This window comes from Pleurodeles waltl, chromosome 4_2 (genome assembly GCF_031143425.1).
Source record: "Pleurodeles waltl isolate 20211129_DDA chromosome 4_2, aPleWal1.hap1.20221129, whole genome shotgun sequence".
In the NCBI taxonomy this organism is placed as follows: Eukaryota; Metazoa; Chordata; class Amphibia; order Caudata; family Salamandridae; genus Pleurodeles; species Pleurodeles waltl.
The window spans coordinates 290,691,535-291,844,967 of NC_090443.1; the positions used below are offsets into that span (position 1 = coordinate 290,691,535).

At 46.1% G+C, this 1,153,433-nt stretch overlaps 2 protein-coding genes and 3 non-coding genes across 16 annotated transcripts; 4 read left to right on the top strand and 1 right to left on the bottom strand.

The window, feature by feature from the left end:
* Nucleotides 1-22,319: 22,319 nt before the first annotated feature.
* RPSA (ribosomal protein SA) lies at nt 22,320-36,210 on the top strand. Its single transcript, XM_069231191.1, has 8 exons — nt 22,320-22,403; nt 23,786-23,952; nt 24,410-24,528; nt 25,047-25,292; nt 26,208-26,336; nt 26,418-26,577; nt 26,912-26,950; nt 36,055-36,210. Exons 2-8 carry the CDS (start codon nt 23,820-23,822, stop codon nt 36,150-36,152), a joined length of 924 nt encoding a protein of 307 aa, XP_069087292.1. The 5' UTR covers nt 22,320-22,403; nt 23,786-23,819; the 3' UTR covers nt 36,153-36,210.
* LOC138294346 (small nucleolar RNA SNORA62/SNORA6 family) lies at nt 24,175-24,328 on the top strand. The gene has a single exon (XR_011203361.1). It is a non-coding gene; the product is annotated as a small nucleolar RNA SNORA62/SNORA6 family (small nucleolar RNA).
* Nucleotides 24,742-24,895, top strand: LOC138294343 (small nucleolar RNA SNORA62/SNORA6 family). Its single transcript, XR_011203359.1, has one exon. It is a non-coding gene; the product is annotated as a small nucleolar RNA SNORA62/SNORA6 family (small nucleolar RNA).
* Nucleotides 25,362-25,515, top strand: LOC138294347 (small nucleolar RNA SNORA62/SNORA6 family). The gene has a single exon (XR_011203362.1). It is a non-coding gene; the product is annotated as a small nucleolar RNA SNORA62/SNORA6 family (small nucleolar RNA).
* A 294,536-nt stretch (nt 36,211-330,746) lies between the features above and the next one.
* On the bottom strand, nt 330,747-848,928 carry RBFOX2 (RNA binding fox-1 homolog 2). 12 transcript variants are annotated; one of them, XM_069231192.1, is made up of 14 exons: nt 848,728-848,928; nt 800,980-801,030; nt 526,148-526,330; nt 501,080-501,226; nt 485,609-485,662; nt 480,097-480,189; nt 457,791-457,851; nt 392,252-392,314; nt 391,948-392,040; nt 389,716-389,860; nt 386,709-386,751; nt 378,946-379,037; nt 376,720-376,801; nt 330,747-336,204 (listed from the first exon to the last, which is right to left on the bottom strand). In XM_069231192.1, the coding sequence occupies exons 1-14, from the start codon at nt 848,851-848,853 to the stop codon at nt 336,160-336,162; spliced, it is 1,278 nt and encodes a 425-aa protein (XP_069087293.1). In that variant the 5' UTR covers nt 848,854-848,928; the 3' UTR covers nt 330,747-336,159. The 12 variants fall into 12 exon arrangements, with proteins under 12 accessions (XP_069087293.1, XP_069087294.1, XP_069087297.1 ...); XM_069231193.1 differs by lacking the exon at nt 386,709-386,751 and adding an exon at nt 387,499-387,538 and having other exon boundaries at nt 848,728-848,927; XM_069231196.1 differs by lacking the exon at nt 480,097-480,189.
* Nucleotides 848,929-1,153,433: the final 304,505 nt, after the last annotated feature.

The following is a 1,153,433-nucleotide window of genomic DNA, read 5'->3' on the forward strand; positions in this document are numbered from 1 at the left end:
ATAAAGCTTTCAAGAGAGTACATATTATTTTTATTTATTTATAATTTTAATTTTATATATATATATGTTATATATATATATACATTTTTTATCATTATTATTTTTTCTTTAATTTATTTATTCATTATTGTTATTTTTTACTTTAATTTATTTATTTATAATTTGAATTTTATTTATAGATTGTATTTAATTTATTTTCATTTAATTTTTCTCTAGTACAGTAGGACTAGAGTAATAAATAAATAGATATGTAAATACATAGTAAGGGACTATATGTTCAAGGATTATAATAATGGGTATAATAAAATGAGAAAAAAGTAGTATTGTATAAACATAGACTTTCAAGATTTGTAATATTTGAAGTTAATTAATAAGTGTACTTTTCTAACATTTATTTTATCTTTTCTCAATTTTTTACTAGTAAAATGCTTATGATAATAAAGCATTTGAGCAGTGTGATATAAAAGCGAGAGCAGGGATGCACTCTGGTGGACCTGATTGGAAGGACCCAGTCAGAAAGTCAGGCACTGTACACCTCGGAACACCTGTGACCTCATCTGCAGATCCTCCACGAGCGTGACCCTTTTCAATGCATACAAGATCCTTATCCTATGCCGATTGCATGAAACTCATTTTCTCCCTGACGGACAAGATGCCCAGTCCCCGGATCAAGTTCAATACCTGTTATTACTTAAATCGCCCATTGGATGAAGACCCACTGTCTAAAATTGAACACTGATAAGACCGAAATCCTGATCTTTGGAAAGAGCACAGCATTGTGGGACTCTACTTGGTGGCCAACAGACCTAGGAGCAACACTCACTGCCACCACCCATACCAAGAACTGTGTTACCATCATAGACGGCAAACTTGACATGACCGCCCACGTCAATGCTGTCACTGTCTCTTGCTGCCATATCCTGAAGATGGTGAGGAAGATTCTCAAATGGCCCTTAATCAGCACCCAGACATCCATCATGCATGACCTGGACACAAGCAAGCTGGACTATGTGAGCACCTTCCATTCTGAGATAAACAAAAAACTCATCAGAAGGCTGCAGACCATTGAGAACTCAGCAGCCAGAATCACTCAATCTCCCACACCATACTTACATCACACCATACTGGAAAACGCTCCACTGACTTCCCATTCACAAACAAGCACAATTCAAACTCCTCACCCACAGTTTCAAGGCACTACATAATACTGACCCAGCATATCTCAACAATAGCATCTGCTTTCACAAACCTTTCAGTACCTCTGTTCTTCCGGACTCCTACTTGCACAAATACTACACATACCAAAAACCAGGTCTGGTTGTCAAGCCTTCTCCTGCATCTCCTCTAAAGCATGGAATGACCTGCTGCTGCACATAATAGCCTCCTCCTCTTTTCCTGAATTGTACAAGAAGCTGAAGACCTGGCTTTTCGTATAGCCCTAGTAGGCCCTAGGTGTGACTAGATTCACACCTGCTCAGCACCAGATACCCTCCTGGGTGATACTGCCCTCTACAAATCTGCATACATAACCTATTGTGGACAATACCAATCTATACTGTAGGCTTTGGGTCAGCCCACTACATACCTGTGGTTGGCTTTCTTGTGAGTCTCACCTGCTTGCATTTTATTTGATGGCTTTCTTTCCTCTTCTTGTGTTTGCCCTTTCCTTGCAGCTTTTTTACAATCAAATTGATTGGATGAGCTCCACATCTGGTATCTATTTTTGGGAGTTTTTTTCTTCGTGACCCCAGGGGAGAGTATAATTTTTTGCTGTCTCCTGCATGTGCTGCTTACAACTCACATCTTTGTGCTTGCTGTGTTGCATCAGCTCAAGTGCCACCATAAATACCCCTGCACCAGTGCATTTGTAGATTTTTTTTTTTATTTGGGTGGACTCTGTAGCATTTATTTTTTTTGGTTGATGCTGCACAGCATTCGCAAAAAGCATTGACAAAGTCAATAGGACAACAAGGCAATACCATTGGCATAATCAATGTTTGTTTTTTTGCCCCATCCCCCTGTGGCCAGATTGGAGGTAACCCCCCCCCCCTCAAATGACCCAGAGTGGCAGAGAGACTGTTGGAGCTATTCTTAGCTGGGGCACAGCTGATGATATGGCAGGTCGCCCCTCCCTTTACATTTTTTCCCACCATATATTCCTAGTGGCTAGTGGGATTTCTATTGTCAGGTGGGAGTGCGTGGCAAAGTCTGTTCTGACATAGGGGAGCACTTGCCTATGTCCATGGATGGCGCTCTCCTCAAAGTCTTTTCCATGGTGTCTAGTGATTGGAATCTTGCTTGAAGATCTTGGTCCTGTGTGATCCCCAAGCAGGTTCCACTTGTGAGAGATACCGCTCAGCGATACCTGTCCCACACAGATTAATGCTAGGAGAGAGTTATACCCCTTAATCAACGACCAATGTGAAAGTAGAATGTGTCTAAGAGTGTGGTCTGTTTTCACTTTGTTAACTGTGACATCAGGGCGCTGGTTGTGGTTCATAGCACAACAAACATAAAAACACCCAATACACCTGGGAAGCGCTCCCCTCGTTTCCCACCTCTTTAAATCGTAGCCTACCAACCAGAGCAGCTGACTGGTTTGCTAAAGACATCTTGGGGACATTTAGAAAGCTGACCTGGGAATGCATTCCGCCTGGTGCTTACCATTGGCTTTGTGGTTTGTAACTCACATTTTCTAGCTTTGTATTTGCTGGTTTAATTTGCTTTAGGCTGTCCAGCTTGAGTTAGTCCCTCTAGTTGCTCAAACCTTGTTTATTGTATTCTTCCACAAACGTTTTTCCTGTAAATAGATCTTTAAATCTTGTTCTTATCTTGTCACATTTGCTGTGCATTCAAAGACAGATGTCAAATGTCAAACTCTGTCTTCCAAGGGAGATAAGTGTTTCCTTTTCTTTCTCTGACTTCAAAGTGAGAGAATGTATGTGACAATCCTGCTGAGTAGCCAGGTAAGAGGAGAGGGTGTAGGATTTTTTTTTCTAGCACACGCAGAAAAAATGAACTGTGCCGACGTTTCAGAATATAACAGAATTAGTACAAATGAAGCACATTTTATTTTTGTAATTCTGAAGTGTAATGGAAACAAATATTTGAATATGATCACAAAACATCAATACACTAGGTGATGACATTTGCACACATTATTGTGTGCAGTAAAACCGTATTTTGGTGCAAATATAATTTTCCATTCAATCGGACATGAATTGTCTGTAATGGGAGTGTGCTACCACACCACGCATACTTCACACTACGCCACTCCATTCCTTGCCCTTTCCCTCAATGCAATGTCTTTCCGTTCTACAATTCTCCACTCTACGACATGCCCCTCTACTCTAAGATACTCTACACCATGCCACTCCACACGACTCCACTCCAGTCTACGCCACTCACTCCATGATACAACACACCACTCCACGCCCTTCCATACCACTTAACCCACTCCAATCTGTCCCACTGCACCAGACCCCACTGTACTATAACATACCCCATTCTACTCCACTCCAATCTACCCCACTTCACTCCAATCTACCCTACTTAACTCCTCAAGTCTACCCCACTCCACTCTAATTTACCCACACCACCAAGCTACTCCACTTCAATTTACCCCACTCTAATATATGGCAGTCTGCTCCTCCATAATTCGGTCTACCCCACTTCACCACACTCCATTCCATTCCACTGCCATCTACCCCACTCCAGTCCACCTCACTCCAATCAAATCCACCCAATGCCACCCAATTCTGCTCCAATTTACCCCGCTCCACTCTAACCCACTCCAATCTACCACACTCTAATCTACTCACTCCAATCTAACTCACTCCGCTCCAGTCTACCTCTCTCCACTAAATTCTACCCCAATCCACCCCACTCCATCCCAATCTACTCCACTCTACTCCAATATATCCCACTCCACTCTACCCCAATCTACCATACTATCTACCCCACTCCAATCTACTCTCTTTTAATCTACCCTAATGTACTCCACTCTACCCTACTCCACTCCAATCAACCACGCTAATCTACCTAACTCCCCCACTCCAATCTACTCCACTGCAGTCTACGCCATTCCACTCTACCCCACTCCAATCTACCGCATTCCAAGTCACTAACGTTTAGCTTTTCTGAACAGCAGCCCCACTGGTGGACCTAATGGCTAAAACACGTTGCCAAAGCCAATAGCTCTTGCATAGGCAAGACCTACTGGCTCTGCCATTGCTTGTTTTCAAAATGAAAATGCTTCTCATGCTTACACCACAAGCTTTTTTTTTAATTGGTCGACGACCTGTTGAAGACCTCTGCCCTATGGAGGTAATAAAGTGGATATCAGTGGGTCGTCCATGCATTAAAGAGATTAAGCCAAACCCAGCTTGATTTCCCACCCAAAGTTGCCTCAACTTAAAGGTAAGTAAATAGAGAAAATAAATACTCCCAATTATATTTTTTAAATCGCCCTCTTTCCTGTTTCCAAATGTTGGCATGCAGGGATTTGTGGAGAATGTTCCTGTGCTGTGCATGAGTTGCACAAAGGAAGTGTTCTCATGTTAGATTGCAGAAACTAATCACAACTATATAACATATGAAACAAGCAATCAACTACTGAAAAGTGCAGAGTTAATATTTATACATTTTAGATCACTGTGATGTATCCGATAAGACGCTTTTTTTTTGCAAAAACAACTAAGTGGTGGAAGGAATGTGTGAATTAATCTCAGTAACCGGCAGTCACTCTGGGCTTAATTCCAAACTACTGTTTTGTAACTCTGTGCCATTCTACACACGGCCCGCCTTAGGCAGATCAGTCTTGGTCATGCTCTGATGGGAACAGTCAAGAATGAATTCCCTGGCTAGATCTGTTCCAGATGGGAGCACAAGCCAACCTATACCAGTGACAGAGCATAACTTGGCTGCGCCATTATGTGACCCAGAAATGTCAATAAAATTTTAATCACGACAATATATGATGTGCGTTTAAACTTTATTTGTGTGTGCACTGGAAGCTATATAATTGAGGTGCACTTATAAGTAGTAATGCAGAAAGGTCATGCAAGTCATATGTATGCAACTTTATTACTTTATTCAAATGTATTTGTATTATGATATCTTAGTTACATTACATTTTAAGGGGGTATTAGAGCACGTCCTCTGGGCTCTGGTTTACACCCCTTCTGCCCTGAGACAAGCTCCTGTTGCTACTAAGTCAGTTACAAATTAACTCAACCAGGTCACAACTGGTAATTGTCTGAATGCAGCAGCCCCTACCTTTAATAGGTTTTTACCTTTGGCATCTCTAGAGGAACTAGACTGGCAACCCTATATAGGAGGTCAACAAGGTACGTTTGATGGTCCTTCTCCTTCACAACCAGCTAGGAGGCCCCACTTATATGAAGTGCCACTCAGTCAATCCCCGATAGAAGACTTACAGGGTGGAGGAGATTATGAATTAATCTCTTGGAATGTAGTAGATTTGTGTAATATGTTAGAGAACCCTGTCTGGGTAGGTTTCAGTGAGCCATTATCAAATCATATGTTGCCAAGAGACCTGGCTGTCTGACACACATTTTTGGATGGATTTATTACCTATCATGTGGCAGCACTTCCATGTACTTCAGGCCATGTCAGAGGGGGTCTAGTGACGTTTGTTGCCACTGGCCTTGCTGAGTGTAAAGTAGGTGAACTGGTAATCTCTCCACACTACCAGACCCTGTGGCTATCATTTAACCCCTTCTGTGCCGCGGACGTAGTGGTTACGTCCTGCGGCACAGTGCTGCTGTGCCGAGGACGTAACCACTACGTCCTCGGCACACAGCCCAGAGGGAGCGCTCTCGCTCCCTCTGTGTGCTTCCCCCCATCCCCCAAAGTCAGGGATGGAAGGGGAAGCCCTTCCCCTTCCACCCCCGACCCCCCCCCCCACCCCCCCATAATGACGTCAGCGCGCGATCGCGCGCTGACTTCATTATGGGGATATGCCGCACAGGAAGCCATTTGCTTCCTGTGCGGCGTGGAGTGAAGAGGTGAGTTCCCCTTCCCGATGGGTGGGGGGTTTGGGCTAAAGAGGCACCGGGGGAAAGGAAAGGCTTTTCCTTTCCCCCGGTGTCTCTTTGAGCATTCCTGCTGCCCGATCGCATTGCGATCGGGCAGCAGGAATGCCCACTAGACACCAGGGATTGTTTTTTTAAAAATTTATTTTGCGATTTTGGCTTGCGGGGAGCGGCCCCTTGGGCAAGGGTCGCTCCCCTTTAGGGGGCAATTACTTAGGCCATTTCTGCCCCCCTTGGGGGCAGATTGGCTACTTTTTAGCCAGATCTGCCCCCAAGGGGGGCAGGAAACACTAGATCACCAGGGTTTTTTATTTTTATGTGTATTTATGTGGGGGGGGTGCCCCCTTGGGCAAGGGGCGCCCCCCCAAGGGGGCAGAGAACTGTTGGCCTTTTCTGCCCCCCTTGGGGGCAAATCAGCCTATTTTTTTTAGGTCCATCTGCCCCCAAGGGGGGCAGAAGCCACTTAGGCACCAGGGATTGTGTGTGTAGTGGATGGGGGGCGCCCCCTTGGGCAAGGGTCGCTCCCCTTTGGGGGGCATGTCTTTTAGGGCCATTTCTGCCCCCCTTGAGGGCAGATCAGCCTATTATTTTTAGGCTGATCTGCCCCCAAGGGGGGCAGAAACCACTAGAACGCCAGGGATTTTTTTTTATTTGTTTATTTTTGTGGGGGTGCGTCCCCTTGGTCACGGGGTGCCCCCCAAGGGGGGCATTGACCTGTTGGCCATTTCTACATCCCCTGGGGGCAGAAGCCACTTAGACACCAGGGATAGTGTGTGTGTGTGTGTGTTAGTGGATGGGGGGGGCCTTGGGCAAGGGTCGCCCCCCCATTTTGGGGGCACATGTTCCCAGGCCATTTCTGCACCCCTTGGAGACAGATCAGCCTATTATTTTTAGGCTGGTCTGCCCCCAAGGGGGCAGAAACCACTAGAACGCCAGGGATTTTTTTTTATTTGTTTATTTTTGTGGGGGGGCGTCCCCTTGGTCACGGGGCGCCCCCCCAAGGGGGGCATTGACCTGTTGGCCATTTCTACACCCCCTGGGGGCAGATGGGCCTATTTTTTTAAACCCACCTGCCCCCAAGGGGGGCAGAAGCCACGTAGACACCAGGGATAGTGTTGTGTGTGTTTTTTTTTTTTGTTTGTTTTTTGAGGTCTGTCCCCTTTGGCAAGGGTCGCTCTCCATGGGGACGCACTACTAAAGGTATTTTCTGGCTTCCTTGGGGCAGACAGGCCTATTTTTGTAGTAGGCCCATCTGCCCCTATGGCAGAATCCACTTAGGCACCAATTTCTAAATGTTTGATGGTGGGGTGTTTGTCAACTGAAGAAGTCTTTGCATTTGTGATAAAAAATGTTTTCCTCCTTTTTGTTCTAGTTCAAAGCTTTTGCTTTATTTGCTGTGGCTCCTTGCGGTTTTGGCGGTGGTTGACCTGCAGTTTGCACAGTTGCATGTTTTAGGTAAGTAAAAACAATTTACTGCAAAGGAGTATTGTTGTCATGCATGAATGACATGTTTGTAGGGGGTGTACTAAATGCAGGATTGTGTGTGAAATTGTCCTTAGGTTTGTGCACAATGATATTTGTTTTGTCTTATTTCTAATTTGCCTTTCTTTCTTTATATTTAGTGGGATATCATTGGTGATTGCTGTGTAGTTGCTGGTGAATCAAGCTTTTTCAGGCAAGTGAGCGGTATAGTTTTTGAGTTTATAACTCTTACTAACAAAGCTACACTTTGTTACTTGTCTTACACAGTGCTGGTTGTTGGTGGTGAATTTGTCCAGTTAATTTTAGCAGGAGAGATCATGGCTAGCCGCAGGATGACCGCTCAGCAGGTGGTTGGTATGCTTTTTGAGTCACAGGCTGATCATGACTATGAGACGGACTCTGCATCTGAGGCAGAGGAGGAAGTCAGAGATTCTGGCAGTGATGTTTCTGTTGGAGGGGAATCTTCTGATGATGAAGCCACACTCAGTGCAGATGAAGGGCCTGTTTTAGAGGAGGACATTGATGTGCCAATAGTGCAGCAACCTGGGGCTGAAAGGTTTCCCGTTATAAGACCTGATGTCTGGGTTGCCCCAAACATGGAGCAGCCAGAATTGCCTGCCTTTACTGGTCTCCCGGGGTGTAACGCCAATACAGAGAACTTTATGCCTATCAATTTCTTTGAGTTATTCATGGATGATATGTTTTTGGAAGAGATTGTTGAGCAGACTAATTTGTATGCGGAGCAGCATTTGAGGGACAACGCTGCTAGACTTAGGCCACACTCTAGAGCTGCCCAGTGGATTGCCACAAATTTGGAGGAGTTAAAAAAGTTTTTGGGTTTGACTTTTTTGATGGGGTTGATAAGGAAGCCGTCACTGGCTTCTTATTGGTCTACTAGTCTCTTGATGGCAACAGCTATATTTCCAGCGACCATGAGTTGTAATCGGTATTTGCTTCTTTTTAGGATGCTGCATTTTGTTAACAATGCATTAGCCTTGCCACGAGATCACCGAGATTCTGACCGTCTTTTTAAGATTAGGCCTGTCCTTGATCATTTTGTAGATCGGTTTTCGGAGGTCTATGTTCCAGGCAAAGAGTTAAGTGTGGACGAGTCTTTGGTCCTCTTCAAGGGTCGTTTGGTTTTTAGGCAGTACATTCCTAGCAAAAGGGCACGATATGGAATTAAATTGTATATGCTGTCTGAAAGTAGGACAGGATATGTGTATAGTTTCCGTGTGTACACTGGTAGGGATTCTAATATTGACCCCCCTGGTTGTCCTCCCACTTTTGGAGTTACTGAGAAAATTGTGTGGGATCTTGGTAGACGACTGTTCAACAAAGGTCACCATTTGTATGTAGATAACTTCTACACTGGTGTGCAATTGTTCAAGGAATTGTTTAGAGTGGACACAGTTGCTTGTGGCACAATCCGTTCTAACTGGAAAGGCTATCCAAGGGAGCTTGTCTGTAAAAAACTTGAGAGAGGACAGTGCTGTGCCTTGCGGAACGAGGAGCTGCTAGCTTTGAAATTTTCAGACAAGAGGGATGTCTACATGCTAAGTACCATCCATGATGAGAGTACTTCCCCTGTGACTGTTTGGGGCCAGGTTGCGGAAGTGCGCAAACCTGTGTGCATTTTAGATTATAATAAGCACATGGGAGGTGTAGATAGAGTTGACCAGAGGTTGGAACCTTATACTGCTATTCGTAAGTCTTACGTTTGGTATAAGAAGTTAGCACTTCTTCCACTTAGCAACCTTCAATGCTTTTATTGTGTTTAGGGATAGGTCTCCAGAGTCAAAGATGACATTTGTGAAATTTCAGGAGTCAGTGATAGAGAGCCTTATTGTGGTGGAACAGGCCAGAGTTCCTAGAGAAGCAGTGGTGGAGGATGTGGCTAGATTGAAAGATCGCCACTTTGCTGAGCACATTCCTCCCACACCCAAAAAAGACTTTCCAGCTAAGAAATGTAGAGTGTGTTTTCGAAGAGGTATCCGGAGGGAGACTCGAATGTACTGCCCAGATTGTCCTTCAATGCCTGGGCTGTGTGTCGGTGCTTGTTTTAAGAATTACCACACCCAGAAGAATTTCTGGGAACAACCATGAGTGTAAACACATGTCTGTTTTGTATTTTCATGTGTTTAGTTTCATGGTTAGCATTTCTGTCATGTTCTTAGTTAGAGCTTTTGTGTTTGTAGTTTTGTAATTCTTTCTACTTAGTTAGGTGTTCATCTGTTTAAAAAAAAAAAAAAAAAAAATGATGCCATTGTGTGTGGAGTGGGGCTTGGCTGAGAGTGTACATATTGACTTGCTGTTGGCTACTGCAACACACTGCCAGCCAAACACCAGTCCACACACTCCCATCAGCTGGTGTGATTGTTGTATCAGGCATGTGGGCGTATGTAAGTGATGGGCCCTTGAGTGGCGCTGTCTGTCGATGTGAGTGTTGTAATGTGCTGGGCCCGTGGCTGGCGGTGTGAATGGCCTTGTGTGTGTCATGTATGAAAGTTGTGTGAATGGACTGTAAAGCGGTTGGTGCCTTGTCGCGGCTTTACAGCTCACGAGCTGTGAGTCATTGGTTCAGTTTTTTGCCTTTCAGTTACTAACGGTGCATTTCATTTTTGTGAAAGCTCTTGTTAGTAAAATTTGATCCACTGAACCATCACTCACCCTCGTGCCAAATCCAACCAGTATGGGTGGTAAAAATGACAAAACCTGCTCCGCTGTAATCAGGCGTCGCAGCACACCTGTGACACGCTAGGTGCCTCAGGTGGGACCCTGATGATGAAGCATGCCACCAACTTGGTTGGTGGGTGAGGGGTCTTTTTCACATAACCTAAGTGTGTTTCTTTTCAAAATTTTAATGTTTGGCACATCACGGACGTATGTGGGCACATCAAAACGATATATTACAAAACTACCTGTGTTTGGGGGGGAGAGGGCACCTATGTTTTTGGTCCTGTGTGCGGCCTTCATCTAGGGAAACCTACCAAACCCAGACATTTTTTAAAACTAGACACCCCAAGGAGTCCAGGGAGGTGTGGCTTGCGTGGATCCCCCAACATTTGTGGCTCCACTCAGATTCCAGAACTTTCTGTCACCGAAATGTGTGGAAAATGCGTTTTTTTAGACAGAATTTGAGGTTTGCAAAGGATTCTGGGTAACAGAACCTGGTCAGAGCCCCGCAAGTCACCCCATCTTGGATTCCCCTAGGTCTTTAGTTTTCGGAAATGCACAGGTTTGGTAGGTTTCCCTAGGTGGCGGCTGAGCTACAAGCCAAAATCTACAGGTAGGCACTTTGCAAAAAACATCTCTGTTTTCCTTCAAAAATGTGGATGTGTCCACGTTGCGCTTTGGGGCGTTTCCTGTCACGGGCACTAGGCCTACCCACACAAGTGAGGTATCATTTTTATCGGGAGACGTGGGGGAACGCTGGTTGGAAGGAAATTCGTGGCTCCTCTAAGATTCCAGAACTTTCTGCCACAGAAATATGAGAAACATGTGTTTTTTTAGCCAAATTTTGAGGTTTGCAAAGGATTCTGGGTAACAGAACCTGGTCCGAGCCACACAAGTAACCCCATCTTGGATTCCCCTAGGTCTCTAGTTTTCAGAAATGCACAGGTTTGGTAGGTTTCCCTAGGTGGCGGCTGAGCTACAGGCCAAAATCTACAGGTAGGCACTTTGCAAAAAACACCTCTGTTTTCCGGCAAAAATTTGGCTGTGTCCACGCTGCGCTTTGGGGCGTTTCCTGTCGCGGGCGCTAGGCCTACCCACACAAGTGAGGTATCATTTTTATCGGGAGATGTGGGGGAACGCTGGGTGGAAGGAAATTCGTGGCTCCTCTCAGATTCCAGAACGTTCTGCCACAGAAATGTGAGGAACATGTGTTTTTTTAGCCAAATTTTGAGGTTTGCAATGGATTCTGGGTAACAGAACCTGGTCCGAGCCACACAAGTCACCCCATCTTGGATTCCCCTAGGTCTCTAGTATTCAGAAATGCACAGGTTTGGTAGGTTTCCCTAGGTGGCGGCTGAGCTACAGTCCAAAATCTACAGGTAGGCACTTTGCAAAAAACACCTCTGTTTTCCTTCAAAAATTTGGCTGTGACCACGTTCGCTTTGGGGCGTTTCCTGTCGCGGGCGCTAGGCCTACCCACACAAGTGAGGTATCATTTTTATCGGGAGACGTGGGGGAACGCTGGGTGAAAGGAAATTTGTGGCTCCTCTCAGATTCCAGAACTTTCTGCCACAGAAATGTGAGGAACATGTGTTTTTTTAGCCAAATTTTGAGGTTTGCAAAGGATTCTGGGTAACAGAACCTGGTCCGAGCCACACAAGTCACCCCATCTTGGATTCCCCTAGGTCTCTAGTTTTCGGAAATGCACAGGTTTGGTAGGTTTCCCTAGGTGGCGGCTGAGCTACAAGCCAAAATCTACAGGTAGGCACTTTGCAAAAAACATCTCTGTTTTCCTTCAAAAATGTGGATGTGTCCACGTTGCGCTTTGGGGCGTTTCCTGTCACGGGCACTAGGCCTACCCACACAAGTGAGGTATCATTTTTATCGGGAGACGTGGGGGAACACTGGTTGGAAGGAAATTCGTGGCTCCTCTAAGATTCCAGAACTTTCTGCCACAGAAATATGAGAAACATGTGTTTTTTTAGCCAAATTTTGAGGTTTGCAAAGGATTCTGGGTAACAGAACCTGGTCCGAGCCACACAAGTAACCCCATCTTGGATTCCCCTAGGTCTCTAGTTTTCAGAAATGCACAGGTTTGGTAGGTTTCCCTAGGTGGCGGCTGAACTAGAGGCCAAAATCTACAGGTAGGCACTTTGCTAAAAACAGCTCTGTTTTCTGTCATGTGTCCACGTTGTGTTTTGGGGCATATCCTGTCGCGGGCGCTAGGCCTACCCACACAAGTGAGGTATCATTTTTATCGGGAGACTTGGGGGAACATAGAATAGCAAAACAAGTGTTATTGCCCCTTGTCTTTCTCTACATTTTTTCCTTCCAAATGTAAGACAGTGTGTAAAAAAGACGTCTATTTGAGAAATGCCCTGTAATTCACATGCTAGTATGGGCACCCCGGAATTCAGAGATGTGCAAATAACCCCTGCTTCTCAACACCTTATCTTGTGCCCATTTTGGAAATACAAAGGTTTTCTTGATAGCTATTTTTTACTCTTTATATTTCAGCAAAAGAATTGCTGTATACCCGGCATAGATTGAAAACCCACTGCAGGGTGCAGGTCATTTATTGGCTCTGGGTACCTAGAGTTCTTGATGAACCTATAAGCCCTATATATCCCCGCAACCAGAAGAGTCCAGCAGACGTAACGGTATATTGCTTTCGAAAATCTGACATTGCTGGAAAAAGTTACAGAGTAAAACGTAGAGAACAATTTATGTTTTTTTCACCTCAATTTCAATATTTTTCTTTTTCAGTTGTTATTTTCTGTAGGAAACCCTTGTAGGATCTACACAAATTACCCCTTGCTGAATTCAGATTTTTGTCTACTTTTCAAAAATGTTGCGGTTTCTGGGATCCAGCGTTGGTTTCATGCCCATTTCTGTCACTGACTGGAAGGAGGCTGAAAGCACAAAAAATCGTAAAAATGGGGTATGTCCCAGTAAAATGCCAAAATTGTGTTGAAAAATTGGGTTTTCTGATTCAAGTCTGCCTGTTCCTGAAAGCTGGGAAGCTGGTGATTTTATCACCGCAAACCCTTTGTTGATGCCCTTTTCAGGTAAAAAACCACAAGCCTTCTTCTGCAGCCCATTTTTCCAATTTTTTTGAAAAAAAACGAAATTTTCACTGTTTTCTGGCAAATTTCTTGGCCTCCTTCTGGGGAACCCACAAAGTCTGGGTACCTCTAGAATCCCTAGGATGTTGGAAAAAAAGGACGCAAATTTGGCGTGGGTAGCTTATGTGAACAAAAAGTTATGAGGGCCTAAGCGCGAACTGCTCCAAATAGCCAAAAAAAGGCTTGGCACAGGAGGGGGAAAAGGCCTGGCAGCGAAGGGGTTAATGGGTCTTTTGATCTCCTGGTGGTCAATTATTACCACATCCTTTTCAACCCGGCATTGACAACAATTGTAGATGGCCAGGAGGATGCTTTTGCAGGATCGCGACCAATACAAGGAGGGAGCTTCTTATTATGTGGGTGGGGGATTTTAACATTGAACCCTGCGATAATTGTTATAATACCATTTGCATCATCTGCTACAAACTGGATAATCCGCTTATACATTTCAAACATATTCCATTTGGCAAGGCACTAAATCAATTACTCTGTGCAGGTGACCTTGTATATGCTCAACATCAAGGGTGCGGATGAAGGCCTTGATCCCCTCATTTACTGGTTCTGGGGTAGGCTTCTTTATGGATCACATTTTGATTACTAGGGAACTGGTACCGGTTTAATGTATAAGTTATCATAACCCTTTAATTTTGTTGTGCCAAACTGTATTTCCATCTAACACTACCAGGGAAACCCAACAACTCCCTGACTTTAACGAGAAGAAGGAGTTAAGTAGTTGTTGGGGAAAATAGATAAAGAAGCTTTCTACAATGATTTATTTGTACAAAAACAGTCTGAGATCAATTGGATCCTACAAGAGGATGTTATTATGGCTCTTACCTCTCTCAAAGAGCACATGGCAGCTAATTTAATTAGAACACCTAGAAGTGAGAGGATCAGTCTGAGGTGGTTTGATGGTGGTTGTACAAAACGCACAAAGCGTTAAAGCAGGCTTTAAAGAAATGCCCTTGAGACAGGGCGGGCATTGTGGAGGCCAGGAAAACTTATAGGGAAGTGATCTTGAAAAGGAAATTAGAGATGAGAGAAAAGGCTTGGGAGGATCTAAGGCTTGCCAGCGAGAGTAAAGACTCAAGGGCATTCTGGCAAATAGTGAACTCCCAGGTCTTCTCAGATGACTCAATCCCTAAGATTGAGTGTCTGGTCTCCAAGAAGGACTGGGTTAGACATGTTTCATCAATTTTTGGACCAAAAGTGCAATCTGATGTTTTTAAAAACAAAGCCTTTTTAAAAGGCTGTCAATCCCCCATTCTACAGCTGTATCTTTTTGCCACTGCGAGGTGGGATTGTCACAATTAGATGATTTTATCCAAATGAACACATTTTGCTATGGACACGAGTTTTAAAGACTCTAGGGACTCATTTGAGCAGGCTCATCCTGGAAGACTGTATGAAGTTGGATAATGCCTCAGGAATCCCATGGCTGCAATACATTCAGAAGAGCTTTGGGAGTCAGGGTATCCCTGAATGTTATTATAATCTGGATAGCTTCCTGAATATTTCCACTACCAAACTGAAAGGGCTTTCTTTAGAATCTATGTGCAATATCCATCGCCGAGTTGGTTGCAAAGGAGGGGGAGGACTAACTACGGTTGGGCCAGCATGACCAGCTCTTTACCTGCAAGTAGTTGACAGCGAATGGCACAAGCTTCTTTTAACGAGATCTTGACTCCATACACTATATTTTTTATTGGCTTTTCCTAAAAGGGAGATGTGGTTTTTAAATTTGCCGCCTTGTCATTGTGGTGATCCAACTGCCCAATCTACCCAGCATTCAACTCTGTTTTGCACATTTTACTCATACAACAGGAAATGTTTTTGAACCCTCATTTGCAGGAAGCTGGTCTTAGATTCCACATTGCCGTGTTCGATTATTTGCAGATTTTGGGCAAAACAGATGTGATTGAGGCAGTACTGAATTTCATTTAAAGTGGTTTTTAAAATGTGTTCTTTTTACTCATAACTTTATGTAATATTATTTTAACCTGTCAAATTGTGTTTGATATTTGTTCTGTTTTTAACTTTTATGGCTTGTTATAGCCAAATAAAGTATTTGATTGATTGAAATGACATTTTCATAGTTATTCTTCATTTACTATGCTTATGAGAAATTCATGTATAATCATGTTTTTGAATGAGTTAAGGCGTAAAATTGTTTCCTTCATTTAACCTTCAATGTGGAGTTTTGCCCTTGCTGCATATTTTTTTATTTGGAGGTGTGTCTGCAAATGTTAACAGAACTTATTGTTAGTAGTAGAAAAAGTGGCATGGGAGGATACTTTGCTAAGGACGAGAAGCACTAACGAGGAGAATGTGAAGATTAACTCCCTTCCAAGTTCCTGGACACGAGAGGCGTCCAAGGTCATCCGGTTCACAAGATGAAAGCCTAAAGGGAGTAGCAGATCCCAATTTGTGCATGCAAGGTGGAAAGTTACTGGGAGATAATGGCATTAGCTCTTGAATGTTTCTAAGGTTTAGTGTGCTGTTTAGTTTGAGATTGAGATTCTCTTGCCCTTTGCGAGTCGCAAATCCTGATGTACAACATTCCCAATGGGGTCGCAAGTGACCTACCTCAGAAATATTCATGAGGTAGTATAGGAAGGTAGCCTCTTTCTGGCCTTGCTACCCCCACTTTTGGCCTGTTTGTGAGTATATGTCAGGGTGTTTTCACTATCTCACTGGGATCCTGCTAGCCAGGGACCAGTGCTCATAGTGAAGACCCTATGTTGTCAGTGTGTTTGTTATGTGTCACTGGGATACTGCTAGCCAGGACCCCAGTGCTCATACGTTTGTGGCCTGTATGTTTTCCCTGTTTGGTGCCTAACTGTATCACTGAGGCTCTGCTAATCAGAACCTCAGCGCTTATGCTCTCTCCTTTCTAAATTTGTCACTGCAGGCTAGTGACTAAATTTACCAATTCTCATTGGCACACTGGTACACCCATATAATTCCCTTGTATATGGTACTGAGGTACCCATGGTATTGGGGTTCCAGGAGATCCCTATGGGCTGCAGCATTTATTTTGCCACCCATAGGGAGCTCAGACAATTCTTACACAGGCCTGCCACTGCAGCCTGAGTGAAATAACCTCCACGTTATTTCACAGCCATTTTTCACTGCACATAAGTAACTTAGAAGTCACCTATAGGTCTAACCCTCACTTAGTGAAGGTTGGGTGCCAAGTTACTTAGTGTGTGGCCACCCTGGCACTAGCCAAGGTGCCCCCACATCGTTCAGAGCAAATTCCCCGAACTTTGTGAGTGCAGGGACACCATTACACGCGTGCACTATACATATGTCACTACATATGTATAGCGTCACAATGGTAACTCCGAACATGGCCATGTAACATGTCTCAGATCATGGAATTGTCACCCCAATGCCATCCTGGCATTGGGGAGACAATTCCATGATCCCCTGAGTCTCTACCACAGACCCGGGTACTGCCAAACTACCTTTCCCGGGGTTTCACTGCAGTTGCTGCTGCTGCCAACCCCTCAGACAGGATTCTGCCCTCCTGGGGTCTGGGCAGCCCCAGTCCAGGAAGGCAGAACAAAGGATTTCTTCTGAGAGAGGATGTAACCCTCTCCCTTTGGAAATAGGTGTGAAGGGCTGGGGAGGAGTAGCCTCCCCCAGCCCCTGGAAATGCTTTGATGGGCACAGATGGTGCCCATCTCTGCATAAGCCAGTCTACACCGGTTCAGGGATCCCCCAGCCCTGCTCTGGTGCGAAACTGGACAAAGGAAAGGGGAGTGACCAGTCCCCTGACCAGTACCTCCCAGGGGAGGTGCCCAGAGCTCCTCCAGTGTGTCTCAGATCTCTGCCATCTTGGATTCAGAGGTGTTAGGGCACACTGGACTGCTCTGAGTGGCCAGCAGGTGACATCAGAGACCCCCTCTGATAGACTCTTACCTCACTTGATAGCCAATCCTCCTTTCTTGGTAGCCAAACCTCCTTTTCTGGCTATTTAGGGTTTCTCCCCTGGGGTATTCTTCAGATAACGAATGCAAGAGCTCACCATAGTTCCTCTGCACTTTCCTCTTCGACTTCTGCCAAGGATCGACCGCTGACTGCTCCAGGACGCCTGCAAAACCGCAACAAAGTAGCAAGACGACTACCAGCAACAATGTAGCGCCTCATCCTGCCGGCTTTCTCGACTGTTTCCTGGTGGTGCATGCTCTGGGGGCTGTCTGCCTTCACCCTGCACTGGAAGCCAAGAAGAAATCTCCCGTGGGTCGACGTAATCTTCCCACTGCTAACGCAGGCACCAAAAGACTGCATCACCGGTCCTCTGGGTCCCCTCTCATCCTGACGAGCGTGGTCCCTGGAACACAGGCGCTATATCCAAGTGACCCCCACAGTCCAGTGATCCTTCAGTCCAAGTTTGGTGGAGGTAAGTCCTTGCCTTCCCACGCTAGACTGCAAACCTGTGTACTGCGTGATTTGCAGCTGCTCTGGCTTCTGTGCACTTCTCCAAGGATTCTCCAAGGATTCCTTTGTGCACAGCCTAGCCTGGGTCCCCAGCACTCCGTCCTGCATTGCTCAACCCTCTGAGTTGGACTCCGACGTCGTGGGACCCTCCTTTTGTGACTCCGGTTACACCAATCTTCTAAGTGCCTGCTCTGGTACTTCTGCGGGTGCTGCCTGCTTCTGTGGGGGATCTCTGATTTGCTGAGTGCCCCCTCTGTCTCCTCCTCCAAGGGGCGACATCCTGGTCCTTCCTGGTCCCCAGCAGCACCCAAAAAGCTCTACCGTGACCCTTGCAGCTAGCAAGGCTTGTTTGCGGTATTTCTGCGTGGAAACACTTCTGCAACCTCCATCACGCCGTGGGACATCTTTCTTCCAAAGGAGAAGTTCCTAGCTCTCTTTGTTGTTGCAGAATAATAGGCTTCTTCCATCCGAAGGCAGCCTTCTTGAACCTTCATCCAGGGTTTCCTGGGCTCCTGCACCCCCCTGGACCCTATTGCGACTCTTGGACTTGGCCCCCTTCCCTTGCAGGTCCCTCAGGTCCAGGAATCCGTCTTCAGTGCTTTGCTGGTGTTTGTGGTTCTTGCAGAATCCCCCTATCATGACTATTGTGTCCTTTTGGGGCAGTAGGGGTACTTTACTCCTACTTTTCAGGGTCTTGGGGTGGGGTGTCTTGAACACCCTGACTGTTTTCTTACAGTCCCAGCGACCCTCTACAATCTCCCATAGGTCTGGGGTCCATTCGTGATTCGCATTCCACTTTTGGAGTATATGGTTTGTGTTGCCCCTAGACCTATGTTCACCTATTGATTGCATCCTATTGTAATTCTACACTGTTTGCATTACTTGTCTTACTATTACTTACCTGTTTTGGGTTTGTGTACATATAACTTGTGTGTATTACTTACCTTCTAACTGAGGGTACTCACTGAGATACTTTTGGCATATTGTCATAAAAATAAAGTACCTTTATTTTTAGTAACTCTGAGTATTGTGTTTTCTTATGATATTGTGCTATATGATATAAGTGGTATAGTAGGAGCTGTGCATGTCTCCTAGTTCAGCCTAAGCTGTTTTGCCATAGCTACCTTCTATCAGCCTAAGCTACTAAAAACACCTCTATTCTACTAATAAGGGATAACTGGACCTGGCACAGGGTGTAAGTACCACAAGGTACCCACTATAAGCCAGGCCAGCCTCCTACAGGTAGGTCACAATTTGGGACCCCATTGGAAATGGCTGCCCTCACAGGGATGGTGGCCTGCTGGGGGCAGCAGACCACCATGTCTGTGACTGTTTTTAAATAAAGCAGTTTTTTTTTTTTTTTAATGCAGCCCATTTTCTTTAAAGGAAAATGGGATGCATTTCAAAAACAAAAATAAGAAGTTTTCTTTTCATTTTTTTCAGAGCAGGCAGTGGTCTGTGGGACCACCGCCTGCTCTGAAAAACATATTTTTGCTACCATTCACAAAGGGGATGGGGTCCAATGGGGACCCATTCCCGTTTGAGAATGGGTTGGAACCAGTTTGAAACTGGTGCTAACTGCGATTGTTCACAGTCACAAAACAATCTTACATCGCACTGCGACTCGCAATTAGGAAGGGAACGCCCCATCCTAATTGTGACTCACAATCCTATTTTGCGATTCGGTAAATAGATTACCGAATCGCAAAATAGGGTCTGTACATACCAAAATGCTTTTTTCTTGTTGCAAACAGCCCGATTCTGCAAATTAGGCCTTTGGTGACACAAAAAATGGTACATACATCTGGCCCTTTGAGAGGTACAGATCTCTCTTTTTTTGGGCTGAAGTGGCTTTGTGCTACGCATGTCTCTCTTGCAGAACTTCTACTGAGGTTCTGTAGTGCTAATGCTAATGATTAACTTCCCATTTCCTTAATTTGGAGAACTAGGTTATTCAGATTCAATGAGTAGGCAGAACTGCAATCTGGACTCAGATCATCAAGTACTTGTTCTCATCTTACGTACTGCTGCCTCTGACATATGTCTGTTCGTCCTAGGCTGCTACGGTTTAATTTGATTAGATGGTTTTATTCACTTTTGGTGATTTTGTACTTATAGACAGATATGCTTCTGAGACTCATATACACAAGCCTGGCTTTGAATTTGTAATAAAACCCTTGAACTTGTATTTCTGTCTCCTAAATTCAATGTGTGGCCAAATGGGTTACACTGTAAATTTATGGTAATATTGTTATGTTTCTCCTTACCTCTCATAACTCTAAAAAGAATAATCGGATCCAGATAATCTGGAAATTGGTAAAAATGCTTTTCCACCACTTTCACCCAACTTAGGTCTCCAGTTAGGACCGGCTAGAGTTTGTTACCTCTCCCAGAGAATAATATTGGCCACCTTTTCACATTTTAACATTCTTGATTCTTAAATAGAACTTTATAGATAATTGTCCAAATTAATTTTTAACGTGGCCTTTCTTGCTTTGCTTTAATTATCAGTCAGGGGTCATTAAGGCAGCTATAGAACGCAAAAGAATTTTCTTCTTACGTTTACTGTTTAAAAGTAGGTACAGAAAAGGGGAAAAAATACTGGCTTTAGAACATTTTCCTAATTTTTGTATTAATGGGGTCATTAAAATACCAGTCATGCCAGAATAAAACCGGTCAGGAAGCATCCCTACTTATGGCATAGTGAGTACAGGACCCACGCCTGAGCATACCAATTGCACTTAGGGTGTCTACTGCAGAAACAACAAAATGATGGACGGAATGCTTGAGTTAATCTGAGCCACCAGCAATTGCTCACGACGGTAGTTTAGACCACTGATGTTCACCCATTGTGCCATTCTAGACTCACGCCCTCATTACGGCTTCGGAAGCCACTGCAGCCAGCATACTGCCAGTGCTGGCGGCATGCTAGCCGCCCTATTCAGAGTTTTCCGCTGGCCCAGTGGAAAACTAACCACAACATTGATGCACTGCCCAGAGCAGTGCAGGGGCCTCCCCGGAAAGGGGACTCGTAATGCCAGGGCAGCGCTGCTTGCAGCCCTTGCGACCACCAGGCTGTCGACAGGCAGCAACCTGGTGGTCCCTGGACCATCTACCACGGTCTTAATAGGGCAGTCGGACTGCCCTGTCTGCTGCTGTCCGACCGCCATTGCGAGTGTGGCAGTACTGAGACCGCCACACTTGTCATGAGGGCATAGTCTAATACAGGTCTGGGGGCTGCCTGTTTTCCAGTTCGAAGAGGAACTGGCCTGACAGTTCAGGCTTGACTGTTCCAATGGGCGCAAAATTGAGGCTGGTTTGCCTATGGCGGGGTCTAATCTGAGATATCCTGGGAGTGGTGGTCAAAAAAGCGGACTGTGACGTGGCCTGACTGGGTGGTGCCACCTGGCCAGTTTTATACTAGCATGACCAGTATTTTGTCTCAGAGTATACAAAAATTAGGGAACTCATCGAAAGCTGGTATTTTTCCCACCTTACCAGTATATACTTCAAGCTGCAAATGTATGAAAGAATACACTTTAAAACATGCTCTAGAGCTGCTGTAATATTTCTAAGTGATAAATGAGGTACACAAAAACAGAAAGGTCATAACATAAATTACTTAATATAAAGTTATCGTTAATGATCACATATGTGCCTTTGGAAAGTCTTAAAACAGGAACAAAAGGCAATTCTTTTGGAAAGATGGCAACACTAGGCCCGAGTAATTACACTTTTTGTATTTGTCGTAGTCTTTTTAAACAACTTTTGACCACTTGCTCTAGAAGCAGTTTTTGTTTTCATCCAGATGTGGAACATTCATTTTTAACATCATGTAATTGAGAAATTAACCGAGCCAATATTTAGGAACAAGAAAGCCTGAGAATTTGAATAAAACATTGGGGGAACGTAGCTTTCAAACTGACTTCTATTGAAACAGAGGCAATTTTAAACAGGAGACAGCTCAAATAAACGCTCTTTTGGCTCAAAAAAATATTAAATCTCCCGCTTAAATCTGTTCTGTTAGCACGTAGCCACCCAGTATTATGATTCGATTATACTATATTGAACAAACCCAACAAGAAGTTGGAAGGTGATGTTGCCTAACGGTCAGAGCTGCTGGTGACTTTGGAACCAAGGAACCAGACTACAGTGTCGGTATCGGCTCGACAACCTGTGATTCAGGTCAAATTTATTAATCTCACCGTGCCTGAAAACACGAATGTGTCTTAGGGTAACGTTATTGCCACTCATGCAAAACGCTCCAATACGTTCGGGTCGAGTTCGCGCTATTTAAAAAAACATAAAAATAAAAAAAAAACAGTCCTTCTTTCTTTAAATGTCTAGAAACAGTCTCAGACTTTCGGTTTGTCGACCGCAACGTTTTACCACAGCAAGATGGGTCCCCGAATAGACACGTAAACTACTCCGTCAGACACCATTCTAAACGAGCACTCAGGCGCACAATGATTACATAAGGCCGTTCGTCTACGTCATTTCCAGCGTGGCTCAACGCGCGCTGTTATTGGCTGCAGCCAGAAGTATGTAAGTGGTAGAAACCGCGCTCACGTTCTTTCTGCGCTTAGCTATCGTTAGCTCCATACGGCTTTGATTCCAAGTGAGTGTTGCTGTAGGTTTGCGGTAATAACTCCATGGTGGCTATCGCCCATCTCGTCAAACTAAGTACATCATCGCAATGGTTCCGAAGCCGTTCATTGAAATGCAATCAAGCCGGTCTTACGGTTACCAACCGACTGCAATTGCGGCATTTGAGCATTTTAAAATGCGGTCCCAGTCGTTGTGTAACGGGGTGACTGATGTGGTATTGCTTGTTTTGACAGTGTATTTAGAGAGTTAGCCCAGCGGGAGGTGAGTTTAACGATGACTAGTGAAATAAACTGCTCGAACTTTCAATTTTTTTCTGACGGAGTCATTCTGTAGGAGGATAGTTTTAACACTGTTCAGTGCTGCGTTGTGGCTATGTTGTCACCCAGCAGGATACAAGGGCTGGAATTAAATGATGACATAACGAAATTCTTGGTCCACCAAGAGGTGGGTTTAAAAAAAATATATATATTCAAGATGAAACTGAACTGTATGTTTTTCGCCACTGGTATTCTAAATGACCTAAGCAAGGGTTAAGTTGTGTATGATTGCAGATCCTGGGTGCATAGATGTATAACGCTCTTGCAAAGTTTGCAGTCAAATCTTTAAAGAATGCTATATCCCTTTCAATAACTTAAAAACTAAGCTGTTTGCTATATCAGCTTCATTTATTTGACTCTTTTTAGTGCTCCACTGCCTTTTGGCTAAGTTTTATTATAAAGACACAATATACAAACATGTCAATCGATCAATTCTTGTAAAGTGTGACTGCTCACCCATTAGTCTCAAGGGGGAGGGGGGGGGGGGCTAGCGTTCACCGGTGGCTCTTGAAAAAAAAAAAAAACGTTTTCAGTTCCTTCGTAAAGCGGAGGGAGGTGGCTTGTCTGATGTGGAGAGGAAGGACGCTCCAGGTGGTGGCTGCGAGGTAGGAAAAGGGGCATCCTCCTGTTATGGTTTTCCTGCTGCGAAGTACTTCTGCGAGAGAGACTTGCGTTGAGCATAGGGTCCTGTGTGGTATGTGGAGGTTGTCGATGGCTCGGGTAGTCTAGTCTGGTGTTATGGAGCCCCCCACCCCCCAAAAAAAACTCCTTAATTTCTTTAACCGTCCTTTTAATGTCACTTTCCTCTGGCTGCTCTTACCTCACGAAGGAGGTCCCTATTGCACGACTGACCTTTTGCTGCTCAAGCTTTATAGTTGGATTACTCGGGGGGTGTTTACTTGTTAAACAGTGTCTCGTTTTCAAAGTTAAGTATTTTTGTTACTGTCTATTTCCGTGTGTTGACGGCGGTGACTTGTTTGACATTCGCCTGGTTGCAACTTCATGTATGTCTTGGCGGACCTGTAGACTTGCCATATTTCCTTAGGCTCAGAGGTGCCTTTTTCTTTTTGCACAGGTTCCCTGTCGTTGCTACATAAAGGGAATTTACAATGTCCGGAGGTATCGATGTCCTGCAGATGAAGGAGGAGGATGTCCTTAAGTTCCTCGCTGCCGGGACCCACCTGGGAGGCACCAACCTAGACTTCCAGATGGAGCAGTACATTTACAAGAGGAAAAGTGATGGTGAGGCAAAGCTTGCTGGTGGAGAGGTTCAGTGTTAAGGGGTGGGCACGAAGTGAGGGTCAAGGTTATGAGGGGGTGGGTGACATGTTCCAGGCGGATAAAGGGAGGTTTGTGGCCTCTGTGAAGTGAGGCTGTGTGGAGCTCAAAGGGCTGGTGGGCACTGAGGTGGCTGCTGAAAGGTATGAAAGGAGACGGTTGCAGTGGGGAGGGGCGGAAGAAAAAGTCGCACACTTTTAAAGCTCGGTGCTGAGGCTCCTTTCGGAGCTGGTGAACTCTGGGTGTCGGACGTGTGCTACATTGAACTGGCAAGGTTTTCGCTAACACCATCAGAGCTCTGCTCAATGACTGGAGTTTGATAGTAACCTCTGCAACAATGCATTGTTACAAGACTACTGTTTTTGTTCGAGATTATCATTTCTTGAAGTGGTCTTTCGTAAACTTAGTGTCCGTTCTACAGGTATTTACATCATAAACTTAAAACGCACTTGGGAGAAGATGCTGCTGGCTGCCCGTGCCATTGTCGCCATTGAAAACCCAGCGGACGTGTGCGTCATCTCTTCCAGAAACACTGGGCAGGTAAGGATTAAGTCCATGGCGTGCAATAGTCCACAAATCAAACCCCTCTGCACCGTGGGCTGCTTTCGAGGGCGTCTCTCGGTGGCTGCAAATAAGGGAAAGTTGTTTAGAAGAGGATGGGTTGCCGTATTGTGACATGTACTGAAAGCAAAATGTCCAGAAGGTGGGGCATTATCTATAAGGCATTGTTAAAAGGGTTGTTCTTCTGTGGGCGATGCACACTTTTAAAGCTCGGTGCTGAGGCTCCTTTCGGAGCTGGTGAACTCTGGGTGTCGGACGTGTGCTACAGTGAACTGGCAAGGTTTTCGCTAACACCATCAGAGCTCTGCTCAATGACTGGAGTTTGATAGTCACCTCTGCCACATCTTCTTACGCGGCACCCTGGCGTGCTGCCCTAAAGCTGATTTGGAAATACTGTTTTTTAACCTGGTTTTCACTTGCTTATCCGCCAGTCTTTTAAAGTATCTTTATCGTATCCCATACTGAACAGCTGGTCTAAAACTAGTCTCTTCCTGTAGCGTGCTGTACTAAAGTTTGCATCGTCTTGCGGCGCTACCCCCATTGCTGGCCGCTTCACCCCTGGAACCTTCACTAACCAGATCCAGGCAGCTTTCAGAGAACCCCGTCTCCTGGTGGTGACTGACCCCCGAGCTGACCACCAGCCCCTCACTGAGGCCTCCTATGTCAACATCCCCACCATCGCTCTGTGCAACACTGATTCGCCCCTACGCTATGTTGACATCGCCATCCCCTGCAACAACAAGGTAAGCAGAGACTGCACAAAAGCCGGCTCCTTCCTCTGTTTATTCAGCATCTCTTATGTTTGTTGCGCGCATGCACACCGTTAGAGCTCGGAGCTGAAGTCTTTGTGGCTGATGAACTCTGAGTGTAGGTTGTGTGCTACAGTAACTTGGCAGGTTTTCACTCACGCCACAAGGGCCCACGTGGCTGGCTGAGAGGAGTTTGTTAGTAATCCTGTCCACATGCCCCCCTCCCGCTGCGTTGGTTTCCCAGGCCTTTTGGCTGTTTTGTTCACGCTCTGAAGACTGGCCTTAAGTGGATTATTGCACGATCGCCCATATAAGATGGTGTTTGCACTACTTTTTTCTTTCTCCACAGATTGTTTTGTTTCCTGTTTGTGTTCCCCGTTTCTGCAGTGATTTGCTTCTGGACACTTGGCTTATGTCCAGGGAAACGCACTCAGCTGATGCCATTTGACAACCAGAGTGTATCAATCTATGCATGTGTAAACCAACTTTAATTCCTGATACTTTCGGAGCCCATGCAGCTCGGCGCCTTGTTTCCTATTGTACATTTTCAATTAACTGTTCCTTAGATTAAATTATTTTTTTTTTTTTTTTAACGGACGGTGAGAGCTGACGCCGAGACTCACTCTGCTTCCCACTTCCAAAGTCAGCAGCCCCAATGTTATGCCACATCTTCAAGACAATTGACATTTTTTGGGGTTGTGTAGCAATTGTATTGATCTTCAATCCTTGGCAGCACAGCACCCAGGATAATGTGCTGCATGGTTAAACACTTGGTCCCAAAGGTGAGATCTATTGGCTATGCCAATGCTTGTTTGGTTTGAGATTGTGCTGTGTTCTTCGGTCAGTGTTTAACACTACTCTGCCACACAGCTGTTTCACGGCTTTCTTAACTCTCTGCCCTTGTTTTAGGGAGCTCACTCTGTTGGTCTGATGTGGTGGATGCTGGCCCGTGAAGTGCTTCGGATGCGAGGCACAATTTCCCGCGAGCACCCATGGGAAGTGATGCCTGATCTGTACTTCTACCGGGATCCGGAGGAGGTGAGTAACTGCAGGATATCTGGTATTTGGCTCTGCTTAGCTGCTAGTTACGGCGTCTAATATTATTCTTTGCCCATGTAGATTGAAAAGGAAGAACAGGCAGCAGCAGAAAAGGCAGTCACAAAGGAGGAGTTCCAGGGAGAATGGACCGCTCCTGTGCCCGATTTCCCCCAGCCCGAAGTGGCTGACTGGTCTGAAGGAGTGCAGGTGCCATCGGTACCCATCCAGCAGTTCCCTGCTGGTGAGTGGGAATTTGTGCTTTGCCAAGGCAGAGGTTGGGAAACTTGGGGGGGGGGGGGAGTAAGCTTCATAACCATTCTATGGATGCTGTTAAACATGCATAGGTCCATTTTGTTGGGTAACTTAAAAGGTAGTTTGACCTAGTTGAATGAGTTTTTTATTTTTTTATTTCTTTCTATATTTTTTTGTCGTGAGGTTTGGAAGTAGTGTTGGCATTGTCCAGTCTACTGAATAGTCAGTTGTCTGCATAATCTTTGCAATGTTTGTGCGTGGCCTTTGGCTCCAGGGTTTGTCTGTTTGCACTAATAACTTTGGATACTTGCTTTTCTTTTCAGAGCGTGCTGACATTGCCATTACCCCAAAAGCACCTCAAGGTAAGAACTTTCACCCTCATTAAACAGACTGTTCCACAATTTGATGGCCTGAAGGGCTGAGGTTCCCCATGGGGGTGAACCTGTATCCTGATTTGGGGCTTCATGGGACCTCAGTTGCAGTGCTCTGCAGGATTCGGTTGACTCTTAAAGGGGTTGAAAGGTGGACACTTTTCTTCGTAGCACTAACAGGAGTTTGACCAGTTATCAGTCTGAGAACTGGCGGGAAGAACTTGTCTGATAAAGTAGCTGTAGGAAAATGGCTCCTTGTTGGTTATTACCCCTTCCCCCTCCACACACACTTTTTGCCTGATTGATGCTGACTTGACAGTGTGCTGGGACCCTGCTAACCAGGTCCCAGCACCAGTGTTTTCACTAAAAATGTACCATTGTTTCCACAATTGGCACACCCTTGGCACACAAGTCCCTCGTGACAAAGTCGACATGGCATCCCCCTCAGGGAGCCATGCACACAACACTGCCTGTGGCATAGGTAAGTCACCCCTCTAGCAGGCCGTAGCACCCTAAGGCAGGGTGCACTATATCACATGTGAGGGCATAGCTGCATGAGCAATATGTCCCTACAGTGTCTATGTCCATTCTTAGACCTTGTAAGTATAGTGTGGCCATATTAAGTATATGGTCTGGGAGTTTGTCAAAACAAACTTCACATTTCCATATTGGCTACACTGAATACTGGGAAGTTTGGTATCAAACTTCTCAGAATAATAAGCCCACACTGTTGCCAGTGTTGGATTTATTAATAAAAAACCATTAAACTTAAAACTCCTTACATAAATATAAAACTGGGGAGATGAAAGGTGCAAAGAAAGATGCTAACTTGGTTTCCTGGCATCTTAATTATAAAATAAAATATTAATTTGGAACTATTAAAAATAGTTCAATGTAATCAAATGGACATGCACTTTTTTGTTTAATTTTGCTTCTAGCTGTGAGATGAATTTCCCAAATTTGGCCAGTTCTGCTGGCTCACTTGGAGTGAATCCCAAAGTTCTATCCTTGGAACAAAATCTTATGCCGTGATGAAGGTTGAGGGGTCTTGGTAAAGTGCGTTGTGTGTTCCAACAGTACAGGGCAGCAGCATAGTAGATAAATGAATGTCTGTTTTATAGCCAAAGAGCCTCCAACAGTTTGTTGGTGAGAGAGCACCATTTTGGATTCAGTTCCTTTAAGGCCGCAGTCGAGCAAAAGCAACCTGTCACACAGGCCTCCCTAATTATGCAAGCTAGATACGGGATGAGGTGCCAGATACTGTGTACTTATAGGATGCTGCCACTGCTCTTTGCACTAGTGTTGCTTAATTTTCCCAGGTCACATGCACGTGAGTTTTTTTTTTTTTTTTTTTTTTTTTTTTTTTAATCTGCCATTTCAAGACTGCCTTGATTGGTATTTGTGACTGCCAGTTTTATCAATTCTGCTTGATTTTGTAGGCTGGTCAGTGCTGTGGTTAAGTATTGTGAAAAGGGATTGCTTTATTTAAAAAGTGAGGTGGCGTACAAACCCCATTTAGAGAAATACAGTTTATACCCAAGTGAGGGTTTTTTAACCTGGTTGTTATAGGCCTTTCTGAAGCAGTAACCAGAGACCAGTGACAGGCCTAACCTGGAAACTACTGCAGTCAGACTCCTCTTGCCCTGCCATCAGCTGGAAGAAGTAATCTGCACCTTGAGAAGACTCCTGACGTTTCTCAAAGTAGTCATTACAGCATCCTCACTTAACTGCCTGGATTGCCATCGTTGCCCTACAGGAATGCAGGCTTCACTTCTAGTGTCTAGGGGAAGTTGTCCTTATCCCCTATCTTGCACTATGCCAAACCAGGGGCATCCAAAATTGATGCTGTTTAGCTCTGAATTCATGCTCAGTCACACCTCTGTACTGTGTAGCACACGTGCAATTGTATAGTCTTGACGTACACACAATGCCAGTGTAATGTTCTGAGCCTGTATGTCTCTCAGACAGTCTGGCTGCTACAAAGGCTTTTTGCTAAAGTATCGTAGGCCAGTCTGTTTTCTAGCAGGGCACATTTGGCACGCCTGTTGCATAAATCCAGTTTAGGGACAGGTATAAGCCTCTAAAATAGGTTTAAATTAGCTTGAAGTTATGGCCAAAATAGTAATGCTCTATCTGCAGTCTGGCATTTGGGCAGAGAAACATGTCTGCCTGTGTAGGGGAAATGCCTGCAATACCACTTGTATTGCATTGTTGTCCTCATGGTTAATTATGCTTTATATAAATAACTTAAATGTGCATGTAGACATGTGCACATTGGCCTGATGTATATTGTTTCACTCCTGTTCGCAAGGTAAGATTTGAGCTTCAGTTCATTTTAGAGTAGCTAGTTTTCTGTGTTAATCCAGGTCTTGTGCTGCTTGCTGCATAGCTAATTCATTGAGCCAGTTATGGTTTTAATGGGTTAACGGATTTCATGGCCTTAGACTGCTCCAAAATAAAATGCCTGGATGTTCACATTAAACTGCGGACAAAGGTGGAAAGCCTCAATCTGAGTTCTGTAAGCACTGCTCCTTTGCAAGTGCATGGCTGAACTGAACTCGCTCCTCTTAAATAGATCGTTCGATGGCATCTGTCGCTGTAGATACACATGGTATGCATGAGCTCGCCATCTGGTGTTGGGTCGGAGTGTTACAAGTTGTTTTTCTTCGAAGAAGTGTTTTCGAGTCACGGGACCGAGTGACTCCTCCTTCTGTGCTCATTGCGCATGGGCGTCGACTCCATCTTCGATTGTTTTCTTTCCGCCATCGGGTTCGGACGTGTTCCTGTCGCTCCGGGTTTCGGAACGGAAAGATAGCTGAAAACGGAAGATTTTCGACGGTATCGTTGCGATCCGGTTCGAGGTAGACACATACGACGACGCGTTGAACATCGAAGCGCTTCGGTGCCCTTCGGGGTAGATGTCGGGGCCTAGTCGGCCCGACCGCGTGGAGAACAACGCCGATGGAACGGACCCCGTTTCGATTCTGCCCCGAATGCCACAACAAATATCCTTATATGGACCTACACTCGGTCTGTAACCTGTGCCTGTCACCCGAGCACAGCGAAGAATCCTGTGAGGCCTGTCGGGCGTTCCGGTCCCGAAAAACTCTGCGCGACCGTCGAGCGAGAAGACTGCAGATGGCGTCCACGCCAAAGGAGCGTCGACAGTTCGAGACAGAAGAGGAACAGGAGGAATACTTTTCCATCCAGGATTCAGACTCCGACGAGCTAGACTCTACAAAAACTGTGAGTAAGACGTCGAGATCAGAACTTAAAAAAGGAAAGAAGGCCCAGGGGACGCCACTGCCAACCGGCCATGGCTCCACCCAAATTCTCGGTGACCAACAATCGGCACCAAAAAAGGCCCATTCAGTGTCGAGATCGTCCGACTTCGGTCGAGACACCGGCACGCAGCCTCCTCGGGACCGAGAGAGTGCTAAACAGAAGCATCGGCACCGAGAGTTCGGTGTCGACACGGATCGACGCCGAGACAGTGGCGCCGAAGACCATAGAGGCCAAGAATTTTCGGCACAGAAAAAGAGGAAGGTTACCTCGGAGCCGAAAAAACAATCAACAGGGTTTTCGGAGCCGAAAAAAGCGACATCAGACCCTGTTTCAGGCTCCTATACTGAAGAGCATTCTATGTCTTCACAAATGAAGAAACATAGATTTGAACAAGAACTGCAATCCACTGACGTGGATCACACGCAAAAGTGTATCTTTATTCAGCAGGGGACTGGGAAGATCAGTACCCTTCCACCTGTCAAACGAAAGAGAACGCTTCAGTTTACTCCTCAGCAACAAACAGCACAAAAGGTAACACCTCCTCCCTCGCCTCCACCTGTAACTCCGGCTTCGCCAACTTACACCCCGTCACATTCGCCAGCTCACACCGCCATGAGCCACGATGACCAAGATCAGGATGCGTGGGACTTGTACGACGCACCAGTGTCTGATAACAGCCCAGACACATACCCAACTAGGCCATCACCACCGGAAGACAGCACAGCCTACTCACAAGTGGTGGCTAGAGCAGCACTATTCCATAATGTGGAACTACACTCGGAACAAGTAGAGGATGATTTTTTATTTAACACCCTCTCTTCAACCCACAGCTCCTACCAAAGCCTGCCGATGCTCCCAGGCATGCTACGCCATGCAAAGGACATTTTCAAGGAGCCAGTTAAAAGTAGGGCAGTGACGCCTAGGGTGGACAAAAAGTATAAGGCGCCTCCTACGGAACCTGTATTCATCACCTCTCAGCTGCCACCAGATTCTGTGGTGGTAGGGGTTGCCAGAAAACGGGCAAATTCACACACTTCTTGGGATGCACCTCACCCAGATAAAGAAAGCAGGAAGTTCGATGCAGCCGGGAAGAGGGTTGCTGTCCAAGCAGCAAACCAGTGGCGCATCGCAAATTCACAAGCGCTGCTAGCGCGATACGACAGAGCCCACTGGGATGAGATGCAGCATCTCATTGAACATCTCCCAAAAGATCTGCAAAAAAGAGCAAAACAGGTTGTTGAGGAGGGTCAAAACATTTCCAACAATCAAATACGCTCCTCCATGGATGCAGCAGACACGGCCGCAAGGACCATTAATACGTCGGTTACCATCCGTAGGCACGCATGGCTCAGAACCTCTGGATTCCAGCCAGAAATTCAGCAGGCAGTGCTTAACATGCCAGTAAACGAAAAACTTCTGTTCGGTCCGGAGGTCGACACAGCCATAGAAAAGCTCAAGAAGGACACTGACACTGCCAAGGCCATGGGCGCCCTCTACTCCCCGCAGAGCAGAGGATCTTATAACACCTTCCGCAAAACACCTTTTAGAGGAGGGTTTCGGGGTCAGGCCACACAAGCTAGCACCTCACAGTCCGCACCGCCCACCTACCAGGGACAGTACAGGGGAGGTTTTCGGGGCCAGTATAGAGGGGGGCAATTCCCTAGGAATAGAGGAAGATTTCAAAGCCCCAAAACCACTACCAACAAGCAGTGACTCACACGTCACTCACCCCTCCCACACAACACCAGTGGGGGGGAGGATACGTCAATATTACGAAGCATGGGACAAAATAACTACAGACACCTGGGTCCTAGCAATTATCCAACATGGTTATTGCATAGAATTCCTGCAATTCCCTCCAGACATACCACCAAAATCACAAAATTTATCAAAATACCATTCACAGCTTCTAGAGATAGAAGTTCAAGCACTACTGCAAAAAAAATGCAATAGAATTAGTACCAAGCACACAAATAAACACAGGAGTTTATTCACTGTACTTCTTGATACCAAAAAAGGACGAAACACTGAGACCAATTCTAGACCTCAGAAGTAAACACATTCATCAAATCAGACCACTTTCACATGGTCACACTACAAGAAGTGTTACCATTGCTCAAAAAACACAACTACATGACAACCCTAGACCTCAAGGACGCATATTTCCATATACCAATACATCAATCACACAGGAAATATCTAAGGTTTGTATTCAAAGGAATACATTACCAATTCAAAGTATTGCCTTTTGGTTTAACAACCGCTCCAAGAGTATTCACAAAATGCCTAGCAGTAGTCGCTGCACACATCAGAAGGCAGCAAATACATGTGTTCCCGTATCTAGTCGACTGGCTAATCAAAACCAGTTCGCTCACACAATGCTCAAACCACACAAATCAAGTCGTACAAACCCTCTACAAACTAGGGTTCACCGTCAACTTTGCAAAATCAAACATTCTGCCAAGCAAAGTACAGCAATATCTAGGAGCCATAATAGACACAAGAGTAGCAACGCCAACTCCACAAAGGATCCACAATTTCAACAGTCATTCAACACATGTCTCCAAACCAAACAATACAAGCAAAAACAATACTACAGCTCCTAGGCATGATGTCCTCATGCATAGCCATTGTCCCAAACGCAAGACTGCACATGAGGCCCTTAAACAGTGCCTAGCCTCACAGTGGTCTCAAGCACAGGGTCACCTTCTAGATCTGGTGTTGCTAGACCGCCAAACTTACCTCTCGCTTCTATGGTGGAACAGTATAAATTTAAACATAGGGCGGCCTTTCCAAGACCCAGTGCCACAGTACGTAATAACAGATGCTTCCATGACAGGGTGGGGAGCACATCTCAATCAACACAACATAAGAGGACAATGGAACATACATCAAACAAAACTGCATATAAATCATCTAGAATTATTAGCAGTTTTTCAAGCACTAAAAGCTTTCCAACCAATCATAACCCACAAATACATCCTTGTCAAAACAGACAACATGACAACGATGTATTATCTAAACAAACAAGGAGGAACACATTCAACGCAGTTAAGCTTGTTAGCTCAAAAAATATGGAAGTGGGCAATCCACCATCAAATTGGTCTAATAGCACAGTTTATTCCGGGGATCCAGAATCAGCTGGCAGACAATCTCTCTCGATCACCAGCAAGTCCACGAATGGGAAATCCACCCACAGATTCTGAACACCTACTTCACACTCTGGGGAACACCACAAATAGACTTATTTGCAACAAAAGAGAACGCAAAATGCCAAAACTTCGCGTCCAGATACCCACACAAGCAATCCCAAGGCAATGCCCTATGGATGAACTGGTCAGGAATATTTGCTTACGCTTTTCCTCCTCTCCCTCTCCTTCCTTACCTAGTAAACAAATTGAGTCAAAACAAACTCATTTTAATAGCACCAACGTGGGCAAGACAACCCTGGTACACAACACTGCTAGATCTGTCTGTAGTACCACACATCAAACTGCCCAACAAACCAGATCTGTTAACGCAACACAACCAACAGATCAGACACCCGGACCCAGCATCGCTGAATCTAGCAATCTGGCTCCTGAAATCCTAGAATTCGGACACTTACAACTTAGCCAAGAGTGTATGGAAGTCATAAAGCAGGCCAGAAGGCCATCCACTAGACACTGCTACGCAAGTAAGTGGAAAAGATTTGTTTGGTACTGCCATCATAATCAGATACAACCACTAGACGCAACTCCAAAACATATAGTAAATTACTTGCTCCATTTACAAAAAGCAAAGCTAGCCTTCTCTTCTATTAAAATACACCTTGCAGCAATATCTGCATACCTGCAAACTACCTATTCAACTTCCTTGTATAGGATACCAGTTATCAAAGCATTCATAGAAGGGCTTAAAAGAATTATACCACCAAGAACACCACCTGTTCCTTCATGGAACCTAAACGTGGTTCTAACAAGACTCATGGGCCCACCTTTCGAACCCATGCACTCTTGCGGAATGCAATTCCTAACCTGGAAAGTTGCCTTTCTCATCGCCATTACATCTCTAAGAAGAGTAAGTGAAATTCAAGCGTTCACAACACAAGAGCCTTTTATACAAATACATAAAAATAAGGTCGTCCTACGACCTAATCCAAAATTTTTACCAAAAGTTTTCACCATTCCATCTAAATCAAACGGTAGAACTACCAGTTTTTTTCCCACAGCCAGATTCTGTGGCTGAAAGAGCACTACATACATTAGATGTCAAAAGAGCATTAATGTACTACATTGACTGAACAAAAAACATCAGAAAAACTAAACAGCTATTTATTGCATTCCAAAAACCTCATGCAGGTAACCCAATATCAAAACAAGGTATAGCCAGATGGATAGTTAAATGCATCCAAATCTGCTACCTTAAAGCAAAAAGACAACTGCCCATTACTCCCAGGGCACATTCAACAAGGAAAAAAGGTGCTTCAATGGCCTTTTTAGGAAACATCCCAATGCAGGAAATATGTAAGGCAGCCACTTGGTCTACGCCTCACACATTCACCAAACACTACTGTATAGATGTGCTATCCGCACAACAAGCTACAGTAGGTCAAGCTGTATTAAGAACTCTATTTCAAACAACTTCTACTCCTACAGGCTAAACCACTGCTTATGGGGAACTAACTGCTTACTAGTCTATGCATACCATGTGTATCTACAGCGACAGATGCCATCGAACTGAAAATGTCACTTACCCAGTGTACATCTGTTCGTGGCATCAGTCGCTGAGATTCACATGGACCCACCCACCTCCCCGGAAGCCTGTAGCAGTTCAGAAGTTACCTTCCATTTTGTACATTTGTATAGATATTATTTAATCCTTTAATAGGTACATACTTGCATTTTTCATTGCGCGGGCACTATTACTATAGTACAACTCCTACCTCACCCTCTGCGGGGAAAACAATCGAAGATGGAGTCGACGCCCATGCGCAATGAGCACAGAAGGAGGAGTCACTCGGTCCGTGACTCAAACACTTCTTCGAAGAAAAACAACTTGTAACACTCCGACCCAACACCAGATGGCGAGCTCATGCATACCATGTGAATCTCAGCGACTGATGCCACGAACAGATGTACACTGGGTAAGTGACATTTTCATTACCTCTGGTCCAAGTAAGGGGGCTATTAGGATAGTGTTAACACTTACTGTGATAATCCTGAATAATGCTGGTCTATTTAGTGTCCCTGATTGGTTGTTGGTTTTTGGGATGGGTTTCCTGTTAGAAGCAAAGGAAGACCTGCTGTAAGCCTCTTCTGAATTGAAATTATAATCCTGTTGTAGGGAAGAGTTGCAATTTGTGATTGCCACATAGTGATTGCCGCATAAGTAGCTACCTCAGATTATCTGAGACTGATGTCGTTGTGCAGAGGACAGTGCTATGTAGATGTGTGTGAGCAATAAATAAGGTGCCGCTGGCTGTAATTGGGTAGGCCATTTGAAAGATTACTTCAGAAGGGATGCATTCAAGGACATTTTAGTAAGTGGGATCTTGGGAAAGAGCAGGTGGAACTTGTTAACTACTCCCGTGAGTGTTGAAGAAGCGTTTGGTCTGCACCATTCCTGAAAAATGTGGAACCAAACGTTTAATGCTAACTTTGGTAAGGTGTGTGTATGGTGCAGGATGTGTCCATGTGGGGAGGGGATGTTCATGGGATGTTCATGGGATGTTCATGGGATGTTCATCGGGGTGTGAGGGAGTGGGAATGTGTGTTTGTAGCGTTGGTTGGCCACTTTCTCCAACTATTCCCTTTCTCTCCTTTGTACAGATGACTGGAGTGCTCAGCCTGCCAGCACTGAAGACTGGTCTGCTGCCCCTACTGCTCAGTCCACTGAATGGGTTGGAGCACCCACAGAATGGTCTTAAATGTCTGTTCCTGGCCGGAACATCGCAGTTCTGAAAATAAATTTTTTGAACCTATAAATGTGTATTCTCATGTACCCAGGAGTGTTCATCTCTGCGCTTTGGAATGTTTATAGGGTGGGACGAAGCCTTGAGCCTGCCAGCCTCCTAGCTAAATTTCGCTAGAACTAGGCTGAAAAAGTCTAAGTAAATTTTAGTTTTATCAATTTAAATAGCGTTGGCAATTAAGGAGGTGCTTGATAAATTGACAATTTGTTTTTGTGACATGTCTTACTCGAAAAACTTCTGCCTCCAGTTAGGCCTACTTCACACATTTTTATGAAACCAGATTAGAGAATGGCCTTAGGCACTATTTGCCGTATTGTAAAATCTAGCAGTGAGTTCCAGAGACTAACATACCCCAGAAACGTATTTTTGTGAAGTATCCCTAGTCTGAATGGCCAGTACTTTTAGCGTTGCAGCAAAGCAGATACTGGCCACAAACTGAATCCAAGTAGGGATAAAAGACAGTTTGAGGGCTGACAAACCACGAGGTGGTGATTTTCCCCTAATCCCGATCTGAAATGAGTTTTCCTGATGCTGGGACTTGTATGTTGATCAAATTCACCAGTCTTAAGTGTATCCACCATGGCTATTGTTAAATTGAACTGTCACCATTTCTTTGGGTCTTTTGCAGTAAGACAACACCGCCAAATTGAAAGTGTTGATACTTTTTCCATTAGTCATAACTCCCTTCCAAATCTATAGCTAGACTCCTATTTTGTCAAGGTTTGCATTGGTTTGATGTGTGGTGATCAGTTACGTTTACATTCTATTGCACATGGGGAAGTGGTGCATAAACATTTCACAGGCACCGAATGCGTTCTTTAACTGTGAAATACATACTTCATCCATTGGGTGGCCTGGATAAAGTGTTGCATGCCACCTTCAGGTAACTGGTCACTGCCAAATGTTTTAGTCACTTGATGAGCACAGAACAAAATAGAACCTTTATATTTGTAGTCATGTTACAGCGATAGCACAGCATTGCAGGAGCAGCTTCTGAAATTATTACTTGAGTCGTTGACTAATCAGAAGTTCAGTCATGAAAGCATAACCTTAAATGCTATTACGGCACATTGTTAACTTAACCCTGAAGGCGGCAGCTTCAAAAACAGACTTCTGCAGACGGTGTTTGTGAGGAAATAGGGTGTACTCCATGGTGTGGTTGTGACCTTGCCATGTAATACACTTGTGAGGAAATGGTGTGTATTACATTGCGTGGCTGTGCAACCTCACCATGTAATACTTTCCAACCCTTGGGGTTCCTTGAGTTTTGACTGTTAAATCCTTAGTCAATCCTCTGTAGCTGGGGCACTGAGCAGCAAGAATTACACAGAGGAACATGTGTGGTGTTTAAACAGCACCATAATTGCAGAAGAAACCAATATGACTCAAGAAATCCACCAATTTCTAACAATAGGTTGATTTTTTTTTTTTATTATGAGGATTTAGACACTAAAATGAGGAAAATCCACAGGAGGGTTCCACAGATTTTTCAAGCAAAAAGAGCAATTTCACTCTCCGTAAACGAGCCTTTGCAAACTCAACTAATTGGACACTTTAACATTTTCATAGAACCTGCATGTCAGTGCAGTCAATTAAAAATACTTGAGGCAATCAACTTCAGCAGAGCTAGTCGGGGAGACCAGCAAGGCCCTAACTAAGTTACCTTCACTGGGGGGAAGCAGTCCAACAGTTGTAGACACTTTATCCATGTTGTAATGAATGCCTGTGGAGTGGTCCTGATGCAAGGGATGAAGAATGCTAAAGATGCTGGATTAAGGTAGCTAAATATATTGTAGATACAACATGTTTGGCTGGGAGCTTCAGTGGAAATTCCTGTCATGATGGTGATGGGGGTCCTCCGTGCAGGGTTGGCTTGCCACAAAGTCCTGTCCATTAATCATGGTCAGTCACAGCCCAGTCCTTCCTGCGTTGATGCTCTTCCTCTGGTGGTCCCAGCAACTCTTCGACAGAACTCCAGTTTCAGCAAACTCGAGTGCAACTGTTGGTCCTTGGTCCTTTGTGCTACACGTCAACAGTGGTGGTTGCCGCTTGAAGACTTTGGGCTACCAACTTGCTCCAGCAGCCTTCTTCAGCTGTTGTGTCCAGTGCTGTGAACAGAAGGCTAGTCAGATGGCCCCTGGGCTTGACTGGGCTCTGAAGACTGCTTCTCCTTGAGCAGGACATAGAAGGCACAGCTCCTCCTTGCTAGCTAGCAGGTGCAGTCCCCTTCAGTGCAGCATAGCAGCCCTCCTTCAGTTCTTCCAATTTGGCCGAGGTGAAAGTTCTGGGAGAACTATCTTCAGAAAATACCCTCACGGTATGGTTGGTAGCCAATGGGCTACCAGGTTCCGTCCCTGATGTGCATTTCCTGGGAAGTGTGCTCTCTGGCTATTAAAGGATACACCATTCTGCCCACTCCCAACATGACAAGACCCCTCAACATTCAGGGATCCCTAATCCACCCCTTAGGTGAGATTACCAAGGGGCTACACGCCCTGGAAAACAGTTTAACTGGCTTCTCATCTCGTCATCCTGCTTCAACAATAGGGCCCCTTTCCCAAGTGTAAAGAAATGGCTCCCTGTTGCAGTTACCCCCCACTTTTTGCCTGATACTGATGCGGACTTGACTGAGAAGTGTGCTGGGACCCTGCTAACCAGGCCCCAGCACCAGTGTTCTTTCACCTAAAATGTACTATTGTCTCCACAATTGGCACAACCCTGGCATCCAGGTAAGTCCCTTTTAACTGGTACCAAGGGCCCGGATGCCAGGGAAGGTCTCTAAGGGCTGCAGCATGTCTTATGCCACCCTAGGGACCCCTCACACAGCAGACACACTGCTTGCCAGCTTGTGTGTGCTGCTGGGGAGAAAATGACTAAGTCGACATGGCACTCCCCTCAGGGTGCCATGCCAACCTCACACTGCCTGTGGCATAGGTAAGTCACCCCTCTAGCAGGCCTTACAGCCCTAAGGCAGGGTGCACTATACCACAGGTGAGGGCATAGCTGCATGAGCAATATGCCCCTACAGTGTCTAAACAAAACCTTAGACATTGTAAGTGCAGGGTAGCCATAAGAGTATATGGTCTGGGAGTCTGTCAAAAACGAACTCCACAGCTCCATAATGGCTACACTGAATACTGGCAAGTTTAGTATCAAACTTCTCAGAATAATAAACCCACCCTGATGCCAGTGTTGGATTTATTAAAAAAAAGGACACAGGGGGTATCTTAGAGATGTCCCCTGTATTTTACCCAATTGTTCAGTACAGGACTGGCTGGTCTGTGCCAGCCTGCTGCTGAGAGATGAGTTTCTGACCCCATGCAGTGAGAGCCTTTGTGTTCTTGGAGGACAGAAACGCAGCCTGCTCTGGGTGGAGGTGCTTCACACCTCCCCCCTGCAGGAGCTGTAACACCTAGCAGTGAGCTTCAAAGGCTCAAGCTTCATGTTACAATGCCCCAGGGCACTCCAGCTAGTGGAGATGCCCGCCCCCTGGACACAGCCCCCACTTTTGGTGGCAAGTCCAGGAGAGATAATGAGAAAAACAAGGAGGAGTTACTGGCCAGTCAGGACTGCCCCTAAGGTGTCCTGAGCTGAGCTGAACTGACTCTGACTTCTGGAAATCCTCCATCTTGCAGATGGAGGATTCTCCCAATAGGAATAGGGATGTGCCCCTCTCCCTTCAGGGAGGAGGCACAAAGCGGGTGTAGCCACCCTCAAGGACAGTAGCCATTGGTTACTGCCCTCCCAGACCTAAACACACCCCGAAATCGAGTATTTAGGGGCTCCCAGAACCTAGGAAAACAGATTCCTGCAACCTAAGAAGACTGCTGAGCTGAAAAACCCTGCAGAAAAGACGGAGACACCAACTGCTTTGGCCCCAGCTCTACCGGCCTGTCCCCCCCCCCCCCCCCCCCCCCCCCCCCCCCCCCCCCCCAAACTGCTCCAGCGGCGCTTTCCCCAGGACCAGCGACCTCTGAATCCTCAGAGGACTGCCCTGCTCTAGAAGGACCAAGAAACTCCCGACAACAGCGGCCCTGTTCACCAAAGACTGCAACTTTGTTTCCAAAGAAGCAACTTAGACAACTGCATTTCCCGCCAGAAGCGTGAGACTTGCAACTCTGCACCCGACGCCCCCGGCTCGTGAAGAAACAACACTTCAGGGAGGACGGGCGACTCAGACTGAGTAACCAAAGTTGTCCCCCCTGAGCCCCCACAGCGACGCTTGCAGAGGGAATCCAGAGGCTCCCCCTGACCGCGACTACCTGACTCCCAGATCCCGACACCTGGAAAAGACCCTGCACCCGCAGCCCCCAGGACCTGAAAGATCCAAACTCCAGTGCAGGAGTGACCCCCAGGAGGCCCTCTCCCTTGCCCAGGTGGTGGCTACCCAGAGGAGCCCCCCCCTTGCCTGCATCGCTGAAGAGACCCCTTGGTCTCCCATTGATTGATTCCAATTGAAAACCCGACGTGTGTTTGCACACTGCACCCGGCCGCCCCTGTGCTGCTGAGGGTGTACTTTCTGTGCTAACTTGTGTTCTCTCCCCCCCCCCCCCCTCCCCGTGCCCTACAAAACCCCCCTAGTCTGCCCTCCTATGAACCCTATGTGTTTTGGGCACCACTTTGAACTCTGCACCTGAGCTGCTGGTGTGGTAACTTTGGGGTTGCTCTGAACCCCCAACGGTGGGCTACATTGGACCCAAATTTGAACCCTGTAGGTGGTTTACTTACCTGCAAGAACTAACAATTACTTACCTCCCCTAGGAACTGTGAAAATTGCAGTCTAGTTTTAAAATAGCTATATGTGTTTTATTTGAAAAGTATATATGCTGTTATGCTTATTCAAAGTTCCTAAAGTACTTACCTGCAATATCCTTCATGCAAAGTATTACATGTAGAATATGAACCTGTGGTTCTTAAAATAAACTAAGAAAAGATTTTTCTATACAAAAACCTATTGGCCTGGAATAGTCGGAGTGTGTGTTCCTCATTTATTGCCTGTGTATGTACAACAAATGCCTAACACTACTCCTTTGATAAGCCTACTGCTAGACCACACTACCACAAAATAGAGCATTAGTATTCTCTTTTTGCCATATCTTACCACTATCTTACCTCTAAGGGGAACCCTTGGACTCTGTTCATACTATTCCTTACTTTGAAATAGTGCATACAGAGCCAACTTCCTACACCAAGGGCCATATTTATACTCCGGTTGCGCCGAATGTGCGTCAAAAATTTTGACGCACATTCAGCGCAAACGATGCCCCATATTTATACCCTGACGCCCGATGCGGCGCACAAGGGGAATGGCGCTATGTGCGTGAGTTTTTGGAAGCGGCACCCCGCCCTGCGTTAATGACATGCAGGGTAGGCGTTCCCGTCCAAAAACCCGCGCATACAGCGGTGCGTCGTATTTATGCTTCCGGGCAAAAATGTCTCCCGGGCCGTAGGCGGCGCAAAAAAATGACGCAAAGCACGAATAGCGTTAAATTTTAACGCCTGGGTCAGGGCAGGCGTTAAAATGGGGCAAACACACCTGTACTTAAGCAGAACACACAGAACAAACAACAGAGCAGCAGAGCAGCAACAGGGAGCTATGGAGGTGCTTTTTCTTCAACGTGCACGTAGACGCAGAGCCCTGCAGCAACAACAGCAGCTACAACAACAACAGCAGGGACCCCAAAGACAGCGCAGAAGGCAGGACAGGATATTCCGCCCAAGAACAACCCTGCATGGCCTCAGGGAACGGGACATCATCCAGAGGTACCGGTTGAACTGGCAGGCCATTCAGCAGCTGCTGGCAAATATCGAACAACAGTTGGCCCCCACTTTAGTGACACCCCGCACTATCCCAACTGAAACAAAGCTGCTTGCCGTACTACACCTGCTGGCAAGTGGCTCCTTTCAGACAACTGGTGCCCTGGTTGGTGGAATATCCCAACCATCATTCTCTGCATTCCTGCCTAAAGTCCTGGATGCCATCATTCGCCTGACACCCCGCCATATCTGCTTCCCTAACACACTGCAGAAGCAGCAGGAAATTAAACAGGGGTTCTACGCCATCAGTGGCTTCCCGCACGTCCTTGGTGCAATCGACTGCACACACGTACGCCTTGTGCCACCTGCTGATTCAGAACACCTCTACCGCAACAGGAAGCACACACATTCAATCAACGTGCAGGCCATAGTCGATCACCAAGGACTGATCACCAACATCGTGGCCAAATATCCTGGGAGTGTACATGACGCATTCATCTTCCGTCACTCCACCATCAACCAACACTTCCAGGATGGACGCTATGGCAATGGACTACTTGTTGGTAAGGACAAAAAACAAACCCATACACACACCGCACACAAACCCTCTAGGACAAACAACACATACACCACAATAGCAACACCTAGCCAGGAACACACTGAGGTACTCACATCAGTAGCCATGTGTCAGAAGTCAACATTTAACCTGTCACACATTGGAATTTAATCCACAGCCTAATGTGAAGACATCAATGAGTGTGGTTGGCCAAATGTCACTTTACAGATTGGAAGTCTCAAAATAACCTGTACACTAATACAATGCATAAGTCAAAAGGTATGGGATGGCCTGGGCTCATACACATGAAGGTGTCAAATACACTTTCACGTTTTAACTCGGCATGGAACTAACATCACACCCCCAGTGAGGACACACAGACAACTGTATCACTAGTCACAATGCTAGGGAGGGAACACTCTACTGCAACAACAAAAACAGTCCTTCTGACAAACGGTTAGCCAACAAACACTTGCTCAGCCAAGGGAAAATATATCAAAGCAACGTTTTCAATAACAACCATAGGTTGGAACATTAGTACACAAAAGAGTCACAGACAACTACAGCCATCAAAGATCCGTACAACACTGCCTCCTACATCTAATTCAATCCATTCTCTTTCTCTTTCAGCTGATCAGGGGTATGGCATCCAGCCTTGGGTGATGACACCATTCGGGAACCCAATCACTGCTGCAGAGCGGGCATACAATGACGCCCACAAGAGGACCCGCAGCATTGTGGAGAGGACCTTTGGGATCCTAAAGTCTAGGTTCCGCTGCCTTGACATCACTGGCGGGAGCCTACTCTATTCCCCAGAGATGGTGTGCAAAATCATCCTCACTTGTGCCATATTGCACAATATATGTGTCCAGAGGAACATTCCCCTCCTTGAACTGGACCCAGGCATGCCTGAGGATGACGAAGAGGAGGATGCTGGGCCGCAACAGGAGGGGGGACAACCCAACACGGCAGCAGGACAGCGTAGGCGCCAGCAGCTTGTAAATAATTTTTTTGCTTAATGTATAATAATCACCTGTATTACACTATTGTAAATAAACACAGATATCAAACACCACATCATGCTTTGGTCCATGCATTACTGAGCACCTTTACTTATAAAATGCTGACGAAGAATGTGGTCTCCTTGACCAACAATGCCATAACAATCATCACAACAAAAAAGAACATTTCAATTGTATGCACAGAGGGTAGGATGTGACATGATACATTGCCATACACAGAGGCCCACATGAGTACAAATGTGGCAAATCCACATGCTACATCAAAACACCTGAGACAGTCTTGCACCCAGACAAAAAAAGTAGATCATGTGAAAGTCACATCACATGTGGTCAGAGACAGGGTGGGACCATCCATGTGTACGTCACCATGTCATCAATGGCTTCTCTCCAGTGGGTGATATGAGCAAAACACAATTGGGACAACATTAGCTGCCACTAACTCAGGAGGAGACCTGGATGTCACAGTGACAACATACACCCAGACAGGTGATAGTGGATCCACATACCAACACACATGTACACATATGTCATACAATCAACCAAATTATTGAAAGTAGACCATCACAGTCGGGTCCCAGTTTGAACCTAGCAGGAAGAATGTGACATGCCACTTAACCAGTTAATGCAGAAAGGGACACAGACACCCACTAAAGAATATTCCCCAGAACATCAGGAACGCTCAGAGTCTTCCAAACATAGTCATTGGGAAATGGTAGGCATGTCAGCTCAAAATCATCATTACTGCAAACTTCTAATGGGCTAATGAGATGAATGAATGGTCAACAGTCATACATACCATATGGCCTTACATTAGCCTGCTGCTGCAGGTTTCCCATAAAATATTAAGCCAAGCCATGGATACTGTAACTAATCAGGATGGTCAAATCCTCGGGTGCTGGGGGCCTAAGTCCACTTCTACGGTCCCACAAACATACACAAATCCTGTACTTGTGAGCCAAACACATGCATAAGGTACATGTGTGGCCTACATGTCAAGAGTAGAACACAAAGCACAAACACAAAATGAGGCTAGGACATGGTTAGCCCCATAATAACTGTAAGTGACCATTGCACTCCCTGTTAGGACTCCAGATAAAAGCATCACCATCATAAGTGTGGACCAAATTTGGAGAAGGAATACATCATGGTATCCCATCCATCATTTCCAAACAGCCATCAGCAATTGCCACTAATATGTTGACAAATATGGAAAAGACATTATGTAACGTATCCACACCATTACTGTGTGAATGCCTGCCATACATACAACAATGGACATGTGGCATATCCAAACACAAATGTGTATCACATTGCCCCGTTTGACCCTGACAAATCACCTTCCCCAAGTTAAAAACATGAAGACGTAACAAAAAGATTTGATCATAATTCTACGCATACAGCATGGGTGTCATATTTTGGTCACGTACATGAGTGCACAGAATGCAGAGTCAAATCTGAATGTATACAAAAATTCCACAGATTTAGACAGCAAAATATAAGTTACATCATATTTCAGATTTGACTCAGCAGCATGTGCATTCCTGTACGTTTCAAAAATATGACGCCCATCATGTATGCGTCGGAAAAAATGACGCAACATGCACATATTTTCGTACATCTCGTACAGTAAATGAATATTAATATTTGTAGGAGGCTGGACTGGCTTGTAGTGAGTACCAAGGGGTACTTGCACCTTGCACCAGGCCCAGTTATCCCTTATTAGTGTATAGGGTGTCTAGCAGCTTAGGCTGATAGATAATGGTAGCTTAGCAGAGCAGCTTAGGCTGAACTAGGAGACGTGTGAAGCTACTACAGTACCACTTAGTGTCATATGCACAATATCATAAGAAAACACAATACACAGTTATACTAAAAATAAAGGTACTTTATTTTTATGACAATATGCCAAAGTATCTTAGAGTGTACCCTCAGTGAGAGGATAGGAAATATACACAAGATATATATACACAATAGCACAAATATGCAGTATCGTCTTAGAAAACAGTGCAAACAATGTATAGTTACAATAGGATGCAATGGGGAAACATAGGAATAGGGGCAACACAAACCATATACTCCAGAAGTGGAATGCGAACCACGAATGGACCCCAAACCTATGTGACCTTGTAGAGGGTCGCTGGGACTATTAGAAAATAGTGAGAGTTAGAAAAATAACCCTCCCCAAGACCCTGAAAAGTGAGTGCAAAGTGCACCAAAGTTCCCCTAAGGACAAAATAGTCGTGTTAGAGGGAGAATGCAAGGAAAACACAAATCAGCAATGCAACAACGATGGATTCCTGTCTGAAGGTACCTGTGGAGCAAGGGGACCAAGTTCAAAAGTCACAAGCAGCTCGGAGATGGGCAGATGCCCAAGAAATGCCAGCGGTTGGTGCAAAGAAGCTCTTACTAGGCTGAAGAACTGTGAATACTGCAGGAACGACAAGGGCTAGAGACTTCCCCTTTGGAGGATGGATCCCCCACGCCTTGGAGAGTCGTGCAGAAGTGTTTTCCCGCCGGATGGACGCCAACAAGCCTTGCTACACGCAAATCGTGCGTTTGGCGTTTTTGGACGCTGCTGGGGCCCAGGAGGGACCAGGAGGTCGCAAATTGGACCTGCAGAGAGAGGGGACGTCGAGCAAGACAAAGAGCCCTCACTGAAGCAGGTAGCACCCGGAGAAGTGCCAGAAACAGGCACTACGAGGATGCGTGAAACGGTGCTCGCCGAAGTTGCACAAAGGAGTCCCACGTCGCCGGAGACCAACTTAGAAAGTCGTGCAATGCAGGTTAGAGTGCCGTGGACCCAGGCTTGGCTGTGCACACAGGATTTCCGCCGGAAGTGTACAGGGGCCGGAGAAGCTTGCAAAGTCGCGGTTCCCAGCAATGCAGCCCAGCGAGGTGAGGCAAGGACTTACCTCCACCAAACTTGGGCTGAAGAGTCACTGGACTGTGGGGGTCACTTGGACGGTGTCGCTGGATTCGAGGGACCTCGCTCGTCGTGCTGAGAGGAGACCCAAGGGACCGGAGATGCAGCTTTTTGGTGCCTGCGGTTGCAGGGGGAAGATTCCGTCGACCCACGGGAGATTTCTTCGGAGCTTCTGGTGCAGAGAGGAGGCAGACTACCCCCACAGCATGCACAAGCAGGAAAACAGTCGAGAAGGCGGCAGGATCAGCGTTACAGAGTTGCAGTAGTCGTCTTTGCTACTATGTTGCAGGTTTGCAGGCTTCCAGCGCGGTCAGCGGTCGATTCCTTATCAGAAGGTGAAGAGGGAGATGCAGAGGAACTCGGCTGAGCTCATGCATTCGTTATCTAAAGTTTCCCCAGAGACAGAGACCCTAAATAGCCAGAAAATAGGGTTTGGCTACCTAGGAGAGAGGAAAGGCTACTAACACCTGAAGGAGCCTATCACCAGGAGTCTCTGACGTCACCTGGTGGCACTGGCCACTCAGAGCAGTCCAGTGTGCCAGCAGCACCTCTGTTTCCAAGATGGCAGAGGTCTGGAGCACACTGGAGGAGCTCTGGACACCTCCCAGGGGAGGTGCAGGTCAGGGGAGTGGTCACTCCCCTTTCCTTTGTCCATTTTCGCGCCAGAGCAGGGGCTAAGGGGTCCCTGAACCGGTGTAGACTGGCTTATGCAGAATTGGGCACATCTGTGCCCAAAAAAGCATTTCCAGAGGCTGGGGGAGGCTACTCCTCCCCTGCCTTCACACCATTTTCCAAAGGGAGAGGGTATCACACCCTCTCTCAGAGGAAGTTCTTTGTTCTGCCATCCTGGGCCAGGCCTGGCTGGACCCCAGGAGGGCAGCTGCCTGTCTGAGGGGTTGGCAGCAGCAGCAGCTGCAGTGAAACCCCAGGAAGGGCAGTTTGGCAGTACCAGGGTCTGTGCTACAGACCACAGGGATCATGGGATTGTGCCAACTATGCCAGGATGGTATAGAGGGGGCAATTCCATGATCATAGACATGTTACATGGCCATATTCGGAGTTACCATGGTGAAGCTACATATAGGTAGTGACCTATATGTAGTGCACGCGTGTAATGGTGTCCCCGCACTCACAAAGTTCAGTGAATTGGCTCTGAACAATGTGGGGGCACCTTGGCTAGTGCCAGGGTGCCCTCACACTAAGTAACTTTGCACCTAACCTTTACCAGGTAAAGGTTAGACATATAGGTGACTTATAAGTTACTTAAGTGCAGTGTAAAATGGCTGTGAAATAACGTGGACGTTATTTCACTCAGGCTGCAGTGGCAGGCCTGTGTAAGAATTGTCAGAGCTCCCTATGGGTGGCAAAAGAAATGCTGCAGCCCATAGGGATCTCCTGGAACCCCAATACCCTGGGTACCTCAGTACCATATACTAGGGAATTATAAGGGTGTTCCAGTAAGCCAATGTAAATTGGTAAAAATGGTCACTAGCCTGTTAGTGACAATTTAAAAGTAATGAGAGAGCATAACCACTGAGGTTCTGGTTAGCAGAGCCTCAGTGAGACAGTTAGGCACCACACAGGGAACATATACATGCACACCTATGAGCACTGGGGCCCTGTGTGACAGGGTCCCAGTGACACATACATATAGGCCACAAACCTATGAGCACTGGGGTCCTGACTAGCAGGATCCCAGTGACACATAACAACCATACTGAAAACATGGTGTTTTCACTATAAGCACTGAGGCCTGGCTATCAGGATCCCAGTGAGACAGTGAAAACAGTGACAAACACCCTGACATACACTCACAAACAGGCCAAAAGTGGGGGTAACAAGGCTAGAAAGAGGCTACCTTCTCACAATATTCATATCATATTTTTTCACTCAGCAGCATTAGCACTCCTGTAGGTGGATAAAATATGACGCCCATCATGTATGCGTCGGAAAAAATGACGCAACATGCACATATTTTCGGACATCTCGTACAGTAAATGAATATTAATATTCATATCATATTTTTTCACTCAGCAGCATTAGCACTCCTGTAGGTGGATAAAATATGACGCCCATCATGTATGCGTCGGAAAAAATGACGCAACATGCACATATTTTCGGACATCTCGTACAGTAAATAAATATTAATATTCATATCATATTTTTTCACTCAGCAGCATTAGCACTCCTGTAGGTGGATAAAATATGACGCCCATCATGTATGCGTCGGAAAAAATGACGCAACATGCACATATTTTTGGACATCTCGTACAGTAAATAAATATTAATATTCATATCATATTTTTACACTCAGCAGCATGTGCAATATTATGCGTCATAAAAAATGACGCGAAATTATGTATGCGTGAAAATACGACGCAAACCGCGATTAAAAAACGGCGGCCATTTTATGCAGGAAGTGATGTAATAGGATATCCTGTTTGCCAAATCTGTATTGGAAGTTGACTTTCACTTTCACTTTTCAGTCTCAGATTTTTCTAGACTGTGTGGTTCAGTGAAGAGTGTTGTCCTGTGAATTACTGCTTTGTTGTCCTGTGTAGCTTGTCTTTTGTACTTTGTTCAGTCTAATATTGTTGTGTATCATTGTCTCAGTCTGTTAAGTCTAGTTTTGTCCATTCCTGTATTTGTTTGTATTGTCTGTGGGAGTCTGTTGTGGCTAGGGTAGTTATTGGGGTTAGTTGGGCTATTTTCTCCTTTTCTTAACTTCACACCTCTACCTTTCCCCATTTCCTACTTTATTTTTTCTGTTAGTCATCAGTCATAATGTCAGGGAGGCCTCGCCTGTCCAGGATGGGCGAAGATGAATTGGGGGGATTTATCTGGCTAGTGTGCCATTTCCTCCCGCTGATGCTGGAGGCTGGGGGCCGTGTGATACAGGGGTATCACACGGAGGCCCGGAAAATTCGCTGGGAGAAGGTGCGCCATCACATGGTCCGGGTCCATGGGACCATGCGGAATGTCCATCAGTTGAAACACCGCTGGGCCGATCTGATCACGAGGGAACAGGACCTGCTGGACCACCTGGGAGTCAGGATTGGTGGCCCTGTTGGTGAGTAGCAATCAATTACATGGACATGATAGTAATCTGTGTGTGAACATGTGATGAATGTTACCCAATCTGCTAGATAAGGAGCTGCCTATGTGTAATGCTAGGGAAACCTAGGCCCTTGTCAATATATATTGATATCCCCAAATTGGCTACACTTTTTCTCCCTCAAACAGCAGAAACTTAATACATATATCTGTATTTGGCAGGTGTGGCCCATCTCTGCGTGATGCAATGATGCAAATGCTGCCTTACTAATGTTTACATATGTGCCCTAATGTGTACGTGTTGCACAATGTGTATGAAGACCTATGCTAGCAGTCAGATGGCTCAGTTGTTCTACACATACCAGATGGCTGTAGCTGTATGTAATGTAGTGTAGCATTTGTGTCAGACAAGCAACACGTTAATGGCTCTATTTGTACTCTACATGTCATAATGGGCAATGAGTAAGTCATGTCGAAACAACATACCTACATATGTAGACCCCATCGCTCGAAATCTGATTTGAATCCCATGATGATGATATACATGTGTGTTTTATACACGTCACATGAAGTCAGATATGTTTTCCACAGATATGTCACATGTGTGTGTGGTTGCTGTGTGTTGAACATGTCCACATAGGCTGTTTGACTGTGAGTGGTCATGCAGTCCTCATGGAACAAGTGTCTGGATGTCTCTCTGGAATGCACATGCTGAGATGTTTGGATAACAATATTGGCGGGGCATAATTATTGTGAGTAAACTTGGACGACACCTGACTGTCCTGGCCACTGCATGTGTGTAGTAGGGTGTGTAACTGTAGCAGGAGAATCATCCAATGTTAATGTTGAATACAAACTCATCCATGCAGTATGAGCATGTGTGAAAGTGTATCATTACCATGTCATATTCTCACAGTGTCATTGTAACAGAATTATTTTGTCAGTCCACCCAGTCTGAGTACATTCTTCCTGTCATGCTTTACAGGTGGACCAGAGCCTTACACCGTGGGAGAGGTGGCACACTTCGACGACCCCGATACCTACAGTGAGTGTTGCCTGAGTGCTATTTGATATATTTATTTGCCAATGACGCAAAATGGACTACTGTGTGTTCAAGAGAAATCATGATGTGATGCGCTGGCCGTTCATTGCCATTGTCGTGTTAGTGTGATATCAAATTGGACTTATGTTTCTGTTAAGCAACACCTAGCCATCTCTGAGATTGAGGGGCTGTAGGACATTACAGTTGGGCCGCAATGGGGAATGGGATGAGTTACTTAGAATACACTGGTCAAAGTAAGACTTGGTCGGGGACTTGACATGAACTGAGTCTGCATATCAGACTGACATTCTCCCATATAGCTTAGGCACATGGCTGTGATGAAAAGTGCATCTTCCTAGTTGAGGATGGACTGTGCACACTGTAGGTTGGATCTTCCGGGGGCATGTACTTACACAAGCTGAACTAGGAGTGTGTGTGACTTGAGTGCAATGGCCTATGTGTTCTGTTGAATCATGAGAATGGGTGTTCCACCTCCTCTGTGTGTGTAGTAAAACATGCCTCACTGATAGTATGTCATGTTGGCAAAAGTCATATCATTGTGACATGTGTGGTCCATGGATGTCACAATGTTTGCCTAAGTCCAACGTGTTGCTAGCCATTCATAGGTCTTGTGTGTGAAGGCACATACTTGGTGAACGTTCAATACACTCCTGGGTGTGCATTTCACATGGGATTGGTGGTTGTTCTTCCCACACCACCCTCAACGACTGGGATGTTAATGTGAAACAGGCTACCTTGGACTGTAGCAACCAGTATCTCACACTTACTTGACACCTTTTGTGTCGTGAGTCAGAACCTAGGGCCAGATGTGCCAAACTGTGTACAAGTTGATAAACTCATAATTATTGTGTGTGAGTTGCAAACATCTGTTTCCTATTCCGAAATGTATTAGGTGATCATGAAAATATATGGGAGATTTTATTCCTAATCCTAAATATGAAGGCTTTTTCCAGTCCTATTTGCAACTGACAGTGGTATGCAAGTCCATTTGCAATGGAGTTTGTGGTTGCTAAGTGAGTCGCAGTTATCATCCACTTTAAGTGGATGGTAACCCACTTGCTAGCAGTAAGGGGTCCCCATTGTAACCCATCACCTTTCCGAGTGTACCAAAATAATCCTGTACAAAACAGGCAGTGGTCCTTGGGACCACTGCGGCCCGTATTTATAATTTTTTTGCACGACATTTGCCCAGCTTTTTGACGCCAAAACGGCGCAAACTTACAAATTACAATTGGAATTTGCAATTTTGCGCGGCTTTTGCGTCAACAAGTGACGCAAATGCGGCGCAACAACAAATATAAATACGGGCCTAAGTGCCTTAAATTATTCAATATTGAAATTGTCGTAATTTATTTCTAAGTGCTGCTCATTTCCCGTTGAGGTAAACGGCCTACACTTGGGGAACATGTTCTGCGTTATTTCCAAGCGGTCACGGACATGGAGGTCTGCTGTTCCCAGCAGGCCTCCATCCCCGTGAGTGCCCATAGTTGCAAAGGTGGAGCAACTTGCAACCCACATCATTGATGTAAATGAGGTGGCTCTTAGCAACCCCATAGCAACTCACAGACGGTGTCAGATACCCCATTCTGCATTGCAGATTGTTCGTCCCATTTCCCATCTTCCTACATCTGGTCCCTAGTGTAGACATTGGGTTATAGCCCATTGGTTCAATCTTAGCACACAACCAATTCCAGATGGCTTAGAGTGAGGAGTGTGATAGTTATCACATATAGTGACATATGTAGTGAAGTAAGTATGCGGAAGAGGTGCAGCCATGATGTACAAAACCGTAGGGATGATTAGGATGAGTAGTGTAGGGTGATGTCATCCATCATGTAGAGACCTGGATATTCTAGGTGTGATATGCCCTTATGTATGCATGCTTCACATGTACTTCCTCTGAGCCCTTCTGTGAACTATGTTGTGACAATTGCTGCAACCTATACATTTCTAGTAATGTACAAATAACCCATTGTGCTATCCCACCCAATGCAAAGCCAAAGGTAAATATCTGCCTTTTCTCTTCACAGCTGCTAACATGAGGGCGGCCGATCGCATCCATTTTGAGCGGCGTGCCATCCGTTACAGGCACATCCTGCAGGTGCAGTCTGGGTATCGGCGGATGGGCCGCAGGTATCACTCTGAAAGGGCCTCCGGGGCGTGGTGGGCCACACCACAGCCTCCAACAAGTGTGCCACCTACAGCCACCAACGACACAGCCACCAGGTCTGGCCCAGTGGGCCCATCTACTTCGGCTGCCATGGACCCGCCGCATGCAGCACGACCTGGACCCAGCCGTGTGCTGGCAGCAGGACAGTCACATGTCCCACCAACAGCTGCCACTAGCTCGACCTCTGCTGGCACACAAACCCTCCCCACAGACCCTCCCGTGGACCCTGCAGCCTTCCAGGCATTGTCCCAGAAAGTGGACAAACTTTTGAGGAAGGTGGACAACCTGACTGATGACATGAACTATGTAAAGACCCGGGTCCGCGACATCAGGCGCACACTAAGGAGTGCAAACGTCTAGTTCGTTTGCCCTCTTAAACTTTTATCCCTCCCCTCTCACCTCTTTCCTTTTTTTCTCCTGTTAGTTGGGCTTTGGGGATTAGTATTAGGATTAGGATAGGTATGTAGCTTAGTTAGTGTTAGGGAAGAGGGTGGGGGGTCCTTGTTATTTTTCTCAAATATTTGTGTGTGGGTGGGTGGGTGGGGGGCAATGTTGGGATTCATGTTTAATAAAACAAAAAAACAAAAAAAATGTAAAACAAAAAAAAAAAAAAAATTATCTGCTTGTTTAGGATAGTGTAGTATGTGTGTAGGTTAGTATGTTTTGTCCTGCATGTGTCCTGTCTCATAATGGTGGGTGGGGGGTTGATGTTTAGATCGTTTCGTTACATGTGTAGAGTAAGTTTAGCTTAGGTTAGATAGGGACAGTTGTGGGTTATTAGTAGTCAGGTTAGATTAGTGTAGGTGTACCTTTCCCTTAGTTGCCTCTTGTAGTACTAGATATAAATAAATATTTTGTTAACCCTTTACTTGATGCGTTAGGTGCTACTTTATCATGGCCTTGACATCCATGTTGCAGAATGATTTAGTGTGACATTTGTGTCCTATGCTCAGCATCCCCTGGGAATGGATGTTTAACATCCCATCTACCCGTGTGCTCACTTGTTAAGTATCCTCAAATTGGGAGACTCCCCATTGGTAGTGTGCATTGTACACCAAGCTTTTGTTATGATATGTGTCCAACTTCACAAAGAGTGCTTCATTACATGTCAATGTGGGTTAATTGTTAGGTCGGACAGCAGTGTGAAGCTCAGGGAGATCTTTGTAGATGAGGAGTTGTTCACACTCATGTATTGCTGCTTTCATTGCTGAGCTACATCATGTGTGTACTGAAGCAGCATGAATTTCCTTCATGGAAGCCTACTCTGTAAGGGAAGTTAATGCAGTGTGATTTGTACACGATTCATTACATTAAGCGGCATCCATTCTTATTTAAGTCTTGCATGGAGCCTACATTTCCCAGACACCATTTGCTCTCTGGAATAGCGATAGATGGTGCATCATTCTGACCAACACAGCATGATTGTGTGTGCTTAGTTCCTTCCTCAGTTATTTCCCTCAGTATGGTAGGGCTATGATGCAATCCTGGCCAATGCACAGATGGATCTGAATATATGACATCAGGACAGTAGTATAGAGATTCAACAGGGTTGCCACACAGCCACTTTGGAGTTAGGTACTGCACAGTTGAAGTGTGAAATGACACAGAGACACAATAGGTGAGCAAGTGCGATTTATTTACAGGTGTTGTAGTGCAAATTGTCCATTCAACATTTTGGCAGAGTCCGTTCTGGGGCATCATTTCTTGGTGAGCCTATAGAAGGTGTCAGTGCAGAGGGACAGGATTACCAAATTGTAGGAGAGAGACATTCACTGGCAATGTGGACAAGTCAAACAGTGGATTGCCAAACAGTCATTGAGTGTAGGTGTTCAGAAACTGGGCTTTGACTAAACGCAGGACCTTGGTCAGAGTAGGCCATGGTGCAGGGACTAGGGCTTCCGGGTACTCCTCCGTGTGAAGGTTATCTGTTCCACGTCTTCTTCTTCTGATGTGTGTGTTGCCTCCTCTGTCCTTGTTGTTGTTGGTTGTGAAGGGGCAACACACACCTCAGTGTTAGAAGACATGGAGGCAGACATCCCGGGGGCTAGTCCCTGTGGACTTAGGAAGGGCAATACTGCAGCAAGGAGGGCCTGCTGGTTTCTCAGAATGGCAGCCACATCCCGATGGTAGGCAGCCAGGTCAGCCCTGAGGGGTTCGATGTTGCATTCGTGCACCCGTTGACTGGCTTGCATTCTTAGTTGTTCCGTCAACTGGATGACAGCTGTGGCGATTTGCTTTTGAGTTTCTACAAGTTCCTGCATGTGCGATGTTAGTGCTTGCATCACAGCTGTCTGATCAGCAGGAGGGATCATGCACGAACGCACCCTCTCAAGGCTGGCTGCCATAGTTTGCATCCCCACCCGCACCTCCTTGGCCAGCTCCCGCTGGACCCCAACGACGGTTCTTTCAAAGCTGGTTCCAGTGTTGTCGGAGTCCTCAGCTGTGTTGGAGCTGGCAGGTATTACATTTGGGGTGGCAGGTGGGTCTACTGGGGTGGCTGCTTCTTCTGGGCTCCTCCTTGGGACTGAAGGTGGGGTTTGGAGGCTTCCTAAGACCATGTTGAGGGTTTGTGGGGAGAGGTTGATGGGGTCGTCATCGATGTCATCAGGGAAATCAGGGTCAGGCATATCGGCAGGAGATCCATGTTCCTCTGCAATGAAACAGGGTACAATTAGTGTGTCTGTGTTGTAACAAGTTTGCAAACAGTTACAGGCGTTTGGATGCCTTATCTTTGGTGTCTGTTTTTTTCTGGGTATCTGCTGTCCTTCATATGGGCATTGTTGTAGGCCTATGGCCCACCTGTGTGTCACATGTGTGATGTGGAGCTACCAGACTTGTCTGCCTAATTGCCGCTAGGTGTTGCTTTGTAACATTTTGTGAATAGGCATCTTTGTGTCCTACTAGTCCCTCCGTGATTAACTATTCTTATGTAGAGACATTTTCGAGGGTGTGTTCTCATTATCCGACCTGAGCTGACTTGCTTACGAGGCAGCAGGATAGCTAATGGTGTGATGGACTGAGTCTGACCCACTTTTAATTGACTCTGTCACCCTGATTCTTTCATTTTGCTCTAGCTAACTAGCATTGGCTCATGTCTCCCACAGCAAAGGAATGATTATACATCCGAGCGCATGACATCTTTGGAACTTTTCAGGGAAGTTGTGGTCACTCAGATCCCAACATCTTCACTCTTTTCCAGTATGAACTCATACACAAAAGTCAAAGACAGTATTTGTTTCATATGATGATCTCTTTGAACAACTGACTTGTCTATATTTAGGTGTGAGCCACAATAACCCAAATACTTCAACATGGTAGACTTGAAATAGTCAGCAGGAGAGTAAGACATTGGTCGAAAGCTATCATGGTGCCTAACAGTTTGTACTCTCCCTCTGCTTGTTCTATTTATAGCACAGCATGTTAAGCTTCTAGCCTGCCTGTCTGAATCACTGGGGAGACTTCATCCGTCATATCTGAGCAATGGCCTGTGATCTGGTTTTGCATCTGCAGCAAGGCAGGCAGCGTCTGGTGTTTCTCTGTTTGGAGACTCCCTCTTGTGTGTCTTGGGACAAGGAAGTGATTTTATAAGTCATAAGTCATGGTGATGAGATAGTTTCCCTACGCAGGAATGGCAAATCAGAACCCCTACCCCATCTATCCGCAAAGTACCAGACTGTATCCTTGACTGGGGCACAGAGTGTATCTGTTCTGGCACACTCCAGTGCAGATGTAGGCAAAACAGTGTGATTGGACTTATTAACAACACCCTAGGACTGGCTATTTGGTATATTTCCTGATAGGAAGGCCAATGAGAAGCATGTAGTGCAAAGTGCTCAGAGGCTCTTAGATGTGAGCATATGCGTAAGAGTACATTCAGGGTAAGGTGCAGAAAGGCCTACAGCCTGAGGCTAATGCGCAAAGTATACATTACACTTGCCAGAATACACATTGACTGACTGTGGGTGTTGTGAGTGCCCTGCCAACACACTTGCCTCTCAGGACCTGCCCCATTCACTTTTGATTCACATTGCATGCAGTGTACATGTTCCGTGCCATTTCCTATGCATGTTCATGTTTGGATGTGGTGTGGATGTAAACATTGTTGATGTTTGAAGATGAAGGTGGGTCATGTGTGTTTGATTGTATAAGCCTGTTTATCGTATGAAGGTCCGATTTGTTTGTCAGACTTTGCAGGTGTGTTGGAGTGACCAGTTGCCTATGTCTCCTCCTCAGGTGTTGTCTGAGCAGTATGACATTAGTGATGTAGCCTTGTTATCCAGGCATGTGAGGGACCCTGACGTATGCAGCATGTGTGTGTGGTTGGTGCTGTGTGGGTCCTATTGCTGTTTACTTTGGCTTATGTATGTGTCAGGTATGGACATTGGGCATTTGAGTGTACTGGTGCGTTTGTATTTTTACACTGACTTGTTGCGGATGTCAATGTCACCCCCTAATTTGTGTATGTATATTCCATGGGGAGTTTGCTGCCATTTGGTACTGTAGCTGCACAGAGATGAGAGGCGTTATTGTAAGGTGTTGTGGCAGTTACATTGCAGTTGTTGCTTTGCCTACTGGGTTACTGATAGGGACCTAGTTGCTGTAGGATAGATTTTACAAAACAAGTGCCTGGATGTGAGTTTGCTGTAGTGGCCTTCCTACCTGTCGCTGCTTTCCCTTGGCTCTATTGTTGTACTTACAGGATGTCCCCATGGGGCTGTACTTGTTGCTGTGTTTGGTGGTGCCCCAGCTTCAGTGTGTGCTAGGCATGCCCCCCTACTGTGCTCCTTTACCCATGCCACTCTATGTATATGCTGACTTACATGCATTGTGTAGTAGGTATTCCCCCCCTGGTTGCAGTTAACATTAGTGCATTATAATTCCCCATGCGACTTACCCTGCATGTGCATTGTGTCTTGGTAGTCTGCACTGTCCTGCCCTTGAATCCCTGTGACGATCTCCTCGGGGATGGCGGCTGCAACCATCTCCTCCATGTGGTCCAGGGCCTCCTGTTGTGCTGGACTCCCACCTCCAGTCTGCATTGCTGCCTTCCTGTTCCTGGCCATTTTCTCTTTGGTCCTGCGTTTACAGTCATGCCAGCGTTTCTTACACTCAGTGACTGTGCGGCGTTCTTCAGCCACACTGTTGATCTTGTCCACTATTTGCTTCCATATGGCCTCTCTCCTACTGAGTGGCAATTTGGATGTTATGAAAAGTTGGTGCTGGTGTTCCGTCACCTCTCTCACCAGGATTTCCTGCTCCTCTTCACTGAAGCGACACTTTCTTTTCTTTTTTTGGTTATCCTGGTTTGTTTGTGGGACCTCTTGGCTGGTTCCTGGTCTGCTGTCATCATCCTGGGCTCTGTTGTGTCCACTGGGATCCATGTTGGCTCTCTGGTAACACTGCAGTTTTCGCGCTAGAATTTGACGCAATTGCGTGAGAAAAACCAGCGCTTTCACGATTGCGCTGTCGTAAATCGGCCCACGGTGATGTGCGTCGCCTTTACGTGGTTTTTCCTTACGACTTGACGCCGCTGTGTGCGTCACAATATCCTGACGCCCACCTGTTGGTTGCGCCGCCGTACGTCAAAGTATAAATTTGACGCCCGCACGGCGCATCCAAATGGCGTTAGACGGCGCAAATTTTTTTGACGCAAAACTGCGTTAGCGCAGTTTTGCGTCAAAAAGTATAAATATGGGCCCAAGTGTCCACCATATGCCCTTCAAAAAGTGGATTCTCCTTTTGAAGTTCGCCTTTTGGGATACCACCAGGGTAAATTCCTGCAGGAGTAATGCAACACCTCATGCCCATGCAGGTCCCTATTGTGTTCTTTCCTGGGAGTCCTTACCACATATCTTGAGGAGGGCCAAAAGGTGTCTGCAGGACAAGCCCCTGTGTTAATCAGCAAATGAGCGCCAGAAATTTTGGCAACTAAAGTGCCAACTTCTAAAGCTGCATTTAGCTCACCAGTGACATTAAGTTCCATTTGAAATATTGCACTGGATTTAATATACTTAATATTTTGATACTAAACTGTACCTTTAGTAGTCCCATTGAAGAGTTAAAAGGGTTCCACCCTGTAACTTCCTGCCAGTGGGACTACTATCCTTTCCACAGTAAAACCAACAATTTAGGTTTTTTACTGCTGGAACATGTAAAAGTACATTCCGCTTTCTTAACTTTCAGCACCCGGACTTGGATCTCATTAGGCCTGCCATCTGGATGACTTAACGTTAAAAAGGGTGGTTTGGGCTTTGTCATTACTTTAATGGAAAGTTAGCAGTTGTTTTAACTGCCCTTCCAGACTGTGAGCCATGTTTTACCTTGTCCTTAGAGTGGCACAGCAAGTGCTGCATTCCCTGGGTACCCTGGTACCACATGCTAGGAATTTACATGTAAGGCAGGCTATGCCAATTGGGGACAAGCCAATCTAACCTGCACCATTTTAAGGGTCCGAGCACATGCACTGAGTTTGAGCATTTTTCAGATCTATTAAACTAGTATCAAGCAGTCAAATTGGGGGCAAAAAGTCAAGGTAAACCTGCAAAATGCCAGTTTCCTTAAAACTAGCAATCCTTTAAGTGCCAGTCAGGCTTCATTTGTTACACCTTAATGTAGAAAGTTGGCCTGGTGTGAGGTAGACACCTATGGTGTTTGCGCCTTATAGCAGGCCCAGGTAAACCCCTATTAGTGTCTAGGAAGTCGGGGCTCTCTAGTGAAAGCTGTGGTGAGTAGTCAAGACTTTACTAGCAGTTTGAACCACTTGACATACCACAGCAGTCACACAGTAACTTTTCACACATGAAAGGAACCAGACTGTCGCAAAAAATAAAAGTACTTTATTACAGTAACACTGAACTAGATAATGTATAGGCTGTCCCCCAAACTCGACTTAAGCACACTATATATACATGGTAAGTATTGGGAATTAGCATAGAAAAACAAGCATTGGCAATAGATAGAAAATAGCTAGTTTCCTATAGAGGGGACCAATCCATATACTAAAAGAATGGAATGTGACATCCCCGACCCAAGGATGTGGAATAGTTAAATGGGAGCTGGGAGAACTGACCCAAGAGGCGAGTACCTAGGTGGACCCCCCAAAAAAAGAGAGCACAGGTAGGTTACCTGGTCTTCCCAAAGACTAACCAGGGAACTTGGGAAAGGGAGATTGCAGGGACCAGTCCAGTGGAGCCCAATAGTGGATTCCAGAATGGGACCTGCTAGAGAACAGGACTGAGTCCAGTCCATGTAGGAGTGTCCAGGTGAGGCAGGAGCCACCACCCACCCTTCTGTGAAGGAAGATCTGGCTTGAGGAAGAGCAGCTGTGGAACCCAGGAGCTGCAGGAAGGCCCTTAGTCATGCAGATGTCCCATACCAGGTCACAGATAGTCAGTGGTCCGAAGCCCCACCAATAAGCCTTGGCAAATGCAAATCTAGGCAAAAGGATTTGCAGTGAAGAGGGCCAGCAAGGTTCAGGTGACTCGACCCTTCAAGGGAGTCTGAGTTGACCCTTCAGCAGTTCGAGCCAGCAAAAGCAGTCACAGCAAGTTGCTGTTGCCCAGACAGCACACCTGGAGAACAGTCCCACATTGCTGGAGCAGCAGAGGTGAGACTGTCCTTGCAACAATGAAGTGCTGGGGGCCGGGGCTATTTGGAGTTTAAGATCCCTTGGAGCAGGAGTCAACAAGCCTTGGTTGCTTCAAGTTGTGGTGCACAGGGGTACTGTCCTGCAAGGAGAGGCAAGGGCTTGGTCTCTCAAGATGGGCAGAAGACCACTCTGGGACCACCACCTGTTTTGGAGGCTCCATGCAGTTCCTGTGGAGCGCAGGTCCCTGAAGGTGGACTTTGTTGCCTTAAGTGCCTGCGGATGCAGGGAAGCGACTCCTTCACTCCTAGGGAGATTCTTTCTTGCTGCTTTGGTGCAGCTGAAGTCTTGGCAACCACAGAGGATGCGCAGGTTTGTGACCTGGTGCCGTAAAAGGGTAAATGCACCTTTTCCTGCAAGCTGCAATGGAGGCATGCATATAGTTTGCATGGGCACCCATGGGTGGCACAATACATGCTGCAGCCCATGGGGGAACCCCTGGTGTAACAATGCCCTGGGTATTTGAGTACCATACACTAGCAACTTACAGTACATGAGTATGCCAATTGTGTGTAAAGGGTACCGGAGCAACTAAAGGTAGAAGAGAGAGCAGTCACTGAGGTCTTGGTTAGAAGGATCCCAGTGAAGTCTAAACACACCGATCAACAGGCAAAAACTGGGGGTAACCATGCCAAAGGGTGACTTCCCACATTGCCTGCTTCAGTTCTGTGTATAGTTTCGATCCATGTTCCAGACATCTAGCAGATGTGTCTTTATATTCTTATCCACATTTTTGGTCACAAAGTTATGTAGTCGCACAGGCTGCCGTTTCATAGCAGTTTCCTTGTAGCTGTACGGAATGAAGCCTGTCAAAACGTTCCCCTATCTTTCCCACAAGTTTGTGGTGCAGAAGGGTTTCACGATGGTCAATCAATTTTGAATTTGTCCTCTGCAAACATTGCAAATAGAAAGGCCTTTATGGTAAATTAACTGCAATTTAGCAACATATTCACTTTTAAGTGCCTGACCAACAATTACCTTGGAGCTTTTCTGTGATCTCTGGATCGTCTGTCCCAGTTTCATTATCTGGAGTCACAGCCTTGAACCTTCCCTCTCATTCCCCACAAAATGTCTTTGGATTAATTTTCTGTAGAGGTATGGTTTTCCACCTCTAGCGGCTTTACTTTTTCTGAATACCAGGACCCATATCTCGGGTAGTTTATGCAATTAAATTAACAAAACACAGTAATCAGTGACTCTGCAGTCTTCCCATGCAGCTCCCAATCAGCATCCCGACAAGTTTTTTTTTTTTCTTCTTTTTTTTCACTACAGCTATCCTGTGTAAAACATTTCCCCAGTACTTGCAAAGTTCTGATTTTTTTTTTTTCTTCATTCTTTAACAAACTCTACAAACTTAGTTCAAAATCAAAAAACGGTGTACTGAACATTGCTTGGCTTTGCATAGTCTTTTGAATGAAGTGCCCACTGTGCCTTTTTCACTTCTGAGATCAGAGATGCAAAACCTAATTTATCATTCTTGTTGCGGAAAGCATTCCAATGCAATGATTCTATTACCTCAGATATGATGAGAATGCCTTTTAACTAACATAATGAATTCTGCTCAATATCGACTGGACAGTTGCTTCCAAAGATTTATGCCTCCGTAAGTGCATTGTTTATGCAACTTCCACTGTGATAACTCCTTGCTTTTGTCACATAGATAACACCCATCATTGGATAAAGATAATCAAATTCTACTGGGTTGCTAATAAAAATGAGCTGCAATACTGAAAACACCTTTGTTCATAGAAGATTGACAGGCTGGTCTTCAAGCTGAGCACGCACATTTTGAGTTTAAAAAATATATATATATATTTTTTTTAATAGAGGTGTGTAAACTGTTGCGTAGCTGGTGACTGGAGATGGTATTACTGGTAAAACAAAGCTCAAACTTCTTCAGTGGGACAGTGTTCTGGGAGATCAGTGCATGAATTTCAGCCCATGGAGGAAACTGGCTTTACCTCAGTCTGTACTGTTAGGAAAATGCCACTATTTGCATGGTTACCTCCTGTTGGAATGGTTACCCCCTAACCTTTTGCTGATGCCAGCTATGATTGAAAGTGTGCTGGGACCCTGCTAACCAGTGTTTTCCCTAAAAACTGTACCTTTGTCTCCCCAATTGTCACAGCCCTGGCACACAGATAAGTCCCTTGTAAGTGGTGCCCCTGGTACCAAGGGCTCTGTGGCCAGGGAAGGTCTAAGGGCTGTAGCATGTATTATGCCACCCTGGGGACCCCTTACTCAGCACATGCACACTGCCTCACAGCTTGTGTGTGCTGGTGGGGAGAAAGACTAAGTCGACATGGCACTCCACTTAGTACCATGTGTACAAACCTATGCCACAGGCAGTGGGAAGTCACCGCTCTAGCAGGCCATACAGCCCTGAAGCAGGGTGCACTATACCACAGGTGAGGGTATAGCTGCATGAGCACTGCCCCTACAGTGTCTAAGCCAATTCTTAGACATTGTAGGTGCAGGGTAGCCATAAAGAGTATACGGTGTGGGAGTTTGTCAAACACGAACTCCACAGTTCCATAATGGCTACACTGAATACTGGGAAGTTTGGTAACAAACTTCTCAGCACAATAAATTTTCACTGATGCCAGTGTGGGATTTATTGAGAAATGCACTCAGAGGGCATCTTAGAGATGCCAGCCCAACTACTAGTGCTAGGCTGACCGGTCTCTGCCAGCCTGCAACTTCCAGACTAGTTTCTGGCCACATGGGGGAGTGCCTTTGCGCACTCTGACCAGGAACAAAGCCTGTCCTGGGTGGAGGTGCTTCTCACCTCCCCCTGCAGGAAATGAAACACCGGCCTGTCTCCAGACTCAATGAACCTGCACAGTGGCTCATCCAGTGGGACCAGCGACCTTTGAGGACTCAGGACTGACCTGCACCTAAAGGACCAAGAACCTCTTGAGGACGGCAGCTCTGTCCAAAAACAGCAACAAACCAACTTTAAAGAGACTCTCGCCTCACTCTGGATGCATGAGTCTTCACACTCTGCACCTGACGCCCCCAGCTCGAGTTCAGGACAACCAAAACCGCAGAGAGGACTCCCAGGCAACTCCAACGACATGAACCCAGTCGACCTCCCTGCACCCCAACTGCAACGCCTGCAGAAAAGATCCAGAGGCTACTCCCTGACTGCGACTGCCTGGTAGCAAAGGAACCCTGTGGAAAAATAGTTTCTCACCCTTCGTGCAACCACTGTTCATTTGACATCAGGACAACCATATTGAATATGGCATCCATTTTGTGAGTGTTTTAAACACCCCGTCGCAGAGGAAATAGGCAGAAAAAGATGCAGCTTGAAAGCAGCTACATCGTGTAATATGCCTAAGGCCGAATACCAGACCGGCCACATACCTGCGGTTAAGCCAATTTTGAGAAAAACTAATTTCCACGGAATAACCTGCAATTGGAACAAGGTCATACCTGCCATTTACTACACACTATTATACGCTTCAGCTGTTTGCACATTTTTGTTTGTAAGCAATCTCCCACTCCTCTCCCCTGAGGCATACAAATGTTTTTATACCTAACTAGTGGAAAATGATTGAACCTCTGCCATTTGTTTGCATGTAGTAGAAAAATGTATAAAAGCTCTATGCTGCGCGAAGTAAGACAGACTACTCCCTAACCCGCTTGGTGAAGGAGCTCTCCCTTTACTCGAGTTATTGAATAAATCCTGATTATTCTCTACATCTCGGACCCCGTCTCTTTCCTTTTTTTTTTATTATTTATTTAACTTACCAGGCAAATTCAGAGGTATTTAAAAAAAATTTACCACATTTTGGCGCCCGAACAGGGACTTTCCCTTCTCTACACGCGCCGGTTTTGCCGGTCGCGGGTTTTTCCCCTACTCTCTCTCGCGACAGACTTTAGGTGCACCCGGTGGGGATTTCCCGCCGAACTCCCTCGGAGACCCAGGGGCGGACCAGCGCCCGGCATACACATGAGGCGGTGAGAGACGCGGAAAGTCCATACCCGAGTGCGACAACGAGGAGAAGAAGAGTCCGAGACGTCCGAGATCCCTCAAAACGCGCAGCGTCTGGATTCAATCGAAGAATAACGAGTTTGCTTTTCGGTGAGTACTGCTGAAAAGTATCAAGACGTTTTCTGTTTAAACAGAAACGGTACAGATATATATTAAGAATGTCATTATTTACTAAATTCAAGGATCGGGCAAAAGAGAAAAAATTGTTAGAGAAGGCAATTGCACTCCCACCCAAGGACACTCCAGCCAGGTTCATGTATAACAAACATGTTATGCCTGCCATTGTATTCTTGGACCTATGGGTAGAATATACTAGTCAATTAGCGGAACGATTCAAATGGCCAAGTACGGGGACTTTTGATATAGAAAATGCCCTCAAAGTAGAGGAACAGTTGTTCAGGAGAAAAGCAAGACGGGGCCAGTTAGAGGCCATAGAATGGTGGAGGAAAGAAGCCCAACGGAGGCAAGAGAAAGCGCAAGGAAAAGTTGAGAAAGCCCAGAGAATGTCAGGAAAAAATAGACAGGAGGAACTACAAGAGAAAGGAAAAGAGGTAGTTCTCGAGCAGATGATAAGGGAAAGTCAAGGAAATGTTACAGGTTTATACCCCGTACTGCCAAGTAGTGAAAATTCCTGCCCCGATAAATCAAAAAAGAATCCTCTCCCTCCCAGTGCACCTATGCCCCCTGATGATTCGGCGCTTATAGACTTATTAGATGTGCCACCCCCATATTCTACCAATACACGACCACTCTTACCTGCACATAATCTACCACCATCGGTTTCTCCTGAAACTGTTGAAGATCTCTCCGAAGCCGCGAGATTTCTCTCTATAGCAGAAGAGGATAAGAAGGACGAAGCGGGAGGGGGAGAACCAGAAGGACAGTGCCCACACAATCCCTTATCCACGATATACCCCACATTAGGGGGCGAGGGAAAAAGACTAGTTGCCATTTGGAAAAAAATAGAAAAGATCCCCGCTGTACAAAATAATATCAATGGTATGCTAGAATTCATGTTAAGAGGGGGCGACTCTACTCCCTACCAAGATGTCCTGAAAGGAAGAAACAGAAAACAACAAATGTGTATATATATACCTTCATGTTATAGCTATTTGCTCGATACTTCCAATTTAAGAGATTAAGAAATCCAGCGAAATTAGAAGATCTAATGGAAGAGGTGGCGGAGGAAGAGGAAGGGGGGGATAAGGGAGAAGGAGTGGATTCCAAATTAAACAAATTATTAGATCTCATGAGGGAACATAGACATAAATTTAAAGAAGGAACGGTAACTCCAGAGAGGAAAATCAGTAAACAGCACCCTGTACGATGCGTACCACCCCTAGGGGATAGGTTTGCTCCCCTACTCGCGTTCCCAGAACCTCCCAGTAGCGAAGAATTATATGAGGAAACTGAGGAAGCTCTCGACTGGTTCTTTGAACAAGAACCGCCATTGACAGCCGAGGAACAAGAACTGGTCCGTACTGCTACCCTATGGACTTCACAACCGAAGATTTATAATTCGGACATTATAACCCAGTTATACTCTAGTTTACCCCTCATCCAGCGTAGGTTAGCAAGTCTGTACATGACACAACACTTGATGACACTGAATAGAGTTTTCAGACCCCATCAATCAGCCCTTAAAAGCTTGTTATCCAAATGTACCTCCTTGGCCTTCTTGCAAGATCCTGCACACTTCCTTAACATATTTTTAGATGCACGACAGGAATATCATGATGAAGTGGCTAGGACACTCCTTCGGGCCCGCCATACTGATTATCGGGAGAAAGAAATGTATCGACAATACCCTCTCAGAGGGGTCCATCCTAGAGTAAACGCCGCAAATGAATTGCAGAAAGTTTTTGTGTATACACCTCTTACTAAATTAGAAATAATGAAAATGAAAGAAATGGTACCACCGCATTCTAAGGATCCTGTTGGGTTTTTTAAGGAACTCACAGACGTCCTTACTATGGGAATATATACCTTAACAGATCTAACAATGATACTAAAAAATTTGCTGCCCCCAGGTATTTATGAGAAATTAAGGGGACAAGACTGGTTAGTGGATAACGCTAATTTGAATTGGGCCACCTTAGAGACCAATGACAACGCCAGGACAGCTGGAGCCGACATACCAGATGATGTGAAATTAGCACCGACCCTTATTCTTAAAGTGTTGCCCCAACTTCTTACCACAAGGAAAGAGGATTGGGATGCTATCTCTGCCTGTAAACAAAAGCCAGGTGAAGATATAGGGGATTATTATACGAGATTAGAGAAATGTTTCACTGCCAATAGTGGTCTTAAATTAGAAAGTGATTCATATGCACATCTTTTTGTATCCAAATTGGTGGAAAACTGCCTCCCGAAGTTAAGGGAAAGAGTTCAGAAGGTAGAGAGCTCCTGGCAAGCACAAAGTCCCTCCCAAGTCCTACGAATATTACAATACCACCAAAACAGGATAAGGGGGGGGAAGAAGAAAGCGAAAAGGTTAGGGTAAAGGAGACTAAGTTAAGAGCACTAGTGGCACAAACAGTGATGCCCAAATCAGGGCCACAACCTCCGGTACAAAGAAAGGGTAATAATTCTAAAGGTGTTTGTAACTATTGTAAAAAACCAGGACATTATGTTAAAGATTTACAAGGAAAGTTACGTGCCCAGTTCTAAAACATAATGTGGCCACTGGGAAAACTACACCCAGAATACATGTTCCTCGAGATCAGTACAGACCTCAAGAAGGAACTCCCCAAGAACAGAATCAGGGCATACCAAACACAACGCAAATGTACATATCTGATGAAAATACTGGATATGCCGATTTTCCCAGTTTTGTATGAGGCTGCCCAGGGGGGGTTGAGGATAAATTGCCCCTTATCCCTATACCTGTGGACCAAACTGGTCCATATGTAGACGTTCACCTCCTGTGACAAGAAATTCCTATTGGATACAGGGGCAAGTAAGACAACGATAGATCATAACGAGCTTCCGCAAGCTCCACTCTCTGGGAATAAAAATATTTCACTGGGTTTCTCTGGTAAACCCATTACAAGTAATACATCAGAGCCACTACCCTTACAAATTGGCCCCCTTACCACTACGACAGATCTTCTCTTAACTGATGCTTGCCCCGAGAATCTATTAGGAATAAAACAATTGAAAGAATTAGGAGCCATAATAGTGTGCTCCCCCCAGGATGTGCGTCTGTTCCTCCGAGACTTCAAGGGCCATTATACAGTCAGAGATTTAGATCCTCGATTGGCCCACCTCCCAGCCGAGTTGTGGACCACCAGTCCCACATCGGTCGGGCGGATGGTCATTACGCCCCACAAGATCATTTTAAAGGAGGGAGCCATACTACCACGACTCCGTCAATATAAAATGCCTCCACAAGCTGAGAACGACCTTATTTCCATTATAGAGGACCTCATCACTAGTGGAGTGGTGATCGAAGTACCATCAAATACCGTGAATTCACCCGTATTACCTGTGGCAAAGAAAGTACAACAAGGAGAAAATACCAACTATAGACTTATGGTAGACTTACGGGAATTAAATAAATGTCTTGTGGCACAACATCCTGTCGTACCAGACATATCTACCCTTTTAACAACAATTGATTGTGAAGCCAAACATTTTACCGTTATTGATCTCAAAAACGTGTTTTTCAGTGTACCAATACATGAAGACAGTCAATATTTGTTTGGGGTCTCATTATCCGGAAGGAGTTTCCGGTTTACCCGAGCTCCTCAAGGATTTACTGACAGCCCGAGCATCTATAGCCAAGCACTAAAAAGACAGCTAGACACTATACAAATGCCTGATCAAACAGCCCTTCTGCAGTATGTCGATGATATACTCATTACGGCTAGCTCTGAACAGTCATGTGTCGAAGCTTCATTATTGGTATTAACATTCTTAGCTGAAAATGGCCACAAAGTGTTGCCAAAGAAATTGCAATTCTGTCAACAGCAAGTGACCTACTTAGGGCACTTGCTGTCAAAGGAGGGAAGGCAGCTAACAAAAGAGAGAATACAATTGATACAAAATATACCACAGCCAAAAACACAGAGACAGGTACGCGAATTCATAGCACTAACATCCTACTGCAGACAATGGACACCCCAATTTGCACTAATATCAAAACCACTTGTAAAATTGACAACATTAGAAGCCAGCACGTCACCCCAGCTTCTCTGGACAGAGGAACACACGCTCGCTTTCAAAACATTGAAAGAGGCGATGTGTCAGGCCCCGGTGTTGGCCACCCCTGATTATCATAAAGATTTTACACTATTCGTCACTGAAAAGAATGGGACCGCTCTATCGGTTCTGACACGAGAGCAAGCTGGAAAACAAAGACCATGTGGATATTTTTCATCCACCTTAGATCCTGTAGCACAAGCTCTTCCCGCATGCCTGAAGGCTGTAGCAGCAACAGCTCAAGCTATTAGACAAAGCAATGCTATAGTATTGGGACACCCTTTGATAGTACGAGTCCCCCATGCAGTAGAACTATTACTTAACAGAACACAGACACAACATCTAACAATAGCAAGACTGTCAGGGTATGAACTGACACTTTTTCAACCTCACATACAGATCTTAAGATGCAATACCCTGAACCCTGCCACACTCTTACCCATTCACGAGAACATAGATGAGGTACATGATTGTATGGAAGTGATTGAACAAGTGACAAAACCACGAACAGATTTAAAAGACACTCCATTACCAGATGCAGAAGAAAATATTTACGTGGATGGTTCTTGTAAAAGAACAGAAAAGGGGGAGATAAGGGCCGCCTATGCTGTTACCACAAATACTCAAATTTTAGAAAGCAAACAGATACCCATTCTCTCAGCACAAGCGGCCGAGTTGATAGCATTGAGTAGGGCCTGTCGATTGGGTAAAGGAAAAAAAATAAATATTTATACTGATTCACAGTACGCTTTTGGAGTAGTACACAATTTTGGAACATTATGGAGAGAAAGAGGATTCATGACATCGCATGGATCAAAAATACAACATGCAGACTTGATAACACAATTGTAAGATGATATACATCTACCAGAACAAATAGCTATAATAAAATGCAAAGCACACACAAAGGGGACAGATCATGTTATATTAGGAAATGCATTAGCAGATCAAACAGCTCAAGACATGACACAGAAAGACGTAGAGAGTATGCTGCATCACGGTCCCGAATTTATGCATATGCAGGTCACACGAGATATAACTATGGATATCCAAGACATACAGAGTCACGCCACAAATGAGGAAAAAGAAAAATGGAAAGAGGAAGGAGGGATACTAACTGATCAAGGATGGATGACACTACATAAAGCAGTATGGTATCTTCCCGATGCCATGGTGCAGATTATTATAGATACAATACATGGACCAGCCCACCTTGGGGAAAAAGCTATGCTAGACGCAATACAACATATATGGGACAATAAACATCTTAGGGCAGCAGCCAAACAAAGAGTCCAAACATGTATGATATGTTGTCAGTATAATATTGGAAAAGGCACAACAGTAGGGGCAGGAGGATTTCATCCTCAACACCCTTTTGAAGTTATACAGATGGACTATATACAAATGGAAAGGTGCAGAGGACAGAAGTATGTACTCGTAGTAGTATGTACATTAACACGATGGACCGAAGCTTATCCTGTACCTGACTATACTGCCAGCACTACAGCTAAACAATTGATTAAGGAGTATTTCTCTAGGTTCGGTGTGCCCCGAGTTATATATTCTGATAATGGTCAACCATTCTCGTCTGAATTAATGAAAAAGATATCGTTACTGTTGGGATACCAGTGGAAATTTCACTGTGTGCGTCATCCACAGGCAGCAGGCCTGGTTGAGCGACATAACCAGACTTTAAAAAACAAGATGGCAAAGATATGTGCTGAAAAGGGAGTTGATTGGATTACTGCCTTACCAGTAGCTCTGTTTTACATGCGTATGATTCCTCATTCCAGAACGGGGCTCGCGCCCTACGAGATAATTTTTGGTAGGCCTCCTAACATGAGGAATACCACGTGTGAAAGCTATAACAGATATTGAAATACCTGTACTGACTGATTACCTGGCTTCCTTGATGTCTGCACTTCAATCTTGTCGTTCACAGGTTGCAGCCGCATTTCCTGATAATACTGAGCCTAAAGAGCACCAGATCAAACCAGGCGATTGGGTTTATATTCGCAATTTTGATCGAACAACACCTCTTGAGCCTCGATGGAAGGAACCGAAGCTCATTCTACTGGTTACCAGGACAGCTGTAAAAGTCGAAGGTCGTAAGGGATGGCTCCATGCCAGTCACTGTAAGAAACATTTTCCCAAGGAAAAAAGTGGACAGACATCGCCACTTCAGACACAACAGAACGCAGAACAATTGACATTACCCACAGAAGAAAGTCTCCAGCAGACTTATAGATCTAAACTCAGGTCATCTACTCGAGCCCAGGTCAATTAAGTCCAAACAAGCTCTACTTGTTGGTGAAACAGCAGGGGCTCTGAGAAGTGTACCTGACAAAAATGACGACGGAGACAGTGAAGCAGAAGATGTTGAGAGACAAATACAGAAAGAAAATGTGTGCGAAAAGAAATTTTTGTATAATGATGTTAATGTTGTGTCTGGCAGCAGCAATGTGTTTAGGTTGGGTTTTACATTTAATTTTTCCATCTAGTCAACTCCCTATATTCTCACCCAACAGTACACAAGAACATACCTATTATGATCTTACACCTCATGAACGGGCCCACAGATTAGCTATGCAAAATAACTCCTTTGTACGGATGTTGCACTATACTCACCAGGTTGCTAATACTACCGATTGCTGGATATGCGGACAGATTCCCCCTCATCAGAATGACGGAGGGATGCCACTGGTACCGTTTCCATTTTCATATAATGGTACCTGTGAGGCTTGGTTTGCCTTAATAACAGCGTACAATACCTCCAATTCCGCATGCCCTGAAGGAGATGTTGGGATATGTAAGAATGGGTGGCCATGGGGAGATATGAATACCGTCCTTAATCAAGTCTGTTATCCCGACGATAATGGAATACCACAGGCTAAGGGGACTATATTCGAAAGTGAAGAGTATAAACAGGAGTATTGGTCTTCCAAATTAGTAAATACCAAGCCTAAAAAGAAAGGCGGACCAACCTCCATATCTGTTTCCAAAATGAAAGGACAGCTGTGTGTCCAGAAGACTGGTATAATCCAGGTAGGACACAGTGAATGTAATATTACTGTGAGTTTCGAGGATAAAGGCCAATCAACGTTTCCAGCGTCTAGACATTCATATTTTGTCTGTGGAGAGTTAGCCTATATACGTCTTCCCCTCGGATGGGGAGGAAGATGCTATATATCTTTCCTATTGCCTCCCGTTTTCCTTGCCCCTCCGATGTATCATAAGGATCGCCTACTCCCTAATGAAAGGCATAAGAGATCTATAGATACTTCGGGGATAGGCCAAACAGAGACTACCCTGGAACAGTATACAGACTTCAATAGAGGTTTCTTCTTCTTTATTGGACCGATTCAGAATAGTAAGCTTATCCGTAGGCTTACTCGAACAGTAGAAGCAGTTGTAAATCAGACTATAGCTGCTCCGGGAAATTTGACACAGGAACAATCCTCTATCAGAATGGTAGCGCTTCAAAATCGTCTTGTTCTTGATGTCATACTAGCAGAGAGGGGCGGAGCATGTAAAATTATTGGGTCGAGCTGCTGTGTTTTCATACCTGATAATGCCTCATCTGTCTATGAGGCTATTTCTAAATTGCACAAAATTGCGTCCAGCATACACCAGGATCCTGGCAACTGGACCTGGTCAGGATGGTTTTGGGGACTAGTCTCCACATGGGGCTGGAAATTGATTTCTGCTATTGGCATAGCATTGTTTACATTAATGGGATGCTGCCTGTGCATCCAGTGCGGCCCGCCACTCTGTGGATTGTGTGCTACCATGTGCATTCCTAAACCACACATCCAGAAAAAAGAAAATGTTAAGATTATGCTCCAAGATCATATTGATGATCTTATGGCCATCGAGATAGAGGACAATGGTTGCACTCTGGTGCAAGGAGGGAATGTGGAAAAATAGTTTCTCACCCTTCGTGCAACCACTGTTTATTTGACATCAGGACAACCATATTGAATATGGCATCCATTTTGTGAGTGTTTTAAACACCCCGTCGCAGAGGAAATAGGCAGAAAAAGATGCAGCTTGAAAGCAGCTACATCGTGTAATATGCCTAAGGCCGAATACCAGACCGGCCACATACCTGCGGTTAATCCAATTTTGAGAAAAACTAATTTCCACGGAATAACCTGCAATTGGAACAAGGTCATACCTGCCATTTACTACACACTATTATACGCTTCAGCTGTTTGCACATTTTTGTTTGTAAGCAATCTCCCACTCCTCTCCCCTGAGGCATACAAATGTTTTTATACCTAACTAGTGGAAAATGATTGAACCTCTGCCATTTGTTTGCATGTAGTAGAAAAATGTATAAAAGCTCTATGCTGCGCGAAGTAAGACAGACTACTCCCTAACCCGCTTGGTGAAGGAGCTCTCCCTTAACTCGAGTTATTGAATAAATCCTGATTATTCTCTACATCTCGGACCCCGTCTTTTTCCTTTTTTTTTATTATTTATTTAACTTACAAGGCAAATTCAGAGGTATTTTAAATTATTTACCACAACCCGACGCCTGGACCAAGCACTGCACCTGCAGCCCTCAGGACCGAGAGGAACCACCTACCAGTGCAGGAGTGACCAACAGGTGGCCCTCATCCTAGCCCAGTTGGTGGCTGGCCCGAGAAGCCCCCCCCCGTGTCCTGCCTGCATCACCAGAGTGACCCCTGGTCCCTCCATTGCTTTCAAGAACAAACCTGACACACACTGCACCCGCTGCCCCTGATATTCTTTCAGATGGGGAAATTAGTGAACAGGAGGAAGATCTCCACTCCCCCCCTCCTCCCCACCCCCTCCTGTCCTAAATAGGGAGGACAGGGCTTCTAGAACCCTGTCCCCAAAAATCATAGTCAGAGAGCCTGGTTCTTCCACAAGGGAGTCCAGTACCTCTGTAAGCATTGAGGACATCCTCAGTGAAGAGGACATCCTGTTAACCAGGATGGCCAAGAGATTGGCTTTGGAGAAGCAGCGCCTAGCCGTAGAAAGTGAAAGAAAATAAATTAGTTTAAGTCCCATAAATGGTGGCAGCAACTTAAATCTGGTCAGAGAGAATACTGACATCCTAAAAATCCCCAAAGGGATTGTAACCAAATATGAAGGTGATGCCATCACCAAATGGTTCACAGCTTTTGAGAGGGCTTGTGCAACCAGAAAAGTAAGCAGATCTCACTGGGGAGCTCCCCCTTGGGAAATGTTCACTGGAAAGTGTTGGAATAGACTTCACACTCTCTGGTAAAGATGCAGAGTCCTCTGGCCTCCTGAAGGCTACCCTGAGTGAGGGCTTTGGATTCTCAACGGAGGAGTACAGGATTATGTTGGGGGGGGGGTGGGAGGGACTCACAAATCCTCGAGCCAGACCAGGATTGATTTTGTTGTCTTCAGTCAAAACACTAGATTGTTGGATAACTGGCAGTGGTGTAAGTGATTATGATGGGCTGTATAATTTATTTATGGAAGAAGATCTGTTAAGTAATCATTTCAATGACAAACTGCATCAACATCTGGTAGATCTAGGTCCAATTTCTCCCCAATAATTGGGAAAGAAGGCAGACCAAGACTTCCACAGGGGTTGACCAAAAGAAAGGGGTCACAAAGCCTCCCAGGGGAATGGTGGTTAGACATCCAAGAACAAAAACAGTCTTCTTCAGGGCCCCAAAAACCTGCGCAGGAGGCTGTAGACAGCATGGACACCAAACTGGAGACTAGGTCTGTCGAGTGAAAAGTCCTGCAACTACTACTACAGTTAACACTGGAATAGCCAGTCTCCAGGTGGGATCAACAGTGTGCCCAGAGCAAATCAGGGTCCACACTGAAGCCCAAATCAGGGTCTACACTCAAGCCACTTTAGTCTCAGAGGGTGGGGTGGATTTAGCATCACTTGCTGCCTGGCCACGTAACATGCAAAAATACAGACAGCAGCTCTGGATAAATGGGAATAGAGTAGAAGCCCTGAGAGATACAAGTGCCAGTGTCACCATGGTGACAGACAAACTGGTTTCCCCAGGAAAGTACCTGGCTGGACAGACATATCCTGCCACAAATGCTGACAATCAACCTAAAGTCCATCCCATGGCAATGGTAACTTTAGAATGGGGAGGGGTCACTGGCCTGAAAACAGGTGGTAGTCTCCTCTGCAATTCCAGTATAATGTCTGCTAGAGAATGATCTGGAGTACTCAGCATGGGCTGAGGTAGAGCTCAAGACCCATGCAGCCATGCTGGGCATCCCTGACCTGGTGTGTGTCCAGACTAGAGCTCAATGCAGAGCACAGGATGAAAAAGAAATGTTGGGAGTCTGGAATAATGGCCCAACCTTCCAAGAGGAAAGGAAAGAAGACCGGAGGGACCAAATTCTTCACAGCAAAAGAAACAGGGCCTCTCTTCTCAGAAAGATGATCTATCCCCTGAGGGAACTGAGTCGCTGGAGCCTTATCAGGTAGAGCTCTTGGGCCCAGGGGGGACCCTCAAGGGAACATCAGTGCAAGGGACAAAAGTTGTCCCACTCCTGAAAGCCTAAGAAAACAAGCAGCTGAGAAAGGAAAAGGCAATGTCAGTGGAACCCACAGGGGCTATTGGGAAGATTGACTCCTTTACACTGAGGCAAGAGATCCCAAACCAGGTGCCACTAGGAGAGTGGTAGTGCCTCAGTAGTTTAGGGAGTTCATTCTGACCTTAGTCAATGACATTCCCCTTGCTGGGCATTTGGGACAAACCAAGACTTGGGAGAGATTACTCAACCATTTCAATTGGCCCAACTGTCCCAAAAGGTCAAGGAGTTTTGCACCTCCTGTTTCACCTATCAAGCCAGTGGTAAGACAGGTGGCCATTCAAAGCCCCCCCCATTCCACTTTCAGTGGTGGGGGTTCCCTTTGAGAGAGTGGGAGTGGACATAGTGGGTCCACTTGAAGGCTCCACAGCATCAGCGAACCAATATATACTGGTAGTGGATCATGCTAACAGGTACCCTGAGGCAATTCCCCTTAGGTCCACTACTTCCCCTGCAGTTTACCAGAGTGGGATTTCTTAGGAGGTGGTTTCTGACAGAGGTACCAACTTCATGTCAGCTTACCTAAAGCATATGTGGAATAAGTGTGGGGTGACTTACAAATTCACCACACCATACACAAACCAGTGTTCTTGTAGAAAGGGTTAACAAATCATTGAAGGGCATGATCATGGGGCTCCCTGAAAAAACTCAGAAGGAGATGGGATGTCTCCTCTTGCCATGCCTGCTTTTCGCCTACAGAGAGGTGCCACAGAAGGGAGTAGGGCAGAGGTCTTCAAACTGGGGGGTGGGCCCCCCTAGGGGGGCCTCAAGTGGTCCCAGGGGGGGGGTGCCAAACTCTGTCCAAAAGAAGCATTATACAGATAACAAGCCTTTGTTTTAAACAAAAGCATGTTATTGCATTTTTAAAAAGGTAACAGTACCTAATTGTAATGTTTAAATAGGTCTGGACATATTTAAACATTGCCATCTTTATAAAATATTTGTGAAAAATTCTGAAGGGGGGTATACATTTTTATTTTTCAACTGGGGGGGCGCAGCATTAAGAAGTTTGGAGACCACTGGAGTAGGGTTTTCCCCCCTTTGAGCTTCTGTTTGGCCATCCTGTAAGGGGACCTCTGGCACTTGTGAAAGACGGCTCGGAGAGACCTACATGAGCCTAAACAAGATGTAGTGGACTATGTACTAGGCCTCCGCTCTTGGATGGCAGAGTACATGGAAAAGGCAAGCAAAAACCTTGAGGCCAGCCAACAACTCCAGAAGTTGTGGTAGGACCAAAAGGCCACTATGGCTTGAGTTTCAGACAGGGCAGAAAATCAGGGTTCTGGAGCCATTGGCTCCCAGGGCATTTAAAGACAGATGGATTGGCCCTTACCCAGTGCTAGAGAAAGTCAGGTCACTTACTTAGTGGACCTGGGCACTAGCAGGACACTCAAGAGGGTGATCCATGTTAACCGCCTTAAACTCTACCATGACTGGGCAGATGTAAACATGCTGATGGTTACTGATGAGGATCAGGAAGCAGAGAGTGAACCTCTCCCTGACCTCCTCTCAACTGACCCTAAAGATGGCTCAGTAGATGGAGTTGTCTACTCAGACCCCCTTTCTGGCCAACAGCAAGCTGACTACAGGAAGGTCCTCCAGCAGTTTGCTGAGCTCTTTATTTTGACCCCTGGTCAGACACACCTGTGTACCCATGCCTGTCAAGAATAAAATATTCAGACAGTCTGACCAAGTCAAGGAAAGCATCAAACTGGAAGCCCACAAGATGCTGGAGTTGGGAGTAATTGAGCACTCTGACAGTCCCTGGGCTAGCCCAGTGGTCTTGGTCCCCAAACCTCACGCCAAAGATGGAAAGAGAGATGAGGTTTTGTGTGGACTACAGAGGGCTCAACTCTGTCACCAAAACAGATGCTCACCCCATACCAAGGGCAGATTAATTTATTGACAAATTAGGTGCAGTCAAATTCTTAAGTACATTTGCCTTGACAGCAGGGTACTGGCAAATAAGAATGGCACCTGGAGCAAAAGAAAATACAGCATTCTCTATACCTGATGGGCATTATTAGTTTACTGTTCTGCCCTTTGGCTTAAAGAATGCCCCTGCCACCTTACAAAGGTTGATGAATCAAGTCCTTGTTGGCTTGGAGTCCTTTAGTGCAGCATATATAGATGATATTGCTGTCTTTAGCTCCAACTGGCAGGATCACCTGGTTCACCTGAAGGTTTTGCAGGCCCTACAAGCAGCAGGCCTCTATCAAGGCATCTAAATGTCAGATAGGGCAGGGCACTGTGGTTTACTTGTGACACCTTGCAGATGGAGGCCAAGTTCAGTCACTCCACTCCAACCCAAGATCCAGACTATTCTGGACTGGGAAGCTCCAAAAACCCAGACTCAAGTCAGGGCATTCCTTGGCTTGACTGGATCCTACAGGAGGTTTGTGAAGGGATATGGATCCATAGTGACACCACTCACAGAACCTACCTCCAAGAAAATGCCCTGAAAAGTTAACTGGACCTTGGACTGTCAAAAGGCCTTTGGTACTGAGCACATAGCTTCTTTCAGGGTGTCAGTTTTGAAAGCTCCATATTATTTAAAGCAGTTCATTGTGGAGACTGATGCCTCTGAGCATGGGATAGGAACAGTTCTGCCCCCAAACCTGCACCCGCCCTCAGAACGGAGAGGAACCACCTACCAGTGCAGGAGTGACCAACAGGGGGGGTCCTAATCCTAGCCCAGTCGGTGGCTGGCCCGAGAAGCCCCGCCTGTGCCCTGCTGCATCACCTGAGTGACCCCTGGGTCCCTCCATTGCTTTCAACGACAAACCCGACACCTACTGTGTACACTGCCCCCAGCTGCCCCTGTGCTGCTGAGGGTGTATTTTGTGTGCATGCGCCCCCCCTAACCCCTCTAGTGCTCTACAAAACCCCCCTGGTCTGCTCCCCGAGGATGCATGTACTTACCTGCTAGCAGACATGAACCGGAGCCCCCCTGTTCTCCATAGGCACCTATGTTATTTGGGCCCTCCTTTGACCTTGGCTCCTGACCGGCCCTGTGTTGCTGGTGCTGAGGGTTTGGGGTTGCCCTGAACCCCCAGCGGTGGGCTGCCTATGCCCAGGAGACTGAACTTGTAAGTGCTTTACTTACCTGAGAAACTAACCAATACTTACCTCCCCAGGAACTGCTGATTTTTGCACTGTGTCCACTTTTAAAATTGCTTATTGCCATTTCTGCCAAAACTGTGTATACTACTGTTTTAATTCAAAGTTCCATACTTACCTGGGTGAAGTACCTTACAATTTATGTACTTACCTAAATTCTGAATCTCGTGGTTCTAAAATGTATTAAGAAAATATTTTTCCATATAAAAACCTATTGGCCTGGAGTTAAGTCTTTGTGTCTGTGTTCAATTATTTTCTGTGTGTGTGTACAACAAATGCTTAACACTACCCTCTGATACGCCGACTGCTCGACCACACTACTGCAAAATAGAGCACTAACATTATCTAATTTTGCCACTATCAACCTCTAAGGGGAGCCCTTGAACTCTGTGCACACAATCTCTCAATTTGAGATATTATATACAGAGCCAACTTCCTACAATTGGCTTATACCCAATTAACACAAGCTAACTTTCTTTTAACTTTCTTTCTTTTTCTTTTGGGCCTGTATGTTGGAGTGTACCCTCAGTGAGTGCAGCACTTATTGGCCACCCTGAGTAAGTCGTGGTACAATGTGACTCTGTCCACCACTGCAGACTGTGCGCGGAGGGGGGCCCGATGTCAACATCAGGACAGTGCGCGCTTTACGGGCAACATAATGCAAAATGACAAACCTTATGCAATGTAATAATTCATGCATTGTGTGCTGATATTGCATATTAACTTTTTGCATTACAGGTATTTATCTTGAAATGTCATTAATGCAGTTTGCAATGTATTGTTCATTTTCAAGCCTTTCCTGCAGCCTAGTTGGGTGTTACATGTGGGTGGGGCTTGGGTCTATTTAAGGAACCCAGCCCAGCTCCACGTGCTCACTATTCAGAGGTCCCGGTGCAGAGCAGCAGCATTTTCCAGGGCTCCTGTTCCGGAGGCCTACTTGGACATTTCCTGGCCCTGTCCTTATTATCTTGCTGATCTTCAAGCAGGGGGGTAAGGTGGAGTTCGGGATAGACCTAGACTCTGTTTTCTAGAAACATTTGAATTTTTGGCTTTGTGATTTACCGCATGTGCAGTTTTCTCTTGGCACTTAACCCTTGCAGTTCGGATCGGCAGAGTGCGCGATCATTTCAAGGCATTTGAATCTTGATGGTTGAATCGGCAACAGTGAGCGCGATTCATTCTTGGCAATTAACCATTGCAGTTCGGATCGTCAGAGTGCATGATCATTTCAAGGCATTTGAAACTTGTGGGTTGAATCGGCAACAGTGTGCGCAATTCATTCTTGGCAATTAACCCTTGCAGTTCCGATCGGCACAGTGCGCAATCATTCCAGGTACTTGAGTCTTGATGCGCAGTCTGGCAATAAGGTGCACAATAATTTCTGGGCAATTGAATCTTGAAACTTAGATCAAACAGAGTGTGATCTTTCTAGACCAAACAAGTTTAGTCAGTTTGCATATTCCACAGTATAATTCATGAATCCTATAGCAGTTAATTCTTTGGGAACTAATGTACTCATTGACTCTTGTTGTGATGTAATTGCTATTCTAAGGATTAACTTGAGAAAGTTCAATGTTCGGAGTATATGATTATAAAAAGGTCACGTTATTGAAAAATGATTGATCTCTCCTGTTATAAGAGCATAAAGAGTTAAAACAAAGTTCATGAAGATTAATGTGAATGGCCTTGCTATTGTGCTCTTAACTCTTGCTTCCACAGGTCTCCTTCCACACTGTCCCCAACCTAATCCTCATCCCCTGCTTGGCCATTCTTTAGCTCTGTGCTATAACGGCTAGTAGAGTTTGGAGCTGCCAAGAGGTGGACATATTAGGAACAGGTGCAAACCCTGAGGATCCGGCCTCGCTGGCACCCGCCCACTAAATCTGGTGAGAGACTGTCCTGACCCCCATCATCCGGTCAGAGGAGTGGGGCGACGTGGCCATGGACGGCTGCGGGGCAGCCTCTCCTGACCTGAGGTGTCCTTCTGGAGCTGTGTACGCATGCTCCAGGCGGCACAACTAAAGATCCCGGCGGGGACCTGAAGGAAAAGGCCCCTCTTGAAACAGGTGATTGAAGACACTCAGGGGGTCTCCCCAGATAAGGAACTGTGAAGACGTGTGGCGTGGGGAGGCCTTGGCACCAGGATTGGTCAGGCTGAGTGACACCAGCTGGGTGGAGGGAGACGAAGCAGCCCTCCTGTACTGGCGGAGAGGGCCTCATTTAGAACAGTTGCTTGGATGCGCTTAGGGGGGTCTCCCATCCGGTGAACAGCCTGGTAGGGGCTGTGGAGGTATTCTACTGTCTCCTGTTGCGCTTAGAGACCACACAGACTACAAGTGGAGAACCGCTGCATGAGACAGCGTCAATACTGGACCTAAGACTTTGGACATGCTTGGGGTCACTCGGTCCCCTGGTTTGGGACTGTACAAAGTGACACGATGGTAAAAGATAGAGGTCAAAAGCTACAGCGATCTAACAAAATCCTTAACTAAACGCAGGCACTGCCGCCTCCAGGAGTGGACCTGGGTCCTTCAGGGGAAACCCCCCAGGGACAGCTGCAATCAGAGGGTGGGGGGTTGAGCCTCCTGTCCCCTCCATGCCGGAACTCATGATGGCAATGCAAGGTTCCAAAGACGAAGTGATACATAAAATAGATGTGGATACATAAAATAGATTGTGGTCAATCTACTGTGTTCGGACCTGCGCAAAGTGTCGGAGGGCCTAGCGCAGACGGATTTTTTTTTTTGAGGCACTTCAGCAAGAGGTGGGGGTCCTACGATCTACGGTGCTGGATCTGCAGAAACTGACAGTACGTCTGGATGACAGAGTGGAGGACGCAGAGGATTGGTCATGCCGGAACTACCTTTGCTTTCTCGGGTTCCCTGAGAGGGCGGAGGATCCCTCTACGGAATTATTCTTGGAGGAATGGACAACAACATCGCTCGTGCCCAAGAAATTGTCAAACTTCTTCACCATTAAGAGCGCCCACAGGCACTGGCCCCGCCACCCCGACCAGGAGGCCCTCCTAGAGCAATTATTGCTTGCCTTTTCAACTTTTGGGACAGAGACGCGATACTCCAGTGGGTAAGACCCCACGGCCCTCCGATGTTTCAGGGGAAGCTGATATCCATCTTCCCAGACTACACCCAGCAGGTTCAGTTTCAACGTACATCCTTCCTAGCCGTTGAGCAACGGATGCGTAATAGAAACCTGAAATATAGTCTGCTAATTCCTGCCAAGCTATGTGTCCAATATGAAGGGATGGGACATTTCTTATATAGATCCTCGGAGGCGTGCGAACAGTTGCCACAACTGTTGGACTGTGATCGGCCCCGGTGGGGCCGAGACGCTGCCTCGGTCCCGAGACTGCGAGCCCTCCCAAACCATAGACAACTTCAAGGATGGGAGACAGCGGGCCGCTGCTTCCCCAGTACGATCAAAGTGTGCCAGGACGGTACTCTGCGAGAATCCGGAGACCAAGGAGGCTCTGGAGACTCATCCCAGCAGTGCTCTAATGCTTCTGGATCATCCTATGACAGCTGTGATGGAGTCTGAATATGGTTACTGATATCTTTTGAAATGTATTTCCAATATAGGCTCTGGCTTGGCGGTGGGGCTCAAGCTCCAGAGGTGGGGTGACCCCTGCATGCTGGCTTCTTTTAGCCGTTTGATAAATGGAGGGCTCGTCTCCAAATAAGGATTCATGTTGCCTCACCGCCCTGAATTTGCTCAAAGTAGGATCTGGCGGCACATCTGATGGGACTAGTGTAAATAATGCTATCACATATGTCTGTCTTTCCTTTTTACTATCACTGGTCCCTTGACGTGCAGGAGTTTACATTTGGAAGGTGAAGGATACTTAAGGGGAGCTGATGCAGACATGCATCGCACCTCCCTTGTAGCTTTGCAACTAAGATTGATACTGTGGCTTCTGAATAGTTAAAAAAAAATGTTTTATTATAGTTGATTCTCCATAATCAGGGTGGTGGGGTGGTTCCTCCAGGTTCGCAACTGGCCTTAAGCTTGGTGGGTGTACTTAGTAGGGCTGCCCCGTGGTTTGGGATGGGGAAACCAGTTTTGGGATATATGTTCTTATTCTGTGCATCTGGAGGTGTCATAGTCTTCGACACCTGACCCATGTTTTTGTCACTCAGAGGTATTGTGGGAGGCGATGACCAGGAGTCACGCATACATCATCTCACCACAACATGGAGCTCCATAGTAAATTTATAACATGGAATGTCTGGGGATCGCTCAATTGGAGAAGTGTACATGGATTTATGCCTATCTAAAACATTATAGATCCTCCATAGCCTTTTTGCAGGAAACACATTTGGGGCGAATGCATCCGGTCCCTTTAGAGATAGCGATGGCAACTGTACGCCACATCTGTAGGACGTTGGCTCTGTATGTACTATTTCAAAGTAAGAAATAGTGTGCACAGAGTCCAAGGGTTCCCCTTAGAGGTAAGATAGTGGCAAAAAGAGATAATTCTAATGCTCTATTTTGTGGTAGTGTGGTCGAGCAGTAGGCTTATCAGAGGGTAGTGTTAAGCATTCGTTGTACACACACAGGCAATAAATGAGGAACACACACTCAAAGACAATTCCAGGCCAATAGGTTTTTATATAGAAAAATATATTTTCTTAGTTTATTTTAAGAACCACAGGTTCAGGATTTACAAACAATACTTTAAATGAAAGGTATGTCACTCAGGTATCTTAGGAACTTTGAATAATCACAATAGCATGTACAGTTTTGGCAAAAATGGCAATAAGCTATTTTAAAAGTGGACACAGTGCAAAAATCAACAGTTCCTGGGGGAGGTAAGTAATTGTTAAGTTCACAGGTAAGTAAAACACTTACAAGGTTCAAAGTTGGGTCCAAGGTAGCCCACTGTTGGAGGTTGAAGGCAACCCCAAAGTTACCACACCAGCAGCTCAGGGCCGGTCAGGTGCAGAGGTCAAAGTGGTGCCCAAAACACATAGGCTTCAATGGAAATAGGGGTGCCCCGGTTCCAGTCTGCCAGCAGGTAAGTACCCGCGTCTTCGGAGGGCAGACCTGGGGGGTTTTGTAGGGCACCTGGGGGGAACACAAGCAGGCACAGAAAGTACACCCTCAGCGCACAGGGGCGGCCGGGTGCAGAGTACAAACAGGCGTCAGGTTTGCAATAGGATTCAATGGGGAGACCCGGGGGTCTCTTCAGCGATGCAGGCAAGGGGGGGATCCTCAGGGTAGCCACCACCTGGGCTAGGAAGAGGGCCGCCTGGGGGTCGCTCCTGCACTGGAGTCTGGTTCCTTCAGGTCCTGGGGGCTGCGGGTGCAGTGTGTTTTCCAGGCGTCGGGTTCCATGAAGCAGGCAGTCGTGGTTAGGGGGAGCCTCTGGATTCCCTCTGCAGGGGTCGTTGTGGGGGCTCAGGGGGGTCAACTCTGGCTACTCACGGGCTCACAGTCGCCGGGGAGTCCTCCCTGTAGTGTTAGTTTTCCGCAGGTCGAGCCGGGGGCGTCTTGTGCAGAGTGGAAAGTCTCACGCTTCCGGCGGGAAACGTGTGGTCTTTAAAAGTTGCTTCTTTGTTGCAAAGTTGCAGTTTCTGTGGAACAGGGCTGATGTCCTCAGGAGTTTCTTGGTCCTTTTAGATGCAGGGTAGTCCTCTGAGGCTTCAGAGGTCGCTGGACTCTGGGGGACGCGTCGCTGTTGCAGTTTTTCTTGAAGTGGGGAGACAGGCCGGTGGGCTGGGGCCAAAGCAGTTGGCGTCTCCGTCATCTCTGCAGGGCTTCAGGTCAGCAGTCCTTCTTTGTCTTCAGGTTGCAGGAATCTAGGTTCTGGGGAGCCCCTAAATACTGAATTTAGGGGTGTGTTTAGGTCTGGGAGGGCAGTAGCCAATGGCTACTGTCCTTGAGGGTGGCTACACCCTCTTTGTGCCTCCTCCCTGAGGGAAGGGGGGCACATCCCTATTCCTATTGGGGGAATCCTCCAAAATCAAGATGGAGGATTTCTAAAGGCAGGGGTCACCTCAGCTCAGGACACCTTAGGGGCTGTCCTGACTGGTGGGTGACTCCTCCTTGTTTTTCTCATTATCTCCCTGGACTTGCCGCAAAAAGTGGGGGCTGTGTCCAGGGGGCGGGCATTGTAACACGAAGCCTGAGCCTTTGAGGCTCACTGCTAGGTGTTACAGTTCCTGCAGGGGGGAGGTGTGAAGCACCTCCACCAAGAGCAGGCTTTTGTTTCTGTCCTCAGAGAGCACAAAGGCCCTCACCACATGGGGTCAGAAACTCATCTCTCAGCAGCAGGCTGGCACAGACCAGTCAGTCCTGCACTGAACAATTGGGTAAAATACAGGGGGCATCTCGAAGATGCCCTCTGTGTGCATTTTTTAATAAATCCAACACTGGCATCAGTGTGGGTTTATTATTCTGAGAAGTTTGATACTAAACTTCCCAGTATTCAGTGTAGCCATTATGGAGCTGTGGAGTTCGTTTTTGACAAACTCCCAGACCATATACTTAATATGGCCAAAACTGTACTTACAATGTCTAAGAATAGACTTAGACACTGTAGGGGAATATTGCTCATGCAGCTATGCCCTCACCTGTGGTATAGTGCACACTGCCTTAGGGCTGTAAGGCCAGCTAGAGGGGTGACTTACCTATGCCACAGGCAGTATTTTGTGTCCATGGCATCCTGAGGGGGATGTCATGTCGACTTTGCCTTTTTCTCCCCACCAACATACACAATCTGTAATGGCAGTGTGCATGTGTTAGGTGAGGGGTCCCTTAGGGTGGCACAACATATGCTGCAGGGACCTTCCCTGGTCACAGGGCCCTTGGTACCACTGGTACCTTTTACAAGGGACTTATCTGTGTGCCAGTGGTGTGCCAATTGTGGAAACAATGGTACATTTTAGGTGAAAGAACACTGGTGCTGGGGCCCGGTTAGCAGGGTCCCAGCACACTTCTCGGTCAAGTCAGCATCAGTATTAGGCAAAAAGTTGGGGGTAACTGCAACAGGGAGCCATTTCCTTACAACATCCTATTCTGCTTTTGCCAGGGTAGTATTGATCTGGGTGGCCCTGAGGGTTCCCTTTATACACCAGAACCATGTGGTAGATCCCGAGGGGATGCTTAATGGACACAAAATCTGTTTAATGTGTATGTCCCTAATCTAAATTGTACCACTTTTTTTTACGTCTGTGGCACAAGCGGCCACTCCCTTTCTCAATGCTGAGATCATATTGGGAGGGGATTGCAACAGTGTTCTTAATGGAGAGCTGGAACGCTCGCCACCCAGACCCCACACTAAGCCGCATATGGCTGCTGACCTTCGTTCCCTTTTGCGGGAATTAAGATTCTGCGATGTGTGCAGGGTTTGCAACCCCTCCACGCTATAGTTCTCCTGTTATACTCCTGCAGCAGGCACTCAGTCGCCTGGATTTCTTTTTCACTTTTGACAGTTTAACCTTGACGGTAGATAATGTAGTGTATCTTCCGAGGTTCCTATCAGACCACTCCCTGGTCCTATTGACCTTGGTGCACAATTGCAGGCACCCACCTACACCACTATAGCGCATGCGGGTGGAAGCCCTTACGGATCCTCCCTCTGAACAGACAATTGAGTAATCCTTACCCGAAGTGTCCCAGTTTTCCTGAAAGTAAAGGGTTATCAGTGCCACTGAATGAGATGTGATGAAATCCGTCCTTTGTGGGGTCTGTCTTAAGACGTCTCATGGGGTTCGCCAACAATTGGAGAGTGATATACAAACCCTAGAGAAAACCTTGGGGAGAACAGTACAGGAGCTCCCGTCTGGTCCTGGCCGCCTGGGGGACTGGAGTGACACCCGCAAGTTACTACTGAATGCATAGGGCAGTCTGGAAAAACATCTTTATACAGACCATCGCCAGCATCTCCACGCAGAAGGCGAGAAGACCAGGGCGCTGCTGGCTCCGTTGGTGAGGCAGGAAAATTCTCATGCTCCTATCCTTTCCCTAACTGACATCAGTGGCCAAACATTCTATTCCCAAGGAGATATCAATGAGGTGTTTCGCTTACACCTTAGCGCCTGCTATGCCCCTCGACCTTCCATACACATGAGACATCGATTCATACCTTGCAAGGGTGACTCTCCCAGGGCTGACCCCAGAGGCCCGCGAATATCTTGATCACCCTATTACTAAGGTGGAATTAGTTGCAGTAATCCGCTTGCTCAAAACTTCGAAGACTCCTGGTAATGACGGCTTCCCAGCGTAGTTTTACTGTAAATATGCCAATGTTTTTGCGGATAAACTCCTTGAAGTTTTTGAGGAATCCTTGAATCTTGGCTGGCTCCCTCCCACAATGCACCAAGCGCTTATAATTATGGTTCCTAAATAGAGTAAAGAACCCACTGTATCATCTGCATATTGTCCAATATCCCTTCTGAACATCGTTAAGGTGTTGAGTGGCACTCTGGTCCTCTGCCTTCTGCCCCATGGTACACTCTGACCGATCCGGGTTCATTCCTAAACGTAGCACTTTACATAATTTAAGCCAGCTAGCCCATGTCTATCATTCCACACAATCCTATTCGGAGGAAATGGCCTTGGCCTTTCTAGATATAGCACAGACATTTGATTTGTTTTATTGGAAATACTTATGGCAAGTGTTGCATAAATTCGGTTTTGGGACAGCCAATATAAGTTGGGTCCAGTTACTTTACACAGACCCATGTGCATGGGTGAAGACAGGGGCAACAGTCTTGTCACTTTTCACTCTTGGGAGGGGAACGAGATAGGGGTGCCCTCTGTCACCATTACTGTTCGAGCTGGCTATGGAACCACTAGCAGCACACCTCTTCCAAGCCTTGCATCCATGGGGCATCCTGACTGCTAGGACCACACATGTGGTCTCCCTATATGCCAAAAATACCCTGGTTTATTTGCGTGACCCGTCGGCCTCAGTGCCCCCACCTCATGCTAATATTACAGGATTTTGAGAGAGTCTCAGCTCTAAGAGTTCAACCCTCCAAATCTAAATTATTCCCTGTGGGCCAAACCCTCGAAGCCCCCCATGATTGGCGATACCGTGGAAGATCTGAGATGTGCATTATCTGGGAATGCGGGCCAACACCTACTGCACAATCTTTTCATGAACTTAATAAAGGGAGTGATAGCGAGTCTTCAGACCTCTGTTAAATTTTGTCGGAGACAGCCTCTGTCACTTATGGGGAGAGTTGCTATGGCAAAGATGGTCATAATTCCTCGGTGCCTCTTTCCTCTGCAAGGGCCATTCTATATAGTCCCCAGAGAATATTTCCGGGAAATACAGTATTATTGTTGATGTGTTGTGGGCAGATAAACGTAAGAGGGTCCGACTTACCATCTTGCAGCCACATATTGGAGAAAGGGGGTTTGGGGGTCATGGATATTGAACTATACTACATGGCGGCTCACCTGCAACACACAATATATTGGTTCGCGCCGGAGACCTCCTGGGAGAAACAACTACTGGAAGGCTCCTGTGTGAAAAGAGAGCTGCCATCCCTTCTAATAAGAGGAACCAGATTGACCCTGAGTACCCCATGGGTGGTTCGCCAAGTAGCCAGTATTTGGGAGATCGCAGTCACCAGGGTGGTTTGTCGCGTGCCCTATGCCACTGTTATGCCTCTGTGGTCCCTAAAGCCATTCCCCAATTTTGCAGAGTCTGTCGGTTCGTAGTTGGTGGGAAGGAGGTTGCACCACCCTAGAAAATCTCTATCCGGGAGGACACTTTATCTCAATGACGGAAGCATTTGACACCTTCCGCTTAGGACCAGGCCACTTCTTACAATACAGTAAAATCTCTGCGATGGCCAGGGAGATATGGCCCACCTTTGCGGATGCTCCTCCACCATTCGCTACACTCTCCTCACTTCTACAAATTGCAGGGGGACGCTGCTTGGTGTCTCAGATATACTGAGCTCTGTGGGATGATCTGCCTAATGCCCCACTGCGAGTTAAGACCTGGTTTGAAAAGGTGAGCCCGGAACCTTTAACTGAGGGAGACTGGGCAAAGATTTTTACCGGAGTGAGACTGGCCGACTCCAATGCCCGAATTAAATTCACCCAATATATTTCTTTTTGCATCAAATTTACCTGACTCCATTGAAATTACATGCAATATATAATGCACGCTCGAGTGCCTGCCCCCGCTGTGACATCCTGGGAGCCAATTTCATTCACTTTGTATGGGACCGTGGAAGATTGCTCCCTTACTTTGAATGTGTCTTGGAGGACATTAAGAGAGCCTCGGGGTGAAACATCTAGTTAACTATAAGACATGTTCTACTAGGCCTCATACCTCACCCGGCCAAAAGGTCTCCTAGCTGTAAATTTGCCACCCTCTGCCTCAGCCTAGCAAAACTACGCTTGGCTTTTGCTGGCTCTCACCAGAACCCACTCAACATAAAGCATGGCTTAGAGATGTGAATGAATGGGGTGCGGTGGAGGAAGTCCGCATGAAGCGTGTGCGTATGGATGTAAAGTCGAGTGATGATCTTTGGGCATAGGATGACATGCTGCACGCTATAAACTCACAAATGGAAATTCCCCACACCAGTGTGAATTCCGTTGCCCCATGATTACACTGTAATATTCCATTGGAGACTGTACCCCCCCCCAACGGATAGACCCCTAACACACACGAGTTGAAGATAATTCACCTACACACATTAATAATACAGCAGATGCACAGGTGGGAGAGGGAATTGGGTGGGATAAGGGGTTTTGTATTATGCGCATGCCAGGTTACGAACTCTACATGATAACCTACCTATATGGAGTTGTATCTGAATTTATAATGTTAACCTAAGGATGTATGACGTGGAGTTGTTTTCCGAAAATCAATAAAAAACAGGACTCCTCTGTATTAACCACTTTTGCTCTTGGCCACTGGATCCACTGCTGGACTTCACATGAATTGAACAAGCCTGCAACTCCTGAGATGACCTCGCCTTGCAACATTGTTTCTCCAGCTCCTTCCAGCAATTGCAACATTTCCACGGCTCTGCATTCTCTACAGTCGACAAGACTTCAGCTGCACTAAAGAAGCAAGAAGGAATCTCCCTTGGAGTGAAGGAGTCACTCCCCTGCATCTGCAGGCACCTAAGGCATTGACATCCGTCTGCTGAGATCTGCTCTCCACAGGAACTGCATGGATCCTCCAACACAGGTGGTAGTTCTGAGTGGCCTTCTTGGTCCTTTTTCCCTTTTGACTGACCTGGGGGACAGTGAGCCCTTGCCTTTCCTTGCATGACAGTACCCCTGTACACCACGACTCTTGCAGCAACCAAGGCTTTTTTACTCTTTCTACAGGAGACTTCAGGCTCCAAGTAGCCCCGGCCTCCAGCGTGGAACCGGCGTGGGACATCTGCACAACGCCAAGAACCTCTCTGCAGCCTCCTGGGCTCCACAGCTGATCTTCATCTTCCCTTGTTGACCCGGATCTTCATCTATATAGGTTTGGGTAGTGGCTCCTGTCCCACCTGAATACGCCTGTGTGGAGTGGACTCTTTCTCCTTCTTTTGGAGGTCCTCGTCTTACAGAATCCACCATTGTGTTCCACTGGAATGGTCCTGTTCTTGCAAAGTTCCTTTACTAAGTCCCCTTGTTCCCCTTGTTAGTCTTTGGGAAGGCCAGGTAACTTACCTCTGCTCTCCTGGTCGCTGGGGGTCATCAGGGTAATCACTTCTTTGGGTCCCGAGTTCTCCCAGCTCCCTTCTATCTGATCCAAATGCTTGGGTTGGGGACCTAACTTCGCATCCCACTATTTTAGTATGTGGTTTGGCCCCCCTATAGGGCCCTAGCTATTTTTTGTTTGCTATTTCTTGCCAATGCTTATTGTTTCTTTAAGCTAATTCCTAAAACTTACTGTGTATATATAGTTTGTACGTACCTCCAGTTGGGGGGACTGTCTATAAGTAATCTAGTTCAGTGTTACTATTATAAAGTACCTTTATTTTTGCAACACTGTGTGGTTCCTTTCATGTGAGATAGGTTACTTTGTGACTCCTGTGGGTTTATAAGTGCTTTAAACTAATCCTAGATATGTCTTGGCTGTTCACCACAGCTACCACTAGAGAGCCCTGGCTTCCTAGAACTATCGCACTACCTAGGAGGAGTTTCCTGGACCTGGTATAAGGTGCAAACACCATAGGTGTCCACCACACACCAGGCCAGCTTCCTACAGGAGAGATTTGTATTGAAAGAGAAAAAGCTGTTTGACATAATCACTAAAGCTAAATTTCCATGCTTTAACTGTCATAGTAATAGTTTCGTCCAACGAGTCGCTACAAAACAGATTACAAAAAACAACTTTTGCTAGCACATAGACGGATATAGCAAAAGAAAGAGGTGAATTTATTAAGGACATTCTGTTGCATGATCTTCCAACAAACACATTATTTGATGGAGATGCTGCAACCAAACCAGTGAAGCACGTGCTCTTAAAAGAGCTCGGAGAGACACTTTCACCGGAAGAATTTCAGTTCGAAAAGGTGTCCTCATTTAAAACTGCTGTTGTTGTGGGCTATGTCACAATTGTGTATGGTCAAGATTTTATCCATGCTCATGGGTCCTTAAATATTACAGTAATAACTAATAAAGTACACTGTTCCAAAGAGGCACAACTAATCTACAAGAAGGTGAGAATAGTCAGGAGCAGAACAGCCCTCACACATCCAATAGGATGTCAAGCTCCATCACTGGGCGAGCTCCTCATCAGACCGACACTGCAATCTCTGACGGGCCACTGTTTACTCCTCATGGTTAATATGCCCATAGCAGACAGAAGCTAAAGGTGTATATAGGAGAGGGAAAAAAAGTGAAACATAAAATGGAAAATACTAGTACATATTCACCCTGACCACTCGATGAACGGCTTTGTATCTGCCTTCACTACTAGTACAGCCTGAGGCCTTATTTTACATCTTTTTATATAAGGTGACTATTTTTTCCACTATACAATTTTTTATTTCGTGGGCAATGTTGTGAGTCCAATTATACACTCTTCCTTATTTGGACTACTCTTCATCTTTCAAGTCATTTTTCATTAGCCACGAACTGACAGTTTCTCACAGCACTTATTAGCAATGTGAGTTTATTTTCCACAAGCGGACAATCATTTACCACCAGCTATCAGTTTTTTTCAATGTATATGACTGCATTCGGCAATCCTTTCCAAATAGATCGGCCTTTGTTTGTTTATGTTCGTACATTTGGCCCACATGACTGTAGTGCACCAATACCAGCTCTGGTTGTTCCTTCTCGAGCTGGTTCCCGTTTGGGCACCAGTCCGTCTTCTATTTTCAGTATTTTTCGGGTCACATGACCTGTTTTCAACCAATTGGAATGCCGGGTGGACTTCCGGGTTCCATGGACGACCGGACCTGGTCGTTGTGTTAAATACGCGAGGGTCGCGTTCCACAATCGTCTGCAGGAACGCGGCACCGGGTAGGTTTCCGCCTGACAACAGGTACATCGAAAGTGAGTACCCTGTAATTTACGATTTTTTCCTTTTGATGAGCTGCATTAATACAGTTACAGTGTATCTTTTCTTACCGCTTGCACTACTTCACTTGAGCTTATTAGCTCACTTGACATTCCCTATGGTGTTTTCACTCTGACTTATTAGGGTTAGCATAAGACTCAAATCATAACCTTTCTTGACTGTGCGGGTTGATAACTTTAGTACTCTTTATGATTTTGATTGGGCCATATCGAATTGAAGCTTTTAAGCATAAACCATGCTGTTCAATATGTCTATTCTGGCAAATATGAGTGAGTTATGACTCACATTATGTTATAACTCTTCTGTATGGGATATCTAGGCTCTGCAACTTTGTTTTTTGTATACTATTTTTGCCCAGCAGTGCATACCTGTTTCAGGGACGTGTATTCCTATGAAGCCAGTGCTCTAATTGGGGATGGTAAGCCTGTGTTTTCCTTGACTGTTTGCACTTTTCACGAGCACAGTGGTTACTTACCTTAGCCATATGTTATCTTTAATCACTTCATGACACAATTTGTTTATCAGCATGTGTATTACTGATTTTTATATTCTACAGGGTGACTTGCTGACCATGACTTACTTTGACGAGCAGTTGGCTTGAGTAAGTAATCAGCTATTTGTTTACTCTACTGTATCCTAAATTAGGTTTAAGCACTACTATTAGGAGAAGTCATTTATTTTTTTGGTCCTGAGGAAGCGTCACTGTATCATTTTTGGCCATTTAGATGCGAAACATGACCTAGTTCTATAGGAATTTGGAGATTGTTCATTTTCCTTATACTTATCGTGTGTGAGCGTGGTTGAGCATCACCTCTACAAGCACTCCCTCCATTTTTTATCTTGGCCTGGACCATCTTCTGAACTATTAAAATATGATGGTTATGGTTTAGAGCTAATTTTATGTTTCACTTTTTTCCCTCTCCTACATACACCTTTAGCTTGTGTCTACTATGGGCATATTCACCATGAGGAGTAAAATCTCCGGCTAAGAGCCACCTCCTTCTTTGAAAGGGGTGGCCGGTCAGACATTGCAGTGCCGGTCTGATGAGGAGCTCGCCCAGTGATGAAGCTTGACATCCTATTGGATGTGTAAGGGCTGTTCTGCTCTTGACTATTCTCGCCTTCTTGTAGATTAGTTGTGTCTCTTTGAAACAGTGTACTTTATTAGTTTTTACTGATTACATTAGGAAGAGTGTACACTGGACCATAATCTCCCTGTTCCCTCCTTTTTATTTATATTTTCCTTAAATATTAGATCATCACTGCAACACATCCGCCATTTTTAAAAATATTGTCGAGAAAAATTTGGGGCGGATCAGCAATGTAGACCAAAGCTAATTTACTTGTCTCATGATCCAAAACACAAATAAAAATGAAAATCTCTAGATAACAATTTGATACGAGTTATATCAGGGGGCTGGGATTAGGATGAAAGACCCTCTTCCAACTATTATTATTTTTTTTTTGTTAGACACAAACGATCGTTGCCTGGGGTGTCAGATGAGACCTAAAAAAAATAGTGGTGCCCATAGAAAAAAACTGAAGTTTTCTGGCACTCGTTAACAATGTCCAGTCAGTAATGTGCCTTGGAAAAATAAGAGTTTGTTTATTTCTATAAAACATAGGAGTTAAAATTGATTGACATACAATAAAACCTACAGCACTTCCTCATGCTTTGCTACAACCTTTAACATTTGTGGTCTTTGCGCTCAATATTTTTGGGTGTTCTCAGGTCTCTTAATGACCAAGTTACCGTTTCTTACTACACTCCCTGTTTTTTCCCTGTGTATCCAGTTTTTCTCCCCCTCTCCTGGAGGATCCGGTAATAGCAAAGCGCTAAAAGGCTGGATCTCTCCTTTCATGTCCATGGCCGCTTAATTTTAGCCTTTTTTGTTTACTTTTCTAAAATGGAACGTAGCGGTGTTTGAACATTACATTTTAAAATGCCAAAATGGTTGCATACCCATCCGTCTTTGTAGGAAGTTGGCTCTATATATACTATCTCAAAGTAAGAGATAGCGTGCACAGAGTCCAAGGGTTCCCCTTCGAGGTAAGATAGTGGCAAAATTAGATAATTTCAATGCTCTATTTTGTGGTAGTGTGGTCGAGCAGTAGGCTTATCAGAGGGTAGTGTTAAGCATTTGTTGTACACACACAGGCAATATTTGAGGAACACACACTCAAAGACTTAACTCCAGGCCAATAGTTTTTATATAGAAAAATATATTTTCTTAATTTATTTTTAGAACCACAAGATTCAAGATTTGAAATAAATACATAAAATGCAAGGTACTCCATCTAGGTAAGTAAGGAACTTTGAATTAGAGCAGTAACATACACAGTTAAAATGGCAATGAGCTATTTTAAAAGTAGGCACAGTGCAAAAATCAACAGTTCCTGGAGGAGGTTGGTATTGGTTAGTTTTTCAGGTAAGTAAGGCACTTTCAAGTTCCTGGGCATAGGTAGCCCACCGTTGGGGGTTCAAGGCAACCCCAAAGTCACTGCACCAGCAACACAGGGCCGGCCAGGTGCAGAAGTCAAGAAGGGCCCAAAACACATAACTGAGAGTGCTCCGGTTCCAGTCTGCCAACAGGTAAGTACCTGCATCTTCGGAGGGCAGACCAGGGGGGTTTTATAGAGCACCGGGGGGGACAGAAGTAGGCACACAAAACACACCCTCGGGGCGGCCGGGTGCAGTGTACTTAGCAGGTGTTGGGTTTTCAGTAGGAATCAATGGAGGGACCCGGGGGTCATTCGAGCGGTGCAGGCAGGGCACAGAGGGGCTTCTCAGGCCAGCTACCAACTGGGTTAGGCAGAGGGTTGCCTGATGGTCACTCATGCACTGGAGTTCGGTTCCTTCTGGTCCTGGGGGCTGCGGGTGCAGTGCTTGGTCCAGGTGTCGGGTTCTTTGTTCCAGGCAGTCGCGGTCAGGGTGAGCCTCGGGATCTTCTCTGCATGCGTCGCTGTGGGGATCCAGGGGGGGGTCACCTCAGGTTACTAGGAGGTCCCAGTCACCTGGGAGTCCTCCCTGTAGTGTTGGTTCTCTCAGCTCGAGCTGGGGCGTCGGGTGCAAAGTGTGAAGTCTCACGCTTCCGGCGGGAAGAGTGAAGTCTTTAAATGTTGCAAGAAAGTTGCAAAGTTGTTGCTGTTTTTGAACAGTACCGCTGTTCTCTGGAGTTTCTTGGTCCTTTGGGTTCAGGGCAGTCCTCTGAGGCTTCAGAGGTCGCTGGTCCCTCTCTGATGTGTCGCTGTGCAGGTTCTTTGATTCTGGAGACAGGCCGGTAGGGCTGGGGCCAAGTCAGTTGTCATCTCCGTCACGCCTGCAGGGCTTTCAGGTCAGCAGTCCTTCTTCTTGTAGGTTGCAGGTGTTTAGGTCAGGAGGGCAGTAGCCAATGGCTACTGTCCTGGCGGTTGGCTACACCCTCTTTGTGTCTCCTCCCTGAGGGGAGGGAGGCACATACCTAATCCTATTGGGGGAATCTTCCAAACTCAAGATGGAGGATTTCTAAAGGCAGGGGTCACCTCAGCTCAGGGCACCTTAGGGGCTGTCCTGACTGGTGGGTGACTCCTCCTTGTTTTTCTCATTATCCTCTCCTTCCTTGCCGCCAAAAGTGGGGGCAGTGGCCAGAGGGGCGGGCATCTCCACTAGCTGGGATGCCCTGGGGTGCTGTAACAAAAGGCATGAGCCTTTGAGGCTCACCGCCAGGTGTTACAGTTCCTGCAGGGGGAGGTGAGAAGCACCTCCACCCAGTGCGGGCTATGTTTCTGTCCTCAGAGAGCACAAAGGCTGGCACAGACCAGTCAGTCCTGCACTGAAGGATTGGGTAAAATACAGGGGGCATCTTCTAAGATGCCCTCTGTGTGCATTTTGTAATAAATCCAACACTGGCATCAGTGTGGGTTTATTATTCTGAAAAGTGTGATACCAAACTTCCCAGTATTCAGTGTAGCCATTATGGAGCTGTGGAGTTCGTTTTGACAAACTCCCAGACCATATACTTAATATGGTCACACTGTACTTACAATGTCTAAGAACAGACTTAGACACTGTAGGGGCATATTGCTCATGCAGCTATGCCCTCACCTGTGGTATAGTGCACCCTGCCTTAGGGCTGTAAGGCCTGCTAGAGGGATGACTTACCTATGCCACAGGCATGTCGGCTTTGCCTTTTTCTCCCCACTGACACACACATTCTGCAATGGCAGTGTGCATGTGTTAGGTGAGGGGTCCCTTAGGGTAGCACAACACATGCTGCAGCCCTTAGAAACCTTCCCTGGTCACAGGGCCCTTGGTACTAATGGTACCTTTTATAAGGGACTTATCTTTGTGCAAGGGATTTGCCAATTGTGGAACAATGGTACATTTTTAAGTGAAAGAACACTGGTGCAGGGGCCTGGTTAGCAGTTTCCCAGCACACTTCTCAGTCAAGTCAGCATCAATAGCAGGCAAAAAGTGGGGGGTAACTGCAACAGGGAGCCATTTTCTACAGTCTTGAAATGGCTTTTCTTTTTATTTGGGGAGGGGGGATTTCTGCCTAGACTGGTCTACAGCATGCTTTCCACCTTTTGTACACCTCCGATTTCACATCTGTATTAACAGCAGATAAATGAAACTATGAAAAGTGTTATAATGCTTGTTTTTGAAAATATTGTAAAGCGAATGTTCTGGCTGTTACGTCACACTTTTTCATTTCTATTAACTATATAAATGCAAGGTTTATGATTCTCTTTGCTTTAACTCAACATTTGTCAATGGAAACTGTATTAAACACCAAAATACGTTTCCCATGAAACATTCACTTTACATCACTAGTATGTCCATCAGTCAATGTAAACTCGACCCTCTAAATCTAAGAGACACTATCTTGTCTCTTTCTTTGGGAATCCTGAAATTCAGCCAGTACAACTAAACTGCAACATTCCACCTTGTGAACAGTCTTTCATTTCAACCTGTGTTCTGGCCTCTTTGCCTGTAACAACCCATAAATCTCCTAGAGGAACCTTCTTATTTCTAGCCTATGTTGTCAAATATAAGTGTTTCAGCGTCTGCCTCCAGTTTAATTTTTACTTCTGTTCTGCCCCTGTGATGAAAACATTGAGAGGTAACCTACATATAATCAACAAGGTTGTATTTAGATACAAATATAATTGTATGTTGTGCTCAAATTGACAGTAATGTTTCAGCAGTGCAAATAATACTTTGGGTTATATAATCCTCTTCTTCATGTCCTTTTAATAGCAAGAACATTTATGTTCTTTGTCTGGACCGGAGGCTGAGATTGTGCTTGTTCAAAGCTGAGTCATGACCACTGAAGCAACAGTTCAAATAGGTTTATAATAAAACGTTGTTAATGTTTAATCAAAAGCTGAATCTGTGGTACTCGTAAACTCCTCTAATCTAGAGCCTAAGTAACAAGCTTTTGAGGTCGTTGCACCTTTTCCTTGAGTGTGCTCTAAATTTACTGGCATGAATTCCTGCTTCTGCCATGGCAAATTTGCCATCTGGAAAGAGTGGCAGAAATCACTGGTCCGTATTGTTTCTGCAAAGCAACGAGCAACTAGCCTTTATCTGACTGAAATTCTCTGAAGCAGTCTTCATATACATTCAGACATTTCCTCATACAACTTTGGGTTATTGGGAAATACCATATATGATACACACAGTACGTTTTTGTACTCCTGAATAAATGGAAAGTAACTCCATCTGGATAGAATACTATAACTCTTAAATCTGAGACTGACATTGGTCATCAGTTTACGTGAAAGAAAACACAACATAACTTAGTTGGCAATTGTTTCCTAGATAAGTCCTATATTGATTGGTCATTTCTATAGGAACTTCAAAACTACATTCAAATCCTACAAAATGGAATATTTAAGTTTGACAAGATTAGCCAACCCGAACCATCAATTTACACACCAATGGATGTTCACCAATGGGTTTAATCTTCTATTGGGTTATGCCCTCTACATATAGTAGATCAAAATGTATTTACCAACCTGTAAGCAAAGCCATCCACTGTTAACCACAAGCAAATCGATTATGAAGGATGAATCTGCCCCATTGGATCCACACTTAATTGGTTACACCAATACACCCATACCAGAAAGCAAAATATCATTCAGGGATATTGCTAGACCAAACATGTTTGATGTAGAAAGTAGCCTGTTGTGAAATACCTGGCATTTTCCATGGTTTCCAGATTCTATCCAGCACATGAGTTTCAGCGGACCTATCATTATCCAGGGATCCAGTCATCACCCTGGATACTGCAGAATCTCCAGATGCATAGGTGAGATGACCAGGCCACAGAACATTTCTAGAAATACCAGGAACCACGGTTGTACTCTCCAAATTGGGAGTCACAAGAACCAGATCTGCCTTGTGCCTCTGCTTGTTCAGCTACTTGAGGGATCATTGTGACCAGGAAAAGTCATAATTTAATGGCCCTACTCTGGTCCTGAAGAAGCATGTCAGTTGCCATTGGATCTACTATCCAACTGAAGAGCTCAGTGTGGTGCGTAGATCGAATGTGGAAGGTTGACATTCGATCTACGAGACGGGGGTTCGGGAGGTGGCGGTTAGAATGGAAGCAGTCGGGATGAACGGAGCGATTCCGACATTGCTCCTGTAATGTACCCGCATTATCTAGGAATAAAGTGATTACCTGTTACTGCTGGTCTCTGTTCTTACAGTGGCGACGAGGCGGGCAGGAGCGATGTCGGTGGTGAGGATCCTGCTTTTAGTTTTGGCGATTTTCTGGCTGCTGCTGCTTTCATAATTTGAGGGGCTGCGCATTAAGTACCTATTGATGTCTAATGGCGATTTTCTGGCTGCTGGTGTTTCCATAACTTGAGGGGCGGCGCATTAAGAACCTCTTGACGTCCTGTATTGGCAAGATTCCTGTTTCGGGAAAAATATTTGCAACTACGCCAGGAATTATGGGTTGGAGTGTGCCCAAATTACTCTACTGTAAAGAGTGAACAACACCGTTGAGGCAGCCATTTTGAAGTAGTTTCATCAGAGATCTTTTTGAATCTTCTACAAATAGCAAGTTAGCAGCCATCTTTAAGGAGTAGACCTCGTGCATGCAAATATTGTCTACAATTACAAGGAACTTGGCACGCTTATTGTGCCGTAAATACAATTACAAGGAATTTGGCACGTTTAATTTGGAATACGGTGATAGGCACACCTTGTGCTTATAATTACAAGAAGAACCTTTTATCTATACATTTCCGGAATTTATTGTGACTGGACTCTGTTTTTTTTTTTTTTTTTAAAAGGAAAATTGTATTGTTCAACTGCATTCAGTGATTATTGATATAGGACATTGTTAATTACAGAATGTCTAGTATTCAACCTCCACCATTTTTTTTTAATGAACCAGGAGATCCGCCCATTCAGTGGGAATTGTGGTTGGATTTATTTGAGGCATATGTTGATGTGTTGGAAGAGGGCGAATGTTCACCTGATAGGCACCTGTCATTGCTTAAACATCGTTTGGGCGCTGTAGGGTTAAGGGAATTTTAAAATTGACCACCGGTAGATAATGTGCATGGGGTAGATGTGTATAAATGTGCTTTACAACAGTTACAGGATAGGTATGGCCGGAAAATAAATGTAGTTATGGAAAGATACAAATTTTATTCCAGGGAACAGAAGGCTGATGAGTCCATTGACCAGTATATGGCAGTGTTAAGGGGCTTAGCGGTTATGTGTGCTTTTGACAATATGACATATGACCAAGTTTTGAGGGACCAATTATTAATGAAGACTAAATCTAAAAAAATACAGGAGAAACTTTGGTCTTCTGGGGAAATATCTTTAAAAATGGCTGTTGAAGTGGCGAGGAGCATTGAGATTACCGAAGATTGCATTCAAACTATGAGGAGGGAAGTTAAAGATTGTGACAACGTTTGTACTGTAAGTAAAAACAGGGAATGCATGGACAAAAAGAAAAAAATTGTTGCACGGGCTGGTAGTGGGGACAACAAATCTGGGGATAACAAGTCTAGCATGTACAACAATACTAAAGTGTGCTTTAGATGCGGCGCCAGTTCGCATTTTGCAAATTTTAATGGTTGTCCGGCGATTGGGAAAAATTGCAGTGCATGTAAAAAAAAGGGACATTTTGCACGCGTATGCAGAAGTTTTGAAAAAAAAGTGAGTTGTGTTGTGGAGAATGTGGATGATGATGAGGTTGAGGGAGGAATTCAGAACTTGGTACTAAGCATTCAAGAGCATAACATTAAGGGAAAAGAGCTTCAATTTCCTAAGTGTCACATAAATATTGACGGTGTACGAGTGGAAGTTATGGTGGACTCGTGTGCGTGGTACACCATAATAGGCAAGTCTCTATTTAATCAGTTGTGGCCTGGAAGGAGTTTACAAAAAACTAAAACCAGTCCTTGTAGTTATTCTGGTCATAAAATTGCTATTGTAGGAAAAATACAGGCAGAAATCGAATATGCTGGAAAGAAGTGTTCAGGTGAAGTTCTTGTGGCAGAAGGAGGGGCAACTATTCTGGGTTGGCCACATATATGTCAATTGGGGTTGAGGATGGACCCTAATGCTACTCCGCCAGTGTGCATTGTGAGTATGGATACGTCGCAGAATGATTTGTATCGTGATATAAAGGGACTATTTCCTACCGTGTTTAGTGGTTGTTTGGGAAGTATGAAAAATTTTAAACATACGATTGTATTAAAGGAGAATGCTGTTCCTATAAGGCAGAAGTTGAGGAATGTTCCCTTGAATTATAGAGAAAAATTGAAGGAGATGTTAAAGGATTTGTGTGATAATGATATTATTGAACCAATTGAGTGCTCCGATTGGGTTTCTCCGATTGTGATTTCGGTAAAATCCAGTGGGGACCTCAGGTTGTGTGTTGACCTGCGGGCACTCAATGATGCAATTTGGATAGATGCATTTCCTTTACCAAATTTGCAGGAATTGATGTCCTCTATTGGAGATGCTACTGTATTTTCAACCATCGACTTGGCGAGTGCGTATCACCAGATACATTTAAGTCCTGAGTCTAAACATTGTACAGCTTTTATTACTCCGGAAGGAATGTTCCAGTACAAAAGAATGCCGTTTGGATTGGCTAGTGCGTCTGCAGTTTTCCAGAGGGAATTGTCCAATATACTTTCGAATATTAAGGGGGCAAAAGTATTCCAGGATGACATTTTAGTATATGGTCGCGACAGAATTAAGCACGACCGGAACTTAAAAGCAGTATTGCAAGCACTGAGTGACTATGGATTAACTGCTAAGGATCAAAAGTGCAAATTTGGAGAGAGCCACGTGGAATATTTAGGTCATATCATTTCTAAGGATGGTATTCGACCTAAGGTTAGTCACATCAAAGCTATTAGTGAGGCTCCAGAACCAAGGTGCAAGGAACAATTGTTATCATTTTTAGGCCTAGCAGAGTTTTATTCTCGTTTTGTGGAAAACTTTGCATCCAAGGTGGAGAACCTCCGTGCCTTGCTGAGGAAAAATGTGACGTTCTGCTGGACAGAGATACATTCCAAGGAGTTTTCGACTATAAAGGAAGAAATTGTCAATGCATCTTGTCTCAAATCGTTTGATGAAACTGCTGAATGTACTATAGCAGTAGATGCTTCCGCATATGGTATTGGTGCGGTTTTGTCTCAGAAGAAGAAAGGAGACACATGGGTGGTCGCATATGCTTCTCGTACTCTCTCTCAAGCAGAGAGGAACTATTCTGTAATTGAGAAGGAGTTATTGGCCGCTACGTGGGCTGTGCAACAATTTAGGATGTATATATGGGGACCCAAATTTAAAATTTGTACGGATCACAAACCTCTGATTAATATTTTGAGCACGGGAGGGGGAAGGAACCTTACTCCTAGGTTGGCAAGGTTGGCTTCGAAATTACAAATGTATCACTTTGAGATTTTGCATCTTCCAGGGAAAAGTAATTGTGTGGCGGATGGGTTGTCTAGGTTACCACTATCGCATAGTAGTGCAGAGGAAATTGATGATGGAGAGTGCGATGTTGCGTTCACTTGTAAGGATGTTATGTTTTTGCAAAATGGAAATGTGCATGACAATTTATCTGAATGTGTGTGGATGAGAGAAATGCAGAAGGATGTGGTTTTGTTGAAAGTGAAAGAGTTTATTTTGAAAGGATGGCCATCAGAGCGTAGTTTACGAGGCGAGAGCAGTACATTTTGGAAGATTAAAGAGGAATTGTCTGTGTCGAATGACATTATATTAAGAGGTGATAAAATTGTGCCTCCCTATGGTATGCGTGATACCATTGTGAAGTTGGGACATGAAGGTCATGGTGGCATGGCAAGTACCAGGAGGAAGATCAAAGAAGTTTTATGGTGGCCGGGGTTAGATGGTATGGTAGATCGTTGGGTAAGAGAGTGTGGTAAGTGTGTATTGAGTGACAAGTCTGTGAAACCATTAGTGGCACCATTACAGTTGGTTGAGTTGCCAGATGGCCCATGGCGCAAAGTTGCAATTGATTTTATGGGTCCGTTTGTTAACTTACCTGCTAAGGAAGGGTATGCGATTGTCTTAGTTGATTATTTTTCCAAATGGCCAGAGGTTCGTATGGTTGGCAATATAACTACTGATACTGTGATCCAATTCTTAAAAGATGTATTTGCGAGGGAAGGAATTCCTGAAACTATTGTTTCGGACAATGGTGTACAACTTACTTCTGTTAAAATGAGTTCCTTTTTGAAGAGCTGTGGGGTAAATCATGTGAGGGTGTCATTATACCATCCTGAAGGTAACGGTCAGGTTGAAAGGTTCAACAAGGTTATCAAGGATACTATACAATTAGCTTTAGAATCTAATTTGTCTTGGAAGGAGGCCATCCAAAATATGTTGTTATCATACAGAATTATGCCACATTCAGTCACTGGGAAAACACCTTTTGAGTTATTGAGGGGTCGGAAACCCTCTTCTAAACTAATTCCTTGGTGGTTGATGAACAGAAGGCAAGGAAGTTTTGGTGGGGTAGACTTTAGCTCTGTGAAAAATTGGGTGCAAGAGTATCAAAACAAAGTTTTAAACAAAATCAATGGTGGAAAAACTATGCCAAACTTGGCAGTTGGACAGTATGTACGTGTAAAAAGTTTTGGGCTAGTAAATAAAGGGAATGCGAGATGGTCACGCCCTATGAAAGTGGTGAAGGTATTGAATGGTGCAGTTCAGCTTGAGGATGGAAGAGTACGTAATTTGCGGCATGTGAGTTTGTTTAAGGCAAGTAACCTTCCCCAGGAATCTGTGTGTGAAGATTTTGATGAAGAGAGTGGATATTTGTGGGGATACGAGGATGCGCGGTCAGACAGAGGTGAAGGAGGTGGTGAATCCCGTGGTCTTGAATCCGGGAATCAGGAGGATGACGTGATACCTATTCGTAAAAGTTTGAGAGAAAGGAAATTACCAAGGCATTTCAATGAATTCGTGATGGGAAGTCAACTAAATGGGAATGCTTCCAATTCAATGTAGAAAATTAATTTTCTTTAGAGGTACATGTATTATGTATTTTCTCTTATATGTATTTTCCCGATTTTAAGTATGTTATTTGTTTTTGTTGTTGTTGATAAGAGGGGAAGATGTGTGGTGCGTAGATCGAATGTGGAAGGTTGACATTCGATCTACGAGACGGGGGTTCGGGAGGTGGCGGTTAGAATGGAAGCAGTCGGGATGAACGGAGCGATTCCGACATTGCTCCTGTAATGTACCCGCATTATCTAGGAATAAAGTGATTACCTGTTACTGCTGGTCTCTGTTCTTACACTCAGTTCAGTTCTCCCAAGATGCAAAGAGGTCTGTTGCACATGGACTCCACTTCTGATTATTTGTTTAGAACACTTGATGCAGGGTCTGATCACTAGCATTCATTACTAGTTTCGGCCTAGTATCACATTCCTTTGTCCAGGAGTGTATTCTGCCATGACTGAAACCTTGTGTTAGAATCAGATGTGCCTGAAATGTTTGGCTGTTTTTGCCAGCATCCTATATTTTGTTCACGCTAATTTGTCGATGTAAAAAACTGCCGAGATGTTGTCCATCCAAAGCTGTATGTAACAGTTGGTTATTTAGAATGACGGGATTTATGGTAAAATACCTCCCTAACGGTTGTTAGCAACTGATGTGAAGCATCAACTCTCTCTGACCAAACACTCCCAGACACACCCACATCTGGCTCGCAGCTCCATTTGCTGGTAACTGATTCTTTGAGGGCCTCTCTACCATCAAAACATGGCTCCGCAGTTCGAGGCCTCCATATGTTTCAACCACCTTAGTAACTTCCGTCAATAGCTTGACTTGATTGGCATAAACTAAACCTTTGTGAAGATGTTTAATCTTCAACATCTGTAGCATAGAGGGCTTGGAAATATTTCTTATATTAACAACACTAAGAGCCCTACAGTTTGGGCTACTGGTCTCTTGGGCACAGCTGATCTTGGCTGTCTCTAGATGCTGCATTTTTTTATGTCGGTAATTGTATCTAAGCTTTGAGGGAATCCACCTGGAACTTTAGGAAATATATACATTGGGTTGGAATCAAGACTCAGCTCTTAAAGAGATAGATCACCCAAGACAGATGAAGCATCCCTTGTGTCTGTTCTTGTGCCATGATCCAGTCATCCAGATAAACTTTTAGCTGAACTTCTTTGGCTCAACATTACTACCTCTGGTTTCATCCAGTGCCTAACTTGTGCCTGTTGTTTCCAGTGTCGGGGAACTGGCACTTAATTTTGAGGGCTGGCACTTATTTTTCTGCCTCAAGCATTTACTGCGAGCAAAAGACACATGGGAGAGACGGAGGAAGAGAAAAATGAAAAAGCGTCACAAAGGGAGAAAGCAGAAAGCTGCCAGAGTGAGCTGAAGGGGCAGGAGGGGGCTGTAAATGGATTAAAGAGGCCCGAGATGGCACCAGGCTTATGCTGCCTTACTATTCCGTGTTTGCACGTTTAATTGTAGTATCCACGTGTTTAAATGAGAGCTTTGGGCACCTGCATGTTTTTATTTACAAATTAAGCCCTGGTTTCATCACATTGATGAAACAGCAAGGTACTGAAGAGAGGCCGAAGGGCAATGCCAAAAATTCATACCATTGATTCCTCTGTCCAAATCGGACATCCAATTTTGTTCTTTGAGGAAATCTCTCAGTTGGTATGTATCCTCCTTCCTGGACTGCCTGTAACAAATCCAGTTATTGAAACCTTTGAAGTTTAGTACTCGCCTATAACATCCTCTTTTCTGTACCAGGATTATATTGCTACACAACCCTCTGGTATGAACTGTGGCAAACCCTACTGCTTTTTGTACAACAATTACTGCACCTCTGTATCTATAAATGTCTCCTTTTGTTGGGGGATAAACTCAACTACCTAGGAATCAATTGCTACATTGGAGTCCCATAGAATTCTAGCTTCAATCCCTGGATTGTGTCCAAACCCATTCATCTGGTCTTATCTTCCCCTACTTGCCTAGACGAAACTGAACTGTGAGCTCCCACCCCCCCCCCAACCAAACCACTTTAGAAATTATCTTTACCTGTAACTCCAGAACCTGCGTTGGCTGAGAAATTGCCACAATAACCACCTATGCCCTATTTGGAACGGCTGCTTCTGGATGAGAATAAGGTGCTTCCCCTGTAGGTGTTATGTTCCTGTGCCACAAATCTTCCTTGGAGACCTTGAAAATATTGGCTGGCCTGGCGAACATCCGGCGAACATCCGCTGCTTTGCTCAACCATGCCAAAAAGGCCAGATTGAAAGCCTTTTTTTGAGGCACAACTGGGCATTGTCCTGTGCTGTGACGGTATTGACTAATTTCCTCAAGTCTTTGACGAATAGGTCTCCAAACAGAAGGCCCTCGGCTACAACTTCTGCTGAAGTCAGGTTTGTTAGCTTTGGGTCAATCCCCCATTAAAATGTATCTGCGCCTCTTGACAGAGATGGGACAATTAGCATTGCCCCTTTCAAATTGCCAGTTCGGTCCGGCCAGCTAAAATATCTGGTGCAATCACTGATTCTGACTTTTTAACCTGAAAGGCTAATTTGAGGATTTTGGTGAGTGGGCTAGAGGTGTTTAACAACTTACCTTGGCAGATCTGTATACGCCTTTCTTCAAGTCCTCACAAAAATTTCTTTAGGAAGGTAATCATACCAGAGTTTTTTCTGTGATTCTGCCATATTCCTGGAAAGTGCTAGCCTTGGAGTTTCTGCACTAAAGGTGGTTGGGGACTACTTTCTTGAAACCGTTGCGTAGATGTGAACTTAATTCATTATTGCAGGCAAAGGGACCCAGTCTGACAACCTTAGGGAATACCATGCAGTCTGGTTCAAATGATAAGTTTAAATAATTTCCAGCTTTATATGCCTGAAGACCCTCTTCCCACACTCTCTTGTGCTTATTTGATTCTGGAATGGGGTGTAAGAAAACAGGCTTTTTGTAGGTTTGCCCCAACTTTTTGTCCCCATATTCACTACCAGGTACTGATGTAATGCCATTGAAATACACTGAATCCTATTAAATAGGACTCAGTGCGTGTACTCCGACCCTTAAAAAGAAGTATGTTTAATTGGATTGTCGCCATTTGGCGTAGCCTAACCTGTATAGTATGTGGTACCAGGATACCTAAGGCCTGTATGTTAGAGTGGCCCAAGGACTTCAGCACTTGTGCCACCCTAAGGGGGACAAGGTCAGACTGGAACTGTCTTGACTTGCCTTTGCCTTTTAAAGAATAACAAAGCCCAAATCTCCCTTTTCAATGTCTGTAAGTCACCTCTGTAGCATGCCTAACGAGCCCTGAGGAAGGATGCTGTATGTTAGAAAGTGGAAAAGTATTATTTTACATTTTCCAGCAGTAAAAAACACAACTGTTTTTAATGTGGAAATGCTTGTAGCCCCATTGGCAAGTACAGAGTTACAGGCTGGCACCCCACTTCTGCTAACTTCTGAATAGAACTACTAAGGTTGGAACTGTTTGGTATAAAAAAAAAAAAAAAAAATGCATTAAATTAAATCCATTTCAATTGTTAACCCCTTCCACGCGGAGGACGGCTAGGAGCAGTACTCCACAGCGGTGCTAGAGTGGAGGACAGCTCCCATCTATCCTCGCACCAGAGGGATTCCCGTTTGCAAAAAACAGCCTCAGGAGCTGGGGGACAGCTTTCCCATCTCCCAACACTGTTTTTTGTTTTTTAAAGAAATGAAGATGAGCGCACAACGTGCTGACGTCACGTCTCTGAAAACGGAAATGAAATGAGCCAATCAGCTCATTTCACTTTCTCTGTATTGGTGCTCCTGGGACTATCTCAGCCACCCCAGCACTGATTCAGATGGTAGAGGTATTGTTCGAAAGGGAAGAATCTCCCCTTTCCAATGTTACCTTCCCAAGTGGATCCCTGCTTGGAGATTGTGCAAGGAGGGAGTTCCCCAAGCAGGGATCCACTCTACTAGACACCAGTGAGAGTGAGCGGCCCCTTAGGCAAGGGCTTTTGCCCCCCCCACCCCACCCCCTATTTTTTTTGGCAAAATTTCGTCTTTTTCCTTCCCCACCAAGATGGGGGCAAGTCTGATAGCCCACTAGTACACCAGGAAATATTTTAAATGTATTTGTATAGGAGTGGAGTTGCTCATGATGGCCCTGTGAATGACCCCACCCCAAAGAAAGTGCCCAGTCTTTCCGCCCCCCTGGGGGGAAGATGGGGGCAGTAGCTGCCGATCTGCCCCCCCCCGGGCAGAAAGCCCACTAAATACCAGGGAATATTTGTTTTTTGTTAGTGCAAGGGTGGGGACTGTCCACATAGGGGCATAACAATATCCCCACCCTACTTTAAAAAAAAATAATAATAAATAGGCAGCCTTTCTGTCCCCCCGCCCCCTTGAGGGCAGATGGGTGCAATAGGCCTCGATTTACCCCCCCCCCCTTTGGGGTCAGGTGGGTGCAATAGGCCCCGATCTGACCGCCCGGGGCAGAAAGCCCTCAATGCACTATTTTTTTTCATTAATGTAGGGGTGAGGGCTGCCCAGTATGGGCATGGCAATGCCCCCATTCCACCTCCAAAAACATGGGCTCAGTCTTTCTGCCCCTCTTTGGGGGCAGATTGGGGCAATAGCTCCCTCAGGGGCAGAAAGCCTTAAAGGGCACCAGGGACTATTAGGGGTGGGGGTTGCCCAGAATGGGCATGGCAATGCTTCCATCTCCCAAAATGGACACAGTCTTTTTGCATTCCCCCTAACCTCCCCCCCCCCCCCCCCCCCCCCAACATGCCTAAGGCTTCTCATCCCAAAGGCAAGCAAAAGGAGATTTGAACCTTTTGGGTGTTGATTTCACATATGGGCCAGCAGAACTTAACCTCTCTCCACCATGCCTGGCCCCTCCCCAAAAAAAACCTCACAACCAGCATGACTGACCACTTCTTTTAAACTTATTAAGGTATATTGGTGCTCTAACTGTTCATCAGAGCCCTGCTTACATCATGGTTTCTGTCAATCAATCAATCACGTAATTTATAAAGCGTGCTAAACCCCCGTCAGGGTATCAAGGCGCTGGGGGGGGGGAGCTACTGGTCGAATAGCCATGTCTTGAGGCGTTTCCTGAAAGTCAGGAGGTCCTTGGTCCGGTGTAGGTGGAGGTGGAGCGGTAGGGAGTTCCAGGTCTTGGTGGCGAGGTGAGAGAAGGATCTTCCTCCTCCGGCGGTGGTGCGGCGAAAGTGGGGTACGGAGGCGAGGGCGAGGCTGGCGGAGCGGAGCTGGTGGACGGGGGTGTGGAAGGTGAGTCTGTTGTTGAGGTAGGCTGGACCTGTGTTGTGGAGGGCTTTGTGTGCGTGGGTGAGTAGTTTGAAGGTAATCCTCTTCGATACGGGTAGCCAGTGTAGGTCCCTGAGGTGGGCAGAGATGTGGTTGCGGCATGGGATGTCGAGAATGAGTTGGGCAGGGGCGTTTTGGATACATTGCATTTTCGTTTGTAGTTTGGCTGTGGTTCCTGCATAGAGTGCGTTGCCGAAGTCCAGTCGGCTGCTGACTAGGGCGTGGGTGGCTGTCTTTCTGGTTTCAACGGGAATCCACTTGAAGATCTTGCAGAGCATGCGGAGGGTGTTGTAAGAGGAGGTGGAGACTGCGTTGACCTGCTGAGTCATGCTGAGTCAATGATAATTCCCAGGTTCCGTACTTGGGTGGTGGGGGTGGGCATGGCTCCAAGGGAGGTAGGCCACCAGGTGTCGTTCCAGGTGGAGGGGTTGCTGCCGAAGATGAGGATCTCTGTTTTGTCTGTGTTTAGCTTGAGGCGGCTTGATTCCATCCAGTTGGCGATGGCATGAAGTCCATTGTGGAGGTTGTTTCTTGCAGTTGTGGGGTCTTTTGTGAGGGAGATGATCAGCTGGGTGTCGTCTGCGTAGGATACTATGTTGATGTAGTGGGATCATACGATGTTGGCGAGAGGAGCCATGTAAACGTTGAAAAGTGTTGGGCTGAGGGAGGATCCCTGGGGGACGCCACGGATGGTTTTGGAGGATTCGGACAGGTAGGGCGAAAGGTGGACTCTCTGGGTTCTGCCGGAGAGGAAAGAAGAGATCCAGTTGAGGTCCTTGCCGCGGATCCCAACGTTGTGGAGGCGTGTTTGAAGGGTGTGGTGACAAACGGTGTCGAAGGCTGCGGAGAGGTCCAGGAGGATGAGGGCTGCGGTTTCACCTTCGTCGAGCATGGTCCTGATGTCATCTGTGGCAGCAATGAGTGCGGTCTCCGTGCTGTGGTTCTTGAGAAATCCAGATTGGGAGGTATTGAGTGCTTTGTTGTCTTCCAGGTCTGTCAGAGGTAGTCCATTCCCACTATTGATTTGCCTTATGCCCCACATAACACCCCTGCCCCCCCCCCCCCCCAAAAAAAATGCGCTCCTGTGTTCCTGGGACATTTAAATCATGCCATGACATGCGGCGAACGTCATGTAAACATGGGATAAAGTTTCTTAATCATTAAGAAAAATTGTAACGCGGAAGCCTTTCGACATAGTACATTAGATTATATCACTGCATTGGGAATGCATTCAGTGGAAAGGAATGGTTTCTAAATTTGATCCTAAAATATTCATGGCCCCTCTCCCCCTCCCTCAATGTCACTTCGATTTGTAACTCGAGAGGGAAGTCTGGTGACACGCGCCCTCCCTGTATGTGGCCAATGGTTTTAATTTTAGACGTAGCTGCTAAGTAGTCAAGCAGCCTGTGTAACATTTCTGCAATTTATATTTCCAGCGTGGTTGTGTGCGCTATTTCACTGCTTAATGCGTGACATTTCGACACTGTAGTGATTAGAAGCAGTTATTTTGAGCCATCATGCAAACCCAGCACTGAGGGAGGAGTAGAGGTATCTAGCAGGTGGTAACGTGCGAGGGAAGAGCGTCAGCACAGACGATATGACGCGGCATTAGACACAGGACTCTTTATTGATGCTACCTGCGAATGTGATCAAATGGAGCTGTTCTGAACCTACGGGCTACTTGGCATACAGCATTTAATACAGCAGGGCGTTCCGGCATTAGCCTGATAAGGTTAACAGCTGCTCTGCCGGTGAAAATACAAGTCCCGAAATGTATGCTATTGGCTACAAAGCTAGGAAAGCTAGAAGGTGGTGTCAGTTACATAAGACTGGTGTCCTAAAACCTGTTTGATCTTGCACACACTACAATGCAAATAAGGATTATCGGAGAATAACATTCCCCCTCATCAGAAACAGACGTATTAAAAATGCCTATTTCTCAATTTTACTCAAGTTGGCTTTTGAAAAAATAAAAATATCAATGCATTTCACTGCGGCCGTGAATTTAGTTTTACATTCAGATTGTAGCTCCAGTCAAGACCCGCTTCCTTCACTGTAAGGAGCTGAATCTTGACCGTTATCTTTGCAAAGGGATCATGTCGTGGCCGTTGAAGAACTGCAGAATTTCTCAGCTGCCGCAAGAAACCTGTCCAAGCCTGTTTCCTTACCCAGCTGATCCCCGCCCAGTCAGTGAGCCTGAACCTCCTTTACGGAGGGAGTGCCATAAGAGGGGGGGGGGGCAGGGGGGGGGGGGGGGAGCGTTCTCGTCTGTTCTCTGCTCCTACCTCGTGGCACGCGCCACAACCAGGGGGCTACCGGTCATGCTTGTGGGTGGGTTTAGTGCACAGCTGCAAGATGCACGGGCGCACATGCCGGCTCTGGTTCGAGGAGGCCAGGTCAGCGTGGGCAGGGCTATAAAATGCCTCGGTCCAAGGAAGGATGTGCAGCGTCATAATTTACCCGACATTCTGTTATCTGTCGCGAGCCAAAACTAGACTGCGCCAAAGAAATGGTCACCGGCTCTTTATGAACTCTGTATTCTTTCATGTTACACGTTTAAAACACGATTGTATTCTTTAATTTAACTCACGAATCTAGCTGAACATAAACTTTCTTTCTACCATTGTCCTTGTTTCTTCCAGATTATTCAATATACACTGAAAATCTCCAAATGGGTCCAGTCGTAGTACCTAGTACCATGTTTCAAACTTCTCATCATCATTAGCCCAAGTCACTAAATGTTTGCTTGACATATAGCCGTACAGCTGATGCTATGCTGTCCACAAAGTATTGATAGAGCGGAACGTTCTTTTGACTATGTGGGAACTCTCTGTACTCTTAATCAATCAACTTCATCAGATCGATAATCAATAACGAACATAAGCAACACCTTGAACAACATAACACTTAACAATTAATCCAGAATACATTTCGACGAACCCTGACCTTTCAGCCAGGAATAACCACACCAGTTTATTGCAAAGTTAGTGAGTTTATTTCCCTATATTAACAAAGCTAGCACAATATAGATGTGTCTCAACACCAAATGATAAACATAAATGAACATTAATAGCTGTCCATATCGTCGAAACAAATGTAATCTATGTAGCATTTGAATCACAAGGCATTCGATAGTGGCAATGCAAAGCACTAATACGATAATCTGTAATGGGCTAATTGCGTACATTTAGTCAGCATAACAAGATCTCAAATTGCATCGTGCGAGATATGGAATCCTCGTCTAACCTCAAATTAGCATCAGCATGTGGGACTTCATGCAAAAACAATTTAGCAACATCAATTTAGAAAACTCCTAGCTAGGGTCCTAATCAAAATCAGCAGTTGGTTACCTAAAAGAAACACAATGCAATTTTACAATTTCCTTTCATAATTACCAATTCCAATCAGCAATCAATGAAGTCTTCGTCTCACAGGTACCGTTTCTCGATCAGCATGGGACGGGACAAAGGGGCAGGGGTGAACGGGGCAATTGCCTCACGGCGGCAAGGTAAAACTACTACTTCATGCAAAGGGACAAATCAAAGTTAAAGTCTCTAGGGCAAGAATCATTAAGGTCTCTTTCTCTCGATTAGAGAAAGCATCAAAGTCTCTCAAAATGGCGTCGCAGCAAAATGGGTCATAGTAGCTACGAAGTCAAAATGGCGGGATGTCCGAAGATAGAGAGAGCTTTCCTCTCGTGCACCTGGGTTTTATAGGCAACAGTTCAAGTCCAGTAGGGTCTCCATTGGTGGGTTCATAGGTTAGCTTCAAATTGACCAATCAAAAACGACAGTTCTCAAGCTTTTACTTAAGCATACATTATCCTTGGAGATGGGTACGCAAGTTGCAACATTGTCTCTCGATTAGCTTACTCTCAGAGCCTCCATTGTCCGCACCTGCAAGCCGACCTTGAATTAAAGAGAAAATATGCCATGCTGGCACCAACTTTAAGATAAGCATGTGAACAGTCTCTGTGGAAAAGTACAGCTTCAAGCAGAAATACACGTTTAATAGCACAGTGGAAAAATACGAACATCTAAACCGTGAGACCAGACAACTAGGCCAAAGCCTCCGCTAAAGTAATGCTAAGCTAAGGCATTTCAAATAAGCAAATCGTAGCACACGTTTATGATTATGTCGGATTAGTGCAATTCTAATACACCACGTTATATAAAGCACGCATATAAATGATGGCAAACTACTCTGAGGGCACATTTTGTCCCCGTACAATCTTCATTAATTCGGTTAATGTCACACACGATTATGTCAGCACTACGTTTATGCGTTAATAAATCAAAACCTTCATTTTCTGCTTCATCAGTATGTTCCCCTGTTGGAAAATCTACCTTTTTGTTTGGTCTCCTCGATTTATAGGCGTTTATAGGACTGGATGCGCTGGCACATTTCAAATTTGGGTTCCAGGAGGGTGTTAGGCACATCCTAGTATGTGTGGTCTAAGTCCTAAACACGTGAGAACTAGCTGGCTGTCCTCATTTGGCATTTTGGACTTTTGAGTAATATACTGTAAAGTTGTTCAGGAACTCTGCAAATATTATAAAAGTAGCATGTCACTTGTGGGCTGCAGTGTGTGTTTACACCATCTGCAGGACGGCTTTAATAATATGGCATTAGAAGTGTGGTAGGCCGAGCCGCTGTGGACTCCTTGTGAAATTAAATCATTTTGGCATGTTAAAAGATTACTTCTACCGTTAAGTTACTTGTAAAATGTGCCCTGGGGCCCATATGGTATTGGTGCGCAATGGGTAGGAGAAAGAAATAACAATCTTAAAATGCTGCTCACTTCACATCAGTGCTTGAAATGGAAAAATAGAAGTGCGGGTACTCTGTGCGTGAGTACCTGCTTGTTTCTGAGAAGTGCCGGTACTCTCCAATTAAAAGTATTACGTTTTTCTTGAGAAGTGCAGGTACTCTACCGCTCAAAATAAAAAAGTACCAGTACTCAGTACCGGCCCATTTAAAGCACTGCTTCACAGGCTAAAACAACCTTGCTATTTCTGAAAGCCTACTTTGTTTAAAATTCCTTAGTGCCCGTCTTTGCTTGGAAACCAGAGAGAAAATTAATTCTTGACACATTTTGAGAGGTATTAAAAATCAAATTCATTAGTGAATTTAGGACCAGATTTATACTTTTTCACGCAAAACTGCGTTAGTGCAGTTTTGCATGAAAAAGTATAGCGCCGGCTAGCTCCATTCCAAGACGCCGGCCGGGTGCCATATTTATGGAATGCGCTAGCCGGCACTAATGCCCTGTTAGCATCCTTTTCAAGGACTCTAACAGTACGGGGGAGGCATAGGGGAAACCAGGGCTTGGGTGCCGAATTATGGCGCTACACTGTTTAGAGGTGGAAAAATTGCCTCTAAGCAGTGTAGCGCCATTTTCTGGTGCACAACCCCCATGGACATGGCTCCTGTCTTAGTGTCTCAGCACCACGCAGGGGGCCCTAAATCAGGGCCCCTGAGCCGGGGGGGAGGGTGGGTAATCCTTATCAGGACTTACGTGGGATGGGTCCCCCATCCTGTGGTGTCCCTCTGGTGTGGGTGTCCCTGGGGCCAGGGACGGGCACCTGTGGGCACTTTCCTTGGTCTCTGACCATAGAAATATGCCTACAGGTCCCCTTACGCCTGCCTGTACCCAGGCGTTAAATAATGGCACAAAGCAAGCTTAGCGCCATTATTTAAGGCCCCCATCCCTCAGTGCTGGATTTTAGCACAGGGGATAAATATGGCACTAAGGCCATATCGTCCTTTTCTGGACGGGAACGCCTACCTTGCATCTCATTGACGCAAGGTAGGTTTTCAGGTCCAGAAAACAATGTTAATTCCATAACTTTGGCGCTAGACGTGTCTAGTGCCAAAGTATAAATATGGAGTTAGGTTTGCGCTGCATTAGCGTAAAAAACAAAAAATGACCCTAGTACAGCGCAAACTGAGTAAAAATATAAGCTTTAGATTTTTGTGGCACCCAATGAGTTTTGTAAAAGTTGTCTAACTCAAGTCATGGCAGCAGGTATAAACTGAGCCTGTCAGATTTTTCTAGACTCTTTCACACTTACTTAAGCAATATGAGAAGAAGCGGAAGTGGATACCAACTGGATGGACAAAGCACATGGAAGGCTTTTTAATAATATAAAAGAAAAATATGCTGGTGACCTGCATTTGCTTTATAGTTTGCTTCCAACCAGGCTGGATCCTCTCGCAGAAGTGGACATGAGGGGAACAAGTCCAGTTTGAGTTAACGCTTCGCTGGTAGGAAGAAGGAAGCACCTCATTTTAACAGACCAGCCTGGAGTCAGGCTGTGGGCTCTTGGTTCTGAAAACCCCACAAATTATTTTGGTCAAAAGGCAGGAACATTGCTGAAAAAGTGGAAACGGCCTAGTGTGGAAACCTGGTAAGATTAGGCTCAGGACCCTTTGCCAACCATTGCTTAGTTACTGTTATTATCATGGGACTCTCACCACCTGAGATTCTTGCCTGTATTTGGTTGCAACAAGGATGCCAGAAAGTCTGTTTACTTGTGAGAGGTATTCTGCCGAGATCCTATTCTCTCTTATAACCAAACACAGGAAGGGATTCTCTGAATGGTCAGAGGTGGTTGGAGGCCCACAAGTAATCAAGGACAAGACATTAGAAGAATTAACACGCTCACTGTGATAGGCTTTTGCTATGATTCTAAAGCAGGGTGGTAGAGAAATCAATCTTTCTGTTGAACCCCATTAGCTCCACAGATCTCCCAAAAGTTCAGCATTTGTAGCAATTTTCAAGGTAAATGGCGCTAGCGTTCCCCTCAGCCTATGTGGAGACCAAGCAGTTTTGCAGTAACTTTCTTATTTATGTTGGTGTCCCTGCACTATCCCTAATACCCACTTGGGTTGTGACACCAAAAACAAAAAAGTTATACAACTATTCATACCTGAACTCGGCAACTGATGTTAGAGGATCTGGCTTGGTTTGATGCTTCCTGATGTTCCTCAAGGTTGTATTCCTGCGACAAAATTATTCTTTACCCAAGATCACTTGGTGAATGACTACATGACCATTAGGTATTCCACCTCAAATTAACCAACAACAGAAAATTGTGCATGAAGGTGTCCTTTTCAAGTGAACATTCTACAATTTCAACAAATCTACATGATCCCAGAATAATTTATCATGCCCACCTGTTTCAGTCAGGGCTTTACTCTTTCTGCTCAACATGTCTCCCATCATTGTAGAAAATACCTCCTTGTTCCGCTTTGTTTTGGATAAACATTGTACCTTGACTCGCAAGTTAAAATAAGATGGAAAATGTTCCATATCAGCTCAAGCTAGTGTGCTAAAAACCTTAATCGAGAACCTGATTTAGAGACTATGCTCGACGCTTTACCCTATTTAGGCTAGAAGAATGCAGCTCCTAGAGGCACTGATAGACTGGTTAGCTTCCATCAAGGTTGCTCAGCATGCAGCATCACATGCTCTGTGGCACGCTTTAACTTAACCAGTTCATTGTGATTCTGATCTCCCTGGTTCCCTTAGCCCTGCCCTTGAACAGCCCTTGCTATCCAGGTTAGAAAGTGATCATCTTGGGAGGGAGTGAAGGGGGAGTACAGACAGCCCAGTACCATTGTATTGAAACTGGAGAATTCATGCTTCAGAACCAAGCAAACCGCTGGTTGATGCATCTCTGGATGAGCCCTTAGGGTTTAGATTTCCCTATCCACTGTGCACGGCTGTTCACTACTTTAAAAAAGGACTTAAAATGTCTTCTAACCAGCACTTCCTGCCAAAAATATTATAATGACTCCCTACTGATAATTTGCTCTCTTGACTTGTTGCACTTAACTTTAGATTTACCTCCAACGCCTGCCCAAGACAGAATGTATACCACCCCAATAGGATCCATTTACAATGTTGCATTGCTCATTAATACCTACATTTTCATATTTTCTGTTCTTTCTGCCTTTGCTGATCATGCTCCTGTTGTCACAGCATTGGTCAATCACGATTGGGTCCTTTGCTAATGAAAAAATAAAAAATTTACAAATGCCTCTTAACTCTCATCACCAGTTGTTCTTTGGAAACCTTCTATAAAGAGTCATAACCTGCTTGCAAATTCCAGTGCAAGTTTTGAGATTTGGCCTTGGTTTACAGGCTTGTCCATTTGCAGGAAAATGGCTCCCTGTGGCAGTTACCCCCCACTTTCTGCCTGATATTGATGCTGACTTGACTGAGAAGTGTACTGAGACATTGGTAACCAGGCCCCAGCACCAGTGCTCTTTTACTAAAAATCGACCATTGTTTCCACAATTGGCACACCCCTGGCACACAGATAAGTCCCTTTTAAAAGGTACCAGTGGTACCAAGGGCCCCGTAACCAGGGAAGCTACCTAAGGGCTGCAGCATGTGTTGTGCCACCCTAAGGGACACCTCACCTAACACATACACACCGCCACTGCAGATTGTGTGTGTTGGTGGGGAGAAAAAGGCAAAGTCGACATGGCATCCCCCTCAGGATGCCATGCACACAAAATACTGCCTGTGGTATAGGTAAGTCACCCCTCTAGCAGGCCTTACAGCCCTAAGGCAGGGTGCACTATACCACAGGTGAGGGCATAGCTGCATGAGCAATATGTCCCTACAGTGTCTAAGTCCATTCTTAGACATTGTAAGTACAGGGTGGCCATATTAAGTATATGGTCTGGGAGTTTGTCAAAACCAACTCCACAGCTCCATAATGGCTTCACTGAATACTGGGACGTTTGGTATCAAACCTTTCAGAATAATAAACCCACACTGATGGCAGTGCTGGGTTTATTAACAAATGCACACAGAAGGCACCTTTGAGATGCCCCCTGTATTTTACCCAATCCTTCAGTGCGGGACTGACTGGTCTGTACCAGCCTGCCACTGAGATGAGTTTCTGACCCCATGGGGTGAGAGCCTTTGAGCTCTCTGAGGCCAGAATCAAAGCCTGCACTAGGTGGCGGTGCTTAACACCTCCCCCTGCAGGAACTGTAACACCTAGTAGTGAGCCTCAAAGGCTCAGGCTTCGTGTCACAATGCCCGAGGTCACTCCAGCTAGTAGAGATGCCCGCCCCCTGGACACAGCCCCCACTTTTGGTGGCAAGTCCAGAGGAGATAATGAGAAATACAAGGAGGAGTCACCTACCAGTCAGGAAAGCCCCTAAGGTGCCCTGAGCTGAGGAGACCCCTGCCTTTAGAAATCCGCCATCTTGGTTTTGGAGGATTCCCCCCACAGGAATAAGGATGTGCCCCCCTCCCCTCAGGGAGGAGGCACAAGGAGGGTTTAGCCACCCTCAAGGACAGTAGCCATTGGCTACTGCCCCCAGACCTAAACACACCCATAAATTAATTATTTAGGGGCGACCCTGTACCCAGGAAATCAGATTCCTGCAACCTACAACAAGGACTGCTGACCTGAAAGCCCCGCAGAGACGACAGAGACGACAACTGACTTGGCCCCAGCCCTACCGGCCTGTCTCCAGACTCAAAGAACCTGCACAGTGACGCATCCAGCGGGACCAGCGACCTCTGAGGACTCAGAGAACTGACCTGCACCTGAAGGACCAGGAACCTCCCGAAGACAGCGGCTCTGTCCAGAAACCGCAACAAAATTGCAACAAAGAAGCAACTTTAAAGAGACTCTCACTTCCCGCCTGAAGCGTGAGTCTTCACACTATGCACCTGACGCCCCCAGCTCAAGTCCAGGACAACCAACACCGCAGAGAGGACTCCCAAGCGACTCCCAACGACGTGGACACCCTGAGTCGTCCTCCCTGCACCCCCACAGCGACGCCTGCATAGAGGATCCAGAGGCCCCCCCTGACGCGACTGCCTGGTAACAAACGAACCCGACGCCTGGACCAAGCACTTCACCCACAGCCCCCAGGACCAAGAGGAACCACCTACCAGTGTAGGAGTGACCAGCAGGTGGCCTTCATCCTAGCCCAGTGGGTGGCTGGCCCGAGAAGCCCCCCTGTGCGCTGCCTGCATCGCCAGAGTGACCCCCGGGTCCCTCCATTGATTTTAATAGCAAACTCTATGCTTACTGTGCACAGTGCACCCGGCAGCCCCTGTGCTACTGAGGGTGTGTTTTGTGTGCTTGTGTGTGTCCCCCCCCAGTGCTCTAGAAACCCCCCCTGGTTTGCTCCCCGAGGACGCAGGTACTTACCTGCTAGCAGACTGGAACCGGAGCACCCCTGTTCTCCATAGGTGCCTATGTGTTTTGGGCCCTCTTTTAACCTCTGCACCTGACCGGACCTGTGTGGCTTTGGGGTTGCCTTGAACCCCCAACGGTGGGCTGCCTATGCCCAGGAGACTGTGTAAATGCTTTACTTGCCTGAACAACTAACCAATACTTACCTCCCCCAGGAACTGTTGATTTTTGCAGTGTCCACTTTTAAAATCGCTTATTGCCATTTTAACCAAAATTGTGTGTACTACTGTTTTAAATCAAAGTTCTATACTTACCTGTGTGTGAAGTACCTTGCATTTTATGTACTTACCTCAAATTTGAATTTTGTGGTGCTAAAAATAAATTAAGAAAATATATTTTCCTATATAAAAACCTGTTGGCCTGGAGTTAAGTCTTTGAGTGTGTGATCCTCATTTATTGCCTGTGTGTGTACAACAAATGCTTAACACTACCCTCTGATAAGCCTACTGCTTGACCACACTACCACAAAAGAGAGAATTAGTATTATCTAATGTTGCCACTATCAACCTCTAAGGGGAACCCTTGGACTCTGTGTACACTATCTCTCACTTTGAGATAGTATATACAGAGCCAACATCCTACCCCATCTGTCAGGAACATTGAGCCAGATGTTTGGTAAAATAAAATCTAGCCAAATGTGAAAGGGAGCTGAAATGCAGTGTGTACCCGTGGAAATTCAACAAGCAAATTAAGTGTCCTGTATTGTTCTTGTTGGTTAGCAGAGCGAGAACTTTAGAACTGTTTTCATACTTGTCAAGGGAGTCCATTTGGCATTTCCTTTCCTTAGACAATCCACAGAGCTCAGCAGATACTTCTGAGCTTTCTGTTCCTGGTTTTCGTTCCCCTCGTCTGGGCTCTTTGTTTTTTTTCCCCTGACTGAGGTTTTTTTGTCCTAAAAATATCTCATCCTATAGAGGGCATAATTGTTCACCCTCCTTACCTCTTTTAGATTTGAACTTAACAGCAAACAGTAAGCATTAGGTAGTGGGTCCAGGGCTGGTTGGCTGTTGCCACAACAATGCCAATTATTGTTGTGATGAATGGTGTGCCCCCTGCAGCATTAGTGGCTCATTACTTTTTGTTAGGTTTTACCTGTGCTTGCGAAATCTTTTGTGAGTTAAAAAAATATATCTCAAAAGGGGCTTAGAAACCACCACTTACTTACCTGAACTTACCATTGGTTGATTCCTATAACGCTTTAATTTATGTGCTTCTGATTGGCCAGCACACGTCAGCTTTCACTTCCTGCTCACTCTTGCCTCCCATGCCGATGTGTGGAGCCTGGACCAAGTACAGCTTCCGGTCACTGGCTACTGGCCAATGTCCCTCTACTGACTACACGCCTTGCAGGTACTTTTTTTTCATTTATAACCAGAGGTTCATACACGTTTGCAGGTCATCTCTCTCCTCCCAGCTTGTCACCGCCATCCTCTCTCACATGCTTGCAAAGGTATTTATTCAGATCGGGTACACCGCCACAGTGCGATTGTGAACAAAGTGTCTCACATCTCTTTCATTACTGTTTCACTTTATATTATTAGACTGTTCAAACCATTCTCACATGTGCTGCCATGCCGGTGCCACAGACCTGCATTTTACGAGCATCACGTTTGTTCATTTAATGCACGGCTGCCAGGGTGCAGCTATAACATTTTGCTACAACATGTCTGTAGGAAGTTGGCTCTGCATGTGCTATTTCAAAGTAAGGAATAGCATGCACAGAGTCCAAGGGTTCCCCTTAGAGGTAAAATAGTGGTAAAAAGAGATAATACTAATGCTCTATTTTGTGGTAGTGTGGTCGAGCAGTAGGCTTATCTAAGGAGCAGTGTTAAGCATTTGTTGTACATACACATAGACAATAAATGAGGTACACACACTCAGAGACAAATCCAGCCAATAGGTTTTGTATAGAAAAATATATTTTCTTAGTTTATTTTAAGAACCACAGGTTCAAATTTAACATGTAATATCTTGTTTGAAAGGTATTGCAGGTAAGTACATTAGGAACTTTGAATTATTTCAATTGCATGTATACTTTTCAAGTTATTCACAGATAGCTATTTTAAAAGTGGACACAGTGCAATTTTCACAGTTCCTGGGGGAGGTAAGTTTTTGTTAGTTTTACCAGGTAAGTACGACACTTACAGGGTTCAGTTCTTGGTCCAAGGTAGCCCACCGTTGGGGGTTCAGAGCAACCCCAAAGTTACCACACCAGCAGCTCAGGGCCGGTCAGGTGCAGAGTTCAAAGTGGTGCCCAAAACGCATAGGCTTCAATGGAGAGAAGGGGGTGCCCCGGTTCCAGTCTGCCAGCAGGTAAGTACCCGCGTCTTCGGAGGGCAGACCAGGGGGGTTTTGTAGGGCACCGGGGGGGACACAAGTCCGCACAGAAATTTCACCCTCAGCGGCGCGGGGGCGGCCGGGTGCAGTGTTAGAACAAGCGTCGGGTTCGCAATGGAAGTCAATGAGAGATCAAGGGATCTCTTCAGCGCTGCAGGCAGGCAAGGGGGGGCTTCCTCGGGGAAACCTCCACTTGGGCAAGGGAGAGGGACTCCTGGGGGTCACTTCTGCAGTGAAAGTCCGGTCCTTCAGGTCCTGGGGGCTGCGGGTGCAGGGTCTTTTCCAGGCGTCGGGACTTAGGTTTCAGAGAGTCGCGGTCAGGGGAAGCCTCGGGATTCCCTCTGCAGGCGGCGCTGTGGGGGCTCAGGGGGGACAGGTTTTGGTACTCACAGTCGTAGAGTAGTCCGGGGGTCCTCCCTGAGGTGTTGGTCCTCCACCAGCCGAGTCGGGGTCGCCGGGTGCAGTGTTGCAAGTCTCACGCTTCTTGCGGGGAGATTGCAGGGTTCTTTAAAGCTGCTCCTTTGGATAAAGTTGCAGTCTTTTTGGAGCAGGTCCGCTGTCCTCGGGAGTTTCTTGTCGTCGTCGAAGCAGGGCAGTCCTCAGAGGATGCAGAGGTCGCTGGTCCCTTTGGAAGGCGTCGCTGGAGCAGAGTTCTTTTGGAAGGCAGGAGACAGGCCGGTGAGTTTCTGGAGCCAAGGCAGTTGTTGTCTTCTGGTCTTCCTCTGCAGGGGTTTTCAGCTAGGCAGTCCTTCTTCTTGTAGTTGCAGGAATCTAGTTTCTAGGTTCAGGGAGAGCCCTTAAATACTAAATTTAAGGACGTGTTTAGGTCTGGGGGGTTAGTAGCCAATGGCTACTAGCCCTGAGGGTGGGTACACCCTCTTTGTGCCTCCTCCCAAGGGGAGGGGGTCACATCCCTAATCCTATTGGGGGAATCCTCCATCTGCAAGATGGAGGATTTCTAAAAGTTAGAGTCACCTCAGCTCAGGACACCTTAGGGGCTGTCCTGACTGGCCAGTGACTCCTCCTTGTTATTCTCATTATTTTCTCCGGCCTTGCCGCCAAAAGTGGGGGCCGGGGCCGGAGGGGGCGGGCAACTCCACTAGCTGGAGTGTCCTGCGGTGCTGTGACAAAGGGGTGAGCCTTTGAGGCTCACCGCCAGGTGTTACAGCTCCTGCCTGGGGGAGGTGTTAGCATCTCCACCCAGTGCAGGCTTTGTTACTGGCCTCAGAGTGACAAAGGCACTCTCCCCATGGGGCCAGCAACATGTCTCTAGTGTGGCAGGCTGCTGGAACCAGTCAGCCTACACAGATAGTCGGTTAAGTTTCAGGGGGCACCTCTAAGGTGCCCTCTGTGGTGTACTTTACAATAAAATGTACACTGGCATCAGTGTGCATTTATTGTGCTGAGAAGTTTGATACCAAACTTCCCAGTTTTCAGTGTAGCCATTATGGTGCTGTGGAGTTCGTGTAAAACAGACTCCCAGACCATATACTCTTATGGCTACCCTGCACTTACAATGTCTAAGGTTTTGCTTAGACACTGTAGGGGCACAGTGCTCATGCACTGGTACCCTCACCTATGGTATAGTGCACCCTGCCTTAGGGCTGTAAGGCCTGCTAGAGGGGTGTCTTACCTATACTGCATAGGCAGTGAGAGGCTGGCATGGCACCCTGAGGGGAGTGCCATGTCGACTTACTCATTTTGTTCTCACTAGCACACACAAGCTGGTAAGCAGTGTGTCTGTGCTGAGTGAGGGGTCTCTTAGGGTGGCATAATACATGCTGCAGCCCTTAGAGACCTTCCCTGGCATCAGGGCCCTGGGTACCAGAGGTACCAGTTACAAGGGACTTATCTGGATGCCAGGGTGTGCCAATTGTGGAATCAAAAGTACAGGTTAGGGAAAGAACACTGGTGCTGGGGCCTGGTTAGCAGGCCTCAGCACACTTTCAATTCAAAACATAGCATCAGCAAAGGCAAAAAGTCAGGGGGTAACCATGCCAAGGAGGCATTTCCTTACACAACCCCCCCCCCAAACGAAAGAGGATGAGACTAACCTTTCCCAAGAGAGTCTTCATTTTCTAAGTGGAAGAACCTGGAAAGGCCATCTGCATTGGCATGGGCAGTCCCAGGTCTGTGTTCCACTATAAAGTCCATTCCCTGTAGGGAGATGGACCACCTCAACAGTTTTGGATTTTCACCTTTCATTTGCATCAGCCATCTGAGAGGTCTGTGGTCAGTCTGAACTAGGAAGTGAGTACCAAAGAGGTATGGTCTCAGCTTCTTCAGGGACCAAACCACAGCAAAGGCCTCCCTCTCAATGGCACTCCAACGCTGCTCCCTGGGGAGTAACCTCCTGCTAATGAAAGCAACAGGCTGGTCAAGGCCATCATCATTTGTTTGGGACAAAACTGCCCCTATCCCATGTTCAGAGGCATCTGTTTGCACAATGAACTGCTTGGAGTAATCTGGAGCTTTTAGAACTGGTGCTGTGCACATAGCTTGTTTCAGGGTGTCAAAGGCCTGTTGGCATTCTACAGTCCAGTTTACTTTCTTCGGCATTTTCTTGGAGGTGAGTTCTGTGAGGGCTGTCACAATGGATCCATATCCCTTCACAAACCTCCTGTAGTACCCAGTCAAGCCAAGGAATGCCCTGACTTGAGTCTGGGTTTTTGGAGCTGCCCAGTCCAGAATAGTCTGGATCTTAGGCTGGAGTGGCTGAACTTGGCCTCCACCTACAAGGTGTCCCAAGTAAACCACAGTTCCCTGCCCTATCTGGCATTTGGATGCCTTGATAGAGAGGTCTGCAGATTGCAGAGCCTTCAAAACCTTCTTCAGGTGGACCAGGTGATCCTGCCAGGTGGAGCTGAAGACAGCAATATCATCAAGATAAGCTGCACTAAAGGATTCCAGCCCAGCAAGGACTTGATTCACCAACCTTTGGAAGGTGGCAGGGGCATTCTTTAAACCAAAGGGCATAACAGTGAACTGATAATGCCCATCCGGTGTGGAGAATGCTGTATTTTCTTTTGCTCCAGGGGCCATTTTGATTTGCCAGTACCCTGCTGTTAAGTCAAAGGTACTTAAGAATTTGTCAGCCCCTAATTTGTCTATTAGCTCATCAGCTCTAGGAATGGGATGGGCATCTGTCTTGGTGACAGAGTTGAGACCTCTGTAGTCCACACAAAACCTCATCTCTCTCTTTCCTTCTTTGGTGTGAGGTTTGGGGACTAAGACCACTGGGCTAGCCCAGGGGCTGTCAGAGTACTCAATTACTCCCAATTCCAGCATCTTGTGGACTTCCACCTTGATGCTTTCCTTAACTTGGTCAGACTGTCTAAATATTTTGTTTTTGACAGGCATGCTGTCTCCTGTGTCCACGTCATGGGTACACAGGTGTGTCTGACCAGGGGTTAGGGAAAAGAGTTCAGCAAACTGTTGCAGGACCTTCCTGCAGTCAGACTGCTGCTGGCTAGAGAGGGTGTCTGAGTAGATCACTCCATCTACTGAGCCATCTTTAGGGTCTGATGAGAGGAGATCAGGGAGAGGTTCACTCTCAGCTTCCTGGTCCTCATCTGTTACCATCAACAGATTTACATCAGCCCTGTCATGGAAGAGCTTAAGGCGGTTCACATGGATCACCCTCTTGGGGCTCCTGCTTGTGCCCAGGTCCACCAGGTAGGTGACCTGACTCTTCCTCTCTAGTACTGGGTAAGGGCCACTCCATTTGTCCTGGAGTGCCCTGGGAGCCACAGGCTCCAGAACCCAGACTTTCTGCCCTGGTTGAAATTCAACCAGTGCAGCCTTTTGGTCATACCACAACTTCTGGAGTTGTTGGCTGGCCTCAAGGTTTTTACTTGCCTTTTCCATGTACTCTGCCATCCTTGAGCGAAGGCCAAGTACATAGTCCACTATGTCCTGTTTAGGCTCATGAAGAGGTCTCTCCCAGCCTTCTTTAACAAGAGCAAGTGGTCCCCTTACAGGGTGGCCAAACAGAAGTTCAAAGGGTGAGAATCCTACTCCCTTCTGAGACACCTCTCTTTAAGCGAAAAGCAGACATGGCAGGAGGACATCCCATCTCCTTTTGAGTTTTTCTGGGAGCCCCATGATCATGCCCTTTAATGTCTTGTTGAATCTCTCAACAAGGCCATTAGTTTGTGGATGATATGGTGTAGTGAATTTATAAGTCACTCCACACTCATTCCACATGTGTTTTAGGTAAGCTGACATGAAGTTGGTACCTCTGTCAGAAACCACCTCCTTAGGGAAACCCACTCTGGTAAAGATACCAATGAGGGCCTTGGCTACTGCAGGGGCAGTAGTCGACCTAAGGGGAATAGCTTCAGGATACCTAGTAGCATGATCCACTACTACTAGGATGTACATATTTCCTGAGGCTGTGGGAGGTTCTAGTGGACCAACTATGTCCACACCCACTCTTTCAAAGGGGACCCCCACCACTGGAAGTGGAATGAGGGGGGCCTTTGGATGCCCACCTGTCTTACCACTGGCTTGACAGGTGGGGCAGGAGAGGCAAAACTCCTTAACCTTCTGGGACATATTGGGCCAGTAGAAGTGGTTGACTAACCTCTCCCACGTCTTGGTTTGTCCCAAATGCCCAGCAAGGGGAATATCATGGGCTAAGGTTAGAATAAACTCTCTGAAACCCTGAGGCACTACCACTCTCCTAGTGGCACCAGGTTTGGGATCTCTTGCCTCAGTGTACAGGAGTCCATCTTCCCAATAGACCCTATGTGTTCCATTTTTCTTGCCTTTGGACTCTTCAGCAGCTTGCTGCCTAAGGCCTTCAAGAGAGGGACAGGTTTCTTGTCCCTTACACAACTCTTCCCTTGAGGGTCCCCCTGGGCCCAAGAGCTCAACCTGATAAGGTTCCAGCTCCATAGGCTCAGTTCCCTCAGAGGGCAGAACTTCTTCCTGAGAAGAGAGGTTCTCTTTTTGGTGTTGTGTTGCAGCTGGTTTCCCAGCTGATTTTCCTTGTCTCTTGGTAGGCTGGGCCATTTTTCCAGACTCCAGCTCTACTTTTTCACCCTGTGCCTTGCACTGTGCCCTAGTCTTGACACACACCAGTTCAGGGATACCCAGCATGGCTGCATGGGTTTTCAGTTCTACCTCAGCCCATGCTGAGGACTCCAGGTCATTTCCAAGCAAACAGTCTACTGGGATATTTGAGGAGACCACCACCTGTTTCAGGCCATTGACCCCTCCCCACTCTAAAGTTACCATTGCCATGGGATGTACTTTAGTCTGATTGTCAGCATTGGTGACTGGATAGGTTTGTCCAGTCAGGTATTGGCCAGGGGAAACCAGTTTCTCTGTCACCATGGTGACACTGGCACCTGTATCCCTCAGGCCCTCTACACTTGTCCCATTAATTAAGAGCTGCTGCCTGTATTTTTGCATGTTAGGGGGCCAGGCAGCCAGTGTGGCTAAATCCACCCCACCCTCAGAGACTAATGTAGCTTCAGTGTGACACCTGATTTGCTCTGGGCACACTGTTGATCCCACTTGGAGACTGGCCATTCCAGTTTTAGCTGGATGGGAGTTAGAAGTGGTATCTTTCTTGGGACAGGCCTTGTCTCCAGTTTGGTGTCCAGACTGACTACAGTTTCGACACCAGGCCTTTTTGGGATCAAAGTTTTTACCCTTGTACCTAGGATTGTTTTGTGAAGAGGCTCTGGGCCCACCCTCCTGTGCAGGTTTTTGGGGGCCTGTAGAAGACTCTTTACTATTTTTATTTTTGGCTGTCTCACCACCTTTCCCCTGGGGAGGTTTTGTGACCCCTTTCTTTTGGTCACCCCCTGTGGAAGTTTTGGACACCCTAGTCTTGACCCAATGGTCCGCCTTCTTTCCCAATTCTTGGGGAGAAATTGGTCCTAGGTCCACCAGATGCTGATGCAGTTTATCATTGAAACAATTACTTAATAGGTGTTCTTTCACAAATACATTGTACAGCCCATCATAATCATTTACACCATTTCCTTGAATCCAACCATCTAGTGTTTTTACTGAGTAGTCTACAAAGTCAACCCAGGTCTGGCTCGAGGATTTTTGAGCCCCCCTGAATCTAATCCTATACTCCTCAGTGGAGAATCCAAAGCCGTCAATCAGGGTACCCTTCATGAGGTCATAAGATTCTGCATCTTTTTTAGAGAGTGTGAGGAGTCTATCCCTACACTTTCCTGTGAACATTTCCCAAAGGAGAGCACCCCAGTGAGATTTGTTCACTTTTCTGGTTTCACAAGCCCTCTCAAAAGCTGTGAACCATTTGGTGATATCATCACCATCTTCATATTTAGTTACAATCCCTTTGGGGATTTTCAACATGTCAGGAGAATCTCTGACCCTAGTTATGTTGCTGCCACCATTGATGGGTCCTAGGCCCATCTCTTGTCTTTCCCTTTCTATGGCTAGGATCTGTCTTTCCAAAGCCAATCTTTTGGCCATCCTGGCTAACTGGATGTCCTCTTCACTGGAGTTATCCTCAGTGATTTCAGAGGTGTTGGTCTCTCCTGTGAGGGAACCAGCATCTCTGACTATTATTTTTGGAGTCAGGGCTTGAGAAGCCCTGTTCTCCCTAGATAGGACTGGTGGGGGGGGGAATCACCCTCCAAGTCACTATCATCTTCATCTGTGTTGCCATCCACAGAGGGGTTGGCTCTGTCATACTCTGCCAACAGCTCCTGGAGCTGTAGTTTGGTAGGTTTGGAGCCCATTGCTATTTTCTTTAGTTTACAGAGTGACCTTAGCTCTCTCATCTGTAGATGGAGGTAAGGTGTGGTGTCGAGTTCCACCACATTCACATCTGTATTAGACATTATGCTTCTAAAAGTTGGAATACTTTTTACGAAACTAAAACTAGTTCTAGAATCTAATTCAAACTTTTAACAAACTTTTAAGCTCTAAAAGAAATGCTAACAGGGACTAACACAAGGCCCTAGCAGGACTTTTAAGAATTTAGATAACTTTTCAAATTGCAAAAATCAATTTCTAATGACAATTTTGGAATTTGTCGTGTGATCAGGTATTGGCCGAGTAGTCCAGCAAATGCAAAGTCTTGTACCCCACCGCTGATCCACCAATGTAGGAAGTTGGCTCTGCATGTGCTATTTCAAAGTAAGGAATAGCATGCACAGAGTCCAAGGGTTCCCCTTAGAGGTAAAATAGTGGTAAAAAGAGATAATACTAATGCTCTATTTTGTGGTAGTGTGGTCGAGCAGTAGGCTTATCTAAGGAGCAGTGTTAAGCATTTGTTGTACATACACATAGACAATAAATGAGGTACACACACTCAGAGACAAATCCAGCCAATAGGTTTTGTATAGAAAAATATATTTTCTTAGTTTATTTTAAGAACCACAGGTTCAAATTTAACATGTAATATCTTGTTTGAAAGGTATTGCAGGTAAGTACATTAGGAACTTTGAATTATTTCAATTGCATGTATACTTTTCAAGTTATTCACAGATAGCTATTTTAAAAGTGGACACAGTGCAATTTTCACAGTTCCTGGGGGAGGTAAGTTTTTGTTAGTTTTACCAGGTAAGTACGACACTTACAGGGTTCAGTTCTTGGTCCAAGGTAGCCCACCGTTGGGGGTTCAGAGCAACCCCAAAGTTACCACACCAGCAGCTCAGGGCCGGTCAGGTGCAGAGTTCAAAGTGGTGCCCAAAACGCATAGGCTTCAATGGAGAGAAGGGGGTGCCCCGGTTCCAGTCTGCCAGCAGGTAAGTACCCGCGTCTTCGGAGGGCAGACCAGGGGGGTTTTGTAGGGCACCGGGGGGGACACAAGTCCGCACAGAAATTTCACCCTCAGCGGCGCGGGGGCGGCCGGGTGCAGTGTTAGAACAAGCGTCGGGTTCGCAATGGAAGTCAATGAGAGATCAAGGGATCTCTTCAGCGCTGCAGGCAGGCAAGGGGGGGCTTCCTCGGGGAAACCTCCACTTGGGCAAGGGAGAGGGACTCCTGGGGGTCACTTCTGCAGTGAAAGTCCGGTCCTTCAGGTCCTGGGGGCTGCGGGTGCAGGGTCTTTTCCAGGCGTCGGGACTTAGGTTTCAGAGAGTCGCGGTCAGGGGAAGCCTCGGGATTCCCTCTGCAGGCGGCGCTGTGGGGGCTCAGGGGGGACAGGTTTTGATACTCACAGTCGTAGAGTAGTCCGGGGGTCCTCCCTGAGGTGTTGGTCCTCCACCAGCCGAGTCGGGGTCGCCGGGTGCAGTGTTGCAAGTCTCACGCTTCTTGCGGGGAGATTGCAGGGTTCTTTAAAGCTGCTCCTTTGGATAAAGTTGCAGTCTTTTTGGAGCAGGTCCGCTGTCCTCGGGAGTTTCTTGTCATCGTCGAAGCAGGGCAGTCCTCAGAGGATGCAGAGGTCGCTGGTCCCTTTGGAAGGCGTCGCTGGAGCAGAGTTCTTTTGGAAGGCAGGAGACAGGCCGGTGAGTTTCTGGAGCCAAGGCAGTTGTTGTCTTCTGGTCTTCCTCTGCAGGGGTTTTCAGCTAGGCAGTCCTTCTTCTTGTAGTTGCAGGAATCTAGTTTCTAGGTTCAGGGAGAGCCCTTAAATACTAAATTTAAGGACGTGTTTAGGTCTGGGGGGTTAGTAGCCAATGGCTACTAGCCCTGAGGGTGGGTACACCCTCTTTGTGCCTCCTCCCAAGGGGAGGGGGTCACATCCCTAATCCTATTGGGGGAATCCTCCATCTGCAAGATGGAGGATTTCTAAAAGTTAGAGTCACCTCAGCTCAGGACACCTTAGGGGCTGTCCTGACTGGCCAGTGACTCCTCCTTGTTATTCTCATTATTTTCTCCGGCCTTGCCGCCAAAAGTGGGGGCCGGGGCCGGAGGGGGCGGGCAACTCCACTAGCTGGAGTGTCCTGCGGTGCTGTGACAAAGGGGTGAGCCTTTGAGGCTCACCGCCAGGTGTTACAGCTCCTGCCTGGGGGAGGTGTTAGCATCTTCACCCAGTGCAGGCTTTGTTACTGGCCTCAGAGTGACAAAGGCACTCTCCCCATGGGGCCAGCAACATGTCTCTAGTGTGGCAGGCTGCTGGAACCAGTCAGCCTACACAGATAGTCGGTTAAGTTTCAGGGGGCACCTCTAAGGTGCCCTCTGTGGTGTACTTTACAATAAAATGTACACTGGCATCAGTGTGCATTTATTGTGCTGAGAAGTTTGATACCAAACTTCCCAGTTTTCAGTGTAGCCATTATGGTGCTGTGGAGCCGTGTAAAACAGACTCCCAGACCATATACTCTTATGGCTACCCTGCACTTACAATGTCTAAGGTTTTGCTTAGACACTGTAGGGGCACAGTGCTCATGCACTGGTACCCTCACCTATGGTATAGTGCACCCTGCCTTAGGGCTGTAAGGCCTGCTAGAGGGGTGTCTTACCTATACTGCATAGGCAGTGAGAGGCTGGCATGGCACCCTGAGGGGAGTGCCATGTCGACTTACTCATTTTGTTCTCACTAGCACACACAAGCTGGTAAGCAGTGTGTCTGTGCTGAGTGAGGGGTCTCTTAGGGTGGCATAATACATGCTGCAGCCCTTAGAGACCTTCCCTGGCATCAGGGCCCTGGGTACCAGAGGTACCAGTTACAAGGGACTTATCTGGATGCCAGGGTGTGCCAATTGTGGAATCAAAAGTATAGGTTAGGGAAAGAACACTGGTGCTGGGGCCTGGTTAGCAGGCCTCAGCACACTTTCAATTCAAAACATAGCATCAGCAAAGGCAAAAAGTCAGGGGGTAACCATGCCAAGGAGGCATTTCCTTACACAACCCCCCCCCAAACGAAAGAGGATGAGACTAACCTTTCCCAAGAGAGTCTTCATTTTCTAAGTGGAAGAACCTGGAAAGGCCATCTGCATTGGCATGGGCAGTCCCAGGTCTGTGTTCCACTATAAAGTCCATTCCCTGTAGGGAGATGGACCACCTCAACAGTTTTGGATTTTCACCTTTCATTTGCATCAGCCATCTGAGAGGTCTGTGGTCAGTCTGAACTAGGAAGTGAGTACCAAAGAGGTATGGTCTCAGCTTCTTCAGGGACCAAACCACAGCAAAGGCCTCCCTCTCAATGGCACTCCAACGCTGCTCCCTGGGGAGTAACCTCCTGCTAATGAAAGCAACAGGCTGGTCAAGGCCATCATCATTTGTTTGGGACAAAACTGCCCCTATCCCATGTTCAGAGGCATCTGTTTGCACAATGAACTGCTTGGAGTAATCTGGAGCTTTTAGAACTGGTGCTGTGCACATAGCTTGTTTCAGGGTGTCAAAGGCCTGTTGGCATTCTACAGTCCAGTTTACTTTCTTGGGCATTTTCTTGGAGGTGAGTTCTGTGAGGGCTGTCACAATGGATCCATATCCCTTCACAAACCTCCTGTAGTACCCAGTCAAGCCAAGGAATGCCCTGACTTGAGTCTGGGTTTTTGGAGCTGCCCAGTCCAGAATAGTCTGGATCTTAGGCTGGAGTGGCTGAACTTGGCCTCCACCTACAAGGTGTCCCAAGTAAACCACAGTTCCCTGCCCTATCTGGCATTTGGATGCCTTGATAGAGAGGCCTGCAGATTGCAGAGCCTTCAAAACCTTCTTCAGGTGGACCAGGTGATCCTGCCAGGTGGAGCTGAAGACAGCAATATCATCAAGATAAGCTGCACTAAAGGATTCCAGCCCAGCAAGGACTTGATTCACCAACCTTTGGAAGGTGGCAGGGGCATTCTTTAAACCAAAGGGCATAACAGTGAACTGATAATGCCCATCCGGTGTGGAGAATGCTGTCTTTTCTTTTGCTCCAGGGGCCATTTTGATTTGCCAGTACCCTGCTGTTAAGTCAAAGGTACTTAAGAATTTGTCAGCCCCTAATTTGTCTATTAGCTCATCAGCTCTAGGAATGGGATGGGCATCTGTCTTGGTGACAGAGTTGAGACCTCTGTAGTCCACACAAAACCTCATCTCTCTCTTTCCTTCTTTGGTGTGAGGTTTGGGGACTAAGACCACTGGGCTAGCCCAGGGGCTGTCAGAGTACTCAATTACTCCCAATTCCAGCATCTTGTGGACTTCCACCTTGATGCTTTCCTTAACTTGGTCAGACTGTCTAAATATTTTGTTTTTGACAGGCATGCTGTCTCCTGTGTCCACGTCATGGGTACACAGGTGTGTCTGACCAGGGGTTAGGGAAAAGAGTTCAGCAAACTGTTGCAGGACCTTCCTGCAGTCAGACTGCTGCTGGCTAGAGAGGGTGTCTGAGTAGATCACTCCATCTACTGAGCCATCTTTAGGGTCTGATGAGAGGAGATCAGGGAGAGGTTCACTCTCAGCTTCCTGGTCCTCATCTGTTACCATCAACAGATTTACATCAGCCCTGTCATGGAAGAGCTTAAGGCGGTTCACATGGATCACCCTCTTGGGGCTCCTGCTTGTGCCCAGGTCCACCAGGTAGGTGACCTGACTCTTCCTCTCTAGTACTGGGTAAGGGCCACTCCATTTGTCCTGGAGTGCCCTGGGAGCCACAGGCTCCAGAACCCAGACTTTCTGCCCCGGTTGAAATTCAACCAGTGCAGCCTTTTGGTCATACCACAACTTCTGGAGTTGTTGGCTGGCCTCAAGGTTTTTACTTGCCTTTTCCATGTACTCTGCCATCCTTGAGCGAAGGCCAAGTACATAGTCCACTATGTCCTGTTTAGGCTCATGAAGAGGTCTCTCCCAGCCTTCTTTAACAAGAGCAAGTGGTCCCCTTACAGGGTGGCCAAACAGAAGTTCAAAGGGTGAGAATCCTACTCCCTTCTGAGGCACCTCTCTGTAAGCGAAAAGCAGACATGGCAGGAGGACATCCCATCTCCTTTTGAGTTTTTCTGGGAGCCCCATGATCATGCCCTTTAATGTCTTGTTGAATCTCTCAACAAGGCCATTAGTTTGTGGATGATATGGTGTAGTGAATTTATAAGTCACTCCACACTCATTCCACATGTGTTTTAGGTAAGCTGACATGAAGTTGGTACCTCTGTCAGAAACCACCTCCTTAGGGAAACCCACTCTGGTAAAGATACCAATGAGGGCCTTGGCTACTGCAGGGGCAGTAGTCGACCTAAGGGGAATAGCTTCAGGATACCTAGTAGCATGATCCACTACTACTAGGATGTACATATTTCCTGAGGCTGTGGGAGGTTCTAGTGGACCAACTATGTCCACACCCACTCTTTCAAAGGGGACCCCCACCACTGGAAGTGGAATGAGGGGGGCCTTTGGATGCCCACCTGTCTTACCACTGGCTTGACAGGTGGGGCAGGAGAGGCAAAACTCCTTAACCTTCTGGGACATATTGGGCCAGTAGAAGTGGTTGACTAACCTCTCCCACGTCTTGGTTTGTCCCAAATGCCCAGCAAGGGGAATATCATGGGCTAAGGTTAGAATAAACTCTCTGAAACCCTGAGGCACTACCACTCTCCTAGTGGCACCAGGTTTGGGATCTCTTGCCTCAGTGTACAGGAGTCCATCTTCCCAATAGACCCTATGTGTTCCATTTTTCTTGCCTTTGGACTCTTCAGCAGCTTGCTGCCTAAGGCCTTCAAGAGAGGGACAGGTTTCTTGTCCCTTACACAACTCTTCCCTTGAGGGTCCCCCTGGGCCCAAGAGCTCAACCCGATAAGGTTCCAGCTCCATAGGCTCAGTTCCCTCAGAGGGCAGAACTTCTTCCTGAGAAGAGAGGTTCTCTTTTTGGTGTTGTGTTGCAGCTGGTTTCCCAGCTGATTTTCCTTGTCTCTTGGTAGGCTGGGCCATTTTTTCAGACTCCAGCTCTACTTATTCACCCTGTGCCTTGCACTGTGCCCTAGTATTGACACACACCAGTTCAGGGATACCCAGCATGGCTGCATGGGTTTTCAGTTCTACCTCAGGCCATGCTGAGGACTCCAGGTCATTTCCAAGCAAACAGTCTACTGGGATATTTGAGGAGACCACCACCTGTTTCAGGCCATTGACCCCTCCCCACTCTAAAGTTACCATTGCCATGGGATGTACTTTAGTCTGATTGTCAGCATTGGTGACTGGATAGGTTTGTCCAGTCAGGTATTGGCCAGGGGAAACCAGTTTCTCTGTCACCATGGTGACACTGGCACCTGTATCCCTCAGGCCCTCTACACTTGTCCCATTAATTAAGAGCTGCTGCCTGTATTTTTGCATGTTAGGGGGCCAGGCAGCCAGTGTGGCTAAATCCACCCCACCCTCAGAGACTAATGTAGCTTCAGTGTGACACCTGATTTGCTCTGGGCACACTGTTGATCCCACTTGGAGACTGGCCATTCCAGTTTTAGCTGGATGGGAGTTAGAAGTGGTATCTTTCTTGGGACAGGCCTTGTCTCCAGTTTGGTGTCCAGACTGACTACAGTTTCGACACCAGGCCTTTTTGGGATCAAAGTTTTTACCCTTGTACCCAGGATTGTTTTGTGAAGAGGCTCTGGGCCCACCCTCCTGTGCAGGTTTTTGGGGGCCTGTAGAAGACTCTTTACTATTTTTATTTTTGGCTGTCTCACCACCTTTCCCCTGGGGAGGTTTTGTGACCCCTTTCTTTTGGTCACCCCCTGTGGAAGTTTTGGACACCCTAGTCTTGACCCAATGGTCCGCCTTCTTTCCCAATTCTTGGGGAGAAATTGGTCCTAGGTCCACCAGATGCTGATGCAGTTTATCATTGAAACAATTACTTAATAGGTGTTCTTTCACAAATACATTGTACAGCCCATCATAATCATTTACACCATTTCCTTGAATCCAACCATCTAGTGTTTTTACTGAGTAGTCTACAAAGTCAACCCAGGTCTGGCTCGAGGATTTTTGAGCCCCCCTGAATCTAATCCTATACTCCTCAGTGGAGAATCCAAAGCCCTCAATCAGGGTACCCTTCATGAGGTCATAAGATTCTGCATCTTTTTTAGAGAGTGTGAGGAGTCTATCCCTACACTTTCCTGTGAACATTTCCCAAAGGAGAGCACCCCAGTGAGATTTGTTCACTTTTCTGGTTTCACAAGCCCTCTCAAAAGCTGTGAACCATTTGGTGATATCATCACCATCTTCATATTTAGTTACAATCCCTTTGGGGATTTTCAACATGTCAGGAGAATCTCTGACCCTAGTTATGTTGCTGCCACCATTGATGGGTCCTAGGCCCATCTCTTGTCTTTCCCTTTCTATGGCTAGGATCTGTCTTTCCAAAGCCAATCTTTTGGCCATCCTGGCTAACTGGATGTCCTCTTCACTGGAGTTATCCTCAGTGATTTCAGAGGTGTTGGTCTCTCCTGTGAGGGAACCAGCATCTCTGACTATTATTTTTGGAGTCAGGGCTTGAGAAGCCCTGTTCTCCCTAGATAGGACTGGTGGGGGGGGGAATCACCCTCCAAGTCACTATCATCTTCATCTGTGTTGCCATCCACAGAGGGGTTGGCTCTGTCATACTCTGCCAACAGCTCCTGGAGCTGTAGTTTGGTAGGTTTGGAGCCCATTGCTATTTTCTTTAGTTTACAGAGTGACCTTAGCTCTCTCATCTGTAGATGGAGGTAAGGTGTGGTGTCGAGTTCCACCACATTCACATCTGTATTAGACATTATGCTTCTAAAAGTTGGAATACTTTTTACGAAACTAAAACTAGTTCTAGAATCTAATTCAAACTTTTAACAAACTTTTAAGCTCTAAAAGAAATGCTAACAGGGACTAACACAAGGCCCTAGCAGGACTTTTAAGAATTTAGAAAACTTTTCAAATTGCAAAAATCAATTTCTAATGACAATTTTGGAATTTGTCGTGTGATCAGGTATTGGCCGAGTAGTCCAGCAAATGCAAAGTCTTGTACCCCACTGCTGATCCACCAATGTAGGAAGTTGGCTCTGCATGTGCTATTTCAAAGTAAGGAATAGCATGCACAGAGTCCAAGGGTTCCCCTTAGAGGTAAAATAGTGGTAAAAAGAGATAATACTAATGCTCTATTTTGTGGTAGTGTGGTCGAGCAGTAGGCTTATCTAAGGAGCAGTTTTAAGCATTTGTTGTACATACACATAGACAATAAATGAGGTACACACACTCAGAGACAAATCCAGCCAATAGGTTTTGTATAGAAAAATATATTTTCTTAGTTTATTTTAAGAACCACAGGTTCAAATTTAACATGTAATATCTTGTTTGAAAGGTATTGCAGGTAAGTACATTAGGAACTTTGAATTATTTCAATTGCATGTATACTTTTCAAGTTATTCACAGATAGCTATTTTAAAAGTGGACACAGTGCAATTTTCACAGTTCCTGGGGGAGGTAAGTTTTTGTTAGTTTTACCAGGTAAGTACGACACTTACAGGGTTCAGTTCTTGGTCCAAGGTAGCCCACCGTTGGGGGTTCAGAGCAACCCCAAAGTTACCACACCAGCAGCTCAGGGCCGGTCAGGTGCAGAGTTCAAAGTGGTGCCCAAAACACATAGGCTTCAATGGAGAGAAGGGGGTGCCCCGGTTCCAGTCTGCCAGCAGGTAAGTACCCGCGTCTTCGGAGGGCAGACCAGGGGGGTTTTGTAGGGCACCGGGGGGGACACAAGTCTGCACAGAAATTTCACCCTCAGCGGCGCGGGGGCGGCCGGGTGCAGTGTTAGAACAAGCGTCGGGTTCGCAATGGAAGTCAATGAGAGATCAAGGGATCTCTTCAGCGCTGCAGGCAGGCAAGGGGGGGCTTCCTCGGGGAAACCTCCACTTGGGCAAGGGAGAGGGACTCCTGGGGGTCACTTCTGCAGTGAAAGTCCGGTCCTTCAGGTCCTGGGGGCTGCGGGTGCAGGGTCTTTTCCAGGCGTCGGGACTTAGGTTTCAGAGAGTCGCGGTCAGGGGAAGCCTCGGGATTCCCTCTGCAGGCGGCGCTGTGGGGGCTCAGGGGGGACAGGTTTTGGTACTCACAGTCGTAGAGTAGTCCGGAGGTCCTCCCTGAGGTGTTGGTCCTCCACCAGCCGAGTCGGGGTCGCCGGGTGCAGTGTTGCAAGTCTCACGCTTCTTGCGGGGAGATTGCAGGGTTCTTTAAAGCTGCTCCTTTGGATAAAGTTGCAGTCTTTTTGGAGCAGGTCCGCTGTCCTCGGGAGTTTCTTGTCGTCGTCGAAGCAGGGCAGTCCTCAGAGGATGCAGAGGTCGCTGGTCCCTTTGGAAGGCGTCGCTGGAGCAGAGTTCTTTTGGAAGGCAGGAGACAGGCCGGTGAGTTTCTGGAGCCAAGGCAGTTGTTGTCTTCTGGTCTTCCTCTGCAGGAGTTTTCAGCTAGGCAGTCCTTCTTCTTGTAGTTGCAGGAATCTAGTTTCTAGGTTCAGGGAGAGCCCTTAAATACTAAATTTAAGGGCGTGTTTAGGTCTGGGGGGTTAGTAGCCAATGGCTACTAGCTCTGAGGGTGGGTACACCCTCTTTGTGCCTCCTCCCAAGGGGAGGGCGTCACATCCCTAATCCTATTGGGGGAATCCTCCATCTGCAAGATGGAGGATTTCTAAAAGTTAGAGTCACCTCAGCTCAGGACACCTTAGGGGCTGTCCTGACTGGCCAGTGACTCCTCCTTGTTATTCTCATTATTTTCTCCGGCCTTGCCGCCAAAAGTGGGGGCCGGGGCCGGAGGGGGCGGGCAACTCCACTAGCTGGAGTGTCCTGCGGTGCTGTGACAAAGGGGTGAGCCTTTGAGGCTCACCGCCAGGTGTTACAGCTCCTGCCTGGGGGAGGTGTTAGCATCTCCACCCAGTGCAAGCTTTGTTACTGGCCTCAGAGTGACAAAGGCACTCTCCCCATGGGGCCAGCAACATGTCTCTAGTGTGGCAGGCTGCTGGAACCAGTCAGCCTACACAGATAGTCGGTTAAGTTTCAGGGGGCACCTCTAAGGTGCCCTCTGTGGTGTACTTTACAATAAAATGTACACTGGCATCAGTGTGCATTTATTGTGCCGAGAAGTTTGATACCAAACTTCCCAGTTTTCAGTGTAGCCATTATGGTGCTGTGGAGTTCGTGTAAAACAGACTCTCAGACCATATACTCTTATGGCTACCCTGCACTTACAATGTCTAAGGTTTTGCTTAGACACTGTAGGGGCACAGTGCTCATGCACTGGTACCCTCACCTATGGTATAGTGCACCCTGCCTTAGGGCTGTAAGGCCTGCTAGAGGGGTGTCTTACCTATACTGCATAGGCAGTGAGAGGCTGGCATGGCACCCTGAGGGGAGTGCCATGTCGACTTACTCATTTTGTTCTCACTAGCACACACAAGCTGGTAAGCAGTGTGTCTGTGCTGAGTGAGGGGTCTCTTAGGGTGGCATAATACATGCTGCAGCCCTTAGAGACCTTCCCTGGCATCAGGGCCCTGGGTACCAGAGGTACCAGTTACAAGGGACTTATCTGGATGCCAGGGTGTGCCAATTGTGGAATCAAAAGTACAGGTTAGGGAAAGAACACTGGTGCTGGGGCCTGGTTAGCAGGCCTCAGCACACTTTCAATTCAAAACATAGCATCAGCAAAGGCAAAAAGTCAGGGGGTAACCATGCCAAGGAGGCATTTCCTTACACAACCCCCCCCCAAACGAAAGAGGATGAGACTAACCTTTCCCAAGAGAGTCTTCATTTTCTAAGTGGAAGAACCTGGAAAGGCCATCTGCATTGGCATGGGCAGTCCCAGGTCTGTGTTCCACTATAAAGTCCATTCCCTGTAGGGAGATGGACCACCTCAACAGTTTTGGATTTTCACCTTTCATTTGCATCAGCCATCTGAGAGGTCTGTGGTCAGTCTGAACTAGGAAGTGAGTACCAAAGAGGTATGGTCTCAGCTTCTTCAGGGACCAAACCACAGCAAAGGCCTCCCTCTCAATGGCACTCCAACGCTGCTCCCTGGGGAGTAACCTCCTGCTAATGAAAGCAACAGGCTGGTCAAGGCCATCATCATTTGTTTGGGACAAAACTGCCCCTATCCCATGTTCAGAGGCATCTGTTTGCACAATGAACTGCTTGGAGTAATCTGGAGCTTTTAGAACTGGTGCTGTGCACATAGCTTGTTTCAGGGTGTCAAAGGCCTGTTGGCATTCTACAGTCCAGTTTACTTTCTTGGGCATTTTCTTGGAGGTGAGTTCTGTGAGGGCTGTCACAATGGATCCATATCCCTTCACAAACCTCCTGTAGTACCCAGTCAAGCCAAGGAATGCCCTGACTTGAGTCTGGGTTTTTGGAGCTGCCCAGTCCAGAATAGTCTGGATCTTAGGCTGGAGTGGCTGAACTTGGCCTCCACCTACAAGGTGTCCCAAGTAAACCACAGTTCCCTGCCCTATCTGGCATTTGGATGCCTTGATAGAGAGGCCTGCAGATTGCAGAGCCTTCAAAACCTTCTTCAGGTGGACCAGGTGATCCTGCAAGGTGGAGCTGAAGACAGCAATATCATCAAGATAAGCTGCACTAAAGGATTCCAGCCCAGCAAGGACTTGATTCACCAACCTTTGGAAGGTGGCAGGGGCATTCTTTAAACCAAAGGGCATAACAGTGAACTGATAATGCCCATCCGGTGTGGAGAATGCTGTCTTTTCTTTTGCTCCAGGGGCCATTTTGATTTGCCAGTACCCTGCTGTTAAGTCAAAGGTACTTAAGAATTTGTCAGCCCCTAATTTGTCTATTAGCTCATCAGCTCTAGGAATGGGATGGGCATCTGTCTTGGTGACAGAGTTGAGACCTCTGTAGTCCACACAAAACCTCATCTCTCTCTTTCCTTCTTTGGTGTGAGGTTTGGGGACTAAGACCACTGGGCTAGCCCAGGGGCTGTCAGAGTACTCAATTACTCCCAATTCCAGCATCTTGTGGACTTCCACCTTGATGCTTTCCTTAACTTGGTCAGACTGTCTAAATATTTTGTTTTTGACAGGCATGCTGTCTCCTGTGTCCGCGTCATGGGTACACAGGTGTGTCTGACCAGGGGTTAGGGAAAAGAGTTCAGCAAACTGTTGCAGGACCTTCCTGCAGTCAGACTGCTGCTGGCTAGAGAGGGTGTCTGAGTAGATCACTCCATCTACTGAGCCATCTTTAGGGTCTGATGAGAGGAGATCAGGGAGAGGTTCACTCTCAGCTTCCTGGTCCTCATCTGTTACCATCAACAGATTTACATCAGCCCTGTCATGGAAGAGCTTAAGGCGGTTCACATGGATCACCCTCTTGGGGCTCCTGCTTGTGCCCAGGTCCACCAGGTAGGTGACCTGACTCTTCCTCTCTAGTACTGGGTAAGGGCCACTCCATTTGTCCTGGAGTGCCCTGGGAGCCACAGGCTCCAGAACCCAGACTTTCTGCCCTGGTTGAAATTCAACCAGTGCAGCCTTTTGGTCATACCACAACTTCTGGAGTTGTTGGCTGGCCTCAAGGTTTTTACTTGCCTTTTCCATGTACTCTGCCATCCTTGAGCGAAGGCCAAGTACATAGTCCACTATGTCCTGTTTAGGCTCATGAAGAGGTCTCTCCCAGCCTTCTTTAACAAGAGCAAGTGGTCCCCTTACAGGGTGGCCAAACAGAAGTTCAAAGGGTGAGAATCCTACTCCCTTCTGAGGCACCTCTCTGTAAGCGAAAAGCAGACATGGCAGGAGGACATCCCATCTCCTTTTGAGTTTTTCTGGGAGCCCCATGATCATGCCCTTTAATGTCTTGTTGAATCTCTCAACAAGGCCATTAGTTTGTGGATGATATGGTGTAGTGAATTTATAAGTCACTCCACACTCATTCCACATGTGTTTTAGGTAAGCTGACATGAAGTTGGTACCTCTGTCAGAAACCACCTCCTTAGGGAAACCCACTCTGGTAAAGATACCAATGAGGGCCTTGGCTACTGCAGGGGCAGTAGTCGACCTAAGGGGAATAGCTTCAGGATACCTAGTAGCATGATCCACTACTACTAGGATGTACATATTTCCTGAGGCTGTGGGAGGTTCTAGTGGACCAACTATGTCCACACCCACTCTTTCAAAGGGGACCCCCACCACTGGAAGTGGAATGAGGGGGGCCTTTGGATGCCCACCTGTCTTACCACTGGCTTGACAGGTGGGGCAGGAGAGGCAAAACTCCTTAACCTTCTGGGACATATTGGGCCAGTAGAAGTGGTTGACTAACCTCTCCCACGTCTTGGTTTGTCCCAAATGCCCAGCAAGGGGAATATCATGGGCTAAGGTTAGAATAAACTCTCTGAAACCCTGAGGCACTACCACTCTCCTAGTGGCACCAGGTTTGGGATCTCTTGCCTCAGTGTACAGGAGTCCATCTTCCCAATAGACCCTATGTGTTCCATTTTTCTTGCCTTTGGACTCTTCAGCAGCTTGCTGCCTAAGGCCTTCAAGAGAGGGACAGGTTTCTTGTCCCTTACACAACTCTTCCCTTGAGGGTCCCCCTGGGCCCAAGAGCTCAACCCGATAAGGTTCCAGCTCCATAGGCTCAGTTCCCTCAGAGGGCAGAACTTCTTCCTGAGAAGAGAGGTTCTCTTTTTGGTGTTGTGTTGCAGCTGGTTTCCCAGCTGATTTTCCTTGTCTCTTGGTAGGCTGGGCCATTTTTTCAGACTCCAGCTCTACTTATTCACCCTGTGCCTTGCACTGTGCCCTAGTATTGACACACACCAGTTCAGGGATACCCAGCATGGCTGCATGGGTTTTCAGTTCTACCTCAGGCCATGCTGAGGACTCCAGGTCATTTCCAAGCAAACAGTCTACTGGGATATTTGAGGAGACCACCACCTGTTTCAGGCCATTGACCCCTCCCCACTCTAAAGTTACCATTGCCATGGGATGTACTTTAGTCTGATTGTCAGCATTGGTGACTGGATAGGTTTGTCCAGTCAGGTATTGGCCAGGGGAAACCAGTTTCTCTGTCACCATGGTGACACTGGCACCTGTATCCCTCAGGCCCTCTACACTTGTCCCATTAATTAAGAGCTGCTGCCTGTATTTTTGCATGTTAGGGGGCCAGGCAGCCAGTGTGGCTAAATCCACCCCACCCTCAGAGACTAATGTAGCTTCAGTGTGACACCTGATTTGCTCTGGGCACACTGTTGATCCCACTTGGAGACTGGCCATTCCAGTTTTAGCTGGATGGGAGTTAGAAGTGGTATCTTTCTTGGGACAGGCCTTGTCTCCAGTTTGGTGTCCAGACTGACTACAGTTTCGACACCAGGCCTTTTTGGGATCAAAGTTTTTACCCTTGTACCCAGGATTGTTTTGTGAAGAGGCTCTGGGCCCACCCTCCTGTGCAGGTTTTTGGGGGCCTGTAGAAGACTCTTTACTATTTTTATTTTTGGCTGTCTCACCACCTTTCCCCTGGGGAGGTTTTGTGACCCCTTTCTTTTGGTCACCCCCTGTGGAAGTTTTGGACACCCTAGTCTTGACCCAATGGTCCGCCTTCTTTCCCAATTCTTGGGGAGAAATTGGTCCTAGGTCCACCAGATGCTGATGCAGTTTATCATTGAAACAATTACTTAATAGGTGTTCTTTCACAAATAAATTGTACAGCCCATCATAATCATTTACACCATTTCCTTGAATCCAACCATCTAGTGTTTTTACTGAGTAGTCTACAAAGTGAACCCAGGTCTGGCTCGAGGATTTTTGAGCCCCCCTGAATCTAATCCTATACTCCTCAGTGGAGAATCCAAAGCCCTCAATCAGGGTACCCTTCATGAGGTCATAAGATTCTGCATCTTTTTTAGAGAGTGTGAGGAGTCTATCCCTACACTTTCCTGTGAACATTTCCCAAAGGAGAGCACCCCAGTGAGATTTGTTCACTTTTCTGGTTTCACAAGCCCTCTCAAAAGCTGTGAACCATTTGGTGATATCATCACCATCTTCATATTTAGTTACAATCCCTTTGGGGATTTTCAACATGTCAGGAGAATCTCTGACCCTAGTTATGTTGCTGCCACCATTGATGGGTCCTAGGCCCATCTCTTGTCTTTCCCTTTCTATGGCTAGGATCTGTCTTTCCAAAGCCAATCTTTTGGCCATCCTGGCTAACTGGATGTCCTCTTCACTGGAGTTATCCTCAGTGATTTCAGAGGTGTTGGTCTCTCCTGTGAGGGAACCAGCATCTCTGACTATTATTTTTGGAGTCAGGGCTTGAGAAGCCCTGTTCTCCCTAGATAGGACTGGTGGGGGGGGGAATCACCCTCCAAGTCACTATCATCTTCATCTGTGTTGCCATCCACAGAGGGGTTGGCTCTGTCATACTCTGCCAACAGCTCCTGGAGCTGTAGTTTGGTAGGTTTGGAGCCCATTGCTATTTTCTTTAGTTTACAGAGTGACCTTAGCTCTCTCATCTGTAGATGGAGGTAAGGTGTGGTGTCGAGTTCCACCACATTCACATCTGTATTAGACATTATGCTTCTAAAAGTTGGAATACTTTTTACGAAACTAAAACTAGTTCTAGAATCTAATTCAAACTTTTAACAAACTTTTAAGCTCTAAAAGAAATGCTAACAGGGACTAACACAAGGCCCTAGCAGGACTTTTAAGAATTTAGAAAACTTTTCAAATTGCAAAAATCAATTTCTAATGACAATTTTGGAATTTGTCGTGTGATCAGGTATTGGCCGAGTAGTCCAGCAAATGCAAAGTCTTGTACCCCACTGCTGATCCACCAATGTAGGAAGTTGGCTCTGCATGTGCTATTTCAAAGTAAGGAATAGCATGCACAGAGTCCAAGGGTTCCCCTTAGAGGTAAAATAGTGGTAAAAAGAGATAATACTAATGCTCTATTTTGTGGTAGTGTGGTCGAGCAGTAGGCTTATCTAAGGAGCAGTGTTAAGCATTTGTTGTACATACACATAGACAATAAATGAGGTACACACACTCAGAGACAAATCCAGCCAATAGGTTTTGTATAGAAAAATATATTTTCTTAGTTTATTTTAAGAACCACAGGTTCAAATTTAACATGTAATATCTTGTTTGAAAGGTATTGCAGGTAAGTACATTAGGAACTTTGAATTATTTCAATTGCATGTATACTTTTCAAGTTATTCACAGATAGCTATTTTAAAAGTGGACACAGTGCAATTTTCACAGTTCCTGGGGGAGGTAAGTTTTTGTTAGTTTTACCAGGTAAGTACGACACTTACAGGGTTCAGTTCTTGGTCCAAGGTAGCCCACCGTTGGGGGTTCAGAGCAACCCCAAAGTTACCACACCAGCAGCTCAGGGCCGGTCAGGTGCAGAGTTCAAAGTGGTGCCCAAAACGCATAGGCTTCAATGGAGAGAAGGGGGTGCCCCGGTTCCAGTCTGCCAGCAGGTAAGTACCCGCGTCTTCGGAGGGCAGACCAGGGGGGTTTTGTAGGGCACCGGGGGGGACACAAGTCTGCACAGAAATTTCACCCTCAGCGGCGCGGGGGCGGCCGGGTGCAGTGTTAGAACAAGCGTCGGGTTCGCAATGGAAGTCAATGAGAGATCAAGGGATCTCTTCAGCGCTGCAGGCAGGCAAGGGGGGGCTTCCTCGGGGAAACCTCCACTTGGGCAAGGGAGAGGGACTCCTGGGGGTCACTTCTGCAGTGAAAGTCCGGTCCTTCAGGTCCTGGGGGCTGCGGGTGCAGGGTCTTTTCCAGGCGTCGGGACTTAGGTTTCAGAGAGTCGCGGTCAGGGGAAGCCTCGGGATTCCCTCTGCAGGCGGCGCTGTGGGGGCTCAGGGGGGACAGGTTTTGGTACTCACAGTCGTAGAGTAGTCCGGAGGTCCTCCCTGAGGTGTTGGTCCTCCACCAGCCGAGTCGGGGTCGCCGGGTGCAGTGTTGCAAGTCTCACGCTTCTTGCGGGGAGATTGCAGGGTTCTTTAAAGCTGCTCCTTTGGATAAAGTTGCAGTCTTTTTGGAGCAGGTCCGCTGTCCTCGGGAGTTTCTTGTCGTCGTCGAAGCAGGGCAGTCCTCAGAGGATGCAGAGGTCGCTGGTCCCTTTGGAAGGCGTCGCTGGAGCAGAGTTCTTTTGGAAGGCAGGAGACAGGCCGGTGAGTTTCTGGAGCCAAGGCAGTTGTTGTCTTCTGGTCTTCCTCTGCAGGAGTTTTCAGCTAGGCAGTCCTTCTTCTTGTAGTTGCAGGAATCTAGTTTCTAGGTTCAGGGAGAGCCCTTAAATACTAAATTTAAGGGCGTGTTTAGGTCTGGGGGGTTAGTAGCCAATGGCTACTAGCTCTGAGGGTGGGTACACCCTCTTTGTGCCTCCTCCCAAGGGGAGGGCGTCACATCCCTAATCCTATTGGGGGAATCCTCCATCTGCAAGATGGAGGATTTCTAAAAGTTAGAGTCACCTCAGCTCAGGACACCTTAGGGGCTGTCCTGACTGGCCAGTGACTCCTCCTTGTTATTCTCATTATTTTCTCCGGCCTTGCCGCCAAAAGTGGGGGCCGGGGCCGGAGGGGGCGGGCAACTCCACTAGCTGGAGTGTCCTGCGGTGCTGTGACAAAGGGGTGAGCCTTTGATGCTCACCGCCAGGTGTTACAGCTCCTGCCTGGGGGAGGTGTTAGCATCTCCACCCAGTGCAGGCTTTGTTACTGGCCTCAGAGTGACAAAGGCACTCTCCCCATGGGGCCAGCAACATGTCTCTAGTGTGGCAGGCTGCTGGAACCAGTCAGCCTACACAGATAGTCGGTTAAGTTTCAGGGGGCACCTCTAAGGTGCCCTCTGTGGTGTACTTTACAATAAAATGTACACTGGCATCAGTGTGCATTTATTGTGCCGAGAAGTTTGATACCAAACTTCCCAGTTTTCAGTGTAGCCATTATGGTGCTGTGGAGTTCGTGTAAAACAGACTCTCAGACCATATACTCTTATGGCTACCCTGCACTTACAATGTCTAAGGTTTTGCTTAGACACTGTAGGGGCACAGTGCTCATGCACTGGTACCCTCACCTATGGTATAGTGCACCCTGCCTTAGGGCTGTAAGGCCTGCTAGAGGGGTGTCTTACCTATACTGCATAGGCAGTGAGAGGCTGGCATGGCACCCTGAGGGGAGTGCCATGTCGACTTACTCATTTTGTTCTCACTAGCACACACAAGCTGGTAAGCAGTGTGTCTGTGCTGAGTGAGGGGTCTCTTAGGGTGGCATAATACATGCTGCAGCCCTTAGAGACCTTCCCTGGCATCAGGGCCCTGGGTACCAGAGGTACCAGTTACAAGGGACTTATCTGGGAGCCAGGGTGTGCCAATTGTGGAATCAAAAGTACAGGTTAGGGAAAGAACACTGGTGCTGGGGCCTGGTTAGCAGGCCTCAGCACACTTTCAATTCAAAACATAGCATCAGCAAAGGCAAAAAGTCAGGGGGTAACCATGCCAAGGAGGCATTTCCTTACACAACCCCCCCCCAAACGAAAGAGGATGAGACTAACCTTTCCCAAGAGAGTCTTCATTTTCTAAGTGGAAGAACCTGGAAAGGCCATCTGCATTGGCATGGGCAGTCCCAGGTCTGTGTTCCACTATAAAGTCCATTCCCTGTAGGGAGATGGACCACCTCAACAGTTTTGGATTTTCACCTTTCATTTGCATCAGCCATCTGAGAGGTCTGTGGTCAGTCTGAACTAGGAAGTGAGTACCAAAGAGGTATGGTCTCAGCTTCTTCAGGGACCAAACCACAGCAAAGGCCTCCCTCTCAATGGCACTCCAACGCTGCTCCCTGGGGAGTAACCTCCTGCTAATGAAAGCAACAGGCTGGTCAAGGCCATCATCATTTGTTTGGGACAAAACTGCCCCTATCCCATGTTCAGAGGCATCTGTTTGCACAATGAACTGCTTGGAGTAATCTGGAGCTTTTAGAACTGGTGCTGTGCACATAGCTTGTTTCAGGGTGTCAAAGGCCTGTTGGCATTCTACAGTCCAGTTTACTTTCTTGGGCATTTTCTTGGAGGTGAGTTCTGTGAGGGCTGTCACAATGGATCCATATCCCTTCACAAACCTCCTGTAGTACCCAGTCAAGCCAAGGAATGCCCTGACTTGAGTCTGGGTTTTTGGAGCTGCCCAGTCCAGAATAGTCTGGATCTTAGGCTGGAGTGGCTGAACTTGGCCTCCACCTACAAGGTGTCCCAAGTAAACCACAGTTCCCTGCCCTATCTGGCATTTGGATGCCTTGATAGAGAGGCCTGCAGATTGCAGAGCCTTCAAAACCTTCTTCAGGTGGACCAGGTGATCCTGCCAGGTGGAGCTGAAGACAGCAATATCATCAAGATAAGCTGCACTAAAGGATTCCAGCCCAGCAAGGACTTGATTCACCAACCTTTGGAAGGTGGCAGGGGCATTCTTTAAACCAAAGGGCATAACAGTGAACTGATAATGCCCATCCGGTGTGGAGAATGCTGTCTTTTCTTTTGCTCCAGGGGCCATTTTGATTTGCCAGTACCCTGCTGTTAAGTCAAAGGTACTTAAGAATTTGTCAGCCCCTAATTTGTCTATTAGCTCATCAGCTCTAGGAATGGGATGGGCATCTGTCTTGGTGACAGAGTTGAGACCTCTGTAGTCCACACAAAACCTCATCTCTCTCTTTCCTTCTTTGGTGTGAGGTTTGGGGACTAAGACCACTGGGCTAGCCCAGGGGCTGTCAGAGTACTCAATTACTCCCAATTCCAGCATCTTGTGGACTTCCACCTTGATGCTTTCCTTAACTTGGTCAGACTGTCTAAATATTTTGTTTTTGACAGGCATGCTGTCTCCTGTGTCCACGTCATGGGTACACAGGTGTGTCTGACCAGGGGTTAGGGAAAAGAGTTCAGCAAACTGTTGCAGGACCTTCCTGCAGTCAGACTGCTGCTGGCTAGAGAGGGTGTCTGAGTAGATCACTCCATCTACTGAGCCATCTTTAGGGTCTGATGAGAGGAGATCAGGGAGAGGTTCACTCTCAGCTTCCTGGTCCTCATCTGTTACCATCAACAGATTTACATCAGCCCTGTCATGGAAGAGCTTAAGGCGGTTCACATGGATCACCCTCTTGGGGCTCCTGCTTGTGCCCAGGTCCACAAGGTAGGTGACCTGACTCTTCCTCTCTAGTACTGGGTAAGGGCCACTCCATTTGTCCTGGAGTGCCCTGGGAGCCACAGGCTCCAGAACCCAGACTTTCTGCCCTGGTTGAAATTCAACCAGTGCAGCCTTTTGGTCATACCACAACTTCTGGAGTTGTTGGCTGGCCTCAAGGTTTTTACTTGCCTTTTCCATGTACTCTGCCATCCTTGAGCGAAGGCCAAGTACATAGTCCACTATGTCCTGTTTAGGCTCATGAAGAGGTCTCTCCCAGCCTTCCTTAACAAGAGCAAGTGGTCCCCTTACAGGGTGGCCAAACAGAAGTTCAAAGGGTGAGAATCCTACTCCCTTCTGAGGCACCTCTCTGTAAGCGAAAAGCAGACATGGCAGGAGGACATCCCATCTCCTTTTGAGTTTTTCTGGGAGCCCCATGATCATGCCCTTTAATGTCTTGTTGAATCTCTCAACAAGGCCATTAGTTTGTGGATGATATGGTGTAGTGAATTTATAAGTCACTCCACACTCATTCCACATGTGTTTTAGGTAAGCTGACATGAAGTTGGTACCTCTGTCAAAAAACACCTCCTTAGGGAAACCCACTCTGGTAAAGATACCAATGAGGGCCTTGGCTACTGCTGGGGCAGTAGTCGACCTAAGGGGAATAGCTTCAGGATACCTAGTAGCATGATCCACTACTACTAGGATGTACATATTTCCTGAGGCTGTGGGAGGTTCTAGTGGACCAACTATGTCCACACCCACTCTTTCAAAGGGGACCCCCACCACTGGAAGTGGAATGAGGGGGGCCTTTGGATGCCCACCTGTCTTACCACTGGCTTGACAGGTGGGGCAGGAGAGGCAAAACTCCTTAACCTTCTGGGACATATTGGGCCAGTAGAAGTGGTTGACTAACCTCTCCCACGTCTTGGTTTGTCCCAAATGCCCAGCAGGGGGAATATCATGGGCTAAGGTTAGAATAAACTTTCTGAAACCCTGAGGCACTACCACTCTCCTAGTGGCACCAGGTTTGGGATCTCTTGCCTCAGTGTACAGGAGTCCATCTTCCCAATAGACCCTATGTGTTCCATTTTTCTTGCCTTTGGACTCTTCAGCAGCTTGCTGCCTAAGGCCTTCAAGAGAGGGACAGGTTTCTTGTCCCTTACACAACTCTTCCCTTGAGGGTCCCCCTGGGCCCAAGAGCTCAACCTGATAAGGTTCCAGCTCCATAGGCTCAGTTCCCTCAGAGGGCAGAACTTCTTCCTGAGAAGAGAGGTTCTCTTTTTGGTGTTGTGTTGCAGCTGGTTTCCCAGCTGATTTTCCTTGTCTCTTGGTAGGCTGGGCCATTTTTCCAGACTCCAGCTCTACTTTTTCACCCTGTGCCTTGCACTGTGCCCTAGTCTTGACACACACCAGTTCAGGGATACCCAGCATGGCTGCATGGGTTTTCAGTTCTACCTCAGCCCATGCTGAGGACTCCAGGTCATTTCCAAGCAAACAGTCTACTGGGATATTTGAGGAGACCACCACCTGTTTCAGGCCATTGACCCCTCCCCACTCTAAAGTTACCATTGCCATGGGATGTACTTTAGTCTGATTGTCAGCATTGGTGACTGGATAGGTTTGTCCAGTCAGGTATTGGCCAGGGGAAACCAGTTTCTCTGTCACCATGGTGACACTGGCACCTGTATCCCTCAGGCCCTCTACACTTGTCCCATTAATTAAGAGCTGCTGCCTGTATTTTTGCATGTTAGGGGGCCAGGCAGCCAGTTTGGCTAAATCCACCCCACCCTCAGAGACTAATGTTGCTTCAGTGTGACACCTGATTTGCTCTGGGCACACTGTTGATCCCACTTGGAGACTGGCCATTCCAGTTTTAGCTGGATGGGAGTTAGAAGTGGTATCTTTCTTGGGACAGGCCTTGTCTCCAGTTTGGTGTCCAGACTGACTACAGTTTCGACACCAGGCCTTTTTGGGATCAAAGTTTTTACCCTTGTACCCAGTATTGTTTTGTGAAGAGGCTCTGGGCCCACCCTCCTGTGCAGGTTTTTGGGGGCCTGTAGAAGACTCTTTACTATTTTTATTTTTGGCTGTCTCACCACCTTTCCCCTGGGGAGGTTTTGTGACCCCTTTCTTTTGGTCACCCCCTGTGGAAGTTTTGGACACCCTAGTCTTGACCCAATGGTCCGCCTTCTTTCCCAATTCTTGGGGAGAAATTGGTCCTAGGTCCACCAGATGCTGATGCAGTTTATCATTGAAACAATTACTTAATAGGTGTTCTTTCACAAATACATTGTACAGCCCATCATAATCATTTACACCATTTCCTTGAATCCAACCATCTAGTGTTTTTACTGAGTAGTCTACAAAGTCAACCCAGGTCTGGCTCGAGGATTTTTGAGCCCCCCTGAATCTAATCCTATACTCCTCAGTGGAGAATCCAAAGCCCTCAATCAGGGTACCCTTCATGAGGTCATAAGATTCTGCATCTTTTTTAGAGAGTGTGAGGAGTCTATCCCTACACTTTCCTGTGAACATTTCCCAAAGGAGAGCACCCCAGTGAGATTTGTTCACTTTTCTGGTTTCACAAGCCCTCTCAAAAGCTGTGAACCATTTGGTGATATCATCACCATCTTCATATTTAGTTACAATCCCTTTGGGGATTTTCAACATGTCAGGAGAATCTCTGACCCTAGTTATGTTGCTGCCACCATTGATGGGTCCTAGGCCCATCTCTTGTCTTTCCCTTTCTATGGCTAGGATCTGTCTTTCCAAAGCCAATCTTTTGGCCATCCTGGCTAACTGGATGTCCTCTTCACTGGAGTTATCCTCAGTGATTTCAGAGGTGTTGGTCTCTCCTGTGAGGGAACCAGCATCTCTGACTATTATTTTTGGAGTCAGGGCTTGAGAAGCCCTGTTCTCCCTAGATAGGACTGGTGGGGGGGGGAATCACCCTCCAAGTCACTATCATCTTCATCTGTGTTGCCATCCACAGAGGGGTTGGCTCTGTCATACTCTGCCAACAGCTCCTGGAGCTGTAGTTTGGTAGGTTTGGAGCCCATTGCTATTTTCTTTAGTTTACAGAGTGACCTTAGCTCTCTCATCTGTAGATGGAGGTAAGGTGTGGTGTCGAGTTCCACCACATTCACATCTGTATTAGACATTATGCTTCTAAAAGTTGGAATACTTTTTACGAAACTAAAACTAGTTCTAGAATCTAATTCAAACTTTTAACAAACTTTTAAGCTCTAAAAGAAATGCTAACAGGGACTAACACAAGGCCCTAGCAGGACTTTTAAGAATTTAGAAAACTTTTCAAATTGCAAAAATCAATTTCTAATGACAATTTTGGAATTTGTCGTGTGATCAGGTATTGGCCGAGTAGTCCAGCAAATGCAAAGTCTTGTACCCCACTGCTGATCCACCAATGTAGGAAGTTGGCTCTGCATGTGCTATTTCAAAGTAAGGAATAGCATGCACAGAGTCCAAGGGTTCCCCTTAGAGGTAAAATAGTGGTAAAAAGAGATAATACTAATGCTCTATTTTGTGGTAGTGTGGTCGAGCAGTAGGCTTATCTAAGGAGCAGTGTTAAGCATTTGTTGTACATACACATAGACAATAAATGAGGTACACACACTCAGAGACAAATCCAGCCAATAGGTTTTGTATAGAAAAATATATTTTCTTAGTTTATTTTAAGAACCACAGGTTCAAATTTAACATGTAATATCTTGTTTGAAAGGTATTGCAGGTAAGTACATTAGGAACTTTGAATTATTTCAATTGCATGTATACTTTTCAAGTTATTCACAGATAGCTATTTTAAAAGTGGACACAGTGCAATTTTCACAGTTCCTGGGGGAGGTAAGTTTTTGTTAGTTTTACCAGGTAAGTACGACACTTACAGGGTTCAGTTCTTGGTCCAAGGTAGCCCACCGTTGGGGGTTCAGAGCAACCCCAAAGTTACCACACCAGCAGCTCAGGGCCGGTCAGGTGCAGAGTTCAAAGTGGTGCCCAAAACACATAGGCTTCAATGGAGAGAAGGGGGTGCCCCGGTTCCAGTCTGCCAGCAGGTAAGTACCCGCGTCTTCGGAGGGCAGACCAGGGGGGTTTTGTAGGGCACCGGGGGGGACACAAGTCTGCACAGAAATTTCACCCTCAGCGGCGCGGGGGCGGCCGGGTGCAGTGTTAGAACAAGCGTCGGGTTCGCAATGGAAGTCAATGAGAGATCAAGGGATCTCTTCAGCGCTGCAGGCAGGCAAGGGGGGGCTTCCTCGGGGAAACCTCCACTTGGGCAAGGGAGAGGGACTCCTGGGGGTCACTTCTGCAGTGAAAGTCCGGTCCTTCAGGTCCTGGGGGCTGCGGGTGCAGGGTCTTTTCCAGGCGTCGGGACTTAGGTTTCAGAGAGTCGCGGTCAGGGGAAGCCTCGGGATTCCCTCTGCAGGCGGCGCTGTGGGGGCTCAGGGGGGACAGGTTTTGGTACTCACAGTCGTAGAGTAGTCCGGAGGTCCTCCCTGAGGTGTTGGTCCTCCACCAGCCGAGTCGGGGTCGCCGGGTGCAGTGTTGCAAGTCTCACGCTTCTTGCGGGGAGATTGCAGGGTTCTTTAAAGCTGCTCCTTTGGATAAAGTTGCAGTCTTTTTGGAGCAGGTCCGCTGTCCTCGGGAGTTTCTTGTCGTCGTCGAAGCAGGGCAGTCCTCAGAGGATGCAGAGGTCGCTGGTCCCTTTGGAAGGCGTCGCTGGAGCAGAGTTCTTTTGGAAGGCAGGAGACAGGCCGGTGAGTTTCTGGAGCCAAGGCAGTTGTTGTCTTCTGGTCTTCCTCTGCAGGAGTTTTCAGCTAGGCAGTCCTTCTTCTTGTAGTTGCAGGAATCTAGTTTCTAGGTTCAGGGAGAGCCCTTAAATACTAAATTTAAGGGCGTGTTTAGGTCTGGGGGGTTAGTAGCCAATGGCTACTAGCTCTGAGGGTGGGTACACCCTCTTTGTGCCTCCTCCCAAGGGGAGGGCGTCACATCCCTAATCCTATTGGGGGAATCCTCCATCTGCAAGATGGAGGATTTCTAAAAGTTAGAGTCACCTCAGCTCAGGACACCTTAGGGGCTGTCCTGACTGGCCAGTGACTCCTCCTTGTTATTCTCATTATTTTCTCCGGCCTTGCCGCCAAAAGTGGGGGCCGGGGCCGGAGGGGGCGGGCAACTCCACTAGCTGGAGTGTCCTGCGGTGCTGTGACAAAGGGGTGAGCCTTTGAGGCTCACCGCCAGGTGTTACAGCTCCTGCCTGGGGGAGGTGTTAGCATCTCCACCCAGTGCAAGCTTTGTTACTGGCCTCAGAGTGACAAAGGCACTCTCCCCATGGGGCCAGCAACATGTCTCTAGTGTGGCAGGCTGCTGGAACCAGTCAGCCTACACAGATAGTCGGTTAAGTTTCAGGGGGCACCTCTAAGGTGCCCTCTGTGGTGTACTTTACAATAAAATGTACACTGGCATCAGTGTGCATTTATTGTGCCGAGAAGTTTGATACCAAACTTCCCAGTTTTCAGTGTAGCCATTATGGTGCTGTGGAGTTCGTGTAAAACAGACTCTCAGACCATATACTCTTATGGCTACCCTGCACTTACAATGTCTAAGGTTTTGCTTAGACACTGTAGGGGCACAGTGCTCATGCACTGGTACCCTCACCTATGGTATAGTGCACCCTGCCTTAGGGCTGTAAGGCCTGCTAGAGGGGTGTCTTACCTATACTGCATAGGCAGTGAGAGGCTGGCATGGCACCCTGAGGGGAGTGCCATGTCGACTTACTCATGTTGTTCTCACTAGCACACACAAGCTGGTAAGCAGTGTGTCTGTGCTGAGTGAGGGGTCTCTTAGGGTGGCATAATACATGCTGCAGCCCTTAGAGACCTTCCCTGGCATCAGGGCCCTGGGTACCAGAGGTACCAGTTACAAGGGACTTATCTGGATGCCAGGGTGTGCCAATTGTGGAATCAAAAGTACAGGTTAGGGAAAGAACACTGGTGCTGGGGCCTGGTTAGCAGGCCTCAGCACACTTTCAATTCAAAACATAGCATCAGCAAAGGCAAAAAGTCAGGGGGTAACCATGCCAAGGAGGCATTTCCTTACACAACCCCCCCCCAAACGAAAGAGGATGAGACTAACCTTTCCCAAGAGAGTCTTCATTTTCTAAGTGGAAGAACCTGGAAAGGCCATCTGCATTGGCATGGGCAGTCCCAGGTCTGTGTTCCACTATAAAGTCCATTCCCTGTAGGGAGATGGACCACCTCAACAGTTTTGGATTTTCACCTTTCATTTGCATCAGCCATCTGAGAGGTCTGTGGTCAGTCTGAACTAGGAAGTGAGTACCAAAGAGGTATGGTCTCAGCTTCTTCAGGGACCAAACCACAGCAAAGGCCTCCCTCTCAATGGCACTCCAACGCTGCTCCCTGGGGAGTAACCTCCTGCTAATGAAAGCAACAGGCTGGTCAAGGCCATCATCATTTGTTTGGGACAAAACTGCCCCTATCCCATGTTCAGAGGCATCTGTTTGCACAATGAACTGCTTGGAGTAATCTGGAGCTTTTAGAACTGGTGCTGTGCACATAGCTTGTTTCAGGGTGTCAAAGGCCTGTTGGCATTCTACAGTCCAGTTTACTTTCTTGGGCATTTTCTTGGAGGTGAGTTCTGTGAGGGCTGTCACAATGGATCCATATCCCTTCACAAACCTCCTGTAGTACCCAGTCAAGCCAAGGAATGCCCTGACTTGAGTCTGGGTTTTTGGAGCTGCCCAGTCCAGAATAGTCTGGATCTTAGGCTGGAGTGGCTGAACTTGGCCTCCACCTACAAGGTGTCCCAAGTAAACCACAGTTCCCTGCCCTATCTGGCATTTGGATGCCTTGATAGAGAGGCCTGCAGATTGCAGAGCCTTCAAAACCTTCTTCAGGTGGACCAGGTGATCCTGCAAGGTGGAGCTGAAGACAGCAATATCATCAAGATAAGCTGCACTAAAGGATTCCAGCCCAGCAAGGACTTGATTCACCAACCTTTGGAAGGTGGCAGGGGCATTCTTTAAACCAAAGGGCATAACAGTGAACTGATAATGCCCATCCGGTGTGGAGAATGCTGTCTTTTCTTTTGCTCCAGGGGCCATTTTGATTTGCCAGTACCCTGCTGTTAAGTCAAAGGTACTTAAGAATTTGTCAGCCCCTAATTTGTCTATTAGCTCATCAGCTCTAGGAATGGGATGGGCATCTGTCTTGGTGACAGAGTTGAGACCTCTGTAGTCCACACAAAACCTCATCTCTCTCTTTCCTTCTTTGGTGTGAGGTTTGGGGACTAAGACCACTGGGCTAGCCCAGGGGCTGTCAGAGTACTCAATTACTCCCAATTCCAGCATCTTGTGGACTTCCACCTTGATGCTTTCCTTAACTTGGTCAGACTGTCTAAATATTTTGTTTTTGACAGGCATGCTGTCTCCTGTGTCCGCGTCATGGGTACACAGGTGTGTCTGACCAGGGGTTAGGGAAAAGAGTTCAGCAAACTGTTGCAGGACCTTCCTGCAGTCAGACTGCTGCTGGCTAGAGAGGGTGTCTGAGTAGATCACTCCATCTACTGAGCCATCTTTAGGGTCTGATGAGAGGAGATCAGGGAGAGGTTCACTCTCAGCTTCCTGGTCCTCATCTGTTACCATCAACAGATTTACATCAGCCCTGTCATGGAAGAGCTTAAGGCGGTTCACATGGATCACCCTCTTGGGGCTCCTGCTTGTGCCCAGGTCCACCAGGTAGGTGACCTGACTCTTCCTCTCTAGTACTGGGTAAGGGCCACTCCATTTGTCCTGGAGTGCCCTGGGAGCCACAGGCTCCAGAACCCAGACTTTCTGCCCTGGTTGAAATTCAACCAGTGCAGCCTTTTGGTCATACCACAACTTCTGGAGTTGTTGGCTGGCCTCAAGGTTTTTACTTGCCTTTTCCATGTACTCTGCCATCCTTGAGCGAAGGCCAAGTACATAGTCCACTATGTCCTGTTTAGGCTCATGAAGAGGTCTCTCCCAGCCTTCTTTAACAAGAGCAAGTGGTCCCCTTACAGGGTGGCCAAACAGAAGTTCAAAGGGTGAGAATCCTACTCCCTTCTGAGGCACCTCTCTGTAAGCGAAAAGCAGACATGGCAGGAGGACATCCCATCTCCTTTTGAGTTTTTCTGGGAGCCCCATGATCATGCCCTTTAATGTCTTGTTGAATCTCTCAACAAGGCCATTAGTTTGTGGATGATATGGTGTAGTGAATTTATAAGTCACTCCACACTCATTCCACATGTGTTTTAGGTAAGCTGACATGAAGTTGGTACCTCTGTCAGAAACCACCTCCTTAGGGAAACCCACTCTGGTAAAGATACCAATGAGGGCCTTGGCTACTGCAGGGGCAGTAGTCGACCTAAGGGGAATAGCTTCAGGATACCTAGTAGCATGATCCACTACTACTAGGATGTACATATTTCCTGAGGCTGTGGGAGGTTCTAGTGGACCAACTATGTCCACACCCACTCTTTCAAAGGGGACCCCCACCACTGGAAGTGGAATGAGGGGGGCCTTTGGATGCCCACCTGTCTTACCACTGGCTTGACAGGTGGGGCAGGAGAGGCAAAACTCCTTAACCTTCTGGGACATATTGGGCCAGTAGAAGTGGTTGACTAACCTCTCCCACGTCTTGGTTTGTCCCAAATGCCCAGCAAGGGGAATATCATGGGCTAAGGTTAGAATAAACTCTCTGAAACCCTGAGGCACTACCACTCTCCTAGTGGCACCAGGTTTGGGATCTCTTGCCTCAGTGTACAGGAGTCCATCTTCCCAATAGACCCTATGTGTTCCATTTTTCTTGCCTTTGGACTCTTCAGCAGCTTGCTGCCTAAGGCCTTCAAGAGAGGGACAGGTTTCTTGTCCCTTACACAACTCTTCCCTTGAGGGTCCCCCTGGGCCCAAGAGCTCAACCCGATAAGGTTCCAGCTCCATAGGCTCAGTTCCCTCAGAGGGCAGAACTTCTTCCTGAGAAGAGAGGTTCTCTTTTTGGTGTTGTGTTGCAGCTGGTTTCCCAGCTGATTTTCCTTGTCTCTTGGTAGGCTGGGCCATTTTTTCAGACTCCAGCTCTACTTATTCACCCTGTGCCTTGCACTGTGCCCTAGTATTGACACACACCAGTTCAGGGATACCCAGCATGGCTGCATGGGTTTTCAGTTCTACCTCAGGCCATGCTGAGGACTCCAGGTCATTTCCAAGCAAACAGTCTACTGGGATATTTGAGGAGACCACCACCTGTTTCAGGCCATTGACCCCTCCCCACTCTAAAGTTACCATTGCCATGGGATGTACTTTAGTCTGATTGTCAGCATTGGTGACTGGATAGGTTTGTCCAGTCAGGTATTGGCCAGGGGAAACCAGTTTCTCTGTCACCATGGTGACACTGGCACCTGTATCCCTCAGGCCCTCTACACTTGTCCCATTAATTAAGAGCTGCTGCCTGTATTTTTGCATGTTAGGGGGCCAGGCAGCCAGTGTGGCTAAATCCACCCCACCCTCAGAGACTAATGTAGCTTCAGTGTGACACCTGATTTGCTCTGGGCACACTGTTGATCCCACTTGGAGACTGGCCATTCCAGTTTTAGCTGGATGGGAGTTAGAAGTGGTATCTTTCTTGGGACAGGCCTTGTCTCCAGTTTGGTGTCCAGACTGACTACAGTTTCGACACCAGGCCTTTTTGGGATCAAAGTTTTTACCCTTGTACCCAGGATTGTTTTGTGAAGAGGCTCTGGGCCCACCCTCCTGTGCAGGTTTTTGGGGGCCTGTAGAAGACTCTTTACTATTTTTATTTTTGGCTGTCTCACCACCTTTCCCCTGGGGAGGTTTTGTGACCCCTTTCTTTTGGTCACCCCCTGTGGAAGTTTTGGACACCCTAGTCTTGACCCAATGGTCCGCCTTCTTTCCCAATTCTTGGGGAGAAATTGGTCCTAGGTCCACCAGATGCTGATGCAGTTTATCATTGAAACAATTACTTAATAGGTGTTCTTTCACAAATAAATTGTACAGCCCATCATAATCATTTACACCATTTCCTTGAATCCAACCATCTAGTGTTTTTACTGAGTAGTCTACAAAGTGAACCCAGGTCTGGCTCGAGGATTTTTGAGCCCCCCTGAATCTAATCCTATACTCCTCAGTGGAGAATCCAAAGCCCTCAATCAGGGTACCCTTCATGAGGTCATAAGATTCTGCATCTTTTTTAGAGAGTGTGAGGAGTCTATCCCTACACTTTCCTGTGAACATTTCCCAAAGGAGAGCACCCCAGTGAGATTTGTTCACTTTTCTGGTTTCACAAGCCCTCTCAAAAGCTGTGAACCATTTGGTGATATCATCACCATCTTCATATTTAGTTACAATCCCTTTGGGGATTTTCAACATGTCAGGAGAATCTCTGACCCTAGTTATGTTGCTGCCACCATTGATGGGTCCTAGGCCCATCTCTTGTCTTTCCCTTTCTATGGCTAGGATCTGTCTTTCCAAAGCCAATCTTTTGGCCATCCTGGCTAACTGGATGTCCTCTTCACTGGAGTTATCCTCAGTGATTTCAGAGGTGTTGGTCTCTCCTGTGAGGGAACCAGCATCTCTGACTATTATTTTTGGAGTCAGGGCTTGAGAAGCCCTGTTCTCCCTAGATAGGACTGGTGGGGGGGGGAATCACCCTCCAAGTCACTATCATCTTCATCTGTGTTGCCATCCACAGAGGGGTTGGCTCTGTCATACTCTGCCAACAGCTCCTGGAGCTGTAGTTTGGTAGGTTTGGAGCCCATTGCTATTTTCTTTAGTTTACAGAGTGACCTTAGCTCTCTCATCTGTAGATGGAGGTAAGGTGTGGTGTCGAGTTCCACCACATTCACATCTGTATTAGACATTATGCTTCTAAAAGTTGGAATACTTTTTACGAAACTAAAACTAGTTCTAGAATCTAATTCAAACTTTTAACAAACTTTTAAGCTCTAAAAGAAATGCTAACAGGGACTAACACAAGGCCCTAGCAGGACTTTTAAGAATTTAGAAAACTTTTCAAATTGCAAAAATCAATTTCTAATGACAATTTTGGAATTTGTCGTGTGATCAGGTATTGGCCGAGTAGTCCAGCAAATGCAAAGTCTTGTACCCCACTGCTGATCCACCAATGTAGGAAGTTGGCTCTGCATGTGCTATTTCAAAGTAAGGAATAGCATGCACAGAGTCCAAGGGTTCCCCTTAGAGGTAAAATAGTGGTAAAAAGAGATAATACTAATGCTCTATTTTGTGGTAGTGTGGTCGAGCAGTAGGCTTATCTAAGGAGCAGTGTTAAGCATTTGTTGTACATACACATAGACAATAAATGAGGTACACACACTCAGAGACAAATCCAGCCAATAGGTTTTGTATAGAAAAATATATTTTCTTAGTTTATTTTAAGAACCACAGGTTCAAATTTAACATGTAATATCTTGTTTGAAAGGTATTGCAGGTAAGTACATTAGGAACTTTGAATTATTTCAATTGCATGTATACTTTTCAAGTTATTCACAGATAGCTATTTTAAAAGTGGACACAGTGCAATTTTCACAGTTCCTGGGGGAGGTAAGTTTTTGTTAGTTTTACCAGGTAAGTACGACACTTACAGGGTTCAGTTCTTGGTCCAAGGTAGCCCACCGTTGGGGGTTCAGAGCAACCCCAAAGTTACCACACCAGCAGCTCAGGGCCGGTCAGGTGCAGAGTTCAAAGTGGTGCCCAAAACGCATAGGCTTCAATGGAGAGAAGGGGGTGCCCCGGTTCCAGTCTGCCAGCAGGTAAGTACCCGCGTCTTCGGAGGGCAGACCAGGGGGGTTTTGTAGGGCACCGGGGGGGACACAAGTCTGCACAGAAATTTCACCCTCAGCGGCGCGGGGGCGGCCGGGTGCAGTGTTAGAACAAGCGTCGGGTTCGCAATGGAAGTCAATGAGAGATCAAGGGATCTCTTCAGCGCTGCAGGCAGGCAAGGGGGGGCTTCCTCGGGGAAACCTCCACTTGGGCAAGGGAGAGGGACTCCTGGGGGTCACTTCTGCAGTGAAAGTCCGGTCCTTCAGGTCCTGGGGGCTGCGGGTGCAGGGTCTTTTCCAGGCGTCGGGACTTAGGTTTCAGAGAGTCGCGGTCAGGGGAAGCCTCGGGATTCCCTCTGCAGGCGGCGCTGTGGGGGCTCAGGGGGGACAGGTTTTGGTACTCACAGTCGTAGAGTAGTCCGGAGGTCCTCCCTGAGGTGTTGGTCCTCCACCAGCCGAGTCGGGGTCGCCGGGTGCAGTGTTGCAAGTCTCACGCTTCTTGCGGGGAGATTGCAGGGTTCTTTAAAGCTGCTCCTTTGGATAAAGTTGCAGTCTTTTTGGAGCAGGTCCGCTGTCCTCGGGAGTTTCTTGTCGTCGTCGAAGCAGGGCAGTCCTCAGAGGATGCAGAGGTCGCTGGTCCCTTTGGAAGGCGTCGCTGGAGCAGAGTTCTTTTGGAAGGCAGGAGACAGGCCGGTGAGTTTCTGGAGCCAAGGCAGTTGTTGTCTTCTGGTCTTCCTCTGCAGGAGTTTTCAGCTAGGCAGTCCTTCTTCTTGTAGTTGCAGGAATCTAGTTTCTAGGTTCAGGGAGAGCCCTTAAATACTAAATTTAAGGGCGTGTTTAGGTCTGGGGGGTTAGTAGCCAATGGCTACTAGCTCTGAGGGTGGGTACACCCTCTTTGTGCCTCCTCCCAAGGGGAGGGCGTCACATCCCTAATCCTATTGGGGGAATCCTCCATCTGCAAGATGGAGGATTTCTAAAAGTTAGAGTCACCTCAGCTCAGGACACCTTAGGGGCTGTCCTGACTGGCCAGTGACTCCTCCTTGTTATTCTCATTATTTTCTCCGGCCTTGCCGCCAAAAGTGGGGGCCGGGGCCGGAGGGGGCGGGCAACTCCACTAGCTGGAGTGTCCTGCGGTGCTGTGACAAAGGGGTGAGCCTTTGAGGCTCACCGCCAGGTGTTACAGCTCCTGCCTGGGGGAGGTGTTAGCATCTCCACCCAGTGCAGGCTTTGTTACTGGCCTCAGAGTGACAAAGGCACTCTCCCCATGGGGCCAGCAACATGTCTCTAGTGTGGCAGGCTGCTGGAACCAGTCAGCCTACACAGATAGTCGGTTAAGTTTCAGGGGGCACCTCTAAGGTGCCCTCTGTGGTGTACTTTACAATAAAATGTACACTGGCATCAGTGTGCATTTATTGTGCCGAGAAGTTTGATACCAAACTTCCCAGTTTTCAGTGTAGCCATTATGGTGCTGTGGAGTTCGTGTAAAACAGACTCTCAGACCATATACTCTTATGGCTACCCTGCACTTACAATGTCTAAGGTTTTGCTTAGACACTGTAGGGGCACAGTGCTCATGCACTGGTACCCTCACCTATGGTATAGTGCACCCTGCCTTAGGGCTGTAAGGCCTGCTAGAGGGGTGTCTTACCTATACTGCATAGGCAGTGAGAGGCTGGCATGGCACCCTGAGGGGAGTGCCATGTCGACTTACTCATTTTGTTCTCACTAGCACACACAAGCTGGTAAGCAGTGTGTCTGTGCTGAGTGAGGGGTCTCTTAGGGTGGCATAATACATGCTGCAGCCCTTAGAGACCTTCCCTGGCATCAGGGCCCTGGGTACCAGAGGTACCAGTTACAAGGGACTTATCTGGGAGCCAGGGTGTGCCAATTGTGGAATCAAAAGTACAGGTTAGGGAAAGAACACTGGTGCTGGGGCCTGGTTAGCAGGCCTCAGCACACTTTCAATTCAAAACATAGCATCAGCAAAGGCAAAAAGTCAGGGGGTAACCATGCCAAGGAGGCATTTCCTTACACAACCCCCCCCCAAACGAAAGAGGATGAGACTAACCTTTCCCAAGAGAGTCTTCATTTTCTAAGTGGAAGAACCTGGAAAGGCCATCTGCATTGGCATGGGCAGTCCCAGGTCTGTGTTCCACTATAAAGTCCATTCCCTGTAGGGAGATGGACCACCTCAACAGTTTTGGATTTTCACCTTTCATTTGCATCAGCCATCTGAGAGGTCTGTGGTCAGTCTGAACTAGGAAGTGAGTACCAAAGAGGTATGGTCTCAGCTTCTTCAGGGACCAAACCACAGCAAAGGCCTCCCTCTCAATGGCACTCCAACGCTGCTCCCTGGGGAGTAACCTCCTGCTAATGAAAGCAACAGGCTGGTCAAGGCCATCATCATTTGTTTGGGACAAAACTGCCCCTATCCCATGTTCAGAGGCATCTGTTTGCACAATGAACTGCTTGGAGTAATCTGGAGCTTTTAGAACTGGTGCTGTGCACATAGCTTGTTTCAGGGTGTCAAAGGCCTGTTGGCATTCTACAGTCCAGTTTACTTTCTTGGGCATTTTCTTGGAGGTGAGTTCTGTGAGGGCTGTCACAATGGATCCATATCCCTTCACAAACCTCCTGTAGTACCCAGTCAAGCCAAGGAATGCCCTGACTTGAGTCTGGGTTTTTGGAGCTGCCCAGTCCAGAATAGTCTGGATCTTAGGCTGGAGTGGCTGAACTTGGCCTCCACCTACAAGGTGTCCCAAGTAAACCACAGTTCCCTGCCCTATCTGGCATTTGGATGCCTTGATAGAGAGGCCTGCAGATTGCAGAGCCTTCAAAACCTTCTTCAGGTGGACCAGGTGATCCTGCCAGGTGGAGCTGAAGACAGCAATATCATCAAGATAAGCTGCACTAAAGGATTCCAGCCCAGCAAGGACTTGATTCACCAACCTTTGGAAGGTGGCAGGGGCATTCTTTAAACCAAAGGGCATAACAGTGAACTGATAATGCCCATCCGGTGTGGAGAATGCTGTCTTTTCTTTTGCTCCAGGGGCCATTTTGATTTGCCAGTACCCTGCTGTTAAGTCAAAGGTACTTAAGAATTTGTCAGCCCCTAATTTGTCTATTAGCTCATCAGCTCTAGGAATGGGATGGGCATCTGTCTTGGTGACAGAGTTGAGACCTCTGTAGTCCACACAAAACCTCATCTCTCTCTTTCCTTCTTTGGTGTGAGGTTTGGGGACTAAGACCACTGGGCTAGCCCAGGGGCTGTCAGAGTACTCAATTACTCCCAATTCCAGCATCTTGTGGACTTCCACCTTGATGCTTTCCTTAACTTGGTCAGACTGTCTAAATATTTTGTTTTTGACAGGCATGCTGTCTCCTGTGTCCACGTCATGGGTACACAGGTGTGTCTGACCAGGGGTTAGGGAAAAGAGTTCAGCAAACTGTTGCAGGACCTTCCTGCAGTCAGACTGCTGCTGGCTAGAGAGGGTGTCTGAGTAGATCACTCCATCTACTGAGCCATCTTTAGGGTCTGATGAGAGGAGATCAGGGAGAGGTTCACTCTCAGCTTCCTGGTCCTCATCTGTTACCATCAACAGATTTACATCAGCCCTGTCATGGAAGAGCTTAAGGCGGTTCACATGGATCACCCTCTTGGGGCTCCTGCTTGTGCCCAGGTCCACCAGGTAGGTGACCTGACTCTTCCTCTCTAGTACTGGGTAAGGGCCACTCCATTTGTCCTGGAGTGCCCTGGGAGCCACAGGCTCCAGAACCCAGACTTTCTGCCCTGGTTGAAATTCAACCAGTGCAGCCTTTTGGTCATACCACAACTTCTGGAGTTGTTGGCTGGCCTCAAGGTTTTTACTTGCCTTTTCCATGTACTCTGCCATCCTTGAGCGAAGGCCAAGTACATAGTCCACTATGTCCTGTTTAGGCTCATGAAGAGGTCTCTCCCAGCCTTCCTTAACAAGAGCAAGTGGTCCCCTTACAGGGTGGCCAAACAGAAGTTCAAAGGGTGAGAATCCTACTCCCTTCTGAGGCACCTCTCTGTAAGCGAAAAGCAGACATGGCAGGAGGACATCCCATCTCCTTTTGAGTTTTTCTGGGAGCCCCATGATCATGCCCTTTAATGTCTTGTTGAATCTCTCAACAAGGCCATTAGTTTGTGGATGATATGGTGTAGTGAATTTATAAGTCACTCCACACTCATTCCACATGTGTTTTAGGTAAGCTGACATGAAGTTGGTACCTCTGTCAAAAAACACCTCCTTAGGGAAACCCACTCTGGTAAAGATACCAATGAGGGCCTTGGCTACTGCTGGGGCAGTAGTCGACCTAAGGGGAATAGCTTCAGGATACCTAGTAGCATGATCCACTACTACTAGGATGTACATATTTCCTGAGGCTGTGGGAGGTTCTAGTGGACCAACTATGTCCACACCCACTCTTTCAAAGGGGACCCCCACCACTGGAAGTGGAATGAGGGGGGCCTTTGGATGCCCACCTGTCTTACCACTGGCTTGACAGGTGGGGCAGGAGAGGCAAAACTCCTTAACCTTCTGGGACATATTGGGCCAGTAGAAGTGGTTGACTAACCTCTCCCACGTCTTGGTTTGTCCCAAATGCCCAGCAGGGGGAATATCATGGGCTAAGGTTAGAATAAACTTTCTGAAACCCTGAGGCACTACCACTCTCCTAGTGGCACCAGGTTTGGGATCTCTTGCCTCAGTGTACAGGAGTCCATCTTCCCAATAGACCCTATGTGTTCCATTTTTCTTGCCTTTGGACTCTTCAGCAGCTTGCTGCCTAAGGCCTTCAAGAGAGGGACAGGTTTCTTGTCCCTTACACAACTCTTCCCTTGAGGGTCCCCCTGGGCCCAAGAGCTCAACCTGATAAGGTTCCAGCTCCATAGGCTCAGTTCCCTCAGAGGGCAGAACTTCTTCCTGAGAAGAGAGGTTCTCTTTTTGGTGTTGTGTTGCAGCTGGTTTCCCAGCTGATTTTCCTTGTCTCTTGGTAGGCTGGGCCATTTTTCCAGACTCCAGCTCTACTTTTTCACCCTGTGCCTTGCACTGTGCCCTAGTCTTGACACACACCAGTTCAGGGATACCCAGCATGGCTGCATGGGTTTTCAGTTCTACCTCAGCCCATGCTGAGGACTCCAGGTCATTTCCAAGCAAACAGTCTACTGGGATATTTGAGGAGACCACCACCTGTTTCAGGCCATTGACCCCTCCCCACTCTAAAGTTACCATTGCCATGGGATGTACTTTAGTCTGATTGTCAGCATTGGTGACTGGATAGGTTTGTCCAGTCAGGTATTGGCCAGGGGAAACCAGTTTCTCTGTCACCATGGTGACACTGGCACCTGTATCCCTCAGGCCCTCTACACTTGTCCCATTAATTAAGAGCTGCTGCCTGTATTTTTGCATGTTAGGGGGCCAGGCAGCCAGTTTGGCTAAATCCACCCCACCCTCAGAGACTAATGTTGCTTCAGTGTGACACCTGATTTGCTCTGGGCACACTGTTGATCCCACTTGGAGACTGGCCATTCCAGTTTTAGCTGGATGGGAGTTAGAAGTGGTATCTTTCTTGGGACAGGCCTTGTCTCCAGTTTGGTGTCCAGACTGACTACAGTTTCGACACCAGGCCTTTTTGGGATCAAAGTTTTTACCCTTGTACCCAGTATTGTTTTGTGAAGAGGCTCTGGGCCCACCCTCCTGTGCAGGTTTTTGGGGGCCTGTAGAAGACTCTTTACTATTTTTATTTTTGGCTGTCTCACCACCTTTCCCCTGGGGAGGTTTTGTGACCCCTTTCTTTTGGTCACCCCCTGTGGAAGTTTTGGACACCCTAGTCTTGACCCAATGGTCCGCCTTCTTTCCCAATTCTTGGGGAGAAATTGGTCCTAGGTCCACCAGATGCTGATGCAGTTTATCATTGAAACAATTACTTAATAGGTGTTCTTTCACAAATACATTGTACAGCCCATCATAATCATTTACACCATTTCCTTGAATCCAACCATCTAGTGTTTTTACTGAGTAGTCTACAAAGTCAACCCAGGTCTGGCTCGAGGATTTTTGAGCCCCCCTGAATCTAATCCTATACTCCTCAGTGGAGAATCCAAAGCCCTCAATCAGGGTACCCTTCATGAGGTCATAAGATTCTGCATCTTTTTTAGAGAGTGTGAGGAGTCTATCCCTACACTTTCCTGTGAACATTTCCCAAAGGAGAGCACCCCAGTGAGATTTGTTCACTTTTCTGGTTTCACAAGCCCTCTCAAAAGCTGTGAACCATTTGGTGATATCATCACCATCTTCATATTTAGTTACAATCCCTTTGGGGATTTTCAACATGTCAGGAGAATCTCTGACCCTAGTTATGTTGCTGCCACCATTGATGGGTCCTAGGCCCATCTCTTGTCTTTCCCTTTCTATGGCTAGGATCTGTCTTTCCAAAGCCAATCTTTTGGCCATCCTGGCTAACTGGATGTCCTCTTCACTGGAGTTATCCTCAGTGATTTCAGAGGTGTTGGTCTCTCCTGTGAGGGAACCAGCATCTCTGACTATTATTTTTGGAGTCAGGGCTTGAGAAGCCCTGTTCTCCCTAGATAGGACTGGTGGGGGGGAATCACCCTCCAAGTCACTATCATCTTCATCTGTGTTGCCATCCACAGAGGGGTTGGCTCTGTCATACTCTGCCAACAGCTCCTGGAGCTGTAGTTTGGTAGGTTTGGAGCCCATTGCTATTTTCTTTAGTTTACAGAGTGACCTTAGCTCTCTCATCTGTAGATGGAGGTAAGGTGTGGTGTCGAGTTCCACCACATTCACATCTGTATTAGACATTATGCTTCTAAAAGTTGGAATACTTTTTACGAAACTAAAACTAGTTCTAGAATCTAATTAAAACTTTTAACAAACTTTTAAGCTCTAAAAGAAATGCTAACAGGGACTAACACAAGGCCCTAGCAGGACTTTTAAGAATTTAGAAAACTTTTCAAATTGCAAAAATCAATTTCTAATGACAATTTTGGAATTTGTCGTGTGATCAGGTATTGGCCGAGTAGTCCAGCAAATGCAAAGTCTTGTACCCCACCGCTGATCCACCAATGTAGGAAGTTGGCTCTGCATGTGCTATTTCAAAGTAAGGAATAGCATGCACAGAGTCCAAGGGTTCCCCTTAGAGGTAAAATAGTGGTAAAAAGAGATAATACTAATGCTCTATTTTGTGGTAGTGTGGTCGAGCAGTAGGCTTATCTAAGGAGCAGTGTTAAGCATTTGTTGTACATACACATAGACAATAAATGAGGTACACACACTCAGAGACAAATCCAGCCAATAGGTTTTGTATAGAAAAATATATTTTCTTAGTTTATTTTAAGAACCACAGGTTCAAATTTAACATGTAATATCTTGTTTGAAAGGTATTGCAGGTAAGTACATTAGGAACTTTGAATTATTTCAATTGCATGTATACTTTTCAAGTTATTCACAGATAGCTATTTTAAAAGTGGACACAGTGCAATTTTCACAGTTCCTGGGGGAGGTAAGTTTTTGTTAGTTTTACCAGGTAAGTACGACACTTACAGGGTTCAGTTCTTGGTCCAAGGTAGCCCACCGTTGGGGGTTCAGAGCAACCCCAAAGTTACCACACCAGCAGCTCAGGGCCGGTCAGGTGCAGAGTTCAAAGTGGTGCCCAAAACGCATAGGCTTCAATGGAGAGAAGGGGGTGCCCCGGTTCCAGTCTGCCAGCAGGTAAGTACCCGCGTCTTCGGAGGGCAGACCAGGGGGGTTTTGTAGGGCACCGGGGGGGACACAAGTCCGCACAGAAATTTCACCCTCAGCGGCGCGGGGGCGGCCGGGTGCAGTGTTAGAACAAGCGTCGGGTTCGCAATGGAAGTCAATGAGAGATCAAGGGATCTCTTCAGCGCTGCAGGCAGGCAAGGGGGGGCTTCCTCGGGGAAACCTCCACTTGGGCAAGGGAGAGGGACTCCTGGGGGTCACTTCTGCAGTGAAAGTCCGGTCCTTCAGGTCCTGAGGGCTGCGCGTGCAGGGTCTTTTCCAGGCGTCGGGACTTAGGTTTCAGAGAGTCGCGGTCAGGGGAAGCCTCGGGATTCCCTCTGCAGGCGGCACTGTGGGGGCTCAGGGGGGACAGGTTTTGGTACTCACAGTCGTAGAGTAGTCCGGGGGTCCTCCCTGAGGTGTTGGTCCTCCACCAGCCGAGTCGGGGTCGCCGGGTGCAGTGTTGCAAGTCTCACGCTTCTTGCGGGGAGATTGCAGGGTTCTTTAAAGCTGCTCCTTTGGATAAAGTTGCAGTCTTTTTGGAGCAGGTCCGCTGTCCTCGGGAGTTTCTTGTCGTCGTCGAAGCAGGGCAGTCCTCAGAGGATGCAGAGGTCGCTGGTCCCTTTGGAAGGCGTCGCTGGAGCAGAGTTCTTTTGGAAGGCAGGAGACAGGCCGGTGAGTTTCTGGAGCCAAGGCAGTTGTTGTCTTCTGGTCTTCCTCTGCAGGGGTTTTCAGCTAGGCAGTCCTTCTTCTTGTAGTTGCAGGAATCTAGTTTCTAGGTTCAGGGAGAGCCCTTAAATACTAAATTTAAGGGCGTGTTTAGGTCTGGGGGGTTAGTAGCCAATGGCTACTAGCCCTGAGGGTGGGTACACCCTCTTTGTGCCTCCTCCCAAGGGGAGGGGGTCACATCCCTAATCCTATTGGGGGAATCCTCCATCTGCAAGATGGAGGATTTCTAAAAGTTAGAGTCACCTCAGCTCAGGACACCTTAGGGGCTGTCCTGACTGGCCAGTGACTCCTCCTTGTTATTCTCATTATTTTCTCCGGCCTTGCCGCCAAAAGTGGGGGCCGGGGCCAGAGGGGGCGGGCAACTCCACTAGCTGGAGTGTCCTGCGGTGCTGTGACAAAGGGGTGAGCCTTTGAGGCTCACCGCCAGGTGTTACAGCTCCTGCCTGGGGGAGGTGTTAGCATCTCCACCCAGTGCAGGCTTTGTTACTGGCCTCAGAGTGACAAAGGCACTCTCCCCATGGGGCCAGCAACATGTCTCTAGTGTGGCAGGCTGCTGGAACCAGTCAGCCTACACAGATAGTCGGTTAAGTTTCAGGGGGCACCTCTAAGGTGCCCTCTGTGGTGTACTTTACAATAAAATGTACACTGGCATCAGTGTGCATTTATTGTGCTGAGAAGTTTGATACCAAACTTCCCAGTTTTCAGTGTAGCCATTATGGTGCTGTGGAGTTCGTGTAAAACAGACTCCCAGACCATATACTCTTATGGCTACCCTGCACTTACAATGTCTAAGGTTTTGCTTAGACACTGTAGGGGCACAGTGCTCATGCACTGGTACCCTCACCTATGGTATAGTGCACCCTGCCTTAGGGCTGTAAGGCCTGCTAGAGGGGTGTCTTACCTATACTGCATAGGCAGTGAGAGGCTGGCATGGCACCCTGAGGGGAGTGCCATGTCGACTTACTCATTTTGTTCTCACTAGCACACACAAGCTGGTAAGCAGTGTGTCTGTGCTGAGTGAGGGGTCTCTTAGGGTGGCATAATACATGCTGCAGCCCTTAGAGACCTTCCCTGGCATCAGGGCCCTGGGTACCAGAGGTACCAGTTACAAGGGACTTATCTGGATGCCAGGGTGTGCCAATTGTGGAATCAAAAGTACAGGTTAGGGGAAGAACACTGGTGCTGGGGCCTGGTTAGCAGGCCTCAGCACACTTTCAATTCAAAACATAGCATCAGCAAAGGCAAAAAGTCAGGGGGTAACCATGCCAAGGAGGCATTTCCTTACAATGTCCCCTTAGAGTTTGTGCTGCATTAGTGTAGAATTAACAGGCCCTATTGTTGGCAGGAGTCCCATATTAATATCTAAATACATAGCCCCCAAATGCCCTGTGCGGCATCCATGTTGAAATACTGATTTTCTGCATGCAGGGCTGGTGCAGCATCCGTGTTGACATAATGAGACCCCATATGCGCACCTGGTGTAAAATCCGTATTAAAGCAGCACAGTGTGCAGGTGCCTCGCATACTGCATATTTCTGCCACCATACTCTGAAGGGACAGTGTCAAAAGGTTTAGCATGTTGTGAGGAACCCTTTAAGTCGTTCCCCAGCCTCCAAGTCCATTCATTCCTACACAACAGGGCCTCTTTCAGCCATTCCTGGATGTCAGGACCCCTGTCAGCAGCCACTGCACACTCAGGCTCACCTGGCCGTTCTTCTGCTTATAATAGCTATCATTCGATTTGTAGAGAGGGACGATTCATTATTACTTAAGCGCCTTTCACTTTAATGGTGGTAACTGAAAGCTTTAAGCGCCTCCTTATAAGTGTGTTGTATAAACAGAAGCAGCCGCTTTGGTGGTGTGGTCCTCTGTGAGCTCAACCTGTGAGGACTGTGACCAGGAAGATGGGAGAGGAAGGTACACATTCAGCTGCACTCTGACCACTCATTGTAAAAAGACTGTTGTCCCGGGACTGTTGTAATTTAGTAGCGATTAGATTAAGCCTTAGCAGAAGACATCTTGTATTTAGCAACTATTGTGAACGTTTCGCGGTGTCCATTTTGTATTCATGTCAGCCATTTTCTCTGCCACATGCTGCCATGTGCTTGCCATGTGCTCTGTCCTACCTTCCTGTTAACTACTCTTGAAAATCTGTCTAGTGACAAGTTATATTTAGCATCTCCCACTTTCGCACATGCCCAGTGAGATCTGCAGCTGTTAGTAATTAGTAACAGACAGTAATGTGTCAACTTGTCCTTGAAAACTGTTAGCCCCTCCTACCTGTTGACTGTGCATTTCCAAATGACCTTATACGTATATAAGTCGTGCTTCTATAATTGTACCACCTTCTTTTAGCCCCTGCGTGGGTATAAAAGGACCATGCTCTCTTAGTTCAGGGTGCTACTTCAAACATTACCGAAGGGTGCTGTTTGAACTGTAGTACCACCTCATGAGGTTTAATAAACTTTGTCTTTTTTTCAGTTTCTGTGCCAACTTCTTCCTGTGTGGTCTGAGGACTTTGTTCAGAGGGCGGACTTCTTTCTCGCCTTAATAAAGTATGCTACCAAGACAAAGATGGGTATCCCCAAGCCAAAGGAACTAAATGTGAATGGGAAGAGTATCAACCGGACAATGTTTCAATACCATATGTCTTCACAAATATAAGAGGCTCTGACAAGAAAGAACAATTTGTGATTTCTGTTACAAAAACTAAAGCAGAATTATGTATACGTAGCATTGGGCGAATTCCAGTGGGGATAAGCGATTGTACCTTGATTTTAACTATTGAGGGGGTAAATAATAGTAGTTTTACAGCTTCACATAATACATATTTTGTTTGTGGTAACTATGGATATTACCAACTACCTGTTGGGTGGTCAGGTGTGTGTTATGTATCTTTTCTATTACCCCCTGTGTTTTTGGCACCTGCATCATATCACCGTGATTTTAAACTGTTCAATGACATCATTAAAAATAGATATAAACGGACAATAAGTACAAATGAGGTAGACCAAACGTACACTAGCCTGCAACAATATGTTGATTTTAATTTAGGGTTGTTCTCCTTTGTGGGTGCTATGTTAAACAGTAGCAAAGTGAGACGATTGGTAACAGCTTCCACAACCCTAGTCAATCAGGCAGCTCTGGCACTTGGGAATATTACAGAGGAGCTCCAAATTGCGAAGATTGTAGCACTCCAAAATCGTATGGTACTAGATCTGATATTAGCTGATCGAGGTGGTGCATGTCGCATCATCGGTAGTAGTTTCTGTGTTTTCATTCCAGATCACTCACCTTCAGTGTATGATTCAATATCTAAATTGCATAAAATTGCTGCAGAAATCCACACAGAGACTGGTACTTGGACTTTTTCTGGATGGTTTTGGGCTCTTGTTTCCGCTTGGGGCTGGAAACTACTGACTATCCTGTGTGTAATGATTGCAGTATTTTTCACATGCTGTATCTGTATTCAGTGTGGTCCAATGTTCTGCTCCATGTGTATTACTGCTTGTATGCCTACCAAAAGAAATATTACAGAAATGAAAGCACAACACATGTTAGATAAGGAAATAGCTGAAATGATGAGCATAAATATACAAGATGAATATTTAGATTATCCCAGAAAGACAAATGTCTTCAGCTAATGCTGAAAGGGTCGTCTGTTGTAATTTAGTAGCGATTAGATTAAGCATTAGCAGAAGACATCTTGTATTTAGCAACTGTTGAGAACATTTCGCGGAATCCATTTTGTATTCATGGCAGCCATTTTCTCTGCCATATGCTGCCATGTGCTCTGTCCTACCTTCCTGTTAACTACTCTTGAAAATCTGTCTAGTGACAAGTTATATTTAGCATCTCCCACTTTCGCACATGACCAGTAAGATCTGCAGCTGTTAGTAATTAGTAACACACAGTAATGTGTCAGCTAGTCTTTGAAAACTGTTAGCCCCTCCTACCTGTTGACTGTGCATTTCCAAATGACCTTATATGTATATAAGTCTTGCTTCTATAATTGTACCACCTTCTTTTTAGCCCCTGCGTGGGTATAAAAGGACCATGCTCTCTTAGTTCAGTGTGCTACTTCAAACATTACCGAAGGGTGCTGTTTGAACTGTAGTACCACCTCATGAGGTTTAATAAACGTTGTATTTTATTTCAGTTTCTGTGCCAACTTCTTCCTATATGGTCTGAGGACTTTGTGCAGAGAAGGGCGAACCCCTTGCACTAGTAGGCCTTGCTGAGGCTTACTTTGACAAATTAGCACCCGAACAGGGACTCATCGGCGACTCGGACGCCTGACGGATTCGTCGCGACGAAGGATTGGGATCTCGCTGCGGACGATCAATGCCTGAGGAGACCCGAGTCTTGGCAACCACGGCGTTTTTCTGATTTGACCATCCAGGTGGCGCCGGTCCTCGACTGAGATCCTTTTTGTTCATTCGTCGTGCAGTGACCATTTGATCGTTTTTAGAACTTGGCAGTTGGAACCTGGATGCCCTGTGATTGGTAAGAGCCGTTTTACGGCACTTGCTGTGGGTTTTGATGCCTTTGTTTGGTAATGAAGCTTAGCACCACTTACTGTGGCTCTCGTGTTTTGGGTGCCTAGTCAATTTGTGTCCTTTGAATTGATATATACATTGCAATTTATATAGGCAGGTAATGAGGAGAATTTGCTCCAATTTAATTTTGATTTGAACAGCACTTTAAGTGCTACTTTGATTAGAATACTGCATATTCTGCACTATTTTTGGCATGCCTGGTTTTAGAACACTTCGTAGGATGTATTGCTTTTGTAATGGTACCAATTTGAGACTGGAAGAATCGCAACCGGCACCCCCAGAGGGGACGCCCAATAGAGATATGTATGTTAAACATGGTCCTTCTTCTATAATGTACAGCACATTATGGAATAAATACACTTGTGCAGATCCTGAGTTACGTTGGCCTATGCATGGGTCATTTGATTTGCGAAAGATTGAGTATGTGGAACAATGTATGTGTAAGCGAAGGTCTAGGCAAGATATGTTTGACTGTGTACGAATGTGGGAGAAAGAAGTGCGTGGATGAGTGAAGCGTGAGCAAGCCTTGCTTGAGAAAGAGCAGCGGAAGAATGTATATGTGAAAGCATTGGAAATGAGAAATAAATAAATAAATGACTTAAAGGAGATAGAAGAGACAGAACGTAAATTACAGATAACTGGCCGGTACACTGTTCGGCAACCTCTCTATCCTAACCTTAATAAACCGCACAATTATTTTTTTGTACTAGATCGCCCTTCACCTCCGTATGTCATTCCTTCTACCCCTCATGAGTTAGCTGAGTTCTCCGGTACGGAGCAACAGAAGATACGAGACAGTCGCTCTATGTTGCCTGCTGACCGTGCATCTGAGCTTAGATCTATTGCTCGTAAAGCAATTCGGAGCGTTGTCTCTGCTTCTGAACTTTTAGACAACATGAAAGGGTGGACGGAAAAGGAGCAGCTATATTTTACTGAGGCATTTGACACAGAAGTTATTGAACTATTTCAGAAATATTCTGATGAGTTAGAGCCCTCTGATGTAGCAGCTGATCATAAGCAAATGCGTGATGGTCTTTTTGTTTTCTCCCAGGTGGCTGATGCAATCAGGTGTTTGGTGAAATTATGCTTTGCGGCAGTCCGTTTGCAAGAGGAGAAAAGGGCCGTGGACATAGTTGCATGGACATCTCAGACCGGCAGGGTGCCAGCTTCCATCTTCGGAACAGATAAGACTATGATAGTTCACGCAAAACCAATGCGGGAGGCTGCGCCTTTGTATGTTCCTCCTAAAGGATCGGGTACAAGTGATGATAAAACTTCTGTTGATGCTAAGGGTTATTTTATTTATAATTGGATGTATACTCCTTGGAATAGGGCAGATGTAATGGCACTTAAAACAACATTACCTGACCCGCTGAAAAATCCAGCCGCCTTTTATGAGGAAGTTGAGGGAGCAATTAGTTCTTGTACTATGACTTTGGCTTACATTGATTTATTTTTCGGATTGATATTACCGCCAGATATGTGGAGAACTGTTCGTAAAGTTGATGATCGTGTAGTTTTTGGGGCGTCATGGAAAGAATTAAAACAGATGGCTGGGGATAGGGAACCTGCAAAAAAGCCATATCAGTTGATTCTAGATCTTCCCGCAGCCATATTAGTTAGGTTAAAAACGATTATTCCCCCTAAAAAGATAGATTGGACTGTTTTAGCGTCTTGTAAGTAAAAAAAGGCAGATGAATCGGTCTCTGATTTCTTTACACGCTTTGAAGAAGCATTTCATGATTTTAGCGGCCAGTTATTGTCAGATGATACGGGCAGACATTTGTTCGTCGATAAATATGTTGCAAATCTGTTACCAGGAATAGCTAGTCGTGTAAAAGCTAGTGAAAGTTCATGGACTACCTCTACTCCGGTTTCTCTTTTGACTATGGCTCAGTATTATAAACGTCAGGAATCAGAAGCAAAAGGTAGCGAGGCAATAGTTATGTTGGCTCAAGCTTATGGTCTGCCTTTTAGAGGTAGAGATAGAGGTGGGCGTGGATCTTATGGTTCTTCTTACACTCGTTCGAATTTGCCTGTTGATCAGTGTGCGTATTGTAAGAAATTTGGGCATTGGGCTGCCGATTGTCCAGCACTATGTGTTCAGCAGTGTTCACGTGGTCGGGACAAATGAGAAATCACTCAGGATATTCAGGGCCTAGAAGAAGCTCGAATGATCATGCTAGGTTTAATGCTAATGTACGAGGGCAGGATGGGTTTAACACTTTTGATAGATGGAACCAATACCAGATGTCTAACTATGTGCAGCATTATTTCCAAGATTTTGCTTATGCATAGGATTGCTTGAATGGGCTAAGGAAACAGTTGAAGTTCCAGTAGATCAGAGGGGTCCCTATGTTACAGCACATGTTTTGGGTTCTGCTGATCAGTTTGTGGTTGATACAGGAGCTACTCGTAGCACCTTGTCTAAACAATTGGTTCCAAGGGCTCCCCTGTCTGGCTTAACCATTACATCGATAGGTTTCGATGGAACACCTTCCCCTAGCCCATTGTCAGAACCACTTGCATTCCATGTTGATAAATGTACTGCTCCCTGTCCGTTTTTGCCTTCTCCAAATACACCAGACAATATTGTGGGTCTTGATATGCTCAAGTATTTCAGGGCTACAATACGATGCTCTCCTGAAGGGGTGCGTGTTATTTTGAATGATAATCATCCTGTGATCGAAGGAGTTTGTCTTGTTAAAGAGGATATTGCATTAGCTTCACTCCCTAGTACTTTGTGGGCTACTTCAGATACTGATGTGGGACAAATGATTATTCCACCGGTACATATTAGTGTCAAGGAGGGAGCTGTATTGCCATGTTTGCCTCAATACAAAATTTCACAGGAGGGCGAAGAAGCACTCACACGAATTGTGCATGATCTTTTTGCAGTTGGAGTTGTTGAGGAAGTTCCGTATAATGTTTGTAACAGTCCGATTCTTCCTGTTCTGAAAAAGGATACTGATACTAGGATTTACCGATTCATTATTGATTTACGAGAAGTGAATAAGATTGTGGTACCACAATATCCTGTGGTATCTGACATCACAACACTTCTTACTTTGGTTCCCCCGACAGCAACTACGTTCTCTGTGATAGACTTGAAGAATGCTTTCTTTTCGATTCCTATTCATCCTGACAGCCGATATTTGTTTGATTTTACTTTGAATAAACAATAATATAGATTTTGCAGAGTTCCTCAAGGCTATACTAAGAGTCCTAGTATTTATAGTCAAGTGTTAAAATGACAACTTGATTCTTTTGTTTTGCCTGAAGGTGTGGCTCTCATACAATATGTCGATGATATTTTGTTGGCAGCTGATACCCCTGAGCAATGTGAAAAGTGCACTTTGTCCTTACTTTCTTTTCTTGCTTCACACCATCATAAAGTGTCACGAAAGAAATTGCAATATTGTATACCAAAGGTAACCTATTTAGGTCACCTTTTGTCTAAGGAGGGCCGTGCACTTACATCAGATCGTATTCAAGCAATTTTAGACACACCAGTACCCTCCACTCAGAAAGATGTTCCTGCATTCCTTGGTCTTACTTCTTTTTGTAGGCAATGGATATTAGGGTTTACACACATGGTCTAACCTTTGCTAGCACTTTTAACTAAAGATACTCCAATGCCCCTCCCATGGACAGATGAATGTGAGACTGCTTTCCGGCAGCTACGACAAGCCCTTTGTTCAGCACCAGTGTTAGGTACTCCAGATTACACGAAGCCTTTTGCACTTTACGTACATGAGAAAGATGGATGTGCATTGTCAGTTTTAGTACAGACACATGGCGATAAGCAGCGTCCCTGTGCATATTTTTCAGCAGTACTTGATCCTGTCGCTCGAGCGTTCCCTGGGTGTTTTCGTTCAGTTGCAGCAACAGCTGTGTCAATACATCAGAGTGAAGGGATAGTTTTGTCACATGAGCTGTTAGTGTTAGTACCCAATGCGGTTGATGCTCTTTTAAATCCAACAAAGACGCAACATTTGACTAGCGCTCGCCTGACAGGATATGAATTGACATTGCTGGCTCCTCACATTACACTGAAGAGATGTGCAACACTAAATCCAGCCACTTTGTTGCCATATCCGGTGACTCAGCCTCAGTCACAAGAAACACATGATTGTATATTCCTTACCGAAGAACAGACAAAGGATCGTATTGATTTGCAAGATACGTCCATTCCAGATGTAGACGGGGAATTGTAGGTTGATGGGTCTTGTTTGAAGTTGCCAGACGGTATGACCTCAGCTGCATATGCAATCACCACAATACACACGGTAGTGGAGACAGCTCGTATACCACAGAAATCAGCTCAAGCAGCTGAACTAATATGCTTTTGGAGTTGCTCATGATTTTGGTTTGCTTTGGAAGGAGAGAGGCTTTCTCACATCCCACGGGATGCAGATAATGCACGGAGAATTAGTGCATAACTTCTTGACTGCATTGACATATCCAAAGAAAATAGCTATTGTGAAATGCAGTGCACACAAGAAAGTGACCGATAAGATAGGGCAAGGTAAGTAATGCCCTTGCGGACCACGTAGCACGTGAGACTGCGATGCATCGAAGTACTACTTCTATGTATGTAGTGAAGTCACAAGCTGAACGCTGGCATAATGCTAGACAAGACGTATTAGATATACAGAAATCTGCTTTTGTGAAAGAACGTGAGCAATGGTCTGAAGAAGGAGAATTGGATGATGAGGGCTGTTGGTGGAATAAGCAGATGGATAAATGGAAATTGCCTATAGCTTTTGTACAACCTATGGTTCAGATGGCACATGGGCTGGCACATGTTGGAGCTTCAACAATAACAAAGTTGCTTACGGAAGTTTGGGAGCATCCAGAAATTTCCAGTACAGTAAAGAGAGTAGTACAGTCTTGTTTGATCTGTTTACAATACAAACCTGGAAAAGGGACACAAACTCCTGCGGGAGGGTTTGCTACACCAACTGCACCTTTCGAAGTTCTGCAAATTGATTATATTCAGCTTAAACGCTGCAGCAATTTAAAGTATGTCTTGGTGGTGGTATGTGCCTTCAGTAAATGGATAGAGGCGTACCCCACAAAGGATAATACTGCCATTACCACAGCGAAGGTGCTTTTGAAATAATTTTTCCCTAGGTTTGGTGTTTGCAGACTTTTATGGAATGATAACGGACCTCATTTTGTTGGGGAAGTTATTAAGTATGTCCTGAAAGGATTAGGGATCAAACAGAAGTTCCATGCGGTTTTCCACCCACAATCAGCAGGGTTGGTGGAAAGGTATAATGCTACTTTGAAGCTGAAGTTAGAGAAGATACAGGCTTCCACATCTTTTAAATTGGCCGGATACATTACCGTTGGCATTATTGTCTATTAGGTCAGTGCCACACTCTCGAACAGGCCTTACCCCCTATGAAATAGTATTTGGAAGGCCAATGAACATGTGGGGAGTTCCTAAGCCAAATTCTGTATATGATGTACCTTGTGTCCTGATGAATGATTATTTGGCACAGTTAACCGACAATTTGGTTTCTATTCATCAACAGGTTCGAGAAGCACTTCCTGACAGATCTACAGGTGAAGGCCATGAACTCCGACCTGGTGACCAGGTGATGATTAAGTCCTTTGAAAGATCAAGCAGCTTAGAACCAAGGTGGCGAGGCCCAGAGCAGGTGCTCCTTGCGACAAGGATAGCAGTTCGAATGACAAACCGAAATAATTGGGTCCATAGTACTCACTGAAAGAGAGTGCTACCTACCTTGGTGGAACCTGCTGTGCTGACCGATCATCGAGAGATCTTGACTACGGAGAAAGGCCGTGCTATATCACCTGATGATTCTCCGAGTTCTTCCCGGACCATGCGATTTCTGGAGTGCCGTGATATAATTTGAGACCGAGGAAAGAATCTGAGAAAATGCTGAAAAAAACTGGTTGAGCTACTGCCCTGTGTTAGTGAAACGGAGAGCCAATGTGGCAAGGGGGGGGGATCAGCCATGCATTAGAGTAGTGACAACCGTCTTGGCCTGTGGTGAAGAAATCAGCGGCTGCCCAGGGATAAGAGCCCCAACAATTGTTTTTAATTAATTTCTGGAAGGGTCAATTATCACTGTTGCTAAAATGAATAACAAAGTGATCATTTGTACTATGGGGTTTGTTGTTGTTTTGGTGGTTATCGCAATAATCACCTGGTTTGTTGAAAAGATGGCTCCTGCTCGTGAGTTTTTTGTTGCCACTACTCCAGTACCAGAGGATCACTATTACTTTACGCTTCCCTATCATGAGCAGAAGCACTGTCAATCGTACTTCAATAATACTTTCATTCAGATGTTGCATCATACTCATAATGCTACAAATACTACTAACTGTTGGGTATGTGGAATTATACCTGCGCATCAAAAGAAAGGAGGAACACCTTTCATTTCTATTACTTTTTCACACAATGGTTCTTGCCAATCTTGGTATACGCTTTTGTTTGCATCTGGAAAACGTTCAGAGGGCGGACTTCTTTCTCGCCTTAATAAAGTATGCTACCAAGACAAAGATGGGTATCCCCAAGCCAAAGGAACTAAATGGGAATGGGAAGAGTATCAACCGGACAATGTTTCAATACCATATGTCTTCACAAATATAAGAGACTCTGACAAGAAAGAACAATTTGTGATTTCTGTTACAAAAACTAAAGCAGAATTATGTATACGTAGCATTGGGCAAATTCCAGTGGGGATAAGCGATTGTACCTTGATTCTAACTATTGAGGGGGTAAATAATAGTAGTTTTACAGCTTCACATAATACATATTTTGTTTGTGGTAAGTATGGATATTACCAACTACCTGTTGGGTGGTCAGGTGTGTGTTATGTATCTTTTCTATTACCCCCTGTGTTTTTGGCACCTGCATCATATCACTGTGATTTTAAACTGTTCAATGACATCATTAAAAATAGATATAAACGGACAATAAGTACAAATGAGGTAGACCAAACGTACACTAGCCTGCAACAATATGTTGATTTTAATTTAGGGTTGTTCTCCTTTGTGGGTGCTGTGTTAAACAGTAGCAAAGTGAGACGATTGGTAACAGCTTCCACAACCCTAGTCAATCAGGCAGCTCTGGCACTTGGGAATATTACAGAAGAGCTCCAAATTGCGAGGATTGTAGCACTCCAAAATCGTATGGTACTAGATCTGATATTAGCTGATCGAGGTGGTGCATGTCGCATCATCGGTAGTAGTTTCTGTGTTTTCATTCCAGATCACTCACCTTCAGTGTATGATTCAATATCTAAATTGCATAAAATTGCTGCAGAAATCCACACAGAGACTGGTACTTGGACTTTTTCTGGATGGTTTTGGGCTCTTGTTTCCGCTTGGGGCTGGAAACTACTGACTATCCTGTGTGTAATGATTGCAGTATTTTTCACATGCTGTATCTGTATTCAGTGTGGTCCAATGTTCTGCTCCATGTGTATTACTGCTTGTATGCCTACCAAAAGAAATATTACAGAAATGAAAGCACAACACATGTTAGATAAGGAAATAGCTGAAATGATGAGCATAAATATACAAGATGAATATTTAGATTATCCCAGAAAGACAAATGTCTTCAGCTAATGCTGAAAGGGTCATCTGTTGTAATTTAGTAGCGATTAGATTAAGCATTAGCAGAAGACATCTTGTATTTAGCAACTGTTGAGAACATTTCGCGGAATCCATTTTGTATTCATGGCAGCCATTTTCTCTGCCATGTGCTCTGTCCTACCTTCCTGTTAACTACTCTTGAAAATCTGTCTAGTGACAAGTTATATTTAGCATCTCCCACTTTCGCACATGACCAGTAAGATCTGCAGCTGTTAGTAATTAGTAACAGACAGTAATGTGTCAGCTAGTCTTTGAAAACTGTTAGCCCCTCCTACCTGTTGACTGTGCATTTCCAAATGACCTTATATGTATATAAGTCTTGCTTCTATAATTGTACCACCTTCTTTTTAGCCCCTGCGTGGGTATAAAAGGACCATGCTCTCTTAGTTCAGTGTGCTACTTCAAACATTACCGAAGGGTGCTGTTTGAACTGTAGTACCACCTCATGAGGTTTAATAAACGTTGTATTTTATTTCTGTTTCTGTGCCAACTTCTTCCTACATGGTCTGAGGACTTTGTGTAGAGAAGGGCGAACCCCTTGCACTAGTAGGCCTTGCTGAGGCTTACTTCGACAGGACGGTTAACTCCAACATTTTAAATGTCTTAGCTGAAGTATTATACAGTGAGTCTCCTGTGTGGTGAATACGAAGCCAGGCAGAAAGCTAGACAAGCCTGCCAGGGTGCCTACTTGTCTGAAAGCAATGCAAATGTGTGCTATGTGTTAATCTGCAAACATAAAGGATGCTTTGGAGCCTGTACGTGCTTTCTTTGACCTAATCACTCAAAGCTTTGTGGTGACAAAAATGTATTCTTTTTGAGTGCTAGTGCAAAGAGTCAACAACTGGGCTGTGAAGTGCATGCTTTTAATTGTAATTGTATTTATATCGATCTTACTACACCTGGAGGTGTTGAAAGGACAGAAATGTAAACAAAATCCATTACATACACTCTGGGTATTACTAAAATCTATATTTTAGAAGCACCATTTATCTTAAACTTATTGCACATTTTGTAGCAGTCTGTCTTATATAGCGTGTAATGCAAGTTTAAAATAATGAATGTCATATTCACTGTGCTTTCTTTCACAGACTGACATTGTAGCACTAAAAATACACGTCACTTTGTCCACTGCACCAACCAAGACCTAATTATGTGAATGACAAAGCCAGTCGATTTCACATAGGTGAAACCTATTGGCTTGCCAATGCTTGTTGACATCACAATTGTGACAGCTGCATGCAGGCAGTGTCCTGTGGCTTTCTGTGCAGTTTCCAGCTTTCTGCCCATTTTGACACAGTTAAGGCAGAAGGCTGGGCAACATCATATGGCTCCCTTTCAGTTGTTCCTATACCTCTCCTGAGTCACTGATGGCCATTTTAACTTTGTCCTTAGCCTTGTCCTGCCTTCCAATGCGCCATTGTCTTTATTCCTCTTTCCAAGCCTGTGTTCCACCTGTACCTTCCGTTTCACTGAACTGAGAGCTGCTGAGGCGTGTGCCACTGGCTGCATGGAGAACTGCACCCCCCAGAGCTCCCCTTCCGTCCCGAGTGCAGCAAGCTGCGCTGGCACAGAGAGCATGCTGGGGGTTGTTGACTGCTGGAGCACAACCATAATCAGCAGAGGAGTCCACACCAAGAGCACCATGCTCCCCAGACCGCGACAGGCTCGGCAACCCCCTTGGGCTGTATTAGAATCAAGTGCTGCCACCACCTTTCTGTACTGAACCCCAGAGAGAGCTAACATCAACATGGCCACCTAATTTTCAAGTAATTGCGCATGAATGAGAGGGTCCTGTGTTTGCGTGCATGCTTGTCTAAACTTTTGTGGGATATTGACCTGTTTACCAATCTGAAGGAGTAAGGGGAAAGGAGCTAGTGTGGTGGATGGGGCCTACGGCAGATTGTGGCCCACCTGTGGTGAATGTCAATCCTGATACATTGCAGCTGCCCTAGCAAAAATGGTCATCTCATGCCATTCATAATGGTGGTCCTCTTTGGCATATAGTGGGATGCTGAATAAACAATGGTCTCCATCTTTAAAGGAACATTGCACCTGCTCCCTCCATTATGGTGGTGCTGGAAAATCTCTGCACTCCTAGTTTACAATGCGTTTAGTTGCAAAACAGGAGTTGAATACACTAACTATATAGACTATAAAAGTCCAAACGTGTTTAGAAATGGGTTCTTTTTAACTTTGATTAGTCTTGCACCAGATACATTTTTGTCTGCACGAATCTCTACAAGTCTTGCATGATAATTGCATATGCTGCAAGGAAGAACTGCTTTTGAGTCCTGTCTGTAACAGGTAGCTGAGGTATGAGCTATGAGTGGTAGACTAAATCCTCTTTTAATTTGTTCAGTGAATAACATTCTGTCTTTGAATCCTTACTTTTCAGAAACAAACAGACAAATCCTCTGCCATGATTTACACCATTGCACAAAATTCCTCATATTCTTTAGCCTGGTGTTTTTGGGGCCCATGATCTGCTTACTGCCAGACTGGTGTACAAACTGTCCAAGCCTAGGCTTTCTTATGGAAATATCTAAATTGGTGGCTCACAGTGATATCAAACAATAAAACAAATTAGCGAGGTATTACTAGTTACAAGGGAATACACCTGAATAAGTGGCATACAATAATATATTTTAATTATGCACAATAAAATATAGCTAGTGTCGGTAACCAGGATACTTGGTGCTCGCAATGAAGTTCATGAAGAGAAGTAAGTGTATTACAAAATAGGAGTTAGGTACTTCATAGTCCAGTCACATGTCTTATTCAGGACCAGTTATTGGTCTATAAACCAACCAGTGGCAACCAGTGAACAACTTGTTCTATGAGGATTACCTTTTGTCATGGGCAATCAACCATCCAGAAGCTGCTTGGTCTGCCCCGTCACCAAACATTTTAACTGCTTAGACTAGTAATTAACTGAACTTGGATACTTAAGCAACAGCCAAACTGCAACACCCACAGCCTTATTTTTAGGGTCGAGCCAAAATGCTCTGTCCCGAGTGTAAGCCCATCAGTTTGGTTGGTTCATAGGCTTGACTTTTAATATTAGCTTGATTTAATTAGTGAAAGGCATGCATACGTCATGCCTTTTCCGGTGTTTAGCCCATCTCGAGCGCACCGGCCAACTACTGAAAAAATACAAGGCTCCATATTTTCCGTATGGTTTCTGCAATACTTTTTCTCTTTATTTCATAGGCAGCCCAATCTTGCTGGGCAGTAGTAGAGCGCTTTGCATGACATCGACCCTGTTACATGGATATTTGCACTTTTGCCGGTTATATGGATAATTGCACTTTTGCCGGTTACATGGATAATTGCACTTTTGCGTAAACGCTTCACTGCGAGCGAACTGCTGTTTCCTTTTGTATGTTTGCTTTGCACTCATGGCGGCCGTCGGCTTGCTTATGTGAAACTGTTTTCTTTTTCAGCTTATGTGGCAAGAAAAGTCGGGTTATGAGTTTACAACGCTAATAGCCTTTACTCAAGCAAACGCGAGACCCATTGCATTGCAAATGCTTGTTCTTATAATGTTTCCATGTAAATTATTCTACATAAACATAACTATGATAAAGTTACAGATTCAGGAGCACCACACTGTAGCAATGGCAGATGCAAGTGGGTCCCTCAGAAATTAACAGCACACTTCTTGGAACCAGACCACACGGAAGACCAACTGGAATGGATTATCATAGAAAAATTACATTAAACAGTCCACCGAATAGAAGCTTCTCAAGTTCTCTTCCTAAAAGAACAAAGATGGGTCCATAAGTTACAGACCAACTTTTGGGGCTTTGCCAATAATATTCTCTGACAATCATGATCAATGATCTTGGTTACACACTAGTATCTCAACAGTAGGGTCCTACATATCTCTGTCTAATAGAAATGTTGTAACATAGGGTAAAATGATCAAGTCGGTACACAGTTTTTTTCGTTTTTTTATGATTTACATTACCAGTGACATTACACACATTTCCTTTGGACCAGAATTTAGGTGCAAACAAAAAAAGCTCCAGACAAACATTACAGTACAGATGAAACACATATTATCAAAGTATCTGACATTTCTTTCAGATCATCATAGGCATTACTTATCACGACCCCCATCATGATGCTCAGCTATTTTATTGAGATTTCTGTCCATGTCATGAGTCCTGCTACAAGCAACTACATATATATTTTTTGTATTAACTTTGTTTAGAGCAAACTTCATCCAGTTGGTTTTATTGTGTAAGCACATCACTCCTATAATTGTCTGTAAGTTCTCCATGAAGAGTAACACAATTGTTTGAGGGCATGTGTGGCTGCAGATACACATGGTCTGCATACTTGTGCCATCTACTATTGGATCTGGAAGGTTGCAAGTTGTTTTTCTTTGAAAAAGTCTTTAGTGTCACGAGGTAGAGTGACTCCTCCTTCTCAGTGATACATGCTGCGCACGGGCATCGACTCCATTGTTAGATTGTTTTCTTCCGCCGTTTGGTCCAGTCATGTTTCACCAAGCTCTGGGTCAAAAAACGTCTTTTCGGGCTCCTTCCGTTCTGGATATATCCCCCACGGCAGCATTGTTTTTGAATGCTCAAATTCCAATCCTTGCATTTCGGGATAGGAAGAAATTACCCGTCGGGTCCACACACTCTGACAGAGACCCTCTGTGCTGTGCCCTTCGGGCGACAAATTTTCTTGATTCAACCAACTTGAGAATTAACTCTTGATGGAACGGACTCCCTTCTGTTTCTTCCCTAAACTCCACGCAAAGTTCCCGCGGACCGACCAGAATTAGGTTTGCAACCTCTGTCTTTCCCTGGACCATAAAGAGGAGGACTGCGAGACTTGTCAGTGTTTTCGATCCAAGAACACTTTATGGGATCAAAGGGCCTTCCACGGTGAGATGCAGCAACAGGAGATCGAAGAGACACTGGACGTCTTTGGAGAACAAGATGTTAAGTTGGAGCAGGTACAAGAAATACAAGAGGCCTCTGATTTGAATGTGGACTCGGTCATCAAGATGCAAGATCTCCCTCCGGTGCAACATACAGTGAGTGCTGGTTCCCCTGTCCTGCCCAAAAAAACATCTCTTTCTGGTGAAGTAAAGACTACTAGGTTATCACTGCCATCAGGCCATGGTTGACCCCAAAAAACTCATTCAGATGCCCTGCCATCGCGATCAGCACCTAAACATACCATCTCTGTGCCAAGCCGACCAACTCCGGCACTGATAACTTCGGCTTCCTAGTTGGCACCGGCCGCCACTGCGCCGAAAAGATCAGACAACCTGCCTCAGCTCCAACCATTTCGACTTCAAAACATAAGAGTGCTTCAGTGCTGAAAAACTTGAAAATGTCACCATCTTCGGAGCCAAGCACCTCCATTGAGCCAATCCTCCATAAGATGAACCAGCATCTTGACACCATGCAGACGCAGCTTCAAATACAGCCAAAGACTGGCTGTGTCCTAGTCAAAGCTGTTGTTACTACCCCCTCGAAGAGACAACTTTCATTTGGAGAGGCTATTGATGTGCCTGTGACTCCTGCCAAGCATACCAGGATGGATAAAGACTCTGCTGCTGTACACCCCCCTCTATCTACCTCTCCTCCACCACCCTCATCCTCACTTCCTCATTCACAGGGTGACTCTTTTGACATCACCCCTCAGGGTTTCCCTTACTCTTTTATGGGTGATTGGGGAGCAGGGGACAACACCGTACTTTTCTCACATTACACAGACACTTGGCCAGCTTACAATGTAGATCCACTCACTGACACCGACCCACATGTCTACCCTGCCAGACCAACTTCCCTTTACCATTCCATAAGGATAACCTCTACGGCCCACAGGTTGACCAGGTGCTCTGAAAAATGAAGAAGGACTCTGAGGTGCCTAAATCGGTGGGCGCACTGCAAACCGGCCTCCAAAGCCATGGCCATAGACACCTTGTCTTCCTACCTAAAAGGCCAAGGGAAAACATCCTCTCATAGAGGCTTCTATAGGGGTTGGAACAGGGGAAATAAGAATAAAAGAAGAAGCAAAATGTCCTCCCTATATGTCCCCTTAACTGCCACAAAACAGTGACTCCCTTCGCCTTCGCCTTCCCCACCGACTACTCAACACTTGTCAGGGGACTCTCCAAAAATTCCTCACTGCCTGGCAAAATACAACATCAGATCAATGGGTGTTAGAAATTATCCAACATGGTTGCTGTCTGGAGCTCATTTCCACACCTCCAAATATTCCCCCTCGCACTCACAAACTTTCTTCAGAACACATCATTCTGCTCAAACAGGAACTTTAGGCTCTCCTGAAAAAAAGGAGCCATATAACCCGTTCCTACACACCATCAAGGGACAGGAATATACTTCCTGTACTTTCTGATGCCCAAATAAGGCCGGACGTTAAGGCTTATACTAGATATCAGGGCCTTAAATTATTAAATCCTGTCAGAGCATTTTCACATGGTAACACTTAAGAACATGATCCCACTCTTTCAACAACGCCATTTCCTTTCCGCACTAGACTTGTAGGACGCCTACTTTCACATCCCTATACACCCAGCACATCACAAATACCTCATATTTGTTAAAGCAGGCAACCACTACCAGTTCACAGTACTCCGGGAGGTTAACTACTGCACCACAGGTGTTCACAAAGTGTCTCATAGTGGTAGCAGCTCACTTGCACAGCCAAAATATTCACGTTTTCCCTTTTTGAGATGATTGGCTTATCAAAACCAGCACCCTCAAACTATATCTACATCACATCCAAGTCACCGTAGACTTGCTTCATGAGCATGGCTTCACCATAAATTTCCAAAAATCTAATCTTCAGCCTCTTCAGATCCAACCTATCTTGGTGCTGTTCTGAACAAGCAGCTAGGATTAGCTTATCCCAACGCAGCAATGGTACATAACTTTCATGCACAACTTTTCTGTTTTCGCCTTACTCATCAAGTCACAGTCAAATGTGTCTTGAGGCTTTAAGGCATGATGGCCCCTTGCTTTGCCATAGTGCCAAATTCCTGCCTGCAAATGCGTCCTTTGCAGGAATGTCTAGCACGTCAGTGGTCTCAGTCACAGGGTAGTCTGGAGGATCTAGTGTTGGTAGACAGCCACTCATCACTCTCTGCAGTGGTAAAACAAAAACAACTTGTTAAAGGGGTGGCCTCTTCCTCGGATCATTCTGAAAATGGATGCTTCACAGGCAGGCTGGGAGCTTTCCTGCAGGATCTCACAGTCCAAGGTCTCTGGAATCCCAAACACCGCTCTATGCACATCAATTACCTAGAACTTCCTGCTATTCAACTAGCGCTAAAAGCATTCACACCTCACTTGATCAACAAAATTGTCCTCATCCACCCAGGCAACATAACAACCATGTATTACTTGCAGAAACAGGAGGGGACACATTCTTTACAGTTGTCTCAACTATCGCAAACAGTCCGGCATTGGGCCATTCGCTACAACATCCAACTACTAGCCGAACACATCCCAAGGACACACAACAACTTTGCCAACCTCAGCAGGATGCAGCAACAAGTCCACGAGTGGGAACTCCACCCACAAGTCCTGCTTCCCTACTTTCAAAAGTGGGGGTTTCCAGACATAGATCTATTTGCAACAAAAGAAAACACAAAATGCCCAAACTTCACCTCCAGGTTTCCACTCCCTTAGTCCAAGGGCAATGCTTTATGGATGAACTGGTCAGGGATATTTGCCTACGTTTTTCCGTCTGACCCTCTCCTTCCTTCCTGGTTTGGAAGCTCAGACAAGCATCCCTCACGTTGATCCTGGTGGCCCCCACCTGGGGCTGGCAACCATGGTTCATCACCCTTCTAGAACTGTCAGTAGCTCGTCACAAGAAGCTTCCCCTGAACCTGGACCTTCTCACTCAGACCCATGGTCAAATCAGGCACCCAAATCTCAAGGAATGAAACCTTGCAATATGGCTCCTGAGGTCATAGTGTTTGGATACCTTAACCGAATGCATGGATATTTTTAAGGGAGCGCACAGACTCACTACTACAATACATTATGCAGCAAAATGGAAACTTTTTGTCTGCTATTGTCTATCCAAACAACGGGACCCATTCAAGGTCTCGGTGCAGGGTATTCTTTCCTACCTTTTTCATGTGTATACTTCCATAAGATTACATCTGGCAGCTATAGCTGCTTACCTTCAGAACAGATAGCATTCTTCCCTTTTCAAGATTCCAGTCATTAAAGCTTTTATGGAAGGTCTGAAAATAGTGCTTCCTCCAAGGACACCTCCAGTGCCTTCTTGGGATCTTAATATTGTACTCATTAGACTTATGGGTCCATCATTTGAGTCTTCACATTCATTCCCCTTTCAGTTTTTTGTTGTGGGAGGCGGCCTTTTCAGTTGCTATCACTTCAAGTAGGTGTGTAAGTGAGCTCTAGGCTTGAACCCTGCAAGAACCCTTTTTCCAAATACACATGGATAAAGTAGTTCTTCGCACCAACCCTAAATTCCTGCCAAAAGTGGTATCTTAATTCCACCTTAATCAGTCTATTGCATTACCAGTCTTCTTTGGCAACCAAATTGTTGCTGAAAGAGCTCTCAACACTTATATGTTAAAAGGGTCCATATGTTCTATTGATATATCTAAAACCTTTAGAAAGACCAAACAGCTTTTTGTTGCTTTCTCACCAACACACAAAGGCATCCCTATATCAAAATCAGGCATAGCCAGGTGAATCATTAAATGTATCCCCACCTGCTTTGCTAAAGCCAAAAGGCCATTCCCTGTTCCTCCTAGAGCACACTCCATTGGTAAGAAAGGGAGCAACCATGGCCTTTTTATTAAAGCTTTCCATAACTGACAAATGTAAGACAGCTATGCTGACATATGTAAGAGCTACATGGTCCACACCACACACTTTCACCGAGCATTGTTGTGTGGATGTCTTAGCAATCCAGAAGCTAAAGTAGGGCAGGCAGTGCTCCATACACTTTTTCAGACCACTGCAACACCCAGAGGTTAGCCACCACTTTTAGAGGGCACTGCTTTACAGTCTATGCAGAACCTGTGTATCTACAACCACACATGCCATCAAACAGAAAATGTTACTTACCCAGTAATCATATGTTTGTGGCATGTACTACTGTAAATTAACATGTGTCCAATCTCCTCCCCGGACTCCTGTGGCCGTTGCAGTAGCCTCACTGTTATTCATACAATCATTTGCATGGACATCTCTGGCTTTTCTATTACACTACACTCCATTCTCACCCGCCTCTGGGAAAACAATCTATGGAGTTGATGCCCTTGCATAGTATCACTGAGGAGGAGTCACTCTCAATCAATCACACATTTATAGAGCATGACAAATCACCTGTGGGTGTCTCAAGGCTCTGGAGCTTTAGGCTGCTACGTGGAGGAATGATCATTCGAACAACCAGGTCTTGAGTTATTTTCTGAATCTCTGGAGTGATGGTGTAGTCCTGAGGTGCAGGGGGGTGGAGCGGGAGGGGTTGTTCCAAGTCTTGGCTGCTAGGTGCCAGAAGGGTCCGTGGGGTGTCTGTGAGAGAGAGAGGGAAGGTGGTCGGAGGTGTCTCGCGGTTGGTGGAATGTTGGGCGTTTTTTGATATATGCTGGTCATTCGTTGTGCAGGGCCTTGTAGGCATGGGTCAGCATCTTAAATTGGCATCTCTTCTGAATCGGGAGCCAGTGTAATTTTTGGAGATGGGGTGTGATGTGGGTCCTTCTGGGAAGGTTGAGTACGAGTCTTCCTGCTGAGGTCTGTATTGTCTGGAGTCTCTTCAAGAGGCGTGCTGTGATTCCTATGTAAAGTGTGTTTCCATAGTCCAGTCTGCTGGTGATGAGGACCTGCGAGGAGGTCCTTCTGATGTCTGCTGGGAGCCATCTGAATATCTTGCAGAGCATTCAAAGGGTGTGGAAGCAGGCAGATGAAACTGCATCGACTTGTTTCTTCATGGATAGCTTCCTATCCAGGATGATGCTGAGATTGCAGTTGTGGTCTGTTGTGGTGGTGGGGGGGGGGAGGGTAACTACCAAGCTCTGCGGGCCACCATGTTTCAGTCCATGATGAAGTGCTGTTCCCAAAGATGTGGACTTCCATTTTTTCGGTGTTGAGTTTGGGACAGTTGTCCTTTATCCAGTCCTCTACGTTCATCATGCATCTGTGGATGTTAAGCTTTTGTGGTGGAGGGATCTTCGGACAGTGAAAGGATGACCTGTGTGTCATCAGCATAGGCGATGATGTTGAGTCCGTGTGATCTGACAGTGATGGTCAGTGTGGTCATGTAGGTGTTTTAGAGGGTCGGGTTGAGGGATGATCCTTAGGGGACTCCACATATGATCTTCTTGGGCTCTGAGGTGAACGGTGGAAGAGTGATCCTTTGGTTTCTGCCAGTGAGGTACGATGCAATCCATTTGGGGGTGTTTTCTTGAATTACAATGTGGTGGAGTTTGCTGATCAGGATGTGGTGGGAGACGGTGTCAGAAGCGGCAGACAGGTTCAGGAGGATGAGGGCTGCTGTTTCCCTACTGTCCAGGAGGGCTCTGATGTCATCTGTGGCTGCAATCAAGGCTGTCTCTGTTCTGCGGTTAACTCATAATCTAGATTTGGAGGGGTCTAGGAGGTTGTGGACGTCTAGGTGTTGGGTGAGTTGCTGGTTGATTGCTTTCTCGAGCACTTGTGCTGGATAGGGGAGCAGAGATATGGGCCGATAGTTCTTCAAGTCGGCTGGGTCGGCGGATGTTTTTTTTCAGGAAGGGGCCTCACTTCAGCATGTTTCCAGACTTCTAGGAAGGAGGCCATGATGATGGAGATATTCAGGACCTTCCTGAGCTCATCGCCGTTTGTCTTGCTTCCGGGGTTGATGACATGGTGGGGGCAAGGGTCCGTGGCTGCGCTCAAGTGTACGAGCTTCATGATGGAGACAGTGTCTTGCGTGGTGAGGAGTTCCCAGTGGGAGAGAAGGTGTTTGGGGCTTGTGTTTGTATATGTGAGTTGGTTGATGCTGTCTGTGGTGGAGGGTTGGCATTTAAAGCCTTTGTAGATAGCCGGGATCTTGTTGTGGAAGAAGTCCGCAAGGTTATTGCACAGTTCCTGGGAGGGAGTGATGTCATTCTCGGTGGCTGCAGGACTGGTGAATCCCTTCATGATGGCAAACAGTTTTTTGCTGTGGTTATTGTTTGCTTTGATGTGGTGTGGTCTTCTGTTTTTATGCTGATGTGCCAGTTCCTTTCAAGTTGTCAGCAGTTTCATTTGGAGAAGTGCAGTTCCTCGATGAACCAGCTTGTTCTTTTATTTTGTTCTTTGACCTTAGCTGTCTTGGCGGGGTGATGGCGTCAGAACATTCTGTGATCCACTAGAAGAAGCTCTTTGCTACCTGTTCAGGGTTGTGTGTAGAGTCTGGGAGGTGGGAGTAGAGAATGTTGTTCCACTGGTTTTCTGATACCTTTTTCCTGAGTCTTCTTGTGGATTTAGGGAGCATGGTGCCTGGGTATGTGGGTCCGGAGATGGTGAAGTGCACGCTGTGGTGGTCAGACTAGGTGAGTGGTATGCTGTGGATGTACCTGATTCTGTCGCTGGAGGTAAAGTTGGGGTTAAGAATGTGTCCTGTGATGTGGATAGGGTCAGTGATGAGCTGCTTGGGGCTGATGTTGCTCAATCTTTCCAGGAGGTCAGTGAAGTTGGTGTTGCTGGTGTCCTCGAGGTGAAAGTTGAGGTCCCCTAGGAATATGTAGTGCTCGGAGTTGATTGCCTGGCCTCTACCCCGTGGCTCCAAAGACTTTTAGAAGAAAAACTACATGCAACATTCCAGACCCAACACTATATGGCAGAAGTATGCAGAGCATGTCAATCTACAACACTACATGCCACAAAACAGATGCTTACTAGGTAAGTAACATCATCCATCCAGTGTATCCAAAATGACCATAAACTTCAGAAGGTCAGCATCCTAGCCTTCTGTCACATGTGCTCTCCTTGCTCATCCCATATGACGTCACATGCCAGAGTACATTCATCAAGCTATGAAGTAGACCAGGAGCAGGTCCACGCTTGGTCTCCAGATACATGATTAGCACATGACCATAGCAGACATACATTCCTTAAAAGGTAAGTGCAGGTTCCACCATAGTCACTTTTCCCTCTCCAGTTACTTGACTCTTTTATAAACAAACCCTTTCTTGACACTTAAGCATAGTGTTTAATCCTTCGTGTACGCCATGTGACACAGGTCTTCACTCCCACCCTTAAAGGAATGTTGATTTTGAGATGGTCATCACTGTTCAGTCATCTAATACTCTTTAATCCTGCTCATCAGACAGTTCATTTAATAGATGGATGGAGGTCACCCTGCTCAATACACAATTGCAGACATTATGGGTGTCCGGCAATGGTTCTGCAGCTCACTTGTTGATCTGTTGGCTGCCTTTCTGTTTTTGACCTTAAACGTCTTCCTGGTTGATTGACCAACATGAGCAAAGTCTCTAATAACGCTACAGTATGGTTCAAGAATTTCTCGCTATTAGAATTCCCAGGCCAAATACCAGAACAAAGGGGCACATTTTTCTGTAAAACTAAAAAATGGCACCAAATAGAACATGACGATTACGTGGTGACATCACCTGCTCCAAGCCCAGCAACTAAGAAGCTTTAGAGTGAAACCAGCATTTTGGTGGCATTGCCCTTAGAGCAGAAGATGACCTGCGCGGGGAATATGCAGACTATTACTTTTGTTAAAAATGGAAGAGGGGGCTGCTATGGAGAAGTGCCTTGCTGCACTGCATTGTCTCGAACATGGAACCAGAGTTAATAGCATAAGGGAGGCTGTCCCTATGTCACTCCTGATCACTCTTCTGTCATGGATGGAAAGTCAGCGCGAGACAAAATATGCCACAGTAGGAGGAATTGCCTGCAACATATGAGATGCATGTTTACCAGATTGCTTCAGGGCCGTTCTATTATGATTTTCCAGCTTCTTTATGAGCCTCTGTAAATTCCAGGCGAGACCTTTCAGGTTTGAACTTGGGACAGTCAATATTTTATGTGAAGTATGGGCTTCTTCTTTTGAAAGCAATAACGTTGTTTTAGTTGAGGCAAGTACTTCTGTAAGCCGCGATCAGTCATTTACATGAGTCAGTATAATCTGACGTGCCTGTTTTTTTTTACAAGTTCTCTTTTCTTTTGAGCAGCTGCAGAAATATCGATGACATCTTTATTGTATTTAGTGCTTCCTTGGGGGAGTGGGGTGTCGAAAATGATACTAGTCTCATTGATTAAATCCATTTCGTCATACTTTTGCTGAGTTAGACTTTCGTAGAGGTGAGTGGTAATTTGTTGACTCTCCCCGTGAGAGTTGAATACTTCGATTTGAAAAGAGTTTTTATGTTTTTCATATGAGGATGTGAACATTCTTGGTAGACCATATGATTTTAGTCAATTAATTGATGAGTCCCAATTCAAGTTGGGGCTAGTAATTAATTTTACTGATTGAATCTTTTGACTGTGGTTGTGATAAAATGATAACATTTGACAGTAGTTTAAGTAACGTTGTCTGTTTATTTTATCATGTGCCCCTTCTCTTTTAATACTGGAGAAAAAATGTTACGCAGGTTGATGGTGCTGGGGTAATACAATCTTCCATATCCATTTTCTCCAGGGTTTTCTCCTCAGAGCAATTTTGTTCTCACCTGACGATACAGTATGTCTCCTGGTTTGAACATATTGACTCCATTTCACACGGTTTTTTATTCACCCTCCAAGTTACGCTCTTTTAATGTGGTTGATATTTTGGGCTACTTATCCGTGCTTTGTTCAGCTAGGTTGTATTGAGTTCCTTGCCTATGTTAAGAAGATGGTAAAGTAATTGTATGGAATTCAAGAGCAATGTTGAGCAAAGGCATTTTACGAGAGTGCATTTATTAAATACAGTACCCTGATAATGCAAAAGCCAAAATAGTACAAATGGGCAAGAGAGAGTCATTAGGACAAATCACGATCTAGCGTACTAGGGCATTACCAGGTCATTACACTCCATCTTTACATAAGGAGAACAAAATGCGGAAAAATAAATGCTAAAAGGACCATTAACAAGAATTACAAAAAATACACAAATCGCACTCTGCAGTTCTCCAACAGATCAGTTGGCTACAAAAAATAATTTCTCAATACCTAAAAAGAGAAAAACAAAACTCTTTTAGAAAACATTTAAATAATTTAAACATTTTTGTGGAAGGTGCAAACAAGCAATGTCTAGCTTCAGCAGCCAATATTATATTATGTTTTTTAAAAAATGGCCTCAGAAAGTGGCAACATGCATAGTGCAAATATGGACATACAAAAATTACATTATTCAAGTTTTGGACATGAGTGAGGCATAACTCTCACAAATACTACTTAAATTAGAAAGCCCCAAAAACATTGAAGACTCACAAATCTTCAGTTGTCTCAGAGCCGTTGATCAGTGGATGATTTGGAGCCATCTCAAACTAAATGCCTCCAAAACAGAAATACTCATATGTGGTGACTCAAAAATTATTACCCACTGTGCACCTGACGATCTCGGACCACCTCCTCAATTATCGGAGGAAGTTAAAAACCTTGGAATTACCATGGACTCCAAGTTAACAATGAATGCCTAAGTGGACAAATTAGTTCGAACAAGCTTCATCACCTTGAAGACTCTACGACGCATTTTCCCCCACCTCGGATTTCCACACAAGGTGCAAGCTACTATCTCGCTTGTACTATTAAAACTGGATTATGCCAACGGCCTCTACCATGGATCATCTCTATATAATAAGAAAAAACTACAACGTATTCAGAACTCCGCTGCCAGGCTACTATTACATGTAAAGGCACAAGCCCACATCTCACCTGCCTTGAGAGCACTACACTGGTTACCCGTTGCCAGAAGATGCACCTTCAAGCTGCTTTGTATCACCCACAAAGCTATACATCGCTCTTTATCAGAAACAAAATAACCAAATACATTCAGCAAAGAAACCTCCCCTCTAGATTGGCACTCTGCCTTAGAACACCACCATAGAAGAAAAAGACTATAGGTGGTACATCCTTCTACGTTCAAGCAGCCAAACTATGGAATTCCTCACCCCCAAATATAAGATCCACAGATAACTATATTGTCTTCAGAAGACTACTCAAGAGTTGGCTCTTTCCTTCATAACCACCATTTTCAAACAGCTATGGACTGCCTATGTTGATAAATATTTTTAATCTGATTATGCGTATATTCTAGATATGTGTAGTTCTTTAGGAAATATGTATTGCAACTATGTCATAACTATAAATCACACACATACTCTTTAAACCTGTTTAACTAATGTATATTTACTCACGGTTTAAATATGTGTGTGTGTGTGTGTGTATTCATGTGTGTATGTATATATATATATATACATATATATATATATGTGTATGTTATTCTATGCTTAACATGTTCATAAGTCATTGCATAGCTCCTAGATAAGTTGTTATATTAGATACTTATGAATCCCTACTCTCATTTTATATCACACTGATCAAATGTTTTATTATCATAAGCATTTGGCTATTCAAAAATTGAGAAAAGATAAATAAATGTTAGAAAAGTACAATTATTAATTAACTTCAAATATTACACATCTTGAAAGTCTGTGTTTATACAATACTAATGTTCTTCTTATATTATACCCATTATTATGTTCCTTGAACATATATTCCCTTACTATGTATTTACATATCTATTACTCTAGTCCTACTGTACTAGAGAAAAATTAAATAAAAATACAATCAAATCTACAAATAAAATTCAAATTATAAATAAGTAAATTAAAAAATATATATTATTAATAATAATGAATAAATTAAATAAAATTATAATGATCAAAAATGTGTGTGTGTGTGTGTGTGTATGTGTGTGTATATATATATATATATAGATATAAAAAATTATAAATAAATAAATATTATATTTTTACTCTCTTGTAAGCTTTACTTTGTTTACCCATCACCATATGTCATGTCTCTATCAATCTATCCTCTATCCCCACTCTGACTCATCCCAACCCCATTCTGCTACTTTCATCTCCTACATAACCCTGCCTAAGCTCTTCCCTCCTCTTCCATGTGTAACTCCCTCAAACCTCAGTTTACTACCATGATCTCCCAAACAACCCTACTAATTTCTCCCTTATTTATCTCACCTTTGACTCATCCAAAACCCCTCCTGCTACTATGATCTCCCTAACCCTTTCCACAGACACTTCGACGCCTTGTCAGTGGTAGTAAGCGCTATATAAATACTATTACAATACAATACAATACAATACAATGTTTACTGACTAAACCATTGGTTGTATGTTGGCAGAGTTGAATTTGCAGGTTATTACTATACTCACTTGACTCTTCCATGGGGAACGTATCAGATTGTACTGTAGATCTAGTGCCCTTATTGTCGGGGCAATGCTGTGATATTGTTTCAGTGTCCCTCTCATCAGGTGTTAAAGCATTTATTCCATTATTTTTAGATATAACAGAAAAATAATCTTGCAAATTGTTTTTTTTTCTGGCACCATTAATTTTTAAAATCTTGTTTTCCCTAGACATTGCTTTGACGAACACATTACCTCCAGGTGAGGTCCCAATTGTTTTTTTGATGTACTTTCTTCAATTGGGTCATTAGAATCGGCTGAGGATGGAAACACCGCAAATGCTATTCTGTGCATAAGAGGGGAAAGTTACTGTGAGTTTCCTTTACATTGGGCTATCACATTTGGTAATCTTTGAGGTGCTGTTAATGGTATAGGTCTTGTGAGCAATTTTCACTTACAGGAGTCTTGCGGAGAGCTAATAAATCTTCTGAGATCTGGCAACATTTGTTGCTGAATTCCATGTGATATTATGGAACGAAGGTGTGTTTCTTGTTCCACTGTATTGCTCACTGTATAGCTCTTCTCCATACGAAGCAATCCACCATCTCTTGTTGAGTCTTTTGCCAGGATCCTATCATTTTATGTAAAGTACCTGATAAAGTGGCTCATCGGTGTCTCTACAAAAAGAGCTCACCATCCTCACCCAGTGAACCCACTGGCTCTCAAAACACACATCTTAGAAATGACTGTGGCAAAAGGAGCCCAGGGGAAGGAGACTCCACAGACTTTACCAGGTGGGAGTTGGTAGGCAGCTCGTCCTAAAGGGTACAGGACCCCAGAGTATAGAATGATGCTACCACCACTGTCAGTCTACAACAGCCTAAGCAGAGAAGGCAGTAGCAAAAGAAGGGCGCACTATACGTGCCCCATTGGCCCCACAGCTATGCTCTAGACGCTCAATCCATATAAGCAGAGAGACCCTCAGTGGGCACACATGGTTGTCATGTTCACTAGGTAGAGATCAAGGAAACCTACAACAATTCTCCAGTGACCTGCCAGGAGATCAATATAGGGCAGGGAAGTACACTCTTGAGTCATTCAGCAGACTTCCTATCCCAACATATGCCTCTCTTGTTTCTCTTTTCACCTTTCTCTCGGTCATGCTGAGCATCTTTCTGCATTTCTTTTTCGCCCCTTTCTCTGACTGTTCTCCCTCTAGAATACTCTTCTCTCTTTCACCATCCATTCTGTCTTTCTCTGATGTGGCAGACCCCTTCTCGCGCTCACCGTGTCCATGTTGACTCTTAATCTTCCCACTTTCAGTCTCTTCCACTCTGTACATAACTTTCTCCTCTTTTTCACCATCATTTCTCCCTGTTTCACACTCTTCCTCCTATCTCACCCCCTCTCTCTCCTCTTGTACACTTTTCTGTGCATCCTCACACTATGGTTTGCTTTGTTTCTGTCCTGTGATGCCCTCCTCCACTGCTTCCAGGTAGCAGGAAGAGCAGGCAGAACTACGGGTGATGCTAACATATCCTGGAGACCCTCTTGTCTCATAGCCCCCCACCACTTACTGTCTCCTGCACAAATTTGATTTTGAACCTACCCAGACATTGAGCATACACATTTGGCACTCTTTTCAGTAAATATTGATTCTGCATTGTAGGATTCTTATTGATAGTCATAAATGCTCCAATACTTCTCTGCCATTTCCATGGACCCCGAAACACCATTAAATAGTTCAATTTCATGGAAATAGCACAGAAGAATGTCTTTGTCCATGAATCTTTAAAGTATTTCTGTTGAATGGAAGCCAGAAGCACAGGTCTTGTTTTTCATGAATATTCAGAAAACAAGTACCATTTCAGATTTAAAACTGTAGCATCTTTCGATGGAAAACATAGCAAAATTACCCTCTGAAGTGGAGAATATAAATGTAAAAATTCAGCCTGTAGGCCTACAGATAACAAACTGAAAAAATTAGCCTATCCCTTTAAGAACCTGGGAGGCACCTACTCAGCATAGCTTGTATTGGCAGTTGCCCCTCACCCAGTGTTTGTTTTCAGCTTGAGAGAGAAGGATCACAGAACACTTATGAGGCTTTATTCTCAAAATAAACATTTTTATTTATCGAAGATCTTTTATTCTTTAACTTTCATGTGGCATTTTTTAATATATTCTCTTGAGTGTACCATTTTTTCAGCATTTTCTGACTGGATTTTCAGTCAAAACAGCATTGCTTTTTCTTCTGGGAGACAAAAAGCTGTGACTGATGCAGCTAAGGTGTATGTTGTATGTCTATCCCCTCTCTCATTCTGTCTCTGACTGCAACATTCGTCAGAATATATCCAAAAGGACTTTAAAGGACTGAAAAGGCATTCACTTAAGAGGAATACTGGGGGACATGAAGGCAGAAGATTAGAAAAAAAGACAAAGGAAGTAGAAAGATCTGTCTCCCAACGTAAATTCAATGTTAAAGATCATCTGGATCATGGATACTCACAAACATTTTCCCAGGGGCCAAAAAGTAGGGTCTGTGATGTGACAGAGGGCGCATTGATGCCAGCAGGGCTTCGGTCAGAGGTTTTGGGGACGGGGTGGTGGTAAAGTGGGTGCAGGTGAATCGAAGCATATTAGTGGCTGAATTGCACAAAGTAAAAACAGAAAACCTGGGATTAATCCCAACTTCCCCACTTAACTAAATTGTTTGATTCTAAGTAATTGCTTTATTTTACTTTCCTTCCTTTTCGTCACTATTGCATATACAAGGATTTCACAGTAGAAGACTTCAGGATTTGCACTGTACAAAAGCTTCTCCTGTGTTTGATTTAATAAACTATAATGTTGTTCATTTATATGAAGAACCCAGGCCACTTAATGAGTGCACACATCAACCGACTTGCTTCTTAGTTCCCTACTGGCATTGTTGTCAGGATAAAGGGGACAGTGAATGTTTGTAAATTCATCTTTAAAAATGATCACTTAAAAAAAAAACTTCTTAGCGCATAATCTGATTAAAGTGAAACGGTTTTTACACTTCTGCTGCAAGAGGTCTTTAAAAATGGAGGAGTTCCTAAAGTTAGGCAGTGCAGGAAACCTTAGTCACTTTCTTCTTTAACTTCAATTGACTTTTAAACAAATGCTTGCCTGTTGACTTAACATACTTTAATGTTAGTGCTGAGTGGAGAAAACACTGCTGTTGCTGTTGACCAGGGGCCTCATCTAAAGGTCAGGAGGGCCGCATGCGGCCCCTGGGCCGTACTTTGAGTATCACCGATCTAGAGGAAGGTCAAGAGCACCAGAATCTGCTACTACGCCAGAAAGAGAAAACAAGCAAATTGATGCTAATGGCAGTAAAGCGTGTGGATCACCGACACACCTCAAAAAATGTAAGTGTCTCAGCACTACTTCGAAGCTATTTAATGGAGATCTGTGACGCATAAAGTTGTTTATAGAAGATTTGCCAAACCATCAACAACAAGGCTTTAGGGAGAGGGTTCTTTAGTGGAAAATCATACAATTAGTGCTGCAGCACTCTCTGCAACAGGTTACTGCCAGAGTAGTTTTATTAGAAGATGCTCTTGGTTGAGGCTGTGTTCTTTAAAATCAGAAGCTCAGCTGAAAATAATCAAAATGACGTTCTCTGGCAATTCTTTATACGGCCAACATACTCAACAGGAAATACTCTCATGAAGAAATAAGCCAAAACTCTTAAGACAATTGGACTAGAAGAATACAAGTTTTACATACAATATAAGCCAAACGACTGACGTTTTTTGCAACAGAGGGTGCAAAATCTAAACTGGTATTACTAGCCTCATCAAAACCAAAACCAAAAAACCCAATAAAATTGACAATATCATAGACGAAAATTGCCTCTGGCAAAAACGTCTCACACGAGAGGTAGAAACTCCTTTAGAAATAAGCACTGCTGCCTTCATCCCCCTCCCCCCCCCCTTCAGTTACCCACGTCTGCAGGAGAAGCAATGCTAAATCATGTATATTAGTGGAAATCTATAAACCAACAGAAGGGTACTAAACATAAACCAAAGAGGGTATTACATTCGCTTTAAGACACTTCCACCTCGTCTCTCTCTAAAACTAACACAGAAGTCTCAACTTCACATCCTATTGAAACAAAATCCAACACCTGTTCACCAAAAAGCACCACTAACAGTTCCGTTGCGTCAACAAAAAAGGGAGTATACTTCAGATATTTCCTAATAGTGAAGAAAACCCATCCAATACAGTACCGTCCGTACAATGTTTGACTTGTGTCTGTTAAACACATTTGTTCTAAAAGAAAAGCTCAGAATCTCTCAAAATGTTCCTCACTGTTTCAAGGAGAGGCTGGTTCATTTGCTTACTGACAACACCATCACCATGTGCTATGGCAACAAAGGGAGTGTTAACAAATCTTAGACCCTGTGGCAGGAGGAGCTGCGCCTCTGGAAATGACTCGACCCCCAGGGAAATTTCCTGATGAGAACCACCTAGAGGGTTCTTAGACCGCCAGGGCGGATGAATGCAACCATCGGTGCCTAGCAGATCACAAGTGGAAATTACACCCAAAGGTGGCTCAAGGCCTCTTCAGTATCTGGGGAGAACCTTTGCTCGATCTGTTTGCCAGCTCAAGAATGCACACTGTCAGCACTTCTGCACGTTGGAGTTTCCAAGTCTTCTCTCGCTCTGAGATGCATTTGCCTGAAGTATACCTTTCTGCCAATACCACTCCTGCCTGTGTTTTTGAGAAGATCCGGAACAATTTAGCCAAAGTTATTCCTAGTGGCTCCTGACAGGGCACAGAGAGTATGGTATCCAGAACTCCTGGGCTTGAGTGTATGTCCTCCGATCATACTGTCCTTCCGGAAGGAGCTGCTCTCTCAGCAACTGGGCAGGATTCTGCAACTGGGCATTTGCAATCTCCACTATCAGACTGAGCAGTAACAGTTGAACATCTTCAGCCTTCCTTGAGAGGTGGCTGATGTCATCTTGGCAACCAGGTGTCCCTTGACGAAAACTGTATATGCTTGACATTGAGACAGCTTTATGGTTTGGTGAGGCACATGCCTAATTGACCCCCTCTAGGCCAAATTATCTGACGTTCTGTTTGTTTTGTCTCTTGCCCGGCAAGGCTTTGCTTTGGGCACAGTTAAAGGTTATCTTTCGGCTGAAGTGCACTCCATTCAAGCCGTTTCACAGCTGTTCTTTACAGTTCTTTACTACTGAGACGGTGTTTCTCATTGCCATTAACTTGATAAGGCGTGTGAGTAAACTTCAGGCTCTATGGGTTAATCCACCATACACTACATTCTTCCCAGACAAACTGTTTTTGCAGACACAAGCATCATTTCTATCAAAAGTTGTAATGGTTGTTAGAAATGGGGTCTCTAGCTGGCAGTCGGTTTGCATCCTGTCCAAGTAGGGACCCTCACTCTAGTCAGGATAAGGGAGATACCTGGTCAGATAACCCCTGCTCAGCCCCTTGGTAGCTTGGTACGAGCAGTCAGGCTTATCTCAGAAGCAATGTGTAAAGCATTTGCACATAACACACAGTAACACTGTGAAAACACTACAAAAAGACACCACACCAGTTTTACAAAAATAGCCAATATTTATCTATTTAAAACAAGACCAAATACAATAAAAATCCAACATACAGTAATAAAAAAATGAATTCTGCAAGATTTACTCAAAAATATAGTTCCTTGAAGTTAATAGCTCCACCAAGGGCTATCATGGCATTGTGATCAACAAAACCAACAGTTCAGGCCAGCTGCAGTGTCACGGGCCAGCTACGATGTGGAGAAGACCCACAAACAGTACCTTGGATTTGTAGGGCGTTGTGATCCTCGTGGTGAGCTCCAGAGAGAGGCATCGCTGATGTCGCGGTGTCGGTTCCAGAGTCGGTGCAGGAGTCGTCGGGCCCTTGAAGTCACACGTTGCAGATCGAACTCCGGGCTGATAAAGTTAGAAGTGCTGACGGCATCCAGCGGTGTCGGTGAGACCAGGGCTGTGGTGTGAAGCAAAGCAGTGCAACGTGCGGTGTCCACAGGTCACGGTGTAGGCAGCGTCGTCGTCGTTGCAGAAGTGCTGTCGTCGATAGGCCCAAGCCAGCGGTGCGGGACTAGACGGTGTTTCGTGACCCTCAGGCCACGGTGCAGTCAGGGATGCCTGGTGATGACACTAGGATCAATGTTGTTGGGGTCGATGGACCGGGACTGCAGTGTGGGACTGGGCGGTGCTTTGTACGCCTCACGAGCGGTGTCCACAGGCCACGGTGTAGGCAGCGGCGTCAGTGTCAGCAGGAGCGTCATCGTCGAGGAGGCCAAGGCTGTGGTGTGAGTAGGCAATGCTAGAGTGCAGGGCCCACAGGTCGCGGTGCGAGCAGCAGCTTGGGGAAGTCGTCTGATGACGGCGTCAGTGAGACCAGGGTCGCGGTGCGAAGCGCAGCAATGCAACTCCGCGCAGCGTTGGCAGGTCACGGTGCGGCTAGTGGCTTCGTTGGAGGCGGCGCAGTGTTTTTTTTCTCTTGAACAGCACAAAACACACAGTTCCCAGTGCTGCAGGTTGCGGAAACTGAAGTCTTTGGTGTCCCTGAGACTTCCAACAGGAGACAAGCTCTACTCCAAGCCCTTTGAGAACTCTCTCAAGCAGGACACACAGCAAAGTTCACCCTTTGCACTCTTTTCAGGCAGAAGCAGCAACTGCAGGCCAGTCCAGCAAAGCAACACAGCAAAGGGACAGTACTCCTCCTTCAGCTCTTCAGCTCTTCTCATGGGCAGAGGTTCCTCTTGATTGCAGAAAGATTCTAACAGTCTGGGATTTTGGGTCTTCTTCTTATACCCTGTTCTGCCTTTGAAGTTGGCAAACTTCAAACTAAAGTCTCAAGTGTTTGAAAGATCCTTCCTTGTCCAGGCCAAGCCCCAGACACACACCAGGGGGTCAGGGACTGCACTGTGTGAGGGCAGGCACAGTCCTTTCAGGTGTGAACGACCACTCCTCTAGCTCAGATGGCACATCAGGATATGCAGGCTACCCCCCACCCCATTTTGTGTCACTGTCTAGAGAGGTGCAAAACAGCCCAACTGTCAAAATGACCCAGACAAACAGTCCACAGACACGTAGAGTTACAGAATGGTTTAAGGAAGAAAATGCCTACTTTCTAAAAGTGGCATTTAAGAACAGACAATTTAAAAACCAACTTCACTAAAAGATGTTTTTTTTAAATTGTGAGTTCAGAGACCCTAAACTCCACATTTTTATCTGCTCTCAAAGGGAATCTGCGCTTTAAGGATATTTAAAGGCAGCCCCCATGTTAACCTATGAGAGAGTTATGCCTTGCACATTTCACTGTTGGGACATATAAAACACACTAGTATATGTCCTACCTTAAACATACACTGCACCCTGCCCCTTGGGCTACCCAGGGCCTAACTTAGGGGTGCCTGACATGTAGTAAAAAGGAAGGTAGGAAGGATTAGGCCAGGCAAGTGGGTACACTTGCCAAGTCGAACTGGCAGTTTAAAACTGCACACACAGACACTGCAGTGGCAGGTCTGAGCCATGTTTACCGGGCTACTAATGTGGGTGGCACAACCACTGCTGCTGCCCTACTAGCAGCATTTGATTTATAGGCCCTGGGCACCTCTAGTGCATTTTACTAGGGACTTACCAGTAAATCAAATATGCCAATCATGGATAAACCAATCAACAGTACAATTTACACATAGAGCATATGTACTTTAGCACTGTTTAGCAGTGGTAAAGTGCGCATGACAATTAACCAGCAAAAACAGACCTGAAAAAAATAGGAGGAAGAAGGCAAAAAGTTTGGGGATAACCCTGCAAAAAGGGCCATTTCCAACAATGGTGTTCCATATTAGCCAAACTATTACTCTGTTGGCGTTGTTTGCTCCATCGCACCAATCAAATGAGCAGGCGAGCACTCTATTTCTTGGATCCAAAGGGCACACTCAGCTTTTACATTGATTAAACCAAGGAACACTGGGTGGACGATTAGCTGTTTGTGCAGTTCTCGAGTGAATAAAGGCAAGGCAGTACAGAAGAACCTTTTCTCACTGGATCATGCGCTGCATTGAGATCTGCTACCCTTGTGCAAAAAGCAGTCTCCAGAAGGACTGCACTCTCACAAGGGCTGAAGCTGCTACTGCTACGTTGTCATACGGAGTCCCTTTCCTAGGCATATGCCAGGCAATTTTGTGGGCTTCCCTTCATACTTATATAAAGCACTATTGTCTGGGCAGTCAGGTTCGTCAAGAGGAGCATTTTGCCTGCTTGGTCCTGCTGAGTCAAACCCACCCCCAAATAGATATCATTCAAAAGGTAAGGAATCTTCAGCTATAAATCACTCTTATAAGAACAAGTTATTTTTGTAATGCTCTTTCTGGCCCCAGATTCCTCACTGACTCTCCCATCCTCCCTGGCTGCGACTGGACTCTATCCAGTAATAAGATCCCAAGTCTGGAAAGCTGTACACTCGTCACAATTTGCTCTTGGGACCCTGCATCTAGGGGCGTGGACAGCCTAGAAAGCAACTGATGTAAGCATGCAGGAGTTGCATCTATTTTGTCCTTTCTGGAGCCGAACAGCATCTGTACAGAGCCACAGTGTGCCACCTGACTACTCACCAAGGTACTACTAAAAAGTTTCTGGAAACAGAGTAATGTCTGGGGAATGTTCAAAAGGTAAGAATCTTCAACTAGATAGTCTCTACCAGGGTTGTTACCGAAGGTAAGCAACTTGTTTTTCAACCTTTATTTTATGTGGATTGAGTTGTTTTTTCCTGTGTTTCCCTGACTTTTTTAAATCAGCTTTTATCAATGTTTAAAGATCCGCCTCCCCCCCAAAGAAGTGCACAAAACAGTGTGTTTTTGGTGTTTATAATTCTTGTTTTATCACAGTGTCTCAGACCCTGTTTGGGAGGGCCACAGGGCATAGAGGGACTCTTGTGCTCTGAACAGAATGGATGAGGTAATTTGCAACTTGTGTCCTGGAGTCTGTCCTACCATGGCGCTGCAATTTAAGTTAAGTGCATCCCTTCCTGAATTTAACTGTCAGGGTAGCGAGGGTGGAGAGTCACAGGCTTGTGAGGGAGGTAATGTAGTGGGGCAAGACTCAGAATCCAACAATCAATCATGAGAAAGAATACATTTGAAGTTCAGCCCAGTGCTTGTTTCATAATTCCCAATAGTACTAAAAACTATGTAGCTCAATCCAGTGTACAGGACCATAAATCCTGGTCACAACTCTCCCTTGTGGTGCTTCACCCACTGATTCCGCTGGGTGCTGCCTCCTTTCTAGGTGACCTTATTAAGGTTCTCCCCGCAGCAATTATGGAAGAAGCATGACAGTTTCTTGGGCAGATTCTTGGGCCCCACAAGTCAAATGCATAATCAGATCATGTGTTTCACTTGTTCTTACCCCTTGTGGTATATCATGTCATGGTACTTTTTCCTATCAGGTGTGCCACTACTCCATGGCAAGCAGTCAAGGGGCAACTATCACTCTCAGGGAAAGGAGTCTATTGAACTCTAACTGAACTCTGTCTTATCAGTTCTTGGAGTCTTGCTTCACAGCACACCAGAATGTGGGAAATGGGAAGATAGGCCATATCTTCCTGTAAATTGTTTAGTCTTTTGGGCACACCCGTGGCCACAGTGTTTCATCGGGTATTGCTCTCATCAGGACACACTGTGGCCTGTAGAACTGGCTCAGTCCAAGTCTATGTAGCACTAAGGACTCTTCTTGTTCCATTCAAAGGATAAAAATTCAAACAGACACTTGACCTTTGCATTGCAATCAGCCCTACAGTGAGCGGCAAATCAGGGGGAGGCAGCACAGAGTGACAATCAAGGAGCAGTGTAGACAGCGGCACTGCCTACCACTGAATTCTTTGGAACACCATACAACTTAGGAGGCTATATATTTTCAGATTTACCTCAACCCAGTTGTAGCCCCACCTCATGAACCCAAAGGATCTCTTGCACAGCACTTAAAATTAGGGGGAATTTGCCAGGCTGGCATGAGACGCTGTATGGTCTTAAAAAGAAAAACAGGCATGTGGTCTTCGGATGAGGTTAAAGGCATTAAAAAATCTGTACAACACTATTATAATTAGTTGACAGTGACTGTCATTGACATTGGCTGGTCATGGGCCTGGTTTCTACCCATTTTAAAAGGAGTACACTTTTGGTTGGGCCAAATTGAATCTAGTGTTCTTGTAAAGTACATTTCTGGAAACCTTTGATACAGGTTTCTGGCACAAGAACACATGAGGGGTCTGCCTGAAAGCTAAATCTAGGAGCAGGTTGTCACATGGAATGAGCACCAGGGACTTTGAAACAGCATGTTATCACAGAAAACATGTGGGTATCTTCCTGTAGACTCAAGATTCCAGTCCACGGGCCAGAAACGTTACCATGTCACTCAGAACAAACAAAATGGAAGAATGATGTCAAAGTTTTTTTTTTTCACATGAGGTTACAAACAAAGTCAACATTTCCATTCCTAGGCTCAGTGGCGCCAGTGACATCCTTAAAAAAAGACTACAATATCATTGCCATGGTTTCTTGTAAGGAATGGGATATAGAGGCTCTTTTCTGTAGTGGATTTGAGTTTGGAATTGGTTCCTCCCTTGCAGAAGTTAAGAATGCGGACTCTGATCCAGGTTCAGACAACTTTCTGTTTTTGGTGTGTCTATGCAATATTTACTTCCATGCAGGAGCAGGAGCGATGCAGCAGCACAGTGGAGCAGATACCAGGCCCAGTTCTCCCTGTGCTGCTGCATCGCTTTTGCTGTCTTCTCCTTGCTTTTTCCTCCATTTTTTGGGTGCCTTCTCCATGCTTTTCCCTCGTTCTCACTGATCTCTCCTTGCTTTCTCCCTCGTTTTTTGAGTGCTCTCCTTGATTTTCCCTCGTTTTCACTGCTTTCTACTTGCTTTTCCCCCCTTTTTTAGGTCAAGCCTAGACAGCACTTGTGCTGTCGCTTAGCAACCTATTGTAGAGGGTTTGTGAGGTTCAGTTCCACCCAGTGATTGTCATTTGTTTACGTCAGTGTCCTTTAAAAAAGCCTTGTTTGTCCCTCCCTTTCATTGCTTGTTGATGCCAACGGAGCAGCGACTAACTACCGGATGTTTCCACCTGTGTGTTTATTTCGTGTATTGTTCAGGTTTTTTTTTTCTTTTCTGAGGCTGATGTGCATGCACAACTTGTTTCCTTTGCCTCCGCTCGTGGTGCCACCCCCCACCACCTCCCACCCGTTGCTGCGTTTCCTCCTCATGTGGGCACCTGTAGTTGCTCGCAATGCACTTAATCTCCCTTTGCGGTGCCGCCGCCACACCACCTCCCGCCCGCCGTTCTATTTGTTATTGATGTTCATGCTGTGATTTAGAGATGTGTTTAATTGTTTAATTTAGCTGTTTTGCTTGTGGCGCTCACCTTTCTAGTCGCTACTAACAAAGGTTACCTGTGTTTCTTCTTTCCCCTCCTGCCTACCACTTCTCCGTGTTTCTGCCCGCCCTGGCTTCTCTGCTGCTTGCGCTGTGATTTAGGGTTTTTAAAATGTATTTTAAATATTGTGACGCTTCCTATTTGCTTCCACCCAGCACTTCTCCGTTTTGCTGCTCTGCCCCAAACCCCTCTCTACAGTTCACGCTTGTTTAAAGAGTAGGCACCTTTCATTGCCCGCGTTTTCCAGTGTTCACTGTGTCTATCATCAAGGCAAGGAGATGAATGCAAGTCCTGGACTTTCACTTGGTGCTGTGCAACTTTGGTGAGCAGTTCTTTATGGGTTTTTTTAAACTGCTGTACTTTGGCACCATCATTTCCCTTGTCTGGTTCACCTTTGGTGCCGCTTGCTCTTTTTGTTTGCCACACGCTTTATGACGGTAAGTCAGCGCTGTTTTGTTTGGGAGATTGTAGAACGCTGGCAATGGCATCCATAATGGTTCAAAGCAGAACGGAACATTTTTTAAATGATATTGAATTTTTACCGTTTAACATGCTCACAAAGTTACTTCAAACTGGTGACAAACTTTGTTTACATACTCTTGAAATGATATTACAGTAAGGGGGAATTGGCAGCACAAGATTCGAAGATGTTGTTAAACTGCTCGTCCTTTTTCGTTTTCCATGACACGTCAGACAGCATGATTTCCCACGGTAAAGTGGCTTGTGGGCACCCCCTGAGGTTTTCTCGATCGGTGTGTTGTGTTTACTTTGGACCTTCACTTCCTTTCGCTTTCTCTCCCACTGCCTCTCTCCCTCCCCTTCATCTCGCCCCCTCTTTATCTGTCCACTCTAGCATTCTCCCCTTCTGTTCCTCCCCTCTGTCTCCAACCCGGCTAGCTGGGATTCATCAGCAGCATAGTTCTACAAACTAACATGTTCGTAAATAGGTTCTTTGATGTTAAAAAAAAAACGTATAATCCTTATTGCTGTCAGTGATAAATAATGTTACTACTATTGCGCACCTGCTCCGTTATATATAGCATTCTTGAGAGGGATTGGATTACTTTCATTATCTTGAGCAGTCTCTGGGCACACTTTCATATCTTTTTTCTTCGGGCTGTCTAGGTTCTACTTTCTAAACTATTTTTGAGTCAGTTCCTGGGACTGGAGTGGGGACAGATAGATACATATGGTCACTTTATTTGTGTAATTACATTAGCATTTTTTTCACCAAATCATGGTTTATTTGACTTTACTTGTCCGCACATAGCATTCTTTTTTTAAAGGAGGGACCACTTCAATAGCCTAGTAATTATGACAATAATTTGTGAAGGAATACCTTTATAACAGCTTTATGGTTACATTTGTATGTTCTACAGGTTTCTGTTTTTAGTTTGCTCCCTGTCCTGCTGCTATCCATGCGCTACCGGCTGGGGAGTAACCTTAAACTCTATACTTAGTGCAGGACCGTCAGTGTGCACTCATACTCAATGTTTGTTTCTCTAACTTGCTCTGTTTTTATCTCTCCTAATTTAATATTGCCCACCCTTGTTTTTCTTGCAGCTCTTCCCCCATCATTCTCACTCTCTTTCCCTTTGGTTTCTTCCTTTTTCATTTCATCACTCTCAAATAGCTAGCCCTGTCTGATCCTTTTCTTACTTTTTCTTCTACTTTACCACGTTTTCCTCTCTTCCTAAATTTCTTGGCCTCCTAGTTCACCTCCTTTCTCCTCTTTATCCCTTTCCTCCTCTTCTCCTATTTTTTTTTATTACTGTTTTTCTCTCTGCCTCTCTTCCCTTTCTCTAACTTTCACTTACCTGCTATCTCTCTCTTCTCATCCCCGTAATCCTCTCAAGCTTTTTTATTCCTACTTCACTAGCTATTGATAGATGTGCTTTGGGTAGGGCAGGGCTGGGTTGTTAATCACGGATACATGCCATTGAGGGTGGGTGGAAGTAAGGTGATGAGACACTGGAAATAATCACATTTTCCATTATCTAGGGTCCAGGTTATATTGTCCCCCAGCAGATTGAAAAACGCACTATGGTAGGATTTTTAGCCCAGACAATGACCTGTGGATTTCCCTTCTGATGAAAGTTTTAGGGTAGGCCCTCCCTGTAGGAAAGTACCATCTTGCCTGGCATGTTACCCCCATATTTCACTGTATATATGTTGTTTTAGTTGTATGTGTCACTGGGACCCTGCCAGCCAGGGCCCCAGTGCTCATAAGTGTGCCCTGTATGTGTTACCTGTGTTATGACTAACTGAGGCTCTGCTAATCAGAACCTCAGTGGTTATGCTCTCTCATTTCTTTCAAATTGTCACTGACAGGCTAGTGACCAATTTTACCAATTTACATTGGCATACTGGAACACCCTTATAATTCCCTAGTATATGGTACTGAGGTACCCAGGGTATTGGGGTTCCAGGAGATCCCTATGGGCTGCAGCATTTCTTTTGCCACCCATAGGGAGCTCTGACAATTCTTACACAGGCCTGCCACTGCAGCCTGAGTGAAATAACGTCCACATTATTTCACAGCCATTTTACACTGCACTTAAGTAACTTATAAGTCACCTATATGTCTAACCTTTACCTGGTAAAGGTTGGGTGTTAAGTTACTTAGTGTGTGGGCACCCTGGCACTAGCCAAGGTGCCCCCACATTGTTCAGGGCCAATTCCCCGGACTTTGTGAGTGCGGGGACACCATTACACGCGTGCACTACATATAGGTCACTACCTATGTGTAGCTTCACAATGGTAACTCAGACATGTTACATGGCCATATTCGAAGATCATGGAATTGCCCCCTCTATGCCATCCTGGCATTGTTGGCACAATCCCATGATCCCACGGGTCTCTAGCACAGACCCGGGTACTGCCAAACTGCCTTTTCAGGGGTTTCACTGCTGCTGCTGCCAACCCCTCAGACAGGTTTCTGCCCTCCTGGGGTCCAGCCAGGCTTGGCCCAGGAAGGCAGAACAAAGGACTTCCTCAGAGAGAGGGTGTTACAACCTCTCCCTTTGGAAAATGGTGTTAAGGCAGGGGAGGAGTAGCCTCCCCCAGCCTCTGGAAATGCTTTCATGGGCACACATGGTGCCCATTTCTGCATAAGCCAGTCTACACCGGTTCAGGGACCCCTCAGCCCTGCTCTGGCGCGAAACTGGACAAAGGAAAGGGGAGTGACCACTCCCCTGACCTGCACCACCCCTGGGAGGTGCCCAGAGCTCCTCCAGTGTGCTCCAGACCTCTGCCATCTTGGAAACAGAGGTGCTGCTGGCACACTGGACTGCTCTGAGTGGCCAGGGCCAGCAGGTGACGTCAGAGACTCCTTCTGATGGGCTCCTTCAGGTGTTGCTAGCCTATCTTCTCTCCTAAGTAGCCAAACCCCTTTTTCTGGCTATTTAGGGTTTCTGCTTTGGGGATTTCCTTAGATAACGAATGCAAGAGCTCATCCGAGTTCCTCTGCATCTCTCTCTTCACCTTCTGCCAAGGAATCGACTGCTGACCGCGCTGGAAGCCTGCAAAACTGCAACAAAGTAGCGAAGACGACTACTGCAACTCTGTAACGCTGATCCTGCTGCCTTCTCAACTGCTTTCCTGGTAGTGCATGCTGTGGGGGTAGTCTGCCTCCTCTCTGCACTAGAAGCTCTGAAGAAATCTCCCGTGGGTCGACGGAATCGTCCCCCTGCAACCGCAGGCACCAAAGAACTGCATCACCGGTCCCCTGGGTCTCCTCTCAGCACAACGAGCGAGGTCCCTTGAATCCAGCAACTCTGTCCAAGTGACTCCCACAGTCCAGTGACTCTTCAGTCCAAGTTTGGTGGAGGTAAGTCCTTGCCTCCCCATGCCAGACTGCATTGCTGGGAACCGTGACTTTTGCAACTACTCCGGCCTCTGTGCACTTCCGGCGGAAATCCTTTGTGCACAGCCAAGCCTGGGTCCACGGCACTCTAACCTGCATTGCACGACCTCCTGAGTTGTCCTCTGGCGACGTGGGACTCCTTTGTGCAACTTCGGGTGAGCACCGTTTCACTCCTCTTTGTAGTGCCTGTTCCGGCCCTTCTGCGGGTGCTGCCTGCTTCTGAGAGGGCTCCTTGTCTTGCTGGGCACCCCCTCTGTCCCGTGACGCAATTGGCGACATCCTGGTCCCTCCTGGGCCACAGCAGCATCCAAAAACCCTAACCGCATGACTTGCAGCTAGCAAGGCTTGTTTGCAGTCTTTCTTCATGAAAACACTTCTGCACGACTCTCCACGGCGTGGGGCATCCATCCTCCAAAGGGGAAGTTTGTAGCCCTTGTCGTTCCTGCAGAATCCTCAGCTTCTACTGTCCAGTAGCAGCTTCTTTGCACCCACAGCTGGCATTTCCTGGGCATCTGCCTACTCCCGACTTGGTCGTGACTTTTGGACTTGGTCCCCTTGTTCCACAGGTACCCTCGTCTGGAAATCCATCGTTGTTGCATTGCTGGTTTTGGTCTTTCCTGCAGAATTCCCCTATCACGACTTCTGTGCTCTTTGGGGAACTTTAGTGCACTTTGCACTCACTTTTCAGGGTCTTGGGGTGGGCTATTTTTCTAACCCTCACTGTTTTCTTACAGTCCCAGCGACCCTCTACAAGGTCACATAGGTTTGGGGTCCATTCGTGGTTCGCATTCCACTTTTGGAGTATAAGGTTTGTGTTGCCCCTATCCCTATGTGTCCCCATTGCATCCTATTGTAACTATACATTGTTTGCACTGTTTTCTAATACTATACTGCATATTTTTGGTATTGTGTACATATATCTTGTGTATATTTGTTATCCTCATACTGAGGGTACTCACTGAGATACTTTGGCATATTGTCATAAAAATAAAGTACCTTTATTTTTAGTATATCTGTGTATTGTGTTTTCTTATGATATTGTGCATATGACACTAGTGGTACTGTAGGAGCTTCACTCGTCTCCTAGTTCAGCCTAAGCTGCTCTGCTAAGCTACCATTATCTATCAGCCTAAACTGCTAGACACCCTATACACTAATAAGGGATACCTGGGCCTGGTGCAAGGTGTAAGTACCCCTTGGTACTCACTACAAGCCAGTCCAGCCTCCTACACTCCCTACTTACCACCATTTGCTATTGAGGAAGTTAACAGGGCATTGGCAAAATGTGTAAATGAAAATTCCTATAGTATGCTTGCTTATAAGCAAGTTTAAATTTATACATTGTTCCAAAGTACCAACTTCCCTCCTGAAGCCAAATTGCGAGCCCTGATGGGGTACCTCTAGATGCTTATAAGTCGAATCCTGCATTATGGGCTCCCATCTTAACACAGGTGTGTTTAGCAATAGGTTATGTTTCTGCAAGTTGGGCTGAAAACATTACAGTCCCGATCTTTGAAAGGGGGAATACTGGGGATGCACAGTGCTATAGGTCGATCTCTCTCCTTGATTAATTAGCCAAATTGTTTGGTAGAATTTTACTTGAAAGATTGGAAACATGGGTGGAGGAAAACCCTACTTACTGACTCGCAATTTGGCTTCAGGAGCGAAGTCGGTACTTTGAAACAATGTATAAACGTGTTTATAAGCAAGCATACTATAGGGAAAAAGGCCATATTCATCTGTGTTTTGTTGGTTTAACTAGAGCGTTTGCTCTGGTTAATCATGCTAATTTGTGGATGACCTTAAAACAAATTGGTGCCCCAATAGATTTTATTGTCTTGTCTGAGCTATATAATAGTTTGACCTTGTGGGTACGTTATGGCCCAAACGGAGAATGTACCCCTGGATTTAAAGTTATGCGAGAAATTTGCCAATGCTGCGTCTTCGCACCTTTTTTGTTCTCTCTATATATCAATGGGGTGGACACATTTTTGCAACACCGAACTGCTGAACCTCCTAAAGTTGGCATGCGCCAAGACCCAGTCCTCCTTTATGCAGATGATGCTGTCTAAATATAGCGATCCCCTAATAGCGTACAATATTTGATAGATAGCTTTGTCACATTAATGGAGGATAAACACATGAACGTTAATTTAACTAAAACATTCATTATGGCATATGGTACTGGTAAAGTAGAGAACTTATTTGGTTAAAGGGAAGGTAATAGCTGAAACTCAAAGTTTCAGTTATGTGGGTGTATATTTTTATAATATTGGATCTTGGGGCCCCCATCTGAAAACTGGGCTATTAAAATGTTTGTGAGCCTCTGAAGCTAATTTTAGTTTTGCAGCCAAAATTGGGAGGAAGCCCATTAGAGAGATACCACAGCTTATAAAAGTAAATGGATTAGAAGTGTTGTTTAGGCTCCCCTCCCCCATGGGGCACGGTAAATAGTAAGTCACTTCAGATGCTAGAAAATAAATTACTATGCAGATTATTGGCTGTCCCCTGTTCTACCTCTGTGTATATAGTCCATACTGAATAAGTGGTTCCTTATCTAGTGGACACTATTGTTATTAGTGCACTTTTCACCTGGCATAGCATTTGGGATAAGCCTGGAACCGGATTTACTAAAAATATAATTAAAGACCGTTTGGCTGTAGACGGCATGGATAAAATTCCCTGATTAGCAAAGTCTCCTAAATGATTTAGATATTAAGGCCAGCTAGTAGTTTGTACTACAGTAAAAAAGGAATTGAAAAAACACTATTGATTGGTGATAGAGAAACCAGGAGAGAAAATAGAGAAAAGGGTCAAACAACTGCTCAAAAATACTTCAAAGGCCCTGTACAAAGGGGACTCCAAAGTACCCTAAATGTCCTTGTGATGGTTTATCTACACAGTCCACCTTGCATTTGGTCCTGATTTGTACATTTGATCAGGACATTAGGAATTACTACTTATAACCATTATTTATTGCACATAAATTGTTTTACTATAAAGATACATTTCATTATTTGTCAGTTAGAGTCGGTGGATTTGTGCTTTGCAGTGTCTCCATTCATTTTTTTTTTTTACTATAAATGGCAGGAAAGCATATAGTCACCTAGAAAATGTATTGTATTAAATGGTTTAAAATACGTTAGGAGTTAAGATATAGGATGAATGACCAACTCTGGTGTTTTATAATGAACGTTTTTATTGTACAATATTTGTTTTTAAATTATAGTTATTATTCAGAAGACCTGTGTAGCTTTGGTGGACTTGTGCTCTGTAGTCTGTTTATTTATTTCCTTTACAAAAGAGAGTAGAGGGAATCATGTAGGGCCAGATGTATGAAGCCTTTTCCTCATGTAACAATCCTATTCTTCGAGTCGGTAACCTGTTACTGACTTGCAGAATAAGTTTGCGAGTTGCTATTAGGAAGGGGCGTGCCAAGGGTGTCCCTTCCTCATAACGAGTCGCAGGGGGGATGTAAGATTGTTTTGCAACCGTGAATGCGGTCACAAAACTATTACAGTTACCACCAACTTAATGTTGGTGGTAACCCTTTCGCAAACTGTAAGGGGTCCCCACGGCACCCCTTCCCCTTTGTGAATGAAGCAAAAATATTTTTTCAGAGCAGGTACTGGTCCCACTGACCACTCTGAAAAAAGAAAACTTTTCATTGCTTTATTTAAAAAGCAGTCACAGACATGGGGTCTGCTGACCACAGCAGGGCACCATCCCTGTGAGTACAACCATTTCCTGACCACAGCAGGGTACCATCCCTGTGAGTACAACCATTTCCGATGGGGTCGCAAATTGCGACCTATCTATATTGATGAGGTAGGTCATGTGCGACCCTATTGGGAATCGCAAACCATGTTAAACACACTGTTATACATCCCAGTTTGCGATTTCCTAATAGTGAATCTTAACGATTCACTATTAGGAAATCGCAAAGCCTAAACTACATACATCTGGCCCATAGCCACCTAGATAACCTACTATATGAAACGGATTACATTATGTTAGGAGTTAAGATATAGGATGAATTATCGATTGCTCTGTTTTATAACTAATGTTTTTACTGCATAATCATTTGTTTTAAATTGCAATCATTAATTGGTGATTTTTTAAATGTATTTTTTTGGATGTTATCCTAATAAAGATTTGATGTTGACATTGTCAAGTGCTTGTTTAGCATCGATTTTCAGTGGACTTGTTTCACATACATTTCGAAGGACAAATGTCATCCTAGTTTTCATGAAGCAAATGTTAGATGAGATCAAATGCTGTTGGCGAGAAGAAGCATGGGGGGGAATGTGTGGGGGGATGATTTGCATCCAGAACATGTTTCAGGATACTGAAATGACGTATAAAGCTGTAGGGGTGCAATTTCAGTGTAGATTTAGTTCTAGAATGCTAAGAGGAAATCAGAGAATTGTTTTCTTTTGAGAACAGGACACCATCTAGCAGGTGAGCACAGTAATATTTCACACCAAGACTAAATAAAAAAACTACTGCCGCTTCTTGTCCTGTCTGTGAAGGAATCCATGTACCCAGACTGAGTGATGGGAGGAGCAAATCCAGATTTCCCCCTTTCTCTATGGAGATGAGGGCCTCTTCCTAAGGATTGTGGATTTGCATCCTCTGGCTGGCAGGATGTCCCAGAACCACGAAAGACAGTCACAAACTAAAGCCAGCAGGCTGGCTAAATATCTAGGTATGTTCTTAAGTTTCTTTAGGATTCCCGAAGTCAGAGGGTCGAAGTGCAGGAATACCTTAATATCTGTACTTTCTTGTCCAATACACGATAATTAACAATCACAGGAGAGGATGTTGGGGGAGAGGGGTTGAGGCTTGCTGGTTACATCTGAAACATTGTGTTGTTTGTAAAGATGCTTGTGCCTGGGTGCACTTAGATCCTCAGAACTGTGACAAGGGCTTACTGATAGTTATCCGATACGTGGGGAGATTTGAGATACTTCTGAAGCTGTTTGCTAACACCAGTAATATGGGACAACAGTAAGCCCATAACCTGAGAGATGGCCTTCTAACATATGTCTTCTGCCAGTTGGCAGAGATGTGGGGAACAAGTGCCCCTGCTTCGTATGCAGAAGACAGCTGTAAGAAGCCAGCTCTCTATATGGTGCACTAAAAAGAAGTACACAGTGTAGAGTCCAGTGGATTCCCAACTTGTTTGCAGATGCCACAGTAGATAGGACTAATGCTCTATTTTGTGGTAGTGTGGGCAAACAGTTAGGCTTATCAAAGGGAAGTGCTAAGCATTTGTTGTACTCAGAGGCAATGAATGAGACACATACTCAAAGAATAAATCCGAGACTAATTTAGAAAAATAATACTTTTGTTTATATATACTTTAAACCCAAGAACTTCGGTACAAGGTAAGTACATTTTCAAGCATAAATACTTGTTAGTTAAAAAAATTAACACAGTGCAAAATTTCTCCAATGTTAACCTATGGAGGAAAACAACGTTGAGCAAACACAGAGATAACAACAACTTACGGGCCAATCTCAGAGAGTTAAGGTAAGTACTGGGCACCTATCAGAACCACACCAGCAGGTCACTCCATGCAGCTCTAGGGTGGCTGGGTGCAGGGGTGCAGCAAGGCATTGGGTGCCCAATGGTTTTCTCTGGGAGTTGGTCCTCGTGAAGACAGGCTGTAGGCTCCTGCTAGGAAGACAGTCGGGGACAACAAACAGGTAGGTTGTAGACTTGGGGTGCCTGGGGACGTAGGTGCACCTCTGGTCCTTTTCTTCAGGGCTTAGGGGCGCCAGATGCAGGAGTGTCTTTAGGCGTCGTAGTTCTCTGTCCGGTAACACTCACAGTCAGGAGGTCCTGAGTGTTGATGCTGTAGGTAGCATCGGGGTGTCAGGCAGGGCTGAAACCAGGGTGGACTCGAGCTCAGGGGAGCCGGGGGACAAGGTTGGCACCAGTGACACATCTGAGAGTGGGTCGTGGGCGACGGGTGCAGTGGTTGCTGGAGGTGTTGGGTTTTCTCTCACCACAAGGCCGCAGGAGAGGCGGTCTGCGTGCAGAGGCTGCAAGCAACTTGGGGGAATCCAAGAGGGGTGAAACCTGAGTGGACTCGGACTCTGGACAGTTGGGGAACCTTGTGGAACCATTGGTTGGCTCCACCTCAGGTCCTGGATTTCAGGTGCAGAGGTCACTTCGGGTGTCGGGTCTTTGCTGTTTGGGAGGCGGCAGAGTCCTTTCTTGAGACTTTGTTGCAGGGCAGATCCGCTGCTCACTGGAGTCTGAGTCTTTGTGGAAAGCAGACAGTCCTCCTGGGTTTCTGGGAGGCTCCATGGTAGGACAAGTCATCTTTTTGAGTAGAGTCTGACAAGGTCAGCAGACAGGCCGGTGGGGCTGGTACCAAGAGACCTGCTTCTTCTTTTCATCTTCTGCAGGTGCGACTCCTCTGTGTCCCTTTCTTCTTTGGTCTTCAGGATCTGAGTTCTAGGGTTCAGGGGTATCACCTAAGTACTCAATTTAGCGGAATTACAGGGAGTACCTGGTAGTAGCCAATGGGCTAACCACCTTTAGGGTGACTACACCCTTCTTAAGACCACTTCTGCAAGGAAGTGGGCAAAACCCTAACCCTAGTGGCCTAATTCCTTCCAAACAAGATGGAGGAGTTTAAAAAGTAGTGTCCACTTTAGAGGTAGGACTGGCATGAAGTGGGCGCACTTCCTAATCTGACCAATTTTCCCACCTGTTCTGCCACCTTAAGTGGGGTCAGGACAGGGGGGTCTGTCATCTCCACCATCTGGAGAGACCTGAATCGCATTGCAAAAGCGGCTAGGCCTTATAAGCTCCCTGCCTTGCAATGTCTTTCCTGCCTGGGTGAAGTGCAGGCTTTTGTTTATGGCCCTCAAGAGCATAGGCTCTCACCTTGGTGGGGGGGGGGGCTAAAAAATGAGGGTGGCCTTTCCTCAACCCTGATTCCTACTGTCACAATGGACGCATCACTCACAGGATGGGGTGCACACTTGCAAGATCTCACAGTATAGGGTCTCTGGGACACCAAACTCAGGGGTCTCCACTTTAACTACCTAGAGCTTCAAGCTGTCCACCTAGCTTCCTACCTCACCTAATTGGCAAGGTTGTCCTAGTCCAGACAGACAATATGACAGTCATGTATTATGTACAAAAACGGGGGGGGGCACGTTCACCACAATTATCCCTCCTATCACAGATGGTCTCTATATCACAGCATTCACCTGTTATCAGAATACCTTCTAGGAATAGATAACGATTTTGTAGACCTCCTCAGCAGGATGCAGCCACAAGTCAATGAGATAGAACTCCACCCCATGTTCTCCTTCCATACTTTCACAAATGGGGGTTCCCTGAAATAGATTTCCTCAAAACCGCAGAAAACGCAAAATGCCCAAAGTTCACATCCAGGTTACCACACCCACTATCCTAGGGCAATACACTAAGGATTCGCTTTCAGAGAGAGATACTTGCGTACCCTTTTTCCCCTCTCCTTCCATTTTTGTTTGGGAAGCTCAGGCAACATCTCTCACACCAATACTAGGATCTCCCACATGGGCCTGTCATCCCTGGTTCACAACATTACTGAACCTCTGTAGTAACTCACAAGAAGCTCCTCAGCAGGCTGGACTTTCTCACTCCATGGAGAAATAAGACACTCGGATCCCAAGGCTCTCAACCTGGCGATCTGGCTCCTGAGGTCACAAAATTTGGTTACCTCAACCTGCCACCTGAATGTATGGCCATTCCTAATTAAGCTCGCTGACCTACCACATGAGCAGCAAAATGGAATAGGTTTGTTTATTATTGTCATTCATAACAAATTGACCCTTTCAATGCTACTGTACAGAACATTGTCTGTTACCTGCTTCATTTACAACTATATGAGCTAGCACTCACCTCCATAAGGCTATATCTTGCTGCATTAGTTGCTTATTTACAAAATAGGCAACACATCTTTTTATTCAAAATACCAATCATTAAAGCCTTCGTGGAAGGGCTTAAGAAAGAAATTCCACCATGGGTTCCACTTGCACCTTCGTGGAATCCTAATACTGTTGTTGAATGACTCATGGACCCTCCATTCAAGCCCCTGTAATATCTTTCCTGGAAGGTGCCATTTTTAATTGCTATCACCTCACTTAGACGTGTTAGTGAGCTCCAGGCATTAACCTTGGAAGAACCTTTCTTCCAGTTCCACAGAGATAGGATGGTCCTCCGCACCAAGTCTAAATTATTTCCTAACGTTGTCTCTGAATTTCACCCTAATCAATCAAGGTGCTGTCCCCCCCCCACCCCCGCCAGAATGAGTTGCGGGGAAGGCTCGCCACACGTTAGATGTCAAAAGGGCCCTTATGTTCTACATTGATAGAACTAAAACTTTTAGAAACACTAAGCAAATATTTGTTGCTTTTTCACCACCTTGTTAAGGAAACCCTATATCCAAATCAGGTATTGCCAGATGAATAGTTAAGTATATCCAAACATGTTAAGCTGCAGCCAAAATAACTCTAGCTACACCTCCTAGAGCACACTCTAATAGGAAGAAAGGAACATCCATGGATTTCCTAGGCAACATTTTAATAGCTGACAAATGCAAAGCAGCTACATGGTCTGCGACACACACTTTCACTAAACATTATTGTGTGGCTGTTTTAGCATGAAACCAAGTTATGTAGGTCAGGCAGTGCTACGTACACTTGTTCTAACAAATGCAACACCCACAGGTTAGCCACCGCTTCTGAGGAGGACTGCTTTGCAGTCTATGCAAAGTTTGTGTATCTACAGCCACACATGCCTCGAACTGAAAATGTTACTTAACCTGTAATCATCTGTTCGTGGCATATAGTGCTGTAGATTTACATGTGCCCTACCTCCTATCTGGACACCTGTTCTGTTGCAGTTTAGTTCGCAAACACATGACATCTCTTCACTTACACTCATTTTATATTCCATTCTGCTGGAAAACAATCTTACAATGGAGTCAATGCCTATGCGCATTGTCACTGAGAGGAGGAGCCGCTCTACCTCATGGCTCAAAAGACTTATTCAAAGAAAAACAACTTGCACACATCCTTACCCAACACTAGATGGCAGTGGTATGCAAATCATGTGAATCTACAGCACTACGTGCCACATAAAGATGCTTACAGGGTAAGTAACATTTTCCTAAACATCTCACAGTTGCAGAAGAGACAGATGGGCAGGGAATGACGGATGCTTAATCAACCAAATGGTCCAACTACTCTGCTAGGATTAGCTGCAGTTTCGAAGGCACCGTTTTGCAAAGGGAACTACCTAGTGCAAAATTTCTAAAGCCCCAGTAGACTCTCAAACCACTGAGATGACAAAGCGGGATTCAGCAGGTTGAGTGATACTCTCTGTTTGATGCCTGAATCGATTCTTAGGTTGAAAGGTAAGAAAAAAGTGTAACATATTAGGTTGCAATTGCATACTTTAGATACAAATTGTACAATAATTGTAATTGTAACTCTCCTTTAATTACCCTATCACATACTCATAACGTTACACCCAACCATACCCAAACAGTATCCACATCGCATTGTCCCTGCTGTCATTTACTTCACACAAGTAGTAACTCCTTTTCTTAGCCATTCTGAATCTCTTACTCTGTCTCTAACTGAGACATAAACTATAGCTCAATAATGTTGCTACCCCACCCTAATCATAACCCTAACACTAATCCTAGGCTGAGAACTACCTCTTATACAAACCTACAAGCTATTCCTTATCCTAATTCTAGCCTAAAGGCCTTCAATTACGCTTTGCATAAAAAAAAAAAAATCTGAAATTTTGTATTAAATTTAGCATGTTTTAATTAATATTTTAATGTTGTATTATATTGTTTATTTGATGTACGTTTATGATTAAGAAACTTCTGTGGGCCCTTCCCCAAAGAAAGGCCACCATGAGTGAGTTTAGTTCTCAGAATACTGTCCGAGGTATCCATGTAGGAAAAGCCATGCGGCCAACTCCTATAACCACCCAATCCTGCGCCACGCACCATTTTATCTTAAACATTTTGTTCATTTTGTAGCAGTCTATCTTATACTGTATGTAATGCAAGTTTAAAATAATGAATTACATATTCACAGTGCTTTCTAAAACAGGCTTTGACCTCACAGTACTAAAAAAATGTGCAAGTTACTTTTCTCCACTGCTGCAACCAAGACATAATTCTGTGGTTCTCTGGGTACACACTGACCTCTGCAGTGCATTAACTAATAGAGGTTTCATAATGAACTATAGCGCATGTTCCAATGAGTAGCAATTCTTTTTATTAATGTTTTTATGTGAAGCTGCATGTTATTTTATATGTAGCTACCCGACAGTGAAAGACCAAAAAACTTACAGAATATAGGTTTTTTAGCCACATATTTGACCCCCCTCACACTCACTGACCCCACCAGCACTGCATGCAGCATCACAGTTCCTATACTTTTTTGATGCAATTTGACCACTGCTTAAGGGGACTGCTGGGGGGGCCTCAAGGCCCTGCGATCCCACCAGCTCCCTTCTCCTGCGGGAGCTAGCATTGCTCCCGCACGCAGGGAGCTGCTACAAATAGCAGCTCCCTGCATGCAAGAGCAATCATTTAATCTCTTTCCTGAAAGAGATGAAAACTCCACTTTCAGCAAGCTGGAGCATTTTTAAAGCTCCCACTTGCTGAAAGTGGAGTTATGTTTGCTTTTGTTTGGTGGTAACTGTCAGCGTGGTACCCCGCATATTTTATAAACATAGCCCCAGGGAGGTGGCAGTCCCCAGGGCCCGGGGAGGGGGGGTCTACAGGACCTCCCCCTGAAGGAAGCTGGTACAGTGTGTGGTGGATGATCATGGTGTTACACCTTATACTGGGTCAAGGCAACCCTGATTAGATAGTGTTACAATGTATAGACAGCCAGGGCTCTCTAGGGAAGGTGTGGTGAGCAGCCAAGACTTATCTAGAAGGCATGTGAAGCATTTACAATACCACAGTAGTCATACTGTAACTTATCGCACATGAAAGGAACCATACAGTGTTGCAAAAATAAAGGTACTTTATTATAGGCACACCAAACTAGACTACCATTGGTATACCACCCTCTGGAGATATGAACTTAGAATATACACTAGTAAGTACTCAGGAAACGCATTAATTAGAAAGGTCCCTATAGGGGGGTCAAACCATATATTAAGAAAATAGAATGCGAAAGGAGGTCCCCCACCAGAGTGTATGGAGTAGTTAGGCAAGGGCTGGGGAACAGTAGAACCGCAAAAGGTAAGTAACTAGAAGATCTCCAGCGGCCAGGTGCAGACAGATAAGTTACCCAGTCTTCCCATAGGCTAACATGGGGACGTCATGATTGGAGAAATGCGGAAACAGGACCAGGCCGGTGGATCTGAAGGGTGGATTCCTGGTGAGGAGGACCTACAAAAGAAGGGGACAGAGTCGAGCAGAGTCCAGGCAGGAGTGTCCAGGTGGGGCAGGAGCCAATGCCCACCCTTCTGCAGCTAAAGATCCGGGTCGACAGTGATGGATGAAGTCCAGCTGCAGATCCCAGGAGCTGCACAGGAGTCCATGAAGTTGCCTACGAGCTTTTCCTTGACGGTCGCCATATTGCGGAAGGGTCAGTGGCCAGGAGGACCACCAACAAGCACAGGCAAATGCAAAAGGAGCTATTGGAGGTTTTGCAGCGCTGTGGAGGACCAGCAGGGTCCTGGGGACTCGACCCTTGGAGGGGAGTCCGGGCTGACCCTCAGGATGCAGGAGAGCCAGAAGAAGCAGTCGAAGCCCCCACAAGAAACCCACTGGCAGCAGGCACAGTAAGTCGCAGTGAGGGCCAGTCAGCACACCTGAAGAGGAGTCCTATGTCACTGAAGCTACAGAGAGGAGGCTGTCCTTGCAGAGGTAGAGTGCTGGGGGCTGGGGCTACTCGGAGCCTGAAGATCCCTCAGATCAGGAGTCAACAAGCCTTGGTTGATGCAACAGTCGCAGTGCACAGGGGTTCTGTCCCAGTGGTAGAGACAAGGGCTCACCATCTCCCACGTTGGACAGAAGGCAGAGAGGACCCAGGGGATCCCTCAAAACCACCATCTGTGTTGGAGAATCTTCGCAGATCCGACGGACAGAAGATCCCACCAGCCAGACATCGTTGCCTTAGGTGCATGCGGATGCAGGGGAGTGACTCCTTCATTCCTTCTTGCTTCTTGATGCAATCAAAGTCTTGCCGACCACAGAGGATGACTCCAGCCTTGGAGATGTTGCAGAATGCTAACAGGAGCCGTGGAAACAATGTAGCAAAAAGAAGTCTTCTCAGGCGGTGTAGTCTTGCCCAGTTCCTATGTAGCCCAGCAGCAGTTCCAGAGCCCAGGAGCAGAAGATGTCTTTGCATAGAGTTCTTGGCAGAGTCTTGCACGAGGAATCTGGGGACCCCCCCAAATAGCCCAATAAGTGGGTTTGGTCACTCTCTGGGGTGACCACCTATCAGGAGGGTCACTGACCTCAGCTACCTGGCCTACTCAGTCAGATGCTCCCAGAGGCCTCAGCACATCTTGGTTCTAAGATGGCAGAACCAAGTGGACACCTGGCAGAGCTCTAGGCACCACCCTAGGGCTGGAGATGGAAAGGGGAGTGGTCACTCCCCTTTCCTTTGTGTCTGTCGCACCAGAGCAGGGATCAGTGTTCCCTGCACTGGTGCAAACCAGATTATGCAAGGAGGGACATCAAATGTGCCCATCAAAGAAGTCTGGTGGCGCGGGGAGGCTACCCCTCCCCAGTCCAGTAACACCTATTTCCAAAGGAGAGAAAGTTGCACACCGTCCTACAGGAAATCCTTTGTTCTGCTGTCCCCTGCTTGAGCTGGTCAAGCATCAGGAGGGCAAAATTGTGTTCAGGGGGCTGCAGCAGCGTGGGCTGCCTGCCGACCCTGAAAGACTGGTAGGAGCAGAATTGGGGGATCCTTTAAGGAACCCCCAGGGTGCATGGAATCAAGCCACCAATATTGGAATGAGTATTGGGGTATGATTCCCATGTTTGGTACCAAACATGCCCAGGTTTGGAGTTACCATTAGGGGACACCGGCATGGGATGTCAGCACCTGAGACGCTACCCCCAGGTACTCAGGGGGCGGAGCTTATTGCCGCAGCTGACGTTAAAGAATGTCTTCGATTCCTGCAGCGCCGGACACCAGCACGGGACGCCAGCACCCGAGACGATGCCCCCAGGGACACAGGGTGCACTTATTGCCGCAGCTGACGCTAAAGAGCGTCCTCGATTCCCGCAGCGCGGGACACCAGCACGGGACGCCAGCACCTGAGATGCTGCCCCCAGGGACACAGGAGGCAGCGCTTATTGCCACAGCCGACGCTAAATAGCATCTTCGATTCCCGCAGCGCGGGACGCACCCAGGCTAAGCCCGGGCTGAGGGTGGGCCCATCCGCGCCCATCTGAGACCGACTGAGGCCGGACTGGGCAACCCCTCTTGGGTACTGGGCAGGCGGGAACTGTTTTTGAAACACGGTTTTGTTTGGCATTGACAGTGCTGTATTGCAGATAATTTTGTAGCGCAAGAATGGGGAAGCGTAAGGCAAAAGGAAGTCCAACAGTGGGCTCAGTGCAAACTAAAATTCCTAAGCTCCACCAAATGCCACATACTTTTTCTAATTGTGTAACCAATGAATAAGACACCTTGATTGAAGATGTAGAATCCTTGTTGAAGATAAAGGAGAAGTATCCACGGAAAGGGTTGAAAAGCGGCTCCCTTTCCCCCTTTCTGAAGGCAAGCTTTCCTAGTAAAGAAAACACTTCCTCAAATGGCAATACTTTGATGATACCTGCAGTTCAGGCCGAAGGTTCAAATGCAAAGGCCATGGGAACCTGTCCATCACATTTAATTACAGAGAACGCTTCGTCAGGCAACGTGATTGTTCACGATATTCCCTGTACAAATAGTTTCTCGCCGCTGGAGACTCAGGATCACTTTCACGAACAAAGAAGTCCTATCCTAAGTCCATGACCTTTAAGTCAACACTTCATTGCAGCCCTTTCCCAGGAGGAAGTGGTTTCTCTTATTACTGGCATAAAAGAAGAAGTGAGGGAGCTGAAGCAAATAATGGTGGAAGTATTAAACACTTTTCGTTCCATCAGTTTGACGACGTATACTGTACCTATTCAGAAGGAAAAGTCCATTACTACCACCCTCACCTCCTCAAAACAAGGAATCGTGAGGAATGAGGGTCGCTCTAGTCCTCTTGTCAGGTCGGTTTATGGTCACAGAGGATCTCAGGCTACTCCCACTATTCCATCTGGTATCAAGGGTCATTTTTGTGTCTTACCTGCTCCTCAACATCGTGCAAAAGTGGCTATCCAATCTTTATGTGCAAGGTACCATTATCTCCCAATATACGTGAAGATAGATCATCATTACTAAATAATACCATTCATTCTATATGGCACACCAGACAATGTGGTTCCATTATCCATTCAAATATATTATCTGCTGAACGTTTCACTGAGAAGGCGGGCCATTGGGATATTATTAAGCTAATGTTATTTAGTCCTAGGTTGTTAAAGGGCTTGTTATCCCTGGAGGCTCGCAATCCCTTGTGAAATGGTTCAAATATTTCTCTCAAAAGCTGTTGGCCTGTGGATAGTCCCTTGTCGAAGAGAATTTCCACCACCGTGAACATCAGATCCCAGAATGAGGAAACCGGGGCCTTAGTTCCATCTGAAGTGATGCCCCTTATGGCCCATAAGAAGGAGCACGTGTGCTCGATTGAGAGGATCAATTCACAGGAAATAGTACAAACAGACGTTGCTTCAGATATTGATTGACTTTTTTTTCCCAGCCTTCCGGGCTAATACTGTACTCCCCCCTGCGGCTAAGCTGCAGCCAGTCAGTAATCCAGATCTAGAACCATTTTCCTCCTAGGACCCTGGCTTTAGTGTACAATGTAAATATGGCAAAACCAAAATCCATGGAGAGCCCTGTAAAAACCTGTACTCTGGAGCTCCCCCAGAAGGACTCTACGGGTCTTGAGACCTCAGCCCCGGAATTTATGACATGGAGGCCCATATTTATACTTTTTTAGCACCGCATTTGCGTCATTTTCTGACGCAAAATCGACGCAAACTTACAAAATACAACTGTATTTTGTAAGTTTGCGCTGATTTTGCGTCAGAAAACAACGCAAATGCGGCGCTAAAAAAGTATAAATATGGGCCTCATTGTGGCCGGAATTTGAAGTAAACTAGATGATGTTGATTGGGGGGAGTACATTGATGAATTTAATATCTATTTGTTTCAGGAAACCTGGGCCACCTCAAATGTTTATAGACAGGGGTATAGCTCCTTTTGTAAGGAGGCTAGCCCGTCTCCTGCTGGGAGAGCAGCGGGGGGGTCTCATTACATGGAGAAGAATTTCCAAGGTGGGCAAAATAAAGGAAATTTATGTGGATTTGGTTGACATGTTGGCCCTATCAATACAGTCAAAGCAGGGTTTTCTGTTACTGTGTGTCAATGTCTACAACAGACCAGGCCCTCCGAACCAAGGGGCATATTTATACTCCGTCTGCGCCAATTGTTCGTCAAAAATTTTGACGCACAATCAGTGCAAACGTTGCCCTGTATTTAAACTTTGACGCCCGAGACTGCGGACAACAAAATTCCGCCGTGTGCGTCATTTTTTGGATGCAGCAACCCACCTTGCATTAATTATATGCAAGGCAGGCGTTCCCGTCCAAAAAATGGCTTAAACGGCCGTGCATCGTATTTATGCTTTCGGGCAAAAATGACGTACGGCTGGGAGGCGGAGCCAGAAAATGACGCACAGCCCGATTTGCGTCAAAAATTAACGCGTGGGTCAGGGCAGGCGTTAAAATGGGCAAACACACCTGTATTTAATCAGAACACAGAGAACAAACAGCAGAGCAGCAACAGGGAGCCATGGAGGTGATTCTAATCCAGTGTGCACGCAGACGCAGAGCCCAGCAACAACAACAGCAGCTACAACACCACCAGCAGGGACCCCAAAGGCAGCGCAGAAGGCAGGAGAGGATATTCCGCCCAAGAACAATCCTTCAGGGCCTCAGGGAACACAACATCATACAGAGGTACCGGTTGAACTGGCAGGCCATTCAGCAGCTGCTGCGAAACATTGAACAGCAGTTGGCCCCCACTTTGGTGACACCCCACACCATCCCAACAGAAACCAAGCTGCTTGCCGTACTTCATATGCTGGCAAGTGGCTCTTTTCAAACAACTGGTGCCCTGGTAGGCGGAATATCACAACCATCATTCTCTGCCTTTTTGCCCAAAGTACTGGATGCCATCATTCGACTGACACCCCGCCACATCTGCTTCCCTAACACACTGCAGAAGCAGCAGGAAACTAAACAGGGGTTCTACGCAATCAGTGGCTTCCCACACGTCCTTGGTGCAATCGACTGCACACATGTACGCCTTGTGCCACCTGCTGCAACTGAACACATCTACCGCAACAGGAAGCACACACATTCCATCAACGTTCAGGCCATTGTCGATCACCAAGGAATGTTCACCAACATCGTGGCTAAATATCCTGGGAGTGTACATGACTCCTTCATCTTCCGTCACTGCACCATTAATCAACACTTCCAGGATGGACGGTATGGCAATGGACTACTTGTTGGTAAGTACAAAAACCTACTTATTTACACACTGCACAGCAACCTTCTAGTACACACAACACATACACCACAACAGCAACATGTCAACAGGGACACACTGAGGTCCTGACATCACTAGCCATGTTTCTTAAGTCACCATTGAACCTGTCACACATCGGATTTTACTGTACAGCCTAATGTTAAGACATCAATGAGTGTGGTTGGCAAAATGTCACCTTGCAAAATGTAAGTGTCGCAATGACCTTTACATTAATACATTGCCTAAGTCTAAAGGTATGGGATGTCCAGGGTACTTTGATATGAACGTGTTAACAACACTTTCAATTTTAACTGTGCATGGAACTATCACCTCACCCTCGGTGAAGACACATGGACACCTGTATCACAAGTCACAATGCTAGGGAGGGCACACTGTACTGCAAATCCCAAAACATACTGCTGACAAACGGTTAGCAGACAAACACTTGCTCAGCCAAGGAAACAACACAATGCAGATGGTATAGCCTACAAGTACAGGATGTCACATTAGTACACAAAAGAGTCACAGACAACACAAGACAACTACTGCCATTAAAGGTCTTTTCAATAGTGCCATCTACATCAACATGATCCCATTCCTTTTCTCTTGCAGCTGATCAGTGGTATGGCATCCAGCCATGGATATTGACACCATTTGGCAACCCGAGTACAGCTGCAGAGCGTGCATACAATGAGGCCCATAGGAGGACACGCAGCATTGTCGAGCGGACCTTCGGCATCCTCAAGTCAAGGTTCCGCTGCCTCGACATCACTGGTGGTAGCATCCTAAATTCCCCCGAGATGGTATGTAAGATCATACTAACATGTTCCATCCTGCACAACATTTGCATAAGAAGGAACATTCCCCTCCTGGAACCAGACCCGTACATGCCTGAAGAGGAGGATGCTGCCCTGCAACATGAGGGGGAACAACCAAACACGGCTGCTGGAGTGCGTAGGCGCCAACACATTGTGAACAATTTCTTTTAAATATAATCACCATCACCACTTTATGAACTATTGTAAATAAACACTGATAAGAAACACCACATCATGGTCTGGCTAATCATTTCTGCACACCTTTAGCTCTAACAATCAGAAGAAGAGTGTCGCCTCATGGAGCATTGATGATATAACAATCAGGACACAGAAAATCCCACTACAAATGTGATGCCTATCATACAACGGTCACATACACACACAATGTAAATGACTGACATCCTGTACAGTTCACCTTTGAAGGGCAATAGCTGAGGACCACACCTATTACACACATACATGTTGGAAACATGGTTCATCGCAGCATATGGCACACAACTAAAACACCATCACTCAAGTAGGGGAAAACAGGCCTCATACATCAGGCAGTTGACATGCTTTTGCTTCAGGAACAGGAATGTATGACCAGACCCTTGACAGCAGGAAGTCCAACTACATACAATCTTTGCAAAGACTATCTGTCACTAAAGTTACACATAAGCAGAACATACACAGCACAAGTGCCACACATATGACAAGCATCCAGCACATTACATCCCATCTACATGTCAGCCGTTTTCTAAAATCCTGACACACCCATGCGCCTGGTCACACCCCACCTGTCTGAAGAGGTCCCTGGAATACAAATATGTGTACCCTGATATTCCCTCATCTACACACACACACTAACAAGAGTCATCCAGTGTGCCACACCCTTTCCTATGGTATACCATTGTCATAGTACTATCTGACTGCATGGACGTCAGCTCAAATAATACAGTGGCTTGGAGTTTATAAGGCCTGGCATCACCTGTAGATTGCTTCCCATGTGAAAGGTACTGTAGGCCATTTGAAAAGAAATCTCCTCCGACAGGACTTGTGAGACACTGATGGAGGCCACACCAGTGATCACCTCCATGCACACCACCCAAATTTACATACACCGTCCCTGCTGATGCCTCCAACAGCATAGATGTTGACATTTTGGCAAATACACCGTTAAGCATTGCTACTAATGTAGCCGTGTAACACTGTATCTGGGTTCATGTGTCACCTTCAAAACAACACAAAATATACAGTTTGACATGTCAACTGTCTACTGCTCCTTCCGACCAGTCTTAGTCAGACCACTGATCATGTCAATTGTGAAAGAGCTGGATCCTGATTGACCCTGCATCCTGTCAGCCTGACTGGCACCTGTCCGTGGGTCACCCTAAAGATTTCCGGTGGCCACATATGGACCACACTTGCTGTTCAAAACCTCTCATTCCTCAGAGGCTAATTTGTCATTTACCTCATCAATGTATACTCAAATACATTGTATTGCATCATCTGACTTTTATTTGTACCATATTTGTTACAGTGCCCTTGAATAGCTAAATCATGCCCCATCCCTTGTCTGGGCCTCATTAATGCCTAAACTACAAAGTGTGACAGTGTACCTGGGCCATAGCCTGGGATGGTGTACATGGCCTCCAGCAGAACCAGCAACCTCAGATAATGTCCATGAAACGTCTACACATTTTAGGACCCTGACAGTTCACACGCTGAGTAACAATGTCCAAATAATAGAGATGGCCCGTGTGTGGTGAATAGCAGCCATTTTATTCTGTACAGAGGCTATGATGTTCCCAGATGCAGTTGCATCCACAGAGGCCAACTTGAGTACAAATGTTGCAATGACACATGCCGGATCCTGACACCTGAGACATTCTCTCACACAGCACACCAAGGTTGCCCAGTTGAAAGTCTCATTACGCGTCTTCAGTGACAGGGTGGGACCATCCACGTGTAGGTTACCATGTCCTCAATGACTTTACTCACATTTATCTCCAAAGGATACTCATTAGATACACGATTAGCTGCCACTAAGTCATGATGAGACCTGGACGTAACAGTGACAACATACATCTTAACAGTTGATACAGGATCAACATTGGACCACACACATGAACATGACACCTCTGTGCAATTGATCACAGGAAATATGTGGACACGGGCTTCCTCGGATGCTGGTACACCACAGCCACTGGAGAGGTGTGGCTCAGTTATATGTCATCAACTGTGGCCTCATAATACATATCTGCTCCACCTTTGGCTCTCTGGCACAATTACAAGGTACCCACTTCGTCAAGGCTTTTCCCTGACTCACTGTTAGAGTCACCAACAAGTGCCCTAGAAGCAGTTTACAAATATCCAGGACAGTAGGAAGGTCCGACTGTGGGCAATTCTCATTACCAAATGTCAGCCATCCATCTGGTGCATGTTTTTCCATTTGTGGTGTCTACCTTATCCAAAACCTTGGTAGGCCACACAATGGATGTTGCCACATGTATGACTGACACATGTCCTAACGCATTTCCACATTGACTTGCATCTATGGTATGGACATATTGACTACACATACTACAAGCAAATTTGCTATAATGCACACACACTGGGCCTTCAACTACATTAGTGGCCACTGCACACACAGTGAGCCATAGGCATTGAGGTATCATACCCATGTACGTTACACTGCTATTTTCTCCTGATGGCAAACATGGGCAAATTCTGCAAGACATATATGTAGCCCAGACATTTGGTCAACTAGTGCGTCAGCCAACTGTCAAACTCCAGCTAAGGAAGTAGTGGTGCATTGTCAGCTGCAGTATGATGTCTCACATATGAACATACACAACCAATCACCAAAGTGGTTGCAAGCAGCTTATCACAGTAGTGTCCCAATTGTAACCTAGCATGAAGATTGAAACATGCCACTAAACCAGGTAATGCATTAAGGGCCACATGCATCAAAAACCTATTTGCTATTATAACATATGGAACTTTAAGAATTTGCTATTAAATCAATGCTAAATGGTATGTCTGATTTTTCTAAAGCAGTAATATGGAAAACTTCAAATGGGCAAATGATATTACTGATTTTCAAAAAAAGAATCATACTCAATTTGCATCTATGGGCCTGCTGCCAATGGTTTAGCAGTACAGAAATTGGGAAAACCGTTGATTAATTAGCAAGTCAGCAACAGCAAATCCCAGGGTGCTGGGGGCCTAAGTCCCCCTCTGCTGCAGCCCAATTAAAAACTTTTTATGGACACGTGAAGCACACACATGCTTAAGGGGCATGTGTGCACTACATGTCTATAGTAATAAATTTTTTTTCTAAATTATCTGGTGATTAGCACATTGTTACCACCAAAAATTGTTTAGGCGTCAATTGCATCACCTAAATGGTCGTTTTGCCATTAAGAAAAGCTTGATACATGTGCTCACAAATTAGCTAATAAGGACACCCTGTTAGCTCTTTCATATTTGGAGAGTCGCAATTTGCAATTATCTACATGTGTGCGCAATTATAAGTAATCTCCATTTTGGCCAATCCTTACTATTGCACTGTGAATGCCTTCCATACATCCTGAAAGGCACATTTTTTGACGCACAGTAGTGAAAATTATGCTGCATCCAAATATTATTAATAATTGATAAATAATATTTGGATGCAGCATATTTTTCACCTCTGGAAGTGAAAATTATGCCGCATCCAAAATATATTTACAATTTATTAATAATATTTGGAGGCGGCATTAATTTCACTCCTGTGCGTCAAAAAATATGACGCACAAGCTGTATGCGTGAAAATATGACGCATAATGGGGAAAAACGGCGGCCATGTTATGCAGGATGTGATGTTATAGGATACCCTGTTTACAGAATCTGTACAGTGGGTGTACTTTCACTTTCACTTTGCAGTCTGTGATTCTTCTAGACTGTGTGGCTGTGTGCAGAGTGTTGTCCTGTGATTTTGTGCTTTTGTGTCCTGAGTGCCATCTTACTTGTTGTGTTGTCATTTAAATATTGTTCTATAAAACTGTCTGAGTGTGTGTTGTTTACATTTGTCCAGTCCAGTGGTGTATTTATTGTCTGTGGGAGTCTGTTATGGGTACTGTTATATAGGGGATAGTTGGGCTCTTCTAATTGGTAAGTTTACTTTGTATTTCCTTACTCCTACTTTCCCCATTTTCACCTTTCTTCTTTTTTTCACTACATTTTCCCCTTTTCTGTGCTGAGATGTCGGGTAGGCCACATCTTGCCAGGATGGGTAGGAGGAATTGGGGAGGGTTCATATGGCTGGTGTGCCATTTCCTCCCACTGATGCTCGAGGCTGGGGTAGGGTGATACAGGGGTATCACACTGAGGCCCGAAAAGTCAGGTGGGGGAAGGTGCGGCATTACTTGGTGCGTGTGTATGGGAGCCTACGCAATGACCACCAGCTGAAGCACCGATGGGCTGACCTGATCTCCAGGGAGCAAGATCTGCTGGACCACCTGGGAATCATGATTGGCGGCCCTGTTGGTGAGTACAGATCATGTATATGTGCATCAATTAAAAGCTGGGTAGTGACATGAGATGATTGGTACACAATCTGCCTGATAAGTTGCTGACTGTGTGTAATGCTGAGGAAACATATAGGGTAATTGATGCACTATGTGAAGGATGACAAATGCTAGCAGTCAGGCACTCATGCTCTACAAAATTACAGGATGCTTGTTGCTTAATGTAATTTAGTGCCGCCTTTGTGTCAGACAAGCTAAACATTAATGCGCCAATCATGACTCTACAGGTCACAATTGACAGAGAAGTATGGATGTACTAACATCATACCTACATATGTTGACGCTATAGCTAGACTGACATTGGAAACCCTACACGATGCTGAAAATGAGTGCTGTCTTCACGTCAATTGATGATAGCAATGTGGCCCAGACATATGTCTCATGTGTGTCTGGTGAGTGGTAAGGAAAGTGTTCACGGAAGTGCTATGCCTGTTAGAGATTAATGTGCTCCTTCATATTTTATTGATACATGCCAGATCTGAACATGAACCATTTTTTAAAAAGAGTCAGGTGCCCTCAGCTAACATCTTAGACAGGTATTTGTTGTTTCTTGTGCCAAAATCCGATTAGGGATGGCAGACCAAAGGTATGGACTAGGGTACAAATATCTATGTTTGGTGCCACTCACCATTGTTGTGACACATCAATTTATGAAACTGTAACAACATGAGGTATTACCAAAGTCCCTGCTCCTCTGTACAATGTACCTATCTGTCACAAATGTGTCATGACCACATAGGCTGTTTGACAGGTCATGCAGTCCTCAAGTAACCAGCCTTTGGATGTCTCTCTTGGATGCACATGATGAGACGAATACACACCAATATTGTTGCTGCTCACTAATGGAGGTGCATGTTTGCCACCATATGACAGTCAGGGCCACTGCATGTGTGTAGAAGTGTGTGTAACTGTAGCAGGAGACCCATCCTATGTAAATGTTGGCCGTGAGATATTCCATGCAGTATGAGCATGTCTGAAAGGGTTTTATTACTTATGTCAGCTTACATATTGTTTTTGTTATTGAAATTGATTGTCAGTGCACCGATTCTGAGCACATTCTTCCTTCCATGCTTTACAGGTGGACCTGCACCGTACACAGTGGGAGAGGTGGCTCGTTTTGAGGACCCCGACACCTACAGTGAGTGTTGACATGTGTGTTATTTTTTGTGTTTGCTGGTGATGTGTGATGGACTCCTGTGTGTTGAACACATTACAAGGTGTGATGCGCTGCCCAATCATTAGTCTTGTTCCATTAGTGGTATTTCAGTTCTTATAAAATTTTTAGTTGACCAGTGCTTATCCAATTGTCTGATCTAGGGTTTGTAGACCATTCCTGTAGGCCCCGCTATGAGAACTGGGGTGAGTCATGTGGAATACACTAGTTACAATAAGAGTTGCACTGGGACTCGTCTCAGACTGAGTCTGCATGTCAGACTCACATTCTCCCAGATAGCTTCTGCAAATTGCTTTTCTGAAGACTGCTGCTTCCCTATTCACCAATGTACTGAGTACACTGTAGGTTGAACCTTCTGGGAACATGTACTTCCACATGTTGTACTACAAGTGTGTAGGAACTAGAGTGCAAAGGCCTAAGTGTGCATGCTAATCATGATCATGGGTGTTCTTGCTACTCTGTGTCTGTTGAAAATAATGCCTCACTGGAAGTATGTGATGTTGACCTAGGTCAGTACATTCTGACATGTGTGGGCCTTGGATAGGTCAAGGTTTAGCTGACTCCGATTTGTTGATAGCCCTTACTGGTGGTGTGGGTGTAGAGCCAAACACATGTTGAGCTTTCTATACACTCCTGGGTGTGCATGTAGTTTGGAATTGTTTGTTGTTCTTCACCCCCCTCAAACACAGCCATGGGTTTGTGAATAGGGTACCTAGGACTGAAGCAAACAGTATGTTACACATACTTGTGACTATTTGAAAGTTTGTTTTGAACCTAGTGTACACACTCAGGTATGGCACATGAGTACTGTACTAGCAAATCCTATTACAAATAGCAGACCTTGTGGTTTGTGTTTATCATCACATACACTGACATATGTAGTCTATGCAATAGGCGGAGGATGTACAGCATGATATTTAGCTGACAACTGTCAGTACTTTGATGGCAAGTTATTGCCAGTTGTTACCCATCATGTAGGTTTTGGATGTGCTATGTGTGAGATGACCTTTGTAGGCAGGCTTTCCATGTACTTCCTCTGAGACTTTCAATGATCTGTATGGTGATATGAGCTGTTACAAGTACAGCAGATGTATTGTCAGATTGAACACTTGTGCTATTTCACACAATGCAGTTCCTATGGTAAATAGTTGCCCTTTGTCTTCACAGCTGCAAACATGACACCCTCCCAGAAGCATGAATTTGAGAGGCGGGCCATGAGGTACAGACACATCCTGCAGGTGCAGTCGGGGTTCCGAAGGATGGCCTGTACATACCAGTCAGATCGGGCCTCCGGTGCATGGTGGGCTTCACCATAGGGTGGCCCAACGTTGCCCACCACAACCACCGGTTCTCCCCAGGTGGCCCCACCCACAGCGGGGACAGTTGTCCCTACATCTGCAGCACACCAGACCCCAGCAATGGGACAGCTGCAGGACAGTCCAGTGGGCTAGGCTCCACACGGCCACAGAGCACCTCGGCCGGGACACAAACGGCACCAGCACCAACAGTAGACCCAGCGGCATTCCTGGCTTTGGAACATAAGATGGACCGAGTTTTGAAGAGGGTGAACAATCTTACCCAGGATGGCAGCTACATAAGGAGGCGGGTCAAATCGATCAGGCGGACCCTCCGGAGGGCCAACCTCTAGAAATATATTTTTGCAATGGACATGATTCCCTCCCCTCCCTCCTCTTTCCTTGTTCTCATGATTAGTGGGCTTGGGGGATTAGTGTTAACTTAGTATAGGCTATTAGTTTAGTTTGTGTTAGGGAGGGGGGTGGGGGGTCCTGATTCTTTCTACTTTTACTTATTAAGTGTGTGGGTGGGTGGGTGAAGGGCAATGTTGGGATTCCTGTGTGTTTCATTAAAAAAAAAAAAAAAAAAAAAAAAAAAAAATTAAAAATATAATAAAAAAAAAAAAAAAAAAAAAATCTATGATTTTTAGGATAGTATAGTATGTGTGTAGGTTAGTATGTGTTGTCCTCCATGTGTCCTGTCTCATAAGGGGGGGTGGGGGGTTGATGTTTAGAACGATTCTTTACATGTGATGATTAAGTTTAGCTTAGGTTAGTTAGGGACAGTTGTGGGTAATGAGTAGTCAGGTTAGATTAGGGTAGGTATGACTTTTCCCTTAGTTTCCTCTTGTGTGATTAGTTTTGAATACATATCTAGATAACACTTTACATTATGTGTTAACTGCTACTTGATCATGGCCTTGGCATCAGTGTAGAGGATTGTTTTTCAATGACATTTGTGTCCCAGGCTACAAACAAATACAAACTGAGGTGTAAAATGGCAGCTACCCCAGAGCTACCTTGGTAAGAATCCACCATTTGTTTGCACAACCAATCACAGTTGACATGGATCACAAAGTATTTTTGTTGATGAGTATGTTTTCTACGTCACAAAGTGTGCTTCCAGACTTGGTATTGGGGGGGACAGTTTTAGGTCTCACTGCAGTGTGATGTTCAGGGACCCCTTTCTAAGATGAGTTCTTGTAAACACTCTTGTCTTCTTGTCTTCATGACTCACATAGATCATTTGTGTCACTATTCAGCATGATTACCTATTTGGATGTTAACTCAGAAAGATTAATTCATGCTGTGTTTTGTAGTGTTTGCTTAGATTAGACTGCACAGTTCTATGTGTTAGTATTGCATGGTGACAACATTTATCAGCCACTATTAGTTGACTTTGATATCCCTTGAGGAAGCATTATTCTGTCCAACACAGCATGATGGTGTGTGGTTTCTCACTTCATCAGTTATTCTCCTCAGGATGGGCAGGCTATGATGCAATCCTGGCCACTGTGCAGATGGATCTGACTACATGATGTCAGGACAGTTGTATTGACAAGCTACATGATTAGAACACAGGCACATTAGTGTTATCTACTGCACAGTTGATGTGTCAAATTACACAGAGACATATTTGTTGTGCAAGTGCTATTTATTGAAAAGTGCTGTAGGGCAATATGTACATTGTCCATGTTTGATGAGTCCGTTCTAGTGAAATCTTACATTGTGATCCTACAGAAGGGGTGTAGGTAATGCTACTGACATGCTGGGGTGATGTTACAGAGAGTGCAGAGGGACAGGATTTGCCGATTAGTAGGAGAGAGACATTCACTGGGCATGCTGACAAGATATACAGTGGTTAGCAGAACAGTCATTGAGTAGAGTTGTTGTAAGCTGGCATTTGACAAAACGTAGGACCTTGGTAAAAGTTGGCCATGGTGCAGGAACTAGTGCTTCCGGGTACTCTTCCGTGTGAATGTAATCTGTTCCATGTCTTCTTCTTCTGATGTGTGTGTTGCCTGCTTTGTCCTTGTTGTTGTTGGTTGTGAAGGGGCAACACACACCTCAGTGTTAGAAGACGTGGAGTCAGACATCCCGGTCGCTGCTCCCTGTGAAGGTCTTAAGGGCAGTACTGCAGCAAGGAGGATCTGCTGGTTCTTGAGAATAGCAGCCTCATCACGATGGTAGGCAGCCAGGTCGGCCCTCAGGGAGTCATGGTTGCATTCGTGCATGCAGTGGAATGTTTGCGGTGCGAGGTGTTGTGGCAACTCCCTTACTGCAGTGGTGAATTCCTTGACAGTTTCTTGTAGTCCTTGCAGTACGGATGTTAGGGCTTGCATAGCTGCTGCCTGATCTGCAGATGACATCATGCACGAACGCACCCCCTCAAAGCTGGCTGCCATAGTTTGCATCCCCACCCGCACCTCCTTGGCCAGCTCCCGCTGTACTCCAACTACAGTTCTCTCAAAGCTGGTGCCAGTGTCATCTGAGTCCTCTGCTGTATTGGAGCTGGCAGGTCTTACAATTGGGGTGGTGGGTGGATCCTCTGCGATGGCTGCTTGTTCTGAGCTCCTCCTTGTGACTGAAGGTGGGGTCTGGAGGGTTTCAAGGACCTTTTGGATGGTCTCCTGGGGAATGTTTATCGGCTCGTCATCCATGTCATCAGGGAAATCTGGGACAGGCATATCGGCAGGAGATCCATCTTCCTCTGCAATGAAACAAGGTACAATTAGTGTGTCTGTGTTGTGACAATTTTGACGTGACGTGCCTGCCTTTTGATGAATTCACTTTGTGATCTTGTTTTGTATTAATATCTGCAGTCCTTCAGATGGGCATTGTTTCAGGCCTATGGTCCACCTGTGTGTTACATGTATGTTGTTGAGTTATCAGACTTGTCAGCCTCATTGCCTCTAGGTGTTGCTTTATGCCAAATAGAGAATAGCCACCTTTTTGTCCTACTCGACCCTCTGTGTATATCGATTCTCATGGTGAGACCTTTCACTGGCTGTGGGTGTTCTGATGGCCTTGGCAGCACACTTAACTATCATGACCTACCCCAATCCCTGATCTTGCACATCGACTTAATTGTAATTGACATGTACCATATCCTATGCATGGCAATGTTATGATGTGATATGGATGTTGACATTGTTGATGTGTCCTGCTGATGTTGGGTAATGTGTGTTACATTGGATTGCCCTGATAGTCGTATCAGTGTCTTATTTCGTTCTCTGACTGTGCAGGTGCATTTCAGTGACCAGTTACATGTGTCCCCTCCTCAGTGCTGTTGTCTGAGCAGTATGACATTTGTGATGTTGCCTTGTTACCCAGACACAGGATGGAACCTGACATATGCAGCATGGGTGTGTCCTTAGTGCTGTGTCACTCCTATTGTTGTTTACATTGGCTGATGTTTGTGACAACTATGGGCATTGACATTTGAGTTTACTGGGGCCTTTGTCTTGTTTCTGGAGATTGTTGCAGTTGTCATCCTCACCCCCTAATTTAGGTATGTATGTTCCATGGGGAGGTTACTGCCATTGGCTACTTGAGCTGCACACAGATCAGAGATGGTAGTGGCAACTGTTGTTGCAGTTACATTGCAGTTGTCGGTTTGGCTAGAGGATTGCTAATAGGGCCCTAGTTAATGTAGGAGATATGTTGGCTGACGAGTGCCAGGATGTAAGTTTGACGTAGTGGCCTTCCCTCCTGTCGTGGCTTTCCCTTTGCTCCATCGTTGGCATGACAGCATGCCCCCATGGGACTGTTGTTGGTGTAGTGTAATGGTGTGCCCCAGCTTATGTTTGTGCAGGCCATGCCCCCTGCCGTGCCCCTTTACCCATGCCACTCCATGTATATGATGACTTACATGCAATGTGTAGTAGGTATTTCCCCCCCGTTCACAGTTGACATTCTTGCATTATAATTCCCCATGCGACTTACCCTGCATGTGTCTCGTGGTAGTCTGCGCTGTCCTGTCCTTGAATCCCTGTGACGATCTCCTCAGGGATGACGGCTGCGACCATCTCCTCCATGTGGTCCAGGGCCTCCTGGTGTGCTGGACTCCCCCCTCCAGTCTGCAGTGCTGCCTTCCTGTTCCTGGCCATCTTTTCCTTGGTCCTGCGTTTGCAGTCATGCCAGCGTTTCTTGCACTCGGTGACTGTTCTGCGTACTTCAGCCACATTGTTAATCTTGTCAACAATTTGTTGCCATATAGCCTCTCTCCTACTGATTGGCAACTTTGAGGTGACAAACAGTTGGTGCTGGTGTTCTGTCACCTCTTTAACCAGGATTTCCTGTTCCTCTGCACTGAAGCGACACTTTCTTTTCTTTCTATAAATGTCCTGGTTCTTGTATGGATCCTCCTGGCTGGTTCCTGGTCTGCTGTCATCTTCCTGGGGTCTGTAGTGGCATCTGGGATCCATTTTGGCTCTCCTCTGGTGAACTGGCAGTGTTTGCGGGATTTTGTGACACTATTGCGTCAAAAACCGGCGCATATCCGGGTTGCGGTTTCGTAAATCGACCCACAGTCATTTCCGCTGCGTTAACGTCATTTTCCTTTATGACTTGACGCCGCGGTGTGCGTCAAAAATAATGACTCCCACCTGTTGTTTGCGCCGCCGCGTGTCAAAGTATAAATATGACGCCCGCAACAAAATGGTGTTAGCCGGCGGTAATTTTTTTTACGCAAAACTGCGCTGGCGCAGTTTTGCGTCAAAAAGTATAAATATGGGCCCAAATGTCCAAAGCTATTGAGATGTTGAATGCCCTTGTGTTGGATTTTCTTTCTTCACACTTTATTATTGTAGGTGGGGATTTTAATGTGCCCCTTGAGCCAAATTCTGCTTTCTCTGATATCACGCAGCTAGAGGACTCAATATGGAGAATTTCTCTTTTTCCGTCTCAGAAAAAACAGCCTAAATCCAGCATCAGTGCTCTCCAGGTCATAGATTTTATGATAACCCATGGTCTTTGCCCAGGAAATGGGTTTTTTCCTTCGGATACTCCAGCAAAACCCTTGTTTTTTGGAGGGTCTAATAGAAGTATACTTGACCTTGTGCTTATTGATGTGAGGATATGACATGCCATAAAAGACATTAGGGTGGATAACCAATATAATAGTGATCATGTTCCAATCTTGATAACATATGATGGGCAATTTGTCACCAAAAGACAACAAAGTTATGGAGGCCCCCCTTCCTTAGTGGTGTCCTCCAACAAGCATGCCTTGAAATGGGATTCCTTTAGAAGCTCTAACAAACTGTGGGCAAAAATGTGTGTCCTAGTATCAACCCATCAATTATCTAATGGTCTTTGTTCATATACCCCGAAAGAGGTTATGGCTTTGCATGTAGTCCTTTTTTCTTCCTTGAAAGAGTTATTTTTTAGAACTGCTAGGGAGAATAAACATTTTAAAGCAGGGTTGCACCATAGGTGGTTTGGTAAGGCATGTAGAGAAGCTAAGAGTAGCCTTTTAAAAGCAATAACATTAAAAGATAGATGTATGATAATCTCTGCAAGGCGTGAGTATGCATCTATATTGAAGACCTGCAAAAACCATTAGGAAGAGACCTCATGGCAGGAATTACTATTAGCAGCCAAGGATAGAAATCCAAAACGTTTTTGGTCCTTGGTAAACAAAAATGGACGAAATGAGAATTTTAGATCTGACTGTCATGTTCCCCCCGGAAATTGCATTGGCCACTTTACTCTATTGTATAGCTATGAGTCTGTCTTTCTCATTGCCAATGATAGTAAATCAACATATGTTTTTCCTTCTGTAGACAGTCCTACACCCTTTACTCTTAAGGAAACGGAGATAGCCATTAAGGTTAAAAAAATCAGGAAAGGCAACTGGGTTGGATGACATACCTACTGATCTGTTTAAATCTGATCTTGATTATTGGGGTCCCTATGTTAATATGGTGTCAAATGCTGTCCTGGTAAGTGGCAATTACCCTCAGTCTTGGAAGGCTGCAATTATTGTTCCCATTCATAAAAAAGGGGATATAGGTGTCCCAGTAAATTACAGACCAATTAGTCTTTTGGATAGCCTCCAAAAAATATTTTGTTTCCAGGTCCCGAGTAGGCTGAAGGAATGGATAGAAGAAAGTCAAGCCCTTAGTCACTTTCATGGGGGCTTTAGGCAGAGAATCAGCACAGTTCACCAGGTCTTTCGCTTCCTTACGATGAAATGGAAGACGGTGGACTTAGACGCAGGGAAACTCTTTGTTGCTTTCGTAGATCTCAAGTCAGCTTTTGATTTGGTCCTGCGGTGTAAATTGTGGGAGGTCCTGCACAGAGCTGGAGTCCCAGGACCTCTACTAAATCTTATTAAAGATTTGTATTCTGAGAGTTATGCCAGAATTTGATGGAGAACAAATGGGTAATTAACAAGAGAGATCCCAATTCGTAGAGGGGTGAGACAGGGTTGTTGGCCCCCACACTCTTCCTATTGTTTATTAATGCTTGCATTCCTTTCTTATTGGATTGTGTTAATGACACGCCCAATTAGGTGGGGTAAAAACCCTGTGTTTGTTGTTTGCCGTTGATACCTTGTTATTATCGCAAGCTGCCTTTGGACTTGCTAACTTATTTGAGAAGTTTATGGGCTTCTTAGGGACCATGGTTTAAAAATAAATACTTCCAAAACCAAATACAAGGTTTTTGGTGACATAAAACACAAAGTGAGGAAACAGATATTTTTGGATGGTGAAACACTAGAAAGAGTGTCCGACTTTGACTATCTGGGAGTCAGATTGGAGGACTCGCACAAATAGCCGGCTCAACTATTGAAGTCCTTTATGAGCCTAAAACGAAAAGTCGGGGTTTGAGATTTGCTGCTAAATCTTCTAGATTTGCCATCACTCCTGCGATAGAAATATACAAAACCCAAGTCAGAGGGGGGTGGGGTTATGTAGTGCAGAGCTATGGGGACACAGCAATTTGAAGGATGTAGAGAGAGCTGATTTGTTTTCTTCCTAAAAGCCTTATTAAAAATATCTGTAAGCTCTCCCACTTTGCCTATCTGGATGGATTTAAATCTACACTCCGCCTCACATCTAGCTGCTTTAAGGACACTTTTGTATTGGATCAGGATCTGTTCTATGGACATCCTCAGCCCATATAGAACATGGCTGAGTGCTGAGTGCCTTGATGAGTACTTCTTCAACTAAAAAAATCAAGTGGTGTAATTATGTTGAAAATACTTTTACTACACTTGGGTTGGGTGTCTATTGGTCAGACCCATTTCATCCTCCAAAAAATGCCATGCAGGTTGTAAAGGACGCGTATTGTCTGGTGCCTTCTTTTAGTATGACAGATAGTTTTATATTAGTCAAGTGCCAATATGAATTTGAGCATTACATGGATTTGATTTCATCTCCTCTAGCACGTGCACTTTATATCAGATTTAGATTAGGATCTCTACAACTACGCACTTTCACTTGCAGAAGGACCCAACATGAAAGACACTCAGATTTATGTCCAATGGGATGTGGAATTGCTGAGTGCACTGCCCATGTTTTATTTCATTGTCCCGCCTATTTCAAGCAGATTGGATTATACCACTTTGCAGATCCATGGGTCTTAAGAACCGGCCTCTAACCCTTAGAATTTGCAAAACAAACCACAAACCCTCATGGGACTGTGGCATGTGTATTGGCAATATTTTCATAGGCAATATGGCATATTAGAGCAAAATCTTTGAGGGGTTATTTATATTGTATTGTATCAAAGTTGAGTTGAGCGTGGAGTCACAGCCCAATAGTTTAGCTTTTTAACGACAATTTATGGATGTGAAGTATTATACTGAGAACAAGATATTTGTTTCTCCAGTGAGGTTACGTTCTTAATATTTGGTTGTAGACTTATTTATTTATATCACACTGTATTTTTATCTCTGTATTTTTATTCCTGTTTTAGATGTCGTTTATGGTATATAGTGTTAATTTGGATGTTTGAAATTATTAGCCAGAGGATTTTATTATTTTTCTTTTTCTTTTTTTTTATATTTATCAAAGTGTTTTGTAAATGTGCTTGTATGGTATTTTCTACCGAAATAAAACGCCGCCCCAAATGAAGGACAATAAGGCCAACCTTGCCCAGTTGAGTCTTCATTGTCTAGGTGGAAATAGCTGGAGAGTCCATCTGCATTGGAGTGGTTACTCCCAGGTCTATGTTCCACTGAATAGTCCATTCCCTGTAGGGAGATGGACCACCTTAACAGTTTGGGATTTTTACCTTTTATTTGCTTAAGCCATAGGAGGGGCTTGTGGTCTGTTTGAACAGGGAAGTGAGTATCAAACAGGTATTGCCTCAACTTCTTCATGGCCCAGACCACAGAAAAGCCCTCCCTCTCAATGGCTGGCCAATGCTTTTCTCTGGGGGTCAACCTTCTACTTATAAAAAGCAATAGGTTGATCCTGGTCCTCTTTCATTAAGATGGGAAAGTACTGCCCCTATTGCCACCTCTGAAACATGTGTCTGGACAATGAATTGTTTTGAGTAGTCAGGGCTTCTGAGAATTGGAGCAGAGCACAAGGCCTGTTTTGGGACACCAAAGGCTTTCTGGCACCTAGCTGTCCATAAGACCTTTTTTGGCATTCTTTTGGATGTCAGGTCATTCAAGGAGGGATACAGCCATATCCCTTTATGAACCTTTTGTAATACCGAGTCAGGCCTAAGAAGGCTCTGACTTGGGTTTGAGTGGTCGGGGCAACCCAATCCATTATGTTTGGATTTTGCCCTGGAGTGGCTGACTTTGGCCTCCACCTATCAGGTGGTCCAAATAAACCACTTTGCCTTGCCCTATCTAGCATTTCGATGCCTTGATAGTGACACCTGCCTTTTCTAAGGGCTCCAGTACACTTCCAAGGTGGACCAGGTATTCCTCCCAGGTGGAGCTAAAAAGATCTCTATCATCATCATGATATGCTGCACTGAAGCTTCCCAGATCTTGGAGAACTTTGTTCACACTCCTTTGAAATGTTGCATGGGTATTCCTCAAACCAAAAGGCATCAGTGTGAAGTGATAGTGCCCACTAGGTGTTGAGAATGCTGTTTGTGGTTTTGCAGCATCAGATAACTGGATCTGCCAATACCCTGCAGTGAAGTCAAATGTGCTGAGATACTTGGCTGCAGCAAGAGTATCTATCAGTTCATGTGCCCTAGGAATTGGGTGGGCATCAGTCTTAGTGACTGAATTGAGGCCTCTGTAATCAACACAAAACCTTGTCTATAGTTTTTCATTTTGGGAGTGAGGCTTAGGTACCAATACTACAGGACTAGACTAAGGGCTGTCTGAAGGCTCAATGACTCCTAACTCTACCATCTTTTGCCCTTCTGCTTTGATGCATTCTCTGACATGGTCAGGCTGCCTATAGATTTTACTTTTTACAGGCAGACTGTCACCTGTGTGAATATCATGTTCACACCATGTGGTTTGACCAGGAGTCAAAGAAAAGAGTTCAGTGAACTGACTGAGGAGATTATTGCAGTCAGCCTGTTGCTGGTCAGAGAGGCAGTCAGCAATAACCACCCCCTCCACTGAACCATCAACTGGGTTTTGGGAGAAGAGGTCAGAGAGAGGGTCACTCTCTTCTTCCTGACCTTTATCCATGGCCATGAGCAAGGTCATGTCAGCTGTATCATAATAAGGCTCTAGGCGATTCATGTGAAGCACCCTGTGGGGGCTAATTGGAGTGCCCAGGTCAACCAAATAAGTGACCTCACCTTTCTTCTCCACAATGGTGTGGGGGCCACTCCACTTGTCTTTGAGTGCCCTGGGGGCTACAGGCTCTAAGACCCACACTCTCTGTCCTGGCTGATAAACACTCAGTACAGTCTTTTGGTCATGCCACTGCTTTTGCAGTTCCTGGCTGACCTCAAGGCTCTTGGATGCTCTCTTTATGTACTCTGCCATTCTAGATCTTAGGCCTAGGACATATTCCACTATGTCTTGCTTGGGGGTTTGAAAAGTTGCTCCCAGTCCTCCCTTACAAGGGCAAGAAGAGACCTAACTGTATGTCGAAACCGACGCTTAAATGGACTATAGCCCACTTCCTTCCGAGGAACTTCCCTGTAGGTGAAGAGGAGGCAAGGTAATGGGACACTCTATCCCCTTCTGAGTTTTTCTGAGAGTCCCATAATCATGCCTTTTAAGGTTTTGTTGAACCTTTCAACTAAACCATTTCCCTGTGGATGGTAAGGGGTGGTGAATATATATGCTACACCACACTACTTCCACATTGCTTTCAGGTATGCAAACAAGAAGTTTGCACTTCTGTCTGACACCACCTCCTTAGGAAAACCCAGCCTGGAAAATATTGGCCACTGCAGGTGCTATAGTTGTCACAAAGGGAATTGCCTCTGGGTACCTGTGGCATGGTTCACCACCACCAGTATAAATCTGTTCCCAGATGCAGTTGGAGGGTCTTGGGGACCAACAATATCAATCCCTACCCTCTCAAAGGGTACCCCAACCACTTGAAGTGGAATTAAGAGGGCCTTTGGAGTGCCACCTCTTTTACCACTAGCTTGCAGGTGACACAGGGGGATAAAACTCCTTTGTGTCTTCCGACATATGGGGTCAGTGAAAGTGTGAGACAAGTCTGTGCCAAGTCTTGCTTTGCTCCAAATGTCCTGCGAGGGGAATATCATGTGTCAGCATCAATAGGAACTCCATAAACTTGTGAGGGATGACAAACCTCTTGGTGGCACCAGGCTTGGGATCCTTCGCCTCAGAGTAAACAAGGCTATTGTCCCAGTAGATCTTATGGGTCCCACTGATATCACCTGCTTCCTGAGCAGCAGCTTGCTGTCCCAGGCTCTCAAGAGAGGGGAAGGACTTCTGTTCCAGACTGAGTTCCTCCCTGATGGGTCCTCCTGCACCTAAGAGCTCAGCTGTATCAGCTTTCAACTCCTCTGGTGTAGGTTCCACACAAGGGGCAGATTCCTGTCCCTGAGGAGTGGGAACCTCACCTGAAGTCTGGACAGGGGGTGATTTCTTACCCTGTCTGCCTCTGTTTTTGAGAATCTCCTGGGCCATTTTCCAGGCTTCAGTGTTCCCTGCTCTCCCTGTTTCTTGGCCTGTGCTCTAGTCAATGCAAAGATGTGCCTAGGGATACCCAGCTTTGCTGCATGGGCTATGGGCTTCCAACTACACTTCAGCCCAGGCAGAAGTCTCCAAATCATTGCCCAGTAAACACTCCACATGCAGAGGATACCACAACTTTCTTACGGCCAGTAACCCACCACCCAGCTAGGGTCAACAACTGCCATGGGGCTGCACTTAGTGTTGCTGTGAGCATTAGTGATTTGGTGATGGTGACCAAGTATGTGTTGTTCAGGGGACACCAGTTTGTCGGTCACCATTGTGACACTGGCACCTGTGTCCCTATAGGCCTCAGCCTAAATACCATTGATAAGGGGATGCAGTCTGCAATTACCCATATTAAGGGGACAAGCAGCTAGGGTGGCAAGGACAATCCCACCCTCAGAGACAAAAACTGCCTCAGTGGTCTCCCTGACTATCCCAGAACCCACTGCAGTTCCCAAGGTGAACCCAGCTACTCCCTTGGACTGACTACTAGTACCAGTGCTATTGCTTGGGGCACTAGGAGCAGAAGTGGTAGTGGTAGTAGCAGGCTTGGTGCTCTTCTTAGGACAGGTGCTATCACCTGACTTATGTCCTTTTTGTCTACACAAGTAGCACAGTGGTTTCTTATTGTAGGATGAGGAAGAAGAGGACTTAGACCCACCCCCAGAAGAGCTTTGTGGGCCTGATGAAGACTCCTTCATTTTATTCTTGGATCTGTCCCCATCTTTCTCCTGATTCTTGGAAGAATCTTTCTTCTTCTGTTCACCCCCAGTGTGAGTTTTCCTACTCACTCTGGTACAAACCCATTTGTCTGCCATCTTTCCCAATTCTTGGGGAGAGGTCACATCTGAGATACTGAAGCAGTTTGTCAGAACAGCAGCTGTTAAGAATGTGCTCTCATATGATAAGATTATACATGCCCCAATAGTCATGCACATTACTACCATGTAACCAGCCTTCCAGAGCCTTGACAGAGCTGTCCACAAACTCTACCCAGTCTTGGGGGTACTCCTTATGTGTTCCTCTAAATTTGATCCTATATTCTTCTGTGGTCAATCCAAACCCATCAATGAGAGCAGCCTTAAGCACCTGGCAATTGTTTGCATCTTCCTCCCTGACAGGGGTTTGTCCCTTCCCTTGTCAGCAAGCAAAGGAAAGCCACAAGACGGTTGCCCACTGCCTCAGAGGGACCTTCTATACTCTACAGGCCCTCTCCGAAGAATTGATCAACTTCTGGATGTTGTTTCCAGCCTTATAAGGTGGGACTATTTTACTAAGATTCCCAGAGTCATAGGAGTCCTCCCTGACCCTGGTCTTTTTATAGCTGTTGCTACTGCCAGCATGGGTTGCAAACCCCAAATTCTGTCTCTCCCTCTCCACTGCCAAGGCCTCTCTATCTAGGGATAACTGTTGCTGCTGTAGCCTCAGTTTGGCCTGTTCTAGTTTCAGTCTACTGAACTCCCTATCTGGGGCTCCCCCACTGAACCCGAGTGGTCAGTCTCAGACTGCCGAGACTTGGGTTTGGACAGATGAGGAGGACACTTCCCTCCTCCTGGGGATCCTTTGCACCATACCCCTGAAAGAAAAAGTGGGCCTACTTGTATGTCCCACCTTCTCACTACCTTGAGTGCTTTCTAGAGGACTACGGTGTTCCTCAGAATCTTCATGATCTTCCTCAGTGGAATCTAATTCTATTCCATCTAACACTGGAGGGTCAGTCTCTACTTCCTGCTCTTCCTGGTTCTCTGAGTTTTGGAGATCAGATTGGATCAGTAACCCCAGGAGTAGAGCTTTGTTTGGATTTCTCCCTGTCTTCAGCTTTCTAGAGGCACATAGCTTCCTCAGTTCCTGAAAGGTGAGGCCCTCATATTTAGATTCTTGGGCATGGGTTGTGTCCTCTGATGAAGGCATGTTACCTAGAATAGTGTGAGTGCACCTACCTACTCTAAGGTTCTAGACTTCTTAGAAGTTTAGAGGAAGGGCTATGCTAGACCCTCAACGTACCTAAACTAAAAGTTCAGAAATCCCTGCTACTAGAGTGTAGTGTGTCCCCAAGGACTAGTTGTGACCTTTCCTATGGCAAGTCACGTGTGACAGAGTGGTAAAGCAATTGCAAGCGTCTTATCCCACAGCTGCAACACCAATGTAGGAAGATGGCCCTGTGTGTGGTGTAACACCATAGGTGTCTACCACACACTAGGCCAGCTTCCTACACCTCCCCATTATTTAAACAGTATGTTGCCACTGGGTGGTGGTGGTCCCCAGGGGGGACGCAAGACCCCCCCACCATTATACTATTTTATATTCAGTCCCAGGGAGGTAGTGGTCTCTGGTGCATGGGGGAGAGGGGGGCGCATATTTATAAAACATTGCCCCAGTAAGGGGGTGTCCCACGGGTCCCATAGGAGACCTTCCATATTTTAGTTTCCGCATTTTTCCATGGCTGCCCCCATATGCCGAGATTTTTTTCCCAATATGCCAGTGTCCATATTGTATATATTATGCCAAGAATTACCTTCAGTATGCCAGCACTAGCATTTTACCATGGGTATCCCATATGCCAAGTGTTACAACTAATATGCGAGCATTACCTTTAGTATACCTGTACATAGTATTACCTATAGTATTCCTGTATCAAGTATTACCTCTGGTATGCCAGTGGCAAGCATTAACTGTGGTATGTCAGTGCCAAATATTACCCCAAGTACGCCAGTGCCAAGTATGAACTCTAACATGTTAGGGTCAGTACTTTTTTCCATGTGTGTTTATGCTACAAATCACCTCCAATATGCCAGCATACGTATTTTGCAACGAGTGCCTCCATATGTCAAGCATTACCTTCAGCATGCCAGTGATAAATGTAGACTCTGAAACACAATACCACATTCTCATTCAGTCATGCTCACTTTCATTTACTTACATTTCCATACATATATTATCGCTCATTCTCACTTACTCTTACCTCACTCGTTCACCCTCACCTACTTGCACGCACTCTCAGTAACTTGTATTCACACTCACTTGCACTCAACATTTAGTCACTATCACTTAATCTCATCCATTCACCAGTGTGTGACTTGGCCCCTTAGCAATGTAAATACAAGCTCCTCTCCTGCCCCTTTAGGGAGCTGGTGATCATTTTGTGGACTGACTGAACTCACAAAATGAGTTCTTAAAATTTACCATGACACTGAGCAACCAAAAACTTTCATTCCTGGACCTAGTTATAAAAGCAACAGATGGAGTTTTGACCACCAACAATTACACTAAACCAACAGACAGAAGTAGCCTACTTCAGTTCGATACTGCATACCTACGTGCTCTTAGAAAGAACTTACCTGTAGGTCAATTCCTATACCTAAGATAGAACGGCTCACACTTGAGAGATAACAAAACTGAAGTAGTATAATTGGCTGAAAAATTAACACAAAATACTACTCTGAATGGCTGGGAAAAAAGAGCGAGAGACAGAAATAGGGAACACCTGCTAATGGATAAGGAGCAAGGAGATAATTATAGTTCATATAAGCACAGACAAACGCCTCAAACCAGATGAACAAAAATAATTACCAAATATTGGGTCTAACTGAACAGTAACAACCTGAAATTTGAGAAAGTGATGTTCTCTATTAAGAGGAACACAACCATAAGGAATTTACTGGTTAACACAGGACCCAGGAAACAGGTTGAACAAGAACAAAACACACTATAGGATCTTCCATCAGTAAAAGGTCATTTTCCCTGCAGACAATGTTCTGTATGGCCATACACAGCACATACAAATACAAGTGATCTTGGCCTACAATACTCATGGGAACAGAGGAGTTAAGGGACTTGTAATTCAATCAATGTAATTTATATGATTACGTACCCTAAAAGGAGTTGGCAAATACATAAAATATTATAGTTTTCTTAGACCATTCATTTATGTAAAAGATCGGGACATTGCTAAATAATCACCAACACCTGAAATATATGTACATCCCGGTTCTAAGCTACAAGCAGCAAATAAAGTTGCAGTCATACTACTTAAATATGTAGCATTGAAAATAACCAGTCTCTACCAAGCAATTACCAGCTTTTAAGTTGTATATATCCTTGTTAAAATTAACTGACCCCCTTGAACAAAAAAAGTAAAGTTGGAATCATATTATTTCCATAATCAGTCTTTAAAGAAAAGGCACTGTCACTGAAAATATGGAGGGCACGAAAGGGATGATTGGAAAAAAACCAGGAGCAGGCTATAGAAAATATGGGAAAGAACAATTTCTCAATAGGGAAACGGGTCATGTGACACAAATACGTCAAAGGCATCCCGACATGATGATAACAGGCATACTGGGGAGATAGCCAAGTAGGCCTGTCTCAGATCTTTGCATATTGTGTGTTGTCCATCGATGACATAGACCTTAGAGAAGAAGGCGAGACAGCCTTGACAGTAGAATAACTTATAACAAACTATGGGTTTCTTACCTTCGAGGAGGCGCAGGAAGCGTTTGGGGTGGGACCAGGACACTTTCTTCACTACGCCAAACTAGAAAATACAGTTAAGAAGATCTAGACCGGATACCCTGCGCCGCCACAGCCCTCAAGAGTATTGGGTGGGTTGATTCAATGGGGGGAAGGACGAGACCTAATCACCCTGTTTTACAAAGCGATCTGAGAGGATACAGAGGATCGCCCTTATGTGGCCACACGTCATGGGATATGGATTTAAGGGAACCTATAGCGGACGCAGACTGAGCTCAGAATTGTGAATTGGTGAGGCAAATGTCCGGTGACCACAGGTTTAAACTACTACATTTTAATGCCCTACATCGTACGTATGTGACCCCCAAGCAGCTAATTTGGATGGGTCCCAAAAGAGGCCCTAGTTGTCTGAAGTGTGGGAAACGTGGGGCCTCTCATTTTTATACACCTGCATGGGCTTGTGTCGACATTCAGAGTTTTTGGAAGGAGGTAGTGCCCAGGGGTGTTCAGGGTGTGCATGGGTTTTAGGGTGGGTGTGGACTTTTGGGTGGTAAGGGCATTTTTAAGTGGGTATGAGTTTTGGGTGGTAGGGGTGGTTTTAGGGTGGGTATGGGTTTTTGGTTGGTAGGGGCATTTTTAGGTTTTAGGGTGGGTATGGGTTTTTGGGTGGTAAAGGGTGTTTAGGGTCTAGGGTGGGTGGGCTTTTGGGTGGTAAGTGCATTTTTAGGTTTTAGGGCAGGCATTGTTTTTTGGGAATAAGGGTTTTTTAGGGTTTAGGGTGGGTATGGATTTTAGAGTGGTAAGGGTATTTTTAGGTTTTAGGGTGGGTATGGGTTTTCGGGGGGTAAGGGGTTTTTAGGGTGTAGGATGGGTATGGGATTTCGGGAGGCAAGGGGATGTTAGGGTTTAGGGTGGGTCTGGAATTTCAGGGTAGTAAGGATATTTTTAGGTTTTAGGGTAGGTATGGGTTTTTGGGTGGTAATGGCATTTTTAGGTTTTAGGGTGGGTATGGGTTTTAGGGTGCTAATGGGTGTTTACAGTGGGTGTGGGTTTTATGGTGGTAAGGGCATTTTAGGGTTTAGGGTGAATGTGGGTTTTTGGGTGGTAAGGCCTTTTCAGGTTTTAGGGTGGGTCTGGGGTTTTGGGTGGTAAGGGCATTTTTAGGTTTTAGGGTGGGTATGGGGTTTTTGGGTGATAAGGGTATTTTAAGGTTTTAGGATGGGGTAAACGTTTTTTAAGGTGGGTATGGACTTTAGGGTGGTAAGGGTTTTTGGGTGTCACGGTGTGTATATATATATATATATATATATATATATACACATATATATATATATATAGATAGATATAGATATATATACACACACACACACATATATATATATATATATATATATATATATATATATATATATATATATATATATAAAATCCACGCAGACCAACTTCAGTTCATATAAAAGTGCTCCTTTATTACATTTTGCAACTCATCACCATTATGCGTTTGGTCATGCAAATGGCCTTGTTCATGTACGTGCTGCGCCATATTTTGTGTATTTAAATAACCTTCATGTGACAATGACCATAAACAAAAGACTATCATAGTTCATTCAATCACCGTACATTTTTCCATCGTTCATTTTTAGACGTCAAGCATTATGGTAAATTTTGCAAATCATCCAGCTTGAATCATAAACAAAATACACTTTAGGTGCTATTAATCACACAATATGAGATAATTCTCTATGAGTTTCTAGCCATAAGTAACAAGTTTTAAAATCACCAGAATAGAGACATCCAAATTCAAAATTAGATGACAATTACACTGTGTTCTGTGCCATAATATAGCCCAAGTGGGCAGATTTCATCATTCAATACATTCTTCTACAAATGTGAATCCATCAATATACAAATCAGATTGAACCCCCAGACAAAAATACACTCTTAATGCACCTTGCACTGTATACTATATTCCGGCTGTGATGGCATTGATTCAGTCATGGCTAATAAGGTACCCACATAATTCATAATGAGGCATAATAACACATTTAAAACCTAACCTACACTGCCACTTGCTATCTGCTGTCATTCAATAAAAATTAGAGCCCTTCAGACTTAAAGAAATACTGTGTGTGGGAGACCTATATTCTAATGACTAAATAATTCATTAGTACATCACTAAAATCATAAAACAAACTATAAAATAAATACAATGGAGGGAACACAAAATAACAAAGAATGAAGGAAATCCATCTAGTGGAAGGCCAAAAACCATGAATAAATAGTAACTAACACATACTCATTATCACTAATTATCTTCTTACATGACTATGATTTCATTAGTCTTGTCTAACACGTGCTCCAATGCCTTTTATATGTGGCGAATACCATGTTTTACAAAAAAGTGAACCGTTCATTCTCTATTCAGAGACAGCATGAATGACAAAGTATCTCAGACTTTTTATATTACAGTTATGACATTCATATACATGTCTGGCTACTGGATAAGGGCAATCCGTGTTGTTCACTGCACGCATATGTTGTAGAATCCTTTTGTGGTCCTGTTATATTGTAAGCCCTACATAATGTAGGCCACATTCACACAGCAAAACATATATGGCATAGCTCATTTTACAATTGTAGGAACATGTTATAGATATTGGTTTACCAGCAAAGGGTGTGCTGTATTCTGTCATGTTCACCCCAATGGTACAAGCTTTACATTTCTGAAATTTTCTGAGCCCATTACCTAGGTGTAACCAATTCTTACTCACTTGAATTTCAGGGCTACTGTTAACCAGAGCATCCCTCATAGAAATACTCTGCGCAAAGCAACTAGCGGAAATTTTAGACAGGTTGGTCCCAATATAGGGTCCCCCTGAACCGGGTGCCAGTGTTTTCTAAGAATCACTCTCAGCTCTTTATCCTTGTTGCTGAATGTTGTTAGAAGTCTAGTAGATTTGCTTTTTTGCTGCCTTCTTTGTGAAAAGAGTATAGATTCCCTACTTCTTTGTTGTACTGACAGTACAGACCTTTCTAGTAACTCGCTTGAATACCCACATCATAGGAATCTGTTCACGGATAGATCCCTACTGATGATCCAATCTTGTGTGGTGCTGTAGTTCTTTTTACATCTCAGTAATTCCCGATAGGGGATGCTGGATTTAGGAGGTGCTGGATGGAAGCTGCTGGCATTAGCAATGGCATTTCCCGCAGTGGGTTTTCATAACAACCTGGTTTGCAGTCTGCCTTGGGCCACAAATACCTGTATATCTAAAAATTCCACGTTTATCACTAGTGTCACTTCTAAAGTGTAAATTAACGTCATTGTTGTTAAATCGTTTTCACAAACAATTCTACTGCCTGCTCAGTACCCTTACATTTCACAAATAAGTAATGTATAAATCTCAGCCAACAAATTATGTGCTCACCCCAACATGCCACTGTGGTAGTTGATGAGCACCTGTTCCTCCCAAAAGCCCATATGCAAACAAGCACAGGTGGTGGCAAAACAGGTGCCCATCACAATCTCACGCACTTGCCTAAAGATTTCCTTATTAAAAAGAAAGCAGTGTTCTCCAAGCACCACTTGATCATAGTAAGTACCATCGCAGTATGTTTATGTAAGTTGAGTAGTCTACCACCTCAAAACTGTTTTACTTCCCAAAGGCCATCTTCATGGTGGATACTGGTGTATAATGAGGACACATCTAAGTCATTAGACAATAATCATTGCTACAAGATATATCATACATTCTTTTCAGAAAGTTCCCTGTTTCTTTAATGAACAATGGAAGATTCTGCATATGTTCCTGAAGGAAATAATCTATGTATTTAGAGGTGTTTCCAAGAAGGCTGCATTTGCTGAAATAATCTGCCTCCCAGGTGGTTGCGCACATTCTTTATGAATCTTTCATCTAAGATAAAGAACCTGTATTTTCGGATGATCTATTCTCAAGAAGAGGTGTTCCTCTTGATTGAGTAAACCAATATTTTCCTATTGCTTGGTGAGTGTTCCTCTGGCTCACTCTGTGGTGTGGATGTGGCATTAAGTGATTGAGCTCTCCTGTTTGGGTTTAATTACTTTATTTTTACCCATCAATCCTATTACTCTCTGGAAAGCTAAATCTCAGTTCTGAGCATGCGTATGATTGCTGCTGTAAGTTGTGCCACCCTCCTCCTCCTTCCACAGGGCAAATGTGTTCTATTAATGGGCTTTGTGTTCCAGTGGCAGACACCCAGGGCCAGCGCCCAGACTTTGAGGGCCTATTTTGTAGGCCCTTCGGCTGCCTATTTTGATAATATATTATACTGAAGGTATTTACATTTTACTCCATTAAAAGAGGCCCGCACCCATGCTAGAGCCACCAGATGTACATCTCCTTCGGTTAAACTTCTACAATCACTTCATGAGCAGTTCCAACAACTTTAAGAGGCCGAGGCGGCAGCCCACTTAATCCAGTGAGCATTCAACAAAAAAAATCTTTAACTGGCATAGTTCAGCACAGAGGGACACTTCCAGATAGAATATCGTGGAAAACAATATAGACTCTCCAAAATATCAGAAAAATAATATCACTCACAATAATATACCCATCTTATACTTAAACAAAAAAACACAAATATCAGTGACAAAAATATTGCCGTCAAAAATATCTACTGCATTTAACAATATCGAACACATAAATGTCAAACACAAAATACTGTCAACTATTTAAATATATACCCCATATCAAAAATATTAAAACAATATATACTACAGTGGTATTGCTAAACTCCTTTTTTAATTAAATATATATGTATAAAAAACGAATTCATGGACATAAAAAAAAATAACTGAAATTTTTTTTTAACAACACACAAAGTAGCCCGGACAATTTACAGTAAAACAAACTAATTAACACTAAACAAACATAATTAAGAGAATACTATAAAAAGAACGAAATCTCACTATGTTTCACAAGAAAAACTTGATAACTGCAAGTAAAGATCTCTTTACTAGACTGCACAAGAAAAAGCCAGAAGGAAGGCTTAAAATAAATAACAAGACACTTTCACAACTAAGTTTAAAAACTGAATGTACTACAATATACCTGACAATTTTAAAACACATCTAAAAAACATTACCAAACTATCTTTTTTCTTATATAAATTAATCCTTAGATAAAAAAAATGCACTTCAGCAAAATAAAAGTACTTCACAACGAAAAATCCAACTCCACACTCTTGACAAAAATCCTTGAAAAGGCACTTTCAAAGTAAATAAAATAAACAGTTAAAAAATAAACCACCCTTATAGATTAAACCTAAAACTAAAATCCTACCACCCCCCCAAAACACACAAAATCCGTATTTTTAACAGATAAATAAAATGAAAAAAAATTCGCCAACAGAAAAGGAAAGTCCACCTGACTCAAATCTTGACGACAAACAGAAAAGTGATTAAAATACAACTTTTAGCATTTTATTATTACACATGAAGCATAATTAAATTGTTTTAGCAAACAAAAAACATTTTTAACACAATTCATTTTATATGTATGATACTTTCCGACAGAATGGCAGAAGGAGCGACATACATCAAATCATAAAACTACAAACAATTGCTTTCGCACATGGAATACACATAGAGCTAGTAAAGCACAAGTAAGAGAACGTGAACTTGAAAATAACTAAAAAAATACATGCTTGTTATGATAGGGCTTTAACAAAAAATTATACATCAACTTCAGGGAAAAAAAACACCCCCAAATTTAACAGAGATAGAAGTAAGGCACGTACTTCAAGGACTAAAAGAGGCAAGCTCTATTTCCCAAGAGCCCACTACTAATATTTTAAATGACTGTGTGCCTGATTTAGATCTTGGCAGAGGAGAAAACTCAGTCACAAACCTGACGGATTACAACCTATGGAGATCGTAATATGGCGAAAGGGATATCCATCCCATTTGTGATAGAGTGTTCAATCTGCTGCAACCTAAAGTAGGTCCATACTCCCTAAAGTACCTGAGCACATTACGGATCAGCTACCACCAATCCCTACTTTTAAAATGCCTAATATCACATATTAAAAAAACTACAAGTCAAACCCCTGCGCACACTGGAAGATAACAAGACATACATATTCCAGAACAGCTAACCACAACACATAACGAAGAACCCTTTCTTTACACAATAACCACAATAACGACAGAAAAATATTTATATTTGCAACTGAAAGTAACCTTCTAACACTAAGTAAATATGAAACGTGGGTGATGGACGGAACCGCTAAAATGTGCCCTCCACCGTTCACACAAATATACATGGTGAATATCACAACACTAACAAATCCCTTATTCATGCACAGCTGCCTCACAAAAAAGAGCAACTCGCGATGAACTTTTAAACTGCATCAAAGTAAAAGCTTACAACTACTCTCCACACAAAATGATAAAAGGCTTTAAACAGGCAATGATACAAAGAATACTTAAACTATACCCACACACCCATACAAGGCTGCTGTTACCACTTCAAACATATTTAACATCTACAAAAATCTGCACTAAGTGTAAGATATGCAACAAACAGCCAGTTTGCCTCTGAAACTAAAAATGTAATCAGTCTGACATGTGCAACCTCTGGACGTTGTTTGGGGGTAATTCAACACATAGACCTTACGGTGTGGGCGGTGTCTATATTTCGTGATGCTGATAAAGCATTCAACTCTGCAGAATTAGTGATTCATGTTCACAATACTTAGATGTATAGGGGTAGGAGACATCTTCTTGCACCTTGTGAAGGTACTCTACATGCAACCAACAGCCCAAATACAGGTCACTGGGATTGTTACGGCCCGATTGATATCACTAGGGGCACAAGATGAGGTTGCCCCCCTCCACCCTTGATATGCACTTTGATGGCTGAACTCCTGGCTTACGCACTTCGTGAGTACCACAGTCACTGAGATCTGTGATTCCCGTCTATAATTTGATTAGCTCTGCATATGCAAATGAGACATCACTATACATACACAACCCAGACCGCAATCTCACCCAACTGTTGCTTGGGCTGGTGCTGTTTGGAGGTCAGTCCAGACTGCGACTAAATTGGGACAAGTCTATTATATTCCAACTCACTCCAGGTGAGGCGGAAATGCCTATGGAATACCCGTTGCAGTGATCTGTGGACTTTGTGTGATACCTGGGAATACAGGTGCATACTGACCCGGCGGTGGTTATGCTTGATAACTACAGAAAGTGTCAGAGGCAATAGATCGCTGAATTAAACTGTTGCAGTCACTTATTGGTAGGATAGCAATTAGGAAGATGGTAGTTTTGTCTAGATCCCTGGTGGGAAACCTTGACTTTGCCTTACAATATGGGAGGACTAAACGGCCCGGACTAAGAAACAAACTGTAAGGCAGCACAGAGTATGTTCGCCCATTCTGGATACATGGCCTACAAACTTAGCACATCTCCGGCTTGAGTGTGGTGCTACAGAGCCACAAACACTGCTTGAGGTGTTATTTAGGAACCATGTGTGAGGACACTTTGTCTGTGATTCATCTAATGCAACAATACATTAAAGGTGGTGCCTTCTAGAGCAGCAAGGTGGTTTCTTGCTGTATTCACCACATGTACCGCTGGGGTGATATTGCTGGTGGTTCCTTATGGTGCAGGAGCGGGGTGCATCAGCTGCATTGGGAGAGCTTGGTGTGCAGGCCATGGGAGACTTCTTTCAGGATGGTAAGATGTGTACGTGGGAAGAGGCCTGTGGAGGTAAGAAAACTGCCTTCAGCTTATTCCATTACTACAGAGCACGGCACACACTGTGAAGTATCCTGGGAGAGGACATTCTAGAACCCCCCAAGTTTTTGACCTTGTCTTCTCTACTGCAGACAGCTACCCCTAGCTGTTTGGTTGTGAGATTTTATGCATTTGTGCACAAAAGTGCACAGACCAGGTATTACAAAGGCCCGGCTTGAGTGGCAAAGAGATCTGGGCATCACTGTTGGTAACAAGCAATGGCAGTATTGCTGCTCTGTAGTTCAGACTATCTCCCTAAACGTTAGGTACAGGCGATAGCACCTAAAATACATTAATAGGATATATTACACCCCGCCCCCGTTCACAAATATAGTTCGCAGGACGAACTGCCAATGCTGCGTGGTGGCAGAATTCTTGCATGTAGCATGGTTCTGCCCAGAGGTGCATTGGTTCTGGTGTAAAGTGTTCCAGGAGTTGAAGGACTTCACCTGTGAACTCTTGAGCCTACCCCAATGCTGACGATGCTGGGTTATGATAAAAAGGTGCCGGGGAGTGTGAGGTGTTTGGTGGCTGTTAGTCTTTTGCAAGTGAGGACACGTGTGGCAATGCGCTGGGCCCATGGCCTTCTGTATTGCTACATGCACTATGTGCAAGGTAAACAGTGGTGCAGTGTAAGGGCAATGAAATAATGCATAGTAATATACGATGGACCATTGGCCTCTGCTTCCATTTTATATTGGCTCACGACGCCATCTTGTCGAGTCTGGTTCTGTGGGTGAAGCACTGCTCTGTGTTTTTCCACAAGCTTCTGCAAGCTGCAGGGTGGGGTGGTTCTCTGCTCAACTTCGCTCCATCTGCCTGGTTCGGAAGGCACTATTTACATTCCACAAGCTATCAGTTAGGAAAGTGGGATGTGCCTGTACTGGAGGAATGCAAGCTTCACCTTGGAGCCCTCTTCTGGGAACCTGGCCCGTTCCAAGGAGACATCTCGAAGGGTGAACAAGGTACCGTTGATTGCACAATTTGTAGAGGAGGGGGTCTTTTTCTCGAAAAGACTCCTGGGCGTTAGTAAATACTATAAAGGTCAGGAGCCCTTATTAACTAGCTCAGGAACGTTCTTCTGGGTTGGACGCAACGCCAGGAGGACTGATTGTCCCAAACGACTCCCTGCCCAGGTCGATTTGGGTTCCCCGGCTTGGTATACGGCAGAGGGATGCAGAATCTCTTTTCGGTGAAGCCTTTTATTTTATAGTCATTTGAGCATATTGTGTGTGTATGTGTAGTATGCATTTACTCTTGCAGCTACTTTCAGATTATTTTTCATGATATCACAGAGTGCTTAAATTCTTGCAGCTATTCTCATGTTATTTTTCATGATATCACAGAGTTCTTATATTCTTGCAGTTATCCTGTTATTTTTCATGATATTTTAGTGTGGTCAGTTTTGCTATATGAGAACTTGTCCCCTAAATAAACTTGATTATTCTACTTATTAGGGTGTTTGAGAGTGATTGTTTCACGTTGTGCCCTAAATTGTCCTGAAGTGCATAGTTCTGTTATTCTGAAGTGTAAAGCAACACACCCTCTGCCGACATTGAAGGACTGGCACGCAGACATGGTCTTTTGTAACATGCAATCTGACACATACAATGAGTTGCTCCCACCCCAGAGCTGTCCTAGAGATCTCTGGGGGCCCTATCAAGCTTACTTAGCAAGTGCTGCATCAGACAAAGCCGAGGGGGCAGGAGGGAGGGCTGCTGCTACTACGACAGATGGATAAATGGTGCAGAGTGATTCTGTGGTGCACTATTGTGTATAGTGGATTAGTATGAGACGGCAAGAGTGCAGGATGGGAACCATGATCAGCCTAATGACAATTTCTTGTTGTGCACATGAGCTTATGTAGGCATCCTGGTTGCTACACCGGAGTTTTTTATATGCATTACTCTACCTTTCAGTTGCTACGTAATTATGATCACAGTTGTATTCCTGATGCTCTGCCATGGCATGTTGTATATTTATTGAAATATAAAGAATAAAAAAACTCTGACATGTGCATCCACCACTAATCACTAGATTTTCCTAATTGAAACCCCATTTTATCAAGTAAATTAACAAGCGCTAAGTCCACCAAGGGGCTGCTTCGAAGATACTTAGGTTGGAAGACTGTACTACTCTGGACACAGGCGCCAACCCAAATTCTAAACACCATGATGGAATGTCTTGACAGCACTATGGCTCAACAAGCCAAAAGTAACAACACAGTGGAAGGATAGCACAATGTTTCCCAAACCTTACTAGGAAGAACCCAACCAACACTCTACAAATTCATAGAAGCCACCCAAAAAGAACAAGGCTACCAACAACTAAGGATAGAATAGTCAGTAATACCTGATATGAAAGGGTGTTGATGTAGGGAAAGAATGGCGCTCAAGGCTAAGAGGTATCTGTGGGTTATAGCCTGAAGTATCACATGGTGCACTCTTAGAGGACCACACCCCTGATCCCCCACTGCGTGGCAAGCCAAAACAGATAACAAATATAAACAAATAAGAGGCACACGTTGTATAAGCATTCGTATATCAAAATGTACATGAGGTGTCCATTGTAGTCACTATGACTGTCCTTGGAAAAAGAAGAACACCATACTGTGAGTCCTTAGAACGGTGTAAGATACTGTAATAGACATATAACGAGGCGAAGCAGTATCCATGCAGTTCCTCTTCGGTTTAATTACAATGTCCAAATTCAATCCAGTCAGTTAATCAGTAATGCCGAGTCACAATCTTGATATCTGATGTGTTCCATTAAACCCCACAGCCAACACATGTTTCGTCCATCGACTTCATCAGGGCTGAAAGTTATACCAAATAAAATCCACATCATCAAATTTGGACAAATGTCAGATCCCAAAAGGGATTTCATAGTGACTACAATGGACACCTCGAGTACATTTTGATATACGAATGCTTATACAACGTGTGCCTCTTATTTGTTTATAGAATAGTCAGTAACCTAAATCAAACCTACCTAAAATATCTAAGCAAACCATAGAAATGAATGAAATGGTACAATTTACATTCAGAGGCTTTGTTAAGAACAGAGGAGTTGACTACCTAGAAATGGTATCTAAATCGACATCATAAGTCATCTACACACACATGCATCGATATTCACACATATATATGTATATATAAATAAAATAGAATGAAACCAAACACGACTATAACAAACTATTTAAAATACTACAGTAATTATTTTTATTAATAAGTCTATACAAAATATATATTAATAACGCCGAAAATAAGACTGATAAATACAAATTATTTATGTTAATATTAAATTAAAATATTAATAGAAAAAGGCATAAAGGGACAATATAAAAATAAACAAAGCAGCTCAAAAATTCAAACACCTGCACACAAAATTAAACATTTTCAGTTGCATCAAAAGCAAAATACATACACATATTAAAATATAACATGTTCCAACCTAAAAAAAAAAAATTCTCATACAAACAGTTGTGAAGCTGAAGGTCTTGATCCAACTCCATCTTGCAAAAGTCCAATCACAAAAAAAGTCAAGCATAAACCTGTCCAACCATTACCCAACATTTAAATAAATGTTGTTGTTTAAGACAATGCCCAGTATTGATGTAGAGTCTACCAACCCAACAACGATCTCTTGTTAAGAATAGTAGAAGGTTCCCTTTTGCTTTTGTTCTGCATTGGGTTCACATTGGCACTTGTTTGTAAGTCATGACAAATTCATATTCAATAATATTGCCATGTATCTTAGCTGTCTAGGGGGAAGGGCTTTATCAGAACATATTGTGCCAGTATGTTTGCACCTAGGAGAGTGTCTCCATTCTTGACAAGGGGTTGTAATGTCCAACAATTCATGGCCAGCAATGAAATAATTAGATTCAGTTGCTTGTAATTTTTGGGTGACAAAAATAGGTACAGGATGAAGGTGCTCAGCCTTGGGATCTCTTTGGGAAAACACTTGTCCTACTGCATAGACTGAATCATCCATTTCTGCTAAGAAAGGTAATACTGTGCATTACAACACTAGCGTGGACCTAAAAAACTGTTTCATAGTCTGGAAAGCACTATTTGCTCCTGTGAACCATTGAAACTGGACCCCCTTCCATAAATAACCAACAGGCAGAAGTCAAAGCATCAGAAAAATGCAAAATGAAACACTGGTAGAAATTTGTTAATGACAGGAAGCTCTGGACTTCTTTCACATGTGGAGACTGGCCAATTCAAGATATCGCCTAAATTTTTCTCACCTGGATTCCCGAGGGAGAGCCAAAAAACTCTCAGGAGTTTTCATGGAAGGACCATGACATAAATGCTGAAGAACCTGATGAGCATTTTCTACCTCATTGCTATCATAGATAAGGATGTCGTCTAGGATACATGACTTACGGAAATCCTGCAAAACTTAATTTAAAGAAGACTGGAAAGTAGTTGGGGTGCTATAGGGCCTGAAAGGCATAACTTGGGTGTGGCGATCACGTCACAGCTTTGTCTCTCTGTACGACTATTATTAGAAGTCTTGATCAAGGGATCGGTCTGATCTGTGCCTAACCTTGCAGATAGTTCTGTCCCATCAACATCTTACACCAATTCAAGTCTTTCTTTCCATATCATTGTGAATGCCAGGCTTTTAGCCAAGGTCAAACCAAAAGAGTTGCCATTGGCACCAGGGGCGGAGGAGTGTCGCCCCAGTCAGCAGTAGCTGCTGCAAACCTTTAACAACAAAACATTTTCGGGCCATGGAGGGTGATGGGGACAAGAGAGAGTGCACTATGTAATCCCTTCAGTGTGCATGTGTGTTTGGCCATCAGTCTCAGGCCGGCCAACACACACATGCATACTGTGCTCTCTCCAGCCTGGCACTGTGTTGCCGGGCTGGAGAGAAAAGGCACAGGCTCCTAGTCTGCCTGGGAGCACCCTGGCTGGAAGCACCAGTGAGTCCTAACGTTGCTTTGAGCAACATCAAGATTGGCCGCAGGGCAGGCTGGGAGCCTGTGCCTGCTGAGGGGACGGAGGAGCGACACGGTGCGCAGGTAAGTTTTTTTATTTTTTACTATTTTTATTTTATTCTTATTCCCCCACTCACCCACCCGCCATGCATCGCCCTGCCCCTTTTAACCCCCGAGAGCCGCAACAGATTGGCACCTGAATCCAACAAGATATTAACCAAACCACACCGTTCACAGGAAATGCACAGAACTACAGAAAGAACATATGCCTACAGATGTTCTCTGTTATGTGAGCTGTACTGAAATACCTCTTTGTCATAGTGGTCTTCACCTCAACCGTGTGTCTTTATTTTCAGAGTGTGAATTCTTAGATGGTCACTGCAATCTTGACAGTCTTAGGTTTGGTGGGACTCTCCTTGACAAAAAGCCTTGATGGGGGGGTGCAGCACTCCAATGTGCATTGGTGTGGTCAGGGTATTTCTTTTTATTACACACTATGAGGTCCTTTGATTGTGTCCTCCCACATTCGCCTTTCTGTTCATCTAATGTATGGTCTCATTTAATGACCAGGTCTACTAATTCAGTGCATGTCTTGGGGGAAGGAGTTTAGATGACCTGAGCCAAGATATCCTTCAGGTCATCTGTGAGCCTACAGTAGCAGTGCACAAGAATGACCCAAGACAGGTTTAGGAAAAGGGAGCAGGGTCTTACTTAGAAGGCAGATGGAAGGCAGGTAACCGTGTGAGGTCCTGGATGCACAATTATACAGCCACATCCAGGATGGCTGCTGAAAAACAAGGGTGCTTATGATTTCCCTAGCATCTAGTCACCCTTTACACCACTCCTACCTCAATGTGGAGGAGAGCGGTCATCTGGAAATCTAATGGCACTGAACCAGGGAATCCTGAAGACATTGTAACGTGGACAACCTGCAGGTATTGGGCTTAGGAGACATCTTAGGGCATGACAAAATGAGCGACTTACTTGTACCACATGGTGAGACCTTTAAGGCATAGGATATAGGCAAGCATTAGGCAGACTCACTGTCACACCTGGAACTGGATGCAGTGAAACGCCTTCTGCTCTGGGATATGGGAATACCGTTGATTTACTACAACCACATGCTCAAATATATAAACCTGCCTGTAATTGCAATGTCTGTTTTAGTATCACAAAGCTGGTCCAGTTGGAGTTGTGTGCTATACAAATGCTAGGTAGCGCTTTGCACTCAAGTTTAGAATGTCTTCCTGTTGGGAGTTTGGCACTGTGGTACCCTATCCAAATTGAGGCCCTCTAAATGTACATTATCTATTTTTTGAATAAGTAAGAATTTATTGGTGTTGGATTTAGCCCTTTCATGCAGTGGCATCACCAAACATTTTGCCTTCACCCTCCTATTTTCTGAACATGTTTGTGTTGGCTTTTAGGACTCTGCACACTTTACCACTGCTAACCAGTGTTAAAAGTGCTTATGCTCTCTATTTTAAACACTGTAAAATTGACTTACACACAATTGCCACTTTTAAATTACTTGCCACTCCCTAGTAAGTGGTACCACATATATCCAGGGACTATAAATTTAAATGCTACTAGTGGGCTTGAAGCACTGATTGTGCCACCCACTTAATACATTTACGTCACCTTTAGGGTATGCCCTACACAGCCTAGAGGGCAGGGTGCAGTATATTTAAAATGCTGGACATGTACTTTTACTTTTCTTATGCTCTGGTAGTGAAAAACTCCTAAATGTGTTTTCACTACTGTAAGGCCCTATTAGATTTAATAAGTGGGAACTCTCAATTGGGAGCAAATAGAAAGGGCAAGTTTGATGGCTAAAGAATTGGAATGTAAAACCCTCATTAATAGTAAAGTCAGATCGTAAGTCACAATTCTGAAAATGCCAATTTTAGAAAGTTTGCATTTTCTTGTCCTACCCATTTGGTGCCCTCACTCTGTATCCTGGCAGATATGTTTTTTGCAACCAGGCTTGATGAATGATGACAAATAGCCCTGTTTTAATCTCTGGTAAGAGTCCATGATGTATTCCACATGCTTATAGGACTGTAGCAGTCCTTAATCCCTTCTTAATTAGTCTTTTACGTTTGCAACAAGGTAAGGATATCATCTTAGAAAAAGGAGGTAGATTATTCATTTTGAGGTCAACAACCTGCTTGAAGCTAAAGCTATTTGAGACGTTTCTGAAGCTAGTTGGCTCATTAAATATTTTTTTTTTTTTTAAGTTTTCTTTCTTGGAGGTCCAGTGACAATTTATCAGGGTGCCTGCATGGAGAGCCGGTAGAGATGGAAGAGAAAGCTCAATGTGCAATTTGCTACGCAGTGTGGAGGGGCCGAAGATTTAGGGTGTTTGATTTATATATTGCCGGATAAGTTACTACGTCACAACGGTGATGGATATGCTGGATTCCAAAATCGAAATCCCATTATATCCTATGGTATTTAGATTTTGGCAGACGAGATATACGTCCATTGTGATGGAGTAACTCGTCCGGCAATATTGAAATCAACCTCTTAGTAAGAATCGGACCCTCTTCATGTAGATTTTATCGAGGACCATAATTGCATTGCTGTTAAATATAGTGCCTGGTCCCTCTTGATTTTTTAGCATCTTTTTTTCGAATTAACAAGGATATTGGCTATTTTTCTTTTATTTGTAAAATTTTGAGTCCTTGCTAGTTTATGGTCCATCCTCACACAAAGATAATGGTTTTTGATTACTTGTTCAACAATATTGTTTTTGATTTTCCATCCATAACTCCTTGTCAACTTCCCAAAAACATAACTTTGGTTTTAGCCAGGCCTTGAATCGTTGATATCGTTAAATTCTTGTATCTTTTATAACTGAAACTTTAGACCAGTTTGAGTTAAGGAGAACATGAGAATGCCATCTGCAAGCTTTTGGGGGGGGGGGGGAGGGGGCGAGGAGGGTCAACCCCTTTGGATCACTGAGGTATAACAACAGATCGGCGATATAAATGAAAAAGACAAGGTGGCAGGGTGCAACCTTGATTACGCCCATTGGAAGTTTTTATCTGTAGAGAAAGCGTTCTTTCTAAAGGTCTGACTTATAACCCAGAGTTATCCTGTAAAGCTACCAAGAAATGGAGCAGCGATTGATTAATTCCCAGTTCTTCTGTTTTTCCCAAAGTATAGCTTGAGTTACTTTATTAAAAGCAGATGAGTAATAATTGTAGGTATGATGAACTAAAAGATTCAATACCACAATGTTATCTAATGTGTAGCAACCAGTCCTGCATCTGGTTTGGCTAAACAGCAGTAGATTGCTATTGATGGCCCAGTCAAACAAATATTTTAACAGAAATTTCTCAAATAATTTCCCTTCCCTTTTCAATTATGCAATATTTTTTCGGGTTGTCAATGCTCTCTTCTTTGTAAAGTGGATGAATAATAGATCCTTGCAAGGGAAGCAGAATGTGGCCTATCTGAAGTATGTTAGTAAATAAAGTCAAAAAGTTTGTTTTTCTATATGGTCCAACCACACTTGAGGAGCTGGATTTTTTTTCATCCAATACCATATGTCCTCCCTAGTCACCTTGTTCATAACTTGAAACTGTTGACCTCCCCCTCTATTGCTTACATATAGAGTGATTCATATGGGTGAATCGTGTATAAAATGGAATATGGAAGTTAGAGGCCATTCTGAGATCCCTGCCCAGCCCTGCGAAATAATTTTGTGTCTTTCGATTGCGATGCTAAAAACAGGGACCATGCTGCTTCTTGGTGCTTTATCCATAGGTTTTTTATTTCCAGTTTTTTAAATCCATGATCCGTTTGTCACTTACAAGTGGAGAAGATCTATCTAGCAGTTTTAACAGAATGCTGCGACAGGCTCTCTCTTCAGCATTTAGGGATGTAACTCTGGTTTGTTGATAGAGTCAAGGTCTGGAAAAAGGACTGGGATTGGATGATATGTGAGTAAACACGTAATTTAATATTTGGTCCTAGTCCTGAAGTGAATTGACTGGATGATAGGCCCTCCATACTGCCTTATTCACTGGTGAACTGACAAAATCCTGATGCCTTAATGAGGAAATGTTTAAATTCACTGACATACCACACTTTAGATTTTTCTTGGTTAATCCCAATCATAGAAGCATTAAGACACCTCTCTGAGACCCAAACCCCACATTTCCAACTTAATGGCATTGCCTGTGGTGTAATCTTAAAGTCTAAACGCATTGAGAAATTTGATAAATGAATAATGGTATAGCCAACTATACTTTTTGAATTCCTGAAAAAAAATGCCGGTTGGGCTGGTTTGTCTGTACAAAATTTGCCATTTAACGAGCAAAAGCCTAGCTCATACAATAGCTTAGATACACCACTCTGACATGTTTGTTGTTTTTTTTTAAAACTCAGTCTGACAATTGAAATGATGGAACATTAAAAGCTGTGCCTGGTAATTCTTTGGATGTAGTTTCTTTTGAGCAGGGAAAAAGAGATTGCCATTAAGGTCACTTGCAATAATTACTAGATTTGGTCCAAACTGTTATAGACTATGTTTGAGATCTTCTGGTACTGACAGCATCAGAGATTTCTTTCTTATAAATATTGGAGGGAAATACATGTTCATAATTAAACAATGATTGCCCTTTTTGTGCCCAATTAACATGTAAGGTATAATCTGAGTTATATTCTATCCTAGATGAACCTAGCTTGATGCTGTTGTCACTTAGAGTCAAATGACCATCTTTTGACACCCTAAAGCACTTTTGTTGGTTAAAACTACTTGAGAGATAATTTGGTAGCCTAAACAGTGCCCGCTTCCAGGTATCTTGTAGGTAAATTATATGAAGTGTAGAAAGAAATGTTGTCAAATTGCTTCTACTAGACTCAATGTGATGATCAATTCCCACAGTGTTCCAGGAGCACAGCAGCAGGGGTTGTCACCTTGGAGTCCTATTCCATTGTGGCTAGGTATACGCGGTTGAAGGCCGAGTCATCATATATTGGTCAACTGGAATTGACAGCCCAACTCATCAGTCTTGTTCTAGATTATTGCTAATACTAGTAAACAGATTGTTATAATTTGATGAATTGTTAACATCATCCATCTAGTCAGTATTATTTGACTGAGATTCAGAGGGTTTGTGCCTATGAAAAGATTCTTGCAATATCTGTGGATATTTTAGGGAAGTTGGTCTCCTGAGAATTATGCCCCACTCAGCTAAATCACATTTAGCTAAGCCAGATTTGTTATACAAATATTTTGAATGATTGGTGATCCTGACACTGTTGTATGGGTTGCTTGAACATAGATGGTGGGGACATGGATACACTTCACATTCAAAAGGTCTGATGAGGATAGATCCTTAGTGTTTTGAAACTGGGACATGATCCTCAGTATATTCTGAGGATTTAAGATGTTAAACTGACCTTCCGAAACAAAGTCTGGGATGAAATGGAGAATAACATTGTCGGAGGCCGAAGATCCTGAAAACATATATTTTATAGGATTGGTACAGTTTTCCTTTATGCCAATATCTGAGGCAACAACTTGATGCTCCACCAAATGGATAGTTGGTGACTTTAAAATCTGAGTTTCTTATAGTAAGCCTGTACGTGAGACTGGACTTGCTTAAAATGCTGCGGAATATTCAATCTTAATTGTTGGAGACGAATAGTTTGTGTTCTTGGAGCGGGCTTTTGCAAGTTCTGCGAACCCCACTGCAATTGTTTTGGTGCAATTTACACCTTCTAAAGGTGGATCCATGCTAAACAATGAATTCTGAAGTAAGGCACTTGCTTGAGAAGAGGGATCTTCCTTGTTTACGTCGGTCAGCAAAGTATTACAAGTTCTTGTCCCAAAATGGTTTGGAGATACATGTGAAAATCTTTGTGGGCTGCCCATTTCAATTTGGATTTCTCCAGAGCTAGGGGTTTCCTGGGCATCCCTTTTAACAAATGATGGGAATAAATTGTCAGTGCTATTTGATTATGATGAAACTGGATGATTAGGAGGAATCTGAATTGTAACTTTTAATTTTTGATTTAGTTTCTTCAATTTGTTAAGCCACATGACTGAATTGCTTCAATAGGATTTGATAACACATCTTAAGATTTGGTCTTAATGGTTTGATTAGAAGGCTCAGTTTGTGAAATGAATGGCGCTTATATAATAATAGTTAGTTCTCTATGTGAAGTATTGATTGGACCTAAAGTGGCAGCCAAAGCTATAAGAGCTCCAAAACCCATCTATAAAGATTGTGGATTTGCGGGAATTATAGATGGGCTATAAAACAATTTGCCAGGCAGAAGCCGAAGAGAGTCTATAATGTTGTCCAATGGGGTGAATTGGTGGTGTGCGTCTCAATGTTAGTAGCTGTAGGAGGCTGGACTGGCTTGTAGTGAGTACCAAGGGGTACTTGCACCTTGCACCAGGCCCAGTTATCCGTTATTAGTGTATAGGGTGTCTAGCAGCATAGGCTGATAGATAATGGTAGCTTAGCAGAGCAGCTTAGGCTGAACTAGGAGACGAGTGAAGCTCCTACAGTACCACTTAGTGTCATATGCACAATATCATAAGAAAACACAATACACAGATATACTAAAAATAAAGGTACTTTATTTTTATGACAATATGCCAAAAGTATCTCAGTGAGTACCCTCAGTATGAGGATAACAAATATACACAAGATATATGTACACAATACCAAAATATGCAGTAATAGTATTAGAAAACAGTGCAAACAATGAATAGTTACAATAGGATGCAATGGAGACACATAGGGATAGGGGCAACACAAACCATATACTCCAAAAGTGGAATGCGAACCACGAATGGACCCCAAACCTATGTGACCTTGTAGAGGGTCGCTGGGACTATTAGAAAATAGTAAGGGTTAGAAAAATAGCCCACCCCAAGACCCTGAAAAGTGAGTGCAAAGGGCACTAAAGTTCCCCAAAGGACATAGAAGTCGTGATAGGGGAATTCTGCAGGAAAGACACAAACCAACAATGCAACAACGATGGATTTTCAGTCGAGGGTACCTGTGGAACAAGGGGACCAAGTCCAAAAGTCACAAGCAAGTCGGAGATGGGCAGATGCCCAGGAAATGCCAGCTGTGGGTGCAAAGATGCTGCTACTGGACAGTAGAAGCGTAGGTTTCTGCAAGAACGACAAGGGCTAGAGACTTCCCCTTTGGAGGACAGATCCCTCACGCCGTGGAGAGTCGTGCAGAAGTGTTTTCCTGTCGAAAGACCGCCAACAAGCCTTGCTAGCTGCAAATCGTGTGGTTGGTGTTTTTGGATGCTGCTGTGGCCCAGGAGGGACCAGGATGTCGCAAATTGCGTCAGGGGACAGAGGGGGTGTCGAGCAAGACAAGGAGCCCTCTCAGCAGCAGGCAGCACCCGGAGAAGTGCCAGAAACAGGCACTACGAGGATGCATGAAATGGTGCTCACCCGAAGTTGCACAAAGGAGTCCCACGTCGTCGGAGAACAACTTAGGAGGTCGTGCAATGCAGGTTAGAGTGCCGTGGACCCAGGCTGGACTGTGCACAAAGGATTTCCGCCGGAAGTGCACGGAGGCCGGAGTAGCTGCAAAAGTCACGGTTCCCAGCAATGCAGTCTGGCATGGGGAGGCAAGGACTTACCTCCACCAAACTTGGACTGAAGAGTCACTGGACTGTGGGAGTCATTTGGACAGAGTTGCTGGATTCAAGGGACCTCGCTCGTCGTGCTGAGAGGAGACCCAAGGTACCGGTGATGCAGTTCTTTGGTGCCTGCGGTTGCAGGGGGACGATTCCGTCGACCCACGGGAGATTTCTTCGGAGCTTCTAGTGCAGAGAGGAGGCAGACTACCCCCACAGCATGCACTACCAGGAAAGCAGTCGAGAAGGCGGCTGGATCAGCGTTACAGAGTTGCAGTAGTCGTCTTTGCTACTATGTTGCAGTTTTGCAGGCTTCCAGCACGGTCAGCAGTCGATTCCTTGGCAGAAGGTGAAGAGAGAGATGCAGAGGAACTCGGATGAGCTCTTGCATTCGTTATCTAAGGAATCCCAAGAGACAGACCCTAAATAGCCAGAAAAGAGGGTTTGGCTACCTAGGAGAGAGGATAGGCTAGCAACACCTGAAGGAGCCTATCAGCAGGAGTCTCTGACGTCACCTGATGGCACTGGCCACTCAGAGCAGTCCAGTGTGCCAGCAGCACCTCTGTTTCCAAGATGGCAGAGGTCTGGAGCACACTGGAGGAGCTCTGGACACCTCCCAGGGGAGGTGCAGGTCAGGGGAGTGGTCACTCCCCTTTCCTTTGTCCAGTTTCGCGCCAGAGCAGGGCTAAGGGGTCCCTGAACTGGTGTAGACTGGCTTATGCAGAAATGGGCACCATGTGTGCCCATGAAAGCATTTCCAGAGGCTGGGGGAGGCTACTCCTCCCCTGCCTTCACACCATTTTCCAAAGGGAGAGGGTGTAACACCCTCTCTCAGAGGAAGTCCTTTGTTCTGCCATCCTGGGCCAGGCCTGGCTGGACCCCAGGAGGGCAGATGCCTGTCTGAGGGGTTGGCAGCAGCAGCAGCTGCAGTGAAACCCCGGGAAAGGCAGTTTGGCAGTACCAGGGTCTGTGCTACAGGCCACTGGGATCATGGGATTGTGCCAACTATGCCAGGATGGTATAGAGGGGGCAATTCCATGATCATAGACATGTTACATGCCATATTCGGAGTTACCATTGTGAAGCTACATATAGGTAGTGACCTATATGTAGTGCACGCGTGTAATGGTGTCCCGCACTCACAAAGTCCGGGGAATTGGCCCTGAACAATGTGGGGGCACCTTGGCTAGTGCCAGGGTGCCCACACACTAAGTAACTTAGCACCCAACCTTTACCAGGTAAAGGTTAGACATATAGGTGACTTATAAGGTACTTAAGTGCAGTGTAAAATGGCTGTGAAATAACGTGGACGTTATTTCACTCAGGCTGCAGTGGCAGGCCTGTGTAAGAATTGTCAGAGCTCCCTATGGGTGGCAAAAGAAATGCTGCAGCCCATAGGGATCTCCTGGAACCCCAATACCCTGGGTACCTCAGTACCATATACTAGGGAATTATAAGGGTGCTCCAGTATGCCAATGTAAATTGGTAAAATTGGTCACTAGCCTGTTAGTGACAATTTGAAAGAAATGAGAGAGCATAACCACTGAGGTTCTGGTTAGCAGAGCCTCAGTGAGACAGTTAGGCATCACACAGGGAACACATACATATAGGCAACAAACTTATGAGCACTGGGGTCCTGGCTAGCAGGGTCCCAGTGACACATAACAACCATACTGAAAACATAGGGTTTTCACTATGAGCCCTAGCTAGCAGGATCCCAGTGAGACAGTGAAAACACCCTGACATACACTCACAAACAGGCCAAAAGTGGGGGTAACAAGGCTAGAAAGAGGCTACTTTCTCACAGTAGCGAATTGTTGTAACTTAAGGAAAAACTTCATTATGTTGGATGTTGATAGAGACTCCTATTTTATATCCTTTAACAGTGCTGTTTGTTCTACAGATATTGACACTCGGTTTTCCAAAAGATCCACAGTGGTCAAGGTGAAAGTTACTGCACTCGTGGTTTGTAGCACTAGAAAAAACGGGGCGTGTAATGAGCTCATTTAAATCCGTAGTAAATGTATTGGAACTGCTGAATTTATTTGGGAAGATGCAGACTGAATTGACAAAAAACTGATGGCGGGTTCCGCATGCCTAATAGTTTAGCGAGCAATTCTGAGTTTTCAAGAGAACAGGCCATGCAAATAGGAATCAGGGTCAATATATTAGCAGGAAGGGGTCCTTCTAACCTATTTTCATCATCAGGTGGAGCAATGATGTCAGATGATCGATCAAAGCCATACATTGAATTAGACTCAGAATTCTGAGTTGTTAATAACACCTCTTTCAGGGGAGGATTAATTAAAACACATGTAGTCAAAGGTATAGTTGTAAAGTTGGAGGTAGCAGAATTCGGATTTGAGAGAGACATTTCTGAGGAGACATCTTGATTTGACAAATCTAAATTAATCAATGAATGCACTTGAAGAAAATTGGCAGAGAACGTATCATTAGGTTTATGAAACCTTTGAAAATAGTCCTGAATGCATGAGTTCTTGTATCCTTTGTTAGAGATTCAAAAGATGCAATATTTCATCTATATTCTCTATTGAGAGGTGGGCCCTCAAACCATTGAAATTACCTTGACATTGGAGGTGCTCACAAAAGAAAAGCAAAAAAATCTGAGGAACTGATAAAAGAATAAGAGAGATGTCCAGGAAGCATTTCAGTCTTGTATAATCTCCCCATCCCTTATTCAGTGCGCTGTTCCCATTCATGTGTAGTGGAGAAAAATAGTAACAAGCCTGTTTCAACAACATTTAGATTCACATGCTGTGCATTATTAAACCATCTACTGGTTTGATCCTGAAATTATAATGAAATGTAATTTTTCATTTTGGGCATTAACCAAGGTGGTCTTGATGCCTCACTACGATGGTGACCATAAACCCCAAATGCCCCATTATGTGGCTAGCTTTTTATAGTCCTTTTTCCCATTGCAGAGTTCAGAGTTGTTTGGGTTGAGCTACTGAACAAAATAGAGAAAAAGTGGGACATACAAGTATGAGTGGAGGAACCTGAGGATTAACTTTGGTAACAAAGTAAAAAAAAAAAAAAAAAAAAGCGGGGGACCAAGGAAACCAAATTATTTTGCTGGACCTGATCGAGGAATGTTTGATGGAGAGGTTGTTTACTAGACGTCTGTTCAGCAGCATTTGGCCCATTGTGTTTAAATTCTGTACTAACCACAACTGAGCACTTGCCATAATTGACAGACATCTGGTGTGCATTCTGCACAATGACTACCTTTCTTCACTGAGGAGAAGGGAGGGTCACTTGTGAATTTATCAAGTATCAAGCTGCAAAATAATGTTCACAGGAAATTAATTTGTTTTTTGGTGTGCAAAACTACTCTAAATTTACATGCTATGCTTCGTTTACATGACAGGTTGAGTCTTAACTGGAGTAAGACCTTAATGAATGAGAATTGTTACACATATGTTTTAACAGTCTGACCTTTAATTGTCTTATTAGAATAAATATCTAAACAGTCTTTGTGAATTATTTAACAGCGTTCTTGTATTAACATGACTGTAATTCGCTGACGCTTTGCAAAAATGTGATTACTGTTAAGAAAGTGTGAAAACTGAATTCATTGCTAATAACTTTATATATTATGGGTTAAGGATTTGCTTGGAAATTAGACTAATAGAGAAAATAATGTGTGACTTGTAAAATGTGCCCACTTGAATGGCCATAATAAATATGTGATGCCTTTAGAGAATGCATATTAATTAGTTTTTCAACCTGTATGTGTGGGGAAATAATAGTTTATATTAATGATTTCATGTTGTGTATTTGTTTATTAATCGTAGGCCTTAAATTAGTGAGGTTTGGGCCTAGTTTGCACAGCCTCGTGTTACATTCCCACAGTTTTACTCAGGCATTGCAGTGTATGTCCAGAAAGCTTCAATACATTTATTGTTCACACTGTGTTGGCCAAGCATTTAGCAGATGTATTTAACTGTCTCATGAGAGCTGCTTGCTAGAATGTTCTGTATTAGTACTTGTTACAATGTTAACTTGATGCGTGAGACAGCGATAATCCTTGAAACTAACAATAGATGCACTGATTGGGGTATGAATAGATACAAAAAGTTACCTGACGAGCCTGAGGATGTGAACAGGAGAAGAGGAGCCAATCATCGACGAGTGAAAGACAGTTTAGTTATATCTTAGATTTGGGATGTAATTCTTATTGGCTTGACTGTAAACGTAAAACTTTCTGACCAATTACAATGTGGGCAGTTCTTTAGAAGATTCTAACTTGGCCAGACTGCACAGTGAAGAGGCAGGCTTTTCTTACTTTGATTCTCCCTGTAAAGGTTCTGTTTTAGGAGCGGAGCAGTTCCGGATTACTATATTTTCTAACTAATTCCATAGTTTAATGGCTAAATTATTGATGCTGATCCCTTGGATGCTGTTTCTTGATTGTTCAGATTTGCTTAGAGTCCCCGTGTCTGAACCATTCCCTTTCATTGCCCTTTAACTGAAGAAGACCTGATGGATGTCCAACTGACTACGAGAATCGCAGCTTGCCGATCCATATCGAAGAGAGGTATGGCAAAATGCTATTGCCTTGATTAAAGATTTGTTCTTTGTACCAACGGCTATTTTTGATAGAGCCATAGTTTGATGTTTTCCAAATTTTACTTTTGACTTAATTGTTTTTGCATGATGCCCAAACATGATATTCTAATCAGGAGGTTAGTTAGGGAGACACTGGAGATGTTAACAAACTGCTAGTAACAAAGACCAATATGGTTCATTTGCTGACTGTAGATGTAGGTCATTTCTAATGTGCAGCTATTCTTGTTATTGATTTGTACTGTGATTTTAGAATGTCTAATAGCCAATGTTCTAGCTAAATAGAGATTCTTTAGAAGATTTGGTCAACCGGTGTTTTTATATGTATATCAGATGGCTTTGAGACTAATTTACATGATATTAGCTTTGTAAATTGTATGGAAATAAACATATTAACTTTACTAAAAGGTGTGGTTATTCATGACCAAATGGATCATGGTGTGTAAAGAGTATTGAGTCTGGGGGGAAAATTGGCTGATGTTTATTGAATTTTGATGTTGTATTTGCATTGAACTAAGGACTTGTGGTGCTATCACTCTAAGCGTTCTCAAAAGATTAATCGACATAATAACACGCCCCCTTATGAATTAACTCTAAAAGACCAAATAAGGACTGACACGCTAACAAAAGCAATTTTAAAGTAAAATATTTAAGCCAATGCTATCTTCTGGTTTAAAAGGTGATTTCATTAGTGGAACTGAAACCAAATTTAGACTCAGCTGTAGCTGTATTGTATATGGTCTATTTGATCTTTTTAATCTTGTAAATGGTGTCCTGGACACTGTTTGGAGGATACTTTTTTTTGCTGCAGTCCTTCAGTATATTGTGCAACTGCTGATAAATTGTGAGAAACTGGGTTGCTGGTTAAGAGGGGTGTGAGCCCTTCTCAAGCAACAGCCACAATCCTTGAACCACAAAATTCACTAAATATACATGTGCTTAATCCTCTGGTAGCTTGGCACAAACACAGTCATGCTTAAGGTTAGAAATTGGGTCACTAGTGGGCAGAGGTTTGCACTCTGTCTAAGTAGGCACCACAGCACTAGTCAGGGTAAGTAAGATACACACTGAATGTTTACCTGTGCTCACCCTCTGGGAGCTTGGCACAAGGCAGTGAGAGTAATCTAAAGAGGCAATGTGTAAAGTATTTGTGCACACACACACACACACACAGTAAAACAGTGCAAACACCACTAAAGACTCCAAACCAGTTTATAATAGTCAATATGTATTTCAGTCAAACTAGACCAAAATGAAAAAAAATCCAACATACACAAGTCCAGTTATGAATTTTCAAAGATTAAATCAAAATGCAGTGCTTAGAAGTCCATATCTCCAACCGGTACTATCTGGTTTCGCTGGACCGGGGCAAATCCAAAGGTTCAGTTCAATTGGATGGAATGTGGGTCTGGTACAGGAGGCACACAGACCTGTTGATAGTACCTTGGTTGGGTCGATGCCGGGGGACTATGCAACGATACAAAGAAAGGGATGCATTGCTATAGCAAGCGATGCGTAGTTTACTGATGGGGCAACGTTGTTGATGCATCGATGTTCGGAAACGATGTGCACCAATTCCGATGTGTTGGTGCTGTGTAGACCAAGTCAGCACTGCATTGTAAGTCAGGGTCTCTGTGTTGTGCAGTCAGCGAACGATGTCTGTGGCTTGGGTGCAGGCGGCGAGGCGTTGTTTCTGCTGGGGGATGCGCTGGTTCCAAAATGACCCACCGGTGTTGATGCATCAGTTTCTTGTGTTTCAGCATCAAACTCACCTCCAAGGGCCCAGGACTCGATTTGGCACCGCTTGGCAGAGCAGAACTCACAGCAGAAGCGCCTGGGTGCTGGTAGCAAGATGCTGGTAAAGTTTTTGCCTCCTGTTTCTGAAGTCTCAGGCATTTCAATCTCAGTCAGGCCTTTGGAGAAACATTAGATTACAGGATGTAGAGAGTTAAGTCCACTCCTCTCACTCACAGGCAACAAGCAGCAGGTCAACACAGCAAAGCAAACCACAAAGTGGCAGTCCCTCCTGCAAGTACAGCAGACCTTCTTCTTCAGAAGTGTTCTGAGTATATGGTTTCAGAGGCCCAGTACTTATACCCAGAAAGGCCTTTGCTGTAGGGGTAACTTCAAAAGAATTCCCTGAAGTGCACAAGGATTGCTTTCAACCCTGTCCTGACTCCAGACTACAAATGGGGATAATCAGCCCTTTGTGTGAGGGCAGGACACAACCTCTTCAGATAGAAGTGTGAACTACCTTCCCCTCACCCTGCCCAGGACGACTATCAGTATGCAGCTGTATCTCATGTCACACTCAGCCAATCCTGTTTGTGGCTTTCTGGAGAGAATTCACAATTGTAGCTGTCACCTAAACCCAGACATGTATTCAGAGACAGCCTAAGGCTCAGAATGGTTAAAGTAAAAAAAAAATGCCAACTTTCCAAATATGCCATTTTCAGACCTGCAATTTAAAAACCACCCTTTCCAAAAGATGTATTTTTAAATTTTGAGTCCAGATACACCAAACCCTATATTTCTATCTTTTCCCAATTGAAAATTACATTTAAAAGATGTTTTAAGGCAACCCCAGTGTCAGGCTATGGAAGAGATACTCTTTGCAGTTGTGAAAAACAAATTTAAGAGTTTTTCACTAGCTGGACATGTTAACTGTAAAGGGTACATATGCACCATTTTAAATACACTGCACCCTGCCCTTGGGGCTAACTAGGGCCTACCTTAGGGGTGACTTAAATGTAATAAAAAGGAAGGTTTGGGCTTGGCAAGTGGGTACACTAGCCAGGTCGAAATGGCAGTTTAAAACTGCACACCCAGGCTTTGCAGTGCAGGTCTGAGACATGTTTGAAAAGCTACTGCAGTGAGTGGCACACTCAGTGCTGCACGTCCATTGGTACTCGATTGAGAGCGGAACCTTGATACAGGTCACGGTTGTTGGAGCACTGATGTTGGATCCCGCTGTCCCCCGGAACTGTTATCAACCTTATTTTTGCTGTTGATGTTGGTATATGAAGGGACTTCATTGCGACTTTGACTCCCTCATTGTTTGGGACTACGTGTTTCTAATACTGATGAAGGGACATTGTGGTCAGCTAGCACAGAATTACAATTTGGCTGTACTTTGCTAGTCCGCCCCAGGCTCATTCTTTCTGTCCTGATGATGATCATGTCTACTTATACTCTGGGGATCGAAACATCGACAACATTACCATGACTCGTGTGAATTTACGATATAGTTCTTTGTGTGAGTATGGGTACCATTTATAATTGGCACATATATGTTGAATTACAATGCGTCTTTGAATAACAGTCTGATGCAGTGATCTATTATAACACTATTATCATGGCAGATTAATTCACCTTTACATGACTATTGTGTTCAATTGATATGAGAAATAGCTTGCTCAGACGATACACTGTTGGTTTTGTCTTTCTTGAACATAAAATGATATAGGTACTTAAATTCTTCATTTAAATAAATGACTTGTTTTGTTCATACATAGAACTCATTGTACTTCTATGCATTTATTATTGGAATATTTTTGTGTAAGGTACTGTTGTTTTCTCTTAAAAACATACCACTGGTCTCTTCAGATCTGTGGGTTCTCTTGTTAACTAACCTAAGCAGGCCCACTAGTAGCATTTGATTTACCAGCTCTGGCACACCTACTGCACTTTTCTGGAGACTTATCAGTAAATCAAATAAGCCAATCATGGAGAAGCCAAATATTACAATGTTTTAGACACAGAACACATGTACTTTAGCACTGGTCAGCAGTCAAAACAGGAGGACAGAAAACAAAAAGTCAGGGGAAACCATGCCAAAAGATGCCAGGTCCAACGCTTAGCTTAGAGGCAATGTGTACAGGACTTATGCAGCACTCTCAGAGTAAAAAATGAAAACACAACATAAGAAAATACCTATACCAATTTAGAAAAATTGAGTAAAATTTAACAAGATATTTGATACCAAAGCCTCAAAAATCTAGCACCTAAAAGATCAAACTGCCAACCACTGACATCTAGTCACACAAGACCACAGCAAAGTTGAATGTTTTGACTGACCGCAATGGAGCATGATCCAGCTACAAGAAGGGGATTTGTCCCGGTCTTGGCTTGCCTTCAGAGTTACAGGAAATTTCAAGTAAAAATGTCTGAGAAAGTAAGGCAGCTGGCTGTGTGTCTGAGGAGGAGACTTTGTTGTTGAGAAGGAGTTGTGAACATTCAGACATTGTCCATTCTTTGGAAATCGAAAACCTCCACTGGGACGAAGCTGCAGGCTGTATCCAAAAAGGGCACTAGGAAGCCGTATTCAACATGGGCTTCAGGAGGCCGGCTCCCCTTCCATAGGGGAGCTGCTGAACAGGATTTGAAGTTATGGAGAAGAACATGGGGGAAGCTACTGCGAAGCCAGGTCAACCGGGGATGCACCTTGGGAGGATCAGCGAGCAGCAGATCTGAAGCTCCTCTCAATTCTCAGAATATTTCTGGCAAAAAATGTTCTAAGTCCCAAGTTTCTGATTTTAGCTGTGTGGGCACATTTAGCACCTCTTTGAAGGGACCAGGACTGGGGAGCAAAACTTGGAGGGTCAGGACTCTCTTCAGGTAGGGTCCCAGTGCACCTTGCAAGTTGTTGAAGCTTTTAGCGACTCTGTAGCTCTGAACAGGAGGCCAGCAAACTAGTCTTTGGAGTCACTCTGGTGGTCCTATATTGAAGCAGAAAGCAGGTCTCAAGCTGGAGGGCAGTCCTCTGAGGGCACAGGGCACACTTCAGGTAGTAGGACAGCCCTCTTGGAGCAGCAAGGAGGTCCTCTGAATTACACGGAGGGATTTAGGTGGTAGGATAGTCCTCTGAGAGTTCTCCACAGCTCCAGAAGAGAACTGAAGTGACTGAGGGTCCTATTTGTACACCAAGTGCCAGCTTTGAAATGGAAGAAACATCTAGATTTCCCTCCACAGATGGTCTTGGAATTTCCTACTTCCCTGCCCAGGCTCCCCTGGGTCTGTGGTCACAAAAGGCTAGTGTGAAGTTCTTGGTGTGCTGATGCAGATCATTTGAAATGTAAGTGGCACTGTGCACAGCTCCACCACTCCCATCCTGTCTGAATGGCCCATTCTGCCAACCCCTAGTCCCCCTTTTGAGATTGTCTGGGAGGAATACACAAAGGCCAACAGCCAGTCACACCTAGTCATGTTGCCCATGGTACAGGCTGCAGGCACCAAATGGTTAGAACAAGAAAAAGCCAACTTTCTAAAAGTGGCATTTTCAGAATTGTGACTTTAGATCCAACTTTACCATTAAAGAGGATTTTTAATTACAGTTCTCCAGACAACAAACACGACATTTAAACCTGTCTCCAAACAAAATGTATCACTTAGTAAATGTAATAGGGTAACCCATTGTTATCCTATGGGAGAAAGAGGACTCACAGTAGTGAAAAGGGAATTTGTGAGTTTTTCAATACCACAACACGTCCTTAAAAGGATATGTGCTATTTTTTAAATACATTGCACCTGACCTATGGGTTAGTTAAAGCCAAACCTTGGGTGACATATGTATTGAAAAAGGAAGGTTTAGGCTTGACAAAAGGTTTATTTGGCCAAGTCTAATTGTCAATTTAAACAAATTAAAACTAACACATGCTGCCATGACAGGTGTTGGGCATGTTTAAGGGGTTACTTAGTGGGTGGCACAATAATTGCTGCAAACCCCCTAGTAACATTTAATTTACAGGCCCTTGGTATACAGATTACTACCTTACTACTTGTGATGAAACAAGCTTTTCGCAGGTTTCACCCCATTTTTGCCCCCATTTTTCCTACTAGCCACTGGTGTAATTGCTCTGAAATGCTCTGTGACCTGCTAATCAGGACTCAGTGCATGTGTTCTGTATGGTTGATTGTCTTATACCCAATTAGTGTAGCTTAGCTTCGCTGTAAGTCCCTAGTATATGGTACCAGAGGTACCTAGGACCTGTTAAAGTGTCACTTGTGGACTACACTACTTGTTCCACAATGAGCATGACAAAGTAAAACATAGTAAAACATATCTCCCAGACTGCCACTGCAGACTTGTAGAGCAGTTTTAACTTCTCTAAGCCAATTTTAGTATGTTTTAGGGAGTGAGCACAAACACTATAGCACTGGTTAGCAATAGTAAAGTGCAGAGTCCTATGGCCAACAAAATCAAATTCAGCAAAACAGGAGAGAAGGCTAAAGGTTTGGTGATGACTCTACCAGGAGGGCCAAGTCCAAAATAAATGTATTCTTAAAGAAGTATAAAATAGTCCATGGTCGAATACATGAAATTGTGTAGTGTAATTGTCTAAATGCGGACATTCTCAGATTTCAGGAGCCAATGTGCTAACTGCAGACTCAGTAATCTTACCCTCATTTTATTGTTAGTAGATCCTTCTGTACAAGTCATGTGATACTCTTGTGATGGATCACCATATAGGGTTTGAGAACCATGGCTGACGTGCCCATGCAACAAAAATCCTCGTGGACTTTATCAACACTAACAGTCTCGTATGCCAATTCCTTAACAGTATTAGTTTGATGCAAATAGATCTATTTCTGGTGTACTCAATAGACTGAACGGAAAACAATACTTGGGTGTAACAATCGCTTCTCAGCATGTGGTGCCATAGATGATGTGCCCACTCCTGGCATGCAGTGTTAGTTTCGGAATAATACAAGTTGTTATTCGGAATGCTTTCGCTTTTGACTCATGATTTTTCTTACGAAACCCACAATGTGCCAAGACACAGACTGCACTTCAGACTGCCCATTCCCCCCCCCCCCCCCCCCCCACCACATGTAATATTATGTTTGGAGCTACAAGGCATTATAAAGTGAGTGCTGATATAGGAATGTGGAGTAGGCCAACACAGGAGGAAACAACCGTTTAAGTACTACAGGCCTCGTATTTTCCATTTGCAGCATATGCTGCTGTAGATCACAGTGTGTAGGTAGACTGGAAAAGCAGCACCTAGACCTTTAAAGAGGTGACCTGAAAGCAGAAAAGGAAGACTCCTGGAAGAAAGTCTGTCCAGCCTGAGCTTCTTGGTGGGCTCACTAGACAAACAATAACGCTTGGTGAATGTGTGAATCGAAGGCCAAGTAGCGCCTTTAAGTATATTTGCCAATGGGATGTTGCGTAAGAAAGCCATTATGGCCCTTTTCTTGCATGTGCAATGTGCTGCAGGAGTGTTGTGCAGTGTGCTTTCCCCTTCACAGTGACATAGCACAATTCCCATGCTCATACTAGGCGTGCCTTTGAAACAGGATTCCCAAGATGTGGTGTGGCACCTGGAACAAACACTTGATTAATTCTGTGAAGCAGGACTCTAGAGTGGGCAAAGCTCTTTCAGTTAGAGGCGGTGGCTTTGGGCATAATGAAGGCAATTCAACAGCTGGTTGGCATGGAAAGGTAGGGCACCTTTAAGAAACAACAAGAATGTGTGTGTACTGTAATTCTGTTACGGTGGGCTCGGGTGAATGGTTCTTCCACTGAAAGAGTCTGAGGTTCACTGACTCTCCGTAGTGAAGTGACGGTGACAATTAAGACCGCATTCCGAAGAGAAACTGGAGGTAACGCAAGCGGAGAGGCTCAAAAGCTGCGCCCATTATTCTAATCAGCACCACATTGAGGTCCCCGGTAGGAGCTGAGAGGGTGGGTGGCTTCTCAGAAGAATTCCTCTGCCTAACCCTTGCATAATAGGTAGTATGACAGGAATTAAACCGATCGCTGCTCTCGGTTTTGAAACCAGACAGCAATTGTTGCTAGATGCACAGAGGTGTAAGCTAAACCTTTTTTTTTTTCTTTTAATGCAGCGGGTAGCAAACACCATGTTGAACTGACTTCTAAAGACTATCTTTTGATTCGGACTGAAGGTGGCAAAACCTGTTAATGTAGCTGCATAAGATTTTCGTACAGTAGTTACCCAAACTCTGAGACCTTAAACACCAAACTGTTAGATTGAGCAACACGGGGTTGGGGCTGCAATAGCTGGCCTTGGTGTTGACCAAGACTGGATGCAATGCCACTTTCTTACGTCTGTTAATGGACATAGCTAAGAGAAGAGAGTACCAAAACTGGCAATCCCAGCAAGAAGAATGAGCATCGTTGTTATCTGACGCATTTCACACACTACATTAGTGACTGTTTCGACCTAGAGGAAAAACATATACAAATATCTGAGCCCAATTTGTTTATAGGGCATTTCCAGAGACCGGGGGTGTGGATTTCTGGATGCAAAGTTTTGGCATTTCGTGTTTATGTGAGTAGTGGGAATCCAGCAGTTGTGAAAGTATTAAGAACTTAGGAGACGATCACCTATTTGTGAGTATCCTGCTGAGACCCACTGAGGAGATAGGCATAATTGTTTTCCGTTCTTGGCAGATGGTTCCCTAACAAGTGTATATGATGGCAGTGTGATCCATCATGGGCAAATGCCTCCCCTAGTCTCTGTATGAAATATATGGTGGTATTTTTGTCTGCTTGAGTCAGTACCACCTTGTTACAAAGTCTGATTTGAAATGCTTGCAGAGTTGACAGTATCACCATGTGCTCCAGCACATTGATGTGTAGAAGGTGCTCCTAAGGGAAACACTGAATGGTATGGTAGTCATATGGGCCCCAAAACTGGCTGTCAGTCGAGCAACAATATTTCTGCTAAAAAAATGTGTTGTTCCACCACTGTATTTTGAAATTAACAATGGGCTCCACCAACACTAAATCCTCCCAGTGCCCAGTCGCTCATGACCGTTTTCTTGCAAGAGAGCCCTTGCAAATGGTGCAAATGCAACTGTACATTTGAAAATAATAGAGTGCATTTGGCAATCAAATCATTATCGCTCTCACTATCAGAGGATGCAAAGTCTGGTAAAGGGAAAGCAGTCTCTGAAAAGGCAACCACTATTCATTGTTAAGGTAGGCCTTGCTTGCTACCGAAGTAAATGTGGTTTCCAAAATGTTTGAGACTGAGGACAGAAGTGTGACTTATTGACATTGAGGGTTGTAGGCAAGAAAATTAGTTACTTACCTGTAACTGCAGTTCTCCAGTATTGGTATCTTTCATAGATTCACATGCTTGAATCATCCCCGTCGTCGAGGTGGGAGCCTCACGGTAAGTTTAAATACATAAAGCAGTAAGTCAGTAAGTTTAAAACCAGTAGGCCTTAGTAGGCCTTATAGGCTATTTTACAGTCTATCCACTTTGTTTTGTGAAAATACCCAAACTTCAGTGTCAACCAATCGGGACTCAGCCCCTCCCAAACACTCCCAACAGAGGCTGAATTCCCTCGGATTTTCTAGTAGAAGTGAGAAGTTTAATATCTGTATAATAGGGGTGCCTCTGAGGGGAGGAGGGTGGGTTGCATGTGAATCTATGAAAGATACCAATGCTGGAGAACTGCAGTTACAGGTAAGTAACTAATTTTCTTCTCCAGTATTGGATCTTTCATAGATTCACATGCTTGAGTCAGAATAACGAGCAGTAATGTTTGAGAATTAGGGAATTAATTTGACTGTCATTTTATCGTAATTCTCTAAGTGATCTCAATCACGTTAGTATATATATATATATATATATATATATATATATATATATATATATATATATATATATATAACAATAATAGAAAAAACCTGTATGGCATAAAATTATGATACAATATGTGTTGTTGTTTTGAGGTCTACAACATGTTAAGACAATATGAAAAAGCGTTGATCTTACGACTAATTTGAAGCAAAATCTTAGAGTAAACCACGCATTGATATAAAATTAGATATTAACAAGACTGAGAAACAATATCGAACATACCTTGAGTGTGGTGGTGGGATGTGGAAGAGGCTCACCTTAACAAAATAAATGCCTCAGTACTGCCTCTCCCACTGCTGTATCAACGTTACTCGTTTCTTCGAGACAATAGTGCTTTGTAAACGTATGCTGGCTGGACCATGTGGCAGCTCTGCAGGTGCTATGTAGTGGCACCCCTGCAAAGAGTGCAGCTGAGGTGGCTACCGATCTTGTAGAATGGGCTCTCACCTTGGTGTGGAGCTGTTTACCAGCTTTAGCATGACAGAATTGAATTGCCAGGCCAATCCATCTGGCTATAGTCTGTTTGGACACCGCATGTCCCTTTCTCGTTCCGCCAAATGCAACAAATAATTGGTCAGAGTGACGGATGACTCGTGTTTTCTGTAAGTAAAACTTTAGACACCTTTTTATATCCAGGGAATGTAATGTCCTCTCGGCTACCGTTTGTGGGTTTGGAAAAAAAGGTTTTCAATATGACTGGTTCATTCAAGTGAAACGTTGAGGGAACTTTCGGGATGAACTTAGGATTTGTTCTGAGGATCACACCGGAATTTGTAAATTGGAGGAAAGGCTCTTTGATAGTGAAAGCCTGAATGTCGCTGACTCTTTTGGGTGAAGTAAGAGCTAGTAGTAACGCTGTTTTCCATGAAATGAATTTTAGATCGGCTCTGTGGATCGGCTCAAAGGGAGCTTTCATGAGCTGCATTAATACAACATTCAGGGACCATAACGGCGGAGGTTTTCAAACTGGTGGGAAAACACGAAAAAGGCCCTTCATGAATTGTTTGACAATTCTTGTGGAGCATAATGAGACCATGTGTGGTGATCTACTGTACCTCGAGATTGTTGCCAGATGCACTTGAATGGAGGAATATGAAAGTCCTGAGTTTGCCAAGAGCAAGAGATATGGAAGTATCTGCTCTGGAGGAGCGGAAAAGGGATTTATACCTTCTGCTGCACACCATATACAAAAACGTTTCCATTTAAGTCTATAGGTTTTGTTGGTAGTGTCAGCTCTAGCGTTTGCTAAGATGTCTCTACACTCAGAGGAAATGTTCAGATTTAGATACTCATTGTATTCAGGAGCCAAGCCGACAAGTGAAGAGATGACGGATCTGGATGCCGGACTTGTCCCTGGTGCATCGTCAAGAGAGTCGGACTCTGAGTTGCACATGTGGCTGCTCGGAGAGCATTAGGAGCTCCTTGTACTAGACCTGTCTGGGCCACTTGGGAGCTAAGAATAGGAGGCGACACCCCTCCGTCTTTATTTTGTTGATGACTCTCGGGATGAGCGGGATCGGAGGAAAAGCGTAGGCATAGACCCCGGACCATCTCATTGAAAACGCATTCCCCCACAAACCTTTCTGGGGAAGCCAACTTGCGTAATACTGGCATTTCTTGTTCTCAAATAGGTCGAGGTTTGGTTTGCCCCATAAGAGAAAAAGTCAATTGAGAAGTTTCTGGTCTAGCTCCCACTCGTGATAAGGTATCACTGTCCTGCTCAGGGTGTCTGCCAGAACGTTGGTTTGTCCTGGCACATGCTCCGCTTTGAGTGAAATATTGTGCTTGATGGCCCATGTCCAGATTTCTTGAGCTAGCTGCGAGAGTTGTAGGGATCTCGTGCCTTCTTGCTTGTTTAGCTAAAACTTGCTGGTTGTGTTGTCCGTCCTGATTAAGACGCTTGAACTTTGTAGTTTTGGCAAGAAAGCTTTTAGAGCTAAGTGTAACGCTTTGAGTTCTAGGTAATTGATGTGGATTTGAACCTCTTTTGCATTCCAGGATCTGCTGATTCGCAGGTCTTGGCAGTGTGCACCCCATCCTTCGAGAGAGGCCTCCGTTGTTACTATGTAACTGGGTGTTTGATGAAGGAATATAAGTCCGTTTGACAAACTGGTTAGTGTCGCCCACCACCTCATGGTGTTCTGCATTAGAGGTGTTATGCGAATTCTGTCTTCGAACAAACCGTTCACCTGGGTCCACTGTATGTCCAATTGCTCTTGCAGGGGTCGCATATGGAGCCTGCAGTCTGGGACTACCGGAATGCATGATGAGACCATTCCTAGCAATGATTTGTAGATGCGGACTGAAACAAACTTTTTTGTAGAGAGTCTGCGTGCCAAGGAGGTTAGTTTTTGTTTCCTCTCGTGAGATGGGTACGTCTTGCTGTGGACCGTGTCTAGTATTGCTCCTAAGAAGTTTAATACTTAATACTTATCTGGGGTGAAGCGGAGACTTTTGGTAGTTGACGACAAACCCCCGGCTGTTTAACAATTGAAGGCAATGCGAAATATGATGTATCACTTGCGGCTTTGAGGGTGCCTTTATGAGCCAGTCGCCCAAGTAAGGAAAAACCTGGATACCCGACTGGCGGAGATGCGCTGCTACTGGAGCCAACATTTTTGTGAAGATTCTGGGGGCCGATTTGAGACCGAATGGGAGAACTCGAAATTGAAGGTGCATACCACCCACTCTGAACCTGAGGAATTTGCGGTGGTTGCGGTGTATGGGATCCTAGAGGTCTAGGGATGCCATCAGATCTCCAGCAATTTAAAGACGCAGGACATCTTGAAATGTTACCATCCTGAACGACTGTTTCTTTAGAAACTTGTTTAGCGCTCTTAAGTCCAGGATGGGGCGCCAGTCCCCGGAGGGTTTCTTTACGAGAAAGAAGCGGGAATAGAATCCTCTGTTCTTCTGAGAAAAAGGGACTGGCTCTATCGCTCCTTTGCCCAGCATCACTTTTACTTCCTTGAGGAGTTGGTTCATCCTCGGGGGCGGTTGGTGGTGTTTGCGTGAATTCCAGAGTATGACCTCTGGCCACTATATCGAGCACCCATCTGTCTGATGTTATAGCCGCCCATTGAAGGAAATAGGAAGTGATGCGACCTCCAACCCTCGATATTGGTGGGGGGAAGACTGCTGGAATGACTAGCAGGTCATTGTTTTCTGCCCGTATCTCTTCCTCGGGCAGCTCCCCTTTCTCTAGTTGGATGTTTATAAGCTGCGGCCGGTGGTAACCTGCAATGCTGCTGTTGCTGGTGGTACTGGTGTCATGATCCTGTGGAGGAAGACTGATACTGGGATCTGTACTGTTGGTATCCCCCTCGAAAGGAGTAACCTCCTCTTCCCCTTGCTCCACGAAAAGGTTGCTTTTTATATTGAAGGGTACCTAGAGATTTTGTTGTATCCGTATCCGTTTTGATGGTTTGTAACATGTCGTCCACATGCTTCCCAAACAAACTCTCACCATCAAAAGGCATGTCGAGAACGCGACTCTGGACCTCCGGTCGAAATGATGTAGCCTTTAGCCATCCTTGCATGCGCAAGACTGCTGCGCCAGCCAATTGCCTGAACCCAGTTAAAGAAATGTCTATTGCACTGTCTATAATCTCTGCGGCAACCCGCTCTCCCTCCTGCAACACCTTTTTTGCTTCCACCTTGACATCCTCTGGCAGGAGATCCAAGAAAGCAGACATGTCTGCCCACATTTGGCGATCATATCTTCCCAAGATGGCGAGGGAGTTAGCTGCCTTAACTGTGACCGCTGCTACAGAGGAGAATTTTTTTTACCAATGTTGTCTAATCTCCTCCCCTCCTTGTCTGGGGGAGATGCTATAGGCGTGGAGGGGTTTCTGGAAAGTCGCTGCCTGTGATATTACTGAATCAGGTTTTGGCTGTGACACTAAACAGGCTGGAGAATCATCCGGGCCTAGTACTTCTTCTCTAACCTTGGCGTTTGTGAAGGCACTGTGGCAGGATTCTTCATTGCCTTCAAGCCTTCCTGCCATAAGAAATCTACTATCGGTATCGCCCTTACCGATCTCTTTGATGGTTCTTTGAAGTCGTAAAGGAAGCACTCTGTTTCATGAGAGACAATTGAAAGGCCAAAACGCTTTGCTGCTCTATCAGATTATGAAAACCTCCTATATCTTCTGGAGGCGAATCCACTAGACCTGCTGGAGGTGGACATGGTGTGGGGACGAGATAATCATCCCATTCACTAGTCACAGAATCTCTTAGCTCACCCTCTTCTCTTTCCTCGTCTGACGAGGGATGAGCTTCTTACGTTTGGCTAGTTAATGGTATGCTAGCCTGTGGTGTTTCCGGAAGACTGGTAGTCTGGGTTTGACGAGGTGTCTGGTAGCTTTCAGGTCTAGGTGGTGTGGTCTGCGTTGATGGTGGAAACCTTCTATAGTAGTCATTGAGCATATATTGTAGGTCCGCCACTAGTGTGCTAGGCATGGAGAGGGCCGATTGTTGCTCTGCCTGTGGGTAGGATGTTGAAGCATAACTGGGCTGGTAATGCTGTTCGTCTTCGCTATCAAAATCCTGGCACTTGACATGGAGTTGAGACGGGCTACTCGCTACCCCAAACATTCCCTCGTTTTGGGAGTATGCATCATCATCTAAGATGTTGTGGGGGGTATGGCAATACCTTGCTTGGGGAGGTATGCATTGGCAGAATATCAGAAGCTTTGTCCCCCATGGTGATAAGTGAAAGAGGTAAGAATCTGGTTGAGTCGTCCTGAGGATAAGGCAGAATAGTTGACGATTGGTGCGGTGGAGTACCCAGGAGGGTCGATGGTCTATACGTTGCCAGTGCTGTGGACGATATGCTCATCGACGGTTTGCTCGTCGACGGTTTGCTCGTCGACGGTTCCCTCGTCGACAGTTCCCTCGTCGACAGTTCCCTCGTCGACAGTTCCTTCGTCGACAGTTCCTTCGTGGACGGATCCTTTGTTGGCGGTTCCTTCGTCGACCGTTCTTTCGTCGACGTATTCTCTGTCAACATCTTAGTCGCTGACGGTGCCATCGTCGGTGGTGTCTTCATAAACTTCATTGAGCGGTGCTTCATAGATGGGAGTGCCCTGGTCGATTGGTGGACCCAGGAAGCCTCCGCCGTTGACGATGTGTTTGCCGACGAAGCCTTTTTAAATAGTTTTGCCGTAATTATCGTCGTCGACGATAATGGCAACGACGTCATGATCATCGGCGAGACCGCGTTAACGGGGTGGTCGTCGACGGGTGCTTTTTCCCCTGATGAGACGTTTTCCAGCTCTTTCTGGCGTGACAGAGACAGGGATGCCTTTTTTGAGGTACATTTCCTATGTAAAGGCGTAGTAGGCTCTGAATGAACCTTTTTTGGCAAATTTTTGCGTGTCTCTGAATGGGAAACATCCTTTTTTGTCTCAGTAGAGACTTGTTTTATCTTTTTGGCCATCTTCCTTGGTGGCTCATCAGACACTCTCCCTCTCTCACCTGTTCTTTTCTGAGGGTGAGAAGCATGGGATGACGCTTCACTTTCGTCTGAGGAAGGATGCTCCATGGTTTTCTGGTTTTGCAGCCATAAGAGAAGTCTACCCTCACGGTCCTTGAGGGTTTTTTGACTAAAGGTGCAACAGATCTTGCAGTCTCTCACCTTGTGGTCTGGATAGAGGCAGTAGATGCATTTCTTGTGGGGGTCATCAACATGTAGTCTCTTCTTCCCACAACTGTCACAGTCTCTGAACAGACCCTTTTTTGTCTTTTCAGACATGATAAAGCTGGAAAGCTAGGTTCCTGAGAGAAACAATTTTCAGTCAGAAATAAAGTAAACTGAGCAGAGCTCAGGGAGACTCCCTTCACACGACGTGCGGTAGAAAATCTGAGGGAACTCAGCCTCTGTTGGGAGTGTTTGGGAGGGGCTGAGTCCCGATTGGTTGACACTGAAGTTTGGGTCTTTTCACAAAACAAAGTGGATAGACTGTAAAATAGCCTATAAGGCCTACTGGTTTTAAACTTACTGAGTTACTGCTTTATGTATTTAAACTTACCGGGAGGCTCCCACCTCGACGAAGGGGATGATTCAAGCATGTGAATCTATGAAAGATCCAATACTGGAAAAGTACCATCTTGCCTGGCATGTTTCCCCCATTTTTACTTGTGTGTATGTTTGTTTTTGTCTGTGTCGCTGGGATACTGCTAGCCAGGACCCGAGTGCTCATAAAGTATGCCCTGTATGTGTTCCCTGTGTGGTGCCTAACTGTATCACTGAGGGCTCTACTAACCAGAACCTCAGTGTTTATGCTCTCTCTGCTTTTCACAATTGTCACTACAGGCTAGTGACTAATTTTACCAATTCTCATTGGCACACTGGAACATCCTTATAATTCCCTAGTATATGGTACCCAGGGTATTGGGGTTCCAGGAGATCCTTATGGGCTGCAGCATTTTATTTTGCCACCCATAGGGAGCTCAGACAATTCTTACACAGGCCTGCCACTGCAGCCTGCGTGAAATAACGTCCATGTTATATCACAGCCGTTCTTTCACTGCACTTAAGTAACTTATAAGTCACCTATATGTCTACCCCTCACCTGGTGAAGGTCGGGTGCAAAGTTACTAAGTGTGAGGGCACCCTGGCGCTAGCCAAGGTGACCCCACATTGTTCAGGGCAATTTCCCCAAACTTTGCGAGTGCGGGGACATCATTACATGTGTGCACTACATATGTCAATACCTATATGTAGCGTCACAATGGTAACTCCGAACATGGCCATGTAACATGTCTAGGATCATGGAACAATTCCCTGCATCCCCGGGGCTCTAGCATAGAACCCGGGTACTACCAAACTAGCTCTCTGGGGTTTTCCGGGCAACTGCAGCCAACCCTCAGACAGGTATCTGCCCTCCTGGGGTCTGGGCAGCCCAGTCCCAGGAAGGCAGAACAAAGAATTTCCTCTGAGAGAGAGTGTTACACCCTCTCCCTTTGGAAATAGGTGTGAAGGGCTGGGGAGGAGTAGCGTCCCGCAGCCTCTGGAAATGCTTTGAAGGGCACAGATGGTGCCCTCCTTGCATAAGCCAGTCTACACCGGTTCAGGGATTCCCCCCAGCCCTGCTCTGGCACGAAACTGGATAAAGTAAAGGGGAGTGACCACTCCCCTGACCAGCACCTCCCAGGGGAGGTGCCCAGAGCTCCTCCAGTGTGTCCCAGATCTCTGCCATCTTGGATGCAGAGGTGTGAGGGCACAATGGACAGCTTTGAGTGGCCAGTGTCAGCAGGTTACGTCAGAGACCCCTCCTGATAGGTGCTTAACTTTCTCAGTAGCCAATACTCCCCTGTAGGCTATTTAGGGTCTCTCCTGTGAACATCTCACCAGATAGCGAATGCAAGAGCTCACCAGAGTTCCTCTGCACTTCCCTCTGACTTCTGCCAAGGATTGACCGCTGATTACTCCAGGACACCTGCATAACCGCAACAAAGTAGCAAGAAGACTACCAGCAACATTGTAGTGCATCATCCTGCCAGCTTTCTCGACTGTTTCCTGGTGGTGCATGCTCTGAGGGCTGTCTGCCTTAACCCTACACTGGAAGCCAAGAAGAAATCTCCTGTGGGTCGACAGAATCTTCCCCCTGCTAACGCAGGCACAAAACTTCTGCATCACCGGTCCTCTGGGTCCCCTCATCCTGACGAGATTGGTCCCTGGAACAAAGGAGCTGGGTCCATGTGTCTTCGACAGTCCAGTGGCCCTTCTGCCCAAATTGGGTGGAGGTAAGTCCCTGCCTCCCCACGCCAGACAGTAATCCTGTGTACTGCGTGAACTGCAGCTGCTCGGGCTTCTGTGCACTTTTGCAAGACTTCCTTTGTGCACAGCCTAGCCCAGGTCCCCAGCACTCCGTCCTGCATTGCCCAACTCGTTGAGTTGGACTCCAACGTCGTGGGACCCGTCATCCTCAGATCTTCTAAGTGCCTGTTCAGGTGCTTCTGCGGGTGCTGCCTGCTTCTGCATGGGCTCTGTGTTGCTGAGCGCCCCCTCTGACTCCTCCTGCAAGGGGCAACCTCCTGGTCCTTCCTGGGCCCTAGCAGCACACATAATCCTCAACTGCGACTCTTGCAGCTAGCAAGGCTTGTTTGCGGTCTTTCTATGTGGAAATAACTCTGCATTCTCCAGCACGCCGTGGACATCTTCTGACCAAAGGAGAAGTTCCTGTCACCTTACGTTGTTGCAGAATCTTTGGCTTCTTCCACCCGGAGGCAGCCCTTTTGCACCCTCATCCGGGGTTTAGTGGGCTCCTGCCCCCTCTGGACACTTGCGTGACTCTTGGACTTGGTCCCCTTCCTTTACAGGTCCTCAGTTCCAGGAATCTGTCTTCAGTGCTTTGCTGGCAGTTGTTGTCCTTGCAGAATCCCCTATCTTGACTTTACTGTCTTTCTGGGGTAGTAGGGTAACTTTACTCCTACTTTTCAGGGTCTTGGGGTGGGGTATCTTGGACACCCTTAGTGTTTTTACACTCCCAGCGACCCTCTACACACTACACTAGGCCTGGGGTCCATTCGTGGTTCGCATTTCATTTTTGGAGTATATGGTTTGTGTTGCCCCTAGGCCCATTTCTCCCTACTGCATTCTATTGTGTTCTACAGTGTTTGCACTACTTTTCTGTTATTTACCTGATTTTGGTTTGTGTGTGTATATTTCTTACCTCCTAAGGGAGTATATCCTCAGATACTTTTGGCATCTTGTCACAAAAAAATAAAAAGTACCTTTATTTTTAGTAACTCTGAGTATTGTGTTTTCTTATGATATAGTACTAAGTGATACAAGTGGTATAGTAGGAGCTTTGCATGTCTCCTAGTTCAGCCTAACCTACTCTGCTATAGCTACCTCTATCAGCCTAAGCTGCTAGAACACCTCTAACCTACTAATAAGGGATAACTGGACCTGGCACAAGGTGTAAGTACCACTAGGTACCCACTATAAGCCAGGCCAGCCTCCTATAAGGGTGAAATCCACTTGATGGAGGAAGATGGTCTGATGAGTGTTGGTGAAACACTGGGATTGAGTTGTCCCCTGTACTAACTAGTCAAGTATACAATGATACATGTGTGTCTCGCTTGAACACAAATAAATGGCTATCACATTTAGGCATTTGGGTTTGTAGTGACCCCAAAAGGCAGGGCGTTGAATTAGGAATGCATTCCTAATAATACAAACCTTAGGAGCTTGCCATTGGCTGGGTGTACTGTAATGTCGAAGTGAGCAATGAGGGTAGAGCCCACTGGTCTGGAGCATATGCTCTTCCATTGTGAGAGGTTGAACCTCTGTCTTCCCTCAACAGATATTCTAGAGTCAGTACAATGTGCAGAAAGTCACTGATGTCAGAGACACCCCTTCCTCGGGCCACTGAAGGCTTAGAGTGGCCATTACAGTGGAAAGTTTTCCAGGAACACTGTCCTTGATTGTACTGGTGCTGTCTTAACGACTTGAAAGTACTACTCCGGTTAGTATGGCTAATGTGTACTTCATGTGCTGCTTTTTGTTGTGAAGAATATTTGTGGTGATGAAAGGTTGACCTTTGCTGCTCCTGGATCGGAGTGGCTCCCATGACCTTTGCCGTGTTCATGTCCTTTTTAATTGATTTAAGCTTGAAGCTTGTTTGCTTGAAGTCTGAAGAGATGAGAATGAGTAGATATTGATCTGTTTTCAGGTTTTTTTTTAGCGTTTCAATAAGGAATCTTTCTCCCACTCTACCTGCAATAGTACTTTGTGTTGCTGGGTAGCTCCTACTATAGCCCTGTGGTATGCAAAAGTGTCAATGACAAAAGAAAAAGTTACTTCCGTTCATCATTGATCTTTGTTTGATTCTGCCAGGCGTCGGACTGAATCTGGAAACTTTCAATAGCTCTCTACGTCCGTTGGGGGTGCTGGCTCCACTTTGGCACCAGAAACAAGTCCATCCTGCCTTCACCAGCGCCATAAAATGCCCCCACCAGCGCCCTGACATCAGCATCCCATCCATTTTATATGCCTTTGAGGCAAACTGACGAGAACAACATCAGACTGACAAGATGCAGTACAATATTTAGAGAAGAATCTTATTATGGTACATGGCTTAGTAAACCAGCCTTCAAACAGGAAGGAGGGTAAGATCGATGATAAATACGCAGGTTGCTCGAGCATCCACCAGAAATATAATTATCAAAGTTAAATAACTTTTTCTTCTTATAGTTACTTCTACCTACAGATTCCTCGTCTTTTGAATAGACTTCCCAAGCAGTATTCAACCAAGAGGTTGTTTGGAAAGTACGGTTAAAGTAGGAAGTCTTGAAAGACAAAGCATGCTTATGTGACCTTCCTTCCGCCCCTCTAAATCTAAATAGTAATGCTTTGTGAAGGTGTGGCAGGAAGCATAGGTTGCCACTTTGCGGATGACTGCAATGGGACTGTCCCTTGCCAGAGCTGAAGCAGAGGCTTCCACTATCGTAGAGGGAGCTCCGATGACCTCTAGGGGTTCCTCGTGAGCCAAGGCATAGCATATCTTAATGCATTAGCTGATCCACCTTGACAGCATCCTCTTATGAAGGGCTTTGCCCTTCACCTTGCAAACGTAGCTAAGAAATGCTGATCATCGATCTGAAAGTCCTTGGTACAGTCAATGTAAAAAACCGACTGCTCTTGTGGGAACCCACCTATGTAGTCTCTCTTCCTCTTTAGTGGGATGCGATGGAAGAAAGAATGCAGATAAGTACATGGGCTTTGCGCTGTGAAAGGGCGTGACCACTTGGGCAGGAAAGCAGCTTTGGCGCTTGTCAGGGAAGAAGGTAGTGAAGGAGGGCTTAACGCTCACTGCCTGCAACTTCCAGACACTCCTCACTGATGTACTGACTACAAAACAGTCTCATAAGTAAACAGTTGCAATTGGTAACTGTAGTACGGTTCAAACAGGGAACACATTAAAAATGTTAGACACAATTAAGATATCGTTGCTGCATTATAAAGTAAGAAGGGGGGAAATGTGTTGGTGAGGCCCTTCGCAAACCTCATAACTATTAATGATTTGAAGAGGAACAACTGGTCCCTCTTTAAATCATTTTTTTAAATTTTGAAATCCAGTATAACTTGGTAAGCTGAAATTAGCTATTTTGTTGCATACTGATTGTATTTCTCCAACTGTTACAGAACATGTTTAGTGACATCTACTCAAATATAATTTGAGAGTGTTCTCTCAGCTCTATGGTAACATTGTGGCAACATTAACAAAAAATAATATATATTAGTTGGTTGTCCAAAGCATTTTTTGCTAATGTCATTTGGAACAGATCATTCAATGGTATTGCCGCTTAGACATTATGGTATTAAAGTAAGGTTTAGAAGAATAGCTTTTGAGATTGATAACTATTTATTAATTAAAATCATGAATTATTCTCAGGGTACATATGTGTGTGTTGAAGAACAAGTTACTTACCTTCGGTAACAATTTATCTGGTAGAGAAATATTTTAGTTGCAGATTCCTTACCTTAGAATTTTCCCCCAGGCATCAGACTGGATCGGGAGATTTTTCTCTGGGCAGTACCCTTGCCCGCAGTCAGGTGGCGTTGGTCGACTCCACATCTGTTGTTGGCGTTGTGGTCGCTGTGATGATGTTGTGGTCGTGCCACCCCTGTGCGCTGACGTCAGTTTCTCTTCACGACTTCCCACACCAGTAGCGAGGAGCCATGAAGAACACTGAGAATGATGCGCCAGAACTAGGGCCCTGAAAGAGGAATCCCGGTCCTTAAAAATCACTTAGCAGTGCAGGTAGGATGGGCAGGTCGGTAAGGAATCTGAAACTAGATTATGTCTCTACCAGATAAATCATTAATGAAGGTAAGTAACTTGTTAATCTGATATAGACTTCTAGCTGCAGATTCCTTACCTTGGAATATATACCCAAGCAATACCATCTTCGGCAATGGGCTGCGAATCAAGATCTTACTAGAAAGTCCTGCAGGACTGAATGACCAAAGTAGCAGTCTCAGCTGGCAGATGTCTGGGACAAGAACTCCACGTGCTGGCGCTGTGGTGGCAGCAGTTGCTCTGGTGGAGAAAGCACACAAGCCCTCAAGGGGTTGTTTTTTTGCCAAGGCGTAGCACATTTTGATGCAGAGCACCACCCATCGCAAAATGGTTCACTTCTGCACCACCTGCCCTTTCTTCGCACCCACATATCCTATAAAGAGTTGATCATCCACCCATAAATCTTTAGTACGATTGAGGTAGAACACAAACACTCTTTTTGGATGCAGATAGTGGAGTCTCTCCTCTTCATGACAGGGATGTGGGGGTTGTAAAATGCAGGCAAAGTGATGATTTGGCCAAGATGAAAAGACGAAACAACCTTAGGAAAGAAGGAAGCCCTAGTATGAAGCACCACTTTGTCAGGATGGACAGATAAGAATGGTGGCTTCGAAGAAAGAGATTGAAGCTAACAGTCTGCAAGCAGAGGTGATGGCAATCAGAAAAGCAGTTTTTAATGTGAGGATCTGCAAGGGACAATTATGTAGTGGCTCAAAAGGGGCGCACATAAGGTAGGTAATGGCATGGGTCAAATCCCAATGGGGCTTAATGAACGGGGTTGATGAAAACAAATGGGTGAGTCCCTTAAAGAACCTCCCAAGGATGGGAAACTTGAATAAGGAAGTTTAATCTGGCATTCTGAGAAAGGCCAAGATGGCAGATAAGTAGCCTTTGAGGGTGCCCAAAGCAGAGCCCTCCGGGGCAAGAGAGCACATGAAGAGTAGAACCTCAAACAGAGGTGCAGAAAGAGGATTAATAGACTTGTTGGTACAACATGCCACAAATGTGTGCCAACAGGCACATACTGTTATGGTGGAGGGACGTCTGGCTGCCAAGATAACATTACACGCAGGAAGGTGAAGACTGGGCAGGTTTGGGTGGAGAACCGTCCCCCGATGCTGCGACAGAAGATCCTCCCAAGGGGCTGTCCGATCAGAGGATCCGTAGCCATGCTCAGGAGCTCTGGATACCATACTCTTCATGCCCAGTCCAGAGCCACAAGGATTACTTGGGCCCAGTCATTTGATTTTCTTCAGAACTCTGGGCAGAAGTGGTATTGATGGGAAGGCGTAAAGGAGGCCTGAGTTCTACTCAAGACTAGAAGCTTCGCCGAGCAAGTGTCGCCTTGGTAACTCCAACATGCAAAACAGCTGACATTAGGCATTCTCTGCACAGACGAACACATCTAAGCAAGGCTCTTACGAACGTTAAGAGGCCTTGCACCACCTATGGATGGAGACGCCATTCGTGAACTATGCATGGACGGCTGAGATGGTCTGCCCTGGTGTTCAGAGGGCCTGCCAAATGTTGAACCACCAGGCTTATGCCCTGGTGTTCCAGCCATGTCCAGAGGCGCATAGCCTCTTGACAAAGGGTCCATGACCCCACTCCGCACTGATTGTTGCAGTACCACATGGCAGTGGTGTTGTCCGTGAAAACCTGCACCACTTTCCCTTTTAGAAAGGGAAGGAATGCTTTCAATGCAAGCCTGATCACCTGGAGCACCAAAAGATTGATGTGGAGTCCAGACTCCACCAGAGACCACAGACCTCTGCCTCTCCCACGTGGCCATCCCACCCTAGAAGTGACATCTGTCACTATTGTAAGATCTGGTTGGGGAAGAGAGGGATCTGCCATTGATCCAATCGTGATTCAAAAGCCACCACTACAGATCTTGCGCAGTTCCCTCCAAGATCTGGACCATGTCTGAGAGGCTTTCCTCATGCTGTGCCCCCTGGAACTTTAGGTCCCACTGCAGAGCTTGCATATGTCATCTGGCACGTGGCACCAGCAGTATGCAGGGAGCCATGAGGCCCAGTAGCCTCAGAGTCATTGTCACCGAAATCCAGGATACAGGCTCAAACACCAGAATCATAGAGTGATTATCCTGGGCTCGCTTTTCAAGAGGATAAGCCCGAAACCGCACTGTCCAGAACAGTTTGGATGAATGGGAGTGTCTGAGAAGGAGTCCGGTGTGACTTTGTCGTGTTTATAGTAAACCCCAGCGAGTACAGAAGGTTCATCGTAGTCTGAAGGTGGGAGATGACCATCTGGGGTGTGCTTGACTTCCACAGACAGTTGTCGAGGTAGGGAAAGACTGAAACCCCTAACATGCGCAGATGAGCTGCAATCATTGCCATCACTTTTGTGAACACCCGAGGGGCGCTGGTGAGCCCAAAGGTCAGCAGGATAAATTAAAAGTGCTTGTGACCTACCACAAATCGCAAGTAGCATCTGTGGGCAAGCAGGATGGGTATATAGAAGTAAGCTTCTTTCAAGTCCAACGCTCCAGGGTCCAAGGCAGGACCTGAGCCAGGGTAAAATTTTGAACTTCTTTCTCTTGAAGAGATTGAGGGCACTGAGGTCTAGGATAGGGCGTAGACCCTTGTCCTTCTTGGGTACCAGAAAGTAGCGGGAATAACAATTGTGACCTACTTCTGGGCCTCTCTATGGCTCCCTTGGCTAAGAGAACCGCAACTTCCTCGCTCAGAAGTGCCAAATGATCCTCTTGTAAGTGCCATAAGACAGTGGCATGGTTGGAGGTGCAGTCTCGAAGGGGAGGGATTAGCCCCTTCGGACTATCTGCAAAACTCACCTGGCCGTCGTCATGGATTCCCAGTGGAGCGGGTGATGGCAGATCCTGCCTCCAACTGGTCCTGGATGGTGTGACTGACTATGAGGGTTTGGAAGCTGTAGCGGAGGTGGACTGGGCTGACCTCGAGTTCCCTGACCCATGAGCCCGTGGGGTTCCGCGTCCACGGCCACACAGTGGCTCAGTAACATGCGCAGCTTGGTGGCTGGTAGGAAAAAGGACAAGGGAGGGAGCCCCTTCCGTGGCCACGAAAGGGGCGAAAAATAGACTGTGCTTGGTAAGCGGCAGCTGCGAAGCCAAGGGACTGTGCTGTAGCTCGGGACTCCTTGAAACACTCAAGCGGCGAGTCCGCTTTGTCTCTGAAGAGACGGTGCCATCTAAGGGGATACCCATGAGAGATTGTTGGACAACCCTCGAAATGCCAGACGTCATCAACCAAGCGTGGCAGCTTAAGGCTACCGTCAACGCAACCAATCTATCCAGTGAGATGGATAGTGAACTTAGCCGCATCCCTCCCATCAGCAACTGTTTTGGAGATGATGGCCTGGGCCTCCCCCGGGACCTGAGGCAGCACCTATGTGACCGTGTCTTATAAGGAATGGGTGTAACGGCCCAAGGGGCATGCGGCGTTCATGGTCTGCAATGCTATACTGGAGGAAGAAAACATTTTCCCAAGCTGATCCAGTCTTTTTGATCAGCTATCCGGGGGGACAGATGGAAATGTGCCAGATGAGTAAGAAGCCTGGATGACAAGGTTCTTGGGCGTAGGGTGTTGAGACAGAAATGTAGGGTCGTTTGGCACAGGCCGATGGCGGTGGGCGATTGTCCTATTCACAGGAGCCCCTTTGCTGGGTCTGGACCAGGTACCCAGAAGGACATCCGTGAGGGCTTCATTGAAGGTTAAAAGGGGTTCCAAAGTGGAAGCCTCAGGCTGAAGCACCGCAGTAAGGAAACGTCAACCTCCCTGCTGACCACCATGGAATATGACACTTCCTCTTCCGTAGCCACGGTAGGGAGAAAAAGCATGCCAGCGTCTGGAGAAGTATCCAGACCACTAGCTTCGCCCAATTCCGGTGCCCAGTCCAATTCAGGGTTGTCTAGCTGGTAGTCTAGAGGGTCCAGAGACCCCTCTAAACCTTCCCCATACCCATTGTAAAAAGGGTCAGAGTTCAACCTGGGGTGAGAAGACCATCAAAAATGGATCCGGCATCGCACAACGCTGTTCTGGCTCCGCATCTACGGGGATCAGAATTGGGTAGATGTTGATTGTGGGCCCAACTGGGGGGCTTCAACGTCTTTGCCGGTGCCAGGGAAGGTCGCGCTGGCACGACTGGCGTCGGCATGGATTCAGTAACGGATCCGGAGGGGCCCTCAGTGGCCGGAGCCACCAGCACGGAACCGGAGAGGCCCCGATCCAATCCCTCAGGCCCCAAACGAACCGCAGTGGGGGTCGGTCTGCCCAAAGCTCTGTATCCTGGAAACTCGGGAAGACGCGGAGCGGACCCAGAAGTAGGCTCCATGGACGGAGGCCTCGAGCGTCGATGCTCTTCCCACGTCGCATCAGTCAAGCGATGGCGTGAAGTCAAAGAGCATTTGGCCTTCTTCAACGACTTCTTTTTGTGACCAGAGTGTACCGAAGATTTAGAATGGGCATTTCTGCATTGCAGCGTACTCCATGGGAGACGTTTTTATTTAATTTTTAAATGGGCTTTATTCTATTTGCCCTGTCTGCCACAGCACTGCTGATTGTGCGGCAATAGCTTGTATTTCTGCCCCACAACCTGGCTGACGATCTAAACCACCATCTTGGTCGGTTAGTGGTCCAAGCACTCTGCTCTTATCGGGCTTAAATAGGTGTCTCCCAATTAGGAGCAGACACACTCCGAAGGCAAGCCCCTCAGCACCTGCATGTCGCCAAGCGTCAGAACCCCTGCACTCCTTTGCTTAACGATGTGGCTAGTTTGCGATATTCCTTCACGGAACGTTATCAAATTAAAGGCTTGTTAGCCTTGGCAATCAGGCTATCTGCTGTACATGCCATCTCCTTCCCTATCTGGAAGGACCAGTATCCTGTATTGGCAGTTTTCCTGTTCCTCTACTTCTCTGATGCTTGGGGTAATGGAAGTGATTGGTCCTGCACTTAATGGCATATACTTCAACATTAGGTTCATGTCAAAACATTCCACCGAATGATGGCGCTCGGTTGGGGTCTTTTTTCTTTTTCTTCTCTCTCTCTATTTTCACAGAAACTTGGTTAAATGCAGCTGCGCTTCTTTTTATCCAGTTACCCGTCCAGAGAACTACCAACTATCAAGCTGGATAGAGAAATCCAAACCAGCGGGTAGGGGAGCGTAGCCATTGCTTTCTGGGATACATTGCGCTTACTGACACCCTCCTAAATGACTGGGAGGAACTGTGCATCTTTAAAATTGAGCTGTTGGTTGAAGAACATTGGAAAGACATGCTCATCTGCCGCTTGCCTGGAGCTAAGAAAAAGAGTTTAGCCATTTGTTAGCAGATCGCATTGCGAAACATATTGGCATCTAACAACTTTTTGTTGCTGGGTAATTTAAATTTTCACAGTGAAGACTCATGGAAATCTGAAATAGCCTAACTTCTGTCAGACATGGAAATTATGGATCTCCAACAGAAAGTGGTCGGTTCTAACCACGGGGCAGGTCAGACTTCAGGCCTAATTTTCGCTAACTCTTGCCTTTAAGCATGAATCTCCACTACCTCTTGCTTGGTCCAACCATCAGATGATTACATTCCGGATACCTAAGGCAAATGAGACAAGCCTAGAAGAGCTTGCAAAACAGTCATGGGACTCTAGTCTCACTTGATTTTCTCCAAGGCTTTTCTACCCTGGAGATTTCTCAGATCAGTGACATGAACTCAGGTTTGGCCGACTATCATAGCTCTCACTTCCAGGCGTTCAACAAGATCGCCCCCATAAAGCAGCCATCAGCTATCCTCAGCAGAGGCCCTGCTTCTTCTACTCCACTGAATTAAGAACCGAGAAAGCCATGTGCAAAAGGCTTAAAAGATGGCACCAGACCAAAACCTTATCAGACAAAGCATACACATCAATGCTTAATAGCTACCACAAAAACAATTTAAAAAAAAAAATCAATAAAAAAAATAATAAAAAAATTAAAAAAAAAAAAAAATGCAGCACGTAAAAATCACATGACTAAAAGAATTGAGCAAGTCGCCAACTATCTCTTTAAAGCGCTCAATGAATTTATGAAACCACACGCTTGCATTTGTGCCTTCCTGGCCTCTCAGGACTTATGTGATTCTTGTAGGGAGCTGGCCTGGTGTTTCGTGAGCACCTGGTGTTATTACCTTATACCAGGTCCAAGTATCCCCTATTAGTGAGGTGTAGACCGTGTCTAGGAAGCTAGGGCCCTCTGGGGGTAGCTGTGGATGAGCAGCCAAGACTTATCTAGGAGACATGCAAAGCTTATGAAATACCACTACAGTCACACAGCACTTAACACACATGAAAGAATCACACAGTGTAACAAAAAGGAAAGTAATTTTGTATGGTAACACAAATAATAAAATACTGCATAGGCAATACTCCACTAGTAAACACACTATTATAAACACATTAGAAGCCAGTGATTAGCATTAAAAGCAATGGCAAATATTAAAACAAAAGAAAATAGGGAAGGCCCTAGGGGGAGAACAAACCATATACTAAGTTAGTGGAATGCGAAAGGCAGTCCCCACCCAAGGAAGTGGAATCTGCACAGGGGTGCTGGAGGAACTAGGAACCCCAAAAGGAAAGTACCAGGGTGTCTCCCAGCGACCAAAAGAGAACAGGTAAGTACTTGTTTTTTCCTCAAACCCACAGGTAAACTTTGGAAAAGGGCTGTGCAAGATCCAAACAAGACTGGAAGAAATCAAAGGTGGATCCTAACAGAGGAGGACCTGCAAAAGAAGGGGAACAAGTCCAGTTCGAGTTGGAATGTCTGGTTGAGGCAGGAGCCACTACCCACCCTTCTGGAGATGCAGGACCAGGTTGACGGTGAACACAAAGTCAGCTGTGCAGCACTGGAGCAGGAGAAGAGTTCCAGATGGGATGCAGTCAGTCATTGGTGTTGGAAAACTACCAACAACCCTTGGCAAAGGCAAAAGTTGCAAATGAAGAGTTGCAGAGCTGCCGGGGACCAGCAAGGTCCAGGTGGACTCAACCCATGGACAGAATCCCAGGTGACCCCCAGCAGTGAGAAGAGTCGGAAGATGAGGATGCAGCCCCAACAGACAACTTAAAGGCCGCAGGCACAGGAGTCACAGTGTGGCCCAGTCCGCACACCTGGAGAGGAGCAGCAGGCATGAGACACTGCTTTTCAGGGAAGAGTGCTAGAGGCCTGGCCTACATAGAGCCTGAAGATCCCTCAGAGGAATAAAAAACAAGCTTTGGTAGCTGCAAGCGTCGCGATGCACGGGGTACTGTCCTGCAAGGAGGGGCAAGGGCCGTCTCCCAAGTTGGACAGCTGGTAGAAAGTACCATGGGGACCACTCCAGACCACCACCTGTGATTCAGGATCCATGCAATTCCAGAGAAGAGAGGATGCACGCAGCCAATCAATGTTGCAGTTGGTGCATGTGGATGCAGGGGAGTGACTCCTTCACTCCAAGGGAGATTTCTTCTTGCTTCTTGTGCAAGCTGATTACTCGCCTCCCTCACAGGATGCACAGCCAGGGAAATATTGCAGTTACCGGAATGAGCTGTAGAAACAATATTGCAAAGCGGAGATGTCTCTTGAGCTGCAGACTGTCGATTCCTGGAGGGTCTAGTTGCAGCCCCGGTGGCCAGAAGATGAAGTAAACGACATAGGAGTCCTACTGGAATCTTGTACGTTGAATCTGAAGACCCACCCTGGAGGGAGACCCTAAATAGCCAAGGAAGGGGGATTGGTCACCTAATATGGTGTCCAACTATCAGGAAGGGGCTGTGACGTCACCTGCCTGACCTGGCCACTGAGATGCTTCCCAGGGCTTCTGCCCACCTTGGAATAAAGTGGTCACCTGGGGTGGTGATGGACAGGGGAGTGGTTACTCCCCTTTCTGCTCAGTTTTGCGCCAGAGCAGGGACTTGGGGTCCCTGGACTGGTGCAAACCAGTTTATGCAAGGAGGGCACCAAACGTGCCCTTCAAATTATACAGGTGGCTTGGGGAGGCTACCCCTCCCAAGCCATGTATGAAAACTGGTTACTTACCTGTAGCTATGGTTCTCCAGTATTGGTATCTTTCATAGATTCACATACTTGAATCATCCCAGTTGTCGAAGTTGGAGTCGCACGGTAACTTGAAATATATATAGCAGTATGTGTACTACACTAGGCCTCAATGGCCATAGACAGGCACTGCTATAGCCTATCCATGTTTAAAAAAAAAACACAAAAAAAAAAGAACCAAACCTGAACCACAACCAATCAGCCGATAGCACACTCCCAACAGCGGCTGATTGCCTCTGATTTTCTAGTACGAGTGTGAAGTATATAGTTTTATATTTGAGGGGAGCCTCTCAGGGAAAGAGGGTGGGTTGCATGTGAATCTGTGAAAGATACCAATACTGGAGAACCATAGTTACAGGTAAGTAACCAATTTTCTTCTCCAGTATTGGATCTTTCATAGATTGACATGCCTGAATTAGAATAGTGGCAGTAAGTTTTATTTTAACCATAACCTTACTGGTTAGAACAATAATAATGATGATAATCATAGTCAATACCAATATAAATAATACTAACAATAACAATATTAGACTTCGATTGATAACGTACCTATTAAGTGGAAGGTGGGAAAAACAGAGGCTCACCTTAATGAAATAGATGTCTTAGCACTGCTTGCCCGACTGCTGTGTCCATTTTGTATGTCTCATCTAGGCAGTAGTACTTCGTGAACGTATGTTAACTGGACCACGTTGCTGCCCAGCAGATATGTTGTAGAGGCATTCCAGTAAATACAGCTGAGAATGTGGCAACAGCTATGGTGGGATGGGCTTAAATCTCACTGCTTAAAGGCTTTCCAGCCTGAGAATGACAAAATTGTATAGTCAATCCAATCCAACTGGCGATGGTCTGTTTAGATAGAGCACAGCCCTTCTTTGCATCTCCATAAGATACGAACAGCTGGTCTGACTTTCGTATTTGATGCGTTCTTTGAAGATAAACCTTTAGACATCTCTTTACATCCAGCAAATGTAGACTCTTTTCCGCTACTGTTTGCGGATTTGGAAAAACATTTGTAAAATTACTTGTTCATTCAGATGGAAATTTGATGGTACTTTCGGTATATACTTAGGATTTGTTCGAAGTATAACTCTGTTGGAGTGAACTGAAGAAAAGGATCCTTGATGGTGAAAGCTTGGATGTCACTCACCCTCTTTGTTGACGTGAGCGCTAATAAAAGTGATGTTTTCCAAGTAAGGAACTTTAATTCTGACCTGTGAATAGGTTCAAATGGCAGCTTTATGAGTTATGCTAGCACTACATGTAAAAGCCATAACAGTGGAGGTTTTTGCACTGGAGGGAACACTCTAAAAAGACCCTTGAGGAATTTTTACACTTCTGGAAGAGTATAACAAGGGACCATCCTGAGAGTGTCGGAATCTTGAAATTGCTGCTAAAATTACTCTTATTGATAAATACAAAAGTCCAGATTATGCTAAGTGTAGCAAATAAGGAGTTAATTGCTTTGGTAGTGATGTCATAGGATGGATTCCTGAATTGACACACCACAAGCAGAAGTGCTTCCATCTAAACTTATAGGTCTTATTGGTAGTTTCAGCCCTGGCTTTTGCTAATATTTCTCTGCATTCTGGTGAAACGTTTAAGGTGGAACACTCATTGAATGCAGGAGCCAGGCTGATAAATGTAGAGACGATAGGTTTGGATGTCTGACTTGGCCAGGTTCACGGTCAGCAGGGCTGGCGTCCGAGTTGAACATGTGGTTGTTCAGAGTACAGAAGGAGTTCTGAGAACCGGAACGGTCTGGGCTATTTGGGTACTATGAGGAGACAGTATCCCTCTGTTTTCATCTTGCTGATCACCCTGGGAATCAAAGGAATTGGGTGGGAAAAGTGTAGGCATAGATTCCTGACCATCTCATCAAAAACATTTTCCCCACCTTTTTGGGGGATGCCAGCTTATGTAGTATAGCAAAAAAAAGTCTAGATTCGGTTTGCCCCATTTTTGGAAAAGATGGTTGAGAATCTGCTGGTTGAGTTCCCACTAGTGATGCGGGATGATCGTTCTGCTTAATGAGTCTACCAGGAGGTTGGACTGTCCTGACACATTTTCCGCTTTCAAAGAAATTAGATTTTTTTAAGGCCCACTTCCAAATGCTCTGGGCTTGATGCGACAGCCCTAATGATTTTGTTCCTCACTGTTTGTGCAGATAGTACATTCTTGGTGTTATCCGTTCTTCTGAGGACTGCTTGACTTCTGAATTTTTTGGCAAGAAAGCTCTTAGTGCCAGATCGATTGCCTTTAGATCCAGTTAGTTTTTGTGAAGCTTGTCTATTTGCATCCAATTGCCGCTTATTTACAAATACTAAAGTTGGACACCCCAACCTTCAAGGGACTCCTCAGTCGTTATGAAATTTGGAATTTGTTGCAGAAATTAGAGGCTCTTGGACAGATTAGATGGTTTTGGCCACCAAGACATGGCAGTTTTTATCCCTGATGTGATCTGAATCTGATCTTCGAATGAGCCATTCACCTGGAGCCACTGGCTGTCTAGCTGCTACTGCAGTGGCCACATATGTAGCTGGCAATGCTAAACCAGCGGAATGCATGAAGAAATAATTCCCTTGAATGACTTGTAGATCCTTACTGAAAAACTTTTTGGCCGAGAGGTTGTGAGCCATCTGGCAGATTTTTCGCTGTCTCTCCTGGGATGGAAAGGCTTTGCTTTGTGTAGTATCCAGTAGTGCTCCCAGTAAATTCTATTTTGTTGTGGGATGGAAATGTGACTTTTGATGGCGAGACCCAGACTTATGAACAACTGCAGGCAATTGGACGTGTGTTGCACTACCTTATGATGCCTTTATGAGTCAATCGTCCAAGTATGGAAAAACCTGTATTCCTGGTTGTCTTAGTTGAGCTGCTACTGGGGCTACAGTTTTGGTAATGAATCTGGGGGCTGACTTTAGTCCGAATGGTAGGACTCTGAACTGTAGATGCATACCAGCTACCTTGAAACTGAGAAATTTACAATTATTTCAATGTATTAGGATATGAAAATAGGCATCTTGGAGATGTAAAGATGTCATGTGATCCCCAGTATTTAAGAGGCGTACAATATCCTGAAGCATTACCATTTGAAATGTTTGTTTTTTGAGGAACTTGTTTAAGGTTCGCAAATCTAAGATGGGGCCCCAATCCCCTGAAAGTTTTTTCACTAGAAAAAAGAGGGAGTAAAATCCCCGGCCTCTTGGAAGAGGTGAAACTATCTTCAATGCCCTTTTGTGTAGCATGAAAGATATTTCTACGAGGAGTTGTTTTAAACATGGAGGCGGTGGTCCTGATGGCCTATTTGGAGGCTTCTGGAGGAATTCTTAAATATGTACCTTGTATAATAATATCTAGTGCCCATTTGTCTGATGTTATCGCTGATCACTGAAGGATGTGGTAACTTATGCGGCCTCCAATCTCTCATACGAGTTGATAGGTAGCTGGTATGAATGTGTGGTCATTGTTTTCTGCCCGTTTCTGTGCCACGGCTTGAAAGCCTTCCTCTAGTGGGGTGCTTGTACGCAGCTGTTGGTGGTAAACTGAATTGCTGTTGCTCCATATTGTGGTTGATAGCCTGTTTGACCTGGTTGATATTGTTGCCTATATAGTTGGTATCCACCACGAAAGGAATATGTTCCTCTGCCCCTAGCAAGTTTTTTTTTTGTACTGCAGTGTGCCCAGAGATCTGGCTGTGTACGTGTCCTGCCTTGATAGACTGTCAAGCTTCATCCACATGTTTGCCGAAGAGGCATTCACAATCATACGTCTTATTGAGTATCTTGCTCTGTATCTCTGGTCTAAAGGAGGTAGATTTTAGCCAACCCTGCCCGCACAAAACTGCTGCTCCTGCCAGTTGTCTGAATCCCATTAGGGAAATGGGAATGGCACAATCAATTATTTTGGCTGCAATTTGTTTCCCCTTCTTGAAGTAGTTTCTTTGCCTCCAGCTTAGCGTCTTCAAGTAGGTGGTCGATGTGTGTGGATATATCTGACCACATTTGTCTATCATACCGGTCTAGAATGGCTGAAGAATTCGCAGCTTTTACCGTTATTGCTGCAACAGAGAAGGATATTCGTGCAGAGGGATTTTTTGAGCAGCATTATGCTACCTGAGAGACCACAGAATCTGGCTTAGGATGCTCTATTAAGCAAGCTGGAGAATCCTCTGGGGCTTTATATGTCTTCTCTGAACGTGGTATTTGAGAAGGTATTGTTGCTGGATTTGGCCTTCCTGTTGTATAAAAGGTATAGGTATAGCTCTCACTCACTTCTTTGCTGGCTCTTTAAAGTCATACAGGAAACAGTCTATCTCCCTAGATAGGATGGGTAATTCAAAACGTTTAGCTGCTCTCTCCATTAGGTTATGGACTCCGCCTATATCTTCAGCTGGAGAATCTACAGGCACTGCGAAAGGTAGCGATGGGGTAGGTATTCGGTATTCATCCCACTCACTAGGTGTAGTATCTATTACTTCTCCTTCTCTTTACTCCTCTGTGGTTTGAAGGTCATCTCGAGGTGGTTGGTCAAAAGGCATATAAACATCTGGTCTGAGTGGAGTTTCTGGATGGATAGTGGCAGGTGCCTGTGGTACTGATTCCCATTCATAAGGTTGTGTAACCGGTGATCCTGGTACTGAAAGTGGAAATCGTCCAAGCTGTTTTGAAGATTCATTACCAATGACATTGGCATAGTTATGGAGGTAGCCCTTTTGCTGTATTCAGAATGCGAGGGATCTACCTTGTCTCTTGCAGAGTAGTAGTTATCCTGGTAGTGATTGTCATCATCATCAAGATCTTGACACTTGATGTTGAGCTGTGATGGACTGCTGGCTACCCCAAACATGCCTTCGTCCTGAGACTATACATCATCGTCGTCTAAAAGGTGTTTAGGAGGATATGGTAACATCTTGCTTGTGGAAGTATGCATGGCAAAATTGCAGAGGATCTCCTCCTCACTGTTCTCAGTGACAGTCTTCGCTAGTAATTCACTCCCTAAAGTTAATGGTGGTGGTGTTGAATCTGTTAAGGTGTTTGTCGTCAAAATGTCCCTCGTCGATGGGTCCCTCATCGATGGATTCTTGGTCCGTCATTGTGTCTCTCAATGTGTTCCTCGTAATTAAGTCCCTCATCGACGGGTGTGTCGTCGACGGATGGGTAGTCGACGGTGTCTTCTTGTATATTCTAGCCATTATAATCTTCAATTAGAGTGGCGACGATGTGACATTCATAGGAGACACATTGCTGTGGTAAACGTCGTGATTGTCGTTATCATAGATGGGGTCGTCGATTAATGTATCAATGTTTTTTTTTTGTCTGAGGATTTTTTGTCAGATTCCAGAGGGAATTTCTTTATTTTTGTATTCGATGGTAAAGACAGTGAAACACTTTTTGTGGGTGCTTTCCCCACTGATGGAGTTGTAGGCTCTGAGTAAACCTTTAAGGCATTTGAATGAGTTTCTGCTGACGAAGCAAAGCTTTCCTCACTTTTCTGTTGTTCAAGTGAAAGGTGCTTGGATTTTTTAAGTACTTTCTTAGGTGGTTCTGAAGAAAGTTTCTCTTTTACTTTTAGGCCTTATTAAGAGATTGGGAGACCTGTGTGGAGACCTTACTCATCAGAAGAAGGGCTTCCCATTGCTTTTAGCTTCTGCAGCCATAGTAAAAGTCTCCCTTCTCTAACTTTTAAGAGTCTTATGAGTAAAGGTGCAACATATTTTGCAATCTCTCACCTTATGATCAGGATGTAGACAGTATAAACACTTATTGTGTGGGTCATCAATAGGAAGTCTTTTCTTCCCACAAGTGTCACAAATTCTGAAGAGTCCTTTTTTAGTTTGCTGGGGCATCATGTCCAATGAAAATCTGATATATCTGACTGAAATTTTCCGGTCAGTGGAATAAGACAGAACAAAAGCTCGGCAGAGCTCAGTCTCCCTTCACACTACATGCAGTAGAAAACCTGAGGGAATCAGCCTCTGTTAGGAGTGTTCTGAAGGGTGCTGTCGCCTGATTGGTTGTAGTTCAGGTTTGGTTCTTTTAAAAAAAAAAAAAAAAAAAAAAAAAAAAAAAAGAACATGGGTAAGCTATAGCAGTGCCTGTCTATTGCCATTAAGGCGTAGTGAAGTACACTTACTGCTATGTATGGAAAATGTCACTTACCCAGTGTACATCTGTTCGTGGCATGAGACGCTGCAGATTCACATGCTGTGCATATCCCGCCATCTAGTGTTGGGCTCGGAGTGTTACAAGTTGTTTTTCTTCTAAGAAGTCTTTGAGTCACGAGATCGAGGAACTCCTCCCATTTCGGCTCCATTGCGCATGGGCTGTGTAAGGAAATGCCTCCTTGGCATGGTTACCCCCTGACTTTTTGCTTTTGCTGATGCTAAGTTTTGATTTGAAAGTGTGCTGAGACCTGCTAACCAGGCCCCAGCACCAGTGTTCTTTCCCTAACCTGTACTATTGTCTCCACAATTGGCACACCCTGGCATCCAGGTAAGTCCCTTGTAACTGGTACCCCTGGTACCAAGGGCCCTGATGCCAGGGAAGGTCTCTAAGGGATGTAGCATGTCTTCTGCTACCCTGGGGACCCCTCACTCAGCACACACACTGCTTGCCAGCTTGTGTGTACTGGTGAGGACAAAACGAGTAAGTCGACATGGCACTTCCCTCAGGGTGCCATGCCAACCTCACACTGCCTATGCAGTATAGATAAGTCACCCCTCTAGCAGGCCTTGCAGCCCTAAGGCAGGGTGCACTATACCATAGATGAGGGCACCAGTGCATGAGCACTGTGCCCCTACAGTGTCTAAACAAAACCTTAGACATTGTAAGTGCAGGGTAGCCATAAGAGTATATGGTCTGGGAGTCTGTCATGCACGAACTCCACAGCACCATAATGGCTACGCTGAAAACTGTGAAGTTTGGTATCAAACTTCTCAGCACAATAAATGCACACTGATGCCAGTGTACATTTTATTGTAACATACACCCCAGAGGGCACCTTAAAGGTGCCCCCTGAAACCTTAACCAGCTATCCGTGTAGGCTGACTAGTTCTATCAGCCTGCCACACACCAGACATGTTGCTGGCCACATGGGGAGAGTCACTCTGTGGCTAGTAAAGCCTGTACTGGGTGGAGATGCTTATCACCTCCCCCTGCAGGAACTGTAACACCTGGCGGTGAGCCTCAAAGAATCACCCCCTTTGTTACAACACCACAGGGCACTCCAGCTAGTGGAGTTGCCCGCCCCCTCCGGCCACAGCCCCACTTTTGGCGGCAAGGCCGGAGGAGATAATGAGAATAACAAGGAGGAGTCACTGGCCAGCCAGGACAGCCCCTAAGGTGTCCTGAGCTGAGGTGACTAACTTTTAGAAATCCTCCATCTTGCAGATGGAGGATTCCCCCAATAGGATTAGGGATGTGCCACCCTCCCTCAGGGAGGAGGCCCAAAGAGGGTGTACCCACCCTCAGGGCTAGTAGCCATTGGCTACTAACCCCCCAGACCTAAACACGCCCTTAAATTTAGTATTTAAGGGCTCCCCAGAACCTAGGAACTCAGATTCCTGCAACCTAAGAAGAAGAGGACTGCTAAGCTGAAAAACCCTGCAGAGAAGAAGGAGACACCAACTGCTTTGGCCCCAGCTATACCGGCCTGTCTCCCCCCCTTCTAAAGACACTGCTCCAGCGACGCTTTCCCCAGGGCTCGGCGACCTCTGAATCCTCAGAGGACTGCCCTGCTCTAGAAGGACCAAGAGCTCCCGAGGACAGCGGCTCTGTTCACCCAAGACTGCAACTTTGAAACAAAGCAGCAACTTTGAAACAACTTGCGTTTCCCGCCGGAAGCGTGAGACTTGACACTCTGCACCAGACGCCCCTGGCTCGACTTGTGGAGAACAATCACTTCAGGGAGGACCCCCTGGCGACTGCGAGACTGTGAGTAGCCAGAGTTGCCCCCCCCTGAGCCCCCACAGCGACGCCTGCAGAGGGAATCCCGAGGCTCCCCCTGACCGCGACTGCCTGCTCCTCAGATCCCAACGCCTGGTAAAGACTCTGCACCCGCATCCCCCAGGACCTGAAGGATCCGAATTCCAGTGCAGGAGTGACCCCCAGGAGACCCTCTCCCTTGCCCAGGTGGTGGCTACCCCGAGGAGCCCCACCCTTGCCTGCATCGCTGAAGAGACCCCTTGGTCTCCCATTGAAACCCGACGCGGGTTTGCACACTGCACCCGGCCGCCCCGTGCTGCTGAGGGTGTACTTTCTGTGTGGACTTGTGTCCCCCCCCCGGTGCCCTACAAAACCCCCCTGGTCTGCCCTCCGAAGACACGGGTACTTACCTGCTGGCAGACTGGAACCGGGGCACCCCATTCTCCATTGAAGCCTATGCGTTTTGGGCACCACTTTGAACTCTGCACCTGACCGGCCCGGAGCTGCTGGTGTGGTAACTTTGGGATTGCTCGAACCGCCAATGGTGGGCTACCTTGGACCCAAACTTGAACCCCGTAGGTGGTTTACTTACCTGCAAAAACTAACAAACTCTTACTACCCCCAGGAACTGTTGGAAATTGCACTAAGTGTCTAGTTTTAAAATAGCTATATGTGATTTATGTGAAAACTGTATATGTTATTTTGATTAGTCAAAGTTCCTAAAGTACCTACCTGCAATACCTTTCATTTGAAGTATTACATGTAAATCTTGAACCTGTGGTTCTTAAAATAAACTAAGAAAATATATTTTTCTATACAAAAACCTATTGGCCTGGAATTGTCATCGAGTGTGTGTTCCTCATTTATTGCCTGTGTGTGTACAACAAATGCTTTAACACTACCCTCTGATAAGCCTACTGCTCGACCACACTACCACAAAATAGAGCATTAGTATTATCTCTTTTTGCCACTATCTTACCTCTAAGGGGAACCCTTGGACTCCGTGCATACTATTCCTTACTTTGAAATAGTGCATACAGAGCCAACTTCCTACATTGGTGGCAGCGGTGGAATACAAGACTTTGCATTTGCTGGACTACTCAGCCAATACCTGATCACACGACTAAATTCCAAAAATTGTCATTAGAAAGTGATTTTTGAAATTTGTGCTATTTTTCTAAATTTTTTAAAGTCCTGCTAGGGCCTTGTGTAAGTCCCTGTTAGCATTTCTTTTACAGTTTAAAAGTTTTGTGAAAGTTTGAATTAAGTTCTAGAGATAGTTTTAGATTCTTAAAAAGTATTCCAACTTTTAGAAACATAATGTCTAATGCAGAAGAGAATGTGTTGGAACTCGACCTCACACCTTACCTCCATCTTAAAATGAGGGAGCGAAGGTCTCTCTGCAAAATAAAGAAAATACCAGTTGGCATAAGCCCTTCCAAAGTACAGCTCCAGGAGCTGCTGGCAGGGTTTGAAAAAGCCAACCCCTCTGAGGATGACCTCCCAGAGGATGAAGCTAGTGACTTGGAGGAGAATTCCCCCCTTCCAGTCCTACGTAGGGAGATCAGGGCCCCTCAAGCCCTGACTCCAATTGTGATAGTCAGAGATGCTGCTTCCCTCACAGGAGGGTCCAGCACCTCTGCAATCACTGAGGATAGCCTCAGTGAAGATGACTTCCTGCTAGCCAGGATGGCCAAAAGATTGGCTTTAGAGAGACAGCTCCTAGCCATAGAAAGGGAAAGACAAGAGATGGGTTTTGGTCCCATCCATGGTGGCAGCAACATAAATAGGGTCAGAGATTCTCCTGACATGTTGAAAATCCCAAAAGGGATTGTAACTAAATATGAAGATGGTGATGACATCACCAAATGGTTCACAGCTTTTGAGAGTGTTTGTGCAACCAGAAAATTAAACAGATCTCACTGGGGTGCTCTCCTTTGGGAAATGTTCACTGGAAAGTGTAGGGATAGACTCCTCACACTCTCTGGAAAAGATGCAGAATCCTATGACCTCATGAAGGCTACCCTGATTGAGGGCTTTGGATTCTCCACAGAGGAGTATAGAATTAGGTTCAGGGGTCTCAAAAATCCTCGAGCCAGACCAGAGTTGATTTTGTGGACTACTCAGTGAAAACACTGGATGGTTGGCTTCAAGGCAGTGGTGTAAATGATTATGATGGGCTGTACAATTTATTTGTGAAAGAAAACCTATGAAGTAATTGTTCAAATGATAAACTGCATCAGCATCTGGTAGACCTAGGACCAATTTCTCCCCAAGAATTGGGAAAGAAGGCGGTCCACTGGGTCAAGACTAGGGTGACCAAGACTTCCACAGGGGGTGACCAAAAGAAAGGGGTCACAAAGACTCCCCAGGGGAAGAGTGTTGAGACATCCAAAGGTAAAAATAGTAAAGAGTCTTCTACAGGCCCCCAAAAACCTGCACAGGAGGGTGGGCCCAGAGCCTCTTCACAAAACAATTTTGGGTACAAGGGTAAACACTTTGATCCCAAAAAGGCCTGGTGTTGTAGCTGTAGTCAGCCTGGACACCAAACTGGAGACAAGGCCTGTCCCAAGAAAAGTACCACTTCTAACTCCACTCCAGCGAACCCTGGAATGTCCAGTCTCCAAGTGGGATCAACAGTGTGCCCAGAGCAAATCAGGTGTCACACTGAAGCTACATTAGTCTCTGAGGGTGGGGTGGATTTAGCCACACTGGCTGCCTGGCCTCCTAACATGCAAAAATACAGGCAGCAGCTCTTAATTAATGGGACAAGTGTAGAAGGCCTGAGGGATACAGGTGCCAGTGTCAACATGGTGACCGAGAAACTGGTTTCCCATGGTCAATACCAGGCTGGACAAACTTATCCAGTCACCAACGCTGACAATCAGACTAAAGTACATCCCATGGCTATGGTAACTTTAGAGTGGGGAGGGGTCAATAGCCTGAAACAGGTGGTGGTCTCCTCAAATATCCCTGTAGACTGTTTGCTTGGAAATGACCTGGAGTCCTCAGCATGGGCTGAGGTAGAACTGAAAACCCATGCAGGCATGCTGGGTATCCCTGAACTGGTGCGTGTCAAGACAAGGGCACAGTGCAAGGCTCAGGGTGAAAAAGTAGTGTTGGAGCCTGGAAAAAGGGCCCAACCTACCAAGAGAAAAGGAATGACAACTGGGAAACCAGTTGCAACACAACAACAAAAAGAGAACCTCTCTTCCCAGGAAGAAGTTCAGCCCTCTGAGGGAACTGAGCCTATGGAGTTGGGACCTTATCAGGTTGAGCTCTTAGGCCCAGGGGGACCCTCAAGGGAGCAGTTGTGTAAGGGGCAAGACACCTGTCCCTCTCTTGAAGGCCTTAGGCAGCAAGCTGCTGAAGAGTCCAATGGAAAGAAAACAGGAACACATAGGGTCTATTGGGAAGATGGACTCCTTTACACTGAGGCAAGAGATCCCAAACCTGGTGCCACTAGGAGAGTGGTAGTGCCTCAGGAGTTTAGGGAGTTCATTCTGACCTTAGCCCATGATATTCCTCTTGCTGGGCATTTCGGACAGACCAAGACGTGGGAGAGACTAGTCAACCACTTCTAGTGGCCCAACATGTCCCAGAAGGTCAAGGAGTTTTGTGTCTCCTGTGCCACCTGTCAAGCCAGTGGTAAGACAGGTGGACACCCAAAGGCCCCCCTCATTCCACTTCCAGTGGTGGGGGTCCCCTTTGAAAGAGTGGGTGTGGACATAGTGGGTCCACTTGAACCTCCCACAGCCTCAGGGAACCTATACATACTAGTAGTAGTGGATCATGCTACTAGATGCCCTGAAGCAATTCCCCTTAGGTCGACTACTGCCCCTGCAGTAGCCAAGGCCCTCATTGGTATTTTTACCAGAGTGGGTTTTCCTAAGGAGGTGGTGTCTGACAGAGGTACCAACTTCATGTCAGCATACCTGAAGCACATGTGGAATGAGTGTGGGGTGACTTACAAATTCACCACACCATACCATCCACAAACCAATGGTCTTGTTGAGAGATTCAACAAAACATTAAAGGGCGTGATCATGGGGCTCCCAGAAAAACTCAAAAGGAGATGGGATGTCCTCTTGCCATGTCTGCTTTTCGCTTACAGAGAGGTGCCTCAGAAGGGAGTAGGGTTCTCACCCTTTGAACTTCTGTTTGGCCACCCTGTAAGGGGACCACTAGCTCTTGTGAAAGAAGGCTGGGAGAGACCTCTTCATGAGCCTAAGCAAGATATAGTGGTCTATGTACTTGGCCTACGTTCAAGGATGGCAGAGTACATGGAAAAGGCAAGCAAAAACCTTGAGGCCAGCCAACAGCTCCAGAAGTTTTGGTATGACCAAAAGGCTGCAATGGTTGAATTTCAACCAGGGCAGAAAGTCTGGGTTTTGGAGCCTGTGGCTCCCAGGGAACTTCAGGACAGATGGAGTGGCCCTTACCCAGTGCTAGAGAAGAAGAGTCAGGTCACCTACCTGGTGGACCTAGGCACTAGCAGGACCCCCAAGAGGGTGATCCGTGTGAACCGCCTTACGCTCTTCCATGACAGGGCTGATGTGAATCTGTTGATGGTAACAGATGAGGACCAGGAAGCGGAGAGTGAACCTCTCCCTGATCTCCTCTCCACAAACCCTAAAGATGGCTCAGTTGATTGAGTGATCTACTCAGACACCCTCTCTAGCCAACAGCAATCTGAATGTAGGAAGGTCCTGCAACAGTTTGCTGAGCTCTTTTCCCTAACCCCTGGTCAGACACACCTGTGTACCCATGATGTGGACACAGGAGACAGCATGCCTGTCAAAAACAAAATATTCAGACAGTCTGACCAAGTTAAGGAAAGCATCAAGGTGGAAGTCCACAAGATGCTGGAATTGTGAGTCATTGAGCACTCCGACAGCCCCTGGGCTAGCCCAGTGGTCTTAGACCCCGAACCTCACATCAAAGATGGAAAGAGAGAGATGAGGTTTTGTGTGGACTACAGAGGACTTAATTCTGTCACCAAGACAGATGCCCATCACATTCCAAGAGCTGATAAACTGATTGACAAATTGGGTGCTGCCAAATTCTTAAGTACCTTTGACTTAACTGCAGGGTACTGGCAAATCAAAATGGCACCCGGAGCAAAAGAAAAGACCGCATTCTCCACACCTGATGGGCATTATCAGTTTACTGTTATGCCCTTTGGTTTAAAGAATGCCCCTGCCACCTTCCAAAGGTTGGTGAATGAAGTCCTTGCTGGCTTGGAGTCCTTTAGTGCAGCTTATCTTGACGATATTGCCGTCTTTAGCTCCAGCTGGCAGGATCACCTGGTCCACCTGAAGAAGGTTTTAAAGGCTCTGCAATCAGCAGGCCTCTCTATCAGGGCATCCAAATGCCAGATAGGGCAGGGAACTGTGGTTTACTTGAGTCACCTTGTAGGTGGAGGCCAAGTTCAGCCACTCCAGCCTAAGATCCAGACTATTCTGGACTGGGTAGCTCCAAAAACCCAGACTCAAGTCAGGGCATTCCTTGGCTTGACTGGGTACTACAGGAGGTTTGTGAAGGGATATGGATCCATAGTGACAGCCCTCACAGAACTTACCTCCAAGAAAATGTGCAAGAAAGTAAACTGGACTGTAGAATGCCAACAGGCCTTTGACACCCTGAAACAAGCAATTTGCACAGCGCCAGTTCTAAAAGCTCCAGATTACTCCAAGCAGTTCATGTTGTGTAAGGAAATGCCTCCTTGGCATGGTTACCCCCTGACTTTTTGCCTTTGCTGATGCTAAGTTTTGATTTGAAAGTGTGCTGAGGCCTGCTAACCAGGCCCCAGCACCAGTGTTCTTTCCCTAACCTGTACTTTTGTTTCCACAATTGGCACACCCTGGAATCCAGGTAAGTCCCTTGTAACTGGTACCCCTGGTACCAAGGGCCCTGATGCCAGGGAAGGTCTCTAAGGGATGCAGCATGTCTTATGCCACCCTGGGGACCCCTCACTCAGCACAGACACACTGCTTGCCAGCTTGTGTGTGCTGGTGAGGACAAAACGAGTAAGTCGACATAGCACTCCCCTCAGGGTGCCATGCCAGCCTCACACTGCCTATGCAGCATAGGTAAGTCACCCCTCTAGCAGGCCTTACAGCCCTAAGGCAGGGTGCACTATACCATAGGTGAGGGCACCAGTGCATGAGCACTGTGCCCCTACGGTGTCTAAGCAAAACCTTAGACATTGTAAGTGCAGGATAGCCATAAGAGTATATGGTCTGGGAGTCTGTCATGCACGAACTCCACAGCACTATAATGGCTACACTGAAAAGTTTGATACCAAGCTTCTCAGCACAATAAATGCACACTGATGCCAGTGTACATTTTATTGTAACATACACCCCAGAAGGCACCTTAGAGGTGCCCCCTGAAACCTAAACCGACTATCCGTGTAGGCTGACTAGTTCTAGCAGCCTGCCACACACCAGACATGTTGCTGGCCACATGGGGAGAGTGCCTTTGTCACTCTGTGGCTAGTAACAAAGCCTGTACTGGGTGGAGGTGCTTCTCACCTCCCCCTGCAGGAACTGTAACACCTGGCGGTGAGCCTCAAAGGCTCACCCCCTTTGTTACAACACCACAGGGCACTCCAGCTAGTGGAGTTGCCCGCCCCCTCCGGCCAGAGACCCACTTTTGGCGGCAAGGCCGGAGGAGATAATGAGAACAACAAGGAGGGGTCACTGGCCAGTCAGGACAGCCCCTAAAGTGTCCTGAGCTGAGGTGACTAACTTTTAGAAATCCTCCATCTTGCAGATGGAGGATTCCCCCAATAGGATTAGGGATGTGCCCCCCTCCCTCAGGGAGGAGGCACAAAGAGGGTGTTCCCACCCTCAGGGCTAGTAGCCATTGGCTACTAACCCCCCAGACCTAAACACGCCCCTAAATTTAGTATTTAATGGCTCCCCAGAACCTAGGAACTCAGATTCCTGCAACCTAAGAAGAAGACTGCTAAGCTGAAAAACCCTGCAGAGAAGACGGAGACACCAACTGCTTTGGCCCCAGCTCTATCGGTCTGTCTCCCCCCCCCCCCCCCTTTCTAAAGCCACTGCTCCAGCTATGCTTTCCCCAGCGACCAGCGACCTCTGAATCCTCAGAGGACTGCCCTGCTCTAGAAGGACCAAGAACTCCCGAGGACAGCGGCCCTGTTCACCAAAGACTGTAACTTTGAAACAAAGCAGCAACTTTGAAACAACTTGCGTTTCCCGCCGGAAGCATGAGACTTGACACTCTGCACCAGACGCCCCTGGCTCGACTTGTGGAGAATAATCGCTTCAGGGAGGACCCCCCAGCGACTGCAAGACCGTGAGTAGTCAGAGTTGCCCCCCCCTGAGCCCCCACAGCGACGCCTGCAGAGGGAATCCCGAGGCTCCCCCTGACCGCGACTGCCTGCTCCTCAGATCCAGACGCCAGGTAAAGACTCTGCACCCGCAGCCCCCAGGACCTGAAGGATCCAAACTCCAGTGCAGGAATGACTCCCAGGAGGCCCTCTTCCTTGCCCAGGTGGTGGCTACACAGAGGAGCCCCCCCCTTGCCTGCATCGCTGAAGAGACCCCTTGGTCTCCCATTGAAACCTATTGAAACCCGACGCGTGTTTGCACACTGCACCCGGCCGCCCCTGTGCTACTGAGGGTGTACTTTGTGTGGACTTGTGTCCCCCCCGGTGCCCTACAAAACCCCCCTGGTCTGCCCTCCGAAGACGCGGGTACTTACCTGCTGGCAGACTGGAACCGGGGCACCCCCTTCTCCATTGAACCCTATGCGTTTTGGGCACCACTTTGACCTCTGCACCTGACCGGCCCTGAGCTGCTGGTGTGGTAACTTTGGGGTTGTATGTAATGCACTTTCAGCTACAGAATCTGGTTCTGGAAAGAACACTGGGAGTTCTACTGTTTCATTTAAGTGGAAGGGTGAAATGACATTTGGCAAAGATTTGGGATTTGTGCGTAGAACTACTTTATGTTTGTGTATTTGTATAAAGTGCTCTTGTATGGGTAAAGGCTTGAATTTCACTTACTCTTCTGAGAGATGTGATAGCTATTAGGAAGGCTACTTTCCAGGTTAAGTATTGTATCTCACAAGAGTGCATGGGTTCAAATGGTGGACCCATGAGTCGTGTTAATACAATTTTGAGGTTCCACGAAGGAACTGGTGGTGTTCTTGGTGGAATAATCCTTTTTAGACCCTCCATAAATGCTTTTATGACTGGGATTCTAAATAGTGAAGTTGAATGTGTAATTTGCAGACAGGCCGAAATTGCTGTGAGATGGATTTTAATCGATGAAAAAGCTAACTTAGACTTTTGTAAGTGTAGTAAGTAGCTTACATTGTTTTTAGCGGACGCGTGTAACGGTTGAATTTGATTATTATGACAGTAATAAACCAATCTTTTCCATTTATTTGCGTAGCAATGTCTTGTAGTAGGTTTTCTAGCCTGTTTGATGACCTCCATACATTCTTGTGTAAGGTCTAGATGTCCGAATTCTAAAACTTCAGGAGCCAGATTGCTAGATTGAGCGATGCTGGATTCGGGTGTCTGATCTGTTGTTTGTGTTGAGTTAACAGATCTGGTCTGTTTGGCAGTTTGATATGAGGCACTACTGACAGGTCTAGTAGTGTTGTGTACCAAGGTTGTCGTGCCCAAGTTGGTGCTATTAGTATTAGTTTGAGTTTGTTTTGACTCAATTTGTTTACGAGATATGGAAGGAGTGGGAGAGGGGGAAAAGCGTAAGCAAATATCCCTGACCAACTCATCCATAACGCATTGCCCTTGGGAGTGAGGCTGTGGGTACCTGGATGTGAAGTTTTGGCATTTTGCGTTTTCTTCTGTTGCAAATAGGTCTATTTGTGGTGTTCCCCAGGTTTGGAAGTAGGTTTGTAGTATCTGGGGATGAATTTCCCATTCGTGGGTCTGTTGCCCGACTGAGATTGTCGGCTAACTGGTTTTGAATTACTGGTATGTATTGCGCTATTAGGCGAATGTGAATCGCCCAATGCCAAATCTTTTCTGCTAAGAGACACAACTGTGTTGAGTGTGTCCCTCCCTGTTTGTTTAAGTAATACATTGTTGTCATGTTGTCTGTTTTGACAAGAATGTGTTTGTGGGCTATTAGTGGTTGAAATGCTTTCAACGCTTGAAACACTGCTAGTAGTTCTAACTGATTTATATGAAGTTGTTTCTGCTGAGTGTCCCATTGTCCCTGGATGCTGTGTTGGTTGAGGTGTGCTCCCCACCCTATCATGGAAGCATCTGTTGTAATCACATATTGAGGCACTGGGTCTTGGAAAGGCCGCCCTTGGTTTAAATGTATAGGATTCCACCATTGGCGCGAGGTGTATGTTTGGCGGTCTATCAACACTAGATCTTGAAGCTGACCCTGTGCTTGTGACCATTGTGTTGCTAGGCACTGTTGTAAGGGCCACATGTGTAATCTTGCGTTTGGGACAATGGCTATGCATGATGACATCATGCCTAATAGTTTCATCACTAATTGTACCTGAAAACTTTGGTTTGGGTGCATGCTTTGTATTACGTTTTGGAATGCTTGTACCCTTTGTGGACTTGGAGTGGCAATCCCTTTTTTTGTGTTGATTGTTGCTCCCAAGTATTGTTGTATTTGACACGGCTGTAAGTGTGATTTTTGGTAGTTTAGTGAGAACCCTAGTTTGTGAAGGGTTTCTATGACGTATTGTGTGTGTTTTAGACACTGTTCCTGCGTGTTGGTTTTGACTAACCAATCGTCTAGATACGGGAATACGTGTATGTGCTGTCTTCTGATATGGGCTGCTACTACTGCAAAGCAATTTGTAAATACCCTTGGTGCTGTTGTTCTCCCGAATGGTAACACTTTGAATTGGTAATGTACTCCTTGGATTACAAACCGTAAGTATTTCCTGTGTGAAGGATGTATGGGTATATGGAAATATGCATCTTTGAGATCTAATGTTGTCATGTAGTCTTGTTTGAGCAAGGGGATTACGTCTTGAAGTGTTACCATGTGAAAGTGATCTGATTTGATGTAAAGATTTAGTGTTCTGAGATCTAAGATGGGTTATAGAGTTTTGTCCTTTTTTGGTATCAGAAAATACAGGGAATAAACACCTGTTCCTTTCTGATGGTTGGGTACCAGTTCTATTGCATCCTTTTGCAACAACGCTTGGACTTCTAGGTGTAATAGATCTAAGTGCTGTTTGGACATGTGTGTTCTTGGAGGCACATTTGGTGGTAATTATAGGAATTCTATGCAATAACCATGTTGGATAATGGCTAGGACCCACGAGTCTGTTATTTCTTCCCAGTCTTGGTAAAAATCTGTGAGTCTCCCCCCACTGGTGTTGTGTGTTGGGGATTTGTGACACTGAAGTCACTGTTTATTTTGAGGGGGCTTTGGAACTTTCCTCTAGTTTTAGGGAACTGTCCACCTCTGTATTGTCCCCGAAAGCCTCCTCTTTGATACTGGCCCTGGTATGTGGGTCTGGTTTGTGAGGTTGAGGGTTCTGTGCTTTGGGCCCGAAACCCCCCTCTAAATTGTGTCTTTCTAAATGTGCCTCTGCTCTGGACACCACTTGCGTGTAGGCAGTACTGTCCTCAGGTGGTGATGGCCTCGCTGGGTAGCAGTCTGGACTATTGTCAGATACTGGTGCATCATATAGATCCCATGCATCTGGGTCATCTTGGCTCATCCCTGTGTGCGTTGGAGATTGCATCATAGGTGGGGTCGCAATTGGTGATGGTTGCGGTGAGTGGTGTGGTGATAGTTGTGGCGAAATCGGTATGGAGTTACTTCTTTTGCCACCTTTGCTTTCAGTTGTTTCTCTGTCTTTGAAAGCAAGTTTTCTTTTCATTCTTATAGGAGGGAGAGTTCTTGTCTTCCCTGTTTCCTTCTGAATATGGAGCCTTGTTTGGGTATAATCAGGCTCCCCTGCTTCTAGCTCTTGTCCAAATCTATGGCCTTGTAGTTGTTCTGAAAGGCCTTCTTCTTCAGAGTAGGAGCTTCTTTCCGGCTCCGAAGCTGGGTGTTTCGGTACCAAAACTTTTTCGACAATCTTTTTCGGCTCCGAAGCCACTTTTTTTAGGTTTCGGTGTGCCGATCTCTCGGTGCCGACTTATCTCGGAGCCGGTCTCCCGGTGTCGAGTCTGGTCTGAGCCAGGGTCTCGGTGTCAAGTATGCTGCGTGCCGATATCTCGACCGGAGTCGGAAGACTTCGACACGTGCGTGCCCTTTTTTGGTGCCGATGGTTGGTCACCAATTGTACGGGTTAAGCCATGGCCTGCCGGTGGTGGCGTCCCCTGGGCCTTCATGATTTTGGCGTGAGTTTTGGTCGGGGCTGGTTTACTCACGGTTTTCGGCACCTGCTCTGTTTCGGGCTCGTCTGAGTCAGCGATCAAGAAAGTCTCCTCTTCCTCAACGTCACGGTGTCCTGACGGCACCGATGCCATTTGAAGCCTTCGAGCTCTCCGGTCCCGTAGTGTTTTCTTCGACCGAAACTCCCGACAGGCCTCGCAGGTATCCTCTTTGTGTTCAGGGGACAAACACAAATTATAGACCAGATGTTGATCTGTGTAAGGATACTTGTGGCATTCGGGGCAGAAGCGGAATGGGGTCCGTTCCATGAGCCTTGAAGACGCTCGCGGTCAGGCAGACCAGGCCTCGCCAGGGAATCGAAGCCCCGAAGGGCTAACGGAGCTCTTCTTGATTTGGTGTCGATCTGCGTTAACTAACCCGATACCAAACGTTAACAATACCGTAGAATTTTCCGAGATTTAACTAACTTTCCGAACCGAAACACGGAGCGAAGAGGAACACATCCGAACCCGATGGCGGAAAGAAAACAATATAAGATGGAGTCGACGCCCATGCGCAATGGAGCCGAAATGGGAGGAGTCCCTCCATCTCGTGACTCGAAAAGACTTCTTCGAAGAAAAACAACTTGTAACACTCCGAGCCCAACACTAGATGGCGGGATATGCACAGCATGTGTATCTGCAGCTACACATGCCATCGAACATTTAAATTTACCGTGGGACTCCCACCTCAACGACTGGGATGATTCAAGCATGTGGATCTATGAAAGATCCAATACTGGAGAACACTTATTTCCAAAGGGAGAGGGTGTTGCCTCCCTCTCCCAAAGGAAATCCTTTGTTCTGCCTTCCTCTGCTTGAGCAGGGTAAGCAGCATAGAAGGCTGCCTGGAAAACCCCAAAAGGCTGGTAGGAGCAGTGCTGGGGGTCCTCTAAGGAGCCCATAGAGTGCATGTGATCATACAACCAATACTGGCAACAGTATTGGGGTATGATTCCGACATGTTTGATAGCAAACCTGCACAGGTTCAGAGTTACCATTATGTAGCTGGACACTGGTGTGTCCAGTACACAGGTAAAATGGCTTTCCTGCACTTTGAGTGCAGGAAAATGGAGCTGGAGTTCGTGCGGGCAGCTTTGTTCAGCAGGGGTGCCCTCACACAAAGGTACTTGCACCCTGCCCTCTGGGCTAGGAGGGCATGCTATAGGGGTGACTTGCAGTGACCTGTGGTGAAAGGGTGCATGCACCTTTTCACACAGGCTGCAATGGCCAGCCTGCAGACACATTTTGCATGGGCTCCCATAATACCTGTTGCAGCCCATGGTGACCCAATGCCCTGGGTACCCAAGTACCTTATACTAGTGACTTAAATGGGGCGCCAGTATGCCAATTGTGGGGTTTGCTAAATCCTAAGCAACCAAATTTAGGGGAAGAGAGCACAGTCATCGGGGTCCCGGGTAGCAGGAGCCCAGTGAACACAGTCAAAACACACTGCCGCAGGCAAAAGGTTGGAGTAACCATGCCAACAAGAGGGTACTTTTCTACAATTCTCTTGCAGACGTCTTCGAGGACAAAATTAGAAAAATCTATAAGAACTTCCCTACTATTCTCAGGCAGCTAAATGAGCTAGCCAATTACAGCTGACCGCCTCCTAAGGTTACCTCCTACTATTTGAACCCTGCACTCTGAAGCAAGTTCAGGGGCTGTTAGAACAAGCCAGATCTGGCTCACCCTTTAGACATGTGCTCTCTCAGCTTTATTGCTAGTCTACCCAACCGGAATGCACCTTCCATCATGCCCCTCTAACCTTTCCTTGGACTCGGTCAAAATTCCGTAGACTTGAAAAGCAGGGCAGGTCTCCCCCATTCTAAAGAAACCGGATGCTGATCCGAGGAATCTACTACCACTCCATCTTGCTGCTTCTTATTTTATGAAAAATTAGGGAAAGCCTTATAAATAAACAGATAACCGCTTACCTGGAAGAGCATGAGATCCTTGATACTTCACAATCTGGATTCAAAGCATCTTGCAGCTCAGAGACCACACTGGTTGCTGTTACGAACACCACCAGACTGTCCCTGGACACTGGCATTCTAGCTATGCTGCTGCTGTTTTATTTGTCAGCAGCTACCAACACAGTCTCTCATGCTGTACTAATTTGCAGGCTTTATGATGTAGGTATCTATGGTAAAATGATACAATGGTTTATGGATTTTCTGGAAAATCTGAACCAGGCGATCTTTTTGGTCTCTTTAGTCAAGTACAATGCATGTTAATAAGGGGGTTCCTCGGGGCTCTTATTTGAGCTCCACATTTAAGATTTATGTAGTGTGTCTTTGCTCACACTGTCAAAGCATGTGGTATTGAGTTAATACCTTACGTTGACGATACTCATTAGTCATCTCCCTGGGACATGATGTGGATGGGGTGAAATCTCAATTTATAGATTGTAGGTGGAAAATAGCGGCCTGGATAATAAACAACTGTCTGCAACTGAACGGAGACAAAAACGAAATACTGCATTTTGGAAAAGCACCGCAGCTTTGGTCTACTGACCGGTGGCTTCCTGTATTGAGTCTGGCCCGACTTGGAGGCAGACTGTAAAAAAAAAAAAAAAAAATCTTGGTATTAAACTACACTAGACCCTATATATTAAGCACCATGGCACATGCTTAGCCACTATGCACTTGTTGAAGAAAAGTATCCCATGGCTTCCGCCATCCGCTAGGAAAACCTTAGTTCAAGCCTTAATTACAAGCCTATTGGACAACAGAAACGCCTTGCTTGTAGCTACCAATGATACGCTGATGTCCAAACTTCAGGTTGTACAGAACACAACTGCCCGACTGGTATACTACTTTCCTTCACTCTCCCTCAGCCCTCATTTTAAGTGCCTTGCATTGGCTGCCAATCAGGAAATGCACTGTTTTGTAAGTTGTGCTGTCACCCACAAGTCGCTGGCTGGTAAAGGCCCTATCTATCCACACAGAAGGCTTAGCCATTACTGCGCCGTAAGACAGCTTAGATCTGAGGCCTTACTGATTCATCAAATCCGCACTTCAAGAGATTTAGTGGCAGGTCCGTTTCGTACCTTGCCCATTTCCACTGGAACAAACTCCCCTTGCAAATTCGCTCTTGCACTGAGCTGGGCAAATGTAAAAAACTCCAAGATGTGGCTGTATTAGTAGTCTGTTGGCCCTGAATGAGTGATGCACTGAGATACAACTTTGGATGTGAGTCAATGCACTATAACAAGTGCCATTAATAATAATAAATAATAACTACATGACTTTCAGTTCTATGACTGGGTGCGGTTTTGTTGCCTGCATCTTGTGTCCTTCGTGGGTGGGCCTTTTGTGGATTTAAGCTTTTTCAACTGTGACAGTCCCCTCGACGACTAAGAATACCCCTTGTGCCATTTTGGTACTCCTTGGGATCTCCGCGTTGTTGGAGGGTCTGTTGACTTGCTGCTTGTGATGCACCATGGTGTAGTGTGCCTGCCTCTGTTTCTGCCTCGATTTTAAGGTCTTATGCTGGATCTCAGCGCATGCTCGACCGTCCTCCAATCAACGGTCTCTTGGCAGGCAGAGGCTGCAAACTTTTAAGCTGTCTGTGCAAATTTATGGTTGCATTACGGGCAAAAATGGTGAGGGGTACGCTCCATACCCATTTCACTTTCTTCAACATGCATGCTCCAGGTGAAGAACAGAAGTTTTTTTTCGGTGTAAATTTAATCAGCATCCACCAGTTGTCATTGTTTTTTCTCGGTGTCTTTTCAGGAGTTTATAAACTCTCTTCCTCTCAACCCAGGGCTCTCGCCTATGCTTCCAGAAGCCATGGCAAAATAAAAAATAAATAATACGAAGATAGCTACCACGGAATCTAGAAGGTGCATCTGACATCAAGATAGGACCTATAGCCAAATGGTCGACAACGCAAAACTGAAGAAAAAATAAAATAAAAAGAGAAACAAAAAGACAGCATTCCAGACCCAAACGCCAGACTGCAGAATTCACAGCATGTGAATCCAGAAAAGATTCATGCGGCAAAACACATTCTACCAACATATGTTTCTCTTGCCAAAGGACAAATATATTTAAGTGTCAGAGTATTAATGAAGAACCCTCAACAAAGCATCTTGGATGCTGAAAATGAGAATAAGGGGAGAAAAGATTTGGCGGGAATGATAATCTAGAATGTTTCTTTTTACTTCAATATGCTAGCATACACTCCAAATACATCTAAATCAGTGCTCGTGTAATTTGGGCCACTCCTGGATACGAGGCAAGGCCACTTTCATGCACTCTGACAATGCTGGAACCTGGTCTTGGGCCTGAACTATTGCCATCATCCTGGATAATAGAGATGTACTCTGAGCTCTTTCAATTTGCTCAGGCCGCAAAATTAACTAATTTGGGTATTGAGCGTTAAACACAACCCCCACTAATAGCACTTTGCCAATTGATAACATGCAAACCTGACTTACAGCCATTTACAGTGCGCAGAAAGGGAGACAATGAGTCTGTTTATTCAGTTTTTATTTTCTTTAAAAACAGTGCTTTTTTTACCATTTGCGAGGGAAGGGGTGTACAAAACTGCTGCCTGTTTTGTATTTCCTCCTCCCACCTCACCCCAGCCCACGCTTAAGAGTTTACAAAAGCCAACATGATCAATAATTTATACACAGGATAGTAATAGAAGTACAAAACAAAAGATAATTACATAAGAGGGAGAAAAGCTTGAAGGTATATAACCAACTCACATGTCCACCAACCTAGGTATTGTGTAGTAACCCCCTTTTTACCGGCGTGAATACTGTGCGGTCTGAGTGCTACAATACAACATGATACGTGGAATACAGGGAATGGCAATAAAGCTACATGGTGGGACGCATTGGGGGGGGGGGGCATCAAAGATGAACGATAGGTGTCTGCCTTGATGAAGGGACAACATTCTAGAGACAAAGGCTTGGTGGTACGAGGGCTGAATGAGAAGCAGACTTGCATTGCAATGAAAAATAAGTATATAAGGACAGGAAAAAAAAATCAAAAAAAAAAAAAAAATCAAGGGATCAAAGCTTTTGAGGATACTTGTTTGAAAGGGATGTGCGAGTTTGGTGATGAGGGGCTTTTGGACATTGGACCGGAAGGGACAGATAGATGTAGGAATGGGTGGGGGGGTTGGTGGTTTTGGGGGAAGTGTGCCCAGTGGGAACTCAAAGTGACTTGTTCGAGGGAATGGCTTTGAATGGAGGTAACTAGGAAGTTATTCAGCAGCCCTGGTTAGTGTTACAGGTCTGTCATATAGTAAAGTGATGGGTTGGGGGGGGGGGGGGGGGGAGGGGGGAAGCGGGAAGCAGGACAGCAATGCATTTAGAGCTTCCAGGCTCAAATATCTCATGCTACATGAGCACATCCTTATGTATGGAGGGGGACGGGGATCTTTCCTTTTCGGAGCCTTCTAAATGGCACTATAGTCCAAGCCCAGAGGCACATTCATGTTGCCAACCGGAGGGTTGATGGGGATGTAGAGTGGTTGTGATTATTCTTGATATTACCTTCCTCGTCTAAAATATAGATTTTTTTTAAGGAGGTACATGTGAGGGAGGGTTTGAGCTTGATTCCACCCCTGGATGCCCGTTCACTGTACAAGCATACTGAGCTTTGTAAACTTGTTATGGGGCTAAGGGAACCCAGGTAGAGCAATGCTCCTAATTTGAAGGTCCTATTTAACGCATTTCTTGCTCTACTTGGGAGATCTCTTCTGTCAAATGTGACTGCACACTAATTTCCAGAAATTTATCTTTTACATGTTATTTACATTGATATTTACATTCCTCTCGTAGGTTTAGAGAGATTTTCCCTACACCCAATGATGAATGAATCAAGTCTATGAAACACCTCACCTTCAGCATCTTAACAGTGAGTGCAGCGACACTGTACAAGGTAAAAATGGATGCATCGACCAATAGGGAATAGAGAGGGTAATGGGAGGAAGACCATGTTTGTTTTAAATGTGGTGGTGGAAGAGGAAAAGACCCTACTCACAAAAACAGTGAAATAATGTTTAGCTGACATATCATATAAAAGCTATCTAAAAAAGAAATAACTGTGAGCTCATGAAAAAGCGCTAGTCTTGTTTATCTTCCTGACACTAGACTGGCCCATAAAATTACAGTGGGTACTTCTGGCCTTAAATTACGGGGCAATTCTACCCAAATTTTGCTAGGATAACCGAAATGCAAAATCGAAAAGGTGGGTAAGAAAGAAAAAGTTGCCACTGTAACCAGTCCACGCAACACACAGGCTGCTTTAATTTGTGACAGTGCAGTGCATGCTGCAAAAAAAAAAAACGGGGGTATGGTGTAGATTGAACGGGCAGCACTGAAAGAAATAAGTAAGAAAAAAATGAAGGGCACTATATGCATACTGTGCACCAACTTGGCGTCCTTTTCCTCTGTATATACATGTACAAACCACACACAACTGTGATGGACTGTGTCATGCGCAAACTACGACCACGGTAAAAAGTGAATGATACATTTACAGGTAGGGATGAGGAGGGATGATTAAGGAAAAGCCATCCCGGGACATGAAAGCACCTGCCAACCATACACACACTGTGACCGTATTTCACTCCCCGGCCGGTGTCGAATTTAATTTTCAAATTACACCCATCATGACAAACCACTTGGTATGTACGTTCTGCCTTATGCTGCAGGGGTTGGGGAGCCAGCATGCTTCCCAAAGAAGGGAACGTAATCCGACCACGCATGCATTTCTTAAAATATTAAGTACAACCTCCCTCTGCAATTAAGTCAACTTTACAAGCTGGGTAAGGAGATACCCTATTGGCTGTCACCACAACCCTGTTCCCAAATTAATAATCAAGTAGGAATTGGGCTGAATTTCAGAACGCCCATCTAATACACCAACCGCAAGACTTGGCAACCCAACACCCCACGCCCTGTTGCTTCCAGCTTGAGGAAAGAAAATACAAAATCAAGGAGCGCTCGAGCTACTCTCTTCCCTCTAAACAGCAATTAAAAACCCTGTAGTGTTTCATTAAGGAGGGGGGGGGGGGGGGGGGGGTGGGGGGGTGGGTGGGGAGAACTATGACCTCTGACCTCTCCAACTCCGGACCCATACACATGCTCTCTAGCAGCTGAAATCACAGCTTCAATTTAGCATCCCACGAGTTTGTGTCTGCGAGTCTCTCTGCAACCTCTTCCCACATTTCATTATCAAGTTGGCTACTTTTGCCCCCTAAAAATCGAAAATAATTTTCAGTTTAATAATAAAATAAATGCTTAAAATGTGCACAACGTAATGTTCAAGTTTACAAAAGACGAAAAAACAAAAATCGAAGGCATACGGTAACATCGAAATAGCGTAGTCAGCAAAAACATACGTGCTATTGGACTCTCCCAGGCTTCCTACTGAAATGGTGTGCCCTTAGTGTCCTGGCGTTCTAGCCCCTTTAAATCTAGTCTCCCCACATATAAAGTAAGCCTGGATATCGCATATATGTGCAGCTGGCGGCAGCTCAGGCACCCCTGATTGGAGAGATGCTGAAATCTTCCTGGCTGCTGCATTGCACAAGAGGATACATTTCCCCACTGCTCACCCCTTTGAACCGTTTTGCTCCATTTGTGCTCAACTCAACCATCCAAGCGTTCCATCTTTGCTGCTCTACAGCACAGAGAAAATAACCAGAGTACTGAGTGTGAATGTATCAAACTTACATTCGGCCACTCCCCCTCCAACCATCTAGGAGTTCTATTCACTTTATGTTTTAGAATCACCTTAAGATTTCTACATGAATTCAATCAACCCTTTACAAAGGACTTTTGTGAAGTTTTGGAGCACCTGTCTACAGCCCTGCATTCCACGCTTCTCTCCAAGCTCAAGAATATGTATATTAGCGAGAGCTACTAAAAGGTAAAATGTTCCTTCACAAGACATCAAAACTTTGGCATGGGAAAAAAGTGCGCTCCCTTCCTACCTCCACATCAAAAACATTCCAATGTGATAAAGTGACTACAGAAATGGCAGTTGTATGCTTTATAAACAAGCACTGTCCCTTTAAATTTCCTCAAGACTGAAAACAATATCGAAGGTCAAACTATCCTGGACGAACGGCAGAGTTGAGCCTCCGGTGTGTCAATGGTTACACAACATGGAAACAGCTGGGGGAAGGAAAGCATCGCCATCTCACCTCACAACCATCATTTGCCATACCATCTAATCTATATAGATCAGCACAAAGTACTTTTTTAGGACTATATAACAGGTAGTGTTCAGAATAGTGGGCCTACATTCTGGCCTATCCCCTAGAAAACTAATAGGAAGGTTGGAGCATGGTTGGATGTTTATGTGGGACCTACAGCCGCACACAATCAGAGTCCACACGAGACCAGATTCTGAACATCCCCATAGAGAGGTAAGAGATTGTGCAGGTGCAGTGGAATAATGCTACACTCATTTGAAAAGATGGACTGATGGTCACGTTTATAAATAGGGTACTATGGAGAGTAAGTATTTTCTTTTCTCAAGTATGTCACATACTTTTCTAATGAGGTATCCTGTGACATCTGATTATTACTTGAACTGCGAGGGACTGCAAATATGCTCCATTAACATCAGTTCAAAGGTGTATCTACTTCAAATAGGTTCCTGAGGAAGGAAGAGGGGTGTCTTACTTTGCTGCCACCAGATTCTTGGGTCTGGCTCTACTACTCTGCTGTAGACTAACTCAAACTGCAGCCTTCAGTCAACAGGGAGGGCTCAAATTCATTGAGCTTCTGGGAGCCCTCAATTCTCAAAGCATTCTAGCAGATGAAGCCTGACGGTTTCCTATTGTTTAAAGCTAACGACCAACTTAGGTTGCTAACCTTAAAAACTAAACACAGCCAGCCTTTGGTGAGCTACTAACTAATCTGTGCTCTGTGTGCAACTGTAACGGGATAGTGTTGTAAAGGAGCAAAGGAAACCAAAGACAATGTGGAAGTCGGGAGGGAGACCGCTGACATTTCCAGCATAGATTGTGTGTCAAAAATGGTTTAAAAACCATAGAGAATCAGCAAAGGCCTCCTGGAGGAGGGTGCAGAGGCAAGGAAAAAACCTCAGCTTTGTCCCATTTCCTCCTCCAAACAGGCTCCAGCGGTAGGTGTCTTCCTTCTAAAATAGAACACCCCCTACATAAAAAATGAAAAAAATCCCCAAAACATTCTGTAACGGGTTTACTCCTTTTTCCACAGCAAAAACGATCAGAAATATATATATTTATATACTTTCCAAAAAAAGTGAAAGCTTAAATGGCGGTTTACTCTTTCCACCATCTGAAATGTTCCGAGTTGCACCTGGTCAGTCATTTAACACCTCCGCATGCTCCTGGCATATCACACACACACACCATGCCACCCTCTTTCAAAGATTCTCCCTCTTCCATCATGGTTAGAGACCAACATATAGTGTGCTGTCATACATGGACCTATCCACACAACTCTTCATGCAGGGTAAGCTGGCTAAGGCTGATCTTTTACCACAGTTTAAAAAAAAACAAAAAAAGAAACAAAGTTAAAAAATTAAAAACCGGCACAATCTTTGGAACGGAAAATAAAAAGGCAAAAAAAAGCATAAGGCCCCAAAATAAACTTCAACAACAAAAATACATTATTTAGAACACACAGTGAGGTATAAAAAATTATTTTTGCGGGTTTTCCTCTTTTTTGAGTTTTTTTGATTTTTTTCATGTCCATTTTTGTCCCCATTTTGACTGTATGTACGTTCCTCCTGGTCCTTTCGCTATATAGGTGCTCCTAGATTTGAGTATTGCAATAGCCAGGCCTCAGAATAGGGGGAGGAGTGAGGGGCTTGTCCCGCTGCAAAGGGGAGGAGAGGAAGTGGCGGGTGATGGGGAAGGTCACGTCACTTCAGTACGGAGCAAATCGACTGTATCCACCTCGGTATAAGCTGGCCTGAAAGAGAGAAATGTAAATAAGAGAAGATGACAACACACATTATAAAGCACTACTCATATAAGCCTGAAATCCAGATCCAACAGCAACACAACATCTATAAACTAATACCTGGTACGTCGATCTGGCTTATAATGTCTCAAAGCTTGTATGCACACTGCTGTTAAATTGCTCGCTACATGTGGTATTTTTAGGGTTGAGCGCACAAGCGCTCCGCCCCTGTTGTAATCTCTTTGGACTTTTAACCACGCCCACGTCACGCCTGTCACTTTCATTGGTGCGAGGGCTTGTCTTTTAAAATCCACTTGATTTCATTAGTGAAAGGCAACCGGCCAACTACTGAAAACATACAAGGCTCCATGTTTTCAGCCTGGTTTCCGCACTACTTTATATTTTTATTTTCCATGCAGCACGATCACGCTGGTTTTCGCGCTCTTTTTTTCTCTTTCAATTTGTGTGCCAAGAAAAGTCCAGTTAAGAGTTTACAATGCTAATAAGCTCTAACTAGAGCAAATGCGAGACCCGTTGCACTGCAAATTCTTGTTAGATCTTAGGAGGCCTCCAAATAGGAATCTACTGGCTATACTTATGCCACCAACAAATGGATCTTCAAAAATCTAAACATGTTACAAACACTTGTGTGGGTGGGTGAATCTGTAATTAAAAACTTCTGAATAGACATACATCCTAAAATGTCTAATTCAACGCCTTATTTGTCACAACTGGAAATTTATTTTAAAAAAACAAAAAAAACAATGAAATCTCAAGATAGAAAAATAATGTTAAGTCTTGGGTCATAGAATCCTCAAAAGCATCAACATCAACCTTACAACCTGAAATAGCCGTCCAAGCTCAACATCTGCATGGCTTTCTCAGCAAGCCAATGTCAGAAGGTGTTTGAAGCAAAGTACTGTCATGCTCTGCAGAAGCATTGCCCTAGTGTTCTACAGAGAGCGCAATTAAAGATTCAGCAATTCTTCCAGCCACTATGCAGTGTGCCTATTATACCTCTACAAAGGCAAAAACCTTTTTTATACTGCTTTGTCTTTGACTGCAGGGAAAAACTATTTTGCATTTGTTGATGTTTTATGACTGCTTTACCAAGCATCTCCTCCTTACCAGTTTGAGGTGGTTGATAAAATTCTCTTGAGGTCTGAAAACATTAGTATTTCTTGGAGCTGCATATGAGGACTTAAAAATTAATTTCGTTGCATAAAGAAAGAAGGCGTCCTTAATAGAGAAGCTCTGCAACCTCCAGTAAAAGTTCCATATACTTCCAAATTAGACAGCTACTGAAAAGCGAACTGACAATCAAGCCCTCTTGGGAGATTTATACGACAGTGGAGATGTGTGGACCTGAGGTGGGATTATTTTTTCTTAACCCAAGAGGAGGAATGATTAATTGTTCCGATTCCAAAATGGAAGATGTTCACCCTCAGTTAAGGATGCTGACCTCCCTTTTTAGGGTCGAGAGCTCGTACAAGCGCTCTGGACCATGTTGTAATCTCGGTGTGGTTCTAACCATGCTCGTCACTTTCATTAGTTGATGGGCTTGCCTTTCATAAATAGATTGATTCCATTTGTGAAAGGCATACATACATCATGCCTTTTCCGATGTTTAGCCCTCCTCAGGGGCACCGACTGAAAACATACGAGAGTGTGTTTTCAGCTGGTTTCTGGACTACTTTATCTTTTCATTTCCTGGGCAGAAGTTGAGCGCTTTGTATGACATCGACCCGGTTACATGGATAATTGCACTTTTGCCAATAAGTTTCACTGCAAGTGAACCTCTGATTTATTTTCTCGGTCTCCTTTACGCTCATTACAACTATCAGCTCGCATATGTGAAACTGTTTTACTTTTCATTATTAGTGTATGCGGCAAGAAAACTTACAACGCTAATAGCTCTAATGCGAGCAAACTGAAGACCTGTTGCATTGCAAATGCTTGTTCTGAATGAGGCTCCTTTTGTATGGAGACATCTAGGCTGCAATGTTTATGCCAGACGTTGGTTTTCTAAAAAAGTACTCCCTTAAATACTGTTCAATTATAAGTAAATGAAGAGGTGAACTTGTCTGGGAAAAGTATGAATTGGACACAGGCACTCTCAATCAAAAATTAAATAAAGCATGCCTGTCACTGAAAAATATGTTCCCATCATAGTGGTAAAACGTGTTATCAGAGGAGGCGGCGGCAGCACTGAGTCCGGGGGCAGGAGCCCTTTAAAACTAGTTTCGCGCTCCCGCAACCGCGGGAAGCGCGTTATCAGAGGAGGAGGCGGCAGCACTGAGTCCGGGGGCAGGAGCCCTTTAAAACTAGGCCAGTCTTGGCCAGTCATTGCCTGTTTGAGGCTGGGCTGGGCCACCCCTCTTTCATCTCCAGTGGAGGGTGACTCTTTATACATTTACTAATACTGGGAATCATTTTGGAGCCTTTTTAGTGGTTCCAGTGGGTTAATATTTTTAATTTTTATTCATTAGTTTGTTTTGTTATTTCGTTATTGAAACCTTTTGTTACAATGGGCAGGAAAAGAGGTCCGTTAACTGGTCCCATGGGGGGTGGTGGTAGCGGTAGTAGACAGGGAAGTGGCACCACCACATTGGACTCTTTCCTCGCAAGTGCTGTCGGGGTCGTAACAAAGGAAATTGATCTGGCAGAGAGGAGGTTATCCATGGAACTGGAGGACTGGTGTCTGGCCCCAATAGATAGTGGTCCTCGTGAGGTTGTGGAGGTGACTTATCCGGGGGGTGACCAAGGTACTGTTATGGTTGCTGTTGAGCCTGCTCAAATTGAGCTAATCGAGACAACAGAGGGTTCTGGAGGCCAAGGCCCTTCCAGAAGAAGCAAGACTTTTATTATCTTCTCCCCCGGCCTGCCCCCTGGATAAATGTAGCCCCCCCCACCCCCGGAAAAAAAAAGGTCTTAAAGAAATCAATCCCCAAGTCGAAAAGATCCCCCTTGGAACTCCCTAAGGGTACGAGTAGTGACCCTGCACCTTGCCAGCAGCTGGGTTGTGATGTTACTATTTTATTGTCAAAATTTCGTGAAATGATCCAGGAGATTTTATCCCCCGTTGTGGCGAAACTATCGGCCATAGAAAAGGCAGTTTCTCTGATATCGGTGCAAGGAAGTCAGGGGAGGCACTGTGTAGGTGGATGTGTGGCCCCGACCAGGCGATCCCATCCCTGTGAGGAGTTGCTCCTGCCAGAGGTCGCTGCGGGGCCATTGGGAAAATCATCTCAGTTATTGGTTAATTCTGGAAATTCTGGGGGTCAGGGCGCTCATGCTGAGATTGCACCGGCTGCACCGACTTCTATATTAAGGGTGGATAGGACTGTCAATAGGCCTAGCTGTAGTAGGCAGCCTGATCCTGAATTTGTGGTAGCGGGGGGGGGGGCTGACCAACAGCTGGTTGGGAACAATAATCTGAATCTCCCGACGGCCAGGCCTGCATTGACCTGTTTGGAGCTCCCCCCAGCTTGTGCCCCCTATGTGGTGGTGTTGACGAATGTACCTGCTCTTGCCCCTGGGTAACTGAGTCCACGGCCCAACTCACAAACAAGGCTGGATATTGGTTGAGTAAGAATGAAAATGTCACTTACCCAGTGTACATCTGTTCGTGGCATCAGTCGCTGAGATTCACATGGTATGCATGAGCTCGCCATCTGGTGTTGGGTCGGAGTGTTACAAGTTGTTTTTCTTCGAAGAAGTGTTTTCGAGTCACGGGACCGAGTGACTCCTCCTTCTGTGCTCATTGCGCATGGGCGTCGACTCCATCTTCGATTGTTTTCCCCGCAGAGGGTGAGGTAGGAGTTGTACTATAGTAATAGTGCCCGCGCAATGAAAAATGTAAGTATGTACCTATTAAAGGATTAAGTAATATATATACAAATGTACAAAATTGAAGGTAACTTCTGAACTGCTACAGGCTTCCGGGGAGGTGGGTGGGTCCATGTGAATCTCAGCGACTGATGCCACGAACAGATGTACACTGGGTAAGTGACATTTTCAGTTCGATGGCATCTGTCGCTGTAGATACACATGGTATGCATAGACTAGTAAGCAGTTAGTTCCCCATAAGCGGTGGTTTAGCCTGTAGGAGTAGAAGTTGTCTGAAATAGAGTTCTTAATACAGCTTGACCTACTGTAGCTTGTTGTGCGGATAGCACATCTATACAGTAGTGTTTGGTGAATGTGTGAGGCGTAGACCAAGTGGCTGCCTTACATATTTCCTGCATTGGGATGTTTCCTAAAAAGGCCATTGAAGCACCTTTTTTCCTTGTTGAATGTGCCCTGGGAGTAATGGGCAGTTGTCTTTTTGCTTTAAGGTAGCAGATTTGGATGCATTTAACTATCCATCTGGCTATACCTTGTTTTGATATTGGGTTACCTGCATGAGGTTTTTGGAATGCAATAAATAGCTGTTTAGTTTTTCTGATGTTCTTTGTTCTGTCAATGTAGTACATTAATGCTCTTTTGACATCTAATGTATGTAGTGCTCTTTCAGCCACAGAATCTGGCTGTGGGAAAAATACTGGTAGTTCTACCGTTTGATTTAGATGGAATGGTGAAATAACTTTTGGTAGAAATTTTGGATTAGGTCGTAGGACGACCTTATTTTTATGTATTTGTATAAAAGGCTCTTGTGTTGTGAACGCTTGAATTTCACTTACTCTTCTTAGAGATGTAATGGCGATGAGAAAGGCAACTTTCCAGGTTAGGAATTGTATTCCGCAAGAGTGCATGGGTTCGAAAGGTGGGCCCATGAGTCTTGTTAGAACCACGTTTAGGTTCCATGAAGGAACAGGTGGTGTTCTTGGTGGTATAATTCTTTTAAGCCCTTCTATAAATGCTTTGATAACTGGTATCCTATACAAGGAAGTTGAATAGGTAGTTTGCAGGTATGCAGATATTGCTGCAAGGTGTATTTTAATAGAAGAGAAGGCTAGCTTTGCTTTTTGTAAATGGAGCAAGTAACTTACTATATGTTTTGGAGTTGCATCTAGCGGTTGTATCTGATTATGATGGCAGTACCAAACAAATCTTTTCCACTTACTTGCGTAGCAGTGTCTAGTGGATGGCCTTCTGGCCTGCTTTATGACTTCCATACACTCTTGGCTAAGTTGTAAGTGTCCGAATTCTAGGATTTCAGGAGCCAGATTGCTAGATTCAGCGATGCTGGGTCCGGGTGTCTGATCTGTTGGTTGTGTTGCGTTAACAGATCTGGTTTGTTGGGCAGTTTGATGTGTGGTACTACAGACAGATCTAGCAGTGTTGTGTACCAGGGTTGTCTTGCCCAAGTTGGTGCTATTAAAATGAGTTTGAGTTTGTTTTGACTCAATTTGTTTACTAGGTAAGGAAGGAGAGGGAGAGGAGGAAAAGCGTAAGCAAATATTCCTGACCAGTTCATCCATAGGGCATTGCCTTGGGATTGCTTGTGTGGGTATCTGGACGCGAAGTTTTGGCATTTTGCGTTCTCTTTTGTTGCAAATAAGTCTATTTGTGGTGTTCCCCAGAGTGTGAAGTAGGTGTACAGAATCTGTGGGTGGATTTCCCATTCGTGGACTTGCTGGTGATCTCGAGAGAGATTGTCTGCCAGCTGATTCTGGATCCCCGGAATAAACTGTGCTATTAGACCAATCTGATGGTGGATTGCCCACTTCCATATTTTTTGAGCTAACAAGCTTAACTGCGTTGAATGTGTTCCTCCTTGTTTGTTTAGATAATACATCGTTGTCATGTTGTCTGTTTTGACAAGGATGTATTTGTGGGTTATGATTGGTTGGAAAGCTTTTAGTGCTTGAAAAACTGCTAATAATTCTAGATGATTTATATGCAGTTTTGTTTGATTTATGTTCCATTGTCCTCTTATGTTGTGTTGATTGAGATGTGCTCCCCACCCTGTCATGGAAGCATCTGTTGTTATTACGTACTCTGGCACTGGGTCTTGGAAAGGCCGCCCTATGTTTAAATTTATACTGTTCCACCATAGAAGCGAGAGGTAAGTTTGGCGGTCTAGCAACACCAGATCTAGAAGGTGACCCTGTGCTTGAGACCACTGTGAGGCTAGGCACTGTTGTAAGGGCCTCATGTGCAGTCTTGCGTTTGGGACAATGGCTATGCATGAGGACATCATGCCTAGGAGCTGTAGTATTGTTCTTGCTTGTATTGTTTGGTTTGGAGACATGTGTTGAATGACCCTGTTGAAATTGTGGATCCTTTGTGGAGTTGGCGTTGCTACTCCTTTTGTCGTGTCTATTATGGCTCCTAGATATTGCTGTACTTTGCTTGGCAGAATGTTTGATTTTGCAAAGTTGACGGTGAACCCTAGTTTGTAGAGGGTTTGTATGACTTGATTTGTGTGGTTTGAGCATTGTGTGAGCGAACTGGTTTTGATTAGCCAGTCGTCTAGATACGGGAACACATGTATTTGCTGCCTTCTGATGTGTGCAGCGACTACTGCTAGGCATTTTGTGAATACTCTTGGAGCGGTTGTTAAACCAAAAGGCAATACTTTGAATTGGTAATGTATTCCTTTGAATACAAACCTTAGATATTTCCTGTGTGATTGATGTATTGGTATATGGAAATATGCGTCCTTGAGGTCTAGGGTTGTCATGTAGTTGTGTTTTTTGAGCAATGGTAACACTTCTTGTAGTGTGACCATGTGAAAGTGGTCTGATTTGATGAATGTGTTTACTACTCTGAGGTCTAGAATTGGTCTCAGTGTTTCGTCCTTTTTTGGTATCAAGAAGTACAGTGAATAAACTCCTGTGTTTATTTGTGTGCTTGGTACTAATTCTATTGCATTTTTTTGCAGTAGTGCTTGAACTTCTATCTCTAGAAGCTGTGAATGGTATTTTGTTAAATTTTGTGATTTTGGTGGTATGTCTGGAGGGAATTGCAGGAATTCTATGCAATAACCATGCTGGATAATTGCTAGGACCCATGTGTCTGTAGTTATTTTGTCCCATGCTTCGTAATATTGACGTATCCTCCCCCCCACTGGTGTTGTGTGGGAGGGGTGTGTGACATGTGAGTCACTGCTTGTTGGTAGTGGTTTTGGGGCTTTGAAATCTTCCCCTATTCCTAGGGAATTGCCCCCCTCTATACTGGCCCCGAAAACCTCCCCTGTACTGTCCCTGGTAGGTGGGCGGTGCGGACTGTGAGGTGCTAGCTTGTGTGGCCTGACCCCGAAACCCTCCTCTAAAAGGTGTTTTGCGGAAGGTGTTATAAGATCCTCTGCTCTGCGGGGAATAGAGTGCGCCCATGGCCTTGGCAGTGTCAGTGTCCTTCTTGAGCTTTTCTATGGCTGTGTCGACCTCCGGACCGAACAGAAGTTTTTCGTTTACTGGCATGTTAAGCACTGCCTGCTGAATTTCTGGCTTGAATCCAGACGTTCTGAGCCATGCGTGCCTACGGATGGTAACCGACGTATTAATGGTTCTTGCGGCCGTGTCTGCTGCATCCATGGAGGAGCGTATTTGATTGTTGGAAATGTTTTGACCCTCCTCAACAACCTGTTTTGCTCTTTTTTGCAGATCTTTTGGGAGATGTTCAATGAGATGCTGCATCTCATCCCAGTGGGCTCTGTCGTATCGCGCTAGCAGCGCTTGTGAATTTGCGATGCGCCACTGGTTTGCTGCTTGGACAGCAACCCTCTTCCCGGCTGCATCGAACTTCCTACTTTCTTTATCTGGGGGAGGTGCATCCCCAGAAGTGTGTGAGTTTGCCCGTTTTCTGGCAGCCCCTACCACCACAGAGTCTGGTGGCAGCTGAGAGGTGATGAATACAGGGTCCGTAGGAGGCGCCTTATACTTTTTGTCCACCCTAGGCGTCACTGCCCTACTTTTAACTGGCTCCTTGAAAATGTCCTTTGCATGGCGTAGCATGCCTGGGAGCATCGGCAGGCTTTGGTAGGAGCTGTGGGTTGAAGAGAGGGTGTTAAATAAAAAATCATCCTCTACTTGTTCCGAGTGTAGTTCCACATTATGGAATAGTGCTGCTCTAGCCACCACTTGTGAGTAGGCTGTGCTGTCTTCCGGTGGTGATGGCCTAGTTGGGTATGTGTCTGGGCTGTTATCAGACACTGGTGCGTCGTACAAGTCCCACGCATCCTGATCTTGGTCATCGTGGCTCATGGCGGTGTGAGCTGGCGAATGTGACGGGGTGTAAGTTGGCGAAGCCGGAGTTACAGGTGGAGGCGAGGGAGGAGGTGTTACCTTTTGTGCTGTTTGTTGCTGAGGAGTAAACTGAAGCGTTCTCTTTCGTTTGACAGGTGGAAGGGTACTGATCTTCCCAGTCCCCTGCTGAATAAAGATACGCTTTTGCGTGTGATCCACGTCAGTGGATTGCAGTTCTTGTTCAAATCTATGTTTCTTCATTTGAGAAGACATAGAATGCTCTTCAGTGTAGGAGCCAGAAACAGGGTCTGATGTCGCTTTTTTCGGCTCCGAAAACCCTGTCGATTGTTTTTTCGGCTCCGAGGTAACCTTCCTCTTTTTCTGTGCCGAAAATTCTTGGCCTCTATGGTCTTCGGCGCCACTGTCTCGGCGTCGATCCGTGTCGACACCGAACTCTCGGTGTCGATGCTTCTGTTTAGCACTCTCTCGGTCTCGAGGAGGCTGCGTGCCGGTGTCTCGACCGGAGTCGGACGATCTCGACACTGAATGGGCCTTTTTCGGTGCCGATTGTTGGTCACCGAGAATTTGGGTGGAGCCATGGCCGGTTGGCAGTGGCGTCCCCTGGGCCTTCTTTCCTTTTTTAAGGTTTGATCTCGACGTCTTACTCACAGTTCTTGTAGAGTGTAGCTCGTCGGAGTCTGAATCCTGGATGGAAAAGGATTCCTCCTGTTCCTCTTCTGTCTCGAACTGTCGACGCTCTTTTGGCGTGGACGCCATCTGCAGTCTTCTCGCTCGACGGTCGCGCAGAGTTTTTCGGGACCGGAACGCCCGACAGGCCTCACAGGATTCTTCGCTGTGCTCGGGTGACAGGCACAGATTACAGACCGAGTGTAGGTCCGTATAAGGATATTTGTTGTGGCATTCGGGGCAGAATCGAAACGGGGTCCGTTCCATCGGCGTTGTCCTCCACGCGGTCGGGCCGACTAGGCCCCGACGGGGTGCCGAAATCTACCCCGAAGGGCACCGAAGCGCTTCGATGTTCAACGCGTCGTCGTATGTGTCTATCTCTAACCGGATCGCAACGATACCGTCGAAAATCTTCCGTTTTCAGCTATCTTTCCGTTCCGAAACTCGGAGCGACAGGAACACGTCCGAACCCGATGGCGGAAAGAAAACAATCGAAGATGGAGTCGACGCCCATGCGCAATGAGCACAGAAGGAGGAGTCACTCGGTCCCGTGACTCGAAAACACTTCTTCGAAGAAAAACAACTTGTAACACTCCGACCCAACACCAGATGGCGAGCTCATGCATACCATGTGTATCTACAGCGACAGATGCCATCGAACCTGTGATTTCTCATGTAAGGATTTCAATGATATTCTGTTTGCCAGAAGAATTGGATGGGTTGGGCCCATAAATAAGGTGGGGGAGGAAGATTGTATTATTATAAATGTTAGATACCCAGCCCTGAGTCAAAGGCTCCTTTCTACCTACCGCCCTGATGGATTTAGAGCTGGTATAATTGGTATGGTCCCTTTGGGTTATTTTTATGACCATATGCAATTGAGTGCTGGGGTATCGCCGGGTTCTGGTAGGTTTGGTTACCCTAATCCGCCTCTTTAAAATAGTGGGTGCTTTTCAAATTAACTGCAATCACCAAGGTATATTGCTGGTATGGGTAATTTTCTCTAATAATTTTTATGGTTAACTTTTATAATGCTGTGTGGGATGTGGGGTGCCAAATTGGGGCCCTGTATTCCGTTTTTCAGGTTTTGAAACACAGAATGGAGGAGATGGGGTTAGAATTCTGTGCTATTGTCTCTGGAGACTTCAATGCCAAGCTGGGGAGGCTCAGTACTGTGGTTAATCCCTTTATTTTTGACTGCAAGGATTATTTAGTGGATGGTCTGCAGGACTCCAGAGGCAGGGTTCTAATCAAGGAATTTAGGAAGATGGGCCTTCTGAATTTGTGTGACATAGAAGCCGTAGGCACTCATGAACTCCCAACCTATGTGGGAAGAGGATCTGAACCCACTATTGACTATATTTTTATGTCTCCACCTATGAAAGACCTGGTGATTGGGGGGGGAGGTGCTGGGGGAGAGTTTCAGTGATCATAATCCCCTTATAGTATCCTTTAAACTCCCTGGGGCCCTACGTAAATTAGGACGAGGTAGGCCGGTAGTAGTGGAGATTAAGGACCAGGGTAGGCGGCTTGGGTGGAAGCAAGTGGATTCCATAAAAGTTGTAGAAAGGGTGGTGGGGGAAAATTTACATTTATTTATGGACACACTCTTGACAGAGGCTCCTAATCCTAAAACTGTTATGAATGCAATAACAGTAGTAAATCCAGCAGTGAGAGACTGCCTTTTTTCAGAAGGCAGCCAAACTAGTCAACGTAATTGTGGTTGGTATGATAAGACCTGCTATATTGCAAGGGCAAACCTGAAGATGGCCACTAGGAAACATCCTAGAGATTGGGTCCTCGTAAAAGAAGCTAGAATGAAATATAAGAGGGCCCTGAGGGATAGTAAAATAAAACCTAAAGATAAAGCCTGGGAAGAGTTAGAACGTGCCATAGCTCTGAAGGATCCTGGCCTGTTTTGGAAAGTGGTAAATAGAGGTTCCTTTGGAACAGATACATCTGAGGGCCTTGGCTGTAACATCGCCCCGGAAGCATGGGTAACTCACTTTTGTAGTATTTTTGAGGGGTCTCCCCTAAGAAATAACCGGGAGTATGAGATGGCTCCCAACCTAGCAATTAGGTTTTCGCTTCAGGAGGTTATGGATGCGATACAGAGTAGTGCGAGCAATAAAGCTCCGGGCCCGGATTCGATCCCTATAGACTTGTATAAAGCGAACCCCCAGTTATGGGCACCTGTTCTTTTAAATGTCCTTAATGCAGCAGTTACTGTGGGTATCCCTGCCTCTTGGAGACTGGCATGTATTGTCCCAGTGTTTAAAAAGGGCGACCGAAATGATCCTAAGTCCTACCGCCCTATTTCTCTACTGGACTCTTAGGTGAAGATTCTGGGACGGATTATTTTAAGGCGTCTGGAGTCCTGGATGATAGGGAATGATATTTTAAGCCGGTAACAGTATGGTTTTAGGGAAGGCCTTGGCACGCAAGATCAATGTCTTAACTTACTGATGCTGATCGGCAAATACTCGCAGGCCAGGAAAGGTACGCTCTATCTTGCTTTTATGGATCTCAGCTGTGCCTTCGATAAGGTGAACCGGTCTATATTATGGGAAAGGTTAAATCAGCTAGGGCTGGATCCTAATATTGTAGAGCTGCTCCGATATCTACATTCTGGGACGGTTGCAAATGTGAGGGTGGGGGTCGAATGGGGAATGCTCAGAGGCCTTTAAGCTTTCAAGGGGTATGCGCCAGGGGTGTGTTCTAGCTTCTACTTTGTTCCTTCTATATACAAATGGATTGTCTGATTTTCTGATGAAACATTGTAGGGATGTTCCAAAGGTGAATGGTACTGATATCCCTGTGCTGACATACGCGGATGACGCAGTCCTCATGGCCTGTACTATGAATGTCTCCGGGAAATAGTTAGAGCTTATGCCTCCTTTATGTCAGCTTTGGGTTTAGAGGTCAATTTTAAGAAATCTAATTTTATGGTGTATGGAAGACCCTTGAGTAGGGTGGGGGAGCTAAGGGTGGAGGATCAAATTATTAGTAGGGTCCATGAATTTCCATACCTAGGGATTATTTTTGATGAGAAAGGATCTTGGAAACCTTGTATTGCCAGAAGGGGTGTGCTTTTTCATGCAGCAGTTGGCACGACTTTTGACTTTGCTGTAAGGGTAGGTAGTAAACCTATCAAGCCTTAGCTAGAAATTTATAGGTGGAAATGCCTCCATGTCCTGCTGTATGGTGCTGCACTTTGGGGGTATAGGGACTCCCGAGCCCTTACGGTGGAAGAAGATCGGTTCCGTAGAAGGCTACTGGGAGTTGGACAAAATATCCCTGGCTTTAGCCTTCATTTGGAGCTGGAGCTTGAGTTTGTGCAGGACACTATTCAGTTGGCTCCCCTTCTGCTATGGATCTCAATTTGCACTAACGAACATGCCACTCTGAATAGGGCTATCTTAAAGGATTGTCTGGCTTGTGACAATGCAAAGAATATTCCCTGGTTGATGCACATAAGGAGGATGGCTCGTGATTTGGGGCGGCCTGAATTGGTTGATTATCCTGAAGGCCTGACCAGTTGTGATAAGAAATGGGTTAAGGAGAATTTTTAAGAATCCAGAAGAACAGGAGGGAGGGAAAAAATCGATCCGGGATTTCATCATGTTAAAGATGTGGGTAGGTCCTGAGCGCTATCTCTTAGAGATAAAGGATGTGAGGGAAAGGTCTCTTATAACCCGTTTCCGTTTGGGGATCATCAGAAGCAATCTGTGTTTCCCGTTAGGTCAGTATGGGGACAAATGTATTAGACCTTGCCCCTGTGATGGGGTGTCCCAACAGACCTTGCCCCATTTCACTTTGTTTTGTGTTTTTTATGCGCCATTCAGAACTCGTTTTTTATTACCTCTTTTAAGGCCCAAGGGTTTTGTGCAATACCGTCCTGCTTTCATGTGGCTGCAGATGGCCTCAGATGTATTGGTGTGGAAGGGGCTGGGATCATTCCTGAAGGGAGCTATTACTTTGCGTAACAATGTAGAGTTTTTAGAATGAATCTTTCTATTTTATTGTTTCTATGCATGTTGTTATATATGTTTTTATTCCTGATGGATGCTCTTATTTATGGTTTTACTGCTATTTTTAACAAATGTATTGGAGATTATTTACTGTAATGGATGAATTTTTTCATACCGAATAAAAAGTTATTATAGTCTCCTCTCTATTCTGGTGCTACACTACAATAATAGAATTAGGTCCTAAAATCGTCGGTAAAATCCAACCTGGTTAGTAATATTCTTCCCCTGCCTTGTTCTGATCAAGCTCTTGTGCTGAAAAGCCGTAAGTGTGCACGGTCTCCCCTACTGCTGGTGTGGTATATCAAGCAATATGTATGCCCCTGCCCATGTAGTTAGGGTCTGCAAACGTTCTGGATTTGCTAGAACCCCCTTCTAAACACCATTCTCTCTGCCTGAAGCTTTTAAAACGGCACATTTCATTTGGGATCAAAGTATTGCTGCTAAAATGGCATATAAGCAGAACCATGCATTTCTAGGCAGAAGCTTCAAATCCTAAGCCTCAACAGTACAAACAATACGATCCTAGTAACTGAAAACCGGGGTAGAGAGTCAGGTCTGAACATTTATGGCAGTGATCGACTCATCTGAAGATTTTTTTCCTTACGAGTCTATGGATACCTTAATTCACCTCTGGAGATAGTATGACAGTGATTTCAATATTTCACATCCTCTTGTACAATGCAAAAAAATTAAACAGTCATTGCAGATTTAGCCACAGATCTGGAGATCATAAATGCACATGCACCCAAGCTTGGTGGCAACAAAATCTCGGGCCTTTTCTAGGCAAACAACGCTCTGTTGATATTACAAACCAGGATTGGGTTACAACAAATTCTATATAAGCGCCACAAGTATGTTTAACTCAGTTGGTTAACTATAAATCTATGTAAAACTAAAATCTTAGTTATGGGAAGAAAAATCAAGAAGCCTAATGCTCAGCATATAAACGGTTTACCATTTGAAAGAAAGAGAATATGAATACTTGGGCCTGATGACAGTTGAGGAACGCTCTTACAACACCAACATTCAAAAAAAGCAAAGGCTTCTGCTTTGTTACACACCCTTCTAACGAACGCTTCATAAAAAACTCAGGGGCCCCACTTTAGATCCAATGATAAAAGTCACTAGACTAAATTATTGCCAACTATTGTTGATGGGTCAAAATAATTATTTGGAAGAGAGGCTATGTTCCTGGATCATCTCGTCATTAATATCTATAGATTAGTATTCGGCTCCTGAAGCTTAGCAAGGAATATTTCTGAAAACCTATTTTAAACTAAGAGCCGCTAAGTAAATTACATTAGAACACCATTTATGGATGCATATTTCTAAATCAAGCGAAAAGACACCTGCACGCACCTACCATAACAGGTCTCTTGTCAGTTTAAAGATAGAGAACGTATGATCCTTCCCAGAGCATTTCACCATTTTCAAACGAATGCTAACCTAATCTATCTGGTGATAGTCCTGGTTGAGGGCAAGAGGCTGTTGGCAAACAGCGTACATGTCTTGATGATCCTAAATGACCAGGTGAAGACCCAACCTCTGCGCTTTAGTTTCGATAGAAAATTGCAACTTAAATTGCTGCAATTCCAGATGTGTGGGTTTTTAATACTCAAAGGTTTCCCAAAAGGGCTACTGTCTACTATGTTGGACACCTGCAAACTTAGCTACAAAGAAACAATTGTCTGCATCGTTTATGTCCAGAGTTACTACCTGAGAGGCGCACCTTTCTAAAATCATTTTAAAAACAGAAAGAGTGGGGCTTCGCTCATGTTGGCCAGCAGTGATTGCATGTCTACAGGTGATGCCTCGTCCCTTTGGCTGTGTACAAAGTTCATAAGCTTTGCAGATTGGAAGGTAAGGGAGGCCTTCTCCACAAATGTAGGCTTGAACCTTTAAAGGTATTGGGACTCTTCCCTCACTGTGGTAGTGGCATGAAAGTTGATGAATCCAGTGACTCTCCCAGAAATGTTCAGAGCTGAACTAAAAGCAGATACTATACTTTTACTAATAATTCCACCATGAGCTTTACAACAGTCAGTAATTTTCTTCGCAGTCTGTAGTATTTTATTCAAGCATGTCGATAAAGTATTATACATATGAATTTTCAATTGCTGGAAATTTTCCTTTCCTAAAGATCTTTACCTCATTGCACCTCTTACTGAGGTTACTATCTTGCTGTAAAAATGCGTCTCCATCTAGTCATAATTGGTAAATACCCTCCCACTACCTTTGAATGGTTAAAATTCCTTAGACCCTGCCTTTTAAAACAGTCTATGCAGCACTTTATTATGTTGAGAGCTAGCACCTGAATGTTCTTATGACAGCTCAGTTTTATTTGTGTTTACACTAGACTGTAATGTGCTTTTAACATTTCATCTATGCACTGCTTTAACTGTCATGATATAAATAATCTTGAAATTTAAAGTCTACTACAGTCCAAGGTTTCAAAACTTGCAAAAGCTATCATGCTTTATTGTCAGACAACCTAGACTTATTTCTTTCTTTTTATAGAGTCCTTATAGTTAACATAAAATTACAAATAATTAACCCTATGCAACACCCTTCTATTATGAAATATCAAAGCGAGACCAATTCTATAGATGGCCAGAATTTTCCTTAGTCTAATACTATATTCAGCTACTGGGTGAGGAAAGGGTGACTTTGGAGGATATGCCTTTTGTAAGCTACTAAACAAAATGATTAATTACCCGTAGGAGCTATTTGGTAGCGGGAAGAATTTTGAGAAGTCATATTGTGTATATTTCATCATCTAGCAGTTGGGTCCGAATTGGTTTGTTTGGTCGTTTTTTGTTGTTGTAGTGGGCATGGTCAAACTGTCAACCATTTGGTCCATTGTGACTTCTTGAATGATATCAGGCGTACGCCCTGGAAGGAAAATGTCACTTACCCAGTGTACATCTGTTCGTGGCATTAGTCGCTGCAGATTCACATGCTGTGCATAGTCCGCCGTCTGGTGTTGGGTCGGAGTGTTACAAGTTGTTTTTCTTCGAAGAAGTCTTTGAGTCACGAGACCGAGGGACTCCTCCCACTTCGGTTCCATTGCGCATGGGCGTCGACTCCATCTTAGATTGTTTTCCCCGCAGAGGGTGAGGTAGGAGTTGTGTATGCTAATAGTGCCCATGCAATGGAATAAATACGTATGTACAAAATGAAGGTTTAATGTAATATATTTACAAATGTACAAATGTTCAAGATCTACTTCTAAACGGCTACAGGCTCCCGGGGAGGAGGGTGGGCGCATGTGAATCTGCAGCGACTAATGCCACGAACAGATGTACACTGGGTAAGTGACATTTTCCGTTCGGTGGCATGTGTAGCTGCAGATACACATGCTGTGCATAGACTAGTAAGCAGTTATCTCCCCAAAAGCGGTGGTTCAGCCTGTAGGAGTGGAAGTAGTTTGAAATAAAGTTCTTAGTACGGCTTGACCTACTGTGGCCTGTTGTGCAGATAACACATCTACACAGTAGTGTTTAGTAAATGTATGAGGCGTAGACCATGTTGCTGCCTTACATATTTCGGTCATTGGAATATTTCCTAGAAAGGCCATAGTAGCACCTTTCTTTCTGGTTGAGTGTGCCTATGGTGTAATAGGCAGTTCTCTCTTTGCTTTAAGATAGCAGGTTTGGATGCACTTTACTATCCATCTGGCGATACCTTGTTTTGAAATTGGATTTCCTGTATGAGGTTTTTGGAAGGCAATAAATAGTTGTTTTGTTTTCCTTATTTCTTTTGTCCTGTCAATGTAGTACATTAGCGCTCTCTTGATGTCTAATGTATGTAGTGCTCTTTCAGCTATTGAATCTGGCTGTGGGAAGAACACTGGTAATTCCACTGTTTGGTTTAAGTGGAACGGTGAGATAACCTTTGGTAAGAATTTTGGATTTGTTTTTAGAACGACCTTATTTTTGTGTATTTGAATAAATGGTTCTTGTATGGTAAACGCCTGTATTTCACTTACTCTTCTTAGAGATGTGATGGCAATGAGAAATGCAACTTTCCACGTTAAGTATTGCATTTCACAAGAATGCATGGGTTCGAAAGGTGGACCCATGAGCCTTGTTAAGACAATGTTGAGGTTCCATGAAGGAACAGGTGGTGTCCTTGGTGGTATAATTCTCTTTAGGCCCTCCATAAACGCTTTAATGACAGGTATTCTAAATAGGGAAGTTGAATGAGTAATCTGCAGGTAAGCGGATATTGCTGCGAGATGTATTTTTATGGAAGCGAAAGCTAGATTTGATTTTTGTAAATGTAGTAAATATCCTACCACATCTTTTGGAGATGCATGCAATGGTTGGACTTGATTATTATGGCAGTAACAAACAAATCTTTTCCATTTACTTGCATAGCAGTGTCTAGTGGATGGTCTTCTAGCTTGTTTTATGACCTCCATACACTCTGTGTGAGGTTCAAGTGTCCAAAATCTAGGATTTCAGGAGCCAAATTGCTAGATTCAGCGATGCTGGGTTTGGATGCCTGATCTGTTGTTTGTGTTGTGTTAACAGATCAGGCCTGTTGGGTAGTTTGACATGAGGTACTACTGACAGGTCTAGTAGTGTGGTATACCAAGGTTGTCTTGCCCATGTTGGTGCTATTAGTATGAGTTTGAGTTTGTTTTGACTCAATCTGTTTACTAGATATGAAAGGAGAGGGAGAGGGGGAAAAGCGTACGCAAATATCCCTGACCAATTCATCCATAGAGCATTGCCTTGAGATTGCCGGTGTGGGTAACTGGATGCGAAGTTTTGGCATTTTGCGTTTTCTTTTGTTGCAAATAGATCTATTTGAGGTGTTCCCCAAATTTGGAAGTAAGTGTTCAGGATTTGGGGGTGAATTTCCCATTCGTGGACCTGTTGGTGATCCCGAGAGAGATTGTCTGCTAGCTGGTTCTGGATCCCTGGAATAAACTGTGCTATTAGGCGAATGTGGTTGTGAATTGCCCAATGCCATATTTTTTGTGTTAGGAGACACAACTGTGTCGAGTGTGTTCCCCCATGTGTTTAAATAATACATTGTCGTCATGTTGTCTGTTTTGACAAGAATGTATTTGTGGGTTATCATTGGTTGGAATGCTTTCAACGCTAGAAATACTGCTAACAATTCTAGGTGATTTATATGAAACTTTCTTTGATGTACGTCCCATTGTCCTTGGATGCTGTGTTGATTGAGGTGTGCTCCCCACCCTGTCATGGAAGCATCTGTTGTTATCACGTATTGTGGCACTGGGTCTTGGAAAGGCCGCCCTTTGTTTAAATTTGTACTGTTCCACCATAGAAGCGAGATGTATGTTTGGCGGTCTATCAACACCAGATCTAGAAGTTGACCCTGTGCATGTGACCATTGTGATGCTAGGCACTGTTGTAAGGGCCGCATGTGCAATCTTGCATTTTTGGCTATGCATGAGGACATCATGCCTAGGAGTTTTAATACCATCTTTGCGTGTATCTTTTGTGTTGGATACATAGCTTGTATCACCTTGTGAACATTTTGAACCCTTTGTGGACTTGGAGTGGCTATCCCTTTTGTTGTGTTGATTGTCGCTCCTAAGTATTGCTGTGTTTGACACGGCAAAAGGTGTGACTTTGCATAGTTGATGGAGAAACCCAGTTTGTAAAGGGTTTGTATAACATAATCTGTGTGGTGTGAACACTTTGTTAGCGAGTTGGTTTTGATTAACCAATCGTCTAGGTACGGGAACACGTGTATTTGCTGCCTCCTGATATGTGCAGCTACTACTGCTAGACATTTTGTAAAGACTCTTGGTGCTGTTGTTATTCCGAATGGCAACACTTTGAATTGGTAATGTATTCCTTTGAATACGAACCTTAGGTATTTCCTGTGCGAGGGATGTATCGGTATATGGAAATACGCATCTTTTAGATCTAACGTTGTCATGCTGTTTCAGTAGTGGTATTACGTCTTGTAACGTGACCATGTGAAAGTGGTCTGATTTGATGTAGGTGTTTAGTGTTCTGAGATCTAATATTGGTCTCAGACTTTTGTCCTTTTTCGGTATTAGAAAGTACAGTGAGTAAACTCCTGTGTTCTTTTGTGTTTTTGGTACTAATTCTATTGCGTCTTTTTGCAGTAATGATTGAACTTCTAGTCCTAGAAGGTCTATATGCTGTTTTGACATAGTGTGTTTTCGGTGGGACGTTTGGAGGGAGTTGGAGAAATTCTATGCAATAACCATGTTGGATAATTGCTAAGACCCAAGTGTCGGTTGTTATTTCCTCCCATGATTTGTGGAACTGGCTTAGTCTTCCCCCCACTGGTGTTGTGTGAAGGGGTTGTGTGACCTGTGAGTCACTGTTTATTTTGAGGGGTTTTGGGACCCTGAAACTTTCCCCGGTTTCTTGGGATTGGCCCCCTCTGTATTGGCCTCGAAAGCCACCCCTTTGATATTGTCCCTGGTAGGTAGGTGGTCTTGTTTGTGAGGTGCTGGCTTCTGTGGCTTGACCTCGAAACCCTCCTCTGAAAGTTGTTTTGCGAAATGTGCCAAATGTGCCTCTGCCCTGCGGGGAATAGAGTGCGCCCATGGCTTTGGCTGTGTCAGTGTCCTCCTTTAATTTTTTAATTGCAGTGTCCACTTCTGGGCCAAACAATTGCTGTTCATTGAACGGCATATTGAGCACTGCCTGTTGTATCTCAGGTTTGAAGCCAGATGTGCGCAGCCATGCGTGCCTCCTTATTGTCACAGCAGTATTTATTGTTCTTGCAGCTGTATCTGCTGCATCCATAGAAGAACGTATTTGGTTGCTGGAGATATTTTGCCCCTCTTCAACCACTTGTTTCGCTAATTTCTGGAATTCATTGGGGAGGTGCTCGATGAGATGCTGCATCTCGTCCCAATGGGCCCTGTCGTATCGTGCTAGGAGTGCTTGCGAGTTGGCGATGCGCCACTGATTTGCAGCTTGTGCTGCAACCCTTTTCCCAGCTGCATCAAACTTGCGGCTCTCCTTGTCCGGAGGTGGTGCGTCGCCTGATGTCTGCGAGTTGGCTCTTTTACGAGCTGCTCCTACGACTACTGAATCTGGTGTCAGTTGTGATGTAATAAAAGCAGGGTCTGTGGGCGGTGCCTTGTATTTTTTCTCCACCCTTGGAGTTATTGCTCTGCTTTTAACAGGCTCCTTGAAAATCTGTTTAGCGTGCCTTAGCATTCCCGGGAGCATGGGAAGGCTTTGATAATGGCTGTGGGTGGAGGACAGGGTGTTAAAGAGGAAGTCATCCTCAATAGGCTCCGAATGTAGAGATACATTATGAAATTCGGCTGCCCTAGCTACCACCTGTGCATATGCTGTACTGTCCTCAGGTGGTGAGGGTTTAGTTGGGTACGACTCTGGACTATTGTCCGATACTGGAGCATCATAGAGGTCCCATGCTGCCTGATCATCCTGGCTCATGGTGGTATGAGCTGGTGATTGTGGTGGAGTCTGTGCCGGTGATACATGAGTTGACTGTGGTGGAGAGGGTGGTGGAGTTACCCTCTTCACCACCTTTGCTTGTGGTGGCTTGTCTTATTGCTGGAAGTCAAGTTTCCTTTTCCTTCTGATTGGGGGAAGAGTGCTGATTTTCCCTGTACCCCTTTGGATAAAGATCCGCTTTTGCGTGTGATCTACTTCTGTAGTTTGTAATTCCTCCTCAAATCTGTGTCTTTTTAGTTGGGAGGACAGTGATTGTTCCTCTGAGTAGGAACTGGTTTTTGGTTCGGTTGCCGGGTGTTTTGGCACCGAAACCGTGTCTTTAGTTGTTTTCGGCTCCGACAAGATCTTTCTCTTTTTCGGTGTCTTGGCCTCTCGGTGCCTACCATCTTCGGTGCCGAGCAGCTTCGGTGCCGCTGTCTCTGTGTCGAGTAGCTTCGGTGCCGCTATCTCGGTGTCGAGCCTTTTCTGCACCACTCTCTCGGTCCCGAGAGTGTTGCGTGCCTGTGTCTCGACCTGAGTCGGACGACTTCGGCACCAGCTCGCCCTATTTCGGTGCCGATGGACGGTCACCTACTTTATGGGTTATGCCATGGCCTGTTGGCAGTGGCGTCCCCTGGGCTTTGTCTGTTTTCTCGTGTGATCTTTCTTTCGACGTCTTACTCACGGTTGGTTGCTCGTCGACGTCGAATTCTTCGGAATCCGATTCGCGGATGGAGAAAGTTTCTTCTTCTTCCTCCTCCTCAAACCCTTGTTGTCCTGTCGGCGTGGAAGCCATCTGTAACCTCCTGGCTCTTCGGTCCCTGAGCGTTTTTCTCGACCGAAACGCACGACAGGCCTCACACGACTCTTCCTTGTGCTCGGGGGACAGGCACAAGTTACAGACCAAATGTTGGTCTGTATAAGGATATTTACTGTGGGATTTAGGACAGAATCGGAACGGGGTCCGTTCCATCAGTGTCGATGTTGCACGCGGTCGGGCCGACCAGGCCCAGACGGGGGATCAAAAATACCCCGAAGGGTTACCGGAGCTCTTTAAGGCTCAGTGTCGATTTGCCCAAACTATCCCGATACCGAACAAAACAATACCGACAAATTTTCCGTTTATTCTGACTAACTTTCCGACCCGAAACACGGAGCGAAAAGGAACACATCCGAACCCGATGGCAGAAAAAAACCAATCTAAGATGGAGTCGACGCCCATGCGCAATGGAACCGAAGTGGGAGGAGTCCCTCGGTCTCGTGACTCGAAAAGACTTCTTCGAAGAAAAACAACTTGTAACACTCCGACCCAACACCAGACGGCGGACTATGCACAGCATGTGTATCTGCAGCTACACATGCCACCGAACACACCTTACCATAGTCACCATCATCAGGTTGTTTGTTTTCTTTTTGTTTACTCATACCTTGCATATGTTCCTTCCCTCTTTGAAAAATCACCTCATTGGCAAAGTTCACAAGTGAACCCAGATAATCTTTCACGCTCCAAAAATACTCCTTCAGGTAAGTAACCATTTCATTTTGTAGTGAATCTTTTCTGGGTTCATATGGAGAGTGGCCTGGGACGAGAAAGTAGGGTTGCTTTAGCATAACGTGTGCACTTGACAATCCAGCTGGCCATTACTGCCTCAGAAATGGCATGGCCTTTATGAGCTGTAAAAAAGCTATATTAGTTGTTGCACCTTACTTAATGATTTGGTCCGGTCTTTGTAATACATGAGCACGTTCAACCTCAAGTGTGTGGAGTGCTCTTTCCGCTACAGAGTCTGGGAGCTCAATTGTTTGATTAAAGAGGAATGAGGAAACCACCTTAAGAAAGAATTTAGGAGTGGTTCTAAGGGTGCCTACAGCGTGAAGGCCTGCAATTCCCCGATACGCCCAAGAGATGTGATTGCTGTGAGGAAAGCAACTTTCACCAAAGGAACTGCAAAGGACATGAATGTAGTGGCTCAAAGGGTGGCCCAATAGGCCCGATGAGGACAAAATTGAGATCCCAGATTGAGACAGGAAGCTCCCTGGGTGGAATCACATGTTTAAGGCCCTCCATGAAAGCTAGAATTAGAGGTTTTGAAGAGGAAAGTCTGTTCCTGTTCTGCACGTGTGCAGCAATGACAGCTAAGTGTAGCCTGACTGATGTGAAGACTAACCACTACTTTTGTAAATGTAAGAGGTAACAAAAAATGTCTTGTGCCATAGGAATGAGTGGATTAATGGGTTTTGTAATATAGTCGTGGACAAAACGGTTCCACTTAGCAGCATAACAGATGTAAATAGTGGGCCTAAGGGCTTCAGTAAGTACATCCACACACACTTGCAGTAAATCAAGGTAACCAAACTCTAAGCCCATAGGAGTCAAATCGCCAGGTTGCGGTGTCGGACTTTACCGCAATTTTGAGTGAGAAAGTCGGGCCGCTGGTTAGCTTCTTGTGAAGGATAAAGGATATTTTAGGAAACACTGAGAACTAAATGGTTACCTACCAGCAGGATTGGTTCTGCAGCTTGAAGAATTTTCTGGATTTACATACTGTGCATAAATCTGCCATCTAGCAGTTGGGTGTGAAATAGTCTCCTTGTAGTCTTTCTTTTTTTCTGTGGGTGTTGACCATTTGGGCTTAAATTCCTTCTTGAGTGACTTCAAACTTATGCCTTTGAAACCCTTTGACGCAGTCAAGATCTTCATATTCTTTTCTTGCCTTTTGATGTGATAAAATACTAGCTTCCTTCATGTTTATTAATGTTCTCTCTGTCAGTCTGTAACTGCACCTTTACTAGTGGAGGTGGGAGGGTCGCATGTGAATCCAGAAGATGCCTTGAGGTGCAAAAATACTCCTACTATAAATAACCATTTTGTTTTGCAGTGTGAATCTTTTCTGGATTCACATGCTGTGCTGTGCATTGATTATAAAGTGGTATTTCTTCCTGTGGGCAGGCTGGTTCTTTTAAGAGTGTAAAAAAAATAAAAAATAAAAATAAAAAATAAAAATGTTTCAGCACTCTTTGTGCCATTTCTGCCTCCTTATTGATGTAGATGGCCACACAGTGTTTTGTAAAGGTGAGTGCCAATGACCATGTGGCAGCTGTACAAATACCTTCTAGCACAACGTTACCTAGGAAGGCGAGTGTTGCTCCCTTCATCCTGGTTAGGTGTGCCTGTGTTTTTTCAGTAAAGGTTGCTCCCGTTGCCCTATGACAATATTGTATTGTCTGCACTATCCATCTCACAATTGTTCCTTTGATGACAGGGGAGCTGCTTCGAGCGTGCACGCAAGACACAAAGAACTGTTCTGGTTTCCTGGCGGGTTTGGTTCTTTCTACATAGCACATTATTGCCTTTGGGAAGTCCATTATGTGCAGGTCCTTCTCTGCTTACATTTTAGGTTGTTGAAAAAAGGCTTGTAAGTGGCTGGTTGGTTTAACGTGCAATTTTGGTACAACCTTTGGTATGTACATTGGGTTTGACTTCATTACCACCTAGTCCTTATGTATTCAATGATATGGTTCTTGAGTGGTGAGTACTTGTGTTTCAAGGACTCTTCTTAGTGTGGTGATAGTGATGGGAAGTGCAGTCATGGGAAGTAGGTCATGAATGTAAAGACAGGGGCATCCTTTGCCTAGTCTCCGTTTCCCTGCTTTGTTGAACCAATGTACAAATCTCTTCCACTTGTTGCTATAGCATTTCCTTGTTGTGGTCGCCTTGCATCTTTCAGAATCTCCATTGTTCTCCTTGGCAAACTGAGGTGACCAATCTATACATCCTCAGAAGCAATGCTGCCAAACTGAGTGTGTTTGGCTACGGGTGCCCTATGTACCCCCCACCTGCATCTTCAGCAGGTCTAAGTGTGTTGGGTGTGTGATGTACTGTCAAGGTGATATGTTCATGAGGTCTAAGAACCATGTCTGGTGAGCACACTGTGTGGCTCTCAGCATTAGGCTGAAACACTCCTACCTGCACTTTTTGATTACCTTTGGTATCATAGGAACTGATGGAAAGGGGGTAAGCAAATCTTCTTGACCACCTTATAAGCAGGGCATTCCACAGTGACTCTCGATGGTAGAACCAAGATGTTAAGCTTTGGCATTTTGCCTTCTTGTGTTGCGAATAGGTCTATTTGTGGTGTCACCCATAATTGTGAGATCTGCATCAGTACTTCTTGTTTTAGCTCCCACTAGTGTGTGGTGCTTGCTTTTCTGCTTAGCCTGTCTGCTTCTGTTTTTTGTTTTGTCTGTAGATGTAAGCTAGCTATTAGTGATATTCTGTTCTTTATCACCCATCTTCAAATCTCCTGGGCCAAGGTCAATAACAGGTAAGACCTTGTTTGTTCAGGTAGTACACTGATGTGTTGTCCACTTGAACTAGAATTTACTTCCCTGTTAGATGTTTCTAGATCACCTTTAGTGCTAAGACCTTCTTCAGTTCCAGCACACGTGTTGCACTGCTTTCTTGGGGTTCCAAAGAACTCCGATTGTCCACATGAGCGCCCTATCCTATGTGGGATACATCTGTTGTGACGGTCACTAATGGAGTTGGTGGTTTGAATTTTCCCCCACTGAGATTCTGTAGGTTCCATCATTGCATTTCTCTATGAACCATGTCCGCAACTACTAGATCATCCCAACTCCTGGTGGCTTGTGACCATTGTTGTTGGACTTTATTCCAGTATTGGTCTCATGTGTAGTCTTGTGTGTGGCACTAGGGGGATGAAGGAGGCTATCATGCCCACTGTCGTCTTCACTGTCAGACGTTGCAACTTGCGATAGAGGAAACTATGCTCCATGATCGCTTTGACTCTTGTCCACTGGTATCACCTTCTTTGGTCAGCGAGTTCAGGGTAGCACCTTCGGGACGTTTTTTCGTATCTGGGTTCTGTTATGATTTTTCATAATTGAGGGAGAAACTGGGTGCTCGTCTTCGCTTTCACTAGCCATCTGCCCAAGTATGGATAGATGTGTATTCTCTTTTGTCTGAGAAATGCTGTGACCACAGCTAAGCATTTTGTGAACACTTATTTAGCTACTATACAGAATGGTAGGACCTTGAATTGGTAGTGTCTTGTCCACCACAAACCTGAGGAACTGTTTGCGTGGTCTGTTCATTGGTATGCGTAGATAGGTGTCTGAGATCTATGGCTGCCATGTGGTCTCCTTTTCCTGTCAGCAGTAGGACTTCTTGCAATGCTGTCATTTTGAATATTTGTACTTCTATGAACTTGTTTATTGTCCTTAGGTCACATTTGGTTTTAATGTCTTGTCTGGTTTTGGTAGTAGGGGGTAGTTTGAGTACACAACTTTGAGTCTTTGTTTTGGGTAGTTCTATTAAGTCTTCAAATTCCTGTTGTAGTTGTTGTTTGTCTTCCTTTACTATTTTCCTTTTTGGTGGTATTGCCGAGGGTAAATTTGTAACTCTACACAATGGCCATATCTTATAATATTTAGTATCTGTTTGTCTGAGGTGATCTTTTGGCATTCCTTCAGGAATCCTCGGATTCTTCTTCCTATTGTTGACGTGTAGGAGAGTGTTCTGGAAGCAGTCGCTTGCATGGTTCCCCCCCCTTCCCATTCTGCGCCTCCAAAACGGCTGCCTGGTCCTTGTGCTGCACTGCCATTGTGGTGGCCTCACCCTGTTGGTAACTGAAGGGTGCATGAGCAGTGTGTGGATATATAGCTCCTCTTGAGGCTGTTCCCCTTCCTATAGGTCATGACTCCTCAGAATGTTCCTTTACACTAGAGGGCTCCCATGGCCTTGCAGTTTCATTGTCTTTTTTCATGTGCTGCTGCACCTAGCAGATCTTAATCAAGTATTAGTGATTCTCTTGGCCTTGTGTAGCACCGCATTTGCTTTCTTAGTGATATTCTGGAAGGTGTTCCATGAGCTCCTTCATCTCATCGCACTGTTGATGGGTGTACCTATTAAGCAGGACATTTGAGTTGGATCTTTGCCACTGCATTGCTGCTGACCTCTCCATTTTTATCCCAACCATGTGTAATCTCTTGCTTTCCTGGTTAGGTAGCGTCCCTGTAGAAATAGGGGTATCTGCTCTCGTGTGCTGTCGCCAAAATAAGGGCATTAGCTGGCACATTCCCCCTGATGTAGGGTGGGTTCTTCTAGGAGAATGAAAATGTCACTTACCCAGTGTACATCTGTTCGTGGCATCAGTCGCTGAGATTCACATGGTATGCATGAGCTCGCCATCTGGTGTTGGGTCGGAGTGTTACAAGTTGTTTTTCTTCGAAGAAGTGTTTTCGAGTCACGGGACCGAGTGACTCCACCTTCTGTGCTCATTGCGCATGGGCGTCGACTCCATCTTCGATTGTTTTCCCCGCAGAGGGTGAGGTAGGAGTTGTACTATAGTAATAGTGCCCGCGCAATGAAAAATGTAAGTATGTACCTATTAAAGGATTAAGTAATATATACAAATGTACAAAATTGAAGGTAACTTCTGAACTGCTACAGGCTTCCGGGGAGGTGGGTGGGTCCATGTGAATCTCAGCGACTGATGCCACGAACAGATGTACACTGGGTAAGTGACATTTTCAGTTCGATGGCATCTGTCGCTGTAGATACACATGGTATGCATAGACTAGTAAGCAGTTAGTTCCCCATAAGCGGTGGTTTAGCCTGTAGGAGTAGAAGTTGTCTGAAATAGAGTTCTTAATACAGCTTGACCTACTGTAGCTTGTTGTGCGGATAGCACATCTATACAGTAGTGTTTGGTGAATGTGTGAGGCGTAGACCAAGTGGCTGCCTTACATATTTCCTGCATTGGGATGTTTCCTAAAAAGGCCATTGAAGCACCTTTTTTCCTTGTTGAATGTGCCCTGGGAGTAATGGGCAGTTGTCTTTTTGCTTTAAGGTAGCAGATTTGGATGCATTTAACTATCCATCTGGCTATACCTTGTTTTGATATTGGGTTACCTGCATGAGGTTTTTGGAATGCAATAAATAGCTGTTTAGTTTTTCTGATGTTCTTTGTTCTGTCAATGTAGTACATTAATGCTCTTTTGACATCTAATGTATGTAGTGCTCTTTCAGCCACAGAATCTGGCTGTGGGAAAAATACTGGTAGTTCTACCGTTTGATTTAGATGGAATGGTGAAATAACTTTTGGTAAAAATTTTGGATTAGGTCGTAGGACGACCTTATTTTTATGTATTTGTATAAAAGGCTCTTGTGTTGTGAACGCTTGAATTTCACTTACTCTTCTTAGAGATGTAATGGCGATGAGAAAGGCAACTTTCCAGGTTAGGAATTGTATTCCGCAAGAGTGCATGGGTTCGAAAGGTGGGCCCATGAGTCTTGTTAGAACCACGTTTAGGTTCCATGAAGGAACAGGTGGTGTTCTTGGTGGTATAATTCTTTTAAGCCCTTCTATAAATGCTTTGATAACTGGTATCCTATACAAGGAAGTTGAATAGGTAGTTTGCAGGTATGCAGATATTGCTGCAAGGTGTATTTTAATAGAAGAGAAGGCTAGCTTTGCTTTTTGTAAATGGAGCAAGTAATTTACTATATGTTTTGGAGTTGCATCTAGCGGTTGTATCTGATTATGATGGCAGTACCAAACAAATCTTTTCCACTTACTTGCGTAGCAGTGTCTAGTGGATGGCCTTCTGGCCTGCTTTATGACTTCCATACACTCTTGGCTAAGTTGTAAGTGTCCGAATTCTAGGATTTCAGGAGCCAGATTGCTAGATTCAGCGATGCTGGGTCCGGGTGTCTGATCTGTTGGTTGTGTTGCGTTAACAGATCTGGTTTGTTGGGCAGTTTGATGTGTGGTACTACAGACAGATCTAGCAGTGTTGTGTACCAGGGTTGTCTTGCCCACGTTGGTGCTATTAAAATGAGTTTGAGTTTGTTTTGACTCAATTTGTTTACTAGGTAAGGAAGGAGAGGGAGAGGAGGAAAAGCGTAAGCAAATATTCCTGACCAGTTCATCCATAGGGCATTGCCTTGGGATTGCTTGTGTGGGTATCTGGACGCGAAGTTTTGGCATTTTGCGTTCTCTTTTGTTGCAAATAAGTCTATTTGTGGTGTTCCCCAGAGTGTGAAGTAGGTGTACAGAATCTGTGGGTGGATTTCCCATTCGTGGACTTGCTGGTGATCTCGAGAGAGATTGTCTGCCAGCTGATTCTGGATCCCCGGAATAAACTGTGCTATTAGACCAATCTGATGGTGGATTGCCCACTTCCATATTTTTTGAGCTAACAAGCTTAACTGCGTTGAATGTGTTCCTCCTTGTTTGTTTAGATAATACATCGTTGTCATGTTGTCTGTTTTGACAAGGATGTATTTGTGGGTTATGATTGGTTGGAAAGCTTTTAGTGCTTGAAAAACTGCTAATAATTCTAGATGATTTATATGCAGTTTTGTTTGATGTATGTTCCATTGTCCTCTTATGTTGTGTTGATTGAGATGTGCTCCCCACCCTGTCATGGAAGCATCTGTTGTTATTACGTACTCTGGCACTGGGTCTTGGAAAGGCCGCCCTATGTTTAAATTTATACTGTTCCACCATAGAAGCGAGAGGTAAGTTTGGCGGTCTAGCAACACCAGATCTAGAAGGTGACCCTGTGCTTGAGACCACTGTGAGGCTAGGCACTGTTGTAAGGGCCTCATGTGCAGTCTTGCGTTTGGGACAATGGCTATGCATGAGGACATCATGCCTAGGAGCTGTAGTATTGTTCTTGCTTGTATTGTTTGGTTTGGAGACATGTGTTGAATGACCCTGTTGAAATTGTGGATCCTTTGTGGAGTTGGCGTTGCTACTCCTTTTGTCGTGTCTATTATGGCTCCTAGATATTGCTGTACTTTGCTTGGCAGAATGTTTGATTTTGCAAAGTTGACGGTGAACCCTAGTTTGTAGAGGGTTTGTATGACTTGATTTGTGTGGTTTGAGCATTGTGTGAGCGAACTGGTTTTGATTAGCCAGTCGTCTAGATACGGGAACACATGTATTTGCTGCCTTCTGATGTGTGCAGCGACTACTGCTAGGCATTTTGTGAATACTCTTGGAGCGGTTGTTAAACCAAAAGGCAATACTTTGAATTGGTAATGTATTCCTTTGAATACAAACCTTAGATATTTCCTGTGTGATTGATGTATTGGTATATGGAAATATGCGTCCTTGAGGTCTAGGGTTGTCATGTAGTCGTGTTTTTTGAGCAATGGTAACACTTCTTGTAGTGTGACCATGTGAAAGTGGTCTGATTTGATGAATGTGTTTACTACTCTGAGGTCTAGAATTGGTCTCAGTGTTTCGTCCTTTTTTGGTATCAAGAAGTACAGTGAATAAACTCCTGTGTTTATTTGTGTGCTTGGTACTAATTCTATTGCATTTTTTTGCAGTAGTGCTTGAACTTCTATCTCTAGAAGCTGTGAATGGTATTTTGTTAAATTTTGTGATTTTGGTGGTATGTCTGGAGGGAATTGCAGGAATTCTATGCAATAACCATGCTGGATAATTGCTAGGACCCATGTGTCTGTAGTTATTTTGTCCCATTCTTCGTAATATTGACGTATCCTCCCCCCCACTGGTGTTGTGTGGGAGGGGTGTGTGACATGTGAGTCACTGCTTGTTGGTAGTGGTTTTGGGGCTTTGAAATCTTCCCCTATTCCTAGGGAATTGCCCCCCTCTATACTGGCCCCGAAAACCTCCCCTGTACTGTCCCTGGTAGGTGGGCGGTGCGGACTGTGAGGTGCTAGCTTGTGTGGCCTGACCCCGAAACCCTCCTCTAAAAGGTGTTTTGCGGAAGGTGTTATAAGATCCTCTGCTCTGCGGGGAGTAGAGTGCGCCCATGGCCTTGGCAGTGTCAGTGTCCTTCTTGAGCTTTTCTATAGCTGTGTCGACCTCCGGACCGAACAGAAGTTTCTCGTTTACTGGCATGTTAAGCACTGCCTGTTGAATTTCTGGCTTGAATCCAGACGTTCTGAGCCATGCGTGCCTACGGATGGTAACCGACGTATTAATGGTTCTTGCGGCCGTGTCTGCTGCATCCATGGAGGAGCGTATTTGATTGTTGGAAATGTTTTGACCCTCCTCAACAACCTGTTTTGCTCTTTTTTGCAGATCTTTTGGGAGATGTTCAATGAGATGCTGCATCTCATCCCAGTGGGCTCTGTCGTATCGCGCTAGCAGCGCTTGTGAATTTGCGATGCGCCACTGGTTTGCTGCTTGGACAGCAACCCTCTTCCCGGCTGCATCGAACTTCCTACTTTCTTTATCTGGGGGAGGTGCATCCCCAGAAGTGTGTGAGTTTGCCCGTTTTCTGGCAGCCCCTACCACCACAGAGTCTGGTGGCAGCTGAGAGGTGATGAAGACAGGGTCCGTAGGAGGCGCCTTATACTTTTTGTCCACCCTAGGCGTCACTGCCCTACTTTTAACTGGCTCCTTGAAAATGTCCTTTGCATGGCGTAGCATGCCTGGGAGCATCGGCAGGCTTTGGTAGGAGCTGTGGGTTGAGGAGAGGGTGTTAAATAAAAAATCATCCTCTACTTGTTCCGAGTGTAGTTCCACATTATGGAATAGAGCTGCTCTAGCCACCACTTGCGAGTAGGCTGTGCTGTCTTCCGGTGGTGATGGCCTAGTTGGGTATGTGTCTGGGCTGTTATCAGACACTGGTGCGTCGTACAAGTCCCACGCATCCTGATCTTGGTCGTCGTGGCTCATGGCGGTGTGAGCTGGCGAATGTGACGGGGTGTAAGTTGGCGAAGCCGGAGTTACAGGTGGAGGCGAGGGAGGAGGTGTTACCTTTTGTGTTGTTTGTTGCTGAGGAGTAAACTGAAGCGTTCTCTTTCGTTTGACAGGTGGGAGGGTACTGATCTTCCCAGTACCCTGCTGAATAAAGATACGCTTTTGCGTGTGATCCACGTCAGTGGATTGCAGCTCTTGTTCAAATCTATGTTTCTTCATTTGAGAAGACATAGAATGCTCTTCGGTATAGGAGCCAGAAACAGGGTCTGATGTCGCTTTTTTCGGCTCCGAAAGCCCTGTCGATTGTTTTTTCGGCTCCGAGGTAACCTTCCTCTTTTTCTGTGCCGAAAATTCTTGGCCTCTATGGTCTTCGGCGCCACTGTCTCGGCGTCGATCGGTGTCGACACCGAACTCTCGGTGTCGATGCTTCTGTTTAGCACTCTCTCGGTCCCGAGGAGGCTGCGTGCCGGTGTCTCGACCGAAGTCGGACGATCTCGACACTGAATGGGCCTTTTTCGGTGCCGATTGTTGGTCACCGAGAATTTGGGTGGAGCCATGGCCGGTTGGCAGTGGCGTCCCCTGGGCCTTCTTTCCTTTTTTAAGGTTTGATCTCGACGTCTTACTCACAGTTCTTGTAGAGTGTAGCTCGTCGGAGTCTGAATCCTGGATGGAAAAGGATTCCTCCTGTTCCTCTTCTGTCTCGAACTGTGGACGCTCTTTTGGCGTGGACGCCATCTGGAGTCTTCTCGCTCGACGGTCGCGCAGAGTTTTTCGGGACCGGAACGCCCGACAGGCCTCACAGGATTCTTCGCTGTGCTCGGGTGACAGGCACAGATTACAGACCGAGTGTAGGTCCGTATAAGGATATTTGTTGTGGCATTCGGGGCAGAATCGAAACGGGGTCCGATCCATCGGCGTTGTCCTCCACGCGGTCGGGCCGACTAGGCCCCGACGGGGTGCCGAAATCTACCCCGAAGGGCACCGAGGCGCTTCGATGTTGAACGCGTCGTCGTATGTGTCTATCTCTAACCGGATCGCAACGATACCGTCGAAAATCTTCCGTCTTCAGCTAACTTTCCGTTCCGAAACTCGGAGCGACAGGAACACGTCCGAACCCGATGGCGGAAAGAAAACAATCGAAGATGGAGTCGACGCCCATGCGCAATGAGCACAGAAGGTGGAGTCACTCGGTCCCGTGACTCGAAAACACTTCTTCGAAGAAAAACAACTTGTAACACTCCGACCCAACACCAGATGGCGAGCTCATGCATACCATGTGTATCTACAGCGACAGATGCCATCGAACACAGTATTTCTTTTCCACCCTTGGTGTTATGGCTTTGAATGCAGAGGTTTCTTTGAACGACTCTTTGCCCTGGTCCAGCATACTGGGAAGCACTGGGAGGACTTTATCCCTCTTCTGTTTGAGTAACAGTAGCATGCCTCTGACTGCTCCTCTTCTAGTTAAAATCCATAAGCACCTGCAGCTCTCTTGATGACTGTACATTATGCAGTGATGTCATCCGGTGGCGGAGGTTTGGATGGATAGGTTTCTACCACTTCGTCTGGCGACTCTGCACAGATGTACGGCCACTCACACTGGCTTTCCCATTTGCAAGAGTTCTAATTGCCGACCTTTCTCTGACTTTAAGAAGTCCTCTTTTATTACTTCTTGGGGTTCTGGAGTGATGGGGTTTTCCAGCTCCTCTGGTGCTCCTGCTTGTGTTTTTTTTTTTTTTTAAAGAGGAATTATGTATCCCTGGAGAGTCTCATCGAATTGTCTTCTTTCTGATTAGGGCACAGAGTTTTACTTACAGATACTTTCTTGTATGCTCTACCTCAAGCAACTTTTTTTTCGAGTGTCGAGCTCAACAGCTTCTTCCATGTGATTCAACGCTGATGTTGAAAAACTCTTCGGTGTCAAAGTAGAGTGCTTCGCTGCTGTAGCTGGCGAACCTTCGCTGTCAAGCAGCTTTTTAGGACCCTGTCTTCACGGCCGGCAGCAAACTGCTTTGTGCCTACGTTCCCTCCCTTGCTTTTGATCCTCTTTCAAGGACAAAACCAGTTTTGAGGGTTTGCCTCAAGCGGCGTCCCTTGCTTTGGACCAGTGTGGCTTCTTGGGCCTGACTGTGCCATCTGGCACCGAGGATTTCAACAGTACTGCCAGCCTTATTGAGTCCAAAACTTTCAGCTTGGTTGTGTCACAATCCTGAGGGTTTCCCTTCAGTCTAGGCTCCTTCCTCAGTGCCGTCTTGGGCCCCATACCAACAGGTAATTTGATTACCTCCTTAAGGCCTGGTTCCTCTACTTGGGCCTCCTCTGCCGTTTCCAGGATTTTGTCCTGGTCGCTAGATATTCCGCAAACCTTTAAGGAATCTTGCTTTCTCTGTAGTGTTGCCATGGTGTACTGTTCCCACCGTTGTTTCTGCCTTGCCCTGATCGTCTTGGTTAAGAATTCTTGGGGGGATAACAATAAACTAAAAAAAGACAAAGGAGAGACTACAAGGAGACAAATCAGGACAATCTCTCGGTGGAAGAATAATGCACAGTATGTTACTCCAGAAAAGACTGCTGTGAAATAATGGTTGTCTGGCCGAGGCTGAAGCCACGAGGGTGAGTGATGTGTGCCTCAGCGGAGATGCGAAAAAGCTTCTGCAAATATCCCAGATCAGGTCATCCACAGAGCATTGCTCATGGACGGAGGTGGTTAAATTTGGCAGCAAAGGGTGGCGTTACCATTGGTGGACCTGTTGCTTCATCCTGCTGAACAGGTATGCAAAGTTGTTGTTTACTCCTGAAGATACTCTACCAGTGGATGAATTTAACTACGATGGATGGCCCAATGCCATATCTGTTACACTAGGACCGATAAGTGAGGTATGCGGGTGACCCTTTGCTTCTGCAGATAATACAGGGGAGTCATGATTGTCTGCACGCACAATAACTACCTCGCCTTGAATTTGCAGACGTAGGCTTTAAAAGCTAATTGAACAGCTAACAGTTCCAAATGGTTGTTGTGGAGACAATGTAGATGATGCAACCACAGACCCTGGACTGTCATGTCATTTAGATGAGCTCCGCATGCCAGCTAGAAATGAGCCTGTGGTGACTGTCATCTGTAGAACTTGGTCTGCAAAGGGCCAACTCTGCAACAGATTGTTGCTGTTCCATCACTACAATGAGTGATGGCCCTTACCAACACTAAATCCTCCACCTGACCCTCCATTTGAGACCACTGGCTTGAGGCACTCCTGAAGTTGGTGCATATGAAATCTGGCATGGGGCACCACGGCAATGAATGAAGCCATAATTTCTAGAAGACGCATAAATGTGCGAACTGGAAGTGGCTTGAGAGGCTGACAAAGAGGCAGAAACTTGGAAGAATTGCACCCTCTGTGGATTGGGGTAAACCTTGCCTATGACTGAGTTGAGGATTGCCCGAATAAGCTGGATTTGGATTAGCTCCAAGTGATATTTTATCACTATCTGTGAACTCTAGGCTGTGCATGAAGGAAACTACAGCCTGGGAGTGAGCTAGGCATTCCTGTCGGTTTTCCCTTGTAGGAAGTGGCCTGGTGTGTGGTGGGTACCTAAAGTACTTAAACCTTATACCAGGTCCAGGTATCCCCTATTAGTGTACTGTAGGCAGTGTCTAGAAGCAAGGCTTTCTGGAGATAGCTGTGGATGAGCAGCCAAGGCTTATCTAGGAGACATGCAAAGCTCATGCAATACCACTGTAGTCACATAGCACTTCTACATATAAAAGAAAGCATTCAGTTGTACAAAAAGAAAGGTACTTTATTTTTGGAACAAACCACCACAAAATACTTGAAGGGCAACCCACCAATAGGAGGTAAGTAATACACTAAATGTATACACTAGTTATCAGAACAGCCATAGAAAAGGTTAGAAAACAGTGCAAATAGCAATAAACAATAGTGACCCTAGGGGGAGCCCAATTCATACTAAAAAATGGAATGCGAACAAGGCACCCCCACCTAGGTAAGTACCAGAAAACCACAAAGGTAAGTAATATAGTACCTCCCTAGCAACCAGGAATGCAAGAGTAAATCAATGAATTTTCCACCAAACCACCCAAAAGAAGGAAAAGAAAAAGAAGACATCCAGAGAAGACTGCAAGAAAACTAGCAGTGGATTCCTGAAGAAAGAAGGCCTGTGGAGAGAGAGGACCAAGTCCAAGAGTCACAGTGGAGTCCAAGAGGAGTAGGCGCTACTACCCACCCAGCTGTAGTGCAGGATTTGGTCGAAGGTGGTGAAGAACAGGTCAGCACTGCAGCCCTGGAGCCGGAGAAGAGTTCCTGATGGATACAGATGGTGTCCCACACTGGAAGGAAGATTGCAGATGGGTGTCGGTGCAGAAATTCCACCATCAAGCCTTTGCAAAAGCAAACTCACGGTCAGTAGAAAAGTGGTGCTGCCAGGCACCAGCAAGGCCCTAGGAGGACTCAACCCAGGAGGGGAGACACAAGGGACCCTCAGCGTCGCAGAGAGTCCATAGGAGCAGAGGCAGCACCCACAGGTGACCCATAGGACGGGGACACAAGAGTTGCAGAAAAAGCCCACGCACCACTACAAAAGAGGATCCCACATCGCCAGAGAACCACACTGGAGGCTGTGCTTTGAAGGATGGAGTGATGGGGGCTGGAGCTACACGTCACCTGAAGATCCCTTGGAGGAAATGCAAACAAGCCTTGGCAGCAGCAAGAGAAGCGGTGCACAGGGTACTGTCCTGCGTGGAACAAGGGCTTACCTCCACAAAAGTTGGACAGCTGGCAGAGAGGACCAACTCAGAACCACCACCCGTGATGCAGGATCCACGCAGCACTCAAGATGTGGGGAGATCCACGCAGCCGGTCTTCGCTTGCTGTAGGTGCTTGCGGTTGCAGGGGAGTGACTCCTTCACTCAGAGAGCGATTCCTTCTTGTGCAGGCTGAAGCGTTGCAGTCTTCAGATGATGCACGGCCGAGGAAATGTTGCAAAGCTGGCAGGAGACGTGGAAACAGTTGCAGAAGAGTCTTATTCGTTCTAGCAGCGTTGTCGGTTCCTGGAGGTCCAATTGCGGTTCCAGTGGCCAGCAGTCTAAGCAGGGGTTGCAGAGGAGTCCTGCTGGAATCTTGCAAGCCGAATATAAGGACCCACCCAAGAGAGACCCTAAATAGCCCTGAAAGAGGGCTTGTTGACTCAGATGCTCCCTGAGTTCCCTGCCAACCTTGGAAACAAGATGGCAGAACCCAGGAACCCTCTGAAGGAGCTCTGGGCACCACCCCTGGTGTGGTGATGGACAGGGAAGTGGTCACTCCCCTTTCCATTGTCCAGGTTCGCGCCAGAGCATGACTGGGGTCCCTGAACTGGTGTGGACTGGTTTATGCACAGAGGGCACTAAATGTGCCCTTCAAAGCAAACCAGTGGCTTTTTGGGGGGAGGGGGGAGGGGGGGGGGGGGGGTCGCGGCGCGGCTACCCCTTCCAAGCCTGTCACACCTATTTCCAAAGGGAGACTGTGTTACCTCCATCTCCCAAAGGAAATCATTTGTTTTGCCTTCCTGGGCTTGATCAGATCAAGCAGCAGGAGGGCAGAAACCTGTCTGCGGGGTGGCAGTAGCTGGGCTTCCTGGAAAACCCAGTAAGACTGGTGGTAGCAATGCTGGGGGTCCTCAAAGAAGCCCCCAGAGTGCATGGAATCATACATCCAATACTTGCAACAGTATTGGGGTATGATTACGACATGTTTGATACCAAACATGCCCAGGTTCGGAGTTACCATTATGTAGCTGGACATATGTCCAGTACACCCGTAAAATGGCGTTACCGCACTCACAAAGTCCAGGAAAATGGATTTGGAGTTTGTGGGGGCACCTCTGCTAGTGCAGGGGTGCCCTCATGCACAGGTACTTGCACCCTGCCCTATGGGTTGAGAGGGCCTACCATAGAGGTGACTTACAGTGACCTGTAGTGAAAAAGGGTGCATGCACCAGTTTCACGCAGACTGCCAGGGCAGGCCTGCAGAACCCTTTGCATGGGCTTCCTATGAGTTGCAGAATAACTGCTGTAGTCCATAGGGACCTCCTAGAACCCCAATGCCCTGGGTACCTAGGTACCATATACTAGGGACTAACATGGGGGGGACCAGTATGCCAATTGTGGGAAGAAAAAGGTACACTTTAGAGGAGAGAGCAAAACTACTGGGGTCCTGGTTAGCAGGATCCTGGTAGACACAGTCAAACACATTGACAACAGGCAGAAAATGGGGGTAACCATGCCAAGAAAGAGGGTACTTTCCTATAGCACTCTTGACCAGTAGGTATCTAGGTAGGAAAAGATGTAAATTCCTCCCCTACTGAGGTGAGCAGTTACTACCACTAAACACTTGAAGACATTTGGAGCGCTGGTGACGCTGAGAGGCAGCACCTTGACCTGGTAGTGCTGACTACTTATCATTACGCAGAGGTAAAGCGGATGAGGTGGTGGACCTAGGATGTGAAAATAGGTCAGCTTGCAGTTTATAACTTTGATATGCTGTAGTAGGGGGGATAACAGCCTGTGGAGTGACCATATGGAATGTTCTGAAAGGATGTATTAGTTGTGAGGGTGGAGGCGGTGGACTGGTCTGAGAGATCCGCCGTATTTGGGAATAAGGAATTATAGGGATTAGACACCTTTGCCCTGGTGCTACTGGGGCACTGGGTCTTTGGATATAAACACCTGCATCTCCTCACGTAGGAATGTGAGATGTTCTGAGGGTGTGGGTGCGAGGAGGAATGCTTGACGAGGTTGAAATGAGCTACAGGCAGTAGCCGTGCTCGATGGTGGCTAAAACTTATCGGTTGACAAGTGTGGTGAGATCGGCGTGGGTTATGTTGGGGGGGGAGTGGGGGAGTCCGTTTTTAAGAAGTACAGGCTCATTTATCTTGCTGCAGCCTTTAGAGCTGTTCCCTCTTAAGGAGTAAAGGAGCCTTGTGTGAAACCACTACTACCCTTAGATTGATAACCCTGTTGCTGCCAATTTTAGGACTGGGTTGGTTCTGGGGAAGTGGCTTTTGAACTGGCTTTTGTCTGCTGCTTCCCAAAGGAACCCCTGCCAGAAGGAATCTGTACAGCACCCACAGCCTTGGCGTTTTCCGTGTCCTCCTTGATCTTTTCAAGTTTGTTGTCAAACGGGGTCCGAACAGGTGCCCCATACCAAACAGCAGGTTAATGAGGTGGTGTTGCACCAGCAGCTTGAAGCCAGAGACGGGGGACCCAGGGGTGGCCACAAAGATTGACTGTGATGTTCACTTCCCTGGCTGCTGTATCCACCATGTCCGGTACAAATCTGATGGTTGCACTATAGACGGCCTTGCCTTCCTCAACTAGCTCCCCCCACCTCTGCCCTTTTACAATACTGGTCAAGGGGATGCTGAAGGAGCCCCTCCCCCGTGGGTTTAATAACAGTGTTGTAAGTTGGGGCATCATCTGGTGGGGAGGCCCTGGCTGGGACATGTCCTATATCAAGATTGCTCTGATGGTCTATGTCATAACCCTCCCAAGGAGCTCCTGAAGTGCCAACGTCAACTGGGACTGCCAGTATAGGAGTATGACGTGAAGCCATAGGAGGTGAGGGTAGAGATGATGGTGAAGGAGGTGATAGTGGAGGTGGGTGCGGTGGAGAAGCAGAGATTTTGTCTTGAGGACTTTTAGCTGGCAAGAGGGGCACAGCAGTATACGATGGCAGGGCTTCCTCGAAGGTAAGCATGTGTTTCTTCAGCAGAGTCCTCTCCAATCCAGAGATCTTGCCAGTGCATAGTGAATGATGATCCTTCTCTGTCGATCATCCAGTTTGTGCTGCAGCACAAGATGAAGATGGGCTGTTCTTTAAAGTGGAGAGTGGAAAGTCTCTGACCCAAAGGTGGTTTTGAAGCCGGTGGTTGATGCTTAGGTGTCAGGGGCAGGTTTGGCTTCGGTGACGAAGCCGGCTGTGTGCGTTTGGCATCGACAGGCATTCTCGGACTCGAGGCTGGCCAAGGCCCTCGGAAGGGTCATTTTTCAGCTTTGAGGCCTTGCTCTGGTGTCGACCAGTGCTCAGGAGTGGTAGCACCCCTGAAGGTGGTGGTGGTGGCGGCGGCTTTGGCTGTCCCTGGAGGGGTGGTGCTCAGTTTCGACGTGCTGGCGTTTCTGCGCTTTGAACATCAACAGTATTCTTGTGAGGTATGGTCTTCAAGGGTGGACCGGAGTCGATTAAGGTCGATGGAGTTTATCAAGGTAGATTGGAGCGTCCTTAGATGCCTCTTCCTCCAGGAAATTCCTCCTCGCTTGAATTGGAGACATTAAAGTCGACAAACGTAGGACTCTGCTAGAGTGCCATAGTGATCAGGTGACTTATCCAGTGCTGCTTCTGGGCCGAGAGGATAAGACTCACCAAAGATATCTGGCATTTCAGAAGAGGATTGGGCTATCCTGCTGTGGACCCATTGTCGGCCTCGATAATGACGCTGAGCAAGTCACTCATTGTGCTCCAGGGGGAGGCAAAGTGTGCAGATGGGGTGGAAGTTGGTCCACATATATTTAGAATGGGACTGTATACATCTTTTGAAGGGCGTCCGATCCATTAGCTCGGGAGCGACTTCATTCTCCCAAGGGTGGACCGGAGCACGCTGTGGCTCAAAAGGGCATCAAATGCTGAAAAAGCCTGGCTGCACGACAATTGATTTAAGGAATGCATTCCGCACCGATGAAAGAAACGCATCAAAGTCTTCCTACATGGGAAGGAAGGCAATGGACTCTGAGGATGTGACAGGAAACAGATTATCGCATGGGCACCGGGAGCATGCTGGATCACGCCCGAACCCGATGGCGGAGAAAAACAATTTAACAATGGAGTCACTGCCTATGCACATAACAATCGAGTTGGTGCCCACACGCTTCGATGATCAGAAGTGGAATCACTAAGACCTTGTGACTCATAAGACTTCTTTGAAGAAAAACAACTTGCTAACCTCCAAGCCCAACACTAGCTGGCAGGAGTATGAAGAGCGCATCTATATACAGCAACTAACGCTACGAACGTATGATTTGCAGCTAGAAACTTCTAGATTCGCACGTCCTCTTTCAAGGATGTCTGTGGAACCCAAGAAAAAGAAAACTAACATGTTGGGCAAGCACAAGGGCATTGTGGGATTACGAGAGATAACCCACAATGCCTCCCCCCCCCCACTACTAGCAAGAAAATTTAACAAAAATGAGCCACTTCCTGACCCAATCATCAGAGAGTGGAATTATGCAGAGCATGTTAATCTAGAAGATATTTCACGTTGCAAAAACAAGACTTGCACTAACTATTTAAAGTCTGCTTTTGAGATCAAGGGCTTTACCCCTTTCAGGAGTCTGGGCTGACAATGGATGCTTTATGACTGGGTGCAAATGTGTACCAGTGGAATAGGTGCAGTCGATGAATGAGGGTTTGCAGAGGATATTCAATGCATCGAGCCAGGTTTGGATGATCATTCACACTGCAAGAAAAATATTAGCTTTACTCACCACTGCGCCGACTGCGCCCACTCCATAGCTTGCAGCTGGTGCCAGGGCATGGTATGGATCAGCAGTGTACACACGGCCATAGCTATAAAAGAAATACAAATATCTTAGTAGTAGTCTTAGCCCCCCCACACGAGGAATTTGCACTAAATTTGTGAGAATTGAATGCCTCAGCCTAAATCTCCAGCAAAGGATTCTTCGCTAAATTCATGATCAATGAACATCTATGTGCAAAATCATACAACACTTTAGAGAATAGCCTCTTACTTTAAAAATAAACACGATTGTTTCAAAGTTAGATAATTAAACTAATACAATAAGAGCAGGCAGAAGACTCCACATTTTCCTAATTACCTTTTGAACTGAAAAACGAAAGTCACTGGGAGCTAAGTATAAGGCATAAAATAATGCACTGTGCTTCGACACCACCAGGCTGATACCACCAGTCATTTAAGAGGACTCAACTCCTCCTGGACACAGCAGTGATGTTTTTGTGGCAAAAGCCAGTCAGTCACAAATCAAGGCCACTCACAAAACACCACCAAATCTTATTGAATGAAATTAGATTTTGTAAAAAAATCAAAATAAAATCGGCCAAAACGGATAGTATATATTGATTAGGGATCCCAATCACAGTGTGAAAAACGGAGCTGCCAATCAACTGCCAAGCTGTAATCACGAATAGGAAAGCCAAACGAGGTGTTAAAAAGCACAGCTCAATTGCTCTATTTTCTACTCTACTATTGTGCTACTAATCTGCTCACCTTCTTCACTTGTCCAAGTTTGAGAAGCGCTTGAGCAACGTTAGGATGCTACTGCCTTTAGATAGGCATGCACAATTAAAAACTAGCATTTTCAATGCAATGGGTCTCGCCTTTGCTTGAGTAAGAGCTATTAGCTTTGTAGATTCCTAACTGAACTTTTCTTGCCACATAAATTAGGCCCATTCAAAGCGCCACTGGCACCGTGAGCGCGAAGAAGAGACACAAAAGGAAAAAGAAGTTAGCTCGCAGACAAACATATTGGTAAAAGTGCAATTATCCATGTAACAGGGTAGATGGCCAAGGCAGTAACAAACTGCCCCAAGGAGGGACACACGTAAAGTATTTACCAAGGATCACAAAAGCTTTTTGAAAAAGCAAGCCCATGAACGAGTGATGGGTGTGGTTAAAAGCACACAGATAGATTACAACACGTCAAAGCGCTTGTGCGCTTGACCTAAAAAGATTCTGCTTCTGTGAAATGTTGCTGAATCACACCTGTAGGCGAAATTATTCAGTGTTTAAGAATACCAATGAAGAAAGAGGCCAACATAAAACTGTAGCAAAGAAATCCAAACGGGGATACTAGGCCAAACACCAGGGCAGAGAGAACAATACTGGGCCACAGGTTCTGAGAGTTTTACAGTAGATAGGTTAGTAGCTTTTTTTATGGGTGTCTCCCACACCTATGGCTTAGGGGTATAAGATGGGGAAGAGTCTGCTATCTCTATGTCAGGGTGGGCTCAGGGAATTGGAAGAGTGATATGGAACATGTCACTTATAATTCGAGATACACTAACACAATATAAAGCTCTGCCAACTCTGATGGACTGACACTGAAGGATCAGTTGGATCGAGTGAAGGACACTTAGATACCTCCCAGCACTCCCTATGTCAGCAAGATTGACGTTTGGACTGCTGAGATTTATCACTAGAGTATGGGCTAAGCTCTGGGCGCAGAAGTACGGCTCAGATCGTATGCTTGAATGATTACTTCTACCCTTGGAGCTGTGGGTGGTTCAAGGGCGAGAGGGCAGGTGGAAGGGTTTAGGTCTGGAGCATGGTAGTAGGATTGTGGACGTAAATGCTGAGATAGAAGCAAGGGACTCCTCTCGTTCTCTTCAAGTCACAGGCAGGCCGTTATAGACCCACAGGAAGGAAATCAAGAACTCGGAAAAGGGACAAGTTAAAGTGTAGAGTGCACCTCTAGATAAATCTAAATAAATTGCTCACAGACGGGGGCAACGGTACATGCCACAACACACAATTTAGGGCTAAGTGCCAGGCTGGATTTGAATCCGATTTCTGGCTATGATCGATCTGGGTTTATAGCAAATTTTTATGGCTCTGGATTCAAGCAGCATTTATGGCGTACAGGACAGTAAGGTTTGTGGCGTAACTAAGCATCAGTGGTGGTCCAGGTTTCAGGCAGAGCTTTAAACCCGTTTGACAGTTCTCTGATATGTACCTGTCGCTGTATGCGGCCGCGGCAGCAGCAGCTGCGGTTGCTGCGGTGGCAGCTGTGGCTGGCTGAGCGTATCTGTAAGCTGCATATCCACCCTGCGGGAAGGAAACGGGAAACAAAGTTACAGAGAAAACATCGCAACTCAACAAGAGGCCTTAGGGAAAGGAGGATGGGGGAAAGGGAAAGGAGGATGGGGGAAAAGGAAAGGAGGATGGGGAAGACAAAAGGGGTAAAGATCATGAACGGGTATTGGAGGAGGGGGGGGGGCCCTGGTGTGAACAAAGTTACACGAGGGGTCATAGGTCCGCTTCACCCAGTGTGCTTAAATAGATTGTTTAGATAACACCTTGATCTAGACATAATGTGCACCAGCAGGCAAAACCTGCGAGTATTTTCGTAAAATTAGGTGCCCCCAATGGGAGGAGCAGTGGTAGTTTTGAAGCACGGGGGATAATTGTAAGAATAAGAGTTTAACCCATCATTCCTAAAAGCTGTCTAGCTCTATTCCATACTATTTTAATTACCCCCAACCTCCCCGTTCACCCTGTTACTACCATCATAACTGGGGTTTGTCTTCACACAGATGGACATTTTCGTTTGGCCGTGTACTTTAATAAAAGTGACATCAATGGCGTCATCTTTCTTGCAGGTCTCTCCCCCAGCTGCACTGCAGTGCTACCTGTTCGGCAGCCAATTGGACTCCCCCCCCCCCCCCCCCCCCCCAGGAGTGTTCTGGAAAATATACCATAGCAAAGAAAATGGAGGGATTTTTTTTTTTTTTTATACAAAAATGGCTATATACCACATCAGAAGAGACTCCTGCTCCCTGAAAAAGGTTTCACGGTAACAGGCTGCCTCAGAAAGTGTACATTCTGGTTCACCCAGAGTATGCCCCGAGATATTAATCACCACTTCAGTGCCTCACTAAGCAATGTCCATCCCTGAAGCTGCTTAATAGATTAGTGGCCCTGCTCGCTGGTGACAGTTAGTTAAGCAGTCTACTTAAGTTCTAAGCAGGCCTCGAAGGCGAAATGGGTTCAATTTCAATAAACAATTCTCTAATAAACAAGATCACTGTCTTTGTAGGCGTGTAGGAAGCTATTATGATTGTTTTTTTCACGCTGAGACATTAATAAATAGATCTACAATTGATAATTTGCCAATGTTATCTGCCTTTATCACAGTTATTTAATTCAGCGAGTTCTTAATTCATGTGATTTCAGCAAAGCCTATATCAATAAGTGTGCATGGAACCTATGGAAATCTACAATATAGCCCGTTTATTTCAGCTCTGGATGTTTAAGGGACTAAAGGACCTTCCCTAGGCTTGGAGCACTGCCACAGGAAGGAAAGGACATACTTCACGTCCTAAGCGCACAATTATATTTTGGGGATAAAAGGTAATTAGGGAATGGGAAAGGATGGAGGAGAAAGGGAAAGAAAAGAGGAAGAAAGAAAGAAAGAGAAAGAAAGAAAGGAGGGAACATTTAATAATTTTAGATCACAGCCAAAAAATGAACCATGCTAATCTGAACAGCTAAAAACAGCAGGAGCAAAGGAAAGACTGTAAATAAATGAACCACCACAGTCAGACGACGAACTACAAGTCTCTCCCAGCATTCACTTGGGACAGCGCGTAACCCTAGGCTAAGACAAGCTTGGTGAAAGGGAGATAGAAACAGCCTCCAAGTCACTAGTGCGTGCAGCCACAACCAATCACATGGCAACAGTCAAAATAAAAAATCAGAAAGAAAGGAGTGAAATAAAGAGAAACACCAGTCACCACAACTCAAAATGATATACATTCCGACCCGCAAGGGCTCGCGATGCAAAACAGAAAGGGCTCCGCCATTGGCGCCCACCCGCCAGGTCGCCCCACAAGAATGTTAATATTCACAAGCAATAAAAGAATAAAGAAAAAAATATATATATATATATGTAAGAAATTGATAAGATCGGAGAGGGGAACAGAGTCCTTTTTGAGTATGGACAGATGGTGTGTGAGCAGGCAGCAGGGTCTGGGATCGCAAGGAGGGTCATTCAGAGCAAAGACAGACTCTGAGGGATTGGCAGTAAAGGGGTCTTGTGTGGAGAGAAGGGTGTTGGGGCCACCTGCTTTTCACCGAGGGGAGAGGTGCAGGGTTCAGTGCACCTCAATGGCAGTATACTGGAGGTTTCCCTTTGCATACATAAATTGCTTTTGTAAATCCAAGGAGCGGGGGACAGAGTGAGACTTACACCTAGTAACCATATATTAACATTTTCAGAGATTGTTTCTTTCAGGAATGGCAGTGTAAGCGCCCCTCGTCCGATGTAGGTCCAATCCTCCACTTCAGAGCGAGGATACAATAGACAGGCCTTTCAGCAACTATCAGCAGTTACAAGGTGGCAGCAGCTGCTATCTCTATCAGTCAAAGAAGAGTACGAGTCTTACTGAAATGGCCACAAAGCAATTGTCATCTGCCACAAGCAGGCTTGAGGCTACACTGGACTTTATGTAGCTTCATGGTATGTGGGCACCCATCTGGCATTACTGCGACCAGCTGCTACAGACCCGGACATCGAGGTTTGGTTGCTCAAAGTCTGGAACAGCCTCTAAATTGAGTCACCTGGGATAACCTCCAAGAAAACCAAGAGCCAACAAGGAGAGTTAAGTGAAACCGTGAGCAAACCAGCACAGAAACTGTAAAAATCATACGGGAATCGGACAGCACTGGAAAAGTGTGCGCCTCCCAGGAACCACTCAAAGTGAAGTGTAATGCTTGGCACTTCTTGACAATAATGAGCTATCAGAAGCACGCCTTTAGAAGACGTTTAACATTTCCTTTCCAGACGATATACTAGTGAGAGCCTCTGACAGCCCCCGGAGCAGCACAAGGCAACTTTCATACGTATAAAAATGTACAGCCAACTGGCAAAAGGCTCTGAAAAAAATGTTTGCCAAGCAAGGCTTGAACCCCCAGCCACTTATGTGCCTTAACTATTTAACGTGACACCCTACACCACCTACTCATAAGCTACCAATTTTTCACTAGAGGGTGAGGTGGTTATAGGGGAGGTTCATGTCATGAATAATCTGTTGCCCTGCAGACTGGGGAATGCTTCTGAAAGGGTATTTTTGATGCAGGATTTGACCTTCTAGGGGCATGGGAGAGAAGCTTGCGGAATTACATGGCCCGAAGAATGAGGAATCTTGGAGAAAGCATACCATGTAGGGACACAGTGGTGTGGAAGAAGGGAGAAAATGTAATGCCAAAATCTCAGCTCAGAGTGGCAGCTTATGTCCTATGGGCCTTTTGCAAAGACGCTCATGGTAGCTGCAGCCAAAGAATAAGTCCTTACAGGCCATGTTCATCTCGGTACATCTAAACTATCTATCAAGTAAGGTGAGCAAAACCTGTTCTCAGAGAAAGGCTTGGCAGCACACGATGCAAAACCGAATTTCAGCTCTTCACTCCTCACGGAAACATGACTGGGCCGACACACAATTCTATGAGAAACTGGGTTTTGGATCCCCGGATATCTGAGTGACTAGGTGGCTGGGTACCCCAGTAGCTTGGCTCCCTGATTAATGGCTACTTATGGGCCCTCAATAGCCTAGTGGGTGGCTACTAGGGGTCCTCCGATGTTCCAATGATTTCACGATGAACGCCCCAGTGTACAGTAACTGGCTAGTTGTGCCTGCAAAGCCCAATGGTTTGGCTGCACAGCCTCATGGCTTTGTTTTAGGTTTTAAACCACAAAAGGAACTAATTATATCAACGGGAACTTTGTTTAATATGAGCAAAAGAAGCAATATGTCACCAGGGACGCATTCGATAAATGACTATGTAGACAACAGTGAATCAAATCCTATGATCAATCCATATTTAAAAATAAAAAATAGGCTCTTTGTATGTGAAAGTCCTAATCAATTGTACGAAATAACAAATTCCGTAAAACATAGGTAAATGACACAAAGAAAGTATTCCGTTTCCCCAGTGATCACACCAAAAAGAATTATGCCTTGCGGCTATAAATACGCGCGCACACACGCGCCAAACTACTGCGGTCTATGCAGAGGAGCAGGCTATATTTCAGTACTGAATTCTCAGTCCTGCCCAACACTGGGTGTGAGGACCTATCCAACAAAATCTCAAAAAACAAATCTGTGTCTGTATCTTTATTTCCTCTTGATCTGCTGCTCTCTGTGCAGCCGAGCGTGCCAAGCCCGTCTTTCGCCTAGCGGCCATATTTATTTTCTTCTGCCGCCCTGCTCCCGCCAACATTCTTGGCAATATGGATGGTGGCAACTGACGCTGCCAGTCCCATCTATGCCTTTTTTTGGTCATGACCCCTCGCTGGGGCTGTGATACAAGACTGTTTGTCCATCTCGGAACCCCCAGGCATACTTTCATGATCGTGTAAGCCTCCTCTACATCCTCCTAAGCAAAGTGCATTTTACCTTCGTTTACTACTGACTATATTAGCCTGCATTCACCCCAGTGGCGTAAAGAAATTGGAGCCCTCCCCGCGCCCTGCACAGAACATTGGGGGAAGGGACTCACTCAGACCCTGTGCTGAGGGTTCTCCTGGATTCCCCTACCGCGAGGGCCTTTGTTACGCTCATGATTCACCCTCAATCTATAAAGAAACCGGGTTCTTCTAGTGTAACCCAATAGAATTTTTCTTCTAAATCACTGCTAACTTTGCTATATCCTGCTCCTCTATCTAGACTGCAGTCTTTGTCTACTGTGGAAACACATGCATACGTGGCCACGAAACGTTTCTCTATTTGGTTTAGTTATGGAGTACACAGCACTTTCTTTGCTCACCTGCTTTACAGACCGCTTTCTGATTTTCAGCAATAGGACTTTCGCATACATAGATGCTAGTTTTTTATTGGTTTGACACGGATTGTTTATAGTAATTGATTTGTCATGTACTACATATTCATATACTGAGGGAGTCCATGGTTAACCCTTTATCCATACTTATGCTCATGGCTCTATGACTGGTGGGTCGACCCCCTCAATGAATTGGTGACTGGTTATGAAGCACTTAATGTCTAATTTGCTGGCATGTGGAAAGGCCCTCAAGTCTCCGTGCCCTGGTAGTCGCGGAATTAGTGCCCTTGCAGTGGGTTATTAGCTAGAATCTTTGACTTTCTAACAAGTCAGTGGCTAGGTTTTGGCCAACAGTGGCTCACCTGTGGGTGATCTCATGGCTCAAAGGCAAACTCAGACCCATTTCCTACCATCTTGAGGTGCCAAAAGCTTTGATACAAATAGCCCGACTTTCGGATCTTCTACTCAGACTTCAAAAGGACTCTAATCGGAAGGTAAGGCAAGATTTCGGAAATGGCCTTCCGTCAGCGGATGACAGTTATATCTGGGAAAGTTAGCCTGTGCATCGAAAAGCAGACAGTACCTTAATGTAATGAGCAATAAGGGTCCACTTCAACAGAAAAATAAAATATATTGATTATTATAGAGATGCATGGTTTAGAAACTGTACAGCTGTCATCAGATAAAGCTAAGAGGACATGGGGAGGAGAAGTGGACCTTTAAGGTTAATTAAGAACACTCCTTTATCGGGAACTGCACTGAAGACAATGAGATGAAAGAGGGATAAAAATCGCTGGTAAAGACCTTCTGCTCCTGCATTCCAAAGTTTGTCTGTCTGGTGCTTTCTGTTTAAGTTAAATCGTTCTTGGCATATTTGACACTTCCCTTGGTCCCTTACTTGGCAAGGAAGACTTTCCCTTTAGCTGTAGTCAAGTGATAAACTTAGGCAGTGAAACAGGCGGTTTAAACTTAAAGATAAGACTCGACATTAAACATAGGACCATGTCAGCCCTAATAAAATCATTAAAATAAGAGCAACTGTGGAAAATGGAGCTGATGTTAAACAGGTGGCAATCAATACATTATTTTCTACGATAAGCACCCAAAGCTGCAAGTTTCTGCTAGCTGGAGAGTATTAAAGACCGACTGCTCCTGTGGCTTAAAATACCATGCAGCATCACTCCTTTAAAATACAAAATTAAAAAAGCGGTCCATTTTTAAGGACTACATGTGCAAGTAGGTGGCCTCCTATCTTTAAGAAAGACGTTCAATTAATTCAGAGCATGGTGAGGGTTACAAATTCGAAGAATTAAGATATCAAGAGGTGGTAAAGATCACGATTCCATCATTTGTGGTGGAAGATCCTTTTCGGATTCTTTATTTCCAAAAGGAAGTTTGCAATGCCTGGTGACATGAGATGGTACAAAAGATGGTAAAGGGTTTTGAAAATCACAGCAGACATGTCGCTGTCAAAGCCTTGGGAATCGGTTTCACTGGAGACATTTTCCATAGGATTTTCTTTAGAATGGTAGGTGGATAAAAAGTTAACACAAATGATCCATCAAAAATGATTAGCACTTCTTAAAAACTATTCCAGTGGGATCCTGGAAACACAGGTAAATCATTTTACAGCTGCTAGAATAGTCAAGAAGTTCTCGAAGGAGAATAGAGAACATTTGGACTGAAATGTCAATGGTGGCAAGCATGCAGCACACATTTAAGGTTTTTTCAGCTACGGGTGTAAACCTATCATTATAACCTAGTGCTGTCTCATTTAGATGTGTACGCATCATCAGAACGAGAAGTAAATTAGGTCCCATCATTTTTGTATGTAGTGTGCCATGGTCCTAGAGTCTACCCGAAAGAAAAGCTTGGTCTGTTGGATGGATCTAAAGAAAGTCATAGCCATTCAGAATGAATAAATAGATTAATGTGAAGAACTGTTTGAGATGAACTAAACCTTTGGCCTGGAAGAAGCTTACACATTATATGATCATACGTTCGGACTTCGGGACGCCAACACTGGCGGTATATTCAAACCGCGTGACCCAGTTTGGGCTTGAGCCGCCTGCGGCACGCAGTGCCAATACCACAATGAGGATAATTGGAAAACTCCATTACAATAATGGACACAAGGATCTGGAAACTTGAATAAAATGTATAATGACTGTTACCGTGTAGGTGAGGATATATAAGGCCATGAACAAATTAAAAGACGAAACGCGTTGGCTGTTGTCTTCAACAAACAAAGAGAAGAACTGTCACATGTTATGACAAAAAGACTATTTTTTCAATATATATGAACTGACAAGCTTGAGGAGTGGTGCACCACCATTATGTTTTCTGACAAACAAAAGGGCTTTAGGTATTCCCGGAACGGGCTTCAAACGAATGCAATTCACTGGAGCAAATATCCACTTATACAGGTCCCTTTTAATATGGCTATCTACTCTATTGTGGTGCCACATCGTGCAGAATGTGCAAAGAAATTATTGATCTTACAGTCACGGCAGGACATCAAAGTATGTTCATCTTTGACAGGTTCCCTTCTGAGGAGTTAGTCTGGAGCCAGCCACATGCCCATTCAGTATCCTCCTTTCCTTCCTGAAATGACCTAATCTTACATTTCCTCTGTGATCTTTCCCCCACCGATCTCGGGGAGAAGGCCAAAGCAGGAAGATAAGGGGGGAAGGAAGTGGGAGAGAATTTGCGGGGTTCAAGGGTGTCAGCAGAGTTACAGATTTGAAAGGATGGACAATTTATTTTTCACTTTGTTTTAGCAGGAAGGTAGCTCTGTTCCCTTCTCCAACAAGGCCTCCGGGCATGTTAGTAGGTCAATTGTTTTGTAATTTTCTTTTTATCACAGCAATTCCAAAAAAAAGAAAGAAAAAAAGAAAAATGTTTCTAGATGTTTCGGCTGAGTCAGTCGGGCACTCCTACCTGCGGTATTTTAGTGCTAAGCATGGGCTCCTGCAAGACTAGTCTACAACAGAACAGAAGGACAGTTCAAAGGAGAAACCGGCTATTGCAGCAAGAAAACGTTATACAAAACAAAGAAAAAAAGAAAAAAAGCAGTCGCCCTGACAGAGAAACAAATGACAACATTCTTCAGGTCAGTGGGTGGGGTGCAAGCCAACCTTTTACATTCCCTTCAGCCCAAAGCAGGCCTCTGTTCGCCATAAGTGCATGCTGTTACTACCCTGAGGTCGCCGCGCTGGGACCCGTCGAAGCAGGGGGTTGCAGGCTGATATGACTGGACAATCTTGGAGCACAGGGAGTCGCTTGCTGGCAAATGTCCCCAGTGGCAAGTCGAGTATGTGTACATTAATGAGCATTGCCTTAGAAAGTTTCTATTCAGGTTGCGTAATTAACACGCCTGGCTTTAAGTTGAGGATTGCGCATGCATGCTCTAGTCTTGTGAGATGGGATCGCGACTACGTCCCCAGTACCAGACTCTCAGCCTGCCCTGCCCGTTACCGTGAACACTTGGGTGGGGTGGGGTGGGGTGGGGTGGGGTAGGGTAGGGTAGGGTAGGGGGGGGGGGGGGGGGGGGGGGAGGGGCAAATACATATCACACCTGTGTACCGGAAATGGCAGTACCACCAGCCACCCACCCACCTAAACTATACCGAAAAACCCAAACTTCAGGATTTCAAAGTTTTTATCTTTTTAAGGGGTGAAAAGGCTGGCTTGCTGAAAGGTTAGAGGTCGATAAAGCAGGTTTACTTACATAGAGCTCGGTCCCATAAAATCCGTCCTGATAAACCACACTGCAGAGGCACAACCAGGAGAGGGAGAAAAGAAACAAGGAAAAAACAAGACAAAACATTCCAGTTACTGAGAACTATTCCACATGCGTCATGCAAAGAAACACCTGAAGGTCGGTGATGAGGAGGCGCCTGGGCGTCTGCTCTTCCTGCTCTTCTTCGACCTTTTACTACCTCTAACTCCTTTCCCCCCTTTACTCTGCTTCTTCCTCCACTGTTCTCCTTTCCCTCCACTGTCCCCCGCTCCTGCCTCAACCCCTGCTCATACCTTTAAACCACGACCGCTCCTTCCCACCCTTTGCCCCAAAAAAGAGAATGAACAGCTTAGGAATCCCAATAAGATTCAGGCTACAAAACGCTTCCTTCACCAGACGCCAATCCTTTCTTCTTTTGCTCTTACCGTCAAATCATCCTTGTTTGCCTCCATCATGCCATTCGCTCCTTCTGGGATTTTCTTTGCCGCTGCTTCCCCTTCCTGTGTCTCCTCTCTTTGCCTCTTCTCCACAGCCCTCCGCCCCAGCTTGCCTGCTCCCTTCCCCTCGGCCTCACCTATAGCTTTCTCGCCCTATTCTTTTAGGAGAGGGCCACAACACTGCTTCATATTCTTGGGTCACCTTCTCCTGCTGCTCTCAGCCTTTACCTACGTCTGCACTCTCCTCCCTCAGGCTTTCACACCTTCGAAGATGACTCCTTCCACCGACCTTCAACACCTTTAATTAGCGCCACGCATGCTTATTGGAAAGTGGGCACATGCGCTGCAATCCAACACTGCATACTATGCATACACATTACCCCATCATCTCCACTCCCCCTCACCCCCCACGAAGCACCGGGGTAACTTCTGCCCACAGAAGAATGCCCATCAGCTGAATACCCACAAAGAACTTAGTCCGTGGATTGGCACCTGGGTATGGTACCATTTCGGTACGAAGGCATGCCACACTGGAGACAGCTCAGAGAAGCATATCGAGGTAAATTAAGGAGCACTAGCCGTTAGCTCAGGGGTCATTGCCTAGTGGAGAGTGGGGACTAAAGTTCATGTGCTCGGAGAGTTTCAATATACCACAAGGACAAAGGGAATTTAACCCTGAAACACCAAGGACTCCCTACGCTCTTCCCGCCAGGGAGGCTTGGCTGTCTGGCTTAGAAATGTTAACCCTTCCCGTGCTTGGGAGCAGTAATGTGCTGAGGTACAGCAATGAGGCGTGCAGCCCCATAGACCAGCCGTTTCATCAGAACAAGCCTGGAAGGGCACTTGTCAGGGTGCATTACACATGGGAAGTTCTAGCACTAGTTTCGGGAAATAAATATATAGGAATCCGTTTATTAGTTGAAAGCAGGGTGATCCAGAACGCCTGACCCTCGAGAAAGGCTCTCCGGACAAGTCGCACTGGAGCATTATGGATCATCACTGCTCTCGTGTGCTCACTAGGGTAAAACCTCCCCTAGCTGGGGCACATGTTCGGCGGTTCCTTCGGGAGAAATTCCCATCTGAGAGGATATTTGTCACACGTTCCCCTTCTTTCACTGACATCGCAGAGGGGGCATTTGGAAGGCAGATTTATTCGCAACAGGCCAGGAATCACTGCAGCACCATGGAGTGGAAGTTGGCAAGGGTCGGTTCTAAGGGCGAACCTCTTCATCGCTGCACCCGGGGCTCGAGTTTGATTAGTTAACCGTTGCACTGTTATTCACAAATAAAGTAATCCATGTAAAGGCCCAGCTGGAGCGGGTTCCGCCATTAGGTATTTCAACATAAATAATGGGCTGGTCAGAGAAGATTTTACCAATTACCACTTTCTTCACATTAAATGAAGTGGTGATGTGACACGGTTCCCAAAAAGAAGGGCCTGATAATGTTGCTTATTCCACGAATGTACAGAAACGGTGCAGAGCAGCTCAAGGGGTTCCCGGTCCTGAAAAGCATGGGCACACCCCAACAGTGGTTCTGAAATACAATTTCTTTAGCCGAGCAAGTTGGACAAGAAATGGGCCAGGCCCTTTCACTCCTTCAGTCACTGTTCCTTGCTGCTCGGACACATAGCATCGTTTGGCCACTACTTATCGATGTTCCCCTCCCACAACTAGTTTGGCGATAGGTTGGAGGCGAGTGCTAATGGCATAGCCTGACTGGGCACTAACGGCAGACGAAGTCACCCCGTCCCTCCCCATGCACTTACCCAGGGTAGGCTTGGATGGCCGTCGGGGGCATGGCCCGCACCGCCCCGTACATTGTGCGCCCTCGGCCCCTCAGGTGGGCCCCTCGGAAGGCAGCCGCGGCGGTGGCAGCGGTGGTAGCAGCTGTCGGGTATGGAAATCCTGGTACTGTGAGAAAGAAAAGCAGAGAATCGGGAGGGGGGAACAAAGCAATGAAAAGGGGCCAGGTGAGTGCAGCCGAAGGTTTCCTGTAGAGAGAAAGAGCGGCCTGCCCGCCTCCACGGCAGCAGTGAAAGGGTGCATGCGTGCAGCTCGAGGAGCAGGGGCGGGCTCTGAACGTCCTGCCGCTCGGCGGCCATGCTAACGCATTCACAGGCTCCATGCTCAGATGCATTCTCTGCTCATGCCGGTTCCTTTGGCGGCAGGGAGAGGAAGCAGCAGTGAGTGGAGGGACAGATCCACCCCCAATGCCTGCTCTCCAGTTTGCATGCACTTCCACAAGCCAAGGTCAAAACTCCTACCATAACTTCTAATACACTCCTCTCCGATGCCAGGCTCAACTGGTGGGCCTCGCAGATTTCATAAACAGTAAGACAAGATTGAAGGTCTAAATGACAACTGGGACCAGAGCTCAATGAGATGAATACAGTACTGGGCGGTGTAAAGCTGCTACTCTAACCTAACGGCTAGTGATTCAGTGCTTCATTGTTTTGAGGCAAGGCCCGCAAGGCTGTAATGCAAGCGAGTTAGTGGTTCTCAACTGTGAGGTTAAACTGGAACGGGAGAGATTCTGGGCCTCATCTGTGAGCTAGGCCTGGAGTGGGTAGTGATTTGCAACCTCAGCTGTGTGGTGGGTCTGAAAGACACAGGACCCCAGTTGAGGTAGGCTTCAGATAAAAACAATCTCGGCATCTTAACTGTGACGCAGGGCTGGGCTGATAAATGATTGAGTAGTATAGTTGTAAAAGCCAGGAAGCTAATTTACAGTGTGTGCGATAGGTTAAGGGCAACAACGGACTGATACTTAGCAGTAGCAGGCTGAGAGCAAGACTTGGCCTCTAAGCTTTGAGTTCGGCCTAGATTCCAAACCGAGCCTCTGAGCTGTGGGGTTGGTATGGAGCGGAAAATACTCAGGCCTTCTGCTAACCTTAGGATACTAAAACAATAATCTACTCAACTCTAATCTCTTAGCCTCATGCCGGTAGGTTTACAATTCTAAATAAAGACCTCAAATAATTCTCTGTGTGTGGCCACCTCATACTGCGCCCGAGGAGACGTTTTCGGGTTTTATTCTCCCTTGCTATTGCATTCAAAATAATAAAAAAAAACAACCAAAAAACTAAAACAGACGGCCTGATGGAAAATGCCCGGGCAGACAATCTGCTACCAGGCAAGCAGGTAACCCCTGCCCTTCGACAAAGCTTCCACAAACTCGGGAAGCATTTGTTGGTGGAACAAAAAAAACAAAAACAAAAAAACTGCCCCCCCTCGGACATCTATCACTCACATGCTGCAGACACCGGCCGAGGAGCCATCTCAAGAAACAAAATAAAGGAAAATAAAAAAAGAATTCGTCGCAGAGAAAATATTTTGCCATCATCCGACGAACAACACAGCAGAGCGGCCCGGGTGATAGGTGGGTGGGAATCCAAAAACAGAAAGGTAGCTTCTGTAATGTATACTGGGGGACTGTTACATTCTGATCAGCGCTTACCCCCACGTTCCCCAACCAGCAGATGCAGCAACAAAGCTCCGTCAGGCATCAACATAATTTAAATCCTCAAATATTTCGATAGCGACTCGGTCAGATCTGAGAGGCTTCGAGTCCACTCCCTCTAAAACAGACTACCATGGCTCGTCGTAACACTACACAGCACCGCTCCCTTTCCTTCTTCAGCTAGCCTTCTCCACAAATATCTCCATCAGTGCAAGCATCTCAGTATCATGGTGTACCGCAATGCGAGTGCCCCTTTTTCAGGAACATCTCATGCTGGTTTATGAGCCAGGTCATATGCTGAATTAGGTCAGCTCGCATGGGCCTCAGTAGGCCTCCAAAACCCCAAATACACCAGTTACTAAAAAGACCGTACAGGATACAGACTACATGCACAAGCCACCCTCCACTCCCCAGAGCCCAAGTATACATTACACAAGCCTAAAGAAGCAGGTTAGACAGATCAGAAGGTAGTCAAGCAAAAATAATATAAAAATTAAAAAAGAAAAAAAAAATGGGCCATTAGGGGTGTTCTACTTACTTAGCAAGGGTATGTATGTGCCTATCCCCCCCCTTCCTGGTAGGGACATCGTGGCATCGCTCCCTAGTGAGACGTCGGCTTGAAAGCTGGAAGCTGATTTAGTTTCCCAAAGGAATAAAATGCAAAAAAAAAGTTGGGTTAAAAAAAAAAAAAAGGGCGGCAAAAAAGAAAAAGAAAAAAAAGAAAAAAAAAAAAAACCGAACACACATCAGTGCAGTGAGGAAGAGGGGGAAGACACCTCCCGCGTCCGGAGAAGCACAGAACAAAAGCAGACAGAGAGAGTATGGCGAGGGAAGGCTTATACCTGCATAAAGCTCTGGTCCGTACACTGCTCCCATTGCACCCACCATCGGACTCAGCTTCCAACCTGTGAAAGAGAAAGAGGGTCAGCACCCGGACAGCATTAGCTGGGAAATAGAATCCAAGCTGGGACACAGAACTAGGAGCAAGCGAGAGTCAAGGGGAAAGACTAACTGCTTGAGAGGGCGCCAGGGCATCTGGAGTTAAGGAGAGAAAGAATTCATGATGGGTTAGGAAGAGTAAAGTCACACATAGTGATGAGTGGAAATATAAGTGAGTAGAGAGGGTCTGTGCTTAAACCTTGGGGAAACAGTGGCAGAGGCTGTAAGAGGGTCAAAAGATAGAGCATCAATGTCCTGGGCAGGGAGGAGATACGGGGAGGGATTTTTAAAGTTAAGGATGAATAGGGAGACCCAGACATGAAAGTGCGAAGTGGAAAGGTAGCCAGGCAAGAGAGGGGGTTTGTGTGTAGTAGAATGGGAAAGGGACAGCCATGCATGAAACAGTGCTCAAGCGACAGATTAAGAGGAACGTGCAGCCAACCATTAAGGTGACACACGACTGTCTCATAGGTGGAAAACAAAAAGATTCTCCCAATTACTTTAGGCCATAATGGTCAACAAAAAGGTTTAAGTGTCCACTAACAGGCTCTTGGTGCCGCATTTAACATGAAATATGAGCTTACATTTACGGAACAAAGACAGGAGATAATGCACCTGAGAAGACTGCTGTGACAAAACCGCAGCCACCTGCTCCTGTATTGCGGCCTGGAGTTTGATTCTACCAAGATATGCAGGTTATTAGAGAAGAGGCCTCTGTGGGCAAAGCTTAGCTACAGAGGAACTGAGTGCACATGCTGAGTGGTTGCAGGAAAGGGTGGTGGGGAAATGGGGATTGTCGAGGGGACCTAGGGAGAATGCATCGGAGCACCTTGTCTGCAGATATGTGCCTGGCTTTCCTTAGTTTCCAAATTAGCCTTACTCCATATTTCCAATATTTTGAAAGTTTAGCAGTCGAGTTCAGGTTTGCCTGGAGAAAGGCTGGTACTGGAATGGTTACAGAACAGAGGACTGGCCTCAACTTTTGAACAGCCTAGAGCAGTTCGCCAACCTCTAAACTCATGAGAACTCCCACTAAAATCACTACTGGAAGCCGGGAAACCCCCAAGCAATTTGTAACATTTCAATTTTAAACGTTAAAACAGTAATTCCCCCCAAAACACAGAAATAAATACACCACAAAACAAATACTCGAATTACTAAAGAATTATTTTATATTGAAAAAATATGCAAAAATCAAAAACATTTCATCGAAAGGTTGGCGCAGTATATAGACAACTAACATTTCAATGTTTGGTTTTATTTAGGAAAGTGGACTCCTTGGGTCATATTCTACATTTAAGGGATTTCTGTTTTTATTTTTGAGGTACACAAGATCCGAGAAAGCTTTTTCACAATAACATGGGGTGGGGAAAGGAACTACAACCATAGGGGCCTCAATTCTCTCGATAACATGCCTGTCACATGTAATTCGTTTGTTTTATAATACCTCTCATACCAGCGTAGGGTACTTTACAGGGGACTACAGGGTGTGGGATTCATAAGTTATCCATACTGGTTGGCATTTTCTAAGAGTGCTTGGTCTGGAGAAAAATAAACTCAGGATTCAGGACATAACAGTGGTTAGGAGTGACTGAAATATAAGGATGTATTTCTTTGCAAGCCATCATTTTCTTTTTGCAGCATAAGGATAATGAAAGACTTCTCTCAGGAGCCGAACAGAGGCATGGATATAATCTGAGGGCAGTGGCCAAGAAATCAGCAAAACCACTGAAGACACACATGATCTTAGCATACAAGGAAAAACATGTAATCCATCTGTAATTTTCCACTTTAGTTTGTGTCAGGAGTCACTTCAAAAGAGGAGATTTTAGTTGCCTCATGAATGTTCACTACAGATCTCCTGCTAACCAGCGAAGTAGTCGGACATGGGTGCCTCTGCTTCTTGTGGAGACTTTTGCTGTTGGCAGCCGGCCATTACTACATTGGATGAGACCAACAGATGGAAGTCTTTTCAAGCTAAGAAGACTGCCTGGAGCTTTAACATGTTTCTGTAGAGGGACGCATCGGAACGGATTCCATGAAGGGCAAAGTGAGAGATATCAGCCTTGGGTTGCCCACTGAAACATGGAAGAAGTTACTAAACTTTAACTGCAATTTTATTGCTTGAATTGTTATAAACTGTCATGGTCAGATTGGAAAAGCTAACTTGCTCTAAAAGTTCTTTACTGTATGCATGAGCGAGAGTCACTGAAATAAAAACCATTTATAGCCAGCGTTCCACAGTGCTCCACACATCAGCACCATATTTCGATACAGGTATAACAGCTTCTTCTGCCCTTTTGAGCATGCTATACATTTGATGGCCAGCAAAAAGTAATCCAAAGTAATGAAAATTATCAGTCTGGTTAAACCAGACTGAAATCGGTGGACGCTCGTTTCCATTTCCAACGAAGACAGTTCTCTTGTCCAACAAATTCCTTTCATCCCGTCCAAGTAACACAACTATGGCTTTCTTACACCCTGTGTTAAGTAAGAAAATAAGTTACTTACCTGTAACTGTAGCTCTACAATATTGGTATCTAAGGAAATGCCTCCTTGGCATGGTTACCCCCTGACTTTTTGCCTTTGCTGATGCTATGTTTTGATTTGAAAGTGTGCTGAGGCCTGCTAACCAGGCCCCAGCACCAGTGTTCTTTCCCTAACCTGTACTTTTGTTTACACAATTGACAAACCCTGGCATCCAGGTAAGTCCCTTGTAACTGGTACCCCTGGTACCAAGGGCCCTGATGCCAGGGAAGGTCTCTAAGGGCTGCAGCATATCTTATGCCACCATGGGGACCCCTCACTCAGCACAGACACACTGCTTGCCAGCTTGTGTGTGCTGGTGAGGACAAAACGAGTAAGTCGACATGGCACTCCCCTCAGGGTGCCATGCCAGCCTCTCACTGCCTATGCAGGTATAGATAAGTCACCCCTCTAGCAGGCCTTACAGCCCTAAGGCAGGGTGCACTATACCATAGGTAAGGGCACCAGTGCATGAGCACTGTGCCCCTACAGTGTCTAAGCAAAACCTTAGACATTGTAAGTGCAGGGTAGCCATAAGAGTATATGGTCTGGGAGTCTGTCAAACACGAACTCCACAGCACCATAATGGCTACACTGAAAACTGGGAAGTTTGGTATCAAACTTCTCAGCACAATGAATGCACGCTGATGCCAGTGCACATTTTATTGTAAAATACACCCCAGAGGGCACCTTAGAGGTGCCCCCTGAAACCTTAACCAACTACCCGTGTAGGCTGACTGGTTTTAGCAGCCTGCCACACTCGAGACATGTTGCTTGCCACATGGGGAGAGTGCCTTTGTCACACTGTGGCTAGTAACAAAGCCTGTACTGGGTGGAGATGCGTATCACCTCCCCCTTGCAGGACTGTAACACCTGGCGGTGAGCCTCAAAGGCTCACCCCCTTTGTTACAGCACCACAGGGCATTCCAGCTAGTGGAGTTGCTCGCCCCCTCCGGCCATGGCCCCACTTTTGGCGGCAAGGCCGGAGGAGATAATGAGAAAAACAGGAGGAGTCACTGACCAGTCAGGACAGCCCCTAAGGCAACCTGAGCTGAAGTGACTCTGACTTTTAGGAATCCTCCCCTTGGGAGGAGGCACAAAGAGGGTGTAGCCACCCTCAGGGCTAGTAGCCATTGGCTACTTCCCTCCCTGGCCCAAACACACCCCTAAATTCTGTATTTAGGGGCTCCCCTGAACCTAGGAACTCAGATTCCTGCAACCTAAGAAGAAGAGGACTGCTAAGCTGAAAAACCCTGCAGAGAAGACGGAGACACCAACTGCTTTGGCCCCAGCTCTACCGTCCTGTCTCCCCACTTCTAAAGACACTGCTCCAGCGACGCTTTCCCCAGGACCAGCGACCTCTGAATCCTCAGAGGACTGCCCTGCTCTAGAAGGACCAAGAAACTCCAGAGAACAGCGGCCCTGTTCACCAAAGACTGCAATTTTGTTTCCAAAGAAGCAACTTCAAGACAACTGCGTTTCCCGCCAGAAGCGTGAGACTTGCAACTCTGCACCCGACGCCCCCGGCTCGACTTGTGGATAACAAACACTTCAGGGAGGACTCCCCGGCGACTACGAGACCGTGAGTAGCCAGAGTTGCCCCCCCTGAGCCCCCACAGTGACGCCTGCAGAGGGAATCCCGAGGCTCCCCCTGATCGAGACTGCCTGACTCCCAGATCCCGACGCCTGGAAAAGACACTGCACCCGCAGCCCCCAGGACCTGAAAAGATCGGAACTCCAGTGCAGGAGTGACCCCCAGGAGGCCCTCTCCCTTGCCCAGGTGGTGGCTACCCCAAGGAGCCCCCCCCCCTTGCCTGCATCGCTGAAGAGACCCCTTGGTCTCCCATTGATTACAATGACAAACCCGACGCATGTTTGCACACTGCACCCGTCCGCCCCGTGCTGCTGAGGGTGTACTTTCTGTGCTAACTTGTGTCCTCCCCGGTGCCCTACAAAACCCCCCTGGTCTGCCCTCCGAAGACGCGGGTATTTACCTGCTGGCAGACTGGAACCGGGCACCCCATTCTCCATTGAAGCCTATGCGTTTTGGGCACCACTTTGAACTCTGCACCTGACCGGCCCTGAGCTGCTGGTGTGGTAACTTTGGGGTTGCTCTGAACCCCCAACGGTGGGCTACCTTGGACCCAAACTTGAACCCCGTAGGTGGTTTACTTACCTACAAAAACTAACAAATACTTACCTCCCCCAGGAACTGTTGAAAATTGCACTGTCTAGTTTTAAAATAGCTATATGTGAATTATTTGAAAAGTATATATGCTATTGTGATTATTCAAAGTTCCTAAAGTACCTACCTGCAATACCTTTCATTTAAAGTATTACATGTAAAATTTGAACCGGTTGTTCTTAAAATAAACTAAGAAAATATATTTTTCTATACAAAAACCTATTGGCCTGGAATTGTCTTGGTGTGTGTTCCTCATTTATTGCTTGTGTATGTACAACAAATGCTTAACACTACTCCTTTGATAAGCCTACTGCTCGACCACACTACCACAAAATAGAGCATTAGTATTCTCTCTTTTTGCCACTATCTTACCTCTAAGGGGAACCCTTGTACTCTGTGCATACTATTCCTTACTTTGAAATAGTGCATACAGAGCCAACTTCCTACAGTATCTTTCATAGAGTCACATGCTCAAATAATTTCCAGTTGAAGTGAGAGTTGCACAGTAGAATAATAAAGCAGAATGTATCATTATCATAGGGTATAATGGCAATGAACTATCACTTTACTAGCCTATGTCCTTTGTAAAAAAAAAAAAAAAAAAATAGAACTATAACCAATCAGGTGATAGCACCCTGTAGAACTCTCCCAAGAGAAGCTGAGTCCCTCAGATGTTCAAGGCACCAGTGGGAAAATAAATCTCAAGCTATAATGGGAGCCTCTCAGGGGAGGAAGGTGGGTCGCATGTGAATCAATTAAAGATACCAATACAGGAGAACGAAATGGTTTGTTACCTGTAGAAGTCGTTTTTCTGGACTCACATGCTGTATATTATTCCATCAGTTAGTAGTTGGGTCTGGTAAGTTGTATTTTAGTCCCCCCCCCGCAGGCGTCAATCAGCATTGGTGCTAAGTCCATCCCCCGTGTGACGTCAGATCGCACCCCAGAAGTTCCTGCGTGTGGTCGCCAAATTCAGATTCTTTTTTCTTCTTCTGTCTTTCTTTTTATCTTCTACCACCTGTTTGCTTCCTGTACCATTCCTGGGGAGGTGGATGGGCAGCATGTGAATTCAGAATAGTGTTCAAGCTGCTAAACTACTTCTTCAGGTAAGAAACCCTTTCGTTTTGCAGCATGAATCCTTTTCTGGACTCACAAGCTGTGCATTCGATTATACAGCGGTATCCCCAACTTTGGTCTGGTTGGTTTGAAATGTGGATGAGTTGGCAAATATGTAATACCTTCTGACCCACTTGCGATTCCTTGTTTACCTGAACGTCCACACAATAGTAATTTGTAAACGTGTGTGGCGATGCCCAAACCGCTGCAGTGCACATTTCTTCAATGGGCACGTTTGCTAGGTACACCTGTGTGGCGCTCCTTTCTGGGTCACGCAGATAAGTGATTTCCAAATTTTGCATAGGAAGTTGGTGTAGTGGCAACAATCCATCTGGCGATGGTTGCCTTAGACACTGGCGCTCCCTTATTTCCTTGGTAAATGACACAAAATGCTGGATTCCCTTGCTATTTGTTTGGTTTCCTGGAGGTAGCACATTAAAGCCTACGAATGCCTAAAGTATGTAGAGCCCTTTGATCTTGTGTTTTTCATTCCTGAAAGAAAGCCGTTAATAATATGTGTTGATTAAGTGGAACTGCTTACTACCTTTGGTAGGAAGTTTGGATTAATTCCAAGGACCTTGTTCTTGCCCTTGTGTATTTGCAAGTATGGCGCTGGGACTGTAAGTGCTTGTAATTCGCTAACTCTGAATAACAATGTGACTGCTAACAGAAAGGCTGTTTTGATGGTGAGTGACTTTGTCCAATTTTTGCATGGGTTCGAATGGTTCTGTCATCTGTTTTAACACCGTGTTGAGGTTCCATAAAGGTGTTGGTTCTGATCTTGGTGGAGCCACCCTTTTTGATCCCTCTAGAAATATCTTTACTACTGTAGATGTAAAGAGGCTTGTTCTGGATGGGCCTCTACTGTGCCAAATGCACCTTTAGGAGATGCATAAGTAATGCCACTGTCTAGCAGGTGCGTGAAATATATTAATACTGTGTCTTGATGTGTCCCCAAGTCCATACTATTGTTGTTTGTGCACCAATTAATGTATCTTTTCCATTTATGTGTCTAGCATTTTCACGTACTCGGTCTCCTTGCTTTCCCATTGTCTTTTGGCAGAGTTGTAGGTGACCAAATTCCAAGTATTCAGAAGCCAAGCTGCTGGGTTGAGCGTGGGTGGCTCTGGGTGATATACTTCTCAGTGCTGAATTGTCAGTAGGTCTTTTAATGGCTTCACAGTAATCATTTGTCCCCTGTACATTTCCAGCACATCCGAGTGCGAGGTCTGCCTTGCCCATTGGGGGGCTATGAGGATGATTTTGTTCCGTGATTGTCTGGCCTTCTCCAGCACCGTGTGGATCAGGGGGAATTGGAGGAAAAGAGCATGCAAATTTCCCTGACCAATTTATTGAAAGGGCATTCTCTTTTGACCTGGGGTGAGGAAACCTGGAGGCGAAGCGTTGCCATTTTGCATTTGCTTCTGTGGCACGCAAGCCTTTGCTTGGTGTGTCCCAAGTGTTGAAGTTCCTTTCGATGACCTCTTGCTTTATCTCCCAATTGTTTGAGACATTTTCCTGTCTGCTTAATTTATCTGCTTCTGGTAGGTGAATTGTTTGTAGAGTTATTCGATGTTTTATTGTCCAGTGCCAAATGTCTTGGGCTAGCCTGGACAGGGTGAAGGACTTTGTTCCCCCTTGTTTCTTTAGGTAGAACTAAATGGTTGTATTGTCTGTTTGTATCAAAACCGTTCTACCTGTCAAGTGCACACGGAAGGCTTTTGGACTAGGAAGCATGTTTTCAATTCTAGGTAAATGATGTGTTTTACTGCATCTGAGTTGATCCATAGGTCACGTATTTGCAGGGGGCCGAACTGAGTTCCCCAACTTTTGTGTGATGTGGCAGTTGTTATGATCACAGTTGGAGCCGGTGTCTTGAAAGATCTCCTTTTGCTTAAATTTGTTGGATTCTACCATTGTATCTTCCTCTGAAACTTTGCTGTGACAACCACTAGAGTCTTCCAGCCCCCTCTGGCTTGTGACCATTTCTTGTAAATCCATTCCTGGATGGTTCGCATGTGCAATCTTGCATGTGGGATCAATGGAAAGCAGGCTGCCATCATGCCCATGAGCTTCATGACAGTACTCACTGTCAGAGACTGACCCCTCATTTACAGGCAAGTGTTTCTTGATGGCGTTTGTCTTCAGAACTTAATACGCCCTTGCCTTCTTTGAGTTTAGTGTGGCTCCTAGGAACACCTTTACCCGCTCTGGTTGAGATTATGATTTTTTCTGGTTTATTATGAAACCCCGGAATTGTAAAGTGTGCATGACCGTTTGCACATCCCTTTGGCATTGCTCCTTGATTGCGCTTTGACTAGCCAATTGTCCAAGTACTCTTCCTTTTGCCCTTCCTCGAAAGGGGTACCTTGCTGGGTGCCGCCATTGTTGGGAAGTCTGTGGTTGTGTGGCTTGGAGACAGGAATACTGTTGTTGTTGCCTTGTATTAAAGGGTGTCCTACCAGTGTGTCTTCTATTTTGGATGCCTATCTTATGTGTGCCCCCTGAACTGCAGTGCTCCCATTGCTGACTGATACTCCTCAGCGACCATAGCTGTCGAGGGTCTTGCAGAACTTTTGCAAGAATCATGCAATTCCTGCTTCCTCTGAAAGAGACCATTTCGGTCATGAGCTTCCTCTTTTTTCTTTCAAGTTCTTATGCCTCCTTAGGTCTGCTTCGTCCGTTGGCAAAGGTTACCTTTTTGGTGTGGTGGGCTACAGTCTTTTTGACGCTCTCACTTTCGCTCTTCCATCGTGATCGTGGGCTTTTGTCTAGTCCATCAACAATGTCTTTATGCCTTCAGTATCCTTTGGTCAGGATCCGTGCGGCTCTCCTGGCGCCTTTGGTGACCTCCAGTCACTGGTTGTTTCGGTGACAAGGCTGCTTTATGGGGTTTATCTGAAGACTTAAGTCTGAGCCTTTTCGGCAGTTTTACATTTTTCCTATGGGCGTCTTTCAACCTTTTCTTCTGAGGCTGAATCTTCTCCGCTTGAGACTCAAAGATTTCAACGTCCGAGTCTCCCTCTCTTGATGGTTCAGCCTCCTCCATGCTGTCCTCTTCATCACTGAAAAAGCCTAGGTGTTGAAGTGGTTTCTGCTTCCAAGCCATTGCCATGGTGCTGGAGTTTTTGCCTGTAACATACCTTTAAAATCTTCGGCGCAGACCTCATCCTTCGTTAGGCAAAGGTTGCAGAACTTGTGGGGGGTCTCTGCAGATTTGTGAGGAGAAATGGCGCAAAATTTTAAAGTTTTTTTTTCCTTGACCCTTTTTTCTTCATTCTCCATCAGTGATGGTGTTTTTTCCCTGAGATGACCCCGATGGGGATTGAAAATTGCCAGCAATGTACTCCAGTGGGGTAAAGCCAGGTCTCCCTTCTCTTCTCGCTTATATCTTCCTATCCCGATGTCCTGTTCAGTTTTTTTTTTTTTTTAAAGATGTTTAAAAAAAAAAAAAAAAAAAGTAAAGTATCAATTTTTCAGACCTCCACTGTAGTGGATGCAGACCCAACGGCAGAAAAAAAAAATGGCGGCCACGCACAGGAACTTCCAGGGTGCCATCTGAAGTCACACAGATGACCAATTTAACCCCAAATTATGAATGACGAAGCCTTGGGGGTGGGGGCATGGTGTGACCTAGAACACAACGTTCCTGACCCAACCACTAGATGGCAGAATAATGCACAGCATGTGAATCCAGAAAAGGAGTCATCCTTCAAAACTCAGAATAGCAAGCAGTTAATGCATTTGTATACTTTATAGCATTAGCACAAATAGCGGATGGTGGGTGTGGAAAATGTCACTTACCCAGTGTACATCTGTTCGTGGCATTAGTCGCTGCAGATTCACATGCTGTGCACATCCCGCCATCTGGTGTTGGGCTCGGAGTGTTACAAGTTGTTTTTCTTCGAAGAAGTCTTTTCGAGTCACGAGATCGAGGGACTCCTCCCATTTCGGCTCCATTGCGCATGGGCGTCGACTCCATCTTAGATTGTTTTCCCCCGCAGAGGGTGAGGTAGGAGTTGTATATGCTAGTAATAGTGCCCATGCAATGGAGTGAATACGTATGTACATAATGTAGTTTAAAGTAATATATATATTTACAAATATACAGATGTTCAAGATCAACTTCTAAACGGCTACAGGCTCCGGGGGAGGCGGGTGGGCGCATGTGAATCTGCAGCGACTAATGCCACGAACAGATGTACACTGGGTAAGTGACATTTTCCGTTCGGTGGCATGTGTAGCTGCAGATACACATGCTGTGCATAGACTAGTAAGCAGTTATCTCCCCAAAAGCGGTGGTTCAGCCTGTAGGATTTGAAGTTGTCTGAAACAATGTTCGTAGTACTGCTTGGCCTACTGTGGCTTGCTGTGTTGTTAGCACATCTACACAGTAGTGTTTGGTAAATGTATGAGGCGTAGACCATGTAGCTGCCTTACATATTTCGGTCATTGGAATATTTCCTAGAAAGGCCATGGTAGCACCTTTCTTTCTAGTTGAGTGTGCCTTTGGTGTAATAGGCAGTTCTCTTTTTGCTTTAAGATAACCGGTTTGAATGCACTTAACTATCCATCTAGCAATGCCTGGCTTAGAAATTGGATTTCCTGTATGAGGTTTTTGGAAAGCAATAAATAATTGTTTTGTTTTGCGAATTAGTTTTGTTCTGTCAATGTAGTACATTAACGCTCTTTTGATGTCTAATGTATGTAGTGCTCTTTCAGCTACGGAGTCTGGCTGTGGGAAGAACACTGGTAATTCTACTGTTTGATTTAAGTGGAACGGTGATATGACTTTTGGTAAAAATTTAGGATTTGTTTGAAGAACTACTTTATGCTTGTGTATCTGAATAAATGGTTCTTGTATGGTAAAAGCTTGAATCTCACTTACTCTTCTTAAAGATGTGATGGCAATTAAAAATGCAACTTTCCATGTTAAGTATTGCATTTCACAAGAGTGCATGGGCTCAAAAGGTGGACTCATGAGTCGTGTTAAGACAATGTTGAGGTTCCATGAAGGAACTGGTGGTGTTCTTGGTGGAATAATTCTCTTTAGACCTTCCATAAATGCTTTTATGACTGGTATTCTAAATAGAGAAGTTGAGTGCGTAATTTGCAGGTAAGCTGAAATTGCTGTAAGATGTATTTTTTTTTATGGAAGAAAAAGCTAGCTTTGATTTTTGCAAATGTAGTAAGTATCCTACAATGTCTTTGGCAGATGCGTGTAAGGGTTGAATTTGATTATTATGGCAGTAATAAACAAATCTTTTCCACTTATTTGCATAGCAATGTCTAGTGGTAGGTTTCCTAGCTTGTTTTATGACCTCCATACATTCCTGTGTAAGGTCTAAATGTCCGAACTCTAGGACTTCAGGAGCCAGATTGCTAGATTCAGCGATGCTGGATTTGGGTGTCTGATCTGTTGTTTGTGTTGCGTTAACAGGTCTGGTATGTTTGGTAGTTTGACATGAGGCACTACTGAGAGGTCTAGTAGTGTTGTGTACCAAGGTTGCCATGCCCATGTTGGTGCTATTAGTATAAGTTTGAGTTTGTTTTGACTCAGGTTGTTTACTAGATATGGAAGGAGTGGGAGAGGGGGAAAAGCGTAAGCAAATATCCCTGACCAACTCATCCATAACGTATTGCCCTGAGACTGATCTTGTGGGTACCTGGATGCGAAGTTTTGGCATTTTGCGTTTTCCTTTGTTGCAAATAGATCTATTTGTGGTGTTCCCCAACTCTGGAAGTAAGTATTCAGTATTTGGGGGTGAATCTCCCATTCGTGGATCTGTTGGTGATCCCGAGAAAGATTGTCTGCTAGCTGGTTCTGAATTCCTGGAATAAATTGTGCTATTAGGCGAATGTGGTTGTGAATCGCCCAATGCCATATTTTCTGTGCCAGGAGACAAAACTGTGTTGAGTGTGTGCCTCCCTGTTTGTTTAGGTAATACATCGTTGTCATGTTGTCTGTTTTGACAAGAATGTGTTTGTAGCTTATTATGGGTTGAAATGCTTTTAGCGCTAGAAATACTGCCAATAGTTCTAAGTGATTTATGTGAAACTGTTTTTGGTGAGTGTCCCATTGTCCTTGGATGCTGTATTGAGGTGTGCTCCCCACCCTATCAAGGAGGCATCTGTTATTACATATTGTGGCACTGGGTCTTGGAAAGGCCGCCCTGGGTTTAAATTTATACTGTTCCACCATTGAAGCGAGGTGTATGTTTGGCGGTCTACCAACACCAGATCTAGAATTTGACCCTGTGCCTGTGACCATTGTGATGCCAGGCACTGTTGTAAGGGCCACATGTGCAATCTTGCGTTTGGGACAATGGCTATGCATGAGGACATCATGCCTAGTAGTTTCATCACTGTTTTGACCTGTACCTTTTGTTTTGGGTGCATGGCCTGTATTACATTGTGAAATGCTTTTACCCTTTGTGGACTTGGAGTGGCAATCCCTTTTGTTGTGTTGATTGTTGCTCCTAAGTATTGTTGTGCTTGACACGGCTGAAGGTGTGACTTGTAGTTGAGTGAGAAACCTAGTTTGTGAAGGGTTTCTATGACCTACTTTGTGTGTTGTGAGCACCGTTCCTGCGTGTTGGTTTTTATTAACCAATCGTCTAGGTACGGGAACACATGTATTTGCTGTCTTCTGATTATGAGCAGCCACTACTGCCAGGCATTTTGTAAAAACTCTTGGTGAAGTTGTTATCCCGAATGGCAACACTTTGAATTGGTAATGTACCCCTTGGAATACAAACCTTAAAGTACTTTCTGTGTGAAGGATGTATCGGTATATGGAAGTACGCATTCTTTAGGTCTAGTGTTGTCATGTAATCTTGCTGTTTGAGCAATGGGATTACGTCCTGCAGGGTCACCATGTGAAAGTGATCTGATTTGATGTAGATATTTAATGTTCTGAGATCTAATATTTGTCTTAGAGTTTTGTCTTTTTTGGGTATGAGAAAGTACAGTGAGTAGACTCCTCTTCCTCTCTGATGAATTGGTACTAACTCTATTGCATCCTTTTGCAACAACGCCCGAACTTCTAGTTGTAGAAGATCTATGTGTTGTTTTGACAGGTTGTGTTTTCGGTGGGATATTTGGAGGGAAGTTTAGAAATTCTATGCAATAACCATGCTGGATAATGGCTAGGACCCACGTATCTGTTATTTCCTCCCAGTTTTTGTAGAACTTGGTTAGTCTCCCCCTCCCCCCCCACTGGTGTTGTGTGTTGGGGATTTGTGACATGTAAGTCACTGTTTGTTTTGTGGAGTTTTGGGACTTTGGAACTTCCCTCTATTCTTTGGGAATTGTCCCCCTCTATATTGTCCCCGAAAAGTTCCCCGCTGATATTGGCTCTGATAAGTGAGCCTTGTTTGTGAGGTTGTGGGTTCAGTGCTTTGTCCTCGAAACCCCCCTCGAAATTGTGATCTTCGAAATGTGCCTCTGCTCTGTGGGGAGTAGAGTGCGCCCATGGCTTTGGCCGTATCAGTGTCTTTTTTAAGTTTCTCGATAGCAGTGTCCACCTCCGGCCCACACAACTGCTGTCCGTTAAATGGCATATTCAGCACAGCTTGCTGTATTTCCGGCTTGAATCCAGATGTACGAAGCCATGCATGTCTCCTTATTGTTATTGCTGTATTGACAGTCCTAGCAGCTGTGTCTGCTGCATCCATTGCTGACCGTATCTGATTGTTCGAGATACACTGTCCTTCCTCTACCACTTGTTGCGCTTTTTTTTTAAACTCCTTGGGCAAATGTTCTATGAAATGTTGCATTTCGTCCCAATGAGCCCTGTCATATCTCGCCAACAAGGCTTGTGAATTGGCAATGCGCCATTGGTTGGCTGCTTGCACCGCCACTCTTTTCCCAGCCGCATCGAACTTACGACTCTCCTTGTCTGGAGGTGGTGCGTCTCCTGAGGTGTGCGAGTTCGCCCTCTTCGTGCTGCACCTACTACCACAGAGTCTGGTGTTAACTGTTGTGTGATGTACACAGGGTCTGTTGGTGGCGGTTTATATTTTTTCTCCACCCTTGGAGTTATTGCCCTTCCTTTGACAGGCTCTTCAAACACTTGTTTGGAGTGTTTTAGCATTCCAGGTAGCATGGGGAGGCTCTGGTACTGGCTATGTGTGGACGACAGTGTGTTAAATAGAAAGTCGTCTTCAATTGGCTCTGTATGCAGGCTAACATTATGAAACGCCGCTTCCCTCAACATGACCTGTGTGTAGGTGGTAGAGTCCTCAGGTGGTGACGGTCTGGCTGGATAACAGTCGGGACTGTTATCTGACACTGGCGCATCATAAAGATCCCACGCGTCTGGATCATCCTGACTCATCCCTGTATGAGTTGGAGATTGCATCATCGGTGGAGTGGCTACCGGTGATGGCTGTGGAGAGCGTTGTGGAGATGGTGGCGGGGTTACTTGTTTAGCCACCTTTGCCTGTGGCTGCTTGTCTTTCTCTTGGAAGGCAAGTTTTCGTTTCATCCGAATAGGAGGGAAAGTACTGATCTTCCCGGTTTCTTTTTGGATGTGGAGCCTTCTTCGTGTGTAGTCTGGCTCCATTGACTCTAGTTCCTGTCCAAATCTATGTGTTGGCATTTGTGAGGACAGGCCTTGTGTTCCTCTGTGTAGGAACTTGGTTTCGGCTCCGAGGCGGTACCGAAACCTTTTCGGCTGCCTTTTTCAGCTCCGACGCCACTTTTTTGCTCTTCGGCGTTGTGATCTCTCGGTGCCGACTTGCCTCGGTGCCGCTCTCTCTGTGCCGAGATTGCTCTGACCCGGTGTCTCGGGGTCGAGTCTGCGCTGTGCCGGTATCTCGACCGGAGTCGGATGACTTCGACACATGCATGCCCTTTTTCGGTGCTGATGCTCGGTCACCTATTTTTCGGGTTAAGCCATAGCCTGCCGGCGGTGGCGTCCCCTGGGCTTTTATGGTTTTTGCGTGAGTTTTGTGTATCGACGTCTTACTCACGGTTTTCGGCGTCTGTTCAGGTTCGACCTCTTCAGAGTCCGAATCCTCGATGGAGAAGGCTTTCTCCTCTTCTTCCATCTGTTTTTATCCTGTCGGCACCGACGCCATCTGTAGTCTTCTTGCTCTTCGGTCCCTTAAAGTCTTTCTGGACTGAAATGCTCGACAGGCCTCACAAGTATCCTCCTTGTGTTCTGGAGACAGACACAAATTACAGACCAGATGCTGATCTGTATAAGGATACTTGTTGTGGCATTCGGGGCAGAAGCGGAATGGGGTCCGTTCCATTAGCCTTGAAGACGCACGTGGTCGGGCCGACCAGGCCCCGCCGGGGAATCGAAAACCCCGAAGGGCCACCGGAGCTCTTCCAAATTCGGTGTCGATCTGTTGTAACTAACCCGATACCGAACGCAAACAATACCGTCAAGTTTTCCGAGTTTTTCGCTAACTTTCCGAACCGCGGAGCGAAAAGGAACACGTCCGAACCCGATGGCGGAAAGAAAACAATCTAAGATGGAGTCGACGCCCATGCGCAATGGAGCAGAAAGGGGAGGAGTCCCTCGATCTCGTGACTCGAAAAGACTTCTTCGAAGAAAAACAACTTGTAACACTCCGAGCCCAACACTAGATGGCGGGATGTGCAAAGCATGTGTATCTGCAGCTACACATGCCATCGAACATATATATGGAAAATGTCACTTACCCAGTGTACATCTGTTCGTGGCATGAGACGCTGCAGATACTTTGCGTGGCAGTTGGGGCAGAAGCGGAAGGGGGTCCGGTCCATGAGTTTTGAAGATTGACGCGGTCGGGCCGACCAGGCCCCGCCGAGGCGTGGAAACCCTGAAGGGCTGCCGGAACTTTTCTTTCTTCTGTGTCTATGTGCTAGCACTAACCCGATACCGAGCGCAGACAATACAGTCTAATTTTCCGATTTATAACTATCTTTTCCGAACCGAAACACAGAGCATAGAGGAACACGTCCGAACCCGAGGGCAGAAAGAAAACAATCTAAGATGGCGTCGACGCCCATGCGCAATGGAGCCGAAAGGGAGGAGTCCCTCAGTCTCGTGATTCGAAAAGACTTCTTCGAAGAAAAACAACATGTAACACTCCGAGCCCAACACTAGATGGCAGGATAATGCACAGCATGTGTATCTGCAGTTACACATGCCATCGAACATATATACACACACACACACACACACATTCCATAAATACAGAACAAAACACATGTACCCAAAGAGGCTCACGTTATAGAAGTGGCGCAATACAACCTGTCCAACTGCTGCATCACTGCGCTGTGCCAATTCCAGGCCATAATGCTGCATGAATGTATGCACTCTTCGAGGTCACAGCATGACATTTTCTCCGGAGGCATTCCTGCAAACGAAGCAGTTGAGGCAGACACTGCCTTAGTTGAATGTGTCCTAGTTTTTGTTGTGAACGGTCTGCTCGCCTTTGAATAGCAAACACTGGATTGTGTCGGAGATCCATAGAGCGAAGGTTGCTTATGTGATTGCAGCACCCTTACGAGAAGGTGCATATGAGATCAACAGCTGGTCAGTTTTTCTCTGCTATTTAGTGCAATATAGGCAGAACTTTAGAAATCTTTTAATAACTAGCTTATGGAGAGATCTTTATGCTGGTAAGGGTGGATCCAGGAAGAAAATCCATAATGGTAAAGACATATAGAGGTGAAAGTCAGAAGGGTCTTTAGGAATGAATTTTGGATTGGTTCTCAGAATGACAGAACCTTGAGCTGTGAGAGCCTGCATCTGACTCACCCTTCTAGCCTAAGTGAGCGCTAGTAACAATGCGACCTTTCATGTGAGAACATCTGAGATCTGCTCTGTGTATGGGTTTGAATGGACTTGTCAAGAATTTAAAAAGAACCATGTTCAAGCGCCAGTATTTTCATGAACTGTTTGATGATTCTGTTCAAGCACAAAGAGTGAATGTGAGGAACACCTATATTTAGATGTTGCAGCAAGATGTATCTTGATAGAGTCATGCACCAACCCAGACTGAGCTAGCAAAAGACAGTATCTGCTCAGGACATGCCTGTAGAGGATGCAGATTTTATTTCTAGCATCATAAGGCAAAACATCCCCATTTGGGCTTATATGTTTTTAATCGCAGCTTCCGCCCTTGGTTTGGAGAGAATTGCCCTGCCGTCCTGAGGAATATTCAGATATTTGACTTCATGGAATTTAGGAGTCATGCGCATAAGTGGAAAGAAGTCGGGACTGGATGAAGAACCTGGCCTTGGTTCATCGCCAATGCTGCCTGGGCCACTTGGGTGCTATTAGGATGAAGCGACACCACTCCACTTTCATCTTGCTGAGAACTTTTAGTAAAAGAGGTATGTCGGGAAAAGTGTTGGCAAAGAAACCAGACCATTTGATCCAAAATGGATTCCCCCACGGTCCTGAATGGAGATGCCAACTTGCACAGAACTGGCATTTAAGGTTCTTCCTTGTTGCAAAGAAATATGGTGCTGGTTAGTCCCAGAGTGAGAAGATCCTGTTTCACGTCAACTGATCGTGCTCCCATTCTGGCAGGTGTTCCTAGTTCTGCTTAGTATGTTTGCTAAGAGATTGCTTGTCCTGGAAACATGTTCGGCCAGAAAAGTTAGTCTGTGTGTCGTCAGCCTGCTATAGATTTCCTGAGTTTCCTTGGACAGCGCCAGTGATTTTATGCCCTCTTGTTTGTTCACATGGTGCATGCTGGTGATACGGTCCGTGCAACTTAGTAGCTAAGACTCTGCTATGCTTGGAAGGAAAGCTTGGAGACAGATGGCTTTGAGCTCCAGGCAATTGATGTAACTGCTTGAATTTTCAGGTCCTGCAGATGACCGCTCAAACCCTTGAGGAAGGCATTCGTAGTTTTTATGAAGTCGGTATTAGAGGTAAGAAGGTGAGGCCCTCTTGATAGGTCAGAGATCTGGGGATCACCAGGCTAGTGCTTTCATACTATCTAATGTGATGTTCAACCGGGCCTCGAACGATCCTTCTGTTTGAGTCCATGGTTTTGTAGCTGTTCTGGCAAGGCTACCATTCTCAGGCGTGCAGGCGGGATCAGATTGGTCACTGATAACATTATGACTAATTGAAAAGATGCACTGCAACAGTCCTTTTCTGGATAGTTTGAGAGCCAGTTGCTTGAGCCTTTGTTACCTGTCCTGGGATAGAAAGTCTTTGTTAGGGGCAGTATCTAGTGTTGCAACCAGGAACATTAACTTCTCGGATGGAATAGTTGATGATTTTTGGTAATTTATAGTAAGGCACTTTTATGAAACCTCTGTCGCATTGGATGGTTGAAATGCGGTTGGTGCTTCTACCAACAAGTCACTGAGAAACAGGAATACCTGAGGAGCAACCATCCAGAGATAAGCGGCCACAGGGGCTAGGCATTTGGTAAATGCAGAGAGCTGATTTGAAGCCAAATGGGAGGACTTTGAATTGGTAACAGGTGCTGGCTACAGTGAAGATTAGCTATTTGCAATGTATGGGATGGATGGGGAAGTATGAATCCTATAAATCCAGATTTGCCATATGGTCTCCATGCTTAGGAGATGTAGGATGTCAGAGTGTGAGACCATATGAAAAGACTGTCTGTAAATATTTAATTTCCGGAGGTCTAGGATGGGTCGCCATTCCCCCGTTTTCTTGTTTATGAGAACAAAACGAGAACAGAAGCCCATTCCCTGCTGAGAATGTGGGACTTTTTCTATGGCACCTTTGCTTAGCATTGATAGCACTTCCTTCCTAAGAAGATAGGGAAGAGAGTCCTTGTTTTGGTGAAGTGCTAGACAGAATCTGAGTGAACCTTAATGTGTGACCCTATGTGATGAGATCCCGGACCCATTTGTCTGAGGTCATCTTACGCCTTAGAAGAGAAAAAGTTGAAAAAATTTTCTCCCACAGGATGGTGTGTTGAAGAAGGCATAACCACCCCATACAACGCTGTCACTGTTTTCTGCTAGTGTCCTGCCTCCTTCGTGGTTGCTTGGGGGTAGACTGTGGCTTGGTAAGTTGGCATAGAGGGCTGAAAAGTAGGATGACACTGGTATCTTCCTCAATACGGAAAAAGTGTCTTTCAGTGGGCCCCTCTAAAAGGTGTTTTTCGAAACTGTAATCCGCCCAAAGATTTTGAGATATCAAGTGTCTGCAAACAGAGCATCACCATCATATGGCATATCTAACATTTTGTATTTCAGGTCTAAGTGTTGTGGCTTTCAACCAACTTTGGCATCCAAGGACTGCTGACCCTGCCAGCTGTTGTGATCCTATTGAAACTAAATCTGTAACAGTCTATGCTTTCCATTTAGGAGTTTGCTCCCTATTGCAGAAAATCTTTTTTTTTGCTTTTGCCCCTTTGTCTTCAAGCAGAAATTCCATGTATATCACAATGTCTGACCAAATCTGGCAGTCATACCTGCCCAATATTGTCAGTGAATTGGCATCCCATACAGAAGTACCAGACATGGTTGAGAACCTCTCCAATGTTATCAAGGCGTCAGCTTGCTTGTGAGGTGGTGTTGAGTAGCGTGGAAGAGTTTTTCTAACAATCGTGAGCCGCTTGTGTGATGACAGAGTTGGGTTTGGGTGTCTACCAGAGGTGGTGGGGAGTCTTCATGCGCTGTTATTCTTATGGATTCTTTTTAGGATTGATTTGTGACAGTTACTCCTTGGAATCGTTTGGCCACCCGTTCCCAGAAGGTATGGAAACCACCAAAAATCATCAGATATGAAATCCACTGGTTGTGGTGCCAGAGGTGAAGGTTTCTGTTTTAATTACCCTATTAATCAGATACGGATTTAGTAATGTGAATGTTACCTTGACTATCATCACCCGAGGCAAACGGGTAGTTCTGAGGAAGCACAGCAAAATTTGACACTAGGGTTATTCTTGAAGTGGTAGGAGCATCAGAGGACGTGGACATATCTGTGATGGTGTGACCTTTCAGGCTCAGGAAAGTCTTTGTTCTAACTGTAACATACACTGTAGGTCTAGCCCTCCAAAGCTGGAGGTGGTGTGCAGTGGTGAAATTGCTCCACATATTGCCTCTCTATATGCATTGCTGTCTGTTGTAGACATGCTCATATTTGTCCCCTTAATCCTTGACATTAAATTATGATGGACTATGTGGTGCCTTTGGTTTTTGTTGACAACTATGGTGCTTTCGTCATCACTTGTATTGTCGACAAGATCAACATCGACGAGGCCTTCATTGTAGATGATGCAGTCATAGACTAGGTTATCATAGACTGCCAGAGATGACGATCGTAGACGAGGTCAACTTAAATGATGTCATTGCACATGATGCCGTTGTAGGCAAGGTCATTGTAGATTATGTTAACGTAAACAACTGCCACAGACACGGTTATCAGACGTGTGTCATAGGGAAGGTTGTCATAGATGACCGTCTTAGATAAGGTTATCGTATATGAGGTTATTGTAGATGCATCTCATCGACAAGGTCATCGTAGATGAGCGCCGTTGACGTGGTTACCGGAGCGCCGCAGACTAGGATATCGTAGACGACCGTGGTAAAGGTTATTGTAGATTGTGTTATCGTAGATAAGGTCATCGTAGATAAGGTTATCATAGATGATTATCACAGATGAGGTTATTGTAGACTACGATAACCTCATGGATGAGGTTATCGTAGACAAGATTTTAAAGGCAGTTTTGCCATAGATGTCTCATTGTCAGCTAATATTTCACCATAACTGGCTGCTGAAGACTGTTTCCCTGATGTTGTGTCAGGGGTGAAAGGGGAGTTGTAGGGTCTGATACTGCCTCGGAGGAGGTTCTTTTCTCTCTCTGAGAAGTGCCTTTTGAAGACTTATGAGGAGTCTTTTTTAATGACTTTTCTGCCGCCTATGGAGATCCTTGGTGCAACCTCTCCCTTTGACCTCTCCTGTGAGTCCTCCACATCCTCACTGTCCTCATCAGAAATGACAAATTTAAGGCTCTGTAGCCAGAATAATAGACTCATCTTTCTATAAGTGAGAGTTTTAGAGGTAAAGGTTAGACCTATTTTGTAGTCCTTTGCCTTGTGGGCAGGATAAAGATAGTAAATACACTTCTAATGTCTTTAGGGTGTACTTTATCATTTTTTCTGCAGCTCTCACATTAGTGCCAGGGTCAGACAAATTAAATAGGGAATATAATCCTTGATGATCCAAAAAGAAGTAATAGCTGAAGAAACTCCCTTTACATGACATGCAGTAGAAAATCTGAGGGACTCAACCTCTCTTGGGAGCGCTGTACAGGGTGCTATCGCCTGATTAGTTATAGTTCAAGTTTGGTCCTTTTCTTTAAAAGGACATAGGCTATTAAAGGGATTGTTCATTGCCATTATAGCCTATGACAATGATACATACTGCTTTATTATTGTACCGTGGGACTTCCATTTTGAGGATGTGAAATAAAGCATGTAGATCTATGAAAGATCCAAGACTGAAAAAATCATTTTTGATTGCATGTGGATCTTTTGAAAAAAAGCTAGCAGCTCACTTTTTTGCACTGAAAAGGAGATTTTAACAAGCACAAGTTTAGGCTAGTTACTTAATGAAATTGAGCTCTCGTGGATATGCATAAAAACGTTTTTTTAAAACCAATCCTCTAACCCGCTCTCTCATACTGGAGTGACATCTTCACTGTTGGGTTGCAAGACCTCGCAAAAGCTATAGGAAGTCACGGTGGACTGATATGGCAGTGCACATTTTTTTAGATAGCAAAGTTCTCCCCCCCCCCCCACACACACACTGTGCTCAATATTCATGCAAGTCTACTCAAGACTACTCCAGCTGAAGGAGACTTCAGAGGTGGACATTGATGTCGAAGCAGGAAACAAACTGCAATACTCTAAGAGACAGTGGCTTCTGCGCTCTCAACCTAAGCTATGAGTCCAGTAGCTGGTGGCACCATGAGAGACAAAAAGGGGACAAACCTCTTTACCTGTGCCTTGATGGAAGGATTGTCTACCAGTTCCCCAAACACAAAATATGCATTGTTTCTTTTAACTGTGGTTCCTTACCTTCATGATTTGAGGGACATGCCTGGGGAGTGCCAAAATAGACGTGTATCTCACACGTGTGTCTCTTCTCTACCCCTCCCTAAAACTATTACCCTGGGGTGGACTGGGAAAATGGAGAGGGCACGATCTTGGGGATATTTTCACCAGAGATAATTTGATGCAGCCACAGACCTCATACCAAGAGGAAAACAACTTCACATATCCTTTCCTTTTGTAGACCTGTTTTTTTTGGGGAATGCATCCTTTCTGGAGCCATGTGTACCCTACATGAGCTTTCACAAACCGGTGTGACTAAAAGAAGTAGGACAGGACTGCAGAACCTGGACATGAGCTGGTCACAGCAGGTCCATGCCTTCCTGGGAGTGGAGATGCCCATCAGGATTCGAAAAATGAAGCTCACCTGTGAGACATGGTTTGAGGAGGAGGGACGAGGATCCCAGGACAATCAGAGTTAATAGACCTAAAGTTGTTTTCTTTTGTGCATTGAAGCAGCCTCATTATTGGACACAAAACAGAATAACTGCACCCCTTGAGCACTTGATTCGTAGGAAGGCGAGGCAGAGCAGTGCAATGATGAACACAATTAATCAGCTATTTCCAGCCCCTTCCTAGGCAGAGATGAACTGTCAGATTTTTCTAAGTGGTAAAAAAATGTATTAGAGGCCAGGCCTTAATACAGTGTTCTTGTATACCAGATACATAGACTCAAACTAGGTTCCACCAATCCTTAGTTAAACGGGCACGCATGCATTCAGTTCTCTCTCAAATGTGGCCAGCCAATGCAGTTGCATGTAGATAAAAGGATCTCATCATAGTTGCGCAGGAGGGTCACACACCTCCTTTTCAGGCTCCTGTACATACTTGCAGGTCTCAGCACAAACAAATCCCACCACCCAAATCAGACAGACCAGCCGATTTAACAGGGTTTGTTGGACACAGCACAGACAGATTGGTGAATGGGATGTTCAGTCCGTTACAGCCTGCACACAATAGGGGACTAGAGGTGAACCTGGTGCTCGACGCTCTACATCAGGATGCTAATTCTTTTAGAGGGGCTACTGATGAACACTAAAATTTGATAACTACTGAACGTCGGGATACTTGTCCAGCACAAGGGTGACAAAAAGTCGGAGGTGAGCATCAACAAAGGGGTGATTGACTTGTTACAGCTCCAATAGCCGAGGGTGTGGTTAGTGGGGAAAAACGCAGTTAAGCTTTACAATTCCACAAATACTTCACCAATTTAGACCCAATTTGTTCTTATGAGCCTAGCAAACTTCATGTAGCTACCACTCTTACAATATCCAGAAGATGAAACTGTGGCACACTTCAAGGTGTTATGGAGACAACTCAGGCACACCGACTGCGTCAGGAACAAAAGAGGCTCAGAGAGACACTATAAGCTTTGATCCCTTCTCTGGGCCCCAAACAGAGTATATGGTTTCTGCTCAGTAGCTGGTGACATTGTGCTTGGGAGCAGCACAGATATGAAACCAATTACTTAACTGTAATGAAAATGTCACTTACCCAGTGTACATCTGTTCGTGGCATCAGTCGCTGAGATTCACATGGTATGCATGAGCTCGCCATCTGGTGTTGGGTCGGAGTGTTACAAGTTGTTTTTCTTCGAAGAAGTGTTTTCGAGTCACGGGACCGAGTGACTCCACCTTCTGTGCTCATTGCGCATGGGCGTCGACTCCATCTTCGATTGTTTTCCCCGCAGAGGGTGAGGTAGGAGTTGTACTATAGTAATAGTGCCCGCGCAATGAAAAATGTAAGTATGTACCTATTAAAGGATTAAGTAATATATATACAAATGTACAAAATTGAAGGTAACTTCTGAACTGCTACAGGCTTCCGGGGAGGTGGGTGGGTCCATGTGAATCTCAGCGACTGATGCCACGAACAGATGTACACTGGGTAAGTGACATTTTCAGTTCGATGGCATCTGTCGCTGTAGATACACATGGTATGCATAGACTAGTAAGCAGTTAGTTCCCCATAAGCGGTGGTTTAGCCTGTAGGAGTAGAAGTTGTCTGAAATAGAGTTCTTAATACAGCTTGACCTACTGTAGCTTGTTGTGCGGATAGCACATCTATACAGTAGTGTTTGGTGAATGTGTGAGGCGTAGACCAAGTGGCTGCCTTACAAATTTCTTGCATTGGGATGTTTCCTAAAAAGGCCATTGAAGCACCTTTTTTCCTTGTTGAATGTGCCCTGGGAGTAATGGGCAGTTGTCTTTTTGCTTTAAGGTAGCAGATTTGGATGCATTTAACTATCCATCTGGCTATACCTTGTTTTGATATTGGGTTACCTGCATGAGGTTTTTGGAATGCAATAAATAGCTGTTTAGTTTTTCTGATGTTCTTCGTTCTGTCAATGTAGTACATTAATGCTCTTTTGACATCTAATGTATGTAGTGCTCTTTCAGCCACAGAATCTGGCTGTGGGAAGAATACTGGTAGTTCTACCGTTTGATTTAGATGGAATGGTGAAATAACTTTTGGTAAAAATTTTGGATTAGGTCGTAGGACGACCTTATTTTTATGTATTTGTATAAAAGGTTCTTGTGTTGTGAACGCTTGAATTTCACTTACTCTTCTTAGAGATGTAATGGCGATGAGAAAGGCAACTTTCCAGGTGAGGAATTGTATTCCGCAAGAGTGCATGGGTTCGAAAGGTGGGCCCATGAGTCTTGTTAGAACCACGTTTAGGTTCCATGAAGGAACAGGTGGTGTTCTTGGTGGTATAATTCTTTTAAGCCCTTCTATGAATGCTTTGATAACTGGTATCCTATACAAGGAAGTTGAATATGTAGTTTGCAGGTATGCAGATATTGCTGCAAGGTGTATTTTAATAGAAGAGAAGGCTAGCTTTGCTTTTTGTAAATGGAGCAAGTAATTTACTATATGTTTTGGAGTTGCCTCTAGTGGTTGTATCTGATTATGATGGCAGTACCAAACAAATCTTTTCCACTTACTTGCGTAGCAGTGTCTAGTGGATGGCCTTCTGGCCTGCTTTATGACTTCCATACACTCTTGGCTAAGTTGTAAGTGTCCGAATTCTAGGATTTCAGGAGCCAGATTGCTAGATTCAGCGATGCTGGGTCCGGGTGTCTGATCTGTTGGTTGTGTTGCGTTAACAGATCTGGTTTGTTGGGCAGTTTGATGTGTGGTACTACAGACAGATCTAGCAGTGTTGTGTACCAGGGTTGTCTTGCCCACGTTGGTGCTATTAAAATGAGTTTGAGTTTGTTTTGACTCAATTTGTTTACTAGGTAAGGAAGGAGAGGGAGAGGAGGAAAAGCGTAAGCAAATATTCCTGACCAGTTCATCCATAGGGCATTGCCTTGGGATTGCTTGTGTGGGTATCTGGACGCGAAGTTTTGGCATTTTGCGTTCTCTTTTGTTGCAAATAAGTCTATTTGTGGTGTTCCCCAGAGTGTGAAGTAGGTGTTCAGAATTTGTGGGTGGATTTCCCATTCGTGGACTTGCTGGTGATCTCGAGAGAGATTGTCTGCCAGCTGATTCTGGATCCCCGGAATAAACTGTGCTATTAGACCAATTTGATGGTGGATTGCCCACTTCCATATTTTTTGAGCTAACAAGCTTAACTGCGTTGAATGTGTTCCTCCTTGTTTGTTTAGATAATACATCGTTGTCATGTTGTCTGTTTTGACAAGGATGTATTTGTGGGTTATGATTGGTTGGAAAGCTTTTAGTGCTTGAAAAACTGCTAATAATTCTAGATGATTTATATGCAGTTTTGTTTGATGTATGTTCCATTGTCCTCTTATGTTGTGTTGATTGAGATGTGCTCCCCACCCTGTCATGGAAGCATCTGTTGTTATTACGTACTGTGGCACTGGGTCTTGGAAAGGCCGCCCTCTGTTTAAATTTATACTGTTCCACCATAGAAGCGATAGGTAAGTTTGGCGGTCTAGCAACACCAGATCTAGAAGGTGACCCTGTGCTTGAGACCACTGTGAGGCTAGGCACTGTTGTAAGGGCCTCATGTGCAGTCTTGCGTTTGGGACAATGGCTATGCATGAGGACATCATGCCTAGGAGCTGTAGTATTGTTCTTGCTTGTATTGTTTGGTTTGGAGACATGTGTTGAATGACCCTGTTGAAATTGTGGATCCTTTGTGGAGTTGGCGTTGCTACTCCTTTTGTCGTGTCTATTATGGCTCCTAGATATTGCTGTACTTTGCTTGGCAGAATGTTTGATTTTGCAAAGTTGACGGTGAACCCTAGATTGTAGAGGGTTTGTATGACTTGATTTGTGTGGTTTGAGCATTGTGTGAGCGAACTGGTTTTGATTAGCCAGTCGTCTAGATACGGGAACACATGTATTTGCTGCCTTCTGATGTGTGCAGCGACTACTGCTAGGCATTTTGTGAATACTCTTGGAGCGGTTGTTAAACCAAAAGGCAATACTTTGAATTGGTAATGTATTCCTTTGAATACAAACCTTAGATATTTCCTGTGTGATTGATGTATTGGTATATGGAAATATGCGTCCTTGAGGTCTAGGGTTGTCATGTAGTCGTGTTTTCTGAGCAATGGTAACACTTCTTGTAGTGTGACCATGTGAAAGTGGTCTGATTTGATGAATGTGTTTACTACCCTGAGGTCTAGAATTGGTCTCAGTGTTTCGTCCTTTTTTGGTATCAAGAAGTACAGTGAATAAACTCCTGTGTTTATTTGTGTGCTTGGTACTAATTCTATTGCATTTTTTTGCAGTAGTGCTTGAACTTCTATCTCTAGAAGCTGTGAATGGTATTTTGATAAATTTTGTGATTTTGGTGGTATGTCTGGAGGGAATTGCATGAATTCTATGCAATAACCATGTTGGATAATTGCTAGGACCCATGTGTCTGTAGTTATTTTGTCCCATGCTTCGTAATATTGATGTATCCTCCCCCCCACTGGTGTTGTGTGGGAGGGGTGAGTGACGTGTGAGTCACTGCTTGTTGGTAGTGGTTTTGGGGCTTTGAAATCTTCCTCTATTTCTAGGAAATTGCCCCCCTCTATACTGGCCCCGAAAACCTCCCCTGTACTGTCCCTGGTAGGTGGGCGGTGCGGACTGTGAGGTGCTAGCTTGTGTGGCCTGACCCCGAAACCCTCCTCTAAAAGGTGTTTTGCGGAAGGTGTTATAAGATCCTCTGCTCTGCGGGGAGTAGAGTGCGCCCATGGCCTTGGCAGTGTCAGTGTCCTTCTTGAGCTTTTCTATGGCTGTGTCGACCTCCGGACCGAACAGAAGTTTCTCGTTTACTGGCATGTTAAGCACTGCCTGCTGAATTTCTGGCTTGAATCCAGACGTTCTGAGCCATGCGTGCCTACGGATGGTAACCGACGTATTAATGGTTCTTGCGGCCGTGTCTGCTGCATCCATGGAGGAGCGTATTTGATTGTTGGAAATGTTTTGACCCTCCTCAACAACCTGTTTTGCTCTTTTTTGCAGATCTTTTGGGAGATGTTCAATGAGATGCTGCATCTCATCCCAGTGGGCTCTGTCGTATCGCGCTAGCAGCGCTTGTGAATTTGCGATGCGCCACTGGTTTGCTGCTTGGACAGCAACCCTCTTCCCGGCTGCATCGAACTTCCTACTTTCTTTATCTGGGGGAGGTGCATCCCCAGAAGTGTGTGAGTTTGCCCGTTTTCTGGCAGCCCCTACCACCACAGAGTCTGGTGGCAGCTGAGAGGTGATGAATACAGGGTCCGTAGGAGGCGCCTTATACTTTTTGTCCACCCTAGGCGTCACTGCCCTACTTTTAACTGGCTCCTTGAAAATGTCCTTTGCATGGCGTAGCATGCCTGGGAGCATCGGCAGGCTTTGGTAGGAGCTGTGGGTTGAGGAGAGGGTGTTAAAATAAAAAATCATCCTCTACTTGTTCCGAGTGTAGTTCCACATTATGGAATAATGCTGCTCTAGCCACCACTTGTGAGTAGGCTGTGCTGTCTTCCGGTGGTGATGGCCTAGTTGGGTATGTGTCTGGGCTGTTATCAGACACTGGTGCGTCATACAAGTCCCACGCATCCTGATCTTGGTCATCGTGGCTCATGGCGGTGTGAGCTGGCGAATGTGACGGGGTGTAAGTTGGCGAAGCCGGAGTTACAGGTGGAGGCGAGGGAGGAGGTGTTACCTTTTGTGCTGTTTGTTGCTGAGGAGTAAACTGAAGCGTTCTCTTTCGTTTGACAGGTGGAAGGGTACTGATCTTCCCAGTCCCCTGCTGAATAAAGATACGCTTTTGCGTGTGATCCACGTCAGTGGATTGCAGTTCTTGTTCAAATCTATGTTTCTTCATTTGAGAAGACATAGAATGCTCTTCAGTGTAGGAGCCAGAAACAGGGTCTGATGTCGCTTTTTTCGGCTCCGAAAACCCAGTCGATTGTTTTTTCGGCTCCGAGGTAACCTTCCTCTTTTTCTGTGCCGAAAATTCCTGGCCTCTATGGTCTTCGGCGCCACTGTCTCGGCGTCGATCCGTGTCGACACCGAACTCTCGGTGTCGATGCTTCTGTTTAGCACTCTCTCGGTCCCGAGGAGGCTGCGTGCCGGTGTCTCGACCGAAGTCGGACGATCTCGACACTGAATGGGCCTTTTTCGGTGCCGATTGTTGGTCACCGAGAATTTGGGTGGAGCCATGGCCGGTTGGCAGTGGCGTCCCCTGGGCCTTCTTTCCTTTTTTAAGGTTTGATCTCGACGTCTTACTCACAGTTCTTGTAGAGTGTAGCTCGTCGGAGTCTGAGTCCTGGATGGAAAAGGATTCCTCCTGTTCCTCTTCTGTCTCGAACTGTGGACGCTCTTTTGGCGTGGACGCCATCTGGAGTCTTCTCGCTCGACGGTCGCGCAGAGTTTTTCGGGACCGGAACGCCCGACAGGCCTCACAGGATTCTTCGCTGTGCTCGGGTGACAGGCACAGATTACAGACCGAGTGTAGGTCCGTATAAGGATATTTGTTGTGGCATTCGGGGCAGAATCGAAACGGGGTCCGATCCATCGGCGTTGTCCTCCACGCGGTCGGGCCGACTAGGCCCCGACGGGGTGCCGAAATCTACCCCGAAGGGCACCGAGGCGCTTCGATGTTCAACGCGTCGTCGTATGTGTCTATCTCTAACCGGATCGCAACGATACCGTCGAAAATCTTCCGTCTTCAGCTATCTTTCCGTTCCGAAACTCGGAGCGACAGGAACACGTCCGAACCCGATGGCGGAAAGAAAACAATCGAAGATGGAGTCGACGCCCATGCGCAATGAGCACAGAAGGTGGAGTCACTCGGTCCCGTGACTCGAAAACACTTCTTCAAAGAAAAACAACTTGTAACACTCCGACCCAACACCAGATGGCGAGCTCATGCATACCATGTGTATCTACAGCGACAGATGCCATCGAACTTATGGTTTTGCAGGTAGAAACTCTTCTAGATTCATATGCTTTTCACAACACCGTAGTCTAGTCATTGGAGCCAGGAGGGTCCTTGTATGCTAAAAAATGTAATTAGTCAGTGATTTGGAAGTCAACATGGGCAACATCCCTATAGGCAGTCGACCGTAATCCCACAATTCCCATGTGTGTGCAGAGCATCTTTTTTTTTCCTTCTTTACACACACCTTTGTTAAGGGGAGGCAGGGGGGTCGAGAGTGAATTTAGAAGTTTCAAGCTGCAAAACCATGATGCAGGAAACTGGTTTCTATTGCAGCCCCAAATCTCTTCTAGATTCACATGCTTTCAACATTGTATGTAGCGATTTTACTTCTCTACTGGAGGCTGGCAGAAGAGGTACTGGAGACAAACGTGTTCTTTAGCACAACCTGACCCACCTCCACTTATTTGCATGAGTTTAAGTCCATGTAATGTTTTCTGAAAGTATGTTGAGATGACTGAGTGGCGACCATACATATATCCAGTATGGAGACTTTTGCCATAAAGGCCATCATATCCCCCTTCTTCCTAGGGGAGTGTGCTTTTGGTTTGGTGAGCAAAGGTTTGTTTACTAAAGAGTACCGTAGCTGGATAATTTGTTCTAGAATGAAAATGTCACTTACCCAGTGTACATCTGTTCGTGGCATCAGTCGCAGTAGATTCGCATGTTCTGCAATAGCTCGCCATCTGGTGTTGGGCCGGAGTGTTACAAGTTGTTTTTCTTCGAAGAAGTCTTTCGAGTCACGGGACCGAGTGACTCCTCCTTTTGTCTCCATTGCGCATGGGCGTCGACTCCATCTTCGATTGTTTTTCCCCGCAGAGGGTGAGGTAGGAGTTGAATTGTAGTAATAGTGCCCATGCAATGGAGTGACTAAGTATGCACCTATTTAAGGTTGAGATGATACATATATAAATAATTGAAGGTAACTTCCAAACTGCTACAGGCTCCCGGGGAGGCGGGTGGGCACATGCGAATCTACTGCGACTGATGCCACGAACAGATGTACACTGGGTAAGTGACATTTTCAGTTCGATGGCATCTGTCGCTGTAGATACGCATGTTCTGCATAGACTAGTAAGCAGTTATCTCCCCAAAAGCGGTGGATCAGCCTGTAGGAGTGGAAGTAGTCTGAAATAATGTCCTTAATACGGCTTGACCTACTGTGGCTTGTTGTGCGGATAACACGTCTACACAGTAGTGCTTGGTGAATGTGTGAGGCGTAGACCATGTGGCTGCCTTACATATTTCTTGCATTGGGATGTTTCCTAGAAAGGCCATGGTAGCACCTTTCTTTCTGGTTGAGTGTGCTTTTGGTGTAATGGGCAGCTGTCGTTTAGCTTTAAGGTAGCAGATTTGGATGCATTTAACTATCCATCTGGCTATACCTTGTTTTGAAATTGGGTTTCCTGCATGAGGTTTTTGAAATGCAATAAAGAGTTGTTTAGTCTTTCTGATGTTCTTTGTTCTGTCAATGTAATACATCAATGCTCTTTTGACATCTAATGTATGTAGTGCCCTTTCAGCTACGGTATCTGGCTGTGGAAAGAACACTGGAAGTTCCACTGTTTGATTTAGATGGAACGGTGAAATAACCTTTGGCAAAAATTTAGGATTGGTCCTTAGGACGACTTTATTTTTGTGTAGTTGTATAAAAGGTTCCTGTATAGTAAACGCCTGAATCTCGCTTACTCTTCTCAGGGAAGTAATGGCGATGAGAAATGCCACCTTCCATGTTAGGAACTGTATGTCACAGGAGTGCATGGGTTCAAAAGGTGGACCCATAAGTCTAGTTAGGACAACATTTAGGTTCCATGAAGGAACAGGTAGTGTTCTTGGTGGTATAATTCTCCTAAGGCCCTCCATGAATGCTTTAATGACTGGTATTTTATATAGGGAAGTTGAATAGGTAGTCTGCAGGTATGCAGATATTGCTGCAAGGTGAATCTTAATGGAAGAGAAAGCTAGGTTAGATTTTTGTAAGTGAAGCAAGTAACCCACTACATGTTCTGGAGTTGTGTGTAATGGTTGTATTTGATTAATATGGCAGTAGCAAACAAACCTCTTCCATTTACTTGCATAGCAGTGCCTGGTGGATGGCCTTCTTGCTTGTTTTATGACTTACAACTTACCCAAGAATGTATGGAAGTGCCCGAATTCTAGGATTTCAGGAGCCAGATTGCTAGATTCAGCGATGCTGGATCTGGGTGTCTGATCTTTTGGTTGTGCTGTGTCAACAGATCTGGCCTGTTGGGCAATTTGATGCAGGGTACCACTGATAGGTCTAGCAGCGTTGTGTACCAGGGTTGCCTTGCCCAAGTTGGTGCTATCAATATGAGTTTGAGTTTGCTTTGACTGAGTTTGTTTACCAGGTAAGGAAGGAGAGGGAGAGGAGGAAAAGCGTAAGCAAATATCCCTGACCAGTTCAAATCCATAGGGCATTGCCTTGGGATTGTTTGTGTGGGTACCTGGATGCGAAGTTTTGGCATTTTGCGTTCTCCCTTGTCGCAAACAAGTCTATCTGAGGTGTTCCCCAGAGTTTGAAATAAGTGTTCAGAATTTGGGGGTGAATTTCCCATTCGTGGACCTGTTGGTGATCTCGAGAGAGATTGTCTGCGAGTTGATTTTGTATCCCTGGTATAAACTGTGCAATTAGGCGAATTTGGTTGTGAATTGCCCAATGCCAAATTTTTTGTGCTAGCAGGCTTAACTGCGTGGAGTGCGTCCCTCCCTGCTTGTTTAGATAATACATTGTTGTCATGTTGTCTGTTTTGACGAGAATGTATTTGTGAACTATTATTGGTTGGAAAGCTTTTAGTGCTTGAAAAACTGCTAGAAGTTCTAGGTGATTGATATGCAGTTTTGTTTGATGTACGTTCCATTGTCCTTGTATGCTGTGTTGATCGAGGTGTGCTCCCCACCCTGTCATGGAAGCATCTGTTGTTATTACGTATTGTGGCACTGGGTCTTGGAAAGGCCGCCCCTTGTTTAAATTTATGTTGTTCCACCACTGAAGCGAGAGGTAAGTTTGGCAGTCTATTAACACCAGATCTAGAAGGTGACCCTGTGCTTGAGACCACTGTGATGCTAGGCATTGTTGTAAGGGCCTCATGTGCAGTCTTGCGTTTGGGACAATGGCTATGCATGATGACATCATGCCTAGGAGTTGTAATACCATCTTTGCCTGTATCTTTTGTGTTGGATACATGCGTTGTATGATGGTGTTGAAATTTTGAATTCTTTGTGGACTTGGAGTGGCTACTCCTTTTGATGTGTCTATTATGGCTCCCAGGTATTGTTGTACCTTGCGTGGCAGAATTTTGGATTTTGTGAAATTGACGGTGAACCCGAGTTTGAAGAGGGTTTGTATGATCTGATTTGTGTGATTTGAGCACTGTATGAACGAATGGGCCTTGATTAGCCAGTCGTCCAAATATGGGAACACATGTATTTGCTGCCTTCTTATGTGTGCAGCGACTACCGCTAGACATTTGGTAAAGACTCTTGGTGCGGTTGTTAATCCGAAAGGCAGTACCTTGAATTGGTAATGTATTCCTTTGAATACAAACCTTAGGTATTTCCTGTGCGATGGGTGTATTGGTATATGGAAATAAGCATCCTTGAGGTCTAAAGTTGCCATGTAGTCGTGTAGTTTTAGCAATGGCAATACTTCTTGTAGTGTGACCATGTGGAAGTGGTCTGATTTGATGAAAGTGTTCACTACTCTGAGGTCTAGGATTGGTCTCAGCGTTTTGTCCTTCTTTGGTATCAGAAAGTACAGTGAGTAAACTCCTGTGTTTATTTGTGTGTTTGGCACTAATTCGATTGCATTCTTTTGCAATAGTGCCTGCACTTCTATCTCCAGGAGATTGGAATGGTGTGTTGTTAAATTTTGTGCTTTTGGTGGTATGTTTGGAGGGAATTGTAGAAATTCTATGCAATAACCATGTTGGATAATTGCTAGAACCCAAGTGTCTGTAGTGATTTCCTCCCATGCTTTGTAATAATGGCCTATTCTTCCCCCCACTGGTGTTGTGTGGAGGGGGTGAGTGACCTGTGAGTCACTGTTTAGTAGTAGGGGCTTTGGGGCTTTGAAATCTTCCTCTATTTCTAGGGAATTGCCCTCCTCTATATTGTCCCCGAAAACCTCCTCTATACTGTCCCTGGTAACTGGACGGTGTGGCTTGTGAGGTGCTGGCTTGTGTGCTTTGACCTCGAAACCCCCCTCGAAAGGGCGTTTTACGGAATGTGCTGTAATTCCCTCTGCTCTGCGGGGAGTAGAGTGCGCCCATGGCTTTGGCAGTGTCCGTATCTTTTTTGAGTTTCTCAATCGCTGTGTCCACTTCTGGACCGAACAGTTCTTTTTCATTAAAAGGCATATTGAGAACTGCTTGTTGAATCTCTGGTTTAAATCCAGACGTTCGGAGCCATGCATGCCTTCTGATAGTTACAGATGTATTAATTGTCCGTGCAGCTGTATCTGCAGCGTCCATGGAGGAACGTATCTGGTTGTTGGAGATGGTCTGTCCCTCCTCAACCACTTGTTTTGCCCTATTTTGGAAGTCCTTGGGCAGATGTTCAATGAGATGTTGCATCTCGTCCCAGTGGGCTCTGTCATAGCGCGCAAGTAGTGCCTGGGAGTTCGCGATGCGCCACTGGTTTGCAGCTTGTGCTGCGACTCTCTTACCAGCTGCATCGAACTTGCGGCTTTCTTTATCTGGGGGTGGTGCATCTCCAGATGTGTGAGAGTTGGCCCTTTTCCTAGCTGCTCCTACAACAACAGAGTCTGGTGGCAGCTGTGTAGTGATGAAAACCGGGTCCGTAGGAGGCGGCTTATACTTTTTTTTCCACCCTTGGTGTGATTGCCCTACTTTTGACCGACTCCTTAAATATGTCTTTTGCGTGCCGGAGCATACCAGGGAGCATAGGCAAGCTTTGGTATGAGCTGTGGGTGGAGGAGAGTGTGTTGAACAAGAAATCATCCTCGACCTGTTCTGAGTGGAGGCTTACGTTGTGAAATTGTGCTGCTCTAGCCACCACCTGAGAGTACGCGGTGCTGTCTTCTGGTGGAGATGGCTTTGTAGGGTATGCCTCCGGGCTGTTATCTGACACTGGGGCGTCGTATAGGTCCCATGCGTCCTGATCTTGGTCACCCTGGCTCATGGTGGTGTGAGCTGGGGAGTGTGATGGAGTTTGTGCTGGTGAAACGTTAATCACGGGCGGAGGAGAGGGTGGTGGTGTAACTCTTTTCACCACTTTTGGTTGTGGTGCTTGTTCCGTCTGGAACTCCAACCTTCTCTTTCTCCTAATGGGGGGAAGGGTGCTTATTTTTCCTGTCCCCTGCTGAATGAAGATACGCTTTTGCGTATGGTCCACATCAGTTGCTTGTAGCTCTTCCTCAAACCTATGCTTTTGCATTTGGGAGGTTAGCGAGTGCTCTTCTGTATAAGAGCCTGAAGCTGGGTCGCTTGCAGTTTGTTTCGGCATCGAAACTTTGTCTGCGTGTTTTTTCGGCTCCGAGGTGACTTTTTTCCTTTTCGGGGCCGAAACCTCTCGGCGTCGATCTGTTTCGGTGCCGCTGTCTCGGCGTCGAGCCGTGTCCACACCGGCATCCCGGTGTCGAGGCTTGTCTCCAGCACTTTCTCGGTCCCGAGAAGGCTGCGTGCCGGTGTCTCGACCGGAGTCGGACGATCTCGGCACTGTTTGGGCCTTTTTCGGTGCCGACGGTCGGTCACCGAATTTATGGGTCGAGCCATGGCCTGGTGGCAGTGGCGTCCCCTGGGCCTTGTAAATGTTTCTTTGTGTGGTTTTCGACGTCTTACTCACGGTTTGTGTGTCGTCGAATCCTTCGGAGTCTGAGTCTTGGATCGAGAAGGTACCTTCTTCTTCCTGTTCCTCGAACTCCCGTTGGGCTGTCGGTGCGGACGCCATTTGAAGTCTTCTGGCTCGACGGTCTCGGAGTGTTTTTCGGGACCGGAACGCACGACAGGCCTCGCAGGTGTCTTCGCTGTGCTCAGGTGACAGGCACAGGTTGCAGACCAAGTGTTGGTCTGTGTAGGGGTATTTATTGTGGCATTTGGGGCAGAAACGGAACGGGGTCCGTTCCATCGGCGTTCTTCAGCACGCGGTCGGGCCGACCAGGCCCCGACGGAGGATCGAAAAAACTACCCCGAAGGGCACCGGAGCTCTTCGATCTTCGATGCAGTGTGGAATCTAAGTACGCCGATCCCGAACGCAACAATACCGACGAAAATCTTCCGAAATTAGCTAATTTTCCGTTCCGAAACTCGGAGCGACAGGAACACGTCCGAACCCGATGGCGGAAAAAAAACAATCGAAGATGGAGTCGACGCCCATGCGCAATGGAGACAAAAGGAGGAGTCACTCGGTCCCGTGACTCGAAAGACTTCTTCGAAGAAAAACAACTTGTAACACTCCGGCCCAACACCAGATGGCGAGCTATTGCAGAACATGCGTATCTACAGCGACAGATGCCATCGAACATAGTGTTCTTGAAAACGGCCATCCCCAGAGCTTGGGTTGAGTGTACAACAAAGAACTGTGGTGAGAGATGGTGATACCCTGGTTTATGTGAAAAGGTGAAATAATCTTTGGTAGGAACTTCGGATGCCTCCTCATTAATACCATATCCTTGTGTATGAATCTGTATCATTCCTGTACTGTTAGTGTCCGTTTCTCACTGGCTCTCTTCAGTGATGTGACTGACACTAAGAACAAAATGGTTACTTACCTGAAGGAATAGTCTTTCAGCTTTTCTGGATTCACATGCTGTGCATTATTTCATCATCTAGTGGTTGGATCCGAACTCTACTCTTGTATAGTAATCCCCCCCAAGCCCTTTTTTGTTCTGTTGTTGGGTGTCGATGGTCCTCACCATTTGGTGCTCAGTCCAGCCTCTCTTGACATAAGATGCCCTCCCCAGAAGCTATGTGTGGTCGTCATCTGTAGATTCTTTCCCACCTGCAATTCTTTGTCTGGGCATCCTCTTTTATGTCACCTGTTTACTTGTCTCTTATTTCCTGGGAGGAAGGTGGGCCATATGTGAAACCTGAAAATTATTCAAGTTGCAAAACTGCTCCTATGGTAAGTAACCATTTCATTTTGAAGCATGAATCTTTTCTGGATTAGCATGCTGTACATTGATTTCATAGTGTTTTCATTACTCTGGTGGCTGGGGATAAGTTTGTGCTTGTAAACAATTGGTTCGGTACCCTGCTTCCTACTTGCGCTTCTCTGCTCAGTTGATGGGAATTTTTCGATCCTGAAGGGATGGTTGTAGTAGTCCTAGTTGGTGCCATAGTAATCAGTGCCGAAGCTTTCGGTTTTTGAAGCTTTAGATAACTTCACTCGGACTGAAACTTTGGAGGTCGAATGGGAAGCCACAGTCATTCCAACTTTCAGTCCCGAGCCAATGGGCCGTCCAGCTGAATCGAGCTTCTGTGACTGGCCATGACCTGAGGGCAGTGGTGGTCCGGTGACCTTTTATTAGTCTTCTGTCACTCTTTGTAGGAGGAAGGGGAGGGTCAACTTTCCTCACAGGTTGCGCTGCAGGTCTGTCCTGTTCCTCAAGGTTGGACTGCGGGTCTGATTCTGAGCCTTCGACAGATAGCACCTCCTCTTGTTCTGGTTGTTCCTCGGCATGCTCCTCTATGAAAATGTCTGGTGTATGCTCCTCTGCCACGTGCACCATTTCCAACCTTCAAGCTCATCTGTCTCTAATGTTTTTCTTCGACTGAAACGGACACGCGTTGCAGGTGGCCTCATTAGGGTGCAGTGAAAGAAAAAGATTACACACCTGTTGGTGATCTGGACTCAAATGCAGAATCAAAATAGCATCCGTTCCATTAGGGCATGATGGTGTTCCACGCCACGTGGACATAGGGCCAGACAAGGCCCAGCCCAAAGTTTAAAACGTTCAAAACTCGACCTGAGTTGATTGCGGTTAGAAAAAGCGATTGAATTAGAAAACCATCACTCTAAAGAAAAGACGAAAAGAGTCTTGACCCCAAACAAGCGAATATGGAGTGAGCAGAAACACGTCCAAAACAGACAGCGCAGGAAAAAAAAAAATCGAACAAAGGACTATGGCCATGCTCAATATCACCAACAAGGAGCCACTGGACCCTGTGATTCCAAAGACTTCAAACAAAAAAAAAAACTTGTAAGAGTTGCTGCCAACACGAGTAGTTAGGATAATGCAGTGCATGTGTATCGACCGCCACAAAAGCCACTGAACATACAATACCAATAACTATCAAGGGGATGGAAAATTCACAATGTCATACAATCGAATACATTCAGAATGGGATGTCTATGTGGCACAGCCTGCCGTTTCAATCACTGTGCCCCTGCTAACTTCACAAAGGACAACATAGCAGGGTTTCTTTAATTAAATGAGAGTGCATCCACACTGCTTCAGCTTCCAGTTCCAAACAAGGACATGGACTGTTTTCTTTATGATTTTAAAGACCCATGATAGAACTCCGACCATTCCTGTTAGTCACGTGGAAGGAGGGCCTGACCACAACGTGAACACCAGCAATTGTGGCAGCAGCGGTTCCACACTTAGACAAAACTATAATGCCCCAGAAAATACTCCTACGTGTCAGGTGGGACATCCATGCGCTGATGGGAGTTGAATTGCAAGCTGCTCAGGGAAGGGGGTCATGGAATCCCTCCACAACCTTCATGGATCCTCTGCACAGGAAAGGCAGCCTTGACAACATCAGCAAGAGAATGTCGGCCACTGTTACAACTTTGATCAGGGAAGTAAATTCTAATGCCATTTTAGAGAGGTATGATAGGCAATTGTGGTTAGAGTTTGCCCTTTTTCTAGACCGTATACCGGAGGAATTACCTGCAGCAGCAAAAGCGATTCTACAAGAGGGAGAAAAAGTCCATCTGTAATAACATTAGCAATGGATGTTACCAGCACCAGATTACCGTAGTTATCCGACGTAGTGGACAGTCGTAATTCACATATTTTTGGCTGAAGGTGCAAAAAGGGATCTTAGACATGCCTTTCAAACAGAGTTGCTCTTCAGGAAAAATTTGAATTATACACAGAGGTACATTAAAGACGACAGATAGCAAGGTTGCTGGGAGTGATAGTCCTTTTAAGGACACAAGTCAAATTCCATACAACCAGCCATACTCTGAACTGTATAATACACACCACCCACCAGACAACCATATGCCAATGGTAATACAGAATGCCACCTGCATCAATTTACACAAAAGTGGTGCCAAGGGATAGTGGTAACTATAAATTCAGCACACAAGACATAGGCAACAGAAGATACAGGCAACAATAAATTGACTAACTGCAGGCAACAGCCACAACATCTCAAGAAAAGAACACACAAAGCCTCAGAGGGGAGACACCGGACTTGACTGGAGGAGTGGCAACTGATCAAAACAGATTGTTGGGACCTCAATTTAGAAAATAATCGCCAAACCACAAAGCAGAACTCAGCAACACTTGCAGCTGGCTTCAAGCACAAATTATTTCCATAGCACAGAATGGAGCTATATAACATGTTTCCAAATCCCAGCGAGAGACAGGACTCTATTTTTGTCAATTCCTTATCCAAAAGAAGTCAGGAGAATGAAGACTCAGTTTACATCTACCACAGTTAAATACCTAAAAAGCCATTATAATGGTGTAATTGTAGGGCACTCTAATTTCTAATTGAAGGAGAGTTTGTAGCAACACTAGCCTGCAGGACACTACTTTAATGTCCCCTGTTCATCCCAAAGGGGTGTTTCAAAATGTCCTACTTCTATTATCAACTCAAGGTGCTCCAATTCAGATTGAAATGGTCCCCAAGATTTTCATAACGCAGAAGGCACATGTGGTGGTTTATCTAACGTGACATGGTCACCAATTCTTCTTGCACAACCAGTTAATGAAAGGAAACCAATACCACCCTAAGTATCTACTCAGGCGGAACAACTTATCAGAATGCTGCTCCTTCCAATGACCAAAGAAAATAATCGCATAATCCCTGCAGACAAGTACATTCCTTGGAAGCAATCCTGGACAAAGGGAAAATCTTCTCTCCAAATACGACTACGATTACACAATTTGACCAAACAAACGCCAAGGGAAGCAGAGAGTGGCATTTTGCCAACTCAAATGCTAAGCAGGAATGAGGTCATCTTTCATCACTCCTATACCATTTTGTCACCTATATGTGAGACCATTGCAGGGGGAACTAGACAACCCAGTGGTTCATGCAACAGGCTTGGTCAAAGACAAAATCACTATCATACAAAACATGAAAGCAGTGTTACCTTGCTAGATTAAAAAGACAAAATACAATTAAGCACTTCATTTCCATTAGGGGCCTGCTTGGGGAGTACACCACCAAGATTTAGTTATCAGCAAATGGACACAAGATGAGCAACAACTTCATATAAACACGGTGTGAGCCATCAGGCAGATTAAAGTCATTAAAAGAATTAAAGTTTCCTCCACCCTGGTTCAAAAGGCCAACACAACCTCAATGTTTTATATAAACAGGGACTACAAGATCACACATTCTCTCAAAGCGAGCCCAGAGGTTAAGGAATTGAACTTTTCAGCAACAAGTCTCATTAACTGCAAATACCTGCCAAGTGCAGACAACAAGGCAGATACATGCAGATGATGTGCACAAGATTGTCACAAAAGTGAGCTGACACAGGGCTAATTGAACACGAAGTTCCACTGCTGTTGCAGCCAAACCTTGTAAATGCACTGTATGGCACCACGCATGCACTGCCGGGATTGTGGAAGAATAGGTTTTTGATATCAGAGCAGGGACCTTTGTTTTTCCTCCACTTCTCCTGACCCCAAGAGTGCTGAGAAAGAGGAGGCAAGAGCCATGTCTTATATTCTTAATAGCCCAGGCAATAATGGTTCAAGGAGCCGATTCCATTATCAAAAGAACCATGGACATGCCTAACACCATCTGCAGACCTTGTTTTCCATTCTGACCCAGCATCCAAGAACTTGTCAGTGTGGCTCCAGAGCACAATAATTTTCACAGCTTAGATTTCCCAGACAAAAGCAGGAGTATACTATCACAGGGCAGAGCCCAGCCTGCAAATAAGACTTAGAGTGAAATAGAAAAGATTTTGCTTCTGGTGTAAAGATCCCAATATTCATTCATTAACAGTGTCAGTTATACCAGATCCTCCTGGGTTTGCTTGAAATAGTGCTGCGAGATCTTAGAAGCGCCTTAATTAAGGTTCACAATGTTACGATTTCCCCTTTTTAAAGGTATTCAGACAAATCTCCGCTTTGTACCAGTCGACTGTTCAAGGAGTTTATTTGAGGACTCTTTACAGCTTTTCCCCCTGTGAGGTGTCCTCCATATTGATGGCAACCAAACACTGCCCTTTTACAATTGATGTGTAAACATACATTTTAAAACCTTTAGATGACTAAGTAGCTGCCACCTCCTGAAGTGGAATATTTGCTAAAAAAACAATTGTTGTTCCTTTCTTCCTTGCAGAATGGCCACTGGTGTGTTAGCTGTACTCCTGCATATGCAGGACAAAATTGGATAGTTTGAGAAATCTATTTAGCAATAGTTCCTTTCGTCACGTCTTTGCCCATTTGTTGTTCGCAGATCAAAAACCGCTGTTTAGTTTTTCTGTCTGTTTTTTCAATTTAATACATGATTGTTCTTCTTGCATCAAGTGTGTGTGATGCTTTCTCTGCTTTAGCTTTTGGTTCTTTAAAAAAAAAAAAAAAAACTTATTAGAATAGATTGATTAATATGAAATTGAGAATTACTTTTGGAAGAACATTGGAGTCTATTCTTAAGACCACTCTGTCTTTATGTATTTGTAGGTATGGTTCCTGTACTGTAAGTGCCTACAGTTCACATACTCTGCAGAGAGGAGTCACAGCCGCTAAAAAGACAGTTTTATTTGTAAACATTTTTTTTTTTAACAAGCTTTATGCAAAGGTTCAAAAGGATTAGTCATGAGATGTTTTAACACTAGATTTAGGTTCCATGCTGGTATTGGCACTTGGCTGGGTGGTGCTATTTCTTTGCTCCTTCCAAAAAGAGCTCCGTGACTGGGGATGTAAAACAGCTTTTCCCTGTACAACTCCTTGTATATGCTACAATTGCAGACAAATGTACCTTTACTGTGATATGTGAGGTTGCAATCTAAGATGTGCGAGCTATTTAAGCACTGTCACCTTTAAAGAGATCAGATGTAATGTTCCTGAATATTTGCACCAATTTGAGTAGTTTTGCCATTTTGCATTGTAACATCTTCTGGTTGTTGCTCTTCTTGCTTCTCTTAATACTGCCATCGTCTTTTCAGGCAAGTTTAGATGTCTAAATTCTAGTCTTCAGGAGCCAGGCTGCTAGTTCTAAGGAATCTGGTTCCGGATGGAGCACACTGTCTTTTTGCACTGTCAGCAGATACGGTCTTTTGGAAGTTTCAAAATGTTTCCTTGAGCCCATGTGAGCACCCAAACCCAAGTGAGAGGCATCCGTAGTGATGATTACTGTTGGAGTTGGTTGTATGAATAATCTTCCCTCTGTTAAATGATTTCTGTTCCACCATTCCATTTCCTCCTGTATCGTCTGAGTTGATCTTTGTGACTGTAGACATACCTGGATTGGTCTCATATGTAGTCTCGCGTTTGGTATTAAAGGTATACAAGATGCCTCCTTTCCTAGTATTTTCTTCACTGTCAAAGCATGGCCTCTCTGGTAGAGGAGAGTTTCCTGTAAAATTAATTTGATTCTCTTTTTGCTGGGATAAGCTCTTCCCTGTATTGTGTTGATTCTTGCTCCTAGAAACAACTTTTTTTGTTCTGATTTTGTTGATGATTTTTTTATATGTATTGAAAATCTTATATTGTATAGAAGTGACAACACTTTTAGAACATCTTTGCATTTTTTGTAAGAATTTGCTCTTATAAGCCAGTCACCTATGTAGGGTTATAAATGTATGCCCAGTCTCTCATATGCTGCCACTGCTGACATTTTGTCAACACCCTTGGTGCAAATTTGATGCTGAAAGCAAAGACCTTGATTTGGTAATGTTTGTTGTTTACCACAAACCGTATATATCTTTTGTGATTGTGGTTCATTGGAATGTGTAAGTAAGCATTCTTTTAATCTATTGTTGCCAAGTAGTCCTCCTTTGGGAGTTGTGGAATGACCTCTTGTAGAGTTGCCATTTTGAATTTTAGTTGTTTGATAAATTTAAGAATTTTAGATCCAGGACTGTACAAAGACTTCCACCTGGTTTTGGAATTAAGAAATAAGTTGAGTAGTTTCCTTTGTTGATTTCTTTCTCTGGAACCCCCTATATCACATTTTTTAAAATAACTATTTCCTTTATTAGTCATGCAGTCTCTTCCGTTGAGTTTCTTTTTCTTTGGTCTTTTCGTTGGAGGCAACTTTATTAATTCTATGCAATATCTGAATTTAATTACATTTAACATCCGCTTGCCTGATGTTATTTTCCTCCATCTGTGGAGAAAATGTTTTATTCTTCCTCACACAGGTGTTGTGTGAGAAGTTTATTTGAGTAATGCAGTCCCTTTGAAGTAAGCTTGTTCCTCCTCTGTATATTTGAGCTTTCCCTCGTGCTTGACCCCAAAAGTGTTGCTGTGACTGGAACTGCCACTGATGTGATGACTGCTTGTGGAGCAGTTTGATATCCTGGATGGAATGCAGCAGAAGAAAAATGTTACCTATCAGTAGACATCTGTTTGTGGCATGTAGTGCTGTTGATTTACATGCTATGCATAAGCTCGCCATCTAGTGTTGGGTTCTTGTTTATCTTCGAAGAAGCTTCTGGAGTCACGGGATCGAGTGCTACTGCGCATGGCATGGAGTCCTTTGTTAGATTGTTTCTCCGCAACGGGAGGGTGAAGTAGTGAAAAGAGATTAGATTAGAAAAGAGGTCAATGCAAAGTATGGAAAATGTCACTTACCCAGTGTACATCTGTTCGTGGCATTAGTCGCTGCAGATTCACATGCTGTGCACATCCCGCCATCTGGTGTTGGGCTCGGAGTGTTACAAGTTGTTTTTCTTGGAAGAAGTCTTTTCGAGTCACGAGACCGAGGGACTCCTCCCATTTCGACTCCATTGCGCATGGGCGTCGACTCCATCTTAGATTGTTTTCCCCGCAGAGGGTGAGGTAGGAGTTGTGTATGCTAGTAATAGTGCCCATGCAATGGAGTGAATGCTTATGTACATAATAAAGTTTCAAGTAATCTATTTACAAATGTACAAATGTTTAAGATCTACTTCTAAACGGCTACAGGCTCCCGGGGAGGCGGGTGGGCGCATGTGAATCTGCAGCGACTCATGCCACGAACAGATGTACACTGGGTAAGTGACATTTTCCGTTCGGTGGCATGTGTAGCTGCAGATACACATGCTGTGCATAGACTAGTAAGCAGTTATCTCCCCAAAAGCGGTGGTTCAGCCTGTAGGAGTTGAAGTAGTTTGGAATAATGTTTTTAGTACAGCTTGACCTACTGTTGCTTGTTGTGCAGTTAGCACATCTACACAGTAGTGCTTGGTAAATGTATGAGGCGTAGACCATGTCGCTGCCTTACATATTTCGTTCATTGGAATATTTCCTAGAAAGGCCATGGTAGCACCTTTCTTTCTGGTTGAGTGTGCCTTTGGTGTAATAGGCAGTTCTCTTTTAGCTTTAAGATAGCAGGTTTGAATGCACCTAACTATCCATCTAGCAATGCCTTGTTTTGAAATTGGATTTCCTGTATGAGGTTTTTGAAAGGCGATAAATAGTTGTTTTGTCTTTCGAATTAGTTTTGTTCTGTCAATGTAGTACATTAGTGCTCTTTTGATGTCTAATGTATGTAGTGCTCTTTCAGCTACAGAATCTGGCTGTGGGAAGAACACTGGTAATTCTACCGTTTGATTCAAGTGGAATGGTGAGATTACTTTTGGTAAAAATTTGGGATTTTTTTGTAGAACAACTTTATTTTTGTGTATTTGAATAAATGGTTCTTGAATGGTAAACGCTTGAATTTCACTCTCTTCTTAGAGATGTGATGGCAATTAAAAATGCAACTTTTCACGTTAAGTATTGCATTTCAGAAGAGTGCATGGGCTCAAAAGGTGGGCCCATGAGTCGTGTTAAGACAATGTTGAGGTTCCATGAAGGAACTGGTGGCGTTCTTGGTGGTATAATTCTCTTTAGGCCTTCCATAAAACGCTTTTATGATTGGTATCCTAAATAATGAAGTTGAGTGCGTAATTTGCAGGTAAGCTGAAATTACAGCAAGATGTATTTTTATGGAAGAGAAAGCTAGTTTTGCTTTTTGCAAATGTAGTAAGTATCCTACTATATCTTTTGTAGATGCGTGTAAGGGTTGAATTTGATTATTATGGCAGTAATAGACAAATCTTTTCCATTTACTTGCATAGCAGTGTCTAGTGGTAGGCTTTCTAGCCTGTTTTAGGACCTCCATACATTCTTGTGTGAGGTCTAAGTGTCCGAATTCTAGGATTTCAGGAGCCAAATTGCTAGATTCAGCGATGCTGGATTTGGATGCCTGATCTGTTGTTTGTGTTGTGTTAACAGATCTGGTCTGTTTGGTAGTTTGACATGAGGTACTACTGACAGGTCTAGTAGTGTTGTGTACCAAGGTTGCCTTGCCCATGTTGGTGCTATTAGTAGGAGTTTGAGTTTGTTTTGACTCAACTTGTTTACTAGATATGGAAGGAGTGGGAGAGGGGGAAAAGCGTAAGCAAATATCCCTGACCAGTTCATCCATAGCGCATTGCCCTGAGACTGATGTTGTGGGTACCTGGATGCGAAGTTTTGGCATTTTGAGTTTTCCTTCGTTGCAAATAGATCTATTTGTGGTGTTCCCCAAATTTGGAAGTAAGTGTTCAGTATTTGTGGGTGAATCTCCCATTCGTGGATCTGTTGGTGATCCCGTGAGAGATAGTCTGCTAACTGATTCTGAATTCCTGGAATAAATTGTGCTATTAGGCGAATGTGGTTGTGAGTAGCCCAATGCCATATTTTCTGTGTTAGGAGACACAACTGAGTTGAGTGTGTCCCTCCTTGTTTGTTTAGGTAGTACATTGTTGTCATGTTGTCTGTTTTGACAAGAATGTATTTGTGGGTTATCATGGGTTGAAATGCTTTCTGCGCTAGAAATACCGCTAACAGTTCTAGGTGATTTATGTGTAACTGTTTTTGCTGTACGTTCCATTGTCCTTGGATGCTGTGTTGATTGAGGTGTGCTCCCCACCCTGTCATGGAAGCATCTGTTGTTATCACGTATTGTGGCACTGGGTCTTGGAAAGGCCGCCCTTGGTTTAAATTTATACTGTTCCACCATTGAAGCGAGATGTATGTTTGGCGGTCTATCAACACCAGATCTAGAAGCTGACCCTGTGCTTGTGACCATAGTGATGCTAGGCACTGTTGTAAGGGCCGCATCTGTAACCTTGCATTTGGGACAATGGCTATGCATGAGGACATCATGCCTAGTAGTTTCAGTATTATTTTGACTTGTACTTTTTGTTTTGGATACAAGGTTTGTATTACATTGTGAAATGTTTGTGGACTTGGAGTAGCAATCCCTTTTGCTGTGTTGATTGTTGCTCCTAAGTATTGCTGTGTTTGGCACGGCTGCAGGTGTGACTTTGCGTAGTTGATTGAGAAACCTAGTTTGTGTAGGGTTTCTATGACATATTTTGTGTGTTGTGAACACTGTTTTAGCGTATTGGTTTTGATTAACCAATCGTCTAGGTATGGGAACACATGTATTTGCTGCCTTCTGATATGTGCAGCTACTACTGCCAGGCATTTTGTAAAAACTCTTGGCGCAGTTGTTATTCCGAATGGCAACACTTTGAATTGGTAATGTATCCCTTGGAATACAAACCTTAGGTACTTTCTGTGTGAAGGATGTATTGGTATATGGAAATATGCATCCTTTAGGTCTAGTGTTGTCATGTAGTCTTGTTGTTTGAGCAGTGGGATTACGTCTTGTAGAGTAACCATGTGAAAATGGTCTGATTTGATGTAGGTATTTAATGTTCTGAGATCTAGTATCGGTCTCAGGCTCTTGTCCTTTTTGGGTATCAGGAAGTACAGCGAGTAAACTCCTGTGTTTAATTGATCTTTTGGTACTAATTCTATTGCTTCTTTTTGTAGCAATGCCTGAACTTCTAGTCCTAGAAGATCTATATGTTGTTTTGACATAGTGTGTTTTCGGTGGGACGTTTGGAGGGATTTTGAGAAATTCTATGCAATAACCATGCTGGATAATTGCTAAGACCCAAGTGTCTGTTGTTATTTCCTCCCAATGTGTGTAAAACTTGGTTAGTCTCCCCCCCACAGGTGTTATGTGTTGGGGATTTGTGACCTTGAAGTCACTGTTTGTTTTGAGGAGTTTTGGGACTTTGGAACTTTCCTCTGTTTCTTTGAAACTGTCCTCCTCTATATTGTCCCCGAAAACCTCCCCGCTGATACTGGCTCTGGTAAGTGGGCTTTGTTTGTGAGGTTGTGGCTTCTGTGGTTTGCCCTCGAAATTGTGTTTTTCGAAATGTGCCTCTGCTCTGCGGGGAGTAGAGCGCGCCCATGGCTTTGGCCGTGTCAGTGTCTTTTTTAAGTTTTTCAATTGCAGTGTCCACCTCCGGCCCAAACAACTGCTGTCCGTTGAATGGCATATTCAGCACAGCTTGCTGTATCTCTGGTTTAAATCCTGATGTACGCAGCCATGCATGCCTCTTTATCGTTACTGCTGTGTTGACAGTTCTAGCAGCTGTGTCTGCAGCATCCATTGCTGATCGAATTTGATTATTGGAGATATTTTGTCCCTCTTCGACCACTTGCTGCGCTCTTTTTTGAAACTCCTTTGGCAAGTGTTCAATAAGGTGTTGCATCTCGTCCCAATGGGCCCTATCATATCTGGCTAGCAAAGCTTGCGAATTTGCAAAACGCCACTGGTTTGCTGCCTGTGCCGCCACTCTTTTGCCTGCCGCGTCGAATTTTCTACTCTCTTTATCTGGAGGTGGCGCGTCTCCTGAAGTATGAGAGTTGGCTCTTTTGCGCGCTGCTCCAACTACAACAGAGTCTGGTGATAGCTGTTGTGTGATGTACACTCGGTCTGTTGGTGGCGGTTTATATTTTTTATCTACTCTTGGAGTAATGGCTCTCCCTTTGACAGGCTCTTCAAACACTTGTTTGGAGTGTTTTAGCATTCCGGGCAACATTGGCAGACTTTGATATTGACTGTGCGTAGACGACAGTGTATTAAAAAGGAAGTCATCTTCAATGGGTTCTGAGTGAAGGCTGACATTGTGAAATGCTGCTGCCCTTGATACCACTTGAATGTAGCCTGTACTATCCTCAGGTGGCAAGGGTCTTGCTGGATAGCATTGAGGACTAAAGGCAAGTTTTCGTTTCATTCTGATTGGGGGAAGAGTGCTGATCTTCCCTGTATCTTTCTGAATAAAGAGCCGCCTTTGCGTGTGATCTGGCTCTATTGTCTGTAATTCTTCTTCAAATCTGTGTGTCTTCATTTGAGAGGACAGTCCTTGTTCCTCTGAATAGGAACTAATTTTCGGTTCGGAGGCCGGATGTTTCGGCACCAAAACCTTTTCTGCTGCTTTTTTCGGCTCCGACAAAATCTTTTTGCTTTTCGGCGTAGTGCCCTCTTGGTGCCGACCAATTTCGGTGCCACTGTCTCGGTGCCGAATCTTTTCGGAGCCACTCTCTCGGGCCCGAGATTGCTGCATGCCTGTATCTCGATCGAAGTCGGATGACTTCGACACCAGCTCGCCCTTTTTCGGTGCCGATGGACGGTCACCTACTTTTCGGGTTAAGCCATGGCCTGTTGGCGGTGACGTCCCCTGGGCTTTGGCAGTCTTTTCGTGAGTTTTTTGTTTCGATGTCTTACTCACGGTTTTCGGCGTTTCTTCGGGATCGACCTCCTCCGAGTCCGAATCCTGGATGGAGAATGTTTCTTCCTCCTCCTCGAAACACCCTTGTCCTGTCGGTGCCGACGCCATTTGCAGTCTTCTTGCTCTTCGGTCCCTGAGTGTCTTCCTCGACCGAAATGCTCGACAGGCCTCACAAGTATCCTCCTTATGTTCTGGTGACAAACACAAGTTACAGACCAGGTGTTGATCTGTATATGGATACTTGTTATGGCATTTTGGACAGAAGCGGAATGGGGTCCGTTCCATCAGCCTTGAAGAGACACGTGGCCGGGCCGACCAGGCCCCGACGGGAATCGAAAAACGCCGACGGGCCACCGGAGCTCTTCTCAATTCGGTGTCGATCTGTTGTAACTAACCCGATGCCGAACGCAAACAATACCGACGATTTTTCCGAGATTCTAACTAACTTTCCGACCTGAAACACGGAGCGAAAAGGAACACATCCGAACCAGATGGCGGAAAAAAAACAATCTAAGATGGAGTCGACGCCCATGCGCAATGGAGTCGAAATGGGAGGAGTCCCTCGGTCTCGTGACTCGAAAAGACTTCTTCGAAGAAAAACAACTTGTAACACTCCGAGCCCAACACCAGATGGCGGGATGTGCACAGCATGTGTATCTGCAGCTACACATGCCATCGAACCTATATGTACAATACTGACATGTTAATAAACTGCAACTGCCACACGCATCCAGGGAGGAGGTAGGGTGCGCATGTGAATCTACAGCACTACATGCCACGAACAGATGTCTACTGGTAAGTAACATTTTCAGTTCAATTTCACGTGTGGCTGCAGATACAGATGCTATGCATAGACTGTAAAACAGTCCCTCCTGTTGACGTGCAAATACATCTACACAATGTTTTGTAAAGGTATGTAGTGTAGATCACGTTGCTGCTTTACAAATATCTGCTATAGGTATGTTACCTAAAAATGCCACAGATGCACCTTTCATCCTAGTGGAGTGCGTTCTAGGTGGTGTAGGTAAATGTCACTTGGCTATTTCATAGCAAGTTTGAATACACTTGTCTATCCATCTAGCTAAATTTGCTTTAGATATAGGCTCTCCCTCTTTGGGGCATTGAAATAGCCACAAAAATTGTTTTGTTTTTCTAAAGTCTTTGGTTCTGTCTATATAATTTTAAAAAGCCCTTCTAACAACAAAAGTGTGTAGAGCCCTTTCTGCTACAGAATCAGGTTGGGGAAAGAAAACTGGTAATTCGATTGAAAGACTGATATGAAATTGTGAAACTACTTTTGGATTAGTTCTTAATACAAGTTATTCCTTGTGAATTTAGAAGAAAGGTTCTTCCACGGTTAAAGCCCGGAGTTCACTCACACGTCTTAGGAAAGTGATAGCGACTAAAAAAGGCTACTTTCCATGACAGGAATTGTAAAGAACAGGAAGTAGTGACTCAAAAAGGGGACCCATAAGCCTTGTGAGAACAATGTTAATATTCCACGATGGAGCTGGAGGAACCCTTGGTGGAATTGTTCTTTTAAGCCCTTCCATAAATGCCTTAATGGGAACTCTAAACAAAGAAGTAGGCTGTCTATTTTGCAGAAATGCTATAGCTGGTAAATGAAGACAAATGGATGTGTAAGCAAGATTAGCTTTTTGTAAATGCAGCAATTAACAGACAATCTCTTTAAACGTTGGCTTAAGAGGGTCTATGTTTTTTGATTGGCAATAGCAAAAAAAAAAAAAATTCCATTTTGTAGCATAACATTGTCTAGTTGCGGGTTTACGGGCTCCTTTAAGAATATCCATACATACTTGCAGTAGATGTAAATACCCAAATTCTATGACCACAGGAGTCATATCGCTAGGTTGAGCAATTTGGGTTCTGGTTGTATTATTTGTCCTTGATTTTGTGTTAGAAGGTCTGGTCTGTTGGGGAGCTTCTGATATGGAACTACTGAGAGATCCAGAAGTGTTGTGAACCATGGTCGACGTGCCCATATAGGAGCTACCAGGATCATGGTGAGGGAAGATTGTCTGAGCTTCCGAACTAGAAAAGGAGTGGGAGAGGGAGAAAGTGTAAGCTAATATTCCTCACCAACTGATCCATACAGCATTGCCTTTACACTGAGCATATCTGGAGATGAAGTTTCAACATTTTGAGGTGTGGCAAATAGGTCTATTTGAGGTGTTCCCCACTTTAGAAAGTACTGGTGAAGGACTTGGGGGTGGAGTTCCCATTTGCGGACTTGTTGCTGCATCCTGATGTGCAGGTCTGCAAATTGATTGTCTGACTCCGGGAGATATTGTGTCACTATGTGAATATGGTGATGAATTGCCCATTCCATATTGTTTCTGCAAGATGGGACAGTTGAAGCTATTGTGTGCCCCCTGTTTTTTTTAAGATGGTACATGGCAGTCATGTTGTCTGTAGGTACCAACAGTTCCAAGTGATTGATGTGTAAGGACTGTTGAGTTGTATTCCATATTCCCTGGACTGTGAGGTTGCGGAGATGAGCTCCCCAACCGGTATGCAAGGTGTCTGTAGAGAGAGTGATCTGAGCCATAGAGTCTAAAACGGGCCATCCTTTGGTAAGATTTGTGGTGTTCAACCAATGCAAAGAGAAATGAGCCTGGCGGTTCAACAACTCTAGTTCTTCCAGTTGTCCCTGTGCTTGAGACCACTGATGAGAGAGGCACAGTTGAAGGGGACGCATATGACGTCTGGCATGAGGTACAATGGCAATACAGGATGCCATCATTCCTAATAAGCGCATAACCGTCCCTACTGTGTATGAATAGTTCTCTGTTAATAGAGCAATCATTGTTTGACAGGCTTGAATACGGGCTGAGCTGGGAAACACTTGTCTTAATTGTTTATTGCGAATTGCTCCCAGGTAGGGCTCTAACTGGAGAAGTTGAAGATGTGATCAGAGGTAACTGATGGTGAATCCTAGAGTGTTTAGGAAATGAATTGTGAGGAGTGTAATGTTGACATTGTTGGAAGGTTCTGGCTTTGATAAGGTAGTCTTCGAAGGGAAGACATGAATGTGTTGTCTTCCGAGGTGTGCGGCCACTACCGTAAGACATTTTGTGAATATTCTGGGAGCGGTTGTGACTCCAAAAGGGAGGACTTTGAATTGGTAATGTTTTCCTGCAACCACGAATCTGAGGAATCTATGGTGTGCCATGTGAACGTGAAAATAAGTGTCTCTTAGGTCTAACGTCGTCATATAATCGCCCTATTGGAGAAGGGGAATGACATCTTCAAGAGTAACCATTTGTAAGTGTTCTGACAGGATGTAATAGTTCAAGGGTCTGGGATCTAAGATTGGTCTGAGAGACTCATTGTCTTTGGGTATTAGGAAATACATTGAGTAAAGTCCTGTTCCCTGGTGTAATGGAACTGGTTCTATGGCCCCTTTGAGAAGAAGAAAGTGTACTTCCTCTTTGAGAAGAGTGAGAAGTTCTTGGGAAAGTCTGGAGCTCACTTCCACTCTGTCAAACATACCCCCTCATACTCACAAACAGTAGCCATTTTGGATATTTGCAAGTACCCATTGATCTGTGGTAGGTCGAGACCATTTTGGGTAAAAATGTTGTAGCCTTCCCTCTACAGGAGTGGTGTGAGGTGAAGTCAGTCATTGTTTAGTGGTGGAAGAGGAGCCTCTAGATGTAGATGGCTTACCTTTGCCTTTGTCATTTTTCCCTCTGTAGGAAACTCTATAATAACCTCTGGAGTATGACTGACAGGTGGGCTTCTGTATATGTGGAAGACTGTAAAGGATGACCAAAAGCCTCTTGAGAATCCCGGGCGATGAAAATTGCCTCGTTGTGTGCTGGTCTGCAGTGCCCTCATGGCTTTGACAATTTTATTATCCTTGTTGAGCTTTTGAAGTGTGGTATCAACTTGTGGGCCAGATAAGTGCTCTTTACCAAAGGGCATGTTTAACACTGCCTGCCGTACTTCTGGTTTAAAGCCTGAGCCAGCCATGTCTTCTTATGAGGAGGCTGGTATTAATACTGTGTGCTGCTGTATCAGCAGCATCCAGCACACAACTAATAGAACTATTGGGAATAATTTGCCCTTCAGGTACAATTTCTGCACCTCTCTTATGATGTTCCTTGGGGAGATATTGCAGAAGCTCTTCCATGGCATCCCACTATGCCCTGTCATAGTGGGATAGAAACGCCTGTGTGTTAGCAATACGCCAGTGATTGGCTGCTTGAGCTGCCACCCTTTTACCTGCCGCATCTAGCTTTTTACTTTCTTTCTCAGGTGGTGGTGTGTCTCGGTTGATTGGCTGATAGCCCTTTTGCAAGCAGTTAAGGCAACAATGGAGTTATAAGGAATCGGAGCCTTAATAAATAAAGTATCAGTGGGTGCAGCTTTATAATGTTTGTCTAATTTGAGTGTGGTAACTCCTGCTCTCACTGGTTCTTTAAATATTTAATCTGCATATCTGAGCATGCCTGGGAGTATGAGAAGAAACAGACTTTCCTTGTGTATTGTGCCCAGGATATCAAATAGAAAGTTTTCTATGGGATCAGTATACATTTGCATGTTATGAAATGCAGCTGCTCTACCTATGACCTGCTGATATGAGGTGGAATCCTTAGGTGGTGAGGGTCTAGCTGGGTAGCGATCCGGATCTTTAGGTGTAATAGGATCCGGATCATATGTATCCCACTGGTCTGGGGCATTTAGTGTGTCTAAGTCATGAGCCCCACTTGGGGGTGAATTAGGTGGTGTAAACCCTGAAGGAGGGGGAGATGATGTTGGAGATGATCTGAAGGAGGTGGAGAGGATGGAGGATAAGGCTGTGGGAGAGATGGAGCCTTGTCATTGTTAGGCTTCTTTGAAGGCGGAGAGCAGTCAAGCGCCTCTTGAAAGGAAAATGTTACTTACCAGTAGACATCTGTTTGTGGCATGTAGTGCTGTAGATTCAAATGCTGTGTATGAGCTTGCCATCTAGTGTTGGGTTCGGAATAGTACAACTTGTTTTTGTTCGAAGAAAGTTTGAGTCACAGGATCAAGTGACTCCTTCTCTCAGTAATACTGCGCATAGGCATTGAATCCTTTGTTAGATTGTTTGTCCGCAGGCGGGAGAGAGAAGTAGTGAAACGAGTATAGTAGGATATAAAAGATGTCCATGCAATGTATTTACATATGTATACGCACACACAAATGGCATGTGTAGCTGTAGATACACATGCTGTGCAGACAGTAAAGCAGTACCTCCATAAAGCGGTGGCTAGTGTGTAGGGGTTGCAATTGCTTGAAAAAGTGTTTTAAGTAAGCTTGTCCAACATTTGCCTGTTGTCTGGCAAAGACGTCTACACAATAATGTTTAGTAAAGGTGCAGACCATGGTGCTACTTTACAAACATCTGCTATTGGTATATTACCTAGAAAAGCATCCATTTCCACCACCTCTAAAGAGGAAATTACATTTTGAAGAAAGTCTTGATCTAAAGGGACAGGGGGTGATGTTACAATTCCTGTTGAGCGTCCATAACTTCTAAAATTGGTTCCACCAGTGAAGGGGTGGTCAAAGACTGTCAGGAATAAAAGTCTTTTTTTTTTTTTTCATTTTCTGTTCTGAAGATTTTAGTTTGTGGGATAATTTTGGCACCAAAACAAAGGATGGCAGGTTTTTTTTTTGTTGGTGCCGAAATGTTTGCTACCGGCACCTGAAGGAGTTTCTAGGCTCAGACTATGGCCAGTTGGCAGTGGCGGACCGGTGACCTCTTTAGATGTAATCTTTACTGGCGCTGAAGGGGTCTTTTTAAAAAAATTTTTTTTTTTACTCACCGTCTGCCCTGACTGCAACGACTGACTTTCAATGTTGGCTTGAACACCAGAGTCTGAATCGTCGATGGAGCAGGACAGTTCTTGTTGTGGCTCCTCCTGTGCATGCTCGTCGCCGAAGATGTCCGGTGTGTCGTCTGGAGTCCGAGATGCCATTTCCATCCGACAAGCTCTTCGGTCTCAGTGGTTTCTTCGACAAAGGATCAACACACATTGTAGGTCTGCTCGTTGTGGTCAGGGGATAGATACAAATTACACACCTGGTGGTGGTTGGTGTGTGGAAATTTGGAGTGGCATCGAAGGCAAAATCAAAATGGAGTCCGTTACATGAGGTGTGCATGGGTGGATGCCACACAGAAGAGATGGGCCCCAAGAGGACCACATGTATGCCCCCCAAAGGGCAGAGCTGATTCCAGCCTTAAGTTGGAACTGAAGGCAGAGTGAGTGAAAACATAATCGAACAATGCTGACTGTGATAGAAAGATGGAGAGCGAACTGTGAACTCAGTGAGAGGAACACACGTCCAAGCCAGACAGCGGAGAGAATCAATCTAACAAAGTACTTTATGTTCATGTCCAGTACACAGAGAGTAGGATTTACTTGATCCCATGACTCCAAAAACTTCTTCGAAGAAAAAAAAAAAATTGTACCACTCGAACCCCCACACTAGATGGCAAACTTATGCATAGCATGTGTTATCTACAGCCACACATGCCATCGAACAAAGCTTCCTCGCCCCAATGGTCTTCTGGTGGCCGGATTTCCTCTTCTTACATTGCCTCTGAATTGTAAGAACCCTATCGATTTTGCTGTGCTGTTTTAATTTGTTGAAGTGTGTCATCTACTGAACTACCAAATAGTTGTTCCCCATTGAACGGTGAGTTCATGATGTTTGCTTGCACCTCTGGCTTGAAGCCTGAGATTTAGGCACTTGTGGCGTCTTAGAGTAGTTCCGTCCATCACAGGTCTGCTTGCTGTATTAGCTGCATATAGTGCTGATTTTAAGTACATATTGGCAATATTTTTTTGCCTTCCTCTGTAATGGCTGTAGTTCTTTTTCTATATTGTTGTAGAAAGTGCTTAATTAATTCTGCAATTTCTTCCCACTGCTGATAGGCGTATCTGTTGAAGAGGGCATTTGAATGAGCTATTCTCCACTGATTAGCTGCAGTGTGTGGTATTCTCAATTCTATTCCATGCATTTTTTCCATAGTTATATGTCCCCTGGTGCTCAGCCAGTGTGACTGAGGTAATAGAATACTGCTGTGTGCATGGTTTGAGTGTCAGCTGGAATGTGTGGGCTGAGCAGCAACAATGCTGCTTCCGGTGGGGCCTTTCTGCTACCTTCATAACATCTTCTACCTGTAACCTAAGACTCCTATCTTGTGAAGAAATATTATCTTGTTTCACCTATACTACTGTTTACCCTCCATCATCATTTACAACAATGGTGATCAGGATGTCATAAGGACCTAGCGTGAAGACCACAGCACTACTGCAGGAACAGGAGACGAGAGAAGATTAAAACTGAAGATTACCTGAAACTATACAAGAGATCTAATACTAAAACTGAATTTATACAAGTGCAACATGAAGGAATTGAAACACTCTAAAGGCCCCATTGGTGTCTAACAGCTGACATCATACACTTTGGGGTGTTCCTGCTTCTTTTCATCAATTTCATCCAGAGCCTTCTGACTGCTATATCAAAGTAGGAGATGAACAGCCCGTCTGACAGCCCGCAGTCTACTCAAGTTATAAGTGCGTGCCTGCCTGGACCCGTTTCTACTGAATACTGTATTTCCAGTCAATTTCTTAAAGACTTTACTTTTATTCATTCTAGATGAGTGCTGAACCTTTGGCAAGTGAGCAGTTGACCTATTTTCTTATGCCTATCCTTCCTGTTCAAAATCCTACTTCTTCGTTTACTTCATCTCTCTTGCTATGCTAATCACTAGTAATAAAGGACTTCAGTACCTCCACAACATATTACTGAATGTGAAGTCGGACTATTTTTTCCAGGATTCACAACACCACCAAAGGACCATCATTCTCTATAGTACAAAATTATCTTTATTATTCCTGTTCTGGGATTCTGTGAGGTGTCTCCTGGTATCTTATACACGTCAAAACAATTTTGGGTGAGAGGTCGCTCATCAGGAACTTTTATTATTATTATTGCTGGACATGGTTATTTATTTTCTTCCGTTTGGTTTATACTGTGCTTTATTTTCTGTCCTTTTGTATGATCTGGGCTGGTCTGCATTTACTGTGTACTGCATCTACTGACTGTGCCAGATAATTTTATTTAGCTGTGGTCTGAGTTCACCATTTTTACTTGGCAACTCTGTACTCTAAGAAGTAAACCCCTGTGTGTGTTAGGCAGTATACCGTGTGAGTGTTGCATGTTATGCTAATGTTACTTATAGTGGGGGTCATGTTTTTGCCCATATGTTTCTTACTTTTACTTATCTTACAGTTTCTGGTGATGGGGCAGGGATCCTGCAACCCAAATCGTACTTACATTCATGTTGCTGGTGGAGGGCATTTGCACTGCACCCAAACCATACTTGCCTTTACTTGTACTGGGTTACAGCAGACATTACTTATTGTTAATGGTGATGGGCCTGTGCTTCACCAAAACCATACTGATTGTTTCATGTCTTGGGGCATAGTAAATGCACCCAGGTGTTGCTTACTGTTGGGGCACATGACTGCGCCCATAACGTATTCTCTGTTGCGCGTGAGGGCTCCCCTTTCGAACTTTCTCCCAACCAAGTCCATCTTTTTATTTTATTATTAAGGGGTGGCCTTCCAGTTGCAGGGATGTTGGCTTTTTCTTGCAGTTACTGTTATAACTGAGTCAGCAGGTGCTGCGCCCTTAATATAAAGCTGGGTCTTCAGGAGAATGTTAGTTTTTTCTCAGCTAATGGTGTTATGGGCTTGCATGTTGCAGACCCATTAAAGGCTTCTCTGTCTTGATCTAAAATGCTTGGAAGCATGGGCAAAAGTTGGATTCTTTGTTTGTGATGGTAAAAGAGTTTCTAATAGAAAACACAATTGTGTCTTTCCTTCTTCCAGTTGTACACTGTATTAGGCAGCTGCTCTTACCTGCCCATACATGGTGATGTCATCAGGTGGGGATGGTCTTGATGGTTAACTGTCAATACCTTCTTCAGAAGAGTGTCACAAAATCCTGCCACTGAGTTTCTGTAAACTCTGAGCCCTTCTCATCCTGGATGACTCAACTCGCTCACCCTCGTCTTCCTCAAAGAATATTTGCTGTTCGTCTTCCTCCTCCTCCTGGGGTTCACGGACCACCCTGGAGTTAAGGGTGGTCCTAAATCGTTGACTTCTCTTTGTGGTTCTTCTCTTTTTGGCTGAAGTTTATATGGGATTCTGAATTCCCTTTTCTTTTGGAGTAAAACCGCCATTTTGGCTGTGAGATACCAATTCTTTTGATCCAATTTGGCAGTCTGATCTTCCACATCGACTTCTGTCGATGACTTTCTCATGGATGTCGAGTTGTCTTTTTTCGGAGTCCACCGTCTTTTTAGGTTTCTGCCCGCTGAGTCTTTGGATGTGGGAACGTCTCAACCTTGACTGTCCTTTCCCGAGGGGATCTTTCTTTATTACCTTGTCTTCAGTCGTTTTTTTTTTGTGTTGCAGAGGCAGACTTTATGGATATAGAATATGATTTTTTTTTTCCCACCAGTGTTTTTTCAGGGTTAACCAAGTCATCTTCTCCTTTGCTATTTTCGGCTTCCCCTCGACAATTCACCTTTAGCACCCTTGGCGATGTTGTCGTCTTTGTCGCTTGAGGGTACAAGATCTTTCAGGGAAGGTGTGAGTTTCTGTTAAGAGTGGTGTGCATGCCTTTGTTTTTCTCTCACCTTCAAAGTTTTTGACTTGAACATCCTGCTTCCCAGGTTTCACTCTGATGTTTGAGAGGTAGGCAAAGATTACAGACCAGTGTTGATCCTTTTGAACAAATTTGCAGTGGCAGTTGGTGCAAAACTTTAATGGTGTCTTCTCCATTACGCAGGTCCGAAATTCACCCATCCGGGCAGTCTCCACGTCGAGTGTTTCTCCTTTTGATGGCATTGTTTTAAACGGTACCTTCTTCAACGATGCTGTGTGGATTTCCTCTGACTCCTCAACGAAAAGTTTGACACCATTAACTTTTTCTTCACGATCTGGGGACCCTTCAGCCGTGCATTCAGACCCAGCAGCAGAAAAAAAGAATCTAAAGATGGCGACCACGAAAACAGCATAAGGAGAGGGCTTATGATGTCACTGGAGACTGGACAAAGCACCGTCTGGTAGACCCACTGACGCCCTACCATAAAAAAAAAATTTTTTAAAGAAGGACTACGGCTAAAAGGGAAATGTTCCGGACCCAACCACTAGATGGCAGAATAATGCACAGCATGCGCATCCAGAAAAGATTAATGCTGAAAAACATGACCAGGTCATTTTACAGCACACTTGTAATTTAGGCATAATTTTTGACAAGCTGACATTGGAACTACATATAACCAAATTTTCCCTTACCTGATGTCTAATACTGAAAGTCTTAAAAAAAAACATTTCTATACTTTCTAACACATCCAACAAATTGCTAGTGTAAGCTTTTACCTTTAATATGGATTACTATTACATAAGGTTACCTGGTTACCTTATGAAGAGATTACAATTAATTCAGAATGTGGCTGCTCGATTTATCCTTGGCCTCAGCTTAAGAAATAGTGCCTCTCTCCATCTCATGCATCTGAACTGAGTTTCCTTTCACAAATGGGGACTCCTTAAAGCTTGGTGCTTTTGCCACAAAACCCTATTCAGTCCGCCCTCATATTTTAACTCCTTATACTCCTTCTAGGTCTCTACTTTCCTGTTCTAATCACCTGATGAGCATTCTGAAATTTCAGAAAATGCGTAGGAAAGAAGTTGCTTTCTCTGTGGTGGCTGATTTTGTAAAAACCTGTAGTTTTTTGTTGTTGTTTTTTTTTAAGTGGGTGACGTCAACTATTGAGTGCTATGTCCTTTCTTGTATGTCAAACATGTCCTGGAAATCCTTTGACAAAGTTGCCATATTTGGATTCTTTTTTCCCCCCCCTTAGTGACTAACGTGCCCGTTTCTTTCTTCGTTTTTGGTGTGTTGACAATCTTCTTTGCAAGTACACCTCACTTGGTGGAGGTGGGAGGGTCACATGTGAATCCAGAAAAGCCTTAAATCTGCAAAACTACTTCTACTGGTATTTAACTTTGTCTTGCGGTGTGCATTTATTTTATAGTGGTGTTTTCTTCTGTGTGGAGGCTGCAAACCAGTGTTTTAGCACTCTGCCCCACTCTCTCTGCTTTGATGTCCACATGGGTATGTTTTGTTAATGTGTGTACTGAAGCTCATGTCGGAAAGCTAGTGTTGCCCGCTTTTTCCTTCTCGACTGTGCTTGTGGTTTCTGCGTGTTACCAGTGCTGTCTAGCGACAATACCGGATTGTCTGTACAATCCATCTTGCAATAGTGTCCTTTGTGACAGGGTAGCTCTTGCTCACATGAGCAAAAGCTACAAGGATATTGAGCCTTCCGTGTCTGACCGTTGATAATAACGCCAACCGTTGATAACGCCAATAACTCTGTGGCCTGATTAACATGTAAACTTTTAAGATGTATCTGGGGTTTGTTCTAATTACCACCTTAATCTTATGATTTTGAAGATGGAGATCTTTTGTGAGCTTTGATCTCTCACACTGTTAAGTGATGTGATGGCAATAAAAAGGGCTGTTTCAAGAATCAAACTTCAGCTGTGCATTAGCTCGAATGGTGATTTCTTTAGCTGTTTTAGTATCACACGGAGATTGCGCGTAGGCATGGGTGTGCTTGTTGGATGTGAAATCTTTTTTTGCACCCTCTAAGAATTGATTTAGCACTGGTGTGGTGAAAAAGCTTTCCCCTATTACTCCTGTATGCCACAATGGCCACTAGGCTGATCTTTAGCAAGATGTAGGCAAGGTGTTTGATCCAATACCTCACTCATCTGTTGGACACTGTGGTATCCTGTGGCCAGTCTATTTTCTTGTTCCACCTATGTATGAACCTGTTCCACTTGTTAGTATAATATGTTCATAGAGCAGGTTACCTTGCTTCCTTGATTATTTCCATAGACCTGGCAGGTAGGTTTAGGTGTTCAACCTCTAAGTCTTGGGAGGCAAAGCCGCCAGGTTCAGGGTGGTGCAGGTGTCCCACTCAGTATCCTTAAAAGGTCTTGAGGTGCTGGACACTTTACGACTCGTCACTGCCGTGTGGCATCTCGAATAGTTCTGAGAACCAAGTTTGTCTGGCCCACGCGAGGCTATGAGGATTCATGTCAGTTGCTCATGTTTGTACTTTTCTAGCATATGTAGTATCAGGGGCATTGGTGGGGGTGGGAGGGAGGGCAGTGTAGTTAAATCTACTAGACCATTTTATTGCTGGAGCATTCCCTACAGATCTTGGGTGGTTAAACCAGTGTGCGCAGCTTTGGCATTTTGCGTTTTCAAGACTTCTTACTAGGTCCATGTGTGGGGTGCCCCACCAGTGGAAGATGTTCTTTACTACTTTTTTTATTTAAACTCCCACACGTGTTGAGTTTTCCTGTTTGCTCAGTCTACCTACTTCTGTGATGAATCTTCATAGTATGTGCATCACTACTGGTGATATTCCTTCTTGTTTGCCCATTCCTTATGGCTAATTTGGTTAGCTTGTGTGAACTTGTTTTCCCTTGCTTGTTGAGGTTGAAGATAGTTGTATTATCTGTTTGGATTAATGGTTTTCTTCCCCTGGGGTTTTTTTTTAGAATGCCTTCAGGAACAGGAAAACAGTTTTAAGTATTCAGCAAGTGCTGAACTGCCTTCTTTTGGGTTCCATAGTCCCCTGATGTTTATTTTCTGCATGTGAGCTCCCAATCCTCTGTGAGATACATTCATTGTTTTGGTAATTAAAAAAATCTGTGTCTCTCAAAGGTTTTCCCCATCTATGTTGGTCAAACTACACAATGGCATTTCTCGCTCTACTCGGCCTGTGACAACTATTTCGTCACATTCCCCTTTGCTTAGACCTTTGCTGCGGTAGCCACTCCTGTCGTTTTCTCATGTGTAGTCTTGCATGAGCTGTTAAAAGATGCAACATGCCATCATGCCCAGCATTTTCCCCACCATTTGATGTTGACCACTCTGTTAACGATGAATTTGGTCCATTATCACATGGACTCTTGTTCACTGGACAGGCTCTTATAATATGTAAGTTCAATATTGCACAAAAAGGTATTTTCTCTTTCTGCCTTTAGTGATGACTCCTCGTAATTGATGGAGAATAACAGGCTGTTGAGTGTCCTTATGACTGTTGTATGCTGTTTTTGCATTGCTTGGAATGTCCTTGCCTTTACTAGCCATTCATCCACACTGGGGTACACATGTATTTCACTTCTATTGAGGTATGTTGTGACCACAACTAGACACGTTGTAAACACTCCTGATGCTGATTTTATTCTGAATGCTAATATCTTGAATTGGAAGTGCATCTCGTCCACTATGAATCAGGAATTTTCTGTGTCCAGGTATGTATCTGAGGTGTATAGTTGCCATGTAATCCCCCTTCTGTATAAGGAGATGAATTATTGAAATGCTGTCATCTTACATGTTTGTATTTTGACTGACTTGTTGGGTGCTTGCTGGTCCATGACAGGTCTTAGGATCTTATCCTGCTTTGTGGCGCTCTGGTGTCTCTCTCTTGATGGCACCGCTTCTATTGTCATTTTGCTTAAGAGGTGCTGCAGACACGTACCACCCAGTTAAAATTCTTTATTGCTGTGCGAATGGAATGTGCATGGTGGTTGGTTATATCGCCTCCCCCTTTTTGCAGGTGCTTTCGTCCTCTGCAACATCCCACCCTGAAATGGTCCCCTGTACTGCAATACCCCCATGGCTTTAAAGGTGTTGTCTTTTTCCATGCACTTTGGCTCCTCATCCACCGATTCCTCAAAAAAAAAAAATGTTTCCTGTAAAGGGTACATTGATAATGGCAGATTATATTGCTTGCTCAAAGCAGAAACCCTAAGCCATGCATGTTGACGCAGAGTTGTTGCAGCTCAAAGTTGCCTACTGGCAGTATCTGATGCGTCCAGTGCAGACTTGACAGGTGTTGGAAATGGTTTTGCAAACAGAGTAGATTGTTGACCCTCTTTCTGAACTCTTCAGGTAGGTGCTGCATGAGTTCCTCAACTTCATTCTACTGTTGGTGGGCATCGCAGAAAAGCAGGAAGTTTGAACTTGCAATGCGCCACTGCTGACCTCTCCAACTTCCACCCCACCGTGTCTACTCTCTTGCTCTCCTTCTCCAATGGAAGGCCTGTAGAAGTTGGAGTATTGGCTCTCTTTGAGCTGTGCCACAGTGAGTGTCCTGGTTTGTCACCCTTGATGTATAGGTGGCATCATGTAGAAGGTTTATATTTCTTTTCCACAAAGGGGCGATGGCCTTTGCAACTCCTGCCAGGTCTCTTTCTCCAGGTCGAGGCCTCTGGGCAGCATTGGAAAAATTGTTTTCTTTTTCTGGTTGGGTAGAAGTGCCTCTAGCATGAACCATGACTTTGCAGGCCCTTCCTCCAATTGCGCCCTATAGGTGTTTGCTGCTGTTTTTATAACCGCATTGTTTCAGTAATGGGATGTAGGGTTAAAGGGCTCGAAGAGTAAGAGTTTACACTGTCCCTGATAGGTCAGCATACAGGTCTTGCCACTCTTCCGTCAACTCCCCAGCTTGTGAAGGGTCGTGCTTGAGGAACTGTGATTATTCTTCCTTGAAATGGAATAACTCCATGCTCTCCTCCTGAGGTACTGGCTGGGCAGTGATTCCATTCCAACAACCTCCTCTATAGTTGTTGTTTACCTTGCTGAGGTTTCGAGGTAAATGTCTGTCATCTTTGGAGAGTAACTTTTTTTTGCATGAGGCCTACAAGTCTCTTCTCTTCTCGATGCCAAAAGAATTTAGTTTGGTGTCTGCCATTTCACCCGTTTCTTTAGCGTCAAGTCAATCTTCCTTGAGTATGTCTAGACCCACCCAAACTCCTGCTTCTCTTTTGTGGTCTAGACTGGCTCTGAGGGTCTGTCTCCAGCAGTATCCTACCGCTTGGTTCTGTGGGACTCAGTTTGCGTCTTTTTCCTTCTAGTGCCGATCTTTTCGGCGTAGATGATTTTGTATGCTTCGAGCCCGAGATTTTCAGTGGTGTTACTTTGGGCAGTTTTTCGATGTCTGCGTGTGTTTGCTCGCCAGATGGCCCTCAGCTGCTTCTCCAGTGTCATGGTCTTCCCCCTGGGCCAATTAGGTGTCCTCCAGTATGTTTTCTTCTTTGCTTGAAAGCCGCGACCCTTGAAGGATTCCTCTTTTTCTGGTCATGAGATCATGGCGTAACGCATCCACCTCTAGATTCTGTCCCACCCTGATGGCTTGGTTTGGAATTCTGCGCACCCTTCTGAACTACGTCTTTCAGAAGAAAGGTTACAGACCTCGTGTTTGTCTTGAGCCTACTTGTGGTGGAATATGGGCAAAATCTAGACAGGATGTGCTCCATATCCCTTCTCATGACCCAGATGAGTGCTTGGTTGCTTTTTGGTCTTCTCAAGTTCTTCAGTATCTATCAGTTTTCACCTCTCCCACGATGTCTGTTGGGTGCTCTGCCGTCTTTGATGAAAAACTGTTATCCAGGGTACAGATTCTTCTCTCCCGACTCTGGAGCGCTTTGGTTACTTCGTAGAAAGATTTTCAGGGAATACACCAGAAGTCACTCAAGTAGGGACATAGCACTAAATGGTTGACTACTACCACAAAAAAGAAAAAAAAAAAAAAAAAAAAAAAAAAAAAAAGGAGGAAGAGACTTCAGATAGACAATTCCAACCAAAGCATTAGATGGCAGAAAAAGGCACAATATGTTAATCCAGAAAAAAATAATGCTGCAGAAGTCGGTGCTTTACAACATTCTCATACATTGTTCAGCAACAGGCATGCTGCCGGTCAAGTATGTACATAGTGAATGCAAACTAATGCTGTAACAAGCTTTCTCGAGTCAACTTTGTGGTTGTCAAAGTTTGCACCAGTACAGACTTAAGAAGGGTCACATTCGTCCTGAGTGTACTTTTACCGGCCTGAGAACCTGATCCAGAGATATGAGCTATTTTCTCTGCAGGGAATTTCAAGCTTAAACTTCAAGGACCTTCTTTTCCTGTATATCATTTTAAATCCATCTGCAATCAGCAGCCTATAAGAAGCCGTTCGTTTTGGTTGGAGTATTCCCAGGTAAAAGATGAAACAAAAACACTTAAAATAATGAAATTACAAAATTCCACTGTTCAGGGATTCCTTGCTTCACAGAGCAAAACACGTGAACTGAGGGTTGTCACACCAGTGGACTCTGGAGCAGTCGGACAGTCTAACTCATGTATCAGGAGGCTGCAACTCAACAGCCTGAATTTCTTTAATGTTCGTTTTTTAGAAGGAAATGTTTTTTCTAAAAAGGGTGCTAGACGATGAATAGAATTTAAATAAAAATTGAAACATTAAATAAAACCTGAAGTCTGACTCCGTCATTCAAAATGGATATGCATTTCCAGACTACACCAAGCACTTAAAAAAGGAAGTGTGTGCACGTACGCACACACAAAAGGAGGTAGGACTTGCTGTATACTCACACCATACGAACTCACATGCAACTACTAAACTGGCAGTGCAAGGATGTGTGTACAACATCATAAAAAATGTTTCTGGTCCAGCTACCTAATAGCAGCCATAGTTTGGGAGTGGGAATCAGCCATGAAGTAAGAAAACTCCATAAGTGGGGAGTATGGAGATTTAGAATTTGCTGCCATTTTGGGCGGCTTACTGTTGCTCTCTGGGGCTACGATGAGAGCTTTGTAGGCATTTTAACACGAATGACCATGGAGGTTGCTGCAGCTATGACTATAGGTTTTCGCCAGTTGATTCGAAATAAAAGCTTAATCAGCTAATCCACTCAAGAGGATAATACGTATAAACGGTAGGCACCACAAAGCTAAGCAAGTCAGCGTGTTTGGAGAGTTCCATCAATGGAAAAAGCCAGACAAAATGAGGAGGATCAACAGCTAACTGCTACATGCCACCTTCTGTCTGGAGCTGAACTGGGAGAGGCATGACAATGGCAGAGCTAGAACGAAGGCGATTAGCTAGACACTGCAAGAAGGTTGGGAATATGGGAAAGAAGTGCGAGGGAGATGTTAAAAGTAGTGATGGTGCTTTGACAGTCCTAGAAATACTTGTTCCCCTTCCTCCCAATGAAACTCAGTAACGTTCATCCAACACCAACACCCCCTCAAGCAACCCCCACCCAATATCCCTGATCCACGTCCTCACCGTTTGCATACGGGGTCACCATCTTCTTGTTGGTCATCACACGGGCAGTGGCATTGTTCACCTAGAAGCGGAAAAAGCGGGATGGAGGGAGGTGATGTTGCAGGATGGGGAGGGGAGGAGAATACCCAGCATTAGAGAAGAGGTGCGCTCATGCACAGAGCCCGGCGCAAGGCACAAGACCACGTGCTTGGGAACAGTATTCCAACATAAGTCAGCAAAGTCCAGCTACTGCTCCTGAAAACATGCAGTGATCGTTAAGACGGATGCACCAAAGAACTCCCAAAACACCTGCTTTTATTGGGGGTGAGGTTGTGAGGGTTGTGTGGTGCATGGAAGGCAGGCAGGGACGGCCAGGACTTTCAGGGGAGGCTGCTGAGGGAGCGGTAGGAAAGGGGACAAGGGAGAGCCGACATGGACTACCAATGCTGCTCTTGTATCGGGAGTGGGGGGTGCAGTGTGAGATGGCTTCAAACACACAAGAACCCTGCTTTTTTTTTAATGGCTGAATTGGGCTGAGTGAAAAGGTTGAGAAAGTAAGGGGAAGCCTCCACCTCCAAATACAAAGCTTACATGTTGGTAGCCTGTGACCTTCTGGGTATTACTGCTATTAAAGTTAGGGCTTAAAAATAAACTGCTACTGAACGGGAAAAACTGTATCACAAGGTGTGTAACCCGTGCAGTGAGGAAATCTTATTGCAGAAATGCCCATGGCACTGTAAAATAGGCCCAAGTCAACAAGTTAATTAACAGAGTACTGCAATACCTCATAGGTCAGTAGCAAGTGTAGTGAAATCGGAGAGCCACAATTCTCTACACAGTAATCCATCCTCTTTTCCTTCTAAATGACCGAAATAGGGTACCCTTTCTTTACTTTTTCCACTAAGGTATTGGAATTGGTGGGTCCCGAGTTATGGGACAAGGACGTCATGAGGCATGCTAACTTGGGCTAATAAGTAACAGGTGGGACGGGCAAAAGTGCGGGCCAATACGTTGCAAAAACATGTGCAGGGCATGGATGCAAATGCAGCGTGCAGGGCAGGGCGGAAAACAGTGCGCAGGGCGTGGGCAGCAAACTTAGCACATATGTAAAATAGGATAATTCTTTGGCTGCAAGAGTCCACACGTTCACTGCTCAGACTGCATGTACTTGGACACATTTTGAGTCATTAATGCAAATATTTGTTGGGCAGGAAACAAGAGCAACCGGCACTGGAAGTCGGGGCTTCTCAGAACAAAGCAAGTCCCCAGACTCTGACCTAAGTGGAAGGCAGTGCGGGACGGGCAGAGGAGGTCCTTGGCCATCACCCTGCATTATTAACCCCCTTTCCTCCTCGCTGAATAAACAGTAGAGAAATGGAGTAGGAAAGAATGATCAGAACAGTTAGAGAAGGGGCTGAAAAGGGAAGACATTAAAAGATGAACGGAGGAAGTGGAAGGAAGGAATGAGGAAAGGAGGAATAAAGTTGATGTGAAGGGATAGATGGGAGAGGTGCAATCGAAGAATGACAAGGGAAAGGATAGGGAGCATAAGGGAGAAAGGGGAAGAGAGCGACATAAATCAAAAGTAAGGCAGACAGAAGGGAGAACCTGAACAAGGGAGGAAAAGAAATGTTGGGAAAGTGATGAATTTAAGAAAACATTTTAGTACACACCCCACTAATGACAATTAGGGGACGGAGGGCTGAACTCTGGGTGGAAGAAGGGCCTGGATTTGTGGAGAAGAGACTACATTTGATGGACATTTGGGATTGGATTGGAGAGGCAGGTTTAATTAGACTGGAAGGGCCACTCTGGATGGATTTATGATGGGGTCTTAAGTCAGTAAATTTTGGTAGCGGGAAAGTATGGGCATCACAGCAGATTTGGATGGTGAGATTCTTGGGTGTGAACTTATAAGCAGTTGGGCTGAATACAGGCAAGGGGAGTGATGACATTAAGCCTGGCTGGATTCGTTGGCAAAGAGGACTGGAATTTGGGGTCTTCCTCTGTAGCCCTGTTTTCTGGAGATAGGGTTTTACAGAAGCCGCTGCTCTTGTTTCCATCCCGTTGCTCAAATACTTAAAAAATAAAGAAAAATATATAATCAAATTATACACATTCCAATCGGTTCAACATGTGACAGAAAAGACCCACCAACGGGAGAAGTGGATGTTTAAGGGGTGGGCATGCTTATAAAAGGGAATCAAAACAGAAATGAGGAAAGAGTGGTGAGCTGCGTCCCTTATCTGTTACTTTAGGGTGCTTCTCCTTTAAAAGTGCCATGCCCTAACTTACTCTGCAACCACTGACAGTGACTTGACAGACAACCCCAGGGCTGAGAAACCGGAATAACAGATGCATTCACATTACAGGCTACAATCATCAAATGCGTTTCATACAGAGTACGAAGTCAATTTTTGACTATTTCTAAATCAAAAGAAGAAACAGAAATTAACACCTCTACTATTTTGACATGGATGTGATACAGAGTTGGCTTCATACTAAAACAATCCTTTTTTCAACGACAGAAAAGAGACCTGGTAAATGTCCAGAGTATGGTCCGATCCAAGGTGTCTGAAGTCAAATTCTATAAGAATGCCTAGAGTAGGAAAAGCTTCTGATCTGTAATCCTACCTCACCTCTAGGGAAATCTTCATCAAAATCTAAGTACTAAAGAACAAGTTACCTTAAGTAATGCTCTATCTGGTGGATAATCTATCCACAGAAGCCTCACTTGTGGAATACCTTGAGACACCAGAATGTATCCAGAGACCTTTAAAGTAATGGCTCTTAATCTGCCGCTAGGTAGCACCACCTTTAAGAAAGGCTCACCTAAACCAGGATCGAAGAAGTGGAGCTGCATATAGACACTACCCCTGCACATCGATGTCAGTTCTAGATTTGTTGATCTTCCAGGCACCCAGACGTGGATCAAAGCAAACAATTTGCAACTGAGTATGCCAATGAAAAAACAGATACTTTAGAATGTACTTGCGTGCACGTCGCAGAATGGGAAAGTGGGAGGGGGCGAAGAACCTGCTGGTAAAGTATCCATCCAAAAGAGCACTAGCAAAGGTAAGTAACTTCTTGTTTTTTTGGGTACTAACCACAGATTCCTCACCTTAGATAGATACCACAGCAATACCTCCTGAAACGTGGGGCGTCTCAAGAGGAGACTCAATAAGAAGACCCGAAGGACAGAAAGGGCACGACTACCTCTATGCACCGGACAGTCAAGGCAGGAGTAGTTGGTGAACTTGTACACGAACACCCACTTAGCAGCCTGCCAGATGTCCCAAAAACTCTTCTTGCTAATGCTTTTGTAGGGAATAGCATGGGAGGAATAGGCCCACAGGCCTTCAGGGGCTTCCTCCTTAGCTAGAGCTTAGTGCACCCTGCTCATGCATTGGAGGCTGGTTTACTTTAAAAAGAAAGTGGTCAATGGATGGGCACGCAGCTGCACAAATGTACACACTTTTCCCACCCACAGTCACACCTACTCACATTCATGTGCACACATGGGCACATACATACACCCAAACAAAAAAGCATACACAAACCCTACCATTCACAAGCACACTCAGGCAAATACGCATTCATACACAAACATTCAATGTAGTACTTACCTGTCTGGCTGCAGCTGCAAAAGCCTAGACCAGCAAGTGGCTGGAAAGAGAAACAAGACAGCCTGGGAAGGAGCTGGAGGCCTCCGGAGGAAAGCAAGAAACCGAAGATCCTGCCACCTCCTCTTACTGGGTAACCTTGTCAAGGGTCAACTAATGAAGGGGACCTAGAGAGAGGCTTGTTTATCCCACCCTAATCGGAGACAAGTTGTGACTGGGTTATACGAGGCTTCTCTGACTGACAGGAGGCCCTGGACACAAAGACTAAAACATAAATTGCCCAAGGCTTACTCTGTTAGTGATACTACCCCCTTATTATCACTGCCCTCAGGTTTCAGCTCGACAAACTTTGGCTGTATGTCACCTGTGCATTAGCACATGTAAAGCACCTGCCTACCCGATTTTGAAAAAATGTATGTCTATCAGGCTGACCCAAAGGTTAGTCTGCCAGACACTCATCAGGCACTTGAAAACTGGGGTGGAGGAGATTGTATTGTATTGAACTGGGGTGGAGGAGATGTATTCGGGACGCTAGAGACCCAACATACACACCAGCAGGCCGCCACAGCTTTTATACATAGGGTGATCCACCTTGATAGAGTCATTTCTATACAGCCTTTGCAGCACCAGCAAACTCCACGAAAAGTTGATCATGAACACAATACTACTGCCTGCATTTAATACAGAAATTTAAGACTCCTGTGGAATCAGGCCAACGAAGTCTCTCCTCTTCTTTTGAAAGATGCTGTGGAAAGAACAACATTTGCAGGGTAATAAGATTGTCCTCTGTGAAAAGGGTGATACTACATTTGACATGGAAGCAGCCACAGTCCTCAGCAATAACTGGTCAAGGAAGAAAGTGGCCTATGGTGGTTGCACTGACAGCACCAGCAGTCCATCAACATGGTGCAACAAAGTGACTGCAATAAAGAAGACAGACTTAACAGCCAAGACCTGCATGGAACCAGTATACTTAGGCTCGAAAGCCATTCACATAAGTGGGGACCAAGTTAAGGCCTCCATGAGGAACTATACATGTTTATATTTGTTAAGCATTTCAGAATACCGAGCACAATCGATGATTTACAGTGTGAAGGCTGGTCAAGCAAACCTAAAAATGCTGAAAAGGCAGGCATGGAACCTTTCACTCTGCTCACCTTGCACAGCCTTGTTGGGGCACAGAAAAATCAAATATCCATAAACAATAGTTTAGCCTGTAAAAGATCAAACTGACGGATTTACAGCAGAACACAAACTTCACTGAGTGTCCTGAATACATGGTTTCGGTCAAAGAACGTCTGTCCACTAGAAGCGCATCCTTTTAATATCAACAGAAGTGTAACCACTTGTCCCAGTATTCATCAAGGAGTCTCCTCCTTCCCCTAACCAAGGGGGTAGTTTCCACATAAGTCCAGGAAACTATTAGGGATCCGTGAACAAAAACACTAAAAAGTGCAGTGAAAGTGATCTAAAACCTTAATGGCAAATCAAACCTGCTCAGTTGCCTAAAAACAAACAATCAGCACATATGGAGAAAAAGGTAGTGGCGATTTGGGTGCAGGACTCTACCCTGTTGCTTCAACAGAAGGTCCTCCCAAAAAGGTAGCCATATCGAGGGGCATGTGTGCAAGGTGGAGATCAGGGTGCTGCTACCCCTTCTCCTACTGGGGGAACAATAATCCCTGCTATCAAGATGATCTGAGATGTTTTTCCTGTTTGTTTTAAAGGTGCCAGGCAGTAGAGGGGAGTAGGGTGGAATGTGTACAGGATGCCTGTGTTCCATTGGAGGGCACTATCAGTTTCCTTTGCATCTTCCTGGTGGAAAATGGAGCATGCAGTAGTCTTGATGGTGTAAGCTTTTCCCACGGATGAAAAGATCCTACCAAAATAGATCCTACCAGTTACAGTTGCCCTGAATCAACTTAGGATGAAGACTACACTTGTGATCTGCCAGCTGACGTCTGCTCAGTTGGTCTGAACTGGCATTTTGAGACCTTGTCAGGTGATTGTTCACCAGTAAAAAAGCCTGCTGACCCAGTCATCTCCAAAGGCACAGATTCTCCTGGCAAAAAGTGCAAGACCCCATTTTGACCAGCTCGGTTCAGTATCAAATGGCAGTAGGTTTGTCAGTGATAACCTTCCCATTCTCCCTTGATCATTGGTAGAAAGTCTTTCAATGCTAATTCCCAACCAACAGATGTGGAACTGGTGCATCATTGGAGACCAGAGACCCACAATTTCCACCACTCCCACCTATGCCCCCAAATTCACAAACAAAACATTTGTCAAAACCAAGCTCTGGGTGGGACTAGCAGCAATACGGGCTGTGTCAGCCCAAGGCTTTCCCAGTTCAGACACTACTGAAACCGGAAGCTCCACTGCAGGACTGACTTACATACGCCATCTGGCACACATAAGGAGGATGGGTGGATGCACAAGGCTAGGGGCCAAGAAGCCTCAGAATAATCATCAAGACCCAAGATTGTGCCTTAAAAACATTAAGGTCACATCCCGAATATCACCGACTCCCAGGAGCAACGCCATGAACATCAGTGCCTGGAATAGCCCTTATTAAGGGACCTCTATATACAGGTATCAAGTGGGACTCTGGTTCACTGAGGTAAAATCCCAGGTATTACAGAAAGGCCACCATTGTCTGGAGGAGGGCTGCAACCAAATGGGGCAAGCCCGCCTTATACAGCCAGCTGTTGAGTTAAAGGAATACATGTATCCACACACCAACGAAGATAAGCTGTGACCATAGGCATCACCATGTGAACAGCAGATCACTGAGGTGAGGTCAAGAGGTAAAACGGCTAACTGAAAGCCCAGTGACACCATCCAAACCCTTGGATCCAGAGGAAGAACCTTAGCCAGAGTGAACATTTTGAATGTGTCCTTCAGTAAGGAGGCGGTCAGAGGTCCTTCTTGGGGAAAAAAGTAGCAACATTCCACTGCATTTCTCACTGGTAAGGATTAGACTAATCTCCTGCATAAGGATGTTAAAGTGGTCTAACAAAATTCGAGCTGAGAAAGAAGGAAAGTGAGAGAGGACAAAGTGAACACTCTGCCGCACTCATTGAACCTATTTGATTGAATTCTTTTGGAGGAGGAGGGGGCGTCAGATCTGACCATTTATGGTCTATCTCTGGTCTGAAAGGGAAAATAAAAGTTGCTTGAAATCTGCTGTGCCGGCTTATGTGAACAGCTTCAGAAGCCACCACGCACCATAGAGCTGTGAAAGGTCTGAGCTGGTTCCTGAGCTGGCTGGAAGGAAAGCCTTCCGTTGCCAGTATGCCGAGCCCCTTGAGTAGCAAAAAAAACATCTGCATTGCTAATTAAATTGATGGGCCAGCGAATAAAACCTTGGCTGTAGCATGGTTGTCTTTAAACTCCATAATACATTGTTAACTTTCTTAACAAGAAGTCAAGAGGCATGTCCATCAGGGCCCCCAGTTTGAGAATTAACAGAAGACTTTGATTAAGACTGGGATTAGGTGTCAGAGCAGCCACAATTTGGGGTTGAAGTGGCAATGCCACTGGGAGCAGGACCACTACTATGAATGTAACCTCTTTGTGTTGCCTTGTAACATACAATTTTGATTGCCGCTGTCTGTTCCCTTCCCTCTCAGGCACACTGAGTCACACTTCTCACACAACCTTGAGGTGTGGCTGGAGCCCAAACACAAGATTTGTTTTTTTCGGCGGGGGGGGGGGGGGGGGCAATGTTTCTTCCCTGGCACACAGTCTTGTAGTTTTTTTTATTTATTGTCACGAGACTGATACATTTGGCAGAAGAGCTCTATAACAAAGGGCATGGAAATTAAGGAACTAATCTTAGCGCTAATGGGTGGCACTTATACGCAGCTCTGCTCGGACACTTTCAAAGCAATCACTGACTCAGATGGCACCACCTCAAGACACACAAGAGCTACTCCTTTCAAGATCTCCAGGACCAGACTGAGTCGGACACCTGTAAGTATTCTACAAGTTAGGAATCTGTGGTAAAATGTTTAGAAGTATCCATATGATTTGTCCACCTGTGTGATCCAGGAGCACTTTTAAAAAAAATGAATGTATACACACACAAAATAGCGTAACAGTCAAATATTGTAAAAAAATGACCCTGAACATCTTTGAAAAATCCTTTATGAAAAAAAGGAAAAAGGAAAAGCAGCTTGATGCTAGCAGATAGTCTGCCATAAAGGCCAACAAAATACACTGTTCCTTTAAGGAATCACTCTCCTCTAGTGTGTCCTCAAGCTTGAAGGCGACAGACCAATAAAAAAATTTACAGGGAAAAAAGATCAGTCTCATAAGAGAAATATTTTATGCTCTTTCGTCTGGATAGATGGGAGAGTTGCTTATGTCTTACCCTGGAGAAGGACTAGTATTATATCTAAGCAACTTCTCCTCTGCCAGGGGATTCTCATCAAGTCGTAAGAAGTGAACGGAATAGCAAGCCAATCCTGCATAAACAAGGCATTAAGAAAAAAGATTTTTCAAGGAAGCCCATCCTACTCACCCGGGAGTCTGAATCAAGACAAAAGTGTCTTCTAAATTTAGGGGCAGGCCTCCAAAATAGTAGCTTTAAGTATATCGGAAATAAGAAACATTTCTCAAAAACACCACAGTTGCACCTTTACCCCTGTACTTTAGGCCTGCTAGCCGTAGGTTTATTTGCCAACTGGTAGAGCAAGAAACTAACCACCTGCAGCTCTATTGCTTCAGAGTAGATATACTAGCTGTAAAATACCATGATTTACAAATAAATGTTAGGATTCCTATAAAAAAATGTTTGTGTGTGTACGGTCACAATTTTTTCAACCGATGCTGCTTGTTTTCTAAATTCAGAACGCAATGAGACATGATCAGAACTCCGTGCCAGTGCCTTGACGTTACAGTGTATGTCGAATACGCTGCACCAAGTTAGAAATGGCTAACTTCTATGCAAGCCCTTAGCATATGGCACACCCTGGTACCTAGGACATGTATATTAGAGGGGTGCTCCAGGCCTTGAAGCACTGGTTGTGCCACCTTGGACATCCTCAAAGTAAAACGAGTCCCACAGTGCGCCACTGCAGAATGACAGAGCAGTTGTACACTGCTAGCTTTAATTTGTCATTAAAAGCAAAGGCAAAACCACTACTTCCTCTGTACATCTGTATAAGTCATCCATCTGGCAGGCCTACCAAGTCCTAAGCGATGATGCACATGACATGGAGCTTACTTTGTTGGCATGACATGGAGCTTACTTTGTTGCCAAATTGGCAAGCACAGGGTTACACTCTGACCCCCTCGGCTGTGCCAACTCCAGAAAGGCATGCCCAAAGTGGGCACTCCAAACAACTTTCAACATTAAGCATGACTTGTACCTCAAGCCCAAATTAATTTAACTTGCTGCAGTGTGTATCTTTTACTAAGATGCCACTTTGTTGCCTTTCATACTCCTGTGCCTTCCTGAGCACACATGGAGCCTGCTCCACAAGACAACTTTCTACCCTTCTGGAGAGATGTGCCAACAACTCTAAAGAAAGAGAACAATGAGGGACTACATGCCAGGAAGGTGTTACCTCCCTCCTGCAGGACGGCTTAAGAGAGTAATCCAAGTTCAAAGGGCAGATGTGTCACATCAGGGGAGAGGGCTGCCCAACTGTTTAGGTAGGGTTGCTGGCATAGGGGGGCTCAAACTGATTCACTGGTTCCCCAGGGGTGGGTAGCCCTAAAGCAGCCACACCACAGGGGTGGGCTAGGGAGGTCTGAAGACAGAGAGGGGTCTTTGAGAGTGTGCAGAAGTGGTTACCAGGTCGTAGGGAAATGGGCAGCCCATTGGCTACCAACCTCATTCTGCCCCAAGTGTGTTTTCCAAGCATAAAAAGGGCACCCCCTGGGACCCAGACAGCTACGGAATTCGAAGGAGGTCTGGACCGCCCGATTGCACTGAAGGACCAGTAAAGACAGCTGCACTGTTGAAGACTTCACCTGCTGACTATCGAAAAGAGGGAATGTGCCTGCTGTGTCCTGCTCGAGGGAAGCTGCCTCTAGAGCCTAGTGAAGCCTCTGGAGCTAGACCGGCCCCCTCTTCACATCATAGGGACACAACAGCTGAAGACAACTGCTCAGGCAAGTTTGTAGCACAAAGTCTCAAAGCAGCTACCACAGCCACTGCACAGCACCAAGAACCAAAACCTGACACAGAGTTGCCCCGAGTTCGCTAAACCAGTGAGCGCTGTCGAAGAGTTACTGGGACCCTCAGACGAGCATCGTCAGGATCCTTCATTCCTTGTATTAGGACCACTACAAATGAATCCATATCAACACAGAAAGTGCCTGGAACGGCTGGAGGACGACTGCTTCTGCTCAGGTAACTGTTTCTATGCTGGCCCCCCAGACTAGGCCCCCCTGACTAGCCCTCTGCCAGGATACTTCTAGCCGACTGCAATGACACTTGTCAAAGTTTTAGTGAAAAAGTTTCTAAGTGTCCAATTTGTTGAATTGGTCATGGTTTGTTAGCAGTTGAGGAAAAATCCTTTAATTTATTATACATCTGAAATCCGTATCTCCGGAACTAACCAGATCTTTTTCGTTATGGTACCTAAATTCTTATAAAAATACAACCTATTTTTTCTTTTTAAATTGGTGTTGGATTGAGTGTTGTGTGGATTTCTTCAAGTGTTTTGTGCTGCTCTACACTTTTTTCTCTATGTAAGTCTTGCTCTGTGTAAATCAGAGATCCCCGGGGTTGAGCTGAGGGTTTGACAGACAAAACCTACAGGATTAAAGGGGATGGTAAGCGTATTATATGGCGAGTTTGCACAACCACACCATATAATACACCACATCTCCTCACAATTCCTTAACAGCTTTACTTTTTATCAAACTGAATTTCAGTACTCCATGTAAGGGTGTAGCGTACTCTTTCCCCTGGTCATTATGAATTTGGAAAGAGTTTGCAAACGGTCTGATTAACGTGAAAATTCAAAACCACTGTAGGAAGAAAATTCAGATTATTTCTCATTATCACTCTATAGTTATAGAGCACAGTTTGTGGCTCGTAGCTGCATGAGGCATGAATCTCGCTGAGCAGAAGAGCTGAAGTTATAGCTGCCAGAAGAGCAGCCTTCAAAAATCTGATTTTGTAGAGATGCCATCTGTAAAGGCTCAAATGGTGGAACATGAGACTTAAAATCGGTAAACACCTTTTTGATACCCTCTAATTTATCTTTAATTACTAGAATACTGAAGAAAGATGTCTGTGAAGGTGAATTCCTGCTGTCGTTACCACAGAAAGGTTAGTTTTAGTTGAAAAAAAATCAAAACGGAGCTTGATACATGCAGGACTTATGGAAGTACCCCTTCTTCCTGGCAAATGGAGGAGTCACAGTTGATTGGATGCACCAGAGGTATAACCTCTTCCATTTGAAAGGCTATGATGTACTGGTGGATGTTCGTTTCGCCCTTTCAGAACACCCACACAGTCCGGTGGGAAGCGTAAAAGCCCATTTTGAATGAGTTTAGACGCTAGGAAGCTGGGTTCAATAATAAAAAATTGAGGTGCAAATTTGTGAAGGAGTCGCTTCTGCAAAAGAGACACTCCCGACAGTTGACTTCTATTGGTTGACAAGCAAAAACAGTCAGCTAAGAATCTCTAAAGTCATATAGAAATGATTTAGGACCTTATCAGACATCCCATTATTCAAGAAAGGCTATGCCAAGATCTTCTGTTTTCTTAGATATGCTAAAATCCCTGTTCTACGGTTGGAGAATGTTCCTACTGCTGACTGGCCCAAATTGAAGCACTATGAAGGGGAAATAATCAATGCACACTAGAAAACTTAGAAACTTCTTAGGTTTCTTTACTATCAGGATGTTGAAGTAGGCATCATGAAGGTTAATAGCACATACTAAGTGTACCTGATGCAATGAAAGCTGGACTAAAAGGCTTAATTTGCATGTAGGAGTGTAAACCTAGGTGTTCGGAAGCTTGCTCTTCTATAACAGTCACACCCACTCAGGAGAAGCCTGCACTGATCTCGTTGACAACTTTACGTGATGCCTCTATGGTAATTCAGAAGTGGAAAGGCCAGAAGTTCAAAGTCGGCTTTGGTCTCAATGGTAAATAGCGGATTGATCAGCACATTGATGGGTGCCTCTACTTCAATGAGTGTCTTATCAGCCTAAGAAGCTTCGAGCTTGAATGTCTTGACAACATGCAGTTTGCTACTGCAGCGGTCTTTAAAGTCATCGACCATGACGTCAAGTGGGAGCAGTGCCGTTTAGTGGGGGTGCCTCTATATAGTCCTCCCTCTTGAGGAGTCACTGGAGAGGGAAAAGGAGCTTGGATAGAAGATTCCATTTCTGCTCGAACCTCTGACCTTCCTGAGAGGAGCCCTAAAGCCTCTTTTGTAGGTAATGAAGCAGGGATCCTCGGTCTGCCTTTTAAGGTCCTCCTAGGCATCTTCTGATAGTTGCAATAGACTTAAGGTTGATGCTCTTCAGGTAGGCGTATGTTGCAGAGAATGTGAGGATCTGACTGGGGTTTCTTCTTGCCATAACAAGAGCATTTCACATAGTGTTAACATTTTGTCAGGAAAATAATTTCTGCCTAGACTTAAAAAAGGGTAGATATATATGGAAAATGTCACTTACCCAGTGTACATCTGTTCGTGGCATTAGTCGCTGCAGATTCACATGCTTTGCACATCCCGCCATCTAGTGTTGGGCTCGGAGTGTTACAAGTTGTTTTTCTTCGAAGAAGTCTTTTCGAGTCACGAGATCGAGGGACTCCTCCCATTTCGGCTCCATTGCGCATGGGCGTCGACTCCATCTTAGATTGTTTTCCCTGCAGAGGGTGAGGTAGGAGTTGTGTATTATAGTAATAGTGCCCATGCAATGGAGTGAATATGTATGTACATAATGTAGTTTAAAGTGATATATTTACAAATTTCGAAATGTCCAAGATCAACTTCTAAACGGCTACAGGCTTCCGGGAGGCAGGTGGGCGCATGTGAATCTGCAGCGACTAATGCCACGAACAGATGTACACTGGGTAAGTGACATTTTCTGTTCGATGGCATGTGTAGCTGCAGATACACATGCTTTGCATAGACTAGCAAGCAGTTATCTCCCCAAAAGCGGTGGTTCAGCCTGTAGGAGTTGAAGTTGTTTGAAACAATGTTCGTAGTACTGCTTGGCCTACTGTGGCTTGTTGTGCCGTTAACACATCCACGCAGTAGTGTTTGGTAAACGTATGAGGCGTAGACCATGTGGCTGCCTCACATATTTCAGTCATTGGAATATTTCCTAGAAAGGCCATGGTAGCCCCTTTCTTTCTGGTTGAGTGTGCCTTTGGTGTAATAGGCAATTCTCTTTTTGCTTTGAGATAACAAGTTTGAAGGCACTTAACTATCCATCTAGCAATGCCTTGTTTTGAAATTGGATTTCCTGTATGAGGTTTTTGGAAAGCAATAAATAATTGTTTTGTTTTCCGAATTTGTTTTGTTCTGTCAATGTAGTACATTAACGCTCTTTTGATGTCTAATGTATGTAGTGCTCTTTTAGCTACCGAATCTGGCTGTGGGAAGAACACTGGTAGTTCTACTGTTTGATTCAAGTGGAACAGTGATATGACTTTTGGTAAGAATTTAGGATTTGTTCGTAAGACTACTTTATGCTTGTGTATCTGAATAAATGGTCCTTGTATGGTAAATGCTTGTATCTCTCTTACTCTCCTTAGAGATGTGATAGCAATTAGAAATGCAACTTTCCATGTTAAGTATTGCATTTCACATGAGTGCATAGGTTCGAAAGGTGGACCCATGAGTCGAGTTAAGACAATGTTGAGGTTCCACGAAGGAACTGGTGGTGTTCTTGGTGGTATAATTCTCTTCAGGCCTTCCATAAACGCTTTTATGACTGGTATCCTAAATAATGAAGTTGAGTGCGTAAATTGCAGATAAGCTGAAATTGCAGTAAGATGTATTTTAATGGATGAAAAAGCTAGCTTTGACTTTTGCAAATGTAGTAAGTAGCTTACAATGTCTTTAGCAGATGCGTGTAATGGCTGGATTTGATTATTATGGCAACAAACAAATATTTTCCACTTATTTGCATAGCAATGTCTAGTGGTTGGTTTCCTAGCTTGTTTTATGACCTCCATACATTCCTGTGTAAGGTTTAAGTGTCCGAATTCTAAGATTTCAGGAGCCAAATTGCTAGATTCAGCGATGCTGGATTTGGGTGTCTGATCTGTTTGTGTTGAGTTAACAGATCTGGTTTGTTTGGTAGTTTGACATGAGGCACTACTGAGAGGTCTAGTAGTGTTGTGTACCAAGGTTGTCTTGCCCAAGTTGGTGCTATTAGTATGAGTTTGAGTTTGTTTTGACTCAATTTGTTTACTAGATATGGAAGGAGTGGGAGAGGGGGAAAAGCGTATGCAAATATCCCTGACCAACTCACCCATAACGCATTGCCCTGAGACTGATCCTGTGGGTATCTGGATGCAACGTTTTGGCATTTTGCGTTTTGTTTTGTTGCAAATAGGTCTATTTGTGGTGTTCCCCATCTTTGGAAGTAAGTGTTTAGTATTTGGGGGTTAATCTCCCATTCGTGGATCTGTTGGTGATCCCGAGAAAGATTGTCTGCTAACTGATTCTGAATCCCTGGAATAAACTGTGCTATTAGGCGAATGTGGTTGTGAATCGCCCAATGCCATATTCTCTGTGCCAGGAGACACAACTGTGTTGTGTGTTCCTCCCTGTTTGTTCAGATAATACATCGTTGTCATGTTGTCTGTTTTGACAAGGATGTGTTTGTGACTTATTATGGGTTGAAATGCTTTCAACACTAGAAATACTGCCAGTAGTTCTAAGTGATTTATGTGAAACTGTCTTTGCTGAGTGTCCCATTGTCCCTGGATGCTGTGTTGATTGAGGTGTGCTCCCCACCCTATCATGGAGGCATCTGTAGTTATTACGTATTGAGGCACTGGGTCTTGGAAAGGCCGCCCTTGGTTTAAATTTATATTGTTCCACCATAGAAGCGAGGTGTATGTTTGGCGGTCTATCAACACTAGATCTAGAAGTTGACCCTGTGCCTGTGACAATTGTGATGCTAGGCACTGTTGTAAGGGCCGCATGTGCAATCTGGCGTTTGGGACAATGGCTATGCATGAGGACATCATGCCTAGTAGTTTCATCACCATCTTGACCTGTATTTTTTGTTTTGGATACATGGCCTGTATTACATTGTGAAATGCTTGTACCCTCTGTGGACTTGGAGTGGCAACCCCTTTTGTTGTGTTGATTGTCGCCCCTAAGTATTGCTGTGTTTGACACGGCTGAAGGTGTGACTGTGTAGTTGAGTGAGAAGCCTAGTTTGTGGAGGGTTTCGATTACATACTTTGTGTGTTGTGAACACCGTTTTTGCGTGTTGGTTTTGATTAACCAATCGTCTAGGTACGGGAACAAGTGTATTTGCTGTCTTCCGATATGCGCAGCTACTACTGCCAGGCATGTTGTAAAAACTCTTGGCGCAGTTGTTATCCCAAATGGCAACACTTTGAATTGGTAATGTACCCCTTGGAATACAAACCTTAGGTACTTTCTGTGTGAAGGATATATCGGTATATGGAAGTATGCATCCTTTAGGTCTAGTGTTGTCATGTAGTCTTGTTGTTTGAACAATGGGATTACGTCCTGTAATGTCACAATGTGAAAGTGATCTGATTTGATGGAGGTATTTAACGTTCTGAGATCTAATATAGGTCTTAGAGTTTTGTCCTTTTTGGGTATGAGAAAGTACAGAGAGTAAACTCATGTTCCTTTCTGATGAATTGGTACTAATTCTATTGCTTCTTTTTGTCACAACGCTTGGACCTCCAGTTGTAGAAGATCCATGTGTTGTTTTGACAGTGTGTTTTCGGTGGGACATTTGGAGGGAAATTGAGAAATTCTATGCAATAACCATGCTGGATAATTGCTAGGACCCAAGTATCTGTTGTTATTTCCTCCCATTGTTTGTAGAACTTGGTTAGCGTTCCCCCCACAGGTGTTTTGTGTTGGGGATTTGTGACGTGTAAGTCATTGCTTGTTTTGTAGAGTTTTGGGACTTTGGAACTTCCCTCTACTTTTTTGGAACTGTCCCCCTCTATATTGTCCCCGAAAACTTCCCCTCTGATATTGGCTCTGATAAGTGGGCCTTGTTTGTGAGGTTGTGGGTTTCGTGCTCTGTCCTCGAAACCCCCCTCGAAACTGTTTTATGAAAAGTGCCTCTGCTCTGTGGGGAGTAGAGTGCGCCCATGGCTTTGGCCGTATCAGTGTCCTTTTTAAGCTTTGATGGCGGTGTCCACCTCCGGCCCAAACAACTGCTGTCCGTTAAATGGCATATTCAGCACGGCTTGTTGTATTTCCGGCTTGAATCCTGATGTACGCAGCCATGCATGTCTCCTTATTGTCACTGCTGTGTTTACAGTTCTAGCAGCTGTGTCTGCTGCATCCATTGCTGACCGTATCTGATTGTTTGAGATACTCTGTCCTTCTTCCACCACTTGCTGTGCTCTCTTTTGTAACTCCTTGGGCAAATGTTATATAAAGTGTTGCATTTCGTCCCAATGAGCCCTATCGTATCTGGCCAACAAAGCCTGTGAGTTTGCAATACGCCACTAGTTTGCTGCCTATGCCGCCACCCTTTTCCCTGCTGCAAACTTACAACTCTCTTTATCTGGAGGTGGGGCATCTCCTGAGGTGTGTGAGTTTGCCCTTTTGCGAGCTGCCCCTACTACCACTGAGTCCGGTGTTAACTGTTGTGTGATGTACACGGGGTCTGTTGGTGGCGGTTTATATATTTTTTCCACTCTTGGAGTAATGGCCCTTCCTTTTACAGGCTCCTCAAACACTTGTTTGGCGTGTTTTAGCATTCCAGGTAGCATGGGGAGACTCTGGTACTGGCTGTGTGTGGACGAAGGTGTATTAAATAGAAAGTCGTCTTCAATTGGCTCTGCATGCAGGCTGACATTATGAAACGCCGCTGCCCTCGACACCACATAGTAGGCTGTACTATCTTCTGGTGGTGATGGTCTAGCTGGATAACAGTCAGGACTGTTATCTGATATTGGCGCATCATAAAGATCCCACGCGTCTGGATTATCCTGACTCATTCCTGTATGAGTTGGGGATTGCATCATTGGTGGAGTGGCTACCGGTGATGGTTGCGGAGAGCGTTGTGGAGACGATGGCGGGGTTACTTGTTAAGCCACCTTTGCCTGTGGCTGCTTGTCTTTCTCTTGGAAGGCAAGTTTGCGTTTCATTCGAATCGGAGGGAGAGTGCTGATCTTCCCCGTTTCCTTTTGGATGTGGAGCCTTCTTTGGGTGTAGTCTGGCTCCATTTGTCTACAGTTCCTGTCCAAATCTATGTGTTTTCATTTGTGAGGATAGGCCTTGTTCCTCTGTGTAGGAACTTGATTTCGGTTCCGAGGCCAGATGGTTCGGTATCTAAACCTTTTCGGCTGCCTTTTTCGGTTCGGACAACACTTTTTTGCTCTTCGGCGTACAGATTTCTCGTGCCAACTTGGTTCGGTGCCGAGATTGCTCTGACCCGGCGTCTCGGGTCGAGTCTGCTCTGTGCCGGTATCTCGACCGGAGTCGGATGACTTCACCCCCAGCTTGCCCTTTTTCGGTGCGGATGATCGGTCACCTATTTTTCGGGTTAAGCCATGGCCTGTTGGCGGTGGCGTCCCCTGGGCTTTAGTGGTCTTTTCGTGAGCTTTGTGTTTCGACGTCTTACTCACGGTTTTCGGCGTTTCCTCGGGATCGATCTCATCAGAGTCCGATTCATGGATGGAGAATGTTTCTTCCTCCTCTTCGAAACGCTCTTGTCCTGTCGGCGCCGACGCCATTTGCAGTCTTATTGCTCTTCGGTCTCTTAGTGTCTTCCTGGACCGAAACGCTCGACAGGCTTCACAAGTATCTTCCTTGTGTTCCGGCGACAACCACAAGTTACAGACCAGATGCTGATCTGTATATGGATACTTGTTATGGCATTTTGGGCAGAAGCGGAATTGGGTCCGTTCCATCAGCCTTGAAGAGATACGTGGCCGGGCCGACCAGGCCCCGACGGGGGATCGAAAAAACCCCGAAGGGCCACCGGAGCGCTTCAAAAGTCGGTGTTGATCTGTTGTGACTAACCCGATACCGAACGCAAACAATACCGACGATTTCTCCGAGATTCTAACTAACTTTCCGACCCGAAACACGGAGCGAAAAGGAACACGTCCGAACACGATGGCGGAAAAAAAACAATGTAAGATGGAGTCGACGCCCATGCGCAATGGAGTCGAAATGGGAGGAGTCCCTCGGTCTCGTGACTCGAAAAGACTTCTTCGACAAAAAACAACTTGTAACACTCCGAGCCCAACACCAGATGGCGGGATGTGCACAGCATGTGTATCTGCAGCTACACATGCCATCGAATATATATATATATATATTGCGTGGAAAAAATAAATGACTGAGCTGTTACCTGTGGGGCATGATAGTATACTGGGTGAGGGTGATTCTTTAAAGTACAGTGAATTTTTTTGCAGCATGCATCTATGGTAGCATATCTGCTATAACTGCTCAGCTTTTATTTTCATTTCCTTAAAAATTACAAAAGTTTGGGAAAGATGTCATTAGTAACTGTTTATTAAATTAGCAATAATTGGATATAATGGGCTTCTTTAAGAGCTTCAGTAAATTAAGGCTGCCTTATTTTTACTATTCTTTTATTCGGCTGCAAAGATTTGTTATTTAAAATGTACTTTTCTACTGAAAAAAAGCTGTACATACACACACAAATAAATATAAGTGCTCAAGAATTGCGCGGGTGGACAAACCATCGCTTTGGTGAGGATTCCCCTTGGAGGAGAACAGAAAGCTGTGCGGGGACTTCTTTCTATAAATTATGATAACTGTCTCTTATCCAACAACCAGCAGTTTCATACAGAAAAGTTCATCCCTGCAACTGACTGGATCTAAAAGAAATTTCCAAAGTTCTTGAAAATATATTTTCCTGGCTTCAAGGGACGCTGCTCACCAACAATAGAGTTAGAAAGGGGGTGGAAAGTGGAGTCACCAGTCAAACAGAGTGAGCAAGCGTACAATGGGGTAACAGGCAGGCACTGATCATCAGAAACAGAGTAAAGAAAGGACAAACATATGTAGAAAATTAAAAAATAAACACGAGCCAAAAGGACCAATCAGAGGCATTCAGTCAAGCAAAAATGAGCCAATAGCAGCAGAGTGAGGTGACAAGCAACCAATCAGAGAGCTCGACACCAACAGAAAAGTGCTGGGAAAGGGATGGGGCACGGGGTAGGAAAGAAGGCGAGTGGTGAACATCCAAAAAATAAATCTTTTTTTTTTTTTTTTTTAAAGAAACGGCCCAAGGAGTGCATTATTACAGAATCACATGTACATCAATAGAAGAGCAGCCAGGCAGGGGCCCCGGTCACTCAAGGGTGGGTGAGGGGGGGGGGGGGGGGGGGGGGTGTCAATCAGGGATGGAGCTTCACAGGCCAGATCATGTCAGTAACTAAACGGTGCACAGCGACGGCAAGTCACGTCAAGGCAGCCATGGAAAAGAAAGACAGACTGAGGTTGCAAGTCACAGAAGACGTACATTACTCGCCAGGCAGGAAGCGAGAAACTGTCCCAACCCAGTGAGCAGGAGGACATTCTTAAGGACACCAGCCTCTTCCTTCCCTCTGCAGTGTATGGAGTCAGCGGTACTACCTAAACCCAAATACCTGCAAAAACACATTTTTACCCCTCCTCCCACAGGTCTTCAATGGGGTCTGAGCTATGGCTGTGCAGCCTAAATTGCTCTGTGACAACACTACAGTGTCAATTTGACTCCGTTGAAGGGCTTAGCAGGCTTGTGTTGGGGCTCTGAAGCCTTAATAGCTCTGTAGGTGGACTCAGGAGCCTTCTGGCTAAATACCAGGGATGTGTAATACTAAATGCCTCCATAACATGCATAGGGAGTCACAAATGGGTCAGTGACAATGCTCTAAGGAGGCTAATACACAAGAGGCAAGACAATGGAGTTATAACTACTAAGTAAGAATACAACTGAGTTCATGATGACCTGAGCAGGAATGTGGCACAAAGGATGAGGCAAGAATGCGTAGCCTTCAGTGATTCAGTGGGATGGTTGAGGCATCTCAAAATGGTTCTGGGGAGAGGGGTGCTTATCGCAAATACAGGCACAAGCTAGGCTCTTAACGCTCCGAACATTGGTGTGGCTTTTAATATATTAAGGGCAGATAACTATGGATTAATCATTTTATAATAAGAGGAACTTACTCAAGAAGAAGCGCCTATGAGAACTATAAAACCTAGCTCAAATATACTGAGTGTTAGCTCTGCTGTTCAAGACTAAGCAACAGGTAACCTGAAGACCTATTGTGCTGTTCGTGGCTGGAATACCTGTGTAAACAGAGGGGCAGTTCTGGTGTATGAAGTCTGAAAGATGTCACAAGACTGGTAGCTTAGCTGTAAGTCAATAAGATCTAATGTTTCTGAGGAATAGCTCTGCTTTCAAAGGCCTAAGTCTGTATAATAATATCTACATACCGTGAGCTAAACTTTCAAATGTGAATCCGAGGTGCAAGTCTACATAGTGGTAGTACCGCTGCTCTCCTCTAGCTTACTCTGCTCTCCCCATGGGCTCCCCAACCCAACCAACCCCCCAATGACATTTAATGCTACTGTCACTTACCGCCAAATGTGAGAGTTGCTCGCCGTGAGCATAGCGGTGCGGTAAGAACGACATTCAACAGTCGGACCCTAAGCACTAAAACCGCTGACTCACAGAGGAGGGAAAAACACAGCAAAATAAAAAAGAAACAGAAAACGAATAAAAAATAAAAATATATATATCTGTAGTGAGAAAAAAAAAGAAAAAACAGACATCCTATCTAAATACCACATCCAAATGTCATTATTTCCTAGCACTGGTACAAAATATACTTAGAACTTTATGTAGTTTTCTAGACCTGTAATTGTAATTTTTTTAATATCTTCCTTTTTTTTTCTGCATCTAAAAAGCTTGGAAAAAGATTAATTTCCATACAAAGATTAGGGGAAAGATAACAAGATTCCAGAATGCAAGAGCCAAGCCAGAATCGGTTAAATCTGGCTTAGACCTGAAGCCTTTTCTGAACACGGAGGTAACTGGATCAGCAGTCATGTCTAGGTCAGACTGGAATGGGTAGGGGCAGCAGGCAGGCAAAGTCAAGTTCTCCCTATATTATTCAATTTCAGGATTCAGGGTTTTTGGCAACGTTAATCTAGAAAGCTTCAGACATTTTGTATTACTATGGAAACAAGAACTAACTAGGCTTTAATATTCTTAAGTTTAAGCCAGGGTGGCATTTCAGAGTTGGTGCTCTATCCTGGCATTTACAAATACAGCAATCTAACTAAAAGATCAAATATGAAACTAAACTGAATAATATAACTTAAAAGACCAGCAAATTAAACCACAGGTGTTATAAAATATCTATCTAAAAGCATCAGGAAGCAGTGGTATGAACATGAAATTAACCTTTTAATTGGTTAACCTAAGCTAAAAAACAAATCTTAAAATATAGGTGTTTTGGACAGTGCAAAAAACATTTAACAAGGATTAAATCCAGTGGAAAAAGTAGTTGCAAACTTCAACTTTAAACTAGTATTAGAATGGAGAAAACAGGTGTCATAAACCTCTCCCTAACTCCATAGCTGCACAAGAAATAATTTTCAGAGTAAAACAAAAGCTGAACCTAAAATCTAGTGGTGTACAATTTAAATATAACCAAAACTAAATCTGATATGGATACAAAAATTAGAGATCACAAAGGTGCTGCTGACCTCAAACTGAACCAAAATCATTAAACCCCTGCTTCTATTTTCAGTAAACTTTAAATAAAAATTCAGATAAATCTATTTCTTTCAGTTCTCAAACTAAAGCCAAGATTAGCCCTGAAACCACAAGTTTTATTTGTTCTAAACTGCAACTATAATCAAGCTTTAAAAAAAAAATTTAAAAAAAAACTCACATTGAGATTAAATCTTAAATGTTACATGCACTTGCATCTAACTTAAAATAGAGGAAGTGTATGTAAACGTCTAACAGCAAGAGACAAATCGGGTATTTAAAATAAAGTGCAACTTTAAAACTAAAGTGAAATGCGGATGAAATAGGTGTGTTTAATATTTCTTTTAATGTGTTCAACTGTCTCCCAAGCACCACTAGGAGATTTATTCAAAGTAGGAAGTCAGAGGAAGAGAGATCCTACAGAACTCATCCCTACACAAATAAAGGAAGTAGTGGTTTTATTTGGGGCGGGGTAAGAAGAGCAGGTGGGGTGCGATCTAGCAGAGGGGAGAGGGAGGGTTATGGTGTAATTTTATTTCCTAGGAATTCGTTATCCCGAAGCAAAAAGGAAAAGACAAGGGGAAAGAAAAAAAATCACAAACACAGACAACCATACATACTCACAAGAAAGGGCAAGGGAGGAAGTATATGTTTCAGAGTATAGGCTAAGAGGGGGTATGTGAAATCAGGGATGGGAAAAAGAAACAAACAAAAATCACATTTCATGTTCTCTTTAAATCGATAAAATAAACAAAAGAAACACTGAAAGAGAAGTAAATTTGTTGGAGAATTGTAAGAACATGCACCTCGATTTTACGGCCCTCAACCACAGTGTTGTGCAATTTTTCTCGCGCCCTGTCGGCGTCCGCACACGTTTCGAAAGTTACGAACCCGAAACCCTGCATGCAGCGAAGGAAGAAAGGGGGGAAAAAAAGGAGGAAGACATGCTTATCGTTATGTTTATAATACTGACAAGGGGAGGAAAATGATGATCAAACCAACAAAAAAATTAAACTTAAAGCCATACAAATCATTTCATAGAGTACAGAGCAAACATCAGCCAAGAGGCAGCACACAGACTGAAATGGTTGTGAATTCCCCCCTCACCTACCAACCCCCATCCCTCCATTCCACCTCCCACCAGTGATGAATTACATGAGAAGACAATCAATTCAAGATAAACATGCAAAGTGCTTACTGGAAAATGAAAATAGGGAGAAAAACAAAAGAAAGATCAAAGGGTGGGGAGTGTTAGAATTTCCTTAAATACAGGTAAAGGTTAAAAGATAATTTGGTTATTAAAGGTGAAAAGGGGCAGGGACACTGTAGCAGCAGTAACTGAGACCAGAGTCTGTTTGAGAGCTGGCAGTGCTCCTCAAAGAAGTGGTAGAATCCTGGCATAATGAAGGGGAACTAAACAAGCTCTGTAGTAATAGTGACACTGCTATCTGGGGCTAGGAGAGAGTGTTTGGAGTGTAACAGAAGTGAAAGTCACAGGTAGTGAGAGAGACAAGTGTTACTTACTTGCAATCCTAGTTCTTCATCATGGAATGCTTTATATTATTCATGAACATTAAACACATCCGCCAGAGAGCAGCATCTCAGTACACTATGTGACAAAGTTTTTTCTTTCCTCAAGTAAATGCCTATGAGCAGACATTTTTCCTTAAAGATTGTCAATCAAATCATTACAAATCTAATTCAGAACTGACCTTTGGAAAGTCGATTTGTGTCAGCTCGATCTTCAGGCATGGAGATGCAGATTGGGATGCAGGACCCTGCTCGGTTGTTGAGATAAGAGGTTGTCTTAGAGTGACAGCCTAATCAGAGGACAGATCCTCATGCTCAAGAGCTGCAGCTATCACACTCTCCTGGTTAAATCGGGAGCCACCACGATGACATGGGCTCGTCGTTCTGAATATTCTTCTGAACTCTAGGCAGAAGAATAAGTAGTTTGAAGGTATACAGGAGTGCCTTGTTCCATTCCAGCCACAAAGCATATCCTAATGAGTGTACTTATAGAAACTCCAACTGACAGGTTTCTTTTTTTAAATACTATGTGCTTTCATCTGTGGCAAAAAGATCAGGCCAGAGAGCTCAACACTCATGGAATATGCCCTGTGCCACCTCGGGATGTAACAGTCATTCACTATTTGCCAGGTGATGAGTGCTCCGTTCATCTACTCTGGCATTCAGTGACCCTTCTAAGTGATTTGTAACCAAGAATAGGCCCTGCTCTGCAAACCTCTCCAGAGACAAAGCCTCCTGGCACAGAAATCAGGACACACTTCACCCTGCTTATTTAAGTAACACATGGCAACGGTGGTGTCAATAAGAAGCCGCACTAGCTTCTCTTTGATGGATGTCAGAAAGGCCTTCAAGGCGACAAAAATGGTCCACAGCTCAAACTGATGTGGAGCCACCCTCCGCTCAAAACCATAGACCTAAGATCTCCAAGACCCCCACGTGACCCCTCCAACCCAGCAGTCATGCATCTGTCACCATTGCCAGCTCTGGGAGAGTTGATGTCAGCTCTGGCTGGGGAACGGAGAGTGGTCTATAAATGTTTTGGAGGCAGACACCAGCATTCCCTTGACAATGGGCAGAAATGGCACGGTCTGCTCTGATTTAGGTAATGTTTCCACAAGGAAGTCATTGTCTTCTATGAAAAGATGAATATCAACCATGAGGAAACTGGTAGCCCTTTGTATGACCTCATGATATATGGTCGTGTCATCCGGTGAGGACGACCGAGCTGGGTAATGATCCAAGTTTGGCCTCAAACTGTTTTGGACTCAATGGGGCAGATCCTGCGAATGTGAGCGACATCTGCTTGAAGGCAACGGGGTCAAAGGGGCTGAGTCTTTGCCAACAGGCTGCAATGTCTGATCCCTACTCTTGAGGGCAGTGATCTTGACTCTAGGCCTTTTGGGAGGTGCAATGATGATAGTGTTTCTGTCATACTCAAGGTCAGTTCCAAGGCCTTTGTCTGGGGTCAAGAAGGCTCTCCCTGGGGAAGAGAGAGCAGCCTGTCTGAGGACAAACTGGTCTGTCATTCCCCAGTATACATCTCAAGCTGACGCCTTCATATCTTGATAGTGACAACAAAGTGACCTTGATGCTTGGTCAGCTGAGACTAAGATCCACTGTGGGGACAGCATGTGCCCCCTTGCGTGGGTGACTAGGAGGGTGCACAAAGTTAAGAGGACAAAAATCCTCAGAACCACGCTCAACTGGATCCAGAAATATCAACATATCCTGAATTTCCGGGACTCGTTGCTGCGGAGGTAAAGCCCTAAACTCTACAACTAGGATCATTTCTAAGAATAGAAGCCTTTAATAGAAAATCAGGTGGGACTTTGACTGGTTTATGGTGAACCCCAATCAGAGTCATGGGTTCTGCCGTCATCTGAAGTTGGTCAGCAGCCAGTCACCAATGTAGTGGGAATAAACCCATTTCTGACCTTCGAAGTTGGGCTGCAACCATGCCTTCACCTCTGTGAACGTCCAAAGGGTGCTGGTGAAGCAGAAGATGAGCACAGTGAACTGAAAATGGTCCTGCCAAACCTTGAACCGCAGGTAACAATTGTAGGACTGCACAACAAGTTTATTAAAATGTGAGTCTTGCAAGTCCAGGGACACAATCCACTAGCCGCGTTTGCAAGAGATGACCTGAGCCAATTTGGCCACTTGAATCTGTTCTTTCATGCAGAGGCATTGAGAGGACCGAGATACAAGGTATGCCGGAGGCCCCCATTCTTTTTCAGAACAAGGAAATGGAGAGAGTATCAACCCCAACCCCACGTTTATCCAAGTCTGGTTTCTTCTTCATTGCTTAGGAAAGCAACAGATGCTTCTATAGGAGGCTGGACAGGTGCTCATCTGAAATTCGTTCTGATGTGGTAAGGATATAGGGAGGGGAGGAAAGAAAGGGTAGGGCACAGATGCTTTTGAATAATTTGCAAGACCCTTCTGTTGGACGTGATGGAGCACCTACTCAGAAGGAAACAAAACAGGGGTAGGTTGTAGCGCAAATCACACTCAGGACACTGTATTGAGATGTTGCTCTTTTTCCCCCTCTCCTTTTCATGTCAGCTTCTATGCTCATTTTTTGTTGAATCAATGTGACTAATTTGTTTAATCTTTCAGCCCGCTAATGATCGATGAGGTCCATACCTTTCCTTAGTTAGGTAAGTTACCCTGTTGGCCAGGCAATATGTATGTTTTTATCTCCTTTTTTTACCCTGATCACTTATGTTTAAAGTGGGCCCACTTGTGTGTCACATACATATCTGTATGTCTTAGCCTGTTTGTTTTATGGTATGCGATGTTGCACCTTCATCACTAAGTGCTGATTCGGTCCTGAAGAATTGCCTAGCTCAATAATAACTAATGTGGGAGGAAACATGTTGACCTCTTTTTAATAGTTGGATTAGACCATTGTATACATATTCAATTTCACACTGTTTTTATCAAAACAAGGGGACCACTATATTAAAACTCACTTATGTACTCCTTAGTTTATTTTACATCCACTATACACCAATCTACACCTATTCACAAACAGAGCATTGCTTCTCATTCTTCACATAAGTCGTACAATCAAAAGATCTCTGGTAAAGAGCTCCCTTGAGAGGCCCGTCGGGCATTGCAACGCAGGTCCTACAAGAACTGCTCCATGATGAAGCTTGACACCCATTTGGAAGTGTGAGGGCTATTGCTTCAGATCTCCTGATCTGGTACCTCAGTTCCTGGCAGACCTTTGTATAACTTGTTTTGTTTCATAATTCTTTCTTATAGGAACTGCACACTCCTTGTTGTTTACTATTATAGTAAGTGGCCTGAGGCCAAGTTTGTGAATGAACCTACATCATCTAAAGGGGCAGTTTTTTAAATAAATTCTCTACAAGTGGTCCCAGAAATCCTGATTCAAACAATGGAATTCAATTTGTATGTGATGAAGTGGGCTAAGTTGAATGCTTGCACCATTCATTTCTGATGCCAGTAGGTATACGGTGTGATGATGTAGCACAGTCTGACATTCTGTAACCAAAGTTCTCAGCAGTTGTGTGGAAAACGCCTGGCATCCAAGTTATTCCTCACCTAGAATGTTGAGGTGGTTGAAGTAAGACATTCCACTTGCACAGTTAGACAACATATTCAACAACAGGATTGAAAAAGACCAGGTTAAGCCCAAAGATGTTTTGCATTCCAGGCAAGCTAAAAAGAAATGGCAGTTAATAAAAATGGGAGATGAGGGTGGCATAAAGAAACCTGGAAATGTCAGGAAGGGAGATTAGGTTTGCTGAACCTGCACTGACTGACAGAATATGGAAATGCTGTACTTGGTAAGTAAGGTGTGTCACTGATGGAATGTGGAGAGTGGTCAGGGAGCGTCAGTGATATGAGTCGGGCTGAATACTATGGAAAAAACAGCGACCAGCCTACATTACACAGAAGCGGACACCAACGAAAAAGTGACGTTGGTTCGTTTTTCCTCAGATGCCTTAGCACCATACTGCAGGTTTTACCAATATATGATTTGAATTTTCTGAATTTATTCTTCGCTTTAAAAAAAAAAAAAAAAATATATATGTCATGATCTTCCAATATTAGGTGTCCTTTCTTGGGCTGGGAATCCTGGGGGTGTTGTATTCTAATGGAATTTGGAACTTGTGTTCAAAATGTAAAGAATATTGCAGCATGTTAGAAGGGCTGCTGGGTGGCTCGCACTTTCCCCTGCAATATTGCTTGTACAGATTTTATTTGAACTTTGGTTCTCAAAAGAATACCACATATGTAAATTTTGTAAATACACTGCAATATCTTCGAATAAGAGCTGAGGCATCAGTATTGAGCAAGAGGTAAGAAGCAAATCATTCAGGTGAGACAGACACCACAGTACTCAAAAGCAAGCCGTAATACTTGGGGGTTCACCATTTAGCCTTTGTGTGGGAAGAGCAGGTAGTGCACCAAACCCCTCTGGGTACTCCACTGTAGACCTCACAGGTGCTTCACAAACAATTTAAGGCACATTTACTGCAATTCTCAAAATCAGAGCAGACAGTGGCACGGTTCCCTTTCAAGCAGTGTAACACTTTCATAAGGAGATTAGATTCCTTGCAAACAGAGCAATCATTCTGCACATACCTATGCTCCAACACAAAAAGGTAAGGCTTTCAGCAGCAGGAGAACACACCTTCCTCTGCTAAGATTGATATCACACTACCAGCTACCTCGTCACACTTAACTTCCTGATCTATGCCCCCCTCTATTTCAATAAAAGCCCCTCCCCTTCAATAAATCCAAAAAACGTACCTTAGAGCCTCGTTCATTAAAGATGATCTCTACATCTAGGATCTTACCAAAGGGCTGCCAAAACAAAACACAACATCAAGTAAAAAAACTGGAAGTAATACCGGCAAGATGAGCAAAAGGGGTGAAAAAAACATGGAAGAGAATCAGGAATAAGAAACTGGAAGAATAAATACATGTCGGAATTGTAAGAACGAGGATCATGGACAACAGAAATGGTAAATAAAACTAGGAAAGAGTAAGTTGAACAAGGAACACAAGGAGAGCAAAAGTGGAAAGAATGTAAGGTTTCTTCCCTGTAGGTGTAGTTTTTCATCTTTTCTGGATTCACATGCTGTGCATTATTCTGTTATTAGTTGTCAGATCCAGAATTTTCTTCTATTTTACAAAAAAAAATTCCAGTCTTCTTTTTCTACTTTTGTTTTTTTGGCGGGATTCGACAGAAGCACCATTTGGTGCTCCCTTGTGGCATTGTTGCACTTCTTCGGATGCTCCCACCTTAGTTCGCCATCTTCAGATTTTTTTTTTCCCCCCCTTTTCCCTATCTTCTTGGTGGAAGAGGATGGGACGTTGTGAATTCAGAAAATACTTCAAGCTGCAAAACAGCACCTACAAGTAAGAAACTACATTTTGCAGCGTGAATCTTTTCTGGATTCAAATGCTGTGCACTGATTTTACAGCGTTTTTCTGGCTGGGTTTAAGATGGGCATTGATTTATTAAGATATGCGTTAGCACCCTTTGTCCCACTTGAGACTCTCCGTCTATCAGAATGTCAAAGCAATCATGTTTAGTCAGCGTAAACACTAATGACCATGTTCCGGCCATTTAAATTTCCTGTAAAGGAGATTTAGCTAGAAAGGCAATGGTTGCCCCTTTTTTCAGTGTGGTGTGAGCTCTTGGTGCTCTTAATAATGTCTCCCCTGCATAGGTAACACATAACTGAATTATTTGTGCAATCCATCTAGCAATTGTGATCTTAGTAACTGGTTTGCTCAAGTAGCTTTTTAAAAGAGACAAACAATTGCAGAGTTCTTCTGACAGGTTTCATCCTTTTACTGTAGTACATAACGGCACGTCTTGCATCCAATATATGAAGCTTCCTTTAAGCGTGTGTCCTTGGATCTTGAAAGAAACTTGGAATTTGAATGGGTTGATTAATGTGAAACTACCATCAGAATCAACTGTGGATCTGTTCTTAAGACAATTCTGTCCTTGTGGCTTTGCAAATAGGGCTCTTGTATTGTGAGTGCCTGAAACTCACTAACCCTGCGTAATGAAGTAACAGCAACCAAGAAAGCAGTCTTTAAAGTTAGCATTTGTAATGTAGATTTATGCAAAGGCTTGAAGGGTTGTTTAAGGAGTTGAGAGAACTAAATTTAGGTTCCATGTGGGTGCTGGTACCCTTTTTGGTAGTGTTACCCTCTAAGAATATTTTTACCACCAGTGCTTTGAAAAAAAACTTATTCCCATTTGTCCTCTTGTATAAGCCACTATTGCTGCAAGATGAACCTTTAATGATTAATAGGTAAGCCCTTCTTGTAAAAGATAAGTTAAATATTTTAAAGATGCGTTCTCTTTTGTGACTGAGTAGCTTATTTTTTAAAACAAACCAAAGTGAGAATTTCTTCCATTTTGCCATGTAACATTTTCTTGTTATTGGTTTTCTTGCCTCTCTTAGTACAGCCACTGTATTTTATGGTAACTTCATGTGACCAAACTTTTAAGTCTTCAGGAGCTATGCCGCCAATATTCTGGTTGTAAAACTGTTCCCCTTTCAATTGTTAGTAAATTCTGTCAGTCTTTGCCAGCTTCCTTGTGCTAGTTGAACTATCTCGGAGTTGCATGTTTGTCTTGCCCATTGTGGTGCAATTAAAAACATGTTAATGTGACTTCTTGTGCATTTGTTAATTACTTTGGGCAACCGAGGAACTGGGGGGAAGCTTATGCAACCCTGACTAGTTTATCAAAAGGGCATTCCCCAGAGACTGAGGCTGTGGTTGTCTGGAGGCAAAGTTTTGGCATTTTGCGTTCTGGGGTGTTGAAAACAGATCTATTATTGGAGTGTCCCATTGCTGAAAAATAGTTTGTACCACCCTCCAATTGAGTTCCCATTCATGGGAAGCAGTCTGCCAGCTTCGTAATTGTCTTTCCCTGGTAGATGTATAGCTTAAGTCTCCATGTGCTTTTGAATTGCCCATCTCCAGAGTTTCTGAGCTAGAGTAGATTGAGTCATCCCTTGTTTATTGATGTAAAGCATTGTTGCTGTACTGTCTATCTGAATCAATATTGTCTTTACCCCTAAATGTCTTTGGAAAGCTTTCACAGCTAGAAAAAAATAAAAAACATCTTTAGTTTCAGGATGTTGATGTGTTGTACTGCATCCTGATCCCTCTTATTTTTAGAGAACCTATATGTGTTCCCCATCCTATATGTGAGGCGCCTGTGGTTGTTGTCACTGACGAAGTTGGTTGCAGAAAAGGCCTTCCCTGTGTTATATTTTCCCTGTTGGAATCACACTGTTTTCCCCTGAACCTTCTGCGTGAAAACTACTACATCTTCCCAACTCCCCGTTGCTTGTGACAATTGATTTTGGAGCCACTAGTGGATTGGTTTCAAATGCAGACTCACATTTGGGATCAAGAGAATGCATGATGCCATCTTTCCAAATAACTTCCCCACTATCCTCGCTGTCAGAGCTTGCCCATTCCGGTAGAGGAAAGTTTCCTCCAGAGGAGATCGAGTTCTTTCTTTTCTTATTCCCACTGGAAAATGCTTTCCACTGAATCGAGTTTAGACTTGCTCCCAATAATATCTTCTCCTGCTCTGGTTCTGGAGATGATTTCTCTGTGTTTCATGAGAAACCTAGAGTCCACAGTGTGCTGGAAAATATGTTGAATAATTTCCCTTGTTGATTTCTTGCTTTGGTACCAATTCTATTGCTTGTTTAACAGTTTCTCGACCTCCTTGAGAAGTCTGTTTGTTTCCTCCTTTGAATTAATCTTTTTCCTTGGAGCCCTTGGTGGTGGGTATTTGATTAATTTTATGCAATCCCTGAATTCAATTGTGTTTAGCACCCATTTGTCTGAAGTTATTTTCCTCGACTCCTGGAGAAATTTTTGCAATCTTCCACCCAATGGTGTTTTGAGCTAACCGATTTTTTGCGGTTTCTTTCACAGATGGTATATGTAAAATTGTTATGGCTGAAGTGGAGTCATTTGTTTGCAAGGACTGAATCTCTTCTAGTTGGTTGCCCTCTTCCTCGTCTGGAATTTCTCCCTAGTTGCTGGTACTGCCAGTTTTGTTGTGAGGAAGTGCCTTGTGTGCAACTGTTGAAGCCTTGATGAGAATTTCCTGAATGGAAGCTACCCCCTAAAGGATGGTCTTTTTGCTGTTAAAGATCCTCTTTCCTCCACGAAACTGCAATGCACCCATGGACTCTGCTGTTTCATTGTCCTTTATTGGTTGATTAAGGCTAGTGTCAACCGAATTCCGGAACAGCTGTTAGCCATTAAAAGGGGTATTTTTTATTTTTGCTTGCATCTCTGGCTTGAAACCCGAAATTCTCAGCCAAGAGTGGCATCTTAGCGTAACCCCCTCAGCTGGCGACTAGACATGTTTGTCACATCCAGCGCAGACTTTAAGCAAGTATTTGCTATGTTCTTTCCACCAGGTGTGCTGCCCTCTTTTTATACTGCTCTGGGAGATGTGTCATTAATTCTCCTATTTCCTCCCAATGCTGGTGGGGCGGTCTACTGAGCACAGCACTGGAGTTGGTGATACGCCATTGGTTTGCTGCGCTTCGTTCCATGCTCTGCCCCCATAAGCTCCATTCTTTTACTTTATCTGGGGGTAGCCCCAATGTTGAGGGAATATTGTCCCTTTTCCTTTCAGTCAACGTTATTATTGAGACTGCGGGGACAATATCTTTAATGCACACCGGATCTTTTGAAGAGAACTTATATTTCTTTTCAACCCTCGGTCTGACTACTTTACAAGTGGGTGTCTCTTTAAAAGCTTCCCTTTCCTCTACTTCTGCCTCCAGCAACTCCTTTGTCACATCATTAAAATCTTGTGAGGGATCCTGAATCCCTTCAGAATGTCACTCTTTTTTGTTTGTATTAACCAGCCATTTCGACCCAAGCCTTTCGCCTTTTCAGTTTGGACAGATCAGTCATCAGGACTGTTTGAGGAGTGTTTTCTCTGGCATCCAAGTTTCCTTTGTCGCACTGTTCTGACTGGGAGCTTCACGGACCCGATTTTGATTCCTGGCCTTTCAACGGCGAAACGTCTTTAGCCTTTCCATCCGTGACGAAAAATGTTTTTTCAGCGTTTTTTTCCTCCACCGGAAAACCCCTCGAGGACTCAGTGGCATTCCTTTTTGTGGGGCTGCAAGTCAGATTTTATTGTCTTGGGTGTCTTAGCGGAGGTTAGGGATTCTCTTACCTCCTTTCAGCCCTTCTTTGGCACCTCTTCGACCTCCTCATCCTCCAATTTCCCTTCAGCTCCCTCTGACATTTTCGTCCCCATCGCTGGAAAGTCCCAGATCTCGAAGGGATAGTGTTGATTTTTTTACCTGCAAAGAGTGGTGAGCCATCACTTGCCTCTCTATGTCTTTGGCGCAAACACGGAGCAGGCATTACAATGTTCACTCCTGTGGTCGTGAGGTAGACAAAGATTACACACTGGATGCTTTTTTGGGGGGCATATTTTTGATGCTCGTTCTTGCAAAACTGAACTGCGTTTTCTCCATCAAGCCACACAGGACCCCGCCACCCCACCAAAATCCAGGTACTCTGAGCAGTAGGTTGAAGTGGAGAAAAAATGAATACGTGCTTGCACTTTCCTTATTTTCGTCCACTTCTAATTATATTGAGTTCTTACTTTCAAAAGGTTTTCAACAAATTCTTCCAAATTCTTCCCGGAGTTGGAGATATTTCTATAAAAACATCCAGACCAAATGTCAGAAAAAAAGAATCCGAAGATGGTGAACTAAAGTGGGAACATACAGAGAAAGTACGGCGACATCACAAGGGGACACTAAGTGGTGCTTCCTTCGACAACCACTAACAAAGGTAGAAAAAGAAGAGGGACAAAAATTTGGTAAGAAAGTAGAAAATTCCAGGCACAACCACTAGATGGTGGAATAATGCACAGCATGTGAATCCAGAAAAGATTCACACTGCAAAACCAGGAATATGAGCAATACAGAGAAAAACAGACATGAATATTTATTGAAGAAAAATTACTTACCAATAATTCTAGCTCTTGGTCTCTGAATCCACAAACAATAGAATCTCCCCATGCATGCGTGGGATCCACGGAGCACCATTTTAAATATTTTAAGAAAATATGCCTAAGAGATGCGCATGTGTGTGTGAATTTATATATACTTGTGTTGGCGAAGGCTTAATCATAGTTGGAAACATCAAAGCCAACAAGGGAGCCAACACTGCTGGCAACAGTGGAATGAAGTGTCCTAATGGCACCTTGGGAACACCCACTAGTGGAAGTCCACAAGGCAACCCTAAGGGACCCAGGGGACCTGAAAGTGCTCCAATGTGATTTTGGCACATTGATAGTGAACCTCAAGGATGTTAGGAGATTTGCACTTCTCTAGAGGTGGCACAACTGCCTTGGGGGAGCCCATCTTCAACATCTAGTTATCATTGGGGGTGGTGGGAGGGAGGGGGAGACTGGTACCCCCACCCTTCGATGGTGTGCCTCGACGAATACCAACATTTTTGTGAACACATGAGGTGCACTGTTGAAGCCAAAAGGGAGCACTGTGAACTGCAAATGCTACTAGGCCTCTGAACCGCAGGTAGTGCCTATGTGCCTGCAGGATGGGGATATGGAAATAAGCCTGCTGCAGGTCCAACATCACACCAAGTGTCTGTGGGTCTAGGGCCCACAGGACCTGGTTTAGTATGAGCATCTTGAATTTGTCCTTCTGGAGGAAGGCATCAAGAGGGTGGAGATCTAAAATAAGATGAAGCCCTTCTACCTTCTTTGGCATCAGGATGTAGCAGGGGTAACACCCAGTTCCTACTTCTGATATCTGAACCATCTTTATTGACCTTCTGGCCAAAAGAGCCTGCACCTCCTGCTGCAAAGTGGACAGGGGTTCCTTTATCATCTGTCCTGATGGTTGTGGAAGGTGCCAATGAGTGGAAAGCCCTGGTGCATAATTTAGAGGCGTGGCCTCCTGGTGAAAATGTCACATCCTGCCTCCAACAGGGTGGCCATGTGCCTGAAAGAACACACAAGTGTTTTTCTAATTGCCGGAGGTGTGGGAAACTGAGCTGCATGTTGTCTCTGATGTTGTCTTTGCGAGACATGACCTTGGCTGAGAAAAGGGCTGGAAACCTGCTCGACGACTGCTGGTGTTGGCGATACTGAAAACCTCTTAAATAGCCATGGAGGGTGTGAGATCCCTGGTGGAATTGCCTGGGGGAGTCCAGAGTGTGCTGTGTCCCTGCTTTCCTTAAACCATCCCAAGACGGAATCTGCTTTTTCAACAAATAGGCTATAGTCATTGAATGGTATGTCTAGTAAATCTAACATGTCTACGAAAGAGCCTTAACATCCCTGGAGAAGCCCGTAGACATCAAGGAGTGGTGCCAGCCGAAGAGACCCACTCGTTCTAACTGCCAGACCTAAACAGTTGGCTGTGTTGCATCCGTTCTGAATAGTCTACGTGAGGGGCACCCAAAAGGTCATACAGGACTGCTAGCAAAACTGCAGCCACCGAGTCCCAAAGGTAATGTGAATACCAACTTAAGAAGCAGCTGGTGTTGAAAGATCCGAGAGCAAAGCTCATACATAACCTACATTTTTCAAAAGTTTCAATGCCTTTTGAGACATGATCAGGTAAGGGTGATGGGGAAGGTGTTAGAATTCACTTTACTAGTGGAGGCTTGTACCACCAATCTCTCAGGCGTAGGGTGCTATGCAAGAAAGTTGGGGGTTGCCTGGTGCTGGTCTATGGAGACGAGTGATTGCCTGTTCACTGGAGGTCCAGAGCACGATTTTGCCCAAGCATATAAGGCTATCGAGGGTTTCAATGAAGGAGAATTGAGGGTCAGTAGGTACCCGGCCAAGTTAGTGGATCTCTGAGAGGACAACAGTCTTCACCTCCATAGCGGGTAGCTGTAAGAGAAATGTTACTTACTCGGTTTGTACCATGTAGTGCCTTATATCTACATGCTCAGCATCCCCCGCCATATAGTGTCGGGCTCGGACGGGTATAAGAGTTTTTTCTTCAAAGTAGTATTTCAAGTCAAGAAGTACATGCGGACTCATCCTTATACTGGTATTGCACATGGCCACAGACTTCATGTTAGACTGTTTTTCACCTGGCAGGAGAGTGTAGGACGGGAAGGAGTGAATCTACAGCACTACACACTACGAGTACATGCTTACAGGGTAACATTTTCCATTCATAGCATGTCTTGCTGTAGATACACATGCTCCACACAGACTGAAAAACAGTCCCTCCGAATAAGCAGTATTTAGCTTGTTGATGGGGCACAGGTCTGGAAAAAAAATCATTGGACAGTTTGCTGCCTAGCTAGAATATCCACACAGTAGTGTTAAGTGTACAGGGTTTACCAGGTAGCTGCTTTGCATATGTCAGCTAATGAAATGTGCCCAAGGAAGGCAAAGGTAAAAGCCTCGTTAGATGTAGAGGCTACAAACAGCTAGTCTAACTTGTAAAAGGGTTCATTTCTGTCAATCTAGAACATGTGGGCCCACTTGACATCTTAAATGTGGAGGGTGCTCTCAACTTGGAAAAAAACTGGGAAGTCTATGTTTTGGTTAAGGTTAAAATAAAAAATCATCTTAGGCAAGAACTTCGGGTTAGTTTTTAGAATTACCCTGTCATTGCGAAGTTAAATGTAAGGTTCCTGCAGCATGCATGCTTACAATTCACTAATAATCCTGAGCCAAGTTATTGAGACTAGGAATATAACTTTGCAGGAGAGATACTGGACAGCACAGGAATGTTAGGGCTCCAAATGCGGTCCATAAGTCTATTAAAGACTACACTGAGGTTCTACTAAGGGGGTGGAGGCAACCTAGTGGGGATGTCTCTTTAGACCTTCCATAAAAGCTTTAATGACTTTTATACAAAAAAGAGTGTTCAGCATATAAGCCAATATGGCTAAGCGGAATCGAATGGATATGTATGCTCACACAAAATACTGTAGATAGAGGGGGAAGCAAACAATATTTGGGGTTTTAGCAGGTCCATGTGTTTGGACAAAGTTATTAACAATATTTTCCATTTGCCCGCATGTGGGCTTCCTTAGGGATGTCCATACACTCCAGAGGGAGGTTTAGGTGCCGAAACTTTAGGACCTCAGGTACAAATCGCTAGGTTGAGCTATTTGGCATCTGGATACTCGAGTTGTCCTTGGTTTTTGAGACAAGGCCCAGCCTTTAGGGAAGCATCTCATTAGCGCTGATCGACATTTTGATTGTAGACAAGCACCAGGGGTGTCTGGGCCAGGCGGGGGCCGTGAGTGTTTGGGATGTCTGCTGCATCTTGCACACTACTGATGGAAAGATCATGCAATGCGGAAAACCTTTGGCAAATATCCCTGAACAGTTATCCATAGTACATTGCCCATGGATTGCGAGTATGGGTGCCTGATACAAAGCTTGAGCATTTTGAGTTTTAGGGAGTGGTGTACAGGTCTATCAGAGGAGTTCCTGCAACGATGAAATTGCTGTAGAGAACTACAGGTTTGAGTTCCCATTCATGGGTTTGTTGGTGAGACCTGCTGAGTAGATCTGCTAGGTCACTGTCCATCCCTGGTAGTTACTGCGTCATAAGGTGAACATGGTGGTGGAAATCATTAAGCAAAATTGTCTGAGAAAACCAGGAGTGAGTGAGAGGGTTCTGGCTTGCTTCTGTAGGTAACACATGGCGGTCACATTGTTAGGATTAATACTACTTTGGCCTGAATTTATAAGAGAAAGTATTTCAGGGCAAGCTAGACTACTGAGAGCTCAAGGTAGTTGATGTGATGTCCCTGCTGTTTGTGTGTGTGTGTGTGTGTGTGTGTGTGTGTGTGTGTGTGTGTGGGGGGGGGGGGGGGGGCCACAACGCCACTGTTTTGTGATTGAGGTGAGCCCCGTTCTTGGGTAATGGGTCTTCAAAAGCCTTGACCAGCAACAGGTTGTTGCTGTTCTACCACTGCAAGGAGCTATGAACGCTGGCCTTTACCAACACTAGATCCTCCACAGGAGCCATTGCTTGGTACCATTGTGCTGCAAGGCACTGCTGAAGTTGGAACATGAGCAGTCTGGCATTGGCCACTATGGCAATGCAGTGTCATCAAGCCCAGGAGGCACATTGTTATGACTGAGATAGGGGGATTTGACTAAGAAAACAAACAAACAAACAAAAACGGTGACAAGCTGTAGGAAGGCCTCGACCCTTTGAAGACTGGGTAGGTTTTGCCTGTAACTGAGTTTAGGGTTGACATTAGGAAGAGCTGAATCCGTAGAGGACTCAAATGTGATGTGGTGATGTTGATGCTAAATCCAAGGCTGTGAGAAAAGATAGTGGTCTGGGTATGGGCCAGCCACTGAGGCTTGCTAGAGATCTTGGATCAGCCAACCAGAGGGTAAAACATGGAGGACTCCTTTCTTTTTTTTAATTATTTTATTTAAGATTTTCAAAGAAAACAATCCAACAAGAACAGGTGGCTGAGTGTTCAAGGGCGATACAATGAAATATACGAATTCATTGGGTGTTACAGGTGGAATAAAAAGTGACTCCACTGAAAATCACATTATATAGCATGTAGAAATACAAGATAATACCATTAGGTGTGATTGGGGAGAGAACTACATTAATAAATTGATTGAGAGTGGGGCATTGGGGCAATGGATCACATACACATCTGGAACATCAGAGAGAAGAGGGCGACGGTTGTATCATCACGTAGTTGTGAAACAGACCCCATATATCCTTGGGTCTGCTGGAAGGTGGGAGCAGTTAACAGTAGGTGGTTAGCTGTCACTAAGAAAACGTGACGTCAAGCAACCTTTCTCGAACAGTGGGCACTCCATCCCAGCCCCAGGAGTAGCCCATCCTACGTTTAGCATGAAGTAACATCACAGCCAGAAATGCTTACTATCATCTGGCATTTCTGATGTAACATATAGTAACACCAACCCCAGCGAGGAGTGCAAAGTCCGTGGAAGAACCTGCTCGAGGGTAGAAAAAACATTCAGCCAGTGGGCCAGAATTCGGGGGCATGACCAGCCAAGATGCATTGTTATCATAAATGATTTAGTCCAATTAATCGCAACACCCAATAAGACTCGAAATAAGGAAAACTCATGAATAACAAGATCCACCTTTTTTGTGGAATAAGAACGCCAAGCCCCTTATGCCTACTGAACTGATGAATAGCCAGTGATAAGGGCTCGACTGCTAATAAGTGGAGGAGTGTGACAGGGGTCATCCCTGATGGGTGCCCCTACTGATTGGGATAATAGTCTTAACCTGAATGTGCCTCGAGGGGGCAGTGTGGAGTAACTGAATAAACTGCAGAAAATAAGCTGGGATTCCAAGTCTATTAAACAATGCAAAGAGGAAGAGAGATTCGAGAGAATCGAATGCTTTAATGGCATCACGAAAAAAAACGCTATTACCTCATGTTGATGCAGAAAGGCAAATAGAGTCCTCAAGTTATGTGAGGGTAGAGTGGTTAGGGATAAAACCAACCCGATCAGATGAGTGAGATTGGAAATTAGTAGTATCAGCCTATTAGCTAGCACTTTTGCAAAGATTTTAGTATGAGTATTTATAAGGCATAGGGGTCGATAAGAGTCCGAAGACTCAGGCGGTTCGTCAGGTTTTAAAAATGTTATTAAAATACTCTGGCAAAAAGAAGGGGGCAAAATACCAGTTTGCAGGCCTTCCGCGTAGATTTGCAATAGTTGGGGGCAGGAAGGGCTGAGAAGGCCTTGTAAAAATCAGAAGAGAAGCCATCGCCTCCTGGGGTCTTACAAGCAGGTAACCTCACAATGGCTGCTGCAACCTCTTCTAGAGTTTAAGGCTCGGCTAAGAAGGTTCTATGAGCCACCTCCAGCCAGGCAACGGTGAGCCGGCTAAGGTAGGCAGAATAGTCTTGTTGGGGCATGTGTATGGAGGGAAAAGTACACCTATAGTGCGAGGCAAACTCTCCCATAATGTGTTCAGCAATAAAGGCCATAGTACTGTGATCACGGTTCAGTTGAGTAACAAGCGGAGTACCGCTCTGCTGTTGCACCCCTCTGACCAACGTATGGTTAGGTCTATCCCTTTCACCATATGTGCACACTGTCTTATTTACTTGAATGTTTGATGTAATATAATGAAATGGCGGCCAGATAGCATAGAGTCGTCTGGAGACCTGCCACAAGAACCGGGTGATAAGCAGCCTCGATGGCATGCTTTAGGTGACGTAGGCATTTTTCAAGTAGCTCTAGCTGCCACCGAAGATCTTTACGGATGGAAAACTGTTTTGAAATGCACATCCCTCGCATATATACTATAAAAGTTTCCCATAATGTGCCATTTGGATGACTTCCCTTCTTTGGGGTGAGGCAACTACTGCTTTTGGCACTTCAAGACCCTTGGAGCGGTGATGCCCCTGAAAGTCAGAACTCTAAACTGGTAATAATGGCTACTTACCACAAAGCGAAACTAGCTTCAGTGGGCAGGATAGATGTGTAAAATAGAAATGTGCGTCTTTTAGATCCAATGCTGTCACAAAGACGCCTCGCTGGAGCAGTGCAATTACATCCTGAAGAGTACCATGCGAAAATGTTCAAACAGAATGCATCGGTTGAGGGCTCAGAGTTAGAGAGCACAATGAGTTGTTCCTCCTCTGGTGGCGGCAATGCAGAAAGAACCAGTGCGGGAGTGGAGCTGTGACAATGTCAGCACCAAAGTCAGTGCAGAACCCAAAGTGGATTTGGAGGGCAAAGGCCGCGCTGAGAGCAGGCTCACCAGTGGAACTCTGATGGGAGGCCCTTGCAGACCCTTGAGGCCCAAAGCCATGGGGCAGAGGTAACTGGTAAAGTGCAGAAGATCCACAGCATTGCATTGCAAAAGGACGTCACTGGCTGTGACTAAGGAAATTCAGGGTGCATCAGATCCACATTCGGAATCCGCTTTAATGTGGATCAGGAATGAGATGGGAAGGCATGCTGACGCCCTTGTGTCTTCTCTGTATTTTAAGGGTCGCAGAAGGGTCAGAGCGATTCCACTTATATTCAGCTCCCTTGGTGACTTCTGGAGCGGAGTACTGAGAGTGCAGAGCCACACAATGTCACCTACCTAGGAGAACTGGATTGAAGTTTCCAGATCCAGTCAGACACCTGGGGAATATTCAATGTGAAGAGTCTGTAGTTTTACGTATTCATCATGAAAAATGTGAACTCAGATCTTGACATTGAGAGCACTTTGTCACCACAGGACGGAACTTTCTGTGCCAGAATGAACCTGTGATCCCTATCTTTGAGGTAGATCTCTGGGAAGTGTTTGAAGGACCGGTCGGTGCCTGGTTGCAAAACTGATGAAAACTCAAGCGGTGCAAAATCGGCTTGTAGAAGTATCCGTCAGAATAATCTTTTTGGAGGAACTTCTGCGGAGGGATAACTATAGAGGGCATTAGACATACGATACACAACATTCATTACAGGCTAACAGCAAAGTAAAGGAAAAAAAAATACAGGGCTCATTTCATTACAGACACACAAGTTTGACAGGACTATTCCAATAAACAAAAGTTGGGTTAAGTATGAACCGCCCATGTAGCAGAGTGAAATTCTCCAAATCTTACCCCACACAGTCCTTCAAACAAAACAAAAAAACAGCTTATATGCAGGAGCGACCAAACCAAGCTTACGTTCTGGGCCAAGAATCAGTACTGCAGAGAACTTAAGACCACAATCATCGAGATGGCACCCTTTGGGCCAATTCGACAGACAGTCTAAGTCTCTTCAGTCTTACCAAGAGATGCCTGAAGCAAAAAGTAACAGTAAAACCTGTTCATTTTGCTCTTTTGCACTTTGAGTCGGAACTCTGCAGCTACGCACTGCATCACGTATTGAAAGGGAATGATTTGGCGTTACAGAAATGTATGTAGATTTAAAACTACCCAGCCATCCGAAGAATTATTATTCTTGCCCGTCGAAATTGTACCTTGATGGCTACAGGTTTACAATAGAATCAAAAACCTTGTGCCGCCCAGTACTGGCCATCTCCCAAGCAGCAAAGGAATACGTTTATATCATAATTCCTTTTCTTGACCAACCGACAAATTTTCCTTTGCCAGTAGTCGAGAACTGCCTTATTTACTTCTAGGAATTACCTTATATCATACAAATAGAGTTGATAAACTTCTTAAAGCAGTCGCTCAGGGGGCAGCTGCAAATATCGCATTTAAAAGCACTATTTTCTCTGTTTCTCCCTACTTCGTTGCCTTACTGTATATCCTCAATGCTCTAGTTGCATTCAGTGAGGTTGGGTTTCGGACGTCACATCTCTCGATTTTGTCACCCTCCTATCCTAGTCAGTAGTACAGACCGGTGTTATAAACAAAGATGCTTCGTGCATTTATGGAGGGGAAGTAGAAGGCCGAAGCACCCACATTCGAAGTCTTTCAACACGGTTGTGTCAGGACAGACGCATAGGTATACTTGCATTTCGATGCTGAAAGGGGAATAAAAATGATTAAAATAACTTCAGTGAGGTCTTTATGGGCTCTATGCTAGGGTGTGGCTTGAATCTGGCTACTAAGAATGTTCTTTGGGATCAGATCTTTTCTCTTCCAACAGTTTTGATTTTCTTACGACTGTCAGATCCTGCTTAAACACGGAAAGTGTTGCCATTTTTAGAAATTGTCAATAGACATTCTTCTTGTACATCACTCTTGTCTCTGATTACACTCCCTACAAGTCTGTTAACTTAAGTGTTTTTTATAGTCATCTTTCGTATTTAGGGCCTACTAAAGAAATGATGCATAAAAATCCTGCTGACGATTCAGAGTAAAAATCAATGATTCTTGAAAGAATGTTGAGCAGAGTCAGAACTTAAGAACTCCCTCAGGGTTCACTTCCACAGTAAAGAATCAAATATGAAGGTGAGGAGTGGAGCCATTAAGTCTGCAGCACAAGAAGGTCCTATGAGGCGATGTAGATGCCGGAGAATCAAGACTACCTCAGATACATCCACTCTGCAGGACATGGTGTATTGTTCTGTGGGGCCTGGAGCTCTTCAGGTGGACGCAGAGACACCACCTTCCGAACCAGATAGTTAAGGGGCACATAAACATGCACTGAACTTTGATTGCTGCAATGTGTTTATCAGCTGCCTTGTCATATTGTATGTTGGCGAGTGTTCTACATAACGTTTTTATTATATGTACAGCTCATGCATAAACTAACTTATGATATGGGATATACTGTATTAGGTATGCATAGGGGCCTATCTGTGTTAGAAAGTATTGTTTGCAATGTATACAGTGGGTCTAGATTGCTGTTATAATATTGTAATCATGGGTACTGGGATGTGCTTAAATGTCGCACTGCTTCATGGTCATTGGGAAATGGGTCTCAGCAAGCACTGGGCTTTCTTTTTGCAGCGAGGAAAGTATTCAATATTTCTTTGCTGCTATATTCCTTAAAGTTGTGCATGACAAAATGACCTTCAAGTACTATTTCCCTCCTATAGTACGCTGAAGGCACTTCTGCTTCCCTCCTATGCGACTCATCTGTATACAAACAACTCAAAATCTTAAGCCTGTCAATTGTATTTGTTTTTAATATTTTAAATTTGGTTCTGTGAGTAACGTCCCATACGGACTGCCCAGCAGCAGCGCACCTAGTGCCACGAGGCACACCGATGACCAAGTCAAACGTGCGTTACTCTGGTTCTCAACGTTTCAGAGTGAGACCCATTCTTTCATGAAGTCTCAAACTAATCACTGCCCCACATCACCTACAGTTTATACTTTACTAACCTCGCTGCACTAACTGAAGGAGAGGACGGGCCGCACAACATCTACTGCCTTCACCGAGAAAACAGGCCTTCAAGGGCAACCAATGTACACATTTGCCGTGTGAAAGGGCTGGGCAGCAGGAAGAGTGGTAACACATCAAAGGATACTGAGGTGAAAGAAAAGGGGCAGAACTTAGCTTCCCTTGAACATAGAAAAATTAACACTTCCAAGGCAGATTATAGCAACGAGGCAAACATCATCATATGCCAGTCTTTTCCATCAAGGGGGAATGACAGACTTGGCTTGCTCGTCAGTGCAAGGTGGCTACACGAAGGCAGGGTATGTAATGAAATACACCGCTTGCTGTTTTTTAATGGTTGAAGAAGTTTTTGACATCAATAGCCAGTGAACCCAACACAGAAATAATAAGCTGCGAACACAGAAGCAGAAAGCGGCTCTACCTACCCCAAACATTTGCCGCAGGTCAGGATCTCGGAAGCGGAAAGGGATATTGGACACGTGCAGTCGCTTGGGAGTGGACTTGCTGTCACTGCTCTCGTTGCTCTGGGTCTGTGAGGGCTGTCCATCTGTCTGTGCGCCTCCATCGGTATGCTGATAAGGGAGAAACAAGGTTAATACATAGTCAGACAGAAACCGAACAGGACTCTAATAGTGGCCGTCAGAGAATCACAGAAAAGAAAGTGCCAAGGGGTGCCGTAGATACCCGCCTGCGTGCTAGGTGAGTGGGCGCACAAACGGGTTAACCGTGGGCCATTTATTAGCGCTGGGAGTCTGAATATTCCCTGCATGGCGGGCCAGTAAAGGAACCTTGCCAGCCCAAGACTCTCAGACAGAGCAACTTTGCCAGTATCAGACAGGAGCAGGGAGCCGTGACCCCCTCAAAAAACCCGCATCCCCAGAGATCAGACAGAAAGGTGTTGCTGAACAGAGAATGCAGGAGTAGCGCATGTGGGATTTTGCGGAGCTTTTCCAGTCAGTAATACAATTTCCTCTTGAGGCCTGCCCCCACGTACAGTGGAGGAGAGAATGGCTGCATTAACGAGGCAGTGGACTGAGCAGCACCTGCCTCAGGACGTTCGAACTCCCACTGCCATGGAGAGCCCTCAAGAGAACCCCTGTCACACCAAGATACAGTCGCCTACCATGTCAGGATGAGGGCCTTACTCAAGCCCTAGAGATTTTTTCATACACTGATCCAGTTGTCAGACATCTGCTTCAGACGTTCACAAACGCCGCCTATCCTAGAAACACTGACAAGACGCCTCCTGCCCCAGGCAGACAACCATATTAGGATATGTGAACAGACTTCTTTTCTTTGAACCAAAGACTGTGACGCCTCATGCTCAAGAGAACAACACACACGGTTTGGTTCCTGAGAGACTCGAACATACCCTACCCAAGGGGCTATCAGATGCACTCCGCCTACAAGCCAGAGTACTGTTCTGCCAAAAATGAATCCAGTGCTTTTGCAGATCCCGCAAACATCTTACCAGACATAGAACTCTGCTCCAATGGGTTCCTTTCCTTATCTGCAGCAACAATTTTGACAAGAGAATAGGAATGGTGTTGGCAAAATGTACCATCAGCAAAGGCACCCAACAGTCTCAATGCAGGGTATCTGGAACAACCTTTTACGTAATAGACCTTCTTACTACATGTCAGTAGAGGTTTCTGTGCACCCACGCAGAGGATGGAGAGACACACACACACACACACACACACACACACACACACACAAAAAAGGTCTAGCTTAAGGCTTGAAAGGGTGGCGTGATTGAAATGGTAGCTACCTCTGGGGCAGAGGCCCCAGGGACGCACTGGAAACCTGTTAATACACCTAGAAACCTACTGTTTAGGTCCTCCCTGCTGCTTCAAACTGGAACCTGAAACATTTGTTAAGCAGGTAGGCGGAGTATGTTTTTAGGTCTTGCCTACCAGACTGTGCAAGACTTACTGTAACCTTACAGCGGTCTAATAGCCCACCCATACCTTACCATTGTTTGACGATATTGCCACTCATTTTATTAGATTATGTGGGTTTTCCTGACTCGTGTTTTTCAGTGGTATTGAGCATAGTCTTGTTACTTGTGTCCTTCCAGAGCTTAATTTTCAGGTGCTCTTATTCAGGTTTTGCCTTGATAGCTCATGAGCTGTGAAGTGAGAATTGTTTACAATTCAATGAACTTACAACCCGCTCACAGAATCCCACTAGTTATTTTTGTTTTCACTCATTTGCAGTTTTCACTTGCTTGGGTTCTGTAGTCTTCCCTTCCTGAGTTAGCTCCTCCCTGCAGCATGGACCAAGCGCGCATGCATTTTACCTATTCTTATTGCAACTCTTTTTTTTTTTTTTAAGTGCTTCGGTATTATTCCGGCATGTGAATTGTGCTTTCCTACTTTTAACACAGGCATACCACTTCTTATTTAAATTGCTTTTACCTTCTCTGTCTTCTCTATTGGCGCTTTAGTTACTTACACCCACAACTGTATGCCACTCCACTGTACCCTAAGCTACGCCATTACCTTTTAGCAACGCTGAACAGCAGTCACGTATGTACAAAATGGCTAAAAGTCATTGCCAAAGCTAGTAATTCTTACACAGGTGAGACCTAATGGATTTGTCAGTGTGTGCTTTTTGGTTAAGCACTTCATGAAAGTGCTTTCCAGCTGTCTCACTTACATACTTCTCTGCATCTTCAACCACATTCTGTGTTGCTGTCTTGCCAGCATGCTCCTCTCGGTCTTGTGTTCACCCTAGTGTGCTTCTCCCCGCATTCTGCGTTACTTTTTTACTCTTGTGCTTCTCTCAAGTGCTGCTGCCCAACTGCACCTGCCCGCTCCTAGTTTCTGACCCTCCCATTAGCCTGCCCCCATTGCTGCCTCCTTTTGAACCAGGCCGATAATACTTCCACCCACCGGCATTTAAAAAAAATATATATATATATATATATATATATATATATATATATATATATATATATATATATATATATATATATATTTTACTTTGTGCACAGGCCTAGACAGCAAATTGCTGCCAGCCTGTCCACCTTAAAAGCAATTTTGTGCTGCTTCTATTTTTTTTGTTTACCAATCCATCTCTGACCAGTAAATTTAAAAAAAAAAAAAAAGGCACCCGCATCATTGTATTGGCGCACATGCATAATCAGGCATAAGGGTACCAACAAAATGATGCCGCTTCATTAATGAAGCATTTTAGCCATGGTGCACAACATGGCTAAAGGCACCAACAAAGCCAATAGTTCCCAAACGCGAAATCTACCTGTGTCAAAGCCCCTTTTCAGAAGGCTACTGGGCCCAACTGTGGGGGGTGAGGCCTTTTACTCCTGAGTTGTGCAACCTGCACATTGTTCCTAGGGACATGCCCACATCCATCTTTACTGACTTTAAGCCTAAAATCTACACAGTCAATACTGTGGTTTGAATAAAATACATTCAGTTCTCTAGAAGAACTGACGAGAATGTCTGGGTTTGTGTTGTCACCATACTTTATAGTATGTAGAGAGAGAGTTTGCAATAACAGTAGTGCCATGTTGAACTCAATTGAAGCTGATGAGATGGGAAAGTTTTTACTGAAATGCCCACATGAAACATAGTTCTTCTCTGCTGTGCATGTTTAAGAGTGAACTCTGAGCCTTAACCTCTCCTTTGGGCAGTGGACTGAATCCTTTGGCAACCTTGGTACCTGCAGCCCCTCCTGGCATATGGGGTTGCCATGGTACATGGTGATACAGGCGCAGGCTCTTCCAGCCTCGGTGCCCCAGCCCAGACGATCCCAAGTCTTGGCACTACTTGAAATGGTGCTTTACCAGTGGCTTCCTCTGGCATAATGATCACCACAGCCAGACCCCCAAACAGTGCTTAACACAAGGTTTAGTCTATGACAGCCCTTCCCTGGCACGAGGGTCTCTGAAAACAATTGTGCACACGGGCGACAGCCTGATCAGTGCACATCCTCACTCCTTGCACGAGGAGCCCTCATGGTAGGGCTCCCTAATGGACACTGCTTCCGCCAACGCTCTTCTCTTCCTCAGGACACACTGGTCTTAGCATGCAGTCAGGCACTGGTGCTCCAGGGCAGGTGGTCTTGGTTTGCCTGGGTGATGTTCCTTCACCCAGTCGGGAGACTGGCAGACTTTGGCCTCTAGTCCTGGTCACAGACGTCCTGCAGCACTTCAGGTTCTCACACAGCCAGTCTTGGTTGCTTGGAAGATGACCAATTTTGAGGGACTCAACCTCCCCTTCTTATAGTCCCTTTCCAGACACCAAAGATAACTTAGGGTCTGAGCCTTGAAGTTTTATGTTGGGGTTCTGCTTCTTTTGAAGTGGGCACTCCTTTTCATCTTCCTTCATGAAAGAGGTCTGCCACAGTAGGCACAAGACCGAAGTCCATAACACAATTCATGGGAATAACCAGAGTTCACACCTGGAGATCAGCCACAGGGTTAGGTGCATCACAATGTTAATCACAACCCTAATATTTATGATTCTCTTATAAGCCCCCTCTACCTTGCTGAGATGTGTCTAGGCCCCTTCATTGTAATCTATCACTGAATCAGAGTAGTCTTATGAAATGTAAAAGGAACCTCCTCTTTTTTCCCCTCCAGTGTTCTCACCCAGCTCACGGGAATGCAGCAATGCACATCTGTCTGGGTGGGATTCCTCCTCATGCATATACAAGGTAGGCCTCAGCTTCCCTAAATGAATCCCAGTCTTCCTTATAATGTAACATTGCAGGCACACTCACTCAGTGTACTTTAACAGCGCACTTCCAACCCAGCACTGTTCCTCCATTCATTGTGCCTTTACATGTACAGTCCATATACTCAGTCTGTGCACTGTTCAGCACTGAAGCTTTACTACATTTAACCAAGGTGTGCTGTTTGCAAACACACTGCCAACACTTCACCATTCATACTGTCCTCCACCAAGCACACATTTATCCACATGTGCAATGCATAGCATCACATCTCTCCTGTAAATTATTCCTCTCAGCATAAATACACCCAGAATATGTACTGACCACACATGCACTGCACAGTACTTCTCCATCCTTGTACTGTACTCTTCCCAGGCAAACATACAACTTATGCAGTCATTAATCCTGCGCTGCACAGCATTCCTCAACTTACAAGATCTAGGCCAAGGGTGAGTTAAGCACACAGCAGCAGTACCTTTACAAAGGTGAGTGAGCCTGAAGGCCTCTCTCCAATGAGGCAGGGTAATAAGTTCCTGTTCACTACCACTGAACACTACACAGTATGCTGCCACCACTGCTTGTGCTGCTTAACTCCAGGTGAAGGCAGCAGTCTTTCACCACAATGAGGAACTGTGGGCGCATCTCCCGGTCCAACAAGACCGCAGTCTATAAGACAAACCTATTTCGTGGCACACAATGATCTGTGTTAGCCTATGACAAAAAAAAATTACATCTACATTATGGATCCAGACATGACAGCTGGGCACTCAGGGCAGGGGTACAAGTCTTTACTATGCACAGCACTTCTTCATTCAACAACCAGCTTTCCCTATGCTTGTTAACTCTGCTCTCTGACGGGGGAGCAAAGCTCGCCTGGCCTGAAGATGGCCACCATTATGGCAAGCTCCTTCGGCCACAACAACCTATGTTAATTTGCTGTGTTTTACTGCCTCAATCACTTCCTTGACTACCAGCACTGGTGGTGACGACATTGCTGCAGAAATGCTGCCGTGAAACAGTGACTGGGAGCTGGCTGCTGCACTTTGCTTTCGGTTGTGCAGCCGGGGCCTGGAGAGGGCTGTGTGTTCTATTGGCAGTTCTATGGGAGCCAGACATACTCACCCTTACCTTCCCGGGGGCCCGCTGTTTATGAGAGGGGCCGCTCCGATACCCGACTACACCTGTGTGTTGGAGATGCCACAGACACCACGGCTCGCTGGACCAACATCTCCAGGCTATGGCCACCCCTGAGCGTGGAGGAGGGGCCGAGCTGAGGACCACAGTGAGGGCATACAGGGACTGCACTGGACCAGGTCCATGAGCTTGCTCAGGCGCTGCTGCCTGCACTGCGAGCAGTGAAGCAGCCTTGTGCCCCCCCCCCCCCCACAAAAGAAGATTCCTGGCCACATCAAAGGCACACTTGGCGGCACAGGGCCTCACAGACAAATTGGCTGATACCGTGATTATGCGGCACAGGACACCGCTGGCGCTCACCAGACTTAGTTGAATGGATTTGCGCCATTGGCCCTCAACAGCAGCCCTCTGTTGCGGCCCGTGCCCTTAACAACATTGTCAAACAATACAGCCTGCTAGATGTCTGGCCACATGGTCTCCCAGAGGCAAGTGTTAGAACCATTACATCCCACGATGCACGATATCCACATGCGCACAGATTACTGCTACTGTCACGGAGCCTGGTGCCTTGTGTCCAATTTGATCATCTGCTGCATACGTACTTAGACCATTCACCAGTATTACTGGCACTTGAGCTGGACATCTTGCGACCTCATGTGTTCACCTGACTGCTCCTGCAGTACTCTCTTCTGGACCCTGTGTTCCGTAAGGAGCTTACCCGGGCAACAGATGAATAGTTTAATACTAATATAGGGTCCATAGAGACATTTGCTACTATCTCAGAGACTTTTAATGCCTTTATCCGGGCGGTTACCGTATCCTGGCATGCTGGTGAATTATGCTTGATCTGTGACCATATGTTGTGGTTGGGGATCGAACTGGCAGGCTTAAGACTGTCTCAGAGAGAAGGCAATGCAGAGTCTGCTGAGGGACATCAGTGAATTATCATGAAGAAGCTCTGAGTGAGGTCACATATTTGGGGAAATAAGAAAGGGCAAGAGTATATGTTGAGGGCGAACGACCTGGTGCTTTGTTGGCAGCACTTGTTCGACTGTGGCGTGAAGGCAAAGCAGTGCTGGCTGTTAAAGACAGAAAAGGAGCACCTCTTTATGTGACGGAACAGGTGGCAGATCACTTTCACCATTACCCGGACCTGTATACTTTGCGTCTCCTGCACAATGAGTAGGCCACAACAGACTACCTTGCTCACATCACTATGAAGAGGCTCACAGTAGAGCACAGGAAGTGCCTCAGGGCACTGCTCTGCCTCTCGGAGATCGTATTATCGAATAATCAATATTCCAATTCTGCTCCCAGTGGAGTTTTTTTTTTTTTTTTTTAACCTTCTGGGCCCGGGCCGGAAAGCAGTTGTGCGTGTGCTTTAACAGTAACTATCCCTTATGACAAGAGTGGTCTGAATGCTCCAGACCTGGAGGCTTACTATAGAGCAGCGCAAATCATGTTCTCCCATTACTGGCCGCACGGCCGTTGTGGACTACCACACCTCTGGCTGGAATGAGACACCGCTCTTCTGCTGCCTTTACCCAAGCACTGTTTCATAGGCTGACAACGCTATCATACCACTGTGGGCACAACCTAATACTTACGGACACAGCCTTCAGAGCTACAGGTTGGGTTACTGCTTCATTCGCTCCAGAAACCATTGGAGTGGTGCATGTGGTTTCACCTGGGGCAAGAAAAGGCGGTGGTGAGCGCATTACTGGGGCTGGGAATAAAATACATGAGTGATTTTTTTCATGGAAAGGAGCAGGTGAGTGCACAAAGCGAAGCACCTACTGTTCTAGCTCAGTTTCACTACTACAGGATGTACCACATGGTGCGAGATCTACTCAGAGGCCTTGGCTGAGCAAATTACGACACTGCAGCGCATGATAGCCAAACTGCATGCATGATCTCCGGAAGCATGAAGGCACGGAGTTAGAAAGGTCCCTCTGGACTGGCAGCAGGACTCGGAACTAATAATCAGTGAGGAACACTGGACTTACTGCTGCTCAGTTATCTGATCAGTTTCTTTGAACCACCAACACAGACTGTCTTAATTGAGTGTATTATACTCTGGATCGATTGTATCAAAACTGTTTACAAGAACATTTGTGCTCTCCCCACTGGAGTTGATGGGGCAGGGTTTACTCACGTGGCTTGGTTCTGCCCCAGAGTGCACGGCTGAGGTCCTGAGGAGGGTACAGGAGATCACAGGCAAGAACATTCATTCTACCCCCTCATTAGTGCTGCTGGGTTATGACAGATGTCCTGAAGACTTCTTTTTTATAAAGAATTTTTATTGGTGTTTTAAAGAAAGTAAAGGAGAAGGGAAAGGAAAGGAGAAGGAAAAGGAATGTAGAAGAGCACAGGTAGGTGCTAGCCGCACTGGCATATACAAAACATTGCATACACAGTGCAGATTGCCAGTATGGCATCTCAACACCATTAACGTTCCACCACATTGGGCGTACAATGAGTGGTCAAGGGAGAAGACCCAGCCGTTTCTCCCACACCTTTGCATGCTTAAGTGGACAGCCCCTTGCCTGATAGACCAATTTTTCCTGGCTTGCACACCAGTCAACTCCATGCTCCCATTTTCCAAAAACACGGGCTTGAGGCAGTATTCCAAGAGGCTCCAATGTCTCTTTTCGCCACAAGTAAAGCCATGCCCACAAATGCTCGGTCAGCCCTCGAGCCCTCCAATTCATCTATAGCGCCCAACAAGACCAGTTTTGGGGACATCTGCTGCTCTCCTCCCAATATTGTGGCCAGTTCACGGAATATCTTGCCCCAGGGCGCCTCTATACAGGGGCACTTCCAGACCATATAGAAAAGATCTGCAGTCTTCGAAGCACCTAGGGCACCGGGCGGAGGCCTGCTCGATACAGCCGGACAGGAGAAAGGTATGCCCCATACAGAAAATACATTTGCACCCATCATAACCGCGCCAACACCAGTTGTCTGGGTGCCATCAGTGCATCCACCCAATCTGTCTCCTCCAGAGGGTCCAGCCAACCCTCCCATCTACCCCCGAGGTGATTCAGGTCTCCCGGGGCATGGTTAATTAACATCTTGTAAATTTGGGACACTCCTTCCCCCCCCCCCCCCCCCCCCCCCCCCCCCCCCCCCCCCAGAGCGCCCTTGAGCAATTTCGCCTCCAGTGGAATGTATTCAGGTAGTGAGTCAGTGCGGGACAAATGCGTCTTCAGGGCATGCCACAGTTGGAGGCATTTGAAAAATTGTGCGCAGGAGAGTTGGAAATCGGTCTGTAGGTCCTGAAAGGATCGCTTTGAATTCCCCCTCCACACATCTCCCAGTTGCGAAATGCCCACCAAGTCCCATTTTTCGAACCCTTTCAGCGCAGCCAATTCTTTTAGGCAAGTGCCATGCCATAAGGGGGGTCTAACAGTATTCCATCAGCTGTGACACAGGGCCGCTGTCATGCGAGAAATACCACTCTAGTCACAGGGTCTATTTCACAGGGGGGTGGTGAACCATAGTTTTTCACTTATTTTGGACTTGCTCTAAGTGCCATCAATTCCAGCTGATAAGCTGGATCGGCCCACCCCTCATTGAACCAGTCATGCACAACCAGAAGCTGCATCGCTAAGCAGAATATATAGGGGTTAGCCATGCTCATCCCCCTTCTTATACCCCCCTCTGGCAATGTTGCAGTGCAATCCGGTGCCTCGAGCTATGCCAAAGAAATTAGGTTGTTTCCATGTCTAATGTCTGGAACCAGGAACGTGGGATCGGGAAGTTCTGAAGTACATACAAAATACACAGCAGTATCAACATTTTATATAAGGCCACACGGCCCAATACATTCAATGGTAGTGCCTGCCATCGCTGCAGGTCTGCCTTAGTTCGGGATATCAATGGCGCCAAGTTCAGGGACCAAGTTAACTCTGGGAGGAGGGTCACCATATACCTAGGTACTTAAAGCTAGGTACTACTTCCTGCCAGTCAGCAATCCTGTGGAGGTGTCAAGGGGACCCATACTGATTTGGCGCGGTTCATTTTAAGCCCCGATGCCTCCTCATTACACCGGAGAAGATGAAGACTCCGTGGGCCAGACTCACTGGGCTCTGCCATGTATAGTAAGACATCAGCAGCATACAAAGCCACACGGTCTTCATGGGAGTTTCCCCAGCCACAATACAGATGGTTGAGTCTAATCAGGTGTGCCAAAGGCTCAATGGACAAGGCAAAACGGAGGAGGGACCGGGGGAAACCCTGACGCGTTCCCCTGGCAGATATGGAAGGAGAAGGATAAGACACCATTGACCTGGACCCGGGACACGGGATTGGTGTACAAGGCACAGACCAAACGACAAAATCTAGGCCCCAAGCCAGCACGCTGCAACACTAGAAAGAGGAACCCCCAAGTCCACGGTATCAAAGCCTTCTCAAAGTCAAAGAGAAGGGCCAGGTCTTGGGATAGCTGGTGATGTCGTACTAATGCCACATGCAGATGACGTACAAAGTGCCACGTGCCTCAGTGGGCCATAAAACCACACTGGTCCGGGTAGATCAGCGATGGCAGAACCCTCTTAAGGCATGATGCAAGGATCGTTGCATAAATCTTCACTTCACCGTTGATATGGGAGATCGGTCTATAGTCCACGCAATGCTGTGACGACAGCTGCATCTTGGAGAGCACCACGAAATAGTGGCCATATCTAGTCCCTCTGGAAAGGAGCCCAGTCGGTCAACCTCGCCGTATAAGGCCCTGAGATGTGGTGTTAATTTGTCTTGGAATACTTTATAGAATGCCGATGAAAACCCATCAGGTCCGGGGGTCTTGCCAGCTCCCAGTGAGGAAATCACTTCATTGATTTTCTCAGTCGTGTCCTGAAGACTTATAGGTGACAGTTAGCCCTGGGATTGCTGTTGGCGAGGCATAGGGTAGAAATGAGCTGGGTGATGGCTCAACTTCCAACACTGCAGGAATAGAACGCAGATATAGTATATTGTAATGCACAATCAGATGCTTATCATGACTTAATGCTGATTAGTAGCCACCGGAAAGATATTTAGGAACCCTAATAGCGGTTTCTTCCATGACCTGGAGATGATTCAGCTGGGGATGCGAGGAGAGCTTGGTAGAGATCTATGCGATGGAATGGGCCTATTGCCAGATGCATATTGGATGAATGGATTTGTAGATACTATATTGAGTACTGCAGCCTTGTGGAATGTTGGTAGAGCTCAGTTGTGCCTCAGTATAAAGATGGTTGTGGAGGGTTCAGCTGTCTAGCCCCCGGGGTTGGAGGGTGCGGATGTTGGGATAATAATGTTGGGAATGCTATTGTTTTTTGCTGTGTATGACATCATGTAATTTTGGAACCTACCCTGACTTATGCCATGCCACCAGGGATGCTTTAATCAATTATATTTGTTACTTATGTACCGCACCAGTAATTACCATGCCATTATGGGCTGCATGGTTGTTAAAAATAAAAATTAAGTTAAAAAAAAAACTCTGCTTGGCCCATTAATCTTACAGAGAGCTCACTTCTTACCCAGCAGGAGATCAGAATCGTTTCCCCAAATGTGCTCTTTGGTCAACAGATGAAGGGTTTCAAGTGACCACCTTCCACCACAAACAAGCTGCATATTAGAAAAAGGAGCTCACATTGTACCCAATACCAGCCTCCCTTATGGAACCAGATGTCAGTGTCACTCAAACGCTAGCCCAACCAGCCATAAGAAATTGATATTGAAAATGTCACTTACCCAGTGTACATCTGTTCGTGGCATCAGTCGCAGTAGATTCGCATGTTCTGCAATAGCTCGCCATCTGGTGTTGGGCCGGAGTGTTACAAGTTGTTTTTCTTCGAAGAAGTCTTTCGAGTCACGGGACCGAGTGACTCCTCCTTTTGTCTCCATTGCGCATGGGCGTCGACTCCATCCTCGATTGTTTTTCCCCGCAGAGGGTGAGGTAGGAGTTGAATTGTAGTAATAGTGCCCATGCAATGGAGTGACTAAGTATGCACTTATTTAAGGTTGAGATGATACATATATAAATAATTGAAGGTAACTTCCAAACTGCTACAGGCTCCCGGGGAGGCGGGTGGGCACATGCGAATCTACTGCGACTGATGCCACGAACAGATGTACACTGGGTAAGTGACATTTTCAGTTCGATGGCATCTGTCGCTGTAGATACGCATGTTCTGCAATAGACTAGTAAGCAGTTATTTCCCCAAAAGCGGTGGATCAGCCTGTAGGAGTGGAAGTAGTCTGAAATAATGTCCTTAATACAGCTTGACCTACTGTGGCTTGTTGTGCGGATAACACGTCTACACAGTAGTGCTTGGTGAATGTGTGAGGCGTAGACCATGTGGCTGCCTTACATATTTCTTGCATTGGGATGTTTCCTAGAAAGGCCATGGTAGCACCTTTCTTTCTGGTTGAGTGTGCCCTTGGTGTAATGGGCAGCTGTCGTTTAGCTTTAAGGTAGCAGATTTGGATGCATTTAACTATCCATCTGGCTATACCTTGTTTTGAAATTGGGTTTCCTGCATGAGGTTTTTGAAATGCAATAAAGAGTTGTTTAGTCTTTCTGATGTTCTTTGTTCTGTCAATGTAATACATTAATGCTCTTTTGACATCTAATGTATGTAGTGCCCTTTCAGCTACGGTATCTGGCTGTGGAAAGAACACCGGAAGTTCCACTGTTTGATTTAGATGGAACGGTGAAATAACCTTTGGCAAAAATTTAGGATTGGTCCTTAGGACGACTTTATTTTTGTGTAGTTGTATAAAAGGTTCCTGTATAGTAAACGCCTGAATCTCGCTTACTCTTCTCAGGGAAGTAATGGCGATGAGAAATGCCACCTTCCAGGTTAGGAACTGTATGTCGCAGGAGTGCATGGGTTCAAAAGGTGGACCCATAAGTCTAGTTAGGACAACATTTAGGTTCCATGAAGGAACAGGTAGTGTTCTTGGTGGTATAATTCTCCTAAGGCCCTCCATGAATGCTTTAATGACTGGTATTTTATATAGGGAAGTTGAATAGGTAGTCTGCAGGTATGCAGATATTGCTGCAAGGTGAATCTTAATGGAAGAGAAAGCTAGGTTAGATTTTTGTAAGTGAAGCAAGTAACCCACTACATGTTCTGGAGTTGTGTGTAATGGTTGTATTTGATTAATATGGCAGTAGCAAACAAACCTCTTCCATTTACTTGCATAGCAGTGCCTGGTGGATGGCCTTCTTGCTTGTTTTATGACTTCCATACATTCTTGGGTAAGTTGTAAGTGCCCGAATTCTAGGATTTCAGGAGCCAGATTGCTAGATTCAGCGATGCTGGATCTGGGTGTCTGATCTTTTGGTTGTGCTGTGTCAACAGATCTGGCCTGTTGGGCAATTTGACGCAGGGTACCACTGATAGGTCTAGCAGCGTTGTGTACCAGGGTTGCCTTGCCCAAGTTGGTGCTATCAATATGAGTTTGAGTTTGCTTTGACTGAGTTTACCAGGTAAGGAAGGAGAGGGAGAGGAGGAAAAGCGTAAGCAAATATCCCTGACCAGTTCATCCATAGGGCATTGCCTTGGGATTGTGTGTGTGGGTATCTGGATGCGAAGTTTTGGCATTTTGCGTTCTCCCTTGTCGCAAACAAGTCTATCTGAGGTGTTCCCCAGAGTTTGAAATAAGTGTTCAGTATTTGGGGGTGAATTTCCCATTCGTGGACCTGTTGGTGATCTCGAGAGAGATTGTCTGCGAGTTGATTTTGTATCCCTGGTATAAACTGTGCAACTAGGCGAATTTGGTTGTGAATTGCCCAATGCCAAATTTTTTGTGCTAACATGCTTAACTGCGTGGAGTGCGTCCCTCCCTGCTTGTTTAGATAATACATTGTTGTCATGTTGTCTGTTTTGACGAGAATGTATTTGTGAACTATTATTGGTTGGAAAGCTTTTAGTGCTTGAAAAACTGCAAGAAGTTCTAGGTGATTGATATGCAGTTTTGTTTGATGTACGTTCCATTGTCCTTGTATGCTGTGTTGATCGAGGTGTGCTCCCCACCCTGTCATGGAAGCATCTGTTGTTATTACGTATTGTGGCACTGGGTCTTGGAAAGGCCGCCCCTTGTTTAAATTTATGTTGTTCCACCACAGAAGCGAGAGGTAAGTTTGGCGGTCTATTAACACCAGATCTAGAAGGTGACCCTGTGCTTGAGACCACTGTGATGCTAGGCATTGTTGTAAGGGCCTCATGTGCAGTCTTGCGTTTGGGACAATGGCTATGCATGATGACATCATGCCTAGGAGTTGTAATACCATCTTTGCTTGTATCTTTTGTGTTGGATACATGCGTTGTATGATGGTGTTGAAATTTTGAATTCTTTGTGGACTTGGAGTGGCTACTCCTTTTGATGTGTCTATTATGGCTCCCAGGTATTGTTGTACCTTGCGTGGCCGAATTTTGGATTTTGTGAAATTGACGGTGAACCCTAGTTTGAAGAGGGTTTGTATGATATGATTTGTGTGATTTGAGCACTCTATTAACGAATGGGCCTTGATTAGCCAGTCGTCTAGATATGGGAACACATGTATTTGCTGCCTTCTGATGTGTGCAGCGACTACCGCTAGACATTTGGTAAAGACTCTTGGTGCGGTTGTTAATCCGAAAGGCAGTACCTTGAATTGGTAATGTATTCCTTTGAATACAAACCTTAGGTATTTCCTGTGCGATGGGTGAATTGGTATATGGAAATAAGCATCCTTGAGGTCTAAAGTTGCCATGTAGTCGTGCAGCTTTAGCAATGGCAATACTTCTTGTAGTGTGACCATGTGGAAGTGGTCTGATTTGATGAAAGTGTTCACTACTCTGAGGTCTAGGATTGGTCTCAGTGTTTTGTCCTTCTTTGGTATCAGAAAGTACAGTGAGTAAACTCCTGTGTTTATTTGTGTGTTTGGCACTAATTCGATTGCATTCTTTTGCAATAGTGCCTGCACTTCTATCTCTAGGAGATTGGAATGGTGTGTTGTTAAATTTTGTGCTTTTGGTGGTATGTTTGGAGGGAACTGTAGAAATTCTATGCAGTAACCATGTTGGATAATTGCTAGAACCCAAGTGTCTGTAGTGATTTTCTCCCACGCTCTGTAATAATGACCTATTCGTTCCCCCACTGGTGTTGTGTGGAGGGGGTGAGTGACATGTGAGTCACTGTTTAGTAGTAGGGGTTTTGGGGCTTTGGAATCTTCCTCTATTTCTAGGGAATTGCCCTCCTCTATATTGTCCCCGAAAACCTCCTCTATACTGTCCCTGGTAAGTGGACGGTGTTGCTTGTGAGGTGCTGGCTTGTGTGCTTTGACCACGAAACCCCCCTCGAAAGGGCGTTTTACGGAATGAGCTGTAATTCCCTCTGCTCTGCGGGGAGTAGAGTGCGCCCATGGCTTTGGCAGTGTCCGTATCTTTTTTGAGTTTCTCAATCGCTGTGTCCACTTCTGGACCGAACAGTTCTGTTTCATTAAAAGGCATATTGAGAACTGCTTGTTGAATCTCTGGTTTAAATCCAGACGTTCGGAGCCATGCATGCCTTCTGATAGTTACAGATGTATTAATTGTCCGTGCAGCTGTATCTGCAGCGTCCATGGAGGAGCGGATCTGGTTGTTGGAGATGGCCTGTCCCTCCTCAACCACTTGTTTTGCCCTATTTTGGAAGTCTTTGGGCAGATGTTCAATGAGATGTTGCATCTCGTCCCAGTGGGCTCTGTCATAGCGCGCAAGTAGTGCCTGGGAGTTCGCGATGCGCCACTGGTTTGCAGCTTGTGCTGCGACTCTTTTACCAGCTGCATCAAACTTGCGGCTTTCTTTATCTGGGGGTGGTGCATCTCCAGATGTGTGAGAGTTGGCCCTTTTCCTAGCTGCTCCTACAACAACAGAGTCTGGTGGCAGCTGTGTTGTGATGAAAGCCGGGTCTGTAGGAGGCGGCTTATACTTTTTTTCCACCCTTGGTGTGATTGCCCTACTTTTGACCGGGTCCTTAAATATGTCTTTTGCGTGCCGGAGCATACCAGGGAGCATAGGCAGGCTTTGGTAGGAGCTGTGGGTGGAGGAGAGTGTGTTGAACAAGAAATCATCCTCGACCTGTTCTGAGTGGAGGCTTACGTTGTGAAATTGTGCTGCTCTAGCCACCACCTGAGAGTACGCGGTGCTGTCTTCTGGTGGAGATGGTTTTGTAGGGTATGCCTCTGGGCTGTTATCTGACACTGGGGCGTCGTATAGGTCCCATGCGTCCTGGTCTTGGTCCCCCTGGCTCATGGTGGTGTGAGCTGGGGAGTGTGATGGCGTTTGTACTGGTGAAACGTTAATCACGGGCGGAGGAGAGGGTGGTGGTGTAACTCTTTTCACCACTTTTGGTTGTGGTGCTTGTTCCGTCTGGAACTCCAACCTTCTCTTTCTCCTAATGGGGGGAAGGGTGCTTATTTTTCCTGTCCCCTGCTGAATGAAGATACGCTTTTGCGTATGGTCCGCATCAGTTGCTTGTAGCTCTTCCTCAAACCTATGCTTCTGCATTTGGGAGGTTAGCGAGTGCTCTTCTGTATAAGAGCCTGAAGCTGGGTCGCTTGCAGTTTGTTTCGGCGTCGAAACTGTGTCTGCGTGTTTTTTTGGCTCCGAGGTGACTTTTTTCTTTTTCGGGGCCGAAGCCTCTCGGCGTCGATCTGTTTCGGTGCCGCTGTCTCGGCGTCGAGCCGTGTCCACACCGGCATCTCGGTGTCGAGGCTTGTCTCCAGCACTTTCTCGGTCCCGAGAAGGCTGCGTGCCGGTGTCTCGACCGGAGTCGGACGATCTCGGCACTGTTTGGGCCTTTTTCGGTGCCGACGGTCGGTCACCGATTTTATGGGTTGAGCCATGGCCTGGTGGCAGTGGCGTCCCCTGGGCCTTGTAAATGTTTCTTTGTGTGGTTTTCGACGTCTTACTCACGGTTTGTGTATCGTCGAATCCTTCGGAGTCTGAGTCTTGGATCGAGAAGGTACCTTCCTCTTCCTGTTCCTCGAACTCCCGTCGGGCTGTCGGTGCGGACGCCATTTGAAGTCTTCTGGCTCGACGGTCTCGGAGTGTTTTTCGGGACCGGAACGCACGACAGGCCTCGCAGGTGTCTTCGCTGTGCTCAGGTGACAGGCACAGGTTGCAGACCAAGTGTTGGTCTGTGTAGGGGTATTTATTGTGGCATTTGGGGCAGAAACGGAACGGGGTCCGTTCCATCGGCGTTCTTCAGCACGCGGTCGGGCCGACCAGGCCCCGACGGAGGATCGAAAAATTACCCCGGAGGGCACCGGAGCTCTTCGATCTTCGATGCGGTGTTGAATGTAAGTATGCCGATCCCGAACGCAACAATACCGACGAAAATCTTCCGAAATTAACTATTTTTTCTGTTCCGAAACTCGGAGCGACAGGAACACGTCCGAACCCGATGGCGGAAAAAAAACAATCGAGGATGGAGTCGACGCCCATGCGCAATGGAGACAAAAGGAGGAGTCACTCGGTCCCGTGACTCGAAAGACTTCTTCGAAGAAAAACAACTTGTAACACTCCGGCCCAACACCAGATGGCGAGCTATTGCAGAACATGCGTATCTACAGCGACAGATGCCATCGAACATACATTTACTGTTCTTGTCCACAGAGATCAGATTGCACAGTAGGGCAATTTGGAGGCACTTTATGATCGTAATTGCAAGATTTAAACTCTACATGTATCTTGCCCTGGCCCCGGCTGCACAAGCGTTGTCACATTTCAGAGTAAGGGTGACAAGCTATACACGCAATGCAAGCCTTGGAGGCCAAGCTGCTGAGTTATTAACACGTAAATAAATAAATTGGAGTGTCACCAGAATTTTTACTCTCAAGCATAGGTCCTTCAAAAATTTAAAAGACTTCCTGGCTAATCTGAAGGGACTACAAGTCACAAAACAGGGAGACATTTTTTGTTATGAAAAAGTGGATATGGCTCATTTGAGGATAGCTTGTATTACACTCGACCTTTTTGGCAACATCACAGGTTTGGGACACATTTATTGACACTGGAATAGATGGTTAGAAATGGCTTACTAGTCAAAACAGGTAAACCATTCCTAAATAGTACAGGGTGAGTCTGTTCATTACAACATTATCCACGACCTACCTACATTATAGGCCAGCAAGCAAAAACACGGTTTCATTTTTTCAGAATGAGACAGGTGACAACCTGAGGTTCTTAGAATGGTGTTAAGTAAATTTCTATATTTTCCTGAGTATTAACCATTTGCATGAGTAAGACAGACTGGAACCATCCGATTCCGCAGTGCTCGTGGTCATCGGATGGCTCCCACCAGTCCGCGCACATGGCACCCGAAATCCCTCTGGTGCTGGCACCAGAAGGATTTGATTTGGATATTTTTGGCCGGGGCTGAAAATATCCCCACCCTGAAATGAATATTGGTCCACTGTGTGCGGCAACATCATTATAGGGGAAAATGAAGGTAAAATTGGCCGATCAATTAATTTGCTTTCATTTTCCACAGTGCTCATGGCCATCTTTCAACCCCCTGAGCACTGATATCAAAGGGAGAGGTACTGTTGGAAAGGGGAGAATCTCCCCTTTCCAAAGGTACCAGGGGTGTGGAATTTATTAAAATATCTACTTGTCCAGTGGACAGGTTGCTTCTCAAATCTACTTGTCCTGTAAAAAGATCTACTTGTCCCTTTGGTGCCATGTAGTGTGGCGACAAATTATGGCAGCAATCTCATTATGTAAGTGCTCTGATAATAGCCTCTCTGATTATGCCAGGGCTACTACCATAGTAGGGCTTAAATACTTGCAGTTTCAATCCCTACTGTAACAATTTCCTTATTTTGCCACCTTTCTGCAGATCTGCATACTGGGGCTGGAGGAAGCAGTAAGCAATAGTTCTAGGGCTGGAATGCCTTTGAGTCTGCAAACCTACTAACCTGCATGTTTTAAAGATTTTTACCAGCTTCTCTCTAATATTTTCCCATAATAAGAAAGGTTGGACATTTACTCCTGACAATGGCAGAATTAGAACTTCTTCCAGTGTTGGGAAGAAAGTGGCTGGAGGGAAAATGAACTTGCAAATGCTCAATAGATTTTTACATGAGCAAATCTACACATCGTATTTACCCATGCTAAAATACAGTTCACAAATATTTTATAGGGTACAACATATACCATGGGTGCACTTTTGTGACTTTCTTTAAGAATTTGGGGCCAGGTGTAGGTAGGTTCAGATTTGCGACCTGCAAATTGCGAGTCGCAAATCCGAATGTAGGATGGTGTCCCTGACACCATCTGTGATTCGCAAGGGCTTCGCAAATGCCCACCTCATGAATAATCATGAGGTGGGTCGCAATTTGCGACCCCCTCGCGAATGGCGGCCCTCACAGGGATGGTGGCCTGCTGGAGACAGCAGACCACCATGTCTGTGACTGCTTTTCAATAAAGCAGTTTTTTTTTTTGTAATGCAGCCCGTTTTCCTTAAAGGAAAACGAGATGCATAACAAAAATGAAAAATGAAATGTTTTCGTTTCATTTTTTCAGAGCAGGCAGTGGTCCACAGGACCACTGCCTGCTCTGAAAAAATGTTTACAGTGACATTCACAATGGGGAAGGGGTCCCATGTGGATCCCTTCCCTTTTGCGAAAGTGTTAGCACCCATTTGAAATGGGTGCAAACTGCGATTGGTTTGCACCCGCGTTCGCGGTCACAAAACAATCCTACATTGCACTGCGAGTCGCAATTAGGAAGGGAACACCCCTTACTAATTGCGAGTCGCAAACCCGTTTTGCGATTCGGTAACCAGGTTACCGAATCGCAAAACTGGGTTTGTGCATCGCAGTGTGCTTTTTGCATGTCGCAAACAGCGAAAGTCGCTGTTTGCGACATGCAAAAAGCTACCTACATGTGGGTCTTGGTCCCTAATTAGGTCTGGTGTTAACAAAGACATTTTGTTTTTATTAAACTTCTATTTCTCTCTCTTTCGGCCGGCTTTACTGTGAGTGATCGCATTCTGCTCTTCCACAAGGAGCATATTGCCACACAAAGTAGTTTTGTTCAGTGTCAGGAACTACAGTGGCAATCAGTGACGTAACTAAACTGGAGGGTGCCCCTTTGTAAAGAACATGGAGGAGCCCCCTCTCCAGACTCACTCAGGGCAGGTGCTGTGCTGAAGGGGCCCCATGGAGGGCGGCTGCGGGGCCTTTGTTATGCCGCTGGTGTGCTTTTAGAGAGTTCAAAAACTTTTTTGGGGGGGTTTGCCAGTGTTTGTTACAATGTTGAGGGCCTGGTAGCTCCCACAACAATAAAGTGTTACAAAAGCCATGTCAAAACAAGACACGCATTGATGAAACTAAAAGACTTATAAAAATATGTCAGATCAGTTGGCTTTGTCAGTGTTTGTTTATTTTCATGCTTCCCATAATCGTGTTGAAAATGGTTACACTGATTTTCCATTAGAAATATTTTTGGGAAATACTAGCATGCATCAACACATTTTACCAAATGACACTTCATTTGCATATAATCAGAGAGCATTCTGGGAGCATTAAACTTAGCCTCATAGTCTAAACTTTTCAAACATGTGTATACAGGTTTTTTTTTTTTTGTACTGGAACCAACGTCAGTAGTGAAGTGTGACCTTAAAACATTTATTTACAGCACTCACACTAATAATGAAGACTTTCAAATAATGAACCATAAATACAAGTTCGAACAGCATTATCTTTTGGAAACACATTAACTCAACTGCAGAGAGTTCCACTCTCTGTAATCAGGCAGCTAAAGGGTTTGTGCTGCAGGGGGTTGGGCCTACTTGTCCCAAGGACAAAGTAAACATAAAAACTTGTAGCCCTTGACCTCAAACAAGATGTCCCGGGCGTCGGGCGATAGGAATTCCACATCCCTGGGTACCTTTCTCTAGTGGATCCCTGCTCGGGGTCACCTCAGGAGGGAAATCCCCAAGCAGGGATCCACTCCACTAGGCCACATGGGGGGGGGCGGAGCGGCCCCTTGGGCAATGGCTATTGCTACCCCTTAATTTAATCTAAACAATGCAGTCTTTCTGTCCCTCCGGGTGGCAGATGGGATCAATAGGGGGCGGCAGAAAGCCCACTAGCTACTAGGGACTTTTTTTTTTTTATATGTAGGAAAGGGCCGAGCTGTCCAGAATGGGAAAGGTAAAATGACCCCCCCCCCTCCAAAAGGCAGTCTTTCTGCACCCATTGCCCCTGGTTGGGAGGGGGCGCAGAAAGCCCACTAGACATACCAGGGTTTTTTATTTTATTTTTTTAAATAAACGAGGGGTGAGGGCTGCCAACAATGCCCCTCCCCAAGGGGCAGATAGGGCAACTAACCCTGACCTGCCCCCACGGGGGGGAGAAAGCCCACTAGACATACCAGGGATTTTTTTTTTTTTTTTATAATAGAGGGGTGTGGGCTGGCCACCATGGGCACAGCCATTCCTCCACCCCAAATAAATGGGGACAGTCTTTGTCCCCCTGGGTAGACAGATGAGGGGGTCAGGGGCAGACAACCCACTAGATGCCAGGAAATAAATATATATATATATTTTTTTTTTTAAATAGAGTGGTGGGGGCTGCCTGCCACCATCGACAAGGTTATGCCTCCTCCCCACACCCACCCACCCACAAACTAAAGCATATCATCCCAATCACAAGCCATAGAGGACATTTGACTATTTTAGGTGTTGATTTTAGATATCGGCCAGGAGAGCTTGGTTGACTCCCAATATTGTCCCACTTGCAACAGTGAGCCGCTGCACTTTTTGGACTAGGGTATGCGGCCACCTGGAAAACCTAGCAGACTTAGACACTTCTGAAAACAACTTCTGGGGGGAGCCCAGGGTGGTGTGCTTCACTTGCACCCCCACACCATTTTCTTACCCACAATGCCCAGCAAACCTCCAACGTTGCCTGAAAACACGCATTTTCCCTACATTGGTATGATGGAAGCTTACAGAATCTGCAGGAATCCATGAAAGTCCTACCACCCAGCATTGCCCCATCTATACTGATAAAAACTCTGCTCCACTTGTGCCGGTGCCCAAAGCAGAGTCAGCCTAAAATGAATGGAGTAAAAACTGCTCTTTTGGACTTGCTTTGGTTCTCCCTCAATTCTTTCATGTTTTTTGCCCTTCCCTGTTGCAGACACTTGGTCCACGCACACGAGTGAGGTATCGTTTAATCAGGAGACTGAGGGGACCCTGGCTGGTAGGAAATTTGTGGCTCCTCTCAGATTCCATAACTTTCCATCACAGAAATGTTAGGAGAATGTGTTTTTAAACAAACTGAGGTTTGCAAGTGATTCTGGGTAACAGAACCTGATGACAGCCACCTAAGTCATCACATCCTGGATTTCCCTGGATATCTAGTTTTCAAAAATGTACAGGTATGCTAGATTTCTCTAGGTGCCGGCTGAGCTAGGACCCACAATCCACAGCTAAGCACATTCCCAAAAAAGGGTCATTTTTTCACGAAAACATGTGCTGCGTCCATCCTGCGTTTTAGGCTGTTTCCCGTTGCATGCAATATGGCAACCCACTCAAGTGAGGCGCCATTTTTTTTTTTTTTTTAATCCGGAGACTTGGGGGAACACAGAATAGTAGAACAAGTGCGATAACCAATCGTCTTTTTCTGCATTGATGCCTTGCAAATCCAAGACTGTGTGTACGAAAGAAGTAATTTTGAGAAATGCCCTTTAATTCACATGCTAGTATGGGTTTAATAAGTACACACTGAGTGACAGCCAGGTGGCTAGTAGCCGACAACAGTCACCAGTCCCTAGGACCAAGTGAAGAGAAGTAACTAAGTCTATCCAACTTCCTATGCTAGACGGTGGCAAAAGTCACGCCTCGGTGTCTCAAGCAAGTTGTCTAAACTGCCTGGAGGTCAGTGAAGACATACTAAAAGGCCAAAAGATCATGTCATAATAAAACCATAATGCCTTCTTCATGTCAGACGTATTTGCAGGGGGCTATGTTCACGCTGAAGACAATGGCGCGAAAAAATAATTTCCAGCTGAAGGGAGGACGTGATTTTAGCATTTGTTAGCAAAAAAATATTTTATTAATTTTGCTAAATTTATCAAACATTTTGTAAACATTTTTGAAATGTATAACACTGTTAATCAGAGCTCCTAAAGGGTTTTAAGGCCACTGCTACGGATAAAAGAAACCCAGAGGCATGCTGGGAAGCAGCCATCTGCGGATTAAAGCGGCAAGGTTTCCAAGATATTGCAAACATCCTTCATTTAGTAAATCAAGATTAACCACCGTTCCGTTACTCTGCCTATTTTACTTCCTCCACCTGTTTATCAGTGGAGCGTACAACAGATAGAAGGGCAGTGTGCACAGATATTCGAGTTTGAATAATGAAGCACCATTGTTTGCAAATCCTGGATTAGCTCTGCGTGGCCAGGCTCCGTCGACACGAACTCAGATTCTGTGGAGAAACAGCACAAAGTACTGGTCGTTGCTATCATGAAGCGATAAGCCACTGCGATCAAACTCTAGAGAAAACTACGACATTTCAAAAGCTGAGGCATTGACCTCTTATCACCACTGCGTGGCAGTACGGCCTCAATTCGGATGCTGGGCGAGATGTGGTCTTGTGAAACAAGCTTGTATTTTGAAAACTCTATAGACTATGTTATTAATCCAAGTGTGACTCACTACAAAAATGTAAAGAAAACGAAAATAAATAGCAACACTCAAAACACCCCAGCTCAGCATAACTGTGGACTGCGTGGAACATGACACGATTTCGGATTTATTGCTGAAGAAACTGGATTAGACACTCACATCGAGTCCACGTTTTTTGTTACATCTATATTAAGACTACTCGAGATGTAACCACTGGCCCTCCAGAGACACGAAAAACACAGCAATCAGACTGGTCATTGCGTCCTCTAGGCCGTTACAAGCAAGCGTAGGCCGTCAACGATTCTTCGGACTTCCATGTTACACTGTAGGCCGAAAGATTCTCTGATCGATTGCGTTTAGCAATCAGTGATTTCTAAAAACACACATGAACTATTCCCGTAACTCACCTAAGTTGGTACGAGGAGAAAGCTACGCCATAGATGGTGTATTCTCCATGAAAGGGTTGCGCGGTGAGTAAAGGGGGCGTTTTATGCCGTCTGCCTGCCCTAGCGTTTGTCCTCTTAAAGAAAATAAAAGCCCCACTCTGTGGGCGGCGAGGGAGTGGCGCGTTCAATGCTGAAAGTGACTAATCGTGGCTGATTGGGATTGCAGTCTGCTTCACAGGCTCTGTCAGTTATAAGCAACTTAAAGTCTTACAGAGAGACTTATGAGCTGGAAAAGCGGATAGTAAAGTAATCTGTGACATGGAGTCGCAGGGAGGGGTGACCGTATCCGCCCTGAAAAAGTCTGACTTACTGATCTGCCCGAGAAAACAACTTCAGTAACGCGGAGTTTGCTTGTGAATAACTGAGGCTTAGAACCCTCGTTTCTGGGTGGTTTTAGCTGATGCCGAGTGTTGAAAGAGTACAGTGGAGTCAGACCGCGCTGAAAAAAATTGACTGTGATATATGTTCTTTATGTCCGGTGCTGCCCTTCCCGGGAGACCGGCACCTCCAAGAGGTCCTGCCTAATCTGAGCACCTTTTTCAGGCACCTGCTCACCATCCGGAACTATTACTAAACTTCACCACGTCTCCCCTATCCAGTGACTAACTTTACTTACGCAATCGCATCTCCCTCCCTCGACCGCCTTTACCTCTTACAGACACCGCGGGTCCTCCTTACCTTCAAAAACATCACGACCATAATCAGTGACCTCTTAACTCGGACCGACACCTCTGTGCCCCTCATAAAATCTCTGCCTCCCATGGCCACCTTTACCTCTTGTAGACATTTGCAACCTCTTTAGCGACCACCTTTACTCTTGCAGACACGTCCACCTCATCTGACCTTCTCTGGCAGACGCCTTGCCACTCCGACCCCATCTAGTGACCTTATTTACTTCACCCAGGCACCTCACACCCACTCCCTTCAGCGACCTTGGGCACTTCGCACCCAGTGGTCTCAAGAGGCCAGGAGTACATCTCAGGCACCGAGTTCTTTCTGTTGTACCGTGGACGCTTCCCCCCCCCCCCCACTTTGTAGACCGTGCCCCCACCCGCGGCAACGAAGATCTAACCTTGAAACCTGGGGCTTCGTCTACACTCAATCAGTTTCCCCTTTCTGATCCTCCGGCATCTTCCCCCTACTTACAAAATAACCCATTTTCCCTAATCAGACACTAAGTGTGTGCGCTCCAGGAATTGCATGCCCATCCAGTAGCCAAAGCACTTCACTTACTTTTACTAGATCTTATTTCGACTCTCCAGAGACGCCATCTTGGCCCAGAAGTCTCAGAACCCCTTCCGTGGCCCAGGCCCATCTTTTTAACGGCTCATTCAACTGCTCACACCTTGTTTCCACCTAATGTGACGTAGCCCTGTTCCAGATGCCTTATTCAGCTTTCCTGAGTTTATTTAGCGCCAGGACATATTTAGAGATACGTGCCATGCTTTAACAAATCTGGAAACATTACCCTCCTTAAAACCATGTTTGCCATACAAGGAAAGCACCTCACCAAGCGCACCAGTGTGCGCAGCATACGGTACTCACGGTGCTCTGGTCGCTGCCGTACAGCACTAAGCTGTGGTCGCTGGTCTGTGTGGTGTAGTCCGTGTTCTGTGGGGTCTGGACAGTATACTCTGTGCTGAGTCCATTTTGAGGGGGTGGAGGGAAAGGGATGGCAGCAAATGGCTGCACCATGGCTTCAGGAGTGGAGGTCTGCTCCTGATTACCCTGTGGAGAAAGAGTGTACATTAAGAACCGAGAGAAGAGGCAAACTCTCTCTAAAACAGTAGAGACCCCTCATGCATGCATACAGGGTGAATCCTGTTCTTTCCATAGGGCGTACGAGTATAGACAGCCAGAGCACAGGAATTGTATCATAACGGCATCCGATACCTGTTCAGGTGAAATAATCAAAACCTATATTTCATGGAAAAATATGATAGTGTCTTTCTGTAAAGGATTATGTAGGAATCATCCTCAACACCCACCTTCAGATATGCTCTCATATAAATTGCAGTATTTTCTCAATCTTACAAAAGGGGCACATGTCCTTTCATTTTAAATCAACACCATGCCAAAACAGTATGCCATACCAGAGAGGAGAAACACAGCTATCCACGTACCAGGATCTAAACACACCATTAGACAAGAACAACAAAGCTAGAACCTCAGTGTCTCTGAAACCCCCAAGGCAAAAACTGGAACAGGAGCCCCGTCTGGGGCTCTAAGAATCTTCACCAACCTGCAAAGCTAAAAGCAAACAAACCATTGGAGCAACGACTAGAACCATTACCGAAGTAGTCATGTGCCAATCACCCCTCACTCAAGGCAAACCCAAATTGGCAAACCCCCTTGCCAGAGCAGTCACTTAATCCCTGGACACACAAACCTGGACAGATCAAACCACTATGCTCCTGCTGCAAACATCAAGAGCAAGTATCAACACAACCAAAACAAGCAGGGGCCACATGACCTTCCGGTTGCCCTAGCAAATCTTTGTCATGCATCCTGATAAATGGTAAGCCCGTAAGAAAAAGAACAAAAACTGAATCCACATTTGTGACATAAAAAGGAGTTCTTGCAGGAAGTCACTTACTATCAGAAGTCTGGACTGGAGATGACTTTACATCCATTCCGCCTAAAGCCATTCATAACAGATAACCAGCTCTCTAGAAAAACCTCTCTGGCAACCACCTTGATCAAAGATGATACAACACCAAAACTAAAGTCTACTTATTTGTTCACCACTTTGGACCCTCACTGCCTCATTCCTACTATTCCACATCTCGCTATAAAGCATCATTTGCGGGCGTCCATTTGAACTTAATATTAATTACAATTGACCATCTTAACCTATATTTTCGAGTAGATGTCAACAGCTCGTCTGAAATACAAACTTGCCAGACCACAAGTCTATTCAATACCCCAGAAGTATATAATTAACATTAGCTCATAAATGGAGCTGCACGTGATTTAGGCAATACCACGTTTGTCATATTTGCCTTAAAGCTCAGTAATAAAAATATACAGCTCACTACCCGAAGGGTTTGCCCCTAGTTAACATCAACTCAAACATCGAAACAATACCACCTAACAATATCCACCTTAACAGACCCAGAGGCATTTTTAACAGACACATTCCAGGCACACCTTTTGGCTACACGACCCATGAACCCATTGATGCAGTGAGTCAATGTAATCACTGACTGATGGATGTTTTCAATAAAGAGGGTACCTCCACAAGGCCTGTACAGACAAGCAACCACCCCCCAAAAAATAAATCTCATCACTTGCTAAGTTTCAGTTTAAAGCTACAAAACATGAAAATAAAAAATCTAGGACAGTGGAGTTCAACATATGAAAGAACAAACAATAACACCGTACTAAGACAACAGAAAACCTTCAAGACAACCACTAAAAATAATAAATGTTTCTAATGCCATAAACTCAATGAATAGCTTTTCAGGATCACCCACTTCTTTAAACCAGACTGCACACCACAGATCACACCAACCACTCAGACGACAAGTCTATACAGAACAGTTTACATAAAAATCCAAGGATATTCAGGGCCACTTCCAAACAAAGAGAGCAATCACCTCACTCTGTCAAATAGGTCACATAATAAACACAATAACACCCCCTCCCCCAAAATGATGCTTGTGTAACCCTCCACCCATAAAAGAAATGAATAACTAGAATTACTGGCTCATCTTCTGACAAGTCCCCTCAAGAACATTTGAGCCTACCTATGCGTCCACAATAACTGAGGCAATAATGAACAAATCTCAACCATCTGGAAACTTTCATAGCAAATTAAAAATGTCTTAAATCAGCCCAATTATGATTCAACAAAAACCTGAGGACTCAAATCAAAGTCTTTTTCTAACCAAAAAAGCATGCTTTTCACCTCACAGCTTTACTATTCATGTGGGATGACCCAAGGGAAATAGCAGAATTTAGTGTGGTGGCTCCACCAAAAAATAAAAACAACAAATACTGGAAACCTCAACTACTACTCAAGACTGAATGACACAGGAATTCACTGCATGGCACTAAAGAGAATCCAGAAATATCACACAAGGGCCCAGGGGTGGCAAAATGGCACTTGCTCGCTCAAAGAATGAACTGTCACTTAGAGATCCTGTCCAAACCCATGACTGGTAGGCGGAGGACAGCTCCTCACCCATGGCTCCAGTGCGCCCATCCGTTGAGAGATGGAGTCAAGTGACACGCTCATTTTTCAAAACTCTTCACTTCTTTCAAAGAAGATTTACAACAGGTGCAGAGAGATCTTTCACAGGACCGAAGGAGGTACGTCGAAAGCTGGAGGAAGTAGGAGACGAGTGGCCATCCTGGAAAACCACAAGACCAGCGGAGACGAGGAGGTTGAGCATCTCCAACATGAGGTCCTGAGACTCAGAGCAACAAATGAAACTGCAAGCTGACGAAGAGGACCTGGAGAACCGCTCCAGGCACAACAACATCCACATCCAGGGAGCCACCACGGGAGCAAAGGAGAAGGACATCGCTCTATATGTTGTACCTTTTTTTTTATTTTTTTAATAAAGTCAGGTCTTTGGAAACACCACAGGGGACAAGATATGGCTTGACAGAGTACGCAGGGGTGAACAACCATGACCGGCAAACAAACCCCCAGCCAATATTTTTGCATGTGTGCACGATTTTCCACTCAAGGAAAGGATTCTACGGATGGCGAGAGAGCAACACCCATTGTAAACCAGGGGCCACACTCTAGTCCTGTAGGAGGACCTCAGCAATCATCATGCAAAAAAAAGAAGAGACTTTCGCCCCATCAACTTCCACTTGAGGAACAAGGAGATTCCCTACTCATGGGGTCACCCCTTCTGACTTGTATTCAGGTGGGAGGGCAAATTGAATCAATTCTGCTCCTTAACAGAAGCGTTCAAGGTCCTACAGTTTAAGGAGTCGCATAGAGAGAAGCAGCAGGCTCCATTCAGAGACCGGTGGGCCAGGAGACACTTGCAATGGAAGGAGATACCTTTGAAAGATCACCGTCTGGACTCAGAAACCATAGCAATGGAAGGCAGAGCAGTGCTTGTCTCACTGACAGGAGACACAGAGTAGCCAACCCTGAATGAATAGATACAGAGGTGCAGTGGGGGCCTCTTCATGGGGTTGTTGGGGGGGGGGGGCAGGGGCTTTCCATTCTTACTATATTGTTAAGAACTCTGTTTCATGTTGTTAAACATTGAGGTGGGGTACATACAATTTGAGAGCGTGCAAGACAAAATAGATACACCCATATATCCAATTGTTGCCCCTCACCCTTAGGGCGCATACAGACTCCTTAAGTAAAATTTGATCTACTACGCTACATCCGGCCCTTCCCTCTCCACACTGCACCTAAAGTTATTACCCTCAAAGTAAAGGGGCTCAACAATCCTATAAAGTGCAGAGCCATTGTAAAGAAATGGCTCCCTGTTGCAGTTACCCCCCACTTTTTGCCTGATACTGATGCTGACTTGACTGAGAAGAGTGCTGGGACCCTGCTAACCAGGCCCCAGCACCAGTGTTCCTTCACCTAAAATGTACCATTGTATCCACAATTGGCACACCCTGGCATTCAGATAAGTCCCTTGTAACTGGTACTTCTAGTACCAAGGGCCCTGATGCCAAGGAAGGTCTCTAAGGGCTGTAGCATGTATTATGCCACCCTAGAGACCCCTCACTCAGCACAGACACACTGCTTACAAGCCTGTGTGTGCTGGTGAGAACAAAATGAGTAAGTCGACATGGCACTCCCCTCAGGGTGCCATGCCAGCCTCTCACTGCCTATGCAGTATAGGTAAGACACCCCTCTAGCAGGCCTTACAGCCCTAAGGCAGGGTGCACTATACCATAGGTGAGGGTACCAGTGCATGAGCACTGTGCCCCTACAGTGTCTAAGCAAAACCTTAGACATTGTAAGTGCAGGGTAGCCATAAGAGTATATGGTCTGGGAGTCTGTTTTACACGAACTCCACAGCACCATAATGGCTACACTGAAAACTGGGAAGTTTGGTATCAAACTTCTCAGCACAATAAATGCACACTGATGCCAGTGTACATTTTATTGTAAAATACACCCCAGAGGGCACCTTAGAGGTGCCCCCTGAAACTTAACCGACTATCTGTGTAGGCTGACTAGTTTTAGCAGCCTGCCACAAACCGAGACATGTTGCTGGCCCCATGGGGAGAGTGCCTTTGTCACTCTGAGGCCAGTAACAAAGCCTGCACTGGGTGGAGATGCTAACACCTCCCCCAGGCAGGAATTGTCACACCTGGCGGTGAGCCTCAAAGGCTCACCTCCTTTGTGCCAACCCAGCAGGACACTCCAGCTAGTGGAGTTGCCCGCCCCCTCCGGCCAGGCCCCACTTTTGGCGGCAAGGCCGGAGAAAATAATGAGAAAAACAAGGAGGAGTCACTGGCCAGTCAGGACAGCCCCTAAGGTGTCCTGAGCTGAAGTGACTAACTTTTAGAAATCCTCCATCTTGCAGATGGAGGATTCCCCCAATAGGGTTAGGATTGTGACCCCCTCCCCTTGGGAGGAGGCACAAAGAGGGTGTACCCACCCTCAGGGCTAGTAGCCATTGGCTACTAACCCCCCAGACCTAAACACGCCCTTAAATTTAGTATTTAAGGGCTACCCTGAACCCTAGAAAATTAGATTCCTGCAACTACAAGAAGAAGGACTGCCCAGCTGAAAACCCCTGCAGCGGAAGACCAGAAGACGACAACTGCCTTGGCTCCAGAAACTCACCGGCCTGTCTCCTGCCTTCCAAAGACCCTGCTCCAGCGACGCCTTCCAAAGGGACCAGCGACCTCGACATCCTCTGAGGACTGCCCCTGCTTCGAAAAGACAAGAAACTCCCGAGGACAGCGGACCTGCTCCAAGAAAGGCTGTAACTTTGTTTCCAGCAGCCTTGAAAGAACCCTGCAAGCTCCCCGCAAGAAGCGTGAGACTTGCAACACTGCACCCGGCGACCCCGACTCGGCTGGTGGCGATCCAACACCTCAGGAGGGACCCCAGGACTACTCTGATACTGTGAGTACCAAAACCTGTCCCCCCTGAGCCCCCACAGCGCCGCCTGCAGAGGGAATCCCGAGGCTTCCCCTGACCGCGACTCTTTGAATCCAAAGTCCCGACACCTGGGAGAGACCCTGCACCCGCAGCCCCCAGGACCTGAAGGACCGGACTTTCACTGGAGGAGTGACCCCCAGGAGTCCCTCTCCCTTGATCAAGTGGAGGTTTCCCCGAGGAACCCCCCCCTTGCCTGCCTGCAGCGCTGAAGAGATCCCGAGATCTCTCATAGACTAACACTGCGAACCCGACGCTTGTTTCTACACTGCACCCGGCCGCCCCCGCGCCGCTGAGGGTGAAATTTCTGTGTGGGCTTGTGTCCCCCCCGGTGCCCTACAAAACCCCCCTGGTCTGCCCTCCGAAGACGCGGGTACTTACCTGCAAGCAGACCGGAACCGGGGCACCCCCTTCTCTCCATTCTAGCCTATGTGTTTTGGGCACCACTTTGAACTCTGCACCTGACCGGCCCTGAGCTGCTGGTGTGGTGACTTTGGGGTTGCTCTGAACCCCCAACGGTGGGCTACCTTGGACCAAGAACTAAGCCCTGTAAGTGTCTTACTTACCTGGTTAACCTAACAAAAACTTACCTCCCCCAGGAACTGTGAAAATTGCACTAAGTGTCCACTTTTAAAACAGCTATTTGTCAATAACTTGAAAAGTATACATGCAATTTTTATGATTTGAAGTTCCTAAAGTACTTACCTGCAATACCTTTCGAACAAGATATTACATGTTAAATTTGAACCTGTGGTTCTTAAAATAAACTAAGAAAAGATATTTTTCTATACAAAAACCTATTGGCTGGATTTGTCTCTGAGTGTGTGTACCTCATTTATTGTCTGTGTGTATGTACAACAAATGCTTAACACTACTCCTTGGATAAGCCTACTGCTCGACCACACTACCACAAAATAGAGCATTAGTATTATCTCTTTTTGCCACTATCTTACCTCTAAGGGGAACCCTTGGACTCTGTGCATACTATTCCTTACTTTGAAATAGTGCATACAGAGCCAACTTCCTACATTGGTGGATCAGCGGTGGGGTACAAGACTTTGCATTTGCTGGACTACTCAGCCAATACCTGATCACACGACAAATTCCAAAATTGTCATTAGAAATTCATTTTTGCAATTTGAAATTTTTCAAAATTCTTAAAAGTCCTGCTAGGGCCTTGTGTGTTAAGTCCCTGTTTAGCATTGTCTTTTAGAGTTTAAAAGTTTGTTAAAGGTTTGAAATTAGATTCTAGAAACAGTTTTAGATTCTTTAAAAAGTCTTCCAACTTTTAGCAAAATAATGTCTGATACAGAGATGAATGTGGTGGAACTCGACACCACACCTTACCTCCATCTTAAGATGAGGGAGCTAAGGTCTCTCTGTAATATAAAGAAAATAACCATTGGCTCCAGACCTACCAAAATTCAGCTCCAGGAGCTGTTGGCAGAGTTTGAAAAAGCCAACCCCTCTGAGGATGACTTCACAGAGGAAGAAATTAGTGACTTGGAGGGCAATTCCCCCCTTCCAGTCCTAAATAGGGAGACCAGGGCCTCTCAAGCCCTGTCTCCAAAAATGATAGTCAGAAATGTTGCTTCCCTCACAGGAGGGTCCAGCATTTCTGAAATCACTGAGGATGCTCTCAGTGAAGATGACCCCCTGTTAGCCAGGATGGTCAAAAGATTGGTTTTGGAAAAGTAGCTCCTAGCCATAGAAAGGGAAAGAAAAGAGATGGGCCTAGGTCCCATCAATGGTGGCAGCAACTTAAATAGGGTCAGAGATTCTCCTGACATCCTAAAAATCCCCAAAGGGATTGTAACAAAATATGAAGATGGTGATGACATCACCAAATGGTTCACAGCTTTTGAGAGGGCTTGTGTAACCAGAAAGGTAAACAGATCTCACTGGGGTGCTCTCCTTTGGGAAATGTTCACTGGAAAGTGTAGGGATAGACTCCTCACACTCTCTGGAAAAGATGCAGAATCTTATGACCTCATGAAGGGTACCCTGATTGAGGGCTTTGGATTCTCCACTGAGGAGTATAGAATTAGATTCAGGGGGGCTCAAAAATCCTCGAGCCAGACCTGGGTTGATTTTGTAGACTACTCAGTAAAAACACTAGATGGTTGGTTAACTGGAAATGAAGTGTGTGACTATGTTGGGCTTTATAATTTGTTTATGAAAGAACACATTTTAAGTAACTGCTTCAATGAAAAGTTGCATCAGTATCTGGTAGACCTAGGTCCAATTTCTCCCCAAGAATTGGGAAAGAAGGCAGACCACTGGGTCAAGACTAGGGTAACCAAAACTTCCACTGGGGGTGACCAAAAGAAAGGGGTTACAAAAACTCCCCAGGAGAAAGTGGGTGACACTAGAAACAAAGAAAAAGAGTCCTCTGTAGGCCCCCAAAAACCAGAACAGGTGGGTGGGCCCCAAGACACAACCCAAAACAAAGGTGGGTACCAGGGTAAGAACTGGGATGCCACTAACGCATGGTGCCACAACTGTAAACAGTCTGGGCACCACACCAAGGACACTTCTTGTCCCAAAAACAAACCCCAGAACAAAATTCCAGGGGTAACCAGTGTAGCCATGGGAAATGACTCCTCAGATGAGGAGGTCTTCATAGCCTTCAACTGGAAACAGGGCCCAACAGGTGAGTTGGAGATTCCAGAGGGAAGTAGACACTTCCACCACCTACTGGTGAATGGAATCCCAACCACTGCCCTGAGAGACACTTGTGCCAGTCACACTATTGTGCATGACAGGCTGGTGCTCTCAAACCAGTACATCCCAGGTGAGACTGCCAGGGTAAGAGTTAGCCTAGACAGGGTCACTAAGAGGCCTGTGGCTTTAGTACCCATAGAAGTGGGTGGCACTCTTAGCTGGAGAAGGGTAGTAGTCAGTACAGACCTCCCCCTTGATTGTCTCCTTGGAAATGACTACCCAGAGGTTAGTCAGAGCCCAAGAGAGGAACTGGTCCAGTGCCAGTCCTCTCCCAAGGATTCTGGAAGTCCTGCCTCTGCAGTAAATGCAAGCAGGCCCCAGAAGAAGAAGAAAAGAAAACAGAGTAGGAAGGGTGGACAACCTTTAGCCAAGGTTACAGCAAGCCAAGGAGATTCTGCTCCAGTAGGGGAGAACTCCAAAAATGGCCCTGATAAAGTCCAACCTGACCCACAAGAAGTCCTGGCTAGTCAGGCAACTGTTAAACCTGAGTGGGTGGCTCCTCAGCTAACAGAAGAAAGAGTGGAAGAAGGGTGGTTACTACAAGATGTGGTAACCCCCCACTCCAATACAGCAGACAGGCAACCTGAACCCAAAGAAGCCTGTAACTTAGCCCCTTCCCTTTTAGGTGAAGAGCTAAAGGTGTGGTTCTGGGCACTGACAGCTGTCAGTGGCCTCTGCTGGGTGTTAGCCTTTATGGCTGCACTATCCTTAGCATGATGGTCTGACCCCATGCCAAATAGCAAGTTAGGCCCCCTGACCCTATTGGTCATGGTGGGGTTACTCCAGCTCTGGGTAACCTCTCTGGGTAAGCTAGGGGTGACCCTGGCCAAGATAAGGTTAGCAGAGGTGGACACCTCTAAGACCAAAATAGAAAGAATGGGTGGAGACATTGAAGAGGCAGACAAGAGGCAATTCAGACTAGGTCCTATCACTGTGGAAGTAGGTCAGTTCCCCAAAGGGAATGACCTGAACAGAAGGATGTAAGGCAGAGTAGGCCCTGCAACTAACCAGCCTATTTCTCCTACTCTTCCTCGCCTGACAGACTAGGAAGACTCTCCCAGCTTGGGCTGAGTCTCCTGGCCTGTGGGCTGGGGGGGGCTTGTGTAAAGAAATGGCTCCCTGTTGCAGTTACCCCCCACTTTTTGCCTGATACTGATGCTGACTTGACTGAGAAGAGTGCTGGGACCCTGCTAACCAGGCCCCAGCACCAGTGTTCCTTCACCTAAAATGTACCATTGTATCCACAATTGGCACACCCTGGCATTCAGATAAGTCCCTTGTAACTGGTACTTCTAGTACCAAGGGCCCTGATGCCAAGGAAGGTCTCTAAGGGCTGTAGCATGTATTATGCCACCCTAGAGACCCCTCACTCAGCACAGACACACTGCTTACAAGCCTGTGTGTGCTGGTGAGAACAAAATGAGTAAGTCGACATGGCACTCCCCTCAGGGTGCCATGCCAGCCTCTCACTGCCTATGCAGTATAGGTAAGACACCCCTCTAGCAGGCCTTACAGCCCTAAGGCAGGGTGCACTATACCATAGGTGAGGGTACCAGTGCATGAGCACTGTGCCCCTACAGTGTCTAAGCAAAACCTTAGACATTGTAAGTGCAGGGTAGCCATAAGAGTATATGGTCTGGGAGTCTGTTTTACACGAACTCCACAGCACCATAATGGCTACACTGAAAACTGGGAAGTTTGGTATCAAACTTCTCAGCACAATAAATGCACACTGATGCCAGTGTACATTTTATTGTAAAATACACCCCAGAGGGCACCTTAGAGGTGCCCCCTGAAACTTAACCGACTATCTGTGTAGGCTGACTAGTTTTAGCAGCCTGCCACAAACCGAGACATGTTGCTGGCCCCATGGGGAGAGTGCCTTTGTCACTCTGAGGCCAGTAACAAAGCCTGCACTGGGTGGAGATGCTAACACCTCCCCCAGGCAGGAATTGTCACACCTGGCGGTGAGCCTCAAAGGCTCACCTCCTTTGTGCCAACCCAGCAGGACACTCCAGCTAGTGGAGTTGCCCGCCCCCTCCGGCCAGGCCCCACTTTTGGCGGCAAGGCCGGAGAAAATAATGAGAAAAACAAGGAGGAGTCACTGGCCAGTCAGGACAGCCCCTAAGGTGTCCTGAGCTGAAGTGACTCTAACTTTTAGAAATCCTCCATCTTGCAGATGGAGGATTCCCCCAATAGGGTTAGGATTGTGACCCCCTCCCCTTGGGAGGAGGCACAAAGAGGGTGTACCCACCCTCAGGGCTAGTAGCCATTGGCTACTAACCCCCCAGACCTAAACACGCCCTTAAATTTAGTATTTAAGGGCTACCCTGAACCCTAGAAAATTAGATTCCTGCAACTACAAGAAGAAGGACTGCCCAGCTGAAAACCCCTGCAGCGGAAGACCAGAAGACGACAACTGCCTTGGCTCCAGAAACTCACCGGCCTGTCTCCTGCCTTCCAAAGACCCTGCTCCAGCGACGCCTTCCAAAGGGACCAGCGACCTCGACATCCTCTGAGGACTGCCCCTGCTTCGAAAAGACAAGAAACTCCCGAGGACAGCGGACCTGCTCCAAGAAAGGCTGTAACTTTGTTTCCAGCAGCCTTGAAAGAACCCTGCAAGCTCCCCGCAAGAAGCGTGAGACTTGCAACACTGCACCCGGCGACCCCGACTCGGCTGGTGGCGATCCAACACCTCAGGAGGGACCCCAGGACTACTCTGATACTGTGAGTACCAAAACCTGTCCCCCCTGAGCCCCCACAGCGCCGCCTGCAGAGGGAATCCCGAGGCTTCCCCTGACCGCGACTCTTTGAATCCAAAGTCCCGACACCTGGGAGAGACCCTGCACCCGCAGCCCCCAGGACCTGAAGGACCGGACTTTCACTGGAGGAGTGACCCCCAGGAGTCCCTCTCCCTTGATCAAGTGGAGGTTTCCCCGAGGAACCCCCCCCCTTGCCGGCCTGCAGCGCTGAAGAGATCCCGAGATCTCTCATAGACTAACACTGCGAACCCGACGCTTGTTTCTACACTGCACCCGGCCGCCCCCGCGCCGCTGAGGGTGAAATTTCTGTGTGGGCTTGTGTCCCCCCCGGTGCCCTACAAAACCCCCCTGGTCTGCCCTCCGAAGACGCGGGTACTTACCTGCAAGCAGACCGGAACCGGGGCACCCCCTTCTCTCCATTCTAGCCTATGTGTTTTGGGCACCACTTTGAACTCTGCACCTGACCGGCCCTGAGCTGCTGGTGTGGTGACTTTGGGGTTGCTCTGAACCCCCAACGGTGGGCTACCTTGGACCAAGAACTAAGCCCTGTAAGTGTCTTACTTACCTGGTTAACCTAACAAAAACTTACCTCCCCCAGGAACTGTGAAAATTGCACTAAGTGTCCACTTTTAAAACAGCTATTTGTCAATAACTTGAAAAGTATACATGCAATTTTTATGATTTGAAGTTCCTAAAGTACTTACCTGCAATACCTTTCGAACAAGATATTACATGTTAAATTTGAACCTGTGGTTCTTAAAATAAACTAAGAAAAGATATTTTTCTATACAAAAACCTATTGGCTGGATTCGTCTCTGAGTGTGTGTACCTCATTTATTGTCTGTGTGTATGTACAACAAATGCTTAACACTACTCCTTGGATAAGCCTACTGCTCGACCACACTACCACAAAATAGAGCATTAGTATTATCTCTTTTTGCCACTATCTTACCTCTAAGGGGAACCCTTGGACTCTGTGCATACTATTCCTTACTTTGAAATAGTGCATACAGAGCCAACTTCCTACAGCCATCCTTCCTTACCTGAAGCACACACAAAAAACACACTCAACCTCTACCGACCACCAAAGGCTACGCTTCAGATTCTTCCCTCAACAATTATTTTACTCCCTCAACACCAAGGCAGCTGGGATGGCACTTTTGGTTTCCCGCTCCTTACATGGGAGGATGGGAACCACAATAGCAGAGATTAGGGGAGCCTGTACACACAAGAGGGCACTTGGGAAACCGTTAATTCCTGGTGGGCTCTATATATATGTGCCCAATGAGTGTAAGGAGGCTTTCCTTTGCAGAGCGCTCGCTGAGATCATGACCGTACAAGATCGACAGGTACTTCTTGGTAGTGGGGGGCACCAAAATATTGTTTTTATCAACGACCTGGACCGATCTGCCTCCAGGTATTGGGGGGGGGGGGGGGGGGGGGGGAGCTTTCCTAGGCCGGGAAGAGGTGGATAGAGGAACTGGACTCAGGGACTTATGGAGTGGAAGGCACCCTACAACCCCAGACTACACTTTCTAATCTCATGCCCACATAGACCATTTCCTGGGTACTGTAGGGACTCAACACCCACTCTCAGCGTTTGACATAGAAGCCTGTACACTATCTGACCACGTTCTGTGGTCCTAAATGTGCCATCCCTACACAAGAGATACCTACCATGGTGATTGAGGAACACCCTCCTTCACAGACCGCAAGGGGAGGTGCAGATTACTAGGGCTATACCCTATTCTTTGAGGAAAAAGACTCCATAGATACTCCCATCTCCCTACTCTGGAACACGATGAAAGTGGTTATTAGGGGTGAACTAATAGGAATTCCCCCCGCAGACAAAATCAGTTGGGAAAAGAGGGAACCATTGAAGCAATAGGCGTTGGAGCTAGAAAGTATACATAAGCGCACAGGGGTGCCTCAGGTTTGTAGACAGCTGGAGGAGGCCAGGACACAACTAGCCAGATTAGACATGGACAAGGCCGAATATGCCCTACTCTGCCACTCTTTTTATGTAGGGGGTAACAAATATGGACCGCCATTTAGCCAACCGACTGCGCCAATCGACGGGCATTGGGAGCAGAGAAACTTAGATCCTCCGAAGGAGAAGATACATATAGTCTCCACTTTCTGCATCTTTTTCAAAGCTCTGTACTCTTCCCAGCCCCACATAAGGGAGAACCTGCATGCTTACCTCAGCCGCGCCACACACCCAGACTCCCATCTCCACAGGATCCGATTAGATTGAGGAGGTGATGTCTGCAATAATGGCTGCAACCCCTAAAATCTCCTGGACCAGACAGTATCCTGGCCCTGTTTTACAAAACATTCTGCGGCAATCTGGCACCTATTCCTACTCACCTTTTCAATAAAATCAATGGGCCAGGCACAATCCATTCCCCCAGGTTAGAGCCCTCAATAGTGGTGATTCCCAAGCCTGGGAAGGACCCCACAAAATGTGGGTCCTATAGACCTATATCCCTTCTTAACGTCGACTGTAAACTCCTCACAGGTATCTTAGCGTCCTGCCTGAACCCACTAATGCCAGGTATGGTAGACCCAGACCAAGCCGGATTCATACCACAAAGACAATGCAGTGAGAATACCAAGAGGATATTGCACATCTTCAACAAGACCAAATGCTCTCAACGAGAACTTATGCTCCTGGCCATAGATGCAGAAAAGGCATTCTATCGAGTCCACTGGCCGTACCTCAAGGCTACCTTGGAGCACTCTGGCTTCGGACCCAATTTCTGAGCTTTGATTGCCAGTGCCTATGGCCACCAACTAGCCACCAGATAGCCTCCATGAGAGTCAACGGGGTGAGTTTAAGCTGGTTTTCCATTCAACATGGGACACAGCATCACCCTTGTACATGGAGCCTTTTGCCCAACAGGTGCGATAACCCAGACATAACCGGGGTCTCCTTTGGAGGAGAAGATTATACCCTAGTGCTTTACGCATATTATGTTATTGTCACTTTTGACCTGCTAAAGGTCCTCCCCATCAGGCTCCCAGATAAACATTCGGAAGTCCCAGGATCTCAACCTCTCCCTTCCCCAGGAGACGATGGAATTTTAGGCGCGCTAATAGTGATACAATGGCCGCCGCTCTCCCTCCCATACCTTGGTATTCAGCTAGCCCAGATGGTCCACGTGACATCAGAACTGAATTACAAGTCCCTTCTTCAGAGTGTCAGAAGGGAGCTGGGGCAGTGGAAACTATCCCCGAGAGTAGAATAGCTGCCATAAAAGTGTAGGTGTTTTCTAAGGCTTTCCTTCTATTCCAGGCCTTGCCCGCAGAACCCCCGCTTGGGATGCCCCAAACTTTGCAGGGTGAAATAAACCATTTTGTCTGGGCAGAGAAGAAACCATGCATGGGCTGGTCCTTAGCTACCAACCTCTGCAGAAAGGGGTCCTCAGTATTCCAGACATCTAACAATACTACAGGGAAGTTTAACTCTGGTACCTCGTGGAGTGGTCTCAAGGGGAGTCTTAAAAATAAGCAATCACAGGGAACGCACTCTTGAAGATCCCCTTCGTTCCACATCACCACAGACTGTGGGGCTTGTACCCCTCGACGGTCACCCGCACAACCTTAAAGGTATAGGACCAGGTAGCACACCGCAGAGGCCTCACCACCTTTCCTTCCCCTCTGACACCTATAGTGGGCAACCCAGACTTCACACCTCGCCTAGATCAGGGTGCCTTTCGTTTTTGGCTGGCCCCTGAAAGCCGCCCTATATAATACCTATTTGAGGAAGAAGGATCGCTCTCATTCGAGAATTCATGTGAGGATCGGGCACTCCCAGAGACAGAATCTACAGGTTAGACACTGGGTAATGCACCCCAAGACACGTGACCGAGCCCAAAGATCACTAACAGAATACAAAAAATGGCTGCTCCTGCGGGACATGGATTAATACTTTATCTCGGACCTATACAATCTTAAACAACGATCTTCTCCAAGGCCCAAGATACCAAGCCAGGCACACTAGGAGCCAAAACTCTGAAGGACGTTGTCACACCAGGAGCGGGAGGCTGTTCATTATAGAGCACACCACATGGCCGTAACTCTGCCAATACAGAAGCAGCTACAAAAAACGCCACCTATTGGTATCTTACCCCGGTACATCTCCACAACTGTGACCACCACTAAATGTCCCTAATGTTGGAGATTATGAGGCGCTCAAAGCACGCTTTTGCATCTTCTATGGGAATCTCCAAAGTTTACCTCATACTGGGAGGGAATATATAAAAACAAACAATGACACCTATTTACACACAAAACTCCCACGATTCCCTGCATTTTTCATACTGGGACTAACAAACCCCTTAACATTTCCACACAAATCCCTCAGGGGTAGATAAATTGATCTGAACTTGGGGGCGGCCTTACAGAATATCCTAGCCCACTGGGATACCGCTACACTTCCCACACAGTTAGGATGGCTACACAGATTATGGCACATACTAAGAATGGAGAAGCTCACTTTTGTACTTAAAACTCTGTGGAATTCGTTTAGAGAGTTGTGGAGCCCGTTTTGGTCTCTCCTCACTAGGGAATTCCAAGAATTGACTTGCCCTAAATATCTGAGACTCCTTCGTCTCACAGCCGATAATGGCTCTTGACTGTAGTGGGAGAGAGCCGATAGTGTTTAGCACACTCAGCACTGAAAAGGTCAGATGTAGTTTCAATAGTGTACTTGGGAGGGTTGGAGGGTGAAAGATATTTTCTTTAGTAAGTTCAATTACCAGTTATTATACAGCAGGCGCTACAATGCCCTGGTTTGCGTTTCTTTCGGACACTTACATTCAAATACCAATAAAGAGATGTGAACCATAAAAGAAAGGGGCTTTTTCATTCTCTCTCTCTATATATATATATATATATATATATATATATATATTTATATTACACATAAAAAACACAGCTAACATTTATTTATAATATGGATATATATATATATATATATATATATATATATATATATATATATATATAAATTACACACATAAAAAACACAGCTATCATTTACAATACGGTCCTATAGTGCCATTTGGGTTGTGGTGACAACTACTGTTAAAGGCCCCCCACACAACACTTCTATTCTTTCTCCAAACCTCAGCACTGCACCCAAAAAGCAACCGCACTGAACAATCTAAAACCTAAATGCTTTCAAAAACATACCCTGAGGGCGCTCAGAAAACTGCTATAAATCAGAGTGTATCAATGACAAAGCCAAGCCACTATAAGGAAACACCACTTTGTGTATGGTCACTGTCAAAGTTTTGGCTGCTGAGTTTTCGACTCGGAGTGCACAAAGGCCTGCTAACTAAACCTCAGTGCCAGTGCCCGGACCTTAATGTGTACAGTTGAATGAGTTATGCCCAACTGGCACAAGCTAACTTACTTGTAAGTCCATTGTATATGGTTCAAGGGGACCCAGGGCTTGTAAGTTGGCGAGTCATCCCAAGGACTTCAGCACTGGTTGTGCCACCCTGGGTGTCACAAAGATAATGCATGGCTCCTTGTCTGCCAATGCAGACTGAAAGGGCAGCTTTCAACTGCTAAGTCGACTTTGCCATTTAAAGTTACGGGAAAGCCAAATCCTCTCTTTTTGATATATGTTAAGTCACCCCTAAGGCAGGCCTAGCTAGTCCGAAGACAAAAAACTAGACTTAAAAAGTAGAATGTGTTTTTACATGTTGCAACAGTGTAAAAAAAAAAAAAAAAAAATCGTTTTTAATGTGGAAAATGTTAGTAGCCCTATTCCCGAGTGCAGAACTGAGGGCTTCCACAGCTGCAGTTCAGCACTTGCTAACTTGTAAGCCATGTTAACTTCTGATTGGGACTACTAAAGTGGATACTGCAAGGTATCTAACAACTCATTACAGCAAGTCCAACTTGATGCCCAAGCTGAAATTATTGTAACTTGTCGCAGTTTGCAATTTATACAAAGTTACCATTTTGTTGCACTAAATTATGTGTGCCGGTCTACAGTTGGACATGACATATGTCCCTAGGATAGCTTTCTTCAGACCTGGGGAGAAATTCAAATGACTCCCAGGAAAGAAGACAATAGCAGCCTGCACAGAAGAGTGTTACCTCTCCTTGACAGGAAGCTACAAATGTGTTAGTCCAGGGGTGAGCTTAATAGGGGAAGCCACCTTTGAAGGGCAAATGGTGAGCACTCAGGCGGAAGGCTGCTCTACTGTTGACACACAATCTGGCACTCAGGAAGGAGGGGATCTCCATGGGTGTGTAGGCCCTTGGTAGCCACACCTCTTGAGTTGGGCTAGCAAGCTCTGGACACCAAGAGAATTGTCAAACCTTGTTTGAAGTGGGAAAAACAGGAATTTCTGGGACAGCTAGATGCCACAATTCACAGGAAGTAGTCATCAAGTGACAGGGGACATAGTGGCCTATTGGCTAGTGAATGAGACCTACCTGAAGCCACTTTCTGTGTATAAAATGGGCACCTCCTTACACCCAAAACTTAGATCTCGATGGACAGGAGAAGAGAAACGAAGACTGCCCTTTTGTGCCAAGGATACGGAAAAGAGAGGCTTCACCGGCATGGACTGCACCTACTGAACTTGGTGGCTAGCAAAGGAGAATAGACTGTGCCTGCTGTGTCCTTTGATAGTGGAGAAGTTGTCTCTGGAGCCCAGCTGAAGCAAAAGACGCCAAGGGTCAGGTGGTTGATCTCTTGTTCGCAGTGTAGGGTAACAACAGCTGAAGAGACCTGCTGGAGCAAGTTGGTATCCCAGATCTTTGTATCCCACCACATGCCACCTTGCAGCACTAAAGAACAGGACCCAATGCTTGAAGTTCCAGAAGAATCTGTTGAACCTGGGAGAGTCAGAGCTCAGCTTTGTCGCCCAGAAAGCAAGTTACCATCCAAGGAAGGATGCTGCTCTAACCGCGATACCAGGCAACTGATAGCCCAGTGGCAACTGGATTTCTGCTAGGACAGAGAGGACTTTGAGGGACATTGGCCCCTGTTGCCAGAACCACCTCAACAAGTTCGTGGACCGAGAAGTGATCAATGAAAAAACCCATGTTGACCATTTTGCATCCAGAGCATCTTCTGCATCCTGCGCCACTCCACAGAACCCTGTAGCAACAGGATAAAAGTGCCTGGAACCTACTGAAGACTGCCTCTCCCTCCGAGGTACCTGCCAGTCAAGGGGACCAACAAGGTCCTCAAAAAAACTGACCGAGTTGGTCACCTAAAGTAACTGGAAGTAACTGAATTGGTACCTACCTAAGGTTTTCCTTAAGAAGTTTTTCATTGTGAAATGTGTTGTATTCCCAGTACTTACTCCCAGTTAAGTAAAAAGTGCATATGCACTATACATTGTAAAATCGTTATCTATGGAACCCTCAGAAGGATCTTTTACATTGTGGCGTCTAAAAATACAGCCTATTCTTCTAAATTGGTGTTGGCTTTCTTGAGTGACTTGTGTGATTTACCTTCACACATGCTAAACACATTTTCTTTCAGTACGCCGGACTGCTCAGAGCACAGACACCCAGGGGAGGTAAGGGTTTCACAAACTAAACCTACTGATCCTCAAGAAGTTGGTAAGAGTATTATTACATGATGAGGTGACACAACCATGCCATATAGCTCACCCTTTTACTCACAGCCATTAAGTGATGCAAATATTGTACAACCTGAACAGATACTTAATCAAGAAGGCCTTCAAGCATCATAAGGAATGTGGAAAGCACCATACTAAAACCAATATAATACTACAATAAAAAGGTAACAAGTGGAACCAATTGGAGCAAAGGAGAAAAGGAGAAAAAAGGGAACAAGCAAAGGGGCATCCAGGGTTGTGGCTGCCGAGGGAGAGGCACAGCCAGCGAGGGGTAACAAAGGGCGCAGTGAGGGCCGCAAAGGGGACAGCAGAGGACACGACGACAAAGGCGATTGATTTCTTCCCTAGATGAGTTCCTCTGTGGTAAGCCACACAGGAAGTGTTCCTCAGCATCCAAAGTATTGCGCAGAAACATAGTGCCTGGCGGCTCTGAGGAACAGAGTGCCAAGTAAGCAGCGTGGCTGACGCCATGGGCTAACAATGCCGGGCTTGACCAAAGCCCTGGGTGCCCCGTAGAGTTCAACCTCTCTATGTGTAAGGTACAGTTCTTTGAGATGCACGGAAAGCCCGGCAGCCATGGGCCCAATCTAGTGCAACATTCTAAAACCAGGCCTGTCCAGAGTCCGCGTTTGTCAAGATGTGAAAGCGTTTACGGCAAACAAGCGTTAGCATTTCTGGGTATTAAAGACTGGGAGCAGATCACTTAGCTTTCCCATTAGCCCCTATCCCTGCTGCGCAAGGCGGGTGAGAGAGTTTGGTATCTGAAGAAGTGGTTGTTCGTACTGAAACGGGGACCAGGTATAGGCGACTAGATAAGTCGGAAAGCAATGCTGGAGTCAGACAAATCCAAGTGAACCTCACTTATGGCAGCCAGCACCCACTACTACATCAAACTTCTGACCTCAGAAGCTGTCACACCAAAGACACTGTTGCCAGTTATGGCCATGCAGCGACTGTTACTCAAAATCTCAACATTTGTTAGAGGATATACAAAGCGCCATCCATATCGCGGCAGACTGCGGACCTCAGAACAGTTACTCCGTTCTACAGCACACCGTATGCCGTTAGATTAGCGCTGTTAGTTTAAGAGATGATCAGGATAGCCGCATCGCGACCATCTACGTACACTGAACATGCCACGCTGCATGTCCACTAGTTACCAGGTAGCAACTTCTACAAGAATGTAGGTCACACGGTGGCAAAACACATTATATCCAAACGGCTTAACAGAACAGTTGCGCTCAGACACTCCGCTGCGGGTGAACCCTTTCCTCCTAACGCTAGACACCCCAAACGAACAAGGTACCACACGTCCACACGAGGCTAAAAGAGAGATCGAGACAGCCGGAAAGGTTTTTTGGACAGGCGGGTTAGAGCTTTTCTGCGACAACGCGGTTGATAATCCTACACACCGATGTGCTGTGACAAAGAAATTCAAAATTGATGGATACCAGCTTGATGCATTTTGTTAAAAGGCCAACTTTTCTAAATGCCAGACTTGCTCATCCCAATTGATGCCATATTAATGGTGTTTACATCAGATTATAAAATGTCGGCAAAATGTGAACTGTCCCAGGTTTCTGTTTGCACAAATTCCTCCTCCACCACCGGAGGAGAGCTTTGCAGTCAAAACGGTGCCATAAAGGGGATTATTGTGTAGTTTCACAGTCAAAAAGATCGAGTACAGTTTCTAAGTTCATGGAGCAAAACCGGTCTGTAAAACAAACCTGTTAAGTAACCTAAATGGACTTACAGCCCACTACTCAAAATGAAGCTCAAATGATCACTGGGAAACGGGTAACCCGACAAGAGAATTCCAATGAAACAAATGTTAAAACGGAGGCTGGCAAAAGGTCGCATTTTTTTTTTTTTTTTAACAAAGGGGATTCTCAAATATATAATTAAAATTTGGCAAAAAAGAAAAGATCCACGAAAAGAATACTTTGCTGTGATAGGCTATATTCTATGTCTATGGTAAATCTTTCCCGAAGGTGACACAAGGGAAGCAGTGACCCTGCAGTTTACCAGGAAGGTTAAACGGACTGGCGGATGGAGACAAATGTCAAGAGAAGGGCGGAGAACACATGAGTCAAGTGTGCAGGGCAGACAACCCACAACATGGAGCAGGCAACAGAACATACAATCTGTAAAAAAAAAAATCCTAACGTCTTATAATTAAAATGAATTAAGCTAAAATTAGTGAAGTCAAACAAAGGCGCCTTAAGTCCTAACAAAGTTCAAAGTACAATCATCATTCGGGAAGCTGCAAAAAAAGGCGCTGAAAAACAGACGGAAAATTATCATGGAGGGAATTTAAAAAAGAATACAAAAAGCCCGAGTTTAAGAAGGGAATGCGCTACAAATTATTTAACACACAGATACTACAAAACCTATATCCTCAGAATAGTGTGCTGGATTCAAACCTAACGGTATAAAATACTTTTAGTTTAAAAAAAAAAAAAAAAAAAAACACACACGCCTGCAGCCTCTTAGACAATCACGTGGCCAAGGACAACGTCTTCTCCTTTACTGAAGTCTGCAAGGAAGAAGTGATTCAGAATGTGGACATCCGGCACACGAAATGCCCAAGAGACACTGCATTCCTAAATTCAAAAGTATGTGTAGCTAATTTGGGCCCGATACTGAGAATAACTAATCGTTCTGAAAGGAATGGAAGAAAGCTTGGGTCAGCTACTCTATTATATTAACCTAAGAGAAAATGGTTCAGAATAATCTCATAATCTCAAAACCAATATACTTATTACTAATCAGCCTTTGATACCCTAGATTCAAAGACTCAGGGAAATGACAGGGGTATTGGGGTGGTTTATCTGAGTGAGGGGCTTCCAGGGCCACTGAGGTGTGCGTAGGACTCTTCATGTCACCCCCAGAAGAAGTTACCTTTGGTGTTCTCCAAGAATACTGCCTGCATATCAAACCCTGCAAGGCGTAGTTGCTACTTCCACAATTATATGGATGACAACCAGGTGCTTTTTTTTTTTTTTTTAAACTTTCAAGGGTGGAGAAGGAGGACAGCAATAAAGTTCAAAAGAAGTTTACCTATGCTGAAGAACTCCAATTAATAACTATTTTATAAAGAGAAAAAAAAAACAGCGTTCTTAATGACAGACCTTAGGCTATGCGGATGTAAATCTTAGATGCAATAACGTTAAATTTAAAATGGGTGACATGATAATTCTCAAAGACAAGGTTAAGATCGCGGAGGTGGTTTTTATGAAAAAATGGCGTTGGCTCATTAAATGAAAAAGGCCTCTTTGGCTGTCAAATGAACACACTTGTTTCACAGCTGGCGGAGAAGCACTGGCAGTTATTGATGGAGCCATAGTGGGCACAACAAGCTTGATTATTGCAACAACCTCTACCAAGTTACTTCTGACTTGAACGAAATGAACCTCTAGATTATGTAAAGCTACAAAGGGAAAGTAAACGATGGCATCTTCAGGAAAAGTCACATTTCAACTACACTGCGTGAAATTTACTGGGCGAAGAATGAATTTCAAAATACAGTTCATTCACGGGTCAATGCTGATGCATTTGAACAACAGTCTCTAGTTTAACAATCCAACCAGGTGCGCAGAGGCTAAAATGCTTTTAGACCCAATCGGAATCAACGGGTGATACCAGGAATGTCAGAAAACGCATTCGATTGAGAATTGCAATGTTCTGCCCTAGAGGTCTACAGGATCGGAAGTCACGCATTGATGCAAGAACGCAAAGGTAGGAGGGTTCCAAAGAGGTGGAATGTGGTAAACTTTGCTTTGAAGACAAAGTAGAGTTTGCTAATGGTCGTCTTTTTGGCCATGCCAACTCAAAGCACCGCGCGGCACACCTGCATTCACCCACCTTGTGCAAACACACCGCACCCTTGAATGCTTTACAGACTGAAAATACCGGGCAGGTAGAACTGGTGGAGGCAAGAAAAGGAAGTGATATGATTGTGTGTGCGAGACTCCACTGCTGCAGAGCACCACAGATACAGAGAAAATTATGGACGTATCAGCCTTTTCCTCCCAGGTATGAAATGCACAGATACATTTAACCCTAAACCCAACCAAATCACTGCTTCTGCATGAAACAGATGCAGGGAATCAAGGGTCAAATTAGCCTGTCAGTCCAAGTTACAAATAAGACAAACAGGGAATAGAATGACACAACCAGACCGGCCTCCTAGACATGAACCACACCGATACGGGGAATTCAGGCCCCAACGAGCCTGACCCGCTCAGGCCCGAATCCACAGATATGGGGAATCCAGGCTCCAACCTGCCTGACCCTTCTCATGCCCGAACCACACAGATACAGGGAACTCATAGCCCAAACACTCTGTCCCTCCCCGGCCTGAACTACAGGGCATCCAGGGCTCATGCAACATCCCCATACAGACATGAACTGCAAAAATACATGTTTTCCATTGTTCATCTAGCCTGTCCTCTGTGTCATGAACCCAACAGAAACAGAGAATCCACCCCAGGTCAGGCCGGTCATTCCCGGGGAGGAATAAAATAGAGGCAACCCAGGATCCACCCAGCCTGTGCGTGCCAGGTGCCCAAATACCGTTGTATTACGCCTACACACCCTCCCTCGACCGCCGGCAGACACCTGACCCAGCCCTGGAGAGACATCAAGGGGGTTCTCAATATTTAATGACCTCATTCATATTTCAGGGGGCGCCAGTGAAGAAGACAGGCGCATTAGGTCTAAATAGGCAACAAATATCTGACGGAACCACTCCACCCCCGTGCCCCCACCTTTCCATTCCAGCCTTCACAACCAAGCGCTCCCCAGATAACTGAAAAATGCATGAACAGAAAGCTTCCATTACTCGGAAAAAGTGGTGGAAAGTGACCTCAAGGGGCAGTTAACACTTACAGAGGTAAGGTGCAAAGGGTCGGGGGTTGTGGATCATAAGGTTTAAAACTCTTCAATTTTCCACCTGTCTACCTCATGGGGAAGAAGGCTAACCTGATGACAAACCGCCCACTACTTCTTGCGTCCACTAAGCTATAATTGAGCACCCCATGTTCTAGCAGCACAGAAGGAGACTCCCTACTTTTCTATCTCAGGTATGCCCGACTGGGGCTAATCCAATTTCCTCCTCAGGCCCATACCTCACTCGTGTACCCTAACAATCGTACCTCTCAAATCAACCCCTTTTCCGCAGCTCAATGCCCCTCAAACATCTCCACACAAGACGTTGCACACAATTTCACCTCAACCTTCGAAAACACACCGGGATTGCGTATCGCACACTGATACCATTGGAAATAAACTCACAATCATTTGCAAATACACCCAGACCTACACACTCTAGAAACCCACTACTCCATTGAGCTTCTCACCTGAAACTTATTTCTTCCTCTCTGACTGCCACAATCCACCTGACCTAAAGCCTACCCGGAACTAGGAAAAGCCCTGCCGAGGAAACCACTGGGGTCATTACCACATAAATCCCTCTTGCAGGTACCCTTGTTGAGGAATTTTAACACCCAGAGACTCTTGCACTAAACCCATGAAGGAAGAAACTTAGACGGCGGACGCTACCGCACAAGAAACAGATTCAATACTAACTGAAAAAGATGTCAATCCTGTCCTCATCGCCTTGCAGTTCTCAAATGACACACGATCCATCCACCTATCATAACCATCCCAAGAATTCAAAAGATCAATGACAATCCCTCTTGGAATTCTTTCAAGCAAGAAACACACCGCAGACAAACCACCTACTCACCTTCCAACGTCAAATATCCCTTACGACCCTGGTCTACTACCAGAGCCCCTGACGCTAGATTCTATGAATGAGGCCTGCTATCCCCTGCAGCCCTCATATGGAAAGAAACGAAATGGTGCAAAGTAACGCCTGGGCATTTCACAAATGGAAAATGTTACTTACCTGGAACAGCACCATGTGGTCACATATTGCACATCTTAGTGCCATCAAGTGTCTGCCCCAAGAAAAACTGTATGTTTAGCCGAATATCATTTTCGACACTAGTATGGTCTCGTGAAGAACCAACAGTTTGGTTTGAATATTGAACTCAATTACCTATTCAATTGAGATAAATACTGACATCACAGCTGCTGATTCTTCACTAAAGCACTCTGCTAAGAAGCAATATTCAGCTTTTTTAAGTGGTCTGTCGGCACAAGAGCCCACCAGCCTTGCTAGCTTACCCTTCCTATTACTTTTATAACTATACAGAATACTCGAGTATTTAGCAGACCATCTTTTCTGCCAAACACACATTGTTGTGTCCAGAAGATGAGTCAGCCTGGTGACTTAGTGCACCAGACAATCAGTGTGAACAACGCTCCTAAGTAGGTAGCCCACCTCTTTTCCGAGGACACTGCCCGGCCACTAAATCCTCCTGTACTCCTTTAGCCAACTACGCTATAGTCCGACCAGGTGATGGATTCTTAACACTTGTGGCCGAGCACCGCGGGCAGATCCTATTCCTCAGCGAGAATGGGGGATCCCCAATGTGCACCCCTTGCTTCACTGAGGAGAGGGAACCTCGGTCAGCACTATGGGTGCACCGACCCGAGAAGTCTTGCACCTCCGCTGCTCCTAGACTTGTGAGAGCTGAATCACAAGTTCTGCATCATTTCCCTCAACCTCGCGTCCTTATTTCAGAGGTCCTTTGCCGCAAGTAATGGTAGATTTCCTGTGCCCATCTTCCGTTATATTTCAGCACCCTCAGGCTTCAAGGACCTATGCCCCCATTTCGACGGCAATCCTCAGTTTCTATGCCAGCTCGGCGCTACCTTCTGCCCATTTCCTATGACAGCTCTAAGTTGGATTCTTTTCAAACAAACTCACATTGATAGTCTCAGACATGGCGTGACTACCTCTCCTGTCCCTTCCTGTTTCTCTTCAACATACCAGTTAATCGGTTTGTCGAAGGTACTCCAGTTTGTTCTTAGAACCCAGGATTTGAGTTCGCCAAGTTCTCATGAAATCCGGTTGAGGATCCAGTAAGCAGTCGCTTCAGGCTTGTTCTTTCTTAGGGAAATACATGTTCATATGAAACTGCAGTGCCTAGATTTGGGTGAACAGTAAGGTGGTGGAGTTACCGAGCAACCATTTCCTGAGCCAGATCACCCGGTCAATGGTCCTCAAACAAGTACTCAAGTCGATTTGCCTTTAAAGGATATTTACTTTCTAAGCGGTGTGCCTAGATGCCTCGAGGTAGCTGCCTAGAGCAGGTTATGGTTAGCTTCCTGTACCTCAGTTTTGTGCCAATTTCTGAACACCCAAACAAACCAATACTGATTTTAGAGCGCACTGCTAAATATAAATAGGCTATTGAGGAGGCTAAATCTGCCTTCTTTGCCCAGAAGATAACAACATCCTTGAATGAACCAAACAAAAAAAACCTGTTTAATATGGTCCGCTCCCTTATGTCCCTTAGGTTGCAGCTAGAGGTGGAAAACTCAAGAGTTCAATCAATCAATCAAGAAATTTGTATAGCGCGCTACTCACCCGGAGGGTCTCAAGGCGCTGGGGGAGGGGGGACCGCTGTTTCTGTAATAAAACAAACTTTTTTTTTTTATGAGAAAACTTTTTGAAGATTCATGCAGTTTCCAACCCTGGTGGAGGACTCCACTGTTTCTGTATCCCACTCGCTCTAAATGAAGCAGGGTTGGCCCAGCAACCTCCTGCATTTGAGGGCTTGGTGACATTCGCCCGCTGCCTGCCACTAAGATCAAGTCCCCGATCATGAGCATTTATTCTGGCTCCCTGGCCAATCCCTGCAGGCCGAGTGTTTTACGGGCGGTTCTAGATGCCACAGCAGAGGCCCTGGAAGAGTTCTTTTCAGACCTACTGCAGACAGGGATATACAGACAGATGCTGGCACAAATGTGTTTGCACGTCATGGTTCCAAGGCATCTATTTAGCTCACTCTTTGCCATCTCAACAACACATCCAAATCAAATTATATTCACACCTCACTGTACGCCAACAACTGACATTAGGTACGAAGAAACATAGTTGGCTAAGTGTTTGGATCATCAGTGGTGCACAGAAACATTTGTTCAAGCGTTTGGGACATCGGTGGTGCATAGAAACATAGCTGGCTAAGTGTTTGGAACATCAATGGTGCATCCATTCAAGTTGCACGGACACGTGCACACAGAACGGCAGCAGAGCTGCATTATGATTAGTTATGCCTCGAAAATTAACTACCTATACGGGGGCAATAGACAACCATACATGACAGAACATCGAAGAAAATCGCAGATTCCTCCCCCACATTTATCCATGCATAAGGGAACCCAGAGAAATGCATAGCAGGCTCTAGCCTGCCACTAGCCAACATAACCCATCACTGAACGTGTTCATTCCAAGCAAGCCGACCTCTACTCAATATCATGCCTCTAAACACAACAAACACCACTGCAACACACTGTTCTGCTCAAGTCAACAAGAATACCAGTATCATAAAAAGGTACCCACATCTTCAAAGGACTTAGGTACAATTAAAAAAATATATAGGTTATGTTGATGCAGACTGCTTCACCCCATGATAGCTAGCTGCATAGGCCTTTGCGTGCAGTCACGTGATAAGATCAGAGCATGGGAAATAAGTCTGCATATTGTGGGTTCAATTTAACACCGTAAGTGGGCAATGATATGGCCAGATGTGGATCCCATGCTTTCTGTGTCAAAACACCGCCATAAAGTGCCACATAGGTCGAAACAGGTCTGGGGTTGCTTGAGTTCCAGTTCAGAGAGGACCTTGCTTGGAAATTAGAGTTGGAATGTTCCTATTGGCACAGGACCAAAGCTGATATGCATATGGCTGGGTCTAATCTGAGGTGGGAAAGTGGGCGAAAAGATGGGTTGTAACGCTACACTAAGTGATTGACTGGCTAAATGTTTCGCAAGCATTTCTCCCACCACCTTTTCTGTGTTTGAGACAGACAGGACTGCTGTCGCAGAACACACCTGGCAGAAGAATTGGGGACAGCTCTGCTGCTGTGGTACAGGTCAGGCAGAAGCAGACCAGTGTTTCACTGGCTTCTCACAGAGCGCGTCCGTACAACTGTTTGAGGTCCATCTATTAGAGAATAGTCCCTGGCTGTCTAAATGCTGCCCCTCTACCAGCAGGAAAAAAAACAGACATTACGAGAAGTGAAGTCGGCAGAACATACGCCCTGCCCCCCCCCCCCCCGCCCCCCCACCACTAATGGCCCTTCGATCAGCAGAACTCCCTTGGGGTCGGACTCCAGTGTATGAGCTCAGAATATCGAGCAGTCTGTCATCTGCAACCGAAATAGGCCAGGGAGGAACAGCTGGGGAGAAAATAACCTCCTCGCACCCCCTCTCCACTCAGCCCACTGCGTCCACTTCACCCACGTCACTGAGAAACACCTTTTAGAGCCACTATATATATATATCTCTCACCCCTTCCCTTTTAGTTCACCCTTGACCAAGATATTTCTGCACAGTGTTTAAATGTCGCGGTATAACCCGGGACGCCCCCGCCTACTACCATGTCCACCCCATTACCAACGGTCAATGGGTTCCGTGATGTCATCAGCAGTGGTCCACGAGCAACGCTTCAGTGGTGGACACAGTACCCACGCAGGAGCACTTCAGGACGGTTCTGTTTTCAGCTTTCATTTACTGCATCAGGACATTCTTTAACGTGTATTCTTACATCAGGTGATGTGCCGCACGTATGGCAACAATGAGTCTGGGTATCCTGGGGTCTCTCCAGTGTGGGTGGGGTTCTGAACATTTTGAAAGCGACGTAGCAGACACCGGTAGTCCCTGCAGGGAGGCACTGCGCTTCACACAGAAGGGCAGCGTGCTCGGTCCCCTGCACAAGCACAATAATCTCCTTTTAGGGAGTTCTCCGAGCTCCTTGAACTAAGGTGGGCCTTTCTGGCGGGGCGGGGGCGAAGGGAGGGGTGGAAAAGCAGGGCTTCGTAGGAGGAGGCGCTCCCAAATAGAGGACTGGCATTTGATTTGGCGGATTTCTCTGTGTGTGCAAAAGATATCGAGTCCAAAACAAAGGTTGTGGAAAAAAAAAAAAGACGACCGAGACGTGAACAGGAAAGGAGTACAGGAAACAGAGATGAGAAGTGGGGTTGTACACAAGAGTGAAGGTGATAGGGAGGGAAAAGACAAGGGAGAAAGGGAAATGAGAGGCAATAGCAAAGTTGCAGAATAACTGGCAGTGTGCAACAGCGAAAAGACAACTCAGAGCTAAGGCTACAGAACACCTGCAAACATATAAAAGTTGAAGACAGTGATAGGTTGAGACAAAGCAGCAGTAAACTTGACAGGGTACCAAATGCCCGGGGTGACGTTGCAGCATATCTGTATATAAACTGTAGAATTCAAGAATAGATGCAAAATACTCTAGAAACACTCCCTCCGGAAGAGTCGGAGCTAGGCACTGAGAGAAAAAAATAGAAAACCAGGAATTCCGGGGGGGGGGGGGGGGGGGGGGTTTAGCTGGTACTGTTCTGGTACCAGGCGAGTACTAAGAGCTCGGATTAGAAGACTCCATAGGGCTGGACACCGGTCCAGGATTTAGATCGACTAGCGCATCCCATGGAGTGTCCTCCCCTGAGGTGTGTCTTATGTAGTGCTACCGATCCCTGACAAAAATCAAGAGGCCTAGGAGGACAGCCTGGAACAAATATATTGAGACTATCACCCAAGTTGATTTTTTCACGACCTGCTTCTTGGCATCACAGCCTCCTAGTATTACAACGGGAAGGGGTGCCCATACCCAACCATCTTGGGTGGTCCAACTGGCGGAGGAGCTTGTCACTAAAGTCAAGGCCATCTTGTATGCAGAATTTATTCTTAACACTGGGACGTCTTTTAGTGATGGAACAAGTGCACAAAGCTATTAATAAAATACAGCCCCAGCAGCCATCTGGACTAGCTAATCAAAGCGGAACGGGGGGTGTCCTCAGTTCATCTTGATGCCCCTTTCTCGAACAATGTATGGATTTGTGATAATACAGGTCGTATAGCCACACCCCCAAGTTTAGCCCAGAGATACCTCACAACCATCAGGCCAATCCACCAAAGGGAAACCACCAAGGGGGACAATCGCACCTAACTCTTGAATCCTGTGGTCCTGGAAGTGACAAACTCCCTGTGATTAATCTCCCCCTGCTTCCTGTCCCTATGTGGCAATTCTGACTGAAGTTCCACAGCTGTGCAAGGACCACAGAAGCGCATGAGGTGCTTTTTAAGAAATCCCTTGACTGGCTATTCCGAAACAAGAACTTCCCCCTCTCAATGGCAAACAATATACTTTTTACCCATAGGGAGGGTGGATCATCCAGGGGACCGTGTAATTTTCTATTTCAAAGACCCACATTTGGTACGAAGGCTGTTTGACTATGGGGTATCCAGGATGGAGAGTGGTGGTTTTGGGGGGGGGGGGGGGGGGGGGGGGGGGGGGAGAAGAGTTGCACTTTTATCCCTGGGCTACTTCTACAAACCCGGTTCCTATGTCAGGTATAATTGTTAATTGTCACCTCTCCACCACCCTCCCCCCACACACAAATGGCATAGACACAGCTCCCATTGGCCCACAACATAATAATATGGCATATAGTGTTCCTGTCTTCAATCAATTTGATGCACCAGGAGGAGTCAATTAACTCAATATCACTCGGGGGTCCAGAACACATTCCTTATCCTGTGATAAAAAGTAAAGGGTGCTGTAAGTTCAGGCAGCGTCAAGAGGGGAGAAGGGGTGCAATACTTATCTCATCAGGTCAGCAGAGATAGGTCTGAAGCTGATCAACATCCCGATCCCCAGGTTCATTTGGCAACTGGTGTTAGGACAAAAACAGAATGCCCAATTTGCCTCGTCAACGATGTGGCCTCCCCCAAGTTAAATTCTGTTGGCAGAGGGCGTGGAGATAGGCAAAATAGTTGTTGCCCCATCAATGACTCCTGATAGGTCCAGTACCTCGAGTAACTCAAGCAAATCTGGTGGAGAAAGGGAGTTACAAGCTTGTGTCCACCTCTCAGATCCTAACCAGTCGATGGATAATGAGGTGTTCACCAGGTAAAGGGTCTTTAAGGTGTCAGGAGAAATTCAATCTCAACCCCTATAAGGTTTATTTTGTGGAATGCTGCTGGATTGGGTTTCAAAGTAGATTGCATGGACCGGGCTCACTTTATAGACCAGTTTGACCTCTGTCTCTTCCAAGACACTTGGCTAACTATGCAGGTGCAACCAGAAGGGTTCATAACTTACAGTAAAGGAACAATAGCAAGGGGTAGAGGCAGACCCCCAGGGTGACTGGCAATCTGGGCCAGTACTGCTCTTGGGTGTGAGGTAAAGGAGATTGTATGGTATAGGGGGTGGGTGCCTTAGTGCTAGTGCGTGGTGAGGGTTGTGGAATCTTGTTCTGGGGGTTCGAGAATGGAAGGGGGGAGAGGGGAGATGGTTGTTCGTGGAAGATTGAGATGGACGTGTGCGGCCTCCTCTCAATAAAAGGACTTGGGCACTGGAGTGTGCTTTTCAGCTCTCTACTGGTGGAGAGCATCATCCTTCTTGCTGTGGAGGATCCCAGAGCGGTTTTGGGAGTTTTGAAGTGTCTCACGCAGTTGGGCGCACAAGCTCTACGACAGTTGGTACGTACACATCTAAACAGTTACACAATGTGGTGGCGTTGAGGGAATGTGTCGCAATCTTGGATCGTCATTCCAGGTACTTTAGAAACAGGCCATCCTAGAATCAGGCATTAGACACGCTGGCAACAAACAACGTGGTGACGCATAAGCGTGGGTGCCACCATATTGGATCGTCGGTGAAGGTATTTTTGCAACGTAAGCTGCAACGCGGTGACACAGTAGTGTGTGTGCCGTCATCTTTTATTAAGGATCGAGGTTGTGGCAAGCTGTGAGGAGAACATCAGGCAAGTGTCATTTGAATGTTACAGTGGTGATGTGCACACCTTACATGTACATTTGTGCACACCTGCTGGTCAATTGCTTAGTACTTCAGTGATGTGCACACTTTTTTTTTTTAACTCATTCTCATTGGTGATGTGCACACCTGGACTATTTTAAGTGCACAGATGGGAAAGTTTAGATTATTTGTGTGTTTTCACTACATTATTTCAGCATTTTTGATTGTCGGGGTAAGTGTTTCATTACAGAGTATACGCAATTTAATATTTTTCAAACGTGTGCGAAAGCATTTTCACTTACTCCTCCCGTTCCATTCCTTCCCAGAGCACGTGAACCTGCAATGAAATTACATTGATGCCACTGAAAAGGAAAGTGGGTAAGAATTCTCCTGCGTAAGAAGGAAGCGCATACTTTTACATAGTTTGGGTCCTGAGGGAGAACGTTTTCATGCAGGTGGAAAAAAAAAACAAGAGCTAGTGATGATTCCAAACACACCTTGGAAGACTTGGATGCACACTACCAGCCTGTTGCTTGCATGGCTGAAGACAGGTACAATTTCTTTCAGCGTAAACAGGGTAAGAATGAGACGGTGGAGGGGTATGTATCTGCTCTCAGGAAGTTGGTGATAACTTGAAAGTTTGGGAAACTACAAGATGAACTTCTTCGCGATCAGATTATTATACATTCAAACAATGCAAGGGTGCAAGAAAAACTATGGGTTAGAGGGGATGCTCTCATGAATGAAAATGCCATTGTCAAGAAAGCAGAGTTAGCGAAACGCTGTGCTAAAGCTGCTTTGGGTAATGGGAAAGGAGGAGATTTGGTTGCAAAGTAATGCATAAAGAGAAAAAGTTTGCCAGTACTATGTATGCTGCACATAAACCTGGGATGAGGAAAAGTCAGCAGGAAAAGAATACCTTGTGCAAATGTGGCAACAAGGGACATTACGCAAGAGACAAATGTTGTCCTGCGGTTAAATCAAACTGTGCCTATTGTGGTGTTTTGGGGCATTTTGCAAAAGTATGTAGGAGGAAAGTTAATGACTATATGGTTAAGTGTGTGGGAGTGGGGCAAGAATGTCCTGTTGAAGATTCTGAGTCTGAAGATGTGGAATGCATTTTAAGCATTGAAAGCATTGTATTAGGCACCTAAGTATTGCATAAGAAACCTTTATGTGGTATAAATATAGGTGTGTCAATATTGATGGTAGCTGATTCAGGATCACGGTGCACTATGATTTGTAATCATATTTGGGTGAAAATGTTTGCTAAGCTATTTGGAAGTGAATTACCACCTTCTTACATCTAACCATTACATTTACAGGTGAGAAGATTCCAATGGTGGGATCTATGAATTTGATGTTTTAGTTCAAAGGGAGGGTGGCACCTTGCACTCTGTGGCGGAGAAAGGACCTTCAGTTTTAGGGAGGAAGGATCAAGGGGCATTTTGAATCCCAGAAGCGACACAAAAGAGTTGTCTCTAGAGGAGCCTGGTAAACTCTTAGAAGAGGAGTTATTGAAGAAAATGTCCCCCAGGTATTCTCTGGTAAAGTAGGCAAACTATCTAAATTTAAGCATAAAAATTGTAGTTAAAGAAGGTGTTACCCATGTGTGCCACAAAGTAAGGAACATTCCTTCGAAGGTGAGATATGCTGTTATGCACAAATCGGACAGATTGGAGAATGATGGCATAATAGAACCAATAAGAAAGTGCAGAATGGTTAGCACCCTTTGTAGTTGCCTTTAAAGCTAATGGACAGATTAGGCTCTGTGTGGATTTGAGAGAACTAAACAAGAGTATTGTAGTTAATAAATTTCCTCTTCCTAAGATTGACAAGTTATTGACTAAATCTGAGGGGTCAGTAGTTTTCAACAATTGATCTTAAATCAGTGTACCATCAGATCCTGTTGCATCCATCTAGTAACAAGTTAACATCCTCTATCACACCTTTTGGGTGTTATAGGTTTGTTTGAATGCCGTTCTGACTTGCTTCCACTGCGGCTGCTTTCCAACGGCTCATGCGAAAAGTTTTGGGTGACATCGTAGGAGTTACTTATTTTCAAGATGACATACTCATTATGAGGAAGAATAAAATGGAACATGATGCTATGTTAACACTGGTAATGGAAAGGCTTGCTGAGAATGGGCTGACGGCGGAGCTTAATAAATCTAAGTTTGCTACGGAATCTGTTACGTATTTGGCCCATGAAGTGGGAAGGCATGGTAGTCTTCCAAAGGATAGTACTTTGGCTGAGATTAGGGATGCTCCAGCTCTGAAATCTAAGGGTGAAGTTAGGTCCTTTTTAGAGCTAGTAGAATTCTATGCAAAATTTGTGAAGCCCTTTTCGACTAAAACATGTTATGACAGCTGATTAAAGATGAACAGGAGTTTAAGTGGGATGCTGAACTGAATAATGATTTTGAACAGATTAAACAGGAAATCTGCTCTGCTATTCCCCAACAAGGATTTGACAGCCAAGAACAAAGCATACTAACTGCTGATTCAAGTAGAAAAGGTCTCAGTGTGGTACTTACGCAGAAATCGAGAGAGGGCTTTTGAACGTACCACTGCATTTGCTTCACGTGCTTTATCGTCCACATAAGAGAAATTTTCAGTTATTAAAAAGGCAATGCTGGCAGCAGTTTGGAGGGGCATGGAAAAATCTAGACCTTACCAACGGGGCTCTAAATTTGTGTTGAGAACAGATCATAAACCTTTGGCTAAGGTTTTAACGTCACAAAATGTTGTGAAGGCTATTCCCTGCATTTCTAGAATGTCGTTATGATTGTTGGACTATGTTTATGAAGTTGTGTATCTCCCAGGCATAAGAAATAAGGTGGCAGATTTTTGAGCCGATCACCTTTACCCATTCAAGGAAGCGGTATATGCGATGGGGATGAATATAGTGTCGCTATAGCAGATGTTGTCGAGGGAGGCCCTACAAATTTGGAGAATAATGTTGGTAGGGAGGAATAGATAACTGCTTACAATAATGACAATGGCTTGTAAATGGTAATGGGTTATGTTAGATGTGGCTGGCCTTGCAAGAATAAATTGGCCAAGGATTACATTAAGTGGTGGAAAGTCGGAGATGAAAGGACCATTAATGATGATGTTTCCTTACGAGAGGAGATAAGATGGTACCCCCTGAAGTACTTAGGGAGAAAATTATTGAGGCGACTCATGAAGGATATTTGGGTATTGCTAAGTTAAAAAAAAAAAAAAAAAAAAAAAAAAAAATTAAAACGTCGTAGTTGTGACCTGGGTTGGATGGAGATCTTGAAAGAACAGTGCTACACTGTGTGGTGTGTGCTAAGTCAGACAAATCTTTGAAGGTGTTTAGACCTGCCTTAGGTATGAGTTTGTGCCTGGAGGGTCTATGGGAAGATGTAGCTATAGACATATTGGGTCCAATATCTAATTCTTTGGATAATGCTTTTTGGTGACTCCAAATATGAAATTGCCTTACTTGATCTTTTTTCTAAGTGGCCTGAATACAAAGTTTGCGAGAGGACTGATTGGTGGTGTTAATCCTGTTTGTGTTAGGTGTGTTTTTGAGCGAGTGTATTCCTAGATCTATTTTGAGTGACAGTGGACCTCAATTTGTGTCTGAAGTGGAATAAATTATTTTTAAGGAATCGCATTATGGAAAAATATACTCCAGTTTACCATCCAGCGGGCAATGGGGCTGTGGAACATTTCAACCGTGTTAAGGGTTCTGTACAAACAGCCATTAGTGCAGGGATGGATTGGGAAAGGGAATTGGCAAGTATGGTGTGGGCTTATAGGATTACTCCAACTCTTATGGGATACAGTCTCTTCAAGATACTAAGGTTAGAGAGCTGCACACTAAAGATAATAGAGCTTGGTTAAATCTGAAGATTCAGAGTAAGTGGTACCCTGCAATGGTCAAGAGCAACATTATGAAGGCACAAAGAGTATGTAAGTAACATTACAATCAAAGTCGCAAAGTAAAAGATGTCAAATTGGTGTCAGGGGATTGGGTCAAAGTTAAATAGGCTTGTAAAACACAAAAAGGGAATAGCAGGTTTTCTAATCCTCTTCAGGTTAAGAAGATATTTAGGACTTCAGCCTTGTTGAGTGATGGGAAATTGTGGCATCTCGGCAGATTGGCTAAATGCAGTGGATATTTTAAGCAGAATTATGGGAGGGTTGTGCTGGGGAAATTTGGATCAGAATTTGATTGGTTATGGCTGGAGGTTGTGGGTGGAGGAGAGGCACCTACATGAACATCCGTTGCTAACATCAGGTTAGCAACCAGAAGAAATTGCCTCCAGTTACTAGCCGTTGCAGTAGGGTTGTTGGACAACCAAGGAAGAATCAAGATTTTGTGTTAAATAATTAAAGTCAATGTGCATCTTTTATAATTCTTGTATGTATTTGTTTTAGATCTGTAAGCGTGATATGACAGTCATGCTCTGACACAATAGTGATCACAATGCCCTACCTCCTGTTATCGATCTCCCAGTTTGCAAGAGCTCAGGTAGTCATTTCGAACCCCTCAACAATAGATGCCAATGAACATCAAACTGGTGCAGAATTAAATGGAGCTCAATTGTACGCTCCCAGGAGCAGGTTGAGTTGATATACAAACTTGTAAAGGAAAGTCTAGGGGGATCAGCTTAATCTGGACTTGATTTTGGACTACCATGCATGCGTTCATGGATGGGGGCAATTCATGAACAAGTGTTTGAGGGCCTTAAGAATCATTTCTTTATGGAATCTAAATCTGCTGGGGTCATTAAAAGCTCCCCCCCCCCCCCCTTTCCTGGTTCAATTGTTCCTGCCGAGCTGCCAAGCTTGCTCTAGGTTTACTGGCCACCGCAAAGGAGGATGACCAGCACACTTTTTGGAATCTAGTGGCCACTGGGAGTAAGGAGGGAAGCATCCCCACTGGAAACAACATTGCTGCTCATGTATGGATCCAACAGTTTTCCGGGCTGTACTTCCCGATAGTAGAAGTCAGTGCTTTACCAACAGATGAAATGGGCACCCTTATAGATGCCTTATGGGAAACTTTTGGCTGCATGGAGTATCCCTTCATCTCAAGCAAGCACGTGAGCTTAGCTATTAAGACTACGGTCCCTAACAAAGCGACTGGTAAGATTGACCACTGACTTGTTTCTGGCAGAGTCAGATGTTTGGGGGTCCATACCTTGCACTATTATATACTAATATGAAATGGATGCCCATTCGTTCATCCTGGACAGGAGCCAAAATTACACCTATTTATAAAAAAAGGGTTCCACGCTCTTGCCAACAAATTATAGACCTATAGTCTCATTAATACCATGCAAAAACTGTTTAGTAGAGTAATTTTAGAAAGATTGCAGGAGTGGATGGTGGCCAATGATACTCTAACAACCCTGCAAGCGGGATTTCACGATTGCACGTCCACCATTGACCAAGTATTTAGGCTCCAGTTGCCATCTTGGAAAACTGTTGCCATAGATGGCATAGAGTATGAAAGATTGTATGTGATGTGATGTGATGTTTGTAGGCCTACGATCAGCCTTTGACTTAGCACCCAGACATATGTTGTGCCAAGTGCTAGCCGGTATATAGAGTTCCATTGTGCCTCCTTGCAATTATTGGGAGGCTTCACAATCAGAATTTCGCACAGGTCTGATGTGGCCGATTGGGAGAAGTGAACTGAGGTGTTAGGGCTGCATTCTTAATCTAACTCTTTTCAAGTTGTATGTCAACGATTTGGTAGCCGCTTGAACTGGTGTCAGAACGACACCCCAAGACAACACCAACTCCTTCCATGAAAGGGATGAGTTTAGAACAAATCCAAACCTTTGAAAATCCTGTTGTGGGTTCGCCCTTAATGAGCAAATGAATTGGGCAGTTCACATCTCTATGTGCAGTCTAAAATGAAGTGACGAAAGACAACGGGGCTCCTTCTTTAGACCTATTTTCCCAGTGATTCAAATTTATACACACCAAGCCCTAGGCGCTGCACTATATGGTAAACAGTTATTGGGGCATAAGAACGTCCTGGAGATCTCCGTGAATCTGCCACGAAGGATGGATGCTGGGCTCGGGCCAATCTCCCAGGGGTTGCTATTACACCAATCCTATATTGGAGAAGAATCCGGGTAATCTCTGAGCTGTACTTTTTTTGCCAAGGGCTGGAAAAGTTATTTACCCTCCTGAGATCAGATGATCTTCCCTCGATAAATTAGGTCAGAGACCCTTAGGAGGAAGGGGACGAAACTTTGTGAGATGATCCGGGAGGTGAGGGGGGGGGTCTCCTATTTCTGAAGTGAACCTTAAGGGGAATTTTAGACAGGATTCACTGAATACTTTAGCAACTAGGTCAGCCTTGGTTCCCGGACTTATATTTTTGGACTTGGTACAATTTTACCTGTTCGCTCTTTGTAATAATTGAACGTTTTATTGAATTAATTTATTTTTAGAAATGCTTTTACTTATGTGTGATTGTATTTATGTTACTTGTTCTTTTATGGCGATCCTCCGAAATAAAGAGTACTGAATGTTGAAAATATTTTGAGGTCCGCGTTTTTATAAGTAGCCCAACACAGACGTGTCTGTACGCAACAGTCCACACGCTGTCCAGTTTGTAGACAGCCATCTCCTATAGGCTGGTATCTGCAGACATGCCCCCCCTCCCCAAAATAGCAGCCATCGCTACTTCCTTAAAGGGGAAGCATCCCCGTTTAGACAAAACACTTCCCCGTCCCTTTTTGGAAAGTCTCCACAGGCACAGATCGATAGACTGTCCTCTCCTAAGGACAGCCTCGTGTATTGTAGTCTTGTCTACAAACATTCCTCTCCTATACACTAATTTACAGCACCTCTATTGACCAGTAGACATGGTCTGCTCTACAGACCCGCCTGCCAACAATCCTCTCCTATAGACCAAGTCACAAACAGCCCTTTTTAGGTCGGTCTATAGATAGTCCTGTCTTACAGATTTGTCTACAGGACACCTTCCCCTACAGATCTGCTTACTGACGGCCCTCCTCCACCGACTAGTCTACAAGCAGCCCCCATCTGCTCCTATTGTTTCCTTCCAACCCTTCATATCCGAACAGCTGATCAGGCTCATTAAATCATTAATTGCGCCCGATCCCGACTCTCGCTCTCTCCTGCAGCTGTCACTCTGCCCTCTCGAGCTGTGTCTCCCGTTCGCCTGCCTTCACAGAACCAAACATAGTAAGAGATCTGATGTGTTCACCCCCTCCTGTCCTCTCCCACTCACCCCAGCTACTAACATCTGCGCATCCATTTCACTCTCTCCACATCACCCCCAACCCCCAACAACTGTTCTCAGCCATCGGTCACCTTACGCTTGCGTTCCTCCCTCTCCCGTCCTTCCCGCCTTAGACCCTCCCTATCAGACCCTGATAGGAAACAGACCTCGCCAGCTCGGCACACGAAGAGCCAAGTGGGAGGCCGTGAGCCTGGGGTTGCCCCGCTGCGCCAACCCCCGCATTTCACACATTTTCTAATTAAAGAAACACCCCTCCACCCCCAAGGAAATTTGAAAACATCAAAGTTGAAGTGGAGTCTCGGACTATTGCGCTTTAGAGAAGAAAAAGACGGCGCATTCAAAAATGGCCACCCGGCACAGCCCGAACGCAAGTTTCACTCATCTCATCCAATGTCTTGGGTTGGCGGAGGGAGGTCTCCGTGTTTTCCCAATAGAAGGCACTGCTGTCCTGGGCAGTCTCCGAGAGGGGACTGCGGGGTCAACGACACGTTCGCGCCCCTCTATGTCTTCCCAGTGATTAACAATGGTATCTATAGTAAAACTATTGTTCTTAATGTACAAAGCAATACACCGACAACGCCCAACAGTTTTAGTGGGAAAACTGAAGTTCTAATCCCATAAAAGAACGCTAAGCTTCAGGTTGCCCCCACAATAACGTTTCACCTCATAAGAAGAAACTGTAGCTGGGACTTTCTTGTGCGCGCAAACTGCGTAGCTACAGCATTTACTCACAAATACAAATGGCTACCAGAAATTACTTTAAGTTTCGCAGTATGCTGAAAAAGTTGCGATTTCCAACTTGATTCTCAGAGTGCATGAAACAGAGTAAGGACAACACACACTACAGATTCTGGGGACCTAATGTAATGCAGATAATCTATAAGGATCACATACATAATCCTGACCAAGATCTAAAAATGACTACCCCAAAACATACCCAACACATCAAAGATGGAATATCGAGATACATCCAGATGAAATCCTGCTTCTAACACACATCTTCTGAGACAGACCAGAATCAATTAAATACCTACAGCGTTCATTACTTACATAACTCAAAAGCTACAACTCAAAGTAAAAACCACTAACAAATATTTTCTTGTAAAAATGTGCACGTCTGCATAACAGGCTTTTACCCTTATTACCAATAACCCTGTATATCCATCTCTCCTCCTTCCCAAAGCTGCATGACCATGCCAAGCACTTCTCACAAGGCTTACTGACTAAGCCAGTGTAAGCACGATCCAAAATACACCAGTCCTGTCCTATTGCATGCACTCCATTCCTCATACTAGAGACAATTAGGAATGAAAATCAATCGGTACCTAGTACGCCTGCAATAAAAATAACGTTCACTATTTTTGAAGCTGTACATAACTAACCTCTAGAGCACCTCTAATGTAGCATAATATATGATTCAGTGTAAAACTTAAAAGAATCCTACAAACTATCTTAGGTCTATGGAGAGCAGCATGCTGCACATCATCAAAGCGCTTCAATGCCTCTAAAGAGATAGTAAGTGCAACAATCTAAAATGCAATACTGCAAAAGGGTACGAAGCATTTGGGCTGGGTATCAAACATTAAACGACAAAGACACACCGAATACATTTCAAGTTGACTACGGAGGGCACGCAAAGCATATCTAGGCCACCAAGGTCAAGATTTCGAATGAAAAAAGCATACGGGGTGGAACCAGGATCCATGAATGGGTCTTTAATACCTGAAGTACAGAACTAAGGAAACAACCCAAGCCTACCAAAAATCAGAAGTGCCAAAAACGGGAAGACACTTCAAAAATCTGTAAAAACACCATTTGGGGGGGGGCATCCTTCTAGAAGAGACTAAGACCCATCAACCAGCTCCCTCTAGAGCCGGCTCAAGACACCATTAAAAGCTTACCACATGAACCCTCTCCGCAACCACCTGAATATTCCATCACGTGGATGGGAGCAGTTTCCTTCTCCTAACAACTTTCAAGCACTTCAAAATGGGAGCTAAAAAAAACTCAACACTAGAAGAAAAAAAAAAAACTAACATGCATGTGAGAGAAAAAAAAGCATCATCAGCTACTTGTTTAAATGACAATGTCACAACTCCCAAGGCAGGATAGCTGGGGACACCCACAAAACAGAAAAAAGACGCAAATGAAACAAGAACATTATTGGCAAAACCAATTGGCCTCTCCTTTGCGACCTAGTCTTTGCGACCCCCTTTGGATGATGCTATACAGCATTAGTAAAAAGCAAAATGATAAAGAAAAAAGAAAAACTGAAATTCACTAGTTATGTGTAACTGCCTTAAGTATAACTTGCACTGCAAAGTTATGTCACATGTCTTTAGTAATGTAATATGCAAAGTCATCAACAGTGGATTATAGCATAGTGCTGCCAGTTATTCCTATGTCAGGTATGTATAACTGATGAATTTCAGTGACCTTTTGGTTTTAACGCAGCAGTTTTTTTAAACCATTCGAACACCTGATCCACCGGAACTTTTTTTTTTAAGTTAATTTCCAGGGTTTTTCCTAACACAAGATAAAATCCTAATAACATATTTATGTTTAACTCCACTTTAACCTTTTGGGTTTTTTTCTTAGAGAATTTCTAAGGCTTATTTTTTTTTTTTTTAGCACATCGAAGATCTTATTACGTTACTTCTGCAGCAGCCAGTCTCTGCGCCCAACTCCCCATGGATCCATACCCCACATTTGGTTAAAAATAACTGTTCCATTACACCCCCCCCCAACCCCTTATCGGTCTCATGAACAGAGTCCCTAAGCCATGTCATGACGATCACAGTCTTTCCCTTCTTGTTGCGGCAGCCAATCAGATCTTGGTCATGCCAATCAGAATGCTTTATTTTGATGGCTTACTCTGCTCTGAGTTTTGTAGCACTAGACATCACTGTTTTAGACATTAATTTATCTAAAGTCGTTGAACAGATTGAGTTACATTGCTGACAAATTCAGTGCCGTTCTGTCCAGCTGTTTTCTCTGTATCGCAGTTTAAAAATCCTTTTAGAAACGACATGTGGAAAACGTGTTTTGGGACATCTCCGTCTTTTTCGCAGCCACCACTTGACAGATCACCCCAAACATTTCAGGAGGAATGGAGGATGATTGTTTTTTTTTTTAAAGTTTTGTTAAGATTTGTCAAATAATTGTCAAATTGCACCAAGGTTATTGGCAAAACATAAAAATGCTCTTCCAATGAAAACTCCGACCTACTACACAACGGTAAAAGCCACTATTCAATATATATATTCGATTTTTGCAAACATTTCCTAATTAAAGGAATGGGCTAGCCATGGCTCAGAAGTCTAGAGTGGCTCAATACAGGTTCCTATGCTCTCAGTGGCAGGTCCATCGGTTGCAAAGCAAGTGTATGTAAGCATGTTAATAGGTTTATCTGCAAATAAGACACTGAAATCTAGAGCGAAGACACTGAAATCTAGAGCGGAGACCAGAAGAAAGAAGACAACACACCAGGAATAGGGATCACGACTCCTACCTTCTACAACACAAATAAACAAAGTGGTAATGACCAGAAACAGAAGTACATAAGACAGAGAGGAGTCGCACTGCTCAGCTTGCATGGCCTGCTATGTGTCGTTGCTTGTTCCAGGCAGGAGCGTACCAATTTGCTGCCTCTCTAGAAGACAAGGCTACTGGACATTCACGTGTGTGGCAATGCTTTAAGGGCCTCTAAACTGGGAGCTGAATAGAAAGCCCTGTTTGGGGGGGGGGGGGGGGGGGCGCGGGTAAGATAACTGGTACTAATTAGAATTGTCTCTAGGAGGTTCTTGCATGGAAAACGCAGACGAAATGGGCAGTTGCAAATGTTACTATGACAAACACTTCAGGATTACCGGGTTCTGCAGACTGATAAAGGTATCGAGATTTACCAATATGATGACGATATCAACTATACTTGAGTTTTTTCTACTCAAGACATACATATAAAACACCGACGGCAAATTATCCAGAACTGAATGTCCAGCAGCAGCCTAAAGCTCAACTCAACCTACTGTTATTTGCCAAAAACACCAAGCAAGAAAAAATACAAACCTTGATATGAACCCGAGCATTCAATAAATGCCAGATCGGCTAGTTACCTTGGACACCAACCTAACTCTCATGGAACACATTGCCAAAGACATCCCGGTACCAGCTCTGCCTACTAAAAAAATGTGAACCGGTTACTCCCAGAAAGGAACATCAAAATTGCTACACTCATTCTCACGCATCTGGATCACAGTAACACCCCCATCCACGGCCTTCTAAACTCCACACTGGCACCGTTTAAAGCTGAAAAATGCCTCTTCCAGGACTAGATGAAATATAATCACATCAGCCCAACATCATGATAGAACTATATTGGCTCTCAATGCTAGACCTCATCATCTTCAAAACACTTACAAAGCAATTAAGACTCCCCGCCCCTCCCGTTTAGTTTACGGACAAGCTCACCATCTCTGGAAGCTCTCGGCATAATCGCTGCCAGGCCACATTCAAACTGGAGACTAAGAAATGCACACAAAAAAAAAAAAGGAAAAAGACAGTAAACCTTTTCTGTCTTTGGATCCAGGATCTGGAACAGAATTCATCAAACCATGCTGCTCCACTTAAGGAAAGAGTTTAAGACACACTTCTTTAAAGAACAGTAAATCATGAATGTTATGGATAATTATTGAGCGCACGTACACCAGACGGGTTCATGGCACTAGGGCACAGTAGAACTAACCAAAACAGAAAATTAAGAGGGGACGCTATGTATATACCTGTCGGAAGAGCCAGGTTGTGAGAGATTCAAAAGTTTTGAAAATGATGCAACCTGTCTTAAAAACAGTCCTCTGTCCAATGGGAAGCCAACAGAGTTCCTCCAGTAAAGGAAGGTTTGATGTGACTGACTTCATTTAGCCTGCCAAAATATCAAGTGTGCCGCACGGTTCTGGACTATTTAGAGGCTGTGGAGAAGGGTCTTTGAAACACCAACATAGAGGGCGTTACAAGCTGGATAAGACATGGATGAGAGCCCATGAGGCAATGAACGTAGAAAATGTATGTATCCTGCGGATCAGAAAAAAGAATAATGAAACCTAGGTGGGATTTCATTGATTATGCGACATCAATGTGAACAACTGCGTTTTTTTTTTTACTGATTCCTTGAAGGGGTGGGTTACTCATATCAGGAGGCCAGAAAGAGGCATTCCAGTAGTTACATCTTGCTTTTCATGATCACAATATCAGTTTTGTCCGCACTTAGTTTGAGATGGTCACTGTTCATCCAGCCACAGATGGCAAGCATGGCACATTGAAAGGTTTCCTTTGACTTCGTGAAATCATCAAAAGCTTGAACAATAATTGCACACCTTCGACGTAGTTGTAAATGGTGCAGTTCATGTTTTTGCGTGCATTAATCAGATGTAAATATGTTTAAGAGGTGAAGTGAAAGAAGAAACACGAGGGCTTCAACAATCCAGATGGACTTTAGATGCCTTAAAAGGAGACAGGCAAACTAGCTGACGGCGATCATTCAGGAATTAGTTGATCCAATCAAGCACCAGGCAGCGTGCGAGTGTAGTATCACTCGCTGACAGATTGCTTGCCATGGGCATTGTATAGCGGTATGTAGGCCTTTGGCTAGGTTTTCACTATACAAATAGTGTATATACATGTACCACCATAAACGCGGATATTTATTAGCAGGGGGGGGGACGTCTTATGTACAAGGTCACTACAGGGCACATGCATAGATCGACGCACAACCTGCACATTAAGGGGATGATGTCCAAACATCTTCCAAGTGGCACTCATCTTACAGGTTTATGCAAATAGGACTGCCTCTTATTTTACAGAGATCTTGTATAGCTATTAAACAGGGTCATGGCCGAGAATAAGTGGATAGTAGAATCATGTGGTAAACAGACACTACAAAGCCTAAAAACAAAGCTATATATTAGGTTACATAGAACTACGCGGCATGAGAGAGCAAATCCGTCCTATCTGGACATATGTTACAGTCTCGCACAGCAGACATATTCAGAAGATTACAAATAATGCTGATCCCGGGTATCACATTAGACAACAGACCTACCGCTTAAGGGACACTGATCTCGTTGATCTAAGCACGCACAATTAAAGGTATATTGAAGTTGAGCTATCCCTACTGCTAGAATATACATGCCATTGAAAGCTGAAGTTGAGCTATCCCTACTGCTAGAATATACATGCCATTGAAAGCTGAGCTGCCTCACCGGGTTACATAGATCTCACAATCCTGGGAGAGAAAGATCACACAGATCTTCGTGCGGCAGAAATATCCATCGGGTTACAATTACCTGCCTGGATTGGAGAGTCGAGGCCCCTCCCACCTCTTGGATACGGCACTGCTGCCCAGAGAACAGGAGCCCCTTGGGAGCTGCTCAGATCCAGCGTCTCTTGTTTTCTACCAGGGATATTCAATCCATTTACCCCACCCCCAAAACAATGCAGATAATTCCCCCCACTCCCGCTGTAAGATCGCTCGAGAGCCCCCGCTTCCTTTAGAAGACTCGGGGAACAAAGAAATTCGGGTGGCGGTTGAACTCAGGTAGAATGACGGTTGTAGGCGCTAGAGGAGAATGTGAGGTGAGGATGAACCCATATGGGCGATCAGGCTCCCCTCAAGAGTCATGCACCCCTGCCCCCGCAAAGGGGATAACCAGGAGACAGGATATGAAAGGAGAAAACGCACAGAGAACAGGAGCACCAACCCCGTGTGCTGAAGACTTCCCTAAGTGAGACCCCGCTTTGTTAACCCCAAGGCCGCCAGATCCCCCTGGTGTGTTGAGCCTCCAGTGGTATCCCCACACAAGGAGGCCGTGGTGCCTTCCCTGTGCTGATATCAACACTGAAACGCCTCACGTGGGGAGAATCCCAAAGTACCAGGTTGCGCCTTTCAACCAATGGAGGGAACTCACAGATTTAGGCCCATGAAGCGCCCTTGCTGTTGCGCTGAAGACCCTATATACCTACCCCGCACATGGGCCGCCCAGAGAAGCCCGGCGGTTCTGCTCTGACGCACAGTGCTCTACTAGAGCGTACACTGGAAAAATGGAGGCCATAGTACATGATGGACACCACCTTCCGCCCAAAGCTCAGAACACACTCGCCAAGCATGGAACCAGCCACGTGAAGGATGAAAACCACCCTGCTGATCTTTCCGTCCTCCGTGTTCTTCTGAAGCCCCTTTGCGGCGCCCCCGCCCTCAACACCCCCCCGCCCGAAAAACAAAAACGGAATGCTCATAGACTCCCGCCTCTCACCTGAATCACCATGCTCCCCTTCTCCATAAACCGAGGGCGCACTGGAGGGTGAGGGGGGGTCTATACCAAGGTGCCCCCGACAAGATCCTCGCTAGACACTCAGCAAAGGGGGGCCTGGGTCCACCGGGAGTCGCGTGCTGCAATAGTGGGTTTACAGAGGTTCCTCGGAGCGAAGAGGGGAGACTGGGTCCACCGAACGTCTGTGGGTCCACAGCGCGCTTCCCCTACTTCCAAAGATGAGGGGTTTCCGCTTCTGCGGATCTACAGCTGCAGTGGGGTGTCCCTGCTCCAGAGGAGGGGGTCTCCTTGTCTCCCGAGGAGGGGTGGGGGTCCTGTCTGGTCTCTGCAGCGCGGATCTCCCTCCTCCTCTCGTTCCTCACCTCAAGGCTCGGCTTCCTCCCTTTCTTTCTCTCTCCAATGAGCCCTCCTCTTCCTCTTCCTCCCCCTTCCGACGTCCCTGCTCCAACCTCCTCCTCCCCTCCCCCGGCTCACGGCCAGATGGCTGCAGTAGCCCCACCCCCAGGCTCCGGGCTAATTAATCACAGACGGGCCCCTCCTCTCTCTCCCTCACCATCCCCTCTCCTGCTTCCCCCCGTCCCGCCCTCTCCCTCCTCCACCCTCTAGACTGGCTCCAGGCTTCTGACACATTTCGAGTCACACTCCAGAAATGCAAGGGGGGCAACAGGGGCAGAGGGAGGGGGCAACAGGGGCAGAGGGAGGGGACATCATAGTGGGGAAGGGTGGGGCGTCATTGTAGGGGGGGGGGGGTGAAGAGCGGGAGGCATAATAGGGGGGTAGTGGAAGAGCGGGAGGCATGGGGGGGGATCATAATCGAGGGAGGATCAAGAACCAGGTCATGACGGAAGAAACGACAATGACGTAAAAGGGGTAGAGGCTAAAGTAAGTGTACGAGGGGAATGGGTAGAGTGAAAGGGGGCAAAAAGTGGGAAATGTTGCAAAAGTTGTAGGAGAAGGGCACACAATGTCACAGAGAGGGGAGAGGGAAAAGTGAGATGAAGACACAAAGGTGCAGTCAGTGAGCCACATAAAAAGGAGCTAAACAGGGGCCGAAACAAGGGGTGCAAATATAAGTGACAGAGACGGGGCTGAAAAGGAGGCGCAGGCATAGGCAGTTATACCCGTGGGCGAAAAAGGAGGCCTGAAAGCAGAGTGCAAAGGGGGTACCAGACAGGAGGGTGCCAAAGGGAGGGAGCGCTAGAGATCAGGGGGATCTATGGGGCAGAGGGACACTTGAGGCTGCGGGAACATATACAAGGGGGGGGGGGGCAGTTATATTTAAAAAAAAAACTTGACTAAAAAGGGGAGCAGCAGTCAACAGATTTTGCCTCATGGTCTTCCTAATGCACGCATATTGGCTTTGCCAATACCTTCTGACGTTAGTACCAGCAAGAAGAACAACAAGCATTTGCAATGCAATGGTTGTCGCGTTTGCTCGAGTTAGAGCTACTGGCATTGCAAAATTCCTAACTTGACGTTTCTTGCCACACAAATTGAAAATTAAAAGTAAAACAGTTGACACAAGTGAGCCGATTCAAAGCGCCATAGCTGTCATGAGCATGAGCGCGGAGAGACACAAAAGGAAAAATAAGTTTGCTCGCAGTGAAACTTATCAGCAAATGTGCAATTATCCATGGAACAGGGTCAGTGACGAAGGCGGTAACAAAACTGCCCCAAAGAGGGACAAATGTAAAGCATTTGCCAACGATAAAGGTTTTTGTTGTTTTTTTTTTTTTTTTTTTAACGGCAAGCCCACAAACGAGTGAAAGTTATGGGTGTGGTTAAAAGCCCACCTGATTTACAACAGGTCAAATCGATTGCAAGCTCGCCCTAAAAATCATGGTGGAGGCCCGTCTTGCAGTGGTAAAGTATTTAACGGGCACCAAAGTGCATTATTATTTTGCATAATTTTTAAAGAAAATAGTGTCCTGCTGCAAAATGCAGCTGCTGTCCCCTTTACCCAGAATAGGAAGCTGGGGGGGGGGGGCGGAACCAGGAAAAGGAATGCTGGAGTGGGCGGAGGGGCTCCAAAGGGTGGACGCAGGTGAGCATCTGGTGCAGCAGGGAGAAACGCCACAATGTAGAAATAGAGCAGGATGGGGAAGTAACATATGAGCTAGGAGAAGGTGCAAGAATGTGCGGGTAAGCAGCACATATGGGACAGCACAAGAAAACAAATGCTTAGCCAGGGAGTGCTGATAGGAGGAATAAAATAGTTGCCTAATGTTGAGCAGTGGAAGGATACAAATCAACCAAATAAAAGGATGCTAAAAAAATTATGCTCCAGTCCGGGTGAGGAACAAACAAGGAGAAAGCCACTGAACAAGAGGCAAGACAATTAGTGAAACGAAAAACCAACCAATGGTAAGAGTGAGGCTGACCCAAAGCCCACATTGCTACAATAATAAAGATATAAAGAGTCGATTGACAATTTTCAAGTGCGTATAAAAGACCTAGCAAGCACACGTGTGTTACATGATGACACGCTACAGATATGGGTGCAAATTATTCAGCTTTGCACACATCTACCAAGTTGAGATGACTTATTCTCATGTGACCAGTCATGCTGCTCACTTGAATTAAAACACAAACATCTGTATCTCAACTAGCCAAAGGCCCACACAATTAGGTTACCTCCCATACTCAAAAGTTCCAAAAGGAGACTCCAGAACCCTCACAGCCATAGTTAGAAGACCAGGATGAGGATGAAATAGGAAAATATGTTGCTGTAAGAGTAGTGCATGTAATCAGTGTGTCTGAAGCACATCAGAAGAACCAGCCAGAATATACAAATGTGTGACCTACCTGCAACTGCCCTCATCAAAACAGAGGCACCCATCAACATGACGCCGAAATCACAATTTCTCTTGCTTAAACCACCACCAACCCTCCATCAGCCACATCTTTTCTTATGATAACAATGCACTCCACCTGTTGGAACAACAATGTCCCTTGTACAGTGACGGATGTGAACCCCTGCCTTGAGTGCCCCACCTGCAACAATATCTGGATCTGTGGCGCTCATGTTTTTTGTCATGGGCAAACACGGATCGTGCATGTGCGCAATGACAGGCCTGTCTCACAGACTGCAGTCCTGCTGGACTGAAAGGGGGGGCCTAAAGCGCTACTCATGATGGTGAAAGGCAACTGTCTTTACCAGAAGTTAAATAGCACAAGCACAGTAGTGGCATCATGCTGTGTAGTGATCTGTAGTAGTGAACAGGCATTTTTTCCTATGTCACTGGATTGAGGTCTAGAGGCCCACTAATAACGTTCCGCTGCTATGTGCTTAACTCATTCCTGGCCTACATTAAGTTAGAATGGAGCACTGTGCCGCACCTGTGTGGATGCATTCATGTGCCGGGTGTGAGTGCCTGTGAATGGTACAATACTCTCTGAGTTCCATTTTGGGAGACCCAGAGCCTGGGAATTCAGTGCACTTCGAAAGAATGCTCTTTGATCTTACAAAGGTCACTAGAAAAGGGTCTTGCAAATCTGAGGAAGAAGATGGGGTGAATAATCATGGGGACCTGGGATAACCTTCTGATGGATGTATCACTGTGATTGACATTTAGCTGTGAACCTCTAGTCTCTTCCATGGCCTGTGTTGTGGGGCTATCAGATTTGGTCTTGCTCCTGCTGCAAGAGACTGCTTTCTGCAGGTAGGGAAAGGCAGCGGACTGGGCACTATAAAAGAAAGCTGACACCCACCCCCCCCAACACAAACTTCAAAGACTCATACACTAAATCACACTTTGTGTCTGGAAATGGACTATAGGAATGGGAGCTCGAGGCCCCACAAACTTTACAACTGCCAAGCAGCAAGTCAGGCTATGCGAGGAGAAGCTCTGCAGGACTTTTGCCTCAGTCTCACAGGCGGGTGAGGTGGCATCACCCAGGGGAATCAAACACCACCTGCCTTGGAACCTAGGGCACCAATGCCTGCCTGCTTGCCAAAACCAGTGTGCCCTGTAAGGAAGAGAGTGCTTAGAGGGAGTGTGTTCCGGTGGGAGATCCTGGTGAGTGGATCCATGCCGCACTGTGTGAGGAGAAGGCTTCTGCACCAAACAGGCTGTCGCCAGTGTGCAGATTCAAGCTGACGACCCCATATGCCAGAGGGGGCCTCCGTGAAGCTAGCCACTGCTGCACCAACCATGCCGCTCATATGCAGGGTAATGTTGGTGACCCAGTATGCCACAAAGGGCAGTAGTGAGGACTGCATTACTGCATGCCGATTAAGCTGTCACCCGTGTGCAGAGTAGTCAGCGACTACATATGCCAGAGGAGACCGCAGTGCATACTGCATTACTGCCATACCCATCAGGTGGATGCTGGTATGCAAAGTAAAATCAGCAACCTCATACGCCAGAGGGGGCCACTGTGAAGACTACAGGGCTGTGTTGAACAGGCTGTCGCCCCTGTCCAGAGTAAAGTCGGCAACCCTGTATTTCAGTGGGGCCACTGTGAAGAGCAAGATTCACTGCCTGGTTTAGTTGATGTCGAGAAAAAAGGACGCTGTGGTGACCTGTGAGCCCAGATTGAAGCATCCGAACACGAGCAACAATCCACCTACCTATAAGAAGAGCTGAAGGAATTTAACATGTCATCAGAAGAAGTGTCGTGGATGACTAGCTGGTGCCCCTACATAGCCAAGAGTGCTACTCACTGCCAGCCGCCACTGAGGACCACTGTGATGCCCGAGTGTGTAACAACCGAGGGGACTCCAGTAGCGCAACCCCGGCAGGAGCAGTTAAAACTGATTGCAGGACTGCGGGGTCCCGGGGAAATTGTTCTGCCAGATTGCACTTTAGGCACTGGAACACTTTCGATCTTGGAAAAGTCTGAGTGGAACTCCTGAGACTCAGACTACTAGTGGGGTCTAATCTGAGTGGCACCTATCATGAATGTGGAATATCCACTGCCATTAGAGAAGAGGAAGTGGGACTCAGTGGTCCTGCCTAACACTACAGTACTGAATTTAGGGGACTGTGTATTTTTCGTGTATCCTGTATTTTACTTTGTGTTCGTATATAGATACTTCTCTTTTAATAAAAGTACTTGACTGGACAATCATTTATTGCTGATATGACATATTTTGAGTTGTGAACATGTGATCACCCTCCCTGCTTCTACCTCAATTTACTCCAACCCCCAGGAGAAGCTCGACCCACGCTACTACAGAGAGTGAAGTGATGGAGGGGTACCTGTGCCAGTTGCTCAGATGCAGCACAGTAAATCGCGCTCAGGAGATTCGGATTAACCCCTAGAGTGCAAGCCGACGCCCACACTACCTCCCTGGTGCGGGTCACAACCAGTGGCCGACACTGGGGAGGGTCGGAGGCAGGTGAAATGGGTTAAAAAAAAATCCTCATGTGCGTCGCACCCGAGGATTATTGTTTTTTTTTTCACAAACACCCCGGGAGACACGGAAGATCTTTCGTGTCTCCCTCCGCCCCTTTATGACGTCAGTGCGGCAAGAGGCGCGCTGACATAATTGTTTTGTTTTACCCATCGGAGCAGGAAGCGGCCTTGAGGCCGCTTCCTGCTCCAATGGGGAAAACTGCTCCCAAATGGCCGTCCCGACATTCGGGAAGGCCTACTTTGAAAGGGCCAGGAAACCCCACTAGTCACCAGGGACTTCACTTTAAGGAGGGGGGGAGGGGGGCAGGCCACCCCCCCTATCTTCGTAGAGATATATATATATATATTTTTTTGCCACCAGTTGTCTTGCAGTTGCAGCTTGCGTCATCAAAGCAATGAACATACTTCAATACTTCAACTGACGCGTTTCAACTGTAGCTTTTAGGCAGCAATAAAAAAAGTCAAGTAAGTCTTGTGATTATGTTTCTGCTACAAAAGGATCAGACTTTTGTCTGGTGGCAGTTTTGATGCCATAAAGTAGCACAGAAGGTTTATATGCCTACTGCAAAGAGCAAATCTGTATTTTAGGTAAATTGCAGAGTACATTAGTAAAGTAAGCCATTACCTGTGCTATAATACAAATGAAATGTATGTGCGGAGGCGGCTATAGAGAGATGAAGGGCACTTTTGCTGAGTGGTATTGAGGGAATCCGAGGAGGAGGACATGGGATTGGGAGCACCAGTAATGGTTGTTGGACTGGGCGCTACAGGGGCTATAGACTGACGATTGGTATGTGACAAGGTGTTTTTTGAGTATATTGACAAAAGGTGCTGATTGAGGGAAAACGCAAAGGTAAGGTGACCTCTACTGTTGAACATATCACACACACAATTTTGTGACTTTCTGTGTAGGCTAGTGTTTTAGAGTGACAGTTTAGCCAGTAGCAGAAATGGCATCTTGGAAGACTGCTGCTCAAGCCCGCACTCTGGTTATAGAGGACAGCTCTGAGATAGTATCAGAGACTGAGTCAGCAGATACTGAAACAGCATCTGAGGGATAGGACAATGGCGCAGACTCTGGGAGTGATTTTTCAGTCGGAGGAGTCTCATTCTCAAAGGAGAAGAGAACGGAGATCCTTTTACTAACTCTGTAAGGTTTTTTGAGGAGTACCCATTGTCCCACATTAAAATGTCTCTCATTCACATGTTTATGAGAATCAAAATAGTGTTTTTGTTGAGCCTGTTTAATTCGCACCCTCTCCTGAAGTGAAGGTTCAACTAGCTCAGGGCATTTATATATACGATGCAACCAACTGGGAAAAAACTTTTCCTCCCCCTCAGCAACTCGAAAGGAGACACCTGTTGTGGAATGAGGAGTAGAGTGATAAGCATTTATTTTGTTTAACAGAAACCTCATTACCTCTACACCAGAAGAAAGAGCAGACTGAATGCCTTCTTTGAGAAAACAATTTACCCTCTCTACTAAACCATTTGCAGAAGGGCTATATAAAGCTACTTGAAGATGTTTAATGTCATGTTTTACGAGAAAAGATCTAATTTCGCAAGAAATAAAATGAGTACCATTATCTGTTACTATTTCTTTGGGAACTCCCTCCATAGAAAAAACATTTTCAAGAAACTGAACAACAGATTTGGTATTTGATGACTCCACAAAGGATTAGTAAATCCATTAAAAAAAGTAGTCAACAAGTACAATCAGAAACCTGTTATTAGATGAAGGTAGACTAAATGGACCCATGAAGTCCAACGCCACTTTTTTCGAGGGCTGATCAGGTAATGGAACAGGATGAAGAGGCTTCTCAACTGTCTTCCAGTGTTTGTCGGAAACTATGCACTGTGGACATAAATTAACAAATAAAGTAACTTGGCTGTTAATGCCAGGCCACCAATACTGTTCCCTGATTTTCTTGCAAGCAGCAGTTATACCTAGATGACCCTTATGCTCTCAGGTAACTAATTTCCCCCTTAATCCAGTAGGAGGAATAAAACAACCACCTCTAGTGCAAATGGCATTCTCACAAGACAGCTCTGCTGAAATTTGAGCATACGGTTTCATAATATTCTCCAGATTACGAATAGATGGGCAACCTTTTTGTGTGAATGCCAAAACTTTCATTAAAATATCATCTTGAGACGTGGCTTCCTACCACTCTCTTTCAGATACAGCACCATGGAGCTCTGACACTGCATCAATGGTAGCAACAACACATTCATTATCTTCACTGACATCTTAACTGACAGGCAGTGATAACCGTGAAAAGACAATCTGCACTAAAGTTCTTTCCACCTTGTATGTAATGAATGGTGAAATCATATTCTTTCAGCTTAGAAAGTAAACGTACAAGGCGAGCAGAGGCTTTGCCTAAACCATCACCCTGAGGTAAATACACTAGTGGTTTATGATCTGTGTATAGCTCAAAAGAATTGTCCCATAAGTATGTCTTAAATTTCTGGACCGTCCAGACACAGGCTACAGCTTCTCTTTCAATTGTGCTGTAATTCTTCTCAGACTCTGTGAGGCTTTTTGATGCAAAAGCGGTAATGGTTTGCTTTCCATTAACCTTCTGACCGAATACAGCTCCCAGACCTTTCATGCTGGCATCAACATTAAAGAAACATTTTTGGCCATGAATAAAGGGACTCCAAGCCGGAGCTTTGACTACTAAATTCTTGGCGGTAGTGAAGGCCACATCAACATCTGTAGACCATGTAAATTTGGAACCCTTCTTGAGTAACTTTCTCATGGGTTGAACTATGGAGGCACACTTGGGAACAAAAAGAGCATAGTATTCACATAAACCCCAAAATGACTTTAGTGTATCTTTGTGAGTGGGTGCTGGAGCTTTAAGTATGGCTTCCACATTGCAAAATTATGGCTTGATACCCTCCAGGAAAATAGAATGACCCAGATAATCAATTTAGTGTTCCAAAAATTTGTATTTCTCTGGTCCAATAGTGGTCCTGCTATCTTTAAGAATATTGAACACTTTCTCCAAGACAGTAAGGTGTTGATCTTTAGTTTCCGTGAAAATCAGAATATCATCCTGAAACGCTTGTACATTTTGTAAATCTCTAAACAGAATATCCATTACCATCTGAAAGACACTCGCTGCTAAGGCGAACCCAAAAGGTAACTTCAGATACTTGTATGCTCCAAAAGGTATAATGAATGTTGTGAGTTCTTGTGACTCAGCACTCAAGGTTATCTGACGATAAGCAGCATGTATATCATTAACTGAAAAATACTTTGATTTTCCTATATTGGCTAACATTTCATGTATCTGAGGTAAAGGATGACAATCTACAAGAATATTGTTATTAAGTGACCTAAGGTCTACACATAAACGAAGCTCTCCCGACTTTTTCTTGGGTATAACAATGGGAGAGACCCATTCAGAAGACTCAGTGGGAATTATGATTCCCTCTCGTTCCAAATTTTCTAGTAGTGTTTTTAAATCTCCCTTTGTGAGAAATTGGCTTGGCATTAGGATTCAGCTTGATTTTGTGTTCAAAACCTAAAACAGTACCAATATCAGATTAGAAAACACCTGTAATTTGGAAATCATACTAGGTAGCACATCAGCATGCGTTTCAACAGATAACACCGGTACCTCTTCCAGTACAATAGGATCAACTTGTCTAGGTTTGAGATGATTTCCAAACCTGTTCAAATCCATCCAACCTACAATGTTCCTCCCATTAACAGACACATTTTTGTCCAAGTACTTCTACCAAGTATTTGTAAGCATGCATAAAAATAACCAAGCAATTCAATCTGTCACCAAAGGCTTTATGATTAATGTCTAGGTTTTCTAGTTTAAAAGTAGTCGGCCAAAGAGAATGAAATGTACTGTCAGCCAAAATGGTGATAGGCGCCCCGAGTCAGCCATGACTGATAGTGATTTACCATCAATCAGAGCATGACAAATAGGCCCCTCAATACTAATATGTGACTGATCATTATCAACAGTAAGAATTACATTAGTAAATCTGTCTGAACAATTTTGAATTTGAGCATCATAGCTATTAGTAGTGTCTTGAGAACTTCCGACTTCAACATTATGTATCTTAACATTTGAGCCTGAGGATTGTGATCTACATACAACTTGAAAATGGCCAACTTTCTTGCACTTCATGCATTTCTTGCCCATCGCTGGACATGAGGAACATTTCCCCAGGTGATTTTTTCCTTTACATTTCTTACAGTTGCAACAGTATAGTCATCTGAAATACAAGACACAGATGAGAGTCCATCTTGATTATTAAGAGCTTGCATGGAAACTACGGATCTTTCAATGCTCTTGGCAATGTCCATAATTTCTGAAAGAGAAGGATTTCTACAAATGAGCAATCTTTCCTCCATTTCTTTTTTAAAAAACGGTTGAAAATGAACTGATCCCTGATATGTCTCAATAGAATCCTCAAATTCACATGGTGCTGCTAAAAGTTGCAACGCTGCAACATATTCCTCCACCGATTCATCACTGGATTGTCTGCGTTTAAAGAAACTGTGTCTCTCTAATAGCACGCTAGATTCTTCAACAAATTTATTTCTCAATCTTTCCATGGGTTCAGTATAGACATTCCATATGCCATCACCGCTGGGAGTGGGTACTTGAGGAAGGTTGTCAAAAACATTTGGGCCTGCCACTCCTAGATGGTTAAAAAAAAGTGCAAACTTTCTAGGTGGTTCATACAAAAGACCATCTATGGCTGCCAAATTGTTTTCAAAAATTTGCATCCAGCGTTTCCATTGTATCTCTGGTTTGTCAGGTTTTGATAAGAAGGGTGGTGGATTAATGATATTTTGGTACGTTGCCATAGCAATGCTTCAGTGGAAATAGATAAGAAAAGTTATTCTTTCTTTAAATATATATATATATATATATATATATATATATATATATATATGTGTGTGTATATATATATATATATATATATATATATATATATATAAAAATGCAATGTAAAATGCACAAATGACAGAATTTAAATGGCACTTCTTTCATTTAAAGGTAAAAGGTGGCAGAGACTGGTATAAATCAATTAATAAAGATGTCTGAGCGATCCCCTCAGTGTCCATTACAATAAAAGGAAACCACCCCAAACCTTCAAGATGGCCGCCAAAGACTTAATCCAAACGTGTAAAAACATTAGTTTCTAAGGAGATTGGGCATCATGCTGAGCGCGTCACGACCGCATGTGCTGTCCGACACAGGATCAAAGCACGCGGACGATACACAAAAGCAGCACCACGAGGACGAAGGCAGCCCCGCACGAGCACAAGTTGAAGGTAAGCGGCAACGTTAAATAGTAACGTTTGCAGGAGAGCTGGCAACGTTACGCACCTGGAGTAAGAGAAATCTTGATGAAGGACAAAGATCCAGCGTGTGCCATGCAAAGACCTGTGGCTCTTCGAAAATGGAGTGTTGTAATCGTAATACAACGCGAACTCCTGCACGTGGGCCTGAGCACCCCACACCTGGTACCAAATGTAGTGCGGGCGCTGTGCAAATTGAGTTCCACAAAGAGTAAATAATTAACGTGGAAGTTTATTGTTCCGAAAAGAAATAAAGGATAAAATAAGAGCCACGGCCCCCACTGCATCCAGATGAGAAGCTCTTAAGTAACTGCCTCTCACCCGGCAACCAAAAGATAACATTCTCTAAATGGAATTGGAACGGGTCTGCATCAGAACATAAAAGAATGCCACAATGCAATCTCATTACAATACAGATCATAGAATTACAAGAATATTAGAACGTATTACAATACCTGTAACACTACACAGACCCTCGCCTGTTTCCTGTTAACATGTTAACCAACATTTGACAAGTGATGTGAACAACTCCTATACACTACACAAATAAATACATTTCACTACACAGACAAGGATGTTTTTTACAAAGCACAATAAGTACTAATACCACAAATGGCCAGTAGTACAAACTTGTTCTAGATCCCTCTTATAGCCAGATCCTACATCTGCCCAGGTAGTGACTTCTTTTATGCACTGCCCATGTCTACCCTATTCTAGATCTTCCTTTTAGCCAAAGCCCACCACTTCCCTCAAAGATTTATTTAATTAAAGCCTACACAAGTGGCTGGGCGCACATCACTCTTCTGGCTGCGAGCTATGTCAGCCATAGTTTTATGTAGCGTCCCACATCTGTCCTGTTCCAAATTCAGGGAACCTCATGTGCCTCTGGCAAAGAGTTAGCAAGCTCTACAAAACTCTGTGGCTCAGCAGGATCACCAGCAGATGCATGACTGGCACACAGATTCAAGGACATCCTCATCTCCAGTCACCTCACATAGAGGCATCATTAACTATCTCTGTTACTAGACCTCTATCCCCCCTTAATGATTCAAAGACAGTTGAGGAACCCAAGCAACTGTCCTTAAATAGAATGCTTCCTTCTCAAAGAAGACCCTGCATTATATTGCTGCTTCCCTACAGCACAAATAACTGCTAAGGTCTGTTGCACCTCAAGGGGGAACCATCGCCCCTCTTATCTGCAGTGTATATCTTAGTATTCTACTTAGTCTTATTTCCGCCCTCAACCTCAACTGATACATCAATAACAAGCAAGTGAAGCTTGAAAATTTAACTACTCTCAATGGTGAGCTATCAGCCAATGAGTACAAGTGGTTGACCATTGTATGCTACCTAACTACCTCAAGGTAAACACATCCAAAAGGGAAATACCTTCTTGCAGCAAGCAGACTATCAACACTCAACTATAGAGCCACAGGAACTAGGCCCATCACTAACCCATAGAAGTAAGAAACCGAAGGTGATCATGGCCTCAAATCTTTTTTTCTTTCATCACAAGTAAACAGGTTTCCAAAGGAAGTTTCTATTCCATGGGAACCCCAAGTAAGTTTTCTTGTCCAACCTTTGAACAAAGTCCAATTCAAAACATCACTTTAAATTCATCTCATCTTAATTATTCCAGCAGGCCAGACCTCCAATATCCCAATACATCTGTTTCGCAAATTAAAAAAAAAAAAAAAAAAAAAAAAAAAAAACATAATCCAACTGCTTGACAGACTCTACAACCAGCACTCAGGACTCCCCTCCCCAGTCATAACCTGCCTGACAGTAGCATCTTATTTAATGTAATGTGCACTGCACAAAAGGTTAGTCGTGTCAGTTATAAACTCCTAACGCTCAACAAGTCAGCTATGCCAAAAGCTGGCCCCAAATGTGGCCATCTTTCTCTTTAAAAGCTCGATCTGGTAGACGCTCCTTGTCTGTGCTGTTCAGACAGCTAAGTAGTTAACACCTGCTAGAATAGGAACTTGCAATAACCTAGAACTTCATTGAGCACCAGGAACCTGGCTCAGCCACATAATTGCAAGACACAGATCATTAAATTTAAAAAAAGGATAGTTAACCGCATTTGCAGCACATCTATTCTTGCACTTCTTAACAGCACATCATACTATGCGCAGCTACCTGTCTGGTGTACTGCCATGAAGCTAATACAACACCTCTTTACATGCCAAGCTGCATCCCACGCTCTTGCAAACAGGCTCTCGAAAGCAAGCCAGGAACCCAATGTTAATCAGTGTTTATAAGCCGTATGAATCACCAATCTAGGGTAGATAAATAACATTATATTAAGAACACAATTCAACATTTCAGCATAAGACGCTAGTTACACTTTCCGAAACCACAATAATAAATGTAACATGAATAATAAAAATTACAAATGCATATAAAACATATCACTCCAAGCAGACCTAAGGTATGTCAGCAACACTAGACTGTCTGATTCTATTGCTACCAAATATGTTTCGATTTATTTTCATTGCCCTCAACTGTAGTAGTTAACCAATAATTGTCCTTCCTCCCTTGGGCAAGTAGCAGATTAGCACACCTAGGGGGCAGCACAAATAACAGCAGAACGTATGTGGCACTGTTATTAGTATCTGTCCCTCTAATGTACCCCATATGCTCACTGACCTTTATTTCTTCTTGCCCTGGCTTTGCACTTTGTGATTTCTCCAAGACCAGTAAACAGCATCATTTAACACCTGCATACAAAAGGCTCTCTGATTGGTTGAAGAAAGCTTAGCATTTCATATAGGGTGGTAAAAAGATGGCATCCTTTTTAGGGTCGAGCCTGCGTTGCTTGCGCATGAGTATCGCAGCGAGACGCTTTAGTTATTAGAAAAGGGCTCGGAGCCCTGTCGACATCACGTCAGTGTTTTTTATTGGTTCATGGGCTTGCCTATTAAAATCCGCTTGCTTTCATTAGTCGATGGCATGCACACATCATGCCTTTTCCGGTGGCTAGCCCTCCTCGAGCGCATCGACCAAGTACAGAAAACATGCGAGGCTCGCTGTTTTCTGTCCGGCTCGTGGACTACTTTTTCTCTATTTTATTTGCGCGATTTCGCTTGGCAGAAGTCGAGCGCTTTACACAGTTAATTGCACTTTTTCAGTTACGTACATAAATACACTTTTGCCGATAGGTGAAAAGTCGGGTTAGGAGTTTTCAACGCTATCAGCTCTAACATGAGCAAACGTGACTCAGCAGCTGAACAGCCCTGATTATTGTCACTGTAGCAGGCTCTGCAACTCTAAGGGTGGCAGGGGGCATCCGACTGGGAGTGTTATGATGTGGTATGCTGCAGCGGGCGCACGTAAACACAGGGGCTTCGGCATGCACTTCCTTCTGTCTGCCAGAATATTCTTTCTTTTCAGAACCCCCATGTTGCAATGCTCCTCAAATATGTGACAAACATCCCCAGGGATTGAAAAGATACAGTACTGCTTCTGGATCCAAAGCCTGCAGAACGTCCCTGCCTTTAATTCCATGAGGCTTTTTTTCTAGACTGTTAAACGTGTTAAAACATTTATTTTGAACAGTGATTTAGTTTGAGGGAGGATGGGAATCTGCCTCAATATTATTGATGTAACATTCCTTGGGAATAGTCAATCTGAACAACAAAAGTTGTCCATCATTCACTCACACATTCATTCATTGGTTTTAAATGACTCGGAAGGTTACTCAGTGTGTTGGTTGAATGCGTCTATAAGCCTTTGACCTGGTAGCATGCACTCTAAATTGTCATTATACATGACTGCTTTTGCAACGGGCTGTCAGTGAATATTTCCACATGGTACTCAAGAGATACTTGTCCAAGGCTTCAATCTAGGTGAGCATAAAGATTGATAAAGCCAATGTAGACATATGCCTGTTTCATTATGAAGCAATGGCCTAAGTCGGGAGAGAGAACGTCAGTACACCAGTTTCTCTTCTGTTGCTTGAAAACGTGCATGTCACCTTGTATCTCATTCTCTTAAGTGCCACAAGCTCAAAATACTTAACAAGTCAGCTTAGTCCTGTTTAAAAAAGTGAAATTGGGTTTGGCGTATACTTTGTATTAATTTCTCCATTTTCTATTAACTTTAGGGGATTAAAATACGCCTTCTCGGAGACTGCACCTCAAGCAACTGACAGCCTGCAAAACGTATAATAGTCTTTAGAGATCTCATACATTTGTCACACGTAAAGTGCGTTGCCCTTAAAGCTCTGTGAAAGACTCACCTATAGAAGTGAGATATTTTAATACATTAAGTAGATATTAGGCAATTATAAAATAATAGGGTTCGATATGAATACAAACATTACTTACGAGGCGATCCACAAGATGTCAGTAAGCCCCAAAATGTTCTTATTAGCGGGCAAATTATTTTGGCTTATAGTTTTAATATATCTTCCTTAAAAACCAATACCAAAATTGGAAATGACGTGCTGAAACCCAAAACAACTTTTCTCCCAGAATTCCATCTATTTCGGAACAAAACATGCCCTAAAATCCTAGTTCAATAGATAAACAGCTCATGACTCATCAGAAATATCACGCTGAAATCGGCCCAGAAAGAGGTGGATATATATATATATGCGCCCTCGTGACAGAAAAGATTGTGAAAGCCCTTGCCAGTGGAAGATCATCTGAGAACCACACGAGGTGAGGTCTTAGAAGCTATACACAAACACGTTCCAGACCATTTCATCATGAATGCACCCAGGAAAACAAGATCCTTTCCGTACAAACAGAGGAAGTATGGGCAAATCATTGTGGGCATCAAACAAAGCGACTTAGTACGTGAGGCTGAACTGCTTGGCTCCCGCTCATTAGGAGTAAGGTGCATTGTAGCTCTCAAAGACTATCAAGTATAAACTACCACTAGAAAGTGGCCACATAGCAGAGTTTGTGCACGGATATCATTTTCAAATTGGTTCTGGCAGCCAACGAAGTGGAGTGAGCCTTGCTCTGGTTCTTTGCTTGCAACAAGGGAATCTCAGTTTATCATATTCACCTGAAATCAAGAACTGAGGTGAAAGACCTAAGAGACCAATATACAGAGAGGAAGGACTCCTGTAACCAGAGAAAGGTTTGGAAGGGCTACACTGGCAGGAGAACACAGGTGTTTAGTAACTAATGAACAAGAAAGTAGTGCAACAGTGAAAAGAGACCAGAAAAGCTGGGATGTAGTTAGTGGCCATGGCACAAAAAGGCATGTGCACAATAACTAAACAACATGGGGGAGGGACTTGAGAACAGAGAGGAAGGGGGATGGAACCACAAGAACGAAGGGCACTAGTGACTGGAGAACAGAGGAGTGAAAAGAGTCAGTGAACAGAACAAATAACTGCTCCAGTAAACGCAGAAAGCGGAGGAAGTAATTAATGACCAAAAGTAGATAGGAAGAGCTAAGGTGACCAAAGAAGAAAGGGCTCGAAGGGCAGGGGAACACGCTGAAAAGGGCTCCTGTGGCAAGACAACGCATTGGAAGGGCTCCCGTAACTAGAAAAAAAAAACACAAGAGGAAAGGGCTGAGTAAGGGAAGTACAAGATGGAAGGGTTCTTCGAGTGAAAAGTGAAGTTCGTGAACAGAAACCTCACTGGTAGAGAAGAGGTTCTGCACATCGGAGTGGATTTCAATGACTTTATTGTAACCTTCAACAGCAGAGTACTGTTTTTGACCTTCTACCGTAGCCCATCCCGAACTTACATCTCTACAAGAACATCAGGAAAATGGGTTGTGCAGAGCTATGATCTTATTGTAGGCGTTGTAACTGGAAGTAGTAAGCGTACAACAGTGGTAGCAGAAAGAGGACTGATAACTAGGGTGAGCAGATTCTGAGGAGCAAAAACCAGGACAGGTCAGACATAAAAGAAGGACTAAATAATTTACTCTCACTTTTATATCTGCTACGGCTTGACCTGCACCCCCAACCCGCGCATTTTACCTCTCTGCTCCCCACACTCTCTCTGCTGGGAGAAGACCGGACTGTGTTGCCTGACAGTAACAGATAAAATACTTTAATACATTTCATATTTCTAGGCATCTGGTAAAGGAGAGCATACCTTTAACATATGCTTCCCTAGATGATCTGACCTTTGTCCCAAAAACCGGGACATTTATTTAATGATGTGACCTTGGTCCCAAAAACCGGGACATTTACTTAAAATTAAGAGAACCGTCGGGAAACCGGACAGTCCTCAAAAACCGGACAGTCCTCTAAAAACCGGGACTGTCCGGGGAAATCCGGGACCTCTGGTCACCCTACTGATAAACTCCACCTCCATGGATCACGCGTTATCAACTATCCACCTCACCCCACACGGAGATGAGACAGGCCACCGGGGCACATACAGGATGCATCAGCCCAGGACATCTCTCACAATAAGAACAACAGTTCACCTTCCCCCAAATACAGACAAGACATTTCTATATTGAACAAGCATGACCTGCCACCACATTTCTCATGAAAGAAGCACCTGTCTACACCGATACACATAAAGAAGCTTTCTATTTCCATCAGTGGCAAGAGGAATCCGTGACTTAAGCACTCAGTGTTGACACCTGCCGTGCCCTACAGGTTTTGAGTTATAATTCTTGTAGTTAACTCACTCTCCAGAGGTCAATAAATTAAGTATCAAACAGAGTTACGTAAAGTACAACTTGTTATCAACAGCACTTAAAACTGGTGTTAAGCACGCCACATAAAAAAAAAAAAAATCAACTCAGTTCTGGCATTAGCCTACCCCGTTTCGATTAAGTTTAACTACACAGTGGGCACTACACACCATTCCGTGGCCTAGTTTGTCCAGGGCATAGGAAAGTTTGGACAGCGCCCGCTACATGATGTGATGTTACTGGCGCAAAATTAGGGCTTTCACTTGGTGGCGGCAGAGGTGGAGGCAAAACTTCACAGTCTGTTTGCACCACATTTGGATCAATGCCAAAATGCCCTCCTCTGTAGAAGCTCTCAGACTCCCCTAGTGCCCATGTAAGAGACAAAGAGTCTTTAACCCCTTCACTGCCAGGCCTTTTCCCCTCCTATCCTTGGCTATTTGAGGCAGTTTGCATTTAGGCCCTTATAACGTTTTCTCCACATAAGCTATCCATGCCAAATTTGCGTCCTTTTTTTTCCCAACATCCTAGGGATTCTAGAGGTACCCAGACTTTATGGGTTCCCTTGAAGAAGACCAAGAAATTAGCCAAAACACAGCGAAAAGTTAGTTTAAAAAAAAAAAAAAAAAAAAAAAAAAAGGGAAAAAAGGCTTGTGGTTTTCTCCCTGAAAATGGCATCAACAAAGGGTTTGCGGTGCTAAAATCACTATCTTCGCAGCTTTCAGAAACTGGCCGACTTGAATTGGAAAACCCAATTGTTCAACACAATTTTGGCATTCTACTGGGACGTACCCCATTTTTACTATTATTTGGGCTTTCAGCCTCCTTCTAGTTAGTGACAGAAATGGGTGTGAAACTAATGCTGGGTCCCAGAAAGCTAAACATTTCTGAACAACAGACAAAATTCTGAATTCGGCAAGGGGTAATTTGTGTAGATTCTACAAGTGTTTCTGGATATTGAAATTGAGATGAAAAAAACAACAATTTCTCTCCACGTTTTACTCTAACTTTTTCGTGCGATGTCAGATTTTTTAAGGCAATATACCGTTACGTCTGCTGGACTCTTCTGGTTGCGGGGATATATGGGGCTTGTAGGTTCATCAAGAACTCTAGGTACCCAGAGCCAATAAAGGAAATGCACCTTGCAACGGGTTTTCATTGTTTACCGGGCATACAGCAATTAATTTGGTGAAATATAAAAAGTGAGAAATAGGTATCAAGAAAACCTTTGTATTTCCAAAATGGGCACAAGATAAGGTGTTGAGAAGCAGTGGTTATTTGCACATATCCGAATTCCAGGGTGCCCATACTAGCATGTGAATTACAGGGCATTTCTCAAAGACATCTTTTTTTACACACGGTCTTACATTTGGAAGGAAAAATGTAGAGAAAGACAAGGGGCAATAACTCTTGTTTTGCTATTCTGTGTTCCTCCAAGTCTCCCAATAAAAATGGTACCTCATTTGCGTGGGTAGGCCTAATGCTCGCGACAGGAAACACAACATGGACACATCAAATTTTTACATTGAAATCTGACATGTTTTTTGCAAAGTGCCTAGCTGTACATTTTGGCCTCTAGCTCAGCCGGCACCTATGGAAACATACCAAACCTGCGCATTTTTCAAAACAAGACACCTAGGGGAATCCAACATGGGTTGACTTGTGGGGCTCTGACCCGGTTCTGTTACCCAGAACCTTGGCAAACCTCAAAATGTGGCCAAAAAAACACTTTTTCCTCATTTCGGTGACAGGAAGTTCTGGAATCTAAGAGGAGCCATAAATTTCCTTCCACCCAGCGTTCCAAGTCTCCCGATAAAAATGGTACCTCACTTGTGTGGGTAGGCCTAGCGCCTGCAACAGGAAATGCCCCAAAACACAATGTGGACACATCACGTTTTCCCCCAAAAAACAGAGCTGTTTTTTTAAAAGTGCCTAGCTGTGGATTTTGGCCTCTAGCTCAGCCAACACCTAGGGAAACCTAGCAAACCTGCGCATTTGTGAAAAATAGACACCTAGGGGAATCCAAGATGGGGTGTGACTTGTGGGGCTCTGACCAGATTGTTACCCAGAATCGTTTGCAAACCTCAAGATTTGGCCCCAAAAACACTTTTTCCTCTCATTTCGGTGACAGAAAGTTCTGGAATCTGAGAGGAACCACAAATTTCCTCCCACCTAGCATTCCCCCAAGTCTCCGGATAAAAATGGTACCTCACTTTTGTGGGTAGGCCTACTGCCCACGAAAGGAAAGGCCCCAAAACACTATCTGAACACATCAGAATTATCAAATACCAAACTACCTGTTTTTGCGGGGGGGGGAGGACCTGTGTTTTTGGTCCTGTACTCAGAAGCCGTCTATGGAAACCTACCATACCCAGACATTTCTGAAAACTAGACACCAGAGGGAGTCCAGGGATGTGTGACTTGTGTGGATCCCCCAATATTTTCTTCCTCAGCAAATCTCAAATTTAGCTAAAAATAAAAATATCACATTTTTCCCACATTTCTGTGTGGGATCACCACACCGGGACAAATTTCCTACCACCCAACATTCCCCTCAGTCTCCCGGTAAAAATGATACCTCAGGTGTGCCAAGTGCTTTTGACAGCGATGAGCCAAAAACATGTCAAAATTGAGGGGGAACCAAAGCGGGTCCAAAAGGGCCGTCTGAAAAAAACCTAACATTTTTAGGCTGACAAGTGCAGCAGAATTTTTGTTATCGGTATAGATGAGACAATGCTGAGTGGTAGGAATTTTGTGGATTCCTGCAGATTCCGGAAGGTTCCATCACAAAAAAGTGGGAAAAATGTGTGATTTCCAGCAAAGCTGGAGGTTTGCTGGGGATTGTGGGTAAGAAAATGGTGCAGGGTGCCTGTGAAGTATACCACCCTGGAATCCCCAGATGTTTAGTTTTCAGTTGTGTCTAGGTCTTGTGCATTTTTCTACATGGCAGTGTCCCAAAGTCCAAAAAGTGCAGCCCTCACCATTCCAAGTGGGACGATTTTGAGAGTTAGCCAAGCTCTCATGGCCCAAATGTAAAACCAAAACCCAAAATAATCAAATGTCCTCTTGCTTGCCATGGGATAAGATGTGTTAGTGTGCGGGGAGAGCTGAAAGACTGTTACCCCCTTCAGTTGGGGTGGGGGCATAACCAGGCCCATACTGGTTGGTAGCCACCACCCCACTTTTTTTTATTTTGTATTCCTGGCATCTAGTAGACTATCTGCCCCCGGGGTGTGGATCAGGGGTAATTGCCCCATCTGCCCACTGGTGGGCAGAACAACTTTGGCCCCATTTATCTGGGGTGGGGGTATGGCCATACCCCCACCCTCTTATTTTGGGAGAAAAAAAAATCTTCCCTGGTCTCTGGTGGGCTTTCAGAAATAGGCTAAATATAATTTGGCCTCTAAGGGAGCTACCCATGCCTAAGGGGTCTCTCCCCACCTCTAAAAAACAACAACAAAAAAACAAAACAAACAAAACAAACAAAACAAACAAAAAAAACAAAAAAAACAATCCCTGGCGCCTAGAGGTTTCTTCTCCCCCTGGGGGCAGATCGGCCTAATAACAGACCGATCTGCCCCCTTGAAAAAAATGTTGCCCCACCCGGGGAGCGACCCTTGCCCACGGGGTCGCTCCCCTTATGCCAATTTCCATTTGGAGAATAATCCCTGGTGTCTAGTGGGCATTTCAGCAGCTGGATCGCTTCACAATCCGGAATCTGAAATACTCAGAGTTCAAAAGGGAAGGAAATTCCTTTCCTTTGAAGCCTCTCAGGCCCCCATCACATGATCCGAAGAGAAATGCTTTGCATTTCTCTTCCGACCGCATGGGGAGGTGGCCTTTGATGAGGTAAGCGAGCAATCGCAATCAGGGGCACCGTGCCGGCACAGAAGGGGTTAAATGGGAAGGTACAATAGCAGTGGAAGCAATTTTGTTTGAACACCATCCAGAGTATTGTGGTAGCCTACTGAGGAATCCATGGGGATACAAAAAGACCCATAAGAAACCATAGAGGCTTCAGATTTGTCTGGTCTAGAAACCTAGATCCATGAAAAGGTGGGTCGCCCTGCCCTAGCAGTGGCCATGTCAGCCAGAGTCAGGATTCACAGGTGATACAGCAATGAAGCCCTATCCCAATCCGGATTCAGAAGCAATCACAGTAAGCAGCCACCAACAACATACGCATCATACTAGACAGAGGCACGGCTGCACTCATCCTCCTCAACCTCTCTGCTGTGTTTGACACCGTCTCCCACTCCACCCTCTGCACCAGACTACACGATGCCGGCATCCGAGATAAAGCACTAGACTGACCCATGTCCTTCCTCACCAGAAGAACTCAGTGTCAAAACTGCTGTTCACGTCAGATCCCAAAGACACATGCTGCGGAGTGTCCCAAGGATCATCACTAAGTTCAACGCTTTTCAACATCTACATGGCCCCGCTAGCCAAGATCATCAAATAACACTGGCGAAACAGTCCTCTATGCCGATGATACCCAAATGATCCTCTCCCTGTCCGATGACTCCTCAAAGGCCAAGAGAAATTTCACAAAGGGATGAGTGCAGTTGCCACCTGGATGGAAGCCAGCTGCATCAAATTCAACTCGGACAAGACAAAGATCCTCGTAATCAGCTCTACCCCTTTCACCTGGAATGACTCCTGGTGGCCCAGCGCACTGGGATACGCACTGACGAACCACGCAGGCAATCTGGTCATCATCCTGAATGCCTCTCTAGCCATGTCCTGCCAAGTCAACGCCATCTCATCGTCATGCTTCCACACCCTTCGACTCCTGGGAAAGATTTTCAAGTGGATCCCCTCCGACACAATGACAGTCACCCACATACTCATCACTAGCAAACTGGACTACGGCAACGCTCTCTATGTTGGCATTACCAAGAAACTACAATCAAGACTACAAAGAATCCAGAATGCATTAGCAAGACTCATCCTGGACATCCCTGACACAGCCACATCTCCCACCTCAGATCTACACTGGCTCCTAGTCAACAAGCACATCACAAACTCCTGATCCACACCTATAAGGCACTACACAACACAGGACCAGCATACCTCAACCACCGCCACACCTTCTATGTACCCAACAGGCATCTCCGTTCTTCCCTTCGCACCCTTGCAGCTGTTACCAAGAAATAGAAAAGCACAGCAGGAGGAAGATCCTTCTCCTACCTCACAGCCTGGACATAGAACACACTACCTTTCAAGCTCAGGCATGCCACATCACTGAAGCAATTCAGGAAGGACTTCAAGGTCTGGCTCTTCGATTGAGCAGCACGTCCACAGAGCCCTGAGACCCCACGGGTGATTAGCCGCACTTTAAAAAATCACTGATTTCTTGCATGAAGGAGCACCTGGATTAGCTTGGGACAAACTTACTCATGCAGACCTTAGAAATACCTACTTACAAGACTAAAACCATTGGCAGCACTATTTTCTCCACTCAAACAGCAAAACCATGGAATTCCCTACCTGCATTGATCAGAGCCACTGAAATCACTTAAGAGTTTTAGAATGATGGTAGTGTGGCCAAACAAGATGGCTGCCAAAACAATTTAATCAGAGGCTTCTGTAGGCCTTGTAATATCCTGTGAGCCCCATGCAGCAAACTGACCCCAAGACACTGAAAAACATTGGAAAGCTGATGGTGACTAGCACAGAGACCCTTTTAGTCTAAAAGCAGATATACTTCAACATGCTAATAATGAGGCCCACCACTAGGTTTTGAAACAAAGACGGTGGCTGTCCACGCTAACATTGGAGGGAGGCAGACAAGTCTGTGCTGGTAGCAGATGCTGACGAGATCAGAGGCTGGATGAGTTTATAGCGGGCCCAGGTAAATAGGAAGAAAGACAGCAGAGGTGGTCTGAAACTGAAGCCGGCTAGGTGAAGTGTCAAAGACCTGAGGTAAGGAGACTGCACAGAGTGGGCCAAAAAGCAACAGTGTGTCTGACGGTGAGGAGATCCTGTGGTGAGAGGGGACCCTTAGTGACCAAGAAGCGAGGAAAAAAAACGAAAATCGCTCAGCTTCACCTTTGGCACCACGCCCTGTGAGGGATGGTGGAAGGTGAGGGAAGGGGGGAGAGGATAAAACAACCACCTCTGGTGCTGGTTACCCATGGAGAGGAGTCCACTTGGAGCTGGCTGGACATGGCCTAGTGGAAACACCAGGCAAGCCAAAAGAATCAGGTGCCTGAAAAGGGCTAGAGCCTGGTGCCACTGGAAGAAGAGAGGAGGCGCCTCCAAGCCCACACTTCTGTGCCTGTTGGATACGTCGGGGGACAGAGGTGAAATGACGACCCTCTACACCTCATGTCTGGTGGGTCCTGATGAGGGGAACATTGTTTAGGGTAACAATCTGAGCCCACACCATCTGCCTGCAGTGAAGTAACCACCTGACAGGGTCCACACATAGCCTAAGACAAGCACCGAACAAAGGACTGTCAAGAGAGAAGAATCAGCCCAACTGTGCTGGAGCATGGAAAGGAGCTATCAATGCTCCAGAGGAAAGTCAATGATGTGGAATGCAGCACATGATTAAACAATATGGGTGATGGGCCTACCAGGGAGAGACAAAACTCTACCTCGAGGACTGACTCACAACTGTGGTCCTGGAGGGGAAGTTCTCTAAATGGCTCACGATGGAGCTCACTCACAGGGTGCTGGGCCACCCACCAGTTCCCAAGGCCCCTGCTGTGGTGGCACAACTCCTGAACTACAGAGACAGAGATCCAATATTACAAAGGACTAGGGCATATAACGCTTGCAGGTGGAGAAGCCTACTGTTAATTTTTATCCAGACTACACCACGTTGGTGCAGAAAAAAAAGGAAGACGTTCCTGGCTGTCAAAAGGCACCTCAAAAACTGGACACAAAAATAGGTACTGTTTTTCCTGCCAGGCTCCGCATTACCTTGGATGGGAAATTTTACTTTTTTCTACACCAGCAGAGCGATGGGAGTCGCTGGGGCAGCAAGGGTATTCCTCCCCCAAAAGTGTGTTGGTAGACCCCTCAACAACGGATTGGCAGGAAGCTGAGCACTGCCGCAGACTGCGGAAGAGGTGGTCTTTGGGGCCCAACCATGGACCAGGCGGAGTATGAATAAGCCAAAGTGGTGGAGGCACTTCATCAGCAATGAAGCAAGGACACAGATACCAGATGGGATGTTCTTCAAAGCAGAGAGGATGACACTGGTGAGGAGCCTCCATCGGTGAGGAGGCAGGAGGCTTTGCAACAGTGGTAACACCAATGACTTCAGGGGAAATAATTCGAGATTGGCCGGGGCTCTTGGTGGCTCTGTGCACTGGAACAGATGTTGACTCTTTCTCCCATCGTGGCAATGTGAAGGTGGAGAATTGAGAGGTCAAAGCCGGGAAGGAGTATTTCTATGCCTCACAGACCCGCCTCGTTTGCACGGTGTCCAGGACATTGACAGACAATGAGGCTAAAAACAGGTTTTGTATTGTTAGGGTGAAAGACATACTGTGAATTGTGGGGTGGGGGGTTGTTGTAGGACCAGGGCACGGTAAGGTGGGATGGGGTTTGGGGAACAGTTTGCTTTGTTTTGTGTTTTTGGGGTATGGATGGGAGAGGTCACCAAGCTTGTAGTGGGGGAGCACAATGGGGCTGCATACTCTGTCTCGGAAGGAATGGTATGTAATCTTACATTATTTACGTGGAATGGTAATGGCCTGGTCCATAGAATTAAGCATGTGTTAGTGGTGAAGGCGCTCAAACGGTGCTTAGCAGATATGGTATTTCTGCAAGAGAAACACAAAGGGGAATCTTGCACAAGCTTTCGGGTGAGGGAAATAAGATTGTGGGACATGCAGGAATCACTACAGGTAATACTAGCAAAGGAATCCTTACAGCTCGTAGTGATGAGTGTGTGGACAGACGTCTTTGGCTGGTATGTAGTGGTCCTAGGAGGAAAAGACAGTGGTGTTTATTTATGTGTACATCCCCCTGGCCTTCAGACAGATATGCTCCGACTACTGGGCCATGGAATAGCAGAAGTGCCACAGGCGACAACCTTATTGGGGGGGTGACTACAATATGATCATTGAGTCACAGTTGGACCAGACATACGTTCAACAGATGCAGCGAGCCCATGTGGGGAAATTGTAAGGATCTGTCAGGGCGTTGGGTCCGTAGAATGTTTAGAATTAATTAAACAGGCAGGAGAGGGGGTATTCCTATTACTCTGGGGCCCATAATACTCATTTTGCAATTCGATTATTTTGTTCACACCTGCAATGATTCCCCCTAGATTGACAGAGGCGGCCTTTAAGGTAAGAGGCAGATCATTCCCTGCTGAAAATTGCGTTAACCACCCAGTGATTGAGGATGTTTGCAAATGGCAGATGGCGGCATGGTGGCTGTCTTCCTCTGCAGAGGTCCAGGCTGACAGGGGTCACAGATTTGTATTTTGCAGAAAAGGCAGGGTCAGTGAGCAGCGCAGTCTCCCTGTGAGAGGCCCATAGGTTACAAAAAGAGGGGAGATAACAGCAGGAGACGTTGGGGATAAAAGGAAGAGGGAGCAAGATTGTTTGGAAGCGGAGCAAGAAGCCTGAATTCTGAAGGATAGGCAAGCCTGACCCCAACAGAAGAGATTAGTCAGAGGCTGGTGCGGAAACAGAAGTAGTATCAGGCCTTTGCTACCAATGCGGTGCAACAGGTATTTCTAGCTCAGCAATGTAGGATAGATGAAGGGGTGACAAGGCAGGCAAACTGTTAGCATGGCTGGCAGACCAACAGGGGTCAGGGTGAATGGGAGTGACAAAATAGCAGGGATCATGGCTGACTACCTACAGGAATTCTATTTTGAGCAGCAACCTATTCACGGTTTGGAGCTGAGTGATTTTGTCAGGGACGGACTCTATAGGAAACTGGAGCGATGGAGGGCAAAGGAGCTTGAAGAGGATTTGTCAGACGGCGAAGATACAAACTCTCACAGTTACAAACTGGGACAGCCCTGAGCCCTAATGAACTCCCGGCAGAGCTCCTGAGGACATTAGCAGGTAAAACCACAGCCCCAATGCATAAAATTTACAGAAGGCTTCAGAAAAACATTGCAGTGGCAAGAGTGGTAGGGGTACCACTGGCAGTGTCTCCTTCGATGCCCATAAGGCCCTGACTCGGTGGTTAGGCCTCATTTGTTTGTGGTTCTGGAGAATATGGGATTCAGGCTGAAATTCTTTGCCTGGCTCCTCTTACTCTACATGAATCCTAGAGTGTGGCTTAAGGTAAATAGGGACCTCTCGCCGGATTTCCTGATTAGGAGCGGTATGAGGCAGGGCTGCCTTCTGTTGCTCTGGTGCTCAGATTAAGCCCCTGTATCACTTTGTGTATGATGTACTACTACACCTGGCTGACTCTGATTGGACCTTGGGAAGGGTGGACGACATGTTTGCGATTTACAGGCAGTACTCTGGGTTGTGGATTAATTGAGAGAAGTCCTTGATTTGTTTCAGTCGGTACATGGAGGCGCAGTCTCCCTATGCCACTCCGGACTGAACAGGGGCATTTTAAATAGCTTGGTTTAGGATCTCGAGGGGTGAGAACTCCCATCATGCAGATAATCTCTCATCACTGCTTTGGGGACAGCTAATGGACATTGGGTGGCACTGTTGCTCTCCTTGATAGGTATATCATTGCTGTTTAAAATGGTGGCCCGGCATCATTGTAAGTATATACTTCAAACCAGTCTGGCATACGCAAATAGGTGCTTTTAAGGCAGTCGGTGAACTGTTAAGAATGTTGCTGTGGCAGGGGGCAGGCCGAGGTTTGCGCTATCCACTCTTCAGCGTTCCACATATGGGAAGAGGTACTGCACTCCCTATTGTGCGGAGCTACTATGAGCCAGAGTAGGTCAATGTAATTAATGACTGGGTGTATGCACCTGGATCGAGAGGGGTACTTGCATATGCTATGTGGTGGAAGGTTGTGTCAGGTTGCCCCTCCTGCAATGAGGACGGCTGTGGCAGTTTGGCACAGGCTGAACAGGGAAATGGGTTGGCTTGGACGCCTTATACCGAGGACCACACTGAGGCTGGGAACACGGATGGGGGTGGTGTTGTGTCTTTCCGGCTTTAGGAAGTGGGACAACATGGAGATCAGTACACTAGCTAATGTGTTGGATGCGAATGGGGTGGTTCCGTTCGGCCATCTTAGGTTGTAATATGAGATGCCGCTCTCACAACTGTAAGTACCTCCAATTGAGTCACGTGCTACAGATAGCGACTGCACATGATGCAGATGTTATAGAGACCTCGCCCCTGGAATATAGATTGAGGGATGGCCCAGTGCTCACCAAGGCAATCTCTTAACTATCAGATTCTGTTGTAGAACATGCAGAGGGACTTAAAACACCTAAGGGTCTAGTGACATGGGGATTTGGAAGATTTGGAAGACGAGGATTGAGGGGGATATGCTGTAATTCCCCAGGGTGGTAGCAATTTAGGCTAGATATCGATTGATGCAGCTTAAGATTTTACATCTTGTATATTATACCAGGGTCTTCTTACATAAATTGGGTAGAGTTTGGGATGAGAAGTGTCTGCAAGGTTGTGTACAGAAACGGATGTTTCTTCAGAAACTATGGGTTTGTCAGTCTCCACAAGTGCTGTGAAGGGGCAACACAGATTAAAGGGTGCCACTGGCATGCAAGTAAAGCCAAGAGAGCAACTAGTATTGTTAGTGATATGGAGTGGAGCACATGATTCTTCCTACCAGCAGCTTCTATTCAACATGGGCTTCCCTCTGGCTAAGAAAGAATTGGTGCATAAACGGGGTCCTTCAGTGGTACTGGTGCTGAGAGATTGGGAACGTGAAATGGATATTTGCTACATGCAGCAAAGGGTGCCATACAACGGGAGAGAATACCCCAAATAATTTGACAACATTTGGAATGGGTGGGTGAGGAATTGAGCAGTCGGATCCACCCCAAGAGATGGGGAGGAATGGGTAATCAGGCCTTGGCTGCACGGGGAAAGGACGAAGGACATTTAAACCACGGCTGATAAATAGGTTGGACTTAATGGACATCAGAAGGTTGCTGCACCCTGCTTGAAGAAGAAAAAAAACATCACATATCATTCACCTTTTCGTGGAACATACAGCAGGTTAGATAGGACAATGGCCTTGTGGACTCTTAGAGCTAACGTACAATCAGCCAAACCCCTGGGTAGGTTCCTATCAGATCACACACCATTATTAGTTCAGTATGCCTGGAGCCATTGTATTCCAAGCGTCCCCCACCTGGCAACTTAATATGGAGATTCCCCAGGACACTGTATGTAGGATGGATACCCAGGCCACAAATGAGGGCGACCTGAAGGCTAACTTGGAAATTATTAACATCCGGGCAAACAAATGGATGGTCCTGCAAGGAGAATGCCACAGTAAGGTATATGTTTTAAAACTTCAATTACAGAGAGACCTGAAACGCCAGGAGGAACATTTGGCTCTTATGCAGAGACAGGAGGAAAGACACCCGTATATTATTGAAGACATGCTCGCGGCCAGATGTAGAGTAGGAGTGTTCTGGAGGCATTAAATAAATACACACTGAGGGAAAACAAACTGTATAAGGAAGGAGACAGGCCGGGAATACTCCTTGCATAGCTCCTAAAACAAGAGAAGCCTGCCCCAATGATAATGGCTTTAGATAGGCGAAAATTCTTGACATTTGTGAGCCAGGTAGTGATTAATTACTCTATATGCCATTATTTGACAGAGATGTATAGAAAACCAGGGAGTCGGCTATCTTGGAAGAGAATATATAGAAAGAAAAACTGATGGGGGCCATACAGGATTTGTCCCAGGGAAAAGCACCCGAGGCAGATGGGCTACCCACAGAGTTCTATAAGGATTATACAGAATTTCTATCTAAACACTTATTAGAGGTATACAATGAGGCTAGGCAACAAGGTATCCTGCCACAAGCCGTGAAGGAGGCGATTACTGTCATGACCCCAAAACCTGGCAGGATCACAGATTACCAGGATGCCACAGACCTCTATGATAAACTACAGAAGATAATTGGCTCTTTAGTGTATAAGGAACAATGCACTTTCATCATCATGAGGAAAAACCCTCATGAACAGTTGGCACCTCACTCACTCTGCAGGCCGTGTAGAATTCAGAGGTGGAAAGGATGCTGGTGCCACTAGATATTGAAAAGACATTTGACACCACAGACTGGGGTTACATGCAGACAGTCCTACAAAGAATAGCACAAAAACAGACAACATGGGTAGGGAACTGGAAGGTCTATGAGCCTCTATATGATTCTGGAATAAACTGCCAATGTCTGTTGCTGGAAGGATCGCCATAGCAAAAATGGTGATCTCACTATGTTTACATGCTCTCTAGAATTCCAAGTGCCCGATAAAAAGAAGAATCCTATAGGGAGATTGGCAATCTTTTGGTCTCCCTGCTGTGGGCAGGCAAGAGAAGTACGGTAGGTTTGACATAATTGAGGCATCCAAGAAGTAGAGGAAATAATACGTTTGTGGCTCAGGGATTTCTTCTAGCAAAGAAGAACATTTCTATACATTGCCTCTACTCCAGTGGACCCGCAATACAAGCCTGGGTCAAAGAAATGTCCGAATGTATCCCAGTCTCAGCTCGCGGGGAGTCCTGGGAGCCGGGTGGGGGCTGTAGGCGCGCAGACACAGGCTCCCACCCTGCCCTCCAGCCATTCCTGACAATTCAAAACAGCGTCAGGATTGGCTGGGAGTGCCCCGCCAGGGCGCTCCCAGGCAGACTGGGAGCCAGTGCAGGCACTCAGCAAATGTGTTGCTGGGCTGGAGAGAGCCCTAGCAGCCAGTCAAACACACATGCGCTCTGAGGGGAGTGCACAGTGCACTCCCCTCTGCTTGTCACTCCCAATGCCCCGTGAAAGGATTTGCAGTGGTTGCTGCTGGCAGAGGGGTTGGGGGGGCGACGCTCCTCCGCCCTTATGGAGGAGCCATCCCTGACGTATCCTAGCAGAAGAAAGGTGCATGCAGGAGGTCAGGGCAGATAATAAAATATAAGATTATTTGGTGACAAGGGATGAGATGTTGCAGGAATAGAAAAGTCCTGAAAAAGTTGTAGAAGGGACTATGACGACAAAAGTAAGCAACCAAAATACATAAAAGGAAGAATCCGAAGTGTCTCGGAGACATGAATAACTGTGCCATCGGCTGAACTGGAGTATGTCACAGATGGAAAAATTAAAAATGTGATTACTTAGGAATTTCATTCTACAGTACAGGGAGTGCAGAATTATTAGGCAAATGAGTATTTTGACCACATCATCCTCTTCATGCATGTTGTCTTACTCCAAGCTGTATAGGCTCGAAAGCCTACTACCAATTAAGCATATTAGGTGATGTGCATCTCTGTAATGAGAAGGGGTGTGGTCTAATGACATCAACACCCTATATCAGGTGTGCATAATTATTAGGCAACTTCCTTTCCTTTGGCAAAATGGGTCAAAAGAAGGACTTGACAGGCTCAGAAAAGTCAAAAATAGTGAGATATCTTGCAGAGGGATGCAGCACTCATAAAATTGCAAAGCTTCTGAAGCGTGATCATCGAACAATCAAGCGTTTCATTCAAAATAGTCAACAGGGTCGCAAGAAGCGTGTGGAAAAACCAAGGCGCAAAATAACTGCCCATGAACTGAGAAAAGTCAAGCGTGCAGCTGCCACGATGCCACTTGCCACCAGTTTGGCCATATTTCAGAGCTGCAACATCACTGGAGTGCCCAAAAGCACAAGGTGTGCAATACTCAGAGACATGGCCAAGGTAAGAAAGGCTGAAAGACGACCACCACTGAACAAGACACACAAGCTGAAACGTCAAGACTGGGCCAAGAAATATCTCAAGACGGATTATTCTAAGGTTTTATGGACTGATGAAATGAGAGTGAGTCTTGATGGGCCAGATGGATGGGCCCGTGGCTGGATTGGTAAAGGGCAGAGAGCTCCAGTCCGACTCAGACGCCAGCAAGGTGGAGGTGGAGTACTGGTTTGGGCTGGTATCATCAAAGATGAGCTTGTGGGGCCTTTTCGGGTTGAGGATGGAGTCAAGCTCAACTCCCAGTCCTACTGCCAGTTCCTGGAAGACACCTTCTTCAAGCAGTGGTACAGGAAGAAGTCTGCATCCTTCAGGAAAAACATGATTTTCATGCAGGACAATGCTCCATCACACGCGTCCAAGTACTCCACAGCGTGGCTGGCAAGAAAGGGTATAAAAGAAGGAAATCTAATGACATGGCCTCCTTGTTCACCTGATCTGAACCCCATTGAGAACCTGTGGTCCATCATCAAATGTGAGATTTACAAGGAGGGAAAACAGTACACCTCTCTGAACAGTGTCTGGGAGGCTGTGGTTGCTGCTGCACGCAATGTTGATGGTGAACAGATCAAAACACTGACAGAATCCATGGATGGCAGGCTTTTGAGTGTCCTTGCAAAGTAAGGTGGCTATATTGGTCACTGATTTGTTTTTGTTTTGTTTTTGAATGTCAGAAATGTATATTTGTGAATGTTGAGATGTTATATTGGTTTCACTGGTATAATAAATAATTGAAATGGGTATATATTTGTTTTTTGTTAAGTTGCCTAATAATTATGCACAGTAATAGTCACCTGCACACACAGATATCCCCCTAACATAGCTAAAACTAAAAACAAACTAAAAACTACTTCCAAAAATATTCAGCTTTGATATTAATGAGTTTTTTGGGTTCATTGAGAACATGGTTGTTGTTCAATAATAAAATTAATCCTCAAAAATACAACTTGCCTAATAATTCTGCACTCCCTGTATAAAGATTTCTGTGCTAAGTGACAAAGGAGCTCCACTATGGTCTTTCACTACAAGTACAGCAGCTGTAAATGAAATGGGCGTTTGATTATATGCACCATGTTGTTATTGTTATAATAGTTGGAATACCCTCTAAAATCAATGAAGTGCTAAATCATGAAACTCAATTTATAAACAAACCCTAATATCAGGAAGAACAACATCCCCCTAGAAACTTCCCACCAATGCATCCATCTCAAACAAATACATAATGGAATGATCAATGCAAACTCAAGTACACTTCTCAAAAATGACTCCAGACATTAGTCAGTACCTGTTGTTTAACAAAACATAATTACAAAGTCAAACATTTGCAATAATGTTCAATTCAATTTCTAAGTAAAAAAATCAACAGACTTTATCAACGCCATCTACAGCCAAACAAAACAACCAAAGACGTAACAACATATCACCTGCCCACAGGTAATCAACTTTCAAACTTTCATTTCTACTCTTTAAACTTCCCCAGACAGCATCCTATTTCAATACTCCAAAAATTCGAACTGAAAAATAACCTGATTTATAGTTAGGTATTATTTGCTCTCATACATTTCTATTTCAATAATATTCTTCTTACACTCCCTCCTCTGTCTGACTTTGTATCTCTGAGTGTACCCTACTCTATCACATGCCTGGCACCTCACTCTCTATTACACTTCAATAAAACGAACTACATCTACTCACAAAAACTCTCAATCGGAGTAACCATTCCTTCATTACCTAACCTTTTTTCTAATTTATCTGCTCACTTACCCTACTCTCATAAATCAAAGTTTCCCTTCTGTGTACCATATCCTTGCAATCTCACAATATCTAATCTTCTCCACCCTATTAAAACCCCATTTTTTCCATGTGCATGAACTCACTCTAGTATTTACACCTAAATCTTATTAACTTAATCCAACACTAGAAACTGGCCGATATGATTGTGTTTCTTCAGAACAGAAGACTAACACTACAACCTTAAAACAATAAACTAAATTAGTGCATTAACCACTAATTTGGATTACGTTGCATGCTACATGTCATGAAGTGCTTCAACACCTCGTCTGGGGTAGTAAACGGTACATAAATGCAATTCAGAGCTGAGCAGACAGAAGACACCTGAAATCCATGCACTCAAGTGAGACGATTCACAGAGCGGCCCACTCCAGAATGTGTAGCACCCTCCCCCTAATATTATGTATTTGTGCAGCGATAGAAAGGCAGAGTTTAAAGGAAGAACCTGCAATACTCTTCACCGAGGTCTACTTGGGTTTGCCCTTGGCAAGGCAACACTTGGAATTAAATCGGCCTACGTAGTTCTTAAAAAAACGCAAACTATTGCAGTACATCATGGTCTGCGTGCAACACCCAGGAGCGTTATTTTTCTTCGGCAGCAAACCATGTGACTGTGAGAAGCCGGTGTGCTCCTCTCTCGTGGTTCCATGGGTTGAGCATTCCTCAGCAGTTCAGGGTTTTTACTTTGTCCAGTAGGACAGCTCCACCCCTACTAGACAAAGTACACGCATTAAGATTTGCCAAGACTGGGTCATAAACAGGTCTAGGGAGTGCATTTTTTGGTGCGGCTTTGAGTTCTTAAAATTTGCCCTTAGTGAACATTTCGAAGCTTCCCTACTCTTTTCTCTCCTTTTCATATTTTTACGTGTCATATTCCCAGCTAGAGGAAACCAGTCGAGCACTACATAAATAACCCACAGAGGAGCGAGCTTTAGATAAGGATATCTGAAATACAAACACTCCCTAAAGTCACAATTTTTGTGCATGTCCTGAAGCAAGTGATTATGTAGACGATTATACATTTCAACGTTATGCCTGTTTCTGCTTGGAAGAGCGTCTCTAAATTGGATTCAGCTTACCCATACTGCTGCCAGAGGAAAAGTCATTAGACCCTGTAACCTCCCTGAGGTGCTGCCCTCGGGTACTGCGAGGCTCTGGGCTGGAGTGGCAGGATTCTCCCCTTGTTGTGACATGATCCCAGGTCCCCCTCAGCCCTGGGCACATAGGACACAGCTCCAGCAACGTCTCCATTGCAGAGGTCAGCGGGTGTGTGGGTATTCTATTCCGCACCACTTCTAACATAACATGGCCTTCTTCGTTTGCACGAGTCGTGGATTCATTTCATCAACCTGCTTTGAGCAGTAAGGCAAAACGCTTAATATATGCACACTTCCCAATTATGCAATCAACTGGGTATTACATCACCCAACAGCCGTTTCTTTACCTATAAATATGTCGGGCCATGGGCATGACAACCATTCAGTAAGGATGCGTAAGACATTCGGCACTGATCTCCGTATAACTCACCAAATACCAAGAACATGGACTTAATCTTGCACTCGACAAAAATGAGGCACGGTGCCGCTAACTCCACTGCCTCATTCTTAGCAGGAAAACAGAAAATAACAGAAAGGGCAGCAAGGTTTGTATGCCCCTTCACCATAAAAGTCAAAACTCTCAGAAACAAGCACCGGCAAGGTCTAAAGACATAGGCCCTCATTATGAACTTGGCGGTCGAGACCACCATGCCGGTGGCGGCGGAAATTACCGGCATGGCGGTCTCGACCGCCACATAATGAAGGCAGTGGCCACAGATGGCCGTCCACCACCACGAGGACGGGTGTAGTGGAGAGAGGAATGTCGACAGTGTGATGCTTTGGCCGACATGGAAGGGGTATCACCACAGTCGGTAATAAAGAGGCATGGGTGCGGAGAACCAGTTTCTCTGGGAAGAAGCTCGTGTATGGCGGTTGGGCAGAGAAGAACAAGTTACTTACCTTCGGTAACACCTTTTCTGGTGGATACATTAGCTACCTGTGGATTCCTCACCTAAAGGATTTTCCCCACGCGCCAGCTTTAGACGGAAATTTTCTTCTAGCTCTGCATGTCGACGATGACGTCACAATTGCCCGACTCCCACGCGACGCTGTATGACATCATCCAGGCAATAAGAGGTCCTCGTCGACATGCAGACGTCAGTTATCGCCATTTTTTACGTGCCTTTGAGGCGTACAAGAGAACATGGACATCACAGATGTGATATGAACACATCAATCATAATTATACACCAACATTTATTCCACTAATATGAAACATAACCAATGGGAATAAACAATACGAAAAATTTGCATAAATATATACACGTTTTCCTGTTCCCTCTCTCTTTAAAAAAAAGAAAAAATATATATATATATACACATATATATAGACATAACTAAATACACATATATAAACATTGCATCAGCATATACATATGTACAATATCCGGGCACTCACCCAAGGAATTCGAGGTAAGACCTGTCAGGCAACGGGGAGGCGGGTGGGACCGTGAGGAATCCACAGGTAGCTAATGTATCCACCAGAAAAGGGGTTACCGAAGGTAAGTAACTTGTTCTTCTGATGGATACAACTACCTGTGGATTCCTCACCTAAAGAATAGAGTCCCAAAGCAGTACCGCACTCGGTGGTGGGTGCCTGAATGGTCAAACCAAGAAATCCTGCAGCACTGAGCGTGCAAAATGGCCATCCCTCCTAACCTCAGAGTCCAAACGATACTGCTTGGCAAAAGTGTGGAGGGATTCCCAAGTTGCCGCTTTGCAGATGTCAACCACAGGAACACCTCTTGCCAAGGCCGATGAAGCAGCCTTAGCTCTGGTGGAATGGGCTCGGAGCCCCACAGGAGGTTCTTTCTTTGCTAAAGAATAACATAACTTGATGCAAAGAACGACCCACCTGGAAAGTGTTCTCTTGTGGACAGCTTTGCCTCTCCTCTTCCCCACGTAACCGACGAAGAGCTGGTCGTCTTGTCTGAACTCCCTCGTCCTGTCGACGAAGAAGCTCAATGCTCTTCTTGGATCCAGTCGGTGAAGCCTCTCTTCCTCCTTGGATGGATGAGGGGGAGGATAGAAGGAAGAGAGAGTAATGGACTGCCCCAAATGAAAGAGTGTAACAACCTTCGGGAGGAAAGCCGCCTTGGTCCTTAACACCACTGTGTCCCTGTAAAAGGAAGTATACGGGGGTTCCACACTAAGAGCCTGGAGCTCACTTACTCTTCTAGCCGATGTTATAGCCACCAGAAAAACAGTCTTTAAAACCAAAAGTCTCAATGGACAAGAGTGCATTGGCTCAAATGGAGAACCCATAAGAAAGGTCAATACTAAGTTAAGATCCCACTGTGGCATAACAAACTGAGTGGGCGGAAAATTATTTGTGAGACCCTTAATGAACCTCAATACAATAGGTGACTTAAATAAAGAGGGTTGGTCTGGAAGACACAGAAAAGCCGACAGCGCGGATAAATAACCCTTAACAGTAGCAACTGCACAACCCCTCTGTGCCAAGAACAAAGAAAACAACAAGATGTCAGACAAGTGGGCCCTCAAGGGATCAATTTGGTTCTCTCCACACCAACTCACAAATCTGGCCCACCTGCTTGCATAGATAGATTTGGTGGAGTGTTGCCTGGCCAATAAAATAACTTCCACCACCTCCGGCGGGAGAAAAAAGGACCTCAGATTGCCCTGTTCAATCTCCAGGCATGAAGGTGCAGGCTCTGGAGGTGGGGATGTAGAACCTGCCCCTCCGACTGCAAGAGGAGGTCTTCCCTGTAAGGGCGACGGAGCGGAGGGCACAGAGAGTTGGGGAAGGTCTGAATACCACACCCTTCTCGACCAATACGGGGCTATTAAGGTGACTTGGGCCCTGTCTTGGCTGATCTTCCTCAGAACCCGAGGAATCAAGGGTATGGGAGGAAACGCGTAAAACAACTGACCCTTCCAGGACATCTGAAACGCGTCCCCTAAAGCTCCTTGCATCGGATACTGGAGGCTGCAAAACGACAGGCCGTGCGCGTTCTCCCGAGTGGCAAACAGATCTATCTGTGGATATCCCCACCTCTGGAAGATGTAAAGGGCCAGATCTGGATGAAGACGCCACTCGTGAATGGTCGAGATGCGCCGACAGATCGTCTGCACGCACGTTCAGAACTCCGGCCAAATGATTTGGCACCAAGCAAATCCAATGGTCCTGAACCCAGGACCAGAGCCAAAGAGCTTCTCCGCAGAGAAGATACGACCCCACTCCTCCCTGCTTGTTTATATACCACATCGCAGTAGTGTTGTCCGTCAGGACCTGAACCGACTGACCGCAAAGGGAAGGGAGGAAGGCCTTGAGAGCCAGACGTATTGCCCGCAGTTCCAACAAATTGATGTGAAACCTCTGTTCCACTGGAGACCAATGGCCTTTGACCTCCAGATCCCCAAGATGAGCTCCCCACCCTAGAGTGGAGGCATTCGTTATAACTGTGGCCACTGGAGGAGGCAGCGATAACGGCCATCCTTGGGAAAGGTTGCTGACCGCAGCCCACCATCAAAGATCTACTGCAGCGTCTCTGGAGATCTTGATTGATTCTTCGAGATCTCCTTTGTGTTGAAACCACTGCCTGCGGACGCACCACTGAAGAGCCCTCATGTGCCAGCGTGCATGAGTGACCAGCAGAATGCAAGAAGCAAACAAACCGAGCAGACGAAGGACCTTGAGGACTGAAACGACCGCTCCATTCTGAAACATTGGAATCAACGCCTGAATCCGCTGCGGCGGCGGAAAGGCCCGATTCAACGTTGTGTCCAGTACTGCCCCTATGAACAGGAGGCATGGAGAGGGCTCTACGTGAGATTTGGGCACGTTCACCGAAAAGCCACGATTTAACAACAACTGAGTTGTCGACTGCAAGTGATGCCGCAAGAGCTCCAGAGACTTGGGTTTGAACAACCAATCGTCCAGATAAGGAAATGCCGCTATCTACCTTCTTCTGTGCTCTGCCGCAACCACGGCCATCACCTTTGTGAATACCCGAGGAGCCGAAGTAAGACCAATGGAAGGACCGCAAACTGATAGTGCTGCGACCCCACCACAAACCGGAGATACTTCCTGTGCGACTTGAGGATCAGAATATGGAAGTAAGCATCCTGCAAGTCGACAGACACCATCCAATCTCCTTCGTTCAACGTCAAAAGAACCTGTGACAGGGTCAGCATCTTGAACTTTTCCTGCTTGAGGAACCAATTCAAAATTCTCAGGTCCAGGATTGGCCTCAACCGGCCATCCTTTTTGGGGATCAGGAAGTATCTTGAATAGCAGCCCTGACCCCTCTCCTGCTCCGGAACAAACTCCACTGCGCCTTTCGACAAAAGGGTTAACACTTCCTGTTGTAGTAACAGAAGATGGTCTTCCGAACAGAAGGATGGGCGGGGAGGGATGGGAGGTGGAGACTCCCAAAAGGGAAGAGTATAACCTTTCCCCATAATGTCGATGACCCAAGAGTCCGATGTTATTGACTCCCACATGCAAAGAAAGTGAGACAGTCTCCCCCCTACAGGAGATGTGTGAACAGGGAGTGATGGAGAACTAAGGCTGCTTTCGCTGCTGCACCCCTCCGGAGGAAGAGGAAGAGGCAGAGTGCTTCTGGGTGGCCCCTCTAGTGCAAACCCTTCCCCTGCCCCTGAGGGATCTATAAGGGAGAGTTCCTGAAGAATGCTGTCCTGCCACCTGGAGCCTGCCACGAAAGGAAGAGCCACACCCAAACCCCCCTAAACCTCTTAAATGATCTTAAGGAAGAGGAGGTGGCTGCTTGCAGTCCCAAAGATCTCGCCGTGGCCCTACTCTCCTTAAATAACTCCAAAGCAGAGTCAGCTTTCGCCCCAAATAGTTTGTCTCCCTCAAATGGCAGGTCAAGTAGTGTTGTCTGTACATCAGGAGAGAACCCTGCCGATCGTAGCCAGACGTGCCGCCTTGTCGCTATGGACGTGCCCATATCCCTGGCCACAGAGTCCGAGGTGTCTAGTCCAGATTGAATCACGTGGGTTGCTGCCACCTGAGCGTCCGACAAAAGGTTGTGCACCTAGAGACAATCCAGGGTGCCCCTTGGCCTCGTCCATAAGAGCATAAATATAATGCCCTGAAATACAAGTAGCATTTGTACATTTCAGTGCCAGGCTACATGAAGAGAATGCCTTCTTAGCCGACTGGTCCATTCTCTTAGACTCCCTCTCTGCAGGAACCCTAGGAAAAGATCCCGGAGCAGAGCGAGAGGAACAAGAAGCCTGCACAACTAAACTCTCCGGAGTCGGGTGCTTGGATAAAAACGCCAGATCACCTGGAGCCACTCGATATCTCCTTGCCTCCGCCCTGTTCATGGCAGTCGAAGTCACAGGCTTCTTCCACACTTCCCTAATAGGGTCCATAAGCGCCTCATTGAATGGAAGAAGCGGCTCCGCCACAGCTGATGCTGGATGTAACACCTCAGTAAGGATGTTGGTTTTGACATCTGCAGCTGGAAGAGTAAGGTCCAAAAAGTCCGCTGCCTTTCGCACCACAGCATGAAAAGAGGCAGCCTCCTCTGTATACTCCCCCGGAGACGCCAAGTCCCACTCCGGGGAAGTGTCTAAACCACTTGCCGTGTCCAATCCTTGCAGGTCCCCTGACAGCTCCATAATCTCTTCCTCCTCCAAGTGCTGCTTCTCATATTCCTGCTCCTCTAGCAGCCTCAGAGCTAACCTTCTGGAGCGGAGCCTGGACTCTATCCCCGGTGTCGATAAGGCATCAGCCGACGCTGAAGACCTCGGACGGCGCCGATTCTTGGAGTCATCTGACACCGGATCCCTCTGCGCCATAGGCTTCTTTAAGGTCGATTGGAGCTGTGGCAAACTCATCGGCGCCGGGGCGGTGGACATTGTCGGCGTCACCGGTCTTCTAGGCAACGCCACAGGTACCGGTGCCGAACAAGCACTTCCTGAAGGAAGAAAGGGCATGAAAGGCGTTGGTCTATAAGAAGCCGGAACACCCATGCCGCAGGCCAATGGACCTGACGGCCCCGCATGCACACCACCCGGCGCCATGGTGGCAAAGATGTTAAACATGGCATTGAGGAATGCAGCCGGGTCCGTGCCCGGCGTCAGGAACGTCGGATAACTATGTGGAGCCGATAGTTGTGGCAAAGCCGGCGTCGGCTCAGGCATCTCCATCTGCACCGGAGAAGCCCTCGGCTTCTGAAGCGGATCAACCTCATAAACCGACAGTGGAGACGTCAGTGAAGCCGGAGTCCTAACAGTTGGGCTGACCTCCCAAGTCGGTCGACTTCGAGCCGACTGCGACCTCGAACGGGATCGGTCCTTGCTCGACCGGCACCGTGATCCATGCCGGTGCTGAGAGTCCCGATGACGCCGATGAGATCTCAAGGACTTAGAAGAAGATTCCCGATGATGATGTTTTTCTTTCTTCTTCTTGGACCGTGCCAGGAACAACTTGGCCTCCCGCTCTTTCAGGGCCTTTGGATTCATGCGCTGACATGAACCACGCCTCAACTTCGTGGTCAGAACTGAGACACCACAAGCAATTTTTATGTGGGTCCTTGACCGACATCTGACCTTCGCACTCCCTGCAGGGTTTAAAACCCGACTTTCTTGGTTGTGACATTGTTCCCTGGTAGCCTCGAAGAAAAAAACGTTACTCGAAGGCACGGAAAAAAGGGAAAAGACGTCTGCACGTCGACGAGGACCTCTTATTGCCTGGATGACGTTGCGTGGGAGTCGGACAATTGTGACGTCATCGTCGACATGCAGAGCTAGAAGAAAATTTCTGTTGAAAGCTGGCGCGTGGGGAAAATTGTTTAGGTGAGGAATCCACAGGTAGTTTTATCCATCAAAACCTGTAACTCACTGACCCCTCCTGGCCGATGTGACAGTCACCTAGAAAAAAATGTTTTGATTGTGAGGAGGTGGAGAAGATGCATGGGTTCAAAGGGAGAAAATATCAGATATCAAACCAAATAAAGATCTCATTGGGGCATAACAAAAGATTTGGGGGAGGGGTGTATTGAAGACATTTCAGAAAATGTGTCACAACAGGAGACTTGAACAGGGGCGATTAATCTGGCAAACACAAAAAAGCTGATATAGCTGAAAGATACTCCGCAACTGTGTCCAGAGCGGGGCCTTGCTGGGCTGAAGACAAAACAAACAACAATAATTTAGACAAGGGTGCAAATAGTGGATCAATATGTTTATCAGCACACCAAGCCACAAACCTGTCCCAACAGCAGGCGAAGGATGAACACTCAACTGCTGCTGCTCGATTTTCCATACATGAAGGTGGAGAGTGCGTAGGTCCAGGAGCAGAACCTTTTCCTGCTGCTGTGACAGGGGATCCTTCTGAAGGGGCAACACGATCGGAGGACAGATGTTCTTGCTGAGGAACTTCAGATCCCATACTCTCCTCACCCAGTCTGGAGCCAACAGGCTGACTTGGGCATAGTTGGTTCTGATTTTCGTGAGAACTCAGTGGAGGAGAGGTATCAGCAGAAAAGCATTTAGGAGTCCTGTATTCCAGTCTAGTTAGAATGCATCTCGAGTAAGAGTCACTTAGGAAACTCCAACACGCAGAAGTGCTGACTCTGCACTTCTCCACGGCGGTGAATTGATCTAGCCAAGGTTCTTCTTATCCCTGATACTGACCTCCGGATGCAGCCCCCATTTGTGGTCCTCAAGGCATCGATGACTAAGTTTGTCTGCCCTAGCTTTTAGAGATTCCGCCACATGCAGCATGACCAGGAAATCCTGATGTTCAGGCAGAGCCTCCTGGTACAGGGTCCCTTACCTGACTCTGCAAGTTTAGGACAGGGCACCAAAAAGTAGAGGGAATACCAACCACAACCTACTTCTGATGGTAGTACCCTCTCAATGGCTCCTTTGGCACTGATAAGGAGAGGTGGTCCTCTGTCAGCCGATCTGAGACAGTGGCGGGGACAGCAGGGTGTCTACAGATGGGAGAGTGTAACTCTGCTTGCCAATGTGAAGCACTTACCAGTCTGACATTGCCACTGGGGCAGGTGATGCCCAACTCTGCAGCCAGCAGGTTGCCCGTATTGATGTGAGGGCATACTAAAGAGGCTTGGAGGCACCGATTGCTGGGGAGGTGGTGGCCTGGGCAGAATTCTGCCTCTAAGCCCCACAGAATTTGTGGGAGCCACTCCAATGAAAAGGCTGGGAAGCCTGTTAGTCATTGTAGCCCGGTTGGAAAGGACACAGCTGGAAGCCCCTACCGTAGGCACAGAAGGAGCAAAAAAGAGGAATGCAGCTGGCATCTGGCCATGGTGATAAAGGGCTGACCAGTAACACTAATATCCTTAAGGCGCTTGAGCGCCAACTTTGTCTTGGTGCCAAACATCTGAGTACCGTCAAAGGGCATGTCCATAAGGGATGTCTGGACATCCCCAGAGAATAAAGTTGATCTCAACCAGGCGTGGTGGCGAAACACCACTTATAAAGCAATGGCCCTGCCCTGCAAGTCAGCTGTGTCTAACCTTGCATATGGTGGTGAGCTTTGCTGCATCCTTCCCATCAGCAATGGCCGGGGACAGGATGGCTCAGACTTCCTCCGAAACCATGGGCCGCACTTGCGCGACAGAGTCCACACTGTGTGATTTTATCGGCCCAACAGGCACGCAGTGTTCACCAAACAAAGTGGAAGGCTAGAAGAGGAAATACTCTTCCTCAAGGTATCCAGCCTTTTGGATTCCCCTTTTCGTTGGAGTGGGAGGGAACACACCAATGTTAACTTCAGAGGTAGAGGCCTGTACCACCAGGCTCTGAGGAGTGCAGTGCTGGGTTAGGAAAGCTCAGTCCTAAGAGCACAGTGGTGACCTGCGATTGTCCTGTGCACAGGACTGCCAGTGAAGGCTTTGGACCAGACTCCAAGCAGGACATCGAGGGCTTTGTTGAAGGGCAGGATGGGTTCCGTGAGGGACACCACATGCTGAAGCGCCTTTGTAAAGACATTTGTCTTGACTTCTACAGAGGGTAGTTTATGGTTGTGGACCTCTGCCACCCTCTGCACCACCATAGCAAAGAAGGCCCCTTCCTCTGTAGCCACATTAGGAAGAAAGACCAAGCCAGTGTCTGGTGAGGTGTCCAAACCATTGGCATCAACCAAGTCTTTATACCAGCAGTCTTTGGCCAAAGGTTCTTCAAGAGGGTCAGGGTAGCTGTAATGATCCCGAGATCCACCCCGGTCACATTCTTCCCCAATCCTTTCAGGAAGGTATGGTCTGATAAGCGCGTGTCTGGCTCTGTATTGAAGTCAGGAAATACTATGGTGGAGACGGGAAAGGAGTCACTGGCCCAACCCCCAGCAAAGGTTGTGGATTTGCAACACGAGTCAGATCTAGGGGGCCTGACTGGCGCAGAGGGTGAACCCGCTGGTAGTAACACAGAGCACTTCCAGAGCCTGTGAGGCACGAAGACGCTCCAGAATGGCCCACCTAGCCAAATATGAGGTGCATGGACTCCTAGAACTCAGAGATGGGTGAAGGGTCGCTCTGGCCCCAGGAAATTCAGGAGGCGCAGAGCATACTCAGGCTTCTTGGTGGACGTTTTGGAACAGTGCCTAGACTTGTTAATTTGTTCCTACGTCTCGTCCGATGACTTGGACCTGTGGAGCGAAGTAAAAGAGCACATCAAATTCTTGGTCTTCTTCCTCATGTAGGACTTACACAAAGGGGACCTTAACCACAATGACAACGGATGGGAACGACTTTGAAATCCGGTTCAGGACCTTCCATGTGACCAGGACTGGAGAGATGCAGAGTTGTCCAATGGCGAGCGGCCAAGAGCTCATCGTCTGGCAGTCTGGGCAGGCCCTGGAGACATGGTCTCGTTCCAGGCACCACAAACCAGGTGGAGGTCCGTTGCAGACATTTGCCTGTGTGAGGCTCCACAGAGTTTAAAACCCACAAATTTTTTTTGTTTTGTTTTTTGGAGAACATCCCTAATGCACACAACGAACAAAAAGATAGCAAAGATGTCAAAATTGCTGTCCTTATTTGACCCTCATCCTAGGGACACCCAGCAATGCCCAGTCCCCGCCCAATCCCCTACTAATAGATATCCCTCAAGGCTTAGACCTAGGTCCTCTACCCTTCTTGTTGAACATCTCCTGCCTAGGAGACAACTCCTCCTTCCATTTCTATGCCAACAATAATGAAATATTTTACTTTTTCCAAATCTCACACACCACAATTAAATGTTCTTGGTGTTTCAAATCCATTAAGCACAAGGTAGCCATACAATTGTTCATGAGTGATGCATCCAAAAAATATTTTCCTGCCCCCCCCACACCATCACCCTCGAAACAAACACCCATGCTGTGATGATTGTCACGGGCTGAAAGCCAATCCTGTGGCAATTCAAAAGTCACTTGAGAAAAATACAAATCAGTAAAAAAGATATTGGGAAAGTAATATAGTAGTAAAATATTTTAACAACTGTTTTTTTAATTCGAATACGGGAAACTTTGTATATTTTATGACACTGTTTGATAGACTTTCACACTATGAATTCTCCTGTTGCAGTCTAAGTTGAAACTTACTATTTCAATAGAGCTAATTCACAATAAGCAAACATTAGGAAGACAAGATTAACTGACATAAATTCACCATTAAAGACATCGCACATAGAGCCTTACTTCCTGTAACGAAAGCCAGAACTGACAAAATACATCGCTGGAATCACTGAATGCTGTAACCATTGTGAGATGAGCCACTCACACCACATGACTCACCATCACCAAATATTCCGACTAATGTGAGATGACTCTCATACGTTGTACGAGGAATCCCTCATGGATATGAATATTATAAGCAATTCAAGAGGAGCCCTTCGCACCATACGTCCTTGACAATGCAAAAAGTTAAAAACGATGTGCGAAGGGCCTTTCACACCATTTACACACATTTATATGCTGGCATATTCCAAGAGCAGAAAATTTGCATAGATAAAAATGTGCTATATTTTTTCCAGGAAAAAAAATTACTTTGTGGTGAATGAAGGACTAGAGAGATGCTTTCATGACACGAGGAGGAACATTGGTTCTAAACATTTTAGTTTCACCTGTCAACATTTTTAATCTTAAAAATATGCGTTATATATTTCTAATTAGCAACTCTTACCTTTTTTCCAAACCCCTAAAATACTTTTAGAAATGAGAAACTGTGTGCATATTCATAAACTACGATTAAAATAACACATTAAAAAGCTGGTCTACTTTGATAAACAGCCTGTTGAAACCACCTCCGGTGAAGAGAATAATCTGCCAATTAAATTTTTGCTACAGATATTTGGCCAACATGAGTTTGCATTGGGGGAGGAGGAGGAGGGGAATCGTAGAACCCTTTAATGCAGCATTACTATCCATCAGGTTACTCAAAGCTCAGACAAAGCCATCTCTCAGTTCCATGGAACAGCCCATAAAGAAGAGCAGCTATAAGAAATTGGGCTATTGGATGAAGGGGGTTAAGTACATCAAGTAATAATCACAATCCTTGTCAGGATGACAAGTCACTAGAAAAAAAACATGAGCTCAACCCCCTGGTAGCTTTGGCAAAGAGCAGACAGGCTTAACTTAGAGGCACAGTGTAAAGTATTTATGCAGTACTAAACCGTAATTAAGCCAAAATGCAAAACAAAAAAAAAATCCAAAAACGAATTAGAAAAATGGGGTAAAAACGAATAAACAAATGGACACCAAAATGACAAAAGACCAATTAGGGGAACTGGAGAGATTAATTTTTGAAGTTTCAAACAGAGGCAGCTCCTCGAAGCACAATGTGTCAATAATAGTCAATGGTCACAGTAGAGCACGACCTAGGTGCAATTTGACATGGAGTGCAATTGAGTGCAGGCCAGGTACAGCAACCAGGTTAATTCTGGTCAAAAACTTACCTTCTGGCTTAATTCCCTAAAGTCTCAATCCACGACTAGAGCACACTTCTAAAGCCGTCCAGGACCTCAGGGGAGACACTTAGGAAACTCAGAAGGTGTCAGGTAGAGGCCAGATTCAATTGCCTTTGATCCGCTAGGAAGGTGCAAGAAATGCCTCTGGGAGCTTACTGTATCCTTTTAGCATGAACAGGTCAGCCCTATTATCAATGATTTCAACTTTTTGTCCAGGTTACAAGAGAAAGCATATCCAGTACTCTTCTCAGGTTGTAGAGAGCAGGTCCAGTCCTCTCCTGATGTTCTTCAGATCAAGAGAGAGAGATCAAGAGAGAGATCGAGAGAGAGAGAGTTTGTGTGTGTGTGTGTGAGAGATATATAGAGATGAACGAGTTACTTACCTTCGGTAGCGACTTTTCTGGTGGATACATTAGCTACCTGTGGATTCCTCACCTCATGAATACTCCCATGGCGCCAGCATTCGACAGAAATCTTCTTACTAGTCTCTGCACGTCGACGAGGACGTCACTCTAGCCCACGCGACGCCGTCTGACGTCATACAGGCAATAAGAGGTCCTCGACGACGTGCGGACGTCAGTACCAATCATTTTTTACGTGCATGAGAACAACCAGGCAATGCAATGAAAGAGCAAGGCAACATCCCATTATATTGTAAAAACACACAACAGTGTATGAATAACTGTAAATCTTTTTATATAAATATATATATAAAACTTTCTCTTTTAAAATATATACACACACCAAGTATATACACAAAGATAATATATATAAATATATTATATACACATCTATTGCACCCTCAAAGACCAAGAGGAGCGCACTCAAGGATTACTTGGTAAGATCAGAAAGGCAACGGGGAGGCGGGTGGGACCGTGAGGAATCCACAGGTAGCTAATGTATCCACCAGAAAAGTCGCTACCGAAGGTAAGTAACTCGTTCTTCTGATGGATACAACTACCTGTGGATTCCTCACCTCATGAATAGAGTCCCAAAGCAGTACCACGCCCGGCGGTGGGTGCCTAAATGGTCAAACCAAGAAATCCTGCAGCACTGACCGTGCAAAATGGCCGTCCCTTCTAACCTCAGAATCCAAACAGTAATGCTTTGCAAAAGTGTGAAGGGACGACCAAGTTGCGGCCTTGCAGATGTCGACCACAGGAACTCCCCTGGCCAAGGCCGAAGTGGCCGACTTAGCTCTGGTGGAATGAGCTCTAATGCCCTCAGGAGGATCCTTCTTTGCCAAAGAGTAACATATTTTAATGCAAAGAACAACCCACCTGGATAGTGTTCTCTTGTGGACTGCCTTTCCTCTCCTCTTGCCCACGTATCCAATAAACAGCTGATCCTCCAGCCTGAAATCCTTTGTTCTATCAATAAAGAAGCTCAACGCTCTCTTTGGATCCAGACGGTGCAGTCTTTCTTCCTCTTTGGAAGGATGAGGCGGAGGATAGAACGTGGACAAAGTAATAGCCTGAGCCAAATGGAAGGGTGAAACAACCTTCGGGAGGAAAGCAGCCTTGGTCCTCAACACCACCTTATCCCCATAAAAAGTTGTATAAGGGGGCTTTACTGATAAGGCCTGCAACTCACTCACTCTCCTTGCTGATGTTATAGCTATCAGGAAGACTGTTTTTAAAACCAAATACCTCAAGGGGCAAGAATGCATAGGTTCAAAAGGGGACCCCATAAGGAAAGTCAGGACCAAGGACAAATCCCATTGCGGCATAATGAATGGCTTTGGAGGATATTGATTTAGAAGACCTTTCAAGAATCTGATAACAATAGGGGATTTAAATAAAGATGGTTGGTCTGGAAGACATATGAAGGCTGACAAGGCCGATAAATAACCCTTAATGGTAGCCACTGCACAACCTTTCTGCGCCAGAGATAGAGCAAAAGACAAAACGTCCGATAGATGAGCATGCAAAGGATCAATCTGCCTCTCTCCACACCACGCAACAAATTTAGACCACCTATTAGCGTAGATAGATTTAGTGGAGTGTCGCCTGGCCGCTAATATAACATCCACTACCTCAGGCGGGAGAGAGAAGGAACTCAGGTTGCCCCGTTCAATCTCCAGGCATGTAGGTGCAGACTCTGGAGGTTGGGGTATAGAACCTGCCCCTGCGACTGCGAGAGGAGGTCTGCCCTGAAAGGGAGACGGAGCGGCGGGCACATTGAGAGTTGGAGAAGGTCGGAGTACCACAGCCTCCTTGGCCAATCCGGAGCTATTAAGATTACTAGAGCCCGGTCTTGGCGAATCTTCCTCAATACTCGAGGAATCAAGGGTATGGGAGGAAACGCGTAAAGCAACTGGCCGCACCAGGTTATTTGAAACGCGTCCCCCAACGCTCCCTGCATCGGATACTGAAGGCTGCAGAACAACGGACAATGCGCGTTCTCTCGAGTGGCGAACAGATCTACCCGAGGAAACCCCCACCTCTGGAAGATTAAACGTACTTGATCTGGATGGAGACGCCACTCGTGGTCTGCCGAGAAGTGGCGACTGAGACTGTCCGCACGCACGTTCAAAACTCCGGCCAGATGGTTTGCTATCAAGCAAATCCGATGGTCCTTTGCCCAGGACCATAGTCGAAGAGCTTCTCTGCAGAGAAGGTACGACCCCACTCCTCCCTGCTTGTTTATGTACCACATCGTGGTAGTATTGTCCGTTAGGACCTGTACCGACTGACCACGAAGGGAAGGGAGGAAGGCCTTGAGAGCCAGACGTACAGCCCGTAACTCTAACAGATTGATGTGAAACATCTGTTCCTCTGGAGACCAAAGACCTTTGATCTCCAGATCCCCCAGATGAGCTCCCCACCCTAGAGTGGAAGCATCCGTTATGACTGTGGTCACTGGTGGCGACTGCTGGAACGGCTTTCCTTGTGAAAGATTGTTGCTTGCAATCCACCACTTCAAATCCACAGCAGCATCTCTGGAGATCTTGACAGTACCCTCTAGATCCCCTCTGAGTTGAGACCACTGCCTTCGGAGGCACCACTGAAGAGCCCTCATGTGCCAGCGAGCATGCGTGACCAACAGAATGCAGGAGGCAAAAAGACCGAGCAGACGAAGGACCTTGAGGACTGGAACTACCGCTCCATTTCGAAACATTGGAACCAAATCCTGAATATCTTGAATCCGCTGAGGCGGAGGAAAGGCCCGACCCAATGTTGTATCCAGTACTGCCCCTATGAACAGGAGGCGCTGAGAGGGCTCTAGGTGAGATTTGGGCTCGTTCACCGAAAAACCCAGGTCGAACAACAACTGGGTTGTTGACTGCAGATGATGCGACACAAGCTCCGGGGACTTGGCTTTGATCAACCAGTCGTCCAAGTAAGGGAATACTGCTATCCCCTTCCTTCTGAGTTCTGCCGCAACCACCGACATCACCTTCGTGAAGACTCGAGGTGCTGAAGTAAGACCAAACGGAAGGACCGCAAACTGATAGTGTTGCGATCCCACCACAAACCGGAGATACTTCCTGTGTGACTTGAGTATCGGGATATGAAAGTAAGCATTCTGCAAGTCGACAGACACCATCCAGTCTTCTATGTTCAACGCCAAAAGCACCTGTGCTAGGGCCAGCATCTTGAACTTTTCCTGCTTGAGGAACCAATTCAAGATCCTCAGGTCCAGAATTGGTCTCAAACGACCATCCTTCTTGGGAATCAGGAAATACCTTGAGTAAACTCCTCGACCCCTTTCCTGCTCCGGGACCAACTCCACCGCGCCCTTTGAAAGGAGGACTTGCACCTCCTGTTCTAGCAACAGGAGGTGTTCTTCTGAACAATACGAAGGGCGGGGCGGGATGAGGGGCGGGAACTCCCGAAAGGGAAGGGTGTAGCCTTTTCCCACAACACTGAGAACCCAAGTGTCCGATGTAACAGTCTTCCATTTGGTGAGAAAATGCTGTAATCTTCCCCCTACAGGAGAGGAGTGAGTGGGAAATGGTGGAAGCCTAAGGCTGCTTCCCCTGCTGCACCCCGCCAGAGGATGAGGAAGAGGCAGAGTGCTGCTGAGAGGCTCCTCTGGTGCGGACCCTACCTCTCCCCCTGAAAGATCTATAGGGATGGGAAGAAGCAGGTTGCTGATATCTCCCCCGAAAGGAAGAGGAGGAAGAGCCACGCCCAAATCCACGAAACCTCCTGAAGAATCTGGAAGAGGCCGTGGAAGAAGGAGCTTGGAGCCCTAACGACTTAGCCGTGGCCCTGCTTTCTTTAAAACGTTCCAAGGCCGAATCAGCCTTAGCTCCAAACAGTTTGTCCCCATCAAACGGGAGATCCAACAATGTGGACTGTACATCTGCCGAAAAGCCCGAGTTACGGAGCCAGGCCTGTCTCCTTGCCACCACAGTTGTGCCCATTGCCCTGGCTACCGAGTCGGTGGTATCCAGTCCCGTCTGGATAATTTGGGTCGCAGCAGCCTGGGCATTTGAGACAAGATCCAAAAGACCCTGGGGAAGCTCTGTAAACGAAGAGGAAATGTCATCCATCAGAGCATGAATATACCTCCCCAGGATACAGGTTGCATTGGTGGCTTTTAACGCCAGACTGCAGGATGAAAAAATCTTCTTCGACTGCGCCTCTAGCTTCTTTGAATCTCTGTCCCCAGGCACCGTCGGAAAAGAACCAGGCGCTGACTTGGACGAACAGGAGGCCTGCACCACCAAGCTCTCCGGCGTAGGGTGCCTAGATAGGAAACCAGGGTCAGTTGGAGCCGTCCGATACCTCCTGGCCACGGCTCTGTGAGCTGCTGGGGAAGATGCCGGCCTCTTCCACACCTCTAACACCGGATCCAGCAGAGCGTCATTAAATGGTAACAGAGGCTCCGCCGCGGCTGAGGCCGGATGTAACACCTCTGTCAAAAGGTTTTGTTTTGCCTCCACCACCGGCAAAGGCAGGTCCAAAAAACTAGCTGCCTTCCGTACCACTGCATGAAAGGAAGCAGCCTCCTCAGTATATTCCCCCGGGGACGAAAGGTCCCACTCAGGGGAAGTGTCCATCCCACTGGCCGATTCCAGTCCACGCAGCCCATCACCCGAGTCCTCTAGCTCTCCTTCCTCTAGGGCTCGTTGGTACTCCTGCTCTTCCAATACACGGAGAGCACGTCTCCTTGAATGAAGTCGTTGCTCAATACGCGGAGTCGACAATGCCTCCGCCGAAGTCGAAGATCGGCGCCGATCTTCAGAAGCCACTGACGCCGCATCCGGCGCCACAGGTAACTTTGGCGCCGACGGAAGAGCAACTGCCGCAGATGGACCCACCGGAGTCACAGGCCGAAATCCCGACGTCGACGGGATGGAAATCCCCGGGGCCAATCCTTCTGAAGCCACCGGAGCCGGCCACCGGCGCCGACAGTGGCGCCGAGCCCACGTTCCCAAACGGGAGAAAGGGCATAAAGGGTGCCGGCCGAAGAGGCGCAGGATCACCCAAAGAAAAGGCCAAAGGCCCAGCCGGAGCACCCCCTGGAGCCATCTGTTGGAAGATGGCATACATCGCATTCAAGAATGCGGAACTATCGGCTCCAGGGGTGGGAAAAGCCGGATACTGGGGTGCCTGTCTTGGAGGCGACCCCGACGCCGGCCTCGGCGTCTGCGCCGGAGAAAACACTTGAGGCTCCAATACCTCAATCACCGACGCCTGTCCAGGTGAAGTTGGAGACGCCGGAGAGGGCAACGGCGTCGAAGGATGCGGCGTAACCGTGGGACTGACCTCCCATGTCTTTCGGCGCCGATCCGGAGACCTGGAGCGAGTCTCCTTTGAATGACGCCGAGATTCTCTACGGCGCCGGGAGTCTCGATGACGCCGATGTCTTGGGGAAGAAGACTTCTTGTGATCTTTCCCCTTTGACTTGGCCATAAACAGCTTTGCCTCACGTTCCTTGAGGGCCTTTGGATTCATGTGCTGACATGAATCACAAGTCGAGACGTCGTGGTCGGAGCTCAAACACCAAAGGCAATCGGAATGAGGATCCGTCACCGACATCTTGCCTCCACACTCACGACAAGGCTTAAATCCAGACTTCCTCTGCGACATTATTTCCACAGCGAAAGACTACGCAGCAAGATATACACTGTAACCGCAAGAGTAACAGTTGCTCCCTCGAAGATAACCGTTTCTAATGCACGGAAAAAAGGGAACTGACGTCCGCACGTCGTCGAGGACCTCTTATTGCCTGTATGAAGTCAGACGGCGTCGCGTGGGCTAGAGTGACGTCCTCGTCGACGTGCAGAGACTAGTAAGAAGATTTCCGTCGAATGCTGGCGCCATGGGAGTATTCATGAGGTGAGGAATCCACAGGTAGTTGTATCCATCAGAAATATATATATATATATATATATATATATATATATATATATATAAAAATAATGGTAATCCTAGTGTCTTAGCTCATTTAACACTAAAGTCCAGGTTGACGCAGTCTCTGTACCCATAACAGCCTCAAAGGCAGACGTTTGGTAAAACAAAGGCTAAATTAGGAGGGATTCACTAATACTCAAAAGGAAGGTTTAGGCATGTCATATAGGGTTATTCTGACAAGTTGAATTTGCAGTTTGAAAATGCACAATTACGTTACAATGGTATGCCAGGGGATATGCTTTACAGTGCAGTGGGTGGCACAAAGAGTGCTGCAGTCCAATGGTTACCATATACCAGGGGCTTAAAAGCAAATTAAATAAATAAACCAATTGGGCACATACCAATTTTAACATACTGAAAGGAGGAACACAATCATTGGTTAGGAAGGGTAAAGTGCACAGAGTTCTACAGCCAGCAAAAACAGTTTCCGTAAAAATATCCAGGATGACCCTGCAGAAAGGGCAAATTTCCAACAGCAGCTTGCTGAAAGCACCCGCAGTAAACGTTGAACAGCAGAACTATGTTCAGCTCCCATGTTACATGTCAGACCGAGTTATCACTCAAGCACTAGATCTTGCCATGCTGTATAAGTAAGAAATCCCCTCTCTCAAAGTTACAAAAGGGGGAAGCTTTCTTGAGATGCAGTCGCTACACTTCGCCGACTGAAACCCACAAACAAATCCTTTTCTCCTCTGAGGATCCAGCATACTTAACACCAGTCGGGGAGATGAAAATGTTTAGTACACTGCTGCATAAAAGGTCACAACAATGGAAAGACTCAAGTCCAACAGCAGCTTCCATTTAAGATGGATGTACTGTTGTTCTGAGACTCAAGAGATCAGGGACTGAATTCTCAAACGTGCAATCTTCGCAGTACGAAAGACACAAACACAGAAGTCCCCTGCTTCTCAATCGGTTCATCCTGCAATATTCTATATGTAGCCCACACACCACTAGATCAAACCTAAGTGGACTGATTGACTCTTCGTTCTCCTGAGCTAGATAAAACAGACTTGCCACAAGAACAGAAATATGAATGTTCAGTGCACTAAACTGCAATACCGTGACACCAAACATTGGGCCAGTCAGCATTTCTTGGCCATCTTCAACCAGACATCGATCCGCTTTACTATGTGTTACCACACCAATGCACAGCGCCTAGCTGGCAATAGTGTGCTATAAATAACACATAAAACCAAACATTGTCAAAGCCAATAGGCCTGGCGTTGGGTGCCAACCAATTGGCTTTGTTGGTGCTTGTTTTGTCAGACTTTTTAGTTGGTGAAGCTGCGGGGCCCTCATCAATCCAAATAAAAAAATAAAGAGAGTGTGTGCTTGTGTACGTACACACACACGCAAACAAAAATCTTTTTTTTTTGTCTCAAAAAGCTCACACTACGATGTGATTGGCACTGAGGCAACCACTTTGTTTGGATTTGCTCCTTGTGAAAGGCAGAACTGAGTCTCTTACACTGAGGTTGGCCAATGGCTGAGTCGGCAGACCCAGTGTCCCATGCTGTTTTCTGGAGTGGCAAAAGAAAAATTCGAAAATACACAATAACAGAGTGAATGGATAAAGGGGACTTATTGAAATCTCCCGTAAGAATAGTATACATATATTTTTTTTTAAATCAGGTGGTCTTGACTAACACCTTCTTATTTCTGCAAGCTACTTTGCATTTGACTGCCACAAAATAGTAGGAGTTGGACCTCTGTCGCTTATCCATACTTTCATACATCTGAAGCTCTGGCGTGGCTGCTCTGAAGAGTGTTCTGTGTGTGCCAGTGACCTACAAGCTTCACATTCTAATCCTACTGCTGCTGGTCTGAAGCAGAAACAGGTATTTTACAGGTCAGTGGAAGCAATGTAAGATGCCTAAAGATGGCTAGAGCTCTAAAAAGGCACTGCCTGGTATGCAACAGTCTCTGAGCAGCAGAATTCTTGGACATTCACTCAGATGATGCTAAAAGCAGATCCATGTAGGTCAGTTTTTATTACATCGTGGAGATTTGGGTGGAATTTCTTCCGTTTCCCTCATTTACAAAGCTTTGGGCCATATGTTACATGTCAGACATCAGAGGAATGAGAATCTCACTGAACCGGTAAGACTGCTGATTTTCCCCATGGCCAACAAGCTACAGACAAGATACAAGAGCTTTGCCCCCAATGCTAAAAGTCAACCAAAATAGCTACAACTGGGGTCTGTGTTAAGTGTCAGACAGAACTATTCCTCTACCCAGTGGGTCTTAACCATAAGACTTTGGGGGACCCCCACTTAATCATTACTGGAATCCAGGGACACCTCACTGAATCATTAATGGAATATGGGTACCCCTACTGAGTCATTACTGGAAGATGAGGAGCTCAGCCTACGCATTTTCGGTTTTTTGAACCGCAAAACAATACAAACATAAAGAAACGACCATTTATCAAACAAAAACACAGAAGATGGAACACTTAATTTAATTCACAAATGTATAAAAAAATAAAACATTAATAGGAATGCTGGAGTTTTTCTAATATGAGGCACCTCATCGTACATACATGGTTGAAGCACTTGCACTGCTCTTCCAAATCAATCAGAGATACTAACTTAATTTTAGCCTCCAATATAAAAATCCCTTCACATTTACAGAACCTTTTAAAATGTTCAATTGTAAATTTGACTTTTTTATTTGTACACTTCATTAATGTGATATTTAGTTTTCTAAGCAGTCGGGAACCCACTGGTAGGTTTCATTGACCCTGGACTACAGGTTATGTATCCCTGCTACGTTTTAGTCCTGAGCTTGACAGGACATATGTTCCTCAGGCTCGTGTTAAAGACACAGTTTAAGTTGTGTTCTGCAGATCCCATGATGCAGATCACACAAACTAGCTGTAACTCAAGCCACATTTTACAAGTACTACAGCTCAGCCACCCCTCGGCTACCACGTGTACAGATCAGGAAGAGCTATCCCTCAGACTATTACAAGTCAGGCAGCAAGGCTCTCTCTCAGGCCTACGTTACATGCTCAACAGAGATGAACATTCATGATTAGGGTTGTAGATGGCACACAGCAGGAGTGTCCCTGCCCTACACTTAAAGCTTAGGAACACCCACGCTAATCCTTCACTCCTCAACCAGAGCCACTCTGGATGCCCGCTGAAATATCTTTCCCGTGATGACAGCCGGTTCCCCAGATTCTCTCCCCAGTCTATTAACCTTTAGTCGATAGCCATAGTTCCCCCGACCCATACTTTTCTCAAGTTAAACCCGCCAGCTCCTTCACCTCTGATCTCACAATGACACTCTATGACCCGCCAGTCGTTCGCACCGGATACTCCCTCTTCAACTCCTCAGACCCAGCCTCTCACCTGAAGCTGGTATCGGTAATCCATGCAGTACACGCCGTACATCTCGTTCAGCGCCCTTAGGTGGCACTGGCTGATGAAGGGGCACGAGAGCGGGGGTTGGGGTTCGGGGCACAGACTCCCGGAGATGGGTCCAATACTGTTTGCAAACAAAAAGCAATGGAGGCTCCAGAAACTCGTGTGAATAAATAAATGTGGCTAGGCCGAGGAGGGGCTAGATATTCGGTGAAAAGTAGGGGAAGCGGGTAGCAAAATTCGGTGGGGGTGCCCGCCCCCAGGGGCTTTAAGGATGTGGGGTGCACAAGGATTCGCCGCAGGATGCCTTTTGGGGGGAAGAGTGGATTGGTGATTCAGGGGACTGGGCTGTTGCCACCAGTGCAGGGGTGCCTGGAACAGGGTGCTAGCTGGGAGGGGGCAGCAGGCGGATTCTCTTCTCTCGTTATCGGTCTCTCTTTACGGACCTCGTGGGCTCAGACTCGGATTCGGTGAGTGGCTGAAGGAGAGCGCTAAAGATAGAGCCCCTCGCCCCCTCCCCACACCATTCGAAGGGAGTGAGGACAGGTGCCGATCAGGCCAGGCCGGACCCTCAGGGCCATAAAAAAGCCGAGCAGCCTTCTGTTACCACACCGCCCCCAATCCTATCCTCCATGGCCCTCCCTTCTGATTCTCCCACCCCCGCCCCTCCCTTCCTCCATCGTGGACAGCTGCCAGGAAGTGCTAGCGGTGACCGAAGGGGGGAGGGCTTCGGACCCCCTCTCCATCAGCTGTTCCCATCACACTATGGCTGGTGTGGGGCAGGGGGGCTGGGGGTGAGTGATGTAGACAGGTGATATCAGTCATGTGCCTTCAGGAGACTGGGGACAATTATTATTATAGCTGCTGGGGCCAGAGTTCAGTAACCAACGATTCAGCAATACTAGTGGAGGGGGAACCTCAGCAACAGTGGGAGAAATCCAGGGACCAGGGAGAAAAACCAGGAGCACGAGAAACAAGACGAGGATCTGGGATCAGGGGTGGAGAATATGAAACAAGAAGAAGCTCACAGAAAAGTTTGAGAGGGAGAGAGAGAGTTAGGAAAAAAAGAGCAACAGAGGGAGAAAATCTGGAACCGCAAAAAAGTCTGGAACCATGGAGAAGAACCAACAACACAAACAAGAGGAAGAGGGTCAGACACCAGGGGAAAAGAATACTAAACCAAAAGTAACGCAGGGAGAGAACTAGGAACCTGGTAGTGTAACTAGGGATATAAGCAACAGAGGGAGAGAGCCAGGAATACAAGTAATGGCAAAGAAAATGGCACAGGAAACACGGAGGAGGAAAAGGAGCAATAAAGGAAGAGCGCCAGGAACCGTGGAGGAGAGCTAGGAACACAAAGAACAGCGAAAGAAAGGTACAAGGAAAGCAGACACAGATATGAGATGCAAGAATACGTAGACATGTCAAGTCAGTCTGGCTTCTACACTGTAAAGAATGTTCTTTGCTACAGTGGAATGAAATTCACGTAAAACTACCAGAAGGCGCAAATCATCATTCATAAGAAAGTCAGAGAAGGCTTTGAAAACAAAGAGCGGATATTGAGCAGCACCAGATTATTGTAGAAGCTTATAAAGGGTTCAGATGGACAGTCAACTCACTTTGATGAAGTAATAACCACTGCAAGGTAGCCCTCCCTAGAAGGACTGAAACACAAAGGAATTCTATATAGAATTAAGACAAAACCAAACCGGGATCCAACTAGAAAACTAGAAGGCAGGGTGATCTCTCAGGAGGTCATATGAGACCTCGGACATGAAACTAAATTGCTTTATTTGAGAGAGTGTTAGACTAGCCTTTGACATCCTTGTTGGTCCCAACTACTAAAAGATATCTCTTAAACGTATTCTCCTAAATGCCCCACTAGCTGGAGTGTTACGTGAGTGGCATGATATTGTTAAAGGATCAAATAATTAACCTCCCTTCTCAATAAAAGCTCCACTGTAGATTTTTGGCCACGGGATCCCACATTTGCATGTGGTGCCCTTCATGGTCACTCGCAAGTGAAGGCTTATTCCTCAGGAACCAGGCTTTAAGGACTAATGGAGGAGAGAGATGAAACACTAACTTCATTCCAAAAGATGCTAGTCTCTTCCCAAGATCCATCTTTGTATTTTGGAGAGATGGACAGAAGATCCCAGGAGCACAGCTGGCGCAGTTCCATCACAGCTGTGAGTCAGGGACTAGTCATGTCTGCATTTGGATTTTTTCAAGAAAACTAAGGACCAAACATTGGAGAATGAAGATGGGCAGAAACTTACTATATCGGCTCACCAAAAGTTAGTCATCACAAAAGGCAGGCCCACTGGTCGAGTTGATCCTAGCACTCAAAATCTCTGTTTGTCATTAATATATTAATCAATAAGACCATCTGGGAAGATGAACTGGATCAAAATATAAAAGAAAAAAACGGCATGCACAATTAGAAAACAGAACCAAATGGGTGTTGGCGTTCTTTAAATCATTGACAACTTTAATAATACATTGACTATATATTAGGAATACAAGGTATGACTCCTCATATCCATGATATTATAAAATCACATAAAAAGCAATACCAAAATGTATTTTCTTTTGATACTGCGAAGAACTTAATGTCCATTAATATGAAAATCCACTTGATAATGAAGACCAAAGGTTCAATCTTTGCAAATCCTCAACCATTCAAGCTAAGCTTCAGCCCATAAGATGTTTTAGCCGAAAGTCCATTTGACAGCTGGGCCCAGATCTTCAATCTTTGTAAATCCTCAACCACTCAAGGTAGGTTTCAGCCCATACAATGTTTTAGCCGACACATGTTTCGTCCCATTCTGGGACTTTGTCAAGGCTTGTGTTTAATTCCTAATAAACTCAAAATTTCCAATTCTATGGAATCCAACTCTTGTTATTTGTTAATTTGTCACATCAGTGCTCCACTATTATTTCTTATTTTGGATATTAACTGGGCTGTTTGATTCCAGCTTACACATGGTGGCAACAGATATGTTATAGTGTTATTAAGCACCATGTATTGATATTTAAATATGTTTAGAGATGTGCGGCTAATCCAAATTTATTGTTGCCATGTTGTTTGATTCTAGCACCCACCAGAACACCCACAATAGCAAGCCCAACAGGGCTGCCTTATACAGAGGGCTCCCTAATGGTCACTCCATGTTGGTGAATATACTTTGAAGAAAATACTTATATGACAGTACTTTTGGTTTGTTCTAACAGAACAGAAGATGTGAATAAGCAAAGAGTTTCCAGCCTCTTAGAAAGGCATAATACATGAGGACTGAAACCTGATTGAAAGGGGTGGCATCCTATTTCTTGGAGGGGAAACAAGATGCGTAAAACTAGTACAGACTGGAATACAGGATATCTGTCACAAGCACATTTGGGATCCTAATGTGAGGTGAATGTAAGGATGCAGCATGTAGACACATACCTCAAAAGAAAAGTTACTTGGCTCCAGTGACGCCTTACCTGGTAGAGACTATCTAGCCTCATATTTCTTACCTTAGGATATTGCCCAGGCATCAGACTGGACTCAGAAAACCTTGAGCAGTATCTCTGTGAGCTGGAGATGGCGTAGGCTGTCTCCAAGTCAGTGCCCGATGTGAAGTGCACTGCCTATATAGGCTCCACCCAAGCATGCTGACATCAGTTTCTTTTCATGGCATTTTCATGCCAGGAGCACCAAGCCACCTTAGAAAGCCAATGGACCAGTATACAGGCACTAAGGACCTACAGGGACCTTCTAGATGGAAGGAAACATTCACAGAGGAAAGGGAGGATAGAAGGGTCGTAAGGGATCTGCAGCTTGATAGAGTCTATACTAGATAAGGCATTACCAAAGGTAAGTAACTTGCTCATTTAATAGAGACTTCTAGCTGCACATTCCTTAACCTAGAATAGATACCAAAGCAATACCTCCCCCAGAGAGAGTCTGCAAACAGATTACTCAAACAAATTCTGGAGGATCGGGCTGGCAAAGTGCCTGTCACAATAAACTTGACTGTTTAGGCAGTAGTGCTTGGTAAATATGTGCAGAGATGTCTTTGTAGCAGCCTGACGTGTCTAAGACGGGGACTCCACAAGCTAACACAGTGGTCACAGCCCTGGCTCTAGTGGAATGAGCCCGCAAGCTCCCACGGAGTTGCTTCTCGACCAGTGCGAAGCAGATCTTAATGTAGAGCACAATCCACCAGGAGATGGTCTGTTTCAGCAAGTATTTTCCTTTGTTTCCCCGGTGGACCCAACTAACAGCTGATTGTCCACCCTGAGTTTTTTGGTGCAATCAATGTAGGACAACAATGCTCTTTTTTGGGTCCAGTCGATGGAGTCTCTCCGGCTCTTTAGAAAGGTGAGGCGGTGCAAAAAATGGTCATCAGCATGATGCTCTGGCTGACGTGGAAAGACATCACCACCTCTGGAAAGAAAGTGGCACGGGTGCTGAGCACCTGTTTGTCAGGAAATAGTTGGTGTATGTATAAAGTGCTTGAAGCTCATTAATCCACCCGACTGATATATTGGCTACTACAAAAACTATTTCAATGGTCAAGCGATGCAGAGATTAACTGTGCATGGGCTCAAAGGGCGAGCACATAAACAAATAAGAATACAATTAAGGTCCTATTGGGGCTTAATGAAGGTTTTTGGGGGGAAACATATGTTGGAGTACTTTTAGAAAACGGGTCACAACTGGTGACCTGAACAGGGAGGGCTGGTCTGGCAACTATAAGAAAGCCAATATGGTCAAAATATACATTTTAACTGTGCAATAGGAAAGCCTTGCTGGGGTAATAATAAAACAAACAATACAACCTCAAAGTTGCAGAGAGGGGATCAACATGTCTGGCAGAGCACCAAGCCACAAACGTGTCCCAACGGCAGGGCATATACAGTCTTAGTTGAGAGAGATCTGGATGACCAAATGACTTTGCAGACTTCTGAAGGTAGGTCAAGGACTTTCAACTGCCACAGCTCAATCTACATGCCCTGTTGCTGCGACGGGAGATCTTCCTGGAGTGGTAGCCTCATCAGAGGACCAATGCTCATTCTCAGGAGTTTGAGATACTATACTCTTTGTGTCTAATCTGAAGCTAAAAAATGACTTGGGCTCAGTCGTTCCCGATCTCCTTGAGAACTTTGGGCAGGGGTGGTACTGAAGGGAATGCATACAGGAGGCCTGACGTTCACTCAAGACTAAATGTATCTCAGAGCGAGAACTGCCTTGGAACTCCAGCATGCTGAAGTGCTGATAATGCTCTCGAAGGTGGCGAATAGATCAAAGAAGGTTCTTTTCAGTCACGGAAGAGACCTTGCACCACCTACAGATGGAGATGCCATTTGTAATCTGCGAAGCCTCGACGGCTGAGCTTGTCTACGCTGGAGTTAGGAGAGTTTGCTAGGTGTTGTACAATCATGAAAATGCCCTGGCGTTCCAGCCATGTCCAGAGGTGCAGAGGCTCCTAGCACATGGTTCATGACCCAATCCCTCCCTGTATCACATGGCGGTGGATTTGTTCGTGAATACCTACATCATCTTTCCTTTGATGGAAAGGAGAAAGGTCTTCAATGCCAAACAGATTGTTCTCCACCCCCACAAGGTGACTGTTGGAGACCAGAGTCCTTTGATCACCTCTCCCAGATGGTAGCCCAACCCAGGAGTGACACATCCGTCACCACTGTGAGCAGTGTCTGCCGCTGACCCAATCATGATTCATCAGTCACCACTGCAAATCTTTTGCAACATCTGGATCAGGTAAGACAGATTTCCCTGATCCTGCACTCACTGGGATTTCAGGTTCCACTGCAGAGCCTGCATATGCCAATGGGCAAGTGTAACCAGCAGGATTCTAAAGGCCATGAGGTCCAGCAGCCTCAGAGTCAGTGTCATCAGAATCCAGTTTAGAGGCTGAAGCATCACAATCATAGCATGAATATCCTGGAACCCTCCAAAACTGTACCGTGCCCAAAATGGCACATATCAAAGGGAGCATCTGAAAGGGGTCAGGTGTAACTTCGGCACACTAATAATGAACACCAGCAAATGCAGAAGGTCTTCTGTAGTCTGGTGGTGGGTGATGAGTGCCTTTGGGAGAGCCAGCTTTCAGCAGCCAGTCGTTGGTATAGGAAAGATAGGAACCCCAGACCTCCGCAGATGGTCTACATCCACTGCCATTACCTTTATGACTGCCCGAGGGGTGCTGGTAATGCCAATGGGGGGGCACTGCAAACAGAGGTCTTGTGGCTCACCATGACCCGCCGGTACAGTCTGTGTTCTGGCAGGATGGCTATGTGAAAATAAGCTTTCTGCAAGTCCAATGCTACCATCCTTTCTCCAGGGTTAGGGAAGACAGGACCTCACGTGAACATTTTGAATTTCTCCTTCAGGTAGTAGTTCAGAGGGTGCAGATCTAATATAGGGCTGAAGCCTCCATCCTTCTTACGCACCAGAAAGTGGCAGGAATATTGCCCACAACCCATTCCTGAAGTCAGCACCCTCTTGATGGCTCCTTTTGCCAAAAAAAGCCTGCACTTCTTGACACAGAAGGGAGAGGTGGTCCTCAGCCAGTCTCAGAATGGTGGCCTGGGAGGTGGGGTTTCTATGAATGAAAGGGTGTAAACTTGCTGGACAATTTGAAGCATCCATTTGTCTGAGGTGATGGACTGCCATAGGGGTAGGTGGTGCCCAAGCCTTCCGCCAACCGGTTGCCTGTAATGGTGAGAGGGTATATTAAAGGGGTTTGGAGGCTGCTGGGGAGGGGTGGACTGGGCAGATTCCTTTCTGGTCCTGGGGTTTCGTGGGGGGTGTGGAACTGCATCAGAGGCCAAAAAGGGCTGTGGAACCTGTTGGCCATGTGGGGATGGATGCAGCTGGTAGTCCCTACCATAGCCACGAAAGGGGCGAACGGTAGAGTGGAGCTGGCACGGGGGCCATAGAGAGTCCCAGCAACTGGGTGGTGGCCCTGCAGTCCTTGAGGAGCTCAAGAGCCAAATCTGCCTTATCAAAAAGGTGAGTGCCACTCAAGGGCAAGTCCCTAAAGAATGCCTGGAAACTGTCCAAAAAGCCAGTACACACCCTGGCGTGGCAACAGAGTGCCAATGAAAAAGCAAATTGCTCTGCTAGCAAGTCAGTTGTATACAGTCCGCAGTGTATTATGAACCTAACTGCTTCCCTGCCACCGGCAATAGCTTTGGTCAGGGCAGACTGGACTTTCTCCGAGATCTTGCACAGTACTTGCACAAACAAATCTCAAACTGTGTGGGAATACCGACCCCAGAAGCACACAGGGTTCATCGACCACAGTGCAAGACTGGTAGGAGATAGTATCCTCTTCCCCCAAGGTATCCAGCCTCTTAGATCCCCTATCCGGTGGTGTGGTATCAAATGCTCCGGTTGACTTTGGACATGGAGGCCAGGACAACCAGACTCTCCAGGTTGGAGTGCTGGGTGAGGAAAGCCAAGTCCCCAGGAGCAGGGCGATGGTGGCGAGCCATTGTCCTTTGCCAGGAGCCCCTGTGCAGGGCTTCGACCATGCCCTGAGCAGGACATCCATGAGGGCTTCATTAAAAGAGAGGAGAGGGTTTGTGGGGGCAGCTCCTGGCTGATGTACACGTCAAGACATTTGTCTTCACTGCTTCTTAGGGCAGCATAAGGTCCAGGAACTCAACCACATGCCTCATCACCAAGGAAAATATGTCCCTTCCTCTAGCCACACTAGGAGGAGAGAATAAGCCAGTGTCTGTGGAGGTGTCCAAACCTCTTGCATCTGCCAGTTCCTCATACCGGTTATCCTCAGGCTCTTCCATGGGGTTGGGCTAACCATAAGGATCCTCAGATCCTCCCCAATAGTCCTCCTCACAAGCCCTAATTTAAAAAACTAGACACTGTCTCCGACTTGGAAGTTTGCATTCTGATCATCCTACAAGCAGACATCAGGCAACGCTGGTCCGACTCCATATAGGACTCTGGTATATAGATGTGGACTGCAGTGTTGGGAATGGTGCCACTAGAATTGACTCCAGAGAAGGGGCCTTACTGGTGCTGAGGGCAAACCTACTGGCAGGAATCCAGTCGGGGCAGCTGACAAACCAGCGGAGCCGGAAGGCATTCTGGAGGGGTCAGCAACCCAAGGATGAGGTGCATGGCCTCATAAAACTCTTTTTACAGGGTGGAGTGCAGAGTGGAACAAGATTCAGGCTCAATAGTGCATCTAGATCTGTGGGGTTCTTTCTGCGCTTCTTCTGACAACTTGGACGGTGAAGAACGCTTTCACTTAAAAAAAAAAATGTTTTATGCTAGTTACCTGACAACGACATTTAACTCAATGATGAATGCCATGAACAAATCTGCTATTGGGCCCGAGACCTTATGTATGATCAAGACCTGCAGCGTCAAAGTCAACTGGCTTAAGGCAATCAAGAGCTTCCAAACCGCCTCAGGACCATCTTAAGATTCATGGCGCAACAGTCAGCCAGGTCTTGAGAGTCATGGCCTGGCACCAGAGGCAAACTAGGTCACAGGCAACCCAGGACAGGGCCCACATGTTTAAGCCCTACAGGTTTTTTAGGGTGCATCCCTATTTGCACACTGGGAGCAAAAACTTGGGAGTTCGACAAACATCTAAAAAATAGCCAAAAAGTGGATTGGGTTAGCTCTCTTCAAATCAATCTAAGGTCAATGGGAGTCTTTGCAAAGTGACACTCATTGTCCTTGGTTTGAACTGTTCCCCGTTGTGGGCACTAGCCAGGCCACATAAGTGGGGTAGCTTTTTTAGCGAGACAAATGGGGGAATGTTGGGTGGTAGGAATTTCGTGGATTCCTTCTGATTCTGGAAATTTACCTCAGAGAAATGCAATGAAAATGAGCAATTTTAGGCAAATTTTGAAGTTTGCAGGGCGTTGAGCAAGATAAATTCATGGAATACACGTGAGGCACACCAACCTCTACTCCTCTAGGTTTCTAGTTTTTAGTAATGCCTGGATTTTGTAGGTTTCCCTGCATGGCCTCAAAAACCCTTTAACTGGGTGGAGGCGTGGAGGGGACCAAGACTTGTTTCTGTGGCAGATGAATAGAAGTGGGTCTAGGGTTTAGGTGGTGAAAATGTCAGTTAAAAACATACCGTTTTAAAATACAAAACCACTGAAATTCACCAGTTATATTTATCTCAAGTCAGACATTAAGGTAATTCCAACTAGTGACCACGCCATACACAGTGTTATCAATGATGTCATTTCAGATGTTGCACTGATGTGATCAATGATTTCATAGAACACTTCATAGATGATGTAAAATGTGAGGTTATCAGTGCTAATCAGTGCTACCAATCTGAAGAAAAAAAAAAAGCTTTTGGAGGGCCCCCGCCACCAGGCCCAGGAAAGTAGGGTACCCCTACCCCATCCCCTATGTTTAATTTAATCTTTCTACAAGACTGGGGACTGAGTCCCCAAGTTCTAAAATGGCTGCCACCACATCTTTGCTGATGTAATGGAAGCCAATCAGATATTATCTTTAGAGTGGGATCGGATCTCAAAAACGACTGAACAGGTTTACACCAAAGCATGTTTTGTGGTCCAAGATCTAGCTTTCTGTGAAATCTAGCGGCATTTGGTTAAGCTGTCTTTGCGGTATAGCTGTTCAATTTTGTTATGGAAAAGTGCATGGGGAAAACATGTTTTGGGATCACACCCCTTTTCCTCAGCCCCCGCTTGACTGATTGCCCCAAAACTTTCCAGGTAGAAGCTGAGGTGGATAGGACTTATTACCAAACCAAAAAATCCATTTCCAATGGAAACTTGATCCTAACTATAACTACCCATAGTAATCACCGCTATGTAATAAAATATATATACATACACAAACAAGTCCTTCAGTTGATTAAAAAAAAAATACATAACTTACCTGCGTCATAAACTTCTACATTACAAAGTACCTAAAGAACGAGTTACTTACCTTCGGTAACGACTTTTCTGGTGGATACATTAGCTACCTGTGGATTCCTCACCTAATGAATACTCCCATGGCGCCAGCATTCGACGGAAATCTTCTTACTAGTCTCTGCACGTCGACGAGGACGTCACTCTAGCCCACGCGACGCCGTCTGACGTCATACAGGCAATAAGAGGTCCTCGACGACGTGCGGACGTCAGTACTAATCATTTTTTACGTGCATGAGAACAACCAGGCAATGCTATGAAAGAGCAAGGCAACATCCCATTATATTGTAAAAATACACAACATTGCATGAATAACTGTAAATCTTTTATATATATATATATATATATATATATATATATATATATATATATATATATATAACTCTCTCTCTTTTTTTTTTTTTTTAAATATATACACACATCAAGTATATACACAAAGATATATACATATATACATATATATAAATATATTATATACAACATCTATTGCACCCTCAAAGACCAAGAGGAGCGCACTCAAGGATTACTTGGAAAGACCAGAAAGGCAACGGGGAGGCGGGTGGGACCGTGAGGAATCCACAGGTAGCTAATGTATCCACCAGAAAAGTCGTTACCGAAGGTAAGTAACTCGTTCTTCTGATGGATACAACTACCTGTGGATTCCTCACCTAATGAATAGAGTCCCAAAGCAGTACCACGCCCGGCGGTGGGTGCCTAAATGGTCAAACCAAGAAATCCTGCAGCACTGACCGTGCAAAATGGCCGTCTCTTCTAACCTCAGAATCCAAACAGTAATGTTTTGCAAAAGTGTGAAGGGACGACCAAGTTGCGGCCTTGCAGATGTCAACCACAGGAACACCCCTGGCCAAGGCCGAAGTGGCCGACTTAGCTCTGGTGGAATGAGCTCTAATGCCCTCAGGAGGATCCTTCTTTGCCAAAGAGTAACAGATTTTAATGCAAAGAACAACCCACCTGGATAGTGTTCTCTTGTGGACTGCCTTTCCTCTCCTCTTGCCCACGTATCCAATAAACAGCTGATCCTCCAGCCTGAAATCCTTTGTTCTATCAATAAAGAAGCTCAACGCTCTCTTTGGGTCCAGACGGTGCAGTCTTTCTTCCTCTTTGGAAGGATGAGGCGGAGGATAGAACCGTGGACAAAGTAATTGCCTGAGCCAAATGGAAGGGTGAAACAACCTTCGGGAGGAAAGCAGCCTTGGTCCTCAACACCATCTTATCCCCATAAAAAGTTGTATAAGGGGGCTTTACTGATAAGGCCTGCAACTCACTCACTCTCCTTGCTGATGTTATAGCTATCAGGAAGACTGTTTTTAAAACCAAATACCTTAAGGGGCAAGAATGCATAGGTTCAAAAGGGGACCCCATAAGGAAAGTCAGGACCAAGGACAAATCCCATTGCGGCATAACGAATGGTTTTGGAGGATATTTATTTAGAAGACCTTTCAGGAATCTGATAACAATAGGGGATTTAAATAAAGATGGTTGGTCTGGAAGACATATGAAGGCTGACAAGGCCGATAAATAACCCTTAATGGTAGCCACTGCACAACCTTTCTGCGCTAGAGACAGACCAAAAGACAAAACGTCCGATAGATGAGCATGCAAAGGATCAATCTGCCTCTCTCCACACCACGCAACAAATTTAGACCATCTATTAGCGTAGATAGATTTAGTGGAGTGTCGCCTGGCCGCTAATATAACATCCACTACCTCAGGCGGGAGAGAGAAGGAACTCAGGTTGCCCCGTTCAATCTCCAGGCATGTAGGTGCAGACTCTGGAGGTTGGGGTGTAGAACCTGCCCCTGCGACTGCGAGAGGAGGTCTGCCCTGAAAGGGAGACGGAGCGGAGGGCACATTGAGAGTTGGAGAAGGTCGGAGTACCATACCCTCCTTGGCCAATCCGGAGCTATTAGGATGACTAGAGCCCGGTCCTGGCGAATCTTCAATACTCGAGGAATCAAGGGTATGGGAGGAAACGCGTAAAGCAACTGGCCGCACCAGGTTATTTGAAACGCGTCCCCCAACGCTCCCTGCATCGGATACTGGAGGCTGCAGAATAACGGACAATGCGCGTTCTCTCGAGTGGCAAACAGATCTACCCGAGGAAACCCCCACCTCTGGAAGATTAAACGGACTTGATCTGGATGGAGACGCCACTCGTGGTCTGCCGAGAATTGGCGACTGAGACTGTCCGCACGCACGTTCAAGACTCCGGCCAGATGGTTTGCTATCAAGCAAATCTGATGGTCCTTTGCCCAGGACCATAGTCGAAGAGCTTCTCTGCAGAGAAGGTACGACCCCACTCCTCCCTGCTTGTTTATGTACCACATCGTGGTAGTATTGTCCGTTAGGACCTGTACCGACTGACCACGAAGGGAAGGGAGGAAGGCCTTGAGAGCCAGACGTACAGCCCGTAACTCTAACAGATTGATGTGAAACATCTGTTCCTCTGGAGACCAAAGACCTTTGATCTCCAGATCCTCCAGATGAGCTCCCCACCCTAGAGTGGAAGCATCCGTTATGACTGTGGCCACTGGTGGCGACTGCTGGAACGGCTTTCCTTGTGAAAGATTGTTGCTTGCAATCCACCACTTCAAATCCACAGCAGCATCTCTGGAGATCTTGACAGTACTCTCTAGATCCCCTTTGTGTTGAGACCACTGCCTTCGGAGGCACCACTGAAGAGCCCTCATGTGCCAGCGAGCATGCGTGACCAACAGAATGCAGGAGGCAAACAGACCGAGCAGACGAAGGACCTTGAGGACTGGAACTACCGCTCCATTTCGAAACATTGGAACCAAATCCTGAATATCTTGAATCCGCTGAGGCGGAGGAAAGGCCCGACCCAATGTTGTATCCAGTACTGCCCCTATGAACAGGAGGTGCTGAGAGGGCTCTAGGTGAGATTTGGGCTCGTTCACCGAAAAACCCAGGTCGAACAACAACTGGGTTGTTGACTGCAGATGATGCGACACAAGCTCCGGGGACTTGGCTTTGATCAACCAGTCGTCCAAGTAAGGGAATACTGCTATCCCCTTCCTTCTGAGTTCTGCCGCAACCACCGACATCACCTTCGTGAAGACTCGAGGTGCTGAAGTAAGACCAAACGGAAGGACCGCAAACTGATAGTGTTGCGATCCCACCACAAACCGGAGATACTTCCTGTGTGACTTGAGTATCGGGATATGAAAGTAAGCATCCTGCAAGTCGACAGACACCATCCAGTCTTCCTTGTTCAACGCCAAAAGCACCTGTGCTAGGGTCAGCATCTTGAATTTTTCCTGCTTGAGGAACCAATTCAAGATCCTCAGGTCCAGAATTGGTCTCAAACGACCATCCTTCTTGGGAATCAGGAAATACCTTGAGTAACATCCTCGACCCCTTTCCTGCTCTGGGACCAACTCCACCGCGCCCTTGGAAAGGAGGGCTTGTACCTCCTGTTCTAGCAACAGGAGGTGTTCTTCTGAACAATAAGAAGGGCGGGGCGGGGCGGGATGAGGGGCGGGAACTCCCGAAAGGGAAGGATGTAGCCTTTTCCCACAATACTGAGAACCCAAGTGTCCGTTATAACAGTCTTCCATTTGGTGAGAAAATGCTGTAATCTTCCCCCTACAGGAGAGGAGTGAGTGGGAAATGGTGGAAGCCTAAGGCTGCTTCCCCTGCTGCACCCCGCCAGAGGATGAGGAAGAGGCAGAGTGCTGCTGAGAGGCTCCTCTGGTGCGGACCCTACCTCTCCCCCTGAACGATCTATAGGGATGGGAAGAGGCAGGTTGCGGATATCTTCCCCGAAAGGAAGAGGAGGAAGAGCCACGCCCAAATCCACGAAACCTCCTGAAAAATCTGGTAGAGGCCGTGGAAGGAGGAGCTTGGAGCCCTAACGACTTAGCCGTGGCCCTGCTTTCCTTAAAACGTTCCAAGGCCGAATCAGCCTTGGCTCCAAACAGTTTGTCCCCATCAAACGGGAGATCCAACAATGTGGACTGTACATCTGCAGAAAAGCCCGAGTTACGGAGCCAGGCCTGTCTCCTTGCCACCACAGTTGTGCCCATTGCTCTGGCTACCGAGTCGGTGGTATCCAGTCCCGTCTGGATAATCTGAGTCGCAGCAGCCTGGGCATTTGAGACAAGATCCAAAAGACCCTGGGGAAGCTCTGTAAACGATGAGGAAATGTCATCCATCAGAGCATGAATATACCTCCCCAGGATACAGGTTGCATTGGTGGCTTTTAACGCCAGACTGCAGGACGAAAAAAATTTCTTCGACTGCGCCTCTAGCTTCTTTGAATCTCTGTCCCCAGGCACCGTCGGGAAAGAACCAGGCGCTGACTTGGCTGAACAGGAGGCCTGCACCACCAAGCTCTCCGGCGTAGGGTGCCTAGATAGAAACCCAGGGTCAGTCGGAGCCGCCCGATACCTCCTGGCCACGGCTCTGTGAACTGCTGGGGAAGATGCCGGCCTCTTCCACACCTCTATCACCGGATCCAGCAGAGCGTCATTAAATGGCAACAGAGGCTCCGCCGCAGCTGAGGCCGGATGTAGCACCTCTGTTAAAAGGTTTTGTTTAGCCTCCACCACCGGCAAAGGCAGGTCCAAAAAACTAGCTGCCTTCCGTACCACTGCATGAAAGGAAGCAGCCTCCTCAGTATACTCCCCCGGGGACGAAAGATCCCACTCAGGGGAAGTGTCCAGCCCACTGGCCGACTCCAGTCCACGCAGCCCATCACCCGAGTCCTCTAGCTCTCCTTCCTCCAGGGCTCGTTGGTACTCCTGCTCTTCTAATACACGGAGAGCACGTCTCCTGGAATGAAGTCGCTGTTCAATACGCGGAGTGGACAATGCCTCCGCCGAAGTCTAAGATCGGCGCCGATCTTCAGAAGCCACCGACGCCGCGTCCGGCGCCACAGGTAACTTCGGCGCCGACAAAAGAGCAGCTGAAGCAGATGGACCCACCGGAGTCACAGGCCGAAATCCCGACTTCGACGTCGACGGGATGGAAATCCCCGGGGCCAATCCTTCTGAAGCCACCGGAGCGGCCACCGGCGCCGACACTGGCGCCGAGCCCACGTTCCCAAAAGGGAGAAAGGGCATAAAGGGTGCCGGCCGAAGAGGCGCAGGATCACCCAAAGAAAAGGCCAAAGGCCCAGCCGGAGCACCCCCTGGAGCCATCTGTTGGAAGATGGCATACATCGCATTCAAGAATGCGGAACTATCGGCTCCAGGGGTGGGAAAAGCCGGATACTGAGGTGCCTGTCTCGGAGGCGACCCCGACGCCGGCCTCGGCGTCTGCGCCGGAGAAAACACCTGAGGCTCCAATACCTCAATCACCGACGCCTGTCCAGGTGAAGTCGGAGACGCCGGAGAGGGCAACGGCGTCGAAGGATGCGGCGTAACCGTGGGATGCTTCTCCTTCGATTTAGCCATAAACAGCTTCGCCTCACGTTCCTTGAGGGCCTTTGGATTCATGTGCTGGCATGAATCACATGTCGAGACGTCGTGGTCGGAGCTCAGACACCAAAGGCAATCGGAATGAGGATCCGTCACCGACATCTTGCCTCCACACTCACGACAAGGCTTAAATCCAGACTTTCTCTGCGACATTATTACCACAGCGAAAGACTACGCAGCAAAAATACACTGTAACCAAAAAAGTAACAGTTGCTCCCTCGAAGATAACCGTTTCGAATGCACGGAAAAAAGGGAACTGACGTCCGCACGTCGTCGAGGACCTCTTATTGCCTGTATGACGTCAGACGGCGTCGCGTGGGCTAGAGTGACGTCCTCGTCGACGTGCAGAGACTAGTAAGAAGATTTCCGTCGAATGCTGGCGCCATGGGAGTATTCATTAGGTGAGGAATCCACAGGTAGTTGTATCCATCAGAAATGGCTTGCATGACAGATACCTGCATCGTAAAATCCATGTGGTAAAGGCTGTGTGGTAGAGAAGAAGAGCTTGCTCAGGTGAAGAGATTTTTTCTGATTATAATGACATCAAAACCTTGTGAATAAACTAGGGGGCTATTACATCCCGTGAGACCTAGTTCTGGCAGATTCATGCCAATCAGACGTCATTGGGTTCCAACTGTAAAAAAACAATTAGTAGTTTTTACCACTGATGTCCTTGGGCCATTGTAAAACTGGACCCCAAGTTATATTACTCCCTTTTAACACGTTACTTTCAATGTTAATGAGGCAGAGCAGACCAATTTTTTGTCTCGCCTGAGACTATGCACGCACTATCGCTTGTGAGACTTTTTGTTCGCTTATAGAGGGCTTAGAGCCCTCTCACTGCTTACTACTGGTTAGCTCCATTGTCACTCTTATTTGCTGGCTCCTGTTTGGTCAGCGTCTGATGGCTTAATTTCCTCATCGTGTGTTTCTCCCTTTCCTGGAAAATGGCCCAGTATACTTCCGCTGCTCATGCTTTTTTCAGGCACATTTTGTTTTTTAATATCATTGCAGAACTCCATAAGAGGGCATTGGTTTGCAGGCCATTCCTTTCTCCTACACGGTTCTGCTCCGCATCGCTGTTACTTTTCCTTCTGTTGCTGCTTGCCACCACTCTTTTTCCCACATCAGTTTCTTGCACCCTCCTGTGTTGCTACACCCACTTGCCTACTGTCCCCCCCCCCCCAAATGGCTGTTGCTTGCCCTTCTCACGTTCATTATTGGTTGCTCTACCCTGCTCACTCCTCTCATCATCATTATTGCTCCTGTCGTCGTTGGTTCCACTCACTCTAGTGAAAAGGTAAAAAAAAAAAAAAAAACATGCAATATGACTCAGCCAATGCTGGCTGTTATAGCGCTTTCTCATAATTGCTAGTCATGTTTATGCTAGCAAAACATGGTTAAGAAACATTGACAAAGGCAACAGCTCTCGCATAGGCAAGACCTATTGACTGTACCAACGTGTTTTTTTTTGTTTGGCAGAAACAAATCCCTGCTTTGAGGGCTTGTTTAGTAAAACAAACAAATGGCATCCCTGCTAACACTGCATTTTCTATGAGTGATCCTGCTATTATGACAGGAGTACTTTAATTTCCCACCAGAGCAGCAGATAACACTACCTTGTGCAATGGGGAAGTAGACCGACAAGCAGGCTGGACATTCAGTGTCCCAGCACCAAACTTTAACTGATATCCCAAGACTATCATTTGATTTTTCTGATGAACTGATCAGTCATCTTTCGCATGTCCAAACACCAAGAATGTTTTCATGAGTCTATGTTTCCACCTTGCTCTGTCTGTGTTTTGTGTGCACGTGTTGTGTTCCTGAGTTGTGTGTGCCTGCACCTAGTATGTACACGTCAATGACCATCTGTCCATGTGGGTATGTTATGTGCTTGTGCGTGCACAATAAAGCCAGATCTAGAGATTCTGTCAATGCTTCTTAACACTGCACGAGAGCCACCAGGGCACTCAACATTCGTACTTGAACGCTCTGTGCTCATCAGATTTACATCCTTTAAATACGTCTTTAAGGACATCACTTTCTCATAGATGTTTTGATCGGGCCATTAAATGCCTGCCCTCACCGAGTAACGCTTACTAATGGAAACAAGCATTGGCAAAGTCATTGGTTCTTGCCTAGGCAAGAGCTACTGCCTTTGTCAATGGTTTGTTACCCCATGTTGTACAGCAGCACAGCAACAGGATGACTAAAAATAAAGGAAAAAAAGCGCTATGATTCGATCAGCGCTGACCATGTAAGTGCCTATTTACCCCCTTTAGACAAGACCTATTGGCTTTGCTCAATGAGGTGGTGTGGCTTAGAATCTCTGCATACAGTATAACACTTTAATACCTCTTAACGTAATGTCCAGTCAGTGCTCACTTTGTAAAAAGTAAAATACTTAGATTTTTACAAAGCGTGCTCACAGGTAGGCTTCTTTGTGCAAGGAATAATAAAAGCAACAGCAAAGTAAAGTTTTCAAGTTTTTGGGGAACTGTTAAATGGTTGAGAGCCAGAGGAGAATGATGGTTTTCATATCAAGGTACTCCTGAGAACACGGGGGGATAAAACATAAGAGGGAAATTCAAGGTCAGTCTGATAGAAAGCTTGGTGCACCATGAGAGTTTTAAACAGGATTCACTCTTCAGAGATGCGGAAGACGCATCAGAGGCCACACACCAACCTGACTGCCTTATTTTGAAGTCTTAGATGTTTATTCATGGGAACTAGAAAGATGGAGCTACAGCAATCCAAGTGGGATAGGGGTGTGGAATTCCTACAGCCCCAAATTTAGGACATATGGTTTGGCGTCAAGGCCAACATGTTTTAATAGTTATCTTGTCCTTGGGACAAGTAGGCCCAAACTCCTGCAGCACAGACCCTTTGGCTGCCTGTTTACTGTACAACATTATGGATCAAGGAAGGGCATTGTCTACAGTTAAGGAAACATTTGTGTCCATATGTTAATGCTGTTCTAACACGCTAAGGACATGTTATAAGCTCCGACAGCACTACTGATAGTAGTTACAGTATAAAAATGTGTACACGCGTTTGCAAAGTTGAACAATCTGAGGCTATGTATAATGCTCCCAGAACGCTCTCTGATTAGATGCAGATATTTGTAGAGGCTTCAAAGCAATATTGAGGATTCTTTGATTTCAAAATCAAAGTGTAATTTAAAAAAAATGCAATGAGGGAAAAATAAAATCCTGAGCTGCTGTGAAATTTTAGGTACCATTTAATGGAAGCATCATTTGGTTAAATGTGTTGATGCATGCTTGTATTTCTAAAAAAAAAAAAAAAATGTCCATAATGGGAACATCAGTGTAACCAGTTTCAACAAGATTCTGGAAAACATGAAAATAAACAAGCATTGTCAAATTCAGTAGTTTTAACATTGGCCGTCAGCCTTTTGATTTTGTCAATGCATGTCTTGTTTTGACATGGTTTTTGTAAAATGTTATTGCTGTGGGAGCTGTTGGGCCCTCACTATTATAACAAACATTGGCAAAAAGCAAAAATATTTCTGATCTTAAAAAGCACACTTTGCAATAGTAATTACCCCAATATTGAACAAATCTTTGTGTGCGGATATGCTCATTGAAAAAGAGCACTGTGTTGTCACTCAAAGTGAAGCCAGCCAATAAAGAGAGAGAGACAGAACTGTAATAAAAACAAAGGGTCTCGGTTAATTCCAGACCCAATTAGAGGCCCAATTCTTTAAGGAAGTCACAAAAGTGCACCCATGGTATATGTCTTTACATTAGTGCAGATTTACAACTCATAAATTACCAAGAATTTACAGAAGTAGGCCAGGAAATGGTATTCCTAGAAAATATTTGTGAACTAAATTATAGCTCAAGCAAATATGTACGCCTAAAATTGCTCATGCGAAAGTATTTACAACTTCACTTTCCTTCCAATTACTTTTTTTTTACCCACCCCACAAGTGTCAGGAATAAATGGCCGAGCTTTCTCAGCACGGAAAACAATTAGAGAAGAGGTGGTAAGAATCCCTAAAACATGCAAGTTTGTAGGTTTGCACAGACTTAAAAGGGCATTCCTAACCTGGAACTATTTCTTACTGCTACCTACAGCCTCAGTATGTACAACCGTGGATGGGGTGGCAAAATGAGGGATTTGCTTGTATTCAAACCCTACTATACAATGAGCACTGACTTATCAGAGAGGCTATTATCAGAGCCCTTGTATAATGAGATTGCTGCCATGGTTCGTCGCTGCACTACATGGCACCAAAGGTACAAATAGATTTTGTTACAGGACAAGAAGATTTATGTAGCAATCTGTCCAATGGAAAAGTAGATATTTTATTACATTCCACATCCCTGGGATAGCGTAAACACCCATACAACTGTGAGATGTATGCCTGGATGGAAGAAGGTGAGTTTTTATGCAAACATGTGAAATAGATAAATCGTGCATCGCAGGATATTTGCACCTGAATGTCAAAGACAATGCCTTATTCAAAAGTCACACTTGCAGCATGGTTTTGACCCCTTCATCAGTCTTATAACTTAGCCTCAGTTGGTTAGTCTATCATGTATCTGGCCAGCAGAATTTGTGTACACATTTGAGTATGCACAAAATAAAAATAAAAAACTAAGAAATAAATACAGATTAATGAGTAAACCAGAACTCTCTAGCCTATTCCAAGTCAAAAACTAGAGCTCAAGTGTTATTACAGCGCTAACAGGTTAACTGAAAACTTTCTCTCATTTTAAAAATAGGGACAATGCTTTTAGTGCTCACAAAGAATGGGTCTGATATCCTACATACAATGAACTGACTATCCAATCAAATGTGAAAGCTCAGCTGTCACTTATACAGATCAGCAACTATTTACAGGAAAACTTTATCAGCGCGTTTTACTAAGTGGGCGGCTCACGCACTACTGGAAAAGCTTGTACGATTTTACCAGGCTCCTATACGTTTGTACAAGAGCCATAAAGACTTAAATTAAAGCCCACCCCAAATGGGCAACATACTTTTAACAGTACATGGGCAGGATGGGTGACAGAGTCGACTTCAATTGCAATGAGCTGCTTACAGGTCCATGTCTGGGAAGTATGATCTCTGGGAACTAAAAGGTGGATTCAGCACTGATCTGCTGCAGTTTGGATATTTTTAGCAAGATAACCAACTACATCTAACAAAAACTGCCAGTTGGATTTGACAAGGCTAACAGTTCCAGAGGACGCTGGCACAAGACAGGTGAGGAAAGATTTTCAATTTAAAGACCGGGGTTTCAAATGCTTATAAATTAAAAAAACGTGCATCTGAACACAGACTGTGGCATTGGAGTTGGTATGACTCACCTAGAAAAATCTCTAAATCTCCATGGCTGGAGATGGAAGCAAGAGGATCTTTAAGGTTCTGTGGAGGCAACTAGGTGCATAAGCAAGTGTCATCATTTCCAAGTTTTCGTGTATAAAGACAGGGTCACAGGACAAAAGAGGGTCCTCACAAGACTATTCAACAATCCTTCCCCTGGGCACCAGGCATTAGAGATGTTGGTTGATTATTATTATTATTATTATTTTTTTTTAGCAGCTGGAGAAATATTGCCCTGGCAGATATCACAATAATTCTCAAAGGTCCTCATGCAGCTAGGCCTATTAACTCCTTCTAGGCAGGTTCTTCTCTGCAGGGTGCAATCTAGAAACCCATCTCACAGCAGTCTGGGATCCTTTCCCCAAGCCAAACCAGCAGCATATCCTGCAGGAACCTTGACACACAGTCTGTGAAGTACTATGCATCTACCAGAATAAACTTTTGGGCTGAAAAATTGTTCAGTATTATTGGTTTACAGCTACTTCTCTCTTGCTACTTTGTCCATGTACACAAAGTACACATCAAGATGGTCAGTATTTAACCTTTTGCTCCCCTTCCAGAGCTGCCCAACGTGGAGATAGGAAACAAACCCTTAAATCCATCTTGTGAAAAGACTCAATTTTGTGTCATTCAACCAAAAGAGCATGAAAATGAATTCAAAGTATGTGCTACGCCCGGAGTTTCAGTACATAGATAGTCACAAGGCATAGGCAGAGAAAGAACACAAACAGTACCAAGAAACACGAGCCATCCAGGAGACCCCTTGGGGATGGACCTGCTGGGCCCTGGGGTTACCCTGTTGCCTCCCCTCTCTTAACAGCAAGCGTAAAGGAAAGCAGATACCAGTGTTTATGCAAAATCAGCCATTGGGGAGGGGGTGTGGGCCTCACGGCTTGGAAAGACAGGTGAGCCCAGGGCAGTCTCCAAAGTCAGAGTTGCCCTTGTTTTGCCTTCCTTTAAGGGTCTTGAAAGTTACATCAGGTAAAGGTTGTAAGGCGGACTACGAGTATGGTCATATTTGTTTTTGATCTGGAACATCCAAGTGTCTGCACAAATTGAATGATAAGAGGTAATCAGTTTCACACAGAAACAATGTGTCAGTAAGATGGTGACAATACTGCAAATACATTGATAAGAAATTGTTGTATTGTGACTATATATTGGCTTATGGATTGATATGTATATATATGTATGTATATATATATATATATATATATATATATATATATATATACATATATATATACACACACACACACTTTTTTGTGTTTGATGTGTGCAGTGCCTAAGTGAATATCAGAAATGTTTTCATCTTTGAAATGGCATCAGCATACCCAGAACAGTCTGCATCCATAGTCAAAGGACGGAGCGTTTGACCCAGTGGTACTCAGCCACTTACAGACATATATTCATGGGGCATATAAGGGAAAACGATTAAAGAAACAAATAGACACAATGAACAGATGCCAGACATTTACACCAGATCAGGAAGGAAAACGCCCTGGACGCCTTGGTCTCCACTGCTCAGGGTACCCCCTCCGACATATGAACATTGAGAGGAAATTAAGATCCCCTAAAGAGGAATTAAATGTTTGCTGAAGACAACAGTGGCAGGCATACACACTTAGGGAGAAGCCCTAACTCCCCCACAAACTACATAAAATAAAACATTAGACACAAACCCACCTAATAGTTCATATAAGTTGATTAAAGACACAGTAGGTTGCCACACACAAGGGTCAGAGACAGAGGATGAAAGCCACATTTACTCTGAAGCTGGATAAGAGAGATGATCAATTGCAACCACAGATGTCAGAACGCACGAACATACAAATATATGAGACAGGTGGGACCTCGAGGTATTCCCCCATACATGGTCTCTCATTACCTACACGGTTAGGACCTATGTATGGGATTCCCAGCAAGATCTTTGATTCCCCACTAGATACACAATGACAAGGAGAGAATTAACAGTTCCATGGGACTGGATTTAATAGCTCCCGCATAACTTCTGACGAAGGAGATGAACAATTCACCTCAAACAAGTGGTGAGGGGCCCACACCCACATAAGTAAACTCACTGGGAGGGAATGGCACCAGTTGGAGGCTGAACAGAGGGTACTTGAAGGTCGATCAGAGAGAGAGGAAGGGTAAAGTAAAGAAGAGCAAGAGAATATAGAACAAGCAATTAAGTTACATAGTCACCTAGATAAGGAGTGCCCCTTATCTGATAAGTTAGTGGAGTCACTGGAACACAGAAAAATAAAAGAACAGGGAGAGCCATAGAAAAATAGGAGTGGAGAAATGAAAGGGAAACAGCTGCCAAAGAAAATGAGACAGATTGAACTGGATAAGTTGAAGTTGGAATGAAAGGAACTATTACCTTCCAAGAAGACAGTGAGGATGATAAGGAGGATAGAGAAGAGTATTTTGGTCCTAATAATATTTGTGTCAAAAGTCCGTAACACAGGACTGTATGACACCTAATATTATAGTAATATTGGGGGAACACGCCTCATTTAACATATTTCCCTTTACTAATGATTTAGCAGATTATACTGAAGACCACCCTGAGAGATTTACCCTCTGGCCCCAGGAGGGGTCCTTTGCCCCAAGAGATTTAGCCACAGATTACGGCTGTATAATGGAGGTGCAGGACCTTCAGGATAAATACAAATATATGAGAGACTCATTATGTGTCCGGCAACAGTACACAGAAAAGTAGGATGGTTGGCACAGCCATGGAAACAGTAAAACAGCCCTGGAGGTATTACCACTGATACAACGTGGTACTGGGCGCAATACTCCTGTATGTGCTCCACAGCAGCACAAGGATAAGGAGAAGTTACAAAAACAATTACCACAATTGCTAGAAGAAGCATCCAAATGGATAGCCACCTTTAAACAACACACAGCAGGTCTGGTCTTGGCCATAGGGAATGTGAAGAGTCTCCTTGCCAGCGTTGTAGGATACAATGTTAATACTATATTTCACCACATAGTACCAACAGGACAACGAAACAATAGGATCACATTAGGAAGTAATAACAGAGATGGTGATAAATTTAATAGTATACATGTGGCTGTATGGAATCAGTTGAGAGTAAGGTATCCGGATAGCCCGATGTAGGAGATATGAGTTAGACAATGGGAAAATATGAGACACTTTAAGAATAAAAGGCCAGAATGAAAAAGATGTGGGCGATGGAGTAGGGAGAATTCAATACGCAGAACTGTAGGATGTTTTGTGACATTGCCAAGAATGATGTGTCTGAAGATTTACAAAATAAATTAGATGCTGTGGTAGCAACTGAAACTAAGAATTGGCCAGAGATACAAGGAATTATTTTACATTAAGTAAAAAAAAAAAAAGATGAGGAGAAGGAGAATAAGAAAGAAACATATAAACGCACTGCTGCTAAGCTGGCAGCTCAAAAGTTAGAAAAGTAGGTAAAAAATGGGGTAGTGGGAGAGAACATTGTAACTGAAGCAGTTGAAGCTGCCGTCCCTCCAGTGGTGGCACCACAACCATTATATACAGCCTCTGTGGTGCCTGCAGCAGAAATAGTGACATACCCGTAGCGTACCCAATTAACACAACAATGTATGGGTAGAGGAAAGGGCCAAAAGAAAGGAAGAGATAAAAGACATATGACATGATTCTATTGTGAGAGGAAAGGACACCTTATAGAGGAATGTTGCTTTAGGAAGTCCCAGCAAGACAACAATATGCAGTACCAACCACAACACAGCACCTATTATTATAGTCCTCAGGCTTCTTTAGGTCAATCGCACCTACCTGTGCAGCCGATGCAGCAACTGACAGCACAATCACAGCTACAGGCACCAATGTGCTACCAGCAAATTCCCCAGCAGACCCTGCCTCCTCCCCCGGGATCAATGCAAATGTCTGCACTCTAGGTGATGCAACGACAAAGGATGGGAGGAACTATTGTTCAAGGAGGCAATCCATTTCTAGGTACACAACAATGATCAAGACCCGAGACCCTAATGGGCCCAGCAATATATAGAACCTCTATTATCAACTGGAGCCAACAGCACAAATATGCATACTGGGGAAACAAATATACATTTTTGATTGATACAGGGGCTACAAATTCATGCAGAGATCCACGATTGTCGCTTTCAAATAAATCTACAGCCGCATAGAGGTTCTCAAGCGAAATAATGACAATACCCTATACCTGAGACTTTCCGGTCCAAATTGGGGATACCTTAATTTCTGAATCATTGTTATATGCCCCTCAGGTCCCTACATATGTATTGGTTAGAGACCAGCTACATAAATGTAATATGACAAAAACATTTTGTGCGGATGGATCAAGGCTTTGTTCTACTCCAAGGCTACCTTTAAAATGCACGAGCCTCAGAACCGCACCAGAGAAACGGGGCCCACAAATAAGAGGGGTCCCATTGAATATGTCCTTTATTCAAGAAGGTATAGAACATTTTATAAAGACTGAACCAATATGGACAGGCAAGTGGTTAGAGATGCCACCTAAAACTCTGTTCAGATCAGAATACCACAAAGCTAAAGTAGGAGAGGTATTAGTACTCATTGATGTGCATAAGGGTGACAAGCAAGCAAATGTGGCATAGTGTCAGGGAAATGGGCATCTATAATATTCACAACACCTGGGATGAGAGTTTCAGACATAACAGATGAAATATTGTTTAATGATGATTTGAGATCCACAGAGATTATAGGAAGTGGACACAGAAATACAGGCGGAGACACAGCCAATGGACTTGCCAAGGACCAGAGTACAGGATGAGAATGCCTGCCTTGCCATCCCAGCTATGGTCCTTGGATCCGAATGATGTAGGACTGATATTAAGTGCAGAACCGTTTAGAATAAATCTAAAACGATAATGTACAATTACCTAGAGTAAGACAGTACCCCATTTCTTGTGAAGCCCAAAAAGGAATAAGCATAACTATACAAGTATTAGTTAGGCAAGGTGTTTTGTATCCCTCTTCTTCATCATGTAATACACAGATTTGTCTGTGTGCAAAGCTAATGGGAATTCCTAGAGGATGGTCCAGGATTTCCAACCTTTGAACACTTTTGTGGTACAAGAATTTCCTGTGGTTCCTCATCTTTCAGTTATCCTCACAAACATACCCAAGAGATCCAGAGAGTCGTTATTTGACTGCATTCACATTTTCTGGGACCCAATATTTATATTTCCGTTTACCTCAAGGGTATTGTGAATCCTCGTCAGTGTTTAACAGAGTCCTTAGAAATGACCTGACCAATTTTAAATTTTACAATACGTTGATGACTTACTTGTATGTAGCCCCACCCGCCAGGAGTGCATCCAAGATATTGTGAAATTGTTAACAGTGCTAGCTCACAAGGGATACAAGGTTGAGAGGAAAAAATTGCAGTTTGCACAGGAAGAAATACAGTACTTATGGCAACTGATCTTAGCAAATGGCAGACAGATAGCAGAAAACAGAGTGATAGCTCTCAGCAAATAGCCACTGCCTCAAACTGTAAATGAAATGCAAAAAATCATGCAATTTTGTGAGATGGTGGGTTTTTGATTATAAGGCCAGGACAGCACCCTTGTACCAAATGGTTAAAGGGAAGCAATCACCGATCACGCCTCCACAGGGGACACCAGAACTGATACAGGTATTCAATGAAGAATCAATTTCCTCTGCTCCAGTGCTCACAACGCCAGACTATGCAAAGGAGTTCTTTTTGTTCTCACATACAAACAGGACAACTATGACAGCTTTCCTTACACGGAAATATCCAATAGGGCATTAGCCAATTGCTTATTTGAGTGGTCAACTAGATGACTTAATGAGAGGACATTTTCCCTTCGAGCAGTCCCTAGCAGCAGTAGCCTTTGCTGAAGAGAAGGCATCAGCAATGACAGCTGGTAGCGCCACCACATTGTATTTTGAACATGCCCCTTTTGCAGTTTTACAGAAAGCTAAGAGCACTCTTACATCTCAAAGGCCATCTGGAGATGAAGTCATACTTCAAAATGCTGCAATTAAATCAGTGCATGTTCACTCTGTAAACCCTGCTCAATTTCCAGTAGAACCATTAAAAGACCAAGACCATTATTGTGCTACACATGAGGAATAACATGATGCACCAGCGCAAGAGACACCAATTGAAGGACGCAAAGTATTATATATTGATGGACCCTCTATGATAGATCAAGCAACAAGACTTGGACACACAGGTGCAGACATAGTGGAACAGACAGGTACCTTACCTTATGTGATGTACTCAATACTGCAGTTTTTACCACTGCCTTCACACTCCTCAGGCCCAGCAGCAGAATTACATGTCTTGCTACAGACATTACAATTGGTGTATCCAGATGATGTTACAATATATACAGACTCCGTATATGTAGCCTCTATTATCCTTTCTGGGATAAGTTGGCAGAGAAGAGGTTTTCAGCAAAGTGATGGTACCCCAGTAGCTCATGGCCCCCTCCTACAACAACTAATAATAGAACTGCAAAGAGAGGGGAACAAAACAGTGGTAAAATGCCAAGCGCACATGGGTGGCTTTGATGCGGTCTCACAGGGCAACAACATAGCCAACCAGGCAGCTAAGGAGGCTGGGCAGGTGGCTAATACCATATGTACAGTGCAGACATATGATACGGGAGGGGGGGGGTGATGTCCCCAATATATTAGCAGCATACCACCTTCATGACAAACAAGAAACAGCTCCTCCTGAAGAAAAGGAGGTTTGGGAACAGAGAGGATGTAGGATATCCACTGATTTTCAATGTAGGCATATAGATCTAGGCAAACTTGTCATGTCCCAGAGATTGCTCCTTTTAGCATTACCACAATTACACTTACCAACACATGTCCCTGAAGAGACAATGTTAGACACCATAAAAGCATACTGGTTTGTTCCAGACCTTACAAAATAGTTTTATACATCAGTTTTATATGTAAACAATACACTTCATCCAGACCACCAGCATTACCGCCATCATTCATACCTAGGCCAGATGGTCCTTTCCAAGAATTACACATTGACTTTGTAGAAATAGTCAACAGATCTAACACCATGAGGTACACAATAGTGGTAGTTTGTCCTTTCTCTAAGTGGATAGAAGCAGTCCATGCCAGGCTGTGGATGCAAAAAGCACAGCTAAAATCATTCTAAAAGAAGTAGTAACAAGATGGGGCGTTACCAAGGCCATCCGCTCAGACAACGCCACACACTTTGTTAATAAGATTTTTTAATGCATTACCCAAATGCTGGGAATACAGAACTCCCTTATCTTTGCCCATCACACCCAAAGTAACGGGACAGTGGAACGCCTGGATGGCACCTTAAAAGATAAAATAAGGAACATATCAGTAACACTGAAAAGAAATTGGCTAAATTGCTTGCCCCTGGCATTATCGTCCTTAGCAATGCTCCCTCCTCTGACCATCACTAAATGCCACACTAGATTGTCACAGGCAGAACAATGCCAAGGGGAGATGTCACACATAGGAAAAAATATGGATGCATATAAAACTGCTGAAATAGTATGGAAAGAAATTACAGCATATACGTCTACCCTAACAAGCGCTGTTAAGGTTTTTTTAAACAGGTTCATCCACAAGCAAGCTCCACCGCGCACACCTGTGGTACCACAACAACTTGCCCCGGGCTTGCAAGTAGTTGTCAAGAATTTAGTTTGACAATGGAAAGATCCACACTTCTTGGGACCCTACACAGTAGTTCAGACATCTCCAACAGCCATAAAGGCCCACAAGACAGATATCAGAACAGTTCAGAAAAACGTCCTTCCTCTTTGTGAGGAGAGCGAGGGGTATGGACTATCCTCTATGAGACTTAACAGACTATCGTCCCAGGCATTGTGGGATCTTCGTTGGGACAATAAGTCCTCTATTCTGAAACATTGCTACTATTTGTATATTTTTTTCCCTTTGTATCGCTGGTGTTTACCCTCCTAAAGGTTAAGGATCCACTAGGTAGTCAAATGGTGCTGACCCCCTCCTTATCAGACAAGGGTCTGCCAGGTAGACAGATGAATTAAATGTGGTTCACCCCCTCTTTTAGAGACAAGAGTCTGCCAGGTAGTGTGAAAAATGAAACACCGCACGCACCAGTATCTCATTGAAAACTCACAAATGAAACTGAAATTATTAAGGTCAAAAAGAGAAATTTCTCAGCACTCTATGCATCCCTTGTGGCACCAGAACATGTATTACAAATGTTTACACACAACAGTTCCAGCACATTTCAATGCATCATGCTCTGTTTGTACTCTTATACCACACGTTGTTGGTAGTCAAGAAATGAGAAGGGTTCAAGAACGCTCATTCCCCATATATTTGATAACTCTAATGTCATGTTATCATCAAAGGGAGAGTGCAATCTCATGGTTGGAATTTTTCAACACCAAAATTGAATTCCACAGCAGTATTAGAAAAACGGGCTCAATCAATGTTTCAGGATTTTACCCAGCTTGAAAAGCCAGGACTTCTCAGACAACCGAAATAAACATTTTAAAAAAACAGTGGCAGATGCAGGGCTGAAGACTAGGAAATGTAATAACGAGAGTGACTCTACCTGTGAACACTGGCCACAGTTAACATTTCAGGCCCACGGGCAGTGGCCAGGAAATATGACGATGGACTGTCCCTAGAGGGTGTTAAAGGAAAGGTATAACAATGATGCAGTATATAATCAGATATGTACGATTTGTACCCATAAATGGGATTCTGAGGTATACTCATACACCTTTTTGGATCCAGTTCCTCCCCCTACACACATTTTGCCTTCCAAAGAATACAGAGTGTATTTTAGAGGAAATGGGACACAGAGTAGAAATTAATACATACTGCAAACAGATAATAGCTATGACAACACTATAGAAGGGCCTTGCAGCACTGATGGATACCTACTGGGTATGTGGTACGTTATCCTATGGCCAGATGCCATATAGCTGGAAGGGCCTGTGCTCAGTTGCCATATTGGTGTCCCAGATATTGATAGTTTCACTACATGGCAACAGTGGAATATATCTATATGCATGCACAGGAGCGACAACATGTTCTAGTACATAGATGGAAGAGAGATGTACGCCAATACTTCGTCCTAGGTATGCAATAAGTGTCCCGGTTGAGTACAGGTGTGGAACGGAGCTGAGGTATGGTTTGGTAGCATCTCTGGGAGGATTGATGCCTGCCCCACAATCCATAGCCAATGCCCACTGGTTACAAGTGAACAGATATGAGTTAATGAACAAGTTACTTACATTTGGTAACGCGTTTTCTGGTAGAGACTATCTAGCTTCAGAGTCCTTACCTTTGAATTTCCTGGCATCAGCTTTGAATCTGGAATCTTTTTGCTGAGCAATACCCTGCACGCGCTGTCGGGTGGAGTCGTCCGGCTCCATCAGAGTCGTTGGAGCCGTCTAGGACATCACAGACATCTATATAGACGCCTCCTCAGCACGCATACATCAGTTCTTTTATCCACAAAAAACTTCCACGCCAGAAGCACAGTTATGGATAGGACCAACATTTGTCTGTGCAAAACTAGGGCCCTGAGAAGGATAAACCCTAACTCTACTAGTCATAGCCGCGGAGTGGGGAGGCATGGGTGGGTGTAAGGAATCTGCAGCTAGAGAGAGTCTCTACCAGATAATGCGTTACCAAAGATAAGTAACTTGTTCATCTGATAGAGACTTCTAGTTGCAGATTCCTTACCTTTGAATAGATACCCAAGCCACAACCTCCTGTCAGTGGCCTGCGGATACCACTCCTTACACTAGTAAGTCCTACAGGACTGAACGGGCAAAGTACCCGTCCCTGTGTACCGGACTATTCAGGCAGTAATGTTTTGCAAACGTGTGCAAGGACGCCCACGCTGCTGCCTGTCAAATCTCCAGGACTGGTATGCCTCAAGCTAGCACAGTGGTAGCAGCTTTACCTCTGGTAGAATGAGCCCGCAAGCCCTCATGAGGCTGCTTCCTGGCCAATGCGTAGCATATCTTAATGCAGAGAACGACCCAGCGCGAAATGGTTCGCATCTGCACTGCCCGACCCTTCTTTACTCCCATGTACCCCACAAAGAGTTTGTCATCCACCCGCAACTGTTTTGTGAGGTCAAGCTAGAACGACAATGCTCTTTCTGGGTCCAGTGGATGGAGTCGCTCCTCTTCCTTAGAGGGATGAGGTGGAGCAAAGAAGGTGGGCAGGGTGATATTCTGACCCAGATGGACTGGGTCACCACCTTGGGGAGGAAATAAGCACAAGCTCTGAGAACCACTTCATCTGGATGGATAGTTGAGATACGGTGGCCTTGATTACAGGGCTTGCATCTCACTCATCCTCCTGGCAGATGTTATTGCAACTAAGAAGGCTGTCTTGATAGTGAGCAGCCAGAGGGGACAGTTGTGTAAAGGCTCGAAGGGAGCACACATGAGAAATGTGAGGACAAGATTTAAGTCCCATTGAGGCATAATAAAGGGCGTAGCAGGAAACATATGTACAAGCCCTTTGAGGAATCTATTTACAATGGGAGATTTAAACAAGGAAGGCTAGTCAGGCAGCCGAAGAAATGCTGAGAGGCAGAAAAATAGCCCTTTAAAGTCCCTAAGGAAGAACCTTGCTGGGCTAGAGACATAATGAAAAGAAGAATGTCACAAAGAGAAGCAGAAAGAGGGTCACTAGACCTTTCTGTACAATAATATACAAAGTGTTTCCAAAGGCAGGCGTATACTGTTTTAGTGGCGGAACGCCAGGCTGCCAAAATAACTTTACAGACTTTGTGAGGAAGGTCAAACGCCATCAACTGCTGCCGCTCAATCTCCACGCATGAAGGGCACAGAGTTGACAGGGTCGGGTGGAGAACCCTCCCCTGCTGCTGCGACAGAAGATCCTTCTAAGGGGTAGCCTGATCGGAGGATTGATGCTCATTTTGAGTAGCTCGGGATACCAGACTCTTCGTGCCCAATCCAGAGCCACTAAGATGACCTGGGCCCAGTCGTTCTCGATCTTTTTGAGAACTGTGGACAGACATGGTATGGGTGGAAATGCGTATAGGAGGCCTGAATTCCACTGGCGACAAAAAGTGCAGCCAAGCGATTGCCACCTTGGAAACTCCAACCAGCAATACGGCTGACACTGCGCGTTCTCTGCGGAGGCAAACAGATCTAACCAAGGCTCTCCCCACTGCTGAAAGAGTCCTTGCGCCACCTCCGGAAGGAGATACCATTCGTGATCCACTTGGCATCGACTGCTGAGTTTGTCCGCCCTGGCGTTCAGAGAACCTGCCCGGTGTTGAAGCACCAGGGTTATGCCCTGCTGTTCCAGCCATGTCCAGAGACGCAGAGCCTCTTGACAAAGGGTCCGTGACCCCACACTGCCCTGCTTGTTGCAGTACCACATTGCAGTAGTGTTGACCGTGAACACCTGCAATAACTTCCCTTTCACAACAGGAAGAAATGCTTTCAATGCTTGCCTGATCGCCCAGAGCTCCAATAACGTGATATAGAGCCTAGACTCTGCCGCAAACCCGGGGCCCCCGATCTCTGCCTCTCCCAGATGGCCGCCCCATCCCAGAAGTGACGCATCTGTCACTACTGCGAGATCTGGTTGTGGAAGGGAGAGGAGTCTGCCTTTGACCCAATCGCAATTCACTAACCACCACTGCAGATCTTTTGCAGTTCCCTCGGAGATCTGAATTGTGTTGGTAAGATTTCCCTGATGCTGTACCCACTGGAACTTCAGGTCCCATTACAGAGCCCTCATATGCCATCTGGCATGTTTAACTAACAGGATACAGGAAGCCACGAGTCCCAACAGCCTCAGAGTCTGTCTCACCAAAATCCAGGATAAGGGCCAAACCATCGGTATCATAACCTGAATATCCTGGACTCGCTTCTCAGGAGGATAGGCCCAAAACTGCATTGTGTCCAGAACAGCTCCGATGAAAGGGAGCTTCTGAGAGGGAATCAGATGTGACTTTGGCACATTTATCATGAACCCCAGCGAATGCAGGAGGTCCGCCGTAGTCTCAAGGGAGGTGACGAGAGCCTGGGGCGTAGGAGCCTTCAACATCCAGTCATGGAGGTGAGGGAAGACTGAGATTCCTAACCAGTGCAGATGAGCTGCCACCACCGCCATCACTTTGGTGAACACCCGAGGGGCACTGGTGAGACCTAAGGGGAGCACAGTAAACTGAAAGTGCTTGTGGCCCACCTTGAACCGCAAGTAACACCTGTGGGCGGGTAGGATGGGGATGTGAAAATACGCATCCTGCAAGTCCAACACAACCATCCAGTCTCCTTGGTCTAGGGCAGACAAAACCGGAGCAAGTGATCATCATGAACTTCTCCTTTTTGAGGAAGAGACTGAAATCCCTTAAATCCAAAATTGGGCAAAGACCCTTGTTTTTTGTGGGAATCAGAAAGTAGCGGGAATAACAACCACTGCCTACTTCTCATATTGGAACCCTTTCTTTGGCTCTCTTGGCCAAGAGAGCCGTAACTTCCTTGGGGAGTAAGATCAAATGATCTTGCATCAGCTGTTCTTTTACCGGAGGGATAGAGGTAGGGAAAGACTGGAAGGGCAGGGGAATAGCCCTTCTGTATGATCTGCAAGACTCATTTGTCCCATGTTATAGATTACCAGTGAGGGAGATGAAATGTAATCCTCCCTCCAACTGGACGGACGTGGTCTTGCAGAACCATACTAGGAGGGCTTGGGCTTTGCAGAAGAGGGGAGCTGGGTGGTGGCTGACCTCTGGCTAAACCCTCTGGGTCTGACGGTACCATGACCGCATCCTCACATTGGATGTTGTGATGCCGGAGGACGGTGTCTAACCTGTTGTTGGCATGGTACTGCGCCCCTCCTGAAACTTCGAAAGGGGTGATAGACAGACTGCTGTTGAGCACGTGCTGAAAGACCGAAGGATCTGTCCGTAGCTAGAGAATCCTTGAATCTCTTAAGCGCAGAGTCTGCCTTTTCACCAAAAAGGCATGTGCCATCGAAAGGCATGTCCATCAAGTGTGACTGAACATCGCTCGACAAGCCAGTGGTACGCAGCGAGGTGTGGCGTCAAAGGGCCACTGTTGAAGAAATCGCTCTGCCCAGCGAGTCGGTCGTGTCCAAGCCACATCCGATGGTAAACTTGGCTGCATCCCTCCCATCCTTGACAGCCTGGGTGAGAGTGTCCTGTATGCCCTCTAAGACCTGGGGCAGCACTTGTGCCCCCGTATCCAATAAAATATGGGGAAAACGGACCAATAGGAAAGAGGTGTTTACCGACCTCAATGCCAGGCAGGAAGAAGAAAACATCTTCTTCCCAAGTTGGTCGAGCCTCTTCGATTCCCTATCCGGGGGAGCGGTAGGAAGGCACCACGGGAAGTGGAGGCTTGGACCACCAAGCTTGCCGGGGTGGGGTGTTGTGTGAGGAAACTAGGGGCACTTGGAGCTGGTCTATGGCGGCGGCCAATTGCCCAATTCACAGGAGACCCTGTGCTGGGTTTGGACCACGTTCCCAGAAGGACATCTGTGAGGGCTTCATTGAAAGGTAACATCAGCTCTAATGTAGCAAACCTGTGGCTGAGGCACCTCTGTCAGCAGATTGGTCCTGACTGGCACCGTAGGCAAGTCTAGGTCCAAGACCTCAGCTGCCCTATGCACCACCATGGCATAAGATGCCCTCTCCTCCGTAGCCACAGTGGGAGGAGGTGAGAGCATGCCAGCACAGGGCGTACCACATAGTTTGAGTTTGTTTTCATGCTTGTTTGGTGGAATGACACAAAATGTAGTCTCTTCACAAGATGGAGTTAAGATTCTGTTTCCTATCTCCACATTCCCCCCTTTCTAAACCAAAACAAAAAGGTGGCAGTGAATTTCTGTTTATCATCCCGGGTCTCATAGGCAGGTTGAGCGGTTTAAGTGGGTAGTGAAGGAGTCAAAAAGAGGAGAAAAGCTTTGCAGGCTGCTTTGCTCTTTCAGGGCTACTCTCAGGAAAGTTGTTTAATGTTTTTCCTTTGGAGCTGTGGTGTAAACCCAGTTAACCTGCTTATGAGACTCTGGATGCTAAACAGAAATTCACTGCCACCAATATCAAAGAAAAGTTCCTACTACACTTTCCAGTACGAATGCAATTGTATTTCAAAACTGCACCCACAAAGGAACGGTCTCCTTTGCTTTCTTCCACTCGTCTTCTGTAGAAGACATTCCCTGAAAACTCTCCCACTCTCACAGCATCTGTCATAGTAGATGTAACTTTCACTCCTCAAACCATATGCTTGCTACTAATGTGTTCTATAGTAGTGGTAGCCTGGACATAAAGTCAACAATGTATACTGGTTTTGCCAGATATGTATTTCATCATGTACAGATATGCCTCCATCTTTGATGATAGCCTGGCTAGTTTTGCTGTTCTAAGATGCACCCACCATCATGTAACAAGTTGATCAGTGGTTTATGGTCAGTTTATAAAGCAAATCTTGTGTCGTCCCTCAGATGTTTCAACTCATACAAGTAACTCTTTTCCTATCAAGGAGTAATTCCCTTCAACCAATCTCAGAGTTCAGGATCCATATGCAACTATCCATTCCTTATCCTTTATCACATTACATGATCACTGCATCAGTCCCACAACTGCTCACATCTACACTTATTAAGCACTCTTTTCTGATGACATAAGACCTCAAACATCATACTTGTATAATTTCTTGCTTAAAATTTTAAAAAGAGACATTTTGCTAATAAAATTCATACTTTTCATTATTAAGCATATCAATGGGCCAACCCTCTCAGCACGCCCTTTTACAAATTTCATTTAAATTTGAGTCAATCTAAGGAAAAGTACAATGTGTTGCTTTGACTGTGAAACTGGTGCTTCAAGTATGAACTTGTACTTCAAAATTCTCAGAGCCAAACCTTACCGAGACAATACATTTGAAAGATTAGTAACATGTTCCATTTGTCTCTACTGTAACAGACATTTAATTTTGAAAAGTCACTGCTCTGGGACAACACTGAGTGTTTCATTCCTCAGGCATTATAATATAGACCCTGCGCTCGCTAGACCAAAAGACATTCTATAATATTGAAATGTACCCTCAGGTGTAACCAAAGGTGTTCAGTATTAGGATTTCTCAGCAAGTGCTACTTGGCGGCAAGTGCCAGCCGAGTCTAGTGTTGAAAAAATTTAGCACCATATAGGGTTGCGATAATCTCATGTAGAATAAGTGAGGCATATGAGTCGATCAGAATAGAATTGCTCAACTGCAAATTAATGCAAAGCCTTTTTTTAAAATCATAAACAGGGGAAAAGTCATTCGGATCATGTTGGCTCAATAGTTCTTTTCTTGCACAGATCATCAAAAATCCCTCTCAACGTCTCCCTATAATTTAGTGGACATTTCTAACCCTACAACTAATAGGCACAGCATTCTATTTCGCAATGATGCCGTGTTTGAAATCTTTGTAACCCCCCCCTTCCCCTTTCAATTCCCATTTAAAGACACTATGGTACATTCATTTTTCCTGCTTTCCATTGTCAACCCCAGCCCCCACTTTATGGCTAAAGATCACAAGGTTCTCTATGGAAGTAACCACAAATGCGGAAAGGTCCATTATGTGGTCTACTTTGAACCGGGGAACATCCAGAACGACGACTCTGGAACAACGACCTACGCTGTTAACGCAAGTGGAAGCACACTTGTATTAACGACTCCCTTTTTCTCTGCCTTAACCACGCATGTGCTGAACAACGCACATGCGTGGTTAAGGCAGAGAAAAAGGGAGTCAGCATCGGGAGAGGACGCGGTCAGGTAAGTGGGGCTGGGGCAGGGTTGGTGGGGTAGTTTTTAGGGGTGGGGTAGATTAGGGCTTGGGGTGGGGTAGGTCGGGGTACTTTTTTTTTTTTTTTTGTTTTTTTTTAGGGGCAGGGGATCGGGGTAGTTGTAGTTTTTAGGGGTGGGGAGGTGGGTGGGTTCCGTTTTAAGGGGTGGGTGCCGGGATAGTTTTGTTTTGGGGGTGGAGGGGACGGGGTACTTCGTTTTTTTGGGGGGGTAGGGGTCACAGTTGTTTAGTTTTTGGGGGTGGGGTAGGGGTAGTTTGGTTTTAGGGGATCGGGTCATTTGTTTTTTGGGGGAGGGGGATCGGGGTAGTTAGGTTTTTGGGGGTGGGGAATCGGGGTAGTTTCATATTTGAGGGTGGGGGATTGTAGGGGGGGGATCAGGGTAGTTTGGTTTTTGCGGGTGGGGGATCCGAGGTAGTGTGTTTTTTCAGGTGGGTGTCATTGGTTTTTTGTAGGTGGGGTAATTTTGCTTTTAGGGGCGGGGTAGTTTTATTATTGGGGTGGGGTCGGTTGTTTTTAGTTGGTATGGGGTAGTTTTTAGGGGTGGGTGGGGGGGGGTCAGGGTGGTTTTATTTATGGGGCATGTGGGGGGTCTGGTAGTTTTATTTTGCGGGTGGGGGATCAGGGTAGTTTTATTTTTAGGGCGGGTGGGGGTTCAGGATAATTTTGTTTTTAGGGGTGGGGTCAGTTTTTAGGGCAGGGGGAGGGGTGGGGTCAGTTTTTAGGGCTCAGGATGGGTAGGGGATATCTGGGTAGAATGCCAACTTAAAATTGCTTTGCCTTAATCTGCGATATACATTCTTCCTCTGTAAACACCTACCGCAAAAATACATCTCAACCCAATAGTGATACAATAAATTACTAATATGACCCATAACCAGCCCTGACAACAGTCCTATATAATAACTTCAGTTTATTACACAGCTAATCTACTAAGGAATTGCCCAGAATCGAGTACCAGACACAAGAGGCAATCATTAGAGACACACCCTTGCCATTAAAGTTCACAAAACCTTTGGGAAAACTCCTACACTTAATTTGACCCTCTATCATACTTAATACCACATAGGGATTCATCCTTCGGACACCAAATTGACCTTCTTGCAGACTTTCACAAGATGATATTTATTTCTTCCAAGGGGGATAAGCTCCCAGATGTGCCTAAATGTGATGAACTATCACAAAAAAAACACTGAAAACTAGGTTTATTTCAGCCCACTTTATTCTCTGTTCATGTTTTTTTTTTATTTGTCAACCACATTTTTGTACTCATGACATGGATCCCGACATCAACGTCTGCTTTGCTCTTTTGGACAAAGTGTTCAATTTCACCACACCCTTGGCAATATCAACAGCAGCATTTAATGTGTATTTAGTGCCTAGCTACACCTGTTCCTGTACTTTTGTGCTATTCATATTCATGAGAATTTGATCAAAAAGAAGCAGTTGTTTATATGTTCGAAATTACATATCACAGCTAGATACCTTAGAGTAGATACATATTCTTCTACATATTTCTCCCTCTCTGTTTCCTAGAGTAAAATATAAATGCATGCATTACTGTTAAACTTTCTTGCATATCTAAGCTCCATCTGTTTAACAGTATATGCGAAAATATCGATATTGCATGGATTAACCAGAACAGGAAGTATATGAATTCTTTCAGCCCATAGCCTCCTAAGTGAAGTTTACGTAAATAATTATCTTTGGAGCGTGCACTCTTCACCTTCCAACACTTCCACATTGGCTAAAAATACTTGATAGCAATTATCCCTTTATGGGCCGTTCGCCAGATGCATGGAAGAATGGAAATGATATTACACAGCTAGATATTTTCGCAATAATGGAAAACAAAAGCAACTGTGAAAGCTAAGATGCACTAATATTCATGACACATTGCCCAGCAAGAAATTTAACAAAATGTACTGTGAGAAAACAAACTAAAATAATAATAGCAGTCAATGAAGTTTAAATGAGAACAGAAATACAGGTCTGCAAACTACTACTATCTCCAAAATGTTCTTTGTTTCAATAACGTTATTTTAATAAACGCTTTTAAATAAATATCAAAATCCACTTCAAATAGTTTAATGGTAGGATGATAATACAAGGATTGCCTAACACCAAATACTTCTCGATCAGATTACAGACTTCGACATTACTACTCATGGGGGACCGGTCACTGATAACTTTAGCAGCCAACAGAACCTAGCAAAATGGCTGTGCCACTGCAGCATACAAAGTCACATGATGTGACGCGTATTAATGGTGACATGCAACTATGCAACTGGAATATACAAATATGTTTGACTCTACACAACAAGAACAGCAGAGGCCACGGAGAACTAAGCAGATCTCACACAGATATGTTGATATCCAAGGGCAAGGTAAGCCAAGGAGAACTCCTCAAATTATGCAATGAAAGGAAAGCATGGAGAAGACATGCAATACACCAACAATGATATGCCAAAGTACCGGTTCACTCCACCCTAGCCCCATGAACTGCCAAGGAAGAGGACCTTCAGCCTCGCTCCTGACAAAATTCTCTGATGCTTCCCCCATGCTCCCACAAGCTCCACCTATCGTCAGTGTGGGGTGGTAGATGAAAGATGAAGTGGCAAGAAACTGTGGGCACTGTAGTTTTATTTGAAGGAGCGCAGCGGAAGAAGCGTCTGAAAGTGGCCCCACATCCCACCAACTGCTGTAGGACCAACCCCACATATTCTAATCTCAGTCCATGCATGCCCTATGAGCACAAGCCTGCAGTGTCACAAGCAAGATACCACCCAAACCGCATGGGAAAGTCAGGCATGGTGTGCTCGCATGAATACTAATTTTCACTCTCTAGATGAAAAAGATGTAGTTCTGAATTACACAATCCCATAACTGAACGTCCAACTGACTCAAAGTCTTTCACTCTGCTTGATTAAACATAATATGGTAGTGTACGGTCTTCGGCCTACAAGCAAAGCAAGCGCTTGATGCCTAGAAAGACAGATTAGGGCTGCAAATTCTTTAAGATACGCTTCATTCTATTCTCTTAAAACACACTGTGGGTGTTAGAGCCCAGGCAGTGAAATCCCCGGCATTCTCTAAAGTGCCATAATCGTTATTTGAGTGACCACTGGCTGAAACTTTGACATTTGGATTTTTCGTTTTGAAACCACCATGAGAGACAGTCAACAATTCTGCTTGAGATAAGAACTGTCTTGAACTGCTGCTCTTGAATTTGGTTTAAGTGCAGAGAAAGATGGGGCTGCAAGTCTCACAGACATGAATCACATGGACGCTCTTAGTCATGAGGCCTAGTAGACACTTAAAACAACATGCTGGTGTCTGCGAACACTATGTGAAATGAGCTAGTACGAATGCCTTCACGTTCTCTTTCCACTGAAGAGGGGCCATTCCCAGAGCAATATCAAGAAAGGCTGCTATTTACCTGAGATTATAGAAAGGAGCTAGATGAGACATCTTCAAATTTACAGAGAAACTGAACTTGTGAATAGCAATGCCCACAAGCAGCAGGTTTATGAATGTAGACTTCAAAGCCCATTCCCCTTTCAGCCTATTGTCGAGGTAAGGGTACATATAAACTCCCTTTCTGAACCTCTTTGGAGTGGAATGTAAGACAGCGTATTGAGTTCTGACATTCTATTGTAAACCTCAAGTAGTAGCAATGTTCTATCTTTCTTAATTGGAATACTAAGGTGGGCATCTTAGAGGTCTAAAGATATTAGCCAGTAAACGTGGCTCATCACCTTTAGAATGGGTGTCTGTTACCATGCATGTAAAACATGTCCACATGGATAAATTGGTTGATGCTGTACAGGTTTAGAAATTACCAGACGCCCTTTTGTTTTGGCATGGGAGACACAACGAAGAGCCTGGAGAAAAAAATATTTAGCCATTCTCTTGATCTGAGACCAACTTCATAGCTCCTACAGGCCAAAGAATCTTGTTCTCCCACAGCAACTACAGCACTGATTTGTATATTTGAGAGGAAAATGTGAGTATGCTGGATGGGTTGGGGAGTTCAATGAAAAAGTTTCTAATACTATCTACAGCATCCACTGGTCTTGAGTGATGAAAAGACACTGTGTAAGAGGAGGAATATGCCTCCCACTAGTTGGAACACTCCAATGGTGAGCCCAAAAACAATCTCCTTGACGGCAAATTATTAATATTTTTTAATTGTACGCACGAAGGAGTCAAACTGAGCATCAAGATTGCACTAGATGCAAAATCTGCATATCATAAGAAACGCAATGCAGACCGATTATTTCTTCCCTCTGAAAACCTGTGTAGGCTAATGAGCACCCTTTTGCTTTTTGAGTTAATGACTCGAGTACTTAGCAGTCACTACCCCCATTTTGCTTTCTTCTAAAGACTTCACCAGTAGGTGTGAATAATAGCGTACAAGCGTTAATGCCAAGTAGTGCTCAGTCTCAAGCAATGGTAGGTAGGGTAAAAAACATATATATCTATATCTATATATATATATATATATATATATATATATATATATATATATATATATATATATATAGAGAGAGAGAGAGAGAGAGAAAGAGAGAGAGAGAGAAAGAGAGAGAGAGAGAAAGAGAGAGAGAGAGAAAGAGAGAGAGAGAGAAAGAGAGAGAGAGAAAGAGAGAGAGAGAGAGAGAGAGAGAGAGATTTTATTTTTAAGGACTAATGCTCTCACCAACCCAGAGGTGACATGTTTTATCATGGGCACTTCCTTAGCCATACTGGCAGAAGTGCTCTATTAATGAGGGCTACAACCCAGAGAGACAGGGGAGCTCCTGAGGTGCAAATATAAGCCACCATGTGAATGCGTGTGTGTGCCCATCTTAATTCCCTGAAGAGGAGTCAAGGCTTTCTTCAAGACCGACCTTCTCCGAATACACCAAATGATTTAGAGAAATAAATAGTCTATTAAATAGGGTGCCGGCACATAGCGCAAATATCAATCTGTGGAACATTGATTTCTATCTTGATTGGCCCTTTTAAAGACAATCCACACAGAGTCAAGAAGCAACAAAATAGACAATGTTAATTATTATTCCAAATGACCTCAAATAAAGGACTGCGACTGCACATACAGTTGTTTGCGCAAGCACACAACATGCAAAGGATCCCCCAATGAAAAACAGAAAGAGTTATTATCATGCAGGTGACTCTGAGGGATAGGTTATAGCACTGCCTCAGCACCTGCGTGTCAAAGGAGATGTGACCAATGCTGAAAATATACTGATGTATCTAGAACTGTACATATCTGTGTTCATAAGTGAAACATAACCCAGATGGCCTAATAACTATAAGGCAATGGTACTACCCCGTGAAATACATGTTGATATCATGGGCGGTCTTAAGGGTTTTAACAAACATCCAACCGGCTGTCATTGTGACAGAATTATAAACATATGCGTAGATGATAACAGTTCCAATGTTAAGGTGAAATAGAGCAGGTGTAGAAATATGCGTGTTTATGCATCCATACTGGAATTCCCATAGTGAGGAAAAGTTAACCAGAATATGACACAGAACAGACCGCTATTTTGTACATAACATGACGTGAGGCACTGTAAAGCTATACAAAATGCAAATCTTACTTAAAGATACTTATGTAATTCAACAGTGTTAAAGTTCGATCACAAAGTTAAACAGAACTGTAAACCGAACTCCTATTAACTGCCGAAACGGATATAGTTTAGGATCCGTAATTACAGTGCATTAGGATATATGCAGAGAGGTAAACAAATTGAGACTACGTGTTGTGTAATCTTTGTAATTACAATACTGGCGAAGTGTAAGGTCTAGCAAGATAAAGGTAAAGCTCCTGTATAGGGAATAAGGGCAACTGGTTTCTCCCTCTCCATGCTTCTCGTTTGGTGGATGAGAAACGCCGTAATGGCCAAGAAGCCCATAAAAGTGCATTCTGTAGCATGTGGAGCTTGGACCGTGGTACGCTGGGACCGGAAACGCGAGCATGATGGGAATTGAAGGACGAGGGCAAGTCTATTCTAAGAATCACAAGCGTGCTAAGTCTAGGCACTGCAGCGTTTACATCCCTAAAAATGACTGCCGGACTTAAGGTGGCAGAACACGCGCCAGAATGTCATTATTCTACTTAGACATAATGGCCTGTTGAAATCTGCTTGCCGCACATTTGCGTTGTATACATATATTCGTTTCTTGTTTTAGCGGCCCATTATATTGTCAGTACCACGGATGAAATGGCGTTCTTCTAAAAAAATTAAAAAAAATCCCAAAGGAAAAGGGCTGTGATGTACATACAAAATAAGGAGGACGTTGTATGAAAAAGGATGGTATATTGTTTATAGCATTCATGTATTTGTTATACAGTGAACTAATGCCCCAGCAACATCCAGGGTATATTGTTTAAGCCGTGTCCAGTGGGGTTTTAAAATGAACGCCCAGCGTTGTTCTTTCTAGAATAATGGTGACAATAATTTACCATGAAAAGGTAAATCCGCGAGCGTATCCATAAACATTCCCAGAACGGATCAATGTCCTGAGCCAGGTCTATTTACGCATGCAGAAGAAGCTGTTCGTACTGCAAACTTACACCAGATCACTGTTGATCATTAGCTTGCCTCATGCAGCCCTCTTAGATACTGTGACCAAGACAAAGCATTCTGAAGAGACTAAGGTGTAAAGAACATTTTGAAACATTTTACTGTTGTAACAAGTTTCAAGGATACCACTGTGGTCAAGTTTATTTCTCTTAGGGAAGGAGAAGCTTCCCGTATCCTTTCTTCTCTCAACACTTATGCCTTTGCTTCCTTGTGCAAACCTGAAGAAGAGGTAGCCTTTTGCCACGCCAAAGCAGTGGAGACATCTGCCCAAGGTTTGAAACAATTAACGCTATTTGTAAAGTGCACTGCCACCACCACAGGTACCGGGGAAAGCCAGGAAGAGAGAAGCATACTTAGCAAAATAACCACGTTTTGAGATGTTTCCTAAAGACACAAATGTTAGGATGAGCATGAATGTACAATTGAAGCGTGATCTAGTAGGCGGCTGGGAAGTGGGGGAAAGAGCATCCACCTAGAAGAGCTCAGTTAAAGTGAGGGGCTTTAAACAGATGGGTATTTATGGAACACAGATTCTACGCCGGGCATCATTTAAGACCCGCTGCAAATGAAAGGAGGAATGTTGTGTTTAAGAGCACAGTGGTACATACAATGTTCTTTAAGTAAGGAGCATTTTGAAAGAGCTGTGTTGCAGAAGGTACTGGATCATACCAAAAAAAGACAGCTACCATAATCTAGAGATAAAACAGTGGCTGGAAACAGGATCTTTCAGCCCTGCGGGAAGAGGGGTGCCACATCACAGAGGATTCAAATTAGAAAGTGGCAAGAGGATTAGACAGTGTAGATCTACCCAATACTGCAAGTGACTTATCAGACAAAAATGAGATTCTTTGGAGATTTGAATGAAGTAGGGACAGAGCCAAATGGAGGCTGACCCATTGTTGCAGAGACCAGAGAAAAGGAGGACCACCCAAGTTAAGTAATCCATGCTGCATCACCTTTGGGGGCGCTAGAGAGCCTGAGGCAAGACGGCCACACAGTGCCACTCTGCCAACTGATACGTCAAATATACTGATACAGAGCTACCATCTAACCCTGAAAAGAACTGAGCACGGTGTAGGAATACATGCAGTAACGTTTCGTCCCTGAAATTTGCAGCACTGTAATACATTTTGGGGCTAACCCCATTAATACTGCTGCGGCGACTGCTCACTGTGGAGGCTGCAAGATGGCAGTGCCCAGCGAATAGGCCACAGCAAGCAGTGAGATATGGTTGCGGCACAACTCTCACTTAGCTGTCACAGACAGGACAGGTGGAAAAATCACTGCCATCGGAGGGGCACCCCGGGCGCGGCAGAGCTCTGGACAGGCGGTGGGAGACCAGGACCTTGTGGTTGTGGAGCAGGGTGAGCGGTGAGTAGTGGGAAGGAGATCAGGCTGACCCGGCCTGCGTGCCCGCCCGAACAAACAAAAGAGATGAGTGATGGAGTCCGGAGGCTGTGGAAGGTGACAGGAGGGATCCGGAAGCAGACTGCCGGTCCTGGAAGCTGTACCCGGCCTTGGTGAGGGAGTGGAGGGCCATGAGCGCCATATGGAATGGGTGTGGGGCACCCAACTGTGTCAAAGAGGTACCACATGACCCCCCGCCAACACCATAACTGAGCAGGTGAGTGTGCTGCGGCATCTTGTGACACATAGGTGAGTGCTGCTGCCTAGATTTGAGCTGCTGTTGCCTGCTTGCCAGTTGACCCTGCTGGGGCCCAGGGGACTTTCACTAGTGCCACACCTCACTGAAAAAAAACTGGTGACCTCAATAAATGCAAAGTCTGTGAGCCAAGAGACTTGAAATCCTCTGAGCATCTTCACCTCCTGAAGCAGATGGGTGATGCCATAGACCTGCAGTAATCTACCAGTGGCGGACCACTAAAAGGTCCTGAAAACGCCTGTTCCTTATGCTATAACGCAACATTGCAGCACAAACAATCTTAGTAGGGCTGAGCGGACATCTACTGACCGCCTTTTCTCTGGTCACACCTATTTCCCAGTTCCAATATGGAAAAAATGGAAAAAAGAGCAAGCTCGCCTCACATTTAAAATCAAGGAGCGTTGCCAAAAATGTACCCGGCGCCCAGAAAACTGAGGACACGGACCAACAACCCCAGTCTGAGATGACACTCAAGCTTTGTTGCATGGCCAGTAGGTTTGCTTTAAGTTCGATCAACGGCAAAATAGAGCCTCTCAATATCCATCTTGACCACATGGCAGCCAAGCTGGACAATCTGCTCGAATAATGGATGCGAAGCAACGGATCTCCGACGCAGAGGACGGCTTACAGACAGTCTCTATTAAATGCCATCAGATGGAAAAGGTCCTGAAGGTGATCCTTGAGAAAAATGAGGACTTTGAAGCGTGATCACGCCATAACAACTTGAGAATAGCCAGGGTGCCTGAGACCACCAACACGGGCCCAATGGAGAAGTACGTGAAGGACATACTCTGTGACCCTCTCTGAGCAGAAAATCTGTCCAGCCTGCCGGTAAATGAGAGGACCCACAGATCCCTGGGAACCCGCTCACCGCCGGGAGCACCCCCAGGTACCATTATAGTTAGGGTCCTAAATTGCAGAGATTGAGATGCTGTGCTCTGCATGGCCAGAGAAAAGGGTGCCATACAATACCAGGGGTAGGAAGTTGGCTCTATATATACTATCTCAAAGTGAGAGATAGTGTTCACAGAGTCTAAGGGTTCCCCTTAGAGGAAAGATAATGCCAAAGCTCTATTTTGTGGTAGTGTGGTCGAACAGTAGGCTTATCAGAGGGTAGTGTTAAGCATTTGTTGTACACACACAGGCAATACATGAGGAACACACACTCAAAGACTTAACTCCAGGCCAATAGTTTTTATATAGAAAAATATATTTTCTTAATTTATTTTTAGAACCACAAGTTCAAGATTTGAAGTAAATACATAAAATGCAAGGTACTCCACACAGATAAGTTAGGAACTCTGAATTAGAGCAATAGCATACACGGTTTTAGTAAAAATGGCAATAAGCTATTTTAAAAGTGGACACATTGCAAAAATCAACAGTTCCTGGGGGAGGTAAGTAATGGTTAGTTTGTCAGGTAAGTAAAGCACTTGCAAGTTCAAGCTCCTGGGCATAGGCAGCCCACCGTTGGGGGTTCAAGGCAAGCCCAAAGTTATCACACCAGCAGCTCAGGGCCAGTCAGGTGCAGAGGTCAAAGAGGTGCCCAAAACACATACGCGCCTATGAAGAACAGGGGTGCTCCGGTTCCAGTCTGCCTACAGGTAAGTACCTGCATCTTCAGAGGGTAGACCTGGGGTTTTTTGGATAGCACTGGGGGGAGGGGGTGGGGGGGGGGGGAGACACACAAGTAGGCACACAAAACACACCCTCAGCGGCACAGGGGCGGCCGGGTGCAGTGTGCAAAGCAGGTGTCTGGGTTTGTACTGGATTCAAAAGAGGGACCCGGGGGTCCCTCTAGCGGTGCAGGCAGGGCACAGGGTGGCTTCTCGGGCCAGCCACCGACTGGGCTAGACAGAGGGTCGCCTGGTGGTCACTCCTGCACTGAAGTTTGGTTCCTTCTGGTCCTGGGGGCTGTGGATGCAGTGCTTGATCTAGGCATCGGGTCCCTTGTTACAGGCAGTCGCGGTCAGGGGGAACCTCTGGATTCTCTCTGCATGCGTCGCTGTGGGAGTCCCAAGGGGTCGTCTTGGGCTACTCACGAGGTCGCAGTCGCCTGGGAGTCCTCCCTGTAGTGTTGGTTCCCTGGAGCTTGCGTCGGGGACATCGGGTGCAGTGGGTTAAGTCTCACGCTTCCGGCGGGAAGAGTAAGTTCTTTAAAAGTTGCTTCTTTGTTGCAAAGATGTTGCTGTTGTTGAGCAGAGCCGCTGCTCATGGGAGTTTCTTGGTCCTTTGGTTCAGGGCAGTCCTTTGAGGCTTCAAAGGGCGCTGGCCCCTGTCAGATGCGTCGCTGTTGCAGGTTTTCGAGTCAGGGGACAGGCAGGTAGGGCTGAGGCCAAAGCAGTTGTCTCCATCGTCTCTGCAGGACTTTCAGGTCAGCAGTCCTCCTTCTTAGTTCAGGTTGCAGGAATCTGATTTCCTGGGTGCCCCTAAATACTAAATTTAGGGGTGGGTTTAGGTCTGGGGGGCAGTAGCCAATGGCTACTGTCCTGGAGTGTGGTTACACCCTCTTTGTGCCTCCTCCCTGAGGGGAGGGGGGCACATCCCTATTCCTATTGGGGGAATACTCCAAAATCAAGATGGAGGATTTCTAAAGGCAGGGGTCACCTCAGCTTGGGACACCTTAGGGGCTGTCCTGACTGGTGGGTGACTCCTCCTTGTTTTTATCATCCACTCCTCTGGACTTGCCGCCAAAAGTGGGGGCTGTGTCTAGAGGGGCGGGCATCTCCACTAGCTGGAGTGCCCTGGGGCACTGTAACACAAAGCCTGAGCCTTTGAGGCTCACTGCTAGGTATTACAGTTCCTGCAGGGGGAGGTGTGAAGCACCTCCACCCAGACCAGGCTTTGTTTCTGGCCTCAGAGGGCACAAAGGCCCTCACCCCATGGGGTCAGAAACTAGGCTCTCAGCAGCAGGCTGGCACAGACCAGTCAGTCCTGCACTGAAAGATTGGGTTAAATACAGGGGGCATCTCTAAGATGCCCTCTGTGTGCATTTTTTAATAAATCCAACACTGGCATCAGTGTGGGTTTATTATTCTGAGAAGTTTGATACCAAACTTCCCAGTATTCAGTGTAGCCATTATGGAGCTGTGGAGTTCGTTTTTGACAAACTTCCAGACCATATACTTAATATGGCGACACTGTACTTACAATGTCTAAGAATGGACTTAGACACTGTGGGGGCATATTGCTCATGCAGCTATGCCCTCACCTGTGGTATAGTGCACCCTTCCTTAGGGCTGTAAGGCCTGCTAGAGGGATGACCTGCCTATGCCACAGGCAGTATTTAATGTGCATGGCACCCTGAGGGGGATGCCATGTCAACTTTGACTTTTTCTCTCTACCAACACACACAATCTGCAATGGCAGTGTGCATGTGTTAGGTGAGGGGTCCCTAGGGGTGGCACAACACATGCTGCAGCCCTTACAGACCTTCCCTGGTCACAGGGCCCTTGGTGCCACTGGTACCTTTTACAAGGGACTTTTCTGTGTGCCAACTTTGGAAACAATGGTACATTTTTTAGTGAAAGAACACTGGTGCTGGGGCCTGGTTAGCAGGATCCCAGCACACTTCAGTCAACTCAGAATCAATATCAGGCAAAAAGTGGGGGTAACTGCAACAGGGAGCCATTTTCCTACACAGGGGAATTCTGTTGCATTTCCCCCCAAAACACTTCAGGGTGGTAGTAAAACTGGCCAGAAAGGAATTTGCCCTGGTTAAAAAGAAACTACCACTCCTTGGCATACCATACGCAATGGTTTACCCAGCTCAACTACATATAGACTACTGTGGCAAATCCAAGATATTGGCATCTCCGCAGGCAGCCAAGACGTATATAAAGAAACTAGTGTCACCGTGTAATGATCTCATCTCCTCTGACGTGGATGACCCAGAGGATTGACACTGTTCTGACTACCTGTTATCAACCACCCACAGCATCTAGGTCCCTAAGGTCCCATATGACTTCAATGATGCCAGAGGAAATTCCCTTAGCAGATGTCTCAGTATGAGTAGTATATGATAGCGAGGGAGAACAAGATGGCGACAGACTTCTGAATATTTCCCGCTAGCCAATGTGATGTATTGACAGTTATTAACCCCTATGCACAAAGGTGGAGGCAAAGCGGTAGTCTGATTTACACTATCGTGGACCCACCGTATTGGATTCATAGCAAGGTGGCCTGGGGCACACTGGGCCCAGCACCCTCGGATTTTGGGGTGAGGTTCTGAGTCACTGGCAGCCCCGCGGAGAGCACTCCCGGAAAAGCTCACTGTTTAAATACAAGAGAATGTTCGTCTCTGTCATTACTAGGCGAAGTGTTTTACGTTGTTATGCAATGTTTGTATTATTAAGTGTCTTTAGCCAGTTGGGAATGCTAAAGTTGTACTAAAATTTGGGACTTGTTTTTGTTACAATATCACAGTACCGTTGTTCACCATACATATGCCTCACTCTGTATCAAATCGTGTGTTGAGGAATTTCAAGCTCCCCTACCTCAGACATTACGTGGTCCCACAAGGAGGTCAAGGGACACTGTTAATGTGGAATGTCCGTAGGTTGAACAATCCACGTAAGTCACACCAAGTACTTGCGTATCTCAAAAGGCACGATTTCCAAAATGCTCTTTTGCAAGAAACGCACCTCACTGACCGGGCCAGGCTCCACTGACCGGGACATCCGATCACGGTGAGCAAGCGTCAAAGTGGCCTCTTCATACTCTTCGTATTCCAGAGGAGTTCTAATCTTGATTTTTTTTAAAAATGGGGTCTCATTCACCTTGACCCTCTCTGAGGTAGGCGACTGTGGGAGGTATTCCTTATTGCAGGGTACACTGTTTGGCACTCCAGTCACTCTGATTACAACGCATGGTGCCGACTACTGGAGCTACCCACAACAGCCATTATTTTAAGGGTGGGGGGGGGCCTCAACACATACCTAGACCCCTGTATGGATAGATCCGCTCTTGGAGATTGGCAGGGTAAACAGTCAGCCAGCGTGATACATGGAGGAATGGACGCCCTTGATCTGGTAGACCTGTGGCGGCAGAGAAATCCAACTGTTAAGGAGAGCACATTTATTTCTTCAGTCCAAGGCACATAGTTGCGGCTGGAATACTGGTTGGTGACCAGAGACGACGTCACCTGAACTACAGAAATTTAGCATCTACCAAAGATCTTGTCAGATCATGCCCCTATAAAATTAGAAGTGGCTTTGCCCACACATATTCCCTCCCCCTTCACCAGGAGATTCCGCACCACTGTTCTCCATGACGTAATCTTCAAAACAGGGGTGAATGAGGCAATAGAAGAATTCTTTAAGAAAAATAGCGGGTCGTTTGAAAATACATTCACAGTGTGAGAAGATTTTAAAGCTCACATTAGGGGGATTTGTTTAAGTCTACAGAACAGTGTCCTATGCGACATACGTACACAATTGTGGAACACTGAACAAACTATTAAGGGGTTAGAAACCCAATACATGATGTCCCAGGACCCTCAGATATTCGCAGCAATTCGGGAGCACATAACAGCATACAAAGATGCAGCAGAGAGAAAGACACGTTTCATCTCCAGGCGACATGTGGCAAGGGCATATGGAGAGGGAGGACGCCTAGGTAGGAATTTAGAACTTATACTGAGACCACAAAACGCAACTGCTTATGTTATAGCAGTGCCCACTCTGGATGATACCGAAGTTTATGATACCGCCACCATTTTAGCCATCTTTATGAGCTACTATTCCTGTCCATATAGCAGCCAATGCTCCATCACAGAAACCGAGATTGCAAGATATCTGGAGGATATAGTGCTGGTTTGGCTGCTGAATGGCCAGCGGGAATATCTGGTACTGCCAATGTCTGTGGAGGAAGTGAGGAAAGCAATTCGTACCTTACCTATTGGCAAGGTCCCCAGGCTCAGATGGCCTAACAAGCAAATTCTATAAGGAATTCACCGATACACTAGCTCCATATCTACTCGCCCTCTACGTAGAAGTGTACAGAACGGGGCACCTGCACCCCTCCCTCAGGGAGGGCTTCATTATCACCCTCCTTAAGCCAGAGAAACCACCCAATAAATGCGAGTCCTACAGGCAGCTATCGTTAATCAGTATAGACACTAAGATATTAGCTTAAATTCTTGCCACGCACCTACAACCTCTGCTCACAACTATGGTCCTACTGGACCAATCTGGCTTCATCCCCAACCGGTCTACGCCTCATAACCTGTGCACCATTTTTACACTCCCTTGAGTGGACTTGTGTGTTTTCGGTACTTGGTTGCATAGTGGTACCGCAGATGTTCAGTGGATCTGACTGTTATATGCTGAACCAATGGCCCGGGTGAGAGTGAATAGTCATTCCTCCCAGACGCTATCTATATCTAGGGGCACGAGACAGGGCTGCCCCCTTTCACCCATATTATTTGTGTTGGTCCTAGAACTGCTAGCATACATAATTAGGCAAAGGCATGCAGCAGCTGCTCTGCGCTTCACTAGCCGTCCACTGGCCATCTCTCTATATGCAGATGATATGGTATTGTACATCTGAAAGAACCATATATACCTTGAACAGGTCATCCGTGAATTTATACGATACAAGCGTGACTCAGGCCTGAGCATTAATTGGACAAAGTCCACTATATTGCCTCTTAAACAAAAGCACAGTACCACATCATCTAGATTACCCCTTGGAGTGGAGTGACTACTCATTCAAATACTTGGGTGTATGGATACATACGAAATGGAGTATTTTCTAGACTGAGATTGCAGAAGGACATTATTTCATTATCACACTTAGTTTACTGTATATCATCATTTCAGCTAAAAGGACTTTCTTGTATGTATCCTAATGTGTTTAATACGTAAGGACAATATCCTCCACTTTGGGGACCTCATGCCTAATGTCTGTTTTCTTATAAAAAATGTTCTTGTATATAATTTTCATCTCTTTTTCTGTACTGTTAATAGTGCTATATTTAGGTGATTTCATTACTTGAGAACATCAGAAATTTCATTGTATTAGAAATATTAACAGGGATCTGGCACAAACATTGTTACGGCCATTGATGATTGATTCTGTTTGAGTCTTCTTTAATTTACTGGCCAACGGGATCTTTTTTTGTAGTATACTTTGTACTATATATAGTATCATTACAATAAATTTGGAATTTCGTTTTGGAAGATGGTATACAATCTGGAGTCGAGATTGTGGATTATGGCACTAACATGGGGTTTTTTTCTTAAATTTATGGGACACAGTGATTGTTATGTTGGGGTTTTGAGCTTACATAGCTTATGAAATACTTCTTTCCCCATTGAGATTGAACTTATATCTGCGATAATAATCTTGGGCAAAACAATTATTTTTAATATTTATATGTGTTCCTTCACACTATTTTTTCTCTAAATTAAGAGTCCTCTTTTTAAAGCATTGAGGTAAAATTTATGAACTAATTTGAGACAGTGACTTTTGATAGGGGGTGGTTTATTTACAATGTCAGGATTTTTTGGTAGAAATTAGTATTGATATGATTTATATCGGCACCACGGTTTTCTCTTATTTTGTAGGTGGGGACTTTTAGTGGGCTTTGTTGATTGGGAATAATCTGTTTAAGATCAAGATACGGGCACATTTCAAGATGGCGCCCGACGTTCCGCGAGTGTGTTTACGCACGCACCGGAAGAGCCGGATGCGTGTCAGGGGAATTACCCCGCGAGATTTAAGTTGCTTTTCCGTTTATTAATGTTGACATGGAATGGATGTTCGGCACTGGAGCCGAACGGAGCCTTCTGCTCGGAGGCTTCGTTATGCAAGTTTCGGGCTATTCTAATTAAACGAAGGTGAGCGGCAGGACAGATATTTATACGCAGAGTGCGTAGACAAGATTATTTATTTAATTTTAGGTGCTTGTGCTGTTAAGACAATATTATTAACGTTATTTCATTACCGACTACAACATAGGTGGTACACTGCTCACCGTATTTATTCAAGTTAGCTGCTGGTAGGTGTTTTGACCTGTAGAGGGAGACTCACACGTGGTGTGTTAAGCCTATTTACGTTCCGTTTATCTCTATTTGGGGTACTGATATGGAATTATTTCTTCACAGTTTTGTACCTGATACACTAGATGTTCTTTGCTCATGAGATTTTGGCATTATGATGTCGATTGTTATATTTTTAAAGGTATGTTTTTTTCTATATCACGAATTATACGAAGATCACATCATTGTTATAGGTTTTATGGTTTAATTAATTGCTTGACACTTTTCCGTGGTGGTCACATCTCTAGGCTCATGGGTTTCTATATTCTGATTGGGGTATATTCTGATTTATATTTGGTCATTGCCCCCACATGATTGGTGTCCCGGTCCTGCTTTCTCTTCTCCAGATTGGGTGCTTACATTGTGGAATTTGTTTGTTAATGACTCTATGGACGTAATTTTTTACTTATATTATGATTCATACATATCACTTGCACTCAAGGGTTCATAATTTACTTAAGTGTTCTACTTGTAATATATGTACTGTTTTGTGATGTACTGTGAATACATTTATGTTATTTTATGTACTTTATGTTCGTTGCAGCCTTGAGGAAGTCATAGGGAGTATTCCCTCCCAAGACGAAACACGTGTTGGCTGTTTTGTTTTCACACATTAAAGATGAACATCCCATCCCGAAGACTCCAGTGAAATCTTAATATTCATTTTTGTTATGACTATGTTAGTTTCAGATTTTATTGTACTGTCTTAATGTTTATGATTTACGTGTGCCTTGGTCTTTGTATCGATTTGTCAGTGTCTTGGTTGACACGGGTTTTGGGGGGGAAAGGGGAGATCCTCCTAGACCTGGAGCACCGTACCTTAAATAGGGTCATTTTTCATACTCAAGTGGGAGACTTCGTGAGCGCTCTGTTGCCCTGGAATTTTCTTCCCCATATAACTTTGATGGATACATAGAGACCCTGAGCTTGTGCTCCGCTATAACTATGGCACAGCCATGACTCAATCAAATTATCAGATCTGCAAATGGATGCGGCTACCATTATTGCTGGCCGACAAAGTGGCGCTGCTCAAAATTGTAGCACTCCCTAGACTTTTATACCTGTTCATTAATGTGCCAATCCAGCTGACACAAAATTTTGACCTTATGCTCAAAGATATTGACTCTAGTCTGGGAAACAGCTACGGATAGGGTGGACAACGCTCACTTTGCCTTATGATCAAGTGGGATTCGAGGTGCCGGAGCTTCAGACATCTGTGCCCTGGCACAATATGCACACTACTGGCTGTACCCTCGGACATACATACCCCATTCAGTGGTTGAAAGGGACGCTGCACATACTGTACTCCTTGTGGCACCATTACCATATGGCAGGCAGTTGCACCACACAAGCGAGATTAATACGGTCAAATGTACGACAGTAGCTTGGAGCTCCCTCGGAGCCTGTGCATCCAAACCTCCGCTATATGCGCCAACGCTCCGATGGAATACCACCCGAACATTTCCTTTACTCACGAAAAACAGATGATTGACCTACTGAATACTCTGGGCATGAACTCAATGGGGGATGTGTTTCCAGGGAGTTACTTTAGAGAGCTGGCGGACCTCACACCGAACCAACCGCCCTCACCACTATTATCCTTTATGTATTACTGACTTCACTTTGCTATGAAAGACCATTATCTGTCCTTCCCAGCAGAACCCCTCACACTCAAAAGGTTACAATATATACTAATAAACACCTTCTCGAAGGAAATGGTGATGCACTTATATAATATATTGCTCCAAGAGAATACGGAGACTGAATCACCAGAACTAAAAAAATGGAATGCTGTTTTAAATGACCCTTTGAGCTCAGAGGACTGGGGTTTCTGTTGTACACTCACAGGCACACTCACAAACAATTACAACCTTAGAATAGTCCACTTCAAATATTTACAACAAATGTATCATAGTCCTTTGTAGCTATGTAAATTTAGGTTGAGAAATGATGATAACGGTTTGAGGTGCAGGGTTGAGAGGGCAGCTTTCTTGCATATGACCTGGGCTGCAGGAAAATATATTGTTTTGGGTACAAGTGACACAAACCTTCACAGACATGATGTTGGAGGAGATAGAATGTACGCCCAAATGTGTCTTCTTGGATTAGTAAGATACCTGCAACCAGGCCACTGTAAACTCACAGCTATTGCCTTCCTGTTGGTGAAGAGGAGAGTGGCAATTCACTGGGAGGGTGTGGGTAGGACGGTCCCGATGATAGAAACTTGGGTAAAATACATTTGCTATTGCCTAGAACAATTGGAACTGTAGGTTGAAGAGCTCCCACAGGCCTCCAGACCAAGAATATATTAGGCCCACTCACAGCTTATCTACTGACTAGACTGGTGCCATAGACATGAGGAGCAGAGCTGAGAATCACTACCGTCGACCCTTGGGTGTATGCTCAAACAAATTATGGAGGCTGAGGAAATTATGTTAATTGGCTGTAATACTGTGGTGTATGTTATTGTACAACTGAGAAAATTCAATGTAAAAAAATAAAGTTCCCTCCCCTTTGAATATAAGCAGGTTAGTCCTCGCAACTCAGAAAATTGTCTTGCAGGTCCCAAAAGGGATTATTAAAAGGTTTGACAAGTCAAGTGTGGTCAACAGCTGACAAGAGGAAGGACAAAACGATTCTGAGAATCAAGGTAGCTAATAGAGTCATATACAGATTTAAGAGTGTGTCACTTAGTGATGAGCCAAGTAGTACTTTATAGATAACTAATGTAGGTGAATAGTAGTAGGGATTAAAAAAAAAAAAAACACATGGATATGGTGAGTTAAAAAGAAGAAAGCCAAGACCGTGCATTCGTTTAAAAAAAAGCTATTGAAATAAAAAGGTATTGAAACAGCTGGCACTGACCCATAGGTTCAGTGAGAGATCGAACCTTTGGCACACCAGCTGCACATCCACACTATGGCAGCCATTAAATAATTGCTGGGAAGGGAGAAGTGTGATGTCACTTCCTGTGGAGATGGATGATGGAAAAGAGTCCTCTTCCCTGGCTGCTTCTTTAAAGACAGTTTTCACAGGAACTACTGTGATTTCATGAATTAGTAGTGTGAAATGCGTCTCACGAGTAGTCACAAAGGAAAGACATATACAATGAAAGAATGTGTTAACTAAGTCTCTCTAATTTAAAGCTAACCCGCTGGCAAACAATTGCAGTATGATCTAAAAGCATAGCATGCCACTATGAATGGTGCGTGAATGAGATCAAATTCACAGCAGTCACACCCAACACAAATAGTGCAGTATCCAAATAGTTAAAAGTATAATTGGCAGCTTTAATAGTTCTAAACTGGTCTTTATGGTCCTAAAGAAAGCTATTTGACCGTAAGATATTTGTCAGAAACATATATACTTTTTTTGATGTAGGAGCCCATTGTAACTTCACATGCATCAAACTGCTTGTTTTTAATCTTACAAAAGTATCCAGAAAATAAAGTATTATACTACTCTATCACTTAAAGGAATTTTAATCCTAGATCTCAACCCTAGAAACACATCACATGCTGCATTATCTATCAACATTGAATCCACACAGGTTCACAATGGCACTAACAATCTTAGATATGTGAGTGCCCTTTTAACTAAATAGGGATGCCCCCCCCCCCCAAGACCCCATAGAGAAGCTTTTCTAGAGAGTGAGGGTTCACTCTCTTCTGATTTAGAAATGCATTGTGCTAACCTAGTGTTGCAAGTATAAAGTTCAAAGAGATTAACTATGAAATCCTGTACTCTGCTCTTGTGCAGCACAGAAAAAAACAATCACTAAAGATGTACCACTTAATCTGAAACCAGTTAAATATCAGGTCCAGAGATTTATTGCAACTGAGTCGACCTTCCATCATATGGCCAGTCAACGATACTGAGGACCAGTCTCAAGAAACCAGACAGACTGGTTTCCATATCCGTATGGCAGAGTCCCGCACAAAGTACAAAGGCTAGATACACTCAAGTTCTCCCAGTGCTGGCTGGAGGCCTCTGGCTACAAACTCTAATTTCTCAAACTCCAAATTAGGGTGTTGCTGTACTGTTTGCAATTGGTAACATCTTATTCTGGGTCACAAGTCTGATTTTATTACCTTACTGGAAGCAATAGGGACATGCATCTCGAGACTTTAATAACGGTATGTTTTTCTATGTGGAGAGGTATCTAGATAGAACAGTTAGGTTTTCACTATTTTCCGGGCATTAGAGCTGGTTGATTTATCATTTACTGTAACCAATTGTACAGTTTCTTTGCCCGTGCCGCCCGAACTCTTATAGTAAGTGTTAATACAACAGCTGCCATAGGGCAAGCACATGATCTCTTTCACCCCCTCTTGGCAGGATAACTTGGGCCCGACTTATAGATGGGTTTGACTTATTGGTTGAAATGCTTGGATGAAAATACCTAGGAGTGTACTGTGCCAAGCATTATAACGAAATGTGGCATTTCATCCAGCAAATACATTGCCAGTATTACTTCCCTCGCGAGGAATCACTGCATCAGAATCACCGTTCCAATCAATAATAGCAAATCTGAAGTGCCATATCAGCAAAAAGTACCCTCTCACAATTATTGATTAATACCAGTAATCTGCAAGTAAGTATTCCATCGCCATTACAGCACCTGAGAAGACCATACTTTCAGAATTACAGAGCGAAAAAAGCAGAAGTATGATGGAATAACGAATGCGATGGTCTTTACAAAGCATTCGTCATTACAACAAATACACTTCCAACAAAAGTTTTTTACCACGAAAATTTAATTGTAGAGGAATGGGTGGTAAAGACATTCATGGTAGAAAATAAAATGGTTATATATACAGGGAGTGCAGAATTATTAGGCAAGTTGTATTTTTGAGGATTATTTTTATTATTGAACAACAACCATGTTCTCAATGAACCCAAAAAACTCATTAATATCAAAGCTGAATATTTTTGGAAGTAGTTTTTAGTTTGTTTTTAGTTTTAGCTATGTTAGGGGGATATCTGTGTGTGCAGGTGACTATTACTGTGCATAATTATTAGGCAACTTAACAAAAAACAAATATATACCCATTTCAATTATTTATTATTACCAGTGAAACCAATATAACATCTCAACATTCACAAATATACATTTCTGACATTCAAAAACAAAACAAAAACAAATCAGTGACCAATATAGCCACCTTTCTTTGCAAGGACACTCAAAAGCCTGCCATCCATGGATTCTGTCAGTGTTTTGATCTGTTCACCATCAACATTGCGTGCAGCAGCAACCACAGCCTCCCAGACACTGTTCAGAGAGGTGTACTGTTTTCCCTCCTTGTAAATCTCACATTTGATGATGGACCACAGGTTCTCAATGGGGTTCAGATCAGGTGAACAAGGAGGCCATGTCATTAGATTTCCTTCTTTTATACCCTTTCTTGCCAGCCACGCTGTGGAGTACTTGGACGCGTGTGATGGAGCATTGCCCTGCATGAAAATCATGTTTTTCTTGAAGGATGCAGACTTCTTCCTGTACCACTGCTTGAAGAAGGCGTCTTCCAGGAACTGGCAGTAGGACTGTGAGTTGAGCTTGACTCCATCCTCAACCCGAAAAGGCCCCACAAGCTCATCTTTGATGATACCAGCCCAAACCAGTACTCCACCTCCACCTTGCTGACGTCTGAGTCGGACTGGAGCTCTCTGCCCTTTACCAATCCAGCCACGGGCCCATCCATCTGGCCCATCAAGACTCACTCTCATTTCATCAGTCCATAAAACCTTAGAAAAATCAGTCATGAGATATTTCTTGACCCAGTCTTGACGTTTCAGCTTGTGTGTCTTGTTCAGTGGTGGTCGTCTTTCAGCCTTTCTTACCTTGGCCATGTCTCTGAGTATTGCACACCTTGTGCTTTTGGGCACTCCAGTGATGTTGCAGCTCTGAAATATGGCCAAACTGGTGGCAAGTGGCATCGTGGCAGCTGCACGCTTCACTTTTCTCAGTTCATGGGCAGTTATTTTGCGCCTTGGTTTTTCCACACGCTTCTTGCGACCCTGTTGACTATTTTGAATGAAACGCTTGATTGTTCGATGATCACGCTTCAGAAGCTTTGCAATTTTAAGAGTGCTGCATCCCTCTGCAAGATATCTCACTATTTTTGACTTTTCTGAGCCTGTCAAGTCCTTCTTTTGACCCATTTTGCCAAAGGAAAGGAAGTTGCCTAATAATTATGCACACCTGATATAGGGTGTTGATGTCATTAGACCACACCCCTTCTCATTACAGAGATGCACATCACCTAATATGCTTAATTGGTAGTAGGCTTTCGAGCCTATACAGCTTGGAGTAAGACAACATGCATAAAGAGGATGATGTGGTCAAAATACTAATTTGCCTAATAATTCTGCACTCCCTGTATATATATATATATATATATATATATATATATAAATATATATATACATACATACACACACACACACACACATATATATATACACACATAAACACACATATAGATATAGCATATAGTTGTGGATATGTTTAAATATATATAGATTTCAGTATATATATTTTGATTGATATCTCTATCTCTATCTATATATATACACACATACATAACACACACATTGCCACCCACAAACCTCATTTACCCTAAAACCTAAAAATGCCCTTACCACCGCAAAACCCATACCCACCCCAAAACCTAAAAATACCCTTATCACCCTAAATCACACACCCACCCTAAAACCTAAAAATGCCCTTTCCACCCCAAAACCCATACCCACCGTAAACCAGAAAATGCCCCCACCACCCCAAAACCCATACCGACCCTAAAACTCATATATATATATATATATATACACACACACACACACCACTTAATACTTACCTGCAAAACCTTTACCACGCATACACCTTTACCATTCATGTCTTTACAAAATAAAAATAAAAATACTTACCTTTAAGACCTTCACCACGCATACACCTTTATCATTCATGCCTTTAGAACGGAATTCGTTGTAAAGGCATGCGTGGTAAAGGAATATTCGTAGTTATGGCATCGTTGTAAATGCATTTCGTTCTAAATGCATCGTTGTAAACCATGTTTCCCACAAAAAAAAACACCAGATTAAATGTGTCAATTAAGAACATCCCATTAGAATTCCTGGAGCAAGGTAGGTCGTGGCTTCCCGGTTTAAGATTGGAGAGCCTGCTAGTCTGAAAAAAACAATAAAAAACAACGCAAAAAAAATGTGGGGGGCGGCATGGGCGGGGGGAGAATTAAAGATCAGAGAGAAGTGCAAGGAAAAAGAGGCGTAGTTTGAGGAATTCTGAGGAGAGACGAGAAAAGCAGAGAGGGGACGTGGGGATGGACGGGAAGAAGGCAAAGGGAACTGAATAGGAACAAAGGCGGGAAAGTGAGCTGGAGATCTCAGTGATGTGAAGGACTTTTAAGTAAAGACAAAAATGGCTGCAGATGTTCTGCTTTGTCTTGCATGCTTAATGTGACAGACCAAGCCTCTAAGAGTCCTGCCCAGGCACGCACGGAAAAACAAAGCAACATCTGGGATAGTGCCTCCAGGAGGCATTAACCGAAGCACCAGTGATCTGCCACGTCGCAACGCCGAACTACTGGCACAAGTGAATAATATGCAAGACTGTGAGCAGAAGAGACGCAGGGGCAACAGAGGGGCTCCGTGAGCGCCTAGACCACCAGCTTTGGGAAGCTGGGCTCTTCCGGTACTACAGAATCGTGGGCTGCACGCACTCGCTGACACCAATAGGGGCTTTTCCAATACTAACTGCATAGGATACCCATATTCACTGGGACGAAGATTAGCTTTCAGCCCTATAGCACTTTGGGTCCCATAATCATTGAAAGCATGGAGCTCTCAGAGTACTAAAGTCTCAGAGGACCCACACTCCCAGACACCAAGCGGAGCGTTCACTACTGAAGTCTAATGATGATCAGCCTCACATCAAGTACTGCAGACAGCAGCACGCTCGGTCTCTCCCCTTCGTCTACCGCGATCTAAAAATCGTCCCATTTTGAGATACATCAGACGCAGAGAATAATGCTGCAGGACATATGAGGGTTCCTGTGTGGGTGGCTCTGTTGTGAGGAAGGAAAAAATATTGCTCTTTCAGCACTTCTTGATCCCTTCCCTTGAAAAGAACCGCCCGGTATATCATTCCTTCCCCGCAACCCCCACCATCTCACTCAATAATGTGCCGCAGTATCTATAGCTGAGCCAGCAAAACTATTAGCGCAGCGCGAGGCATACAAAGCAGGGACGGCTCGCGGGGGCTAAGGAAGAGCAGAGGAAGTGCCCAAAGATGGGATCTAGCAAGCACAGGGATCGATCTAGCAGCGCCCAGCCAAGAATACAGGCGTGACCCCCCACTAATCACATCCTGGAACTGGGGAATGAGAGGCTTGTCCGCAGCCTGGCCACCATTACATTGGTGCAAGACGTTTGGGTTAAGAGTTCTCCAAGTAACCTTCACACTATACGGCATCCAGTCTCACCTGGTATCCCACCCACCATTTTACCAGCAGACTCCTACATTAATTCACCTAGTGCACTCTCTACCAACTCACCAGTTGTACTGCCGCCCCATGACCCGCACCACATTGTCCAACATAGGTCTACAGTTGCGCCCCTCCTCCCCCAATGAGGGTTGAATTAGAGGGCCCTTTACTACGTAATGTTCCAGAAATCTGTAGCAGACAATCCACAGCATGGACTAGCAGCAGACTAGAGGTGGACAGGACTTATCTCGACACTAATGGCTGGAGGGGTACTACATCTGTCAACACGAACGAGGAGGTCACTATTTAACTAATCAAGGGACTGTGGGTGGACAGGTCCTAACTAAAGAAGCAGTACTTAGTCCAAGTTTAAGGCAAGGAGCTGAAGGTGAGCAGGACCTATCCAACAGAGAAGGCCTAGTGCAAATTGAGAGGCAGATGGTTGCAAGACAATAAAATGGTCACTAGAGGCGGTTGGAGCATTTCTCAACACTTATGGCAGTAGGTAATTAGTACCCTTCCGCAGACAAGGGGTTGGAGTGAGTAAGACCTCTCTAAACACACTGTGCTGGACTTGGGGTAGACCTTCAGTACCCTATGGGAATTTAGGCAGGTAGGGTCTACCTCAACACGAGGGACAGAGGGTGGGCAATATAAACATTTATTTGAAATGGTACTGATATGGCACTGCTAGACATCGAAGAATGACAGGGCTTTCTGTACAACGGATGGAATACAGTAAGAATGTGCAATAAGATAAGGACTTTAATCTGGATCGGAGTCGCTTAGCTACCACGATTTGCAGATTCGTTTTGTCACTCATGTCAACTGCTGACCACATGCTAATTGTCAAACCTCTTAATGACTGTATTGGGGACCAGCAAAGCAATTTTCACAATTCTCTTAACGCAGCTGCCAGTGGAACAGTTATGGCATAACATGTAAAATATTGAAGCACAAGATAACAATAAGCATTTAAAATGGTTAGCATTAGTATGATCAAAGGGCTTTTAAAAGATACATACATTTGTTTCAGACAGTGACTGAACGTATTTAGTTAACAGCAGTTCAACATATTAAGGCATGTAATATAAATTTGTGATGAGCAGTAGTTGAGGGAACGAGGAGAGTGTGAGGGAACTGAAAGTGCCTGGAGAGATGGTGATCACTTCAATCTATGTGGTGTAAAGATTGTGATACTATGTGGCTAGCAGGGGAGTGCAACTGACACGTTTTATACATTTGAGCTCAGCAGCTGTACAAATGTAGTGCAGCAGCTGAAAGTCTGTATCGTCAGCAGGATAAACTCTTTGCAGTTAATAAAGCGAGAGATTTTAAGGCAGGTTTAGCAGATAAGTCTTTAGGTTAACTTTGAATATTTCCTATGAGGGAGCAAGTCATACTAGTTGGAAGGGCATTCCAAACAATAGGAGCATTCTCTGAGAAGGTGCACTTGATGATCTAGTTATTTTCCTTAGGTAATGCCTTTTATCAAGCCACAAAATTCCCTTTTTTGAATATTCCCCCAGCATAAGACTGCATCCAGAAACTTTTCAGTAGCATAATGGCACCCTGTCAGGTGGTACAGCACGTCACTACACTGACACCGTTTAGCTCCACAAATTACGTGTTGGGCCCATATTAAGACCACCCCTGCAATGTGACATCAGCTGCTTTCAAGGTTGTTCCTGCAATTAGATGCAGAGCTCCAAGAGCGAATGATTTCTGGACTTAGGATCTTATTAACAGTTAGAGTCCGATCACAGAATGGGGAGGATGAAAGGGTCGGTGAGGAATATGTGGCTGGACAGTGTTTACCCAAAAGAGATTTACCAAAGGTAAGTAACTTGTTCTTCTGATAATGACATCTAGCCACAGATTCCTCGCCTTCTGAATAGATACTAAAGCAGTACCTATTGGAGGTGAGTCTGTGAATGGACTCAAACCAGAAATTTCAGCAAGACCGGCAGAGCAAAATGCCCACATATATGGATAGGACCGTCCAGAAACTAGTGTACATGACCGTATGGCGAGTCACCCACGTAGCTGCCTAGCATATGTCTAGGACAGGAATTCCACATGATAGCATAATGGGTGCGCATTTTACCCTGGTAGAATGAGCAAGTAGTCCTTTCGGAAGCTGCTTTTTATACAGTGCATAGCAGATCTTAATGCAGAGCATGATCCAGCAGGAGATAGTAATCTTCTGCATAACGTTGCCTTTTTCTGCACCAATGAACCCCACAAAAATCTGATCGCCCACCCACTGGTCTTTGGTATGATATATATATATATATATATATATATATAGGTTCAGTGCTCTCTTGTGGTCCAAACCACGGAGTCTCCTTTTATGATGAAGCAAAACAGAGAAGGCAGGCAGGGTGATGGTTTGACCAATGTAGAATGGTGTCACAACTTTATGCAGAAAAACTGCTGAGTCTGCATGTTAGAAATGGGGTCTCTACTTGGCAGTCTGTTTGCACCCTGCCCAAGTAGGGACCCTCACTCTAGTCAGGATAAGGGAGATACTTGCTCAGATAGCCCCTGCTCACCCCCCCCTTGGTAGCTTGGCACAAGCAGTCAGGCTTATCTCAGAAGCAATGTGTAAAGCATTTGCACAAAACACACAGTAATAAGTGAAAACACTACAAAAGGACACCACACCAGATTTAGAAAAATAGCCAATATTTATCTAATAAATATATTAGACACATAGGACATCTAAAACACACTAGCATATGTCCTACCTTAAACACACACTGCACCCTGCCCCTGGGGCTACCTAGGGCCTACCTTAGGGGTGCCTGACATGTAGTAAAAGGGAAGGTTTAGACCTGGCCAGTGGGTACCCTGGCCAAGTTTAATTGGCAGTTTAAAACTACACACACACACACACACACACACACACACACACACACACACACACACACACACACACACACACACACACACACACACACACACACACACACACACACACACACACACACACACACACACACACACACACACACACACACACACACACAGACACTGCAGTGGCAGGTCTTAGCCATGGTTACAGGGCTACTAATGTGGGTGGCACAACCAGTGCTGCAGGCCCACTATTAGCATTTGATTTACAGGCATTGGGCACCTCTAGTGCACTTTACTAGGGACATACAGGTAAATCAAATATGCCAATCATAGATAAACCAATCAACAGTACAATTTCAATAGGGAGCACTTGCACTTTTGCACTGATTAGCAGTAGTAAAGTGCGCAGAGACAATAAACCAGCAAAAACAGAGTCCAGTACACCAAAAACCAGGAGGTCAGAAGGCAAAAAGACTGGGGAGACACGCCAAAAAGCTGCCAGTTCTAGCACTGCAGAACCAGTTTGTCTGGGAAGAAAGTGGAATATGGTGGGTGATCACAAAAAGCCTTTAGCTCAATGACACACTGGACAAAAGTGATGGCGATTAGGAACACAGTCTTGATAGTAAGGAGCCATCAGGGGCAGCTATGAAGCAGTTTGAATGGAGTTCCCATCAAGTAAGTAAGGACCAGATTTGTGTCCCACCGGGGCAACATAAAAGGAGAAGGGACAAACGTGTTAAAGCCCTTTAAAAAATGGCATTACAACTGGTGAGTGGTGAGCACAAGAAGGCCAAATGGGGCAGAAAGATAACAGTTGGAGAGCAAGAGATAAAACAAGAGAACCTCAGATAATTTGGCCTGGAGGGGATCAATCTGGCATGTGTTGCACTACACTACAAATTTGTACCAACAAGAGGGAGATTTGGCTCTCCGGACACGCTACTCCGTGTCCTCCTGCTGCCTTTTAGATAGGTGGTGTTTATTCACACACCGCTCACGTGCAAACGCAGACCTATTACTGCAGCGTTTAGTACTGGATCCTTATCATTTGGAACCTTAAGGAAAGCATTCTTTTTGACTACTTCCGTATTGTCATCACTACCGTATAAATTATTTACTGAGCCCTGAGGAAGTCATTGAGATGATCTTCTCATAAGACAAAACACATGTTGGCTGTTATCTGTCTTACCAGTATACAAAAATCACACCTCAACAATAAACTGGATTTATGGTAATATTTCCCGGTTTACAGTGTACTTGACTGTTTGGAAGAGGACTTTATTGTATCCGAACACGGACTTCTGACCCTTCATTAATTCACGAGTGCCTTGACGTTCTTTGAGTACCAACAAGAGGGGTATACAGTTTTTGTCTAAAGACACCTGGCTGCCAAGATGACATCAACCACATCCGTATCAAGGTGTTCAGCTGTCGTCACTCACTCCCCAAGCACGACTGTGGAGATTAGCGAAGGCTCTGGGGCAGAATTCTGCCCTACTGTGATAATAGCAGGTCCTGGAAGGGCAGCCTGAGCTAAGGGCATGTGCTCAAGCCCAGGAGTTCTGTGTGCCTAACTCTCCATGCCCAATAAGGAGCCACTAGGATGGCTTGGGCCAGGTCGTTCCTGATCTACTAGAGGACTCTGGCAGGAGTGGTACTGGCGGAAAGGCATTTTGGAGTCTAGAGTTTCAGGCGAGGTGGAACGCATCTCAGAGAGAGAGACGCCTTGGAAATTCCAATGCACAGAAGTACAAACAAAGTGCGTTCATAGCGGTGATGAACAGAACTAGCCAAGGTTCTTCCCATTCACAGAAGAAAACTCTCCCTACCTATGGGTAAATGCCACTCGTGATCCGCTAGGTTCGAATGGCTGAGCTCACCCACCCTGACATTCAAAGATCCTGCCAGGTGGCTCACAGCACAAGAAAAATTCTTAAACTGTCCATCCATTTCAAGAGGCACAAGGCCTCGTGGCACAGGGTCTGTGACCCCACTCCACCCTGTTTGTTGCAGTACCATAAGACAGTGGTCCGTGAACACCTGAAATAGCCTTCCCCTGAGGGACAGAAGAAAGCCTCTCAGCACCTATCAGACGGCCCTCAGCTCCAGAAGGATGGTATGGAGCTCAGACTCAACTGGAGACCATAGGCCTCTGATCACCTCTCCCAGATGGCCGCCCCAGCCCACAATTAACACAGATGTCATCCCTAGCAGTTCTAAGTAGGGAAAGGACAGGGGTCTGCCGCAGACCCAATTGTGGTCCAGTAATCACCACTGAAAATCCTTTGCAGTCTCATCTGAAATCTGAATGTGGTCGGAGTGGCCCCTTTGATTTTGGGCCCACTGAGACTTCATACCCCACTGCAGAGGCTACACACGCCACCTAGTGTGCTCAACCTGAAGGATACAGGAGGCCAATAATCACAGCAGCCTCAGAGTCTACCTCACTGAAATCCAGGACAGAGGCTGAAAGATGAGGTTCATAGCCTGAATGTCCTAGACATTTTTTTCTGGGGGAAAGGCAAAAAACAGAACCGTTTCTAGAATGGTGTCAATGAGGGGGAGCAATTGAGAAGGAGTCAGGAGTGACTTCAGCATGTTGAAGGTGAACCCTAAAGACGACAGGAGGTTCGCCGTAGTCTGGAGGTGGTTGACAGTTGCCTGGAACGAGCCTGCCTTCAAGAGAGAGTCACTGAGGTGGGGGAAGACCGGCAACTCGACCTCTGAGGATGTGCTGCCACCACCACAACCATTTTTTTCGTGAATACCTGAGGGGCACGTGTAAGACCTATAGGAAGAACACCAAAATGAAAATGATCCTGTCCTATCAAGAATTGAAGGTAATGGTAGTGGGCTGGCAGGACAACTATAGGGAAACAGGCAAGCTGCAGGTCAAAAGCTACCACTCAGACTTCAGGGTCGAGGGCAGACAAGACCTGGGCCAATGTAAGCATTTAGAATTTCTCCTTCCAAAGGAAGGCATTGAAAGGGTGCAAGCTTAAAATAGACTGCATACCTTAATTTTTCTTGGTCACCAAAAATAGCAGGGCTAGCAATCCGAGTCAAAGCCATGACTGACCAATGGGACTGTTACAGGTGGGGAGAGGGGTGAAAGGCCCAAACCCCGTGTAGTACCCCTGCTCTCCTTAAAACGCTCTTAAGCAAAATCAGTCGCCCCCTTAATGGTGAGGACAATGGACAGTCGATCACAGCTATGCATAGAGGCAAATGGCAACAGTGGTGCCTATAGCTCGTCCCATGGACTTGGTAGTATCCAAGCCACAATGGATCATGAACTTCACCACAACCCAGCCATCTTGAATCACTTGAGCAAGAACAAGCCAAAGGTCTTTGGGTACACGACTGAGGACTTATGCCACCCAATCCCAAAGGACATGGGAATAACAGCCCTACAAGCAGCTGTCATTAACAGAGCTGAGGGCCAGACCAGCAGACGAAAACACATATTTGCTAAACGTTTCTACTTGTTTAGATTCCAAGTCTGGGGGAGTGGTAAGAATGGTGTGAGGATTTAAAAGATTTCTGTAAGCTTGCATCATCAGGCTGTCTGGCAAAGTGTGCTGTGAAAGTAAGCAAGGTCGCCTGGAGAAGGGCAATGGCACCTGAGCAATTTGTCAACTGACAACAGGGGCAGAGGGGGGGGCCACAGCATGATTCTGCCCAGGACCTCATTAAGGTGTCTATCAATGTTTTATTAAATAGGTGCAGTGGCTTAGGAGGTGTTTGCTCCGATTGGAGGACTCCCATCAAGACGTTGGTCTTAACCTCCATGGTGGAGAGTTGGAGGTCAAGGACTTCAGGCGCCCTATACATCGCCATGGTGTAGGAAGCAGACTTCTCTATGGTGGGTCCAGAGAGAGTGAGGAGACCCATTTCAGAGCAGATATCAAGACCACTCGCCTCCGCTATGTCCTTGTATCAATTATCATCCAGTAGGGTTTAACAAACTCATCACCTGAGTCATAGTCATTGTCCCTTGTCAGTCACAGAAAGGGAACGGAAAGTGTGTTGTTTCCCTTATGGGGGTGGAAAATAAAAAAGGGGAGTGGCGTCTCAGGTGGAACCGGAAACAACTTTGATCAAGGTCAGACTTGTCTTGACCTGGCACCGGAAAGACCAATCAGGACCTCCTCCTCCAGTGTTGATGGAGTTGGCATCGGCATCAAAGAGCCCCGGAATGTGGTAGTGAAAGGTCAGAAATGGCACTGGAGGCAAGATGGGCCTGGAGGATCCAGCTGACACCGGGGATGAACCCATCAAAGGCATTCCCGATGGAAGGTCTCTCTAGTCCTTGGGGTCCGAAGGCCCCCAGAAGGCGTCAAGGGGGGATTCGAAAAGTCTGAGCATGGTTGCGCAGAACTCTTTGATCTGATGTGGCATGGTTGAAGGCTCTGGAAGGCTCTGGAAACTGTGGTTGTGCTGGAACCAACTGTAGAATTGTCTCTGAAGCTGACTTCAAGTGCAAGACTGAGAAGTTTGGTGCCGCACCCAAGCCTGCTTAGGTGAATGAGGGTGGTAAGAGGGAGGGGAATCCCATTTCGATTTTTTGTGCTTCTTCTTAGACATACCTGAAGATTTCGACCGCAAGGAAGATAACCCTCTTTGAGCAACTTCAATGACTCAGAACAGCTCGAGCAAGAACAAGATGCGGACCGCAACTTGGAGGGGTTCGCCAAGGAGTCTTTTTGAGCTTGGTGACAAAGAGGCACCCCATGAAATACCTGATGGGAATCCTTCACAGACATACATTTGCGACAGTGACTATAGGGCTTGAAACCAGTTCTTTTTGGGGGAAATGACTCAGACAGGAAGAGAGCCCTGGATCCGCATTTGTTGGTGTGGAAAGAAAGAAACGGATGTCAGCTTGCAGGAGAGATCACTATATGAGCCCCGCACATCATCTCATGTTCAGAACGAAGTGAGCACAGAGATGCAAGGCCCGACCTGCAGCTAAAAGTCTCTATCAGAAGGGGATATTTATTTGAAACAAGGTGCTTTGATAAGCAGTTCGGAAATGTTTCTTAGATTGTTTTTTACCAGATAGTTCACTTTATTTGTGGGAGACACAGACATGGGGCATTTAGGTATATGTCTTTATACACACAAGGTGCTGGAAGCGGCAAGACATACCCCACAAAAGGGTCTAGAAGTAATCAACACATGGGGTAGGACCTACTCCAAAGCACGAGGCTGGAGGCAGGCAAGTCCAACAAAACGTGGGGAGAGAGGCAAGCCAGTCATACGGTAGCATACAAACCAGCAATCACAAAACCAATAGGTTTGACTTTTGTTTAGTGCACATAAAAGAGTGGCGCATACAGACACACTAAGACAGTTACTGGTCTCTATGTATACAGGCCAACACACCTGCATACACACCTAGGCAAACACTGAAAAGGAAGCTGCACAAACAACAACTCAACGACAGGCACACTTGGTCGCATAAAATGCAGCCAAGAGTCACCATGTCACATGTGACATTCTGCTACTGCTGGGGTTTTGGTCAAAATATTTTGAACAAACAGATTTTTAAGGCACACTTTTAGTTTTCTTTTAGCCACTATAATTGTGAGCATACAAAGTTCTGAAGTTTAAATCGGAACTGGTTGAAAATGCCACACATGACATGGGCCACTTGGCATCTATACCCATAAACATACAGACATGTACAAGGATGTATGAATGGAAAATAAACATGCTAGTGTTTCATGAGAATTGTCAGGCTGAATTTTAGGCATACTTGTTTTGCATGATGTTGACAAGTTCCGCTGCTGTTTACAAAGCAAAGGATTTGGATGTTTTGCCAAAAAAAGTAGAAGCAAAAATAAGTCTACTATACACATTATTTCCTTTCTCTTATTAACCTCTGCTGAGCTACCAAGCTTATCACAAGTCTGTGCTTAACTTTTGCCTGAAAAAAAACTGACCACCCGCAATAACTCGTTAAGATATAAGAGGAACTCACTACCAATAGGCAGCGAGTACAAAGATACTAACACTTGCAACAAGCTTTTACATGCAATGGATACCTTACATTAGTGGAATAAATCTTGTTCGCACATATTTAACATCAAGTTTTACATTAACGTACTGCAGAAACTAAACCCTGCAAGAAACCAGAGGACACGTTTCATTCTACCTGAAACTTTTTCAAGGCTGTAATGAGTAAAATAGATAAATCGAGAGCCAACCAAGCCTATGTCAAAATGTACAACTATGATACAGATGAGGTCAAAAGTTAATAATAGAAAATAACGTTTTCTACGTAGAATAAACTCAAGTGATGAAACCCAAAAGATGTTACCAGATCAAAAGATAAACCAAGGTGCAGAGACACAAAAACGAGTAGTGTCTAGAGATAAGGGAAGCTTTAAAGACGCGTAAGAATTGTGAGGTGAAAGTAGAACGTGACAACATAATGGTGAAATGTTTTACTAGAGAACCTCCTGTGCTTGCAGCAGGTAGCCAGTGTTGAGAATCTCCTACAGAAAAGAAGCCAGCATGCTAAAGTGTAATCCAAGCATAAATATATTTATTGACAGAATACCTTTGAAATGTAGTACAAGGAAAATTTGTGATGTGAAAACTCCCTAGATATGTTCAATTATGTTTCAAAGAACTTCGAACGTGGAGGCAATGCTCTATAAACTGTCATTCAGCATTAGCCCTTTAAAGACCAAATACTAATATTAGCATTAGGAATTCATAAATGTGGCCAGATATTGTATCTGGCATGTTATTTTAGCAAAACATAACTGGTTATTAGTTCTATTAAAGAAACAGCTGTTGTGACTGTAAAGTTAAATCTTGAAGGAGCTTGTCAAAATTAATCTTTGAAACGAACTTGACAAATAGTTATTAAGTATCTGAAACTTAAAAGCAAGAAACAAAATCTACTGGCAACCTAAAACCTAGTAAATTCCAATTAAGTAAGTTTGATGGGTCACGAGATAAGTAGTGTGGTGAAATAACTTCAGATTGATGCTATGTTTTGACACTGCTTCACCTATTAAAAGTAATAATAATTTAGTGAATAATTAGGAAGTAATATTAATAAGCTGTAAAGCCATAGGAAGACTGTTAGTTGGGGCATACTGATTTGTAAATCGGAGAAACTCCAAGTCCAAAGGCTGGGGAATGCATTACTGAAAAAAAGGTTCATTTATGGGCAACTGTTAATACCAATAGAAAAGCCTGTCATGTTTAGTAGCTGAAACCGAGATTAAAATATTGGTTCACAAACATTCAAACTCCCCCTGCCCCCCAACACACACACTATAACATTATTAAATGCATATCTTCCTAGTATCCAGGGAACGAAACCAAAAAAGTTGCTCTAAACATTTAGCAAGATTAAAGTCCATGATAAATATAATGAAATAATTGTGCAGCAAACCACAACCTAATTAAATGCAGTAGGAATGATGGCTAACTTCAATAGAAAACCGGTTCCGAGGTGGTGAAACAAATTGTTTAGGGAGCGCTATTATCCTGTACATAGTAGTATTATCGTTACTTTGTGGATAAACACCTAAAATAAAAGGTTCATCTTAGCTCACGGTCATAAGAGTGTTGGGCTGGAATGTCCCAGTCAAGACTATTTGTACAGACAAAAGAAGAGCCATGAGTACTCAGCCACATTGGTAGCGGAAACCGTTGGAAGTGTAAAGGTTTAAAGTTTGCAATCATTTGCAACAAAATAATAATTTTATGAGATGCATTTGTTTCCATGTTTGCTAATTGGCATTGTGTGCCTACAATAGAGAACTAGCCAAATTGACTTCCAGGAGTAATATACTGAAACCAACTACGAGGAAAACTACATAAGGAAATGTTAACCAGCATATGCGCTTACAGCAGGGACAGACCAATCGAATCAAATATTTAACTATGATGAGAATGGGGTGAAGTTTTGGTGCACCTACATTCGTTATACGCAAAATACAACTAATCCAAAAGCTGCTGCAAGGCTTCTCCACCTTCACCTAAGAGACTACATGACCCCAGTCCTACAATGGCTCCAATGGCTACCTACAGCTTAAAGGGCAATGTTCAAGTGACTCTGCATTGTCCACAGGGCCTCCCAAGGAAAAGGACTGCTATACTTGCAAGTTAAATTCAAGCAATAAAAACCAAATAGGACACTGCACTCCAATCTTGCACCACTTATCACACATACCACCTTACTATAAGAAATTCGTGGGAAGCGCTGCTTTCTCAGTACAAGCAAACAAGCTCTGAAACTATCAGTCAGCGCTAGAAGCACCCAGGAGAATGTACACTTCCAAAAACAGTTGAAAACTTGGCTACTTCCTAGATATTTCCACCACTTGCATCAAGCTAGCAGAGCCCAGTAAATAGTTACACCCTCAAGTGTATTACTTACAACCCACAAATTTCAAACAACTCAACTAGCAAACTGCTTTCATCACGCAGGCAAGAAAAGAGGGCTGACCTATGGATGGCCGTGACATTATACAGTTATGCACTTCCATATATAGCTGTTATGGCCCATAATACTAAAACAATAATACGCAGCAGTCTGCAACAAACTAACTTATACCTATTAAGAGTGTAGCATGCCACTCGTGTAGGCAAGCGTTTCAGTGCCCCACATATGGGTAGTAAGCGCTATATAAATGCTACATGTGAGTATAATGTACATAAGGCGCATGCTTTATGGAAAAGGTGAAAGACGTGGGCCAAATGCCAGTGAAATGGGTAAAAAGCAGAAAGATTAAAGGACAACTTGTAGATGTAGTGCCACATTACTAATGTAACAATCCGTAAATTATATTACACAGATTGTAACCAATGACATATAATAGAGATAACAGAATCATGTAAGTGGAATTAATCAACTTGTAACATACCATTACTCAGGATAATCCTTTTAGAACTCCTACTAATAAACCTATAACTAAATAACGTGATTTGATACTAATAATTACTTGAGACTTAGTATGCAGCGCATTTTCAATATGCCGCCAAGGTGGATAGCGTAGTCCAACAAATGGGGACTCTTACAAGGCATGATTGGGGGAGACATGCTGGAAATTTGCTGATGAGGGGGGGACGTTCTGAGGTTTCGATCTCTTACCTGGTGAGGCACACTGCCATGATATGGAAAACAGCAGTTAAAATACTCCGAAGGGCTCCATTTCACAAGGAGCTGTGTCACTGGTATCATAAGCCGTTTTGGAAGATAGACTCTGGAAGTCACCCACCAGCCCCCCAACTCTCCATGGACACATCAGTCGGCGACCTGTACCTGGGAGGGACTTTTCTTATGTTCTGGATGTGCAAGAAACATTTCAAGCAGAGGTGGGACACTTCCTGCAATATGCCATATTGGAAAACACAGAGAAGGAAGTGTGGTGAAGCTTTGCCACAGCTCCGCTGCCATCTCAGGTGCTGGGCAGATGGGGGAAGACAAACACACAATTACCCTAATCTAAACGGCTCTCAGAGGGGACATGACTAAACACCCATTTAAAGCGAGGCCAGTGTGAGAGGCGGAACTTGGGGAGCTCCTCACAGACATGGACTGGGATCATGCCAGTGGGCTGGTACCTACGGTCTCTTGTAATAGCAGGTTTAAGTTATTATATTTCAACTACCTACACAAAACGTGACACCTTCCCAGCTAAACAAGACTGATCCCATCAAGGCAGCGGAATGTGCACGCTGTGGGTAGGAGTGTGCCACCTTTTACACCTTGCTTGGCTCTGCATTAAGGTTATTGGTTCTGGAGGGAGGTGGTGCCCAGAGTTGAGAGGGCTACGGGAGTCACAATTCCCCCTTACCCCTGAGGCTTGCCTGCTGGGGTAGTGGCAAGATCCAGGAGACGGAAGATTCCCTACCTGCACATGTCTTTGCCAAACGGTGTCACAGACAACGCTATGGATTAAGGACGTACTAGAAGCGGGAAGTGCGGAGGGGGAACACATGTGCCTGTCCGGATTTGATGACAAAGCAGCTGAGGATGGTGGGCACTTGGGAGTTGTTATTTGACAGATTTCATAAATATGGGGACTCAGCTACTGACTCAATCAGAAGATACTGGTGGGAGGGGGTCAGTTTCGCAATGAGTTGTTTTGTGTGCTGGAACCATTGCGGCTTGATATGGGATCTGTATACACTAAAATAACTTACAGGCCTGGTCTGTCCTATACTGTCTACCATGTCTGTCCATTGGAATTGGGTAAACTTTTGATGCATCATGAAGGACTTGTAACTGGCGAATTGCACTGTGATGTGTTTATATGGTTGCTATAAATGAATAAATCAAGTTTAAAACAAAATAATTACTTGAGACAGCTAGTTGGATGAAATATGAATTGTAAAACACTGATGTAGTAATTACTAGACATATGCACCCTACACCCTTAATTGTGTAAAAAAACAATCCACTGTTTACATAACTCCATACGCCCTTATCTTAAATTTTTTATTGTGACAAGTTATGGTCATTTGTTTGAACCAAAAAGTATGTATTAAAAAATGCAACCTGCCTTGCCATATTATTGGAAATCCATATGCAAATTATAAAACAGAGAGTGAGGGTATTTGGTGCCTTGATTTTTGATCGCGTGTAAATGTTACTGAATTCCTTCGAAATGATTTGATGGAACTGGCCACATATATTTGCTTCCATTGGTAAATGGTTATATAAAAACAATTTACTGTGCTACAATAGGTAAATTCTGATATTTTATGCATCAGGCGAGTGCTGTAGCTTACCTGTGCTGTACTGGCAAACAATGCAGTCTCTGCACTTGTAGAAATCCCTTAGTAGTGAAGGCTGCCAAATGGGTGTGTCAGGAGCATTCGTCAAAAGTAATTTTCCAATGTTAGATTGGAGTTTGAAACTTAATCTGACCCCTTTCAATATATGCATTTCCCCAATGTGGTTTTGACTGGAAATGGAAAACTAAATTTCTCCAACCAATGCATGCTCCTTCCCATGTATTTTTTGTACTGCATTTAGAATAGTACATGTAGGTTCCACAAGTAAAGTTTAATTTTACATACGTTTTATAATTTTAATGAATGATTAGGCAGTGCATGTTATTTTATGTTTATTTTTGAGTTTTTCATTCAGAGTTTTATATGTAGCTATTTTTGGTGCAGTCATTAATAATTTTGGTACATTTATATTTATCTTTTGTTACTTTGTGGTATGTGTTTACATATACATGTACATGTACATATTCCTATACTGTTGAAAATATAAAAATAAATGCATCTCAAGATAGTTATATTTTTATTTTACATAGATGTTTACAAAAATATTTTTTTAATATTTATAACTGATGGACGTTTTAAAAATAGCTTTAAAACATACTTTTTTTATTATTAAGGTTAGATATGTTTAAAGTCTCAGTACAAAAAAGGCAATTTTACTTATGTAATATATTTTAAAAAAAAACTGAATTCTTAAAATGTAACATTAATTGTAATGTTTTTAGATTTTAGTGTCTGTATTTGCACAATATTTTGTTTTTGATATATTTGTGAATTCTAATGGTATTTTTAAAAGTCAATATCATTGCAGCCTGTAACAGAAAGCAGTCCCAATGGAGGGGCACTTCCAAGGACCATTCAGTGAACCTTATTTCCAATATACAGCCTTTAAACATGTTTTTAATTTCTCTGTTGGACCTGGTCCTTTTTGCAGGGTTATCCCCGAACGTTTTGCCGCCTTCCTCTTTTTTTTTCCAACTTGTGTTTGTTGGCTTTAGGACTCTGGGCACTTTACCATTGCTACCCAGGAGTAAAGTGCATATGCTTTCTGTCTAAATTGTATTGGTAATTGGTTTATCCATGACTGGCACATCTGATTTACTAGTAAGTGCCTACTATAGTGCACCAGGTGTGCCCACGGCATGTAAATCAAATGCTACCAGTGGGCCTGCAGCACTGATTGTGCCACCGACGAGTAGGCCTGTAAATATGCCTCAGACTTGCCATTGCAGTGTCATATGGGAACCCACTTGCCAGGCCCAAAACTTCTCTTTTACTACATGTACTTCACCCTTAAAGTAGGCCCAAGGCAGCCCTAATGGCAGGGTGCACTGTATTTAAAAGGTAGAACATGTACTGGTGTGATTTACATGTCCTGATAGTGAAACACTTCAAAATTAGTTTTTCACTTTTGCAAGGCCTATCTCTCCCATAGGGTAACATGGAGATTGCTTTGAAATATCTTGTAAGTGTAATTACCCACTGGAAGCAAATAGAGATATGATGTTTGAGGTTTCTTAAAGCGCAGTTTAAAAATACAATTTAAAGAAACAACTTCACCAAAATATGTAAGTTTGAAAATTCCACTTTTAGAAAGAAGGCATTTTCTTGCTTAACCCTTCTGTGACTGCCTGTCTGTAAATTACACGTCTGGGTCAGGATGACAGATGGGCTGTTTGCAAATTCAATCTAGACAGTCACACAAAGGGAGCGGAGATGTGCCCTGCATTTTCTGATGGGTCTTCCTGAGCTAGAATGGTGAAAGAAGCTGACACTTGCATCTAAATAAGGCTGTGCCTGTCCTCAAACAAAGCAGCTTCTGACCCCCAGGCGTGCGTCTGGGGCCAGGGAAGGGAAATGTAGGGTCTTGTGCACTACAAAGACTTCTCTTAGAAGTTGGACTACTTCAAAGACAGGAATGAGTATTAGTACTGGCCCTGTGACACCACAGACTTAGAACACTTCTGGACTGAGGACATTCTGCCAGTAAGAGAAGCTGGATGCTGTAGGTGGGACTGCCACTTTGCGCGTTTTGTTGTGCTGGCCTGCTCCCTCTGTAATGGGAGTGAAAGGACTGGACTTTGCTTTCTACATTGTGCTTTCCAAGGTTCTCCAAGGGCTTGAACTGTACTTGCCTGCTGTTAAGAAGTCTCAGGGACAACAAAGTCTACATCTGCCAGTGCCTGGGCTTTTCTGCTGAGAGTCCTGACTAGCCAAGTGGTGCCAATTCCAGGCCTTGGGCTCTTTGAAGTGTAAGTTGGTGACCAGAAGGAGAAAATCCATGCACTGACGTGCCGCAGCTGAAAAATCAGTGCAACACCTGCAGCACCTGTCTCACGGCTTCAGAATCGACCCAGCAGCAGTCTCACGGCTGCAGAATCGACTCTGCGACTGTTTCACTGCAGTTCCATCCACACAGCGCATCTGGACTTTCCACACATCGTCCTTGGGCGTCAATTTTTCATCAACCCCACACCATAGTAAGAAACTGAGGCCTCATGTCCAGAAATCAACGCACTGTCTTTCCTGCAAGGAAAGAATAGACGCATCACCTCCCCTGCCAGTAAGGAACAGACGCACCACCTCCCCTGCGCAGTAAGGAACTGGTGCATCGCTTTGCTTTTTTGGTGCCTCACCTCCCCTGTGGCCTGCATCTTCTTTGTTTTTGACGCGTCCTTTGTGGTACTTTGTGCTAAAAAGACACAATCATTGGTTCCCATGGACTAAGACTCATTTAAAACTTTAAAAAGTGATCTCTTTACTTGTGTATGTTAGATTTATTTTTCATTTTGGTCTTGTTTTACTCAGATAAATATTGGCTATTTTTTTAGACTGGTGTGGAGTACTTTTGTGGTGTTTTCACTGTGTCTATGTGTGTACACAAATACTTTACACATTGCCTCTGAGATAGCTAGCAAGGGGCTGAGCAGGGTTTATCTTAGGTGTGTGACTCTAAAGTAGAGATATCTACAGTTTCATAATTAAACCAAACCTTAAGTTGACGATTTGCCTCAGACTTTAAAGTTCACAATAATATTGCCACCTTTGTCAGCCTGTCTTACAATGACAAACTTGTCAGATTTCAGGTGAGACTGAAAAACAATTTTATGATTGACATTCAGATAAATATCTCTATATTCTGATAATGGTCCTTATGTGACCATATACCAGAAACAATGGGTCTCCCCCAAGAGATTTTATCTCCCTTATGTATTTTGGGTGGTAAACAAAAAAAATGATAATGGGAATCAAGCCTTCCTCCACTAACAGCTGTATTAATTTTTATCCAAAAGTTTATTTTCAAGGCACATTTAATATTTTTTTCCAAAGTGGTCCTAGATACCTCTAAAGTAGCGATATCTACAGTTTCATAATTGAACCAAACCTTAAGTTGACGATTTGCCTCATAGTCTCAAGTTCATAATAATATTGTCACCTTTGTCAGCATGTCTTATAATGACAAACTTGTCAGATTTCAGATTATGCAATGCTTTGAACTGATCTTCAAGTGAGATTGAAAAACAATTTTATGGTTGACATCCAAATCTCTCATCATCAGATTTTGAAAAATAGAATATGCATTGTCTGCCTGCATAGGGGGATTAAACCTAGGTTTAGATTTTAAACCACTTCCTACAAAATTAGCTGAACCTATTCCCAATTGATGTGTTAAATCTTCAATGTCACCTTCGTCCCCATTTTCTAAACTCATAAGAACAGAAATATCTATTGATTGCTTAATGAATACTTGAGACTTCCTGTGTAGCGCATTTGCAACATGCCGCCAGATGGCTAGAAAAGACTCATACGAGACATGATTGGGGAGGCACGCTTGCATGTTTGCTGATGAGAGGGGGCTGTTCCGAGATTTCCATCCCTTACCTGGTGAGGCACACAGCCACAATAACTCACATGACATCAAGGCAAACTTTTATCTTCAAAGGCTTGCATTATTAGCTGATATATGAATTAAGAATTGCTCCCTCAGTGTACCACCTTACAGTTTTGGGAGCATTTTCAAATAGAAATTGAGTAAAGTGGTTAAGAATTTGATTGCTAACAAAGTGAAATATATCACAATGTTATGGATGACTATCTTAAATATTCACCTGTGAGATTATTTGGTAAAATAATCTAAGGTGATTTAGGTGGGAGCAACTGAAGAGTCACTGGTAGTGTATATTTTATAATTAACAACCCTGAAGAAGCAACACAACTACAAAACACGTGTTGACTTGATTTGTAATTCTGTATTGTTGGAAAGATGTCACAGCTTAGAGAAAAAGACTACTCTATACATTGAATTGTAGTAAAAACTATTTTTTAAAGGAATAAAGAGAATTCTTTTTTCTCAGAATCTAGAACATTCATATGGACATCGTTACTTTACTGATAGGGTGACCACTAGTCTCAGAATATAGGAATATAGCGCTGGTCATGTTTTCTGTCACCCAGAAGTAGAAAGATATATATATATATAAATACATTCACACACATTCACCGGAAAAACAAAGGTTCAAGTGACATTCTAGTTAGGTGAAAATGTCAGTTAAAAATACAATTTCATACTTAAACACTGTCATTCACCAGTTATAGTTTGATGAGCTAACTATAACGTGCACCTGCCATGCACTGCTTACCTCACATATTACAACACTCAGGATGTCAAATGTCATTGTTGATGACGTTACTGAGCACAGAAATGGTCTACCCTCCTCTCTTTTCTGTCAAGTTGCTTTCTATAGCACCTTCATACTGACCAACCGTGTGCTTTATACAAAAATAATCTAAGACAAGGGTAGAGGTTATTTTACAGTATTCTTCAAGAAATGCTGCCTGCTACACTACTACAATACTTTCAGCAATTCTCTACTGGAAAGACAATCAAGCATTTGTACTATAGTTTGGGAGTGTGAGAAGACAGCATTTTATTTTTATTTTATTTGAGCAGGTGAGTCACTGACACTGCTTTCTATTGTTCAGGAACTATTTAAGACAGAAAGCTGTTAGGTAACTCAGAGATCCAACCACTAATAATTAGTGCAAGAGATTTTAGAGGTGACATGGGACACGACAACTGAGTACCAAAAAGTTTTGTTACCCAATCAGCACCAACTCAAGAGAAGCAGGTAGAAAAGTTACTAAGAAATTAAGACATAGGATGTAACCAGCACTTGCAATCCAAAGTTGGATGTTAATTTTGAGCTCTTTTTAATAATAAGATAGATGGTTAGTATCCTTGATATGAAGAGGATAGCCAGCCAAAAAAACATTGAGAGGCTACATGATGTTTATAAGACTAGCAGGGTTCACAAACTTATTCCACACTCCAAAGAGCTGTTGAGTTGTGTTGCCTGCTCCCAAAATATAAATGTAAAGAAAATCTGATTTTAAACTATAAGAAACCGACTGAATGCATTATTATCAGTTAAGGAGCTGGGCCCTCCAAAAAGTACATATAGAGGCAGTAACATTGGCATAAAACACTTTGGGAAAAACTTTTCACTACTTATGTTTGCCTTAAAGGTCTTATTACCAACATTTCTGCTTCTCTCGTGGATGTGGGTACTACTCCCAAGTGGTTGTGTACGAGAAAATGGCAAGGCATTCTGGGGAAAACATTCCTGTGGGTCAATGGAAAAAGCTTCTTGATGACATTCCCACGCTCTGCAAAAGCGTACAGAATAGAAAACTGATGTACAAAATTATGATGGGTTGCCATGTTACACATTTAAAGTTAAAACACATGTATAGCACAAACAATGACCCATGTTGGAGGGGTTGTGGGCAGGAAGGAGATGCTCTAGATGTATAGTGGATGGACACATTGAAGATTAGCAATTTTTTGCAAAGAAATCCTTAGTCATTTTGCCAGCCAAGTTTCACTTATTCCTGTTCACTAGTAAATCTGTCAACGTGCTGTTCTATTTCTGAGAAATGACTATCTGTTCACCTACTGCTAACAAACACATTTTCCTGACACTCGGAAACAGATGAATAGTGTTCTTCTTTCCTTTCTTGTAATAGTTCAAAGGCTTGCTCCTTTACACAATGGGACAACTGAAGTCAGCAGAAGTATGCAGGAAAATTCTGCTGAGTTGTGTTACTACCTGGAAAGTCTCCGATTAGGCCTTTTCTGATTTATGTTTCAAACTAAAGAGGGAAAGACATGAAGTCTAAAATTAAGAAGTCCAAAGTGCTAAATATTTCAGGAACATTAATAGCCACATCCTTTCAAGGATGTTTGCACCCACTGTGATATTTTTATTTCCTGACTCGTCTGTTTCAATTATAAACAACGAGGTCTTGAACTTATACATGTAGTGTGTGCAACTTTCATTCGGCAGAGTTGAGTTGCTGGCCTGAAGTGTACCTGGCTCAGCAGCACTGCAGATGAATAAAAAAATATATATTCTTTTGCACGTCTGCATTCTGTCCCATTTGTGAGCAGTGACATTATTTTTGTTCAATCACTTAGACCAATTAAAATAGTGCAGCTGCATAAGGCAAACTGAAGATTCATAACAAACGATCTTGACAGTGAAACAATCAATCGCACTGAAATAGAAATCAATGATTGTTCTCTCAATGCAATGCAAGAGTTATCAGGGAAACTTTAGATGTTGCTGGCCATGGAAAAGTTTACCTTAGAACCTAACGAAACTGAGCACAAAAACAAAAGCTTGTGGCATCCTTTGGTGGTCTACTTGAAAGAAAATAACTTTCTATATATCAGCCCCAAAGCTCTAGGATCGATCACTTAGACTTGCTGATTAGAACACGGGCTGAACATTGGAACCATAATCAGTGAAAAGGGCACTTGGTTAATCGGCTATATGTGCGTATCTATCCAGGGGAAAAGGGTAGAGCAGAGAGAGTGAAATCTACTAAACCTATAAGAGTTATAAAAATGATGGTGCATGTTTGCTGTTGTCTTGTAGGCTCAAAGTTTGGATTTTTGTAATTTGAAAGTAAAATCTTGCTGTAGAAAAGAAAAACGGGTTTAGCTTTTGCTAGTTTTGACTTGTAGTTGTGCAGCTGGCTCTTAAACAGTAGGCTATTCTCCCCAGAGGAGGCTTGGAGCCCTCTGCATCCAATTCATTTATTTTGCTTTAAGGTGACTGCGTGTGAATAGAACGGTTCAGTGAAATGTTTCACCAAGCTCTAGTTAAGCTTTGCATGACCAAAGGCAAGGACTCAATGCAATGTCGCCTAGTAGCGAGTAATGCCAAAGAAGCGTGAAGAAGATAGCAAGAAGTGGGTGTCCATGAATGCGCCTACATTGGCTAAGGAAGCGCAGTGCTGTTTGTTAGAGCTATGACAGCAGAGTCAAAATAAAGCACATGTAGAATGCTTGCATCTTTAAGTATTAAAGGAAGGCAACGCAGGTAGCTAGAAATGGGTATCATAGAAAAATGCATGCATAAGACAACAGCAGCTACAGAAGGTGTGTGTAGTGCGTAGAAAAGCAACGAATGGGGTGGAGCAGAAGGTTGTATAAAGTGTCAAAGGGCGGAGCTACAAATGGGTGTTAGAAAAGACCTTCCTCAACTAAAGGGAGGGAGGGCTCTGCATGACAAACGAGTACTGTCAAAGAAGGATTCCTGTAAAAAGTCAGCTGCAGAAATAGATCGTGGGGCTGGTTATGCATCACGTAGTTTCAGAGGAAGCAGTGTGCAGAAAGAAGATGTCATATGTCAGAGGAAGAAATGTACAGAAGATGGGCTGCATTGGGTGTCCGAGAAGGGCGAATACAGAACGTGCCCCGCACTGCATGCCAGGAAGGGTAGTACAGAGCGTGCGTGGGTAGTACTTAAGGGAAAGCGGCGCCGTGCATCGTAGCAGCAAGTAGTTTCGGAGGAAGGTGCATGCAGAATGTGGCTACTAAGGTGTCAGAGAAAGGAGCATGGCTACCTTGTGTGTGAGAAAGCAGCGCACACATGGTGGGCAGCTTGGGAGGTCAGAGGAAGGCGCATGCAAAAAGTGGCCAGCAACAGGTGTCAAAGACACATACAGGAGCCCTCCTTCAGTGAAGGATTGAGCGTACTCCCGAGTATCAAAATAGCAAGCAATATCAAAAGAAAGCATGTACAGAAAGTGGCCAGTAGGTGTCACAGGAACGCACGCGCTGAAGCTAGCTTTTGGGGAGTTTCAGAGGCAGCCAAACAGCAAAGGGAAGGCAAAATTATGTATCGCAGTAGCGAGTAGCTTCAAACGGAAGACGCGCAGAGGGTAGCCAGCTTGGGGAGGCAGGAGGCACATGAACAGAGTGGGGGGGGGCAGAGTGTTAGAGGAAGGTGTGTGCAGTGAACAGTGCCTTATGACGTGCAGCTAGCAGTGTCAGAGGGAGGCTCACGCAGGAAGTGGGCAGAAGCGGGTGCGAGAAAAACGTGCACTTACTGTCCGGTAGTAAAGGGATCAATGGGCGGTGGGTCACAGCATTGAGTGTTTAGTGTAAGAGGAAGGTAAGAGCAAAGGGCGGTCAATATTAAGCGTCAGAGGGAGGCAGGTGCTAAAGGTGTCCGTGGCGATGTGCATCAGTAACGAGTAATGTCAGAGCAACGCATGTGCAGAAGGTAGCTACACTGAGTGTAAAGGAAGAGTGCAAAAGGTGGCCAGCATCGAGTGTCTGAGGAACACTTACATAGGGAACCAGTAGTTGGTTCCAGTGGAGAAAAAAGACTGAAAATATTACCAAATGTGAAAGGAGTATGTAGCTGTGGATCATACCACCAAGCAGCGTCAGAGGAATGTACGTGCAAATGGCGGCCGCACTCACCCACAAATACATCATGTCAGACGATGAGCCCTCGTGTCAGCAGTGACGGGCCCCTTCCAGGCTGGCCAGCCTATTCTGCATGTAAAGAGAGTCCCCAGACGCGCGAGTTCAGGAGCAGCAGTACTGACTGAGCCCCTCTTTCGGGCAGGATACACTACAGCCGAGACGAGGGTCTCACGGAGGAGGTGGGCCACAACGGAACTGCGGTCACAATACTAGATGGGCCAACGAGGAGTAAGGCAAGGCAGAGTCCCCTCTGCCCAGGGCCCTGCACACTGAGAAAACGAAAACGGTCCCAAACGGGGAAACTTTAGTAGCACCAGGGAAGAGCGCTTTCGTCAACACAGGATACACTACTTTCAGGGCAAGGCGTCCACGTGGATGGGATCAGGAGAGAAAGCCTGGAGGGGAAAGACCTCTCCTTGGAGCCGGGTACGCTTACCCAAGAACGGGATCTCACGAGGGAAGGACGCCAGCAAAGCACCGGCAAAAGCAGCGCGACTGAACGTTTAGCAGGCGCACAGGATGAGAGAAGACCCCGGCCACGCGCTCAAGGCTGGTGGGTCAATTACACTATATGCTGCCGGCCCCTCAGCAGCAACGCCAGAACGGAACTGCCGCAAATGACACTGCATTCACTGCCAACTCACTGCGCACTGCTCCTACTCTCACAACCGCCCTTACGCCCCGAGGGAACCGCCGAGCACTGACAGATCATTACCGAGACAGGAAAGGGAGCAGGGCGATACACCTGGGCGAGGCAGGTATAGGGGGTGGGGCAATAAGGCAGGTATAGAGAGAGGAGGGCTAATACTGAGAGTGAGGTTTACAGCAGACGAAAAACAAGCATTTGCAATGCAGTAGCTCTCGCGTTTTCGCGAGTTAGAGCTATTGGCATTGTACATTCATAACTGGACTTATGTTGCCACATAAATTGGTCAACCCTGCCTCATAATTTCTTCTTGTACCCCCATATAATTCCAGTGGCCCTTCATATAACTAAAGCACTTCCATATACATTCCTCCTCTATTTGCAGCAAAATATGAAAATGTTGCAAATTAGCATCCTAATTTAAATCTGCCCTGCTAATTCCAATAGAATACCACTTTCACAACACCACCCTCAAAGTTGCTGGCTGGCTAACACAATTCCCCAAAAAAGACACACGACAGCCACAGAGGAGAAATAAACTAAAAGGGTCACCCAAACATATTACATGTGTTCAAACAGTCATAGTGTAATAAGGAGGTTAAATTGGCCTGAATCATGTTCATAACTGTTATAAGGAGAGACTATTAAAACATATACAATTGTCATATAAACATTTGTCAGAAACAAACTTTTGGCATTATTCTGTAATGCTCAAAACAGCCCCAAGAGGGCACCATAACAAATATATAATTTGTTAGAAATATGGTCACATAACCATATTGTTAGCCACTAGAGGGCATAAGCCCATGAAAAAAAACAGAAGAAAATAATGCAGAGTATCCATATACTTAGCCCCTAGAGGACGTTTTTAGGGCTAGCAGGCCTACTGCAATAATATAACAAACAAGGCCCATAAACCATAACTTCTCCCAGCTGTAAAACAAAAGTTTTGGCCATAAGAGAGCTAGAAAAGATAATGAATGGTGGTAGCGGTTATTATTTTGGAGTCTCCACTAACATAGCGTGGGGACCCAGAGACAATATAGACAGAAAGAGCACATTGTGGGCAATTTTTTGTAGGTGGTCCTATTGTCCCTGGACCACCACAGACTGAGTTATGAGCAAAGATGTTTTGTAAAAGTAATGCTCTGCAAAACGTTAAATATTTTAGTATATGGATGTGACTGTAATGCTTAAAACAACCCCCAGAGGACACCACAATGAAAACAGCATTTGTAAAAACATGGTCATGTAACTACATAGTTAGCCCATTATCACACAAAAATAAAATGGCATTAAATAATGCAGCATAACCACATATTTAGCCCATGAAGGGCATAGTGCATTACATATTTTCAGGGGTAGCAACCCTATAGCAATGGCATTACAAATAAGGCCCTTAAAACACAAGCTATTTTCAGCTGTAAAACAAAAATTCCAGCCATGAGTGCTTAAAAAGACACTTAATGGTGCGACAGGTTATGGTTTTGGGGTCCTCACTAACCTAGAGTAGGGGCCCAGAAATGATGTAGACAGAAAGTGCATGTTGTGTTGAACTTTTTTTTAGGTGGTCCCGTTGTCCTACGAAAACCACAGGCTGAGTTATGAACACAAATGTTTTGTGAAACTAATGCCCTGTCAAGCATTATGGGGCGAGTTTCCCAAGTGCAGTAAATATTGAAGTATCGGCTCTCCTGCTGTGTGGGAAAGCCACTTTTGCTTTGGGGATTTCTGTTTTATGTAAAGCATTTACCAATTTCAAGTGTTTTAGGGGCGGGGGGAAGCCACAATAAATGACTCTGATTAGGTAACTATGAACAACGTGACTAGTGCTCCAATACTGTCGATCGAGTTCACGCTGTCAGCACCTTGGCCACCATGCAACAAAATAAAAAAATATATATATATAGTTTGCCCATGCTGAAGTATATCGGCATAGTGCAATAATCCATCTAGCAGGGCAGTCTGCAAGGCGCAACACATCAGACTGAGCATTTCTGGGGGCAAAAAGCAAAAGTAAAGTAAGAACAGGAAGAAGCCTCTAGGTGGGGTGTCAAGGCGGTGAAGAAGCAGCACACCGGATGAATCTGGAGAGGTGGAGGGCCGGTGCTGGGAGGGGGGTCCCCTCCTGGTTGACATGCCCTAGAGGCACATCGAGGGAACCATCGTAAGACCACTGAGACTGAATTGCCTGTGCTGCTTTAACTAAGGACTGCCTTCCTGTTGCTACAGGCTACACTATAATAATAGCCAACTGAGTTAGGGACACGGGCTTCCAGAGAGAATACCTAGATCAGCCTGAGACAGTCATTGTGATCCTGAAGAGAGCCAGCCATGGGGAAAATCAGGACACAAGATAGACCCGGAGATGAGGGAGGAAACTGCTGCAGGTACCGCGATCCCGCACCTGGAGGCTAAACGCACCCATTCAATAGAGGGCTCTGGGGACCCTACTCTCCAAGACATTCTACAAGCCATAACAACCTCCCGCGAAGCCTTGGAAGGGAAAATTGATGCTTTGGCAACAGACCTGACTATACTACGTGATGATCACCGCCAGCTGGCAGAAAGGGTATCTACGTTGAAGAAACAAATCAAAGAGACCCTACCAGTTGTCAACCATGAGGCCGACAAACTTAGCAAGTTGGAGAGACAAATTCATGACTTGGAACTAAGAGCAGAGGATGCAGAAAATAGATCAAGGCGAAATAATCTAGGCATGATTGGCCTACCTGAGAGCATATAAAATAATAAAATGGTGGAATTCCTGGAGTGCTGGCTTAGGAAGGGAGTAGCAGATGACGGACATTTGCTCTTTTTTGCCCTGGAGAGAGCATACTGGGTCCTGGCACGTACTGCCCCACCTGGGACGCCACCAAGACCAGTTATAGCACGACTGCTGCATTATAGGGACAGATACTATCGGTCATTATGGAAGTATGAATGGATACTAGGGACAGTATTTACAAACTGGAGATTAATGCTCATTTCATACAATTCTATGAGAGACCATATAAAAGTGCCCTCCAATATGATGTAGGGGCCACCTAATCATACGTGGATCAGGTGCCACTCACTGCATTTACACTCATGCAGGGGCTGAACAGCTTTTTGGGGGGTGCGGTAGGGGGAGAAGCATTACGCTGCAGAAGATTAGGAATGCCATTAAGGAGTTAGCTAAGGGCATGATGCCGGGAACTGATAGCTTCCCTGTGGAGGTTTATGCCACGTATTTTGATCTGTTAGCCCCACGGTTGGAAAGTGTGCAAAGGAGAAGGGACTATTGCCAGCTACGACAAGGGAGGTATTGGTACTACCCCTGTTAAAACCCGGTAAGGACCCGACAGTGTGGGGTGCATAGGCCATTATCCATGCTGAATCTGGATTATAAAATTCTTAGTAAAATCCTGGCAGTTTGACTCCTCCCTCATGAGACGCTTCTGGTACACCCGGACCAAGCAGGCTTTGTCCCAGGATGGAATACAGCAGGTAACATACATCGACTCCTGGTTGTCATGAGGGACCCCTCCAATGATGAAACGGAGGCAGGGGTATTGGCAGTAGATACTGACAAGGCATTTGACCATCTTGAAAGGTGCTTTCTCTATGCTGTGTTGGCAAAGATGGGATTGGGAGAAGAATACATAACATGGGTAAAACTACTTTGCACTGCCCAGAGTCTGCACCTGCTGGACAATTTCAGACAGCTATGCAGTTGAGAAGGGCACCAGACAGGGCTGCACCCGTTCCCTGCTGTTTGCGATAGCCTTGGAACCACTGGCAGCTTTGGCTTGCGGGGACCAAGGGATATGAGCAGGCGGTGCGTGGCACTGCATAGCCTATATGTGGATGACTTGTTTATTTTCCTCTGGAATATGCAGAGGGACCTACTGAGTGCCCAGCTCATGCTGTCCAAGTTTGGTGCCCTTTCGGGTCTCGGCGTGAAATGACAGAAGTCCAGCCTTTTCCCTCTGGGGTCTACCGGGGTGGCCCTCTCAGACCTGGGTTCATTATTATGTGAGCCACAATTTCACTCTTATTTGGGGGTTAAAATATATCATGATGTGCACAACATTTTAGATGGAAACGTGGGGCACGCTATACAATCCACCCAAGCAAGTATGGCCTTTTGGCAGGCATTACCTCTGTCACTGGCTGGTAGGGTGGCACGCCTCAAAATGACAGTCATGCCGAGGTTGCTGTACTATTTTACAGTGCTACCAGTGTGGATACAGAGGGCAAATTTATAGTTAGATACCCTGCCAATGTCATTACTATGGGGAAATAACCAGAAGCGGGTGGCTTTCACTAAACTGCACAGACAGTAGACAGATGGGGGTTTAGCAGTCCCTGACTTTGAATCCTATTATCTTGCAGCGCAACTCCAATGGTTCACACAGTGGCTAGCGAGTTGACGTGCCCCCGGAGCATTGGTGAAGCCTTTTACCCCTCCACTAACGAGACTGGTAAAAGTCTTGCTAAGAATCTGACGACCCAGGGGGGTTGACACACCTGAATTTAAAGTAATCACTCAATGCTGGACACGCTATTTGCGTAAAACTAAGACAAAAGTTCCCTACTCTCCGGATCTCCCTTTATTGTTCTTGCAAACACTACCACATATGGGTAACTGGGTGGGGTTACAATTCTGGAATTCAGCAGGAGTGTTAACAGTTGGTAGCCTTTTTAGAGATGGCACTCTGATTCCCTTCAAAGATCTCACAGCAGGGTTGGACCTACCGGGAGAACATTTTCTTTTGCATGGCTCGGTCACTGCAGTAACTAGTCACCATTGGCGTACAGGCTTAGCTGAGCCCCAAACACAGACCACCTCACCTGTAACTATCTGGCAGCTTCATCAGGCATGGTAAAGGCAGTCACAAACTTATATAATAGAATACGGACAGATACGACCCTCCCACTGGAACTGCTGAGGCTTGAAGAGGATTTGATTTGGGAACCCACATCCCAGACAAATCTTGGGAAATTATATTGGAAAAAAGCCCCAAGGTTTCGAGAAATGCCAGATTTAAATTGATAAACTTCTTCGTATTACATAGGGCATACTTGACGCCGGGTCAGATCAATAGGAATTTCAATACAGAGGGGGCGGAGTGCCCAAGATGTGGAGCACTAGGGACGGAATTCAAGCACATGTTCTGGGACTGCCCACAGCTTAGGACATACTGGGAGGAGGTGACTCAGAAGGTGGCAGACATCGTAGATCAGGAAGTCACTTGCACATTGGGCCATTGCTTGCTGGGGTGGTTTCCAAACACGCCTAAGACGAAGGTGACCAGCAGATTTCAGGACCTGGCTTGCATTCTAGCCAAGAGGGAAATTGCCATGAACTGGAAAAATCCAGATGGCCATAAAGTAACTAAGTGGTACAGGGAACTAGAAAGATGGGCATTCTGTGAAGGGGACTACTCTCTCTCTTCAGGGAGGCCAAGATGGGGTTGAGACCTCTAAATATGGCAAAGGCATGGGAACCCCTTGTGGATATTATGAAGGAGATGACCCAGAGCGCCCCGGACCCATGTATGGGTTGATTTGGCCCTACTGCCACATCTGCTAATAAAAAGGTTGTTTAAAACAAAAAAGTCACTTTACCACAAAATTCACAACAAAATCATGCAATTATCCTTGATTGTCACCACAAAAAATATGATGATCTCCAACAAGAGGTAATGTAAGGATGTTATTATCTGAGTTCAGGAGTGTATCCTTAAACAGACACTTTGGGGAAAAAAGTGTTTGCACTAGATACAGTCTGATTGTGTATTACTAAAATATATTTTTTAAAGCACTTGTTTTATCTTAAAACAAAATCTTTTTGCAGATTCAGTGGCATCCTGACACTGTGTATAATATAATTTTCAAATAATTACTTCCTTACTGACGGTGCTTTCTGTCACAGGTTAGGAACCACATAGCACTCTGACTAGACAAGTCAACTCCTCACTGCACCAACCATGATTCAGTTACTTTCTCTCACTCACACACACACACACACACATCTGCCCCTCCAAACCCACTCACATCTTCAGTGATCATTAACCAACTGAGGTTTCATAACGTAAAATAGTTCATTTCCCGTAGATTAGTTTAACTTGTATACATTTTTCATTTACGGTGTGCATATTCCTTCATATGCAGTTACCTGAAAGTGAAAGACCAACCAAACAGTTACAGAATATTGCTTTAAGCCACATTTTTGACCATGCCCACTCGACTAACCAAACAGCAGTCATGGAGGATCACAGTTTCCATTTTTAGGTCGAGCGTGCAAGCACTCCGACGTGTTGTAATATATCTGTGGGCTTTTAACCATGCCCACTGCTGGCCCATCACTATCACTCGCTCATGGGCTTGCCTTTCTAAAATCCTTAATCATCATTGGTAAATGTTTTGCATATGCCTCTCCTTGGGCGGTTTTGTTACCACCTTGCCCATCTACAGTGTTACATGGTTAATTATGTTTGTGGATAATTGCATGATTTCCGATAAGTTTGACTGTGAGCAAACTTTTTTTTCCCTTTTGTCTCTCTCATTCACGCTTATGGTCGATGTGGCAGTTTGTTTTGGATTGCTTATGTCAACTGTTTTACTCTTCATTTTCAAATTATGTGGCAAGAAAAGTCCACTTATGAATATACAATGCTAATAGCTCCAACTCGAGCAAACGCGAGACCCGCTACATTGCAAATGTTTGTTTTAATGTACTTCAACCCCTGCAGCAGCTACTTTTCAGTTATATTTGAGGCTATGGTGTCTTACACCGTCACACACCGCAAATCAATGTGTAACTTTAGCTCAGACTGTAAAGCCGTACAATGTCCTGGGTACTCTGCAGTTTTATCTTAGGCTATGGGTGTTTCACTATGTCACAAACTGCTAGGGTGTCTTAAGTGACAGCTGCTGTAACATAATTTACTTCTTTATTCCTAGTTTTCGGGTGGCACACAGTGTCTGATCTATACATTTCCACCCAGTAGTACCTGCACATTTTATTGGTGATTAACTAAAAGCCTTTCGTGGTCATTAGCCTTATGACCTTGCTCTGCCCCTCTAGCCCCTCCCATCATGCCATCTGTTCCTACAACGATTTCGACTTCTTACAATAATTCACTCTCTCCACCATCTTTCCCTCTCCCAAATCAACCCTCTTTGCAGCTGCTTGTGCCGTTATCACCTCTCACCCCAAACCTTGCCCTTCACCCCTGTCTTCTTTCCATGCACCTTCAAGGCTCAGCAATCTTACTGAACCACTGTGCCCCCACGTGCTTCCCCAATGCAGGTCTTTCTGTCACTCCGAAGACCATTCATCTGTGCCCGAGCCATCTGGCTGCTGCCTTCACCTTTGCTCACGGCCTACTCCATTCCTTCTATCTTGGCTGCACAATGCATCTCTCGCCAGTGTACCCTCTTTACCCAGAATCGGACTGGCCTATTAGAAAATCAGACAGTGACAGGTCAGTGCGAGGGCCGCTTTTTGTCTGTTTGTGGGTACGTTTAGTAGTCTGGTGGGCCGTTTTTTATTGTCACAAACATTGCTTGTAGCAAGATCCAATTCATGCAGCCTTCCTTACCTTGCAATACAATTATTCCTGTAGAAGTTCAGAAGTGCCATGATTTGCAAATGTGGGCCACTTTTATTTGGTGCTCAGGCCTATTTTCTGTCCCACTTTGACTCTGTTTTCACCTCTCCTTGCTCACCATCCTCTACACCGGTGGCTCTTAACATGTGGTTGGGGGCCGCAAAGCCCACTCAGGGGGTCCGTGACTGCTTAGCAAATTGACAAGTATTAACTTATTAGTAAAGTAGTTATAAATAAAGATGCAAAATGTAAAGATTCTGTAAATGTAAAGTAATTTGAAATTGGAGAATGAACATTCAGTATCCTGAGATCGGTTTGTGGTAGAGGTGCAAGTGAATCAAACAGAATGTAGTATGGACAAACAGTGGCATCAATGGAATTTAGAAAAGCTCCAACCTTCTCATTACATTAAAAAATATATATATATATATTTGTTTGTAAATTTAAATTAAATATTGCATCATTTGTCTATTTGTTTGATGAATGGTGGTTTCTGTACTTTACATGTGTTGTTTTGCAGTTCCAATCATAGAAAATGGTTAAGCCGGGGTCCCCAGCTTCCAGTAATGACAAAGTGGGGGTCCCTGGTTTCCAATAATGAATCTGTGGTGGTGCTCGGGTAACAGTAGTGTTGAAGTGGGGGGTCCACAGAAATCAACTGGTTAAGAAACACAGCTCTAGACCATCCACGTTTGTTTGAGTCCTCCACCCCATTTCACCTTTCGCTGCCTGTCCTCTTTCAGGTCTCCTTAACCGTATTGGCCCCCACCTCACCTTCTCGCTGCCCATACGCCTCTCCTTCATCCCTTTCCGCCCTCCCTTTCTCCCAGCATCCTACATCAGTGTGCCTCTGACCTCTGCCACATCCATCACATTCTCTCTCTGCGAACCCGCTTCTGTTACTCACTCCATTTCCATTCTTACGCTCCCTACCACCATCACTTTTCTTAGATACGCTCCTTATTACTCTGCCAGGCCCCTAAACTATTCACTCCTTGCTGCACTCTTCTGCCCGCTGGCAAGCTCCCTCCAACTCTCCTTGACCTGGCTGTCCCCATTCACCTAAGCCCTTTCAACCCTCTGCCGCCATCTTGATCCATCTCCATTTGTTTATAAGGTCGTCCTTCCTGTATGCCTCCGTTATTCATACAGGCCTTCTGTTCCCACCACTGCTACTGGCTATAAAGGTCCTTAACTCAACTCGGACTATGCGTTCATCTCCACTCTCCATACCCCTCCAGCCTTTCACATGCCTGCCCTATCTTTTTCGAATGCCCTCCTTTCTGCACACACCTCCTCGATCACATCTTTCTGCACACGGTTTCCATTCCTGCACACTGCACCAAATCCGTGCGGCTATAAATCAATAAAAGACATCTTTCCTCACTCGCCCACCCCGACGCCGCAGAGGGGGTCCCCAAAGGCTCCTGTGCAGGAGCGCACCCCCCCTTCACATCTCTGCAGCTGCGGAGGAGGGGCGGGGGTGGAGAGGAGAGCCAAGCATCCATCTTATGGCAGGGTACTGCAGCTAGAAGCCTGTTACTATGGCAACCACGAGCCCTGGACCAATGAGGGCGAAGGGGCGCTATAGCAGGGGATGGAGAGACAGCCATTAGAGGCACTCCCAGGAGAGATATGGGATTCCGGGACGGGCTCCTTATAACGGGTGCTCGGGCAGAGGATGTTCTTATAACGGAGCTTTTCTTACACCGTAGGCTCCGAGAGCGGGTGTTGTAATGAATGCCGGTCTATAACAGAGACTATGTTAGGAAGTTTTCTTTTAAGGCCGTTCTGATGAACTGCTCTTATAAAGGAATAGACCTTCGAAGTTATTATAATAAAGTCTCCAATGGGATATTGTAGCAGAGGCTCTCAAAGGGGATGTTCAGTGCTTAATTAGAGCCAGTGGTTGCAGGGAGGACCAAAAGGCACGTTTTTGGGGACCAGCACTTACTTTATCAGACCGAGTGCAAAACAGAGAAAACACAAAAGGTGGGAAGAAGGATAAAGTGAAAGACAGAACAAGTTGACAACGAAAAAAGTAGGGATACAAAAAAAAAAAACCTGAAAAACGGAAATAAAGAGGAAGGGATGACGTGTGAGGGCCATCTCACGCCTGGAGGAAAGAGGCAAGAGCTGGAATAAACATTTTGCAGCGTTGGTATTGGGTAGCACCGACATGCCATCGCGCTACCCATGGGATTCTGAGCAAAGCTATGGGCCTCGGCACTTATTCTCTTTTTATTTTTATTTTTTAAACAAATTAAGCACTGAGAATTTCCCTATAACAAGAACCATCAGTGGGGGAATCGTACCACAACAGGGCCATCAGACGGAAGGTTTGTTTTGTTACAGTCCATAATATCGCCATTCCCAGCCTAACAGAGCCCAGAGAGAAATGTCTGCAGCTATACTCTCAAAAAGGAGTTTCCTTTGAGTGAGGACTACTTTGGAGCAATGCTATGGCCAGTAGCGGAGACTCATTAGTGACTACCTACGTAGGATTACCATGCGTTCTGAAGAAAAGTGAACCAGTAGTCACTGGAAGAATGCACTTTAGGTTTGACTGGCCACGCCTTACTAGTGCACTAAAAATGCAGTACATGATGCTATCCACCTTAGGAAGAACATTTTTGATGTGGAAAAACCTAAATGAATTGGGGCAACTGAATTAAAAGTGTTAATACATCTCCCAGATTTATTCATCATAAGGGCATATGGGTACAAAGTCTGAGCATTCTGATTTTTGGGACATACCCAACCTGAAAAGATGTCGAGCAGTGCATTTTCACCAATGACCCCATTTGTGATTTTCAACATTTCTGCTGAAAACATTTGTTTGGGGTGGTGGGCTGTATTCGTGGAGCAATTCCTTAACAGGTACTTTCAGATTGTTTATGCTATGTCATTTGGACTTTCTTTGTTCAACTAGTGTCTCTTTGTGGTGTCTGCCTGAACCAGCCTTGTGATCATGAGAGAAAACAGGAAGACCTAGAGAGCCAGATGAGCTGCCATGAGCACCAGGAGGTTGATATGACAGATATTCCTCTGCGACCAAAGGCGTTGCACCACATTAAGGTATCAAAATGAGTTCCTTAACCCATAAAGAGATAAAAAGTTTGCAAAGAAAAGTCAGGACAGCAAAAAAACAGGTATCCAGAAAGAGGAAAGTGAGGGCTTTGGTGTATCACACAGGTTTGAACTGGTAACTTGAGAAGGAGCGGGTACCATTGAGTGGCCTGGACCGACGCAGGACCAGAAGAGACTGTCTGGCATTCAGAAACAAACACAACACCCTCTCAGGATCTCTGACGTCCAAAAGCTGTAAACTGTGCCTGCACAAGGTAACTGACTCTCACCCACCCCCCTCTGGCCTCAGTGGGAGTAAGAGGCCGCATGGAGTCGGAAGTCATACTGTGTGAACTGACGGCGGAAAGGCTCCAGTGGCCACTACTGTGTACTGTACATGGCCTTTCATCGACTGTCAATGGAGAAGCCATATGGAATGCAACTGATACTTTGAACTATCATTAATTTGCAGTGACAAATCCATTTGTTTGTCTTTTTAGCCTCATTTTAATCATAAATACTTGATTTGACCAAATTGTTTCATAAACTTTACAGAGTGCGTTCATGCTTCAGGTGCTACGTTGGCATTGGGGACATTGCCACACACCCTGAAGAAGCTGTCCAAGAGAAACAGCGTTTAGCTTACTAGGAGCTAGTTTTGCATACTGTGAGAATAAAGCAACTGAGCTTCCTACATACAACTTTTAATAAGTGGCTTCATTTGTACCACTATGGAAGAGACTGCTTCGCAGCTAGAGATGTTCAAGGTATTTCACCACGATTGTCCTTCCATTTTGTCTACTTATGTTCAAGACACTATTATGAAAATACCTCACAAGAATTGCTGCATCTGACAAAACAAAACTATATGACAACATTAGTCCAAGAAGGGAGGGCGAGTGATGTGCTGCTGGATTCTGCTTATACCGCATCCATAATATCTCTCTGAAGTCTATCATACTCGCCTCTACAAAGAAAACCATTTTCTTTGACTTGTATCCAAAGTTGTCATTCGGAAGACTTACACTAGACTGATCTGAAAGTGCCTATAGGTATGCTGGCCAGAAGGCCAACATCGCGAAGGATAGATATATCAGTCTGTAAATCTTGCGGTCTTCTCTGGATTCTGGGATTTGGAGACCCAGTTATCCAGGTATTGATAAATTACAATTTCTGTTTGGAAAGGTAAACAGAAAGTACTACCATACGTTTGGAAAAAAAAAAGTCTTACGAGCTGCCCTCAGACTAAAGAGTAGCAAAGTGCAATGGTAGTGTCGCTTCCTGCACATACAGCTCAAAAACTGTATGGGTTTCTTTGTTATGGGTAAGCTGAAGTTTGCATCTTGTAAGTACACAGTGAACACCACCAGTCTCTCTCTGTGAACTGAAACTATATAGGGTGCAGGACCATCTTGAGAAATCTTTCCATTTTAATCAACTTTTTGAGTTCCTGAAATTCAAAACCACCCTCAAGTCCTTCTTTTTGTTCTTTTTCTGAACCAGAAAACAGTTTGAATAAAGCTGTAGTGATGGGATATATGGCCTGTATTTTTAGCACTAAGTCTCTTTTTTGAACAATTACTACGCTTGGAATAGGAGTACAACTTTCGGTGAAATGGACATTTGTTGTTGTGCCTTGTGGCAAAGCATAATCACTGGACACAATATTCAGCACTCATGTGCAACTGGTAATTGATACAATTTCCGATACGCCCCTCCCCTTCTCCCCGACTGGATAAACGTACGAAACTGGGGAAGCAAGGAAGTCACTGTCTAAAATTAGTTGGAGCGTTCCCATTAAAGACTTCTGCCGATTGGAACATCCACATGTGGAAGATATCCTCTGCTAAAAAGAAGATTGCTCTTGATGCGGTGGCTGCTGCAGTTGGGAGAGAGACTAAATTAACAATGTATTTATTTCAAACCCAACAGCTTTGCTAACATTCCACATTTGCAGCATTTTAGAGTTTGCATCATGACCGAATAGGATAGAGCCAGAAAAAGCAGGGGTCAACATTTGTTTATAATTCTAAAAAATACATTTTAACTATCCAGGTGATGTGAGAAACAACCAGAAAGATGATCTGAGTGATTCCTTGGCAATACAAAAAAAAAAAAAAGAATCTACAAGTCAGCAATATCGACTGATGCACTTATGTTTTCATTATGCACTAAGGCCCTCATTACGAGTCTGGCAGTCCTTGGACTGCCAGACTCACGGTGGCGGTCCTACCGCCATCGGAACGGCAGTAAAGACCCCCATATTACAACTTAGGCAGTTTGGCTGAAGCCAAACTGCTGAAATGCCGCCAGGACTGCCGGTGAGCACCTCCGGCCTGGCAGTAGCCATAATACCGCCATAGGTATTACAACTTGGTAGACCGGTAGCATTTTTTTGGTGGTAGCACCTCTACGAAAATTCCGGTCACTGGCAGACACACTCCCACACGACCATACACCTACATTGATGCACCCCGAAACACACACACACACACACACACACACACACACACACACACACACACACACACACACACAATACGCACTCAAGCAGATACATACACTCACATGCACGCACTCAAACTGACACCCCCTCCGCATTCACACAAACATACACGCACTCACACACAACACCCCCCTCAACATACACGCATTCACAAACGCACACAGACACCACCACTTTCCCCCTGCATTAATACGCACAGACCCCACATAAACACCTCCCAGCCCCCGCCCCACCCCCTTCGTACTATCAATTTACCTGCTTCAGCGAGGTGGCCAGCTGGGAGGGGACGGGTCGCGGTGCTTTTCACTGCTGGCACTGCACCACTGCACTGCATTACAGATCATAACATGGCGGGCAGCGTCCTGTTGGCGCAGCAGTGCCAGCGGTGGAAAGTGCCTCTATTACGACATCAGCCAGACCAACAGTGTCAGATTCCTACCCGAAATTGGGTGGAAATCGGCACAACGTCGTAATAGGGTGGTCTGCGGACCATCCGCACTGACCGTCTTTTGGCACCCGCAGCTTCGGCGGTCTTTCAAAAGACTGCATAAGTCGTAATGAGCACATCAGTGTGATACACGCACAACCTTGGAAAAATCCTGTTAATTACATTTTTAAGGTCTTCTAGAATCTCTTGCAAGTTTTATCATTAAAAAAAATATTGTACCTTTCTTGGAGAAGTGTTGCTCTGGCTGATTTTACAGCTATTGTCCCTGCAAAATACATTCCTTGCTACAGTCTCATTCCTTGCGTTCTTTCTCTTCAGAGACACAGATATTTTGTTTTGGGAGCAGGCAAATACATTTTCCTAACAGAGCAAACTAAAAGTGATGAGTTGATTGACTGAATCAATTACAGCCACTGGTAATTAACCAGGCTCCATCTCAATCCATTGTATTTTTGCCCACCATGACAACTCGGACAAGTACCAGCCATATCCAAATCAGCCCTGGTCCTGCTCCGACAGAAACATCCAGCCCTAAGTACCAGACCCGGTTATCTCTCAACTAGAACGCAAGGAACCCCAGAGCGGATACAATCTACTTGCGCCTCCTCCGTGAGATATAGCTAGAGACCTGTGGCACTGTGAGGAAAACTGAAGTGATGGGTGTAAATGATATCAAACTCTGATCCACAGATCCACATGCCAGTGAGTCATTTTTGTCACCCGCACCACCTCGCAACCAGGTATATCTCTCACTAGTAGGAGACCAAAGGAGTGCCGGAAATCTCCCCTTCAACCTAAATAGCAGCAACATAAAGTGCCCTGTGTGGATTGTGTAAACTCTCTAATACGATTATAATGCTATACAATCATGATGTTTAAAGGACGAAAGCCCTCACCCACCCATCAGTGGCAAGCTTCATCACAGGGCTTCTCCTCATACTAGTAGAGGAATACTACCAGTGTGTGCTACAACTCTGTAGAACAGGGGAGCTATCTAAGGTGGAAATAACAATCACAGTAAATTTTTGGGTATCTAGAAGTACTGGTATGGGAGTAAAATGATATTTAATACAGCAGTGAAATGATATTAAAGCTATCTTTTGGCAAACCAACAAACGTTATTAGGGTCTCCAGTGTCTAGGATTAAAATAAAAGGCAAGTGTTTTCTACCCTTCTTGCAAGGTTGACGTGTCAACCTTATATATGTGCGCTAAACACGTGCCAGGGGATTTCTTCAGGATTAACCTTCTCTGTATGTAATTATCATATGGGTGAAAGGTAGAGTGGTAGTAAAAAAACACCAATGCAAAGCCTTGGTATCCATTAGTGAAACTAAATTTTGCGTGGACCGTGGATAACGTATTAACAATGTCTCCATTGTAGCAAGTCAGAAGGGAGGGCACAGAACGTTTGGCTCCCTCGCTGTGTTTCCTATCTGGACGCCACAGTAGACAAAAACACTGATCAAGACTGATCTGCACATGGCATGCCTCGGTTAAGAGTGGCATAGTGCGTGAAGAATAAGTTACTTACCTTCGGTAACGCTTTTTCTGGTGGATACAGTAACTACCTGTGGATTCCTTACCAAAAGAATTCTCCCCTCGCGCCAGCCTTCGACGGAAATTTCTTCTAGCTCTGCACGTCGACGATGACGTCACAATCGCCAGACTCCACGCAACGCCACATGACGTCATCCAGGCAATAAGAAGCCGTCGTCGACGTGCAGACGTCAGTTATCACCATTTTTTATGTGCCATAGAGGCGAACAGGTTAAACCTAAAGAGCACACACTACTCCAGAATAGACGAAAATAAAACATTTAATATAATAAAATATATATCAGTTATGAATGCTCGATTCGAGATAGAAATAAATAAATATATATGTACAATTCCAATCCAAAATGTCCTTTTCACTATCTCAGATTGCAAAGGAAAAATATATACAATGAATACAACCATATGCATGTGAAAGCTATATACATATATATACAAGTCCAAGGATGCACACCCAAAGAGATCCTGGTTTGACTAGTCAGGCAACGGGGAGGTGGGTGGGACCGTGAGGAATCCACAGGTAGTTACTGTATCCACCAGAAAAAGCGTTACCGAAGGTAAGTAACTTATTCTTCTGATGGATACACCTACCTGTGGATTCCTCACCAAAAGAATAGAGTCCCCAAGCAGTATAACCTCCGGTGGTGGGTGCCCGAATGGTCAAACCAAGAAATCTTGCAGCACCGAGCGAGCAAAATGGCCATCCCTCCTGACTTCAGAGTCCAAACAGTAATGCTTGGCAAAAGTATGGAGGGATGCCCAGGTCGCTGCCCTGCAGATGTCAGCCACAGGAACACCTCTAGCCAAAGCCGATGAAGCTGCTTTGGCCCTGGTGGAATGGGCACGAAGCCCCACAGGTGGATCTCGCTTCGCCAAAGAATAGCAGATCTTAATACATAGAATGACCCACCTGGATAGCGTTCTCTTGTGGACCACTCTACCTTTCCTCTTCCCCACGTATCCAATGAAGAGCTGTTCATCCTGTCTGAACTCTTTCGTCCTGGTGACGTAGAAGCTCAGTGCTCTTCGCGGATCCAGCCGGTGGAGCTTCTCTTCCTCCTTGGATGGGTGAGGTGGAGGATAAAAGGAAGAGAGAGTAATTGACTGCCCCAGGTGAAAGGGTGTAACAACCTTCGGTAGGAAAGCCGCCTTGGTCCTCAACACCACTTTGTCCTTGAAGAAGGAAAGGAATGGGGTTTCTACAGTTAGAGCCTGAAGCTCACTAACCCTTCTGGCAGATGTTATTGCCACCAGGAAAACAGTTTTAAATACTAGGAACCGTAAAGAACAAGAGTGCATGGGTTCAAACGGGGCCCCCATAAGAAAAGTTAAAACCAAGTTAAGGTCCCACTGAGGCATAACGAATGGCGTGGGCGGATACTTATTAGTGAGTCCCTTTAGAAACTTTAAAAGAATTGGTGATTTAAAGAAGGATGGTTGATCAGGAAGGCACAGAAAAGCAGATAGTGCAGACAGATAACCCTTAACAGTGGCAACTGAAAAACCTTTCTATGCCAAATAGAGCGCAAATGACAAAATGTCAGATAAACCAGCTCTTAAAGGATCTAAACTATTCTCTCCACACCAGCTTGTAAACTTAGCCCAACGATTTGCATAGATTGACTTGGTGGAGTGTCGCCTGGCCGATAGAATAACTTCCACCACATCTGGATGGAGAGAAAAGGAACTCAGATTGCCCCGTTCAATCTCCAGGCATGAAGATGCAGGCTCTGGAGGTGGGGGTGTAGAATCTGCCCCTGCAACTGCGAGAGGAGGTCCACCCTGCAAGGGAGACGGAGCGGAGGGCACTGAGAGAGTTGGAGTAGGTCCGAATACCACACGCTCCTCGGCCAATCCGGAGCTATTAAGATGACTTGAGCTCGGTCCTGGCGGATTTTCCTTAGAACTCGAGGAATCAAGGGTATGGGGGGGAAACGCGTAAAGCAACTGACCCTTCCAGGACATCTGAAATGCGTCCCCCAGAGCTCCTTGCACCGGATACTGGAGGCTGCAAAACAGTGGGCACTGCGCATTCTCTCAAGTTGCAAGCAGATCTATTTGTGGATATCCCCACATCTGGAAGATATACAGAACTAGATCTGGATGAAGACGCCACTCGTGGTCGACCGAGATGCGTCGACTGAGAATGTCTGCACGCACATTCAGGACTCCGGCCAAATGATGTGCAATCAAGCAGATCTTGTGGTCCTGAAGCCAGGACCAGAGTCGAAGAGCTTCTCTGCAGAGAAGAAACGACCCCACTCCTCCCTGTTTGTTTATATACCACATCGCGGTCGTGTTGTCCATTAGAACTTGGACTGACTGACCGCGAATGGAAGGGAGGAAGGCCTGGAGTGCCAGCCGTACTGCCCGCAATTCTAACAGATTGATGTGTAATTTCTGTTCCACTGGAGACCAAAGGCCTTTGATCTCCAGGTCCCCCAGATGAGCTCCCCACCCTAGAGTGGAAGCATCCGTTACCACTGAGGCCACTGGAGGGGGCAGCGAAAACGGCCTTCCTTGAGACAGGTTGTCGACCGCTACCCACCATTGAAGATCCACTGCAGTGTCTCTGGAGATCTTTATCGAGTCCTCGAGATCCCCTTTGTGCTGAAACCACTGCCTGCGGACGCACCACTGGAGAGCCCTCATGTGCCAGCGTGCATGAGTGACCAACAGTATGCAAGAAGCAAACAGGCCGAGCAGACGAAGGACTTTTGAGGATTGGAACTACCGCTCCATTTCGAAACATTGGAACCAAAGCCTGTATGTCCTGAACCCGCTGTGGCGGAGGAAAGGCCCGATTCAATGTAGTGTCCAATACTGCCCCTATGAACAGGAGGCATTGAGAGGTACATTGACTGAAAACCCCAGGTCGTACAACAATTGAGTCGTCGACTGGAGATGGCACCGCACGAGCTCTGGAGTACTGGCTTTGATCAACCAATCGTCCAGATAGGGAAACACAGCGATCCCTTTTCTTCTGAGCTCTGCCGCTACCACCGCCATCACCTTCGTGAGGACTCGAGGTGCTCAAGTAAGACCAAACGGGAGGACCGCAAACTGATAATGCTGTGATCCCACCACAAAACGGAGATACTTCCTGTGCGATCTGAGGATCGGAATATGAAAATACGCGTCCTGCAAATCGACCGACACCATCCAGCCTCCTTCGTTCAACGCCAAAAGAACCTGTGAGAGGGTCAGCATTTTGAACTTTTCCTGTTTGAGGAACCAATTCAAAATCCTCAAGTCCAAAATCGGTCTCAGCCGACCATCCTTCTTGGGAATCAGAAAGTATCTTGAATAGCACCCCTGACCCCTCTCTTGCTCGGGAACCAACTCTTTTGCACCTTTTTGTAATAGGGATAATACCTCCTGCTGTAACAGGAGAAAATGGTCTTCCGAACAGAAGGATGGGCGGGGAGGGAGGGTGGGAGGAAATTCCCGAAAGGGAAGAGCGTACCCCCTCTTCACAATGTCGATGACCCAGGAGTCTGATGTTATGACCTCCCACATTGGAAGAAAAAGGGTAAGTCTCCCCCCTACTGGAGACGAATGGACAGGGAATGGTGGAGGACTACGGCTGCTTTCCTTGCTGCACCCCTCCCGAGGAAGAGGCAGAGTGCTGCAAGGCGGCTCCTCTCGTACGGACTGTGCCCCTGAAGGATCTGTAAGGCAGGGTAGAAGCAGTTTGTTGTGGTCCTTGCAGTCTTCCTCGAAAGGAACCACAACCAAATCCTTTAAATCTACGAAAGCCTCTAAAGGCGGATGAGGCCGACGACTGGAGTCCCAAGGATCTAGCTGTCGCTCTGCTCTCTTTAAAACGTTCTAAGGCTGAGTCAGCCTTAGAACCGAAGAGCTTTTCCCCATCAAACGGAAGATCATGGAGCGTAGCCTGCACGTCCGTCGAGAAGCCCGATGATCTAAGCCAAGACTGCCTCCTAGAGACTATGGTCTTGCCCATAGCCCTAGCCACAGAGTCCGAAGTGTCCAAACCAGACTGGATTACTTACGTCGCAGCCGCTTGAGCATCCGAAAAGAGTTGCAGCATCTCTTGTGACACATTAGGATGGCCCTTTGCCTCTTCCATAAGGGCATGTATGTAACGTCCCAGTATGCATGTGGCATTGGAAGATTTCAGGGCCATACTGCACGATGAAAATGTCTTTTTAGCAGTATGGTCCATCTTCTTCGACTCTCTATCAGCAGGAACCCCAGGAAACGAGCCAGGCGAGGATCTGGAGGAACATGAAGCTTGGACCACAAGGCTCTCCGGAGTTGGTTGCCTGGAAAGAAACACCGGATCTCCAGGTGCCGTCCTGTAACGCCGAGCCACCGCTCTGTTGACCGCAGCGGTGGATACAGGTTTCATCCAAATATCCTTAATAGGGTCCAGCAGAGCCTCATTGAATGGAAGAAGAGGCTCAGCAGAAGCAGATGTCGGATGGAGGACCTCTGTCAATAAATTTCTGTTAACCTCCGCAGTAGGAAGAGTAATATCCAGAAAGTCCGCAGCCTTACGAATGACCTTATGGAAAGAAGCTGCTTCCTCTGCGATCTCTCCAGGAGACGCTAGATCCCATTCCAGGGTAGTGTCAAGGCCACTAGCCGAGTCCAGACCCTGGAAGTCACCTGAGGGCTCTACAACTTCTCCTTCCTCCAGGTGTTGCCTCGCGTACTCCTCCTCTTCCAAGAGACGAAGGGCCAGGCGCCTTGATCTAAGTCTGGACTCCAAGCCTGGAGTCGACAAGGCGTCAGCCGACGCCGAAGATCTCCGTCGGCGCTGAACCTCGGATTCATCCGAAGCCGGAGGCTCCGGCTCCACAGCGTTCTTGGACGTCAATGGGATCAGAGGCGAATCCGACGGCGCCGTGGCAGGTGTAGCCATCCTGATCGACTTCGTAGGCATCGGCGCCGCTTCAGACGCAGCAGACATAAACGGGGTGAACGGCGCCGACTTGAAAGACGCCGGAACACCCAAGTCGTAGGCCAAAGGACCAGACGGACCTGCATGACTTCCACCCGGCGCCATGGAAGCAAAGATGTTAAACATAGCGTTCAAAAATGCTGCAGGATCCGATCCCGGAGTCGGGAAAGCCGGGTACTGTTGCTGCTGCACCGGCGCCGGCAAAGCTGCCGAAGAGGGTCCAGGTAACTCCTGGCCAGGAGAACCTTCAGGCCTCTGGGAGTCTCGACCTCAAAGACCGACCCAGGTGACGTCGGGGTCGTCGGAGGTGTGATGGTCGGGCTTATCTCCCACGTCGGACGACGCCGAGTCGACGGAGAAGCCGATCTAGACCTGGACCGTCCTTTGCTCGATCGGCGCAGAGATCCATGACGGTGCCGAGAGCCACTATGGTGATGACAAGACCTAGAGGATCTCGACGAAGACTCCCTCCTATGATGCCTCTCTTTCTTCTTCTTGGACCGGGCCAAGAATAAAACTTTGCCTCTCTTTCTTTGAGTGCCTTAGGGTTCATGCGCTGGCACTAACCGCATGCCTCAGCCTCATGATCGGAACTAAGGCACCAGAGGCAGTTTTCGTGGGTGTTGGTAACCGACATCCGACCCCCGCATTGGTTACAAGGTTTAAAGCCGGATTTTCTAGGCTGCGACATCGTAACCGTCAGTTGGTAATAGTAGCTCCCTGTGAGCCTCGAAGAAACAACAGTTATTCGACGACGGCTTCTTATTGCCTGGATGACATCATGTGGAATCGGGCGATTGTGACGTCATCGTCGACGTGCAGAGCTAGAAGAAATTTCCGTCGAAGGCTGGCGCGAGGGGAGAATTCTTTTGGTGAGGAATCCACAATTGCTCAATTTGTTTTTATATCTTTAGAAGCCATGGAATCCGTATGTTTGCAGCGGCTGCTGACAAACATGTTTTCCACAAGCTTTTTGTGGGCTAGAACCAGAGGCAGGAATGGTCTTTGAGAGGATTGAGGTTGACCGGTTTCCCTAGGGACTGAAAGTGTAGTCTCCACCAACTTGTGACTTAATGTCACCTCTCACCAGAAGCACATGCTAACTGTTAATTTCATCTACCACAGAAGCTCTGTATGGAGAGTCAGCAGCAGTAAGAGTATAGGATAACGAGTCAGCGTCCATGCCAGTACCCGTATCTCCTCTGAAGAGCAAAGAAGTTAAGGATTCTGTTATTTGTAGAGCCAGAGGTTATCAATCTAGGGACCCAGTTAGTTGAACCATAGAGGGAGGAAGGACGTACGGTAAAGGAAGATTGACAGGAAACACTTAAAGATGGATTGATGGATGAAGCAGTGGAAAAATAAATCTTTTCCGACACAAAGACATCAATGTAGGTCATTGTATTAAAGGTTGTACAGAAGAAACTGATGACCACTAGAGCAGCTCGGATGATGTCTGAACTAGGTGTTTCGATGGAATAATGACAGGGACTGCTAGGAACACTGGAGTCAATGTAAGAATAAACTAGCCTTTTCTGAAGTTGAAATGTCTTACTTTGATAGCGAAGTATAGGATGGCTTAGGTCTTGACGTCCATCTACACAACACAGAATGCTGTGATGTCAAGTGGACAAACCACTGGTGCATGCATTAAGGTCAAAGTACGAATCAGTGTTTCTGTTCCTGCATCCACATCAACCAAGAGAGCGATCCCCTTGTAAACCGTGAACAACCTGGGACAGTGTTGGTCTTTGATGCTGAGACATACGAGTCAAATAGAAGTAGTTCAAACCATAGTTACTATTATGACTCTTCTTCCTGGCTCTCCCTCTGTCGAAGTATTTGTGTAGGAGATCAAAGCCAAGATGGAAAGAGCACCTGTCTTGGCTGAACTATTGCTCTTTTCTTTGCCCCCTTCAACTTGAGGTCTTTAAAAGGCAAAATCCCTCTCAATCTTTGAGCACCCTTCATGACATTTTTTGACAAAATTAAGTGTTTAGTGGTATGGGAAGCTAGGAGGAAAACCTCCAAAACCACACACAGGCAATGTGGTCTGTGAGTGCTTTTTAGTTCTAGCACAGTAAGAACAAATTACCAAGCGTTAAAGCACGGTCTAGTAAAACAAAAATGGTTGAAGACGGATGAAAGTATTAAAACGTTGAATGAAAGAAGAAAAATGAAGAAATTCAAGAACACCAAAACTTGTAAACAAAGGGGGACAAAATAAAAGGAAAGTTCAGAGATTTTGTTTACATTAGCAGGAACAGAGGAACTGAGCATGTGAGGTAACTTCCAATACATAGCATGATGGGATTCAGGAGCCGCTGGGTCCTTAAAAGAAGAACGTGTGTTTTAAACTTCAATATTGATGCTATCGGCCTGCCTTTTCTTTTCCTTTTTTCTCTGTTTGCTCTAATTATTCTCCCTGGTCTGCAAGGTTAGGGGTTACGCTACAATGTTGTTTTACACATTGTTAGACATGGGGTCTCTAGTTGGCAGTCGGTTTGCACCCTGTCCAAGTAAGGACCCTCACTCTAGCCAGGATAAGGGAGATACCTGCTCAGATAACCCCTGCTCACCCCCTTGGTAGCTTGGCACGAGCAGTCAGGCTTATCTCATAATCAATGTGTAAAGCATTTGCACATAACACACAGTAATAAGTGAAAACACTACAAAAGGACACCACACCAGTTTTCGAAAAATAGCCAATATTTATCTATATAAAACAAGACCAAATACGATAAAAATCCAACATACAGTAAGAAAAATATGAATCTTGCAAGATTTACTCAAAACTACAGTTCTTTGAAGTTGATAGCTCCACCTGGGGCTATCACAGCGTCGTGATCAATAAAACCAACAGTTCAGGCCGGCCGCGGCGTTGCGGGCCAGCAACGGTGTCAGGAAGACCCGCAAACAGTACCTCGGATTTGCAGGGCATCGTGATCCTCGCAGTGAGCTCCAGAGAGCGGCATCGCTGGCGTTGGTTCCAGGGTTGGTGCAGGAGTCGTCAGACTCTTGAAGTCACGGACCTCGGGGATCGAACTTCGGGCTGATGAAATCAGGTGCGCTGGCGTGGTTGGCGTTGGGGCTGTGGGGCGAAGCGGGACGATGCGACGTGTGGTGCCCACAGGTCATGGTGCAGGCAGCGGCTCGGTGACCGCGTCCAGTGGCGTCGGTGAGACCAGGGCTGCGGTGTGAAGCGGGGAGGAGCAATGTGCGGTGTCCACAGGTTACGGTGCAGGCAGCGTCGTCATCGTTGCGGAAGCTCTGTCAGTAGGCCCAAGCTAGCGGTGATGGACGGGACGGTGCTTCGTGACCCTCACTAGCGGTGTCCACAGGCCACAGTGCAGGCAGCGGCGCCGGTGTCAGCAGGAGCAACGTCGTCGGGGATGCCCAGGCTGCGGTGTGAGCAGGTGAAGCCGGAGTGCGTGGCCCACAGGTCGCGGTGCGAGCAGTGGCTCGGTGAAGTCGTCCGATGACTGCGCCGGTGAGACCAGGGTCGCGGTGCGAAGCCGGGCCAAGCGACTCCGTGCGCGATCGGCAAGTCACAGTGCAGGCCAGCGGCGGCGTTGCCGGAGTTGCAGTGGTTTCTCCTCTTGAACAGCACAAAACACACAGTTCCCAGGGCTTCAGGTCGAGGAAACCGAAGTCTTTGGTGTCCCTGAGACTTCCAACAGGAGGCAAGCTCTACTCCAAGCCCTTGGAGAATTTTCTCATGCAGGACACACAGCAAAGTTCACCCTTTGCACTCTTTTCAGGCAGAAGCAGCAACTGTAGGCCAGTCCAGCAAAGCAACACAGAACAGGGACAGTACTCCTCCTTCAGCTCTTCTTCTTGGCAGAGGTTCCTCTTGATTCCAGAAAGATTCTAAAAGTCTCAAGCGTTTGCAAGATCCTTCCTTGTCCAGGCCAGGCCCCAGACACTCACCAGGGGGTCGGAGACAGCATTGTGTGAGGGCAGGCACAGTCGTTTCAGGTGTGAGTGACCACTCCCCCCCCCCCCCCCAAGCACAGATGGCTAATCAAGATATGCAGGCTACACCCCAGCCCCCTTTGTGTCTCTGTCTAGAGGAAAGGTGTGAACAGCCCAACTGTCAAACTGACCCAGACAGGAAATCCACAAACAGGCAGAGTCACAGAATGGTTTAAGCAAGAAAATGCCTATTTTCTAAAAGTGGCATTTTCAAACTAACAATCTAAAAACCAACTTCACTAAAAGATGTATTTTTAAATTGTGAGCTCAGAGACCCTAAACTCTATGTTTTTATCTGCTCTCAAAGAGAATCTGCGCTTTAAGGATATTTAAAGGCAGCCCCCATGTTAACCTATGAGATAGATAGGCCTTGCACAGTGAAAACCGAATTTGGCAGTATTTCACTGTTAGGACATGTAATACGCATTAGTATATGTCCTACCTTAAACATACACTGCACCCTGCCCATAGGGCTACCTAGGGCCTAACTTAGGGGTGCCTTACATGTAGTAAAAGGGAAGGTTGAAGCCTGGCAAGTGGGCACACTCGCCAAGTCGAATTGGCAGTTTAAAACTGCACACACAGACATTGCAATGGCAGGTCTGAGTCATGTTTACAGGGCTACTAATGTGGGTGGCACAACCAGTGCTGCAGGCCCACTAGTAGCATTTGATTTACAGACCCTGGGCCCCTCTAGTGCACTTTACTAGTAAATCAAATAATGCAAATCATAGATAAACCAATCAACAGTACAATTTCTATAGAGAGCACTTGCACTTTAGCACTGATTAGCAGTGGTAAAGTGCGCAGAGACAATAAACCAGCAAAAACAGACCTAAAAAATAAAATATTTTTTTTTAAAAAAAAATCGGAGAAAGAAGGCTAAAAGTTTGGGGATAACCCTGCAAAAAGGGCCATTTCCAACACATATTGCTTTACCTAACTGGAAAACAGAACATGAAATAAAAAAGAATCCAATTATTTAGCCAGAGACTGGCTATAAAGTGAGAATCTGCATTTAAAAATGTCAGATTTCTACCGTCTAAAACGTTTGGTGCATATAACTGAAGTCTCTCTGCATCCCACATATAGGAATACTCAAACATTGATGGGTAGTCATGAGAAACTATTCGACTGAGAGACTGCGTGGAGTCCAGTCACTCAAACATTTGCAACTTTTAACCTTTGAAGATTCAAACGCTTGTTTCTCCCTGTGACTTTAAACCCCGTGTGAAAATTCATATAGTTGCTTTGTGGTGAAGCTGCTAGAGTGGTAGCAAGCATTGGCAAAGCTAGTAGGTCTTGCCTGTGCGTTGCAATAAGGTACACTTTGTGATAGTTAGCTTCCTTATTTTGTGTTCTTTCATATACGATAACAATGAGAAAGACTGTCTCATTGGTAGCAGTTTAACAACCAAATACAGTAATCAACAACGACCAATCAACCTTTATGACGTGCCTTCTCTGTGCCTAAACACATCACGGTCTTAGCAGCTTTTGATTGCTTTTCATTCTTGTAAATATAAAAATGTTTTAAGTAAAAAATTGAATCTGCAGATCATACAGCAGAAGATGGATTAATGGGCAAATACAGTACATTTATAATTACACATGCAGAAAATGCTACCTAAAAAGTAAATAAATGTGACTAGAGACCATTCAATTCACAGTATTGTGCCACGGAAACTAAGGGGAAAATATCTACTCCCTTTAACATCCCACTCTCATTTAGAGTGCATTTCCTCATATACTCCTCACCGTCATTGTCTCCGCTATTAAGCATTTCCCACGGGTCGGACTCCTACATTATAAACTGTCAGCTGTACTTTGATCCTTACAGGACAATTCTTAGCCAGTAACTCACCATCACAAAGAGTTCTAACCTGGTGTTCACTCAGCCAGGGGTTCCGCTCCAACCACCGGCTACTCGTCCACGCCGGGCTCAACCAGTTCATCACCACCAACAGACTCTGCTCCAGAGTTTTTGTCACAGACGGCTAGAGTTGCCAACAGGTTGTCCGGCCCTCCATCACTGTCTCCGTTGTGCACCCTGATGATGTGGTGACCTCAACATGACAGCATCATCTTGCCGTCATCATGGCAACTGTTCAATGTTACCTGCCTCAGACAAACTGAGCACCAAAAGAAGTAAGGTGCAAAACTTAGTGGCCCGCGCTTCAGTGTCAAAGAGCAGCGGCGATTCAGTGTCAAAGAGCGGCAGGCTTCTTACAACATGCACTGTCCCACTTTGTACATAATAAGGAGAAGAAATTCTGAAAACGGAATGTAATGTTTTATTGTCTCTTTTTTACTGTAGTCTGTATATTTGCATGTTTATGTTAAATGTGTTCATAGCTGTGCAGTGGCCTCATGTTATGCGAGCATGAGATAAATGGTTGTTACTTTTCTCAGAAAGTAATAACGACACACTGACCATCTGTGTGCCTTTTGATGTTAAGGGGGAGCCAGGCATTAGTAAATAAGTAATGGTTTATATTCTGTTCGTTTTTTTCAGCATAGTAATTCTGGCTCATTTTGTTTTAAAAAATCATTTAGAAATCTCTCGGGGCTCAGAGGAAAGGGACAGCCAGGTTAGCTCAGGAAGTCAAAGCTGTGTGCTTCAGTTCACACTGAAATGGCTATGGTGCAGGCGGCGGTCCCTTCCCACAGTGCAGCCCCGGGCTCCACAGGCAGCAAAAGGGCAGACAAACCTAACCCCTTCAGCACTGCGTGGCGCAATTGGAAACAACATCCTCCTTCGCTTTTTCACGGACTTGATCGTTCGCCCCCAGACAAGATGGCGGATGAAGGGTGCGCGGTAGCGGTTAACTGCCACAACAAGCAACAAGCATAAAACAGAAAAATAGTCTCCGACACAAACTGATGAACACTAAAGAGGAACAATACAAGTAGTTAAGCGTTGCTCCGTGGGTGGAACTAAATGAGCAAAGAGGAAATATTACCCAATAGCAAGCCTTTTTAATAGACAATCAAAAAAATGAATGAAAGGCAATGGGCGGGATCCAAGCCAACAGAGTGATTACAGATTGTCTCGAAGAGACAGCATATGCTCTGCCTAGGCGAGACCTAAAAACGAATGAAAAGGCAATCAGCATTAAAGTGGAACAATACAAGTAGTTAAGTGCAGCTCCGTGGGAGGAAACAAATGAGCACAAGGAGGGATAAAGAGGAAATATTACCCAGTAGTAAGCAAGCCTTTTTAATAGCCAAACAAAAAACAAATGAAAGGCAGTGGGCGGGATCCAAGTCCACAGAGTGAATATAGCATGTCTCAAAGACACAAGGCATGCACTGCCTAGGCGAGACCTAAAAACGGTATGCAACCATTTCACAATGCAAGTGGTAGTTTTGTTCACTAGCTATAAATCTGAAAACATTTGCAATGTGCTGGCACGCACCATTATTCACAAGTATGCATAGCAGAGTAAGCAAACTTCCTTAGTAACGCAATGGGACAAAAAACACATTGAAAGCACCTATATTTTTGCAACATTAATCAAAGGCATCAATCCTTTTAGCGGATCAAGACTATATTCAGAGTAGACCATTTTGCTTTTGGCACCCATAGGACATGAACACACATTTTTTTTTTTCTGCTAAAAATTTTGTGGCAACCACTGTACATGTTCTTTGGAGACTTAATCAAGGCCTGTGAAGTGAATAAATGAGCAGAATTTATAGTCCACCATCCAAAGTTGCCCTACTCCTTGCTGACGGGAAACGGACAATCTACCTCTAATAAGGGTTTATGCTTTCATCAACTACCACACGGACAAGCTGCTGAATTATGTTGCAGTCCTGGGTTCTTGAGGGAATAGCTCTGGATGGGTGAGTTCTTTCAATACTTTTGGAAATGAAGAAGATAACTCTTCCTGGACCATGAATTGCAATGATATGTCTGTCCTTTGTGGCATTGGTCTCAAGTTAATCCACTCCATGGGTGTACAGGTGGAAGCAGCATTCTACAGCCTGGTGCCCAAGAGAGCTCTCAGGCGAGCCAGGTCTGTAGCATCCCAGGACGTGCAGGTGTTCTGATCTGAAGCCAAGCCTCTTGCTGAATTCCCTCAGGCAGGCCTTTAATGAATTTGCCATCTCACCACACAATCCTACCAAAACACAAGAGCTGCACTGTTATCTGCATGTAGTAGTGAGGAGCTCATACAGGTAATCGAGTTTTCTCAACTCGTCGGTTCCCTGCTTTCTTTGTCCTAAGAGCTGAAGCAAAGGACTCAGATTATCATCTCATAAAAATGGTGACAATGTCAATCAAGAATAGGATTTTCTTCTTCACAGGAGGAGATAAATCAGTTTTCACAGGCAGGCCTAGCTCACACCAAAATCAAACAAATACAGGTCACCATGACTCCCTCGGACATCAAAAGGTCATTGGATGCACACCAGCCTCTGTGGATTAAATAACGTTTTGAGGTTTAGGGCCCTGGATACTAACATTTTCATACTCGCCAAAGCCTCATATGAGAAAATGTTAATAAAAAAGCAGATTGAAATTCACCATGCAAGACGAGTAGGATTCCGAGACAATGGCCTCAAACATCAAAAAGCTTAAAAAGAGAAGTTCTTGACTCCAATTACAAAGGCTTTTGATGTCAGACAAGACAAAGGTTTCAGTGATGTCCAATCCTGTGCCTTAAGGGATGCAGTGATGCCATATTTCTAGGTTAACTACTGGTTATGTAAATGATTGCCTTTTGAAGATTAATTTATCTTGTGCTTTATGTTATACAAAGCCTGAACACTTGTGGGCCAAGGCTGACTCCCCCGATTTTCAACCTGTGTCCCCAAAGAGGGCAGGGACAAAACCTCTCAAATATGAAAAGACCTACCAAAATATAAGCAGGCGGCACTTAAATAAGAGTCAAAAGAAAGAGGAAAAAATTTGTCACAGCGTACCCATAAAGTCACCTAAATTAGTTGTCCATCAAGATTAATCAGTTATTTTCAAGGCACTAACCCACACATGCCTCACTAGTGTTCATTATTATTGGATCTTAACTCCTCACTGCCATCCACTTCACTACTTTTGACTATCACTCCACTTACTGCTTTTCTCTATCACTCATTTCTTCTCAAATGCCTCGAGGTGGCCCTAATCAAAACATTTTCGCAACTTTTCCTCTCAAAGTTCTCAATTACTATACTCCTTCGAGAACCAATTATTCAAAGATCATCTCTTATTCCACTTCTGCCCTCCCAAGTTTAAGTATGTGTAATGCTCCTGATCAGTTATAAGCTTATTGTGGTTCATCAGTCAGTGATTATTCCATATTCTCAAACTAAAAGTTATATCATTCCGTTCCTACATCAATAGGGTTGTCACCTTTCCAAAAGAAGAATATTGTCAATTTGTTTTTGTTGTAAGGATGGTACCTAGTCAGTGCTATCAAGTCCTTCTATTCTCAACTCTGCAGATAACAGTAAAAGCAAAGCAAGAGAACATCTCACTTGTCTTCTCTCCTGTCACCAACAGCCTTTTCCCAAACCTTCTCGTCCTGCATACCATTTATATCATACAATGCCTTTGACATTCCATATTCTGTTTATTGACATAGAGCAACACAACACATCCTTCCCCTTTATACAATTTAGAAAATAAAGTTTATAACTATTGGAACAAATATTCTACTTGGAACTAATGAACATTTCTCTGCTGAATATTAATATAATATTCACATTTAAGAAGTAAATACTAAAAATAAAAACATTGTACAATATGTACAAGAACATTTTCTGATATTTCCATTCTTCTGGTTATAAAACCACTAGTTCAACATAAGATGATTGCACTTGGTTGCAGTTTGGATAATTCTTCCCTCTCTACTTATCCTCTTCTTCACTTTCTGTCCATTTCTTTTCCAATCTATTACATTTTGCCATGTAACTCATGCCAAATACAATTATCACTTAATCATGCTAAATTCTATAAGCATTCCAACACTTTCAACAGTTCAGTAAACATACTTTTTCCCTTCGGCAGCTTTTCTTCTTTCCTTATCTTCACTCAAACACCCTCTTTCAACTTCTCTTCTTTAGTTCCTTTCTTAGCATCATAATACTTCTTATATATACAAAATGTGCTTTCACTAAATTGATTTTTTTTTTTTTTTTTTTTTTTTACAGTTTCTGGTGACCACTCAACCTTTCTTGTACTGTCCATCCATCCAAAGTTGTTTTTTTGTGAAAGGCTCTCTACTGCACATCAATACAAAAGGTCTGTATTCAGTTGGAGAAGGCGTAAGACGATAAGTCCACAACATTTTGCTATCTCAACTTTCCATTTTCTTCTACACTTGCTATCTGAATACTTCCCTTATTCACTTGTTTAAATCTTTCAACTGCACCATTCCCAGCTGGAAGATGTAAGAGATGTATTTAAATGCTTCACATCATTCAGCTTCAGACCAAAGCTATAAATTGAAGCCCATTACCACTCAACAATTTCTTTGGTAATCCTCTCATAAATATAGAGTTCAAACATGTCACCACTGTTTCTGTGTCATAATAACTTTTTATTCGGTATGAAAAAATTCATCCATTACAATAAATAATCACCAATACATTTGTTAAAAATAGCAATAAAACCATAGATAATAAGAACATCCATCAAGAATAAAAACATATATAACCGCATGCATTGAAAAAAAAGAAAAAAATAGAAAGATTCATTCTAAAAACTCCACATTATTACGCCAAGTAATAGCTCCCTTCAGGAATGATCCCAGACCCTTCCAAACCAATACATCTGAGGCCACCTGCAGCCACATAAAAGCAGGACGATATTGCACGAAACCCTTGGGCCTTAGGAGAGGTAATAAAAAACGAGTTCTGAATGGTGCATAAAAAACACAAAACAAAGTAAAATGGGGCAAGGTCTGTTGGGACACCCATCACAGGGGCAGGGTCTAATACATTTGTCCCCATACTGACCTAACGGGAAACACAGAATACTTCTGATGATCCCCAAACGGAAACGGGTTATGAGAGACCTTTCCCTCACATCCTTTAGCTCTAAGAGATAGCGCTCAGGACCTACCCACAACTTTAACATAATGAAATCCCTGATTGATTTTTTCCCTAAGGCCTCCCCCTCCCTCCTGTTCTTCTGGATTCTTAAAAAATTCTCCTTAACCCATTTCTTATCACAACAGGTCAGGCCTTCAGGATAATCAACCAATTCAGGCCGCCCCAGATCACGAGCCATCTTCCTTATGTGCATCAACCAGGGAATATTCTTTACATTGTCACAAGCCAGACAATCCCTTAAGATATCCCTATTCAGAGTGGCATGTACGTTAGTCCAAATTGAGATCCATAGCAGAAGGGGGGCCAACTGAATAGTGTCCTGCACAAACTCAAGCTCCAGCTCCAAGTGAAGGCTAAAACCAGGGATATTTTGCCCAACTCCCAATAGCCTTCTACAGAACCGATTTTCTTCCACCGTAAGGGCTCGAGTGTCCCTATACCCCCAAAGTGCAGCACCATACAGCAGGACAGGGAGGCATTTCCGCCTATAAATTTCAAGCAAAGGCTTGATAGGTTTACTACCTACCCTTACAGCAAAGTCAAAAGTCGCGCCAACTGCTGCATGGAAAAGCGCACCCCTTCTGGCAATACAAGGTTTCCAAGATCCTTTCTCATCAAAAATAATCCCTAGGTATGGAAACTCATGGACACTACTAATAATTTGATCCTCCACCCTTAGCTCCCCCACCCTACTCAAGGGTCTTCCACACACCATAAAATGAGATTTCTTAAAATTGACCTCTAACCCCAAAGCTGACATAAAGGAGGCATAAGCTCTAACTATTTCCCGGAGACCATTCATAGTGCGGGCCATGAGGACTGCGTCATCCGCGTACGTCAGCACAGGGATATCAGTACCATTCACCTTTGGAACATCCCTACAATGTTTCATCAGACAATCAGACAATCCATTTGTATATAGAAGGAACAAAGTAGGAGCCAGAACACACCCCTGGCGCACACCCCTTGAAAGCTTAAAAGCCTCTGAGCATTCCCCATTAGAACCCACCCTCACATTTGCGACCGTCCCAGAGTATAGATATCGGAGCAGCTCTACAATATTAGGATCCAGCCCTAGCTGATTTAACCTTTCCCATAATATAGACCGGTTCACCTTATCGAAGGCACAGCTAAGATCCATAAAAGCAAGATAGAGCGTACCTTTCCTGGCCTGCGTGTATTTGCAGATCAACATCAGTGGGTTGAGACATTGATCTTGCGTGCCAAGGACTTTCCTAAAACCATACTGGTCCCGGCTTAAAATGTCATTCCCTATCATCCAGGACTCCAGATGCCTTAAAATAATCCGTCCCAGAATCTTCACCGAAGAGTCCAGTACAGAAATAGGGCGGTAGGACTTAGGATCATTTTGGTCGCCCTTTTTAAACACTGGGACAATACATGCCAGTCTCCAAGAGGCCGGGATCCCACAGTAACTGCTGCATTAAGGACATTTAAGAGAACAGGTGCCCATAACTGGGGGTTCACTTTATACAAGTCCATTGGGATCGAATCTGGGCCCGGAGCTTTATTACTCGCACTACTCTGTATCGCATCCATAACCTCCTGGAGCGAAAACCTAATTGCTAAGTTGGGAGCCATCTCATACTCGTTCTCCCGGTTATTTCTTAGGGGAGAACCCTCAAAAATACTACAAAAGTGAATTACCCATGCTTCCGGGGCGATGTTACAGCCAAGGCCCTCAGAAGTATCTGTTCCAAAGGAACCTCTATTTACCACTTTCCAAAACAGGCCAGGATCCTTCAGAGCTATGGCACGTTCTAACTCTTCCCAGGCTTTATCTTTATGTTTTATTTTACTATCCCTCAGGGCCCTCTTATATTTCATTCTAGCTTCTTTTACGAGGACCCAATCTCTAGGACGTTTCTTAGTGGCCATCTTCAGGTTAGCCCTTGCAACCTAGCAGGTCTTATCATACCTACCACATTTACGTTTACTAGGTTGGCTGTCTACTGAAAAAAAGGCAGTCTCTCACTGCTGCATTTACTAATGTTATTGCATTCAAAACAGTTTTAGGATTAGGAGCCTCTGTCAAGAGTGTGTCCATAAATAAATGTACATTTTCCCCCACCACCCTTTCTGCAACTTTTAGGGAATCCACTTGCTTCCACCCAAGCCGCCTACCCCGGTCCTTTATCTCCACTACTACCGGCCTACCTCGTCCTAATTTACGTAGAGCCCCAGGGAGTTTAAAGGATACTATAAGGGGATTATGGTCACTGAAACTCTCCCCCAGCACCTCCCCCCCAATCACCAGGTCTTTCATAGGTGGAGACATAAAAATATAGTCAATAGTGGATTCAGATCCTCTTCCCACATAGGTTGGGAGTTGATGAGTGCCTACGGCTTCTATATCACACAAATTCAGAAGGCCCATCTTCCTGAGTTCCTTGATTAATACCCTGCCTCTAGATTCCTGCAGACCATCCACTGAATAATCCTCGCAGTCAAAAACACAGTACTGAGCCTCCCCAACTTAGCATTAAAGTCTCCAGAGACAATAGCACAGAATTCTAACCCCATCTCCTCCATTCTGTGTTTCAAAACCTGAAGAACGGAAAACAGGGCCCCAATTTGGCACCCCACATCCCACACAGCGTTATAAAAGTTAACCAGTAAAATATTAAAATTATTAGAGAAAATTACCCATACCAGCAATATACCTTGGTGATTGCAGTTAATTTGAAAAGCACCCACTATTTTAGAGAGGCGGATTAGGGTAACCAAGCCACCTTTTGAGCGGCCACCAAGAGACTTCACAGCTGGAATTGCAAATCTGTTATACCCATCCCACACAGACAGCCCCTCCGACCAGGTTTCCTGAAGCATAATCACATCAAAATTAGTCACACACCTAATCCCCGCCTGATCAGATAACTTAGCATCATAGCCCGCAATATTCCATGAGATAAGTTTACACTGTGGGGGCACCTCTTCCCGTATAGCCAGGGTCTTGGCGCATTGTCAGTCCACCCCTATCAAGGATAAATTACTGTTAGTGACAGTTCTTCTGCTGGTTGCCTGAAGACTATTCTGACCCGGGGGGGAAACCTACCAGAACCCGGAGACACCCCGGCACTCAATCGCATGTGGTCATAAAAATAACCCAAAGGGACCATACCTATTGTACCAGCTCTAAATACAGCAGGGCGGTAAGTAGAAAGGAGCCTTTGACTCAGGGCTGGGTATCTAACATTTAGAATAATACAATCTTCATCCCCCACCTTATTTTTGGGCCCGACCCATCCAATTCTTCTGGCAAACAGAATATCATTGAAATCCTTACATGAGAAATCACAGTTCTTACTCAACCAATATCCAGCCTTGTTTGTGAGTTGGGCCGTGGACTCAGTTACCCCAGGGGCCAGAGCAGGTACATTCGTCAACACCACCACATAGGGGGCACAAGCTGGGGGGAGATCCAAACAGGTCAATGCAGGCCTGGCCGTCGGGAGATTCAGATTATTATTCCCAACCAGCTGTTGGTCAGCCCCCCCTGCTACCACAAAATCAGGATCAGGCTGCCTACTACAGCTAGGCCTATTGACAGTCCTATCCGCCCTTAATATAGAAGTCGGTGCAGCCAGCACAATCTCAGCATGAGCGCCCTGACCCCCAGAATTTCCCAAATTAACCAATAACTGAGATGATTTTCCCAGAGGCCCCAATGGCCCTGCAGCGTCCTCCGGCAGGAGCAACTCCTCACAGGGATGGGATCGCCTGGTCGGGGCCACACATTCACCTACACAGTGCCTCCCCTGACTTCCTTGCACAGATATCAGAGAAACTGCCTTTTCTATGGCCGATAGTTTCGCCACAACGGGGGATAAAATCTCCTGGATCATTTCACGAAGTTTTGACAATAAAATAGTAACATCACAACCCAGCTGCTGGCAAGGTGCAGGGTCACTACTCGTACCCTTAGGGAGCTCCAAGGGGGATGTTTTTGACTTGGGGATCGATTTCTTTAAGACCTTTTTTTTCCTCGGGGGCTACATTTATCCAGGGAGCAGGTCGGGGGAGAAGATAATAAAAGTCTTTTGCTTCTTCTGGAGGGGCCTTGGCCACCAGAACCCTCTGTTGTCTCTATTAGCTCAATTTGAGCAGGCTCAACAGCAACCGTAACAGTAGCTTGGTCTCCCCCCGGATAAGTCACCTCCACATCCACAACCTCATGGGGACCACTATCTATTGGGGCCAGACGCCAGTCCTCCAGTTCCATGGATAACCTCCTCTCTGCCAGATCAATCTCCTTTGTTACAACCGCGACAGCTCTTGCGAGGAAGGAGTCCAATGTGGTGGTGCCACTTCCCTGTCTACTACCGCCACCACCACCCCCCATGGGACCAGTTAACGGACCTTTTTTCCTGCCCATTTTAACAGCAAAAAAGTTTCAATAACAAAATCAAACAAAACAGACTAATAAATAAAAATTAAAAATATTAAAAAACCCACTAGACCCACTAAAAAGGCTCCAAAATGTTCCCCAATATTAGTAAATGTATAAATAGTCACCCTCCACTGGAGATGAAAGAGGGGTGGCCCAGCCCAGCCTCAAACGGGCGAAAGACGGGTTGCGGTTGCACAAAAAAAGATTTAAAGGGCTCCTGCCCCCTGAGTCACTGCCGCCGCCGCCTCCTCCTCCTCAATTGACGCGCTTCCCGCGGTTGCGGGAGCGCGAAACAAGATTTAAAGGGCTCCTGCCCCCTGAGTCACTGCCGCCGCCTCCTCCTCAACTGACGCGCTTCCTGCGGTTGCGGGAGCGTGAAACAAGATTTAAAGGGCTCCTGCCCCCTGAGTCACTGCCGCCGCCTCCTCCTCCTCAACTGACGCGCTTCAGATGTACTTAAGATTCGCTACTGCGAAATTCTGCTAGTTACTTGAGCGAGAACAGCCGCAAGCTTGAGCACCAGAAGGGCAAGGGTGGGCTGCATTCTTCCCACAGGAAACTCTGCTAACGTTTAATCGGCTTGGAGAGCGACAGAGACAAGCTTAATTCAGGACTTTTCTTCCGCTTCTGCCGTCAGCAGATTTGTTTCCGGTGCGGCAGGCTGGTGGGTGTACTTGGTTTCGGTGTCCTGCAGATCTTAAGGTGCAGCACAATATTGCGGCGGACATAGGTTTCTTATGATTGTAGAGCGTTATAAACGCTCGAAGATCGCAGACAAGCGTCCACAGCCAGTCGCTTTTCACTTTGATTTTACAAAGTTTTCTCTCTCAATCTCTGCTTCTCGGGATTGCACAACACATCTCAGACTTTCCCAGCCAAAGGAAGGGGAGGAGAGTTACATGCAGGATGAGGGTCGTACAACATGTTTCTGTGTCAACTTTTTGTACAATGCCTAGTTCCACACATTTTCAATTAACACAACAATATACTTTCACCCGTTAAAGTTTGTACAGGACCAACAAAATCCACTGCTAACATTTCCCAAACCATCTTAGGACACTCCACTGGTATTAATGCAGGCTCTAAGAGTTGTAAAAGTTTTTCAGAATCCGCACAGTGTTCACAATTTCTTATTTTTATTTCTATTTTCATGTCCAACATTGGCCAACAATACAAGGATTTAACTCTCCTTTTTGCACTTACAATTCCAAAATGTCCTTCATGACCATTATATAATACCTTGTTTTGAAACTCTGGGGTGGTACAATTCTTTCTCCTCTCACCACAAATCCTGAATCCACACTCAATCAAGTCTGACTTCCCAAAAACCTCTCGAATTATCCTGATAACTCTTTGTATTCTCCCATCATTCCTGAAAGACTTTCTTAACTTTGTTCAACACAAGGTTCATCTCGTATGAGTCTTTCCATTCATCCTTCCCAATTGAGTGCACTTCATCTTCATTCAAATAAGCTATCTGGTAGTCATCCCACTCATTTTTTGGCACTTCTTTCCCATGCAGTGGCAATCTACTCAAACAGTCTACCACTCTGTTATGCACTCCAGGCATATAATGTAGATTATAACTGTAATCCTGTAATCTCATTGATAGTTTAGCAATCTGTGAAGAACCTTTTATAAATCCTTCTGTAATAAGGAATTTAACCAAACGTTTGTGATCCCTTCTTACATCAAACTCTTTCCCACAAATATATGATCTGTAACGCTCCATACCCCATCCACAGGCGAGCATTTCTCTCTCAGTTACAGAATACACCTCTTCAGTAGGAGTCAAACTTCTAGATGCAAATTCTATCACGTCGTCTTTTCCATTTACATCTGTGTGTCAAGACAGCTCTTACCCCTTTTTAATTGCATCTACCTGTCAAAATGTTCCTTAAAGCTGGAATCCCTGTATATGAGCAACATTACATATCTCTTCCTTGATGTTCAGAAAATACTTCCTGCACTTCTTGCTCCACTCAAATGTACTCCAATTTTTTAAGAATTGTCTCAATTCATAAGATGTTTCAGCACAATTACTCACAAATTTTGAGATATATTCAGCAAGTCCCAAAAATGATCATAATCTATCCTCATTCTCGGGTTCTGAAGCTTCTTATATTGCCTTCATTAACTTTTTTAGGTGATATGCCATTTCCTCCAATTACATGTCCCAAATATATGACTTGGTTTCTTGCAAATCTGCAGTTAGACCTTTAATTTCCAATACCTTCCTAACTTCCCTTAATCTTTCATCGTGCTCTTTCCTGTTCTTGCCCATTATTAAAACATAGTCCTGGAAGTACAGAACTCCCTCAATGTCTCTAATATTTCACTCATCAACCTTTGAAAAACTGATGCTGCTGATGCCAGTCCAAATGGCATCCCTGCATATTGAAAACATCCATGAGGTGTGAAGAAAGCTGTCCTTTTTCTACTTTGTTCATGTAATGCCACTTGATGGTATGCCAAAGGAAGGTCGAAGGTTGAAAGGCATTTCATATTCTTTATTTTAGATAAAAACTCATTAATCTTGGATAAAGGAAACTTATCTACCTTAATTTGCACATTGGCTCAATTCTGTGTCCATTTCACTTTGAACAACAAATGGTCCATTTCTTAATTTATAATTCACCAAACAGCCCCTTCCTTCAGTATAATTTTGTGTTTAAATCCTTTTAGTTTACCAATCTTACTTGAAAACCTATCTTGATATTCCTTCCTTATTATCTCACCAACATTATCTTTCTCACCTACCACTAAAACTTGCTCCTCACTATTCAGATTGAGAAGGATGTCTAAACTGCATTGATCTTTCTATCCCAAAACACATGGTCTATATTCTGCAACATGCATTCTTCCATAAGCCTGTCATCACTAGAACCTGAAAAAAAACTTCTCTGTAACTTACCATAGGTATAGTTTCTCAGTAAAACTGTCTGGTCTGATATCTGACTTTTTAAGTTCTTTGCCAATGTACTTCTCAACTTTCTCTTTCCAGGTTAATAATTGTATAAGGCAGGTTAATAATTGTATAAGGCAGAGGTTTTCAATCAGTAGGGCGCAACCCCCATGGGGTCCTGGGAAGGGGGGGGGTGGCGCGCACATTCTCCCAGACTCACTTCGTTTTGGAATAAGACAACCGTCTCATCGTTAAAATGCTTCACCTGAACTTTCTGTGAAACAAAGCTGCACAGACAGCTAAAGAAGCCTTCCTGCCAGCGTGCCGGCTTTCTGAATGAAATGCAAATGTGCGCTACGAGTTAATCTGCAAATTTAAAGGGTAAAATATGCAAATGTAAAGGATGCTAGGGACCTGGTTCTGGCTTTATTTAATTGTATCACTTGAAGCTTTGTAATGACCAAGATTTGCTCTTTTTGAGTAATAGTGCAAATAGTTAATAAATGGGCTGAGAAGTGCATGCCTTTAATTGTAATTGTATTCATATAGCGCTTACTACCCCTGAGGAGATGTCGAAGGGACAGCTATTAAAAAAAGATATTACACATGGTCTGGTACTACTTAAAACTACATTTTGGAAGCACAATTTTATCGCAAAACTATTAGCATTTTTTTTTAGCAGTCTATTTTAGAATGAGTGTAACGCAAGTATAAAATAATTACTTATATTTTCACAGTGTTTTCTGTCACAGGCTGTGGCCTCGTAGCACTAAAAATACACAAGTCACTATTCTCCAATGCACCAACCAAGGTTTAATTCTGTGGTTCTCTGGTTACACTAAGACCTCCTCACTGCATTAACTAATGAAGGTTCCATAATGTACTGTAGTGTATTTCCCAATGAGTAACAACTTTCTTTTATTTATTTCTCATTTAAGCTGGCTGTTATTTTATATGTAGCAACCTCACGGTGAAAGACCTAAAAAAGGGTTACAGAATATTTTGGGGCTTATTATGAGAGGCTTGCGCAGCCGAAGCACCACTTGTTTTGAAGCAAGCATCACTTTTTTTTTTTTTTTTTTTAAGGCTCCAGTGGCACAAGCCTCTCAATCATACTTATGGCTTCAAAAATATGTAGTAAGGCAAAGCAGCATAAACCGCTGTGCTACCTTACTCTGTGTTCCGGAGACGTTCCATGTGCATTGCCACCAGATTATGACACATGCACACAAAACCGAAAGAAACCAGCCACAACCACAAATCAGCCAGACCCACCGAACGGGATAAACTGTCACAAAAACAACGCCCTCAAAATAATGACCCACCAATCACCACAGCGGACACACAACGGCGGTAAACAATTGGCAGTGCACACTGCCAAGCCGGGAATGGCCACCCAAATACAAAACAATACAAAATTGCCCAGGACAAAAACAACAAACCTGACAATTACACACACACACCCCACCCACCCACCAACAGCACTATAAAACACCCCCACAACAACCACAAATCTTTGCAAACACAAGAAGACCGCCACACCTTGCCACGTAAATCCCAGACAACAGCACACACATACCACAACCACCCAAAAATCCATCACGCACCACACACCAAACACCCCACCACTTCACACATCACCCTCTGCACAACACACAACACCCATGCCCCCACAAAGGCACCCCCATTTCACTGATGTAGTTGCTGGTCACGGTGGAGGAAATAGGGTAGAGCTACAGCTGTTTGGAGCACAGGTACAGCAGATCTCCATTTCCAGGATGATGGAGCTATGGCAGAAAATCGTGGACAAGATGAACGCCGTGGGACAACATCCAGGCACAAGGGACGACATAAGGAAGAGGTGGAACAACATAAAGGGGAAGGTGCGTTCCATTGCAGAAAAGGCACCAGCTCGCCACCAGGAGGACTGGCGGTGGACCCCTACCTCCTCACCCACAGATGACAGCATGGAAGGAGCAAGTCTTGGCAATACTGCATCCTGAGGGACTCACTGGAGTAGCCGGAGGACTAGACACTGGTGAGTCACCATTTACACAACCTATCACACCTGCATGCCATTTCACTCCCTCACCCTGACACTCTTCACCCCACTCCATCCCACAGTGCTCCACCCCAATTAACACACCAAAATGTCAACCCCTGCATGCCATACACACTGCAAGCACATCCCTTCCAGCTCTGCATGCACACCCACCACCAATGTGTGCACAACAAGTAGAACTACCAATCCCAAAATCCATCACCACACACTACCAAAGGTGGGAGGACATCACCAATTTCATTGGGAAAGCCAGAACTGCAGAATATGTCACAGACAAGTACCCTAACACATCACTTACATCCCCACAGGTGCACCAGCCACTGTGAGCGGCGAGGAGGTGCCACGGCTACCCAGTCCCCAACCAAAAGATGCCCACAGGAATGACAGCAACTCAGGAGCTCTGGATCTGGATGAACTCCCTGGCCCATCTGGGACCACTGTTCAGTTGGCTACCCCATCCCAAAGCCAGTCCACTGCAGCCGCCCCCCCCCCCCCCCTATATACCCCAAACCTCTGTCCCCAGGGCACATCAATCAGTAGTGTGCCCACCTGTGCAGGGACCAGAGTCCACACCACACAGCCAAGACAATGAAGATCCTGGTGTCAATGGGAGTGGGTACACCGTTCAAGGGACACAGGGGGCCAGGGACAGTCAGAGGACAGCTATGCACCAGAGGGAGGACAGGCCCAGGGAACCCCATGCCCAGGAGGCACTCACAAATGTCCTGGGGGCATACCAACAATCCAAGGACAGGATGGGTCAGATGCTCAACATCATGCAGGAGAACCAGGAGCTGCAGGGGGGAACACCACCAGGAGGCCATGCAGCAATTGCAGGTCTTGAATACCACCATGGCCTCCATTGCAGGGGTGCTGGGTGACATGGCGAATACCAGCAGGAGTAAACAGCACACCAGTGGGCCCCTACCACCAGCCAGTACTGACCAGCCCTCCACATCTGCTGCAGCTAGTGGACAGGAGGCCCTGCCACAGGACTCACAGGCCACCAGCACCTCTACCACTGAAGAAGGTGAACCACCCTGAAAACATTCCCTGCGACCCAGACAGATGGAAAAGACAGTTGCCAAGACCATTTCCACCACCAGGAAATGAGCCCCTCCAGAATGTCCCCCTTGTGTTCCAATGTGTCACCTTGTTCACTGTGAACTGCCATTGCTCCTCATCCTATGGCCCCATGGGCACTGGACCTGTGCTACAGACAGACTGGCCCACTGCACTGGACTTTTTCCAACCATCACCCCACCCTATTGCACTTTGCATTGTATACCTAATTTATAAATAAACACCCTTGGACACAACCTGAGTAATAGTGCTTTACCAGATAGAAATGTACAATGTACTGAACTGTAATGAACTGCATTACCCTGTGAAATTGCCCTGCAAAGTGTGAATCGATCCTATATATGTGTCTCAGCAGTCTGTACACATCACAGCATTGCACTGTTATAACCACACCAACATCTGCAATAAGGGAAGGCATAGGTGACAGTCAGTTGGGATGCAAAGGTAGTGACCGGCATTGTACTACAGCCACACAGCGCAACACTGAAATGGACAAATGTATAGTTCAACAGTTTTAACTGAGTGTCACTGGAAGTACTGCTGAATTATATGTTTCCTGTTGTCCACATCCTCCCTACTCTTCCTCCTCCTCACTGTCCTCAGTGTCCACTGCTGCCACAGGTGCATTGTCACCCCACCCCTCCCTCCTGCAGATAGGACACATGGTGTCTGAGGGCCAAATTGTGCAGCATGCAACACACCACAACAATCTTGCAGACCTTCTCAGGGGAGTAGCATAGGGATCCACCTGTCAGATGGAGGCACCTGAACCTGGCCTTCAGGAGACCGAAGGTTTGTTCAACAATCCTCCTGGTACGCCCATGAGCATCATTGTACCTATTCTCGGCCCCTGTTCTCGGATTCCTAACAGGGGGTCAAGAGCCAGTACAGGTTTGGGTAGTCGGGAGTCACCTGAAAGAAGTGAGGGACACACATTAGCCTTGCACAATGGCATAGGGTATGACTCCTGTACGCATAATCAGACATACATTGGGTGGGGACTCAAGCTCTCCTGTGAGCCACACTCTGTACTTCTGTAGTCATGCCATCAGCTGTGGGACACTGCTATTCCTCAGGACATAGGCATCATGCACAGATCCAGGAAACGGGGCAGTGACGTTGGAGATATACTGGTCAGCAAGGCACACCGTCTGGACATTGAGAGAGTGGAAACTCTTCCTGTTCCTGTACACCTGTTCACTGGCCCTGGGAGGGACTAAGGCAATTTGGGTCCCGTCAATAGCCCCAGTCACATGTGGTATGTCTCCCATTGTGTAAAATCCAGCCTTCACAGTGGGCAAATCATCAACCTGTGGGAATGCTATGTAGCTGCACTTATTTGAACAAGGCAGCCAAACCCCTTACAAGCACAATAGAGAACACTGGCTGTGACATTCCTGCAGCCAAGCACACAGACACCTGGAAAAAAACAGTTGCCAGGAAATGGACCACTGATAGTACCTGCACAAGAGGGGGAATTACTGTGGTGTCACATATAGCAGGTAGCAGATCAGGCTCCAATTCTGCACACTGCTCCGTGATTGGGCCCTGTCCAGAAGATAGGCGAGTATGATGTGCTTGTCTTTCAGTGTAGCCAAGGCCACAAGGGGTCTGTACACGGGTGCTTGCCTCCTCCTCCTCCTCCTCCTATTCCTCCGCAGTGGTTGGTACCTAAGTGAGTCAGAGGTACAAAGGGTGTGACAACAGGACCTATAGACGCACAACATCAGAGTGCACACAGCATGTGCGTATGTTGGTCACTAGAATTGACTAGGTGTGTACAGTCAACACCAATGACGCACATTTAAATTCAATACATGAGTTTTAGCAGTAGGAAATGGCAACCGCCTGTCCTGTATGCAGGGATAGGTGAAAGTGGCCTCATTTCGCCGGCGTTATGCGTCATGGCGGAAGGCAGTCTGCACCGCCGTGCAATTCCTCACTGGCTAACATGGGGCTCTAAGGAGTACATGAACAATTATCATCAACGCCGGCGGTGACAGTGCTCACTGCCACGGACGTGACCGCCATTTTCTTCCAGCTACTTCACTTGATTCCTGACTTTCCACTGGACTATATCTCCAAGCTTTCACGTTGGAGAAGTTGGAGAGGCTCGTGAATGGGGTCCTAACCCTGTATGGGCAGTTGTATGGCCTCCAGGCCAACAGGTAAATATATCATGGGTACATTGCATGCGACATGGCTGCATGGAAATGTATGTGGGTCCTGGCAGTGTGTAATTTGGGTAAGGTATGGCTGCAGGCAATGTGAATGAAGAGGTATGTGTCATGTGGGTGTTTGATGAGGGAAAAATGTAGTATGTACGCCCATCAGAAGAAGGGTGTTGTGGCGTGCCATCTCCAAGGATGTGCGGACCCTGGGGGCCCAAAGCCGGCAGAGCACCCACTGCAGGAAACGGTGGGAGGATCTTAGATGCTGGGCCTGGAAGACCGCAGAGGCCCAGCTGGGGAAGGCCTCCCAATGAGGGAGGGGTGCCTGTGGGAGCCTGACCCCACTAATGGCCCACATACTGGCAGTGGCCTACCCAGAGCTGGATGGACGCTTGAGGGCAGCACAGCAGCCACAAGGGAGTGAGTACAGTGTGTGTGATATTAATCATTTGTTGCCTGGCATGGGATTTGGGTGCAAGGTTCTAGTCAGTGAATGCCCTAATATGTCAGTTTAGACATTGCTGTGTGGTCCCGCTTAGGTATGCAGGGTGGTATGCATTATAGAATTGGCAGACAGGAGTTAGTTGGTCCCCGTAGGTGTGCAGATGGGACTGTTTGGGTCCTACCTGCTGTAGTGCCTAGCCAATGGTATGCCAACATGGTCCATACTGCCCATTCTTAGTCCCAATGAGTGAAAGTGCTGTGTATGCCATCTGTGCTGTTGGTGCTGTAATTGACCCTGTGCTCCCTTTCTCTCCCCCCTCTCACCTTTTGTCATCCGGTTCATGTGTGCATTAGCATCATCTGGCGAAGGAGCAGGGGCACCGGTGAGTGAGGGAGCTGCAACCCACGAGACCCAGGAGGCAGAGACCACCGACGCCAAGGGGACCAGTGGGACAGAGGGTGAGGGGAGCACCACGGGGAGACAGGACCTGATTCAACTTGCTCTCATTCCTCCTCCAATGCAAGTTCCCTGGTTGTGGCAGACCCCTCTGGGACCACCCCAACAACTTCATCTTCCGCTACACCCCTGTACCAGTCCAGCCCTCCCAATAGCCCCCCCACTGAGATACGTGTGCCCACTCACCCAGGAGGGTGGGCGTCTCCTTAACCCCCGGCACCTCAGTCTCTGCCCCAGTCAGCCCTGCTGCCCTCCCTTAGTGAGGAGGCTATTGACGTCCTGAGATCCATCTCTCCACGGCAGTCAACAATAGTAAATGCCATCCAGGGGCTGGCATCCCAGATGCAGCAATGCAGTGCCTTCTGTAAGGGGGGGGGGGAAATCATATTGGCTTGGTAGCCCTACAGAGATCATTTCAGGCTCTGGCCTCCTCTCTGACGGCAGACAGTGTCCCTGTTTCTTCCGCCCCCCCCCCCCCCTCCAACTACTCTTACCAGTCCCGGTCTCATCTCCCCCAACCTATCCCACGCACACATACATACTGACAAGCATGCACCCAAAACAACAGACAGGACTCGCACAGACAAACACAGGCACGGCACTTCAGTCCACAAGCGCGCACACACACACACACACACACAGCCAACACACAGATGCACAAACATCAGCCACTGCCTCCACTGTCTCCCCAACCTCCTCCTCCCTCATAGTCACATCAGCACTCACACCAGCATGCACAGCATCAACAGTCCCAGATCCTGCCACTTGCACAGCCTTGCCCAGTCACCACAACAGTAGACCCAGAGACACGCACCCCACATGCGCAGTCACCATCACCACCTCATGCAGCACACCCATCACCACAACATCCATCCACACATCCTGTTTGCCCTCCCCCACCCTGTCTGCCCTCCCACTCCAAAGACACAGAAACGCATCCACTCTGAGCCCCAACAGCTATCCACCTCACACACGCACGCTGTCCATCCACCTGCACTCAAATCCAACACACCTCCTCCTCCTACAACCACTCCCTCTACCTCCACTCCCATACCTCCTCCCACATCCCGCCCCACTGTTCCTAAGAAGCATTTCCTTTCCCAGCTTGACCTCTTCCCTACCCCCCTGTCCTGCCGATAAAAGGTAAGTCCCACCCCCAGCCCAGTACCTCCAGCTCCAAACCAACTCCTGTTCCTCCCCCTAAGTGTACGCCTGCCACTAAGTTGAAGAAGGGTGACACTCCATCCCCAAGCCAGAAGGGCAAGGACCTGCCCCCGCTCAAACCCAAGGACCCCCCTGTGAAAAATAACTCCCCACCACCACCCGCGGTGGCTGCCTACCATTACCATGATGCCCCTGTCCTGTGGCATTGTGACTCACTTGGACTGGCCCAGGGCCCCATCTGTAAATATTTTGAATTGCAATCTTGAGGTCGCTATACCCATCGTATTATAGTGGTTGGACCAAAGGTATGTGCCCTGGATTTCTTTACTTCTGGATTATGTTGGTGTGGGATTTCTCTGCAGTTTGTTCTGGGTGTGTGTGTGTGGTATGTGTGTGTGGTATGTGTGTGGTATGTGTGTGTGTGTGGTATGTGTGTGTGTGTGGTATGTGCGTGTGTGTGCTCGTGTGCGTGTGTGTGCTCGTGTGCGTGTCACTCTCCTCTCCATCCCTCCCTTGTTTGCTAGGCGGCTGTACTCACCGTCGTCGTCTTTGTCGGCGTTGGTGCTCCTGGATTGCCATGGCATGGTACAGCATCAGGAAGACTTCCAGTTCTGGTTCCATGGCAGCTGCGGACTCCTCCGTCTCCTTGAGTGTCTCCTTTTACATGATGTGTTTCCGCCAGGCTTTTGTTGGCATTGCCAACGCCCCGGAAATCCTGGCGGTCTGCTATGTCCTAATATGGTGGGTGGATCCTTGTCTTCCGCCGTGTTGAATGGTCATATCGCACTGGCGGTTGGGGTGGTACATAGGCTACCGATGGGAGGGATTACCACCATGCCATATTTTAGCAGTCATTACCACCGGCCTGGAGGCAGTACTACTGCAATAGGCGGCGTGGCTGTCAGATGCCAGCAAATTAAATAATGACCACCAAAATGTATTATTCGATAGAATGTATTGCGATAGGCTAAGAAAACATTACACACTGTGCATCATAAATTTGAAATTGAGTCTTGACAAAAGGTGTGCGCATTACCAATAGTGAAAGCATAATCGCCTAACAATACACAACTTTCTAAAATCTTAACTTTGCATAAGAGGTGCACATCATCGATACTAAAGGAACCATTAACTTTAAATGTGTAACGATCGTTCAAAAGGTGTGCTTATCAGTTACCAAATGCACTTTCCACTAAATATATATATTGAAGTGGTGTGCGTATCATCAATAGTGCATGCACCATCAAAATAGTACTCACGGTGTGCATAATCACAGCCGCAATGATGAAGACTGTTTACCTATAAGCCTCTCCTTTACCAAGATGGCTGCTCCTACATCATACGTCGTCGTCCTGGCATCCCAAGTCAAGTCTACACTTTCCTCTGCACACGCTTTTTCATTTTGGTTTCCTTTATCTTAACAACGAATACTATGTCGCATACAAGATTCTATCTCTGGGTTCTTGTTTGAAGCTTGTGCGGTGTGTAGGAAAGTACTCTCTTTTTGGCATGGTTACCCCCACTTTTTGCATACTATTAGCATGCTTTGACTGTTTTCACTGGGATCTTGCTAACCAGGACCCCAGTGACTGTGCTCTCTCTCTTTAACTTTGGTTACCTAGGACTTTGCACACCCCACAATTGTCATACTGGTGCCCCCATATAAGTCTCTAGTATATGGTACCTAGGTACTTGGGACATTGGGGCACCAGAGGTTCCCAGTGGGCTGCAGCATGTACTGTGCCACTCATGGGAGACCATGTAAAATGTGCCTGCAGGCCTGTTATTGCAGCCTGCATGAAGAGGTGAATGCACTCTTTCCACTACAGGTCACTGTAAGTCACCTGTATGGTAGGCCCTCTTAACACAGGTGCCCTTACAAACTCCAGATCAATTACACTGGACTTTGCAAGTGTGAGGCAGACAGCTACTTAATGGTAACTCTGAACCTGGGCATCCGAAACAAGTCAGAATCAGACCCCAATACTGTTGCCAGTATTGGTTGTATGATTCTATGCACCCTGGGTGCATAGATGGGGGCTCCTTAGCTGACCACCTGGCATTGCTCCTACTAGTCTTCCAGGGTTTTGTAAGCAGCCTGCGCAGCTACCATCCTCCTGACTGGTTTCTGCCCTCCTGCTGCTTGACCAGCTCATGCAGGGGAAGGTAGAACAAAGGATTTTCTGTGTGAGAGGGAGGCAACACCCTCTCCACATGGAAATAGGTGTGACATGGCTTGGGATGCGTAGCCTCCCCAAGCCACTGGCATGCTCTGAAGGGCACATTTGGTGCCCTCCTTGCATAAACTGGTTTGTACCAGCCCTCAGACCCCCAGTACCTGCTCTGGCGCGAAACTGGACAAAGGAAAGGGGGATGACCACTCTGTCCATCACCACCCCATGGGTGGTGCCCAGATCTCCTCCAGGAGGCCACTTGGTTCTGCCATCTTGAATCCAAGATGTGCAGAAACCCTTGGGAGCATCTGAGTGGCCAGGCCAGCTAGGTGACATCACAGCCCCCTCCTGATAGGTGGTCACCCTGCTAGGTGACCAATCCCCCTTCCTGAGCTATTTAGGGTCTCCCTCTTGTGTGGGTCCTCAGATTCGACATGCAAGATTCCAGCAGGACTCCTCTGTATTGTTTACGTCACCTTCTGGCTGCCGGAACCCCAAATAGACTCTACAGGAACCAACAATCTGCAACTCCAGCGATGACTCCGCTTGCAACATTGTTTCTCCAGCTTGTTCCAGCAACTGCAACATTTCCTCAGCTGTGCATCCTTTGAGGTCGAGGAGACACCAATCTGCACCAAGGAGTAGGAGGAAATCTCACTTGAAGTGAAGGAGTCACACCCCATCTGCAGGCACCAACTGCAACGACTACTGGCTGCGTGGATCTGCTCTTCTCTGGAACTGCGTGTATCCTGCATCACAGGTGGTGGTCTGGAGTGGTCCCCTTTGTCCTCTCTCCCAAATGTCTGACTTGGGAGATGGTAAGCCCTTGCCTCTCCTTGCAGGACAGTACCCCTGTGCACCGCAACTCTTGCAGCTACAAAGGCTTGTTTGCGCCTGCTCCAAGAGATTTTCAGGCTTCGTGGAGCCTCAGCCTCCAGCACTTTTTCCTACCAAGCACAGTCTCCTCTCTGCTGGTCCAGCGATGTTGGGCTCCTCTACAGTTGTGCTGAGTGGGCCTCAACGCGACTGCTGTGCCTGCTGCCAGTAGGTTGCCTGTGAGGTCTGCCTCCTCTTCCTGTGACTCTCGACTGCTGAGGGTCACCCCGGACTCCCCTCGGGCTTGCTGGTCCTCTTCAGCCTTGCAGCACATGTTCTTCTTCTTTTGCATTTGCCAAGTCTTGTTGGTGGTTCTCCAGCACCACTGACCAACCGCATCCAGACCGATGACGTAGGACGCCATCTGCATCACTTCAGGAACTCCTCTTCATCTCTGGTGCTGCACAGCTGGTCTTCTTCGTCCCCCGTCGACCTAGTACTGTATCCACAGAAGAGGGGGGGGGGGGGGGAAATAAGTGGCTCCTACCACGACCAGACACTCCATCACGAACTGGACTTGGTCCCCTTTCTTTGCAGGTCCTCTTCAGCCAGAATCCACCTTTGGGTTCTTCCAGTCTTGTTGGGGTCTTGCACAATCCTTTTCCTAAGATCACCTACTGGGTTAGGGGAAAACCAGGTACTTACCTCTGCTTTCCTGGTCGATGGGGGGTCACTCTGGTACTCACCTCGTGGGGTTCCTGGATTCTTCAGCTCCCCTCTACCGTTTCCACATCCTTAGGTGGGGGTCACTATCTCGTAATCCACTTTCTTAGTATATGGTTTGGTCCTCCCCTAGGGACCTCACTATTTCCTATTAGTTTTGCCAATGCTTATTGCTTTTTATGCTCTTTACTAATTGCTAATGTGTATATAATAGTGTGTTTACTTACCTCCAGTTGGGACTGCCCATTAGTTTTCTAGTATTTATGTTACTATAATAAAGTACCTTTATTTTTGTAACACTGTGTGATTCATCCATATGTGATAGTGCTGTGTGACTATAGTGGTACTGCATAAGCTTTGCATGGCTCCTAGATAAGTCTTGGCTGCTCTTCCACAGCTACCTCCAGAGAGCCCAGATCTAGCTTCCTAGACACTGCCTACACTTCACTAATAGGGGATACCTGGTATAAGGTGATGGTGCCACAGGTGCTCAGCACACACCAGGCCAGCTTCTACACCGTGCTCGTGCATCCGCTCGCAAACAGTCGTCACACTTCATCCCGTAATGGTAACTTTCAATCCTACTTGTTACTGTGACGTTACTCCACAATGTGACTCTTGTAATTTCCTTCTTCAGCTAGAACCATCCACTTCTTTCCCTGGTTAACAGCTTCTTTTCCTCATTGTATATTTCTCTACATTCCTCAATGGTGTGCCTCTGCAGCCATTCATGTACTGCACACTGGTTCCTGAAGAGTTAAGACCCTTTGTCGCTATTTTGTAAGGATGATACATAGTAAGTTCTATTAAGTTCTCGCAGATAACAGTAAATGCAAAGCAAGAGAACAGCATCTCACTTGTCTTCCCTCCTGCCACCAACTGCCTTTTCATGAACACTCTCACCCCTATTCCATTTACATCATATAGGGGGTTATTCTAACTTTGGAGGAGTGTTAATCCGTCCCAAAAGTGACGGTAAAGTGACGGATATACCACCAGCCGTATTACGAGTTCCATAGGATATAATGGACTCGTAATACGGCTGGTGGTAAATCCGTCACTTTTCCGTCACTTTTGGGACGGATTAACACCTCCTCCAAAGTTAGAATAACCCCCATAATGTCTTCCACATTCCATATTCTGTTTATTGACATAAGCAACACAACAGCCTTTTTAAGAGTCTGCAATGGCCCAGATATGATACTAAGCAGCACTTTAAACAAAATCGTATGTATTCTGTTGTAATATAACTGTTCTGCCTTTATTTACTAGTCAGGGGTCGTTAACCCTGCTCTAGAACACATAAGTGATTTCCATGTATAATTGTTGTATGAAGTATTACAGGTAAGAGCAAAAAATATTGGTTTCAGGTGATGTTGCTTCTTTTTGTACCAGCTAGCAAATTAAAATACCAGTGGTACCAGTATAACACCGGCCAGGTGGGAACCCTATACGTCATAGACTAAAAACAGTTCGCCACATAAAACTCCTCGATCTGCATAGATGTAATCCTTAGCAGTCAATTATGTGGGAATTTGTACCCGAGACGTTAGAGACTTTTCAAACTCACAGGCTTGCTGCAGCAACTGTCCAGACTGGTTAGATTATATGTAAATAGCAACAGGTCCACAAACCCACCAAGACATCCACATATCAGTACTGTTACTGACCAGTAGGTCACACACGAATATCAGTATTACGTTCCATCACCTTCAAACTATTTTCTAGGACTATAAGAACAAGTTACTTACCTTCGGTAACGCTTTTTCTGGTGGATACACTACCTACCTGTGGATTCCTCACCTTATGAATTCGTCCTTGCGTCAGCATCCGACGGAAAGTCTTCTTCCTAGATGTACACGTCGACGAGGACGTCATAATGGCACGGCTCCACGTGACTCCGTCTGACGTCAACGTGCCAATAAGAGGTCCTCGTCGGCGTACTGACGTCAGTTTCACCTCATTTTTTACGTGCCCTTGAGGCGAACAGGTGAGAACCGACCCATCAAAAACCGTAAAGAAAGATATATATATATAAACACACAATAACATTGTCCATTGAACCCATATATTTACATAGATACCTTAAAATACATATATATACATATATACAAATAAACATATTTCCAACCACTGCAAGATAACTGAAATCAGGCAGGCAACGGGGAGGCGGGAGGGACCGTGAGGAATCCACAGGTAGCTAGTGTATCCACCAGAAAAAGCGTTACCGAAGGTAAGTAACTTGTTCTTCTGATGGATACAACTACCTGTGGATTCCTCACCTTATGAATAGAGCCCCAAAGCAGTACCGCACTCGGTGGTGGGTGCCTGCCTGATTACACCAAGAAATCTTGCAATACCGAACAAGCAAAATGACCGTCCCTCCTCACTTCAGAGTCCAAACAATAATGTTTTACGAAGGTATGGAGGGACGCCCAAGTTGCCGCTTTGCATATATCTACTAACGGAACTCCTCTCGCTAGGGCCGAGGAAGCAGACTTAGCCCTAGTAGAATGGGCCCTGATACTCTATGGCGAAGAAAGTCCCTCCTGAAGGTAACAAATCTTAATACACAAGATGACCCACCTGGAGAGTGTTCGTTTCTGGACCGCTCTGCCCTTTCGCTGTCCAACATACCCTGCGAACAGCTGATCATCCAAGCGAAAATCTTTAGTCCTCTCCAGGTAGAAACTCAGCGCCCTCTTAGGGTCCAGCCTATGGAGCCTCTCTTCATCTTTAGAAGGGTGGGGAGGAGGGTAGAACGAGGGTAGGGAAATAGCCTGCCCTATATGAAAAGGAGTGACAACTTTTGGCAGAAAAGCCGCCCTGGTTTTCAGCACCACTTTATCAGGGAAAAACATGGTAAAAGGAGGTTTAACAGAAAGGGCTTGAAGCACCCCAACCCTCCTAGCAGATGTGATCGCAATTAAGAAAACAGTCTTTAAGACCAAGTATCTCAACGGACATGAATGCATGGGCTCGAAAGGCGAACCCATCAAAAACGTTAATACCAGATTCAAGTCCCACTGAGGCATGGGAAAGGGCGTGGGAGGAAACGTATTCACTAAACCTTTAATAAACCTATTTACAATTGGAGATTTAAACAAAGAAGGCTGGTCCGGAAGGCAAAGAAAAGCCTACAGAGCCGCCAAATAACCTTTAACCGTAGCTACCGTACAGCCTTTCCTTGCTAAACTATGAGCAAACAAAAGAATAATCAGAAAGGTGGGCCTTCAAGGGATCTTTTTGATTCTCTCCACACCAAACCACAAATTGTGCCCACCTGCCGGCATAAATGGATTTAGTGGAGTGTCGCCTGGACGATAGAATAACATCCACTACATCCGGTGGGAGAGAAAACGAACTCAGGTTGCCCCGTTCAATCTCCAGGCATGAAGGTGCAGGCTCTGGAGGTGGGGGTGTAGAACCTGCCCCTGCGACTGTGAGAGGAGGTCTGCCCTGAGCGGGAGACGAAGCGGAGGGCTCTGATAGAGTTGAAGCAGGTCTGTATACCATACCCTTTTTGGCCAGTCCGGTGCCACCAAGAGGACTCGGGCCCGGTCTTGACGAACCTTCCTCAGAACCCGAGGAATCAAGGGTATGGGGGGAAACGCGTAAAGCAACTGGCCACTCCAGGACATCTGAAACGCATCCCCCAATGCTCCTTGCAACGGATACTGGAGGCTGCAGAACGGGCAATGCGCGTTCTCTCGAGTGGTGAATAAATCCACCTGAGGAGTACCCCACATCTCGAAGATGTGGAGGACCCGGTCTGGATCGAGACGCCACTCATGATCTATCGAGAAGTGACGACAGACCGTCCGAACGTACATTCAGTACTCCGGCCAAATGATTTGCTATTAAGCAATTCTGATGGTCCTGAGCCCAGGACCAGAGTCGCAGGGCTTCTCTGCAGAGAAGGTATGACCCTACTCCTCTCTGCTTGTTTATATACCACATCGCGGTAGTGTTGTCTGTTAAGATCTGAACTGACCGACCGCGAAGGGAAGGGAGGAAGGCCTTGAGCGCCAAACGTACCGTCCGCAATTCCAACAGATTGATATGCAACATCTGTTCCGCTGGAGACCAATGACCCTTGATCTCCAGTTTTCCTTGGGAAAGGTTGCCGTCCACTGTCCACCAATGAAGATCCGCTACATCGTCCTTGGAGATCTTTATTGAATCCCTGAGATCTCCTTTGGGCTGGAACCACTACCTGCGGAGGCACCACTGAAGAGCCCTCATATGCCAGCGAGCGTGAGTGACCAACAGAATGCAAGAAGCAAACAGACCTAGCAGGTGTAAGACCTTGAGGACTGGAACTGCCGCTCCAACTTGAAACAACGGAATCAGCACCTGAATGTCCCGAACCCGCTGAGGCGGGGGGTAGGCCCGAAACATTGTTGTGTCCGGTACTGCCCCTATGAACAGGAGGCGTTGAGAGGGCTCCAGGTGAGATTTGGGCACATTTACAGAAAAACCCAGATCGAACAACAATTGGGTTGTCATTCGCAGATGAGACAACACAAGCTCTGGAGACTTGGCTTTGATCAACCAATCGTCCAGGTAGGGAAAAACCGCTACTTCCCTCCTTCTGAGATGTGCTGCAACAACTGCCATCACCTTCGTAAAAACCTGAGGAGCTGAAGTAAGTCCAAACGGAAGGACCGCAAACTGGTAGTGTTGCGTTACGACCACAAACCGGAGATACTTCCTGTGCGACTTGATTATCAGAACATGAAAGTACGCGTCCTGCAAGTCGACAGACACCATCCAGTCTCCTTCGTTCAACGCCAATAGTACCTGCGCTAGGGTCAGCATTTAGAATTTTTCCTGCTTGAGGAACAAATTCAAAATCCTCAAGTCAAGGATCGGCCTTAAACGACCATCCACTTTGGGAATCAGGAAATATCTTGAATAACACCCCTGACCCCTTTCCTCCAACATCACCAACTCTATAGCGCCCTTTGCCAACATGGTTACAACCTCCTGTTGCAACAACAGAAGATGGTCTTCTGAACAAAAGGAGTGACGGGGGGAGGGAGGGGGAACTCCTGAAAGGGGAGTGCATAGCCCTTTTCCACAATTCTTAGCATCCACGAGTCTGTTGTAATGGACTTCCATTTCTGCAGAAAAAGACTCAATCTTCCCCCTACAGGAGAAGTATGGATGATAAAGTGGGGAAAACTAGGGCTGCTTCTGCTGTTGTCCACCAGAGGAGGATGACGAAGATGACAGCTGCTGGGCTGGCCCTCTAGCTCTACCCCTACCCCGCCCTCTAAAGGCACGATAGGGCAGATTGGCAGGCTGCTGGGCGAAGGACTGCGACCTCCGAAAGGCAGAACCACGAGTGAACCCCCGAAACCTGCGAAAAGGTCTATAAGATGTCGTAGCAGAGGTCTGTAAGCCCAAGGACTTAGCTATCGCCCGACAGTCCTTAAACCGTTCAAGGGCAGAATCCGCCTTGTCCCCAAACAGCTTTTCCCCCCATCAAATGGTAGATCTATTAAGGTGGATTGAAACCAGAGGACCTTAACCAGGCATGCCTCCTAGTAGCCACAGATGTTCCCATGGCCCTGGCAATGGAATCCGAAGTGTCCAGGCCAGATCCTTTACCATTTCCTTAGCGGAGTCCATAAGGGCGTGGACGTATCTGCCAAGCACACAGGTAGAATTAGTAGCCTTAAGCGCCATACTACATGATGAAAAGATCTTCTTCGAAGACTGCTCCATCCTCTTGGACTCCCTATCAGTTGGGACTCCAGGGAATGTCCCAGGAGCAGACTTCGCGGAACATGACACCCGGACTACTAAGCTTTCCGGAGTTGGATGTCGGGATAGAAAAAACGGATCTCCTGGTGCGCCCCTAAGTCTCCTTGCCACTGCCCTGTTCACTGCAGGAGTTGTTACTGGCTTCTTCCATAAGTCTAATATAGGCTCAGTTAAAGCCTCATTGAAACACAGCAAAGGGTCAGCACTGGACGAAGAGGGATGTAGTACCTCTGTGAGCAGGTTAGTTTTCACCTCCGCCACAGACAAAGGCAAGTCCAGGAACTCTGCTGCCTTCCATACCACTGTATGGAAGGAAGCGGCCTCTTCTGTAAACTCCCCCGGAGACGCAATGTCCCACTCCGGGGAAGTATCCAGACCACTTGCAGTGGCTAGACCCTGGAACTCATCCGAAGGCTCAATCTCTCCTTCCTCCAGCTGTCTATATTCCTCCTCCTCCAAAAGTCTTAATGCCTTCCTACGAGATCGAAGATGTGTCTCTAGGGCAGGCGTCGATAAAGAGTCCATCGACGCAGACGACTTTGAACCTCAAAAGGCCCCAGGAAGAGATGGATGACTGGCGCCGGTGCCGACACAGAGTCGAACGATGCCCTCCGCAGAGTCAGTTGGCAGGAAGGCGATGGAGCCGGTCTGGATGGGACATCAACAACGTCGGATGGCGCGGTGATGGAGTCGGTTGACGTGATGGAGGATCCACCGCCTCAAGTGGTGAACTCCTGCCAGGGGATACCCTCGACGCCGAACCGCAAGTCTCCGAAGGGCAAAAGGGCATGAATGGAGCCGCCTTGTACGGCACCGGAGAGCCCAAATCAAACGCCAACGGCCCCGTGGGACCCGCCGGTGCACCAGCAGGGGCCATGGATTGGAACACGGCATACATTGCATTAAAAAATGAATCCGGGTCCGTCCCTGGGCCGGGAAAGCCGGGTATTGTTGAGCAGAGGTCTGCTGTACATCAGGCTCCCTCGACGCCGGCGAAAATTGAGGGCTACGATGAACGACCTCAAAGACAGATGGCGTCGGTGACAACTCCGGACTCCCGGGCTGAGGCGTGACAGTAGGGCTCATCTCACATGTCTTCTGGCGTCGAGAACACCGAGACCTCGACCGGCGCCGAGAGTCATAACGGCGCTGAGAGTCATGATGATGCCGCTTCTTATGCTTCTTGGGTGAAGCATGGGAGGAATCCTTTTTATGGCCCTTCTTCTTCGCTTTTGCTAGGAAAAGCTTTGCCTCACGCTCTTTCAGAGCTTTTGGATTCATGCTCTGGCACGAAGAGCATCCTTCCACATCATGCTCCGAACTAAGGCACCAAATACAATCTGAATGGGGGTCGGTCACTGACATCCGACCCCCGTATTCTCTAAACGGCTTGAAACCAGACTTTTTTGGAGGCAACATTGTAACCACCAAAAAGCGCTATAGTTATCAACGAGCCAGGAAGAAAAATCATTGGCGTCGAAGGCATGGAAAAAAGGAAAACTGACGTCAGTACGCCGCCGACGACCTCTTTCTTATTGGCACGTTGACGTCAGACGGAGTCACGTGGAGCCGTACCATTATGACATCCTCGTCGACGTGGACAGCTAGGAAGAAGACTTACCGTCGGATGCTGACGCAAGGACGAATTCATAAGGTGAGGAATCCACAGGTAGTTGTATCCATCAGAAATTTAATTTCAAAACGTTCGCATAGATTTCTACAAGAGGTATAAAAACGCAATGAAATTCCCATTTTACTCTGATTGTAACCCTAAGGCCAGGCACAAACATTTCTCCAGGAGGAACATTAATCTAGAATCACTTTACCGGGACTGGAACCGGGAACTGGATTTCTTCCAGTGGTACATTAAGCAACTTGTCTGCATTAATGGGACTGCAACCTGTGACCTGAATGTTGCATAGTTTGCCACAAATTAAGCATTTGTGCCAAATTATGCCAAATTATTTTACTGCAATTTGAAGCGGACAAGCAGATTAGACATCCATCTGTTGCAGTGAGACATTAAACCCACTGAGCTTCCTCACTGGGATTGGAACCTGTGGCTTCCAGGTTACATATACATTTAGGCAGCAGGCACTTCTGTCACTACAGTTATGTTCTGAGGTAGTCTGTCCCGCGAGTCCCACCCTTACTAGTGTGACTCATGGCGAGGAAATAAATGAAGGACTGCTTTGAACTGTAAAAAAGAAGCATTGAAAGCTGCTTCCCAAAAGGAAGCTAGGTAGTGAGCAAATTCACTCAGTGAGATACTGTCCCGTCCCACATCTGCCCAAACCAAGTAAACCTCCAGCACTTCCTGTCTCCTTGAGCTGCTTTTGGACAATCATCACTGGAACAGCACCGAGATTCTGGGAGCAGTGCCACCACGGGGTGGACAAGGAGAGGAAGTTTCACTTCCACTCACCGCCAGATACAAACAATCCTAAACACGATTCAGGAATAAAACTGCTTCCAGGTGCAATAATACTTGGTCCTCTGAAATGGCTACCAATTCCTGCAAATAAGCCTCTACACCCCAGGCAACAGGGATGAGATGCTGCCAGCTACCAACGCCCCTCGTACTTCTGCACTTCAGGAAAGAACTGACATACCCACTAAATAAAACTATGTACCCTGTACCTCAGGAACAAGCTGCAACAAATAAAAAAAAACGTCAGATCGCTGCACCTTAGGAAAAAACTGCCATGTCTACAAGCAACCTTCTACACACCATGTGCCTCATGAATGAGCCGTCACCAGATTTAAACATCCCTCAAACCTTTGCACCAAAAGGAATGAACTGCCATACCTAGAAACAAACCTCCTGGGCCCTGTGCCTCAGGATTGAGCTACTGCAGCCTCAAATCTCAAGAAAAAGTTGTCCTTACTTCAAACAACCCTGAAACCAAAGTGAGCTACCACCAGCTTGAAACAGCTCTACCCTGTGCCCCAGGATTGAAAAGCAGTGTCCTACAAACAACCTTCAAACCTCAAAAGGGATGCCACCAGTCAAAAAAGAATAGGAAGGGTTGCTTTAGGTGAGTCCACTGAGTACAAGGGCTCAGCAGATAGAAAGCAGATTACAAATCCTGCACAAGGGCACCATGAATGCAACTGGGTATTTTATGAGAAAAAGCAGAGGCACAGAATACCTGAGACTTAAAAAAAAAAAAAATCTGCAGCATGAAAACAAAATAGGATGCCAACGTCTGTGTTGCAGCCCTTGCAGGCATCAACTGAAGTAGGTCGACTGCCTGGTCCTGCTTAAAAAAATGTGTCACTGTGCAGTATCCTGGGGGTGTAAACTTAGATTACGACTATCTGATCGAACTTCCCTGGTACAGCCTTTCTCTGGTATAGCCCTTTCCCTCTACCACAGCCATACCCCACACCTACTTGCTGCATCTAAAAAGGCAGAACCTTGCCTCAGCTAGACCAGGCAGCTGATAGACCGAAGAGGACCTTGACCCTATTTACGCGACAGACACGCTTGCCTTCCCCAAAACACAAATAGATGATAAGAGGAGTTTGTCAGCCACTATTCCCGATTCCACTCATTCTGCATATGTAGAAAACAAGGCAACTACATGGCCTATATGGACCGTTTAGCACTGGCATGGACTGAGGCACGGACAAAAGTTTGTAGTGGAGCCCATCATGACAGATGAGATTGTGGCCACAATCTCAAGCCTTCTGTGGGAAACTGGCACTTTGCTGACACCTGGCTTCAGGATGCAACTTGGACTGGAGTGCACTGGGATCCTGATATCCTGATCCCTAGTGACAGTGTTCTTTCCCTATAATTGCAAAGGTAATTGGCAACAGCTTTAGCTGCCACTATAAGTCCCTAGTAAATGGTACTTAGGTACCCAGAGGATGGGGTACAAACGGCAGACCCCTGAGGGCAGCAGCACTGACTGTGCCACCCTTTAGGGCCATGTATCCAGATGCACCCAGCACTACCATAGCAGGCTGAGTGTCCTGGTGCAATCTTAAAATGCAAACTCAACATGGCGCACTGCTTGTGTGCCCTGTCCACTATACACTGCATACCATATAGGTAAGTCACTCCTCTGGCAGACCTGTCAGGCCTAAGGCAGGGTGCACTATATTGTATGTAAGGGCACAGCTGCACAAACAATATGCCCCCACTGCCAAACCTGGGACATAGTGAGTAAACAGAGCAGCCATTTTAAATGCATGTCCTGGAGACTGGTCAGTACGAGTTTCACAGCCACATGATGGCTACTCTGAACTCTGGGTTGTTTTGTTTCAAACAATTCAGAATGATAAATCAAATGGCACCAGTACTGAATTTATTATAAAATGTACCCAGGTCACCTTAGAGTTGCCCCCTCCAAAAGCTAACTACCCTGACATGGTTGCTGGCAGATCCCAGCCAGCCTGCCACCTCCAGACAAGTCTGAACCCCCGAGGGGAGAGCTCCTGCTCTCTGGGATTCAGAAAATGCCCTTCCTAGGGGATGTGCTAACACCCACCTCCCTCAGGAATGTGCACTGACCTGTTGGTGAGATTCAAAAGGCTTACCGCTCTTTAAACTCTACCCCTAGGCCTGCTGATGGCCTCCCGTTTGCACCCCCCTATTTTTGGCGGGAACAAAGGCAGGAAACTCCACAAAGGGTGGGAAGAGTGGCCCCACCTGGCATGCATCACCCCTAAGGTGTTGCATGTGAGGTGCACACTCCATTTCATTTCCTCAAGCTTGGATGGAAGGCAAATAGCCAATCAGGGATAGGGAAGTGACCCTTCCCACAGGAAGTGCTGACTGTAGTGGGTGTAGCCATTCAATGGTAGGTGTCCCACTGGACACTACCAGGGTCCCCCTAAAATCCCCACTAAATTCAGTATTTAGTGGGAATCCCTAGACCAAATAACCAGATTCGCAGGACACAAAGAAGACCAGCACCAAGAAGAACTTTGGACCTGCTGCACAAAGAAAAGGCTCCAGACCCTGCCTGCTGCACCCAGAGCCTGACAATTGCTGGTGAGGAGAAGTTGGACATCTGGACTCATCTCAAGAACCCCAGAAGACCTCCAGGCTTTACCAATTGCCCAAGAATTCCCTCCAAATGGAAGTATCACTCTGCAACAAATAAGAAATCAGCAACCCAGTGAGGGTGACTTCACTGACCGGCAGCTAACTCCCAAACCAGAAGTCGCAGCTGGACCAGACGACACAGCAACGACTGCAAGGGCAAACTGTGCAAATGTGCCAAGTTTGATGACACTGCGTCCTCCAGTGGTCGAACTGTACCAATACCCTGGGTAGTGGTCAGCTGGCGTCAGACACTAGGAAAACCAGTCCACCCAGGGCTGAAAAAGGACCAGGAGGAAGCCCCAGTCGAGGGACTCCCGGAACACCCCGGACCTCCCGCCAGAGTACCCCCGGTGTCCTGCAAGCGACACTTGAAGTGACTTACCTTCGGATCCAAAGGGAATCTTTGTGCACAGCTCCTGGTTCACCAATTAGATCTGCACCCTGACGCCCTGTGCCCTGCAACGAAGACCCTGCTGTGCCGTAAGGGTCCCTCACCCCTTGCAACTTAGACACTCCAAGGGGACCCAAAGGAACCACCTCTAAACTTACCTTCACAGACCTTTTCCAAGTGTCCCCCACAGCGGCCCTGCACCAGCTCCAGAGTCCTTTCACCGCTGCTCCCGCCGGTACAAGGAACCGTCCAAACTTCTCCAGCTGGAACAGTGTGCCCACTGAGGACCTCGACCAACATGCAAAAGAAGAACTTGGTAAAGCAATTGTGTTATTTTATATGTATTTTTAAAGGTGACTTTCCCTCGATTCCTATGGTGCGTAATTACACACAAAGACTATTTTTATTAAACTTCAAATATCTATATCTCAAAAATTACTTATTATTATGTATTTTTATAAATTGGTCTTGAGTTACTCCTTTGAATGTGTGAGTTGCATGACATACTGTGAGTACAACAAATGCTTTGAACTTCTCCAAGATTGGCCTAACTGCTCAACCAAACTACCTTAAAAATTAGAACATTAGGTGATCTCGTTTTTACCTCTGTAACCAAAAGTGTGGTTGCCTAGACCCCCTACACAGTCTGCCTAGCTTTGCACACTACATAGAGGGTCAGCCTCCTACACCGTCTAACCTGTAAGGCCCCCCCAAAAAATGGATTCCCCATGGAGTTTTGTAAGGCCTACGTCTCTTCGTTGAACCCCAGTCTGCAGCCGGTGTTTGAGGAAGCTGCAAGGATCCTTGCCCCCATCCTTTATAAAAGCCACCCTTATCACACTATAAAAAACAGGAAAAGCACAGACCCTTACTGACTTTTACAGATCACTGTCACTCATCAACACTGACGCTAAGATCTTCCTCAAAATTCTTGCCAATGACAGCTGCTGCTGCTGCTTCCCTGACCTGGTCCTCCCCGACCAGGTAAGTTTCATACCAGTGAGTTTCACAGCACATAATTTTATATTATTTGCCCTAATACACCAGCTGGAACCACACCACGAAGCAGGGATGCTATTCCTTGACGCCACCAGAGCCTCTGACTCCTTGGAATGGTAATAACTCTTTGCCATGCTGGCCTGGTTGGGATTCTCCCCTACCTTCATCCATCTAATACAATTATTGTACACCGGACCCATCACTGCAACATTATTATATCACTTTATGCAAATGACATCACATTATACCTCAGCGACACAGGTTGAACATCTAGGGCTAGTAATCTGTGAATTCACAGTGTTCAATGCCCTTGTTGGCATTTCGATCAACTGAAACAAATCAATCATTTTCCACCGAGAGTCTACGCGACACGACCACTAGACTATCCCCTCAACTGGTGCACATCCTCTGTCAGATACCCAGGAATCTGGGTCAGTCAAGACACGTCTACATTCATCACAGAGGACACTACCATCCTCAAAATAGAAGAGCAAGTAAACAAATGACTTAAGCTCCCCCTCTCTGTGCACGGCAGAATTAACCTTATGAAAATGATTATCCTTCCCAAACTAAAGTATCTCTTCTATAACACACCCATCCCCTCAACAGGCATTTTTAAAATACTTAGATCTCTTATGGTTAACCTGTGGGTGGGCAAACAAGTCCATAGTAAACGGGTGTTATCGACTCTGCCATACGACAGGGAGACCTGCCAAGACAGATTTCAAACTCTACTACTGTAGTGCTCAAGCTCATTTCACTTACTAATGGTTACACCCCCCCCCCCCACCCTATACGAGTCCCTTCGCCATTGAACATGACATAGCCCACGCCTCCCTGCTGCGGGCCCTAATATGACAACCACCTTCACCTCCAGTGATCAAAGATAAATACTGTGATATACACACAGATCGCTTGGGAGGAACTTCGCACAAGGCAGCACTATACTCACCAGAGCAGTCCCTTACACACTACCCATTTTCACAAATTGTCAGCGATAAATTCCTGACTCGGTTGACTGCATGGGGCGTCCAAACTGAAGGGAACCTCTTCCCCAATAGCCATTTTCTCCTCTCCTACCCAGCGGTGTGTGGCCACCTCCCAAAAAAAATACTGTATGGACGGCGAGGACAGAATTCACTCTACTTCAGGTCACGCAGAGATGCATCCCCAGGGGTGGTGGGTCAGTGAACACAGCTGCGCTGGGTGGCATGCATTACCTTCTATTTTGAAGCGGAACAAGGCCTGTCCACCCATTTAAATTGAAAATAGCAATGTTAAAATGTATGTTACAGAAATAGTACTGAAGTGTTGGCGAAATCTGCTTGCCACCCTTTTCTATGTAACAGAAAAATTACCACATGATGTGTCTATTATATAATGTATACAATGTCATAGGTAACACAGGTTGTTTGTTCTACAAAATGCCAAAATAAGTAGAACCTGCTGGTGTCTGACCATTTAGGATTACGGTGGAGGCAGTCTTGTGACACTGAAAGTAAATGCACTTTCACACCTCTGCTCTTAAACTTTAGCTACTGCAGGCTTTCCATGTTATATGTTATCTTTAATCCCAATTGTGAGAATGCTGAAATACAATTTGATGAGGGCTGTATGCTACATGACAGGGTGGCAGCCCTACATTCTAACTTGATGCAGACATGCCATTCTCGTCTCATTACCCTCTACACAACGAGTGTGATAGCAGGCACTGGGCGCAAAGGAAGGATTCACGTTTTTTAATGAGTAGATGTCGACCAGTGAAGAGAAGCAGGCATCTCAGCATACCCACTAGTAGCCCAAGAATTAACACAAGAAGCAGACCCTCCTTGGAAAGGACCAAGTAAATGGTAGTTCTCCTATACTTTGATTTTTCAGTAATATCTGCATCTTTCTGTTGCAGCAATTTGCCTCCATGGGCTAGCAGTTCTGTGCTCACACACAACTGCACTCTGGAGATGAGGGAATTTGATTTCCTCTAGTCTGATTTTACATTCAACTCTTTGATGGCGAGTTCTCCAATTAAGTCATATTAAGGTCTCTTTCTTTACGAGGAGGTAGGAAGAGAAACTGTTAGCCCACACCTGGCTAAAGATGAAATAAAGGAAGCAGTACGAAAAACAAAGAACATCCTTTCTGTGACAAGGAAGAAAGCCACTTGTCCTTGGGGGCTTTGTATGTCTCTGCACTCTAGATGCTGTTCACAGAGTAGTCCCAGTATCCTCACAGGCTGGCCTCTCACTGAAGGGACCTCCTCTCCTTTCAGAGTCAATCTGATTCCCATCCCTCAAACCACAACTTGCCCGAAATCTACTCAAACTTGCATACATCATATGCTGGGCTTACATCATCGGATCTGCAACCCAATCACAAGTTGTTTCATGCACCAGAGCCAATCATCACTCAGACATACACATGACACTCCTGAATCACTTCACTGGTCCACTTGGGTACTCGTCTAAGGATGGTGGTGCAGACGCTGACTGATGTAATTCTTTGCTCATACAGAAAAGTATAATAAATCAACGTCTATTCAGAATTCTTGCAGAACTGTCAAATACCAGTATTAGAAATACTTCAGTACCTGCCATTATGTGCCTCCGAAAGTAATTATGACCGGTGCACATCTAAAACAAAACAAGAGATCATTTGACCCTTGCCTTGCCTTGACCTGTAAGGACTGAGATTAGTCTATAAAAACGTAATGCTTATACTCCGAATACTTTGGTTTTGTTGTTGACCCTACTATCACTTCTGAGTTGCAATTTCATCAATACCGAACAAATAAAATAGGAATTTCTTTGTCAAATCTAGACTTGCTGGGCCGGTAATATTTGTTTACACCACTGCCACAATCTGTTTTGGAATTATCTTTTGTTTCTCTTAGCATTTCCGCATTATACTTAACTGGAGCTACAGCCTATGCACCAATGACATGTCAACCTTTTTCTCCTCACTGTCTTTTTCCCTGCGCGTTCAGGTGCGTTTTTCAGATTGCAGTAAATTCCTAAGTTAACCAATTTTAAATTCCTCCAAGGCCGAGATACTCCACCTTCCTGCTTCTTCTAATCCATGCACCCTTGCCCACTCAGTTTTCTTACCACTGACCCCCTCACCTTCAGGTACAAAACATGGCATATTCCAACTCCAGCATGCACCTGAAAACGTTATATCCATCTATCAAATCAGCAAGATAGTTAACACTAAATAAAATATCAGCCCCATTTCCACTTGCAAATGGTTACGTGTTTGAGCAAACCCTTTGTGATGAGTAACTGCAATGGTTGTTTAGTTATTTGGGGCATCCAGCTCCCAACACATATTGGTACACGTAGATAAGGTAACTCATTTTCAAACATGAACTCCCATTATTGTCTCTGAATATTCAGAATTTGATTTTATTACAAAAATCAAATCTTAAGCACCAAGCTGAGTGGTTATCTGCTCAAAACACTGAGCTATATAAAGAGCAGACCATGACCTTTAAAAGCCTGAATTCACCCCTCAACCCCCATAGCTCACTTACATGCTCTTCTGTGATACTCCTGCCAGAAACCTCAAATCGGCTAACTGCACCCCACTAATCACTCCAAAACATCACAAAACCTATAGAGGTTCTGTTTTTTTCAGCCTTCTAAATCTCCTACACTGCACAATTCTCCAAGAATCAATGTCTGCCTGTTCCACCTTTAAAAGATGTACAATCATGGTCACATGCACACATAGCTTCCTGCTCCACGTAGAAAGTATACATTTCCAATTGCTCTATAATAAATGTATTAAAAACAAAAACCTGATTCAGTGGCGGAAAACATACTTTCACACAGGGCCCAAACTTAAACCTAGAGCTAACCGATACACACATCAAATGGCTAATCACAAAAAACACTAATGGGCAGGGAGCTCGCAACCAGTATTCCTTTCATTTGTGAGAATCTAATACGATGGCTGTAAAGATAAATGTGTGAATTTGTGACACAAGTAATTGATCACAGTGTCAAGATGCTGACTGGCATTATAATAACGGAAGGTACCCCAGTTTTCTCGGTGTGTCTCCACTTGTGTGTCCATGCTCCCACCCGCCCCAAAAAAGAATACACAGTAGCACTGAACCAAGTGCCTTAAATTAACTAATGTTGCTGTGGCTTTGGGACAGTACGGACTGAGAAAAACCATATCAGTGTCATACCCAAATACTACCAGTTGTTGGATAATTTCTCTCTCCTAATATCCAAATCTACCCTCAAAATATACCTAAAGTATTTTTTTTTTACATTTTAAAATGAGTGATACATGAAACAGTAGAAGGCATCAACACAAGGTCAACAAACATTGGCAAAGCCAATAAGGTCTGGCATTGGCTGTCAGCTTAATCTTTGCTTTCACAGTTTTTACAAAATGTTAAGGTTGGGGAAGATGCTGAGCCCTTGTCTATTAAAAAAATAAATGGCTAAAAAGCAAACATATTCTTTATCTGAAGAAACACACAGTGCAGTAGCATTTCCTCACATTGAAGGAAAATATTTTGTGTATGAAGGTGCTTTCTAAAGGGACAAAATGTCGCTACTCAGAGTGAAGTTAGCAAATAACTGAAGTGGGCTGACCTACTGCCCCATTCTGCATGCTGTAGGGGGGGTGAAGCAAAATGTGAATGACAGACCCTCGAAGAAACTAAATTATACATATAGTACCTGATTTAGAGTTTGGCATACGGGTTACCCTGTCACAAATGTGACAGATATTCAGTCTGCCATATTATGATGTCCATAGGCTATAATCGAACCGTGATACAGCAGACAGGATAGTCGTCAAGTTTGTGACGAAGTAACCGCATCCACCAAACTCGAAATCAGGTTTTGGCTGACACCAGACATAATAATTTTATTAAATCAAGAGGTCTTAGCTACAGCATATTGTAGGAAGCGGACTCTGTATATACTATATCAAAATGAGATATATTGTGCACAGAGTCCAGGGGTTCCCCAGTGACTTAACACAGGCTAAAGTAGATAACACTAATGCTCTCTTTTGTGGTAGTGTGGTCGAGCAGTTAGGCTTATATGAGGGCAGTGCAAAGCATTTTTTATACACACACAGTCAATAAATGAAGCACACACTCAATGACTAACTCCAGGCCAATGTATTTATATTGGAAACACATTTTGTTACGTTATTTATAGAACCAAATATATCCTGTTGTAGTTAAGAACATTTGCAAGTCTGTATAGAACATATGTATCAATAGCGTTTTGTTTAGATTTGGCAAAGAAAACTGTTTACAAGCAATTAATTTTCATTTTTAAAAGCTGACAGTGCAATTTTCAGAACAGTCCTGGGGGGGCGGAGTGTTAGTGCAGTTTTGAGGTAAGTACTCAACTTACAGTTCCAGTCTCCGGTGGTTAGGATGTCCACTGGTCATGGTTCAGCATGATCCCCCAACTTACACCACCAGCAACACAGGCCGTGAAGAGGTCAAAGTTGAAGTTACATTTAGAATGGGATCCTATGAGACTGGGCGCACTCTGAAGCAGATCTGCTAGCAGGTAAGTACAAGTAACCTCAAAGGGCAGTCATGGGGGATAGGGGAGTTTAGGTGAGCACCCCGGGGAGGCGGGGCACAGGTCAGCACCAAACATACCCCCTCAGCAGCACAGGGAAGGCCGGGTGCAGGGTACTAACATGGTCAGGCTCCCAATGCTTTTAAATAGGGAGCCCGGGGGTCACGAAGATGATGCTTGCGGTTTCCAGGAGGTCGGTTTCAGGAAACCACAAGCTGGATAAGGAGGGCCACCTACTGGCTAAATGCTGCTGGACCGGTGGTCTGATTCCCCAAGCCCAGGCGGCTCCGGGTGCAGGGGTACCTTTAGGCGTCGGGAATCTTCGTCTGGTTCTCTCGTGGTCAGGGATGTCCTCTGGATTTAGGCCGCAGGCGTCGTCATATTGGCCAGGAAGGATCAACCCAGGGTGGTCGGAATCACCTGGGGACCTACTCTGGACCAGTCGGCCACAGGCCATGGGCGTCTGGTGCAGAGTGGGCAAGACTCACGGATCCGGGACAGTTCTGGAGTCCTTTTGGAGGGTTTCTACTGGACAGGGCAGATGTCCTTTAGAGTTCTTGGTCCTCTGGTGGGCAAGCAGTTCTATGGGGGTTTGGAGAGGTCGCTGGCCCTGCTTGACGCAACACCTTTTTGAAGCAGAGTCCTTGAAGCTGCAGAGAGGCCGGTAGTGCTGGGGCCAAGTCAGTTGTTGTCTGGAGTCTTCACTGCTGGTGGTTCAGCTTAGCAGTCCTTCTTTCTTCTTGTCTTGAGGTCACCAGGAATCTAGTAAGCTTGGTTCAGGGGAGCCCTTACATCCTAGATTAAGGGTCAATACAGGGGTCAGAGGGCAGTAGCCCCACTCCCTTTGGGGAGGAGGGAGCACACTCATAACCCAATTAATCCCGGTCCTCTAAACCAAGATGGAGGATTCTGTAGGGAGGGGTTCACTTCAGCTCTGGACACCTTAGGGGTGGTCATAGCTGGAATGGCCCTCCTCCCCGTTTTACCTAATTTTCCAGCTGGACTTGCTGCCAAAAGTGGGGCCATGTCCTGGGGGCAGGCATTTCCACTAGCTGGAGTGCCCTGGGGCACTTTAACAGTAGGCCCGAGTCTTTGATGCACACCCCTAAGTGTTACAGTTCCTGCTGCGGAAGGTGTAAAGTGCCTTCACCCAGAGCAGGCTTTGTTTGTGGTCTCAGAAAGCACAAAGGCTCTCGCCCAATGAGGTCAGAAAACTGTCTTTTAGTGGCAGGCTGGAACAGACTGGTCAGCCTTACACTAAAGGGTTGGTTAAAATAAAGGGGGCATCTCTAAGATGCCCTCTAGGTGCATTGTACAATAAATCCAACACTGGTATCAGTGTAGGTTTATTGTGATGAGAAGGTTGATACCAAACCTCCCAGTATTCAATGAAGCCATCATAGAGCTGTGACGTTCATAATGACAAACTCCGAGCCTATATACTTATAGGGCCACACTGCACTCACAATGTCTTGGAATGGACTTAGCTGCATGAGCAAAATGTTTATGAAATCCTGTACTCTCAGTTTTAAGAATCTGCTTAGCGTAGGCTTTGATCGTTGGTTTCTGGTGAATACTACAAAACTGGCACATTTACCCATATAACATGGACCAGCCTACGAGTTAAAATCTTCTGCAAAGAATTGGAGAAACAGATAATGTGAAAGAGAAGCTAGTTATGGAGGAAATAGGAAAAACGGGGATACGAGATTGGGAGGAGAATAACTGTAGCAGAATGATATGAAGGGCTTCTATTTTTTAAATAAAAGCATAATAAAAAGCTAAATGTTAATATGAACATTTTGAAATGTTATCAACTTCAAATCCGAATTCTAAACATCACACGAGTACAGTAGTGATAGGAACACCTTCAAGACTTTATGTAGCGTACACGACTACATGGTTTGTGTATTGATTCTTCAACAGCTGGTCGAATTAATTCGCAACCGTATCCGTTTCGTTAACATAGGATTCATAAACTGGAGGGTCTGCTCTGCTAAGACTCGTACCACAGACAAGCACGTTACACACGCCATTCTTTAGACAGCGAACAAGTGGCAGATATTTTACTAGCTAGAGAAACAAGCTGTGCCTGTACCTTCATGGCTGGCACGGGTGCCCAGAGTGCAGCACATAGATTCGGGCACACACGCAGATTACATTAGCAACACGGAGACACCCACGATAGGCAGCCAATCTGGTGGAATCGCAGACTGCAGTTCATGAATGTGATATCAGTTAAGGGTGCCAGGAAAAGACTGGTGTCAAAGTTTAAAACGATACTTTTCAACACGGTATATGTGGCCAAGCAAAAAAGTCCCACAATCATGAGCTCAACTCATCCAGTCCTGAACCTCCCAAACTCCTTTGCCCTGCACAAGCGCATCGTTTAGTATTCAGTCCAGCATGAATTTGACCCTTCTGTTCTCCGTTAATTGCCCACCAGTCTGCTCCCAATAGCATCTAAACCAGCCATAGTGAATTAAGCCTGTTTGTTTTCTTTTTTGCAGAAATCCAACCGACTGCCTTCCTCTTAAGCATTAACAAGAGAAATGTACATGGAGGTGAGACCAAAAAGGGTTATGCACTTTGTTACCGGTACATAACCAGTGAGAACGTCAGAAGTATTCTCGAAGTATATTCGCACACAATGTCATAGTAAAGTAATCCTTTACCGCCAATGTATGATAGAAGTTCTGGAACGACTTGAGGAGAAAGATGATGGATGTTTTGCACAAAGACGATCCCGCGAAGGATAAACTACTGTCGATTTTGCAAGAGTCGCATAGGACACCTACGGGATGGAGGATGTTTGTTTAAATTTCAACTAAGAGAACTCGGAACACAACTTGCACCCATGCAGGAAACACTCATTTTACTCTGGTGTGATCTTTGCCTTGCTAAGTTGTTCACAAGTTTAACTGCCTCGAAAGATGTCGAGAGATGGCTCTCTACTCACTTTTATGAGAGGACCAGAAAACTGGGTTTTAACTGAACGATGGGAGGTCTAGTGACCAAACTCTTTTCCTGGAACAGGGAAAGAGGAGTTCCAATTCCTGCTCTGTCAATAGCCAAGCGTGTGACACTGGACTTATCTATATTTCCATGTGCCTCATACGACATTATAGAGAAATGAAAAAAAAAAAAAATCAGCAGAGTATGCAGTTTAGTACTGTCCTAATCACATGTTCCACTTCCCTCCCCCATCACATCTTGATTTCCAATAACGCCAACACTCAATTTAATTCTGTACACAGCACTTGAGAATGCCGACCCCCACGCACCTTGAAATACACGTTGGAGATCAGTAAAGTTAACTTGCAATAGTAGCTACTAGGCACGTGGGATCTGCATTTGTTTCTGTGCAAGTAAGGTCAAGGCAATGTGCCGCGAACAGACATGCAGTTAACTCCACGAGCTAATATTACAGCCAAGCTCTGCAAAGTTATACCTGCCGGCCTGACAAGCAAACACACACATTGTCTTCACGACACAGAGAAAAACACTGCCCTGATTGTTACCAACAAACCCAGAATAGAACACCTCTGGTGAATGCTGCAAAAGTTGCTGTGGGTCCAAGAGTCTCATTAAATGTAATACAACTGACCTTCAAGGCAGTCCCAGGCAAAGCTCCAGGTTACTAAATGTGTTTAAAACCACACATTCAAACGAGTTCTGAGATTACCTGGGTCCAAACCGCTCTATGGTGATCAAAATTAAGCACGAAATGAAGCTAGGATATCTTCTGCCCACACCAACCTTTGGAATTGGGTTTCCATCAATATATGCACCCTGAACAATAGGAACGGCTTAATAAAAACCATGAATACGCTGCCGATTCACCCAGGACCCCCGGATTAGATGACCACATTTAGCACTTGAAAGCTGTTGTATAGGGAGACAGCTCTACACAGGTTATAGGTTATCCAAAACTTTACGTTTTCAATGCTGTACTCAGCACAAATATTCCACCATTTCACAGAGCATAAGTTTCCTATAATTACGTAAACCACACATTTCCCACCAATTGCCTCACAATATATTTCTATTGCCCTCCTCCTCATCATGCATTCCCAACCACGTTCAAAAGTACAAATTACTTACCAAAATGAATCCATCAATTTCTCACCATTGTGTTCAACAGGAATTCCAAGCCATTTATGTTTGTAGTGAACTCTACTGTCACTCTACTTGCAGCAAATTCAGGCCACCGCTCGGCTCTCAAAGTGCCTCCATGCTCCATTTTGCTTACCACAATATTCACTTTTTCCCTCCCTATGTATATAATTCCTCCTAGTCGCTGTCTCACGAGAAAAACCATGCATTCCAACATTAATTTTGCTTCAAGTCGGTTAATTGGATCTTCCTATCAGTTATTCTACTACTCTTCAACTTAGTATACTTTTATCTTGCATATCATAATGCCTTCTACCAAATTTCAGTTTTTCGTCATTTAAGTCTGAACTGTGAGCAATAGGATGGAATTATTGGTGTAATAATTGATGTGATATGTGGGGCAAATTCACCCACACTTCCTGGACATTTTGTTCGGCATAAACAGAACCATTTTAATTATATGGCACTGGGGGATCACATTACGCAGCAGACTGACTAAATCACGCAGCAAACAAAGGTATAGTATGTGGTCAAAGCAGACCAGCCGAGGGACGGTATGTGGCCTTTACATGCAGCAACTTGGTCAACAGCAGCACTGGGCTACTGTTTACTCGACCCAACACTAACACTAAAAATAATTTTAATAAGCATGGAAGGCTTCATTTAAGGGTTAATCGAAGTTAAAGAAAGGAAATAACTAGGTTGTCCTAACCACTCAAAATTAGGAACACATTCATTTTAAACAACTTGCAGAAAAGTGTAAAAATAGGATAAAGTCACTTAAAAACAAATCAAAAAGTGTATTTCATTAACCTGCAGAACCATTTCACTTTAGTACATCAGATTACATCAGTACATTGGGAAGTATTTTTCTAAAAACAAACCTTTTCAAACATCAATTTGTGGGGTGTGGTTAAGATGGCGACCGGGCAGGCAGCCTATCTGTAAGCTCCGCCAAGGCCCCAAAACCATCCTACAATATCCTACATTCTAAGTTTCAGCAGCGGAACGAATGCCAATTCCAAACACCCTGCAGTGCTGGGAGAGCTGACTGAAGCCTCGCCGGTGGCACATCATCAACATAACATGCCGAAATAAGATCGCTGGGGGACCAGAGCCTTAAGGCCTTACTGTGCAGGCAGGGCCTGCCTAGTCTGCCCCAGCGGAAGCACAAGTACAGAGAGCCACACCCGACCGCAGCCGATTGAGAGGTACCGGCGCACAATTTTTATTTATTTATTTTTATTTAAATGCGTTTTTATATAGCGCGGACTTTACCCGAAGGTGTCAGAGCGCTTCACAATAGGCAAAGTAAAGATACAAGAGGAGAAGAATTACAAGTGAGCCTGTTACATAAACAAACGTTACATGAGGCAATAGTGATAATTGTGCAAGTATCAAGAGCAAAAAAAAATACACAAGGTAGCAAACGATACGTTACGAAAGGAAAAAGTGACGTGTGCAGGTTACAAGAGCACATAAAGTACGAGTAAAGGTAAATAAAATTGCAATAAATGGTAGACACTCAAAACACTCAAACAATAGTTACGTTACATGAGGCAGTGGTGGCCGTTGTGCATGTATCAAAAGTAAACAAGATATAAGAGGTAGCAAATGATACGTAGTAAAAGGAAAGGTGCCGTGTGCATGTTACAGAAGAGTACAAAATACAGGTAGAGGTATAATACTGCACTAAATGGCAGACACTCAAAACACAAAAACACCCTGAGAAGGCACTTCTATAGGCATGGAGAACAGAATTTCCTATAATGGAAGGACTTCCTTCAGAAAACAGAGGGCTAGAATTAAATTTGGAAGTGTCTTTGAAGGAGGAGAGCTTTGAGGTCAGTTTTGAAGGCCTGAGAAGAGGTGGTGGTCCGAAGCTGAGGCGGAAGTGAGTTTCAGATTCTCACCGCGTTGCCTGAAAAGGATTGGGCCATCGATCTTTCCTTCTTGAAAATGGGAGGTTCAAGCAATAGCTTTTCTGCATTACGTGATGGTCTGGAGCCCCCAGAGAGTTTCAGTTTATTCACCAGGTAGCGAGGGGAGGAGGAGTGCAAGGCTTTGTGGGTGATACATGCAGTTTTGAAGATAGATCTTGCCTCTATGGGAAGCCAACGGAGGGTGGATAAAATGGGTGTGATGTGGTCGCTTCTTTTGGCCCCATATATGAAACGAGCAGCTGAATGGAGAATAGACTTCAGGGGGGAAAGGTGGGATTTGGGAAGGCCAGTAAGAAAAGAGTTGCAGTAGTCCAATCTGGAGAGAACCAGCGATTGGACCAGGGTTTTAAGGTCGTGCTCCGGGAAGAAGCGACGAATCCCCCAAAGAAGGCGCAGTTGGTGTCGAGCAGACTTTGCAATGGAGTCGATGTGGGAGAGTAGATTGAGTTTTTTGTCGAGAATGACACCAAGGGATTTTGCGCTCTCGACAATGATGGGCTTATTGTTCATTAGATTGATCTGATCCATCCATGATTGCACTGGGGGATGAGAAAGTGAGGAGGAGAGGAGGAGGAATTCTGTTTTGGAGGGATTCAGGATCAGTTGATGAGTTAACATCCAGTTTTGAATGGAGTCGAGAGTAGAGCTAAGGAAGGAGAGATCGTGAGTGGAGGCCACCTTAAGGTAGATCTGAGTGTCATCCGCATATAGATGATAGTGGATCCCGGATTTACTCAGGAGATTTCCCAACGGTTCTAAATAGAGATTGAACAGTGTGGGTGCAAGTATGGAGCCTTGAGGAACACCTTGACTGACCGCTAAAGGAGCTGAAAGACTGTTCGCTATTTTGATCATTTGGGATCTATCAGAGAGGAAGGAGGCAAACCATTTGAGCACAGTGCCCTCCATGCCCATTCTCTGTTGAAGAGTGTTAAGGAGAGTGTTGTGATTGACAGTGTCAAAGGCTGCAGAAAGGTCAAGAAGAATTAGAAGACAAGACTCCCCTGAATCGAGTATCCGCAGCGCGTCATCAATCACTAGCAGCAGGGCTGTTTCAGTGCTGCAGTTTTGGATGAAGCCGGACTGGAAATTGTCAAGAAGATCATTTTCCTTGATATGGCGAGAGAGTTGTTTCGCTACACATTTTTCTGTGATTTTCGCCAGAAAGGGTAGGTTAGTGATGGGACGGTAGTTGTTGAGGTCGTTCGCATCAGCGGTGGGTTTTTTAAGCAGAGGGGTGACCTGCCCAGTTTTGAAGGAAACAGGAAGGGAGCCTTGACTGAGGGAGAGGTTGACCAGAGTGGTCCAATAGGAAAGAGAATTAGTATAGAAGTCAATGGCAATGGCACTAGGGATGGGGTCAAGAGAATGGTTAGAGGGCTTTGTATCGAGGATGCATTTAAGGAGAGCATCGTCAGAGATGGGGTCAAAGTTTTGCCAAATGGTTAAGGATTTGCGCTCCTCTGTAGGGGTAGGATGAATGACCTGAACTACAAGTGATTTTACTTTTTCGTCAAAGAATACAGCGAATTCCGCTGCTTTCTTTGTGGAATCTTCCAATTTGGAGGTTGGGGGAGAGCTGTTTGGGTTCTTGATGAGGTCGAATAGTTTTCTGGGTCTATTTTTGGCTGAGTCAAGGAGGGATTTGTAGTGCGACGCTTTTCCAAGGAAGATGAGCTTGTGGTACTTGGATCTTGCTGAACGAAGAGTGGCCAAATTTTCAGTGGAGGGCGCTTGTCTCCATTGTTTCTCAAGGGCTCTTAGGAACTTCCTTTCTTCATAGAGGGATTTGTTGAACCAAGGTGCTAAGGGAGTGGGCCTTTTCTTTTTGCTTTGGAGAGGAGCGACATTATTGATTTCGACTGCAAGGACTGTGAGGCATTGGGAGGTGAGTTCGTTAACATCCAGGTCCGGGTCTAGCCTTGGAAGTGATAGCAAAGCAGAATCACAGAGGGTGCTGAGGTCAATATTTTCAGTGTCACGGAACCAGGAAGTAGCCCTCTTAGGCTGGCCAAGAGTTATAGAGTGTGATAGGTGAAGAGAGAATGGGATGAGGAGGTGGTCCGACCAGTCTACATGAATAGGGGTAGCGATAGTCAGCAAGCCTGCTTTAGAAATAACAAGGTCCAGGATTGAGCCTTTAGAGTGTGTTGTTTCTGTGCAGTGTTGGATAAGATCGTTTGCCGAGAGGAAGGTGGCCAGCAGATTCGCATAGGTGTCTTGAGGCGAGCCCCAATGGACATTGAAGTCACCCACGAAGATCTGATTGTCACTTTGCGTGTATCGGTCGCTGACGCAGTCCGTGAGTTCCTCCATAAACGAAGGGCTGCTACCAGGCGGGTGGTAAATAGCATCGAATCTGAGAGGTGAGCGGTGGTGCAATTGAAGACAATTCAATTGGGGAGGAGAAGCGGAACGCTGTGAGGAGGGGCCTCTGGTCCCACGATTAAGCAGGGGATCTCCGTGCAGGCCCGCTATGAGTGACGCCGACCCTGTGCCTGCACGAGCAAGACTAACCTGGAGCCACGCATAGATCCTGCTACCGGAGTGGAAAAGTATTTGACGACGGAGAGGCGCTGAGGACCCCCGGGCTGTGCAGAGAATAAAATATTGATCCTTGAACGACCATGAGGCCCCACAGGAGTGGGCTGCCTGAAGGCGGCCTCAGATCACACGGGTGGCCTCGAGCTTGACGGCAGCAACTGCAAATGGAAACAGCTGCCGGTAAGATCCAAGGGGATGAATAAACAAGCTGTGAGGCCTCATTGATGCACCAATGCTAGATGGCATGCTCTGTCCAGCCATAGATCCCCCTGGTAAGACCTGAGTGCGGATGTGGGCCTGAACATGGGCGCTGACGAGACACTATAGGGTGAACAGATCAGGGACCAGAAGGTGAAGGGCGTGAAGCTGTGCAGCAATGTTAACACCAGCATACACAATCAACCATCCAAAGTGACCCAAAGTGTCCTCTGAGGAACTGCCGCCTCACAGACCGCAAGGACAGCGGACATAATACAACCACAACCGGTAATTAAGCAAAGGGCACGATATTTCAAGAGGTACTGCCTCAGAGTCAAATTTATAGCCGCTTGAGTGGGACCCTCCTGAAAGAGGAAGCGACGTGGCAGCATACAAGACCTGCCCATACCTGTCCAGTGGTCAGGGTCCCACCGCCTGACTGACTTTAGATGTCGTGCGTACACCCCCTGGGGCCTCCAGGTGATTTTCGCAGGACTGGCCCCCTCAACTGCTGCAGTGGGGAAAGACCAAGCATATCAGACCACAAAACAAAATAGATCAATATAAAGTCACGGGAACTGGGAGGGGTTGTACCCATCTCCCCACCCGCAAAGCAACCACAACGGGCTTGGACACGAACGGTAAGCCCTCTAGAACGCAAATACTGGCTGCAACTGAAAAGTCTTGCATGACAGCCCAGGCCAATATAGAGGCCGTCTCTCTCTCTATGTTGGATTATGGATAGGAGACCTCCGTGTGGTCGCAGAGTGGTCACTGGCTACGGAACAACAAGTTCTCTCTCTGCAGAAACAGGTGACCTCACTTAAATCAGCACTCACTGTCTTGACAGCAAAAAACACGAAAATCTAGAGCACAGGGCAGAAGATGCTGAAGGCCGTTCATGGAGGTGTAACCTCCGCTTCGTGGTCTTTCTGGAGGATGCTGTGGGTCAGGAACCAGAACTGTTCCTTCAGCAGTGGATCAGAGAGGCATGTCCTAATGTGGAATAGTCCCATCTTTGTGGTGGAGAGAGCACACAGAACACTCGTCCCAAGGCTGAAGGTGGGAGGTGCGCCCGCACCCTCATTGCAAAAATCCTCAACTATACAGACTAAGACTAGATTCTCTGCGTGGTACGACGGATGGGGGACCCTAAATTTGAAAAACACATAATCTGGATTTTTCCAGCAGAAACTCAGAGCCATGGGGCTGCAATACATGATGTTGTTTACCGCAAAGCTGAAAGTGATACATGTGGATGGAGACCATTTTTTTTACCACCCTGAAGGGAGCCTGGGATTGGCTCAAGTTAGATAGGGACAGTCTCATTTCTGCGCCACGTTCAACGGTTTACATCGGCAGAGACGCTGGCTCCTCCCGAAGACCGCAGACAAAAAAGCAGAAAGTGAACAGAACGCCAGACCCTCTCAAAGAGTGGTGGTTTGAAGGGATGGAACTCTAGCCCTAGCTGATCCCAGTACTCAGCAGGAAGAGTCCAAGAGACACTGTATTGATCCTGAACAGATCGGAGAGAGAGGAGACACGGGCACTGGAAGAAGAGGTAAACGGCCTCGGGATCGGAAGATGGTGGCAGTATACCTACATATGTACAAGACATTCCAGAGGCCCCCTAGACTCCTTTTAGACTGTAGCGAGGATAGATGACTGGACTGCATAGCCGATCGGGCTCACATCAATACATAACTTCATATGCCACTTTTCCTCATTAACTCAGCACAAGGCAGGCCGTGTTGAACCAGCGGCCCATTCCCAGAACTGAAGGTGCGAAAGTTGGATGCGAACTGCCATGGGGGCCACCAATGACCAGTTCTCCTTGTTTCCCGAACATTGAGATAACATCGTAGTGAATGGCGGATTTGCGCATATGGTGAGTCGTTGTGGACGGAGATGAGGCACGTTTTGCTGGACCTGCTGTCTGGTACCACTGTTAGTTGAGGCTGAAAGGTAGAAGAGAGTGAAATTGAGTTGGCACTTAGAGTGGGAGATGGCGCGTGGGTTTCATTACTCAAGCAGAACTGGGTGCCCCCTTGCTTGAGCACGGAACTTTCTGCAGCTATGACTGAGGGATCTATGTGGTGAGACTAATGTGAGAGTGTTTGAATCTGGTGGATAAGAAGAGTGTTTAGTGCACCAATACACTGAATTTTTCTTGTTAACTTACATTGAATCTGTTAGTCTTAAGGAAAAACAGGGAGGGACAAAGCGATGGTTGGGGATGCACATGTTGATGTTTTGTGATTACCTGGAGGTGGGAGGGAATCACATGGCTACGAGGGCAACTGTTTAGCACACAATGGGGGTATGGTGGATGAAAGGAGATTGTATGGTCCGCGATGGGTACCAACTGTAGATTTTTGACATGGAATGCCTAGGGATTAAATTCCTATGTTAAAAGAAACAGGATGCCAAAATATCTATGCTTGCACGGAGTGCAAGTAGCACTGTTACAGGAGACACATTTAACTGATGCTGAGGTGCACAAACTACACGGGAAAAGGAGGGAACAGATGTACTCCACCACATATTCTCATTATGCTCATGGAGTCCTCATGTGGGTTGCCCTGCAGATCCTATTCCTGAAGCTGGAATTCCAAGCTGACCTAAATGGCCGGTACCTACTGGTGCACAGATTCCTGGACAGCCTGGAACTATTCATACTAAATACCTATGTCCCAAACATAGATGGTGACGACATCTTTCCCGCACTTGAGAAAGAGCCAACACCCTACCTGGGGATACCCCCAATATGGGTGGGGGACTTTAACTGCGTTCTGGACGGAGAGGTGGACAAACATACCCCACGATCCCGAACAAAACAGCACATGATCTCTGCACTGCAGGCGGTGATGGACAGACTGCACTGTATTGATATATGGTGTGCCACCCACCCAGGAACACAAGAATATGCAAGTCACGCTGCAGCTCACGCAACTTACAGTCGCCTTGATAGATTTCTAATATCAAATGACAAAGCAATGGCAATTACTCGTATCCAGATCATGAGTAGATTCCTCTCTGATCATGCACCAATGTCGCTGGGGTGGGGGGAGGAGGAGTTTTTTTTTTTGGGGGGGGGGGGGGGGTTCTGGGGATGGGGGTGCAGTTTCCCCTAGCCCCCCTTTGGTGGTTACATCCAGAGACCTTTCCGGACCCCACATTTCGAGCTCAGAGAAATAACGTGAAGATTTTTTGGCACAAACTGGATGTCTACTGCAACAAGGGGCTTGGAATAGGACACAACAAAAGGTAGCTGCACGAGGAGAATGCATGTCTAGAAACTGTGGCACGTGCCGACAGCTAGAACTTAAGGAGGCCAAGGGATCCCTGGTGGCCCTGCAGAGATCAGACAGTAGGGAAAACCAGGAGACTGAGCTATAGACATGATGTTGCATTGCAGAAATATGGGACAGACTTGATAACCTGACCAGACACAAATATCATCAACTGTTACATAGGAAAGGTGACAAACTGGGCAGATTACTAGCCTGGCTGTTACAACGAGAGAGGTCACCCCCCCTTATACTTTCTTTGAAGCGTCCAGATGGAACGAGAGTGACAACACAGGGTGGTATAAATAGACTACAGAGAGATCACCTGGCGAACATATATACCAGGGGAATGGGATCACCAGTATCGATGATAAAAGATAATCTAACTGAGTTAGACCTCCAATGCCTCACGGAGGTGAAAAGTAAAAGGCTAGATGTGGACCTCCAGCTGGAGGAACTCAAAATGGTGGACAGGGACATGGCACACCATCAAGCCCCAGGCCCAAACTGTTGGAAAGTTGAATATTACCAGGCCTATGAGGGCCTCCTGCAACCCAGACTACACGAAACTCTTCAGGAGTCAAAGAGACTTGGTACATTGCCTCAGTCAATGTGTGAAGCCCACATTTCATGCTCCCTAAGCCCACAGGGATCCAGGGGACCCAGGTTCATATAGACCCCTCTCTATGCTATGTGGAAACACCAAGATACTAGCCAAGGACCTTGACAGTGGACTAAAATGAGTCATAACTCATTTGGTACCTGGGGATTAATGCAGCTTTATGCCAGGCATGGGGGACTCGCATGAATCTGCGATGACTATCACATGTGCTCCATTCCACAACAGGTACAGAAAAGCAGGCAATTGTGGCATACATCTCCATTGAAAAAGTGTTCAACACTGTGGAGTGGGAGTACAGGTGGACTGTCCTGAAGAAAATGGGCCTGGGACCTGGTTTCCATGCATGGGTTCTCGTCTATGCACCCACCCGGTGACACGAGCGCAAACAGGTGTGGTGGTCTACGAAAACATACATATAGCAAGAGGGACCTGACAGGGATGCCCGCTATCCCCGCTCCTCTTCACGCTAGCGAGAGCCCCTGGCAAAGAGAATGGGGAGGGCAATGGCAGGGTGGGGAGTAACCACGGGGGGCATGCGCATGTCATCTCCCTCTATGCAGACAATGCTCCGATACACCTGACAGACCTGGAGCACTCTATACCTGTGCTGCTGGACATCCTGGTGAAGTTTGGAGAGACGTATAGGGCTTGAACCTTAATCAGCACAAATCACTACTTTTCCCAATGGCAGGTCTTGTAGGGAAAGACATTGATGACCTGCCCCGAATGCTGATTGACGAGGAGTGTAATACGTTCCGATACCGAAGGATGCAGCTAGCCTACTCGGAAGCAATCAATTACGAGCTGAACATGAGTGCCACTGTAAAGTACCTGGAAGAATCCATACTTTTTTTGCAACAAACTTCTGATTTCCATTAGGGGGAGGGTGGCATTGAGCAGAATGGCTCAGCTACCCCGCTGCCTTTACATACTACAGAACTCGATGTGCCTGATCCCAAGAGCAACATTCATAAAGCTCAACAAACTCCTGGCTATCCCTTGTATGGGGAGGTAAAAGCAGTAGAGTTAAATTGAAGGTGTTAAAACTTGACCCAGAGCTGGAGGGGGAGGTGGGGGTGGCATGGGATCCCGGATCTGCAGTTGTACTACTTTGCGGTCATTTCGTCTGTGCACCTTTGTGTGGTGTACTGTAAAATTCTAGCAAATAAAATGTCACTGGGGAAATGGGCAGGAGTGGTGGACTTCTCCGGGTACTTGATGAAGGGATGGGAAGTGCCTCGCGAGGCTCAATTTCTAGTGTGCCAGGTAGCAGAAGTCTGGGAACGGGCGATCCCAGTCTTGATCAAATGAGCCCCCTATGCAAGACTATTGCCCCTTCATTGGCTGCCGAGCTTCAGGCAGATACAAACGGTAATGGACCTAACAAAATGGTATGATGGAGGCTGTGCAACCGTAGGGGACCCATACCAACACATGACATTCCTCACAATAAAAGAGGCTCAGGACTGCTATCAGCTACCCCCAGGCCAGCACTTGCAATACGCCAACATGTCTCACAAAATGAGGGAGTTGTGGCCCTCATTTCCAGAAAAGCAAGAGGAGTCCCACGGATTACGGATACTCCTAGACTACGAAACCACTAGAGGCCTAACTCCTCGAATATAAAGCTCTAAAAGCAGACCATACGCTCTAAGTGACGACGATACGTAATACAGGGAGTGCAGAATTATTAGGCAAATGAGTATTTTGACCACATCATCCTCTTTATGCATGTTGTCTTACTCCAAGCTGTATAGGCTCGAAAGCCTACTACCAATTAAGCATATTAGGTGATGTGCATCTCTGTAATGAGAAGGGGTGTGGTCTAATGACATCAACACCCTATATCAGGTGTGCATAATTATTAGGCAACTTAACAAAAAACAAATATATACCCATTTCAATTCTTTATTATTACCAGTGAAACCAATATAACATCTCAACATTCACAAATATACATTTCTGACATTCAAAAACAAAACAAAAACAAATCAGTGACCAATATAGCCACCTTTCTTTGCAAGGACACTCAAAAGCCTGCCATCCATGGATTCTGTCAGTGTTTTGATCTGTTCACCATCAACATTGCGTGCAGCAGCAACCACAGCCTCCCAGACACTGTTCAGAGAGGTGTACTGTTTTCCCTCCTTGTACATCTCACATTTGATGATGGACCACAGGTTCTCAATGGGGTTCAGATCAGGTGAACAAGGAGGCCATGTCATTAGATTTCCTTCTTTTATACCCTTTCTTGCCAGCCACGCTGTGGAGTACTTGGACGCGTGTGATGGAGCATTGTCCTGCATGAAAATCATGTTTTTCTTGAAGGATGCAGACTTCTTCCTGTACCACTGCTTGAAGAAGGTGTCTTCCAGGAACTGGCAGTAGGACTGGGAGTTGAGCTTGACTCCATTCTTAACCCGAAAAGGCCCCACAAGCTCATCTTTGATGATACCAGCCCAAACCAGTACTCCACCTCCACCTTGCTGGCGTCTGAGTCGGACTGGAGCTCTCTGCCCTTTACCAATCCAGCCACGGGCCCATCCATCTGGCCCATCAAGACTCACTCCCATTTCATCAGTCCATAAACCTTAGAAAAATCAGTCTTGAGATATTTCTTGGCCCAGTCTTGACATTTCAGCTTGTGTGTCTTGTTCAGTGGTGGTCGTCTTTCAGCCTTTCTTACCTTGGCCATGTCTCTGAGTATTGCACACCTTGTGCTTTTGGGCACTCCAGTGATGTTGCAGCTCTGAAATATGGCCAAACTGGTGGCAAGTGGCATCGTGGCAGCTGCACGCTTGACTTTTCTCAGTTCATGGGCAGTTATTTTGCGCCTTGGTTTTTCCACACGCTTCTTGCGACCCTGTTGACTATTTTGAATGAAACGCTTGATTGTTCGATGATCACGCTTCAGAAGCTTTGCAATTTTAAGAGTGCTGCATCCCTCTGCAAGATATCTCACTATTTTTGACTTTTCTGAGCCTGTCAAGTCCTTCTTTTGACCCATTTTGCCAAAGGAAAGGAAGTTGCCTAATAATTATGCACACCTGATATAGGGTGTTGATGTCATTAGACCACACCCCTTCTCATTACAGAGATGCACATCACCTAATATGCTTAATTGGTAGTAGGCTTTCGAGCCTATACAGCTTGGAGTAAGACAACATGCATAAAGAGGATGATGTGGTCGAAATACTCATTTGCCTAATAATTCTGCACTCCCTGTAGAGGTGCTCCAGATCTGTAGACTCCTCCCTCACCGACTCGGAATGGAGGAGGGCTTTTGTGCAAAGTCCGCGAGGTGGCGAGTAATGCCCATTTTAAGTTAACCCAATTCCTCTATTTACATTGTGCGTACCTCACCCCCTCCTCCCACTGGGCTTACTCCCCCCCACCTAAGAAAGGGACAAAAATGAACTAATGGTTTGCTCTGCTAGGGTTAGTATTGGCTAAACGATGTGTCACAATACATTGGACCTGTGCAATGCTTCCCCCCCCCCCCCCCCCCACCCCACCCCTGCTGGGAAAGTGGAGGGCAGAGCTCAGAGAACGGGGCACTGCTGAACAGAGTACCACCAAAAATGCCAAACAAGATTTAGAATTGTGGAGTGACATGTTAGAAGATTTAGACCTCCAGGGATCCCCGCAGTTCACACAAGAGTCACAAACACCAGACTTGGACACAGAGGGGACTCAGGACGAGATGGCAGAATCAGACGATTAGGAGAGAACAGACAAACACTAGGTTCCCCTTGACCCTATCACACATGCCAAGCCAACCTAAAGGGGATAGGTACACATAGCTGTAGACAGGATTGCGCACCACACCAACACATACCCCCTTTATTGTTACAATACAACACACAGTACTACTTCACCAGGATATGCTAGCACTGAACCCCTCTCCACCACCCCCAACCCAATGCCATGAACGGATGGTGTCTGGCTTAGCTTTGGTTCTTCTTAACTTAATGTTTGACTACATAATAGCTTGTACAATGCATAATCTGAAGACTCTCGGAGAAGCATGTTCGATAATCCAGCGGCGGGGTACTACTCTGGTCAGACTACTGCCCAAACAAGGAAGCATAGTGCTGCACCTGTTAAGCAAAATTAAACAGGATCAGATCGAACAAGCTGTCCTGGACGATCGCCCGTCACACATGCTGGTTAGGAAATGTCTTGATTTAATTACTTTTTCTGTTGTAACCTTTATGTCAATTGAGTGCAACCCTGATAATGAGGTGTATTCATACACATGTAAAAATGCGAATAAAGACAAGTTCAAAACAAAATTTAAAAAAACATCAATTTGGAAACACTCATTCTTCCCTCCACCCAGACAGCATGTCAGTTGTTATGTGCATTCTTTGGGTGGCCGGGGATCCTGTTATACATGAACAACGTTACAGTTAATTAACTCAAACACAGTAGAAGATTTTGTACAGAGCACATGCTGAACGCATGTATTTTAGAGTGCTCTTATATGTGATTATGAAGAAAAAGGATGTAAAGTGAAATAAAACAATTACCTAGAATCACACATTTCGGTTTTCTGATTTCACATTGTGCAGTTCGGCCACTAGAAACATATGTGTCACTTTGTTGTTTTCATTGTTTAAACTGCAGCATTAATTATCCTCCATGTCCTCCGCTTCATCCTTGCTGAAGGCTTTGGCAGCAGGCATTACAACATTAGAACATAAATGTAGTAAGTTATTATAAATTAACAGCTCGATCATATCTTTATCACAGGCAGCTAGAGACATCACAAGTCATCTGCCTTATGGAAATTAGAAACAGGCTTTATAGAGAGATTCCAGACTTGTGAGTACTATATATTGGTAATGTACATGTCTGTCTAGGAGGCGCTTCATGATTCAAGCCACTGAACTTTAAAATGAGGTGCATCACGGTTGGAATTCTTCTTAAGTCTTTTTTTTGTTTATTGATTTATAAACATTTCAGACAGTACAGATGAGCACAGTAACCAACAATGTACAATCAAAAGTCAGGTGCAATGTTACTTAAGTGGTGCAATAGACTTAGGAGTACTGTTCGATTGCACTGCAAGGGGGGGGCAGAAGGGGATTTTTCTGAAGTCTGAGTGCTTCCTGAAATAACTGCAGCTGTGAGAATAAGGACTCCGAAGTACAAATTAACTTGTATGTGTAGCAAAACACTTTTTCGTGATAAAGGAGACTCAAATTTTCGACGCTGCTCAAACGACACAAGTGTTTGAAGCTTTTGTTTTGTGCTGCAGACAAAGGACCTTCACTGGTCCATCAACTCAGAATGTTTTCGATAAATGAGTAGAACCATCATTTACTGTAATGCCAGATTATGCCTGAAAGGTGACTAGCAAACGTTTGCAGGCAGTGTGCGGGGATTACAAGAACTTTTAATCCATATGGGCTAGAAACATTTTTTGTTGACATCTACAGATTTTGCAGTAGATGGAAGATTTAGCAACTACCATAAATTCATATCTAAGATGAAAAAGCTGCATGTAAACAATTGTGGTTTTCCAGTGGCTCAGAGAATAACTGACAACCAGGGCTCGAAAAATCCACTGGATCACTGGCATTGGCAAGTCTTATTTGATCAGGTTGAGCTATTTTTAATACTTACTAACCCTTCTGGGGAATTGACACTGAACAGGTGTTCTGTTCAATTGAAAAGTGGAGGGGCGATAAAAGATGCCTTTAAATCTTGTTCTTATGACACATTTGCTCTGTGTTCACAGACAGAGGTCAAAAGTCAGTTTTTCTTACAATTAATTTTTCTTCTGACTGCAGAGTTCCAGGACTTTGTAAGGTGAACTGTGTGACCAGCTGCTTAGAATGTAAAATAAAAGAATATAGGGTGTCAGGTATTTCCTAACACACAACATTTAAATAACTAAGTCAACATGGTTTTTATTTGAAACCGAATAAAGTATTTGATGATGACTAAGTCAACATTGCAAACATTTCAAAATATATATTTCAGTAGTTGTGAAAGCCCTTTTTTATATTTGTGTGATAAAAAAAGAATTTAATAAGATGAAAACGAATCAGAATACTTTACATGTTAATGTGCAAAGGATATGTTTTCTGAAACCTAATTTTCACAGATTGTTAACACACTATAAATAGTTTTATCAGTAAAGCTGCAAGTTAGTGGGGAGGTTTTTGGACATTTCTTGGAAAGTTACTATGTGTAGATGACAATGTGTTACCACATCATGGTTTAGTAATGTATTTATTAAAATTGAGGAGCATATTTATACTTTTTGATGCAAAACTGCACTAAATTGCATCAAAAGGTTTGTTTAGCACTGGCTTGCGCCAGTCGGGCGACATATTGATGGAAAGGCGCAAGCCGGTGCAAAGGGTGGGCTAGCATAAAAAAAAAAAAAATTACGTTAGCCGGGTGGAGGTGGCGGTTTGGTAGAAGGGGGTTTTGTGCTGGTTTTGCCTGGTTAGAGGCAAAAAAAAGCCTCTAACCAGCCTAGAATCATAATTTTCTGATGCAAAACCATCCATACGACTCATGTCTTATAAAAGATAGAAGTCATGCCCACCACTCCAATGGCCAGCACAGGGGACCAGTGTCCCCTGGACATGGCCACTGCACCCTGTGCCATGCAGGGGGCCACAAGTTGGGCCCCCGATTGCAGTTCAATAAAAAAAAAAAAAATTACTTACCCTACTTACCTGGGATGGGGTCCCCCATCCTCCGGTGTCCCTCTGGTGTGGGTGGGGTTGTCCGTGGGGGCTTGAGGAGGTCACCTGTGGACCCATTCCATGGTGTTTAACCATGGAATTAGGTCCACAGGTCCCCTAACGCCTGGTCTGACCTAGGCGTTAAATAATGGTGCAAAGCGAGCTTTGCATCATTATTTTAGCCCCTCCTCCCACCCGTGCATCAATTTGGCACAGGGGGATAAATATGGGGCGATGGGATTAGCATCATTTTTTAGATGGGAATGCCTACCTTGCGTCTTATTGACGCAAGGTAGGTTTGTGCATCAAAACAAAATGGTGCAAACTCCAATATTTCAACATTAGACGGGTCTAACGTCAAAATAAAAATATGGAGTTAGTTTTGCGCCAAATTTGTGGAAACAAATTACGCAAATTCAGCGCAAATATAAATTTCCCCTAGTGTTTAAACAAACTAAGAAACACTCCTGCCCTAATGGCAATGTTGTTAGTAAACTAAAAGAGGTCCTAGGTTATGTGGGCTTGACCTCATGGGTATGTGGGCTAGATTCTTGTGATGCATGCAGCAAACTTTAGTCTACTTAATACAAATTTTAAAAAATATATATATAAAAAAACGTTTTTTTGTACTGCAGAAATGCGGAGTTCACATATTTGAAGGTGCAATCATATTTGAGAATTAAGAAAAACGTGACTCTGTAAACTATTTGCATAGGATCATACAATTTGAGACCTGGTTACAGGTCAAGTACATTACAGTTAGGTCGAGTAGATTATTTAAGTTAGTCGACCTGCAGGTCAAGTAACATTTTTATGATTTTTTGAGCCCTGACAACATAGACCAAGGACACGCAGTATACACTTAATTATTAGCAATAGATGGGCACTATGAGTACACGTTGTTATTTTTTAAAATAAGGTTGTGAAAAGCCTGTGCTACAAGGTTTTCAATGAGTTCAAAAACAATGTAACTACATAACGTAGTGATTATAAAACAGTAAGCTGAAACAAGCATTGGCAAATCCAATAGGTCTGGATCTAACGTGGTAACACCCGCAATGTTTGCACCGAGTGAGAGACAAAAGGGAGATGCAGGAGCAGAAAAAACGATTTTGGTACAAGACAACCCCCATGCAGTTCAATGCACATACTCACGCAGAGGCAGAATGGTAAACCCAAGGAGACAATGGCGTTGGGTAAGATATGACTACTCCACGAGGCTGAGCCAAACCATGATTAACAAAAGTCTCAAGACAATAGCTGAAAGAGGTTCTTTGAAGATAACCAATGGCTCAAAAGGATAGACTTAAAATCCACTATATCTATATCGTTAGCAGCAAGGCAGGCCGATAGCTCTGCCATCAAAACATAGACCTAAAAAGGTGACAGGGTGGTCGGAGGTGACTGCACTACAAGGGCAATTCTCAAAACCTGTAGTGGGCAGCAGCAATATAATGTCAATGATACCGAATTAGAAAGTTGGAGGAGATATATATATATATATATATATATATATAACCCCACCTACATAGTTACTGAAATACGGACACGAGGGTATGTAGCCTATAAGCACCTTCATCCAAGGAGGCCAGCAACACAAATTGAAACTGCCAGTATGTTTAACCCTCTAAATATTCCATCCCTCCCAACCTCAAAAATTGCAGGAGCAGTACATAAAGAAATCTGGATATGTACCTCAACGATTCCGGACTGGTACCCCGAATAGTCGGACGTCAACAAATCAGCCTGTAGAAAATAAACACAGTGTCAGTAAATCCAGGAACTTATTGATAAGGACAGATGCTACTTATCAGGAGAGGCGGTTGAGAAGAACCGGACAATGGTCATGTTATTACATAATATTTAATTTAATATCAAGTACGAAGTTGCTTGAATGTGTGCATTCTATGGCAAAAGCTTGATCGTGCCCCAATACCCCAAAGCTGTTGCAAAATCGTAAATTAAGGCCACGCACTGAGTTACAACCTGGTGTAAATCAAATATGCACGGCACTCATGTTTGATTTGCAAATTCGCAGGAGGAATAACTAATTAAGTTTGTGGCCGTACTGCAGTGTATTACTCTTTTTTCAGTACTTAGCATGGGTAATTACTACCAGCTAGAGAAATCTGTGCTTAAAGCGTATTGAGATTTAGTGCTACAATGGGAAAAATGTAAATTGCGTCCATTTTAGCACTAGCTCATTGGTCTAAATGAGCCAGCGCGTGTTACCACCAGAGTATTCTATTTCTGTAAATGGCTAGAAGGATTGGTGTAAAATTTCAGTGTGAATGTCACTCCAAACCGTTGATAGTTTTAGTACCTGCCTTTGAGCTCAGCAAACATGACAAAAGACTATTTGAATAATTAAGTGTTTATTTTAAAAAGCTTTTAGACTATCGCTATAATTAAGAAAGCATCACACTCGTACATACACTCGTTAAAAGAAACATTTAATTTTTAAACAATTATATTTAAAAAAACTTGAATGTGTTCCAAATTCAAAGATTACTAAAGACATCTTCGTAGAGCCTGGCATTTTTAATAAATATATACTACCGGTGCAGCGCAGCAGGTGCAATGGCAGCGTGGATTGGGGATACGAGGACCCCATTCACACCAATGAGTTGTTTTCTTTTTCTGAATATACAAACAGGGTGTGGGTACTCAATTTCTTTGCTAACACTAGGGCCTACAACACCTTTTCGACACCGCTTTGAGATGATACCACTGCACAGAAATTGTGTCATTTAGGTGAGGGTCACATTGCGCAATATGCATCTAGATGAATGTCTACTCAACACATGAAATCATCAGCTGCTACCAATAATGCACACACCAACTGCTTTTGCAAGAGTCAAATAACCATTAACACAAAGAGACCACCCAGCCCACCAGACCCAAAAGACATCTCCAAGCACGACACAACCACACAAAACTACTTACTTAACACAGCTATACACTAAAAATGCATATCCAAAAGATTCAAGAAGGTATAGTAACATGCTCAGATCATAAAATTGATATGTAAATAAGAGGAAATATGTATAATACTATGTGTACTTGTCTATTCCTACTGTTTAAGTCCTTCACAACATCCTTCATGTCTATACAGACAACTCAATTTCATGGGTTTATGTTTTTTAGGTCTGACATAGGTCAATACCTTATTCATAAAATATTTAATATACACATACAGCAGACTTTGAGTCAAACTCATCCACCATTTGGATTCTTTGGCTCAAGAACGTTCAGTCACTGGCATGCAACATCCAGCCACTAGCTTGAAACACTGTCAGTCAAATTTTGGTCAGTCCACACATTTTAGATTCATCGTCTTTCTATTCCCTGTATTCTTCTGCCTCAATTGGGAACTACGAGTAACTATTTTTATCTGCAAAATGGTCTATCATCACACACTGATTTCTTTTCTTAAAATCAGTCACTCAATAATATAAAATGTTCTTCTCCCCTAATACATGGCTGCTGACTCCTTTCTGCAAGCTCAGGGATTCCTGCCTATCTCATAGCACCCAAGGTGGCACTTCGCCATGCCGCTAGGATGCTACTTGGGCAATGGCTTCTTTTCTGCACACAGGAAGGCTCTAGCTTAATCCCTACCCACCAGCATCTCTACAATGCCACTGCAGGATGCTCACAGTCAGCAAGCCCAGTGGCTATTCTCAGCAGCAGGGACAGTGATCAGACCGGCTGCTTCTGGCAGCTTTTCCTCTAATGACACCAGCATGCTGCTCACACTTTGTAGCTCTTCTTCCCTGTCACAAGACTACTGCCACATTTCTGATGGCCCCTCGTGCTACATACATTGGGAAAAGTCAAACTGAGTGAAATGTAAGACACAATGCTGGCCAGATATAGCTGCTCTCCAGTGCTTGTTGGAATCTATGTAATTTGTCAATAGTTTATTGTCCTAAGTACTGCAAGTGATCTTTTGCACAGCACCGGTTCAAGCACCGAAACCACCTCTACCTACATTTTTTTTTTTTTAAATACACAGTGAGAGAGATTACATTTTTTTTCTTGTTACTACACAGTGGTGCTCCTTCACCCACGTTGTGTTTGTACACGTCACGTTGTAAATGTAACATGAAAAACAAGCATTGGCGTAGCCAATAGGTCTAGCCTTTGGGACCTTATAAGCATGGTTAAGCACTTAACCATGCGCCCATGGACTGCAAGATGAAACACTTAGGCGGTCATTCTGACCGCAGCGGTCTCCGCCCGCCAAGCGGTTCCCGCCAAAAGACGGCTCCGCGGTAAAAAGACCGTGGCGGCCATTCCGGCTTTCCCGCTGGGCCGGCGGGCGACCGCCAGAAGACCGCCGGCCGGCCCAGCGGGACAGCCCCTTCAACAATGAAGCCGGCTCGGAATGGAGCCGGCGGAGTTGAAGGGGTGCGACGGGTGCAGTGGCACCCGTCAAGATTTTCACTGTCTGCACAGCAGACAGTGAAAATCTTTGTGGGGCCCTGTTAGGGGGCCCCACGGCACCCGTTCCCGCAAACCTGGTTCTGGCGGTGGACACCGCCAGAAACAGGCTGGCGGGAAGGGGGTCGGAATCCCCATGGCGGTGCTGCAAGCAGCGCCGCCATGGCGGGTTCCCTGGGCCAGCGGGAAACCGGCGGGAAACCGCCGGCTCCCCTTTTCCGACCGCGGCTTTACCGCCGCGGTCAGAATCGCCCAGGAAGCACCGCCAGCCTGTTGGCGGTGCTTCCGCCGCACTCCGCCATGGCGGTCATGGACCGCCAAGGTCAGAATGACCCCCTTAGTGACCCAAAGGCAATTCCTATTGGCTATGCCAATGCTTGTTTTTCATGTTACATTTACAACGTGACGCATACAAACACAACGTGGGTGAAGGAGCACCACTGTGTAGTAACAAGAAAAAAAATGTAATCTCGCTCACTGTGTATTTTTTCCGTTTGCTCCCACAAGCCATTCATAATTCCCTACGTTTGTAAAGAGTACAATGGAGGTTTGTGAGGGTAGGATATTTGAGAATAGAGGTTTCTCTGGTGCAAACAAAAGTATCAAAAGATCAAGGAAATCGCAAACACAGCAAACAAGCTTGGACATCAGTAGCTGTGTTTCACGGAGGGCACAGGAAATGCCCATGTGGCAACTCCCTGGAGAAAGAAAAAAAAATGCATCCCTCGTGCAGGTTCGCACCTTTGAGAGTATCTAAAAATTCCGGAAATACACAACTCCCAACTACCGGTGCATTCAAACGTGTTGGTACAGCTCAGCTCTGTAAGAAGAATGCAAATACAAATACACATTTCCAGTTTCGATTACTGTCACAAATTTACTGCTGTATTCTCGGCATTTCGATAGAAGCCACAAGCTAAGCTATAGAAACTACATCGTATACATTAGACATGCCCACAGCAACCATGGTAAATCGGTCATGGAAGACATTCTGTGGCCAATGCAGCACACATGATAAACTGCTCTTAGGCATGGCACAACTGATCTCCGTTCCCCTCCTCCCCCACTTACAAACATGTTGTTCGATTTTTGTAATGTGAACCCTGAACGCGCAGCCTTTTTTGTATTTTATTTTATTGCACAATTAATAACAAGACATTTTTTTTCAATATTCTTTCTTATTTTCAGATATGAGCATTTCATGAAGCATTGGCGCCAAGCCACCGAGGAGAAAGAATCGCAGCTAGGATGAAAGGCAAAACCGAAACCAGACGAGAGAATGGAGGCAGGGCCATCACACGCTGTAACAGGAGGAAATGTGACGTAGTGTGATGGCCAACAAAACTGTTCTCTCAGTGAAAGCTCCCCGGGCGAGAACTTAACACACAAAGGAGGGACATTTAGCACAATATACTAATAAAAGTGAGGCATTTACGACAAGCACAAAAAAGAACGAATGGCAAGAGTGGCTGTGGTTAAAACCCATTCACTGAACACAGCATGTCTCACAGAGACAGCACATGCACTGCCTAGGCTCAGCTTTATCCCTTATAAGATGTCTAGTCCCTTCATCAGTTTTCACACCAACTTTAGTGCCAACCCCTCAATTTACTATTCCCTCCGCTACAGATCATATGATTTTAGGTGACAATAGAAGAGGTGAGTGAAGAAACCTAAGCTCTTATTCTCCACTTCCGTGTTTCCCAGAAATAGCAGCAAAGTGGTCCACAAGTGTGATACTTCAGCTAGTCCTCTGTTTTTGTTTTTAAGACAACAGAACTTTGAAAATCTGGGATTTCCAGGACATAACTTACAAAGCTAAAGGCAAAACAAGTCCAAGGGTTATTTAAACAGCCAGGGCTGCACAAGGTTCCCACACATGGCACTGGGTCACTTGAAATAAAATGTGTCATTCTCCACTTTATTCTATCCTCGGATACTCCCTCAAACACAACAAACAGTCCCCTTCTGTTCATTAGCATTAAGTTGTTGTTTACATCACCGGTTTTGCAACAGATAGCTATGAAAGATACATTTTCATCCACTGACTCTAAACTGAACTCATTTACATAGTCACTGGGTATCCCGAGCCTCTGCTTGTGGACACCCTACAGTAACTTCAAAAACGCAAGTTCAAGACCTCCGTCCTCCCATCGAATCTCAGATTTCTTCCCTACACCTTCAGCCCTCTATTTTATTTCATCTTACCACAGTAGCCTCCAATGGCTTCTGTCATTGTACATTGGTACTTCCCACTCTCCCCTCAGCAGCGCGACTCATTTGTCAAACAAAGGTGCACACGTATGCTTAAATAAAAGAAACAAAACTGTGCAAGAATGCAGGTTAGGTTACTCACAAATAATAATGCTGATATTGCAACATATCTTTATTACACCCAAAACCAAAAAATAAAGTACCGCGAGTCGCAGTTTATCGCAGTTTATCCTAATTACACGATGGAAGTACAGCGCACGAGAAACTCATATGAAAGGTTAAACAACACCTCTATGAACACAAAATCAAGTATGCACTGTGACTCCCGGCGTGACTGAGGGTGGTGGACGAGGAGAAAACCCACATCTTCTCCACTCCAGAGGATGTGTGGACATTGCTACAAGCCAAGGGTCTGGCTTGACCGATCCGAGGGGAACCCCCTACCAGGGAGTGGTTGGCTCCCCAGCCCTGGCGCAAGAAAAGACCTGGGGCCAGAACGCACCCATCAAAGGCCCAAGCAGCTGAGGGCCAGGTACAAAGCCTGATCAAAGCCACTCAACACACGATGATCCCAAACGCTGCCCTCCACAAAAGTCACAGAAATGACACTGATTTGGCAGCAAGACACTCGAGCAGCTTAACAATTAACTCTGTGCAGGGTCCAGATGTTACCCCGCGCACAGCAGATGATTTTGAATTGCACTGGTGCTATCTGGCGCTCAAAAGAAGTCACCTCAATGCGATGGTGGAAGGAATGTTTCACGCATGGGCCAGGATCTGGTGCATACTTAGGCCAAGAATGATGGGCACCCTTTAATGGGGTAGAACAAAGATCCAACACAGCCTCAACTACAGGCCAAGGTCTCCAACAGTATCTGCACAACGCAACTGCCGACCCTGCATAGCAGTTCTAAGGAGCCATGGCAATTGATATAAGCATATAAGTGCCCGACGACTGATGGGGGTCTCGGGCTGGGAGGACATGACTGTATTACAAATGGGCCGGAACAGCTCTGCACCTCCTCTGAACACTCACGCCCCCAACAAGGCTTTCAGAATAGACAACTGTCAATCCTTCAATGACCTTGGCTCCTGTTGTGATTGCAGGAGGAGCGGCGGTTACGAACCCCTTGGCCGTCAGTCTGGGTGATCAATGTTGTTGAGGTTCTTCATGTTCCTTTAAGGTTTAAGATACAAATGCTGGGTGACTTGGAGGGATGGGGCGCGGGGGCAGGGACCTGCCCAGGTCACTAATCCATAGTATTGCACTTTAAGTCGGACACAGGCAACAGGCGCACAAGACAAAATACAAGTGCTATAATATACGAGGGCCATAAGATGTAACGTGTTAACATGAAATGTTGGGGGCATGGCGACGCCATCCAAGCGTCATCGGCTGTATATACATTCTTGAAACACCACAATGTACACACAGCGATGCTTCAGGAAACGCACCTCACACAGGGGCAATTGCAAAGTCTCAAAATTAAGTGAAGGGGACATGCATGCAGCACAACAGCATCAGCATTCACCAGGGGGTCTTGGTATGGGTGGCTCCCGAGGTTCCCTATGTTGTGAAGCGTCTCACCATAGATAAAGAGGATAGATACGTACTGGTGGAAGGCTCTCTAGATGGTGAGTCCTTAGCGATAGCCAGTATATACACCCCCAATTCAAAACAAGGGGAATTTTTGACGACCTTCAGACCCACACTCTTCCGGGACCCATCCTTCACCTGTATATGGTGGGCAACTTCATCTGTGTACCTGATGTAGATATGGACAGATCCCCACCCCCCCCATTGGTGTCGGCACCTAGCAGTACCACAACGCAGGAGCTCTGCTCCTGGATGTCCAACAGAGGGTTATATGACATGTGGTGCCTACGCCACCCCCAGAAATGGGACTATTCCTTCTACTTCCCAGTGCATAGACTGCACACCCCAACAGATTTGATTCTGTGGCCAGCAGGTCTGGCTCATGACACCCTACAGGCAGACTACTTGGCTATGACACTGTCAGATCATGGTCCGCTACAGGTAAGCTTTCAATGGGGCAGACTGTGGACATGCATATCAACGTGGTGTCTACAGCCTGAAACACTAACGGAACCTCCATTCCGTCAGGAGCGGGCTGACTGTATCTCTAGACACTTCAAGCTCAACCGGAAAACAGCTAAGTTGCAGGCTTTGGTGGGGGATGCCCACAAGGTGGTTGCACAGGGCAACTGCCTCTCGGCCACCGTAAAAAAAAAAAAAATAAAAAAAAAAAAATCGGAAACATTTTGGTGCACAAACTGTCTTCGTTAGAGACGGGTCTGCGCAAACTGGAACGAGATGTGGCACGGGGCAACTCGGACCCTGATGCACTTCGTGAACCGCAAATGTGGCACAGGGAAGTAGATTCACGCCTGTGGAGGCCTGACTATCGACATTATTCCTCCAGGCTACATGCAGAAGGCGATCGATCTGGCAGGCTGCTGGCGTGGCCGACTGGTGGCAAATACCACACCCCCACAGGAGCTTTTGGGTTGGATTCTGGTGTTGTGGTTAATACCCAAGTAGCGAATAACAATGCCTTTCAGGACTATTGCAGAATGCTCTATGAGACGAGGCCTGAGCCCTCCCCTGCTCAGTTAGCGGACGTCTTTGCTACACTCCCACTGACCCAACGTACCACATATAACAGATGGATCTTGACAAACCCATCAATACTGGAGAGGTCCGGACTGTATTGCATCAATTAGCTCGCAACAAAACACCCAGAACAGATGGGTTACCAGTAGAGGATTATTTCGCATTTTCTGCTAAATTAGCCAAACCATTTCTGGAGGTACTGCATGAAGCAAAGTCGCAAGGGCATCTCACCGTTTCCCAACGCAAGGCACTTATAGAGGTTTTACCTAAAAAAAGGCAGTGCTCCCCCGGACGTGCATTCATACAGGCTCCTATCGTTGCTCAATTTGGACTGTAAGCTGCTGGGCAAAGTACTTGAAGATCGATTGCTCCCGTTAATTGGTCAACTAATTCATGAGGATCAATTGGTCTTCATCCTGGGACGGAACACCTTCCTAAATATTAGACGGCTCCTGCACTAAATGAATAGGACTAAAGCTGCAAACACAATAGGCTAGAGGTGTCCCTGAACATCGAGAAGGCCTTTAACACTCTCGGATGGCCCTTCTTAAAGGAGACACTGCGCAGTATGAGCTTTGGTCAAGGATTCTAGGACTGGGTTAGTATACTGATTTCCAATCCCACAGCCTGTGTGACGATGGGCTGCGTAATTTGACAGTTTCGATTTGTGTTGCGGTACTAGGCAGGGATGTCCATTGCTATTCGCAATAGCAAATGAGCCTTTGGTGGCTCATCTTTGTCTAAGGGCGCAGCAGTGGGGGATCCCGGACCTGGGCAAATCCCACATTGTCTCTCTTTATGCAGATGACGCATTAATATACTTGCACAGAAGTGCACCTTCACTGCCGGAGCTCATGCAACTACTTGAGCTATTCGGGGATTTGGTCCTGTCTGTTTCCGTTGGTCCCTATTTCGGAGCACTTAAGGCCCGCTCTTCCGGTATATAGACTGCCACTGTGCTATGTCACCTTCAAATATAACGGCATCCAGATATACCACACCACCGAGGATCTCAGGGAGGGTAACCTGGGATGAGTGGTTTTCTCAACTCATGGATCACTGCTGTTTTGGGGCTCCTTACCATTATCACCTTTGGGACACACTGTAATTGCAAAAATGATAATAATCCTCAGACTGTTCCATTACTTCATTGCACTCCCACTGGTGTTGTCCTGCTCATTCTTTTGGTCGCTAAATGGGCTGATGTTTGAAATAATCTGGGGGAAAACAGTTGGCAGGGGGGTCGCCTTAACTACAACACACCATCAGCTTGAGGAAGGGTATGCCTAATTATGAGCTCTATTATGCGCTGGCACAATTACAATGGCCGCTAATTTGGCTACAGTTAACCCCCACAGCGGAGAGAGTGATGGTACATGATAGACTGGGTCGTACGGACGTGTTGACGTGGTTAATGAGCCATACATGTCCTCCTCTACACTGTAATCTGATAACACAACTTACGCATGTTGGCGCCAATATATACGGTGTAAGGATCCAATACCACCTTACTCTCCCAAAATCCCATTACTCAGCATGCTTGGAGCAAGGCACTTGAACACACATCACACTTTGGAGCCGTGGTTGACAATCAGAATAAATACAGTTGGGGATCTATTTAGAGACTGCTCAAATATGACATACTTGGATTTAGAGGATACCTATAACATTGGCCCTATATGGCTCCTAACGTATTGCGCAATGAAACAGCTCATACACAACACATGGAGGAATGGTGATATGGAGCCCTCAACATCGCCCAAATTGCACACCCTACTATCAGGCCTGGGCCCCCCAAAAAGCTGCATCTCTGCTGTACAGCACTCTTCTTAAGAGTTATAATACAGAGCAGGCAAGTGCTCGGATGAGATAGCATGGAGTCTTCCCTGCCCCATTGTCTCAGTCTGACTGGACAAAAGCACTTCAAGTGGTAAAGGGTGTGTCTCGCAACCAGAGATTCCGCTTCATTCAATTCAATTATTTGCACCAAGCGTGTATATCCCCTCACCGGCTCCACAGCATCTTCCCTCACACAATTCATGAATGCCCACGCTGTAGAGAACAGAAAGCCACCTTCTACCACATGACGTGGAGCTGCCTGCCCATGCAGAGGCCTGGCATGAAATCACTACACTGACGGGGGAATTGGCAAATCATGCGCTACTCCCTACCCTTGAGTCTTGCCTACTTGGCATCCGCACCAGGGCAAAAGGAGAAACCGTTGCATCGGTTTATAGACCTGGCACTAGTACTATTCAAGCATCTTATAGCAATGCAATGGAAGGCACTGAACAATCCAGACGTTAACAAGTGGCTGGGAGGGCTGTTACTATGGGCCAGGACTGAGGCACAGACACTTCACTCCCTAATTGACAAGGGTATCGCTGTGACTGGACTGGGGCACTGGGACGCTCTCATAGTCAGGACTGAAGCCAAGAATGACACTCGTCCTCCCCGAGCAATGACAATGTGGGTCAGCACATGTAGCCCCAGGCACCTCAGTGATGTACTCCCCCTCCCCCCCCGAACATGCAACTTAGCAGGCAGCACATATACCTGTAAAATTCCCTTTCCGGTGTGCCTCTTTGGGAGTTGCTGGCATGTATGGGGGCTAGTTATATTACCTAGCCTAATGGCAGTTAGCTCACAAGCTGTGATTTCGGAGCGAATGCTACTCCTTCACCCAGACACACAGGCAAAACTCAGTTAGTATTGTACTGCTTCACCCCCACTCAGAATTAGCATGTGCCACTATCGACACAACATGCACAGCACTCGGATATCTTAAAGCTACTACTGTTAATAATATGAGAATATGTAATTGTCCACAACGTTTCATGTTAGATGCTTTCGCCAGGTGCCATGGGATCTGGGGCCCCCCTCCTACCCGCTCCCCCTCTTCACTAATGTACTTTCTTTTATCTTGTAATTACATGTACAATGTACACCATGTGTTATGTATCGGTTTAATATGTTGTAATAATTAAAATAAAAAAAGATACAAAAAAAAATAATAATAATCAATGCTGCCATCTTTTCACCCCCACCACAGTATCTGGCCTATGCCTCCACGAGTTCTGCTATCTCAAACACAGGTTGTCCCCTGCTGCCACCACTTCTGTCCCATCAGCCCCATGCTGTCTCACATTGACAATGGAAACATCAACTGCACACAGGCTTGTTCAAGATGCAACGAGGCCTTTTGTCACACACAGGCTAGGCTGGTCAAAGCTGCTACACATCTTTCTATGACAGGCAAGGTGCCCCAGCCGTACTACATGACACAGCCTGGCCAATGCTGTTACCAGACCATCCTTAAACCTACAGAATGACCCATGCGGTCACCAGCCATGCCTCCACACACAGGGTGGCATATCCTGCCAAACACAGACCGATCTCCACTGTCACCAGCCCTCAAGACAGACTTGTCCAAGTGGTCGTGAGGAAGCTGCTCCACTCTACAGCCAGTCCTGTGGCTACAACCAAGGTTGGCGAGCTATCAAAGGCTGGCCCACGCTCCCACAAGCTCTTCTGCCAAACTTGCAAGCTTTGCCAAACTACCACCAAAAACAGTGGCCTCAAGCCCTTCTGCTGCATAGCTGCAACCAATTCTCCCGCCAGTAATCCTGCCTGCACCCATCCGCAGCAAGCAGGCTGGCTCCTGCAGCCTCTAGCCTCCTCCCACAGCCTCTAGCCTCCTCCCACTCAAACAGCTGGCAACATTATTACCAGCCGTCTTGGCATAAATACACTAGCTGTCACTAGATATGCTGCCTCACAGACCAGCTGTGAGTCACAAGCCCACTTGTCACTGAGGCTGCACCACTGTGTTACTGCTATCTCACATCACACAGGGAACGGGTTTAACATTCCAACGGGAGGAACATACTGGGCTTCGAAAGACTTATAAAGTGAATTACTTCAAAAGGGAGGGAGAGACCAGCCCAAGATAAAGAATCATGCAGTGTGAATTATTTACATATTTAAAGCTCCACAGACCCTGCGAAATAGCCATGGGGGTCTAGTGGATGGGGTGCGGCACGAGAGTTAGGGATCATGCTGGGGTTGGGCCGCATTGCCGAGCCCCGAGAGATCGCCTGATCCCAACATGGCGGCCGCCATGTCGATCGGCCGATAGCCCGGTGCTGGAGGAGTTGCAGGGCGCCGCCTTGCAGGCTTAACAAGGGGGGCCCCCCAGCGGTGGCGATCTAGCCTGCATCAGCAGGTGCAGGGGGTGGGGGAGCTGACCCCCCCCGTCCTGCCCTTACACGAGGAGTGGACTGGGCCTATGGCTACCTTGGAGCCTGGTGGCCCCCCAGAACGTGTGTGGCTCCAGTCGTGGTGGAACCCCTGCAGCGCGGACCGACCGCCGGAGAGGAAGAGGTAGCACTCAGCGGTATTGCGCTGATGGGGGCTGTGTGAGGAGCTGAATCCCCCAGATAGTCAGACTAAGTGATTGCCTGATCCTAACATGAAGGCTGCCGTGAACAGCCATCCGGATGGCTTGGTAAGAAGGGCGCCCGAGGGTGACAATTTGGCCTGAACTGATCGGCGCCTGTGGGAAACAGTCCCCCCCCTCCACTTTGTCTCTCCACAGGGGCGGACGGAGCGGATGTTGGGAAACTTGGACTGGTCCCCCCTGAGACAATACGACGCCGGTCACTGTGAATCTCCTGCGCTGTGGACCAATCACCAGTGGTGTGGATTTTGTGCACGGCAATAGTGTGATGCCGAGGCCTATGTTAGAAGCCAGCCTGAGACTGCTGGATAGTGCTGAGCTCTTCTCCGGGTTGCTTCTGCAGCTGGTAAGAGCGTGAGGTTGTGAGCTGGCCCTGTTGCACACACTGAGACCCTCAGTGCCCTAGATGAGTGGTAGAAGCGGTTCTAACGCGCAGGGTACATACACCATGGACAAGGACAAAGCGGAGAAAGGAACGCAGCAATCCTGGATGGACTAATATACAGTGCAGACTATGGGTGGGACTCTGCCACAAGAATCCCGTGTCCCTTAAACAAAAGAAGCGAATCCACTGGCACGCAAATCCTGGCTGCCATTGAGGCCTCTGGACAGGCAGTAAAGTCGCAAATTGCAGCCATGGTGGTTGACGTGAACTTGCTGAGAGCTGATGTGAGGGTGATAGCTGAACGTTCAATGGTGACTTAGCAACAAGTGAACTCCATGCAGACTGACATTGATACCCTAAAGACCTTGTGGCCGCCCTGGAGGTTAAAACATGCAGACTGGAATTGAGAGCTGAGGATGCAGAGGGAAAAGCGCGTAGGTGCAAACTCGGTGTGGTGGGTTTCCCCGAAGCGGCAGAAGGTACGAACTCAGAGGCCTTCTTGGAGGACTGGATTAAAAAAGCACTACCTAACGCATTCCTGGAAGCCGTGTTTGTGGTGGAACGTGCACACAGGACACTGGCCCCTCTGCCGCCGGGTGCTCCTCCTCGAGCGATCCTCGGCAAGATTCTCAACTACAGGGACTGGGACATAATCCTCCAAGAGGTGCGCAAACATGGAGAGCCTTCCTACGAGAACCACATAATCTGCTTTTTTCCTGATTACACTCGGGAGGTGCAGCTCCAAAGACAGTCCTTCATGGGTGTTAAGCGCAAATTGAAAGAACTTGGGTATATCTATAGGTTACTGTTCCCAGCTAAATTGAACGTTCTCCATGCAGGCCGCTCTCATTTTTTTCAGTCACCTGAGGCGGTATGGGATTGGCTGGAGCCTGGTGATGGCGGCAGAACACCGGGGTCCCAGAGCGGAGGAGTCCGTGAGAAGCCCACCAAAATGGGTAACATACAATCCACCTTGCGCCAGATAAGTAGGCGACGCCGTGCTACCCGAAGCGCCAGGGTGATAGTGCGCTCGGATGGCACCTTGAGTATGGACAGGAGACATCAGGAGAGGGAGGAGGCGAAACTGTTGGTGCAATCCGGCACTGCAGAGGTATCCCCCCCAGTCTGGTTCCCCCCGCGGGGATGGTGGATTAACACAGGACTCAGACAGCACCAATGCCTGAAGAGCTGTTGTGAATATATACTTGAACTGGATGAGCGATGCTGTGACCATTGCCGGATTTGAGACACTGCCCCCGCCGCCTGCTCTCCTACCCCTTCCTCCTTTTTTCCTGCTGCCCCCCCTTCCCTAGTGCTTTCTGTTAAGCTCCTTCTATCGCGGGGTGAAGGAGACTTGGGAGGCTAGAGGACACGGGTGAGGCTAATGTGGTGTTCATACGCTACCTTTCCCCCTTTCTCTTTCTTTTTTCTCCCCTTAGCTTGACCAAGGTTAACATTGTTTCATTTCCCTTCCCCCCTTTTGTAGCGGGGAAAGTCACCTGTTGTGGCTTATACTAATCATTTGCAGAGAGTAACATTGGGATTTGGGTAATGTGTGTGCAACGTCCGGGTAGTCCGGTGAGAGGAGTGGGAGTATAGCACACTCTGTCCAGGCCAGTTCCACGCAGTGGCACAGGTTGGTGCTGCCTCTACCTTCTGGACTCTAGGGTAGATAGCAGGGTGCACACACAGAGCGGGCAGACACTAGTTGTGGGTGGTGTTTACCCAGGGTGGGATTGGGTGGTTGTTTATGGATTCTAATTCTAGTTGTTATTGGAGTTTTGTATCATGCACTGATCGCACTGTATTTCCTGAGACGGAGGGGCAGTTTGCACCTCTATTGTTGAAGATGCGACTGATTGTGGAGCCGGACCGATGGGGTGGCGAGTTGGGGAGGTGGGTTGGGGGTTGCGATTGCAGCTTGGCTGAGGGCATGGCGGGTACATTGATCAGAATGGTCACATGGAATCTGAGGGCGCTGAACTCCTTTGTAAAGCGTTATAGGGTGCATACGTATCTTAGGAGACTTGGGGTCCATATTGCTCTCCTGCAGGAGACACACTTGTTAGATAATGAAGCGCATAAATTACAGAGGAAGTGGCAGGGCCAACTATACTCAGCGACTTACTCATCTTATGCCGGGGGTGTGTCAGTTTGGGTGGCCCCTAGGACACCTTTTCAATTAAGGAGCTGTACTGCAGATGTACATGGCCACTAGGTCTTTCTGCATGGGGAGTTGGATGGCCGTGAGCTCTGCATTCTAAATATATATGCCCCCAACTCAGACGATGCAGAGTTCTTCCACAGGCTCCAGTGTGAATTAGTACCCTATACAGGGATACCCATTATTTGGGCGGGCGACTTTAATTGTGTTTTAGAAGGGCCTTGGATAGAAGTCCTCCAAGGATGGGCACTAAGCCTCATATGACCGCCATGCTCCGCAGTATAATGGATAATCTACACTTAGTGGATATATGGAGGGAGATGCACCCCACTTCCAGAACTTTTTCCTGTTACACTCCCACGCATTGGGCATATAGCCGTTTAGACAGATTTCTACTTGCGAACAGTGGGACCCTGGATGTTCGTCGGGCTGACTATCAGGTCAGATTTCTGTAGGATCATGCTCCTCTTCTGTTAGAATGGAGTACCCACACACCTAGACCGGCGATTCCTCTCTGGCGCATGAGACCGGAATTACTGGGCGGCCTTAAGTATAGGCGTGATATTCTAGAGGCACTGACTGGTTATTTTAGTGGGAACTGGACCAAAGCCCATAGTCGTGGCATAGAATGGGAGACCCTTAAAGTTGTTATACGAGGCAAAAACCTTACCAAAACATATGGTATTCGGAAGAAACTATATCAGGAATTAGCGCAGCAGGAAGACACCCTAAATGCCATGCAGCATCAAACTGACAATGGTGACGCACTGGAGGCCGAGACTCAGGTGGTGCATGGTTGCATAGGTGCCCTGTGGAGTAGACTAGATAGTTATGTCCATAAAGATTTCAGACAGCGATTGCATCGTGTGGGGGAATCAGTCTGGGTGTTTGCTCGCTTGGCTGCTCCGACGTGAACACCCCCACCCCCATAATCCTCTCTCTCCGGGGTACAACCGGTGATAAGATTTTAGGTCAAACACGCGTGAACGCCCATTTATGAGAGTAACTCGAGGCCATATACTCTTCTCCGCGTTGTGACGTGAGCTCCCAAATACGAGAATACCTGGACGGCCTCCGGTTACCCAGGCTCACGGATGTTCAGGCGGAGGAATTGGAGGTTGAGCTGTCCCTGGAAGACCTTCATGGGGCCCTGGGTGGCATGGCCTCTGGCAAGGCGGCAGGCCCCGATGGCCTCCCGGTCGAGTTTTATCGTGCATATTCTGTGACACTGCTTACCAGGCAGCTGGAAATACTTCAGGAGGCACGCAAAGGGGGCCTGTTGCTACAGCAGATGAGAGAGGCATTGATCGTTATGCTACCTAAGGCTGGGAGGGATCCTGCTGACCTGGGCTCCTATAGGCCGCTTTCCATGTTAAATGTGGACGTGAAACTCCTCGCCAATATCCTAGCAATGGGAAGGATCATTGTGGGTTTATCCCTGGAAGAGGGACCCACATGAACCTGCGGAGACTATCGCATGTAATGCATGAGACGCGTAGAGTCACTGACCACGCTGCGCTGGTTGCCTTGGATATAGAAAAGGCATTTGACACCCTGACCTGGGAATTCCTATGGGCTGTCCTGTATAGGATCGGCGTGGGACCTTACTTTTTGTCATCGGTACATCTACTCTACCCGTCTCCGCGGGCCCGGGTCCGCACTGGGGCACTTATGTCCGAGGCGTTTGCTATTGAGCAGGGCACTCGACAGGGCTGCCCCCTATCCCCGCTACTGTTCGCTCTGGCCATGGAACCCCTACCTATACAGTTACGAACACACCTTACGGAATTAGGGTGTACAGGTTGGGGCAACGACACACACTATATCACTATATGCTGATGATGCCCTGGTGTATGATCCGGAGAGCTCAGTCCCTCTCTTATTGACGCTGATCAACGATTTCGGTAGGGTATTGGGACTCCGAATAAATCGTCGGAAGACGGTATAGTTCCCTATGCCGGGTCTGTCGGAAGTGGCTGCATCAGAGCTGCCACTGATGGATCTGGAGTGGGAGACGGAGTCGTTTCAGTATCTGGGCAGACTCCCCTCAACTACAATATGCCTTAAATATGGGTAGCGTGATAGATAGCCTCGTGCCTCGGTCCAATTTTGGTCCTTCCTCCCACTGTCAGTTATGGGCAGAGTTGCACTATGCAAGATGATGCTCTTACCGACATGCCTGTAAATGTTACAGAATTCATTCTGTGAAATGCCACCACTTCTTTTTCGGCAGCTCGATAAATTACTTCTGTCCCTGGTATGGGCAGGTAAGCGGCCCAGAGTTCACATGAATGTGCTGAAGCTGGACCTGGTTGATGGCCTGCCTGATTTGTACCTATACTATGCGGCGTGCTGGCTGCAATATGCTGCCATGTGGTGTGACAACGGCTCTAATTGGGAGAAAGAACTGTTAGAAGGCTCTGTTATTTGTCGCGTTTACCGTGCTTGTTGATGGGTGGCTCTAGGTCGCCACTGGGGATCCCCTTCCTAGTTGCACAGGTGTCGTGGGTCTGGGAGCAGGCTGTTGTGAAGGTGTTGAGTAAAGCACCATATGTGCGCTTGCTTTCACTTTGGTGGCTGCATCCCTTCGCCAGTGCTGCAGAAACACTGGACTTTGGAAGGTGGCAAGACGGCGGCTGTAACACTGCTGGTGATCTCTACCAAAATAAGTTTATTACTCAGGAAGAAGCAAAGTCCCTCTTTGGAATTGACCAATGCCAATTCTGCAATACACAAGCCTCTCGCAAACGGCACGTGAGGTCTGGACCTCTTTTCCTACAGAAACGATAGAATCCTGCCTTGTAGCGACCCTAGTTGACCCAGGTTGTGTCCGTGGTCTCATCTCCCGGCTTTACAAGGTTCTAAAACAAGATAGACAGATAAGCATAACGAGGGCAAGGGATGGTTGGGATGCTGATCTGGACAGTCTGCTTACAGATGGTGAATGGTCTAGAACTTGTCCCCTGGTACGGGATGCGACTAGCAATGTAAGATTTAAAATGACACACTTATTACGTCCACCGGGCTTACCTGACACCGCACCTCCTACATAGAAATTCCCAACACGCCCAGGTAGGTGTGCTCTCTGCAGTGGGGCTTCGGATAATTTTGACCATATGGCATGGGTATGTAGCACGAGTCAACCCTTTTGGCTCCATATAGTGCGGACACTGAGGGAAGTGTCAGCAATTAACGTAGATGTCACTAGGAAACACTGCCTACTGGGTTTAATTCCTTGCCCCAAAAAAGGTCGTAAAATGACTTACAGATTTGCACAGCTGGGGCTCATCCTAACCTAGCATCACAATACAATACACTGGGTGAGCCCGTCCCCCCCGCTACATGATGCTTGGTTGGCTGATCTCGTTGAGTGAGCGACTGCAGAGGGGAGTCGGCTTCAAAAAGTGCGTATGAATGAGTACGCTGAGCGAGATCTGGAGAGATGGAGAGGTATGATTGATACCCTATTACAGGACTCTGTGGAGATTGTGGGGGACTCCTCGGAAAGGGCTATTTGCTGAGCCTGGATGATGCCATTCAAGGCTGGCAACGTGCAAGTGGATTGTATGAATGTTCAGAGATAAGTGGAGGAAGGGGTTCGCCCCTGCCCCAACTCTTCCCCCCTCCCACTTCCGCCGACTGATTGTCACTGGGGAGTGGATGTCCGTACCTTCTCCTGCCTGCATGGTAGACCCTCTATGGGACGTGCGGGGTGTTGTGGGGCTGGATGATTTCCCCATGGTATGCCCTGTGGCGGGGCAGGGCGGGTCTGGCTCATGTCTGCAGTTTCCCTCCTGACTCGGATTTACTACACTAGCTCAATGACAGTATTGCACACTGGTTTGTCCTGAAATGTCTTCAATGTTATAGCGCATATGGTTAATGATATATATCTCTCTGTTGCCCATGTATTACTTGTCTGGCGGCAATTGTTTTTGCAGTCACATTGGTTAGTTTTTACCTATCTTCCTATGTATGGGTAACACTTTATGTATCACCGGCGCCTCTGCTGAAGACGTGATACAGACATCATGATCATGATGCCACTTTGGAATGTAATGCTGTGGTGCTGCTGTGTATCCTATGAACAGTGCAGTTCACATGTTGCTATTATATAAGTAATAAATAAAGTTAAAAAAAACAAAAACAGAAGTGTCAGGCAGTATGGGATGAGAACATATCTAGACTAACTTGGGTAGAAACACCTTCAACTCTTCGAGTAGGTAGAAAACCCATTATTTTTCTTTATGTTTCAGGGGGAATAGAACAGACACGATGGGAACAACATCAATTACATCACTACAAGGTACAATGCTGGCATGCAATGGGGCACCTCTAGTTTAATGGACTCCTACTGGCATTGCAGAGTGGCTGTACACGCGACTTCCTTCAGGTTGGAGATGTCTCTGTTCTTTAGTCAATGTGTACACCCCCCTCCTTGGTGATTCCAGGGGTGGACATTTCGAAGTTACATGATCATCCCATGAGCTGTCCAACTGCCTTGCTGCACCATCATTTTTTGCTGCACCATCATTGGAAGAGAGTTGCAGATTATTTCAGAGCTACAACCTAGAAAAAACATCCCACAGGAGCACATGTTGTTCAACGATGTTCAGTTGTTCTTTGGAAGCATCTTTCAGTTCGGCAAAGCAAAAGCGACTGCACGTTGGTAACAAATAACTCTTTGGGAAATCATGAAGGCTATTAACGCTTCTGAAGATGGCTTTAATGGAGTCAAAGAAGAGTTGCGAGCTACGAAAATAATGCTCATGCAGCACAGGAGTGTGCTGGACTTGATGACTGCTATGAAGAGGGGAGTTTGTGCCAAAATTGGAACTACCTGCTGTACGTATGTCCCGGCCAATGATGCAGACAATGGAACATTAACAGAGGCCATACAAATTCTACATACCTTGTCAAAGAAGATGATGGACGAGGGGGGGGGATGACCCAGACGAGTGGTTCCCAGGGCTGTTCACTTTGATACCACCCTGGATGTCAGGACTGTGTAAGACCTTGTTGCCAGTCTTTGTGGTGATACTCTTAATGTATTGTATCTTCCAGATAGTGGTTGGATGCTGCGGAAGGGTTAGTCAAAATTTGGGAGGGATGTTTACCACTAGATTGATCAATACAAAACAGGACGTCGAGGAGAACATATAAACACTGATGAATGCATGCAAAAGGGAAGGTGGGGAAATAGCTGAAAGATCAACTAATGGGGGAACGTTCTAGTAAATGTAGAAAAGAGAGAAGGCCCAATTTGGCTAATGCACAGATCAGCAAAAAAATAAAAGTGCAGAATTGTGTGTGGTCAAGGACAAGCACAAGCCCAAACTGTTTAGGATGTCAGAATAGAGACCAAGAATAGAGTGGGGGCCTGGATGAAAGGCAGACACAAGTTGTAGTAGAGAAATATAATTAGTAACACAGCAGAAATGCAAAGTCACAGCATGAATCAAAGGCCACTTTGTAATGCACATCTCAGAGAAAGAATGTAGATAACAGCAATATGAGGGAACATGATAAGCCTTTTTGTTACACATTGCAGAGCAGCAGACCCGTAGGAAGGGAAATGCTGATATGCTTCAGAGCATGAGGCTAAAAGACACTGGATACTATTAGAAATTTATCAATAGCAGGTACACTTCAGTCACATTTTTGTAAAGTGTGGTTAAATGTTTTTGCAGTAACTATTGTTTCTTGTTGAACTTATTAGAGATAACGTACAACAGTAAACGTTTCATTTAATATGCATGCCATTGATTAAGACTCCATTGTTATTTTGAGACTATATAAAATACACTGTCTGTTATGTTGCAGTTTGGGTTCAGTTTCAGTTACAGAGCTGATCTGACCTCCAAGACGTATTTGATAAAAACCTATACCATACTGCCAATCAGAATTGCATTGCTTCTTTATTTCTTCTCTGACAATAGAGACGAATGCTCTTGCGTCATGAATTACCCATTTTTTGCAGCTATGGTCTAGCAAAAAGGAAATCCCATCAGTGAAAGTTTTTGTCCCTACTAATCCACTTGTGAATAGATAGGGAAACTTATAATAGGACTCCCATAGAATGAAAGCAATAGTACATGCAATGAGAATAGGAATGGCATGGGGGCATATGAACTGAACAGGGACGACGCAGTGCCAGAAAGATGACAAGAAGGGAGAGACAAAGGAAGAGCAACACCTTAACACAGGAGAGATGCAGCAAGAGCAGCACCTGCAGACTGAGGCAGACAGGGAGCCCAAGAACTGCACAGGGTAGCGATGTGGGTACAGCAGGAACTGCAATTGAACAGAGACATAGGGAGCAGGAACTGGAGCGGGAGAGATACATGGAATGGAGGAACCTCAGAGGAGAAATGAAGGAAAATCAGAGTGGAGAGGTTCAATGAGAGCAAGAAACGTTGAGAGAAGATATGGGGGTGGGGGGAGACACAGACGCGACTGCAGAGGGCTGTGGCACACAGAGAGAATGGTATGTGGTAGTAGAAACACAGGAAGCATAGGGAGGGAGCACAACAACTATGGAGGGGAGAGGGAGTCAGTGGGTGTAGGAACTGCAGAAGAGACTTAGTGCAGCCAGTGCAAGAGAGGTAGCAAATAAATAGTTTAACTTTGAATAAGAGTGGCCATCATATGCTGCTAGTGGAAGTGGTGCTGAGGGGCGCAACAGGCTCTGAACTACCAATGTCAGAAAGGAGCCCCATCGGAATTCACTATCAGATACTTTGCCATTCAGAGTAAGAGACATTCCTACCAGAAAATTATTTCTGCGACTCTCAAAAACCCAACCACATCATACGTTTCTTAAGGCCCTAGAAAGTCATCTATCAGTTCATTAAAGAGTTGCGAGGGAGCTGATAACTGCTGCCATCACCAATCTATTAAAAGTGACAATAAGCTGACAAGTATAAGCCTTACCTAACTACCACTATCCCAACCTAGGAAAGCCAAGTGAAGCCGATAACTCTTGTCCTTACAAGCCCCGGAAAAGCTTTGACCATTTAGGTGACTTTGACTAGGACGTCACGCGCTTGCTCAACACAGAGCAACAACTCCCTACAGATTGGGGGATTTATGGAAGTAGGGAAAGCAAGGCCCGTTTGGCCCACAAATGTAAAGACCATAGGAGCCTCTGGCAAAAGTTGACCATTACTTCAACGTTTGCCCATATGAGATACCTGTGCTAAAAACACAACTTCCTTCATCATCTTATATAAATACCTTATTTTCAACATATGCACTTGTAGTGTAGAACTCATGCATGATATTTTGGTGCCTTCAAGCTCAATCTTCCATAATACTGTGCTGATATGGGTGTGTTCCGAGTCTGAATGCACAGGTTCTTGGATGGCACTGACCACCCTTGCCTAATAATGGACTGTCCCCCTCCAAACAAAGACCTCACAAGAACCTGACCCTCACTGAAAGCCCCTCATCAATGAAACATCAATAATGCACTACACATCAATTCCTTCCTACACTCCGAATCACAATCCATATGTATACACCACGGAGAACCAGTGGCACTTATCACATTCCCAAGAACAAAAGACCAGCACAAGCCACATCCCCAGCAACCCCACTAGCATACCGTCTACAACCACATACCCAACAGCACATACCACAACTTAGCATGGGTCACACTCAACACCCTGAACTCCACCTTACCCCACACCTTGCGCGATTCTCAACCCAACTACAAATAAACTTTTGTGACTCCCCCACTCCACAAACTCACATCCCATGACCACCAACACACATGCTGAGCCACAACTTGCAGAAATAACCTACCACCACTAACCCACAAAGTAAAAAATTACAGATGCCCACCACATTACGTATCACAAACCAACAGTATAAATAACACAGCAAAAAAAAAAAAAAAAATAAATAAATAAATAAATCACAGCGCACATTACACTCCTGCCACAAACCAAAAGCACGCCACAACACAGAATTTGCACATACAATCACTACCATAAACCACAAACCACAAGAATACTAACACCCAACCAAAAATCAATAGCACATACCACATCCTCAGTTACAAACTATTAGCATACAACAAATCCCTAACCACTGATCACCAGAACACATCACAACCCCCACCCACAAACATCCACCACACCACACCACACTGCCAACAAGATATGATTAGCACACACCACCCATTGTCCAGTTACAGTAGGGCATTTGCTGAGGTCCAGACCTCAGCCAACAGTGGTTCAGTAGTAACATTCAGGGTTCTAGCGTGTCGCAGCACAGACTAAACTTCTGAAAGAATTTGTGAACTAGGAATCATAGTTTCTGTAAAGACAAACATTGTCAGCTTTGTGGTGTAATGCAAACCATATAAAAGGATAAAGAAATAAAGACAGAAATGTGTACCCTCAGAATTTCAGAGTTTTATGCTGTGAACTGGGGAGTCGACAGCTATGTTCACTGTAGCAAAAAAAGCAAAAACTGAAACAGGGAAAAGGCGCAAGCACTCCAAATCTATGCAGGGAATATTCCCATTCCAGCTTCTCCATGTCATGCACAAAACAGGTTATCTTTACAGGCGTCACAAAACACCAGTAAGCAGTGTCTCAGCCCTGAACTGCCCCCACCACCTACACAACCACCCACCCACATTCACTAGTGGTCACCCTCTGTTCCAGGGCTGCCTTCACCCTCACATGAGCAGCTCTACAGGAGTTTATAGAGCTGCTTTTCCTGACCACAGCCAATCTCAGAGCACCAACCTTGACGACACTTCAGCTGTGTGCATGTGCAGTGGAGTGCCATTGACACTAATGTTTTAAGTGAAATATAGTGAGCGTAACAGGAGCAGCGCGCTCACTACTAAGCAGGATCACTATACACACTCACGTATGCACCAAAAAGTGCCATCAGGGGCCTTGCTTCTAGGGGGCGAAGCCTGAGACCAGACAAAACAATCCATATGCGGTCAACATCTGGCAAGGCAAGATGGTCAAAGCATGGCTGCTCCTTGTGGTGCTCCACAGCGAGAAACCAATAATCTTTGTAAATCTCAGGTATTCCTAGGTCATCCAGCTGACCCCGATCTGCTGAAGAAGAAACCACATCTAACCATTTCAACAAGTTTAATGCTGGATATGTGCCTTGAGGGAAGGTCATTTTGTTCACCTGTTTATCCTGGTGCCTGCCTCGGGTGAAAGGACCACACCAGTTCTCCTTGGACTTACCCCCTGCCTGGGTCTGACTCCTGCCCTTTCAAGAAGACCTGTCAGGAGAGGTCCTAGTGAAATTTGGGACTAAGGAGCTTGTTCTGGGGAGAAAAATCTTATGCAGGTTCTTTGCAGGAGACCAGGATGTTTGCAAATAGGACAAGACTGCCAGAAACTCTGCCTTTACAACAGAGATTAGTGACCACATTGGGAGCTTTTGTTGTGCACCCTGATAACACTTGTCACTTCCTTAGATCCTTGGAAGGCTGGGTCCTGAGCATCACTCCTAGTTGCCCAGAATTACCACCTACAGCTTGAGACAAAGTGGAGTCAAATTCTGTAACTTTTACCTCAGTGGACAATGACAAGACACCAGGAGAGTTGTGGGGCACCTTGCATGAGTGTTGGAAAGGGTTTGTTGTTCTCTAGCACTGCAGGGTTTATTGACTTGTGGAGACCCAGTCCTCGCCTGCAAGTGCCATGGCATATGGCTGGACTGTGGCCAGTAGCACTGTCCAAGCTGACCTGTGGGTCTGTCTGGCCCCTGAGACTGTCTGGCCCCTGAGAAATACCTCAAGAGTAGAGTATGAACTGGGCACACCTGCAATGGTTTGGAGATTGGATGCGGCCAAGGGCATGTATGTGACCTCCCCCCTACCCATGTGGCAGCAGTGCACGTGTCGCGCTCCATGAAGGGGTGTTGAGCAGTTAACCAGAAATGGACAAATATCAATATTGTATCTCTTTCATCTTAAAACCGAAAAGTATTAGGGGTGCTGGATGCAAATATTGCAGAATGGTCAACAATCATCCTACTGTCCTAGGAATGTTTATGTGACTTTCTTGTGGCAGACCTCCAGTCTTCACTGAACATTATATACCTCTTCCAGGATCCAGCGTCTATTGTTGCCTTCTTTCCAGGTCAGAATCCTCCGCTCCTTTTTTCATTCCCTTGTGAGTGACCTCACAATGTCAGACAAACACTACTGTATCACGCCCTAAACGGCGCCTTTCAGACCAGACCCCCGTGCCCGCATCGAACAGGGGCGCAGTACCCATAACCTGCTCTCACTCCACAGCCGATTGGACAAGCCAGGTGAGAGGGGGTACACTAATAGGTGAAGCAGCGATGTGTATCCCCTGACAACAAAAGGAGGGTGTCCGTTACCCCCTCCAACCAAGGACATAGGTTTAAAACCTGAGCACAGGTGCTTTTTTATGTTTTTTTTTTTTTTTTTTTAACCAAATCCTCCTAATATTGAACATTCCAGGATATTGGACGTCTATTGAACCTCTTGTTTGTTCATTTTGTTCAGATGGGACACACCAACATGTCCAACAGTGTGTGACTACAGGGGCACGTCCACCCGGCCCCCTGGGTAGTATGAATAGTAACTCTAATGAGTGTTCGTAGCACCTTTTCCTCACATGTCTTCCTCGACAACACATATTATAGGGTCAAGTCAGTATAATCACAGAATCAAATTTGGTTCCCTAGAGTGCTACTTCACTCACTGTGAATCTTGTCACACTTTTTGTGCTGCGAGGCATAGTTTGCAGGTGGGACACCAAGGGTGAAGTTTGATTCTAGGCTCCCACTTTATTGTGTACTATTGCATGCAATGGCATTGCACCCAAGAGTGATTATTCACGTACTTCAGCGAGGGCTGATACATGTGCTCTCTTTTTCCTAATGGCGATTTCCAGCGGATGTCAAAATTGTGTGACATGATATACAGGAAGTCTGCTCAGTGTGTCTCTGTTTGTACTTTGTTCCAGGTACAATGGCCCTGTGTGCAGAGAACAAGATGAGTTCTTATACTCCCTTTATATGCACGTATAAGCACTGCACAAGTTGTGTGTTTGTTGTTTGACTCAAAGAGACTGTGTGTGGACACCGGGGAAACATAACAGACATCCTGACAAAAGCCCTCGACCGTGTAGGTCATATGATAGGAGCTGAAACATGTTGTTGGTGTAAGAGAGGGTCACAGAATCATAATATCCTAGAAATCACCTCTAAGGTGATTTTATCCTGTACCCACACTTACTGCTAATAAAGGGACACCTTGGCCAGCGCAGAGCATTTGCAGTTTTGGGGTTTTCCCCAAGAGGTATTATATCTAAAGTGCTCCCTGGAATACGGTTGAGTCCACCCTGGCTTTTAGGGGCTGGTGTGGACCAGACGATGAAGCATACCACTACTAGAGTGGGTGAGTGTCAAAATGTAAAAGAAAAGGGGCACTTTTCTGTTTCGTACAAAATACTGGGAATTTGCATAGGATAACAGTCCTACAGATTTAGGTTGGGGACAGCTTCTTTGTGGCATGTATTTGAGATAGGGAGAGTGTATTTTCCAGATCCTTTATTAAAGTATCTTCCTTTCCCTCCAAAGTGGCAAGGCTGTACCCGGACTCTGTTCACTTCTTTTTGAGATATATATATATATATATATATCTTTTTTTCACCCCGATTTATTCACCATGAATGAACAAGTGGGATTAGCATACACAGACAAGATGGCAGTTCAGATCTCGTCTGCCCCGCCGCTTCTGAATGATACCAATTTCATACAAGCACTTGCCCAGAACCAGAATTGGGATGACTGAATTCAAATGGACTTACGTCAAGACACTACTTGACGGAGTACTTGGGAGCAAATGTGGCACCAACAGGCCTTTTTGTCACCAACAAACCAAGGATTTTCCTAGAGTAACCACAATTAAAGAAACATTGGTCCCTTCTAGCCTGGCATTACTCGCGGGATTGGCTGATCATTAACACAGCGAAATGCCTCTCCAATGCGATGCTGGTGAGGATCAAAGCCAGCAAACATTTCCTAAGTACCCGGGTTAAGATCACAGCGTTCAAGAAAAGGCTGGAGGAAATTAGCAGGAAGATCAATAAGCAAAAGGACTTTCTAACGTGAAGCAAAAAGACATCAACAGATTTTCTCATGAGCGAGTTTACTCTTACATTAGGTATGATTACAAAAAGCAAGACACAAGTGCAAAGGACACACAAAGAAAAGATTCATGGTCATCCATCTCTGACGGCTGGTCAAGTAACAGTTCCAACTGCAGCAACAGAGTTGGACGAAGAGCCAGAAGGGGCAGGGGCTTTCAGGCCAAGTTTTTTCCACCACCACCTCGCCAACATATGTACTTCTAGCAAAACTCATAGGGCCTCAACATTTAGGTCTACCACTGTTGGACCTGGCCCTTTTTACATGGTCATCTCCAAACGTTTTGCCTTCCTCCTATTTTCTCTGACCCTTTTTGTTGCCGTCAGGGCTCTGGGCACTGCTGAGCAGTGCTAAAGTGCATGTGCGCTCCCTTCTAAACTTGGTATGATTGGCTTACACGTGACTGGCACATTTAATTTACCTGTAAATCCCTTATACAGAGGTATCCCTACACCCAGAGCATGTAAATTAAATGCTACTAGTGGGCCTGCAACGCAGCTTGCGCCACCCACAGAAGTAGCCTTTCAAACCTCTCTCAGGCCTAGTACCACAGAGCCGGCAGGCGCAGTTTACTGCCACAGGGACCTGTCATCTAAATTTACTTGCCAGGGTTGGAACTCCCCTGTTACTATATATAAGTTACTCCTAAGGTAGGTCCTAGCTAGTCCTATGGGCAGGGTGCTGCATATGTGAAAGGAAAGACACATATTTTTATGTACTGCATGTCCTGGTTTTCACAAACCATCTGTCTAGTTTCTCACTGTGAGTGCTGCCTCTCTCATAATATTGCATTGGAAATGCCCTAACATACATCTAAGTGGTACTGTCTAATCTATGAGGGGTGGCACAGGCATGTTTGGTATGGTTTTAATGGTAGTGAGAAATGCTGCTTACTGGTGTCGGTGGATCTTTAATTAAGAAAGTGAGCATTTCTCTGTGCTTATGACTCCGGTGTTTTGCAGTTTGACTCCAAAACATCTGGGGCAGAGTGACACCTTGGCTTTGTGCATACTTTTCAGACAGCCAGTAGACAGGTGGGGGATGAAGGTGTCACAAGAGTGCATCTGCATATTGAATGATCTTCCTGGGCTGGGATAGGTAGAGGCGGGGCACACCTGCCTTTGTAAAAGATGTGCCCTGGTCTCACACAAAAGGCTTGTTTACCCCCTTCTAATGTCTGGAGCCAGTGCTGGAGGAGAAAGGGGACATCCCTAGAACCTGTTAGGTCTGATTGGAACCACTTCTCACCCTTTTGTGGAGGCTGCACAAAATGAGTTTAAGTGCAGGTGGTTGTCCCCCACATTTATAGAGACACTACTGGACAGAACAGAGACACTGCGTGGACTCTGAAACCAGATGCTACTGGCTGCCATTGAACTAACCTGTTGTTGTGCTGACCTCCAAGGATTTTATTGTGCTGGCCTGCTGCTCGTCCCCCCGCTCCTGGTATCCCCAGTTGTTCTCTAAAGGAGGGGTGCTCCCCCTCCTTCCAACTGTCTACCACTTTTCTGCAATCCACATTGCACAATATCTGTGCTGGGGAAAGTGCCGTGGCCAGGAGAGGTTGGGGCAAGAGGAGCTCCCAAGTTTGCCCAGTAGAGTGTGTGTTTTGCTCTGTCCAGGTGCCCAAGGGTGTGTAGAGCTGGTTGCCTGCAGGGCAATCAAAATGCACACTACTGGGTGCCCCAGGGGCACAAGCCAGCCCGCATTCCGGCTGCTGTTCTCACGTGCAAAGCTGCGCTCCGCTCTGAAGTGCTGAGCTTTCTCCCCATTGCATCCCCAGAATCTATGACCAGGCCTCCAGAGGCCATCATTGCCTGTGAGGTTCTGAGAAGGGCCACAATCGCCTGGCGAGCCCAGAGAGGCTAACAACGGAGCACGCGACCTGTTTATAAGTGGGCTGCTTCACACCCCCTTGGAGGGAGTCGAGCCACCTCTAGAAACCTGGTTTTCTCTGTGGGAGACCAGGAGAGGTTCCCCCCCCCCCTTTTTGCTCCACCAAACCGGAGGCAGATGGATCCCTGGTAGCTGCGCTGCACACTCGCGGGCCGCCACACAATCAGCGCCTGTACTCGGGACATCAAAGAGGTCTCCCCATCATCAGAATAGGTGCATAAACCCCCCCCCACCTCTCCTGTGGAGATACATTATTCATCATACTAGAAGCATTGGAGGTGCTGGAGAAGAACGGTCTAGTCTCCTAGAAGGGCGTCGCAGATGTGCTGTAACCCCCATGAGTGAGAGGTTAAGGGTGATCTTCGCTGAGGCTGCACTCTTCCCACAAGGACTCTGCCACTCACCATAAATGCCACCTTTCCTTGATCATACAATAGCCCAAGGGTGTTTTGGGTGTCGTACGGACCAAATGGGAGGGACACGTGTGCTGCACGGTCTATCTGATGACATCCGCAGAGGGACGGGGGTATTATGACATATACAGAATGTTTTACCCCATGTACATTGTGCTAATAATTATGAAGGTGTGACATGGTCAGAGTAATGGAGGCGGATAGGCGTTACCATGGTTTATGATTTTTATTACTTTGGTATAAGTATGATACAATCTTTGTTATCCAAGTGTTTCTTCTTCTTTCTTTTCTCTCTTTTTTTTCTACAGGGAGTGCAGAATTATTAGGCAAGTTGTATTTTTGAGGATTAATTTTATTATTGAACAACAACCATGTTCTCAATGAACCCAAAAAACTCATTAATATCAAAGCTGAATATTTTTGGAAGCAGTTTTTAGTTTGTTTTTAGTTTTAGCTATGTTAGGGGGATATCTGTGTGTGCAGGTGACTATTACTGTGCATAATTATTAGGCAACTTAACAAAAAAATATATATACCCATTTCAATTATTTATTATTACCAGTGAAACCAATATAACATCTCAACATTCACAAATATACATTTCTGACATTCAAAAACAAAACAAAAACAAATCAGTGACCAATATAGCCACCTTTCTTTGCAAGGACACTCAAAAGCCTGCCATCCATGGATTCTGTCAGTGTTTTGATCTGTTCACCATCAACATTGCGTGCAGCAGCAACCACAGCCTCCCAGACACTGTTCAGAGAGGTGTACTGTTTTCCCTCCTTGTAAATCTCACATTTGATGATGGACCACAGGTTCTCAATGGGGTTCAGATCAGGTGAACAAGGAGGCCATGTCATTAGATTTCCTTCTTTTATACCCTTTCTTGCCAGCCACGCTGTGGAGTACTTGGACGCGTGTGATGGAGCATTGTCCTGCATGAGAATCATGTTTTTCTTGAAGGATGCAGACTTCTTTCTGTACCACTGCTTGAAGAAGGTGTCTTCCAGGAACTGGCAGTAGGACTGGGAGTTGAGCTTGACTCCATCCTCAACCCGAAAAGGCCCCACAAGCTCATCTTTGATGATACCAGCCCAAACCAGTACTCCACCTCCACCTTGTTGGCGTCTGAGTCGGACTGGAGCTCTCTGCCCTTTACCAATCCAGCCACGGGCCCATCCATCTGGCCCATCAAGACTCACTCTCATTTCATCAGTCCATAAAACCTTAGAAAAATCATTCTTGAGATATTTCTTGGCCCAGTCTTGACGTTTCAGCTTGTGTGTCTTGTTCAGTGGTGGTCGTCTTTCAGCCTTTCTTACCTTGGCCATGTCTCGGAGTATTGCACACCTTGTGCTTTTGGGCACTCCAGTGATGTTGCAGCACTGAAATATGGCCAAACTGGTGGCAAGTGGCATCGTGGCAGCTGCACGCTTGACTTTTCTCAGTTCATGGGCAGTTATTTTGCGCCTTGGTTTTTCCACACGCTTCTTGCGACCCTGTTGACTATTTTGAATGAAATGCTTGATTGTTCGATGATCACGCTTCAGAAGCTTTGCAATTTTAAGAGTGCTGCATCCCTCTGCAAGATATCTCACTATTTTTGACTTTTCTGAGCCTGTCAAGTCCTTCTTTTGACCCATTTTGCCAAAGGAAAGGAAGTTGCCTAATAATTATGCACACCTGATATAGGGTGTTGATGTCATTAGACCACACCCCTTCTCATTACAGAGATGCACATCCCCTAATATGCTTAATTGGTAGTAGGCTTTCGAGCCTATACAGCTTGGAGTAAGACAACATGCATAAAGAGGATGATGTGGTCAAAATACTCATTTGCCTAATAATTCTGCACTCCCTGTACTCTTGCCTCTCGTACAGTCTTCACCCTCTTTATTCTTCTTTTCCAGGTGGTGACTCAGGAGGTGCATAGGAGGAAAGAAGAACACAGAAGGGTGGCTTAGGAGGTAGGTATTACTGGAGATACACTCTCTCTCCTTTTGTCTTATCTGTCCCTTTTCTTCCTGTCTTCGGGCCTTCTCTTTCTTTCTTTCTGGGTTTATCTTTCCCTCTCTGTTCTTGGGTTGTTAATATTTTTCCTTCCGCTTTTCTCTCTCTCTATTTCTGCTTTTCTGACTTCCTTGGTTCAGGGACGTCTCGTCAGCCTTCTGCTTTTTCTCCTATTTTACTGTCATGGTCTTTCCTTTCCTTTCTCTTACATATGTAAACTTTCCTTTTCTTCTTCTTATTATTCTTTTTTTAAATCTAACTTTTCTCTATCTCTACTTCCCTCTAGTACCCAAGTATCTGTGCAAATCAGAAGGAGAACCAAAGGAAACAGAAATAAAGGGAAACCAAAAAGGCGGATGTGCCCAGCTTAAAATTGTACTGTTCCCTTCCTGCCCCCTCCCCTTGGTGCATGTGAAACCCACTTTCCCGTTACTCCCGGTCCCCGTCGTGAAGTAGGGCCATACCTCACTGGGCCACACTCTTCCCAGAGCGTGTCTGGTCTACTCACTCCGTCTTGCCTCCCGCACCTCTCTCCGGTTCTTCTCGACGGTTGGTCAGCCTCTCCACACTGCGTGGTCTTCCTCCTGGCATCTTCTCCTCTGCCCTGCACGTCTGGCACTTCGGCCCATACGCGTCTCCTCCGGGACAAAACTGCTCTCCTCCTAGTGTGTTCGCTCTGGGTTTAAAAACCCCTCCGCTTCCGCATTTGTCCCACCTCAATTGGCTGTAGCTGTTCCAAATACTTCTGGGTAAGCTTTGCCGTACCAGAAGGTACCCCCGGGTTACGTCCGGTCCGCATCTCCGGTTCCTGGACTATCACAGAAGGCATGAGCCATACAGTAATGCTACCTTGGTGATTTTTCTTTCCCTGACGGGGACAATAAGGAAAACATTTTCATGCCATATATATTTATGTTGGTTATAATCATAACCTGTCATTTGGGGAAGGTTCTATTCCATGTGCGTTCATGACAGTGTCTTGGCATTCATGATAACGTGTAAATTAGGGTGGGCTTTTGTGGTGACAGTAACAACCTGACTGCTGCTTGTGTTGCAGAATACCTGATACCTATATGTTTACCTGACTACTGCTTATGTTTGCAAAGTACTAGTAACCTGTGTGATGTTCTGAGAACTGCTTAGGGAGCTGGGTATTACTGATACATGTTGCTTTTAGTCTAATGATGTTTAATGCAATACAGTTTATTTTTATATAACTGGTAGTTGTGTTTCCTTTGTGGTATATTTATTGTGTCACTTGTGTTGTGTAACCGCTTTATACATTACCTCTGGAATAAGCCTGACTGCTCATGCCAAGCTACTAAGGGGGTGAGCAGGGGTTATCTTGGGTGTGCAACTCCCACCCCCGACTAAAGTGGTGGGTTCTGCCTGGCTTTTCTAACATCCAAGGTCTTCCTTCCAGCTTGATGTCCGTTTTTTTAAGGGAGAAGCTGCGAAGATATGGCACGAGAGGATAGAAACTAGTTGAGTGGGGCACCCCGGGATCGGATGGAATGCAAACATGGAGCAATACCAAGGAACCCAACCATGCAAGAGCGGCCTGTAGATATTGTGGTTATCTTGACAGATGAAATATTGACAGAAGATGAGATGGCTGTATCAAATAAAGGACTCTGCTTTGTCCCAACACAAGGGCTGGTTAAGTTTAAACCGAGATGTGAATTGGCTGAGTGTTTCTGGAAAAACAGAATTAAAAGTATTTTCCGAAACACTCCACAATCTGATATGGAGAGCACCCACACCGATCTACGTTATATATATAAATATATATATATTTTAAATCCATCTATGAGTACAATACCACCTGAGGTGATTGCTTTTGAAAAGGCTATAATAAAGGAAGTTGAGCAACCATCTGAGGCTTTGGACTGTTGAACCCTTGGGGACTGTACGCTAGTGGGGGGAGCCCCCGTGAAAACACCGCCTAGGGGCCAGTGGTGGTGATGAGAAGACGGTAACTTGTGTAGGGCTTACCCAGGGGAGGGGGGTCTGATCCCCTGATATAGCGGGCTCCCTTTGGCAGTGCTGACCCAGGGGCGGCTGGACAGCCCGGTGAGCAATCCACGTAGCTTCCGCTACCATTTGCTGGGGAGGAGCTCAGCCTGCCCGTATGTCTACCAAACAACGCACGAAGGGAAAATTGCAGGGGAAAGGCTGAGACAGCAATTCATCCCGGTCAGATATGGCTATGCTGGTTCCACCTTCCTTACAGGATACGCTGGACAAGATCTTGGGCGCCATTGAGGAGTCTAAAATGACTCTCCAGCGAGAAATAGGCCAGGCGTCAATGGAACTTGGGCTGCTGCGAGCGGGCCAACAGAAGCTCGCTGACAGAGTATGATTTGCTGAGACAACGCTTACGGATATGGCCCCGCGCAACAAGAGCTCCATGCTACGGTGGTGCAGCTAATGGACCGGGTTCAACGACTAGAACATCGTGCCGAGGATGCAGAGGGCTGCAACTGGAGGAACAATGTACACGTAATTGGTCTCCCGGAGGGAGCTGAGGGGACAGATGTGGTAACCTTCCTTGAGCAATGGCTGCGGCAGGAGGTTGCCCCAGGACTGCTTACCCCCTTCTTTGCCTTGGAGAGGGCCCATCGGGTGCCTTCAAAACCTGTTGAGGTGGGACGACCCCCTCAAACGGTAGTGGCCAAGTTACTTAACTACAGAGACAGAGATATCCTGCTCCAGCGGGTCAGGGAGGCTGGGCCCTTCCGTGTGGACAATGGCTCGGTCACCCTCTTCCCGGACTTCACAGCAGAGGTGCAGGCCAGGCGTGCTTCTTATACACCAGTGAAAAGGGCCATGAGGGAAGCGGGCATCCCATACTTGCTCCTATTCCCGGCCAGGCTAAGGGTGATACTAGAGGGGGGCATACAACGTTCCTTCAGACGCTGGAAGAGGCCTGGGAATGGTTGGAGACACACATGGCAAAAGACAACTCTGGTGCTGAGTTGGGGCAGGCACTTCGGCAAGATCGCAGAAGAGTGCGGAGGGAAAGGAATAGATCACTGCCAAGAACAAGACCGACGCCTGCACAGAAGGAGCTGGACAAACAGGCTGCATTGGAGGCAGCGGCCTCCCTACAGCGGGCGGCTTCGGCTGATGAGGTTAGTGGAGGTGAATCAGATCACCACTCTCACTCCGTTGACTCAGTCAGATGCGGCGCCGTAGGTGACTCCCCCAGAACGGAAGATGACCTGTTCTAAGGTTTACTGAAGGGCGTTGCACCTCATTCGGGGCTTCTGCCTGTCTCTGTGTCCACGGCAGCCATGGTCCCCAGCTCTTATTCTCGACTGCTATTCACTGGATGGCGAGAACACTTCATGATTCATTGTTAATTATATGTTTGCTTTGCTTTTACTGGACAACCGACTGTTGTGGTATTGTCCTGGGCGGTGGGAGTTGGGGTTTACCGTTTCCTTAATTTGGAATGCGCTGGAGCTTAACTATTCATGAACTAACTTTTGCAGTGGTTCCTGTGGGACATAGGAGGGGGATGAGTGTGGTTGTGCGTGGGAGGTGGTGGTTGCCCTCTCCCGAAATCATTTATGCCCAATGATGGCCACTTCAAGTTACTAACATGGAACATCAGGGGGAATGGGTTCTCCTATTAAGTGGCACAGGATCCTGGCATACCTCAATAGAAGAGGGGTACATATTGCACTGCTCCAGGAGACGCATCTCACCACTGGGGGAGTAGACAAGTTAAGACGCAGAAGGAGGGGGCAACTGTTTGCCACCACGTATTCAGCATTTGCAAGGGGCGCTCTGATCTGGGTGAGGGCTGGGGTTCCATTCAAGCCTATATCTGTGGACTCAGACCCAGTCGGTAGATATGTCCTGGTGGAGGGCACGTGGAATTTCTATCGCCCGACGCCCGGGACATCTTGTTTGGGGCAACAAGTTTTTATGTTTACTTTGTCCTTGGGACAAGTAGGCCCAACCCTCTGCAGCCCAAACCCTTTGGCTGCCTGTTTACAGAGAGTGGAACTCTCTGCACTTGAGGTAATGTGTTTCCAAAAGATAATGCTGTTCGAACTTGTATTTATGGTTCATTATTTGAAAGCCTTCATTATTAGGGTGAGTGCTGTAAATAAATGTTTTAAGGTCACACTTCACTACTGACGTTGGTTCCAGTACAAAAAAAAAAAAAAAAACGTGTACACACATGTTTGAAAAGTTTAGGCTAAGAGGCTAAGTATAATGCTCCCAGAATGCTCTCTGATTATATGCAAATGAAGTGTCATTTAGTAAAATGTGTTGATGCATGCTAGTATTTCCCAAAAATATTTCTAATGGAAAATCAGTGTAACCATTTTCAACACGATTATGGGATGCATGAAAATAAACAAACACTGACAAAGCCAACTGATCTGACATATTTTTATAAGTCTTTTAGTTTCATCAATGCGTGTCTTGTTTTGACATGGCTTTTGTAACACTTTATTGTTGTGGGAGCTACCAGGCCCTCAACATTGTAACAAACATTGGCAAAACCCCCCCAAAAAGTTTTTGAACTCTTATGTACACGTTGCCACCAGCGGCATAACAAAGGCCCCGCAGCCGCCCTCCAGGGGGCCCCTTCAGCACAGCACCTGCCCTGAGTGAGTCTGGAGAGGGGGCTCCTCCATGTTCTTTGCAAAGGGGCACCCTCCAGTTTCGTTACGTCACTGATTGCCACTGTAGTTCCTGACACTGAACAAAACTACTTTGTGTGGCAATATGCTCCTTGTGGAAGAGCAGAACGCGATCACTCACAGTAAAGCCAACCGAAAGAGAGAGAAATAGAAGTTTAATAAAAACAAAATGTCTTTGTTAACACCAGACCTAATTAGGGACCAAGACCCACAAGTAGGTAGCTTTTTGCATGTCGCAAACAGCGACTTTCGCTGTTTGCGACGTGCAAAAAGCACAATGCGATGCACAAACCCAGTTTTGCGATTCAGTAACCTGGTTACCGAATCACAAAACGGGTTTGCGACTCGCAATTAGTAAGGGGTGTTCCCTTCCTAATTGCAACTCGCAGTGCAATGTAGGATTGTTTTGTGACCGCGAACGGGGGCGCAAACCAATTGCAGTTTGCACCCATTTCAAATGGGTGCTAACACTTTCGCAAAAGAGAAGGGATCCCCATGGGACCCCTTCCCCATTGTGAATGTCATTGTAAACATTTTTTCAGAGCAGGCAGTGGTCCTGTGGACCACTGCCTGCTCTGAAAAAATGAAACGAAAACGTTTCATTTTTCGTTTTTGTTATGCATCTCGTTTTCCTTTAAGGAAAACGGGCTGCATTACAAAAAAAAAAAAAAAAAAAACTGCTTTATTGAAAAGCAGTCACAGACACCATTCGCGAGGGGGTCGCAAATTGCGACCCACCTCATGATTATTCATGATGTGGGCATTTGCGAAGCCCTTGCGAATCACAGATGGTGTCAAGGACACCATCCTACATTCGGAATTGCGACTCGCAATTTGCAGGTCACAAATCTGAACCTACCTACATGTGGCCCCAAATTCTTAAAGAAAGTCACAAAAGTGCACCCATGGTATATGTCGTACCCCTATAAAATATTTGTTAACTGTATTTTAGCATGGGTAAATACGATGTGTAGATTTGCTCATGTGAAAATCTATTGAGCATTTGCAAGTTCATTTTCCCTCCAGCCACTTTCTTCCCAACCCTGGAAGAAGTTCTAATTCTGCCATCGTCAGGAGTAAATGTCCAACCTTTCTTATTATGGGAAAATATTAGAGAGAAGCTGGTAAAAATCTTTATAACATGCAGGTTAGTAGGTTTGCAGACTCAAAGGCATTCCAGCCCTGGAACTATTGCTTACTGCTTCCTCCAGCCCCAGTATGCAGATCTGCAGAAATGTGGCAAAATAAGGAAATTGCTACAGTAGGGATTGAAACTCCAAGTATTCAAGCCCTACTATGGTAGTAGCCCTGGCATAATCAGAGAGGCTATTAATTGCTGCCATAATTTGTCGCCACACTACATGGCACCAAAGGGACAAGTAGATCTTTTTACAGGACAAGTAGATTTGAGAAGCAACCTGTCCCCTGGACAAGTAGATATTTTAATAAATTCCACACCCCTGTGTGTGTATGCACCCAACCAGGAGCAGACCCCCTTTTGGCAGACCCTCTCAGGGTGCCTGGCCAGCTCCTTGAGTGGGCGCTTTATGATTGGGGGCAACTTTAACTGCATATTAGATACTGATATGGACCGTTCCCTTCCACCCTTGCCTTGGACAGCGATGCACAAGATGGTGAAATATCTCACTCACCGGCTGACTCACTGGGGGTTGGAAGATGTTTGGCGGGTGCAACACCCATGGGCCGGGGATTACTCCTTTTACTCTGGACTGCACCTACTCCAAACAAGACTAGATTGTGTGCTGTGCACGGGCTCTATCACCAGGGGTGTGGAATTTATTAAAATATCTACTTGTCCAGGGGACAGGTTGATTCTCAAATCTACTTGTCCTGTAAAAAGATCTACTTGTCCCTCTGGTGCCATGTAGTGTGACGACAAATTATGGCAGCAATTTCATTATGTAAGAGGTCTGATAATAGCCTCTCTGAGTATGCCAGGGCTACTACCATAGTAGGGCTTGAATACTTGCAGTTTCAATCCCTACTGTAGCAATTTCCTTATTTTGCCACCTTTCTGCAGATCTGCATACTGGGGCTCGAGGAAGCAGTAAGCAATAGTTCCAGGGCTGGAATGCCTTTGAGTCTGCAAACCTACTAACCTGCATGTTTTAAAGATTTTCACAAGCTTCTCTCTAATATTTTACCATAATAAGAAAGGTTGGAAATTTACTCCTGACAATGGCAGAATTAGAACTTCTTCCAGGGTTGGGAAGAAAGTGGCTGGAAGGAAAATGAACTTGCAAATGCTCAATAGATTTTCACATGATCAAATCTACACATGCGTATTTACCCATGCTAAAATACAGTTCACAAATATTTTATTGGGGTACGATTTCCTGGTATACTTCTCTTGAAAGACACTAGTTCAAAGACATATACCATGGGTGCACTTTTGTGACTTTCTTCAAGAGTTTGGGGCCACATGTAGGTAGGTTCAGATTTGCAACTCGCAATTTGCGAGTCGCAAATCCGAATGTAGGATGGTGTCCCTGACACCATCTGCGATTCGCAAGGAGGTCGCAAATGCCCACCTCATGAATAATCATGAGGTGGGTTGCAATTTGCGACCCCCTTGCGAATGGCGGCCCTCACAGGGATGGTGGCCTGCTGGAGACAGCAGACCACCATGTCTGTGACTGCTTTTCAACAAAGCAGTTTTTTTTTTGTAATGCAGCCCGTTTTCCTCAAAGGAAAACGAGATGCATTACAAATACGAAAAATGAAATGTTTCGTTTCATTTTTTCAGAGCAGGCAGTAGTCCACAGGATCACTGCCTGCTCTGAAAAAATGTTTACAGTGACATTCACAACGGGGAAGGGGTCCCATGGGGCCCCCTTCCCTTTTGCGAATGGGTTAGAACCCATTTGAAATGGGTGCAAACTGCGATTGGTTTGCGCCCGCGGTCACAAAACAATCCTACATTCGCTGTTTGCGACATGCAAAAAGCTACCTACATGTGGGTCTTGGTCCCTAATTAGGTCTGGTGTTAACAAAGACATTTTGTTTTTATTAAACTTCTATTTCTCTCTCTATCGGCTGGCTTTACTGTGAGTGATCACATTCTGCTCTTCCACAAGGAGCATATTGGCACACAAAGTAGTTTTGTTCAGTGTCAGGAACTACAGCGGCAATCAGTGATGTAACGAAACTGGAGGGTGCCCCTTTGCAAAGAACATGGAGGAGCCCCCTCTTCAAACTCACTCAGGGCAGGTGCAGTGCTGAAGGGGTCCCCTGGAGGGCGGCTGCGGGGCCTTTGTTATGCCACTGGTGGCAACGTGTGCTTTTAGATTTCAAAAACATTTGGGGGGGGGGGGGGTTGCCAGTGTTTGTTACAATGTTGAGGGCCTGGTGGCTCCCACAACAATAAAGTGTTACAAAAGCCATGTAAAAACAAGACACACATTGATGAAACTAAAAGACTTATAAAAATATGTCGGATCAGTTGACTTTTTTCAGTGTTTGTTTATTTTCATGCTTCCCATAATCGTGTTGAAAATGGTTACACTGATTTTCCATTAGAAATATTTTTGGGGAATACTAGCATGCATCAACACATTTTACTAAATGACTCTTCAAAGAAATAGCACCTAAAATTTCATGGTAGCGAAACTTTTTCCCTACTTGCATTTTTTCTGAACATTTTATTTTAAAAGCAAAGACTCTTCTCTCTCTTGCTTACAAGCTTCTGCAAACATTTGCATCTAATCAGAGAGCATTCTGGGAGCATTATACTTAGCCTCATAGCCTAAACTTTTCAAACATGTGTGTACACGTTTTTTTTTTTTTTTTTGTACTGGAACCAACGTCAGTAGTGAAGTGTGACCTTAAAACATTTATTTACAGCACTCACCCTAATAATGAAGGCTTTCAAATAATGAACCATAAATACAAGTTCGAACAGCATTATGTTTTGGAAACACATTAGCTCAACTGCAGAGAGTTCCACTCTTTGTAAACTGGCAGCCAAAGGGTTTGTGCTGCAGAGTGTTGGGCCTACTTGTCCCAAGGACAAAGTAAACATGAAAACTTGTTGCCCTTGACCCCAAACAAGATGTCCTGGGCATCGGGCGATAGGAATTCCACATCCCTGATCACCCATGAGATTGTGGGCTCCGAAAACTTGGACCACACCCTATCTGATCACAGCACATTACTCATCACTTGGCAGAGCGCTGGGGGGGAGATAGCGCCTACCCCGTCATGGAGGCTGCAGCCCAGGGCTCTGGAGGACCCAGTGTATAGGGAGGGACTCAGGTCTCACCTCTCAGAACATAATCAGTATTAATAGAGGCTCCACCGCATCACGTTGTGTAGAATGGGAGACTTTAAAAGGTGGTGATGCGCGGTCATTGCTTGGAACAATCAGTAGGGGTTAGACGTACTCTGGTGTGTGAGGTAAATCAACTAGAAGCAGAACTTCACAATAGGGAGGTGGAACAGGGACCGGATTTGCCCACACAACATAGACTCTACCAAGCACAGGACTTGTTCCTTAAAATGGTGGAGTGGTTACGCTGCCATGATTATCGGAAGCATATGAGGTCCATACAAGAAGAGGAGGGTAAACGGAGTAGGCTTTTGTAGCTGACGCAATCCTTAAAAAATCATTTAGGGTCTCTCCCGCTGGTCACAGTGTAGCCGGAGGATCGGGATCCCCTATGGGGACCGCTCACCCTAGAGGAAGTGAAAATCGCTATAACACAGTTAGCCGCAGGCAAGACACCAGGTTCAGATGGACTCCCTATAGAGTTCAACATGACCTATGTAGATCTGCTGGCTCCTATATTGGTTGATCTGTACACTGAGGCTTACGAAGCAGGGGCCTTGCCTGAGACTCTGCGGGAGGCACTGGTGGTTCCCCTGCCTAAAACCAAGTCACGAGACACGTCGGCGACCGATTTTAGACCCATATCTATGCTGAACTGCGACTAGCAAAAGCCCTAGCTAATAGACTTCTACCCAATGTCCCTCGCCTCATTCATGCAGACCAGAACAGTTTTATACATGCATGCATGCAATACCTCTCTGAATTTGAGAAGGATCTTTACACTTCTGCACCTCCCACACAGGCAGCGACCCCCTGGGGCCATACTATTATCAATGGACCTCGAGAAAGCATTTGATTCAATACGGTGGGATTTCCTGAGGGCAGTGATGCCCAGAATGGGGCTGGACGAGAACTGGATACGATGGGTTGAACTCTTGTATTGTCTTCCAGTGGCGAGGGTGCGGGTGGGTGGGGTGATGTTTACTTCTTATCCAATATATCAGGGCACCAGGCAGGGCTGTCCTCTTTCGCCTTTTTTGTTTGCGCTGGCCATTGAGCCACTGGCGCCGCAGTTCCGGACAGAACGGAGCGGTCGAGGGGGTATCATGGGGCCACAAAGAACACATTATATCACTCTACGCGGACAACCTACTGATTTATCTACGAGATGGTGTGTCCAGGATTCTGCGGTCTCTATCTACTTGAGCGATTTGGTAGGTCGTCTGGTCTCCGGGTAAATAGAAGGAAGACATATGTTTTTCCAATGACTAAGGGCGCGGAGCGTCCTGCCTCCTGTCCAGTGGATATTCCCTGGGCTCCTCGTAAGTTTAAATATCTAGGCGTACAGATCTTTCACGACCTGCGTGACCTCCAAGATGGAAACCTCGGTGCGGCACTCAGATACTTACATTCTTGTGTGGCATTTTGGCACTCTCTAAAGCTTTCAATGATGGCCTGCGTGGCGTTGTCTAAAATGATTATGTTACCTCGTCTGCTGTATTACTTTGCCAACATTACAGTGACTACACCAGCGGCCTGGTTTAGGGACCTGAACACGCTCCTTCTGGAACTCGTGTGGGATCGGGCCACCAGAGGACGTCTGTCTCCACCCTCCGCCAGCCGACTTCGGAGGGCGGACGAGCTGTACCAGACTTTGAGCTATATTATTTGTCGAGTCAACTTCAATGGGTGGCTAGATGGTTAGCGGGGAGGCAGCGGCAGGACTGGACCATACCCGATGGAGTGATTCATCTGGATCATCTCTTGGCCGGCTTGCTGGGTGCTCGGGTTGTAATGCCTAAAAGGATTGTTTTATTGCAGGTGGCTCTCTCCTGCTGGAGACGGTGCATGAAGCGTACGGATACGACTGTGGCATACTTGCCTGGGGTGCCACTGTCTGGTGTTCCTTTGGGGGCACAGGGACACACCTTGTCACAGAGGCGGTTGGAGACCTGGAGCAGGGCGGGAGTGCAGACATTGGGGGGTCTCTTAAGGGAGGGAATTTTACACCCCTTTCGGGAGCTCGTAGAAGAAAGTGAGTTCCTGAGGGGACAATTGTTGATGTATAGGACGCTGGTGTTGGCTATGCGTAAAATATGACCTACTGTGAATGCGGAGCCAGAAACACATGCTATACTGCACCTCCTTTTGACGGCAGGAGAGGAGGCACCCTTGATTACTAGACTGTATGGTGCTCTCACAGCGGCTACATTGCTCTCTTTGCGGAGACTGCCGACGAGATGGGAGGAGGCAGTGGGCAAAGACTTGACGGACGTGGAATGGCAGAAAGTGCTAGCGTACCCCCAGAGTTTTTCCAGGAGTACACGTTTTCGATATACTCAATATAATTTTGTACATCAAACGTAGCTGACCCCACATATGCTCAAAGTAATATATAGCAGAGAGCCCAGAGGTTGTCCTAGATGTGATGGGGTGGACCCAGGTTTCCATCATATGGTTTGGGAGTGTCATGCCATACAGAGAGGTTGGAAGGGAGCAGTGCTTAATTTGTGCTTGTTGTTTCTAGTGCTGAGCACCGGCACTTATTTTTGAGGGCCAGCGCTTATTATTCTGCCTCAAGCATGTGCTGCGAGTAAAAGACACATATGGGAAAGACGGAGGAAGGGAAAAACGAAAAAGTGTCACAACAGGAGAAAGCAGAAATCTTCTAGAGTGAGCTGAAGGGGGAGGAAGTGGCTTTAAATAGATTGAAGAGGCTCGAGATGGCTTCTGGATTAAGCTGCCTCAGTGTTCCGTGCTCGCACATTTAAATGCAGCAGCTGTGTGTTTAAGAGGAGGGCTTTGGGCACCCGCACGTTTTTATTTACAAATTAAGCACTGCCCAAAGGCCTGCTATAAAAAAAATAAAAAAAATAAAAACACGCCCCACACACTGATCTGCTAGCCCAGCCCATCGGGCACCTCCTGATTGCCTTATAGGCGAGCCGACCCTTGGTGCTCGCACATTTAAATGCAGTAGCTGCATGTTTAAGAGGAGGGCTTTGGGCACCGGCACGTTTTTATTTACAAATTAAGAACTGGAAGGGAGTAATTGATGACGTGGGGGAAACACTTGGCACACAGTTGAACTTAGACCCCTACCTATGCCTGTTGGGCTTATATAAGAGGCCCTCCTCTAAGATGGTGGGCACTAGGTTTCTGGATCTTGCTTTGGTGCTAATCAGGCGGCGGATCGCCATGGCCTGGAAGTCTCCTTTGGGCCCACCGTTGTCGGACTGGAGGAGAGATGCGTCAGTGTGGGCCCAGGCCGAACTACAGGCGATCCGCAGGGAAGAGGATCGGGGAATCAGAACGCAACCTTTAGCACCACTCTGGAGTGAGATACTTGAAGAATGGGAGGCTCGGAGGCAGAGGGGATGCGTGAGACTAGAGGGGGCGGGTCACCGTTGGAGGCTGGGAGAGATGCTGCCTAGAAGGAGGATGGCACAGCAGGAGACTACGATTGGCTGAGTGCAACTGGGTTTGATTTACTTCATTCCAGTGGGAGGAGGGATGGGAGGGCGCTGAACTCAAGCTCCCTGACACCTACCCTAATTTTACATGTGTTGCTTACCCCACTGAACCACTGTTATTAAGCCAGCACACACTTGGTATTTGATTTGCCTTTTTTTTTCTCTTTTTCTTATTGAACTGGTTAAAGTTTATATGGTACTGTTTGGAAAGCTGTGAAAACCGTCAGACCCCACTGTAGAACGATAACTGTATTTGGGCAGGACCTGGCTAATGTGCGCTACAGACTGCCGGAATGTATACTGTTTAAGAGAGGGGCGAAGTGGCTATGTAAATGATTATTATTCACTGCTATTAGAATGTATAGATCCGGATGGCCACCCTGTGACGAGGGGACAACTCATGTACTTACTATTTCTCAATTACAGAAATACCAATAAACAAAGTTTACAACAACAACAACAAAAGTGTCATATGATGTCACTTCCTGTGATGTCGTTAAGCTCAATGGGTACATGATGCCATTTCCACTACCCCTGGCATTTTGGTAAATAAATATCCATGAAAAAGTGCCAGGAAAAAGCACATTAACTGTCCTCCAGACTTGTTGGGCTAGAGTAAACAAAAACAAACTACAACAAAAAGATTTGAAGAGCCTGAGCCATTTGTTTTTTTACAAATGGTGTCACACTGAAGTAAACAAAAAAAGTGACGGCTGGAATGCTTGAATTGAGCTTAGCCAATGGTAATTACTTGGGCTTCATCACAGACCATTGTTATTTAGCACACCATGACCTCGGTTTGGACCAAGCCATATGCAAATCAGTACTGACCCTCCTCCAAAAGGCACAGTCCAGCCTGAACTACCAGGCACCTCCCTGAACCAGAATAGGGATCATCAGCAAGGTACAGTTTGGTTCCACTGGCACAATGTACGCAGGACCCTCTTCTGGGCATACCTGTCCTAATCAGGGTGTCACACAGAAGCACACAAAAAAGTGATGGGTGGAATGCCTGAATTATTTTAAGCAACTGGTAATTACTTTGGGTAACATTCAGTCCATCATTATTTTGCACAAAATGCCACCTCAATTTGGAACGAGCCATATGCAAATCAGTCTTGACCCTACTCCATTGGGAACAGTACAGCCCACCTGCCATAACAGGTCCTCCCTGAACCGGAACATAAGCAACCCAAGACTGGTTTCACCCTTATTAGGGCTCACCAGTTGGGTATAGTTTATTTACAGTTGCACAGTGTGCACAGGACCCATGATTGGGCCACCTGTCCCACTGAAAATGGATGAAATGCTTCAATTAATTCCAGTGACTAGTAATTACTCAAGCCGCATCCCAGTCCACTGTTATTTTGCGCACCATGCCACGTTTGTTTGGGCCCAGCATATGCAAATCAGGCTTGACCCTGCACAAAAAATAAACTCCAAGTAAATAAAAATAAATAGAACTTTACAAAGAAGAAAAAGCTGCATACCCAATGACAGTCACGGCTCGCTGTGCGATGAAGGGAGGGCAGCGTTTGAGGTGGAGGGGGACAAAATAAACATAAAATAAAAATAAAAAATAAAAAAACACCTGCCTCGTTCTTCCTGGTCACAAGAGGCACAGGCTCCCACCCTGCCTGCGGCTAATCCTAACGCTGCATGAAAGCAATGTTAGGACTGGCTAGGGAGCCCTGGCTGGGTGCTCCCAGGCAAACTGGAAGCCTGTGCCTACTCTCTCCAGCCCGGCAACACAGTGCAGGCCTGGAGAGAGCACAGTGCGCATGTGTGTTTGGCCGGTCTGAGGACGGCCAAACCTACATGAGCACCGAGGGGGGAGTGCCGTGCACTCCCCCCTCGTCCCCATCATCCCTCATGGCCTGCTCCTTTAACAACGAAGCAACGATAAAAATTGTTTATTGTTGTTAAAGGTTTGCAGCAGCTGCTGCTGGCAGTGGGCCGCCGCTGCGATGACAGATATACAGAATAGCACTAAGGGCCACGTTACAAGTAGAATCCAACAAGGACATGGTGCCTAGGACAATGCCTGAAAAATCATTATGGTGAACTCAACATCAGAAAGGGGTGGTCCTTCCACCACCCCAGCCTATATGCACAATACTGTACTAAATCTGATTCTTAGAGGGTGGGGACTCTTCTGTCCATAAATAAATGCAACATATCCCATCTCTGCGCCATCAGGGAATGAAGAAGCAATTGACTGACTATTGTATTTTGCAGATAACATGAACCCTGGAGTCTGGCTACTGCGAAAGTTGCCAAGTCACAGTTGTCACTTGTTTCCATTCAGAACTGCAAAACTGAAGACTGGTAATCCAGATATTAGAGAGTAGGTCCACCCATAAGGATTTAAATGTGCTGAGGAATACGAAGATTACCAAGAAAGAAGGGCAGCAAATAACTGAAGCTAATCCGCTGCAAATTAGTTTATAAACGTCCTACAGTTAAAAATAATGTACATATAATAAAACATGAATAATATATATTTAAGTGTACGTGAAGATAAGCATAAGAAAAAAGCTTATGGTTTTAAATATACAACTTTCTTGCATGAAGCTAAGGAGTCTCAAAGCCAAAAGGCCATCTTAGCTTTGTTGTGTCGTGGATTACGGAAAACATGTAACAGAGCTCAACGGCGAAGGTTACAAATGGCTCTTCAAGTTAGCACCGCGCACAAATCAAAAATATACACTTTCAATGACACGGTTACCTAGCTAAGTAGCCTCAAGGTCCACGTCGGTGGGGGAAGTGGTGTGATTGCGAGGGGTAGGTGCATCCCCTGATCTACAATATCCCTCTCCACCCATCACAGGTAGTTTCATCAACATGCCCTTCTCTTGCACTAAGGAAAAGAAGGTGTTGAGGCTAGGGGGAGTCCTGCTCTTGAAAACAGACAACACCATTAGGCTCATCAAAGCAGCTCTCCAACACCGCAATCCATCGGACATACTTGCGCCCCGAGAAAATAAAAACACTACAAAGGAAGCAGGCTATGTTTCATGCCACTGGCATATAGAAACCCAATCCTGATTGGATGGCTGAATGAAAAGAAAAATGGCATGGGCCACAAGCTTAAGATCAGTAAGGGGGCACAATTACCATATACAGTCCTAAAATGCACAGTGGTAGCTTTTTATTAATGTCAAAAAAGCATAACTATTGCTGCAGCACCATGAAAGATCGATGTCCTACAGCTCGTCACTCCAGCCCCAATAAACTATATATACCAGTAGTTTACAGTCACCCTTTGCTGCCACCACCACCCTATCACCCAACTTTCGATTAAAAGACAACCATTGCAAGCCCTCAATCCCACATTGCTACAGGACACGGACACCCGATCCCTACAGACCTTTAAAGCTCAAATCACTGCAGCCCCACTAACTTACATCATAAACCCAGCCGCGAAGAGCTCACGGTTGCAGGCGTCTATGGTACCTTATTACTTTGGCCCACAATACACCATTCTTGCGGCCTCTACTGCTCCATCCCCGCAACTACCCCAATAAAGGGACACTGGGGCCACCTCAGCAACAATTCAGCACATGCAGACACAACAGTCCAGCGTATGAAGCCCCCACCAGCACCCAGTTCAGTACCACCATTCCCGCTCCAAGTTCTGTACTCCCAAGCTCCACATACAACCCCGCACCGTAGCCTTCAATAATCCTTCTATGCAGCCCTCAAATGTCTAGTGTTGCAGCCCCCAAATCGCAGGACGGCACCCCAATGCCAGCACTGGTGTCCTCATACCCCAGGAGTGCAGCTCCCTACTACTAACAGCCCTAATACCCAGCACAGAAGCTCCACAATACCCCAGTACTCCATCACCGAGGACCCCAAACCTTCAGCACTGCGCCCCTCTTTCTTTCCCGGGAACACTGTCCTCAATACACCAACAATAATGGAGAGATGCCTAATATTACTGCAATACTGCTGCAGACATTTGACAACAGTACTGTAGCCCCCACGACATAAGACTTCATACCCAAACAGTGCATCCCCTCGTGCCCCTTCAGTGCTGCTCAGTAGTGCAGTCTTCAAGACTACTAGTCACTAAGCGATCCAGCACTACAACCGCTCCTAACCCATCAATGAAGCCCCTCAGTGACCCTGTATTAAATCCCCGGAATGTGGCCCTCAAGACCCCACACTGCGCCCGACCTTCAGAACACATACTGCTCCCCCCGCCTCACAGTACCTGCATGCTGCCCATTACAGTTTCCCCCTCGCTCCGCCTCCTCTTGCCCCCCTGTCCTTCCTCCTCCTCTTCCTCTGGTTCCCGTTTTGTTCCTCGAAGAAAAAGCTGCAGAGTCTCCGCCATCATCTCCAGACAACAGTGTGCGCGGGCGGGCCCGAGACACTGGAAACGAACAGAACCTGCCCGACCGAAGAAGGTTGAGTACCAGAATATCAACTAAAATATGCCCGACTGCGCAGCCCCAAGAATCAATTAATGAATTCGAACCCACCCGACCGTACTGGGCCGTAAACCAACGAATCAACCAGAATTGCTTCGACCGCGTTGATCTCAGAACCAGAGAATCAACCAAAACACAGTTGTCAACAGTAAGAGACACAAATTATCAACCCAACGATGGGCGTGGCTTACGTTGATAGTGTGGTTCTTGGGAGACATCACACCATCAACCTAAACTACTCCCAACTGCCTGTACCTAATAGACTAGAACCAACAAAAATCCAACCCGTGCGTTCTCGACAACCAATAAATTAAACAAAACAAGCTGGAGCGGGGACGAAAACTAAAAACGACGATGCAGCCACGCAACCCTGTCAGAATAAACCAAAGAACTGGACGGCGCGTGAACAACCGAAGAATTGAGAAACCAAGTGCGACCGACTGCATGGTACCAAAAATCAATTTTTCAGTCGACCCAACATTACAACCTGAAATGGAAAAAAAACATAACTGGAAGACGTCTAGGAGGTGGCGTTGCTGTCAACCCTGTTGATTTTCGACCTGTGACTCAGGTTTTAAACAAGGTATAGGCTCAATAGCCTGTGAATCAGGACAAATCATTTAATCGCCCAGCGTCTAAATAACGAGTGTGACCTTGTATAATATAACTGATGCTCGTGTAAAGGCTAAAGCACGCCAATACCATGGGGTTGAGGTCTTGCTATATACGTCTGCTAGCGCGCCTGATCCTCAGTAAGTAAACTTACAAGGGGAGGCGAATAGGTCAATGAACCTTTTGGATCGGATGGAGTATCCTAGTCATGTAGTAACCAGTAAATACAATAATCAGCTTAACCAACCATCAATATTTAATTGATGACATCTAAAAACTGTCCATTAATGACAAATCACAACTCGGTAAAGAGTTAAACAATTTTATTTTCCTATTGATTACCATACTTAATCATCTGTTAGATCAAACTTTATTCAGTCAGCTCAATTATTAGTTCATTAATGGAATGTCAATAACATAATCAAATCAGAACTTGAAGAAAACATATACTTGAGCACTCCTACATAAGCCAAGAGAAGTTTTCTAGAATCAATAGCAGAGTTCAGCAGATAGCCCGTCAGTCATCTGTCTCTGTCAATGTCACCCTTAAGAAGCTAGCTAACCAAGAGGTTAGCATGTGGGACTTCATGCAAAACAATTTAGAGAAGCGGGAATCTATAATCAGCGCAGTTAGTACCTAGAAGAAAAGGCACAAATTAGTCACATTTTCATAGCTACCTATCCACAGAATGGATCAGCAACAGAGTCAGTCTTCATCTTCAGGTCATCAATCGATCAGCTACACATCAGGCCCTCAAGGGTATGAGCCCAACAACCGAATTTCGAACAGCGTCTCCTGACGTCATCAACGTCTCCCCTTGCATCTGCCTAAATTCTTCAGCGTCTGAAATTTTAGCCCCTTGTCATGACTTTTTATTAGGGTCTCCCAGTCCATCCCCTAAATTCCCAATTGGTCAGTCAGTCAGCAGATATGACTTTCACCTATGGTATTTGTTTACCAAATCTACATATTTTAATATTAGTCCTTTCACAAGACGCAGATTGGTCTACCTTACGATGTCCTAATCATCCAGCTCTCCAGCTATCGAAATAGTTGCATGTTCCTCTTCAGTCAGTGCCTCCATTGTTCAAGTCCTGGAAAAGTACATTTAGCCTGCTCTACACATAATTGTATCAAATTGTCTTCATCATCTCCTGTCCACGGCTACACTGCAGAAAATTCTAGCTAAGCAACTTTAACATCGGGTGGCTCAAGGACAGGTCATGCATCCAGCTTCAGTGCGTTTAGTATTTCAGCTCTTCGTGTGCGAGGCTTAGGAAGACTAGGCCTTAATTTCAGCTAAGTTAACACTACAATTTAATGCAAAACATAGGTTATACATTTCGATATGACATATTACATTACATTATTCTGATACATTTTTCATTATTTCACACAGTTTCAGTTATATTAGTACAATCTTGTATAAATGGCTGACATGCCCAGAGGACACATTTTCAAACGTGCACATTATTTTCTCTACGATTACTTTCTCTACAAACTTTTCATTATTCAAAACACATAAACATCTTTAATAATTTTCTAATTAGCATATCTGCTTCGGCAGTCCCTCCTCTGATGACTAAATATGTCATCACACCTTTCTTTACCCACATTTTACAGTTCTGTCTCAGCTGTATTTTGCCTTTTTCTCAAATTTCCCCCATAGATTCTTCCCCTGGGTTGTTCTTCCCTCCTCTGATTATTTTTAGATCTCCTTAATTTGATCTTTTGCCATAATTTGCATCTGCCCCATAATCCTAATATGCAAGTAATCACAATTAATATTCCCTGTACAATTTTCAATAATATCCCATTCCAAATTTGACTAAACCAATTGCCCACTGAAGCAAATCCCTTTCCATCTTTCTCCCAAACCCCTGGTTCCTTCAACTCCTTCAAATCCTTACTTGAATTAGTTAAGTTAGTGAGTAAGTCCCTTATCTCTTTATCATTATTAGGTATGAACGAACAACAATGCCTAGCATTAATCATCCTACAGACTCGGCCGTCATTTGCTAAAAGTATGTCTAAAGCAATGGTCATAGCTCTATCCGCAGCTAATTCAGCATCTAACAGGAATATTGCCCCTGTAAAATTTGTCTGCATGTTATCCACAATAGTAGACAACTTCCGTATCTTGATCATATTCAAAATAACTCCTACAGAAGGAATTACTGCACCGAAAATATCTCCCACAATTGCAGAAGAGGTTTCCCTTCTCTGTCGCTTATCATGTAATTCAGTCACTTTCGGAAACTTCATCCCATACCATCCTCTAGGAAGACGTAATAAGCATTAAGTCCACAAAAATAATAGATCCCAGGAATCGCAGGGTCCTGACCATTCAGCATAAAAGTCTATTTACTCTGAAACAAAAACACATGCCTACATTCACTCGTTCCCACAAATAATGTGTCAGTGCGTGATTTTGGCCTATATATACAAAGCTTCCCTACATGTAATGCATCTAGAGCTAACTTCCCTTGCGTTTTAATAGCAGTGTAAGCATAATCATTCTTATAAGTTCTCTTCTCTAATCCCTTCTCTAACATTTCTTTCAATGCCTTTCTCCTATCGTCCGTAGTCCTATAAAGCTCTTTTCTAAAAGTGTAAGCAAATAGGTTAGGTTGTTCTTGTGCGCGTATGCGGTTACAAACATTAATGTCGGTTCAAAGAAGCCTCTAACTTGTTCTGTATCATGCTCTTAAGCTATTTTACTCAGATATCTAATAATAGGAACAAATGGAAACACAAAGTCATAGTTTGAGTAAAAGTATTGTTTATACTCTTGGTTATAGAATCTTGTTAGTAGCAGACTACAGCTTATGCCATATGTTAAGGGCAGACTATGGTATGTAACTCCTTCTACTGAGGAAGGAATTTGCGTACACACAAGACAATTCCTCGCATCCATTTTCAACATACTCACTCAACAAGCGATAGAAAACATTAGAAAGCTCTCCTTGAGCATTAGTATAATCATTCAAATATTTCTCATCTAACTTAAACCTCTCTAAAGCTATTAGCGTAGTAGTTTCAGTAACAAAAGCAATAGTAGCCTTTTTCATATCATGAATAGACATTCTCACAATCATTATTATAAACATTATTCTACACATAACTGCCACTCCAACACTCAGATATCTACAATACCTAATGTTTCTAACTTGGTTATTTAGCTCAGCCATGATCTTTAAAGAATCAGAAATCAGAAGTTGTCACGTAGGCTCTCATTATTCTAATGAGACTTCTGGATTTTGAGCAGCAGAATCGTCTGCGGTGTGGAAGACTGAGTCCAACCCACTGCCGGTGACACCTGTCGCTCCAATCTGGGTTTTGCTCCGGCTAACTAGCAGTGCCTCATCTCTACCAAAGGATAGTGATGATTGGGTAGCCGAGCGCATGACATACTAGGCTTCTCAGGGAACTTGTGGTCACACAGGTCGCATCCGGTTCTCTCATTTACAATTCAGTCTCATATATAAACGACAAACAGAGGCAGTATATGTTTCAGTAATAAGTTTACTAAAACAACTGCATCTTAGATAGCAAAGCGTGAGCTGCAATAACCAGGATGACACAACATGCCAGTATTAAAATTGTGACGAGAAGAGTGAAGCTCTTATTGTCACTATGATCGATGGCCTATTTCCTATCTAAGTTATAATTTGAGCACAGCATGTTAAGCTCTAGTTCTGCCTTTCAGGTTCCCCTGGGAAGACATCAATCCCCATACCTGAGCAAAGGCCTGTGGTCTGCGTTAGCATCTGTAGCGAAGCATTCAGCAATCAGCATATAGTCGTGGTTCCCTGGCTGGAATCTCCCTTTAACATGTAAGGGACAAGGAGGCGTTTATATAATAACACAGCTGATGTTCTGAGAAAATGTCCCTACGTAAGGCTGTATATTTTCTACGAATGTTGGAGACTAAACTTCTACCACGTTCACCGGCAATGTACTGAACTGTAGCCTTGAATGAAGCACAGAGTGGTCAAGAATGTCTTGTTTGAGAACAGAGTGCTGGCCTAGTCAAACAGTTAGATAGATGAATATAAAACAAGACCGTAAAAATGGTTACTGTAATAATAATAATGCAAAGCTGAATAAAACATATCTAGGTTAAAGTGCACAGCGGCCTATTGTGTTAAAATAACGTGCATGGAGCTATAACTAAAATGGCTACACAACAAAGTAACCCTTAGATAAATATAGCACAAAATCAAAAATGAAGGAAAAATGCTTTCTCACAGTTCAGTTTCACAACCAGGAACCCCTTTTTCTTTTGTTAAAATTGATTAGCAGCTTGTTACATCTGGGTTTTCAATTGTCATATCAGGTTATCAATCTTTCGGTTTTATTTCAACAGTCCCTTTCTTAAGTTTTTTTTCATTTTTTTCAGATCAGCTCAACAATTCAGTTCTCCGATCACCTTCAAGTTATTTCGAAGTACTGACTTGGAACTTCTCTATCAAAACAAAAGGACATAAACTCATGTTGCCATTCGTTGGTAGCTGCATATACCCACTCAGGACCTGCGTATCTTCGACTTGCTATTCTTTTTCTTTTCAACCTTAGTTCACCACCTAATTCTCCTTCACTCAGTTCTTCCTTTCTGGTAGTATCCACTTCTTCTTCTATTGTTTAATTTGTGTGACCAATTCCTTCTTCTTCCCAATCTGTGATTCAGGCCAATTATCTCCTTTTCTCATTCCTTCTGTCAGTATTCTTCTCAAGATTGGACTCTTTTCCTTTTCTTTCTCTATGGTGTTTTCTCTTGATGGACCTGCAATGGGCTCAAGAGGAGTCGAATCGCCTTGACTTTGATCCGTCTTAACTCTTTCACCCTCTTGGTCTAGCTCTTGCTCTGTCTGCTTTTCAGCACCGTCTACTTCTGGGAGAACGGCTGCTGCGCTAGGCTGTCCTGCTGTGTCTGTTGAGATAGGTTCTTGCACACCCTCCTGTAATTCTTCACTTTTCTCTCTTACAGGGTTGATAGACCCATCTTCCACAAGCTCGGGTTCAACTTCAGGTTCAGTTGGCTCTTGTTCTGGTTCAAGTGTAGCTACCTGTTTTGCTGTTGTTGGTCCTCTCAACAACACTTCTTCATGCTCCTGTGGACACACCACTCTCTTTGTATGGCTTGTGTGTATCCAATTCGGGAGTGCTGTACACTTTACAGCTATCGTAGTCGTTAGCACCACCTGGTAGGGACCCTTCCAACGCAGTTCCAAACAGGTCTTGCGGACATGCTTTTTGATGACGACCCAATCTCCGGCTATCAGATTGTGGCCTGGGTCATGGATGGGTGGAAGGGTGGTGGCCTGCACCTGCTGAGAGAAAGAGCGAACCACATCAGCCAGATCCTTGCAGTAGTCCAACACTATATCGTCTGTAATATTGACAAGTGCATTGGCTGTAACTGCTAGCAATCTCATTGCTCCGCCCATGAGAATTTAATGGGGCGACAGCCCTGTCTTCATGTCAGGTGTGTTTCTCATTGACACCAACACCAAAGGTAATGCGTCTGGCCATTTCAGATTTGCAGCAGCACACATCTTGGCAATTCTTGATTTCAAGGTACCATTGATTTGTTCTGCTAGTCCTTATGCTTCAGGGCGATAGCTACAATGCAACTTCTGCTCGATGTTTACTGCTGCACACAAGAGTTTAACCACTTCGTTATTGAAGTGAGTTCCCCTATCTGATTCTAAAGAGATCGGAAATCTGAAACGTGGTATTAACTTTCTAAGCAACAGCTTTGCTACTGTGAGACTATCATTTCTTCTTGTGGGGTATGCTTCAATCCAATGACTAAAGAAACACACAATCACCAACACATACTTCAAACCTCCACACGCAGGCATTTCAATGAAATCCAATTGCATTCTGCTGAATGGCCCTCCTGCTCTTCCAATGTGGCTCAAATTCACCACTGTCCCTTTTCCCACGTTCAGTTGCTGACAAACTATACATCGATGACATACTGCCTCTGCTGCTTGCCTGAATTTAGGATTGAAACAATCAATCTTGAACAATCTAACCATGGCATACCTTCCAATATGTGCCTGCCCATGTTAAAAACGGGCCATCTGAGACAATAAACTATTAGGCAAGACCATCTGACCCTCCTCAGAAATCAAAATTTCATCAGGTCTTTGGATTCATTTTACAGTAACATTAACCCAAAGTCGTTTTTCTTCTTTGTCTGCATTGTCATGTAATGTTTTCAATTCTTTCAATGTATCAATCACTTTTAATGCAAAACTTGTGCAAGTACTATCTTCTTCAGGTGTCAGTTCTCACCTATTTTTAAACAATATGCAGTTCAATGCACAAAACCTTGCGACTTGATCTGCATATCCTTTTCCCAATGAAATGTAATCGAGTGCCTTTTGATATGCACTGCATTTTACCACTGCAATCTCTTCAGGTAACTGTATTGCGTACAACAATTCTTTTATCTTGTTGCCATTTCTCACTGGCGTACCAGTAGAGGTCGGGAAACCTAATGCGACCACAATTGACCAAAATCGTGAACAATTCCAAATCCATATTGGCTGTCTGTTTAGATTGTGACTCTTAGTCTCGCAGAAACATGGCATGCTCTAGTAAGAGCTACCAGTTCTGCCACTTGTGAAGAATACACAAGCTCGAAGCCAGGAACCTTCTAATGTGCCTGTAATTGTACATACTGCATATCCTGCTCTCAATGTCACTGTCCCATCTCAGAGACATGAACCATCAAAAAAGACAATTTGGTAATTTTCCTCCAATCGTGTGTCTCAAATATCAGGCCTTGGTTTTGTACACAGTTCAGTTACCTCATTACAATCATGTTCGATGTCTTCCTCCTTTTCAATTTCGACAGTATCACTTGGAAGCAACGTTGCTGTATTCAACACTACATCTTTTCAATGTCACATTTAGAGCACCCAATATGCTCGTCACATACCTCATCAGTCTTGCACCAGTCAAGTACTGCGTTTTTATCCTTGTCAGTAAGATCTCAACGGAGTGTGGTACCATTACCGTAAAAGGGTATCCCATGACTACTCCCTCACATTGAGAAAAACTTTGACCAAACGCGGCCACTGCGCACAGACAACCTGGTAAAGCTGCTGCGACTGGGTCAAAGGTAGTTGAAAAATAGGCTACTGGGCGATAAGCATCTCCATGGACCTGTGTCAAAACAGACAAAGAACAAAGTTCATGGCAAAACAATATGAATGGTTTTGTGTAATCAGGCATTCCCAATGCTGGAGCTCTGCGCAAACTCTCTCAGTTCAGTGAACGCTTTTATCTGAATCTCATCTATGGTAATGGTATCTGTAACTTCCTTATGAGTCAGCTGCTGTAATGGTTTGGCAATCTCAGCAAAATTTGGAATCCATTGTCGACAATACCCTACCATTCCCAGGAACATTCTGACATCTCTTTGTGAAGTCGGGGGACTTCTCTGCAAAATCATGGTAATTCTTTCCCTGGAGATTCTCCTTGACTCCTTCTCAATCTGGTGTCCCAGGTATTTCACTGATTTCTGATAATACTGCAGTTTTTTAGGTGACACCTTGTGTCCGAATTTTCCCAAATGATTCAACAGGGCAATCAAGTCGTACTTGCACTCGTCCCTTGTCCTTGTTGTGATGAGAAAATCATCAATGTATTGCACTAGAGTCAATTGGTATGGTAATTCCAACGACTCCAGATTCTTTTTCAGGATCTGATTAAACAGTGATGGTGATCAGTATACCCTTGTGGAAGCCTGCACCAGCTGTAGACTCTGTCTAGGAATTTTAAACTAAGAAGAAACTGACTATCCTCATGAAGAGGCACAGAAAAGAATGTTTTTGACAAGTCAACCACTGTGACCCACTCTGCATCGTAAGGAATCTGAAACAGTATCACTGCTGGATTTGGCACCACAGGACAACACTTGACCACCATGTCGTTCACTTTTCGCAAGTCCTGCACAATGCGCACTTTCTCACACGGCTTTTTTAAGACCATTATCGGTGAATTACATGGACTACTCAACACTTCTTTCAAAACCCGTTGTTTCAGAAAACCTCCAATTATTTGCGGCACCTTCATTAGGACATCCTGTGCCATGTTATACTGTGGAAGTTGCGGGAATACTATGTTTGGTTTCAAAGTGATCTTAATTGGTTCCACTCCCTTAACCAACCCTACTTCTTTACGTATCAGGTCCCACACATTTTCTTCTACTGTTCCCTGTAAATCCGCATGCAATTCTTTCACAGTAAACATGGGGAAAAACTCAATCAATGGGTATTCCTCATTAGCATTGTTGATCATCGTCTCAGACACCTTTTCTTCTTCATCATCACTATTAGTTTGTACCTCTATCCCACTGTTTGAACAACTAATGGAGCATTTTGTCTTGCACAGTAAGTCCCTTCCCAGTAGGGATACTGGACTTGAGTCGCAGACTACAAACCCGTGCAGACCCTGGAAGTTACCAATCTCAACCTGCACTGGATCTGTGATTGGATTTGTTAACTGTCCATTCTCCACTCCCACAACCTGAACTGTTCGGCCTGAAAAAGGTAAATTTGGAACTTCTGCACTTCTTGCTGTAGATCTTGTAACCCATCACCTTCCCTTTCACTAAAGGTCCTCTCTGATCTACTTCTATGGATGCTGCAAGCAGACACGGTCCTTCATCCGAACTGTCACTCATCCATTCATCGTTTATTTCATCCTCACTATGAAATTGGAATTGGTGTACTGTGTCATGACTTCTGTCTTGTCTCTGACCTGTGACCTGCTGAGTAAGCATCATCTGTTGCTGTTCCATCTGGGCTTGAGGTATCTGAATTTGCTGTCTAGGTACCATGGGAGCCTGCTGCTGTATTGGTTGTGCACGCGGCACTTGCATCTGCTGCATGGGTGGGATATTCTGCACTCGGTTCTGAACATTAGGAATAAAGCCTCTCATCTTTGGGACTTTCACAGTTTGAAATGTACTGACATCACCACCTTGCTGAACAACACCATCCTGCGCCATCAACGGACACTTCTACATCCAGTGTCCCACATTTCTGCAAAATGACACAGAAACATCTTTTTCATTTCCTGCATGTCATTCTGGATTACTACAGTACCCAAATTTAGACCACGTGTCATGTCAATTCCACGACCTCTACCTCTCATCTGAGGCTGGAACATAATAGTTCTCTGCTGCGTCGGCATCGATTGTACTCAAGCTCCTTGCACTCCTGTCTGAGCTGCCTTTATTTGCATTACCATTGCTCTTTCCTTCAGATTTTTCTGCTTCAATTTCAATACTACAGTAGTTTGCATACTGCAACACCTCATCAATCGGCTCTGCTTGCCAACAAATCAATGACTTTTAATCATCTGTCCTACTTCTGGTCTCAACGCTTCGACGAATCGGAACACATATTGCAGCATGTCTTTTGGCTCAATTGCTTCCTTACCACTGTACTCTTTAAATGCTTTCAGCAATCTCTCATAGTAGGTATGTATCGACTCCTTAGCCTTTTGCACTGTTCTGTAAATTCTTTGCCAATCAATATTTTTAGGAGAAATTCTTGTCTTCAGGAACTCAGTCACCTTATAATAATTTTTCATCACCTCAGGTGAGGGTGCACCTGTAACTCTATCCCTTTCTGGCTCACTTGTCGGCCAATCCACTGCTCTTTTACATTCGACCCACAAATCAGCCGGAACCACTATCTCCAACAATGTATTTAAGTCTTCCCACAGACATTTAGAGAGTTTCACGAACCTGTCTGTCTGCTGATACCACTCAACTGGTTTCTCTCTCAGTTTCGGGTAATCATTTGTGAATGACAATATATCACTCCTATGCCATGGGACATGAACAAACTGCCCTCCTGGAATTTCTCTCATTGGATGCATTTTTACGGGATCCTTTTCTTTCTGAACACCTTCAGACCCTTCTTGTGAATCTCGTTTCCGCTTATCCTTCTTCTTGCCCATCTACCTTCCCACTTCTCCAATGCTCCCCAGTTCTGAGCACTCTGCAACAATTCTTTTAGATGAGCCTTCATTCCTGCTGACCTCATGTGCTCAAAGTCCTTTGCTTCAAAATCTAACCTGTAACTTTGTTTCAAATGTTTTGTTTTCTCATTCTCAATATCATGTTTTTCTGCCAGCTCAGACAATTTCTGATGTATCTTACTCATTTCCCTTGTAATTCTTGGGCACAAGTACCTCAGCTCTTCTTCTGTGTAGGATTCTAACCTGTTCACTCCCATCGTCCCCTCAACTAGCTCTGTTACTTCTGTAGTTAACCTTACACGATTTATCCGCTCTTCACCCTTGGATGTAATTGGAGGTGTATTTAAACTGTCCAACCATTCAGTCAATTGCTGAGCTGTCAATCCCTGTAACAAGATGTTACTTGCATTTGGTACTGGTACCTGTGGCATTGCTGCACCTGGAGTTTGCTGCGTCAAAAGTATCAAATTTAGAATCGCACTTGGGACATTTACTGCATCTGTAAGTGCTACAAGTGGACTAAGATCCATTAACGGTCTAGATCCATTAAAGGTCTGACCCAAAGATGACATCATCTGCACAGAATCACTCACTCCCCTCCTCACGAGGCTCTGTGACATTTCACTCTGATCTCCTGCACTCGCTTTCTTTTGTGCAAATAGAGGTACCGCTGGACCAACAGTAATTGGTAGCGATATCGCATCTGGGGCTGCCCAGACACTCGTACCTTGTGGAAAAGTTACCCCCATAGCTTGATTCATCACTGGTGTGACATCTGACTGTGTTCCTGTTATCTGTAAAAACTTCGGCAAACCCTGTGGCTGTGCCGGAGGCAATAACATTGGAGTCGGCTCAGTCTGAACTAGCGTTGACCTCGGGAGCACTTGCTTCGATGGCACCACTAAGTTCGAGATCGTCTCAAGAACTGGTACATCTGGATACATTTTCTGTATCGATGGTGGATGTATCTGAGCTTGGACCACAGAAGTTGTCCCTGCATTAGGAGTACTCTGTGCTACCCCTTGTACCTGTCCATTATCTGTCTGCACTGGTCCCACTGCCCCCAATGCTTGTGCTGGAGCAGGTGGAGCAGAACTAGTACTTGGACCCCCTGCATGGGTTGTATAGGGCGGAGGTTGATCCCTCAACAACTGTGTAATAAGATCCTCAACATTTTCTTTTTCTTTGTCCCTGTACTCTCAACACCCTTAGCAGTATCTTCTTTTTCTGACTCATCTCCTTTGGCAGTTGCAGGAAATAATTTAATTCCCTGTTGAGTCTTTGTTCTCCAGCTTTTCGACTCCCATTCCCACCTGGCTTCTGCCAAGGACTTTTCCACCTTCCTTATTCTCCTCTGAAATTTCAACACTTGTTGCTGTCTGGCCACTAGCTCCCAAACCGCTAAAGCCTCAAAGTGTGCTGGTCTTGGTAATGGTTTTGTCTCATATAATGTAATTTGCAATTCGTCCAAAATTCTCAAATTAAACGTCCCATGCTCTGAAAAATGCAAAAGCTCCCAACTTCTTTGTCATCTTGCACCACTGTTTCAATCAAAGACACGGTGCAACACCTCCCTCCTCCATTACAATATATGCCGGAGAATTTTCCGGTGGGGTTGGCTCCCCCACTGACGCTTTAATGTGAGAATCACCCTTCATGGCACTTCTAAATGCTTTGAAAAACGTAATTTTATCTATTGTATTTATTTTGATTCAACAATGAAATGACTTTTACTCCCAAGATTCCTTTCACCTGCTTCCTCAACCAATTGTTTCTTACGGACGGCTGCCAATCCGCTCACGACTCTTCTTAGTAACCAACCTATCCCAGCGCAGCACACACTGACATCACACTCACACATTGCGGCTGACAAAGTCGTGCGGCTTGTCCTCCTAGACTTCAACTCACACGAAACTAATGCAAAATATTGCAAGCAGTTAACCAAAAAACAATAACCAAAACAAATCAGCTGTTTTACTACAGGAAGGTACACAATCGCTTCAGAGATCTTACAGATTTTCCCTAATGGACCTTTCGCTCATATAGCTATTCCTCTTTCTCAGTCTCCCACATCCGCAAGCAAAATTCGGCCCGTGAATTTCACTCTCAACTGATCAATGGGTCTGTCCTGGTGCACGTAGGACTCGCCAAATCTCAGTCGAAAATTCTCTTACTCTTTTTGCTCACACACCGACTTGTTGACCACACCCGATCAACCTACTAAACCAGACAGATTACAACATATAACATAGTGTCTCCTACACTTGCTAATATACTCCGGAGTCTTAGACCACGCAGGGTCCATACATCACCAACAACCACGTGGACAATTTTTGAGCACAAAGCACCACACACATATGAAGTTTGATGACCTCCCTACTCACATACTGCGGAGTACACACACTCCTACTAACCTCAACTGGAGTACGCAAACTCCCTACTTTACCTCGCATACATCACTATTCACCTGCGATTTGCTTAAGCCTCTGCAAGCGCAACCTACCACTTTCACACTTTCACATGAACGCCGAGAACATACCCATCTTTATTAGCGAGATCCAGGATCTGGGAAAGTCATTTCTGGGCTTAAAGGGACATCATCCTTGCTACAATTGCCATTTCAGAAAAACAAAATTCAAACCTCATAAAAATACAAACAACTAACCCTAACTTTAACTACCCCCATAACTAGTAATCACCACATAACCAGTCCTCCAAGGAAACTAACCATCAAGGTGCTACCAAAAACTGTTAGCGCGCCTGATCCTTAGTAAGTAAACTTACAAGGGGACGCGAATAGGTCGATGAACATTTTGGATCGCATGGTGTATCCTAATAATGGAGTGACCAATAAAAACAATAATCAGCATAACCAACCATCAATATATAATTGACAACATCTAAAAACCATCTATTCATGAATAACCACAACTCGGTAAAGAGTTAAACAATTTTATGTTCCTATTGATTACAAGACTAAATCGTCTGTTAGATCAAACTTTATTCAATCAGCTCCATTATTAGTTCATTAATGGAATGTCAATATCATAATCAAATCAGAACTTAAAGAAAACATATACTTGAGCACACCTACATAAGCCAAGAGAAGATTTCTAGCATCAATAGCAGAGCTCAGCAGATAGCCCGTCAGTCATCTGTCACTGTCAACGTCACCCTTAAAAACCTAGCTAACCAAGATTAGCAATAGCATGTGGGACTTCATGCAAAACAATTTAGAGAAAAAATGAATTTGGAAAACATCTTTCTAAGCAAGAATCTATAATCAGTGCAGTTGGTACCTAGAAGAAAAGGCACAAATTATTCAGTCACATTTTCATAGCTACCTATCCACAGAATGGATCAGCAACAGAGTCAGTCTTCGTCTTCAGGTCATCAATCGATCAGCTACACACCAGGCTCTCAAGAGTATGAACCCAACGACCGAATCTAGAACAGCGTCTCCTGAGGTCATCAACGTCTCCCCTTGCATCTGCCTAAATTCTTCCGCGTCTGAAATTTTAGCCCCTGGTCATGACTTTTTATTAGGGTCTCCCAGTCCATCCCCTAAATTCCCAATTAGTCAGTCAGTCAGCAGATATGACTTTAAGTATTTGTTTACCAAATCTACAAATTTTAATATTAGTCCTTTTACAAGACGCGGATTGGTCCACTTTACGATGCCCTCATCATCCGACTCTTCAGGTATCAAAATAGTTGCATGTTCCTCTTCAGTCAGTGCCTCCATTGTTCAAGTCCTGGGAAAGTACATTTAGCCTACTCTACACATAATTGTATCAAATTGTCTTCATCATCTCCTGTCCGCCGGTACATTGCAGAAAATTCTAGCTAAGCAACTTTAACATCGGGTGAGTCAAGGACAGGTCATGCATCCAGCTTCTTGCAGCGCGTTTAGTATTTCAGCTCTTCGTTTGCCAGGCCTAGGAAGACTAGGCCTTAATTTCAGCTAGGTTAGCACTACAATTCAATGCAAAACATAGGTTACACATTTCGAGATTACATATTACTACATTATTCTTATACATTTTTCATTATTTCACTGGGTTTAAGTTATATTAGTACAATCTCGTATAAATGGCTGACATGCCCTGAGGGCACATTTTCCAATGTGCACATTATTTTCTCTACGATTAATTTCTCTACAAACTTTTCATTATTTAAAGCACATAAACATCATTAATAATTTTCTAATTAGCATATCTGCTTCGGCACGTCCGAGTTTAACTACTGTTATTGTAATCTGCCGTTACACTGTATCCTATGTGTTGACCCCAACGAAGCCGCCAACAACCTCACGAGCTGGATCTCAGACTGCGCCAACCTCCTGGCCCCCCTGAAGACCCAAGCAAACAGAAACAGCCACAAGAAAAATTCCTGGTTTACCCCCGACCTCAAGGACTCCAAAAAAGAATGCCGCACCCTCGAGAAGACTTGGCGCCTCAACCAGACCGACGAAAACATGTCTGCTCTCAAAAACGCCACCCGCAAACACCACCAACTCCTCCGCACAGCACGAAAATCAGCCTTCCAGAACAGACTAGACAGCAACGCCCACAACAGCAAGGAACTATTTGGCATCGTCAAAGAGCTCTCCAACCCCGACGCCGAAAACAACTCCATCCCTCCCTCACAGGACCTCTGCGACTCCCTCGCAGCTTTCTTCCACCACAAGATCACCGACATCTACAACAGCTTCACCACAACCAACTCGAACCCTCCACCGGAACCCGCCACCGACAACACCACCATCCACACCTGGAACCCAACCTCCTCTGAGGAAACCACCCGCGTCATGAACTCCATCCACTCAGGATCACCATCCGACCCCTGTCCGCACCACATCTTCAACAAAGCCGACAACATCATCGCACCCCACCTCCGAGACGTCATCAACACATCTTTTTCCACCGCCACCTTCCCGGAGAACTGGAAGCACGCTGAACTGAACGCCCTCCTAAAGAAACCAACAGCAGACCCCACCGAACTCAAAAACTTCCAGCCCATCTCGCTCCTACCGTTCCCCGCCAAAGTGATCGAGAAAATCGTCAACGCTCAACTCACCACCGCCCTGGAAACCAACGACTCACTCGACCCCTCACAGTTCGGCTTCAGAGCTAACCACAGCACCGAGACCGCCCTCATCGCAGCCACGGACGACATCAGATCCCTGACCGACAAAGGAGGAACCGTGGCCCTCATACTCCTGGACCTCTCTGCAGCATTCGACACGGTCTGCCACCGCACCCTGATACGTCGCCTAAGCAACGCCGGCATCAGAGGCAAGGCCCTGGAATGGATCACCTCCTTCCTCTCCGGAAGAACTCAGAGAGTCCGCCTCCCCCCCTTCAGATCCACGGCTACGGAGATCATCTGCGGCGTCCCCCAGGGATCCTCCCTCAGCCCCACCCTCTTCAACATCTACATGACCCCCCTGGCGAACATCGCACGCAAACACGGACTCAACCTCATATCCTACGCAGACGACACCCAGCTCATCCTATCCCTCACCAACGACCCCACCTCAGCAAGAACCAGACTACACGAAGGCATGAAGGAAGTAGCAAACTGGATGACAGACAGCCGGCTTAAACTGAATACAGAGAAAACGGAGGTCCTCATCCTCGGCCCTACACCTACCGCCTGGGACGACTCCTGGTGGCCTCCCGCCCTAGGCAGCACACCCCAACCCACCGACCACGCACGCAACCTCGGTTTCATCCTGTACTCTTCCCTCTCCATGACCAGACAGGTCAACTCGGTGACCTCAGCATGCTTCAACACCCTCCGCATGCTCCGCAAGATCTTCCGCTGGATCCCCACAGACACCAGGAAGACCGTCACCCACGCCCTCGTCACCAGTCGCTTGGACTATGGGAACGCTCTGTACGCCGGCATCACCATCAAGCTGCAGAAGAAACTTCAACGAATCCAGAACGCTGCTGCACGACTTATCCTGAACATACCCCGCCACAACCACATCTCCGGACACCTGAGGAAACTCCACTGGCTCCCAGTCAACAAGAGGATAACCTTCAGACTCCTCACCCACGCACACAAAGCCCTGCACAACCGCGGACCAGAACTCATCAACCACCGCATCTCCTTCTACACTCCTCCTCGCACCCTACGCTCGACCGGACAAGCCCTGGCAGCCGTACCACGCATTCGCAAAGCCACTGCCGGAGGCAGGTCCTTCTCTTACCTAGCAGCGAAGACCTGGAACTCCCTTCCCAGCCACCTTCGCGCCATACAAGACCACCTTCACTTCAGACGGCAGCTCAAGACCTGGCTCTTCGAGCATTGACCCCCCCCCCCCCCACAGCGCCTTGAGACCCTTACGGGTGAGTAGCGCGCTTTATAAATGTGACTGATTGATTGATTGATTGTAAAGCGCTCTGATACATTTGGGCCATGTCCGCGCTATATAAAATCGCAAATGAATAAATAAAACTGAAAGAAAAGAATAGGATTAAATCTATTCTGCTCTTTTGCTAGCCTACATGGGCAGTCTATGCAACTAAAGCATCTTCCATAATCCGCCTGACCCGGATCACCACACACCAACTCATTTTCGCAGGCTCAAAAACCAGAAATTTAACTCAAACTTGTCTGACCATTCAAGGGCCGAAATCATGAAAGCGACCTCAAAGTATCTTTGTTGTTTGTCTTGGCCTGGAGTGGAGTGGCATAAAGTGGAAGGGCATATTGTGGAGGGGCTCAGAATTAAGTGTCGCACAGAGGAGTAGAATGGAATGGCATGAAGTGCCGTAGAGTGGAGTAGCAGAGTGGCAGAAAATGAAGTAGAGTGACATGGAGTGTCATAGAGTGGCCTACTGTGAAGTGGAGTAGAGTAGAATAGAATGGCATTGAGTGGAATAGAGTGTTGCAAAGTGGAGTAGAATGGAGTGGTGTAGTATGGAGTATGCATGGTGCTGTAGTGCACTGCCATTAAAAATAATGCACCTAGAATTCTATTTGTTTAAATTGTATTAAAATATTTGTTTCCCCCACGCTTCTGAATTGCAAAAAATGTGCTTCATTTGTGCTAACATAATTCTAATATATTCTGAAATATGTGCACAGTTTATTTACAGACATTTGAATTTTGTTGTGTGCTAGAAAAAAACTTTTCTTTCCCAGTAACCAACAGCATTGTCACATAAATCGTCTCACTCTGAACTCATAGAACAAAAAGTAAACATAAAGGTCCCTCGGATGGCAGAGCCTGACATTTTTCCTCTGTCTTTGAATGTACAGCAGGGGTGATAAGAACAAAATTTAAAGGCCTGTTTACAGAAAGCGAGGACTCATGGAAGAATACAAGGAGCGATGGTGAACAAGGTTTGCTTGACAAGAGTGACAAAGGCATGCTAGAGAGCCTAAAACAAATAAAGCCAGCAAATAGAATGCCAGAAAATGTGAGTTACCAACCGAAAATCCAATGGTAAGCAGTGGACAGAATAAATTCCCAGGGAATCTTTCAGAATGTCCTCAAGGTTCTTTTCGCAACCAGACTACTGCGCAGTGTGGTAAGCTTAGACTTAAAAAAAGGAAAAGAGTAGTCTGAGCAAACGTCTGTGTGCCCCTTGTGGTCAAAACAGGCTTCTAAAGCAGCAACTTTTCGGACCACCCATGTTCAATCTGCGGGCGTGCGTTGATAGCTCTAAATTAAAACTACATAAGTATGGCCAGTAAGCTGGGGTTTTTTAGGCTCTCATGCAGAAAGCACACTTTCAGATTTTGTTTATATGCATTCTGGATTTGTCATCATATTTCACCTCTATAAAAACATGACTACAAGACCCAGAATTTAAAGAATATACTTTGACTGTGCTTATTTGTTGGAACTGCATTCCCAGACATCTGTAGGTACTTTATTCACCTTATATAAAGCTAAAGGATGGGCAACTTTCCCACAAAAGACATGACCCCAAGCTGGAAGCACTATTGGCCAGCTGAAAACTGTTGTCTTTGGTACAAACAATAAAATATATTCCCTTTGTCTTTGCCCCAAATTGATTAACACATGTAGACACTTTTTGCACAAGTATTTAAATATCTTGCACATGAGAACTTACAGGAAGGCCTTGATTCAGTGTTTAATAGGCCGGTATCCACGGCTGTCATACAAGTTTGTCAAACATACTGATTATGTTTCTCTCTGGATGGCACAGCTTTGAAGCAATATGTAGGATAGGCAGGGTTTCTACACATTTTATATACATTTCTAATCAGTATTTGTGTTTTTTATTCTTGTGTTTTTATATATCGCAGTTGTCCTGAAACTTTGTCTCATATATAATGTTTTTTATCTGTATGATACAGCTTTGAAGGTGTATGTACAACTAGTTCACACCAATTATTATTTTTGAGTAAAGTATTTGCAAATTGTTATTTTTGAGTAATTGATTTGTTCTCATACCTCAGTGTTTTATATTCTTCGTAGAGAACATTTGCAAAGTTGTTTATAACTATCCAGGCTAGCAGCTTAGCTCCCAGGCATATGAATGGACTGCATGGAAAACAACAATAGGGTCGCATAACATTATCCGGACGGGGCCCCCTTGTGGGACAACTACATCCTGAGGGATTTTGGGTTGCTTCCGGGGGTTTTGACAATGGGATATGATGGGCATCTCCAAGGTGGTAGACGTTTGGGATGACTCAGAAATAAAGATGGGCAAGCCACGCATTAACAGGGAGAGAGAAGCCAAGTGCCTTGCTTGGCTTTGAAAGCCTGTGCACAAACTGCGTGTAATTGAGTTGGCAAGACATATTCATTTCATGAAGTCAAGTTCTCAATGCACTCATTACTTACAAGCCCCCTTTGAGTGCTAATTGTATGGGCTTTCTGACCAAAAAGCTACCTTATTACTTTGTGAGTGGTATAGGGATGCCTTGCTGTGAGATTCCATTAGTCGATAGGACTGTGGGAACGGCAAAAAAAATGTATTGGGTGCCATTGCTACTAAGAATTTGCTTGGGAGAAGCTTGCTTCAGAGAACATTTCTTTGAAAAATGGAAGACCTTCCCAGAAGTGGGGTGTTTCAGGAATTCCATGCTAGTTCATTTGCTTTAGTAGTCCTACATGACTACGACATGGGGCATGGAAGCAGGTAACTTGTTTATGGGTGAAATTAAATCCACACTCACTCTCTGTCAGGTTCTTTCAGGTAATTTTATGAACATAAGTGGGTTAGCACTGGTTTTTAGTATTTTGTCCTGAACTGACAGATGAGGGCCCCTCCAGAAAGCAACACAAGCAACCCCAAACTAGTTTCAGCCTTGTAAGGCCTCGTTAGGGGGGTATAGTTTAGATCCTACAGCAAAGTGATCAAGGGACCTCATCTGAGTATACCCATGGTCACTTAGAGTGCAACATTGTAGAAAGCTGGCTTTTTATGGAGTGCACCAAAATGAGGTACACTGTAGAAAGTCCAGAAAACCCTTATTGGCTTACAGGGTTTAAGTTAATAATCTCAAACGCTTTCTCTGTGCCAGTGTGTGCAAGCAGTTTAGGCTTATCCGATGGCGGTGTCAATCATTTGCTGTCTATATGAAGTCAATAAATGACCCTCAAGAAGAAAATCAAGACCAATTTATAAAAATAACAGATTTTTATATAATTTTAGACACCAAGATCATCGGAATCAGGTAAATACTATAGACATTACAGATTTTTACAGGAAAACAATAGAAAATCCCAGCTGTCACATTTGAGGCCGGAGCCTTGAACACTATAATGTTATCCTATGAACGAAACATTCACCCCAAAGGTACACTTACAGATGACTTGTAGGGCTGGTCTTCTGGACCAAGGACAAAGAAAGCACCAGTGGTTAAAGTCTACCTTCCCTGTGGTGTCCTGGTTCAGAGGGGCTGTACCTAGTGGTAGCCTCAAACTCTACACTTTAAAGTCAAAGGGAAAGGAACCTGCAAGAAAAAGGCTCTAAGTAGGGGGTGCTTGGTTCTTGAGTGTCTCAGGACCACAGAGACACCATTGGTTTACCCGAGCATGGGCTGGGAGGATCAGGTGCAGAGGTGTTTTGCCCGGCAGGTCGGTAAGTTAGAGGCTCTCATGGTTCTTGGTGTACCTGCAGAAGAGGGAAAATAACCACAACAGGGCCACTCTCCGTGTGGAGCTGGCCTCTCTTGAAATGCCTCGATTTGCAGGTACGTTTTGGCAGTGGTGATATCCCAACTGAACACAAACAAGCCTTGGTGCTTGCAACTGTCTCGGGTACCCTGGGTATTAGTGCAGAGTGGATGCGGGCAGGCTTGGCATCTAGGAGACTGAGAGATGTTGCAGGATCAATAAAATTCTGGGCAGACCTCCAAGAGTTTAGGGAGGCTCATCTGCTTTTTGATTGTCAGGACAGAAGCAGCCAGGCAAGGTTTTGCAACAAGTTCTGTGTTGGTCCACATTTCACATGTCTTTGGCTCTTTTTTGTCCTTGTTTTTCATTCAGGCAGACAAATCTGGAGTCCTGGTGTCAGGGAGACCCCTAAATACTTATTTTAGCGGTGGTTAGGGGAGTTTATGGTAGTAGCCAATGGGCTACTTACTCTAGGGTGACTACACCCCCTAGGTAACCACTTCCTAGGGAGAGTGGGCATTTTCCTGACCCAGAATTACCAATTCCACTCTAACCAATATGATGGAACACTTCCTCAGATGTTCACTTCAGGTAGCCACCTTAAGGGTCTGACTAGCCTAGAAGTAAAATACGTCTCCTGAATAATTTCTCACCTCCTCTGGTGCCAGATGGGCCTCAGGGCAGGGGGTGGTATTCCCCAGGTATGGAGGAATCCAGGATCACATATCAAAGGGCAGTAGATGCTTTGAAGCTTCCAGCCCAGTAATGCTAAATTGCTAACCATCCTGCTGGAGGAAGTGATAACACCTTCCTCTGGAGCAGGCATTGTTTTTGGCCTCTGAGAGCGCAGGCTCTCATCTACCGGGGGTAAGAAACATGTCTGTGGTGGCAGGCTGATCAATAAAAGTCAGCCAACACACTAAGGGGGTCATTACAACCCTGGCGGTCCGTGTTAAAGCGGCGGTAAGACCGCCAACAGGCCAGCGGAAAAAAAAATTGAATCACGACCGTGGCGGAAACTGCCAACAAAGACAGCCACTTTAACACTCCGACCGCCACGGCAGCACAAACAAACAGCGCGGCGGTCACCGCCAACAGGTGCAGAGGTGTTTTGCCCGGCAGGTCGGTAAGTTAGAGGCTCTCATGGTTCTTGGTGTACCTGCAGAAGAGGGAAAATAACCACAACAGGGCCACTCTCAGTGTGGAGCTGGCCTCTCTTGAAGTGCCTCGATTTGCAGGTACGTTTTGGCAGTGGTGACATCCTAACTGAACACAAACAAGCCTTGGTGCTTGCAACTGTCTCGGGTACCCTGGGTATTAGTGCAGAGTGGATGCAGGCAGGCTTGGCATCTAGGAGACTGAGAGATGTTGCAGGATCAATAAAATTCTGGGCAGACCTCCAAGAGTTTAGGGAGGCTCATCTGCTTTTTGATTGTCAGGACAGAAGCAGCCAGGCAAGGTTTTGCAACAAGTTCTGTGTTAGTCAACATTTCACATGTCTTTGGCTCTTTTTTGTCCTTGTTCTTCATTCAGGCAGACAAATCTGAAGTCCTGGTGTTAGGGAGACCCCTAAATACTTATTTTAGCGGTGGTTAGGGGAGTTTATGGTAGTAGCCAATGGGCTACTTACTCTAGGGTGACTACACCCCCTAGGTAACCACTTCCTAGGAAGAGTGGGCATTTTCCTGACCCAGAATTACCAATTCCACTCTAACCAATATGATGGAACACTTCCTCAGATGTTCACTTCAGGTAGCCACCTTAAGGGTCTGACTAGCCTAGAAGTAAAACACGTCTCCTGAATAATTTCTCACCTCCTCTGGTGCCAGATGGGCCTCAGGGCAGGGGGTGGTATTCCCCAGGTATGGAGGAATCCAGGATCACATATCAAAGGGCAGTAGATGCTTTGAAGCTTCCAGCCCAGTAATGCTAAATTGCTAACCATCCTGCTGGAGGAAGTGATAACACCTTCCTCTGGAGCAGGCATTGTTTTTGGCCCCTGAGAGCGCAGGCTCTCATCTACCGGGGGTAAGAAACATGTCTGTGGTGGCAGGCTGATCAATAAAAGTCAGCCAACACACTAAGGGGGTCATTACAACCCTGGCGGTCTGTGTTAAAGCGGCGGTAAGACCGCCAACAGGCCGGCGGGAAAAAAAATTGATTCACGACTGTGGCGGAAACAGCCAACAAAGACAGCCACTTTAACACTCCGACCGCCACGGCAGCACAAACAAACAGCGCGGCGGTCACCGCCAACAGACAGGCGGGAGACAATGTACCGCCCACACTATCACAACCTACCAATCCACCACCTTTTCCGGGGCGGATTCACCGCATACAAAAACACGGCGGAAACTGGACTTCGAAGGGAAAACGCTCACCTCTACACACCCCACGAGGAACCAGGACGCCATGGAACCAGAGCTTCACATTTTTCCAGCCTTTATCTTCTTGCTCCTCTACCAGGAGCACGGATGCCAGTGGCGAAGACCACGGTGAGTACTGCACCTACGACACAGGAAAGGGAAAAAACTGGGACACATACACGAAATACGCAACACCCCCACCCCCACCCTCACCCACGACAACACACACACACCAATACAGCATGATACATTAAAGTTACACCCCCAACCCCCCGGAAGAATGCAAAGACAAAAGAAAATGAGTGTAACCATTGTAATCTATTAAAATCCAGTATGCAAAAATATATATACACTATAAACAAATATGTACACCAATAATAGAAGACCAGGTATTGCACCATTTAAGTCCGTGGAACACTGGGCCCACACTGCATGGGCGAGGCCCACACAAGATACCCGAACATGACGGAGAGAACACTGCAGGGGCATCAGATAGAAATAAAACAGGCACCTCAGGGGGAAGGGAAAGGGGGGCACATCAGCCGGTTGAGTGCACAACGCAAATCTACGAGGGGGCCACATGCCCACTGTTCAGTCCTGGGGAGTGCAAAGCCACAGTCTCACAGGTCTCTACAGTGGGTGGTTTGCCCACTGTTCAATCCTGGGGAGTGCAAAGCCACAGTTTCACAAGTCTCTACAGTGGGTGGTTTGCCCACTGTTCAATCCTGGGGAGTGCAAAGCCACGGTCTCACAAGTCTCTACAGTGGGTGGTTTGCCCACTGTTCAATCCTGGGGAGTGCAAAGCCACGGTCTCACAAGTCTCTACAGTGGGTGGTTTGCCCACTGTTCAATCCTGGGGAGTGCAAAGCCACAGTCTCACAAGTCTCTACAGTGGTAGGTTTGCCCATTGTTCAATCCTGGGGAGTGCAAAGCCACAGTCTCTCCAGTGGGTGGTTTGCCCACTGCTTCATCCTGGGGAGTGCAAAGCCACAGTCTCACAAGTGGATAACAGTCTCCACTGGTTCTGGAGGGGGCTTTGTGCCCAGAGTGCTTCATCCTGCCAAGGACAGAGGTAGTGGATATAAATCTCCGCTGATTCTGGCGGGGGCTTTGTGCCCAGAGTGCTTCATCCTGCCAAGGACAGAGGTAGTGGATGTGAATCTCCACTGGTTCTGGAGGGGGCTTTGTGCCCAGAGTGCTTCATCCTGCCAAGGACAGAGGTAGTGGATGTCTTTCTCCACTGGTTCTGGAGGGGGCTTTGTGCCCAGAGTGCTTCATCCTGCCAAGGACAGAGGTAGTGGATGTCTTCCTCCACTGGTTGTGGAGGGAGCTTTGTGCCCAGAGTGCTTCATCCTGCTCGTGGCGGACTCAGTAGCGTCAGTGCTCTTGGCGCTCATTGGCCAGCGGTGCTGGTGGCGGCGGTGTCCTTGGCAGAGGTGCTTGTGGCAGTGGTGTCCTGTTCAGCGGTGCTTGTTGCGGCGGTGTCCTGTTCAGCGGTGCTGATGGTGTCCTTAGCAGCGGTGCTGGTGGCGGCGGTGTCCTGTTCAGCGGTGCTGGTGGTGGCGGTGTCCTTGGCAGCGGTGCTTGTGGCGGCGGTGTCCTGTTCAGCGGTTCAGCGGTTCAGCTGTGCTGGTGACGGAGGTGGCCTGTTCAGCAGTGCTGGTTGCGGCGGTGTGCTTGGCAGCGACTCAGCTACTTGGCGGTCCTGTCTGGGCCTGCGGGGCTGGTGCTGGCGGTCCTGTCTGGGCCTGCGGGGCTGGTGCTGGCGGTCGACTCCTGGCCATCGGGGCTGGTGCTGGCACTCCTGTCTGGGCCAGCGGGGCTGGTGCTGGCGGTCCTGTCTGGGCCTGCGGGGCTGCTGCTGGCGGTCCTGTCTCGGCCTGCGGGGCTGGTGCTGGCGGTCCTGTTTCGGCCTGCGGGGCTGGTGCTGGCGGTCGCCTCCTGGCCACACTGGCTGCCCTGCTGCCTGGTGCACTCCAGAATCCGGTGACTACTGGCACCACTGGTCCCGCCGATGTTGTGGCTGAGGTGCTAGGTTGGGACCTGGAGAGTCGGGCCCTAGGAGACTGACGGGGTGGGGGAGGTGAGGGAAAGAGGTCAAGGGTGGCCAGGAAAAGTTTCTTAGGAACACTGGGACGGGTAGCTGGAGGGGGTCTGGGAGTGGAGGAAGAGGTTGTGGTTGTAGGAGGTGTCGTTTGGTGACTTTGGGGGAAGGTGCATGCGCTGGAGGCTGTTGTGAGGTGGATGGCTGTTGGGTGGGTGTGTGCCTGTGTTTGTATACCTTGGGAGGTGGCGTCACAGACATACTGGGAGAGGACACAGGGGATGTGTGAATTGTAGTGGGGGTGGTGACTGCACGTGACCGGAGTGTGGTGGTGGGTGTGCTGGTGATGGAAGTAGTGGCTGTAGATGTAGTGCATGCAGGTGTGAGTGGAGACGAGACTGGAAGGGAGGAGGGAGACGAGGAGGGGGACACAGTGAAGGCAGTGGATGTTGCTATGTCTGCATGTGTGTGATGCTTGCGTGAGTGCCTGTGGGATGTGTGGTGCTTATGTTTGCCTGAGCTTCCTTTGTGTGTTGAGGTGTGAGCATACTGGTCTGATGGTGTGCTTGGGTTAGGTGAGGAACCAGGAAAGATAGAATCCCCACCTGGGGTCTCCTTCCCAGCGGTGGAGGGACACCCTAATCCTCAGGGTCAGTTTAGCAGAGAGTACACAAATCAAGCGGAGACACCAATTGGAGGAATAAAGAGAAGTTTATTACATGGATTATAGCTCGAGCTAATACAGAGTCCCAGGACAGTCAAGTGACTATCCTACGGAGGCTGCCCCTTCACTCTGGGGCACCCAACGTTATATACACACAAAACTGCTTAGTCAGAGGAGAACTCCACCCCTAGCGTATTCAAGGTCCTCTGCGGCCTTCAGAATATTTCAGGGATACACATGTGGTGGGAGAAGGTACAGATGCAGCTGGCAGGAGGTGGCAACGACCTGTACAAACCTGTTCTGGCAGCTACTGATTAAGCACAAAAATTCTCTGAACTACGGTTAGAACAAGTAAATTACAGCGATAAGCAGATTGCAGCCCAAGGCTGCGAGCACAAGGTCAATCATCAAAGTTCAGGAGGTTTGTCGAGCACATGGCAACATAATAAAGATAAACAGATGCCTAGCAGCTATGGTGTATGATTAACTTTATGTAAATTTTCTCAATCCCTCCTTTTGCCATTGTGAGGCCAGTTTGAACGTCATTCAGTGTCTATGTTAATGGACATAAGGTCTTTTATCTCCTGCTCAAGGGACAGCATAGCCGTGTGTTGAGGAGGGCGAACAGGCCAGGGGGCAAGGGATGCCATACAGCAACCGCACAAAGCAGATAGGCACTGCACTCAAAGACAACAGGTGAGGAATACAGCAGCAAGCACAAAAAGGAATATTAGTATCTTCCAGCCCCATTGGGAAATCAAGCCCCAAAACCAGTCGGTTAAAGACCATGTTCCTTCGTCTTGGTGTATTGTGGAAGCTATTGTATGCAACCTTTGAATAGCTTTATACACTGAAGGGGCATTGTCTGGTATATAAACGCAGCAGCTCGATCCGATCAAAGTACAAACTCCACCACGGTCCACCAAGATGATGTCAAGAACCATTCTGTTTTGAAGAGTAACAAGGCGGTCAGCAGCGAGCTCTGCAGTGATGTTACTCAGAGCTCCTGTTGTTTCATTTATTGTTTCTTCCACGACTCGTGTGAGATGTCTGATATCCCTACTGTTCATCATAGGGCCCCAAAATGGAAGGACTCCTTTAAAGTAGTCCAATGCTTCTTGTGCTGAGGTATCTTCTCCAGATATTACCCCTCTCCGAGTCATGTGGTGTTGAGGGCCAGCTGTGTAAGTTGTTGGTAGTAACCAAGCAATGTAACACGTGCCGGTCCAGGTGGGTACCAAGGAGGTGTAGGCATTATTTCCACAAACAAAATACAAGTTTTGTGATGGTATCATGGTAGGCCAATTAGTTCCATTCAATATTACTGTAGCATTACAGTTACTGGCACCTACACTTCTATTACCACTTTTCTGAAAACAAAGTGGAGCCTTGACCTGTGTTACAAAAAAACTTCGGCCAATCCGGGGTGTGGTATTAAAGGATAAAAAATATATGTCAGTAGACCTATTTCGTCAGTCAGCATATTCTGACTTTTCTTCCTTTGTTCCATAAACTCTCGTTCCAGTGGGCCAGCATAACCGGTATAGGTGGGTGACCAATAGTCCAGAATTAGTAGCATCCATTGAGGTAGCCCAAATGGCTGATAGTTCATACCAGGCGCTGCAGGAGCCATCAAAAGCAAAAGGGAATTAAATATATGGCAACCTTCTTTGCACAGAACTCGGTAGCAAGCCACATATCCAACAATTTGTTCTATTTACAGCCAGCTGATGTTGATGTAACATAGATATGAAGGTATTGTTTTCATATTCCTTACGTCGTCCTTCCTCATGGGGTGGTAAGGAAACATGGCTGTGTTCTGAAGGCGGTGGCGTAGTTGGTGAGACCTCTGAATCAGAATCATGTATTACCCACCCAATGCAGGACAGAAGTACCAAAAATAGTATTGTTATGGTGAGACAAGCGATACGTGGGCCTAATAGTCTTTTTAAATTACTTATTTTCTTCTTTTTCCTCTTGTCTTCTTGTATAACACCCATTTCTCTTTATTGCTTGTCCCACTAGCAGTTCAGTCCGACCTAAGTGCTGCCCGTGACTGGTGGTTGCTTCACTGTGGAGGTGATACCAGCAGTCCTATTGACACACTCTGGTCCGCCCCGACAGACAAACTCACGGCCCTGCAGCTATCATCAGACTTAGTACAGAGGACAAGCAATCAGCTCATTGTTCATTGTTCATTTTCTTATTTTCGTGGGTGGAAATCGTATCTTGTGGACTGTGGTATGGTATGGTCAGGAAACAATTGTTCAGTGTGACCAAAATCTGAGGGAACCTCCTGCAGCACACTGTCGTTATGTTTTTTATCACTCCGCGTAGTGTTGCTAAAATGGTCCTCAGTCGTCGGGTGGTCACCACTTTTTATTTCATCAGAGGGTACGAGTAGGGGTACTTTCTTACAGTGGGATGCATGTATCCAATTCTTAGCTCCCTCGACTTTAACTGCTGTTCGAGTAGCAAGAAGGAACTGTCGCGGACCTTTCCATCGAGGTTCGAGACTCTTTTTCTGCTGGAAATTCTTTGTGAGAACCCAGTCGCCAGGTAGTATCTTGTGACCTGGATCAGTGGATACAGATGGGAGTGCTTCACACACCTGTTGGTGAATAGAACGCAAAGAATTAGTGAGTTAATTTAAATAGTCCATCAAAACAGGATGTTCTAGTTCTGAGTACTTGTGAGGTCGAGGGACCCCCCCAGACATTTGCTGGCCTTCCCATCACTATCTCATGGGGTGACAACCCTGATCTAGAGTGAGGCGTCATCCTGACAGACATTAAAGCCAGGGGCAACGCGTCTGGCCACCGTATACCGAGTTCTGCGCATATCTTTGACATCTTCAATATAAGTGTGCCATTATATTTTTTAACTAGTCCTGCTGACTGGGGGTGGTTAGCTGCATGAAACTTCTGGCGGAGGCCCGAACCTTCACACACCTTTTTCATCACCTGCCCTACAAAATGACTCCCATTATCTGACCAGACACACCTTGGGACCCCAAACCGTGGGAAGAACTCCTTCAGAAGTACCTTTGCGGTAGTAAGGGCAGTATTATCTTTAGTAGGGTAAGCTTCTACCCACTTACTAAACATACAGACCACAACTAGGACATATTTCAAGTTGTTACACCTTTCCATCTCAATATAATCCATTTGTAGTACCTCAAAGGGATACGTTGGTGGTGAAAAATGCCCAGCGGGGACTGAGGCACCCTTCCCTATGTTATGTTGTAAACAAATCATGCAGGATTGAACCAGTTGGTCAGCTACTCTTCTGATATTTTTATTAGACCAAACCGGATCAAGCAAATTACAGATGCTTTTCGCACTAACGTGTGCAGGACCATGGGCCATAGTCACTACTGGCAGAACGAATGCATCGGGTAACATCCATCTTTCCCTCTGTGACAGATCTGTCCAGCACAGCGTATTTTCATCTAACTTGGCCTTCCCTTCTTCCCATTCCTTTTTCTCCTGTTCAGTTGCCTCATCCTGTATCTTCCTGACACTCTCTACCGTGTTCCCAAATATTTCATGGGGTCGAACCTTCTCTGTACTATCTACCATATACATGTGTCCTGTCTTTGCATATGCTGTATCTATTGCTGTCTGATCGGCTAGGGCGTTGCCCCGTCCAGTTTCATCTGTCACCTTTTTGTGTGCACTACACTTCATGATAGCCATTGTTTTGGGCAATGCCAGGGCAGAAAGTAAGTTAGTTATAAGGGTCCCATGTTGAATACGTGCCCCATGTGAGGTGAGCAATCCTCGTTCTGCCCACAAGCGATCAAAATTGTGTGCTACGCCAAATGCATACTGACTGTCCGTGTAAACATTCACATTAAGTCCTTTACTTAACTCACAGGCTCGTGTTAGAGCTATTAATTCTGCAGCCTTAGCAGAGTTATGTGGTATTCTAGCTGTTTCAACTACAGTGGTAGCTGTTGTAACTGCATAGGCTGCAGAGGTAGTGCCATCGGGTAGCTTGATGCATGAGCCATCTACGTATAATATGCCATCAGGGTCTTTCAGTGGAGTGTCCTGTAAGTCCACTCTCCCTTTTGTTACATCCTCCGTCCGGAGAATGCAGTCATGTATGTCAGCATAAGAATCTTCAGTTTTTTCAGTAATTGGCAATAAAGTGGCAGGATTGAGCGTGTTGCACCTTTTTAATGTTATATGACTAGCTAAAAGTGTCAGTTCATAAGTAGTTAATCATGCATTAGTAAGATGCTGTGTTTTTGTTTTGTTTAATAGTGCGTCAACAGTGTGTGGGACCAACAGGTTGAGGGTTGAATCCATGACTATCCCGGCCGACTGGCGCACTGCGACCGCTGCAGTGGCTACAGCCCGTAGACAACTTGGGAGTGTACGGGCCACTGAATCCAGTAGGGCCGAAAAATAAGCACAGGGATGTTGTTTGCGCCATGCTCTTGGGTTAACACTGATAGTGAACATCCATTTCTCTCGCTCACATATAACTGAAAATCTTTACGATAATCAGGCGTACCCAGTACAGGTGCTGTGCAGAGTGTATTTTTCAATTCATCAAAACCAAACTGAAAATCGTCATTCCATTCAATTGTTTCAGGACAATCTTTGTGGGTGAGATGCAAAAACAGTTTCATCAAAAGAGAATAATTAGGAATCCATTGACGACAGGAGGTAATACCTATAAAGGCCCTAACCTCTCTCTGTGTCCTTGGAACCGGTATGTCTTGTATAACTTGTATTCTCTCAGGCGTCAACGTACGTCCCTCCTTAGACAGGAGGTGTCCTAGGTATATAACTTCCTGTCTACAATATTGCAATTTGGACAGGGAGACCTTATGGTGATGGTGTGCAAGATGTTTCAATAAGGCTACAGTATCTGTTTTACAATTTTGTTCTGAAGTGGATGCTATTAAAAGGTCATCCACATATTGAACCAGCGTCGAGGAGAAAGGAAAAACAAGGGTATCTAATTGACCCTTGAGGGCCTGGCTAAAAATGTTAGGCGATTCAGTAGAGCCTTGTGGAGCGCGACAGAACCGGAAACTGCGACCACCCAGTGAAAACCCAAAGATGTGTCTGCTATCTGGATGAATGGGAATGCTAAAGAATGCATTCTTAAGATCGATAACAGAGAACCAAGTAGCGGAGGCAGGTATCATTGTAAATAATGTCGTAATGTCAGGAACAACAGGGAACTGGGGTACTACAATCTTATTGACCGCCCGTAAATCAATAACAAATCGGAGTCCTGGAGACGCGGTGCCATCAGATAATTTTTTATGAACAGGAAGGACAGGACTGTTACAATCATTACCACGCGTTTCTTCAATGACACCTAAATCAATCAACTGGGTCACAATATTTTTTGAGTTGTTGTTCAATGTGTTGGGATAATTTGTATTGGGGAAGACAAGGTAATTTGGCATTGGCTTTCAAGCGTATGACATACGGTGGTATGTCCAGACATCCAACATCGTCCTTATGTGTGGCCCATAAAATGTCTGGCAAATCTCGAAGTTCGGGTGGAAGTGGTTTTGACAAAAATTGTGACGGGGAAATATTTGGACCTAAAGTGACATTAACTCCATCCGGAGAGCAATAAATGGTGGCGTACAATTTGTTTAATAGGTCCAAACCCAATAAATTCTCACTACAGGCCGAAGTAAGAATGAGAGGGGAGCTAATGGTGTAAGGACCTATAGCAACATGCAGCGGCTGGGAGACGGGGTTAGCCACCGGAACACCAGAAAAACCCATAGAGACGTTAATATTGCTAGATAGAGGGACCCCTTGGACCTCTTCCTGTTTAACAGAACTTTTGGTGGCCCCAGTATCTACCAAAAAATCATGTGGAGTACCGTCTAATTGTACCTCAATGTGAGGGCCATTCTGCCTAACAGGAATAGAAACTGGTCCCACCCCCCTCTGTCGAAGGCTGTCCTAGTCAAAGGAGGACCCCTGACCTTCATACGCATCCTAGTCATTAAAATATTGACGCTGGGATGAAGCATCAAAATAATTCGGGCGGGGGGTACTGTGGGACCGTGAAGGGGCCTGCTGGCGGGGTCTGTCTGCAGGACCAGACCTACTGCGTGGTCTGTTGTCCTGTTGCGGTGGGGGCATGGGGCGGCCTGTGGAGTTGTCCTTATTGGGGCAGTCATTCTTCCAGTGGCCCTCCTGCTTGCAATAGGCGCACTGATTGTAGGAGAGGGAAGAACGGGGAGGGCGTTGGGACTGCCTTCTGTCATTGGGAGGTCCTTGTGACCTTGATCTGGACTGCTGTTGACGGGGCTGAGGGTAGGCCTGCTGAAATAACACCTTCGTTTTCTACTCCTTCGTATTTTTCTCGTTCTTTTCTTGTTCTTCTATCTCCCTGTTCTCATAATATTGGGCCATTGTCAGTATTCCAGTGGCAGTAGAGACTGGCCACGTACTTTCACACAATTTCAATTTTCCCTTTATGTCTGGTAATAAATTGTCCTCAAATTTGTCAACAAAAAGTCTTATCCCCCATTCAGTAGCCATGTCTTGGCCGCTTTAATCAGAAAAGACACCCTCAAACCTTGTATAAAAGTCCGAAACACCCTCGTCCTTTTTCTGTTTACAGGCGGCCAATTTATCCCAATTTATCCTGTGTGGTGCAAGTATGGTCTTCATTAAATCCCAAAACCGCAGTGGGAGAGCCAATATAAGTGGGTCTGGTTTCGCTCCCCCAACCCTGTCCCTTTCTGCTGCTTGCAATTTGTCCCACGTGCCCCCTAGTTCAGCATGGTCGTGCCTCCGTACTTTTGACCATACTTCCTGCGGGACTAATGCTGCCATTAATATGTCAATATCGGACAACGTCATAGTACAGGATTCAAGAATTTGTTGCAGTTCTTTATAATATCCTGCAGGATTCTTACGGGGTCAGGTAAGGCGGCTTTTAGGGTATATGTTTCAGATCTTTTCCATGGGGTGTGTACCCACATTTGTTCAAAATGCCCTGCGGTAATAATTTGTTCTGCGTTATCCATCATCGGCTCTCGCCAAACCGGCAGAACCTCTCTCATGGGAAACATGGATGCCCTTATAGAAGGGCTACATGTCCACAGGCGGTCCCTATATACGAGAAGAGTAACAACATAATCATGTAGACCAGAACCAAACGGCAGTCCAGTAGAGGTGCGTTTTCGGAGGTCCACCAGTCCCGCGGGAGCTGAGGAACCATCATCCTCATATTCTTGTATTATAATGTTGCACATAAGGGTAGCTGCATGTAACTGAACTAAACTATCCCATTGTTTCATAGTGTGGACAATGTCCCTGACCCCATAGTCATTCCAATTAGTCATCCACCTCCGTGTCATTTCTTCAATGACATCTTCTTCTTGTGAATCAGAGAACAAGTGTCCGTGGAGGGTGCGCTTTCGTGGGGTCTTGGGACAGGAGGTATATGTGGTGTCTAAACAGGAGTCAGGGGTGGGCCAAACGGGGGCCAGTCAAGGGCTGGGTACAGTCGGGCAGGGTGTATCCTCTATAGGTCTGGTGACAGGAGGGGTGGTGGTGGGTGGCGGAGCACTCGCCTGAGATCCAACCGGGGGTGGCACAGTAGGGTCACCTGGTGCAGGTAGAGGATGTAGTGTAGGATATATTGGTGGAGTATATAACGGGGGTTTATCTAACATATAGTTTAAAAGGGGGTCTTCCTCTTGTGGCTTACCCACTACTGTCCTGGAAGGGTAACACTTATCAGTTTGTAAGTGAAGCCTTCGGTCATGTTCTAAACTTTTCTGTTGATGTTCAGCTACGTCAGAGTCATATACCTTTTCAGTCATCGTCCTGGTCTTGTGTCTCTGTAATTCTTTCTCTGCCTTCCTACGTCTTTGGTCTGCTTCTTTCTGCCAAGTCCGTAGTGAATCAAACATCCCTGGTATACTTTTTGTCACAAACAAACGTTCCTGTAAATAGTCTAATTTATCTTTATCAAATGTCCCGTGAATAGGCCATTGTAAATCAGAACTATCTTTGGTTCTTTTTCTCCATATATCAGACCAGATAATCGGACCTATGCCATATTTAACATATATCATGATTCCGAGTCCCGGCCGGAGGAGCGGGGCATGTTTCCTCCAGGCGGGAGCCCGTACTGCAAAGACAACAACACAATTTCCTAAAACAACTGAACGCTGGCATTCTTCCAGTATTTTAAAAAATATATATATTCTTACACCAGTGGTTTGAATACACCAAATGAGTGGCAAATATGCCCTTTGCTCCCTATATACTTAAATGACAACTGAGGTCAGTCTTACCACTGACGTCGATCTTTGCAAAGAGCGATAGAAACGGTACAGTACTCACAGACCTATTTTTAGACAGGAATCTTTCAACTCCCGTCCTTACCTGACACTTCTGTTATAGTCAAACAGTTGGGGACTAGTTCAGGAAAACAGAGACCCGAATTCAGACAGCGCCAGGAGAAGTCGAGCCGGCTGGAAGACAAACAGTGGAGATCCGCAGGTCCACGACAGAGAACGAAGCTCAGAGTCTGGTGTGGGGCGCCTCCCTTGGAAGTCCAATCGTGAGTCCTCCGTCACCTGGTCGTTCCCCTGGATGCCTGACTCGGGTCCCTGTTCGGGCGCCAACTGAGGAACCAGGAAAGATAGAATCCCCACCCGGGGTCTCCTTCCCAGCGGTGGAGGGACACCCTAGTCCTCAGGGTCAGTTTAGCAGAGAGTACACAAATCAAGCGGAGTCACCAACTGGAGGAATAAAGAGAAGTTTATTACATGGATTATAGCTCGAGCTAATACAGAGTCCCAGGACAGTCAAGTGACTATCCTACGGAGGCTGTCCCTTCACTCTGGGGCACCCAACCTTATATACACACAAAACTGCTTAGTCAGAGGACAACTCCACCCCTAGCGTATTCAAGGTCATCTGCGGCCTTCAGAATATTTCAGGGATACACGTGTGGTGGGAGAAGGTACAGATGCAGCTGGCAGGAGGTGGCAACGACCTGTACAAACCTGTTCTGGCAATTACTGATTAAGCACAAAAATTCTCGGAACTACGGTTAGAACAAGTAAATTACAGCAATAAGCAGACTGCAGCCCAAGGCTGCGAGCACAAGGTCAATCATCAAAGTTCAGGAGGTTTGTCGAGCACATGGCAACATAATAAAGATAAACAAATGCCTAGCAGCTATGGTGTATGATTAACTTTATGTACATTTTCTCATAGGCTGAGGTACAGGGGATTGGGTCTGGGTGGAAGAAGTTGGAGGGGGGAGGCTAGAGACAGGGACAATGGCTGCCATCAGTGCTGAGGCCAGAGTCTGAAAAGCTCACTGAAGGGCTGCCTGACCAGAATGAATGCCCTCCAGGAATGCATTTGTTTGTTGCAACTGCCTCTCTACACCCTGAATGGCATTCAAAATGGTAGACTGCCCAACAGTGAGGGACCTGAGGAGGTCAATGGCCTCCTCACTTAGGGCAGCAGGGGTGACTGGGGCAGGGACTGAGGTGCCTGGGGCGAAGGAGATGCCCATCCTCCTGGGTGAGCGGGCACGGGGCAAAGGCTGAGGGGCTGCTGGGAGGGCAGTGCTGGAGGGGGGTGGTGGCTGTACCTGTAGATGCGGGGGGCTCAGATGGGGCCGCCACCACAAGGGAGCTCCCATCAGAGGACGAGTCCGTATCACTGGTGTCAGCTCCTGTCCCCGCCGAGGAGCTCCCCTCGCTCTCCGTCCCACTGGTGAAATCAGACTCCGTTGTTTCGCCCTCCAGGGCCATGTGGGATGCAGCTCCCTCCTGCTCCGGTGCCACTGCTCTTCCGCCTGATGATGCTAATGCACACATGTACAGGGAGACCACAAAAAGGGGGGGGAAGACAGAAGAAAAACATGTTCAGTGCATGCATTACCGCTACCGTTGGCGGACACGACAGACATAGAAGCCCCCTGCACTACGCCGCGCACTTGGGGTCCACTATACAATCCCTGGGACATGGCCTACATGGCTATGGCCGATATCTGCACACATGGATGTCACAGGAGCCTGACTAGGTGTAGTTGGCACTGTACCCAGGTGGGGTGGGGTGCCACAGGGTCAGCCTGAAAAAGGGGACTTAACTAGCACACTCACCCTGGCCGAGTGAAACACACAGCCCACCTCCCCCACCCAGACACCTCCACTGCACACTGAATCAGCAGAATGAGTGTGTACTCACCCCCTTGTTGCGGCTGTGATGCCCTCAAGCGCCCATCCAACTCCGGGTACGCCACCGCCAGGCTCCTGAACATCAGTGGGGTCATGGTGCGACGGGCACCCCTCCCACGTTGGGAGACCATCCCCAGCAGGGCCTCCACCATCTTCTTGCTCCAGCGGCGAATGTCCTCCCATCTCTTACGGCAGTGGGTGCTCCGTCTGTGATAGACCCCCAGGGTCCGGACGTCCTTGGTGATGGCACGCCAAATATCCTTCTTCTGGTGGGCGCTGACCTACATGAATTGTACAGGGGAAAAAGAGAAGTTATTACCAACTGCACCGTCACAGTCATTGGCCTGCATCCCTATCCTTGCCATATGGCACATGCACTCTCCGTCGTTTCATGCACGCCTCATTCTCCCCACCCCTATCTTTCATCCGCACCACTCCACACAGGCATTGCCCATACAGCATGCTCCCAGTGTACTTACCTGTTTGTCTGGAGGACCATAGAGTAGAGTGTACTGGGGAAGGACCCCATCCACGAGCTTCTCCAACTCCTCCGTGCTGAAGGCAGGGGCCCTTTCCCCAGACGCACGACCCATTGTCTCTTCCAGACTGAGGTCACAGCAGCACTTGCAGTGTAGGTCCTCTCCTGTCGAAGATCAGGTATCGAGTGATTGAACAGAGAGAAAATGGCGGTCACGTCCGCGGCGGTGCGTACCGTCACCGCCGGCGTACATCGTCATTGGCTCCTGGGACCCATAGGGTCCAATGTTAACCAATGCAGAACTGCGCCGCGGTCTTCGACCGCCTACCACGACGGTGTACAACGCCAGCGCAGTTACCTCACATCCCATTGTCCCACTTTACAGGTCAGGCAGCCGCCATTTCAGGGGCCCACATGGCTTTATTTTAACTGCGTCACACATACCTAGGCTTTGCCTCAACACTCGTACAGGCAAAATTCGGGTTATGAATGGTTTTCTGAGTAATCTGTGTTTACGTACCTCTGAGTTGGTTGACTCTGTGTTCGCTGTTGTCCTTCATAGGCACCGTCCGCTGGGACATGTGAGGAGATGGCTGCATCCTCCGGTGTACAGACCGCTGGTGGACCTGTCGACAATGGAAGAAAGACATGTGATCATCAGCTACAGGCTTGATCGTGCCACAATCCATGAACTGTGTGCCCAGTTGGAGCCAGACCTGATGTCAGCTATCCGCCATCCCACAGGAATCCCCCCTCAAGTGCAGGTGCTGTCAGTACTCCATTTCCGTGCAAGTGGGTCTTTTCAAACTACAGTGGCCATAGCATCAGGGATGTCCCAGCCTATGTTTTCCAACGTGTTGTCCAGAGTGTTGTCTGCCCTGCTGAAACACATGCGCAGCTACATCGTTTTCTCTCAGGTGGAGGATTTGCCTACAGTGAAAGGTGACTTCTATGCCCTGGGACATATCCCCAACATCATAGGTGCCATTGATGGGACACATGTGGCCTTGGTCCCCCCACGTAGGAGTGAACAGGTGTACAGAAACCGGAAGAGTTATCATTCGATGAATGTGCAGATGGTGTGTTTGGCAGACCAGTACATCTCCCATGTTAATGCCAAATTCCCTGGCTCAGTGCATGGCGCTTACATCCTGCGGAATAGCAGCATCCCTTATGTGATGGGTCAACTCCAAAGGCACCGTGTGTGGCTATTAGGTGAGCACCTGGAAGCAAGTCAGTGGGAATAGTTGTCTGGGTCTGGGGATATCCCTACAGGTTAGTGTGTGTCTAACATTTGTCCCTCGCCATTTTTAGGTGACTCTGGTTACCCCAACCTGTCATGGCTACTGACCCCAGTGAGGAATCCCAGGACAAGGGCAGAGGAACGCTACAATGAGGCCCATGGGCGAACTAGGAGGATTATAGAGCGGACCTTCGGCCTCCTGAAGTCCAGGTTCCGGTGCCTCCATATGACAGGTGGTTCCCTATTCTACTCACCAAAGAAGGTGTGCCAGATCATCGTGTCCTGCTGTATGCTTCACAACTTAGCTTTGCGACGACAGGTGCCTTTTCTGCAGGAGGATGGTCCAGATGGAGGTGTTGTGGCAGCTGTGGAGCCTGTGGACAGTGAAGACGAGGAAGCAGAAGAAGAGGACATCGACAATAGGAACTCGGTGATCCTGCAATACTTCCAGTTTGACACAGGTAAGAAGACAAAACTGCCTACTACATGTACTTTAACACTACTACCTCTCTACTGTCTGTCCTTTTCACCCAGTGTGTGGTCACTGAGTTGTCACTTTCCCTTATGATTTCACAGATGTGGGTCCCACTGTGTGACATCTGCTTTGTTTCCTCATGGACTAGAGCTGTGTGACATAGGTATGTTGACATTACAATTGAAAGAGCATTTTGTCACTGTAATTGCTAATACACTATTTCGAAATCACAGACAGACTCCAGATTGTTTTGTGCTTTAAGGGTGTTTATTTAAGTGCTCAATATTGGAGAGTGCTGTAAAATGGTGAGGGGTGATGGTGGAGGAATGTCCATGGCAGAGTCCAGTCTATTAGTCTCACAGGTGCATTGCCCAAAGGGGCATAGGAAGTGGAGCTGGGGCAGTTTGAGAATGGACAGAGTGACGAGGTGGGACAAAAGGATGACATTCAGGGCGGTCTCATTTCTTGGCGGGGGTCTTGGCATAATTCTCTGTCTTTGTCCTGGATCTCAGGGACCGTTTGCGGGGTGGTTCTCCATCTGAAGAGGGTGGGGTGCTGGTGTGGTGGTCCTGTGGCGGTGCCTCCTGTCCACTATCGCCGGCAGAGGTGGTGGGCAGTTCATCGTCCAGGCTATTGTCAGGGGCCCCTTGTTGTGCCACAGTGTCCCTCATGGTTTTGAGGACTTCCTTCAGCATCCCTATGATGGTGCCCAGGGTGGAATTGATGGATCTGAGTCCCTCCCTAAAGCCCAAATACTGTTCCTCCTGCAGCCGCTGGGTCTCCTGAAACTTGGCCAGTACTGTTGCCAACATCTCCTGGGAATGATGGTATGCTCCCATGATGTTGGAGAGGGCCTTGTGGAGAGTGGGTTCCCTGGGCCTGTCCTCCCCCTGTCGCATAGCAGCCCTCCCAGTTCCCCTGTGTCCCTGGGCCTCTGTCCCCTGAACGGTGTGCCCACTGCCACTGCCCCTAGGTCCCTGTTGTTGTTGGGGTGGTGGGTTAGCCTAGGTTCCCTGTAGTGGTGGACACACTGCTGATTGACGTGTCCTGGGGACAGAGGTATGGGCCCACTGGGTGGGTGCTGTGCTGGTGTGTCCAGAGGAGGGAAGCTCTGTGGTGGCCTGTGACTGTGAGGAGAACCGACTGTCCTGAGGTCCCAGATGGGCCGGGCTGATCGTCTAGTTCCAGTGGGCAGAGCTGCTGTCTTCACTGTGGGCCTCTTCTGTTGGTGGTGTGGACATGTGTAGACCCTCCTGTGCGGTGACGTTGGGTAGGGGTCTTGCAGGGGTGTAAAAGCATGATTATTGCATCTGGGTGTACCATGGTGTGCAATGGGTGGGTGACCGTGTACCCCAGTGCTTGCATTCCTATGTGGGACCTTGTGTGATGATGATTTAGGGTGGTGTATGGGTATGTGCTGTGGCCATGCATTGGTGATGGGTGTCCATGCTTTGTTGTTGCATGCAGGGCTTGGTGTTGGGATGTGTGGTTTGTGATATTGGGACATTTGTGAGGAGTAGGAGTGATGGGGGTGAGGGTGGGGGTATGTGATGGCATGCAGGTAGGGTGGGGATATAGTAGTTAAGGTTTGACTTACCAGAGTCCATTCCTCCAGCTACTCCTTCGAGGCCCTCAGGATGCAGAATCGCCAAGACTTGCTCCTCCCATGTTGTTAGTTGTGGGGGAGGAGATGGGGATCCGCCGCCAGTCCTCTGAACCGCAAGGTGGTGTCTGGAGACCACGGAACGCACCTTCCCCCGTAGGTTGTTCCACCTCTTCCTGATGTCATCCCTATTTCTTGGCTGCTGGCCCACTGTGTTGACCCTGTCCACTATTCTGCACCATAGCTCCATCTTTCTAGCTATGGAGGTGTGCTGCACCTGTGATCCGAATAGCTGTGGCTCTATCCGGATGATTTCCTCCACCATGACCCTGAGCTCCTCCTCAGAGAACCTTGGGTGTCTTTGCCATGCCATGGGGTGGTGTGGGTGATGTGGGGGTGGTGTGTGTTGTGATATGTGGGGTGATATTTAGTGGTGTGTTGTGTGGGGTGCGTGGATGTTATGTGGGTGATGGTGTTGTGTGCCTGTGGGTGCTTGGTTGTAGATTGTAGTGTCTCTATCTGGCCTTCTTTCGGGATTTTGGTCGTAGGGGTTTGTGGGAGTGGTGTGTGTATGTGTATCAGGTGTGTGTATTTGGAATTGTCCAATGTGGATGTGTGTATTTTGAGCACGGCGGTGTGTACCGCCAGTGGAATACCGCGGTTGAAAGACTGCCATGTGGATTTGTGGGTCGTGTTAGTGTGGGCGTATTCCTGTTGGCGTGACGGTGGAGGTTTTGTTATCACCAGTTTATCACTGACCTTTGGTGTGGCGGACTTGTGTGGGTGTCTCAATTTTGGCGGATTCCGAGCTGTGGGTCATGATGGCCGTGGCGGATTTCCGCAGCGGTGTGTTGGTGGTCTTCTGCACGGCAGTAAGCGGCTTTTACAACCAATGTTGTAATGAGGGCGTAAGAGATTTGTAGGTTTTCAGAGGGCACTTGTAAGGTGCCCTCCTGCTGCATGTCATAATAAATCTGATACTGGCATCAGTGTGGATTTATTAAGATGAGGTGTTTGATACCAAACACCAGTATTTTCAGTGCAGCCATCATGTAGCTGGGTAACTTGTAATGACCAGTGCCCAGTACATGTCCTCATCATGGCTGCCTGAACACTTGCAATGTCTAGCAATTTAAATAATGCAGAAAGAACAAGTGATGTGCAGTATGTTGAACAGTGTCAAACATTCACCACCAGTACAGAGATCTGGGCCTAAATCCATCATTTTTTGCGTCCATTCCAGTTTGGACCAAGCCATATGCAAATCAGTCTTGACCCTGCCCCCCATGGGAAAAGTCCATCCCGAACTTCCAGGCCAGGTCCTCCCTGGACTGGAAAAAAATATCCTGGGACCGGGTTTGGGGTATGTTCCCCCATCAGGTAGGCTAGCTTGAGTCCAGTGGCATGGGTAGCATGGTACCCACGTCTGGGCGTACCCGTCCCACTTTGGGTAACAAATGCAAAAAAAAAAAAAACAAGTGATGGATGGAATGCTGAACAATGTCAAATATTGACCCCAGTACCAAGATCTGGGCCTTAATCCATCGTTTTGTGCTAGCCATGCCATTCCAGTTTGAACCCAGCCATTTGCAAATCAGTGTTGACCCTGCACCCCATGGGAATAGTCCAACCTGATCTACCAGGCCAGGTCCTCCCTGTACTGGAAAAAAGCATCTTGGGACCGGTTTCAGGATATCACCCCTCATCAGCCAGGCTTGCTTGACTCCAGTGGCATGAATAGCATGGGACTCACGTCTGGGCATACCCGTCCCACTTAGGGCAGCAAATGCAAAAAGAACAAGTGATGGATGGAATGCTGAACAATATCAAATATTCACCCCCAGTACAGAGATCTGGGCCTAAATCCATTGTTTTTTGCTACCCATGCCATTCCAGTTTAGACTCAGCCATATTCAAATCAGTCTTGACCCTGCACCCCATGGGATCAGTGCAGCCCAAACTGCCAGGCCAGGTCCTCCCTAGACTGGAAAAAGCATCCTGGGACTGGTTTCGGGGCATCACCCCTCATCAGACAGACTTGCTCAACTACAGTGGCATGGGTAGCACGGGACCCACAAAACCGGTCCCAGGATGGTTGTTTCTGGTCCAGGGGCGACCTGGCCTGGCAGTTTGGACTGAACTGTTCCCATGGGGAGGAGGGTCAAGACTGATTTGCACATGGCTGGGTCCAAACTGGTGTGGCATGGTGAACAAAAACATTGATGGAGTAAACCCAGATCTGTGACTGGGGTGAATGTTTGATTTGTTCTGCATTCTGTCCATCATCAGTTCTTTTTGCTTTTGTGGCCCTAAGTGGGAAGGTCATGCCCAGACATGGGCCCTATGCTCACTGTGGGTGAGCGGGCATGACCAACTGGGTGGGGAGCAACAGAGAGGGTGGCAATAGAACTGTGGGTGGCAGACAAAGATGGTACAAAAGTATGTACCGATGGGTTCGCCACCACTAGGGAGTGGCCACTGGAGGTTGAATCATCTGATGATGAGGATTGACTCACTGCATAAGTGCCTGAAGGCCACTTCCATAGTACGAACTTCACCATTATGCTTGAGTGACAATGAAGGGGTTGCACGGTAGGTATAGAAAGTGCAATCCTTGTGCATGTGTAGTCATGTGGCCTACCAAATGCAGACTCATGCAACTTCAGGGCTTAGGTTCTGTGGTATGTACCTGGACCACAGAACACTCATTTGGACATATATGTCTATCCTACAGAAATGGCATTCAACACACAAAGGTTTAAATTGTAGTATTTCTGCTATGTGACCAAGGGACTGACTCATATATCATGGCCTCCCAAGAAACAACACACTGTCTGCACTAGGGGACTGTCATTAGTGCAGTTAGCCTCTACAGGACAAATATAACTTCTGTGAAGGTGACAACAGAGCTGTGGGAGTAAGGGACCTGTCATAAGTCTAAGACACATATTGATAATTATGAAAAATGCACACATGGGCTACTTCTGGGATGTACCTCAGTACCCATTCCTAACGTAGTCAACGGACTGAGGCTTTCAGGGCAAGTTTTGCCACTAGAGCATCATATTGTCCACATGCCATGTGGTCAATATGATGCCATGGTGTACAGGGAGTGGGCACAGTTGCATAGCCACAGTGACTCTCCCACAGCCTGGACTAGGTCCAATACTGGAAAATACAACTGACAGGCCATGGTCTCTGCAGACTGAGCATACAGAACCTACATAACACTTACTTCTCCATCACTTGCGTGCATGACAGTACATCATGTGGCCATCAGCAATTTGGCATGTGGTTTGTGTGGCAACCTGAAGGGCAGAGTGAGTCAGGATGTGGATTGCAGACAACAGTTTGTCAAGGCCAGATGTGGGTTGGACGATCTGTGGTACTGTACACATTGCTTACAAAGTCCTCAGATGACTCATACATGATGCATACATGGCTTGTGCTGTCATGTACATGCATGTTGTCCAACATTTAGAACAATCATGAAGAAGGAGATGTCATTGCATGGCAGTAAAGTCTCCTTAACTAGATGTATGCATCCAACACAAGGAGGATCTAGGACCTCAAAAACCTCACACAACACAATGTGACTGAACTTAACATATACTGGCCACCAATACCTGCACAATGTACATCTCATTGATGCCACACGGACTGCAACAACAGGCACACCATAAGTCTTTCTGGCACACAGGGGCACATTGTAGCCTGTGAGGAGGGGGAGGATGTTGTGGAACAGAATCAATTGTGCCTATGAGGATCTTACCTGCTTCTCTGGTGAGCCATAGAGCTGTTCATACAGGGATAGGACCTCATCAACAAGCCTATCAAGCGCCTCTGGACAAAAGGCAGGGTCCCTATCACCTGCTGGATGTGGCATCATTGCTCCCAGAGGCAGCACACAGGTAGTGGGGGTGTTGCTGGCAGCAGTCTCAGGAGTCAAGTGAGTGAATATGCACAGCATGGCGGTCACATCTGCCATGTACACGGCCATCACCGCTGGCGGACACAGCCATTGGGCCGCGACCACCAAAGGCATCAATGTTAGCCTTTGGCTGTGTCTGTTGCGGTTGGAACTGCCTACCGCACTGACGTCTTCCACCGGCAGTCGGGGTGGTTCCTAATGTACAGCGGAGTAGGTCAGGCATCTGCAAATTTTGGCGGCCTGAAATTCTGTATTTGGCTTTGTAAACAGTGACACACCTACAATATGTGTTGTGGCTTTGCACACATCCTCATTCTGTCTAGCGATATTAGTCCTTTTACACAATCACCAGTATAATGTGTTGCAGGGCATAGATGGCATTTGACAGCAGTGCACAGTCCACTACCGCCGACGATCATTTTGGCGGACTGAATATACAGTCACATTTCGAGGGAAAATTGTGTAGCACATCTTTGAGTTTCATACAAATCCATGTTGTGGACACGTGTTGACAACCATGGGGGTCACATATGACCCTTGTGTAGTTGCCAGCTGTGAAATGTACTGGGTGTCATGTCTATCCAATACTAAATGCTATGTCAGATGATATTATTGGCACTCATAATGTATGTTGCTGTGGACACACTGACTAATATTACAAATCATGTCTTGTCACACATAGATACCTTGAGAGAGGGAGGATGCGTCTACCTCCTGTCTACCGTCTATTGCCAAACCTTCAGAACATGGAGCAACAACATATAATGTGATTACACAATACCACCTGGATAGGGAAGCGATAGTGGACCTATGCTGTCAGTTGGAGCCAGAGCTGATGCCAGCTATTGGTATCCAACCTTTATACCACCCATTGTTCAAGTCATGTCAGTTTCGCACTTCCTGGCCACAGGGTCCTTCCAAAATACAGTGGCACTATCTGCTAATATGTCCTAACATATGTTCAGTCTGGTGTTGAAGGATTTCCTCTCAGCAATGTTGAAATACATTGACAGCTATATCAGGTTCTTCCGACGTGAGGATTTAGCCAATGTGAAGGCTGACTTTTATGATTTTGGCCGCCTCCCACATGTGGTGGGGACCATTGATGGCACACATGTTGGCTTGGTGCCACCACAGGCCACTGAACAAGTCTATCACAACAGAAAGTACTTCCATTCCATCAACGTGCAAGTTGTCTTTTTGGCGGATCTCTACATCACACATGTCTGTGCCCGTTATCCAGAATCAACCCAGGATTCCTTCACAATGCGGAACAGCACCATACCCCAGCTGGTGTCACAACCACACACAGAGAGGGCCTGGCTGGTTGGTAAGTCACATCTGTCCTGATTTTGTGTGTGCAATGTCAGGTGCTACAATCATGAAGTGAGTGACTCATTCTTGCACTTATGTCCCATTCCTTAAAAGGAGACTCTGCATATTCAAACCGTCCTTGGTTGTTGATGCCGGTGAGGAATCCAACTACGGCCGGGGAAGTCCGCTTCAATGAGTCCCATGGAAGAACACGGCGGCCAGTGGAGCGGACTTTTGGGCTCTTGAAGACCAGATTTCAGTGTCTGGACAGGACTGGTGGAGCCCTCCTCTACTCAACCGGGAAAGTGTCAGAACACTGTTGCATGCTCCACAACATCTCCCTGCGGAGGAATATCCCATACATCCCAAAGGAGGGGGAGCCTGCAGTGCCACCCAGTGTGACTCCTGAAATACCAAGTGAGGATGATACTGGTGAAGAGAAAGGAGCTGACTTGCGGGAAGATCTCATCAACAGCTACTTTGCATGAGTGTATGTAATGACTGTGAATGTACAATGAACTGTAGTTGTAAGAATGTGTGGGGGATAAGCGTTTTGGAAACAGCTAGGGAGCTGATATTCTGCAATATTCAGCCAAAGGCTGCTTAATGAGATAGCCTTTGACACATCCCCACCTTGATGATGTTGCTTTGTTTGTGTCCATTTCCTTGCAATGTACTTTGTTTGCCAATTGCTTGCTATGTGACTTGTGTCATAGGTATGGTTTCAAGCATATACTTCTTGTTTTGTCTTTGTACAGGTACTTTCACGATGACATCTTCATGTGGCCATTTCAGATTTGTGACATTGGCAGGTATCTGATGCTGTTCTGACATACAAAGTGGACATGGACTGTTCCAGGTAATGTAGGTCGCAGAATTTGGATTATGAGACATGTACCAAGACAGTGTACACAGTGGAGGTACAGGAGTGCCCATTGCACTTGTTTGGGATGTTGTGGTGGACCTGATGCATCATGTATGTTATCATGTGGTAAGACAATATGTAGTCCTAAATTTTGACCAAGTAATTTTTTCTTCACATTGGCTAAACACTCTTTTTGTATGACCTGTATATAGCTGTAGATGTGTTTCATCATTGCAAGCCACAGTGCCCTGTGCCACAACACTGACATATTTTTGGGTCATATCACAAGATGTATGGGATCTGGATTATGATGTCCCTGTGATCAGGGATTGTTGTAATACCATCTGTCTTTGTCTTGGATTATGTGAGGTTGGATTACTTTTGTGTGGTATGTGATAAGGGTAAAGCTGCTGACATCAACCACTTTAATGTTTGCCTGTTCTACAGGACGATGTCTGGCACATCCCTTCCTTCGTTGGTCTGGGTGTCTGTACCTGTAGATACGTTCATTTACACAGTATGAGTCACTCATTCTTGATTTACAATAGTCCAGACATATTGAAAGTCTATGTGATGAACACTGTAATAAATATTTTGGTTTGACCAGACACATGTCCTAATGTATTGTTGTGTAATGACAGTAATCCTGAGCTGGACACTGTGTATCTGTAACATATCCCTGCTTGCACAAGGAGCTTGTATCTTCATCGTATGGTTCACATGGTCTTACATCTTTACATAGCTAAATGAGAAATGTAAGCAAGCAGACGATGATTTTTTGATGGCTGAATTTACTACAATGATAATACAGAAACTACATCTTGGACAGAAAGAAACAAAAATGTAAAGTGAAGGGGTCAGTGCTGGTGAATAAAATCATTGGAGTAGATGCCATGCTACTGGGAGTCCAAAGTCCATACTACTACTCCCATTGGAACTGGTAGGTGGTTCAGAATCAGTCCACAGAGTGAATGTGTGGCACACAAACAAGGTCCTTTAGGAAGAGGTCACTTGCTGGCAGTGATGGATGTCTTGCCATCCGCACCTCCTGGATTCTTTGCTGGACATCCCCGCTTGCGGGGAGTGGGGATCTGCTGCTACAGAGGCAGGGGTGTCTGGGGATGATTCTTCCTCTGGCAGGGCCTCCCTTCCAGTGGCTGGCACCAACGTTGATGTGCCTGGTGTTGATGAGCAAAAGAAAGGGGTAGACTGATGTTGAAAAGGCCTGCTCAGGGTGGTATGAATGTCCCTCAGCACCTCTGTTAGGGAGACCATTTTGTTATTGTGGATTTCCATCTGTTCCTGTATGTCTCTGTACATGGCCCTCTGTAGCTGCTTGATTTCCTGGAGTTAGGTCAACACCTGCTCATCACACCTTGGGAGTTCTGATAGACCCCCAAGGCATGGCTGATGGTGTCCTGGCCAACAGTAGCCCCAGTTGCCTCACCCAGCTGGCCCACAGACTCCTTCCCTCTGACCCTACCCACACCTGCCTGTGCCCTTGCCACAAGGTGCCCTCTCCAACTTGTTCCTAAACCCTCAGAGTTGGAAGTGTTGCGCTCCAGCCTGCAACTCAGGATCCAGGAGTGTCTTCTTCACTGAGGGCTTCATCCAGGGGTGTAGTGGCAGTCTTCTGTGGCCTCTGTGTGCCCAGGGGCAGCTCCAACTGTTAATGTAAAATAAATAATGTTACTGGTTCTATTGTGACATCTACCTCCAACGGTTTAGACTTATAGTAAGCAGAGACTTTGGCCCTCATTACGACTTTGGTGGTCTTTTGGGAAGACTGCCAAAATCACGGGCACCAAAAGACTGCCAGTTGTGGTCAGGGGTATTGTGTGCATGTGTGTGGTGTGTCCATGTATGTGTAGCGGTACGGGTTTGCGTGAGTGCATGTGTGTATGTATTTGTGCGTGGAGGGTGTGTGTGTCTGAATAGAAGTGGAGGGAAGTGGGGTGTCAGGGTGCGAGTGAGTAGGTGTGTGTATTGGGATGCATGCGAGTAGGGTTGTTTGTATGGGTGCGTGCGAGTGGGGGTGTATTTCAGGGAGTGTGTTGATGAGTGGGGGTGCGTGTATGAAGTTGAATTGATGGAAAGATGCCAAGATCAACCCCCTCCTCAAGAAACCCTCGTCAGACCCCACCAACCTCAAAAACTTCATGCCCATCTCACTGCTCCCATTCCCAGCGAAAGTCATCAAGAAAGCCATCAACAGCTAACATCCTTGACACCTCCCAATCTGGATTCAGAAAAAACCACAGCACCGAAACAGCCCTCCTGGCTGCAACTGACGACACCCGCTCCCTGCTGGACAAGGGAGAGACGGCAGCACTCATCCTGCTAGACCTATCGGCGGCCTTTGACATAGTCTCCCACCACACCCTGATACACAGACTTCACGAAGCCGGCATTAGAGACCAGGCCCCTAACTGGATACTCTCAGACAGAACACGACGACTGAGGCTCGCCCCCTTCATCTCGGACCCCACACCACTGTGGATTCCCCTAGGGATCCTCACTCGGCCCTAATCTGTTCACCATCTACATAACCCCACTGCCCGCCATCATCAGGAGCTACGGAATCAACATTGTCACCTACGCCGACGACACCCAACTCATCCTCTCCCTATCCAACGTACCCAACACAGCCAGACACAACTTCCGCGAAGGCATGGGTGCAGTAGCCAACTGGATGAAAAACAGCTGCCTCCAACTCAACGCAAACAAGACAGATGTTCTCATTATGGGTCCACAAACCAACGCATGGAATGACTTATGATGGCCACTGTAGGAAGTTGGCTCTGTATGCACTATTTCAAAGGAAGGAATAGTATGCACAGAGTCCAAGGGTTCCCCTTAGAGGTAAGATAGTGGCAAAAAGAGATAATACTAATGCTCTATTTTGTGGTAGTGTGGTCGAGCAGTAGGCTTATCAAAGGAGTAGTGTTAAGCATTTGTTGTACACACACAAACAATAAATGAGGAACACACACTCAAAGACAATTCCAGGCCAGTAGGTTTTTATATAGAAAAATATATTTTCTTAGTTTATTTTAAGAAACACAGGTTCAAATTTTACATGTAATACTTTAAATGAAAGGTATTGCAGGTAGGTACTTTAGGAACTTTGAATAATTACAATAGCATATATACTTTTCAAATAAATCACATATAGCTATTTTAAAACTAGACAGTGCAATTTTCACAGTTCCTAGGGGGAGTAAGAGTTTGTTAGTTCTTGCAGGTAAGTAAACCACCTACGGGGTTCAAGTTTGGGTCCAAGGTAGCCCACCGTTGTGGGTTCAGAGCAACCCCAAAGTTACCACACCAGCAGCTCAGGGCTGGTCAGGTGCAGAGTTCAACGTGGTGCCCAAAACGCATAGGCTTCAATGGAGAAGGGGGTGCCCCGGTTCCAGTCTGCCAGCAGGTAAGTACCCGTGTCTTCGGAGGGCAGACCAGGGGGGTTTTGTAGGGCACCGGGGGGGACACGAGTTAGCACAGGAAGTACACCCTCAGCAGCACGGGGGCGGCCGGGTGCAGTGTGCAAACACACGTCAGGTTTGTAATTGAAATCAATGGGAGACCAAGGGGTCTCTTCAGCGATGCAGGCAGGCAAGGGGGGGGCTCCTCGGGGTCGCCACCACCTGAGCAAGGGAGAGGGCCTCCTGGGGGTCCCTCCTGCACTGGAGTTCCGATCTTTCAGGTCCTGGGGACTGCGGGTGCAGAGTCTTTTCCAGGTGTTGGGATCTGGAAGTCAGGCAGTTGCGGTCAGGGGGAGCTTTGGGATTCCCTCTGCAGGCGTCGCTGTGGGGGCTCAGGGGGGGCAACTCTGGCTACTCACGGTCTCGTAGTCGCCGGGGAGTCCTCCCTGAAGTGTTGTTTCTCCACAAGTCGAGCTGGGGGCGTCGGGTGCAGAGTAGCAAGTCTCACGCTTCCGGCGGGAAACGCAGTTGTCTTGAAGTTGCTTCTTTGGAAACAAAGTTGCAGTCTTGGGTGCACAGAGCCGCTGTCCTCAGGAGTTTCTTGGTCCTTCTAGAGCAGGGCAGTCCTCTGAGGATTCAGAGGTCTCTGGTCCTGGGGAAAGCGTCGCTGGAGCAGTGTCTTTTAGAAGTGGGGAGACAGGCCGGTAGAGGTGGGGCCAAAGCAGTTGGTGTCTCCGTCTTCTCTGCAGGGTTTTTCAGCTTAGCAGTCCTCTTCTTCTTAGGTTGCAGGAATCTGAGTTCCTAGGTTCAGGGGAGCCCTTAAATACTAAATTTAAGGGCGTGTTTAGGTCTGGGGGGTTAGTAGCCAATGGCTACTAGCCCTGAGGGTGGGTACACCCTCTTTGTGTCTCCTCCCAAGGGAAGGGGGTCACATTCCTATCCATATTGGGGGAATCCTCCATCTGCAAGATGGAGGATTTCTAAAAGTCAGAGTCACCTCAGCTCAGGACACCTTAGGGGCTGTCCTGACTGGCCAGTGACTCCTCCTTGTTTTTCTCATTATCTCCTCCGGCCTTGCCGCCAAAAGTGGGGCCGTGGCCGGAGGGGGCGGGCAACTCCACTAGCTGGAGTGCCCTGTGGTGCTGTAACAAAGGGGGTGAGCCTTTGAGGCTCACCGCCAGGTGTTACAGTTCCTGCAGGGGGAGGTGTGAAGCACCTCCACCCAGTACAGGCTTTGTTACTAAACACAGAGTGACAAAGGCACTCTCCCCATGTGGCCAGCCACATGTCTGGTGTGTGGCAGGCTGCTTAAACTAGTCAGCCCACACAGATAGTCGGTTTAGGTTTCAGGGGGCACCTCTAAGGTGCCCTCTGGGGTGTATGTTACAATAAAATGTACACTGGCATCAGTGTGCATTTATTGTGCTGAGAAGTTTGATACCAAACTTCACAGTTTTCAGTGTAGCCATTATGGTGCTGTGGAGTTTGTGCATGACAGACTCCCAGACCATATACTCTTATGGCTACCCTGCACTTAGAATGTCTAAGGTTTTGCTTAGACACTGTAGGGGCACAGTGCTCATGCACTTGTGCCCTCACCTATGGTATAGTGCACCCTGCCTTAGGGCTGTAAGGCCTGCTAGAGGGGTGACTTATCTATACTGCATAGGCAGCGTGAGGTTGGCATGGCACCCTGAGGGGAGTGCCATGTCGACTTACTCGTTTTGTCCTCACCAGTATACACAAGCTGGCAAGCAGTGTGTCTGTGCTGAGTGAGGGGTCCCCAGGGTGGCATAAGACATGCTGCATCCCTTAGAGACCTTCCCTGGCATCAGGGCCCTTGGTACCAGGGGTACCAGTTACAAGGGACTTACCTGGATGCCAGGGTGTGCCAATTGTGGAAACAAAAGTACAGGTTAGGGAAAGAACACTGGTGCTGGGGCCTGGTTAGCAGGCCTCAGCACACTTTCAAATCAAAACTTAGCATCAGCAAAGGCAAAAAGTCAGGGGGTAACCATGCCAAGGAGGCATTTCCTTACAGCCACCCATCCTCGGAAACCCACCCTACCCCACTAACCAAGCCCGAAACTCAACATGGACCACCAAATCAGCTCAGTCACATCCACCTGCTTCCACACCCTCCACCTCCTACGCAAGACCGTCAAATGGATCACCCTGGAACACAGAAAGATCATCACACACGCCCTTATCACCAGCAGACTGGACTATGGCAACGCACTCTATGCCGGGATCAACAAGAAGCTCACCCGCAGACTACAGAACATGCAGAACGCCACCGCCAGCAGGACCTCGACCTGCCCCAATACTGACACATCTCTCAGCACCTGTGAACACTTCACTGGCTTCCAATAGAAAAAAGAATCACCTTCAAGATCCTCATCCACGCCCACAAAGCCCTCCACGACACCGGACCAGCCGACTAAACTTCCACGTACCCCACAGGACTCCCCAATCAGCCCAACTCTCCCTCGCCAAGGTACCCCGCATCAGGAAATCAAGAACAGGGGGACGCTCTTTCTCCCACATCGCAGCCACGGCCTGGAACACCCTCCCGCTTCACCTCAGACAAACTACCTCCCTCCTCAACTTCACAAAGGAGCTGAAGACATGGCTTTTTGGAGAACCACATCACTGACGGTAGCTACGCAACTCCCTCCCCCTCCCCCAGTGCTTTGAGACCCGTACGGGTGAGTAGCTGCACTATATAATCAATGCCTGATTGATTGATTGGAGTGGAGGTGCGAGTGAGTGGGGGTGTCTGGATGTATGCGTGCGGCTGGGGGTGTGTGTCTGCAAGTGTAGGGGTGTGTGTCTGCAAGTGTGTGGATGAGTGGGGGGTTTTGCAGGTATGTGGACGTGTGGGGTACATGTGCCAGCGACAGGAATGTGGATTCCTGTTGCCAGGTGTGTTACCGCCAGGGTTTTTGTGGCGGGATGACTGCTGCAGAAGGCATGGCGGTTTGCTGAGTCGTAATACCACCATCGGTCTAACCGCCCTGGCAGTACTGGCGGAGTTGTGTAGGTTTGGCTTTGGCCAAACCGTCAGACTCGTAATGCGGTGGTCTTTACCACGGGTCTGCAGCGATCTTAAGACCACCACACTCATAATAAGAGCCTTTGTACAAAGTTAAGTTGCAGATAATCCTATTGTGCCAAGTAAACATGGTATTCGGTGTATTGACATGACGTGTGAAGCTTCCCAATTCATTTTGACTAAAGCAACTGCTGAACTGTGCAGATCATTTGCACTTTGGAGGATGGCCTTTAAATGACGTCTTGCTACTGGTTCAGTCAAAACAGTGGCTGGGCAAAATATGGCTTTAACCATCTGGAGGCCTAGTTGAGTGTGATACAGGCAAACCCAGGACTTTGTTGTATATGTGACTGGAGTCATGATGTGCACAGTGCAGTGTGAATGTGTCTGCTGCCAATATCAATCTAATGAGGCATCTTGAGGCCTTATGAATACTTGTTATTCACACTGGGTAAGGTGTCATTCCTGTCCTCAAACATTTCCGCTTGGGGTAAGCAAGTCAAGATGGGACCATGTTGACAGATACGTCTCTGATGTGGGAATGATCTGTGCTTTATCACTCCCAGGAGAGTATGCTTCATTTGAGAGTTGACAAACAAGGGTATTTGGACAAGTGACTACTATGTTGGTGGTTGGAGTAAGAGTAACAAGGTCTCCTGGAAGTTGTAGTCAGGCCACTCCCTCTACCTCCCAAAACACTTGGCAAATTGTATCCTCCCAGGTGAATACACTTCAATTGAGAGTTAAGGTACAGGGGTCTTTGGGCAAGTGAACACTAGTCTGATGTTTGTAGTAACAGACACCGGACCTGCTGGGAGTTGCAGTCAAGTCAGTCCCTCTACTTCACACACTTGACAAATGGTATCCTTCTAGGTGAGTACACTTCAACTGGGAGTTTCCAAACAAGTGTATTTTGGCAAGTGAACACTGGTGTGGTGTTTGTAGAAACAAGACACAGGGCCTGCTGGGGTTTGCAGTCAGGTCAGTCCCCCTACTTCACACACCTGACAAATAGTATCCTCCCAGGTGAGTAAACCCCAATTGGGAGTTGCCAAACAAGTGTATCTGGGCAAGTGAACACTGGTCTGGTGTTTGTAGTAACAGAAACAGGGCCTGCTAGGAGTTGCAGTCAGGTCAGTCCCTCTACTCCACACACTTGACAAATATGTCCTCCCAGGTGAGTAAACATCAATGGGGAGTTGCCAAACAAGGGTATTTGGACAAGTGTACCCTGGTCTGGTGTTTGAAGTTACAGAAACAGTGCTTCTTGGGAGTTGCAGTCATGTCACTCTCTATACTACACACCCTATACACATGGTATCCTCCTAGGTGAGTAAACTTCAATTGAGAGTTAAGACACAGGGGCATTTTTACAAGTGAACTCTGGTCTGGTGTCTGGAGTTAGGAAAACAGTGCCTCCTGGGAGTTGCAGTCAGGTAACTCTGCCACAAACACTATACACATGTTGGGTATTGCATATCTGTATACAAACTGCATTTAGGTTTGGCATACATTTACCTTGAGACATACCATGAGTCCTGGGAATGTTGTTATCTATTTAAAGACTTACAGTTCCCATTTGGACCACTGGCAAGTGATGGGCCTTAGTAGCTGTGGTATTGGGTCCAATAATACAGATTGACAGTGTCAACACCCAGGTACTCTGGGTCCTATGTTGGTGGGGTACATGAACAAACCAGTGGCAAAAGGTGAGTTATGACCATGCAGGACATGGCATTTGGGTGAATTTGTTTGTGTTGTGATTTACAAGAGTCCACTCCTCCAGGTATTCCTTTCAAGCCTCCAGGATGCAGGATGGCCAAGACCTTCTCCTACCAGGGAAAGAGATGTAATGTGGCACTGGGAGGGCCACCACCAGTCTTCTTGGTCTGCAGCTGGCACCTGGAGACCAGGGAATGCACCTTGCCCCTCAGGCCGTTCCACCTCTTCCTGATGTCCTCCTTTGTGCTGAGGGTGGTGCCTACAACTTTCACTCTCTCAAAGATCCTGTCCCGCATTTCTATTCTCCTACTGAGAGGAGTATGGTGGACTTGTGCTTTAAACAATTGTGGCTGTACTCTTACGGTTTCATCCACCATAACCCTTAACTCATCTTCTGAAAAATGTGGACTTTTAGAACGTGACATGGTGTTAAAAAGCCAGATGACAGTGACTTACTAAACAGGGGAAGTGCAAAAGGATGTGAGTGGACAAAAGTGTATGCAGGGTGTTCCATGGGATGGTGATAAAAAAATAGGGACGCCTATAATATGGAAGAATGGGAAAATTGTGGTCAGTTTTCTTAGTTGTGCAGTGAAAATGCATAGGATTGTGATCCGTGAAAGGTTGTGTTTTATACTGCCCTTTGCAGGTGTGACCACTGTGGCAATGTGCGTCAGCTGTGTTGTTTTTTTAATTCATTCATTGTGCAGTTGTCTGTTACTTTGCTGACTGGGAACCACTGTGGTTTGGACTGCTATTGTCTGACTGCCAAAAAGGAACTGCCACGGTGACTGTGAGCTTGTAATATTCTCAGTGGTTGGTCGCAGTGATGATGGCACTGGTGGTCGGACTGCCCATTTCCAGGCTGGCGCACCACTGGTGGTCTGCCATTTTTGCTTGGCAGTCAGCGATCCTGCCTGTGTAACTCGTAATAGAGCGGTCTGAAAGACCCCCGGCATGGCGGTCTGGTGGTTCGACCCAGTAAACTTGTAACGAGGCCCAAAGTCTTTTACTCCACTGCTGATCCACCAATGTAGGAAGCTAGTTTCTATGTAGTGCACCAAAATTAGGTTCACTATGTAGAACATCCAGACAACTCTTATTGGTTTACAGGGCTTAAATTAATAATCCCAAATGCTCTCTTTGTAGTAGTGTGGAGGAGCAGTTTAGGGTTATCGGAGGCCACTGTTAAGCACTTATTGTACACAGAGAGTCAATAATTGAGACACACTCTCAAGAAGAATCTTAAGACTAATTTATAAAAATAACACATATTTTGATATAATTTAAGGCACCAAGATAATTGGAATCAGGTAAGTGGTATAGACATTATAGATTTTCACAGGAAAACAGTAGAAAACCACAGCTGTTAGATTTGAGGTGTGAGCCTCGAACACTGTCATTCACTGCATACATACACTTACAGATGGCCTACAGGTCTGTTCTTCTGGATTTGAGGTAAGTAGGGGCCATGGTCCAAGAAATCACCAGGAGTTCAAGTTTACCTGCCCTGGGGTGTCTGGGTGCCTAGGTGCTGAACACGGTGGAATCCTGGATTGCTACACATTTAAGTTAATGGAAAAGGTACCCATAAGAGAAAGGCTGCAAGTGTAGACTGGGGGTCCCAGTCCAGCAGAACCCAAGAGGGGGCTCGGCTGTTGAGGGTCTCAGGACCACAGAGATACCGTTGGTTTACTCGAGCTCCGGTGCAGAGTTGTTTTGCCCTGCAGGTCAATGAGTTAGAGGCTCTCACGGTTCTTGGTGTACCAGCAAAGAGGGAAAAGAAACACATCAGGGCCTCAGTTAGTGTGGAGCTGGCCTCTCTCCAAGTCTCTTGATGTGCAGGTAAGTTTTGGTAGCAGTGGTGTTCCGTCTGAATGCAAACAAGCCTTGGTGTTTGCAGCTGTCTTGGTTAGTCTGGGTATTGGTGCAGAGCAGCTCTGGGCAGGCTCACTGTCTCGAAGTCCGGATGGATCGATGGGGCTGATACCCTGGACACTCAGGGGCCTCTTCCTGGTGAGATGCTCCCTTGGTGGACACGATGGTCAGCAAAACAGGGAACCGTACAGTTGCGGTTGGTGACTGCTGGTGCAGGGAAGTGGTTCCTCCATACGTAGGGAGATGTTGCTGGATTGATGAAGTGCTGACCAGACCTACAAGGGTTTGGGGAGGCTGATCTGGTTTCGTATGAGTCGGCCTCTGTGACTTTCGGAACAGCAGCAGCCAGGCAGGGTTTTGTGCCAATTTCGGTGCTTGCCCACAGTTCTCACATCTTTGGCTCTTTGTTGTCCATCTTCTTCTTATTCCAGAAAGGCAAATCTAAAGTCCTGGGGTCAGGGGGATCTCTAAATACTGAATTTAGAAACATTTAGGGGAGTGTAAGGTAGTTGCCAATGGGCTGCTTACTCTTGGGGTGATTACACCGTCTCGATGACCACTTCTTGGGAGAGTGGGCATTTTCCTGACCCAAAGTTTCTAGTTCCACTCAAATCAAGCTGGTGGAACCCATCTTTGAGTGTTCACTTCAGGTAGCCCACCTTAGGGAGTGACTAGGCTAGAAGTGAAACATGCCTGCTAAATAACTCATTTCTAACCTGCTCTGGTGCCAGAAGGGCAGAAGGTGGCATTCCCCATGTCTAGGGGAAGCCAGAGTCACATATCACAGGGCGGCAGAGGCTTTGAAGCCTCCAGCACAGATATGCTAAATTGCTAACCATCCTGCTGGAGGAGGTGATAACACCTTCCCCTGGAGCAGGTATTGTTTCTTGCCTCAGAGTATGGGCTGTCACATAAAGGGGGTCAGAAACTTGTCTGTGGTAGCAGGCTGGTCGATACCAGTCAGCCAACGCACTAACAGACTAGTAGGTTTTAAGGGGGCACTGATAATGGCATCAGTATGGATTTATTAGGATGATGTGCTTGATCAGATCTGTCAGTTTAGCCATCATGTAGCTGGGTAACTCGTAATGATCAGTGCCCAGTACATGTCCTAAACATAGCTGTCTGAACACTTGCAGTGTCTAGCAATTGAACTAGGCATCACAGGGGTACATCTGCTCATGCAGATGTGCCTCCACATGTAATATATTGCACCCTGCCTTAGGGTTCTAAGGCCTGCTGCAGGAACACCATATATATTACATGCAGTGGTCATGGACATAGCAAACAGGGAGTGTGCAATGTTGTGTTTCAAAATAATTTGCACCCTTTCACACATTCTGCGATGCCCTCTGCATGCAATTTGATTGTGGTCCCTTAGGGTGGCATAATACATGTTGCAGCTCTTAGGGACCCTCTTTCGCACCCAGGCGGTAGGTAATGTGAGTACCATTTACTAGGCTTACAAGGGTGCTTAAGTCCTTGCCAATTGGGTTAAAATAGATGATTATCTTATTTTATGTAAAGAGCACTGGCTCTGGGGGCCTGGTTAGCAGAGACCTAGTGCAAGTTAAGTCGAAAAGCATTCAGTACCAAGGCAAAAAGTGAGGATGACCTAGAAACATCAATCACACACCATCTGGATGGGGCCTCATCTGGCCTTCCCACTTCACCTGCCAGCTCATGATGGACTGCTTCCGGTTAAGTGACATAATATCAACACCAGCAATATCTTGTTACAAAAATAGTGTCAAAAATATCAATCATAAAAATATTGTTTTCCTATACATACACAGGTAAGTACAGAAATGTAAAAAAATATTACACTAATATGGAAATAATACACTAATATGGAAATTTTACACCAATATGGAAACATATATACAAAAATATCATTTTGTTAAGCTATATATAGTTAAAAACAGTAACGCCTAAATAGTCTGACATCTAACATTAATATATTGTACATTAAGTATGCTTAAATAATATTTAAAATATATATTAATATATACGTATTTAAACAAACACATGAATGTTTATATACATATATTTAATGTAAGAATACTATGAAACATATTTGGATTGATATTATAATTTTCTATATTTTTAAATATTCTAACATAAGTACACACACACACACATATATATATATATATATACACACACACATATAAACATATATTTGTATATATACAGTATATATATAAAAAATTTACTATTCCCACTCCAATGTTTGTAACTGTAGAAAAGCGTTGGACTCAGAAAGGGTAAAATTTACTATTGCCACTCCAGTAGGTGCAACAATAGGGAAAGCACTGGCATCATGAGGGCTAAAATTTAGTATTCCCACTACAATTGGTGCAACAGTAGGGAAAGTGTTGGACACCGGAGCGGTAAAATATACTATTCCCACTCTAGGGAAAGCGTTGGATTTAGGAGGGGTAAAATTTACTATTCCCACTCCAGTCAGTGCAACAGTAGGGACAGCATTGGACTCAGGAGAGGTGAAATTTACTATTCCCACTCCAGTCAGTGCAACAGTAGAGAAAGGGTTGGACAACAGAGTGGTAAAATGTACTATTCCCACTCCAGTGTGGTCAACAATAGGGAAAGTGTTGGACTTAAGAGGGGTAAATTGTACTAATCTCACTCCAGTAGGTGCAACAGTAGGGAAAGTGTTGGACTTGGGGTAAAGTTGACTGTTCCCACTCCAGTCGGTGCAACAGTAGGGAAAACGTTGGACTCAGGAGGGATAAAATGTACTATTCCCACTCCAGTGTGTGCAACAGTAGGAAGCATGTTGGACTCAGGAGAGGTAAAATATACTATCCCCACTCCAGTTGGTGCAACAGTAGGGAAAGCATTGGAAACTGGAAAGGTAAAATGAACTATTCCCACTCCAGTGTGTGCAACAGTAGGGAACGTGTTGGACTCAGGAAGAGTACAATTTACTATTCCCACTCCATTCAGTGCAACAGTAGGGAAAGAGTTGGACTCAGGAGGGTGTTAAAATGTGCTATTCCCACTCCATTCAGTGCAACAGTAAAGAGAGAGTAATTCACCTAAAACAAATAACACATTTTAACAACTCTATTAAATACCAAAAAATATAAAATTCTAAAAATAAAAGTTATGGCCCTCATTATAACCCTGGCGGTCGGTGTTAAAGCAGCAGTAACATCGCCAACAGGCCGGCAGTAAAATTAATCATGACCACAGCGGAAACCGCTAACACATACAGCCACTTTGACACTCTGACCGCCACGGCGGTAGCAACAAACACCGCAGTGGTAACTGCCAACAGCCAGGCGGAAGACAAGGTTCCACCCACTGTATTACAAGAGGCCTATCTGCACCTTTTCCGGAGCTTTACCAATGCCATCAAAAGCACGGCGGAAACAGTGTTTTGATGGTGAACGACTCACCTCTTGACACTCAAGGAAGAACCAGGACGCCATGGAGCCCAAGCTGCAGGTCTTCCCCATGCTGGTGTATCTGCTCATACACCAGGAGCACCAACGCCAGCGACAACGACCACAGTGAGTACTGCACCTAGCACACAAGGGAGGGGGGAGGAAAAAGAGAGCAACACACACACATGCAACACCCCCACCCCACCCTCACCCCCAACACCATACACACAAACACATGCAACAACATTACATATACACACCGTAACGCTCTGGAATAACGCAAGGACAAAAGGAATGGAGTCAAATGAGTGTAATATTAGAAATCCTTAGAAATACGTTCAGAAATTAAAAACAGTATTTACAATATACACAATATATACAAAAGGCGGGACAATGCCCACTCAAAAATTGTCCGTGGCCCACTGGGCCAAAACACATAGGCCAAGCCCACACTTGACTCCTGCCTCAATAGGGAGAGAACACTACAGGGGCATCAGGTCAAAAACACACAGGCACCTCAGGGGGACGGGAAAGGGGGGGGCACCTCAGCCGGAAGATGGTACAACGCCACTGCTCCTGGAGGGGGCTTCATGCCCACTGCTTGGTCCTGGGGAGTGCAAGGCCACAGTCTCTCAAGTGGGTGGTTTGACCACTGCTTGGTCCTGGGGAGTGCAAAGCCGCAGTCTCTCCAGTGGGTGGGTTGACCACTGCTTGGTCCTGGGGAGTGTACAGCCACAGTCTCTCAAGTGGGTGGTTTGACCACTGCTTGGTCCTTGGGAGTGCAAGGCCACAGTCTCTCTAGTGGGTGGGTTGCCCACCGCTTGGTCCTGGGGAGTGCAAAGCCACAGTCTCTCAAGTGGGTGGTTTGCCCACTGCTTGGTCCAGGGCAGTGCAAAGCCACAGTCTCTCAAGTGGGTGGTTTGACCACTGCTTGGTCCTGGGGAGTGCAAAGCCACAGTCTCTCAAGTGTATGGCTTCTCCACTGGTTCTGGAGGGGGCTTTGTGCCCAGTGTACTTCATCCTGGCAAGGATAGGGTGAGTGGATGCCTTCTTCCACTGGTTCTGGAGGGGGCTTTGTGCCCAGTGTGCTTCATCCTGGCAAGGATAGGGTGAGTGGATGCTTTCTTCCACTGGTTCTGGAGGTTGCTTTGTGCCCTGTGATGCAGCACATGGGGAGTGCAAGGTCACAGTCACTCACCTGGGTGTCAGACCCACACGATTTTCTGTGGGCAGGATGCATGGCACTCCATGGAGGCAGGACTACAGACCATCCGCTGGCGGGGACGGCTGTACAGTGGTGGCAGTGCCGGTGCTGGTGTTGGTGCTGCCAGTGATGGGGGGAGGCTCCAGCCCTACCCCTGCAGCCTCGGAAGGCTGCCCACTGGGGCTGCTGCTGCTGCCAGTGGTGCTGCTGGCGGCGGTGCAGGTGGCGGTGCTGGCTGCAGTGCTGCCAGTGGAGGGGGAGGCTCCAGCCCTTTCTCTGTAACCACGGACGGCTGCCCACTGGGGCTGCTGCCAGTGGTGCTGCTTGCGGCGGTGCAGGTGGCGGTGCTTGCGGCAGTGCAGGTGGCAGTGCTTGCGGTGGTGCTGGCGGTTGTGGTGGTAGCCTCCAGGCCTTCACCTGCAACCTCGGACAGCCGAAGTGCCCCGGCTGGTGTTCTGTGCCCCTTCCTGCCCTTGGTAGATGGTCTTGCCTCCTTGCTTCTGCCAACTGGAGTCTCTGACTTGGCCTTGCTGGCTGGTTGTGCCTCCTTCTCCTTGCTGCATGCTGTCCCATTTTTGCCCTTGCCAGATGGCGGAACCTTCTTGGCCTTGGCAGGTGTTGGTGGCACACTGGCTGGGCTGACGGGTGCCTCCTAAGAGCCTCTCACAGCTGCAGAAACCACATTGGGTGTGGACTTGGTGGCTGAGGTGCTGGGCTGGGTTCTGGCCACCCTGGCCCGAGGTGAAGGACAGGGGGAGGGGTAGAGAAGAGGTCAATGTTGGCTAGGAAAAGCTTTTTAGGGACATTGGGGCAGGAAGAGGGTGAAGGTTTGGGAGTGGAGGAAGAGAGAGTGCTTGTAGGAGGTGTCAGTCTGCTGTGTTTGTTTGCAGGTGCATGAGCTGGATGCTGTTGTGAGGTGGATGGCTGTTGGGTGTGTATGTGTTTGCGTTTGTGTACTTTTGGAGGAGGGGTCACAGACACAGTGGGAGAGGACACAGGGGACGTGTGCATGGATGTGGGGATGGTGACTGCCAGTGAGGGGCGTGTAGTGATGGAGGTAGTGGATGAGGATGTAGTGCATGCAGGTGTGAGTGGAGGTGCTACTAGGAGGGAGGTGGATGAGGAGGAGGAGGAGGGGGACACAGTGGAGGCTGTGGATGTTGGTGTGTCTGCATGGGGATGGTTCTTGTGTGAGTGCCTCTGAGATGGAGTGTGGTGCTTGTGTTTGCCTGAGCTACTTCTATGTGTTGATTTGGGTGATTGCTAGTCTGAAGGTGGGCTTGGGATAGGTTGGGGTTGAGGGGATTGGGACTGGGTAGAGGAAATTGGAGGCGGGGACAATGGCTGCCATCAATGCGGAGGCCAGAGCCTGAAATGCTCTCTGTTGGGCCGCCACGCCAGAGTGAATGCCCTCCAGGTATGCATTTGTTTGTTGCAAATGTCTTTTGACACCCTGGGTGGCATTCAGTATGGTTGACTGCCCAACAGTGAGGGATCTCAGGAGGTCAATGGCCTCCTCACTGAGGGCAGCAGGGCTGACTGGGGCAGGGCCTGAGGTGCCTGGGGCAAAGAAGATGCCCACCCTCCTGAGTGAGCGGGCACGGGAAACACGCTGAGGGGCTGCTGGGAGGGCAGTGCTGGTACGGGGTGGCGGCTGTACCTCTTGTTGGGGTGGGCACAGAGGTGTCTGCCACTGCCAGGGAGCTTCCATCGTAGGAGGAGTCACTGTCTGTAGTGTCCCCTCCTGTCTCCGTCTTGATGCTCCCCTGGCCCTCCGTTCCACTGGTGCCCTCAACGTCGGTGGATTCGGCCTCCAGGCCCATGTGGGATGCAGCTCCCTCCGTCGCTGGTGCCTCTGCTCCTCTGCCAAATGATGCTAATGCACACAAGGACAGGGTGACAAAACAAGAAGGGGGGGAGAGACAGAGGATACACTTGGTCAGTGCCAGCAACAACACTACCGTTGGCATACACAACACGCAGGAATCAGCCCTATGCACTAGGCCATGCACAACCAGTTACAATGCTAGTCACCAGCCCATGGGGCACATTGCCCAACGCCATTGGCTGCACACCTGAAACCAACAGGACCCTGCCCAGTAGTAGATGCCCACTAACACTATTGGGGTTGGAGTGCTTCAGAGCCTGCCCGACAAGGGACCTACCCTGCCAGTTCGCCCTGACCTACGGGAACCCACAGCCCACATCCCCCACCCAGGCACAACCTTAACGCGCGCAAAGTCATGATTCAAAATCTGTACTCACCCCCTTGTGGCTGCTGTGATGCCTTCAAGCACCCATCCAACTCGGATGGGCCACTGCCAGGATGCGGAACATCAGGGGGGTCAGGGTACGACGGGCACCCCTTCCCTGTTGGGAGGCCAGCCTCAGCTGGGCCTCCGCCGTCTTCCATGCCCAGCAGCGCAGGTCCTCCCAGTGGGTTTTCCGCCTGTCAAAGACCCCCAGGGTCCGCACCTCCTTGGCGATGGCACACCAAATCTCCTTTTTCTGATGGCCGCTGACCTGCAGGAAAATATGCATAGAAAAAAGGGATTAGTCATACCATCCGGACTGTTACACTCATGGCCCACAATCTCCCTACCATCCCCTTACGCACAGACATTGACCACCAGACATGCAGCACTCTGTCTAGGACCCCTCAGCCCCACCCCCTACACAAGGCTTACACACACAGCAATCCATACATTCATGGCCCACGCATCATGCTCACAGTGTACTCACCTGTTTGTCTGGAGTACCATAGAGTAAAGTGTACTGGGGTAGGACCCCATCCACCAGTCTCTCCAACTCCTCCGAAGTGAAGGTGGGGGCCCTTTCCCCAGACACTTGAGCCATTGGAGCTTCCAGACACAGGTCACAGCAGCACTTGCAGTGTAGGTCCTCTCCTGTTGAAGGTCAGGTAGCAAGTGAGTGAACAGATAGAAAATGGCGGTCACATCCGCAGCAGTGTGTACCGTCACCGCCAGCGTACATCGCCATTGGCTCCTGGAACCCATAGGGCCCAATGATAACCAATGTGAAGTTGCGCACACACCAGCGGAATTACCTCATTTCTACTTGTCTCTCCTCATAGGTCAGGCAGCTGCCATTTCATGGGCGTCACAGCAGACATTGGCACATCAACTGACTTTCGTATTCACATGCTGTTTCTGTAAAGGGAATTTTTTTTTTTAATTTCACGTATGTGTGAATATGACCCTCTGCTCACCGTTTTCCACCCTAGAGTTCAACCGCTGAGGATGAATAGGAGATGGAGACATCCCCCCGTGTCCAGACCCCTGGTGGACCTGGTGACAATGGAGGACAGACACATTATCCTTACCTGCAGACTTGATAGGGCCACAATCCAAGAACTGTGTGCCCAATTGGAGCCAGACCTGATTTCAGCTATCCGCCAGCCCACAGGTATCCCCACTCTAGTGCAGGTCCTGTCAGTGCTCCATTTCCTGACAAGTGGTTCTTTCCAAGCAACAGTGGCCATGGCATCAGGGATGTCTCAGCCTATGTTCTCCAACGTGTTGACCAGAGTGTTGTCTGCCCTGCTGAAACAGATGCGCAGCTACATCATATTCCCCCAGGTGGAGGATTTGGCCACAGTGAAGGCTGACTTTTATGTCCTGGGACATATCCCCATCATCATTGGTGCCATTGATGGTACACATATAGCATTTTTCCCTCCCCCTGGAGAAATAAACAAGTGTTCAGGAATAGAAAAAGCTTTCACTCTCTGAATGTGCAGATGGTGTGTTTGTCGGACCAGTACATCTCCCATGTGAATGCCAAGTATCCTGGCTCTGTGCATGATGCCTTTATCTTGAGGAATAGCAGCATTCCATATGTGATGTCTCAACTCCAGAGGCACCGGGTGTGGCTAATAGGTGAGCCCATGGTCCCCACCCAGTTGATGTAGGTAAATGGGTGTGGGGTTGTCCCTAAGGGTGACTGTGTGTCTAACAGGTATCCTTCGATATTTGCAGGTGACTCTGGTTACCCCAACCTCTCATGGCTACTGACCCAAGTGAGGAATGCCAGGACAAGGGCAGAGAAATGTTACAATGAGGCACATGGGCGAACAAGGAGGATAAATGAGAGGGCCTTTGGCCTCCTGAAGGCCAGATTCCGGTGCCTTCATCTGACAGGTGGATCCCTGCACTACTCACCCAGGAAGGTGAGCCAGATCATCATTGCATGTTGCACAACCTGGTCTTGAGATACCAGGTGGCTTTTCTGCAGGAGGATGAGCCTGGAGATGGTCTTGTGGCAGCCGTGGAGCCTGTGGGCAGTGATGAAGAGGAGGCAGAGGAAGAAGATGTGGACAACAGAAGTTCACTCATTCAACAGTACTTCCAGTGACACACAGGTAAGACACTGTAACTTCACTTTCCGTTGCAGTTTTGTGTTAGACATTGGACATGGCAGCCTGATTTCCCTATGTCTATGGCCACTTACTGTACCCTTTGGCATGTCTATTTTCAGATAGCTGTACCCCACTCTGGCTCCTGGTGTGTTTACTGCTGCCCACTACAGGTCATACCTATGTATATATAACTGTACATTTGAATTGCAATGTTTACAGCTTGTTAAACTAATACATATTTAAATCATTTGACAGACTCCATACTTGTATTTGTTCCAAGGGTGTTTAAGTGCTAATAAGTAGAGGGGGATATGCAATGGGCTGGGGTGATGGTGGAGGAATGTCCAGGATAGAGTCCAGTCAATTTGTATTGGAGGTGCATTGTCCAAGGGGGCATAGGAAGGGGAGCAATGGCAGTACAAGGTGGACAGGGTGACAGAGTAGGACACAAGGCTGACATTCAGGAGAGTCTTTTTTTCCTGGCAGGGGTCTTGGCAATGTTCTCTGGCTTCTGCCTGGATCGCAGGGACCATTTTCGGGGTGGTTCTCCTTCTGCAGGGGGTGGGGTGCTGGTGGCCTGTTGGTCCTCTGGCAGGGCCTCCTGTCCACTAGTGCCAGAAGAGGTGGAGGGGAGTTCTTCGGTGTGGCTAGTGTCAGGGGCCCGTTGGTGTGCCACTGCCTCCCTCATGGTGTTGGCCATGTCAGCCAGCACCCCTGCAATGGTGACCATGGTGGTGTGGATGTGTTTGAGGTCCTCCCTGATGCCCAGGTACTGTCCTCCTGGAGCCGCTGGATCTCCTGCAACTTGTACAGTATCTGGCCCAAGGTCTCCAGGAAATGGTGGTATGCTCCCAGGATCCCTGCAAGTGCCTCGTGGAGAGTGGGTTCCCTGTGCCTGTCCTCGCCCTGTCGCACAGCAATCCTCCCAGCTTTCCTGTTGTCCTGTGCCTCTGTCCCCTGAACCGTGTGCCCACTGCCACTGACCCCAGGTCTCTGATTGTCTTGGGTTTGTGGGGTTACCTGGGGTGCCTGTAGTGGTGGACACACTGCTGATTGACGTGTCCTGGGGACAGAGGGATGGGCCCACTGGGTGGGGGCTGTGCTGGTGTTTCCTGAGGGGTAGGCTCTGTGGTGGGTTGGGACTGTGGCAAGGTAACCAACTGTCCATAGGTCCCTGATGGGCCAGGTTGGTCATCGTGATCCAGGCGTGCAGAGCTGCTGTTATCAATGTGGGCCTCTTCTGTGGGGGGACTGGATGTTGGTGACACCTCTTCTCCGGTGACGTTGAGTGGGGGTCCTGTGGGGATGTAAATGCAGTGTTATTCTATCTGCGTGTGCCATCTTGTGCATGGATATGTTTCCCTCTATGGTTGTTATTAGCAAGGCACCTTTGGGTTGTGTGAGTTGTGATTGGTTTGGCTAAGTGATTGTCACTAGTGTGCATGCTGTCGTGATGGGTGTCCATGCAGGTCTGTGATGCGTGTCCAGGCATTGGTGTTGCATGCAGGGCTTGGTATTCGGATGGGTGAGTTGTAATAGTGGGGTATATTTGAGGTGGTGGAGTGATGGGGGTGAGGGTAGGGTTAGGAGTTTGTGATGGCATGCAGGTAGGGTGGGGGATATAGTAGTAAAGATTTGACTTACCAGAGTCCAGTCCTCCTGCTACTCCCGCGAGGCCCTCAGGATGCATGATTGCCAAGACTTGCTCCTCCCATGTTGTCAGTTATGGGGGAGGAGGTGAGGGACCACCACCAGTCCTCTGTACGGCTACCTGGTGTCTTGCTACCACGGAACACACCTTCCCCCATAGGTCATTCCACCTGTTCCTGATGTCATCCCTTGTTCTGGGGTGCTGTCCCACGGCGTTGACCCTGTCCACGACTCTCCGCCATAGCTCCATCTTCCTTGCAATGGACGTCTGCTGCACCTGTGATCCGAATAGCTGTGCCTCTATCCAGATCATTTCCTCCACCATGACCCTTAGCTCCTCCTCAGAGAACCTGGGGTGTCTTTGTGGTGCCGTGGGTGTAGTGTAAGTGGTATGTGTGAGGGTGTGTGGGATGTGTGCTGTGAGGTGCGTGGATGGTGTATGGGTGATGGTGTTATGTGGCTTAGATTCAGTGGGTGCTCCTGGCTTGTCTCTCTCTCAGTTGGCAATATTTTTTTTCATTGTAAGGGATTGTGGGTTTGTGTTTTATATTGGATTGGGTGTGTGTGTGTGTGGTGTGTTTATGTGTGTCAGGTGTGTATAGTTTGAATTGTCCAATGTGGTGTAGTTTTTTTAGTGTGTGTGTATTTTGAGTGCCGCTGTGATTCGTGGGTCATGATGCTGTAGGCGTATTTCTGTTGGCGTAACGGTTTGGGTTTTGCTACCACCAGTTTATCACTGACTTTTGGGCTGTCGGACTTGTGTGGGTGTCTGTATAGGGGTGGATTTCTTTGTGTGGGTCATAATACCCGTAACGGTATACTGCCGCGGTCACGGTATGTTGGCGGTCGTCAGCATGGCGGTCGGCGGCATTTACTGCCAGGGTTGTAATGAGGGCCATTATGTCTACATTTTAACAAAAATAAAAGAAGTTGCATAATTATTACAATGTATAATAATTATTATCAATTAAAACAAATATGATTAATAGTATGTAATGGAAATAAAAAAGTAAAACACAATTAACATTAAGGGCCTCAATAGGAGGGTGGCGGTCTTATGACCTCCACATAACAACTGTAGGAATTTGGATCTGTATATACTATCTCAAAGTGATTGTGTGCACAGAGTCCAAGGGTTCCCCTTAGAGGTTGATGGTGGCAAAATCAGATAATACTAATGCTCTATTTTGTGGTAGTATGGTCGAGCAGTAGGGTAGTGTTAAGCATTTGTTGTACACACACAGGCAATAAATGAGAACAACAAAGACTTAACTCCAGGCCAATAGTTTTTTATAGAGAAAAATATTATTTTCTTTATTTTAGAACCACAAAATTCAGTAGGTACATAAATTGTAAGGTACTTGGCATAGGTAAATATGGAACTTTGAATTAAAACAATACTGTACACAGTTTTGTCAAAAATGGCAATACGCTATTATCAAAGTGAACACTGTGCAAAAATCAACAGTTCCTGGGGAGGTAAGTACAAGTTAGTTTATCAGGTAAGTAAAGCACTTACAAGTTCAGTTTGCGAGGTATAGGCAGCCCACCGTTGGGGGTACAAGTCAACCCCAAACACCCAGCACCAGCAACAAAAGGCCAGTCAGGTGCAGAGGTCAAAGTAGGGCCCAAATAACATAGGCGCTTATGGAGACTAGGGGTGCTCTGGTTCCAGTCTGCTAGCAGGTAAGTACCTGCATCCTCAGGGAGCAGACCAGAAGGGTTTTGTAGAGCCCTGGGGGGGGTCACAAACAGGCACACAGAATACACCCTCAGCGGCACAGGGGCGGCCGGGTGCAGTGTGCAAAGTAGGTGTCGGGTTTTAGATAGGAATCAATGGAGGGACCCGGCTGTCACTCTGGTGATGCAGGCAGGGCACAGGGGAGCTCCTGGGGCCAGCCACCGAATGAGCAACCATGAGGGCCGCCTGTTGGTCACTCCTGCACCTGTAGTTGGTTTCTCTTGGGCTTGGGGTCTTCGGTTGCCGTGTTTCTTCTAGGCGTTGGGTTCTTTGTTACCGGGCAGTCATGGTCAGGGGGAGCCTCTGGATTCTCTCTGCAGGCGTCTCTGTGGGGATGCAGGGAGGTCATCTCAGGGTGTCCACGTTGTGGGAGTTGCCTGGGGGTCCTCGCTGCAGTGTTGGTTTATCTGGACATGAGCCGGGGGCGTTGGGTGCAGAGTGTTGGAGACCCACGCTTCTAGAGTGAGTCTGGAGTCCCTTTAAAGATGGTTTCTTCTTTGTAGATTAGACAGAACCGCTGTCCACTGGAGTTTCTTGGTCCTTTGGGTTGCAGGGCAGTTGTCTGAGTAGGCAGAGGTCGCTGGTCCCGCTGGATACGTCGCTGTTGCAGGTTCTTTGAGTCTGGAGACAGGCTGGCAGGACAGGGGCCAAGTCAGTTGTCTCCGTTGTCTCTGCGGGGCTTTCAGGTCAGCAGTCCTTCTTCTTGTTTCAGGTCGTCAGGAATCTGATTTCCTGGGTTGAGGGTCACCCCTAAATACTAAATGTAGGGGTGTGTTAGGACTAGAGGACAGTAGCCAAATGGCTACTGTCCTTGAGGGTGGCTACACCCTCCTTGTGCTCCCTCGCTTTGGGGGAGGGGAGCACATCTCTATCCCTATTGGGCTAATTCCTCCAAAACAAGATGGAGGATTTTCCAAGGAGGGGGTCACTTCAGCTCTGGTCACCTTAGGGGTGGACCTGGCTGAGGAGGTGACTCCTCCTTTTTTTCCCATTATCTCCCCAGACTTGCAGCCAAAAGTGGGGGCTGTGTCCGGGGGGCGGGCATCTCCACTAGCTGGAGTGCCCTGGGGCATTGTAACACGAAGCCTGAGCCTTTGAGGCCCACTGCTGGGTGTTACCGTTCCTGCAGGGGGGAGGTGTGAAGCACCTCCACACAGTGCAGGCTTTGTTTCTGGCCCCAGAGAGCACAAAGGCTCTCATCCCAGGGGGTCAGAAACTTGTCTCTCAGTGACAGGCTGGTACAGACCAGTCAGGCCTGCCCTGAAGGATTGGGTAAAATACAGAGGGCATCTCTAAGATGCCCTCTGTGTGCATATTTTAATACATCCAACACTGTCATCAGTGTGTGTAAGGAAATGCCTCCTTGGCATGGTTACCCCCTGACTTTTTGCCTTTGCTGATGCTATGTTTTGAATTGAAAGTGTGCTGAGGCCTACTAACCAGGCCCCAGCACCAGTGTTCTTTCCCTAACCTGTACTTTTGTTTTCACAATTGGCACACCCTGGCATCCAGGTAAGTCCCTTGTAACTGGTACCCCTGGTACCAAGGGCCCGGATGCCAGGGAAGGTCTCTAAGGGCTGCAGCATATCTTATGCCACCCTGGGGACCCCTCACTCAGCACAGACACACTGCTTGGCAGCTTGTGTGTGCTGGTGAGGACAAAACGAGTAAGTCGACATGGCACTCCCCTCAGGGTGCCATGCCAACCTCACACTGCCTATGCAGTATAGATAAGTCACCCCTCTAGCAGGCCTTACAGCCCTAAGGCAGGGTGCACTATACCATAGGTGAGGGCACCAGTGCATGAGCACTGTGCCCCTACAGTGTTTAAGCTAAACCGTAGACATTGTAAGTGCAGGGTAGCCATAAGAGTATATGGTCTGGGAGTCTGTCAAACACGAACTCCACAGCACCATAATGGCTACACTGAAAACTGGGAAGTTTGGTATCAAACTTCTCAGCACAATAAATGCACACTGATGCCAGTGTACATTTTATTGTAAAATACACCCCAGAGGGCACCTTAGAGGTGCCCCCTGAAACCTTAACCAACTAACTGTGTAGGCTGACTGGTTTTAGCAGCCTGCCACACTCGAGACATGTTGCTGGCCACATGGGGAGAGTGCCTTTGTCACTCTGTGGCTGGCTAGTAACAAAGCCTGTACTGGGTGGAGATGCTTATCACCTCCCCCTTGCAGGACTGTAACACCTGGTGGTGAGCCTCAAAGGCTCACCCCCTTTGTTACAGCACCACAGGGCATTCCAGCTAGTTGAGTTGCCCGCCCCCTCCGGCCACGGCCCCACTTTTGGCGGCAAGGCCGGAGGAGATAATGAGAAAAACAAGGAGGAGTCACTGACCAGTCAGGACAGCCCCTAAGGCAACCTGAGCTGAAGTGACTCTGACTTTTAGGAATCCTCCATCTTGCAGATGGAGGATCCCCCCAATAGGGAAAGGAATGTGACCCCCTCCCCTTGGGAGGAGGCACAAAGAGGGTGTAGCCACCCTCAGGGCTAGTAGCCATTGGCTACTGCCCTCCCTGACCTAAACACACCCCTAAATTCTGTATTTAGGGGCTCCCCTGAACCTAGGAACTCAGATTCCTGCAACCTAAGAAGAAGAGGACTGCTGAGCTGAAAAACCCTGCAGAGAAGACGGAGACACCAAGGGCCATATTTATACTTTTTGACGCAAAACTGCGCTAACGCAGTTTTGCGTCAAAAAAATTTGCGCCGGCTAACGCCATTCTGAAGCACCATGTGGGCGCCGTATTTAATCAATGACGTTAGCCGCCGGCGTTAGCCGCCGGCGCTGCCTGGTGTGCGTGTAAAAAAACGACGTACACCAGGCAGCGCCGGCGTAGGGGGATATGGGGCTTGGGCGTCAAGAAATGGGGCAAGTCAGGTTGAGGCAATTTTTTCGCCTCAACCCGATTTGCGCCATTTCTTTCGACTCCCAACCCCCATAGAAATGACTCCTGTCTTAGCAAAGACAGGAGTCATGCCCCCTTGCCCAATGGCCATGCCCAGGGGACTTATGTCCCCTGGGCATTGTCATTGGGCATAGTGGCATGTAGGGGGGCACAAATCAGGCCCCCCTATGCCACAAAAAAAAATGAAAAAAAACATTTACCTGAACTTACCTTAATGTCCCTGGGATGGGTCCCTCCACCCATGGGTGTCCTCCTGGGGTGGGCAAGGGTGACAGGGGGTGTCCCTGGGGGCATGGGAGGGCACCTCTGGGCTCCTTCAGAGCCCACAGGTCCCTTAACGCCTTCCTTTTGCAGGCGCTAAAAAACGGCGCAAAAGCGGCCGTACGTCATTTTTTTTGACCCGCCCACTCCCGGGCGTGAATTTTGCCCGGGAGTATAAATCCGACGCACATGCCTCGGAGTCGATTTTTTAGACGGGAACACCTACCTTGCATATAATTAACGCAAAGTAGGTGTCCACGCTAAAAAATGACGCTAACTCCATGGACTTTGGCGCTAGACGCGTCTAACGCCAAAGTATAAATATGGAGTTAGTTTTGCGTCGAAATTGCGTCAAAAAAACCGACGCAATTCCGGCGCAAACGGAGTATAAATATGCCCCCAACTGCTTTGGCCCCAGCTCTACCGGCCTGTCTCCCCCCCTTCGGAAGAAAACTGCTCCAGCGATGCTTTCCCCAGGACCAGCGACCTCTGAAGCCTCAGAGGACTGCCCTGCTCTAGAAGGACCAAGAAACTCCAGAGGACAGCGGCTCTGTTCACCCAAGACTGCAACTTTGTTTCCAAAGAAGCAACTTCAAGACAACTGCGTTTCCCGCCGGAAGCGTGAGACTTGCTACTCTGCACCCGACGCCCCCGGCTCGACTTGTGGAGAAACAACACTTCAGGGAGGACTCCCCGGCAACTACGAGACCGTGAGTAGCCAGAGTTGTCCCCCCTGAACCCCCACAGCGACGCCTGCAGAGGGATTCCCGAGGCTCCCCCTGACCGCGACTGCCTGACTCCCAGATCCCGACGCCTGGAAAAGACTCTGCACCCGCAGCCCCCAGGACCTGAAAGATCGGAACTCCAGTGCAGGAGTGACCCCCAGGAGGCCCTCTCCCTTGCCCAGGTGGTGGCTACCCCGAAGAGCCCCCCCTTGCCTGCCTGCATCGCTGAAGAGACCCCTTGGTCTCCCATTGATTTACATTTGAAACCCGACGTGTGTTTGCACACTGCACCCGGCCGCCCCCGTGCTGCTGAGGGTGTACTTTCTGTGCTAACTTGTGTCCCCCCCGGTGCCCTACAAAACCCCCCTGGTCTGCCCTCTGAAGACGCGGGTACTTACCTGCTGGCAGACTGGAACCGGGGCACCCCCTTCTCCATTGAAGCCTATGCGTTTTGGGCACCACTTTGAACTTTGCACCTGACCGGCCCTGAGCTGCTGGTGTGGTAACTTTGGGGTTGCCCTGAACCCCCAACGGTGGGCTACCTTGGACCCAAACTTGAACCCCGTAGGTGGTTTACTTACCTACAAGAACTAACAATTACTTACCTCCCCTAGGAACTGTGAAAATTGCACTAAGTGTCTAGTTTTAAAATAGCTATATGTGTTTTATTTGAAAAGTATATATGCTATTGTGATTATTCAAAAAGTACTTACCTGCAATTCCTTTCATTCAAAGTATTACATGTAAAATTTGAACTTGTGGTTCTTAAAATAAACTAATAAAAGATTTGTTTCTATACAAAAACCTATTGGCCTGGAATTGTCTCTGGGTGTGTGTTCCTCATTTATTGCCTGTGTGTGTACAAAAAATGCTTAACACTACTCCTTTGATAAGCCTACTGCTCGACCACACTACCACAAAATAGAGTTATATAGTAATATTAGTATTATCTCTTTTTGCCACTATCTTACCTCTAAGGGGAACCCTTGGACTCTGTGCATACGATTCCTTACTTTGAAATAGTGCATACAGAGCCAACTTCCTACACTGGTGGATCAGCGGTGGGGTACAAGACTTTGCATTTGCTGGACTACTCAGCCAATACCTGATCACACGACAAATTCCAAAAATTGTCATTAGAAATAGATTTTTGCAATTTGAACTATTTTTCTAAATTCTTAAAAGTCCTGCTAGGGCCTTGTGTTAGTCCCTGTTAGCATTTCTTTTAGAGTTTAAACGTTTTGTAAAAGTTTGAATTAGATTCTAGAACTAGTTTTAGATTCTTAAAAAGTATTCCAACTTTTAGAAACATAGGGGGTCATTCCAAGTCTGGCGGGCGGCGGATGCCGCCCGCCAGACTTCCCCCCTCCGAAATACCGCTCCGCTGTCGAAAGACCGCGGAGGGTATTCTAAGTTTTTCCCTGGGCTGGCGGGCGGTCGCCAAAAGACCGCCCGCCAGCCCAGGGAAAAACTCCCTTCCCACGAGGATGCCGGCTCGTAATCGAGCCGGCGGAGTGGGAAGGTGCGACGGGTGCTGTTGCACCCGTCGCGTATTTCACTGTCTGCCAAGCAGACAGTGAAATACTTGTAGGGGCCCTCTTACGGGGGCCCCTGCAGTGCCCATGCCAGTGGCATGGGCACTGCAGGGGCCCCCAGGGGCCCCGCGACCCCCCCTACCGCCATCCGGTTCCCGGCGGGCGGACCGCCGGGAACTGGATGGCGGTAGGGGGGGTCGGAATCCCCTCGGCGGCGCAGCTAGCTGCGCCTCCTTAGAGGATTCCAAAGGGCGGCGGTACACTGGCGGGAGACCGCCAGTGTTGCCGGTCCGACCGCGGCTTTACCGCCGCGGTCGGAATGCCCTTGGGAGCACCGCCGGCCTGTCGGCGGTGCTCCCGCGGTCCTCCAACCCGGCGGTCATTGACCGCCAGGGTTGGAATGACCCCCATAATGTCTAGTGCAGAGATGAATGTGGAGGAACTCGACCTCACACCTTACCTCCATCTTAAGATGAGGGAGCTAAGGTCACTCTGCAACCTAAAGAAAATCACAATTGGCTCAAGACCCTCCAAACTACAGCTCCAGGAGCTTTTGGCAGAGTTTGAAAAAGCCAACCCCTCTGAGGATGACAACCCAGAGGAGGATGTTAGTGACCTGGAGGAGAATTCCCACCTTCCAGTCCTAACTAGGGAACCCAGGGACACTCAATCCCTGATTCCAACTGTGATAGTCAGAGATGCTGCTTCCCTCACAGGAGGGACCAGCACCTCTGGAAACACTGAGGATAGCCTCAGTGAAGAGGACCTCCTGCTAGCCAGGATGGCCAAAAGATTGGCTTTGGAAAGACAGATCCTAGCCATAGAAAGGGAAAGACAAGAAATGGGCCTAGGTCCCATCAATGGTGGCAGCAACATAAATAGGGTCAGAGATTCTCCTGACATGTTGAAAATCCCTAAAGGGATTGTAACTAAATATGAAGATGGTGATGACATCACCAAATGGTTCACAGCTTTTGAGAGGGCTTGTGTAACCAGAAAAGTAAGCAAATCTCACTGGGGTGCTCTCCTTTGGGAAATGTTCACTGGAAAGTGTAGGGATAGACTCCTCACACTCTCTGGAAAAGATGCAGAATCTTATGACCTCATGAAGGGAACCCTGATTGAGGGCTTTGGATTCTCCACTGAGGAGTATAGAATTAGATTCAGGGGGGCTCAAAATACCTCGAGCCAGACCTGGGTTGATTTTGTGGACTACTCAGTGAAAACACTGGATGGTTGGATTCAAGGCAGTGGTGTTAATGATTATGAGGGGCTGTACAATTTATTTGTGAAAGAACACCTGTTGAGTAATTGTTCAAATGATAAACTGCATCAGCATCTGGTAGACCTAGGACCAATTTCTCCCCAAGAATTGGGAAAGAAGGCGGACCATTGGGTCAAGACTAGGGTGACCAAGACTTCCACAGGGGGTGACCAAAAGAAAGGGGTCACAAAGCCTCCCCAGGGGAAGAGTGTTGAGACATCCAAAAACAAAAATAGTAAAGAGTCTTCTTCAGGCCCCCAAAAACCTGCACAGGAGGGTGGGCCCAGAGCCTCTTCACAAAACAATTTTGGGTACAAGGGTAAAAACTTTGATCCCAAAAAGGCCTGGTGTCGTAGCTGTAATCAGCCTGGACACCAAACTGGAGACAAGGCCTGTCCCAAGAAAAATACCACTTCCAACTCCACTCGAGCTAACACTGGAATGGCTAGTGTCCAAGTGGGATCAACAGTGTGCCCAGAGCAAATCAGGTGTCACACTGAAGCTACATTAGTCTCTGAGGGTGGGGTGGATTTAGCCACACTGGCTGCCTGGCCTCCTAATATGCAAAAATACAGGCAGCAGCTCTTAATTAATGGGACAATTGTAGAAGGCCTGAGGGATACAGGTGCCAGTGTCACTATGGTGACAGAGAAACTGGTTTCCCCTGGTCAATACCTGGCTGGACAAACTTATCCAGTCACCAGTGCTGACAATCAAACTAAAGTACATCCCATGGCTATGGTAACTTTAGAGTGGGGAGGGGTCAATGGCCTGAAACAGGTGGTGGTCTCCTCAAATATCCCAGTAGATTGTTTGCTTGGAAATGACCTGGAGTCCTCAGCATGGGCTGAGGTAGAACTGAAAACCCATGCAGCAATGCTGGGTATCCCTGAACTGGTGTGTGTCAAGACAAGGGCACAGTGCAAGGCTCAGGGTGAAAAAGTAGAGCTGGAGTCTGGAAAAAGGGCCCAGCCTACCAAGAGGAAAGGAAAGACAACCGGGAAACCAGCTGCAACACAACAACAAAAAGAGAACCTCTCTTCTCAGGAAGAAGTTCTGCCCTCTGAGGGAACTGAGCCTATGGAGTTAGAACCTTATCAGGTTGAGCTCTTAGGCCCAGGGGGACCCTCAAGGGAGCAGTTGTGTAAGGGGCAAGAAACCTGTCCCTCTCTTGAAGGCCTTAGGCAGCAAGCTGCTGAAGAGTCCAATGGCAAGAAAACTGGAACACATAGGGTCTATTGGGAAGATGGACTCCTGTACACCGAGGCAAGAGATCCCAAACCTGGTGCCACTAGGAGAGTGGTAGTGCCTCAGGAGTTCAGAGAGTTCATACTGACCTTAGCCCATGATATTCCCCTTGCTGGGCATTTGGGACAAACCTAGACGTGGGAGAGACTAGTCAACCACTTCTACTGGCCCAACATGTCCCAGAAAGTTAAGGAGTTTTGTGTCTCCTGTACCACCTGTCAAGCCAGTGGTAAGACAGGTGCACATCCAAAGGCCCTCCTCATTCCACTTCCAGTGGTGGGGGTCCCCTTTGAAAGAGTGGGTGTGGACATAGTGGGTCCACTTGAACCTCCCACAGCCTCAGGGAATATGTACATACTAGTAGTAGTGGATCATGCTACTAGGTACCCTGAAGCTATTCCCCTTAGGTCGACTACTGCCCCTGCAGTAGCCAAGGTCCTCATTGGTATCTTTACCAGAGTGGGTTTCCCTAAGGAGGTGGTGTCTGACAGAGGTACCAACTTCATGTCAGCATACCTGAAACACATGTGGAATGAGTGTGGAGTGACTTATAAATTCTCTACACCCTATCATCCACAAACTAATGGCCTTGTTGAGAGATTCAACAAGACATTAAAAGGCATGATCATTGGGCTCCCTGAAAAACTCAAAAGGAGATGGGATGTCCTCTTGCCCTGTCTGCTTTTCGCTTACAGAGAGGTGCCTCAGAAGGGAGTAGGGTTCTCACCCTTTGAACTTCTGTTTGGCCACCCTGTAAGGGGACCACTAGCTCTTGTGAAAGAAGGCTGGGAGAGACATCTTCATGAGCCTAAACAAGACATAGTGGACTATGTACTTGGCCTTCGTTCAAGGATGGCAGAGTACATGGAAAAGGCAAGTAAAAACCTTGAGGCCAGCCAACAGCTCCAGACGTTTTGGTATGACCAAAAGGTTGTAATGGTTGAATTTCAACCAGGGCAGAAAGTCTGGGTTTTGGAGCCTGTGGCTCCCAGGGCACTTCAGGACAAATGGAGTGGCCCTTACCCAGTACTAGAGAAGAAGAGCCAGGTCACCTACCTGGTGGACCTAGGCACTAGCAGGAGCCCCAAGAGGGTGATCCATGTGAACCGCCTAAAACTCTTCCATGATAGGGCTGATGTGAATCTGTTGATGGTAACAGATGAGGACCAGGAAGCTGAGAGTGAGCCTCTCCCTGATCTCCTCTCATCAAATCCTAAAGATGGCTCAGTAGATGGAGTGATCTATTCAGACACCCTCTCTAGCCAACAGCAATCTGATTGTAGGAAGGTCCTGCAACAGTTTGCTGAGCTCTTTTCCCTAACCCCTGGTCAGACACACCTGTGTACCCATGATGTGGACACAGGAGACAGCATGCCTGTCAAAAACAAAATTTTCAGACAGTCTGACCAAGTTAAGGAAAGCATCAAGGTGGAAGTCCACAAGATGCTGGAATTGGGAGTAATTGAGCACTCTGACAGCCCCTGGGCTAGCCCAGTGGTCTTAGTCCCCAAACCTCACACCAAAGATGGGAAGAGAGAGATGAGGTTTTGTGTGGACTACAGAGGACTTAATTCTGTCACCAAGACAGATGCCCATCCCATTCCTAGGGCTGATGAACTGATTGACAAATTAGGTGCTGCCAAATTCTTAAGTACCTTTGACTTAACAGCAGGGTACTGCCAAATCAAAATGGCACCTGGAACAAAAGAAAAGACAGCATTCTCCACACCTGATGGGCATTATCAGTTTACTGTTATGCCCTTTGGTTTAAAGAATGCCCCTGCCACCTTCCAAAGGTTGGTGAATCAAGTCCCTGCTGGCTTGGAGTCCTTTAGTGCAGCTTATCTTGATGATATTGCTGTCTTCAGCTCCAGCTGGCAGGATCACCTGGTCCACCTGAAGAAGGTTTTGAAGGCTCTGCAATCAGCAGGCCTCTCTATCAAGGCATCCAAATGCCAGATAGGGCAGGGAACTGTGGTTTACTTGGGACACCTTGTAGGTGGAGGCCAAGTTCAGCCACTCCAGCCTAAGATCCAGACTATTCTGGACTGGGCAGCTCCAAAAACCCAGACTCAAGTCAGGGCATTCCTTGGCTTGACTGGGTATTACAGGAGGTTTGTGAAGGGATATGGATCCGTAGTGACAGCCCTCACAGAACTTACCTCCAAGAAAATGCCCAAGAAGGTAAACTGGACTGTAGAATGCCAACAGGCCTTTGACACCCTGAAACAAGCAATGTGCACAGCACCAGTTCTAAAAGCTCCAGATTACTCCAAGCAGTTCATTGTGCAGACAGATGCCTCTGAACATGGGATAGGGGCAGTTTTGTCCCAAACAAATGATGATGGCCTTGACCAGCCTGTTGCTTTCATTAGCAGGAGGTTACTCCCCAGGGAGCAGCGTTGGAGTGCCATTGAGAGGGAGGCCTTTGCTGTGGTTTGGTCCCTGAAGAAGCTGAGACCATACCTCTTTGGTACTCACTTTGTACTTCAAACTGACCACAGACCTCTCAAATGGCTGATGCAAATGAAAGGTGAAAATCCCAAACTGTTGAGGTGGTCCATCTCCCTACAGGGAATGGACTTTATAGTGGAACACAGACCTGGGACTGCCCATGCCAATGCAGATGGCCTTTCCAGGTTCTTCCACTTAGAAAATGAAGACTCTCTTGGGAAAGGTTAGTCTCATCCTCTTTCGTTTGGGGGGGGGGGTTGTGTAAGGAAATTCCTCCTTGGTATGGTTACCCCCTGACTTTTTGCCTTTGCTGATGCTATGTTTTGAATTAAAAGTGTGCTGAGGCCTGCTAACCAGGCCCCAGCACCAGTGTTCTTTCCCTAACCTGTACTTTTGTTTTCACAATTGGCACACCCTGGCATCCAGGTAAGTCCCTTGTAACTGGTACCCCTGGTACCAAGGGCCCTGATGCCAAGGAAGGTCTCTAAGGGCTGCAGCATATCTTATGCCACCCTGGGGACCCCTCACTCAGCACAGACACACTGCTTGGCAGCTTATGTGTGCTGGTGAGGACAAAACGAGTAAGTCGACATGGCACTCCCCTCAGGGTGCCATGCCAACCTCACACTGCCTATGCAGTATAGATAAGTCACCCCTCTAGCAGGCCTTACAGCCCTAAGGCAGGGTGCACTATACCATAGGTGAGGGCACCAGTGCATGAGCTCTGTGCCCCTACAGTGTCTAAGCTAAACCTTAGACATTGTAAGTGCAGGGTAGCCATAAGAGTATATGGTCTGGGAGTCTGTCAAACACGAACTCCACAGCACCATAATGGCTACACTGAAAACTGGGACGTTTGGTATCAAACTTCTCAGCACACTAAATGCACACTGATGCCAGTGTACATTTTATTGTAAAATACACCCCAGAGGGCACCTTAGAGGTGCCCCCTGAAACCTTAACCAACTACCCGTGTAGGCTGACTGGTTTTAGCAGCCTGCCACACTCGAGACATGTTGCTGGCCACATGGGGAGAGTGCCTTTGTCACTCTGTGGCTAGTAACAAAGCCTGTACTGGGTGGAGATGCTTATCACCTCCACCTTGCAGGACTGTAACACCTGGCGGTGAGCCTCAAAGGCTCACCCCCTTTGTTACAGCACCACAGGGCATTCCAGCTAGTGGAGTTGCCCGCCCCCTCCGGCCACGGCCCCACTTTTGGCGGCAAGGCCAGAGGAGATAATGAGAAAAACAAGGAGGAGTCACTGACCAGTCAGGACAGCCCCTAAGGCAACCTGAGCTGAAGTGACTCTGACTTTTAGGAATCCTCCATCTTGCAGATGGAGGATCCCCCCAATAGGGATAGGAATGTGACCCCCTCCCCATGGGAGGACGCACAAAGAGGGTGTAGCCACCTTCAGGGCTAGTAGCCATTGGCTACTGCCCTCCCTGACCTAAACACACCCCTAAATTCGGTATTTAGGGGCTCCCCTGAACCTAGGAACTCAGATTCCTGCAACCTAAGAAGAAGAGGACTGCTGAGCTGAAAAACCCTGCAGAGAAGACAGAGACACCAACTGCTTTGGCCCCAGCTCTACCGGCCTGTCTCCCCCCCTTCGAAAGAAAACAGCTCCAGCAACGCTTTCCCCAGGACCAGCGACCTCTGAAGCCTCAGAGGACTGCCCTGCTCTAGAAGGACCAAGAAACTCCTGAGGACAGCGGCTCTGTTCACCCAAGACTGCAACTTTGTTTCCAAAGAAGCAACTTCAAGACAACTGCGTTTCCCGCCGGAAGCGTGAGTCTTGCTACTCTGCACCCGACGCCCCCGGCTCGACTTGTGGAGAAACAACACTTCAGGGAGGACTCCCCGGCGACTACGAGACCGTGAGTAGCCAGAGTTGTCCCCCCTGAGCCCCCACAGCGACACCTGCAGAGGGAATCCCGAGGCTCCCCCTGACCGCGACTGCCTGACTCCCAGATCCCGACGCCTGGAAAAGACTCTGCACCCGCAGCCCCCAGGACCTGAAAGATCGGAACTCCAGTGCAGGAGTGACCCCCAGGAGGCCCTCTCCCTTGCCCAGGTGGTGGCTACCCCGAGGAGCCCCCCCTTGCCTGCCTGCATCACTGAAGAGACCCCTTGGTCTCCCATTGATTTACATTGGAAACCCGACGTGTGTTTGCACACTGCACCCGGCCGCCCCGTGCTGCTGAGGGTGTACTTTCTGTGCTAACTTGTGTCCCCCCCGGTGCCCTACAAAACCCCCCTGGTCTGCCCTCCGAAGACGCGGGTACTTACCTGCTGGCAGACTGGAACCAGGGCACCCCCTTCTTCATTGAAGCCTATGCGTTTTGGGCACCACTTTGAACTCTGCACCTGACCGGCCCTGAGCTGCTGGTGTGGTAACTTTGGGGTTGCCCTGAACCCCCAACGGTGGGCTATCTTGGACCCAAACTTGAACCCCGTAGGTGGTTTACTTACCTACAAGAACTAACAATCACTTACCTCCCCTAGGAACTGTGAAAATTGCACTGTGTCTAGTTTTAAAATAGCTATATGTGTTTTATTTGAAAAGTATATATGCTATTGTGATTATTCAAAGTTCCTAAAGTACTTACCTGCAATTCCTTTCATTCAAAGTATTACATGTAAAATTTGAACCTGTGGTTCTTAAAATAAACTAAGAAAATATATTTTTCTATACAAAAACCTATTGGCCTGGAATTGTCTCTGAGTGTGTGTTCCTCATTTATTGCCTGTGTGTGTACAACAAATGCTTAACACTACTCCTTTGATAAGCCTACTGCTCGACCACACTACCACAAAATAAAGCATTAGTATTATCTCTTTTTGCCACTATCTTACCTCTAAGGGGAACCCTTGGACTCTGTGCATACGATTCCTTACTTTGAAATAGTGCATACAGAGCCAACTTCCTACAGTGTGGGTTTATTATTCTGAGAAGTTTGATACCAAACTTCACAGGATTCAGTGTAGCCATTATGGAGCTGTAGAGTTTGTTTTGACAAATTTCCAAACCATATACTTAACATGGCCATCCTGTAGTTACAGTGCCTAAGAATGGACTTAGGCACTGTAGGGCATATTGCTCATGCAGCTATGCTCTCACCTGTGGTATAGTGCACAGTGCCTTAGGGCTTTAAGGCGTGCTAGAGGGGTGACTTACCTATGCCACAGGCAGTGTTGTGTGTTCATGGCAGCCTGAGGGGGATGCCATGTCGACTTTGCCTTTTTCTGCCCACCATCACACACAATCTTCAATGGCAGTGTGCATGTGTTAGGTGAGGGGTCTCTTAGGGTGGAACAACACATGCTGCAGCCCTTAGCGACCTTCCCTGGTGTGCCAATTGTGGAAACAATGGTACATTTTTAGTGAAGGAACACTAGTGCTCGGACCTGGTTAGTAGGGTCCCAGCACACTCCTTAGTCAAGTCAGTATCTAAATCAGGCAAAAAGATGGGGGGGGGATGGGTAACTGCAACAAAGAGCCATTTTCCTACAACAACCCTGGTGGGCCGACAGCCAGAATACCGCCAGCTCTACCAGGATCTTGGATCCCGGTGGACTGACAGTGACGGAGATCCTAATCCACCAGGGTAGGGCTGGATTACAACTTTGTTCTCTGCCAGCCTGTTTTATGACGGTGTTACTGCCATGAAAAGGCTAGCGGAGAACAGGTGCAGAGGGCCCCCCTGCCCAGCATCGTTGCAATGTTCACTATCTGCTTTGGATACAGTGAACATTGCGAGGGTGCTAGTGCACCCTGCTGGCTACAGCATTGCCGCCAGCTCGATTACGAGCTGGAGACAATGCTGTAGCCTTTTTCTTGCTAGGCTGGCGGACGGAAACCTAGGTTTACGCCGGCCAGCCTATTGGGAAACTCTTAATGGGTCTGGCGGGGAGTTAGTTAGTGTGTCAGCAACCTCCCTGTCGGAAGTTTGGCAGTCAGTGAAAACCATCCACTGAACTCCTAATCAGACCCTAAGTAGTTAAAAACATGTTTTATTAAATGAATAAATCATTTTTAATTTACAGTTATTTAAATAACTTTCACCCTATTCCTCTACAAACTAAAAAACATGCACCTGAACTATAAACTAACAAATAGAATAATTTTCCAATTAACATAATGATAAATTAAATAATTAAAAATAAAATAATTATCAATAAATTATTTCTTAATTAACTTTGCACCCTTTACCCCACAAATCTGACAACTTGCACCTGAAATATAACTTAGAAAATCCTAATTAAAGAATTAACATTCTGAAATATCAATTAATTAATATTAATTAAAAATGAATTATTAATTATCATTAGGAATTTTCTTACCTTTTACCCCTACAAACCCCACAGTTCGCAGCTAAAACATAAATAAAAATAAAGCAATTACACAGTTTACAGAATTATCAATTACATAATTAATAATGTAAAATTAATTATTATTTGTAATTAACTAATTTCCCACCCTTTGCCTTTACAAACCCCACAACCCGCCCCTAAAACATAACTTAAAAAATGAATTAATTACACAATTTACAAACTTATGAATTAAATAGTTAATAATTAAAATTAATTATTAATTCATTGTAAATAATTAATTTTCTACCATTTTCCCCTACAATCCTACAACCTGCACCTAAAAAAAACGTAAAAAATTAATTAATTACCCAATTTACTTAATTATCAATTAAATAATTCATAATAATTACAATGAATTGTTAATTAATTATAATCAATTTACTCCCCACCCTGTACCCCTACAAACCCCACAACCTGCTATGACATTAAAAATGACATGTAATAAATAAATTAAATTACAAAATGACTAAAAATGTACAAACTATATTAAAAAACGTTAACAATAATTATACAAAAATGTATAAGATATACAATTAAAACATATGCTCCAATACATAAATATAATTCAAAAATGATATTCTTTACAACAATTTTTTTGTAAACTATATTAGGAACATACGGGCTGATTATGAGTGTGGCAGTCCAACAGTCAGACTGCCAAACCTGCGGGGATGAGGCCGTCGTCAAGCCGAAGGCCTCACCCCCAGTCGTATTACGATGTTTTCACCGGGCTGGCCGGCAGAAACATCCTATTACTACATTTGCCATCTCACACCAGCACCCTCAGAATGTGCACTGTCTGCATATCAGATAATGCACGTTCCGAGGGTGCTGGCAGGTGGGGCCCTCCATTGCCCACGACATAGTCGTGGGTAGTGCAGGGGTCCTTTTGTGGCCCCCAGCACTGACTTTCTGCCAGCCTTTTCATGGCAGGGACCTAGCCGTGAAAAGGCTGGCGATAAGTGGAATTGTGATCAGCACCGCAGTGTCGAACTCAGCACCGCTGTGGCTGACCACGTGTCAGACTGCGGCCAACCCTGTTGGGGTCCATGATCTTGGTGGTGGTGGTGGCAGTCTCCTGGCGGTCTGACCACCAGGATCATAATTTGGTGGGCAGACTGGCAGGAGTGCGGTGGTCCGACTCGTAATGAGGCCCATACACATTTTTAACATTGATATTACTTACTTCAGGGAATCAATGTTTTTCTCAAGAGTTTTCCTGCATCATGATATTAAGTACCACAATATTAAAAGCTTGATATTTGTGTGCCTCGGTAGTTTAACTCAATATTTTGTCTGAATATCCTGTTTTCATGGGGAGCAGGTTCAGTACTGATTTGCATCAGGCAGGCCTTTGTCCAGAATGGCGCTATGGACTGCTTTTTGAATATGGACTGTTGTATTCCAGCAGAGGGGGATATTTGTAAGAGTCAAGGCAGACCTGGAAATTTGCTAAGATATGGTGGGGTAGGTGGTGTGAGTTGCATGGGCTGTCATGATACGATCGGGCTGCCGATGTGCCCATGTACTGCAAGTGTTATATAACTGTGTGCTGTATTGTTTTTCTACATTGACCACTTGTATTGATGATGCATTACTGTGTGCATCATGTCTCTCTCATGTTAAGCCACTAAAAACAATAACGTGCTTATAAAAAGAATATACCTGAAATGGATGAACTACTCACACTTGGACCTAGGAAACCTGAGACCCCTGAGCAATGTACAGTCATATGCAAAGCACTATATATAAACTTGTTTTTCTATTTATTCTTGCTTTAATATCTTTTTCATAACAAGTGTTCTTGCCAGTTTAAACAAATCGATGAATATTTATAAAAATTAATTTAGTGACATTGACTAACCAGAGTGATAAAAATATAGCAAAAGCCGGACAAGAATACATGGTACGTTGAATCGCATTGTAAAACTTGTAGATTTGTCGTTACTGATAATGTGGCCTGATGTCTCTATAAGAGTGTTTTCAAATTTCCGGGTCCATGTGTGAGTAGTCGATTCATTGAAGGATTTGGGACTTATAGTCCTAGTTTTATATGGGTAAACATGATTAGAAATCCCACCATGTAACAAAAAAAACATGGTCTGGACGGGCTAATCACACATGAAACTGCAAAAAGAGAGATTTCAGCTCTGTAGAACACAGGCACCTTTCATTGTTGTTATAGTTGCATTGGTATAGTGTTTCACACCCCAGGCCGGGCACCAAAGCACATTAGCAGGTAGGTAGCATGCAACACTGGTCCTATTGGGATGCCAGGGTGGTAAGGATTACACGACCCCAACACATAGATCACTACATTGACTTCCCATCAGATGTCAAACACACTGTGTATTGTGCACAGGTCCATTCATGGTCTTTTACTCGTTTATCTGACAAAACTCTTCCAGCCTTATCATCCATCCAGATGCCTCAGGTCATTTTCTCCTAATCTGCTGGCTATGCAGCAATCTAAATTGTAAAGATATGAAGGCACGTCTCTTCACCTTCAGGGATTCTCTGTATTGCACTCCCTTCTCTAATCATTGTTGATAGTAAAAGACTTTTTAAAGTTCAGTTGAGGACTAAACATGCACCTTTTCCAAACCTATGGTAAGCTTGGATTGGGCACACTTCAACCTATCTCCTATTTGACTTCATTTATTCTTCTTTATCCCCTCCTCACCAGTCAGACACGTAAGACTGTTTGACATTGTATATTTTTACCTCAAGGCTTTTCTGCCAATTGCAGACATCTTTCTTAAGCTTGTTGGATTTTACTTGGGGTAGTGTTTATTGTTGCTCTGTTGTGTGCTTCTTTATGACCTATTCTATCCCCTTCTATCCCACCGCGTTCTGAGATGTCTACTCGTGGTTTATAGCACTCAAATAAATAGGTGCTTGGATGGGAGAGTGATGAGTTACAGTGTAACAAGAGAAGTGAGGGAATAAAACGCATATGCTTTACACTATTTCGTTGTGTCTGTTTGAAAAGGTGCAGAGTATGAAAGTGGTCTGTGTGGGAAGCGTTCTGTAGCCATGCCTGATGAGAAGCCGTCTGCGCTTCTTATTCCGTGTGATCATAATGCTGTTTTACCCAAGGAATGTAATGTAATATGGTGAGCAGAGCTCTCTAGATCCCCCGGTCCACGCATGAGTACCTCACTAAGTCGAGGTTGTTGCTTTGCATTATGGAATTTGTAGACCTTGTTTTATATTGGGATAAACAGGATTGCAATTCCCAGATCGCAAAGCAGAAACCTACACTGGACGAGTTCCTTACCTGCTGGACCTGGGAAACGTAAGCTCTCGGTGACAGAAAGTGATGCCTGTGGAACTGCCTGGAATCCTAGACTTTGAATAGGTTCCACTTCTTGGTTGTATCTGAGTAGCAGAGGAGCAAGCCACTAGAAAGCACTGTTAACCGGGATCTAGGATAAATATTCAACGCCACGCTATGCCACTCTGCTCCACCCTGCAACACTTTACTCTATGAAACTCCACTCCACTCTACACCACTCCACAACACTTTACTCCACTCTATGCCTCTCCACTCTATTCCACTCTACAATACTATTCTCCACTCAACGCCACTCCACTGTACTTTACTCCATCCCTTGCACAACTCCATTCTATGCCACTCCACCCTAGCCCACTCTGCAATACTATACTCCACTCTAAGCCACTCCACTCTACACTGCTGCTCTTTATGACTCTCGACTCAATGCCACTCCAATCTACCCGACTTCACAACATGCTATTCCACTCTATGAATGTCTATGCCACTGTATGCCACACTATACTGTACTCCACTCTATGACACTCCACTCTACTCCATTCTACACAACTCTACTCTATTACACACTACTTCACTCAACTCCACGCTACTCTTCTCTATGCCACCAACATTTAGCCATCATGAACAGCAGCCACGCTTGTGTACAACGTGGCAAAATCACATTGGCAAATCCAATAGCTCTTACATACGCAAACTCTATTGGCTTTGCCAGTGCTTGTTTTTTTTCCATTGGTCAGTGGCAGTTGGTTTACTTTTGGTAGTCTTGCTACAGATAGTTTTAGGAGAATTTGAGTTTCGCCTTTTTTAGATATTACACACACTCACCAAAGCACTGCAGGGAAGGCTGCATGTGCTTTACCACTCCCTTCCCTTTTCTCCTGGCTAGTTTTTCTATTAAATCTGGAGCCTTAGGGACTGCTAGCCAGAGTAAGTAAAAACGTGGGGTGAACAGTTAGCAGTGGCTTTATCCTTTCACCGTGTCAAGCAGAAGAGATCATCTTTTCTTCATGGAAGCAGTGCCTCCTGAGGGTATGATGGCAAACAGGATGTAAACATTTCTCCGGGGTGCCATACACTAGGAGTCCACCAGCCAGGCCCAGCATGGAAAGGGAGAAACGGATACTAGTTTTCGGGAGACAGTAAAATCTGCACCTCGCATCAGCCCTTGCTTTGAGGCCTGTTTCACATACCTTGCAACATCCAGGCTTTGGGAAAAAATCCTTCGTGATTATGGTTTCCAGGTGGGGAGCTGTCCTTTCAAGAGCTCTCGGGTTGTCAGATGTGAGATGAGATACACGTAGCCAGTCCTAGATTTTTAGCTGAGCCCGCTTTCCATTCTCTTCCCATTATTATTCAAGAACTACAACTAGGGTAAGGCAAACTGCCATTGCATTAAACAAAGGACTGGCTTAACTTCTCAAACTTTGCACGGGGAATTTTGAGAACTTGGAAAGTACAAAAATGTATAAAGGTGTAGCTGTGACACATCTAAAAAATAATTATTCCTATTAACGTGAGTTTGTGTAGTGCTTGCTGCCAAAGCCTTGAAATGTCACAGTCCTGTCAATAACAGGTGTTTCTTTTACCTGGTTAAGTTTATTGACCTCAGGAAGATGCAAGATTAAATCAACTCTACAGGTTGTATACGGATCGATTGGCAGATGCTCTAACGGTTAGAGTCTAACCCACCGAGCTACCTTTCTGGGTAATGAGGCTTGGGGATTTCTCACTGATTGTGTCTGAAGACAGTTTCTATTTCTATACAATGTCTGTTTTTTAGGTTTTTTTAGATCATTTTTCAGAGATGTAGTGTATGTAAAAAATGATGCATTTCCATTCTAATCGGATATCTTCAGTTGCCACTTCTCATGTTTGAGTTGCACGCCTAGTCCTATTTTTTGCCTTTACCCTTTGGAATTTGTACTCCACAATTTATAATGAGAAAAGCAAAATGACGAGTAACAGAATGCAATAATCAAAACCATGTATGGATTACTCTTACACTTTACCAAAAAAAATCTCTACACAGCGGCCATATATATTTTCCCAAATCTTATGAGACGTTTTTAGCCAGCAATTCCTGACTTTTTAGCAACACATTAGATCTGCTTGCCCAACACTTCCACGGAGACTAAGCAGAATGAGCAAGCATCAAGAGGGTACCTGACTAAGCACACAATACCAAGTATTGGCAAAGCCAATAGGTCTCGCCTAAGAGAGCTCTTGGTTTTGTTAATGTTTTTAGCCGCGTTGTGCAACATGGATCAGATATGTAAAAAAAAAAAACACGCTGCGACGGAGAGCGCTGCTGCGTCGAAGTGTTTTTTTTTTATTTATTTTTTTACATTCAGCCTTGTGACACACAGCCGCGCTGCTGTACTGTATGCCTAAAAACATTGAGGAAGCTTTCGTGGGTGAGACCTATTGGCTTTACCAATGCTTGTGTGATTGTTCACTGCTATTGCAGATATGGACCAACTGCATGGAAATCAGTTGTAACCCGCCCCGAGAGCAGCAGTTTAGTCCTTTTCACTGGGATGCTTTCTTGACTGTCCTCGGCTTTCATTTAACAAATCACTGCAATCTGGGAAACAGGACCTTGGTTCAGCTCAATGGAACCAATTGGTAAAATGCACCAAGTGCTTTATTTAACCTGTAAAATTAGTGCCGAGGCTGCAGTATGGCTCACGATGCCACTACAGTTTGAACTACCCAGTGCTCCTGCCAGCGCTGCCAAATGCCAGTACCAATGCTACCTATTAGCCACACTCCTGCAAGTTTTACGATGTGGACTATTGAAGAACAGCCAAATCTTTAAGAATAGCCCCTGGAGTATATTTTTGAAAAAAGAAAATTGAATTATTAAACTGGAGTGCACTGCTCAAAACCAGTCAGACAGCGCCACCATGTGGTCGACTGTCATAAATATATGCCGGTGTTAGGAATTAAGTGCAGTGCTGGCACGAACACGGACACGAAGTAAGTGCATCTGGAAAAAAACACGAATTATAAAACAAATAAAACGCCTAGAAACAAATAGCTATTTTTTCAGTAATATGGAGTGCTCTGATGTTCGTGTAAACAAATGACCAACAGGTCCTCCCCTTGATCTTGCTCGACCAGATGGTTGTGCAATCTCAGCCTTTCCTTACCTGAAGATCTGAAAATAATTCTAGAGTATTTTATGAGGCACTAATACAGAGGTCTACAGACTTTTTTCCGCCAAGCCAACATGACTATTTTTTTTATGAGTCAGCCCCTACCCTCACAGTGGTGGGACTGTTATTACTAAAAATTAGCTTCTTCGGCCTAAACACTGATTTTCCTGCCTTGCACCAGATGCTACTGAGAAACTCAAGCAGCCGACACCCAACTTGGCACCCTGTACATCTCCTCTGCCCCATCGACTGGAATTTTGTAAAGAAGCCCACAGAAGCCTGAGAGGCCACCACGTTTACCATGAGCATTAAAATATCTTACCACAGACTAACATTAACATAAGGTCCCTTGACCATTCAGTACAGCGCGTCATCCCCAAAATGCGAAAGGATTTTCTGTTTTTTTTGTGCTGTGCCTAATTTGATTAGCCCTACTTTACCTACCCACAAATAAAGCATTTTTGTTTTTCAAACATACACCTCTGAATTGATGTTGGCTATTAGTATATTGTCAAAACAATGGTTCCTGCAAATATTTACAATCGAAAGTATTTAGAAAAAAGTATGCCAATCAATAAATGATTACATAATGGTAGCGAGTTTATTGGAATATTTTGAAAACTGAGAATACAAAAATCACAAGTATAAAACTGCATAGAGCTCAAGTAAACATGTTAATTTAAATGGTAACAAAACATCTAGAACAAATATAAGCAGTGGCCTTAGAAACAATTCCAAAATTAGGGACAAATAAATACTTCCATAATACTTGTGACCCTAAATTATTACAGATAATTCATCTATCCAGTACGGAAAGTTGATGTTCTGAACCAGGATGGCATAAATCAGCGGGTCACCATAGGGGCTATGGAATCAACGCGGAGTAATGTTTAATCTGCTTCAAGCCATATTTGGCATCGTTATTGTGAACTAGTCGAGTCTCAGGACACATGAAGCTTTAAAGTAAGTGGTGTTTTCCAGATTTAGTTCAATATAGTGCCCGTGTATAGCCTCTTTCTTTGATGAACGAATAGCAAAGATTTCCCAGTCTTTTCCTTCTTGATACGGAGGCATTTTTCATACCCCAAATCTATATTCCATTATATTGAATATAGTTCTTAAATGACCACCCTTTTTTCTTATCAAAGTCGAGGGGACAGTTTCCAGCTTGATTCTGGGATAGAGGGTTTCCTCCTCTTTCTTAGGTTTCTTCTGGGTAGCCTCATCACCCCAGAGAAAGAGAAAAGGCAGTGCTCACATTATACATCCAGCATGTGTGATCCTCATGGAAGAGTATATTTAGGTGTCATGCGGTATACGAGTTCCAAAACACCTACCACCTTTTGGAAATAAGCCTAGACTGCTTCCCCCTGCAACACTTGGAGAATCAAGTGTAAAAAAGGAGTAACTCGGTTGTTCGATCGTAGGCCCTGTGACAACAGAAGTTAGCCAGAACATGCACATAATATACTGCTCAGGAACCACTGTGGAGACCATGGAAGAGGCCCTACAGCCCCCAAATGCATTTTATCAATCAACATATGGTGGAGCATTTCAGGTATGCCCTAAACAAGGTTGACATATCTTTTCACCCTAGCAGGGGGTAAGAGCGATTAACAACACAATCAGACATTTCATTTTCAGTATGACCGATTTGGCCACACAACAAAAACCCAAATCGGAAATAAAATTAAAGTTAGTACAAACTTATTCTAAAGTTAATGTAAATCATTCTCAGAACAATGCTATAAAGGTACAATATCTCTAATGGGTGACCTATGGAAAAATCTAAGTCTGATCAACAACAGACAAACTAAGCATTCAATCAAAGCTATACAGGACAACAGAAGTAAAATCTGATGCTCGGAAAACAAACGTCTACTAACTCTTCTAAACATTTGGGAAATTTAGGAATAATCTAAAATAGCTAGCTAGGCAAGAGGAATCCTTCAAAGTAACAAGTTACTAATTGACCTGTGCTGGGCTACACAACATAGGGACAAAAAGTAAAAAGGACAAAAAAGTTGAAAAAATGACGTCTGGGGCAAAATGAAGCTAACAAAGGTTGACAAAAGGTAAGTAAAAAGGGAAAGCGTCAGCATCTCAGAGGCTCGGTCAACAGTCTTCTCATGGGTCAAGAAAACCTAAGTCTTCTCAGCAAGCATTTGAGAAAATGCGGGGCAAGGGCAAAAGAGGTCTGTACCTCTCAAATGACGCTGGAAGCACAACACACACCATACACACACACCACACACCCAGAACAATCGGCAGAGCAACAACAGCAACATCAGCCAGAAGTAAAGAAAGCCAGGACACATACCTTAGGTACAACCTCTGTATTTCGCAGGACCTGCGCCCACAACAATTGAGGCAACTAAATACAAAGGGCCATTGTCCAGTCCAATGTCAGCCATTAGCCACAGGGCAATGTCCAAGGCCCAACTTGACTCCTGACAGCTCAGTCACTACACAGGGTAGGGGCATCATGGTAACGGTAGGCAGGCACCTCAGGGGTGGGTGGGGGTGTGGGTGTTGGTGGCAGTTTCTTATTCGCAGGGGGGTGCCTTGGGCTTGAGTTTTGAAGGGGGCAGGTCCTTGCCCTTCTGTGTTGGGGACAGAGGAGTGGCCTTGGGACGGTGTGCTGGAGTGCCACCCTTCTTTATCTTAGTGGCAGGAATACACTTAGGGGGAGGAAGAGGAGTCGGTTTGGAGCTGGAGGTACTGGACTAGGGGAGTGGGACTTTCCTCTTACGGGCAGGACAGGAGGGTGGGGGAGGGAAGAGGTCAAGGCAGGAAAGGAAAAGCTTCTTAGGGCCAGTGGGGTGGGATGTGGGAGGAGGTATGGGAGTGGAGGTAGAGGGAGTGGTTGTAGGGGGAGGAGATGTGCTGGACTTGGGTGCAGGTGCATGGACAGTGAGTGTGTGTGAGGTGGATGGCTGTTAGGGCTCTGAATGGGAGCTTCTGATGGATACAACTACCTGTGGATTCCTCACCTCATGAATACTCCCATGGCGCCAGCATTTGACGGAAATCTTCTTACTAGTCTCTGCACGTCGACGAGGACGTCACTCTAGCCCACGCGACGCCGTCTGACGTCATACAGGCAATAAGAAGTCCTCGCCGACGTGCCGATGACAGTTCCCTTTTTTCCGTGCATTCGAAACGGTTATCTTCGAGGGAGTTACTGTTACCTTCGTGGTTACAGTGTATTGTCTGCTGCGTAGTCTTCTCTGCGGTAACAATGTCTCAGAGGAAGTCGGGTTTCAAGCCCTGTCGAGAGTGTGGGGGCAAGATGTCAGTTACAGATCCTCACTCCGACTGTCTATGGTGTTTGAGCTCCGACCACGACGTCTCGACTTGCGATTCATGTCAACACATGAATCCGAAGGCCCTCAAAGAGCGCGAGGCCAAGTTATTCATGGCAAAGTCAAAGAAGAAGGAGAAACATCATAAGAAGTCTTCTTCGCCAAGGTCTCACCGGCGTCATCGAGACTCCCGGCGCCGTAGAGACTCACGACGTCACTCCAGCAAGGAGTCTCATTCGAGGTCACCTTCGGCTCGGCGTCGGAGGACTTGGGAGGTCAGCCCCACGGTCACGCCGCATCCATCGACGCCGTTGCCCTCTCCGGCGTCACCGACTTCACCTGGTCAGGCGTCAGTGATTGAGGTGGTGCAGCCTCTTGTGTTTTCTCCGGCGTCGCAGACGTCGAGGCCGGCGTCGGGGTCGCCTTCGATCCAGGCACCCCAGTATCCGGCTTTTCCCACTCCTGGAGCCGATAGTACCGCGTTTCTTAATGCGATGTATACTATCTTTCAGCAGATGGCTCCAGGAGCTGCTCCGGCTGGTCCTTCGGGGCCCTTGGCCTTTTCGTTGGGTGATCCTGCGCCTCTTCGGCCGGCACCCTTTATGCCCTTTCTCCCTTTTGGGAATGTGGGCTCGGCGCCGGTGCCGGCGTCGGTGGCCGCTCCGGTGGCTTCGGATGTTTCGGCCCCGGAGGTTGCCCCTCCGTCGAAGTCAGGATTTTGCCCTGTGACTCCGGTTGGTCCATCGGCTCCAAGACCTCGTCCTCCGGCTCCTGCCTCGGCGCCGAAGCTGCCTGTGGCGCCGGACGCGGCGTCAGATGCTTCTGGAGATCGGCGCCGTTCTTCGACGTCGGCGGAGGCCATGTCGACTCCGCGTATCGAGGAGAGACTTCATTCGAGGAGGCGTGCTCTCCGTCTTTTAGAAGAGCAAGAGTACCAGCGAGTCCTAGAGGAGGGAGAGATTGAGGACTCTGGAGACGGACTGCATGGTCTGGATACAGCCAGTGGGCTGGACACTTCCCCTGAGTGGGACCTTTCATCTCCAGGGGAATATACGGAGGAGGCTGCTTCCTTTCATGCTGTGGTGAGGAAGGCAGCGAGCTTTTTGGACCTGCCTTTGCCGGTGGCAGAGGCAAAGCAGAATTTGCTGACAGAGGTATTGCATCCGGCCTCTGCTGCAGCTGAGCCTCTCTTGCCATTTAATGAGGCTTTGCTGGATCCGGTGTTGGAGGTGTGGAAGAAGCCGGTGTCTTCCTCGGCCGTTCATAGGGCTGTGGCCAGGAGGTATCGAGCTGCACCATCTGACCCTGGCTTTCTCTCTAGACACCCTACGCCGGAGAGCTTGGTGGTGCAAGCCTCCTGTTCCTCAAAGTCAGCGCCTGGTTCCTTCCCGACGGTGCCTGGAGACAGAGACTCCAAGAAACTGGATGCGCAGTCCAAGAAAATATTTTCGTCATGCAGTTTGGCGTTGAAGGCCACCAACGCCACGTGCATTCTGGGGAGGTACATCCATGCGCTGATGGATGATATTTCGTCTTCATTCACGGAGCTTCCCCAGGGTCTTTTGGATGTGGTCTCGGACGCCCAGGCTGCCGCGACCCAGATTATCCAGTCTGGGCTGGACACGACCGACTCGGTGGCCAGGGCGATGGGCACGGCTGTGGTGGCAAGAAGACAGGCCTGGCTCCGAAACTCAGGGTTCTCTGCGGATGTGCAGTCGACCCTGCTGGACCTCCCGTTTGATGGGGACAGACTGTTTGGAGCCAAGGCAGATTCGGCCTTGGAACGATTTAAGGAGAGCAGAGCCACAGCCAAATCGTTAGGACTGCAAGCTCCTTCTTCCTCTGCCTCTTCTAGAATTTTCAGGAGGTTTCGGGGATTTGGGCGTGGCTCTTATTCCTCTTCCTTTCGGGGGAGGTTCCAGCAACCCGCCTCTTCCCTCCCCTATAGGTCATTTAGAGGGAGGGGGAGGGGTGGGGTCCGTACCAGAGGAGCCTCTCAACAGCACTCTGCCTCTTCCTCGTCCTCTGGAGGGGTGCAGCAGGGGAAGCAGCCTTAGGCTTCCACCGTTTCCCACTCACTCCTCTCCTGTAGGGGGAAGATTACAGCGTTTTCTCCACAAGTGGAGGTCTATCACAACGGACACTTGGGTTCTCGGCATTGTGGGAAAAGGCTACGCCCTTCCCTTTCGGGAGTTCCCGCCCCTCATCCCGCCCCGCCCATCTTATTGTTCAGAAGAACACCTCCTGTTGCTAGAACAGGAGGTTCAAGTCCTCCTTTCAAAGGGCGCGGTAGAGTTGGTCCCAGAGCAGGAAAAGGGTCGAGGTTGTTACTCAAGATACTTCCTGATTCCCAAAAAGGATGGTCAGTTGAGACCAATCCTGGATCTGAGGATCTTGAATTGGTTCCTCAAACAGGAAAAGTTCAAGATGCTGACCCTAGCACAGGTGCTTTTGGCGTTGAACAAGGAAGATTGGATGGTGTCTGTCGACTTGCAGGATGCTTACTTTCATATCCCGATACTCAAGTCGCACAGGAAGTATCTCCGTTTTGTGGTAGGGTCGCAGCACTATCAGTTTGCGGTCCTCCCGTTTGGTCTTACTTCAGCACCTCGAGTCTTCACAAAGGTGATGTCAGTGGTTGCGGCGGAGCTCAGAAGGAAGGGGATAGCAGTATTCCCTTACTTGGACGACTGGTTAATCAAAGCCAAGTCCCCGGAGCTTGTGTCGCATCATCTGCAGTCAACAACCCAGTTGTTGTTCGACCTGGGCTTTTCGGTGAACGTGCCCAAATCTCACCTGGAGCCCTCTCAGCGCCTCCTGTTCATAGGGGCAGTACTGGATACAACATTGAGTCGAGCCTTTCCTCCGCCTCAGCGGATTCAAGATATTCAGGAATTGGTTCCAATGTTTCGAAATGGAGCGGTAGTTCCAGTCCTCAAGGTCCTTCGTCTGCTCGGTTTGTTCGCCTCCTGCATTCTGTTGGTCACGCATGCTCGCTGGCACATGAGGGCTCTTCAGTGGTGCCTCCGAAGGCAGTGGTCTCAACACAAGGGAGATTTAGAAGGTACTGTCAAGATCTCCAGAGATGCTGCTGTGGAATTGAAGTGGTGGATTGCGGGCAACAATCTTTCACAGGGGAAGCCGTTCGCGCAGTCGCCACCAGTGGCCACGGTAATAACGGATGCCTCCACCCTAGGATGGGGAGCTCATCTGGGGGATCTGGAGATCAAAGGGCTTTGGTCTCCAGAGGAACAGGTGTTTCATATCAATCTGTTGGAGTTACGGGCTGTACGTTTGGCTCTCAAGGCCTTCCTCCCATCCCTTCGTGGTCAGTCGGTACAGGTCCTGACGGACAATACTACCACGATGTGGTACATAAACAAACAGGGAGGAGTAGGGTCGTACCTTCTCTGCAGAGAAGCTCTTCGGCTATGGTCCTGGGCAAAGGACCATCAGATTTGCTTGGTGGCAAATCATCTGGCCGGGGTCTTGAATGTACGTGCGGACAGTCTCAGTCGCCAATTCTCGGCAGACCACGAGTGGCGTCTCCATCCAGATCAAGTCTGTTTAATCTTCCAGATGTGGGGGTTTCCTCGGATAGATCTGTTTGCCACTCGGGAGAACGCGCATTGCCCGTTATTCTGCAGCCTCCAGTATCCGATGCAGGGAGCGTTGGGGGACGCGTTTCAGATAACCTGGTGCGACCAGTTGCTTTACGCGTTTCCCCCCATACCCTTGATTCCTCGAGTGTTGAGGAAAATTCGCCAAGACCGGGCCCAAGTCATCTTAATAGCTCCGGATTGGCCAAGGAGGGTATGGTACTCCGACCTTCTCCAACTCTCACTGTGCCCTCCGCTCCGTCTCCCTCTCAGGGCAGACCTCCTCTCGCAGTCGCAGGGGCAGGTTTTACACCCCAACCTCCAGAGTCTGCACCTACATGCTTGGAGATTGAACGGGGCAACCTGAGTTCCTTCTCTCTCCCGCCTGATGTAGTGGATGTTATCTTAGCGGCCAGGCGACACTCCACTAAATCTATCTACGCTAATAGGTGGTCTAAATTTGTTATGTGGTGTGGAGAGAGACAGATTGATCCCTTACATGCTCGTCTGTCACATGTTTTGTCTTTTGCACTGTCTCTAGCGCAGAAAGGTTGTGCAGTAGCTACCATTAAGGGTTATTTGTCGGCCTTGTCAGCCTTCATTTGTCTTCCAGACCAACCATCGTTATTTAAATCCCCTATTGTTCTCAGATTCTTGAAAGGTCTTCTGAATCAATATCCTCCAAAACCATTCGTTATGCCTCAATGGGATTTGTCCTTGGTCCTGACTTTCCTTATGGGGTCCCCTTTTGAGCCTATGCATTCTTGCCCCTTAAGGTATTTGGTTATTAAAACAGTATTCCTGGTAGCTATAACATCTGCAAGGAGAGTGAGTGAGTTGCAGGCCTTATCGGTTAAACCCCCTTATATAACGTTTTATGGGGATAAGGTGGTGTTGAGGACCAAGGCTGCTTTCCTTCCGAAGGTTGTTTCACCCTTCCATTTGGCTCAGACAATCACTTTGTCCACGTTTTATCCTCCGCCTCATCCTTCAAAGGAGGAAGAAAGACTACATCGCCTGGACCCAAAAAGGGCGTTGAGCTTCTATATCGACAGAATGAAGGATATCAGGCTGGAGGATCAGCTGTTTGTCGGATACGTGGGCAAGAGGAGAGGAAAGGCAGTCCACAAGAGAACACTCTCCAGGTGGGTTGTTCTTTGCATTAAAATCTGTTACTCTTTGGCAAAGAAGGATCCGCCTGAGGGCATTAGAGCTCACTCCACCAGAGCTAAGTCGGCCTCTTCGGCCTTGGCCAGGGGTGTTCCTGTGGTTGACATCTGCAAGGCCGCAACTTGGTCGTCCCTTCACACTTTTGTGAAACATTACTGTTTGGACTCTGAGGTCAGAAGGGACGGTCATTTTGCACGGTCAGTGCTGCAGGATTTCTTGGTTTGACCATTTAGGCACCCACCGCCGGGCGTGGTACTGCTTTGGGACTCTATTCATGAGGTGAGGAATCCACAGGTAGTTGTATCCATCAGAAGAACGAGTTACTTACCTTCGGTAACGACTTTTCTGGTGGATACATTAGCTACCTGTGGATTCCTCACGGTCCCACCCGCCTCCCCGTTGCCTTTTTGGTCTCTCCAAGCAATCCTTGAGGGTGCTCCTTTTGGTCTTCAAAGTTGCAATACATTTTGCATGTATGATATTTGTATATATGTGTATATGTATATATAAATCTATATATATATTGGGTATATACATGATTCGTATGTATAAATATATTTATTTGTGTAAAAAAAAAAAAAAAAAAAAAAAAAAAAAAAGGTTATATTAAATCTACAGCTATTTTATTGCAATGTTGTGTGATTTACAATATTAAGAGATGTTGCTTTGCTCTTTCATTGCATTGGGTTATTATTATTATTCTCATGCACGTAAAAAATGTTGGTACTGTCATCGGCACGTCGGCGAGGACTTCTTATTGCCTGTATGACGTCAGACGGCGTCGCGTGGGCTAGAGTGACGTCCTCGTCGACGTGCAGAGACTAGTAAGAAGATTTCCGTCAAATGCTGGCGCCATGGGAGTATTCATGAGGTGAGGAATCCACAGGTAGCTAATGTATCCACCAGAAAAGTCGTTACCGAAGGTAAGTAACTCGTTCGTTTGTGTGTCTTTGGAGGGGGCAGACCGGGTGGGGGAGGACAAACAGGACGTTTGGATGGATGTTGTGGTGGTGTCTGCAAGTGGGTGGGTGTGCTGCGTGAGTGCTGATGGAGGTGCGGTGACTGAGCTTGTGATGTGTGTGGGGTACATGTCTGCAGGTCTGCTGTTGTGGTGACTGGGCAAGACTGTGCAGGTGGTAGGAACTAGGACTGTTGATGCTGTGCATGCAGGTGTGAGTGCTGATGTGATTGTGAGGGAGGAGGGGGGGAGGCAGTGGCTGATGTGTGTGCCTCTGTGTGTTGGCTGTGTGTGTGCTTCTGGAGTGAAGTGTGGTGCTTGTGTTTGTCTGTGCGAGTCCTGTCTGTTGTTTTGGGTGCATGCTTGTCAGAATGTGTGCGTGTGATGGGTTGGGGGAGAGGAGACAGAGACTGGGAAGAGGTAGTTGGAGGGGGATGGAAGAAACAGGGACACCGGCTGCCATCAGAGGGGAGGCAAGAGCCTGAAATGATCTCTGTAGGACCGCCAAGCCACCATGAATACCCTCCAGGAAGGCATTGCATTGCTGCATCTGGGATGCTAGTCCCAGGATGGCATTCACTATCGTTGTCTGCCCTACAGAGATGGATCTCAGGAGGTCAATAGCCTCCTCACTGAAGGCAGCAGGGCTGACTGGGGCAGGGCCTGAGGTGCCTAGGGCAAAGGACACACCCACCCTCCTGGGTGAGCGGGCACGTGCAACTCGGTGGGGGGCTACTGGGAGGGCGGTGCTGGTACGGGAGTGGCAGTAGATGAAGTTGCTGCGGTGGCCCAGAAGGGTCTCCTACCACCAGGGAGCTTCCATCGGAGGAGGAATCAGAGTCAGTTGTATCAGCTCCTGTCTCTCCCGTGGTGCTCCCCTCACCCTCATCCCACTGGCCCCCTCGGCGTTGGTAGACTCTGCCTCCTGGGTCCCGTGGGCTGCAGCTCCCTCACTTGCCAGTGCCCCTGCTCCTTCGCCAGATGATGCTTATGCACACATGGACAGGATGACAAAAGGAGAGGGGGGAAGAAAGGGAAGACAGGGTCAATTACAGCACCAACAGCACAGATGGCATACACATCACTATCACTCAGTGGGACTAAGAATGGGCAGTATGGACCACACTGGCATACCATTGGCTAGGTACTACAACATGTAGGACCCAAACACTTCCATCTCCACACCTGCTGGGACCAACTAAGCCCTGTCTGCCATGGCAAGCTAGCTCCCTAGCAATTCCAAATATGCATACCACCCTGCATACCTAAGCAGGACCATGCAGCTATGAATAAACTGGCATATTGGGGCATCCACTGACTAGAACCCTCACCCAAATCTCTTGCCAGGCAACAAATGATGCATATCACACACACTGTACTCACCCCCTTGTGGCTACTGTGCTGCCCTCAAGCGCCCATCCAGCTCTGGGTAGGCCACCGCCAGAATGCGGGCCATTAGGGGGGTCAGGCTCCGATGGACACCCCTCCCTCGTTCGGAGGCTGTCCCCAGCTGGGCCTCCTTGGTCTTCCAGGCCCTGCTTCTCAGGTCCTCCTACCGTTTCCTGCAGTGGGTGCTCCATCAGCTATGGACCCCCGGGGTCTGCACGTCCTTGGCGATGGCACATCACAAACCCTTCTTCTGATGGGCGCTGACCTGCAGAGGAAACACAGACAGAAGGACACCATGAACCATACAATCCAGCCTGTCACCCATATGGCCTACATACTGCATTTGTCCCTCATCAGGCACACACATGACCCGTACCTCTTCATTCACATTGGCTGCAGCCATACCCCCCAATTGACACACTGCAAGCACATACATACATCTACATGTAGCCATGTCGCATGCAACGTACCCAGGATGTACTCACCTGTTGGTCTGGAGGCCCATACAACTGCCCATACAGGGGCAGGATCCCATCCATGAGCCTCTCCAACTCCTCCGATGTGAAGGCTGGGCACTTTCCCCTGTTGCACGGGCCATGGCAGGTTCCAGACACAGGTCACAGTAGCCCATGCAGTGGAGATGTGGTCCAGTGGAAAGTCAGGAATCAAGTGAAGTAGTAGGAAGAAAATGGTGGTCACGTCTGTGGGGGTGAACACCGTCACAACCAGCGTTGATCATCATTGGTTCCTGTACTCCATAGAGCCCTATGTTAGCCAATGAGGAATTGCACGGCGGTACAGACGGCCTTCCACCATGACACCTAACGCCAGCGGAGTGAAGTCACTCCTACCTGTCCCTGCATACAGGACAGGCGGTTGCCATTTCCTACTGCTAGTACTCATGTATTGAATTTAAATGTGCGTCACAGGTGTCAACTGTAGACACCTAGACAATTCTAGTATCCAACATACACACATGCTGTGTGTACTCTGAAGTGTGTGTACATAAGTCCTGTTGTCACACTCTATGTACTTTTGGCTCACTTTCACTTAGGTACCAACCACTGCGAAGGAATAGAAGGAAGAGGAGGCAAGTACCCGTGTACAGACCCCTTGTGGATTTGATTACGCTGGAGGACAGGCACATCATACTCACCTATCTTCTGGATAGGGCCACAATCACAGAGCTGTGTGCACAATTGGAGCCTGATCTGCTCCCTGCTATCCGTTGCACCACAGTAATTCCCCCTCTTGTGGAGGTACTATCAGTACTCCATTTTCATGCAACAGGTTCTTTCCAGGTGAATGTGGGCCTGACTGCAGGAATGTCACAGCCAATGTTCTCTATTGTGCTTGGAAGGAGTTTGGCTACTTTGCTCAAACATGTGCAGCTACATCGCATTCCCCCAGGTTGATGATTTGCCCACTGTGAAGGCTAGATTCTACGCAATGGGACACATAACACATGTGATTGGGGCCATTGACGGGACCCATATTGCCTTAGTCCCTCCCAGGGCCAATAAACAGGTGTACAGGAATAGGAAGAGTTTCCACTCTCTCAATGTCCAGATGGTGTGCCTTGCTGACCAGTACATCTTCCACGTCACTGCCAAGTATCTTGGATTTGTGCATGATGCCTTTGTCCTGAAGAATAGCAGCATCCCACAGCTGATGGCACAACCAAAGAGTCGCAGAGTGTGGCTCATAGGTAAGCTTGAGTCCCCACCCAATATAAATCTGTGTATGCCTACAGGAGTCATGCCCCATGCCATTGTACAAGGCTAATGTGTCTCTCTCACTTCTTCCGGGTTCCCCCCTGCAGCCGCAGGTACTCCTGCATGACGTTGAGCACCTGACCCATCCTGTCCTGGGATTGTTGGTATGCCCCCAGGGCATTTGTGAGTGCCTCCTGGGCAGTCGGTTCCCTGGGCCTTTCCTCCCCCTGACACACAGTTGTCCTCCGACTGTCCCTGGCCCTCTGTGCCTATGTCCCCTGAATGGTGTGCCCACTCCCACTGACACCTGGACCCTCTTTGTCTTGCCTGTGTGGTGTGGACTTGGGTCCCTTGACAGGTGGGCACACTACTGATTGATGAGTCCTGGGGACAGAGGTTTGGGGGCGTTGGCTGGCTGCTTTGATATTTGATTCAGAGGGGAGTGGGAGACCTGTAATGAACTGGCTGTGGGATGGGGTAGCCGACTGACCAGTGGTCTCAGATGGGCCAAGAAGTTCATCCAGATCCATTCCTTCTGAGTTTCTGTCATCACTGGGGTCATCTTCTGGTGGGGGACTGGATAGCTGTGGCACCTCCTCGACACTGACATTGGCTGTGGCACCTGTTGGAATGTAAGTGATGTGTTAAGGTACTTGTCTGTGACATATTCTGTATTTCTGGCTTTCTCAATGTTATTGGTGTTGTCCTCCCACCTTTGGTTGTGTATGGTGATATATTGTGGGACTGGTAGTTCTCCATGCTGTGCATGCATTGGTTTTGGGTGTGCACCAAGATTTTGAGGGATGTGCTTGCAGTGGGTATGGCATGCAGGGGATGACATTTAGGTGTGGTAATTTGGGTGGAGCACTATGTGGGATGAGTGGGGTGAAGGGAGTCAGGGTGAGGGGGTGAAATGGCATGCAGGTATGGGGGGTGGTAGGTTGTTAATAGTGACTCACCGGTGTCCAGTCCTCCGGCTATTCCATTGAGTCCCTCAGGATGCAGTATTGCCAAGACTTGCTCGTCCCTTGCTGTCAGCTGTGGATGAGGAGGTGGGGGTCCACCGCCAGTCCTCCTGATGGTGAGCTGGTGCCTTGCTGCAATGGAACTCACCTTCCCCCGTAGGTCGTTCCACTTCTTCCTTATGTCATCCCTTGTGTGTGGATATTGTCCCACGGTGTTCACCCTGTCCACGATTTTCCGACATAACTCCATCTTCCTGGCAATGGATTTCTGCTGTACCTGTGCTCCAAACAGCTGTGGCTCTACCCTGACTATTTCCTCCACCATGTGGGGACATGGGTGTTGTGGGGTGTGTGTGGTGTGCAGAGGGTGTTGTGTGATGTGGTGGGGTGTGTGGAGTGCGGTGCATGACCGATGTATGGGTAGTTGTGGTATGTGTGTGCAGTTGTCTCTCGGATTGACGTGGCAAGGTGTGGCAGTCTTCTCGTGTTTGCAAAGGTTTGTGGGTGTTGTGGGGGTGTGTTTTATAGTGCTGTTGGTGGGTGTGTGGGGTGCTTGTATTTGTGTCAGGTTTTTTGTTCTGGCCAATCTTGTATTGTTTTGTATTTGGGTGGCCATTCCCGCCTTGGCGGTGTGCACTGCCAGTGGTTTACCGGCGTTGAATGTCCATTGGGGGGATTCACGGTTCATTATTTGGAGGGTGTTGTTTTGGTGGCGTAACCGTATTGGTGCCAGTTCCGACAGTTTATCGCGTTCAGTGGGTCTGGCGGATTTGTGGTTGTGGCTAATTTCTGTTGGTTTTCTGTCTAAGTGTCATTATCTGGCGGATGGATGTTCGCCTCTGCGGTGGTATCTTGGCGGCAGTCACCAAGGCAGAATTCGGAATTTACTGCCAATGTCATAATGAGGGCCTAAAAATATTAACTAGCAATCAGAAAGAGGCATAGAAATGGTTAGAAAACAGTGCAAATTGCAACAACCAATAGTTACCCCAGGGGGAGCCCAAACCATACACTAAAAAAATGGAATGTGAACACAGGACCCCCCCTAGGTAAGTGGAATGTGTAGAAGGGAGCTGGGAGTACTAGAAAACCACAGAGGTAAGTAACACAGTACCCCCCAGCGACCAGTAAAACAGGAGAAAATCACCGGATTTTCCCCAAACCACCCAAAAGGAGGAAAAGAAGAAAAAGAAGACACCCAGACAAGACTGCAAGAAACCAGCGGTGGATTTATGGAGAAGAAGACCTGTGGAGAGACGGGACCAAGTCCAAAAGTGTCAGTGGAGTCCAGGAGGAGTACCCAGCTGTACATGCAGGAGTTGGTTGACGGTGAGGAAGATCAGGTCAGCACTGCAGCCCTGGAGCCGGAGGAGAGCTCTTTGTGGATACAGAAGATGTCCCACGCTGGAGTGAAGATTGTAGATGGGTGTTGATGCTGGAATTCCACCAACAAGCCTTGGCAAGGGCAAACTCGCGATCAGTGGAAAAGTGGTGCTCCCATGGATCAGCAAGTACCAGGAGGACTCAGCCCAGGAGGGGGAATCACAGGGGACCCTCAGCGTCGCAGACAGTCCACAGGAGCAGAGGCAGCACTCACAGGAGTCCCACAGGACGGGGGCACAGAAGTCACAGAAGGAGCCCACGCAGCACTACAGAAAGTCGTCACACGTTGCAGGAGAACCACGCAGAGGTCTGAGCGTCACAGGAAGGATTGCTGGGGACTGGAACTATACGCCACCTGAAGATCCCTTGGAAGAGATTCAAACAAGCCTAGGCAGCTGCAAGAGATGGGGTGCATGGTGGCACTGTCCTGCGTAGGAAGGCAAGGGCTTACCTCCACCAAAGTTAGACAGCTGACAGGGAGACCTCCACCCGTGATACAGGATCCTCGCAGCTCAAGATGAGGGGAGAGCCACGCAGCTGGTCGTTGTTTGCATTAGGTGCCTGCAGATGCAGGGGAGTGACTCCCTCACTCCAAGAGAAATTCCTTCTTCTTCTTGTGCAGGCTAAAGAGTTGCAGTCTTCTGAGGATGTACAACTGGGGAAATGTTGCAAAGCTGGCAGGAGATGTGAAAACAAAGTAGCAGAAGAGTCTTCTTCATTGATTGCATCATTGTCTATTCCTGGAGGGTCCAGTCGCAGTCCAGTGGCCAGAAGTCGAAGTGGAGGTTGCAGAGAAATCCTGTTGGAGTCTTGGAAGCTGAATCTGAAGACCCACCCAAGAAAGAGACCCTAAATAGCACTGAAAGGGGAATTGGACACCTAACCAGGTAAGCACCTATTAGGAGGGTCTCTGATGTCACCTGCCTGGACTGGCCACTCAGATGCTCCCAGAGTTCCTTGCCAACCTTGGAAACAAGATGGCAGAACTCAGGGACCCTCTGGAGAAGCTCTGAGCACCACCCCTGGGGTGGTGATGGGCAGGGAAGTGGTCACTTCCCTTTCCACTGTCCAGTTTCGTGCCAGAGCAGGGACTGAGGGTCTCTGAACTGGTGTGGACTGGTTTATGCACAGAGGGCACCAAATGTGCCCTTCAAAGCATACCAGTGGCTTGGGGAGGCTACCCCTCCCAAGCCAGTCACACCTATTTCCAAAGGGAGACGGTGTTACCTCCCTCTTCCAAAGGAAATCCTTTGTTCTGCCTTCCGGGGCTTGATCAGATGAATCAGCAGGAAGGCATAAACCTGTCTGAGGGGTGGCAGCAGCTTGGGCTGCCCAGAAAACCCTGTAAGGCGGGGGGTAGCAATGCTGGGGGACTCTAAGGAGCCCCCAGAGTGCACAGAATCATATTTCCAATACTTGCAACAGTAGTGGGGTATGATTTCGATATGTTTGATACTAAACATGCCCAGGTTCAGAGTTACCATTATGTAGCTGGGCATAGGTAATGACCTATGTCCAGTACACGAGCAAAACGGCATCCCGCACTCACAAGGTCCAGGAAAATGGATCTGGTGTTTGTGGGGACACCTCTGCTAGTTGATCGGTGCTGGCACACACAGGTACCTGCACCCTGCCCTCTGGGCTGAGAGAGCCTACCATAGGGGTGACTTACAGTGACCTGGTGCAGTGACCTGTAGTGAAAATAGGTGCATGCACCCATTTCACGCAGACTGCAATGGCAGTCCTGCAAAACCCTTTGCATCGGCTCCCTATGGGTTGCAGAGTAACTGCTGCAGCCCATAGGGATCCCCTGGTATCCCAATGCCCTGGGTACCTAGATACCATATACTAGGGACTTACCTGGGGGGACCAGTATGCCAACCGTGGGAAGGAAAAAGTACAGTTACCAATTTAGAAGGGAGAGAGCATAACCACTTGGGTCCTGGATAGCAGGATCCCAGTCGACACAGTCAAACGCACTGACAACAGGCAGACAATTGAGGTAACTATGCCAAGAAAGAGGGCACTTTCCTACATCCTCTCAGTCTGAAGTAGAGCAGAACAATAGTCCACATACTTTGAATCACAATGAGAGGAACAAAGGAGATAGTATGTCCCTCACATAGGACATTGTGGGGGTCATTCTGAGCTTGGCGGGCGGCGGGAGCCGCCCGCCAAGCGGGAACCGTCAGAATACCGCTGCGCGGTCAAAAGACCGCCGCGGTTATTCTGAGTTTCCCGCTGGGCGGGCGGGCGACCACCAGAAGGCTGCCCGCCCTCCCAGCGGGAAACCCCTTCCCACGAGGATGCCGGCTCCGAATGGAGCCGGCGGAGTGGGAAGGGTGCGACGGGTGCAGTTGCACCCGTCGCGATTTTCAGTGTCTGCTATGCAGACACTGAAAATCTTAGTGGGGCCCTGTTAGGGGGCCCCTGCAGTGCCCATGCCATTGGCATGGGCACTGCAGGGGCCCCCAGGGGCCCCACGACACCCGTTACCGCCATCCTGTTCCTGGCAGTGAAAACCGCCAGGAACAGGATGGCGGTAAGGGGGTCGGAATCCCCATGGCGGCGCTGCTTGCAGCGCCGCTGTGGAGGATTCCCTAGGGCAGCAGCCGTGTCCCGCCGGTTTCCCGTTTCTGACCGCGGCTGTACCGCCGCAGTCAGAATGCCCATGGGAGCACCGGCAGCCTGTTGGCAGTGCTCCCGTCATTTTAGCCCTGGCGGTCGTCGACCGCCGGGGTTAGAATGACCCCCTGTGTGTGAAGGAGCTTGTTACAACATCATTGACAATCTATGGAAGGAAAGACAAAAAAGGAAAGGGAGTGGTGGGAGAGAAGAAGTAAACAAGATACAATGGCAAGTAAAGCATATATTGTGGTGCATGTCATAGGTCACCAGATTCCTTCTCAAGATCAGAAGAGGACATGATGTGTATGTGGGATGCATGTAGAGTTTTAGACATTGTCATCTGACGCCCCACTGTACGCTGCAAATGCTTGATATGGGTAGCAAAGTGGCGCCATGTGGCTTTGAATTTGGCCACTCAGTCACTGTGTATGGCAGTCAATTTTTCCCTGGCTTAGAGGGACCAAACCTTTCCCCACCACTTGTTCAGAGAAGGAGGAACTGGTTGCTTCCACATTCAAGCCACACTCACCCGTGCAGTTAGTAGTAAGTGGGGTAGCAAGAGTCCCTGAGGGGTCATCATGAGAAGGATCCTATCAGCCCCCGGGTCACCCAGGAGGATTGTTAATAGGTCAAGTGGGAGTTGGACATTTGTGATGGTCTGGAATGTGTGCTGAATCTCTACCCAGAAAGTCTGAATATGTGGGCAGGACCACCAAGTGTGTAGCAATGTGCCCCGCTCCCCGCAACTCTTCCAGCACAAATCTGAGCCCCCAAACATCTTGGCACGCCTAACAGGTGTGAGGTACTAGTGGGTCTATAAGTGTTCTGTTTATAGCAGATGCATACAGATGACTTTGCTGCCCTCTGCCATATGGCTCCCAAGGTGTCATCCAATATTTCAAGAGCCAGTTCCTTTTCCCATTGCAGTACATAGGTATGTTTTTGTGAGGCATTAGCTGCAGTAGGTATTAGTATAACCATGAAATGCCCCTACGGCAAACATTGTTGAGATAGAGGGATTCAATGGGTATGTCGTCACATTGAAGGGCCTGGCCTGTCCAAAGCTCAACCGCCCAATGAAGTGCTTGGGTGAGCCTGTAGAATTCATGTCGAGTTAAGCCACATTTGGTGGCTGTAGGAGGCTGGACTGGCTTGTAGTGAGTACCTAGGAGTACTTGCACCTTGCACCAGGCCCAGTTATCCCTTATTAGTGTATAGGGTGTCTAGCAGCATAGGCTGATAGATAATGGTAGCTTAGCAGAGCAGCTTAGGCTGAACTAGGAGACGTGTGAAGCTACTACAGTACCACTTAGTGTCGTATGCACAATATCATAAGAAAACACAATACACAGTTATACTAAAAATAAAGGTACTTTATTTTTATGACAATATGCCAAAGTATCTTAGAGTGTACCCTCAGTGAGAGGATAGGAAATATACACAAGATATATATACACAATAGCAAAAATATGCAGTATAGTCTTAGAAAACAGTGCAAACAATGTATAGTTACAATAGGATGCAATGGGGAAACATAGGGATAGGGGCAACACAAACCATATACTCCAAAAGTGGAATGCGAACCACGAATGGACCCCAAACCTATGTGACCTTGTAGAGGGTCGCTGGGACTATTAGAAAATAGTGAGAGGAAAAATAACCCTCCCCAAGACCCTGAAAAGTGAGTGCAAAGTGCACTAAAGTTCCCCTAAGGACAAAGAAGTCGTGTTAGAGGAATAATGCAGGAAAGACACAAACCAACACTGCAACAACTGTGGATTTCCAATCTAGGGTACCTGTGGAACAAGGGGACCAAGTCCAAAAGTCACAAGCAAGTCGGAGATGGGCATATGCCCAGGAAATGCCAGCTGCGGGTGCAAAGAAGCTTCTACTGGACAGAAGAAGCTGAGGTTTCTGCAGGAACAAAAAGGGCTAGGGACTTCCCCTTTGGTGGACGGATTCCTCTCGCCGCGGAGAGTCGTGCAGAAGTGTTTTCCCGCCGAAAGAATGCCAACAAGCCTTGCTAGCTGCAAATCGTGCGGTTAGCGTTTTTGGACGCTGCTGAGGCCCAGGAGGGACCAGGAGGTCGCAAATTGGACCAGCAGAGAGAGGGGACGTCGAGCAAGACAAGGGGCCCTCTCTGAAGCAGGTAGCACCCGGAGAAGTGCCAGAAACAGGCACTACGAGGATGCGTGAAACGGTGCTCGCCGAAGTTGCACAAAGGAGTCCCACGTCGCCGGAGACCAACTTAGAAAGTCGTGCAATGCAGGTTAGAGTGCCGTGGACCCAGGCTTGGCTGTGCACAAAGGATTTCCGCCGGAAGTGCACAGGGGCCGGAGTAGCTGCAAAAGTCGCGGTTCCCAGCAATGCAGCCCAGCGAGGTGAGGCAAAGACTTACCTCCACCAAACTTGGACTGAAGAGTCACTGGACTGTGGGGGTCACTTGGACAGAGTCGCTGGATTTGAGGGACCTCGCTCGTCGTGCTGAGAGGAGACCCAAGGGACCGGTAATGCAGCTTTTTGGTGCCTGCGGTTGCAGGGGGAAGATTCCGTCGACCCACGGGAGATTTCTTCGGAGCTTCTGGTGCAGAGAGGAGGCAGACTACCCCCACAGCATGCACAAGCAGGAAAACAGTCGAGAAGGCGGCAGGATCAGCGTTACAGAGTTGCAGTAGTCGTCTTTGCTACTATGTTGCAGGTTTGCAGGCTTCCAGCGCGGTCAGCAGTCGATTCCTTGGCAGAAGGTGAAGAGAGAGATGCAGAGGAACTTGGATGAGCTCTTGCATTCGTTATCTAAAGTTTCCCCAGAGACAGAGACCCTAAATAGCCAGAAAAGAGGGTTTGGCTACTTAGGAGAGAGGATAGGCTAGCAACACCTGAAGGAGCCTATCACAAGGAGTCTCTGACGTCACCTGGTGGCACTGGCCACTCAGAGCAGTCCAGTGTGCCAGCAGCACCTCTGTTTCCAAGATGGCAGAGGTCTGGAGCACACTGGAGGAGCTCTGGACACCTCCCAGGGGAGGTGCAGGTCAGGGGAGTGGTCACTCCCCTTTCCTTTGTCCAGTTTCGCGCCAGAGCAGGGCTAAGGGGTCCCCTGAACCGGTGTAGACTGGCTTATGCAGAATTGGGCACATCTGTGCCCAAGAAAGCATTTCCAGAGGCTGGGGGAGGCTACTCCTCCCCTGCCTTCACACCATTTTCCAAAGGGAGAGGGTGTCACACCCTCTCTCAGAGGAAGTTCTTTGTTCTGCCATCCTGGGCCAGGCCTGGCTGGACCCCAGGAGGGCAGATGCCTGTCTGAGGGGTTGGCAGCAGCAGCAGCTGCAGTGAAACCCCAGGAAGGGCAGTTTGGCAGTACCAGGGTCTGTGCTACAGACCACTGGGATCATGGGATTGTGCCAACTATGCCAGGATGGCATAGAGGGGGCAATTCCATGATCATAGACATGTTACATGGCCATATTCGGAGTTACCATTGTGAAGCTACATATAGGTAGTGACCTATATGTAGTGCACGCGTGTAATGGTGTCCCCGCACTCACAAAGTTCAGGGAATTGGCTCTGAACAATGTGGGGGCACCTTGGCTAGTGCCAGGGTGCCCTCACACTAAGTAACTTTGCACCTAACCTTTACCAGGTAAAGGTTAGACATATAGGTGACTTATAAGTTACTTAAGTGGAGTGTAAAATGGCTGTGAAATAACGTGGACGTTATTTCACTCAGGCTGCAGTGGCAGGCCTGTGTAAGAATTGTCAGAGCTCCCTATGGGTGGCAAAAGAAATGCTGCAGCCCATAGGGATCTCCTGGAACCCCAATACCCTGGGTACCTCAGTACCATATACTAGGGAATTATAAGGGTGTTCCAGTAAGCCAATGTAAATTGGTAAAAATGGTCACTAGCCTGTTAGTGACAATTTGGAAAGAAATGAGAGAGCATAACCACTGAGGTTCTGATTAGCAGAGCCTCAGTGAGACAGTTAGTCACTACACAGGTAACACATTCAGGCACACTTATGAGCACTGGGGCCCTGGGTTACCAGGGTCCCAGTGACACATCCAACTAAAACAACATATATACAGTGAAAAATGGGGGTAACATGCCAGGCAAGATGGTACTTTCCTACACAACCCTCCCCCCCAAACAAAGGACAATAAGACTAGCCATGACCTGATGAGTCTTCATTGTCTAAGTGGAAATATCTGGAGAGTCCATCTGCATTGGTGTGGCTACTCCCAGGTCTATGTTCCACTGTATAGTCCATTCCCTGTAGGGATATGGACCACCTCAACAATTTAGGATTTTCACCTTTCATTTGTTTTAGCCAAAGTAGAGGTTTGTGGTCTGTCTGAACAATGAAGTGAGTGCCAAACAGGTATGGCCTCAACTTCTTCAGAGCCCAGACCACAGCAAAGGCCTCCCTCTCAATGGCAGACCAACGCTTTTCTCTAGGGGTCAACCTCCTACTAATAAAAGCAACAGGTTGATCCTGGCCCTCAGAATTAAGTTGTGATAGGACTGCCCCTACTCCTAATTCAGATGCATCAGTTTGGACATAGAATTTTTTAGAGTAACAAGGGCTTTTCAGGACAGGTGCAGAGCACATGGCCTGCTTCAGCTCCTCAAAAGCTTTCTGACAGTTAGCTGTCCACAATACCTTTTTAGGCATCTTTTTGGATGTGAGGTCATTAAGAGGGGCTGCAATGGAGCCATAGTTCTTAATAAACCTCCTGTAATACCCAGTGAGGCCTAGGAAGGCTCTCACCTGAGTCTGAGTGGTAGGGGGAATCCAATCAATAATTGTTTGGATTTTCCCCTGAAGTGGTGCAATCTGTTCCCCACCAACAAGGTGTCCCAGATAAACCACCTTACCCTGCCCTATCTGGCACTTTGAAGCCTTGATAGTGAGGCCTGCCTTTTGCAGGGCCTCCAAAACTTTCCATAGGTGGACCAGGTGATCATCCCAGCTGGAGCTAAAGACAGCTATATCGTCCAAATATGCTGCACTGAAAGCTTCCAGCCCTTGCAGGACTGTGTTCACCAACCTCTGAAAAGTGGCAGGTGCATTTTTCAAACCAAAAGGCATTACAGTAAACTGGTAATGTCCTCCAATGGTAGAAAATGCAGTCTTAGGTTTAGCATCTTCTGACAATTTGATCTGCCAATACCCTGCAGTCAAGTCAAAAGTGCTTAGATACTTGGCAGATGCCAGTGTATCTATGAGCTCATCTGCTCTGGGTATAGGGTGAGCATCAGTTTTGGTTACCAAGTTGAGACCTCTATAGTCTACACAAAACCGCATTTCCTTCTTTCCATCTTTGGAATGGGGTTTTGGTACCAGTACCACAGGAGAAGCCCATGGACTGTCAGAGTGCTCAACCACTCCCAGTTCTAACATTTTCTGGACCTCTTGCTTTATGCAGTCCCTGACATGGTCAGGCTGCCTATAGATCTTACTTTTGACAGGTAAACTGTCTCCAGTATCTATAGTGTGCTCACACCAAGAAGTGGTACCTGGCACAGTAGAGAAGAGTTCAGAGAATTGATCTAGGAGATTTATGCAATTGTCTTTCTGCTCAGCAGTAAGACAATCAGCCAAAACTACACCTTCCACAAGAGCATCTTGTTCTGTGGAAGAGAAGAGATCAGGTAGAGGATCACTGTCTTCTTCCTGTCCCTCATCAGTTGCCATGAGCAGGGTGAGATCAGCCCTGTCATAGTAGGGTTTCAGGCGGTTGACATGGAGCACCCTAAGGGGACTCCTGGCAGTGCCTAAGTCAACTAAATAGGTGACTTCTCCCTTCTTTTCAACAATTGTGTGGGGTCCACTCCATTTATCTTGGAGTGCTCTTGGGGCCACAGGCTCCAAGACCCACACTTTCTGCCCTGGTTGGTACTGAACCAAAACAGCCTTCTGATCATGCCATTGCTTCTGGAGCTCTTGGCTGGCCTGAAGGTTTTTACTGGCCTTTTTCATGTACTCAGCCATTCTTGATCTGAGGCCAAGTACATAATCCACAATATCCTGTTTAGGAGCTTTTAAAGGTTGTTCCCAACCCTCCTTTACAAGTGTGAGTGGACCCCTAACAGGGTGTCCAAAAAGAAGTTCAAAGGGGCTGAAGCCCACTCCTTTCTGGGGTACCTCCCTGTAGGCAAAAAGGAGGCATGGTAGAAGGATATCCCATCTCCTGCGGAGTTTTTCAGGGAGACCCATAATCATGCCTTTGAGAGTTTTATTAAATCTCTCCACCAGTCCATTTGTTTGTGGATGATAGGGTGTTGTGAACTTGTACGTTACACCACACTCCTTCCACATGGCCTTTAAGTATGCAGACATGAAATTGCTTCCCCTGTCTGATACCACTTCCTTTGGGAAGCCCACCCTGGAAAATATTCCCAGGAGGGCCTTTGCCACTGCAGGTGCTGTAGTGGTCCTTAAAGGAATAGCTTCAGGATATCTTGTGGCATGGTCCACTACCACCAAGATAAACCTATTGCCTGAAGCAGTAGGAGGGTCAAGGGGGCCAACTATGTCAACCCCTACCCTTTCAAAGGGAACCCCAACCACAGGCAGTGGGATAAGGGGTGCCTTTGGGGTGCCACCTGTTTTGCCACTGGCTTGACAGGTTTCACAGGACTTACAAAATTCCTTTGTGTCCTCAGACATTCTAGGCCAATGAAACAGGGGAACAAGCCTGTCCCAAGTTTTCATTTGTCCTAGATGCCCAGCTAAGGGAATGTCATGTGCCAGTGTTAGGAGGAACTTTCTGTACTCCTGAGGAATCACTAATCTCCTGGCAGCTCCAGGTTTAGGATCCCTATGCTCAGTGTACAAGAGGTTGTCCTCCCAGTAAACTCTGTGAGAGTCACTGACATCCCCATTAGCCTGTTTGACAGCTTGCTGTCTGAGACCCTCTAATGTGGGACAGGTTTGCTGTGCCACACTCAGCTCCTCTCTGGCAGGCCCCCCTTCACCCAAAAGCTCAGCAGTGTCTGCTTCCAGCTCCTCTGGTGTAGGTTCTGCACAGGGAGGGAATTCTTCTTCCTGAGAAGTTGAATCCACTGTAGAGGGAGGGATAGTAGGAAGTGGTTTGCTTCTACTAGCCCTAGCTTTAGGGAGCACTTGGTCCATTGTTCCAGGATCCAAGCTTCCCTGTCCTTTTTGCTTTTTGGCCTGAGCCCTTGTCAAAGCAAAAATATGCCCTGGGATGCCCAGCATTGCTGCATGGGCCTCCAACTCCACATCTGACCAAGCTGATGTCTCCAAATCATTCCCTAATAGACAGTCTACAGGTAAATCTGAAGCTACCACAACTTTCTTTGGACCAGTAACCCCCCCCAGTTGAGATTTACAACAGCCATGGGGTGGCTAAGTGTGTTGTTGTGAGCATCGGTTACTTGGTACTGGTGACCAAGTAGGTGTTGTTCAGGGTGGACCAGTTTCTCTATGACCATAGTCACACTGGCACCAGTGTCCCTGTAGGCCTGAACCTCAACACCATTTATTAGGGGTAGCTGCTTGTACTTATCCATATTAAGGGGACAAGCAACTAAGGTGGCTAAATCAATAGCCCCCTCAGAGACTAACACAGCCTCTGTGGCCTCCCTAACAAGGCCAACCCCAACTAAGTTACCAATAGTGAGCCCAGCTACTCCCTTGGATTGGCTATTAGTAGGTTTGCTCCCACCACCACTGCTATTAGTAGGGACACTAGGGGTAGCAGTAGGGGTTGTAGTGGTAGGAGCATTGGTGCTTTTCTTTGGACAACTGGGATCTGTTGTCCAATGGCCTTTTATTTTACATAAATAGCACCATGGTTTCTTTTCCTTGTTCTGATTAAAAGAGGATTTGGGCCCACCACCCCCACCAGAGTGTTTTTGTGGGCCTGATGAAGACTAATTTTTAGATTTGTCCCCACCCTTGTCAGAAGACTTACCATCCTTCTTTTTGTTGCCATCTTTGTCACCCCCTGTATGAACTTTTCTGTTCACCCTTGTTCTGACCCATTTGTCTGCCTTCTTTCCCAATTCTTGGGGAGAGGTCAGATCAGAGTCCACCAAGTACTGGTGCAACAAATCAGACACACAATTATTAAGAATATGCTCTCTCAGGATCAAGTTATACAGGCTGTCATAATCAGTAACTTTACTGCCATGTAACCACCCCTCCAAGGCCTTCACTGAATGGTCAATGAAATCAACCCAGTCTTGTGAAGACTCCTTTTTGGTCTCTCTGAACTTTATCCTGTACTGTTCAGTGGTTAAGCCATAACCATCCAGGAGTGCATTCTTAAGAACTTGGAAATTATTAGCATCATTTTCTTTCACAGTAAGGAGCCTATCCCTACCTTTTCCACTAAATGATAGCCATAGGATAGCAGCCCACTGCCTTTGAGGGACATCCTGTACAACACAGGCCCTCTCAAGTGCAGCAAACCACTTGTTAATGTCATCCCCCTCCTTATAAGGGGGAACTATCTTGTGCAGATTCCTGGAATCATGCTCTTTTGCAGGATGACTATGGGGAATACTGCTGCTGCCACCATGGGTTTCTAAACCCAACTTCTGTCTTTCCTTCTCTAGTTCAAAAGACTGTCTATCCAAATCCAGCTGTTGCTTTTTAAGCTTCAGTCTGGTTTGTTCCACCCTCAACTTATTGAGTTCCCTCTCTAACATTCTGTCATCAGGGTTGGTGGGAGGGACATTCCTAGATACAGAGGTATGATGGGAATGAACAGAAGGAGACCTGTCCCTTACAGAAGCCACCCTAACAGCTTGGCTAACAGAAACATTACTACCAGTATGGTGAGAATAAATGCTTTTGCTATGATGTGAGACAACACTATTTGTATGGTGTGGCTCATCATCATTACCAACTATGCTAGACTGTCTAGTAATGGGCAGGCTAGGAAGTTTCTTTCCTGAATCTTTTCCTGGGGGAGTCCCTGAATCAGATTGGGAACTATTAGGTACTTTTTCAACAGATGGGGCACCTATAGCCTTATCTTGTTCTCTAAGCATGTTAATTAACAGTTCCAAGGAAGGATTCTTCCCTACACTCAAACCTCTCTCTATGCAGAGACTCCTTGCTCCTTTCCAGCTAAGGTGATCATATGCAAGTTTGGACAGATCAACATTTTGGCCTGTGCCAGACATTTTTTAGAGAGAGTTAAAGTGATAGAAAAAGAGAAAAAAGTTTTCAGAACTTTTTAGAAAGACAGAAAAAAAAACTTTTTAAACTTTTAAGAACTTTTTGAAAGTTTATAAGTACTTTTCAGCACTTACAAAAGAGTGAAAAGAGGAAATGCAAAACTTTTTGGCTATGTGTATATACACTGACCTTGTTTTGTATATTTTTCTCTTATGAAAAGTACAATGACAAGAGTGGTAAGTAGTCTCAAAGCACTTATCCCACCGCTGCCACCAATGTAGGAGGCTGGACTGGCTTGTAGTGAGTACCTAGGAGTACTTGCACCTTGCACCAGGCCCAGTTATCCCTTATTAGTGTATAGGGTGTCTAGCAGCATAGGCTGATAGATAATGGTAGCTTAGCAGAGCAGCTTAGGCTGAACTAGGAGACGTGTGAAGATACTACAGTACCACTTAGTGTTGTATGCACAATATCATAAGAAAACACAATACACAGTTATACTAAAAATAAAGGTACTTTATTTTATGACAATATGCCAAAGTATCTTAGAGTGTACCCTCAGTGAGAGGATAGGAAATATACACAAGATATATATACACAATAGCAAAAATATGCAGTATAGTCTTAGAAAACAGTGCAAACAATGTATAGTTACAATAGGATGCAATGGGGAAACATAGGGATAGGGGCAACACAAACCATATACTCCAAAAGTGGAATGCGAACCACGAATGGACTCCAAACCTATGTGACCTTGTAGAGGGTCGCTGGGACTATTAGAAAATAGTGAGAGTTAGAAAAATAACCCTCCCCAAGAACCTGAAAAGTGAGTGCAAAGTGCACTAAAGTTCCCCTAAGGACAAAGAAGTCGTGTTAGAGGAATAATGCAGGAAAGACACAAACCAACACTGCAACAACTGTGGATTTCCAATCTAGGGTACCTGTGGAACAAGGGGACCAAGTCCAAAAGTCACAAGCAAGTCGGAGATGGGCATATGCCCAGGAAATGCCAGCTGCGGGTGCAAAGAAGCTTCTACTGGACAGAAGAAGCTGAGGTTTCTGCAGGAACGAAAAGGGCTAGGGACTTCCCCTTTGGTGGACGGATCCCTCTCGCCGCGGAGAGTCGAGCAGAAGTGTTTTCCCGCCGAGAGAATGCCAACAAGCCTTGCTAGCTGCAAATCGTGCGGTTAGCGTTTTTGGATGCTGCTGAGGCCCAGGAGGGACCAGGAGTTCGCAAATTGGACCAGCAGAGAGAGGGGACGTCGAGCAAGACAAGGAGCCCTCTCTGAAGCAGGTAGCACCCGGAGAAGTGCCAGAAACAGGCACTACGAGGATGCGTGAAACGGTGCTCGCCGAAGTTGCACAAAGGAGTCCCACGTCGCCGGAGACCAACTTAGAAAGTCGTGCAATGCAGGCTAGAGTGCCGTGGACCCAGGCTTGGCTGTGCACAAAGGATTTCCGCCGGAAGTGCACAGGGGCCGGAGTAGCTGCAAAAGTTGCGGTTCCCAGCAATGCAGCCCAGCGAGGTGAGGCAAGGACTTACCTCCACCAAACTTGGACTGAAGAGTCACTGGACTGTGGGGGTCACTTGGACAGAGTCGCTGGATTTGAGGGACCTCGCTCGTTGTGCTGAGAGGAGACCCAAGGGACCGGTAATGCAGCTTTTTGGTGCCTGCGGTTGCAGGGGGAAGATTCCGTCGACCCACGGGAGATTTCTTCGGAGCTTCTGGTGCAGAGAGGAGGCAGACTACCCCCACAGCATGCACAAGCAGGAAAACAGTCGAGAAGGCGGCAGGATCAGCGTTACAGAGTTGCAGTAGTCGTCTTTGCTACTATGTTGCAGGTTTGCAGGCTTCCAGCGCGGTCAGCAGTCGATTCCTTGGCAGAAGGTGAAGAGAGAGATGCAGAGGAACTCGGATGAGCTCTTGCATTCGTTATCTAAAGTTTCCCCAGAGACAGAGACCCTAAATAGCCAGAAAAGAGGGTTTGGCTACTTAGGAGAGAGGATAGGCTAGCAACACCTGAAGGAGCCTATCACAAGGAGTCTCTGACGTCACCTGGTGGCACTGGCCACTCAGAGCAGTCCAGTGTGCCAGCAGCACCTCTGTTTCCAAGATGGCAGAGGTCTGGAGCACACTGGAGGAGCTCTGGACACCTCCCAGGGGAGGTGCAGGTCAGGGGAGTGGTCACTCCCCTTTCCTTTGTCCAGTTTCGTGCCAGAGCAGGGCTAAGGGGTCCCCTGAACCGGTGTAGACTGGCTTATGCAGAATTGGGCACATCTGTGCCCAAGAAAGCATTTCCAGAGGCTGGGGGAGGCTACTCCTCCCCTGCCTTCACACCATTTTCCAAAGGGAGAGGGTGTCACACCCTCTCTCAGAGGAAGTTCTTTGTTCTGCCATCCTGGGCCAGGCCTGGCTGGACCCCAGGAGGGCAGATGCCTGTCTGAGGGGTTGGCAGCAGCTGCAGTGAAACCCCAGGAAGGGCAGTTTGGCAGTACCAGGGTCTGTGCTACAGACCACTGGGATCATGGGATTGTGCCAACTATGCCAGGATGGCATAGAGGGGGCAATTCCATGATCATAGACATGTTACATGGCCATATTCGGAGTTACCATTGTGAAGCTACATATAGGTAGTGACCTATATGTAGTGCACGCGTGTAATGGTGTCCCCGCACTCACAAAGTTCAGGGAATTGGCTCTGAACAATGTGGGGGCACCTTGGCTAGTGCCAGGGTGCCCTCACACTAAGTAACTTTGCACCTAACCTTTACCAGGTAAAGGTTAGACATATAGGTGACTTATAAGTTACTTAAGTGGAGTGTAAAATGGCTGTGAAATAACGTGGACGTTATTTCACTCAGGCTGCAGTGGCAGGCCTGTGTAAGAATTGTCAGAGCTCCCTATGGGTGGCAAAAGAAATGCTGCAGCCCATAGGGATCTCCTGGAACCCCAATACCCTGGGTACCTCAGTACCATATACTAGGGAATTATAAGGGTGTTCCAGTAAGCCAATGTAAATTGGTAAAAATGGTCACTAGCCTGTTAGTGACAATTTGGAAAGAAATGAGAGAGCATAACCACTGAGGTTCTGATTAGCAGAGCCTCAGTGAGACAGTTAGTCACTACACAGGTAACACATTCAGGCACACTTATGAGCACTGGGGCCCTGGGTTACCAGGGTCCCAGTGACACATCCAACTAAAACAACATATATACAGTGAAAAATGGGGGTAACATGCCAGGCAAGATGGTACTTTCCTACACAACCCCCCCCCAAACGAAGGACAATAAGACTAGCCATGACCTGATGAGTCTTCATTGTCTAAGTGGAAATATCTGGAGAGTCCATCTGCATTGGAGTGGCTACTCCCAGGTCTATGTTCCACTGTATAGTCCATTCCCTGTAGGGATATGGACCACCTCAACAATTTAGGATTTTCACCTTTCATTTGTTTTAGCCAAAGTAGAGGTTTGTGGTCTGTCTGAACAATGAAGTGAGTGCCAAACAGGTATGGCCTCAACTTCTTCAGAGCCCAGACCACAGCAAAGGCCTCCCTCTCAATGGCAGACCAACGCTTTTCTCTAGGGGTCAACCTCCTACTAATAAAAGCAACAGGTTGATCCTGGCCCTCAGAATTAAGTTGTGATAGGACTGCCCCTACTCCTAATTCAGATGCATCAGTTTGGACATAGAATTTTTTAGAGTAACAAGGGCTTTTCAGGACAGGTGCAGAGCACATGGCCTGCTTCAGCTCCTCAAAAGCTTTCTGACAGTTAGCTGTCCACAATACCTTTTTAGGCATCTTTTTGGATGTGAGGTCATTAAGAGGGGCTGCAATGGAGCCATAGTTCTTAATGAACCTCCTGTAATACCCAGTGAGGCCTAGGAAGGCTCTCACCTGAGTCTGAGTGGTAGGGGGAATCCAATCAATAATTGTTTGGATTTTCCCCTGAAGTGGTGCAATCTGTTCCCCACCAACAAGGTGTCCCAGATAAACCACCTTACCCTGCCCTATCTGGCACTTTGAAGCCTTGATAGTGAGGCCTGCCTTTTGCAGGGCCTCCAAAACTTTCCATAGGTGGACCAGGTGATCATCCCAGCTGGAGCTAAAGACAGCTATATCGTCCAAATATGCTGCACTGAAAGCTTCCAGCCCTTGCAGGACTGTGTTCACCAACCTCTGAAAAGTGGCAGGTGCATTTTTCAAACCAAAAGGCATTACAGTAAACTGGTAATGTCCTCCAATGGTAGAAAATGCAGTCTTAGGTTTAGCATCTTCTGACAATTTGATCTGCCAATACCCTGCAGTCAAGTCAAAAGTGCTTAGATACTTGGCAGATGCCAGTGTATCTATGAGCTCATCTGCCCTGGGTATAGGGTGAGCATCAGTTTTGGTTACCAAGTTGAGACCTCTATAGTCTACACAAAACCGCATTTCCTTCTTTCCATCTTTGGAATGGGGTTTTGGTACCAGTACCACAGGAGAAGCCCATGGACTGTCAGAGTGCTCAACCACTCCCAGTTCTAACATTTTCTGGACCTCTTGCTTTATGCAGTCCCTGACATGGTCAGGCTGCCTATAGATCTTACTTTTGACAGGTAAACTGTCTCCAGTATCTATAGTGTGCTCACACCAAGAAGTGGTACCTGGCACAGTAGAGAAGAGTTCAGAGAATTGATCTAGGAGATTTATGCAATTGTCTTTCTGCTCAGCAGTAAGACAATCAGCCAAAACTACACCTTCCACAAGAGCATCTTGTTCTGTGGAAGAGAAGAGATCAGGTAGAGGATCACTGTCTTCTTCCTGTCCCTCATCAGTTGCCATGAGCAGGGTGAGATCAGCCCTGTCATAGTAGGGTTTCAGGCGGTTGACATGGAGCACCTTAAGGGGACTCCTGGCAGTGCCTAAGTCAACTAAATAGGTGACTTCTCCCTTCTTTTCAACAATTGTGTGGGGTCCACTCCATTTATCTTGTAGTGCTCTTTGGGCCACAGGCTCCAAGACCCACACTTTCTGCCCTGGTTGGTACTGAACCAAAACAGCCTTCTGATCATGCCATTGCTTCTGGAGCTCTTGGCTGGCCTGAAGGTTTTTACTGGCCTTTTTCATGTACTCAGCCATTCTTGATCTGAGGCCAAGTACATAATCCACAATATCCTGTTTAGGAGCTTTTAAAGGTTGTTCCCAACCCTCCTTTACAAGTGTGAGTGGACCCCTAACAGGGTGTCCAAAAAGAAGTTCAAAGGGGCTGAAGCCCACTCCTTTCTGGGGTACCTCCCTGTAGGCAAAAAGGAGGCATGGTAGAAGGATATCCCATCTCCTGCGGAGTTTTTCAGGGAGACCCATAATCATGCCTTTGAGAGTTTTATTAAATCTCTCCACCAGTCCATTTGTTTGTGGATGATAGGGTGTTGTGAACTTGTACGTTACACCACACTCCTTCCACATGGCCTTTAAGTATGCAGACATGAAATTGCTTCCCCTGTCTGGTACCACTTCCTTTGGGAAGCCCACCCTGGAAAATATTCCCAGGAGGGCCTTTGCCACTGCAGGTGCTGTAGTGGTCCTTAAAGGAATAGCTTCAGGATATCTTGTGGCATGGTCCACTACCACCAAGATAAACCTATTGCCTGAAGCAGTAGGAGGGTCAAGGGGGCCAACTATGTCAACCCCTACCCTTTCAAAGGGAACCCCAACCACAGGCAGTGGGATAAGGGGTGCCTTTGGGGTGCCACCTGTTTTGCCACTGGCTTGACAGGTTTCACAGGACTTACAAAATTCCTTTGTGTCCTCAGACATTCTAGGCCAATGAAACAGGGGAACAAGCCTGTCCCAAGTTTTCATTTGTCCTAGATGCCCAGCTAAGGGAATGTCATGTGCCAGTGTTAGGAGGAACTTTCTGTACTCCTGAGGAATCACTAATCTCCTGGCAGCTCCAGGTTTAGGATCCCTATGCTCAGTGTACAAGAGGTTGTCCTCCCAGTAAACTCTGTGAGAGTCACTGACATCCCCATTAGCCTGTTTGACAGCTTGCTGTCTGAGACCCTCTAATGTGGGACAGGTTTGCTGTGCCACACTCAGCTCCTCTCTGGCAGGCCCCCCTTCACCCAAAAGCTCAGCAGTGTCTGCTTCCAGCTCCTCTGGTGTAGGTTCTGCACAGGGAGGGAATTCTTCTTCCTGAGAAGTTGAATCCACTGTAGAGGGAGGGATAGTAGGAAGTGGTTTGCTTCTACTAGCCCTAGCTTTAGGGAGCACTTGGTCCATTGTTCCAGGATCCAAGCTTCCCTGTCCTTTTTGCTTTTTGGCCTGAGCCCTTGTCAAAGCAAAAATATGCCCTGGGATGCCCAGCATTGCTGCATGGGCCTCCAACTCCACATCTGACCAAGCTGATGTCTCCAAATCATTCCCTAATAGACAGTCTACAGGTAAATCTGAAGCTACCACAACTTTCTTTGGACCAGTAACCCCCCCCAGTTGAGATTTACAACAGCCATGGGGTGGCTAAGTGTGTTGTTGTGAGCATCGGTTACTTGGTACTGGTGACCAAGTAGGTGTTGTTCAGGGTGGACCAGTTTCTCTATGACCATAGTCACACTGGCACCAGTGTCCCTGTAGGCCTGAACCTCAACACCATTTATTAGGGGTAGCTGCTTGTACTTATCCATATTAAGGGGACAAGCAACTAAGGTGGCTAAATCAATAGCCCCCTCAGAGACTAACACAGCCTCTGTGGCCTCCCTAACAAGGCCAACCCCAACTAAGTTACCAATAGTGAGCCCAGCTACTCCCTTGGATTGGCTATTAGTAGGTTTGCTCCCACCACCACTGCTATTAGTAGGGACACTAGGGGTAGCAGTAGGGGTTGTAGTGGTAGGAGCATTGGTGCTTTTCTTTGGACAACTGGGATCTGTTGTCCAATGGCCTTTTATTTTACATAAATAGCACCATGGTTTCTTTTCCTTGTTCTGATTAAAAGAGGATTTGGGCCCACCACCCCCACCAGAGTGTTTTTGTGGGCCTGATGAAGACTCATTTTTAGATTTGTCCCCACCCTTGTCAGAAGACTTACCATCCTTCTTTTTGTTGCCATCTTTGTCACCCCCTGTATGAACTTTTCTGTTCACCCTTGTTCTGACCCATTTGTCTGCCTTCTTTCCCAATTCTTGGGGAGAGGTCAGATCAGAGTCCACCAAGTACTGGTGCAACAAATCAGGCACACAATTATTAAGAATATGCTCTCTCAGGATCAAGTTATACAGGCTGTCATAATCAGTAACGTTACTGCCATGTAACCACCCCTCCAAGGCCTTCACTGAATGGTCAATGAAATCAACCCAGTCTTGTGAAGACTCCTTTTTGGTCTCTCTCAACTTTATCCTGTACTGTTCAGTGGTTAAGCCATAACCATCCAGGAGTGCATTCTTAAGAACTTGGAAATTATTAGCATCATTTTCTTTCACAGTAAGGAGCCTATCCCTACCTTTTCCACTAAATGATAGCCATAGGATAGCAGCCCACTGCCTTTGAGGGATATCCTGTACAACACAGGCCCTCTCAAGTGCAGCAAACCACTTGTTAATGTCATCCCCCTCCTTATAAGGGGGAACTATCTTGTGCAGATTCCTGGAATCATGCTCTTTTGCAGGATGACTATGGGGAATACTGCTGCTGCCACCATGGGTTTCTAAACCCAACTTCTGTCTTTCCTTCTCTAGTTCAAAAGACTGTCTATCCAAATCCAGCTGTTGCTTTTTAAGCTTCAGTCTGGTTTGTTCCACCCTCAACTTATTGAGTTCCCTCTCTAACATTCTGTCATCAGGGTTGGTGGGAGGGACATTCCTAGATACAGAGGTATGATGGGAATGAACAGAAGGAGACCTGTCCCTTACAGAAGCCACCCTAACAGCTTGGCTAACAGAAACATTACTACCAGTATGGTGAGAATAAATGCTTTTGCTATGATGTGAGACAACACTATTTGTATGGTGTGGCTCATCATCATTACCAACTATGCTAGACTGTCTAGTAATGGGCAGGCTAGGAAGTTTCTTTCCTGAATCTTTTCCTGGGGGAGTCCCTGAATCAGATTGGGAACTATTAGGTACTTTTTCAACAGATGGGGCACCTATAGCCTTATCTTGTTCTCTAAGCATGTTAATTAACAGTTCCAAGGAAGGATTCTTCCCTACACTCAAACCTCTCTCTATGCAGAGACTCCTTGCTCCTTTCCAGCTAAGGTGATCATATGCAAGTTTGGACAGATCAACATTTTGGCCTGTGCCAGACATTTTTTAGAGAGAGTTAAAGTGATAGAAAAAGAGAAAAAAGTTTTCAGAACTTTTTAGAAAGACAGAAAAAAAAACTTTTTAAACTTTTAAGAACTTTTTGAAAGTTTATAAGTACTTTTCAGCACTTACAAAAGAGTGAAAAGAGGAAATGCAAAACTTTTTGGCTATGTGTATATACACTGACCTTGTTTTGTATATTTTTCTCTTATGAAAAGTACAATGACAAGAGTGGTAAGTAGTCTCAAAGCACTTATCCCACCGCTGCCACCAATGCAGGAGGCTGGACTGGCTTGTAGTGAGTACCTAGGAGTACTTGCACCTTGCACCAGGCCCAGTTATCCCTTATTAGTGTATAGGGTGTCTAGCAGCATAGGCTGATAGATAATGGTAGCTTAGCAGAGCAGCTTAGGCTGAACTAGGAGACGTGTGAAGCTACTACAGTACCACTTAGTGTCGTATGCACAATATCATAAGAAAACACAATACACAGTTATACTAAAAATAAAGGTACTTTATTTTTATGACAATATGCCAAAGTATCTTAGAGTGTACCCTCAGTGAGAGGATAGGAAATATACACAAGATATATATACACAATAGCAAAAATATGCAGTATAGTCTTAGAAAACAGTGCAAACAATGTATAGTTACAATAGGATGCAATGGGGAAACATAGGGATAGGGGCAACACAAACCATATACTCCAAAAGTGGAATGCGAACCACGAATGGACCCCAAACCTATGTGACCTTGTAGAGGGTCGCTGGGACTATTAGAAAATAGTGAGAGTTAGAAAAATAACCCTCCCCAAGACCCTGAAAAGTGAGTGCAAAGTGCACTAAAGTTCCCCTAAGGACAAAGAAGTCGTGTTAGAGGAATAATGCAGGAAAGACACAAACCAACACTGCAACAACTGTGGATTTCCAATCTAGGGTACCTGTGGAACAAGGGGACCAAGTCCAAAAGTCACAAGCAAGTCGGAGATGGGCATATGCCCAGGAAATGCCAGCTGCGGGTGCAAAGAAGCTTCTACTGGACAGAAGAAGCTGAGGTTTCTGCAGGAACGAAAAGGGCTAGGGACTTCCCCTTTGGTGGACAGATCCCTCTCGCCGCGGAGAGTCGTGCAGAAGTGTTTTCCCGCCGAAAGAACGCCAAAAAAGCCTTGCTAGCTGCAAATCGTGCGGTTAATGTTTTTGGACGCTGCTGAGGCCCAGGAGGGACCAGGAGGTCGCAAATTGGACCAGCAGAGAGAGGGGACGTCGAGCAAGACAAGGAGCCCTCTCTAAAGCAGGTAGCACCCGGAGAAGTGCCAGAAACAGGCACTACGAGGATGCGTGAAACGGTGCTCGCCGAAGTTGCACAAAGGAGTCCCACGTCGCCGGAGACCAACTTAGAAAGTCGTGCAATGCAGGTTAGAGTGCCGTGGACCCAGGCTTGGCTGTGCACAAAGGATTTCCGCCGGAAGTGCACAGGGGCCGGAGTAGCTGCAAAAGTTGCGGTTCCCAGCAATGCAGCCCAGCGAGGTGAGGCAAGGACTTACCTCCACCAAACTTGGACTGAAGAGTCACTGGACTGTGGGGGTCACTTGGACAGAGTCGCTGGATTCGAGGGACCTCGCTCGTCGTGCTGAGAGGAGACCCAAGGGACCGGTAATGCAGCTTTTTGGTGCCTGCGGTTGCAGGGGGAAGATTCCGTCGACCCACGGGAGATTTCTTCGGAGCTTCTGGTGCAGAGAGGAGGCAGACTACCCCCACAGCATGCACAAGCAGGAAAACAGTCGAGAAGGCGGCAGGATCAGCGTTACAGAGTTGCAGTAGTCGTCTTTGCTACTATGTTGCAGGTTTGCAGGCTTCCAGCGCGGTCAGCAGTCGATTCCTTGGCAGAAGGTGAAGAGAGAGATGCAGAGGAACTCGGATGAGCTCTTGCATTCGTTATCTAAAGTTTCCCCAGAGACAGAGACCCTAAATAGCCAGAAAAGAGGGTTTGGCTACTTAGGAGAGAGGATAGGCTAGCAACACCTGAAGGAGCCTATCACAAGGAGTCTCTGACGTCACCTGGTGGCACTGGCCACTCAGAGCAGTCCAGTGTGCCAGCAGCACCTCTGTTTCCAAGATGGCAGAGGTCTGGAGCACACTGGAGGAGCTCTGGACACCTCCCAGGGGAGGTGCAGGTCAGGGGAGTGGTCACTCCCCTTTCCTTTGTCCAGTTTCGCGCCAGAGCAGGGCTAAGGGGTCCCCTGAACCGGTGTAGACTGGCTTATGCAGAATTGGGCACATCTGTGCCCAAGAAAGCATTTCCAGAGGCTGAGGGAGGCTACTCCTCCCCTGCCTTCACACCATTTTCCAAAGGGAGAGGGTGTCACACCCTCTCTCAGAGGAAGTTGTTTGTTCTGCCATCCTGGGCCAGGCCTGGCTGGACCCCAGGAGGGCAGATGCCTGTCTGAGGGGTTGGCAGCAGCAGCAGCTGCAGTGAAACCCCAGGAAGGGCAGTTTGGCAGTACCAGGGTCTGTGCTACAGACCACTGGGATCATGGGATTGTGCCAACTATGCCAGGATGGCATAGAGGGGGCAATTCCATGATCATAGACATGTTACATGGCCATATTCGGAGTTACCATTGTGAAGCTACATATAGGTAGTGACCTATATGTAGTGCACGCGTGTAATGGTGTCCCCGCACTCACAAAGTTCAGGGAATTGGCTCTGAACAATGTGGGGGCACCTTGGCTAGTGCCAGGGTGCCCTCACACTAAGTAACTTTGCACCTAACCTTTACCAGGTAAAGGTTAGACATATAGGTGACTTATAAGTTACTTAAGTGCAGTGTAAAATGGCTGTGAAATAACGTGGACGTTATTTCACTCAGGCTGCAGTGGCAGGCCTGTGTAAGAATTGTCAGAGCTCCCTATGGGTGGCAAAAGAAATGCTGCAGCCCATAGGGATCTCCTGGAACCCCAATACCCTGGGTACCTCAGTACCATATACTAGGGAATTATAAGGGTGTTCCAGTAAGCCAATGTAAATTGGTAAAAATGGTCACTAGCCTGTTAGTGACAATTTGGAAAGAAATGAGAGAGCATAACCACTGAGGTTCTGATTAGCAGAGCCTCAGTGAGACAGTTAGTCACTACACAGGTAACACATTCAGGCACACTTATGAGCACTGGGGCCCTGGGTTACCAGGGTCCCAGTGACACATCCAACTAAAACAACATATATACAGTGAAAAATGGGGGTAACATGCCAGGCAAGATGGTACTTTCCTACAGTAGCCAGGTTGTCTCTTGATTGTAGGTCTCCCTCATTGTAAAAGTCACCTGAGATGAGGGAACACCCTTGAGCCGGCGAAGCGGTAGGAATTAGGACTGGTCTTGCTTGGGAGGAAGTCGGGATTATGTGTCAAGGGGGTAAGTCAAAAGGAATAAGTGGTGAATGTCTGATGTTGTTGTATCTCCTTCCGGTAGGTCAGGAGTAGTGATGTCAAGGGCAACAATGGAGGGGTTCCCTCCTCAAATGACACTGGAAGCAACAGTATCGCCGAGAGTAAGGAGGAGGAGAAAGCTTGTTCCACTTCCATCCAGAGCTTCTGGTCAGGATTGTAGTTCCAGTCTAAGTAAGGACAAATATGAGTGGCTAGGATATAGGCTGTGGCTTCGGGGAAGCCCAGGTAGCCCTCTGCAACTAGTTTGTTTACAGTTGCTCATGCCACCATTGGGGACTAGCCCCCCACACACAAATTTGAGCATTTTAGTGCAAACATGTACGCGGAGCGAAGGCAGAAAAGCGAGCCGGAGAGTTTGGAGCACATTTAAGAGCCTTGGCACGAAATTCATTTTTAGGCTATTAAGTCTGCTCAGCCAAGAAATCTCAAGTTTCCGAGCGATAAAGATCATTGAAGAAGGTTCTGCATACTTTTGACAAGGTATTCTCCTTCGCTTTGATATCCGGACTGTTGGTCCTTCAGTATCACTGTCACTTTGACCAGATTCTTCAGTTACTCTGGAATAGTTGGGAGCACTTGCACTACAGGCACAGATCGTTCACTTGCCACTGATCTCCCGGCACAACTCTTTTTGCTACAGCACTAGGGGCCAGATGTAGGAAGCCTTTTGCATGGTGTAAACTGCAAAAATCGCAGTTTGCGCCATGCAAAATGCCCATCGCGATGCTCATTCACATTTTGCGAGTCGGTACCGACTCGCAAAATGTGAATGCAACTCACAAATAGGAAGGGGTGCCCCCTTCCTATTTGCGACTCGCATCGCAATGCCAAATTGCTCTGTGACCGCAAACGCGGTCGCAAAGCAATTCGCAGTCACCACCAGTGTCACATTGGTGGTAACCCATTCGCAAAAGGGAAGGGATCCCCATAGGACCCCTTCCCCTTTGTGAATGTTGCCAAAAAGGTTTTTGCAGAGCAGGCAGTGGGCCAATGGACCACTGCCTACTCTGAAAAAACGAAACCAAATGGTTTCGTTATTTTTTTTATTTTGCAACTCGTTTTCCTTTAAGGAAAACGGGCTGCAAAATAAAAATAAAAAACTGCTTTATTTAAAAAGCAGTCACAGACATGGAGGTCTGCTGTCTTCAGCAGGCCACCATCCCTGTGAGTGCAGGGACTCGCTATGGGGTCACAAAATGCGACCCACCTCATTAATATTAATGAGGTGGGTCTTTACGACCCCATAGCGAATCGCAGACGGTGTCTGAGACACCGTTCTGCATCCGATTTTGCTAATCGGAAATTGCGAGTCGCACCGACTCGCAATTTCCGATTCGCAAAATCGGAACTTGCTACATCTGGCCCTAGGTCTTTTGTCAGCATCTGAGCTTTGCACGGTCAATCGTCTTTGTCTCGACCCTTCTGTACCAACTGCTGCTGTTGAAACACTCAGACTCCCCTCAAACCGTAATTGTGCTGTTTCAGTCATTTGCTCATCCCCAACAGCTTCACTAAGCTGCTTCCTTTGCGTCACTGTAACCGGCCCTTCAGGGACAGGTGCTGTTTCATCAAGGGGACCTGGAACTTTGCGAGTGTGTGCCACACGTACCCAGTTGGGGAGACCAGCACACTTTACAGCTGTCGATACCATTTAGATCTGGTAAGGCCACTTCCACGGAGGTTCCAAGAGGGACTTTGGTACATGCTTCTTTACTGTTACCCATCCACCTGGACACAGGTCATGGCACAGCTCTCCTGCATTGGCTAGATTGTAGCTTCTCCCACCTGATGAGACACAGAACAAACCACATCAACCAATCCTTTGCAATAATCCAGTACCATGTCATCTGTAATGTTCATAAGTGTCTACGTAGGCACAGCTGGTAATCTTAAAGCATGGCCCATGATTATTTTGTTGAGCAATAATCCTCTTTTTCCTGTCTGGAGTACTGCAAAAACTCATCAACGCACGCCAATTCATCAGGACATTTCAATGAGGTGGAAGCCCAAATGTTTTTCAGTCTGGATTTCAAAGTTCTGTTTACTTGTTTCACCTCTCCGGAATCTTCCGGCCTTTAATTGAAATGTAGTCTTTGCTCAACTTGCAATGCTGCATAAAATAACTTCAGAACCTCACTATTGAAGTGAGCACCTTGGTCTGACTCTAGAGAAGTGGGAAAGCCGAACCTAGGTATTAATTCCCTAAACAACAGTTTTGCTACTGTGAGACAGTCATTTCTCCTAGTCGGGTAAGCCCCAACCCAATGAGAGGAAACGCAACAATAAGCAAGATGTATCTCAGTCCACTGCATAAAGGGAGCTCAATAAAATCGAGCTGCATTCTGTTGAAAGTTCCTTCTGATCTTCCAATGAGGCTCAATGTAACTGCAGAACTTTTACCAGCATTCATCTGCAGACAAGTGACACACCTATGACAAAAAGCTTCTGTCATTAATCTGAATCTGGGGTAGAATCATGTCTGTCGAAAAACTCTGACCATAGCATAACAACCAACATGAGCTAGAACGTAGTAATGCCTTGCCATAGGAGGTAACAAACCGTTAAGCATCACAACTCTTCCATCACTTGAAACCCAAACATCATCTTCATCTCTTTTGACACAACCTGCTCTAATCCAACTCTGCTGTTCTTCCTGGGATACTTCTTCTTGCAATTTTTTGACTTCTTATCATGTACCTGTAGCCGTAAACAAGAGATTGTAATTTGTCTAATCATTTCCCTCATTAACATAGTCCCCATTAAAAGCAGTACAATTTGGGGCACAATGTCTAGCCACTTTATCAGCATAATTATTGCAGAGAGTAACATAATCAGTGGCTTTGTGATACACTGAGCATTTCATAACTGTAATTTCGGCAGGCAACTGTAATGCATTCAAGAAATTGTAAACATTTTCTCCATTCTGATCTGGGATCCAGAATAAGTCATACAACTTCTCTGGGGCCATAACTGCCCAAAAATCATGAACAACACCAAAACCATACTGGATATCAGTGAAAATGATCACCTTCAGCTATTCAGAAACAGAACAGGCTCGTGTAAGAGCAACTGATTCAGCTGCTTCAGCAGAAAAGACCCCTTGAAGCCAGGAGGCTTCAACCACATCGGAGACAGTACAAACTGCATAAGCAGTTCTCAGGATACTTTCATGGTCTCTCAAGTAGGAGCCATCAACAAATATCACATAATCAGATTTGGGAAGTGGAAAAGTTCAGTAACATTTAGACAGTCATGCTCAATTTTATCAATAATGTCAACAGTTTTATCATCAACAGATAAAGGCAAAATGATTGCTGGACTGAGAGTAAGACACCTGTTCAGTTTAACATTGGGAGCAGGCAAAATGGTCTGCTCATAACAGGTAAGTCTATTTCTTGTCATGTGCTGAGTTTTGGTTCAGGTTAACAAAATTTACATGGAATGGGGAACTAAATTGTTTAAAGGATGACCCATGACAATGCTTTCACACTGCTCTATTCTGACACTGGTGGTAGCAACCTACTTAAGGCAACCAGGCAATGCCAAAGCCACAGGATCAATAGTGACTGAAAAGTAGGCGACTGGTCTGTGTTCATTTCCATGCATTTGAGTGTAACCCGAGAGAGTGCATCCCTCCCTCTCACAGCTGTACAAAGTAAAACATTTGTTGTAATCAGACATTTCCAGAGCAGAGATTTTCTCCCAGCTCTTTGAAGGCATGTATGCAGTTGCCATCCAATGGTACAGAATCAGACACATCCTTGTGTGTTTGCCTCTGTAAAGACTTGGCCATAAGGGAAAAGTCAGAATCCATTAGCAACAGTAGCCAACCATTCCCAAAAACATCCAGGCTTCTTTCTGGGTTGCTGGTGGATTCATTTTAAACATGTATGAGATTATGGCCCTCATTACAACCATGGTGGTTGGTGATAAAGCGGCGGTAATACCACCAACAGGCCGGTGGAAAAAAAAGGAATTACGTCCATGGCGGAAACCGCCAACACAGACAGCCACTTTAACACTCCGACCGCCACGGCGGTAGAAACAAACACTGCGGCGGTAACCGCCAACAGACAGGTGGAAGTCAATGTACTGCCCACACTATTACAAGGCACCAATCTGCCAGCTTTTCCGGGGCGGTACCAACACCATCGAAAGCATGGCGGAAACAGTACACAGAAGGGAAACCACTCACCTCTCGACACTCAACGAACAACCAGGATGCCATGGAGCCCAAGTTACAGGTCCTGCCGATGCTGGTCTTCCTCCTCATCTACCAGGAACATCAAAGATGGCGGCGACGGTGGAGACGATGACGGTGAGTACTGCACCTAGCACACCGGGGAGGGGAGGCGGGAAAAGAGAGTGACACACGCATGCAACACCCGCACCCCAATCCCCCACCCACAACAACATACACACACATATCCAATCACATCACAGATACACCCCGTCACCCCCTGGAAGAACGCAAGGACCAAATGAAATGAGTTTAACAAGTGTAATATTCGAACAATCAGATAGCCCAAGATAACTTTAAATCATCAGTATATACAAAGTAAGTACACAAGTCCATAAACTGTCCCATTAAATGTCAGTGGACCATTGGTCCCAAAAAGCATGGGCGAAGCCCACACATTATACCTGCCGCAAAATGGAGAGAACACTGCAGGGGCATCAGGTCGAAAAAAACCAGGCACCTCAGGGGGAAGGGGAGGGGGCACCTCAGCCGGATGATGGGACGACGCCACTGCTCCTCAAGGGGGCTCCATGCCCACTGCTTGGTCCTGGGGAGTGCAAAGCCACAGTCTCTCAAGTCTCTCAAGTGGGTGGGTTGCCCACTGCATGGTCCTGGGGAGTGCAAAGCCACAGTTTCTCAAGTCTCTCAAGTGGGTGGGTTGCCCACTGCTTGGTCCTGGGGAGTGCAAAGCCACAGTCTCTCAAGTCTCTCAAGTGGGTGGGTTGCCCACTGCATAGTCCTGGGGAGTGAAAAGCCACAGTCTCTCTAGTGGGTGGCATCTTCCACTGGTTCTGGAGGGGGCTTTGTGCCCAGAGTGCTTCATCCTGCTAAGGACTGGGCTAGTTGATGCTTTTCTCCACTGGTTCTGGAGGGGGCTTGGTGGCCAGGTGCTTCATCCTGCTAAGGACTGGGTTAGTGGATGCTTTTCTTCACTGGTTCTGGAGGGGGCTTTGTGCCCAGAGTGCTTCATCCTGCTAAGGACTGGGTTAGTGGATGCTTTTCTCCACTGGTTCTGGAGGGGGCTTTGTGCCTAGAGTGCTTCATCCTGCTAAGGACTGGGTTAGTGGATGCTTTTCTCCACTGGTTCTAGCGGGGGCTTGGTGGCCAGAGTGCTTCATCCTGCTAAGGACTGGGTTAGTGGATGCTTTTCTCCACTGGTTCTGGAGGGGGCTTGGTGCCCAGAGTGCTTCACCCTGCTAAGGACTGGGTTAGTGGATGCTTTTCTCCACTGGTTCTGGAGGGAGCTTGGTGGCCAGTGATGCTGCACCAGGGGTGTGGCAGTTCCCATTCCCTCACCTGGGTGTCTGAGCCACTAGATTTTCCGGTAACAAGTAGCATGATACTCCATTGAGGCAGAGCAACACTCCACCTTGCGACGACTTAGGCTGCAAACTGCCTGTAGTGCCAGTGCTGGTGCCTCATGTAGTGTGTGCAGGGTCCAGGATGTCTCCTGCAGCGCGGACGGCTACCCACTGTGGATGGTGCTGCTGTCTGCTGTAGTGGCACTGCCTGGGCATGTTGCGGAGCAGGTGGCGGTGGTTGCGACGGTGTCTGCGACAGAGATGCGGCCGGTGGTGCCCGTGGTGCAGGTGCCAGTAGTAGTGGAGGGAGACACCAGGCCATCTCCTGCGGCCTTGGAAGGCTGCCCACTGGGGATTATGCTGGTGACTGTAGTTGTGGCAGCTGCCGTGCAGGTGGCGGTGCAGATGGCAGTGCAGGTGGCAGTCGTTGCAGCAGTGCTCACCACAGTACAGGTTGCTGGGAGGTGGATGGCTGTTGAGTGAGTGTGTGCTGGTGTTTGTGTACTTTGGGAGGAGGGCTCACAGACACACTGGGAGAGGACATGGGGATGTGTGAATGGTAGTGGGGGTGGTGATTGCACATGAGCGGTGTGTAGTGATGGGCGTGCTGGTGATCGAGGTAGTGGCTGAGGATGTAGTGCATGCAGGTGTGAGTGGAGACGAGACTGGGAGAGAGGTGGAGGACATTGAGGAGGGGGACACAGTGGTGGCAGTGGATGTTGGTGTGTCTGCATGGGGATGGTGCTTGTGTGAGTGCCTGTGAGATGTGTGGTGCTTATGTTTGCCTGAGCCACTTTTGTGTGTTGATATGTGTGCATGCTGGTCTGATGGTGTGCTTGGGATAGGCTGAGGTAGAGGGGATTGGGTCTGGGTAGTGGATGTTGGAGGGGGAGGCTGGACACAGGGACAATGGCTGCCATCAGTGCTGAGGTCAGAGCCTGAAATGCTCTCTGTTGGGCTGCCACACCAGAATGAATGTCCTCCAGGTATGCATTTGTTTGCCGCAAATGCCTCTCGATACCCTGGATGGCATTCAAAATGGTTGACTGCCCAACAGTGAGGGATCTCAGGAGGTCAGTAGCCTCCTCACTGAGGGCAGCAGGGCTGACTGGGGCAAGGTCTGAGGTGCCTGGTGCGAAGGAGCTGCCCACCCTCCTGGGTGAGCGGGCACGGGAAACACGCTAAGGGGATGCTGGGAGGCCGGTGCTGGTAGGGAGGGTGGCAGCTGTACCAGTTGTCGCAGTGGGCACAGAGGTGCCCGCCACCATAAGGGAGCTCCCATTAGAGGAGGAGTCGCTGTTGCTGGTGTCCCCTCCTGTCCCCGTCGTTGAGCTCCCCTCGCCCTCTGTCCCACTGATGCCTTCAGACTCCGTACATTCGCCCTGCTGGGCCATGTGAGTTGCAGCTCCCACCTGCTCTGGTGCCATTGCTCCTCCGCCAGATAATGCTAATGCGCACAAGGACAGGGTGACAAAACAAAAAGGGGGGAAAGACAGAGGAGACACATGGTCAATGCCAGCAACACCACTACCGTTGGCGGACACAACACACAGGGAGCAGCCCTATGCACTAGGCCATGCACTAACTGTTCGTAGGAAAATCACCTGCCCATGGGGGACTATGCCTAACCCCATTTGCTGCACACCTGGAACCCACAGGAGCCTGACTGGTTGTAGATGGCCACTACCTCTATTGGGATTGGAGTGCCACAGAGCCTGCCTAACAAGGGACCTACCCTAGCAAGTTTTCCCTTGCTTAGGGGAACCCACAGCCCACATCCCCCACCCAGACACCTCGTAAAGCACGCAGAGTCAGCTGAATGAGACTGTACTTACCCCCTAGTGGCTGCTGTGATGCCCTCAAGCGCCCATCCAACTCCGGATATGCCACCACCAGGATCCGGAACATCACGGGGGTCATGGTGCGACAGGCAACCCTTCCACGTTGGGAGGCCATCCCCAGCTGGGCCTCCACCGTCTTCTTGCTCCAGCGGCGCAGGTCCTCCCACCTCTTGCGGCAGTGGGTGCTCCGTCTATGATAGACCCCCAGGGTCCGTACTTCCTTGGCGATGGCACGCCAAATACCCTCCTTCTGGTGGGCGCTGACCTAGAGGAAAGGTAAAGTATGAAAGGAACTTACTCCCCCGTCCGGTTCGTCATACTCATTGGCCACCAGTTCCCACCCATGCCCTGACACACATACACTCACCATCCTCACACGCAGGCCTCAGCCCCCCCCAACATGTATCTTCCATCCACACCACTCCATAAATTCATGTCCCACGCATCATGCTCACAGTTTACTCACCTGTTTGTCTGGAGGACCGTAGAGTAGCGTGTACTGTGGGAGGACCCCATCCACTAGTCTCTCCAACTCCTCCACAGTGAAGGCAGGGGCCCTTTCCCCAGACACTCAAGCCATTGTCGATTCCAGACTGAGGTCACAGCAGCACTTGCAGTGTAGGTCCTCTCCTGTTGAAGGTCAGGTATCAAGTGAGTGAACAACTAGAAAATGGCGTCCACGTCCACGGCGGTGTGTACCGTCACTTCCGGCGTGCATCGTCATTGGCTCCTGGAACCCACAGGGCCCAATGATAACCAATGCTGAATTGCGCGGTGGTCTTCAACCGCCTTCCGCGACGCTGCACAACGCCAGCGCAGTTATCTCATTTCCCCTTGTCCCTCCTTACAGGTCAGGCAGACGCCATTTCAGGGTGGCACATGGCAGGGCACCTAACTGCGTCACAGCACATTTGGGAACAAATACGGACAGACAAAGCCGCACACTGATTTAATCACGTTAGTGCAAAAACCCTTGTGCAAACTATGTGGTACATGACCCTCTGTTCACCATTCTCCTCCATAGGGCACATCCGCTGGGGCAGATGATGAGATGGCGCCATCCTCCAGTGTACAGACCCAAGGTGGATCTGTCGACAATGGAAGACAGACACATCATTATCACCTACAGACTTGATCGTGCCACAATCCAATAACTGTGTGCTCAATTGGATCCAGACCTGATGTCAGCTATCCGCCATCCCACAGGTATCCCCCCTCTAGTGCAGGTCCTGTCAGTGCTCCATTTCTTGGCCAGTGGTTCCTTTCAAACAACAGTGGCCATGGCATCAGGGATGTCTCAGCCAATGTTCTCTAACGTGTTGTCCAGAGTGTTATCTGCCCTGCTGAAACACATGCGCAGCTACATCGTTTTCCCCCAGGTGGAGGATTTGCCCACAGTGAAAGCTGACTTTTATGCCCTGGGACATATCCCCAACATCATTGGTGCCATTGATGGTACACATGTGGCATTTGTCCCCCCACCGCAGGACTGAACAGGTGTACAGAAATCATAAAAGATACCATTCAATGAATGTGCAGATGGTGTGTTTGGCAGACCAGTACATCTCCCATGTGAATGCCAAGTATCCTGGCTCTGTGCATGACGCTTACATTTTGAGGAATAGCAGCATCCCTTGTGTGATGGGCCAACTCCAGAGGCACCATGTGGGGCTAATAGGTGAGCCCAAGGTCCCCACACAGTATGAATAGGTATCTGGGTATGGGGTAGTCCCTAAGGGTTGGTGTATGTCTAACAGTTTTCCCTCTACATTTACAGGTGACTCTGGTTACCCCAACCTTTCATAGCTACTGACCCCAGTGAGGAATGCCAGGACAAGGGCAGAGGAATGCTACAATGAGGCACATGGGGGAACTAGGAAGATTATTGAGCGGAATTTCGGCCTCCTGAAGGCCAGATTCCGGTGCCTCCATCTAACAGGTGGCTCCCTATACTACTCACCCAAGAAGGTGTGCCAGATAATCGTGGCATGCTGTATGTTGCACAACCTGGCTTTGCGATGCCAGGTGCTTTTTCAGTAGGAGGATGGGCCTGATGTTGGTCTTGTGGCAGCTGTTGAGCTTGTGTACAGTGAGGAAGAGGAGACAGCGGAAGAAGATGTTGACAACCGAAACAACATCATCATGCAGTACTTCCAGTGACACACAGGTAAGAGACTGGCACTGCTCATCTTATCTCTGACTACTGTAGGACATTGTATAAGTCTGCCTTTTTACCTCTGTGTATGGACCCTGACAGTTCACTTTGCCTTTCCTTTTCAAAGATGTGGGTACCACATTCTGCCTTCTGCTATGTTTACTGCTGCCCAACAACTGTCATGCTTTGGTATGTGCAAATTAACATTTACATTGATATTTGTCTAAGAGGTTGTAATAATACATTTGTGAAAGTACAGACTGACTCCAGATTGTTTTGTGATTCAAGGGTGTTTATTTAAGTGCTAATAAGTAGAGGGGTATGTGCAATGGCCTGGGGTGATGATGGAGGAATATCCATGGTAGAGTCTAGTCTCTTTGTATCACAGGTGCATTGTCCAATGGGGCATAGGAAGTGGAGCAATGTCAGTTCAAGGTGGACAGGGTGACATAGTGGGACAGAAGGGTGACAATCAGGAGAGTCTTATTTGCTGGCAGGGGTCTTGGCAATGTTCTCTGCCTTGTTCCTGGATCGCAGGGACCATTTGTGGGGTGGTTCTCCTTCTGAAGGGGATGGGTGCTGGTGGCCTCTTGTTCCTGTGGCGGGACCTCCTGTCCATTAGCGCCGGCGGACGTGGAAGGCTGTTTATCACTCGGGCTGGTGTCGGGGGCCCGGTGGTATGCCACTGTCTCCCTCATGGTGTTGGACATGTCTGCCAGCACTCCTGCAATGGTGATCAGGGTGGTGTTAATGGACTTCAAGTCCTCCCTGATCCCCAGGTACTGTTCCTCCTGCAGCCGCTGAGTCTCCTGAATTGGCCAGTACCGTGCCCATGGTCTTCTGGGAATGGTGGTATGGCCCCATGATGTTTGAGAGTGCCTCTTGGAGAGTGGGTTCCCTGGGCCTGTCCTCCCCCTGTCACACAGCAGTCCTCCCAGTTTCCCTGTTGTCCTGTGCCTCTGTCCCCTGAACCGTGTGCCCACTGCCACTGACCCCAGGTCCCTGATCGTCCTGTGTTAGTGGGTTTGCCCGGGGTCCCTGTAGTGGTGGACACACTGCTGATTGACGTGTCCTGGGGACAGTGGCATGGGCCCGCTGGGTGGGTGCTGTGGTGGTGTTTCCTGACGGGGGAGGTTCTGTGGTGGGTTGGGACTGTGGCAGGGGAACCGACTGTCCAGAGGTCCCTGATGGGACGGGCTGGTAATCATTATCCAGCCGTGCAGAGCTGCTGTCGTCACTGTGAGCCTCTTCTGTGAGGGGATGGATATGGCTGGCACCTCCTGTCCGGTAACGTTGTGTAGGGGTCCTGTTGGGGTGTAAATGCATTGTTATTGTATCTGTGTGTGCCATCTTGTGCAATGGGTGTGTTTCCCTTTATTACTGTGCTTGCATTATCGCCTTGGCCCTTGTGTGAGTGGTGATTGTGTGCCCTGGGTGAGTCTCTTCCTTGGACATGCTATTGTGATGGGTGTCCATGCAGGTCTGTGATGGGTGTCCATGCATTGTTGTCACATGTAGGGCTTGGTATTGGGATGTGTGGGTTGTGATAGTGGGGTATCTGTGAGGTGTTGGGGTGATGGGTGTGAGGGTAGAGGTAGAAGTTTGTGATGGCATGCAGGTAGGGTGGGGGATATAGTAGTAAAGATATGACTTACCAGAGTCCAGTCCTCCTGCCACTCCTGCGAGGGCCTCAGGATGCATGATCGCCAAGACTTGCTCCTCCCATGTTGTTAGTTGTGGGGGAGGAGGTGGGGGTTCACCGCCAGTCCTCTGTACGGCTACCTGGTGTCTGGATACCACGGAACGTACCTTCCCCCGTAGGTCGTTCCACCTCTTCCTGACGTCATCCCGTGTTCTTGGATGCTGTGCCACTGTGTTGACCCTGTTGACAATTCTCCGCCATAGCTCCATCTTCCTTGCAATGGACATCTGCTGCACCTGTGATCCGAATAGCTGTGGCTCTACCCGGATGATTTCCTCCACCATGACCCTGAGCTTCTCCTCAGAAAACCTGGGGTGTCTTTGAGGTGCCATGATGTGGTGTGGGTGATGTGTGAAGTGATGGCTGATGTGATGTGTGGGGTGATGTGTTGGGGTGTGTTCTTTGAAGTGCGTGGATGGTGTATGAGTGATGGTGTTGTATGCCTCTGGATGCTGGTGTTGTCGTAGCTTTTCTGTCTCTCTGCTTCTTCCAAAAATTTTGTTGTAAGGGGTTGTGGGTAAAGTGGGTGTGTGTTTTATATTGGTGTGAGTGTGTGTGGTGTGTGTATGTGTATCAGGTGTATGTATTTTGAATTGTCCAATGTGGTTGTGTTTTGTAAATGTGTGTGTATTTTGAGCGCAGCAGTGTGTACCGCCAATGGATTACCGCGGGTTGAATGACCGCTGCGTTTATTCGTGGTCGTGATAGTGTGGGCGTATTCCTGTTGGCTTAACGGTGTGGGTTTTGGTACCGCCAGTTTATCACTGACCTTTGGTGTGGCGGACTTGTGTGGGTGTCTGTATTGTGGAGGATTTCTAAGTGTGGGTCATAATACCCGTAGCGGATTTCCGCCGCAGACACGGTATGTTGGTGTCCGTGTGCACGGCGGTCAGCAGACTTTACCACCAGGGTTGTAAAGAGGGCCTATGTCTTCTGGCACCTTCCTTGCACCTTTCTCAATGTGGTGTCCTACGTACAAGACTTCTTTCTTACAGTACTTCAGTTTTGTTGGGGAAACTTTGGCGGTCATTACAACATTGGCGGTAAAAGCCACTTACTGCCGTGCAGAAGACCGCCAACACACCGCCGCGGCCGCGGAATTCCGCCACAGCTATTATGACCCACACCTCGGAATCTGCCAAAATTCAGACACCCACACAAGTCCGCCACACCAAAGGTCAGTGATAAACTGGCGAAAACAAAACCTCCACTATCACGCCAACAGAAATACGCCCACACTATCACGACACATGAATCCACATGGCGGTCTTTCATCCGCGGTATTCCATTGGCGGTACACACCGCCGCGCTCAAAATACACACACTCTTACAAAACATCCCCACATTGGACAATTCAAAATACACACACCTGAGACACATACACACACCACTCCCACACACCCAATACAATATAAAACACACACCCACATCACCCACAAACCCTCACGACAAAAAATTCAGAAAGAAGGCCAGAGAGAGACACCACCAGCAAGAACAACAGCATCCACAGGCACACAACACCATCACCCACACAACTTCCACGCACCTCACACAACACACCACTACAAATCACCACACTTATCACCACACACTCCACCCCACACATCACCTACACCACCCCATGGCACGGCAAAGACACCCCAGGTTCTCGGAGGAGGAGCTCGGGGTCATGGTGGAGGAAATCGTCCGGGTAGACCCACAGCTATTCGGATCACAGGTGCAGCACACCTCCATAGCTAGGAAGATGGAGCTATGGTGAAGAATAGTGGACAGGGTCAACGCAGTGGGACAACACCCAAGAAATCGGGAGGACATCAGGAAAAGGTGGAACGACCTACGGGGGAAGGTGCGTTCCCTGGTCTCAAGACACCATCTGGCGGTTCAGCGGACTGGCGGCGGACCCCCACCTCCTCCCCCACAACTAACAACATGGGAGGAGCAGGTCTTGGCGATTCTGCATCCTGAGGGCCTCGCAGGAGTAGGTGGAGGAATGGACTCTGGTAAGTCAAATCTTAACTATTACATCCCCCACCCTACCTGCATGCCAGCACATACCCCCACCCTCACCCCATCACTCTAACTCCTCACAAATGTCCCAACATCACAAACCACACATCCTAACACCAAGCCCTGCATGCAACAACAAAGCATGGACACCCATCACTAAAGCATGCCCACTGCACATACCCATACACCCCCCTAAACCACCATCACACAAGCTCCCACACAGGAATGCTAGCACTGGAGTACACGCTCACCCACCCATTGCACAGCATTACACACACAGATTTAACAAACATCCTTTTATACCCCTGCAGGACCCCACCCAACGTCACCGGACAGGAGGGTCCACACATGTCCACACCACCAACAGAAGAGGCCCTCAGTGATGACAGCACCTCTGTCCAACTGGATCTAGATGACCAGCCCGGACCATCGGGGACCTCGGGACAGTCGGTTCCCCTCACACAGGCACAGGCCACCACAGACCTTCCCCCCTCTGGAAACATCAGCACAGCACCCACCCAGCGGGCCCATACCTCCGTTCCCAGGACACGTCAATCAGCTGTGTGTCCACCACTACAGGGAACCCAGACTAACCCACCACCCCAACAACAGGGACCTGGGGGCAGTGGTAGTGGGCACACGGGCAAGGGGACGGAGGCCCAGGAACACAGGAGAACTGGGAGGGCTGCTGTGCGACGGGGCGGACAGACCCAGGGAACCCACTCTCCACGAGGCCATCTCCTCCATCATGGGAGCATACCACCACTCCCAGGAGACGATGGCAACGGTACTGGCCAAGTTTCAGGAGACCCAGCACATGCAGGAGGAACAGTATATGGGCTTCAGGGAGGAACTCAGAACCATCAGCTCCACCCTGGGCACCATCGTAGGGGTGCGGAAGGAGCTTGTGAACACCAGGAGGGACACTGTGGCACTACAAGGGGCCCCTGACACTAGCATGGACGATGAACTGCCCACCACCTTCGCCGGCGCTAGTGGACAGGACGCCCCACCACAGGACCACCACACCAGCACCCCACCCCCTGCAGAGGGAGAACCACCCGCAAACAGTCCCTGAGATCCAGGAACAAGACAGAGAACGATGTCAAGACCCTGCCAAGAAATGAGACCACCCTGATTCTCATCCTACTGTCCCACTTTGTCACCCTGTCCATAATTAAACTGCCCCAGCTCCACTTCCTATGCCCATATGGGCGATGCACCTTTGAGACTAATAGACTGGACTCTGCCATCATCCCTCACCATTTAACTACCCCCACCAATATTTTGCATTTAAATAAACACACCTAAAGCACAAAATGATCTGGAGTCTGTCTGTGATTTCGAAATAGTGTATTAGCAATTACAGTGACAAAATGTTTCTTAAATAGTAATGTCAACATACCTATGTCACACAGCTCTAGCCCATGAGGAATCTAAGCAGATGTCACACAGTGGGACCCACATCTGTGAAACCGTAAGGTAAAATGACAACTCAGTGACCATACACTGGGTGAAAACGACAAACAGGAGAGAGGTAGTAGTGTGAAAGTACATGTAGTAGGCAGGATTGTGTTCTTACCTGTGTCTCACTGGAAATATTGCTGGATCACTGAGTCCCTGTTGTGCATGTCTTCTTCCTCTGCTTCTTCCTCATCACTGTCCACAGGCTCCACAGCTGCCACAACACCGCCATCTTTTTCCTGCAGAAAAGGCACCTGTCGTCGCAAAGACAAGTTGAGAAGCATACAGCAGGCCACGATGATCTGGCACACCTTCTTTGGTAAGTAGAATAGGGATCTACCTGTCATATGGAGGCACCTGAACCTGGCCTTCAGGAGGCCGAAGGTCCGCTCGATCAACCTCCTAGTTCGCCTATGGGCCTCATTGTAGCGTTCCTATGCCCTGGTCCTGGGATTCCTCACTGGGGTCAGTAGCCATGACAGGTTGGGGTAACCAGAGTCACCTGTAAATGGTGAGGGGCAACTGTTAGACACACACTGACCTGGAGGGATAACCCCAGACCCAGACAACCATTCCCACTGACTTGCTTCCAGGTGCTCACCTAAAAGCCACACACAGTGCCTCTGGAGTTGACCCATCACATAAGGGATGCTGCTATTCCGCAGGATGTAGGTGTCATGCACTGAGCCAGGGAACATGGCATTCACATGGGAGATGTACTGGTCTGCCAAACATACCATTTGTACATTCATAGAATGATAACTCTTCCGGTTTCTGTACACCTGTTCACTCCTGTGGGGGGGGGGGCCAAAGCCACATGGGCCCCATCAATGGCACCTATGATGTTGGGAAAATGTCCCTGGGCATAGAAATCACCTTTCACTGTAGGCAAATCCTCCACCTGAGGGAAAACGATGTAGCTCCACATGTGTTTCAGAAGGGCAGACAACACTCTGGACAATACGTTGGAAAACATAGGCTGGGACATCCCTGATGCCATGGCCACAGTTGTTTGAAAAGAGCCACTTGCAAGGAAATGGAGCACTGACAGCACCTGCACTTGAGGGGGGATTCCTGTGGGATGGCGGATTGCTGGCATCAGGTCTGGCTCCAACTGGGTACACAGTTCCTGGCTTGTGGCACGGTCAAGCCTGTAGGTGATTATCAAATGTCGCTCCTCCATTGTCGACAGGTCCACCAACGGTCGGTACACCGGAGGATGCCGCCATCTCCTCACATGTTCCAGCGGACGGTGCCTATGAAGGACAACAGCAAGCACAGAGTCAACCAACTCAGAGGTACGTACCCACAGTTTACACAGAACACCAATCATACACAAAAGGTGGCCTGTATGTGTGTTGAGACTAGGCCTAGGTATGTGTGACGCAGTTGGAAATAAAGCCATGTGGGCCCCTGAAATGGCGGCTGCCTGACCTGTAAAGTGGGACAATGGGATGTGAGGTAACTGCGCTGGCGTTGTACACCGTCGCGGTAGGTGGTCAAAGACCGTGGCGCAATGCTGCATTGGTTAACATTTGACCCTATGAGTCCCAGGAGCCAATGACGATGTACGCCGGCGGTGAAGGTACACACCGCCGCGGACGTAACCGCCACGGACGTGACCGCCATTTTCTATTTGTTCAATCACTCGATACCTGATCTTCGACGGGAGAGGACCTACACTGCAAGTGCTGCTGTGACCTCGGTCTGGAAGAGACAATTGCTCGAGTGTCTGGGGAAAGGGCCCCTGCCTTCACATCAGAGGAGTTGGAGAAGCTCGTGGATGGGGTCCTCCCCCAGTACACGCTACTCTACGGTCCTCCAGACAAACAGGTAAGTACACAGGGAGCATGTTGTATGGGCTATGCCTGTGTGGAGAGGGCTGGATGTAAGAAGGAAGGGGGCAGAGTGCTGCGTGCATGAAAGACGGTGAATGCATGTGCCACATGCCAAGGGTAGGGATGGGGGCCAATCACTTGGACGGTGCAGTTGGTAATGACTTCTCTTCTTCCCCTGTACATTTCATGTAGGTCAGCGCCAACCAGAAGAAAGATATTTGGCGTGCCATCGCCAAGGACATCCGGACCCCGGGGGTCTACCACAGACGGAGCACCCACTGCCGGAAAAGATGGGAGGACATTCGCCGCTGGAGCAAGAAGACAGCAGAGGCTCAGCTGGGGATGGCCTCCCAAAGTGGGAGGGGTGCCCGTCGCACCATGACCCCCCTGATGTTCAGGATCCTGGCGGTGGCCTACCCGGAGTTGGATGGGCGCTTGAGGGCATCACAGCAGACACAAGGGGGTGAGTACACTCTCATTCTGCTGACTTTGCGCGCAGTGGAGTTGTCTGGGTGGGGGAGGAGGGCTGTGGGTTTCCCTAGGCCAGGGCGAGTTCCGTAGGCAAGGCCCCTCCGTAAGGCAGGCCATGTGGCACCCCACCCCACCTCTGTAGACTGCCAAGTACAGCTATTCATGCCCCTGTATCATCTATGTGTGCAGATGTCGTCCATAGCCTTGTAGGCCCTTTCCCAGGAATTGAACATTGGAGCCCAAGAGCGCGGCGTAGTGCAGGGGGCTTCTGTGTCTGTCTTGTCCACCAACGGTAGCGGTAATCCATGCACTCAACATGTCTTTCTTCTGTCATCCCCCCCTTTTTGTGGTCTCCCTGTTCTTGTGTGCATTAGCATCATCAGGCGGAGGAGCAGTGGCACCGGAGCACGAGGGAGCTGCATCCCACATGGCCCTGGAGGGCGAGACTACGGACTCGGAATTCACCAGTGGGTCGGAGGGCGAGGGGAGCATCACGGCGGGGACAGGAGCTGACACCAGCGACACGGACAAGTCCTCTGATGGGAGCTCCCTTGTGGTAGCGGCAACATCTGTGCCCCCCGCATCTACAGGTACAGCCGCCACCCCCCCTACTAGCACCGCCCTCCCAGCAGCCCCTCTGCCTTCACCCCGTGCCCGCTCACCCAGGAGGGTGGGCATCACCTTCGCCCCAGGCACCTCAGGCCCTGCCCCAGTCACCCCTGCTGCCCTCAGTGAGGAGGCCATTGACCTCCTCAGGTCCCTCACTGTTGGGCAGTCTACCATTTTGAATGCCATCCAGGGTGTAGAAAGGCAGTTACAACAAACTAATGCATTCCTGGAAGGCATTCATTCTAGTCAGGTGGCCCTTCACCGAGCTTTTCAAACTCTGGCCTCAGCACTGATGGCAGCCATTGTCCCCGTCTCTAGCCTCCCCCCTTCAACTTCCTCCACCCGACCCAATCCCCTGTACCTCTGCCTATCCCAAGCATACCTACAGACCAGCCTGCACACACGTCAACACACAAGGGAAGCTCAGGCAAACAAAAGCACCACACATCCCACAGGCACTCACGCAAGCAACAGACACATGCAGACACACCAACATCCACTACCTCCACTGTGTCCCCCTCCTCGTCGTCTCCCTCCTCCCTCCCAGTCTCGTCTACACTCACACCTGCATGCACTACCTCTACAGCCACTACGTCCCTCACCAGCACACTCACCAGCACACCCCGCTCATGTGCAGTCACCACCCCCACTACCATTCACACGTCCCCTGTGTCCTCTCCCAGTGTGTCTGTGACGCCCCCTCCCAAGGTACACAAACGCAGCCACACACCCACCCAACAGCCATCCACATCACGACAGCCTCCAGCGCATGCACCTGCACCCAAAGTCACCAAACGTACACCTCCTACTACCACCACCTCTTCCTCCACTCCCAAACCCCCTCCAGCTACCCGTTCCAGTGTGTCCCAAAAATATTTCATGTCCAGCCTTGACCTTTTTTCCACACCTCCCCCACCCCGACAATCTCATAGGTCCCGAACTAGCACCTCAGCCACAACATCTCCGGGACCAGTGGTGCCTGTAGTCACCGGTATGTGGAGTGCACCGGCCACCAGGACAGCCAGTGTGGCACGGAGCCACAGCACAGCCAGTCCCCCACCTGTGAAGCATCAGAAGTTGGCCAGTGCCCGGCGGGAGAGGGGGAAGACTCCAGCCACCAAAGCCGCTCCCAGGGGTCCCGGTGGGAGTGTGGAGTCAGCTGTGACACCTCCCAAGGTGGGGAAGGGCCACAAGAAACCCGGGGAAGTGCTGCACAGCGGAGAAGACCGCCATCATCCCTGCTGTCCAGGAGGGCCCCGCCAGCCCCAGCCCAGCTGCCCAGGAGGGCCCCGCCAGCCCCAGCCCAGCTGCCCAGGAGGAACCCGCCAGCCCCAGCCCCAGCCCCAGCCCCGCTGATCCATGAAGGACCGCCAGCACAAGCCCTGCTGGGCCATGAAGGACCCCCAGCACAAGCCGCCGCTGGGCCATGAAGGACCGCCAGCACAAGCACCGCTGGGCCATGAAGGACCGCCAGCACAAGCCCCGCTGGGCCATGAAGGACCACCAGCACAAGCCCCACTGGGCCATGAAGGACCGCTAGCACAAGCCGCGCTGGGCCATGAAGGACTGCCAGCACAAGCACCGCTGGGCCATGAAGGACCGCCAGCACAAGCCCCGCTGGGCCATGAAGGACCGCTAGCACAAGCCCCGCTGGGCCATGAAGGACCGCCAGCACAAGCACCGCTGGGCCATGAAGGACCGCCAGCACAAGCCCCGCTGGGCCATGAAGGACCGCCAGCACAAGCACTGCTGGGCCATGAAGGACCCCCAGCACAAGCCGCCGCTGGGCCATGAAGGACCGCCAGCACAAGCACCGCTGGGCCATGAAGGACCGCCAGCACAAGCCCCGCTGGGCCATGAAGGACCACCAGCACAAGCCCCACTGGGCCATGAAGGACCGCTAGCACAAGCCCCGCTGGGCCATGAAGGACTGCCAGCACAAGCACCGCTGGGCCATGAAGGACCGCCAGCACAAGCCCGCTGGGCCATGAAGGACCGCTAGCACAAGCCCCGCTGGGCCATGAAGACCGCCAGCACAAGCACCGCTGGGCCATGAAGGACCGCCAGCACAAGCCCCGCTGGGCCATGAAGGACCGCCAGCACAAGCACTGCTGGGCCATGAAGGACCCCCAGCACAAGCCGCCGCTGGGCCATGAAGGACCGCCAGCACAAGCACCGCTGGGCCATGAAGGACCGCCATCACAAGCCCCGCTGGGCCATGAAGGACCACCAGCACAAGCCCCACTGGGCCATGAAGGACCGCTAGCACAAGCCCCGCTGGGCCATGAAGGACCGCCAGCACAAGCACCGCTGGGCCATGAAGGACCGCCAGCACAAGCCCCGCTGGGCCATGAAGGACCGCCAGCACAAGCACTGCTGGGCCATGAAGGACCCCCAGCACAAGCCGCCGCTGGGCCATGAAGGACCGCCAGCACAAGCCCCGCTGGGCCATGAAGGACCACCAGCACAAGCCCCACTGGGCCCTGAAGGACCGCCAGCACAAGCACCGCTGGGCCATGAAGGACCGCCAGCACAAGCCCCGCTGGGCCATGAAGGACCGCCAACTCAAGCACCACTGAACAGGGCACCGCCAACTCAAGCACTGCTGGGCCGGGCACCGCCAACTCAAGCACCGCTGAACAAGGCACGCCAACTCAAGCACCGCTGAACAGGGCACCGCCAACTCAAGCACAGCTGAACAGGGCACTGCCAACTCAAGCACCGCTAGCCCATGAGCGGCAGGGGCACTGACGCAACTGGGTCCGTCACTGGGTGAGTGATGCACTCAGGGCACCAGTCCCCCTCCAGAACCAGTGGAGACATTCATCCACTACCTCTGTCCTTCACAGGATGAAGCACTCTGGGCACCAGTCCCCCTCCAGAACCAGTGGAGAGATCCATCCACTACCTCTGTCCTTCACAGGATGAAGCACTCTGGGCACCAGTCCCCCTCCAGAACCAGGGGAGACATCCATCCACTACCTCTGTCCTTCACAGGATGAAGCACTCTGGGCACCAGTCCCCCTCCAGAACAGTGTAGAGATCCATCCACTACCTCTGTCCTTCACAGGATGAAGCACTCTGGGCACCAGTCCCCCTCCAGAACCAGTGGAGACTGTTATCCACTTGAGAGACTGTGGCTTTGCACTCCCCAGGATGTAACAGTGGGAAAACCACCCACTGTAGAGACTTGAGAGACTGTGGCTTTGCACTCCCCAGGATTGAACAGTGGGCAACCCACCCACTGTAGAGACTTGAGAGACTGTGGCTTTGCACTCCCCAGGATTGAACAGTGGGCAAACCACCCACTGTAGAGACTTGTGAGACTGTGGCTTTGCACTCCCCAGGATTGAACAGTGGGCATTGAGCCCCCTCGTGGATCTGGCGTTGTGCACTCATCCGGCTGAGGTGCCCCACCTTCCCTTCCCCCTGAGGTGCCTGTTGTATTTCTATCTGATGCCCCTGCAGTGTTCTCTCTGTTTTGATCGGGTATCGAGTGTGGGCCTCGCCCATGCATTTTGGGCCCAGTGGTCCACGGACTATAAATGGTGCAATACCTGGACTTGTATTATTGGTGTATATATTTGTTTATAGTGTATATATATTTTTCAGTACTGGATTTTAATAGATTACAATCGTTACAATCATTTCCTTTTGTCTTTGCATTCTTCCGGGGGGTTTGGGGGGTGTAACTGTAATGTATCAACATGTGTGTGTGTTGTAGTGGGTGAGGGTGGGGGTGTTGAGTGTGTGTGTCCCTGTTTTTTGCCTCCCCCTCCCCTGTGTCGTAGGTGCTGTATTCACCGTGGTCTTCGCCGCCGGCGTTCGTGCTCCTGGTAGAGGAGCAGGAAGACTATCGCAGGTAGAATTTGGAGTTCCGGTTCCATGATGTCCTCGTTCCTTGTGGGGTGTGTAGAGGTGAGAGTTTTCCCTTCGAAATTCCTTTTTCCGCCGTGTTTTTATCCGTGGTGAATCCGCCCCGGAAAAGGTGGCGGATTGGCCTATCATAATAGTGTGCATAATAGTGTGGGCGGTACATTGTCTCCCGCCTGTCTGTTGGCGGTGACCGCCGCGCTGTTTGTACCGCCGTGGCGGTCGGAGTGTTAAAGTGGCTGTCTTTGTTGGCGGTTTCCGCCACGGTCATAATTGTAATTATTTTACCGCCGGCCTGTTGGCAGTCTTACCGCCGCTTTAACACCGTCCGCCATAGTTTTAATCACCACCTTTATGTCCATTCTCAGCTAAGTGGGTCAATAGGGCATTGTATCTCTCCTGCAAGCTTCCTGAGTATTTGACATCACTAAGAGGTCATCAATATACTGTATCAGGACTGAGTGGTAGGGCATTTTAATGAACTCCAGATTCTTTTTCAAGATCTGGTTCAAAATTGAGAGGCTTTCAGTATACCCTTGTGGGACTCAGCACCATGCCAAAACACGCCTACTAAACTGAAACGCGAAGAGAAACTGGCTCTCCTCATGCAATGGTATGGAGAATAATGCTTTGTACAAGTCAGTCACAGTGAACCACTCGGCTTCACATGGAATTTGAAACAAAATCACTGCTGAATTCAGTACCACAGGACAACAAGTAACACCTATTTAATTTACTTTTCTAAAATCCTGGACATTGTATTTATTTTTTGGGCTTCTGCAGTCCCATAATGGGAGAGTTACATGGACTTCCCATTAGCTCTTTTGAAATTCCCTGTTCTATCATGGACTCGATCAGTGGAGTAGTTTCTGCAATTATTTCAGGTGTCATGTTGCACCATGCTATTCTTGGATGCACAGCATTCAATTTCACAGTTATCTTGACAGGCTCAACACCTCTGATGAGTTCTATCTCCCTTCCTGAAAAGTACCAAACTTCAGGGGACACAGTGTTTCTCAAATCTGCAGGTAAATTGCCACACATCAACATAGGGAACAGTGTGACATTTGGTGATTGATTTATAATTTTGAATGCCACATCCCCATCACGTGTATGGATTTCTATACCTCTTGGAGTACAACAGATGGAACAGTTCAACTTGCATATCAAATCACATCAAAGCAAACTCACTGGGCTCGAAGCACACACTGCAAATTGGTGCTCATTTTTAAAGAACCCTTTTTTTACAGGGACAGTTTCTATTGGAGGGTTGGTCAATTGCTAATTTGCAACTCCTACAACTTGTATCTTCTTTCCCAAAAGGGGCAGGTTGGGAACCTCTATTGTTCTCACAGTAGAGTGGGTAGCATTGGTGTCAACTAAAAAGGACGTATGGTGGCCATTCACATCATCATCAACATATGGACCATACTGGTTTATCTCTAAGGATGTGCCTAGCATGCATCCATAGTCCCCCCTCTGGCACCATCTTTGGGAGTATCTGAAAAATTTTCATAGTTCAGATCAATCAAGGGAAACTGAGTTGCCAACTGATTGGAATTTACATATGGGACTTAGTTTAAATGTTGTCAGGGAACATTTGACTGTTGTTAGGGCATTAGGTTGTGTGGAAATTGCATCTGTTGTCTTTGGGACACATTTTAATTTTGCATTTGGGGTCTCTGAACTTGCTGTATCCGAACCTGATTATTTTCCTGCATTCGTACAAATCCACTAGTAGTAGTATTTTATTTGATCAGTATATGATCATTTGCACACAATTACATCAAAACATAAAAATATGAATAAATAAGATAAATATAAGAATAGTAAAAACAGTTCAATTAAAAACGGAAAAAAACAAAAACTTATAAAACAATATCTGTTAGAAATGGGGTCTCTAGTTGGCAGTGGTTTGCACCCTGTCCAAGTATGAACCCTCACTCTAGTCAGGATAAGGGGGCCACACAGCTAATACAACCCCTGCTCACCCCCTTGGTAGCTTAGCACGAGCAGTCTGGCTTATCTCAGAGGCAATGTGTAAAGTATTTGTACACACACACTATAACACAGGGAGAACACAACAATTGTACTCCACAACAGTTAAAAAATATAGCCAATAACGTACACAAAGATATCACTTTAAAAAGGTTCAATGTAATTGTACTTCCTTGAAACAATGAAGCGCTTGACTGAGGCAAAGTACCTGAGATGCATAAAAAAAAAAGACGATGCATGCCGCAAGGGAGGTGATGCGTCAAAAGAGCCAGATATGCATTGGGTCCTTACTGTTGCAGGGGAGGTGATGCTTTGGTTCCTTACTGTTACAGGGGAGGTGATGCGTCATTTGGGGCACAAAGTGTCGTTTTTTAACTGCGGTGTCGAGGAAGAAAATGGTGCCCAGGGATGGTGCGTTGATGATGCTTCAGAAGTCAAATTGTGATGCAACGATCTCACAGCAATGAAGCAGGAGCTGCATCGGAGTCAGGAAGGTGCGTCACTGACTTTAGTGATGCTGTGCTCGAAACTGATGCAGCAGTGGTTCTTCTGATAAGCTGCGATGGAAAGCAGGGACCTGCGTGGGAAACCGTGGTTGTTGCGTCAAGCAGGGAGCACGCTCCGGTGCAGGCAGCTGCAATGCATCAAATCCTTACAGCAATGCTTTGGTTCAGAATGATGCAAAACACCAGAAACCAACAAACTCCTACAAGGGCCCAGACTGAATTTGGTACCATTTGGCAGGACAGACCTCTCAGCAGAGGAGCCCAGGTGCTGGCAGATGAAGTCTTTGGTGTCCCTGAGACTTCTTAACAGGAGGCAAGCTCAACTCAAACTCTTGGAGAATCTTGGAAAGCAGGATGTAGAAAGCAAAGTCCAGACCTTTCACTCCCAGGACAGAAGCAACTAGCAGCACGGCAGAACAACAAAGCAATAGGCAGAGTGGCAGTCCCTCCTACAGCATCCAGCTGTTTTTCCTGGCAAAATGTCCTCGTTCCAGAAGTGTTCTAACTATGTGGGGTCAGAGGTCCAGTACTTATACCCATTTCTGTCTTTGAAGTAGGCAAACTTCAAAGAGAAGTCTTTGTGGTGTACAAGACCCTGCCTTTCCTGCCTTGGCCTCAGACACTCTCCAGGGGTTTGGAGGCTGCTTTGTGTAAGGACAGGCACAGTCCTATTCAGTTGCAAGTGTCAGCTCCTCCCACAACTCTAGCACATGAAGACCTATCAGGATATGCAGGGCACACCTCAGCTCCCTTTGTGTGACGGTCTAGAGTGAGTTAAAAAATAACCCAACTGTCATCCTGACCCAGACGTGTATTCCATAACCATGCAGAGACACAGAATGATTAAGCAAGAAAATGTCTACTTTCTAAAAGTGGCATTTTCAAACTTACAGTTCAAAAACCATTTGAGTGCAGAGACCACAAACTCCATATCGCTATCTGTGCCCAATGGGAAATTACACTTAAAAGATATTTCAAAGCAAACCCCATGTTACTCTATGAAAGAGCTAGGCTTCCCAATAGTGAAAATCGAATTTAGCAGTATTTTACCATCAGGACATGTAAAACACACACGTACCTTGTAAATACACTGCACCCTGCCCATAAGCCTGCTTTGGGGCTACCGTAGTGGTGACTTACATGTAGTAAAAGGGAAGGTTTGAGCCTGGCAAGTGGGTGCACTTGCCGGGTCGAAATGGCAGTTTAAAACTGCACACACACACACTGCAGGCCCACTAGTAGCATTTGATTTACAGGCCACGGGCACACATGGTGCACTGTACTAGGGACTTACTAGTAAATCAAGTGTGCCAATCTTGAATAAACCCATCACCAATACACTTTAGACGGAGAGCACTTGCACTTTAACATTGGTCAGCAGTGATAAAGTGCCCAGAGACCTAAAACCAGCACAAACTAAATGCATCACACAGTCAAAAACAGAGGTCTGAGGCAAAAGGTTTGGGGATAACCCTGCAAAAAGGACCATTTCCAACAATATCACAATCCTTTATATAAAAAGACCAATACAGCATAAAAAGTACATCCTGATTATCAATCCACGCAGTATAAAACCGCTCTACAGCATAATATTACTAGGTTGTAGCTAGCAATTTGTTTCTAATTTGCCAGGCATAGAGAAGGTACCTTGTTACAGAGAACACAGCCCACTTTGTGTTATCTGATCTTAGGATCTGCATAGCTTCTAAAAGGCAAGAAATAGACATTAGGCAACAAGCTGACCAATTCATCTCCTCCTAGTCTTCGCATAGACAGGGCAAAAAACATAAAATGCTGCTACAGATTTGTTGCTGAGTTCACAAGCTGGGCAAATTAATGATAGAGTGTACTGTTTCCATTTGCTTTTTTCTGTATTCCCAGGTAGGATTCCAAATCTAATGGATATAGGGCCACATGTACAAAGATCTGGTTTTGCGACTTGCAAACTGCGAGTCTCAAAACCGTATGTACAGCAGTGTACTTTACACTGTTTGCGATTCCCAGTGGGTCGCAAATTACCTATCTCATGAATATGGTAGGTCACAATTTGCAACCCCATTCGGAATGGCCACCCTCACAGGGATGGTGGCCTGCTGGAGACAGCAGACCACCATGTCTGTGACTGCTTTTAAATAAAGCATATTTCTTTTAAATGCAGCCCGTTTTCCTTAAAGGAAAACTAGATGCCTTTAAAAAACGAAAATGAAAAGTTTTCTTTTAATTTTTTCAGAGCAGGCAGTGGTCAGTGGGACCACTTCTTGCTCTCAAAAAATATTTTCGCTGCCATTCACAAAGGGGAAGGGGTCCCCTGGGGACCCCTTCCTGTTTGCTAATGGGTTAGCACCAGTTTGAAACTGGTGCTAACTGCGATTGTTTTGTGATGCATTCACGGTCACAAAACAATCCTACATCGCACTGCGACTCGCAATTAGGAAGGGAACGCCCCTTCCTAATTGCGACCCGCAAACTTGTTTTGCAATTCGGTAAATAGATTCCCGAATCGCAAAATAGGCTCTGTACATACCAAAATGTTTTTTGCCTTTCTCAAACGGTCTGATTCTGCAAATCGGGCCGTTTGCGACAGGAAAAATGGTATGTACATGTGCCCAATAGTCCCATTATCTTGTCCTTACAGTTGGTACCATGTTTTTGATCAGGGTCTTGGGGTTCTTTCAGACGTCTCTCAAGTCTAATTCATATAGCCACTGTTTAACCTTCTGTCCAATGCCTGTACCTTGGCAATAGTTTCTTTAATAGGAATCTGTGTCTTGCCTGTCCAGAACCTGACCTAAAACACTAACGCTATTAGAACAACAATGTGTGCAATATTTTTCATTCCAAGATCAAGGTGCAATGGAACAAGCAGTGCGCTTTGTGGCATGTTTAGAATGGATCTAAATCATTTGTTCTTGACTTACTCCACCCTTTGGTCTGTTCCATGCTCCACAATTCTGCCCCATAGAGAACATCTAGCATGAGAGATTTCAAGTGCAGGAAAAATGGGGTCAAATGCATATCTGTTTAGTTTTTTTTTTACATATGCCGCCTCTACATGTTGCAGGGATATTTAGCTTTTTTTAATCTGGTCTGACCATGACAAATTACTAGTCAGCCTGACATCCAAATAGTCAAAGATCTTGACCTGTTCCAAGATCCATGAGCTAAGCCTCAGCTTCCCTTTCAATGAGCAATGTGGCCGAAAGGTCATGAATTTAGGGCCATATTTATACTTTTTGACGCAAAACTGCGCTATCGCAGTTTAGCGTCAAAAAAATTTGCGCCGTCTAACGCCATTTGGATGCGCCATTCGGGCGTCAAATTTATACTTTGACGTACGGCGGCGCAACCAACAGGTGGGAGTCATTATTTCGTGACGCACACAGCGTCGGTCTGTCGTAAGGGAAACCCACGTAAAAGTGACGCAAATCACTGTGGGTCGATTTACGACAGCGCAATCGTGAAAACGCCGGTTTTTTTCACGCTATTGCGTGACATTTTTGCGCGAAAACTGCACTTACAGGAGAGGAGACCCATAATGGATCCTAGATGCCCCAACAGACCCCAGGAGGATGAGAGCAGACCAGGAACCAGCCAGGAGGAAGCATACAGGAACCAGGACATGTTAAAGAAAAAAAGAAAGTGTCGCTTCAGTGCAGAGGAGCAGGAAATCCTGGTGAAAGAGGTGACGGAACACCAGCACCAACTTTTCATATCCTCAAAATTGCCACTCAGTAGGAGAGAGGCCATCTGGAAAGAAATTGTGGACAAGATAAACAGTGTGGCTGAAGAACGCCGGACAGTCACCGAGTGTAAGAAACGCTGGCATGACTGTAAACGTAGGACCAAAGAGAAAATGGCCAGGAACAGGAAGGCAGCAATGCAGACTGGAGGGGGGAGTCCAGCACAACAGGAGGCCCTGGACCACATGGAGGAGATGGTCGCAGCCGTCATCCCGGAGGAGATCGTCACAGGGATACAAGGACTGGACAGCGCAGACTACCACGACACTACGCACATGCAGGGTAAGTCGCATGGGGAATTACAATGCAATAATGGGGACTGTAAGCAGGGGGGGGATACCTACTACACAATGCATGTAACTTAGCACATATATGAAGTGGCATGGGGAAAGGGGCACGGCAGGGGGGAATGCCCAGTACTGACCATAGCCGGGGCACGACAAAATACTGCCACCACTACAGTCCCACGGGGACATCCTGTAATTACAACAAGAGAGCCAAGGGAAACCAGTGACAGGTGGGAAGGACACTACCCTGAATCCACATCCAGGCACTTGTTTTTGCACAAACTATTCCCCATCAAGTAGGTCCCTACCTGTAATGCAGTAGCAAATACAACAACTGCAACTTAACTGCCACCACAGTTGACAATAACACCTCTCATCTCTGGGCAGCTATAGTACCAAATGGCAGGAACCCCACCCTGGAACATACATACCTAAATTAGGGGGTGAGGATGACATCTGCAACTACTCCTAGAAATAAGACAAAGGTACCAGTACACTTAAATGCCGAATGTCCATAACTGACACATACATAAGCCTAAGTAAACAGCAATAGGAGCCACACAGCACTAACGACACACACATGCTGCATACGTCAGGGTCCCTCACGTGCCTGCCTAACAATGCTACATCACAAATGTCATACTGCTCAGACAACAACATTGACGAGGGGACACAGGCAACTGGTCAATGAAACACATCTGCACAGTCTAACCAAAAAATAGGACATTCATACGATAAACAGGCCAATCCAGTAAGACACACATGAGACCCCATCAGATACAAACATCAACAATGTTTACATCCATACCACATCCTAACATTGACATACATAGGTCATGCCACCTAACATGTACAGATCATGCAATGTGAATAAAAAGTGTATGGTGCAGGGCCTGTGAGGCAAGTGTGCTGGCAGGGCAGTCACAACACCCACAGTCAGTCAAAGTGTAGCGTGGCAAGTGAAACGTATACTTTGCGCAATAGCCTCAGGCTGGAGGCCTTTGTGCATCTTACCCTGAATGTACTTATACTCATTTGCTCACATCTAAGTGCCTCAGAGCACTTTGCACTAAATGAATCTCATTGCCCTTCCTATCAGTTAATGTAGCAAATAGTCAGTCCTAAGGTGTTGGCAATTAGTCAAATCACCCTGTTTTGCCTACTTCTGCACTGGAGTTTGCCAGAACATATTCACTCTGTGCCCCAGTCAAGGATACCGTCTGGTTCGTTGATGATAGATGTGGTAGGGGTTAAGGTTTGCCATTCCTGCGTAGGGAAACTTTGTCATCACAATGACATATGTCTTTTAAATTCACTTCCTCGTCCCAAGACACGCATGGGGGAGTTTACAAACAGAAAATCACATCTAGATGCTGCCTGCCTTGCTGCTGATGCACAACCAGATCCCAGCCCATTCCTCTGATATGAGGGATGATGTCTCCCCTGTGATTCAGACAGCCAAGCTCCAAACTTAACATGCTGTGCTATATATAGAACAAGCAGAGGGAGAGTAGAAACTGTTAGGTACCATGATAGCTGTGTACCAATGTATTACTCTCCTGCGGACTATTTCAGTTCTAACTGTGTGTATTGTTTTGGTTATTGGGGCTCACACCTAAATTCCTACAAGTCAGTTGTACAATGAAACTTCATATCAAAAAAATACTGTCTGTGTCATTTGTGTATGGTAACATACCGGAAAAGATAGAAATGTGTAGGACCTGAGTGACCACCACTTCCCTGAGAAGTCCCAAAGATGTCATGGGCTTGGACTTCTAAACATTCCTCTGTTGTGGGAGACCAGAGGTACTGCTAGTCTGTCTGAGCTAAATAGAATATCTGGGTGACAGAGTTATTTACAAGTGGGTCAAACTTAGTCCCCCACACCATTAGCTATCCTGCTGCCTAGAAAGCCAAGAATCACATGTAGGATAATGAGAGCCCACCCAAACAAATGTCCCTCCATAACAATAGTGAAACACCGAGGGAGGAGTAGGACAAAAAAATGCATATTCCAAAATAATTACAAATCAACACCTAGAGATGACCTGGCAGGCATGTCTAATAGCTCCATATCATACATGTGACACACAGGTGGGCCATAGGCCTACAACAATGCCCTATGACGGACAGCAGATACCAAGACCAAATCAGAGTACAAAGTTAAGGCATCCAAAGGCTTGTATCTTAGTGCAAAATGATCTCAACACAGACACACTAATTGTACCCTGTTTCTTTGCAGAGGAACACGGATCTCCTGCCGATATGCCTGTCCATGAGTTCCCTGATGACATGGATGACGAGACCATCAACCTCACACAAGAGACCATTGACATGGTCCTCGAAAGCCTCCAAACCCCCCCTTCAGTAACAAGGAGGAGCCAAGAAGAAGCAGCCACCACAGTAGAACCACCCGCCACCCCAATTGTAAGACCTGCCAGCTCCAACACAGCTGAGGACTCTGACGACACTGGCACCAGCTTCGAAAGAACAGTCGTTGGGGTCCAGCGGGAGCTGGCCAAGGAGGTGCGGGTGGGGATGCAAACTATGGCAGCCAGCCTTGAGGGGGTGCGTTCGTGCATGCTGTCAACTGCTGATCAGGCAGCTGCAATGCAAGCCAGAACATCGCTGTTGGAGGAACTTTTAGTAACACAGAAGGCAATCTGCACAGCTGTCATCCAGTTGACCAAACAACTCCAACAGCAAGCCAGTCAGCGTGTGCACGAATGCAACATCGAACCCCTCAGGGCCGACCTGGCTGCCTACCATCGGGATGTGGCTGCCATTCTGAAAAACCAGCACGCCCTCCTTGCTGCAGTACTGCCCTTCATAACTGGACAGGGATCAGCCCCCGGGATGTCTGCCTCCATGTCTTCTGACACTGAGGTGTGTGTTGCCCCTTCACAACCAACAACAACAAGGACACACCAGGCAACACACACATCAGAAGAAGACATGGAACAGATAACATTCACTCGCAAGAGTACCCGGAAGCCCTAGTCCCTGCACCATGCCCTACTCTGACCAAGGTCCTACGTTTTGACACATGCCAGCCTCAGTCCAACTACCCTCAATGACTGTTCGGCAATCCACTGTTTAACTTGTCCACATTGGCTGTAAATGTTTCTCTCCTACCATTTGGCAATTCCTGTTCCTCTGCACCGTCTGTGACATCACCCCAGCATGTCAGGAGCATCATCCACACCCTGTAAATAGGATCACCATTTAAGAATGCACCAGAACGGACTCACCTAACATTGTTAATGGACTTTTTGCACTACTCCACCTAAAAATAAATATCACTTGCACACCTATTGTGTCTCTGTGTCATTTCACACTTCAACTGTGCAGTACATAACTCCAAAGTGGCTGTGTGGCAACCATGTCGATTCTCTATACTACTGTCCTGATTTCATGTATACTGAAACATCTGTGCAGTGGCCAGGATTGCATCATAGCTTTACTAGACTGAGGAAAATAACTGATGTAGGGACTAAGCACACACAATCATGCTGTGTTGGACAGAATGATGCCCCATCCATAGCTATTCTAGACAACTAATGGTGGCTGAGAAATGTAGGCACCTTGCAATACTAAAACAAGAAATTATGCTGTAAAATGAAAGGAATGATAACCAAATTACACTGCATCAATCACCCTTACAGCGTATACTACCATGAAGGAAAGTCATGCTCAAGCAGTACACACATGATGTAGGTCAGCAATGACAGCAACAAGACAAGAGTGTGAACAAATACTCATCTACAAAGCTCTCCCTGAACTTCACAATGCTGTCCGACCTATCTATTTACCTACAAAATCAACTCTGGAAGCACTCTTTGTGAAGTAGGATACATACCAACCCCAAATCTTGATGATCTATGCACACTACCAATGGTGGCTCTCCCACATGGTGGATACTTACCAAGTTAGCACACGGGTAGCTGGCATGTTAAACCTCAATAGCCTGGGGATAGCGAGCATAGGACACAAATGTCATACTAAAACTTTCTGCTACACTGATGTCAAGGCCATGAAAAGGTAGCACCTAACGCATCAGGTAAAGGGTTAACAAAATTTTTATTTCCAATAAGTAATAAAAGAGGCAACTAAGGGAAAGATAAACCTACACTAATCTAACCTGACTACTACTAACCCACAACTGTCCCTAACTAACCTAAGCTAAACTTACTCTACACATGTAACGAAACGATCTAAACATCAACCCCCCACCCACCATTATGAGACAAGACACATGCAGGACAACACTTACTAACCTACACACATACTACACTATCCTAAACAAACATATATTTTTTTTATTTTTTTTTTATAGATTTTTTTATTTTTTTTACTTTTTATTTTTTTTAAACAGGAATCCCAACATTGCCCCCCACCCACCCACCCACACAAAAAAATAAGATATAAAGAAGAAGGACCCCCCACCCTCTTACCTAACACTAACTAAGCTAATTTCCTACACTTATCCTATAACTAACCCCCCAAACCCAACTAACAGTATGAAATAGGAAAGAGGTGAGAGGGGAGGGGTAAAAGTTCTGGAGGGCAAAATGTCTACTGATTTGGCCTCCGTAGTGTTCGCCGGATGGAGCACACCTTCTTCTTCACCTCAGCCATGTCCTCCGTCAGGGTGTCAACTTTTCCAATCAACCTGTCCAATTTCCTTGACAATGCGTGGAAGTCCGCTGGGTTGATCGGAGGGTCAGTGCAGGTCTGGGTGCCGGTGGAGGTGGATTGTGTTGGTGGAGTGGTGTGGGCACGGGACTGCCCTGCTCCCACCACACGGCTGGGTCCAGGTCTGGATGAGGATGCCTGGTCCGTTGCTGGGTCCACTTGGCCAGACCTGGTGGATGTAGTGGCGGGGGTTGTTGGGGGCACCGTTGGGGGAGCCTGTGGTGTGACATACCACGCCCCGGAGGCCCGTTCCGAATTGTATCTGCGGGCCATCCTCCGATACCCACACTGCACCTGCAGGATGTGGCTGTACCTCATTGCCCGGCGCTCAAACTGGTTGCGAGCTGCGGCACTCAGGTTTGCAGCTGTGAAGAGAAAAGGCAAATATTGAGCATAGAATTTACAGTGGGTTGAATACCACAATGGGTAATTTGTCCATTACTAGCAATGTATTGGTTGCAGCAATTGTTACAACATAGTTCACGGGAAGGCTCAGAGGAAGTACATGTGAATCATGCATACTGAAGGGCATATCACATATAGCATATCCATGTCTCTACATGATGGATGACATCACCCTAAACTACTCATACAATTCATACCTAAGGCATTATACATTATGGCACCAGCTCGTCCGCATACTGACTTCACTACATATGTCATTCTATGTGATAAGAATCACACTCCTCACTCAATGGCATTTCGAAATAGTTGTGTGCTAAGATTGAACCCCTGGCCATGAATCATATGTCGACACTATGGGCCAGATGTAGGAATTGATGGGAAATCAACTAGCAAATTGCAAAGCTGAACGGTGTCTCTGACACCGTCTGCGAGTCACTATGGGGTCCCTAAATCCCACCTCATGAACATCAATGATGTGGGTTCCAACTTGCACCACCTTAGCAACTATGGGCACTCACGGGGATGGAGGCCTGCTGGGAACAGCAGAACTCCATAGACGTGACTGCTTTTAAATGAAGCAAGTTATTTTTCACCAAGTGTAGGCCCTTTATCTGAAAGGAAAATGAGCTGCTATTTGTTTAAATTCACAACAATTGATTTTTCGTAATTTACACAATAATTATTGCTCCCCTAGACCACTGGCTGTTTTGTGCAGGAGTATTTTGGTCCACTCACAAAGGTGAAGGTTCACAATGAGGACCCCTTCCAGTCAGCAAGTTGGTTAGCATCCACTTCAAGTGGATGATAACAGCTACTCACTTTGCAACCACGTACTCGTTAGCAAATGGGATTGCCTACCACTGTGATTTGTAAGTAGGGCTGGTAAACTCCTTTATTTTTTTCATTTAGAAAAGCATTTTGCTAATATGTACATGACCACCAAAAACATTTAGGATTAGGAAACAGACGTTTGCAACTCACTAACATCAAATTATGCTATTTGCAATGTGTAGACATTTTGCTACATCTGGACCTAGGTACAAACTCAAGTCACAAAAGGTGTTAAGTACGTGTAACATACTGGTTGCTACAGTCCTAGGTACCCTGTTTCACAGTAACATCCCAGTCTTTGTGGGTGGTGTGTGAAGAACAAACAACAATCCCATGATCAATGCACAACCAGGAGTGTACAGAAAGTTCAACAAGCATGTGCCTTCACACACAACACCTATGAAGGGCTAGCAACACGTTGGAGTCAGCCCAACCTTGTCACATCCCAGGTCCACACATGTCAAAATGATATGACTTAGCCCAACATAACATACTATTAGTGAGGCATGTTTTACAACACACACAGAGGAGGTAGAACACCCATTCACATGATTCAACAGAACACCTAGGCCATTGCACTCAAGTCACACACACTTCGAGGTCACCTTGTGGAAGTACATGCCCCCGGAAGATCCGACCTACAGTGTACACAGTCCATCCTCAACTAGGAAGAAGCACTTGTCATCGAAGCCATGTGCCTAAGCTATCTGGGAGACTGTCAGTCTGATATGCTGACTCAGTTAATGGCAAGTTCCTGACCAAGTCTAACATTGACCAGTGTATTCAAAATGAGTCATGCCATTCCCAATTGTCGCACTAATTGAATGACCTACCGCCCCTCAATCTGAGAGATGACTAGGTATTGCTTTACAGAAACATTATTCCAATTTGATATCACACCAAAACAACAAAGCCAATGAACGGCCAGCACATCAAATCATGAATTATCCTGAACACACAGTAATCCATCATGCTTCATTTCCAAACAATGTAAATAGCACTTAGGCAACACTCACTGTAGGTATCGGGGTCGTCAAAATGGGCCACCTCACCAACGGTGTACGGGGCTGGTCCATCTGTAAAGCATGAAAGGAAGATTATACTCAGACTGGGTGAACAGACAAATAATTTCTGTTACAATGACAGTGTGTGAATATTACATGGTAATGATACACTTTCACACATGCTCATCCTGCCTGGCTGACTTTGTATTCTAGATTATCATTGGATGAGTCTCCTGCTCCAGTGACACACCCTACTACACTCATGCAGTGGCCAGGACAGTCATGTGTCGTCCAAGTTAATCCTCCATTAGTAGGCCCCAACAATCATGTGATCCATACATCTCAGCATGTGCATCCCAGAGAGAAACATTCCACAACTGGTTCCATGAGGACTGCATGACCACTCACAATCAAATAGGCTATGTGGACAGGTTCAACACACAGCAACCAGACACACATGTGACATATGTGTGGACAACATGACTAACTTCATGTGACGTGAAGGCAACACACATGTGTAGCATCATCATGTGTTTGCAATTTTCGGTCTAGCTATGGCGTCTACATATGTAGGTATGTTGTTTCTACATGACGTACTCACTGGCCATTATGACCAGTAGAGTACAAATAGAGCAGTTCACGTGTTGCTTTTCAGACACAAATGCAACAGTACATTCCATGCAGCTACAGCCATCTGGTATGTGTTGCAAAAATGAGGCATCGGCCTGGTAGCATAGGTCTTCATACACATCCTGCAACAAATACACATTTGGACACATATGTATACCTTTGTAGCGCAGCATTTGCATCATTTTGTGACGCAGAGAGGGGGCTACTTAGCAAAATACAAATAGATGTTGCATTTTACTGCTGTTATTGGGTGTACATGTGTAGCAAAAATGGGGATTTATGTGTATACCCATGGGCCTAGGTTTCCCTAGCATAACACGCAGTCAGATACTTATTTTGCAGATTGGCTACCAATCATCACATGTTCACGCACACATTCCTATTATTCCCATGTAATTGATTAGTACTCACCAACATAGCCACCAATCCGGAGTCCCAGGTGGTCCAGCAGGTCCTGTTCCCTGCTGATCAGATCTGCCCAGCGGTGCTTGAGTTGATGTATATTCCTCAGACTCCCGTAGACCCGGACCAGGTGATGGCGCACCTTCTCCCAACGGATTTTCCTCGCCTCCGTGTGATACCCCTGTATCACACGGCCCCCAGCCTCCAGCATCAGTGGGAGGAAATGGCTTACGAGCCATATGAAGCCCCCCAATTCGTCCTCACCCATCCTGGACAGGCGAGGCCTACCTGACATGATGAGAGGTGTAAAAAAGTACAAAAGAAAAATGAAAGAAAAAGTGGGAAATGGGGAAAGGTAGAGGTGTGAAAGAAAAAGAAGAAGGAGAAAAATAGCCCAACTAACCCCCCAAACTATGCTACCCACAACAGACTCCCACAGACAATACAAACTATCACAGGTATAGACAAAATAACACTAAACAGACTGAGACAATGTTAGACAACAATAAAAGATTGACACAAAGACAAAATACAAGGCACACAGGACACTAAAGCAGTAAAACACAGGACAACACCTTTCACACAACCACACAGTCTAGATAACTCTGAGACTGCAAAGTGAAAGTGAAAGTCAACTCCCAGTACAGATTTGGTAAACAGGATATCCTATTACATCACTTCCTGCATAAAATGGCCGCCGTTTTTATTTTCGCGTAATGCGTCATATTTTCACGCATACACAGATGTGCGTCATATTTTTTTGACACATTACAGTGCACATGATGCGGAGTGTAAAAATATGATATGAATATTAATATTTCAAATTGTACATGAGATGACCAACATATTGTCCATGTAGCGTCATTTTTACCACGCATACATCATGGGCGTCATTTTTTTTACACGTACAGTAGTGCACATGATGCGGAGTGAAAAAAAATGATATGAATATTAATATTTTAAATTGTACATGAGATGACCAACATATTGTCCATGTAGCGTCATTTTTACCACGCATACATCATGGGCGTCATTTTTTTTACACGTACAGTAGTGCACATGATGCGGAGTGAAAAAAAATGATATGAATATTAATAATTTAAAATGTACATGACATGACAAACATATTGTCCATGTAGCGTCATTTTTACCACGCATACCTCATGGGCGTCATTTTTTTTACACGTACAGTGGTGCACATGATGCGGAGTGAAAAAATATGATATGAATATTAATAATTAATACTGTACATGAAATGACCAATATATTGTGCATGTAGCGTCAATTTCACCACGCATACATCATGGGCGTCGTTTTTTTTACACGTACAGTGGTGCACATGATGTGGAGTGAAAAAATATGATATGAATATTAATAATTAATACTGTACATGAAATGACCAACATATTGTGCATGTAGCGTCAATTTCACCACGCATACATCATGGGCGTTGTTTTTTTTACACGTACAGTGGTGCACATGATGCGGAGTGAAAAAATATGATATGAATATTAATAATTAATACTGTACATGAAATGACCAACATATTGTGCATGTAGCGTCAATTTCACGACGCATACATCATGGGCGTGTTTTTTTTTACACGTACAGTAGTGCACATGATGCAGAGTCAAAAATATTGTGGATGTAAATAATAATTTGAAGGTGAAATATCAAGACACTTTTGGATACATTTGTATCTGACTCTGCATTGTGTGCACTCATGTACGTGAACAAATTATGACGGCCATGCTGTATGCGTAGAATATGGAGCAAATTTATCCAAATGTCTTCATGTGTTTAGCTTTGGAAAGGTGATTTGTCATGGTAAAACGGTGCGATGTGAGACACATTTGTGTTTGTATATGACAAATGTCCGTACTTTTATGTATAGACGGCCTTCACACTGTGATGTTTGGGATACGTTAACTAATGTATTGACCATATTTGACAACATATTTGGTGTAATTGCTGATGGCTATTTTGAAATGATGTTTTTGATACCATTATGTATTCCGTCTCCAAAATGTCCCCACCTTTATGATGGGGATGCTTTTATCTGTAGTCCTAACAGGGAGTGGGAGAGTCACTTTCAGTTTTTATGGGGCTGACCATGTCCCATTATGATTTTGTGTTTCATATTTGTGTAGGACTTGTGACATGGAGGCCACACATGTGCCTTATGCATGTGTTTAGTTCACAAGTACATGATTCTTGTATGTTTTGGGGGTGGTAGAGGTGGAGTTAGGCCCCCAGCACCCTAGGATTTGACCATCCAGAATAGCTACTGTATCCATGGAGTATTTTTATCATATCCTGGCAAACCTGCAGCAGCGGGCGAATGTAAGGCCATATGGTATGAACGACTGTTGACCATTCATTCATCTCATTAGCCCATTTGACGTTTGCAGTAATGATGATTTGGAGCTAAGTTGCATACCATTTTCATATGACTAAGGGGGTCATTCTGACCGCGGCGGTCGGCGGTCCCCGCCCGCCAAGCGGTTCCCGCCGAAAGACCGCGGCGGTCATTCTGGCTTTCCCACTGGGCTGGCGGGCGACCGCCAAAAGTCCGCCCGCCAGCCCAGCGGGAAACACCCTTCCCACGAGGACGCCGGCTCAGAATGGAGCCGGCGGAGTGGGAAGGTGCGACGGGTGCAGTTGCACCCGTCGCGAATTTCAGTGTCTGCAAAGCAGACACTGAAATTCTTTGTGGGGCCCTCTTACGGGGGCCCCTGCAGTGCCCATGCCATTGGCATGGGCACTGCAGGGGCCCCCAGGGGCCCCGCGGCACCCCCTTCCGCCATCCTGTTCCTGGCGGGTCGCGCTCCGCCGCCATGGCGGATTCTCAAGGGCAGCGGGAAGTCGGCGGTACACCGCCGACTTCCCGTTTCTGGCCGCGGCTGAACCGCCGCGGTCAGAATGCCCATCGGTGCACCGCCAGCCTGTTGGCGGTGCTACCGCCGACCTCCGCCATGGCGGTAATTACCGCCAGGGTCAGAATGACCCCCTAAGTTTGCAAGACTCTCAGCGTTCACGATGTGATAATGCGAAGATTGTTTTGCTTATCTGTGTCCCTTTCTGCATAAACTGGTTTAGTGTCATGTTACAATCTTCCTGCAAGGTTCAAACTGGGACACAACTGTGATGGTCTACTTTCAAATATTAGGTTGGTTGTATGACATATGTGTACATGTGTGTGGGAATGTGGATCCAGTATGACCTGTCTGTGTGTATGTTGTCACTGTAACTTCAAGGTCTCCTCCTGAGTTAGTGGCAGCTGATGTTGTTGCAATTATGTATTGCTCACATCATACACTTGAGAGAAGCCATTGATGACATGTTCACGTACACATGGATGGTCCCACCCTGTCTCTGAACACGTGTGATGTGACTTTCAAATGATCTCCAATTTTGGGCTGGATGAGAGACTGTTTCAGTTGTTTGGATCCGGCATGTGTAATTGTCACATTTGTACTCTTGTTGGGCTTTGTGTATGGTAATGTAACATGTCACATCCTACCCTCTGTGCATACAGTTGTGATGTTTATTTTTGGTGTGATGAATTTTAATGGCATTCTTGATCAATGAGACGACATTCATCTTCAGCTATTTCAAACTAAAGGTGGTCAGAAATGAATAGGCCAAAGCATGATGTGGTGTTTGTTATCTGTGTTTATTTACAAGTGTGGAATACAAGTGATTATAATAACTTAAGTAAAAAAATTGTTCACAAGCTGTTGGCGCCTACGCACTCCTGCTGCGGTGTTAGTTTGTTCCCCCTCCTGTTGCAGGCCAGCATCCTCCTCATCATCATCCTCAGGCATGTCTGGGTCCGGTTCAAGGAGGGGAATGTTCCTTTGTACACAAATATTGTGTAATATGGCACAAGTGAGTATGATTTTGCAGACCATCTCTGGGGAGTATAGTAGGCTTCCGCCAGTGATGTCAAGGCAGCGGAACCTTGACTTTAGGATCCCAAAGGTCCTCTCCACAATGCTGCGGGTCCTCTTGTGGGCGTCATTGTATGCCCGCTCAGCAGCAGTATTTGGGTTCCCATATGGTGTCATTAGCCAAGGCTGGATGCCATACCCCTGATCAGCTGAAAGAGAAACACAGAATGGTATCAATTAGATGTAGGAGGCACTGTTGTACGTATCTTTGATGGCAGTAGTTGTGTTGTGTTGTCTGTGACTATTTTGTGTACTAATGTGACAACCTATGGTTGTTGGTGGAAACTTTGGCATTGTTTTTTTTCCTTGGCTGAGCAAGTGTTTGTTGTCTAACTGTTTGTCAGCAGGATGTATTGGTTTCTCAAGTACAGTGTGCCCTCCCTTGCATTGTGACTTGTGACACAGGTGTCCGTGTGTCCTCACTGGGGGTGTGATGATAGTTCCATGCAGAGTTGAAACATGAAAGGGTATTAGAAACGTTCATATGAACATAGCCAGGCCATCCCATCCCTTAAAATTTATGCATTGTATTAGTGTACAGGTTATTGTGAGACTTCCAATTTGCAAGGTGACATTTAGGCCACCACAGTCATGAATGTCTTCACACTAAGCTGTGGAGTAAATTCAAATGTGTGAGAGGTTCAATGGTGACTTGTGACACATGGCTAGTGATGTGAGTACCTCAGTGTGTTCCTGTCTAGGTGTTGCTATTGTGGTGTATGGGTTGTTTATCCTAGAGGGTTTCTGTGCAGTGAGTATATAAGTAGATTTTTGTCCTTACCAACAAGTAGTCCATTGCCATACCGTCCATCCTGGAAGTGTTGGTTGATGGTGCAGTGACGGAAGATGAATGCGTCATGTACACTCCCAGGATATTTAGCCACAATGTTGCTGATCAGTCCTTGGTGATCGACTATGGCCTGCATGTTGATGGAATGTGTGTGCTTCCTGTTGCGGTAGAGGTGTTCACTCGCAGCAGGTGGCACAAGGCGTACGTGTGTGCAGTCGATTGCACCAAGGACGTGCGGAAAGCCACTGATGGCGTAGAACCCCTGTTTTGTTTCCTGCTGCTTCTGCACTGTGTTAGGGAAGCAGATGTGGCGGGGTGTCAGTCCAATGATGGCATCCAGTACTTTAGGCAGGAATGCGGAGAAAGATGGTTGTGAGATTCCACCAACCAGGGCACCAGTTGTCTGAAACGAGCCACTTGCCAGCAGGTGAAGTACGGCAAGCAGCTTTGTTTCGGTTGGGATAGTGCGTGGAGTCACTAAAGTGGGGGCCAATTGCTGTTCAATATATGTCAGCAGCTGCTGAATGGCCTGCCAGTTCAACCGGTACCTCTGGATGATGTCTCGTTCCCTGAGGCCATGCAGGGTTGTTCGTGGGCCGAATATCCTCTCCTGCCTTCTGCGCTGTCTTTGGGGTCCCTGCTGTTGTTGTTGTGGCTGCTGTTGTTGCTGCAGGGCTCTGCGTCTACGTGCACGTTGAAGAAAAAGCACCTCCATGTCTCCCTGTTGCTGCTCTGCTGCTCTGCTGCTCTGTTGTTTGCTCTGGGTGTTCTGATTAAGTACAGGTGTGTTTGCCCCATTTTAACGCCTGCCCTGACTCAGGTGTTAAAATTTCACGCTATTCGTGCTTTGCGACATTTTTTTGCGCCGCCTGCCGCGCGGGAGTGATTTTTGCCCTGGAGCATAAATACCACGCACCGCTATGTGCGTCTGTTTTTGGACGGGAACGCCTACCCTGCATGTCATTAACGCAGGGCGGGGTGCCGCTTCCAAAAACTGGCGCACATAGCGCCATTTTCCTGGTGCGCCGGATCGGGCGTCAGGGTTTAAATATGGGGCAACGTTTGCGCTGAAAGTGCGTCAAAATTTTTTACGCACATTCGGCGCAAACGGAGTATAAATATGCCCCTTAGTTTTCAAACGTTAATTTTCAGGCTAAATTTAACACATGCATCTGAAAACCTGTTTAGAATATTTTTCAAGCCAGTTGGTGCTTTTGAAAACAACAGCGTCTCATTGGCAAAGAGATGCGCTGGTATTAGTTGGCCTCACACCTTTGGAGGGTCGCCCCTACAATCATAAGATGTATCAATAAACCCGTTCATATATAAAGTGAACAGGATTGGGGCTAGGATGCAACATTGACAAACCCCTCTTAAAAATCTATTTTCTTCTTTAATTCACTACCCTGCCCCGCCTTACTTGTGCAAAATGTAGATTTTCCAAGTCATTTATGATGGAAAGTCTTAATGTTATTAAAGATACTGAGGCAAGTATTATGCTTTCTTTTCCTGCTTTATTTTGACAGCAGCCAAGAAAAAAACACCAATCCCAAAGGTTTGCGTAACAGGCAACCAATGGAAGAACGAGAGTAATAAACTGACCAATCACAACACTATACACCATAAGATATACCAATACTGACTGCAGGCAGCCCTCTTTTTTGCTGTGAGATAGTCAAGAGAATGATTTGAATAAAGGTAAAATACAACAAATTAAACATATTGCCAGAACAAATGCAAATAAGTCTTGAACTCTGTCCAGGGTAGTCGAGGAGAAACACTTGACAGGATGGTGAATCGAGGAATCCAGCTTCGATGATGATTGGACTGAAGGCACAGTTTGAGTAGAAACTGCATCCAATGATTTAGTTTGGACTAGACGCTGGTGCGTTGGAAGCGACTAAAGGGTGGGAAAATAGAACAACATTAATATAGTAAGCGGTGGGATAATACTCGCCTCTGTGTCTTTAATAAAATTAAGACTTTCCATCATAAATTACTTGGAAAATCTACATTTTATGACAAGACCGGAGGCTCCTATTATGCTTGTTTAAAGCATGTTAATTACGACAGAAGTTGCTGTATCAACGGGTTTACAATACAAAAGTGCGAAAAATAAAATCATTTGACCAATCTGCCGATCTTAGAATATCTTCCAAACGAGATCCAGCCAAAAAGGCTTTAGACGCCATAGCCCCTCTAGCAGAATGGGCTCCAAATTTTGATGCATCGATGCCCGCTATTGACATTACCCATTTAACCCAACGAGCTAAGGTAGGGGAAGATACAGGTTTATAAGGTTTTCTGAAATAAATTAAAAGTTGAGAGGCAGAAGATGTTCCAAGATCAGCAGTCTTTTATTCATAAACCTTTAAACAATTTCCCACGCATAGATAGAAAACAGAAGTAATATTGGTTTTAGTACGACGAGACACATTGAACAGTACACCTGAAGGAGTAAAGTGACGAGCCGAAATATCTAAGGGTTTGACATCGGAGAAACGTTTGATAGAAACTAGACAAAGTAACATTGTTAATTTAGCGGAAAGCATCTTCAAAGACAATAAGTTATTATCCTGCCAGGATAGGAACATTTGTAAGACAAGATTTACATCCCATAGAGCAGTATATTTGGGAAGGGGAGGGTTGGAGAATTTTACTCCTTTCAAAAGACGACAGATGTTAGGATGTTCTCCTATGGGTTTCCCGTTTATAAAAGGATGATGTAAGGAGATATCTGACCTATATAAGTTAATGGTCCTGTAAGACTTGCCAGCACTAGCCTGAGAGGCAAGGAAGTTAGCTATTAGACTGAGATCTGCTGAAAAGGGATCACATGCTTTTCCCAGACACCAGCTAGACCAGATGGACCAAGCTGATTTGTAAGCCTTGGAAGTGCCTGGAGCCCAGGAATTGTTGATGTAGGTTGAAGCCTCGAGTGAAATTCCTGGATAAGATGAGGAAGACCTGAAACTTTCCAGGCAGATAGGAGAAGGGATTTGCTGAGAATGAGATCGTGAGGGAGACCTTGTGGATTGAGAAGGAGAGAAGGGAAGGAGGGCAGGAGTACTGGGAAGTCGATTGATAATTCGAGAAGGGGGGATACCACACAGGAGATTGCCACAACGGAACAACTAGAACTACTGTGTCTTTTTGACGATGAAGATGAGCGAGTACTCTGTTTATCATGATGAAAGGAGGAAAGGCATAGTTTATTGCGTGGGGCCACTGTTGAAGAAATGCATTGGTCGCTAATGCTTGAGGATCGGGTCTGATGAGGAAGTTGAGTATTCAGACGGGATGCAAAGCGATCTATATGAAAGGGACCCCATTTGCGATGAAGAGAGTTGAAGACTGAAGAGTGAAGTTTCCAGTCGCTGGAGTCGGAAAGATGACGCCAATACCAGTCTGCTACTGAATTGAGCGAACCTGGCAAGTATTCTGCTCGAACTGAAATTTTTCAGAGGAGGCAGAATTCCCAGAAATTTTTGGCTAGTTCGGCTAGGGGTTTGGATTTGGTACCACCTAGATGATTGATATGTGTGACTGCTATGAGGTTGTCCATACGCAGTAGTACGGAACAATGGACTCTGTTTTTGGTGAAGCTTCTGATTGCAAAGGAGCCTGCAAGCATCTCTAAATAGTTGATGTGCAATGAAGACTCCTGAAGAGACCATGTGCCTCCAGTCGATATTTGACCACACCTTGCACCCCAACCTGTTAGACTTGCATTGGATTCTAAGACAAGATCTGGGGCTGAGGCAAAGATGGTCCTGCCATTCCAGGCTTCTAGATGATCGAGCCACCATTGAAGTTCTGTACTGGATTCGAGATCGAGGGGGATGAAATCTGAATAAGCAAGACCTTTGCGCAGGTGACAATTTTTTTTACATCTGAAGGGCCCGATAGTGAAGAGGGCCTGGAAATATTGCCTGAATCGAAGAGGAAAGAAGACCTACAATCCTTGCAAGAGACCTTAGGGAGAGAGAAGTCTGCTGTAAAGATAAGGTTATCTTTGATTTGATAGCTTTTATTTTTTAATCTGGAAGTTGTAGAAGGCCTAGCGAGGAATTGACTAGAAAACCTAGGAATTCCATGGTCCGTGACGGAGTAAATATTGATTTCTCGTTGTTGATTATAAAACTTAGATCTGAAAGGAGGGATACAGGGGGTCATTCCGACCCCGGCGGGCGGCGGGCGGCGCCCGCCGGGCAGAAACCGCCAAAAGACTGCACCGCGGTCAAATGACCGCGGCGGTCATTCTAACTTTCCCGGTGGGCCGGCGGGCGATCTTTTGGCCCAGCGGGAAAGCCCCTGCAAAGAGGAAGCCGGCTCCGAATGGAGCCGGCGGATTTGCAGGGGTGCGACGGGTGCAGTGGCACCCGTCGCGATTTTCAGTGTCTGCAAAGCAGACACTGAAAATCTTTGTGGGGCCCTGTTAGGGGGCCCCGGCACTGCCCATGCCAGTGGCACGGGCAGTGCAGGGGCCCCCAGTTCCCGCCATCCCGGCCCCCAGTTCCCGCCATCCTGTTCCTGGCGGTAAAAACCGCCAGGAACAGGATGGCGGGAAGGGGGTCGGAATCCCCATGGCGGCGCTGCAAGCAGCGCCGCCATGGAGGATTCCCTGGGCCAGGGGTAAACCAGTGGGAAACCGCTGGTTCCCCTTTTCTGACAGCGGCTTTACCGCCGCGGTCAGAATGGCCCAGGAAGCACCACCAGCCTGTTGGCGGTGCTTCCGTGGTCGTTGGCCGGTCAGAATGACCCCCATAGTGTAGGACAGTTGAGACCGAAGAATGGCGATGTCTTGATGCATAAGAAGGATGTCGTGTAGATAGATCATCATTCTGAAACCTTGAGACCGGAGAAGAGCTACGATAGGTTTCATTAGTTGGGGAAACACCAAGGGGCCGAAGAAAGCCCGAAGAGCAGGCAAGTAAATTTATAGATTCGATGTTGCCATTGAAACTGCAGAAACTTTCTGTGAGAATAATGAATAGATACTGTTAAGTATGCATCTTGAAGGTCCAGGCGGACCATCCAGTTGTTCAGGAGAAGCGAGTCTCTTAGATGAAGAATTGTTTCCATCTTGAAATGTCGATAAACGACAAATTGATTGAATTGTCTGAGGTTGATGACTGGTCTGATCTTTTTGTTTTTCCTGATTACTAAAAACAGGGGGCTTATAAAACTGGATGGAAGAGGATGAGCTGGTTGGCGAGCTCGTTTTCGAAGTAGATGTTGAATCTCGGTAGAAATGAGATTTGACATCTCTTCTGCAAAGAAGAGAGGAGGAAGGGGAAAAGGTTGGAAGGGAGTCTCGTAAAATTCTATTAAGTAGCCTTTGACTGTGTTGAGAACCCAAGGGTCTGAGGTAATCTCTTTCCATTTGTGAAGAAAAAACTTTAGATGACCCCCTACGGAAAGATGGTCAGAAGATTGGCTTACCTGAATTGTTTTATGACTTGCGATGGTTCCTGCCTCTGAACCCTCTGGAACGCTGGGGGTAGAATTGCGGCCGAAATTCTTGTTGCTGGTAATTGTAAGACCCTCTGAAGCCTTGATTCCTGAAGGACCGGCCAGTGGAGCGGCCTCTTCCTCTACCGGCCCTGGCAAAAACCTGTTTGTTGAAAACCTTTTTGAGAGACTGCTGTGCTTTGTCCAGAGAGGCAAAAGTGGTGACGTTTTTACTCAACTCTTTAATAAAAGAGTACCCAAAAAGCAAGCCGTCAGCTTTAGATCCTGGATCCATAGCTGCCAGATTCGCTAGATTAGGATCTAGCTTGAGTAAAAGTCCTTTTCGACGTTCATGCGTCATAGCTGAGTTTGCGTTACCTAGCAAGCAGAAGGCTCTCTGAATCCAGAGGGACAGTTCCTCAGGATCTATAGATTAATCATTAATTCTTGCGGATTCTGCCAAGTCAAAGATGCGGGTTAAGGGACCAACCAAATCAAGAACTTTATCCTGGCAGAGGGCCCAGGCTCTGTCTACCCCTTTGCGGGGATCTTTCCCGAATTTAGAGAAAAAGGTAAGTAGTGACGGATCTATAGAAGGAGTTGCAGTAATGTGTAGGGGAAGTGAGGGCCTGGGGCACTCGGAACGTAATTTGGCACGTACTTGTTTATCTAAGGGAAGATGTAGTTTTGCTAAAATATAATTAGCAACGTGCACCGAAGGTAGCCATTCAGTGGAATTGGGGTGGTGAATTAAACCAGGATCAAACATGGGATTGCCCTCGGAATCTAGCAGAGGGGAGTGTGCTTTGTCAGCAGATGCTGGTTTTGTCTTTTTCGGAGGAGGAGGCCCAATCCAAAAATCAGAGGTGTTAGTATCCTCATTGTCTGTATTAGAATCAATGTCATCCCCATCATCATCTGTGTCTCTAATATCCTCAATCACGATCTTATGGGTCTTAGATACGTTTTTTGTTTTAGCTTTACTTTTTGTACCCATAGACGTATTCCTCTCCGTAATAGGAGGCCTGTTAGGAGCTTTGCCCTCTATCCTAAGTGAGTTTGACTCACAATCCGTTAGCGCAGAAACAGCATTTGCCTGATTAGAAGTAGAAGCCTCCGAGGCTTTGCGCTTTCTGCTTTCCCCCGCAGAATGGGCCAAATGTGATTGGGAGAGACAGGAAGACACAGTGTTTTGAATTTGTTTGGAAATTTTTACCATAGAAGCAGAAACTGCTTTCTTGACTGAAGACTGTATAAAGTTATTTAAGTTAGATGAAAAATTCTCTTCAGAATCTTCATTTGTTGAGAAGAAATCGGAAAAATCAATTTTTCGGTGAGGAAGAGCACAAAACCGGTAAATAAGGGGTTAAAAATTGAGGGGAAGGGCTTGTGAACAAGAAACTGTGACTCACCAGGAAGCTGTAAGCTGAGAGGCCGGAACGTGCAAGCCACCCCTCACAAGGAAGTGGCAGAGTCAGCAATTGAAACCAGGACCGAAATGAGGCTTGAAGAGCTGACAAATGTTTAATGAAGACGAACAAGATAAATATTGAAGAGCGCTTCAATGGAGCTGCTCTCGGAACAGAGATGTGGGGAGAATAACGGTAAGATGGCACTCGCGTCAGCCGGCGTTAATAATAGAACGTTAGCGCGGCTACGCGAGCGAGTGAAACTGAGGAAAACACTTGCCGCCGGGCGCTCAATTCAAAAGAATTTAAGGAGACAAACAGATTATAAAGGGAAAGCGCAAACACGCGCAGAACGTTATACATTGAAAAACATTCAGGAATAAGGTTTAAAAACAGCCAATTATAAACCAATACTAAGAATTATATAGAGCACCAAAAGATATACTTACCTTGACTGCGAGCAGCAAGAAAAGAGGGCTGCCTGCTGTCAGGATTGGTATATCTTATGGTGTATAGTGTTGTGATTGGTCAGTTTATTACTCTCTTTCTCCCATTTGTTGCCTGTTACGCAAACCTTTGGGATTGGTGTTTTTTTCTTGGCTGCTGTCAAAATAAAGCAGGAAAAGAAAGCATAATAGGAGCCTCCGGTCTTGTCGTAAAATTACCTTGTTGCAAGCATACTATAAATTGTAGCAGACCTGATGGCATCCCCAAATCCCTCAGTGCAGTCCACAATTTATTATGGGGAATTAGATTGAAAGCGGACTTTAGGTTCACAAATACAACATAAAGGTGTCCCTTACCGATCACAACTATCTTCCAAATTATCAATAAAAAGCAGAACACCTGATCTGAGATGATTTAGTATGTGCTCTAAAACCAGCCTGCAAATGAGATAATACTCTATTGTCCTCCATCCAGGATTGCATGTGTACCAAGATCTGCATAGTAAAAACTTTCCTTTTATATAAATTGGAATAATTTTGCCACCCTTCCATGTACCTGGTATCGCTTCACCGCTTGCTATAGCATTTGAGACAATACTGAGTTTATACCCCAAATGGTAAATTCCGAGCGATACAGCTCAACCAGGATTCTATCAAGTCCTGGGACCTTCCCCCCTTTCATAGTTTCAATGGCAGCTATGGTTTTAGCAGGGGTAAATGTAACTGTCGACCTTACATCTTGATCCTGGAGTTAATTTGTTCCTCGCCCCATATCGCAATCTGTATCCCCTTTACCCAAAGAGAATAGATTTGAGAAACATGAGGTTGTATGAAAAAATCATCTTCCTTAACAATATACGGTACTCCTTTAGAGAGCAAATGCCAAAATGATTGGCTATCTTTCAGTTTGACCAGTCTGACTAATCCCCACCAGTTATCTTCCTCTCAGCATCTCCTGGCATGTGACTATATCCTATTATATGCTCTCTTTCCCTCTGCTATGGCAGTGCTGCAACCACTTCTTACAGCAAGCATCAATTCCCACTTTGCAATCTTACAGTCCTCATTATACCATGGTACATCCTTTTGCCTAGCTGTAATAGTTTGGGACACCCTATTAACGTATTCCTTAATGGACATAAGTAGATTGATAAACTTGTCCATGATAGTCAATTTACCAGTAAAATTAGTGTAGAGCTAACTTACCTATAAGTACAACTTAGAGACTCCCTATCAGATTGTACGAAAAGCCATTTTATCTTCCTACTAACATTGGAAGAGTCTATCGGTATATCCAGCGTGCTACAGTAGTTACTGTTAGGTAAATAAGGGACGCTAGTTAATTCCATGGTCAGTGCTTTGTGATCACTATCTAATCTCTCTCTGACTGTTGTATCATGTACCTTAGGCCACAGGTCCAGATCAACCAGGATATAATCTATCCTAGACTGGGTACTTGCCCTTTTAAAAGTACAGTTAGCTCCTTTATCTGAGGCTGTCCATCCATTACATGCATTTATGCCATAAGCTAATGAAATGGACATGACCTGCAGGCAACCTTCGAACACCTCTTAAGGGGGGACGTCTATAATCTTGGTATATCCCTTTCCACCTCTTCCTCTTGCACAAAAACTTGCATGTAACCTATGGGTTCATAAATCAAATTAAAATCTCCAGATAAAATAAGATCATTACCTCTATCAGTTTCTCCAAAAAGTCAGTCTGGGTTGACAGTGTTACTGAGTCCTGATTCAGACTATTAAAACGATTGTAGATATTCATCCATCTCACTGTAAAATCCATCCTTAATGATTCAAAATCAAGATCCAGGATGTCAGCAGAGTCAATATTTAATCTCCCAATTTTGCAGGCCAGATGTATCATTATCCACATTAGTAATCCACCAGCTGTTCGGCCTGCCAATGATGGTCTAGCTGCAACGCTAAAATTGGTAAACCACATATTACAAGTTGGATGTAATTCCCAGGTTTCTTCAAATATGCATATGTGAAACCTATCTATGCACTCTCCCCAACCTGGGTCATTCTATTTGGACCTTAATCCTGCAACATATCTTGAAATAACACTACGGCATAGTCCATCATCCCTAATTTGTGATATATTCTGAGACTGGTGGGCTTTACCCTGCTTTAGAGGCCTCTCCACATCATTACACCCATCTAACTCCCTCCTTTTCCCAAAACAGATTGAGGGATGGGGTGCACCTATTAACACTGAAGGAATCCGTTCAGATTGCCGGCACCTTCTGCAAGTCAGTCAATCCCGCCCAACCCATCATTGCTACATCTGGCTATGTTAGTCATTGTATGGTTACTAGTTTGCAACACCTGGTGCTCGTTATGCCTGGGAGGGCTTCCCATTAGGGGTGGATTAAATTAGAACTGTATTGATGTGCCCATGGGAGACAAGGTGCACAAGTCTAAGTTCACCAAGCCATTCACATACATTTCTCTGCTTAACACTAGGACTATATGATCCATCATCCTGGTCTGCAAAGGGCAACGCTTTGTTTCTAACATGTCAGATCTTATCAGGGAATAACTTTGCCTACAGTTTCTCACCCAGTGAATTACTTTGTTTTTCAAGGACTCACTACTCTTTCTGACTCCTGCGGTTAAGCTAGGAACATTAACCATAAATAGCTGATTCGAGGTTGGCGCCTGGGAGGTATACTCATTCTGCATGCTTCTCTCTCCTCTACATGGAGTGGCTCCCAGTTCCCTCCAATCACCCTGCCGCCCCAGGTGCGTGTACTGGGATTGTGGATTTTGGGTCATTGTACTGAATCTGCTTAACCACATGCTGAAACACCAATAGGGGTATTAGGTGTTGGATCTGGTTGTGTGTGTGTGATTTCTCTATTTCCACCAGGGGCCTCCGACTTAATACTGGCTGGAGGCATATCCCCACTGGGTAAAAGGCATCCACCCTCATGCACAGAAACATCATATGTACCCACAACCCCCATTTGACTCCCCCAGCTGAATTCCCATTCTCTGTTTTTCCCAGCACTTTTTATTTCCATTCTACAAACACTACAACTTCCCAATGGAACTGTTACACCTATCCTCTAGACCAAGCATGTCAATTCTAAAATATCAGTTCTTAGGGTACCAATTCCATCACCTCCCCACCTGTCCAATAAGCTCTCTACGTTTCTTTGTTGATGTACCTTCATTCTGTGTACACGATGCTGCACCCCCATATATAACTGTGCCCTGAGGGGCTATACAAGCTTCATCTGAGAGGGGACTAAATAGGTTCACACAAGGTATTTCACAAATATTATCAGTAGTATCAGGAGCCTGGTCAGAGTTCAAATTATAGCACTCCAGATTCGTAGAAGAGGCAGTATGGGGTCCCATGACCTTAAGATCTGGGACACTCCTTTTGGCAGGTTTATCAGCCAATTAGGTTGGAGGTTTGGCAACCTTAAATCCCTTGTTAAAGATACCTGCTAGTGTTGGCCTTGTATTGAAGCAATCCACTTGTTTCCTCTTGTCAAGGATTGACTCAACTTTTTCAATGAAGTTGCCAATCTCTTCTACTGTACAGTTATCCGCTGTGTGCCGAGCAGGCTTTTCACTTTTCGTTATGCCCAGGGGACTACTCCAAGCCTTTCTCTTCCCTATAACTTCATCAGATAGAATGTCAGGTATTTTTAGAAGTTACTTAGTTTAGTCCTTGCCTCCCCCCACAGGTAATCAACACGTGCTTCTCAGATCTTGTGAATAACTAACAGAGAAAGATTCCAAAACCATTAGTCTTACCACCAATTATGTGATTAACAGGAACTCACTGGCAACGGTGTCCAGATACAACTCGCAGATGGCTGTAAGAAGATGAAAAGAGGATGACCCTGCCCTGCCTCTTCCCGGCTCAGATGGGCCCAATCTTGGCCCGAGTGTGTCCCGCGCTGCAAGAGTAATAAAGGACTTTTAAGTGCTGCTGGCAATGACGCAGCGATGGCTGGCCCGCCTCCTTGGCAAGTGTGGTGGTGTTGGGGACGTAGTTCCATCCCAGAGTCAATTATGGTGAAGCAGCTTTCTGTGCTATGGAAGTGATAAAGCACTTTTAAATGCTGCTGGCAATGATGTGACCCAAGTGTGGTAGTGCTGTTTGACACAGTCCCACCTAAGCATAGAGTCAATTATGGCCAAGCGGCTACCTAAAAGTCCATGATTCTGCATTTGGTTATTATTCTCATTAAGGGGACACTCCCTCTTCCAATGGCCCAATTTGCCGTACACGTGACACAGATTTGTTCTCTTCAAAGTCATTACATCCACGCCTGTATGAGGATCAAAAGGAACACCTCGTCCTCTACTTTGCTGTTGAAAACCATTACTTTCTTGTATGATCAGGGCTCCATGTTGTCCTGAGGGGCTATACAATCTTCATACTCCCTGTAATCCGCCTGTATTCCCTGAAAACTATGGATTCTGATTTCTCTATGGAGCTTTCAATTGCATTATCATCAGCTTCTTCAACTTTTTCTGCCTTAAATCCAGCTCATCTCTGCAATACTTGGGCGTTCCTGATGGTATCATCAATCGGTTTGCTCTGCCATCTAATCAGAGGCTGCTGAATCATGGTATTTACTTCTGGCTTCAATCTCTGGTCAAATCCGAACACAAAATTACTCATATCTTCTGCCTTCTATGGTCTCAGTACCACTGAAACGCTTGAAAGCCTGCAAGAATCTCTCATAATAGGAATGTGTCGACTCCTTGGACTCTTGAGTCGTTCTATCAACTCGCAACCAATTGATATCTTTAGGGGACACCTTTTCATTCAAAAATGCAATCACTTTCTGATACTTTTTCATTACCTCTTCAGATGGGCCATTTATCTCTGGAGCTCTTGGAGGTTCCCTGTCAGGCCAATCAACAGCAATTTTGCACTCAGTCCACAAATCACTCGGAACCACAATGTCAAGCAATGAGTTCAAATCCTCCCACAAACATTTGGAAAGTTTCGCAAATCTTTCAGTCTGCTTCTACCACTCTGCAGGTTTCTCTCTAAATTTCGGCAAAACATTTGTGAATGACAGAATGTCACTTCTACTCCAAGGTACAGGAATATATCTTCCACCAGGAACGTCTCTCATGGGAAGCATATTCACGTCTCCATCACTCTGACCTGCTCCAGCTAGAGGCAGAGCTGTTCTCACTTTCTTCTGATTCTTCTTCTTTGCCCATCATCCTTCCCACTTATCTAATTGACCCCATTTTCGTGTGTAACAAATTAACTCTCTAATCTGCAATCTCATTCCTGGAGGTCTCATGTTCATGACATCCTTGTCGCTGTATCCTAATTTGTAACTCTTATGTAAAGGCTTCGCATTTTCCAAATTAATATGATATTTGTGGGCTAATTCAGCTAGTCTCTCAAAAGCTTGACCTGCATGTTTTTTAAGGTCTTTGCATACAAATCAAAGTTCTTCCTCACTGTAGGTGACTGTGCTGTATCTACAGTTCCCAATATCATCTCATTCAATTTTAGTAAGGGCACCTCTAATGGTGTCTCTCTCTCTCTCTCTCTCTGGGGTTTGTACGGACCTTCCACTGTAACTGGTGTTTCCTGCTGCACTTGTAGCACTCAGACCATTTGACCAGTCATTTAACTCCCGGGCATTAAAACCTTGCGAGCTTATTGGGGGATTCAACAAAGCTCGTCCTCTTGAAGAACTCAAATTTGCCTGATCTAGGGTATTCACAATGGATGTTTCTTGTTCCGAAAAGTTAAAGGATAATCACCTATTAGGAGTACTACCACCAATATTCAATGTAGGTTCTGATCTGGGTACTAAGGGCCTATATATACTTTTTGGTATACTTTATACCAAAGTATAAATATGGAGTTAGTTTTGCACCGAATTAAAGTAAAACAAATGACGCTAATTCGGTGCAAACAGACTATAAATATGTCCCAGATATAAATATGCCCCTAAATATGGTGTTAAGGCCATACAGTCATTTTGTGCACGGGAACGCCTACCTTGCATCTCATTAAGGCTAGGTAGGTCTCCACTTCCAAAAAATGACTTTAACTCCAGAAATTTGGCGCTGATGGGTCTAGCACCAAAGTATAAATATGGAGTTAGCTTTGCACCGAATTTAGAGTTAAAAAAACGACACTAATTCGGTGCAAACAGAGTATAAATATGCCCCAAAATATGGTGAGGATCTCTGAGGAAACCTCACATCTGGGGTAAATCCTGTTTGACTTGATGTCAGAGTTGGGTCTGAAATGATAGTAGGGGGTCAATTGTCTCAGAAGTGAAAGAACTAATTCTGAACCACTTGGGCTAACAAATCCATGGGCATTTGTTGGTAAAGGAACAGTTAGGGCAACTGTGGCTACTCAATACATTCGGAGCATTTAAAACGTTTGAAACATTTGGAACATTTATTATATGTGCATTATTTCCTGTCATACCAGGACCATATAAAGGAGCAACTGGACCTATTGTCACTGAAACTGTTAGTGTTATTTATCTAATTTGTGTAATTCATTGAATTAGTATTGTTCATTGAATTTGGTGGAATTTTCATCCCTAAACTTTGTCCTGCCAAATTAGTATTTAAACCCTGTCCTATATGATTTGGATTACAACTCTGTCTCATCTAATTAAAATTTGAACTTTGCACTGTCTGACTAGGGCTCTGTTCAACGGGTGCAATAGGTGAGGGAGGCACTTAGGAATCTCCACAGCAGCTAACTCATATGGCCTGCAGTTGTTACCACTGGCTTCACGCTATATTCGGTTGCTTTATAGTATGCCAAGGAGGATTTCAGTGGCTCCGTCCTACTGGACTATGCCATCAGCCTCTGTAGGGGGATACCAGAATACTATTATCAGGGCCACTGGAATTATGTGGCAGGCTAGGACCATATTATGCAGCACGGTCGACTTAAGTATGCGGCAAGAAAAGGCCTTTTATGCGACATAATGAGGCACATTTTGTGATAGCGTTACTTCATTATTTTGACTTTTTTCCACCTGGTAACTGTCTGTGACAAGAGTTCACTTTATTGGTATGAATTAAATACCCACATGCAGGAATTAGAAACTGAAAGGTGACCAGTCAAACTTTGCAAAAAGCCTTCAAATTCCCAGAAATCAGAATTGTGTGAGCTAGAAACATTTTTTTTGTTAAAATGTGCAGATAATTCGATAGATGATGGATTATTATGTGTCAAATGTGGCAAATCCATAACTATGCAGAAATCAATGTGTCCCCAAAATTGCATAATTTCATTGCGCTGCTTAATACTCAGGCTAAAGCACATGAAGGTTGTTGCTGCTAATATACACCGGTTCCTAATTGCTCATCGAATCACATCAAACCACTTGCAAAGCCATGTGCAGGATACATAACAATCAACAGTGCAGTTTTGGCACTAATGTTCAAAAGAGAACGGATTATGGACGTTAATGCTGCTTAATTCTGGACTACATGACTATCACATATTGTCAATGGAACCGTTGATCACTTCTGTGTTAAGGTGGCCCTCATATCAGGCGCGGAGATACTGGTGGTTATAGCTGCATCCTTGAGGTATGCTTAATCATGCATACGATTTGAGAGACATGAGGATTTCAAACTCAGATGGGTTTTGTAAAGTTGACAGATCAAATCATCAGGATTCCACTCGTTCAACAACTTATCAGAGAAGTGGACACGCTCTAGCCCCAATATCATAGTTGTATAAATAAGACAGCAGAACGTAGGCATTTGTGGAGAGAATACAATAGTGAATGATGCATAGCACGCCATCCAACTAAATAAATTGTTTCTCATGGCCCATTCAGGTAGTCTTCCTTCCAGTACCACGATCATCCATCTAATACCTAACAGTCACAAGTTACCTCTCTCATCTGCGAGTAGTGCATTGTAAAGGCAGAACTAGTCTGGCATCACTATCACTACATTTGCACACAACTTATTTGTAACCTCAGAACTCTAGATCTTTTTAGAGGGCACAAGCCTCCTCTAATAAGGTTTTCAGCCCAATCGCTGTACCAAGGCTTCCTTAGAGCAGGCGTTAATAAACACCTCCACTCCAGGTGACTGAAATAGGTGCATCTTTGTGATCAACATGGGATCTGTCTGCAGTGTTTGACACTGTCAACTACAAGCTAATCCATCATTTATAGCCAGTGGTGTAATTGTCTCCTCACACTCAACCCTCAGGCATTTCTCTTGATCTGCTATAGAGTAACCCACTCCATCTCCCTCTTGTTCTCATCAACATTGGTTGCTCCCCTTGGGACAGTGTCTAAGAGACTTTGCAGTCTTCGTCAACAATTATGCAGACAAAATGGCACTCTGCAGTTGACTTGCTCATAGTCGTTCAATCCACTACAACCAGTTCTCATCTGCATTCAAGACCACTGAAAACTGGATGAAGAATTCAGGATCTATATAAACATTGCGAGAGGAGAGTTTCAAAGCTGAGCCTTATGAGGTCCATTCACTTCAGATCCAGAAGCCCAGACCATTTTACATTGGAACACTATTATCTCATGACAAAGGCCAAAAAGCTCTTCATCCCACCAATTTCCTTTATCAAAGGTCACATCAATCTAGTCACCTCTTCAGAAACTGCTCTCCCCATTGCCTTCAAAACTTCAAGCATCTCTAGTCTGCTTCAGAGCTCAGAACCGTCACACATACACTGAAACTGCAACAGACCCTCTCTTCAGTTCAATAAACTTGGAAACGTATAATACAGCCAGCAAGTCCAGGCTATCTTTACCGTTTAAGATGTTACGGAATAGTCACAAATGTCGCACTTATACTGTGTGATAGTATTTGGCACTGCTGGCAATGACAGTGGGCAGTGCCAACCACTGTGGCCTCCTGAGAAATACCTTGGGCTCTGGCACTTACATTTTCACAAATTAAGCACTGTGTCTTTTGGTAGTTTGTGCCATCCATGTAACTTAAGAGACAGTCGACCTTGGAAAGTGCAACACCCACACTCTTACAGAAACTTTAAGTTACATGAGAAGGTTTCTACCCAATGATGGTTTCCTCAACCACATCCGCCTAGTCCTAAAGGCCATACACAGGTCACCAGTCGAAGAGATATCAGATTCAGAACCGCCACAGGGCCTACAAGTGCCACAAAACAATGCTTACAAGAACATTTTGAGCTAAATTACCAACTTAAAGCACTCACAACTGTACACAAAGCCTTAAATTCTTGCACAACACAACTTCATTGTCTTAATATGCCTGGCATAAAGTATCCTGTTTTCTCAAATCATACAATTGTGTTAATCTCTGTACTGCACTGACATACTCAGTTTTTCAGGAGACCATGCAGTCTGTAGCCACAGCCCCATTAAGGAACTCCCGTCCTTTGCATTCATGGGTCCTAACCTCTGTTTTAAGAAGGGGCTACCTGGCCCTGCCTGTCCGCCTCCGACCAGGCCCAGTCCTTTCAGGCCCCCCTCCGCTGCTGCTCAGGATTGAGGCCTCCCCCCTCACCCTCTCGCCTCTGACTTGGTCTCTTTTCTGCTCTCACTGCTTCATTCTTGCGTATGCTCTTCTGCTCTTTTGAACCTTTTGCCACTTTTTGATCCATTGACATTCTCTGCATGCACTCTTGCATTCCTATTCACCGTGTCCCTCTTTTGCTGTATCACTCTTGCTTCGACGCTCCTGCTCTCCTTTTCACCTTGTGCCGCTTATGCTTTGAACCCTTGCATTCTCTGCACCTTTTGCTTCTTCTTGCTCCTTCGCCCATGCTTTGCCAACTCTTGTGTTTTATTCACTTTTATTCACCTATTTGCTCTTTGCCAGGTTTGATTCTCTCACTCTTTCCCCGTTTCACCCATTTTTACTTGCCGCTGTAGCCTTCTCTTTTCCATGTGTCCCCTTTTGTGCCCCTTTTGTCTCTCTGCCTTCTTTCCCACCATTCCTCGCCTCGCATACTTACTTGCTGTTCCTGCATTTCCCGCCTTACGTGTCTGCCCACCTGGCCCCCTCCACTGGCTATTGTATCCCCTCTCGGATCTGCTTAATGGCGGCCTCAGCGTGGACCCGCCATCACAAATGTGCTGCCTTTGCTGTGCCCGGCCCTCCGACCTGGCCCGATACTCTTGGACCCCGCTCTGCCGCTTCTCAGGACTGAGGCCTCTCTGCCTCTCACTCTTGCTTCTCACCAGTGCCTTGGCCTCTTTGTCACTCTCACTCCTTCACTTCTCCTCTTTTGCCTTTTGCACCTTTTGCCCCAACTTGCTGCATGGCTCTCGCTTCTACAATCTTGCATTCAACTCGTGCATACATTTGAACGCTGTGCCACTTTTGCTCTATGGATATTGCCTTGACACCCTTGCATTCTCTTCACCTTTTGCCTCTTTTTGCTCCATCGCACCTGCTTTGCTAACTCTTGTATTTTATCCACCTTTTTTCACCATTTTGCTCAGCCCTATTTCGACTTTCTCTCTCTTTTCTAATTTCTCCTGCTTTTCACTCTTCTCTGTAGCCTTCTTTTGTCTCTTTTCCCTCCTTTGGCACACCTTTTGCACTGCTGCTGCCTATTCCACCTTTCTCATGCAGCACACTTACATGCTGCTCATGCATTGCCTGCTGCTTGCTCCCGCCCCATCGGCACCATCTACTCCCCTCCAAATCTCCTCCCCCTTCTGAACCTACTTAATGGAGGTTTAGTGCAGAAGCACAATGGGCATGTAGAGTGAGTGTGCCACTGGCTTGCCAAAGGCAAATCTATTTCCACCCATCTGTGCCCCTGAGCTCAGAGCGAGGACCCCCGGTCTGCCACCTACCCACTGCAGCCTGAGACACTACTGGGCCAAAAACCTTCAAACCCTGAACACTGGACACCGACTAACGCTCTGCACCTGGGCCTTCGAGTTCTGCACCATCTACAACTTGTCCTGCGTGCTTCTCAGCCCACAACCCTCACCCCACACAATTGAACCTGACATAAGAACTCCACATGCAGCTCACACCCCACCCTGACAGGCCTTCACCTCAACAACCACTCGCTCTGCAAACACTCCATAGAAGTCTGGGACCTCTTGTATGAACTTTCCTTGGACCTTCTCTTCCTCTTTGAGACCTGGCTTAACCAAACATCTCCCCCAACATTGCGGTGGCCTTATCCCAAGCTATAAGATTGCAAGACAGGACAGAACCCTGAGAAGGACTAGCCATCATCTAGAAAGAAAATATCAACTGCTTCATCACATCCATCAACTCCAGAGACCACCTCAAACATCTGGCTTTCAAACTCAGTATCTCAAGAAACACCACCCTTGGAGGGGCCCCACTCTACCGACTTCCCAGATACACTATTGCAGACTTCATCACCCCACTTTTGCTCTCCCGATAGCTCCTTCATCCTCCTCAGCGACCTCAACTTTCACTGGCAGGACAACATCACCAACCGCCTAGAAGACCTGAAACTACTAGGAGTCAACCAACGAGTGAATGACTCTATCTATTCTGCCTAGCACCTCCTCGAATTGCTCCTTAACAACTTTGCTGATATCATGGTGAACAAGCCCACACTTCCTCTCCATGACCGACTATTCCTTATCCATTTCAGCCTGCATATTCCCTACCAAAATGGAACTTCACCCACCAGAACTGCCCAACACAAGTATAACATGATACCCGAGGAAACCTGGACCACAGAACACCAAGCTACCCACCCTTCTTAATCTGGATTCAGCCCAAATCACAGCTCCGAAACCACCCTCATCGCCAACACCAACAATGTCTGTCTAATCATGGACAAGAGGACACAGCACCACACATACTTCTTAGCCTCTTTGCCTCATTTGGAAACATCTCCCACCTCATTCCTATTATATATATGCCTTCACAAGACTGGAAGATGTGGGCCTGTACTTCAGTGTATCAATCTTTCCTCTCAGGAAGCACCAAGTCAGTCAGCCTGGCCACAGACTCCTCTGCCTCCAACTTGATCTGTGGTATCCCCCAGAGCTCATCGCTCCCCACCCACTATCTTTAACATCTACAGGGCCCCACTCATCAACATCATCCAAACTCATGGTCTCAGCATCATCTTGTACTCAAATGGCACCCAGCTCATCCTCTCTCTCTCCAAAGACACCTCCTGCACCCAGAAGAAGTTCATCAACTGCATACCTGGAGTCACAAACTGGATGGAAACCAACTGTTTGAAGTTCAATTCCAACAAGATAGAGGTGGTATTTGTAGGAAAGTACCCTCTTTTTGGCATGGTTACCCCCACTTTTTGCCTGCTGTCAGTATGCTTAGACTGTTTTTACTGGGATCCTGCTAACCAGGACCCCAGTGATCATCCTCTCTCCCTCTGAATTTGGTTACCTAGGACTTTGCAAATTCCACATTTGGCATACTGGTGCCCCCTTATAAGTCCCTAGTATATGCCCTGGGTGCGTAGGTACCCAGGGCATTGGGGGACCAGGGGTTCCTCATGGGCTGCAGCATGTATTGTGCCACCCATGGGAGCCCATGCAAAATGTGTCTGCAGGCCTGCCGTTGCAGCTTGCGTGAAAAGGTGCATGCATCCTTTTACCACAGGTCACTGCACCAGGTCACTGCAAGTTACCCCTGTGGTAGGCCCTCCTAGCCCAGAGGGAAGGGTGCAGGTCCCAGTGTGTGAAGGCACCCCTGCATGAGCAGAGCTGCCCCCACGAGCTCCAGTTCCATTACACTGGATTTCGTAAGTGCGGGGAAGCCATTTTAATGGTTTCTGCCCTGTTGCTGCTTGACCAGCTCAAGTAGAGGAAGGCAGAACAAAGGATGCCCTGTGGGAGAGGAAGGTAACACCCTCTCCCTTGGAAAGAGATGTCCAAGGCTTGGGAGGGGTAGCCTCCCCAAGCCACCGATTTGCTTTCAAGGGCACATTTGGTGCCCTCTTTTCATAAACAGGTTTGCACCAGTCCAGGGACCCTCGGTCCCAGCTCTGGCACAAAACTGGACAAAGGAAAGGGGGAGTGACCACTCCCCTGTCATTCACCACTCTAGGTGTGGTGCCCAGAGCTCCTCCAGGTGACCACTTGATTCTGCTATCTTGAAACCAAGATGTGCAGAGGCCCCTGGGAGCATCTGAGTGACCAGGTTAGACAGGTGACTTCACAGACTCTTCCTGATAGGTGGTCATTTTGCTAGGTGACCAAATCCCCCTTTTATGGCTATTTAGGGACTGCCATAAGGGTGGGTCCCCAGATTCAATGTGTAAGATTCCACCAGGACTCCTCTGCATTGTTTACTTCATCTTCTTGCCACTGGAACCGCAACTGGACATTTCAGGAACCGACAATCTGCAACTTCAGCGACGACTCCGCTTTGCAACATTGTTTCTCTGCCTCCTTCCAACAACTGCAACATTCCCCCAGCTATGCGTCCTCTGAGGTCGGCAAGACTTCCACGTGCACCAAGAAACAAGAAAGAATCTCCCTTGGACTGAAGGAGTCACTCCTCTGCATCTGCAGCCACCAAATGCAACAACAACTGGCTGTATGGATCTGCTGACCTCTGGAACTGTGAGGATCCAGCATCACAGGTGGTATTCTGGAGTGGTCCCCTTGGTCCCCTCTGACAGCTGTCCAACTTGGGAGACAGTAAGCCCTTGCCTTTCCTTGCAGGCCAGTACCCTTGTGCACCATGACTCTTGCAGCTACCAAGACATGTTTGTTCCGGCTCCAAAGGATCTTCGGCACCAATGTAGCCCCAGCCCCCAGCATTCCATCCTGCCAAGCACAGTCTCCTCTCTGCTGCTCCAGCGACATGGGGCTCCTCTTCAGGTGTGCTGACTGGGCCTCACTGCGACATACTGTGCCTGCTGCCAGTGGGGTGCCTGTGGGGGCTGTGACTGCTTTTGTTGTCTTTCCCAACTGCTGAGGGTCCCCTCAGTATCTCCTCCAAGGGTCAAGTTCACTGGGCCTTGATTGTTCTCTTCAGCCCTGCAAATCTTCTTTTGCTTCTCTTGCGTTTTCCAAGGCTCGTTGGCAGTTATTCTGCACCACTGCCCCCCTGCGCCCCGACAACCGACATGGGACACCACCTGCACTGCTCCAACGACTCCTCTTCAGCTCCTGCACTCCACAGCAGGTAGTCGTCTGCCAGAATCCACCTTTGGTTTCTTCCTGTCTGGTCCTGTTCTCATACAATCCTTTTTCTAAGTCTTCCTGTTAGTCCTTGGGAAAACCAGCTACTTACCTCTGCCCTCCTGGTTGCTGGGGGTCACTCTGGTACTCACCTCTTGGGAATCCTAGTTCGTCCAACTCCCCTCTAACAACTTCACATACTTGGGTGGGGGGCTGTCTCTCGTATTCCACTGTCACGTAGGCTCTCATTGTTCTAATGAGACTACTGGATTTGAGCGCCAGAATCGCCTGTGGTGTGGGAGACTGAGTCTTGACCCACTACAGGTGACACCTGTCGCCCTAATCCGGGTTTTGCTCCGGCTAACTAGCAGTGCCTCATCTCTACACAAGAGCTGGGATGATTGGGCAGCCGAGCGCATGACACAATTGACTCTTCAGGGAAATCGTGGTCACTCAGATCTCATCCGTTTCTCTCAGTTACACTGGTCTCACATATACAATGACAAGCAGAGGCAGTATATGTTTCAATAAGGTATTATTGAAGCAACTGCATCTTAGACAATAAATCATGTACTGCAATAACCAGCACGATAAAGCTTGACAGGATTAAAATGGTGACAAGGTGAGTAAATCATAGAAATAACGTCACCATATTGTCACTAGAGTCAAACAGACTAATTCCTACCTAGGCTATGATAGAGCACAGCATGTTAAGCTCTAGTTCTGCCCTTCAGGTTCCCCTGGGAAGACATCATCCTCCATTCCTGAGCAAAGGCCTGAAGTCTGCATAAGCATCTGTAGTGAAGCGTTCAGCAATAAGCATACAGTCGTGGTCCTCTGGCTGGAATCTCCCTCTAACATGTATGGGACAAGGAAGTGTTGTTATAATAAAACACCTGATGTTCTGAGAAAATGTCCCTACGTAAGGATGTGTATATTTCTGTGAATGCCAGAGACAAAGCGTTACCACATTTTACCGGCAACCTATCTCACTGCAGCCTTGAAAGAAGCACAGAGTGAACAAGAATGTCTTGTTTGAGAACGTAATGCTGCCTAAGCAAGTAACAGCTAGATAGAGAGAAATAAAACAAGACTGCAAAAGTGGCTATTGTTAAAATAAAAAACAAAGCTGAATAAAATATATCTAGGTTAAGGTGCACAGCGGCAGACCTAGTGTGCTAAAATAACGTGCCTGGAGCTATAACTAAAATGGCTACACAACACCACTTTCTTGGTATATGGTTTGGCCTTCCCCTATGGCCCTGACTATTTGTTCTATGTATTTGCAATGCTTGTTGCTTTTATTCTATTTTACTGATTGCTATTGTGTATATAATTGGTGTGTACTTACCTCCTGTTGTGTTACCATAATAAAGTACTTTTATTTCATGTGTGATAAAGTTGCTGCGTGACTATAGTGGTATTGCATAACCTTTGCATGTCTCGTAGTTAAGTCTTGGCTGCTCATCCACAGCTACCTCTAGAATGCCCTGGCTTCCTAGACACTGCCTACACTTCACTAATGGTGGATACCTGGAATAGGGTGACAACACCATAGGTGTCCACCACACACCAGGCCAGCTTCCTATAGTACTCTTCAGAAAAGGCATCTCTCTCTGATCATCAACCTGGTGGTCCCCTGAAATAGGACTAACACCCAACCATTGAACCAAGACAGGCACCTAGGGATCATGATCTATGCCATCTTCAGGCCACAACCGGACTTCTCCACCTCGTAGCTGGCTTACCTGTCACTTCCAACATCCATATGACAACCCCGACCACTTAGCCCACCATCACCACCAAGGAAACCACAGTGACCATGCTGTTCATACACTCTGGAGCACCCTCTGACCCCTGCCCTATTCACATCTTCACTAAAAGACTACATCCCATCACCACTGCCCTCACCCTGATCTTGAATGATTCAATCAACACAGCCATTTTCCTGGGTGCCTGGAAACATGCTGTGGTTCTCCCTCACCTCAAGAAACCCTCAGTACATCTAAAGATGCTAGCTAACTACTGAACCAACTGCTTGCTACTCTTCCGACTGAAAGTAATGCAGAAGAACTTGAACAAACTTCTACCCACCCACATGAATGACAACTACCTCCTCGACAGCACTCAGTCTGGATTCAGATCCAACCACAGCACTGAGACTGCTCTCATTGCTGCCATGGATGACATTAGACTGATCACAGAAAGAGGAGACATCACTGCCCATATCTTTCTGGATCTATCCACTTTCTCGTACACCATTTTGCACCCCATTTTCATTCAACGCCTACACAAAGCCATCATTCAAGGACCAGCACTCCACTGGATCTGCTCCTTCCTTATAGCCCACACCAATTTGGTCACCCTGACTCCTTTCACCTTGGCCTCCACCACCCTCATCTGCAGAGTACCACAAGGATCCTCACTCAGCCTCACACTGCTCAACACCTACATAGACCAACACACCAGAGTCATTCGTGCCCACAGCATCAACTTTATATTCTGCACGATGACACCAAGTTGATCCTCTCCCTCTCCAACAAAACACTGAACCCTAGACCACCTTCTTCGCCTGCATGTCCACAGTTGCGAAATGGATGAAAACCAACTGCCTCAAAGTCAACACAGACAACATGGAAGTAGTCATAATTGGCAAAAACAACTCTGTATGGATCCGAGTCCACCTGGTGGCCAGCTAAACTTAGACTCACACCCAACACAATTGAACATGCGAAGATCCTTGGAATCATAGTCGATAACCAGCTTGCTATGACCAACCAAGTGAATGCAGTCTCTGGCTCCTGCTTCCACATACTCAAGATGCTTGGGAAGATTTTCAAGTGGCTTCCTCTCAATATTCACAGAACTGTCACTCAGGCCCTCATCACAAGCAAGCAGGATTACAGTAATCCGCTGTATGTAGAAATCAACACACATCTTACCATGAGCCTCCAGACCATACAGTTTGCTGCCACACCCACACTCAGACTTCCCCTGCACCCACATCATCCCTCACTTCAAAGACCTCTACTGGCTCCCCATCCACAAATGGGGACTCTTCAATCTCCTCACGCACACATATAAAGCTGTGCACAACATCGAACCCCACATACCTCAGCAACCTTAACTTTTGCAGACCTACTAGACACCTCCTCTTAGCCGGACCCTTACTTAAACACATCATATGGATACTAAGAACCAGATACAGCAGATGTGTTGATCAGATATGGCAGATGTGTCTTCTCCTACCAGACTCCTAAAGCCAGCAACAACCTGCCTTTAACATCAGGGCCACCTCCGCAGTTCTTGAATTCCACAAGAAACTGAAGACATGGCTCTTCGACTAGTCTTTGCCCAGCCTTGGCCCACCCTGCTCCTGCTATCATCCATCCCAGGAAATCTCATGGGTGAGTTGTGTGCCCTACAAATGCACATAAAAGCAAAATGTAACATATCTTGAAATGTGAAAGGACCTGAAAATCCAAACCAGCTTGTTCTGAGTTGTCTTTAGTTCCTCTATCTAGCACCTACATGACCTGACAACTGTGCTGTTAGAAATGGCCCTTTTTGCAGGGTTATCCCCAAACTTTTTTGCCTTCCTCCTCCTATATTTTCAGATCTGTTTTTGCTGGTTTATTTTCTCTGCGTACTTTACCACTGCAGACTAGTGCTAAAGTGCAAGTGGTGCTCCCTTTGTAAATTGTATTGGTGATTGGTTTCTCCATGATTGACATATTGTATGTACTAGTAAGTCCCTAGTAAAGTGCACTATGTGTGCCCAGGGCCTGTAAATCAAATGCTACTAGTGGGCCTGCAGCACTGATCGTGCCACCACATGAGTAGCCCTGTAAACATGTCTTAGACCTGCCACTGCAGTGTCTGTGTGTGCAGTTTCAAACTGCAATGTCGACCTGGCAAGTGCACGCACTTGCCAGACCCAAACTTTCCCTTTTTGTACATGTAAGACACCCCTAAGGTAGGTCCTATGTAGCCCCATGGGCAAGGTGCATTGTAACTATTCTGTGCCTCTGCCTGCCTGTGGAATCCATGCATGGGTCAGACTGACAGTTGGGCTGTTTGTGAATTCCCTCTAGACAGTGATACAAAGTGAGCTGAGGTGGGTCCTGCATATCCTGATGAGTCTCTCTGGGCTAGAGTGGGGAGGGAGGAGCTGACACCTACACCTAAAAGGGCTGTGCCTGTCCTCACACAATGCAGTCTCCAACTCCCTCAAGTGTGTCTGGGGCCAGGCCTGGGCAAGGCAGGATCTTGTGAACAACAGAGACTTTCCTTGGAAATGTGCCTACTTCAAAGGCAGAAATGAGTATAAGCAGTGCTTTAAATGGGCCGGTACTCTCCGGTACTGAGTACCGGCACTTTTTTATTTTGAGAGGGAGAGTACCGGCATATCTCAAGAAAAACGCAATACTTTTAATTGGAGAGCACCAGCACTTCTCAGAAACAAGCAGGTACTCTGGTACAGAGTACCTGCACTTCTATTTTTCCATTTAAAGCACTGAGTATAAGTAGTGGACCCAACAGCCCAGACTTTTAGAACACTTCTGGATCAAGAAGAACCTCTGCCAGGGAGAAGAGCTGAAGGAGGAGTACTGCCCCTTTGCTGTGTGTGCTTTGCTGGGTTGGCCTGCAGTCGCTGCTTCTGCCTTATAGAGGACAGAGAGAACAAAGGCTGAACTTTGTTGTGTATCTTGCTTGTGAAGTTTCCCCAAGGGTTTGAAGTAGAGCTTGCCTCTTGTTTGAATGCTCAGGGATATCAAAGACTTCAGATTCATCTGCCTACAGCACTGGGAACTGTGTATTGTGCTGCAATGGAAGAAAAACCACCACAACACCGACCACTGCCTGCACCGTGACCTGACACTGCCGCACCGAGCCGTGCCCCGCCTAGCACCTTAACCCTGGTCTCACTGACGCTGCCACCTGATGCCGTCACAGAGCCGCTGCTTGCACCATGACCTGTGGGCCCCGAAATCCGCATCGCACTGCTCACACCGCAGTCTTGGTATCCCCGAAGCCGCTGCTCTACGCTGGCACCAACGCTGCTGCCTGCACTGTGGCCTGAGGACACCGCTCGTGAGGTACATGAAGTATCGGCCTGACCTGCACTGCAGCCCAAGTACACCAAAGCCAGCACCATCAACTCCAGCATCGTCAACTGGCGCCCCTGTCTGCACAGTGACCCGTCATACTGTTGTCTTGGGCCTACCGACCACAGTGCTTCAGCAACAACGCCGCTGCTGCTTGCACCACGACTGGGAGACACCGCATTCCGTACTGCTCCACTTCACACCGCAACCCTGATCTCACTGACGCCGCAGGACATCATCACGAAGCCACTGCCTGCACCATGACCTTTGGGCACCACATGTTGCATCGCCCTGCTTCGCACCACAGCCCGACACCATCAATGCCAGCGCCCCTGACTTCACCATCAGCCTGGAGTTCGATCTGCAACATGTGTGACCTCAAGCGCCCAACAACCCCTGCACTGACCTCTGCAACTGATGCTCACCGATGCGTCCTGACATCAGCGACGCCGCACTCCAGATCTCATTGCAAGAATCACAACGCCCTACATTTCCAAGGTACTGTTTGTGGGTCTTCCCGACACCATAGCTGGCCCACGATGCTGTGGTCAGCCTGAACTTTTGGATTTGTTGTTCATGACGCCGTGATAGCCCTAGACAGAGCAATAGACTTCAAGGAACTGCATTTTTAAGAAATTCTTGCAAAATTCTTGTCTTTATACTGTATGTTGGATTTTTCTCGTTTTGGTCTTGTTTTACTCAGCTAAATATTGGCTATTTTTCTAAAACTGGTGTGGTGTCCTTTTGTAGTGTTTTCACTGTATTACTGTGTGTTATGTGCAAATGCTTTACACATGGCGTCTGAGATAAGCCTAAGTGCTCGTGCCAAGCTACCAAGGGGGTGAAGAGGGGTTATCTGAGCTGGGTACCACCCTTACCCTGGCTAGAGTGAGGGTTCCTACTTGGACAGGGTGTAAACTGACTGTCAACTAGAGACCCCATTTTTAACAGGTGCACTATACAAATAGAATTTAACCTAACTTAGAAATCACTGTGTATTTGAAAGAACGCTCAACTTCCTACTGACATTTAATTACTCTTTCGCTAGGGACTAAAGCTTGACCACGTGTGGGGCGACCCAGCATTATCCCTCAACTTTATGCATCTGAAGGTCTTGTGTTTCACAAGACTCTTCAGCTCTCCCCTCTTACCTCCCTTCTCAGTGTGTATCACCTAAGAATTAGGCAACACTGCTCAACTAAAATGTTTACATATGATTACTGTGGATGTCCTAGCAGAGCTGTATGTGGCTTTATTGCTGAAGTACCAGAGTGCAGTGGGATGGGATTGAGATGCATTGATAAAGTTGTATGTGGATTGCAGTAGTGAAATGGCCACAAGCGATGCAGGGAAAGAGAGAGGGGCATATGTAGAGCTCTGTGTGCGTGTCTCAATACTAGAATAGCGGGGATACTGCTGGGCAGGACTGAGGTGCTTTAGCAGAGCAGTGTACGGGTCCGATCCTGGAATAGTGGGGGTGCGCAGTTCAGGATTAAGGAGCGTTGGCAGGGTGGCATGTGAGCCTAGGTACAGGAATATCCAGAAGCTGCCGCAGTCCAGTATTGAGGTGCTCTGAGAGAGATGTATATGAGTCCCATCTCTGGATTAGCAGGCGGATTGCGGTTGTCTGGTAGAGATGTGTGTGGCTCTCTTTGCTGGCAAAGTGTTTGGATTTGCAGAGCTGCTTCAGTAGCGAATTAACATAGCTTGATTCAGAACGAGACTGAGGTAATTTGGTAGAGTTTTATCTTGGTCATACGGCTGGGAGGGATTACTGAACATGGGACTGAAGCACGTTGCAAGAGCTGCGTGAGGGTCCCAGTACTGGAATATCAGGGGGTGTAACAGTTCAGTATTGGGGTGCATCAACAGAATTGTATGACAGCTCCAGCTCCGGTTGTTTCCCTGGCGATGTCTATTCTGTGCACCTAAGTGTTCCTTTTGATGTAAATTCTGTAACAATCACTGCCAATCACACAGTGCAGAAAAGAAAAGTTAATGCGCATAAATGCTCCTCTTTGCAGTGTGTGTGGGAGGACAAAGAGAAGAAGAAGCTCAGCCGCGGCAGTAGGAGAGGGAGAGGAAAAGTCAGCCCTTGACAACTCCTGCCTTTGCAGAAAGAATATAGAGGGGTTTGAGGGACGTTATGGGGGTGGTCTCTTCCTCCAACAGCCCTCAATCCATCCTTCTTTTGGGTAGAGCTTAACTGTGGAAGCGTCATGGTTTCGGTGGTGACCGTAACTGGTCGATTTCAGAAAAGTGTAATCCTCAGTGTATATTTCATATTTACGAACGCGGTAAGATCACTTAACAGATGTTACAAAACACACAGACGAGAGTGGCCTCTGTGTTCATGTTAAATCTGTTGGCATTCAGTTCAGTAGTGTTTGTGCTAGACCTTCCTAAATATGGACATCTGGATTGTGTGCACACTCCTTAGTGCTAGGAACCCCATTTCCCCGCCACTAATGAGAGAACGATCGTCTTGATCAACCATCTCAAAAGGATGATGTGCTAAAAAAGGTGAACTTTCCGCAAACTCGTAAAACAGAGTAAATGTTATTTGCAATAAATAAATAAAAATGGTTTCTCAGTGTGAAAACGATTGAGCTTGTGACTACTAAAGACAACACATTCAATTATGTGTGTAATTGTAGGAAGGTACTCTCTTTTTGGCATGGTTAACCCCACTTTTTGCCTGCTGTCAGTATGCTTAGACTGTTTTCACTGGGATCTTGCTAACCAAGACTCCAGTGATTGTGCTCCCTCCCTCTAAATTTGGTTGCCTAGGACCTTTGTGCACTCCACAATTGGCATTCTGGTGCCCCATTCTATGTCCCTAGTATATTCGACCTAGATACCCAGCGCATTGCGGCACCAGGGGTTCCCCATGGGCTGCAGCATGTATTGTGCCACCCATGAGAGCCCATGCAAAATATGTCTGTAGGCCTGCCATTGCAGCCTGCGTGAAGAGGTGAATGCACCATTTCACTACAGGTCACTGCACCAGGTCAGTGTAAGACACCCCTTTGGCAGACCCTCCTAGCCGAGAGGGCAGGGTGCAAATACCTGTATGTGAGGGCACCCCTGCATGAGAGGAGGTCCCCCTATGAATTCCAGCTCCATTACACTGGACTTCGTAAGTGTGGGGAAGCCATTTTACCAGTGTACTGCGCACAGGGCACTACCTATGTCCAGCTACATAATGGTAACTCCGAACCTGGGCATGTTTGGTATCAAACATGTCGGAATCATACCCCAATACTGTTGCTAGTATTGGTTATATGATTCCATGCACTCTGGGGGCTTCTTAGAGGACCTTCAGCAATGCTCCTTCTAGTCTTCTGGGGTATTCTGGGCAGCCTGCGCTGCTGTCACACCTTAGACAAGTTTCTGCCTTCCTGCTGCTTGACCAGCTCAGGCAGGGGAAGGCAGAACAAAGGATGTCCTGTGGGAGAGAGAGGTAACACCCTCTCCCTTGGAAATAGGTGTTTGATGGCTTTGGAGGAGTAGACTCCCCAAGCTACTGGTATGCTTTGGAGAGCACATTTGGTGCCCTCCTTGCATAAACCGGTTTGCACCAGTCCAGGGACCCCTGGTCCCCGTTCTTGCACAAAACTGTACAATGGAAAAGGGAGTGACCACTTCCCTATCCATCACCACTTCAGGGGTGGTGCTCAGAACTCCTCCAGGTGGCTGCTTGATTCTGCCATCTTGAATCCAAGGTGGCCACAAGACCTGGGAGCATCTGAGTGGCCGGGCAGGCAGGTGACGACACAGCACCATCCTGATAGGTGGTCACCCTGTTTGGTGACCAGTCCCCCTTCTTAGACTATTTAGGGTCTCAATCTGGGTGGGTCCTAAGATTCAACATGCAAGATTCCAGCAGGACTCCTCTGCATCATTTACTTCATCTTCTACTTCAACTGGACCCTCCAGGAACCGACAATCTGCAACTCCAGCATCAGCAGGATTCACTCCCCTGCATCCAGAGGCACCAACTGCAATGACGACCGGTTGCATAGATCCTCTCCCCTTCGGAATTGCGTGGCTTCTGCATCACAGGTGGTGGTTAGGAGTGGTCGCCTTGGTCCTCTCTGCCAGCTTCCCAACTCGGAGATGGTAAGCCCCTGCCTCTCCTTGCAGGACAGTACCCCTGTGCATCATGACTCTTGCACCAACCAAGGCTTGTTTGTTCCTTCTCCAAGGGATCTTAAGGCTCCATGTAACCCTGGCCTTCAGTACTCTTTCCTGCAAAGGACACACTCCAGCCTGCTGCTCCATGGACGTGGGATTCCTCTTTAGGTATGCTATATGGGCCTCAGTGTGATTCCTGTGTCTGCTGCCCGTGGGTCACCTGTGTGTGTCTCCTCCTCTCCATGTGACTCTCCCAGCTGCTGAGGGTCGCCCGGGACTCCCCTCCTTGGATCAGTCCCCTGAACCTTGCTGGTCCTCTTCAGCTTTGCAAAACTTCTTCTCTATCTCTTGCATTTGTCAAGGCTTGTTGGTGGTTTTCCAGCACCACTATGTGACTGCATCTCGACCAATGACGTAGGGCACCACTTGCATCACTCCTGGGACTTCTCTTCATCTACAGTGCTGCATTGCTGACTTTCTTTGTCCACCATCGACCTGGTCCTGCATCCACAGAAAGGTGGGTAGTGGCTCCTGCTACAACTGGACACTCCAACATGAACTGGAAATGGTCCCCTTCCTTTGCAGGTCCCCTTATGTTAGGATCCACTTTTGGGTTCTTCCTGTCTTGGTTGGGGCTTGCATAATCCTTTTCCAAAGTCTTACTGTTTGTTTTGGGGAGAACCAGGTACTTACCTCCTCTGCTGGTCACTGGGTGTTACTCTAGTACTCACCACTTGCGGTTCCTAGTTCCTCTAGCTCCCTTCTACTGATTCCACATCCTTAGGTGGGGGACTGCCTTTCAGATTTCACTTACTTTATATGTGGTTTGGCCCTCCCGTAGGCCCTACACTATTTTCTTCTGCTTTTGCCAATGCCTATTGCTTTTTATGCTCTTTACTGATTTCTAATGTGTATATAATAGTGTGTTTACTTGCCTTGAGTTGGGGGACTGCCTATTTAGTATTCTATTATTTATGTTACCATAATTAAGTACACTGTGTGGTTCTTTCATGTCTGATAGTGCTATGAGACTATAGTGGTATTGCATAAACTTTGCATGTCTCCTAGATACGTCTTGGCTGCTCATCCACAGCTAACCTCTAGAGAGCCCTGGATTCCTAGAAACTGCCTACACTTCAGTAATAGGAGGTACCTGAACCTGGTATAAGGTGATAACACCATAGGTACTCACCACACACCAGGCCAGCTTCCTATAGTAATAGGTGAGATACACTTTGCATTGAAAATGCATTTTTTAATTTGCTTAAAACTTTGACACCATTAAATGCACTGCTTTAAATTTGGCACAGCCTTGGTTTATCCAGCTAAATTATGGCATGTCATGTTACATGCAAATCAGTGGGGGGAGAGGGAGTGTCTCAACATGCAAAATCCCCATTCATTTTTTACAGACTTCTTTAAGAACCACTACCACAAAAAATGCTGAACAGAATTACACCAAATGTGGTCCAGAATGCAAGCTTTTTGTGGTTTGTTGGAAATCGGTTCAGTAGTTTCTGGGATATTAAGGTATACAAATATTTCTATATCTGGATGGTTGGATTGAAGAGATTCTTGTGAGAGCCCCTCTAACCCAATTTTAAAAAACAGAGAGTTCTGATTGGCTGAAGGGGCTTTTTTTTTCCCTTGAACCAATTTGCTCCCATGGGAGACATGCTCCCACAGGAGGGAGTGCTCTGATTGGGCGCCTACAACAAGAATAAAAATGTTGTCAGCAGCCATTACAGGACTTGGGGACTTAATCTCCTGCCCTGCATTTAATTTTATAAAATAAAATAAGGTGGCAGGGAAGAGAGACTCTGAATCATAGGCCAAAGAGTGGGGCCCAAAGGCGACCCTTTCCCTGGGCCAAAATACATTTAAAAAAGCAACAATCCTGTGGCAGTCCTGCTTTTGTCTTTAAAAAAAATGAAATGGCAGTTGGGGGCCACTGTGAAAAGAGAAAGGAGAGGTTGCACTTAGCAACCCCCTTCCTGAACCTCATTGATGCCCCAAAACCTCGTCCCCTAGGGCTGCATTTTGAAAACAAAGGAAGAAGGCACATGGCACCATTCCTGGGCTGATAACAAACCGGGGACCCCACCCCTGGTGCCACTTCTTTAAAACCAAGAGAAGAGGAGGGGGCATGCGGCCTCCCCCTCTTCTAACCTGTATGGGCCTTGAGGACCCCATCCCTTGGGCTGAAATACTTGTTAGGGAAGGAGGGGTGTATGGTTCCCCACCCCCCAGCCACCAATGGGACTGAGGACCACATTTTCCGGTACTAACACATATTAATAACATCACTGCAACATCTGAAATAACGTCATTGATGACACCACTGTAAATGCGAGATCACAAATTATAGATACCTTAGGGCAAAAGTTATAATTACTAGAGATAACTATAACTGGTGAATTTCAGTGTTTTTTTTCATTTAAAACATTCCATTGTCACTAAAATATTCACCTATCTATAACGTCACTTTAACTTTTTGTTTTTACAGTGAATTTGTTTGTGTGTGTATATATATATATATATATATATATATATCTAAATATATATATATTATCTACTGGTGGTTGCCAATAGGTAGTTATGGTTAGGACCTAGTTTCCATAGGAAGAGTGTTTTTTGTTTTGCCAATAACTTTGCTACCACTTGACGAATCTTCATGAAACTTTCAAAACGTATACTTAGCTCAGTTCAGCTGCTGTTTTGAAAGTTTTGTGGTGATCTGTCAAGTGGGGGCCAAGAAAAAGAGGGGGTCCCAAAACGCATTTTCCCCATTCATTTTTCCATAGGGTCTTTAGACACGCCTAAAGCCTAAACTGGTGCGAAGGTAGATCTTGGTGCGCAGGTTGAACTTTTTGTAATTTGGTGTAAATCTATTCAGTAGTTTTGAAGATATTGAGGGGTAAAAAATATAGATATCTAGGGATGCGGATCCATCTGTCCTTGTTCTGATATCTGCTTGGCTGCCGACACTTCAACAAGGAAGTGTTGGCAGCCATCTTGGGACTCGGCTTCAGCTGAGTCCCACAAAGAAAAGTAAAAAAATAAGAAAAGGGGCCAGGGTAGAGTCACCCTGACCCCTTAGCTCTGGTGCTGGGGTCCCAGAGGGCCCCATCCAGGGCTAGAAAAGCATTTTTTTTTAAACATTTTGGCGGGATCCACTAATACACTGAAAAGTTCTGGGGGCATTGACATTTTGAATGGGGGAGGCCACTTGGCACCATTACCGATGCAGCCCCGGGGACCGTCACTTCCATGGGGATATTTACATTGGAGGGGAACCATTCTTGAGAAGCCACAGATGGCCTTGGGGCCGGCTCCTGCTATGTCCTGTGGTGCCCACCTCAGGGACAACGCTGTTTGTTGTGACTTGGCGGGAGCTTTGACAGCCACCCCCCAAGTCAGAGCAAACATTCCACTCACAGCGAGGGAGAGCTGTCAAACAACTATCTCTTGCTGCGAGCAGAGCTTTCCTCTGTTTCCCTGCCCTTGGAGATGCAGGCAGGGAAACAGAGGAAACATTGTTGTCACAGAGAGGCAGCTGCTGTAGCAGCTCCCTCTGTGACAGCAATGCTGGCTCCCACAGGAGGAAGGGAGCTGACTGTGATTGAAGGGGCCTTCAGGCTCCTCCACAGTCCCCAGCATTGTTACTGTGTGCCCTGGGGGTACCCAGGTCAACTGGTCGGGCCCCAGGGGGTGGGGTCCTCTGGACCGAGATCGGTCCTGGGGACATGGGCTGCATCGCCCCCTCCCCGCCAAAAAAATGAATGTATATAGGCCAGGGTCCTGGCGAATTTCTATGGTTTTGTACATTTAAAATGTGAGCCTCACTATATTGTCCCTCTAACCTATGTTTTCTTCAGTGAATATATATATATATATATATATATATATATATATATATATATATATTCAATGAAAAAAAACAAAGTGTAAAGCTTAATTACTGTTAGGAAAACTTATTTTCCTTAAGCAAACCAAGTTTAAAACTTTAAAAATGCTAAAGTTATAGCTATACATTTAATTTACAATGTATCCACCAACTTCAAATTATTATAAATAGCAGACCCCGTTGCACACTCTTTTCAGCTTGCTAACCAGACAACACTAACTATACCTGGCTGGAGGAGAGTATCATACAATAGAGAAGCATAGATTAGAGTGGTGTACAATGTAGTGGCAGAAAGCGGATTACCATAAAGTTGAGTAGCATACAGTGGAATAGTGTACAGTGGAATAGTGTACAGTGGAGTGAAGAAGAGTGGAGTGTAGAGTGGAGTGGTATACAGTGGAGTGGGATAGAGTGGAGTAGGGTACAATGCATTAGTGTAGAGTGGGGTGGTATACATTGAAGTGGAGTAGAACAGAGTTGAGGAAATGTATAAATTGGAGTGCTGTTGCGTACAGTAGAGTGGAGTGCTGAGTCGTACAGTGTTGGAAACTGTCACAGAGTGGAGTAGAGTGTTGTACAATAGAGTGCACAGGCATACATTTTAGCGCAAATTTGGACAGTAGAGTGTAAGGGGATAGAGTTGAGTAGAATCTAGTAGAGTGTCGAAGAGTGTAGTAGAGTATTGAAGAGTGGAGTTATATAGAGTGGAGGAGAGTACACTGGAGTGTATAGTGGAGTGGCATAAAGTGGAATAGTGTAGGATGGAGTAGTGTAAGGCTGTAGAGGTGTACAGTGGAGTGGTGTAGAATGTATTCGTGTATAGTGTAGTAGCATACAGTGGAGTGGTGTAAAGTATAATATCATATAATGTAGTTGCTTAGAGTGGAGTGGCTGGCCTACAGTGAAGTGGTGTAGACTGGAAACGTGTATTGTGTGGGGGGGGAGGTAGAGTGTAATAGCATACATTGGAGTGGAGTAGAGTGGAGTGTGGTAGAGTGAAATACCATTCAATAGAGGTGCATTGATTTAAGTTGCATTCAGTGTAATAGTGTAGAGTTGAGTGGTGTAAAGTGGAATATCATAGAAAGGAGTATAGTGGAGTGGTGTAGAGTAAAATAGCATAGAGTGGAGTGGCATACAGTGGAGTGGTGTAGAGTACAGTGGATTAGAGTGAAATAGCATATAGTAGATAGCGTAGAGTGGAGTGGCATCCAGTGGACTAGCGTAGAGTGAAGTGGTGTACACTGGAGAGGAGTGAGTGGAGTAGCATACAGTGGAGAGGCATACAGTGGAATAGCATAGAGTGGAGTGGTGTATAGTAGAAAGCTGTAGACTGGAATAGCGTATAGTGGAGTAGCGTACAGTGCAGTGGTGTAGAGTGAAATGGCGTAGACTGTACTGGCATAGACTGGAATGGGGTAGAGTGTAGTAGTATACAGTGGAGTGGCTTACAGGGGAGTGGTGTCCAAGGGATTAGCGTAGAATTAAGTGGGGTACAGTGGAGTGGCATACACTAGAATGGTGTAAAGGGGAGTATCGTACAGTGGAGTGGCATACAGTGTAAGAGCATAGAGTGGAGTGGCATACAGTGGAGTGGCACAGAGTGGAATGGGGTTGAGTGGAATAGCATATAATGGAGTAGCTTACAGCGGAGTGGCATACACTGGAGTGGCATTCAAAGAAGAGGCATAGAGTAGAGCTGTGTACAGTGTAATAGCAAAGAGTGGACTGGCATAGAGTGGAGTTGTGTACAGTGTAATAGTGTAGAGTGGAGTGGCATAGAGCGGAGTGTTGTACAGTGGAGTGGCATATAATGGAGTTTTGTAGACTCGAGTGGCATACAGTGGCAAGGAATAGAGTGCAATAGCATACTGTGGGGTGGCATACATTGGAGTGGCATCCAGTTGAATAGTGTGGAATGAAGTGCCATGCACTGGATTGGCATAGAGTGGAGTAGCGTACAGTGGAGTGGCATTCAGTGAAATAGCATACAGTGGAGTGTTCTAGAGTGGAGTGGCATACAGTGAAATACAGTACAGTGGGGTGGCATATAGTAGAATAACATAGAGTGGAATAGCGTATAGTTGAGTAACATCCAGTGAAGTGGGGTACAATGGAGTGACATAGACTGGAGTGGAGTAGAGTGGAGGTACATACAGTGTAAGGGCATAAAGTGTAGCATCGTACAGTGTGATAGCATAGAGTGGAGTGGTGTAGAGTGGAGTCTCATAGAGTGGAATAACATATAGTGGAGTGGCTACAGTGGCATGGTATACAGGTGTATGTGTAATTTAGCAGGAAAGCAGATCATAATGGGCAGAGCAACGCAAAACAGAAGATTGCGCTGACTTGCATTCATCCAGACTTACCACTCAGCGTAGGGCAATGCATGGTTGTGTTGCTTTGTAAATCTGACTTAAGTATTGCGCTGCCCTTGCATGGCACAAGGGTACCATAATCCAATAACACAGCTATGCCTTAGTTATATTTTGGGCTACTGTATAATGTGATAACTCTGCAGTATACTGTGGTACATGGCGATGACAAGCCAGTATATAATTGGGTACTTGCTGTTTTTTGTCGAGTGAAGTGTAGTGCAGTAGAGTGGTAGATGGTCTGATACAGCATAGGGTTGTATAGTGGAGTATTATCATTTATCAAAATACAGTACTTGGTAGAGTGGCAAGTTATAGTTAGTGTTGTCAAGTTAGCAAGCTGAAAAGAGTGTGTAACAAGGTCCACTACCTATCATAATTTTGAAGGTGCTGAATAAATTGTAAATGAAAGTTATAATCATAACTTTTCTTTTTTTACATATATATACAGATACACACACACATATATATATATAAATATATATATATATATATGTATACACACACAAATATATATATGCAAATATATATATATATATTCACTGAAATAAACTAAGGTTACAAGGATGTTATATTAAGGTTGACATTTTACCCACACAAAACCATAGAAATTCAGCAGTTATAGTTATACTTTATAGTTACGTTAGGCATGAGTTATTATTCTAACTGTTATTGAGATAACTCTAACTGGTGAAATTCAGTGGATTTTAGAGTTTAAAAATGAATATTTCACCTAACTATAACATTACTTTATTATTTGTTTTTTTCAGTGAATTTCTAGGGTATTTTTAACATAAAGTGCTACTTAATTACCATATGTTAAACCAACCACCGCTGTGCATGGCCTTTGGCCGCATGCGGCGGGGAGTAGGTCTGTATGGATTGGCATGTGGCCAACCCCATGCTCCGCAGGGCATTTGCTCGTGCATGGTGGGGGTTTGACTTAGTGGCCAGGCCCTGTGGCTAATCTCCAGCATGCAGCTAACCATTGCTGTGAATGCCCTTTGGCTGTGAGCAGTTGGGGGTTGCCCACAAGACCTGGCCTGTGGCCAGGCCACATGATCAATCCCCACAAAGGAAGCCAACCCCACACAGCACACAGCTTTCAGCTGTGTGCGGTGGGGGTTGGTCACAAAGCCTGGCCCTGGGGATTACAGGGCCTTTTGTCTTTAAAGAGGAGGAGGCCACATGGCCCCACCTCCCCTAACCTGTTTTGACCCTGGGTACCCCAGGGACGTATATATTTTAAAGGGGAAGTGAACACGTGGCCCTCCCTTTCTGAGCCCCCATATACCCTGGGGACCCTATCCCCCATGGCCACTATTAAAATTAAAGGGAAAGGGGACCATGCAGCTTCCCTCCCCGAGCCTTCTAAGACACTATCCTCCAGGGCTATTTTTTTTTTTTAATGGGAGGGGGGTGCATGGCCCCCCCAACCCAACCCTCGATAGGCCCTGGGGACCCCATCTCCCAGGGTCACTAATTAAAAATAAGGGGAGGTGTACACGCAGCCCCCCTCTGCGGCCCACTCTCTGCCCCGGGGATCCTATCCCTGGTGCAATTGTTTGGAGGAGGGGGCACGTGGCCCCCCTCCCCAGGTAGCTTTTAGGCAGGTACCGCATCCCCAGGGAACCCTATCCCCTGAGGCCAGGCACACATTTTGTGGTGAAGGGGGCACGTGGCCCCACTCCCAGGGCCGATTTTGGCTTTGGGACCCTACCCCCGGGGCCTGGTGCATTTTTTTAGGGGAGGGGGCACAAGGCCTTCCTCTCCCGGCCAGTTGTAGCCCCAAGGACTCATCCCCTGGGGCCATACATTTGGGGAAGGGAGGCACATGACTCCCCACTCTGGGCCAATTTTTGCCTCAGGGACCCCATCCCCTCAGGCCCCACCAACAAATGGTGGGTGCCCACGCAGGGCACCCACCACATTATTGCTTGGGGTGACGGGTGGAGTCCCAAGCCCCTGTGTCCCCAGTTGGCTCCCCACATCCAGCAGGGGCCGCACTGCTCTTGCCCACAGGAAGTAGCTAAAATATGCTGCTTCCTATGGGCAGGAGCAATATTTAGATCTTTTTCCCTGCCTGCATCACTACAGGCACGGAAACCGATCTAAAGTCTGCTCCCAGAGGGCGGAGCATTTTTTTACTATCGCTTTGCAAAAGATTTGAAAATGATCCCGCCAAGTGAGAGCAAGCACAGGCTTCCCTGCCTGAGCCAGTACAGGTAGGGAAACTGCTATGTCCTATAGGCAGGCACCCCAGGACATAGCACATGAGCCGACCCTGGTGGGAGGTGTCCCCAGGGCCATTTTAGGCTCGGGCGAGTGCCTCCTTAACAACATGGCCTGGCCCCAGGGGATATGGTCTCCTTGGCCGAAATCAGCCTGGGGAAGGGGGCCATGCGTGCCCCCTCCCCAATATATAAATATTTGTTCCCCCGGGACCAGGCCCACCCGGAGGGGGGCTTTAAAAAAACAATTGCTAGAGACCATGCTTGCTTTTTTTAGGTGTGCCACGGATCCACCGCAACTTTGCGACAACATTAAAAAAAAAAAACATTTCTGGCCCCAGATGGGATCCCTATGGGACCCCACAACCAGGGCTAAGGGGTCAGGGTATTTCTACCCTGTCCTCTTGTGTCTTTTTATGTATTTTCTTTAGGACTCTAGGCTGAGTCTCGAGTCCTAAGATGGCTGTCAACACTTCCTGGTTGAAGCGGTGGCAGCCAATCAAATCTCAGTTTGAGATATGTTGGGATCCACACAGCCTCTGTATCCCTATATTTGTATTTTTCACAAGTTACTCAAAAAATGCTGAACAAATTTACACTAAAACACAAAAAGCACTCTTTCTGGACATAGATGTAGCTTTCTGCCAAGTTTGGTGTAAATCAGTTCAGCGGTTTAGGCTGCGTTTAAAGTTCTTATGGGAAAATGAACGCATTTTGGAAACCACCCCCCCACCTTTTTTTCTCTGTCCCTGCTTGAGGGATTACCTCAAAGATTTCCATGTGCAAATAAGGGGGGAAAAGCACTTTTTTTTAGAAGGTTTTGTGGAGATTGGTCAAATGGCAACAAAGTTATTAGCAACACAAAAAATGCATTTCCTATGGAAACACAAGTCCAACTATAACCGAGGGTATTATATCCTCTATATTACAGACTACTTAGCTACACATATTAGCCCCATTCGAGACTTTCTTAAGAAGGAATATCAAGCTGCCGAATCCATTTGTCCATTTTAAACTTGCATACTTCCTTCTCAGCTTTTCTCCCCGAAGGTAAAGTAAAGAAAAGGTTTGTTTTACTCTGGGGGATAACTCTGAAAAGGCAGTGTGCAATCTTTAAAGAGGCCAGATGCTCTCACTGTAGATAAGATGAATGGCATAACTGATGATGCTGGACCGAGTAAATGACAAGAGATGGCCTTTTACACTTAACATCACACTAGAATTCGTTTTTAAAGCTTTTTTTTAAAAAATGCATTGATACTGTGCAGCAGTCAACCAATAATTACCTTTATGATCCTTACGTAATATTGCATCAAAATGCACATTGGTCTACTGCGTATGACAGTTTTTCTAATCACAAATCAGACAGAAATCCAATTATCCCACTAAAGACTTAATATACTAGAGATGGGTGAGACACCAGGTTAACAGAAGGAGCCCAGCCAGAGCTGAGCCGAGGGTCTGGCAACACTCTAAGAGCCCATGCACGAGCCGAGCCCTGAAAATGTTTGGCACTTATACTGCGTAACAAGCATCAAATAAAAATATGATGAAGAAATGCTCTTTTTTTTTATTTTGAAGATTCTTTAATATCCAGAAGCGTTTCAACTTCGCACATCCGATTATATCACTGCATTGAGGGGCATTTCATAAAAATGGCAGTTTTTTTTATATGAATTTAAAAATATTCATGCCCCTTCCCGGCCTCTGCCGTGCCATTAGAAAATTAATGTGTACTGTACGTGGACTAGATTCTTACCTGGAGCAATATTATAGTCTATTTAAATCAGCCATGAGAGGTGCTTGTATAGCACTCACCATGAACTCCTGTATTTCAAAGTACAATGGTAAAAAAGGAAGCACTGTAAAATACAATATTCGCCTAGGATCACACAGTTTGGTTAAGCGGGAAAGCGGGGACAATTTCTAGGTCTTCTGATTTCACATTGTTCCATTCAGCCAATAGATGGGTATCTATTTCCCTCTCCTGATTAACATAAAAAGTTACAGTGTTTTCTTTAATTCATGGTGCATTAGGTTAGATTGCGGCTGCAGAATCAGCATTAAAGCTCAACTCTTTTTGGGCTCGAGTGTCCACGAGGACCTGGAGCTGAGCCTTAGCCAGGCCTCTGGCTTGGGCATGGCTCCAACTTTAAGTGGCTCGCCCACCTCTACTTAATACCAAATGCTTAACAGATGTAGCTTGCATTGTACATTATCAAACTGAACACCATTATTGTTTTCCCTTACCAGACACTCTTGGGAAACGTCCTGGACGATGCTTTGGAAGCAACACGGACGTTTCCCACGCAAGCGTAACCACATATACTGGAACAACGCATGTCTTTTTCTCTGCCTTAATCATGCATGTGCTGAACTACGCATATGTGTGGTTAAGGCAGAGAAAAAGGCAGAGTGGATCAGGAGAGGACGCGGTCAGGTAAGTGGGGTTGGGGAGGAGTTTTTTAGGGGTGGGGTGGATAAAGGGCTTGGGGTGGGGGTGGTGAGGGGGTTGGGTTATTTTGTTTTAGGGGCGGGGTGGGGGTGTTTGGAATTTTTTTTAAGGGTAGGGCTTAGTTAGGGTTGGGGTCGGCGAGGGTTGGGGGTAGTTTTAGGGGTGGGGGTGGATTAAGGGCTTGGGGTGGAGGGGTTGGGCTATTTTTTTTTAGGGGCGGGCAGGGGTGGGAGGTCGGGGTGATTTTGTTTTTAGGGCAGGTTGGGATCGATTTGTTTTTAGGGGCGGGGTGGGGTAGGTTTGTTTTTAGGGTGTGTCAGTTGTTTTTAGGGCGGGTGGGAGGTCGGGAAGGTTTTAGGGCTCAGGTTGGGTGAGGGGCATCGGGGTAGTTCAGTTTTTAGGGGCAAGGGTGTGGGTGTCAGGGTAGTTTTCTTTTTAGGGGTGGGGTCGAGGTAGTTTTGATTTTAGGGGCGGGTGGGGGTGTCGGGATAGATTTGTTTTGAGGGGCGGGGTGGGGGGTCGGGGTAGATTTGTTTTTAGGACGGGTGGGGGGTTGGTTGTTTTTAGAGCGGTGGGGGGTTGGTAAAGGTTTAGGGCTCAGGGTGGGTGGGGTAGTTTTGTTTTAGGGGCGGAGGTGGGTGGGTCGGGTTTTGTTGTTAGGGGTGGGTTGGGGTAAGGTAGTTCTGTTTTTAGGGGTGAGGGTGTGGGGGTCAGGGTGGTTTTGTTTTTAGGGCTGGTGGGGGGTCGGTTGTTTATAGTGGGGAAGGTTTTAGGGCTCAGGGTGGGTGGGGGTGTTGGGATAGTTCAGTTTTTAGGGGTGGGGTGGGGGGTTGGGGGTAGTTTTGTTTTTAGGGCCAGGTGGGGAGTCAGGTAGTTTTGTTTTTATGGCGGGTGGGGGGTCTGGCTAGGTATGTTTTTAGGGCGGGTGAGGGGTCGTGGTAGTTTTCTTTTTAGGGGTGAGGGGTGGGGTAGTTTGGTTTTTTAGGGCGGGTGGGGGGTCAGGTAGTTTAAATATTAGGGGTGGGGTAGTTTTGGGCCTTAGGGCAGGTGGGGGGTTGGGGTAGTTTTGTTTTTAGGGGTGGGGGTGGGGGAGTTCGGGATAGTTTTGTTTATAGGGATGATGGGGGATCAGGGTAGTTTAAGTACTAGTGGTGGGGTACTTTTGGGCCTTGGGGAGGGCGGGGGCTGGTATGATAGAATCACGCATGCCGTTTCCACACATGCCTTTACTAGGCCTGCTTCTACAATGAAAAATTGCTGTAAAGAAATGCATGGTAAAGGCATGCGTGGAAACAACACGGTCGTTGTTCTGTAAACGTTGTTAAGGCATGTATGGTTCCCGCATGCTTTGTTTCATCATACATTCGCCACTCTTAATACATACTTGTGTAGTCGTGATGAATCTTCAGGTGTCTGTCATCATCTAGAATCTGTACTATTCTATTTACATAGGGCATGGTAATGTAGCATCCGTACCGCCAACAGGCTGGCGGTATGGAGGCCCTTATTACGACCGTGGCGGTAGCGCCGCCGTTGCACCGCCGGGGCCGGCGGTTTCCCGCCATTTTAGCCCCGGCGGTGATAATCCGCCAGGGCAGCGATGCAAGCAGCGCTGCCCTGGGGATTATGACACCCCTATCGCCAGCCTGTTTCTGGCGGTTTGCACTGCCAGGAAGAGGCTGGCGGTAAGGGGTGTCCTGGGGCCCCTGGGGGCCCCTGCACTGCCCATGCCACTGGCCCACTGGCCCACTGGCATGGGCAGTGCAGGGGCCCCCTAACAGGGCCCCAGCCAGCTTTTCACTGTCTTGGTTTGCGCCCGCCGCCCCAGCGGGGATGTCGTAATGGGGCCGCAGGAGTGCGGCCGCATTGGCGGCCACACAGCGGTTACCGCTTGGCGGGCGGCTAAGGTCGTAATGACCCCCACTGTGTACTGCGCCTGACGAGACCCTGAATACTAGTATACTTATGATCATTTTATTTAGTAGTTTATATTATTTTGTGGTAACAATACTGTTAACGAAAACGTTTTCCATATTTCTAGATCTTCAGGTAACTTTTTATCTCGTCAGACATGTGCTGGCAAGCCTTGGCTCCTCCGCCTTGGACCACTCGGAGAATTCCCTCAGCCAATCAGTAATAATATGCCATGCATTTAAACGCAATGCTGCGTCTTCCCAGTACCATAGCCTCATGTATTGCCTTCCTCTTCGTTTTGTTTTTAATATTTGGTTCAGTCCCAATATACAATGATGTAAATGTGCACGGGACCTTTATGTCCTCTGATGTTTTGAGTCAGCCACAGATGTCTTTCCAGAACTTGTCTAATCACACCTAGAGCATCTCTCCTGCGTGGTAGTATCCATTTCTGTGAAGCATAGGTGTGGTGCACAGTCTGTGTAAATTGCTAAATGTGTCAGTTTAAATTTGGCGTTACTGGAACCCTCTGTGGTAGACCACAGGTAGCGTTCATTTCCAACTAAACATCTCATATGCACAGTCCCTTTCCCATTTAACTATGAGTTTTGTAATTCCTTCCTAGTGGTCCTGCACACAGTGCTTAATTTGAGCTGATGGTTGCAGGTGGGACACACCAGCAATCGTTTTTCCTTTTTAGACTCTCACCACTGCAAGAGAGAGAAAACACAAGGAAGGTTGGACATGCACTTTTAAGTTTTACATGTCCTGGTACTGAAAAACTCCAAAATGTGTTTTTCACTACTGTGAGGACTTCCCCTCCCATAGGATAACATTGGGGATTCTGTATTACATTTAATAAGCTGCAACTCCTAAGTGAGAGGAAGTTGATATATCATGTTTGGTACCTATGGATTTGTAATGATAAATCCTCTTTAATGGTAAAGTTAGATTTTTCATTACAAATTTGAAAATGCCACTTTTAGAAAGTTGCCATTTTTATGCCCTTAACCCTTTGTGCCTGCATCCTGTCTTGGGTTACATGACTGGGTGTAGCTGACAGTTAGGCTTTGTGAATTTCTCCTATACATTCTCATAATAGTGGGATTAGGTGTGCCTTAATGGGCCGTTACTTGGCTTGGTGAGGGGTGGAGGGGTGGAGCTGAACACAGCCTCACTTGCACCTGAATTGGTTGTGCACTATCTCCTCACAATTGGCCTAATTACTCAGTATTGTCACTACAGCCAACTTGAAGCCAGGTCAGAGGAGTCAGGAAATTCCAATAATTGCAAAGAACCTTTACAGAAACGTATCACACATTCAAGGAGAAGGTACCAAGATATACAAATATGACTCCGCAACCCACTATTCAGGTTACTATTGGACCTGTGGTAGGACTCTCAGGAGACTGCCTACTGCTGTGACCTACTGTGCACTCTGCCAGATTGCTGCTGTTCCCGGAAGAACCGCTTTGTTGCCTGGGGCCTGCCTCGAACCCTCAGAGGCCATCCCTGCAGTTGACCCTGCTTCTACACCCGCACCCAGGAACACCAGAAGTGACTCCAAGGGCTAGTTTGTTGGCCTCCTGTTCAGAGCCATAGGGACAGAACAGCTCCCACCACCTTGAACCTGCACCTGGACCTAGCCAGAGGGAGTATTGAACCCCCAAGAGGTCTCCATCCACTCCCAGAACCTTGGTTGTGGTGCTAAAGGTGACCAGATGTCTGCGGTTGGTGCTTTTATTTTTTAGGTGCTATTTTGAACCTTAAACTTAAAAAAAATCATAGCCCAGGTTCTACTGATTGGATTTTTGCTGTTTTGGTGCCAAATGATCTATAAAAATGTACTGTATTTTTCTAAATGTTTTTTGTTGTGGTATCACTTTATTACTGTTTGTGTTCTTCATAAATAATTTACACATTGCCTCTAAGTTAAGCCTGACTGCTTGTTGTACAGATATTTCCAGTTTACCGTTTCAAAATACTTTTCCGTATCAAATAACACTAATGCATAATCGTTATCTACATGTTTCTTGTTTTCCTCTATAAAGTGATACAGTCTTCTGTTCAGTATTTTACCTGCCATAAGTCAACACTGGTGTTGGCTAAGAATTGATGCTATGATTAATTTCAGAGAAATATTTTACTGAAGCTCTTATTGTTAGTGTTTAGCTTCAAGAGTGGTCTTGTCAAGCTTTGGTTGAGACATAGAGTCACTGAGAATCCGGCCTTCCCTAGGTCCCTCTGGAGGCCTTATGTTTGCCCTTATCTCATCAGAGAAAGAAATGAAAACGGGACAGAAGAGAAAATACAGGAGCACTCTCTTTTGCAGAGTGGGGTTGGTAAGACTAGGTTAGGACTGGCATCAGGTTTAGGACTGTTGTGCAGGCTCACTCCGAGGCACAAGATGGAGAAGATTGTAAGTAAGATTAGTAAGTACCAGAACGTTGTTACATATGCAAAAAGGGACCTACTAATATAGTGTAACACCTTTCATTATTGGGGTTAGTCTCTTACTCTGTTCCAAGTTGGTGGAGGCAACGGCAAGAGCAAACCTTGTTCAGGATACCAAAACTGATCCTTGGGATGGAACAGAGCAGGAAGGTCTTCTAAGAGCAGCAGCAAGCTGAAAGGCAAACAAAAGACAAACAGCTAACATAGACAAAGCCCTGGGCATATGCCCAGAGTCTGACCTGAAAAAGGACCCAGAAGAGAGAAAACAAGAAAAGTGATGGGATCACAGCAGAGAGGATGAATTACGCAGGAGCTGAGAGCCAATGCAACTTTGAGATATTGCTAGGTGATTTCAGTGCTCGTAATACGCTCTTCTCACGTTAACCCAGAAGGGGAATTCCACACGAGGAAGTTCTCCCCCCCGTCAAGGTTAGCGGTCTGGTTGTTCTAGTTTCTCTCAGATGCCACTGCGCCGTTTTCCAAAGTATCCAGCCCTTTCCCTGTCTAAAATCGGCAATGGTCGAATTCCCACAGGCATTGGTAGTGCTCTGGCAGGTTTTAGCAGATTTCCTTTAAGGACCGTTCACATTCCCAAAATAGATTATGTGAGGAACTCCGGACTAGTCTATATGTTTTAAAATTAGTGGTCACATGAAATGACCATAACAGCATCCAACAAGTGTGAATGTGAAAATGATTTATTACAGGAACCTACACACCGACACACAGAGAAGCAAGTGAGATAGAAATCAAAAGCAATTGACAAGGAACATGGAATTGTGTACATAAAAAATACAGAGCAAGAACCAGAATCTAGAAGAAAGATATGAACAGCATTCCATAATTTATCCAAGCACACAGAGCTACCACATACCTCCTCCCCTACAAAAAAACAAGACACAAGAGAAAATGCGAAAGAGAGGTAACAGTATTTTTTAAATACACAAAACAAATGCCATATGAATTAATGAGTATTGTCATAGCACGAAAATTAACAAAAACAATAGTAAATCAGTATGACATTTTAGAGACAGCTCCCACAATGAAAGCTTTACACTTGGCAGGAAGAACAGTACTGCTGAATAACATGAACCCCTGGAATGAAAGCAGAATATAAGCCTGTATTCACAGGAACATTATGGTTTCCATGGTAACACATTTTTTGCAACCACAGAGACATTCTGAATTGTTGCTATAAAAATCTGCTCTTCCAAAAAGGCATCTTCAACCCCAGCACTATTTTCGCATCTAGCAAGATTGCTAACTTTGGCAAGGTGAGAAACACTCCACCACGTTCCATGATTCAACAGGGCTAAAGATCTTCACAGTCTTATTACCTTAAAAACATTTGAATATTTAGATTCACCATTCCTTACTAGCTTGAGTTTTAGAATTCACTCACAATCTCCTACTTTTAACTGGTGTAGCCTGTGAGTGGAATGCAACCCAACCCTGTCTGGACACAACTGAATACTTCCTCTAGCTATATTGTACATCTCACCTAACACAAGTGTCTTTGTAGGACCTGAAAGCTTCTCAGGATTAATAGTGGTCAGAGGATTCCATCCCTTGAGGAGTTCAAGCAGGCTAAATTCACTGGTGTTGTGTAGGGTACAGAGATAAGCCAAACTCAAATTAGAAAATGATAACGTTGAGAAGGCCCCGAAGAGCTAATTGCATACTTTTCATAACCACCTTATTAAACCTCTCAACCAACACATTCTTGTTGGGAGAATACAAGACTGTGGGCCTCGTTACGACTTTGGCAATTTTTTCAGAAGACCGCTGCAGTGGTGGACACCAAAAGACCACCATGTTGCCAGTAATCCGACTGCCATATTACGTCTCACACCGTGAAGACTGCCAAAAAACAGAAACAAATCCGACACCGTCAGGAGACAGGAGGCCGGGAAAGAGGCAGTTCACCACCAGCAACGCCAGCCCGACAGAATTCCACCCACCATATTATGAGCCACAAATCATCACAGCAGTTCTTTCACAGCGGAAAGCCATTGGCGGTGCAAACCGCCACGCTCAGAACCCACTACTATAAGAACACAACACCACATTGAACAGTTTAAATAACCCACACCTGACACACATACACACACTAGACACACCTACTCACTGCTCTATATAATACACCCCCACACAACCCACAATCCTTTGCTACAAAATTGATTTACACATACACAGAGAGCAGGCAAATACACTTATATAGCACCATTAAACCATAGGCACATATACACATCTCATTCAGCACACACCACACACCACACAACTGCACTACCAACACAAAGCACAAATAATAAACACACACACACACCACAAGCGTCAATCACTCACCACGCATCACCCACACCCCATTAATCGCCCTACACTGCACCCTTACACACACAACACCCTCCCACCCTCAACACAACCACTACCAGGTCCCCACAAAAGCACCCACTGTTCACAGAAGACGATTGGAGAGTCATGGTGGATGAAATTGTCAGGGTAGAGCCACAACTGTTTGGAGCACATGTCCAGCAAACCTCAATAGCCAGAAAAATTGAGTTGTGGCAGAGAATAGTCGACATGACCTTAGGGGGAAGGTGCGTTCCATGGCATCACAACACCAGATCGCCGTGCACAAGACTGGCGGTTGGCTTCCACCTCCTCCCCCACAATTCACATCATGGGAGTAGAAGGTCTTAGACATTCTGCATCACGAGGGCCTGGCTGGAATATCTGGGGGACTGAACTCTGTTAAGTACCCACAACTTCCATGTCTCGCAATTGTCATGTCCTGCATGCTACCTCACCACCCAAATACTCCCCAGTTCACTGTATATCTCTACACCTCCCACCTATCCACATAATGCCCCTCTCCTGCATGCCACACCTCCATCCAGCCCAACAGATCAAACAGCCCATGCCAAAGGCACAGAGGGCATTGGCTAGTACTATCACTACGACTCCTACAATGCACTAGCCCATCTACGTGAATACCTGGAATGTGCACATTACCTTGCATGTATGACTATTGTACTAGCTATACCAACTAGATGGTATGACTAAGGACCACTACATGGCAATGACAGCAATGAGAAACAAGGCTAAACACAGCTACAGCACTGTGACAGCACTGTGACGAATCCAATTGGCCACTAATTAGGATCCACAACCCAGAAATTGACTTACCATGGTATGGAATGTAAGATGGCAGACTCCATTCACAACATGCACAGACAGGACAATTACCTTGCATATACACATACCCTCCTCCCATTGGGACACCATGCTGCAATGTCCACCCATTTCCTCTCAGACCTTGCAAGCCTGAATAGTCACTAGTTAACATTGCAGAACAGTCATGTGAACTATCAGACAGTACCAGAACCCATCCACAGAGCCAAAGTTGCTGAACCTGAATGACACCAACCTAAATGGAATATGGTACAAATGTCACAGACCACTAACTACCACCAATGATATGCTGTGCAGCATCTGTCATTGTCATTGCTGGAAATCTTGTCAAGCGCCTGTATGCATATGATAAAAAAATAACCAAACACATGTTCAATATTCAACTTCCTCTCTCACTCCATCCACAGGTACTCCGGCCATTGCCACCATGGAGAGGATACTAGAGAATGCAAGCCCTCCTCAGGATGAAGGCCTCAGTGAGGACAACACGCCTGGATATCAGGATAGTGACCACCTGCCTGGCCTATCTGGGACACCTGGTCGGTCTATTACTCCCTGCCTCACCTAGCCCACAGCAATCGCCTCCAACCCTGTGGCTTCCACATCACAGCCAACCCTTCATCCCCAAACCTGTGTCCCAAGTACTGTTCAAACTAGCGTGTGTCCCACAGTACAGGGACCTGAGTCGATTCCTCACACCGCAGACTATGAAGGTCCTGCAAACACTGGGAGAGGGCACACCGTACCAGGGGCACAGGCACATGGGGGCAGGGGGCATGGGAGGGAAGCTGTGGGCCAGAGGATGGGGCCCTCAAGGGGCCTTAATGACCAAGAAACCATCTCCCAAGTCCTGGGAGCATACCAAAAATCCCAGGACGAGATGGGCCAGATCATCACCATGTTGGGGGAAAACCAAAGGCTGCATACAGAATACCACTAGGAGGTCATGAAGCAGTGGCAGGCACACAATGCCACCATGGCCTCCATTGCAGGGGTGCTGAGGGATATCACCAGCCTCTGTGCTTCCACCACCCACCAGTAGGCCCCTTCCGCTAGCAACATAACATCTGACACATCCACATATGGGGCAGTTAGTGGAATGGAGGCCCTGCCAGGGGAAACACAGCCCTCAGATACCACCACCCACCCTTCCCACCCCACCTCTGTTGCAGAAGAACCCCAACCCCGCAAACGTGGTCGTCCATCCAGACATCCAGCTGGAGCAGACACCAAGACCCACCCCACTACCAGGAAGTGAACCTCACCTGATTTGTCTCCCATGTGTGCCACTGAGACACCATGTTGACTATTCAATAACATGCCTCCATCTTCCCATTGGCACATGGACACTAGACCTGTGCAACTAACTGCTGTACTACCTACTCTGATATTTCCATCTACCATGGCCTCACTCATCACCTGTTGAACAATGTTTGCACCATAATTTTGTAGGCACAATTTCATCATATGCACAATAAACACCAATGGAACACATCTATTATGTATGTGTCTTCATTAAAACATCAACAAATGTAATTATTGCAAAATGTGATCTGGTTATAACCACCTACATCCAACAGGCAGTGTAATGGACAGCAGAGCGAGGAATTCTCAGCAGGAGACACAGTACAACAGATATGTTCCAGGATAGATGTCAGAGAGTCAAAAATCCAGGGCCACACAAGAGTATAGTCAGTATTCCACCTTGCAAAAAGACAATAAGAGATAGTACCACAGCATAAATGCAGCTCATAGATGTCATGCCCGGTGTAGAATACCTCCTAAGCAGGGGCCACCAGAGATTACCTATACATCACCTGTCACAGAATATTCATCACAATTCACTTTAGCTGCCAACTGTCATGGACAACCCTCAATTCTCAAATCATTTAGCAATGGCTAATGCCTATGAATACCTCAAGCCACAGGTAGCAGAGGCACATATTTCAATACATAAAATCAGTGGGTGGAATGACATGAGAACAGGAGAATGCAGCAAACATAGCTCAATAGTGGTCTGTACAGTGGAGATGTGAATGTAGGAAACTGCAGTGAGTACACTTGTAAGAGTTGAGACACTTTTACTGTGCACCTTCCATTCAATCACTCAGCTCCCCCAACACACACATAGGGATTGGACCACATTAACCCTCACTGATAAGTCAACTCAGGAGGACTATTGTCAGAAATTCATGTGGATATACAACACTCACAAACCCACACACACCATACCTGTATGTCACTGGAAGTACGGATTGATGAGCTAAGTCCTGGAGTCAGCTGCACCTCCCTCGTCTGGCCCCTCATTTCTTGACATGTCACCATTACCAGCCACTGGTCCAGCTGCCTTACCCTCATCAGCTAGCAATGGTATCTGATGTCTCAGGGCTAGGTAAAGGAGCACACAGCAGGCTACTATTATCAGGCATACCTTTTGGGGCGAGTAGAGGAGGGCACCTGAATCTGGCCTTCAGGAGGCCAAATCTTCTTTTGATTACACCCCTCGTCCTCCTGTGGACCTCATTGAAACAGAGTTCCCCAACCGTGGTAGAGTACCTCACTGGTGTCAACAACCAGGGAAGGGTAGGATAGCCAGAGTTATCTGTGTTAAAAAAATGTAGGACTAGTGAAAATATAGGTACAGCGACAGGGAAGAATGTGAAGACAGGTACCATAACAATGAAACACTTTCATATGCATACATACCATGGGGCCAGGCCCTCTCTGTATGTAGTCGTGCCATCATGTTTGGGACATTGCTGTTCCTCAAAATGGAGGAGTCATGCACAGATCCGGGAAACTTGGCTGTGACCTGTGAGATGTATTTGTCTGCCAGACACACCACCTGAACATTTATGGAGTGGTAGATCTTCCTGTTCCTACACACCTGCTCTCTGGCACTGGGGAGGGACCAGGGTTATATGGGTGCCATCAATGGCCCCTATCACACGAGGGATGTGTCCCATATCATAGAAGTCTGCCTTCACATAGGCCGAATTTGCACATTGGGGGAACATGAGGTAGCTGTCCAGGTGTTTCAACAATGCACATCGTACACCCTTCAACACAAATCTGAATATGGGCTGTGACATCCCTGCTGTCAAGCGCACTGTATTCTGAAAGGAGCCTGTGGCAAGAAAGTGTAGCACTGACATGACTTGTACTGTGGGAGGGATGCAAGAGCATTTGCGTATGGCTAGTAAGAGATCAGGCTCCAACTGTGTACATAGATCCATGATGGTCTGACGATTCAGACGATAGGTCTGGATGATATGCATATCCTCCATGGTTGCAGGGTCAACTAGTGGATGGTACACTGGTGGTTGTCTCAATCTCCTCAGGGCAGGATATCTAAGTAGAGAGGAAAGAATGTACATTGAGAAATGCACTTGACACATGTAAGCAAAGCATGTTAAAATCGCACACATCTAACACTGTAGGACATGCGTAACAATGCTGACACATACTATTATCGGCACCCTGAATTGTTTTACACACCATATTTGCAGAACATTGCTGAACCTGTAAGTCATATGAGACACATATCACATGTGTAATGTACAACATGTGGCACACTGAGCTGTTCTGCACTGATCAATTGAATAGTAATAGGATATACCAATACAGTGCCACCTATGTACCTTTGAGTATCTAATCATGCCCATCATCAGATATACTGCACATCACATCACTGTGTCTTGCATGTCACATGTCTTTGCACTACCATGATGGCACAACATAGGCTTACTACGCTATTTGGGCGAATATGTGAATGGCACACTTTTTTCTTTTTTTTGGTTCATTAATGCATGATGTGCACAAAATGGCAGCCGCCTGTCCTAGTGCACTGGACAGTTGGATGTGACCTAAGTCCACTGCCGTATGTCTTCATGGCGGTAGGCGGTCGCAACCACCATACAACTTGTCATTGGTTAACATTGCTGCCTATGGCGTACTGGGGTCAATGGCAATGACCGCCGGAGGTGACGGTCCTGTATGTGGCATCCGTGACCGCCGTTTTCTGCAGCCTTGCTCACTTGACTCCTGACACTGTTGGTTGCTAACAAGACCTTTATGACCTGAGCTGCTGTGTACGGTATCTGGGAGCCATCATGCCACGTACTGCAGGTGATAGGGCCCCAGCCTTCAGAAGAGCAGGAGAAGCTTGTGGAAGGGGTCCAACCACTGTATGAACAGCTATATGGGGCACCAGAGGAGCAGGTGAGCACAATGCCATAGTCATGTGTGATAGGCGTGTGTGTGACGGTGAATGGGGTAAGTGTACCGGTGAGGCAGTACATGCATGCAGAGGCCATAAAGTGAAGGCGTATGAGCAGATAGGATGGGTATGTGTGGGCACTTGGTGAGTCAGATGTGCATAGACCACTCCTGTTTGTATGGTGCCAGTGTACATGACTTTCTCCTTTGGTTTGTGTCTTCCATGCAGGTAAACGCCCATCAGAAGAAAAGTATCTGGCATCACCAAGCAAGTGCGGACCCTGGGGGTCCACAGCCAGCAGAGCACCCATTGTTGCAAGCGGTGGGAGAACCTGAGACGCTGGACCCGGAAGACCGCAGAGGTCCAGCTGGGGATGTCCTTCCAACGAGGGAGGGGTACCTGTTGAACCATGACCCCCCCTTATTGGCCCCCATTTTGGTGGAGGCCTACCCTGAGGTGGTTGTGCGTTTGAGGGTAGCCACAAGGGGGTGAGTACTGACTGTATCCTGGGACTTGGCTCTGGTCATATTGGATTAGCTGCCTCACTGTAGCTTATGTGACCATGTAGTCAATGCAACATGTATGTAGATTAGTGGGAATGGGTAGTAACCACCCGGGCTGAGAATAAGTTGTAGATGTGTTTTGATGGTTTACTGTCATTGGTTGTTCATCTCCCATATCAAGACATCTCCATGTATGCATTGTGGAGATGGTCTAATGACACTGGCACGTGTGTGACTCTATCCTGCCTATACAATGGATGTGAGCTTCTGTATCACCCTAACCACTGAGTATGATCTGCTCCATCCATCTGCATTTGTGGCTCTAAGGTGTCAGTCCACTCCCATTTGTATAGCATACCTGTATATGCAACTGTGTGACTCTCGTTTTATCACTGGGACTATATACATCAAGTACTGGTAATGGTATTGACTGAATGTGAGGCAGCAGTTACATTTCCACCACACATATGACCTGTATAGGACTGGACTAATGGCTTGATAGTTGTATACCCATACATTGGTCATCTGCTAACTATAGGATATGTGAAGGTTGCTAAAGTAGGATACTTTCACATGCACATTTAATTAGGTCTGATTGCAATCATCGTGCATTTCTAAGTCATAGACTTGTGGGAATGAAACCTTGAACCCCAAAGGATAGTACTGGAGGTGGTGAGTGGATAGGCAGACCTTGTCATTGTCAATTTGTAATGTGTATGCCATGTATGCCAATGCCCTAGCAATTACAGTGCAACACAGCTTAGTTACTACCTACATCATGTCTCAGTGGTTACTTGGGGGCACATATGACGGAGTGGTACAATGTCTGCTATCCTTGGCCTAGCTGAAGTGGCAGAAAATAGGACAGGACTGGGTATTGCATGACTTATGAGTTGATGTGAATCAAATATGTATTTTCCCTCCTGAGGCTGCCCTAAGTAGTAGTGGGATGTGCTGTCAGTGTGAAGGTATGATGTGAACTCAAGGAGTTATTTGTTCTTCATCCAGGGCATGATGTGCATGCAAACATGGCTTTGGTGGTGATCATGTGGATGACTTCAATCGTGCTGAACTACTTGGATTTAGATGTAGGTGTGAGGGTTGGCATACAGAGGTGGGTAGTAGCGACATGTTGTGACATGATGTAGGAAATGTGTATTGGCACCGAGATAGCCTAGCCAGGATATGTATTCTCACAGGTGTGCATGTTTACATGTGTGTATGTGAGGCATATGTTAACCCTCTCTTGCCCTATCTCTCTCTCTCCCTCCCTCTCTCTCTCGCTATTTGTATGCATCAGTATTGGCAGGTGAAGAAGGGGCACAGGTCCTACCAGCGACAGCGAGGGACCCAGTAGCACAGAGGACAAGGGGAGTGCCACGGAGAGACCGGATCTTCCACGTCATCTTCCGAATACTCCTCCACTGGACACTCCCTGGCGGACCCTTCTGGGACCACCCCAGCGCCATCTCAGTCCGTCACCCCCTTACTACCACAAACATCCCTGTAGCTCCCCACGCAGCTGCCAGTGCCCACTCATCCAAGAGGGTGGGCGTCTCCTTCGCCGCAGGCACCTCTGTCCCTACCCCAGTCAGTGCAGCTTGCCCTCAGTGAGGAAGCTATTGACCTCCTGAGGTCCATCTATGTGGGTCAGTCGACCATTGTGAATGCAATCCAGGGACTGGCAGCTCAAGTCCAGCAGAGCAATGCATTCCTGGAGTCCATACATGGTGCACTGGCTGGCCTTCAGAGATCCTGTCAGGCTCTGGCTTCCACACTGACGGCAGCCAGTCATCCTTTGTCTACTGTCCCCACTACACCTACAAATCCCTCTCCCAAACCCAGCCAAAGCACACAGAGATACAAGCATGCATCCACCTCAACATCCAAGGGTAGCGTAACCACAAGATCCATCAACGGCATGCAAACAAACAACACCCACCTGCAGACACACCAACACTCACTACCTGCGCAAACTCCCCCCCACCTTCACAGACACTACACCAGACACACATGCAGTCACCCCATCAACATTCACTGATCCAGCCACAATTCCTATCCTACCCACAGTCCGCACAATATCAGACCCTCAGACATCCACCCCAGTCACCACATCCACAGACACCACAACCACCGACACACCCACATGCAGCCCATCTTCCAATCCTACAGACACCACCCCAACAGACTGTCACCCATCCAGCATGGCATCTCCCAGCGCCTCCTCCGTCCTCCTACCAAGACACGTAAACGCTCACACTCACCCACCCAACAGACACCCAGCACCCATAAGCATTCCTCACACGCACATGCACCCAAGACACCCACCAAGACACCTCCTACAACCACTCCCTCTACCTCCCAAACCTTTTTGCCATGTGTCTAAGCAGATGCTCCTCTCAGAGTTTTTCCTGTTCCCTACTCCTCTCCCACCCAGTGATATCCTCAAACGGTCTGTGTCCCTCCCCAAGTCCAGCCCTTCCACCTCCAAGTCCTCCCCTGCTAGCACCCATGCCCCTCCCCTTGTCAAGAAGTCGACTCGTCCCAAGCCCAAGTCCAAAGACACGCCCTCCCAAGCCGAAACCCAAAGACTCCCCTCCTAAACCCAAGCCCAACACCCCTCCACCCACCCCTAATTCCTGAGGTGCCTGCCTGCCCCCTTGATGCCCCTACCCTCTGGAGGTCATCTAGCAGTCAGGAGTCATGTATGGGCACACAGAAGTCCCATTTGTGCCTTGCGCACTTTGGTTTGGCAAATGGCCTTCTCTTTGCACATAGTTATTTATTTATTGTCATAAATGTATATTTATATTTATTTTCTTTGGGCCAACCATTTGTTGGTTCAATGGTAACATACTTGTCCTGCCTCTCTTTCCACATGTGTCTGGGCAGCATGTGTAGGTGTTGCCCTGCCATATGTTTGTCCTCAATGCCCAAGTCACTCAAGAAATGTCAACATAAGTCTTAAAATGTTCAACTCCCCAGCCACAATCTCGTGCCTCACTCCTAATAGAGGTATTCTTGGTTTCTGCCTGTGACAGCAATCTGGATATAAATGCTATGGTGACCTCCTTCCCATCCTTGACTTGGCTTAGTTCTGCCCCAAAACCTTCACCATGGCATCCACAGTGATAATGCTTTTAGATGAATTTGATAATAACTTAAAGGGGACGGACTAACAAGGGCATTTTTGATGCTTTGGAAAACTGTCTTGAATATCAAACCAGCTGTGTCTTGCTCCTTCTTTCCACAAAAATTGCAAAGGAAACAAGGTGTGCCAAAGCCAAGCCTGCTCATGCCCATCCGGGCCTGCACGGAGCCCAACACCACCTGCCACTACCCCCACTGCGACCCACCATGTTCTCAACCTCAGCCTGTGCTCCTCACACTGCCACCTTGCCGCATCACACAACACGGAGGGAGCAGTCCCTTGCTCTTCCTGCAAGTTTTCATGCACGTACCCACACACAACACTCACTGCACTGACAGCACCCATCACCCCACTCTCTCACACTCACATTGTCCTACAACTCACACAACACTGCACTTACATGCATGCTTCTCAACACCTGCACACTCACTAAACACGCCAATGAGATCTAGGACCTGCACCATGACAATGCCCTGTACCTACTTTACTTCACGGAAACCCAGCTGAAAGCAGCATCAGCACCTGACATTGCAATAGCCATCCCATCCAGCTACAAAATCACCAGGCAAGACAGACTTCACAAGCCTGAAGGTGAAATCACCATCATCCATAAGAGCATAGGGCCTGTTTTAGAGTTTGACGGATGGTGTTACTCCGTCACAAACGTGACGGATATCCTGTCCATCATGTTACGATTCCATTTTATCCTATAGAACTCACAATGAGATGGACGGGACATCCCTCACATTTGTGAAAGAGTAACCTGTCTGCCAAAAACTAAATCAGGCCCATTGTCATGTGCACCACCTCCACGGACACGGCATCCCCCAACAAGGAACACCTGTTGTTCAAGCTCCACATCACAGCCAACTTCACCCTAGGCGGCACTCTCATCTACAGATCCCCGAGCAGTTCAAAAAAAGTTCAAAATACTTTACAAAAACCATAAAGAACATAAAACAATACGACAAAAACATAGATAGATGCAATATAATGACCAGTCGTGGTGTGAAAGGGTCAAGCAAGGATCAGTAGGTTAAAAACAGCTGCTAAAAACATACAAACATCTAGGAAATATCTCATAATATATACAAATATAATGGATAAAAAAGGGCCTTAGTAGCCCTCAAAATAGTTACCAATATTGCATACTTCAATTTGTATGGCTACGCCAGTTCTCAAAACAAGCTTATTTTAGGAGTGCCTAGCATCAGGCAAAACCAACAAGCTAATGGCAAACAAGTGTCAATGCTAAAAGTGCACATCAATGTGCAGACAGCATGTGTCCCAAATATAAAAGATTAGCTTGGGGTCGAGCCATCAACCCCCTTGACTATATATTCAAACAGACACATGATTCTTGACACATCTCCATCAGATGCTGCTATGGCGGAGGGCCAGTGAGAACGAAAGGTGTCACTAACTAGATTATTCAAACTCTTGTAGCCTTAGGATCAACATCAAGTTACATCAGTATAATCATTGCTAGCATTGTTATTTTGGTCAGTAGGCTGCAGGCCGAGGTAACAGATTTATGATCACCAGCTGCATCATGGACTTTGCTGCATCACTCAAACCCAATGCTAGCAATGACGTCCTACTCGGAGACCTAAACTTTCATATCAAAGACAGCCCTTATAGGCTAGGGTGCAGATTGTTTTGCTGGTGCAAGCTCCCCGCGTAGAGCACCAACTGAATCAAAAATCATCAAAGAAATTAGATACAGAGGTATAAGGCCGGAGCCCAGACAGAAAAGGGCAAACCAGAAGGAGGACACCAGAAAGTCAAAAGCACATAAGTCAACCAAGACAAGTGAGACATGTGACACGCAGGGCAGTCCCTGATATCCCCAGTACTGAACATTTTTGGGTTACCGAATCCAAGTGCTAAGTACACCTTCTTGAAAGATCCTGGAGCCGCAACATACTCAATGCCTGGTAATTTAGCTGGTCTTCCTAACCCGCTAACCCCTCATAAGCACATACCCACAAGCAGAATACCCCAACCTATCAGTGAGTCAAGATCATAGAGAATCTCTTGTTCAAAAAACAGAGAAGATAGGGTACCCGCCAAAAAAACAACTTGCATGTCAAAAAACAACACAAAGGAATAAACTCGAATCTTATAACAGCCCATGTGCAGATTCATGCCATAGATTGCTCATATGAGTATAGAGACACTAAGGCCCATATTTATACTTTTTTAGTGCCACATTTGAGTCATTTTTTGACGCAAAAGCGGCGCAAACTTACAAAATACAATTGTATTTTGTAATTTTGCGCCACCTTTGCGTCAAAAAGCAGCGCAAATGCAGCGCTAAAAAAGTATAAATATGGGCCTAAGGCTCCACTGATGAAGGTGATAACTATCTCCCCAAAATGCAGATCTCAGTTTAATCACTCTGATAAAGTGCCAGAATCAATAACTTTGACAACAAACACCCACTGCCACTGTCACTCCACAATTCATTCTCATCCAACCCCCACACCCATCCTAAGCAAGGACGTCCTACAGGGGGTCAATGTTATCTCAAAGGAGGACTTGGACATCCAAGACAACTCCTGGCTGAGATCCATCTTTGTTACAAGCAATGTAGACTTTATGCAGGTCATGGAAGTAAAAACGATCAACCTAGTAGATGAGGGCTGGGGTCAAGAGAATAAAAAAGAGAAAAGAAAAGATAATTCAGTACAAAATACAACCATATCTATAACACTCCACTCAGCTGCACAGGATGGTAGTTCCAAGAACCAAAAGCTTGTGCTAATTCGTTTGAAAACCGCATAACAGGCCTGCGAGAAAATGGCTGTAGCAAGCCCTTTGCATAGTGTCCGTGTAAATATAAATAGTCCAACGGATACTATGCCAAGAACGACAATGAATCTGCAGTAAGATGACTTAGGCCAGCAAGGACTATACGTCTCACTGTTAAACACTTTACAAGCCTCAGTTGAAGCATTCAATAAGCATTCGGACAAACTGGACATTCAAATAGAATTTATGGACTTAATGGCTTCCAAATTTTAGGAATAAACATAAAATTGTAAAAATTAACGGATCTAATAACCAGAGTTGAAGCAATCCATTTACCACTACAACCAACTTGTGCATGTGGTCCTAACATAGATAAATTAGGCACCTAGCCAATGGTATTAGCAAACATCATGGACATTAAAAAGCAAAACCTGGTCTACAAATTTTCCAATCGTCGTCAATTGTGCGACAATATTAATAATTGTTCAAATAAAGATGGGGAGCCACATGAGTCCTCACAGCTCACAGAGTTGCCAAAGGAAATGTAAGAAGGTCCAACAATGCTAGAGCCTAGAATGGTTACATCATTAGACAAGCAGCAGTCACAACTGGCAGAGCAAGCTGGAACAAACTTAGTGCTGGTAAGCAAACAAAGAGGCAGAAAAAACGAGCCAGAAAAGCAAGGAACAAAACCAATCCATCTGAAATGGAGATACCATCCAGTACATACCCAATGTTTGGAATAAAACAAGAGAACATGGATATCCTTAGGGTAATGGAAGAACGGCCAAGTACACATTCAATGGTTAGTCCTAAACAGAGGGGAGTGGCATTAGTGAAGCTCGTGCGTCTGTATAGCTTAATACAAGCAGTGCTGTGAAACCCACCCCTGTCTTCAGGAGCATCAAACTTTCAGGCCAAAGTTGACTTAATGAAAGACGTGTCTTACGCCTCTTCTAACGAAAAAGCACATAAACCTTCAGAAGCAGGCTTCACCTCACCTAACAAACATCACAAGTGGCAAACTATGCACATAAAAAGAAAAGGTGCCTTGTCACCTATACATCATCATGGCCTAAATGCTCCAGTGTGCACACATAACTGTCAAAAAGCAATGTCAATCGTTAATGGCCAGGAAAGTAATTGAAACAAGCGACTAAGGAGAATAGGAGATCCGTGATTAACACTAACTCAAGTATAGTCATCATTTCATCAGAACACTGCCATACTATACAATGCGTAAATAAAACCAGGGAGTCCTTGCAGGTCCAAATGGTGTCTTTAGCATTGGTCACTAGGTCATCCCAACTTGCAACATCAGCAAAAGCCCCCACTGCTCAGGATGTAACAATACTTTCTAGCGGTCGTTTTGGTAAAAGCCAGAGATTTAAGGGTCAATATAACATTGCACAGTACCACCACACCACCAGGACGAGTGGATACTCAACGATCACTCCCAGACGCAGGAGGCCACCACCTCAAAAAAGGACAAATCATCCCTCCAAATCCTTTTTACACTTGAATATGATTTGCAAGGTCCGCATGACATCCTCAATAGAAGTAACATACTGAGACTTTTCACTGAAATACCACGCTCAGAACATTTAGAATCCTCTGACCTCCTATCAGTGGAGTTCATTTCCAAAGAGGAGCATACGTTTAGGGAAGAAACCTTAACTACATCGGAATCAGAAGAAACTGTGCACCTTATCTGGAACTTCAAGCAACAACTTGATGCATGGGGCAAAAATTATCAAAAAAATTAAAGTCACACTATCATCAACCAAAACCGTTGCTAAGATGTAGCCCAAACATTGACTCGGTCTGCTCCGTTCTGAAGAGTGATCATGGTAGAAGGCAAATTATGGTCCCAGTGAGCCCAGTCTCGGACAGTGACACTAGCCCGAAGCAGTGGAGTTGGCTACCTGCTACTATAATTGCTCCCAAAAATGACTGACCCTGGCACCGGCCAACAGCAGTGTCCAGGGGGGACAAACTGTATATCCTCTCCTGGAATATTGCAGGGGCCAAATTGCAGCTTCGAGAGGGTACACCACCACGGAATTGGGAGACGTGATATCATTGAGACATGGGCAATGGAAGCATTACCATTGGATGGCTACACTCATCACTGTGTAAAGGCTGAAAAAACAGAGCATTATGGGAGGCCAAAGGGCGGGCTAGCAGTCTATGTATCATTAGCCTTGAGTGCCAAAACGGAACAAATTACTTCCCTGGATCTTGGACAGCAAATAATTAGGTTTAGCAAATGGTGAAAAAACAAACTAAACCCAGTACTGATGCTTAATATCTATGTGCATCCAAACTGGAAAAACGCAAGCACTCAAAGCATTGATAATTTAAACGATAACTGAATTAAGATTTACTCATCCCACCTGAGATTTCAATGCCAAGCTAATCTACACTCCAGACGAAAACGAAATACTAACATCAGATAATATTTTTTGGAATGTGCAGCCACAGTTCAACTTGCCATTACGTCAAACTGATTGCTGCAGTCAAAAAGTGGTAACAGCTTTAGAGTACTTGGGTATGAGGATTATCAATGGTAGAACGAGCGACGACACTCCTGTAAAATTCACCTATCACGGTGCACAAACACGGTCCATACTCAACTGCACTTGCATCTCTATTGGTTATGCCGTATGTAGTGCAGTATTCAATTGAATTCACCGCACATAGGGCCAGATGTAGCGATATTCCGAATTGCAACCCGCAAATTGCGAGTCGCAATTCAGAATGTTGGATGGTGTCCCTGACACCATCTGCGACTCGCAAGGGGGTCGCAAAGGCCCACCTCATGAATAATCATGAGGTGGGTCGCAATTTGCGACCCCCTTGCGAGTGGCGGCCCTCACAGGGATGGTGGCCTGATGCGGACAGTAGACCACTATGTCTGTGACTGCTTTTTAATAAAGCAGTTTTGTTTTTTTTGTAATGCAGCCCGTTTTCCTTAAAGGAAAACGAGATGCATTACAAAAACGAAAAATGAAACGTTTTAGTTTCATTTTTCGTTTTTGTAAGGCATCTCGTTTTCCTTTAAGGAAAACGGGCTGCATTACAAACAAAAATGTTTGCAGTGCCATTCACAACGGGGAAGGGGTCCCATGGGGACCCCTTCCCTTTTGCGAATGGGTAACCACCGATATCTAAAGGGTGCAAACTGCAATTGGTTTGCGACCGTGTTCGCAGTCACAAAGCAATCCTGCATTGCACTGCGACTCGCAATTAGGAAGGGAACACCCCTTCCTAATTGCGACTCGCAAACCCATTTTGCGATTCGGTAACAAGGTTATGCATTTTGTTTGTGCATTGCAAAGTGCTTTTTGCATGTCGCAAACAACGAAATACGCTGTTTGCGACATGCAAAAAGCTTTGTACATCTGGCTCTTAGTGACTATTGGCTTCAAAGGATCAAATGTGGTATAATCCCCACAAAACATATTACCGCTGCCTCAGATCCAGGGTTCTTAAAATCTACAAACCTAAAGCACTTGAGATGGTGAAATACCACCCTACCGGGTCTGCACAATAAGACAAAAGAACAAGTGAAGGGTAGTAGATTCACAGCAAACAACCAGATAGACATCTAGATAAACGTTACCACAAAATTAACAACACATACCTCATCAATGACCAGAAACAAGTGTGTAGTTAGCAATGGATGTACAAAGCTTTTGTGAAAAAGCCAGCTCTTGAAAAGGGAGTTAAAACAGGTTGTCAGAAAACTAAAAACCAAAGCTATCCATCTAGCCTTCTGGGAAAAAATACAGCGACTGAGAAAAGAATATAAAAAATAGTTATGGGACAGGAACACAAAGCAGGAACAGTTCTGGACAAAGCTAATATTTAGTGCCAAAAATTCAAACTCAAAGGCATTCTGGGAGATTGTGAACAGCCTAGACAGGCCAGTAAAGGTAATAAATAACTCAAATGCCCAGGAAGCCATCTGGGTCGAGTATTTGCCTAGAATGTTTGAGGTGGGTCCCATGTCTGAATGTAAGTTCACAAGGGTAGGATCAACACTCCTGATTAATAGAAGAGGCATAATTGGTTCCCTACCTGGGGGAGAGTACACAACAAAGGATGTAAATGTAAGCTCAGATAATCAAACTCATCCATCCTACTCACGACTGTTAAAAAAACAATAGTCAAAGGCAGAGGACATGGAGCGCCAGGACCTGATTGTATTCCACAGGCCATTTTTAAATAGGACCCGTCATACTGGGCAAGTCAGTTATCCATCTTTTATAAAGAAGTGGAGGCAACAAGCAGTATCCCATTGAGCTGGCATGGCTCCATTATCAACCCCTTCCTTAAAGGGGAGATTGTACTAACCCGGCAAATTAAAGATTAATCACATTACTAGACGTGGAAGCAAAATACTTTGCATCACTGATGCTAGAGGAACTCACAGAATGGTCAGACAAAAACAACCTCACCCCACTTAACTAGACTGAATTTCGAAGAGGGCTTGACACAATTACGAACATCTTAGCCGTCTTCCTAGTAGCAGATAAATGGAAACAGAAACAGCAAAAACTACATCTCTGTTTCGTAGACCTAAAACTGGCATTTGATAGTGTAGATCGAAGCACACTGTGGAGGATATTACAAGCTTGGAACATTCCCAAAAGAGTACTGAAAGGACTAGAACAACTCTACACACAAACCTAGATTCGTGTCAAATTGGGGGATGGCTCCAGGATTTCATGAAAGATCACCACAAAAATGGGTCTTAAACAGAGGTGTGTGTCATTCCACACCTCTTCAACTTGTTCATGGCAGACTTAACACCACAGCTTGATAATGTCAACTCATATACACCGCGCTTGTGCTCTCTGCATCTGTCTCACCTCTTCTATGCAGAAGATGTGTTTTTAATGAGTATAACAAAAGTTGGACTGCAAAGAACTGTGATCGAAATGAGAAATTGTGTTCTTACCAATAAATTGGAAATCAATACAGCTAAAACTAAAATAATGTTAATTAGGCATTATTCTGGGACCCCACTTAAAATATGGGTGGACAGGGTCTAGTTGTAGGAGGTACGCAGTTACTGGTACTTAGGATAATACATTGACAACAGATTTAATCACCAGGAGCAGAGGCAATGTACGCTAAAAAAAAAGGAAACACCTCAGTATTTGCATTTTGTGCACTTGCTAAGAAACTGGAAGGCCCTCCATTAAAGGTGCTGTTATCAGTAATGGCAGCAGAAATGAAAAATGGTCCAGACAGTGGCATATGCTCGCGTTGCGTTGGCTGGAAAAGACGTGTTCTGTCTGAACAAATTGCAGGTAACCGCCTTCAAATGGGTGTTTCAAATCCCTCAAAATGCTTCACCGGCGCAGGTGCACCTGGAATTTGGGATTATCAACAAGTCCTTGGGGAGGATGTACACATCCATAAAAAGATGGTATAAAATCAAATTAAGCAGAGATTATTCCCCACTAAACAGTGCATTATGGACGGCACTAGAAAGTGACCCTCAGTCGACATATAACAAATACCTATTGAAGGCCCTAAATCAGATGAGCACAGAAGAGCTTTCGAATACGAACGTACCTTTTGCATTATCCCAGCATATAATAAACAATGTTGCAAAACAGCACTCTTTCTGGTCGATAAGAACAGTTTTAGCCGGTGATCGCATGCAGAATGGTGTTTAAATACTATGAAAGTCTGAGGTCAGCTCCTTACTTAAGTCTAACTTTTCCAGTGCACATAAAAAGAAAATTGATGGCAAATTGTTTTGGTCGGCTTCTGACTCTGCCGGATCAACCATCTTGGAAATATAATGGCGTAATATCATGCAGACCCTGTGGTTATGAGAAAGATGGCTTTATACATCGGATATGCACGTCCCTACCTACACACGACTTGTGTTAGTTTGTTAAAAAAAAAAGCTTTACTGCCAGTAACATCTGCACACATAGGGCAGGAATTATGGAAAGTCCTGATCCATCTGATCCCCAACTGAACATTAAACTGATGAAATATTTATCGATACATGAAATGGTAATTACCAATTGCAGCAAGGGGGAAAGCTACAATGAGACCTGCTCCATTTACTTGATGGTATACCAATTATTGCTCTCTTCCCATTGGCCGTCATGTTGATTTTTATTTGTCCTTTTTCATTTTATAAATGGTTTTATCTCTATTAGGGCAGGAAGCATTTAACAATCAAAGGGAAGTGAAGGAATTATCAAATTCTAGCGACTTATATGTTGCTTTTATCACATCTGACAAAATTAACTATTGTAGGTAAAAATTTGTGCTTTCCTTGACATAAGATATCAGTATTATGTGTTGTTTGTATGTACATGAGTAACATTGTTATAGTGTTAATTAACTAAACAATAAAGAATTTTCACTCACTTATCAGGATGACCATGCTGACCCCAACTCAAAAGCACTTTTTGAACACCTTGGAAGTCTGGGCCTTACCCAGCCTGTAAAGGGACCTACTCACGTCACTGGACACCTCCTAGACCCTATTTTCACTATCTTCGAAAAAATCAGAGTTGACAATTCCACACCAGTCTCCTGGACAGATCACACCCTTTTCAAGTTCAGCATCCCTGTCCCAGCCCAATTTACATGCACCACTGACAGACCAGTCTGCCAAAACGAGAAGAGTGTCACTAACAAGGATTGGAACACCGCTCTCAACAGCCAATGACTTGAACACAGCAACAGTCTCCCCAAAGTCATCAAGAATTTGAACAATTGGATCACCTCCTGCACCGACGCACCGGACCGCTCAAATACAGCAAACAAGAAGATCTAGACCCAAGGCCTGCTGGTACATGGAGGAACTCAGACTAATGAAACGCCGCTGCAAACAACTGGAGCATAAATGGAGAATGAGCCAGGAGAATACCGACAGGAGTACATTCAAATCTTCCCTGAGACGCTACTATCAAATGATCCGGAGCACCAAACGCTCAGCTCTGGCAAACCACAGTGAAGCCAGCAGCAACAGAAGCAAAGGAATCTTTGCAGTTCACCAGGGGCCGCCTCCAACTCGACCACCCCCTCGCAGCACCTCAGCAATAATCTCTCTCAATTTTTCAGCAACAAAATTACAGATATTTAAAGCAACGTCAAGTGTCAACTGGACCAACTGTCTAAAGCTGAACACTGTCAAGACCGAAATCATGATCTTTGAAGGGAGCACTTCACCCTGGGATTCCACATAGGGGCGAACAGAGCTAGGATTGACACCCACCCTCACCATCCACGGCAAGAACCTCGGGATCATCAGCAACAGCAAACTCAACACGACTGCCCAAGTCAGCACCGTCACTGCCTCATGCTTCTGTACCCTGAAGATGCTGAGGAAGATTTTCAAATGGCTCCTATTTAGCAGTTAGAAAAAATCATAACGCACAACCTGGTCTCAAGCAAGCTAGACTACAGGAACATCCTTAATGTTGGCATCATCAGAAAACTCACCAGAAAGCTGCAGACCTTTCAGAACTTGGTGTCCAGAATCACTCTCAATCTCCCACTCCGCATACACATCACACAATACCTGAAGGAACTCCACTGGCTCATCATACACAAACAAGCACAATTCAAACTCCTCACCCAGTTTTCAAGGCACTACATAACACTGGCCCAGCATACCTCATCAATCGCATCAGCTTGCACATGCCTGCCAGACACCTCCATTTGTCCAGAATCTTACTTGCACATATCCCATGCATATGGGAAACCAGATCTGGTGGTCGAGCCTTCTACATAAATCCTAAAGAGGGGAACAAACTGCCACTACACTTAAGCGCCTCCTCCTCCCTTCTTGAACTTTGCAAGAAGCTGAAGACCTGGCTTTTCCAGAGTCCCACTTGGGCCTAGGTTATGCTAGACTCACACCTGCTCATGCCAGGATACCCTCCTGGGTGATAGCGCACTCTACAAATCTGCATAAACTTCAGTGGCAAAGTTTCCACAAAACGTGAGCAAAACTCACAAGGTCACAGGAAGAATCTCAGTTGATCTTTATCAATAGGCTTCACAAGTTCTTTATTAGCCTTAAATGAATCATCGTTTAGGTCCAATTCCATCTGGTGAAATCTTATGACCGACATTTTCAACACTCTCACAAAAACATGCACTTATCTAACTACATCATACATTTTTCATGCAAAATTCCTAAAACCTTGTGCAAAATCGGATTATGCTTTTCAAAAGACCTCAAGTAAATCAGGACATTGTCCTAAAAAGCCACCACTCCTTTGATACTCTCAAAAATATGCATCAATTTCTGGAACACCAAAGCAGCAGGGGCCAACCCAAAAGGCATCCTGGTGCACATGAATCCTTCATCAGTAGTGCGGTGTTGTTAATCCACCATGAACTCAATCTAATGATATGCAGTTTTGAGGTATAATTTGGTGAAGATTTTTGCCCCATCCAACTTTGCCAACAAGTCCTGAATATGAGGCAAAGGGTGACAGTCAACCACAATTTTCATGTTTATTGACCTCAGTCCAACACATACCCTCAAAGCCTCAGATTTTGTAACTAATATACTGGGAGATACCAATTTCGAGGCATTGACTGGCTCAATTACACACAACTGACAAATTTCACACAGCATCTTCTGTTTGACTGGCTCAGCATTCTTTTTTAGCATATTTTTGTGTTTAAAACCAACAACCCTTCCCAGCTTACTTACGAAATGCTCCTTGTGTTTATCCAACAAACATTCCAATGCCTCATTATGACTTACAACCCTTGCCTTTTGTATATCTTCAACATCAGTACAAAAGGAGGATCCTTGGCTTTTGCTTCAGAGAAATTCCAATTTCACCCTGCTGGTGCCAATCCAAAACATGTTGGCCCTCAACAGCCACATCAACTTTTCCAACTACATGTCTAGCTTGAAAAACAATTGGGGATATAAAATATCCTAACATGTCATTTTTTTCGACCATACCCATACACTTTTATATCGTTTGGCCCTATTTTTTATTTGAAAAACAAAACTGTGCAAATTAATAGTAAATGCAAATCGTGAATCAGCCATACAATGTGCCTCAATGTTATCAATAGTAAATTACAATAGTACAGTTTGTGGCTTGAAGAACTCTCCATCAATCCCAAGTAACAAAATTTCACTGTAAGGCTTTACCTTGCTTGCCCGGAATACTTCTATCTCTGTCACGCTACAAGAATATGTCTCTAAAGCTATATTATTTCTAGCTGGGGAAGACATTTCAACCAACACATTTACATTCTCATCAACACACAATTGAACCTGGAGTTCTTCCCCTTACATCCAGAACCAAAGTTTCCTTACTGCCCACTACTTTGGAACAATCCTGAAACTGGAAAAATGTCTTCAGAAAACCTTCTTTGATGCAAACAATTGAAACACACATCCCATTTCACCATGTAAAGGTCTCCTTCCCAAATGCTGGGGAAAAGTTTTAACATGCAGTATGAATATTTGACCCACAACCTGTCCACCTGATCTTATTTTGGGGATTAAACCAACTGATTTAGCACCATCTCTACTTTTAGCCAGTCTAACTTCTGTACGACATTTTTCCTAGACACCACAGTTACTTTAGTTTCACTTGAGTGATTCAAAGCCTTAAATGAAGCTATCAATCGGTACACAATTATGGTGGTGCCTAGAGTTTCTGTAAATAGAGGGTTCCAATGCCTGATCAACTGCTTCTGTATCTTTTTGTGGGAACACCTCATGATGATCCGGTTTCTCATATAAGGGCCCACAGTGGCCCCAAAGCCACAGTTAATTGCTAAGACTTACAAAGGAGCCACATGAGAGTCAAATGGCTCATTTGATGAGCTGGTGTAAACACTGACCCTTTCACCCTTTCCATTGCAATACATGGCTTTTCTTTAAAGTGGACTTTCAAGCTGTCAATAGCTTCTGTAAAACAATCTAATCCACAGCTGCGAATGCTTGCAGAGTTTGTCAGCTGGTAAATCTGCAAATACTTCCTTACCTTGAGTCCACAAAAGGTTCAACAATAAATGCTTCTTGAGTGAAAATCATGCCCATCAATCTCTAGCATATACCTCTTAAATAACTTCAGCAACTTCTCCAACTTCATGGAAGGCTGGCCTGGTTTATTTAAGAATGGTGGTGGCTGAATAGCACACTGCCAGCTAAAATAAACTGGAATAATAAGGTGTGTTACCCAGCCAATTAAGAAAAATGGAAAATGGTGTAGTGGATATAATTAACCATCAAACCAATGGCAGAAGGCTAAAAATACGAAGGTGTGCCTGTTACCTCAGAGTAAGAGTTAAATTAAAGTGGCAGGCTAACTTCAGGATGTGCCTATCACTACATTGCAAATAATATATATATTATCCAGTTTTCCCAAAATACTTCATGATTGAGAACAGTCCTCCACGTAACAGGCATTTTACAAGGCGTGCCTGTCACTGACCATCAATAGGAAAAGCCAATTTACCAAGTGAGCCTGTGTAATATTGTATGCTTGTTCATGGGTAAATGTGTTCAACAGTAGTTTTGGTTGTAAGGATGTTTATTAATGAATATTGTATTTAGAACCCTGACGGCATCAGCAGTGTTTGAAGTTCCAGGAGGTTCATGTGCGACAGTTGCTCAAGGACACCGGACTTGGATGGTTGCTGGTGCGGTTGTGGGTCCACAACATTAAAGATACTGGATTCATATATTCATGTCTCCATGATTCTTCCTTTAACGAGCGCTTGCTTGGAGCTTTCCTGAGACCCAGCTTACTACATATTTTGGTACTAGGAGTGGGGTGCTAGTTATGTGTGCTGAACGGGTGCGGACCCACCAACGTATCTTATTGGCAGCATTTTTGGTTTGTTGCCTGGCGCTTGCATAGAAACCCATGTTGGCACCACGGAGATATATATATATATATATATATATATATATATATATATATATATATATATATATATATATATATATATTTATATATATATATATATATATATTTATATATATATATATATATATTTTGTATTTGAATTGGAAGGATTAAGGGCGACACTTTGTTTTGACTAAACGACTGGTTAGCTGGATTTGTGGTTGTTCTCTGCCAGCAAACCAGCGTCATTGGAGCATCTTCGTAGAAGAGTTCTGGACATGTTGCTGCGTTTTCCCTGTATTCAGTCCAACGTCGTCGGATTAGCATCAGGTCATGTGACGCTGTTTCTCCCCTGCCATTGGATGATTGCTCCCAACGTCTGGGGGGGGGCATCAGGTTACCAATTGTTTTCACGCTCTGCTTGCAGCGTCCTACATATTGCAAGATACGATCACAGCGTTAGTATTGCAAGATATGTTTACAGCGTTAGTCTCTTACCAGCGTTAGTTTGTTCACATTGCAGCTTCTTCGCTGTCGTATTCCAGGTATTTCCTGATGTGAGCCAAGCAAACTGAAATTATTTTACCTTTTTTTTAAGGTTTTCTGCCAATAATTCGTTGTGGGAGAAACTGTGTATTCAGAGTGGCAGTGTGCGCTCACGTGTACTTTCATCTACAGGGGCATATTTATACTCTGCGCTGAATGTGCGTCAAAAGTTTTGACGCACATTCGCCGCAAACCTTGCCCCATATTTATACTTTGATGCCCGACCCCGCAGATGTCAAAATTCCTCCGTGTGCATCATTTTTTGGATGCGGGAAACTGCCTTGCTTTAATGACATGCAAGGTAGGCGTTCCCGCCCAAAAAATGACTTTTAGGCCTGTGCGCCTTATTTATACTCCAGCGTCATTTTGACGCACAGGAGGGGGCGGGCATTAAAAAACAGCGCACAGCCTGATGTGCGCCGTTTTTTAACGCCTGGGTCAGGGCAGGCGTTAAGGGACCTGTGGGCTCACTTCCATGGTCTCTGACCATGGAAGGAGTCCAGAGGTGACCTTCCCTTCCCCCAGGGACACCCCCTGCCACCCTCTCCCCCCCTGGAGGACACCCATGGATGGGGCTACCCATCCCAGGTAAGTACAGGTAAGTTGAGATAAGTGTTTTCTTTTATTTTTGTAAAGTGGCATAGTGGGCCTAATTTGGCCCCCCCTACATGCCACTGTGCCACAGTAGTCCCCTGGGAATGGCCATTGGGCAGGGGGGCATGATTCTCCTCTTTGCTAAGACAGGAGTCATTTCAATGGGGGTTGTGTGTCACAAAATGGCGCAAGTCCGGTTTGAGGCATGATTTTTGCCTCAAACCTGACTTGCACCATTTTTTGACGCACAACCCCCATTTTCCCCTATGCCGGTGCTGCCTGGTTTGAGTCATTTTTTTTTACTCTGACCAGTCCGCAGCGCCGGCTAACGTAATTCCTTAAATAAGGCGCCCGCATAGCGTGTGAGAATGGCGTTAGCTGGCGGTAAAATTTTTGACGCAAATCAGCGCTGGTTTGCGTCAAAAAGTATAAATATGGCCCTTACTTTGTCATTTTGACTCTACATTTTAATTTGCTGAATACTGTGGATCTTTTTGAAACAAAAATAATTATTTCTGATTGTTTATTCCATTTTAGAAGTCATCCACTGCTGTTATACATATTTCCCTGCCATTTTACATTAGATCTCGTTTACAGGATGACATCCAATGAAGGAGTTGTTCAGCCTCCTCCTTTTTTAACAAAGGAGTGGCAAACCTGATATAAAATGGAGGGAGTGGCTGAGAATATTTGAGAACTACCTCACAGCTATTGATGCTAATGAGTATCCATCTGTTAGGAAGATGGCTTTGCTGCTTAATCACTTGGGTGTCGCTGGACAACGTGTATTTGACAATTTGCCACCTATTCCGGCGCAGTAAAGTGGAGATGCTGTCTGGAATGTTTATGTGGAAGGCAAAGATAGGATGAAAAAACTGTATTCAGCTGAATCTAACGTTCTGCTAGAAAGGTTTACCTTCGCCATGTGCATGCAATCAGCTGAGGCATAGGTAAGTACGAGTATTAGCAGCTAAATGTGATTTTGGCAATAATGTATATATATTATATATATATATAAAATAAGAGACCAATGTGTGTTTTACTGCTTTTCTAAGAAAATACAGGAACGTCTGATAGCCTGTCGCAATCCTACTTCAGCAGAAACAATTAAAATTGCGAAGAATATAGAGAGGTCCATTGTTACTTCTAAAGTCTTATCTAGTCATAATGGTCAGTTGACAGTTAGTTGCGTGATGGAGGATGATTTGATTTGTGCGGTTAGCAATAAGCCTTTCAAACAGGGAACAGGGCAGACGCTAGGAACAAGAGTCTGTTTCCGCTATGGTTCTCGCAATCACATTGGAAATAGTTCTTCCGGCCCTACAATTGGAAAACGATGCTTGAAATGTTGCAAAGTAGGACATTTTCAAATGGTGTGTAGTAAAGTGGTTGGTTCAGGCACAACTGGCAAAGTTAGTAAAGTGAGGATTAGTAATGTATGTACAAGGATATAGAAGACAAAACTCAAAAGTGTGTGGAAAAGGTTTTCCAATGTAATTTTGACTGTGGATTCACTGGATCCTGTGGTGCACATGAAAACTGAGTACATCAAGGGTCCTTTGTGTGAGGCACTCACAGATGGGAGAGGGGTAACAGTTATGGCAGATTCTGGAGCACCTATAACAATTTTGGTGGACAGTACATATTTAAAATTTTGGCCTAAATCAAATGTTTTGGAATGTCCTGACATAAGCCCCAAAGCATTTGGGGAGCAGAATATTGAACTTCTTGGATTCTTCTGGTCTAATATAGAGATTTTGGGGAGATGCACGGTTACAAAGATATACATTGGGATTAATGGGAGAGACATTGTGGGCTGGAAAGATTTGTCAAGTCTTGGCATCATTCTGCCTCCTGGACATGACATACCTATTGCACTGGGAGACATGCCAATTGAAGTGTTCGAACAAATGAAATCTCAGTTTCCCAAGGTGTTTGCAGGTAAAGTTGAGACTGTTCAAGGCTTTGAGCATTGTGTTAAACTAAAGAAAGGCTCTCTGCCCATAGTACGTAAGGGCAGGCCAGTGCCTTTGAGCATTAGGCAAAAAATAAAGAGTTATTAGATACGTTGGTGTCTGAGGATATAATTATGCCAACCGATTCTTCAGAATGGGTTTCTCCCATTGTCCTCACTAAGAAGGGGTCTGGAGACCTTCGGCTACGTGTTGACCTGAGCTCTCTTAGCAGAAATATATTAGTAGATTGTCATCCTCTTCCCCACATACAAGAAATGGTAACAAGCTTAGGTAACTCTAAGGTATTCTTTACTTTAGACCTACATTCAGCATATCATCAAATAGCACTATGTGAAGATTCCCAGGCACTTACCACTTTTGTCATGCCATATGGTGCATTTAAATATTGCAGACTACCATTTGGTTTGGCATCTGCTGCAAGTGTTTTCCAGAAAATGATAGACACTTTATTTGGGGAAATGGATAACGTACAAGCATTCCAAGATGACATACTTATCCACACAGAAACAGCTGAGGAACATATTCAGGCCTTGAAGAAAGTATTTGACATTTTGTAATTACGAAGCATGACAGTCAAGGCAGAGAAGTGCAAACGTATGCTGGATAAAGTAGAATATTTGGATCATACAGTTTCTGGGGAGTGCATAAAACCAAAATCTTGTAACTTAGAGGCTATCAAAAATGCTCCAGCTCCTACGGATAAGGATGCCTTGAGCTCATTCTTGGGGTTTTGCGAGTATTACGCAAGATTTGTTTCAGGTTATGCAATAATGGTTCAACCTTTAAGATCATTACTGAAAAAAGGTAACAAGTTCTTGTGGGGCAATCAAGCAGCTAGTGCCTTTCAGAACATTAAGGAGTTAGTATTATCTGCTTCTGCTCTTAAACCTTATGTTTCATTGGGCAAGTCTTTTGTGGGGCAATCAAGCAGCTAGTGCCTTTCAGAACATTAAGGAGTTAGTATTATCCGTTGATGCCAGTCTTAAGGGACTTGGAGCCAGATGTATCAAAGGGTTTTACCCATTCTGTGTCTATGGGAAAATGCTTTAGTACATATGGCCCTTGGGGCTGTTTTTGGCCAGTGGGTTAATGGACAGGAAAATACAGTTGCTTTTGCTTCAAGAACACTCACAGAAACAGAGAGCAATCATAGCACTATTGAAATGGATGCCTTGGCATATATATGGGCGGTACACAAATATAAAATATATATTTGTGGTGCTAGTTGTGATGTGTACACTGCTCACAAACCTTTAGTGTTTCTACTTAATGGCAACGGGTTGGGTAAAGCATCTGCTCGCCTGGTGTGTTTACTCTCCAAGTTGCAGGAGTACAATCTTAGTGTGAAAAATGTACAGGGAGAAAAAAATGCTCGTGCAGATTGTCTTTCACGCATGACATTGCCGTATTCAGATGTGATTGTGGATCAGGATACAGAGGAGGTCATTCTGACCTCGGCGGTAAAAGGCCCTTACCGCAGGTCAGAAGTCCGCCATTCTACCGCCGCGGCAAACCGCCACGGTCATTCTGACCCACAACTGTGAATCCGCCAAAAATCCGACATCCAAGGAAGGCCGCCTCGTCAGCGGGCCGCGGAAAACTGGAGATGACCAAACCTCCACCGTCACGCCAACACAAACACGCCCATGCCATTCTGACCCACGAATCCACGCGGCGGTCTTTCAACCGCGGTATTCCATTGGCGGTACACACCGCCACGCTCAAAATACACACACCTTTACAAAACACAGCCACATTGGACAATTCGAAATACACACACCTGATACACATACACACACACCCATTGCAATATAAAACACACACCCACATCACCCACAAACCCCCACTAGTTGGAAATCGGAGCGAAGGCGAGAGCGAGAGAGATAGAGATAGAGAGAGCGAGCACAGCAATAGAAAACCCCAACACACACAGGAACCCAACTTCATCACCCACACCACATCCACGCACACATCACCACATATCACCACGCACATCACCACAAACACCACCCCACACCTCATCCACAGCACCCCATGGCACCCCAAAGACACCCAAGGTTTTCGGACCAAGAACTCCGGGTCATGGTGGAGGAAATCATGAGGGTTGAGCCCCAGCTCTTCGGCACACAGGTGCAGCACACCACCATAGCAAGGAAGGCTGAGCTATGGCAAAGGATCGTAGACAGGGTCAACGCTGTGGGACAGCATCCCAGAAATCGGGAAGATATCAGAAAGCGATGGAACGACCTACGGGGGAAGGTGCGCTCGATGATCTCCAGGCACAACATCGCTGTGCAGAAGACTGGCGGCGGACCCCCACCCACTCCACCCCAATTCACAGCATGGGAGCAAGAGGTGGTAAACATCCTGCATCCTGATGGCCTCGCTGGAGTACACGGAGGAATGGACTCTGGTAAGTCGAATCTCAACTACTTCACCCCCCCCCCAACCACCAGCATGCCAACCCCCCCCACCCCCAATCTCAACCCCCCAGCACACAGCCTCCCTGCCAATGTCTCACCAGCACAACCCACCCTAAACAACACCAACCCCTGAATGCCAACAGAAACCATAGACAGCCACCACCAAAGCATGACCATTGCACATACCCATACACCCCCCCCCCCAAACCCTCACAACACCTCCCACAAGGGAATGCCAGCACTGGGGGACAAGGGCACTCAAAATGCACGCCATGGCACACACAGAAACAATAACCATACTCCTTTACACCTGCAGGGCCCGAACGCCAACACACCGCCACAGAGGGTCCAGATTTGTCCATCCCACCCCCAGAACAGGCCCCCAGCGAGGACAGCAGCTCTGTCGACCTAGAACCTGACGACCAGCCCGGACCATCGGGGACCTCTGGACAGTCGGTTCCCCACACAGACACAGGCCACAGCAGACCCAAACCCCTCTGGGAACACCAGCACAGCTCCCACCCAGCGGGCCCATGCCTCTGTCTCGCGGACGCGTCAATCAGCGGTGTGTCCGCCACTACAGGGCACCCAGGCTGACCCAACACCCCAACAACAACAGGGACCTGGGGGCAGTGGTAGTGGGCACACCGTCCAGGGGACAGAGGCCCGGGGAAACAGGGCAACTGGGAGGGCTGCTGTGCGACAGGGGGGGGAGGACAGGCCCAGGGATCTGACTCTCCAAGAGGCCCTCACCACCATCATGGGAGGATACCATCACTCCCAGGAGACGATGGCGACGGTACTGGGCAGGTTCACCGAGATCCAGGCACAGCAGGAGGAACGGTACATGGGGTTCAGCAATGAACTCAGGAACATCGCTACCGCTATGGGGACCATAGTCCAGGCCCTCAACCGTATAGAAACAACATTGCGGGACCATGTGGCACCACAAAGGGCCCCTGTCACTAGCCAGGAACAGCCTACCACCTCCGCCGGCGCTAGTGGTCAGGAGGCCCCCCACAGAACGACGGGCCACCAGAACCCCACCTCCTGCTGAAGAACAACCACCCCGCAAGAGGAACCTGAGATCTCAAAGGAAGACAGAGTAGGATGCCAAGACCCCCGCCAGCCTAATATCCCCCTGGATGTCATTCCACTGTCCCACAGTGTCACCCTGTCCAACCTTGAACTGCCCCCAAGAACTGGACTCTGCCATGGGCATAACTCCACCCTCACCCATCACCGTTTTAATATCATGTACCAATATCTAGCACTAAAAATAAATCACTCATTGCACTGAAATCATTCTGGAGTCAGCCTGTATTATTGACAAATGTATAACACATTATTTATCAATAATGTTCTGTAATTTATGTGATGACAACATACCGATGTCAATAAGCATTAGTCCATGGGCTAACCAAGCCGAAGTCACGCAGTGGGTCATACAGCACTGAAAAGGGAAGGGAAAATCAAACATCAGTTTAAAAGAACTGGGGGGAAATACACAAAGTAAAGATGCAGGGGGCTTTCTGTAAATGTTAAATGGCGTGGCTGATTCCTACCTGTGTGCTACTGAAAATACTGTTGGATAACTCTGTCCCTGTTGTCTGGGTCGTCCTCTTCGTCTTCCTCCTCTTCACTCTCCACAGGCTCCACAGCTGCTTCAACACCACCATCTGGACCATCCTCCTGCAGGAAAGGCACCTGACGTCGCAATGCCAGATTGTGAAGCATACAGCAGGCCACGATTATCTGGCACACCTTCTATGGTGAGTACATCAGGGATCCCCCTGTCATATGCAGGCACCTAAACCTGGCCTTCAGGAGGCCAAAGGTTCTTTCAATGATCCTCCTAGTTCGCCCATGGGCCTCATTGTACCGTTCCTCTGCCCTGGTCCGGGGATTCCTCACTGGGGTCAATAGCCAAGGCAGGTTGGGGTAACCAGAGTCACCAATTAGCCACACACGTTGTCTCTGTAGCTGTTCCATCACATAAGGGATGCTGCTATTTCGCATCACATATGCGTCATGAACTGACCCAGGGAACATGGCATTCACATGGGAGATGTACTGGTCAGCCAAACAGACCACCTGGACGTTCATCGAATGGTAACTTTTCCTGTTTCTGTACACCTGCTCATCGTCTTTTGGGGGTACTAAAGCCACATGGATCCCATCAATGGCACCAATTATGTTGGGGATATGTCCAAGGGCATAAAAATCACCCTTCACAGTGGCCAAATCAACCTCCTCAGGGAATACAAAGTAGCGCCGCATGTGTTTCGTCAGGGCAGATAACACTCTAGACAAGATTTTTGAAAACATAGGCTGAGACATTCCAGATGACATGGCCACTGTTGTCTGGAATGACCCACTTGCCAAAAAATGGAGGACTGACAGAACCTGCACTAGAGGGGGGATCCCTGTGGGTTGGCGGATGGGGGACATCAGGGCTGGCTCCAGCTGGGCACACAGTTCATGTATAGTGGCACGGTCAAATCTGTAGCGTAGTATTATATGGCGTTCTTCCATTGTCGACAGGTCCACCAGCGGTCGGTACACGCGAGGATTCATCCTTCTCATCGCAAGTCCCAGCGGACGGTGCCTAGGAAGGACAACATGGAGCACAGAGTCAAGCAACCCACAGGTACGTAACCACAGCTTGCACAGTAATTGACTCGAAATGCAGTGAAAGGCTTGTATGAGTGGCAATGCAAGGCCTAGGCCTCTGTGACGCAGTTGAAATTATGCCATGTGGGCCCTTGGAATGGCGGCTGCCTGACCTGTGAAGTGGGACAATGGGATGTGAGGTCACTGCGCTAGCGTGGCACACCGTGGCGGTAGGCGGTCGAAGACCGCTGTACGAAGGCGCATTGGTTAACATTGAACCCTATGGGTTTCATGAGCCAATGACGATGTGCGCCGGCGGTCGCGGTACGCACCGCCGCGGTACGCACTGCCGCAGGCGTGACCGCCATTTTCTATCTCCTTAATCACTCGAGACCTGATCATCCACAGGAGAGGACCTATACTGCAAGTGCTGCTGTGACCTCGGTCTGGAAGATACAATGGCTGCTGCGACTGGGGAAAGGGCCCCTGCCTTCACTTCTGAAGAGTTGGAGAAACTTGTGGATGGGGTCCTCCCCCAGTATGCGCTACTCTACGGTCCTCCAGACCAACAGGTAAGTACACTGAGTGCACATTGAATGGGTTATGCCTGTGTGGAGTGGGGTTGATGTAAGTTGGTGGGGTGGGGAGAAAATGAGGAGTGCAAGGCACGGCAGATGAGAGAATGTGCCACATGGCAAGGTTGGGGAGGGGGGGGCATTCACATCTAACAAGCAGAAAAATAACGTTTTTTCTTTCCCACCCTGTACATGTCAAACAGGTCAGCGCCCATCAGAAAATTGACATTTGGCGTGCCATCGCCAAGGAAGTCCGGGCCCTGGGGGTCTACACCAGACGGGGCACCCACTGCCGCAAGAGGTGGGAGGACATCCGCCACGGAACCAGAAAGACCGCCGAGTCACTGCTGGGGATGGCCTCCCGACCTAGGAGGGGTGCCAGTCGTACCCTGACCCCCCTGATGTCCCGGATCCTGGCGGTGGCCTACCCTGATTTGGATGGGCGCTTGAGGACATCACAGCAGACACAAGGGGGTGAGTATCTGCACATTCTGCTATCTTTACGCGCAGTTGAGGCGTCTGGGTGGGGGAGGAGGGCTGTGGGTGACAGTAGGCCAGGGGCTTTCTTTAGTGTAGTCCCCTCCCTTAGACATGGCCCTGTGCCCCCGCCCCCCACCTCTGTAGGGTGCCAAGTACAGCTAACCATGGTCCTGCATCACACATGTGCGCGTTTGTTGTCCCTAGACCTGTTGGCCGAGTCAGAAATACTGAGTAGTGTACCCCGATTGTGCGGCTTAGTGCATGAGGCACCTGTGTCTGTCCTCTCCACCAACGGTGTTGACATGGCATGCACTCAACCTGTTTTCATTTCTCCCCCCACCCTTTTTCTATCTCTTCATGTGCATGTGTGCATTAGCATCATCAGGCGGAGGAGATTTGGCATCGGAGCACAAGGGAGCTGCAAGTCACAAGGCCCCGGTGGGCACTGGAACAGACACCGAGGGCACCAGTGATCCGGAGGGCGAGGGGAGCACCACCACGGGGACCGGTGAAGACACCAGCGACACAGACACGTCCTCGGTTGGGAGCTCCCTAGCGGTGGCGGCAACATCCGGGCCCCCCGCCTCTACAGGTACAGCCGCCACCCAGCGCACCAGCACCGCCCTCCCAGCAGCCCCTCAGCCTTCGCTCCGTGCCCGCTCGCCCAGGTAGGTGGGCGTCTCCTTCGCCCCAGGCACCTCAGCCCCTGCCCCTGTCACCCCTGCTGCCCTCAGTGAGGAGGTCATTGACCTCCTTCAGACCATCATTGTTGGGCAGACTACCCTTTTGAATGCCATCCAGGGGGTGGAAAGGGAGGTGCATCGGAGCAATGCCTACCTGGAGGGCATTCATTCGGGTCAGGCTGCCCATCAACGATCGTTCAATGCTCTGGCCTCAGCACTGACGGCAGCCATTGTCCCTGTTTCCAGCCTCCCTCTTCTAACTGCCTCCACCCTTTCTCTGTCTCCTGTTCCTCAGCCTATCCCATCCACACCATCAGACCAGCCTGCACACACCTCAACACCCAAGAGCAGCTCATCCAGACACAAGCACCACAGATCCCACAAACACTCACCCAAGCAACACCCAGATGCAGACATTCCAACAGTCACTACCACCTCTGTGTCCCCCTCCTCCTCGTCTCCCTCCTCCCTCCCTGTGACGTCTACACTCACACATGCATGCACACCACCATCAGCCAGTGCTTCCATCACCAGCACACCCTCCAGTCCAGTCCGCACACGTGCAGTCACCACCCCCACTGCCATTTACACGTCCCCTGTGTCCTCTCCCACTGTGTCTGTCACCCCCTCTTCCAAGACACATAAACGCAGGCAGACACCCAAACAACAGCCAACCACCTCACGACAGCCTACGTCTCAGTCACCTGCACCCAAAGACAGCACACCTGACTCTCCTACAACCACATCCTCTTCCTCCACTTCCATCACCACTACTCCTACCCTTTACCTTGGTCCTAAGAAATATTACCTCTCTAATCTTAACCTCTTTCCCTCCCCTGACCCACCCCCTCCATCTGCTAAGAGTCCCAAGAGCACCTCAGCCACCACCAGCCCTGCTTCGAGTGTCACAGTGGTGCATGGGTTCTGGAGTCCACCCTTTGGCGGCAGTGACACTTCACTCAGCAGCAAGGACACATCCAGCCCCCCCCCAGGCAAGAGGACCCGGAAACTAAAGGGCCGCCGTGAGAGGACCGACACGGCTGCCCCCAAGGAGCTCACTTCGGTCACTTCACCTGCCACAACAGCCAGGGGAGGGAAGGGCCCGAGAGCCCCATCTAAGGAGCGAAAGGGCAGCAGGGCGGAGAGGTCAGCCAGCAGGAGCGCGGAGCAGGAGGGCCCCACAAGCCCCATCCCGGCTGCAAGGGACGAGAACAAAGGGCCCAGGACTCCGTCCCCGAAGGGGCCTGCCACTGCACGGTCGGAGGGTGAGTGAGCAGGGAGTCCAGGCCAGGTCTGGCTCCCTAGACTTACTGGAAGGGCACCGCTGAACAGGGCCCCACCGTGCAGAAGAGCACCGCTGAACAGGGCCCTGCCGTGCAGAAGAGCACAGCTGAACAGGGCCCCGCCGTGCAGAAGAGCACCGCTGAACAGGGCCCCGCCGTGAAGACAGTCACCGCTGAACAGGGCCCCGACGTGCAGAAGAGCACCGCTGAAGAGGGCCCCGCCGTGAAGACAGTCACCGCTGAAGAGGGCCCCGCCGTGAAGACAGTCACCGCTGAACAAGGCCCCGCCGTGCAGAAGAGCACCGCTGAACAGGGCCCCGACGTGCAGAAGAGCACCGCTGAACAGGGCCCCGCCGTGCAGAAGAGCACCGCTGAACAGGGCCCCGCCGTGAAGACAGTCACCGCTGAACAGGGCCCCGCCGTCTCAAGCACCGCTCCGCTGGGCCCCGCCGTCTCAAGCACCGCTCCGCTGGGCCCTTCCTGTCAAGCACCGCTCCGCTGGGCCCCGCCGTCTCAAGCACCGCTCCGCTGGGCCCTTCCTGTCAAGCACCGCTCCGCTGGGCCCCGCCGTCTCAAGCACCGCTCCGCTGGGCCCCGCCGTCTCAAGCACCGCTCCGCTGGGCCCCACCGTCTCAAGCACCGCTCCGCTGGGCCCTTCCTGTCAAGCACCGCTCCGCTGGGCCCCGCCGTCTCAAGCACCGCTCCGCTGGGCCCCACCGTCTCAAGCACCGCTCCGCTGGGCCCCGCCGTCTCAAGCACCGCTCCGCTGGGCCCCGCCGTCTCAAGCACCGCTCCGCTGGGCCTTTCCTGTCAAGCACCGCTCCGCTGGGCCCCGCCGTCTCAAGCACCGCTCCGCTGGGCCCTTCCTGTCAAGCACCGCTCCGCTGGGCCCCGCCGTCTCAAGCACCGCTCCGCTGGGCCCCGCCGTCTCAAGCACCGCTCCGCTGGGCCATTCCTGTCAAGCACCGCTCCGCTGGGCCCCACCGTCTCAAGCACCGCTCCGCTGGGCCCTTCCTGTCAAGCACCGCTCCGCTGGGCCCCGCCGTCTCAAGCACCGCTCCGCTGGGCCCCACCGTCTCAAGCACCGCTCCGCTGGGCCCCGCCGTCTCAAGCACCGCTCCGCTGGGCCCTTCCTGTCAAGCACCGCTCCGCTGGGCCCCACCGTCTCAAGCACCGCTCCGCTGGGCCCTTCCTGTCAAGCACCGCTCCGCTGGGCCCCGCCGTCTCAAGCACCGCTCCGCTGGGCCCCACCGTCTCAAGCACCGCTCCGCTGGGCCCTTCCTGTCAAGCACCGCTCCTCTGGGCCCCACCGTCTCAAGCACCGCTCCGCTGGGCCCTTCCTGTCAAGCACCGCTCCGCTGGGCCCCGCCGTCTCAAGCACCGCTCCGCTGGGCCCCGCCGTCTCAAGCACCGCTCCGCTGGGCCCCACTGTCTCAAGCACCGCTCCGCTGGGCCCTTCATGCAAGCACTGTTCACGGTTCACTGTGCACACCATGCATCCTCCTTGACCAGTGGAGAAATTTATCCACCTGATGGACTGTGGCTTTGCACTCCCCAGGATGGTACAGTGGGCACCCCACCCACTGTAGAGACATTGAGAGACTGTGGCTTTGCACTCCCCAGGATGGCACAGTGGGCAACCCACCCACTGTAGAGACATTGAGAGACTGTGGCTTTGCACTCCCCAGGATGGTACAGTGGGCACCCCACCCACTGTAGAGACATTGAGAGACTGTGGCTTTGCACTACCCAGGATGGCACAGTGGGCATGGTAGCCCCTTTGTGGATCTGGCGTCGTGGACTCATGTGGCTGTGGTGCCCCCCACTTCCCTTCCCCCTGAGGTGCCTGTAGTTTTGTCATCAGATGCCCCTGCAGTGTTCTCTCCAAAGGACTCAGGTCTCCTGTGTGGGCTTTGCCCTTGTGTCGCAAAACTTTGGCCAACGGACAAATCGAAATTCGTAACATTTGCTAGGCTAATTGCTTCGGTTATCCACTGCTGTGTATATTGACTTTTTGAAATGTAAATATTTTTGATAGTTGACCAATACTTCTCAGAGCCTATTTTGTACATAAACTTTTATTCCCAAATTGATTATGTAATTGCATTTTTTATGGGGGTTTGGGTGGTGTCACTGTGACTTGTTGCTCTGCATTGGTGTGTACATATTGGGGGGGAGGGGGAGCGTTGCATATGTGTGTGCCCGTAACATTTTCTCATCCCCCCTCCCCTGTGTCGTAGGTGCGGTACTCACCGTTGTCGTCTGCGCCGGCGTTCGTACTCGTGGTAGATGAGCAGGTAGACGAGAGCAGGTAGGATGTTTAATTCGGGTTCCATGCTGTCCTCCTTCCTCGTGGAGTGCGTAGAGGTGAGCGTTTTCCCGTTCGTAGTCTGTTTCCGCCGTGTTTTTATCGGCGGTGCTCCCGCCCCGGAAAAGGTGGCGGATTGGTGAGTTGTGATAGTGTGGGCGGTACATTGTCTGCCGCCTGCCTGTTGGCGGTGACCGCCGCGCTGTTTGTCTGTCCCGCCGTGGCGGTCGGAGTGTTAAAGTGGCGGGCTGTGTTGGCGGTTCCCGCCGGGGTCAGAATTCCATTTTTTGGACCGCCAGCCTGTTTGCGGGTTGGCCGCCGCTTTATCACCGACCGCCAGGGTTAGAATCACCCCCAGAATGTGTTGTTAGCTTAGTGGATGCTGTCTCAGCCTGTGATGGTATCATTTCAAAACATGATGGAGATTGGCCATGTCAAAAGATGAAGTGTTGTTACAAGTTTTGCATTTTATTTAAAAAAATTGGCCTTCTGAAAAGAATCTCAGTGGTGAGATAAGGACATTTAATCAAATTGCTACGGAATTATCATGTGAGAATGGTATATGCATGAGGGGTGGACTATTTGTTCCACCTAGTGAACTGAGTCTAAAGATTATTAAGATCGCACATGAGGGGAATTTAGGCATTTCTGCTACATGCAAAAAATTGAAGGAAGTCTATTGGTGGCCCAGTTTAGACAAACAGGTATAACATTTTGTGGACAATTGTTCACACTGTGTTGTGTCAGATAAACACAGGAAGCGTAATACCAAACCTTTGTGTAATGTTCCTTTTCCAGATAAAGCTTGGGATAAATTAGTCATAGATTTTTTGGGGCCATTTCATTTATTGCCGAAATCCATAAAATATTCCATTGTTGTTGTTGATACTTTTCCAAATGGATCTACTATTCATTTGTTGAATTTGCTAATTCAGAATCGGTTACATCTTTTCTTGAGAAGTGTTTCCTAGTTGAAGGTTCTCCTTCCTTAATTGTTGCAGACAATGGAATGTATTTTATATCCAAGAAAATGGAGGATTATATGAGAAAATTCAACATAAAACATTCTCAAGTGGCTCTAGTCCAGCATCTAATGGTCTGGTAGAAAGGGCCAACTGAATTTTGAAAGAGGGAGTTACAACTGCAATTGCTGCCAATGTAGATGTATCTTGTTTTTTAGGAGAAAATTTGGGCATATTTTACTACACCTCATTTTACTACAGGATTGTCTCCTTTTATTCTTCTCAGTGGCAGAGAGGCAATAATCAAATTAGTAACACCTTGGTTGATTCAGAATGAATTAAATAAACCTAAATGTTTGTGTTGTATTGATTGCAGCAAATTCCAAAACAGAGTTTTAGAAAAACAAAGGTTGCAAAAAAGCGATTATGATCTCAGAAATAAAGTTAAAGACGTACAAGTCGATGTGCAATATTATGTTCTGATCAGAAAACCACAAAGAGTTCTTAAAGAAGAATCAACATTTTCTATGCCTGTGAAAGTTATCAAAGCTAATAAAACCTCTTTTTTGTTGGAAGGAAAGGGATGGTGGAACGGAAATAGTGTAGTGTCAATATCCACATCGCAAGCTGACATTTTTAGAAAGGTATATTGTGACAGGGATCATTACATGAACACAGATAGTATGATTTTGACTGATTTATCTATTGGTGTTTGTAATCAAGCTAGTAAGAACATAGCCTCTAATGTTCCAGAGATGCAAGAGTCATTCCAAACTGAGAGTAATGAGGGAGAGATTGGTTCCGTTAATACTCAGGAAATAAGTTTTAATAAAGAAAGAGGCATTGAAGTGTAGCGTACTCTCAGCAATCGCACGGTTAGATTACCCTCTAAATTGTCTGATTTTGTTTTGAGTTAATTCGATTTATTTATTACTTTTTCTTGCTTTGCACAGTCTTTTGTCATTAGCTATGACATTTTGTATTATGCATTTTTTTTAAATGTTTTTTTTTTGTTGTAAGGGAAGAAGATGATGTAATGGGTAAAAGTGTACAACGGTAGTTTTGGTTGTAAGAATGTTTATTACTGAATGCTGTATTTAGCACCCTGATGGCATCAGCAGTGTTTGAAGTTCCAGGAGGTTCATGTGCGACAACAGTTCCTCAAGACGCCGGACTTGGATGGTTGCTGGTGCGGTCGTGGGTTCACAGCATTAAAGATACTGGATTCATATCTTCATGTCTCCATGATTCTTCCTTCAACGAGCGCTTGCTTGGAGCTTTCCTGAGACCCCGCTTACTACAGCCTGTCACTGGCTCCTTCCGAAAACAGGCAAATTACCATGTGTGCCTGTCACTTCTTTGTGAAGAACTGTAGAATACGTTGATAAAAGGCGAATTGTTTGTATTAAGTGATAAATTAACTTTATGTAAGAATGGTCCGGAGGCGAGTTGGTTTTAAGTATTTAATTCCTTTATGAAGTATTGTTTCAAGCCCCTCACACCAAGAAACGTCTCGTCCCAGCCTCAGCTCCAACTGTCTCCCGAGCCGAAGTTCCCATTTAGAACTCTACACACAACATTCTATTAACACGCAAAGCAATCTATTAACATTCTAATACCCATTACTACACATCTCCCCCCAAAACATATATATATATTTTTTTTATATAGAAGCAAATCTCGTAAGTCAACTAGCGATAAAACATTTTGCTATACAACTCACAATGGAAATTGCAAATTCCCTCTAAAAAAAAACGTAACCTTAATAATGTACAAAATCTCTCAATTTCAATGGTGTTCTGATATTCCTTCCAAACCTTCCCATCCTTCCTCCAGAAATAGTATCTTTATGTTCATTTCCAGTACTTGTTTCCAGACTTTCCACTTCTCTTCCGATGATATTTTCCTCATGTTCATTCTCAGTTCTTGCTTCCTGACTTTCCACTTCTCCTCCGATGAAATTTTCCTCACATAGATCGTCCATCCAGTTATAATTCCTCAATCTGCCACCCTCAGACTTTTCCTTGCATTTAGCCAAGTGACTTAGATCAGACTCATTCTTGCATTTAGCCAAGCAGCTTAGTTGCCACACCTTCCCATCACTCAACCGTGCTGAATTACAAAATAACTCACTAACTACTAAAGGTTCACTAAATCTAATTTCTCCCTTTCGTATCATACAATTTTTTTTCACTCTTACACTCCCACCTTCACAGGCACCAATTTCACGTTTTGTTTCCGATCGTAATTCAACGTATACATTTTTTTTGCTTCTAATATTTTTTTTTTTACATTTTCTAAGGACCATTCAGAAACTTTTCCTTCCCGGATCCATGCACATTCCTTACTCACGGGTTCCCTACCTCTCATGATGACAAATGGACTTTTACCCGAACTACTACTAGATGTTATCCTATATGCCCAAATCATTTTGAATATTTCATTTTCCCAATTCAATCCACTACTTGTTGCTAATTGCATCGTACTCTTGATTACACGGTTAAACCGCTCAACTAAACCATTCCCTTCTGGATTGTATACAGAAGTCAATTTGTGTATAATTCCATTCCTTTGCAGAATTTTTTTGAAAGTATCAGTCATAAATTGAGGATCGTTATCAGAAATTACACATCTTGGTAGACCTTCCTTAACAAATAACTTATCCATAAACTTCACGACATCCTTACTCTGCACATTACCCGTGATTTTCACTTGCGGCCATTTAGAGAAATGATCCATTGCTACTATAATGAATTTCTTTTCACCCAGATCACTTTCAACCGGTCCCATGATATCGATACCAATTTTTTCCCATGGCAAATTTGGGCAAGGTACAGGAATTAATGGAGGTGTGAAAGTTTTCTGTGTTTTATCTGCATTGTCACACATGAGGCACTCTCTAACTAGTCTCTCCACCTGAACATCCAAGCCAGGCCACCAGTACATGTTCTTCACTCTCGCCTTGGTCTTAGAAATACCTAAATGCCCTTCATGGCACACACCCACAATTTTCGTTCGTAACAATTTTGGTGGTACAAACTTGCCACACCTCAAGAGAACATTTTGCTCTTCACTAAGCTCATTACGAACTTCCCAAAAACGCCGTTCTGTTTCACTGAGAATTCTTTTATTCGGCCAACCAGAACGTACATAAGTCAATATCTTCTGCAATTCTTCGTCAGTCGCCATATTTTTTTTCCATTCATCTATGTTGATACCATCCTGTCCTTCATCAAATAGTAATGCGACTTGCTCATCCTCCACAAACTTCTCATCCCCTTCATCCCTAGAAGCCAAAGGTAATGGTAACCAACTTAAAAAATCAGCCACCCTATTCTTGGTGCCAGGTATGTATTGTACTTCGTAGTTGAAATCTAAAAGTTTTACAGACATTCTGGCCAGTCTCGGGGAAGCATTTTGTAACCCCTTGCTAGTAAGAACTTTTGTCAAGGGCTTGTGGTCGGTTCTAACTATCACTCTAAGTCCCCATATGTGTTGTCTGAAATGCACCAAAGCCCAAGAACACGCCAACATCTCTTTTTCTATTACTGAATATTTACTCTCTGCATCAGATAACGATCTTGAAGCAAAACCAACAATCCATTCTTCATTCACATCATTTATTTCTGACAAAACGGCTCCTAACCCTTTTGCACTGGCATCTGTGGTGATAATAATTTTACTTAAAGGATCAAAACCTTTCAAGAAAGGAGCCTTACTAATCTCTACCTTCAGCTTATCAAATTCCTCCTGACAATTCTTGGACCAGACAAACTTAACTCTGGTCTTAAGTAGTTGTCTAATGGCAAACGTTTTTTCAGAAAAATTCTTTATGAATTTTGAAACAAACTCAACCAGACCCAAAAAAGCACATACTTCGTCCTTATTATGTGGCACAGGTGCCAACCTGACAGCTTCCACTAACTCTTCCTTTGGTTTTATACCATTCACACTAATTTCATGACCAAGGTATTTAACGCCTCTACAAGCAATCTTGCATTTGCCAAACTCTACAGTCAAACCTTTCATTTGAAACACGTCCAATACCCGATGTAATCGTTCATCATGTTCTTCTATTGTCTTCCCCATTATAAGTACATCATCTTGAAAGAACATGACACCATTTATACCCAATAATATGTCACTCATAATTCTCTGAAACATCGCAGCAGCAGAAGCTAGCCCAAAAGGTACCCTTGTGAAATGATAACAACCAAATGGTGTAATGAACGTTGTTAATTGTTTGCTATCAGGATCTAACTTAATTTGGTGATAAGCTGATTTTAAATCAAGTGTAGAGAACCAACTCATACCCTTCGTGTAAGCAAACATTTCATTAATCTTCGGTAATGGATACTGATCAACTATTATACTATCATTCAAGCTTCGCAAGTCGACACACAATCTAATCTTACCATTCGCACGTTTCACAACAACCAGTGGAGAAATCCATTCTGCTGATTCTACACGCTCTATTATACCCTCATTCGTAATTCTTTTAAGTTTGCATAAAACTTCTTCTCTGATCGAGAAAGGTACGTATCGAACCTTATGAACTACTGGTTTGACACCACTTCTCAATACAATCTTATGAGTAAAGTTGTTCAAACAACCCACATTCCCTGAAAACACATTGGAATATTTGTGAACAATTTCATCACTTTTTACCAAACTTTCCGTTGATAGTACAGGTTCAAAACTATTTGGGTTCAGGATTATATCTAATTTTCCTTGATCTTCCCACCCCAAAATCGAAGGACCTTTTTCTGAAATATACAATTTGCACATTGCCCTTTTACCTTTAAATTCGAATTCCATGTTTTTGTAACCAATAAAATTAATTCTCTCCCCAGTATAACTCTTCGCTTTCACATCCGTACTATCTAGCTTGTCACCATAGGTTTCTTTGAATTTTTCTAACCATAATTTCTTTTCTATTATAGAGAAAGGCGAACCAGAATCAACTGTTACTTTGACAGTAATACCACCCATGCACAACTCGCATACAGGTTTTTTTTTCAATGTTTGCTCTATATTCAGTAAATCATATTCTATGCAAAAGACTCCACTTTCATCGTCCCTCTCCTCCTGACAATCCGAATCATTCTCTTCTTCGATAAACTTAATATTTCCTTTTTTAGAACTTTTGCACACTCTTGCAAAATGCCCAATGCGACCACATACTGAACATTTCTGATTTTTTGCCGGACATTTCTTATTATCAGCAAAATGTTCAGCACTACCACACCTATAAATTTTTTTTTGATTATGTTGATCACGTTGTTCCTTCTGTTTAAAGCGTACTCCCTTCAAGTCATTTTTGCAGCTAGACTTTTCTTTAGTGATCAAAACTTGTTTAGTATCTCTCATATCCTCTTCAATGGCTTTGACGCATCTACCAGTAAGTTCTGCTTTTTTAACTAGCGCAATAACTTCTTTTAATGGCGCCTCACCATTTACCCACAATTTGTCTTGAATGTTAGAATTACTGGTGTGCATAACTATTTGATCACATATGAATTCTTCTTGTAATCCTCCAAATCTACACGTTCTAGCCAAGTTTCTAAGAGCGGATACATACTCTTCAACAGATTCAGACTTAAACAGTTTCCTTTGAAAAAATTTGAATCTGTCCACTGCTACGCAAACCGTCGGAGAGAAATGAGCGTCCAAATCCTCTAACGCTTGGGTAAATACATCTCCACTATCAGCATCGCTCCTAGTTTTTTTTTCCATCTCATTGTACAACTTCAAACCTCCAGGTCCAAAGCAATGCAATAAAATGTTATTTTTTTTCTCAGCAGAAAATTCCTCTTCCTCGAAAGTATCAATGTAATTACAAACATATTCTCTCCATTCTTGCCATCTCATGACAGGCTCTCCTTTCGCTAAAAGAAATGGTTGGGGTGCGTGTAAATTCAGACTAGACATTTTTTAGTTTTTAATTTATATGCTCCTCTAATAAACCTTCAATGAGCCAGGAAATAACTGTGAAACGTATGGTTTATAAAAACTGTATTCAAGCTTGGAAGCGTGTTGTTAACATGAGTCTTGGTTCAATTGTTTAGTATCTCAAAAGTTTATTTTAATTCCAAGCGCATCATCACACGTAGGCTCAAAAGTTTATTTTAATTCCAAGCGCGTGGTAACAACCACTGTGCGCGCGCCAGATTTTTCAAAAGACGCACAAACAGCTGACACAGCGCGCCCAGGATGATATTGCAGGCGCGTGCCCGTGCTATGATGCTGCTTGAGCTGTGCCGAAACAGCACAGGCTGAGCAGAAAAGCTGAGTGCGTAGGGGTGTGCCACTCACCAGGATCTGGAAACAAGAAACAAGAATCAATAGAAGACACCTCCCAGAGTGTCCTACGGTATGGAAGATACGAAGAAGCAGCAGGTATCCGTCCGGATGGACCTGAAGGAAGGTGGTGGAGTGGGGGGCTGACCTTTTACCTCGTCGCCAATTTCTGTAAGAACGGTCCGGAGGCGAGTTGGTTTTAAGTATTTAATTCCTTTATGAAGTATCGTTTCAAGCCCCTCACACCAAGAAACGTCTCGTCCCAGCCTCAGCTCCAACTGTCTCCCGAGCCGAAGTTCCCATTTAGAACTCTACACACAACATTCTATTAACACGCAAAGCAATCTATTAACATTCTAATACCCATTACTACACTTTATTGTATGAAAAGGAGCCCACGTCTAGCACGTCCCATCTCCACGGAGTCCAAAAGAAAACTGCGTCAGTCGTCATTGGAAACCATGGAGAGAGAATGCATGACATGCGCATCATCGTACGTAAACATACACAGATCTAAATATAGCAAGGAAAACCAAACGTTAATAGCTGTTCACTGAAAAAGTAAACATAAAGAAAGGATTAATGAATAACGAAAACTTAACGCTACACTACATAATGTATACCTATTGCTAAAAGAACACACATCACGACTGCCAACTTTGCTCTGCTGAAGCAAGAAACTCTCACCAGCGGAACGGTGCCATCAGTGAATGGGGCAAGCAATGATAAGACCAATACGTTTCACCTATGCAAGACCTGTTGGTTTTGTCAACGACTTTGAGCCATGTTGTAGAGCAGCATGGCTGCAAGGTATTTATAAAACGCTGTGACCCGGCCAGAGTTGGCTGCGTCTTAGCACATTTTTTTCTTGCGGGAGGGGGCAAGATACAAGGGGGCGGGTGGGATCAAGCAACGGGGGACAGGGCAAGCAACAACAACAGGGAAAGCTCTCAAAGGGAGCCTGCATTTTTCAATATCACTGCTTCAGACAGAGCTTGACTCTGTCTCTAAGCATAGACTATTTCCAAAGCGCCCACCCTCTCCCTTTATCGTTCGATCTCTCAATTTACAATATAATTTGGAAAAGATTAATACTGTCAGCAGTGCTTCATGTGTCCGTTCTGTTGCTTCGAAGCACCGCAACAGATACTGAACCTGCACTTCGACAAGCGTCTTTTTCCATTACTTTAGTTACAGAAGTAGATTTATCAACCACAGAAGGCTGAAGATTGAGTTTGCCTCCGGAACTCTAACTGGTGACCTTCGGAGAACCGCGTTTGTCAGCGGCGAGCATTCAGCTCCCAGAGACTGCCTTCTCTCTTTAGTCGAGGAAATAATGCGCACTTTGCCATTCCCTGGCATTGTGTTGGATGGACAGCTGCTGTAGGGCTGATCAGAGTGAACAATGAAATTTGAGCGAGCTATGCGCTACGTGATTTGCATGGCCTTTAGTCAGGAGCTATACTGGGACGGACATTAGCCGCTGTCTGCAAACAGAAGCAGGTATTCAGATTGTCAGCGGATATGATGTCTGTTGCTTGGAGGAACGGACCCTCATACAACAGCAGCAGGGAGGGGTGTGCAGTGACTGCCTCTGTCACTCACAAAGATGCACCCCTGTGCTGGCTTCGTGGAAAGGGTCATTTATGGGGCTTTTGCTGCAGCACAGAATGGAAGTGAAAAGTATTAGCTCGAATCTCAGAGCTAGTCTCCCTAAATTCTGCAATCCCATTCACATTGCTGCGGTTTATAGGGCTTTGGGGACTCCGAGATAACAACTAAAGCATTTGCAGGCTTTGTTTAGGGAATAAAGTAATACTTACAAACAAATCAGTTGCAGAATGACGTTCCCTTGTTGACCCCTCTGATCATTTTTTAGAAATTGCGGCCGTTCGCACTCAGTTCAGAAAGGAAAACACATGTTCTTTAGACAGCACACACTAGGGGAACAAACAGCACAGAGATCTGACCTCAGGTCAGTGGCCTAACAAAGGCACCAGGAGCCCCCGCCGTGCGGGCGATCTCCAGGGTGCCCCCTCAGTGCAGTACCCAGGCCTGAGAGCTCCCGAGTGACGCAAAAGTGGGGCCCTCCTTGTACTTTGCAAGGGGGCCCCCTCAAGTTTCTTTAGCCACTGGTTCAGGGTCACGGCAGGTCAGGGTCCACAGCAAGAAGCAGACCATAACATGGACGAGGATGACAGGGAAAGAAGAACAAATAAAAATAGTACCTCAATTACACCATCTTAAGTGGAAGGACAGCCATCAAGCTAAAGCAATCAATAGTTGGTTCATACTCCAGCTGAAAGCCATCAAGCTAAAGCAATCAGTAATTGGATCCTACTCCAGCCAAAAGCCATCAAGCTAAAGCAATCAATAATTGGTCCATACTCCAGCCGAAAGAAGAATGAGTGATGCCGGCATGCACTAGCGAATTAGAATGCAGCAAATAAAAGTGACAATGAAGCCAACAAATGGTAAGCAAGGGATGGGCTGCAAGTCCCTTGTATACAGTATCTCTTGCAAGTGCTAGCGCGCCTGGTCCTTAGTAAGTAAACTTACAAGGGGATGTGTATAGATCGATGAACCTTTTGAATCACATGGAGTATCCTAGTCATGCAGTGACTATTGAATCAATAACTAACATCAATAATCAAGAAAAACACTCTATGAAAGCACAAAATTAAACCATACTAATCAAAAATAACAACTACTCAGGAAGGATTAACAAGTTTTATTTCCCAATTGCTTACAAGTTTAACTCATCTGTTAGTTCAAACTTTATTCAAATCAAATCTTTATTAATTCATTAGTTAAAAGACATTGGCCCTCATTGCAACCTTGGCGGTCGGTGTTAAAGCAGCGGTAATACCGCCAACAGGCCAGCAGAAACAAAAATGGAATCATGACCATGGCGGAAACCGCCAACATAGACAGCCACTTTAACACTCTGTCCGCCAAGGTGGCAGAAACAAACACTGCAGCGGTAACCGCCAACAGACAGGCGGAACACAAGGTTCCGCCCACTGTATTACAATATGCCTATCTGCCATCTTTTCCAGGGCGGTACCAACGCCATCAAAAGCACAGCGGAAACAGTACTTGGAACGGAAACCACTCTCCTTTTGACACTTTACGAACAACCAGGACGCCATGGAGCCCGAGTTACAGGTCCTGCCGATGCTGGTCTACCTCCTCTTGTATCAAGAGCAGCAAAGACGCTGGTGACGACCACGGTGAGTACTGCACCTAGCACACAGGGGAGCGGGGGAGGGAAAAGAGAGTGGCACACACACGCAACACGTAACAACCCCACTCTCACCCACAACACCATACGCACAAATACATGCAGCAACATTACATATACACCCCGTCACCCCCTGGAAGAACGCAAGGACAAGATGAAATGATTGTAACAAGTGTAACCATTGAAATATCAGATAGGCCAAATTCAAATATCAGTATATACAAATATGTACACCAACTACACAAGTCCGGATATTAATGAAATCATTGTCCGTGGATCAGTGTCCCAAAATGCATGGGCGAAGCCCACACAAGATACCTGACTCGAAACGGAGAGAACACTGCAGGGGCATCAGATGGGAAATAAACAGGCACCTCAGGGGAAGGGGGAGGGAGGGCACCTCAGCCAGATAAACGGACAACGCCACTGCTCCACGAGGGGGCTCCATGCCCACTGATTGGTCCTGGGGAGTGCTAAGCCACAGTCTCTCAAGTCTCTCCAGTGGGTGGGTTGCCCACTGCTTTATCCTGGGGAGTGCAAAGCCACAGTCTCTCAAGTCTCTCCAGTGGGTGGTTTGCCCACTGCTTTATCCTGGGGAGTGCAAAGCCACAGTCTCTCAAGTCTCTCCAGTGGGTGGGTTGCCCACTGCTTTAACTTGGGGAGTGCAAAGCCACAGTCTCACAAGTGGATAACAGTCTCTACTGGTTCTGGAGGGGGCTTTGTGCCCAGAGTGCTTCATCCTGCCAAGGACAGAGGTAGTGGATGTGAATCTCCACTGGTTCTGGAGGGGGCTTTGTGCCCAGAGTGCTTCATCCTGCCAAGGACTGAGGTAGTGGATGTGAATCTCTACTGGTTCTGGAGGGGGCTTTGTGCCCAGAGTGCTTCACATGCAGTGTGGCAGGTCCCATTCCCTCACCTGGGTGTGTGTGCCACGAGATTGCCTGGGAACAGGTAGCATGATACTCCATGGAGTCAGAGACACACTCCACCCTGCTGCGACTTCGCCTGCCACCTGCAGGTACAAACAGTGCTGGGAGTCATGCCTCATGTACACTGGGCAGGGTCCAGGACGTCTCCTGCAGCCTCGGATGTCTGGCCCCTGGGGATGATTGCCATGTCAACTGTGGTGGCACTGTCTGAGCACGTCGCAGGGCTGGTGGCGGTGTTTGCGGCGGTGTCTGTGGCGGTGGTGCTGGCGGTGGTGCATGTGTCTGCACCTGTTGAGGGACACAGCAGGACGTCTCCTGCAGCCTCGGACGGCTGCCCACTGGGGATGATGCTGGGGACTGTTGCTGAGGCAGCAGACCTGCAGGTGGCGGTGCAGGTGGCGTTGTCCACCGCCATACAGGTTGATGTTCTGGTTGACAGAAGGGGTGACTCTGGTCCCTCAACCGGAGCCTCCGTGCCCTGTCCTGAACTGCTCTTCGGCTTGTATCCCTTCCCCACCTTTGATGTCACTGCTGGTGCCTTGCCACTGTCCCCTTTTGGCTTGGAGGAGCCTGTGCTTGCTGGTAGGTGCGGCTTCTCCCTCCGGCATGTGGGCAACTTCTTCACCTTGGCACGTGGTGGAATGGCCTGCTCCTTGACCTTGCTAGGTGGCACACTGGCAGCCCTGATGGGTGTCGCCCTCGATCTAACCGGACTTGCTGAGACCACTGTACTGGATGATTTGGTGGCTGAGGTGCTGGGCTGGGACCTGGACAGCCTGGCCTTAGGGGAAGGACGGGGGGAGGTGTAGGGAAGAGGTCAAAGTTTGCGAGGAAGCGTTTCTTAGAGACACTGGGACGGGAAGATGGAGGGGGTTTGGGAGTGGAGGAAGAGGTAGTGGTTGTAGGAGGTGTACGTCTGCTGAATTTGGGTGAAGGTGCATGGGCCGGAGGCTGTTGTGAGGTGGATGGCTGTTGGGTGGATGTGTTCCTGCGTTTGTGTACTTTGGGAGGAGGGCTTACAGACATACTGGGAGAGGACACAGGGGATGTGTGAATGGTAGTGGGGGTGGTGATTGCATGTGAGCGGTGTGTGATGATGGGTGTACTGGTGATGGAGGTAGTGAATGAAGATTTAGTGCATGCAGGTGTGAGTGGAGACGAGACAGGGAGGCAGGAGGAGGACGTGGAGGAGGAGAACACAGTGGAGGCAGTGGATGTTGGTGTGTCTGCATGGGGATAGTGCTTGTGTGGGTGCCTGTGGGATGTGTGGTGCTTATGTTTGCCATGTCCACTCTTGTGTGTTGATTAGTGTGCATGTTGGTCTGATGGTGTGCTTGGGATAGGCTGAGGTAGAGGGGATTGGGTCTGGGTAGAGGAAGTTGGAGGGGGAGGATGGACACAGGGACAATGGCTGCCACCAGTGCTGAGGCCAGAGTCTGAAATGCTTTCTGTTGGGCCGCCACAACAGAATGAATGCCCTCCGGGTATGCATTTGTTTGCTGCAAATGCCTCTCAACACCCTGGATGGCATTCAAAATGGTTGATTGCCCAACAGTGAGGGATCTCAGGAGGTCAATAGCCTCCTCACTGAGGGCAGCAGGGCTGACTGGGACAGGGGCTGAGGTGCCTGGGGCGAAGGAGATGCCCACCCTCCTGGGTGAGCGGGCACGGGAAACTTGATGAGGGGCTGCTGGGAGGGCGGTGCTGGTAGGGGGGGTGGCAGCTGTACCTGATGATGCGGTGGGCACAGAGGTGCCCACCACCACAAGGGAGCTCCCTTCAGAGGAGGAGTCGCTGTTGCTGGTGTCTGCTCCTGTCCCCGTCGTGGAGCTCCTTCGCCCTCTGTCCCACTGGTGCCTTTGGACTCCGTTACTTCACCCTCCAGGGCCATGTGGGATGCAGCTCCCTCCTGCTCCAGTGCCACTGCTCCTACGCCAGATGATGCAAATGCACACAAGGACAGGGTGAGAAAACAAAAAGGGGGGGAAAGACAGAAGAGACACATGGTCAATGCTTGCAACACCACTACCGTTGGCGGACACAACACAAAGGGAGCAGCCCTATGCACTAAGCCATGCACTGACAGGGCAGGGGAAAAGCACATGCCCGTAGGGGACTCTGTCGAGAACTATTTTATGCACAGCTGGAAGCCATAGGAGCCTGACTAGGTGTAGAGGGCAAATACCACCTTTGGGGTTGGACTGGGAATGAGGCTTCAAATCAATGGATCTACCTTTGCACGTCTGCCCTGGCCTAGGGGAACCCACAGCCCACCTCCCCCACCCAGACACCACGTCAAGCGTGCAGTCAGCTGAATGAGAGTGTAATCACCCCCTTGTGGCTGCTGTGATGCCCTCAAGCACCCATCCAACTCTGGATATGCCACCGCTAGGATCTGGTACATTAGGGGGGTCATGGTGCGACAGGCACCCCTTCCGAGTTGGGAGGCCATCCCCAGCTGGGCCTCCACCGTCTTCTTGGTCCAGCGACGCAGGTCCTCCCATCTTTTCCAGCAGTGGGTGCTCCGTCTATGGTAGACCCCTAGGGTCCACACTTCCTTGGCAATGGCACGCCAAATACCCTTCTTCTGGTGGGCGCTGACCTAGAGGAAAAGTGAAGGAAAAATGGATGTTACTCCCCCCGTACATTTCTTCTCACAAATTGACCACAAACCTCCCACCCTGACCCAGAAATACATACACACACCATCCTCACATTCTGGCCTGTCACCCACCCCTGTCTCTTCCATCCACGACACTCCATACAATAATGTACCATGCACACAGTTTACTCACCTGTTTGTCTGGAGGACCGTACAGTTGCTTGTACTGGGGGAGGACACCATCCACTAGTCTGCCCAACACCTCCGAAGTGAAGGCAGGAGCCCTTACCCAGACACTGTAGCCATTGTCGCTTCCAGACACAGGTCACAGCAGCACTTGCAGTGTAGGTCCTCTCCTGTTGATGGTCAGGTATCAAGGGAGGGAACATATAGAAAATGACGGTCACGTCCGCGGTGGTGCGTACTGTCACTGCCGGCGTACATCGTCATTGGCTCCTGGAACCCATAGGGCCCAATGATAACCAATGCTGAATAGCACCGTGGTGTTCGACCGCCTACCACGACGGTGTACAATGCCAGCGCAGTTACCTCATTTCCCCTTGTCTCACCTTACAAGTCAGGCAGCCGCTAGTTCAGGGGGCCACATGGCAGGCCAACTAACTGCGTCACACCTATTTAGGCCAGGAATACGGACAGACAAAGGCACATAGAGAAAATTTTACATTTGTTCTAAACAGCCTTGTGACTACTATGTGGTGTATGACCCTCTGCTCACCGTTCTCCTCCATAGGGCACGTCCGCTGGGGCAGGTGATGAGATGGCGCATCCTCCGGTGTGCAGACCCCTGGTGGACCTGTTGACAATGGAAGACAGACACATAATTATCACTTACAGACTTGATTGTGCAACAATCCAAGAACTGTGTGCCCAGTTGGAGCCAGACCTGATGTCAGCTATCCGCCATCCCACAGGAATACCCCCTCTAGGGCAGGTCGTGTCAGTACTCCATTTCCTGGCCAGTGGGTCTTTTCAAACAACGGTAGCCATGGCATCAGGGATGTCACAGCCAACTTTCTCTAACGTGTTGTCCAGAGTGTTATCTGCCCTGCTGAAACACATGCGTAGCTACATCGTTTTCCCTCAGGTGGAGGATCTGCCCATAGTGAAAGGTGACTTTTATGCCCTGGGACATATCCCCAACATCATTGGTGCCATTGATTGGACACATGTGGCATTTGCCCCCCCCGCAGGAATAAACAGGTGTACAGAAACCGCAAAGCTACCATTCTATGAATGTGCAGATGGTGTGTTTGGCAGACCAGTACATCTCCCATGTGAATGCCAAGTATCCTGGCTCAGTGCATAACGCTTACATTTTGAGGAATAGCAGCATCCCTTATGTGATGGGCAACTCCAGAGGCACTGTGTGTGGCTAATAGGTGAGCCTAAAGTCCCCACACAGTTTCATTTGCTGTCTGGGTATGGGAGATTCCCCAATGTTTGGAGGATGTCTAACAGTGGTCCCTCAATAATTGCAGGTGACTCTGGTTACCCTAACCCGTCATGGCTACTGATCCCAGTGAGGAATCCCAGGACAAGGGCAGAGGAACGCTACAATGAGGCACATGGGTGAACTAGGAGGAAAATAGAGTGCACCTTTGGCCTCCTGAAGGCCAGATTCCGATGCCTCCATCTGACAGGTGGATCCCTATACTACTCACCGAAGAAGGTGTACCAGATCATCGTGGCCTGCTGTATGTTGCACAACCTGGCTTTGCGATAGCAGGTACCTTTTCTGCAGGAGGATGGGCCTGATGGTGGTCTTGTGGCAGCTGTGGAGCCTGTGGACAGTGAAGAAGAGGAGGCAGAAGAAGAAGATGCAGACAACCAAAACAACATCATCATGCAATACTTCCAGTGAGACACAGGTAAGAGGATGGAACTGCTTCCCACATCTCATACTATTGTAGGACCTAGCATTATTCTGCCTTTTTACCTCTAACTTGTCACTTTGGCTTTCCATTTCACAGATCTGGGTCCCACTTTGTGCCCTCTGCTATGTTTACTGTTGGCCTACAACTGTGTAACATTGGAATGTGAAAAAGTACATTGGCATTGCTATATTTCAGAGAGGTTGCAATTACACATTTGAGAAAGCACAGACTGACTCCAGATTGTTTTGTGATTCAAGGGTGTTTATTTCTGTGCTAATAGGTGGAGGGGTGTGTGCAATGGGCTGGGTGATGGTGGAGGATTGTCCATGGCAGAGTCCTGTCTCTTGGTCTCACAGGTGTATTGTCCAATGGGGCATAGGAAGGGGAGCAATGGCAGTTTAAGGTGGGCAGGGTGACAAAGTGGGACAGAAGGGTGACATTCAGGAGGGTCTCATTTCCTGGCGGCGGTCTTGGCAATGTTCTCTGTCTTGTTCCTGGATCTCAGGGACCGTTTGCGGGGTGGTTCTCCTTCTGCAGGGGGTGGGGTGCTGGTGGCCTGTTGGTCCTGTGGCGGTGCCTCCTGTCCACTAGCGCCGGCGGAGGTGGAGGGCTGTTCATCGTCCAGGCTAGTGTCAGGGGCCCGTTTGTGTGCCACTGTGTCCCTCATGGTGTTGACAAGGTCTGCCAGCACCCCTACAATGGTGACCAGCATGGTGTTGATGGACTTCAAGTCCTCCCTGATCCCAAAGTAGTGTTCCTCCTGCAGCCGCTGAGTCTCCTGAAACTTGGCCAGTACCATGCCCATGGTCTCCTGGGAATGGTGGTATGCTCCCATGATGTTGGAGAGTGCCTCGTGGAGTGTCAGTTCCCTGGGCCTGTCATCCTCCTGTCACACAGCAGTCCTCTCAGCTTCCCTTTTATCCTGTGCTTCGGTCCCCTGAACCGTGTGCCCATTGCCACTGACCCCAGGTCCCTGATTTTCTTGGGTTGGTGGGTTTGCCTGGGTTCCCTGTAGTGGGGGACACACTGCTGATTGACAATGCCTGGGGACAGAGGGATGGGCCCGCTGGGTGGGTGCAGTGGTGGTGTTTCCTGAGGGGGGAGGTTCTGTGGTGGCTTGTGACAGTGGCAGGGGAACCGACTGTCCAGAGATCCCTGATGGGCCTTGCTGGTCATCTTGATCCAGGCGTGCAGAGCTGCTGTCATCACTGTGGGCCTCTTCTGTGGATGTCTGGCGCCTCCTGTCCGGTGACGTTGGGTATGGGTCCTGTTGGGGTGTAAATGCATAGTTTTAGTATCTTTTTGTGCCATCTTGTGAAATGGGTGAGGTACCCTCTACTCCTGTGCTTGCATAATTGTGTTTGCCCTTTTGTGATAGTTGGTTTGGGGTCTGTGTGGGTATCTGTACTGGACATGCTTTGGTGATGGTGGCCCATGCATAGGTGTTGCATGTAGGGTCCTGGTATTGGGATGTGTGGGTTGTGATAGTGGGACATATGTGAGATGATGGAGTGATGGGAGTGAGGGTAAGGGTGGGGTATGTGATGGCATGCAGGTGGGGTGGGGGATATAGTAGTAAAGATATGACTTACCAGAGTCCAGTCCTCCTGCTACTCCTGCAAGGCCCTCAGGATGCAGTATTGCCAAGACTTGCTCGTCCCATGTTGTTAGTTGTGGGGGAAGAGGTGGGGGTCCACCGCCAGTCCTCTGTACAGCAATATGGTGTCTGGATACCACTGAACACACCTTCCCCCGTAGGTCGTTCCACCTCTTCCTGATGTCATCCCGTGTTCTTGGATGCTGTCCCACTGCGTTGACCCTGTCGACGATTTTACGCCATAGCTCCATCTTCCTAGCAATGGAGGTGTGCTGCACCTGTGATCCGAAAAGTTGTGGCTCTACCCGGATGATTTTCTCCACCATGACCCTGAGCTCCTCCTCTGAAAACCTGGGGTGTCTTTGAGGTGCCATGATGTGGTGTGGGTGATGTGTGAGGTGTTGTCTGTTGTGATGTGTGGGGGGATGTGTTGGTGTGTGTTGTTTGAGGTGCGTGGATGTTGTATGAGTGATGGTGTTGTGTGCCTGTGGATGTTGGTGTTGTGTTTGCTAATATCTCTCTCTGGGCTTCTTCCAAAATTGTTCATTGTAAGAGGTTGTGGGTAATGTGGGTGTGTGTTTTATAGTGTTGTGTGTGTGTGTGTGGTGTGTGTATGTGTGTCAGGTGTGTGTATTTTGAATTGTCCAATGTGGTTGTGTTTTGTAAATGTGTATGTATTTTGAGCACATCGGTGTGTACCGCCAATGGATTACCGTGGTTGTAAGACCGCCGCGTTGTTTCGTGGGTCGTGATAGTGTGGGTGTATTCTTGTTGGCGTGACGGTGTAGGTTTTGGTATCTCCAGTTTATCACTGACCTTTGGTGTGGCGGACTTGTGTGGGTGTCTGTATTGTGGCGGATTCCGAGATGTGGGTCGTAATACCTGTAGCGGAGATCTGCCGCTGCAATGGTATGTTGGCGGTCTTCAGCACGGCGGAAAGCGGGACTTACCGCCAGGGTTGTAATGAGGGCCATTATCTCTTAAAGAAAACATATGCGACAAAGCAACAACATAAGCTATAAATATCAGCAATAATAATGAAATTCTGCAAATTAGTTCGTCAGTCTTTTGTCACCTTCAATGTCACCCCTAGCAGCCTACCGAATCAAGATTTGCATTAGCCTGGGAGTCTTCATGCAAAAACAATTTAGAGAAAACATTAATTTGGAAAAATCTACCTAAGTGAGAATCTCTATAAACAGCGCAGTTGGTACCTAGAAGAAAAGGCACAACATCGTCAGTCACATTATCATAGCTACCTATCCAGAATGGATCAGCAACAAGCCAGTCTTCATCTTCAGGCCATCAGTTAGTCAGCTGCGGATCAGGCTCACAGAGTATGAGCCCAATATCAGTACGTCGGACAGCGTCTCCTGATGTCATCAATTTTGTCCCCGCAGTTCTCCCCGAATTATGAATTCTTCACCCCTTGTCATGACTTTTTATTAGGGTCTCCCAGTCCATCCCCCTAATTGCTAATTGGTCAGTCGGTCAGCAGATATGACTTTAACCTATACTTTTTGTTTACCGAATCTGCTAATTTTAATAAACTTCAAATTACACGAAACGGGTTGGTCCTTCTTGCGATGCCCTCATCATCCGGGCCTTCAGGTATCAAAATTGTTGCATATGGCTCTCCATTCAGTACCTCTATTGTTCAAGTCCTGGGAAAGTACATTTAGCTTGCTCTACACGTAATTGTATCAAATTGTCTTCTTCATCTCCCGTCAGTCGGTACATTGCAGAATGTTCTAGCTAAATAACTTGAACTTCGAACGGGTCAAGACTGCAGTTCACGATTTCCAGTCCTTTGCAAGCCGTCCTGTTTTTCCATGTTCAGAGTTTGCAAGGCCCAGTGGAACTAGGCCTCCAGTTCAGCTAACTCAATAATACAAAACAGAGGTTATACGTCTCATTATGAAATATTACTACATTTTTCTCATATATTTTCATTATTTTTCTCATTTTCAGTTGTTTAATACACATGGTGATCATACCTCGAGGGCAAATTTTTCAAACATGCACATTATTTTTCTACAATTAATTCCTCTATGAATTTTCACATTAGTACAACATATAAATCATTAATAATTTTCTTAATTAGCATATCTGCTTCAACAGTCCCTCCTCTGATGACTAAATATGTCATTACACCTTTCTTTACCATCAATTTACATTTGTGTTTCTGATGTCTCTTGACTTCTCCTTAAATTTGCTCTATAGATTCTTCTCCTAGGTGGTTCTTCCCTCCTCTGATCATTCTTGGATTGCCTTAATTTTTTTTTTTTGCCATCATTTGCATGAACCCTATCATCCCAATCTAGAAACAATCACAATCAATATTCCCTGTACAATTTTCCATAATACCCCATTCCAAATTTGACTAAACCAATTACCCATGGAAACAAAACCATTTCCAACCTTTTCCCAAACTCTTGGTTCTTTCAATTCTTTAAAATCCTTGCGTGAATTAGTTGAGTTAGTAAGTAAGGGCCAGATGTAGCAATTTCCGCATTTGCAATTCGGAAATTGCGAGTCGGTGCGACTTGCAATTTCTGAATCGCAAATACGGATGCAGAACGGTGTCTCAGACACCGTCTGCGAATCACTATGGGGTCGCAAAGACCCACCACATTATTATTAATGAGGTGGGTCGCATTTTGCGACCCCATAGCGAGTCCCTGCACTCACAGGGATGGTGGCCTGCTGAAGATAGCAGACCTCCATGTCTGTGACTGCTTTTAAAATAAAGCAGTTTTTTATTTTTTGTTTTGCAGCCCGTTTTCCTTAAAGGAAAACGAGTTGCAAAACAAAAAAAATAATGAAACCATTTGGTTTCGTTTTTTCAGAGCAGGCAGTGGTCCATTGGACCACTGCCTGCTCTGAAAATTTTTTATGGGCAACATTCACAAAGGGCAAGGGGTCCCATGGAGACCCCTTCCCTTTTGCAAATGGGTTACCACCAGTGTGACACTGGTGGTAACTGCGAATTGCTTTGCGACCGCGTTCGCGGGCACAAAGCAATTTAGCATTGAGGTGCGAGGCGCACATAGGAAGGGGACACCCCTTCCTATTTACGAGTCGCATTCACATTTTGCGAGTCGGTACCGACTCGCAAAATGTGAATGTGCATCGCGATGCGCATTTTGCATGGCGCAAACTGCGATTTTCGCAGTTTGCACCATGCAAAATGCTTGCTACATCTGGCCCCTAAGTCTCTTATCTCTTTATTATTGTTAGGAATATAAGAACAACAATTCCTGGCACTAATTATTTTACAGACTCCGCCATCTTTCGCTAAAATGATGTCTAAAGCAAGCCTATTTTGAAGCATCATAGCTCTATCCGCAGCCAATTCAGTATTTAACAGGAGTATTGCCCCTGTAAAGTTTGTCAGCATGTTATCCACAATAATAGACAACTTTTGTATCTTAATTGCATTCAAGATAACTCCTACAGAAGGAATTACTGCACCAAAAATATCTCCCACAATTGCAGAAGAGGTTTCCCTCCTCTGTCGCTCATGATGTAATTCTGTCACTTTCGGAAATTTCTTTAAATCATCTATCTGATAAATCTTAGGGAAAACTATCCCCAAATAGCATGTCCTATACTAACCTCTAGGAAGACGGTAATAAGCATTAAGTCCACAAATATAGTAGATTCCAGGAATCGCAGGGTCCTAACCATTCAGCATAAAAGTCAATTTACTCTGAAACAAAAACACATGCCTACATTCACTCATTCCCACAAATAAAGTGTTGGTGCGCAATTTCGGCCTATTTATACAAAGCTTTCCACCATGTAATGCATCTAAAGCTAATTTCCCTTGTGTTTTAATAGCAGTACGAGCATAATCATTCTTATAAGTCCTTTTCTCTAATCCCTTCTCTAACTTCTCCTTCAATGCCTTCCTTCTATCATCAGTATGCCCTATGAAGCTCTTTTCTAACAGAGTTAGTAAGCAGGTTAGATTATTCTTGGGAGCATACACAGTGCCAAACGTTAATGTTGGTTCAAAGAAGCCTCTAACTAATACTATATTATGGTCTTTAGCTACTTTACTCAAATATCTAATAACCGGAACAAAGGAAAACACGAGGTCATAGTTAGAATAAAAGTACTGGATATACTCTTGGCTATAGAATCGGGTTAGTAGTAAACTACAAGTTATGCCATAAGTTAAAGGCAAGCTATGGTACATAACCCCTTCTTCCACAGAGGAAGGAATTTGCGTACACACAAGACAATTCCTTGCATCCATTGTTTCAACATACACACTCAACAACCGGTAGAACACATCAGAAGAAAGTTCTCCTTGAGCATTAGTATAGTCATGCAAATACTTTTCGTCTAGCTTAAACCTCTCTAAAGCTGTTAGTGTAGTAGTTTCAGGAACAGAGGCAATAGTAGCCTCCTTCATTTCATGAACAGACATTCCCACAATCATTATTATGAACATTATTCCACACATAATTGCTATTCCAACACTCAAATACCTACAATATCTAATATTTCTAACGCAAATATTTAATTCAGCTATGATCTGTAAAGAATCAGAAAGTAGAAATAACTCCTAGATAAAGTCCAACAGAAAAATAAGGAAAAATAATTCTTTCTTGCAGTTCAGTTTCTCAGATAGGAACCCTTTTCTCCTTTGTCAAAAATCGATTACACACATCCAGGTTTTCAAATGTCATATCAGGTTATCAATGTCTTTTCCGAGTTTATTTCAACAGTCTCCCTTTCAGATTTTTCTTCAGATTAGCTCAACAACTCAGTCTATTGATCCCTTTCAGGTTGCATCAAAGTACTGATTCAGAACTTCCATGTCAAAACATAAGGACATGTTTTGCCACTCACTTGTTGCAGCATATGCCCACTCAGGACCTGTGTATCTTCGACTTGCTACTCTCTTTCTTTTCAATCTTCATTCTCCACTTGATTCTCCTTCACTTAATTATTTTCTTGTAGCATCCACTTCCTCCTCTATTGGTTCATTTATAACCAACTCATTCTTCTTCCCAATTCGCGATTCAAGCCAATTGTCTCCTTTTCTCATTCTTCAGTCAATATTTGCCTTAGAATTGGACTCTTCTCTTTTCCTCTTTCTATGGTGTTTTCTCTTGATGGACCTGCAACGGGTTCAAGAGGAATCGGACCTCTTTGACTTTGATCCGTCTCAACTCTTTCACCCTCTTGACCTAGCACTTGCTCTGCTTGTTTTTCAGCACCGTCTGCTTCTGGGAGAACCCCTGCTGTGCTCGGTTCTCCTGCTATTGAGTTAGAATCTTGCTCACGCTCCTGTAATTCTTCACTCTCGTCTCTTACAGTGGTGATTGATCCATCTTCCACAAGCTCAGGATCAATCTCAGGATCAGCTTGCTCTTGTTCCGGCTCAGGTACAGCCACCTGTTTCGCTGCTGTTGGTGCTCTCAACAACACTTCTTCATGTTCTTGCGGACTCACCACTTGTATATCCAATTCGTCAGTCCTGCACACTTCACAGCTGTCGTAGTTGTCAGCACCACCTGGTATGGGCCCTTCCAACGTGGTTCTGAACAAGTCTTTCGAACATGCTTTTTGATGACGACCCAATCTCCAGCTCGCAGATTGTGACCTGGGTCATGGATGGGTGGCAGGGTAACAGCCTTCACCTGCTGAGAGAAAGAATGAACCACATTACCAGACCCTTGCAGTAGTCCAACATCTTATCATCTGTAATATTTACAAGTGCATTGGCTGGAATTGCTGGCAATCTCATTGCTCTGCCCATGAGGATCTCATGGGGTGGCAGTCCTGTCTTCCTGTCAGGGATATTTCGCATTGACATTAGTACCAATGGTAAAGCATCTGGCCATTTCAGGTTAGTCGCGGCACACATTTTGGCAATTCTCGATTTCAGTGTACCATTCATTTGCTCCACTAGTCCTGATGCTTCAGGGCGGTAACTGCAATGCAACTTCTGCTCAATGTTTAGTGCTGCACATAGAAGTTTGATCACTTCGTTATTGAAGTGAGTGCCCCTGTCTGATCCTAAAGAGATCGGAAATCCGAACCGTGGTATTAACTCTCTAAGTATCAGCTTGCTACTGTGAGACTGTCATTCCTGCGTGTGGGAATCCAATGACTAAAGACACACACAAATACCAACATGTACTTCAACCCACCACATGCAGGCATCTCAATGAAATCCAACTGCATTCTGCTGAATGGTCCTCCTGCTCTTCCAATGTGGCTCAAATTCACCACTGTCCCTTTTCCCACATTTAGTTGCTGACAGATCACACACCGATGACACACCTCCTCTGCTGCTTGTCTGAATTTCAGTTTAAACCAATCAACCTTAAACAGCCTAACCATGGCATCTCTTCCAATATGTGCTTGGCCATGGTAATACCTGGCCCTCTGAGTCAACAAACTGTTTGGCAATACCATCTGACCCTCCTCAGAAACCCAAATCACATCAGGTCTTTGGATGCATTTTCCCTCAATCCAAAGCCTCTTTTCTTCCTTATCTGCATTCTCCTGCAATGTTTTTAATTCCTCCAGTGTATCAATTACTTTTAAAGCAAAACTTGCACAATTATTTCCTTCTTCCGGCATTAGTTCCCACTTGTCTTTAAACGATATACAGTTCAATGCGCAAAACCTCACGACTTGATCTGCATATCTATTTCCCAATGAAATGTAATCCTGTGTCTTTTAGTGTGTACTGCATTTCACCACAGCAATTTCTTCAGGTAGCTGTATTGCGTACAACAACTCTTTTATTCAGTCGCCATTTCTCAGTGGTGTGCCAGTAGAGGTCATAAAACCTCACTGCGACCACAACTGGCCAAAATTATGAACAATTCCAAATCCATATTTACTGTCAGTATAGGTTGTGACTCTTAATCTTGCAGAAACATAATATGCTCTAGTAAGAGCTACTAATTCTGCCACTTGTGTAGAGTATACACCTGGAAGCCATGAAGCTTCTAATGTGCCTGTAATTGTGCACACAGCATATCCTGCTCTCAGTGTGCCTGTTCCATGTCTGAGACACGAACCATCAACAAAGACAATTTGGTAATTGTCTTCTAAATGTGTGTCTCTAATATCAGGCCTCGGTTTTGTACATAACTCAGTTACCTCAAGACAATCATGTTCAACATCTTCTTCTTTTTCAATTTCAATAGTATCACTTGGAAACAATGTCGCTGGATTCAGCACTGTACATCTCTTTAATGTTACATTTGGAGCAACCAATATGCTCGTCTCATACCTTGTCAGTCTTGCACCCGTCAAGTATTGGGTTTTCGTCCTTGTCAGTAAAATCTCAACAGTGTGTTACCATTACCGTCAAAGGGTATCCCATGACTACCCCCTCACATTGGGAAAGACTTTGACCAACTGCGGCTACTGCGCGCAGGCAAGCTGGTAAAGCTGCTGCGACCGAGTCCAAGGTAGCTGAAAAATAAGCTACTGGGCGATAAGCACCTCCATGGACCTGTGTCAAAACAGACAAAGAACAAGCATCATGTTCATGACAAAACAAAGTGAAAGGCTATGTGTAGTCAGGCATTCCCAACGCTGGAGCTCTGCACAAACTCTCTCTCAACTCAGTGAATGCTTTCATCTGATCTTCATCTAGGATAATGGGATCTGTAACTTCCTTATGTGTTAACTGCTGCAAAGGTTTAGCAATCTCAGCAAAATTTGGAATCGACTGTCTGCAGTACCCCACCATTCCCAGAAACATCCTGACATCTCTCTGAGAAGTCGGGGGACTTCTCTGCAGAATCATACTAATTCTTTCCCTAGAGATTCTCCTTAATCCCTTTTCGATCTGGTGTCCCAGGTATTTCACTGATTTTTGACAATACTGCAGTTTCACAGGTGAAACTTTATGTCCAAATTCTCCCAAATGATTCCACAGGGAAATCAAGTCATGTTTACACTCGTCCCTTGTTCTGGATGCAATCAACAAATCATCAATGCACTGTACTAGTGTCGATTGGCTTGGCAATTCCAATGATTCTAAGTTCTTTTTCAAGATCTGATTAAACAGAGATGGTGACTCTGTGTACCCTTGTGGAAGCCTGCACCAGCTGCAGACTCTGTCTAGGAATTTGAAACTAAAAAGTAACTGACTATCTTCATGAAGAGGCACAGAAAAGAAAGCTTGTGACAGCTCTACCACTGTGAACCACTCTGCATCGCAAGGAATCTGAAACAGTATAACTGTTGGATTTGGCACTACTGGACAGCATTTGACTACCAAATCATTCACTTTTCGCAAGTCCTGCACTAACGCACCTTTCCACATGGCTTCTTTAAACCCATTATTGGTGAATTACACATGCTGCTCAATACTTCTTTCAGAACTCCTTGCTTTAGAAAGTCTCCAATTATTTGTGCCACTTTCATTAGAACATCTTGTGGCATGTTATACTGTGGAAGCTGCAGAAATACTGCATTGGGCTTCAGAGTGATCTTAATCGGCTCTACTCCCTTGATCAAACCTACTTCTTTCCCTGTCAGGTCCCAGAGCTCTTCTTTCACTGTTCCCTGCAAGTCTACATGCAATTCTTTCACAGTAAACATTGGGAAAAATTAAATCAACAGGTATTCTTCATTAGCGCTGTTAACCATCATTTCAGTCACCTGTTCTTCTTCATCATCAACATAAGACTTCTTCTTTTTCTTGGTTTCTGCGCTCTCACTCTCTTTAGCATGATCTTCTTTCTATGTCTCGTCTTCCTCCGTAATTGCAGGAAACAATTTAACATTCTGTAGCGTCTCTGCTCTCCATCTCTTCTTTTCTCAATTCCATCTAGCTTCAGCTAAAGATTTCTCTACTCGCTTCATTCTCCTTTTGAACTTCATCTCTTGTTGCTGTCTGGCCACCAACTCCCAAACCGCTAAAGCCTCAAACTGTGCTGGTCTCGGTAATGGCTTCATCTCATATTGCATTTGCAACTCATCCAGAATTCTCAAATTAAACATCCCATGCTCTGAAAATGCTAAGGACCCTTGCTTCTTAGTTAGCTTGCACCATTGCTTTAACCACAAACACAGTGCTACACTACGCTCCTCCATCACAATATAAGCCGGAAAATATTCAGGTGGAGTCGGCTCCCCCACTGACGCCTTAATATAGGCATCACCCTTCATCGCACTTCTGAATGCCTTGAAAAACTTCATTTTGTCTATTTTGTTTACTTCAATTCAATAATGAAATGACTTTTACTCCCAGGATCCCCTTCACCCACTTACTCAACCAATTGCCCCTTACGGACGGCTGCCAATCCGCTCGTGACTCTTCTCACTAACCAACCTATCCCAGTGTGGCACAACCTGATGTCACACTCACACACAGCAGCTGACAAAGTCTTGCGGATCGTCCTCCTCAACTCAACTCATACAACTAATGCAAATTGTTGCGAGCACTTTACCAAAAACCAGTTAGTAAAACAAACCTGCTGGATTACTACAGGAAGGGACACTAACGCTTCAGAGACCTTACGGATTTTCACTAATGGCTCTCTTGGCTCATGTAGCTATTCCTCTTTCTCAGTCTCCCACATTCACAAGCAAAATTTGACCCGCAAATTTTACTCTCAACTGATCAATGGGTCTGTCCTTGTGTACATAGACCTCGCCAAATCTCAGTAGAAATTTCTTTTACTCATCTATCACACACACTGACTCGTTGACCACGCCCGATCAACCTACTAACCCAGACCGATTACAACATATACCCAAGTGTCTCCTACACTTGTCAATATACTCCGGAGTCTTAGACCAAGCAGGGTCCGAACATCACCAATAACCACGTGGATAATATTTGAGCACAAAGCACCACACACATGTGAAGTTCGACGACTTCCCTACTTTAATACTACGGAGTACGCACACTCCTACTAACCTCAACTGGAGTACACAGACTCCCTACTTACCTCACATACATCACAATTCACCTGCAGTTTGCCTTTGCAAGCGCAACCTACCGCTTTCACACTATCTCAAAACACACCGAGAACATACCCAACTCCACTAACAATGTCGAGGATCTGGGAAAATAAGGGATGCTTCTATTCCTCAGAATATAAGCGTCATGCACTGAGCCAGGAAACTTGGCATTCACATGGGATATGTACTGGTCGGCCAAACACACCATCTGCACATTCATCGAATGGTAGCTCTTCCGGTTTCTGTACACCTATTCACTCCTGCGGGGGGGTGCCAAGGCCACATGTGTCCCATCAATGGCACCTATGATGTTGGGGATATGTCCCAGGGCATAGAAGTCACCTTTCACTGTAGGCAAATCCTCCACCTGAGGGAAAAAGATGTAGCTGCGCATGTGTTTCAGCAGGGCAGACAACACTCTGGACAACACGTTAGAGAACATTGGCTGGGACATCCCTGATGCAATGGCCACTGTTGTTTGAAAAGACCCACTTGCCAGGAAATGGAGTACTGACAGGACCAGCACTAGAGGGGGGGATCCCTGTGGGATGGCGAATAGCTGACATCAGGTCTGGCTCCAACTGGGCACACAGTTCATGGATTGTTGCACGATCAAGTCTGTAGGTGACTATTATGTGTCTCTCTTCCATTGTCGACAGGTCCACCAGTGGTCTGTACACCGGAGGATGCCGCCATCTCATCACCTGCCCCAGCGGACGTGCCCTATGGACGAGAACAGCGAGCAGAGAGTCAGCCAACGCTTAGGTATTACAAAATGTCATTTGCACACATTTATTAATCTGCAATGTGCCAGTTACTGTGTGTATGCAAGGCCTAGATAGGTGTGACGTAGTTATTATTAATGCCATGTGGCACCCTGAAAAGGCGGCTGCCTGACCTGTAAGGTGGGACAAGGGGATATGAGGTAACTGCGCTGGCGTTCAACACCGTTGCGGTAGGCGGTCGAAGACCGCTGCGCAATCCTGCATTGGTTAACATTGGACCCTATGGGTCCCAGGAGCCAATGACGATGTACGCCGGCGGTGACGGTACGCACCACCGCGGACGTGACCACCATTTTCTGTCTGTTCACTCACTTGATACCTGACCTTCGACAGGAGAGGACCTACACTGCAAGTGCTGCTGTGACCTGGGTCTGGAAGCGACGATGGCTCATGTGTCTGGGGAAAGGGCCCCTGCCTTTACTTCGGAGGAGTTGGAGAAGTTAGTGGATGGGGTCCTCCTCCAGTACACGCTACTCTACAGTCCTCCAGACAAACAGGTGAGTACACTGTGAGCATGCTGTATGGGCAATGCCTGTTTGGAGTGGTGTGGATGGAAGATACATGGGGTGGGGAGGACTGAGGCCTGCATGAGCGGGCGGTGAGTGTATGTGCGTCAGGGCAAGGGTGGGAACGTGGGCCAATGAGTATGAAGATTATCCTCTTCCCCTGTACTATTCCTCTAGGTCAGCACTCACCAGAAGAAGGATATTTGGCGTGCCATTGCCAAGGACGTCCGGACCCTGGGGGTCCACCACAGACGGAGCACCCACTGCCAGAAAAGATGGGAGGACCTGCGCCGCTGGAGCAAGAACGTGGAAGGGGTGCCCGTCGCACCATGACCCCCGATGTCCTGGATCCTGGCGGTGGCATATCCAGAGTTCGATGGGCGCTTGAGGGCATCACAGCAGCCACAAGGGGGTGAGTACAGTCACAATCATCTGAATCTGCGTGCATTAGGAGGTGTCTGGGTAGGGGAGGTGGCCAGTGGGTTCCTCTAGGCCAGGGCGAGCCTGGTAGGCAAGGTCCCTTGTGAGGCAGGCTCAGTGGCACCACAACCCCACTAGTGGTTAGTGCCATCTACACCTAGTCAGGCTCCTGTGACTTCCATGTGTGCAGCAAGCGGGCATAGGCCTTGTACCCCATGGCCCTGTGAATAATCTAGGAACCTGCATGGCGTAGTGCAGAGGTCTGCTGTGTCTGTAGTGTCTGCCAACAGTAGTGGTGTTGCATGCACTGAACATATCTTTCTTCTGTCTCCCCCCCCCTTTTTGTGGTCTCCCTGTTCTTGTGTGCAATAGCATCATCAGGCGGAGGAGCATCGCCAAGGACGTCCGGACCCTCGGGGTCTACCACAGATGGGGCACCCACTGCGTAAAAGATTTGAGGACCTGCGCCACTGGAGCAAGAAGACGGCGGAGGCTCAGCTGGGGATGACCTCCCAGCGTGGAAGGGGTGCCCGTCGCACCATGACCCCCTGATTTCTCGGATCCTGGCGGTGGCGTATCCAGAGTTGGATGGGCGCTTGAGGGCATCACAGCAGCCACAAGGGTGTGAGTACACTCTCATTCAGCTGACTCTGCGCGCATAAAGAGGTGTCTGGGTGGGGGAGGTGGGCATCGGGTTCCCCTAGGCCAGGGTGAACTTGGTAGGCAAGGTCCCTTGTGAGGCAGGCTATGTGGCACCCCAACCCCACTAGTGGTAAGAGCCATCTACACCTAGTCAGGCTCCTGTGATTTCCAGGTGTGCAGCAATTGGGCTTAGGCCTTGTACCCCATGGTCAGGTGAAATTTCTAGGAACTGTTAGTGCATGGCATAGTGCAGAGGGCTGCTCCATGTGTGTTGTGTCCGCCAACGGTAGTGGTGTTGCATGCACTGAACATGTTTTTCTTCTGTCTCCCCCCCCCATTTTTGTGGTCTCCCTGTTCTTGTGTGCAATAGCATCATCAGGCGGAGGAGCATTGGCACTGGAGCAGGAGGGAGCTGCATCCCACATGGCCCTGGAGGGCGAAACAACGGAGTCTGAAGCCACCAGTGGGACGGGGGGCGAGGGGTGCTCCACGGCGGGGACAGGAGGTGACAGCAGTGACAGCGACTCCTCCTCTGATGGGAGCTCCCTTGCGGTGGCGGGCCCCTCTGTGCCCCCGCATCAACAGGTACTGCCGCCACCCCCCGCTACCAGCACCGCCCTCCCTGCAGCCCCTCAGCGTGTGTCCCATGCCCGCTCACCCAGGAGGGTGGGCATCTCCTTCGCCCCAGGCACCTCAGGCCCTGCCCCAGTCAGCCCTGCTGCCCTCAGTGAGGAGGCTATTGACCTCCTGAGATCCCTCACTGTTGGGCAGTCTACCGTTGTGAATGCCATCCAGGGTGTTGAGAGGCATTTGCAACAAACCTGGAGGGCATTCATTCTAGCCAGGAAGCCCAACAGAGAGCATTTCAGGCTCTGGCCTCAGCACTGATGGCAGCCATTGTCCCTGTGTCCAGCCTCCCCCTCCAACTTCCTCCACCCAGACCCAGTCCCCTGTACCTCAACCTATCCCAAGAACACCATCAGACCAGCATGCACACACCTCAACACACAAGGGTGGCTCAGGCAAACATAAGCACCACACATCCCACATGCACTCACACAAGCACCCTCCCCATGCAGACATACCAACATCCACTGCCTCCACTGTGTCCCCCTCCTCCACGTCTCCCTCCTCCCTCCCAGTCTCGTCTCCACTCACACCTGCATGCACTACATCTTCAGCCACTACCTCCAGCACCAGCACGCCCATCACCACACACCGCTCACGTGCACTCACTACCCCCACTACCATTCACACATACCCTGTGTCCTCTACCAGTGTGTCTGTGAGCCCTCCTCCCAAAGTACACAAACGCAGGCACACACCCACCCAACAGCCATCCACCTCACAACAGCCTCCAGCCCATGCACCTTCACCCAAATTCAGCAGATGTACACCTCCTACAACCACTACCTCTACCTCCACTCCCAAACCCCCTCCATCTTCCCGTCCCAGTGTGTCTAAAAAAACTTTTCCTCGCTAATATTGACCTTTTCCCTACACCTCCCCCCGTCCGTCCCCTAGGGCCAGGCTTTCCAGGTCCCAACCCAGCACCTCACCCACCACATCCCCAGGCATAGTGGTGCCAGCAACTGCGGGCTATTGGAGTGCGCCAACCATCAGGGCTGCCAGTGTGCCACGGAGCGAGGGCAAGGACATTCCGCCACCTGCAAAACTAAAAAGGTTGCCCACATCCTGGAGGGAGAAGCAGAAAACACCTGCCACCAAGGGCTCTGGGAAAACGAAGGGCGATAGTAGCAAGACAGCTGCGCCACCATCCAGGGTGGGGAAGGGCCAGAAACTAAAGGGCAGGTCAGGAGAGGGCATGGTGGCACCGACTGAGGGACCAGTATCACACCTTCTGTCCACATCGACGCCAACCTGTACGATGGAGAAGACCGCCACCTGCACCGCCACAGAGCCCGCCACCAGTACCGCTGTCATTGAGCCCGCATCCAGCACTGCCGCCACAGAGCCCGCAGCCAGCACCGATGCCACAGAGCCCGCCGCGAGCACCACCGCCACAGAGCCGACAGCCAGCACCACTGTCATTGAGCCCGCCGCCAGCACCGCCGCCACAGAGCCCGCAGCCAGCACTGCTGCCACAGAGCCCGCAGCCAGCACTGCTGCCACAGAGCCTGCCGCCAGCACCGCCGCCGCAGAGCCCGCAGCCAGCACCACTGTCATTGAGCACGCCGCCAGCACCGCCGCCACAGAGCCCGAAGCCAGTACCGCCGCCACAGAGCCCGCCGCCAGCACCGCCGCGACTGACACTGCCGCAAGCACCACCGCGACTGACACTGCCGCAAGCACCGCCAGTGGCCCGCAACATCCTGAGCCAGTGGCACCACCGCAGACATGGCTGCCATCCCCAGTGGTCATTCGTCCGATGAAGCACTTTGGGCCCCAAGCCCCCTCCAGAACCAGTGGAGAAACACAACTACTACATCTGTCCTTGGCAGGATGAAGCACTCTGGGCACGAAGCCCCCTCCAGAACCAGTGGAGAGATACATCCACTCATCCAGTCCTTGGCAGGATGAAGCACTCTGGGCACAAAACCCCCTCAAGAACCAGTGGAGATATACATCCAATACCTCTGTCCTTGGTAGGATGAAGCACTCTGGGCACAAAGTCCCCTCCAGAACCAGTGGAGAAACACATCCACTACCTCAGTCCTTGGCAGGATGAAGCACTCTGGGCACAAAGCCCCCTCCAGAACCAGTGGAGTATCACATCCACTACCTCAGTCCTTGGCAGGATGAAGCACTCTGGGCACAAAGCTCCTTCCAGGACCAGTGGAGTATCACATCCACTACCTCAGTCCTTGGCAGGATGAAGCAGTCTGGGCACAAAGCCCCTTCCAGAACCAGTGGAGAAACACATCCACTACCTCTGTCCTTGGCAGGATGAAGCACTCTGGGCACAAAGCCCCCTCCAGAACCAGTGGAGTATCACATCCACTACCTCAGTCCTTGGCAGGATGAAGCACTCTGGGCACAAAGCCCCTTCCAGAACCAGTGGAGAAACACATCCACTACCTCTGTCCTTGGCAGGATGAAGCACTCTGGGCACAAAGCCCCCTCCAGAACCAGTGGAGAGATACATCCACTCACCCAGTCCTTGGCAGGATGAAGCACTCTGGGCACAAAGCTCCTTCCAGGACCAGTGGAGTATCACATCCACTACATCAGTCCTTGGCAGGATGAAGCACTCTGGGCACAAAGCCCCTTCCAGAACCAGTGGAGAAACACATCCACTACCTCTGTCCTTGGCAGGATGAAGCACTCTGGGCACAAAGCCCCCTCCAGAACCAGTGGAGTATCACATCCACTACCTCAGTCCTTGGCAGGATGAAGCACTCTGGGCACAAAGCTCCTTCCAGGACCAGTGGAGTATCACATCCACTACCTCAGTCCTTGGCAGGATGAAGCACTCTGGGCACAAAGCCCCTTCCAGAACCAGTGGAGAAACACATCCACTACCTCTGTCCTTGGCAGGATGAAGCACTCTGGGCACAAAGCCCCCTCCAGAACCAGTGGAGAGATACATCCACTCACCCAGTCCTTGGCAGGATGAAGCACTCTGGGCACAAAGCCCCCTCCAGAACCAGTGGAGTATCACATCCACTACCTCAGTCCTTGGCAGGATGAAGCAGTCTGGGCACAAAGCCCCCTCCAGAACCAGTGGAGTATCACATCCACTACCTCAGTCCTTGGCAGGATGAAGCACTCTGGGCACAAAGCTCCTTCCAGGACCAGTGGAGTATCACATCCACTACCTCAGTCCTTGGCAGGATGAAGCACTCTGGGCACAAAGCCCCTTCCAGAACCAGTGGAGAAACACATCTACTACCTCTGTCCTTGGCAGGATGAAGCACTCTGGGCACAAAGCCCCCTCCAGAACCAGTGGAGAGATACATCCACTCACCCAGTCCTTGGCATGATGAAGCACTCTGGGCACAAAGCCCCCTCCAGAACCAGTGGAGTATCACATCCACTACATCAGTCCTTGGCAGGATGAAGCACTCTGGGCACAAAGCCCACTCCGGAACCAGTGGAGAAAGGCATCCACTTGTTATACTGTGGCTTTGCACTCCCCAGGATAAAGCAGTGGGCAACCCACCCACTTGAGACACCTGAGAGACTGTGGCTTTGCACTCCCTAGGATAAAGCAGTGGGCAACCCACCCACTGAAAAGACTTGAGAGACTGTGGCTTTGCACTCCCCAGGATAAAGCAGTGGGCAACCCACCCACTTGAAAAGACTTGAGAGACTGTGGCTTTGCACTCCCCAGGATACAGCAGTGGGCAACCCACCCACTGCAAAAGACTTGAGAGACTGTGGCTTTGCACTCCCCAGGATACAGCAATGGGCATGGAGCCCCCTCGTGGAGCAGTGGCGTTGTGCGTTCATCAGGCTGAGGTGCCCCCCCCGATGTGCCTGTTTATTTTCCATCTAATGCCCCTCCAGTGTTCTCTCCGTTTGGAGTCAGGTATCTAGTGTGCGCCTCGCCCATGCATTTTTGGCCCAGTGGTCCACAGACAATGATTGGTGCACTATCCGAACTTGTGTAGTTGGTGTACATAATTGTATATACTGTATTTAGAGTTTTGAGTTCTGGATTTTTATTCATTACAATCGTTCATATCAATTCCTTTTGTCCATGCGTTATTCAAGGGGGGGTCGGGGGTGTATATGTAATGTTGCAGCATGTATTTGTGTGTATGGTGTTGTGGGTGAGGGTGGGGGTGGGGGTGTTGCGTGTGTGTTTCACTCTCTTTTCCCTCCCCCTGTGTTGTAGGTACAGTACTCACTGTGGTCATCGCCGCCGTCTCTGGAGCTCCTGATAGAGGAGCAGGAAGACCATCGCCGGCAGGATGTGAAGTTTTGGCTCCATGGTGTCCTGGTTCCTCGTGGGGTGTGGAGAGGTGAGTGATTTCCCCTTCTGTGTACTGTTTCTGCCATGTTTTTGTTTGCGTTGGTTCCGCCACGGAAAATGTGGCGGATTGGCATCTTGTGATAGGGTGGGCGGTACATTGTCTTCCGCCTGTCTGTTGGTGCTTACCGCCACGCTGTTTGTTTGTACTGCTGTAGCGGTCGGAGTGTTAAACTGGCTGTCTGTGTTGGCGGTTTCCGCCGTGGTCGTAATCCCATTTTTTTTCCGCCGGCCTGTTGGCGGTATTACTGCCGCTTTAACACCTACCGCCAGGGTTGTAATGAGGGCCATTATCTCTTAAAGAAAACATATGCGACAAAGCAACAACATAAGCTATGAATGTCAGCATTAATAACGTAATTCAGCAAATTAGTTTGTCAGTCATTTGTCACCGTAAATGTCACCCCTAGCAGCCTACCTAACCAAGATTAGCATTAGCATGGGGGTCTTCAAGCAAAAACAATTTAGAGAAAACATTAATTTGGAAAAATCTATCTAAGTGAGAATCTCTTTAAATAGCGCAATTGGTATCTAGAATAAAGGGCACAAAATCGTCAGTCACATTATAGTCAGTCTTTGTCTTCAGGTCATCAGTTAGCTACGGATCAGGCTCACAGATTATGAGCCCAATATCAACACCTTGGACAGTGTCTCCTGACGTCTTCAATTTTCTCCCCGCAGTCACCCATTGTCATGACTTTTTATTAGGGTCTCCAAGTCCATCCCCCTAATTGGTCAGTCGGTCAACAGATATGACTTTAACCTATAGTTTTTGTTTACTGAATCTACTAATTTTAATAAACGTCAAATTACACGAAACGGATTGGTCCTTCTTGCGATGCCCTCATCATCCGGTCCTTCAGGTATCAAAATTGTTGCATATGGCTCTCCAGTCAGTGGAAATACATTTAGACTGCTCTACACGTAATTGTATCAAATTGTCTTCATCATCTCCTGTCCATCGGTACATTGACAAATATTCTAGCTAAATAACTTGAACTTCGAACGGGTCAAGGCTGCAGCTCACGATTTCCAGTCCTTTGCAAGGTGTCCGGTTTCTCCATGTTCAGAGTGTGCAGGGCCCATTGGAACTAAGCCTCCAGTTCAGCTAACTTAATAATACAAAACAGAGGTTATACGTCTCATTATGACATATTACTGCATTTTTCTCATGTATTTTTATTATTTTTCTCATTTTCAGTTGTTTTAGTACACATGATGATCATACCCCAAGGGCACATTTTTCAAACATACACATTATTATTCTACAATTAATTTCTCTATGCATTTTCACATTAGTACAACATATAAATTATTAATAATTAGCATATCTGCTTCAACACAAGCAAGAGTGCATGCAGCATATGCACTGTCGCAGGCAAGACCTAAAAATGGGTTAAAACAGCACCCAATATAGCATCCACATCGGCTTAATGATGTGCGGTTCTACCATTTTCCAAATGTGGTTGGGCTTGTATAATCACACAGCAGCTAAATTGTTGTTGTTACCCGAACGTGCACCACTACCAGATCTCCTAAGGTAATTGGCCTTGCACCTTACGCTGCTTCAAGACAAAGACCTCATTTGAAAGCAGGTGAGAGGCACACAATTATCCAAGTTTAGTAAGAAAGTAAGCATTCTTTTCATTTGGTGCGTATACATTTAAATGTATCACCTCCTTTATATCCAGTAGATACCTCTGCAACACATACCCTCTCAAAGTTTCTAATATGCCTTAACGGAGCACAACCAGTGTCCTCAGGGATATCCATATCCCATCTCCTCTGAGATGTGACATGTACGGGGTGTAATATAAGCTGCCCCTCCATTCATTCCTAAAGTTTATACTTTCCTTCACAGTTAGGTGTGTCTCCTTAATAAAAATTACATGCGCCTTCTCACTCTGTTTTGTGACTGCTGTTCAAGCCTTTGACATTTGATATTATAAACGTAACATTTTTCACCATATAGGTAATTTCTACACATTCCCATCCTGTCTTTTACACTTACATCTGTGTTGGGTACAGTTTGCCTGTGTTTCGCTTCTATCACACGCATCATGGTCTGGCTTCCCATGTATGTCATTTCCATTGACCCATCTCCTGTTTGGACACCTTCCAACCCATCTAACTTCAGTTAGTCCATACATCCCATTAGGAAATACTACAGAGTTCCTGCTGCTGCACCCTTGAGTTCCCCTTAAGACACTTCTAACTCAAAGAATCCACAACCTCATAACCACATACTGTAAGTCCATACTACGTACAGGCGTCACATCCACCCAGTCTCCCAACAGTTAAGAGTGCCACTTCAGCAGACTGTCCGACAGCTCAAAGAACTTTGAGGATGGGAGGAGAACACAACAGCCCCTGATACTATTTAGACATCAGGTTGGACCAACCTCTGTCTTGTTAACTCCCGCCATCCCATTTTCCATATGCCACCCATTGTTAAAGGAACACTTAGCCAAAACAAATGATCTTTCATATGCCCTTTTTCTTATGCCTCTTGTGTGCCCAATAGAAATTGTTCATCATCTGTGATGACTGAGCCTTGTGTTATCTTGTCTCACCACAATCCTACTGCCACATTGTTGGTTGTCTGTAAAGTTTATATCAGTCATCTTTGAGGTGGGTCCAGTCTCTCTGTGTGGTCCCACTTTGTTTCCAGCGCAAACCAGCATTGATTTACTCACCTGGTTCTCCATACTTTCAATCCACTCCCAAGCTGATTCAAGTTCCATGAAGAACAATAGTTATTCCCATCAATGACTCTCAGTGTCTCCAGGAACAGCAGCATATATTAGTAAATCCAAGTTTCTCATTCAGCTCTTGACTGCTTCAAAGGTGCAGCAGTGGGAAGAGCAGCAGGGACTTATTTTCATATTCTATAAGGCCTGTTTTCATTATTGCCTGAAATATGGCATGCCTATAGCTTAGTAATCTGCAGATTATTGCTCTCCACCGGGCTTCTGGTTTTAGGGGTAACACCAGCACCCTTGGTGCGCTTTTCAAAGAGGACAACTTAGACAATCCTTTCGGTTTTAGTTCCTCCAAAATCCACTCCTCCATGAACAGTTCCAACATCTGACCCTCGATCCCCTCTGGTGGTCCCCAAAGTGGATATTATTTCTACAGGATGGCCCTTTAACATTTTAGTCCTTGCCTTCACTTTTTTTGTTATCTGTTCAAAATCCACCACCTTCTATTTTTAGTTGTAAGATATCTTTAGTGGCCTGGTTCGATGTACTTTCCACATGAATCCTGTGGGATTCGGGGATTGTAAAGAAATGGCTCCCTGTTGCAGTTACCCCCTACTTTTTGCCTGATACTGATGCTGACTTGACTGAGAAGTGTGCTGGGACCCTGCTAACCAGGCCCCAGCACCAGTGTTCTCTCACCTAAAATGTACCGTTGTCTCCACAATTGGCATAACCCTGGCACCCAGGTAAGTCCCTTGTAACTGGTACCTCTGGTACCAAGGGCCCTGATGCCAGGGAAGGTATCTAAGGGCTGCAGCATGTCTTATGCCCCCCTAGGGACCCCTCACTCAGCACAGACACACTGCTTGCCAGCTTGTCTGTGCTGGTGGGGAGAAAATGACTAAGTCAACATGGCACTCCCCTCAGGGTGCCATGCCAACCTCACACTGCCTGTGGCATAGGTAAGTCACCCCTCTAGCAGGCCTTACAGCCCTAAGGCAGGGTGCACTATACCACAGGTGAGGGCATATGTGCATGAGCACTATGCCCCTACAGTGTCTAAGCAAAACCTTAGACATACATTGTAAGTGCAGGGTAGCCATAAGAGTATATGGTCTGGGAGTCTGTCAAAAACGAACTCCACAGCTCCATAATGGCTACACTGAATACTGGGAAGTTTGGTATCAAACTTCACAGAATAATAAACCCACACTGATGCCAGTGTTGGATTTATTCAAAAAATGCACACAGAGGGCATCTTAGAGATACCCCCTGTATTTCACCCAATTGTTCAGTGCAGGACTGACTGGTTTGTGCCAGCCTGCTGCTGAGAGACGAGTTTCTGACGCCATGTGGTGAGAGCCTTTGTGCTCTCTGAGGACAGAAACAAAGCCTGCTCTGGGTGGAGGTGCTTCACACCTCCCCCCTGCAGGAACTGTAACACCTAGAGGTGAGCCTCAAAGGCTCAGGCTTCGTGTTACAATGCCCCAGGGCACTCCAGATAGTGGAGATGCCCGCCCTCTGGACACAGCCCCCACTTTTGGCGGCAAGTACAGGGGAGATAATGAGAAAAACAAGGAGGAGTCACTGGCCAGACAGGACAGCCCCTAAGGTGTCCTGAGCTGAGGTGACTCTGACTTTTAGAAATACTCCATCTTGCAGATGGAGGGTTCCCCCAATAGGAATAGGGATGTGCCCCCCTCCCCTCAGGGAGGAGGCACAAAGAGGGTGTAGCCACGCTCAAGGACAGTAGCCATTGGCTACTGCCCTCCCAGACCTAAACACACCCCTAAACTTAGTATTTAAGGGCTCCCCAAAAACTAGGAAATTAGATTCCTGCAACCTAAGAAGAAGAGAACTGCTAAGCTGAAAAACCCTGCAGAGAAGACGGAGACACAAACTGCTTTGGCCCCAGCTCTACCGGCCTGTCTCCCCACTTCTAAAGACACTGCTCCAGCGACGCGTTCCCAGGGTCCAGCAACCTCTGAAGCCTCAGAGGACTATCCTGCATCTAGAAGGACCAAGACCTCCCGAGGACAGCGGCTCTGTTCACCAAAGACTGCAACTTTGCAACAAAGAAGCAACTTTGAAACAACACACGTTTCCCGCCGGAAGCGTGAGACTTTGCACTCTGCACCTGACGCCCCCGGCTCGACTTGTGGAGAACAAACACCCCAGGGAGGACTCCCCGGCGACTACGAGACCGTTAGTAACCAGAGTTGGCCCCCCTGAGCCACCACAGCGACGCCTGCAGAGGGAATCCCGAGGCTCCCCCTGACTGCGACTGCCTGCTTCAAAGACCCGACACCTGGTAAAGGCACTGCATCCGCAGCCCCCAGGACCTGAAGGATCCGACCTCCAGTGCAGGAGCGACCCCCAGGTGGCCCTCTCCCTTGCCCAGGTAGTGGCTACCGCGAGGAGCCCGCCCCTTGCCTGCCTGCATCGCTGAAGAGACCCCTTGGTCTCCCATTGATTTCTATTGCGAACCCGACGCTTGTTTGCACACTGCACCCGGCCGCCCCCGTGCCGCTAAGGGTGTACTTTCTGTGTGGACTTGTGTCCCCCCCCGGTGCCCTACAAAACCCCCCTGGTCTGCCCTCCGAAGACGCGGGTACTTACCTGCTGGCAGACTGGAACCGGGGCACCCCCTTCTCCATTGAAGCCTATGCGTTTTGGGCACCACTTTGACCTTTGCACCTGACCGGCCCTGAGCTGCTGGTGTGGTAACTTTGGGGTTGCCCTGAACCCCCAATGGTGGGCTACCTTGGACCCAAACTTGAACCCCGTAGGTGGTTTACTTACCTGCAAAAACTAACAAACACTTACCTCCCCCAGGAACTGTTGAAAATTGCACTGTGTCTAGTTTTAAAATAGCTATATGTCATGTATGTGAAAACTGTATATGCTATTTTGCTAATTCAAAGTTCCTAAAGTTCCTAAGTGAAGTACCTTTCATTTAAAACATTACTTGTAAATCGTGAACCTGTGGTTCTTAAAATAAACTAAGAAAATATATTTTTCTATACAAAAACCTATTGGCCTGGAATTGTCTCTGAGTGTGTGTTCCTCATTTATTGCCTGTGTGTGTACAACAAATGCTAAACACTTCCCTCTGATAAGCCTACTGCTCGACCACACTACCACAAAATAGAGCATTAGAATTATCTCTTTTTGCCACTATCTTACCTCTAATGGGAACCCTTGGACTCTGTGCATACTATTCCTTACTTTGAAATAGTGCATATAGAGCCAACTTCCTACAGGGATGAATTGTTTTCAAGTCACTAGGGTACGAGGTGGTGGAAAACACTAAGGGGCATATTTACATGGAACTGGTGAAGCTCTGCGCCAAAATTGGCAGCGGTGCGTCAGTTCTGAAATGCAGGAATGTGCCATATTTACAAAAATACAGTGCCCCCTTGTGTTTCCTGTAGCACTGGTGCTAAATTTAACTGTCAGCACCAATGCAGGCACCCTTGCATCACAGTGCAAGAGTGTCTACACTGAAGGGTATCCCTTCTTGCACATTAACAATCTACAATGGCGATTTGACACTTCCATGTGTGCGCTAGGGGCATGTAAATATGCCCTAAGTGTCCCTTTGCCTCTTTCCACTTACATATAATGCAGTAAATGGGAGTTTTAAGTCTAGACTCTACCTGCAGAAAGACTAGTAAGGAGTCAAGTTAGCTGCCATCCATATGCTATGAGATGTGGGTTCCCCAAGCTTCAAATACAGTAAAATCCCACTAGAAGAGCAATTGCACTTTTCTTTTGAAACCGATATGCACTGATGTTTGCCACAGCACTAGCACTCTCGAGGCTCAAAGAAGCAGACAAGTCACTGTCCTATTTTTTCTGAAAACCCTTCCCCTTACCATTCAGGGCTGTCTTTTGTTCTTCAGGTGGCATTGACCAAAAGGCTGCGTTGTTAAAAGTTAAGACTGGAGGAAAACAGTCTGCAGTACTACTAGCCAGCTCTGAGGCAAGTCCATTCTGTGTTGGGGCCCTGGGGTGTCCTTTTCAAGGGATGGGGTCCAGGAAGAAACCTCCTTCCCCCAAACTATTTGCCTGCCAAGGCACTGATGCAACATCTTCATTGGAGAGCCTGGGAAATTTATCAGCCCTTGGTGATTTTCCCTCACTGTTGCCACACTCTGATCTATTTGAATGATGTGCTGAGGTTCACTACTATGAATTGACAAGCCCTTTGTTCCAACCCTAGAGGTTAGATGATTTGAGCAGCAAGGTAGTGTCATCACCTTTCCTGGTATACCTGGCAGGCACTGTATACTAATTGGGCCCAGACCCCCAACCAACTCCAACAAGACAAGTGGCTCATTTCCAGCTTCCCAAATGGGTAACCTTGGGTAATCCTGGGAAGATCAAAATATACCTCTGTGCCTGTGCTTCAGATCCCCTTCTTTCATTTAACTTTCTATAGAAATGAAGGGCCTTATTTAGAGTTTGTTGTACAGGATATTCCATCACAAATGTGGCAGATATACCATCTGCTGCATTAAAAGTGCCTTATAGCCTATTGCACATGTAATATAGCAGACAGGATATATGTCATGTTAAGGCAGAGTGTACTATCCGCCAAACTCTAAATAAAGCTGTACGGTTTAATTGCTATTGTTTCATAATGAAAGAAAAAGCAATTTTTTTGCTCTGGAGAGCTTGCACCTCACGCTTAGTAAGTCGCAGTAGGATTTTCCCTGGTTCTTAGATAGAGACCCAAGTGCATACTGTTGTTTCAACCCAGCGGCTATGGCCCTCCCTACCGCAGATTTGTGGCAGCACCTATCACTATGAAGAATCAGGCCTTTTTACCTATCTCCTTCAGGGGAAGATACTTACAGGCCGACCCTGCATAAAAAGATTCTTCCGGTCTACCTGAACCCACCTGTGTATTCCACCCCCTTCCCTATGGTCTTTCTACAGAGGGCTGCAGTGTTCTAAGTTTCTAGTATGCCTGCTGTTCCCTGTCACAGCACACTCAGTTTTGTCCCTTCTTCCTGCCTGACAAAGGATTTGGCCTACTGTCTAGATCCAAATACACATCTCCATCCTAAATGGCTGTAACTAGCTCAACATGGGTTTTTGTTGTCTATGGCCCCATATGTGCTGATCATACAATGTCCATGCACCCTTTGTTGGAGAAGCAGCCTAAAATTAAAAAAGTGCACAAGATTTGGTTGGTCAGGTCTGCAGTCTGCCAAGCTAGTTCATACTTCCAGAATTCCTCACAGACTAAAGAAGAACTGTACATCAGTGCTTTTCTGAATTGCTATGGTTCAGGGCCAGGATTTGGTGATTTGAGGTCTTCTACTAGGTTAGTTGGGCACTAGGTCAAAATTCCTGCAAGAAGTTTTCGTGGAGAAAGGGGTGCCCTGCGTACTATGAGAATGGGCTGGTGGACTGCACCCTAAAGCGGAGAGCCAATCTGAGAGGAATTTATCAGCCCAACTGACTGAGGACTGTTGGGACATAGGCAAGAGATTGCATCCACCATCATCCTCAATGCCTGCGGCCCTATGGGATGACCATCTTCTAGCTCTTATGATGAGCCCCCTTTGACCATGACCTGCAATTGTGCTCCTAGCTCCTGCAAGAAGACCTTGAAGATCACCTTGGTCTAAGGATCTGGACTGGAGATTTTCATAGAGGTAGAGAGATGAGGGTTTGCTGATCTCACCACTGTTAACTAAGGGTGAATGTGGGGAGTTGTGAGAAATAGTCAGCTCATTCTCAAACTTGTATTTTCTCCCTGGTACTGTGGGCACTCAATGGTGTGGGAAAATTCCATCCATGGTTGGTGGTTCTGAAGATTCTACATCTTTTAAGTAGAATCACTCCTGAAGTGAGAAAACCCTTAACGTGTTCAGCAGTTACCAATATAGTGCTTTTTCATTAGTAATCCTAACAAGAACATTTATTCCAGGGTAGGAGTCTTCAACTGTCTTAAGTGCCCCCAAAGTTGTGAATTTTGGGCTGCATGCTATCCAAAGAACCCAACATCAAACCACTGGCCTTACCTGCCTTCCTTTGCGGTTTGTAAATGCTTCACCAGATTCTGAGTGGGCTTGTCTAACTGTTTTGAGTGGTGCCCTTTGATCTGCTTGAGTAGTCTCAATATGCAGAACAGGGGTGTCTGTATAACACATTGCAGCCTTTGAAGAGGTGAGTGAACAAGTCAGTCAGTTAAATGCACTCACACATATCTTCGCTAAGAGGCAACCAGTGTGTGTGTGCAATGACCACACAAGCACATTTGTTAGAGTCCGAGGATCCAAATTCTGGTTTGCGGGTCCCAGGGTGGGAGCTCCACGGGAAAGACATTGGCAGTTTGCTAACAATTACTAGATTATAGCACTCAGTGCTATAAGGATATTGGGACACAGATCTTTGTTTGAAAGGGGCAAGAGATGTCTTGTTTTCTGTCCCTAAATATACATAGTTATGTGCGTAATGGACTGCTTTTCTTTTTACAAATTACAACACCCACTGAGTAACAGCCTTATTGAGTGATAGTACTGTCTTACAGATTTCTAGCCCGCACCAAATCCTTGGTAAGCCATCAACTGCTCTGCCTTGTCACCAAGAGAGTCAAGGGCTTACAGTGAGAAACTGGTCATTCGTTTGTGGCCCAACAATATAGCAGCCCCACTACACAGTGGGAAACAACTCAATTCTTTCATCTGGAGCCCAGTAACTTCTAAATACCCTGGAATCTCGTAACCTAGGTCTTCACATGCTTCATCCACCGTGACATGGTATTTGCTTATGGGGAAGAGATTTGCTACAGTATGGAGATCTGGGGAGAAACACATTTATATTGTATTTGTATTTAGGGTTCTTCTATAGCGCAGGGGAACTCCACGGGGAAGCTGAAACAGGACTTCTCTAAAGTCCCCACAGCTAACAGTGATTAATCAACCATATAAAAATGTCTGAAGTATTCCAAGAGCTGTGTCCCTCAGTCCCACCTGTTGCAACCGTTGTACCCTAAGCTAGGGTGAGATGGTATCAAAGGCTGCTGATAAATCCAGTAAAACTAGAATAGCAGCACCCCCTGGTCTACCTGCCTGCGAATGGTGTCTGTGGTAGCAATAAGTGCAGATTCAGTACTGTGGTTTTTCCTGAACCCGTGGTGAGAGGGCCCCAAACAGACATGAGCAAGAAGATAGCTGGCATGCTCTTGGTTAATATGTTTTTCGAGAGCTTTGGCAGGAGGGAGATGGGACGTTCATTTTTAAAGTCACCAGGGTCCCCACCAGATGTCTTTTTCAGAGTTATTACTATAGTCTCTTTCCAAGCTGGAGGAAACACTCCCGATTTCATCACTCACCTCTGCATACACCATCTCCAGTACCTCTGCGATGGGTTCTATGGCCATCTGTAACACCCTTGGCAGATATGGATCGTCCGGTGAGCCAAAATTCATCCCTGTAATAAGGGACTTAGGCCCTCATTACAACCCTGGCGGTCGGTGATAAAGCAGCTGTAATACTGCCAACAGGCCGGCGGTAAAAAAAAAAGGAATTATGACCACGACGGAAACCGCTCAGACAGACAGCCACTGTAAAACACCGACCACCACGGTGGTATCAACAAGCACCACGGCGGTAACCGTCAACAGCCAGGCGGAAGACAATGTACCGACCACTGTATTATGACAGGCTTATCCGCCACCTTTCTGGAGCGGTACCAACAACATCAAAAGCATGGCGGAAACAGAACACAGAAGTCAAAGGGCTCGCCTTTGGAGACTCAGGGAACAACCACGACGCCATGGAGCCCGAGTTGCAAATTTTTTAGATGCTTGCCTACCTTTTCATGCATTATGAACATCAACGCTGGCGAAGACGACCACAGTGAGTACTGCTGCCTAGCACACAAGGGAGGGGGAGGAAAAAGAGAGTGACACACACATGCAACACACAACACCCCCCCCCCCCCAACACCATGCACACAACCAGATGCAGTAATATTACATATACATCCCGTACCCCTCAGGAATAATGCAAGGACAAAAAGAATGGTGTAATACGATAAAATAACATGTATAAGTGCATCAAAATACAAATGTATATACATATTTACAAATGGAGGGACACTGCCTAGTCCTCAATGTCCATGGGCCACCAAGCCACATCACATAGGCCAAAGCCCCACCTCACTCCTGCAACAACACGGACAGAACACTGCGGGGACATCACGTTGAAAATACACAGGCACCTCAGGGGGATGGGGAATGGGGGGGCGCCCTCAGCCGGAAGATGGTACAACGCCACTGGTCCTGGAGGGGGCAACATGCCCATCACTCTGTCCTGGGGAGTGCAAGGCCACAGTCTCTCTAGTGGGTGGTTTGCCCACTGCTTGGTCCTGGGGAGTACAAGGCCACCATCTCTCAAGTGGGTGGTTTGCCCACTGCTTGGTCCTGGGGAGTGCAAGGCCACAGTCTCTCAAGTGGGTGGTTTGCACACTGCTTGGTCCTGGGGAGTCCAAGGCCACAGTCTCTTAAGTGGGTGGCTTCTTCCGCTGGTTCTGGAAGGGGCATTGTGCCCAGTGTGCTACATCCTGAGAAGGATGGGGTGAGTGGATGGCTTCTTCCACTGGTTCTGGAAGGGGCATTGTGCCCAGTGTGCTTCATCCTGGGAAGGATGGGGTGAGTGGAAGGCTTCTTCACTGGTTCTGGAGGGGGCATTGTGCCCAGTGTGCTTCATCCTGGGAAGGATAAGGTGAGTGGATGGCTTCTTCCACTGGTTCTGGGGGGGGCATTGTGCCCTGTGATGCAGATCTTGGGGAGTGCAAGGTCACAGTCTCTCACCTGGGTGTCACACCTACAGGATTTGCAGGGTCCAGGATGCACTACAGCCCATAGAGGTGACAGCTGCTCAGTGATGGCAGTGGCGGTGCTGGTGTCGGGGCTGGCAGTGGTGGGGGTTGGCTCCAGCCCTTCCCCTGCAGCCTCGGACAGCACCCCTCTGGGGCTGCTGCTGCTGGCAGTGGTGCTGGTGGCGGTGCTGGCAGTGGTGGGAGTAGGCTCCAGCCCTTCCCCTGCAGCCTCGGATGGCTGCCCACTGGGGCTACTGCTGCTGGCAGCGGTGCTGGTGGCGGTGCTGGCAGTGGTGGGGGGAGGCTCCAGCCCTTCCCCTGCAGCCTTGGATGGCTGAACCGCCATGGTTAGTGGTGGGGGCTCCGAATGAGTCCCAGCACCAGGCCTCCTGTCTTTCCTGCCTGCAGGTGTAGTCCCCTTCCCTCTCGCAGCTGGTGGTGCCTCCTTGCCCTTCCCTTTTGCAGCTGGTGGTGCCTCCTTGCCCTTCTCTTTCGCAGCTGGTGGTGCCACCATGCCCTTCCCTTTCGAAGTTGGTGGTGCCTCCTTGCCCTTCCTTGATGCACTTGGTGCAGGCACACTTTCAGTGCTGCTGGCTGGTTCCTGGGATCCTCTCCCACCTGCAGTAGCTGTCAACACCACTGTGGCTGTCGACTGGGTGGCTGAGGTGCTTGCCTGGGTTCTGACCACCCTGGCCGACATGAAGGACGGTTGGGAGGGGAAGGGAAGAGGTCAGCGGTGGAGAGGAAAAGCTTCTTAGGGACACTGGGGCGGGAAGAGGGTGAAGGTTTGGGAGTGGAGGAAGAGGAAGTGGTTGTAGGAGGTGTTTGCTGTGTTTGGGTGCAGGTGCATGGGCTGGATGCTGTTGTGAGGTGGATGGCTGTTGGGTGTCTGAGTGCTTGCGTTTGTGTACTTTGGGAAGAGGGGGCACAGACACAGTGGGAGGGGACACAGGGTATGTGTGCATGGATGTGGAGGTGGTGACTGCCAGTGAGGGGTGTGTAGTGACAGGCGTGCTGGTGATGGAGGTAGTGGATGAGGATGTAGTGCATGCAGGTGCGAGTGGAGATGCTACTGGGAGGGAGGTGGTTGACGACGAGGAGGAGGACACAGAAGAAGCAGTGGATGTTAGTATTTCTGCATCTGGATGGTGGTTGTGTGAGTGCCTGTGGGATGATATGTGGTGCGTGTGTTTGCCTGCACCACTCCTGTGTGTATGCTGGTCTGCCTGTCTGCTTGGGATAGGTTGGGGTTAAGGGGAGTGGGATTGCGTAGAGGGAGGTGGAGAGGGAGGCTAGAAACAGGGACAATGGCTGCCATCAGAGAGGAGGCCAGAGCCTGGATTGATCTCTGTTGGGCCGCCATGCCAGAGTGAATGCCCTCCAGGAATTCATTTGTTTGTTGCAAATGGGCTGCCAGCCCCTGGATGGCATTCACAATGGTTGACTGCCCAACAGAGATGGATCGCAGGAGGTCGATAGCCTCCTCACTCAGGGCAGCAGGGCTAACTGAGGCAGGGCCTGAGGTGCCTGGGGCGAAGAAGATACTCACCCTCCTTGGTGAACAGGCACAGGAAACTTCTGAGGGGCTGCCGGAGGGTGGTGCTGGTACGGAGTCACAATGCTAGTCACAAGACCATGGACAGTAATACCTAACGCCAATAACAGAATACCTGAAACCCACAGACCCCTGCCCAGTAGTGGATGCCTACTAGCTTGGTTGGAGGTGATTCACATCATACCCTACCCAACATGGGACCTACCCTGCAATGTCTGGCCTGGCCTAGGGGCTCCCACATCCACCACCCGGAGACCACCCCACCACGCGCAAGTAGTATATTGGGAAACTATACTCACCCCCTTGTGGCTGCTGTGATGCCCTCAGGCGTCCATCCAGCTCCACCAGTATGCGGGCCATCAGGGGGGTCAGGGTTCGATGGGCACCCCTTACTCGTTGGGAGGCCATCCCCAGCTGGGCCACCACCGTCTTCCGTGCCCAGCGTCTCCGGTCCTCCCACCATTTGCGACAGTGGGTGCTCCACCTGCCATAGACCCCCAGGGTCCGCAAGTCCTTGGCGATTGCACGCCATATACCCTTTTTCTGTGGGTGCTGACCTGCAGAAATATACACGTAGCAAAAGGTATCAGTCATACCGTCTCACCTGTTAAACTCATGTCCCACCACAGCCCTCCCATCTCCTTACGCACAGACATTGCCCACCATACATGCAGCACGCAGCCCAGGGCCCTTCCACCAACCCCCTCGACACAAGGACCTCACACACAGCACTCCATGCATTCATACCCCATGCATCGTGCTCACAGTGTACCCACCTATTGGTCTGGAGGCCCAAACAGCAACGGTACTGGGGTAGGACCCCATCCACCAGTATCTCCAACTATGCAGCGGTAAAGGCAGGTGCCCTTTCCCCAGTGACACGAGCGATGGTCGGTTACAGACACAGGTCACCGCAGCACTTGCAGTGTAGGTCCTCTCCTGTTGAAGGTAAGGTAGCAGGTGGGTGAACAGATAGAAAATGGCGGTCACATCCGCGGCGGTGCATACTGTCACTGCCGGCGTACGTCACCATTGGCCACTGTAACCCATAGGGCCCAATGGGATCCAATGATGAGTTGTACAGCGGTTTTCGACCGCCTCCCACAGTGGCGCACAATGTCAGCGGAATTACCTCATTTCCACATGTCCCTCCATACAGGACAGGCGGACGCCACTTCAGGGGTGGGTGCAAGCCATGGCACCTAACTGCGTCACAGTACACATAGGCACCATTTGGGCCTATACAACAATATTGTGTTACAGTCACAACATGCAATGCAGTGTAGTGTTTGGAAATATGGAATACTGACCAGTTACTCACCGTTTGCCCCTTATATTGCAACCGCTGGGATGAATAGGAGATGGAGACATCCCCCCGTGTACAGGCCCCTGGTGGACTTGGCAACAATGGAGGACAGGCACATTATCCTTACCTATAGACTAGACAGAGCCACAATCACAGAGCTGTGTGCCCATTTGGAACCTGACCTGATATCTGCTATCTATCAGCACACCGGGATCCCCCCTCTTATGCAAGTCCTATCTGTGCTCCAAGTCCTGGCAAGTGGCTCTTTCCAAGTGACAGTGGGCTTGGCAGCAGGAAAGTCTCAGCCAATGTTTTCAATAGTGCTGACTAGAGTATTTTCTGCCCTGATTAAACAAATGCTACATCGTTTTCCCCCAGGTGGAGGATTTGGCTACAGTGAAAGCTGATTTCTATTCTATGGGACATATCCCCAACATTATTGGGGCAATTGATGGTACCCATATTGCATTTGTCCAGCCCCGGAGAAATGAACAGGTGTTCAAAAATAGAAAGAGCTTTCACTCCATGAATGTGCAGATAGTGTGCCTGGTGGACCAGTACATCTCCCATATCAATGCAAAGTATCCTGGGTCTGTGCATGATGCCTTTATCCTGAGGAATAGCAGCATCCCATATGTGACAGCTCAACTCCAGAGGCACCCGGTGTGGCTAATAGGTGAGCCAGATGTATCAAAGGGTTTTTCCCATTCTGTGTCAATGGGAAAATGTGTTCGTACATATGGCCCCTGGTTCCCACCCAGGGTTTGTTGGCAAATGGGTATGGTGTGGGTCCTAAGGATTGGTGTGTGTCTAACAGTTTTCCCTCAATATTTGCAGGTGACTCTGGTTACCCCAACCTCTCATGGCTACTGACCCATGTGAGGAATCCAGGACAAGGGCAGAGGAACGTTACAATGAAGCACATGGGCGAACAAGAGGAATAATAGAAAGGACATTTGGCCTCCTGAAGGCCAGGTTTTGTTGCCTCCAACTAACAAGTGGATCCCTGTACTACTCACCCTAGAAGATGTGCCAGATCATCGTGGCATGCTGTATGTTGCACAACCTTGCCTTACGTCGCCAGGTGCCTTTTCTGCAGGAGAATGAGGCTGGAGATGGGTGTGTGGCAGCAGTGGAACTTGGGGACAGTGAAGATGAGGAGGCAGAGGATGAGGATGAGGACAACAGAAGTGCTATTATAAGACAGTACTTCCAATAACACACAGGTAAGACACTGTAATTACACTTTACATTGACAGTTTTGTATTTGACATTGTCACTGGCAGGCTGATTTTCCAACTTCTATGGCCACTTACTGGACTTCAAGACCTCCCTAATCCCCAGGTACTGTCCCTCCTGCAGCTGCTGGGTCTCCTGCAACTTGTCCAGTATCTGGCCCATCGTCTCCTGGGAATGGTAGTATGCTCCCAGGATGTTGGTGAGTGCCTCCTGGAGAGTCGGTTCCCTGGGCCTGTCCTCCCCCTGTCCCACAGCAGACCTCCCAGCTTCCCTGTTGTCCTGTGCCTCAGTTCCCTGAACCGTGTGCCCACTGCCACTGACACGTCAATCAGCAGTGTGTCCACCACTACAGGGACCCCAGGCCACCCCACAAACACAGGATGATCAGGGACCTGGGGTCCCTGTAGTGGTGGACACACTGCTGATTGATGTGTCCTGGGGACAAAGGTATGGGCCCGCTGGGTGGGTACTGTGGTGGTGTTTCCTGAGAGGGGAGGCTCTGTGGTGGTATGGACTATGCCTGGGTTACTGACTGTCCGGAGATCCCTGATGGCCAGGGTGGTCATCCAGATCCATGCGTCCAGAGCTGCTGTCATCACTGTGGGCCTTTTCTGGGGGGGGGGGGGGCTGGATGTTGCTGGCACCTCCTCCCCGGTGACGTTGGGTGGGGGACTTGTGGGGATGTAAATGCTGTGTTATTGTTTCTGTGTGTGTCATCTTGTGCATGGGGTGTTGCCCTGCATGGTTGTTATTGCCCTGGCAGCTTTGCCTTATGTGAGTAGTGATTTTGTGGGCTAGGTGTTTCTCTCTAATGTGCATGCTTTAGTGATGGGTGTCCATGCAGGTCTGTGAGGGGTGTCCATTTATTGGTGTTGCACGCAGGGCTTGGTATTGCGATGAGTGGATTGTGATGGTAGTGTGTGTGAGGTAGTGGAGTGATGGGAGCAAGGGTAAGGGAGGGGTTTGTGATGGCATGCAGGTAGGGGGGTAATAGTAATAGAGATTTGACTTACCAGAGTCCAGTCCTCCTACTCCAGGCAGGCCCTTGGGATGCATGATTGCCAAGACTTGCTCCTCCCATGTTGTTAGTTGTGGGGGAGGAGGTGGGGGTCCACCGCCAGTCCTCTGTACAGCTATTTGGTGTCTTGCTGCTGTGGAACGTAACTTCCCCGTTCCACCTCTTCCTGATGTCATCCCTTGTTCTGGGGGCTGTCCCACAGAGTTGACCCTGTCAACGATTCTCCGCCATAGCTCCATCTTCCTTGCAATGGACGTCTGCGGCACCTGTGATCCGAATAGCTGTGGCTCTACCTAGATGATTACCTCCACCATGACCCTTAGCTCCTCCTCAGAGAACCTGGGGTGTCGTTGCGGTGCCATGGGTGTAGTGTGAGTGGTGTGGGTGAGGGTGTGTGGGATGCTGTGTTGGGGTGTGTGAAGTGGGGTGCGTGGATGGTGTATAGGTGATGGTGGTGTGTGTCTGTGGTCTTGTCTGTGGTTT

Bases quoted from the DNA above. Each gene is read 5' to 3' on its own strand.
- RPSA (XM_069231191.1), top strand. From the start codon at position 23,820: ATGTCCGGAGGTATCGATGTCCTGCAGATGAAGGAGGAGGATGTCCTT. The intron at 26,337-26,417 runs GTGAGTAACTGC...TTGCCCATGTAG, and splicing joins TCTACCGGGATCCGGAGGAG to ATTGAAAAGGAAGAACAGGC. The intron at 26,578-26,911 runs GTGAGTGGGAAT...TTTTCTTTTCAG, and splicing joins CATCCAGCAGTTCCCTGCTG to AGCGTGCTGACATTGCCATT.
- RBFOX2 (XM_069231192.1), bottom strand. From the start codon at position 848,853: ATGATGGCGGAGACTCTGCAGCTTTTTCTTCGAGGAACAAAACGGGAA. The intron at 485,663-501,079 runs GTAGGTAGAGCC...TTGTTTTGGCAG, and splicing joins ACCTGCGGCAAATGTTTGGG to CCCTTTGGTAAGATCCTAGA. The intron at 480,190-485,608 runs GTACGTTTTTTG...CGCTGCATGCAG, and splicing joins TTAATGAACGAGGCTCTAAG to GGTTTCGGGTTCGTAACTTT.